General features: G+C 44.2%; 6 protein-coding genes and 2 long non-coding RNA genes across 12 annotated transcripts; 5 read left to right on the top strand and 3 right to left on the bottom strand.

Annotated features, from left to right (window-relative positions):
* The first annotated feature begins 20065 nt into the window (after nt 1–20065).
* On the top strand, nt 20066–506651 carry TENM4 (teneurin transmembrane protein 4). Its single transcript, XM_067533333.1, has 32 exons — nt 20066–20161; nt 23847–23942; nt 97126–97414; nt 107090–107359; nt 264603–264855; nt 271282–271380; nt 273304–273539; nt 302166–302336; nt 307731–307945; nt 309869–310079; nt 329827–329928; nt 338057–338251; nt 344413–344613; nt 368775–368960; nt 374844–374870; nt 381313–381459; nt 395805–396021; nt 414429–414548; nt 422441–422702; nt 426385–426652; nt 428403–428546; nt 430997–431246; nt 434312–434332; nt 448050–448282; nt 453791–453945; nt 462498–463375; nt 475776–475948; nt 480464–480699; nt 488200–488496; nt 490040–491654; nt 497002–497144; nt 505645–506651. The coding sequence occupies exons 3-32, from the start codon at nt 97192–97194 to the stop codon at nt 506401–506403; spliced, it is 8307 nt and encodes a 2768-aa protein (XP_067389434.1). The 5' UTR covers nt 20066–20161; nt 23847–23942; nt 97126–97191; the 3' UTR covers nt 506404–506651.
* A 74933-nt stretch (nt 506652–581584) lies between these two features.
* Nucleotides 581585–584318, bottom strand: LOC137143478 (uncharacterized). Its single transcript, XR_010917170.1, has 3 exons — nt 584166–584318; nt 582816–582943; nt 581585–581908 (listed from the first exon to the last, which is right to left on the bottom strand). It is a non-coding gene; the product is annotated as an uncharacterized lncRNA (long non-coding RNA).
* A 9802-nt stretch (nt 584319–594120) lies between these two features.
* Nucleotides 594121–602944, bottom strand: LOC137143497 (H-2 class II histocompatibility antigen, E-S beta chain-like). The gene is made up of 5 exons (XM_067533303.1): nt 602768–602944; nt 602313–602579; nt 599358–599639; nt 598423–598533; nt 594121–595279 (listed from the first exon to the last, which is right to left on the bottom strand). Exons 1-5 carry the CDS (start codon nt 602868–602870, stop codon nt 595197–595199), a joined length of 846 nt encoding a protein of 281 aa, XP_067389404.1. The 5' UTR covers nt 602871–602944; the 3' UTR covers nt 594121–595196.
* Nucleotides 602945–618856: 15912 nt separating this feature from the next.
* Nucleotides 618857–697617, top strand: NARS2 (asparaginyl-tRNA synthetase 2, mitochondrial). 3 transcript variants are annotated; one of them, XR_010917154.1, is made up of 15 exons: nt 618857–619181; nt 620868–620977; nt 623774–623894; nt 625765–625905; nt 632039–632119; nt 646056–646156; nt 662863–662995; nt 678795–678893; nt 679043–679080; nt 681012–681078; nt 682638–682775; nt 684451–684548; nt 685793–685913; nt 688279–688305; nt 696806–696908. XR_010917154.1 is itself a non-coding variant. In XM_067533187.1 (14 exons), exons 1-14 carry the CDS (start codon nt 619044–619046, stop codon nt 696948–696950), a joined length of 1437 nt encoding a protein of 478 aa, XP_067389288.1. In that variant the 5' UTR covers nt 618857–619043; the 3' UTR covers nt 696951–697617. The 3 variants fall into 3 exon arrangements, 2 of the variants coding, with proteins under 2 accessions (XP_067389288.1, XP_067389289.1); XM_067533187.1 differs by lacking the exon at nt 685793–685913 and having other exon boundaries at nt 696806–697617; XM_067533188.1 differs by lacking the exons at nt 685793–685913; nt 688279–688305; nt 696806–696908 and adding an exon at nt 685973–686699.
* Nucleotides 697618–718526: 20909 nt separating this feature from the next.
* Nucleotides 718527–887343, top strand: GAB2 (GRB2 associated binding protein 2). The gene is made up of 10 exons (XM_067533335.1): nt 718527–718874; nt 815513–815813; nt 863780–864020; nt 873648–874234; nt 875819–875913; nt 878443–878725; nt 882003–882096; nt 883989–884091; nt 885318–885443; nt 887042–887343. The coding sequence occupies exons 1-10, from the start codon at nt 718803–718805 to the stop codon at nt 887183–887185; spliced, it is 2046 nt and encodes a 681-aa protein (XP_067389436.1). The 5' UTR covers nt 718527–718802; the 3' UTR covers nt 887186–887343.
* A 6267-nt stretch (nt 887344–893610) lies between these two features.
* On the top strand, nt 893611–918146 carry LOC137143433 (uncharacterized). Of its 2 annotated transcripts, none has more exons than XR_010917158.1 (3): nt 893611–895167; nt 911146–911246; nt 917834–918146. It is a non-coding gene; the product is annotated as an uncharacterized lncRNA (long non-coding RNA). The 2 variants fall into 2 exon arrangements; XR_010917159.1 differs by lacking the exon at nt 893611–895167 and adding an exon at nt 901202–901311.
* USP35 (ubiquitin specific peptidase 35) lies at nt 910972–937135 on the bottom strand. Its single transcript, XM_067533195.1, has 10 exons — nt 936451–937135; nt 934893–935028; nt 930345–930474; nt 926728–926829; nt 925100–925258; nt 924426–924619; nt 924221–924314; nt 917357–917463; nt 914977–916213; nt 910972–912277 (listed from the first exon to the last, which is right to left on the bottom strand). Exons 1-10 carry the CDS (start codon nt 937130–937132, stop codon nt 912107–912109), a joined length of 3012 nt encoding a protein of 1003 aa, XP_067389296.1. The 5' UTR covers nt 937133–937135; the 3' UTR covers nt 910972–912106.
* A 17424-nt stretch (nt 937136–954559) lies between these two features.
* On the top strand, nt 954560–969126 carry KCTD21 (potassium channel tetramerization domain containing 21). Of its 2 annotated transcripts, none has more exons than XM_067533306.1 (2): nt 954560–955183; nt 965052–969126. In XM_067533306.1, exon 2 carries the CDS (start codon nt 965082–965084, stop codon nt 965862–965864), a length of 783 nt encoding a protein of 260 aa, XP_067389407.1. In that variant the 5' UTR covers nt 954560–955183; nt 965052–965081; the 3' UTR covers nt 965865–969126. The 2 variants fall into 2 exon arrangements, with proteins under 2 accessions (XP_067389407.1, XP_067389408.1); XM_067533307.1 differs by having other exon boundaries at nt 965055–969126.
* The last annotated feature ends 3294 nt before the right edge of the window (nt 969127–972420 follow it).

Consider the following 972420-nt stretch of genomic DNA (forward strand, 5'->3'; position numbering starts at 1 on the left):
CCGGGGCCTGATGGCCACCTCCCTGGACCTTCTAGGAAGGCTGTCTGGCTGCTTCTCTATCCTGCCTTTTTAACATGTCAGCATGTGACGGGGAGGGGCAGAGCATGCTGAAATCTGCAGCATCTTCAGACTAAGCACAGAGCCTGCTGAGAGCTGTCTTGCTTCCTCCCAGCTGAGCCTGTTTGTTTCCAGATTGAAAAAGGGCTGCAGAGGCTCCCGGCCCTGCTACTGGCTCTGCCACACCTCTGCGCTCCTACTGGCTGAGCCAAGACCAGGCTCGTGAGGGGAGGGGGGAAGAGGAGCTGAGCAAGCAACCTCACTCCCAGCTGTTAGGAAAAAAGGGGGTGAGGCAAAAGTCCCCCCCCCCCCCATCTAAATGGCTTACTCCCCCCACAGTGGTAGCCCTTGGCAGCCAGTTGGGGATGTCAAAACTCGGCCCCTGGCTGCCTGCAACAGCGGGGGGGGGGGTGGCTCCTCCAAGGAGGGCCTGGCCGGCACCCCCTGCCCAGGCCGGTGCCCGATAGCATCCCCCCACCTCCCCACTACCCTCTTGGTACGCTGCTGCTCACTCCTCAGTCCCAAAGGTGTTTTAGGGGAGCAATGGTGGATTGAGTCTGGCCTTCCCTCTCACTAGGGCAGCAGGAAAAATAAATATTCTATCTCCCACTGCAGCGGGTCTGGAGAGAACATGGGAAAACGGGAAGCAGAGACAATAGATACTGTATTTTAATCTCCTTCTTTGCAAGCAGATGAGACTACGTTTCAGTTAGTCCTGAGGAAAGAAGATCTAGATCAGGGTTTGGTTGATTCCTTTGAGTGTCTCCTACCTGCTTTCTGAAGCTGCCGATTCCCAGGTCTGTAGCAGTGCACCTGTCTCTCCAGGTGCCACAGCATCTGTCCTGTTGCACTGGGGGAGTTCACTAGTGAAAGGAAAATGATGTAGAACATGGCTGGAGGATAGCCTACCATGGTAACACACTGAAGGTTGAAAACCACTTATTGGATAATAGACATCATCATCTCTGTGTCATATCTGCAAGATGAATGAAGAAAGACTAGGGTTAGTGTTTTGCTGCCTTTTCCATGGGCAGACAGCACTCTTTCCTGTCCACAAGAAGTCAGCTGCAAATGGTTTTATATATGTGTGTGTGTGTGTGTGTGTGTGTGTGTGTGTGTGTGTGTGTGTGTAAGTACATAAATAAATAAAGAGCAGCAGTGGAATGTTTCATATGTGTTGAGATTTGTGTTATGAAACAGCAAGGGGCTGAAATGACTTGCAATCATTTAAGCACTTCATTAACTCTTTGGCTGTTTTTAAGTGGGTTCAGCTAATATTGCCAGTGAGGATTTTGACACTGAGCAATGTTGGTGCTGTCACCTATACATGCCCACAAGCTATTGGGAACCCGAAGAACATTTCCAAAAAAACCCCAAATAAAATAAACGGATGGAAATTTTTGGTTCTCAGTGGAGGCAGATGCTGGAGGGGCTTTTCCAGAAATCAAGTATGTTTTGCTTGGGGGAATCTGACTCTGATTTCATAATCTGCGTGGAGCAAATAACAACATCGGCTTTGGATGTGTTGGAAAAGAGAGAGACTCAGGCCCATAGTCAAAAAGCACATGAAATCTGCTGTGCTTCTGTAATTCCCATGGAGTGAAAAATCAGCAGGCTCAAGCCTGAAAGTGAGAGTACAACCATCCAGAGACATTTAAAGCCAGATTTAGATTTCAGTTACTCTAGTGTAAATCTGAAGTAACCCTGTTGACTGCTGGAGTTACTCTGGATTTACACTAGTGGAATGCAGATCAGAACATGTCTGCTAAGTCTGCACATGACGGTGTACAACATGCCAGTGTCTGATCACAGTGTTAAAATGTAAATCAATGTCTGTTAATGTCTGACATGCTGTTTACTGTGCCTCTCAGAAATGACTCAACAAGGGGAGCACATTCTGTACGTAGTGGTGTTAGCATGTGAGCAATTTTTATATAAAGTATGTGGTGTCCACCCGGAAGAAGAGGCAGTTAAGAGCTTTTTTACCTTTTGAACTGCAGTTAGAATGATAGAGATCAGCTGATGGTCCTTGGAGAAACAAAAGGACCATAAATTCAATTAAAAGAGGAGAGCAAGGTAATAAATCAGTTATTTATTAGTAATAATACTTAGCATGTTCATAGCTCTTTTCATCTACAAAGGATTTCACAAACAACAGCCAGCTAATCCTCCTGTCCACCTTGAGAAGCAAGTATGTAAATAGCATCTCCATTTTATAGAGAGGAAACTGAGGCAGGGGGTAAGGTAACGTGCACAAGGCCACAGAAGGAGGAGTCGGTATCAGAGCGAGTGTTAAAATTCAGAACTCCCTGTCTGTCAGTATCCTGCTCAGATCACTAGAGAAAACATCCCCCATCTTATATTTACAATGCGTTCTTTCTATTGTGATTTCTGTGAACTATATATATTTTTCTTTCTTAAATTACCTGATTTTATCATTGCTTAACATGAAAAGACAAGCACAGCAGCACATCTTTGCCATGTGCATGCAGAGTCTTATAGGAGCAATGTAAATGCGGGACATCTGTGCCTGTAACCCCTGTCCCAATCCCATGATGCCAGACCCTCATGTCAAAATGCACTCAAAGATATCACTCACCGATATCTCTTGCTTGCAAATCCATGCAGGGTGTCTATAGAATCACTGACCACACAACAAGAGAAAAGGGAAAAGACACATACAAGAAAGCCCAAAGTGATCATATGTAATATGCATGCTACTGATAGGGTTTTAAAACAGAAACCTTTATGGAAACTCCCGGGTTGTAAAGCGTAAGAGGCTGTTTCTTGATTAACCCGAAAGCTCCTGGAAAAAGTTGTTTTTATCTAGATGCTGTCTGTTTACAGAAATGTGTACATCTTGTATCTTTGGTCTCGTCTATAGCTTCTCTTCATTTTCCTCGTCTCCCTTCACTAGACTATTTGATTCCTGGGGAAGGCTTTCATGATCAGAATTCTGTTGCTAATTGGTCTTTGTTGGAGTGTTTTCAGGTGATCCTTTAAACTGCTCTAACTTGCACTATGGGGTCTAGCCTGAAGAACATGGTCCAAGATTGGGGGGTGAGGGGGGCAGGAGGGTAGGCAGGGCAAAACGGAGGCTTTCACTCCCTCTCTGGATCTGTGTTGTGCCCTTTTCGGTGACAGACAAGAAATGGGCCTTGCTCTTCTACAGTGGGAAAGTTAGACTGTCTTGCCTTACTACTTCATGAAGCCCTGTAGGTTTGTGCAAATAAGGATGCTGCCTTTTAACAGAGAGAGACGAGGAGGGTGAGGCAATCTCTTTTATTGGACCAACTGCTGCTGCTGAAAGGGACACGCTTTTGAACGCACACAGAGCTCGTCTTCGGGTCTTTTAATTTGTCACAGCAGATTCCACAGAGGAACCATATTCTGGCCAGTGGTGTGTTCTGCATCCTGTCCTCTAGCCACACGGCACTTCTCTATCCTGTTCAGCTCTCCTTTTCCTTTGAGTAGCAGTGGATTGGCACTGTCTGGCCTGGGTCACCTGACATGACAATAGGTTCTGCACTGGATCTCCTTTTAGCAAGCTATTTTTACTAAACGCCTTCCAAGCTCCCCTTTGGCATTTTATGAAGCCTGTCTCAGAGGCTGGGGTTTAGTCTAGGAAGCTACTTGCGGAGGCCTCATTAAAGGCAAAAGTGTCATACTCCTTGCCTGGGGGCTAATATGGGCTTTGAACCAACACCAGGCAGCTTAGCTATCTCCTGGGCTATTCAGCAAGATTCAGGGCAGCTCCAAGTTAGGGATAAGGCTGGATTTTTTTTTCCTTGTAAAAGAATTTTTATTCTGTGGGAAGCTGCCCTGGGCCTGATCCTGCAAACTTTTTGTGAGTCAGACTCCCAGTTCACATGGATGCGCCCCCCAGTGAATCATGTCGCATGGAGACTCCAGCTTCACGTGAAGTTCCAGATGCAGAAGGCCCCTGAGCAGAATCTGCCAGCCTCGCTCCCTTGGTAGCGCTGTCACAGAAGCTTTGCTTTTATCTTGTCTTCATCTGCTTCAAAAGAACTTGCCATTAAACGTGTAGCTTGGGGTTTCCTTGTCCTCATCAATGATTTGGGTGTGATCTTCAAAGACCCTCAGCACTGGCCTACCTCTGATCCTATAAAAGTCAGTGGTAAAACTCCCATTGAAGTCAACTTGAGAGCAGAGTTAGGCCAACTCTGAGTGCTTGTAGAAACACCAGCCTGTGTCTTGAACGGCCTGCTCTTGAAGTCAATGCAGTTACACTAGTGTAAAACTGGAGCAAGTAAGAGCAGAGTCCGGCTCTGTCTGGTTTACTCACATGCTTACGTGGCCTTTACAAGGGGAAATAGTTCTGTTTTCAATATACAAAACCCTGTTTAGGGTTAGATTGTCACTGTATGCCCAGGACCCTGCATAGGCAACAGAACCGCTCTGCCTCAGGACGTGCTCTGGAGGGCTGGTACCTCCGGCAGGCACGGTCCCTCCCACTGCTTTTCCTTGTAGGTGGAAATGCACAGTCTTCTCCCCTCATTGAAATGGAGTGGATTTCTCTTCCACTTCACTTGCCTCAAATCATCCCCAGGGCGGGGGTGGGTGCAGCAAATTGGTCCTACCACTTCCTTGCTCCCTTTTCAGCATCCCGGTCCCCTGGAGAGAGAGAGCAGAGCAGAGCAGCAAGCAGACTGCTATATGAGCAGTGCAAAGTGAAGATGCTGCTTCTGCCCCCCTCTGGTCAGTCTAGCCCGAGGGTGAAATCCTATCCTGTTGAAGTGAAGGTGAGCTTTAGAGAGGCCAGGATATCATCCCAGATATAAACCTAATTTCCAGCAGACTGCAGATTCAGCCTTCAGTCGGTGAGTCATTCTTTCTGACAGGCATGTAAGTTAGGATTCATTTCTTCATTGTCATCAATCACCATGATAAAGGGCAGAGGTGGTGGGGGCGGGGTGTTTTGCCTGCCCTGATAATGGTTTTGCAAGGCTGATTTTAAATCCTGTTTAGCTAAAGTTTAGTTAACATCTGTGGGGCTTTTCAAAGCTGTCTGGCTGGCACCCCATTTATCTGAAGGCTTCTGGACATCTGAGACTTTTGATAAGCAAAGTATCCTGTGCTGACCCTCTGAGTCTCTGGGGGATTATTGATGTTTGGATTGTTTAAGGTGTGATACTCCCTTTATCAGGATGAATGTTTCTGTTGCCTAGGTATCTGGACTCCTGTTTCACTAAACAAAAAGGAACATGGTTTTCATGTTACCTGTTTAAGCCACAACGCACCCATGTTTTGCTGTTGGACATGGCTTTGTTGGTGTTGGTTTCCCCCCGCCCTCCCATGTTGCTAACTAGGCCTGTTTCTCAGTTAATTATGGGTCTCATTTGCTTTCCGGTGTGTCTTATCCTGCTTTGTTACTAGATCCAGAGAGGAAAAGTGACGGAGAAAACTAAGCACATGACCAAGGAGCAAAGGATTTACTGTCCCCGAGGGAAGCCTGAATTACTAGCTGCAGCATTTGGGCGGCTAACAGAGAGATGGGAAAGTTAACAAAGAGACTGTCAGATGCAGGGAGAAGGGGAATTTCTGCTGTTCGCTTAAGCTGTTCCACAGTATAAAATTCAAGTCTTGTTATTATTTTTGTTACTTATTATTTGCATTATGCTAACACCCAAAGGACTAGTTGAGATTGTGGCTCCATTGTGCTGGGCATTGTAAAAACACAGAGGCCTGGTCTACACTTGAATGTTTTACTGGTATAACTATGTCAGTTAGGGGTGTGACTTTTTACTGTGATAGGTATACCCGGTACAAGCCCAATGTGGACACAGTTATGCTGGTGTAAAGGTGCCTTATATTGTGTGGCTGATTCCTCTTCACATACAGGCATAAGCTATCCAGGTATAAGTGCTTTTTATACCAGTACAACTGTGTCCACACTGGGGTTGGGGAGTGGGTTGTACCACTTTAACTATACCTATGTAGTTAAAGTGGTGGAAATTTTATGTGTAGATAGTCAGAGACTGTCCCTAGTCAGAGACTGTCCCTGCCCCAGAGTTTACAAGCTACATACACAAGACAGCATCACACATCAGGTGAGTGGCAGTGGCAGAAAGAGAACACAGGTCTACTGGGTCCCTGTGAGGGCCCTGGAACCATTTTGGAGACATGGCATTTTATCTGAAAGGAAATTGGTTACAGTGGGCCTAATGCTGATTTCCATCAAGGAGGGAACACCAGTGCAGCCAGTGCAAAACTGGTGTAAGTGAGATCAGAATCCTGGAGTTCCTCCCGATTTACACCACCAGTGTCTGTTCTGCAGCCTGCCAAAGTATGTTTAGCCTGGGCCATTGGAAAGCATCTAAGAGTATGCCTACACTGCAATAAAACACCCACGGCTTGCCTGTGTCAGAGGATTCAGACTCACGGGGCTCAGGCTACGGGGTTATAAAATTTCATTGGGGTCCTCATGGGGTCCCGGAGCGCGGGCTCCAGCCCAAGCCAGAATGTCTACACTGCAGTTTTATAGCCCTTGCAGCCTGACTCCGAGTCAGCTGACATGGGCCAGGTGTGGGTGTTTTATTGCACTGTAGATATACCCTCAGGGATCTAGTCCACGCTGAATAAATAGAATGAAAATAAGAGGTATCTTAATTATTGTTAGAGTTTGAATTCGTCTCTGTCACGTTCTGATCACAGGCAGAAGGACATGGTAGCTTTGTGGTCAGAGATGGGACCATGTGGCTAACCCCTACCTTGGGTGGATGAATTTCCTTGTCTTGGTGCCTGGATACTTAACTTTGAAACTCAAGTTAAAACGTAAACACAGGAGTCCCTGTTAATGTTTATCATTTTAAAATATTTTAGTTGAAAGCCAGATTTGTGAAGGTGTGTGGTTGACAGCCCTGGAGACTGATGTCCTCAAACCACAAACTGGACCACATGGGGACTGGCAACAAAAGCTAGTCTAGATTGACCTTTGTGCCTCAACCTTGATTTGTTAGGGCCAGGGTAGTTCAGTTTCCATGGTCTTTTCAGTCCCTAATAATATTTATGCCACTTTTCACCCATAAATCTCAAAGGACTTTAAAAAGGTCAATTATTATTTGCTCCATTTTACAGATGAATAAACTGAGACACACAGAAGTGAAGAGATTTTCCCAGGATCACCCAGCAACCCAGTAGCAGAGCTGAGAATGGTGCCCAGTTCTCCTACGTCCTAGTCCAGTGCTCTATCCATTAGACCACACTGCCTCCCTCGTCCTCTCTACTGAGTCTGCCAACAAAGCTGACAGTTCCTAATGTTGGGGCAGGGTGGACTGATTTAAATGCAACAGGAAACCTTGATTCAAATAACTGGTTTTAATCATGTTTTGCATTGTACTTTACAGTTATTTTCCTAAAGAAAGATTAATTCTCACTGGTTGGTAACCATTTAAACAGGTTGATTTGCAACTAAATATAGCCCTTAGCCCTTCTTTTTGCTAACCAGGAAGATAGTCTGTATCTATATACATTTATTTAAGCAATTATGTAGCTTAATTTACATTTATTCAGATTCTTAATTCATCCATTTTTCATTATATTAGAAAATGGTGAATGATATTTACCTAAATTATTCTTTTTTTACTTGTGCGGGAGTCACTGGATGAAGTTCTATGGCCGGTGCTATGCGGAGGTCAGACTACATGATCATAATGATGCCTTGTGGTCTTAAAGTCTGTCAATCTACACATCTGCAAAGTTTCATATGGGAATTAGGAGATGGTTGTTCATCTTCAGACAGAATTCCACCCCATCATGTGTCACATAAGTGTCTGCAGGTCAGCACCAGGTCTGTTACTCACATATAAAGTTTTGATGCTAAGATTCCCTCACAGCAGGAATGTCGTTGCACCCTGAAAGAAAGAAAAAAAAATGCTGGAAACAAATTGTTCCTCTTACTGTTAATGGGGTGATAGGAAATGTTTGACTATGGGAAGTGTTCAGAATTGTTTAGTAGCCTTACAAAACTCCCTGTGTGTTTGAAATCTTCTGTGGAACATAGAATCATAGAAATATAGGGCTGGAAGAGATCTCAAGAGGTCATCTAGTCCAGTCCCCTGCACTGAGGCAGGACCAGGTAAACCTAGACCTATCCCTGAAAGATGTTTGTCCAATCTGTTCATAAAAACCTTCAGTGATGGGGATTCTACAACCTCCCTTGGAACCCTATTTTAGAGCTTCTCTACCTTTGTAGCTAGAAAGTTTTTCCTAACATCTAACCTAAATCTCCCTTGTTGCAGATTAAGCTCATTTCTTCTTGTCCTAACTTCAGCTGATCCTCTTCCTCTTTATAACAACTCTTAACATAACTGAAGACTGTTATGAGGTTCCCCCTTCTTTCCTCAGGACTAAACTTGCCCAGAACAGCAGGTTAAGGTTAATCTGAGAGATGAAAGGCACACTTAAAAAAGAGCATTTTGATAAATGATTTTAAAACAGAAACCTCTTCACATGACCTTTTAAGACTATTTAAACCACTGTCCCACCCTTTCCCCCACCTCCAAGGCTGTTCCTGGGCAGGAATGTACTACTGGTAATTTTGTTAGAAAACCTTCCTGTCTGGAAATGATCTCTTGCCTAATGAAGAGATGGTTCTGTATGGTATCATATGTCATAGAGGAGAGAGAGAGCATACTGGCCGACTGACTGCAGCTGGCAATTCCTGTGATAGCATTAGGATAAATGCGAGACCTCTACTGCATTGTGTATTCCAAGCAAACCATTTTACTACACAGGTGCTGCCCCACGGGGGATGCATTTTTATGGTCCAACTTGCAGCATGCACTGGTGTGTTCCATTTTATGCTCCCCCTTTATTTTTGCATGTAAACAAGGCATAGATTATTTGCTTCTGCTCTACATTACGCTAGTGTACATTGAGAAAAGCTCCCCTGACATCCACGAAATCATGCTAGGATGAACCCTGTGTAAATGAGATCCGAATTAGGCCTGTTGAATTTTGGTAACATTAGGATTCTGAATCCCCTAATTCAGGATTTTAGAGGTGCAGATTAACTTGGGTACCTGTTCCAAATATTGTATTTGCCTAAATGGTACAGTGTCTGTTTCCATCATTTGTTGTTATAGCGCCTTGCTTAGAAGAGGTTAAAGTGGACCTGTTTATGAAGATTAATGCAGTGTCACATCTTTTTCTCACTCAAGCCACTGTGCTGCTATCATGGAACCAGCCTAAAATTTTGCATTTCTTTTTCACTCCAAGTAACAATCACTTCTTTGGATAAACGTTTCATTTTTCAGTTCCTCAAGCTAGCTGTCCTAATAGCTGTGAGTTAAGTTACTTGTTGATTGACTTATGCAGTCTGTGTGGATCCTTGGGAAATGGAGCAGAGTATATACTATCCACGTGTTTAATAAAACTGAGCAATCTGAGATGGAAATGATCTTCAGCTAGATTTTGACCAAGATCTACAGTGATTTCAAAAGCGCTTTGGTGATCTGTCATGTCAATAGCATGCCTTGGAATCAAATGCATATTCAAAATACTTCCTAATTATGCTGTTTACACTGCTGTTGTGGTTGTACAAAAGCCTTTAGGGATAATCATCAAGGTAAAAGAAAACTCCTTCGCTGCTATATATAATCTGCATTTTTGTGAAGGGACTAAGTCTCTAGTTTTGACAGCATCAAACCTTTAGTTTCAAAATAGCATTCGGCCTGTGGCAGAAACTGGCAAACAAGCTAATTGGGCCTGGTTCTGTTTCTCCTATTGGTTGTAGCACTAATGTAACTCCACGAATTCAAGGTAGTTGGTTCTGATTTAGAACCAGTGTAAATGAGAGCAGAATTAGGCCAAAAGATTCCGCAGTTAGAATTTTGCTAATCATTTTTTTGATGAGCTTAAACAGACTCCAAATCACTCGATAGCTGTCTCAAACTTTCAGTGCCTTGCAGCTTGTTTTGGCCTGGGAAGTCAGAAGCTAGGACTCTGGTTGAAGTAAGAAACTGTAGTATTTACACATGGCCAAATACCAATACCCGTGCTCATCTGGAGAGAAATGAGACTTATTTGAGGAGCTATGTACTAGCCAATGTTAAGAAGGGTGGCAGAAGCTGAGCCAGATCTGTAGTCACTTTCCTAATGGTAGTCACACCTGACCTGGGCATTCCCTGGTTTTAGTTTGTCTCTACATTCGGTAAGGTTAGTTAAGTGTTTATAGTATGTTGCTGATAAGGTAGTTTGAAAAACAAGTTCTCCGTTGTGTCTCTGCACTCAGTGGGCTGGGAGAGATTAAAAAGAAAATTGGAAAGTATGTGATGGAGATTAAGACAATTCTGAATTAGTATGTAAGAATGAGTCCCCTTTGTGCCTCTTATCTTCTGTTTGAAGTACCATTACCTAAGCCCCATATTTTTTATTTATTTGTGTATTTGAGAGGATGTGAAAAGCCATTTCAAAAGATGATGTCCCTGTAATGTAAAAACACAAAAGTATCAGGTCAGCACTGAGATGGTGGATGAGAGGGAGTTGCACCCGATGAAAGCTTGCTCAGCCGGTAGGCTTTCAAATCCTTCTGTGAAGATAAAGAAGATCAAAGTGTTTAAACACGTTGATCCACTACTGAGGGAAATTTTGTGCTAGCAACACAGAGCAGCTGCACTGTTGCTGGCATGTCTAAACTCACAGCAGGGAGCTAATTGGTCCTTTAGATGGATTGGCTATGCAAAAACAGATCTGAAAGAGTGCTGCTCCCATGCGCACAATGATGGAGATCTGTGCACAACCAGAGAAATGCGGATCTGCAGTATGCAGGATTATCAAGAGGGAAATAACAGTTGGGAGAGGAGGGTAGTGTGGTGGTGCAGGGTGGAGGGGAGAGAGAGAATCTCTCTCTACTTGCATTCAGTCTGTATTGCACAGAAAGAGATCCTATCTATTTACTCAAGATTAGAGCATTAGCTTTAAGCTCTCCTTGAGACACATTAAATAAAGAAATGAGGGAAAATAGCTCAAAGTCAAACCATGATGTTGTTTGCACAGCATATTGTGTGTGGATAGAATGGAGAAGGGGCTATATTAACTAGAGAATTCCTACTTTTTAATTAAAATTGAAATGTTATTTCTATATACATTATTAATGCTTTTTTGTTGGAGAAAAAGTCATTAGGCTTGTTATGCTGTTTAAAAAATCTAGTGTAATATTCCTATTAAAATGATTGCTGTAGCAGTGATAGGATACTTTTGTAAAGGCAGGCCCATCACCATAGCATCAGAGTACCTCACAAGCATTAGCAAACTGGTCCATCCAACACCACTGTGAAGCCAGTGTGATTACCCCCCATTTTACAAGGGTGGAACTGAGGCAGGAACTGATTATGTGATTTGTCCAAAATCACAGAGGAAATCCGTGGCAGAGCCGGGAATTGAACTCAGTCCTAGCCCAATGAGACTTAACAACAAGACCATTCTCCTCTTCATGAGGAAGCGAGCGGTGCTGTAGAAAACATGCTAATGGCTGCTTTGTACATTTGGCTGTGAGTTTTGAGAGTCGCTTGTGGTCTTTTATACAGTGCATGCTAATCTATGCATGAAAGGCCCATGGAGTAATTCCATTGACTGAGAATCTGGTCCAGAGTATCCTACATGTGAAAGAACTGTGTTTAGACACTATGGCATCTTAGGATATACTCAGGAAGAGGAGACTGTGACCCAGTCCCCTCACCATCTCCAGATGACAAGGAGCGATGTCTTGCATTCTCCCCTCTGGGTAGGCAGAATCATTATAATACATGCTTTCAAAACATCTGCCATATTAGCTCAAACTATTGGGCCCTGATATTTGGTAGTTAGCATATATGTCACTCTTTTCTTTGCCCCAAATGATCTTAACAGAATATCAGACCCTTCCAGCTTTTCATATAGCTAATATTAATTGAAATCTGCCTCGGCAGTATTTGAAGAAATTAGGTTGTAATTAAGCTAAATGACTAATGATTGTATCTCACTATTAGGATTATATAGGCTATGGAAAGGCTCAGGTAACTCTTAAATGGGACCATTGGGACATCAGAGGTAACTCAACCAATCAACCCCTTCTTTCGCAACTATTTTGCATACAACAATTTTATTGGTTGCAATGGTTTAGTAGTATGAGAGAGATTGGACACATGTCAGCAATTCTCATCGGTATAATAGAATCATAGAGTTCGAAGGGAACTCAGGTGGTCATCTAGTCCAACCCCCTGCTCAAAGCAGGACTAACCAGGACTAACCTTAGCTAAATAATCCCAGCCAGGCCTTTGTCAAGCCGCAGCTTAGAAACTTCTAAGGTGGAGATTCCACCACCTCCCTAGGTAACCCATTCCAGTGCTTCACCACCCTCCTAGTGAAAAACTTTTTCCTAATGTCCAACCTAGACCTCCCCCACTGCACTTGAGACCATTGCTCCTTGTTCTGTCATCTGCCACCACTGAGAACAGCCTAGCTCCATCCTCCCTGGAATCCCCTTTCAGGTAGTTAAAGGCTGCTATCAAATCCCCCCTCATTCTTCTCTTCTGCAGACTAAACAAGCCTCAGCCTCTCCTCATAAGTCTTGTGCTCCAGCCCCTCATCATTTTTGTTGCCCTCCGCTGGACTCTCTCCAACTTCTCCACATCCTTTTTGTAGTGGGGGGCCCAAAACTGGACACAATACTCCAAATGCGGCCTCACCAATGCCAAATAGAGGGGAATAATCACTTCCCACAATCTGCTGGCAATCTCCTATTAATGCAGCCCAATATGCTATTAGCCTTCTTGGCAAGTAGGGCACACTGCTGACTCATATCCAGCTTCTTATCCACTGTTACCCCGAGGTCCTTTTCTGCAGAACTGCTGCCTGGCTCATTGGTCCCCAGTCTGTAACTGTGCATGGGATTCTTCCATCCTAAGTGCACTTAGTCCTTGTTGAACCTCACCAGATTTCTTTTGGCCCAATCCTCCAGTTTGTTTAGGTCCTTCTGTATCCTAGCCCTACCTTCCAGGGTATCTACCACTCCCCCTTGCTTAGTGTCATCTGCAAACTTGCTGAGGGTGCAATCTACCCCATCCTCCAGATCATTGATGAAGATGTTGAACAAAACCGGCCCCAGGACAGACCCCTGGGGCACTCCGCTTGTGACTGGCTTCCCCCAGCTAGACATGGAGCCATTGATCACTACTCGTTGAGACCTATGCTCTAGCCAGTTCTCTATCCATTTTATAGTCCATTCATCCAACCCATACTACTTTAACTTGCTGATAAGAATACTGTGAGAGACCGTATCAAAAGCTTTGCTAAAGTCAAGGTATATCACGTCCACCGGTTTCCCCACATCCACAAAGCCAGTCACTTCTTCATAGAAAGCAATCAGGTTGGTCAGGCATGACTTTCCCTTGGTGAATCCATGTTGACTGTTCCTGATCACCTTCCTCTCTTCCAAGTGCCTTAAAATGGATTCCTTGAGGACCTGCTCCATGATTTTTCCAGGGATTGAGGTGAGGCTGACCGGTCTGTAGTTCCCTGGATCCTCTTTCCTCCCTTTCTTGAAGATGGGCACTATATTTGCTTTTTTCCAGTCATCAGGGACCTCCCCCAATTGCCATGAGCTTTCAAAGATAATAGCCAATGGCTCTGAAATCACATCAGCCAACTCCCTCAGCACCCTCGGGTGCATTGCATCCGGCCCCATGGACTTGTGTATGTCCAATCCTTCTAAATAGTCTTGGACCTGTTCCTTCAGCACTGCGGGATGTTCTCCTCCTTCCCATTCTGTGCCACCCAGTGCAGCAGTCTGGGAGCTGACCTTGTAGATTAAATGGTCCAGCTATCAGTTCTTTTTAGAGATTCTGTGGCTGCATGATCGCTCGGACATCAGTGGGTTGGGCATCATTTCCGCACGGAACTGCTGTTGCAGTTACTTCCTTCACTGAAGCAGCGTTGCTGGGTGAACTGAGGCAGGAGTAGACCTTAAAGCACAGAGATATTGTGATTCAGGAACTGGGTTCTCCCTACCCTCTGCCTTCACATAGCACTGGTCTCACTAACCCAGTATTCTAAACCAGTAAGCCATCTGCACCCAGTACATTTTGGCTGCTTTGCCCTGCTCTGGCAATTCAGAGTAGCTATAAACCGACTTTACCTGGTTAGTGAGCTCTGCCTCCTTTGTGCTACTTTGGTGCACCAATGAATTTACTTGTATCAGTTAAATTTTTTAAAAGAAGATTTAAGGTTGATGCTACATGTCGAATCATTAGACATATCACTTGGTAGCATTCTCTTTTGTGTGTCCTGTTCAATATACATGTATGAAATTATTAATATTAAAAAAAAAAAAAAAAAAACCCTAAAGAAATTCCCAGACAAAAAAACTAGTCAGATTGAGTTAAGGTTGAGAGCATGTACCACTAATTTATTGGTTAAAAACCGTACGGGGAAGTTGTAATTATCCCAAAACCAAACATTTTAAACCCAGGAAATTCAGAGCTAAGGTTGCACTTAAAAAGAAAATCAAACACAGTAAAGTTAGACATGTACACTTAAGGCACCCAAACCTTGCCCTGTAGTAATGCCATGAGGAGGAAAAATATGAAAAAAATCTAATGAATCTTTAAAAATCATTTTGATCTAGTCTGGAATCATAAACACTAGAATATCTTAACCCTAATCATACACTTATCATATTGCATCAGTACAGGGCAGGGGTAAGGCTGTTTGGGTGCCTTTACTGTGAATTTTTACCTTGACATTTTTGTGTTTCTTTGAAGTGTAACCTTACTATTGAACTTACTGAGTTTATAATCCTTGGTTTTGTAATGATTACAACAACCTTGTAATGTTTTTTTTAACCCTTAAATTACTGACATAGACACTGAATCTTAACTCCAGCATAATTATATATCATAAGCTATCGTGTTCAGGATGGTGACTGCAACTGAGGAACATTACATAGGGGCAGCACCCCCATTGCTGACTTTGATTTACCTTTACAAGTGATCCCCACTTCTGCAGCATCTTGTCACGGACAGGTTGTGGGCCACCAGACTTAGTAGTCAGAGCCACAGTCATGAGACAGGAGTCAAGGGTCAGCTGGGCCAGGATACTGGGAGGTCAGAAGCAGGAGACAAACTTCAGGCCATCATGAGTCAGATGCCAGGAGTCATGATTGTTGGGATTCCAGGAAATCAAGCCATGGGATCAGGATGGAACCCAGTTGTTCAGACAGCTTCCTGTCATGTTGCTGGCCAATCAGCTTCTCTGGGACTCTGCCAATTGGACCTCAGGGGAGGAGGCTCACACGAGCTGGGTTCTGTGGGTCCCACGTAAGCAATTGTCAGCAAGCTGCCAGTTGGAGGGCTAGATTGTAGCCACTGCCATGAACCCTGCAGACAAAGTTCAAGACCCGTGAGTCATGATGCCTCTGTTGAATGCACCCATTCCAATCTCTCCAAAATGTATTCCATCGGATACACTTAATTGTGACAGAAGAGAAATAAAAATGTGCTTGGTTGGTCTATAGTTCTGAAGAGTTTATTCCATACATCAGGAAGTGAAACAGAGTGATTAGAGCTGGTAGCATGAAATCTTGGTCCCAGTGAAGTAAATAGCGAAACTCCCATTGACTTCACTGTGGTCAGGATTTCAGTCCTGGACTCTATTCCTGTTTACTTGCTGTCCGCCTGCAAGTTTGTTTCTCTGTGGTTCAGTTTCCCTAGCTGCAAAAATACGGGGATGGCAATTATCCTCCTTTGCCATGCATTTTAAGACCTCTGAATTAAATATCAGCACTAGATAAATGCAAAGTATTATTACCTCCATTTAATGCCCTGAGCTAAAGAAAACTTATGCTTTATTGTTGGGGGAGTTTGTGTAAAAGACCTGAAACATTACAGGAAAAAAATCAAAATAACAATTAAAACAACATCTGCTCCATCGTAGAGACCACGTTCCCTCCATATCTTGGAACATTTCTAGGCAATATAGCAAGTTAGATTTTCTTAACTGGATATTTTTGATGTAAAGTATTAATGAGACAAAAGAAAATGTTTTTCAGTTAGGAGATGAACCCCCCGAATAGTAATGTGATTTTCCCCCCACACACTAAGCAATAGCTGGCTATTGATCCAGGAGCCAAAAAGAGACTCCCCTCTCACCCCCCGAGAATAGGCCAGGAAAATATTTATTTTGGAGACACCCACCACACAAGTCATATTCGAATGCTTGAACTTGGTGATATGGATTATGATAGCTCGAAAGCAAATTTTGCAGTAAGCCCTAAAGAAAGTTTTTATATGTGCTGCAAAGCGGGCTTTCTAAACTGCTTATCAAACCTTGATCAGATGGGTATGCTATTTTTAAAGTATGCAAGAATATGACCAACTCCAATGAAAGGGAGAAGCCATTGAAAAGGACACATTTTTGGTTTAATTACTCAGGGAACCTGATTTCAAGATCTAGACTCAGTGAGCCGCATTCATCCAGCCGTAGCAACTCCATTAATTTGATTGCATTTGTGCCCATTTAGGCTAGTGACCACTTAGTTCCAGTCTCACTGAGTTTAGTTGGCAGTGACTGGTCATTCTACAGAAGGTACACTTTGATTTCTGACGGGATGATAAAACAAGCTTTCTCATGACTCTGAACAGCTCCACACCACTTACTAGACAGTCCCGAATGGTCTTGAGTCCTACTGTATAGTTGTGTAAGCAGGTACCTTTTCCAACCTGCTCTGTAAACACCCTATTTAAAGTCCAAACTCAACCTCTTCCATTTTTATGCTATAAAAACAAACAGCCAAAAAATACAACTAAGTTAAGATGCCATAAAGAAAGGTTCTCCAGGGTTGGCTGCTTCTAGGATTCCTCCCTTAGCACTGCTCAGCTCACAGACTAGATCCTCGCTCTGTCATGAAACACTCTCATCTCCCTTCTGCCCAGCTGGGATAAGGAGTCCTCAGGTAGAGTAGGGAGTCCACAGAGCCTCACCCTATACAACCTTTTCCCAGCACAATCAGCCTCTATCAGTCAGGGGGGGTTCTTCAGGCAATTCCTGTCAGCCTGTTATAACTGGGTTGCAAAGGAACTCCTATTAGTTATCAAAGCACTATCCTATCTTCTCCAACTATTTCAAGCCAAGCATTGATTGTGTAGATGATGATTATAATACATTTGTTTTGCGGATGGAAAAGTGACTGTCAGTTTGTGGTAGAAAAAGGCGAGTAAAGGCTAAAGCCAGTAAGTATTTCTCTACAATGTGTTGGACGGAATTGAAAAGCAGAATGTGCATAGCTGAAGTGTGCTGTGACAGTGAGCAATGCCCGTTCATTGCAAAGCAATATGAGGACTTTAAGGAAAGAGGTTCTTTGACTTTACTGCACCTTAAGAGAATCTTCTTAGTTCTCATTTGCTCCTACTTGGAGCATAGCTGTGATCTTTGAATTTATCAGCCATTCATTTCCCTTCCTCCACAGGGGGGACAAAATAATGAGTGTTTTTACTGGGAGAAGCTCTAAATCTGGGGGAATGCTTTCCAGCCTGGTCCCGCACATGTTGTCACTACTCTTTGCTGTGCTCATCATTACACAGCTAATCCGTGAGAATCGCTTGCAGCAGATGGTGCCAATAAAAAGAGTGAGAGAAAAGTAAACCACAGAAATAATCTAAAATAACAGCATATTTATTATTATAAAAAAAAAAAACAATGCAGCTTTGTGAACGAGGCCTCGATTCACCAGTCCATATCTATTCAACAAAGCACTTTAAATTCATACTTAATGTAAGGCACATGCTTTGGTTTCATTGACTTCAGTAGGACTCTAACACATGCTTAAAGATAAGTATGTGCTTAATTATTTTGCTGAGGTGGGGATGGAGTTAAGCATGTGCTGGGATGCTTTGCTGGACAGAAGTGCCTTAGTGCTGACTCAACAGGCCTGAGAACTGAGGCCAAAATATTCAGACATGGGGGCCTAAAGTTAGTCTCCTAAAACCCATATTTAGGTCCCATGCAGAAGTGGCCTGGTTTTCAAAAGTGCCGAGGACCAGCAGCTGCCATTGAAAACAGCAAGATGGGTGGGTGCTCAGCATTTCTTAAAATCAGGCCATTTCCTCTTCAGGTGCACATGTCTGAAAAGTGTGTTCTGAAATCCCCTGCTTATCCACAAGATGGGTGCACCGTGTTCCCAAATATGTCTCAGCCTTTGCTTGTGAAGACCTCTTGTAGACACGTGAAGATGGGTTGATCTCCGAATTCTTTGGCCTTCTTATTGTGGCTGCTGTGGAGTCCTAGTTCCTGCCAGATGTGTTGGTGCTTTTTGTGAAGTGGACACTTTTCCATTGGGAACTGGACATCCCAATTAACTAGGGCGTCCAACAACTGCCAGATGGTACCCACCTTGTGTTAATATAGACTTGGGAGTCTAGCAATGGCTCTGTAAGCCATTTCCAACCCTCTCTATTATCTAGCCTCCCTCAGTCACAGCCTGAATAGATGATGCTTCTGGAAATATTTCTTTAAACCCAGTCTGGATTAAAGAGCAGAGCTGGCAAGGAATTGTTCTCCCTTTGGTGTGAACCCTGACGCAGGACGCAGTGTTTTCAAAACACTGATAATGAAACCCTTGGATGCTCTGGAGGATACAATGCAGTAAGTCAAAATAAATCATGGCATAATACATCTGTTACAAATGAAAGCCAATGCACCAAATGTCAAGGTTGCTTGTTTTGATTAATCAATGACAATTACCAGCCTGGGTAGGAATATTTGTGAAACAAATGGAAATGATTAGAGAAATGCTGATTGATTGATTTTTAGTCATTTCAAACAACCTGTCGGAGATTGGGATGGGAGGGGTCATGCCTAGTGGTTGGAGCAAGCCTCAGGTGCCAGAGCTAAGAGTCAGAACCAGGTCAGCAGAACCAGTGAGACGAGGCTGGGGCAAAAGCTATCGCTATCACAGGCATGGGCAAATGGTTTGCGAAGCCACCAAAGTGCTGCCGTTACTGGGCTCAGAGACGACCCGCGCTTGCTGATAGTGGGGGGGGGGGGGGGGGGCACGTGACTCTACATCTAGGCCTAAGATCTGGTCTGCTGATTCTTCCCATCAGTCAGGCAGGCTACTTCAAGCCAGCTGTGCTCCTTAGGATGCCCAGAGATCAAGCGGGGGGGGGGAATGCCCCCAGGCGCCGGCCTGGTGGGGTGCCGGCCGGGCCCTCCTTGGAGGAGCCACCCCTGCTGACATACCCAGAGGCCGCACTGACCCGGCCCATCGGCCTCCTGTCCTCCCAGCCACTCCGTCCCTGTGCTGGGGGCAACGAAGAAGCTGCAGGGACCCCAGCCATGCACCAGCCAGACAGCCCCCCACTGCTGCCAGGCGGCCCAGGGGCATCTGCCCATCACTCCCACTCCCTGCCACCCCCACAGTGGGGGCGGGGAGCAGTGGGGGAGAGTGGGAAACAGGCCCACAGACACACAGAGCCCGGGGCCCCGCCGCCGCTGCCAACAGGTGGGCGTGCAAATACAAGTATTGGCCACCGGGTGCTGGAGCCCCACGATATGCCACTGGCTGCATGCCCTGATTCCTGACACAACCAGTACATATGTGCAATGGATTAGATGTTTAGTAGTTGAGAAACAGTTAGGACTATTTAGGGTAACTCAACCAGTGTGAGAGAATACTCACTCAGTAAGGTATACCCAGTGTGTGTGTAAAGGTGATAGGATCTGGCTCTTTAGTGGAGAAATATTAAAAAGTTTCTGCCTATTTTTAAATTTCCAATTAATTTGGGATTCCTGATAGATTGGAAATACATGTGTTTGAAGTCCCAGGGCAACAGAACAGCTACAGCATGTAGGGCTCAGTCATGCAGACACTCGCTCTGCAAACACCCCTTTCCAGTGTGCTTCACTTCTGACCTGTTGGGAATCACCTCTGTGATGAGATGGCCTACTGAGGCACAAAGAAATTAAATGACTTCCCCAGAGTCATGGAGGAAGTCTGCGGCAGAGCATTGAATTGAAAACAGATTTCCTGAGTCCCAATCCACTTCCTTAACCACAGGCCGTTCTTCCTGCTCCACAGTAGGACATAACTGGCTACCTGTTGGAAATGGTAAGTCTTCAAAGCAGGATCACTCTATTAAATTCATCCGTCCTTGTAAAAGCTTCCTTCACTGCACAGAATGTGTTAATCAGGTGCAAAGTATTATCACCATCTTGTCAACAGTCACTAGTTAGAAAGCCTCATGAAAATGAGGTAGAAATTCATAGGGGAACAACTTCAAAAGTCATGCAAAATTAGTTTTCGATAAGGTTTTGGGGGAGCTTACAGTATGCTGTATAATGATTTATGACTATTTGAATCTCACGGTTTCTGTAATTAATATTGCTGGATGCTTCCCATTCAGAGGGATGTTAATGCTTCCATTTGCATTATTATGATTATTGCAGCTATGCATCAGCCTTCATATTTAAAATTGAGCCAAAAGGTTCAATATTCAACAGCCTTCTCCATGGAGCATTCACATTGCATGGGTAGGTGAATGTGCATCAAAGGAAAAATAACTGAATTAATATGAGCCAGAAGAATGTGTCTGGCTCATAGCTTCCCATTTTGCTTTGAGGTCCTGATTGTTCAGGCTTTTTAAACCCCAAATAAATTATTGCAAGACGTTTGCTAATTATGTTATACCGAAGTTCTGTGTAGTATTAAATTGCAGCAGTGATGGATTTAGATGAAGTTTCTTATGCTTATATTTAGTGATTCAAAGAGAGTTCGGCTCTAGCCAGGCTTCATTTGCAAGTCTAGGGGAAAAAAATCATGCAAATCATTTCCCAATTTGGGTGGTGATATTGTTCGTAAACGTGGTGTCCTATATGTCTTTCAGCGCTTAGTGTGTTATTTAAGAGGGCAGAAGCCACAATTCTGATTAATTTTGGCATGTTTAAAAAAAAAAAAAAAAGCATTTGTGAAATTGGGTTCTGCAAACATCCTCTTATAGTATTCAGGCACAGCTCTCTCTTTTGAATGCTCGCTATGCTCTGTTATTCTGTTTCTTAACCCATGATTCCTTTTCTGTCATAGTTGATGCTTCTTGAAATGGCTGGTTCTTTTTTTGGCTTGCATGTTTTTTTTCCCCTCTGCTGGTTCTTATTAAGTAGCATGTGATCTTGGAGTTTCCAAGAATATTTTAGAGCTGATTAAGAAGCTTCAGTTAACATTGCTGCAAGAAAAAAACCCAAACATAAAAAGATTGCTCTAGAAATGTAATTGTCAGCCTTTCCCCTTAACGTGAAAGGACCTTTTCTGTAGTCATTGTTAGGGGCCACCCCCATCCCATGGTTGCTCAGGTTATCCTACCTATGGACAGAGTGATACCCTACTTTTGGGGGCACTCAACTGCTCCTTCTGTCCGAGCACCAGCACAACCTGATACTGTCACCATGGAAACTCCACACTGTGGTGACTTCTGAATAAGTGTTTCTGACTCATATAAGTGTGAACTGTTACATTCTTCTATCTGGTGGAGAGAGGTTAGTATGCTCACCTGGGATTTGGGAATGCCCAAGTCTGAATCCCCATTGTGCCTGATTTGGAACAGGGTTTGAGAACCTAGCTCTCCCAAGTGTGAGCCCAAACCACCAGTCTATAGAGTCCATCTTTCACTTTTTCTCTCTCCAGCCCAGTGAATATTTAATTAATTATACAAAGTGGAACAGCTCCAACAGAAGAGACTGAGGCTATGTCTACACTGATGACAGCAAAGTCACTGCTGTCAGATCGACTTATCTGGATTGACTGAGCGGTCAGTGAAGACCTGCTCAGTCGATCCAGAAGTCGACATTATTAATCCACCCCCGCAAGTGGCGTAACGCTGCGTTGATGGGAATGCAGTTCCCGTCGGCGCAGTGCAGTGAAGACAGCGCGCAGAAAAGAAGCACAGCAGTCGACGGGAGTTACGCAAGTTCTTTGCGTACTTTGCATAATTTGCGTTGACTGCCGCCAAATTGCGGAGGTAAGTGTAGACCAAACTTGAGACTCACTCTGGAATAGCCAATAGCCGGGTGATTAGGGCACTGTTTTGTAAAGTGGGAGTCATAGGTTCAAGTCCTTGCTCCAAATCAGGCAGTATGAGGATGTAAAAACAGGTTTCCTACCTCCCAGATGAGTGTCTTAACCACTGAGCTATTCACTATAATGTGTTGGGGGTCTTGCTCCGGTTTTCCATGAGGAAGAGCTGACCAGGCGCAAGTGCCTAATTCCAGGAGAGGTGTTCATGACTGAGAACTGCAAGCAGAGATAGGTGCCTCCCTAACCCAGATCAATGGGAGTTAGGACCCAGATCCACAGGTGTCTTTCCTCAGCATTTCCAGCTGGTTAGCTGAGGCAGCTCCCCTCTCTGCTCTCTAGCTTCTTTCTTAGGTACTTAATTCTCTCCTTACAATGCACGGGGAGCCTGGGTGCCAGAGCTGAGGCTCTGTATTTCACTGGTGCCTAGGAAATGGGTGTTGCAACACTTCACTTCCACATCTGTACAATGGGGATAATAGCACTTTCTTTCTGTACGTGAGGATCAACACGTTAAAAATTCAGAGGTTCTCAGACACTCTAGTGATGGGGGTCATAAATACCTTAGATATTCTCCTTCTGGCAGAGGAGAGAGCTCAGTTTATTCACAGCTCCTCCTATCTTCCAGATCGCTCAGTGGGGAATTCTTGTGACTAATGGCCTCTTTTTTATGTTTGTTTTTGCTCTTTCTGAAATGAGCACTGGAGATAGAGGAGACCTCAAGATGAATTCAGATTGTCTTAGATAGGGACTGTGAAATGATATTTATTAAAAACTGTCTGAAGGACTATATATAAAGGACAGTAATACATGAAAATGTATTGGATTGTGGGAGAAGTAATGTTAAATGCACCCAACCGACAGAAGGGAAGGATAACTTGGAAAAGAGAAATGGTGAAAGAGAACCCAGGATATGTAAACCGGAGGGGAGCGTGGGAGGCAGTAGAGGAACCATTCTGGTGTGTTCTCTGCACTTGGACAGTCAGAGTGTCATGGACACTAGGTTTGAAATACATTTGCAGAGTGATATGGCAACATAAAAAGGCCAGTGCAGTTTTGGTCTGCATATGCAAGAGTGTCTTGTCGCAGAGAAGGAAAGTGAAAGCTTCTCTTTATACTGATCTGGTGCCATCATACTTGGAATATTACACTTGGTTTGAGGCACCCTGATTCCAGGAAAGACAGCTCCAGGGGAGACAACATTTACAAAGATCAAATGAGTGTAACCACTAAGGCAGGACTGGAATTACTTAGTCGGTAAATAGAAATCTAACTCAGTGAATGGAATTGGATTAAAAAGGCTTGATTAGGCTGAATATAAGAAAAAAATATCTTCCAAAGAATGAGAACTATTAGCCTCTGAAATTGTCTTCCAAGAGAAGGAATGGTTATCACATTGCTTAGGACACAGACTAGAGCCAACACTAGGTACTTTACTGAACTGTCCTCCATTAGACATGGAATGCAGTGGACTGGATGACCTAATTGGTCTTTTCCATCTTTAATGTCTGTGATCCTTTAAGAAAAGGTCTGATCTTAACCCTTGGCTTGCTATAAAACATAATTTAACCTAGTGTAATCCCAGCAGCAAAATTCATGCCAGCAGTTGTGATAGACTGGTATTATGTGACCCAGATGGTTCATAAGTAGCTATTTCTAATTCTTGTTTTATTTAGAATTAATTGTTTTTTAATGTCTAATTTATTTTTCTATGTACATCTTTCAACAGGTAGACTGAGATTAACACATGTCCAGGTTAAAATTGCATTCTTCAAGGAATATTTGATGGATTATTCCTAGATACTTCAAAAAGGAAAATTGAAAAGTGAGTGTTAATTCTTTTATTTCTCTGGGTTGTTTTTTTCATTACAGTATGTTTCTGTTTAAAATAAAATAATGCTATTTAACTGTAATGTTTCTCATTTTCCGGCAATTTCATGTTCTTGTAACAAATGCCTCTGATCAGGAAAGGGGGAAACATGAGCAGTTTTGCAATTTTCTCTTGTATCTGTCTATAAGACGATAAAAACAGGAAAAATATTTTTTAAATTTTGTAGTGCAAGGGACAAATCCAGAAGCCTTTACTCAGTGTCAGTCCTTACTCAGGTAAAAATGTCACTGACGAATGGAATTTTGCCTGAGTAAATTGGAAGTAAATATGAAGTGAAGGCTCCAGGATTTGGGCCCAATCCTGTTGTTAGAATTATAGAATCATAGAAGATTAGAGTTGGAAGGGACCTCAGGAGGTCATCTAGTCCAACCCCCTGCTCAAAGCAGGATTGACCTCAGTTAAATCATCCCAGCCAGCGCTTTGTCAAGCCACATCTTAAAAACCTCTAAGGATGGAGATTCCACCACCTCCCTAGGTAACCCATTCCAGTGCTTCACCACCCTCCTAGTGAAAAACTTTTTCCTAATATCCAACCTAGACCTCCCCCACTCCTTGTTCTGTCATCTGCCACCACTGAGAATAGCCTAGCTCCATCCTCCCTGGAACTCCCTTTCAGGTAGCTAAAGGCTGCTATCAAATCCCTCCTCATTCTTCTCTTTTGCAGACTAAACAAGCCTAGTTCCCTCAGTCTCTCCTCATAAGTCATGTGTTCCAGCCCCTTAATCATTTTTGTTGCCCTCTGCTGGACTCTCTCCAACTTGTCCACATCCTTTTTGTAGTGGGGGACCCAAAACTGGACACAATACTCCAAATGCGGCCTCATCAATGCCGAATAGAGGGGAATAATCACTTCCCGCGATCTGCTGGCAGTGCTCCTACTAATGCAGCCCAATATGCTATTAGCCTTCTTGACAGCCAGGGCACACTGCTGACTCATATCCAGCTTCTTATCCACTGTAACCCCCAGGTCCTTTTCTACAGAATTGCTGCCTAGCCAGTTGGTCCCCAGTCTGTAGCAGTGCATGGGATTCTTCCATCCTAAGTGGAGGACTCTGCCCTTGTCCTTGTTGAACCTCATCAGATTTCTTTTGGCCCAATCCTCCAATTTGTCTGGGTCACTCTGTATCCTATCCCTACCTTCCAGGGCATCTACCACTCTACCAAGCTCTACCAAGTCCTTCTGCTGTCTTGGTGTTCAGCATCTCCTGCTCAGTATGTTGCAGGATTGGGCCATTAGGTCATCTTGTTCCTCTTCATGCTCTGTCAGTGTGACTCTGGCTTGACCTGGAAGGCTGTACAAATGGAGTACTTCACTCTCCATGGCTCTGCAATCCTTGGACTCTATGGGAGAAATCCTGGCCCATTGAATAAGGCAGAACTCCAGTTGACTTCCATGGAGTCAGGTACGCATGTCAGGTCTCCCTCCCCCCATTATTTAAATTTTTGAAACATCGTGAATTTCCATTTTGAGGAAGACAATCCCTGACCCAAATGCCTTAAAATCTAAGTAATCATAAAAGGCCTCTCCCCTGAGACTGTCAGCAGCGATGCTAGTTCTTGTCGTGTTGTATGACACAATTCCAATCAGAATTAGGCTGAAGGCACCAACTCATTCAATCCACAAGAGTAACAACTTGAGGTGACCGCTCACCTTATCCAGATATGACCCCATAAATGAGAGGTGTACGACTCTGTACCACGTTTATTCCCTGAGCCATCCCGTCCCCTAGACAGTAAGATTTGTCAATGCTAGCTAAATATAAATGGATGAGATGGCCATACTAAAGTGTTTCATATCTCGTTTCCTCTGGAAACCACACTTTCAGAGATAGTAGTTCCTCTGACTTCCCCAGTGCTCCAGACGACATTGTGGAGGAGGCTCTCTGAAGTTCTTAATGTACTTTTTGTGAGTCCATCTGCTGAAAGAAAGATTCTTTGAGAAGGAGGATGGTCTTGGAATTCAGACCCTAGAGTGGGACTCAGAAGAGCGGGGTTCAGTTCTTGACCCAGCTACGAAGTTCCTGCCTGTCTCTGTGCCTAAATTCCCCATCTGTCAAGTGCGAATCATAACACTTCCTTTCACTGTTTCTCAGTTTTGTCTATTTAGGTTGTAAGACTTTGCAGTGGGGACTGTCACACGCTATGTATATGTACAGTATCTAGCACAGTGGTTCTCAACTTGTGGCGTATGGGTTGCTTGCGGCCCAATCAGCACACAGCTGCGACCCATGTGACATCCTCAGGGCCATACAGGTAGTATTGGATGTGGCCTACATAACACATTGTGGGCCACATATGCGGCCCACAATGGTAAATAGATTGAGATCCACTGATTCTTGGTATTCTGATCTTGGTTAAGGCTTCTAGGTGCTTCTATAATACAAATAATAAATAAATAACCAACTAAACCTGCAGAATCTCTGTTGGAACAATAAATGGGAAAACCAAAATAAAAAAGACCTATAAATAAAAAAAATACATTTATGGGATGCGAGTGGTAGTTCTAAAAGTTGTCATGCTGAACATAAAGTGATGTTTAAATGAAACTGCGGTAGAGTTATGATGACTTACAAGATATAATGGGACCGATGAGCTACCACCCGTGTTTTAATCACCAGCGCAGTACAGCTATTGAAGATAAATAACAGGGAGGCTGTCTCACAGAACTGATCACTTACACTGGCAGATTATGGCCAGGACTGTTCATTATTTATTTATTCATTCTTTGGGAAAGCACCACTTTCTGGTATAAGGAATTCATTTGTTTCCCTCTGTAATAACACTGATCACAATGAATTAATTGGGCACTCAGAGGCTGTCTCATATATATTCGCATGTCTAGCCCATTGAAATGAATAATAAAACATGATGGGTCATAGATTGCTGGGAAGCCCATTGGCTAGCAAGAGATGAAGCCAGGTATCTCCAGCCTCCTAGAATTGTAGTTAGGTTCCAGAAAGCCAGCATCTGTGAAGGATCTAACTGTAAGTTTGTTTGTTTTTAGGGTTTGTTAAAAATATTGACTGAAGAAAAAATGGAGAGGTAAAAGTTATCAGAAAAGCAAGGATTTTTGTTTTCTATCCATGATGCATAACATGTAACAGCATAACCAGGCAGCAGCCTATAGCAAATTGAATGAGGTGTGGGGGGCAGGGGAATCTTTAAAAAGCCAGGCAAGCTTTAAGTTAACATTTCCTCAGTTCTTTTCGGCAGGAAACATGACATAAGCTGTGTTTGCAAGCTCTGTGTAAATTCAGGGGGCTTCCACAGAGTGGGTTTGTACTGATGACAAATTCTTATTTTTAAATATAAACTGAATGTTTCCAGCAGAACAGGGAAAGAGATGATAGCTACCCAGTGTATCTAACTACATATTTATTTACTGACCCTTTAAATGGTGGTATCCAGTTTGATTAGTCAAAAATTGGTTAGATGACCAGTGCTGGGCCCTAATTCTCTGTGTGCTGTGGTTAGTGACAAAACTCCTGCCCACTTCAGTGTAATCAGGACTGGTCCTTCAAGCTCTGCTGTTGTCCTCTGTAAAGGAGTTAATTCAGCGCATGGGCACTCCTTTGTGGCCAGAGGTGGTCTGTCTCCCTCTGTGGTGCCCCCTGCCAATGGCTGCTCCATTGCTGCTGTGGTCTTTCTTTCCACAACTTGGCCCTCTGATCTGGTCACACTTTAGCTCACCCCTTCCAGGGTAACAGAGCATCCAACCCAGCTATAGTCCAATGATCTTACGGCAGGTCTTCTGTCTGTCTCTGTGCTCCGTGGCCCTTACACCCTTTACCTCAGGCGGGTTCACCCCACTTTCCTTGGTGGCTGGTATGGGAACTCTGGCCCACCCTCTACTCTGCGTTACAGCCCAGGGACCCTGGAGCTGGCAGCCAAGGTCTGCTCCCTCAGATGCTTTGCTGCCTCCCTGAACTGCTTCCTATCTCTTCTCTCCACAGAGAGAGACTATAGACTCTCTCCCTGCCGGCAGCCTCCTTCTACTCTCAACTTCTTGGCTTTATACTAACGAGTCTGCTCCTGTCCATGGCCATGTGATCAGTTAAACCCGGCTCTCCTTCTAGGTGCAGCCAGACAACACAATTGGCTTCTCAGGCCCACATTAACCCCTTGAGGGCCCAGGTGGGGTGCACATTCCATGATACCCTCCTAAAAGGACAGTAGCACACACTGATGAGTAGCAAACAAAGTCTCATGGCATCAGTGATTTCCCATGGGGCACCACCGAAGAAGCCGGCCAGCTCCCTGAAGTCTCCCACAAGAGAAACTGCAGACATCTCCCCACATGATCTCCTGCTGGGGGGTGGAGACAACTGCCCATCCAGTCTTTCCAACTGGTGAGACTTGTTACCTGGCTCTCTGCGTGCTTCTTCCCAATATCGCCATCTCTCGATACCACCCCATGGCAAGAAGCACTGGCTAGTCCATTCTGCTAGCCAACAAAGAGCTGCGGGCAGGAAATCTTTAATCACAGGGTCCTTGTGATTGTCAAGATTTTAGCACATTAAAACGTGTGAGGATAGTGTGACAAAGTCAGTCCTGACAGATATAAGAGTGGTGGAGGGCAAACATATCAGCCCTAGCATGGTGAAGTCTCTGTTCCCTGTGAGCTGAAAAAGTGTTACCTTGGGTTAACTAGAGACACGTGAGGCCAGGTAAGGGCTGCCAATGACCTTTAAAAACCCCTCTTCTGGTGAGAGAGAGGAGGGGAAAGATGAGAGACAAGCTGCAGCAGCAGCAAGGAAAGGCTTCCCTTGGGTGGAAGGCCATCTCCCCTCCCCATAGGGAAAGGAACTCTAAATTAACAGCTCCTTGGGGAAGGACCGGCAACTGGGAGCCAAGTGTAGTAGGGTAACGCCCTGGAGAGGGGGCAGGGAAAAGTATTTCTGTTTGCATTGTCAGTTTGGGGTTCATTTGTTTTGCTTAAGAGAACTTCTTGGGCCTACCCTGAGGTTCACCATGTAAATATGATAAAATAAAACCAGAGTGAAGAGGAAAAACATTCTGGAGTCAGACTAATTCACTGCAGGCCCGCCACTGCCCAGGATTGAAACGCTGAGGCTAATGAGACAAAGGAAGGTACCCTGCCGCAACAGTACGACTAGGAACTGTCTCCCGGGGCAATTTCAGTCAAAAGAAAAATGTGTTTGGATAAATAGGATTCCTTTCACGGTGCATTTTGGACAAAGTATTCCCACTTGGGTGTCTAAGGTTAAGAAACTAAATGGAAGTAGCCAGCTTAACCGAAGTGCTCCTATTGATGTCAGCAGGTGTTGTGGCACACCTTGGAAAATCAGGCCTCTTTTAGTAAGGCTCCAAAATATGGATTTAGCTGCTTAACCTTAGGCACTTATGTTTGAAAGGGTTGGCCATTGCTCTTAGCCTTTCCACAACATAACGCGCCACAATCTGGGGAGTCGATTTCCTTCGTGAGCAATATTTTACTGTCATTGGAAGCAATCAGTATTCCTTCTGTTTCTAGCTACCTGTTTTAAGAGAATTTTGCTCTCATCTGATGGCAACTAGATTTTTTGGTTTTGTCGTACTCTGGGGTTAGACTTAAGTAAGTTCTTTTAGGTTCACTGACTCACCATTGGCTGGCTAAAAGAAATTAGAAACTGCTACTGACTGGCTAGGAATTTTTTACATCTTATCACTTTCGTTTTCCATCTTCCTACACACACCCCACCTAGTTCCCACCTTAGTTTATTTGTCTCATCTTGTCACATCTTGTCTTTTTACATGGTAAGCTCTTTGGGATAGGGACTGCCATTTACTATATGGTTGTATAGCCACTAGCATATTAGGGTCCTGATATCTTTCAGGCATTACAGCAATATAAACAATAATAATAGTTAATAATGGAAACTGTGTGTATAGATGCTTGTTTCTGTGAAGCCCCAGGCCATGATTTCTCCACAATAACTCCGGGTGTTTGGCTCAAGATATTTAGAGAAGAATGAAATAAGGTCTTTTTTTTCCTGTTAAGTAGATCAGTATCCATATTCCTTTCCATCCCTTAGAAGAAATCGACAAAATGATGGGAATCATGTAACTAATAATTTGATAAAACAGAATAAAAACCAGAAGGAAAAAAAGAGAGGAAAAATCCACTTGTACGCTGTCTGTCAATCTCACTTCCTTGCAGTTCAAGCTTCCAAGTGAATTTCAGTGATATCTCCTGGATATATCAGGCTTTTTATTTCTTTTACCACTTCGTGGCAAGCTTCTTTTAATATGAGTTTTCATCTCTCCTGTTATGACAGGGAAAGGATGTGATTTCACATCCTGCAAAGAACTGACCTGACAGTGATGCTGGGGCAAAGATCCAGTCGTAACACTGTTTGGAAAAAGAGAAAACTTCATCTTAGAGTGTAGGGTAATAGACTTTCCGCATTAAACTGCACATGTTACTCAGTGTTAATATATGCACTGGCAGTATCCAAGTTGAACCTTCACTTCAGAGTAATGTTTAGCCTGCCTCCCATTAGGCTTAATAATACACTGCACTTCCTTCTCACTTTCCATCTGGGGATCTCAGAGTGTTTGTGAACATTAATGAATTAAGCCTCACAAACATCCTGGTGAAATAGGGAAACATTACTGTCCCAATTTCACAAATGGGGATACTGAGGCACAGATGCCCAAGGTCACAGGTGAAGCCTGTAACATACCTGATAACATAACTAAGTTTTCCATACTCCCATCCTTTGCTTTAGCCAAAAAAATCTTTACTCTCTTTAGGCATGAAAGGAAGAACCAACTGGTAGGCTGTACCTTTAAGAGACCTGATGATGGCCCACACTAGAAAAGTACAGCTGGCAGACCCAGGGCATTGTAGTGATGGCTAGTGGTCTACCAGATACTACGGTGATGAGCACATTATAAATAGATAGAGAGACAGCTGTGGTACCTACTCCCTATTCCCTTTCTTGCTTTCATATTCAATTTTGTATATCTGTTTTCCATGTGATAGCCATGCGTAACTCCTATTAGCACTGTAGCATTCTCACAGGGCAGAAAGACAAGTTGGAATCCATTGTAACACGGCCAACGGTAATGTTTGTTTGTGCTTCCCGATGCAGACTGCGAACCAGTAGTTCTTTCTCGCTCTCTACCTCTGATGGACTAATGCAGCCCATGGTGCCTTGGGGGCCACCCCCGAAGGGGCTCTGCAAGTCCTGGCTTGCAATAGGCAGTCTTGGACTGGATCGCTGACTTCATCGTGGTTGTCAGCGGGAGCTATGTGTATGCGTCCAGGGAAGATTTTGATCCCTTTTTGCATTTGCCTGTCTGTGTCAAGGCAAACACATCCTGGTCATGATGGAGCTTTCAAATGCTCTGTCTCTCACAGTCTAAACTTGATTTAATGTATACCTTCTTATTTGGTGTTAACTGATGGGGGTGGGGACAAAATATGCTTTGGGGTACATGGGTGTCACTAATCAATGAGAGCCTCAAATGTTTCAGTACAAAGGAGATTGAGCTTTTTTATCTAATATTAATGATAGTTTTTAATGTGCATGTGACTGTTCTAGACGAGGTTGTTGGGGATGTGTACTTTCTGTGTATTTTCTTACTGGCGTTAAGGAACATGTCCTCACTGAATATCATTTGGTATGCAAGGGGGATAATGTTCATCTTAAACACAGAGGACAAATATTCAAACTTAATGACGGCAAGATGTAGGATCTGTCTGTAGCTGGTTTAGGATGGGCCTTCTTGGTCACACTCTAACAAAGCCCTTAAGCACGTGTTTACATTTAATCATGTGAGTACTTCTGATGATGTAAAACTCACTTAGAGTTAAGCATAGGATTAAATGAGACTACAGCCTATCATGCTGACCAATATTGTCTCATTGTTTCCTTCTATCCCCCCATGTCTTTGTCTGTATCCATCTGTTGCATCTTGTCTTGTACTTAAATTGTGGTCAGGGACTGTCTGGTTTGTTCTGTGTTTGCACAGTGCCCTGCACAATAAGGTCCCCTGGTCCATGTATGACAATCCTAGCTGGTATGACAATACATATAAATAATAAATCAAATGATTATTTTTTTTAAAAAGCTTCACTAGGGTGGAACCAAGAGGCTAATCCTAAACCAGCTAAGGTCAAGTGCACGTTGAGGTCAATGCAACCACTCACCTGCTTAAACACTTTGCCGTGTTGAGGCCCAGAGAGAGGCTATATTTTTCTTTAATGAATAACAGGTGTAGTAGGCCTGGCATTTGCACTGGTGTAAATGGAGAATAACTCCACTGAACGCAGTGGAGTTACCTTGTTTTAAAACTGGTGTCAGAGAAGAACCAGATCTATTGTTTTAACATTTTTGTCCAGTTGATAGAGATGGGCAATCTGATTCAGCTACAGAAAGAACTATCCTGAACTCAAATTTAACCCAAACTTAAAAAGAAAAAAGTTGGATAGGTTTAAAAAATATTAATAATAATCGCACACCTCAGCACTTCCTAGTTCCAGACAGACGCCCAAAGAGCCAAGGAATATGAGGGCTCTTAACTAGAAGCAAGAAATGCCAGACATTGCTGTGAGATCTGAAGCCCCATTCTGCAGATTCTGAAGGCTTAATAAGTACTGATCTGAACTGAATATCCAGCCCTTCTGAGGTTTGCCCACCACCATGCAATTAGGACAATTTGTTTTCCAGACAACTCACTAGCAATTTATTGAGTGAGTGTGTGTGTGGGTGTGGGTATGTTTGTGCATGTCCACCTGTGCATATAGAAAGGACTACAGATTTCCAGTGACAGAATTCAAATTCTTTTGGAGTAAGTCTAGTTTTTTACATCATCATTTGCAGTTGTCCTCCTGTGCAAGACGAAAAATCAATAAGACTTTTTTAATCCAAATTTTGAATCTCTAGCAAGAAAATCACCATATTCTTGTCCACCTGTGAAAGGTGAAATTAGTCTTCTGTGGAGACTTTTCTACTTGCTAGAAAGTTTGTGTTCTTTTCGGTCTCACTGAAGATAGTAGAATGCTAGCAGCCTGGGAATCATACTCATACTTTATACTCAGAGGTGGTAAATTCTGCTTATTGTCACAGTTTAGTACATAAGGGTCAGATTGTGCACAGATTAGGCACAGGCCTGGGCTTGGGTAATGCAGAGTTGCAGTACCCGAAGAGTCCTGGTGGGACTTTGCCTCATTAGGTTTCTGTGTATGCAGTTGGGGTGTGCTTGGCCTTAGGGTGTAGGTGCTGCAATTATATCTAGGATGGGGATATAATGAGGGGAAAGACTTTTTGCATCTCCCCTTACATACCAGGTCATGGGGTTAGTCACGAACTGTCCATAAACATTTGAAAATAAAGTATCAATTACTTTACCTTTTTTACCTTTATTTTTATTTGTTAATGACTTGACATTTTCTAACATGAAAGGTATCTAGCATCTAAAAGCCAAGTCTCAACAAAGTATCCATTCCCTATGCGTGACTCTAACATTTCATAGACTATAAGGCCAGAGAGGACCATAGATCATCCAGTCTGACCTTCTGTTTGTCTGCCTCACTGCGTGTGCCGAAGTCTGTCTTCCTGTGGGTTTCAGCATTGCAATGAGCACTGGGAAATCTGCTCATTTCCCCCAGTTACTTGGCAAGCAGCTCTTGTGTTTTTAACCTGTTGGCAAACACTAGAACTGTATACAGAGGAAATTGTATGCTTTCACATTTTAATACATTTGAATAATTTCCACACTACTCCTCCCTGTTTGAACCTCTTTGATTAACCAATTTGCTGGTGTGTCATCACATTTAACCCACAGTCGGGAGCTCCCAGCGTTTGAGAAAAAAACAGTTGGTGGGGGTGTGGGTGAGAGTGGGTGTGTTTTCCCCATTGACAATTATCCTGCTGATTCCCATCATCACACAGGGGCTTTTATTGTTCCAACAGCAACCAGCATCTGCGATTGATTCCAGCTGGTGACTGTAGAGGTCAGTCTCTGTTCCCCTCATTTAGTGTGACCAACCCACTGTTGTGCTGTGGCAGAAGCAGAGACTAAATGTGCAACAGTACCATTGTTAAGTCCCAACGGCAACTTTCTTCAATTACAGTAGCCAGCCTTCCAAGAGAGGATTTAAAAAAAACCAGGGAATCCACCCAGAGATACTGAAGAGCTGAGAGCATTTTAGAACCAGTCCACTGGCTGTTATGCATCTCGGTTTTGAAACTAACTGAATTAATAAGGCCCATGCAATGAGCGTATAATTGAATATATTAAGAATTTTAACATTCAGAACTAGTGTTGCAGGGCTGCAGATGTGTATCTTGAATTTTCGGTGGATATGGAATTCATAAGGAGACCATTCTGTAGTCTGGCTGGGTAGGCTGGGCTTTCCTTCACTAAAACACAGCTCAGTTGTGCCCATCATGCAGGGGCCTGAAGCAATGGAATATCCCAAGAACAGAGGAAAGGATTTGTTTTCTCACCCATTTTGCAATGCCTGCAATTACCTCCTGGGAGAAGACAAAAGAGGATTTAGGTGGGACAGGTATTAGTTTGCGATTACGGGGCTTGTTGAAGTGATAAGGTTCATAGGTGCTTCCTTCCACATGCATAGTCTTGGGGGCAGTTGATGAGAAATGATGAGTGGGAAAGCAAATGTTTGCTAACTCTGCGCTGTCTCCTGCCTCCTGATGGGGAAGGCATCTAGATCTCTCTTTGAAGTCTACATTAGCTCTTTGTGTGCATAACTGGAGACAGAATCGGTAAGACACATAGCAAAGTTATCTTTTTTTTTAAATTCAGCTAGAATCCAGTGACCTCTCACCTAATTGGGACTATCTTTGGGTGTAGAAGGTTCACTTTGACTTAGATACTGGGGAACCAATGCTAGGTGTGCAGGCGTTAGTATAGCGGAAATATACTACAACAGTTTAGTGGTTGAGAAAGGCAGGTGGCATCAGCAATATCTGAATGACGGTAGCTGTGACAGTCCGTCTGAGATACAATCACATACAAGAGCCAGAGTTAGGGTGAGTCTGGCCTTGTCAGACACTGGCATGATTTTTGTGATCAGCTCTGGTTAGAAGATAGGAGTTTAAAGATGCTGCTCTTGCTCGGTGACTATGGCTCAAATCCTGAAGTCCTTGTAGCTCTCTGTCCTTACTGCAATAAAACTCCCTAAGGGGCAAGTGGCAGAGTAGAAAACGGATTGTGACTCTGAGAGTCTTGCTTCGGTTCCTGATTCTCTCTGGCTGGGGGGGTGGGGGGGGGGGGATCTATTTGAATCTATTTGCTGGTACAGCTTATTGCCCTCCCTGTTGTAGCTCTGGTGTGTAGGCCAGCAGGTTTGGGGAGAGGCTGAGCAAAGGTCCCATCCACCTGTATGGGAGAGGTGGTATTAGCCTGATGGCAGCTACTATCCCCTCCACAAAGTCTCTGGTAATGCAGGCAGTTTACCCAGGAAAGTGAGGGGATTCTGTTTCCCTCCTTACTGCCCTTCACAGGCACTAAGCAGGACTCACAACTGCGCCCTAAATGACCTCACTGAGAATTTTCCCTGAGTAAGGACAGTTTAAGGATTTGGACCACTTTTAGGCACCTTTAATATATAGGGCTGATTTTCAGAAGTGCTGAACATGTCTGACGTGTTGAATTGTCTCCTCTGATCTGCAGTGTCTTGAGGCAGACTGAACTTTCTCCATTTACAGACATCCCGGTCTTTTTTCCTCTTCATCCCTGCCTGCCCCAGGCCCCTCCCCCCCCCCCCTTTATTTTCCTCAGCCACTAAAGCAGTGGGTTTTAAGGCTTAGGTCAGTTACTTCCTAGCGAGAGGAGATGTATTTGGCGCTTCGTCTGGAGAGCCAGGTCACACGTTTAAAAAACAATCCACTTTAGCTTACCAAAGGCTGGGCCACTTGTGTTGCCTTCAGTTTCTTTATGCGCTTTACACACATTTTCATAAGAAAAGGTAGCTGGGCCCTCTAGACTAATAACACTTTTCCTTTCAGTGCCTTTCTGTCAGACAAGGCTACTAAGGGCTAAAGGGAGATAATTGGGCTTTAATTGGGCTCTGCTTCTTCAATGGAGGGAGGAGGGGGCTGCCTTTTAGTTCCCAGGGCCTTCCAGATAAGTTTCCAGCATAATGCCAATTAAGAAAGAAATAAAGAATATGCAAAGCAGATGACAACTGCTGCTTACCAGGAATCACTCTTTTGTAACTAAAACAACGGAGGCCTTCAGTTAAGGGCGCCTGTGGCAGCTGCCGCCTCCCTGATGCTCTGTCAGCATTTTGCATAGGATTTGCCGCTGAATGGGCTAAGCCTGGAAAATTTAAGAATGAAGCAAAAGCAGGAGCCTTCCACATGTGTGCACTCACCGCAGAGCAGAAAGAAAAGCCAAATTAACTTCTCTCTTCTCTCCATGTGTGTCTTCTCTCTATTTATTTATTTTATTTATTTTAAAGGGATCAAGGCTTTTTTGGTTTGGGGTTTTTTTTATTCTTTGCGGGTTTTTTTTCTTTCTTTTTCCCTGTTTGTTAGTTTTGAGGGCAATTATTCACCAGGACCTTTTCAGCTGTCACATGTAACAAAAGGTAATCCAACCTCTCCCCCACCGCCTCCTTTCTCTTCAGCTAATGTGGCCTTTGTTGTGGGGAGGTCATCACACAAGGAGCCCTCTTCAATCCCCTGAGATACAAACACGGCTCTGGTTTACCTTGAGCAAATCTGGCAGTTGGTTGCTCCGCCCTGTGAAACGTTTCCAATGGACAGTTGCCAATTTGACAAATTAGGCTCTGATGGATAATCCAAATGTTTTCTTTTCTCGAGATGGGATTCCTAGACTCCCTACGTGGGCTGGTTATCAGTTTATCTACAATAGATACACTGGCAGGAATCGATCTCCATTTAACAGGTGGTGTTTTGCCACTGACTTGGGTTCACAGCTCAGGTTCATTGGTGTGAAACCCACAAAATATCCCAAGTCAGATTTTTTTTTTTTGTCCACATGGTCTGTGGTTTGGTGTGGTTGAAAGAGAGAGACAGTGGAAACGGTACAGTTCAGCATCAACATATCTTAAAGACTGGAATGTACTGATCGGCTTAAAAGAAGTACAACCCCTTCTCCATCCTCAGGTAAACATTTGCTTGGCGGCTTAATGGGTCTTGCCCTGAATCCTAGATTTGTCAGTGGGAGCTGTAGTGGAGACTCCTTGATAAGAAAAAGAACCCTTCAGTAATTAAAGTTACTCATTCACATCCCTATAGTCAAGGCTGTGTCAGCATTTCACTGATACACTCCTGTTTTCAATTAAACATGCCGTGTGGGAAACCAGTGTTGTCATATCTGGCTATGGTCCATGGCAATTTTGAAGTTACATAGGTGCAGAGATGAGAGATTTTTGAGGCATTTGTGAAGGTATGGGAACTGGGCCGGAGAAAATAACCCTCTGAAACTTTGGTTCAAAACTCAAACAAAATCTTTGTAGAGATCAGAAAATGTTTGGTTAGCTTCTCCTCCTATTGCTTTGCTTCCTGGAACCCAAAACAGACGCACCACAATGTTTCTCTTGTGGTATTTCAGGTCGTTATAACTATTTATTATTTTTATTACATGGCACCTAGAGGCCCCAGTTTAGATCAGGGCCCTATTATGCTAGGCGCTGTATATCTACATTGTGAAAGACACTCCCTGTCCCACAAATTTTATAGACTAAATAGACAAGATCTACTGGCAATGGGGAAAATTATCTCTAATTTAGAGATGGGGAATATAGGCACAGAGAGATTAAGGCCTACATCCTCAAAAGAGCAGTAGGAGACAGGCACTTAAATACCTTTTGAGGCTCTGGGCCAAAGTGGTTTGTCCAGTGTCCCACAGGGATGGCAAAGCCAGAAATTAAATTCAGATCTCAGAAACTTTAAGGTTGGAAAGGACCATCATGATCATCTAGTCTGACCTCCTGCACATCGCAGACCACCCACTCCCGTGTAGATCCATAACCTCTGGCTGAGTTACTGACGTCCTCAAATCATGGTTTAAAGACTTCAAGTTACACAGAATACACCATTTCCACTCATTTAAACCTGTAAGTATCCGTGCCTCATGCTGCAGAGGAAGGCAAAACATCCCAGGGTCTCTGCCAGTTTGACCCAGGGGAAAATTCCTTCCCAGTCCCGAATATGGTGATCAGTTAGACTCTGACCATGTGGGTATGACCTATCAGCCAGACCCCTGGGAAAGAATTTTCTGTAGTAACTCAGAGGTCTCCCTACCTAGAGTCCCATCCCCAGCCATTGGAGATATTTGCTGCTAGCAGTCACAGATTGGCTACATGCCATTGTAGGTAGTCTCATCATACCATCTCCTCCATAAACTTACCAAGCTCAGTCTTGAAGCCAGTTAGATTTTTTGCCCCCAGTGCTCCCCTTGGAAGGCAATTCCAGAACTTCACTCCTCTGATGGTTAGAAACTTTCATCTAATTTCAAGCCTAAACTTGTTGATGGCCAATTTATAACCATTTGTTCTTGTGTCCATATTGGTGCTTAACTTAAATAACTCCTCTCCCTCCCTGGTATTTATCCCTGTGATTTATTTATAGACAGCAATCATATCTCCCCTCAGCCTTCTTTTGGTTAGGCTAAACAAGCCAAGCTCAAGATAGGTTTTCCATTCCTTGGATCATCCTAGTAGCCCTTCTCTGCACCTGTTCCAATTTGAATTAATTTTTCTTAAACATGGGAGACCAAAATTGTACAGAGTATTCCAGATGACATCTCACCAGTTCCTTGTATAATTGTACTAACACTTCCCTGTCTCTAATGGAAATACCTTGCCCGATGCACCCTAGGACTGCATTAGCCTTTTTCTCCGCTGCATTGCATTGGAGGCTCATAGTTATCTTGTGGTCAACTAATACACCCAGGTCTTTCTCCTTCTCTGTCACTTCCAACTGATACATTCCCAGTATATAGCAAAAATTCTTGTTGTTAGTCCCTAAGTGCATGACCTTGCACTTTGCACTATTAAATTTCATCCCATTTCTATTACTCCAGTTTACAAGGTCATCCAGATCTTTTTGTATGATATTCCAGTCCTTCTCCATATTGGCAATATCTCTCAAGCCCCCGTCTACTGCCTTAGCTTGCTGTCAGCTAATTTACATCTGACCAGACTCGATACTATAACTATAGGATGAGGACTTGTTCCCATGAAATTTCCAAATCAGTTTTTCCAGGGTCTGGGTTTGATTGGAAAAGTTTGGATGTGTTTCCAGACTTTGGGGTACTTGTCGGAACTTGGCATCTTTCAAGATTAACTCCTTTCTCCAGTTTTTTATGTTGTTCTCGACTAAAACTGGCATTGTAGAGCATTTACTTTAGAAACCAAAAACATGCATCCAGATGTATATTCTTCCATCAGATCCCAAGGTGCTCTACAGATTGGATGTGTATGTGCTCATATGTATCTGTTCTCACATCACTACATCCATCACTGAAAATGTAACCACACCTGGGGTGGAATACAGAGTACTATTACCATGGCCATCCACATTAAATGAAGAATTCCATCCAGTTGAAAGTTTAGATAGGGCAGAATGTACATGAATCTAATGAACTGAGTTATAAGTAAGCCCAGAGGTTAGCCAAACACTTTTATTCTTGTTAAATGTTCCTTGGGAATTTAATAGCCACGTGGTCAAGACCTGGGTTTTATGACTCATTCAAAATGCCTTCTGGCTTCACCATCCCCTTAAATTCATCCAAACTTTTCATCGCTGACTATTTTGTAAATCAATACTGGATGTTTTTCTAGACAATCTGCTGTAGGAATTATTCTGGGGAAGTTCTCTGGTACGTGTCTCAGTCTCATTGATATTCTCTACATCACATTCCTTTCCTAATGTCCTAACCCAGATGTTTACTGCCTGTTGCATGAAATAGTTCTGCCCAAGTCCCCTACTGTGCTGCTTGGGTACTTCATGGTACCATGGCTTTCCTCGGAATCTCAAAGCATGTTAATATAACTAATGAATTGATCTTAGCAGTGCCCCTATGAGGCACTTTACAAAGAGGGAAACAGAGATGAAGAGGTTTAGCTAATTTTCAATTTGGGTGACTGGAGCTAGGCACCTATATCCCTGTTGAGAAACCTGTGACAGTGTAACCCACTGGTCCATGTATGTTGCATGTCCCCAATGTGCAGAGGTTGTGAATTTGCTCCAGCCTCCTGCAGAGCTTGGCTCTTTACCCTAAGCTATAGAGATTCTCACTCTTTAAGATCTGGAGGTACCTTGTTCAATCTCCTAACAGCACTTAACTCTAGGCAGCCACGTTTGAAAATGGTGCGATGGGTAAATAAACAAGTAGCAGAGTAAGGCATAGTGCTCAAAAGCTCCTGGCTCCTACCCCTCTGCACTGACCACAAGGCGACAAAGACTTGATTTTTCAGGAGCTCTCAGCCCCCAGACTTCAAACAGAAGTCAGCGGAGGCTGTGGGATTGCGGCAGATCTCAGGTCTCTTTAAGATGCTGCTCGATGTTGAAGCTGAAAGTGGCATTTTGCAGGCTTGTATGCAGTGTGGTTGTCGCTGTTTTGGTTCCAGGATATTAGAGAGATCAGGTGGGTGAGGTAGTATCTTTTATTGGATCAACTTCGGTTGGGGAAAGAGACAAGGTTTTGAGCGGTGTGTGGCTTGTAAGGTTGTCTATCTCACCAACAGAAGTTGGTCCAATAAAAGATATAACCTCACCCCACCTGGTCTCTCTAATTTTGCAGGCTTATCAGTAGTCTGTGGTGCAAACAAATGAAGTTGGGAGAAGAATTGCAGCCTGTGGAAGCACTTAAAGTCTGTGCAAGTTGTTTGGCTGATGTTGAGAACAAATGGCTATTTAGGACTTTGACTCTAAATCAAAGAACACCCACCCATCCCCAATGAGTGACTCATTATCTGAGGTTTGAGGGGGAGGTGGGCAGGCAGGATCTTATTCCATTTTCTTTATCAGCAACATAGATATCTGCGCCCAGCCTCCACTTGTTGGAGGCATCCATCAGGATTACTTGCCACCTCTCTCTTGCTGCTCATAAAAGCAGAACATGTCATTTTTATTACAAATAAAACAAAATCTCTAGTCCATTTGCCCTACTAAGGTACTGAAGACCCTTCCTAATATTAAGAGGAAACACAGAGAAGCATCCATAGTGACTAACAATAATAAGAAGAAGGCAGTAACTGTAGTCATGACAGGACTGGGTTTGCAGCTTATAAGGCTACCGTTAGTTACACCATGCATGTGCCGTACCCCGACCTGCAGCATTCAAGGATCTGTTCTCAGTGCCTCTGTAGCACCAGAGATTAGTAACGCTGCTGCATATTAGCAGGTGAGAAGCTTTATCGTCTGTTGGCATTAAAACTGAATATACAGAGGACAGTTGTTTTGTTCATAAACTGGATTGTCTTCGCTGTCAGCAATTGCCTGTGTGTGTCTGTGAGAGAGAGGATGGGGGAGCAGTGTTCCCTCACACATATGAGGCCATGCTCTTTCCAGGGGCAGCTGCCACTGTCACCAGGAACAGACCAAGAAGTAAGGCCGTTGGGACCATGATGTTCCTTACCCCTAACATGACAGCACCCTTGTAGTAATACGTGGCGTACTGTGTAAACAGTATGTTTCTTTCATGCTGTGATTTTACAGCATTTTTACTAATTAGCACCATAAGGAAGATAAATGTAACTCCACCCATTTTGTAGATGGGTAACAGGAAGTATGGAGAAGTTAAATGACTTGCCCAAGGTTACAAAGAAATTTGGTGCGATTTATTGGGAATGTAACCCTAGAATTTGATTTCCAGTCCACAGTACTAAACACATTCTTACACTCGTTCTACAGATATTGTGGAGTAGCATAGCTAGTGCCTCAGGAATGTAACCCTCTGATTGATGTGATGGAAAACCCTTTAAAATTAACGTGGAAGTTTCTTAATGAGTGTTACATGCTGACTGATTTAAAAGCTATATGTAAACTGTGGATAACATGGGCATTAATCATAGCAAGATACACAATTTAAGGGCATTAGAAAGATAAAGGCCTTTTTCCCCCCATTCACTGAAGGGATACGGTCATCACTGACATAACATCCTTAAAGAGAACCATACTGATACTGATACATTTCAAAGGACATCATTCAAACTCACGGAGAACTTTGGCAACCCTTTTTGGAAGATAATTAAAATGACACTAACCTAAAGAAAGAAAAAAGACAGACATCCGCAAACTTGGGGTATGTGATTCTAAACCTTGGATGTTCCCAGGAAAAGTCTGTGGGAAATCACCTGGGTTTGTAGCCATGGGGAGCTGTGTGGGTGGGTGTCCCAAGATAAGGTGTGCTCAGGGTGCATGGGATGTTAAACATATTGCAGAGTCTCATCAAAGTCTTTGGGAGCTGGTGGGATTCAGCAGATCACAAGAGGTGCTCAGTATTTTATAATGTCTCTCTGTTTGATTTAAGGTTTATTGGTATCATTGCGTCAGACTCATAGGCTCCCCATTACATATTTTTGGAGTTATGTATCTTCCTAATAAATAAATAGTTTTTAAGTCAAATGAAACTGAAGACTTGCAGCATTGTTCTGCTTTGCCATGCAGGAAACACGGCACTGATTTCCAGTCCTGCTCATTCCCCACCGGCCTGCTCCTAAATGGCCAACCTGCCTTACCTATTTAAGTCATTGGGTGTTGGGGGCATTCAGTGTCTTGCATTATCAAGCTCCACGAGAGCAAGGGCAGCACGCTCATCCCTTGATGATCACTTATAAACCACTTTTTGTTCAACCGTTTTCACAGAGCTTTACACACATCACCCCTGTTTTACAGATGGAGAACCCAGATAAAGCCAGGCTAAGTGGTTTGCCTAAAATGGTCCATTGAGTCAGTGACAGAGCTGGAAATAGAATCAAGAAGTCCTAACTTCTAGTAACTAGATCCCATCCCTTTCTGATAATCATCTTATTGCAGCCAGTCCAAGGAAAGAATACAGATGCAGATTTTCAAACCTGTATACAAACACATTTGCACTAGCCCAATTTGTGCACTTGCTGTTCCTAGTATGCGTTTGCAAGGTGAGATTTGCATGCGGAAGCACTGCTGCTTATTGCACATGTATGGAAAGGACAGTTGCAGAAGTGAGTTTGAAAATCTGGACTATATTATCCTGTCTGGTCTTGTCTAATACACTACATTAAATTCAAGTTATAGGTTTGTTAAAAATGATTATATATAGAGCAGCGTTTGGGTAAAATCTCTTTAAATGCATAGACTGAAAAACTATCAGCACTTAGATAAGGCCATTTTTATTGGCAAATATTTTGCTTGGCACTAGTTCAGCCTGTACTAATAGCTTCATAATTTTGGCAGACAAACCAATGAAAAATGTCACTGAACCAGACCCAATTATGTGTAAAAAATGTAAACCATTGGGCCTTTTGGGAATAGCTACTGTATGTTGTCAAGCCACGGCTGTAAATTACAGATGCTAGATTGCTCCAGATTTGTTTGTGACAAATGGCCATCTGACGAGGTTATTTCCAGGCCTTGCAGCTGATGTGATGGCATTGTCAATGGAGTGTGATACCAAAATGCTTTGTGTTGCAGACCTTACAAAGTTTGGCAGCTCTGACCTAAGCTTGGGCTGGTTTTCTGGTGATTGCTTTTGGTAGAAAATGCCACAACTTCTCTAGATCCAAGTCATAACAACCTGATTCCTGAGCAGTCTATGTCCTTTTTCTCATTAGCCATGAATGGAATGGTTGCGTGGACTATTTCTTAGCCTGGAAAAATAATATGGAACTGGCTGTGCCTGCAATTTTGCAGCAAAGCTTTTAAAGCACAACAAAGCCTTTTCTTGCCTCCATTATACTGACCGTTTTGCAAAGTTGTATGATCTTTTATATATGATGCTGGGGCACCCATTCAGTTGCCCTAAGTGAAAGCGAGTCTGAAATTGGCTAAAAAGCTTTCAGAAAAAGTTTGAGCTAAGCCTCGTCTGCAATTAAAGGACTGTGGTGGTGAAAAGGGGGAGGGGACAAGCATTGGAGGGGGGAAACAAAGATTTGGAGTTTTCTTTCAGTGCTTCTCAGAACTCTGAAATGAGACGACCCTTCCAGCCAGCACCTGGCAATACCATTGAGTATGCCTTCCTGCAGTTTACATTAAAGTAACACTGCAACACAGCAGGCGCTGCTAAATGTGGGGTGGGGAGTAAGAGGCGGGGGGCAGGGAAAAATCTTTTAAAAAGCCCTTTCTGATGCATTCAGGTAGAAGAGTGTAAAGTAAATAATGAAGTCTGAAGCACACAAGAGCATGACTTTGCATTCCATTCAAGTCTGCTGCCAAGTTGCTTAAGGAGACCTTAGAAAATGAACTATTAAGCAAGGAACAGCTCTGTGCTCTAACTGAACCTGCAAATGCAAACCAGAGTTGCTTGGGAAAGCCAGTTAGAGCGCAAGCCACTTGGAACCTAGACCACTACCAATCACTGTCCTTATCAGACTTTTCCAGGGAGCTGGTAAACATGCAGACTTCAGGAAATGGCATGATATAAATGTAGGTGACTCAAAGCATTGCACTGAAAAAAAAGGCAGATTTATTTATCATCGCAGTTGGATAGCTACCATTCCCTTGTAGTGCTAGGCTGGTTGTAGAGAGGGGGATTCACCAAACTATTGTGAAGCTTCATATGAGGTAAGCCTAATTTTTAAATTGTATTGTTTTATTTATTCCTACTTCCTACCACCTAGTAGTCAGTGAAAAGTCACCTGTTCAGGATGTCACTTAACCCCCGAGTAGCCCAACAGAGCACACTGCAAAGTCTGTTTTCCAGGCTTTCTCCAATGGTGATGGGTTGAAGGAGTATTTGATTTGTGGTACATTGGGAGATATGTACTAGATATTGACCTTTGGGTTTCAGTTTAATTATAAAGATGGTAAGGCAAGTTGAATTCACAATAAAATGAAGAATGAGATATGGAATCTGGCTACTTTTCTATGCCACGTGTTCATTATTTTGGTCAAAGACAGGGTGCTGGAACAGTTTTTATAGTGGGGGTGCTGAGAGCCATTGAACCAAACCATAAACACTATATATAATGGAAACCACTTCAAGCATCCTTAGTTCCAGCATCTGTGGTCTAAGAGGGGAATAGAAAAATAATCAAAAGCTATAGATTTATGTGGTGTGAATTTACATGTGATTCTAGCTCTCTGAGTATTACGCCAAGGATGATTATAGCAGGATCTGATTAAACTTGAAGCCAAGTTTCAGGAGAGAGAGAGAGAGAAAGAGGTGGCACTGAAATAGAAATCCATGGAGCATAAGAAGTAATTTTTTCTGCGTGCAGTTAAACTTGATGAGATATCTACCTCCCCTTCAGTGACGTGAAGTACCCCAGCTTCCAATTGTCCCTGCCCAAATCACTGCCATTGTCCCCTGAATCAGGCTAATAAAACAAACCCAATTTAAAAAGCAATATCAAAATTTATAACCTTAAACTTGGTCTCTTTTTTTGGGTCACATCCTCCGGTTTCCTAGCATTGAGAGTGTGTCACTTATTTAGCTGATGCACTGAAGAGGCAGAAAATATAAATGAGTAGGTAAGAATTCCTAATTCTGCTTCCTTCAGCTCACCAGCTCGGAACTGATGAGATCTGAATAGCCATACTCAGTGCTCAGCCAGCGCTTGGAGCAAGGGGGGCGGGGGCCTGGAAATGGAGCAGTTACTGAAACTAGACTACAGCTCCTATGAGCCTTCATCCAAAGACTGCACAGTATTGCCCTGAATACAGCAACGTTGATGTACAGATTTGGCATTCAAGACAGGAATTTTAGGAGTGGGAGGAGCAGTATCTCAACAGGGTTTTAGATGAGCAGAGAGAATCCATTGCCTCTTGTGGTGTGAACAGAACTGAAATTTACATCAAGGTGGTTACATAGTAACTTCTGGGACAACCCCATTGTCACCAATTGTTATCAGCACAGGTCTGGAGGATGGTGCATTACTAGCAGCTGCAGGGGTCCAAAATAATAGGATTCCACTTTATATGGCATGGAGAATTGCTGAAAAATGTCACAAGATGACAGAGAACTGAAGAACCAATGTGCGGATAACTCCTATTGGCTTCAGTGGGAATTGCATCTGCTACACCGGTGCTAAATTAGGGGGTTGGACATTGTAGGGGGGTGGGACTTTACTATAGTCCTTTTCAGTTGCCACTTTGGTTATGAGAGATTTTAAGATTTTTATTTGGGTAACTATGAGAGTCTTCACAAGCTTGAGGTAAATCAGATTTTGTCAGGCTTGTTATTTCATCTAATCCTCCCCATCCGTCTCCCCTACGCCATCCCATCGCTTTGTAGGAGCTCATTTCACACAAATAGTATCTGATTTTTATTTTTATTTTATTTTGAATGACGTCTCATCAGGGGAATGGTTGATCCATATCCTGATCAAGTTTAGCCTTGTTATCTTCACCTTCAAAGCTCTGCCCAGCTTCCGGCTTCCCTATCCTTCAAATTCCTCCTTAAAATCCACTCCCTCTGATTTTTCTCCCCTGCTGTCTGGTACTATTTGCTCCTGTTTCCCAACCTTCATTGTCTGTTCTGTTTGTCAAAATTTAGAGCATACCATCCATGGGGGAGGAACCTTTTCTTTATCTGGCCTTAAAAAGCCTTGAGTGAAACTAGGGTACTGTGTAAATATCAACAACAGATTAAAGCAAACAAACAAAAAAAACCCAAGGAAGGCCTAGATATTTTTTAATTGGAAGATGTGCCCTATCATATTTTACATTTCCAGGTAACCACCATCTTGGAGTGTAAAACATCTTGAGAGAATCACTTTAAGGCCAAAATATACATTAGAGTTATCAGTATATGTAAATTAGATGCATACAAGCGAGTTTGTCTTCTGTTTTTTCCAGTGCTGAGCACTACTAGCTGAGCTCTATGGTTAGTTATCTTAATAATCAAAAAACGTGCGGGTGTGCATAGGTTTGGCAGTCAGGAGGAAGTGGGGTCTCTCACTGACTCCCTGCCTGACCTAGGATAAGTCACTTGATTTCTCTGTGCCTTACTTTCCGCAGATGTGACTGGGGGAAAATGATGCAGAGTACTTCTCCAACCTTTATGATTTAAAAAAATGCTGTGTCAAAGGATATTGTTAGTCCTAGTCCTGGCACCTTTCCTCAGTTTTCGTCCATTCGTTACTCAAGCAAATTCCCAACAACTTTAGTAAAGGTCTGAGTAGAAACTGAGGGGGATAGCCTTGGAATCCGGCCCCATATTTTAATTGTTATTGCCAGTTACTAGAAGACAATATCCTAGTTTCATAAAAGACACGTTCCCCCTTAGCTGACAAATTGTTCTGCTTTCCCACATCTCTCTTGCTGTGGTAAATTCTAACATTTATAGCCAGCTAGCCAAGCATATTCAATGAGAGGCAATAACTTGCTCTGACAGGAATTCACAGAGGCAGGAGAAGTGACTAATTCTCCACACTGATGTGCTAACACTGAGTAAATGCCTTTAGGTTGGCCATATCCTGTAGTAAATACCGTAACGCTCATCTTAAGGTCTGATATGTAGTCAAAGGGAATCATGACCATAGGTCCAATCTTGCCCCATTGAAGTCAGTGGGAGTTTTGTCATTTACTTCATTGAGAACCTGCCTGGAGCCATAATAACTAGTTTCCTGTACTTATAATGATGCCTTTTATTTCAAAGGACACCCAAGTATGAGATACAGAAACCACATCACTGCTGAAATGCATCTCTCAAAAAATATTTGCCGCTCAGGGCATGTGGGACCATAATTTTTAAGTCCTCAGTTGAAACAACCAATCAGGAAGCTGCATGCAACTGAGCTCATTCACCTCCGAAGGATGAAGGATAATTTAAAAGTCAACATTTGCCACTTCCCCTGTAGGATCTGAGTTACCCATCATCCCCCATGCTTTAATACCAATTGGCTGTAGTTAATGAGCAAAGTCCATTGTGCCCTCGCGTTGTTTTTTAAGGGAAAATTTCCCATTGAAGACAGTGGGAAGTTCTGCTTAGAAATAAATAGCACAATTGCTATCATTATTTGTATTTTGGTAGTGCCTACGGAGCCCATCATGCTCAGTGCTGTAAAAACTCATAGTAAGATGAGACAGTCTCAGTCTTGAAGAACGTACAAACTAAATAGACAAGGGGTGGGATGGGGAAGAGAGGCTCAGAGAGATGAGTAACTTACCCAGGATCACACATAACATGAGAGGCCCTGCCAGGAACAGAACCCAGGGTCTTTTAAGATATGGCTCCGCCGCGGCAGGGAGTGAGTCTTCCAGCGTGAGTAGACAGGCTCACATGAGCGAGGCTCCAGTTAGCACGCACGCTAAAAATACCCGTCTGGCCCTTTCTGCTCAGTCAGTGACTCAAGCTAGCCAGCTGAACTTAAGCCTAGGGGGTCAGGTGGCCTGGAGCTTGGGTGGCTAGCCTGAGTCTTTGCTCGAGCTGCAACATCCACACTGGGTTTTTTAGCACGCTATCTCAAGCACAGATAGATATATGTCTCCCTACTCTCAGCTGCAGTGTAGACATACCCTTTGATCCAGATTCAGTACCCCATCCACCAGACTGCAGTGCCTCTCTGTATGCCCTGTTGTATTGTTTGGTAAATGATGACATTCATAATGGTGACCACTGTATGCTGGCTTAACATTTCTATTCCTCCCAGTCTACATTTTCTAAAGAGTAAGACAATACAGCATGGAGTTTCATCTCTCTAGTGTTTAAACCAATTATGGTTTTCCTCTAAGCTATATAAATTGCATGCATTTAATATTTAGTTATCTCTAGTCTGTTTACACTAATTTTCATTTATGGAATACATCTAGTAACAGAGGTAGAGTGGATTGCTTTGGTATTTTTGTTTCATATTAAAGCCTTGAGGGAAGCCCATAGTTTTTGATCACTCTCTACTTTGATGTAAGCCCGTGTTTAAGTTCTGCTCCAGTGGAATGTCTGAGACTTGTATTCTGTAAGTTATTTCTTCCTTTCCTGGCTGTTCTATTTATAGTTAACATTACTTGTGTCTTCCATGCAGTCAGGAGAGAGTGTGTGAAAAAAGAAACAATCACAACTCTTTTTTTGTCTTGTCTTATCCAGCTACATTCTGTTGATAGTTTTCTTCAGTGCTACCTAGCAGGATCATTCTTTCTTTTTGTAGGTAAGAGTCTATGTCTTTGTCCTGCTCTTAGTCTCTGGGGGCCCAGTTTTCTGCTGCCTTAAATCCAATATTGTCATTTACATCTCTGCAAAATGCTGCCAAATCAGAGTAACAGTGTATCACACCCACAGATGTGCACAAGCATAAATCCAGACTCACTCAGGATCCTTTGGGCCTTGTTACGAGTTCATTTACATCAATTTTACACTAGGGTAACTCCGTTGACTTAAGTGGTGTTACTCTTTATTTGCCATTGAGAGATTAGAATCAGCCCTCTTTTTATATAGAGAGAGGAGTCCAAGCCACACAGTTAGAGTTTAGATAGAAGTTCTCAGGACATTCTGGGGGTTTACTATCTAGGGCTATGATTTGGTCTGTTATAGCGGGAGCCACAAGTTCAGGTTTGGATCAGAACTGTCTTTAAAGCTGTACAGAATTCAGAGCCAGGGTTTTGTTGTACCTTAGCACAGGGTCCTGGCAATGGACAGCCAATGTACAGAGGAGACTGGTTAGCACAAAGCAGCTGCCGCTTGTCCTTCACTGGAGTGTAATAGGGAGCCGGACAGTGTTGCTGAAGAAGTGCGCATCACTGGCTGATGCAGTGCATCATCTCAGCAGCATCTGATGGCAGGGCTTTTGCTGAGCGCCCAGCGCGAATTAAAACGGCCTTTATTTGGCAGAAAAGCCAAAGTAGGGTAGGGAACTACCTCCAATGAACCTGGCCCTCTGTCCAGTAAATCTCTCCCTTTTATGGATATTTCGAAGGTCCAAGAGTATCACAAATGCTTGCACTGCCAATGGGTAGGAAATTTAAAAAGCTGGGCCTGGCTATGCCGTGTTGGGTTATTGAATGAGATGCCTCGAGTAGACCTTTGGAAAGAGGTGTGTGAAATGACAAAGCAAACAAAATGAATAGTATTCTCTGTAAATGGAAGAGCTGGCTGTCCTTAACGAATGTTGAAAAGGACATGGTTAGGCACATCCACCTCATGACTTTTCCTCCGGGATAGCAACAATGGGAAACAGACATTGGATATAAAATCCAGATGGTTCTTGCATGGCTCCATTGGCATGATCCAAGAAAATATAGCAAGCAGAGCACTGGGCAAATCTCCAAAGGCTCTGAGATGGAAGTCAGATAAACTGAACAAGGGCACTGCTCACCCTGCAGGGTTCAATTTGCAATGGTCGTCACAAACAGAGTGTGGCTCAGAGTGGGCAGGGCAGCCCTGTGTGACTCTGAGAGTGCACAATTCTGCGTATACCTGAAGGCAGATTTTTCTGAGCACCCCCAAGACTTTTTGTGTAACCCCTTTGGGGTTTTAGAGGGTAAGGTCCCTTTAAATCTTTGCCCTGAACGGGATGTGCTGATTGTTCCAGAAGGAGGAAGTGTGCTGTTTAGGGGAAGGTGAGCAGAGAGGGGAGAGCAACAGGCTATGTCTGGAGCTCAAGACAGAAGGGCTGCAGCGAGCCGAGCAGGCCCTCACAAAAGTGAAGCTGCCGAGAACCTGCCCAAAGCCTGGGAGGAAGAGAGCGGCTCACCAGGGACACCCACGGACAGAAGCCAGGAGGGGGGCACCGTGCCAAGGAAGAATTGCCCAAGAAGGATGAACCGGAGCTGGCTCCAGTAGCACTGCTGCCCAGAGCTGTACGGGGCCGCGAGTACTAGGGCCTGTGACTTTGCACTGGGAATAAGGAGGGAGGCGGTAGCTAGTTACGTGGGGAGGGTATCGCTCTGTGTGGGTTTGCAGAGAGCGGCGGAAGAGGGCACCGGAGGGGTTTTGCTGGGGAAAGTTCACTGGTGCTGAAGACGACCAGGAGCACCCAAGACTCACTGCCAGAGTGGAACTTTGTGCAGGACTCCTGAACTCTGTGTGCAGACGCATTGCTCAGAGTCTGCCCTTTCAGACTGGAGTACCGCTGGGCCTGCTAAATTTCATGCTATTTTCCTGCTCCCCTATTTTCCCCAGTGTTGTTTTTCTCCTTTCATCCCTCTGTAAATAAATATTTCCCTTTCCTATATTCACTGTACTATCCCGCTGTGTGTTCACTCGGGGGCGGGGGGGTTGGAACAGGTGCCCCTGGGGTGGAAGGGACTTTCCCTGCCGCGTTCTTGCTCACGGCTTTTCCTGGCCAAAGCAGCCTGCAGAGCGGATGCCATCTTGGCTATGGGGGCGCTACGGTTACATTTGTATCAAAATCATGTGAGGTTTGTAGATTCCACTGAGTTTTGCTTTGGGGTCCTGGGTTCCCTTGATCTCAGCGCTCAGAGCAAATTCTGTGACTGGGCAAGGTGGCAGCCCATGTGGCTCAGAGCTGAAGAAAGCCACCAAGTCTCTGGCAGCTTTGATTGTAACTAGGCCAGCTCCCGAGCGTCCCGCTTGAGCTCCAGCTTTTCTGAAGACGCTTGGCAGCAGCAGCTAGCAGGAGTTGGATATCTGTTTGGGTTTTTTTTTGTTTGTTTGTTTGTTTTTTGGTTTTTTTTTTTTAAAGTAAAAGGACCAGTAAATGGCTTCTTGAGGACTCTGACTCGCCCGAGCCCCTTCCATTCCAGAATCTCAGTGTTCTAGCCAAAATGTGGGAACCTTTCTGCCGTGCCTAAATGTGGACTTGAGTTTTCAAAAGTAAAAATGTTGGCTGAATTTAGTATTTCCCACACTTTAGCAGGTGAATCCCTCACCCCTTTAGAAAAGTGAAGCCAAGCACACCACCATTTCCGGCGCACTGTGTGGTGGTTAAGGCCTACCCTATCATGGACCAGAGGGTGGGCAGGCCTAGTGGTTGGAGTGGTGGCAGTCAGGCCTAGTGGACAGAGTCTGTGTCAGCAGCCAGAGAGAGAGCCAGGAGTCAGAGCCAAAGGTCAGGAATCAGAAGACAGAAACCAAGCAGGTAAATTGGGCTGGAGCAGGGCAGGAGCAAGGCTGGGTAGGAAGGAAGCAATCATCGCTGTGGATGTAAATGTTGAGCAGCCAGCGACCTACTTCTGCTTGGTGGTGAAGCAGACTCACCATCTGAGTCTATAACCATCATCTGCTATGTTCGTCATACATCCAGGCCACTATACTTTCTTATCATGCTCTATATCAGTGGTTCTTAACCTTTCCAAACTACTGTACCCCTGAAGCCTGAGTCCCACCCCCACGGGGCTGAGGCATGTAACTTAGTTTCATGGCGCCCCTGTGGCTCCAGGCAATTGCCTTTCTTGCCACCCCCAATACCAGCTCTGCACTTGCGACCCCTCTAAAACCCCAGGTTGAGAAACACTGCTCTATATTCTTTACAAAAATAGAGCTTTTTCAATGTCACCCTGCTGTTCCGATACTCTCCATACATCCCTCATAGTATAGTCTGTCAGCATAAGGCATCTACATTCTTCATGAAGAGCCTGTCTTTCCTGGGACCATTCCTTGCACACCCATAGTGGATGATCAGCTGTTTCTTTACCCTCACATGGGTTACCCAACCCATCTGTATCTAGTCAATAAATATAAGTTATTACTCAAACCACAGTGACCAGTCTAAACATGGGTACTTCGCTGATCGCCTCATCTTTAGAGTAGGGCGTTATCCTCTGTTTTGGGGCATATGTCATAGAATCTCCTTTCTCTTTTCTCGTTGGTCCATAATTCTTGTCATTCCTTTTTTTAAATCCTTTCGTGACTAAACTTTTAAATTCCTGCTTACTCAGAAGGAATCTGAATATCAAGTCATCCATTTTTGGAGCATTCATTGCTTGCTTATTTGTTGTTCCATTTCCAGGTATCCCAACGTGTGCCGGAATCCATGTTAGTACTCTGTTCACACCCAAGAATGCTCTGTTGTCAAAAACCGTATTTCATTTATTAGATCGCTCCAGCTTTCTGAGGTACCCTGTTGAAAGCCAGCAACCTGCTGCTGAGCTTAAATACAGACCTGTCGGCTCCTTGCAGCCAATCAGATAGGCCGGCCAATCAGGTGATTCTGACGCAACCCAGCTGGACTCATTAACTGGCTTGTGGGCTAAACTGGCTAGCCCCAGCTTCTGCTGATATAACTCAGACCCATAGTGCCTGATGTCCCGCATCTAAATTAATAATTCCTCCACACCCTATTTGTCACCTCCCTCCCCCTCTGGGGTATGCCTCATGCTTTGGGAAATGCTGGCCTAATTAATTTTCCCTTTTGTGAGGTGGCTAAATATTATTATCCCCATTTTACAGATAGGCAAACACAGGCATAGGGATAAATACAGCGCTGGCTGGGGCAAGTGAAATGGAAGTTTCTGGGAATTATGGTTACTTATATCAGGGTTGAATTTATGCTGCAGGGAAGGCACAGCTGTTGCCATTTCCTAATAGCAGTAACTGCTGTTTACCATTGTAATTATGGTGACATTCAGATAGCATGGTGCCTTAGCTGTTGGGAAATAAAGGGTTTCTTAAAGGCAACCACTATGCACGACTTGTCCAGGATCACACAGCAAGTCAGCGGGAAAACATACACGCAACCCATCACCTTGTTTCAAGGGTCTGTCACATGATTGATCAAAGGCAGCGCCTCTTAAGGTAGAGATGGTCAGGGGAAGGAACTGCGTTTCACTTTCTGTACCATCTTGGCGGAAGGTCTGGTAAAAGATATCTGCTGGGAGCAGAGAAAGAAACTCTAATGCAGAGGGGCTCTAGGAAAGGCCAGGGAGCAGGTCCTGGGTTTCAGGAAACAGCTATAGAGCCTACACAAGATTTGTGTTGAGCTGAGTTGACACTAAACTGTTTTGTTAAATAAAGAAAACCCTGAAGAAAGGGACTGAAATTCTCCTGGCATTGGAAGCTTTTTTCAACACACTGGCTGATAGTTGTTTCCACAGAGACAGACACGAAACAGGTGTTCTGATTCCCACCCTTCTCCTTTACTCTTTAAAAAATGATAATGGCAAATACCAGAAAATAATGGTGCATAAGAAAACAGAAAATGAGTGTTTCGTAGCCACGCGGCATGGTGGCCCCAGCAGCATTTGTACCGCTAGCAGACTACCTCTAGAATTTGTCTTGCAATCCTGTTGCATTGTAAGAGTCAAATAAAGGGCTCTGTTTTGCCGTCACTCAGAGAATTGCACATCTTTTTCCTCTCCTTTCTTTTCTTCGCAAAACAAAATAAAATACGAAAGTGAAAAGAAAAAAAAGTATGAAAAAAGGACCGGGGACAGTGAGGCAGTGTACTTTAATGAAACAGTTCTCTTCAGAGCCTCCAGATTGTAACTGTAGCAACGTGGGGCACTCAACAGGTTTCTCCTTGCATTTCGGTTAACTTGATTTTAGAAGCACTTTAAAGTATATACCAAAATTTGGAAATAAATGTAAGGTAACCCTGTGGACTGAGTTTACTTCTACCTGATTCCATTTAAAAAACGAGAATACAACCCATGGCAAAGGGCTAGATTCTCTTTTCAGTTACCCCAGTGGCATAAATCCTGAGTAATTCCACTGAAGTAAACAAATTTACACTGGAATTTACAATGGTGCAACTGAGAGCAGAATTAGATCTCAACATTGTATTTATTCTTCTAATTTATATTTTTAAAAAATATTTTTAACATAGAGTTTGATTGGGCTTGAAAATTGCACTAAGTTACAGGTCAGCAACTGTTTGAAGCAGGAATGAGAGCAATGCTAATACTAAATGAAGAGATTATGTTCATAGTCTCCATGAATCAATGGAATTGCATTAAAGTAAAACTGGAGTAACCTACTGGGGAATCAGGCCCCTTGGCGTTACACTGACTTCTAACTAGGTTCATAAGTAGAAGATAGCTATTTCTCTAAGTCACCCATTCCTCTCTTGCGTTTAAAAACCTTCCCTGCAGTGTTCAATAACAATTGCTGCTGTTGATAGGGCTCTGAGTAGTTTTGTTGATGTGTGGTAATATTTTGTTAATGTTTTGGAGAAGGCCCACAGAGTTGGAGATGGTTATATCAAATTTCATAAGTGTCAACGAACATGCCTGCTTATCTTTCATTTACTTCCCATTAGCGTAACAAATTACCACTCTGTTCAATTGGATAAACTGCTGTGGATTCCACCATCAAGACAAAAATAAATGAGGATGGATTAGCGAAATAGTCAAGGAATATGTCCAAACACTCAGTTGGTGATTTATTTTTGCAGTATTTTTTTCTTTATGCTGTTCTATTAAACTTCCACTCTAAAAGTGAAAGCCCTGGATGGCAAAGCTACAAGATGGATAAATATGAATGCATGTGTATATCCTGGAGTCACAATGAGCCCGGTTTGCTACTGCCTTGCATCTTCTGTGATCATTTACACCTGTACAAAGTGGATGTAAAACTCTACCAAATCAGCGTGGTAGCTCTTTATCATCGCCTTACCTGCACATCATCCTCATTACTGTTATTAGTGTTGAGGTAGCACCTACCAGCCCCAGTCATGAGCCATGACCCAACTGTGCTAGGCGCTGTACATACACAGAACAAAATGACAGTCTCTGCCCCAAGATCTTCCAAATCTAAGCCATGTCTACTCTACAAACTTATATCTACTCAAGTTACATGGGCATGCCGCAGTTAGTACATTGCTTGTGAGCATGCATACTTTGCTCCTTGTGTCGGCAAAGTGTGTACTCACCGGAAGTGCTTGTGTTGATGCTGAGTGCGGTGCACCATCAGTACGTATCACACTGTGCAACTTGCCACCCTCCAGCACCCTGTCATTTAGGACGTTTTGGCAATGCATGATGGGCCGAAATGAGTTGTGCAGGGGTGACTTCGATCACGGGGTCAACGTCTCAGTTTGCAACTGTTTCCAACCCATAATGTTCTCTGTTATCCAATAATTTTTGCACCTTTTTTTCAAAATCCCACAAACCCGCATGGCTCTCCTCACTGTCCAGCATCTCCAACAGAAGCATGGAACCTGCAGAGTTCTGCGCTATTGTCATGAGTTTTGCAAGCACAAAACTGTACAATTTTACTGTACAATTCTACAGTATTTGCAGAGCCAAATGAGTGGAGAACATGATATTTCCTTGGGGACAGATAGCTGTGGGACATAGCGAGAACCAATTCAAGGTTGTTGGTGGCATTCACAGAGCAGCTGCAGATGGTGGAGCACCACTTCTGGGACCTAGAAACAAACACTGACTGGCAGGATAAGATCATAATGCAAATTTGGGATGACAAGCAGTGCCTGCAGAACTTTCAAGTGGTGATTTCACGGTGGAACCTTGCAACACTTGATTGCTACAGTCAGTAGGGAATCAATTTGGAGTTGGGAAATCCATTATGGGGGCCGTTGTGATGCAAGTGTGCAGGGCCGTTAATCGCCTCCCGCTATGCAGGACTCTGGCAATGTGCAGGATATGCATGGATGTGGATGGATTTGCAGCAGTGAGGTTCCCAAACTATGGTGGAGCGATAGATGGCACACATCTCCCTATTTTGGCACCAGACTAGCCTGCGAAGTACATCAACAGAAAGGACTATTTTTCTGTGGTTATGCAAGTGTTGGTAGATCATCAGGAATGCTTCACTGACATCAGTGTGGGCTGGTCAGGCCAGGGGCATGACTCTCACATCTTTCAGAACACTGGACTGTCCAGAAAGCTGCAAGCAGGACTTTTTTACTTGAATGGCAGATTACGACTGGGAATGTTGAAATACCACTAGTGATCCGCGGTGACCCAGCCTATCCCTTCCTCCCCTGGCTCGTGAAGCTGTACACTGGCCACCACAACAGCGCCAATGAATGAGTCAACTACTGGCTCAGCAGGTGCAAAATGACAGGTGAATGTGCCTCTGCTCGTTTGAAGGGACGCTGGCGTTGTTTACTCACAAGATTGGATCTCAGTGAGAAAAATATCCCAATGGTTATAGCTGCCAGCTGTGCCATAGAGTCATAGAAGATTAAGGTTGGAAGGGACCTCAGGAGGTCATCTAGTCCAACCCCCTGCTCAAAGCAGGACCAAGCCCAACTAAATCATCCCAGCCAGGGCTTTGTGAAGCCGGGCCTCAAAAACCTCTAAGTATGGATATTCCACCACCTCCCTAGGTAACCCATTCCAGTGCTACAACACCATTCTAGTGAAAAAGATTTTCTTAATATCCAACCTGCAACTGGAGACCGCTGCTCCTTCTTCTGTCAACTGCCACTACTGAGAACAGCCTAGCTCCATCCTCCCTGGGACCCCCCTTCATATAGTTGAAGGCCGCTATCAAACCCCCCTTCACGCTTCTCTTCTGCAGATTTGACAAGCCCAATTTTCTAAGCCTCTTCTCATAAGTCATGTGCTCTGACTCCCTAATCATTTATGTTGCCCTCCGCTGGACTTTATCCAATTTTCCACATCCTTCCGGTAATGGGGAGCCCAAAACTGGACACAATACTCCAAATGCGGCCTCACCAATGCCAAATAGAGTGGAATAATCACTTCCCTCGATCTGCTGGCAATGCTCCTACTAATGCAGCCCAATGTGCTATTAGCCTTCTTGGCAATAAGGGCACATTGTTGATTCATATCCATTTTCTTGTCTGCTGTAACCCTTAGTTCTTTTCTGCAGAACTGCTGCCTAGACAATCGGTCCCCAGTCTGTAGCAGAGCATGGGGTTCTTTTATCCTAAGTGCAGGACTCTGCACTTGTCCTTGTTGAACCTCATCAGATTTCTTTTGGCCCAATCCTCCAAATTGTCTAGGTCACTCTGTATCCTATCCCTACGTTCCAGGGTATCTACCACTCCCCCTAGCTTAGTGTCATCTGCAAACTTGCTGAGGGTGCAATCTACCCCATCCTCCAGATCATTAATGAAGATGTTGAACAAAATCAGACCAAGAACCAACCTCGGGGGCTCTCCTCCAAGTGTTTCAAAATATATTCCTTGAGGACCTGCTCCATGATATTTCAAGGGACTGAGGTGAAGCTGACTGGTGTGTAGTTCCCTGGATCCTCCTCCTTCCCTTTTTTTTAGGAAGGGCACTATATTTGCTGTTTTGCAATCGACTGGGACCTCTCCTGGTTGCCATGAGTTTTCAAAGATAATGGCCAATGGCTCTGCAATCACATCAGCCAACTCCCTCAGCACTCTCGGACACATTACATCCAGCCCCATGGACTTGTGCATGTCCAGCTTTTCTAAATAGTCCTAAATCTGTTCTTTCAGCACTAAGGGCTGCTCACCTCCTTCCCATACTGTGCTGCCCAGTGTAGTAGTCTGGGAGCTGACCTTGTCTATGAAGACAGAAGCAAAAAAGCATTGAGTACTTCAGCTTTTTCCACATCCTCTGTCACTAGGTTGCCTCCCCCATTCTGTAAGGGGCCCACACTTTCCCTGACCTTTTTCTTGTTGCTAACATACCTGTAGAAACCCTTCTTGTTATCTTTCACGCCTTTTGCTAGCTGCAACTCCCATTGTGCTTTGGTCTTCCTGATTTCACCTCTGCATGCTAGAGCAGTATCTTTATACTCCTCCCTAGTCATCTGACCAAGCTTCCACTTCTTGTAAGCTTCCTTTTTGTGTTTAAGCTCACTGAAGATTTCTCTGTTAATCCAAGCGGGTCGCCTGCCATATTTGCTATTCTTTCTCCACATCAGGATGGTTTGTTCCTATGCTCTCAATAAGGTTTCTTTAAAATACAGCCCCCTCAGATTAGCCTCCCAGGGGATCCTGCCCATCAGCTCCCTGAGGGAGACAAAGTCTGTTTTTCTGAAGTCCAGGGTCTGTCTTCTGCTGTTCTTCCTTCCTTCCTTTTATCAGGATCCTGAACTCGACCATCTCATGGTCACTGCTGCCCAGGTTGCCACCCAATTCTACTTCCCCTCTTTGTGAGCAGCAGGTCAAGAGGAGCACGGCCCCTAGTTGGTTTCTCCAGCACTTGCACCAGGTAGTTTTCCCCAACACTCTCCAAAAACTTCCTTGATTGTCTGTGCACTGCTGTATTGCTCTCCCAGCAGATGTCAGGATGATTCAAGTGCCCCATGAGAACCAGGGCTTGTGATCTGGAAACTTTTCCTAATTGATTGAAGAAAGCCTCATTTACCTCGTCCTACTGGTCTGGTGGTCTATAGCAGATGCCCACCATGACATCACCTTTGTTGCTCTTGCCTCTAAACTTAACCCAGAGACCCTCAACAGGCTTTTCTCCATTTTGATACTGGAGCTCTGAGCAGTCATAGTGCTCTCTTACATACAGTGCGACTCCTTCACCTTTTCTCCCCTGCCTGTCCTTCCTGAACAGTTTATACCCATCCATGACAGTGCTCCAATCGTGAGAGTTATTCCACCAAGTCTCGGTTATTCCAATTACATCATAGTTCCTTGATTGCATAGTATCTGTGTCCTGTCCTGCATAATATCTTTTGAAGCAAAGGGAGAAAAGTTTCCACCAGGTTGGAGGGCAGAGGTAGAGGTCTGCTGAATTTGAACAGCCAGATACAAGGACTATTAGAAGAGCTCAGCATGTAGCTATACGGCTCAGAAGGCTTTGAAAGACCATTTTAACAGTGAGTCAGAGAAGTGTATGTTTTTGTAGCGTGCGGTACCTGGCCTTGCTCTTTTGTAGCCCGCTGAGGATCATGTGGTGATTGCTGCACATGTAGGATTGTAAGATAGTCAGTGCACCTATTAATTTTGTTTGTGACTGTTCCTGTGAGTTGTGTTGCACTGTGCAGTAACAAGTAATTGGTCGCTTTCAGAACTGCTGCACACTCGGCAGCATGTTTTGTGAGCTAACAAAGATGAATTATGTTCCAAGTAATGTAATTTTATTCTGTAACAAAGTCAGTGCCCCTCCCAGACAAACCTGTTGTGCCATTTTACAGCAAATGCCTAAAAAACTTAGTAAAACTTAATAAGTTAAGAGAACAGAACTCACGCAGGGAAAAGAGCATCGATGTCCATTTCAGCTACACACACCCCACCTGTGGCTTTCGTAGGTCTATATGTGTGAAACTGTGATTGTCTTTAATGTGCCCCAGGGAGGAGTGGTCGGGGTAGCACAGTGACCTCTGGTGCTATGTGGCATGTTGTCGGGGGTATTGGGAGGTCCTGATGTTGCATTGTCAATGGGCTGCCGAGGGAGCCGAGCCTGGGATTATTGGCTCTGTGGATCCACCAGAGTCTACAGCCCCATTCTGTACTGCTGCATGTCCCTCTCCTTTTCCTGCTGGGACTCCTGTTGGCTTTCTCTTCTCCTCTCTTCCCTTCTCCAGGCTGTCTGCAGTGTTCATCCTCCAGGCCCTGTGCTCACGGACTGAGGCAGCAGTGGCTTGCAGGATCTCATTGAACATGTCATCCCGAGTCCTCTTCCTTCTCCTCCTTATCTGGCTTTGGCATTCCACAGGTGTGGAGGGGGAGACCCTGAAAACTGCAGTGGCAACAGATGCAGATAAAACACCCAGAGGAACCATTGCCAGCATATTCACGACATAAAGCAAAACTTAAGATGCTGAACTCACTCCCCTTGCTCCCCACAAGTTTTAAGCACTACCTTCTCACTTCTGCTTGGGATTGCTTGTGCACAGTGCCAACCACAGCCCCGGCCATGGGGAGAATGGCCCTCTAGGGGTTGGGGAAATGAGGTGGGAATAGCTTGGTTGCATGATTCCAGTTGTCTAGGGCAATGGAACCTAATACTGGCACAGTTTTCCACAGACAATGGTGATTTTAGCTGATATCTCACCTCCTGAAGGTGACAAAGGCAGAGAAAGCACAGCTGCTGCTGGCGTCCCGAAGCTGCCTGGGCCTGTGTGCTGGGCCTGTGTGCTGCAGTGCTGCCTGCTGAGGTTATCGCTGAGTAGTGTGGGAAAGTGTCCTGCTGCAGAGGAAGAAATAAGACAGCCCTCCCTAGAAACCTTCGGCGGAGGATTGCAGAATACCTTCATGAAAGATTCATCGAGACCTCTCAGGCGGACTCGGGGACATCCTGGTGCACGTAAACAAACTGCTCCGCGTGCCCTCCTCCCCCGCCTAACCCTAGAGAGGAATGAAAAGCAGATAGCAACTTTACGTCTCTTTGTTGAGTCACTCTCTTCTAGCACGAGTAAATCAATGAAAAGTCAAAAGAAGAGCCCTGCTACTTTGGAGGGGCCATCCCTCTAATCGAAGATTAATCTACACGCTTACCCAAGGTTCCTTCCCCTGCATTGGACTCACCCATGTTCAGCTGGTGGACCAGATGGAGTGCAGTGGAGTCAAAAAAGGTCTTGGCTTGCTGCGCAACTGGATACCCCCGTTGTCTGTCCTGCTTGCTCCTCCTCGTCCTCTTCCACTACCTCCTCCTACTTGTAGTTTATAGCAGGGACCTGTGACTCGGGCTCCTTGGAAGTATCCATGGTGCTGTCGGGGGTGGTAGTGAGGTCTCCTCCAAGTATGGCATGCATCTCTTTGTAAAAGCAGCAGGTTTGCCAGCTCGGCCCTGGATAGCTTGTTGGCTTCTCTGGCCTTTGGGTATGCTTGCCACAGCTCTGGCTTTCATGCGGCACTGCTGCTGGTCCCAGTTGTACCTCTTCTCATGCATTCCCCCGAGCAATCTGCTCGTAGATGTCCATGAAGCTACGGCTGGTTCGGGGATGTGCCCACACAGCCTTTTCTCCCCACAGGCCCAGGAGAGCCAATATCTTCTGTCTGCTCCAGGCGGGAGTGCATCTGGAGTGTGTAGCCGGCATGGTCAGCTGGGCAGTTGCACTCCACGGTGGAGAGCTGCTATGTGTACTCACCAAACCGAGCAATCAGGAAAAGGGATTTTAAAAAATTACAGGGCTTTAAAGGGGATGGGTGCTTCCAGCCTCCGTGACTCCTGGGCAGTGACGCAGTGGTGACCAGAGCGCTCGGTGTGGGGCATTGTGGGACAGCTGCTGGAGGACTGATAGGGTCGACAGAAGTACCTCTGTCTCTATACTTGCACTGCACTGACCTAAGTACAACCATGGCTCTACGCCGCTTGCGGAAGTGTTGTTACTATGTCAGTGTAATGGGGAGCTTACATCGGTGAGAGACAACTTTAAGTATAGACACATGCACAGCTAGGTCAATAACAGCTGCCTTGCGTCAACCTAACTTTGTAGTGTGGACCAAGACCTAAGATATAAATGAACAGAGAGGGTGCAGAGCACTGAAGAGTCATGTTTCTTATCTTGCTTTTTTCCTCACCCTTATGCTGAAAGTAACATCATTGATTGATTACCTCTTCATAGCTATGGCAAAGGGGCCCATCCCTGTTGTTACCTCTGCTGCCATTGACACACTCAGTAATCTCTCCTCCTCCACTTTCACGATTGTGCTTTCCTCATTCTCCTTCTGTCTTGCTGACAGCTCCTTCACTGTCCTCTATGTGGACTAAGGAGTGTTAAACACATAAAGAGAACTATTGAGCATCAAGCTCTCTTGAACAAGTTCCATCCACTTTTCCTTTTCATTTGCTTTTTCTGTCTTACGAGGATTCTCTCTTGGATCATTCTCTTCTTCAGGTGCTTTCCATCTTTTCCTAATAGAGTATTATTGTTTTGTTCAAGTGGCTTCCTTAATTGCTCCCACAAGGTGTGCATGTGCAAAGTCCTCATAGTGTGCTTGGATAGTGTTTGCACAAGTGGGTTTTGTTGGTGTAAAATGGATCCATTGTCACCTTAAGGATGTAGTTGTAACTAAATATCTCTCTCTGCAGTGGCCGACTCACACAGAGAACAAGAGCTCAGTATCACTAAGTGCTTTGAGATCTACAGATGAAAATTGCTGTATAAGGGTTAGGTATTATTATTATTACTATTTGATTATTATTATTGCTACCACTTAAGGGATTACTTCTTCAGCTCAATTGGTAAGTGGTTATTATACAGTTAGGTAATCTACTTGAAAATATGATTCTCTATTCTCCTGCAAGATATTCAGTGGGTAATATTGGTGATTTGAAAACGTAGCTAAGTATAGTTTAAATAGATACCATTTATTAACAATCAGCTGCTTAATTGCAGCCAATCCTACCTGGCATAAGGAGTGAAACTGAGATCCCTTACTGCCCCACATGCCGATTGTCCCTTTGATGAACAAACTTTCAGCAGGTTTTCATGACATGATGCTGAAAACACCCGAGTTCTATCTATACCATCTCTTGCACTGCTATTTTTATTGTAGATGTAGTCCGTGGTTACATCCAGATACAGTACCAGCACATAAAGGGTAGGTAGTAGATAAAAGCTTTCATTTTCTTGTAAGTATCAGTACCTCAATGGTGTAGCAGTACTATATTGTGTAGTTAGCTGGGTGACTTGAAGTAGTTTCATGACTGGGAACAGATTGTGTCATATAGGTAGTGTCGGGAAGCTGGAAAAAGATTGACTGCACAGGGCACTGGCTTGGAGGAAAGCTTCTTCTTCTTCTGACAAGAGATAAGAAGCAAATGAACAGTTATGTGTCCAGTTCTGCTCTCTTTTGTATTGGAAATGGAGTTACTGCAGGTTTGCACCCATTTTAACGAGAGAAGAATTTGGCCCATAATAATTAATCTGGGACGTAGTGAGTCTTTATAGTCCCTTTCTCTGGAAAACCTGAACTAACTTCAAAGAGTGTGTTTTAATTAACTGCTGTACTCGATTGCCGGAGGAGGGTGTAACATGAAAAGGGGATTAAACATCCTGCTGTGTTCTTGCCAAAGCTTCAGACACAAACATACTGCAGACTGGATAATGTCTGCATCAACGTTTACAAATGCAAAACTTCGTTGTCTCCACTAGTGCCTTGGAATGCACCTCCAAATTAGTAGCCTCTCCGTTACAGTGCCTTTGTTGGCCCTTGACTCACCAGTCACTAGTTAATTCGTGTCATCATAACCATACATCTTCATAGCCATCAGGAATGCTTCCTGCTTGTGGTGCTGCAAAAGTGACATGAAGCTGGCCAGTTCCAGATCTGTGGTAAAAGTGAGAACGTGGCCATGGAACAGTTCAAGGTGTTGGGAAGCTAGGTAATGGGACTGATTCTCCTTGAACCATGTGTGGTCATTTGCACTTGTAGAAAGTGTGAACAGCGCTCAACAAGAGTGCCCTTGGAACTTCCTTCATGGGGCCATTCTGCTCCTGACCAGATCCCTAGATCGCCCCTAAACCTGGAGGCCATTAGGGCAGTTGGGGATTAGCGGTGCTTAGGAACTTGTGACCATGCTCCCTATGTCAGCAACTGGATGTTGGAGGGGTTGTAGCCTTCAGGGCAGGTCAGTATCCCCTGAGTTTTCCCTGAAACGGGTGATCCTAGAAGGACTGAATCCATTTGATTTGTGCCAGTGGAGTGGGGCAAAGTGGCCAGAGTGCGCCCCAGCATTGGGGCCGGTGAATGGAAAGTGGGTGTGAAACTCCACCAAATGAAAATGGCACCCTTTGTCTGCTACACCCCATCTGACACCGCACAGGTGTAAGTGCACACCTGGTGCCAAGGCAGTTTAAAATCTGACCCGTATCTTTGCAGCTTGAAATAGTAGGAACCAGCAACAAACACATCAGTTAGTTTATAAGGTTTATCTGTCTCCATTTGATGATAATATAGAATAACAGACATTAGGGATTAGAAGTATCTATTAGGCCATCTTTTCTGATCCCCGGCGGCGGGCTCACGATATACAGCAGTGTATTCTCTAATGCTTGTGAAGTCTGGTTTTAGATGTCACCCATCAGTGTGATTTTTACGGACTCTCAAAGGGGTTTTAATCATTAAGACGATTTTATTTGTAGTAATTCTAAATTTTTCTTTTCTTAAGCCTGGTCTACACTGAAAAGTTATGTCAGCATAGTTACGTTGATCAGGGGCGTAAAAAAACAACACTCTTGGCAGACGTAGCTATGCCAACAAAACCCCCAACGTAGGTGCAGCTATGTCGATGCAGGAGGTCATCTGTCAGCATAGTTAACTTTGTTTGGGGAGGTGGTTTTCCTGCATCGATAAAAACAACCCTTCTGTCAGCATAGGCAGGTTTACACTCCAGGGCTATGTCAGCATAGCTATACCGAAAGAGTGCCTCTATAGTCTGTGTAGTATAGACATACCATTAATCTCATCCCTGCATTCCTAGTTACACTGCTTTGTAGCACCCGTATCAATTCTGCTCCTTCCTTGATGTTTACATCTTTCAGATGTTTGCAGACTGTTAGCACTCCTTTGTCACTATTACTGATGCAAGGTGTACATATTCATGGGAATCTTTCCTAATGGATCAGTTCTTCCACTCCTGATAATGTATGTTGATCTTCACTGAATTCTCTTCAACGTGTCAATATATTTCTGGTAACCCCCCGGAGATGCGCAGGACATTCTAGGTGGGCTCATCTGGGTACTATAGAAAGAGAAATTCACCTCCCTGCTCTCTGATGAGACTTCAAGCGGTGGTGATGCTCCCTGACCATGACTTGAATGGGTGAGCACACTTAGCCTTCTCCCTCGTGCTTCAAAATGTGCCCTGGATAGAACCATGTGAAACTGTAATGTCACCTCCATACTCGGCCATGTCGTATTGGTTAATTGTATTGTTGTCATGGATAGTTTGGTCTGGTTACTCAGTATTATCTCACTGATATTAGGTTCTCAAGCAAATAAATTTGTATTTAAACTACTTCAGCAGGAGGTTCCCGTTCCGTTGAGGCATCTTCTTTTCCCATTGTTCTTCATTTCAGTAGGACAGTTTTGAATGTCCAGAATATTGTACAGTGGTTTTGCAATTTTGTTGTTGTGTTTATTGATGTTACATTATTGACAGTACACTGACTAAGAAAAACTCATTGTGATAGCATCTTACATCTCAGCAGCATTCTTAAAAAAACAGTGGCCCGAATTTTTTTCTGTTATTTATCCATGTAAAGCTAAAGTGATTCAACTGCAGCTGGTACCTCACAGCCCCTAGCACCTCATGAGAAGCCCAGGCAGGGTCCTATTCCCAAGCAACCTGAGCACAGACCCTCTGCTCCCCCCCACAGCTGTAACTGATTGCAACTCAGGTTTATTTTAATTACGCTGCATGGAGACATCCTTAAAGCCAGACTCCCTAATTAAACAGCCATTATAATCATTCAATTACCGCGCAGCACTAAACAAAACCCAGCCGTTCCACATTTTGGCTGTTTGACACCCATTTCAAGGGCTTGGGTCACAGATGGTTGGCAGATTTGAAGGTTGAGAGGTATGGCCCTGCATTTCCTCTTACTCCTTGTGAATTCAAGGCCCCATAATGGGGCAATTCTTGGAGAGGCGGAAGACTGAGAAGGGAGGAAGCGCCACCAAGAGAAAGAAGTGGAGGAGCTTGGTGATGATGGGGTGACAAAATTGAGGGGAGTAAGGACTTCCTTCCCAGGCAGGAAAAGTGTCCCCCAAGTTGCCATGGGAGCAGAGGTGTGATCTCACTAACTGGCGACTAAGCACGTGAGTTTATGCAAATATATGCAAACGTAATTCACATTTGATCTCAGGCTTTTTGATAGTCCAGTGTCCCCAGGGCTGAATTGAGAGTTAATTATTAACCTTCATTTCCAGAGACAGTCCCTAATATTTGTGCTGTGTCCTGTTCTCGGTGAGCTCAACCGTACCTCATCAGTGAGTTGGGGGTTTGACAGTGTCTTCAATGGGAACAAGAACAGACCAAATGTGAAAATTGCCCTTCGCTTTTTACGCTGGAGAGATGAAATGTGTGTGTGTGTCATTTGCACACCAAGCTGTACAGATCAAGTCACTGAGAAATTAAAAAATGGAAGAAAAAAAAATTAAGAAAAGCCCCACAGTCCAGCTCAGTTTCATTTAACAAGCCGTTAAAGTGAGAAAAAATCATTGCTTAAAAGCCAAGCTTAAAAGGAGCATTGCAGAGACTCCACTGAAACATGTACCGTCATGGTCACTGAATTCCTCTGCTTATTTGAATTCACTTAACTAAGGGGGAAAAAGCCAAATCTCATGGCAAGAGGAGAGGGGAATTTTAGCAATTGGGTCAATAACCATGACATGAAAATGTGTTTTCTGACAGAAAAAACCTCAAAAAACAAATAGGGAGTTTTGGGGGTTTTTTTTAAGTCTATTCAAATGTAAGCTTTGGTTTTCATTCATGAAACAAAGCACAGAACTCTTTCCATACTGTACTGTGCTCTGACAGGAAGGCATAAATTATCCATAAGTCTCTGTCAAATGGAAAGTTCATTATTCACCTGGATGAAACATGAGTGACAATAGCAAGCAGAAAGGCCTGGGAGTCAGGAGATCTGAGACCAGTTCCGAGCTCTGCTGTAGGCCAGCTATGGGACTGGGAGAAGGTTACTGATTGTTTCTGTTCCTCAGTCCATCATCTTTAAAATGCGTCTGTTGTCCCACTCTTTGTCTGTTGTGTTTATTTAGCTTCAGTTCTTTGGAGCAGAGAATCTCTCTCACTCTCTGCACCGCCTTGTGCAGGTCTGTTTCCAGTGGGATCCCATAGGGATTGGTTTGGCCCTGCATTATTTAACATTTTTATCAATGACCTGGAAGCAAACATAAAATCATCCCTGATAAAGTTTTCAGAGGACACAAACATTGGGGAGTGGTAAATAATGAATCTAGATCTCTCTGAATGAGGTCACTGATTCAGGGATATCTAAATCGCTTGGTGAACTGGGCATGAGCAAGCAATGTGTCTTTTAATACAGCTACATGTAAATGTATATATCTGGAACCAAAGAATGTGGGCCATACTTTCAGGGACTCTATCCTGGGAGGTCGAGACTCTGAAACAGATTTGGGGGTCATGATGAATAATCAGCTGAACATGAGCTCCCAGTGTGTAGCCCAAAGAGCTCATGTGATCCTGGAATGCATAAACAGTGGAATCCCGATTAAGAGTAGAGAGGTTATTTTACCTCTGTATTTGGTATTGGTGTGACTGCTGCTAGAATACTGTGTCCACTTCTAGTGTCCACAATTCAAGAAGGGTGGTGATACATTAGAGAAGGTTTAGAGAAGAGCCACAAGAATGATTAAAGGATTAGAAAATATGCTTTATAGTGATAGACTCAAGGAGCTCAATCTGTGTAGCTTAACAAAGAGAAGGCTAATGGGTTGCTTAATTACAGTCTTCAAGTATCTACATAGGTAATAAATATTTAATAATGGGCTCTTTAAGGTAGCAGAGAAAGGTGTAACACGATCCAATGGCTGGAAGTTGAAGCTAGACAAATACAAACTGGAAATAAAGTGTAAATTTTTAATGGGGAAAGTAATGAACCATCAGAACAATTTACCAATGGTAATTGGTGACAATTTTTAAATCAAGATTGGGTGTTTATCTCAAAAATTCACTCTAGGAATTATTTTGGTGAAGTTCTCTAGCCTGCGTTATACAGGAGGTCGGACTAGATGATCACAATGGTCTTTTCTAGCCTTGGAATCTGTGTATCTGTGAATAAAGCTCTAACCTCAGCGGGGCCTCTAGAGGCCATTGCAGTGCTAATAATTGGACGGCAGTCTTGTCAAGGGCTTAGAACATGAGACTGGAAATTCAAAGACCTGGGTTCAACTCTGAACTCATGGTGTTGTTTATAAGTTTATTTATATTGCAGTGATGCCCATAGGACCCAGTTGGGTCCAAGAACAAACAAGTGTCATAGAAACACATACAAATATGTGTCCCAGACCTGAAGAGCTTAAAGTCCAGGGGACAGAGTTGTACAGGTATTTAGGTTCCTAAACAGGTTCCTAACTCCCAATGGCAGTTAGGTACCTATGTCCTTTTAAAAATCCCATTAGGTGCCTACCTCCATCTTTAGGCATCTACATACCTTTAAAACTCAGGCCCTTAAGAGTTCCACTCCTGTAACCTGCTCTGCTGGGGTGAAACCTGCACCCTTGCAGAACCCCACTGACCTCAGCCGAGCTATGTAAAGGCAGAGGGCTGTGCTCCTAAAGAAGAGTTTGCAGGATATGGGCCTGACATAAGACAAACTGCAGTGGAGTCCAGCTCCAACAGTAGAAGCACTCACAGTGACTTGAGTGGATGCTGGATCAAATACCAAGTGCCTGTGACAGAGTAAGAGAGAAGCAGGAGGGAGGACAAGAATAATAGTAATCAATTAATGCAGAGTGTAGGCTATTAATACGCACAGCTGTATCTCTCCCATTGACTTTGGGTTTAGCCCCTCTGTGCTTCCATTTTCCCAGCTACAAAATGGAGCACAATATCCTCAGTAACTTTACAAATGTGTATAGTCAGACCACACTTGGGCTCACATTTTGAACTGTTTAACAAACAAACTTCCATTATCAATGAATGCAGGGTTCTTTCTTGATTTTACCTCTCTGTTTAACGTGACTACTATCTATTGATATTAGAGCTCTATGCAATCTTTAAAAAGTAAGAAGCAGAGACTAATTTAACCAGCTGTTGTTTATTGGAATGATTAAGTGGAAGTTTTACTTTGTAATTTACAGGGGATTGTTTGTCCTGAGCACAGACCATGGTGCCAAGAATACATCTGTATAACTGAGTACTCTGTGGCCAAGGCAAATCATTTACCCTCTCTCTCTTCTCCAGTTTCCTCATCTGTAAAATTGTGATGACTCTAGTGCCAGCTGCATGCCTGGTGCTCTACAGACATAAGGCAACTCATGGTCTCAGCCCTCACAGGGAACCTACCTCGCAAGAGTGTCATGAGAATGATATAATCTATGGCCTCCATTTTGAAGTTAAACAGCAGCATAAATGCTAAGGATGCCTGTCATTATTGCTGTTAGGCTATCAAGCCCTGATCCAGCAAGCCCTCTACTCAGAGTTCACATATAAAAATTCCCAAAGAATCTAGGTCAGACGATTACCCTTTTTCTAATTGCTGAACCCCACTGCTACCTCTTTGGCCACATTTCATCCATGAGAGAAGCTTCTGGATAATTTGTGACCTCGATGAAAGTTGTTCTGGGGAGAGAGCTCCCACGATCAAGCCCTCAATTACTCAGAACAGTCAGGCCTATGCGTTTCTCTCCTAAGACTCTGCGCCAGCCTCAGCGAGTTGTTATTTTTTCTTTTGACTCAGAGGTTTCTCACACTGGTGTCTAGCCGGCATTGGGAACAAGTTCAGAGGCGGGAACAAGCATAGCAGGGCTTAATTCCCCGGACGCCTGCAGAACTCAACCTCTTCCTTGGCTGGTGAATCAGGACCTTAACATCAATTGCTCATTTTGTGCTGTACCAAGGATCCCGGGCTCCAGACCAAGAAACTTCTTCATTGCAAAGGCACACATCTGAATAGCGAGAGAGAGCTAGAGAGAGAGAGAGAGGGAGAGAAGACATCTGTTCTAGTATGTAATGAAATCGTAATGCTGGGCAGACATGTGGGAGATCAAGAGATGCTTTTAAAATATTAACAAAATTGCAAAACAATCCCCAGGGGACCTTTGGGAATATTTGATTTGACAACAGTGAGATTCCAATTTGTTCTTCCCCAGGAGCCAGGAGAGACTGCATGCAAGTCAGCTAATCCCTCAGGGGGCTTCTTTCTTAAATACTCCTTCGTTATTGCTCACATTGTTTACTGATTTGGAGAGCTTCATGTATTAGCCTGAAATCAGAGATTAGAGCTGGAATAGAAATCTGGTCGTATTTTCCTCCGCCTCGTGCACGGTTATCCCTGAGCAGTGTGCCCTAAACTGTGGCTACTCCATGTATAGACGCCTACTGAGAAAATCAGTTCCAGCTAATTTATTGTTTTTACTCCTTTTAACAAAGATTTTAACGCTGAGAGCCATGGTGACCAGCCTTAAAATCAGGGACAATGGGAGGGAGGGGGATATATCCTTAGGAAATTCCTTGGAAATGCCCTTTCCGCTGACCTACCATTGCAGTCATCAGTGATCCACTAGTATAGATTCCACTTCTGCGACAAGGATATGGTCTGTTTGTTCCAATGTAACTGTGCAAGTGGCAGCATGGAGGAAACCATGACTGTTTCTCTCTTCGCAATATTGAGAGGACAGCTCAGAGAAAAAATCCTATAGCACTGCTAGAACGCAGCCTATTTACACAACTGCCTCTGGGTCAACACCGTGTTAGCCTTACCTTTGTTTCTCATCCAGACCTGACTTAATCCATCACAGATGTGCTGGCATCGTGTTTTCACCATCAAACAGAATAGAAGATGACAGGCCAAGTTCAGTCTTGGTCTGAGCACGTACAGCTCTGTTGAAGTGGGTGGAGTTATCATAGGTCTAAAATTGGCCTGATGTATCATGCTCAGATCACAGTTTGCATGATTAAAAATAAATCGCCTCTTTGAAGTTACAGGAGCACCAGAAAAGTAACAGCCCTCATGCCCTTCTCAAGTCACCCTGGTAACTCCTGGATTTCAGTGGAGCTGCTCCTGAGTTACATCCATGTGAGACCAGAATCAGGTCCAGGGGATTCAGTTTTTTTACTTAAAGTGTAACTAAAAGCTAACGTAACTCCATCTTGCTAAAAAGCTTAAATACATTCCTTCCCAGGCTGGCAAATTAAGGCCCTTTCTTAATCCTTAACATAGATTCAACCTGAATTTACATAAAACCCTGTTGGTGAAAAGTCCCTCAGCAGGGAGGTGCGAATGGTAGAAAACAATCACAAGCCCCACTCCAGCATGAAGGTGCCAGCGCTGGCCCCCAAAGCAGGGGACACTGGCTAGGACCGCTGGAAAATGTGCTAATTTAGCTCTTCTCCTTTGGAGCGCCTCTAGTTGGGCCCATGGCAGAATGGTAACAAGCCTCTTCTCTCCCCCAGCATACTACTGTAGCCAGCAGCTGTGAAGGAAATGCTGACAGGAAGAGTCTTCCATCAGAGATTACTGTCAAGTGTGAAACTACAAATTGGGATGGGAGGGGAAAAATTGCCACAACCAGGAAAGAGAGCGGGAAAGGGAAATCTTACTCACGTGTGTGTTACCTTCTAGCTAGGCATTGTTTAGCATCTGTGCATCCACCTCGACTGAGGCCAAGGAATCAACCAAAATTCTTTTCGTGACTAGCTGCTTAATGAAAAACAGAGGTCTTATGGCCTACCTTTGGAGAGGATTATTTCTTAAGTAGTTGCCCCTGAGCCAGGGAGAACATGTAAAATCTGAAGCTGGGTAATATGGATGAATTGAAGTGGGACGGGCATTAGACACAGCAAAGAACACGTGTGGTGTGGGTTTTGCTGCTCTCTTCAGCCTGTACCAAGAGAAGAAAGAGGGTTAGGGCATTAGCTGAGGATGCGGGAGATGATTCAGGTTCAATTCCCTGCTCTGCCATCAACTCTCTGTGTAACAATGGGCATGTCACTTAAAATAAAACTTTGAAAAGCACCTAAGTGCCTTAAAGACTAAATCCCATTTCCAGAAGCCAGTTTTGCACTTAGGCCTAAGTCCAATTGGTGTCGATGAAACTTTGGCTTCTAATGCCCACATCACTTTTGAAAGTGGGACTTAGGCTTCTAAGTCATTTAGGTGCTTTTGTAAATTTTACCCTCAATCTCTGTGCCTCAATTCCCCATCTATAAAAGAAGAACATCATTTCCTTACTTCACAGAGATGTTATGAGGATAAATACATTAACGATTGTCAGGTGCTCAGATACTATGGTGATTGGGGCCATGCAAGTACATAAAATAGATAGTTGATAGCGAGGCAAGTGGAGTTGAGTGGTTTTTACATGATATGGGGAATAAGATAATTAGATTTGAGGGAGGAAGGATTGTAACAGTTTGAAATAGAAAATATCTCTTAGGTCATCAAATTCATCCCCCAAACCGGGGCCTGATCTATTGACCTACCTACCATGCTTGTTATACGGTTACCCATTGCCATGATATCTGAGCATCTTGATGTTGTCCCTGATAGAGGTAATATTCAAATACCTTTCAATTTGTTTCAGAGCACAGCATTCTTGTTTTATGTGAGAGTGGGCCACTAAAGACAAGATTTAGTTGGGGTTGGTCCTGCTTTGAGCAGGGGGTTGGACTAGATGACCTCCTGAGGTCCCTTCCCACCCTAATCTTCTATGATTCTATGATGAGCCTGCTCCCGAGTGAACGGTGAAACCAAGGCGTGTTACACATCCTGTATGTTTCCCTTATATAGTAAGGCAGTTTTTAAATTAATCCCATGTACTTTTAAAAAAAAATACTGTTTGTGGAGTCCATTTGCTGTTATGTGCTTCTAAGGACACAACAGCACTGTGTGTGTGTGTGTGTGTGTGTGTGTGTGTGTGTGTGTACACACGCAGACATGCACGTCACAAGATTTACCGAAAAGTTTCCTTAGGGGGGGGGGGGGTTGAAATAATTTAGGCCGTCTTGGGGATTCAGTAATTGACATTGCCCAAGTGAGCCTGGTGAGCTACAAAACAGCTTGCTTATTTTCCTCACCTTCGGCAGCCAGCATCTTTTTGGTGTTTTGTGAAATCTTTGCCTCTCGCCTGCTCTGCATACCTTCAGTGTCGGGCGTTTCATTTAAAGTTCTGTTATGGTTGCTGTTTTATTTTGTGAGGCGTTTGTTTACATTATTCGTCTCAGTTCATTTCTCTCAGGGGAGCTGCTTACTTGTCTGTGTTAGTTCCCGTCAACGGTAGTTGACAGGAAGAGTTATGGGTTACCTGCTTTGTTTCGAGCAACTGGCAGGTGCTAGTGTCACTCAGATTAAATGAAAATATAAATATCTGTCTCCCTACCCAAGGAATCAGATCAGATTTAGGGAATGGGCCCAACACTCTGGGGTCAATCTATTTACAGACCTAACAACTCAACACACTATTGAATGTATTTACTGACAGCTTGCATGCTGGACTGTCCTGGACCCCCATTTGATAAAATCACGGAGCAAGATTTTCAGAAGTGAGTTAGTGATATTGGATACCCACCTTGTGATAACCTAAAGGGGCCTAATTTTCAGAAAGTGCTGAGCACCTACCCTCTAAAACTCAGGCTCCTTTAAAGTGTTTCTTATTAAGCCCTCAAAAATCAAGGCGCCCGAAAACGTTGGTCATTTTTTAAACCTTTGGCCACACGTTATTGCTACCTGTTTCTGTGCAGCTTCTTATCAGCAGGACATGTATCACTAGGTGAACATTTCCAGCATATTCAAACTCTTGTCTTTATTTATTTTTATCCACTGTACTGAGACTTTTGGATGCTAAGGGATGGTATGGTGTAGTTTATCCTATATTGTTAACTCTGGATGCAAAGGAATTTGAGTTTTAAAACAATTTGTAGGAGATTAAGCTTATAGGGCCTATTCCAATGCCCGGTAATGTCCATGGAAATACTTCCATAGATTTCAGTGGGTTTTGGATCCGGGCCATAGTCCACATAAAGTATTACGGGCGTAATTACACTGTGTATTCCCACTGTATTCCCTTCCATATGGCTCAAATCACAAATGGCAAATTCATGAAAGTGGTTTTAATCACATGTGGTTTTAAGGAAAAGTCTTTTCCCAGTTGCATTCAAGGAATTTACATTTGGAACTCTCATTACCGCTAACTGGGAGATGGAACATCTAAATTCCCAGTTCATTAGTGGACAAACACTTTATTTAGTAGAGTATCTTACATAAAGACTATACCCCCAGATGATTTGCTGAATAAATACATAAAAAAGCAAGGCAGTGGGCAGTATATAGAAGTTGCATTCCTACTAAAGGAATAAATAAATACATAAATGAGCTGATTGCTTAACTCTTTACTTTGTTTTAGAATAAATGGCTGAAAACTGTGGCGTAAAGACATTGCAAAGTAAATAAAGTGAGAAGCATTAACCAATAATTCCAATGATAGAGGAAAGAGAGAAATTAGAGTTGTAAATAAGGAAGAAAAGATGTGTTTTGAAAGATGAAATATGAAAATGAGGTGCAGACGTTGCCACAAGGCTGTTCCTAGAAGCAGGAGCTGCAGAGGAAGTTCTCCAGTGACAGACCGTAATATCGTACCTTTAAAGCTGCAAAACATAGCACTTTCTGATCCTGGATTGATAGGAGCTAGAGGTGGAAAAGACCTATTGGTATATAGAAAGGAGGCAGCATGGCCTAATGGCTGAACTGCGGGCTGGGTGCATTGGAATCCTGGCTCTGCCAGTGATATCCTGTGAGACAAGTCACTGGAGATGACATTTTCAAACCCGGCTGCATGAAATTAGCTACCTCCATGTTTAGGCACCTAAATAACAAACTTTGGCCTGACGACAGAAGTTGGTTGAATAAAAGATATCACCTCACCCACCTTTTCTGTCTAATGTCCTGGGACCAGCACAGCTACAACAGCATGGCAAACAAACTGTGGCCTAATTTTCAGGGTGCTGTGCAACTCTATTTCCCAACAGGACCAATTGGTCCAGTTTTTATTTAGAGACCTAAATATGGAGTTAGATGCTTAGCTTCAGAAACCCGTGTCTGAAAACGCTGGTCTCTCTCACCGGGTGACTGGCCCCTTTAAGCACGAGCTACCTCCCAGCTGGGTTCTGAGAGAGGCCACTTGGGTCATGTGAACGGGAGAGCCTGACAACAGAGTGGGAGACGGCAGGTGAGATTCAGAGCTCCTTGGAAAGAGGGAGGAATCATCAGGAAACCAATACGTGGCCTAGTCTGCTGTCCTTCCTGAGCACTCCGGAGACCCATGGCCATAGGAGGCTGGAGAGAGCTGAAGGCTGAAAGCATCAGGTGGAGATGCTTGTGTGCTCTCTGAGCGGGAGAGCTAAAGCAGGAGGGCTGAAGGCCGAGGTGTGGTGAGAGATCCAGAGCCGGGCCTGAGCACGGCAAGAGATACTGGAGCTGCACGGGAGATGTGGTGATGGGCTGCTGGGATCTGAAGACTGAGAGTGCTGTTTGAATTCCATGCTGCGGGATTCTGGATGAAAGTTGTGGGGTTTCTTTTAAACTATTAATCTTGCAAGGGCTTTATGGCTACTTGGAAAACTTTGTGGACTGTTTCTGGGAACCAATGAAGGGGGAACAGAGGCGGGTGCGCTTGTCATGCTGTGGGCTGCCACTGAAGGGCCTCCCAGGCAGGGGCTGCTTTATGACAGCCTCTACTTGAGCTTCCTTACTTTAGAGGGATAATGGCCAGCTAACCTAATACATTTATGCATAGCGTTGAAACTACAAAGTGCTAAATGTGTGCTGTAACTAGCTCATATCCTGCCAAGCCAGGGTTATTCCCTACAGGCTTTAAATGTTCAAAATGGTAGGGAATCCACTTTTTCCCATTCTTCTCTATGTGGGTTTGCCTTGGTAAACAAGGAATAGTGTTCAGATACTTTTTGCAGAATGCACTTCATTTTAGGTACTAGTCGTACGTCCAGGGCCTGTGACTGGTGCCTAAAGATCATTGCAAATGTTCCAAATCTCACGGTTTTTCATCTTTCCTGAAACTAGGTGATGTCACCTGAGAAGCATCGTGTTAGACCCTCAGTCAAGGTCTTAAGCAATCACACAGAGCAGTACAAGTCTTATAGACTATTACTAATGTGCTTACGTGGGATTTTTAACAATATTAAGCCCCATACTACCACTGTGACGTAAGTAAGAATGATTACTCCTGTTTTACATAAGGAAAAAGGAAGTTAAATGCCTTGTCCAGAATAGCACTCTAAATTAGTGATACCGCCAAGAACAGAACCAACCACTCTTGTTTCCCAATCTCTTGCTCCTAAGCACTAGACATAATTCCCCATCCACCTACGGCATATGGGCTGTAATCAAGATGTTTTACTTGATACTTAAATCCACTCCTCTTAACTGAAATCCATTGCCTTTTGGCCTCATGCAAGGTCAGGAATGTACAGAATACGCTGCAGAGATAGTGGAGTCGGTATAGCTGTCTTGACTTAGACAGCTCTCTTCTCGTTTTCTTTTCTACCCATGGTAGCGATAAGTTCCAGAGGGGTAGCCGTGTCAGTCTGTATACAGCAAAAACAACCCAGATGTTATGGGATGAAGTGGGTTGCAGCCCAGGAAAGCTTATGCCCGCAGAAATTTGTTAGTCTTTAAAGTGCCACAGGACTCTCATTGTTTTTGTTTTTTTTTATGGTAGAGATAGAAACTAATGTTTTATCTTTCTCATCCCACAATTGAAACTAGAATATTTTGTGATTTAAAGTTGTCCGCTGAACAGCTACGTGCTCTTCTTCGAGTGCTGTTCCCTATGTGCGTTCCAGACATGGGTACAGATGCGTGCCATGCGTCTGAGCCCGGAAATTCTGAACAATGCCTATTGACCTGCACGTGTGCAGTAGATCTTCTCATGCTCCTGACCTAGGGCATAAGAGGCAGTGTGGGCCGACCCCTCTAGTTCCTTCTTACCACCGTGTGGCCAGCGTTGGAATCCTGTGTCCTCAGATTTCTCCAGCTGTTTTGCTAGAACCTGTAAATAGATTAGTAAATAGTTTTTGTACTTCTTAGCCTATTAGTATAGTTGGGAGTTTTATAATGTAGTTAGTGTAGCTTGTTTTCCCTGGCTGGGGGCTCCCTCCTCCTGGTCTGGGACTATGTCCAAAGCCTTTGGGTTCAAGGACTGCCTCTCTTGCCCTCACTCCTTCTCCGTCTGTGACGATCACCAGCACTGCTTCTGCTGCTTGGGAGAGACACATATCTCTACAAAGTGCTGTGTTTGCCGCTCATTTCCACCAAGAGCTCACGAGCTTCGCCTAAGGAAACACCTGATGCAGACAGCTATGAAGTCCCTTTCTGATCCAGGCCAGGGAGATGCCCCTGTACATCGCCCCCAGCAGACGAGCAGAGCCCCTCCAAGCACGTGCTTAAGAAGGGAGTCTGCAGTACCTAAGCCTCCAGAGTAGAGGGACTCTCATGGGCGCAAAGACAGATCCCCATTGAGGATTGTCCACAAGAGACCCAATCCCTCCCTGTGCCGGTTGAGGTCTGTAAGCCTTCATGCTCAGACCCTCAGGGATCAGCACTGTTGAAAACCCCCAATCTGGAGAGTAAAGTGGACAGGAAGAAAGATCCATTGGTGACTCTGGCACCGAAGCATAAGGTCTGTCATCTGCCCGTTCTGTCTTCAAGCGCAGGTCCGGACTCGTTCATACCAGCTTGTTTGTCCAAGGATTGCGCTGCCTCCAGGGATTCACTAGTACCATCGGTCCTGACCGCTGGAATTCCCTGGATACCAGGATGTACGGAGACATACTCAACACCATAGGGTATCTTCCTCCCTTATCCTCACTCTCCCCTCCTCTCCAGCCTGACACCCCGAGGGACATTATTACCCTGCAGGGCAATACTACTTCAGTGTCTCAGGAGCCTTCTCGTCTCTAACTATCAGGCAGGAGTGCTCCAGTACCAGTGGCCCCACCATTACAAGGAGAGCCGTTTTCAGATTCAGATGAATAAGACATGCCAGCCGTTCCTGCATCTCACTGGAGAGAACCAAACCCTGACAGGCAGTTGAGGAGTTACGGTCACTATCCTGCCAGATAAGATTTCCTCAGGAACCGTTGGTACCCGATGCCATGGGGTCCCCCTCAAGTGATTGACCCCTTTTTCTGGCCTCATTGGGGACCTTGGGATCCCGGTGGCAGATGCCACTTCTCCTTCTCGGCACCCACTGAATCCATTGGTGTGTGAGGAGAAAGATACTGACGCAGATCCACAGATACCAACGGGAATCTCATCCTCTTCTCCGGGCGAAGCACTCACTCCTGCCTCTCCGTCTCCACCATACGAACATAGGCAACACCAGGATCTATTGCAAAGAATTGCCAATGACCCCCAGATCCCGCTGGAGGAGGTCCAGGCCCCACAACACCGGCTCATGGATATTTTGAAACCTACAGAAGTAAGTAAGGTGGCTCTTCCTGTTAATGAGGCCATCATGGAACTGGCTAGGTCAGTCTGGCCCACTCCAGCAACCTGCACCCCCACACCTAAAAAAAGCCGAGATGCACTATTTTATCTCCACCAAGGGAGCTGAATTTTTGTTCTCTCACCCCGCCTCCAGTTTTTGGTGATACAGGCAGCTGTGGAGAGGGCTAGGTCATAACATCAAAGGGCCATTCCAACAGACAAGGGCTCAAAGAGGCTGGTCCTCCTGGGAAGAAAAGTCTTTTCCTCCGTGGGACTGCAATTTCGTATTGCTAGCTGTCATACTCTGTTGGTAACAACTATTCCAGGCTGGTGGATTTTAAGGACAAGCTCCCCCCCCTTAAGGACAAAGTCCAATTTCAGTGTTTCATAGAGGAGGGCAAATGAGTGGCAAAAATATCTCTTCAGGCTACAGTGGAGGCATGCAAAGACCTGGCCACTGGTATAGTCATGAGACGGAATTCTTGGTTACAATTGTCACGTTTCCCCAGGGAGGTCTAGAACACCATTCAGGAGCTTCCCTTTGGTGAGTTGAATCTTTTTAATGAGAAAGCAGAGGCACCCCTACACTTGTTAAAGGACCTGAGATTGACCATATGCTCCCTGGGGATCTACACTCGAATCCCGAGAAGGAAACACCACTATAAACCAAGGCCACCTCCTCCTCAAGTATTCTAGTACCAGTGTCCAGCTGAGCCTCCACAGAAACTTCAGAGGGTTCAGAGGCCTTGTTCCTTGGCCCCCACTCTACAGCCACAACCTCTACCCATTCCCAGGAACCTGTGAGGGACTACTTTGGACATCTCAACTTGGTGGTTGAACCTGGAGAAAGTCAGTGTGGGCGTCCCCTTCAGTACTCCCACCTCAAAGCCACCATCATAACCAACGCTTCCCTTGTGGCGTGGCGTGCCCACCTGAACAGCCACGCTGCTCAGGGTGCCTGGACCCCATGGGAGAATGGACTACACATCAGCATACTAGATTTGAGGACAGTCCACCTGGCTTGCAAGGCCTTCCTCTCACTTATACGTTCACTCCATATCCAAGTGATGTTAGACAATATCACCACGGTCTTTTACATAAATAAACAGGGTGGCGCAAGATCTCTTCCCGTATGCTTGGAAGCAGTCAATCTTTGGAACTGGTGCCTCAGAAATTGCATCACTATCCTGGCTGCCTACCTCCCACATGCTCAGAACTCCTTAGCAGACAACCTGAGGAGGGACTTCGCTGTGGATCACGAGTGGGAGATTCACAACTCTATCCTGAGTTACATTTTCACACAGTGAGGCTCAATGGGGTCTCTTTGCATCCCAAATGAACAGAAAACTTCTCCTGTTCTGCTCCAGAGGACCCATGGGCTGCGACTTCCAGGATGATGCTCTCCTGTTGTCATGGACAAAAGATCTCAGATATGTCTTTCCTCCCATTCCCCTCCTTCCATAGGTCCTGAGAAAAGTATGTCGCGACAGGGCAAATGTCATTCTCCTAGCACCCGATTGGCCCAGACATTTTTGGTTTCCAGAGCTCCTGACAATGTCAGCCTGTTCTTCAATCAAGATTCACCCCTTCCCGGATCTCCTAACTCTGGAGGGGGGAGAACCAGACACTCCAATCCAGGCTCACTTCTATCTCCTGGTCTGATGTTTGGGTGGGTGTCAGAGATAGAATGCTTGGCACCCATTCAGGCTATCCTTACCCAAAGTAGGGAAGCTCCAGCTAGGATCTGCTTGCTGCCTAGCTAAATTGAGGCAGTTCTCTGTCTGGGTGCAGCACAATCAACCTTATCCAGTCACTGCAAATAATCTGGTTATTTTAGATTATCTGTTGTCTAAAAAACTCAGGGCTTTCTATTACCTTGTTACGAGTCCACCTTGCAGTTATTAGTGCCTTCCTCCCACCAGAAGATGGCTGTTCTGTTTTCACCCACCCAACTATAGTACGATTCATGAGAGGCTTATTCAGGACCTTCCTGCCAGAGGTCAAACCTACACCTCTGTGGGACCTCAGTCTTGTCCTGTTGACACTCACCAGAACACCATTTGCACCCTTGGCGGCATGTTCCATGCCCTACCTGTCCATGAAAGTTGCATTCTTAGTTGCTATCACTTCAGCCAGGAGCATCAGCAAGTGGGGAGCCATCAGAGCAGGCCCTCCTTTTATGGTGTTTCATGAGGAAAAGGTATTCTTTCACCACCATCCTAAATTTCTCCCCAGGGTTGTTTCTGAATTCTACCTCATCCAAAGTATCCACTTACCTGTCTGTTTTCCGAAACCCCACGCTTCTGCCAAAGGGAAGTCGTTTCACTCCCTTGACATCCGATGTGCCCTGGCGTTCTACCTGCAAAGAACCAAACCTATCAGAAGGTTATCAAGGCCTTTTATTGCCATAGCAGAAAGATCATGAGGTCAAGCTGTATCCTCTCAGGGAATCTCTAAGTGGGTTTCTGGGAGCATCATCGAGTGCTACAGATTAACACACATCCCTCCTTCTGGAGGCGTCACAGCTCACTTCGCAAGAGTACAGGCCACCTCCACAGCATCCCTACAAGAAGTTCCAGTACAAGATATATGTATGGTGGCCACTTGGAGCTCCATCCACAAGTTGGCTAGACATGACATGCGGATGCAGCTTCGGAATCTGCAGTACAGCAAACATCCTTGCTGCCAGCTTCCTCGCACCCCCTCCAGCCTGAGCATTACTTGTCAATCATCCATGTGTGGCACACATAGGGACCAGCATTTGAAGGAGAAATGAAGGTTACTTAGTGTAACCGGAGGTTCTTTGAGATGTGTGGTCCCTATCTGTATTCCACTACCCGCCCCTCTGTCCCTTCTGCTTCAGATCAGCTTCCAGCTACAGAACTTCGGATCCCTTTTTTTACCCCCAAGAGATGCATGTTCCACCTATGTACTATGCCCGGTGTATTTATCTCAGTCTCAGTAGAGAGAGAGGTGATTCATCTCTGTTATCTGTGGTATTTTGGCTCTTTCACCTAGTATTAAATTTGAGCTAGATTATTTTTGTTACATGTATTTAACACTAATTATTAATAATTAACACATAGCACTTAACACTTTCTAAGCACTACACAAATGTTAACCAATTACTCTTTGAGTTAGTGTAAATAAATGTAATTGTGTGTTGCTTTATAATCTGTTTGCATCTTTTGTTAACCAAGAGCTAATTCCGTTACTTCTAATTTTTGGTCAAATTAGTCATTAAAGAGCTGACTGAAAAAAGGTGGCTTTACCCACTATTCCTTACCCCACTTCCAGTCTCTTTTCCCTTTCCCTCCATCTGTTTCTCTTTTCGGTACTCCTCCAGACTAATGTCTTTTCTGGCACTAAATTCTGGAAGTAGGATTGCTGATTATGATAGTTCAGCTATCCTTGGGTAGACAAATACAAGATTTGGGCCCAGGTTTTTTTCCCCTAGTGATATGGTGCAAAGACTTTCTTGTTCATTACAGCTTTGTTAATAAATCTTTCCATTTTGCCATGGAAGGAAATATTGTCTAGTGGTTAGATCAGGGATCTGTGAACCAAGACTACAGATTGTGTTCGCAGCTCTGACACTTGGGCTTGGATAAATCACTTAACCTCTTGTGCATCATATTATCTAGCAGTAAAATGTGAATAATAATACTTGCCTATCTTCATTAGTGTCAAGGAGTCAGTGCACTCCAGTGCATAGGCCACTGGGCTGTGAGGGTGAGACCTTTGTTCTTGTCCTGGCTTTGCTGCTGAATTGCTGTGTGACTCTGTTCAAGTCACTTCACAGCTGTGTGCCTCAGTTTCCCCATCTATAAAGTGGAGATAAGGCACACCCACCTTTCTGAAAGCATGCGGGGCTCTATGGATGGAAAAGTGCAGCAATACAAGTGCTAACTAACCATTATCATTGGTGCATGTTAGCTATCATTGGGAATCCCTTGAAGTCAAGGATGATCGTCTTTCATGGATTGTCCATTTCAAAATTATCCGTGGGTCCATTGATGTCTGATAAGGCCTCCTGTGGAGCTACAGACTTTGTCACATTGCAGACGTGTTTCTGCACAGGGAGGATGAACCAGGGGTATTGGTTCAGGCCATACCACGCACTTCCTTTCACTTCTGTTTTCCCATTACGTGGAGTCACATCTGATTCTCAAAGTGCTGAGTTCCCTGACTCAAGCAGTTTCTCCATTGTTGTCGGTCATGGATTATACGTTCCCATGAGTTGACGTCAGTGTTGCATTTCCTCACAATAGCCTTGAGGGCGTCCCTTTAGCGTTTTTTCTGCCCTCCTCTGGTGCGTTTGCTTTGCCTGAATTCAGAGTAAAAGACTTTTTTGGGCAATCTGGGATCAGGCATCCGGACAACGTGGCCTGCCCAGTGAAGTTGATGATAAACAATTATCACCTCGATGCTCGTAGTATTGGCTTGCGAGAGGATGCTGATGTTAGGACTATAAAATGGATAGAGAACTGGCTAGAGCACAGGGCTCAATGAGTAGTGATCAATGGCTCTATGTCTAGCTGGCAACCGGTCACAAGTGGAGTGCCCCACGGGTCAGTCCTGGGGCCGGTTTTGTTCAACATCTTCATTAATGATCTGGAAGATGGGGTAGATTGCACCCTCAGCAAGTTTGCGGATGACACTAAGCTGGGGGGAGTGGTAGATACGCTGGAAGGTAGGGATAGGATACAGAAGGACCTGAACAAACTGGAGGATTGGGCCAAAAGAAATCTAAAGAGGTTCAACAAAGAAAAGTGCAGAGTCCTCAACTTAGGAAGGAAGAATCCCATGCTCAGCTATAGACTGGGGACCGACGAGCTAGGCAGCAGTTCTGTAGAAAAGAACCTGGGGGTAACAGTGGATAAAAAGCTGGATACGAGTCAGCAGTTTGCCTTGGTTGTCAAGAAGGCTAATAGCATATTGGGCTGCATTAGGAGGAGCATTGCCAGCAGATCACGGGAAGTGATTATTCCCCTCTATTCGGCATTGGTAAGGCCGCATTTAGAGTATTGTGTCCAGTTTTGGGCCCCCCACTACAAAAAGGATGTAGACAAGTTGGAGAGAGTCCAGCAGAGGGCAACAAAAATGATTAGGGGGGCTGGAGCACAGGACTTATGAGGAGGGGCTAAGGAAACTGGGCTTGTTTAGTTTGCAAAAGAGAAGAATGAGGGGGGATTTGATAGCAGCCTTTAACTACCTGAAAGGGGGTTCCAGGGAGGATGGGGCTAGGCTGTTCTCGGTGGTGGCAGATGACAGAACAAGGAGCAACGGTCTCAAGTTGCAGTGGGGGAGGTCTAGGTTGGACATTAGGAAAAAGTTTTTCACTAGGAGGGTGGTGAAGCACTGGAATGGGTTACCTAGGGAGGTGGTGGAATCTCCATCTTTAGAGGTTTTTAAGCTGAGGCTTGACAAAGCCCTGGCTGGGATGATATAGCTGAGGTTAGTCCTGCTTTGAGCAGGGGGTTGGACTAGATGACCTCTGAGGTCCCTTCCAACTCTAATATTCTATGATTCTATGTTAGTGCGTCTATCATCCCGTTTGATTTGGTGTTAGCTATACCTCGCACATGATTAACAAAGAAATAATTGCCAGGCTTTACAGCATGACCGGCGTGACACCTGATACATCAAGGTGGTCAGACAGAGTAAACTTGAGTCTGTGGGACATCTGGTTTGGATGAGCAGAGGAAGATTTCCAGAGTGTGTTTTGCAGGGATGAGTGTTAGGTACCGAGGGGTGCCTGCGATGAGTGTGGTTTGACGATGTGGCTGCCGTACAGCGTGCTTCTCAAGGCTGTAAAACGTGGAGGGAGATTGCTGGCCAATGACTCCCACTTGTGTTTCCTCTTTATTGTGATGTGACCCCATGGTGCTTTGCTTTATGAGAAAATAATAATATCTATTATCATTAATGTATTCATAAATTGTTTTGAGACCTTGGATGACAGGCACAGTGTGCAACAGCTTTGCAAAACTTCCAGGGAAATTAACCAGCTAGTCAGAAAATCTACTTTCCCACCTTTTACCATGATAGTAATGGAGAGGGGAAAAAAGAACAAATGATATTTTGCTGTCCCAGGGCAAGCAGGAGGGGAGAATTTTGCCAGGCTGACATAAGCGCAAAGAATTATGTTTTCAAATGAGCCAGAGTATCACTCTCCACCAATTTGTTAGACCCTCCCTAATCACTTTTTCCAGCCCCGCAGCCCTGGTGAATATGGTTGAGTGTGTCAGGACTGTACTGTGCTGAGTTGTCCCGCAGAGATTTCAACATCCTGCTGCAGCCCAGCCATCAGACAGTATTGGTAAATCCACCTGCCAGAAGCTGATGCACGTAGAATAACATTGATTAGAAGGAAATTCGGATGGAGAACCAGAGCTGTGAAAAGGATTCCATCTGCTTAAATTCCTTCATTGGAGTCGATGGCTTCCAAATTGGAATAACAAAGAGAGTCTTTTTTTTTTTTTTTTTTTAAGTAAGGACTATTCTCTTTCTAATTTACTATTTTTATCTCTGCATTTTTTTCCCTCCATAGGCACTTTACCTAAGGAAAATACACTGCCTGCTGCATAAGCTTTAAGTGTAATTGAAAGTTAAGCTTTGGACACAGTAGGGGTTGTGTTGATTAATCAGTCCCTAGCCATTTTCAGTGCTTTCTGATTATCACAGAGAGACGTCCTAAAATAAGTCCATAGAAAATCAGAAATCAATTCATGGGCTTTTGCAGTCTTTTTACAGATAATTCATATTTTAATAAACGTGGCTTGAAGTTTGTCTCTTTGGGGGATTTTATCAGGAGACAAATAAAGGGCTTACTTCTTCCACTGCTGAAGGAAGGTGGGGGCAGATCATCCAGTAACTTCAGGATCTGCTATTTGAGCGAGGCCACTTCTGACACATGATAGTAGGCAAACTAAGGAGATGTGGTCTAGATGAAATTACTATAAGGTGGGTGCACAGCTGGTTGAAAGACCATATTCAAAGAGTAGTTATCAGTGGTTTGCTATCCAACTGGGAGGGCATATCCAGTGGGGCCCCACAGGGGTAGATCTGGTGTGCTGGTCAATATTTTCATTGATGACTTGGATAATGGAGTGGAGAGTGTGCTTATAAAATTTGAGATGACACAAAGCTGGAAGGGGTTGCAAGCAACAAAAATGGTAAAAGGTTTAAAAAACCTGACCTCTGATGAGAGATTAAAAAAACTGGACATGCTTAGTCTTGGGAAAAGAAAACAGAGCAGGTCTGCACTGGAAACGCTACATTGGTTCAGCTGCACCAATGCATAAGAGCTTAAGAACAGCCATACTGGGCCAGACCAATGTTTCATCTAGCCCAATATCCTGTCTTCTGACAGTGGCTAATGCCAGGTGCTTCAGAGGGAATGAACAGAACAGGTAATCATCAAGTGATCCATCCCCTGTCAGCCATTCCCAGCTTCTAACAATCAGAGGCTAGGGACACTTCAGAGCATGGCTTTGCATCCCTGCCCATCCTGGTTAATAGCCAATGATGGACCTATCCTCCATGAACTTATCTAGTTCTTTTTTGAACCCTGTTATAATCTTGGCCTTCACAACATCCTCTGACAAGGAGTTCTACAGGTGGACTGTGCGTTGTGTGAAGAAATACTTCCTTCTGCGCCACTGTAGCCCATCTGGTGAAGATGCTGGATGCCAATGGGAGAGCACTCTCCTGTCAGCATAATTACTCCACCTCCGCAAGACTAGATGATCTCTTGAGGTTTCATCCAGCCCTACATTTCTATGACTTAAAAAGGAAAGGATGGTTTAGTGGCTAAGCCCTCATGAGATAGGGGTTCAGTTCCGGCTACAGACTGTCCCATGACTTTGGGATCACTTTATCTACCTGTGCCACAATTCCCCAACTGTAAAATGTGGGTGACAGTACATTCCTTCTCCTTCTCAGCCTGTGTTGTCTGTTTAGATCAGGGGTGTCAAAGTCACTTCCTATCGCGGGCCAGATTGGAATAAAGTGTACTCCAACTGGGCCACACCCTCGTGGCGTCTTAGCCTCTGCCGAGAAATCTTGCAGCGTCCTCCTTTTCGGCAGCAGCTCGTGGCGTTTTACCCTGCGGCAGCAACCGTTAGGGGCCAGAAAAAAAATGGTTTGTGGGCAGTTTCTGGCCGACGGACAGGAACAAAAAAAGGATCGTGGGCCGTATCCAGCCGTCCGCGGGCCAGACCAAAAAGGTTTGCGGGTCGTATCCAGCCCGCAGGCCGTATGTTTGACACCCCTGGTTTAGATGGTAAATTCTTAGGGGCAGAAGCTGTCTTTTGCTGAGAATTTGTACCATGCAGTGGCCCTGATCTTTGTTGGGGCCTATTGGAGGACTGTAATACAAGTAATAGTGATAATAAATAAGGGCTGAATCGGACTCTGACAATATTTTCTGACTGCATCATTATAGACCTCTGAATTCAATAGAATCTGTGATGTCCCTCTCTCTTGCCGTTTAGCTGCAGAAGTGAAGGACAGTACAGGCATAAACTATTACTCATTATTGACAGTGGCAAAAAAAAAAAAAAAAAAAAGCCATTCTGAAATTATGAATTTTACTTGCTACTTGAGGTTAGTTTTATTTGAATTTGAAGGGGTCACCTTATGAGCAATTCAGCTACTGGGCTGTATGCAAGTCTACAGAACAAAGCAGATGTGTTCTGGTAGCTGAACTGTAAGTCAAATATGAACTGAGTTGAATATTGAGTTGAATACTGGAGTGACTCTTAATATAGCAGATAAAGATATATCATTAGGTAGAGCCGCACGTCTGCACTTGAAAATGTTGGTACCCAGCAGTTTTCTTTCCCTGGCTTTTCTAGTAGCAGTCTCTACTACTATTAATATCATTACTATTTTATATACAGATGATTGGATACTAGCAGAAGACTGTAAGATAGGTGGACATATATATAAGCACCTTTCATCTTCAAAGATCCCAAAGCCCATTACAAACAAATGCACGCAATCTTATTGACATGCAAGGGAGTTGTAAGATGAGGGGAGCAGAAATCAGCTACTGAACAACAAAGATGGAGTCAATTTGGAAGTTAACACAGGCTCAAAGCCCTGCTCTTACAAAAAGTGCCATGAGGTCTTTCATGTCCACAGAGAATGTTCAAGACCCGTCTGTGTGTTTATGATATTAAGATCTCTGAAGAGAAAGGCCGGCTATTGCAGGCACTCCTGAATCGCATGGGATGTCTCCCCTTTAGAATTTCCAGCAAGGCTGTTGATTACATTCAGCCGTTTGACTGGCTGAATGTAAATTCAGTATTCCAGACTGGATGTTTTTCTAACGGGTCTGCTCTAGGAATTGTGTTGGGGAAGTTCTGTGGTCTGCGTTATGCGGGAGGTCAGACTAGATGAGCACAATGGTCCCTTCTGGCCTTGGAATCTGTGACTCTATGAAATGATGCCCAGTCCTGCATACCTGAAGAGGAGTTATGCCTGCATAAAGAGAGAGCAGTAGTCTCCTGGTTCTTTATAGTAAGCTAACTCTGGGGGTTCCACTTTACATGCCTATTTGGAGGACAAAATGCATCTCAGTTGCTTCTGGATATATCAAGCACGTCACAGAAATCACCACATATCACCAGGCAGAGGCTGCAGAGGAGAACTGTTCTGAAGTCATTAAAACTATTTCCTACTTCCATTTGCTTTTATTTATTTATTTTCCTGGTAAGGAGATAGGATTGAAGGGAGGAGGCATCTAAGCATAGATTTGTTTTTCCCTTTCCCCTCTCAGCCAAACTATCTGTTTGGGTGCCAGGAGTTTTCTCATCCATGAGCAGGCACTGAGGATCTGAGGTTGTCCTCTGGCTTTCACCATACTCATTGTAAGCCATCCTTTTATGACGAGAATCCCGTCCATGCATCAGCGGTTACTTGACAGCACCAAGGGCCTGATCCAGAGCTCATGAAAGTCAAATGAGTCTCGCCATTGACTTCAATGGGTGTTGGATCAGGGCCTATACCCAGCTAGGGGTGGCCTGAAAAGATTGATTCTGTTTTGGGAAAAATTGAGGTTTTTAATTTTTTTTTCCCTCTAAAAAAAATACAGGCGAGAGACCCATCCCAGAACGGCCAGGGGGTTAGGGCTGCGTGAGACTCACCGTGAATTTGTTGGTCTGCCTCATGGAGAGCAGAGACTTGAACCTGGATCTCCCACATCACAGGTGACCTCCCCACTCACCAGGCTTTTGGATATTTCTGGATTGTGGGGGGTGGGGTGTCTTTCAAGATTGGTATTACCTTCAGTCATCTCTGAGATTATCATGCTGTTCATTAGATGAACACCACGGGAGGGGCAGTGGCGGCGGGGGGGGAATGCATTTTATTATGAAGACTGCAGGTGCCACGGCTGCAATATGCTGTGTTCTCTACCAGGCTTCTGAACCTGACCTACTTGCAGTACGTGCCGATGTGATGTGACAGTCTGAGCTGTCAGGCTGACCCAGTCACCATGCATTAATTGAAGCGTTTACAGTATATCTAGTATGTTGAGGTTCTGAACAACCCAGACTTGGTTTAAAGACTGTGATTTTGGGATTTAGTCCAGTTCCATGCAGGATTGTCTGAGATTGATCAGCTCAGTGATAAGTAGTATTTAGATATTAAGGTAAAACCGTCTCCAGCAATGCTAGCTTCTTTGGGAAACCTCTGGGTTTAGTGAACAGCATAGGGCTCCAAGCAACAGAACATTAAAATGATTATGCTAGTTTAAGTCTGTTTAAAACCTTTTTATTTGTGGGCCTATCCATTTTCCAGCGGTGCAGGCTGAGGACTCTGCAGACACATGGGAGATTGAAGAAGACTGGTGGGATTCCCAAACCAGATATAACTGGGGTAATTGCATTCCAGTCTCCTGCACACCATTTCCCCAACACGCTTTAAACTTTAGCTGGTGTCTTAGGCGTCTCTGGATTTCTAGCTCATTGCACTTTTAGATTTATTTTTAGCAAGAGCATAAACCGTATCAGCTGAGTCTGAAATTTCTAATTATCTGGCCAAGTCTGTTACCAGTGAAGGAGCGGTACCTTTAACCTTTAACTTCCCTGGAGCAACAGGTTCAGCTCCCAGCAGCATTAATTCAGCTCTTTATCCTTCTAATATAGATACATTGAGTTCCATGTAGTGGTTTTTACAAAATCCTGGCCAGGAGCCTGGAAGGGAGTTTACACCTGCAGCTTATGTTATCTTTGTGAAGGGTCTGCTGGGATTTGAACCTCTGGCTGGAAGGAACCTTGGGTGTTATAAACGTAAAACTTAAAGTTTGATAACCTGTGAAACAGCATCATGAGACTTACTGTCTGGGCTGCATGCTTTTGAACACGATGTTAGAAACCAAGATCTGACCCACCCTCTGTAGGCATTAATGGTCTGTTGGTGCTTTGGGGAAGACGGAGGCGGTGACTCAGTGAGTTTGGTCAAAATTGTGGTTTTTCCCCACGGTTAGCGTTGCCACCTTTCACCATGACATTTCATTGGTGCTGCCCATGTATCGTTGTAAAAGACTCTGTGGTCTTTTAGACTGAGAGGTGCCGTAGAGACATCAGAGTGCATCTTGCAAATGGTGTCTTTTTGTCATACGGCCATTTTCATCTCCCATACTTTAAAGATGCTCTACATACCAAGCCAAGATTTTTGACAATGGATGCCTAAAAGTTAGGCACTTGAGCCCATATTTAGGTAACTAAATAAATTGCCTGTTTTTCAAAAGTTAGCAGCACCCAATGTCTCCTGTTGACTTCTGGCCAGGTTAACAGGGCAGAGCTTTACTCATACATAGTCTGCTGTGTTTTCCCATACGATCTCACAGACCAGACAGACCTCAGTGTTTCCACTCTGAAGAGTGATTTTATAAAAGTGCCACCATGGAGTGAGTGACCAATTGTCAGTTGTTCCTTCTTGTCTTCTAGTTGATATCTGCTCACTTCAAAGATCAGATCCACTGGGATCTGCGTCAGGGATCAGCATTCCATTCCTAGTGCGGCTACCGACCTAATGTGACCTTAAGCAAGTCACGTCCCCTTTCTGTGCCTCAGTTTCCCCATCTGTACAATAGGGAAATAACAAAGATTTTGCAATCAGACCTTAGTTAATAATTCTGTTGATGATGCATGAGGCTGAATAGACTCTACTTCATTGTCCTGTACCTGTATTGGCTCTGCAGAGACAACAGGAATTAAAAGAACTAAAAATGTATCCCTACTCAGTAAAATGAGAACTACTTCTTTAAATACATACAAGAAGCAGGACTAACTGTGGGAGAAGATGTCATTTTTTTACAGCCACTTTATGAAGTAGAACCATCCTTTAAGATGTTACTTCAAAAATCGCCACACAGTAAACTCTATGAAAGTTTCTTGACCTACCACCGAAGGAAGATGGGTTACGTCAGCCTCCAGGATTCAGGCCTGTATCTTCCTGGAGATGAGATATTTCATTGAACCATCTCTTCCAGCTTTCTTATATACCTGCTACTGCAACTGCACAGCAAACACAAAGATATGGTCACAGTGCAGGGCAACTGCACCTGTATGTCCTCTCCAGGGTCCACCAACGCCAGGCTCCCTGCCTCTCAGCTGTCACCTCTCCTGGGTAGAGACCCATGTCTTTCTCCCTCCTGATTGGGGGTTTTCCGGGCTGCACGGTTCACTGCCTGCATTGTGATATTCCCTGCAAGCCAGACTGCCCAAACAGGCCAGCATCTGCACTTTTCTTTCTCTACAGAGGCTGTGAACAGTGTAATTGCCAGCAGTTATAAGTTACCACACAGCTCTTTGGAAGCAGGCACATTTATTAAGGTGAAAGGCTTACAGAGAAAATATTAAAAACAATAAAAGAGCCGAGATGTACTAAAAAGCTCCACATACTCCAACAACGGCTCTGGTAGGATTCAATCCTTCAAATCCCACAAAGAGGTTTTTCTGTGGTTACAAGTTCATATTAGCTTTAGGTCAGAACAAGCACCCCCATGAATAGTTCACTCTTTCTTTTATACAACTTGGGCCTTTGATCTTCATACTCCATGAAGTCTGGGTTTCTGCATAACCAGAGGTGGTAATTTGCAATCACCTCTCGCTAGAGATTCTCCAGGCGATCGCTTGATACTCTTTGTCCCCAAAATCCACTCTGGTCTGACACCCTGTTCAGTGTGGTCCTTTGGAGTTCATAACATTTCCCAGGGTTTGCATCCCATCTTCCCTTTAGAGAAGTTCCATGTAATCCCAGCCCACAATAATACGTAACCTTTGAATTTACTACAGTGGACTGCAAAGATACTTAAACTTAATTCAGTAAGGTTTTTCAAGGATATGGCAGGAAATTGCCGTATCTGTTACAGCTATCTCCATCATTTAAACACTTCTATTTCGACAGAAAATTGGATGATATGACACATTGCCTTCCAGAACAGGTATTGTCTACCACCTTTCTGCTAATCTGCTTGATTAGTGACCTGTAACCACCCACCCTTCTGTGCTAACAGGACTAAGCATTTCCTAGTGCTTCTCTTTGTGGTGTCACAATTTCTTGTTTTTATTTCTTTATTTATTGATATCAGTTTGTCTTTTAAGCTGTGACTCAGAAAATAAATCAATCCCTCTGCCATCCGGTCAGCGTGATTCCCACAGCACAAAGGAATGCATCAAGTTAACGTGGCTAATCAAAACTCTATAGAGCAACAAAAAGCAACCACACAGAGAATGGGGAGGTTAGGTGTAAAGGACAGAGCATAGAAGAGATTATTTAGGAGCTGAGGAGAAGACAAACAAAATTAAAAGAGCTGCAAAAAGACAACATATTTACTCCATCAACAGCAAAATCCCCTCCTCGCTCTGCAAGTGTGCATGAGACCAGAAAAGCAATGAAAAAAAAGACTGGGAGCTTGATTCTGCTCTCAGTTCCACTAATGTAAATGTGGAGCAACTCTCTTATAAATTACTGAGTCACACCAAGCTCTGCAAAATGATACCGTGAAATGCAACATGGATGGGTGTGGCAGGGCCCACTTGCTCCTGTCTCTGCTCAAGTCCACAAACAGCTCAGAGACCTTGTGCTGGTAAAACCCCCAGTGCCGTTTATTTACAGTGTTGGTTCCCTCCACCTTTGTACTCTACACGTACTTCCTTCCTATGCCTTTTTCTATCCTCTGCCTAATGGCTTAATTAGCCTTTCAGCTCTCTTCCACCCACCAATTAGGCACAGCTCTGCTTAACAAGGTCTGTTCTGCAGTGTTTAATTGGAGCTGCAGTGACAAGAGTGCTGGCTCCGCTGTTGGCGCCCAGCTCTCCCTGGGCTGGCTGGCCAGGCTGCAGCCCCTTTTCCGGCCCCTCCAGAAGCTTCTCCTTAGGTTCTGCCTGCACTTTTCCCCGCACATCCTGATTTACGCACATCCTATCCATGGCCCCACGAAGTCGCGAGACCTCCTCGTCAATCTCCTCCCAGCGCTGGCCAAGGTGGGCATCTATTCTACCAGGAGGAAGATGCTGGACTAGGAGGTGCTCTGCAACTTCCACTTCTCCCTTCAATCACGCATCCGGGCAGAGTTCCTCTGGGCCGTGTCCACTGGCTCCCTGGACACCTTAGAGGAGCAGTGGGTGCTGTCCGGGGTTCTCTGCTTAGGGTCCCTTTCATGCTCCCTGATTTTGACCCTGCGACTCCCACACCTGTCCCTATTTTCTCATTAGTTGTCCCCTGGACTTGCTTAGGATCTGGGTCTGCTGGCTCCTCCCCTTAGGCTGGGGGGAGGATCCTTTAGCAAACCCGCCCATCCCCAGCTTCCCAATAGGTGCTGTTACCCAGCGCTCTGCCACAAGGGGTCAACCCTGCAGCCCTTATGCACATAAGTAGCCCTGAATGGACTCTGGGTGAGTAAGTAGTTGTGTGATCAGGCTGTTGATTTGTATGTAAACTGTGTACACGGTTAGACGGCTGTGCAGGGTTCTATTACCCTCAAAGTTGAAAAAGAAAGAGTAGGAATGTCTATTCATTGGCATGGCAAAAGGGAAAAGAGAGATGTTTTCAGATTAGATTGGAAAAGAGATTGCGTGGAGGCGAATACAGTGTGAGAACTTAACTGGAACTGAACCACAAGATCACAGAGCAAGGAAGGCTCTTCCAGAATGCACTGAGGTGCAGAGAGAACTCTCTTGTGCCTGGAAGGGAGAGATTGTGTGGCAAAATAGAAAGGAAGTCAGTCCTAGCTGCGCTCCAGGAATGAGTGAGAAAGAGAGAGACACCATGTTGGTGATGCAGGGTTGGCAAGTTGTGGAGGCTTTCAAAGGCATGAAGAACAATTTTGGCTTGGATACTGCAATGACATAGTGGGTGAGTATGTAGCTGACGTGATGGTTCTTTTCGATTTGTATGTGCTGGAGAAGTAGAGTGCAAGGGCCTTGAGAAGCCTGCCTGCAGAAACTGGGATGTGAAGATGGCATTGGATTTCAGCCACGGTGAAGCAAGACATGAAGAGTAATAGATAAAAAGTAATAATGTAGCAGAGAAATGCCAAGTTTTGCGAAGGGCCAAACGCCAAGAGCCAAATTCCCTGCTGACATAACTCCATTGAAAACAGTGTAGCTACATCAGCTGGGAATTTGGCCCCAAATATAAAAATGAAATAATTGTAATGGCACATTCAAAGTGCTGGAAATTCATGTAGGTCATTTATACAACAGTTCCTCCTTTAAAAAAATAGAACCTGGTTCTGATCTTTTTCGGGGGGTTACTTTATATTTGAAAAGCATCAACTTACAAGAGCAGAGCGAGAGAGCAAGCTGAGGAAAGTTAAATCTATAAAGATCTGTATGCACTGGGAATCCCAGCACGGTGTTACTGAGGAATGCATGTGTGAAGTTTGCAAATGTATGGGGTTATTTTGATGTACTGTATGAGAAGCTTAAGTTTTTTTCAACAGTTTTCTGTTAAAAAAGCATATAAAACTCATCTGCTGGGAATTCACTCCATTTCCTGGTGTTCCCCCCCCCACCCGCGTTTCCTATTTCATGGTTAGTGATGGTAATTACAGACCCTGTTTGCACCTTGTGGATTCTGACTGTGCAGAAGAGCTTTCTTGGCATGTGTGACCCTGTAAAAGGCTTTTAAATAACTGGCCCTTGGAAGGCATTGTTGTAACACTCTTGATTAGACAGAAGCAGTCTGCCCCCTATCCCTTTTTTTATACAATATAGTAACTGCTTTCCTTGAGCGTTTTGTGTCCCCATGGGACCGTAAGCCATGATTTCCATGTTCATTATAATGTCTCCCACTAGCACTGCTATAGTGGAGGGGCCTGTTTTGAAGGTGTTTTAATAAAAGTCATAACAAGCCTGTGCCTATCTAGAACTGAGCTACTTCAAGTATTAAGTATTTTGACAAAAAAATGTTAACAAGTGTTTATGTCTCATACTGGTTTGTCCTGTATATGTGAGCGTGCCTCCGTGTGTTTTTAGGGTAGCCAATTTCCAACGTCTCAAAACCTGAACCTCCCGCTGCTCTGCCTCCCCCCGAGGTTCCAACCCCGCTCGCTTCTCTCCTGCCCCCCCTCCCATCGCTCGCTGCTCTCTCCTCTCCTCCTCCTCTGTCACACTCACTCACACACACTCACACACACACTCACACTCACACACACACACCCAGCTGGGCTCACAGCATCAACTGAGCCAGCCCCACTTGGGATCTGGGACAAAGCGAAACTAAAAACGCCTCTGCAGGAACACCAGAACCTCCCCCTGCTCTGCCTCCCCCTCCAAGACCCCGCCCCATGCTCCGCCTCCACCGAGGCTCCGCCCCCACTCGCTCCTCTCCCCTCTATCCCCCGTCACTCACTGCTCTTGCCCTTCCCTGTCGCTCAGTCGTGTCCCTCTCCCAGCTGGGCTCCCTCTGCCTAGAAGGGGCCTACTCACTTCACTTGATGATCTATGGTTGTGCATATATATTCTATCTGGCTCATTCCCACAGGGGCAAAATCCACACTTACGCAGTTATGACGCAAAATGCCATCTCTTATCTGCAGCTTCTCCACTCCACTCGGAGTTTAAACAACATTTAAAATGATGGAGTGAGGAGGAGCACCTGCCTCTGCAGACGTCTTGTTCTGGGTTCCTTCTAAAACTCACACTTCATTCTTCCACTCACCAGCTCTCTAGTTGCTTTTTTTCTCGGGCACATTCTTGCCCCTTTTTCTCTCATGTTCAGTCTCTTTAATCTAAAATGCTTCATAAAGACCCCCTTAAAAATACAGGTCCACATTTTCAAAAGTGACGAGTAATTTGAGTGCCTCCCTTTTTTTAGGTGCCCAAAACTAGCAAGGGGAGAAATGATTACTTAAAAAGGGAACTATCGTGAGGCTGCTCAGGAGTAAAGTTTCAGTTTGCAGAGCAGATCTATTAATTACAATAAGGTCTGGACTTATAGAACAGACCTGAAGAAGGACGGGGGGAGGAGTGTTACCTAGATGCCAACAAAATATACCTCGTTTCATTTTTATTTATTTATTGGTAAACTGAGAGCTGGGAACGTGGGCCAAACTGTCAGCCTAGATTCTGAATTCCAATGTCCACAGAGCAGGTACAGCAGGAAGCTTGCACTAGCAGGGCAATGTGCAGGAAGCTTATTTTCAGAGCTTAAATGCTCAGTGCTTTCTGAAAATCAGACTCCTGTAAGGTGCTTAGAAGTGGTTTGCCCTAAAAACGAGGCACCCAAAATTGCTACTTGCTTTTGAAAATCACAGCCACATTCACCTTTCAAACACACTAATGCTGGGAACAAATCGTTGGTTTTTCTTTTTTGTTTTTAAGTATTATTTTATGTATTTTATTCCTGTGCCTAGCAGCAGCAGTTCTTTTAGCAGTTGCAGTTGCAAATGAGAGGCGTAAGGAACGGTTTGGGACACAGATAATTGATACTTTCCCTTTATCGGTCATTGTTATAAGTGTGTTCCCTGTAGTCCATTAGATACCCTTTCTTCTGTATGTTATAAGATTGAAGAAAAAGCCTAAATGAAAAAACTCAACCGTCAGCTGTCTAATGGAATGAACTCAGGGCAGATCTCTTTTATCCTCTCTTTCAGATTATTCCAATCTGATCACCACACAGACACCGTCATTTTAATGTTGAAGAGTCAGACAAGAGTGCCATGGATGTGAAAGAAAGAAAACCGTACCGATCTCTCACCAGGCGCCGTGACACCGAGCGCCGCTACACCAGCTCCTCGGCAGAGAGCGAAGACAGCAAAATACCCCAAAAATCCTACAGCTCCAGTGAGACGCTGAAGGCTTACGATCAAGACTCCAGGCTGACCTACAGTAATCGGGTCAAAGACATGGTACACCAGGAGGCTGATGAATTCTGCCGAACAGGTAAGTGCATTTCATCCGGTGCTGCTGTACTCAGTGTGAATTAATCCAGAGGTAGCTGGGGGAATAACTCAACGCTATGAAGGGTTCTGAGACTCAGAAAGAGGAATGTCTTTAAGATATTGCACAGAGCACTGGGAGAAAACACTAGAGGAAGATCAGCATGCCTTTGTTAGAAGAAAAGCCTCTGCCCATGGTGTGCATTTGTGTGATGTTCCCCTCTGCAGTCTGGACTGGAGTATAACTGCGTCACCCCAATCCCCCATTCCTAGAGCCTGTCTTGCACTTGCTATACTATGTTAACTCCCCTTCCTGGGTCAGCCCATGCACAGCCTTCTGCAAGCAAGCGGCTCTTATCTTAGTGCAGGCGGCAGCAACCTTCAACAAGGGCAATGCCAAATCTTCCCTCTGCCCCACTCCCAGTGCCGGAGTGGCACAAGGGGGGCTCTGCAGGCCTGTTCCCGGCAGCAGTGGTGGTGGCGGGGGGGGGGTCTGTGGCCCTGTTCCCGCTGGCAGTGGAGCGGGTGGCCCCGTTCCTGGCAGCAGTGGCAGCAGCGGGTCTGCAGGCCCGTTCCTGCAGGGGCCACACCACTCCCAGCTAGGGACACGGTTCAGCCCATATGGAGAAGGGGTGGGGCTACATCAGTTGTGGGGGAACTGCGGTGCTGCTTGGGGCCGGGAGCGGCACGGCTCCGGCCAGGGTGCTGCGTGCCGCTCAGAGTTGGCGTGCGTGCCATCGTTGGCGTGCGTGCCATCTTTGGCACGCGTGCCGCAGGTTGCCGACCCCTGCCTTAGTGAGTGAGTGCTTCTGGCCAGCCACTCGTAGGATTATCCAGTAAACACCAGAAGTCCCAGATGCAACCCTAGAAACTGCTGCCTTACAGAGTTCGGTGCTGCTCACTGGACTCTGCAAACTTATGTCCATCAATTTATCAAAGAAATTGATACGCACCAGCGCTGTCCCTTTAAATGAAGTCTCTACACACACGCAAACCACATGCACTGCTTTAGATAAAACAAACAAACAAGTTTATTAAGTACATAAAGATTTTAAATGATTATAGACCAGAGGATTATAAATCAGATTGGATCAAAAGTAAATAAAAGGCAAATCACGTTCTAAACTAAACGTAACACTTTAGTAGCCTTACAGTCTTTGGATGGTTCTCACCACAGGTTGATTGGTCAGCCCCCAACTAGGCTTCCCCCCTGTGGACAGTCTTGATGTTGTCTTATAGATGGATTGCAAGAGAGAGCTTGAGATACCAAAATGTCTCCTCCTTTAATGTGTTTCTCCGCCACCCCCTGGGGTCAGGTGACCAGCAATGTTCAGCATGGTTTCCTCCGCTTCAGTCAAATGGGCATTACCTTATCAGATGCTTAGGCCAGTCCATTGTTCCTGGGTTGTTTTATGCATGCCTTAGTGAGGCGTGAAGGACCTTCTCTGCCCTCAGTGTTTACCTGGATCTCCCTGAAGCAACGTGAGACGCACATTTGGGAATATGACATAGAAGAGCCTCATAAGCACACATATGACATTGGAAGAAACATATTCCTATAACAATAATGTTCAGTATATGATGAGCGTTCCAAAAAGACCTTATATAACATACTTTGCATTAAACAATACAGTTACACTCTAAGGGTGAACATAAATGATGCACAAATCACACCATAAGAGTGTACAGGGGGTGCCGTGTGTGTCACAATATGTAATGGAGTCCCTGGACAGTTTGTCAGCAGTGATTGAACCTCGGACCTCTTGAGCTTGAGCATCTATGCCCTGAACTGAAAGACCAGGTTCAGTAGCATGGAAGCAGTAGCAGAGTCATAAACATCTGTAGATGCTCTAGCCAATAGACGGAGACACAGAGCCACACTGTGTGAGCATAGGTTGCACACAGAAACTACACCGTGAACAGTGGAGCACAGACAGTGTCTTAAGTTGGAAGAAACAGGGTTTCCTGTCAATCCAGGAACATGTGAAATGGGCAACCAAAGCAAATGGAACATGCAGTAGTTCAAATGATGAACAGAAAGACTGACATAGGCTGCTGTTAGTATACCCTGCACTACTTATAGGGTCAGATTCTCAAAGGTGGATGCACACAACTGTGCACATCTAACTTGCGTGTGGCACTATCACAGTATTGCATGCAAGTCTAGTATTTTATGCACGTACACAAGGCAAGCTAGTTGCAGAATCAGCCATGTGCCCAGAGTCACGCTCTTTGTTTTTCAGAGAAATTGTGAGGGGCAATAACAAATTGAATAATTGTTTGCAATTATATAGCGTCCTCCAACCTCGGATCTCAAAAACACTTCTCAGTCTCTAAGGTACCTGTGAAGTTACAGACCAAAAAAAAAGACCTGTTAGATTATCAAGCCTGTTCCACAGGTAGAGTAAAATTGCTCCCTCCAATATATTCTCCCGGCTGGGTAGCTGTGAATTATTATAGTTAGCTAAACTGAGTCAAAATGAAGTTAAGTGACTTGCTTAAGGTTACAGAGCCAGGAACAGATTCCAGGACTCCAGACGCCTAGTTGCCTTCTCTAACCATTAGACCGCACTGTACCGACAGATTTTGTCATTTTATAATTTTCTTTCTTCTCCTCCGTGCTCGAAATTTCCTATCTCCTTAGATCTGTGATTGGCCATAGATTTTATGGGCCAGATTCTCAGTTGGTTACACCAGTGTACCTCTGTTGACTTTGGTGGAGCTTACACTGATATGTACTAGCTGAAGACCTGGCTCTATTAGCTTATGATACTTTTGCTTGATACAAACAAGACCAAATGAATTTTTTCTAGAGTTGAACTGGGAGTTAGAAAGGAGGGAAACATTTCAAATTGACTGAATAAATTCAGTAAATAAACAAGTCAGCATTTAAATGGTTTTAGCCAGGGTGAGTGTGCCAAGAAAGCAAACGGTACAAGTCAGCATAGAAAAAAATAGACCAGACCTGAATTAAAAAGTTTCAGATATTTATTATCTTCCTTTTATTGACTTGAGTTCTCCCAGCTTAAAAGGCTACACTGAGCATAGAGTATGAAAATCGATGTGTCTCATGCTCTTTATTGCAAATAAATTTGATTTTCAGTTAATTGCAGCAGTCATTTTTCATAATTTATGAGTTGCTGTTGCTGGGGAACATCACTCAAACTGCTCATTGACGTGTTTTGAGGTTGTTGAGAGTGGATTGTTACAGGAGGGAAGAGGACTTCTGATCGTTGATCGGTGGGACTAAAATCTGCAATGTGGAGGCAAAAACAAAAGCCTAAACTGTCTGGTGACCCATAGAGTGTAGGCCTAATCATCACTCTGGGGTCTGGACCAAAGATAGAACTGGTGGGGTGGAGACGAGGATGCAGTTACCTCTGTTTAAGCAATCAGTTCAAGTTCACTTGCTGCGTGAGGCTGTGGTACAGGAGTGCATGTTATTTGGTATGAGAACACAGCAGTGTTATCTGGATTAATTTATCACAGGCTTGCTCTGTGCTCTCTTAGCTGGCTCCGAAGGTTTGGTGGAGCAGATGAGCCACAAGTATCCCTGCCTCTCACCTCTGTCAGAAAGCTTAATCTATTTAAGTTAATTACACAGGTGTAAAGTTCAAGAACAGTTTATGTACTCTGAGCATTCCAGACCGTAGTGCCTCAACCAGCTGACCCACAGTTATTTTCTTCTCACATTGAAGAGTTTCTTCTCTGCTTTTATTTGGAGCTGGTGTCAAGTCCACTGGTCTATCACTCTATCTCCTTCCATGCATCCTCTTCCCTTCCCTCTTTCCACTGGGAGCTCCATAGCTAATTGAATTAAGCAGATGTTTCCCTATTCAGAGAAAAAACAAAATGCCAGCTGCCTGTCGTTAGTGGATAATTCACTGTACAGAGGTTATTGCAGGAAAGATTACCTGTGAGGAGAAGTGACCTTGTGCTGGGTCAGCTCTCCTGCAGCTGTAATCCACAAAATCCAGAATATAATTTAGAATAGTGTTGTTTTCTGCGTTGGCCAATTTTGCATAACATCAACAGTTGGAAAATTGAGGGAAATCACAAGCTTTAACATGGCTTTGGAGTAGGGATGGGTGCAAAACTGAGCCCTGAATCCAACAGCAAGGCCAAGAGTGGAACTTGGTATCTCTCCGATGAGCAGAACCAAATGCACCTGAACATAATGGTTCACAGTTGAGATCGAGCCACAACTGTCCCCAGGTTAATGGGTTCAAATTCAAATAATTGTAGAAACAAGAATGAGCTGGGAACTGCCACCTGGACTGGGATCTGCATCCTGAGTTTCGTTATGGGGTTTTGGTCTTAGCCCATTTTGATACTAAAAAATAATGAGAGGTCTTTCTGCCCCAGTCAATTTTGGTGGATGTAATAATTAGAGCCATCTTAAATTTATTACAGCACTTCTCATAGTGCTTTTCTAGTTTAGTGTACAAACTGCATCCAATGAGAGTTTGAAGTGATTAAGGATACATCTATGCTGCAAAAAACCAGATGAACCCAGCAGCACATCTCAAAGCCTGGGTCAACTGACTGGGGCTTGCAGGACTTGCACTTTGGGGTTAAAAATAGCAGTGTAGACCAGTCGTTCTCAATCAGGGTACGCGTACCCCTCAAGGTACACAGAGGTTTTCCTAGGAGTACTCAACTCAGTGTTTCTCAATCTAGGGTTGCACCACCTGGAGGGTCATGGGATGGGTTTAGGGGGGTTGCAAGTGCAGGGCCAGCATTCGGGGGTGACAAGCAGGCAATTGCCCTGAGCCCCGCACCACAGGGGGCCCCATGAAGCTGAGTTACATGCTTTGGTCCCTCTGCCTGGGGCTGGGGCTTCAGACAAGGCTCACAAGTGAAACCCAGACTCAAGTATCACACTGACATGTATGTACAATGTTTATATTGCAATCAATTTATTTAAGAATTATATGGTAAAAGTGAGACAGTAAGCAATTTTTCAATACTAGTGTGCTGGACGCTTTAGTATTTTCATGTCTGATTTTGTAAGCAAGTAGTTTTTAAGTGAGATGAAACTTGGGGTACGCAAGACAAATCAGACTCCTGAAAGGGATACAGTAGTCTGGAAAAGTTGAAAACCACTAGTGTAAACATTCCCACTTGGGCTGGAGCCTTTTCTCTGAAACTTGGCGAAGATGAGTGTCTCAAAACCCAGGCCCCCATGACCCATGGTTTGAGTGTCTCTGCTGCAGGGTTTTTTGGGGTTGTTTTGCAGCGTAGATGTTGTGATGCTGGCAGACCAGCTACCAGCTCATGCCAGAACCCCATGTCAATTAACTTATCTATTAGTATAGATCAAAGTGATTGTTAAATATATGAGTGTATTTGGTGTTTAAACATCATGAAAACTAGTGGGATGTTACTTGCATTGTTTTCACTTATCAGTATCCCATTATAAGGTAGTAGCAAACATTTCCATTGTATACACCCCTGTAACTAAACCCATCAAATGAGAAAGAAGCAAATTAAAAACTTCAACAGAAAAGTGCTAATTTCAAAGCAAGTGGTCATTGAGTGTGATGACCGGAGGTCAAAGATTCAAAATGCATTCCTCACTCCTCCTCCTCATAGGAAAAGCCCAGGTGGAGAGTGACACTGTTAGCTAGTTGTCTGGGAGAAAAAGTTATAAGTATGGATTCCAGGAAAGATCCTGTGTCTCTAGACCATTTGAACTTTTACAGAGAAGTGTACCAGATGCAAAGCAGAGATTCTCAGAGACAATCTGGGTACTCCAAAAAGACTTTTGGGAAACTGGCAGTTTATTACATCACTGCCACCATTTGGAATTAAACTGACTCACCTGTGCATATATTTTACCTGCTTTGACCTCTTAATAGCTCTCATTCTTTTTTCTTAGCTCATAAAGCTTTAGTTAGTTTATTGTAGAATTGGTTGCCAGTGTTGTCTTTGGGGTTAGATCTAGACTGCAGGTTGAACTGGGGTAAGTGGACTGGGAGCAACCTGATGTGGTGTGACTTTTATGTTTATGTGACCATTATCACAAGTTCAGTTTGTCTGGGAGGCAAAATAGGCTGGAGAGTCTAAGGGCTGGTAAGACTGGCATAGTGATCCAACAGTTCACATTTGTCACTGGCTTGGTGAAATCTAATTATAGATTACACCACCAGTTTGGGGTGTCTGCCCTGTTTTCTGACAGTCTGCCCTGAGGTAGGTTGTGACCCATCCATGCCTAGGGTAGCCATCTGAAAATGCCAAGGTCAGGGCAGGCTGCAAAAGGAGAGCAGATTCTCCCAACACTGGTGGGTGACACTGAAGTCAGACTTCCCAACCAGCCACAAACAATACTTCTGTTTTTCCACACTGGTTATCAAGAAGCTAAAATAAAAATATACACAGCCCCCTTTACTGCATTTCAGTCTCTGGCTCCCAGTCAGTCACTAGGTCCAGTAAAGAGATCAGTTATTTAAAACTCTATGCTCTTTACCAAAAAGGTTTCTCTTGACCCCAGAGGGTCAGCCACATTACCAGATCAATATAAGTTTAGATATTACCCCAAATACCACGCTGCCAGCCAATCCTTTAGTAAATAAAACTAAAGGTTTATTATAAAAGGAAAGAAACAAACTATAAGAGAAGTGTTAAATGATTAAAGCAATCAGACACATACAATTGATTGGAAAGTCCATTTACATCAGGTTTCTAATAGAATTGTGAAGTTTGCAGGTTTGTATGGTCCCTCTGGTGTAAATCCAGTATCTGGATGGGTCTCAGTCCTTTGTTTCACAGCTTCAGTTCAGTTCAGTTGTAGATGAGTTGATCCAGAGGAAGGTGAAAACTGAAGACTGATGACTGAAGACAAAATGGATGTGATGCAGCTGCCTTTTATGTCCTTTGGCCTTTGCTTGTGGAAATTTAGAGGAATAAGATGGAGTCCAGGTTCACATGAGTAAGTCCTGGTGACTCATCAGGTATATCCCTGGCTTCTCCCCCTGGGCCCATTGTACCTGTGAATTTCTTTAATGGGCCATTGAGCAGGCTAGTGCTGCAGCCATCCTGTCTGGGGTTTCACCCAGAAACACAGCACAAGTTGAAATACAGATACAAACATATCCATAACTTCCGTTACACATATAACACATGAACATAAACATTATCATCTTACTTAGCACATTACAGCCTTTCTAACCGTACCTGACATGGCATATTTCATATGAATTATTATTATGATTTTGACATATTGATGTTAAATAATATCACAAATGCCCCCCCCTCCCAATCCAGCCAGCATCACAGTAGGCATTCACGGTCATGAGCCACGTCAGACAGCGTGACAGATGCATCCCAAGAGTCTGGCTAAGTAGAGGGATCCGGACTGGGCTCTACAACTATAAGAATCACTTTGCCTGCCACTGAAGTTTCTGCCGCCTCTGAGGTGAAACATGGGAGCTGTATCACAGGGCATAGCAACAGGACATGAAGACTGCAGTATCCAAGTGAAAGTACAAGGGCGGTTAGTTAGACGGAATATAATTACCCAAGTTGGAGTTTGGCCAAGACACAGGGACTGATGCCCCCAACTGGTCCAAAACATTTCATGAATCCATCAGATTGTGGCATACGGTAGGGCAGAGGCAGGGGTGCATTATGTCAGGTAAATACACAATGCAGATAAAGCTATTCACAGGATGCCAAAGGCTTTTAAAGACAATGAATGCTGAAAAAAGAGAATGTACATTAATAAATAAATGTGGATTAGAAGGGAGCCAGTAATTGCTCCACTAATTGCTCTCCCCAGCTTTTCAGCACAACTTTCTGAACAGAGTGCTAATAACTGAATCCCCATTCACCCTGTCGTGGGCTGATTATGAAGCTCTGCAGGTAACTAGACATGAACTCAGGAGTCATTTTCAGGTTATATTTTTAGCCAGCAAAACAACTGGATCTATTTGCAGTGGAATAACCTCTGCCTTAATTATGTCAGAGTGAAATAAGCTAAGCTGCGTTGTGAGTGGTTAGCTTTTGGATGTGAGACCTCCAAAGGAAACCCAGATCCCACAATGGATCACAAGATGTATTTGCAGTGATTCCAGAGGAGGCACTCTCACCTCTGCGTCAGCGCTGAATCAGTGCGCCATTAATATTTGACAGTACTGGAATTGCCCCCTATGTGTTGGTATGGAAAATGAAAGCCTAACCTTTGCCGATCACTAAAAGTCTCATATTACTTCCCCCAAGAGCAGGCCTGTTCTGGTCAAAATCTGCTTGGAGTTATTATATTCTGTCTGTCTTAAAAGTCCCCTCCCCCCATTCCTCCCATTACGTTTAAACTTTTAAATTGTCTACTGGTCAAAGGAGGGGACAAAGAGACAGGAATTTTATCACTATGTCACCTTGGGAAAGTCACCTAACTTCTCTGTTGTTTTCCGTATCTGTAAAATGGGATAATAATACTCAGCTACCTCACTAGGGTTAAATAACTGATATTTGTAAAGTACATTGTAAGGCACGGTATAAATGCTTGGTGAGATTTTTGTGTAGTTTTGCTGTGTGCTGCTAAACAGCTACTGCTCCTTGCGTTTGGTTACTTTGCTCATTTGCTGGCTCACTCACTGATGATGAGGCATCCTGATGCATGAGGGATGTGAACACTACTTATTTAGCAATACTTTTCACTACTGTGGTGAGCATTTTTCCCATTTTGCAGATGAGAAAACCAAGGCACAGAGAGGCCAAGTGACTTGTCTGATGTCACACAGGAGGGCTGTAGTACAGCAAGGAAGCAAACGTTACCCAGCACTTCTCTGGGAAGGGTGAAACAGTTGCCATTTATTATTAAAAGTAAATGACAAACCAGCTATTTATGAGTGAGTTAGTAAAGATTTAAATACACGAAAGATTAAATAAATCAGTTACAAGAAATGCCAGTGCCATGATAGTCCTCAAAAGAAAGAGTGTGAAAAACAGCTGTTGTATTTATCATAACTTTTTGTAGTAAATTACAGAAGAAATGGTGAAGCTGTGTTTTGCTCACTAGCACTGAAAATTCACTAGTCATTATACCACAGTGCACAGAGTCGTAGGTCAGGGCTAATAACAGGTGTCTCATCAGTTGTTGAGTAGCACTGCTCATAGTTATCATCGACATAGTGTTTTTCATACTCATAGTGGTGTTCAAACGCATCATTGAATCCTCACAATATCTGAAGCGGGCGGTAAGGCACATCATCAGCATTCTTCAAATGTCTGACTGGCTGACTTGAGACACCTAGGGCCTAGTTTGCAGTGGGAGCTGCAGCTGCTCACCACCTCTGAAAATCAAGCCCATAGTGCCTCAGCTCAGGCATTCAAAGTCAGAAGCCAGTTTTGAACATTTGGGCCTAAATCTCTTGCCCAACAAAGGCCCACGTAGCAAGTCACTGTCAGGTGAGGGATTAGAACTCAGGAGTTGCTGTCTTCTGCTCTTGTACTTGACTGTAGAATCACAGAAATGTAGGCATGGAAGGGACCTCAGTAGGTCGTCTAGTCTAGCGCCTTGTGCTGAGGTAGGACTGGGTATTATCTAGACCATCCCTGACAGAGGTTTGTCTAATCTGCTCTTAAAAACCTATACCACCTGCTTATCCACTTATTCAAATGCTGGACGGAAAAAATAGTCGTGTTTGATTGAAAGCCACAATGCTGTACTCTCTCCTAGGAGCCAACTTCTCCTTACGAGAGCTGGGCCTTGATGACGTGACGCCCACACACGGGACGTTGTACAGGACTGATATAGGGCTGCCTCACTGCGGCTACTCCATTAGCGCCGGCTCAGACGCTGACACCGAGGCAGATGCCGTCATATCGCCGGAGCACCCGGTGAGACTCTGGGGACGCAATACCAAGTCGGGCCGCAGCTCCTGTCTCTCGAGCCGAGCCAACTCCAACCTCACCCTCACCGATACGGAACATGAAAACACTGAAACTGGTAAGTGACAACTCCAGTTAGGCCTTCAAAAATGCCTCTCTTTATCGTCCAGTTTTAATCTTCCTTGATTTTTGACCCAACTAAGAGAAGGGAGGAAAATGCTCTTAATCATTCCATGGTGTGGCCTTTTGTACTGCAGTTCAAAATATTCATTAATGAACTGCTAGAGAGGCTCTTACTTATTCATCACTGAACTGGAGATCATTAAGTGGCTGTGCAATACCCTATCTGCTCTTCATAGGAGCACTTCAGAGAAAAAGCATTTAAATCTCCTCTCCCTCCATGCTTATCTCTTGCACAGATTTTTTGGGCAGATAGTTTTCCTCCCTTCCTGTCTGTTCCTTTGACAGTAGCTGTGTGGTTTATGTAAATAGGCTGGCTGCTTTCTGATGGAAGCAACTGTGAAATATTTTTAGAGACCTTTCCTTTGTGGGAACTCAAAGCTGAAGGTCATGATTTTTTTTTTAATCTTTGTAGCCTTGTCTCCCCAGCTGCAGAAACTCCTGCATGCATGTGGCTGGCTTGGCTGGAGCAGGAGCTTTTTGGTCAGCAGTTCTGCTAGTCAGTGTGGGAAGGAGAGAGAATTTTTATATAGTTATGGTTTGACCCTGGTGTTCACACAGCCCTGTGCTTTTGCACCTTTAATATAATTGCTGCATCTTAATACAGCTGCTGTATGCTGGCCATTCCAAAGCTTGGGCTCAGAAAAAAAGGCTGACATGAAGTGACTGTATTGTTTGTTCTCTTTGTGCTTCTTGATACAGTCCTGTAGTGACAAATAATGATTTTTTTTTTTTTACTTGAGAATCCATGACATCGTAAGGCATAAGCCACCCACATGATTTTCTGTGTCATTCCAACTGAATTACAGTTGAGGCCTATTAAGCTTTTTGTCAAGTGATAATATTATATGTTAGACAAGGTTAAAGATAAACAATCCTCTGCTAATGGGATATAGGAATGGCTTGATAATTTTTTAAATTATCTTTATGGTAACTTTTTACTCCTTAAGTGATACATTCTCAGCAGGGTCATGCCCATGAGGGCAGGTAAGCTTTTCAGTGTAGTAGCAAAATCTACAGTTTTTGTTCGAGCTTTGTGCTGTGTTGTTTAGTATTTTGCTAACTGACCTGTGGAACTATTGGGTGAATTGTGAGATCTTGACTTTGGACACCCTATTAGGTCTTTTTAAATAAATCAAACCAAACCCTTGCACCCTTATTCCATTCTCTCGTATACCACATTCAAGGTATTTACGTCCTTATACTGCGTCCGTCGCCATGGTATCTGAACAGTTATGATCCTGTCCTTCAGATTTCTCTTTTAGTCATGCGCACTAAGAAAAGCAAGCCCCATTGAGTTTTAGATTTTTTCACAGAAAGAGCAGAGGAACTACATTAGCCTCTTAGAGTGTTTTTCAGCAAAACATATTTAAAAAATTGGTTCTGGCTTCCACAATGTGGTCTCTATTGGTGCAAATGCAGCTGTGCATATGCAAAAGAGTTGCATGTGAAATTGTTACACATTCACACTGGTGCACAAATTAATAGGATTTACAGTCCCATATGTCTGTCTACATATCTACCATGCCACCCTCATTACCATACTATCTGTGGGCCCAAAATGAACACAACTGGGTTTTGTGGATATACATTCTGTCGCCTGTTTGTTCAAATGAAAGTGCAACATTTTCACAAGCAAATGACTTGTATCTCTAAAGCTGCAGTTGCAGAGATGGAAGTCTGCTTGAGGCCACTTTAAAAGTTTATGCTAGAAAATATGAAAGTTGTTGGCTTTTCTTCTTTGGCAACTGGGCATTATTAATATGGGCTTATATAGCCTACGTTATCAAGCAGGCTACTTTGAGAAACTATAGTTCTAGGAGAAATGTTTCAGGAGACATGAAATGTTGTTAATGGTAGTGCAACATAATGCAAGGACTCAGTTTACAGGATACCTTTATTAGTCAATATTAATTGTTGACAGTATTGATAAAAGCTATAGCCGTTAGCTGAACTCAATATGGAGCTTTATGAAGCTGCCATCGATAGCAGGTTTTATGAGGGTTCATTAAAACCAATTTTTCCGTTGAAAGATGATGTCAGCAATTTCTATGGTAATTAATTATCCAAAATAAATAAGCAATATTGACTTCTAATGTTTGTAAATCCCAAGCCTTCGCGGCAGGTTTATAGCGAGGCCTTAATTGTGTTTTTAGAAAATGGAAGATCTGATTCTTCACAACTGCTTGTTTCAGAAGCAGGTTTGCACAAGTACAGATGACCTTGAGGAGAGGACTTATGTAATTACCGCCATAATCCGTCCTCCTGGCCTTGGGAAGACAGATGTAATGGTGCTGGCTATATGGCATCTGTATAATAGTCCATGTACAGCGAACCACCTGCACGGGCAACAGTCATGAAAAATCGTGAGATGCTGTGACTCTGCTGGTCCCAGTCTTTTCAGGCGGCCGGATGCATTTGCTAGGCTAAGTGCGTATCTTCGCTGCAGAGTTAACTCAAGTTATAACGCGATTGTTGCCTCTAACTCGAGACCCGTCCAGACACAAAACCCCGTAGCTGAAGCAGTGGTTCTTTTATCTCAGGTTGGCTGGTCCATTACGGGCGTAAGCTATACCTTGAGTTAGAGCCACTCGTTAAGTGCTAACACAATCGCTTTGTGCGGTTAATCCAGTCATCAGTGCAGCTTAGTGTTGTTTTATAGTGTGGTGGCTCTCACTGGAGAGGAGGTAACTGGAGTGTAGGGAACTTGAGTTAACTCTGCTGTGAAGCCATAGCCTAAGGCTGTGGCTTAACAAGACAGCAACTTCCTTATTCCTTTCTCCTGCAGCATCTCCCTAGCTCATTGACGTACCGTCTGCCTCAATTCCAAAGGATGTCCTGTAACTCCCTTGGTCTGAATCCACGAGTATGTCATACTGTGCAAGACTAGGGTTTTGAGCAGTTCAAGCTCCCCTGCAGGTTAGAGCACTAACAATGTAGGTGTGGGCAGTGTTGGCATACCCTGGGTCATCCTAGAGGATCGAACCGGAGTTTATCATTCAGGTCAGGAAGAGAGCTGTAGTGGAGTCTGTGGTCTTGGTCCAACAAAGCACCAATAAAGTTCATGGTTAATGTTAAACATGTAAATAGTACCAATCCTAGATTGGAGCAGATGAGATGAAGGGAAACTAGTCTACTGAGTAGCAATGGAAAAAGCTTGAAGTACCTGTACGGATTCCCTTTCCAGTAGGTGGAAGCCACTTCTTGGTGATAGTTTACTGTTTTATACAGCATATTCTGAGCAGAAGTACACTACCACTGGCTAATAACATTTTAGAAGAGGTCTATGTGAAAGGGGAGTTCCTTCCTTTTTTAAAAGCACTGTACATTTGTTTCAGCTTCTGGCTGTTGCAAAGCAGTCCATGGAAATAAGTGTATTTTTTTAACCGTTAGGATTTAGCTTTGGCTCTGCTATTCTGTAGCAAGATACACGCTTGGTTAATGTGAGAGGGGGGGAGAGCGAACTCTGCTTCATTAGCAGTACGAGTCAGCAGTGATTAATGTTGTATATGTGCAGAGTGGAACTGATGTTTCTCTGTGATCTCTCCTCTGGGGAAAAGTGTGGGCAGAATCAGGAGGCCAGAAGGATCTCACAGACAGGATGAGTAACGTCAGAAGACTCAGAATGGTTCAACATAGCCAGATACTGTACAGAACCAACTACTCAATTCTGATATAGTGTACAAAGAAATTATAGCAGCATAATGCTGGGGAAGAGGTATAGTGCAATTATCTTGTCCATCTGATTTAGAGATGGACACAAATCAAAATCCTAGATTCAGTCACCCTTGAATTTTGGAGGATTTCAGATCCAGATCCATAATTTGTGTCCTGGACCCATCGTTATCTAATTGTGCTCGATTGCAGATGGCACTTAAAAAATTCAGAAACCCATGCAGTCTGATTATTTTTTCCTCTTAAAAAAACTGTATGTGAATTATTTGTTCACAAAAGAGGGACAGAATGACCCCACTGGAGCTCAAAGTCCTAAATTTAACGATGGGAGGGATACAGTATGATCACAGTAGTGCAGCATTCCCTTCGCACCATCCCTCTAGAGTACCAGTTCTGTTCAGGAAGGGTAGTTGAATCTCAAGATCCATTTAGCTTTGGCTCTACCAGTGAAACTGCTGATTAGTGACAAATGTGGTGATTGTTCTAGTGATATGGTCACTTACTCTTTGATGACAAGATTAAGAACATCAATTCATTCCACACAGACGTTCCAACACCCTTTAGAGAGAAAATAATTTTCTTTCAGTCACTACTGGGTTGTGTTTAAATTTGGGCTGTCAATTAATCACAGTTAATGCATGCGATTAACGCAAAACAAATTAACTAGATTTAAAAATAGTCATGATTAATCACAAATTAATCACATGATTAAACAAAATAAATAGTATTTTTCAGTTCACCTCATACAAGTCCAATCAGTCCTACTTCTTGTTCAGCGAATCACTATAACAACAAGTTTGTTTACATTTACAGGAGATAATGCTTTCCATTTCTTATTTACATCACGTAAAAGTGAGAACAGATGTTTGCATGGTACTATTGTAGCTGGCATTGCAGGATATTTAAGTGCCAGATATGCTAAACATCCTTATGCCCCTTCATGCTTCGTCTTGTAGATACTAAAGTTTTACATTGTTTTGGTTTTGAGTGCAGTTATGTAAAAAAAAATTACACATTGTAAGTTGGACTTTCACAATAAAGAGATTGCACTACTGTACTAGAATGAGGTGAATTGAAAAATACAATTTCTTTTGTTTATGTTTTTACAGTGCAACTATTTGTAATCAACAATAATAACATCAAGTAAGCACTGTGTACTTTGTATTCTGTACTGTAACTGGAATCAATATATTTGAAAATGTAGAAAAATATCCAAAACTATTTATAATAAACTTAAATTGGTATTCTTTTGTTGTTTAACTGTGATTAAAACTGAGATTAGTCACAACTTTTTTTTAAATCTCGCGATTAAATATGATTTTTTTTAATCGTTTGACAGCCCTAGTTTAAATGACATTTGCAAAGCTCTCATGAAGCATGGCCAGGTGAGGAACAATTCTGCTCTCCCAGCCTCACCAGGATGATGGTGGTGAAAAAACAAATCATATTTTGCTTTCCCATCAAAACAGCTCGTTCTGCAAAATAGCTCGTTCTGCTTGAATATGTGAGTAGAATTTTACAAAACTGATTTAAACTAGAAATTGAGAGGTGAAAAATTTATATAGCCCCATTACCAGTTCATTGAGCTATCCAATGTCCTAACCAGTACTTGTTTAATTGATCCAAAAGATTGGTTGGCAAAATAGGAATTGCTAGTGAGAGGGGCTTACAAATGGAGGGAAAAATATCACTGACAAAAAGTTAAAGACAAGCCTTTGAACTGAAAGAAAACAATGGAATTGTGTATGACTCCTCAGTATTTAAATAAGATTCATAAATAGATCTTTTATTTAGTCATTAGGGGTCTGTTCCAAAGTACACCGAAGTCACTGAGAAGACTCCTATTGACTTCAGTGGACATTGAATCAGGTCCTAGATAATCTGGAGATATCTAAAGTGTTTTTGGACAACAGCCAGAATGTCAGCTTGGTGTAAATCCCAGTATATTTGGTTAATATGCTACACAGCTTTATTCACCACCAGGTTTCCTGTATATGTTTCTCTTCCTTTATGAGATGAGAAAGTTGTCATGATGATCAAACCACACACATCAAAATCTCATCTGCTTGTTGCAGGCACTTTCCCTCGAGTTACATTACAACAGCTAAAGCAATCTATGTCAAATGGTGCTTATTTTTGTGGATTGTCCTTGCTTCTTTCGGTGGTCTGTTATCCATCCATCTGATGTAGTCCATAAATTCCAACAACGGCTATATCCTTGGTCCACACCTTCTAAATCATTCTGAATCTCTGAGTGGGGATAATTTGTATTCAGATTTTTTTGCATCCATTTCCTTGTTTCCCAAATCATGTTGACTCAGTTCACTGGCCTAAAATACAATTCAATACATTATTATAATTAGCAGTGCCAGAATTACTGTGTAATCTTAGCATTACAAATTATTTTTTAATACCCTGGATGATTATCAGTGGTGACTTTTCTTTTTATTACCAAGTTTTGCTGACTAATTTCCTTTTAGAGTTCATACGTTCTATTGTTAATATGTTGCTCTGATTGCAGCCACATCATCTTTTTTTCAGAATTAAATAATGCATTCTAAAGTACTTTCAGTAAATGAGTGTGTGCCTTGGACATGTTTGCTTTCTCTTTCCAATGGCATAGTTAAAAATGTGATACTTAGAATAGGGAGCTTTCAAAAGGGAGATTTTAAAAAAGTTGTTCTGCGAAATAAAAAGCCTATATTTTCTCAGATTTTCCCTGTATCTTGTGAGTAGATGGACACAAGAATAAATCAGAATTAAGTAGGTAAGATTAGAGGTTTGCTGGCTGTCATTCCTCCCTTGATTTGCCTAGCAAAGACGTTATATTAACAAGACATCTCAGCTCAAAATTAAAACTGGCCAAAAGCCTTAATATCGAAGATCCAACATAAATTACATAGGATAGCACGTAAGCGTAGGAGAATTGGAGAAATAAATAGCCTGATGCAAAGCTCATTGAAATCACTGGGAAGCTTTAGATTGACTTCAGTGAGGTATGGACCAAGTAGAAATGATCCTTCTCCTATGTCCTCTGATACTAGTCCAGACAATTAAGATTTCAAGAGCAGTACCCAACGTCAATAGTCTATTGGGATTACCTAGATATTGCAGCCTACAACATCCCGCTTGTGGAAGAAGCTGTTCTCAATCATGGAAGCCCAGAAGATGACGATGAATAGGGGAGGTGCTTCCACTAGCTCAGTCCTTGAGACTGATTGGACTCTCATGAAGTGCATTCTCAATCCTGAAGGAGACTTTTAACTACATAAGCTACCCACCTTATCCACTGGAAAATGGTTCCTTTATGAGCTGTCACATCCCCTCTGTTATTTTTTATTTGTAGTTGCTGATTTAAGATAAATCCCTCATACACCCTTTATGCTGCTCTCATCTTTTTTTTTTTTTTTTCTTCCTCTTTCCCATTATTAGGGTCTAGGTATAAATAGGAGACCTTTTTGAAAGATGGAAATGTGAGGAATTGTCTTAGTCTAATAATGTGGAATAGTTTTCAGCACAGCTTTCTCCTGTTAGGATACTAAATTGGTGGGGTCTGAGTCAACAGAGCTTCAAAAGGGTCGGTCTGATAAATTTCTTAACTCAAAAAATATTGAAAAAAGTTTTGAAAACCAATTTCAATGGGTTTTTTTTCCATTTTGAAACAATTTTTCATTTTGAAATTTAAGCAAATTATTTTTTTTAAATGGTCAAAATTGAAACAAAACATGTTGAAATAATCTAAATGAAACATGTTGACTGACCTAAGCTGCATTTTTTTTCAGACATTTGGTTCATGAAAATATAGGATTTTGATGTTTAATCCTGATTCAGGAGGTGAATTTTTTTTTGAAATCTGAAACATTTTCATGGCACAGGAAAACCATGTCCGATCTAGCTTTAATGTCCCTCTACATTTAATCAAACAGCTGTCCACTACGTAGAAAAACAGTCTTTAAAATCAGGAAACATTTGGATCTGTCTCTCTCTCTTTTTATCTCCTTCTTTCTCGGTAGTTCCTTTGCTGAATTAAGGACTAGGGGCCTGAGCCAAAGTCCATTGATTTAATTGGGCTTTGAATCATATACTAAATTCAGATCAGAAGGAACCAGAGAGTCTTGGAACTGTAGTATCTGCTCAACTAGTCTCCAGAAAAAAACAACTGTGAATGTTTTCCAATGGGAAAATTGTCCCACACCAACCTGCATATTGCTTGTTGCTTCATTCTCTTCCTTTAAGAAACTAAGCCAACATGCCATAAAGATAGACTGCTTGACAGAGGATGATTTGTTGGTTTCAGATGATTTATTACTATTATTATTACTCTCTCAACCAGTGAAAAATATAAAATCCTCCAAACTCAGTAACAGATCACAGATGCTAACATAAGAGAACTTGTTTAGAAACCAAATTAACAGGTAGGAAATTACCCTCAATTATATTGTTAATTTTATTCTGCCTTTATTCACTTTAAGCTGCCTTGTCATGAAAAGTGCTTTATCTAAAATAATTATATTTATTAATTTTGCTGGTAACCTACCAGCTATTCTATAAGTAAAACTGAGTGTAATGAGTTTTGATACCATTTCCCTGTATCTTAAATAACTTCCTTCTCTCGGTTCTAGTGCATTTGAGGAAATACAGATAGGTACCAATACAAATCTGATGAGTATTTTAATGACAGTACTTGGCTTCCTCTCACTCTCCTGCTGGCATGTCTTGCCCCTGACAGGGAAGAACCTGTCATTGTGAAAGGATAGATCAGAGCCCATATCGATTGCGAGCCGATCCCTGCACTGGGGACTGAAGTCTTCTGTTTATTCAAAATGTAGGCAGCAAACCACAGGCTTTCCCTGCTCTGTCCTGACATCGAGCATCAAACCTGGTCTGAAAGGATTAAACTAGTCATAAGACAGCAGTTCAGTCTGCATGGCCCATCCATGGGCCTGGCATTTCTATTAGGATGCCACTGATGGTGGTAGTTTTTTTCACTGAGGACACTTTTCCACCCATAGCTGGACTGAAATAAAAATCATTATTGCTATTTATTGCAACAAGTAAGGTGCAGCCCCTGCCATGAGAGCTAATGATCTAAAAACTCATCACACAGGCTGCTCATTAGCTGTTAGATCGTAATGACATTTACTGCAATCCACAGGGCTGGTCAAAAACACAAGACTAATACTATGAAGTTTGAGGTGTTTACTGTAATCATCATATAGGCATCAGTCGTATTTTAGAAGGCAACGTTTGGTCACTGGTAACATGGACTAGTTTTGAAAGGCTCCATTACAAATCCCCTCTGTTACAAAAGCCATCCAGTCCTCCCAGCAGAGAGTTTTTAAAAACAGCTTCAGATATGTCAGGAATCAGGGCCTGCAGCGAGCCAGTCTCTGGGCCACCTAACCAGCAATTGTAACCTTAATTGGCTACGCCACTTGCTTGGTTGAAGAGTCAGCAGACCTGTTTTTAAGCCCAGCAGCTGTTCGGTGGCTGCTCAAAGCATTGGTCCCTGGCTGAGATTGCTCCTGTCTTGCCTCACTTCAGGTAACTCAGTTCTTACTCTCACCTCTGATTCCTGACCTCTGACCCTTGGCTTTGGCTCCTGGCCTCTGACTCCAGCTCTGACCCTAGACTCCAATTCCTGGGCTATGGGTGCCTGCTGTAACTGCTAGGCATGACTGCCCACGTCCCGGTCACTGACAAAATGTTTATCATGTAGCACTAAACAAAAAGGCAAGTGTAGATGTAGTATGTTGCTTATGTGACTGGGAGGAAGGATAGTTTTGTGGTTAACGCACCGGGTGGGGACTTGGGAGATTTGGGTTTAGTTACTGGTTCTGCTACAGACTCCTGTGTGATTTTGACCAAGTCACTGAGGCCTGGATGCGTAAAAGAAGTTGAGTGCCTGAGTCCCTGTTTCAGCACCACTGCGATGCCCAAACTCCTGCTGAATCCTGTAGGTGCCTAAGCTCACATGGCACCTAGTCTTTTGCAATAAGAGTTCCCTTGGCACCTGTGTTTCTGCCACTGAGCATGCATGCACACAGCTGCCTCCCTGTAGGTGTCCGGGCACCTGTCTCCCACCTAAGCCCCAGAGTGATTCACAAACCGGGACAGATAGGCCAGCTAAGTCCTATGCAGGGCCTGAGTGAGCGTCCCTACTGGATTGGGCCCCTCAGGTGAGATCACACAAAACAGCTGGGAGGAGGCGGTGGAGCAGGGCAACGATTTTAAATTTTATCATAAATTTTAGCCTAGTGGTTAGGGTACTCACCTGGGATGTGGGTGACCCCTGTTCCAGCCCCCTTCCTCCTCAGGGGGAAAGAGATTTGAACAGGGGCCTGCCATCTCTCAGAGGAGTGCTCCAGCCACTGGGTATGGGGTGTTCTGATGTGGGCCTCCCTTAGTCTCTCCTGTTAAAGCTGTTGCACTATGGATAAATAATTCAAAATCATTGGACTGTGGGGACAGGATCTTGGGTCTCCCACATCCTGGGTAAGTGCTCTAACCACCAGGATATAGAGTCATTCTTGTACCGCGTCTCACTGTCTCTCTAGCCCAGCTCCCCGACCCTTCCTGGGTCTAGATAGAAATCTCTGCTGTAGGTAGGGTGAAGGCTTTTACACCATGAACTTTAACCCTGATTTCATACCCTGGGGCATTTGTTGGGGTTTCATGACATGGAACTTCCCTGAAGTCTTAGCAGTCCCGTATCTCTTCATCCAACGAACGTCTCCCCGTCAGCTCCCTCTGGCAGTCGGGTGGATTTGCACTTAGGAGGATGCAGCATGACACATGGGCAGTGGCATGGGGTGTGAATGGCTCAGCATAGCCATTATATGCCTTCAGTGGACTGGCTGTCTGACTCCTTCCCTCCCTCCAGAGATTTGCTTTCACAGTTAACGCTGTGAGGTTGGGGTGCAGCTGGCCTTTCCAGCACTGCCATAGGCCTCAGTGTGTGAAATAGGCATGACCCCACTGGCTGCATATGGGACACTGCTTTTCCCCGTCCATCCCAGGGCTTCTTGGAGGTGGTTTCCATGGGAGTGGGTTTTGGCTGGCTTGGGCCTGATCTCAGTTCTTTGCTTCCATTCCATCTCTGTTTGCTTTTTTAATCAAACCCAGGCCCACTAACCTCATAATGGCCTGCCTGCTTCCCAGCCATAGTTACGTCACTAGGGTTTTTGTCGATTAGCCATGGTTTCAGGTTGGGGGGGGGCAGAGTTTATAGAATTGTTCTAAACCCCTTGATTCAGAGTCCTCATCGACTCTGGCAACCCCCCCAATGACTTCCTCATTTCCTTACATAGCCCCTAATTTGAGTTGAAACTTCAGCACAGGTCACGTCCCCTTTTTTCTGAACTCCTCGAAGCCTTCTCCTGTACACTTGAGGGCTCAGTTTAAACCTTAGCAAGAAAGCTTGTTTACATCATTCATAATCTTTATAGTCCTCTCTGTCCATAAGGATGAAAATGTCCAAAGCCTTTGTCCCTCACAGTAGTGTAGCAAGGTTCCCTACCATGTCCTCCTTCATCACCCGATTCAATTCACACCCCGTTTCCAAAGCACTTAGAGACACATCTGTGTCAGTCCCTTCTCTAATCTGAAGGAAGTAATTTGGAGTCTCTGCCACTTACCAGGACAGATACATGGAGTCTGGCCTCACCTACCAGACGACGGCCTTTCCATCTTGAGCTGATATTGATGGTCCTCTCTCTCTCCTCATGCTGGCGCTGCTTCTCCCAGTCTGCTCTCTCATGCTCTTGGTCCGCAAGCAGCTGGGTCTCCAGACACACTCTGCCCTCTGCAGCGATAGCTTCTCCTGCTCATAATTCCTGTTGCCCATAATTCCTGCCCATAATTCCTGTTGCAATCTGCCCATAATTCCTGTTGCAATAATGTCTTTGATTCTAGCGGAATCATGGTTGTTGCCTCTATCAGCTTCTTTCCATCCGCCCTCCAGGGAGTCAGCTGCAGATTTCATGTGACCCTCTGCCAATGGGTGAGCTGTTCCCGGTGGATATGGGCCATCATTTTTTCCCCGTGTAGTTGGAATACAAATCAACTAGTTGTATCCTTGTTTGCTACTCAGTGTTGAGCTGTCTTTCTTTGCGTAGCTCAAGCAGCTGACCTTTCTTCAGCTGTTCGTAACTCATTTTTTCCTGTCTCTCTCGTCACTATTCCTGTGCTGAAAAGATTATGGGATTTTTCTCTGTGCTTTTCTCTTCCAAGGACTTGTTTTCACTGATGTTGGCATGTATTCAAAGTGTCATAGATCCCACACACACTGTCTGTGTCAGAGTTCAGGGCAATTGCACCTGTATTCCCCTTCTGTGCTCCACCAAGGGCACCCGATCTAGGATCCCAGCTTCTCAGCCATCACCTCTCTTGAGCAGAGACTCACGTCTCTCTCTGTCTGGATCAGGGATTTTTCCAGGCTGAATCATTCCCTGCCTACACTGTGATATTCCGAGCAAGCCAGGCTGCCTAAACAGGCCAGTGTGTGTGTTTTGCTTTCTCTTCAAAGGCTATACATAATATACTTTACAGCGGTTTCAAGTTACCACACAGCTCTTTCTAAGCAAGCACATTTATTATTAAGGTGAAAGCATTACGGAGAACATAAAATTATAGAAGAATCCACATGCGTGCTAATTAGCTTACCAGAGATCACCCCCTTCTGCCCCTCGCTCCCAACTCTAACAAGAGCTCTAGTAGGAACTGTTGTCAGTTGTTGGCTGCCTGTGTATTTTCCCAGTGTGTATGCTGTCCCAGCTCTGGGCAGGTAACCAAGACACTCCACGATTGGACTATTCAGTAAGACCAGGGATTTGTTTCAGTAACGAAGATGACAGGCCAGGTATATTGTACACAAAGCACAGTTCTAGTATCCCGCAGACTCTACAGAACCACTAACACATGTATGCTTGTTACAATGGACCAGCTCAATAAATGTCGGGACTTTCCATTTCCACCTCGGCTGGACCCAGATGCTTCTTCTGAGGCCCTCTTTTATAAATCGATACAAACAAGTTGCGTATTTCCCTCTGAAATGTGTTTGCCACTCCCTGACATGGTAAGGTACCACCCTTTGACGTAGTATGATACCACCCATTACCTTGTACCGGATGGTTTGATCAAAACATCTCTATTCATCATATTAACAACACATTTCTATCCATTATCGTATCCTTTGGAGAGGTCAGTGAGCCCTCATTATCTTTGGGGTAGTAGGATGTCCGGATACCTTTCTGGAATGTGTGTTTGTTATACCAGCCGTTCTTGCCAGTTACTATGAGTCTACCCGTATTCACAACATGACTCCTGCTAACTTTGCTGTATACCATTACTTTTAGCTCAGTCCTCATATCTGGCCTGTTATGCTAGGCCGCAGGCCTCATATCTGGCTGTTCTGCTAGGCCTCAGGCCTCATACCTGGCCTGTTAGGCTTGGCCTCATGTCTCAGGCTGTTACTTTCTACTACAGGAACCAGTCCTTCAAACACCACAAAGGGGTTTTTGTGTGGTTACAAGTTCGTAACAGCCTTAGCTCAGAACTAGTACACCCCTGAATCAGTTAGTTTTTCCTTTTATACAGCTTGGCCCTTCGTGAGACTTTGGGAACAGGTAGACTCTGTAGAAAACGCCGCTCTCCAGCCTGTCACTCACTTCCATCACTTGGGCATCATTTTTCATTTGGACCTCTCTTTGTGTCCTCACGTCCAGGCGTGTGTAAATGTTGCCAATTCTTTTTGCATAGCATCTGTAAGATACGGTTTTTCTTATTCATCCTCTCAGCTAAAATTCTTGTCCAAGCACTCATAATTTTGCATCTTGATTACTGCAGCATCCTTCTCTCTGGCCTTGACAAATGCAGCCTTGCCTTTCTTATATCCATTCAGAATGCTACTGCAAAGATTATTGTCCAAGCCTGTCGCTGTGACCATGTCACTCCTCACTGTGAATCCCTCCACTGGTTCCCCATTTCCCATCAGGCTACTTGTATTCACTTTTAGTGCCCTTCACAATCAGTCCCCAGCCTGCCTATTATATCTCATTTGCTATCGAGCTGTCAGTGCTCACTTCCGATTAGCCCATGATGTCAGCCTTCACTGTCCACTTGTTAAATTTTCAAACAAGCACCTTCATGCTTTCTCCCATGCTATCGCACACAGCTGGGAAGTGCTCCTCATGAATATCTGCATTATGCACCTTTAAATCCCTCCTCTCAACTTTCCTTTGCTGTGATGAGTACACAAACTTAATAATGGTTAGGCTGCTAATATGCAGAAATCACTGTGTATCATGCTGACCAAAATTGTCTCAGTGTATGTCTATCCTAACAGTGGCAAAGTCGCCGCCGCCAGATCGATCTTTCTGGATCTGTTGAGTGGTCAGTGAAGACCCGCTCAATCGAACCAGAAGTCGATGCTGGTAAATCACCCCCTCCAATGGTGTAGTGCTGCGTCGATGGGTGCTGCGTGAAGACACCACGCAGAAGGGAAGCAGAGCAGTCGACGTGAGTTACGCAAGCTACTCTGCGTAGTTTGCATAACTCCTGTCGACTGACGCTGAATCTCTAGGTAAGTGTAGACCAGGGCTCATGCTCATTCCTTATGCTGCCCCATCTGTCTATATCCAGCTGTTGTCTCTGGTCTTCTAGTTAGATTGTAAGTCTCCTCGAACCAGAATCGCCTTTGTGTTCTGTGCCTGTACAGCGCCTCGCAGAATGAGGTTCTGGTCCTTGACCAGAGCGCCGAGGCACTTTGATAATACAAATGAATAAATAACAACAGCTAGTAAAGCACTTTGAGATCATCTGGGATGAAAGTTATTATATAAACATAAGCCATTAGTATTATTAATGCTTGAGAAAGCAAAGTTTTTTTTTCTATGGTCGGGTCTAATCCACCTAGCCACTTACTAAGCTAAATTCCCAGTGGGAGCGTTGGCAGATAGAATGTAGTATATGTTCAGATTATTCTACAGGGTCCGTGGGCTCCCTTAAGGTTGAGATGTTCTTGTTTGTCAGATGGTTTGTTTGATCACATGGTAAGAGAACCACGGTGTAATGGGGAGAGGAGCAATGTCCACAGATATATGTAGGAGGGAATCGGTATCATTACTAAACCAACTTGTAAGACACCTAAAGCAGAGGCTTGATTTTGAAACTTCTAGTTAAAGCAGTGCTTCTGGCTTTGAACGTAAGGGTACCTCTAAGCATCTTCGCCCCGTGTACTGAAATCCAAGGGTTTCAATCTGAGGGCCAAGTTATGGCTGCTCCTGTGTGAGTGCACTAGGTCAGGTAGCAGGGAGCATCCTCAAAGACATCCCCAGCTGGTTCTCCTTGAGCCTTAGTAAACAAAATGTCTAAGCAGGCTGGGGCTGTGCGTAGGGAGGAGTTAACAGTGCCAAAACCAACACAGAACTCATAGGCTTTTGAGACAACTGGGACCACTAGTGCTCCCCATTGGATGGTGCACCTGCATGCTAGCCCCAGCTCTCTGCTGTGCCTTATAGACATAATCTAGCCCCGAATGACGTTCCCCATGACACAGCAAAGACACGGGACAATTTGGAGGTGGGCTCTGATGAACATGCTTTTATTTCTAAGGAAAATGTCTGTTATGTGACTTTGAAAGCTCCGTCCACTTTCCTTACATGGTTTTACAATTATTTATACTTCACTTTCAAAATCCTTTTTCCAAACATCAGCTCCATTTCCTTCTTCCCTGCTCCACCTGTCTTTCTTCCCAAGGACCATTCAGATGGCAAGCCATCTCTTTCCTTTATTCCTATCAGGGTCTCTGTTCAAAGTTCCATCCATGTTCTTACTTGCTTCACTGTGCTATATTCAACAACAGATGTCTTTCTCTAGATAGAAAACAGAAGTGTCTGCAAGCTAATTCATTTCCCTTCCAAAGTTCTTGGAGGGCAGCATTGGAGCAGAGTGGGAAAGAAAACACTTGTCAAGTGTTAGAGGAATAAAGAGGACTCTTTTTTTTCTCTACTATTATTATTGGAAAGATTCTCTTAGCCTCTCTACTTCCTTAGGGACTAGTAAAACATATTGAAAAGATCTTTCATACGGACAGATAACAAACGCACTGAAGAGCTGCATCAGAAAGGAAAAAAAAATACTTACCAGTAATGATGTTTGTCACAATCCCTCTGCCTTTTCCAGTCCTCCAAAGGAAGTTATCTCTCACATAGAGCCAAATATTAATGCTCCTTTTTCTGGCAAACTTCTGTAGAACAGATCCAGTGAGTGTTAGCTAGAGTGGTGGCATGAAGGACCATATGGACGAGCCCAATTTGAATTCTTCAGGTAGGACAGATTTGGTAAGATCACACTCCTCAGACACAACACACTGGCAAAAACAGTTGTCTTATCGTGTCTGATGACTGAACAGAATTATCTCACTTGGGGCCATATGTGAGGGGAAGAGTCATGCTCATGGTGGACTGAACTATCTGGCAGAGTCAATTCCGTCTTTCATCCTACCAAGATAGGAAAACTGAGTTGCATGTTATTGTGTGTGACTCTTTCGGTCAAAATTTTGATCTAATGTACTTTGTGCAGACATCCCACCAGCACTGTTGTAATATAAAGATTTACCCAGCTGTCTCTGTCCAAAATTGTTCCTCCCTCCAAAGTTATGTGGTTTGCTTTGTACCAGTGGGCTGCCACCCCCTACGCAAGAGATGGATACATTTCAATGGTACTGTACAATAGCTCTTGAGATCCTATGGAATGAATGGACTAGACATCTTAATAATTCTTTTCTGTCTCTAATATCTATGACAACCATGCCTTACAAAACTCCTGTGAGATAGGCATGTGCAGATTAGCTGAGTGTGCATGTGAATGAACAGCGACACACAAATAGCCAGTTGGGCATGCAACTATCCTGGTTGCATTTAAAGTCATGGCAATTATGGCTACTTCATTTTGAAAATTGTGCCTATAAATGGCTTGCCCAAAGTCACACATTAAGTTACTGGCAAAATCTGGGACTAGAGCTCAGGAGATCTGACATCCAGGCCCCTATTCTATCCGCAGGCTTTGAGATGCTGAGTGTGTTTTGGCATAGGTCCATTGACTTCAACTAAGCTAAAAGTTGCACTATTGGAGCTCCGCTGAAGTAAGTGGAATTACGCTGATTTACGCTACCTGAGGATTTGGCTCACTAAATTCACAAGAATGAAAAGGCACTTTTCTGGTGGGCGTTTAATCCGATTTATTAAAGTCTGTGAAAAGGTACCTGTATACCAATTGCCTTTTTCTGCGTTACAAAAAGAAATTGCACTCTAAGGTAAATCTGTTAATAAAAATAAAGCTAGCACTACCAGTGCTTGGGGCACAAAGCAAAACAACAGTCTCATACAAGATGACCACTTGGTAAAATATTTCACCTAATGTCACATGAAACAGTGATTGAAATATCAGGGTCAGTGGGGTTTAAGATGCTGAAGACCTTGTCAACATGGTGGAAACAAAATGCAGTTTTTATGGAGAAATTCACAGAACAAATCAAATGGTTGATTAAAAAAAGAAATTCTCCAGCCAATTCTAGAGATCCATACTCCAGAGGATCATAGTTCAATTTTTGGTGTCCCACTGTTGGGATTATATAGTAAATGTCAGAGTGCAAGAAGTGAAGAGAACGGGCTGGAATATAATGGAGAAATCCAAAACAGGAATCAATCTTTTAAAAAGTGTCTCCCGTTCATAAAGGAGAGACAATATTTGTGCTATATGCACATAGACATATGTTTTTTTTGGAGTGGATGGGTAGTTCATTAGCCTCTAAAGATGACCCCCCCCACCTAATCATACATCTGTTAATCTGTATTAAAATATAGACCCAGTATACAAGAGCACTGTTCTATAAATTGGTCCATTTGTTTTCATTTATATATAATTGCACAGGTCACACACACAGAGCACTGAAGTATTTCACTCTTAGGATATATACACATAGCAACCAGACACCCTGTAGCTGGCCCAGGGGGCTTGGCCTGCCGGGCTATTTTGTTGCTGTGTAGACTTCTGGGCTCAGGCTGGAGCTTGAGCTCTGGGACTCTCCTACCTTGCAGGGTCCTAGCGCCCAGGCAGCCGTCCGAGCCCAGAAGTCTATACAGCAATGAAACAGCCCCGCAGCCGAAGCCACAAGAGCCCAAGTTGGCTGGTATGAGCCAGCTGCAGGTGTCTAGTTGCTCTGTAGACAAACCCTTAGAGTCTATCTTCACTGCAGAGTTAGCTCCAGGTATTTCCTCTCAAGTTATCCTAGCTTGAGTAATAAGAGCAGCCATGCTGCAAAATAACACTTGAGAGACTGCATCCACTCCTTCATGTGAGGTTCTAAGCCTACTGGAGGCATATCCCACGGTTCTTTGCACTGCAGAAAGAACTTCTCGGTTAATTCTCTTTCAGTGAATTGTGGGAGAACATGCCTGTCCTTTCCTGGCACAAAGGGAGAATTGTGGGAAGGCATTAGAGGATTAATGTCATTCAAGTGGTACTAGCCTGTGTTTACAATGCAGAGTGGTCAAGTTAGCAGCTAATGAGCAGTGCTCACTTGAGTTTTAACCTATACCCTCTTTTAGGCCCGGCCAACAGGACCACCGTGCTTGAGTTGAGGGTTTTTTGTGAGTGGACAAGACAGTAGGTAGGGGCAACACACAAGTTAACTTGGCAGTGAAGAAAAGCTCTTACCTTAAAATATTAAGCTGTCTTTCGTGCTTTATACAAAGTCAACTCAGTTCTCACTGACTGCTGTGATTTTCCTCTATTGCCTGCACATCGGAGCCATTCTGTCTTAAATTATTGCAGGCCATACCTCTCAGCCCCTGGGCCCTCAGAAGAAGCACACCTTGGAATGATGGGTGCAATGAGGGACAGCAATTTTTTTTTAATGAAAATTTCCAAAATAATAAAAATTGGACCGATTCCCTATTAACCTCCCTCCAGTCCAGACACCCCCTACCCTTTGTGACAGCCCCAGGGGGTGTATTCGTCCATCCTGTCCTTCCTCTCCCAGAGGAGAGGGGAGCTTCTCCTCTGCCCAGTTCGGCAGCAGCATGTCCCCTCCATGCCTGCTCCCGCATGGAGGTGGAGAGGAAGTTTGGTCCCCCTCTGCCTGGTCCAGCAGCAGCAATGCCCCAGCGTCTCCTTACCCTGCCACTGTGGGACTCCTTGGTGCCCACGTGGGACTGCAGAACAACCTAAACAAGCATGGCTGGACATGAGACATCCCACACGGTGTGGGGCCCTGGAGAGGTGAGCACCAAGCGGTGTCTCCCCCAAACCTTGATTCCTAGGAATGGATCACAAACCAGGAGAGCCGTCGAGTTTTGTTTCGGATCTGTTCTTAGTTTTGGGCCATAGGGAAACATTTTGAATGGTAAGGATAGTTGCACTGGGTTTATTGTATATGTTGTTGATGATGAAAGAAAGTACATTTGAGCCTTGTCTACATGCACGAGTTGTACTGCTTTAACTGTACCAGTATAATTAAAGTGGCACAACCCCTTCTTAGTAGTGTGGACACAATTACGTTGATATAGCTTATTCCCATGTGGGCACCAGGCTTCTGTTTGGGTTCCAGCATACTTGACACACTGCTTTAAGCTTCATGAATCTAGGCAGAGTCCAGGCACTGCCTCTGGGTTTCTAGACATACTTTCAGGATGCAGCTCTTCTTACTATCCTCTCCCCTTTTCCTTTCTGAGAGTGCAGACCCCACAGTCCAACTGGCTAGGTCTTGAAACTAGGGACAGATCCCTCAGACTCCCCAGTAGCTTAAACACACCCTTTCCCAGTGCTCTAATCTTGTGGGCACTCTGGTTTATAAATCACCTTTCATGGGGCACATGGTAGTTGAAGAACCTTACACAGAGATGTTGCAAAAGTTTTCCAAACCAGTAACTCATTAGTCAGCACAAGAAACAGATAGATCTAGATCTTTAAAAAAAAATCCTTTCCTCAGTTTCCTCGCCACTCTGGTGTGTTCTTCAGGATTAGGGTTTATCCTTTCAGGATTCCAAGTTCTTTCTCCTTCACCTCTTTTCTCATGACTTCTCTTGAACATAGAGTCTTCTGTCTCCTCCACACAACTTCCTTTGACTTTGGCTAGTCCCACAGTCCATTGTCCTCCAAAAGCCTGTGCCTTTGTTCCTCTCTGCTGTCCAAGATTTCTTTGTCTCTTTAAATTCTTGATCTGTCACGTGTGTCCCTGTTTTCCTGTTTGGGGACTTTATATTTTCTATTCCCTTCTCTCTGCAGATAAATTTGGCTGAACTGTTTTTCTTCCAGCTCAGGCATCCTCTTTAGCATAGCCATTGTCTGTCTAGCTAGAGTACAATCATTACAATTAATACCGTCTTTTGTTTCTTCTGTAGCTTCTTGTAGGGTGGGTGATGTGTGTCAGGGACTGTGTCAGCCTATGGCTGACTCACTACACATTGAGGCATTTAATGATACAGCAATTTCATAAAAGTAACCAGAGTTCATAAGTTGTACATAGATTCCCCAAATTGTCACATTGGTACAAAGTCTGTGTGTAAACCAGGCCTTAATTAAGTACTAATGATTGAGGTACAAAGCATTCCCTGGGGACTGATGACTTACTAGAAGGAGTTGATGAAGATGTAGTGGAGGGACATTAATGCCAGCGACCCATTGGTTCCAATAATGCCTTGTCCTTAGATCGTTATTGCTAATATAGACGGAAAATGAAAATACAATATGTTTATGGATTTTTTCTGGGTGATACAGACTGTTAGTTATACATATTTCAGTATATAATAAACAATGAACCTGTACCTCTTTATCAGCAGGGAGATTAAAAAAATATGTCAGCTGAAATTGCTTTGAAAGGCATTTCAGTACTAAGCTATCTGTTTGTATATAACAGAGGTCCATACTTTGTAGAGCATATAGAATGAAAGGCGCTGAAGAATTGTAGTGCAACATTATTACTACATCAGATCTGGGTCTCCCTCTTCTAACAGATGAGCAATCAAATAGAAATTGGCCAGGGTCTCAGTCTTTGAAGGAAAAGTGGGATTCTTTTGGGGGTAGTATTACCACCATAGTAATACAAGGCAGTATTTGTACTGGCAACTCTGAAATTTAACAGCATTCATCATAATATTTTAAAAGTTCAATAGCATTATCTTTCATTTTATAGAAGACAGCAATATCACAGAATGTTAGGACGAGAAGCAAAGTAGAATATACTATACCCAAATGAATCTGCAGGGGGAAATACTGCTAGGGAGAAGCGTACGGAGCTGTGCCTTGGTGAATTTCTGGGTGTTCTGTACAAGGGTGACAGTGATGTACCGTGCAGTAGCATGAGCGGAATCTTAAACAGAAGGAGTATGTAATAGAGTACGCTGGTGAGATGCTCTTCTGAAGAAGCATTCAGCCACTACATGCCACAGTTGAACTGCTACCATGGTACCATGATGCCTTTTTATGTTCTTGGAACCCTGCGATCTGAAAAGACAGTTTGACAATATGCATGCAGCGAATCCTGCTGGGAGAGCTTTCAAAATGTCTTTGTGGTGTATATTTGCTTACATATAGAAAAAAACAAACTTAGGAAACCTGCTTTGGCCAGTAAAGTTAGCTCCGGGAGCAGGGGGAGGTAGAAACGAATCAAAGTGACTGTCCAAAGGTTCGTAGAGGTTTAGCTCAAAAGTTCAAAGAGACTGAAACCTATTATAAAAAAATATATTTCTGTACTGTTATCTTCTTAATATGCAAAAAGAACAGCAGACTATTGATTAGTCTTACAGTGCACTGGGGTGATTTCCTGAACATGCTCAATATCAATAACTCAAAATCTGGAAATAAACCAGTGAACATGGAGTGTGGTTGACCTTAACAGTAACCTTCACACTATGTGTGTGGTAAAAGGGAAGAGCAAGCATTGAAGATGATAATGAAGGCACTTGTTTTATTGCATATTAATATGCACAGCCATCAAACATTCTTCCTGCTAGATTTTAATTTCACAAGCAAATTGGATGAAACTTAAAAGAGCATAGAGTGAAATGGTGATTTCTATGTCCACATTTCTGATGCCTGAATGTCCCTTATTGTGACCAAAAGATGCCAACAGTAAAGGTAGTAAAGAACACTGCATTGGAGACTTGAAGTCTCTTCCGGTCTCTGCCACTGACTCACTGTGTGACTTTGGGCAAGTCACTTCACCTCTCGGTACCTCCGTTTCTCCCATAGGAATATTGATGCGTGGCCTTCTTTATAATATGCTTTGAGATCTGGAATGCTAACAATTTTGGTGGTGGTGGTGGTTATTATTAGTAGTAGTAATATTATACAAGCTTCACGTAATTAAAAGATGACCACAAAAGCGACTCTCCGCTTCCATGATAGCCCTGCTGAGATGGAATCAGCATACCTATGTATTTGGAACTGATGCAACTGCTGCTGGAATCCTGTGTCCACCTCTGGTGCTCACAATTCAAGAAGCATGGGGCATGGGTCACTTGCTGGTGGATTCTCTGTACCTTGAAATCTTTAAACCATGATCAGAGGACTTCCAATAACTCATTTATAGGTTAGAGGGTCTATTACAGGAGTGGGTGGGTGAGGTTCTGAGTCCTGCATTGTGCAGGAGGTCAGACTAGATGATCATAATGGTCCCTTCTGACCTTAAAGTCTAGGAGTCTGAATTGGAGAGAGTTCACAGAAGAGCCATGAGAATGATTAAAGGATTAGAAAATATGCCTTAGTGATAGCCTTAAGGAGCTCAATCTATTTAGTTTAACAGTGAGAAAAATAAGGGGTGACTTGATTACAGTCTATAAGTACCTATATGGGGAACAAATATTTAATAATGGGCTTTTCAGTCCAATGGCATCATATGATCCAATGGCTGGAAGTTGAAGCTAGACAAAATCAGATTGGGAATAAGGTCTACATTTTTAATAGTATTAATCGTTGGAACAATTTACCAATGGTCATGGTGGATTCTCCATCAATGGCAATTTTAAAATCAGGATTGGATGCTTTTCTAAAAGATACACTCTAGGAATGATGTTGGGGAAGTTCTGTGGCCTGTGTTACACAGGAGGTCAGACTAGATGTGCACAATGGTCCCTTTTGACCATAGAATCTGTGAATCTATGAATGCACTGCTAGGTGTGGGCTCTTTACAAATGATTATTTATCGTTTATATTGCATCAAAAGTGGGCTAGCTGCATTGGCTGAGATTTTCAGAAATGCGTAAGGGACATAGGAGGACAAGACTCACTGAGAACCAATGGGCATAGGTGCTTTTGAAAATCCCACCCTTTATACTTACAAAGCTAGGTCTAGACTGTGACAGACCCAAATGTGGTTGCACATGATGGAGCGAGCATCCGAGACACCTCTTCTCCCTTGCGTGCCCTCCACAAATTCCTGTAAAAATCACAATCCCTGCTCCCAGGCCAACGTGGAGACAGCCCCCTCTATATACCTACACATTATCCCCCAAACACTGGGAAGGGGCAGGGGTATTGGCCCCTCACCCCTCGCCATGGGCCTGCGCATGAAGGGGTCATGTAGCAGGAGTATATCCTCCTATGCCTCCCAGGTGTGACCCTGCCGCCAGTGTAGACTCATGCCCCATGGGCACAGTAGAGTCCATTGTGCATAGAAGGAGGGGCTGGTGGGTAGATGGATGTGGATGCCACTTCCACAGCTATATGCACAAGTACACCTGCAGTGTAAGATACAGGAGAGGTCATGGCTTGAGAATATTCAAACTAAAAATGTGAAAAGAGAAAGCAAGGATTAACAATCACAGCACTGAGCTAACCTAAATCTCTCTCCTCTTCTCTCTCCGTCCAATGCTCCAATCCGGTTTCTAGGTCTAAGGCAGGAATTTTAACAAGACCTCTGTTGTAGGCATTCCTTGCCCAGTGTTGGTCATTGTCCAAATATGGTCTCAGCAGTACAGAAGAACTTACCTTGATGGCAGGGAGTCATAAAGCCAGTTGAATTCTAATTGACATACCCCAGCTGTCATGGAAGATTCACACCTTCTTCTCCCAATGGACGTTGTCCAGGGGGCAGGACTTTCCTTCAAGTAACCCCTCCCTCATATTCCACCTGGACATATGCACACAAACACACAATTTCCTTCCAGCTCACTCTTCTATTAAGCCCCTGTTCTGCGGCCTGGCTTTATGATGCTACTCTGCAGGCCAAGACAGAAGCCATCATTTTTCTTTCCATGTCGTCACAGATCTGCACAGCACTACGCACTAGTGGAGCTGTGTCAGACAGGTTCCCTGTCCCAAATGGCACTGGCTATTACCGTACAATACCGATCCAGCGTGCTAAGAACATATCAAAGAATAGCTGTTTTTGAAGACGTTTTTTTCCAGTTAGGTGAGCAAAGGGGCTTTTTTATTTTTAGGCTGTTCTGGGCATGAAGAGAGGAAGGCATACAACACAAAAAGAAAGCAGCGGTGGCTGAGCCCCAAGTTCATATTTAAAGTATTTGTATATGTGTTTATAGATGTAGTATTTATTTATTTATTGTGGTAACACCTTGATCCATTCCCAACCAAGATCCAGGGCCCCATCATTCTAGGTACTGTACATTCACATGGTAAAAGACAATCCCTACAACCAAAGAGCTTACGTATAAATAGAGAAGATGGACAACGGAAGGCATACTATCCCCCTTTTACAGATGGGGGAACTGAGGCACAGAGACGTTAAGATCCATATTTTCAAAAGTGGCCTCAATTTGGACTCCTCAAGGTTTGAGTGGCCAACTTGAGACAACTTGGACCTGATTTTCAGATGTGCTCCTTGCCCAAAGCTTCAGGCATAGGCAGCGTGTGAATCCCCCATTCGGGGAGTTTAGCCTCCCACCCCATCCCTTCCACCCAAGGCCCTGCCCCTCTACCCTGCTGGAACCCCGAGCCCACCGTGGCTGGAAGAGCCGCCCCAGCCAACCTGAGTCCTGGCCTGCCAGCTGGCCAAGGCCTTCCCAGAGTCCCGGGTCGCTGGCCAGCCCACCCTACCCCCAAACCCCGCCTGCTTCAGAGGAGAGGCTGAGCAAGGGTGGGAAGAGGAGCAGTGCCTGGGCTGGAGCCACAGGGGAAGAGCAGGATGCAGCAAAAGGAGGTGGGAGCCTCAGGGTGGCGTGTGGATGGGGCCACGCCTGGCTGTCTGGGGAGGCTGGCCGATGATACCCGCCGCCCATGGTTCCAGGTAAAGTCCATGGGAACACTAGGTGCTCAGCACCTCGTCCACTTAAGCATGTTTGTTCTGATGTAGCATTGGTTACTCCTCATCGCCATGTGGTATTCACTCCAATACTTAAAGTGAGTTAAGGATGTCCATGCAGTTTACCCATGCACTACGCAACGCAGGCTCAAGGTCTAAATGTGGACCTCTATTTTCATTTCTAATAAGGCTTTAATCCAGACCATCACCGTTTCATGTACTCCTTCAGTCCGTTCGGATTGTACTATTTCAGCCACGGATGCCTGTTGCTTATTAGTCTAATCTATTTTCCTTAGTAGCAAAGGCTTATTATTTATGCCTAACATTTGCCCTCAAAACTTTCTGACACTGGGTAGAGGATCAAAACAATTAAAACATAATATTCTACTATATGATGGTAATTCCCCCTCGTCAGTGAACATTAGGAAATGGCATTATTGTAAAGACCCAATTACCTTTTTTATGAGCATTGTATATTTGGAAAGTAATAAAACAGAGTTATAAAATCTAGATGATTAAGAATCTCGGAGATGCTCTGCATTTTAAGAGGGGGGGAGGAGAATAGTCTTTTAATTGTTTTTGAGCTCAGATCGACCAATGATTTGTTACTTTCAAAGCAATAATATTACCTGGGAGAAAGAAAACACAAGGAAGTTATATGACGAATGATTCCCAGCAGACACAAGGTACAAGAAGGGAGTGCGGTTAGTGTCAGGACTTTTGGAGTCTGTTCCCAGGTTTGCTGCTAACGTGCTGTATGGACTTGGGCAAGTAGCTTCAACTTTTCTATACCTCATTGTTAAATGGGGTCTAATAATACCTACTACATGGGTTTTTTGTTTTTTAAAGCTTAATTCATTAATGTTTGCAAAGTCCTTTGAAAGGTTAGGATGAAGGAAGCTTGATAAGCATAAAATCTAACAGTTGAAAACATGGAGTTGAAACATTTGTGTTTCACAGTATTTTTTATTGAAAGAAGAAAACTGAAAGAAGTCCAGCCGTAGTGATATACCAGGAAACCTTCCTGTGACGCTTTAGCAAGGGATGGATCAGCTTTGTTTAACCAGGCCAAGCATGACAGGTCTGCAGCTAGGTTTTCTCTTGGAGCATTTACTCAAACATTGGACTTTGAGCCTCATCATGCCTTCAGTGTCTTCCGTGACAGCAGGATCAGGTGCTGTACGTCCTAGGGTTGATGATTGTATGGTGTGGAGCATATCTGAATATCCGTTGCAACCTTGTATTGCAGTCCTTCCTTGGCAATCGTCAGAAATGTCAAACTCTTCTTTGCAGTGACAATTTACCGATCTACAGACTTAGCAGGGAAGCAGAGAGTAAAAAAAGGGGGGGGAGGGGGATGTGAAAGTTATGGGGTTGGAACAGACTTGCAGACACTTGGAACCTTTGCATCTCACCTTTGGAGGCCCCCTACACACACATATTTAGGCACCACTATTTTCAGGTGTGATTATAGTCGAGAGAGCCTAGAACACTAGGTCTGGTGCAAGACCTGAGGCCTGAACAAGAGGCTGTGAACCAAAGTCATGGCACGTATTAAAACCAATGTCTAAAAGTTCAGTGTCCAGTACATGAACTTGGCACAGGTAAAATACACTGAAGGTGTGAACACATTCCAGCAGGCTAGCAAAAGTACACCCCAACCTAGCAGAAGATAAGATGGTTTGACAGAAAGGATGAATAGTGGTGTTTTTTCTGAAACATCAGGAGAGAGGTACAGTGAGAGGTAACAAACAAGTCATGACACATAGAATCATAGAAGATTAGGGATGGAAGGGACCTCAGGAATCATCGAGTCCAACCCCATAGCAGGACCAACCCCAATTCATGTTAAGTAACACATAAGGTGGTAAGTAGTTTATCCCAGATAGTTTGTCTCCCTCTATAAATGTCGGGGTGCTTCACCTTAACTCTTGGTCCAGTCTAGGGGGCAGCAGAAAGTCCCATTGCTGAGTCCTTGCCAGTGGGCACTCATGTATTAGTGTACCTGTGGACATTGATCTGGGGAGCTAGGACTGTGTCTTGAGGGCTGAGTGCCTTCACCACTGAACTGAGTCTGTGGTCTTTCTGGGTAATATCGTCGAGGTCTGCTAATCCAGCTACCCGCGCAACACTGGGACGGCACACGGAGAGAGAGCACACGCGCACGCCAAACTGACAACAGTGACGAGTGCCCGATAAGATTTGAACTGATCCCCTGGCAACGGTTTTCAATAGGCTGATGTCTTTTCAGCTGAATCACATGTACAATTTGATGGCACTGTCCAAAATGAAGAGCCTCCCACGTCATTCCACAGTGATGCCCTTGAGTTTGCTTGACCCCTTACACACACATGAGTGGGTCCAAAGCCAGTATGCAGATCTGCAGATACAGTCTGGTTAAGAGAGAGTTCTCTTCTCATTCCCAAATGATAGGGATGCTGCCTCTGTGGATCCATCCAAATTTTGAGAAGTAGTGTTCCTTTGGCATTTCAAAGGGGAAATGTCAAGAGAAATTCAGATCTGAATGATGGAGTGTGAGTCTTTACAGAACTGAAATTACACACATGTAGATTTTCAAGGGGACGTTGTTAAGTAGACTAGCCTTGTGCATCAAGCAGTTCAAATAAACATTAGAGATCTTCCTGCAAGACCCAAAAAATCAAAGCAATATTTAGGCTCTCACTGTTATTAAGTACCGGTCCTAAAACAGTTCCTACCATTGGTAGGAGATGGGGTCTTGTCTTATGGTAGTAAAATGGGGTCTTACCATTCCTAAAACTTCATGCCTCCATCTCCCACTGGTCAGTGAAAGTTGAGGTCATTCAACATCTTCCAGGATTGAGGCCTTCCAGGACTGTGAAACTTAGTGTTTTCTGTTTCCGACCATTCATGCCCCCTGAGTTTCAGCTTGAGTTTAGAATTTGATGAAAGCCAAAACCTCAAAGCAGCACTCCACTTGATTACATTTTGAAATGAGAGATGGGCCTAAATTTGCATCTATGTAAGCACAGTGGTTCCCATTCGATCATCGTTAGGTTTGTGCTCCATTGACTTTAGGGGAGACCAGGGAAAAGGAGGCAGGGAACAATCAAGAAATAATCAATTGAAAAAGCATTGTGAAAAAACCAAATTCAGAGATGGGGTGATAAAAGAAAGAGAGTGGGAGAGAGAAAATAATTGAGGGCTTGATTCTGTGCTCTTTAAAGTAAATGGCAAGTCAATGGTACATGATCAGGCCTTTAATAAATAAATATTTAGAGCTCTGCAAATTGACCCATTTTCACAGATTGTAGCTCGGATGCGATCTGCAGATCCAGCTTCCTGGGGCCAGCCCCAGACAGAGGAACAGCTGATTGGGGGCTCTGACAGCTGATCAGCAACTGGCAGCTAGCCACCCCCAAACAGCTGTTCCTCGGTGAACCCCAGCCCATCAGCTGTTCCACAGTAATCAGCAGCCAGCCCCATACCTGACGCCGCCGCTCAGCTGATTGGTGGTGTAAATAATAACTTTGACTAAAAGGGTTTAATAAAGAACATCGGATACAGGTAAAGAGTAACAAAAAAAAACTACGTTTTATTTTTTAACAGGTTTGCAAAGCTGGGCACAACTCCAGAACAAAAAAAATCTATTCTGTAAGGAGCGCACCCCCTTTCTTTGTTTAACAGTTTATATTCCCTATCCCGGCCGAGAAAATCCCTCCCTTCGTTCCCCATTGGCTGGGTAATAAAAGGTTTACAACTTTCGCAACCGCCTATTACATACATTTTCTTCCACATACAACATATATAGATCCATGTTCATGCTAATAAGCGAATTTTCTATGCAAGGTGTGTGCTAATATTCTATTACCTTATTACGCATGCGCCTTTTAAATTTACCTCTTGCTCTCTGTCTAATGGTTTTTTTCAAGCTGACATTCTTTCACTTATCAGATAAGAAAACTTTCCCTCCCTTTTACCCCTGTCTGATGAAATTCCTGAAGCCAGAATTTATGACTAGATAAGTGCTTCTTCCTTCAGCAGAGGGTGAGAGAAAAAAAAACTCCCTTTCTTTATCAGAGAAAGAAAGACAGACTCCCTTTCCTTATCAGAGGGCGAAAGAAAGACAGACTCCCTTTCTTTAGCAGAGGGTTTACCCATTGTTTTCCTAAACTAATTTCCTAATATTGGAACCATGAATTCCTTTTCTATTACTACAACTATTTTATTTCTTTTAGACTCTTAACTCTTTCAGTGGCCAGCTGCCCCACCCCCAGCTGCTGCCACCATCACTTAGTTGTTCAGCAGCCAGCCCCCCTGCTTGCCAGCTGCCGAACAGCTGATTAGTGGCCAGCCCCCAGGCTCCCCAAGCCTCCCAGTCCGCCCAGTAGTGGTGGGGTTGAGTCACCTGCATCATCACTGCCATCACAGTATAGTGTACGATGCACCCCAGTTATGCCAATACGGGTGAAAGTTCCCCCTTTTTTTTTGTCATTTTGTCAGTGCGAATTGAAGTCGTCATTCGTCACCCCTTCTGCACTTCCTTGCCAGTTGCCATCAGAAAAGTTTCCAAACTCTGTGTTTGAAATTAAAGGCCAATGGGCTGGTCAGTGGAGAAGGAAATTGAAAAGAAATTAAATGCTGGTGCATACAGTTGGAAGGGAAATGATAAAGTCAAATCACCAATTTGGAATACAATCAGATTTCTTATTGATGAAAAGAGAGGTACTGTGGCTGGATATGTTGCATGTGTCAAATACAAAAAAGTCTGTACTTTTAGTAGCCATAAAACCAGTACTTCAAACTTACTTAAACATAAATGTAGACCAGAATCAGGCCCAGTTTGTTGAAGATAACGAGAGTTCTTCAGCACTTTAAAGACTAACACATTTAATTTCTGTAGGCATAAGCTTTCGTGGGCTGTAACCCACTTCGTCAGATGTAAGGAATAGAAATCACAAGGCACATATATATATATCCAAGGGAAGTAACAACAATGGGGGAGGTGGATAAAAGCAAGGTCCATTCAGTAGAGTACTTGAAGCCTGTTCACAATCATTGATTAGGAGGTGAGAATATGTGATCAGAGGCAATTACTTCTTGTAATGAGAGAACCATTCCAAGTCCCGATTCAGACCCGGTTTGATTGTGTCAAGTTTGCAGATGATTTCAAACTCAGCAGTTTCTCTTTGAAGTCTGTTTTTGAAGTTTTTTTGTAAGACTATAGCAACTTTCAAGTCAGTGACAGAGTGTCCTGGGAGATTGAAGCGTTCTCCGACTGGTTTATGGATGTTATTATTTTTTATGTCTGATTTGTGTCCATTTATTCTTTTGCGTAGTGACAGTCCGGTTTGGCCAATGTACATGGCAGAGGGGCATTGCTGGCGCATGATGGCATATATTACCGTAGTAGATGTGCAGGTGAATGAGCCCCTTATGGTGTGACTGATGTGGTTAGGACCAGTGATGCTGTCACTAGAGTCGATGTGTGGGCAGAGTGGCAACAGGGTTTGTTACAGGGATAGGTTCCTTTGTTGAAGATATTCACCAAGAAATATGTCACTATCATACGAGACATGAAGACAACTGCGACTCGGGAATTATTGACGTTTATAGCAACAGACGTAAGACCTTTCGAGGTAGTCAGCGGCGAGGGATTCCTTGCATAGTCTCAATGTTTGATTAACATGGGTGCCAAACATGGTGAAATGGATGCACATGCGCTAATACCACATTCCACAGCATTAGCCCGGCACGCTGCACGTGTGGCAGAAGAAAAAAGAAAACAAATCTCCACAGAGCGGAAAACCATTATTGGCACAGTAGGTGGAGGGGTTTGAGTGAGGTTTCCTGGAGACAGAAATAAGTTTAAAAAGCTTTAGAGCCAGAGCACTGGGCATGTCCTGCTGGCAGTCCAATATCCCCTCATTAAGCTGCAAAGAGTATCTGCAGCCTTGGAAATCATACGGGTTGTTTGGATTACGTTGATAGAGAGTCTGTACGCTTATTATTTCCAGGGTCTATGATCTTCAGACTGTGGGCACCCTTCTAAATCTGAGCTGCCTTGTTGGATCTCTGTGTTGGAAAATCCTGGAGCATTAGCTCTGTTGCTTTTAGCGCTTGTTAATAGGTAAAGTAGGGGGTGGCTTCAGGAAATATTTTAATGGATGTGTAAATGGGATGGCAGTGAAGTGTTTCCTATGTATTCCTTACTGATCTCACCAGGATGTTGTGAAGAAATAGATAAAGTCTGAAAAGCACTATAAGATCCAAGGCCCTATAGCATATCTCTCAGCCAATCAAGGCCCAAATATGGAATGCAGTGTGTGACAAGGACTGAAAATGCATTTCTGCATGGATTTCAGTAGTCAAATAGAATTATGTGGGACACAGGAGAGCTATGTACTACAGAAATACCAAATATTTATTATTATTAATGGGATTGTGGTTTTATATACGCTAGTTTTATACTTCTAATCATTCACAAAATGAGAATATTTCCAACATACCAGAGATTCTTCCTGCCTCATTTAGTGTTTTGTGGTCTTTAATTTGTAATGCCTTGCATGTTGATGAGTTCCAGAGGGGTAGCCGTGTTAGTCTGTGTTTAGCAAAACAGCGAGAGTCCTGTAGCATCTTAAAGACTAACACATTTATTTGGGCATAAGCTTTCGTCGGCAGAAGTGGGTTTCTGCCCATGAAAGCTTATGCCCAAATAAATGTGTTAGTCTTTAAGGTGCCACAGGACTCTCGCTGTTTTAATTTTTAATTTTCTCACTTGTTTTGTTTAAAATATTCATTATCTCATCACCAGCAGAGTATGTTGAGGGTTGTTGGGAGCAAACTCTATGAATTTGCCTAACATCAGAGGCTTTGAAAAGCTGAAGGCACATGGAGAACAAAATGACAGCTACTATGGAGGGGGGGCGGAGAACAAATGCTGACCCAAAATCATTTGCACTATTATTCTGACAATTCACACTTATTCAAGTACTGTATTCCAAATGCCCTTGCTTTTACATAAAACTACATGCAACATGACAGCAGTAACAAATGCTGCTGTACGAGAATACAGTCTGTTTGTCTGTCTTTCGCTGTTGGAGGAAGTGATTTCTCTGTATAGTCGAGGGGATTTTGTTTTGAATGACAAAGTTGGTTTCATCTAAATGCATATTGGATATGTAAGCTGATAAGTTTGCCAAGGATTGTTCAACCACTGAGCCTTGCCTAGGGGAAGCTTTCTCCCAGCTTTCTGTTTGTTTGTTTGTTTGTTTTTGTTATGAAGCTTAACATGAAATTGTTTTCAAGTCTCAGTGGTTTTTACTAGAGGTGAACTGATTAGGTAGTGTTTTTATCTTGATCTAAGCTAGATTTATGATAAGGGCTTTGGGTTAGAAGCTCTACAGGGCTAAGTGTAGAGTTTCTGTTCAGGGTTGATGGTCTCAGAATCTTGCAAGTGGTTCTCACAAGATTATTTTCTTCTGCTCAAGTGTTATAGAGTTTAAGGCCAGATCATCTAGGCCAGTGGTCCCCGCCTCTCAGGGGGTGTGAAGGAGTGTTCCGGGGAGCGCAGCAGGACCCGGACCAGCCCCCACAGGGGGCAGGGAAGAAGCACCACACAGCCCAGTTCTGCCCCGAGCTCCACTCCTGGCTCATGGCCCCGCTCTCAGACCTGGCTCCTGGACCCAACCCCTGGATGAGGCTCCAGGTCCTGTTCCCGGCTGCAGATCCCGGCCCCTGCTCCGCCCCCAGGCCAGCCACAGCTCTACTCAGCCCTCTGCTCTGCCCCCAGCCCAGCTGTGCCCTCATTCCCTCGCTGCCCCCAGGCCAGCTCCACCTCTAGCCCCAGCTCCACCTCCATCCCTGGTTCTGCCCCCAGCTTCGCCTTCTGCTGAGCCAACTGTGCAGTAATGGCGTGGGGGTGGAGGGCCACGGACAGACATCCCATTACTGGTAAGTGGGGGCGTGACAGGAAAAGTATGGGCACCGCTGATCTAGTCTGAAATCCTTTACATCACAGGCTAGCAATACCACCCAGCACCCACATACTCAGAGACTGAACTGAAGAGATCTCAGCCACCTCTGAACCAGAACTGGGAAATAAGCCCTTTCCAATTCTGCATCTGGCTCAGAACCACCGCTGTAAAGTTAGATTCAAATCTGAAGATTCACCTCCCAAAATACCAAGCGATTTTGGCCCATCTCTAGTACTCAGAGTCAGCACCCTAAAGTAAATCCAACTGTGCCAGTCTTGAGATCTGGACATTTTAAAATTCTGACCTAATGCTAATTTCTGTTCAGCTCTTTTTGACTACCAAGGCTTTATTTTCATCCTAGTGTTCCTTGGTTTAGACCCTGAGCTCCTCATTGGTCCATCATCCAGGAGCCCTGCCATGGGAAGCTATCCCTTTCCACCTATTAAGATGTGAGAAGCAGAGATTTAGCTCCCAGTCTGCTTGGATTGGGACTGAGAGAGAACTTTATTTACTAGTTAGAACATGGGACTGGGAGTCAAGACGTCAGGGGTCTTTTCCTTTGCCACTGATTCACAGTGTGACCTTGGGCAAAGCACATAGCCCTTCTGTGTCTTGGTTTCACTGTAACATGGGGACAAGAAGACTGATGTAATTGTCTCAAAGGGTTGTTGTGAGATTTAATTCATGAGCGTTTGTAAATTTCTGTGGAAGGTGCAAAGCAGGGACCTCTGCATGCAGTCACGCAGTCTGTCTGCATACTTTTTTTGGCTCTCTCTGTTGCTCACTTAAAAAACAAACACACACACCAAAAAACCCAACAAAAAACCAAGACCAGAATGCAATTCTGAGAAGAGAAAATAAACTGCTTTTCCCTGTCACCACGCAAGGTGACAGGTGAGGCACACGGTGAATGATGGGTGAGCAAGTCAGGTCACTTCTTCAGCAAAACGTGACAAAGTGATTGTGGGGGATGACAGAGTAACTGAACATGCACTTTGTCATTTCATCTGCCGCTGACAATGAAACGGAAGGCACCAGAATTAATACCAATTACCACATCTTAGAGGCAAACACCTTGCTGTCCCTGCACTTTTGCTTTTCCATTTCATCCTACTGAGAGTTCACTTAAATGTCAGTGAGGCAATCAGCATTTCTTCTTCGTCCCAATGAGAGGAGATTGGGTTCAAATTTCAGTCCTCACTCTTTTCCATTCAATGCTTGTTGGGATTTTTCTTCCCCCAGCTATTTTTCTTTTGTTTCCGCACAAACCAATAGTTTAAGCTTTGTGTTGATACCATCCTGAGAGTGGGGGGAAGGGGGAAAGAGAATGTGACTTGAACCAAAGAACGTCTCTACCCCATAGTCCATCAGTCCATACCCTGGTCTCCTTGGTGCAGCAGAAATGGAGGAGCAGAAGGGATCACTACCTGAAACTGCAGTTGTGTGCTGGTTAGAGTCACGCCAGCTTCATTTCATCTGGCAATATTCTAAAGCCATTAAGGTAATTTGGACACCGTCCAGCTATCAGTTGGCACTGGGAGAATGCTGATTGCTGTTGACTGAAGAATTACTATAAGGTAAGAAAGCATTGTAAGAATCAATGCATTTAAACTAGATTTTTTTTCGCTATAAACAAGGCTCTGATATGTGGCAAATGGAGAGAATCCTTTGCGCTAATCCCTTTCTGGTGTGCAATGCTCAGAATGGCACTGTGGACCTTTCATTGTCTTCTATATGTTGATTTGCTATTGCTTTCTGCTTTCTTTATATAGATTCATAATGGTCCCTTCCGGCCTTTAAAATCTATGCCCCTCTTCTTCCCACAGTCTTCCTGAACAAGGATTTCTGGTAAGAGTAAGGGGGAAATGAGCGTAGTGTAAATTCCTCAATTAGAGCAGATAAGCAGATGTCTGGATAAACAGATGGGGCCTGTACTCCCTGTGGCCATTTATGGTTGTAGTATTTGCTGAAGGTCCACGGTATTTCCATCCTATTACAGTCAGAGCCCGAGTGTGCCTGGAGCTGTGTGGATGCACAAAGGGACAGAGTGCAAGGAAGCTCCATTCTGTCTTACTCAGCTGCCTGGGACCAGCCATAACATGGTGCTCAAGGGAAGCGCAAGTGCAAGAATGCCACTGCCATCCCTCGCCCCTCCAAATTAGACAGGAAGTGGGGATGGGCATAGTTTGGGAGGGCAGAGGGCTGTTGCCCCCGCAAACTGCAAGCCTTGGGCAGGCATGGACATCCCATCTGTGGTCCTGTTGGCGTAACTGAAGCTGCCCTCCCCCCAAATATAGAAATCAAACGACACCTATGGGGTAGGGGCTCTGTCGACACTAATCAGTGAGATAGTCAGGTAGAGAGGATCATGGATGCTGCATCTCCTTCAAAGGCAATGGAGCAGTTCTGTTCCCCTTCCTCTTATCAAAGCCCTGGAAAGATGCCTCCCAGAGCTCCCACCATGCCTCTGGACCATCTCCAGTGCAGGGCTCTGTCTTAAAGGCACAGCGGAGCAGACAGTAGTCCAATTTAGGAATTAAATAGCTGGATCCCAGCATACCACTATAACAGAGACCTAACTGCTGGAAGAGTGGGAGGGATGAAAGGAACACAGAAATAGGTGAGCTTGTAAATGCAGAGCTCTTCTGTTCTTCACTGCTTGTACAACACAAGATGGGTGCCTCCAGGAGCAAATGATAGTCAGTTTACAGACGCTTGCAATTGCTTATTTGATCTAATTATAGCATTAGTAGATGGGAGAGAAGCGATGGGTACTCAAAACTTTGTAGGATCAGATCAATCCCTTCGGATCCGATCCTGCTCCCTTTGCAGTTTATCAAAACACCCACTGAGGTCACTGGGAGCACGTTCAAGTTCTTAGACTATCTATCAGCTGTTCAGAGAAGGGATTATGAGGGCCCGATTTTCAAACTTTAGTGCCTTAGGTTAGGCACCCAGAATCATATGTTTGTTTCTAAAATATCGTTATAGGTACCTAAGTGCTGATTCAGGTGCCTTTATACAGAATTTGGTCTCTGACTTTCAACACCGAAGTTTGAAACTTGGGCCATTCTTTGTATGGAACATTTAACCCTTTGTGCACATCCATGGGCATTTACAGCTCTGGAGACATAGACAATCATCATGATAGAGGCTGTTGGACCATGGCAGTGCAAGCATCTCTCCTGAGTCCTCTTTCTCCTACTCCAATTTCAATGATGATCGGTGCACTACCATTGTTCACAACTCCACTTCCCTGTTCCAGGGGAAGAGTGTTCCTACGTACTCTACTAGTTCCTAAGGTGCAAGCCCTGCCCCTTTATTAAAAAAGCAACCAGGATTGCCTACCTTGGTTGCAGATAACAGGTTGTCAGGGGGAACAAATGACTTAATGCAAATAGAAAGTACACAGATTGCCTGTCACTTTATGTAGGCTCGTTGGGTTTTGGTTGCCTCTGATGCGGAAACTGAACAGAAATCTTCAAACTTCTGCTCCATTAGAGGAAAGAAAAGGCAAAGCATTTCTTCTTCCATTTTTTTAAAAAACAGGCATCAACTAGTTAGTGGTTGTTAATTAAGAAATGATCCCAGAGAAAGCTGCTGCCACCACTCTAATAAATCATTCATTAACAGTCCATTTCAGTGGGATTGTTGTTTCCAAGTACTGTATTCAGCTGTTTAAAAAGCCTTTAATATATCTGAGGAGAAAAGCAGTTAAGAATCCAGTCATTACCTGGAGTTTAATGATCCAGGGCTTTCGGAGCTAGAAGGCAATATTTGTGGTGTTTGTTTCTGCAAATGTAGATTGTTTTAAGGGTGTCACTGTGAGCGATACCATGGCGATGGGTGCTATTTAAAAACTTAGATGGATGATGGATGTTCAGGCACATCATGAATGCATGCATATGGATCTCTATAGATATAATACACTGAGGCTGAAATATTGCCAGCTTGAAGAACTATACTAGTAGGTGAAAAGTACTTGTGATGTCACTTCCCCAAAGTAACAATTCTTGCAGTGTAAAGGAATCCAAGAGCTGTGTACTATTGTGGATTGCGTTAGTATGTTGAACTGCAACATCCCAAATAACCTTGTGTGTGCCCTTATTGCCAAGAAGGCTAATGGCCTATTGGGCTGCATTAGTAGGAGCATTGCCAGCAGATCGCGGGAAGTGATTATTCCCCTCTATTCGGCACTGGTGAGGCCGCATTTGGAATATTGTGTGCAGTTTTGGGCCCTCCACTACAGAAAGGATGTGGACAAATTGAAGAGAGTCCAGCGGAGGGCAACAAAAATAATTAGGGGGCTGGAACACATGACTTATGAGGAGAGGCTGAGGGAACTAGGCTTGTTTAGTCTGCAGAAGAGAAGATTGAGGGGGGATTTGATAGCAGCCTTTAACTACCTGAAAGGGGATTCCAGGGAGGATGGAGCTAGGCTGTTCTCAGTGGTGGCAGATGACAGAACTAGGAGCAATGGTCTCAAATTGCAGTGGGGGAGGTCTAGGTGGGACATTAGGAAAAACTTTTTCACTAGGAGGGTGGTGAAGCACTGGAATGGGTTACCTAGGGAGATGGTGGAATCTCCATCTTTAGAGGTTTTTAATGTACGGCTTGATAAAGCCCTGGCTGGGATGATTTAGTTGAGGTTGGTCCTGCTTTGAGCAGGGAGGTTGGACTAGATGACCTCCTGAGGTCCCTTCCAACCCTAATCGTCTATGATTCTATGATCCTCAATTAACTTTCCATTTAACAGAGTTTTAAAAGGGTGACATACTACATCTCTCTTGCTTTGTGTCTCTCACTTTTTCTTCTTTCCTTTCAGAAGTTATGGGCTTGATGAAGAAATTCCTGAGTGAAGTTCTTAGACCTGTGTTATCTCAGTCAGACTAGATGATCATAATAGTCCCTCTGGCCTTAAAATCTATGAATCTACTATAGATCATGGTCTTTTTCTGGCATCATCTTCATTGTCTGTCGGCAAGTGAACTAAAATCTCAGTTCCAAACATTTGTGCATTTTTGGAACATTTCAAATCCAAATCTATAATTTGTAAATCGCACCCACTTTTATAATGGGCTGAGCCCAAACCATGGATGTGACACATCCATCCATGAAAATATGGGGTATGTGAAATATGTATAAGAATTTTATGTGTTGGTACAATGCTGATGAGCAGATTAGAAGCACCTGAGATCTATAGATAGATAACCCACTTCTAGTCTTAAAATAATCCAGACATTAATAGTTGTATGTGAGTACCCGAAATGTGCTAGGCACTTGACAATCAAATAAAAGACACATTCCTTACACATTACCATAGTAACATTTATAAGCCTTGGTCAGGTATCAGGACCTGCACCTCTAGGCGTTACATACGCAATTAAAAAAGACAAGGCATGCCACAGAGAGCTCATGATCTAGCTAGAAAAATCTAAGATCCAAAGACTTTAGAATTTAAATATAATACACAATCTAACAGTGAGATCAACAGCGAGGCGGGGAAGCAAGGTTACAATAATAAGGCCCTAATTCAAGAAAGCACTTAATCACAAAAACAAATAATTTTATCTCTTTTCATTAAAGCACTAAACTATGGGTCTAAATCCACTGATTTCAGTGGGACTCTCCCTGTGGAAAGTTAACCACATGCTTAAGTGATTTGCTGGAGTGGGACTAAAGTGCTCAGGCCCAGATTTTTCAAGGTATTTAGAAGTTGCTCAGCTCAGCATTGCAGCACCTAACTGACTTAGAAACCTGTCGCATTTTCAAAAGCGTCTGAAGGAAGTAGGAGCCTAAGTCTGGTTGACTTTCCGTGGGACTTAACCCCTTAAATGCATATGGGACTTGGGCTTCTAAATCAGTTAAGTGCTGCAATGCTGAGATGAGCAAAGCCTAAAATGCTTTTAAAAATCTGGGCCTCGGTGCCTTGTTGGACTGAGCCCAAAGTCTAAATCTGCTGAGAGGCTCCTGAGGTTCTGAACTTGATCTATCCCTTCTGCCAAGGTGAAGAAGCCCCCGGGGAAGTGCTGAGGACTCCAGTCTACATAGTGTTCCTGAGAGTGGGGAAGGCCTCTGTGGCCATCTCTCCCAAAGTCCTGGCTTTGTAGGAGTTGAGAGCAGTGGGAAGTTGTTCCTGCTCTGCCTCTGACTTCATGTTTGTCCTTGGTTAAGTCACTTAACCTCTCTGAGCCTCAGTTTATCTTGTCTATGAAACGGGAGCTACTAATACTGTCCTAATTCACAGGAGTGTTTTGAGAATGAACCCTTAATGTTAATGAGGTGATCAGATACTATATATGAGGATGAGCCCACATTCTGTATTAAAATGAAGCTTCTCAGGCTCTCCCATGACTCACCTGGCAGTCAGTCTGTTTAGACATTTTGTGTGTGTCCACACTTGGTTTTAAAACCTGCAGCAGTGAGTCTCACAGCCCAGGTCTGCAGACTCAAGCTCCAAGACTAGCTGCCACAGGTTTTAAAATGCAAAGTAGACATAATAGCTTTCTCCATCTTGTCTTTGTTTATTAATCAGTTTTCCAGTTCACTACCCATTTCTTGAAAGAATGCAGTTTGAATTTGCCCTCCTTTGTCTCATCTCACCTAATGCATCTTTATTCCAAGAGGCCAGATTTCTTGGGCTATATTCTTGGATTACTAAATAAAACGTGTGTCTTTGCAAAACCTTTATGGTCTCTTCTAGCCCTTATAAAACACACACACCAGCACTCCCTGTCATTAGCACCAAAGTTACTATCCTCTAAAACATGCCTGTCCACAATAATAGCTATCATTGCATTCTCTAATCTCCTTCACCCCTTGTTGCTGATGCTGCCTTCCTTTTGATTAGTGCAGGTACTTGTATGGTTTTTTCTTTCTTTTTTTTTTAAATGCTGGACTGCACCGTGATGTTTTCTTAATGCATGAGTAGTTTGCCTGTCAGGAGACTTAAAAGCATAACACTCTTACAAAGAGAGGATCAAAGTATTATCCCAGTATCCTGGTTGGTGTACCCATTTCAAACCACTTGAAAACAAAGAAAATATGCTGTCTGTGATCTGATCATACCTACTTTGGGGCCTTTTCTTGTACATATGCAATATTTTAATAGTATTAGCCAGGCACATATATAGTTTTTTGTTAAACTATTGATTCTATATTTGGCTTTTTTAATCGTGTATTTTAATTGATGTCAAGGTCAGGCATTCATGGACTACAAAGGATTTTAAAGCAAGTTGCACCTTGTCCTTCTAATGATAAAAGGGCTACAAAACTTAGAAGAATTAAGTCAGATTATTTAAACAAATGTTTATTTCTTCTTTCAAGGGCCAAATTTTGGTGTCATGTGGAAATCAGTGGGAGTTTAGTCATTGGCTTTAGTGGGACTGGGTTTGGCCCTGTAGACTGAGGGGTATCCTGTGAAACGTGTACATATTTAAGATGTCAATTTGATATCTCTTCTTAATACAGTGCTGCTTTCACATTTTCACATTGTATGCGACTAACTTCATTGTGTGAGAAGAATAAACGTCTTTCCCACACGGAAATAATATATTTCATTTTCTAAACCACACTAGAATCCCCAGACCAGAATTTCAGGACAGAGGTAAAGTTGAGAATATATTGCCCTTAATAAAAAAAGTCTCATGGTTATAGAATAAATCAACAGTTGCTCTTCTTCCTCCCCACTAAATACTTGAAATCGGGAATTTACAACAAAGGTTCCAACACCACTTTACCTTTGTCCTGCTATCCTCACCTACCCTTCACGTATAAGCAAGAGACTTTCTCTGGGTCCAGTCTTATCTGAATTTCCAATATTGGTCACTGATTCCACCATTTACATACTGGACAGTGAACTATCAGCCACTGTTTACTTAGACATATAACTCAAAAACTCGCTATTAGAAATGCTTGCCTCAAAATTCTACTCTGGCCTCAGATAAATTGTGATGAATTTCAGGCTAAAAGGATGCTTTATATTTTATAGGATTTTAAATGGAAGGTTTGTATCAAGGTGTCAATTTAGCTTTAAATGAAAACTGATGGTCCGTGTAGCTCTGTTAATGTCAATGAAATGACACTAATTTATGCCAGCTGAGAATCTGGCCCTCACTCTAACCAGAAAGCCACTGTTTCCGAGGTGGAGTTAGGTGAGGATGACTCTTTGAATCAGTCTCTTTTCCCGTCCCGTAGAACACGGCTGACGCTTTGGAAACTGAAGCAGACCTTAGCTCTCAGGAAAGATAAACTGCTATCTCATTCCTCAGAAGGAAACTTCGTGAAGCATTATGGAACAATAAGTAAAAACTGTATCCATAAACCCAAGAGTAGGATAAAATACACTTCTCTCACCCTTCACCTTCTGGTCTACCTGCCATCTTACACACTGCTTTCCTCACACAGTCAGATAACATCTTTATCGAAGATGCCACCTGATCTTGGGAGAGAAGTGGATCAGAGTAATGAAACAGTGGTGGGAGTTGTTGCTTTACTTTATCTATTGTTTAGATGAGAGATAGCTTAGACGCTTATAATTACTGAAGTAGGTACGGAAGGAATTTTGCCATCCACATCTTGAAAATGCTTGTGGGAAGCTTTCTTTTCCTTTCTTTCTTGTTAAGAAGGCCATAATCAGTATTACTCAAGCATTCAAAGACCTGGACTCAGGTCCCAAAAAGTCATGAGAGTGGCTTAAAAATCATGAATTTAAAAACAAACACACACTTGAGGTCTTTTTATTTGCCTTTTGGTTTTTGAGCCTTTAAAGTTGCATTTTCCATCTATTCTCCACAACCATGAGGTCTTGAAACTGACTTTAAAAAAAAGAAAAGAAAGAAAGCTGAGATCTTGACATTATTGAGTGACTGCACGCACTGGAGTTTTAAGAAAATAACTAAATACCATAAGACTTGCAATAAAATTGTGAAAGTTAACATTGTCTGATGTATAGTACAGAAGTAAGAAGCTGGAAAAGTTACGAATGTTACCTGTTACTAATGCCCTAGATTATGAAAACTGGAAGAATGTTTCACAAATCTAATTTTCTTCTCCCCATTTAGGGTCTGATTGTAAAGGGGCTGTATCGTTACACCAATTGAGGATCTGGTCCAGGAATGGAAATTGCAGGTGCATAGCACCTTTCAGGATCAGGCCAGCTAGGGGTATGTCTGCATGGCAATCTGAGATGTGATTGCAGTCCAGGTAGACATTCCTGCGCTAGCTGCACCCGCACAATCATAGCTAAAAAGATCTGTGTAGAGGCAGCAGCAAGGGCTTCAGCCTGGGGTGTGCAAGCATACTAGGACCTCGTACATACTCGCATGTGCTAGCACATAGGGAAAGCCGGAGCTGCCACTTCTCCACTGCTGTTTTTAGCTGTACCCACGTTCTGCTGTCAGACCTCGCATTGCAGCATAGACATTCCCTGCGATTCTCTTTCGCTTTTTTGGATGTCCGCTTGCTTGGTGAATCTAGATTGGTCAGCTTCCCTTTCTGGATCTGTGCAACTTTGATTTCCAGTTGTCACGCACTAGGGGCCTACTCCTGCTCTCAGTGAAGATAATAGTAAAAATCCCATTGACGTCAATGGGTCAGGATCGAATCCTAGCACAGGGTTGTTGTGTTTGGGTCTCCAAAACTGCATTGGGAATCTTTAATGTTTTTAAAAAATCCCCAAACTGTTTACATTCAAATTAAAAAAATACATTAAAACATTTCTATTCCTATTAAGTTTGAAGCTAATATATTTGACAGTGTTCCTCTATTATTCCTTTATCTTCTTGACAGTGTTCCTTTTTTATGAAGAGTTAAGTCATACAGACATGTTATTTTCTTTAGTCTGTGACAGTTTGTGTTAACAATTTCAGTAAATGGAGGTAACCAATACCTTGGAGGAATCATTGTTTCTTGCAGAGAACACAACCAGACTCTTGAAATGTGGATCCTGACTTCTATGCTTTTTTATTTCTCGTCATTAGATGGCTTGTATTGTGTATTTGGTCCTGACTTATTTGGGATTTTGCAAATAACTGTGTAGAAAACGAAATTACAAGCACATGTTCTAGATTGTATAGTAAACTGTGAGCTTCATCACAGCAGCCCCAAGAGTCTCCTGTTTGTCATTTAATACTTGGTTATTCTAAAACCAGCAAGAGAGAAAGGTGTGCGGTGCAGCTCCATTTTATGATTTGTAGGGTCTTACATTTTTTATTTTTTTACATTTTTTACATTATTTATTTAGCTCAGGAAAGGGCATTGTTTGTTTCTACGGGTACTTCTACACAGCAATAAAAAATGCATGGCAGGAAGTCTGAGTCTGGGCTCCAAGACCCTCCCCTCTTGTCAAGCTTCAGAGGCTGGAGCCCAAATGTCTACAGTGCTATTTTTAGCCCCTCAGCCTGAGTTCCATGAGCCCAAGTCAGTTGACAGTAGGTTGACCAGATAGCAAGTGTGAAAAATCGGGCCAGGGGATGGGGAGTAATAGGTGCCTCTGTAAGAAAACCCCCCAAATATCAGGACTGTCCCTATAAAATCGGGACCTCTGGTCACCCTAGTTGACGGGGGCTCTGAGACTTGCTGCCATAGGTATATTTTATCACAGTGTAGACATACCCATGGTGTTTAAATGTAATGTGTCGGAGATACTTCCATTTGATTTCTGCTCTGTAATGTAACACACTGGCTAAACACAAGCATTTGACAGCAATGAGATGTGCATTAAGCCAATAAAACTCCTCTCCTCCTACTTCTCCCCCTCCCCCCTCACGCCCCAAAAAAACAAACCGCACTCAGACAAGCAAGGGATCTCATGCTGATTTTGTCATTTAACTTGCAGCAAGATAATCAAAACCTCCTAGGAGGATTTTCACTTTACCCGAGGGAGGATGGAGAGCCTTCAAGGCACTCTTAGTGAATTTGCATAAGGTATATCATTAGGGATGCTCTCCCCTGTCTGTTTTCTTGCCAGCAGGGTGTTCAGTGATTGGCAATTGACCGTGGAATATTTGGTGGTACCAAATTCTGTCACCTCCTGTAAAATCATATTGGATAGAAGTGCTCCTTATTTGTTCCCTGTATTTTCCAGGCAAGATGAAGCTAATTAATTTGGTTGAGACCTCAAAATACTGTTTAAATAGATGTGAAGGGTTTTTTTTTTTAATGTCTGTGGGTCATTGGGAATTAATTTAAAAAATAGAGGGCCAGATCAGCTGGTGTAAATTGGCATGCATTGATATCCTTGTCTATAGAGTTACCCTGGTTTATATCAGCTGAGAGTCTGTCTGAGTGGATAAAAAACCCTGCAAATTCCAAAAAGGGCTGGTGACTTTTCATGAACTTTCCTCTTATCCTGTTTTCTCCTTTACTTGTCCTATGGGAAATTTTTGTGATTTTTTCATTTCATCTTTTAGAAAAATGCAATTTTTTAGAATGCAACCTTTTAGAATGCAATTCTCGTGTGAGGTGCTGGTTTTGACAGCGCCAGGAGCTGAGTTGCTTTATGTGTTCACAAGATAGGTCCTGAATGGGCAGGACCCAGGCAAGCTTCCCTTACTTCTCCACCATTTTGTTTCGCAACGCATCACTGGAGGAAATACCTCTGGAGAATGAAGTTCAGTATCCATTCCCAAGCAGTTCTGGCCTCTCTGCTATCTAAGGTAATTACATGGCCCTATCACTGTAATACGTGGGAACCTCACAATCTTTTAAATATGTTATTCTTCCTCTTCTGCCTCTTTGAGGTAGGGCAGTGCTGCTATGGGCATTTCACAGATAAGGAACTAAGGCACTGAAAGTCTAAGCTATTTATCACACACAGAGTCTGAGACAGAGCAGGAAATTGCACCTATCTCTCCTAGGTCCCACAATAGCACCCTAACCACTGGGCCATCCTCATTCTCTGTTAACACGGCTAGTTTTGGTGGTAGTTTTTTGTGGCATGGACACCTGTGCACTAGGACCTGCGTTGGGACCACCATTTTCACTGAGGTTCTGATGATGATACCCCCAGAATGCTACTGGGGAGACAGTGTGTCCTAGTGAATGGAGTAGTAGACTAGTACTCAGGAGACCTGGATTCTATTTTCAGCTCTAGTGGGGGCTCCTGGGTGGCCAAGGACAAGTCAGTTCCCCTCTCTATCTCAGTTTCCATATCTGTAAAATGGGGATCAGGATACTGACCTCCTTTGTAAAACGCTTTGAAATCTACTGATGAAAAGTGCTGTAGCTGTACAGAAGCTAAGTGGAATTATTATTGCCAGTCTGAGGCCCAATCCTCAGGACCCGATTCAGAAAAGCATCCCTGATCAGGACAGCATTTAAGCTTGTGATTAAGTCCCAGTGAAGTCAGTTGGATTTAAGTACATCCTTAAAGATGATGAGCATGTTTAACTGCTGTCTTAAAGTGGGCCTTAAACACTTGTATGAGGGAAGGATGTTCTTGTGATTACAGCCCCGGACTAGGACTCAAGAGAGTCGAGTTTGATACTTGGCTCTGTTGTAGACATCCCCTGTGACTTTGGTCGAGTCACTTTAGGGCATGTCTGCACCGCAATAAAAGACCCGTGGCTGGCCGGGGTCAGCTGACTCAGCTCAGGTCAGGTCTCAGCTGCAGGGCTAAAAATTGCAGTGTAGATGTTCAGACTAAGGCAGGAGCCTGGGCTCTGAAAATCCACAAGTGGGGTGCATCCCAGGGCCAAAGTCTGCATGTTTATGCATGTCTACACGCTGAGATACAGGACCATGTGGTTTTTACTGCAGTGGAGACATACCTTTAGGATCTGTCCCACAACCTATTGAAGTCAATGGGAAACTCCCATAGACTTTTTTGGGCTTTAGATTCATATCCTTCATTTCTAAGTGTCTCAGCTCCTCATCTGTAAAATGACTGTAATACATCCCTGTACAAAGGGGATGTTGTGAAGATTAAGGGATTGATCCTGCTCCATTGGGGTCATTGGGAGGTGGATCAAGGCCCAGTTCATTAATATTTGTGGGTTACAATGGAGGACACACAAGTACCTAGACAGATGGGGTGAGTACAGTTTCTTGTATGAGTAATTGATGACTTCAGTGTGTCTGTTCACGTGAATAACTTTTCTCACATGCCATAGGGGTTGGCAAGATCAAACCACTGAGCTGGATGCAAGCTAGAAACCTTTAGAGATAAATCTGTATCTAATTCCCAACCCATGGAGCTATCTTCACCCCTAGCTTGTGGCTAGTTTAATCCACTTGATGAGGTTTCTGTCCCAGCCTATTTAACGTTTTATGCCACATATTCCATTCACATCCATTTACATAAGTGTTTTTAGTAATGGAAGTGTGAGACCGAACAAGTTTATCCACTCTCTTATTTAATGTCATTTGTTATACTTTGTGTTGGACTTTATTCGCCCACATGCATATCTATTTATGTTACTTTAGTACTTACATCTCAAAAGAACTGCCTTACAACTGGTGAGTCTTCCTTTGTGCATTATCGTAAACTGCTCGCTTCCGAGTGATTCTCCCAGCTCCCCACAGAGGCAGATGAGAATTAGTTCCTAAGCAACAAACGCTAATTTTGAAACGAAATTGCTTGTAAATTCCAATAGAGGAGTGGAGGTACTGATTGCATTTTTGTGGTAGATAAACCTCAGCATTTGCCTACAGCTCCTGGTATGTATCAAATATACTGTTCTTATAAAATGGTATAGGCTTTAGTGCATGTTTGTTGGAGGTATGGCAATATGTCAAATGTAATGTTGTTTTTAAGTGTGCACCAGTAATGGATTAAACCCAGTTTTTAGACTCAAATCTGAGAATTTGATTTCTCTATATATCTTGGCACAGACATCGTAGGACTTCTTAAAGCCATGCTTTAGCGTAATCATAGCATTTCAGGATTCTGGATCTTATTTGTCAGGAGACGTGGGTAAAATACTCTGGAACCTGTGGCTCCTTGAAGACAGACTTTGGGAAGAAATTTGCATTATATGAGATGTTTAGAAATAAGCATTTTTGCCAAATAAACATTCTACATAATGTGGTCTGAAGCCTTGTCTGGTTTTCCCACAGTATAAAAAGTACAGGATACAATTAGAGATGCATTAAACAAAAGGGACAACCTGAGGATTTAATGTGAGGTTGGGAGCTGGGAGAGCTGGCTTTTACTCCAGACTTTTCTACTGACTCACTGGGTCACCTTTGGTAAGTTTCTTTGACTCACATTTTTAAGTGTCTACGAAGTGTGGGTGACACTACAACTCCATTTAGAGTCAACAGGGAAAGGGCAGGTTCTCAGCAGCTCTGAAAACCAGGTGTCAGTTGGGCACCCAAATGGCAGGCTACTTATTAGAGTTTGATATTTAACCTGTCTGTGGCTCAGCTCCCACATCTGTATAAAGGGGAAAATAATGCTTATCCTCCTCTTTTTTTCCCCTTAATTAATCATATTTATAATGTATTGCTGGTAGCACCCACTATGCATTGTGGAAATATAAAGGGAGAAACCATGCCTGCCATATCTTTTTTTTTTTTTTTTTTTTAAAGGCAAACAAGTAATCAGAGAAAGAGAAGGGTTTAAAAAAAAAACAGAGGGGAAGTTGCTTGGGGAAACAGTGAAACTGATTATACATACAGTGTAAGAGTTTCTGTTGGTGAAAGAGACAAGCTTTAAGGCTTACACAGAAAAACAACTATACACACTGTGCTAGCAGATAGCGCTGATGGAAAAACAAAAATTCTGTGACAAAATTCAAGGTTTTCATCTGTGTCGGAACAAAAGCAAGACCTTTCAAAATGTTTCATGGAAAAAATATAAGCCAGACCTCCATAGACCCCAAAATAGTCATCTGGGATGTGGGAGACCCCTGTGCAAATTCCCTCCTGTGTCTCTCTCTCTCTGGCCTAATGAATATTTAATTATTCATACCAAGTGAAACAGCTCCAACAGGAGAGACTCAGGGAGACCCACCCCAGAATAGCCAATGGCCAAGTAATTAGGTTTTCCTCTAATCTCTTTCAGTGGTAGCCCTTTTAGAGATTAATTGTAACAGGAATAGGTTAAAAAAGATTCAGACAGAAGTGTGATTTTTTTCACTTGACTGTGTCCCTTTAATTCTCCCTCACTTGTAGCAAGGTGTTCCAATTCCAGCAAGTAACTTTTAGGGCAGCTACATAGCTGGATTTTCCCAGTATTGCGTGGCGTGGTGGGAGTAACCAAACAGATGCTCTCAAGGTGTACTGCAGAAGTGGGGTAAAATTGACTTCTGTGAATGAGGAGGCTCTCACTGTGTTGGATTGAGGAGATGTAGAAAATGAAACCATGCGTAGAGTTTGGGAGAAAAATCTGATTCAAGGCTTGATCCAGTTCAACTGATGTGAGTAAAGGTTGTTCAGTAATTTCAGTGAGGGTTTGATTGTGACCAACTTTGCAAAGGAGCCCAGGGCCAAGGTGAAATCCTGGCTCCATTCAAGTCATGGGGAGTTTTGTCATTGTCTTTAATGGGCAGGCCCGCTGATTGTGGAGGAGGAAGGGGGCAAAGGGGGCAAATGCCCAGCGGCCATGTGATTTAAAAGGGCCTGGGTGGATGGGAGGATAGATACGTATCCTCTCCTCCACTCTCTCTCTTCCCCCAAGGCCTCCGCCGCTTGCGCTCTCCGCCCCTCCCCTGAGCCAAGCTTATTTATTAAGTTCCATGCAGGTTCCCAGGCAGCTGAGGAGATGATATCTGCTACTCAGCTTCCTGGGTTCATCAGTAATCTCCGTGGGGAGTCCTAGGGGCCCGGGAAGCTAAGTAGCAGATGCCACCTCCTCAGCCACTCAGGAACCTGCATGGCACATCATAAATAAGTAAAAACTTTCGGCAGAAGCCCACTCGGACCTTGGACACCCCTTTCTAGGGAGGCCATTAACTGTTCTGCCCTGGAGCCCAGAACTGCTGTTGATGGGCCTGTTAAAGGGGACAGGATTTCACCCTGGACTTTTAAGTGCCCAGAGCACAAAAGTGGGACTGATTTTTTCAAAAGTGCTCAACAAGCAGCTGCTACTACTGTGGCACGTATGTCTAGATTTACCTTTCAGAAATGTGATTACTTCCTTGGGTGCCTAACTGGGCATTGAGCCGTTCTGAATATTCTGGCCTTAGAGAGGAGAGTTTGCACAATCTGACCTGCCTAATCAAAACCAGTTTTCAAATGCCATTTTTATTAACATTTTAAAAAACAAACAACTTCAGACAAAGCAGTTGATGGCAAACAGATGTTATATGACTTATTAACATTTAGCTCTCTTAGGTACTCAAACAGAGATGGATCTAGACAGATCAAAACTTTCCCAATATTTGTTTTAATGGATGGCTTTCTTGAATTTGTTCCTCACGCAGAGGAAAATGTTAAGAAATGAACATGATTAATGAAGGCAATTAAATACCTAACATGTATGTAATCTGTAATCCAAATCATTAGATGTTTATATGAAAAAGAATAGCATCTGCGGCTAAGCAAACTATTCTACTGTATGCAATGGCTATTAGTCCTCATGCCTACAGGCCCAGGAGTATTGCTACTGCCATGTGCAGTCCAGGTTAAATCAATAGGACTGCTCATGGTGGCAAACAGTAAATCCAACCTCAAATGTTTGTAGGATTAATCCCAAAGCTAGTCAGCAGATGCGGTTAGGAAGAAATTCACTTTCGCTCCCTGTCACACACCTAGAATTTTGCATGTTTCATTTTGTAATGGATGTTTTATGCATTCCATCTGGGATTGGTCACTGTCAGATATATGATATCGTACTAAATGAAACACTGGTCTGTGCTGATGCTCTGTCCTTATGGATGTCTCATATGGATGTCTCAACTCTTATGCTCTGTCCTCAACTGGATATGCTTTATCCTCACTGTTCCCACTAACTCTGATGGCAGTTATAGCTGCAAGTTCAGATAATAAGGAGCCAGATTCAAAGATGTGCGAACCTCCACACCTTTCACTGAATTCAGGATCAGCTTAAAAATCTTCACCCCACTCTTGTAGCCTTTTTGCTAAGATTACTGTGTTCCACCCTCTTTTGCGAGTCATAAAACCTCTTTCCCTTTGATGGAGACGGCATCTTTACCCTTTGAGTCTGAAAATGCACTGGGGCTGTAACCAGAGCAGTGACATGATATCCAACCACCTCATTATTCACACTGTTGTGAAGAAAAAGGTGGGTTTTCTATATATGATGCCCAGGTAAAATGGGAATTCCCTGCTTTTACCTAGTTCCCATTGTTTTAGTTATGAACTGAGTCAATATTCCAGATATAAGGAACTCACAGTACAATTACTTCAAAGTCACCCTTTATTATTAATTAGGCAAATAATGTTAACACCTCCATGCAGTGCAATGAATTAATAGTCCATGATTGTTTAATAGCATTGCTGATTTGTCTGGTTACTGTTGTAATATTCTCCAAAAATAAACCAACCATGCTGTTCTCATCCCATATAGTCTGTGTTAAAGTGCAGTTGTAGTCAAAAAAAGTGTAAATAGCACCACTTTTCTCAAAAAGATCTTCTCCCTTCAAGTCATATCTGCTGATTTTACTGTCCAAACCAAGCCTTTACTCCTATTAGCACTGCAGAGCCAAACCAGCTATGTAGGAAGGAGCTGGATTCTATTCTACCTCTCGCATCATCAGTACAATTATCTGATAAATTCTGAATGCTGAATCTGTATCAGTAATGAGGAAAGAACACAGCTGGATTTTCAAATCTAATTTGAGTTTGCAGGGTTAGCTCTAGGGCTGGACAGGAGCCGAGGGAAGATGGGGAATCTTTTGATTGGTAAACTTAGCAAATCCGATTTGAAGTCATTGAGAGAGTGGGCCTCATTCATTTTTGCATTATTCCATTTTTATAGTGGAGTAACTTCGTAAATGTGAATGAAATTATTATTAGTCCAGCATAAAAACTGGAGTCCCATAATGGTGAATCAGACCCAACAAATCCTGAACCCAGCAATGTCGTTTCACAGGAACTTGTTTGTCTTTAGCCATCTTGGAGTGTGTGTGTTAGCTCACAGTCTTTAAGGGACAGTTTAAGTCTAATTTTAAATGAGAGGAACTCCTCCCCACCAAGTTAGCACCACCTCTGACTTTCCCAGAGTAAAACCTCTGTTCATTAATGCTAATTTTTAGATTGTAAATAGTCATCTGAGTATGAATGGTCATTATTTCCACATACTGTACCTCACCAATCACTTTATAATTGCTAAACAAATAATAAATAAAATCCGCTACTTCCCTTATGGAAAAATATAGAATTGGATAGAAAATGATGACCTTTCTGTAGGTTTTGTATAAGATTTGCTAGAATTAGACAAGAATATCATTCTCTGTTAAATTCTGTGGGCATATAGAGTTATTTCTGCAGCACCCTGTTGATTTCATTTCTATTAATTTATATCATAATTTTCCATAGGGGTTGTAACTCTGTGAATGGGGGGGCAAAAAACCAAACACTCTCCTGTTTTTCTGCTTAAAAAAATATATATATAAAGGTGCCTAGCAAAACATGGCTATCAAACCCCAAGTGTCAATGACTGTTCTTTGTGTTAATCTTTCCATTTCCTGCTATTACCAGTTCCAGGGTCAGCAGTCTAAAAAAAATCCTTAACTGCTGTAAAATCATCTGTCATTTTATTTTCTCCCCCTACTCTCTTAAAGCGTGTCTGCAGTGAATTACCTCTCTGTCTGAAATGAATTACTGTTTCATCCCACAAAAACACACCAGCATTACCTGCCCCAAGCAAGGTCTGCAACATTGCTCTCGTATGTTGAACAACAGACAAGCAATGGTGAGACGAAATTGATTATGTGAAAAATTAGAATGCTTTAGTAAATCAGTTTCTTCTTCGAGTGCTTGCTCATGTCGATTCCATGTTAGGTATGTGCGTGCCCTCGTGCACAGTTATCAGAGTTTTTTTGCCTTCGTGGTTTCCATAGGGCCAGCTCTGGCGCCCTCTGGAGCTCTGTGCTCATACCATGGTATATGAGGCACTGCCAACCCGGCGCCCCCTCAGTTCCTTCTTTCTCTCCATGACAGTTGTTGGAACGGTTTTCTCTCTCGCATTTGCAGGTGCCTAGTGGTTCTTTGATTGCTAGTTGTTGATAGTTCTTGTAAATAGTTTGTTAGTTGGTTAGATAGCTAGGAAGTTAGAGATATCGGTCTCGTCGGGGATGTTTGCCCAGTGACAGGGCATGCCCTGAGCTTCAAACTGTGTTCTGTTTGCCACAGCCCTTCTTGCTGAGTGACGCTCATGACAGTTGCTTTACATGTTTAGCAGAAACACGTGAGGGATAAGTGCAAGATTTGCGAAGGCTGCAGGCCACAGACTAAGAAAGACAGGGACATTCGGCTGAAAGCCCTGTTAATGGAGGCAGCTCTCAGACCGGCCTCAGAACCCTCCCACTTGCACTTGGTGCCGAATACTTCAGCATCGGTGTGGAGTGCCCCACTGACGCTGAGCCCTTCTCGATGCCGTTGGTCTTCACTGGTGCCAGAGAGGCAGCAAAAGAAATAGTCCGCCAATTGAGGCTGGTCTCCTGCGCTGAAGAGGGATAAGAAGGTAGGATGGGCAAAGAACCCATGTTGGACCAATCACCTGCCCCAAAGCAGGAGAGCCAGCCTCTCCACCCAGGGCTGAAAGTCCTCTCAGGGAGCCTCCCCTGACTCCTGGGAGCAGAATGGGGGCCATCCGCCTAACGGTGCCCTTGACGCCAGAGACCTTTCAAGCGGGGACTTGATAGCCTCCCACTCGGGTGGCCTTACCCTCGTCACCAAGAGCCAGTAAAGGCACACGTCCCCAGGGGTAAACCCACCATGGGGCCAGCGCAGTGGTCAGTCAATTGGTACCGTTCCCCATCTTGGCACCGGTCCACAACACCTCGGCCAAGATCTCCAGCACCACATTGAAGGTCTCCACCATCTCGATCCCAGTCCCTGGCATCACGCTCCTGGTCTCCAACCCAGAGGGGAGACTCCCCGGTACCGGTCATCTTCCTCGCGACACCAATCACCGGTAGTATGGTGATGGTCGCCGGACCCCCAACATGGATCCCTGGCACCACGCGGCCCGACATCTAGTCTCACACTGCCATCTCAGAACTACTCCCCTCCAATGCGGCACCACTCAGGGCAATCCTGTCACTGGTCACCAACTCCTTGACATCGTTCCCTGATTCCACATGATGGCCAAGAGGAGGCACCACCGTCAGATCCACTTTGGTCCCCAAAGGGAGAACTTTCCTTCTCGGAGTCAGAGGGAGAGCCCAGTCACCAGCCTCAAAAATGCAGGTCAGTGGGCCTACCAGGCTACTGCCTGGTCTCAAGGACAATAGCCTGTCCAGCGGTCATACTGGAACTCATGGGGGATCCCAGTGGCAACAAGACCCTACTTGCTCCAGTCCTCCATAGCCATGTCCAGAAAATGATCCACAGCACCGACTGGCCCGGTGCAGGACCCAGACTCAGGATCCAATACCAGCACCAAACCGTGGGACGTGGAGGTAGAGACAGCTCCCCTTGAAGAAAAGGAGCACCACTCCTTCCCCCAGCATTACCATCATCGTCTCATCCCCAGATGAGGTGGTGTCCGGCACAGCTTCCCCAGTACCACCAGATGATTTTCAGGCCCATCAAGACCTCCTTAAAAGGATTGCGTCCAACCTGCACTTGGAGGCTGAGTATCTCACAGAGCTTACAGGCAGCCTGTTTGACGTTGGCGGCAATGGCAAGGTCAGGAGAGCTCGAAGCCTAAGAAGGAGGATGCTAAGAAGCTGGATTTGTTTGGAAGAAAGCTTTATTCCACAGCCACTCTTCAACTCAGAATCTCCAGCCTTCAGGCATTGCTGGGGATATACAATTACAACATTTGGGACTCTGTAGCCAAATTCAAGGACTCTTTGTCACAGGACACCAGGCAGGAGTTTGCAACCATCTTGGAGGCGGGCAAGACAGTGGCTAGAGCCTCCCTCCAAACAGCACTGGCCGCTGCCGATATCGTGGCCAGGTCAATGGTCTCAGCGGTATCCATATGACGGTGTTCCTGGCTGCAGTCCTTGCGATTGTCTCAGGAGGTGCAGCAATCTATACAGGACCTCCCACCAAAAATAGGGAGTGGACTGATACCAGGCTTCACAGCCTGAAAGACTCCAGGGGCACTCTGTGATCCCTTGGCCTGTATACACTGGAGGTGTCTAGGAGACAGTTGCTGAGCTGCTACATGGTCTTCAGTTCATACTTTCGCGTCCCATTATGCTATCACCCAGCAGACCCAGGACGATGCCAGTTTCGGTAGAGCAGTATTGCAAGGGGCACATCCATGAATTCTGAGCCCACCTCCAGGAACACTGCTTGTAAGTCACCTAACATGAAATGGACATGAGCAAGCACTCAAAGAAGAAAAAATGGTTACTAACCTTCCGTGACTGTTGTTCTTCAAGATGTGTTGCTCATGTTCATTCCATGAGCAGCCCTCGGTCCCCGCTGTCAGAGTTAACAGCAAAAAGGACCTGAGGGGTTACAGGGCTGGCAGTGCCTCATATACCGCGGCATGAGCGCAGGGCTCCAGAGAGCACCAGAGCAGGCCCTACGGATAGCACTAAGGGAAAAAAATCTCCGATAGCCTTGCACGAGGGTGCACGCACACCTAATATGGAATAGATGTGAGCAAAACATCTCAAAGAACAATAGTTATGGAAGGTTAGTAACCATTTTTCTCTTATGTCGTGGACTTTACATATAGCTGTTTCAATTTTTTTTTTTTTTTAAAAGGTTATTAAGTCTTTCTTTCTTTCACAATTCTACTCTCAGTTACATGGGTACAATCACATTAACTTCAATGTAAAAGGCACACAAAAAATTGACCAAATACTTTGATGATGCAGAACCTTTCATTAGAATGAGCTTGGTTCAAATCCAACCTAGCCTAGTAATGACCATACGTCATTATAATCTGCCTATTAGCCTGTGTGAAACAAGTGTCAAGGTCTCAGAGTCATCATTATTTGTCCAGTGTTCACATCACAAAAAACACCACTTCAAATTCCATCCCCAGAAGAAGGGTTGAGTACTGATTCGGCAGGAATAGCAAGCTACCATAGAATCGTAGGATTGGAAGTGACCTTAAGAGGTCATCTAATCCAGTTCCCTACATTTATGGCAGGACCAAGTATTATCTAGTCCATCCCTGACAGGTGTTTGTCTAACCTGCTCTTAAAAATCTCTAATGATGGAGATTCCACAAACTCCCTAGGCAATTTATTCCAGTACTTAACTACCCTGACAGTTAGGAATTTTTTCCTAATGTCCAACCTAAACCGCCCTTGCTGCAATTTAAGCCTGTTGCTTCTTGTCCTATCCTCAGATGTTAAGGAGAACAATTTTTCTCCCTCCTCCTTGTAACAATCTTTTATGTACTTGAAAACTGTGATTATGTCCCCCCTCAGTCTTCTCTTCTCCAGATTAAATTCATTTTTTTTCAATCTTCCTTCATAGGTCATGTTTTTTAGACCTTTAATCATTTTTGTTGCTCTTCTCTGGACTTTCTCCAATTTGTCCTCATCTTTCCTGAAATGTGGTGCCCAGAACTGGACACAATACTCCAATTGAGGCCTGATCAGCATGGAGTAGAACAGAAGAATTACTTCTCGTGTCTTGCTTACGATTCGCCTGCTAATACATCACAGAATGATGTTTGCTTTTTTGCAACAGTGTTAGACTGCTGACTTATATTTAGCTTGTGATTCACTATGACCCCCAGATGCCTTTCTGCAGTACTTCCTATGCAGTCATTTCCCATTTTGAATGTGTGCAGTTGGTTGTTCTTTTCTAAGTGGAATACTTTGCATTTGTTTTTATTGAATTTCATCCTATTTACTTCACACCGTTTCTCCAGTTTGTTCAGATCATTTTTAATTTTAATCCTATCCTCCAAAGCACTAGCAACCCCTCCCAGGTTGATATTATCTGCAAACTTTATAAGTGTACTTTCTATGACCAGTCACCATACCCAAACACTAAAATCTTGTCCACTTGGGACAGTTGTACTGATTAAACTTAAATCAGTTTTCAAACTAATTTAGCTAAATAGGTGCAAATTTTCATGTAGACACCATTATTCTGGTTTAAAAGTGACTTAGTGCAGTTTAGCTTAAGTCAGTTAGGAGCAGGTTTAATTAAACCAAAATAAGCCACTCTTATATCAGAATAAGAGTGTCGTATACAGGGGTTTTCACTAGTTAACTATGTTGGTTTAAAAGCTGTTTCAAGTTGTGCTGGGGCAGCTTTAACAAGCCCTAAAAGTGTTCAGACAGTGGTTTGCAGTTTGCACTTGTTTAACGAGACTGGTTGAAAATTCCATTGGCGGAACCTTCTCATGCATACAAGACTTAAATTCGCTTGATACACGTCTGAATGGAAATGGTTCAGCGTAGAGCCGCCGGGGGCATGCTTGCAGTCATGGCTTAGCACTCCTTCCTGCTCAAATGGCTGTCACTCCATTCCCCTGCTCAGGAGTTGCTTCTCTTTAGGAATGTCTGAGGAGGTTGTTTGATAGGCGGCTGTGCTGGAATATAGTGTAAATAAGAATGATCACTTCTAGAGCAGTTGTATGAGGAACATAAATCATGCCTATAAGAGATGAAGGCTAAACCATGCATATGTTATTTGCACTCAGATGTCACCCAAGGAATGGATAGAAATGAAAAGGGAATACATTACAGCTATTGAAAGCAAGACCTTGGCCATAAGGATAGATTGGTTTCATCGTTTTTGAGTGTACAAACCATGTCAGTCCGCAGACACAAACAATAATTATGCCTTAGGAATGAAAGCCAGAAGCAGAATGAATGGTGCTGAGGTTGTGTGTGGCTATCATAATAAGTATCTTCACTAGTTTATGTGCAAGCTGGGGGGAAAACCCTTTATATGGCTGTGGCTGAATCCTCTCTTTATAACTGAGCTTTAGATTTCAGCAGTGATTTATAAGTGATAAATCAAGTGTCTCCAGAAGAGTTCAGTTAAACCACTGAGTGCTGGAAATTCCGTTATATCCGCGAACAAGAAACGGAGTCTGTGTCCATAGGATGGTAAATTACTTGGCAAAAGCTCAGTAGCTTAGGGTGATACCATTTTTTTGAGAAAGAACATGAGCAGTGATATGATCAGGCTCCCATTTACATACCTCCTACAATTCTTACCACATTACTCCTGGTGAGCCGGCCACACTACCACTTCAAAGCTCCACATCCCCACATTACATTTGTCCCTATTATTCACTGTTTAAGGGAGAACAGAGTGGTCTACTGGACTGGACACCAGCCTGAGACTCAGGAGACCTGCGTTCCAGTCCTAGCTCTGCCATGGGCCTGCTGGATGGCCTTTAGCAAGTCACTTCATCTCCTTGGGCCTATAGTTTCTCCATCTTCAAAATGGGGCTGTGATACTGATCTCCTTTTGTAAAAGCACTTTGAGATCTGCACTTTGAGATGACTATGTAATGTCATGTTCTTGTTAACAATGCTGTCCTGTAGAAATAGCTGTTCAGTTTGCAGGAAAAACATGTAAGAGATGTACAAACAAATCTGTAATCAACCATTCCTGTTACTGTGTTACACTGCTCTATCTATTTATCTAGGTATAATAGTGCTTACTAATCTCACACTAACTAGCCGCTCAGTCACCAAGAGACCAGTTATAAACCAATTTTTTTGGTGGAACTTTATGCCCACCTGGTCTCCCATCCAAAATGGTTATCCCCCACCTTTACTGTGGTTTGTGTAGCTGGCATATTTAGGCATGCCCTAGAATCCTTATCTCCAACAGGCATGGCTCTTAAGTATCCTCTTTGCAACCCTCCACCCCATCCCACCGCTGAATGTTGTGACGATATGCCACAGGTGTGCACTACGCTGGTCATTAGGGTTTTGAAGGTGTTTGCATAAGCATACATGCATTCATCCCAAAAGACAAGCATTTTTCATTCCCAATAGCTTTAGAGACATGGATTCCAGTACTTTAAAAAGCCTCCTCTCCCCTATCCCCAAAATGCAAGAATAGGGGATTAATGAAGTTTTGAACCAGGAAGCTGAAAGATGGCTCACACGTATGCTCCTGTAGCAGGAGCAAATTTTTAAAAAAGGGACAGTTTATATGTATAGGCTAGGAAGCCTCTTTCAGGCTTAGCAAGTCACTCATTGAAATAAAGGTCTGTATTGCTTTTAATGGGAGTTCTGTGGATGTTAAGTTTTGGGCGTCTTTAATATTCACACTGAGTGTACAATAAAGGGCAGTGTTACTATCCAGTTGCTCTCCTAATGACAGTGTCTGCTGAATCATCCGGTGTTTCTGCCTTAATCAATACAATTCATTACTGAAGCTCACTTTTCCACAAACAGTACTCTACATATAGTGTTGTTAGGAGGCATTTTTGTGAAATTAAAAAACACAGCACATTGATTTCTCCAAAGCTATGTCTTTGCTTTCCAGCACATAACGTAGTACTCCAGCTTCATTCCTAACTGCAGGGCCTAGCATTCACAGAGAAGGAAATGCCCATTTTATTTTATTTTATTTTGGGTACACGGATGTGGCACAAATATCTTTTTTTTAAATACTTTTTAAAATTACAAATGTTGTAGTCACTGCGTTTTTTGGTTCCCTTTTTAAAAAATTGCTTCTAAAGGTTCTCATGAAAAGTGCTTTTGATTGACAGCCCTGAAGTTCTCTGCTTATCCACAGATCAGGTAGCACATAAACAGTGGGCCTGCTGCATCAAAGTGGCTCACCCCTGACATGGAAGGTACCATTACTAGTTGTAGTTCTGTCTCCATGACTGGTCCAATCTTTAGTTTCTTTGCCAACATGGCTGCTAGTTAATGATAATTGTGGCATTGGTTTCTGTGTGGCAGCTATTTGATTGCTGGGAAACCAATAGTTTCATTTCACATAAGTGTCAGATTGCTGAGCTAACCCGCCCACTTGTGATCATTACTAACCGGTGGTGGATTTAAAATGGTGAAAGTTTCCATTACCAATAACGATCTGGAGGATGGAGTGGATTGCACCCTCAACAAGTTTGCAGATGACACTGAGCTGGGGGGAGTGGTAGATACACTGGAGGGAAGGGATAGGATACAGAGTGACCTAAATAAATTCGAGGATTGGGCCAAAAGAAATCTGATGAGATTCAACAAGGACACATGCAGAGTCCTGCACTTAGAACGGAAGAATCCCATGCACTGCTTCAGACGGGAGACCGACTGGCTAGGCAGCAGTTCTGCAGAAAGAACCTTGGCGTTACAGTGGACAAGAAGCTGGATATGAGTTAACACTGTGCCCTTATTGCCAAGAAGGCTAACGGCATATTGGGCTACATTAGTAGGGGCATTGCCAGCAGATGGAGGGAAGTGATTATTCCCCTCTATTGAGCACAGATGAGGCCTCATTTGGAATACTGTGTCCAGTTATGGGGCCCCCACTACAGGAAGGATGTGGATAAATTGAGAAGAGTCCAGCGGAGGGCAACAAAAAAGATGAGGGGGCTGGAGCACATGACTTATGTGGAGAGGCTGAGTGAACAGGGGTTTGTTTAGCCTGCAGAAGAGAAGAGTGAGGCGGGGAGGGGGTTGATAGCAGCCTTCAACTACCTGAAAGGGGGTTCCAGAGACGATGGAACTAGGCAGTTTTCAGTAGTAGTAGATGGGAAAACTAAGAGCAATGGTCTCAAATTGCAGCGGGGGAGGTCTAGGTTGGATATTAGGAAAAACTTTTTCACTCGGAGGGTGGTGAAGTACTGGAATACCAGTTACCAGTCCTGGAATACGGATTACCTAAGGAGGTGGTGGAATATCCATCCTTAGAGGTTTTAAAGGTACAATTTGACAAAGCCCTGACTGGGATGATTTAGTTGCGGTTGGTCCTGCTTTGAGCAGGGGGTTGTACTAGATGACCTCCTGAGGTCACTTCCAACCCTAATCTTCTCTGTTTCTACACCGATCCCCTGAGCCATCCAGTTCATCCATGAGTTCTCTAGGTACTTGAGACTGAGGCCTCAACTGTTTACAGAAATGTGCAATATTTAATTAAAGTCAACTGCTATAGCAGAGGTTTAGAGGGTAGGAGTGTTATGGTGGGATCCTGTGAATGACGGACCTCTGAGCCTTTCTTCAATGCCAGGTGGCTATTGGTCAAAGCAGTAATTAAAGAGAAAGTTGAAACATATGAACCTGAGAGGACAGATGTACAGAAAAATTGTGATTCTTCAATCTACTACAGTTCTTTGAGCATGTGAACAAAATAATGGATACTGGAAAGCCAGTTAGTATTATTTATTTGGACTTTTAAAAGACCTTTGACAAGAGGCTATTAAGGAAGTGAAATATATGTGGGTAGGGAGACAAAATACTGTTGTGGATCAGAAGCAGCTGAGAAACAGAAAACACAGAATAGGAATAAATGCTTAATTCTCACCGTAGCAAAAAGTTAGGAGTAGGGTGCCACAATGATTGATGGTGTTTAATATAGTCTTTAATTACTTGAAAAGGGGGTGAGGAGGGAGATGGCAACATTAGTGGATAAACACAAAGGTGTTGAGATAGTCAAGACTACAGAAGAGCATGAGGAATTCCAAAGTGACCTAACAAAGCCAGGTGAATGGGAGATGAACGTCTGTTTTGGCAAGTGTGCAGGGTAATGCACCTTGGAAGGAATACTTTGAGCTATCCATACGCATTGCTGGCTTCCAAATTAAATGCAACCACTCAGGAGAATGACCTTCAGGGTCACTGCGGACAGCTTGCTGAAATCCAGGCCCACTACATAATAGCAGTCACAAAAGTAAAGAAAATGCTAGGCTGTATGAAGACAGGGATTTAAAAATAATACTGCAAGTATCCTAAGGTCATTATATAAAGTGATGGTAGCCCCTCTGTTGGAATACTGTGTGTGGTTCTGTTATATTGGAAGTCAGACTATAATCTTCCACATTCTAAGATTGTACCTTCTGTGTAGGAGATCCCAGACTTGTCTTCTAAAAACAAAATAAACAAAATACCTGCACTAAAATGTACCAGGTGAGATTAATTCACTAATACATGGACCAGCTTCCCCATTAATCTTGGGCCACATCCTCAGATGGTGTAAATCAGCCTTTCTCCATTGACGTCAATTTCCACCAACTGCAGATCTGACCCCAAGTGCTCTTTCATTTCATTTCATTTCATTTGCTATCTTGTTTTTTACCTGGTATTGATTCTTTCCCCTCCGAGAAGAAGCATGGCTCTGTCACTTCTGAGTTTCCTTCTTGCAGTGCTGGGTCTGTAATGTGAGTGGAGCTTGAGAGGAGATGCTTATCAATCCATTTTATTTCCTTCTCACAGAGACACCTGTTTGAGAGAATGATTTCCTAATTTAGCCAAAAGAAGCTGAGAGTCTGTGCTTTTCAGTTTTGTCTTTAATTATTATTCCTGAGAACCACGCAAAGTTGAGTATTGTACTCACAGCCCATCTGCACAATAAGATCAACAAAGTAGCGACAAATATATTGATCACACAGTTCAGCAAGAAAATTGTATTGGAGATGGTGTATCCTTGGCTGTTGTTAAAGCAGCACTGGCTACTATCTGTTGGAGAAACTTCTGCCACCTCTAGGCTGTTTCTTCTGGGAGATGGGTCAGGGACCAACAATGTTAGGTCCCCTTTAAAAGTGTTTTCCAAGCTTGGGAGAAAGACCAGACTAATCCGAACAGGGCAGAGAATATGAGCAACTGGCAAAGTGAAAGCTGTAGGGCATTTTGTGTCCCTGGTATTGCAGCCAAAGCAGAGTCAAGTTTTTTGTATATCACCAGTTTGTCTCATTGCCCTTAATGCAGGCAGCTCTGAGAAATGCTCATGTGCAGTGGTTCGTACCGCTGTCTGTTGTCCCAAGCTTCTACTGTCTGTTCCCAGGACACTTTGCTCAGCCTCCAGAACGCTTGCAGCCTGGCAGGATGGAGCCACCAGAGGCAGACATCCCACCCCGAGGAGCATGTGACTGAGTAGTGAGTGGGGAATTGGAGAAAGAGCCCCCCGTGTAGTAAAACCCAAAGGAAAGAAAGGAAGGAGGCACAAGATTGAGAATTATTAAGTGAGCGGAGACAGAAAAGGATGGTGTGTTGCTTGGGTCGTGGGCTCCAGAATCCACTGGTAGCCTTATTATGCAGCGTAATGTGATTTGGGATCTTTCAGATTGAAAGTCTCCCCGGAAATGTAGTGATGAGTAAAGGCTGATTTGCACCTATGAGTCACCGACGTGAGTAGTCACTGTGGGTATGGAATTGCCTCTCGGCTCCAGTCCATACACGCTCACACTTACACTCATAACCTGGCACTCAGAACTGCCTTTGTAGGACCTGCGTCTGGTCTCACACACCCGTCTCATATTAGTGTAACTGCACTGACAATCAGAGTTACTCTTGATTTACATTAGGGTGAGTGAGAGGGAAATCAGGCCCTTTGGATTTTTGGACCCAAATTTGACAGCGATTCCCCTGTGTTTTAAATAACTAAGGAGAGGTTAACCCTAAAATCCATTGCTTGTGGCATTTCCTTTTTAAAAAATGCTAGCTGTTATTTTCATAGGATCTTACAAAAACAAACCAATACATTGCTCTCCCATTGATGGCCCCTTAGCAGCGGCAGAGCAGACACAACAAATTTCCAGTGCTGTACTGATACCATTGGTGTCACAAAGATATTTAGGCAGAATAAGGCATAAGATAAGCTTAAGATCTTGTTAACCAATGATAGCAAAAAAAGCCATGTTAATTTTAGCTCCCCTAGAAGCACAAGAAAAATAATCTGTCACTTTCTCTTGACTAGAAGGTAATATGGGGGAACTCATGGGGACTCACATCACTCAAACTTCTTTACGCATCATCAGGTTTTATAGACTCTAAATAAGAGCTTGGTTGGTACTGGTGTTTAATTTGAAGAATTTATCAGGTAGAGATGTATTATTATGCCCGTTTTACTGATGGGGGAACTGATGGGGACCCAGAAAGATTTGACTTGTCCAAGGTCACACAGGAAGTCTTTGGTGGAGCCTAAACATTAGTGTAATAGTAATAATTAATAGCCCAGATCTGGATCTCATTCCTGTGTCTTAACCTTAAGGCCATCCTTCTTCCTTTGGGCTATATCTATTTTAATTTACTTTGCTTTCTCTCCCCTGAATTAGACAGAGTGCAGTCTTTTATTTTTGTCATCTAAAAACTTTCCAGAAATGCATAGCTGCTGAGTAATGCTAATGTCTCTCTCCTATTTAATAAATTTGTCCTGGTGTAATTAAGAACACAACTGCTATAGAGGATAAATTCAAATGATAACGTTGCAACAGTGTAACAGTTTAATACCATGTAACATTTTAATGGCTATCACTGAACTATACAGATATGCCACTGGTCACTTGATTTGCAAGTCTATGAGCATTCCCTATCCCACCCAATATGGATACAAGCCTGTGAGTTTTATTTTGTGCTCTGTTGCACTGATGTAAGCCTGGTTTATGCTACAGTAATTGAGAGCAGAATTTGTTCCTGTGCATTCGTTTTACCCAGAAAAGTTGGTATTCCATTGATGTAACCGGTACTCAAAAGATCTATCCATGGCTGGAAATGAAGGGTGTGATCAATTCTGCTGTTGAAATAATTGGGGCACTGTGCAAGTTTCACTGTGTTGTCTGTTCAGGTTTGATTGCAGAATTGGGGCCTTAAGATATGAAGGAAGCAATGAAAACACATTAACAGGAGAATGTATTTGGCTTCTACTATAAGATATAGTCTCTTAAGTAACAACATTCAGAGATCTTGAAATTGAGCGGGGCCCAAATTATTGGCTGTGTGAGTAAGGTGAGCAATCACTGGTAATGAGTTACAAAGGTTTTCCTCTCTGGGTGGACCTTGGTCCAGTTCCAGCTCTGATCAAAAGTGATCAAGGCTTACCTACCACCTGATCGTTGGCTTTCTGGCTAAATGGAGGACTTCAGTCTCCCAGGGTGGCAGCCTGGCTCCTTTCACCTGGGATTTTCTGCACTCAGTGTCCCCTGCTGGCACCCTCCCCTCATCCTCCTTGTTTTCTTGTAGTTGACAACGATACTTTTGTGACCCCTTCCTTCTCAACCAGCACAGGAGTCAATTACTGTTCCCTCTTGTGGGGCCCTTTAGGGGGCCTCATCTCTTCCTGCTAAGGTCAAATATGCAGGTGCTGAACTGGGGCTAGATTGCAGACCCCCCCCCTCACTTAGAGTGATCAGCAGTTCCTCAGGCAAGTTCTCCCATAAGGCAGCTTGTGTGAGTCATTGTTTACCAGTAGGAGTAAGTGGCTCCCTAGCTGGCCCTCTGTGATAACCCTTACATTAGCGTCTGGTAGTAAAGCAAATGCAACTATCTTAGGGGCCAATCTTTTTAGGTGCTGAGTGCCCACTGAAGTCTGTCCCTCTCAGGAGTCAACCAGTGCCTGTTGGAATTAGCTGAGCCTTATGTGAGGCAGGCACCTTTAATTAGGCTTAGAATTTACCTCTGGGATTATTAACCAAAATCTCTAATGCAGAAAATATTTCCAATATTAAGCCTAATTCAGTGTCTCAATGTCAGCCAAGGTAAATATGGTACGAAAGGAAAGAAAAAAACTCTGGAACCAGAATGTGCTTATTGAACACACATCTGTTACTCTGGCCCATGTCTGTCACTCAAAGAGACATCAGCCAGCAAACCCCTTCAACCAAATCCCCTCTCCACTGATAAAGGAGAGCAGCTCTTTGGGTGGCGAGGCTGTTGCCTGTGTGTTGTGATGTGAGTTCATAGAGAGCTTGTGCTGTGTAGTGCTGATAGCCTGTTTTCACTCCCCACTGAAATCAGTGGATAGATTCCCTGTTGACTTCAGCGCGAGTTAGATCAGGCCACGAGTGCCTTCTTGTTTTATGCAAAGAAAAAAAAGCACATCACATTTATTTCTTCACTTTTTATTGTTAAAGGTTCGTGTCAATTTTCAACCAAAATGAATGGCTCCATGCCCCAGACCACGTCTTTCCTTTGTAGTTAACATAGACAACATGCTGTGGAAGTTTCCAAACTATGCTAATATGAGGACTGATTTCTTATGTGTAGTTTGGAGCACAAATATCTTGTGTTTATTTCTTGTCATTTTCTGTTTGCAACTACAGTATTAAAATTAAAAAAAAATACTTAGGAAGTAAATATTTTCAGAAAACCTATCCAGTCGTTTTTAATTAAAGAAACCTTAGCTAACTGCATTTTCAGCCTGGCTTCTTCTGCCTGTCCTCATCTTAAAAATATCTTACGCTGTGCTATAAATAACCAGCTGAAAGGAAAGTGATGCTTCATGCAGAGGAGGAAAAAACAGCCGTAGTTGTCCTTAATCATGTTCAGACACAAACATCAAGAATGAATGGAGGCCCCTCTATGCATTTTCAGGCAGGGCAGAATGGAATAAATCCATGGGGATTTAGATTAGAGGCCATGGTGTCAATGTGCATTAACGTGGGGTCTGAAAGATGCTCTGAGGTATTTGTAAATATCCAAATGAAACAACTCCCTTCAGTGTGGCCGTCTATACCCCTGCTACTACAATTTATTGAGGGCTAAGGAAGCTGGGGACCTGGGTTCCCTGTCCAGCTGTGCTTCAGCCTACAGAACCCCTTTGTCACCTTAGGCAATTAATTTAAAGCTTGATCTTCCAGTGAGTCGGGACTGTAAATCAGCATGCAATCATGTGTACCTACTCTGGACCTACAGTCACTGCAAATGTGCACATAAATTTTGTATCTGAGTACATAATACCCCTTTTTGAGTCCAGTTTGCCATTTGCCAGGGCAAATGCAGTTAAGAGTCCCCAGAGGGGGCATTCTTGGGTGGGGCAAGTGTAGGAAGACTACTGTAGAGGGAGTGCTGGGTGTACCTCTTGTATTGTCACAGCAAGGGACCTTCTCCTTGTGCTGCCTTCCTCAGCTCCAGAGATTTTGTGCATAATACCTCCAGGCGTGGATGCTCAGGCAGAGCATCTCACTCAGACTCCCAAGAACCATAAGTGAGTTTGTACATGTTTAAAAAGCACAAGAAATCTTTTATGTTGTTTTGCTGTAATAAACATGCCGAGTAGGCATGTGGCACCAGCCTCTTTTGCTACTGTGCAAATACTACAGTTGTAGCAGAGAATATCTACACAGATATTGTGCAAGATACCAGATAAGATTTACTGCGAAATCTCATTGTAACATTTTTTTCCCTCTGTTGAGTTTGAAACCAGATTCTAAGACAGTTTTTGTGCAGAGTTCACCAGGCTTTGAAACACACAAGTGATATTGTTTCATCTCCAAGTGATAGAGTGCACACATTCTTTTGTATCAGTTTGTCATTCTGTGAGTAGATTATTTAATTCTGATAGTTAAATGAATTTTGCTCCCCTTCAAACATGCAACAGTTACCAGCTGATGAAGGAAAACACTACCAAAGATGATTTAAATTGATTTCAATGCATGTGTGTTCTGTATTGGTTTAGTTTGAGGGCACTTTTAAACAAATAGCATTGTCATTGTGAGCATTAATTAGATAATAAATTAATAGATAAATGGATTAGAAAGTTCAGTATGGCTTTCAGAATCACTGCTAGTGGCATAAAAATGAGGTGCTTGGTATTAGCAATGCTAATAAATGGCATAAGAAAAGCACTTGAGAAAAATGATGATGTGGCAGCTGAAGGGTCTGTGAGGACAATTTTCTGCCCAAATGTATTTTGAAAGTCAAGGTACTTCTGTGCTTTAGATCCTTCTCTACAAAAGGTCTGAGTTCTGTTGATCCTAAAGGGTAAAAATGTCAGCTCCACTGCACACCTGAAAGCCTGCATATTTAATAGGCAGTTCATGAAAAATTCAGCAAGCACACTGGACGTGTTCTCGGAGTGAGGCTACATGAAGACCAGCACGTAGATCTGCAGAAGCATGCTTTGGGCACGAATGGAAAAATATTAGTGATGGGAGAACTTCTTAAAAGGCATGGAGGTCTGCATCAGTTTGGAAACTATCCAAACTTTATCAGCCTTTAGTCTCTCTCTGCAAAGCAGTCTGGAAATCCCATGACAACAGGCTCCCTTGTGAATCTTCTCCCACTTGTTCAATTCCATCAGGGACCAGCAATGATTGCAGACTCATGGGACTAGATTCTGATCTCACTCGTACTGGTGCAAATCTGGAGTAACTCCATAAGACAAACTCCAGATTTACAGGGACCCACATGAACTCATTAGAGTTATTCCAGATTTAGAATGGTGTCACTGAGATCGGAATCTGAGGGGAGATTTTCAAAGACATATATAGTTGGATGCCTAACTCCCATTTGTGCTTACTGCTGGTTCATTGACTGAAGCCAACTCGTGTTTTAATTGGAGTGGATGCCATTTCAGGTATAAATACCTACCGTGTGCGTGGAACTGTCTTGTAGCAATGTCCCCTTGGAGTTAGGGTTCGTTCTTAGAAATGGTTTAAAACTTGTATTATGTTAAACAAAAGCACTTCAAAAAGTGGAATACTTGAGAGCAGAGATGGTGTGTAGATGCTTCTATTGGATGACCGCTGTGCCGAAATCGGTTCAATATCGAAAGAATCTTAGGTGAACGGATAAAAAGATGGCTGGACATACATCATTTAATCTAATCCTTTATATTTCAGATCCAGCTACTCTTTCCTCTACTTCCTCCTCTTGAGCTTTGTCTGTAATGCAGATGGCCTTCAAAATTATGTGACCGTCCCTAGAAATCAGTTTTAGTCCTTTAGTCCTATTTAGAAAATAGTTCTTGTTATACCAAACCCCCTCGATATACATTTCAGTAACGTTACATTCGATTATGTCTTTTCTGAAGACGGAATGAATTTTGTTTTAATCCTGGAGGGGGTTAAAGTTCCATCAGGTCGAGGTTATGAGAAGTCAGCCCTGTACCTACCCCTTAGCTGTATCATTAACAGTCTGATTAGCAATCTGTTAGGTATAAATGTTTATGCACAAAATACTGTAATTACTGTATGGCGTGTTGCATCCTGGAAGTCTCATCACTTGGTTAATTTAATGCTGGAGAGAACAAAGCATTTGAAAATATATTAGAGGGTACAATCACAGTGGCTCTGAGGGTGGGAAGAGATGGGCAACATAACCTAATTGGTCTTTGTCACCTCTAATCTCTGTTATCAGTGACTTTGAGCTACAGCATCTTGCAGGTGTCAGATACATATTTAATTAGTGGCTCTCCCAAAACCTCCTCCTTTCCAAAGGAGCCCACACAAAAGATGAGTCAAGATAGCTTACAGGTTAACCTGCTAGCCTTTCCATCTTGTACTGTGAGGAGAAAGGTATAGAATACCTATGCTGGGGGATTTGGTAGCCAAATTATTCTGTTCAGGAAACTACCCGGTTTTATGTTAGATTAGCGAGAGGGGAGAGGACGCTTACTGTTGCCTTAATGACACCTTGACCCCTTAGTCTCGGAAGACTTGAAGAATGTGGTAATGGAATTATGTGTTATGTTTTTCTCCTCTTGTTTTATTTCTTTTACTTTGAGAACAGAGGTAGCACTCCTTTTGGCTGGTTTTACATTCATTGTATTCATGCTCCTATCTTGCTTCTTCATTTTCTAGTGGGTTGAACTGATGTTAATCAAGAAGACTCTGGCTTGCCTTCTTCCTTGCAGTCTACAAAATTTTACATAAAGTAATAGAGTTGGAAGTAGGTTGTGGCCCAGCATGCAGAGATTGGGGTCTCGTCAAAAGGAAGAAAAGCTGAAAGAAACTTTGATCAGAGCTCAGTCTCCTGAATCAAAATGACAGCTAGCTTCACTGGATTTCAGAAAGGCAATAAAAAACCTGTGGGCCCTATTGGGAATAAATTGCTTGCTTCACTTCATGCGTAGCGATATTTGTTGTGATGTCTATTGTAATTTCTCTCTAATTGTGTAACTTACTTGTCATGAAATTCTGTACAAGAAAGCATTAGGATAGGCATTGTTCTCTTGTCCAGTTTAAGGCACGTGTTCTCCTGGAGGTAGTGTAAATCAACATGAGTAATATAGTCATGTCCCAAGTCCGCGAGTATCGCACCTGGCCACCAGCTGAGCTGTATCAGAAGTTGAACTTTGTGTGTTCTGTTTTATTTCCATAAAGGTAACTTCTTTGAGTGATTTCCTCTTCTCAGAAGATATCACCTTTTGCTTCAGGGCTCACTCTTGCCCCATTATGAAGTCAACTGAAATTTTTTTTTTCACTGACTTAATTGGGGACAGGACCTGGACCCTTCATTCACAACACAACATAACATAGACTTGATTGTTTTATCAGTTATTATGCTTGGATATAACCACCTGAGTTGCATATACCTGCTTTAATGGATGTAGAAGGACAAAGCTAGTGTTTCCTGCATGGAATTTGTGGTATAGAATACAGTTGATTATCACTGTGATCACCTCAGTTTAGTACATGTTCCCCCAAAAAACCCTTTACAAAAGAATAAGGACCTACATGTGTGTGCACCCTTAAAGAATTAAAGTCTTGTTACTGGAATTGAGAGAATCAGAGCTCCTGATCCAAAACACCACCATTGCCACCACCACAAACTTAGAAAAAAGTGCCAGTTCCAACTTGAATCCCAATTTGAACTTTGCAGTTTGATCCTCCTCCTATAATGGACTGAACAAGAACCCGATCTGAACTCCCTTAAATTTTCACAAGGTTCCTACTAAATTGTGTATCTGAGTTCAAAAGTTTGAGTCCAATTTGAAAATGGACTGAACAAAGCAATGGAGAAAAATATCATAGCTGACCTAATAGGTCTTTTCCATTACGGTTATCTCTGATTCTATGAACCAGCAATTAAGTATTCATGCTTGAGCCCTTCAATCAATAGCTGCTTTGCAGCCTTCCACCTTTAGCACCTTTCTTGCACACTCCAAGGATCTACAACTTTGTCCAACTCACTGACCTTAAACCACTTTTTTGCTACAATACTTGGTTTGAACTGGAGTTCATGTATCTCCCTGCTATGCCAATTGGGCATTTTTTTCTAACATATGGTTTCTAACCATTTTTTCCAGCTGACCTTTCTACTTCTGCAGGTCAGCACTGTGCATCCTAATGAGTCTGGCTGAAGGTTAAACCATTAGCTTCTATGACATAAACACGATGCAAAAACCTGTTTTTTTTCTGAAATAGGTTGGAAGCTAGATTTTTTTCCTAATATTTTGAGTTGTAACCTGATCTTGAACAATCTGTCTGTCTGTCTGTGAGCTTTTGTTTGGTTGGTTTTTGTTTCCTCCTTGATGCCAAAAAATTCTGCAAGAGAAAACTTAGGAGGGATCATTTGTCTTTGCAAAAGTGTGAGACTACCTGTTGGCAAGCATCCCTGCTGGGCAGCCCTGTGTGACAGGCTTCTGTGCTGAAAATTCTATCTTCCTACTGCCCAGGTTTTGTCTGAGGAAATTGCTATGAACAAAAACTCAGAAAACCAAGAAATCATCCAGAAAAGCTTTCTAGAGGACATTGTCCCACAGGCTTCATACTTCCAAGGAATCCAGTGCAAACAGTTAACATTTGAGCCCTTTTTATGCACCACTATTACAGAGGCTGAATACAAACTAATATTCATTGAACCAGAACTGTTTTAAACATTCTTCTTTAAGCATTCACCCAAAAGGGACCCCAGTTTTAAGTCTGATAACAGTACATCTCCTTACCTGTTGAGTGAATAAATACAGGTTTTCAGTCTCCGTGGCACCTTCTAGGGACCCTGCCACACAACATCTGAGTTCATCCTATGGAAACAAACCCTGGATATGTATATTCTTGAATAAAGAAGGTCAGCTTTTTTTCATTTGTTTAGTGAAGTTAGTGCTGCTGGAAGGTGCTGAATTGACAGCTCTGGAACTCAATGTCCTGTGCCTATTCACAGAATGGGTACTCATATGGTGGGGCTTCCTCACACCTCTCTGCCAGTGTGTCTTAACCCTATAAGAGGGTAGCTACCACATCCGTCTAATTACTGACATATGAAAAAAACGTGATCCCTGCTCTTCAGAGCTAACAATCTAAGTTGAATCCTTGATTTGTTTGTCGAGTTTATTGATACGGACACAGTCCCTGAGGTACTAGATTGTGCTGCTGAATCCATTTCATATTGGCCACTGAACTCCTATTAGAAGGTAATAACTGCTGGTTATTACTGACAGGTGTTGGCTTTCAATTAGCGACTCAGAAATGAAATTCTCGATATCTCATTACCTGTCCGCTGAGTTCTCCCGCCATCTTATACAAACTTCATGTTAAAATTCAGACCTCCAGAAGAGTCTTGGGTATTTGTGTATCTTGCATTGAGTATCTATGTGAACAACATGTTCTTCCAGAAGGATTAACAGCAATATTATTTTGACAAATGAGCCAGAGTAGGTCGATGGCTTTCTAGAAGTGTGATGAAGTGCCATTAGGTTGAGCAAGACTGAAAATAAAGAGAGAGAAACAAGTAATTCCCTTGGATTAATGTCTAAGAATAACATCGATAAGGAACCCTCTTAGACATGACTTAAAATTACATATAATGAGCCTCAGAAGAAAGAGATGGTTATATTTCAAAGAGAAGTTACCACTGTTCTTTTTGATAGGCTCCCAATTTTTCCGATGAGAAAAAGAAATATTGCAAAACGGTGTCTTCCTTATTTAACCTTCCCATGTATGTGGGTTTATATTCTCTAGCCTGCTCAGATTGTCTGCCAGCAGAGTCAGCTGAAGAAGATCAAAACCAACTCAAACCACGAATGATTTAACCTAAAATCACTTGCCTTTCATGTATCTGTTTGAATCTCTGCAAAACCAGGTTAACTAGTTACCATCATGCAACCACCATGTATTTTGGTATTATTCAGCATGACCACATCAGTCTCTGCTACATAAGGAGAGGCCCAAGATTCAAAGACAAGGTGGTTGCAGATCAGGGCTGAGATTCAATGATAGAAATAGGTGAGAAAGCCTGCACAAACACTTGTTGTGCTATGACTGTTTCTATCCATTGCTTTAGTTGCTGATTTTTACGAGCACTAGAATTCACTTACAAAAATAAAACAAAATAAAAGGGTAGTATTTCACAAACATCCTACGTTTTCCAAAGCTATTTCCTACAGGGTGATGGATTCATTTTCTATGAGGTAAGCAGAAGGCACGCTATCATGAAACAACTACCAGTCACAGTGAGCTGGATTTGACCTTACGGTACAGCTTCTGAATGTCATTTTGAGAGTGTGTATATCCATACAATAGTTGCTTCTGTTTAAACATCCAAACAGGGGAGGAAAGGAGACAGTTGATTTTGATCAAGGATTTAAGAAACACCATATCTACAGAGGGCCAAACATTTTTCTTCTCACTTCATCAGGAAGCTTTTCAGAAAGGAAATGTACAGTGAATAGTTTATCTGAGAGATGACCTGGCTTTGGTGAGCGTTGGAGAGGTCATAAGCTTCCTGTTGCCAGCTACATCAAAATTCCTTTTCCTGCAATTTACTAGAAAGTGGTGGCATTTTTAGGCTCACTCATGCACCTTTTGGGTTATATACTGAAAAGTTGCATTTCCCAGACTCGTGATTCTGACAGTAAGATGAAGTTGGAAGCTTATTTGTTTACAGAAGCCTAGTTAGTTTCTTCTTCCTCTTTTATTTAAACTGCTTCTTTGGAAAGGTCACTCAAGAACATAGTAAATGAGGATTAATTGCTAACAGCACACAGGTTAGTGATAAATTGTCCTCTTAATATTCTATCTAAAATACAGTGGGGAAGAGCCATCTTCTCTGGAGAATGATGTGGGTGAGTGTAATCTGTCTTGGGGTTGAGTATGAGCAATCTCCACTGGAGAATGATGTGGATTTTGGTGTGCTATTCTGGAGACAGGAAAAATAAATAATAATAATTAATTAATAATATACAGCCTTTATCATCCAAAGGACTCAAAGGACCAGATTTTGTCACCTTCATTCATGTTGTTTAGGATTGTCAACGCTTCAAAGTTGCCTGCACCACCATGTCTCTGCCCTCCTGTGTGCATGCACTATGATTCACAGGTGTAATATGGGCTCATCTGCATACCCTGTCTAAATATGAGGCATCTGCACTCCAATCCTTCTTCCAAAGAATACCCAGTGGCAACATCTTGGTTGTTTTTGCTGCGGTTGGTAGCAACTCTTTTCCAGGCTTACCCAATAGATTTTACCTGATAGCTATTACATTATAAATTGCTTTTTCATATATATTTTTTATTGCCGTCATCAGACAGAGTCTTTTTCTGAAAGGACAGTCAGAAATGTGCACATTCCACTCTGTTGTCCGCAGTTGGTTCTGCTTGATTTCTTGATAAGTTCAAGTTCTGGGATGGTCTTACAGAGTCACTGTGTTGCAGCGTTGCTGCCTTTAGTGGAAGGACGGTTGCACCCAAGGCAGCTGAGGGAGTTTAGGAGAGACTTGTATTTAAAAATAAGTAAATAAAGAGGCAGACAGGAAATGGCTGGATATCAGATACCTAACTCAGACATTAATCAGTGTGGTGGCTGCTTTAACGCTTTCCATGCGAGGTCATTTGGGGAACAGATGCACAATTCTGCTTGATTTTACAAGACAGATAATTAGCATCTACAGACTTATAAATAGGATTTTACAACACAGCCATTAAGTCTGTGTTATTGGTGCGCAGTTCACTCGGATTCCATTCCACTTCGAGGGAAATACTGGGTTAGTAAACCAGGCCTTTAAACCATATAGACTTACGGGTAACAGATTCTCATTAAAACCATGGGTTGAGGAGTAGATTAATTTCTTTGGGTATTTCTTTTCACTTGTGTTGCCTTTCTACTTTTTCTTTCTGATAACTCATTATTGCCAGTGCTGCTTCAGCAGACAGAATGACTGAGTGGATAAAGCACTGGGGCGGGTATGAAGGGATCCGGATTCCATTTCAAGTTCTGCAAGTATTCCATGATCTTAGCCAGGTCAGTTTACTTTGATGAACCTCAGTTTCCCTATCTGAGAAATATATTTTCCTTTGTAAAGCACTTTGAGATCATTGGATGGATTGTGCTATACATATACTATGTCTGATTCTGCCAGCAAAGTTCTCTTCAGCTAATTCCAGTGCCATTTAATGCACTGGTCAGCAGGTGACACAGAAGACTTATTATTGTTCACAACATGTTCTAACAACATTTATAGTTGTTAGATGAGAGTTTGCAACAAATCTCATGCTTCAGAGCATAAGCTGATCACCTGCCAGGGATCAGGAGGGAACTCATTCCGACACGTACAGCAATGCACAGTTGGCTAGATGGATAATTTCTCCATAGATCTTGGTATTGGCTGCTGTCAGAGAGAGGCTATTGGATTTAATGGACCAATGAGACTGGGAAAAAGCTTATGATTCTAACAGTATTACTCTAAAAGACTATAGTTCCAGTTCCACCAGTGAGGGAGCCTTGAAGTAATTTTTCCAATCCAGTTTTCCCATTACATGATTTGACAGCTACCCTGTCCCAGCAGGATGGATGGAATGATAGGTTAAAGGAAAAGATACATTTATTTATCTCCTAGATGGCTTCACAGCACTGGTGTGGCAGGAACAGCAGCAAGGACAGACAGTAGAATACTCTATAATAGCCTCCCCTCCTCCTTCCCCAATTGGTGTTTGCACACCGTATAGGCAGGACTGAATTATTGTGACCTTACAAAAGAAGCAAGCAATAACTCTGGTGCTTGCTGGCTGCAAGCCATGCAGGTTTGAATTCATTTTGAATATACCTCCTTCCTGAAGAACTGTGGAAGTTAATCGCTTACAGCTTTTCAAATTTAGGGAAAAATCCATAGTCGCCTCAGCTCTAGGTCTTAGTATTATTGGATGATCAAAAATAGCTATTATTGCTGAAATAAAATTTTCCCCTTCCCCCCTCCTCCCCCTTTTCCTTTGTGACTAGCAATATGGGAAGTGACTGGCACCTTCGCTGGGGTTAGTGGGGTGTTGCAATAATTGGGTCTACAAATTTACTCATATGTTCCATCTAAATTAATACAAGAGGGGTCAGCAATGGACAGATTGCTACACTTTTATCAGAGTTAGGTGAGCTGGTTAGTTGTAGCAGGCAAAGGCTATTTTGCCCATGATAAATTCACTGAACATACACATGCTGTATTGAATAAACGGACTGGAAAATCATTTATGGATGCTTCCCCTTTGTATCCAATTCCCACCGTCACTTGACTCACCCTTCCTTCTTTAGCGCTCTTCCTACACTGAGCTGCCCTTTTTTCTCTCTATCTAGAGCACACCCGTAACTCTCACTTCTCTTGTTCTTTTCCTCTATTCCCTGCTTTCCAGAATGAAGTGCTCCCCACTTGTCTCACAGCTCTGAGCTGCTGTATTTCCCACCTTGTCCACAACACTTCTACAGCTTCCACTCCCACACACCACTCTTCCTTCTCTTAGCCCTCGCTTTCCCTCCCTGATCCAATGAGTCGAAGGGCTTCCACCTCCCAGAGCCTGTGTTATATGGTCCTGTGGCTGACTTCTGTGATACAGGTGCTCAGAGGTTGCAAATCAAATGTGTATATAGATCTGTCTATAAGGATATATTGAGAGACTTTTTTTAACCTTTTATGTTTCTTTATGCTTGATTAAGACTGTGCTAGAGTTATTTATTTTTAAAATCATAGGGCTTTATTCTCTTTGTTTTTCGTATCAAACATATCAGGCCATTATTTCCTTTGTGTTGCTGGAGATTATTGCTCCCCACTAATAAGCAGTAATGGTGAGAAATCTGTTAGTGACTATCTTGCCCCTAGTGCCTACAGGCTGGAAAGAGGGATATAAGTGCTATGAATACAGTGAAGACGCTTCTTTAGCTGAAAGAGTAGAACTATTGCTTTCGGTTTCCAGGGTCTCCAGTTAATTTCCTGCAAGGAGGGGACTGCTCTCACAGAGCCAGGGAGCGATTTAGAACAGTGTTTCTCAACCTTTTTGATACCAGGGACTGGCTTGCTGCCTTCTTAAACTGTATCAGGGAGATCTCAGGGACTGGTACTGGCCCACAGACCGGTCATTGAGAAACACTGGTATAGGGGATTGATGATAAAATCATAAATGAATAACAAAAAGGAAGAGTTGTGCCTTGTGTGCATTTAGCTTTGTGGATGCCTGCAGTGTACAGCACACCGTTATTCTGCAAATAGCCACTTTGTTCAACCAGGATTGCCTTTGAAACATCCTTCGATGAGTGGTGCAGTGGGGAATCTTTAGATGCAAGACAGCTTGGCAGTAGTGCCTTAACTTGCTTCGTGAGACACAGTGGGTGAGGACCAGCTTCTGTTGGTGAAAAAGACAAGCTTTTGAGCTTACACAGAGCATTTTGTCAGGTCTGGGAAAGGTATTCAGAAAAGTCCTCACTGTTTCATTGTGTCTGTGGTGGGACAGTGATGGGCTTTCTGTTGGTCTTATTGTCTTTCTGAATACCCATGCCTTGTTTTCTCCATGTGTGTGCCATGGTTTTTTCTGTTCCCAAAGGAGTTGGGGTGGAGTGGCAGATGGAAATACCAATACTGCCCACTTCCTCCATCTCCTCTGTGTTCCCAGCTGCCACTATTCCTAATAAAATATGTATGGAAGCAAAAAACCTAGCTTTATAAAGATGTATTACAACATTTTCAAACATAGGCACTTATCTGTTGACATCTCAGTCCACTTTGACTTCATTGGGAGCTGCAGGTGCTCATCACCTCTAAAATCAGGCCACTTGTCTAGGGATGAAATCCTGGCCCTGGGAAAGTTAATAGCAAAACTCCCAAGGACTTCACTAGGGCCATGATTTCAGCCAAGGAGCCTCAACAAGGACTTAGGTGCTCTCTTTAAGCACACAGTTTTGCAGACTGGGGCCTAAAGTTTTACTGCATCAGTGTAGTTTACATTCATTTTGCTGTCCCTTGGTATTCTTAACACTTGCTGTGTGGAACTCAGTTAGCCATGTGTAAAATATAGAGGGGTAAAGCTGGACAAGGGTTACGACTTCAAAATGTACTTCTCTTGTTTATTTTAGTTAGTCTTTCATATCTCTTCCTCTGATGACAGCATATGCAGTACAAACAGATCAGAAGAAATTTAGAGTTTAAATGTCTTAGATACAACAGTTAAATAAACATACTAAATAAGGATAAAGCTAGATCGCCTAATAAAGGAAATCCTACGTATTTTCACTTCTCTAGCGCAGTGGTTCCCAACCTTTTGGGCAAAAAGGCCACAAATATCATTTGTACAACTCTGAAGGACCACCAGTCTATCAACTCATAAAAATGTATTGCTGTATACACCATTAAGGACTACAAATCACTACATATTTAAAGTAAACATTTTGATGCTCATTTTTCCATTCACTATTTTACACCTACAAATCACTCACAGGATGTCACACACTCACAGACAAAGCACTAGTGTGGATGAGTGTCTGTCCCTACACACTGAAGCACATGGCCTGGCAGCTAAGTCAGGGTGGGTGGCCTGCTAAGTGCAAGCCAAACCGGAAAATACTGATTTTTAGAGTCCTGCCCCTCCTCAAGCATGGTAGGTCCTGGCTGCTCCACCAGCAGCCCCCTGTCCTGCCCCCCACTGCAGCCAGACAGAAGTGCCTCCTTGCTGATCTTCCACCCCCCTGGCTGCGGCAGGGAAACTGCAGGTGTCCTGTAGCCCTGTGCATTCCACCTGGGTTCCTAGGCAGTGACTCCCTCCTACAACCAGGAGGACAGGTAATCGGTGCTTCCCTCCCTCTGGCTCCAGCCGGGACTCCAACACCTAGGGACCCAGGCAGAGCGCTTTGCCATGCTGCCTGCAACAGCCAGGGGGAAGGAAGCGCTGATCTCCCACCTCCTTGACTTTAGCAAGGAGCCTGCACCGGTCTTTTAGCCCCACGGCAACACACTCCGCCTGGGTCCTTAGGTGGCAGCTCCCTTCTGCAGCCAGTTCATTGACCCTGCTTCAAGAGGCAGGAAGGCTTCCTGGGGGTACAAGGCTCCATCCTCCATCGAGATTAAGTATGCATCTTTCTCCACTTGCTCTCCTTACGGCTTTGTTTACTGTGCATGTAAATGTACTTTTCTTTGTCTTTGGTCAAACCGTGCCTAATTTATATTGGAGATACACACAGGCAAGTGAAACCACATTCCTTTGTCTGCGACAGGCATGGCTTAGGCAATGCTTGCCAAATATATTTCTAGCACATATTTGTAACTCTTAGTACACACCTCATACAAACACCACTCAATGCTTTTCGGAAGTATCATGTTACCAATTTGTATATGATAATTTACATGTACCTTGTAGATACAGATTATGACAACAGTGTGTTAGGTGTAGTGAATATGCCAGGCCTGACACAGAGTAGTGATCCACCAGTGGGCCTCTGTGTCAAATGTAGATATTAGTTTCTAGCAGCCTGGGTTTTAAATTAACCTGATTTTTCAAATGAAAAGCTGAAGCATCTTTGTAAGTATTATCAAGAAGAATGATGGTAGCTTTTGCTGTGTACACACGTGCGCATGTGTGCATACATGCAGGGGTGGGAAAGGATTGAATGAGGGTTTAAGTGTGTGGGAAGAGAGTTTGTGTATGGAGGGGTTGCCAAGGGGTAAAAAGAAGTATTAGAGTGAAACTGAAGCCAGAGCTCCTCATTCAAGAACGGTGGAACAGCTTATAACATTTGCAGAAGTGATTGAAGAGCCATTGAAGTAATTTGGCCGATACGTATGTGAACTAGTTAGTAACCTAATGAATGGAAGTTTGATATGCAGAGTGATTGCAGATCAGTGACTTAGTTTGAAAAGTTATGTAAGAGAGAGAACAGTTCTATAAAATAATGAATGGTGTAGAGAAGGCCAAGCAGATGACAGAAATTAGAGATAAAAAGACCTCCTACAGTTCACACTCCATTCCCCTACCAGTGCAAGAGTGTATTGTACAGAGCATATGATGAGCACTATTGACAGTGGGAGATAGCAGACTTATTAAACTGTGGAATGATCTGTCACGTGAAGTTGTAGCAGCCTCATTGATTGGGATATTTAAAATTAGGCTTGATAAAGCATTGAACTATATGTTGTAGGGAACAATCAGGTAGTAGCCTGCAAAGATGGACAAGATGATGCAGGAAGTCTTTTCCATCTCCATGCATCTCTTGATTCTGCATTCAGGAGAACCAGAGGGCACTTGATAAAATTAAAAGAAATTAATTTTTTAAAGGAGAAAAGGATAAATGTTTGTAACATGTAATTAGGTTGTGGAACTACCAGCCACAGGATATTATTGACGCAAATAGCTTAGTGAAATTCAGAAAAGGCTGAGCCACGGATAAGAACATAAATCGTATCTGCAGTTACAGTGGCTAGGGAAAAATTATAAGGGCTATCAATCATCTTGCTTCATTGCATAAACTGATCTCCAGGTGGTGTCAGGAAGAAATTTTCCCCTACAGTATAATACTGTATAATGAAGTGTTTTATGAGAGGCTTATGTATCCAGAATGCTTACAGAGGGAGAGAAAGAGTGTGCGTCTGTGTGTGTCTGTGTTTACATTATGACTATTCCCCCAAAAAAGGAAAGGCCAGGCCTCGCTTTGTATAATATCTGGGAGGAGATCAGGTTTTTCAGTGAGTCTGATAGTAGTCTGGTACGGACGTAGATTAACTTCTTATTTGGTAAAAGTTGTTTACAAGCAGAGTTTAACATGCTTAGTTGCTTTAATGCTATTATTAGAAAGCTTTCATTAGACAACATTGTAGTCTCTCAAATTGTGTGAAAGAAGGGTATCACATTTTGCAAGTCAGTGTGTTTTCCTGTAACAGCCAGTTAAGTGTTGTACAGTCATTTTTGGGGAAAACATTTTTTTCCTTTCTGTCATGGTTGTAAATTCCCCCTTAGTAGCTTGGGAATATTTCACTTTATTGATTTCATCCTTGTGTTTGTGGTTAGTTTTTGCTAGTTACTTGTTCTAGGTTTGGAATGAAAATAAAATTAAAACATTGATTTTATTTTTGGTCTAGAAACAATTTCTGGCAAAATGTCTTATTGTCTCAACACCTATTTGGCAATATTGTTGTCAGCACCACACTGGGAATCTTTTCCAACAGAGAAGCGCACCAGTCACATCACCAGAAGCTATTCTTTTTCTCTTGATTTTCATTCTAATACAAAGATACGTTTTTAAAGACAACCGGCTTAGAGAAAGGCTGGTGAAGGTCGTATCTCTGCTTTGCAGCTTTGGAGGAGCACCGCAGCTGTCAGCTGCAGCTAGGACTTCACTCCGACCCCAAACTGTATGAGCTGTTCTGCCTCCAGGCAGCAACGCAGGCAGTCTCCAAGCCTCCAATTCTCTTTAGTTCATCGTGAACAAAATAGCTACCATTTCTCAAGTGCAAGTAGCTTCCCCTCTGTTCTTTGTTATGAATGGTATTACAGTAGCACCTAGAGGCCCTAAATGAGATCACTGTGCAAACCCACAGTGAGAGACAGTCCCTGCCCCAAAGAGCTTACAGTCTATATAGACAACAGACAGACAGGGCAGTAGGGGACAGAGACATAGAGAAATTAATTGTCTTCCCAAGCTCATGCAGCAGATCAGTGGTAGAACCAGGAATAGAACCCACATCTTCTGACTCTTAAGTCCCATGCCCTCTACACTGGTGAAATGCAATATGGGCTGCTAACCCATAGAAAGAAGAGGCTTAGGAAAAGAAAGTTCTCCTCTTTCTCAGATAATTCCAGGTCTAACCCAAACAAAGAGAGCCCGTAGAAGGAGAGTCTCTGAGAATTAGATGCCTTGATTCTGCCCTTCTCAACCGAAGAAGGAGAATTATCTGATTCTAAACTAGATGGCTCCTAAGACGATGTGTAGGAGAGGGTATTTGCTTTCTGTAGAGCTACTTGAAACTATACTGGAAAAAGAAGATTAACACTGGATATTCTACTGGATACTGAAGTCAAAGACATGAGCCAGGGTATTAAGGATGGTAAACTCACAAGGAAATAGATTCAATCAAATTCTAAGAAGCATTTATGCTTCCTACTCTAGTTGGTAATAGGAGACATCATCTGATCGGAACAGGAATGTCCAGATAAGTACAAAAGGCTAAATAAATAACCTCAGAAATTTTGTGTAATATCAAAATGCAAAGCCAAGATTGTAACTTTCTAAAATAGCCTCTTCGTTAAAGGGCCCATTCATCCCATGTAAAGGTGATTTCCTCCACAACGATCCTATTGGTAGATGGGTAGGATTCTCCTGACATTCTAACTATCCCATTCCTATGTGGCTTTCCAGCCATCAGCAGCCTCTACTTGTTTTGCTTGGACTGTACTTATTTAGGTAGATTCAGTTCCTTCCAGAAAGAAGAATATAAGATCATTGCTCCAAAATATATTCTTGGCTGCAGCCTTCATTTCCAACTGATCCATGGACTCTCTCCATTTAGCTTCTAGTCCCATGGTATCTGATGTGGTTGATAGACAACACTTCTGGCTACAGGCTAGGGAGACAAACATTAAGGCCATACACCTGATGGGATCCATCAAGTATTTTGGAGCAAGTGTTTGACGAGCCACGACAAAAGGAAGCGGTTGAAGCATCTCCATGGAATTGTCTACCAGTCAGTCAGTCTCTAGACACTTACATCCTATCTACGTTCATCCTTCCCCCAGAAGAATCCTATGTTTCTCCTGCAACCACCAACATAGTCTTGCTGCCAGCTTCTTTGTCTTAGCTGTCCTCATAACAGACAGAAGGGAATACATCTCTCTTTCTTTTTTGGTGACATGATTGAGCCTCAAACATGCTTTCCAGATTTAGTTTAAACACAGTAAAGCCTCGTCCACATTGGCTGAGGTTCACTTGGAAGTTTCATAAAACATAGCAAGTCCCTTGATGAACCTGGGCTGAGCTTGGGCTAGTTAGTTTCACTTTCTGCTAATACAATGCAGTTTTGGTTTAGTTTCCAACATTCCACAGGTACCTCTTCAATGACATTGTTTTGTTTTTTAAATCTGCATAAACTAGTCTTGCAAAATTTCTATAGAAATTGACCAGCCCAGCCACAAAAGATGCTTACCATTACCCAATGTCAGAGAAAATAACTAATGATCATATATGCACCTATCAAAAACAAACAAACAAAAGCTTTCCCCACACATGCAAATGACTACAGTTTTGCAAGGCTGTTGTAAACCTTTTTATTAGTTTTAGGCTTAGTGAAAGCAGTTTCTACAGACTTTAACTTTTGGTTCTAAACTATGGGAAACTGTACCTTTAAGCAGATTTGTATGTAATCATTTGCAGAGAACCTCATACTTTATATTGGGTGTTTTTGATCAGATACAGGATTAGTGTCATATTGAGACAGGCCATTTCATGGGCAGCTCATCATCCTTCCTACTGATTACATTATTCTTTTACAAGGTGGTTTTGAGTAATGCTGGGCAAGCCTTTGTAATGCTGATCCATAAGTAGGTTTGTGCTTCTCATAAAACTTTAGAAAATGTAAATGATTTGCATAAATATTCCCGAAGCAGGAAGCAATAACATTAATAGGCTGGAGTGATTTGGATTGTTTAGACTGACCCTCTTTATGGGAAGGTTATTTTATACAAGCAGTTTCTCATGTTGCTGGAAATTAGATGACCTGCTTGTGCTTTGGTGTAACTGCCCAATATCAGTCACTGGGCCTGATTTTGAAAAAGTTACATGGCTAACTAGCATGTGCTGTTTCTGCTGCTGTGTGCACAAATGACTCAGCTGAATAGTCAGCTGATGCAATGGTCCATGTAATTTTCTGAAAATCTAGCCCATTGTTTCTAAGCTGGCAGAATCCTGAGAGGTTCAGATTATCCTCACACATTTCCGTGAACATGAATCTGACCTCCATCCAGACACCGGGCTAAAATATCTCCCAAGCACACAGCCCATCATGATCCTTGCTGCACCACCCCATTGCATCTCAGGCCCCCGGCCAAACTGAGTGTCAGGGGTCAACAGTTTCCCCCTCTGCTCCCCTCCACTACATCCTGGTTCAAGGGATAATAATTTTCTGCTGGCTTGTTTCACTGCAATGGCTTAGCTGGGCTGGCGGGGAGAGAGAAGAACCAAGACTTTGTCCATTCCTAGCCCATCCCCATCTCTGCCCCGCTGTGGCTGGGGACTAAGTGGACATGCAACATTACTCCTACAGGCCCCAGCTCAAGTTCCAGGTACCCTGCACAAGAGAAGCTATACTTCCCCTTATGTCCCTGCATGGGCATGCGACCTCAGTCAAAACCTAGGCCTCTGTGAGAACTTCACCTCAGCAACACAGTGCAGATAGCATCCTGTCATGGTGCCAGCCCAGAAGAGCCTACTCCCCAGCAGCCCATCTGTGGAGTATGGCAAACAATGGCATAAAAAACATCATGGCAGTTCATAGCAGACACAAATTTGCTTAGGGGCCACAAAGTCCTAGGCAAAACACCTGTTAAGCTGAAGATATCTGTAACATCTGATCCCCTAACTCTGTGAAAGTTCAAGTGAGGTTAAGCATTTCACCCTAACCTTTTATTTGCTCTGTTTCTAATACTCCAGACCTCTGTCCAGTGCCCCCCCTTATTTTTCATTTTCAAGGCACATCTGTTTAAATCTTTATTTTGGTGACGTAGTAACTGCTCAGACTTTTCTTGCTCAGATGATCTTCATTTGCCCCCTTTTTTCTTCCTTTTTACTCCACAGCGGTAAATCAACACACAAAATTATTAAAATAAAATAAACAAAAGCTTAGGTGAAACGTCAGGAAATATAAATGATTAAGAATAGTTTTCAAAGGCTACTTAGAAAAATCAATTTGAAGTGCAAGATATATATTTCCTGTTGAACTAGCGATGTTGTGACCACCTATTGTTAAAAAACAGCAATAAATTTCAATAACAACTTCTTATTCATATGATTCACTGATATATTTTGCCAGACAGCTAATCCGACTTGCTTTTTTCCAAAGGTGTTTTATGCTGTCCATACGAAAGGCATGATATGCTGCCCATAGGAAAAGTGTGACTGCTGTGGGTCCTCAGGAGAATTCTTTCTTTCTCTCCCTACCTCCCTTTCTGAGAAAGCCAGACTTGTGTAAGCTAAGAAAGCTTTTCCATGTGATAATCAGGGGCCTGTTTCAAATAATACGTTCCCCTCACCTTGAAAATCAAAATGCTAGAGGGGCATAGTTATTCTCCCGCTCCACTCCCCAAAGCAGCAGGGATTCCAATGCGCTGAAAGGCAACTGAAGCAAATTACTGTCTTTTATATTCTGCAAAGAGAGCAACACTGTTAAGACGGCATGGAAGCACCCCTCCCTCATTTCTAGACGTGGCAGCAGCCCATTTCAAATGCAGTGGTTGGAATGCCCCGCTCGCTTTGCTGATACCTGTGTGACAGAGCTCCTTTTAGTGCATGTCACAGATCTCACCCTTATTGCATTGCTTCATACTTGTGGGTTTTTTGTCCATTTGGAAAGGTAAGGGGACATTGACAGACTCCTTTTTTTGGGGGGGGCCAGATACAGGTACAAACAAGGTACATTTCCGTTGTGTAAGCAGGTCATGCATTTCTCCAGCTCAAGACTAGATACATTTTTAATATAGATCCGCATGATTTAGTTTGGATGTCAAGAAGGATTGCTCAAAACCACTGTGCAAGGAGGAAAAAACAAAGTGCATATGTTTAGATTCCCTTTTTGTTTGACAGAGTAATAAACTCATCCAGCAGATTACAGAGTACACATTTTGTATCATTTATCCAACCGTGGTTTGAATCAAGAATGGCTACCAGGGTTATTTTTTAAAGGCAAGGCTTGTGCTGTGTTGTCATTTGATTATAATGGTGCTTGGCATTGCCAGTATAATTGCATAGCTGTTATAAACTTAATTTTCAGGACTGTATAATAAATCAAGCATTTTAACTGGCATGAGGTGATACCCAAGATCTAACTAGTTTAAATAGGAATATGCTCTAGGAATTATTTGGGGGACGTTTTATGGCATGTGTTTTACAAGAGGTCAGACTAGATGATAACAATGGTCTCCTTGGGCCTTGGAATCTATTAATTTATTATTACGTTAATGCAAAAAGCTACTTTTTACTTTGTGCCTGCCGTGCACCATCCACATGGGGGCGTTACAGTGTAGCACGCTAGTGTGCACTGCAATTCACACCCCCGTAGTCTAAAAGGAGTGGCCATGTAGACATTAGACTACTGTAAACATTCACTGTATACAGAAGAGAGAATACTTTTTTTTCAGCTTTCTGATTATATATTTTTGTACTCTGCTAATTAAAACAAAAACATTTAAGATGAGAAATGGTCAGGCTTTGAGGCCCTAATGATATTGGTCAAATGTTTAGAGCATGGAATTGATAGTCAGGAGTTTTTTGTTCTACTTTGCCACTGACTCACTGTGTGACTTTGAGAAGGGACGTAAGCGCTGTGTGCCTCAGTTTTCCTATTTATAAGAGGGAAAATAACACCTTCCAGCCTCACAGGAGTATCACTGGGCTGCAATCAGTGTTTGTAAAGCATCGTGAGTTCCTCAGCTGAAAGATGCTATAGAAGAAACAATAGAAGGGTAAAAATATGATGTTAGTAATTTATTTATTGCAGACAATACCGTTTTGACTATTTTGACCAATATTAAACCCTTACTGTATTTGCAGCATTGAAAAGTCATTGTTGGGCAGTACTTACTTTAGTGACCATATCTTGAGGACTTTGAATTTTATGAGATTATGCCACAATACATACTATATGAGGCATTTTATTCACACAACTTAAATTATGTGCATTTGGCTTCTAATTTATCTGCTGTAGGACAAGGTACACAGTCTCTAGCATCCTTCTTGGGGTTAGTTTGTAAATGTAATAATAAGGATGCTACATGTCCAGGTAGTTGCTAGCTGTGTCTGTTTGATTAGATCAGTGAGTTTTTCCATCATCATTACTTCCCATACTTGTCAGAATGGTCATGGAATTCTGTACCTAGGCTCCAGCAAAGCACTTACACACGTACTTAGTTTCAGACATTTGCTAAGGCCTTATTGAAGGCAATGGAACTTAAATGTTTTTCTGAAAATGGATGGACTATAGATGTATGTTGTTCTTCAAAGTTAAGCACGTTTCAATGATTTACTGAACTGGAGTCTGAAGCTTCTTAAAGAAATAACCAGTAGGGCTGTCAATTAGTCGCAATTAACTCAAGCGATTAATTTGTTTTGAGATAACTAGATTTAAAAAATTGATCATGATTAATGCAGTTTTAATCGCACTGTTAAACAATAATAGAATACCAATTTAAGTTTATTATAAATAGTTTTGAATGTTTTCTACATTTTCAAATATATTGATTTCAATTACAACACAGAAAACAAAATGTACAGTACTCACTTTATATTTTTATTACAAATATTTGCACGATAAAAAAGAAACAAAGAAATAATGTGGTGCAATTCACCTCATACAAGTACAGTAGTGCAATCTCTTTATCGTGAAAGTGCAGCTTACAAATATAGATTTTTTTTGTTATATAACTGCACTCAAAAACAAAACAATGTCAATCTTTAGAGCCCACAAATCCACTCAGTCCTACTTCTTGTTCAGCCAATCGCTAAGACAAACAAATTTGTTTACATTTATGGGAGATAATGCTGCCTGCTCCCTATTTACATCACCTGAAAGTTAGAACAGGCGTTCGCATGGCACTGTTATAGCCGGAGTTGCAAGGTATTTACGTGCCAGATATGTTAAAAATTTGTACTTTCCTTCATGCTTCGGCCATCATTCCAGAGGACATGCTTCCATGCTGCTGATGCTCATTAAAAAAGAAATGTGTTAATTAAATTTGTGACTGAATTCCTGGTGGGAGAATTGTATGTTTCCTGCTCTGTGGTTTTACCCGCATTCTACCATATATTTTGTGTTATGGCAGTCTCGGATGACGACCCAGCATATTTTGTTCGATTTAAGAACACTTTCACTGCAGATTTGACAAAAGGCAAAGAAGGTACTAATGTAAGATTTCTAAAGATAGCTACAACACTCAACCCAAGGTTTAAGAATCTGAAGTGCCTTCCGAAATCTGAGAGGGACAAGTTGTGGAACATGCTGTCAGAAGTCTTAAAAGAGCAACACTCTGATGCAGAAACTACACAACCCAAACCACCAAAAAAGAAAATCAACCTTCTGTTGGTGGCATCTGACTCAGATGATGAAAATGAATGTGCGTTGGTTCACATTGCTTTGGATCATTATCGAGCAGAACCTGTCATCAGAATGGAAGCATGTCCTCTGGAATAGTGGTTGAAGCATGAAAGGGCATACGAATGTTTTGTACATCTGGCATGTAAATATCTTGCGACGCCAGCTATAACAGTGCCATGCGACGCATTTCTTTTTTAATGAGCATCATCAGCATGGAAGCATGTCCTCTGGAATGGTGGCTGAAGCATGAAGTAAAGTACAAATTTTTAACATATCTGGCACATAAATACCTTGCAACTCCGGCTACAACAGTGCCATGCGAACACCTGTTCTCACTTTCAGGTGACACTGTAAACAAGAAGAGGGTAGCATTATCTCCCATAAATGTAAACAAATTTGTTTGTCTTAGTGATTGGCTAAACAAGAAGTAGGACTGAGTGGACTTGTAGACTCTTAAGATTCACCTTGTTTTATTTTTGAGTGCAGTTTTTTTTTTACATAATTCTGCATTTGTAAGTTCCACTTTTATGATAAAGACATTGCACTACAGTACTTGTATGAGATGAATTAAAATGCTGTTTCTTTTGTTTCTCCTTTACAGTGCAAATATTTGTAATAAAAATAAAGTGAGCACTGTACACTTTGTATTGTGTTGTAATTGAAATCAATATTATTGAAAATGTAGAAAACATCCAAAAATATTTAAATAAATGGTATTCTATTATTCTTTAACATCATGATTAATTTTTTTAATTGTTTGACAGCCCTAATAACTAGCTATTCAGCAAAACGTAACATGACCCTTGCTTTAGTAAGGATACGTCTACACTTGGAGCTGGAGTTGTAATTCCTAGCTCAAGGAGACTTACCTATGCTTGTTCTGAACAAGTGAATGTGCTAGAAACAGCAGCACAGCACTGTAGCAGGAGGAGCTAGCCACCCTGAATGCATACCTACCTACAGTGTTAAACAGGGACATACTTGGCATGGTTATCCCTTCCCACAGCTGACACCACCGTGGCTATGTTTCAGTCTTAGCATACTAGCTCAAATCGGAGATAGCCCAGTTATGTCTCCTCAAGCTGGAAATTACCCCTCCAGCTTGAAGTGTAGGGCTTGAATGCCCCACGTTACCCACTTCCCAACAACCTCTCTGTGGCAGACGTGTCATCCCTGCATGCCCCCTCATGGTGTGGCACAGCACCACAGCAGCTCTGCCTGAGTTTCCCCTACAAAGTCTTCAGGACACTTCAGTTATGGATGTGACTTATCCTCCGGGCTAATTCACTGAGGGAGTTCAACTCCTTCCAGGAGGGCACAGTCCCCGAATCAAAATCCAACATAAACACAAATCAAAAGAACCTTTGGCCCTGCTGGGCTCAGCTTTTATTCCCCTTCTTTTGGTGCAGCAGCTTGCCTTAACACACACCCACAAGTTTCTGCTAACAAATCACACAAACAGGGAGGCCCTGTCAGACCCCAGTCTTCAGTCAGCTCCTGGACTCTCAGGCTTCTCACATGACATGGGAGCTGCTAGTCTGCGCTCCTTCCTTTTGGTCAGTCCCCAACTGAGCTCGTCCTCTCCTTTTAACCTCCCCCGCCCAGCCTGACAGCTCTTTTAGATGAAGCAGGGCTGTGCTTATTGAGCCCACAGCAGCTCCTTGACTCTCATGTCCAGTATGGGGTTCATATACATCATCACACCTCCAATAGATGTTAGAGAGAATGCAACCCATTCTGAATAACCTCTTGATGTCCAAGAGGGTCTGACCCGGCAAGATGTACATTGCCTCTTAGGAGATGCATCGTATTTTGCAGGATTATGCTCAAATGCATAGTGTAAACTGAAGTTGTGCTTATTTTTTGGCTCACCTTTCCCTCAGGCCATGTTGTGTCTGTGTTGGGCTGTCTTTTCTCCTCGTGATAAAGTGGTTGTATACAGTTTGCAGGGTTGTTTAGTTAAGTAGGGAAAAAGAACGTTTCTGTTCATCCATTTCCAAAGTTTGTGTTTCTTAAGACTTCTACAGATCTGCTAGAGGTCTTTGCATGTCTTTCCCTGATTGTTTTAAACATGTCTTAACCTGAAATATTGGCACATTGGTAAAAATAAGTTTATTTTAGCACTCTCTGACCCAGAGAAAGTAACATACTATTCATACAGATCTATTAAAATTACATTAGTCCTGCCTCAAGTCCAGAGAGCATAATTTTGACTATTCAATGCAAGAGGATATATGGGATTGTTATAAATTGGTGCCAAGGGGGCCATGGATGGAATATGGCTTTATTTTTCTGTTAGTTAGTTTCCAAATTGCAAGAATGTGCATAATGAATGGTTATCTAGTCCTTCTGTTTTTATCATTTTTTGAGGGAGAAATAGCACATGTTGCAGACTGACTTGGCCTACATGCTCAGGTTCCATGGCAACCCAGTGTTGCTGTGGATTCATTTTGTATGAATCAATTAGAAATTTTGCTCTTGCAGCCAGAATGAAAGCATATGGGCCAAACCCTGCTTGCTTTACTCAGGCATGTAATCCCATTGTCTTTAATGGGATTACTTGGGTGAGAAAGTGGGTAGGATTTACCCTTGTATCTTGGATCTCCTTGCTTTATTTTTGTTAGATTATTTATTTGTATTACTGATCAAATTTTTTTGGCTTTTTGTCCAGCCATCAAAATTTGGTAATTCTCTTTGATGAAACTATCTGATATGTTTGACTGATATACATAACAATTGTTGATACATATAATATGAAGTGTTAATATACCCTGTATGACAAGTTTTACGTATGCATTGGAAGTCATACAGCTATGAGCGTAAATGACGGGTAGACATCTTCATCCTGTCGCTTATAGAATCCTCTTTTGCATCCATACACACAAAATGGATTTTTCAGGATACACAGCAATACATGTCAGTGTCCTGCAAATTACTGCATGATTTCAGTGGAATCTTTCATGTTAAAGATCTCATCAGGCACTGCTTAAGGCACATGTTAGTCCCATTGAAATCAATGGAATAGTTTAGTTTGTAAACTGCAAGGGGGCCAGATGATTAAAATCAGTATTGTCAACAGAGGGGTTTCCCCCAGGTTTTTCTTTTCACTAATCAATATTTCAGTATCAGAGAAAATAAAATCTAATGAACTGCAGTATAGTGTATGTGTATAATGTTATATGTGGATACATATATATTAAACTGACAAAAACATTGACATTTTGAGTTTAGGACTCTGTTCTAAATTCAGATAATCATGTCTACTGGTCAGTCGTATTGGGGTCTAGATATACAGTATGCTGATACGTGCAATGTGCGCCTGTTCGACCTAGGCACGGTGGTGGGAGTTTGAGGCATTTCAGTTCACTTAGGTGAAACCAGACAATCACTATACTCTCAAATTAACTCCAAAAGAAAAAAGATAAAAGACAAAAACACCGTATCACCCCATCACCCATGGGCGAACACTTTCACAAAAGAATCACTCCATATTTGACATCTCAGTCCTTGTCCTCAAAAGAAACCTGCACAAAACCTTCAAAAGACAAACCTGGAACTTAAATTCATAAAACTTTGATGCTCACTAAAAATCATGGTCTTAATAAAGACACTGGATTTATGGCTTGTTCCAACATCCCCCTTTTTAGGTCCTGAGACTGCAGGGGTGTTAACGGGCCACTTCACTTTGAATGGTCCCTTAGAATATAAGTTAACTACTTATGCTAAACAATCTGTCCCCCTTTGTATTTAGCTGTGACACTCTGAGGCTATGTCTACACTACCACTTTTGTCAGTATAACTTATATTGCTCAGGGGTGTGAAAAAGTACACCCCTGAGTGACATAAGTTACACCGACAGAAGCGCCGCTGTGAACAGTGCTATGTCAGCAGGAGACTCTCTCCCACTGACATGGCTACTGCCGCTGGTGGAAGTGGTTTTATTGTGCCGATGGGAGAGCTCTCTCTTGTCAGCATAGAGTGGCTACATGAGCGATCGTGCAGCAGTAGAGCTGCATTAGTACAGCTGTGTCTCTGGAAGCTTTCTAGTGTAGACCTGGCCTGAGTGCCTTTTCCAGACCTGAAAAAGAGCTCTGTCTCTTTCACCAACAGAAGCTGGTCTAATAAAAGATACTGCCTCGCCCACCTTGTCTCTCTAATATCCTGGGACCAATACGGCTACAACAACACTGCAAACATTATGTTTAGTAAGAAATATTGTGCAACCATGATGTGGCTTGTATTTTGTTACATTCAAGTAAAACTTTTTAAAAACATCTTTTTACAAAGTTGGACAGTTTTCATGGTGATTTTTCAGCACTGAGTAATGTTGATGGATTTCTCATGATGATTTTTCAATAATTGGAAAATGTGACAGATTTATCATTATAACTTTCATATGAAATGTTTCAAGGAAAAATTCATTGTTAAATGCATTGTCCTGTATTTTAACTTATTATATGTCTGTGGTTATATTCCCCCTGTTTTTAGTGATGTACTGCACATATTCAGACATCAGGCTTGAATAAATATAATAGCCTTTCTTTTAGTCACTTGGAATTTTTGATTTGACAGTTTTGTTTAAAAATCTGCTTGAAATATTTTTGCTATTTGTTATGTACTAAGATCCAGGATTCTGCAAACTCTTTGCAGTGTGTTTGCAGAATCAGTGCCTAAACACTCACTTTGGGCCCAATCTAACTTCTTTTGAAGTGAATAGGGGCTTTTTCCTGAATCAGGAGTGGCCCTATATAAATACTACTCATTAAACTGCATCTCTCTTGAGTTGGTAAATGAAATTATATTGTCTAGATTTACTTTTATTCTAGCCTGTTGCTAGTCAGTTTCATTTGTCTGCGGACTTGCACTAGCACATCACTGCAACACATGAATCTGTCATTCCCCCTTTACTCATGTGAGTAAGGGCTTCATATCAGGCTCTTTGGGTTATAAACAGTACAGAGGAATGATTAAATCCAAAGCAAGAACTGTTCTGAATAAGTGTTAAGAAATCACAGAAGTATATCTAGCGATAAATTTAGTAAAACTTTAAAAAGCCTAAATTTGTTGATAGTATACATTTAGTTAGAGACACGCATACTGTGTTAGACTGGAAGTGACAGGATTTATAAAACGCACCCTGTGCAATACATATTGGAGTGTTTGTGTGTATATTGACACACACACAAATATATAGGCATGCATCTCCAGTGTGTAAATTCACACACCCTGCGTATTTACACAGGTAGGTCAATGAATATGTGCAGCATGTCCTGGTTTTGGAAGTTTTCCCTCCCCCCACACTGTGCATGTTTTCTGTTGATTTTCCTGGTGTGCCTTATCAATTTTTATTTTTCTGTCTGTGTTTGTGTTTGTGGTTCGCAGGTCCTCGTTTGCATTGTTCATCCGCTTCATCAACCCCTATTGAGCAGTCCCCTTCCCCTCCCCCTACCCCTCCGGCCAATGAGAGCCAGAGAAGGTTGCTAGGCAATGGTGTGGCCCAGCCAACCCAGGACTCTGACTCTGAGGAAGAGTTTGTCCCTAATTCATTCTTAGTTAAAAGTGGCTCTGGAAACCTCTGTGTCCCTGCCAATGGTGAGTGATCCTCTCTACCTACTTTACTGCTTGCTTGTCTGACAAGTTGTGTGTGGGCCTGGAGGAGGACGGTTTGGCTTGTCTCCTGGGCTTTGAATAGTAAGTCACCGTGTGTGTGATGAGCTCTGCTTGAATTTTACAGCCAGTGCGTGGAAAATTCTGTTGCATTTAAACTCCTTGTGTTTTCCTTGTAAATTCCTGTGGGTTGCGTCCCTGTTGAACTGTGCGAGCCCAGCACCTGAGCCCAGCTGTAAAACGCTGCTTGCAGTTCTGCCTCCTGAGTCAGCCGGGGCAGGCACTGTGTAAAACTGTCTTTGCAAGTCCGTGTGTCGCTGTCAGAGAGGTTTTGTTTCAAGTGACCGGTCTGGGAGATCAGATGGAAATCATGCTTTCTGAATGTTTCTTTGGATTGAATTGTGAACAGGCCAGGTGGTTGTGTGCAGGATGACTTCAAGTCGATGAGAAACTTTTCACTGGGCCTGCTTTTATGATTTCACTGGGCCTTCCACTCTCAGATGGGTACAGATGCGAGACAGTCTCAGTGACTCCATTATGAGATTACAGATGCAAAAACTATCATCTAAAGCCTCAGCTTGCATTTTTTAAATATAAATATGAGTTGTAAGAAGTGACATCAGCGTGTTACCTTCACATGCACAGGCCAAAAATGGGTTATGGATCCAAATTTTTGCAGGTTAGCCTTGAGAAACTTCCTAAACAGCAACACAGACCCTATCCTGCTAGGTACTGAATGCTTCCAACTCCCACTTACCTCTGGCTACGACTACACTGATGGCAGCAAAGTCTCCGCCATCAGATCGATTTCTCTGGATCGACTGAGCGGTCAGTGAAGACCCACTCAGTTGATCCAGAAGTCGACATACTAAGACCACCTTCACAAGTGGCGACGTGGATCCCGTCGGCGCAGTGCAGTGAAGACGGCGTGCAGAAGAGGAGCAGAGAAGTCGACGGGAGTTAAGCAAGCTTCTTGTGTAGCTTGCGTAACTCCCATCGACTGCCGCCGAGGAGGTAAGTGTAGACAGGGTCTCAGTGGGAGCGCAGGGTACTCAGCACCACGCAGGAAAGGAATTACACTTAAAAGGATGAGCATGTAAAGGCAGGCAAAGGAGATAAAATGGTTTGCTTTACAACTCCCTTTATCCTAAAGACAATGAGTCATAAAAAGGGCATTGATAAAGAAATGTTAAATTCATCAAAGACAGTGCAACCTGATATAGTGCAGATACCAGCAGTGAAACAACAATGGCCAGTCAGCCCACTGCCATCCAGTCAAGTGAGAATTGCATGAAGGTCTGATTTATGGATGTGAAGCCATTCACAGACATCTTCCAAACAAATAAAAAAAAAGAGAGAGAGAGAGAGAGAGAGAGAGAGAGAGGTTTACAGCATCTGGTAACAACTTAGCCCCATTTCTGTTGTGCTTCTAAGAAGGTTTCCTAGGATGATGTTATTTCAAAGGAAAGGGGAAAAAAGTTTGACATGTAATTAATTCCTCCCCTCCCCAGCTTCCTCTTTCTTCTGTTTATTGCATTTGCTATGCTAAAAACTAACTTTCCTTCAGGGCTTTTCAGAGGAGAAGGTTATCTACCATGAATTGTCATCATAAGAACAGGGGAAATACAGCATTGCATTCATTCAGGAAAATGCTTAAATGCTTAAAATTCATATCCTCCTACCTCCCTTCAGTCACTAGTACAGTCAAGTTTGCCACTGGGTGGGTGACCCTTTAGCGTTCACAGTAACACTGTGGTAGTTAGAGACAAAAGCTGCCCAAACTGACATCCTCAGTAATTCTTATATGATCATAGTTTATCTATCTGTCCATCTATCTGTCTATCCACACCCTCCAGGTAAAAAGAGAGAGAAAGAGAGATTAAATCCCTTAATCTCTTCTTTTACTAATTAACTGAACAACAGAAAAAGCATTGTTCAGAGTCTACAGTGAGTTGATGACATTATTGTATTATTGATGTGCTGGTGAGTTAGTGAGACCTTAGGCACTTCAGCTGTCTGCTTATTTATACTCCTCACATCGCATTGGTTTGTAGAGGCTTTACATTCCCCACGGCCTTTTTTGTGTGTAAAATTCTGCAGGTTGGTAATAAATATGTCCCACACAGAGACAGTGTGTCTGGGGTCTCATTTGCTTGGTGACTCTAGTTGTTCAATAATGAGAGATGCAGGTAAATCCAGCACATTTGTGACCTACTACGATGTCACCGTCACTCTGCTATCAGCAAAAAAACAAAGGTGACCTTTGAAAGCCTCATTGACTTATGCATCCTATCAGCCCGTAATCCAGGAGTTCACCTGAATGAGAAGCACAGACCATACAAGTCCATCCTGTCTAAAATACTAAGGCTCTTCTGACCTCTGTAAATGGATTTAATTGCCTTCGTTTCTTAAAGTTCTGTTTCTATGAGGCTTAGTCAGCTTAGACATTAAATGACAAAGGCAGCTCTTTATGTCTCCTAAATGGGGAAAATTAGTAAAAGCTTATTTTGGTTAGGACTAAGTTTAATACAGTTAGAGCACTCATTCTCTGTCTCAACAGCAGGACTGCCTGAGAATGCCTGGCAAAGGATTTGTGTTGCACTTTTTAATTGATCCCTACTAGGTTTTCTTTCCACAGCTGGGTAAACTCAGTTTCAGAGGAGTCCATCCAAAGTAAGTAACACCCAGGGAGCTGCTGTTACAAATCCCCATGTAAATTGCAAATATAATACACATGGAACTTAAAAGATATTTTTGAAGACACATTAGACTATTCTTTATCCAAGTTCCACTCCATCAAAAAAAGGTACTAAAGTAGTAATATTTTTGTGAAAATGTTGAACTAAAATTTCAAATGAATAATGAAGAACTAAAATAGTAGGTAAAGACACACAGATTTTCTTTCTTTAACGTTTTATGTTTGTGTTCTATAAATTGGAAACTGATGTTTTCTAGTTACAGTGTCAAGGGGAAAATCATAGAGTAACCCTGTATCTGTGTTATTAATAGACATTTTAAAAATTGAAGGAATTTTCAAAATCAAAAACACTTTTCACTTTGTTTCTTATTCATGTGAACTCCCAGATTCCTATCTTTTGGCCAATATTTTCCAAAGCGACTGGTGATTTTGCGTACCTCATTTTTCAGTGCCCTGTAAGGAACCTGATTTTTGGATGGGTTTGGCTGCTCAGCACTTTCTGAAAATGAGACCCCATTTAAGGTCTCTCAGATTAGACATCCAAAATCACCAATTACTTTTCAAAGTTTCTTACCTTTATGACAATCTAAAAAAAATCAGCTACACTGACATGCTGCCTAACAAGCAAAAAGGAACAGTATGAGATGCCATAGTCAGAAATCTATCTAAGGTACTTATATGTACCCCATTACTATAGTATCTAAGGCTCTTACCATCTTTAATCTGTTTATCTTCACAACACCACTGTGAGGTGGAGAAATGCTGTTGTCCCCATTCTACGGATAATAAGGAACTGAGCTACAGAGAGACTAAGGCCCAGATTTTTAAAGTTATTTAGGGGTTGCTGTGCTCAACATTGCAATACCTAACTGATTTAGAGGCCTAATCTCATTTTCAAAAGGAATTTGGACATTTAAGAGTCTTAATCCCATTGATTGTTGATGCAATTTAGACTCTTAGGAGCCTAAATCCCTTCTGTAAATGAGATTTAGGCTCCTAAATCAGTTAGGCATTGTAACGCTCAGTGCAGCAATGCCTAAATAGCTTTAATAATCTGGGTCTAAGTGATTTGCCCAAGGTTACACAGGAAGTCCATTGCAGAGCAGGGAATTAAACCTGGGTCTTCCAACATCCTAACCACTTAACGAACAGCTTTAGATAGCGTTAGGTTTTTTTGATTTTATGAGCAGTGTAAGCAGATAGGAAGGACAGATGAGTATACAAGAGAAAAATCATCTGCATAATCTGCCACACCTTTTCAGGAACTAAGATGGAGGGTCACATTTTCTAACGCCACCTCTGATTTTGAGCAGCTGAGGCCTGGTCTACACCGACCAGGAAATTTGGCAGCAGTTGACAGGAAAGACATTCCTGTAGCTTGCGTATCTCCCGTCAACTTCCTAACTTCTACTTACTGGGGCATCTTCACTTCACTGTGCCCATGGGAAATGCGCTCCTGTCAGTGTAGTGTTACTCTTTTTCTAGGGGTGAATTTATTAGATCGACTTCTGGATCGATTGAGCGGGTCTCCACTTCTGCTCAATCACCACTCGATGTCTGGGTGCTCAAGTGGAAGTCAGTGAGAATGGCAAGTGCTTAGCAGTCTGAAAATCAGGCCATAAACATAAAGATGGTTATCCAAATTCGACCCCGATCCTGAAAGGTCTGTGTGCCTGTGGAGAGCCCTCATTGAAATCATTGGGGCTCTGTGCGGGCTCAGATGTCCATCTGTTGGAGGAATTTACAGGATCAAGGCCTTAGAGGCCACTTTTGAAAATTTGGACCCAAATGTCTTTTTGAATTCTTCCTGACTATCAATCCTTTAGTACATCACTGTTTGCATTGCTGCTTGTCCTTGCTGCCCACTTCTTTGCACCACCCTTTTTTCATTTGCTTTCAGTGAGGACATTATTTCACAAATGATTTAGCAGAGACATCACACCGTCTGCCTGTGTCACCCAAGGTGAATGTACAAGAGTCCTAAAAAAGTCATAGAAAAACTAATTCACTCTGGCACAGTGTCATTATACCTTCAACAGTGCACTCATTCAGTGCTGTACAAAGCATAGACAACACAGTCCCTGCCTCAGCAAGATTTTGCAATCATTGAAGTCAGTGAGACTACTCACAGCATAATGTTAAGTACATGTGTTAGTCTTTTAGGGTCACAGGTTACAGGGCTGAGGCAGCTCCTGTTGAAATCAGTTGGGATTCTTTCCACTGACTTCAGTGGGGTCTGGATCAGGCCCTAGCCTGCTCTCCTTCAAATCAATGAGAAGTGTTCTTTCTCTTTAGACAGTTACAAGAAAACCAAGCCTCTTCCCCTCACCAGTGTTAGCACAGATAAAGCTGTCTCAGTTTCTGTAGGTCCCCCAGTTTTACTTTGGATTAATTTGCTCTCCATTTCCACTGCTCCTTCTCTTTATGCTAGGTGCTGGGTCACTTCACAGCAATAACATTTCCCTAAAGCCTACCCCTGAGGTTACTTGGAACTGCAGGAATGGAGACCAAAGTGGCTTCACACGTTGCCACGAGGCTTTGTTTTCCCATCCCTCTGTGCTGCTTACCTTTTCTGGGCCTGTTGAAGTGCAGTGTAAAGAGTTCACTCGGTTTAACCCTTAGTGTATATTTATCTGCAGTGTTTATCACTGAGGTGCTAAAGATCAGAAAACTTGTTTTCAGTCTCTAATTTACCTCCCCAGTCCATCACTCAACATAGTCACTTATCTCCTTAACCCCTTCTACAAGCTAGCCAGCCAGCAGCGGTCATCCAACTCCCTCACACATGCAAGCTAAAGGGGTAATTCATTTCTACCTCACTCATGTCTTCCCAGATCCCCAGCTGGCGCAAATTGGTGCAGCTGTACTGAAGTGAGTGGAGCTGTACCAATCTATGCCAGTTGAGGAACTCTTCCTGGGGATCATATTAGTTACAGATAGGAAAGGCTTTTATTATCATCATCATTTTATTTGTTTCTTTTATCACCCAAGATGTGTAAGGCACTTTCCAAACAGAAATGCAACACACACTGTCCTTCAAGAAGATTACAGCTTCAGATGCACTTGTGATTATGATAATTATTGTTCATTATATGTTTAGAATCATCAGTGTGTTTGGTGCTGTACTAATCACAAAAATACAGACAGTCCCTGCCCCACAGAGTGTATAATCTTAGGGCCTGCTCCAAAGCCCTAAGACAACTGAAAGATTTCTATCGACTTCAGTCTGTTTTGCATCAGGCCTTCTAACTCTGATCTAGCAAACACAGATGTGCTTAAATTTGAGCACGTCCCATTGAAGTTAAACACCCACCTTTATAACCATGTGCTTAAGAGTTCACAGAACCATGGCTTAAAAATTAGTCACAAAGAAAACAAAATTCAGCTGGGAATCCCAAAGGAAAGGACTAATTAAAGGATTTTTAAAATAATTGCACTTTATGAGACTCTCAGAAGTAGTAAATGTTCAGGGATTTGAAACAAAGTGAGAGAATATTTGAGGACTTTGATAATATAATAGTAATAATTTATATTTTGCAATCTAATTATTTATAATAAATCCACATTATATTAAATCTTCTTTTACATAAGAACTAGATTCACACCCCGTGTCCCCCCAAAAGAGAGCTACAAATATAGAGTCCATTCTGTGTCTTCACAGTGAGTGCACAGGCAGTACATCCTGCTATTCCAGTGTTTCCCACTGCATTGCATGTATAAAAACCAAAATGATAATTAGGCTTTGCTCCTATATAGCATCTTACATCAAAGAAGCTCAGTGCCCCTTAGAAATGTATATTTAAATTAAACTCCCAGTATCCCTATGAAGTAGACATGATTCATGATCTTATGGGATGGGAAACTGAGGAACAGGAAGATTTAAGCCAGCACTTTTTAAAACATCATGGAGAAAGCTGATAAAAAAAATGACAAAAATGTTTGAATAATTTTCTTCACTGTTTTAATTTTTATTAATGTGAAAAATTGTGTTTTCTATCAGTTTTTAATTGATCGTTTTCCATTTTTGAAATAAGAAATATATTTTAATAATTATTTTTGGTTAGCTTAGTCTCATGATGGGATTTTGTTTCCAAACATTTTATTTCAAAATTTAAATGCAATGTTTTTTTTTGAAAATTTCAATAAATATTTTAAATAAAATATTAGATAAAAAATTCAGTGAAAATTTTCAAAAAACAATTATTGCCACAAAAGTTGATGTAGAAAAAAAGAGTATTTTTGTCATCTCCAGATCAAAATATTTCAACTAAATAAAGTCTCTAATTTTGAGCACCTCAGCTGTTGGGTATCTAATCTGAGTCACTTGGGGCTTGATTACTAGTGTTACTGAACATCCCCATTGCTCATTTACTTCACTGAAGGTGAAGGCACCCCATATTGGTAGACACATCTGAAAATGTTGGGCCTAAGTGATTTGCTAAAAGTTACACAGTTTCACTAGAACACAAGTATCTTGATTCTCAGCCATTTGTCTGGAGCTGTCCTGCTGAGTTTTTCCTCACATTTCACGCCTGCTACCAATGGGGAATGATTAGCACAAGACTAGCTTGTGAGCTGCAGAGCTTCCATAGGACATGAAGCCATATGTGGCCGCTTGCCTTGCTTTTGCTTGAGGTTGGCCTGTGTGTGTTACGTTTGTATAATGAGATGATTTGTTTAAACTGGCAGTTGTTTGGCTTAAGTATGAGCCAAAAATAAGAGGCAATATGCTCAAGTCATGTGCTGTAGGGCCTGATCCAAATCCCACTGAAGTCAGTGGGAGGCTTTCTATTGACTTCATGAGGCTTTGGATCAGGCCCCTAGTGTAGGGCGGGTCATATCCTGACTCCACTGAAGTTGGTCTGTTTCCAGCAAGAGGAGGGTTTGGTCCAGAGTGAATAACTTGAATGCACAGAAGGTTGTTTTCCTGCTGATAGTGAACATCACTAATAGAATAGGAACAAAGTTATGATTGTCACATTCGTTGTAGGGGAGTGGCAAAATGAGACCTGTGCAAACTAGGAAAGAAACACACTGAAACGGTTACAGCAGATTTATAGCATTGTAGCTGTGATAAAACCATATCTCTGTGTACCTACATTTACAGAGGGGTGGTTTTTTTTTTTTTTTTAAACACAAGCCACATTGAAATGTGTATACAACGGAGTCCCACTCAGAGGAAAGACAACTGGAACAAATTATATGCATTCAGACTAGTTAAACTGAATTGGCAGCAGAAATATTCCTAGTAATCTGAGCATTACAGCAGCACTGGTATGTCAGCATTTTCATTAAAAACCCCTGCTTTCATGGGTTTATATCTGCAGTAAAAAATCATTGTGGGCTGAAACTTGACAAGCTGTGCAGGGTCTCATCTCAGGAGAAAAAAATATTTTTACAAAACTAAAAAACAAACAAACAAACTGTTTGATGGCACAAACAAATATAGTAGTGTTTTTGCTTTGATGTTTGTCTGTGTTCAAAAAGTGCTTCATTCCTTTGAATGTGTAACAATCAAATATGCAATAAAATCTCACTCCAAAGACAGAATGAATCACTACAATATTAAAGAAAATGAAATATTAATTTGTTGCCCATTTGATACTTATTCACCACAGGATCACCAGTGTTTTGACCTACATCAGTTCATGCTCATAGAAGGAGATTGCTGGGAGACTCATGACTAACATGAAAAAGGGTTCAAAGTAAATTGGATCTCATTGTAAGATCCTTCTCTGAACAGCTGCAGAAGGTCAATAAAGAGATGGCAGTGTTTCTAGTGGTTGGAGCAAAGTCCTGGGAGTCATGAGTCATCTGAGAGCTATCCCTGGCTCTGCCACAAGACTTTCTGTGTGACCTTGGGCAAGTCAGTTAACCAATCTGTAACTCAGTGTCCTCATCTGTACAATGAGGACATGGCAAGCCAGTTGCAGGACTGGGAACAAACTCCACAGGCTTGATTCTCTTCTCACACCCCTTTTACAGCATTGTTACTTGGTTAACATAACTGAAACACCCTCTGATTTACATCAGGGTGAATGAGAGGAGAATCAGACCCCCCATGTCTCTTTACTCCCAATCACACGGCTCTTGAGAGTCTACATTATTGTTTTTGTAAATGTTTTGAGATTCTTGAGTGGAAGGTACTACACTAGCACTAAATATTACTGTGTTATTTAACGTTTGACCCTAAACCTGAGTGGGTTAAGGGCCTCCTGGGAGGTGCTGTGTCCTCTCAACTCCCATTGGGTTGTGTGTTCTCTGCACCATGCAGAATTATCATAAAGCTCTTTGAGATCTTCAGATAAAAGCCACTATAGAGAAGCAAAATATTAGAAAATACTGTGAGGACTTTGGTGACTGTACACTCACAGGTGCACCATGTTTTTATTGTGAAATGGATCTCCACTTGGGAAGGAATTCAATGATTTTGATATCTTCCTCCATTCGTTGTTTTCATGTCATGTGCCTTCATTTTAAAATAATGACTTTGAGGCCATTGAACTTAATTTATAAACTGAAATTTACTAGCTATTGTAGGCCACTGACTGATTTGTAAGAGGGCGGAAGCCAGCTTTCCCTGCAAACTGTCTGTTCCTTAGAACTAAACATCCAATAACTTCCCAGCCTCAGGGGATGTTTCCTTTCTTTCTATTATTTTCTGTGGTTTGCCTGATCATTTGCCATATGTATTATGACACACTATTAATCTCAGCCTGCAGCTTGAAGACCTTCGTGTGGCTCTCTCCAGTTAGAAATCCCCAAATAAACCAGTTGATATCTTTACATATCGAGGATGAAACTTCACAGTGGTGTTGGGGAGGGGAAGGGGGGAAGTTAACCACTTTGAAATCATTCATTGGAAAAATGGCTTTTACAGCTGCAAAATGTTTGGAGGATCATTTTCAGAACACTAATGTGAACACAGTGATACTCTTGGTTACGCCCATGAGAACCACACTGTATCATTTAAAGTTATTGACTATGCATACCTGGCTGCAAGCACTGTGCTAGGTTTTGTCAAGAGAGAGTGCAATAGTCACTGTATATAATAGAAGGACCAAGTTAATAGGGCCCATGCATGGCACAGAAAGAGCCTTTCATCTAGGAAGGAGTTATACGATAGATTGTCACAGTTCCTTAAGAGTCAATTGGGTTAAACCTTTGGGGATTGCAAACATAAGTATATATGCCTCATGTAAGCATCCATTTGTCTGGCAGTTTGTAAAATGTCAGGGTTTGAAGGGTTAGCAGGGGTTTCGTTTGTTTGTTTTTAACTCCCATCATCTATAATTCTACCGAAGACCCTAAATGCATCTGAATCAGTTGGTATTGTCTCTTAAGTCAATGATCGGCATTGACTTAAAATCCACAAACTCTTGTAATGGTTAAAGCATGGGAATGGAAATCAGGCGATTTAGGTGCTATTCCCAATTTGCTTTGTGCCCTGGGACAAATCACCTACCTGCTCCATGATGGAGTTGCCCATCTGTAAAAAGAAGATAATAACCGTTAACCATCTTTGCAAAGTTAGCCATTTTTGCTTTGCATTTGCAATCTTTGGATGAAAATACATTGTTATTATGCATGCACTGTAGTCTGATGGAGACGTGTCCAAAGTGCAGCTCATGGAACCTTATTGCTGATTTTAAAAATGCATTCATTTCTGTTTAAATTAGGGCTGGCCCTCCGTTCCTGACATTGTTAATGTAGTAGCCCTCAGCGTCATAAAGCTTGGGCATCCCTGCTGTAATGGCACCATTAGGTCCTTTTTGGGAATTCGTGGGGGATTTTTTCTCTTCTTCCTCTTTTATAATCAAACTTACTAAAAAGCAGAGAAATGTAACACAAAAGCACCAATTTAAAACATAAGGCTGTGTGACAGAACCTGATGAAAGCCAGGAATTTAATACATTGCATTCTTGTTTACAAAATATCCCAAGGTACTGTAAGCTCTGATGGGGTTATACAGCAAGTAAAGTATAAGTAACATTGAAACCAAGAGACTCCATTTTACTTTAAGCATTTAAGCCTGATTCTGCTGCCTTTCCTCACGTTGAGTGTCTCTCAGTCAATAGTATTTACACTGATAAAGTACTACTCAGTGTAAGAAAGTGGAATGGGCACTTGGTGACTACTTCATGTAGTTCCTAGTCTGTAGCTACCCAGGAGAGTGGCAGTACCTGGAAATTGAACTGGAGGCCTATGAGATGTGGCAAGGGTATTGGGGATAGGCCCATTAAGGAGACCAAACATTGTGGTATTTATCTCCCTGTTCATTTATCCACCCTTATGCAATGTAATCTAGCTGGATTGCTGGCTGCAGACAGCTAGCACCTATTTATTCAGAATATCCTGTTCTTTCTGGGCTTGCGCTGAGTTTTGTTTTGTCATTCCAGGGTTCTGCAGACCACTATTCCTGGCTCAGCCACTGATTCCTCATTTAGCCTTGAGCAAATCACTTAACTTCTCATTGCTTCAGTTTCCTCATCTTTAAAATGGACGTATTGTAATGACAACAACTTCACAGGAAATAGGAGATTTATTAAATTAGTGTTGTAAATCACCTTGGAATTATCAGATGATAAGTGCTATATGTGCACAAAGCTCTGTGCACAGGTACAAAGATCCTGTACCACTTATATGCATGTTACTTGTTACGGTCAGTGGGTGTTTTGCTGTAGAATTAGGTTCTGTATCATTCTATGTATTCTTACTAATCATTCAGTCATGGCAGCCCAGGAATTGGACTTCAGATCCTCCCACACAAGTGGAGAATGGAGCATTGTGACACGGGTCTAAAAAGATAAGATGGCAACACATGCTTCATTAGCATGAGAGCTATGATGGTGGATAGGAAATCTAATAAATAAAATACTGCAAGACCTTGGAGTGCTTCATAGGTAATCACAACTACAAAGTCAGTGCGCTTTTGATACATTAGGTGGTAATGAAAAAGCACAGCACAGAAGTTATATGATCAGATGATTTAGTTATAGCTGCAAATCTGGTTGAGGCAACTTGAGGGAACACGGAGCATTTTATAAGAAATTTAGCATTAAGACTCTTGCATTAATCAAGCCTGGCGGTGATTCATGCCGGTGTGAGGGTTGTGACATTGATGTGGGCTATGGGGTCACTTATCTTGGCAAATATAGATCACCTAAGTTTCAAGTTAAACATTAAGGCTGACTCTTAGACCTTAACTCCTTTCTTAGCATCCAAGCCTTACCAGGAAGTCTCTCATCACCCTGCCAATTGATTGACAAGATTGCTTCTCACACAGTAGATTTTGCAAGAGTTTTGTGAAGTCTAGTTTTAAACAATAGGACTTCTATCAGTTTCCTTAGTGGCTTGTACCACAGTCTAATACTGCTCAGATGTTTCTGTGATAGTTGATCTGAATTTTTTAGGACTCATCTCTTCGCTCTTACTTGTACCACCCTGAGCTATTTCTCACCCTGCAGTTTGAAGGATGAAAATTCTTGTATGAAATTATCAAGCCCCCACTCCACTTAGTTCCTTATAAAAATTTTACATATCTGCTTCTTTTGCTCTTTCCTCATAAAGTACTACTTGATCATTTGTATTGCCCTTCTCTGAATTACATAAGTTTTTCTACACATTTCTACTGTTGTAGATCAATGCAGGATGATACTGTTCCATAATTTTTGTTAATACTTAGAAAAAGAAGGATCAAGAAGGGATGGAGGGTCAGGCTCCACACGGAATTCCATTGTTTTGTTCATTTTATACTATTTTTTATTAAGAAAAAAATGATTAGGATCGATACAAAGAGATGGCAAGTAAGAGAACTCATAGCAGATATTAGGGGTCAGCATACTGTGTACGAAATTAAAGGCATCCTTGCACTATTGCCTTGTCACGCTTCCAATACACAAATGAAACTTGAAACAAGCGGTGGGCTCAAAGGGTAATCACTTCCAGCCAAATTTTGTTCCAGGCTATGAGACCACCCATCCCTCTGTCACAACATTGAGGTCAAAATAACAGCAGTTCTTTGTGCTTATGTAGTTCTTTACAAAAGTGGTTAAGATTTGTTATGTCACCAACAGATCTCTTCAGAAACCTGTTCCATGTAGCTGTTTTTTAATAATAGTAGTATTTCTATTGTTCCTTTCCTTCTAGGGTCTCAAAGTAATTAGCAAACACTGATTAAACCTAATGACACCCCTGTGAATCAGATAAGTATTATTATCCCCGTTTTACAAAGGAGGAAACTGAGGCACAGAGCAGCTAAGGGTTTGTCTACACTTACCTCTGAGATTCGGTGGCAGTCGGCTGGAGTTACGCAAGCTACACAAAAAACTTGCTTAACTCCCGTCGACTTCTCTGCTTCTGCTCTGCGCGCCGTCTTCACTGCACTGCGCCGACGGGAACCGCGTTCCCATCGATGCAGCGCTAAGCCACTTGAGAAGGTGGTCTTAATATGTCGATTTCTGGATCGACTGAGCGGGTCTTCGCTGACCGCTCAGTCAATCCGGAGAAGTTGATCTGACGGCAGTGACTTTGCCGTCATCAGTGTAGCTGTAGCCTAAGTGACTAGGCCTTAGGTCACACAGATATTGTGTGACAGAATCAAGAATAAAAATCATCTGTCTGTAATTCCAGTCCCCTGTTCCAGCCACTAGACCATTCCCTCTCCCAGAACAGTCAGACACACATAGAGATTGCTTCAATAAAACTGATTTAAGTATAAACAAAGAAGGGTCACACTACATTTGACAGAATGAGTCCAAATAATGTTTTTAACTGGCCATTTCCCCAACCTGATTCCATGAGTTGAAGATGGCTCAATGAGAGCAGGGGTTTCTTCCAGGGCTTAAATTCAGGTGTGTGAATTGTCTCTATAATGTTTGCCTTCACACCTATTATGCCTACAAATCTCACATTAATGTAACCAAATAGGCAGTTAGGTGCCCACTTTCCAGATGTGTATAATCTAATGCCCATCCATGAATGCAAATATAGGATTTGCAGGCATACATGCAGGTTTTGGAATGGCAGTTTAAGGGTTTTCCTTTGAAAATTTGGTCCTGTTTTCCTGGTTGTATGAATTGTAACATTTGACATCTGGAAAACTTTATCCTTTCTGTCTTTAGAATTGCAGAACTGCATGAAGTAAATTATATTGGCCAGTACCTACCTATAGGCCCAAATCCTGCAGTTCTTTCTCAAGACAAAATTACAATTGACTTCAGAGTTTCTCAGGACCATCCATAACACCACTGACTTCAATGGGATTTTTACTGCAGTAAGAACTGGGTAAGAATTTAGGATTGTGCCAAAGGCTTTAAGCTATATGTGGAACAGTTTGATACATTTTCCATTTCTGCCCTATACACTTTTAAGGTTTATGCCAGTGTGAGTCCATGCCAAAACTACTTCCAGTCCATTCTGGGGTAAAATACAAAGAATTCTCCCCAGCACTCTGAACTGGGGAGTGGTTACTGTCACACAGAAAACTGCCTCAGAGCCCTTTAAATTATTAAATGCTACACAGTCCTCTATCTGTTGCCTAAATACAATATATTTTAACTTCGCCTCCTCTGTTGGAAGTCAATTCCTATATTCACTACTCTATACATACAATAGAAACTCTTCAAATTTTTCTTACTTCTTAACTTAAGCCTATATCCCGAAACACATATGTATCCAATAACCTCAAATAGATCATAGTTCTCTTCTCTAGCTATTTTACTTTCTGTCTCCATGTTTGTTTAGCATAGTGTTGATTTACAGCAGCGATGGGCAAAATACGGCTTGCAGGTCAGATCTGGCCTGTCTAACATTTCTGTCTGGCCCGCCATGCAGGGCAAAAGCAGGCCCACCCAATCTGTTTCTTCTGCTGCTGATGCTCTGCTTAAGCTACCCTGGAGCGTCAGGCAGCTTTAAGCCGGTCGCTACCCAAACTTCCAGCTTCCGGTCATGTGGCTGGAAGTAGAAAGTTCGGGAAGCGACCAGTCCAGAATCACTAAACTTCCCGACACTCCAGTTGCCAAGGTAACTGGAGCGTAGGGCAGCTTAGTATCTTGGCTGGTCGCTTCCCAAACTTCCTGCTTCCAGTCATTTGACCGGAAGTCAGAATGGCCCAGGCCCATGACGACTTACCAAAATTCATGGAGTGATCCCTCTGTGAAAATTATTGCCAATCCCTGATTTACAGGTTTCAGAGGTGGCCTTAAGACTCTCATTAAAATGCTTCTAAATTATTCTCTTTAGGCTATTGGAAGGTAGATAACTCTGGAAGTCTTTTTCAAGCATGTGAAAAATTTCTTTTTACTTTGTTTTAATATTGGTAGCTAGGCTATAGATGGTCCTAAGGCTCAGGAATGTTTGTATGCTAGTGTGACTGGTAAATTATTATCTTTCATAGGCAATTGTATTGTACTGAGCATTATGGTAAGAATTTACTCAGAAGATTTTCAGCACAATAGCTGTAGGGAGTTTGTTTCTGATAGATTGGGGAACCAAAAGAAAAAGATTGGCGTAAGTGATTTGCATGTCAGAAAGATAATCCCTTAACGCACCTGTGCAGCAGAAACACAACACATGGATTAGTGATGTACTTAATCTGTCATTATGGCATTCCCTCACTGAACTGCCCAAGTGGTTTCTGCTACCCCAGCTCAAGTTCCACTTCCACATTATCAGTGTTCACATGAGTTGCAATGGATTTTGATACCGAACAATACATGTTTGTTCATTCATTTTGACTATGATGTCTAAGGTGGAATTTTAATGGAGCGAAAAATGAGGGGAGGAAAGGAAAGAGAAAATAAAAACCCGAACACTGATACTCAACGCTTAATACAATTTCCCAAGCTTTGCATTCACATCTGCTACTCTTTTCAGAAGAAACTCAACCCCTCACTCTTATAAAGTGGAATTCTTCCTCTGGTATTATTCTGCCAGAGAGCAGAGCCTAGAGGGCGTCTTACCATTCATTCCTGGGGTTTTAATCTATCCAGCTAGCAGCCACACTTATTGAACCACAGTTTGTCTTGTGTTGTAAGATTTCCTATGCTTTGCACCCTAAACCTCGTGCAAATCTAAATCCTTATGTTGGCTAACTGCACATCTACAAAGGTATGAGTTTTTTAATTTCAGGAAAATGCCTCTCCATTGACAATGTTCCCAGTAAAAGGTAGGAAATAAGAGAAAAGAAAAAGAAGATGAGAATCTGTGATTTTTGCTACCGCTGTCCATTTGCAGAAAATAGCCCACAAGTGTGGAATGCAGTTCATTGTAGAAGCCAAACTTCTATCCAATAAACCTCTTTCTACAAAAAATAAAAAAGGAGGGAAGATGGGTTATAATAGTAGGAGGGATCTAAGAACATAGAAACATGTTTTGTTTCAAATATATTTGAGTTTCAAATTGACCTGCTGCACTTCCTGTGGCACTGAAGTGTCGTAAATTGAAAAAGCAAGTTGGAAACAGCCTGGACGAAGCTGCAGTTACTGCCAAAGTGGTTTATTCATCTTTCTGAATAGAAGCCAAAGGAGTTGACCGCCCTGTATGCTGGAACCCATCCATGCCAGCCAGGCAAAGAATAACATTGCTTTGACTGAGAAGGCAACTGTTTGTTTATTCTTCCCGCCAGAGGGGAAAATAAGATGGCTGTTAATACTGGTGATGATGGAAGGGGTTAAGAATTGAAGGAAAGAAAATAAAATTGTTGAGGAAGGAGAGTAAAGGTTAGAGGCAAATTTTTTCCCCTTCGTTACACTTCTCCAATTTCCTTTGTCTTCCATGGGATTGTAAGGAAGAGGAAACCTGGTCCTTAATAGGTTAATGTATGCTTTTCTTTCTTGCAAAAATATGGCATTTTCCTTTTTCTTTCCTGAGCAGGTTAAAAAAGGAGTAATTACCATTATCATGAATTTTGCAAAGGACCAAACTCGATGGGGATGTTAGGATGTCACCATGGCAATGGCATTCAACGGACCGTTATTCTTTTTGTGCAGAGCTACTAACTGTCTCATGGAAAAAAAAATAATAAGGGAATCCTTTCTTGAGTACAACAGCAATTTGATAACTATGATTTAGGGCCTGATCCCATTGAATTCCCTGGGAATTCTGGGTGCACAAGGAATGCAGGATCAGGCAATTTGAAAACTGTTTCTGGATTGTTTGATGTCTAGGCCAGTGGTTCTCACAACAGTTTTTTTGGTGGCCTCAGAGTGCAGCCACCAACTCTTGCTGGTGGCTGCACTGACTATTTTTCCTAATATACTCAGTTAACGTTAGAAAAATCAAATAAATATGCACAGAGACATGTCCAAATAATAAGTTCTGGGTTTTGATGCATCAATTGTGTGGATCAGAATATTAGCAAAAGTTCAGGAGCTCTTTCACTGGAAAGGCTGCCTCACTTGCCTCACTCATCTTTCAGGTGAGTGGGGTGCAGGAAGATGCAGCCCCTGCCAGCAGGCTGGAGGGAGTTACTTGTTCTTCCCTGCAGAGCAGCCAATCTGGCTACATAGGCAGCAACTGCCCTGAGCCACCTGGCAGGAGGCAGGGACGGGCTGCTTTGGGGGAGGAGGGAAGAACTGCGGCTTAGGGAGGGGGCTGCTGGGGGTCACTTGCACGGTTACAGGCAGTGGGGGGATGAGTGGGTGAATACAAGGACCCTGAAGGCAATTGAGTGGCTGGCAGGGAGGGAGGGAGGGAGGAAAGGGGGGTGGATTCTGGAAAGGCAGGGAGGGAAGGGAGTGAGAGTTTGGACCCCAGGCGCTGGCAGGGAGGGGTGCAGACCCCGAGGCAGATACGCCGGAGGGGAGGGGGCACTTACCTTGGCACTGCAGTCCGGCAGTGGAAGGTGTTTCTGGGAGCCAAGGGTTATTCACCCTGCGGGGGCTGCTCTCAACAAGTCCCGGCTTGTGGTCAGGTGAAACCTGGCTGGGCCCGGTGGATCCTTTCCCCTCCCTCCCCAGCCGCTTGTGGCCGCACAGAAACCCCCTGGTGAGCCCCTGGTGGCCACATGCGGCCATGGTGGCCACATTTGAGAACCGTTGGTCTAGCTAGGCTGGCTTTCCTTCTGATGTTTTTGTGGACTGTCAGATTGTGAGTTTGGGAAGAATGATTTCTCTTAACCTTTTCTTTCTCTTTTTCTTGTTCTGTAGTGTGTAACATCCACGCGAACTCCTAATATGTTATAGCATGTGTCCATTGTGGCACTATGTCTAGACTGGGCTGTGGTGTAAATTCACCTTTTCACACGTATTGTTTGATTTGCTGTTTTATTATTTATTCTGAAAGCTTTAAATACCATTTGAATTCTGATAGGTGCCCTGGTTGCAGACAGGAGGGGCTATCATAGCGCTAGTTGTGCCGTGTCAGAGGAATTGCTGACTGCCCATATATGAAAGGTTTAAGTCCTTTTGAGTTACGCTGATAGCACAGAAGGACCTTAGTTGGACCAAAGATCTGGCCCCGAGTTCCTGTTTGTCTATGCATTTATCCTGCATTCATCCCCGTGGCATGTTATATTTGCCTTCTTATTGCTTGCTGTGCCTGTGTAGCTGACTAAGTGGTTTTTTCAGCATGTTATTTGTTTTAAACTGAATAACCCTGATGAAAGATACTATCAGTGATACTTATTAATAGCAATGTCTTCTCTATACATCCAGCCAAATCCTAGCTCGTGATATTTGACATTTTTCTTAAAGTCCCAGCTCCTGGAGTCTTGTGGTTATATGAGAATTTTGACTTTCATTTAGAGAAGAAAGTAAACTTTTAGTCCTCATGATTGTGGAGAAAAGCTTAAAAACAGGGCCCTGCTGTTCCCTAAAGACTCAAAACCCAGAAGGTATATCAAAGGAACCCCAAATATATTATTTTTTTAAAAAACTCATGTTTTTTAAGTCAATCTCATGATTTTGGGGGTGCGTCCTGTTTCTGAACACTTGGGGTGGGCAACACTGAATTATTTGCAGGTAGGGGGCCTCTTAATTATTGTTAGCATTTATGCAGCTCTCTGGGCATGGCAAATATTGTTTATTTTCCCTTTATTCTCACGAGACCATGGAGAGTGTTGCCGTTCCAGATAGTGCATTTGCCCCCAAAGGCTATACAATCTAATAATAACATTGAGGGCAGAAGAGTTGGAGGCAAGGAGGAGGCTGTCCCATGACCACTTGCCACCCTTTATTGTCCAGGAGGATCTTCTTAATCTTACCTGCTCCATTTCAGAGCTGTCATCCAGATGCAGTCTTGGATCTGCTTGGCCCATTTGTTCTCTACACCTCTGTGAGCCAGCTAGTGGTTTAGAGGTGGAGTGGTTTAATGGTCACACAGTTACCTCCCCTTCCTCCCGGGAGAGGTGAATTCACTCCACACAAGTCCCTTGGTGCCATGTAATGCCCCTTAAGGATTAAATAGTGTATAGTCTCTCTGCACTGTAATGGACTCCATCCAGTATGGGGAGAGCCCTGCAGTTATGGAGTGTAGCAGGATTCCATTCCACATAAATTGTAGGGTCAGGATTTGACCTGCTGTATTTGCAAAAAGTACAGCTTGATCATAGCCACCTGTCAGAGAAAGAGATCTCACCTCAAGCCAGATGTGTGCTGCTTTGGAATTGCCGTGTTGGGCATTTAGAGGGGAAATGGAATGACAGGCTAGCATTAGCATTACTAATATCTTGAACAAATGTTTTTTTCTGATTAATTAAAATGAATTGGCATAACAAGAAACACAGTGTGCGTTCTTAAAAGTGCAAAGTTGTTTTCTAATGCAGCTTCCCGTTCCAGCAAGTCCCTTAATTATCTCTGTTTGTGCTCTAATGCAGATTTGTTTTTTTCTTAGAAATCAGCCTTGCCTAATTCCCATTGCTGCTTAAAAATCAGCAGCATGAAGAAGGAGTAGTTGTTAACCATGGAGTCTATTGCCCCCTGTGCACACATATTGCATCTGTCTTTGTGACCATAGGCATGTTAGTGTCCAGGGAAGAACACCTATGTTTGTATACAGTGCCAACCTCTCGATTTCCATTATTTTATTATTTAAATGTGGCCAACTTCAGAGGTTCACTCAGTGGCAAGCACACAGAGAGACACACAGTAATGGCAGCAGAAGAGCCACCTGTTTCCCCAGCATAAAAATAATCAAAAGACACGACAGAGTTACCAGCCATAAAATAGACCCATCATTAAGAGAATGAATTAAAAAAGGAATTTTGGTGGCAATTGTCCATCTCAAAATATGATGGTGTAAGTAGCACCAAAGCAGTTCAGCTACCGTGCGTCATGCTGCAGCATCGCGAATGGCGAAACAGTCCAATTCTCGAGTGACAGTCCTTGACACAAGGTGGAGGGCCAGAGGATGAAGCTGGCACATCACTAGTGCTTGTAGCCTGCTGTGCTTTTCTCTTCCTTCTCTTCACTTTCCTGTTTCTCAACCACCTCTCTTCAGTGTCTTTGACTCCCTGGTGCAGCACAGCCCTCCAGGGTGATGGCCTGTTGTTAGCTGCATCTTCCCAGCCTGTGATGTCAATGTTGAAAGTTTTCAAGTCCCTCTTGTAAACATCCTTGAACCTGAGCCTAGGTCAGCCCAGTGGCCTTGGAGCATCTGCAAGTTCTTCATATGGGAGATGTTTTTGGAATGTGTCCCATCATCCATCTGGTGCAGATGACCAAGCCAACAAAGACATCTGTGTTTGAGACTAGTGATTAGACTTGACAATTTTGCTCCCTCAAGTACTTCGGTATCAGGAACTTTGGTTTCCCACTCGATATTTAGAATATGGTGAAGACTACAGGGGTGGAAGGTGTTTAGCTTTCTCTCGTGCCTGCTGTGGGAAGGTGCCAGAGCCCGAATGTCCATACCACAGTTTTATAGCCCTGCACCCCAAGCTCCACCAGCCTGTGTCAGCTGATCTGGGCCAGCCTTAGGGTAGATATACCCTTAAAGATCTTATATCACTCTTTGTAATAGCTGAGGTATTGGCTGTGTGTCCTTGTTACATTCTAATTTGAGTAATTCCAGCCTGCCTACCTAAATTGTCCCCGGAGCTGGTTGTGTCATTATTTCTCAATTTCTGCCCTAAAATGTTTTCAGTAGTTCTGTGCAGTCTTAAACAGCTGCTGTTTTTCACTGCAGAGGTGATTGCATGTCAGTGGTGGGTGAAGTGATCTCTGGGTATCTCTTACTTCACAGTGGTATTGTGAGGTATGGTTAGTTAATGTAATAAAGCAATTTGAGATCCTCAATTGCACTGAAATGCAAAGTATTTGCATGGGACTGCTGGCCTACTTATTCCTTTCTAGACAGCCTCAATGAGCCTACTCACTTATCCAACTGGGCTGCTTTTAACTCTTTGCAAATTTCCAGTGGAAGTTAGTGCTGTGCTGTTTGATGAGAGAGCAAATCCCATGCTACAAAAGTTTCAGTCATACAAAGAAAAATCTTTTTCATGCTCATGATTTTATGCATCCCAGCTGTCTCTGTTTTGCAAGATCATTGATCTGATTTTAAAAAAATGTTTATTTGTTGTATTTTTTTTTCCCCATTCAGACACACTGGGTATTCTTTTCATATCATGCACCTGAGCTTTTACTTCCAGTAAAGTGAAATAAAATAAAATAAAATAAAACAAACCCTATGTAGTTGGCCCTTTGTTCTCAATTTTTTGACAAGTGACAAAAACTGAGACCAGATCAGTAATTCAGCGTGCAGTGTGTCATATGGAGCATCAGCTAGTGAATCTCATATTCCCCATAGTAGGCAACCACTTCTGTTTGTGATGACTATGTAGGAAGTATTTGTGCTTATATGTGCAACCCCCCCAAATATTTCCTCTTACAGCTAAAGAGAGAACTATAAACAGACCAGTGTTGTGTGGAAAACAGCATTGAGATTTAGATTTAAATCATATGATGGGAAAATGTTTGTTTCATTTTTTAGCCACGCAACTCTTAGTTTGTATGAAAGAGGAGCTTTTAAGAATTTATTGTAGGGAATTGGAAAGGTCAAGGTAGCACAACTCTCTTTGCAGTCAGTAGGACACATGACTACATCCAAGGGCAGGATTTAGTTATCAAGCTTTTAATCAGACAGGGTTTGAGCCTGCTTTCCATCAAAGGTAAAACTCACATTGTCTTTAACCAAGAACCCCAGTCATGGACCACGAGCCCATTGTGCTAGGTGCTGTACATACATAGAGCAAAAAGATAGCCCATGCCCCCGAAGAGCTTAGAAATTAAATGTAACACAAGAGACACCAGATGGACACAGACAGACTGATGGGGAAAACAAGGAAACAGACATTACTGGTGATAGGCTGTGGTCACAGCATACCAGACCTCCTCCAGTAGGCCATAGGCAGGGCCCAAGCATAATTTTTTCAGGCCCAGTACAAACTTGTAACATGGGCCCCCTCCCACACACATACCCATGGGGGCTGCAGTCTGGGCCAGGGCCTCCGGACCCCTGTAAAGTGTACCCTTCCTCCCCCTCCCCCCCATGTGGGGGCCCTGTTCATATGGCCTGTCCCCTAGTACTTGTGCAGGGAACAGTATATTCTCAAATTGTTTGTCCAGTCCCATTTTATAGGACTTGAAAGAGAGATTCCATTACTTCATTAAGAAGACTTTAACAGTCTAGTAGAGTGCATTATTAGGAAGCTTCTCTTGACATTCTGCCTTCAGTTAAAGTTCTACCTTCCCAAAATATTCAAACTATATGTGTATGTGTATGTGTGTGTATATATATATATATATATATATATATACCTATATATATATTAAAGCATCTAATCAATATCAGCAATCTCTTACTTGCATTGAGATGACATTCTTTCTTTTTTAATTATGAAATGCTCTGCTTCTGCCTCTGGGCAGCTTGCATAACTACATGTGCAAACAGCGCAGCTCTCCTGGATTTCATTTAGTGACCCTGCTCAAGAGGAGTCAGCCTGAGCTATTCCACATAAAGCATGAACAATTTTCAGCAATCATTCCTCCATCTCTTTCACGCTCTCCCCCACCCTCCTTTCTGTCTCTCTCGAAGTCACCTGGAACCTTTTATAGCAAAATGGAGCTAACAAAGTTTTATGGCTGGGTATGAGAGCGGGAGCTGCCAGTGCACAGCCAAAGCTTGCTTTATCTCTTATACTCTCCTTTGTTATGTGCTTGTTTAATGAGTCCCAGGGAATCCTAGAGAAGGTTGGGGCTTCACTTGTCAGTTTCAATCATAGAATCATAGAATCATAGAATATTAGAGTTGGAAGGGACCTCAGGAGGTCATCTAGTCCAACCCCCTGCTCAAAGCAGGACTAACCTCAGCTATATCATCCCAACCAGGGCTTTGTCAAGCCTCACCTTAAAAACCTCTAAGGATGGAGATTCCACCACCTCCCTAGGTAACCCATTCCAATGCTTCACCACCCTCCTAGTAAAAAACTTTTTCCTAATGTCCAACTTAGACCTCCCGCCCTGCAACTTGAGACCGTTGCTCCTTGTTCGGTCATCTGCCACCACCGAGAACAGCCTAGCCCCATCCTCCCTGGAACCCCCTTTCAGGTAGTTAAAGGCCGCTATCAAATCCCCCCTCACTCTTCTCTTTTGCAGACTAAACAAGCCCAGTTCCCTCAGCCTCTCCTCATAAGTCCTGTGCTCCTCATAAGTCCAAGCAAACATCATGCTGTAATTTCAAACTGCACCTTGTCCCAGGGGACCTTTTGTTGACCTACAGATTTGCTGCAGCAGTCCACATGCTTAGGTGTCAGATAACCGGGAAAAGACCCAGGGGCCCACCATGCCTTGGCCTGGCAGCTTTTCTGAAGGGAGAATTGATGAGATACATTTATTTTGTAACTCCTTCATTCATTGACTTCTCTCCAAACTATTCAAGAGCAGTAAATCTGCTCTGCAGCTGAAAACAGTGGACAGTGAGTCCTGCTGCTGTTGGGAAGCTGAACAGTTGTGCTTGAAAAATCACTTTCAGTGCTTTGAACTTATTCCTCATTTATCCTCTGAATAAACCTTAATATTAAAACAAAATCCTGATATTGCCTGCTGTGTACAGCCACCTGAAATCAGTTATGTACTGGGGCTCTAATTAATAGTGTTAAGGTCGTTGGCCAATTCATTCAGCCTGGAAAAGAGCTGAAATGCCTAAAAGAATGTGCCACATTCCAGGAATACACTCAGGAGCTGGCATGCATCCGTGCAAGGGAAATGCTGTGATTATGGTGCTCTGCATGGTGCACAAAAAGGTACATTTTAAGACTTCTTTAGCAGCAATCTTATTGATCCCTGTTATTGGTTGCAATTGCTGTGAATTCACTGTCATGGTCAGATACCATCAGGCATATCTGGTAGCACAGTATCCTGCATCATAGCAGAATGCTTTCTGGATGTGTAAAGAATTGTGTGTGGCTCTTTAAACAAGATTTTGCCTCTAGCTGGGATGTTCTTCCACCATTAGCTGCAGAATCAATCAGTGACAATCATTGTACAATATGCTGTGATTTCAATCATCACTAGCAAATTGGACTAACGGACCTGTAGATACAGGCTTATGCAGGGCCTCATCTTGCAAGATGGCGAGCACCTTGTGTGAATTGTTAATGCCCTTGATTCCCACTGACTTTCAGTGGAAGTAGAGGGTACTCAGGCCCTGTGTGCATCCTGATTTTAAAAGGCATTTAGGGTGCCCATAGATGCAGATAGGCACCTATTGTCAAAAGTTCCTAATCAGGTTAGGTGCCTAACTCCCATGATTGTCAATAAGATTTAGGCTCTTAAGTGCCAATGTCACTTTTGAAAATGGGTTTTAGGCTCCTAAGTTAGTGAAGCATCGCTATGCTGAACAGAACAACACAAAAATACTTTTAAAAATCAGGGCCCAAGGGCCAAGTCACTTTTGACAATGGAACTTAGAAGCCCAGATCACTTAGTTGCTTTTGAAAATTTTACCCAAAGCACCTATGTGCATCATTAGGCACCTAAATACCTTTGTCAGCCTGGCCCTAAGCCCTGTGAGGCTAATATATTATCACTGGCAATAGCTAACTTTACCACACTGATTTTACTCATACATAAAATGCAGGGTTTCATCTGCTACTTAGAAACAGGTATAGTTTAATGCAGTTAAAAGGAATGATGGAACACTTCACTAAAAGTGTGCTTAATATTCCACGTTATAGGCACAGAAGAGTTGTGTAATGTGGAGTGAGGAGTTTGAGGCAGTTCCAAAACACTGACCGTACCCCACTGAGAGAAAAGGTTAGCACACAGGAGAGGATTGCTCGCAGCTATCACTGTGATGAAGTGAAATTTAAAATTACATTAGATGTTTGCTTAAGGAACTACAGATGAGGAGGCCCTGTGGATTCTTAAATCCTCCTTGCAACCCTGTAAAATGAAACCATAACCATTTGTTATCCTTCCACTGGCTTTTTTATGAAACAGAGGCAGGAAGAGAGAACCTTTTAATGATGCCTTCCTTGTTTTTAAGTGTATGTATGTGTTTTTTAAAATGTATGTTTTAAACTATACCACCATGTGAACGCTCTTTCCCTTCTACACCATTCTCTTCACTTAAAAAGTCTGAAACATTTCTGATGTTTGTGTAAATTAGATTTTTAAAATATTTTCCCCCATCCTCAGAGATTTTACAAGAATATCACTGAGTGGTTTCATGCTAATATGATGAGGGCTTAAATTAATCCACAACAGCTAGAGAAATAGTAAATAAATTTTAAAACAAACAGGACCTTGGATCTTGCTGAAATACTTTTCACTGATGTGCTGAGCAAATACTCCTTCCTTTTGTAATTTGAAGTAATATCGCTGTTGACATAGCTTATGTTGTAAAATATAAATTAGGACTCTAAAGGATTTAAGTGGTTTAAGTACAAGTTTTCAGTTCCTCCAATGAGTGCAGTGTAGTCTTTCCCATCCAAGAAGCTAATTTTAATTAGACTTGGAATGGAGCTTTCTCAGTAAAATAGTCTCCTGTGGAGAGCTTTTATTTTCACTCTGTTGTGACTAAAAATGGCATATTTTGCTTTAAAGTGATGTATAGCCAGACATCGTTTTCTGGGTTGTGAACTTTTGACACTGATGAGAATAATTCCTGCCACACAAAAATCTATTGCTGTTCAAATTCTTTGCATAACTGTATTCATGCAAATGTTCCTTATAGTCCAACATGAAGTAGTATATTATATACCATTATTACACAGTCATCCTTTTCTCTACAATTCAGATCATTAACATAGGTTCAACAGCATAGAGGACCAATTTCCATAATAAAGGAAATACTCTCCCATTTAATCACTTACCACCAAATGAACCATTTAATGCCACATTCAGATCTATTGTTTAAGGATTTCCCAAGGCTCCCCTTGATCCACTTATACTCCCTTATCTGCCTTTTGTCTCTTGTTCACCTGCTTGCTTTTTTAAGGGGGGAAAAATCAAATCAATTGCAAGAGGCATGCAAAGGTTTAATTAAACATTTTCCCCCTAAAAAGTTGCTTGAGATTTCTTTGGGCTTCTACTTAGCAGTGTCTAATCACTATAATTTAACAGATTCTGTAATTACCTGCCTCACATGGATATAGCTTGATTGCTGTTTCTTTGTCCGATCTATTTCAACTTCAAGTGACAGCTGAATTTAGTCTAGATGAATGGCTTATGCAGTGGAAGCAGTACAGGGGTGGTCTAGATTTATATGCAGCTTTTAAGGGTCCCAAAACAAGAGCAAAACATAGTTCTGAGTTCACAGAAAAAAGGATGTGCGAGATTTCTTTATTTATATCCTGAGAGCCAGATTCTGTAACTCTTACTTTTAGGTAGTGCTTAGGTGACTCCCTTTGGACTCTCTGTAATACTATTCTCTGTAAGTAAAGGTTGTAGAATCTGGCCTTTGACCAGTGTATTCCAGTGTAAAAAGGAATGTGGGAAAGGAGTGGCAGCCAGTGCTTAGGAGATTCAAAATTCCAGGTGAAACTGTCCTCAGCTCATCCCTTGCTGTGCCCAGGTAGTGCAGCTCATATTAAGTGGTCCATACCTGCCATCAGCATATTTACGTAGAACTCTCCATTGATCTCAGTGGGAATTTCCATGCCTGGATCAATGGCATTGTATGGCCCATTAATGAGAGTTTGGTGCACAGAGAGCTTTCAGGATCCTGTTCAGAGAGAGGTTTCTTTCTATGATCTCTACATGAACAGGAAATACTTTTTATGAATAAAAAATAGAGAGGGGACCTATTTTTTCCAGTGTATATTATTTACCTGGAAAACAGCAATGGTATAGCAAAGAAACAGGTGTTAGAAAAGATCTGAAACATAATTTAGTCCATTTAGCTCCTCTTGAGGATTGTTTCCTATAGTCTATTTTTAAGTACTGTACTTTGTACATCTCTTGTTTTTAATGTCCAAATTAATGAGGTTTCCAGTAAATGCACTATGAATCATAGGTAAAGTTAAAACCACATATTCTGCGGATCTGAAAACACTAGATTTTGCACTTATAATATATAGAATAATAATCATCTAAACACTGTGTTCACTATGATTGCCTCATTTCATAAGGGTCCCAGGGGGAGAGTAGTCATACAGTATAATCTTATTAATCCAATATACGTCAGTTCAAGGCAAACAATAAATACAGAGCACTCAGACTAAGAAATTGCAGGCAACTATATTAAGCAGTCACAATTTCAATTCATTATCCACTACAAAGCTTTTTAAGGTAAAAAGATACTGTTTTCTTAACCTCAAACAATGTGTTGCATTTTTTGTAATAATAATATAATAAATATTTTAGAGCTTTATTCCTCTTCAAAGCACTTTACAAATAACTTATTAATTCTAAAACCCAAAGACATAGGTAGGTAATAATTATTATCCCTGTTGTACAAAAGGGAAGAGGGAGGTATAGAGGTTAAATAACTTGCCACAGGCTCTAAAGATAGTCACAGTGAGAGATGGGATTAGAACTCCTGCCTTTCAGCCTTGTACTCAAACCATTCCATCACACCTTTTCTGATTGGTAGTTTATTGGAATATTCCCAAGAGGCAGTTGGGCCCTAGTTGGTCAAATTCTGTAATTTTCTCATGTTTATTTTTTTTCAACCAAATAAACATGGGTATCACTCTTTTTTTTTTTTTTTTTTTTTTTTTTGGTCAGCTCAAGTATTCTTGTAATATCAACTCTTTTTTGACTCTTGGTCAACCTTTAGAACTGGGGTAACTGCTTAGTCAAAAAAGCAGCTGATTCCCCTGGTTAGCACCTTTTTGAATTCCTTTTTTGTCCTGCTCTGGTATGAAAAACCAACTGCTAGATCATGTTTCCTGAATGGACTGCGATACAATTTCAGGCTTAACACTTCTTTTTGTTTTTTCTTTCTCAAATGCTAGATTCAGGCAAGTAAAATGTAGGGGGCAGGGTAATAAGATGAACTTTAACTCTTCTCTCCCTGACAGAGTTCCCAATCATACATCTGGAAGATTTAATAATACTTGGAGCTCTCTATAAGTGAAACTTTTTTCCTTACAATTCTCACATGCATCTTTGGGACATTGACTGGAGTGAAAAAATAGTAAACTGTTACAAAAGATACTTCCTACATGTCCTTTTGCTGTTCTTAGGAATCCTTTGATAAAAATGCTTGTTGGAATAGTGCTTCTATGTCTTAACCTAGTGAAAAGATGGATGCACTAAGGGCCAAGTTTTTTTTAAACTTCTGTGGGAACTGTTGAGTGCTCAGTACTTTTGAAAATCAGACAGGTACCTAAATGGAGCCTAAATTTAAGATCCCAATTTGAACAGCTAAAACACAATCCTGGATTGTTTCCCTTAATTTTTTTCAGACATACTGAATAAGTAATGATAGTCAGGTGGATGAAAATGACATTTAAAATGAAGAAATTAATCCTACATTATTTAAAGCTTCCTGCACTATTACATTTTTTGCATCTTTTCATTTTGAGCGTAAACCCAAATTGTGTCCTGTCTTTCATCTTTGGCAGAGTGAGAGCTCATGTGTCAAGCCAGATTTTGTGCTGTAGCATAGAGTTCCATTTTTAGAGGTGCTCAACACCTGTAGCTCTCATTGACATCAACCGGAGCTGCAAGCGTTCTGTGTGAGAAGCTTCATTCATTTAATGGCAAAGACTCTGAGAGGAGCACAACTGGGTTGGTTATACCTCGGTTAATGACCTTCCACCACTGAACTTTTATTGTATTTCCGTAATAAAATATATTAGAATTCAGGGCAGACATTGTAAAGAAAAGGCTGGTGTGCCAGTCTTGCTGCTCGCACTACTTAAGTGAGAAGCAGTAGGAGCATTTCTAATATGGAAAATGCAAACCAAGAATGATGGATTTACATTCTGGTTTGGTAGCATTTTACACTCATTTTGCACTTGTGTGAATCACTATGCAAGATGCAGGGCACAGACAAATCAGGACTCTTGGCTCCATCCACCCTTACATCAACACCCTGGTGGCCAACAAAGACTAATAATCACAGAGATACTATCACTGAGCTACAAAGTTGGCCATGTGTAAGCAGGCTAAAACACAGTAGACTTATAGAACTACTAAATGCCAAGGTCAGAAGAGGTTGTTACAGGGATAGGTAATAGGAGAACTCTGTTTTTGTAATATTGAGGAGGGATGTAATATATCCCAGTTGTTATATCAACTGTTAAAGTAAAGTAATGCTTCATGTCATCCCTGTCTTGCATAGTGCTGATATGACTCCTAGTCACTGTGTTGTCTACATACCCTGTCTAGATGACACTTGTTTCACAGATTAAATAGAATCAGTCTCACGCAAAACATGGGATGATGCAATTAAAACTCAACTCATTCCTCAAATCTGCTAGAAGTCAATCCAAGAGTAACCACCCACATGTGACTGCACAGCAAATTCCACTTAAAAACTATGCACAGAAATACCCCATAGAAACTAAAAGCCAAAATCTACTCTGTCACATCAGATTAAATCCAGCCTATTTCAGAGGAATTACCCCAGTTATAATGGAATAACTGAGATCAGAATTTGGCCTAAGAAATTCTGCAGATTCAAGAAAGAAAATGGGCCAAATTCAGCCAAAGGCAGCCTTCGTAAGAAGGTATTATTCCTTTGGTCTGGATTGGAATCAAATAACAATAAATATAGAAGTTAGTATAAATAGCACTCATTTTTCCTTCTGAGTTTAATTCTCTATAGCTTTTAACCTTATTTAGTCATTTATGCCTCTGCAAAGTGAGTTGAAAATGCTGAATCCATTTTTGTATTGACTTACAGTACAGCCATATAAAAGATTGCACAAGGCATTGAAGAATCTGGCCTTCTGAAAGCTCATCTAGTGCAGGTTACACTCCTGTCCCATACCACTTACATCCATTTCCTAACTGTGACATTTGAATAGAATTAAACTAAACCCTAAATACATGATGGTAGCCAGTGCTGCAGTTCCTTTCAGTAATCTGTTAACTAATTATCAATAAACTTTACAGGTTAATCAATAAGTAGAGAGACCTCAATCATCTTGATTGAGTATACTAAGCAATGCTTGGCACATAACAGAAAGACATACATTACCAATATCTGTAGAATCATTCCTTGCAACCTGAAAACAGCTGTTCTTGATACAGCCTGGTTTTATATTGGGTTATAGCGTAGCACTTTTTACCTAACTTGTTTATGGTTTCGTTTCAATTATTTTCTTTTTTCCGTCTTATAGAAATGTTTTTGTATTTGTCCTATTTTTTCAGTACATTTCAAAAATTTCTAAGTGCATGATCGAACATCTGTTGTTTGTCCTTTCACATTTTGTTAACTCACACACATCCGTTTATTATTGTGAAGTGTATATTCAAAAATACTTATCAGCTCATAGGTAATATTACAAAGCTTATCATAAGCCAGTACTTTTCCTTTTCTTAACATTACTACAAAGCATCATGGGACTCTTGCTCACCAGAATGCCATAAGGCCTTAAAAGTGCCTGGTCAACCCACAGATACACCTGACAGCTATTCAAAGTATAAATGTTATTTATGCACAACTTCCCACGCATGGAAAATTTCACTGTCTAAATATATTACATGACATTTGCCCTTGTGTGGTGGAATTTAATGGCAAACAGTGTTAGTATAGTGTAGCTGAGGAATAAGACAATCACATATAGAAATATCATTGTTACTATGTTTTGTCTTTGCTTGGGCCTTCTTTATATTAATAGTAATAGACACTAATGAGCACAATACAAATAGTCATTAAGCTATGTGCATGCCAGGGTTTAGAGACTGTGATTATATTAACGTCACCCTGGTTGTCATCCTCACAACTTCCTGTTAGTAACCCTCCCTTGTTCTGCCATGTATAAAATTAGACTGTAAACTCTTAAGGGGCTGAGACCTGATTGTCCTCTGACTTACTTACTTACCAGTGAAAAATCTGGAGTAACCCCAAGTCAGTCAAAAGGGTTAGACTGCTGTAAGTGAGAGGAGAACTAGGCTCATTGTCTTTTTAGTCTATAAAATGCTTTGCATACTTTTGTGTGCTGTAAACATAATAAATAATAATACAGATACATTTAATACAAGACATAATTATAGTTCTTTAATTAAATTCTTGTTTGGAGTAGAGCCTCCTACCCTCCCCCAGAATTTTACAGATGGAGGAGGTAGGGGGAATTCAGAAATTGGGAGAAGAGATCTAAACTGAAAATAATGCAACACTTCAAAGGAAAAAAGCATTCTACTTATGTGTTGATTTGTTTATTGCTTAATTATGACTTACTGTTCCTAATTATAAAAGAGCCTTGTTAAACCAACGCAGACTGTTGTTACTTATTAGTAGTATTTATTACAGTATTGCTGAGTGCACTTGGCAGCCAGGCCTTGGGGAAATCCGTTTGGCAAATCTTCAGTGCTCTGTGGGCTTGGGGAAACTGGAGTTCAGCAAGGAATACTGCCAAACCCAAGGGACAGGGACACCCTTCAGGGCTCCAAGAATTTTTGTTCAGCTGAGGAGTTGTGCTGCATACAGTATGCATTTAAGAGAGATTAGAAAAGCATAGCTCATTACTACTTGCACTAATGGAGAATCTCTGTTTGTCTGTCTGTCCCATTGTGCTTATATGGCCGCCATCATTGTAGTATCTGACCACCTAACAATCTTTAATGTATTTATTCTCACAAATACCCCTGTGAGGTAGGGAAATACTTGCAGTAGAAGTATTAGGAATATAGGGCCTGTGATACATAGATGAGCAGAACAACTGTATGCATATACATTATGGGACAGATTCTGATCTGAATTAACACCAGTGTGAGTCTGTTGAAGTCAGTGGAGTTACTTCAGATATGCCATTATTGGAACTACTTCAGACTGACACAAGTGCAATGCAGATCAGAATCTGGCTCTGCTGTACAGTTGATTCCACTGCTGATTTTTCCTCTGGTCAAAATTGATCATAACTGTGCTGTAGGTACTGTAAAAATATGATATAGTATGGGAAGTAGCTCCAAAGTGAAAATTACTGCAATAACATAGAATTAGTTTATGTATTGACACTGAATAATAGAAAGATATTAAAACAAAATCCAAACTCTGCCAGAGTGGATGTATTTAACGTCTATGAAAAATACTTTGCAGTGGTACTTGTTAAATTCCTTCTCAGCTGCTCTTTCCCCAGTGTGCATACTGCACTAATTTTTGTAAAGAGCACCGTTGTTCAAGTATTTACCTTTTAAAACGTCTTTCAGAGGATACTAAAAATAATTATGTCACTATCATTAGAAACTTGGAATGTTGGATCAGAAATTGATTAAAACATTTAGAGCCAGTTGGAATATACTTTTCTAATCACTGAAAGCATTAGTATATGAGAGAGTCCATCTTTATTGAAGCTGTTAATGTCTCCCAAATACCATGTCTTAGTTTACAGGGGATATTTAGACAATGGGCTAAATTTTGCTCTGGGTTGCCCCAGCACAAATCTGGAGTTTCTCTGATGGAGGTCAGACCAGCAGTCTTAGATTTACCCTAGTACTGAGCTGAGTCCATCCTGCATCCTTGGCACAGCTCAAATAGATGCAGGCAAAGATGGAGAGAGAGGGCAGGAGGGGAATATCATATTGGAGCATCTATGGATTCTATTCTATCTTTGGCATTCTTATTTACTCAGTTCCAATCAGCTATACCTGGATAATCCCACTGAAGGCAGTAGGTTGTCCTGCCACTAACTTGATCACAGAAATGTTTACTGGTGCTGACATATGACCTGGGATGCACCCAGGTTAACTCTCACATCCCAGGCTGAGTTAGCAGGGTTGGCATTTGTGAACTGAGCACATCTGATGTCGGAATCACTGAGAGAATAATAAACATTGGGTGTTCCTCCCCCTCCTCCCAAACATGCACAGTGTTGCCAGTATTACAGAATAGCTTTTAAGAGCAGAACAACTCTTTAAGAGTAATGTCTTAAAAAGGCAAATACATGGGAATTTCCTGTCCCCGAAAGTCACAAACTCAGTGCACCAGGGGATGTGAGCACCATGCATCAAAGCTTGGTAAAACAAGCATTTTATTCACTATATATGGGTTTTTTCCAAGACTAAATACATTGATTTTTGAGGCTGGTGACCAACAACATATTTCTCCCTTTACTTGATGATATAAAGTTCTGACAGATCTTAGCACCCATTTTGTAGAAACCGTAGCACCATCTTTGAGTGACGTCTTCACTGAAAGAATTGGTAATTACTTTTGTCACCCTGTCACTAGACTACAGAGTGCAAAAGCATAATATAGTAGTGGCTAATGTTTCATCTAGCACTGACTCAAGCCTTCCTCCCAAAAGCTACCATCATTAAAATCTAGGGCATGAGTTTTAAATATGTTACTAAGATGATGCAAAGGAAGAAGATATGTTACAGGAGAAGTTGTTTCAAGGGAATCAGAAAGAATAGCAAATATGCCAGGCGATCAGCTTGGCTTAACAGAGAAATCTTCGGTGAGCTTAAACACAAAAAAAAAGTTTAGAAGAAGTAGAAGCTTGGACAGATGACTAGGGAGGAGTATAAAAATACTGCCCCAGCATGCAGGGGTGAAATCAGGAAGTCCAAAGCACAACTGGAGTTGCAGCTAGCAAGGGATGTGAATGGTAACAAGAAGGGTTTATACAGGTGTGTTAGCAACAAGAAGAAAGTCAAGGAAAGTGTGGGCCACTTACTGAATGGGGAAGGCAACCTAGTGACAGATGATGTAGAAAAACCTGAAGTACTCAATGCTTTTTTTGCCTCTGTCTTCACAGACAAAGTCAGCTCCCAGACAACTACACTGGGCAGCACAGAATGGGGAGGAGGTGAGCAGCCCTCACTGGTGAAAGAACAGGTTCAGGATTATTTAGAAAAGTTGGACATGCTCAAGTCCATGGGGCTGGATGCAATGCATCCGAGGGTGCTGCGGGAGTTGGCTGATGTGATCGCAGAGCCATTAAAACATCTTTGAAAACTCGTGGTGACTTGGAAAAAGGCAAATATAGTGCCCATCTTTAAAAAAGGGAAGAAGGAGGAATAGGGGAACTATAGACCTGTCAGCCTCACCTCAGTCCCTGGAAAAATCATGGTGTAGGATTCCTTAAGGAATCCATTTTGAAATAAGTGGAGGAGAGGAAGGTGATCAGGAACAGTCAGCATGGATTCACCAAGGGCAAGTCATGCCTCACCAACCTGACTGCCTTCTGTGATGATTTAACTGGCTCTGTGGATGTGGGGAAAGTGATGGACATGATTTACCTTGACTTTAGCAAAGCTTTTGTTATGATCTCCCACAGTATTCTTGCCAGCAAGTTAAAAAGGTATGGATTGGATGAATGTTCTATAAGGTGGACAGAAAGCTGACTAGATCATCAGGCTCAACGGATAGTAATATATGGCTAGTTGGCAGCTGGTATCAAGCAGAGTGCCCCAGGTGTCAGTCCTGGGGCTGGTTTTGTTCAACATCTTCATTAATGATCTGGATGAAGAGGTGGATTGCAAGATGACACTAAGCTGGGAAGAGATACACTGGAGGGTAGGGATAGGATACAGAGTGACTTAGACAAATTGGAGGATGGGGCCAAAAGAAATCTGATAAGGTTCAGCAAGGACAAGTGCAGAGTACTGCCCTCTAGGATGGAAGAATCCCATGCACTGCTACAGACTGGGGACCAACTGGCTAAGCAGCATTTTTGCAGAAAAGGACCTGGGGGTTACAGTGGACAAGAACCTTGATATGAGTCAAAATGTGCCTTTGTTGCCAAGCAGGCTAATGGCATATTGGGCTGCATTAATAGGAGCATTGCCAGCAGGTCGAGGGAAGTGGTTATGCCCCTCTATTTGGCACTGGTGAGGCCACATTTGGAGTATTGTGTCCAGTTTTACCCCCTCCCCCCACTACAGGCAGGATGTGGACAAATTGGAGAGAGTCCAGCGGAGGGCAACAAAAATGCTGGGGCACATGACTTATGAGGAGAGGCTCAGGAAACTATGCTTATTTAGTCTGCACAAGAGAAGAGTGAGGAGGTATTTGACAGTAGCCTTCAACTACCTGAAGGGGGGTTCCAAAGAGGGTGGAGCTAGGCTGTTCTCTGTGGTGGCAGATGACAGAACAAGGAGCAATGGTCTGAAGTTGCAGTGGGGGAGATAGGTTGAAAATTAGGAAAAACCTTTTCACTAGGAAGGTGGTGAAGCCCTGGAATCCTTAGAGGTTTTTAAGGCCCATCTTCACAAAGCCCTGGCTGGGATGATTTAGTTAGGATGTCCTGGTTTGATCAGGGGATTGGATTAGATGACTACTTGAGGTACCTTCCAACCCTAATCTTCTGTGATTCTAAGAGCTTATAACTCCCCATGCTTTTTAAAGCACTGATTTCATAGTGCTGAGCTGGTATGGATTGGTAGGTATGTATGGTGTCAGTCAAAGGAAGCAGCACACTCCAATGTGGAACCAAAGCTGTCATTGAGCTTCAGTGCTGGGACTGTCCCATGTTTTTTTTTAATCAGTGAAATTGTATGAATTGTTTCTTATTGTTATAATAACTTCCATATTTTACTTCAGAAAGACTTCAAACACATAGGCCCACAGGTAACCACATTGACTTCATTGTGTGCATAAGGAGTACTTGTGATGTAGGGTTGCCGACTTTCTAATTTCTGAAAACCGAATGGGCCCCATGCCCCACCTCTTCCTTCCGAGATCCCGTCCCCTAACCTGCCTCTTGTCGTCCCCCCAAGCTACCCTCCTTTGCTCCGCCTCTTCCTCCAAGGCCCCGCCCCAGCTCTGACTCTCTCCCTTGGCACGGCCCCCGCTCTGTCTCTTCCCTCAAGGCTCTAACCCCTGCTTTTTCCTCTCCCTGCCTCCCTGCTCCCCCTTATGAAATCTGCCAAGCCCTCCTTCTTCTTTAATGCTTAATGAGCAGATTCTGGTCCCAGCATCACCTCTCTAATCCCTGGGCAACTTCAGTGTGAGCAGCTCCAAGGTAATTGCAAACCACAGCTCCAGCAGGCCACTGGGGAATGCAGGTCAGAAGGTTAGTCAGGCAGCCCCGCTGGTGAGCTAGGGTATGGCTTTGCTGCATGGCAGCCTCCCACCTCCCTCTGCGCTGCCTGCCCAGCAGTCCCCTTCCCCACCCATGTGAACCGAGCTTCCTGAAAGCACGGCTGGGGGAAGCACTGGCTCGTGGGGCAGCTCGCATTCCTTCCCTCCCGTGGAAAGCTCTATGCCCGCCGGGGGCCTCTTACCTTGCTCACTATGGGCCTCTGCACTCTGTCCTCTGCCACAGCCCTGCCACACCGTACTCCTCGAAGGGGCTGCCAAAGCCGATGCATGCGTGCTGCCTTGGGAGCGGCCTATTCAGGTTGCGACTTCTCTTCCTGCCCGTGGTAACCAGTCTTTTGGTGTCCGGTCAGTACATCTGACTGGACACTGCCCGGGTCCCTTTTCGATTGGACTTTCCAGTAAAAAACCAGACATCTGGCAGTCCTAACGTGTATGGCTTTGCTGAGTTAGGTTTTTATTTAGGCACTGACATTAGCTACCCATGAATTTGAGGATAAAGCATAAACCTTACTATAATTGTATATAACATTCTGCATACTTGGGTTCTCTTGTATTTCAGTATCTTGGTTTATGTGTACATTCCCTCTTGTGCCATGTACGTTCTATATCCGGTCTGTTGCTTCTCATGTCATCTGTGTAATGGATTATCCAGGTATAGGGCATTTTATATCCTGCCCAAGCTTGTGAAATGCCCTTCCATTTTCCTTTCATTACCTGTGCTTCTCTTAGCACATTTGAGGTCAGATTCAAAAAGCCTGGTGCTTTGCTGGTGTCAATCAATATAGTTCTCCATTGATTTCAGTGTTTTAGCCCTCAAAGTTTTTTTTATTTCTCATGCTGTTTTTGATTCCACATGTGTTTGTACTGTAATTTATTAGCCTGTACATATAAAGGGGGGTTTATGAATCAGTCAATCAATAACAGCACTTACATAGCTCCTTACGAACATTAATTCATTAATAATCACATCACTGGGGAAAGTATACAATATAACGGTGTATTCTGAGAACAACACCAGTATAATCAGGAATGGGATCTAGTGGGGTTGACACATGATGAAAGATTAAAAAAATAAATGATGTGTATTTTGTTTAAGAGGTGACAAAGGCAGGGACACATAACAGTCTACAAGTATGAAAGGATACAAACATGAATGAGGAAGAGGACATTGCATGGAAAAGGGAGGTGGGATTGTTGCTAATAGGATGAAATTAAGAGAAAGAGAATCTAGTCTAATTATCAGGAAATTCTTTTTTACAGCTAGATTCTTTAGGCAAAAGTAGTGATTCTCAACCAAGGGTACATGTACCCCTGGGAGTACACAGAGTTTTTCCATGGAGAAAATCAACTCATCTAGATATTTACCTAGTTTTACAACAGGCAACATAAAAAGCACTAGTGAAGTCAGTACAAAGTAAAATTTCATATAGTGATTTGTTTATACTGCTCTCTATACTATACACTGAAATGTCAGTACAATATTTATATTCCAATCAATTTTATAATTATATGGTAAAAATGAGAAAGTAAGCACTTTTTCAATACTAGTGTGCTGTGACACTGTTGTATTTTTATGTCTGATTTTGTAAGCAAGTAGTTTTTAAATGAAGTGAAACTTGGGGTAGGCAAGACAAATCAGACTCCTGAAAGGAGTACAGTAGTTTGGAAAAGTTGAGAGCCAGTGGGCTAAAGCACCAGTCACCCAAAGGAAGTGACACTATTAAAATTAGGAGGGATAAAAAGCCAGAAACATCCTACAGGGTCAACCCTCCATTGTCAGAGAGAAGGTGGGCTGGATGCCAAGATTATCTTGAAAGGAATTTTGCCATTGGTTTTTCTGGGAGCAGGATTGGTCCTGATGTGTTACCCTGACAAATGGATCTTTGATTGTGCAGTGATTAAAAGTCTAGGTTTAGCGAGAGAATGCAGATGAAAGGAAGGGAAATGGCTGAACTGCTCTAGCCCAGTCCCAGGTTATTTGGCTTGATGCAAGAACCTCTGGGTGAAGTTTTGTGGTCTTTCTTGTGCGTGGGGTCCTACTAGGTGAGTTACATGGTCCCTTCTGGCCTTAAAGTTTGAGTGTCCATGAAAGAGAGAGGACGGAGGTAAACTAAGACAGTGTGTACATAATAATAGACTATTTTAAGATTAATTTAGCTAGATTCTGATCTCACTAACACCTTTTGGCTTCAATGGGATTTACACGGGTGTAAATGAGAGCAGAATATGATCCATACTGGTCCACTGAACTGTCTGTCGAGAAGAGATGTAGCTGGTGTTACTTATATTGTGTTGTGTTGCCGAGAGTTTGCTAAATCACATCTTCCCACTTGAAATGTATTCAGCTTATTATGGAAGGACATTTTAAAGTAGGGAGGAGAAAAAGAGCTCTTTATAAAGTCATGTTTGATGTCTTTCTTTCAAGGGTGACTCATAACCTGCATCAGATGGCAGTTTTATTCTAATTTAAATTATTAGATTCAGGGGAGGGCAAGGTAATCCATCCTCAGTTAAAAAAAAAAAAATCAATGCAAGTAAGCGTAATTAGCAGCCCTCTTCTCTAGTAAGTCAATGGTGCAGAGACCTAAAAAGCACTGCACTCTACATTTGTTCTTCCTAATGTATTGTGACTACCTCAGCTTTTTATAATGAAGTTGTTTAGATCTCCTCTAGGAATTACATGTCTGTTTGTCTGGTTAAACATATTGACAGATTCTAATATGCCAGGGATAATTTTAGCTATCAAGAAGGCTCATGTGGGCAGCAGGAGTTTTAATTTTCTTTTTGTTGGGAACCAAACTAAGCCTCTAGTGAAAAGCTTACGTCACACTTTTTTTTTTTTTTTTTTTTTTTTTTAAATTTACCAAGTTTATTGCATGTACGTAAAGGTGTAAATCCTCAGGGACATTCTATCCAAATCTGAACTTTTTTAAAAATTCAGAGATGCCAGGTATGACAATCTATGTATTATGTATGTTGTCAAATGGTCCTTTGCATTCATCCTAAATTACCGAGAGAGTTTTCTTTTCTTGACAAATATGGCAGCATCTATTAGAAGCAGGAATAATAGAAGCCAAAGGATGAAAATATGACTCCTTCATTTGATTGTTTCCCCAGCAGCTGGGTTATTTGTTTCATAAACTTGTACTAGGTTGATTCAATTTTTTTAATGTAAATGGGAGTCTGAAATCGAAAGGAATAAAGTTCTTCTTCAAATGTTTGTCCATATATATTACTCTTGGTGTACATGCGCCCCATGCACTCAAGAGTAGAATTTTTTGTCCAGCAGTGTCTCTTGGTTTCAAGGATGTGCTCCAAGTGCCCTCATGCTCCCATGCCAAGACCATAAAAGGCAAAGTGGGCCCAAGCACCGTTCACTCAGTTCTTTCCAAACACATGGCTGCAAGATGAAACTCCACAGTATCTGTGTTTCAAAAAAGTTTTACAGAGACTTTTTATACTTAGTATACGTATTTGTAGCTAGATATACATATTTATACGTATTTGTAGCTAGATATACAGATGAACATCAATTAGGAAGAGTTTTACTTAGGCTAGTTTGCCTGTTGGCAAGTTTTGGATAGATTACATGTCATTATTTTAGTTTCTTTTTTATACCTTGTTGGGAACTTCTTCCTGCCAACAGATGCTCCAGCCTTGCAGTGGTCTGCCTCCTCTTATGACTCAATCCTCCGGCATGATCATGTTTAGTCCCACCCCTCCATGGTAATAGAAATTACCACAAACAATATGATGCCCTTTACATCAGGTCTTCAGCCCCGATGCTGGGTCCAGTGATCATTACACCCCTTGTCCCAGGGCTTCCAATAGTCTTTATCCCTTTTACCAGGGGTTCCATGCCACCTTCCTTGGTGGCCAGTAGGGGAACCCAGGTCCTCTCTGTCCTCTGGGTTTCAGTCCAGGGACTCTATAGAAAGCTGCTACAGCCTGTCAATTCAGACCTCTTGCTGCCTCCCAGGACCACTGTCTACCTTAGCCTGTTTCTAGGCCTTTCTCTCAGCCCCTTTCTGGGCTCACTTCTCTGCAAACTCTTTACCTCCTCCTGGGCTCGGTAGAGTTCTTTATCGCTCTCCTCAGAGCACTGCCTCCCTGGGCCTTCTCCACAGAGGACAACTCCTACTCCAGATCCTCAACTCCAGTCCACCACCTGTAAAGTCTATAGATTGGCCTTCCCTAAGGGGATATGCCATTGGTGAGTCAACTCTTCTACACAGCATCAGTAACTCTAGCCTCTAAAAAGGCACATAAATGGTACTAGATATCATTCACCAGTGCGGAGTATCTATATGCTCACCCAGCACTTGACTCACTAGAAGTTCTGGTGGCTAATGAAAGTAGCAGATAATAGCCAAAGATGAATCCCAGAGATAAAGAACCTAAGCAGTTAAATTTATTTGGACTTATAATTATTTGTCTGACAACCTGCAATTCTGAATTGCAAATGATCAGGTATTGGGGGCATGCTATGACTTTTTTAAAATACCAGAAATTCTGATACTTTATTGAAAACTCGAACAGGAGAAAAGAGAGGTGTTTAAATCTTTGATTTTGAAGGGACTTTTAATAGCCAGAATGTTCCTTTAGGAAGCTCTGGATGGCTCTGATACTGCCTTTTGTTCTATGGCAACATCCATCATTATGAGGAGGGAGAGCATCCTAGCTCCAAAGTTCTGGCATTCCAAGGGAGGTGTAGTCAACTGTGAAAGATCTTTCCTTTGGGGGCCTGGATTTGTTTATCTAAAAAACCGGCAAGGGTCTTCATTCACTGAAGGAATCCTGGGCTACAGTTTGTTCCTTTGGAGTTCATACACTGGCTCCTAAAAGAAACCAGAGAAAACCACAATCTTATTTTACGCAGAGACCATCACCAGGTACCTTTTACCACCAGAGAACCTCGGCTCCTTCAACATAGAGGCAGTATTTTCAAAAAGAAAACCTTTAGCATCTGCTATGCCTTCATCCCAAGCTCTGCCTTCATCAAAACTGTTGATGGATTTCTATCATTCCATCTCACTGTTTGGGAATCACTGTACTTTTTTCCAAGTTTCAAGAAACTGGATAACATCAGGCTGCTGGGTTCTACAGAGAATCTCAGTTATACTATGCAGTTACATACTATGCTCATCCTTGTCAATCCCTTTTCATGGACCCCATTAATAAGAGACTGTTGTGTCAGGAAGTGGAGTCACTTCTGTCTCTTGGAGCAACAGAAGAGGTTCTTTTACAGTACAGCGGGAAGGGTTTTTATTCTAATTACTTCCTAGTACTGAAGAAAAAGGGAAGATAGTGCCCAATTCTAGACTTTTGAGGGTGGCTTAATGCCTTCAATCACCTCTTCAGATTCAGAATGGTAACCCTAGCCTCCAGAATTTAATCACTAGATCCACAATACTGTCATGCAGCTTTCAATCTGCAGGATGCCAAATTCCATATCTCCTTACAGCCAGCACACAGGTACAAGGTTTCAGATGAGACAGAACCATTATCAATACAGGTTCTTGCCATTTGGTATCACTACGACCCCAACTGTATTTATGTTTTAGCTGTTGCTGCTGCCCAGAATAATAGTTTAATCATATCTAGATGACTGGTTCATCCATAAAAAATCACAAGTGGAAGGTTCCTTCACCAGATTCTCCAACATTTTCTTGCCCTTCTCTCAAAGCTCAACAGTGGAAAGTTCCCATTGACACATACACAGAGGATAGAATTCATAGGGTAAGTGTTAAACTCCATAACAGCCAGCGTTTATCTGCTCCAAAACAGTTTTGAAGCCCTGTCCAATCTCATCAGTCAATTCTAAAAAATCCTCATGCAACTGTCAAGACTTGTCTATATCTGCTCAGGCTTATGGCCTCCTTTATATGTTTGTCACACAGCATGCCAGATGACACCTAAGCTGCATGCAGGATTAGTTAAAGTTGGTGTACGTACCAAACAGACACCACATGGATATGCCTCTGCTAGTCTCTCATAACGTTCTTGCATCATTGCATTGGTGGAAAGACCCCTATCATCTGTGCAAGACAGAACTTTTTTCTCTAACCTTCTCAACCAAGAACTTAGTGATGGATGTGTCCCTTCTGTAATGGGGAGCAGCACATCTGGTCCATCGTCAGGCACAAGGTCTCCTGACCCACAAGAAGATTTGATTACACGTAAATGTATTAGAACTCAGAGCTATTCAACAACCTTCTGCAGCATTCCTACCAGTGATCCAACGACTAACCATTCAAGCTCTGACAACATGACAGCTATGTTTTTATATAAACAGGCAGGGAGAAGCCCAACCATCTCCTTTATGTCAGGAAGCAGTTCAACTATGGAACTGGTACATTCAGTACCAAATCTCTCTCCCGTAATACATCTCCCAGATGTGCAGAATGCTCTAGGAGACTGTCTGAGCAAACATTTTTCGTCAGACCATGAGTGGATGATCAAAGATTCTATGATCCATTGCATTTTGCAGTAGTGAGGACATCCAGCAACAGACCTGATTGCAACAGCAGAAGAACAAGAAATGTCTCAGTTTCTGCTTCACAAGAGGTCTAAGACCAGGATCTCCATCAGACACATTGCTCATTCAGTGGTCTGCATGGGTAATATATGCTTACCCACCAATCTCTGTATTCCAAATGTGTTCTCAAAGGTCAGAGAAGATGCTACCACAATCATCACAGATAGTGACTGCCTGGCTGAAGCAGTTCTTGGATACAGAATGGATGTTCTTATCAATTCATCAACCAAAACTCTTACCTCTTCTACCAGACTTAATCTCAAGATAACTGGAACATCTCTGAATCCAGTCTCCCTCTGCCTCACAGCTTGGCTACTGTCTGGACATCAGACATAGAGAATCATAGAATCATAGAAGATGAGGGTTGGAAGGGACCTAAAGAGGTCACCTAGTCCAACCCCCTGCTCAAAGCTGGACCAAGCCCAACTAAATCATCCCATCCAGGGCTTTGTCAAATCGCACCTTTAAAACCTCTAAGGATGGAGATTCCACCACCTCCCTAGGTAACCCATTTCAGTTCTTCACCACCCTTCTAGTGAAAAAGCTTTTCCTAATATCCAACTTAGACATCCCCCACTGCAACTTGAGACCATTGCTCCTTGTTCTATCGTCTACCACCACTGAGAACAGCCTAACTCCATCCTCTTTGGAACCCCCCTTCAGGTAGTTGATGGCTGCTGTCAAATCCTCCGCATTCTTCTCTTCTGCAGATTAAATAAGACCAGTTCCCTCAACCTCTCCTGATAAGTCATGTGCTCCAGCCTCTAATCATTTTTGTTGCCCTCCTCTGGACTCTCTCCAATTTGTTCACATACTTTCCGTAGTGGGGGGCCCAAAACTGCACACAATACTCCCAGATGTGGCCTCACGAGTACCGAATAAAGGGGAATAATCACTTCCCTCAATCTGCTGGCAATGCTTCTACTAATGCAGTCCAGTATGCCGTTAGCCTTCTTGTCAACAAGGGCACACTGTTAACTCATATCAAAGTTCTTGTCCACTGTAACCCCCAGGTTCCTCTCTGCAGTGAAATCTTGTTTCTTGGATGTCTAGAACATTTTGATCCCCAGCAGAAAATATTCCATCAGACTAATTTATGCTGCAAAGTGGGAAAGATTTAGGATTTGATGTGAACAACATCCGTTACAACCTGTTGCCTCCCAGTTCCCTACTATCTTGGAATATTTGCTATCTTGAAAGGGTTTGGGATTACCTGATAATCTGATAGCTCTATTAGAGTGCATCTGGTAGCCATTTTTGCATATTCCTCCTCCCCCCGCTTTGAAAGCTGCACAGTTCCCCGCCCCCCCACTCCACTATCTTAAGGGCCTTATACACAATTTTTCACCAGGGAATCTCCTCCCACAGGGTTCCTTAATGTGGTCCTAGCAGGCTTACTGCACACCTCACCCCCATCAGAATCCCTGTCAACCTGATTGCTGCTGCATTTACCAGTGAAAACATAATTTTTAGTTGCAAACACGTCAGCCAGAAATGTCAAGTAAATGCAGACTCTCTAGGTGACCCTCCCTCTGCAAAGTTTCATAAGGATAGGGGTATCACTCAGACCTCACATGAATTCCTCCCTAAGGTACTGACAGATTTCCATTTGAACCAAATGATTCATTTAAGAGTATTTTTTCCTAAACTACATACTAAGGAGGGAGAAGCTAATCCACATACTTTTATTTGCAAAGGACCAAACCTTTCAGAATTTCCTCAAGAGTATTTATAGTATTTGCTGACTGAATGAAAGGTCCAGCAGAATCAGCCCAGAGACTATCCAAATGGGTTCACGGTATATTAGTGTTTGTTATGACTTAGCTAGTTTAGAGCCTCCAGCTTACATTAGGGCTCACTCCAGTAGGGCCCAGGCAGCTTCTTTTGGTGGAGCAGGGCTGCAATCTTTGTTTAAGCAGACTCTGAGCATCCACCTCCTTACATTAAATTACTGCTTGTGAGTCACCAAATGACATATGGATAAGCACTAGAGGAAGAAAGAAGAGATTCCTACCCTACAGTGACTGGAGTTTTTTGAGGGGTGTTGTCCATATATATATTCCACAACCTGCCCTCCTTCCCTGCAACTATGGAGTCCTATAATACTTGGATTCTGCATTGGCGAAGGAACTGAGTAGCACTTAGGCCCACGCCATCCTTCATACCCTCGGTACAGCAGCATAAGGATATTCAGGCTGCATGTGTGACCCCAGTAGACACTGCTAGCCAGAAGATTCCAATGTCAAATGCATGCACCCCAAGTGTGGAATATACGTGGACAAGACAGCTTGAGGCTCTCCAGTGACTGTAAGGTAAGTCACTTTTTTATAGCCAAGGAGAAGAATTTAACTTTAAAAGTGGTTAGGAGAGGATTGCAAATGGCAAACATATTATTTTAAACTGGAAATAAAAAATGCAAAGCAATACATCTGCTGAGTTTGTGAAATTTGATTCACGATTGTTGTGAAATGACAAAAAGCAGGCACGTGGGACCATATTCTCCACTCAGTGACTCCAATGTACTTCTGAGTCAATAAGGTTACTCCAGATTCACAATGGTGTCACTAAGATCAGAATATGGCCCAAGATATTTGGTAAAAACAGTCCTGTTCTGCAGGTTGTTACTCAGTTTAGCCCTTTAAATGTCAGTGCTCATTTATAAAGAAGCTCTTTTTCCACTCATGTAGCATTGGAGAACACTAGGGAAGACAACCAAGACCACAGGTCATGACCTCTGCTCTAGTATAAAGGAAAAACCATTTATGTGCTCCAGGATCCATAAAGTGGCTAGAAGCTTGTTTTAATAGTCAAATAGCAGCAGCTGGAACCTGCTGAGCAGTCCTCATTTGGAACCAAAGCCATGTGATCTTCTGTTTTTATTTAATTGTCAGCTTTTATTTTTGTCTATTCAGTATGATCTTGTAGTCTTGAGGGTTTGACAAATGGAAGTGAAATGCAGAGAGATTCTCACACTTAGGCCCTCGATCCAGCAAAGCACTTAAGCACAAGTTTAACTTCAAGTGTATGAGTAGTTCCGTTGACTTCAGTTGTTTAAAATTAAGTACATGTTGATTTGCTGGACTGGTCTTTATCGCCTGTTGTGGGTTACTCTCTCTACCACAGGAAGACTGCAGAACCAAATTTCAAATATCAGACAAATATACCCAAATATCCAGGATTGGCTGGAGACATGCATTCCAGAAGCCCATGTTCATTAAATCCCATATCTCTGATTGCATTCAAGTGTGTTTTGTTATTTTAAAGTGCATTATTCTAATGTATAATTTGAGTGCAGGTTCCCTCATCATTTCATTACCTTTAATTATAATCATAATCATTTTATATGGCATAGTCCTGTTAGCTGATACTCTTAACTAATTAATGGTTGTAAAATACTTGAAGAGTCTAGGGTGAAAGTTGCTATGTAATAGCAAAGTATTCTTTGTCTCTGCTGAAAGGCCAGAATTTCAATAGAAAACTGGCCTATTGTTTTAAAAATGTTATCTCACAAATAGGTGAAATATAACTCAGCTCCTCTGGTAGATACCTAGCACAAACTTGCACAACAATTTCTGGAATTTGCACTTCTGGTAGCACTACTGTAGGTTATGGGGAGCAGGCAGTGCAACTCCCTGATGCTCAGAGTTTATCTATGAGATCAGGCCAACTGCCACCCCCAGAAGATACTTACTGGGTTAGGGATCTGTAGATTTATTTCAAGGACCGGTCAGCTGGTGCCTCCATGAGCTACCTTGAAAGGGTTGGAGGACTTTTAAAAAGAGTATATAGGGTAGGGAAAAAAGTTTAGGATAGATTTCAGTTCCTTCCAACTCCCAGAAGTGAAAATGGGCTTGTTTTGGGTGGGAGGATAGAGGTTAGACCCAAACCTAGCAGATGGGATAGAGATTGGAAAAGAGCCAGATTAAACTTTAACTGGTTCAGAGAAAAGGCTGAATAGTGAGACCACAACTTCCATAGAATCATAGAAATGTAGGTCTAGAAAAGACCGAGAGAGTCAAGTCTAGCCCCCTGTGCTGAGGCAGAACCAAGTAAACCTAGACCATCCCTGACAAGTGTTTGTCCAGCCTGTTCTTAAAGCCCTTAAAGGATAGGGATTCCACAACCTCTCTCGGAAGTCTATTCCAGAACTCAACTACCATTACAGTTAGAAAGAGTCCCCCTAATGTATAACCTAAACCTTCCTTGCTGCTCATTAAGCCCATTATTTCTTGTCATACCTTCAGTGGACATGGAGAACAATTGATCCCCATCTTCTTTATAATAGCCCTTGTCATATTTGAAGACTGGTATGAGGCCCCCCGCCCCCTATCTTCTTTTCTCAAGACTAAACATGCTGTTTTTTTAACCTTCCCTCATGGGTCAGGTTTTCTAATCTTTTCTCCTTTTTGTTGCTCTCCTCTGCACTCTCTCCAGTTTGTCCACATCTTTCCTAAAATGTGGTGTCCGGAACTGGACACAGCACTCCAGCTGAGGCCTCACCAGTGCTAGTAGAGCAGGACAATTACCTCCTATGTCTTACAACCTGTTAGTACACACTAGAATGATATTAACCTTTTTCACAACTGCATCACATTGTTGTCTGATATTTGATTTGTTATTCACTGGAACCCTGAGATCCTTTTCAGCGGTACTACTATCTAGCCTATTATTCCCCATTTTGCAATTTTTCATTTGAATTTTCCTTCCCAAGTGGTGAAGTACTTTGCATTTGTCTTTATTGAATTTCATCTTGTTGATTTCAGACCAATTCTTTAATTTTTCAAGGTTGTTTTGAATTCTAATCCTGTCCTTCAAAGTGCTTGCAACCCCTGCCAGTTTGGGGTCATCTGTGTGTTTTGTAAGCATGCTGTCTACTCCATTATTCAAGTCATTAATGAAAATACTAAATAGTCCTGGCCCCAGGACTGACCCCCGTGGGACCCCACTAGATATATCCCCCCAATTTGACAGCAACCTTTGATAATTGCTCTTTGAGTACAGTCTTCAAATGAGTTGTGCAGCCACCTTACAGTAATTTCATCTAGACCACATTTCCTCAGTTTGCTTATGAGCATGCCATGTTGGACTATGTCAGAAGCTTCACTAAAATCTGGATATATCATGTCTACTGCTCCTATTCCCCACCTCTCCCCCCATCTTCACTAGGCCAATAACCCTGTCAAAGAAGGATATTAGGTTGGACTGGCATAATTTGTTCTTGACAAATCCATGCTGGCTATTCCTTATAATCGTATCTATGTTATAAATTATGTTGTTATGTTATAAATGTTCTATGTTATAAATTAATTGTTTAATCATTTGCTCCAATATCTTTCAAGGTATTGAAGTTAGGCTGACTGGTCTATAATATCCTGGGTCCTCTTTGTTCTCCTTTTTTAAAGATAGGAACTATGTTTAACCTCTCCAGTCCTCTAGGATCTCATCCATCCTCCATGAGTTCTTGAAGATCATTGGTAATGGTTCCAAAATTACTTCAGCTCATTCCTTAAGTACTCTAAGATGAACTTCATCAGGCCCTGCTGACTTGAATACTTCTAACTTATCTAAATATTCTTTAACCTGTTCTTTCCCTATTTTGGCTTGTATTCCTTCCCCTTTGTTAATATTGATTACGTTAAGTATCTGATCACTCTTAACCTTTTTAGTGAAGACTGAATTAAAGCAGTGATTAAACATTACAGCTTTCTTGATGTAATCCGTTATTTGCTCTCCTCTGCTAAGTAGAGGACCTACACTTTCCTTTGTTTTTCTCTTGTTCCGAGTGTATTTAAAAACCCTCTTCGTATTGCCTTTCATGTCCCTTGCTAGGTGTAACTCATTTTGAGATTTAGACTTTCTGATTGCCATATCAATGGCCCTTCCATCCCAGCCATCCTTTCTCTGGCTCACATTTTCTTTTCTTTTCTCAGATTAGGTGGAAACTTTGTGTTTTTTTTCGATTTGATGCTCTTCTGTAACTGTTTCTGACCTCTCCTCACATATCACATCCATAAACCCCAACCACTTGCTTTACTGTAATATACAATCAAATACTGACTATTCTCAATGCATCCACAGCTTCTAAAACGAGCATTCAGAGACATATTCTTCCCCCACTCTTTATGCATAACTACCACTGATGGCATGCAGGTTGCATTGCAGATCAAGGTCAGTATTGACAGTACAGCAGTTCTGTTGCAGCACAAGTGCATTGCCCTAAAAGTTTGTATGCAATATTTTCCAAGAGGTTATATAGATAGGATATAGGCGGCATGATTCATAAACTTATACGCAGATCCAACCCCACATTGGCTTGATCACTGAAACTAAAGGAAATGGGAAAGTTGGAGAGGTTATTGATCATGTAATACGTATTAAAAGTAAAAACAAAATCTGGGCTACTTCTTGTTGTTAAAAGCTCCCCTGGTATTTTTCACAAAAGATAAGGGGTGAAATTTTGATCTCATTGAAGTCCATTGGGGGGGGGGGGGAGGGAGGGTGTTATTGCCTTCAGTGAAGCCAGCATTTCATCCCAATTCAACAGCTGTCATGTTCTACTACCGAGGTGACTGAATTTCAGTGATGGGTTAACTGATTTTTTTCTAAGGCTTTTGTATATCGTTTTGGTAAATGTATAAAGTGCGTTAGGAACCTTTGGGATAAAAGTAAGTAATTTTGTTTCTACAGTAATATTTCTCTATATGCCATGAAATTCAAATTCTATAGATACAAAATTCCAGTCATGATTAATTTAAATTACTTTATTCAATTATTGTACCTCCGCTTTCAAAATGAATGTTCAAAAAAATTCCCTTACAACAGGCTGAATAGCATGTATTACTTTAGGATTAAAAAAAACCCTCCAGACAGTTTATTCATTCTGTTGCTAAATTTATAGGCTGGGTTTATTATGGGCCTACTCCACACTGTGTTTTAGTCATTTAAAAAAGAAAGAAACCCGCACATGCACTTCTTGAATTGCAGATAATAAAATATATCTTTATTATCATCTCTGTAATTAAACCAAATTTTGTCACTTTCCCTGACTAGTGCCATTTGATGCCTGTGGCAAATAGTAAAGTAGTTTAATAAGATTGTCCCTAAAAAAGGGAGGCAGTATTTTAATGGGATTTAGTACTGAACTTGATTCATACTGTTAAAAGAAGTTAGAGGCATGTAAATTTTATAGCCAGTGCTTCTGATATGAAAGTATATTGCTTTGCACAACAAATAACTGCTAATGTTGGGAACTGAGGTTTCCGTATTGAGTTAAAATGCAAGATCTCTAGGATACTTGAAGAAGGTCACAGAATTCAATGTCCCCTTTTTTTCAGTGGCTAATATTTTAGGTCCTAATCCTGTAAATACTTGTATATGGGCTTACCTTTATGCATCTAATTAGTCTCATTGAAGTTACTCATGCACATAATATTAAGTATATGTGTGTGTCTTTGCAAGATCAGGGTGTTAGTCTGTAAAGTGTTCAACATCAACATTTTGTTTTACAATATTGTTAGAAAACAATGACCTTATTTCTCACATTTAAGAAAGCTCCTAAACTGTATTGGCAAATGTCAAGAGCACTTACACAAAGTAACAATATGAACCTGAGAAAATTCATCTTTCATGGCAATCCATCTAACCCTTTTAGTCCCATGTTTCATACCAAAGTGTAGTATGAGAGTGTTACAAAGTACATGACTATATTAAACTATCTAAACACTTTGCTCCAGGAGCCTGCGTGCCCACTATTAATATTGCTCTCAGTCCTAAAATTCTCATGGTGAGATTTTCAAACTCAGAGATGGCAGCTAGGTGCCCATCTCCCATTGACTTTCACTGGGAGTTAGCATTGAATTGCCATGCGTGCCTCTGAAAATCTCCTGCTCCCCAGTACTTTCAGAATTACCATTGATCCAGTGACAGTTCCGCATGTGATAGCTTGTAGGATCGTGCCCATTGCATGCCTTTTAAAGCATGAACTTAAAAAATTGTCAGAGTAAACGTTGGTGTAATGCAAACAGAAGAAGGGTATGGACAAAAATGTAGTTTTCTTTTTTCCCCCGGTTTGCTTTGTTCATTTGGCAGCACTTTCTGTAAAGCCAGTTTCAATTTCCCTCTGTTTCTTCCTTGTTATAAAGACCCTGATAAGTGTCACCAAAGGAGTTGAAAAATCCTTATTTTATTTTCAAGGCACATTTAAAATATTGTCAAGACAGTCTGTAATAGGTGCTCAAAAGTTAGATTTGTTTTTAAATCAGCCAGTTCCCCAAAATGTAAATTCCTTTTAGCATGATGCCAGTATAAAGAGTACCGTTGTGTAGAGGATTAAGGAATTGAAAGTGAGGAAAGATTAAGAACTATTAACTATTTCACAGTTCATTAATCAATATGGATTTTGAAAAACATTTCATGTACATATTTATGTCTGTCTGTAGTGAGATAGCTGTATTATTGGATCATAAGGATATTTACACATATGCTCTGATGGCTAAAGGTCGCAATCTTTTCCTTCTGAATATGTGCTTGTATATCTAGCTAAGTAAGTGTGTGTGTATTTATAGTTTATTGATGTATATTCATGATATGCCAGAAATAATCGCATTTTATATGTACAAGAAGTGGGAACAAACACAAGATCATGATGGATGAGAATAAATATCATTAATATTTTATATCCTGAATGCAAGGATTGTAGTTAGTTGGCACTCAGATGTTGTGGTAATGGGGACCATATAAATAGACAGACAGACCGAATAAACTATGTTGACCTTCCATCATGACATTCTTTTCAACAAAGCACAATATTACTGTGGGGTATCTTGGCAGATTCATAGTTTTGATTTTCTTTTAGCGGCTTCTTCAAGTGTTAATAAAAATATAAAAGTTTTTATGTCTGTTTCAGAATTATTTGAAGCACAGCCTTCTGTCATTCATGGTTCTGAGAATGTCAGATAGAACCTAAAGGGAAAGGTCATGGAACCCAGTGCTCACAAATCAGATTCATGTGTCAAAGGGAATAAGGTTTTCCACCTGTGCAGAGAAATTTTACACTTAACTGCACCCATGGTTTTCTGCAAAGGAAATCAGTCAGGCCTTTGTGTACTCGGTGGATGGGGTGGGGGAGCTAGGTATTAATCACTGTGACAGACTTCACATCAGAGCCGCAGCTGTCAAACAGAATTGCCACTACTTTATGTTGGCCTTTGCAGATATTTAACAAAAATGGCTTTGTTTAAACTTTTATGGGCAGCAAAATAAAAAAGAGAGATAAAGAGGAGGTGACAACAGAACGCAAAGGAAAACTGATGAGCTAGAAAGCCAAATGGGCCAAATTCTGTTCTGAGCTGTGGGCCTGTGACTTGGGAAGGAATCAAGCATGTTCAGAATTTGGTGCAAAGTTCTGAGAAATTCCCTGGTTGCCAACAAGGACTTTAAATAGTTTATGTCTCATGCCACCCATGTGATATTTTTCCTTTTCTTTCTCAAGAGTAAATAATTAAAAGAGTTAGTGCTCATCAGTATTGTGCTACAACTCATCATGTCACATTCTATAAGCACTTTCCAGTGAAATATGGAATTGTGTATTTCCAGAGACTGCTTCATTCACAAGCCCAGGATACAGACAAATGAAAAGTGTGCAGTGGAATCCTGCTCTCAGATGTGTGTGGTCATGACTCATGGCTTCTTAACTCTCTGCACCTCGGAGGGCGAAATTCAGCCCCACATATGTAAATTAAATAATGAATACAATAGTTTTCTTAAATATGGTGAAGAATTTACATGCTCAAGAAATAAGTGTTTGAGTCTAGACGTTCAGCTGGCACACATTGGTATAGAACACTTGACTTCAGTTGAGCTGTTCCCCAAATTATAGCAGCTGAGGATCTCTCCCTGGATCTTTTTGTTTTATGTAGTGAATTGATCCTGCACAGTTTATACAATATATATTGCACAAGTTATACAATCCTGGGCAGATCCTCAGCCGGCATCTGAGCACCATTGATGGAGCAATGACAATTTACACCAGCTGAGGATCTGCCCAAACAATTTTATTTAATGCTTCCGACTTACAAGATGCCTGCATCATTAGATGAGACTGTTAATGTATATGATCAGCATGTAGATTATTGTTTGGCATATTTTTTGGGGAGGAAAAATGGTCTTGTGTTGAAAGGGACACAGACCTGGTCTACACTTAACATTTTGCCAGCATAACTATGTCAGTTAATGGTGTGAAAAAATCATACCTCTCGCCGACAGAGCTATGCCAGCAGAATCCCTTGTGTTACAGACACAGTTATATTGGCAAAAGGACTTGTCAATATAAGCTATGTCTCCACTAAGCGTATTTGCTGGTATAGCTATATCTTCAAACCCATTCTAGTGTAGTCGAGGCCTCAGTCACCCTTTTAGATTTTATGTCTTGATATTCGGGGGTATTGGCATTAAGACATTACAATTACATTGTCTTGACATGTATGGGTGCAGAATTAACAGTATTTAGCAAAATATTACGTGTGGACCATATATTGTTATATCATTAACATTTCCTCTTTTTTTTTCCAAATTATTTGAACACAACCTTAACATGGTGGAGGGGTGTTGTGTAAAACCATTCATACTAACTTTTGTGGGAAGGAAGATGAATGTTTTGCTTCGGAATCGGGGGGGGGAGGGGAGAGTCTCAAGAGACTAGAAAGAAAGAAAAGCTAACAGGAGAGGGGGATGTAATTCAATTATCCTTGCCACAGTCAACTTGAAACTGAATCAGTTAAAAAAAAGTTACAAGTATATTCAATCACTACACTACACTACACTTCCCCTTAAACCTCCTGCCATTTGGGTGCTTTTACAATTACATTTTCATATTTGTTTAAATCTTTCTCTTCACAAGTGTGAACCCCCCCAGTCCTACCAAGTTCATCATCAGAGAGAGGCAAGCTCCTCACAGACCAGAACACACCAACTAGGCAGCGTCAGACCCTGCCAGAACAACAGATGCAATACCAGCAGACAAATCTTGCACTGCTACAATGATAAATACCCCTCCACAGGATTCCTGGATCTCACAAATGCCTATTGCAACGTATGGTGTACCTCATCCAGTGCATCAAATGCCCCGGTAACAGCTATGTGAATGAAATGAGACTAATCACTATGCTTTTGAATGAACACACAGAAAATAGATACAAAACAAAACCACCCTATCATGCAGGGACCATCACTTTTCACAAAGTGATCACTCTGTACATGATCTTTCAATACTTGTCCTCAAAGGAAAATCTGCACAACACCTTCAAAAGGCAAGCCTGGGATCTCAAATTCACAACATTACTAGACACTAAAAACCATGGACTTAATAGGAATACTGGTGTCATGGCTCATTACAACAGTCTGTAATACAGATCTACCTCTAACCCTTAATGGCCCATTTCAAACTCCTCTTTCATAACAATCGAATCCTTATTGCCCACTCTATCGCAAGTGACCTTTGACAAAAATGTGTTACCTTTTATGCTTAATTATCTGTCTCAACTTGTAGTTAGCTCAGACACTCTGATTTCTTTGCCCAGGCTTGTGTAGTTTGAAAGCTTCTGCCTTCTAGTAACAGAAGTTGTTTCAATGAAAGTAACAACGTATTTACTACAGCTTAAGTATTTGATTTACTTTCCACAATCTATGCTGATTTTTTATGACTCTCTGTGTCTTTGGACAACAGTTCTCAGCACAGCACATAAAATAGAGAGGTTATTTTACCTCTGTATTTGGCACTGGTGCCAAAATTGCTGAAATACTGTTTCCAGTTCCAATGCCCACAGTTCAAGAAGGATGTTGATAAATTGGAGAGGGTTCAGAGAAGAGCCATGAGAATGATTAAAGAATTAGAAAACATGCCTTATAGGAATAGACTCAAGGAGCTCAATTGTTTAGTTTAACAAAGAGAAGATTACGGGTTGACTTTATTATAGTCTATAAATACCTACATGGGAAACAAATATTTAATAATATGCTCTTATGTCTAGCAAAGATAGATATAACACGATCCAGTGGCTGAAAGTTGAAGCTAGGCAAACTCAGACTGGAAATAAGTTGTAAATATTTTACGGTGAGAGTAATTAATCATTGGAATAATTTACCAAAGGTCATGTGGATTCTCCATCACTTACAATTTTAAAATCAAGATTGGATGTTTTTCTAAAAGACCTGCTCTATAAATTATTTTGAGGATAACAGTAACAGTGAAGGAGCTACAGAACAACATTCATCACTGGCAAAATCTTTCCCCTTGAGCCATGCCTGAGTGGCCAGGTTATTTGTAGCTATCTAAGCTGTCTTTTTGTATGATGCCCATCATCAGAGTAGCCAAGAGCCTCATTTGAACAAAGATTGGTATAGCTGGTTTCTCTGGGGGAAGGACTCTTCCTCTGCCAGACTGCAGAGTGGCAGTGGAGCAACAACTTGGTCACTACTGTAAAAAGATCATGTTTATTAAATAGGTAGCGGGTGAAGGAGATGAGCCGGAGCTGGGGCTTGGTTGGGCAGAGTCTGTAAAATGAGAAAGGAACAAGGGAGGTGGAGTGTGAAGTGAAGAGACTCAGTGACTAAGATGGTGGAGGAGGGCAGGAAGTAGGGGACTTAGAGCAGAGGAGAAGTCATGGATGTTGATGGACTGGTAAGGAGAGGAAGAAGAGACTGGTGTGAGCAGTGAAGAAGGAGGCAGGGAATCCATCAATGGAGAATGGGTGGGAGAGCTGCCAGGGTTGCACATTCAACTGGGAGGAGAGGACAATGAGACAAGAGGCTGGGGCTCCTGGGTTCTTTTAATTTGTCTTCTGATTTATGAGCCTTTGAGTTCACTCTTTCAGGCTTTTCTCTGCAACCATGAGGGTAAGAACTTAAATTTTTGAAGAAATTAAAGCTGTTTTTCATCTAGTCACCTGACTCCTGGAGCTGGGACTGTAAGAAAAACGCCAAAATCATGAGACTCGTGAGAATTGGCAGTACTGACATTTATCTGTATAAAATTCTGAGTCATACAATTGCTCCCCCTTTATAAGACCTTTAATAGCACAGAAAACATCCATATTTGCTTCCTTGACTGGAAAGGCTCTTTATATCAGTATAGTAATCAATGTGTCAACAAACATTTAATTGGAGGTATGTGATACCCTATTTGCCTCCCCATAGCAGCACCTCTGAGCTGCCTTGCCTCTCTTCTAGATGTGTTGGTTCTACAGGAGAAAAATGGTGAAAACATATTTTTGTCCCTCAAGTCAGCAGATTGGCTTTGTGATTGTGTTCAGAAACATATCTAAGGCATAAGAAAGTGCCATTTTAATATAGTGTCTTTTTAGAGTAGAACTGTACTATAAAATAAAGATTTAAAAAAAAAATACAAAGGAGACTTAGAGTTTCAAATCTGCTATTCAGATTTTCCCATGTTAACTCTTCATTGGTGGTTTTTTTTTATGGTACACATTTATTTGATCCCTCTCGTACGGCGTTCTCTCAAGTCTCTCTAAATTGTCTCAATGTACAAGCTCCATTAACTGGATTATCTCTCTGCTCTGTTTTATCTGTGCTTACCAAGCCAGTGGTAGTCAATGACATTTTAATGTTAAAAAAAAAAAAATACAACAGCCACTTGATTTCTATTGGCATTTTTAGCAATCAGGTTTCTAATGTTTTATTACAATTAAATACCATCATATTTCATGTATGACACACTTTAGAGATCCATTAGTGAAAATGAGGCTTACTGGGGTTTTCATTAAGTCTCCAGCAGCTTAGACCTCCACAGTGCCAGCCTGTCTTGTAGGAGTACTGAACTTTGTCATTCTGACTGGCACCCTGTAACTAAATGTGTGAAAAGCACGTATGGTGGAACATTGACAAATTTCTCTTGCCATCCCTTTAAGGCAAAAGCACTCCCAGGGCCTGTATTGCTGGAAGTCTGAGACATCGTTGGGAAGTTTGGGGGTTTATTTTAAGAACTGCTTGTTTCATTCCCTGGTGATATGTCTGCTTTGTCTAGAAAATCTGCTCCCTGTGAATGGCACAAATATGGTTTTATCAGAATACCGACTGCAGATAAAGAGCGGGATTGTCCCTTCTGCTGTTGAAAGCCATAAAATGGGAGATTGTTTACTTGGAATTCTTCAGAACTTAGTCCAGATAGTCCCCCTGATGGCTCAGAATTGGCCACTTTGAAACCTAGTGCCTTCAAACCTGGTGGATCTGTTGCAGTCTCTGGGAGGTCTGAGCCATCCATGCAAAGGCTGTGAGGCCCTGATATCCAGTGGCAGCCCCTGGCTTCCCTTGTCACAGCGGCTGCAATGAAGCCATACTGCGAGGGACAGCTTCTCCTAACCATGACTCCCCAGGGAGTGGAGTGTGCAAAACAATTAATACCCTGTTTATTTGAAAGGACAGTGCCAATTTTAGGGTCTATCTACACTAGAAACATGATAGCGGCACAACTGCAGCATTACTGCAGCAATGGAAAGGGCTGTTCTGTCACTGTAGTTAGATCCACCTCTCTCAGAGGTGGTAGATGCAATAATTCTTCCATTGACCTAGTGGTGTCTACGCTAGGGTTTAGGTCATCTTAGTTACAACACCCAGGGTGTAAAATTTTTCACAGCCCTGAGTGATGTAGTTAAGCCAACCTAACTTTGTAGTGTAGACCAGCCCTTAGATATGAAAAATGTAGTTCCCTACGTGGGAATTTGGTCAGGACTCTCCAAATTCATCTCCTGGTAAATGCATGGGATCTTTAATGACCACAGGTAGTCAGAACCTTGATTTTATGTCTCATTCAAAAGTCTTGCTCACCTGCAGTGATTTTCATTACTAGGATTTCACAGCTTACTTTTTCTACAGATATCTTTTCTGTTAACATCTCCAACTTGAGAAGAAAAAAAAGAATTGTAAGGCAAGAGAAATAGGCTGTAATCCTAGACAAGGTATATCAAGTGCAGTAATGTTCAGACATGACATAATTTTATTCATATACAAATTCTGAACACTTAAGAATTTTCTGGGGGGAAAAGGTACCTGACTATCAGAAAAAGGAATGTAAGCTATAAAATCCCCTGAAAAATCACACAGACAAGGGTTAGACAAATGTGCTGTCTTTACTTAGCAAAGAAATCACAGAGGGTATGCAAATAGAGAACAAAAATGACACTTTCTTACTTGATTCAAAAGCATTATCCATAATAGCATCTGCAATGTGTCTGCAATAAAAGGGTGTAAATTGGAATTTATATAGCAGTTTCTTAGAAATAGGCTCTGATTCAGTCTTAAATTAATGTCTCCAATAGAAAGAGTCAGCCAATACTAGAGGAACTTTACAAAAGACACATTGTGCATACTAGGATTTACCTGTTTGCCCTCCTCTGCCTCCTGCATCTTTCCATGACTGTCAGCCATAATTTGTAATGAAAACTGGAATAACTGGATGTGCAATCCCTTGCTATGTTGACCCTTTTTTGGAAAACTCATTCACAAGAGAAGAACTAAGTGTTTCTGAAAGATGCTAGACTGACAGCCCTAGAAACAGAAGTTCTCTGTTTATGTTCATCTCCCTCAGTCTGGGACTAATAGGCTGTTCCTTGTAACCTTCTATTCTTAAGTAGATGGATTTTCCTACAGGCTGGAATTTTGGCTTTCAAGACTGCATCTGTTGGCATGTATCTGGTCTATATTCTTGTCTTCCTTCTACCTCTCAGCAAATTGGACACATGGGTTCACCTGCTGCAGAAAAAAGGTGACAGTTTCTTCCCAAGAGGAAAGAAAGGGAGAAAACTTCCTAGCTGTGTCACCGGGTTGTCTAAATCAGAGAGAGAGTTTTTCTGGTGCCCTTTTTTGCCAACCCCATTCCCAGCACTGCAAACAACTAGGATTCCCCAAGGTCCATCAGGCTCACAGCACACTCTGATGGGCCAGTCTGCATGGTACTATAGGACTGGAAGCAGGCCTAGTTTGCATCTGTTCTTCTTCAGTCTCTGCTTATTATCTACCTGGAAGGCAAACAAGTCAGGACCATGGACCTTCCCTTTTCTAGAAGCATGCTGCATGATACAGAGAGTCATCTGGGACAACCAGGCCCTGGCTGAAGAGCTAGCTGTGGAGTTACCAGTTTTGGATGCGTTTAAGGATAAGTCAGATTCACTTATACTTAGTTAGACTTCCCTAGACCTATTTGCACATCTCATGTATAAGGGAGCCCAAGTTGACAGACTGAGGATCTGGAAGAAAGTGTAAGTTAAAGTATTTGCCTCTATTTTAACTTACTCCTGCATCTGACTTATCCATATGTATGTTAGGCTATCTTGAACTCCCTGAGATATTGGTAGAGTTGTTTATAATTAGTGGTAATAATTGATCAAGGAGGGTTTACAGAGAATAATTGACAAGGTAGACTGGGAAAGCAGAAAATTTGGATTGAAGATCAGCACAGAGAAGACAGAAATTATGGCAATTGGAATACAAGAGAAAGAAATAAGGATCAAATTAAAGGGCAAAGAACTAGAAGTGGAAAAATTTGTGTACCTTGAATGACTAATATCAAAGAATGAGAATTGTGAAGGTGGCATAAAAAGAAGAATTGGACTAGCTGCTACTGCATTCAAAAAACTGTAAGATCTGGAAGGATAAAGACATTTCAATAAAAACAAAAAGCATATATGAGACAATTGTGCCAATACTGCTGCACATGTTGGAATGCTAGAATATGAGGGAAGTTAACAAATGAAAGATTTTGGTTGCAGACATGAACTGGGGTGTGCGGAATAGTGAGGGTTTCAAGACTGCAGAAAATAAAAAATGAAGAGATAAGAAAATGGTTTGGGCAAGAATTAAAGCTGTTAGAGAAGATTAAAAAAAGATGACTATGATGGTTTTGACGGATGTCAAGAATAGACCTCAAAAGGATACTGTACAATGTAATACATACTAGAATGCAAGGACCTAGATATAGAGACAGAACAAGGATGCAATGGATAGACACAGTGAAGAATGACATAGAACAAAAAGGTTTAAATCTGAGTGAAACAGTGAGGCTCGTACAAGGTAGAAAGTGGTGGAAAGACTTCATTCGGCCCCATCATCAGCCTGATGGATGCGAATGGAAAAAGAAGAAGCCGTGGTAAGGGAGTCTGAGTTAGTTTAATGAGGCCTGTCGAGATCTTGCTCATCATTTTTGATTGTAGTCTTCTGAGTCTAAAGGAATCTAAATAAGTTTAAGGGGGGTCAACTCAGAGAGACTGAAACAGCATTCACTGCTTTTAACCTAAAATCAAGGTTCTAATCCAGGTTTCAGAGGTGCTCCTCAGAAAGGACATTTTTTGATGCAAGAGACTCAGGTGAGCTCTCATTCTCTCGACAGAAGCCACTGCTTTCTAATCACAGGTCTTCGTGCTTTTTGTAATACACCATGGAGTTCTCCCAGATCCTGTGGAGGAACCACTTCATTCCTTTGCCAGTCTTGCCAAATCTAGTGAAAATAAAAGACTCTGCATCTAATATAGGACTCATTGAAAACTTTGTATCACCAGCTAATATACTTAGGAGCCCTTTTCAACACCAAGTTAGTGACAGTCCTTCCATCAAAGGAGTATATCTCTAAAACAGGCCACCTGGAAAATAGCCTAATTTTATCTTCCCACTCTACATCCCAAGAATGTCTACATCTGCTGGGTTAACAAATCCCCATTAATGTAACTGGTCCCTTGGGTATATTTCCACTGCAGACACATTATGCTGGCCTTACTATTCCAGTAGATCCCAAAGATTGGTGACACCAGAATTTATCTGGCGTGGAGAGTTTGATCTCTCTGTGTTTAGTGGTAGTTGCTCTTAATTAATCTCCAGTTTATGGCAGTTACACTGGAAGCCAGCAGGAGAGGCTGGGTTACATCCATTCTCTCCCAGGCAACTGAGGATGTATATTGTTCAGGACAGACTTCAGAATGTCTTCAATGGCTTTGTGCAGATCCTTTCAAACATCCAAGGACCAGATAGTTAATTGCCTTCCGTGAATCCAAATGGAAAATGCAGCTTTTGTAGGTAGGGAGATATCCAGAACTAGTTAGGTATCCACAACTGGAATCTGGCAGAAGTTTCAGAGAAGTTGCTATGTTGGGCAGAATTGCATCTGTAGGCTAGTCATGCATTCCACTTAGCTGGACTCCTCAACCAGCAGACAGATTGGCTCAGCTGCAGGGTTCTCCCTTTCTGGGAGTGTTAACTCAGTGAGACTTTCTTCATTCTAATCTGCCATTCTTGGGCACACCAGATATGACTGCTCATTATGAATCTGGCCAACACTCCTTTGAAGAGCATTTATGTACCAGGAACCCAAAGCTTGGGCAGTAGATGCTCTCTCAATCCGAGAACCTTGGACAGAAAAGGTCTTTAAGGACCCCTTGTTCCCTTCTGTCTACACTAAACCTCTCACGCCAGGACCCCTCGAGGATTCTATCTGAAGGTTTGTCCATTGTATGATCCACATTATTAGGCAGGGGTTAACTGCAAATTTGCAAGACACTTTGCTAGTATCTGATAAATCTTCAGTGGCAAGTGATTGCTATAGCAGGGAGCAGCCTTAGAGCTAAAATCCAGTCATTGGAAATACTCATTTATCAGTTTTGAAATAGTGAAAAGGAGCAGCTTGTTAGTCCAGACTGGAAGAGACTCAACAAATTCAGTGTACAAATGAGATGAGAACTTCATACATCAGACTTACTATTATTTCTTCATTCATATTATGTAGTGCCTAGGATAGGGATTCTCAAACTTGTTTTTTGCTGAAACCCCGTTTGAAAATATTTCAAGCTGTGATGACCCTTCTCCAAAAAATGATGACCCTCCGTCTCCCATGTCACCCTTACTTCTGTGTTACTACTGGCAGGAGTGCTGCCTTCAGAGCTGGGTGCCCGGCCAGCAGCTGCTGCTCTCGTGTCCCCCCACTAGTCTTGCAATCCCCTTTTGGGTTGGGACCTCCTGTTTGAGAAACACTGTCCTAAGAGCTCCAGTCGTGGAATAGGACCCCACTGTGCTAAGCGCTATACAAATGATCACTCGGTGACTGCCTGTTCTGATCATTCTCTCTGAAGCACATGACATTGGCCCCTGTCAGAAGACAGGATGCTGGGCTAGATGGACCATTGGTTTTATCCAGTATGGCTGTTCTTAGGTTAAACACAGAACAAAAACAAAAAAACGTCCCCATTGCAAAGAATCTAAGTGTCCATTACTGAGCTGAGCTAGGGTCCTCCTCTTTTTTGCCCTGCCCATGGGCATCAGTCACAACCTAGAAGTACCATGTCCGGGTTTCCATGGCTATGCAGTCCTTGACCTCTCTACTGAGACAGCGAATTAGTGGCAATTGTGGGGTTTTTGTATGATATGGACACTTGGCAGCAGGATCCTGAGCTAAGGTGAACACCTCATTTCTCGCAGGCCACCATACAACTATCACATGTTGATGACTTGCAGTCATTACCCCATTGAAGCCAGTGTTTGAGAGGTTAAGCATTCTGTACCCCATTACCAAGTACCCTGAACTGTCATCTCCTACGAGACCCATCATCAGTTTTTACTTTTTTCTTAATTTCCCAGGAAAGATGGGCAACATAAATTATCCACCAGCTACTTTAAACCAAAAATCCTTATCTGTTCTAACCTTTCTTCATGTGTTTTGTTCTTTTCTGGAGCATTTGCTGTATCTCCCTTCTGTCCCTAACCCCACCCTCACCAGATTTTGTTCACAAGCAAATGGCAGTCTCTGGAACTTTATACAAAGTTGCCTTAACACTGTCCAAGTACCACTTTTCTATCTTCTCCTCACCCTTAACTGTTTCAATTCACTGTCACCCTCTATGTCTGTTCCCCAAGCCTTCTTTGTAATTAGTCTCAGTATTTCTCCCTCATTTCATGCTGTTTACATTTGTAAATTGTGTCTTGATACAGTATTATATCATTCTTGAAAACCAGAATAAACTGTTTTCCCCCTATCATCTGGTTTGGTTAGATGCTTGGGGAATTCAGGCAAAGCAATGGGAACAAACTTCAATGGAAAGTGTAGTTACTTAGCTTTATTTCCCTAGGCTGGTTATATTTTGCATGCTGTATTATAAATCAGCATCAATACATAGGTGGCAGTTACACCTGTAGAGGAAAGTGAGTGCCTGAGACATGAGGCCAGATAAGAGGTCGGGTATGAGGCCTAAGGCCCGAGCTAAAGTATTTGGACCCTGCTGTTATAAAGCAAAGTTGGCAGGAGTCAGGCTGTGAGCTTGCTTGTAAGTTCACAGAAACTGGCAAACACACACATTCCTAAGAACTGGGCACAGAACACTCATGCAAGCACATTCCAGTAAGGTGGTACCAGAACGCCCCTGCCATCGAGTATGATACTAGTGCACTCCACGCAGATAAAAAAGGACGTGCTGACCCCCTTTTAGATAAGGTCAGGATGACAGTATGATGGATAGAGATGTTTTGATCAAACCAACATGTACAAGATAAAGGGTGGTAACTAGCCATGTCAGAGGGGCAACATGTAACTTGTTAGTATCCGTGTATAAAAGAGGGTCTCAGAGGGTGTGTCTTTGGCTAACCAAGGGGGGAACAAAAAATCCCGCTGTTCACTGAGCTGGTCCATTGTCACGAGCTTACATGTCTAAGTGTAACTGTACACGTTGATCCAGGGAGCTAGCACCATGCTTCGTCTACAGTAAACCTGGCCGGTCTCCTTCACTACTGAATCTGGATCTGTGGATTTATTGGGCAGTTTGATCGGAGTCTCCTGTGCTGGCTACCTGGCCAGAGCCAGCGCAGCACACAGAGAGAACATACACACGGTCAACAGCTGACAACAGCACCTGCCATTGTGGATCAGAAATAATTTAATAATAGGAACAGACCTGTTGTAGTATTCTAAGCCTTTATAATATTGTGAAACATATGTTCTGTAGTTCACTTTGTATAAATATTGGTGTATGTTTTATTAGAAGTTATAAAACAAGACTATGTTCATCTTGTGAGTTTGATATCATGTCTGTGGCCTTTTAGGGTACATCTACATTGGAATAAAGGACCTGCGGCATGGCTGCGGCTGACCTGGGGCAGCTAGCTTGGGCTCGCGGGGCTCAGGCTACCACACTCAAAATTGCTGTGTTGACGTTCAGGGTTGGCAGGAGTCAAAGCTGGGATCCTGCCACTGGGAGGGGTCCCCGAACTTGGGCTCCAGCCGAGCCTAAATGTCTTCACAGCAATTTACAGCCCTGCAGCCCAAGTCCCGTGAGCCTGAGTCATCTGACCCAGGCCAGCCACGGGTGTTTAATTGCTGGGGAGATGTATCTTTAGTCTTTATACTTCTTTGAACTGCCTGTGCTAAAATGAGCATTGGCTAGAGTCCTGAACCTTACAAATACCTACTTACTTATATTTTAGATCATCCTCCGGGTCTTCAGAACCATTCGAGACTTCGAACTCCTCCACCTCCGCTACCACATGCTCACACGCCAAATCAGCATCACGCGGCCTCCATCAACTCCCTAAACAGAGGGAACTTCACTCCACGTAGCAACCCGAGCCCTGCTCCTACTGACCACTCTCTTTCTGGAGAGCACCCCGCCAGCGCCCAAGAGCCAGCCCATGCTCAGGACAACTGGTTACTCAACAGCAACATCCCACTGGAGACTAGGTAGGGTTGTTTTTTTAGTTATTTACAGTGTTCTTTATTCAGCGTAGTGTATACCTTAGAAAAAAATTGGAGAGATAAGGTGTGTGAGGTAATATCTTTTATTGGACCAACCTCTGTTAGTGAGAGAGACAAACTTCTGAGCTTACAGAGAGCTCTACTTCAGGTCCGTGTAAGCTCAAAAACTTGTCTGTCTCACCCACTCAAAAGATATTACCTCAATCACTTTGTCTCTCTAATGTCCTGGGACGAACATGGCTACAACAACACTGTATACATAGAAAAATATGCCTGTTTAGCCAGCGGTTCAGTTTGTGAGCTGGTGTTGAATTTGTGCATTCCAAGTTGTGTATATTATTCCTTGTGTCTTTTATTTGGGCTAAGAGATGAGGAAATTGCTCTGTGTCCATAGACTGAAAGTATTATTGGTATTAATAATTGCTTATAAGTTCTCCCACCCCCAATTTAAAATTAAAGCCAGAATCATAGATTAAAATTAGTTTAATGTATTTTCTTTCTATGTGGTGGAATAAATTAGTATCTTATTTAAGAAACTGAAATCAGTCAATATATAGAAAAGATTTAGACTTTTAGTTATGCCTCATCCAGCAGATATCATTGCAGTATATAATGCAGGAAAGGTTGATTTTGTTGATTTTGGGGGGAAATATGTTACTATCCTACAATATTGCACCAGGAAGTATGGAACACTGAATAGTGGCGCATGAGTCAAGTAATATTTGCTTCCATTAACCTCTCATGGTTCTTATCCATGTCTCCTGCTTTTCTGGCACTGGATACTTGTATGTTGCAGTATTGTCCTTATTTATCCTATGGAATTTCCTCAGTTTAAAATGTGTTTTCTCCATAAAATGACGAAGATTTCAGCAAATGTACCAAAGGTTCTAAGAATGGAACAATCTATCAGTTTTGTGGAAGTGGCAGTAGGTGGTCTTATTTGGATTTTACAGCTAGACAGTATTAAAGTTTCATATTTATGAAGAAGTAAACTTTCTATAAATTAGAAATGGTCTGTAGATTTATGTGGTACCTGGTAATAGGTATGTGCCTGTCACAGTACACAGTACACACAAACAAACAATGAATAATATGCAAAATTACCCATTGTTTGCTTGAAGAACAATAAACCTTTATGGATTCAGTTTAAAAAGTGCTTTTTTAACAAGAAGGCCAAAATGAGGGTCAGATCTATCTATGATGCATGTAGATGCTGACCATTGTACCCCACATAGTCTTAGGTTGATCTTTTGGCTCTCTGTGATTTTGCTGGACATTCTGGATATGACTGAATTAATAATAGCAACCCCTGATGGTCATGCATGCTCTTCTGTTGTATTAGTCTGTAGGATATGCTACATACCCAGAACTACATGGATAATGAAAAAGATTATGCTGGTGTTATTTAAAACCAGCCTGGTTAGACCTTCCTCTCACACATTGTTGATATTTTACTGCTGCAGCTTCTGATTAAGAGATGAGGCTGCCAACTCTCTCACCCCTTTCTCACTGCCTGTGTTTACAGGGGAGAGAGAGAAACTGATGAGAGAAGGGGAAAAGATTCACACGTGGACACACCCAAACTCTCTCGCACGGACACACCCCCATACATTGAATCCTGAATACCTGCATGCACTCACACTAAGGGCTTGTCTAGACAGTGAGTTAGTGCATGGCAAGCTGCAGTATAAACCCACAGCATGCTAGCCTGCTGCACACTAAATAGCTGTGTGGGCCCTGTTATCACACACTAAAAGTTCCAGAGTGCCCTTTGATTTACTTCTGTTTCGAAGCAGAGTAGATCAAAGTGCCCTAGGGCAGTGGCTCTCAACCTTTCCAGACTACTGCACCCCTTTCAGGAGTCTGATTTGTCTTGCCTACCCCAAGTTTCGCCTCACTTAAAAACTACTTGCTTACAAAATCAGACATAAAAATACAAAAGTGTCACTGCACACTATTCCTGAAAAATTGCTTACTTTCTCATTTTTACCATATAATTATAAAATAAATCAATTGGTATATAAATATTGTACTTATATTTCAGTGTATAGTATACAGAGCAGTATAAACAAGTCATTGTATGAAATTTTAGTTTGTATGGACTTCGCTAGTGCTTTTTATGTAGCCTGTTGTAAAGCCAGGCAAATATTTAGATGAGTTGATGTACCCCCTGGAAGACTTCTGCATACCCCCAGGGGTACACATACTCCTGGTTGAGAACCACTGCCCTAGGGAACTTTAATGGTTTGTCTATGCTGCCATTTGTGTCAGGATAACTTATGTTGCTTAAGGGTGTGAAACCCCTCCTCCCCTTCCCCGAGCAGCATAATTTACACCAACAGAAGCACCGGTGTGAACAGTGCTGTGTTGGCGAGAGATTTCGTTGCAACTTGACTTAATTTAGATTGAAAGCCCTTTGGAGGAAAGGTCTTGTCTTCTTTTGTGTACGTACAGTGCCTAGCATAATGGGCTCACCATATCTGATTGCGGCCTCTGGGCACCTACTGCCATACCCAAAATAAACAATAACCTTGTTTTGTGGGATCTGTGGTAGAACCTCAGAGTTAAAGGCCCTCCCTTGAAAACATCTCTCTCCTAGATGTCCAAATTCATGGACCATGAAGGAGAGTGAGTGAGCGAGCATCAGAAATCTTAACAATTATAGTGATGCATGGATCGCGAGAGGTGGTCTGTTAGGTATCTAGAGCCTACACTATTCTTCTGTTAAACTGGAAACTCTGACACATCCTTAATTGTAGCATCACTACTGTTCCACCATAACAGGTCTGGTGAATGTTTCTCCAAACCTGAAGCAGTGTGTCTTATTTGCATATTTCTTAACTGTCATAGACAGATTGGGGAATTCATATTATTGCCCTAACCAGACTGGTCATCTAGAATTTACTTACAAGAAGAGTCCTTGTTTGTAGGTTAAGGCTTTCACTTGCTTCACAAACTACTATCGTTACTTGGTACTGGATGTCATCACTCTATACATTGACGTTGAGATAGAAAAGAGGTTATTTGGTGGGCAGTTATGTTGTTTCTGATGTATCAGCTGGAAGGGCATTATAATACCTTATGTTCGCTTCTGACCAGTATTACTTGAGAGTTTTCCAGACAAAGAACAGGTGAAAGATTCTATGTTTTGACGCTGAATAACAAACTAAGTAATTCAGTGAGACACATCAAGGTACCATTGTTCTTCCACTAAACAAATTATTAAGATAATAAGATTGTTGTAGAGATCATGGCAACATAATAAATAAAGACTGCACTACATGGAGGACTAGTAATGTGTGGTAAATATCATTTCCAGCATCTACAGATCTTCCATTTACTTCTATGGGAATGCTCAGAGACCAGGACACCAGTGTTTACATTTATCCTTCAGACTGGAGAAAAGAATTCTTCCTGCTATGTATAGTAACTGTGCAGATCCTTCCCACTGCAAAAATCTAACTACTTTAGGATCAGAATGATCAGCAACTAGTGGAATAATAAATAAGTAAACCACAGAAAGTTCAAAGTTTAAAAAATAAATTCCATGCCAGAGAAATTAATCCAAGAATTAAGACCTTTGAAGTATAGAAATATGGAATTGTGATAATCTCATGTCAAAAATGGAACTGTATTTCTGTTGAATATCCATTTTTGTAATCCCACATTAGCCAGCAGACAGAGAAAACATAAGGAGAAAGCTACTTCTTTTAAACAGAGACCCTTATGCGCTAGAAAATGTGCAAACAGCACTGTATTGCAAACTCCACCCATTCTAAATTTGAAGGTGTTTGGTTTTGATTTTTAATATCATTGGCACTATTTGCAGAATTCAGATCTTCTGGATTCAAATCAGCTTTTGAATGATCTTATCCAGGGATGTTCAGAGTGGAGGGTTGGCCGGAGGGATAGGTTGAGTTTAAGGAAAAAGCCAACATAAATGCATAGTATAGGTGCTTAAATGTTATAAATAGTTCATTACCTTGTTCCCGTGAGAATTTCATTTGATGTTGGAAGAGGAGCCCCTCCTCACATCTCCTCCTTCCCTCTTTTTCTTCATTTCTTTTTCCTCACTCCACCCCCTTTTCCTCTAGTTCTCTTTCACCCTCTCTTTTCCCCACTTCTCTCTCCTTTGCTGCTTCAAAAGCCATTTATTGTCTGAAAACATCTTTGCTCAGCAGTCAGACTTTACAGGTGAATCATTTTTCTCCTGGCTTTTTTCTGCTCTTTATTCCTCCCTTTTTCCTCTGACCTCTGCTTTTTTTCCCTGTAAGTGTCCTTGCACTGAGCAAATAAATGCTAACTGAGATGGCCGTTTGCTTGGCACAGCTGTAGCTTCCGGACAATTCTAGTCCCGGGGAATTTCAAGTTGTAAGCACGTAGGACCAGATTCTGCCTCCCAACTCATTTTGAGTCAGGATCGTACTCCAGAATTAGCAGGTCTACCCAGAATAAGCCCCTACTCAGAATAAGTATGGGGTAGAATCTGGCCCATAGTAAAAAAGAGTGCAGTTGCATCATAATAGCCAATGTAGCTCAGTGTGTGATTGCTCTATTGCTACATGCATCAGAAGATGATATAATCCAATGTTTTCTTTCATTTTATTGACAATGCACAACTGAAATACATGGAACCACCAGTTTTACACAGATTTTAACAACTCATGAACTTTACTGATTACTGTGTCGTTAGGTGCCGTACCTTTTATCCATTAAAGACTCTGTGTGCGAGTGTGTGTTGCTTTATTATATTGAATGCAACATCCAACTTTCCCTGCATTCTTGGGGAACAAGAGGAAGCAGCAGATACCTTGGGATGGGTTGATATTTTGAGTGCTATGTCTCAGCTCAAGCATGTTGATCCACTTTACTTGAAAGCTATGAATATGAATCACATTCCTGTCACTGGGATCAACTGCAGATCTGTGCTGTCAGCGCAGCCCATAGCCAACAAAGGCAGCGGCTTGAACTAAACAAGTACTGGCATTAGCAAGAAGGGGAGAGAAGGAGAGATGAAAACTAGGGTTAAGGACATTTCATAGGGGGAGGTTTGCATAATGCGGCAGTATTGAAGTTTCCCTTGGTATAGCCTGCTACCTGAATAGAGCTTCTGTGACAGAGTTCACCTCATGTCTCTTATATCCTGTAAGTACTTAATCCTGCATATGTGATGAAGTGTCACAATGCTGATGTGTTTCTCTTCTTTAGTGTTGGCTTGGGATTTTACTAAAGTTTCAAGATTAAGACTCAGATTTACTTTTGATGTTTGGAAATAGAGAAGGGCAAAATCAGGGATGGATTTGATTTTTGCAAAAATTGGGAAGGATGTTCTTGTGTCTGGTCTTGTGGCACAGGACTGGAGGCCAGGTGATCTCAGTTCTGGTCCCCAGCTCTGCCTCTGACTGACTTGGGCACCTTTCCCTCTCTGTGCCTCGTTTTCTGTAAACTGAGACTTAAGTGTTAAGAACTTTGAGATCCTTGATGGTGCTATAGAAGTTCCAAATATAATTATGAAACATTTGAAGTTGAGTAGTTGATTCTGGGTCACCCTCCCTCCCTCCAACCAAAAGTAAGGAGTTTAGGATATATGGCTCTGGATTTGGCTCATCTCCATATATGTACAAACAGAATTGGGAAGGGGCAAGACTTTGCAAAACCCAACCCAGGGTATTTTAGATCGAGGTGCCATTTGTCTAACCTGCAACTACCAACACCAGTTCATTATCAGAATTACAGATAACTTTATTCCAGTTTTTGCCTCTCAGTAATTGAGAGCATATTTATTTAAAACATGCACATGGAGCAAAACCCAGATAGCTCAGCTTCTATATGTCAGACTAACATTGCCCCATTAAAATAAATAAGAAGATTAGATTAATTTAATTGTTAATTGACCAAATCAAAATGCAAAGTCGGGATTTAAACAAAACAGAGAGATTCCATCTGGTTGGGTTCTTGGCTGGAGATATGTGATGACACAAGATGGAACCATGGTATTGAACATTCTTGGGTAGTGTATTCAGTCTTGTCACAGCAACAGACACTGATACAGACTCAGCTTTGCTAAATTAAGTTTTAGTCTTTTGAATTCAGCAAATCAAAAAATTTCATACATGTTTTTTCTGCACTGGTCACAAAATAATAAAGAGAGTACGTAGATATCAAAAAACTAGCTTTATATATAGTCACACAGAGATGTGTGTGTGTTTATATATAGATATATATATGCATATTTAGAAGTGAACATTCTTAAATGCTATATATGTATATGTGTAATATCTTATACATATAAATATATGGTCCATCATTCTAATTTCATGCACAGCTGCACTATAACCATTGTGGTTTATAAGATCACACTTCATAGATGCATGACTCACTGGCTTCATTCATGTTTCCATATGTATGTAGAAACATAGCAAAGCAGACATTCCTAGAGACATTGCAGGACAACTTCATTGAGATGGACATTCTCACCTCCTCCCGACATGACGGTGCTTACAATGATGGGTATGTGACACTTACGTGGTCTTGCTGTTTACTGTACAACCATTATGATCTTTGCATGAAAGCATTTGGTCACTAAAGTGATGTTTTAAGGGCAATGCCATTTTTTGCCTCTCCTAAAATGGCTTTTAAAAATGAGGCTCCTAAGCTTGGAGCACAGCATCCTGTACATATTAATGGGAGTCTCATTAATATGCTGATGATCCATAGCATCTCATTGGCTTTCTCTGCCATTTTGAAAATCATTTCACTAATAAGATGTATCTGTAGCAATTTACAGTACCTTACAAACTAAGGTTACTTGCATTTCAATGAAGACTTTAAACTACAATGAGCCTGGCTGAACAATATTCCAAATGTTAAACTGATATTTTCCAGGTTCATTGCCTTACAAAAGTACAGAAGTATCTTTTTGACACTGATAACAGTGATGATGGGGCAGCTCTTTAAAGCCAGGCCTGTGATGTTGACGTAACATCCCATTTTGGTGATAACCATCACTTTTTTTAATTTAACTTTTGATCAAATAACTTTTAAGTTATAAACTGCATCTAATAAGATTGCATTTTGCACCAAACAACCTGTGTGACATGCTGTACGTTAGTGATTTTCTAATTTAATAATCACCATCAGCTGAAATACTGTTTGGTCTATTTAAACAGTGCAGATGCCTCTTCAATGGAACCAAATAAATCTGTAGCTAAATAAAGCAAATAAATGAATGAATAGTGGAGATACTGCTGCAAGAATTAGCGTTTTAACATAGACGAATAATGGAAATAATGAGTCATGCTCTAGCAACCATTATTTTGTACAGTTAATTAACGGGTTTGCCAGAAGTAGTATAAACATTGTTCTGAAAGAAAATTCACATCACTTTATACTGCACAAATTGTTCCATGACTTTTCTTCACAGCATTGTTTCTGCATGTGAGTTTTTCCCCTATTATTACATGTGTTGAGATGAAACCTTGGGCCAGATCCTCAGCTGGAATAAACCAGCAAAACCACATTGACTTCAGTGGGGCTGTGCTGATTTATGGTCACTGAGGGTCTGGCCCATAAAATCATGACTAGAAATACTATCTGCATTGGGCCTAATTCTGATCCCACAGTAGTGGAGTTTCTCTTGATTTATACTGACCTAGAGAGAGGAGAATTGGGCCCAACACCCAAAACACTTTTTCTTTCTTTCTCTTCACTCCTGAAGAAAACCCAACAGTAGAGGGGTTCATATGCCTTATATTTCTCAAGAGCTTTTCCTGAAAATGGGAGTCTTCATTTACAGTTTGACCCAACTTCCATGGAAGTCAATGGGACTTGGTCAAGGTCCTTATACTACTGTCTGCCAAACCACACATAAAACAACTAGGCTAAAATGTGGCTGCTGTCATAACGTTGAGATGGAAACACTGGGGACACTGTGACGATTTGGGCCTCGTGAAAGGAACTGATCTCCCTTTTCCCCATCTCCACTCAGCAAACAAAACAAAAGCTCTCTTGCAGCAACAGTACATTTGGGTATATTTTCATGCTCTCCCCCACCTCCAACTTGTTCCCATTAAAATTCAAATTGAAAGTTTCAGTGGGAGCAGGATCAGGCCCTCAGTCCTGCCTGCGTGAACTGATCTGTTCTAGCGGTGCTTAGGATCTCATTTCACTGTAATGTCAGCTTTCCCATGGAGATGTCTCTTGCTGTCAAAGTGTTCTCTGCGGTATTGTTGGCTCTGTGACGTTTTTCCTTTACACTGTCTGACTTGTTTCTCTTTTTTATTCTTCTCTTCTGTGCATGGCACCCATGTATTTACAAAACATTGTGTGAAGCTGCTTTCTTCACTCTGGCAGCAGCTGCCACCCCTGAGCTTTGAATTCTGTCTCTGCTTTTATTTTTATGAAGAGTCACCTACTCTTTCTTTCTTCCCTCAGGCACTTCCTGTTTAAACCTGGAGGCACCTCTCCCCTCTTTTGTACAACATCGCCGGGATATCCCTTGACGTCCAGCACTGTGTACTCGCCTCCCCCCAGACCCCTTCCCAGAAGTACCTTTTCTAGGCCTGCCTTTAATCTGAAGAAACCCTATAAGTACTGTAACTGGAAATGTGCTGCTCTGAGTGCCATTATCATCTCAGTGACGCTGGTGATCCTGCTTGCTTATTTTATCGGTAAGCATATTCCACTTTTCAGCTTTTTTATCCTCTACTGTCAGCTTCAGTGTTGATAACATTTGGGAACTTGCAAGACCAAGTTGGTTACACCCATAGTAACTAACAAGTATGGCCTCGTCTAGTTAGAGAGTTAGTGTGTGGAAAGCAGGGGTATAAATCTACAGCACACTAGCCTGCCGCGTGCTAATTGGCTGCACGAACCTTGCACCTGCTCACTAAAAGTTCCCTAGTGTGCTTTGAAATACTCCAGTCTCAAATAGCAGTAAATCAGTGTGCACTAAGAAAATTTTAATGTGCAGTAGTCCACATGGACCATTACTGCACAGCAGGTTAGTGCACTGTAGATGTACACCCCAGAATACTGGGCTCACTTCTTTTAATAGTACCACCAAGGTTTAATAGAACCTGTTCCATATGCTGTTTGTAAAGAGTGTGAATTGTTCTTTTTCTTTTGGAAAAAGTATCGGAACCATCTAGAATGAGACAAGCTCACCATGTCTGAATAAAGCATTGTAACGAGACCTGAGTCCTGATCGTGCTCCCATCAAAATCAGCAGGAGCTGAGTCAAACTCCAAATCCTGAAATGTTGACTTTGTCCTTACTGTGCCAGAATCTTCTCTTGGCTTGGAGCTAATTGTTGCTTGTCTTACTCATCTGAGTAATTGTATTGAAATTAATGGGACTACTTGCATGAATAAGGGGAACAGGCTGAGAGTTTTAATTGACTGAAGAAGTAGTTCAGGGTTTGGCCCAACAGGATATTTTGAGGGTTAGTGGAAGGAATGAACTTTGAAATGCAGAAGATCTGAAAACGTTGGTATCCTCTTGCACCAGTGCAATGGCATTTTTGTTTGAGTTTTGTCTGCAATTGGTTTCCTGGTTATCTAAGTGTTTCCAGTGTTTATTGCAAGGAGCAACTGAACTATTAAGGTGAGAATGGTATTCCTCAACTTCTAAGGTGGAGGTATTACCCTTCATTTCTCTTCCTTTTTTGCTGATAAAGCTGGTATTAATTGATGAAGATGCTTTACTAAACTCCTCTTTTAAAATGACAATGGTACAAACTTTGGTTATGATGAGCCGAAGACTGTAGCCACAGGTGAAAGAGTCTCTTTTGTGTGACACAAGCAAGCTGTTGTCTTTGATTTCACAGTAACTACCTGTAGGCTAATGCTCTGTAAAATATTGCAGTTAGAACTAGCAAATCATAGCTGGATGGAAAGATTTCTCACTTTTATTTCATATACGTATAATTATTACTACCACCAATGATCAGTTTCACCATATTCACTTTGTGTGCTGCTCTGATGACTGAATATTTTCCACTGCTGACTTGTATTATATTTTGGTCAGTTTTGTGCCTACTATAATAGAAGTAGAAATGATTAATTAACCAGCATTAAATCAGTAGCAGTTTGTACAGTGTACAATGTACAGTCAGTTTTCATCATTTGTTACTTATGTTTGGGTCTGTCTGTCTCAATTATCTAGCAGTCTCCTTATGCACTGAACAGGATTCCATTGGACATTATCTCTGTGTGTCAGAGGAATCTCTTCATAACTCTCATAAAACTTTGGTGTCCATTAATTATGTCTGTAGATGTATATACATGTTGCTGTGTTACAGGCAGTGTCTGACAGGCTGACTCGCCCCTTAACGGTCTCCTGTTCAAAAATCTTTTCCAGCAGTTTTGAAAAGAGCAGAGTCCTGATTTAATTCACAGTTAATAGGGTTAAAAATTATGTCCATGGGTTTACGCTTAGGTCCTTTTTTCCCATTCAGATTAATCTTGTGGCATCTGCCAAGCGCTGTGTATGACTGGCAAGATGCCAGGAATGCTGATCAGTTTGAACTGTCATAATTATGGGTCATTATTGCTAATTTCTAAAGGAACTATCAATTATTAAAAATAAAATTCATTGGTTCAGTATAGCATAAACATATTTAACAAAGAGAATCTCTGCCATACCACTGATTTAATCAACAGGCAAAAAAGCAGTTATTTAATTAGATTTTGATGAAAAATTGTGTTTAATTTCAAGTATAATCAATTATTAATTACTGTAATGAGAAACTCTGACTGGGTTTACTAATTAGCTCATTTAAAAATTATGAATAACCTTTTCATTTGTAATTATTTTCTACATCCTGTCAAGTTGTAGATAAGAATTGTATCACCTTCCAAAAAAAAAAAAATTACTTTCACCAACTTCTGACAAGATGGGTTGTATCCTGATCAAAATTATGACGTTTTTAATAACAATGCTTTTTTTTATTTTCTGGTCTCTTTACAAAATAAGTCCTTATTTATTGTTAGATCAGTGATATTTCTGTATTTGTTATTCAGATATCTTTACTCATGTTGAGTAGTATCTCACTCCTGTTGATTTCCTTGAGACTGTTCGAATTGTTAAGGTATTACTGAACATGAGCCAGAGTAGCAAAATATAGCCCTTATTATGTCTAGTGAATGTTGATAACTTGGCCAGTTGCCACTGGCTCTTGTTAGTTAAAGTAATTATAGAAATTCTCTCTTATGACCATTGGCCTAATCGAAAATAAGTTGAAGTCAATGGACAGACTCCCCTTAAAGTGAGTAAGCTTTGGATCAGGGCCCATGGCAGTGGTTTGGAGCTGAATTCTCTTTCATCCAGCTGCTAGTTAATACTAATGCTCCAATCCACTGCACCAGAATGCCATTCACAATATCAACCACAGCACAGTCCTCCATTCAAATTAAAACAAAACAAAACAAAACAAAACAAAAAAACTACCTCAAGCAGAGGTTTCTTAACCTGAAAAGAGCCAAAGGCTTCATGAACTCCACTAGGGACTTTGCTATTTCCAATATGTTTTATGTGACAGGTGCTCAGATACAACGGTGATGTGCAGCAATACAAAACAGACACACAGGCAGATAGCTGTTAGAGAGACGAAGTGGGTGAGATAATATCTTTAATTGGACCAGCTTCTATTGGTGAAAGACAAGCTTTCGGGATTACCCAGAGCTCCTCCTTAGGTCTGGGACGGACGGATGGATAGGTAGGTAGATCAATCAGCATGAAAACAAACATCCATGTGAACCTTTCTGAAGCTCTTTGCAGGAGACAGTTGCATTTTTAACACATCTGCAGCATGCACTCTATCATCCATTTAAGACTGAAAAACCATAGAGCAGCAGGCGTATTTCCATTTTACCAAAGAGTTTATGGTTTTTAATAGTCTGTGGCTTATTTATCTTGCTGTTCTTTCATTTCAAAGATCTGGGGGTGGGGAGCAATTGGGAAGGAAGCAAGAGCCCATATAAACTTAATGACTGGCACCACGTGTAAACATCGTGATCTCACTGAAGCTTTCGCAAGGTTGAATCTCTGTCTTGAGAGATAACGGCAAACAAAATATAAAAAAGCATATTAAACACAAGAAGTTTTTTTTGCACTGGAATAAACCAGCATAAGATTCACTTTCTACTACCTTTTCAAATATTCACTTGAGACTACACTAAGTCAGTGGCTACAATGCACACCAATAGCACAGCACAGCGTGTGCTGATAGCTAATGCAGAGGAAGAGCTTTATATCCAAATCCTGAAGACACATCAGCGGCTGGTCTTGTAAGGTGCACACGCCAAAGAGAAAACCTGTATTAGGTCAAGGCAACATAAAAATTGCAAGAGCAGTGACGACAGAGCCGCTAAAAGGAAAGACTTCTTTAGGCAGCCTGTAACTAATCTACAAATTTGCTGTTCCTGGCGGTCATGGAGAACACATTTTGTGGCTGTAATTTTAACAGAAATTGTTCATTTGGGGACTGTTTGTACTGTTTTCAGTTCTACCAGGTAAGACTGTAACAAGGATGATCAAATCCCGTGCTCCAGAGTATTAAACTGTGTAGCTGGCACTGGGGTCAGGAAGGAATTTTTTCTCCCATGTACAAAAAGGCACAAGTGGCCAAACTCCAAATCCTACCTCCTTTTCTTAAGGCGTGGAGGACTTTGCTTGCAATGGAACAAGTCTGGTTCCAAAGAGGATTTGGGGATCCCATGTGCCATAGGGTGCTGGTCTGCAAGAGCTCTGTGTTTAGAGGCTCGTAAGGGCAGGGTGGGGTAGGTGAATCTGCTGCTGTGCGGATATGCTGCCCGTTGAGTCTGCGTATGTGGTAGGAACAAGGGCTGCTAGGACAGCTCTGTGGAGAAGTTCTGCTATTACTCCACATCTTGGGAGGAAGAATTCTGCCCCTTTAGAGATCCTAGGCATTAGAAATGGAAAATACTTGTTAGATTATCCAGCTCTCTCATGTCCACCAGCTGCTTGTCTAGATACTAGGAACAGTATTGGCTTGTAAGTGAATTAGGGATGAAGAGTAGTTGCTTTCATCTGAAACAGAAGAAGTATTTTCCTGCTCCAGTTACCAGACCAGATGGATGTATAATTTGATGTAGTAAAGCACTTGCTATTTTCCTGCATTTAAGCATGTGCTGCGGTTGCATTGCACAAACAGCAAAGGAGATGTGCATTTGATTCAAATTAAAGATAGGGATGGAAAATGTATTGTAGAGCCAAAACAGCCACTCATTTGATTGGAGTCAGATCTCTCTCTGCTATTTCAGCTCTCCATTTGTTTAAACTCCTTACAGCTACCGCTTCACTTAGAGGTGCGTTGCTCACTACTGGCAAAATGCTTCAACAATAAAATGGTTCCAGCACTGTGATGCGTTTATAAAGCAGCTTTCTTTTCGTTGTTTAAAGATTGTCCCAAAAGCTAACTGGAGCTCAGTTTATCCATGATCCTATGATGCTGTGTACTAACCCTAATTCAATTCAGCGTTCTGAAGTTTCTAGTTATCTAGCTATGCGTTTCTAATACAGCAATTACAATGGTGTCTAGGCACCACCTGAGATCAATAGAAGTCATTAATGTTTCATTCATCAGCTTGTGTGGTATTTGTTTAGCCTACATTTATACTGAGATATTAAGGCTTTCACTCACACTAAAATATAACCCAATATTTTGCCCTCCCAATAAGTTTCCTTAATTTTCTGTTTTCACTTTTCTTTTCTAATCCAGAATTAAGGGTTTTGTTTGTCTTCTCCTTTTAATTTACAGGACTCTTTCCATTCCTCATTTACATCTAATCTCAGTTAAGAAAGACACAAACAACACGCCAAAGGATCCTTTCTGGCAAAGCCTTTATACACTGTGATCTGTTTCTTAGAGCAGGGGATTTGGCATCAAGAATCCTGGGTTTTCTTCTTGGTTTTTTCACAGTCCCACTGAATTACTGTTCACAATTCAGTTAATGTTTGTGTTCCACAGCTATTTCGTGGGTAGTGTGAAACTTCATTAATGAATATGTGCAAAACACTGAGACACAGTTATGAAAGGTGCAATAAAAGTGCAAGTGTTGTTGTTATTCATCCACAACTCTTGTCATGATATAACACTTATATTTAGCCTAGATTAGATTTTTATTGGTAAATTGCAGTAAACATTGCTTTCACTGCACACACACACGTGGATTGAAAAAAAAATTTCATTGATAATAATAGAAATCTACAGATAACGAAGTGAGAAAAATGCTGCTTGAAATCTTGTTAGAGTCAAAATCCAGTGATTTAAACTTTGGAATTAAGTTTGTTATAAATGGATTAGCAAATGAATAGTAAAAACAGGTATGATTTGCTGATTTAAGGATACTTACTCTGTATATTTTGACATGTGATGTTGATGACTTTTTTAACAGTTTAGAAAGCTTTAACTTTTTTAATCTCAGCATCTACTGTCATTAAATAGTTGTCGGACCTTCCTTCTCATAATATTCTGCAAATGTGAAAAATTAAACACAGTAGAACCTCAGAGTTATGAATACCAGAGTTACAAACTGACCGGTCAACCACACGTCATTTAGAACTGGAAGTACACAATCAGGCAGCAGCAGAGAACAACAACAGAAAAAAGCAAATGCAGTCTAGGGCTGTGTTAAACGTAAACTACTAAAAAACTAAAAGGAAAGTTTTAAAAAAAGATTTTGACAAGGTCATAAGAAAACTGTTTCTGTGCCTGTTTCATTTAAATTAAGATGGTTAAAAGCAGCATTTTTCTTCTGCATAGTAAAGTTCCACAGCTGTATTAAGTCAATGTTCAGCTGTAAACTTTTGGAAAAACAGCCATAATGTTTTGTTCAGAATTACAAACATTTCAGGGTTATGAGCAACTTCCATTCCCGATGTGTTTGTAACCCTGAGGTTTTACTGTAGCTAAAAATTTTTTTTTTTAAATGCTTAACCCATAGTTTTGCATAACTGAAAATTTAAATCTATAAAAATCTAAAAAAAAATACTCATAAATAAACATCAATATTTTCTGTTGAAGTTATAAAAAGAATTGAATTCTGCCAAGCCTACTTATATTGCAGTAGTGCTTAAAGACCACAATCAGATTGGACCTCATTGCACTAGATGTTGTACAGACATATAATAAATGACAGTCAGTGCCTGAAAGAGCTTAGAGTCTAAATTAAATATTTTTCTATCTCTCCAGTTTTTCATACAAGTGCCCATCACCATATCATCTGAGCACCTCCCAAGAGACAAACTACAACAGATATTTTTTAAAGTATTGTAATTTATAACTACTATATTATCAGTGTGAGAACAATGGCCTGTTCTTCTCTGACATACACCAGTATTGTATAAGATCAACTTCATTTACATTAAAACTGGTGAAACTGAGATCAGAATCAGTCCAGAGTATCCTAACCATGCTGTCTGGGCCCATTAAAATCAATGGTAGACCTCCATAGACTGCAGCAGGTTCTGGACTGGGCCCTAGGGACGTTTATAAACAAAAACTGCTCTGATTCTGGAAGGTGGTCCAACTGAAAGCATAATATATCAACTGAATGCTGACCCTTCAGTCCGGTGTTAAATGATCTTGGTGACAATCTGATCTCTGAGCTCTGCATTTTGCCCATGTGAATTACTGGAGGCACGAAAAAATGTCCAGCTGAATGGAAAGAGGGCATCAGAATGGAACTATTGACTGACCCTTGAAAAATGCTTTATACGAGACAACTCACAGGAACCTCTTTATGTTTTTTGTCTAGTAAGGATGGTGGGGAAGCTCTGAGCCCCTTTCTTCCTATGTGTTAGCCTCATTCATACTCTGCTCTTATTAAAGAACAAAAACTTAGAGCAGTTGCTGTGTGTAAAGTGTACAAGATACAGTTTGAGCGGCCCTGAGACGAGCAAGCTGCCTGCAGGGATCTGGCAATAGAAGTTTTCAAGGGGCAGTTCTAGGGTGAATCACTTTAAAGTTTCCTCCCTGTTCCATGCCCCAGTCACTTTCCCAACTTCCTCCTCAAGTTATATAAAATATATAAGGCTCTCCAAAGTGCAGTTCAGTACATCATTATCTCAGCTGCCACGGGAGAGTGCAGAGGAGGCTGCACTCTAGTGCTGTACTTGTAAGCAAGGCAGCAATCATTAGGGAGAAGAAACAAGTGAAGGACAAAAATCTGCAAGGGCAAGTCATTTCCAGTCCTTCCCTTCATGGTTTTTTTTTCCTTGGCTGCTGCTTTAGGCACATTGTGAAAATAATTATAACTGAAATTTTATTTTTCTTGCTCTCCACATCCAGAAAGAGCCTTTCTTGTTATAAGAGAGTGAGAATCTCTTTTTATTTTGTTTTTTTGGTGTGGCATTTTGTCTTTGGACAGCAGCCACGGTTAGCTTCTACGGAACAAAGTTGCTGAGATGATTTAATGGCAGCTTTAAAATAAAGATGTTAAAGATACAAGATCTGACTTTTGAGCTATTCTTGTGGAGATCAGTTCATTCAGATGGATATTGGGGAATTAACTGTAGTCACACTGGTATAGATGGTTCCCTTTATTTCAGCCCTAACCAATATCTATAACCTGGCATTAATAATGTTGGGGTTAAGAAAATACATGGTTAGATGTAAACAGTTGAAAGAAAGATTCTTTTTTTTGTAAAAAAAAAATATGGCTTAAAAAGAAATAGGAGTTCTCTTCTGTTTCAGCAGCAGCTAAAAACATCAAATAATATAGAAATCTTTTAAAAATAATCTTAACAATTTAAGTGGTGTCCGTTGAGCCAAATGGTTCTAAGTGTAAAACCTAAAAAGTACTTTGAACTTTCATGATTATAAGCCACGCTTATTTTATAACTCAGATTCCAAAGTTTTACAAGGATAAAATCTTGGCTTTTTCAGTTTTCTGTTCCATGTTCATGAAAGCCACATACGTTCATAGCTGGGCTTTGCAAAATCATTGCACTGGAAACTGGCAGCACTCATGTAGTAAGATTTTTGTGGAATCCTTCATGCGAGCATGCTGAACTGCTTAACAGATGCTAAAAAGCAATACATTTTATAAAATGCACTGTGAAAATGGAGGTGTAATATGCAAGGGCAGCAAGTTCTGAAACCAGGTCATTGAATTCCTACATTGAGAAACAGCCAACAGTCCTTCAGAAGTACACTGGAAAGAATATTGATTAAGAACATCTAACTGGGCCTGATCCAGTGCTCACTGAAGTCAGTGGAAAGACTCCCCTCATCTTCAATGGACCCATCTTCCGGGGCTTTATACAGAATTCAAGGCCACATGGGACTATTAAATAAATTAGTCTGATCGCCTGAATATCATAGGCCATAGAATTTCACCCGTTACCCCTTAATTGAGTCCAATAATTTGTGTTTGACTAAAGCATATCTCCCAGGAAGACATCAAGTCTTGATCTGAAGACATCAAAAGATGGAGAATCCACCACTTCCCATGGTAATTCGTCCCAGTGGTTAATCACCCTCACTGTTAAAAATGTGTGCCGGATTTCTAATTTAAATTTGTCTGTCTTAAGTTTCCGGCCATTGGTTCTTGGTATGACTTTCTCTGCTAGATTAAAGAGCTCTTTAGCACCCAGTTTTTTCTCCTCATGAAGTTATTTATACACTGTAATCAAGTCACCACTAAATCTGTCTGGGCCTACTAATTTAAAAAGGTCCCAGTAGAACTTATTTCACATTCTCCTTAGTTACTAATAGACTGAAAGTACTTCATCATCCTCATGTGTTATGAGTGCATCACTCTGCTTCTTTTCAAATACAGAACAGAAATATTTATGGAACACTTCTGCCTTTTCTAAATAATTAACAATTTTACCATCTCCATCTAATAATGGGTGTATTCTATTACTAGTATTTCTTTTGTTCCTAATATACTAAAAATCTCCTTATTTTCGTTAGCTCTGTCAGCCATGGATTTTTCTCTGCTGTCTTTAGCATCCCCTATCAATTTTCTGCATGTCAGAACTTCTGATTTATGTTGATTGGTAACTGTTGTCCCCCTTTTTTCATTTTTGTTTTGTTTTGTTTTGTTTCTAATTTCTGCATTCACTTTGCCACTGATCCAGGATGGGCATTTAGCCAAAGCTGTCCACTTCCTTGATGGGGAAATTGTGGCTTTTTGGCCATCTAATAAACTCTTCTTAAATAATTCCCAATTTTCATTAACATTTTTGGGTCTAAATTTTTCCTGCCAATCAATGTTGCTCATACTTTTCTTCAGCTTTGGGAAATTACTTCTTTTGAAACACCAAAAAATATATGTTACTGTTAGGGACTATCTTCTGTTTGCCCATATTGAATGTAATCTGGTCTACCAGGTTGAAGGAGTAACACAGTTTTAGTATAATAAGAATATGGCTCAGATGCACTTGGTGTCTTGTGGGGAAAAGATGGTATTAAACCACCTTTGGCGTTCCTGTTTTGGGACTGGAGGGTGCTGGTCTAGTTCCCTATGCATGACACAGCAGCCATTTTAAAATCAACCTTATTTTCATCTACTTCCTGATTAGTTAATATACTGCCTCTGTCTCAGACATGTAGATTGCTGATCAATTTTTCAATATATTTACTTATATTATATTGCCCTCATCAACATACTATCTGTAAAAGTCCTATTTAGCAACTTTGTCATCTCATGACCGCCCTTAAAGCTATTTCCTCCATACTTTCAAGGAAGTGTCTATGTTTCTGGACAAGTTTGAACCCCATATAAGTGGTTGCAACAAGATGGATTTGCAACTACTTACATCTGAATTTAGCCCTTGGTCTGTGAACTATTTTAAAAAGTGCATAGTTGATTGCAGTGGCTGGGAGGAGGCGGTTCAGAGTAGTATTTTTAACCAGTCTTCTATTAACAAATGTAAGAAGGTCAGTTTATGGGAGCCAGATTAACAAAACAGTTAAACCCCTGTAAACTCTCTTTACCATATTGTTATTGCCACTCATTTTTCAGGACCTGCTCAGAATTCAGATGATACTGTTAAAAAACAATGGACCTGATTCTTCACAGCCTTGCCCTTTGTGTTGTCATTTATACCTAAGCAAAGTGAATGCAAAATGCTGCCCACAGTGTAAATGTGTGGAGAATTCTGATTTCATATCATTTTAAACAAACTCCACACAGATATAAGTGACTAGTCAAGGTGCAAGGCCGTGGAATATCAGACCCCATGTCTGCAGACAGCCCCAGCATTTTTAAGTGGAGTGGGGTTTAGTAGCTCAGACCGGATGTTGGAGAGTGGAAAAAGGGTTTTCCCATTTTAGCCTCTGAAGCTTTTTATTATTATTACTACATATGACATCATTATGAGGCTCTCGTCACATTTAGAGAGTGAAAAACAATGCATAGTGCCATTTTCACAAGTATAACAGAGAGCACAATTTATCCCAATATCAGCAGTAGCTAGAGCGTTGTGAATGACTTGAGTTTGCTTAATGAGTATGTATGTGTGCAAACAATTATTTTTGTGAATGCAATGGGCCCTTGCTAATTCTTAGCTGTAACAGAGAGACCCATTGCTAATGACCGAAATGGAAAATATACACATAAACCTGTGAAAATGCCATTCCTCCCTGCAACCTACCACCCCCGTCCAAGTTATACAGGCAGTGAGAAATTTTGTGCACAGACATGGTAGGGTGAATTGCTTCTATTTAGAAATAGCTCAAACAGTCAAGTCTCTGGCTGATCAAGAGCTGGGCCACACAGTCATAAAGATCCCACTGACAATGCTGTTTGCACTGTGGCATTGTGAAACTCAATCCGAGATTATGGGTGTACTGCAGGAGTGGGTGGGTGAGGTTCTCTGGCCTGCAATGTGCAGGCCATCATACTAGATGATCATGATGGTCCTTTTAGGCCTTAAAAGTCTTGTGATATAGCGAGGGCAGAAGGCAGTAGGAGAGTGTTCTTATTTTTATGGCCTTTGGAATTAGCTGTCCTGTAATGGTGCAGATTTCAGTTTTCTCTTGGTTTTGGGGGGGGGGGGGGGGGGGGGGGGGAGGAGGAGGGGGGAAGGGAAGGGGACAGACTGCAGTGGGACCTTGAAATGAGGATGCAGAGTTTGCCACCACATTGATATATAAAGTTTTTCTTGAGCTTGTGAGGTGCACAAGACTGGGACTTTATTTGGTCCCAGCATGCCACTTTGTTTACTGTCCACAGGCCTCTACTCAGCTGTAGATTTTCCACTCCTGTGGATCTCCTGAGTTCTGCAGAAGCAGAGACCAATTATGGCACACTTGGTATGTGAAGCGCCTACGTTTTATATGGCAAGAATGGTATAAACCAGGTCAGGCGCCCCTGATTTTCTGCAGCATTCCAGCACAGGAAAATTCAAAAGTAGCCAAATGAAATATGGGTACTGTGATATAACAAAGGCAGAGGGCAGCAGAAGAGTACATCTATTTGCAAATCAGGAAGTGTGCCCGCCCACTGCTTAAGGCCCCTCCCCCAGCCTAAGGGGAGGAGCCACTGAGCCTGGAACGCAACTGATTACTTGGGACAACTAATAAAAAAACGAAGGGAGTTATATAAGCCCCAGAATGCTCAGGGCTCTGTTCCCTGCAGACTAGCTAAGAGTCATTAGGGGCAATTAGGAGCAGCTGAGGCCAATTAAGGACCAGCCAGGTGCTTCATAAAAACCCTCTGCTCCAAACAGACAGGACATGAGCTGGAGGAGTAGGAGTGCCTTGCTGCGTGGTACAGTGCCGTGTGTAGGAGTGCAGAGTTGTGTGGTGGAGCAGACCGGTGTGCAGAGTTGTGTGGAGGAGAAGACGGGAGTGCTGAGGACGGTACCAGGCTCAAGAAGCCAGAGGGGGGGAAATTAGCCTCGGGGAAAAGACTGCAGCTATGAACACGGTACCAGTAGCACATAGCTGATACTCATAGGGCCCCTGGGCTGGGACCTGGAGGAGCGGGTGGGCCCGGGTCCCTACCCCCTCCCTGGGGAGATGGGGTAACTGGTGACGCCCTGGCCCACTATGAGGGGCAAAAGCACGAGATCCACTAGGGTGAATCTGGCCTTTTGCTACAGTCTGTAAAACCACATGTCAGTGTCACCACATAAAAGTCAGTTCCTTGTATGCTTAATCCACCCCTGGGTTTACGAATGTTTAATAAAAGGGGTTACCTGAGTGTAATTTCCTCTTCCTGGATTAAAAGAAAGGAAAAGCCGTCTCAGATTTGGTCAGTAGAATTTCATGTTTTACACATTTGACACTGAAAGTGCTGGCACAGCCTTTATGACAGTGACACAGACGTGCTGGCATAATCTTCATTTCACAGCTCAGATTGACCTTTGCGTACAAACACTGAAGAGGAATCAGTTTTACAGCTCTTAATATCTCCTGCAAGAGTTCTTCTCAAATCTGTTTTTATTTCATACTAATTACTGTGGAATAACGTAATTTAATTGCAGTTAAGAAGAGAGAGAGAGAAACATTTCCCATAATGGATTTTCTTGCACTGTTTTTAAATACTATGCATTTGTGCGGGGGTAACTAGTCATAATAATAGGCTCAGATAAGGATGTCAGAGACACTGAAAAATACTCCTGAATTGGAGTTCAGTGATTATCCCCCCAGACTTCCTTTTCCACTATAAATTAGAAAAGCCTTATGTGCAGGTTTTGATATTAATTTCTTTTGCACTTTGTGATGGGGTAGTCTGATGCCTAGAGGTCATCCCACTGCTGTCAAGTGGCACGGCCCTTTTAGATTTTGAAAGGTCTGATGTATATACCAGGACCTAGAAGATAATAGTAGAGAGGAAGCAGTCCCACAAGGAACTGGTGTTTGGGGAGGAAATCCCATCACTGTTTCTTTAAGTGCCCAGGGCCAGGAGCCTGGCAGAGGGCATGGGGCCAGGCTCCCATCTCACTCAAGCAGTTGAGATGAACTTTAAAGAAGGGGCCCAGCATATATGGACCATTATATATGCTACTTCCACCTTTGTAGCAGTAGAAGACTACTTGCTGAACCCTCTGAGTCTGAGGACTAATTGGGGAAAAAGAACCACCTGAAGAGAAGCTGGCTAAGGCCCTACAGCTGGCTACATTACAACCTAGCTCCAAAGAGGAGAGGTGGGGACTCCTGGCTTAAGACAAGAGGTAATAACTGTCTGAGCTCCATGAGGAGGGCTGGGTTCTTGCTTTAAGGAGAGTCAGAGTGACCCTTTGAAGTATACCTTGCCGGGGCAAGAATAAGGGACTCCTGTTTTGAGAGCGTGACCATTTGAACCATAACCCCAGCTCCAGAAAGGGGATAGAGTGTGGTGTGTGTGTATGTGTTCGCTGCTGAACAGGGGCAAAAGAGCTGACCAGGACTTTTGTATAGACCATGATGAGATGACCTGCAGCAACTAACGAAGTGAGTTGCATTTTGTTGAAAGACTTATGCAGTAAGGCATGAGTCAATGTAAGGAAGTCAGAATCTGACCCTGAATGACTGGATAGCAGAAGCTGTGATGTACTTTGGGAACTGCCCATGATCTTCAAGTTAAAAATTAACATCCCTTCCCCCAACTACCAGCTTTTCTTACATACTTCTTCGCTTGACTTTGTCGTGCCCTACACGTTAAAGCCTGTCCACATTGCAATCAGAAACACGCTAACTAGAACTAAAAAGACGGTGAGAACGGTGCATGGAAACCTGTTTCAAAAGTGGTAGTACATAATACATTTGGAGCACTGTGCATTGTCCACCTCATACAGTTGTAGCATGGATGGTTTCAATATCCAATGTAAAGGGTCACTTTGTTCATTTAAAAAAAAAAAAAAGTAGTGGGAGAAATAATGCTCTTGCCCACACTAAGTGTATTTCTCAAAAATTTCCCACTATTGCTCACACTGGTTCTACCAGTAGGTGGAGCAGAATCAGGGTGAGTAATGAAGAGAAATGTTAGAGAATTACACTTAGTGTGGTAGTGTAGAGAATGCTTTATGTGGATCCTGACATTTTACCATCAAGTAAAAGACCTAAGCAGAGTCAGATTACCAGCAGTAAAAAATGTAAGTGGCACTTTATTTGCCTAGTGCTCATTCCACTGCTAACACCCATGGAGCTGAACCAGTGTTAACAACCACAGGAAATTTTGGGGAAATGAGGCTAGTGTAGATAAGGCCAGCGTGGGCCGTATCTAAAGACAACCCCATTTTAACTGGTTCCTCTGACACAGTTATTTTGTGGAGTAGATGATACCAAAAGAGTGGCCCAACTGGCCTCATGCACAGTTATCTAATCAGGGGTAGTCATTCACCTGTGTGAAATGCAGCCATTCTCATTTGCTGTCATTTTACACTCACCCAGCAAGGGTAGATGATGACACAAGGTTCACGGCAGAGGAGAATCAAGTCTATAATGATATGTCTACACTATACCAGGGAGCAAGCCTCTCCGCCTGGGTAGACAGGCTAATGCTAGCTTGGCCATGGCTAGCATGCTAAGAATAGCAGTGTGGACGTGGCAGCTCAGGCAGCAGCTAAGACTCTCAAGCCCACCGGACCCCATGAGTCTGAGCTCGGAGGGCTAGCACGAGTTTCCACCAGAGCTGCAATGTCCACCCTGCCATTTTTACTTTCCTAGCCTGGCTTGAACTAGCATGATGCTTTCTACCTGGGCTGGGAGGCTTGCTAGAAGCTGCAGTGTAGACATACCCTAGATGTCTGTAAGTCACACCTCGTTATAAGCAGTACAGGATGCAATGAGCCTTTTGCCATGCCCCTGAAAATTGGCCCGTGTTTGTTGAAATAATAAACCTCTGAAAAAATCTCAGTTCACACATGTTCAGTGGAGACTTGTTCGAGTCTGGCAGCTAAAATCTCAGAAGATTCCACCTGCACTGAGCATGCTCCATCCCCTCACAACTCCTAATGCTGACCAGACTGTGCATGCACCATTGCCACAAAGCAACTAAATATGCACCATTGATGAATGGGCTGCACATGCGGGATCTCCAAGTGGCTCCGTATGCTCCAACCTGGAGATGCAGGGGCTGAGCAGGCTTTCTCTGCAATTGTGCCTCCTATGAGGGTTCTTGTGAGCAAAATTGTATGTGATCATGTCATTAAAGATAGTTATGATGCATATGCATAAGGGAGCCAAATTAAAATTGCACAGGCAAATCTTAATTCTGACATTTTCTAGCTTTTACATTCATGACTTTACAACCTTAGCATTCTCTTAACATAGTTTTTGCAATGTAATTAAATAAAAAGGGGACTGTGGGCCTCATTGTAGAACTCTGTGGGTTGCATTTGACCACTCTCGCCTTTTTCAGTCTGCTGGATTAGTCCTGAGGCTGGAATTAACAGATTGCCAGGTGTGTTAAATTTTGTTATCCAGAGAGTTTTTAACACTGATCTGTACCATTCACTTAGATTTATAGCTCCCGGGAGTCCTGTGCTGGATTTTGCCCAGGGTCTCTAGGGAGGTGAGGAAATTCCAGTGTCATTAATTGTACTGTGTCATCCATTTAATCAGCTTTCCAAGACCGTACATTCTTATCAATTTGCCAGGCTTTTGGACAGAGGAAGTGGGGTTTCCTTCCCAAATTAACTTTCATCATTAATAGCTTGTTTTTTCAAGTTAGTTTGGAGAGAGATAAGAAAGTAAAATAAAAATTCATCTTTTCTTAATGCACTTTCAAATTTGTTATAGACTTATAGACTATAAGGTCAGAAGGGACCAACCATTATGATCATCTAGTCTGACCTCCTGAACAACGTAGACCACAGAATTTCACCCACCCACTCCTGTAATAGATCCGTAATCTAAGACTGAGTTATTGAAGTCCTCAGATAATGATTTAAAGACTTCAAGGTACAGGGACTCCACCAGCAAGTGACTCATGCCCCATGCTGCAGAGGAAGACAAAAAAATCCCCAGGGCCTATGACAATCTGCCATGGGGGGAAATTCCTTCCTAATCCCAAATATGATGATCAGTTAAACCCTGAGCATGTGGGCAAGACTCACCAGCCAGACACCCAGAAAGAATTCTCTGTAGTAACTCAGAACCCACTCCATCAAATCTCCATTTACAGGCCATTGGGCATATTTACCTCCTCAGTCTCCTTAAAAGAATGAAATGTCTCCATAAGACGTCTACATAAGAAACCTTTCACTTCTATGCACTTAATGATAAGGCGGATCGGACTGGGTTTTAGGGCTCAATATGCAAGGTACTGAGCATCTGGTCCTGATTCAGTAAAGCAGAAGAGTAGTTCTGCTGAAGTCAGTGGGACTACTGACGTCTTTAAACACGTGCTTAAAGTCCTTTGCTGGATCAGCGGAACCATCTTTTTGTTCTGTGATTGTGCCGCACCTATCACAACCATGACTGGGGCTCATAGATGCCACCACAATACAAATAATAAATAACAAGTGCTGAACTGCAGCTGATTTAACTACGTGAATTACAGTAGAACCTCAGGGTAATGAACACCTCGGGAATGGAGGTTGTTTGTAACTCTGAAATGTTTGTGATTCTGAACAAAACATGATGGCTGTTCTTTCAAAAGTTTACAACTGAACATTGACTTAGTATAGCTTTGAAACTTTACTATGCAGAAGCAAAATGCTGCTTTTGACCATCTTAATTTAAATGAAACAAGCACAGAAACCAGTTTCCTTACCTTGTCAAATCTTTTTTTTTAAACTTTCCCTTTATTTTTTGGTAGTGTACGTTTAACACCATGCTGTACTCTATTTGGTTTTTTTGGTCTCTGCTGCTGCCTGATTGCATATTTCCGTTTCCAAATGAGGTGTTGGGTGGACCGGTCAGTTTGTAATTCTGGTGTTTGTAACTCTGAGGTTATGCTAGTACATTCTTTCAATTAGGGTTCCACAATTATATGTGTCGAATGAAATGGTATATGTAAAATTATATTGTGCCAAACAGGCTAACCCAGAATTTTAGCAGTTGTGAAGCAGGGTGGGAAGCCCCCTGTCTGTGCTCATTTCTCTAATTGAAATGAATGCCCAAATGGGAAATTTCTATTTCTAATATTATATACACAAATTAAAACACCATTTAGCGGTATGGTGGGACCATCTTGTAATTGAGTTTCATCGTGAAGAAATCTCAGTAATACATATATTAATATGGTCTCTGTCATAAAGGTAATCTAGAAGGAAAAATATTATTTTACTGAGAAAGGCCTGAGCATGTACAACACCAAATTTACTAGCATCTGCGGGACTGAAATAAGCTGCTTCAGTGCAGTAAGCTGCCTTATAGCAGCAAAATGTTGCTGAGGTTCATCTTTCTACTTACTCTGCTGCTTTCTCATTGACGCAAGTGTGGGGAGGAAATTATAGATTTTATATATAAGCATACAGCTTCTTTCATAAGCCAGGACACCTTTACATATAAATCGTTTATTTTTTTTCGTAGGTTGACACTTGAAAAAATCCTTCTAGGGAAATGAATATAAATATGCTAAGCATTTAAAATGCATTTTCCCTCTGTGCAGGAAATGACAAGCCCGCTAGTGTCCCACTTTAAAGCTGGGGGGGGCAGTGATCATGTATTAGCAGTTTGAATGGACAGACAATCACTTGAAATTCTTTGATCACTGGGGTAATTAGGGAGACCTTGAATAGGAAGTGCTAACTCTTTTCGTTGAACAAACGTTGAGTTTAACCATTTCATTTCATAGATGGCTTTCTAGTCACTTCCTTTAAGCTTTCAAAAGGCTGTGATGCTTCAGCTGGAAGCTCTTTTGTTGCTATTAAGTGCAATTGATGACTAAATTAAAATAGAAAATATTCTGTTAAGAAGGAACTGATACTATTTGTAGGCCATTTTACTTGCACCTTGGAAGTCTCTGGCATAGTTGCAACACATGGGGAAGAACCTGCAACACACATCTTGTTTAGAAATAAAATTGTCAGAAGTGGTCGAAGTGTGACCAGTCTGTCAGATGCATTCCTTGGGCACAATCAGTGCAAGTGACTGCTTGGGGGTGGGTGAACCCACAATCCTGTGCTTTCCCCTTGAGAGCCAGCACCATCTCCCACTCTGGCAGCAAGATAAGGAAGGCAGGAAGCTCACCATCACACACTGAGGGCCATCTCCTCGGGAGATGTTTCTGCTCTGATTTCTTGTAGAAATGGTAGTTTAGGACCCAACTCTTGCTTCTGGTCCTGCATAAACTAAGATTATGCCTGCCCAATAGCTGCTCACATCATTAACCTGGGTGAATGGTTCATGCAGAGAGTAAGTTCCAATGCTCCATCATGATAGGATTGCAGGGCAGCTTCAACTGAGGTGGAGTCTCGTACTCCAAGTCCTATCCCTGCTCTTATAATTAATACAGAGGGGCAGCCTTCTGTGGTGACAGGTGCCTGCATTGTATTCTGTTCAGTTTCGGATAGAACAAAACGCACTGGGATGTGTCGCTGTCTTTGTTGCAGTACGGAGCAGAAGCCCAAGCCATGCCATGTATATGAGTGTCGTATTGCGCTTGAATGAAGTTCAGGCATCACAGCCTGGGAATTGTCCTTGCCATGTGTTTATGTTTTTATAAACAATATGAGGAGCCATGATGAACAGCATTTTATACAGGGCCCAGTCTTGCCACGCTTATTCTCTACTGACACTGGCAGTGCCATAAGAGTCACTTGACTCTTGGACTTCTATCTTTTTGCCCTCACACCCTTTGGGGCAAAGTAGTGTTTCCCCTGAGTAAAGTGGCAACAGGCATTCAAGAGAGACATGTTTTCTTTGCTTGCTTTGTTTAATGTCTGTTTTGCTGGTTTTATTCCCCTTAATCTTGTGGGTCTTTTCCGTGATTTATTGAAAGAGTAGCAAACTCGGTGATTATTTCATGCTGAAAGACTCCTTTTCATAACAACACTGAGTGTCAGAAAAGTATGATTAATTCTGCTGCAGTCAATTCTTCCACTTTTCCAAAAATCATATAATTTCAGCATAGAGAGAGACACTTATTCAGATAATTACAGTCAAGTTTATCCCAGAGACAAGAGCGAAAGCAATAGATTTACTTGAGTCAAAATTAGCCTTGAGTAATTCACTCGTGGAATCCAGAGTATTTGAATTTTTTTTTTAAACTAGCAGTTCTCACGTGAAAGGTGTAGTTATTATAAAGCAGGGCCAGCATGATGTTTTGGCCCAAAGGCCGGAGAGTCTGAGGCGTACATTAGAAGAAGCTACATTCAGTTCACCTCCGGAGAAAAAGAGAAAAATGGAAGACAAATGAACAAAGAAGAAAGGAAGGATGGATACCAAGATTGTTCTAAAAGCCTTCCCATTCCATGATTGAGCCCCAAATATTTTTCCAGTCTGTAGCCCCTCACTTCTCTTGCTCGATCCCTCCCTTACTCTTTTCTAACATGTTCCCGACCCTCTCTTAATAATCTCATCCTCTCTTTTTCTCTCTCTCTGTTTCTCCATCTGTTTCCTCTTTACTCATTCTTTTTGTCCTGATCACCTGTTCCCTCTCTTCCTGTTCGTCTCTGCTCCATCCCCAAGGGCGGTCCTGGTGGGGGAGAGAGTACTAGCTTTCAAAAAGTGCTCCTTTCCCATGTGCTTTGACTGAGCTATTAAGGAGCCCGAGAAGTGATCCGTAGAAGCCAAAGGAGTTGCTGTGCTGAGGTCAGAATTGGGCCCAATGGAAGCACTTCCAAAGCCTTTGGTGTTAGTTTTCCAATGCAGAAGAAAAAGGAGAAGTGATGGAAAGCTTGTCTTTATCAAAGCTTGCACATGCTCTGTCTCTATTTCACTGTTCAACATAAGAATGGCCATACTGAGTCAGACCAATGGTCCATCTAGCCCAGGATCCTGTCTTTTAACAATGGCCAGGGCCAGATGCTTCAGTGGGAATGAACAGAACAGGGCAATAATCAAGGGATGGACCTATCCTTCATGAACTTACCTTATTCTTTTTTGTACACAGTTGTATTTTTGGCCTTCACAGCATCTCTTGGCAATGAATTCCACAGGTTGACTGTGAGCTGTGTGAAGAAATAATTCTTTTTGTTTCTTTTAAACCTGCCGCCTCCTCATTACATTGGGTGACACCTGGTTCTTGTGTTATGGAAAGCGGTAAATAACACTTCCCTATTCATTTTCTCCACATCATTCAGGATTTTTGAGACCTCTATCATATCCCCTCTTAGTTGTCCCTTTTCTAAGATGAACAGTGTCTGTCTTTTTAATCTCTCCTTGTATGGAAGCTGTTCCATACCCCTAATCATTTTTATTGCTCTGCTCTGTATCTTTTCCAATTCTAATATCTCTTTTTTTGAGATGGGACAAACTATATGCAGGATTCAAGGTGTGAGTCTACCATGGATTTAGATAATGGCATTATGATATTTTCTGTGTTATTATCTATCCCTTTCCCCATGGTTTCTAACATTCTGTGAGCTTTTTTCACTGCTTCTGCACACTGAGCAGATGTTATCAGCGAGCAATCCACAGTGACTCCAAGATCTCTTTCTTGTGTGGTAACAGCTAATTCAGATCTCTTCATTTGGTATGTACAATTGGGATTATGTTTTCCAGTATACATTGCTTTGCATTTATAAACATTGAATTTCATCTGCCATTCTGTTGCCCAGTCACCCAGTTGTGTGAAATCCATTTGCAACTCTTCACAGTCAGTTTTGGATTTAACTGTTTTAAGTAATTTAATCTCATCTGAAAACTTTGCCACCTCACGGTTTACCTCTTTTTCCCAATCATTTATGAATGTATTGTGAATGTATTGACCAGTGCTGGTCCTAGTACAGATCCCTGGGAGACCCTCTATTTACATCCCTCCACTTTGAAAATTGACCATTCATTCCTACTCTTAGTTTCTTCTCTTTTAACCAGTTACTCATCCTTGAGAGGGTCTTCCCTATTATCCGAAGACTGCCTACTTTGCTTAAGGGAGACATGGTGGGTTATGTAATATCTTTTATTGGACCAACTTCTGATGGTGAGAGAGACAAGCTTTCGAGCTACACAGAGCTCTTCTTCAGTTCAGATATTTCTTCACCCACCTTGTCTCTCTAATATTCTGGGACTGACACAGCTACAACAACACTGCATACTTTGCTTAAGAGCCTTTGGTGAGGGACCTTGTCAAAGGCTTTCTGAACGTCCAAATACACTATAACCACTGGATCACCATTGTCCACATGTTTGTTGACTCCCTCAAAAAATTCTAATAGATTGGTGGGACATGATTTCCATTTACAAAAGCCATGTTGACTGTTCCCCAACGTATCATGTTAATCTATGTATCTGGTAATTCTTTTTTTTTTTTTTTTGGCTATAGTTTCAACCAATTTGCCTGGTACTGAGGTTAGCTTACTGACCTGTAATAGCCAGGTTTGCCTCTGGAGCCTTTCTTTAAAAATTAGCTATCCACCAGTTATCTGGTACACAGGCTGATTTAAGTGATCCGTTACATACCACAGTTAGCAGTTCTGCAGTTTCATATTTGAGTTCCTTCCGAACTCTTCAGTGAATACCAGCTGATACTGGTGAGTTATTACTGTTTAAATTATCAGTTTGTTCCAAAACCTCTTCTACTGGCTCCTCAATCTTAGACAGTTCCTTAGATTTGTCACGTAAAAAGAATGGCTCAGATGTGGGAATCTGCCTCACAGCCCCTTCAGGGAAGACTGATGCAAAGAATTCATGTAGCTTCTCTCCAGAAGTCTTGTCTTCCTTGAGAGTTCTTTCCTTGAGTGCACCTTGATCATCCAGTTGCCCACTGATTGTTTGGCAGGCTTCCTGTTTCTGATGTACTTAACTTTTCCCCCATTGTATCTTTTCCTAGTTGCTCTTCAAAATCATTTTTGGCCTGCCTAATTATACTTTTACACTTGCCTTCCCAGAGTTTATTCTTTCTGTTTTCCTCAGTAGGATTTGACTTCCACTTTTTAAAGGATGCCTTTTTGTCTCTAACTGCCTCTTTCACTCTGCACTTTACCCCTGGTGGCTTTTGTGTGTGGGTAGGTGGGGGGGTCCTCATACTGTTTTTTAATTTTTTTAATTTGGTGTATACCTTTAGTTTGAGCCTCTATTATGGTGTTTTTTAATTGTTTCCATGCAGCTTGCAGGCATTTCACTCTTGTGACTGTTCCTTTTAATTTTCTTTTAACCAGCTTCCTCATTTTGCTGTAGTTCCTCTTTTTGAAGTTAAATGCTATTGTGGTGGGTTTCTTTGGTATTTCCCCTCCTACGAGGATGTTAAATTTAATTACATTACAATTGCTGTTGCAAAGCCGTTCAGCTATATTCTCCTCTTGGACCAGATCCCATGCTCCACGTAGGACTAAATCAAGAATTGCCTCTCCCCTTGTGAATTCCAGGACAAACCTGCTCCAAGAAGCAGTAATTTGTGGTATCCAGAAATTTTATCTTTGCATCCTGTCCTGAGGTGACATGTACCCAGTCAGTATGGGGATAATTGATCCATTATTATTGAGTTTTCTGTTTTAACAGCCTCTTTAATTTCCCTGAGCATTTCATATTGTCACCATCCTGATCAGGTTGTTGATAACATATTCCTACTGCTTTACTCTTATTCCAGCATGCCATTTCTATCCATAGAGATTCAGTGATACAGTTTGATTCATTTAAGATTTTGAATCTATGCTTTCTTTCACATATAGTGCCACTCACCCACCAGCACAACCTACTCTATTATTCATGTATATTTGGCTAAGGTAAAGTGTATTTACATCCTTAGATGTAAGGCAGAATACAAATGCAGAGCATTTGGCTGAAGTTTTTGAAGGGGGCTAAGAGAATTAGGCATCCAAATCCTATTGGATTTCAATGGGAGTTGGGTGCCTCACACCCTTACCCTCCTGTGAAAATCCAAGCAATTGTTCCTCCTATTATTTATTTATTTATTTTTATTCAATGTTCCTGTTGAGCCTTTGCCTATTCTGAGAAACTTTTTTTTTAATCATTCAAGGCCAAATCTTGAAACAGTTGTTATTTTTTATTCGTTCACTGGCTTTGGTGGGAGTTTTCTGAGTAAGAAATGATCAGTGAATCATGGCTTCAGGGTCTGAGCCTCAGAGAACAGTGCAGGAAGTAGCAGAGAGAGATTGAGTCTACAGTTTGAATGCACTTTACAAGTCCCCCTTTAAAGACACTGGAAAGCAGCTGGTGTCTTCAGCCATAACCTTTCAATTGGGCCTTAATTTCAAACATAGTAATTGATTGGTTTAGTTATTTATTACACTTATCTTGCCAGCTTGGGCAAGTCAACAATCTAATAAAAGGGCAGCAATGTGTTTTTCAGTGTTCTGCTGACTTCTGTGGTTTCTGGAGGTCTCTTACGGTTCACTAAGCATGTCTTGTCTTTTCTTCTCCCTGTGATCTATCACAGTCATCTGCCTCCTTCTGAGAACTCCCTCACTCCATCAATCAGTCCCAAGAGGTGACCATTTTGTTGACCGTGTGAATTGCTATCTTTCTTTGTCTTTCTTTATTTTAAATGTTATTCCAGGTTCTCTCTTTTCTACTCTGTGGAGCAAGATTTTTTGACTGCTTTGTTTTGCTGTGTCATAAGCCAATGGCAGTAATGGAAACATATCCATAAGACCGTGTCTCCTAAAAGCAAACTTTGAACCCCTTTACCACTTGATTTGGTTTTACAACAGCAGACAAGGAAGCTCACAACCATAGAGAAGAACTGTGTAATAGGAACAATGCCATGCTATTGGATAACATAAAAATAATGAGCCAGCATCCTCAGTTCCGCCAACATTGTGTTTCATTTGAAAAGCAAAATTTTTCAACTTGGAGCAATAAAATTACACTGTTTGAAGATTCATGCTACTGGCCTCTGTGAAATGAGTGTGCCTCTGAGCTAACAGGCACATCACTGCTGCATTTTGGCGTTAATTGACACTCTTAGCGGCATAGACAGCAGAGTAGCCAAAGCTTGAAAGGGCCTTGGAGACTGAACGCCTTGCTACTTGGAGGCATGCCCTTCGGAACAGGGCCGAGGCATGCTGCGGGTGTGGTGATGAGAAAGCTTGCCCTACCACTGTCTCTGTGTTGTTACCTGTTCAGCAGATTTCAGCATCCAGGCACCTTTTATCAGCAGTTAGAGGATTTGATTTTAAAACACATGTGTAATGGGCCATCTGCCTCCCTGGTGTCACTTGATCTATGGCATTGGTGTTGATTTGACCCAAACAGCATGTACACTGTATTTTCCCCCTACTAGTATTTCAATTCCAAGAGAAAACAGAAGAGTTTTTCTAACTATGCAAAATGTAACCAAAGCTTCTCAAAAGTGCATGCCACGTGACTTTCTAGGCAGAGGAAACTACATGCTATTGCACTGAAGGTACATTTTAATGACTGTTAATTGCACTGTGCTCTTATAATACCCAGGAGCCTTCGGTATTAGAGCATCTATTGAACATCTCTTTTGGGGGAATGGGGAAATTGACAAATGGAACTTTCACTTTGACAGCCATGTCTCGCATCTTGCTGAGCAGAAAAAAGCCAGAGAAAATGTCAGCCTGGGTTCAGCTTGCCCTGGAGACTAAGAACATCAGGAGTCTCAACTTCTTTTACAGCTTTACTTTGCTTTTAGGAGCCATTAACATTTCAAAGCGTATGATTGTGTCTGTTGTCCATGGTTCCAAGACCCCGTTCTTTACCCTCTTTTTTACTCAACTTTGCATCAATTTAGCAAAAAACGAGATTGAATTTCCTTTCTTTGTGCTATTTTGAAAACATTTAAACAACAGAGTGCATCAACAGTTATAAATATCCCACTGAGATTTACAGACCTAAACCATCCATTGCTGTTATTACTTGACATTTCAGCAAGAGGGTGGCATTTATGGGAGAGCAAATGAGAGGTGGAATCTTCTTCCAGCTTCCAACATCATAAAGTTTTGGTATTTGTAAAATAGTAATAATAATCACATAATCAGGTGGTCAGACATTATGGTTTTATGGAGAAAGAACTTGAACTGGAGCCAATTTCCAAAGCAAATGCAGACTTTCTGTTTTTGTTTCAAGTAGAGTCCTATGATTGGTACCTGTTTTATGCGGAAATTGAGTTATATCTACACGTCTTATGGGTCTCAATATCTGTCCTGTCCTGGTATTTATACTGCACTCAGCAGTATTGTATTAGAAAGCCCCAGGACAAAGTGAACTGCCCACTGCCAATCTGATGTGCTTACTCAAGCACTCTTACTCCATTTAGTACTCAAAAAGCTATTATAATAATAATTACCTATTAATTAACACTTTTTAATTTCATAATCACTTTAAACACCTGTAGCTAATCCTTACACGTCATCTGTGAGGTGCAGGGATCAGCATGTGCCAACAGCTATCACAGATACTTCCTATTTTATTTGAGGGAAGATCTGTATTAACTAATGGCAAAAGCTGACTTTTTAATGAAGGCCCTGTGATTTCTAACAGACTTTCCAGCCAAGGACCTTGAAGTACTTTGAATGAAGCTTTGCCACATCCACGTGAGGCAGATAGACATTAATAACCCCCTTTTACAGATGGGGAAATGAAAAGAATTCTTTCACGGGTCTCTGGCTGGTCTTGTCCATATGCTCAGGATATAACTGATGGCCATATTCGAGGCTGGGAAGGAATTTTCCCCTGGGTCAGATTGGCAGAGGCCCTGGGGGTTTTTCGCCTTCCTCTGCAGCTTGGGGCACGGGTCACTTGCAGGTTTAAACTAGTGTAAACTTTTTCGAGTGATGGTCCCTATTGTATTCCCCTGAGGATTATGGACATGATTGTTTGTACCTTGAAGTCTTTAAACCATGGTCTGAGGACTTCAGTAACCCAGCCAGAGCTTAGGGGATCTATTACAGGAGTGGATGGGTAGGTTTTGTGGCCTGCAGTGTGCAGGAGGGTCAGACTAGATGATCATGATTACCCTTTCTTACCTAAAGTCTATGAGAGTCTCTAAGGCAGAGAAAGTGTAAACGACCTGCTGACTGGCCTAGGGACACATAAAAATTCAGTGTGCAAGAAGCCTCATCAGTTCCTTGCTGCCAGTCACTAGATCATGTTTGTAGAATAAGGTATTCTTCTTCTATAACCTGTTCAATGTGCCCAAAACAATGTTTAGTTCGTCAGCTTCGCTTTCTGAAAATAATTATCTACAATAAATACATTCCTATTGGGGGACAACGAGAGAGAAGGAAATAATGATCCCTAAGTGTATAGTAACTAGTAGGCATTCAGCAACTGTGGCAATACAGATAGGGCAGGCAGGATGGTCTACTAGAGAATGCCCTAGACGTGGACTTGGACTGGGTTCAATTCCCTGCCCAGCCACAGGTGACATGTGAGTTTGGGCAAGTCACTTAATCTACTTTGTGCATCAATTACTCATCTATGAAATGAGGATAATACTTTCCTATCTCATGCCGTGTTGTGAGAATAAAATCCATTAATGATTGTGAGGTGCTTAGAGACTATGATGATGAGGGCCATGTAAGTATATAAATACATAATGTGTGCACAGATTGATATCCAAAGCTGTCTGAAAGTTCTTCTTGCCATCCATACATGGGTTGATAGATTTTTTTTTTAACCCTACTCTCATGTAGCATTTCTGGAGAAACCCATGTGCCCTTTCAAATCAAAACCATGTGCCAGTCTGTCCTAAGTTTCCTGTTTGAATCAACAGCTGTATTTGCAGCTTTCCTCTTGTTAGTAAAGTTGCATGTGTGCCTGCATAAAAATGTTCTGGGTTTGAACACATCCCTGAGAGTCTCTCTTTTCTAATAGGGAGTTTATGTGAGTGTTTCTTTCTTAATAGATTAATTATGGTTTTGATAACAAATCCAGTCCCTGTTTACAGATATACTGGGAGTTCTAATTTCACTCCGCTTAGTTATCTTCCATTACCTATTAGTGTGAGACACTCCTGTTCGTGCTAGTAGATGTCCTAATTGACTAAGAAATAGAAGAAAGTTTTAATTTTGCTACGTATGTCTGAACTACTTATTTTAAAAGAACTGTTCAGACACATTTCAATCCACTTGAAATGGATTGTTCCCAATGAAGAGACTTCTCTAAACCCAGCACTCATCATTGGGATGTTTGACAAACTTGGACATATTTTTATAAATAAAATGACAACTATAGGCAGTGAAAATGTGCTGTTCTCTTCCTCTTTGTTTATGTTAAATAACTCTGACGTTAATATCACTGGACAGTTTCTTGGAGAAACTACAGTGTGAAATAGGAGTCGCTCCCTTAATAGGAAAATGTCCTTAGAAGTGCATTGTATATTGGATCATTTAGCCATTGAGAGCCTGAAGGTACAATGGATGGTGATTAAATATGAAATGTTTATATTGGGGAAGAAAGAAATGATACTGGAAGCCACATGGTTTTCCTTCATGTTTTCAGGGGGCGCATCTTACTTGCATAATCATGCCTGTCTTCATACACGTGTATTCTTTTAAGTGCTCTGTCATGTTCCTTAACTTTACTCGCCTTTATGTAACTTCGTGGAACAGATTCATACACGGGGTAGCCTTGTATGATCTCAGAAACCTACAACAAACTGTGTTCTGGACTCTTGCAAATCTAGTTGCTGTTACTCACTTTTAAACCCTCAGGATGATGAGCAGAAAGCTGGAATTGTACCTGAGAGAACTTGGTCACATGTATTTGCACTTAATTTTCATACAGCTAAAACCGTAACAATAACCGAATGGATTATATGTTGCTGACCTTCAAATCCATAACTCGGTCCTTACTCAGGCAAAATTCTGATTGTTTTTCCCTGTATAAGGACTGGATAAAAAAAATTGAATAAGGGCCTGGAGCGTAGCTTGTGGATACAACAATGCACAGCAAAGACTGTTTCCCTGGACTTACTGGTGCATAAGTAAATACAACATTTGCTTCTTCTTAAGTTTATCCCTAAAACTGCTCACTGAATTTTCATCCCAGCGTCAGTTGTATTCTGAGACCTGTTGTCCAATTCTCTTCTCACACAGGCATAAATCAGGAGCAATTCCATTGAAGCCAACAGAGTTAGACTAGTGTGAAACTAGTGTGAGAGGGGCCCCAGGCTGAGGAAATTGGCATGTTCTCGATGATATTGCAGAACCAATGTGGGCTGTCAAATAACGTAAATACCACGCTTTTCTTTTTAGCAGTGATTAGTATAAAGCAGTAGGGTGAGAGTCTACCTAGTACCCCTGCAGTTATGAAGCTCTCCCCAGCAGAAAAAGATGACTTTTCTCATTGCTCACTACAGCCATGCACCTGTTTGGCCTAAACTGGCACCTGCAGCCGATGGAAGGGCAGATGTATGAGATCACGGAAGACACAGCCAGCAGTTGGCCAGTGCCAACGGACGTCTCCTTATATCCCTCAGGGGGCACAGGGTTAGAGTTACCTGACAGGAAAGGCAAAGGATCCAGTGAAGGTATGGTTGGTGTGTGTCCATGTTGTGAGTCCTCTGTATCTGCCTCTGAACTCCAGCCATCCAGTCTCATACTTCGTCACCCCCATACCACCTTTCCTGCAGCACCATAGTCAGGTGCTTTTCCAATCTTTCATGTCTAGAGCTAGTAGTTCTCAGTCATGTTTCCATATGTTTCTAATTGTCATGTCCTTTTAATGTCCATTAACATGCTAATAAGGTGTAAATCCTCAACAAACCAATGAGACCATTTTCAAGGGGGGAATATCAGTACCACATCTCAGATGGGTACAATATTCCATCACAAAAACCCTGCTTCATGTCATCTATTGTTGCATTCATGAGAAACCATGCTCATGTCTGAAGAGCTAAAATGATGGATTAAGGATTAAGAATTGATAAAATTAAGGATTGTCACTGTGCTTTCTCTAAAGCAATACAACAGAGCTTATCCTAGTTTTTCTTTTGGTTATTAGTTGGTACTGTTGTGGGTACCAAAATATTCATTAAAATCTGTTGGCGTTGGCATTGCAAGCTTTGGCATTGTGAAGTTGGCCATCTATCCTCAAGGATAGCTAAATACAGGGCCTAGTCCTGCAAAATCTGCATGGTTCTGTGAGCCTTCTATTCCTACCGAAGTTAGAGGTGTTGAGGCTGCTCAGAACCATGCAGAATCAGGGTCTAATTTAAAAAACAATAGACTGCTCCACAAGCAAACAAGGGTTTTGCAACTTTGATTGTGTTTTTAATGGAGGCATCAGTGCAAGAAATACCTACCAGGTCTGCAAAGCATAGGGTTTTCATCACTCTAAGATTTAAGTAGGTGACATGAAGAAATGAGGAATTCAGATTTGAATTTAAGAAAGCTCATTATGCTGCACTGTCTTTTCTTCATATTGCAGTGACCATGAGATCAAAAATCACTCATTCCAGTAGAATTATAGTTACTGGCTGGTTTTGGTAGAGTTTTAGTTGGGAGGCAGAGGGGTAGATAAAGGGCAAGGAATGTGGGCCTGATTTAAAACCCACTGAAATCAATGGAAGTCTTTCCACTGATTTCAATGGGCTTGGGATCAGGCCTTATATAAGTAAGCTTATTTGGTTTCTATTAATTACAGCATTTTTACTTAATGGGATTATCTGTCTTTATTAATGCAAATGAAGGCCATAGTTACATACTCCTTAAAAGCAACATAGTTACTAATGACAGGTCAGTGTCAAATGAAATTATTACAATGTAAATCAGTTAATCCAGAGCTGTATGACCCTGGACAAAGCTTGCTAAACAATGTAGTAAACTACAGACTTGTCCATTATTTCTGTATTCAAAAAGGCCTCATGATAAAACTTATTTTTCATTTGTCTTCTGTTTAAATTGCTATCTTTAAATCCTTAAATACTATATTCGATCTCTGCCTTCCCTATTAAAAGATCAAAATGAAAATAAAAATTACATATCTAATAATCAGGGACCAAATCAAAAGCCTTTACTTAATTTTTTCTCAGTCCTTCTCAGCCAACCCCCCGCTGAAATCAAAAGAAGATTTGTCTGAATAGGAGTGTGGGATCTCTCTCTGTACATACATGGGTATGTACATTCTAACACAATATGTCAGTTTTCCTGCTGAGCCCTCTCTGCACTGGGGAGCTTTACTTAGAGGGAGTCTTTGGGGACTACTATAGGTAGAGAGCTGGGCAGAGCGTCAGGGTGATCTTCATGCATGTCTTGTGGCCATGTGGACGTGATCTGCTCCTGATTAAAAATTAAATGAAGACCTTGGTATCTGTCTATACAGGGGTGATTGTGTCCACCACTGAAATGCAGCTACCTCTGCATTGTGGATAACATCTTAGCCAGTTTGTACTAGCAAAGTTACACAATAGCTTTTCTAAATAAGAATGTATATCATTGGAATTATGAAAATTGATTGAAAAGTATGCTCAAAAAGACTACTGTTCCTATAGTGGAATTGGTAGTTGGGGCTAGCATTTCCTTGGTGCTGAAATGAATTTGGCATTGCTAGCTGTAGGCAGTTACCAGCTCTAGTCTGTCTCCAGACCAGCAAAGGACTTCAGCATGTATTGAGTCCATCCCTGTTTGGCACATTTAAGCCTCTGCTTAAGTGCCATTGAAGTCGGTGACATATAAGAATGTGCTGAAGGGCTTTGATGGATCAGGGTGCTTTTTACTGAATCAGAGCCTATATCAGAAATATAATCAAACTCAGTCAGGCCCAAAGATGAAACAGTTCATTTTGATAACCGAATAAATTAGGAACAGTTGCTAAGGAAACTGAAGTGTTGCATGTGCAAGGTAATGTGTTGAAAGAGCAAAGTAATTGGCAGCACAATTAGGAATTCAGATCTGAAATTAATTTTGCTTCAGGTTAGTTAGACACAGATTCTGATTAGAAACTGGACTGAAATTGCATTCTTATTTGAATTTCTTTCTGGATATCTAGTTCTTAGAGCCTGATCCTATTCCATTTGGAGCCGTTGACAACTTCTGATATCAGTGAGCGAATTTTACTCCTGTGCAGAAAACCTTGCTCTGAACTTTTGCACTGGGGTAAATCTCCCCCACTGGGGACATGAAGCAGCTGCTTTGACTGCCTCCAGAAAAAGGGTACATAAGACCCTTTTGTGTATATAACTGACAGGCAAGAAGAGACATGTTTCTTAAATCTATATATTCAAACACAGTTATTTCTGTAGAATGACCATTTTTGCCTCAAACACAGAATCTTTTTTTTTCCATTTGCTCGCTTGAGCGAGCACTGGTCACTGTACTACAAGTAATTCATCTTATGCTCATTTATTCTGAGGTATTTACTGCACAGCAGCATTTAGTATTTTAAACTCTCGCCCTGCCTCATTTGTTCTGATGTAAGATCTTCATTCATGACCAGTCAGAAAGCGCACCATGTCTTTTGACTTTCCATTTGAATTTCCACGTGTGTATAAAACACACCAGTAATAACCCCAGAAATAGATCTTTGATGTGGACTAGAACAAATGAGATCTTTGCATCTTTTTATAGCTTCTCACAGCACTCTTTGCATCCCATGGCTATAGAACAAGAAGTTTTGGAAGAGAGCCTGGCACATACAACCTGTTTGTCCTAACCCTGACAATATCCTGGAAAATGACTTTTAGGATTCACGCAGACTCTAATAATCCAATTTACAAAATGAAACTCATGGAATTAAACTAATTTGATCTCAGTTATATTATTCTATGCTATTGACAGTGTTACAAATGGTTTAATTATAATTTCCTATTCCCCCAAGCTGCTGCTTATTATGTCTGTTAATATACATCTTAATTTTTAAACACAGATAAATAAAGAGTCTAGATATTTTTCTTCATTCCTTTGAATGCAAAGGACAAGGCTAAATCAGGCTCTGATAACAATAGCAGATCCATGTTTCTGTGAATGTGGTTTTTATTCCTATGTTGGTGTTTTCAGAGTCAGACTTTTATTAATGAACTTTATGGAACACAGTGTTTTGTGGGAAAAATAATAATGAGATGTGTGTATTCCATAAAGTCCCAAGGGAACAAAGTCCATGCTTAACTTTAAGCAGGGATAATTTCATTAGGACTGAAATTTAAGCATGTGCTGAAGGGCTTTCCTGGATTAAAAAATTAAATGCAAACCCTTCTCTCTGATAAAGACAGAAACAGCATTGGGTACTTTTTAATGTTAATATGAACTTTACCTTTTTTATCTATTTTAATTAAGATGACATTTTAACAGTCTGAACCTGATGATTCTGCTGGAAAGTTTACATTAGGATGATAACATATGGAGACGTTTAACATTTAAATAGATTTTTATTATTTAAAACAGCAAAATATTTTATTTAATGACTACAGGATTGCCCTATGAACCACCATTTGAGCATTAAACATGCATTGTAAGTGTATTTGACTAGAATTTGTAATGACTGAAAAGGCATTTTAGTTTCTTATTCCCCAAATGCAGAGTATATTTATTTAAAAAAAAAAAAAAAAAAAAAAAAAAAAAAAAAGTTCCCACAAACGTGATTTTTTTACAAATGACTTTATATTCCTGAAAGGTTCTTTCTCATTTTGTTAGAATTATTTGATCTGCAAAACATACAATAGTGGGTTTTAACTGCAAAGAGATGAAATAGTAGGTTGATATGAATTTCTAAAGGCAATAAAGGCAGCCTATGAAGGTCCACATGGTATTCTCCTGGCCCCTAATTGTTCCTATAAAAGCTGAAATCAGGCAGGTGATGCTAACACATACTTTTCAAATACAAGTGTGTTTAATTATAAAATAAAAGCTGTCTCCTAAGCAATGACTTTTTTCATCTTCCTCTCTTTTCCTATTTTGCTGTAATTTCAGGTGAGGCAGTGTGGGTCAGTGATTAAAGGGAAGGCCTGGGAATCAGCAATCCTAGGTTTTATTTCCCATTCTGCCCCTAATTCACTGTGCTTCCATAGGGCCCACATTTTATGAAGGGCCCACTAATTCTGAAAGCATAAGTGTATGGATGCCCAACCTGAGATGCCTAGGGCCTAATATCCAGAGGTGCTGAGTACCCTGTTGACATCATTTGGAGTTGTGGGTGCCCAGCACCTCTGGATACCAGCCAAAAGGTGTTTCAAGGTGCACCCAAACTCAATAGACTCTTTTGGAAACAGATGGCTTAATCTTTGTGCCTCAATTTTCTGATCTGTAAAACAGGGATAATAATCATAATCCACTTCACAGAGCTGTTTTGAAGTCTAATTAAAGCACCTTGAGTTCTTGAGTGGGGGTCACTATAAAAAGTGCAGCATATTATTTCCCCTACCTTTGCTTTATGTCCCTCCTTCATTTAGGCATTCCTATATTGGGGATGCCATCCCAAGCATGCAATTGCCAACCATTAATTTAGCAGTGAATTTTATCTCTAGTTTTCTCTGAGATAATTAGCCATCACTGAAACAGATGTTCTTGATATACCCATCTTGCACCATGGTGCATGGGAAACTCACAATCACTACATTTCTTGACAATATAATAATTATTTTCTCCATAAATAACATAAATTAATGATCTGATGTGATGTAAGATGATTTATTTTTAACATTAAAATGTAATTTAACAAGCTCTGTTGTTATGATTTAAGCAGAGGGCCATTTGGGAATCCATAGTGCTCTTCCAAGATACATGTTTTCAATAGAAAGATGGAGTGCAGCCAGGAGTAATCCTGTCAAATTTTCTTTCATAGTCATAAAGACTTTTTGGTGCATAATGTATTCAGAAAACTCAGCACATTGGTAGATTAATGTCAGAGATACCAGTTTGATCAGATTACTTATGGGATGCTAGGCTAATCCAAGTCTTCTGTGTTTTGTTTTGTTCTTGTGTCTCAGCAGGAAAACCCAGTAGTTTCTTTCCAGAGGACAGTTTTATAGACTCTGGAGAAATTGATGTTGGACGACGAGCAACACAGAAGATTCCTCCTGGTATCTTTTGGAGATCTCAGGTCTTCATTGACCACCCAGTGCATCTGAAATTCAATGTGTCTTTAGGAAAGGCCGCTCTGGTTGGGATTTATGGCAGGAAAGGCCTTCCGCCTTCACATACACAGGTAACAGGAGCATATTTCAGCGAACCAACACTTATGTTAGAATTGACGTGCTTGTAGCTTGTACTTTGAAAAGATAGACACCACCTCTTTTTATTTCAATTACCTATCTCAAGAATTCTGTAGATTTATGTAAGATATTAAGGTTCAAATATTAAAAAATAGATCCCAGCGTGACAACTGCAAAATATGTGTTCATCAACATTAAGCCCCAGTTCAGATCCAGAATAAGGAAGATTTCCTGGGTAGGGGCCATAGACAGGTAATGTTATACACCAGATATGCAATTTTACTTGCAGAAGTGCTGGTTGCATGTGACCCAAAGTACTTGTATGCACCCAAATCTATTTACATGTGCAAATATTGTACTTTGTGTGTACAATGACCTGTTTGTGCATATTCCCCCCATATGTTACGAACTCTGTTTCTGAAAATTTGAAAATCCTAAATATTAACTTATTAAAGTATTATGGCTATGTCTACACTGACAGCGGCAAAGTCGCCGCCATCTGATCGACTTACCTGGATCGACTGAGCGGTCAGTGAAGACCCGCTCAGTCGATCCAGAAGTCGATGCTGTTAATCGACCCCCGCAAGTGGCGTAGCGCTGCGTCGACGGGAACGTGGTTCCCGTCAATGCAGCACAGTGAGGTGAAGACGGCGCTCAGAAGAGAAGCACAGCAGTCAATGGGAATTACGCAAGTTTTCTGCGTAGTTTGCGTAACTCCCGTCAACTGCCGCCAGATCGCCAGGGTAAGTGTAGACCAAGCCTTCGTTTAATTCCCAGTCTTTTTTAAGCTTTTTCTCCATTGATGTTTCTCTTTGTAGTTTCTCTTCTCATCACTTTAATGCCACACTAGCAAGGTGTGTATCAATAGGCATGAAGCCCACTTTCATTATTAGCACCTATTATCAGGTGTTTCTGATTTGCCCATGAAACTTACTTTTTATGCTGAAAAAGTGATTTTTGGGGTATAGTTAGAGTATAGTTAGAGAATCTTTTCAGTGAGTCATGAAAAAATGTTGGGTCTTTTTATTTTACCCGTTAATACAAGTTGTAAATAAACTACATTGTTTGGATTTGAATCTTCAAACTTGGAAAGCATGTTAAACTTGACAGAAAACATAGTTAAGAAATAAGGAGTGAAATCTTGGCCCCACTGAAGTCAGTGGAAAAACTCCCATTGACTTCAGTAGGGCCAGGATTTAACCCAAGCTCTATATAAAGAGTGAAGCAAGGAAAATAAATGCAAAAAAACTAACTTTATGGTTAAGGTTGTATGCTCACAAAAGCCAGGAGATTAAAAGGTATTGTTGGCATATTTAGTTGCATTTAGATTTCATTGCCTGTTTATGCTAAGAAATTAAAGTTAATATCATATAAAGTAGTTTTAAAGATTGCGTTTATATAATGTGGGCCAAATTGAAAGCAATGGCTGATTCAAGAAAATCAGAATTTAGCCTTACATGTGCAAAAGATGGTCTTGTAACTGAGGTGGGAATCTCAATTTTTTTTTTTTTACATTTTTAATTGGTTTTTAGGTTTTATGAATTAAAAATATATGGATATAGGGTGCTAGAAGTATTAGAAGAGCTCCCGCAGGTAATGTGAGGAGTTGTAAGAGAAACAGGAGGAGAGAAGTGGGTGGACAGAGGAGACCAGAGAGAAGCAGACCGACAGATACTTAAGGAGATCCCACAAACTACTGGGAACAGACATAACTATAATTATCTGCTTAAAGGTTGAATCAGAACATGTCATGAGTTACTAGAGGAAATCTCATTTATGATGTTCCATAAGTGTGGATGTCTAACATTTAATGCAGAGCTCTTCTGCCAATCCTGAGACAGGTCTGGACTGGGGAGTGTGATCGTTTTCTGGAAACCTGACATAGACAATGAACATCTTTCTTCTTTGTGTTTCAGTTTGACTTTGTTGAGCTCCTTGATGGGAGACGGCTACTTACCCAGGAGGTGAAGAGTCTGGAAGGACCTCAGCGGCAACATAGAGGCTTCGTGCCAATGTCCAGCCATGAGACTGGGTTTATCCAGTATTTGGATACAGGAATATGGCATCTGGCCTTCTACAATGATGGGAAAGAGTCAGAGGTGGTTTCTTTTCTTACTACTGCCATTGGTAAGGACTTACAGTATTATTTTACCTAATCTATTTACCTTAAGTCCGGTTCTAATACCCTTACTCACACTGGGTAGCATCTTATCCCATGTGTAATCCCATTGATTTCAATGAGACCACTCACAGAATAAGGTACTATTCAGCATTAGTGAGGTTATTTGGGCAATGGTTGATAGATAGAAGCACATCTGCCTTGAGGACAAAACTGCACACAGCATTAATGCTAAATACTGTTAGGGGTTAACATATCCGTGATGGGGTGGATGGGGCATAACTGTATTCAAGCCCTATTTAAAAACTATGCTCTAGACAAGGTGCCTGCCACTGCAGATGGGGCCAGAGCTATTGATAACAGAGGTGGCCCCTCTTCCCTGATTCTCCTGTTTGAGAATTTTGCCTCTATTTATGTTGGTCCTATTTTTTTTGTCCTGGAATGGAATTGGGCAACTGTTCAACAGCACACAGCAGCACCAAACAGTGGTTTGGGACAGGAAGTGAGGAAGACCGTATCTGATTGAAACTGCTGGCATCACATAATTACTAAGCTCGGAATTGGGACAGGACATCAGAGTTAATACCCCATTTCTGGCAAAAAGCACTGTGAGAGGGATAGCCAATGGCATGAGCCTGTTTTATGACTCGTCTACAAGAGAGAGGCTGAGATTTTCAAATGATTTTCACCAAGGCTGTCCAGCAGCAGAGCAACCAGTTAGCAGCAGGCACTGAGTAACTACCACCGCTTCTCACAGCACCCTCGGAGTCTTCTTTCAGCCTATAAATATCATAGTGTATGACTTGTCCCAGGTCTAAATCCTTCTGTCTGCAATCAGTCCTTTACCAGAACCTATTTCAGGCTCAGTCATGTTTAATTTTATATTTGACTGACCCACTGAGCAGGTTCTTACCCCCAACTCCATTTTGTAGTAATTCAAAGACTCCTCCGTAAAACTGGCACTTAGCTTTCTTCTACCCACAATGATTGTTTAATGGACCTTTTTTCCTTACTGCATAAAGCAGGCTCATTCTACTGTTGCCATTAATCCCTCTCCCCAAAGAGGCATTGGCACTGAGTCTCAGCTGTCTGCAGTAGTTACCTGAGAGCTATGGGTTGTAATTTGTCTTGGCAGGTTAATTTGAAGTTTAGGTCTTATTAAAGCAAAATCATTAAGGCTCCAATATACAGTTTTACCTCTAAAGTTTATTTAATACACAAGTTGAACTGCTACCATAATATAGTGTTAAAATTAAAACTTAGAATGTAAACAGGCCTTCGGTGTCAGAATTCAATGTATTCAAGGCTATTCACAGTTAAGCAACACCCGAAAAAATTGCTCTTTAACTGACTAAATGGAAGACTTACTCTCTGCAATGTGGTTTTATTAGTTTGCTTAGTTTGCTTTGGCAAATTATTGTAATTGAAACAAATTTTACCTTTATCCCAACCCTCTCATCCAGAAGGATCCCCAAGTGCTTTTCATATAATGGGTTCCATTTAAAAAAGATTTCTTCTGTTCTGAAGGATTCTACCAATTTGAGAGAGATTCCCCTGCAGATGGCAAATGCCACTACAACCAGTAATAGCTCTCACAATGGAAGACAATTTTAAAGCATAATCGCTCTACTTTTCAAACTGATTACAAAGTACAAGCTGGATTCAGGCTCTCCTCCCTGCATCAGTACATTCACACTGCAGAAGGGCAAAATACACTGCTAGTATATCCTTCTTCACTGGGCTGGAGGATTGGGTAAGACTCCCTTCAGTGCTCGGTAGCTTTAAGGTGGCCTGGTCCTCTATGGTTAAGTTCCCCCAAGTATGCGCTGTGCTTGGCCACATAGCAGGTGGTGCAGGCTGTGATCTTATTTTAGGACACCTGTAGGGAGCCACCCACTATAATTCCCCCATCCACCTTGAATTATTCTGCCCTTTGCTGGCAGGAAGGCTCAAGGCTTTGCACACCCAGCTCAGCCCTGCTTCTACCATCCATCATGGCTAGCTTGTCTACATGGTGCGCTAGTCTGCACCAGAAGGCTGTAAATTCTAGGGCGCACTAGTGCATTGTGCACTGACCTATGTGGACCCTGCTGGTGCGCACTAAAAGTTCCTTAGTGCACATTACTTTGTGTTGTTTGAAATGGGACTAAATTAATGCACACATTCAGTATGTGCCAACAGGGTCCATACGGACCAGTTAGTGTGTGACACACTCATGCTCACTAGAATTACACCCCTCTGGTGCAGACTAATGTACCATGTAGACAAACCCTAATAAGATGGTACAGGCAGGATTTTGTCCTGTATAGAGGAATCATTTCACCCACCAGCAGTGCAAAGACACAGTACATAGGAAGAACACAAATTACCTACTTTGGGACAGGATGTGAAGACTGCCCTGCCAGTGAGTCTAGAGTCTGAATTTTAGATAAGCCTGATGTGACTGCTTGACAAGAATTTGGTCAGGACACCGCAGCTAAGATACCGCCTTACAGAAAGCACTGTGAGAACTTTAATGGCCAGAATTGGTCAGCACCTTTTTTATAGATCTCCTTTTCAACAGCAGCCTTTTAAAAATATCAGCTGGAGGTTTCATGTGAAAGCATTAAATAGGACACTGCATATAGCAGAGTGCTATGTGTTCATGAGCTCTGACAAGACACGGTTGCTACCCTTTAAGTCTATAAATACTGTAGTATCTTGTGTTCCAATTTCTGTTGACACCATAGTAAAAAGGATGCAGCAACCTGACATTCCAGGTTTATGAACTGGGGTGTAAAATTCCAGTGCCATACAAATATATCAAGTCCTATGTGATAGGCAGGCTGGTGCATCTATATACACAACGGGGAGGTTTGTGTTTGGGTGGTGTTGAGCTCTAATGGCTGTTGTTTGATTTTATTTTTCTGGCAGTAGCACATGGAAAAATCTCTATTTTATTATTGCTGAAATCCAAAGAAATAATAAATAGAGGGAAGATACATTTCAAATTTTTAAAAATGATCAAGAAGGAGGCAGGATCTAGCAGTATGAGCACAGATCTGAGGGCCAGGACTCTCTATTTTAATCCAAGCGCTGATGCTGACTCCTCTCAGGCTTGTGAATATTCGGTTGGAATATTAGAGTTGGAAGGGACCTCAGGAGGTCATCTAGTCCAACCCCCTCCTCAAAGCAGGACTAACCTCAGCTATATCATCCCAGCCAGGGCTTTGTCAAGCCTCATCTTAAAAACCTCTAAAGATGGAGATTCCACCACCTCCCTAGGTAACCCATTCCAGTGCTTCACCACCCTCCTAGTGAAAAATGTTACACATGTTACAGAAACAAAAATTTTGGATGGATTCTGCTAAATACAGCTCCTGCTTTCCAGCAGACCAAACCTTTCTGATCAGTAAAATCAGTCAGCATAGGACAGTCTCTGTATATGATAACACTGACTGTAATTATGGTACACTCCCTGTCTGGACTGATCAGACTTTGCATTATTCATGTGAAAACAGAGCAAAATGCAAGCAATCTCATTCCCAGCTCGATGGCATGTTTAATTTCATAAAGCATGAGGCTGTCCCTAGTTAGTGTTTTGGAATCCTGCAAGCTAAAAGGAAATCCACTCATTCAGTAGCATTGTCATTTGCTTCGATAGCGCTTTCATCTTAGCCTGTTTCCAGTAAGGAAGTAGATTTGCCTACCATAGAAACATCACAGCTGAAAGGATTGGGCTTAGTCAACATCTATTCCTGCATATACACCCTGCTATCACATGTAAACCATGGGAGAATCAGCATTATAATTTCCATCAAAACTCATGCTGATGCTAAATAATGACAAGTTAGGGGAAGGGGGAAAAAAGATTATTGTGGCATAGTTTTCAGCTTTTAATAACCTTTTTTCATTTAGTTCCTCTGAATTACAGCACAAAACATAATAAAGGAATGGAGAATCAGGGTCTCTCAATAATGAATTAACCTTCTTGTAAATGACATTGGCAGCACATTCTGAAATTTTTAATAGAAACACTTCTCTGAAAAGCGCCTTGTGGATTCACCTCTGCCTGACAGCGGTGATTTAGTCAGAGCAATCTGGTATAAGTGGAATAAAATAGTAGGCTGAGGGAGAGCTAGAGTCAGCACATCTGAGACAGAGATGCTGGCCAAAAATCTGTTCAGTGGAGGCAAGGAACATCTGAGAGCCCGAAAGCAGCATCTATGAAGTCAGAGAGGGAGCCTTTCAGCAGCTGTTACTGCTGAGCTCTAGCAGGCTGGGCTATGTAGGACCATGGAAAAATCAAAAGGAAGAAAGAGTTCAGCTATGCACTAGAGAGAGAGAGAGCGGGAGGAGAGTTTGTCTATTTACCAGGGCACTCCATACCCCAGCAAACAAGAGGAAGTGCATGTAGAACGCCCATTATGGGATGCAATGTTTTAGATAGCTTTTAGCTTCAGCAAGAGGCATGATTTAAGGTTAAGAAAAGTCCTGTTGTTCCTCCTGCCCCCTCCGCTGCCCGTAAAGAAAACTGCCAGTGAGTGCTTTTCTCCATCGAAGTACAAAGAGATCTAGCGGTTGTATTTATAGAACCCAGTAAGTGTGCACAGCACTTTACAATACATATCAAAAAGCAGGCTGCCTTCCTTCAGGAGCCAAAAATATAACCAAGCCCAGTACAATCCCTGGGACAAATGGAGGAAGGTGTAGAGACGTTGTCAGCTAGGAGTTTGATATAGGAATACTTCACAACAGTAATGAGTGTGGACTAGGAGAGAGAGGGTGCATGGCCGTGGGACATGACTTGTCCTGGGTGCAGGAGGTGGTGAAAAAGTGATATTAACAATTCTGGCTTAACTTTGTCTGAAAATTTCTCTACACTGATTCCAGTATTTAGGTTGCTCCCTAGAAAGTCTAGTTGGAGTCTCAGTAACTCACGCTAGCTGTCAGTACAATCAATGCCTCTGTTCTGCCGACTTAGACTCCTGTAGCTTCCAATGGTTAAATTCAGAGGGGCTGTGTAAGTGTGAGCTACTTACACAAACTTGGAATCCAGTAGAGGTTCTTACACCCACTCTGATGGTGTCTGAAAGAGTCTAAACGTACATACTGAGGAACCTGAAAAAGGTACAAGCTAAAATCTGCTTAACTTACCCTTTCTTCCAGCTCCTCAAATTCTTAGTTACACTAACTGAGACTCCCTTACCCGTAGGGAGAGTGGGTGTAAGTAGGCCTAAGGGAGCCTGGGTAGATGGGTAGATCTACCTTACACCAACTCCATTCTGAGTTTGGCCCTGAAGCTCTCCTCCAGCAAAACACTTTAGTGCATGCTTAAAGTTAAGCACATGCTCAAGTGCTTTGCTGAATCGGGGCCCTTGAGTCTAAAGGCATTGACTAGGCTTCATCCACCTCATGCTACCTGGATGGGCCCGGCTATTAAGAGAGTTCCTTTTCCCTTTTGTTTGAATGGTCAAAAACTCAGTGCCTCCTCTCCTGAGTCACAGCAAGACTTTTGAGCATTTCTGCATGCTGAACCCTTCTGTGGACACTTACCTAAGAATCCATCGCTTCGTAGGCTCAGAGACATTTCCATCTGCTCAACCTGCACAGAAAAAAAACATTTACATTAAAGAAAAATGATGGAGGAAGAAAGTCACAACTTTACTTTTCCTAAACCACTGATCACTCCTTCCTGTGGAATAATAGTGGTACTTTGCATGGTCTGCAAAGAGCTTGTGCCTTTAGCTCTGTGTGTCCCCTTGCGTGCCCTTGCTGATGGCCACTCTGTTAGATGGCCAATGCCTTTTTTGATTAGCCTCAAGCCTTCAGTGCCCTTTTCCTGGTGCTTTGGATGCCACTGTTTGGCTTCAGATACCTCTCACAGGTTCCCTACAGAATTTTAAAGCCCTGTCAGGTTATAGTTAGGAGCTCCTATTCCACTAATAGACTAAATAACCGTATTTGTTTTCTTGCTGCCCTGTGATCATCGCCTTCTGTGAAATCACAGAATGTGCGTCCTGGATTAGCCCTCAGCACCTTTGTGACTCTCACGCACCTAGCATCCACTTAGTCTTTGCACGTACCCAAAGCCATCTATTTGCTTAGGATTTTTCGTGTGAATTTAGTGCTCATGAAAGATTGACAGCCCTGCGCACTGAAATCTTGCTAACGGGTTCAGAATAGGCAGCTGTACTGCAAGTGTCTCTGCTACCCCACCTGTATGTCTTTAAACTGAGCAACTACCAGTAATATTTTCAGAAGCATCTAAGTCTCCTTTTCAAAAGTGACTTAGGCACGTGAGCCTAAGTCTCATTGAAAGTCACTGGGATTTAGGCTTCTAAGTGCCTACGTCTCCTCTGAAAATAGGACTTAGTTTCATAAGTCACTTAGGACTTTGAAATTGCAACTAGGGACTGGAGTCGGCTTCAGAACTCAAGCTCTGGTCCAAGTCGCAGCTTCAAAGCACCGTGTAGACAGATATTTTTATAGTGCTAGAATGAGCCTTCCTAACCTGTGTCTGTCAACCTGGCCTGCAAGGCTCACTGCTGCTGGCTGTGTAGACGTACCCTGAGGCACTTCTGGAAAATTTACCCCACATCTAGAGCTGAGAAGGCAACTCTTTCTTGGCACCTATTCCCTCCTTGGTGTCTTCGAAACGTCACAACTGATGCCAACTGTAATGGTGGTTTCTGTGATGTAAAACGTGTTCATCAAGAATTGGACTGACAACCGTCATTTCACATAGGCCACTGAGCTGCCACTGATGGTACCAGCTTTTGGTCATTTCTAACCCAGGTTGAATAAAAACTCTGGAACTAGAAGCTTCCTATTCCATTACCAGTCCTCCTGAGCCATTAACCCCTCAAGAAGGTTGTTTCTTTGTGCATACTGTTATACATCCAGGTATTATTATTGTGTTTTAAATAGTGATGGATGAATTTCTAAAGGTTCACAGTCCAAGGTCTCAGATCAGCTGCTTATCCAAAATTGCCCAGATCTCTGCAAAATTCAGCCTAAAGCCTTGCAAGAATAGGCTCTCCCACACCAATACATGCTTCTAGTTACCCCTTGGTGGGTCAAAAGCAGCTATTGAGGGGGGGAATTAAAATGTAGATCCTTAAAAAACCTTTGTTTTGGGTCTAGAAATGGATAGAGTTTTCTGGAGGAGGGAAGTGTGGGATGTGCTTGCGTTTCTCTAGTCGAAATCCTCAGTGAGGTTCTTGTATCTTACCTCAGTACATAAGTGACTATGTATCTATCCAAGTAATTATATGACCTTCATCACTGTAGTATCTGAGTACCTACTGTAGCTGCACCAAAGCCACCATAACTCCTTAAACCCCCTCACTTGTGCCCCAGTCCTGCAGATTGCGGTGCATTCTGATTTCCCACTGAACTGAGCTGAGGGTACTCAGCATTTCCCAATACTGAAACCCATCTCTCTAGTTGCTCCTGTGTTGTCTGTGATTTCCAGCAGACTTAATATTTCTCCAGGTTTTTAAGTCCTTTTCAGCTTCAGTCAGTAAAGTACCGGTACGTGGCCAGTTCCCATCCTATCATTTGGCTAGTGTCACTGCCAGACAAACAACAGAGAAAGCAGATCCCAGACTGTTTTGTTATTATTTCCACCAGAGTTGTCATATGACGTGCTGCATTGTAGCTTTACTGTGCAAATTGAGGTGGGCCAGCTGCGCGCTTGTCTAACACCTGTTCCTATGGTGCACCATTCTGTCTGCTAAATGGGGCTTTCTTAAACAGCTGGGGCCCAGAGTGTTTCCAAAAGCCTGAAATCAGACCAGTCAGACCAAATCTAGGTCTTACATAGGATGATCTTTTTCCCCCTCTTTGCAAGTGTCCAAAAGAATTCTTGCATAACAACTCTCCCTCCCAACTCTGATGGTGTGCAAAAAGGTGGTTTGCAGGACCTTTGAGTCAAAAACTTAAGGCACCTCAAAAAAAGGGGAAATCAGTGACACATCTCAAAGATAATTTAAGTGTAGGAAACCCGTAAAGGTCGGACAGTTGGCACTAACAATTTCCACAGCCTCTGTTTCCGCATACAGTGTATCTCTCTTCATTGATTCTATAAATGGAAGGGAAACATCTGGTATTGCTCCACACTGTGTAAAGCTAGACTAGCAGTAAACCACAGATGGAATAATTAATTCCGCATTAGTCTCTTAGGACAAATATTTTTTCATTATTTCCTCTTCAGAATAGTTCTTGTAATTTCAAAAGACACTTCAGGAATGAAAAATATATGTTGGTTAATGCACAAGGAATGTTCTCTCTATTTTTGATTAGTAATTCACAAAAGGAAAAAAAAAAGGTTTTTTTGTTTTTGTTTTTTACAAGCTCTGCCTACATCCGTACTAACATGAGCTGGTATCCTTGAACTCACTCTTTCACACACTGCTTGTCAGCCCACTGTTTGCAGCAGACAAGTTTCTGATAGAGTTTGTACAAAAGGTTTATTGATTGGGATAATTAGCTCAGCTTTAGGGTCAGGAAAAGGTTTATTTAATTCTAAAGTTACTTTTTTTGTTTTGTTATGTTTCTTAGAACAGTGGAATTCTGCCTTAAAGACAAGGTTTCTAGTGTTATCTGAAGCCTTCTGGAGAAATTTGCAAATCAAGGAAACTTCAGTACATATGGTTTTAGTTTTTGCACTTTTGTATATAGCTCTGTCTATATGTCCCATGCTGTGGGCTAATGTAAGCACAACTTTTTTTATTCCTGTGTCATATTACAGAGCTGTTGACTTTTATTTCCATTTATGCTGTAGCTGTAAAGAGCAAAAATAGGGGGTCTAAGAGTTGCTTGTATATTTTGGCAGACAGAAGGAAAGACCTCTTTGTGTTGGAACAAAAGGCTTCTTAGGGCTTAATTTTCAAAAGTCTGTGCTTAAAGGGTACCCATAAAATATGTGTTTGGATGCACGAGCAGGTAATTGAGTACATCTGTCAGGTAGAAGCCAACAGAGGATCAGCATCTCCCAACAGTTATCAGAGATTTCTCCTATTCTTTGTAGAGGGGAAAACAGTTACCACCTGCCCCCACAATGTATGGTAACGTTGGCACATGTTGATGTTGATGACCACTTTTCTGCATGCACAAATTCAAGTGTAGTGAACTTTTGCCTCCTTTCTTTAGTTAATCTTTATAGCATGTTCTGCAAGGTGGATACAGTAAGTGGTATTGAACCCATTTCATAGAAGGGTAAACCGAGGTACAGAGAGGTAAAATGATTTGCCCCAGTTCACACAGCAAAGCAGCTGGAGAGCCAGAAACCAAACCTAGGACTTCAGACTGTCCCTCCTGCTCTAAAAAATGTAGCCCATTAAATGTTTGCCATTCTGGCTACTGCATCCATAATTTATTAGCCCCAGGCTGTGTAAAGTGGAAATGAATTTATTTTAATGTACCTTAAATAATAGCACTGCTAGATTTAATTACATTTGTTTAACTGAATCAGTCCACATTTGAGCTTGTGTGTATGTTTTTCCTAGAACACACACTCACAATATCATTTCAAATGAAACTCAGAACCACCTTTAGCCTTGCCCCACGGAGCCAGCACAGAACATGTAACATACTGAACTTCCCATCTGCTAGTGCAGCTCTAGAATTTTAAACCTTAAGCCGGAATAATTGTTGTTTCCTATATTTGTAACAATTTTTATGAGTGAGAAGGTACAAAAAAAACGCAAACTTCAGTAGATTTATTCTTGCACTCCCTTAGGCAAATCAGGGATATGAGAATTTCATTTACTGGACCATAATTCAGGTTTAAAAATAAACCATCTGCAAAAAGAAAGGAAGGAAAAGAAACATGGTCTAGAGCACCTTTCACTTCCATGCTAGTTGCAGAGGTGAATGTGGTATCTTCATTTTACGTAGGACCTGCAATTTATAGATTCCCTCTGATCTAAGTAGTTGGGGAACTGTATTCAAATAAATAGGCTTTATTACCCGAGGAACTCCATTTGCTAAAAGTTCCTCCCAGCCAGCTTATAACATGTCATAAATGAGTAGTTAAGAGTGACTGAGATAGATCAGAGATTTTAAAATGGTCCCATGTAATTCCTTCAGGACTGTAATTTGCTGGCCCTTCTGTGTCTTTCTTCAGTGTTCATGCATCTCTTAAGGTATCGGAGTAGAAATTGTGTTTGTTGTACATCCATAAACAGCAAAGGCACACTGGGAGAGATTTTCAAAAGTGTGAAATGCTGCCCTAACTCTGGTCCAGTTCAAGTCGATGGGAGTTTTACCATTGACTTCAGTTAGAGCAGAATTACTATTGACTTCAATGGGAGCAGAGTTCGGCCAACGCTCAGTGCTTTTGAAATTCCACCTATTGTGCTTCCAAGCAAACAGTGACCTTTATCTATCAAGCATTCTGCACTGGCAGGATTTCTCATATAAAAGGGAGTGAGAGGTGAGGGATGAGCAGGTGAGATACGCATTCTCCCAAATCATACCTTCCCTTATTTCCAAATCAGACTCAACAAACCATTTTTACTCTTCTGAAATGATCAGGCTTCTCTGATCCCCATTTCCAGTTTCCAGATGGGAATAGAACCAGACGTTCTAAAAATACTGTGCGAAAGGCTATTTGTGCAGTTTTTCCAGCTGGATTTGGAAATAGCCCTGGTGAAATACTGTGAAGAAGGTTGCTCTTGCACTAAACTGGTATGGTAATAAGGGCTATATAAGTAACTAGAAAGTATTTCAAGCCAGGACTAGAAGCAGAAGTGCTGAAATCTCATGAGCAAGTGTGTTCTCACATGATGTGCTGTCCAATTTGGCAGACTCAGCCTGTCCAGATAGTTTGGATAAGCAGCCCACGCTTTTGGACATTTATTCAAACTGATTCCAGACTCCAACTTTGTGTTCTTAACCATTATTAGTTTGAAACAGTTCAGACAGCAGAGTCACTGCTGCATTGAGCAGGAATGTGCTGTCAATAAGATGATGGAAGCATGGAGTACCTGCTATTAAAAGTATGGGTACCTTCCTTGGTTCCATCAGAAAAGGAATGTGGGGAGATCAAAATGAAATTGGATGGTGTGATTATTATATTCCACACTGACTTTCCAGTGAAGTTATTTAAAGGAATGTCTTCCCAGTGCTCTTTTCCTAATTTAGCTTCTTGATACTTGCATGTGGAGGTTAGAGCTCCGGTGGGATTTGAGAGTAAAAGGGGGTTACATACATGGATCTTTAATTAAATCAGACCTTCCAACCTCCAGAAAAAAATCAAAATCTGGCAAACCATCAAGTGGCATTAGCAGTATCAGCATCAAACTAGGCGTCCTGCAGAAGAGGAAACTGTGAACGATCACTCAGAAATAATGACTGGGTTTCCATGATGCTGTCAAGACATTCACATTCCCAGCTGCCAGCTGTGGATGATTTGAACTAGAAATGTATAAGTCTTCTAAAATACAGACGAAGCAGAAGAATCGAAATTTCTGCAGGTGTGGAAAGGAAGGAGCCAATCCTTTCAGACTTCAGCTTGGGAAGGAAAAGGAGGAGCAAGAGAATACTGGATTCAGCATGTCTGTATTTGCTTTAATTGTGGGGTCTTTTATTTACCCATAGTATCCAGTTAGAAGTTTCAAGGTACCTGAAACCTATTTTATCTCCTCCATGATCCTGTGTTAGCATCATTATCACAGTTACTGTAGCAGCTGACGGTCCTTTTGAGTTATAATTCCACCTGCCCTGCAGAATGAATTTAATTGAATAGCATAGTTTCTTTAGAAAGCAAATCAACCCAAGAACTCACAAAGTGCTGGACAGAAGAAGTTATGGGTTGTGTCCACTGAGGGTCAGAATCGTCTTCAGCTTCTGCTCTCTGTCTTTTGCTACCCAAGGACTGTTTTATCTGTTAAACAGGGAAAGCAGCGATGAGCCGTACTGTGGCTCAGAGCAGTTATTTCAAGGAGCGTATTGGTGGGAATGTTCCCCTGTGCGAGGGCAAGGACACACACACACCTGTGCCAGGACTTTCTGTGCGGGAGGAGGGCTGCAGAGACTCTCTATGTCAGTGTTACTCACTGGAGAGTGGGAAGGGTCTGATACCTTCTTTATAACCCTTTTGCATTGGCATCACTGACATAAAAGGATTCAAGGAGCAGTGATGAACTGGGCCCACAGACCTGACTCCCTGCTGCCCTTCCCCTTGTGCAGTCAGTTACGCTGGTGCGAAGTGAGTGGAAAACACAACCAGATTGGAATGGACATGTTTGGTGCCCCCTTTACTCAGGTTTGAATGACTAGACAGGGGGCAGGGCTGTGGAGAGTCAGTCCTAATGACTTGCTTCTTGGGCATAACTGAGTTTCTTTACTTAACTTGTAAAAATCCATCTGCTGTAACCCTTGCGGTCACATACAATTGGTTGGTTGCTTTGTCTGTTTAATGAAAGCATTCATGTTTGTAGCAAGACTGCTCAATAGTAATAGGATAGATCGGCCAAGTTTAAAAGTCACTTTAATGTGGGGAAGGGGATTTAAAACATGAGCTGAGATGGCTTTTCCTGCAAGTTCTGAGGATTAGTTTGGTTTTCTGTAAATGTTCTTTCTGCCCCCGGTTGGTTGGTTGTTTTTTTATTGGCAGTCCTCTTAAGCTTCCATGGCCACTGCTTTCCAGGTCAGCCAGCCCACACAAGGGTTTAGTTAACACCTTTTTCTCTGCGGCTGAGCAGGTTGACATGGTAGTTCACTCAACCTGCTGGAAACCTTAGAGGCGAACACAAATCTTTGAGCCTACTTCTTCCAGGGAGGCAGTGTGGACAGCTAGATAGAACATAGGACAGGGAATCAGGATTCTTAGTCTTGAGCTGGCTTCCTGTGTGACCTTAGGCTAGTCATTTCACTTCCCTGGGGATGTCAACACTGCAGCTGGGAGCGAGCCACCCAGCCCAGGTAAACACACACACATTTTCAGGGCTCAAGCTGGCGCACTAAAAATAGCAATGTGGACATTGCGGGACTGGCAGGGGCTTGGTCTAGCCACCCGAGTTCAGACCCATCCTGGACTCTTCAATCTAGCAAAGAAAGGTCTAACACAATCCAATGGCTGGAAGGTGAAGCAAGACAAATTCAGACTGGAAATAAGTTGTACATTTTTAACAGCAAGGGTGGTTAACCACTGGGACATTTTACCAAGTCTCATGGTGGATTCTACACGACGTGCATTCTGGGTTCAAGCTTGGGTGGCTAGCATAAGCCTCTTCAGAGACCCCAATGTCACACTGCTGTTTTTACTGTGCTAGTTCAAGCCCCGCTAGCACAAGTCTGTCAGTCACGGTGGGGAGGCTACAGCGTAGACATACCCTCTGTGCGTTAATTTACCCCTCTGTAAAAAAGTCTGTTTTTCAGTGTATCTACTTCACAGGAGTTGGCACCAGGATCGATTCATTAAATCATGTTTTTGTTGATCAGATTAAAGGTGCTAACTTAGTGCAAAGTGCTATTACTAGATATAGCAAATGCTGGACAGCCCCAGCTCAAAAGCAGTCAAGGTATGTTACCAGAAGAAATTCCTGGGGTATCCGTAAAACAACTCTACATTGAGTGAAATGTAATCAGTAGTTGGAAAACAGCCCTGGTACTTATTAACTCCTAGGAAAGCTACCACTTTCCATTGCCTGCTGGATAACTAGTTTTTCTTTGCCAGTAGATGATTCCCTCTAACAGCCTAGGGAGCAATGATACTTGGTGGCTATCGTAGCCATAAAATATTTAACTTTAACATATAATTACGTTACTGTAGCCTCTAATGGGATTTGGTGTCAGGCAGATGTCTGCTTTGGCCTCTGGCCCAAAGATATAGACCCGAGTTATTAAGCTGAATAAATAAATAAGGAAGAAATACAGTTAAAGTAGCTATACTGGTGACCAACGAGCATGATAATTATCTGAAAGAAAAATCTATCCAGAGTCTAGCAATTTGTCCATCTCTTTAATATATTTATTGTACATCATTCAAATAAAGGTAATTTGCATAGGTAACTGTAGGCCAGAGTGATAGATCTTTATAGAGCTCACCTCAGTGCATTTGGCCTTTGCACATCTCTTTGTCAGAAGCAAAGTGATCCATTGAACAGATCACCAGCCTCAGAGCTAACAAACCTCAGCTCAGTTCCTGCCTCTGTCACTGAGTCACTTTGTAATATTGGGCAAATAGTATAATGGGTTTGTGCCTCAGTTTTCTGATCTGTAAAATGGAAACAATAACTGACTGACCTTTATTAAAGCTCTTTGAGGTCCATGGATGAAAGACATGTATAAAGCAAACTCTTATTATTAGTACGGACAACAAAATGACTTCTAGATTTTCCCTTTTAATGAAGAGGGGCTGCACTGAAAAGACAAGTAACAGGATGAAGTTATACAATGAAAAATTTAGTTTGAATTTCCAGTAAAGCTGCCTAATTGTGAGAGTGTCTCATAGACTGTGAGAGAGTCTCTCTGATCAAAAAACCTGGGCCAGATCCTCAGCCGGTATAAATTAGTGTGGCCAATGGAGTTATGCCAGTTTACCCCAGATGAGGATTTGGCCTCTTATCAACTGAAACAATTAAAACTGTACTGCAGAAGATACTGAAAGTATGCAGTAGGGGAGCAGTTTAGCTCTGGAACAAGTGTGTTCTCATCTAATAAATATTTTCCACCTCTTGCTTTTATAGATCTGAGACACTTTTGCAAATCCTTACCCTCTCCCTGAGTGAGGTGGGTTTGACTAGTGTGTATTGTGGAGTGAGGGTAACTAATATCTCAGAGAAGCTATTTCTTGTATTGTTTCCAAACATGAGACAATGTGGAACTACAGGCAATGAGTCTCATTATGTCATTTATTCCTCATCTCAGAGGAGATCTGCATGTTTACAATGTTTATTCAGGAAATAACTTGCTTTTCAGTGGCTAATTAGATTTTTGAAGCTGGCAGGATGATTCAGCGTACTTTCACATTCAAGCTTCTGTGGTCTCCGTTCCAAGGCAAGCCATTTGAGTTTTGCTGCTTTGCCCCTGGTGTGAGCTGCTCAGTTTCTTGAAGTCACTCATGCTGCCATTTGGTTTTGGAAGGAGGCAAGGAAACAAAGTTCTCTTTAGCCGTTTTCAAAGTTCTCTTTAGCCGTTATAGCAAAACCATATGTTGGAGTTAACCATGGCTCATTGGCTGAGCCTGCAGTGGATAATCTTGCTCCTTGCTAGCTGGTATCAGTGAAATTTTGGGGAATCACCAGAAAGACTCAGAATCCAAGAGGAAAATATGGGAGCCAGACTAAAAAAAATAAATACATATTTAAAAAAAATTGGCCAAGGTATCACATTGCATTTCGACACCCCTTAAAGAGACCATTGTTACAATCTTCTACAGCAGTTCTATATAATTAGTTAGAATGCCAAGTATAATATTGTATATACCTAGGGGTCTGTGTATAGTTATGTCAAAGCTGAAAAATAAGAGTTAGGATGGAAACTGGAACTCAGCCGTAACCATAGATTTTTTTTCTTCCTTATGTTCTGGCACCTAACTAATATTATTGTATATGGGCATGCTTAAGGGAGAATAGTGCTTTTAAACACTACTTACTGAAATTGGCTTTGGTGCTTTGTGGAGTTTTCTAATTTAATTGATTATAACAACCATTCAAGTTTTAGCCCAGTCCTCTCGTCTGCCACATGTGTACAAACGTATCTGTTTTATTTTTCATATTTCCATGTGGTTTTGTTTTTCCCATATTTTCTTAAAACACTCTCACTTCATCTCCTTCTTATTTTCCAGGCTCTGGGTAGAACAATGCATATGTGCAAGCTGTAAAATCGTCACACTAGCAGGATTCCAGCTGGTGAAATGGCTCAGAACACACACTTCATGTGTTTCCACGCTGTCAGCAGGCTGGCCCTAGGCAATAGCATTTAGGTGCTTTGCCATCAGGGGTGCTGGAACAATTTGTATAGTGAGAGTGAACCAAACTGTAAACCTGTATATGATGAAAACCACTGCAAGCCAGGGGGTGCAATAGCACCCCTCAGTACCATTAGTTCCAGCACCTATGTCGGTGGTCTTGTTCAGACTTGGAAACTCACATGGAGAGCCAATCTCCTCTGGCACTGGAATCAGTACAAGATGGGGAGGGTGGCTGATGTGCCGCCCAGTTCACTCCTTCAGCAGCTGGGGGTCCTGCAAACCTTAAGACGATCCCTGAATGACTGAGTTTAGTAAAACTTTACTTTAGGCTACTAGATTTTTCATGTAGACTTTTAACCCCTGAAACAGATCCAGCCTTGTGATGGAATCACGGGTTTTTCTTAGTAGCTTTAAATAGAAGTGATTTTATTGTTGCCTCCAAAATAAAAAGAGCACCTAGGAGAATTCAGGAGATCCTGGGTAAGGCCCCATTCAGGATTGCATAGAAATGAATGCTGAATATCCCGCTGCCTGGCAGCTCTTAGACTTCTGCTCAGCCACCCAGTCGCAGTGCTTGCTTGTTTGCTCTCAGCGGCTGCCAGAGGTAGTGGAGGAACAGCTTGTCCATTTAGCACCCGCTGTTTTGAAAATACTTTTTGAGCTGCGTGGGAGCAGCTTCCCTTCCAACCCTGATTCAGGCAAACAGAATGATCGCGTAGCATGTATCTCTCTTGTTGCCGAGAAGTTGGTCTCAATTGTCAAAGAGCTTTTGGAAGAATGCAGGGACCTTAATTGCCCTGTGTTACACCAGCCAGGTTTATATTGTTAGCTGCCAGGCAGACATTACATGGCACCAGTCACTGGGGGAACAATCCCAGTCCTTTCTGTCTCCCTTGAAGAGGTTACTTGAGGACAATGATGTAGGAAAGCAAATGTGCATAAAATGAGGGCATTATAGTAAGTGTAACTCTCAGACTCATTAGAAATATTTAACACCTCAGATAGCATTTAACCATGACAAAATGATTTTAAGGGCCTAGCTTATTATTAGCGGAATGGGGTAGTCAACACATAATTAAAAACCGTGGAAGTACTCTACAGAGTATTTGCTATTGTGCATTTTCTCCTAAGTGTTGAATTATTGTCTGGCTTTGATTGCAATTTTAAGATCCATGTCCTTTCTTTTTGAAAACTGGAGCAGAATTTCAGTAAATATGGTCAGCATCTAAGTCAAAATATAATTTGCAATCAGGTCACAGTTGCAGAGCCACATTCTAGGAAATCAGAAAGTGGGAAATAATGTTTCCACTAAACAGGAAAGGTTGTATCTAATACATGGATCATTATGTATGTGTTTTACTGCCCTCTGCTATGTGGAATGCCAGGTCTGTACAAATGTGTGTGGAAACTATATGTTGCCCATTAGTGTCAGTCACAGAGAGAATAGAAACTCTAAATACTACTGTAGCTGATGGAGCTTGTCCTTTAATTAATGGGGTAACGTGATAGATGCCTGTGGTTTTGGTGCAAAGGTCAGGATTCTAAGCCTAATGGTGCATTGTGTTTTAGATGCTGACTATGCTCCTCATTGTTTGTATTGATTGTTTTCTTACATGTGAAAAACTCATTGCCCCATTATGGCTGTAAGGCCCTCCTTCTTCTCTGCAATTTCTGTGATCAGTCACTGAAAATCATAACTTGAAAAGAATGGGAACTTTCTATATTCCATGGGCGTTTTATTAACATGGAGACTTGTGTCATGCTGAGCAGTATTTACGTGAGTATCCCTATTTCCCATTATCTTCAAGGGGAATACATGTGTAAGTACTGCTCAGCATGAATGAGATTGGAAGAATTGGGCCCATAATGCTACACTAAGGTCTCCCTTACGTGTGTGTGTGGGTGTAAAATATGTAAAAGTCATTCAACCTTTCTTTTAAGAAAATTGTACTGAAAACAAAAATTTCTAACAAGGACCTTTTGCTGTGGCAGTGGAATCAAACCTGTCTGAACAAGCACTATAAATAAAGTTGTGAAAAACAATTATTCATAGGCTAAATTGAAGTTTTAACTGCAGTCAAAATAGATATATAAACCCATCTGCTAATAGGTGAAGGCTGCAGCAGTGTCAAAACTGATAAAGGTCCAGAGGGCCTGCATTACTATTGCATTACTCCACTGGATTAACAGCATGGTGAATCAGAGCCAGAGTGTTAACTAGAAACTGTGGTCTTATTGCCATGCACCATAAAGTGGATGTCTACTTAGCATGAGAACTTCAGTGTCAGAGAAGTGATGAGTCTTTCTTTACCTTCACAATAAAGCTCAGTTCTTATTGGAACTATATGTGGGGACCTAAAACACAAATGCTTGAAACTCAGTTTTTATTATTTAAAACTGCCATTGTACTCTGGGTGATTAAATTACACCTTGTCCATTACAGTGGCCTTCAGGAGCCCCTATCAATCGCAGCAGAGCCAACGAGAAATAGGCTTCCTTTCCATCAGTTTCAGAAACTAATGCCAGATGTTTCAGCTCATTTAGACCAACAGGAAGTTTACTAATAGGTTTGCTACCACAAGACCCTGTGAATTAAGCACCTGAGAGTGCAGAGTTATTGTCCAGTGCTCCACCATTCCCAAGAAAGATGTGAAATTAGGGCCTTTCCTATATAACTGCATCCCAGTTTTAATATGACATGCATTTTATTTTGAGGAAATCTGAAATAATAGCCTGGGATGAACCGTAATATGTTGTCATCTTTCCAAGCCACACACAAAAAACTACTCCTGTCTTTATGAAAACTTTAGTTAAGAAAAGAGTGGTTTTCGTTCCCTTTGTCAATGAAAAATAATGTTTAATATATCATGTGCTTCTTTTATTAAAGACAAACTGTAAACACTATGGTCTGAGCTGCCATTGAAACAAAACAAAGCACTAGACATAATTTTCCTTGCCTTTTCTTGGAAGATAACTATCTAATGTTTTGTCACAGTCAGAGAATTTGTGGAGTTAATTTGAAACAATATCAGGAGTCGAATTGTCTGTCAAGGGAAATAGTGGTAGTCCCACTGTGTGGGACTTTAACTAGCACTTTACACAACACACTAGAAAATCTACTATGGGAAGCAGGGAAATCGACAGGATGATCCAATAGGCCTTTACCATCTCTATCTTCCAAAATTGCATGTATAATTAACTTAGTGTACAGAAAATTCCAATTTCAGATCAACTGTCTTCATTTCAGATATATGCATCCAAATTCAAAGGTTCTTGAATCTGCCAAATTGGGCCGGAGATCTTGCAAGAGAACAAGTTCTGTCATGAGACTTCTGGTATTTTTTGTCTCCAGTCAAATCATAAATAGAAGGCAGACACAAAAATAATAGAGGAGACCAGTTACCCGGAATTGTTCAAACTCTGGGTGAAGTTTTGACTCGTATAAAGAGATTTGCCAGTCCCTCTTTTATATAGTATTAAATAATGCAAAACTGTTGTTTTGCTGTTGTATCTTACCAGACTTTGAGCCTGATCGTGAGAAGTGCTGAGCAACCATAATTCTGGCTGAAGTCATTGATTGGAGTTGTAGTTGATCATCAGCATTCTCCGAATCAGACCATTTAATTGTAAAAAAACAACAACCCAGAACTAGAGTGTTAGGGCCAGAACCTCAGCTGCTGTAAATCAACATAGCTTCAAGAATCTGGCTCAGATGAGCATTTCCCTGCCTAGAGTCTGTGATATTGTGTACTTGCTTTGAATTATCAGTCCTGCTGCTGTCCATGGGCTCTGTCAAAGACAGGATTTCTCTCGCCTAAAGAAAGTATCTCAATTCTCTTTTTATCTTCTAGAATCAGTGGATAATTGTCCAAGTAACTGCTATGGAAATGGAGACTGTGTATCTGGGACCTGCCATTGCTTCCTCGGCTTTCTGGGTCCCGACTGCGGCAGAGGTAGGCATTTGTCTCTGATTCAGTAATATCTGTATGTGTTGTTTCCTCCAGTTAAATTTCTCACAGCATTTTGGAAGTGTACGGTCATATTTCTGTTCTATATAAGTAACCCTGCTGCAGATTTGTGATGGTGCAGTAGAGTGGAAACTGATAGGCTTTGTGGGTTTGTTTGTTTATCACTTGCCATGCTTGCGGTAACCTTAGTAACACAAACCTCTGGGCCCCGCCCCCCCCAGCTGCATGTGAGCAAACAGTGAGAATAATGCCTCACCAGGAGCTCCTTCTTTGGGAATGAGTTGAGAAAAGGTGGCTTAGAAACGCTGTACTATTGTTTCTTCAACAGAGCATTCTATCTGTGGATTAGTAGGACTTTATAACAATCCTTTGTCATCAACCATCAAGAAGGTGGTCCTTAAACATCCTCTTCCCTGCCTTAGGCCTCAGAGGTCTCCCTGGATTATGATAGATAATCTGCAGCAACCAAAGTGAAGGGGAAGACAGACGGGTAGATTAAGGCGACCCAGGGCACTAGGAATGTGAAACCACGTTGGCCCCCTCCCCTGTTTGAGGAGTTGATAGGCACTGGCCACCCAAGGAACACATCTCCACTCCTGGGCAGAGTGCTCCTTGTTTTAAGGCTGGCCTAGGGTCCTTCCCAAAAGAGGGTGACCAAATCCCCCACCTAACAGCAGAGGACTCTGTGTATGGGGCTCCTGTTCATACCACCTCTTCCCAACCAAGGGGGAGGGATGACAACAAAGGTTCCCTCCCTTCTGTGCACACACGGTGTTCTCTGCTCAGCTGGTTGTCAGGAGCATGGCCCAGTGGGTTTTAGAGTTCACGATTCAGTAAAATGAATGGGGCAATTCACACCTCATAGAGCTTTTGTTTCGGGCTGCCTGCAGACTCAGGCAGATGTCAGTGCATAAATTACACTTGGTTCACATTATCTTCTCAACCACGAGGGCTAGAAACATAACTGCACTTTCTGTACCTCCGCCATGGTATCTGCAAAGTCTCCATCAGCGGATGTGCTTAGAGGGGTGAACATCTTGGTTAATTTGGTTGTTTTGAGTCCTCCTGATTCTGAGAAAATTTTATGGTAAAACCACGTAGCTCCAGATTACACTGTCTGCCTCTGTGTGGAAAGTAATATTTGGGGGGACTGTTGCTGTTTGTGTATGTGTTTTCTGTTGGAGTTTCAGCCAGCGGTGCTCTCTGTGGTACTTATTAAATGGTAGCATCTTGCTGTGAGCACATGACACCAGTGCTTCAGGATCTGCGCTGCCTGTTGGTTTCCAGTTGGAGTTTAAAGTGTTGGTGACCTGCAAATCACTAAATGGCTTGGTGACCCACCTACCTGAGAGACTCCCTCCGTGTGCAGCTGCTGTGGAGATCAGTAAAGGTGCACAGGTTGTAGCTCTGTGGGTTTATTTCAGCTTTGGAATTTGCTCTCCCACTTGGTCTGAAATTGTGGGTCTGTTGCCCTTTAATGCATGCTGCAAAGTTCATCTTTTGGGGAAAGGAGCATGATGAGGTCTTACAACATCTGGAAGTGTGGATGAGGGGCTGGCGTTGTGGAACCAAGGGGAAATTATTAACTTTTCCCTGGCTGGTTAATTTTAGCCACCTGAGGGAGACCAGGCTGCTAGGTTTATATTGCTGAGAGGGAATGTTGAATCATTCCCAGGATCCTAAAACTCCTGGAGAACATGGGAAAGGGGCTCTTTTATTTTGTAAAAATCCAAGTAAGCGAATAAAGTATTTTGCAGTAGCGTTTTCTTCTCCTTCAAGTGCTTGCTCATGTCCATTCCCTTGTAGGTGCGTGGGCGCCCCGTGCACGGTTACTGGAAACATTTTCCCCTTAGCAGATCCCGTAGGGCCGGCTTCGGTGCTCCCTGGAGTCCCGTGCGCATGGCGCGTTATATGAGGCGCTTCCAGCCCTATACCCCCTCAGTTCCTTCTTTCCGCCACTGACAGTTACTGGAACTGGGTTCTTCCTTGCTTCGGCAAGTGCCTCTTAGCTGTAGCCTTTGTTTTTATAACTACTTGTTAAGTAGTTGTTCGATAGTTGTTAGTTACTGTTGTAGTAGGAGATAAGGTAATCCCGTGGACCTCTACTCGGCGTCAGGGTATGCCCCAATCTCCGGGCTTTAAGCCTGGTAAAACCTGCAGGAAGGCCTTACCAATCAGCGACTCCCACGAAGATTGTTTAAAGTGCCTTGGTGAGTCTAATCGAAAAGACAAATGCCGTATGTGTAAGGCATTCAGACCAAGGACAAAAGGACCAAGGTAGCCATCTGAAGGGCTTGTTGAGGAGGTGGCCCTGAGACCGGCGTCGGAGCCCTCCCGCTCCCTTTCGGCACCAAGTCGGTGCAGAGTGCTCCTCCGGCACTGACTCCATCACGGCACCGGGCTTCCTCTTCACTGCAGAGGAAGAAGCCTAGGAAACAGCAGACGACCTCTCCCCCGCATGGAAGAAGGCGAAGGACACAGGGTCGAGCTCCAGAGCAGCTCAGAGCCAGTGCGCCGAGCAACCCCTGCAAGGGCAGGTCTCGCCCGGGACGGTGAGCCCTTCCGCACAGCGCCCCCCAACTCCAGAGAGCGGCAGGGGACCACTACACCTTGCAGTGCCGTCAACCCCGGAGGCACTTCAGGCGGTGGCTGACCTGTTGGCCCTTTCCATTCCTTGCACCCCGTCGGCCCGGACAGAAAGGGTGAAGGGTAGGGCATCTGCATCCAGGGGAAGACCTCCGTGGAATAGGTCACCACCACGGAGCTCGATCCTGCCAAGGGGCTGATCCCCTGGGACGCGTTCCCTGGCACCGAGGCAGTTTATGGGGATGAAGCATCAGTACCAGAGGAGCCCAGACAGCCCAAAGCGCCACTCACAATTGCCGTCACTGAGAGCAGCAGCATTGACAAGTCAGCACAGGTCCCGCTCAGTATCGCGCAGACACTCCCCGTTCGTAGCCCAGCACCACTCTAGGTCATCGGCACCGACGAGTTCGCCTGCAACGAGTTTGCCGTTCACCACCATTGCAGCGTTCACCCAGGGAAGATCCACGCCAACCGCGGGCTTTGGTACTGAGAGACTCCCAGTTGCCTAGATGTCATGCCCTCTTCTCCTCTTACCGTGTGCGATCCTCCTCTACGAGTTGATCCAGGCAGCAGCACCACCAGTCAACAGATTCGTACTCCCTGTCCACAAGACGTCGGCCAAGGGAGCGCCAGGATAGGAGGCGCAGATACTGCTCCCCCCTTGGTACCATGAGACAAGGAGATGGTCAAACTCCGGGCGACGCTGGTCACTGGCAGGAGGGTCTGGTGACTCTAGGGGAGGAAAGGACCTAGCAGCTCCCCCCACCCAGCCTCCTCCACCTGAAAGGCAAGGGCAGGGTCCCTGCCTGGCCCCCCCCCCAGGAAGGCCTCAGGGCCAATGGCCACTCCAGTGGCAGTACTGGAACTCCTGGGGGTTACAGGTGACCTCAGGACCCTACTCCCTTGACTCATCAGAGAAGCAATCAGGGGCCCCAGCACCGCAGGCGGAGGCTCATGACTCCTAGTCAGGGGAGTAGTCAGACCCTATTGAGGATACATCTATGGGGGCTCCCGCACACTCAGCAGAAGTGCCAGCCTCTCAGGGACTGGGTCAGTCATTCAGATGGGTCAGTCATCCAGCCAGCCCATTGGCTCCCCTGGATGAATTCTGGGCGCACCAGGAGCTCCTAAAAAGGGTGGCCTCCAATCTTGGACTAGAGGTGGAAGAGCTGCAGGACAACTTGTTTAATGTAGGGGCAGCGGCGGCAGCATCCCATGTCACGCTGCCGGTGCACGAAGGGGTCCTAAAGTTGGTAAAGGGTGTCCGACAATTCCATTCTAACTCCCCCCGACCTCAAAGAGGGCGGAGAAAAAGTATTACGTTTCCGCAAAAGGGTTTGAATATTTGTTCACCCACCCTGCGCCGAGCTCCCTAGTAGTGGAGGCGGCAAATGAAAGGGACAGGCAGGGACAACCTGGCTCAACCCCCAAAAACAAGGACAGCAAGAAATTGGACGTGTTTGGGAGAAAAATGTATTCTACTTCTAGTCTCCAGTTCCACGTCGCCAACCAACAGGCATTGTTTAGGAGGTATAATTATAACTTGTGGGACTCTCTCCAGTGGTTTGGGGAAGCCATACCTCCGGATCAGGCCCAAGACTTTTCCACGGTTTTGGAGGAGGGCAGGATAGTGGCCAGAGCGGCCTTACAGGCTGCTTCAGATGCGGCCAACTCGGCTACAAGGGCAGTGGTCTCAGGGATATCCATGCGCCATTGCTCGTGGCTCCAGTTGTCTGGTCTCTCCCAGGAGGTGCAGCAGTCGATACAGGACCTACCATTCAATGGCACTGCACTCTTCTCGGAGCAGACGGATGCGAAGCTCCATGGGCTTAAGGACTCACAGGCAACTCTGCGCTTGTTGGGTATGTACACGCCCCCAGCTTCTAGAGGGCAATTTCGGCTCCAGCAGAGCCAGCAACAGAAACAACCCAAGATCCCAGCACAGCGCTTCGGGACCTACAGGAGGAGAGACAGAGAGAGGAACTTATTTCAGCTTGCTTGTTTCAGGTGCAAACCATTCTGATGAATGGCAGGAAGACCTCCACGAGGTCATCATATTTGGCCAAGTGGAAGAGGTACACTTGCTGGGTCACAAGCACGGCAGTTTATGCCCCACCAGGCACCGATTCAGCTGGTCCTGGATTACCTGTTGCACCTCAAGCTTCAGGATCTAGATACTGCCTCGCTAAAGTAGCATCTGGCTGCCATCTCAGCCTTTGATCTTCCGATTCATGGGAGATCTATTTTTTCTCACTCCATGGCAGCGAGATTTCTAAAGGGCATAGAAAAGCTCTACCCTCAGGTCAGGGATCCCGTACCCCCCTGGGACCTGAATTTGGTCCTCTCTTGATGCAGCTGTTTATCGAGGTGGCCAAAAGTGTGAAGGGCTTACCTGTCTTGTCGCAACGAATCTCCTCCTGGATAACCACCTGCATACGCTTCTGTTATGAGCAGATGAAGGTTCCGCTACCGGGCAACGTCACAGATCACTCCACCAGAGCACAGGCGTCTTCTGCAGCATTCTTGGCACGGGTGCCCATGCAGGACATAAGCAAAGCTGCTACGTGGTCGTCGGTGCATACCTTTACATCCCACTATGCTATTGTGCAACAGGCTAGGGATGACCTAGATTCGGCAGGGCAGTGCTGCAGTCAACCAAACTATGAAATCTGAGCCCACCTCCAAGGTACTGCTTGCAAGTCACCTACAATGGAATGGACATGAGCAAGCACTTGAAGAAGAAAAGACTGTTACTTACCTTGTAACTGTTGTTCTTTGAGATGTGTTGCTCATGTCCATTCCATGACCCGCCCCCCATCCCTACTGTCGGAGTTGACAGCAAGAAGGTACCGAGGGGGTGCAGGGCCAGCAATGCCTCCTATACCACTCTATGCACGCAGGATTCTAGGGGGTGCCGAAGCCGGCTCTAGGGAATCTGCTAAGGGGAAACATTTTCCAGTAACCGTGCACAGGGCACGCACACACCTACAATGGAATGGACATGAGCGACACATCATGAAGAACAAGAGTTTCAAGGTAAGTAACCATCTTTAATGCTGCGCTTTACAGTAAGCAGCATGCATTTGGGTCATTGCAATTGTATTTGTTCAAGGGAATTATCATAATTTAAACATGAGCACAAAAAACCCCATCCGTACCATTGTTTGTTTGGCTAGAATCTGAATTATAAAGCATTCCACATCTATAAGGGTCCAGCTAAAATATATGGTTTTTTAAATGAGGTGCGAAGGGAAGGGATTAAAGAAATAAAAAATCCCGTTTCCCTAAAATTGTGGGAAGCAGCAAAGGAGACTTTGCTGTTGCCTTGTCATTCTCTGCAGCTCTTTTCAGATAGTCCTGGACGTGTTCTCACACAGGGCTCGTTAGAACTCTAGCCTTCTGACATGTGTCTTGCAGTTTATCTGATCTTGTACTGAGTGATCAACTGACTTGTCAGAACACATGTAAGTCCTTCTCAGCACCTGCATAGTCTCACTAGTTAAAGGTGATTATTCTTTGTCCTTATTGAAGAGAACCATGGTTCTATCCTCTGCCGGTACCTTGAAATAGGCTTCATTATTCAGAGTTTTAAACTTTAGACAGGTGAGTGGAAACATTCAATCAGTCAGCTAAGAAGATAAATTACAGAGTTTCTTTTGTTCTGGGCAGTGTGTAGCACCTAATACATCTTACCCAATTTATGCCTTGTACTGTGCACATAGATATCACCTTGCAAACGATGCACTTGACACATACATTCTCAATGTACTTTATGTCAGGCAAATAAACCACTGTTTAGTAACAAGCAAGCATTTCTGAGTCCTTTCTCTTGTAAACCTCTAGTATTTTAATCAGGCAAATATGTTCCATTGTAGATCAAGCTGGTTTAATACACTGTCAATGGTGGTAACTTTTTTTATTGGGCCACTGCTGTCATGATGCTTTCACACACTCAGGCTGGCTTGCCTGTAATGGGAGGCATGAAAGCAACACTGGAGAAGCATTGTGATACTATCCTGACAGGACAGTAACAGATAGAGGGATGATTCCTTTAACTACAATGGATATCTCTTCTAGTGTGCACTGAAATGCAGGAATAATGTAAAACAGAGGCATCGTATCCAACACAAGTCTAGTGCAGGTGGGTTACAAGATAGACTATATAGAAATTGTATACAATACTGCAATGTCCTTCAGTAAAATGTTCAGAAAATGTTTTAGTGAGTGACAGAGATAAGGTGGGTTTTGGCAGACATGAAAGCTAATGCTGATCCAGCTGCTCTCATCTAGGGTGATGTAGGCAATAGAAAACTGGGATATACACATGTCCTTGCAGCTGAATTTCAGTGAGGAGAAAATGGAACGATGCAGTAATGTGGCAAAGGGAGCTGGGCTCAAGTGAATAGGTTTTGAGATGTGCAGTGTTATACTAAATTATCTGTTCAATATTGTATTTAGTTGTGACACCCGTAGTACTTTTCCCAGACCTGAAGAAGAGCTCTGTGTAGCTCAAAAGCTTGTCTCTCTCGCCAACAGCAGTTGGCGAGATAAAAGATATTACGTCACCTACCTCGTCTCTCTAGGTTTTGAGATGATATTTGAAGAAAGGAAGCATCCCATTTCCAATTAGACAAGGCAGTAAAGGAGAGTCATGATGAGGTGCATAGGGAGCCCAAGATTGGAGATGTGGAGGTTGTGAGCAGCGAAATAGTAGGACATATATTCAGAGAGAAGATGGAAGACGTTCATAGCATTTTGAAAAAACAGAGGACAGTTTTGAATTGTGTTTGGAGATGAAGAGCTAGTGAAGCTGATGGCCATAAAAGGTGGCTGGAGACTCGGTGATGCCTTGTCATGAACTGAAATGGGAGAGTAATCTGGTTGCAGGATTCTGGATACATCTCAACAAAGAACATGAAGACTGTAAAACCAGGAATTACACAGTGCAAATGAGGGAGTGATTAACAAATAGATAAGATTTGCAGCAGAGGCAGGGTCGAGGAAATGATGATCTATGGGGATGGTCCAGAGACAGTGCTAGGCAGATCTAAAGACAGTGAAGACATGGAAAGGGAAAAACAGTTCAAGGTCCTGGTGGATTCCAATATTTCTGATTTTGGGATTAAAGAGAAGGTCTGAATCCAGATTATTGTAGGACACATCAGAGACAAAGAATAAAGAGTCATTTTCACCCAGAAGCATGATTTAATGTTTTAAGCATTCAATTTTAGAAAGATATGAGGTACGCAAGAGCAAGGAGATTCCAGACAGACAGACAGACATGTGGGAAACAGAGTGATCAGAGAGTGAATCGAGGGCAATGTAGAGTTGAGTGTGATCCACATAAAAGTGTTGCCCTTGGTTAAATGCCGAGTTGAGATGCCCCGGTGGGAGAGTATATATGAAGAAGAGTATAGGTCTTTGAGCTTTCCTTAATGGAAGGAAAGAGGGCTATAGTTATACCCCTGTTTCATCACACACATAACATTAGTTATGTTTAATGCGATTTCTTTTCCATTTCTCTCAGCATCTTGTCCAGTATTGTGCAGTGGAAATGGTCAGTACATGAAGGGGCGATGCCTATGCCACAGTGGCTGGAAAGGGGCAGAATGTGACGTTCCAACAAACCAGTGTATCGATGTATCCTGCAATAACCACGGCACGTGTATCATGGGGACCTGTATCTGCAATCCAGGGTACAAGGGGGAGAGCTGCGAAGAAGGTATTTGCAAGTTACATTCAGTTAGCCTTTTTGCTTTGATTGCTGTTATATAATTACATACAAAGACAGTACTGAATAGTACTGGCACTTAGACACTACAGTAATGGGCACCTTAGAAATACAACAGATGGATGGAACATGAAAATGATATGTTGTAATAGCTTTTGGTTATCTGTCATATTTGTGCAGTAATTGGGTGAAAAGCCATCAAATGTTTCAGATAGACAGATCTGGTTGAAGGGCCAGGACATCTGATCACACATTCAAATGTTCTTATTAAAGCATCATTTCCATTTACATATCTAAACATATAATTACTTTAACAGGGTATTTTTCTGGCGTGCCCTGCCGAGAGATTGTGATTGCTTCTATATATAAAATGGTGGAGTACATGAGAAAGGCCCTGCTTCTTTTCAAGTTTAAAAGCTTAGATGTGTTTAGGACTTGAATTTAAGCTCAACTTCAGAACCAGAACTCATTTCAGTGGATCTGCCATGGATTTTTTCCCTTTCCCATTAGCCCTGAAACATTTTTCCATTTACAGTTATTTTTGTGATTCCCAAGTATGGTGCCGATAAACACTTTAATTATCTTGTGTAGGCAGTCATCCTGTCTGCCATCATGGAACACTAAGATAAATGTCCATATTCTCTGAATTCGTAGACACCTCTTAATGCAACACTTTTTAACAAATGTAAAAAAAACACAAAAATGGACAATTGTTTCCATATTTGCAAATTACCCCTCAATTGGCCAGTTTTAAAAATAACTCCTAAAGGACCTGATTTTCAGAGGTGACTTAGCTCCTGCTGTGACTTCATTTGAAGCTGTAAGTGTGCAGCCCTTCTGAAAATTTAATGTAGAAAACCCAAAAGGCAGTTGATTCTGGGTTTAATTCATTTCTCTACAAATGCCAGTGCAACACCTTAAATGGTGCATAGGTTTCATACATAACCTCTGGACAGGAGTGAATGTCACTCCGTAATTTATCTGCAGTTGCTACAGTGAGTGTGAGACAAAGAATCCCCTCAGCTGGTTACTTTTTATACTATGGCAATGAGAATAACTTGGATTGGATTCTGGTACCCAAATGGCACTTCTTAGAAGCATAAAATGAATTCTGGGTTGAGCATCTGGCATTAGATGGCTTGTGTCCCAGTAACAGTTCGTTGGACACAGTGATGGTGTAAATTCAATGCTACTAAGCCGTCTCTTGAGAAAACTTTATCTTGGCTAAAAAATGCTCAGCGTGTAATAGAGCAGTGATACATAGAAAACTAAAAGGAATTATTATGGAAAAGATTTACTAAGTCCCTGTATCTCTTCATTATTAAATCATCTAAACAAAAGTAGTAAAATGGAAACTATTTAAAAGTCAGAAAGTCAGATTCCTTCAGTTAGACACATGTGTTACCCTATTGATGTCAGCGAGGTTTAATGCATGGAACACAGAGCAAGATCTGTTTTTTTCCCCTAATATGAACCTTCTTTTCCGAGCCACATTTGAAGCACTGCAATAAACCCAATTCAGTTGTTTTATATTATCACTGTGGCAGGGGACACTATCACAGTCTCATTAGGTGGAAACATGAAAAAGAACAAGGAACAAAGAGAACACGATTTTTCTTACGAGCTGTTTAGTATTTTTTCTATTATACATTTGTTTTTCATATGCAAGATATAATTTGTATTATGTCACAATAGCGGGTGGGGGGGGGGGCCAACCTAGTAATATGCCGTGTAAGAAATCTGCAGGATATTTTTTAAATCTAATAAAAAAAGTTGATTTTCATTTTTAAAAAATTGTGTTTATTTTTTGGTTTCTTTTCCATGAAGGGACATCTGGTGTTGATTCCTTTTATTATTTCTCAGTTTCTGTGGTGTAGCTTCAGTCCTTCTTCTTTGTTTATAATGGAATAGTGTTACTTCTTCCTATTTCCCTCCTCCTCTCCCCCGTTAAAGTTCAGCACTGTTTGTAAAATATCAGCTAACAGTCTTACATAGGTTGTTCCTTTCACCCTTCTAAAGTTTATTGTCCCATATTTTATAAGGCATAGGCCAACCCAACAGGACATTAAAGAAGGGGGTGAACAAATTTAAGCAATGAAAAAGGAGAAGTTACTCTTTGGGTACTAAATAAGTCTAATAACTTGGATGACCAATAAAGCATATTGGGGAAAGTGTACTATCTGCAATAGCATTATTTGCTGCTTGATTTTTCTCAATGGCAAAGATAGTGCAAAAAGTTTAAGCTATAAATGGGACACTTTCTAAACTGGAATTAGGCCATTCAGGCTATTTTCCAACCTATGAAACAAATATATGCAAAATTTTTATTTTTTATGTTGTTGTGTTTTCTATGTTGGACTTGGTGCTCTTTTTCCCCACCCCCATCTCTTCCTGAGCTGAGTGGCTAAGTTTATCAAGCAGAACTCCATTAAAAAAAATGCACCATTAGCCTCAAAAACTACCAAAGCAATTGAAGAAGAAGAAAGCACAAGTCCCTAGTCCTGTCCCAGGATCCTTGCTACAGTGTAGAACACCTAAAGAGAGACGACTACTAAGGGCGAGATTAAAGTTGCCGTTGTTTGTGACATCTTTTGAAAGGGCTCATTTCAACATGAAAAATGGCCTGAGGACTATGATAAATGAGGTGTTCTGACACACACACATTCCCCCTCTATAAACTTCTGTGTTAGAGCTGAGGAAGCAGAATGCCAGCCTTCAGTGATGGAGCCCTGTTTAAAACTTACCTTTTTTCCCAGTCGACCTTCACAGGGAATGATTAATTGCTTGGAGGTAGCCTGTTGTCAGTTAGCCTGTGATCTTTGTTCTCTGTGTTCAGACCATCTGCTGAGAACCTAGTATTCTGTTAGTCTGTTTCATAGTCCCTTTCCTACTTATTACTGCTAAGGAAGAACAGAGCCAAGGCTCCAAGGGTCTCAAGCTAAAATTGGAACCCTTGCTCCCACCTCACTAATAGGTGAATAGATTTATAGACTCATCCTTTCCAGCATCTTATGATTCTCAAAGGTTGTTTCAGCTAGAAGCAGAGGGCCAGGAACCTATGAAACAGAAAATGCCCTTGCATGCCTCAGGATAGTAGTTGCTGAGCCATTGCTTGTCAGAGTGAGAAAGCTTTGTGAATCCAGGGAATTATCAGAGTAGGTTAATGGGCTGGAGTGTTTCCTTTCAAGGTGTCTGGATCTTAAGCAGGTCGTTGGAATTCTCATTAGCCCGAAAAAAACCCAAAACCCCTTGAACTTGCCGGTATATGCTGTGGCCATGTTGTGTTCTGCTGTATTGGAGCCAGTAGTTGGGCAATTCTGCCCTCAAAACTTAGCCTGACTGACACTTGTCACTGATCCTCAGGGCACTGCCACCGACAGTTTCAAAAGATGGGGATAGTTTGAAAGGGCTGTTCTGCCTCTCACTTGTCTTGTGTGCTTTTATATAAATAGATTATCAGGTCCTCCGTTCCTTTTATTTTTGCCTGTTTCTGATGTTTCAGTTAGTGGATGAAATTCACCCAGGGGCAGAGAGTCAGTAGAAAACATCTTTGCACCACTTAAGTTAAGAAACACTTTAATGGTATATAAGTCTTGACAGATGATCCATTTAAGAAGATCCTACTGTACATCTCTATTAAGAGACTGATCTTATTAAAACTAACATTCAAAAAGACTAAAAATTAAATATTTGACTAATTAAAAGTACAGAAATAAAAGTGATATTCAATAACTTTAATTTTGCTTTCTTCTTTTACACCCTTGTTCAGCAAAATACATAAGCATGTGCTTAACTTGACGCACAAGCTTATGTCTCGGTGAAGTTATAGGACTTAAGCACACGCCTCAAGTTAAGCACGTTTATGTGCTTTGCTAAATCAGGCTCTTCATCTTTATTTGAAAATGTCTCTTAGAAGCCCAAAGTTCAGAATTTCACAACAATGAACTATATGATTGAGCATCTCCAACTTAATGGCACCATTCCAATACATTCCCATTAAACAGAAATTATGTTAATACTGTCTCAGCTAAGATGGTCCTGTCGCTGCCATTTGGTGACATTGATATCTTAAGAGAAATCCCAATTAAATTGGAAATCTCCTTCAGCAAAATAGGTTTTAATATAGTTTCTGAAAATTACCCTATGCCAGAAAACAACATTTAAAAAGTCCTTTTATTTTTAAAGTGGCATCACACTGTTCTGTTAGCATCAGTATAAATGTGCTATCTCGTTACTAGCAGCTCCTAAACACAAAGGTTAACCTTTCTGTCCATGCTACTAGCCCATGCTGATCACTGTGGCTTCTGAGCATTGTTGCCTGATTTTAGGTTCTTAATTATTTTAATAATGACGTTTATAGAATGGGGTTATAGGCCCGCCAATTGATCTGGTCAGAAGATAGGAAGGTTCTTGTTCCAGAATCAGGCTACACAGAGTTTTGCAAGCACGCTCGGGAGGTATGACAAGGACACTCATACTAAAGAACCAAAATCTAGCATTAGAGACTTTATTGAGATAAAGTATGATAATCAAATGGATAATAATCAATCAGAATTACAAAGGCAATATTATTCTAGAGATACGTGTGCTATGATATACTATAAAGCTTTTGGATTATTATACTCACACCCTTCCTTGATAACCTGGTGGTATGAGACAAAGGACCAGCCTCGCCCCTGTATGCGGATGTCCAGGTTGCTCAATTCTCAAGTGGGAGTGAAAAGCTTAGAAACTGCTTAAGAGCTAAGAGCTATTGAAAGACTATAACACTAGGACTAAGATAATACTAAAGACACAAGACATCAGGCCTGGTGGGTTGTCCCTCTTATAACTTGAACACTATGTATCCTCCTTTCATGTCCAAACTTGGCTTCCTCACCCACAAAATATCAGGGTACACTCATTCTATAGGCTGGTATGTTTGTGCTTATTCATGACATACTCATATTCTTTCCAGATAGTTTGCTCATTGTCACCTCTGTTATTTCTGGCCTAACCATGTTCTCGTGGTGTACTTGTGAATTCTACTGAGGGCATGAGCTGAGGTAGTGCCCCTCCCCTCATCTTAATGCCTCCTGGCTTATCTAGGGCAAAAGTTATAACGATAGATATACTTCATCCTTTAGTTTATCATCACTTATCTAGGCTAAAGGTCCCGAACATATGTATGCTAACTTGCCTTAGCTCATCATACAGAATATGGCTTGTTGGTATTTTGAGTTATAGCCAAAATACTTTTAATATAAATCTGTTATAATAAAAGAAGTGATTAAATTCATAAGAAACAATAAATTCATAAGAAAAGATATATATGCAAGCAAGCAGGCTAATCCTATGGGCTACAGCATCTAGCGACTCATGACTTGTGTTAGCAGTGGAGGAGGAGGGGAGTAGTCCATGTTATAGAAAGAGAGAAATATTTGGAATAAAGATTGTAACCATTCTGTTAGACAGGAGCATTGTAACCATGTATTATAATATATAAGTGAAAAATAAATGATTTCCATATTGGATTTGTGCTGACAGTCCACTTGATCTCACCTTTCATGTAGGTGAGTGGAAGGAGTAACTGTTGTGTAGACAGGAAGACAGGACTTGTGGGCTCATATTCCCAGCTCAGTCATGGTCTGAGCAAGTTGTTTGTTCTCTGTCTCCCCATTGTAAAATGGGGATAATGCCTAATTCACAAGGTTATTGTAAGGCCTAATTTGCATCCATAAAGTGCTTTGAGATCCTTGAATGTATCAATAATAATTATTATTATTATTCATATGTTTATAATACAATACAGTAAGAAGATATATAGATGCAAAATATTTATTATTATTGTTATTAATTTAATTGATTGCTTCCAGTTTGTACTAGACATACAATCTATTAGTATGAGCATCTATGTAAGAATGGATTTCACCATGTAACATTCCTTTCTTTTAATTTTAGTTTTGTCCTTTCCAGAATCCTATCCTATTCATAATGGAGAAACTTTTGAAGTGCAAAGTACTTGTTGAATGCTTCCAGGGGCTGTCTTAGTCTCATTTGACTGCACAGCCTCATGATGCTACTGCACTGTAAATTATAAATATCAAAATGGGTCATTCCTGAACTTTCTATCTCTGCTTCCTCCTCCTTTCCCCCCCCCCTCCCCAATGCAGTGGACTGCATGGATCCCACCTGTTCTGGGCGAGGAGTATGTGTACGGGGAGAATGTCACTGTTCTGTTGGCTGGGGAGGAACGAATTGCGAGACTCCAAGAGCTACCTGTTTGGACCAGTGCTCCGGTCACGGGACCTTTCTGCCTGATACTGGGCTCTGCAGCTGCGATCCGAATTGGACTGGACATGATTGCTCAATCGGTAACTGTAGCAGTGACTTAAAAAAAACTTGATGAAATATTAGCAGTCAGGTCTACAAACATGCACTGCAAGTTTCTTTATTAAAACACATGTGGAGCGTGACTTGAAGCACAACTGCTATCACTCGAGCACATAAATAATTCTGCTTCTATTGATGAATTTATAGTAATTTAATAAGTAGCTCTGTTAAAGCTACCTAGGCTTGCTATTGTTCATTATATGTCTATGAATTTAATTTACAGTTTGCATATAGCTGCCTATTGTGGTGTTAATTCTTGATGAAACTTTCTAGCCGCCAATGGGTATGTTTGGTTTTTGTGAGATTACTAAGTATCTTTTAGTCAATCATATAACAGCAAAAAGAGAATAAAACCGTTAGAGATGGCAGTTCTACTTCAGGTCTTGTTCTACCTGTGATGTTTGCATGAAGTGTGTTTTAGCCTGCGAACTAGAGAATAAGCCTTAATATGAACAACTGTAGATACATGTAAAAGATCATGCGAGATGGGACATAACTGACTGCAAGTGTTTGAAAGGTGAACACACCTACCAGAGAGAGCAATTTTTTATGTGGCATCTCCAGGTTTATTAACAAATTAGAGCTTAGACTTTTCTTATTCCTCAGCTAAATAGAAGCTTCTTGGAAACCAACAGTAGGTATCTGCAATAGAGATTCAAGAAAAACCATACACAGGCTTTTTCTCCCTTCTTTTAAGAAAAACCAAAACTAAATGGCACCCTAGAAATGCCATATGCACATTAGTCTCCATCTCTGGATCAATAGTCTGCTTGGCCTTTGTTCTGTATTCTGTGTTCACAAGTAAGAAGTATAAAGAAGACAGCTGCAGATCACATCTGTAATGGTTTCTTTACCCTATAAGCTGTTGAGGAACTGCACCAAGAATACAGAGTATAGTTGTGGGCACTGCACTATTGTCAAGCAATTTAAATTAATTTGTAGCTAACCAAAAAAAAAAAAAAAAAAAAAAAACTTTTAAGAGAACAGGAAGGATTGATGTGGGAGTAAATACAACAAATTAAATAAATAGGAATAGTTTAGCTAAGGGATTAATGAAGAGTATGGGGAAGAGGTCTGTGTTAACTGTCTACAAGTATTGCATAGGTGTATACTCCAAGGATGGGGAGGAACTATTTAAAATGGTACAAGGGGGTATAACCAGTAGTGATGGCACATAATTAAAAAAACCGATATTTAGACTGAAGAGCAAGAAAATCCTTTTACGAATGAAATCAACTCGGTTGAGGAATATTCTTCCAAAGGAAGATGTGGAAGTCCCTCCACCTGTGACATGTAAACTAGATTAGCCAAAGCTCTTGCATACGTATTGTAGGGAACAGTCTTGCATTGGCAAGAGGACAGACTGGGTGATTTACTCTCTTTTCCAGCATTAACATCTTTAATTCTTTATACTGAAACATATATAAGAGAGAAAGAGGGAAGGAAGGAGAGAGGAGAGCAGCAAAATGCTTTCAGCAGTTTTGTAGTATGACTCACAACTGAATTCTTCCTCTGAGATTATAAAAAGGTTTTAAGATTGCAAGGATAAATTTGGAAAATTCTTGCTTTTACATGCAAATATACACACACACCCTCCTTTGGTTATACTTGACCACTTATAAAGTCATATATAAACACACAACCTTTTCTTATACTACATTTCTAAATCCTTCTAGTGTAAATTTTTTTGACAGAGGTTATACAGGAGAAACTTCAGTAACATCACTCCAAGACTTCATTCTTCATAGAACCACGTGTAACATTAACGTTATTGTGCTTTGCCTCAACAACTAAAATCACAGCTAAGGTCATTTATAAACACCCATTTATAATCTTTACCTCTCTAGTGGATTGATGCCTTGATTCTGAAGGACAGATTTACTCACCCAATGTGTATGATTAAAATGTAGTGTGAAAGAACATTAGTATATGGAACAGCACATGGCCACAACCAAGAAGGTGTGATTCTTATATATAATATAATATAATATAATATAATTATAATTAATATAAACTTGTGGTCAATTTCTTTTTTTTTTTTTTTGTAGTTTAAATATTTTTTATTATTATTCTATAAAATAGAAACAAAGAGAACAGAAAAAATATACAGATCAAGGGTTGTATTCTATGGTCAGTCACACTGGTTTAAAACCCTAATTCAGCAAAACACTGAAGTATATGCGTAAATCAAATCCATATTCAGCAAAGCAGTTAAGCATGTGGTTAGAACCCAATGAAAACCATGGGACTTTGGTTCCTGAGTCTGCTAGTTCCTAAGGATGGCCTTTTTTTCTGAGACACCATGGTGAGGAACATGGTGTGAAAACAGAGAAGGGGACTAATCAATGGAACAAACTGCCAAAGGAAAAGATGGATTCTCCATCTCTTGAAGTCTTAAGACCAGATTTCTTTCTGGAAGAAAGGCTTCAGTCAAACACTGGTTATTACACTCAACACAGGAGTAACTGGGTGCAATTCTGTGGCCTGTATTATGCAGGAGGTCAGACTAGATGATTTAGTTGTTCCTTCTGGCCTTAAAATCTGTGAATCTCTGAGATTACGTAGGTAGACTTAATCTGACTTCCTTGGCTTGGGCACACAAGGAAAGCATAAAGAGATGTTTAGTTTTTCACGAGTCAGCAATGTTGTTGGAATGATTTGTGTTGCTCTTTTGTATATTTAACTATTTAATAGTAGTTTAGAGTTTGTTTTTGCTGTCATAGATAAACAGTGAAGTACAGTTTGTGAATTCCTGTTTTACATGTTATGGGAAGAATGAGGACCTTAATTCTTTGTTAAGTGCCATATCCTTTGAAGTCCATGCCAACTACACGAGCAGTCTTTGGAAGGGCAACTGCCACACTCGCTGGGATCCTTTTACAGGGGAAAAATGCAAAGTACATCTTAAACCAGTTTTTTTCTCTTTTGCGCAGGAAACAGTTATTCTGGGATCCCTTTCTTCCCAGGCAAGCAGGCAGTTCCTTTTGCTCTTCAGGAGGATCCCAGATAAATATTTCTGTTTCTCCTGGGAAGGGAGGTAAACTCAGGGATTCCCTTTTGATAGAGTCAAAGGGAGAAGTTTGAATTCTCCCTTGTGGCAAAGAAAACAAACCCAGACAACCCCTTCCTTCTCAGCAGGATAGCATAAACAAATATAAAAGGGTCCCTTTTCAGCAGGGTTCAGTTAAACAGTTTGCTGCAGAAGGGAAAATTTAGAAACTATGTATCAGGGCCTCATCAACTCTCTACACTACTTCTATACTCTGCTTGTAAAGCTTTTGATATCTTCTCAGATCCAGTTTTCTCTGAGAAATCAGCCTTATGTTCTGCATCTTGATGGACTTTATTACACATTATAAAATGAACACAGTGAGAGATGCTGTACTATATGTCCACTCAGATATATTTTGGTGGTAGCGCCTTCTCAGAGGGAACTCCACATCGTGTATTGCTGAATTGTTGAAAATCTGAGAGCCTGAATACCACTTTCATGCTAGTTCAGTACTGAAGATAAAACTGTTCTCTGCTCACTCCTGTTGCTTTTGTGTTTGGAACCTGGCCATCTTTACAGGAAATAAATTCCCAACTGTTGTACATAAGAACATAACAATTTTCTGAGTCAGATCAATACTGGGTCAGACCAACGGTCCATCTAGTTGTCTTCTGACAGTGGCCTGTACCAGATGCTTCAGAAGGAATTAACAGAACAGGGCAATTTATTGAATGACCCATTCTCTTCTGTCCAGTCCCAGCTTCTGGCAGTCAGAGGTTTAGCAATATCCTGAGCATGGGGTTGCGTCCCTGACTACCTTGGCTGATAGCCATTGATGGACCTAACCTCCATGAACTTATTTGATTCTTTTTGGAACCCTGTTATACTTTTGGCCTTCCCAACAATCCCTGGCAATGAGTTCCATAGGTTGAGTGTGTGTTGTGTGAAGAAGCACTTCCTTATGTTTGTTTTATATCTGCTGCCTGTTCATTTAATTGGATGACCCCTAGTTCTTCTGTTATGTGAAGGGGTAAATAACACATCCTTATCTATTTTCTCCACACCATTCATGATTTATAGACCTCTATCATATCCGCCCTCAGACATCTTTTTTCCAAGCTGAAGAGTACCACTCTTTTTAATCTCTCCTCAGATGGAAACTTTTCTAAAATCCTAATAATTTTTGTTGCCCTTTCCAATACTTTTTCTAATTCTAATATATTTTTTTGAGATGAGATGAATGCACACTGTATTCCAGGTGTGGGCATACCAGGGATGTATATAGTGGCATTGTGATATTTTCTGTTTTATTGTCTATCCCTTCCCTAATGGTTCCTAATATTCTGTTAGTTTTTTTGACTGCCACTCCACACTGACCAGACGTTTTCAGAGAACTGTCCACGATGACTCCACGCTCTTTCTTGAGTGGTAACAACTAATTTAGACCTCATCATATTGTATGTATAGTTGGGATTATGTTTTCCAATGTGAATTACTCTCCATTTATCAACACTGAATTACATCTGCCATTTTGTTGCCCAGTCATCCGGTTTTGAGAGATCTCTTTTTTTTGTGTGATTTGTCACAGTCAGCTTTGGACTTAATTATGATGAGTAATTTTTATAATCTACAAACTTTGGCACCCCATTGTTTACCTCTTTTTCCAGATCATATATGAATATACTGAACAAGTGGTCACAACACAGATCCTTGGGAGACCCTGCTATTTATCTCTCTCCACTGTGAAAACTGACCATTTATTCCTACTCTTTATTTCCTATTTTTTTTACCAGTTACTGATCCATGAGAGGATCTTCCCTCTTATCTCATGACTGCCTTCTTTGCTTTAGAGCCTTTGGTGAGGGACCTTGCCAAAGGCTTTCTGAAAGTCCAAGTACACTTTATCTACTGGATTATCCTTGTCCACATGCTGTTGACATCCTTGACATCCTGAAAGAATTTTAATAGATTTGTGAGACATGATTTCCCTTTATAAATGTCATGTTGACTCTTCCTCAACATATGGTGTGCCTGATAATTCAACCAATTTGCATGGTACTGAAGTTAGGTTTACCAGCCTGTAATTGCCAGGATCACCTCAGGAGCCTTTTTTATAAATCAGTGTTACATTAGTTATCTACCAACCATCTGGTGAAGAGGCTGATTTAAGAGGGAGGTTACATACACCAGTTAGTAGTTCTGCAGTTTCACATTTGAGTTCCTTCAGAACTCTTGGGGCAATACCATCTTGTCCTTCTTATTCTTTAATTCATCAGTTTGTTCCAAAATCTCCTCTGCCGACACCTCAGTCTGGGACAGTCCCTCAGATTGGCAGCTAAAAAGAATTAATGACTCAGGTGTGGGAATCTCCCTCACATCCTTTGCAATGAAGACTAATGCAAAGAAGAATTCATTTAGTTTCTCTACAACAGTCTTGTCTTCCTTGAGTGCTCATTTGGAACCTCGATCATCCAGTGGCCCCAGAGTTTTTTTGGCAGGCTTCCTGCTTCTGATGTACTTAAAAAAATTTGCTGTTAGTTTGTGTCTTTTGTTAGTTGCTCATCAAATTAATTTTTGGCCTGCCTATTTATACTTTTACACTTGACATACCAAAGTTTATGCTCCTTTCTATATTCCTTAGTAGGATTTGACTTTCAATTGTTAAAAAGATGTCTTTTTGTCTCTAACCACCTCTTTTACTCTATTGTTTAGCCACAGTTACATGTTTTGGTCCTCTTGTTTTTTTTTTTATTAATTTGGGCTATACAGTTAGTTTAAGGCTCTATTATGGTGTTTTTAAGTCATTTCCATTCAGCTTGCAAACATTTCACTCTTGTGACTGTTTCTTTTAATTTCTGTTTAACTAGCTTCTTCATTTTTGTAAAGTTCCTCGTTTTGAAGTGAAATGCTATTGTGTTTGATTTCTTTGGCATTTTCCCCCCTACACGTTTGTTATATATAATGACATTATGGTTGCTATTACCAAGCAATTCAGCTATATTCACTTCTTGGACCAGATCGTTTGCTCCACTTAGGACAAAATCAGGAATTGCATCTCCCCTTATGGGTTCCAAGACTAGCTGCTCCAAGATGCAGTCTTTTTTGGTGTCCAGAAATTTTATCTCTGCGTCCTAGCCTGTGGTGACACGTTCCCAGCCGATATGAAATCTCCCATTATTATGGGGTTTTGTAATCTCTAATCTCCCTGAGCATTTCCCAGTTACTATTACCATCCCAGTCAGGTGGTTGGTAGTATATTTCTACCCTGATACTGTTTTTATTCAAGCATGGAATTTGTATCCATAGAGATTCTGAGCTACAGTCTGATTCATTTAAGATTTTATATTTGACTGTTCTCTTTAACACATAGTGCCACTTCCCAACCAGCCCGACCTACTCTATCATTCCTGTATATTTTGTATCTTGGTATTACCATGTCTTATTGATTATCATCATTCCATCAAGTTTCTGTGATGTCTATTACATCAAGATCTTCATCTAATAGCAGGCACTCAAGTTCACCCATCTTAGCATTTAGACTTCTAACATTTGTATTCAAGCACCTATAAAATCCGTCAATGTTTAGTTGTCTGCCTTCATTCAGTGTGGTTGAATGGGATACTTTTGTGTTTGACTGTTTCTCTTCAGTTCCAACCTGTACTTTATCAACTTCTGTCCCTTTCTCTTTACCAGGATATAGAGGATCCCTTTAATCAATCCTCCCCTAAGGCACTGTTTCTCAACCTTTTAAGTAGCAAGTACCCGCTAATGCCTGAAAATTTTAATAAGTACCCCAACACTCAATTTTCCACGGGATTTTATATTTACAGACTAATGTGAGCCAGGTGTTGGAAGAAGGGCTGAGTATATAAGGCCGTGATATGACAGATGTCAGATCTAGTGTGTGTAGGGTTACCACTTTTACACTAGGGGTGTGCAACTCAAGTATGTACCTGGGCTAGAGGTGATGTTGGCCAAAGCTTGGAGGCTTTGAGCGGCATGCCAATGCTGGGGAACATAAAGCGCGGCGCCAAATTTTATGCCATAGAATTGAGGGGAGGAAGGTGGTGTGTGAGAGAGAGAGAGAGAGACAGGAAAAGAGGGTAACTGGTGAAATCTGGGGCTGTCATAGTAGTCAATTTCATTGTTCAGCTAGAGCAGTGAAATTGACAAGTTTTTTGGGCACTGGGCTTTGAGCCAGGGAGGAGGGCTGCTACCTGGGCAAGTTGCCACCTGGCTGCCAGCCCAGGAGGTGGGTGACTGCCACCCAATCCAAGCTGGGGCAGAGAAGACTTCCGCGTTGACTGGGACCCAGGGATGTGGGCAGGTGGCTGCTGCCTGTCTTCAAGCTGGGACGCTGGAGGCTGTCCCTCGGCTTGGAGCCGGGGCGCGGGTGGCTGCCACCCAGCTGCGAGACCTGCTCGTGAGACACTGGAGGCTGCCACTGGGCTCCCACCTGGGAGCTGGGACCCAGCAGGAAGCGGGGGGCTGCACCCGCCTCCCCCAGAAGCTAGCGGCTACCACCCGCCTCCCAGTTGGGAGCTGTGACCAGGCAGAAAGCAGGGAGCTGCCACCCACCTTCCCCAGAAGCCGGGGGCTGCCACACACCTCCCATCTGGAAGCTGGGACCAGATGGGAAGTGGGCGGCTGCCGCCCGGCTTCCCCAGAAGTCGGTAGCTGCCGCCTGCCTCCCCTTCACTCTGTTTTTCCCGGGTACCACCTGCCTGTGTCTCGTGTATCCCCAGGGGTATGCGTACCACAGGTTGAGAAGCTATGCCCTAAGGGATGTCTCTATCTGAACCACATGCTCCTCCGCAACCTTTGGATTTCTCCCAGCCCTTAGTTTAAAAAACTTCTCTATGACCTTTTTAATTTTACATGCCAGCAATCTGGTTCCCTTTTGGTTCAGGTAGCCCATCCTTCCTGTACAGGCTCCTCCTTTCCCAGAAGGTTCCCCAGTTCCTTATAAACCTAAATCCTTCTGCTGAACAACATCATCTCATCCACACTTTGAGCCCCTGCAGTTCTGCCTCCCTAAGTAGCCCTGTGCAAGGAGCTGAAAGCATTTCAGAAAATGTTACCAAGGAGGTCCTGGACTTCAATCTCTTACCTAGCACCCTAATTTGGCCTCCAGGACCTCACCTACCTTTCCCTCTGTCATTGTGATCATGGTACAGTCTCCTACCCAGCACTGCACGTAAGTATTGTGACAAAGCTCTTCCTCTACCTCAGTGGGTCCAACGCTTCCTTCTAGTGGTAGGTCAGGGAACTGCTTCACCCTTTAGTGTTCTTCCACCCTCTAGTGGTGGGGGAGCGTAATACAGCCTCTCTAAGGTGGCCGCTCCTTGCTGGCTCCCAGTCGTGTCCCTGGTTCTCAGAGGCCCTTGCCTCTTCGCTGGGGCTCTTACCCCTCCAGTGAATAGCTGGTAGGGGGGTGGGTGACTCCGGGCCCCAATCCAGGGACCCTACAAGTAGCAGCCTCGTGCTGTGGCTTTAGGAAAGCTGCTAGCTTCCCTGGGTTACTTCCCCATGCCCCTTGACTTAAGGTCCGTACCCTGCTTGGACAGGGGTCTTTCCTGGCCTCCTTGCCAGGGAAAGCTCTTGACCCCTGACAGTCCCACTGGGCGTGGTAGTGCCAAACCAAATGTCCAGTTCAATCTCTCCCATCTGGCAGGGTTTCTTCCCTCAGGCCTCCAGGCCTGGGAAAGATCCTTTGCCCTCTTCAAGCAGGGTTTTTCCCTCCCCCAATCTTTGTATCTGCAGGTTTCTGTTCTGCCAGCGTTCTGCTCCTTCTCCTAAACCCTCCTGGCTCTTGACAGCATCTTGGCTGCTCACACATTCTGGTAGCTCACTTCACTCTCACAACTCCAGCCACTCCCTTTCTCCAGAGGGAGGCTTTTAACAAGTCCTAGGCGGGGGCCTTGATTGTCTCCAGGTGTGTTAATTAACCTGGAGTAACCCCTGCTCAGCCACCAGGGATAAAGGGACTTGCTGAGCCTGGGGCTGATACATTGGCCTTCTAGTAGTCTTCGGTATCCATCTAGTTTGACCCTATCACACTATCTAGAGGTCACCCAGCAGGCAATTCACCATGAGGTTCTCCCAATTATTACAAACCCAACTACCTATATATAATTGAAATCTAATAATTAAATTCCCCATTATTATTACCTGTTTCTTCCTAATAACAGGGGTCCCCTCCTCCGGAGCGGTAACCTCAGTGTGAGAGGATACCACAATATCATCTAGAAGAAGGGTACCAACTATGGGATCATTTCTCTCGGCTCCAACTTCATGTTCTCTTTTCCCGAGACTTTCATCCTCCTTAGTGACACAAAGACTGTCAGACTGATGGTGGGACAACTATACTATGTCCCTGAAAGTCTCATGTATATACCTCTCTGTCTGTCTTAGCTCCACCAGTTCTTTCACTCTTTCTCTGTAACTCATAACTCAGTAATTTTCTCATTGTTTCCTCTTCTCTCACTGACATCTGTGAGCTTCACTTGAGACATCTAAAACTAGACTGTAAAAAGCACCAATACAAATGATGCTCTCTAGTCCATCTATTTACTCATCTACAGAGTTGACATAGTTGACACTGACTGCTACACATTGCCTCACATACAGTCAATGGACTCAGTTTCAGTAATAGTACACGATTGACCCATTGACTTGTATACAGGTTGGTAGTACTTGAGTATTTGTAACAGTACTTGAGAAATTTAAATCTGGACTGGGCAAAGCAGTAAGAGAAATTATGCTGTGTATATGGCAATCCTGAATTGGTGTGGGGAGTATAAAATCACTGGGCAGGAAGTTGTGTGGTCAAAGCAAGGAACCTGGGAGTCAGGGCTCTTTGGTTCCATCCCCACCCCTGCCACTACCTGACAATGTTGTTTGGGAGATATGACTTGAGCTTACTGTACCTTGTAAAACAGAGGTAAAATCATTGCAAGGCTTTTACTAAAAGTTTGTAACAGGGTGGCGGAGCTTTTTACTGGTCCAGCCTATTAGAAACCTGCAGTCCTTCTTTCTCACTGTGGTTAAATCTACCTGGGACATAAGGGGGGGAGAGGAAGAGAGGTCATAAAGGGTTCTGGAGGAAACAATAGAGACAGCCAAGTTTAGGAGATAAAGTGGCAAGTTCAAATGCTAATTCAGAGCCTGCATTCTTTGTTGAGGACAGACTAGGGACTTAAAAGCTGATGCAAAGCTCATTGAAGACAATCGAAAGACTCCCATTGATTTCAGTGTTCTTTCTTTGCCCTTTTGCAAGTACCCTGAGATTATTGGATTTAAGAGTCTATGTAAGCCGAAGGTATTATTAAAATGTTGATTGGTTTCATTTATTATAGTTGAATCATACAAGTTAGTGATTAAACAACCTTATGGGCATGGGCTAATCATTTTTTCACTCACCTCTGACTTGTTTGGTTCACTGAAATACGTATCTTTTATTTAGTCCAATTAGGAGAAATGGAGAACAGGAAAAATTACGTTTAAAAGAAGAAAAGCAAATCAAATGTCTCTTTATTTTCTCTAATGGCTTTTTCCATTGGAGACTGTGTGAGGGATTATCACAGAGGGATATTTTGTGTACACGCACGCACGCATGCATGCATGCTCTTCTTGGAATATCAGCAGCTCTAATATATTTTATCAGACAGTGTCATATCTCATTGCTCAAACAGCACCGGGATTAACACAACATGTGTGATAAAAATTGATTCCCCCAGGCTCATTGGTGTCAACCTTACAAAACAAAACCTCATGTTAAATTCACATCATGCCCAAGGCCACCAAAATAAAAATCCATCTCTGGAAAATGCTTGCGTAATTCCACCTTTAAACCATCATTTACTTCATTAAGGAACGAGAATGTGTCTGCATGAGATGGATGTTACATCAGCTGTCGAATAAAATAGGCCTGCACATCACTGCATTGCAGAGCTGTTCCTGCAATGCCCAGGAGGGCACTTGTTTGCCTTTTCTCCTCTTTTTGGCTCCACAATACATTGGAAGAAGCAAGAGAACAAAACCCTGAATTATAGCCCCTGAAATTGATAAACTTCCATTCGTTTCAGATCTGAATGACTTAAAAAGATTTCAGGCACTGCTGCATTTTCAAAAACTGCTTTAAATGATCCCCCTTCAACGTGTAACTTGTTCATCTCACGACCCTGCTGCCTGTAAGACTCTTATCGAAGGCAATAGGACTTTGTCTGGCAAAAAGGCTTCAGAGATGGGCCCTGAAAGATACTGTAAGATTTGGTTCCAGTGCAGTAACAGTACTACAAGCCTACCCCGAAGACCTTACTCAGTCCTTAGTCAAAACTCCCATTGATTTCAGTGGGTGTTTTGTGGCAGTCAGGATTTCAGAATTAGGCCTTACGTAATCAGGATATGCTGATTCATACAGCTTTGAGCCTCCCTTTTTAACTATGTGCATCGAAGCAAAATCTCCATCTGGGGGAACAAAGCAGGTTCAGCTCAGCCAGTTTGGTTCTGAGTGGCACTACCGCCCGCAAGCTGATAAATTCGTTGGGCTAACTTATGCCACCGATGAGGCAGAGCTGGTCTGGGAAAGGGTGAACACTGTGCATAATAGGGACCATAGGTGGGCGCAGCACATTTCATTAGGGTGTGCACCCAGGGAAAAACTCAATTCCACCGGCAGGCCACATGTGAATTACCTACCGGCGGAATTCTCGCGGCGTCCTAGTCTCTGCCGCAAAATCTTGCAGCTCCTTCTTTTTCGGCAGCAGCTCGCTGTGTCCGCCAAAAAATCGCTCGCCCTCCTCTCTTTCGGCGGCACGGCGAGATGGCGCTGCGGGACGTATCGAAAAGGTACGTGAGCCGGATAAAAAAAGTTTGTGAGCTGAATCCGGCCCGCGGGCCGTATGTTTGACACCCCACACAGTGAAGTTGCGGTAGTGTCCTTGGTGGGTGCTCTTGAGAGGAAAAGAAACTTAGGGCTCTCTGCACCCTCTGTCCCCAGTGTTGCAAGGACATAATTGGCCCATAACCTGCAGCCTGAGGGGGTCTTACAAAGACAGGAGATTTTCCTGCCTTTTAAAACTCAAATAGGTCACTGCCTTACAACCGAACGTCCAGTCTGACCAGAGCAAGTGAGGAGCAAACCATCTTCACCCACCAATGACTTGGTTTCAATAATCAGATTCGACCACTGTTGTTTGATACTTTCTTATCTAGAGCGCTGTTGAGCGCTGCTGTGTGCAGCCGGAGAGCTATCTCTGTGACCTATCCTGCTCCCAAATCCATTTGGGATGGGTCCAAGAGCAGTTTGAGAGAGTTCTCCAGCACTCCACTCACTTTACTCAGCAATGGGAAGCTAGACACCGAGTAACAGATGGGCAGGTCAGTTGCATCAACCAGCATTTTCGTGTGCACTGTTTGGACAACTGCCAGCTTTTGTCAGAGGACAGCTCCTCTAACTCCCTCCCTCAGTGGTCCCTGAAGCTTGAGTCTGTTGACTCCAGCAATGCGGAGAAGGGTAATTCTGCATCTCAGAGGATTTCAATATTTTGAAAATTGGTTTTATTCTGATTTGGAATGAAAAACTGCAGAATTCTCAGTGAAAAGACAGGAAGCTCCAGGGCAGTGTGCCTGCTGGCTGCCCCACAGCCACAGACCCTGGACGCCCTGGGGGACTCCACTTGATGGGCTACCGGGAGTTGCTGAGGAGCCATGACACTGGGATCTTGGGAGCTTGTGCTCCCAGGGCTTCCAGGCTCCCCCCTCAGCCCTCCTGATAAGCTGTGGAGGAACTGGGAGCCACGGCTTCCAGGCTGTCCATCAGACTGGCTGGCAGGCGGAAGAGGAGCCTGGAAGCCCTGGGACCCTGCTCTGCAGCAGCCCACCAAGCAAGCTGCAGAGGAGCCTGGCAGCTTGAGAGCCAGGGCTTCCCAGCTCTCAGCTTTCCATCAGTCTGGTTTCCTACCTGCTTACTCTCCTGACTTCTTGGCGGCCTACCCACCGTATCACCATAACTTCATCACTATCAAACTGGCTCTGCAAACCTTCTGAGTTCAACGAACGGCCCTTTGTGACAGACAAACCTTCCACTGGAGAATTGCCAGCCAGCCCTGCTGTTGAGACTTCAGGCGCACACAGGATAAGGCTCATCTTTTTACGCAGGGAGTGTAGGAGCTGGGTCTCAAATTGTTGGCCTGAATGCACGTATCACTAGGCAGGATTCTCTAGCCTGGGTTATGCAGGAGGTCAAACTAGATCAGTGTTTCTCAACCAGAGGTACACGTACCCCTGGGGGTACGCAGAAGTCTTCCAGGGGGTACATCAACTCATCTAGATATTTGTCTAGTTTTACAACAGGCTACCAGCACAGTCGGTGCAAACTAAAATTTCACACACTGAGTTGTTTATACTACTCTATATACTATACTCTGAAATATGACTACAGTATTTATATTCCAATCAATTTATTTTATAATTATGTAGTAAAAATAAGAAAGGAAGCAACTTTTCAGTAATCGTGTGCTGTGACACTTCTGTATTTTTATGTCTGATTTTGTAAGCAAGTAGTTTTTAAGTAAGGTGAAACTTGGGGTACGCAAGACAAATCAGACTCCTGAAAGGGGTACAGTAATCTGGAAAGGTTGAGAACCACTGAACTAGATGATCAGAACAGTCCCTTCTGGCCTTTCAAATCTCTGGCTGAAACTCTTTGGTTAAAACGCCAAGTAGGTTAATACTACATAGATACGCTATTATTTAATTTTGTATCCGCACTTAGAGCTTATTAAATAAGCACATTTTTATTAATCAGACAACAAATAAAACAAATGGCTTTCTGAAAGTATACTTTAAATCGGATTAGTTTTTCAGCAGGGAGAATACTCTTCTTCTTCTACCGTGGTAACTCCCATGGATGCATATGGACATTGCATACATGCATGGTACCTGATCCTTCATAACTGAAGGCAACGGGAGCTTTATTGTTAATATCAGGCACAGGTGCAGGATCAGGCACTCAGCGAGGAGTTTACCGTTGGTAAAGCCAGAGAAGTAAGCACTGCTTAAGAGACAGTATGTTACTATAGAGATTGAAATATGGCTTGATAACATGTCGTACAGCTTTAAAGGAAGCAAAAAGGAAGAACTGGAAGACTCAGATTGATAATGGGGTATGGTTCACTGGGCACAGAACTATCCATGACCAAAAATCATAACTATCTAAGTACAGTTTGGTGATCTCTTTGAAGCGATGATAGTGGGCACTGACCAGTTACCAGTAGATTGATGTCCACACTATAAAAACACCTTCCAGGTTGGCACTAACTGGTACCTGTTTAACAGTATTCGCAGAGAGGTCAATGTTTGAATGGGCCTTGGAGAGTGTAGTATTCCCTTTTCCACTAAAGGTGATTTTTCTAGGTCAGAGTTGCGGGATATTAGCAGCATGGGAGGTGGAAGGGGAAAGCTTTCAGAGCTACTGTTGGCGTATACCAGATGTGTGGGTAAATAAAGGACTCAAGGGGCTAGTCTGTAGGTGTACCAATCCAGCACCTTTCCCCAAAGCTAAATTCACAGTATGTATTTATTTAACAAAGCAAGAAGAATAAATAATAATAAAAGCTCCAAATTACAGAGAAAAGGCTTAGCTGCAAAGAAAAAAAAAAATGCTCTCAAACTAAGTTGGGACTGATTGCATGACAGTCCTGAGATCTGAGCAATGAAATTAGAGTTGACTCTAGCAATCACATCAGAGCATAGTTTTGAAAATGCTTGTTCAATTTTATTTACGAAACAAAACCGAATTGCATTGGAATTTGAAGGGAACAAAATGTAATTCTTATTAATGACAGAAAGAGGTAGCAAAATGCTTTACCACTATCAAAGTTGCCTCATGCTTGTGGACAGGGAGAGGAAATTAAATTCAACCCAGAAAAGAATCTCTGTTAGGAGACTCATTTATGCAGTAGGAATTGTTCCTGCTCTGGGAAGCTTTAACTCACATCCCAGAAAGCGCTATGATCCAATTAAACATCAAAGACTAAAACATAATCCTGCAGGTTGGGATATTTATTTTTATTTAACGAATCTTAGCCCCAGGAATAAAATCCACAGAGACGTGGCATTTCATGCCCTGCCATCTGACAGTAAGTGACCATTTAAAATAAAGTTCAGAATAATAAATATAGAAAAGATTGACAATGATGCAGAAATAAATCACAGCCATATGGGAGAATCTTTAGACAGTGTGATGGTCAGCCTCTTAGGACGAAATTAGAGTATAGAGAATCTTATGAATGTTGCAGAAGTTAAAGGTTGATAAACCAAAATGCAGCACATTTTGACTTGCTGTTTAAAGGAATGTCATCTGACATGGCTATCGCTTTTCAGACAGGAGTTGGGGGCTCTTCTTTATGGATATATACAGCATGCTGAAATTGCTCTTGGAAATGTGATTTTTTTTATGACCTTCCTAAAGTCTCAGTTGGTCGTGCTGCATGTTATGTAGTTACATAAAATTTACTAGACTGGCTTACAGCATTGGTCCATTAAGTCTTCTATCTTCTCTCATCATGGGGAATGATGATCATTGTTTGTATTGCTGGAGCACTGAGAGCCCTAGCAGGTGTGCTCGGGGCTGACTGTCCACAAAGTAAGACACTGTCCCTGTGCCCATGTGTTTCTAATCTCGGTAGACAGAAGAAAGAATGACTATCCTCACCCCCAGCCCATTTTGCAGATGGAGAAATAGGCACAGAGAGATGAAGGGTCACTCAGAAAGTCTGAACCCAGATCTCCTGAGTCACAGTCCAGCACCTTAACCAGCCTTCCTTCCTGTGAAGAATAGTAAAATGGTCTTGGGCTTAAAGTGAGGAGTGAGAGCCAGAAGCTGTGGCTCTATCATGGTTTTGTTGTGTAACCCTAAGCAGGGTCACTTAATCTTAATGTGCCTCAGTTTCTCCATCTGTAAAATGGAAGGAAATAAGCCTTTCTCACAGGTGTGCTGTGAAGTTTAGTTCATTGAGATGTGAAAAATGCTCTAAGATCCTCAGATGGAAAGTGCTACAGAAGTGCACGCAGTATGTTATTATGTTGTTATAAAAGCAATGTTTCAGATGACTTGGAATAGTGCAGATTGTGCTTCCGAATTGTCCTGGCTTCATATCACGCTGCACACTCTCTCTTGTCAGTTCAAGCTGAGTGCAGGATGATGAAGACTGATGCTGTGGTAAGCAAGGGAATGGGGGGCTTTTTTAGGATCACAGCCAGGAATGCAGAATGTGTTGTAGTACATCAGCTCTAATTGAAAAGTCATGTGACCTTCAATTAATGATATTACTGTAAATCAGGCAGCCGTTATCCAGTAATTAGGGGGGTGGAGTGCTTTTTAAAGGCTTCACATGGCACATTTTGTATTGCAACAACAAGGAAAGTTCTTCTAAAGCTCTTCTATTGGATTCTGCTTTGTTATATGGTTCGAAAGGGTTTTGAACTCCTTTTTAAACAAGTTAAAAGGTAGCACCATTTAAAGGCTAATTAACTTCGAGCCTTCCAAAATCCTGCATTCACTATAGGTCACAATCAAATCATGGGAGTTTCTTAACACAAAGGAACACCTTTAATATTGCGCTGAGGTCCAAATAAAGTTAATTATGAAGCCTGATTCCCTCTCTTCCCCTACCGCCACCCTTTTATATCCAACTCCTCCCTTATACCATTCTTGGCTCTGTAAAATGAACACAGGCTGTTTCTACAGCACTTCTCCCTACACCAAGCATCGCTTGTAGTACTGTGCACTATCTCCTCTCCATGCTTCATTTCTGAAAAAATCTATACGGCGCTGGAAATTGCCTGAGATGAGCCAACTTGAAGCCAAAAAATCCCCGTTAAGACAGGTTTTAATTATTAAATTTGCTATTAATATGTTGAAGGTCAGTGGAACTGCCCCAGTTTTCAAGAAGCTCTGAGCAATTTCACCTGATCTTATATTTTAGCACTAAATCCATACTTATTAAAGGATTTAGCAGGTAGGTCAGAAGTGGCTAAATCTCTGATTCTGCTTCATATGAATGCTAAACATTTTTTCTTCATCTGCACTGCTCCTCACTAAGCTGGAAATGTTTAAAATTCTGTCACGTCCATATTAGGCACTTTTTCTTTGTAAACATGTAGAAACCGATTTGCAGCAAATTAAGCAAAAATTGACATCACTATCCCTTTCCTCCCAACGTGATTCTGTAATGTATTGAAACACGGGATTATGCTGCGTTGGAGGCTACTGTGTAAATAATGTCAATTAAAAGGAGTTACGAAGGAAGCATTCCCTGGTCGCTAGGTACGTGACGGGGTTTTCTTTCTTCTTGTGCATCAGAGGCAGGGAACCAAACTATTTACTTTTTAAGAGCGAGAGTTTGGTTAGCCTCTATGAGGATGTGCAAAAATGGAGGTGGATACAAGACTGATATGCTCTCTCCCTAGCATCCTGCACAAGAAATAGCCAGAATCTCATTAGAATGAGAAGAGGGCAGAACCATAGCTCCCTCTTCCCCACCCTACCTCAGTGAAAACCTGAGTTGGTCAAAGAGAGGATGGTGTAGCTGACACATTTGTGCACTGCCTGAGAGCTCTCTGGGAGTGATTGTGGCTGAGCCGCAGGACTGCACGACCCTTCTCAGACCCCATTAATGCACCCAATAGCGCCTCGGACACAGTCTACCCCAAAACCCATCCAACAGGTTCTGAGTGGACCTAGAAATCACCAAATGCCCCGACAATGTAAAATTAAATTAACTTGATCCCCCAAAATAAACATGACTTCTGCTGATCAACTGGTTCCTGCTAATTAGTGCAGCTTATGCAATAACGTGGCTAGGGAGCAAGGCGCAGTGTTATGATCTATATGCCCCACGCTGGTCAGTCCGAGAATTGTCTGAAGCTCTAGATCAAAGTTATTTTCCATTTCTTGATTCTCCCTGCTGCTGCAGATGCTTGGAGGTTATTCCACTGTTCCTTAGCCAGCACTTTGTTTTCCACCCAGCACTGAGCCAGGCTTTGGGAACCTGCCACCACCTTGTTTTTGTTCTGTTATTCCATTCCACAGGGGAAGGACACAAGGACATTCCTGGGTTGCAGTTGGGGTGGGTCAGATTTTCCTCTCAGATGTCCATGGACTGTTTACTCCTAATGGAGCCAATGGGAACCCTGTTCAAGCTCAGAATCTGGCCTGCAGTTTGTGAAACCCCAATATAGGCCACAAGCTCATTTGAATTCCTGCAAGAGGCTGCGGCAAAGAAAGAAAATAAAATTGTATGGCAAGGACCATAGGAATATACAATACACCTAGGAATAGGCTAGGGAGTGGCTAAGCTATTTGTACAAACAGTAAAAGAGATTAAAGATGAAAGGAAATATTTAGCCACATTTTGGGGACAGCTGGTGTGGAAATATTTGTTAGCAGGCAGGGCTTTTATACCCAAACAGAAGTGTTCTCGCTAAGCTTAAATAGGCAGGAGCAGCATTATGCACCTAGCCAGAGCCTGTGGATACTGTGACAGGAGAATTAAAAGCTTTTCTTCTACTGAATCGCTCACACAGCTCAGATGTTAGCTAATCACACTCTTTAATTTTAACAACAGAATTGGGAAAGTTAAAAAATAACGTGGCTCCTATTAAAAGAGGAGATGGCATATTCTATCTCTTGGTCAAATGATAAGAATAACAATTCACCTGTCCTCTTCAGTAAATCAGCCTTACCCTTTTCAGGCTGCCTGCAAAGACCTGTATTTAAAAGAAAACTTAATCTCAAATCCCTTTTGGTTGTGTCTCTCTCTGAGTGCCACCCTAAAAATACAGGCTACTCTGGCTGCTTAATCATCCATTAGAAACCTATGAGCATAAGAAGGCCAGGTTATAAAGGGCTGGTTGATGTGTTTGGCAAGCTGTTTAAATTGAACAGTGCACGGCTATTTTTCAACTGGCAGTTAGCTGGAAGATTTGGATTGGAGAATGCCTGGCTCTCCTTTTCAAGAATCATTAAATTTCATGTTAATGAGACTGTCTGAAGTATTTTTTTCCACAGGTATTGATATAGATTGTCAGATGAGATTCTTTATTAGGGATCTTTGGATCTAGAATCCTAGATACCTAGGGCCAAATTCTCACCTAGAAAAATTCCTTTGACGTCAACAGCATTTGAGAATTTGGCTCTTTTACACGAGAGATGGAGAAGATCTATTAGATCATGAGTTCTCCATCTGAAGATCACAATATGGCCACTCTGTGCCTTGCCATATTGCTAAAAGGGAGGAAGCTCTGATCCCAGCGAGATTGGAGGGAAGGGATTCTGATGTGGAGGAGGAAGTTCTGGTGAAGAGAAGGTTCAGAACCATGTTTCAGATCATCTAGTGTATGCCTCTGCCACTGCAGAATTCTTCCCTACAGTGCTAGTGGGTGTTCCAGTTGAGAGTTAAATGCCCCAAGCAGAGGGGCTTTCACCCTTTTTCATAAAAGACTTAGATTCACCTTGGGGAGCTTTTTCCTAACACTCGTCTAAATTCACCCTTTTTGTAATGTAACTGCATTTTCCTAGTTTCACACCTTTAAATAACTGATCAGTTTCTCAGGATGGATTTATAATAGCCTCCTTTTGTCCTCACTTTCATTTCTTTTCAGCCCTTCTGTAAAATCTGACCTGCTAAGGGCTCCTTTCTCCCAGTCTTGTGGGTAGAGTACAGGATAGGATGTCAGGAGTTCTGGGTTTTCTTTCCATCTCTGCCACAGGTTTCTTGTATGCCCATGGACAAGTCACTTAACTTCTCTTTGTCCCATTTTCCATGTCTGTGAAAATGAAGGTGATGCCTATCTACCCCAGACAGGAATATTGTCAGAATATAACCCACTAATATTTGTTAAAGTGTTTTGAGATGCTTGGATGGTAGGCTCAATATATGTGCAAAGTATTATTCTTGTGCAGATGTTTATATAGCTCATTGCAGTAACCAAGGACTCAATTCTAGAAGAATCTCATCTCTCTGTCTTGGTACTTACCTGGCCTTCTATCATCTTTCCATTTGAGCACCTCACCTTCCCCTGTAGCCAGGGGCACAGGTCACTTGCTGCTTTGAACAAGAGGAAAGATAGAGTCTCTGTATCTTGAAGTCTTTAGATCAAGATTTGAGGACTTAGGTAACTCATCCAGAGGTTATGGGCCTATAACAGGAGTGGGAGGGTGAGCTTTTATGGCATGCAATGTGAAGGAGGTCAGACTAGAGCAGTGGTTCTTAACCAGGGGCACACGTACCCCTGAGGGTACACAGAGGTCCTCTACGGAGTACATCAACTCATCTAGATATTTGCCTAGTTTTACAACAGGCTACATACAAAGCATTAGCGAAGTCAGTACATACTAAAATTTCATACAGACAGTGACTTGCTCTTGATACTATACACTGAAATGTAAATACAATATTTATATACCAATTCATTTTTATGATTTTATTTTATGATTATATGGTAAAAATGAAAAGGTAAGCAATTTTTCAGTAACCGTGTACTGTGATACTTGTATTTTCATGTCTGATTTTGTAAGCAAGTAGCTTTTAAGTGAGGTGAAACTTGTGGGTGGTACTCAAGACACATCAGACTTCTGAAAGGGGTAAATAGTCTGGAAAGGCTCAGAGCCACTGAACTAGAGGATCATGGTGGTCCCTTCTGGCCTTAATGTCTCTGAGTCTATGAAATTGTTAATAGATTTTATCCTCACAACACCCCTATGAGCTAGGGAGATGCTTTGAACAGATTGGGAGCCTAGACACAGAGGGAGAAAGCAGCATAACCATCATCCGTTGCCAAACCAAGAATTGAACCTCCAGAGGCCTCATCCCAGACCCTACCAAGTAGGCCATCCTTCCCTAGGACATCAATGGGTGCTCAACCCCTTGTAGGATGGAGCCCAGGGGGAATTTCAATAATCAGATGAGTCATTCCAATCCAGGACTGGAGTAACCCCTAAGCTAGGCCATGGGAAGAAGCAGCAGAAACTAAAGTAACATTGCTTTTTTACCCTCGACTTAAAAGTAAAAAGTCTGGGATTGGTTCAGTCTCAAGGCATCTCCTCCTCTGGTTGAGGGCTCTGTGCCATAAATGGTTTAGTTTTTACTCTATTTACTTTATCCTCTCCCTGGCTTTGTCTCACAGGTCAGCCAAGGAAAACTCCTACATTAGTTAATTTGAACATCTAACGCATTCAGATGATACCCCAATAGGCCTAAGTTCTACTGCAGTGTTGTCTGTTGGTTAGAGCAGAGAACAGGAAATAAGGACTGCTGGGTTCTGTTCCCAGCTGTACCACTGGTCCGAGGTGCGTCACTTAACTGGTCTGTGCCTCTTTTTCCCAGTGTGTATGGTGGGGTGACAATACTGCCAGTCCCAGATGGGAGCTGAGAGGATCAATCTCTTAATTCCAGACACAAAGGGTCAAACATTCAAAAATACATAAGTGATTCAGGAACCTAAATACCTTTAAAAATCAGCTTTGAGCACTTCAGAGCCTACATTCCATTGATTCCCGAGGACCAGATTTTAAAGGTATTTAGGCACCTAAAGATACTGATAGGCACCTTATGGGGTTTTCAAAAGCACTTTACCAGTTTAGGCACCTATCTCCCATGGCTTAGGTGCTTTTGAAAATCCCACCAGCAACCTACCCATATTGTTAGGCTCCTAAATCCTTTGAAACTCTGGCCCTAAGTCACTTATGAAAAATGGGTGTAAAGCTCATGAGTCACTTAGGTGCTTCTGAAAATTGTCAAAGTACATTCCTAGAAATTGAAGTCTTCACGATTCAGCACAGCGAGTTCAAGGAGCTGTGAGTGACTGAAATGAAGGGATTCGGCTGGGTGAGAGGGGGTGTATCACTCAATAAATTGCTCGGTTCTGTTCATTCCCTATGACGCACCAGGCATTGGCTGCTGTCGGAAGACAGGGTGTACTGGGCTAGATCGACCATTGTTTTGACCCAATGTGACCATTCGTATGTACTTACGTTGCTACGAAATGATTCCAAACACAGAAATTGTAGCGTGTGGCAAGCAGCTGGAAAGTCTGTAAGGTACTTTGAGAATGAGGTGTGTTCTACAAGGGCTAAGCATTATTATTTCTTACCGTAACTACTTACTATCTGTAAAGAGCTTTGAGTGCCTTGAAGGAAAGGGTCCATTCAATCGTAAGGTCGTAAAACCCCTGCTACCTAGCATTATGGACATGCAAAATCTCCCTCTTCAAATCAAAATTAACACACCAGCCCCACCAAGCATAGCAGACGTGTGACGAAGTCCCTGTGTGTCTGAAGATCGCTGTCACTGGCGGTATTAATTAGAGAAAGATGAAGGCAAGCTTATCTCGGGCTGAATTTCAGTCAGGTGTGATGTGAATGCAGGCTGAGTAGCCCTGAATTTTTTATGTGCAGTCAGTAACCTGAAGCAAATGTCTCGTATAATACCAACCTCACAAACTTCTAGGGCTAGATCCTGCCCTGAATATACTGAGGCACACAAAGGGGGAAGAGACCGAGGCCGTCTTGGGCTGGGACACAGCAGGATGGCTTGAGGAGTGGGAGGGAAATGTGCTCTGTAGAGAGCTTTCCTGCACCTTAATGTGAGAGAGTCCTGCACAGTCCCTAGGCCTGCTAGCAGCATACATTCCAAGTGCTGTGCAGGCCTCATAACCCTCCGAGAAAGCTGATCCTTCTCTGCTCAGCTGCAGCATGCTAGCCGGGGCATTAGTCACTGACTTGCCTGTGGAACACTTGCCTGGAATCCTGTCCTGCTCTGCACAGGTGCACTAAAAGGAAGAGTCCTCCTGCCCCCTCTGCTGTGGCCCTCCTTCCTCTCCACCCCAGTGCGGGTTATAGGGGTGAGAATCGCATCCTTAGAACATCCAAAGCTATAAAACAGGGGCAGTAGTTACGGGGGGTTAAATACTGAGCTGCTGGGCAGATTCATTCAGCCCAGTTCATATGTACTGTACAGAACTGCCAGGGAGGGGAGAGAAGTCGTCAGTCTGAGAAGAAGTGGAGGTGTTTGAATTCACACGTGCAGTGAAAGGGGGAGAGTGTTTTGTGTTGTGCAGATCGAAGGTAAGAAGTCAGTTGATGAGTCTGGAGAAGCAGAAATAGATGCATTTCATTTAATCTGCTGTGTAAAGCCACTTCGGGGTTTCTTTGATTGTTTTCCTACAAGCCCATCTCCCATGTCAACAGCAGAAATTGGCACTTACCATCTGTGTCGTGGATGTATGGTCCACTCCAGCCCTTTTCCCCCGGACCAATAATAAAATAAGATACAGGTGAAAGAGGTCAGGCTCCTAATTCAGGTTTTAGGATTTTAGGGCCAGATTTTCAGAGATGCCAGCACCCCACCCTCAATGGAAACTGTGGGTGCCTAGCACCTCTGCAAATAAGTCCCGCAGGGTCTGATCCTGCCAGGAGACAAGTGCCAAGGCATTGAGCATCCTCAACTTCCATTGACATCAGGGAGAGTTGAGGCTTATAGCACCCGCACAAGCAGCAGACCATAAATCTCATCAAATAAGAGTATAGGCCCCTCGGAGTGCAGGGAAGGGGATTTTTAATGAGTAAGGGAGGGGAAAACAGAGCCCAGGCTTCTCCCACAAAGAAAACCTAAATAAAAATGCTCTTTATTAACATTAACCAAAAAAAAGATGATTAATAAATCCAAGCCCCGGAATCATGGGATAACGAGACCCAAATAGACGTTGCCAGCACTTGACTTTATCATCAGTGATTTATCGGTGCATTGTTTTCACACTTAACCAGTTTTTAATTAAATTTGACTTTTGTTCTGTTTGTTGGAAGAGCCTTCCCCTTTGGATGTGGCCAGCACAAAAGCTTGAGGAGTGTGATAGAATTAGAAAGCAAAGAGGAGGATCAATCACAGCAGACCTCTGCAATCCATGTCCGTCTCTTTTTTGTAATCTACTTATTAGATTCTTATTGTCAGAAAGGATTAGTGTTATGAGCGGCAGGAATTCCTTTCATTCCCCATAGGGCGAGGTAGTGAAGTGTGGCTGCTTTTTTAACAATAACATTCTGGATTTCTCCCCCTACCTACCCCCTCTCTTTCTCCTCTCCCACAGAGATTTGTGCAGCGGATTGCGGAGGACATGGCATCTGTGTCGGAGGCACCTGCCGTTGCGAGGAGGGATGGATGGGCGCAGCCTGTGATCAGCGGGCGTGTCACCCACGCTGCAATGAGCATGGGACATGTCGGGATGGCAAGTGTGAATGCAGCCCAGGCTGGAACGGAGAGCACTGCACTATTGGTAGGGGGAAAATACTTTTAAAAGAATAATTGAGGAGCAGGGAGAGGACAGGAGAGAAAAGAAGCATGCTTAATTGAATCTGTGTGACTTAGTGTAGCATGAGCACCTTTCTTCTTGGATTTCAAGTTCTGACATCATACATTTTCATGTGGGAACAAGACAAAATGTCCTTTCATTTGGTGATGACACAGCAATATATATATATATTTTTACTATCCGAAGCGAAACATACATATATAGTGTTTGATTTCTCAGACACAAGCTGTCAAACCTTACCTAGATGCTTTCGAAAATACCCCACTTTTGACTTGTAAAAGGTCTTTTTGTTGGCCTACGAGATTCCTCTGTGCTGTGATAACAGCTTGTTCAGAAACATGCAGCCTATTTTAAATTTCTGTTACCCTGATTCACTCCATTATTTGTACAGCTTATCAGTGGCAAGAAGAATTATATTCAGAAAACTTCTCACTGATTTTCAAAGCTGTCTTGTTAATTCTTTCTCTGCCTCGCTATCTCTGTAGTCATCTCACTTTTCTTTCTCACCATCTTCATATATCTAATGCACCTGTCAGTTACCTTAAGCTCTGAACCTGTGGCACACAGATCATTATTATTTATAAGGTGCCATCATTGTGCTTAACATTATACAAAGTGGCACTGTCCCTGCCTTAAGGCGTCTGTATGCTCATTAATGATGTGGTTCAAATTTACGCTGCCTCTTCTGAGTTAATTTTATTCCCTTCTGGACCTTGCCTTTCCTCTCTCTCTGAGATTCACAGCTTTTGCCCATTTGATCCCAATTCAGTGGACTACCTGTCCAAGTCACACAACCACTCAATAGTCGTAGTATCCAGCCTACACTAGAATTCAGTAGTGGGTCAAGTTCGGCTCTCAGTGACACCAGTGTGGATCTGGAGTAGCTCAGTTAACTCCCAAGGAGTCACTCCAGATTTACGCTAACGTCACTGAGTGTAGAATGTGGCCTTCTGTTTTTTACTGGCTATTCTTAAAGTTCATTTGTCAACATAGCTAAGCATCTAAGTTATCAGCCTGTGCATGAGGCAGATTCACACATGCAAAGACAGTCAATAACTGAAGCATAATCACAAATACTTTAATTCCAGCATCAGCGTAATGCAACAAGCCAAGTTAGTAGCTCAGTTCTGGCTTATCATTTATTTATGCTAATGTCACTCTACCACATTACGATCGTCACAAACATCCCTAATGAAAAATATCTGGCTCTCAAAAACTCCCCATGACTCATTAGAAATTACGTTCTGTTTTCTCTTTCATGTGCCTAACAGTTTTCAGCTCTTCCCATGAACAATGGGTGAAAATCCCTCTCATAAATGACTTTAAACTGAAAGGAAAGCAATCGTGTTAATTGCCACACTGTGGTTGTGTAATATTATTTGATAGTTCTATTTACAGCGCTCTGTTCACCGAATTATAGAACTTTGTGGTGATGGATAGCAACAAAGATTCATCATTTTATCCTTGGGGGAAATACATATGTTTAGGGAAATGTCCCTAACTCCAGACGACAATTTAACTTGGGCTGTATTCATACACAGGAGTAGCCAGTTTATACAGTGGATCTCTTTCTGTGAATGTTGATACAAAACCAAAATACTAATACAAAGAAAGTGCATGATATTTCAATCTGCAGCTGACGTACCAAGATTGCTTTCAAACTCATTTTACCTTTCATGCTAATTAAAGTGTCCACATTATTTGCAGTACTCCTCATTCTAAGTACAGGGAGTCTGCATTATCATGGGAAAGGCAAACACCGGAAGGCAGCAAGCATCAAGATTTTAATGGCATCCATTGTACTCTCATATGGTACTACATTCCCACTGCAGTGCTGTCTGGGCTTTAGGAACCATCCCTTATTTTGAGTTCAGAAGTAATTCAGTTTCCTTTCTCTCTCCCTTCCTCACCCCCACACTGCGTTTTAACTACAAATTTGTACATACTCATGTCTCAGAAGCTGTAAACCATATTTCCTAAAGAATATTCATTGATAATTGTATAGAATATAATGGCAATTTGACAAAGCCATGAATAGCCAAGGAAACTGAATAGCGTGTAAAGGGGGAATAAGCTAGTAATATTGGCACAGATGAAAGGACATTGACTTGGAATTACATTAAGTGTGTGGTAAGCATTCCCCTTGTCCTTGTGTAATTTCCCTGCATGGCAACTTGTTCTGTTGAGAGTAATCCCTTATATGTCTGTGTTGTTACCCAGCCTGCATTAGCAATGAGACTCATAAAACCCCATTGCTAAAGTAATTCTTTAATAATATTGCCATGTGTGCAGGTAACAGTGGTAGAAATGGATGATACAAGTAAAGGAAGTTTCTCCTTCCATTTCCTGTTGAGAACATATGAGAGTAAGAACTCCTTTTATTTTCTCATTTACTGGGAAGGAATGAGTAGGAAGCACTTTCTCATGCTACCAGGGAACTTGTATTCCAGTGGATTAATTTTGTACAAAGAGTTACGCTACCACGTACAGTAGCTTGATTGCTCATGTTCTGAGATTTCATTAGAGTAACACCAGTTAATTCCCTACCAGGAAATAGATGCAGAAGCTTGTGTTCGTCATCCTAATTCATCAACCTTGCTTCATCCAGGCAAAAGGGTGGAACATAAAGTTGATTATGTAACTGCAGGAATCTTTGAACCTTGCAGAATGGCTTAATTTATTTACTCTGAATTCTTAAAACAAGAACTAAGGCACATACACAATGCAGCCCTCACTTGGGGAGGTCTCCAGTATGTTACAACATTTACTTCTGCCACCGTAAAGTTGCAATAATTAAACTTTGTTTTATTAAGCTCCCACCACTCATCTGCCACCCTTGGGGGACCTGTGGATTTTCTAGGAGAACTTGAGTTAAAGGCAAAATCGCTCTCCCTGCCTCCAAAGGGCCAAAATAAAGGTTGGCTCTTCACTAGGCCACTCCATAGGTTGTTTACAAGTAACTTAGCCTTGAGGCTTTGTGCAGATTGTGTATTACCATTCCTAGGTGCACATGTGGAGAAGAGGGCACAAGGAGTCTCCCACCCAGTTGCTGCCCCTATATTGGAGTCAGGACACAGTCCTTGCAGGCTCTGAATACAAGACTGTAGAGCCACAGTCAGCTCTAAATTCTCCCTAGCTTCTGGGGAGGTGGTCCCTTCTCTGCACCAGCCAGCAGAGAGAAGCTAGTGTGGGAGGGAAGAGGAGCACATGCTGGCCTCTGTAACTTTGGCTGAGACCACCTGAATGCTGCATCATCCCTCCAAAGCTGTGAGATTCTATGGTGCTGGGTGTCACAATGCGTATCTAGACGGACAAACAGATGTCATCCCTCCCAGCATGGTCTGTTGCTTATGGCACAGTCAGGCCTTGTTTTGTTTTACCTAAAGAAACTCCTGATTTTTAGAAATCTATCCTTTGGGATAGGCTTTCATCAGTGCTCTTTCATAAATAACCACACACACCTTGAACGGGCTGGGCTGTAATCAGGGCTTCTCAGTTTCTACCTGAGCAGCTGGAATCCAAACAAGACACATTAAGGCAGGGCTCTGTTCTCTTTTCCCAGACTCTCAAACATGCCAGTAGTATAGTGTGCCACTGCAATGCACTGACCATTTTGGGCAATATGCAGTGTAATATAAAACAAGAAACCAACTGCCCTTTAGTACGGGATAAAAGTTCGAGGGTACTGTCAGATCAGAACTATGGGTGTTCAGATGTCTGAGCATGCTAGAGTATTTGGCCCTATCTGCAGTAGAAACTGAGCTGTGTTTGACACCCGGTCTCAAACCTGACTCCCCCTAGGCTCCCATCAGTCATGACTGAACACAGCTTGGTGCTTTTTGTGGAGAGGATCAAGCCGTGGTCCACACCCACTGCAGAAGTGTGCTTGATGCCTCGTTCCAACAAGCTTTCTGCATCAGGTTTGAACACTGCTTGGCCCTGGATGAGGGGGAAAATCGTAGTTGACATTGGATGCCAAACATGGGTCAGCTTCAAGGGCTGACATAGCCTTTGTCAGTAGCACAATGGCATAAACTCATGTTATCTCCACTTGCTAAGTGCATACGGGCTGCATTCTGTGCTCTCATTTACACTTGAGTTACACCACTTTAACTCCAGTAACTTCATTGAAATTGTGCCTGATTTACTCTGGGGAACGGCAGAACAGGATCAGACCACATGGTATAATAGAGCACCCATTGCTCCAAAACGCTATTTCCTAAGCCCATTCTGCGTGCCCATTGCACGGGTTCCCTTTGCACCTTGCCACCGGCGTGCCCACAGGTGATAGAATGCTGTGTTGATGCCAGTGACACAACATGTGCCTGGGACCAGTACGAGTTCAGGGAGAAAAATTGATGTCTGAATCTACTGGTGTGACATAAGTTTGGGGCCACATACGGGATATTCTCATATGAGTCTGCATTGGTTCTTCAAGCCATCTAAGTTCAAGAGTAACATCTACAAATAATTGGTATAGTTGGCATGACAACTCCCTTAATTTTTTTCCCCTGTAAACATTTTCATATTTGAAAATTTCAGCTGTGAAGCAAAACTTTGGCCGAGGTTTTGTATAGTGGGCTGCTCTGAAATTTTTAAACCAGAATTGCCCATTCCTGGAGTTGTGCAGCCATCCGGACTGGTAGCAAAACTGTGCTGCATGTAGTCAGACCTTTGTTGTGGGAGTGGTTTGTGAAACTCGGTTCGTCAGCATCTAACTCTGGGAATTAGGTCGCTTACAAAAGTGAGCTTGTGCTTCCACTCACCCATTAGACTTGCAGGAGTCTAGATTCAAAGGGCGGGGAATCCTGCTAAGGTTTGTGACCTCTACTTGGGTGGTCTCCATGAACCCATTTGAAATGAGAAACTCGCTCTTAGGGTGCAAGGCTCCTCTGAGAGCAAGATCCCAGGGAACACAGGAACAGTGCTTGAACTGGAGAAATAACATTTAACAGGTCTTACATGACAACAGCTGTGGGAGCGAAGTGTTTGAGGGAGGGAGCAAAAGAGAGAAAAGCAGAAAATTCCCTCAAAGCATCTTTTTTAATAGAGATCAACTGATGTTAAGAGAAGGAGTGTGGTCTGCTGGTTAGAGCAGAGAGCTGCAAGTCAGGACTTCTGTGTTCTATTTTTGCCTCTGCCACTGGCTTCTTGTGTGACCTTGGGCAGACCGGTTAGGTAGTGGTTTTCAAAGGCACTTGATTCCTATTGACTTCAAATGAGAATTGGGTACCTGGCTGGCCTGTATGCCTCCGCAACTTCTCTGTGCTTCACTTTATCTCTCCTGACAGTGGGTGTACTAATACTTACCTTCCTTGCAGATCTGTTGTGGGGTTAGTTCAGTTTTGCAAAGCAATTGGAGATCTTTGGCTGTATAAACACAATGTGTTATCATTAAGGAGATCCAAAACTAAAAGGCTTTCCAATTCCAGTAGGGTCACAGGGTAGAAGGGCATCTTTGTTAAGAAAATGTATCACTGTCAGGCAAGGTGGAAGAATTTGAGAATTCCTGAAACAAAGGACAACAGTTGCTATCGCAGAGGTGGGTTGTTGCAAGCGATCCGAACCTTACAATCTTCTGCCATTTATTTTTACCTTCCTCTTTCTCTTGCTGATCTTATTGAATCCCTGCAACCAGACTAAATGGATTATTGAACACAGCCTTCCTCGGTTCTTTGATTGAGAATAGTTTTGTTACACCCTTTCCTTCTTTCTCTCTCCCCCCAATAAAAGTTTTCCTTTTAATATCATGGCAAACTGTCCTCTCTAGCACCTGCACAGTCTCATAGTAAGCTGTATTGCACTTATTCAATCCTACCTTAAATGTCCTGTCTTTTATCTCCCAAGCTCACTATCTGGATAAGGTAGTGAAAGGTATGGTCTTCCTTCCTCTTTTTTTCCTGTTTGTCTTTGTGGTTTTTTTTTTTTAAATGCACCGTGAACATGCTGTCTTGAGATTGCATCTTTTACTCATTGCCACAAATCTCTCGTTAATACCTGGAAGGGTGAACGTTCCAGTCATTTCGGTAGGAAATGTCTCTGGAGCTTCATCCTTTGTAAATGCTGTGATCTCGTGTTAACATTATATCAGTGTTCCCTTCCTCTCTCCCTTCCCTCCACAACATCTCTCATCCCCACCCCACCCAGCCAGGTAATCAAAGTCAGGAGGAAAAAAACCCATGTCTGTCAATACAGCAGGTGCCCTACGCAACGTTTGTTTTCTTAAATGTATATGATCCATATGGTAACAAGCAGGTAAGTGTGTTTTCTGTATGAAGTCTCCAAATTTTGATCTTTAGGAGAAAAATCTTAGCAGGGTGCTTAAGGGAAGATATTTTTCTTTATATGAAAATGCTATGGTCTTTGGGCCAAATCCTCCAGTTGTGTAAATCAGTAAAGTTCCATTTTAGCAAACGAAGTTGCATTGATTTACACCTGCTGAACATTTGGCCCTACACGCCTATTTGTATTGGCAAAACAAGTCGGGGATCTGATTCTGATCTCATCTTGGTGTAAATCAGAAGGAAATGGAAAACCACTGTTAGAAAACCCGTGCAATTTGTTTTCACACCAAATTTCCTTCTTCAAAACACTCAGTTGTTACTGTCTCAGAGCTGCAATTCATTATCTGATGTAATTTATGAAATTAGAGCTGTAGTGGCCAAATTGACTTTTAATTAGAAATACTGACTGCCATCCCAAAATGTGCAATAACTATAAAGTGCTGGGGCACGCAGCCTTCCCCAGATAAGTATAACAAACGGACAGTTGAGTTGGGTACAAATCACCTTCTAGAAGGCTGCCGATGCCATACCAGTCAGTCAGTTTGCCATTTTAAAAAAATCTGCTCAAGGGAAGCGCTTTCTACCACTAACTTTAGACTTCAAGATCCTTTACTCCGTGAGCCATCCGAAATGGCAACCAATCCTTAGAGGTTCATGGAGAAGGACAAATATGCCAAAATATTGGTTCTGTGAATGGTTAAAATGAAGTGCCTGTCTGTAGACTTTCATTGTATGACAAGAAGCATGGTGGTCCTGACAGCTGCACTTCTCCAGATGAATTTATGATCATTTGATATTTGATATTTAATTTGATATTAAAGTGCATGTTCAAATAGAACCACAAATAGGGAAAGGCTCTGCGTGGCCAGACAAATATTAATGATAAGGAAATGTCGATGGTTTCAACAATTAATTAGTCCTTTTGTGAGAGAGAGCTGCACCAATAAGCAGTGTCTGTTCCTGAATGTATGGCCTTAGATTGACTATCTGTTCAGTGGCAGTTAATTTTCTCTAATTGCACAGGGTCAATGAAACACCCTTGATTTGCTTTAAATTAAAAAAAAAAAAAAAAAAAAAGCCTTTTCTGTTAGATCAAGGAATGTGTCCTCTTTGTCTTTCTTTATGGAGTAACGGTGGCATTCTTAGAAGAATATATAGGTCAGTATTAGGCAATGTGAACACTACCTCTTGCTAATGTTGTACATGCCAGTGCTTTGCATTTCAAAAACTCTCAGGATTTCTTCCTTTCATCTCCGTTTGCACTGGAAAAGATTGGATCAAAAGGTAACAGATAAGCACCAAGGGGAAACAGAAGATGAAAAATCATCTTGCAGAGTCTGTCTCCTTGAGATTCAGGGGACTGAGGTAATGTGTAGTTGCTTGCGCTGTCCCATTTTTTAAATGTCTTCTGCAAATATGCTTTCTTGTTTTGGACAGCCTTTTGACTGATTCTAACTGCCAGGAATAAAGGCATATTGTACTTACTGAATTTTGCAGTCGGTAATGGGTTAAGCAACTTATGATGAATAAACCATTCACTTGCCATTTACATTGCATTTCCTCCTTTGGAAGCATTAGCAATAGCTGAATCTTTCAGCGAACATTATTTTTACTTGGCTAAACGCACCATGTACAATTTTCAAACTTACATTTCTCATGCCATTTTGGCTTTCTTAATTATTAACATGTGTCTGGTTGAAATCCCTCCCCAGCAAGCCTGGCTTCTTGAGGGTGAGTAGGATTGACTCTGGGCTTTCCTACTGTTTTAATGTAAACCAGGAAGTCAGTCAGGGCTCTAGAATAGGTCTTGTCTTATTTCAGAGATGGAGAGCAATTTTCAGGTGCAAACTTCAACATGGTTAAAACCAAGAAGTTCATCACTAACAAAGTCCTGTACTGAAGTCAGTTCAGCTTATCACTGGCATTGGGCCCTCCAGACTAAAGCCACTTTTTCAAAATTTATACTGGTCTCCCTTAAAAGTTCATTCTGTTGTGAAAGATTCTCCTGGTTTGAGAGAGTTTCCCTCTACCCTAAATGCCACTGGAACCGATAATATCACTCAGGATAAATTCATACCTGTTTATTGGTGAATAACTCTCTCACTAAAAGTTAACCACCTAAATCCATAGCAAGGCTTCTAAATAAATGGTCTGATTTGCAAAGGTGCTGAGCACCCACATTTCCCTTTGAACTAAGTGAAGTTTGTTGTGGGTTCAGGTCTTCGGAAAATCAGATCACTTATTTTGGTGCATAACTATATGCACGCAAGTTTGAGAAGTGCAGAGTTGCCACAGCTCCTGGTGCAGTCACTTGCTAAATCCTGCTTGCAATACTTGGCCAATTAATATGGGTGTATTTACACGAGTGAGGCAAGCCAGATTTTGCCTTAATATACTAGGAACCATCTGATTTTGGTCTCCTTCATCCCTCTCTTATTAGGATCACTCTACTGGCCCATTGGTTGAGTGTTTTTCAAAACATTTTACTGTGTTCCCATAGTATGGAGAGATCTCTTAAGGCCTTGCTCTCCTTTGGAGCACACACAACTTTTCTAGGTAATTTTAAAGTTCTTGTTCTTGTTTTCAACCATTTGTTTCATGCCTCTGAGTTGCATCCAGCTGTGGCCAGCTGGATTCTGAACTCCACCAGGTCTGGTGAGACACACCAGAAGATGCATCAGTGCCTTTTTTACAGCCTGATAGAGGAAAGACAAAGACAAGAATAAATTCATTCTCCTGGCGCTACTTGACAATCAAACCCGAGTATGTCTTATCCCTGAAGCCCAATTTTAAATGGCAATGAGGCTTAACTTGAAGGAAGTCCCAGCTACACTTAGTTTATAATTGAGACTAATTAGGGGGCCTTAATTTTTCAGATCATTAACAGGAGGTTATTCTGGCTACCAGTCTTAAAATGGCAGGGTAGTCTCTTGCTAGTTCTGGTGAATGTCCCTGTGATAGTATGACATTCATTTTTGTCTAGTTGAAACATGTCTGGTTTTTTCCAGTGTGCTCCTGGTTTAAGACTGCTTTTTACATGGTATGCTTGAAGTCCCCATGGATGGGCAAAGCTGCCCCTCTCCCTTCTTAAGACCAGTTTTTATACTGGCACTTGCAAGTGTTTCATTTAGAAACCCACATAGGACTCAGTCCTGCACTGCCGACTCAGATGACTCCAATGAGATCTCCACATATTTCGGGACAGCAGAAATAGGTCCTTAAAAGTTTTTTTTCCTAAAGCCCCATTCACTTTTTAAATGCCCTCTTCCACCAAATTTCAGTTAGTAAAAACAAGCAGACAAGATCACAGAGCTTGCGAAACATGCTGACCTGGATCTGAGGGGACTATAAAGCATGTGTATATTCCAGCTCTGTGGATAGTCAGAAGTGCTTCTCAAACACTGGATTATCTTGTTCCTTCAGTACCTGGGTTTTTTTAACAGGTTCACTTGTGTTATTATTTCTTAGCATTCTTTACTGGGCAGGGCTATTGTGGAATGCATAATAATGTATGCACTCATATATGTGTGATGGTGACCATAGCCACATCATAAACTGCAGAGACATGTAATAAATAGGATTTATCATGCACCTTTGAGCCTGCCCTCTGCCCACCAATCCATCTCCTCTGGGTTCTATTCCAACTTTCCAGAATTCTGAGTCTCACTATGCAGCCCCAGTTGTTGGGTTTTTTAAAACGAACCTGACAAAGAAATGTTTCCCCCTTAGCCCCTCAAATGTGCAATCTCTCCTCCTGGCCAGTGGTCCAGAATGGAGAGGATTCACTCCTGCACTACTGACAGCTTCTCTGAATGTTAAAACATCACAACTTCACTGTCTGAAATCTTACAGCTCGGCAGGGCTAGGAAGAGAAGCTTTATTCCACCGGGAAAGGGAGATTCCCAGTTTCCGAATGGGACATATAGTACATGCTCCTGGTCCTGGTAGGGTGCAGAATACTATACTTTAGAGTACTGATATTGTGTATATCTCACACACACACACATTCTCTCTTTACTGGGACGATTTTTTTTGTGCATCTTCATTCTAAGCCACTTGCCATGGTTTCCTTGGATTCAACTGGACAAGGTTCAGTGGGAAGCATGAAAATCTATTCAAGTTGACGTAAAATAGGTTTTTGTATATATAAAAAAAATAGGAAATTACATCCAAAAGATGGTTAAGAGAATGTTAAGGTTACCAAAGGCAAGCTCTCAAAAGTGAGGAAAAGACAGAATTAAGATTTCCTGGCAAACTTAATTCCTTCCTCTTGCATATGCATTATGATGCAATCTTTAATTACATGATCACCTGTTGTATTTTCCACAGGACCCCTGACTCATTCAGTGCATAGGATAGACTGTGCTCACTGAGTGAGCAGCTGTTCACTATTTCTTTTTATCCTCATCATTCAGTGTGTGAGTCCATTCATTGTTTACTGCACAGAATCTAAGCCCTGCACTAAATACAGAATTATTAATTTCCTCACAGAGTTTTCTGACATTCTCAGTTGACACACAGGAGCTGTGAGGGGATGCAGCATGCACAGTGAGACAGAATCTCTGGAAAATTTAGCTGCCAGACTTTACTGAGCATTTGCAAACGGGGGGTTCTCAGAGCCTTATAGCTTGGACAAATTTGGGCAGATTTTCACAGGGACAGCAAAATTCACATCTCTGACACCACGACAACCCCCTGCCAAATTTCAAGTCAGTGCGCCAAAGCATGCAGACATTAGAGTTTGCCAATGAGATGGCTGTAAGAATTTTTTTTTACGTGGGCAAACAACATATTTGTTGCTAATCATCTTCTTGGAAATTGCTGAACTTTTTTAGCTGAAACTTTAAAGAAATAAAAAATCCAGCCTGAGACAGACATCGGGCATGGAAAATTTCAGCCCAAATGTCTAACGTTTGGCAAAGTTGTAAGCAGCTGAAGACATGGTTTTATAATGGGAAATGTCAAGCAGCCTTGACTATAAGCTCTGCCTATAATAACATACAGGCACATACACTTTAGGGGAGTGACATACTCTGTGTATAACTATAAAAACTATTTAAGGTCAGTTTTAAAGAGTTTTCCTGCCTCCCTCTGTTGCTTGTTCAATTGGACTCACAAACTAAGGCAACTGCCTTTGAAAGCAGAGGTGTAGAAAAAATAGTTTCAGTAAAAGTGTTTACATCTCTGTAAACAGATTTTACAAACCGAAATGGCACTTCTGTACTCTATTGAACATGTGCGGCGTGCATGAAGGTGTGGTGTGATATGAATGCTCTAGCAGCACTTGTATGGGATGACCTACATAGCTCACTCATGGCCCTGCCTCTTGCGAACAATGCAATAATTCCAAAGTCCTGTCAATAAACCCTTCATAGTACATCTCACCATCACGTAGCCTCCCTTCACAGATGGATAAGTACATATGTACGTGCATACATATGTAGAGGCAGAGGGGCCCATTGGAGAGGGCACTAAAATGGGACTCAGGAAACCGAGGTTCTGTTCCTGGCTCTGCTGCTGAGTTGATGTGTGATCGTGGGCAAGTCACTGTACCAGCTTGCCAGACTGAGACTCTTGGTTGTACCTTCCCCAGCCCACTGCCTCCTAGGTAGTTCTGAGAACTCTAACCCACCATGGAGTTTGGGTTACTCCAAGCCCTGGTCTCGCAAGGCAACCCAAAGTGTAGGGTGGCTTGCCACATACACAGCTAAAGAATCAGGAAAGCAGATCGCATCTCTATCTCAGAAATTCATCATTACGGTAGAGATGGGGAGCCATGAGTAGTAATCACCAAAGCTTGAAGTACTAATACAATGAATGTCATGCCCTTCTCTTAGTCTACTGTTCCCCATTGATTCCTGATGGCAAAAGATGCAGGATACTGTTTAAGTGGGAGAAGAGAGATAAGTAGAAGGCAAAGGAAAAAGCTGTTTTAAGAGGTTCCCTGGCCACATTTCCAGATTGTCTTTCTATGTCCCTAGTTGTCCTAACATCTTCAAGTGTATTAGAATTTGTGATTATTTCCCTTGCAGAGGGTTGCCCTGGACTGTGTAATGGCAATGGAAGATGCACTCTAGACATGAATGGTTGGCACTGTGTCTGCCAGCTGGGCTGGAGAGGAGCAGGCTGTGATACTTCCATGGAGACAGCATGCGGCGATGGAAAAGACAATGATGGAGGTAGGACTTGAGTGTATGTGATTCATCAAGTTCACAGAGCCTTACACTGCTTCTCTTAGTAAGGCCCATCACCAGCTGGGAGGACTCTAGGGTGCATAAGATCCTTGTTCTTGACAGCTGATAGAGAATGGCTGATGAACTTTGCCAGACTAATTCAGCCATATTTTATTTGAATTTAAATTGAATGAATTTGGTGCAGGGGTCTGAGGTTTATTTATCCTCAGAATAGGCACAGCATAGTCAGTGGCAGTGCAAGCTTCCTTCCACCCCACTCCACCTTTGTGCGTGAGCCATGACACTGTAGAATGAGTTTCCCTGTCCATTCGAACCTTGGCCTCTCTCCTGAGACTGCCAACAAGGGTCCTAACTCACTAGAATGGATGTGAAGCAGCAACCTAGAGGCACATGCCCACAAACCATCTAGTCCCTCTTAGTCCATGTTTTATTGATTCCAGTTCCATACGTAATGAGTCAGGCATGAGAATAATAGCTCAGCGTAATGCAAAGCTAATGTTCAGAGTTATCTCATTACAAAGGAAACGCTGGAAGAGTGTGAAGGTTTGAATTAGAGGACGGGAGATGAGATATTAAATTTGAGGCATAAGGAAGACTGCATAATTTGTTTTGTTGTCACTCAGCAAAAAGCTCTGTGAACCACAGCCTGGGCCAGAACCCAGACTATGAAATGCAAACTGCATTTTGCACGTGTCTTGTTTTATCATATTAACAAGAACAGTGCAGATCAAACACCCCTTCTCTCTCCCCCTCCAAAAAACCCCCAAAAACCCAAGCCTGTGACTATCAGCTTCACAAGGACCAGGATTCTGATCGAATATTTAAAATACTTTTGTACATCTGGCATGGTAAATGGACCAAAATGTCTGCTTAGAAAAGATGCGGGGGAGGGATCCTATAACCCTATACAAAGGGTACAGGCTGTAGAACAAAGGCCGCTTGTTCCCTCACATGAAACCGAATACCACTGTATTAGTCTTTCTATTTACAGCTGACACAAGGCACCAATAGGGTTCACCACACCACATGTGTAAAAATATGGTAAATATATCTAAGCATAATCCCAGCTTCTGTGGGAAAATATGGTCATTTCTTAGAGAGAGAGCAAAAATCTCAGAGGTAATCCAGCCCAGAGCAAATGGAGCCTATAAACATAACATCAAAAAGAGCGTGCTCAGACTCTGGCTCTGTGGGATGTAGGCACCACCTGGTCAGAGATTCCATGGCCTGAGGTGTCCGCTTAGTATGCGGTGACTCCCTGTGTTATCCATTTCAAAGGAACTGTTGATTATCTTGTCAGCCAACAAGGCAACAGATGAGCAGATGTAGACTGAAGAAGCGAAGATGAGCCTTGTGTTTATCCTGTGACAAGCATTAGAAAATAAAGCTCCAGCCCTTTCAATGCACTACAACCTACAGTTAAAGAGTCCATGACAGATGGACACAACAATGATAATGGGATCTTACTACACAATTGCCAAGGACTGTGCAGCGAGAGTACAAAACGAGTACCAGCTTTAGCTGACTTTGGCACAGCTTTGGGGTTTGATAATGTTATATACATGGGACTGGATCCTGGGCTACATCAAAGCAGCGTTTGGTGCAGCTTAGAAAACATGGGGGCATAGGTGGTGTTGAGACACTTTTGTTCTCCCTCATAGTGGGGCCGGCTGGAGATCATTAGCTCCCTGCACTAGGAGCTGGCAGAGAGGGTGACATAGGAGCTACGATAATGGCTCCATGCATGGAGGATCCTTGGGCTAGACCCACTAGCTTTCTAACTGCTCTGCGTTGCTGAGATAGGGCAAAACAGCCAGAGTGATAGATCCAGCCCATGATTTTTAAACCTGTCACTTGAAAAATCAACTTCTGCTCTGTACAACAAGATAACTAGGAAAAGATGTTCAGTCACTCACACTAATGGCTTGTTGCTCTGCAGTCCCTATCACCAGCAATGACACCTGCCACCACCCCAGTGGGAGCTCCCAGAGGGATTTTGCCTCAGGCTATCACATTGCCTCCAAGAGCTCTGACGGAACATGGGCCAGAGTGGTCTCTGCTTCACCTTTTCAGAGAGCACAATGTGCTTGCGCCCAGATTGGGTGGGTACGAGGGCCCTCTCTCCTGTAGGGAAGGATAGGAGTAGTGCTCATGAATGATCTGGAAAAAGGGGTAAACAGTGAGGTGGCAACATTTGCAGATGGTAAAAAATTACTCAAGATAGTTAAGTCCAAAGCTGACTGTGAAGAGTTACAAAGGGATCTCACAAAACTGGGTGACTGGGCAACAAATGGCAGATGAAATTCAGTGTTTATAAATACAAAGTAATGCGCATTGGAAAATATAATCTCAACTATACATACAAAATGGTGGGGCCTAAATTAGCTGTTGCCACAGAAAGATACCTGGGAGTCACTGTGGATAGTTCTCTGAAAACATCTGCTCATTGTGCAGTGGCAGTCAAAAAGCTAACACGCTGTTCAGAACCATTAGAACAGACATAGATAATAAGACAGAAAATGTCATAATGCCATTATATAAATCCATGGCATGCCATACCTTGAATATTGCATGCTATTCTGGTCAGCCCATTTAAAAAAAGATATGCTAGAATTGGAAAAAGTACAGAGAAGGGCAACAAAAATGATTAGGGGTATGGAACAGCTTCCATATGAGGAGAGATTAAAGAGACTGGGACTTTTCAGCTTGACAAAGAGACAACTAAGGGATATGATAGAACTGCAAAATATCATGAATGGTGTGGAGAAAGTGAATAAGTGTTAATTACTCCTTCACATAACATAAGAAATAGGGGTCACCCAATGAAATCAATAGGCAGCAGGTTTAAAACAAACAAAAGGACATATTTCTTCACACAACACACACTCAACCTGTGTAACTCGTTGCCAGGGGATGTTGTGAAGGCCAAAACTATAATAGGGTTAAAAAAGAATTAGATAAATTCATAGAGGATAGGTCCATCAATGGCTATTAGCCAAGCTGGTCAGGTATGCAACCCCATGCTCTGGGTGTCTTTAGCCTCTGACTGTCAGAAGCTGGGAGTGGATGGCAGGGGATGATCACTCGATAATGTTTGTTCATTTTATTCCCTCTGAAGTACCTAGCAGGGCCACTGTCGGAAGACAGGACACTGGGCTAGATGGACCATTGGTCTGAACCAGTATAGCTGTTTTTACCTTCTCTTGGGGTGTGAGGACTAGAGTGGTTTATTTCCCCCTTTCCTCACATGTCAGTGTGGGGCTAGTTTCAATGTAGCCTTTAAATATACATCTGTGCATGTGTCTAAACCAGGAGTCACTTTGGGCCATATTTTGAAGGTATTTGGTGCCAAACTACCATTGGAATCAATGTGAACAAGGCATCTAAATATTTTTTTTAAATCTGGCCTTTTGTTCCCAGAAGAGCTTCTCTAGAAGCAGAAGTTTCTCATAAGGGAATTGTGATTTGCATTGAAACAATTTGGGGCTTTGACTCCTGTTCACAGTAAGTAGCGTTTCAGTCCGCCCAATTTATCATTCCAGCTGTAACCAGCTGGTTCTGACGCAGTGGTACCATCTGTATCACTGCCACTGGAAATTCCTTAGTATAATAGGAGCTGGAGTTAAAATCTTTTTCAACAGGTTATGGGAAAGTCACACTCCATGGGAGACAGAAAACAGAACCTTTTCAGTAAAGTGGAAGGCTGTTGGCCCCAGAGAAGCAGTGAAAAGCTATGACAGGAGTATTTCAGAGATGCGCTCCATGAAAGAGAATCTTTACCTCATTTAGAACAAAGAGATTCCCAGGAAAAATCCCAAGAAAAATGTTTCATTGGGCTGGCCTGGAGGTACCATTTCAACACGGTGGGTCTAATTCTGCTTTCACTTACACTGATGTCAACTTAGAGTAAGTCCATTGACTGGACTGGCATTGCACCAGATTTTACACCAGAGCAGGTATTTATCCCAGGATCATCATAGGGAAAACAGCAGAAAGTGACTCACCTTTAACAATCCAGTACAGTTAAGGTTACAAGAGTTTTGCAGACTGTGCCCAAGGTGTCACAAAATTGATTACAGCAAACTGCAGAAGTTTTCTAAAAATATGCACAGAGAGGAAGATCCTAGAGTGACTCTCTTGTCATTGTTCTATGTTACATAACCACTCTATTTTAGGAGTGCAACACTGGCTGACTGAGTGCAGTTCTTCTGCAACCCACCTGCAGAGTAGCCTGTCACATGCTTATAACAGTGCACACCTGGAAGACTTAAGTAGCCAAAGAAACTAATCCCATGATAGGACCTGGAAGTAGATTTAAAGGCCCTCATAAAACCTCCCTTCAAACCTTAAGGGCAAATATAGGGAACATTTCATTTCTGGAAAATAGATTTCCTACCAGCAGTCACCTCTGTCAGGGATCATGTGTGGAGGAATATCCTACCTAACTCGCAGATATGCTACATATGAGCAAAGCTGCTTCAGCACTCTTTATTTTGGGGAAGCTTCCCCCTGTCTGAATCACTCTGCATTACCAACTGGAGCATTAGAAATGTTTGGCCAGTCTAGCAATTTTATTACCTAATTTAGGATCTGTTTTATTATCCCCAGTGCCCTGAGTTCTTAGGAGAACTGTCAATATTAAGCTAGCTAGCTCCTTTTTTTCGAAAAATCCAGTCCCATTCACATGTTAACTTTGAGTTGGGGGCTTTATCACTAGTCCTGAATTTATCTCAGGAAGCTAGGTCATTAACTGGAAGGAAGGATTCTAGGGTCTGCAGTGGTGCTGATTATTTGGTAGGTGGCTCTCTTTAGAGTCAATATTTAACCAGTTTCCCAGTAAGCGACAATTAGATGCAGTTAAAAAAGAGATAAAATCAAAGTCCTGACCATTTATGGTCATTAAAGATCCCATAATACTTTTGTCAAGGAGCTGTTATTATTCCTCATTGTCTTTTCCTAATTCCTACTTTGATAATTATATCTTCCTACCTACATTCTCCTTACATTACATGCAGAATTTTCCTTCACTTCCTGTCTTAAAGTACTATGCAGCCTGGCTATGGGGTGTTAAATAGTGATTGTGTTATAATCCAGAGAATGGTGGACAAAGTGATTCCAGTGTAGCACATTTAAAGTGCGGAAGGGGATGAAGACCGCAGTGTAAATATAACACCTTATTTTATAATATTATTATAAAATCTTCATATGAATGAGAGAGGTAAATGTGCTTGAGCCTCCTGCATAAATCCCAAGAACGCTAGTGTGGGATCTCTAATTTCTCTCCCCAGTTTAAACAAATCTGAAGGGCACTCAGTGGTAATTATGGTATCTGCAGGACATTTTAAAAGTAACACTGGCCCATCCCAGGCTATTTAGCACACAAGAGGGGCCTGCCCATCTTCTTTTCTCAAATGCCTTCTCAGTATCAGTGGGGCTGCCATATCAGCATGATATTTTTCTCTGGAGAAGTGAAAAAGGCACCATACTATGCTCTTTCTTCTGCAGCAATTGAAATAGCCAACCCTCTTTCCTCAATTTGTCTTATTCATGAGTCCCTAGCATAATATAGCCAAGTGAGAATGCAGGGTTCCAAAATACTCAGGACATCCTCTTTGTCTTTCCAAGTGCAATTCTATACTCAACTAGTCCTTGCCCAAGAGCTCGCAGCCTGAAAACACATTCCTACCTCTCCTTCCTCCAACTCCCTCTAGCAGAACAAGATTCTCTCCTTCTCTTTTAAGCCACAGAGCATCAAACAATTGAGCTGTTGCATTTTGGGTTTTCACCTTTCTCTGAGGCATCTGGAATTAGCCACTGCTGGCACCAGATACCAGAGTTGATGCACCAACACTGACTCACCTCGATCTAAATTCTAGGGCCAGATTCTCAGCTGATGTAACTCAGCATTGCTGTATTGATTTCACTGGAGTCCTCTCACTTCAGAGCTAGCCCAGTTTCCTCCCTTGATCATTCTGTTTGCCCCCTTCACATAGTGTGGAAGCCTGTTGGCAGGCTGAACAGTGTGTAATGATCAGCAGAAGGGAACTGAGGTGCTTTATGCTCTTCTGCCAGGAGGAATCTGGCACTTTTTTTTTTTTTAATCATCCTCCTTGCTTTTGTTTGCGGATGAAAGTGTTCTCTTTGCAGAGCTGGTATGTGGACTTAGCTCCACGCTCTTGAACCGCTCTGATGAAGCCAGTCAGGACACTAGTACAGTGGGTCTCCCCTCAGGGCTCACTTGAAGTAGGGCTTCAGCGCCTCCTGGATCTGACCTCTGAGTGTTCAGCACCCCTTTCCCACCGTGAGTTCCCCACAGTGAGTCCCTCTGGGTAGGACGCCCCCAAAGGGGCTGTGCACCCCACCTTGCAGGCAGAAGCGATTCTCAGACAGCTGGGAACCAGCAGGGTTTGTTATTCGGCAGGAACACAGCGTACAACAGAACTTGTTCGCACAGAAATCAGGAAGCTACAGCAAAGTCCATCCTGTGGGGAACCAGAGCCCAGCCGTAGGCTCTTCCCTGGGCACCCGCCAAACGGGGATCGCGTCCAGCTAGCCAGCCTCAAACGTGCCTCTGCCCCTCCCTTTGCCTTTGTCCTTTTTCCTCCACAGGCAAGAAGGTCACTTGACTTGTCCCCCTCTCTCCAACACTTCCTGCTGAATCCTTGCAGGGGATGGGCTCCGGCCATTATCTGTGCGCAAGCAGCTACAGTCTGCCATCCCTGCCCTCTAGTGGTCTCTGCAACGATCACACTTACCCCTCCACCTGGATACACCCGGTGGGACTGAGGCACACACGCATAGTATTCAGAACAGCAAGAGCATTCCCACTTCATGTTTTCATAGAATGCAGGGCCAGAAGGGAAAACAATGGCAGGATTGTAAAAGAAATAGTGTAAAGGGACTGACAGAATCCCAAAACAAATGCAATGGCTGTGGGCAAAGTGATGAGTGCTTTGCAATGTTTAGCGATTTCAGATTTTTTGTTTCCTGCATGCTGTTTAGATCCTTTACTTTATGCATGCAAGGCTTTTATAGCACAAGAAGATTGTCACCCAGACATGGTAGGAGAGCTTTCCAATTCCCTGATCCCATAAAAAATGATTCAGTAATGTGCTAGCTGAATTTACAAAGGGTAAGGGAAGTATTAAGATCTGAATGCACCTGGGAAAACAGCCATCATAAATTAACATTTATCATCATGAATACATCCAATCAGACAACAGGGTCATCTTGGAAGAACCACAAACTGCTAAAAAGAGGAGGAAATGACAAGCTTTACCTGAAAAGATCTAACAGCTGTTACACAGTAATTTGTTATAAATCATTGGCTTTTCTTTCTTTGTCTTTGAGGATGGCTGTTAATCACCCTTCCCTCAGGTAAGAGAGCAGAATCATTAGTTCACATTTTCAGGGGTTTCATTTCTTCTATGACTCTCTGGTGGGACAGCGGCAGTTGTACAGCATTTGCTCTAGGCAGTCGTCTTTGGGAATGTGTGAGTGTGATGTGAATCCATACATCAGGACACTCAGAAATGGATGTCACTGAGCCCTCTCTGTAACTGCTGTCTTGCAGGAAGGGAATTGAGGGTCTAGGAGTGACCTTGGTTGTCTCACTTCACATCTTATGGCTGATCCTTACCAAAATGCCTCTTGTTGGCAGATTCATAGAACAGCACTTGCATCTACCTCAGAAAGGAGGCATAATGACATTGTTGTTATGCAGAATGAGGCAAAGGAAGAGATGGTCCTTCTCTAGACATTTGAAGAATGTCTCAGTTGAAGAAATGGAGAGATCCCATGTCCGCATGACCTCACCACCACCACATCCACCGCAAGAGAAAATAATAGGATACTGATAGCTAGACAGGGCGACCCCCAGTAATTATTCTTGTGGTTTCAGAGATTCTAGAGGCTGCTATAATACAAATAATGTTTGTTTATTATTTTGAGCCTATAAATGGGTATTGGGCATTTCAAAGAAGGAAGTAAAGACATAGTCTTCTTCTCAAAGCTTTTGGAAACTAATTTAGGACATAAACAGACAAAATAAAAATAGGGCAGATGGATGGGGAAGGGAAGGACACGGGTTACAATGATAAGATGAGGTGGTTACTCAGAAAAGAATGGCCCACTCTCCATCATTCTGTTACATTTGTGTTTAGTTTTCTTTTGACTCCTCACTGTTTTTCAAGATCATAGTAGTATAAGGCCAGATGCTACAACCCCATACACTGAGTACTGCTTGTTGGTGAAATTCAGCTTTTCACAGAGCACCAGCGCAAAGCCTATTGGCTGTTTAAGTCCCATAGGTGTAAGCTTTGTGCTGGTCCTCTGCATAGGAGTGAATTTCTTTGGCCTGTTCTGTGCAGGAGGTCAGACTAGATGAACATAATGGTCCCTTCTGGTCATAAAATCCATGAAGCTACAAAGCAGCAAGAATAATCAACTGCATTAACTCTGGCCACATGTTAAAATCTCATTCTCTTTGCTGTCCATGTCATAAATCTGAAATCATTACAGGGCAAATAATTATCGTTGCAACAGATAATGTCACTAGGAAAGGAATCATGCTGCCATTCTGTGGCGTGACGGACAGATAGGAGTGCCTCTTACTCTTGTACAGGCAAGGGAAATGCTCCTTAGTGCATTAGAAAGGCTGACAGATTTTTGTTTCTTAGTATGTTACAAAAGGTTTTTCTTAGTCACTGTTCCCATTGAAAGTCTGCAGCAAAATTTTCATTGACTTCAATGGGAGCAGGATGGAGCCTTGAATTTATCACACACATTCTTCTGGGATTACAATATCAAGGCTCATTTGGAACTTGTACCCTCTTTCAACATGAAAGACTCCATTTTCATGGTTTCTGGCTAGGATTAGACGTGTCTTGCTCCAAAATACGCTGTCTGTGTAGATACTGTTCTGTTCCCTGTATGGCCTGTATGTTCCATCACAGTATTCTACATGCAGCACCCATCATAGTTTGCTTAAACACATCATAACACCTTTAGCTGAAGGTTATTTGCATTCTGCAGTTGATGTTAGCATGACAGATTTTTGTTGCAGCATCCATAACTCTGTAGAAATGATCCATTATTCAATCCCGGCAAACTAAGACGCTGCCCATTAAATCACCCAACACAGTTCTGGGGCCATGAAAAGTCACAGCTAATTTGAAATTTTATTAGCTCTCATCTGATCTTGTTTACTGCAGAAGCAGTCTCTCGAAACCAGCCCTTTTCCTCTGCATAAAACTCTGATCTTGGAGTTGAATACTGAAGCTGAGAGTCTTGGAAACAAATCACTAGGCTGTATGGGCGTGAAAGGGGAAGCAGGCTTCTGCTGCTCCTGGGAACACTTTGCAGCCAGCAAACGCTGAGGTGACCCAAAGAATTCAAGAAGAGGAGGCCCACTGTTGCTTGAAATGAATTCCCCTGCAATGCATTTGTAGGTGTGAATGTGACAATTAGTTTTAGTACTGGGGAAAAAATACTTCACACTTGTTTCATCAAAGTTTAGAAAGAAGTTGAAAAGCCTGCCTCTCCATGTAAGCAAAATAATGGCCAGCAGGCAGATCATTTCCTAGAAGTTAATGCCTAGCTTTGCGCCTTAGGCTTTTAATCCCATCTCAGCAAGGGGGGCTTTGAGAGAAATAAGAGTCCAGACAGGGAAGCTCACAGGCAATATTGTACAGCCACAAAGCTTCTCTGTTTACTCAACTGCCTAACCTTTCCTGATGCTTCGGAGGGAAGGGCAGGACATCAAAATCCAGGTTTCTCTTCTGTCGTGTGTATGCAAGAGTTCCATCCAGCTAAGCAGGAGGTTGGTGTCCAGACTGGGAAGTCCATGTTGTTATAAACTACACAAAACATTTTTTTTAAAAAGGAGAGGACTTGTGGCTCTGATTCTGTAAGTCTTTGCAGGGTGAGCGGTAGGGAAAGCAAGGTGGTTGTGCTTGAGCTAATCTGGAAGCTATCCCAGGGAAGCAAATAAGGCACAGTATTAGCATACTTATCCACACTGAACACAGCGGCCTAGATTTTCACAAGTGACTCTTGATTTTTTGGGTGCCCAGCCTGTGACATGTTAAAGGGATCTCACTTTTAGAAAGCCCTGGGCCACCAACACCTGAAAATCAAACTTGTTTAAGGTGTCTAGGGTTTGGCATCCCATCACTGAGGTATCCAAAATCACTAGTGATTTTTAGAATTCGTGGTGTGTAGAGCTCATGCCCCTTTTTGTGCCTGCCCCCTCACTCGCACACAGGGTAAAGAAGCAGTGGGGATGAGATGGAGAAAGGGGATACAGGGTTTAAGTGTCACTCCAGCATGCTGGTGAGACACCTAAGGGAGCACTCCCTTCTTTGTCACCTGTCTTGTTGCTTGACATGAGCAGTTTGGTGGCCTTATTAATGCAGGATACTGCTGAGAGAAATCGTGTATCTTTTGTGAGTCCTAGTTCTCCCTTGGATCGAAGTTTGCACTGAGTAGCAAAATCCAGCATGGCTGGAAGTCGAAGTTAGAAAAACTCAAACTGGAAATAAGACATATGTTTAATAATGAAGTTGATTGTTATTACTATTATTACTTGTATTGCAGCAGCACATAGAAGCCCCCAGTCCTAGCCCAGGACCCCGTCGTGCCAGGTGCTGCATAAATAAAAAGATGGGCCCTATCCCAAAGAGTTTATGGTCCAAGTAACCGTTTGGAACAACTTCCCAAGGCTGTCTTTTTAAAAGATGTAGCTCAACCAAAAATTAATTGGGCTCGTTGCAGGAATCACTGGGTGAAATTATCTGCCCTGTGTTATTCAGGGCGTCAGACTAGCTGATTGTAACCGTCTCTTCTGGCCTTAAAGTCTCAGAATGGCGCCAGCTGGATGCCTTGGAGCTCCCACTGCCTCAGTGCCAGGGAAGCAGAAGTCATGCTGCTGAGCAGATTGTCCCTCTGTCGATCTCGTTGCTCCTTCATGGCTGCCTCTTGTTGAAGGGATTCAATTGAAGGCAGAGAGTCCAGTGAGGAATTGTGTGTTACTTTTGAAGCCTCACCCCAAAGGAATGCACCATGTAGTGGATGTGGTAAAAAATGTTGCTGTCACAATCTCCACAGGCTGCTACTTTAATTACCCAATGGTACCTTTCGACAGCAATGCATGCCTTGTGGTTTGAGTATTGTAATTTCTTCCACATGGTTCAGAATCCAGCAACAAATTCACTCTCTGATCTGTGCAACCATGGGCATATTATGGCTACTGTGTACCCTGTCTCTGTATCAATGGATTGACTTTAAATTGGCATCCTTGGTTTTTAAATCCCACGGATCATATTTGAGGCCTCTTCCTTGAGCCTCGCCCTGATGGATAGTTATGCTTTTACACATCCACTTGTTAGGAATCCTGTCATACCTCTCAGGTCATCCTGCCTTAGCTGCAATAGACTGTAGGGGGCAGAGCTTACTTACACCCATTTCTGTCTCAGTCCATCATCCCACCATTAAAAAAACATCTCCTGCCTTAGTGTGTTTCAAAGGTGTTTTGAACCCCTTCCCCCGATCCTCTTTGCCTCTCTTTTTATACTGGCCCCCTTCACTTCTTTTCATCTCTTTTGGATTATTGGACCTTGCTTTTATTCAACTGTGTAGCTCCCTGAGCAACTTGCTTTGTGGGGAGGATTCTTCATAAATGTCACTTTATCCTAGTGACTTTGACAGGGAAAGTAAGAGCTCACAGGATGTGAGAAGACACAGCTGTATGCAACATCATTTATTTCTTCTTACCGTTCACTGAAAGACACCACTTTGATAACTGATGGGCTTTTAAACAGTGAAAAACAAATGAAAAAAAAAAATTTGGATGGGGAGATGCACATCGTTATTTATTATTTGGTTTGTAGTTTAACTCTTGCAGTTCTTTGGGACATCTCAGACACAAGAGCCCCTAAATTTCCCAAGCTGAAAGAAATTTAGCACTATAGCTTCCATTAAAGTCAATGAAAGCTGAGTAGCTAAATCTGAGTTTATCTGCTTTCAGATGTCAGTGACAAGGTCCTTTAGTGTAGTTGTACCCAACTTAAAAAACACAGGACTGAAAAGTATTAGGAGAAAGGATAATATGTAACCTGGTTCCCAGCATTCCTGCATCAGCCAAATATTTTCCTATGTGTCTACTCCTGAAACACGCATCTGCAGCTTTCTGTGAAGACAGAAGTCCCTTGCCATTTTACTGTTTCAAATCCCAAACTGCAGCTCTGATGTCTGAAATAAAGACAGGATAATGAAAAGGTACCATACAGCAGGTTTGCCAGCCTCTCACTACAGGGTCTGCAACCTTAGAAAACATTATTAATGTGTGGGAGCAAATGATAAGGTGTCATCTCACTTGAAGCAGTAATCTTTCCAGTAACGGGGTGGGGTTTGGGTTTTTTGTTTTTTTGTTTTTGTTTTTTAAATAGGTAGATATAGATAGGCATATTATAGCTACACGGTTCTCTATTTTTTAAACTGTGTCTCAGATTCCAGCTGAGATTCAGCCTTGCAAAATCCTGCTAGCGCTAGCCCAGTCATCTGCTTCTTTTGATGGGCAAGTAAAATATAATTAGTATTTTTGTCATTATCATCAGTCATCATGAGACAAGGCAGATGGGTAGATTTTGTGCGTGAGCTGGTGCATTTTCATGACAATTTGGAAAGAGTTATAGCAAGAGCTATAAGTACGGACAGGAAGAGAGATAATAGATTGGATTTTCAGAAGCACTCAGCGGTGGCCTAAATGTGCTCACATTAACATCAATGGCAATTAGCCAATGCTGACCATTTTTGAAAATCAATCTCTCTCTCTCTCTCTCTCACACACACACACACACACACACACACACACACACACTGTTCTTAGTACCCTGGTGTGAATTTGGAATAATTGCTTTTAAGTCAGTGATTTATGCCTGTGCAACTGGGATCAGACCCTGGCAAACAGTTTGTAGTAAAGGCAAGCTGATTTGCTTAACATTGCAATATTTTTTTAGAAATTGAAAATATTTGTCCTGCCACCAGAGGGACCCACTCCTGGTACAGTTTCACTTTCTATGCACATTCAGTTCTTGCCTCTGTGCTGAGACTGCCAATGGGATACTAGCTGTTGAGGGTGGTTTGGCTAATACAGATTGCTTCTAGGGGTTGGACTGAGACCCTCCCCCCATACATTTCACATAGGCCTTTGAGCAGCCATCACATGGTAACAATTTTCACTATCAAACTGCCTTGTTTGAACTGATGTCTTCAAAGTGAAGAGCTCCATATCCCATTACCCAACCCCAAATGTCTAGTCCCTTAATCTGATTTAAGAATCCATCTCAACTGCATGCTAACTACTTATTTTTAATGTAATGCTTCGCCAAACCCCCACAGAGTTATGATGTTTTTTCTAAGCATTTCCTTCCCCATCATTGTTTATTACCAAGATTTTTGTGATGAACTATGGCATCACAGCATGTACTGGGGATGAGAGGACAATCCTGTGAAAAATGGATGCTTCTGTTTACACATGTGGTTGCTTGGCAAACAACAATACTTAATTCCAGTAAAATACACTTAGTAGGTTTTCCTCATGCATGTGACTGCTAGTGCTGTTAAAAATTTAGTGCTGGTGAAAGGTACAGCGTAAAGCCCTCTATTGATCCAGAGAATAGGTACAGCACAAGCAGATACAGGACACATTCCCCTCCCCCGCAGGCCCGCTTTATCCCTTTCCCCACCACTAAATCTTTCAGTGACCACTCCTTCAAGCGTGAGATGGTAGTTCAGTTTTCCAGCACAGACTTTTAGCAGGTGGCACCACTGATGGAGCTGTGGGGTTCTGCACCAGCTGAGGATCTGGACTCAGTGCCTCCTTAGCTCTGAGTGTCTCTGCCAAGAATGAAACTGATGGCACGGATGTGATGGTAGAGTTTGTGATTTAGATTCCTTTCTATAGAGAACTGGACTGAGGCACCAACCTCATTTCACATAAGCCAGGAACAGCCATCAGATGGTAATGATCTTCACTCACTACCAGCCTACTCCGAATTTGATGGGGTGACCAAGAGCGAGGTGAAAAATTCCATACCCTATTATCAATCCCATGAGACTTTCAGTTCTCCTGCTTTAAAAAAAAATCTGCTAGTTTGTGGGTCATTTTTTCAAACTCAGATAGCTTTTAAAACAACAACCTGGTGTAAATCTGTGTCACTCCACTGAAATCAGTAGAGCTTCACTAATGTCCACTAGCTAAGGGTCTGACCACTTGCTGATTCAACACACTTTGTCACTGCTGCTCTGAAATCTTCCTTTCCTTTCTGCAGATGGCTTGATGGACTGTATGGACCCTGACTGCTGCTTGCAGTCATTGTGCCATGTTAACCCACTGTGCCTGGGCTCACCTGACCCCCTGAATATCATACAGGAGATTCAAGCCCCTGCATCCCAACAGAACCTGCACTCTTTCTATGATCGAATCAAGTTCCTGATTGGCAAGGACAGCACACATCTCATCCCGGGAGAGAATCCATTTGATGGAGGGTAAGTGTTTGGGGGGGTTTTAAACAAGAATTAAAGCCCAAGTCCTCTGTTCCCAGTCAGAGGTGGAGTGGTGAATTGTGTACAATGAAATACTACTAAGGAACAGCAGAAAGATGCAGGGGACAAAAACTGTGTCATTACTAACGCCCCGGTGGTTGCCTATGGGAAATAGATATCTGAAGACTTTCATGACTAATATAAAGCTTCTGAAGGTCCTCCCAGGGGTAAGGCACACACAGATTGAGAAATTAAAGGGACAGAGACTTTTTTCTGCACTATCAAACCCATATCCTCTCCACCCAGCTTTTCATTATACTCTTTCCTCTAATGGCAAGCCTCCATTGGCTCCGCCAATCTTTGTAGAATAGTGGAACTAATTCACCTTGTTGGGTCTATGTCCATCTGTTTCCTTTATTAGTCAACCCTTTTTAAGAAATCTTTTTATCTCTATCTTACATATATCCCAGGGTGTATTGCAGGGGTCAGAAGCCACCTGTGAGACAGTGCACAGTTGCCCTCAGAATTAATTCTGACGTATGTTCCACTTAGACTAAGTGTCTGTGCCCCCCCTTGGGTGAAAAGGGCTTTTCCTTTCGGGATGTGCTCCCTGGCATCCAGGTTCCTTTGCAGTCACTTAAGCTTCCACTTGTCCTGCCACTGCTGTGCAGTGCCAGAGAGCAGGAGAAGACACTCCTTTCCTGTGCCGATGACCCACGTTGCTTTTCCCACAAAGCAGCCAGTGAGTGAGTGCCATTAATCCAATCTGGCCCATCGTTTGGCTTCTCTTGTTCAAATGAATGGAGTTTTCCAAGAGTATTTTGCAATGGTGCCCTGAAAACAGCAGTCCCAAGTTGACAGACTCAGCATCCCCTCCCGTCTCACTTACAGAGAGGAGGAGCTGCGACCGGAGTTACAGCCTCATGGTACATATGATTGTTAAAGGCCTCCAAAGAGCTTAGAAAGCATAGAGAAGGCCTGACATTTGTAATGTAAAAAAGAAAGCAGTAAATAGATTGAAGGTTTCAGCATGAGCATCACTAGAAGTAGGAGATGGCATGAATCACTTCTGCAGTTCATGCCCCAAATCAGCAAAGTGCATGCCTAACTTTAAGCACATCAATAGTCCTGTTGGAGTCATAGGGTGACGTGGGCTTACAGTAAAACACATGCTTACATATGTTGCTGAATTATTGATAATTCAATGATAATTCACTGTGTCTTTCTGTCTTTCCCAAACTTTGGGAAGGGTTCCCAGAAATCTCGGATAAAATTTGGAGTGTCAGAGTTTAAATTCAATCTAATTACTTATCCCGTATGTTCAGCTTTCCCAGAAAAAGTAGGTGTGCCGTGGAAATGTGTTGGAATTGTAAAGTCAAACTTGCCATGCTCATAGGGCCAATTCAGTACTTGCAATTCCACACTTACCACAGGCCCTGTTGAAGCCGATCCAGGGCTGTTCCATGGATCAGCTGATGAAAGGATATTGCCCCTGGCAGTGAGCACCACCTTCTGTGTCTCACCATCTACAATGGTCCTGGAAGCCGACCTCAGATGTGAGCCTCTTAGAAGTACATCAGTACCAATGAGTCAGCTTGATATGCTGATGTCCATGATTTGATTCTCTGCCAACCTTCTCCAGAGCCCAAGAAGGCTAACTACAGTGCTTTGGATTAATGCCAAGGAGTCATTATGTAATAAGCAATGTTATCTTTGGCAGTCTTCACAAGACTGTAAACTGGATAGCTGGGTACTAACTGGTGCAGACTCTTGCCTAAGTATTAGTTTAGCAAATTCTTGACTGCTGGCTACTGGGGTTCTTAGTTATTGCAGTAAAAAGCAGGCACCAGAACATGGAATAAATTATACTAGTCATTTCATTTTCAAGATGATATTTTCGGGATAGCATTTCTCAAGGCTGAGCTGTCAATCATGAGCCTTGTTATAGGGGAATCTGACGTCAGATCCATGTATAACAGCATTTTTTTAAAGGCAGGAAGATTTGTTATATGTAAATCCAACATTGTGTCCATGTGTAATGAGCTTTCCCACTGACAACCAAAGAACCGTCAGATTCTACTGTCCAGGAATTACAATGCAGATTGTTTCTGCTCGTTAAGAGCCTACTCTGCTTTCAATAACAAGCAGCTTTTCAGGGAATTACACGTCTTCCATTCATATAGTGGATGAAGCTACCCAATAGTGTACTGATATAATGAGCGTGAAGTTCATTCCTGTGCAGAAACCCAGCGCAAGAACTATGTTACTGCTTAAGGGCCACTTAAGTCCTTAAAAACAGAACTTAAGTGGTTCATAAACTTTGTGCTGGCTCTCTGCTCAGGTGTGGATTTCCTCTCTAAGTATGTAAATATCCTACTATTGAAAGATCAGAGCTCAAAAGAGACATCTGCCATCCAAAAGGCTGATATTTCATACATCCTTGGCATATAAAGCTCCTCCCTTGCTGAAATGGGGAATGCAAAGATTAAAATTAATGAAACAGGTTCATAACTGATTTTTTTTTTCATTTGTTGCATTGGATCTAGTAAATTGGCCTTACTCTTTAATCTACTTTCAGCGTGAAAAGCTCTGCAATTACATCAGTGATTTATGACATTTTGCTATTCTTTAAATATCAACACTAGGTGATTAACAATAAACATGGTCTCCAGACATGCCACCTCAAGCTGTGATATCACATCGCACAAGTTAAACAGCCTTGACCATAGCATAGGAACTCTCTAAGGAAAACCCACGTGCTGCAGAATATAGCACGTGGTGGCTATATTTTCCTCTGCGCAAATACCAAGCCAGTGCCCCAGCACAGCGTCAGGGACACTGTGACACTGAGCTGCTACAAGTGCTGCTGTTCTTGATGATAAATTAAACAGTGATAAGTCACCCGGATCAGATGGTATCCACCCAGGAGTTCTGAAGGAACTCAAATGTGAAATTGCACAACTCCTAACTGTGCTATGTAACCTATCATTTAAATCAGCTTCTGTACCAGATGCCTGAAGAATAGCTAATGTGACACCAATGTCAAAAAGGCTCCAGAGGCGATCCTGGCAATTAAAGGCCGGTTAGCCTAACTTCAGTACCAGGCAAATTGGTTGAAACTGTAGTAAAGAACAGAATGATCAGACACATAGATGAATGCAGTTGGTTTGGGAAGAGTCAACCGTGTTTTTGTAAAGGGAAATCATGCCTCGCCAATCTACTAGAATTCTTTTCGGGGGTCAACAAGAATGTGGACAAGGGTGATCCGGTGAATATACTGTATGTAAATTTTGAGAAAGTCTTTGACAAACTCCCTCACCAAAGGCTCTTAAGCAAAGTAAGTGGTCGTGGGAGAAGAGGGAAGGTCCTCTCCTGGATTAGTAACTAGTTAAAAGATAGGAAACAAAGGGTAGGAATTAAAAATCAGTTTTCAAAATGGAGAGAGGTAAATAGTGGTGTCCTCCAGGGGTCTGAACTGGGACCAGAATTGTTCAACATATTGCTAAATGATCTGGAAAAAGGGGTAAACAGTGAGGTGGCAAAATTTGCAGATGGTAAAAAATTACTCAAGATAGATAAGTCCAAAGCAGACTGCGAAGAGTTACAAAAGGATCTCACAAAACAGTGACTGAGCAACAAATGGCAGATGAAATTCAGTGTTGATATATGCATAGTAATACACATTGGAAAACATAACTATACATACAAAATGATGCGGTCTAAATTAGCTGTTACCACTCAGGAAAGAGATCTTGGAATGATGGTGGATAGTTCTCTGAAAACATCCACTCAATATGCAGCAGCAGTCAAAAAAGCTAACAGAACATTGGGAATCGTTAGGAAAAGGATAGATAATAAGACAGAAAAATATCATATTGCCTCTTTATAAATCCATGGGTACACCCACATCTTAAATACCGTGTGCAGATCTGGTCACCCCATCTCAAAAATAATATATTGGAATTGGAAAAAGTACAGAAAAGGGCAACTAAAATGATTAGGGGTATGGAAATGCTTCCATGTGAGGAGAGATTAATAAGCCTAGAAATTTTCAGCTTGGAAAAGAGACAACTAAGAGGGGATATGATAGAGATCTATAAAATTATGGCTGGTGTGGAAAAAATTAAGGAAATATTACTTACTCCTCATAACACAAAAACTAGGAGTCACCAAATGAAATCAATAGGCAGCAGGTTTAAAACAAACAAAAGGAAAAGTATTTCTTCACACAGAGCACAGTCGATCTGTGGAACTCCTTGCCAGAGGATGTTGTGAAGGCCAAGACTATAACAGGGTTCAAAAAAGAACTAGATAAGTTCATGGAGGACAAGTCCATCAATGGCTATTAGCTAGGATAGGCAGGGATTTCTGTTTGCCAGAGGCTGGAATGGCTGACAGGATGGATCACTTGATGATTGCCTGTTCTATTCATTCCCTCTGAAGCACCTGGCATTGGCCACTGTCAGAAGACAGGATATTGGGCTAGATGGATCATTGGTCTGACCCAATATGGCTGTTCTTATGTTCTTATGTGATATAAAACTCAGTGTCCTGAGCCTTTGTGGTCATTTAAGAACCCAATGCACTTTTCACAGGGGTGGGGGGATGTTCTGGACTGACTGGATATTCACTATCCTGAATAGTGAATTGGGTGCTGTTGCTGTGTGCCATTAAAATCTATCGCTTGTCACCCCAGAGGTGGCAACTCTTTAGCCCTGGACTATCAGTAATTCCTACACAGAGAGAATGTGTGCAGTCAATAAAGTGCTTTGGGATCCCCTACGCATGGATGGTAGGGGAACACACATGTGCAAGCCATTCATCATTAACATTCAGAAAACGGAACATAGCTTCTTGTTGAATCTTCCCTGATGCTTACGTAGAGTGTGTGAGTGGCAGATGATAGTCTTGCTGATATCAAAGGGACTGCTTACAGAGGACGGTAATGCTTGGCGTGAGTCAGGGTGGTAGCATTTGTTCCTAAGGGACAATGTGTCGCCATTTCTGTTCTCCCTTCCAGGGACATACCCTAACCTGACTTGCATGGCTGCACAGTGGGGATAGGTGTGGAGAGGGTGCAGAGAGCCTATCTACTGCACTGGAGGAGGTCAGAATCCTGACCCCTGTTTTATCCTCTGCACTATCCAGATAACTCCCATTTCAGTGTAGGAGTTACTCCTATCTTGAGTGGGGAAGATTAGCACCCCTAGAGTGCAGGGCAGGGGGAGTCAGCAGCAGTAGACATCCTCACAGGAGCAGGATGGGGAGTGGGCCAGAGCAGATGCTGGGGGTGGGTGTGCCCTCAGCGGCCTTTAAAAGTTGGCAGCCATTGCTATTTTTATGTGCAGCGCACACCTCCAGAGGTAGGACCCCCATCAAATTAACGGCCATGAAAAACGCGTCTTAGACCATGAAATGTGGTCTCCCCTGTGAAATCTGGCTATTGTAGGGGAGACCAGAATTCACAGAGCTGGATGGCCATAGAGCAGCAGCTGCAGGCAGGGAGCCTAGCTCTGAGGGTGGGGGGGGGGGAGGGATTGTCACTTTTTGGGGAGGCGGGGCCTGTCTTACAGGTGGGCAAATGGGCAACCACTCAGGGCTCCAGGCTCAAGAGGGTGCCATGGTCACCTCCCAACACACACAGAGCCAGCCCAAGACCCCTTTAATTCCTAAGCGCTACGCTCAGAGCTGGGGAGGGGCAGGGCTGGGGGTACCCCAGCCAGGAGCTGCTACCGTACGCCGGGCTCCAGCTGCTAGTCCTGGATGGCTGGGAGGGGACAGGACTTCTTCTCCTGAACAGGTTGCTCCTGGGGTTGAATCAGACCCACCTCCAGGAACCTCCCTCAGCTGCAGGAAGCCCTGTGGCTGCTGGCTGGGAGCCCAGCACTGAACGCAGAGAGTAGCATGTATGGTATTGCCACGCTGGCTTCTGTGCTGCTGGCAGCGGCACTGCCTTCAGAACCTGCCCTCTGGCCGCTCAGCTCTGAAGGCAGCAGTGCAGAAGTAAGGGTGGCAATATTATGACCCCCTACAATAGCCTTGTGACACCCTCCCCTCCCAGTCCCCTTTTGGGTTGGGACCCCCACGGTTACAACACCATGAAATTTCAGATTGAAATATGTGAAATCATGAAATGTATTATTTTTTTAAATCCTTTGACCATGAAATTGATCAAAATGGACCAGGAAGTTGGTAGGGCCCTAGCCATAGGGAGAATGACTCCAGCCACTGTGGCTTTTGTGATGTCCCTCTGTGCCCCTCCCATTAACACAGCAGCAGCTTCGAAAGCCACAGTCTAGCCCACAGTGTCTATGTATTGCTTGAGTTTGTATCTAATACTGTTGTTGGAGGGGAGGTGTTTATTGTCCCTGGTGGGACCATATCAACACAATATGTTTGCATTTCCTACGTGGCCTATGTAGAAGTGGCAGCAGAATGAAATATATGACGGAATACCTATACAATACATCCCCTGGGCTTTAGAGACACGGCTTAGCTACCCTTTAGAAAGAACAGCAATGTAGATCATCCAATGGAGTACAAAGAAATGAATAGCTCATGACAGCTAGCCTTGGAGTGAATTTATTATTGAATTACACTCTAGCTTTTTAAGAACAAGCTGAGCTGACAAGCCACCTCATCACCGCAAAAGTGGGAGGGGAAAAAAAAGACAGTGATAAATTACCCTGATGGATAAAGGTAAAGACTGTGTCTCCTCCAAAATACCAGCAATTACATAGTATTCATGTCTGGGTAAAAAATACCACTGGTCATATTGAAATGAGTGTTCATGATGATGATGAAGCAAGTAGCTAAATTAAATTCTGTATGCACAGAATGTCTTTTTGCATCATTTTGATGAACAGATAACAAGTACTCTTCTGCCACTTGATCATTCCTGTATTGATTTCAAAACCACTTACTCTTGCTGTTTGCTTTGTATCTTTAAGCCGTTCTTAGTTGTCCGTCACCAAAAGGAGCAGCACGGGATGCACTGATGTCAAGTTGTTGACTTTCAAGTGGGACACCTAATATCCTTGTTCTCTCTTGAGGGACGGTGTCAGACAGTAGTCTCAATTCATGGCCTGCGGAGTTTTTTACGTCAAGTGTCAGCATAGGACTAAACTCCTCTGGAAGCCAGGCATAGAACTGCCTTTTTTCTATAGTATGTTTTAAAAAGAACTCAGTGTGTTTTGAAAGAGAATCTGCTTTTGACTCCCTGATGGTTTATGGCACAGCTATCATGTAAAGCCATGATATTGTGCTGTCAGTATAATTAACTTTTTGTGAACCCTCTATAATTATATGGGCAACTGGAAACAAGGAAAAGACCTATGGAATAGAGCTCAGTGTTGTGTCTGAGTGCCCTCCTGAGGATTGGCCTCTGGTACTAGTTACAGAGAGAGTCTCTTCCCTCCCTCACATCTCGAGCCAATGCACAGGGAAGGAAAAGGTCCCATGGTTTAAAATTCTGACTCGAGGTGACATTTCTTGGGTTCTCTTTCCAACTCCGTTACTGATGCCTGATATGACTTGTGGCCAGTCACTTCAATGCTCGGTACCTCAGTTTCCCCATCTATACAATGGGGATGATAAAATGTAGCCAGCCTAGAGGATTGTTTGAGGCCTAGTTAGTAAATGGTTATAAAAGCATTTTGAGTTCATGATATAGAAGGTACTGTATAAATGCAATAGTTTGGTATTTTATAATATATAGTGGGTATTTGCTTCTTTATTTATTTTTACTTTGCACAATCAAACCTTACCTCATCCATTATCTAGAGCCAAAGCCAATCAGCTGAGAGAACAGCAGAGTGTGAAAGGGGTTGGGGAGATAATGCATCCAAATCTTGTGTTTAATCCTTTCAACTCAGTTCTCAGGGATTTAAAATGACGATCTGCATTGTGCTTTCATGGTATCCTTGGATTTGTTTGCTTTCCCCATTTGTCCCGGTGTCGGATAGCAGACAGCTGCCCAGACAAACACGTAGGCCTTGTCTTCACTGCGAAAAAGGTGTATTTTTTACACGGAGGTAACTAACGCAGGGGAGCTATCCTGAGGTAAAACCACAACGAAAACAAGGCACTTTAGTTTTACTGTGTGGTAAATAGGCAAGGTCAGCCCCGGACATGTGTTTACTGCTGACCTTGCCTACTTTACCTCATGGTAAAACTAAAGTGCCTTGCCTTCACTGTGTTTTCACTATGGAATAACTCACGCGGGTTAGTTACTCTGTGGTAAAAAATGCACCTTTTATAGCAGTCAAGATAAAGCCTTAGACAGGAACTTGAAACTAAAGTGATTAGTGCAGTCACCACAGTCACAGTCTTGTGTAATAATGACATCTCTGACATACTGCCTTCCGGTTTTAATCTGAAGTATTGTAGTTAGGCCTCTTTACCTCTGGAAGAGCTTGATGTAGACGTGAAGCATAGTGATGAGGCAGTGATGTATCCTCTAGCTGGCTTGTGCCTTAGGTCAATTTTACCATCTGCAGGAGATGGATGCATCATAGAGGCTTATGAGGCTCTGCTGATAATCTTCCTGATGTCAGCTGATGTCACAACTGGGTATGTTCATCTGCAGCAAAATGTCACAACTGGTATGTTCGTCTGCAGCAAAATAGCACACACATAATGGAACTAATGAAATGCAGCCACCTCTGGGGTGAAACACAGAAGCTGTTAACAGAGCACACGAAGTTTAGGATGTGGTTTAAAGAAGAATATCTTATCTACTTGAACTGCATCATTATAATTAATAGGTTTGAATAAACTTTTATATAAATCTATTCAGTGTGCTCAGTGGAGGGACATGGTACAGCTAATATGTTACAAATAAATAATAATAATTAATAATAATAATTCCCATCCCTGGTCTTGAGATTAAGGAAACCTTTATATGTTTTCAACAAAGAAAATACAAGAGATTTTTACACCATCTCCTTATCACCTTCTTTTATTGCTTTCCCAAAGCATTGTTTTTCTTTTGTAGCTTTCTGCTTAAGTGGACTCGTTAATCACTAGTGGTCATGTTTTCTGAAAATGAAAAGGGCAAAGAAGCGGTCAGAAAGTCCAAAATAGCTTCTTTTACTTTTTTTGTGATATTTTTGTTTGTGATATTTACATTGCAATGATTTGTAAACCTGCTAAAACTTTCTAAATAAATAAATAGATATAATACAACCCCATACCCCCCAAAAACATATATATTTTCTTGATCTATTCTCTTCATAATTCCCACAACTCAAAATTGTATCATTACAAAGCTAGCAAACAGCCTATAGATAGTTTAATAATCTTCTTCTGCAGTGCCCACGAGAAGTGAGCTAATTACATCATTAATGTTTAAACAATGTGTTCCTCCTTCTGTGTCCCCCATTTAGTCCTTCTATCATTGTGTCTGTCTTGTGCAGCCTGTGACCAGGGACTGCCTTTATTTTGTGTCTTGTAGAGCATTAAGCACATTGCCAAAGCTTAAAAAATAACTATCAGTAGTACTAATTATAATATCTGTGAGATCAGGTAAGCAAATTCCTCCACAATTTGATTTTGCAAGCCTCATGAGACCTGGCATAAGAATAAGCATATCATTCATTTCTGCGATTTACTGCACCATAAAGTCGTTACCTCTCATAGAAATAATGGCTTGTAGAATCACATTTTTTGTAGGGTATGAAATTAACCTAACTCATCATTATATGCAAAAATAGCTTGCTCCATAAAAGCTACTGAAACCATCTGCACTCTGAAGGGCTAAGAACCTAAAGCCCTGATTATCTTTCTGTTTACACAAGTGTAAATCAGGAGCAACTCTTCTTAGAGATACGCTAGTGTAAATGAGAGGAGAATCAGCTCTGAAATCTTGTTTGGTGTATGGCATTATGAGAAGCAGTGAATTCCACTTAAACCTTACATCACAGCTTAACATAACTGTATTTTGTATAGCACTTCCTTTACAAACTGTATCCTAAAATACTTTTTCAGGGTTCTGAAACACAGTAGGAGTTAAATATTATATAATTGCACAAGTCATTGCTAGTGCAACTGTCTTCTCTTCATTTCCTGTTTTGTGGAATACCCTTCCTGCAACCCTGTGCATCACCTGTTCCTCTTCTCATTACAAATCTCATCTGAAAAATCATGTTTCCCTGGAAATGGTGAGTTGATGAAGCAGGGAGATCCAAGATGTTATAGATGGCAGGAGGAGGAGCAGAAGCTTTTCCTTCCAACAGTGCCAGATTGTTTGGCAAATCAGAGAGGAGGATGTGCTTCCAGAAGGAAGAGACAGAGCTGGGTTTGTAAAATAGGACCAAGTCTAATGGGGGTTCTGTAATCAATAAGGGCAGTTTAGAACTAAATCCTGACATCTACCGAGTCTAAGTGGAGTTGTTCTGTGGAGGTGGTTATATGATCATGGGTTTTACAAGTGTACAACTGTTTTCTCATATGTTATTTTCTTAGTAAATTGGCATGCACCCAAGGGTGCCTTTTTAATTTTAGAGAGATACAGATATGAATAGCTTACTGGCAATATTGCCAGCAGAATGGTGGCCAGTGGTGTTGGAGAAGATCATTGTCAACTGAGGATGACTAATGACTACTCCGATAAAGTTTACAGTGTAAGTCTGCATTGAGCAGAATGGAGGCAGAAATACATAACGCAGGGCTTGAAAAACTGGACACTTGTTAGCCAGGGGACTAAACCTACAAATGAAAGGTAGGTACAAATGGAGTTCAGGAGAGCTGGCAGCTTCTCAGAGAGACAACATTACAGGTGCAACAGTAAACTATCCCAATGCAAAGGAAAGAAGGGAAGACTAGTAATAGGCCAATGTGGCTGCATCAGGAGCTCTTTAATGACCTGAAAATTTAAAAGAAACCCTACAAAAAGGGGAAACAGGAATACATTGCTAAGGATGAGTATAAAAGAATAGCAGAATCATATAGGAAAAATACAGAAAAGCAAGACACAAAATGAATTACTCCTAGCAAAGGATATAAAAGGCAGTAAGGTAAATTGTGGCTAGACACTTAACACAATTAATATTAACAAGAAGTGGGAAGGACCACAAAGCAAGACAAGGAAAAAACAAGTTAAAGAATATTTAGGTAAGTTAGATGTATTCAAGTTGGCAAGGCCTGATGAAGCTCATCCAAGGGTACTTAAGGGACTAACTGACGCAATCTCAGAACCGTTAGGGATTATCTGTGAGAACTGCTGGAGGATGGGTGAGGTACCAGGAGACTAAAGAGGGGCAGACATGTATTATCTTTAGAGGAGGGAAGCAAAGAGAACCCAGAGAATTATAAACCAGTCAGCCTAACTTTGACACTTGGAAAGATACTGGAACGAATGATTAAACAATCAATTTATAAGCACCTGAAGGATAATAGGATAATAAGGAATAGCCAGCATGGATTTGTCAAGAACTGCTCATGCCAAACCAATCTAATTTCCTCCTTTGTCAGGGTTACTGGCCTAGTGTATGGGGGGGGAAGCTGTATATGTGATATATCTTGACTTTAGCAAGGATTTTGACATGCAGTTACACATGAGATGCTCATAAGCAAACTATGGAAATGTGATCTAGATGAAATTACTATGAAGTGGATGCAAAACTGGTTGAAAGCCTGTACTCCAAGAGTAGTTATCAATATTTCATGGTCAAACTGGGGGGGGCGGGTATCTAATAGGGTCCTGCAGTGGTCTTTTCTGAACCCAGTAGTATTCAATATTTTCATTCATGACTTGGATATTGGAGTAGAGAGTATGCTTATAAGATTTGTGGATGACCAGCTGAGTGAAGGACAGGATTAGAATTCAAAATGATCTTGATAAATTGGAGAATTGGTCTGAAATCAACAAGATGAAACTCAATAAAGGTAAGTGCAAAGTATTCCACTTAGGAAGGAAAAATGTAATGCATAATTACAAAATGGGAAATAACTGGCTAAGTGGTGCTGTAAAGGATCCAAGGGTATGAGTGGATCACAAATTCAATAGGAGTCGATAAAGTGATGCAGTTGCAGAAAAGGCTATCATCACTCTGGGGTGTATTAACAGGAGTGTCACATGCAAGACAAGGGAGGTAATTGCCCTGCTCTACTTCTCACTGGTAATTCCTCAGCAGGAGTACTTCATTGATGGTAGGACAAGAAGTAATTGGCCTGATCTGCAGGTAGGAGGAGAAGGTAGGACAGAAGTAATTGGCCTAATCTTCAGCAAGGGCGATTAGGTTAGCTATTAGGAAAACCTAACTTTAAGGGTACTTAAATTCTAGAATAGTCTTCCAAGAGAGGTTATGGAATCCAGGTTGGAGGTTTCCAAGAACAGGTTAGACAAACATCTGTGAGGAGTGGTCTAGGTTTATTTGGTCCTGCCTCAGCGCAGAGGACTGGAGTACATGATCTCTCATCTTCCCTTCCAGCCCTACATTTCTTGATTCAATAAAAGACAAGTTAGAGAGAGAAGGTGAGATACCATGGTGATGAACATGGTGTAAAAAAACAAATAGAGTGCACTGTAAAACTAGAGTTGTTATTGTGCATCTTGGTGAGTAAGAGTTTTATTGACATACCTCAAATACCAGCTTCATTATCTTTATTCCTTTATTCCAGCATTATACTGTTGTTTTTTCTCCAGTTTTCCTTAACCAGTTTAAATAGTGGTCTTTGAATATAATTAATTACTTATTAATTGCTTGCATTGTTAGGGACTGTATGTTTTTGTAGAATGAATGACAAAATGTAGAGCACTTCTGCAAAATACTAACAATTAAAAAAACAAACTCATAAAAGAACATTACACTTTTCTGACGCTCAAGTGATGAGACCGTGTAGCTAGATTAGATGGATAGGTTAAAAAAAGAGAGCTGATAAAGTTTAGTTCCTGCAGACAGCCTAGATTTGACTTCCCTTTCCTGAGCTGGGTCATTTTTGTTTTTCTCCTGGCATTCCTTTTCTCCTGTGTCTCCCACTCCATCAGCTCCTCAGGAAGTCAAGCTGCGGAAGCTGTCGCAGTCTCTGTCTGTCAGTGCCACTTCAGCAAATCCCTGAATGCACAGTTGGTCGGATGTCAACGTGTTTAGGTCCCCCTCAGCCTGACACTGGCATTCTGGTGCTCCATTTATTGGCAAGGTTCTTTGCCTAGCCTAATTAATTTGTTTTGAATCCCAGCTGCCTGACATATGCAAAGTCTTTCAGGAACTTACTTGTTTTATACGTGGCTGTGTGGGAGACTTTCTGGATGGCTACTTAGTTTTATTTTCCTTGTTTTTTTATGTTTTTTTCTTGTTTAACATCTCAAGAATCCTTCATTTCCATTTTCTTACCAAACTTCACAATTCAAGCGACAACCACAGGTTTCTTGAGTCGTTTTCAGCTGTAGACTTTCCCACTGCTGAAGTAAACAGGAAGAGCCAGATTGTGGCTGACCCTATGCGAGAAGAGCATGTAAGGAGCCTTCTCTCTCATAGCTGGGAGGCCAGGATCCAGGAACTGCGCATGGGCGGCATTGCGAGTACCACTAGCTGCCAGGGGCAGAGTGGGATTGTATGTTACATGCATCCTGTGCTATAAATGAGCACAAGTGACCCAAGACCACATCTGTAATAATTGGTTTATTGGTAGGCGTTTCCTCTGGCACTCATCATCAAGGTAGCTGAGCACATCACAAACCACTGGCACAATACCACAGTGGTATAAAAACCTGTGTACAAGACATTAGAAGGTTACTCCATTTATCCTCACAATGTCCCAGTGAGGTAGAGCAGGGTTTTTATTCCCATTTTGCAGATAGGGATCTGTGGCCCAGAGAGTGACTTGCCCAAGTTCATGCTAGAAGTCTGTGGCACAACCAGGAATATAAGCTAGCTCTCCTGATTTTGACATGAGGGCTTTAACAACAGAAACATCCTTCCTCTCCATTCATCCTGTGCAGCTCTGGTGAAGCCACATCTAGAATAGAATGTTCAGTTCTAAGCATCTCGATACCAAAGAGATGTCAGACAAGTGGGAAGTAACTTACAGAACAGTAACAACAATGATTATAGGGATGAAGAGCCTTCTGAGTAGAGGTTAAAAATATTTATTATGAATAACCCAGCCAAAGTATGGCTAAGGGGGTGGGGAGGTCATGTCAGTCATCCAAATGTATTTGAAGCCTTTAAACTTCCAGGAAAAAAGGAATGAGGATGATACAATGGGTTGTGATTAGGAGTAATGGGGTAACACTATGAAAAGGAACATTTAGCACAAATACCAGAAAATAGTTCCTAACGGTGAAATATATGAGCCTCATTCAAAGCCTGTTTGAAGTCAATGAGAGTATTTCCATCAATTTCAACAAGCATAAGATCAGACCCTGGTAGGCTATGGAATAGTTGCCCAAGGGAAGTCCTTCAGGAAAAGGAATGTCTTTATTTTGTCTACTGTGTAATGCCAAACATTTTGTCAGCACTAAACAAATAATTATTAATAATAAAGATTTGGAAATCCCATTGCCTGAGACGGTTAAAATTAAGCCAGGCAAAGAGCTAGGAATCATATTGTAGGGAGCAGTCCTTCCTTAAAATGGATCAGATAATCGAATTGGGATTTTTCCTTTGTTTTCTAGTATTTTACAGCTGTAGGCATACTTGGATCATTTTTTTTTAATTTTGGCATGTAAAAATACAGGTCTTACTAAAGAAAGTAGGACTTTCTCTACAGCTATAGAAGGGGAGAGTAAATGTGTCTCTACCTGTGATAGCACTGGGCCCTAGATCATACATGAGGGGCAGGTGGACATTAATTTAATCTTCTCAGGATTACGAATTATTTCACAAAGCGCTGATCTAAAATTACTTTGACTCAGACTTTCCATCTAGCAAGCCACATGATAGCAATTCGGCAATGATTTAGTATTCCCTAATTATAAGGAAACCTCTATAGAAAAATACAAGACCAGAGGGGTTGGGAAAGGCTAATTAAAAAATAAAACCAGACTGGAGAACTGGTTATTGTAAAACAAGGGATCTGTACAGCCACATGTAAACGCAGTCAGAAAAAAATAGTTCAGGCAGTGGATGAAATCCGTTAATAATTCAATGGAAAGACAAGTCTTCAGCAAAAAGAAATTCAATTTCGCTCAACTATAGAAAACATCTTCAGTGCTGGAAAAACTAGCTGATGGAATAAATCTTCCCTATTAACATGAGAGATAATTTTATGTAAATATATAGGGAGACCTTCCTAGCAGGGCTGAGAGTCTTTGCAGTACCACTTAATGTGTTTGCAGTGTAATTGCATTTAGACCAAGGTCTTCTGAAGGAAATGGCTGACTAAATTAGCATTAACCAGGTTCCTGGGGAGCTGGGTGCATTGTGGGTAGTCGATCTTGCCTCCAGAAAGGACACATTGACACTGGTGAGGCCAGCTGCTTACAAAGCAGAGCGTTAATTGTTTTTCCCAACTGGGGCAAATTTTATCAACTGGGGAAGTAGAAATTTGAGGCTCTGATCAGGCAAAATCTGGGATTCAGTTTCTTGCTCATATCTCCCCCCTCCCCCCCATCCCTCCTTTAATTAAGTTCAGATATTTGTTCACACTGCCCCAACTTGTTTTTATTACCATGATTTGAGAAGGGCTACACTCTGGGAGCCATTGTTCCTTATAGAGTATGAATAAAGGAATTGTTATAGCCCTCAAGGGGATTCATGGGGGCCAGGTAGGCTTGCCTGAGAGTTTCTTGTCTCTGAAGATGGGCTGGCTGGCCCCAAATCAGTAGTCAAAGAAATGAAGCAAAGAGAGCTAAGCATGACAACTTGAAGAGTTGTTGAAGGAGGGAGGGAGTCGCTCACTGGAAGTTAGAAGTGCAGACATGTTTGTTAGAGTTGCCCCTTTAGGGTAAGTTTTTTTGCATATTTTTATTATGCCTGTAACTGTGTGGCTGTTACTTATCCCTGAAGTCCTAGTGCCCATGATATCATGAAAGCTATGGGTCAGATCTCAGCTGGTGCAAAGCAGTAAAGCTCTGTTTACACAAGCTGAGGATCTAGTTGGCTATCTGTTTACTCACAAGACTTTATCTGCTTAGATTCTGGGAGATTTACCATCATAGAGCACCAATTAAGGCATCTACAACATTTGGATTCTTTTCTTCTGTTTGCTTGTAGTTTGTGGGGAGGCAGTGGAATAAGATAGCAACCCTTCTTCATGAGCTCATGAAAATGTGCTCTATTTGTATTGCAGCTCAACCACTTTAAAATGAGCAAGCAGCCATCAGTAATGCTTTTGATGTTGGTTTGAATATGTTATGGTAATTCAATATGCCGAGTCCATTGTTCCCCATAGCAAGAATTTCTTGGGCTTTGAAAAGGAGTCAACAGTGATGGCTATCCTTCCACAAAATGTAAGGATGATCAGAAGGCTCAAGGACTTGGTGACCATTCCAGATCCTTCTTCAGCTCTCACTGAAGCAGATGAGAAGAATGGCCTTGTGGTTAATGTAGAGGCCTCCAAATGAAAGATTTGGGTACTGCCCTGGCTATACATAAATGTTACTACTTTGGGCCAAATACTTTCCTCATGGTGTTCTGTCAACTTCAGTGGGTTATAATAGGGATGAGTTTGGTCCTCTGTGTTTTAGTGTCCCCATTTGTCAAACAGGGATGTTCACATTTACCCACTGTCCTGGGATGTTACAGAGCTGAATTGTTAATATAGTGCTTTTTGATCCTTGGATGGAAGAGGGAATGGAATATAGAAATTATTATTGTTTTAATGATGAGACTGCTTCTCCTTCCACATTTGTGTGAATCAGGAGTAATTCTGTTGAAGTCAGTGGAGATACACTAGGGTAAAGCTAAAATAAGTTAAATAAAAATCAGCTGCATTATATCTTGTCAGTCCCAGAGAAAACCAAGAGGAATAGAGGAATCAAGTGACTAGATATTAGAATTGAACCTTGAGAAGCTTCTGTTTCTGTGTACCTAAATGCCAAGTTTTGAGCCATATCCTGCCATCAACCTATGCACGGAAATCCCCACTTAAATCAATGGAGAATTCTGCTATAATTGCATGGCGTGACAACTAAAAAGTCTATCTTCTATGTGGTGGAATAAATACCAAGTGAAATCCTTATTTGATACAAATATTGGTTCTCACTGTGCCATACAATCTTTGCTGTGTTGATGCACCCCTTAGATAATAACATGTGAATTCTCTGGTGTTCCATGGTAATAAGACAAATTGCTTTCATATGCATTGAGAGCCAGATCTTCAGCAACTATAAATCAGTGTGGCTCCACTGAATTCTCTTACTACCAGCAGATGGATTATAAATAGGGCTATGATGATTTACACCAGGAGGGGATCTGGGCCTAAACCAGTAGGAACATTGGCTTCCAGTCTCTGCTGGCTTGCATGACATTGCCTGTAAAAATCACACATCATATTCTGCCAGCACAAAGATAGCACAATTTGCTGTTATCCCTCAGAAAAATAAGTACCTTGAGATAGACACTGAGATCATACCCCGTCAGACACACACGATTTTTATCTTTTTTGGAAGCTCCTTGCATAGCTATATGGTAAACTGTACAATCTAGGGCTCTGAACAGGGGCTTTGGAATAGAGACCTGTCTGTTCTGTCTTCGGCCCTGTCACAGATTTGCTGAGTGACCTTGAGCCATTGAAAACCTCAATGTACTTCACGTTTCCTTTCTGTAAAATACGAACCTCGCAGAATTAATCAGTGTCGTAAAGCACTTTGAGTTCCTTTGGTGAAAGGTGTCATAGAAGTGTAGAATCGAATGGATAGGTGTAACCTACAAACAACCAATAGTTCTGCTGTTTGCATGCTCAGTTGCTGAAACATTTGGTAGGGAACCCATCTGATCCTGGCAAATTTGCCATCATATTTTCCCCAAGCAAGAACTTACACTTTTTTCTGGAATATGGAAGATCAGACTCATCAAGGCCAGCACATCTCTTTAATCGTCAGAGGACTTAATTGCCGTAAACCTGCCCATGCAGTATTTGGTACATTTCCATTCTCCTCTGTTCTAAAACACGTTTTGTCCTTAATAAGACCAATAGTGTCCAGACACTATGAAGCTGAGTAAGCTACAGCCATGTCAGGATTTCATGTGCCCTACACAAGAAAAAAGTGGAGAGCAGAATATTAGCCAGTGGTTGAATATTCCAAGAATAGAAAAAAGGTAGAGCCAAATTCTGTCCTCAGTTGTGTGTGCACAACACACGAGTCAGCAAGAGCTATGTGCTGCCATCCAGGAGCATGATTTGGCCTACTGCATCCTATTGTGTATGGTATTAGGTACCCCGGTGTGCAGGAATTCACAGCAGGGTAAGTTGGGGACCAGTCTCCCATTTCTTGACATGTCTCACCATTTCTTTCCTTCATGCAGCCATGCGTGTGTGATTCGAGGTCAGGTGATAACCTCAGATGGAACCCCACTAGTTGGAGTGAATATCAGCTTTGTCAACAATCCTCTTTTTGGATACACGATCAGCAGGCAAGATGGCAGGTATGATTTCTGCTATACATCTTACAGTATGTAAACACTCAGTTCTGCAAGTAATGCAGCCCGTACTAGAGAGAGACTTTCCCAGCAAAGACACAGTCACATCTGGTGCAGCCTAAAGACATTACTGTTATTGTTAGTATTGATACTGATATTATTACAGAAGTGCCTAGAAGCATTGGGGCTCAGTTGTGCTACATGTTGTACATGCATATAAAGAAATGAGGGTCCCTGCCCCAAACTGCATATTCTTTTTTTTTATATAGAAATTATTAGGCAAAAATAATTAAACCTGTAAGATACAGTATTGCTGGAAGCAAGTGGTTAAAATCTGAACAGTTCCACTGAGCCATAACAAAATCACTGTGAATTGGGAAAATCTTACATTTTATCTTTTCTCTCTCAATATTAATTGACTCTCTCTTTTAAGGACGAAAGCTAAATATAGGGAGTAAGTTTTTGACTGACGGAGCTGCACATACTCTAGCTAATGGTGATTAACACTAGCACTTTGGCGAGCATGACCCAGATTTAATGATTTTAACAGCTCTCCAATCTGACACTAGCATTAAGGATTTGGATTGACCTGGCTAGAATAGCCAACGGTGTGATAATGTAGGAGATGAATACTTGCTAGTGATGTGTACTTTATATAGCCTTGGCACGTTCCCATGGGACTTGGTGCCTACTTAACCACTAAAACTTTTCGAGATATGTTCTCGTTAATGTTCCATCTACTGGAAAACACAACCGTAGAATCTGAGTAATAGGGACGTTTTCATGAAAAACTGATGATCTCAGTTAAATGAGCATACCTTATAAGAGAAGCTGGTGCTTTTTGCAAGTCTTATGATTTAGAAACTATTGAGAAAGATGCAGAAGCTCTCACATTTACACTCTGGTGCAGTGGCGTAGCTATGAGTGGGCCTGGGTGGGCCGTGGCCCACCCACTTTAAAGCAGGCCCACTCAATCAGATTTTAAGCCATTCATCCCGCATTTTTATCAGTCTCTGTTTTGCTTGTCACACAAAGCTTGTGCCCACCCATGTCAGCCACAGACCCTGCCAAAAAAAAAAAAAAAACAGTTCTGGCTATGCCTCTGCTGTGGTGTAACTGTTAATCTCAGGCCTGGTCTCTACCTAAAATTTAGGTTAACCTAGCTACATCGCTCAGGACTGTGAAAAATGTCACACCATGTGCAACATAGTTAGGTTGACCTAATCCCACTTTAGACATAGCGAGGTTGACGGGAGACTTCCATCAGCATAGCAACTGCCTCTTGGATAGGTGGGAAAACCCTTGCTGTTGATGTAGGAGGCATCTGCACTACAGCCGCACAGCTATGCTATTGCAGACAGGCTGTAAGGGTCAAATTCACTGCACTGTAAAGACCTGGTACAAAGCCTACAGAAGGAAAAAGAATAATGCTTACAAAAAACTTGACCATAGTTAGGCAGCTGATGTGCTGGGATTCCCTGCTTTTTCATGCTGACTGGTATCATCTCATTGTTTCCTTGTGCTCTGTCTGTTGATCTCCACCTATTGTCTATAGCGGTGGTCCCTAAACTTTTGGGGTTGTATCCCCCCTTACCTGATCGCCTCGCCGGGAGCAGGACCAAAGCTGCAGATGGGGCTGGGAGACAGGGCCTGAGCTGGGCCCGGGGTGGGGGCTGGAACTGCAGCTGCGGGGCCTGGAGCCAGGGCCGTGAATGGGGCCGGGACCAGGAACAAGGACACAGGGCCTGAGGCCGTGAACGGGGCTGGGAGCTGGGTTCTGGGGCAAAGAATGGTGCCAAACTTAAGCTGGGGCCGACCAGGAGCGGGGCATGGGGCCCTGGTGCAGGCCGCAGCCAAGAGAGAGGCCTGGGGTGGGACATGACCAGGAGTGGGGCCAAGAGCCTGGGCACAGGATGTGTCCAGGAGTGGGGCCTTGGGCCGCAGCTAGGAGCAAAGGCTGTGGTTGCAGCTGGGTGGTGGGGCTGGAGCAGAGACGGGGGCAGAGTGGCCCAGGCCCTGCCGTGCGCCGCCTCCCCCCTTCCCCCCAAGGTTGCTCTGCACTCCCCTAGGGTGGTGCGCCCCACAGTTTGGGTACCTCTGATCTATAGTCTTCCACTTAGACTGTAAACTCTTTAGGGCATGGCCCATCTCTTTGTTCTGTGTTTGTGCAGTGTCTAGCGCTACAGGGCCCTGATCTGCCTCGGAGGGTTATAAGCAAATAATGAGACTAGCATTGCAACAGGGCTTGTACAGGCCCTCTGGACAGGCATCACTTTTGCCCCCTGCAGAACAGATACAGCACAGTCAGCACGGCAGAGCGAGCTTTGTCAGTCTTACCCCAATAATCTTCTACAGGGAGCACTCCTAGAAAGGGTAGGTGAAACGACGCTTCAGTCCTGTACTCACTCACAGCCACACTCTGCCGCCATCCGGACCCTTTGCACGACTCAGGCATCTGTATCTCGCCAGCAGAGAATGTCGCTGGTGGAGGGGAGTCAGTTGCTGAAAAGCTAGACTTATTGACTCTTACACCACCTCCTTCCCAACCTCACAGTCGTGGGGCAGGGAGAGATGTGGCCAACGCGCCAGCGTGCTCCACCAATTCTCAGTTAGCAGATGATCTCTCGGGAACCGTTGCCAGATGGCATAAGATAGAGCAGCTCCCAGGAGCTCACTGTCACAGGCTGTAAATCCAGCACATCTCACAAGTACTACATTCAGTTAAAGTAATAAATAGGTGGTGATCTGCTGTGCTTGGACATAGAGTATATAATCAAAATTAGTCCTGTCACCAGGCTAGCATGCCTACCAGTAACTGCTGGAGCCCTCCAGTCCCAGAACGGGTGGAGTTAGACAGCTCTTGCAGTTGTCTGTACTCCCTTACGATTTCCCCTCATTATGTTCTGCTTATGTGGTGCTGTCGTTCAGGTCTGGTGCTTTGTGCTAACAACATTGCAGAACATGATACTCAACAAATAGTCTGATTATATTATTGAGTATCTTAAATCATGAGAATGAGAAGATAATTGGCCTCAAAATATTGTCTTTGACACTCACTCATATATTTTCTTGCATGATCAGGCACAACAATACATCTGTGTGCGCTGGAGGGAGGTAGTGTATGAACAGAGGAAGGCATTCTTCCTTCAAAGAACAAAACATGAGTTAATTTTTCACTGGTATGACGCGAGGGCCATCTATAAAATGACTTAAACTTTGAAAGTGTCATGGTATAAAGATGTGAGTGCAGGGTGTGAGTCAAAATCCTGAGCTTCAATCACAGCACTGCTGCTGATCTCTCTAGTGGGTGGCTTCTAGACGCATCACTTAATCTCCATGTGCCACTGTTAACCTGCCTGTAAAATGGAGGTAACACTTACTCCCTGCCTCGCTGGGATGTTTGTGGATTAAATACTATATGTGACATGCTTTCAAAATGCAAAGCATTATTGCTATTACAATTGCTGTTCCATCCATCAGTATGTTACAACAGTTGGACCCTATTCTAATAATCTTTTCAACAGAACAATTTTAGTCTAAGACATTGTCTACACAAGCATTTTGAGCTGATTTGACTAAATCAGTTTAAAAACCAATTTAGTTAAATCAGTGCAACCCCCTGGTGTTCTCAGAATAAGAAGGTTCGCACAAGGGAGTCATGCCTATTTAACTAAATTAGTTTCTAAACTGATCTAATTAAATCAGTGCAACTTTCTTGTATAGACAAGACCTAAAATGAGTTTCATTATAACTGGAATTCCAATTTTGCAATTGCAATGAACTGAAACAAATTAGGACTTGAATTCTACTTCAATGTAAATAGTTTCACTATAATCTAGTTTACTATAAGTGGACTTCACTCTGTTGTCGCACCAGTCAACTGTATACTCCAGGGGTGAAATCCTCACCCCATTGATGTCAATGGCAAAACTCCCACTGATTTCAATGGATCCAGGATTTCACCCCAGGTTAGGTTGCAATAAATAACTCCAGAAAATGAGAATAAATTAAAGGTCCAGATGTATTCTCAGACTGTTTCTCATGATACATGTATCTTTCAGATCCCCAGGCAATAAGGATAAACTAACAGCTTTCAGAATGCACTATTGTATATCTGACTTTTCTGTAAAACAAAGCTAATAGAAGGACCAGTGGGCTTAGGAGCCTGGTAATGGATTATAAAATATACAGTAAAATAAATCTTTCACCACTAGATGGCTGAATGAAACTGGTCAGTGATCAGAAGTTGTTAGCCTCTTAGGTTTGTGAAATGGGTTGGATGGTCTCAGTGCACTGCCGCTATCTCTGCTGAGCCTGTTCTGGAGGTAAATAGAGGACTTCAGTCGCCTGGACCGTCCATGGGGTATCTTTTTAAGATAACCAAAACAATAGGTCCATATTGCTAATATGACTTTTTGCAAAAGGAAGGAAAACCCATTGTGGCAGCTCTTGGGGTAGCCAGCACTGAGACTCACCTTGTTACCCTCTGCCTCTAGTGATAAGTAGCCTTGCCCGTGGTGGCTGAATGTCAGCTCCCTAAAACCACCAGCCTTTCAGCCACTCATGCACCCTCCTCTGGGCTGTGCCAGTCCTAACTTCACCTTGCAGGTTAACAATAGGTGCAGCCCAGTCCCCGACTCCCTTTCAATCACTCTCTTGTGATATCCAGCCCCTGACACTGGCTACTCACAGAAATCCCAGGTCCTCTGCCCCCAAAGGCGCAGTGTTCCCGGTTTACCAGTTTTACCTTAAATCACCATTTCTGTAAAATCACACAGCACTTGTGAGCACTTAGAATCAAACAAAAGTAGGTTTATTTAAGAAAGGAAGTTAACAGGAAACGAGAGAGAATAGTGGAAATAAATGGTTACGATATAAAACAAAATAATAAAATGCGAACTTGAGTCTATCCTTCAATAATTACCTTTCCTATCTAATTAAGTAGGTTTCCCCCCCAAAGTTCAGTCTCTTGCAAAGTTGGCTGGCTTCACAGGAACCAGGGTCCAATTTTTCGTGAGAACATTGCTGCTCCCCAAAGTATCTCCTCAGTGGAAGGAACAGTGTGCCTTTCCCCACCCTGTTTTATACTGAAACAGTCTGTTGTCTTTATTCATGGGCAGGGCAATTCTCTGGCTGTTGTAATGTTCCTTTTTTATCTCCAAGTGGTTTTGATTGTTTGCAGTTGTCTCTGAAGGTTTTCCATTGAAAGTCTTGGGATAGAGCAAGGCTAGACAATTGAGCCTTTCATTACATCACTGGCTAACCAGAGTGGGGTAACAGCTCCCTGCTGCTTGGATGGGCCATCGCTGAGATATTTTATGCCCTGGTGACTAAACTTTATCCCAAGTCCATAAAGTATACTTTCAGCACAATTACATTATTCTTTCAATATTACCTGCACATACAGCTCACAATGATTATGAATCTTAACAACTTACAAGCTGTTTGTTACTTGCTACTTTTTATAGAGAAATATCCTGCAATGCATGTATGTGGTGTAGTGAGTTTGTCAGGTCTAAGGTGAGAGTTCTTTGCAAAGAACAGGGGACACATCGCCAGGGAGCCTCTGTGTTGCACCCCCCCCCCCCCCGCCCCCCCATCCCAAGATCAGCAGCCCACCTGAAAGCATTGTTTAGGGGATTTCCTCCTGAAGAGAGTTTTACTGATACTATTTTATTTCCCTGCTGTGTTTTTTGTTCATTTAGATAACTTTGGGTACGTCTACACAGCATTTTGGAGCCCATGGGAGCAAGCCTTCCAGCCCACCCACCTCCCTAAGGGGCAGAGCCTGAGCTCCAGCCCGAGCTGCAACTTAAAAGCATTCTCTACGCAGCTAAGCCCCACTACCCAAGTCTATCATCCCAAGCCGGGAGGCTAGCTGCCATGGGCTCCAAAATGCTATACACTCATACCCTCAAAGGCTAAGCCATGTAACTCGAGAAACAGTAGCTGATGAGTGGCGGTGTCTCTTGCAATACAATGCAAGCCTCTGTGTTTTCACAGCTGCTTGAATCTGACATTAGATCGATGCCTTCCCTTCTGGGTTGGGTTTCATGTCCACAGGAAAAACAAGTTTTTTTTCTCTGCAGGCTAACATGCCTGACCAAAGCTCATTAGAGCCCAGGACTCCTAGCAGCTCTGCTCGCCAATGACAGAAGCGGAGGTGTTTCTATAAATAAACCATTCCTAGTTTTCCAACCATTGTTGAACATAATTTTTTTACATTTATTCCTTCCTTCCTTCCTTCACCCTCTTTAGTGCTCAACCTCGTGCGAAGTGAGCTTTTCCCTTCTAGCAGCAGGGCTTGCCAAATGCTAATTGACTGTTAAAAATGTCCTCATCAAAGCACAAATGCTGTTCAGCTAGCTGGCAAGCAAGGGTGAGTTATCCATTAGGATTTTAAAAGCCAATGTACATAGATCTGGCAAGTTTATGCCACATTTGAGTTGCAGAATAAACACCTTACACGTCTTGAGCTTTTTAAATGCTCTCCCCAAAGCTGGTGGACTTGAATAACTTTCTTTTCATAACTACATTCACTAAGCAGAGTCTAAGATGTGTCCAAATGATGATCATGTATAAAAAAATAAATCTTAAAGGTGAAAAATGTGGTTGTGCTCTTTGTTGCTTCTCTGTGATCTCTGAAGAAGGCCTGAAAGTTTTTTAATGAATTACAGAAGTTTTTTTCTGCTTCTTTTTTCTCTTTAGAAATATCAGCTACACCAAGTCTGGTCTTTCTTGGTTTTGGCTGAGGTGGTATTGGGGGTTTCACAGCACTATTGACTAATAAAGACTTCCTTTATCCAAAATGTTATTTAAACGTAGAAGTTAAATAGATGTTAAAACGAAGAAGCAAAATTCCCAAAGGTTTTAAAGTCTGACTTAAATCCCTTTCCCTCGCAGCTACTCTACTTTCACTTTCCTAGCTCTTGTGTTGTCACCATTTCATTGGTTCTGCAGCACTTCATCGGCTCTTCCAGTGCAGACCAGATGTGAAGTTCTAATGGAAAAAGCAAGCAGGGAAAAAATCAATCCAGACCACTCCCATACCGTTTCTATAAATTAGAAAGAAGCAAAACAAAGGCAGTTTGGATTATGAGCTTTTTGGAGCAAGGACCATCTTTTTATTCTGTATTTGTGCAACGTAGGGTACATATTTAGGGGTAAAAGTTCCAAATCTGATCAGGGTCTGATTTTCAGAAGTGCTGGACTCCTCTTCGTGGGAGCTGAGGGCGTCCAGCTTCTCTGAAAAGCAGGCCATTACTTTTAAACCTGGTTACTAAAACATCAACTCCTTCTCCTTCCACTCACCTGTCCCAAAGTGATTTCTTTGTTGATCCATGTTCTCCCTGCCCCAGTGAGTGATGCTGTCGCTATCACGTGAAACAGTGTGTTGGTAAGGTCAACAATGGCTGCAGGGAAAATATAACCTAGAACTGAAGCCTGGACAAGTAAGTGAAGGAGAAACTGCTTTCCAAATAGTTTATTTATATATGTAAGTCCATGCAATCGGTGACTGATATTGGATCCTAAATAAATTTTTTAAAATAGTAAATAAAACCTTTGAGGTCCAATAACTCAGCAAACCAATAACAAACATAAACTTTGTCTTTAAAAAGAAGATAGTGTGGTTTAATGACTGTATCTGTTGACTGAATGTCAAGACCCATGGGTTCTGTTCCTGGCTTTGCCAGCTACTTAGTGTGACCTTGTCCATGTCATTTAACCTTGTAGTGCCTCAGTTTCTCCATCTGTAAAACGAGGTGATAATACTTCTTTTGCTCACAGGGATTTTGTGAGGTTTAATCCTTTAATATTTGCACAGGGAGGTTCTTGTTTGGAAGACACTTGTCAAATATTTGTTTTATTTATATTTTTACTTTGTCTCTTAAAAACAGCTTTGATCTTGTCACTAACGGTGGAATTTCCATTATCCTACACTTCGAGCGGGCTCCCTTCATCACTCAGGAACACACACTTTGGCTACCATGGGATCGCTTTTTTGTAATGGAAACCATAGTCATGAGGCATGAAGAGAATGAGATTCCAAGCTGTGATCTCAGCAACTTTGCCCGCCCTAACCCCGTGGTCTCCCCGTCCCCCCTGACAGCATTTGCAAGTTCATGTTCAGAGAAAGGCCCCATTGTTCCAGAAATCCAGGTATGAATCTTCTTTCTAAAGGGAAACTTTTGCACCTTTTATTACTCAAGGCAGTCAATTGGAGCAGTGCATACAGAGCTATACACATTCAGGATTGTGCATCATATTCTGTTTCTATATTCGTTAAAACATTTTGTGACACTGATTTGAGCTTCACTGGCAGCTTTCCAAAAGCCTAGAGGCCTTGCCTAATTTACATTATACATTTACATACTTTTAGAAATCAAAAATAGACACTTGGCAACAATGCTTGTTTTTGTTCATATCTGATAGTTAGATATGAAGTGCATATTCACTAGTAGCGAAAACATGCATTGGATCTGCTTTGTCCTCGCCTCCTGCCTGCAGAAAAAGATTAGCCGTGGGACACGTTTTTAGGATGTAATAGGCCTTCAGGGTACGTTTCAACACCCATTTCTAAAGTACCTAATGGTGCTGTTCTGCTCAGAGGCAGAGTTCTGGAATTGAACATTCCCAACGTTTGGGAACATAACTCTCAGCCTTCAAACCTGAAGAGAATATTGTTGGAGTGAAATCCTGGCCCCATTGAAGTCCATATGAATTTTGCCTTTATCTGCCTCATTCCCTCATTTGTAACATATATTACAAAAAAAAAAAAAAACCCTGGTGGAAAAGGGCTTGAAATTCTACCATTGCATTTTGTCAGATACATTTCCCAATAGAGAAATGTTAAAAAGAATGGACTTATCACATTTCTTCCTTGAGGGATATAGGAATGCTTATTATATTGCAAAGCAGAGTAATAACACATTTACAGAGGATTCCAAAGTACTGCGCAGTCTGAAATGCAAATATTCTTTCACAGAAATGCAGCAATCCCTGGGATAGAGTGTTGCTGCTGTTTAACTATACACAACAGAATGACAGAGCTCTGCAAGTGAAAGGGGAGTTTAGGTAATCAGAATGGTAATTTCTTTGAGGTGAATTTCTGCTGGGACATCAGGGCTAATTCCCAAGCAGTCAGGACCTTGGTTTAATCTGTTATCCAAAAGGGAGAACGACACTATTCAAATGTCTTTGTTTCTCCTCAGTTTTTGGGTCATGTTGAAGAAATTGGACAGAGTAATAGTTTCCTCACTCAGTGGAGCAGGTGTGTGATGGCAGGGAAGGAGTAACTATATAGAAATGTTTAACTTGGTTAACGTTTAATTGTGCATCAAGATTTTCAACTTGTCACATGCAAAACTGGCAGGCTTTGCTACCGGCAGGAGTTCAAGACTGGCTGACACCAAGGGGTTAAAAGAAAGAAGCTGAGAGAATTCCTAATAAGTGTAAAGAACAAGCCCTTATTTCTAATCAGCGTAGTAGTGGCTTGGCCACTTTTGTAGAGTACTGAACATATTATTTATATTGCACTAGCATGTAGGAGCACCTGTCACAGACCAGGACCCCAGTGTGTAGATGCTGTACAAACATAGCGTATATATCTATCCGGATCTAGCTACGGTACTAATTAACAGAGAAACAGAAATATGGGGACAGTTTCTGCCTCTCTTACTCCTGTGTGTCCCAGGCAGATTGTGGCCCATCCTTTTTCCAATGGCATTTTTCTGTGGGTGTGCATTACCAGGACAGTGTTACTTGTGCAATGCAACAAAGACAAGATGCAGCCATTTTGAAAGGTTTTGAGATCCTCACTATTTGAACCCGCTCTTTAGGCAAGATCCTTTAAAATATATTCCTGGTATTTATTTGATGTGTGAGTACTACTCAGTTGGCCTTTCCTCTGAAATGGTAGTCAATAGAGACAGATCATGGCAGAGAGAAATAAAAGTTTCATACATAGGATTGAACCAGATGTTGCAAAACAATACCTCAGTGGCAATTATTTGTGGCTGGCATTTTCCTATAGGGGTTGTAGGTGAAGATAGATTAGATGAAAGGGACCGCCTTCTTTCCAACGCTGCTCAGCTGGTCTCTGACTGAGCCTAGTCCCAGCATAGCTTGTTGTTAAACTTGTAAAAATCTGTTTTAAAATTCCCAGATCTGTCATTTTTCACCCTTGTAAGTGCATAGGTATGTAAATTGAAAAGGATGCATTAGGTAAAGTAAATATTTATGAACGGGATGGAACAGTACTTTAACTTCCGTGATACAGCAGTTTGTCAAGTGCTGCCATGCTCAGGGGTTGTAAGTTATCACTTGAAAAAGTGCTAGATCTCTGATAATAGCCCAAAACAGACGCTTTTAGGAGCTTGATTTACCAGATCGATGGTTATTTATAACTAAAACCCATATGAGAGGAGCATCCCAGCACAATTGGGACTGTGTAAAGATCCAACAAATGGGTCAAGTCTAATGGTTGGAGCAGTGGACTAGAAGAAGGTTCAGACTCCTGAGGTCTGTTCTTGGCTCTGCCATTGACTTGATACCTTTAGCAAATCCTTTTAACTCTTCTGTCTTTCACTTTCCCCATCCATAAAATGGGTAGGGCTGTTGTGAAGACTAGCTTTTATTTATAAAGCATTTTTTTCAGATCCTCCAGTGTGCTATGCGAGGGCTAAAAGAATGGTTATCGGCAGCGCAGGTAGCAATGCCTGGAGTTCAGATTGCCCAATACTTTCCATTATTTTCAGTTGCTTAGGCTTTTTCCATGCCGGCTATCTGTCTGAGGCTGATTTTTTTGAGGGGGGGAAGTTCCAACTAAAAAGGTTCAGCCTTTTCCAAGAATGAGGTTAGGGGAAAATAAATCATTGTGCCCATGTTAAAAAAAATTCTTGCAGCCATTTCACTGAGAAGCTCTTGCACCTCCATGATTTGAAGCAGGGACTGGAAATTTGGCAGGGAGACCACCTCGTTTCAAGGATGTACCTTTTGCCATCCCCAGGAAAATTTGCCCTAAACTAGCCAAGTTGTAATAACCCTCCCAACAATCACAGTTCATATATGTTCAATAGAGACTAGCTAGAGTTTAGCAGCTAAATTCTCTGAAGATTCCATCTGTACTGAGCATGCTCAATCCCCAGCTAGGACTTTTTCTGCAGTTTCTCCTCCCATCTGGCTGGGACTGCAGAAGTAATGGGCACTGGTACAGAAAGCAGGAAGACTTTCAGTCCTGGGCTGTCAGTGCTCCCCCTGTTGGTACCAAGCAACATGGAGGAGGAGGAAGCAGCATGACTGGAATACAGCGGGGGAAGGAATAGGGTGAGGGGGCAGGGCTCAAAGGAGAGGGGCAAGGAGCTGGAGGCAGGAGCGGGGAACAGAACAGGAGCAGAGGCAGAAGACAGGAGGACAGGAACAAGGGAGGGGAGAGGAGCAGGGGATGGGAGGGAAAGGAGCAGAAATGGTGGGACATTGGCAAGAGGTGGGAAAGGAGCAGGGTGGGAGAGGATGGGCAGGTGAGATAGCCGCAGCAGGGTACATGGACAAATAAGGCTCACCATCTCACAGAGTCCAGGAGAGGAGCCTTTTCCTGCTTGGATCCCACTATAAGAATCGTCCCCCCCTGCACACACACACATCACCCCGAGAGACATTCCTTGGCCTCCATGAATAACCCTATAAATGATGTATATTTTATAACTGATGCCTCATAAGAGGCTGGTTTAGAAACTTCTCAAAGAGCTTTTCTAAAGATGTATGTGTCTGATTAATTGCAACTTTGCCGCCGTTTCATGTCTGTTCCCTAGTGACTTAACATCTCCCGACTGTTCTTCCCCAGGCCCTGCAAGAGGAGATTAACATCGCGGGCAGTACAATAAAACTCAGCTACCTGAGCAGCCGCACAGCTGGCTACAAGTCAGTCTTGAGGATCAGCATGACCCATCCCACCATCCCCTTCAACCTCATGAAAGTCCACCTTATGGTGGCCGTAGAGGGACGCCTCTTTAGAAAGTGGTTTGCAGCTGCCCCAGACCTCTCCTATTATTTCATCTGGGATAAGACGGACGTCTACAGCCAGAAGGTGTACGGACTGTCAGAAGCTTTTGGTAAGCTGACCTCAGAATACATCCCTCTCTGTCTGTCTTGCATGTAAGAAGCTGTTAAATGGCAGCACACGAACTTTATCCTGTTTTTATGCTTTCTTCCCTTCACTGCCCTTTCCAGAACGTCATCTCAACATAACCATTGCGACCCTGATTCTCCACTACCCTGCATTTTGTGTGGTTCTCTACGTCTGTAAAATGATTACACAAGGTGCGAGGCAACGGAGAATCGGGATCTGTGTGTTCTGTGGACCAAATCTTGAGCACAATACCATGGTTCGTAGCCAGCGGGATCTGCAGGCTCTACCAAGACTCTGTCACTGAAGAAGCCAGAGCCTCTGCAGGAGGGGGAAGCTTCCTCTGTTCTGCCCATGTAACTCTTGTATGGCTACAGCTCCTACCCCTTCTCTCAGGCATCACAGAGCCCACCTAGTCCAAATGCCATGGGGGAGAGGGGGAACGTGCAATTAGAGGCAGGGTCTGAAAAGGAGGCCCTACTAGGTTATTGCTCTTTTACAGTAAAATTATTTCTAGTAGATATGTACTGGACATCCTTCACTTTGTGTCTGTGTCCTGGTTTTTTATATTATTCAACCAACCTCTAAAGGCGCACAGAGGTTTAAAAATAGCACATTGCTAGCCTACTACATGGATAGCCGAATAAGTATGTTTTTTCATCAAAAGAGCTGAAAACAGAATCATAGCAGTAAAAGACAGGAAAGACCTTTTTGATTATTTAATCCAACTCATCTCTCTACCAGTGTAAGACTGTTCCCTGTACTGCATATTTCTCCTGTCCAGTCTGATCCTGCAGAGTCCCTAAAGATTTGTGAATGGTCCTGAGCTCTTTTAGTGCTCAGCACTTCTCAGGAGACCTTGCCCCTTGAAAGATCAGGCCTTTATTTTACCTGCCAAAAGTTGTTCCACATCCTGCCTTTCCCTTGTCTCCTAAGAAGGGTAAAACTGAAGATCACTGCTCTGCTTCAGGTATTAATGATGAATTGGGATTTGCATCTTACTGCATTTGAGGGAAAGCTCAAGGAGTCCATGTTTCACCTGAAGCCTTCTTCTAGATGTTCAGTAAAATACTGGGCCTGATTCTCCTCTCACTCAAACTGATTTTACAGTGGTGTAATTCCATTACCTTTAATGGAGTTATTTCTGATGTGCACCCATGAAAGGGAGATAAATCAGGCCTAAAGACTCTCTGGACATAATAAAAACTTACTCACATTCAGCCATTTTGTCTGTATTAGTGATATTGGCCCCAATTAATCTCTGGTCTGTCTGTTGAGTTTAATGGAGTTTACTGAGTTAGACCTGCTTGGATTATGCTGTGTTTTCTAAGCAGGGCCATGTTTCTCTGCCTCAGCCCACTGCATCACTGGCAGGCAGCCTTAACTGAGGAGGCATGAATAGAAGCAACATGCTACCATTTTGGAATCCTGGGACCATTTTTGTTAATCCCTTGGGTCACCCATTGCTTTACATTGTGTCTGTGAGTTGGGGCCTTTTGAATATTTAGCACATTTGTCCAACATCTACTGCTGCGTTGACCTTTTTTTATGCAGAGTGGCCTTTAAAGAGGAGAATATTAAGACTCTGCATTAATGTGATGGTATTTTAAATAGAATTGGCACTTGCCTGTAGAAATGGCCTTTCCCCCACCTAATTAAAGCTCTCGGTTTTGTGCTGAATGTGCATTTCTGAGAATATTAACCTATGGGCTTCTTTTTTTCCCCTTTGCTTCCAGTTTCCGTGGGCTATGAATACGAATCATGTCCTGACCTGATCCTGTGGGAGAAGAGGACGGCGGTCCTTCAGGGTTATGAAATTGATGCTTCCAAACTTGGAGGCTGGTCTCTGGACAAACACCATGCCCTCAACATACAGAGCGGTGGGTTGGCTGTAGCAAACGGCATGAGCATGATGGGCGATGCAGCGGAGCAATGCATTGTTGCTTTTCACCGTTAATCATTCGATGAAAGGGAAAACACACACATGCACATACTACTAACAAATTATTCATTGTAAGCTACAATTTGCGACAGCTTTGGGAAGGCAAATCTGAAAAAAGTCAGCTACTGTAAATCTGTTGTATGTATATCTTTATGAAGTATGCAGCCCCATCTTTGTACTGTCTCTAAGGAATGGGACTGAATTCTTTGGTGTCCATAGAAAAACGTCCCAAGGCTGAACCCCACGTAAACACGTGCAGGGTGTGTGTACGGTCAGATAGGATCCACCCTTTGTAGGCCCCATCGAAAGCAAACCCACCCAATACAACCACACACAGAAAAGCATGACAAATAATCACCCCTTGCTGCCAGTGGTGAGAACTCAGCGTGGAATGTGGCCCGGGGGGAACCTGTCGAATATTACTTCTCTCTTGCCCAAGGAAACCTAATTGTTAGGCTTCAGAAGACTTCCCACCCTCCACGTTCCCCACCCCTCAACTTCTGTGGCCAGCTGCTCTGGTAGAGCGCAGCTTCCTTTGAAACTGTAACCCCCACTTTCCCTAGTGAATGGCGAGTGTTTGGAGATGGGGCACTGAGCTGGCCAGAGGGCAGCCCAGGGCAGTGCACTTCAGCAAGCAGGACGGCGTCACTGGGGCCTAACACAGAGGCTGGCTCTGGGCCCAGAGTTAATCTTTGGACACAAAGTGGTTCAAGAGGAGCAGGAAGCTGCAGAAGTGGGAGGCCCCAGGGAATGCAAGAGGAAGTGGGAGGCCCCAGTATCAGGTGGAGGAAGGAGGACCTGGGGGCTACAAAGGAGAGGCTGGAAAGTTGACTAGAACTTAGTCAAAGGATGGAACATTTGCACTATGCTGTGTGAGGATGGACGTTTGCACTATGCTGTGTGACACTATGCTGTGTGACTGTGGTGAATGCTGAAGGAGTTCAGAACGTTTGCACTATCCTGTGTGACTGTGGTGAATGCTGAAGGAGTTCAGAACGTTTGCACTGTGGTCCTGTGTGACTGTGGTGAACGCTGAAGGAGTTCAGAACGTTTGCACTATGCTGTGTGACTGTGGTGAACGCTGAAGGAGTTCAGAACGTTTGCACTATGCTGTGTGACTGTGGTGAATGCTGAAGGAGTTCAGAACGTTTGCACTATGCTGTGTGACTGTGGTGAACGCTGAAGGAGTTCAGAACGTTTGCACTATCCTGTGTGACTGTGGTGAATGCTGAAGGAGTTCAGAACGTTTGCACTATGCTGTGTGACTGTGGTGAATGCTGAAGGAGTTCAGAACGTTTGCACTATCCTGTGTGACTGTGGTGAACGCTGAAGGAGTTCAGAACGTTTGCACTATCCTGTGTGACTGTGGTGAACGCTGAAGGAGTTCAGAACGTTTGCACTATCCTGTGTGACTGTGGTGAATGCTGAAGGAGTTCAGAACGTTTGCACTATCCTGTGTGACTGTGGTGAATGCTGAAGGAGTTCAGAACGTTTGCACTATCCTGTGTGACTGTGGTGAACGCTGAAGGAGTTCAGAACGTTTGCACTATCCTGTGTGACTGTGGTGAATGCTGAAGGAGTTCAGAACGTTTGCACTATCCTGTGCAACTGTAGTGAATACTGAAGGAGTTCAGACTGCACAACTAATGAAAACTTTCCTGGTCTTCTTCTAAAGAACATATAGGCTCCCCTCGGCCCTGCTGATGAAACCTACCCCAGTTAATACTCCTCCCAGATTTTCCTAAGTGAACCACTACCACCCTGTATGCCCCTTGCCAGCAGACAACCCCAGTGTGTTACCTCTCCTCACTAGTGACAATTAACTTGACCTTCCTATCTCCACATGTGGCATAACAGCTTTTCTCAACGCATAGTCGCAACTGCCAGGAGGGCCCCGAATGGCAATCAGAGGATTGTGAGGCACTGAACATTTTATTGCACTCTAAAGCAAAGAAAAGCTTGGTCTCCCCCTCCCCACTCACCCTTGCTTGTCAAGGTCAAACACTCACACAAATTAATTACACAGGCTGATCATTGTTGGCATCAGTACATCTTTATAGTAAATGTGGTGGGGCTGAAAATGTTTAATTTTGAATAAGGGGTCTCCAACCTGAAAAAGATGAGAAACACTGTGCTATGGGAGTTGCGGCAATCTGCCATGGGCCCTGGACATCTAATATTTTACCAGATCCCACAAAACTTAGGGACAACCCTGTGGAGAACCCTTTGTAGGGTGGTACAAGAAGAATCTGGAAGCTGGGACTTCAGGATTCTATTTCCTGTGCTGCCATTGATTGGCTCTGTGACCTGGAGCAAGTCACGTGCTCTCTGTGAGCTTCAGTTTCACCATCTGTCTTTAATTTTCTTTCTGCTCTTACCGTTTTCTAGGCATCTTGTATAAGGGAAATGGGGAAAACCAGTTTGTCTCTCAGCAGCCGCCTGTCATCGGGAGCATTATGGGCAATGGACGCAGGCGTAGCATTTCCTGTCCAAGCTGTAATGGCCTTGCAGACGGGAACAAGCTCCTGGCTCCCGTTGCTCTGACATGCGGGTCAGATGGAAGCCTTTATGTTGGAGACTTCAACTACATCCGAAGGATCTTTCCCTCTGGCAACGTCACCAATATACTGGAGCTAAGGTACGCCAGGCAGCTCGCAGCCTGTGATAATTGTTCACCTTTGGTTCCACAGAAATGTTATGTACCCACAGGGAAAATTAGACCAAAACTCTTTGAATGGGCCAAATTCACCTCTGGTGCAAATCCACTGACTTTGAGTTACACCAGAATGGCGTGTGGCCTCATGAGTTCATCCAGGATGGAGTCACAGACCCAAAATAGTCTGTCACATTTTTTTCCTGCTAACTCAAACTGGGATATTGTGTCCCCCTCAGTCTGGTAAGAGACTAGTGGGAATTCTAAACATTAACAGTCAGCCTTAGGATAACCTACACTTGGAAGGACACACAACACTAATGATGACATACAGAGGGTACCCAGGACAGAGGATCATTCATACCTAGGCAGTGAGTTCACCAAGGGGCTCCCAAAGTCGGTGCCTTCCAGATGGGTGTTTTGGGACGAACATACAAACACACCACAGTGAATCCTGCTTCCAGACCTCCACAGCAAAATAGGGGCTGGGTGAAGAAATTCTGTCCATCACCCCTGCAGGGACGGAAACCTGTGGGGGGGAGGGGAGAAATTACATATGAGTCATAAATTTTGATGAAATAAAATATTTGGTGACTGGGTCAAAATGTGTTTGACTCATCTGTGATATTTCCCCCCCCCCCAGACATTTCATAACAAACACAATGCGGTGTACAACACAGTGTATCTGATTCTGATCTCATGCTGGGGCTACCCAGGATTAATTTCAATGAAGTCAATAGAGTGTAAACTGGTGTAAGTGACATCTGAATCAGGCTCAGTGACTCTGCCTTAAGGGCCTGATATGAAACCCAGTGAAGTCAATGAGAGCCTAACCAATGACTTCAATGGGTTTTGGGTCAGGCCCTAATACAGCATGTCTGTAACTGGACTGGAGATTAAACTATCCATTGGTGATTTCTGTATTGGGAGTTTTCCATGGAAATGTGTGTCAAGATGTCTACTCAGTGATATGCTTTGGTCCAAGCACCCATTGCACACATGAGGATAAAGACAGGTAGTTGCCATTTTTTGACTAGCCTTGTTGTTTCTCTCTTTTTTTTTGGTGAAAGTATTCATTCTATTTTTGAAAACCTAAACATACCGAAAAAAAATCCCTGCAACACACACAAAGAGCTACCAAGAACTCATCCATAATATACAGCATCCCAATGGAACGTAAGGGAAAGGGACAAAGATAAATCTTTTCGGTATTAACAGGGTACTTGTAAGAGCCAGTTTCTGAGAGGCTCTGAGCACCCACAACTCCCAGAAGATGCAGGTGCTTACCATCTCTGAAGATTTGGCCTAAAAGTGTGTTACTTCTCACTCCCCTGGGAAGCGACGATGTAAAAATGGCCCATACTTACTCAGCAGATCTGTATTTAGAGCCATGTCTGCTGACAAAAATAAGGCCCCAGTCGGACAAGAAGTTCCACCTGGGAGGACCTTCACTGACCGAACTGCAGATCATTGCAGGATCAGTGCCCAAAGCTGCATTGCATTATACTCATGTTTGCCCTGAGGAATTAATGCCACTAAAAGAGAGTGAGCTGGATTCCTTCTTGCTCATCAGCAACAGCATTGTTTACTAATCGTTACGCCTGTGCAAACCCACATATGTCCATTGGGCTACAGTGGTGTCACTGAGGGCCCAGTTTGGCCTGTAGGACTTTCACTACACGTGCTGATGTACCAGAAGAAAAGAATCTAGACTGAGGCTGGCACTTAGAAGACAGTAACCTGAGCTCATTCAATATGAAAATTATAAAGAGTCAGCAAACAAGGAGCCCCATGATGGCATGTTTCCAGTTACATCTCTGAGCAAGCCATAGTTGGAGTCAGATACATGGGGGTGAGACTCCCAAATATTGAGGAATGATTCAACAGTGGGCTGCATTAAGGTCCAGAGCATCCTTCCAGTGCTGAAAGGTTATTTTAGTGGTGGAAACTGTGATTCCCAAAGGAGCCTTAGGCAGATAGGTGCCCAAACCCCATTGTAATTGCATGACAGTTAGGTGCCTCATTCCCTTAGGCATTTTTGAAAATTGCATCCTGGGTTCTTTTTGTATTTCAGCATTGCTAGAAACACCCTATGCATACAGGTTTGGTTGAACAGGCCCTGATTGCAAAAGAGCAAATTGGAAACCTTGAAAGAGTGGCCTTGTTGGATTCTCAAAGAGCCACAAAGTTTAATTTACTCTCACGTTCAACCTGCTGGAGCCATTATTATGTTATCTGCCCAAACGCTTAGGTTACTGGGTCCAAGAAACACTGTCACTCCTGTGTGTTATAAACTAAATGGGCATAGATGCAGGTTGACTAAAAGCTATGGGGAAAAAGCCATTGTTTTGGCCTAAATGGATTGTATCTGTGCCTCCTCAAACAGCATTTCCTTTGAGAGTCCCACCCCCACAGTTCAGTACAGTCTCTTTATTAGAGTGCAGTGCTCTTTCGCGGAGAGGATAGGCAGCTGCAATGTGGCTTTCAAATCATTACAATGGGATATGTAACTTTGCCCCTGGAGAGAAAAATATCCTACTTGAATTCTATGCTATGGTGTCTGAGGTTCAGGTAGCGAACATAAAGGAAGCTGACCAGAACAACGCTGCTGATAAATTGTCTGCTAAATTAGACAGAACCACAATGACCAACAGTGAAAAAGCTGTAAAGCTTACTCAAGAAACAGGTTTCTGTCTTGACAGATTATATTCCGAGACAGATCATTAAAGACATGTATTTGGATTGTGTGTGTGTGTGTGTGTGCAATACTTCTGCAAATAGTGACGTGTGCCTGGCCCTATCTCCTGCATGAGTACCTCTGAGCTGGTGAGATCATACTTCCTTTGTGATATGCAGCAGTACATAAGTGTGCTCACTGACAAGTAATATCCAATATAAAGTATATCAGTGTCATGCCTGCTAAGTCTTTATTTATTATTGTATTGTATGGTACAGTTACTGTCAAGTTTTCAATCTGCTAATAATGCTTCTAACTCAGCCACTAACACCTCATACTTTCTTCTATTCCCTGCTTTCCTGCTGTCTGTCAGAAATAAAGATTTCAGACATAGGTAAGCCAACCAGTGGAGAATTTTATGCCTCTCCCTGTCTTGTTGCATGTTGTTATATGGTGAGCCACAAGTGCCATTTCCACATGATTCAGTAGCAAATGAAGCCAGTGTGATTAAAGCTGATCTAGGCCATCAGTCATCCAAACTGGAAGCCATTAATCTTGCGGCAGGGTGATAATAGAATTCTGCTCGGTCCATAAATAGCCATATTCAGTCAAAATAGAACGTAAAGGTGGCAGGGAGAGGGAAGAAGGCTTTTTGTCAAACAATTGAGTGAATGGCAAGACTCGGACAATTATCCGTGTAATTTAAAAGGAGCTCTGGGTAACCCATTGGTTAGTGTGTGTTACATGTCCTATGTATGTCTGACCCACAGAGGACCACAGCTCTGTTATAGCACTCAACTAGGAGAGGTAGGCCTAGATAAAGCTCTAGAGGCTGAGGGTATTTCTACACTGCAGACTGAAGTCGATTTCACCCGCCGAATTTTAGAAGTCACAAGAACGCGACCACATGATGCTCCTTGCGCCGGGCTCCTGCGTCCCCACTCACCATGCTTGGGTCGACATTCAAAGCAGTGCACCGGGGGTAGCTATCCCATAGTGCAACTAGCTGCAGAGGCTTTTGGGAAGCTTGTCATCCTCCCATGATGCAGCGTGCTCCCTCCCCCACCCTTCTTGTCCCAAATAAACTGCAAACGCTCTTTTGTGCCGTTTTTCTATGCCGCACGCACGCCGTTGCTGGAGAGACATGGAGCCCACTCAGCTCTATCATTGTGAGCATCACAAATACCTCACGGCTTATCCCGCAGTATTTTCAAAGGCGAGAGAAGAGCCGCACCACGGAAAATAGCGATGTTACTGAAGCCACTCTGCGAGAAGACATAGAGCAGAATAATTTCCGTTTGCTGCAGGCTGTCACGCATCAACGTCAATCCTTGGAGCATCGGTTCTGGTCCTGGGAAACAAGCACAGATTCGTGGGATCGCATTGTTATGAAGGTGTAGGATGATGAGCAGTGGCTGCAGAACTTTCGTATGTGAAAGGCCACTTTCTTTGAACTTTGCACGGAGCTGTCCTCATCCCTGAAGCACATGAGTACTCGCTTGAGATCAGCTCTGACAGTGGAGCAGTGAATGGCCATCACTAGGTGGAAGCTGGCAACCCCAGACTGCTACCAATCAATTGGTAATCAATTTGGAGAGGGTAAATCCACAGTTGGAGCTGCTGTAATGCAAGTTTGTCAATAGGCTTCTGCTAAGAAGGGTAGTGACTTTGGGAAACATGCAGGACATAGTGGACGGGTTTGCCGCAATGGGGTTCCCAAACTGCAGGTGGGCAATAGATGGCACGCATATCCCTATCCTAGCACCTGACCACCTTGCCACAGAGTACATAAACCGGAAGGGATACTTCTCAATGATGTTGCAGGCCCCTGTGGATCACGGGATGTTTCATTGACATCAGTGTGGGGAGGTCTAGAAAGGTGTACAACGCACGTATCTTTAGGAACTTGGGTCTGTTCAATAAGATGTAGGAGGGCACTTTCTTCCCTGACCAAAAAATAAACATTTGGGGATGTGGAAATGCCAATAGTGATCTTGGGGGATCCTGCCTACCCCTTGCTCCCTTGGCTATTGAATCCCTACACCAGGCACCTGGACAGTGAGAAGGAGCATTTCAATAACAGGCTCAGCAAGTGCAGAATGGTGGTGGAATGTGCATTTGGCCGTTTAAAAGCCAGATGGAGATGTCTGCCTACTAGGCTTGACATCAGTGAAAAGAACATCCCATCAGTTATATCTGCATGCTGTGTGCTCCATAATTTGTGTGAAACAAAGGAGGGAACGTTCCCCCAGGGTTGGGCCGTGGAGGCTGATACACTGGCTGCAAATTTTGGGCAGCCAGATTCCAGCGCTACGCTCAGAGCCAACTGCGGAGTGCTTCGACTTCGGAAAGCATTGAAAAACCAGTTTTACAATGAACTGCGGTAATGTATGTCTGTGCTGTGCCTTTATTTCCCATTCCCCATCCTCGCCCCCTCCCCTTTTCTCCCCACCAAGTTATGAATGAATAAAGACAGATATTTTTTAATGCTACAAAGTTTTATTTGTGACCCATTTTAAAGGAGGGAAAGGAGGATAACTTAACACTGTAAAGTGTCTCTGTGCAAGCAACTGTGGTTGTGTGCAGTTTTTAAAGGGGCTGACGCATCCTTTTGCTCACTTCCACCGGTGTAGAGTGCAGCACATACTGCACCCTGCTCAGTCTCCTTCTAGACTGCTTGGGGGTGCAGGCTGATGATAAAGTGATAGGCGGTGGAGTGTTTTGGAAGGGCTGCAGAGGCAGTCTGTTCTGCCGCTGCTCTTCCTGGAGCTCTACCAGATACCTCAGCATGTCAGACTGATTCCTCATAATATGCAACATCTCCTGTTGTGGATCACACTCCTGCTCCTGTGCAGATCTTCTGTGTTCCATGTCCATGTCTAGTTTTTAAGACAAGGACATCCTCCAGGCTCTGAGCTCTGTGTCAGCAGCCGCGAAGGCGTTCTTTAGTTCGCTGAACATGTCATCCCACTTTTTTTTTTTCTGCTTCCTAATCTGGGAAAGTCTTTCAGCAGGAGTTCAGCAAGGGGAGCCGAAGGCCGAGGTGTCTACTGTAAGATAAGCAAAGCACAAAGTTGTCATTGTTAGCTGAGCCAAAGTAGTAATGGAAACGTTACAATGTAAAGAGTACTCCCTTCATGTTCACAAGCTAAGCCAGACACCCATTCCATTGTGTACATCTCAGAAGGGTCGAACTGGCAGTACAAACATGATAAGCAAGCAGCCCTTGCATTTGTTATAGAGAGGCTTCGTTAGCACTAAAATCCCAATCCACTCTTGAGCAAGGAGAGGGATCACCGGGCTCCCCGTAACATGCCAAGGACCAGTTTGGGAGGAGGTGGGCAAAACAGATTAGAGGATACTGTGGGTGAATTGTAGCAGCAGAAAACATAGGGCAATCAGCATCCTGACCCATAATGCCCATTGCAACAGTACTAGGCCTAGGAATAGTCTTGGGGAGGTGCCCAGGGACCCCGTCCATGCTAGAGGAGTAGAACAGGGTGACTGTATTGGTCAGGTACTTTAAACTTGCGCCATCTTCCCTAGGTGACTATGTGTGATATCAGTCTCCTGAAGGTAACACAGGCAGAAAGGGAAGATTTGCTGCAAGCATCGGGGTACAGGCCTGGTCTTTATGCTGCTATGCTGTGTTCCACAATGATGTCTGCTCATTTAATAGCAGAGTGGCAGGGAAAAGTATCCTACCGTGGCGGAAGAAATAAGGCTGCCCTCCCCAGAAACCTTCTGCAAAGGTTAACAGATTACCTACATGAAAGTTTCCTTGAGATATCCACAGAGGATTCTCAGAGCATACCTCTGCACATAAAATAGTCTGTTCCAGGAGTAACCCTCCACTGAAGTTTGCCACCACCGAGTAAGACCTTTCCTTCCAAAACACAAGCTCCTTTTAAGAAGCTGGACTGGGGACATAACCGCAAAAAAGAGATTTGCCACACACACTCACCAGATGTGCCTTCTCTGGCATCTCGATCAGTCCCGCTGTCTTGTGTGTGTGGCTGTGCTGCTCTGAGGTAACAAACAGGTCCTGGCTCTCAGGGAGAATGGATACTCCACTCTTCTGTACGCTGCTCTCCTCATTCTCCTTGTCCACAGAGTCCTCCTCATTTGTCCTGGACTGGGATTCTTCGGAGGTATCGAAGCTGTGTAGTGGCACAGTGGTGGGGTCCCTGCCGAGAATCGCATGCAGCTCCTCGTAAAAACGGCATGTTTTGGGCGTGGAGCCAGAACAGCTGTTAGCTTCCCTAGTTTTCTGATAAGCCTGCCTCAGCTCTTTGATCTTAACGCGGCACTTCTGCGTGTCCCTGTTGTGCCCCTTCTCCAACATGTCATGAGATATCTTCTTGTAGATATCTAAATTTCTTTTGCTGGCTGCTGAGCCGGAACGGGCTCTTCGCCCCACAGGCTGATGAGATCCAAGACCTCTAGTCGACTCCAAGCTGGAGCGCATTTGGGCCACACAGTCTCCACGAGTAATTCAGTTAAAAAACTCTCTCCATGCTGACCAAACCGGAAATGGAAATTCAAAATTCCCCAGGGCTTGAGGGGAGGAGCTATTTCCTGTGTATGTGGACATGTTACAGCAGAGCATGAATGTCCAGAGTGGTCACAATGGGGCATTATGGAATACCTCCCAGAGGCCAATGGCATCAATTTACAATGCACTCTGCCTACACTGATGCAAATGCGACCCATGGAAATCAAATTCAGTGCTACGCCACTTGCAGAGGTGGTTTTATTAGGTCGACTTTTACCGCGCTTTAAATCGACGGAACTTACGTGCCAGTGAAGATGCATACTTTAGGGGGTCAATATAAGCGGCGTTAGTCGCCCTCCATTGCCAGTGTAGACCAAGCCTTATGCTTTTAACCTTGTTTGATCCTCAGTGATCTTTATTATAAAAATTGGGGTTTGTCCCAGTTTAGAATGGCTGTGAGCCTCGGGCTCTAAATGTGAACTTCCTTTATCATGGGGAAACATTTAACCCTCAGTGTCTATTCTGCAGCCCTTTTTGTGTCTGATTCACAGTGGGTATGAGTGTGCTTTGAATCAGCTCCTTTAGGGATCATCTGCAAGTTTCCAGCTTCTGCTACATTGCAAATGCATGGCATTATTGTGAGGTTTTATTTTCTGTTTAGGACAACTTGAAAGCTTGGGCGTCACGGGCCAACTGAAAGAACATCAGGGCCAAAAGCATAATTCGTGTTTACTGCAGCAGGTAGTTTTCTTCACCTGATTATACATCAAGTGTCATCCAGTACAAATGGCACAGGCCTGTCACAAGCTGCAGTAGATTTCATCCCGCTGGGATCTGCAAGGTGCTCAGTGCAGCAGTTATTGAAGCCAGCTACACTGAACTCCTGCTCCATGGGGACTCTGCACTTTAGAGTTGACAGCAAGTGTTTGTGATCAGCAGTGCCCAGTGCCACATTAGGAACTCCTGGGAAAGAGAGGGAAGAAGGGCAATAATGCAGGCACAGAGAAAGGGTGAGTCAGGAACTAGCACAGGGCGAGTGCTTTGGAGATTGTTTCACGTGTTATAAGAAGAGAGAGAAAATATGAGAGAGAGCCATAAAAGAAAGTACAGTCCTTGTGCCCAGAGCCCCCCCCCCCCATCTGACCTTCCTTGAGGTACAGATTATCCCTTAACTACCCTACTGTGAGGTTTCTTACACCTTCCTGGGAAACATCCAGTGCTGTCCACTGTCAGTGTACCTCAAGGAAGGTTTCCTTCCTGACCGCAATATTTGGAAGTTGGCTTATATTCTGAAGCAGAAGGGGTTTTCCTCAAGGTCCTCCTTAAACACACCTCTTCTGACAAACCCTAGTCCTTGCACAGGGAAGTGTTCACAACCTCTACTTTAAATATAAATGTCTATAATATCATGGGAGCAATAAGTTTGAGTGCCACACTATCCTACCCATTCATCCTGCTTTTTCTTGCCTTCCTTCCTCTCCCCTGTATTTTTTAGTGGTCTGTCTAGAGCACAAGCTCTTTGGGGCCAAGTCCATGTCTTTTCATCTATCTGTAAAGTGCCTAATATGTTGTTGGCACTATCTTGTCCAAATAATAAGATAAGCTAAAGAACCACAGAAAAGGGAGGATGTACCATGAAAGAACATTTTGGACAAGCAAACCCAACGCAATGGGGCATTCAGTGAAGTCAGAGAGGAGACCTGGTGATTCCTAACCACCAGAGGAAAGAGGTCACAGTAGCATTCTACATGGCTAGAGACAGATGAGAATGGGCAGACTGTGGCTACCAGAGCGAAGAGTACCGGGAGGAATTCCACACAACTAGTAGTTTCAAATCGATTCCAGGTCCTCAACATGGAAACTTTGGAAGATACCTCTCAAGATCCAGCAGATCCAAGGGAATGGAGAGGTGTACAGGACACACACGGATGGCAGCTGGACCCTACCTGTAAGAAAATCAAGCTTGCCCACAAAGAGTCCTCCAACCATTCTAGGAAGAAGGATGATCCTTGTTGGATATTCAATACTCAGAAGAACCAAAAGAACATTCTTCAAGGGGCACTGTGCTGCCTTCATAGAGCCAAGACACTAGACATCATTCTAAGATTGGATAGGCTTCTGAAGTTGATAGTAAAGGATCCATACTAATTACACTGCATCACGAGCTATCTCACAGATAGTAAATGACTTCAGGGAACTTGGCAGTGTGATGAAGAAGAAAAATATCCAAGCATTCTCCTCAGAGACCTTCCCTGTCCCATGAGCAAAGGAAGACAGAAGATTCGAGAAGTAAACTGCTGGCAAGGTAAGTAGCATAGGGCGTAGGGTTTTGGTTTTGTGGAACATTGGTCCAACTTCTATAGGTTGAGGTGGCATATAATTTGGATGGCCTCCACCACAGTAGAAAAGGGTCCAATCTCCTTGAGCACAGACTGACTAGAGTAGTTAGAATGAGATTAAACTAAAAATAAAAGGGGCGAAAAGGGGGCAGATATGAGCAATCAATTAGCACAAAATAGAGATGATGAAAACAAATTTAGTCAAGGAACCAAAGGACACGAAGAGAAGAAATTCTTGAATTGCCTATATACCAATGCTAGGATTCTAGGTAACAAACAGGAGAAGTTGGAATTTCTCATTTTTAATCATAAATTCGATCTAGTTGGTGTTAATGTGAAACCGGGTTTGACAGTTCACACGATTGGAATGTTAAAATCAATGGATATAACCTATTTAGGAAGGATCAAGCAGGCAAAAGGGGAGGTGGACTGGCACTCTCTGTCCAAAAGGGCACTACCTGTTTGAGTCACTGCTAAGTGGGAAGAAAATTATCTTGAATGCTTATGGATCAGTGTGCTAACAGATAAAGCACAAGATGAGGGTATTAGTTGGTATCTGGTACAGACCACAAAATCACACTATGACACAGGATGACTGCCTCCTTATATACCTATCTATAATGTGTAGGGAAAAAACTTTGTGATCATGGGAGACATCAGTTTGAGTGACATATGCTGGAGGTCTCATGCTGCCAGTACTAAAACGTCCTTGGAATTTCTAAACATTGTAGCTGACAATTTCCTAACTCAAAAAGTGTTGCAACCAACACGGGAATTTTTATTAGATCTTATCTTAACAGATAAAAAGGAACTGATTACAGAACTAAAAATAAATGGTAGCTTATGTACAAGTGATCATGACTTGTTCACATTTATAATGTGCAAGCAGAATAATGTTCAGTAATATGTACTTGCTGCTTTAATAGCACCAATTTCATGAAGCTGAAAACAATTATGAGCCAAATGAGCTGGGAGGAAGGATTTAATCAGAAAAATTTGAATGATAATTGGAAATAATTTAAGAACGCCTTACTATAAGCTCCAACAGCCACAATCTCACAATTGAGGAAAAAGACTGTGCTGCTGTAGAGGGAAAGTAAAGACAGCTATAAAATTTTTTAAAGAAATATAAGAAATGGAAGAAAGAGGAAGCTGATAGTAATGAATATAAATCAGAAGTTAGGGACTGTAGAAAATTGATAAGGGAAGCAAAGGGACACAAGAAGAAACCTATGGTCAGTAGAGTTAAAGACAATAAGAAGTTTTTAAAAATATATTAGGAACAAAAAGAATCCTGAAGTGGTATTGTTCCATTATTAGATGGCAATGTTAGAATTATAAATAATACAGAAAAGGCAGAAGTGTTCAATAAATATTTCTTTTCTGAATTTGAAGGGAAAAAAAGCAGATGATTCAGTCTCATCATATGGTGATAACACTCCATTCCTCTAGTATCTCTGGAGAATGTTAAACAGAAGCTACTGATCTTAGAAATATTTAAATCAGTAGCTCCAGATAACTTGCATCCAAGGATTTTAAAAGAGCTGGCTGAGAAGCTCTCTCAACTGTTAACGTTGATTTTCAATAAGTCTTGGAGCACTGGGGAAGTTCCAGAAGACTGGGAAAAAAGCCATTATTATGCCAGTTTGTAAAAAGGGCAAATAGGACGACTCAGGTAATTATAGGCCTGTCAGCATGACATCAATCCTGGGCAAGATAATAGAGTGACACATATGGGACTCGATTAATAAAGATTTAAAGGAGGGTAATGTAATTAATGCTAATCAAGATGGGTTTAAGGAAAATAGATCCTGTCAAACTAATTTGATATATATTTTTTTTAAATTTGGTAGATAAAGGCAATAGTATTGACATAATATACTTAGACATCTGTAAGGCATTTGAGTTGGTCCCACACAACATTTTGTTTAAAATACTCAAATGATATAAGTTAACATGGCACACATTAAATTGATTAAAAACTGGCTAATTGATAGGTCTCAAAATGTGATCGTAAACAAGGAATCATCATCAACTGGGTGTGTTTCCAGTCAGGTCCTGCAGGGCTTGGTTCTTGGCCCTATGCTATTTAACATTTTTATCAGTGACCTGAAAGAAAATATAAAGTCATCATTGATAAAATTTGCAAATGACAGAAAAATTGGGGGACTGGTAAATAATGAAGAGAATAGGTCAATCATTGAGAATGACCTGGATCACTTGGTAAACTGGGCACAAGTAAACCATATGAGTTTTAATACGCCTAAATGCAAATGTATACATCGAGGAATAAAGAATGTAGGCCATGCTTACAGGATAGGGGACTCTATCTTGGGAAGCAGTGACTCTGAAAAAGATTCAGGGGTCGTTGTGGATAATCAGTTGAACATGAGGTCCCCCAGTGTGATGCTATGGCCAAAAGAGCTAATGCAATCCTTGGATGCATAAACAGGGGAATCTTAAGTAAGAGCAAAGAGGTTTATTTTACCTCTGTATTTGGCACTAGTGTTACTGCTGCTGGAATACTGTGTCTAGTTCTGGGGCCCACCGTTCAAGAAGGATGTTGGTAAATTGGAGAGGATTCAGAGAAGAGCCACCAGAATGATTAAAGGCTTAAAAAACAGGCCTTTATAGTGAGAGACTCAAAGAGTTCAATCTATTTAGCAAAACCAAAGAGAGGATTAAGGGGTGGCTTGATTGCAGTCTATAAGGACCTACATGGGAACAAATATTTAATAACAGGCCTTTTAAAGGTGTAACAAGATCCAGTGTCTGGAACTTAAAGCTAGGCTGGAAATAAGGCATACATTTTTAAAGGTGAGAGTAATTAACCATTGGAACAATTTACCATTGATTATGGTGGATTCTCCATCACTGATGATTTTTAAACCAAAATTGGATATTTTTTTCAAAGGGCTACGCTTCAGGAATTATGTTGGGAAAGTTCTATGGCCTGTGTTATACAGAAGGTCAGACTAGATGATCACAATGGTCCCATCTGGTCTTGGAATCTATGAACCTCTGGATATATGAACCTGATCTCTGTCCCCAGGTTTTCCTAACCCATCACTATAGCATATACTGAATAAGGAAACCATACCTCCCTTGCTGCGTTTGGGACCCAGGCCTTCAGCTGATGTAAATTGGCACAGCTCCAGTGACTTTGGTTCAGGATCTGACCCTCAGTGTCCACATGACATATTGAGATGACATCATAATGCTGTGCCACAAAGTCTGCCAAACTGAATCTCCCAAAGGCGGGCTACGATTCCGGACATTCGATTGCAGCTGCTACAGATGATAGCCCTAGAGGATTAAAATACCAAAGCGGGCCCTTATGGTTCTTCCTGAAAATAACAAGGTCTGCAGGGAAAGATCTGAAAGGAAAATCAACTCATGCTCCTTGCTGTCAGCCTATCTACAGTAGTGGCAGCATCAGTGTGGAGAATAAATATCAGGAGGCTACAACTGATTTAGGCTTCAGATGATTACAGAACTCCTTGTTTGTTTTGCTACATTATATAACACAGATGAGAGAGGATGGAAAGAACTGATCTGTGTTGCCCCAGGCAGACTTATTTCAGTTGTTCAGTTCAGTCCAATTTGCTACTTGGGTTTGTCTGTTGATTGCGATGTTAAATAAATAGGAAAGCCAAGTCACTGGAATTTCACGGCCTCAGCGCTCACATCTTCTCACTGACGGAGGGAAGTAGTTTTGCACTCCAGTAATAATAACGTGTTTATTCAGCGCCTTTCTTCGTGAAGGATCTCAGAGTGCTTTTACAACTGTATACATCCACAGCCATGCCGGAAAATGATGCACAACTGATTCTGGAGTAGAGTGATGCATCCAAGTAGCTCACAGCACAACAGTGGGGGCTGGGAAATTTTGGCCAAGGCCACTGGGGCAAAATCGTCCTTGATCAGTGTTAAGGTTGGTACATAGTCTCCTGGAGATGCATGTCACTTTACATAAGCAATAAAGAGGTGATCCCTGCCCCGACGAGCTTACAGCTTAAAGGCCCATCAGTGTCAACGAGAAGCTTTCCAGTGGGATCAGTGACTTTTGGATCAGCACTGAGGAGCTCAGTTCATGAATGGCCAATTGATACTATGCTGCGGTGTAAGTTACATGGGGAGTGTTGGATCTCCAGCATAGTGGAGATAGTCTCTGCTTTTGTGAAACATGCCATCGGATCTTTAACTTCCACCTGGACAGCTCCCAAAGATGTGCTATTCCCTACGACATCTCATCCACTGCATGGCACCTGTAACAATACCCCCTTTACTACTGCACTTCTGTGCCAGCAATGACTGCAGACCTTAGTCCTGATGGGTCAAATTCACCCCTCTGCAGGTATCAACCACAAAGCCTATTCTTTAAATCCCATTTAATCCTGGTTCTGAGGGCATAATAAAGTAGAGCTTAGGCCCTATGCTGGTCCTCTGCACAAGGGTGACGATTACCTGGTGTGACAGTAACCACAACCACCTGACCTAGTGCTGCCAACTGAGACCTGCTTGCCACAGTCAATCGCCCAAGTGTAATCAGATCAAAGGCTGGGTACAGCTTCTCATCTTGTTTGGCAGCATAGCTCACACCATGAGTTATTGTTGCGCTGCCTGCTGCTTTTTGTTGTTTGGTGAGCGCAGAGTGGTCAAGCCATAAGACTCGGAGAGATGAACTAAGACTTGAACCAATAGAAATGAGCTAGATGCTTTTTTCCCCCTATCATTGGTCCTGTGCTGTGCAGCTGAAATGACAGTGTTTGGGGTAAAGCCATTTGCAATAATAACGACAGAGCTGCCTGGCTGAGGAGCTTCTCACTGCTGGATCACTGAATGAAATCCAGACCAGGCTGCAACTGACCCAATGCGATTGCCATCTGATAAGTGGTTTATTTAAAATAAATCTCTACCTCCTGCCCTTCTGAGGTTCACTTTATTAATAATTATAACTGTGCTACTGTGGTATCAGGCATTTATAGAGAATTAACACTAGCAGCAGACAGTCCAATTTGTTCTTTTTAATTATGGATGTATCATGCATTAGAATCTGTGAATTAACACTCACTCACTCCAGGAATCTAGAATGAGATCCTAGATTAGTAACTCTAACCTTGGGTTACCAGTAGCTGTTACCAATTTTACAGAGAAGGCACAGCTGTTCAAGTGGCTGATGAAATTTGGACAGGAGGTGGCGTTTTGTTTTTTTCTGCTGTTCTACTTGATTCTTTGATCAGTTGTTTAAAAGGACTGGCCTTGACTTTGGTGACCATTTTGCTTTCATTCTATGCAAGGGTGAAGATTAGGAAATATTTGGGCCTCTCTCTCTCTGTGAGGAAGGTACAGCTAAGACAAACTACGATACAAACAACCAGAGCAAGGCTCTGAAGTCTAATAATAAATGACAATAGTAATATTTAGTGCAGGCACTGGGTGTCAGGACTCCTGGGTTCCCAGGCCAACGACACTACAAAATTGCAAAGTATTATTATAAATTTCCTCCTCTGTCCACCTTTTTTCAAACATAGTAGTGATTATGAACAGCTCAAAGGCTGACTGACATTCAGCTGAGCCTTGTACAGGCAGTTAGGGGAAAACACAAGGGCCTGATCAAAATGGATGGTGGATTCCCATAGGGCACCTTTTTCCACCAGGGTGGAAGCCACTTGCTTAATGTGAGTGACATGCAGGTAAATGAAATAATACCCTCCCAGCCTGCTGTCATTGGAAAGGAATACAGATGGAAACTGAATGGCCAGGTTGGAGCTGTCTTGAAGGTCAGAGCATTTTATTTAGCACAAATCAGTGTCATTTGTGGAGATGAAATCTGTTCAGACTTTAATGGGATAAATCACAAGAGATACTCCAGAATAAATCAAAAAGGCTTTTTTCCAAAGCATTAAGTAATTTGAATGAAGAACCAATTTATGGCTTTTAAAATTGAGAATCATGCAGTATTTTGAAAGGAAAGGGAGAGAGCAATTCCTAATTGGGGAGGGGCGGAGGGGAAGGGGAAAAGAGAGAATCAGCCTTGCCAGACAGACATCTCCAACTGGCTGCTCATAGAATAACTGATAATTAGAATGGCTTAATGCCCACTGAGTGCAAAACCCACACCCTGTAAATTTGCCACTGAATGTATTGGGGATCTGGTGAATTCGGAGAATAGAGAAAGTGGAGTATGTGGGAGGAGAAATTTTCAGACATGTCCTGACAGTTACCTTGTAACTCCGAGAGGGAATTAGAACTGGGTCCATGCCATAGGTATGATTAGTTTAACACTGTTGATCCCAGGGCTCCGAAGAGAGTGTAAATCAATAGCTAGTGCTGGCAAACATTTAAGCTGAATAATAAAGAGATATTATACTGTATTTTTATATTATATTATATATATTATATTATATTATTATATTGTTTCCTCCAAAGACTCTGGCTTAAATAAAAGTCTGAATTCAAGTCTGTTACTGTTTCCAATCTAATTCCATTGTGCAGTCTCTATTCAGAGGCTGTTGCTATATCCGTTTCTCAGGAGCATTTATATAAAATACCATTTTTCAGTCTGTCCACGCTATTTTCTCAACCTGCTTTCTAGTTTCTCAGGAGGCAGTGATGTCTAGTGATTAGAGCAGGGGACTGGTGTTGGGATTCCTGGGTTGTAATCCCTTCTCTGCCATTGGCTGGCAGTCTTACTTTGAGCAAATCATTCAACTTCTTTGAGAGTCATTTTAAGGGTTTGATCAATGCTCCCACTGAATTCAATGGCAAAACTCTCATTTACTTCCACAGGAATAGAATGGGACTCTCAGGACTGTGTGAAGTAAATGAGAGTTTTGCCATTGAGTTCAATGACAGCAGGTTCAAACACTGCATGAATAATAATAATACGTAGCTCTTAGATAGTGCCTTTTACCCCTAGATCTCAAAGCACTTTACAAAATACGTTAATTTTTCATGACCATCATTTTACAGATGGAGAAACTGAGTCAGAGAAAGGCAAAGTGACTTATCCAAGATCAAACTGCAGTGACTCCCACTCCAGTGCCCTGTACATTGGACCCCCCTGCTTCTCTTTAATTGGCTTGTGATGTACCTAGCAGTAGTACTATTGGAGTGTATGCAGTAATGAACTAAATCCGCTGATGCATTGCTGCAGCACTTCTCCTTCAGCAGTTTATTCCTCCAAACTATTAATGCTGCCTGGTGGGCTAAAGGAAACAAATACTGAAATCTCCCAATGAAGATAACACTCCTGTATATTTGTTTTTTTTCAGCCACAGCCCAGCACACAAGTATTATCTGACATCAGACCCAATCACTGGCTCCATCTACCTCTCTGACACCAACAGCCGACGCATCTATAAGATCAAGTCGACCTCAGTCGTGAAGGATGTTGTCAAGAATTCAGAGGTGGTGGCTGGCACTGGGGATCAGTGCCTTCCCTTTGATGAAACCCGCTGCGGAGATGGGGGCAAAGGCACCGAAGCAACACTCACTAACCCCAGGGGTAAGACACAGCCTCTTTTTACAAGTGTGTTAAAATGGGCTTTGAGAAAGGTACCAAATTAACAATACTGGAAACAGATCTCCTCTGTCCACAGAACAGGTAGACAAGCTTCCCCTGGTCAACCTGCTAACATGTCGTAGCCCTGAGCTGGTGGGACCACCACCAGGGATAAGAAGATCGTTCAACGCCCTGCCCATCCAGTCCTTGATCTTTTTATTGAGATTGCTAAGAAGGGTGTCAGTTTGGAGGGAGTGATTCTATGGACATGTGTCCAACAAGAGGTGTACTTAGAGGACCAGTCCATTTCACATACCACTTCGCCCCCAAAACACCATGAGAAAGTTAACAACTTTTGGTCACTACCCATCTGGACTAGATTCAGTTCAATTCAATGAGACTTTATTAGCATAAAAGATTCCATAAGTGTTGCTGTATATAAAATAGAGACAGACCCCTCAGGTATCTCTCAGTGGTAAGTTGAAGCCAGGTTTACACACTGAGGTTTGATCCCTTGTGATCCAGGGCTTGTCTACACTAGAAAGTTGCACCGGTTTAACTACAAATATGATTTTAACCAGTACAGTTAAACCCATGCAAAAGTCTATGTGGACTCTAATTTATATATAAAATTGATGTATTTCAATGTAGTTTAAATCTGTTCCTAATCAATTTAACCTAAACTAAAATAAGCCTGGTTAAACCAAAATAAGAGCGTCTACATAGACTTTGACCCTAGTTGAACTAAATTGGTTTAAAAATCACATCTTTAGTGAAACCAGTGCAACTCTGTATGTAGCCAAGTCCTCAGACTGACAATCTAAAGTTGACAAGGTCTCTGTACAATTACCAACCCCCTGAGCCATCCACTGCTCCTCGAGAAATCCAATCTTAAAACCAGATTGCAGTGAGGCTGTGATAAATGGAGGAGAGAGGGTACTGTTGGCTTTCACACCTTATACAAACATTTCAACCCAAGGGCCAGATACCTTTCCGAGGACTAAACTAGGACATATTATGATTCCCATGCATGTGTTATCTCACTGGGATGGTGAAAATGGGCCAGCCTTTACACTCATTTGGTTTTGCTCAGTCTTGACAGACTTGTGTTGCAAAGGTTTGTTCTCACTTTAACTATGGATTGTATTCAAATGCAGTGACTGGGTCGCAGCTGCAGAGAAGTCAGTCCTGCAGCTTTATTTTTTTAGAGGAAATGCCTTCATTCATAGTACACGATGAACTGCTGGATGTGCACGAGTGGGGGAAGAATCATCTGCAGAGACTGACTGGTTCTGCTCTTATAGATGAATTATATACGTAGGGAGCCCCTTTTACATAAACCTGTTTTGTACTGGTTGCATGTCTTGTTGCCTATTGGTTAGGAACTTAGGGAATTATTTAAGAGGTTTTGGCTTTAAAAAAAAAAAAATCACGCTTGGGCTTCCTGCCGAGCTCTCTCTGCACATTTCATGTCAATGTGTGGCAGGTTTCTCTTCCAGTCCCAGTTAGAGGTTATAGCCCTCTGTCTTCCGTCCATGCCATCTCCATGCCTGTGCACCTCGTCAGGATTTCTGCAGTGGGGGAAGCACCAAACAAATACATGGGACCCTTTAACATGTCACTTTCGCAGTGGACGTGGCAGCAGCAGGGCTGTCTCTCTCGTGGCTAGACAGGTTGGGAAATTATTTTTCTTGACATGCAGATGACATTATTGTTACGGCATCCAAAAAAGGCAACCTCCTCATGTCCCCGGGAAAAGCAAGATTTCTCTGCACATACTGCTGGACTTCTCTGCAGCCTTTGACACAGTGGGTCACAAGGTACTGCCAGCCCATCTATGTGACACAGCAGGAGTAGATGGTCAAACACTGCAGTGGTTTCAATCGTTCTTCTCCCGCAGAACTGAGAGGGTGGTGTGGGATATCCGCTCCTCCTCTCCGAAGGCCCTCGCCTGCAGATGCCCACAAGTATCCATAGTCCATAGTCTGTATATCCCAGACTGCTGAGCGAGATAGTGAGATGCCATGGTCTCAGCCGCCAACAGTATATCAGTGACATTTAATTAGATATCTCATTCTCAACCAGTACAACCACTGTCACTGCTGAAACGTCAGAATCATAGAATCATAGAATATTAGAGTTGGAAGGGACCTCAGGAGGTCATCTAGTCCAACCCCCTGCTCAAAGCAGGGCTAACCTCAGCTATATCATCCCAGCCAGGACTTTGTCAAGCCTCAGCTTAAAAACCTCTAAAGATGGAGATTCCACCACCTCCCTAGATAACCCATTCCAGTGCTTCACCACCCTCCTAGTGAAAAACTTTTTCCTAATGTCCAACCTAGACCTCCCCAACTGCAATTTGAGACCGTTGCTCCTTGTTCTGTCATCTGCCACCACCGAGAACAGCCTAGCCCCATCCTTCCTGGAACCCCCTTTCAGGTAGTTAAAGGCTGCTATCAAATCCCCCCTCATTCTTCTCTTTTGCAGACTAAACAAGCCCAGTTCCCTCAGCCTCTCCTCATAAGTCCTGTGCTCCAGCCCCCTAATCATTTTTGTTGCCCTCCACTGTACTCTCTCCAACTTCTCCACATCCTTTTTGTAGTGGGGGGCCCAAAACTGGACACAATACTCTAAATGCGGCCTTACCAATGCCGAATAGAGTGGAATAATCACTTCCCGCGTCCTGCTGGCAATGCCCCTCCTAATGCAGCCCAATATGTTATTAGCCTTCTTGACAACCAGGGCATACTGCTGACTCATATCCAGCTTTTTATCCATTGTTACCCCCAGGTCCTTTTCTACAGAACTGCTGCCTAGCTCATCGGTCCCCAGTCTATAGCTGTGCATGGGATTCTTCCTTCCTAAGTGGAGGACTCTGCACTTTTCTTTGTTGAACCTCATTAGATTTCTTTTGACCCAATCCTCCAGTTTGTTTAGGTCACTCTGTATCCTATCCCTACCTTCCTGGGTATCTACCACTTCCCCCAGCTTACTGTCATCCGCAAACTTGCTGAGGGTGCAATCTACCCCATCTTCCAGATCATTAATGAAGATGTTGAACAAAACCGGCCCCAGCACTGACCCCTGGGGCACTCCACTTGTGACCAGCTGCCGGCTAGACATGGAGCCATTGATCACTACTCATTGAACCCTATGCTCTAGCCAGTTCTCTATCCTTTTTATAGTCCATTCATCCAACCCATACTTCTTTAACTTGCTGATAAGAATACTGTGAGAGACAGTATCAAAAGCTTTGCTAAAGTCAAGGTATATCACATCCACCACCTTCCCTACATCCACAGAGCCAGTCACCTCATCATAGAAAGCAATCAGGTTGGTCAGGCATGACTTTCCCTTGGTGAATCCGTGCTGACTGTTCCTGATCACCTTCCTCTCTTCCAAGTGCCTTAAAATGGATTTCTTAAGGACCTGCTCCATGATTTTTCCAGGGATTGAAGTGAGGCTGACCGATCTGTAGTTCCCTGGATCCTCTTTCCTCCCTTTTTTGAAGATGGACACTATATTTGCTTTTTTCCAGTCCTCTTGCAGACAAGAAATCAACTCCTGGATAAAGAACTCAGCTGACTCAAGCTGAACGCAAGCAAGACCAAAGTGATGCTGGTTGGAAAGAAGACACACTTCAGAGAACTGGCCAAGATATTGTCTCCACCTTTCATTGAAGGCATTCAGCCCCCTGCATCAAAGCGTTGCTAAGCCTCGGGGTGGCTGTTTTATTCCTCGCTGAGTTTGTATGATCAGATAGCATCAGTATCTAAACATGCCTTTTTTCACTTCCAGCTTGCTAGGAAACTTTGTCTCTTCCTCACAGATGAGGACCTGGACACAGCGATCCATGCATTCATCTCCTTCAGGCTGGATTACCGTAATTCACTGTATCTGAAGCTGAACGTGAAGGTGATGCCCAGTTCAGTTGGTATGGAATGCGGCTGCACACCTACTCCATGGTCACATCATGCTCAAAGCTCAGGCCCAATCAGCTTCTAATGTCAGTTTAAGACTTGGTCCTAATCTTCAAAGCAGTTATGGGATCAAGCAGCAGCTACATCAAAGATTGAATTTCAGTGTATATATAGTTGCACTCCTCTGGGACAGTGCAGATCACAAAACCCAGGACAAAGCATGTGGGAGCTGAGGACAAAGCATTCTCAGCCAGGGAATCTGGTTATGGACCAAACTCCCAGAGGAGATCAGATGCACCAAGAGTCTGGCTGTCTTTAGGAAATGCTGCAAACCTTGCTTTTTAGAAAGGCCTTTTGAACGTTAGAATGACTCATTGTTACCCCCTCCTATCCAAAGAAACCCAAACCCAAATTACGAAATTAATAGAATCTAAAAGACGAAAAACCCTTCCCCAAGCAGAGCTTTAACCTGAAAAGGGGGAACTGCCAGAGACTCCATGAAGTCCACCATGGACTTTGACTATTGCCATTAATTTTATATTGAAGGGACTCAGATATTAGAGTGATGGGCAGTGGTATAAAACACTAAGATAGATAATTTCATTAACTTCTGTGGAATTGCTCTTAATTTACCCCAGTATGAAAGAGAGGTGAATGGCGTCCTTGATTTCTGTTCTTGGATTTGCCAGTGACTCATTGAGCAACCTTGTGAAAGTCACTTTTTCTTTCATTTTTCCCATCTGCAAAATGAAGATGATCATGTCCAGCTCATAAAGGTGCTATAAGGTCTAATTAGTAAGTGTAAAGGGAGGTTATGCGAACATGGCAAGTACTTGAGAAGTGATGCTCGAAGGGGCCTGAGGATGGTGAAACATGGCGCAATGGTCTAAAGCTAAGGATGGAAAAGTTCAAATGAGATGTTAAAATATGTCTTATGACAAAGGGAAATTAGACAATGAAATAAATGGCCTGCATGTATTCAGAAACAGGTTAGTTAAAATGCTGTGGGATTCATGTATGGAAAAACTCTTCTCCTTCCAGGGGGTGGACGTGAATTGACCTGACTAGTCTTTTTCAGCATTTCTCATCACATTGTCTGATAAGCACCCTGGTGTCATCTCTTCATTTAAACCATTTGGTACTGATATCACGAGCAATATACAGTGTTTCTAAGCTCTGATGCCTAATCAGTAGGAACCCTTTTCCTTTCAGCAGATCATTGAAAATCCTTCACTATGTTCAAAGAATGGAGAGTGATTCCTAAATGAAATTGTGGGCCTAGTTCTCTGCTGGGTTCAGTTGCTACTGACTTCAGTGGAGCAGTGCCAGGTTTCATTGGCTCACTGGTTGGCCAAATCAAGTATAATTAACTTTTAATCCATGAAATAAATTGCTCCCAGCCTCCACATTCACCTAGGCCCTGAGCCAGTGCCCTTTCACTGCAGGGGAGTTGGCGCAAGCCCTTAGACATCCTCATTTATAAAGATGCATATGTCAAACAATGCAAGCAAACATTTGCTGCATCAGCCAGATGTTTTGTTATCCTCTGGTGACCTTTTATTTGTGATTTCCTTGCTCTTCTCCTGCCTAGGTATCACTGTGGACAAGTTTGGGTTGATTTACTTTGTAGACGGCACTATGATCAGACGTATTGACCAGAATGGGATTATCTCAACCATGTTGGGCTCCAATGACCTGACATCTGCCAGGCCTCTCAGCTGTGATTCTGTCATGGACATTTCTCAGGTATCAAAACATGTATCAAATCAAAAGACTGGTCCAGTTTTACCCTGTGATGTGTAAGACTCGCTGTCCAATAATGGGGTACTTGCTTTTTTGTCACTAGATAATTTGGCACAGCACAGTTTTAGGACTGAATCAGATTAACATCTGGGAAATAGTGATTGGATGCTGTGGTGCCAAGATTAGCAACAGCAGGAAGGCGAGTATCTTGAATTGCATCAGATTGCAAATTGGTTGCAGCTACCGTCATCCTGGGCTTTTAAGTCCTGCTAGTTAAATGCAAAAAAACCAAAAGTTCTGTGTTTGGTTATTTCTTTATTTGCGGAGGGGACAGTAGGAGAACCTGTTACAGGCCAGGACTCTATTTTCTGGGGCGTTGCACATCCCATCAAATAGCGCCAGTTTGGAGGCACAGTCCTTTAAAACCGTTTTTGCCATTTGTTATTGGGTGGCCAGAGGAATGACACCCCATTCTGCAAAAATACAAATCGTAGCTGGTGGGCTAAGTACTGTTATTCAGCCACAATGGATGTCAATGGGGTTTCCCTTTTGTAACTACCTACATAATTTTTATGCTCTCATATGGAATCTATTCTTCATGTTTCCCCCCCCCTAATTTGAAAAGATTACTCTTACTTCTTTATAGCAGGTTCCCACTGTCCGCAATTTATGAAAAGGCTAAAATTACACGTTTAAAAGCTCTCATGCCTCATACAGAGGTAAATTTTGATGGTTAAAGTCCATCTTGCAGCGAAACGGCCACCATCTCACAAGCATATTCCTTTCTTTAACGGGAGCTTAGTGCCAACCAGAGGAAGTTTATTGTGAACCAGGCTTTTAAAAATATTTTCAGCTCGCTTATAGCTTTTCTGTAATAATGTCCTCTTTAAACAGTTCTGAGATGGGTTCAAAAAATATGCCATCTGTGGCCCCTGTCTCCCCACTGTTTAAAGTGAAGGGAGCTATTTGCAGATTACTAACTCTGAGACAGACGGACACATGACAGACAAGCTTTAAAAAAACTCAGCTTAGGGAACTATCTTTTCATCATTTATAGTGACTTGAAAAGTCTCAGCAGTCAGGCCCCTGAGGCACTGTGAGACCAGAGGGCATGAAATATTTAGCTGCCAACATGGACGAGAAATGGGTTTTAAAGAACTGAAAATTCCCTTGTCAGTTCAGAATAAATTCTGCTCTTGATGCTAACTCAAGGCTGCTGTGGAGCAGTGCTCCGAAGACTATGGGAATGTATGGAGACATTCATTATTGAAGAGAAAACCACAGGCTATAATGTTCTACCACAGGAAGGGTTAAAGAAGGCCAGGAGCCAAGAAAAGATAGGGATTTTTGAGAATATAGCAGACAGAGACTAGACAGGGCTCAGCTCGCTGTGTCTAGCACTGAGATTTATGCCTCACAAGCTAACGTGTTAGAAGTCACAAGAACAACTTACGTTGTAACTGACTAGGGTGACTAGATGTCCCAATTTTATAGGGACAGTCCTGATATTCAGAGCTTTTTCTTATATAAGCTCCTATTACTCCCCACTCCCTGTCCCGATTTTTCACGCGTGCTATCTATAACTTGTCTTTCACGCTTGTCATCCTATAACTAACACTCTTTAATAAATAAGTTTAGGAAGAGTTTGAACATGCTAGTAGGATCAAAATCCAACCATATGTTCGATGCTGTCTAGCAGTGACACGCAGCCAGTGGTTCGAGAGCCACATGAGGCTTTTGTGGTGTCTGTGGATCTGACAGCAGGTCCTTTATCTCTGCTTGGTCTCAGTGAGAGCGAGTTTGCTGGGCCTCAGGCTACTGGGGTGCTCTTCACATCCTTCCAAGTAGCTAGGTAATGTGCGTCAAGAAGAAACAGCAGCCAGGGATAAGGTGGGAGAAAGAGATGTTGTATTAGAGAGGCAGAGTGGCACCCTAACAGTGCATTGCATTGTCTGTGCCGTGATGTGTGTCATTGTAAAGTCACAACTGCGCAAGTTTGTGGTGTGCCTGCTGCTTGACTGAAGTATATAGTGTGGTCTGCTTGTTCAGGGGACCGTGTGCGAGCCTAGCATCCTGCTAGGCAAGGCTGAGAGCTTCTCAATGAGGCTTTGATTCCCCCAACCCCTTAGCACCCATCAACCCTTAAACAGGGGACAGGGCCACTCAGGGAGGAGGAAAAAAAAGCCTGCTCCTAAGCAACCAGAGGAGCTAGCGAACAGGAGCAGCTAACGGGAGTTCTGCGAGGGGGGGTGGGAGAGTGGGGGGGCTAGATACCCTTCATTATCGTTCCTTAAACTGAAGGCAATAAACCCGGCTGATAAAAGCAGAACAGTGATATAGGAAAGAGCTGCAGGAGGCAGAAGTCCAGCAACAGAATGGCGGCTATTCCGTTTGTTGCGCTGAATGCAGTTTGCATGATTTACCTGCCCTATGGGCGGGTGGCATATGTGTGCCTTCGGTGCCAGGAGCTCCTGGCACTCAGAGGCTGTGTACGGGCTTTGGAGACCAGAGTGGCTGACCTGGAGGAGCTATGGGAGACAGAGGTACATAGATGAGACTTTCTGGGACACTGTAGAAGGGTCCCACCCCCAATGAGACAGCCTTTGTACTGTTGAGGAGGATGAAAGTCTCAGGGTATGAGAACATCAGACTGGAGCAGAGGGAAACAATTCCATAGTTGGGACCCTTCTTCCAGATGATGCCAGGGTATCCTCTTGCAATGAGGATACCTCTCTGGGGGTGGGAACTCCAGTTACTAGGAAGAGACAGGTAGTAGTAATGGGGGGGTTCGATCATTAGAAACATAGATAGCTTGGTTTACAATGACTGGGAGCATGGGCACTGGGTGAACTGCCCGTTAGGGGAGGCTAGTCTATGGCTCCTCCCCTTCCACCTGAGGCCACGCCCCTCCCGCCCCCTTCTTGGCCACCGTGGAACTCCCGCTCCCCCACCACAGCTGGAGGAGCTTCGCCCCACGCTACCCCAGAGCTGGGCCACTCTGACACCCAACAGGGACACCCCGGCACCCCTAGCTGCCTGAGAGTCCCGGCCAGCAGCCCCAGCCCCAGATGGGCAGCCCAAGCTGCACATGGCCCCAGCCGTCCCAGAGGTTGCAGATCTCTCGGGACTTCTAGATAGACTTATATGTAGTACTGGAGAGGGGCCGGTGGTCATGGTACATGTAAGTACCAATGAGATAGAGAAGGATAGGAGGCGGGTTCTGGAGGCCAAATTTAGGCTTCTGGGTAAGAGATTGAAGTCCTGGACCTCCATGATAGCATTCTCTGAAATTCTTCCAGTTCCATGTGCAGGGCCAGTTAGCTAGGTAGAACTGCAGGGTCTCAAAACATGGATGAGATGATGGTGGAAGGAGGAGGGGTTTAGATTTATTAGGAACTGGGGAACCTTTTGGGAAAGGAGGAGCCTATACAAAAAGGATAGGCTCCCCCTAAACCAAAATGGAACCAGATTGCTGGCATGTAAAATTAAAAGGTTATAGAGCAGTTTTTAAACTGAGGGCTAGGAGAAAGCCGACTGGTGCGGAGGAGCACATGGTTCGGACAGAGACATCCCTTAGGGGACGATCTGTTAATGGACATTTTCTATATTAGTTGTTCTCAATCTTTGCAGACTACTGTATCCCTTTCAGGGGTCTGACTTGTCTTGTGTACCCCAAGTTTCACCTCACTTAAAAACTACTTGCTTACAAAATCAGACATAAAAATACAGAAGTGTCACATCACACTATTACTGAAAAATTGCTTACCGTCTCATTTTGTCTATATGAAATTTTAGTTTGTACTGACTTTACTAGTTCTTTTTATGTAGCCTGTTGTAAAACTAGGCAAATATTTAGATGGGCTTATGTACCCCCTGGAAGACCTCTGCATACCCCAGGGGTACACGTATCCCTGGTTGAGAACCACTGCTTTATATCTTAGTAAGGAGGAGAAGATGGAAGATGATAAATTTCGGGTAGGATCTGATGAGAAACAGTCAAATTAAAAAGAATCCCATTCAATTACATCACATAATGGCAGAGAGTTAAAAAGTGAAAAATTTTAAGTGCTTATTTACAAATGCTAGAAGTCTAAATACTAAGATGGGTGAACTTGAATGCCTTGTATTTAATGAGGATATTGATATAATAGGCATCACAGAAACTTGATGGAATGAGGATAATCAATGGGAAACAGTAATACCAGGGTACAAAATGTATCAGGACAGAATAGGTCATACTGGTGGGGGAGTGGCACTATATCTGAAAGAAAGCATAGAATCAAATGAAGTAAAAATCTTAAACAAATCAAACTGTGATATAGACCCTCTATTGATAGTAATTCCATGTTTGAATAATAAGAATATAGCAGTAGGGCATTACTACCAACCACCTAACCAGAATGATAGTGACTGTGAAATGCTCAGGGAGACTAGAGAGGTTATAAAATAAAAAACTCAATAATAGTAATAATAATAATAGGGGATTTCAACTATCCCATATTGACTTAGGAACATGTCACCTCAGGATGGGATGTAAAGATTTCTTGACACCTTAAATGACTGCTTCTTGGAGCAACTAGTCCTGGAACCCACAATAGGAAAGACAATTCTTGATTTAGTCCTAAGTGGAGCACAGGATCTGGTCCATGCGGTGAATATAGCTGAACCATTTGGTAATAGTAACCATAACATAATAACATTTATGCGTGGAAGGGGAACACCAAAGCAGCCCATGACAGTAGCATTTAATTTCAGAAAGGGGATCTACACAAAAATGAGGAAGTTAGTTAAACAGAAATTAAAAAGTACAATGTCAAAAGTGAAATTCCAGCAAGCGGAATGGAAACTTTTTAAAGACAGCATAATAGAAGCTCAATTAAAATGTATACCCCAAATTAAAAAACATAGTAAGAGGACCAAAAAAGTGACAATGTGGCTAACAACAAAGTAAAAAAAGCAGTTAGAGGCGAAAAGGCATCCTTTAAAAAGTGGAAGTTAAATCTTATTAAGGAAAATAGAAAGGAGCATAAATTCTGGCAAGTGAAGTGTAAAAATACAGCTAAGAAAACCAAAAAAGGATTTGAAGAACAACTAGCCAAAGACTCAGAACATAACAGCAAAAACATTTTTAAGTACCTGAGAAGCAGGAAGCCAGTTAAACAATCAGTGGGATCACTGGAAAATCAAGATGCTAATGGAGTACTCAGGGAAGATAAGACCACTTGGGAGAAACTAAATGAATTCTTTGCATCAGTCTTCACAGCTGAGGATGTGAGGGAGATTCTCAAACCTGAGCCATTCTTTTTAGGTGACAAATCTGAGGAATTGTCCCAGATTGAGGTGTCATTAGAGGAGGTTTTGGAACAAATTGATAAATTAAACAGTAATAAATTACCAGGATTAGATGGTATGCACCCAAGAGTTCTGAAGGAACTCAAATGTGAAATTGCAGAACTACTAACTGTGGTATGTAACCTATAATTTAAATCAACTTCTGTACCAGATGACTGAAGGATTACTAATGTGACGCCAATTTTTTAAAAAGGCTCCAGAGGTGATCCTGGCAATGGTAAGATTAATCGGTTGAATTTTTAGTAAAGAACAGAATTACCAGACACATATATTAATACAATTTGTTGAGGAAGAGTCAACATAGTTTTTGTAAAGAGAAATCATGCCTCACCAATCTACAAGACTTCTTTGCGGTGGGTCAACAAGCATGTGGACAAACAAGGGTGATCCAGTGGATATAGAGTACTTAAATTTTCAGAAAGCCTTTGACAAGGTCCCTCACCAAAGGCTCTTAAGCAAAATAAGCTGTCATGGGATAAGAAGGTGGGGTCTTCTCCTGGATCAGTAATCAGTTAAAAGATAGGAAACAAAGGGTAGGAATAAATGGTCAGTATTCAGAATGGAGCGAGGTAAATAGTGGTGTCCCCAGGGGTCTGTACTGGGACCAGTACTGTTCAACCTATCCATAATTTATCTGGGAAAAGGGGTAAACAGTGGGGTGGCAAAATTTGCAGATGATACAAAACTACTCAAAATAGTTACGTCCAAAGTGGACTGCAAAGAGTTACAAAGGGATCTCACAAAACTGGGTGACTGGGCAACAAAATGGTAGATGAAATTCAATGTTGATAGATGCAAAGTAATGCACATTGGAAAACATAATCCCAACTATACATACAAAATGATGGGGTCTAAATTAGCTGTTACCACTCAAGAAAGAGATCTTGGCGTCATTGTGGATAGTTCTCTGAAAATGCCCACTCAATGTGCAGTGGCAGTCAAGAAAGCTAACAGAATGTTGTTAATCATTAGGAAAGGGATAGATAATAACACAATCATATTGCCTCCATATAAATCCATGGTACACCCACATCTTGAATACTATCTGCGGATCTCGTAGCCCAGGGGTGGGCAAACTACAGCCCACGGACCACATATAGCCCGTCTGAGCATTTCATCAGGTGCGCCTCCCTCCGACCTCGCCCCTTCCCCCCACCCCTCTCCCACCGTGTGGACCCAGCAGTGCCCTGACTGGCCCCAAGCAGTGCCGCGCGGCAGCCACTCCCCCCACCCCCTTTCCCCCGCCCCAGATGTGGCCCTCAGGCCAAAAAGTTTGCCCACCCCTGTGGTAGCCTCTTCTCAAAAAAGATATATTAGAATTGGAAAAGGTACAGAGAAGGGCAACAAAAATGATTAGGGGTATGGAAAAGCTTCCACATGGGGGGAGATTAATAAGACTGGGACTTTTCAGCTTGGAAAAGAGTCGACTAAGGGGGGGTATGACAGATGTCTATAAAATCATGAATGGTGCGGAGAAAGTGAATAAGGAAGTGTTGTTTACCCTTTCACATAACACAAGAACTAGAGGTCACCAAATGAAATTAATAGGCAGCAGATTTAAAGCAAACAAAAGGAAGTATTTCTTCACACAATGCACAACCTGTGGAACTCTTTGCCAGAGGATGTTGTGAGGTCCAAGGCTATAACGGGGTTCAAAAAAGAACTAGATAATTTCCTGGAGGATAGGTCCATCAATGGCTATTAGCTAGGGTGGGCAGGGATACAAAACCATGCTCTGAAGTGTTCCTAGCCTCTGTTTGCCAGAAGCTGCGAATGGGCAACAGGGGATGGATCAGTTGATTACCTGTTCTGGTCATTCCTTCTGAAGCACCTGGCATTGGCCACTGTCGGAAGTCAGGATACTGGGCTAGATGGACCATTGGTCTGACCCAGTATTACCATTCTTATGTCCTTATGCAGTATTACCCCAGTGTACAGGGTATGTCAGCAGGGAAGGAAGTGGCATAACAGAAGCAGGGAGGGGATGGGCCAAAGAGCATCTCTGCTCTGCAAATTCTGCGTTGGCACCTGGTCCCTTAGGGACCACAGTCAGCTGTCATATGTTGTAGCAACGCGATGAGCTGCTCTAACTTACACCAGGGCCGGGGCTGGTGCTGCTGCAGTTTGGGGAATCAAGGGGACCTGCTCTCCACCCTTCCCACTACAGAATCACACTTGCTGTGTGAGACCCTCTTAAAATCATTTAGCTCCCTTCAGCTCAATGTCGAACCATTTCTTTATATGTGAAACAAAATAAAATGATCTCAAAGTACGTTTCTACGGCTCTTATTAACACTGAAATGTCTTGGAATATAAAGTGACATCAAATTATATTGAATTTTTCGTGTTAGAGCTACATGTTACCCATGGAGAGGTAAAATTATCTTAGGTTTAGTATTATTCTTAGCAAATTAAACAGTACCCTCAACTGAGAGACAATATGTTCCATGGTTAGAGCAGTAAATTGGGATCCCAAGCTCTCAGCTCTACTCCTGATGCACTGTGGCGTTAACCGCTCTGTGCCTCAGTTTACCCATCTACATAATGGGTTATCACAATACTTATCTTTACAGGATTGTGATGTTAGTAAACCACTTCGGGGAAAAAGGTGAGGGCGTGCAAGTGTAAAGCATTATTATTACTTGAACTTGGTCTTCCATAATGCTTAACACCATGAAAGCACACTGAAGAAGCAGTGTTCTTTCTTTGCTTTTTTTTTCTTGCAGTGAAATAAGCTGAATTGATTGACAATTTATATTTATCCATGTTTGCAGGACCAATGCCTGGAGCCCAAAGCCCGATACTAAGTTTCCAAAAAGATGTTCCTAGCTTACATAAACAAATATGCAGACCCATGTTGTCTACAAGCCTGTGTAGCTTGCACATGCAATTTAGGCACCTCTTCTGGAGTACTTTGATAGTAATCTCTTTAGAGCAGGGGCCATCTTTTTGTTATCGAATTGTACAGCACCTAGCACAATGGGGTTTCAGACCTTGATGTGCTACCACAATACAAATAAATATTCATTTATTCCTTTCTCTTATTTCTCTTTTTAATCATGTCACATGCAAAACGCACTATACACCTCGCTATTGGTTGGGTGGATGGAAGCTTTTAGAGGATTGATTGCTAAGGCTGATTTGGGGAATCAAATAGGAAAAATAGACGTTTTAACAGTTTCTTTCTGTTGTTCCATTGTTAGGTTCGTCTAGAGTGGCCCACAGACCTGGCAGTCAACCCAATGGATAATTCCCTGTATGTCCTCGACAATAACGTTGTGTTGCAGATCTCTGAAAATCACCAAGTGCGCATTGTGGCAGGGAGACCTATGCACTGCCAGGTCCCGGGCATTGATCACTTCCTCCTCAGCAAAGTGGCAATACATGCGACTTTGGAATCGGCCTCGGCTTTAGCTGTCTCCCATACCGGGGTCCTGTATATCGCTGAGACCGACGAGAAGAAGATCAACCGCATCAGGCAGGTCACCACCAACGGGGAAATCTCACTTGTTGCTGGTGCGCCAGGTAGCTGTGACTGCAAGAATGATGCCAACTGCGACTGCTTCTCTGGAGATGATGGCTATGCAAAGGACGCCAAGCTAAATGCTCCTTCCTCCCTAGCAGTGTGCGCAGATGGGGAGTTGTACGTTGCTGACCTTGGAAACATCCGAATCCGCTTTATTCGGAAAAACAAGCCATACCTCAACACACAGAACTTATACGAGTTGTCCTCGCCTATAGACCAGGAGCTCTACTTGTTTGACACCAGCGGTAAACACCTTTATACCCAGAGCCTTCCCACTGGAGATTACCTTTACAATTTTACCTACACTGGGGATGGAGACATAACCCTGATTACTGATAACAATGGGAACTTAGTCAATGTCCGGAGGGACTCCACTGGGATGCCCCTGTGGCTGGTGGTGCCAGATGGCCAGGTCTTCTGGGTGACGATTGGCACCAACAGTGCCCTCAAGAGCGTGACAGCGCAAGGGCACGAAGTGGCTATGATGACATATCATGGCAACTCTGGTCTTCTTGCCACCAAAACCAATGAAAACGGGTGGACAACGTTTTATGAGTAAGTACTGCTAGGATAATGTGCCAATGGCACCATTTTGTATTCCAGGGTCCACGTAATGTTAATGGAATAAAATTCACTGGACGAGATTCACCCCAGTGGAGAATGGCCAAGTGCAAAGCGTCATGTCCCACATAAGCCCTTAATATAGGATTTAAGTGGTAGTTAGTGCAGACTGAGCTCTCTGCACTGAGTGAATTTTACCCTTAGATTTAGGCTGAGTTTTTTAAAGCCACCTAAAGGATTTGGATGTCCAATTCCCATTAATTTTAGCTGGAACTGCAAAGTTAAGCTGTGTATTAGAAAATCTTACTTCACTTTGAAAATCTCAGCTCAGGCTGTGGGACTGACACCACTTCCCTAGGAAGACAGTTCCACAGTCTATAATATCACTGGTGGTGTATTGGTATGCTTTGTTAAGTGTGCTCAGTGTGTACATGACACTCTCTGTCCCAAAGAGCTCACAGACACTGAGACGACAGGAGGCACTGGGAAGCCTGAGGCAGGGATAACTTGGGGAGGGTGTCTGGTTTAGTTTTGTTATTTTTATTACTGAGCCCTGGTCTACACTGATCTGGAGATTTGGTGTCAGTTGACAGGAGTTATGCAGAGTAGCTTGCGTAACTCCCGTTGACTGCTGTGCTTCCCTTCTGCGCGCTGTCTTCACTGCACTGCACCAATAGGAACTGTGTTCCCATCGACACAGCGCTACACCACTTGAGGGGGTGGTTTTACTCAGTCGACTTCTTGATCGATTGACTGGGTCTACACTGACCGCTCAGTCGATCCAGAAAGATCCATCTGCCGCCATCAGTATAGACGTACCCTGACTCCTTCCTTGGGGCCATCATGGAGGTAATGCATCTCTAGCAGTGAACGGGGAAGGGTGGGTAACTTGGCGAACCTGCTTTGGAAGGATATCCCATACATTCACCGTGCACTTGGGAACCTATTTTCTGATATGCAGCCTACATTTCCCTCTTCTTATCCCTACTCCTAACCCTTTGCAATCACTCTTTGTATTCCATCACCATGTAAGCAGTGTCCCAGTAGACAAATAACAGTGTTCCCTCTGATACACCTCATTAAACAATGTGGGGAAAACGGAATACTAAACGGTCACATGAAGGTGCTCACGTACCATACTAATGAGCCCAGTATAAGAACCTGAGTAGAATTGAATGTACATGTACTTGGCCTAGACCTGGTGTATGCAGGATAAGGCCGAAACAGAGATTTGGAGAGAGAAAGAACCAAGAATAAAAAAGTTGGCAGGACCAGGGTGTGCTTCACTGATGCTTTTAAACCTCTTTGACCCTAATTTACCTCAGTTGTATCTCTGCTGTCTCTAGCTGAGTTAGACCCCGGATCATTTTGGCCCTTTGCATATTAACATGCACAGACTCAGGTTATAGAGGGGTTTTGTTTAATGTTTAGTAATAATACCTAGCTCTTATATAGCACTTTTCATCAATGGATCTCAAGGGGAGGTCAGTATCACTTTTAAAGATGGGGAAACTAAGGCACAGAGATAATGTGACTTGCTGAGCTCACCCAGCAAGCCAGCAGCAGGGCCAGGAAGCGATCCCAGGTCTCCTGCATCCTGCACTGTATCCCCTAAGCCACACAGCCTTGTGTAATTGCTAGTCCTGCCTGGAAAGGTTGGGGTGCAGCCTCTGATAAATCAGCTGATGGGTAACAGGTTAGTTAGGTTCTGTGTCCTACATACCAATATTCCTCAGTGAATCACAATTACTGTCTCTCCACCTTTTATACCAGGGGAGCGGGTTAGAGTAACTAGTTTTCCTTTTTCTCTAGGGGTGGAAGCCCCCTACAGCCTCACAAATGTTGTGCTAAATCAAAGCGCTATTTCCTCTCTCCACAGACACCAACACAATGTCTAGTCTGGGGGGGTCAGATGTGTTTGAGAGCCTGAACCGCAGGGGGCACCCTGCTAGTTTTAGTGTGCTAGCGCAAACCCTGCCTGCACAAGTCTGTCTACCCAAGCTGGGAGGCTGCTCCCTACGGCACTGGAGGCAAACCCCAAGAGGCCCTGCACTTGACAACAGACCTAACAATGGAAAATGAAGCAAACTAAACATTAGGACCCTCAATGACCCCATTTATCTCTACTACCTCTGTAGTTTTGGTCACAGCTATAAATACAAGAGCAAATTTTAAAGTAAGAGGAAAAAAAGGCAAGCTACTGTGTGGGTATATTCATGTGAAACTTATTCTAGGCCAAATGCATCCCTGGTGTAACTGTTCGTTTCAGTGCTGTCACATGATTGCTTTTAACCTTTTGTAGCTAAATGGAAGTCAGTGTTGTCTAGAGGTTGGAATAGAAGCGCGAGAATCAGGATTGATTTCTGTTTCTGACTCAGCTACTGATTTACCCAGCGAAGGTGCACATCATTGTACTTATATCAGGGCACACTTCACTAGTTTAGACAAAGCCCACGTTCATTCATGATTGGAAAGTGCTTTGAGATCCTCAGAGGCGAAATACACGAGCAGTTGAAAGTAACGTATCTGCAAGTTACATAACGCTCCAGGGGTTCCAGTGGACACTTCCTCGTTCTAGGCTTTCCCTTTATTCCCATCGGCAAATGCTGGCACAGGATGAAATTAAGTGATCACCCTACAAGAAAAGAGAAAAAGTTCACTACTGAGCGGAAGGTGCCAGCATGCATTACTTGAGTGAAGGTGGGAAGGAACAGCGATTAGGCGCCAGTATGAGCTTGCTGGAAACCTGGTGCTGCTTCAGGGGGAAGTTTGAATGTATCAAAACCTGGGGGCAGCCACTAGGGTGACATCTTACCTTTGTCTCATGCGCAAAGATCAATAGTGAGAGAGGGTGTGGCCCTGTTGGACACTTCAGTCACTCACCATATGATGCAATTGTTTGCAAGTGATTTTCTCCCTGTACAGGGGCTAATATTGGGGCAAATCATCACTCTTATGCCACAGCTGCGAAGTGCCTAAGACACAGCTGAGTTGGTGCAGCTCTAGTGTGTGAAGCAGGCGGCAGGATTGGTGGATCTAGCATTGGACGTCTATCTGTAGCTCACCGTGGACTCCAGTTCACCAGGGACTCCCAGCATATTGCGGCTCAGACTGGGGATGGGGAGGACCAGAAGTGTGGTCTGTTGCAGCACAGAACCACTGGCTGTTCTTCCCCGTAGAGCTAAGGAACAGGAGTTGTGCAGACTACTGTACTCACAGGACTGCAGAGCAGCTGCATAGCCCTTGTACTAAGCTATTCCTTCCCGCAGCCCACACAGAAGGCCCATGCAGCAAGCCTGGCTAGTGGGATTTAGCATTGGGAGCAGGACTTAGCAGGAGGTTAGCCTGCTTTTTCACCCTTCTCTTTTTGAGAGTGAAGCTCACTCCTGTGCAGCAAAAAAGCCTGTGCCCCTCTGAAGTCCAATGTGACTCTGATTGTCCAGCAACTGCATTAAATATTCACCTTCACGCTGAACCTTCATCCGTAATAATTGATGGGAAAGGAAGCGAGTCTGGGAACTGCGCAGGCTAAAAAATCTCTTGCTGCCCATCTCCTCAAGCCAGAGAAAAAGGGATGCTGTGTAGTTCGTGTTGGGTTTTTCTTTAATTTGACCCGAAAGAATTGCTACCAGTCTTTATGTAGATTATTAGCCGGTTTGCTTTTTTTTTCCCCCCAGAAACAAGAGCCTTGTTCATTTTTTTTTTTTTTTTTAAAGTCAGGACTGTAGTAATTATCTTGATTAGCTCATTGTGATGGTATCACTGTACACTAAATAATTTAATTTCCCCCCGAGCCTACGTCAAACCTTTCATGCATTATTTAGCCAATATGAGGCTTTTTAGTTCAAGTCTTTTGTGTGCTCAGTTAGTTCTCAGGGTCACTTCCTCAGATGTAAACATGGGTGTTTATACATCACTGCAATTAACGCTTAGGATCAAACTGCCCAGAAACCCCAAACCTGTTCATGCTGCTCATCTACAAGAAATGGGGAAAAAGTGTTCTTGAACCAGATCTTCCGATTGAAGTTAATGGAACTCTGCCCATTTACGCCAGCTGAGTTTTTGGCCTGTGTGTTGGATGGGGATGATGACTCAAAAGGACCAAAAGTTGCCAAGCCTCACACGTGCTCTACAGAGCAATTTACAAAAGCATGTTGGATGAAATGCACAATGAGGCCTTGTGCTGGCCTTCTGCCCAGGAGTGAATTTCACCCTCTGTGAATTAGAAAAGCTCTCAGTCCAGTAATAACAACGGTACATGTGTAGCTGTTGTGGGTAAGGCTTTTTTTTTCCAGCCATAGGGGAAGAGTTAAGGTTGTGATGGAAAGTGTATATTCCGTATATTGATGTGAGTGACTTTGGAGCCAGGGTTGGTGTCCGAATTGCTCTCTGTTAACCTTAGCTTCTGTTTTCCTTATTTATTTCATGTTTATTTTTGTGATGTGTATAATTGAGCGTCTAGGTTTAAATTGCATTTGGCACCATTAATGATAAATTAACTACGTTGTGTTGTGAGGGATAACAAAACTATACATTTACCTAGAACATTTACCTAGTCACCATGGAAATTAAAACAATGGTATTCCACTTCAGCTTTGACCACAATCTCTGGATAGCCCGAAGTTCCTCTTGCAATATTCTGCAGTGAAATAGTTAACAATGTTGAAGTTTAAGTCATCATTATTAAGCTTCAGAGTTAAAACCCCTTTGTGCTACATAGGGGGAGGTCAAACTTCTCAGAATACAGCTGTTTGGCTGTGTCTCAGTCAGACATTGCTGGTTCAGGTCACGTGGAGAACATTAGCTAAACTGTACCACTCTGAATACTAGCTCAATCTAACCCTTGCCTTTGATCCGCAGGTGCTGTATAAACTTTACCAACTTATTGGCTCTATTTCATAGAATCATAGAATCATAGAATATTAGAGTTGGAAGGGACCTCAGGAGGTCATCTAGTCCAACCCCCTGCTCAAAGCAGGACTAACCTCAGCTATATCATCCCAACCAGGGCTTTGTCAAGCCTCAGCTTAAAAACCTGTAAGGATGGAGATTCCACCACCTCCCTAGGTAACCCATTCCAATGCTTCACCACCCTCCTAGTAAAAAACTTTTTCCTAATGTCCAACCTAGACCTCCCCCTGCAACTTGAGACCGTTGCTCCTTGTTCTGTCATCTGCCACCACCGAGAACAGCCTAGCCCCATCCTCCCTAGAACCCCCTTTCAGGTAGTTAAAAGCCGCTATCAAATCCCCCCTCACTCTTCTCTTTTGCAGACTAAACAAGCCCAGTTCCCTCAGCCTCTCCTCATAAGTCCTGTGCTCCAGCCCCCTAATCATTTTGGTTGCCCTCCGCTGCACTCTCTCCAAATTGTCCACATCTTTTTTGTAGTGGGGGGCCCAAAACTGGACACAGTATTCTAAATGCGGCCTCACCAATGCCGAATAGAGGGGAATAATCACTTCCCGTGACCTGCTGGCAATGCCCCTCCTAATGCAGCCCAATATTCCATTAGCCTTCTTGACAACCAGGGCACACTGCTGACTCATATCCAGCTTTTTATCCACCGTTACCCCCAGGTCCTTTTCTGCAGAGCTGCTGCCCAGCTCGTCGGTCCCCAGTCTATAGCTGTGCATGGGATTCTTCCTTCCTAAGTGGAGGACTCTGCACTTGTCCTTGTTGAACCTCATTAGATTTCTTTTGGCCCAATCCTCCAGTTTGTTTAGGTCACTCTGTATCCTATCCCTACCTTGCAGGGTATCTACCACTCCCCCCAGCTTAGTGTCGTCCGCAAACTTGCTGAGGGTGCAATCTACCCCATCCTCCAGATCATTAATAAAGATGTTGAACAAAACCGGCCCCAGGACCGACCCCTGGGGAACTCCGCTTGTGACCGGTTGCCAGCTAGACATGGAGCCATTGATCACTACTCGTTGAGCCCTATGCTCTAGCCAGTTCACTATCCATTTTATAGTCCATTCATCCAACCCATACTTCTTTAACTTGCTGATAAGAATACTGTGAGAAACCGTATCAAAAGCTTTGCTAAAGTCAAGGTATATCACATCCACCACCTTCCCCACATCCACAGAGCCAGTCACCTCATCATAGAAAGCAATCAGGTTGGTCAGGCATGACTTTCCCTTGGTGAATCCGTGTTGACTGTTCCTGATCACCTTCCTCTCTTCCAAGTGCCTTAAAATGGATTCCTTAAGGACCTGCTCCATGATCTTTCCAGGGATTGAGGTGAGGCTGACCGGTCTGTAGTTCCCCGGATCCTCTTTCCTCCCTTTTTTGAAGATGGGCACTATATTTGCTTTTTTCCAGTCCTCAGGGACCTCCCCCTGTTGCCACGAGCTTTCAAATATAATAGCCAATGGCTCTGAAATCACCTCAGCCAACTCCCTCAGCACCCTCGGGTGCTATTTGTACCTATATAAATGCCAAGCATATTCTTTTCTCTGTGTACAGTTGGAGAGCTGCATAGTTTCACCAGCCACTGACATGCAGCCACCTCTTGAGTGGAAAGCAGCATCTATTTAACACATAACTATAACAACTGGGCAAGAGAGTGTGTGCCCACCGTCACTTAGTATTACAGAGGTTCTGGGGAGCCCTAAATTAGAGCAGCCCCATCCAGGGACTATTTCTGCTGCTGCAGAATATGGAGGATGCAACCTCTCTTTGCCCTTCAATGCCCCTTCTGTGCTCTGCCTCCTGGCATCATTTCTATGCGAATTATAATATAATTAACTAGCCTCTCACCCTTGTTCCTTTGAAGAAGTTATAATAAAATGCTGGTAATTGCAGAGATAAATAGCATTTCTCCTGTGCGCCAGAATAAGTACTGTGGACATGTGCTGTGCCGCAGGGATGGCTGTTCTGGTACCTGGTACTAGAATATAGTTAAGGCTCAGGATGTTGTTAGTGTCATAAGGCTAGTGAGAATCCCCAGTCCAAGCACATCCAAGTTGGTTGTGATTTGAAGCCAGCATGATTTTAACATCCCAAGAAGTAATATATATGTATTTGGCTTCTCTTTACTGTTAGGCATTTGGGGAGCTGGCAGGTAATAACAGGTTGATTTTGTGTTCAGGTTATTGTTAAGGAGAGTGTTAGCTTTCATATATGTCAATATATATGAGTAGTTCAATTGGATTTTTATATATTTAAATCTGTGAATTATTGTTTGAAAAGTTGTGAAGAGGCTAGACTTCGCAGGGTGTATATATGTATAAACCCCCACAAAATATAGTTTGTGAAGTGTATTCAGATTCTCTCGCACTAAATATAATATTAGTGCGGTGTATTTTTCCAACCTATTTGAGTGCTAGTTGCAAAAGGCTGCTGAAATGTGATAATATTAAGATGAGGAAGCCCCGGGAATCCTGGAACACGATGACTTTCTGAATAGACAGTATTTGTGACGCTGCCTGGATTCCCAGGGATCGGGCCTCTGTACATAAGTAATGTGATAAATGAAAGCTCTGAATGTTTACAAGCCGACAATTAGGCCTCATAAGTACCAAATACCATTTTAATTCTGTGCACTGAACCTTAGCTAAATAAATTTCCAATTGGGGATGAATGGCAGCAGCTTCCTTTGCCGGCCTAATAATTGTCACTATAATCATCAATGCCGCAGTTGGTTTGAACAGGAGACAGGCAGCAGCTGCATTAGCAGGTGATGAATTCATTGCTTTGAGCACTGCTGTGTTCATTCCCAAGTTTCAGAATTTCCTTAATTCTGGTGCTTTTGTAGCATTTAGAGGGCACAAAAATCTTAGCTTGTGATGAAAACTGGGCCACCTCTAAATCCTTACATTGTGGAAACAGGTCTATTCAGCTTAGCTTTGAAATGAATTGACTAGAGGAGATTTATCTTACTACAAATACCAGGACACACCTGCAACTACATGAGAACCAGTCACCTGGCTTTCCTCTTGGAGCTGGGAATCTGTCATATAAGTGACTTTGTGGAGGCAGAGGTGAAAAGAGATGAAACAGCCGTGTCATTCACTTTGACTTGTTAAAACTTATTATCTATTCGGAAACACAGAGGCCTTAAAGTCAGAGGGACCCATGGGGTTGGAGGTGTATAATAAACAGCATCCTGTATGTACCATACGCTCTAATCCAAGACAAAAGGGCAAAGTGCACCAGTCACAAGCAAAATATATAATGAGAAAGGAGGAAGAGAAATGCGCCATGAGCAAAGCACTTTTTGTTCAAATGGGAATGTTGGTAATAACTCACATTTATATTAAGAGCCTCCTTTTGTGTTGCCATCCGAGTTCTAAAAGGCTTTTGTTTGGACATGAATTTTTTACTGTTCATCTGCTGCTAATTAAAAATAATAGTAAAAATGTTAATAGGTGCAGTTGTGCTACCTTCTCACATTCCCCTCCGTAGATTGTGACCTTTTAACAGCTGTGAATAGGTGAGATATCACCCCCAGAGTAAACTAGAAAGGACTACTAGACCCACATCGGCTTCTAATGCAGATGGGATGGAGGTGGAATAGTCATTTAAAATACTTAAAATGCAGATGTTTCAAGTTGCCTCTAATCCTCAGCCCCAAATTCCTCTCCTAGCTCTCGGGTAACATTCATCACCATAGCTGCTAAGGTTTATTAAGATGCATGTGTGACATTTTATTTAAATTCTATTTAACTTTTTTATTCTGATGTAAGTATAATAAGCCTGTATAAAGCTCTAGGTTCACGGACTGGCATGCACACATATTAGAATATTTGCACATATGCAAATTAACTCGTGTACACGCAATTTCAAATCCTCCTGCCCCAAGGAGCGGCAGGGCCAGGACCTAGAGCTGCGCCGAACTTGGCATCTGTCGCCGAGCTAGGTGAAATGAGAGGGTCTGGAGAGCTGGTAGTGTACATGAACAGGGGAGTTCTAGCGGGTGTCTGAGCTGTGCAGGTGGGTAGGAGCTGGATGGTACTTGTGGTTCAGTGGTTGGTGGAGTGCCTCAAGGTGTCTGGGGACGCTGGATTTAGGGGGTAGAGGGAGTCTGGAATTGCTGACGAGGGGCTGGAGGGAGCTGGGCGTGAAGCTGGAGAATTAGGCTAGGTCTACACTTCCAGTGGCGGGCCCAGCTAGCCTGGTATAAATAGCAGTGTAGAGAGCAAGGCACGGCTTAGGAGAGCAGAGGAGAGTTCTCTACATGCCTGACCCTTATGGTGTGTACCCTACATGGCTCTCTTCACACCCGAGCGGTGCCTTCTATGTCACACTGTTTAGCCGTGTAGTGTCCCAAGGCTGGAGCCTTTCCCCTCTGCTGTGAAACGCTCCGGAAGTGGAGAAAGGCTCCAGCAGGGGGGAGGCAGCTGGTAAAGGCCTTTCACTGCCGTGGGTAGCTCCACACCACAGTGCGTGTGGACGCCGCCTCCTTTTCGTTGCGGCATGTGCTCCACATATCCTGCACACTGCCACACGTGTAGGCAACGTCTTAGTGAGGACGGCTGTTGGCTGGAGGGCTGTTTGTGGGAGACCTGGGGGGCCGGGAGGTAAACTGGGGATGAAAGCCTTTGTGAGGTTTATATTGAGCGTGTTAGTGGGATTTGTGGTATATGAGCATTTTGCTGGCTCTCTGCACAGGGCTGAACGTCATTCACTTAGGATCAATCACAGCACTCTTAGAAGTTAGGTGAAATAGGGACCACTTCATTGCACGTACTCTTTCTCTAATGTATGGTCCTGGTTCTCTTCTCACTCGCACCAGTTTTACAGCCCCTTAGACCTCAGTGAAGTTACTCCTGACTAGCTCCATAGTAAGAGGAGGACGGGGCTGTATCAGACCAACATCTCGTGTTTTTATATGTGAGTTTAATGTGTACCACTGTCCTTGCCCTGAGGTTGTTAATACTCCAGGTCTGAACTGTCAGCTTCAGATATCAACTCCCCAGAAGTTTTGGCAGCGGGGATGGACCTGAGTTCATCTCTACTGTTAGGGTTGCACTCTGTGTGCGGGAATACTGGTGTCAATATAAAAAGCACTTGTGCTGTTATGAAACGTACCGTTGGGGACAGTGATCAGTGATGTGCTTCCTACATGGGAGAGACACCAAATAATGTCCCTTGTGCACAGGTGGCATAAGGATAACCGTTGGCACTCAGCTGATGTATGAAGTTCCATAATGTTTTCAAGTAGGAGACACATAAATGTCCTTACAGGACGTACAGTGAAACTTAGCAACCAAAATGCTTGAGTTCCTGTCTCATTGCAGACAAAACAACAACTAATGAGCAAAGGAAGTTACTCTATATTCAGAGCACTTCGTTTCAATTCCAGCTATAAAAAAAAATCAACGCAGACCCAAATCCTGTGCTCCTAAAGTCACTTGGGAAAGGTTTAACTGGTCTATGCCAAACTCAAGAAAATGGAATTTATTCTTTCCCCACCCCCTCTCCTTTCACAACAAGCTAATTAATTACCAGGGTGCTGGAGTGTAAATGGAAGCTGTGCCCGGCTCTCCAGGCGTGAATCATTCTATGAATGGTAGTGTGACATGACTGTGGGCCAGATTCTCCCTCCCACCATACTCCCAGCCTGGGAATGGGAAAACCCTAACCTAGTTAGACCTTGAATACAGAGGGAACTCAGCACACACTTTGGTTGAGGCCCACAAGGTAGAGAGGATGGCAAGATAACATTTTTGCTCCCTTTTTTTAGTCTGGCTACGGTCTTTTAGTATGGCCTTTAGTAGCCCCTAACCATAGAGGTACTACTTCTATAGTAGTACTATAGTTCTATAGTAGTACTAAAAGTACTGTGTAACTTTTATAACATACTATGAAAGGCTTTAGACTGGCTGTGATCTACTAACGGCCACACTATTCTAAATATTTACGTTGGTTAAAAAAAACACATCCTTAAAAATTAGGGGCCAACTCCATCCCTTAGATGCAAGCAGCCACCATACCACTGACTTCAGTGAAACAGCAGCCACTTGCACCAGAGCCGAATTTGGCCCGTTTGTGTTTGGTGTCCCATGGAACGTAAATGAATTTGGGTCTGATGGTGTGAACTAATGGGGGAAGACGCATCTGGGTGAGTGATTTGCTCTGTCATTGGAAGGGGCTCAGATACCCTGGTGATGGGTATGGTATTAGCAACAACTCCATGGCCTCTCTCAGGGCTCTGCGTTGGTGGATAGTGCTGCTGGGACACTTTTGCCTGTTCTTGGATCTTTGAGGGTGGGAGACATTCTGTCATCATAGTCTCCTGTTGCTGTCATGCTTTTGTGGGCAGGAGTGGGGTGGCTTAACCCCCATTTATCACTGCTTATTTTTGGAGTGTAGGCAGGGGTCTTACTCCTTCTTCTCCCTGTCTGCTTATATGACTGCATTGATGTAGTATCTCTGGGTAGGTGCAAGGGAATTGTGCCACTTTGGTTTCCCATTGCTCTCCACTCCCAGCTTACAATTGGGAAAATCCTGCCTTAAGAAGCTCTCCTCCCCAGGGTATATTCCCCTTCCTATATCCCTGTTTTTAGCTCATTCTCTGGGCTGAGGGAACTGCTTGGGCAATGCCCTGATAGATGGAGCTGGTGGTGTGTGGTCCCTCTTTGTCGTGCTAGCCAGGAAGAGATAATTTCAGCATGACCACCCCCTACTTGAGTACTCTTCTGGAGAGGTCCAGCCACAGGATTTCTGCTTTTCCTATTCATAGATCAAATAAAACCCAACTCATTCTCTGACAAGACCCAGTAGCTGCTCAGAGGCCTGTGTGTTGAAGAGTTGTTCTCAATCTGTCATCTAATGGACAAGTTTCCCCACCCCAGCAATCACTCCACCTGACACCTGTGTTTGACTGTCTCATGGGAGAAGCCAAGGAATGAATAGAGATGGAGACTGAGCTAATTTCTCACCTGTTTGTATTGGCCCCTCCAGATAAGGACTGAGGCACTCTTGTATATAGACAGGGGACTTCATTCTCTGAGGCTGCCAGTCTGGCTCCCTTCACTTGCCCTAATCTTCTTTTTTTAAAATAAGAAAAAAATAATCAGAGACTTGCCATAGTACAAAAGGATAAGAACAGGACCAAAGGAAATAGCTGAAACTGGTGGCACAGAGAAGCTTCTGTTCAGCGGTGCAGGACAGAGAAAGAGTCATTGAAATAGATTTGAGGAGATAGCAGTGAATGTAAATAAGGAGCAGAATGGAGGTGATAAACTTAGAAGGCATGTTTAAAATACAGGCTAAAAATCACTTGATCAAAGTTATTGAGCCAAACCTGCACTCCTTACACAAGCAAAACTCCTAGTGGAGTCAGTGGGGGTCCTGAGAGCCAGCTAAATCAGCAGGAGCTTTGCCTGTTCTTTGTAGGGCAGCACATAGGTTCATGGTACTGATCACACTCCCTCCTCCTTTTCAGGTACGACAGCTTTGGCCGCCTGACCAACGTTACCTTCCCCACAGGCCAGGTCAGCAGCTTCCGCAGTGATACCGACAGCTCAGTGCACGTCCAAGTAGAAACCTCCAGCAAGGATGATGTTACCATAACAACCAATCTGTCAGCATCAGGCGCTTTCTACACCCTCCTGCAAGGTGAGCCCAGTAACTGCCCTTACCCCAGGTTCAACTGCACACAGAGGATTACACAGCAGGAAACAGACGTCTCTTAATAATCCCAGCACCAGAAAAACCCTTCACCCTGCAACGTCCCACATGCTGGTGTACACCCACTCACACCTACCTACCAAAGCAATGGGAAACATCACATGGCTCGCTGTCGGTTCTGCAGCTGTTTTCCACTTGGTTCTCAGCTTGTTGCCTAGCTGTGCATTCTTCTTGCAATGCGACAGATACTCTGTTGTCAGTTAAGGAAGCTGATTATTGGGGATCATTATTCTTTATGCCCTTGGCATCATTCAGGGAAACGACCAGTACGCGGTTCCTGCCCCCTAGAGTCTGTGTGCAAGTTAGCACAGAGATTGCGGCACATGCTGGGCCAGATCCGCAACTGGTGTGAATCGGCGCAGCTCTGATGACTTTGCTAGGAGGGACAGCTAGGGAGGGGATAAAGTTAGGGAAGTGGGAGGGGGAGAAAGAGGTGACGAGGCAAGGGAGTAGAGAGAGTGGAAGGAAGGATGATATGGGAGGGGAGCAGTGGGGTGGGGCACTGGGATTGGAGCAGAAGTTACACGCCAAAAACAGTCCTGGGGTAGTTGTCAAGAGTGATTTCTTGAGGCTGAGGCCTTGTCTACACTAGCTCTTATGCCGGCAAAACTTTTGTCGCTCAGGGGTATGAAAAAAACACACCCTATGCTGGCATAAGCGCTTGTGTGGACAGTGTGGACATAACGTGGCTACACAAGCACTCTTAGAGCGGCCCAGCTGTGCCGCTGTCAGTGTTAAGTGCACACTATCCCTAAGGGTCTGAAGCTTAACCCTGCTCCCTGTGGGTGGGGGCTGAGAAGTCCTCTGTATTCCCCACTCCCTGCTGGGTCGGCTGAAGGGCTAGCAGGTTCTGGCTTACCCCACTCAGCTGACTCCTGCTCTTTGCCCAAGGAAGATGTTTGTGGTCAAATACAAGTTTTCACTTTTGTATGGAAAGAAATGTCTCAGTCAGTCTCAGTCTGCCCAGGAGTCACATTTATGCTGGTTCCTTAAAAACCAGATGTCTGGGTGGTTAATTTCCCTGTTTTCTATAGCAGAGGGTGATCTCCTGGATAGGAAACAGCTTCCTATGTCTGTGAGCCACCTTCCTGGGCCATTGGGAAAGTGGTCTGGGGCCCAGACCTCGTCAAGCTGTACCTTACATTGCCCTAGGGTATATAGCTGGTGTACTGTGACTTTTTCTTGTCCACTACAAAACACAAACCAACTGAACCCTAACTAGCCCAGCCAAAAATCTGCGCATTAAGATGTCTGGCAAATACTCAGACGTGAGGTTGGTTTCGCCTCAGGAGCCTACTTAAGCAATAGAACCTGCTGTTGGGGGCTCTATAGTGAGATAATCGACTGTGATGTGATTTATGCCTCCCGAGCCAAAGGACAAGAAATCTCATTGTGGCGTCCCCCAGCCGTACGGGACACGGCAGTACAAAAGGCCATTTTTAATATTTTTAAATGACAGACAATGTTTTTGGTTCACAGAACAGATTGAATGGGGAAATGTGCTTTTCCCAAATGAAGTGAACTTTCCGGTCCGTTAACTTGCTTGCAGCATCTGAAAGGTGTGTGCAGTCCCAGCAGGAACAAATCCCGATTAGCCACGTTTGCCAGGGCCTCCTGAAGAGTGATTCTAGGCCAGGGCACAGTTAGGCAGCCTGCTTTAAAAGAGGCAACAATAGTTTTCCCTCTCTCAGCCAGAACTGGCTTTCTGCCAGAGGAGAGAAAAAAGACTTCAGGAAGAAATACTTAGAGAGATCTAGTCTGCGTGTTGGCCCATAAACCAAGCGCTTTAGCCTGCCGGATCCCTAACAAACTCAGCTAACGCACAACATGGAGCAAGGCTATGGTAGAGGAGTGTTACACCTTTGGCCTAGGGATCTCCTGAGTAGAGAGCACAGAAAATTCCCAAAGGGCTGGTGTTTAGAGGGGGAACTACGCGTTCCAAGGCCGCTGGGACAGTGATGGAGGGAGCAGCCCAGGGGTGGCTGAACAGAAGTTTCTGGAGTATCCCATGCGCAGATCAAGCAATGTGTGAGCAGCAGCAACAATTTACCCTCCTGCGTGTGCCATAAGAGTGGATGGAGCCGGATCCGCTCTGAGGTTTTGTGACTGTCTCTCCCTCCCAGAGAACGGATGGTACAGGCAGAGCAGTGAGACAACTCTTAGCATGAGCCGAGGCAGGATTGGTTGATGCAGAGCTTCATGATGAGTCCAGGACTGGCCAGCTTGGACGCCTGGTTCGTGAACCTTTCAGGAAACCCGCACTGAGCACTGAACCAAACACAAGCCTGGGCTGATTTACAGTTTGGTGCAGGAGTCAGTGTGACACTGAGCAGAACCCAGACTGAGGCTGGCATAAACCCTGCTCACAAAGACAGCGGGATTTCACAGAGCTCCAGGGAAAGCCCCTCTTGCTAGCGCTAAGGGTGAGTCTCCGTAAGTGTAAGTGGTGGAGGTAGAAGGTCCAGAGTTTTATTCTCCAGGCTGTGTGCTACTGATGACCACGCTCTTGGGATTGGATACACCAGTGGATGCTGCTCATGTGGCCTAGGGTGAACGTCAAGTGTCATGAGATTCCCACAGGCAGCTTCCCCGTCAGAGGCAGCTCTGCCACTCCCATCCTGAGGAGGATGTCAGATGTGAGGAGGGCAGAGGAGCAGAATGAGTCTCTGCTTTGTCTGATTCTCCACTGGCATAAATTAAATTTGTCCTGCTGCAGCTCTTATGCTATCTCTGGACAGTCCTCCCTCTCCACTGCCCCTGGGAATCAAAGCCTGGGTGTCTACAGACCTGATCCAGAGCCTACTGAAGGTCAGTGGAAAGACTCCCATTGGCTTCAGTGGATTTTGAATATGCAGTTTGGATATTCACAGAGCTTCGGATCTGCAGTCCTGGATCAGTGCAGTACTGGGATACACACTGGTGAATTCCAGTGTCACTGCAGCAGTGATGTCAGTCTGTCGCTTAGTTACCTGCATGCGTTTGGCTTACCTGGTCCAGCTGAGATGGTTGGAAAACTCCAGTTGGCTCGAGAGTTCGCCGGATCAGGTCCATAATGAAAGAAGCCAGCCAATTTAGGCTTCCTCTCCTAATTGTATCAAATTGTGTCATTTGCCAGTATATCCTAGCCTGAGGAGAGAGGATCATTTTGCACTGACCTGATTTTCCCTCAAGCTGCGGGAGAGCAGCTAGTGAACAAATGTAACTTGCTTCAAAATGAAAAAACAGTTTTCATGAATTTTTAAAGGGATTTTTTTATTCACAATTGGGTATTTACAGCAGCCAGGGAGACAGAAATGGTAGCATTCCCCAGCCTTCGAAGGAACTGCAGAACTGGCATGCGCTGCATAGGGTTTTGAACAACCCTTTGACACAAAGTGGGGCCCAAATCCTCGAAGGGCTTCTCCGTGTAGGTTCTTGGAAACTGAATTTTGACTAAAAAAACCCAACAAGAGTTCTGTGGCACTTTAAAGACTAACAAATTTAATTTTAGTAGGCATAAGCTTTTGTGAGGCTCAGCTCACTTCGTCAGAAGAAGAGGTAGAAAATGTTGACTGATGGGGTTTCTGCTCCATTGTCTCCTTGGAAAACCCGGGGAGGGAAGGCAGAAATGTTGCCCTTCCCTGCCACTCCTGAAATGATGGGTTTGACCCATTGAATCTGTAGATCTCCTAAGATCCCTGCACATCTTTCAGGATCCACTGGAGGCCAGGGCTACCCATATGGAAACCTTGTGCATATGCACTCTCTCCTGACCCCCAGCTCCCATGGCAACCTCTTTAAGGGTGGACAAGAGTGTATCATTGGAATACCAGTTAGCATTGAGTTACAGTGAGAATCCCCAATGCTTGGGGTGGAGGGACAAGGCTGAGGGGAGCAGCTGGCTCCTGTTGCAGAACCTGGTTTCCACCAAAGGAGGTTACAAGGTTTAATATGAGCAGACATATTTTCAGGAATTAGATAGATAGATATTTCATATACATTTCAGTGAAATCAGGATTTATTTAGGCTGTAAAGATAAAGAACAGTGGACACACACATGCTTCAGAAGGGATACAATTCAGGATCTTCACCAGCAAAATCCCACCCACCCAGTACATGAGCTAAAGGGGTAACTCTGTTAGCTGTGAGTCAGTGCTGGGCTTTTATCCGAGCTGGGGCCAGCCTTTAAAGGGAGACCTGAACGCACATGCCGTGTCAGAGTATTACACATTATTCCCCTGTGAGCTTGTTTAACCTGCATAATAGTTTTTGGGCAAGCGTGTGCCGTCCAGAAAGTGAAACTTTCTCTAGACTGAAAGAGAAATGGACAATTCCCAAACAAACAGTAAAGGTGAATGTTAAAAGGCATCCAAAGGCTTGGCAATAACTCAGGTAAGAAAAATAATTATACGTGGGTTTTTGTCATGAGTCACTGACTTGAACCCATCTCTTACTTTTTTCCAGACCAAGTCCGAAACAGCTACTTCATCGGGGCCGATGGCTCTCTCAGGCTGATGCTTGCCAACGGCATGGAGGTGGCACTGCAGACGGAGCCCCACCTGCTGGCTGGCACCGTGAACCCGACGGTGGGGAAGAGGAATGTGACCCTGCCCATCGACAATGGCCTCAATCTGGTTGAGTGGAGGCAGCGGAAGGAGCAAGCAAGAGGGCAGGTTACCGTCTTTGGACGCAGGCTGAGGGTGAGCAACAGGCAGCGTGGGTGTCGTCTGAGTTTATCTTTCAGTCATACTCGGACTCCGGTCGCGTGATATAGAGGGACAAGACCCAGTTGCAATGAATATGATGGGGGTTTTTTAGTGAGCCTGCGGGATGGGCAAACCTTATAGCTTTATCTGTATCCTTAGCTGAGACAGCCTTTAATACGTTTCCCGATGTTCTCACCTAGACTGAGCCATCATGGGTGGCACTGCTGCTTCCACTGCATACCCTGTGTATTATGAGGAATGCTGCCCATCCAAACCATACGTAACAGGCATGTTGAGTGCACAGGTGCTCAGAGCTGCACATGTCTTGCACGCGGCACATGGTTTGAACATCACTCTGAGCATGGACAATATTGTAAACCTCATTGTTCATTCAACGTGCAGGCTCTGAAAATGTTTCTATTTTCTTAAATTTGCCACTCTGTCGACTGTGTTGAAGAGCCGAGTCTGTGGCTGAACATGCCCTTGCGCATCTACAGATTATGCCATGCATAACAAAAGCCCATCTTCTAACTCTTGTTCTCCCTTTGAGGAGTGCACAGAGGTTTGGTGCTTGTGAATGACACGTTTGGAAAACACAGCTGTGCACATGACAATGTATTTTATGTACTTGTCGGAGTCTTTTGAAGATCTACCCCAGGAAGCCTGTTGTAATTCCATTGCTGATTGCTGATAAAGCTGGTAAATTGTAATGCTAATATTGACTACACAGCCATATGAGCTGTCACTCCTGGAGTCGGGGGCTATGAGCAGCTCAGAGGTAGTTCTCATCGCTTGGCAGGATCAGACCTTCTGAGAGTGATGCTCAGAGGGTTGTTAATGTCGCTAGAGGGATGGGAATCGAGCAGCTATTTATACACACTGGGGCTATGCAGTAAATAATAACACGCATGGTCTCAGAATATAAATTTTCTGCTCCTTGCTTCTCATCCTCTCTTTCCTGCTGTGCGTCCCATGTCACTCCTGGGTCATTTCTACTCATCACTCAAATACACACACACTTGTTGTACACTCTGCCTTTATAACCTCAGCCACTCCTGACCTCATCCTCCAACATGGACATTAGCGGAGGCCATTCACCCGTTTCAGTTTCCTTCATTATCAAGAGAGAAAATTTTTGCAAGCAGAAGTCATTGGGAGCTGGGTGTATGCATCTGAACCACCCTTATCAGAAGCTGCTTTTGTGCATGTGGATCAGCTGGCTCAATTTTCTTTTTCCATTTAATACATAATGAAATTAGCAAACAAGTTGTTCTCTAAGGAGAGACAGGCTTGCAAAACTTGCAGCTGTGTCAAAGCTGTTTGGTGTTCAAAGCAGCTTTCCCCGATTTCACCACAGCTCAGCTGGCCTTGTCGGTTTTATTTTCTAAAATCTTTGCACAGGATTCTCCCAAGCACAGTGTGGTATTATTTTATGCTTTTTGAGCACTGAGAAAAGCATTTTAAAAATCTATTTACCTATGACTATGTAAATCTGATGTCCTGGATTCGCACTCCTTTGGCGTGCCTACACCTGGAGTTGAGGTTGTAATTCCCAACTTGAAAGGACTCTCGCCAGCTCCGATCCAGCTAGCTACACAGCAGCGAGAGGGGCTAGCCATGCCAAGAGCATACCCTTCTGAGACTCTAGGTGTGTATGCAGTGCAGCTAGCCTCTCCTGCCACTCACACTGCCATGGTCACGCTCTATTTTTGGCGCACTAGCTCCGTCAGGGCTGACTCAGATCAAGCTGCCAGCTCAAAGTGTAGATGTCCTCATAGTCGGTTAGGACCTACTCCTCTCCCATTGAAATCAATGGGGGCCTTGCATTATATAAGGACAAGGTTGTGGCTGGCACTGCAGAGGGGATGCAAGGAGTCGGTGGTGTACAAGGAGTCCTCCCCTGCATCTTCATACCTGCACCAGGAGCAGCCATATCCTTATGTCACGTCCTATGAAGTGCTAATTGCCTCCTGAGAGATGTCCTCCACTTGACAGCTTTATAGTATAATAGTCTCTTCTCTCCCTATATCATAGCAGACACAAGCACTCTCTGATGAGAGGCTCGCCTTCCATGGCAGGTGCAGAGATTGCTGGAGCTTTGGTTTAACACAGTCATTCTTCTGGAGGCCTTGGTGTTATGTGCCACATGCAAAGGCCCTCAGGAGCCTACCCTTTCCCCTCATTTAGCGCATGTGGCAGGGGTGGCCACACTGTGGCTCAGGAGCCACGTGTGGCTCTTTTACAGTTAGAGTGCAGCTCGCGGAGCCCCCTTCTCTGCCTACCAGACTAGGGTTTGGAGTTCGGGGCTTCAGCACTGTGGTGGGGTGGTTGGGCTCGGGGCTTCTGCCCCATGAGAGGCGCCTGCCGAAGCCCTAAAGCCCGGCAGGTCCACCCCGGCTCTCAGACTTCTGAAGATTGCTGTATGCGGCTCAGAAAGTCGATAAGTTTGGCCACCCCTAGCGAATGGTCTGAGCGGCAGCCCAACCAGTAAAGTGATGCTGCATTATGGAAGGGGAACATGCAAAGAAGCTGTCTGTGTCAGGGAGGCCCACATGTACAGCCTTCTTGTCCAGGTCTGGGAGAACAGTTTATCCAGTTCTTTGGAAACCAAAAACTCAGTTCGAATCTGGACTCCTCACTGAGTTTTCTTTACTGGCGTTTCATAAAGTGACACCTGAGGTGATCAGACTCAGGGAGGGGGGATGGACTAGGGGGCACCACATTCCAGAGTACATAATTATAAATCAGGTTATCTACATATCCTAAAGCAGACTAACACCATTGCATTCTACATTGGATCACACGCTTTATGATTGGTTTACTAATTTTATGAACCAATCCCTCATGAGCTGTCCAGGCGTTACAAAATGTGCTAGTAAGCAAAGCTGCAGCTGCAAGCTTCTCACGCATTACTCTTCTTTATTCCATTTCTTTGTCTGTTAGCTACATATTATGTACAAGGCCACTTATGAATTCATGCTTTGTCCATCGTTGAATCTCTGTTTCCGTTCTTCTGTATTCTTTCATTGTTCATCCAAGGCCAACAAGTGGGAGAGGAAAGTGCGTGGCTGGCGGATCTGTTGCAGGGGAATGTAACACTAACATGTTGTTTGCTGCCCTCACATTGATCGCTCTGCTTTGTACATTCCATTCCTATCTTCTACCTGATGTCTCTCTGATCTGTGTACGTGGAAGCACTTGGGGCAGGGATTGTCTGTTACTCTATGTTTGTACAGTGCCCAGCTCAGCAGAGCCCCATTCTTAGTTGGTCCCTTGGTGCTACCATACATCAATAAACAATATGCTGATCCACGAGCCATAACACCCAGCATACTGAGGGGGAGAATTCACTGTGCAAGCCGCATGGTGCAACAATAGCCATAGACTAGTTGTACAACCCCTCTGGAGGCCTGGGGAAGGAAGAGCTAAGGAATCTATCCACCAAGGCTCCTGTATATTCAGGCTTTGCACAGGGGAGAGGATTTGGCCCTTAACACGTGTTAATTTTCAGCTTCACTGATCCACTGCATGTAACAGGGCTTGTTAGCTTTCTTCATGGTTTCAGCTTTGCTGACCTGGTTATTTGTGTGCCATCAGTCTGCAGCCCCCTGCAGAAAATCTTTACCTTTACATATCCTGCACGGACCCAGTGGACGTGTCTGTCCTCTAATTGGTCCTGTCGGCGCAACAGATTGATGGCCTTGCTGGTCGGCTGGCCACAAATTCCACTCCGCCAATAACAAATGGCAGCGCTCCATCTCAAATTGGAGTGTTAGCTAGAGCACTGCTCCTGATAATGGAGCTCATTTTTTTTCTTTTTACAAGCATGAACTTTTTAATAAAGAAGGATGTAAAATAATCTGTGGCGGTGGAGCACGTGGGATGGCTGACAATTACTAAGCTGTCTGCTTAATCAGATTTTATTTATTTAACCAGGAAAGCACCCGTTGAGATTAGTCTCATTTTCACCAGGATGCTGGTGGCAAGGAAGCAGTCACAGCAATGTTAGTTGTCACAACAATACCTCCCACCACAGCCTGCATTACTGCAGAGATCTCGGAGGTGATGTTGCTAACCATTACTGAGCAATTAAAGCATTCTAACCTCCTCCCCCGAGTATCTATAACAAGAGCAAGCCCAGACTTGGACATACCGATAACCACAGCTTATTTGCCATGGGAATTCCATGCAGGCAATATTTTGTATCTATGCAGTTGTGTTCAGTCACCCCTGGGGATGGAGCCCTTATTACAGACATGCTATTCGCTCTCTTATAGTTAAGGGGTTGCCTCTGCATTTTCGTTATATATTTCGTCATTTTCAGGGCTTTATAACTCAGATGCAAAGGCTGGCTCCAGATGATGTTGGTGCGCATTATTCTGACAATATTTTTAGCTACAGGAGCCCAAAAAGAAGGATAGAAGGCAGTGCTGGTAATGAGTGACAGTGCGATTCCGAAGCAAGCTCGCCTGTTTTATTGATCTATTCGGGGCTGTGAGTCTGCAGTTTATGTTAGTGTCTCTCACATTAGCTGGAGGATACTTAATTATGTATCAACATGGGAGGAGTGTATTTTGTATTATGTATTTAAATTTAAGGGCTGCTCACCCACAGCTCAGTCCTGCACTCTGATTAAGTACATGGAACTAGATTTTAAAGGTAAGTGTATGCCTAACTCCCATTGATTTAAATAAGAGTTAGGTGCTACCTTTAAAAATCTGGCCCAAGGTCAAGGGCTTTGATGGGCCACAGCATTCAGTATAATTCAGGGTCAAGCTCACAGGACAGAGGTTGGCACAAGATTTAGATTTATAAAACTAAGGAAATAACATATTGTTACTGGGCCAGATCCAGAGGTCCATGTTCAGTCCTTACTTGGGCAAACTCTCATTAAAACTACTGGGATGTTGCCTGTGTAGAAATTTATGGATTTGTCCTATATTTGTGATTTAAAGAGCACCCTAATGTGGCTATACACATTTGTAAGGGTTTTTGCTAGAAAACAGAATCTTTGGCCCCTGGAACTTACGTCCCCCAGGCATTAATGGGTCGGATGCCTTACAGCAATAACATCCAGGCCATCACAGCTGGTGTGACCATTGGAGCTGGAAGCCTTGTGGGAGAAGTAGATTTTCAGATGCTGTTTAAAGGGTGACCAGCAGGCGGTAATGCATGTAAACTGGGAGAGCGGTTCCAACGTGAATCCATACTTTGGACTCGTGTTTTAAGATTTACTTAGTTTAAAGTGACTCTGTTTGCTGCGGATTGGGGGACTGAGTGACGCAGGGGTACTAGTAATGGGATGCGGAGAGTTAAACTTAACCAAACACGAATCCAGTGACAGGTCGTTCAGTCCAGTGCTGCGTGGCCGATGCCCACATCCCAAAGTAACCAGCACCTTGTGTGGTACTATTGTTGGCATTCTGAGCAGAGAGGCCAATGAGTTGCCTTCCCAGCCACAGCAGAGCTCCCCCCAGCTCTGCTGGCAGAGGGTAGCATGGGGAGCTTGCACTGCTGGCTGCCCATGCTGTCTGTTCTGTGGAAAAATGGTAGGCAGATACATTTTTCCCTCTTACACTTTTTTATGAATATTTGCTGCTCCTGTTTCTCTATTTATAGTAATCCAGCACCTTCTAGCTATCAGATTGCTCTGTTAGTGACACATGCATCTGCAGTTAGAGTTTTGATACCTTTTTAATTATTTCCCAGCTTGCCTGTTGGCTGGGCTTTTGGCTGATTTCCTGTTTCTCCATTACCCATTAACAATATATTTTAAACACTGCTGCAGGTTTAATTTTAGCATTGCCTGCCTTGGTTCCATATTAGCCTTTTCTTTTCCTCAGGTCAGACCTTTCATTTACCTTTGTTATCCATCAACTCAGCATCACCATTGACACTGCTCTCTCTGCCTCTTCCTTCTGTATCTTCCTTTTCTGGAGGTCTTCATCTTCTGCCTGTGCTAGTTGATCAAGCACACCTCTGCCTCAGCTCCACCTTTGCCCGTCCACGACTTTTGCTGTCTCTCTCATTTGTCCTCCCAGAGTCCCAGCACTCCATACTCCATCATGTGCAGAACATCACCCCCGGCCTTCCACACAAAGGCACCATCACATCATTTCCTTCTTCAGTCAACTCTTCTGTACCCTATGCATTTCAGGGATCCACTTTAAAACTGCCCTTCTGTTTCTAAGAACCATGCATAGACTATCTCCAGCTTGCTTCATAGTCTTGGTCTCTTTCTCCTCCGTCCTCTCTGGCACTGGCCTTCTCTACTTAATGCTATGCAGTCTTGTCCCTCTTAGTGTGACCTCTCATCATTTGGAACAGCCTTCCTGTATTTCTCACTCCTGCATTTCAAATTTTAACTAAGGACAAACTGTATCTCATCTCCTTTTACCGAGACCAAATAATTGCTCTTCCCTCTACTGTTTGTTATTTAGCTCTGTATTCCCTCCCAAAAACAGAACCACAGGGAATTCAGAAGTATATTGAAAAGTAACAGTCCAAGATCAAACCTAGATCAGGGCTGAGGACCGCATCTCATTCAAGTTAGGAATCCTGATTTTATCCAGAGTAGGATGGAATAACTGCCCGTACCAGCCAGCTCTCAATGTGTGTGTTTTTATTTTTGCACAATGCTTAGCTAGAACAGTAATGTGGCTTTAAAATGCTTAGTGTGTTATCAGTTCTTATCTATAGTTCTTTGGGATACAGTCTTGGAACAAAAATACATTTCTCCTGTTATCTTTTAAATATATATGATCTCGCCTTCAATTGAAAGTGCAAAAGGGATTGAGGTAACAGGGATGTAATTACCTAAAGTGGGATTGGGCCAGGACATTGGGGTTAACAACCCCAACTCTTGTTGGCGATGGGGTCATGAGGTCTTTAATGACTACAGATGGTCAGGGCCTCCATACTACATTTCATAGGAAAGACTGTACCACTAGGCGATTCAGTACTGACTCAGAGAATGAGTTGTACCTGCTGCATCATCCACTTTGTTCCTCGCGGCATTTACAACTACATGACTCAATACCATGCCCTTTTCTAAATGTCTGAACTCTGAGGGACTCAGATGACCTGGACACAATCCAGGCAAACCCCTTACAAACCTCCCCAGCAAAGTTTTACCAGCATATCTTCATGCAGCCTTACGTCATCTGTGCTGCAGTAGTTTTAGGCCCCTTGTGAGCAGAGGTTATCTGATGGTTTTGTGGTTCAGCCAACGTTCTACACTCTGTGGCAGGACTTTCAAAAGCACTCAACATTGCTCCTACTGAAGTCACTGGTTACAGCTCCAGTTGACTTGAGTGGAAGCAGAGTTAGGCCAACACTGAATATTTTTGAAAATCGCACCCTAAGACAATTAATACATAGGTATGTGTAGTACTGGAACTGATCCAAAGGAGTATTTGGTGGGGGAAGGAGCCATAATTTGCAACATAAAACCATTTGTGCCCTTCTAATTCTCTTTCTTCCTCTGCCCTCTAGGTTCACAACAGAAACCTGCTGTCTCTCGACTTTGATCGTGTGACAAGAACAGAAAAAATCTATGATGACCATCGCAAGTTCACCCTACGGATCCTGTACGACCAAGCAGGCAGACCTAGCCTCTGGTCTCCTAGCAGCAGGTTGAATGGAGTGAACGTGACTTATTCCCCAGGGGGACACATTGCAGGGATCCAGAGGGGAACTATGTCAGAAAGGATGGAATATGATCAGGCTGGCAGAATTATATCCAGGATCTTTGCTGATGGAAAATCATGGAGCTATACTTACTTAGAGAAGGTATGTGTCCTCTTGTTTCTTACTGATGGCTGCTCATTGTGTTTGCTAACTTAGGGCTAAGTTCTCAGCTGGCGTAAATTAACTTCACTTCTTTGACTTCAGGGGTGTGACACTGCTTTACACCAGTGGAGGACCTGATCCTTAGAGTTTAATACACATGCATCTATGTCATCTGTCTATTTTAAAGTGCACATAAATGTGGAATCTAAACCCAGACAACAGCTAAAGTTAGCACTGAGCATCGCCCAAAGGGCAATATTCTCTGTCCAACTCCAACCCCTGTGCATATGTTTTAACCCTATCTAAATACAGTAGTCTGTTCTTGAGCTGGATGTAATAAAACGTCTCCAGGTAAAGACAGATCATATTCTAGTCAAGTTACAGACACAGTGAGTGCCAATAAAGATAAGCATACAGTAGGAATTTATTTTGGATGTTCCATACAATGTAGAACCGACAGACCATAAAGTCTAGCATCCTCCCTTCTGCAAAGGCCTATTTCTGATGCTTCATAGGAAGTAGGTGTGGCAGGGGCAGATGAGGAAGGAGAGAGACTAATTCACCTAGCCTGTTGTGGAAATGGTGGGTGGGAAATGCCTTTCTCATCGTTGCTGGCATCAGTATGAGATTTAACCATAACGTTATCCGTCCTCCTTTTAATCCATCTGCTCTTGGGGCAGGAATTGTATCTGCCTATGTATTTGTACAGCACCTAGCACAATGTGGTCCTGCATTTGGGCTCTACAATGATATAAATAATAAATGGTGATAAAGCAACTCTTGAATGGCAAAAAGCATCAAACTCTATCCCAGTATGTGCATTACGAGCAAGTGAGATAGGGAACTGAGTTAACAAATTTGTGCTAAGTGGCTAGTAGCAAATGAGTTCCATTAGTTGTCAGACGGACTGGGTTGCCTGTTTGTTTTTGTCATGCTGTTTGATTATTTTAGCCCATAGTACAAATGGAGAAATGAACTAGGGAGAGTTGGCTGAGTTTTTTGTTTTTGCATCAGTCCTATCAAGGACTGGTTCTCTGCCTTCAGCACAAATCTTACACCAGTGCCTATTACCCTTCCTGTTTCTCTTCTGGTCACATCTGATCACACCGGAGTGACTCTCTCGCTGTGTGTGTACCTCTTACTACTTAAAGTCTATTGTTATAGTTATTATTTGTCCTGGTGCACACCCCCAGTGTCCTAAGTGCTGTACAAACACAAAAGAAAGTAGATTCTCCCCTTCCGCAGGTGCTAGGTATTGTACAGACACAAAAGAAGGTAGAAATCTCATCATGAAGAGCTGATACTGAACAATATAAAACAGAGGGGAGCGGAAAGGAGAGTGTAAGGTGGCCAGGTGGCAATTGGCCACATATTAGTTCCTCTGTGAGGTCTGCAGGCCACTTAAATTATGCTGGACCCATATGCACTACAAGGTGGATGCTAGAGATCCCTTGTCCTGAAATATTGTCCTCTTTGAGAAATTCACAATGATCATGCCTTAAAATGAAGAAAATAATTCATTCATTTCCCTCCTCAATTCTAGTCCATGGTGCTGCTCCTTCACAGCCAGAGACAGTACATCTTTGAGTTTGATAAGAATGATCGATTGTCATCCGTGACCATGCCCAACGTTGCCCGGCAGACCTTAGAAACCATCCGGTCCATCGGATACTACAGGAATATCTACCGGCCTCCAGAGGGCAATGCTTCAGTCATTCAGGATTTCACTGAGGAAGGGCAGCTCCTTCACACCTTCTACTTGGGGACAGGGAGGCGCATCATCTACAAGTATGGCAAGCTGTCCAAGCTAGCCGAAATGCTCTATGACACTACTAAGATTGGCTTCACCTACGATGAAACCGCTGGTATGTTGAAGACTATAAACCTGCAGAATGAAGGATTCACCTGCACTATCAGATACAGGCAGATAGGCCCACTCATCGACCGCCAGATTTTCCGTTTCACCGAGGAAGGCATGGTGAATGCACGCTTCGACTATAATTATGATAACAGCTTCAGGGTGACCAGCATGCAAGCGGTGATCAACGAGACACCGTTACCCATCGATCTCTACAGGTACGATGATGTGTCGGGCAAAACAGAGCAGTTTGGTAAATTTGGGGTCATCTACTATGACATCAATCAAATTATCACCACCGCCGTCATGACTCACACTAAGCACTTTGACGCCTATGGCAGGATGAAGGAAGTCCAGTATGAAATATTCAGGTCACTCATGTACTGGATGACTGTGCAGTATGACAACATGGGGAGAGTGGTGAAGAAGGAGCTGAAGGTCGGCCCATATGCAAACACAACTAGGTACTCTTATGAGTATGATGCTGATGGCCAACTGCAGACAGTGTCTATCAATGACAAACCACTTTGGCGTTACAGTTATGACCTCAATGGAAACCTTCATTTGTTGAGTCCTGGGAACAGTGCCCGTCTTACCCCACTAAGGTATGATCTCAGGGACAGGATTACGAGATTGGGGGATGTGCAGTACAAAATGGATGAAGATGGCTTCCTGAGACAAAGGGGGAATGACATTTTTGAGTACAACTCAGCAGGCCTGCTCATCAAAGCGTACAATAAAGCTAGTGGGTGGAGCGTGAAATATCGCTATGATGGCCTTGGAAGAAGGGTCTCTAGCAAAACTATCCATGGCCATCATTTACAGTTCTTCTATGCAGACTTGACCAACCCCACCAAGGTCACCCATTTGTACAACCATTCAAGTTCCGAGATCACCTCTCTCTACTATGATCTCCAAGGCCACCTCTTTGCAATGGAGCTCAGCAGCGGAGATGAGTTCTACATAGCCTGTGATAACATTGGGACCCCTCTGGCAGTCTTCAGCGGGACGGGCTTAATGATCAAGCAGATACTCTACACAGCATATGGGGAGATCTACATGGACACCAATCCCAATTTCCAGATCATCATTGGATACCATGGAGGTCTGTACGACCCCTTCACTAAGCTCATCCACATGGGGCGGCGAGATTATGATGTGTTAGCTGGGCGCTGGACAAGCCCAGACCATGATATGTGGAAACATCTGAGCAGCAACAACATAATGCCTTTCAACCTTTATATGTTCAAAAACAACAACCCTATTAGCAACTCTCAGGATATCAAATGTTACATGACAGGTAAGATTTCTCTTTGTTTGTTTGTTTGTAATTAGTATATACACAAGCTGGTTTTTGTTCAGGTGGTGGATAGGTTTCTTCTTCTTCAACAACCCAGCCTTCGTAGAGTCTTCCAGCCTAGACAGGGACTGAATTTCTCTTTTAAAAGGAAAAGAAAACACCATAGAATCTTCCAGATTAAAAGGGGCCTGAATTTCTATTATAAAACAACAAACAAAATTTAAAATAAAAAAACTCCAAAAACCCCAAAAAACCACACCAAATTTGTCAGTTCTTCTTTCCCCATAAATAAACAAAAGAGGGCACAGGCCCACTATATTTTTCCTTTGCAGGTCACCTTTAACCCTTCCACAGCTGGATTGCTCGCTGCATACACAGAACTCATGAAAAATTTAAGCCAAGAACTCCACATTTAGCCAACAGGTTTTCTTTTTTCTTCCTTGTTGCTCTCTTTATTTTTCCCTTTATTTTGTTTCCAATTGTTCATTTCCTCAAACGTCCCCAATTTAGTTGCTGATTAATATCCTGATAACCCCTCTCATTTGTATATGCATAGCTTTTGTTCACACAGTTTTGCAATGGAGACATGCTTGCAGCTAAATAAGCTGCAGATAGGCTTGTTTCAGCAAAATGGCAACAGCAACCTAAACCTTTTATCATAGCAAGGCATCGCAGAGCCCCTTAAAATAGCAGTACAGTTAAAAGGTAATCTACCCCAATCACCTGTTAAAAGCTAGCCAAAGCAAGTACTGTGTGTCTTAAATTTAAGACTTATATAGAAAGGGTAGGGACTTTCCTACTGTCAATAAGCAAAACAGTTCCAAGTTAGTTAAAAGTGAGAAGAATGGCTAGCTATAGTGAATTTATTTCAGCAGAAAAGAGCTGAATCACTCAGAGCTAATGATCATATGATTTCATCAGATTGACTTAATGAACTTACTTCTCTAATATATTCTGGGGGGGGTCATTCTAAATGAGCACAAACAAAGCATTCCTAACCACACCATACTGTATTCTGCATAGTCCACATGTTTGACAGAAAAACTGTTTTAGGAATGTTTTAGAAGGTTTTAAAAAATTGTATTAGGACTCTTTTCTGTATCCTTCTGTTCTATAAAACCAGGTGACTCAATTACCATGAGTCAACTGTCTAAAACTCATAGAGAGAGGCAAATTATAAATAATTTTAAAAACCTCTAACAAGACCTAAATCAGCTTTTCCATATAGCATAACAGTATTGACAACTCCTAGTGTTCAAAAGTCAGGAGTCCAACTCCTCAAAATCATCAGTTGGTTTAAAATCATACAATTTTAAAAATAGAAAATTCTGGATTCTTTTCTGGAGCCTTTAGGATTCATATTTTCAAGCTATTCCCCACAACCATGAGAGCTAGAAGCTTACGGTGGTTGTTGGTTTTTTAAAATGAAAACTGAGATTCTCAAGCAATCACCTGACTGCAGGAGTTGGGGGCTTTAAGAAAAACACCATAAATTGCAAGACTGAGGAAAAATCATGAGAGCTGGCATCACTGTGCTAATGTCAATATTTAAGCTCTCACATTTCAGTACCAAGCCTGTGTCCATGGGCATGAAACTTCCAGTGTTCATCTTTACGGGTTATGGGACCTTAAACCTGTCACTGACGCAGCTCTGATCATTGCCAGTTCTGGGCATGAGCCCAGCATCGGTTTGCTGTTGTGAAGATGATTAGTTAACGTAGGTCTACACGCATTTTTTGTACCAGTATAACGAAGTTGCTTAGTGGTGTGATTTCTTACTGATAACAGTTATACCAATACAAGCCCTAGTGTGGACGCAATTATGCTGGTATAAAGATTCTTTATACTGGTATAGCTTATTCCCCTCCCCGAACAGGACTAGATATACTGTTAATAAGCACTTCTCTACCGGTACAAGTGCGCCCACACTAGAGGGGTTGTATTCCTGCTATTGATATAGTTAAAGTGGTAGAACTTTTGTGTGTAGACAAGGCCTGCAAAGCTCTCTGAAGATAAAAATTGCTGTATTAATGGCCTTTCCTGAGGAACTGCTCCTTGGCATGGTGGGAAGGTTTGTGTGTTCCAGTGAGCCGGAGAGCTATGCCAGTGGGAGTTTTAACTCCTGTTAGGGACACCAATGCCAGACAGGTAAAAAGGGTAGTGACCTGACAAAAAGCAGCCCGTTGGTCCTCCAGAGTGGGGGGGTCGAGCAAGAGGCCAACAACCTCTCCTCATAATAAAGTTAAGGGATAGAAGCACAAAAGGGAGCCACTCTGCAAACAGCATGTTAGACAGGGATGTCAGAGCCTTGTTCGGGCCCGAAGCAATGTCCGACAGTGCAGAAAGGATTCCAGTTGTTAGTGGGTCCAACCCTGCACATCCGTTCACATACAGAGCTCTCATTGACATTCTACACTGCACATCTGAAATGATGGGGATTCTTTGGCCGTCACACTCACACCTGCCAATACACTGTTGGGGGGATGTGGGTACCATCCGTCCTCTTCCCCTGGCATGTTCTGGCTCGCTTAGGCCATGCGACCGCACGAACACAGATCAATGATAAAAGCCTCAGGCTATGTCTACACTTAAAATGCTACAGCTGTGCTGCTGCAGCACTTCAGTGCAGACACACACTACGGTGATGGGAGGGGTCCCGCTGTCACTGTACTTAATCCGCTTCCCTGAGAGGCAGTAGCTTGTTCGATGGAAGAGTTCTCCAACAACCCAGCGCTGTCTGTACTGGGGTTAGGTCAACATAGCGACATCTCCCAGGGTTATGGATTTTTCAAACCCCTAAGAGACATAGCTATGCCCATGAACATTTTCAGAGTAGACCAGCCCTTGATCTCCCAGTAAAAGATTTCCAAGCTCATGTGCAGGAATTGGAAGCGTGCGGTAGAGAGAGTGGGAAAAGCAGTTATTTACATTCTGAGTGGCCCGTTGTTAAACATGAATATTTTAGCAATTGTACACTTCACGATGCAAAGCTTTGCTGCCAACATCAGGAAACCTGATGGATTGAACTGACATTTTCATTACACGTGTCTGCTTTAAGCAGTCTCTTTCAGTGCCCTCAAATGAATTTACTGTGAAACGTGTTGGCAGGGTTACTGTAGCTGAAAAAAACCTCGGTGATGCAAAATGTACTTTTCTGTCAAAAAAAAAAAAAGTTATCATTGCCTTTGGCAAATGAACATTTCCCCCATTCTCTTAACCTCTCCTTCTACCTACTTATTTTTTCCTGTTCCTTCCAACCTCCCCCACCAAAAAGGAGCAAATCCTGTTTATAGATGTTAGCAAAGTCAGATTTGTGAGACGCCACCAACAAAGACTGGTTCAAATCTTTTCAGACGTTACATATTTGGTTGCTGTTCAGCAGCCCCCTCTGTGCCCCTTTTGACATTATTTTGAACGTGTTTGGTGGATAACTTCTGCCCTATATAGGTTTACTTTGTTCTCCTGGCCACCTGGTCCAAAATATGCATATCAAAGCTCACATTAGGGGGATTTGGAAACAGGGATGGCTTATCACCAAACAAAAAATAATCAAACAAAGCTTAACTCCCACACACACACATGCACACACCACCTTCCTTCCAAAGACACTTCTAAAACAATCTGTGGTGGTGAAAGAAGCAGAAGTGTTTATTACAGAAATCCTCCTCTTTCCACACGGATTGATGCAAGGGCTTTCTGGACCCAAGCCCAAACTCAAAATTTTGGATTGCAAGGAAACGAGCAATAGATAGTATGTTTGTTTGGCTTCTGTTTCTCCAATCAACTGGAAGCTCATTAGTTGTAATTTGCATCCCTAATGCTTTTCCAACTGTCTCTTCAGAAACAGGCATTTAAACTCATGTGGGGGAAAAAAGCCGCATGTTTTCTTTAAACAGATCCCCTCATCCAGAGTATCCCACTAGTGTCAACTCAGTTTGATTAAATGAAAAGCAAACGTCTTGTTGATACACTGGAGCTTGAAACAAATGAATCACCAACACAATGCTAATTATGGTATGGAAGTCCTCACGCCCTTGGGAGCTGATAGTTAATTAAACTTTGACCCTGATCGCCTCAGCTTTTTTCCCAGCAAAGGATGGTATTCAGAGGCTGGATAAACAATGGGCAGGTTACTGGCGATTATAGGAGTGTCCATTTTTCCTTCCTTCTGGAGTCGACGGAGAGAAGGGAGTTAGAACCATCATATGCTCTGAAGTAAATAAATAGGGAAGTCTTTTATATGCTGCTTCCAGGCAGATTGAGGAGCTAGCCGAGTTAGTTATTATTTTCTCCAGCTAGCTACTCACTCAGCTGTCATTCCTGTTAGCTTTGGAATCAAAGACGTTAGATTCTGAAAAGACTTACCAGGGTATCAGGTCCCTCTGCCTGCCCAGGCAGGAATGTTCCCTGTGGCACATCTACTAGCATTTTCTCCAGTATAATTTTCAGCTTTTCAAGCAATGAGGTTGCCATCACTTCTCTTCTAGTTCCAACATTCTCCCTCTCTCATAGTACAAAGTAAAAGATCCTGAACAGTGGTCTACTGAGTTTGACCATCATATAGATGGAGACACTCAAAATGTAAGGGCATGCACTGTCAAGGTCAGCTTGACTGTGTCAGGCTCAAGGTGTGTGATAATATGGAGGCTGTTTTTAAAGAATACCGTAAAAATGTACCTATAGAAACCTAGGCTAAATTAAAAGTGTGGCTTTTACCTACAAATGCCAGGAAATTAAGAACTAGGAAGAAGCAGTGGATACACCTTTAAGAGATGTCTGAAGAGCCACTGTTCAGCTCCTGCCCCCGGTAACGTCTGCCCTGCTGCTCCCTATCTGTATGTCCTGGCTCATAAGCACCTGAATCCAAACATTAAGGCTGAAATTTTTCAAAGCCGCCTAGAGAATCTTAGGCATGTTTGAACAGCTTAGCCTTTGTTGTTATATTTTTATTCCTGTGCTTTTTGCCCTATATAGCTCCATCGTTGTGCATGGCCTTACGAAGTCAGGGAAGTTCTGGAACTGGAGAGATTGTTTTGGCCTTTGATATTTTTAACAAAATTTACATTTCAGCTGTGTGGAAAAGTGGAGAACTTGGACTGGATGCTGTTTGGTATTTCTGTCATCCTCCATAATTTTGGAATGTAATTCTTTAAAGATTCATTTTTGATGGTGTTATTCACAAGGATGAAATGTAGTAAACTATTTGGGGCAGTAGCTGTCGTCTTGTCCTGTATTTGTACAGCTCCTAGCACAATGGGGTCCTGGTCCGTGGCTGGGAATGTTAGACTCTGCTGCAGTACAAATAGTAATAATCAGTAATCCTACTTACGCTTCTCTCACATTCCAGATGTCAACAGCTGGCTGCTTACCTTTGGTTTCCAACTACACAATGTTATCCCTGGATATCCCAAGCCAGATACGGATGCAATGGAGCCATCATATGAGCTTATCCACACCCAGATGAAAACCCAAGAGTGGGACAATAGCAAGGTGAGCCATGTGACTGCATACTCTATCTATTTTAGGCACTTACCTGGCATTTGTCACCACAGTATCCAGGTGCAGCATTCACTGTAGAAATTAAAATCCATCTGCTACTGCAGATGCTCAAGAGACCTGAGTGAAAGTCAGCCTGCCAGTAGATGCTGTCCCTCCCCATTTCAGTAATGAAATGTGACTAAATAATCCCATCTGAAGTTCTTTATCACCCGTGGCTCCTTTCTGTGATATGTCCTGGTGATTGCTGAACAGAACTAGTTTGTACTGTTTTTCTTTCTTGAAAAATGTCATGTTACCATAGATCATATGCTAGCCCCCTAAACCAAGGAATCAGAACTGATAGAAAACACCTGCTGGATCATTCACTTCCCCCCGCAAGACAGAATTGTTTTCTACAGTATATTCTTTAGTGCTTTGTCTAGTTTGGTTTTAAAAGCAAAAGAACTCCCATTACTTCCTTTAGGAGACTACTGTGTAATAGGTCTCTCCATAAGAAAGCTGTTCCTGACAGCTTAAATTTTACTAGGCTTGATTTCATCCCAATTCACTGTGCATTAATTCAGGCCTAAGTCATGCTGCTTGCAGTTCATTTTTGGCAGAAGATACTGCATGCACAAAATGGGATTACCACCTTGAAAACAAAAGCCACATAAAACCCAAGTATCTTTCCTACTGATCTCTTCTCACTTGGAATAGCCTAGCACAAACTCAGAGACAGCACTCTGCAGTGGATAGGACATATTTCCTACAAGTAAGATGGATTAAACTGTGGCATGGCCTGTCAAGGTGCTTGGTGGAAATCCCATCACTTAAAACTAGTCTGAACAAGGCACCTGAAAATATACTGTTGCAGACAACTCTTCATTAGCTCCAGAGGCATCAACTAGAGGGCGTAACAAATCTTCCCCTTCTCTAACTCCTTGGATCTCAGATCTCAGTGGGCCAGATACTTTCCTGAGTTATACGAATGTAAATTCAGAGATACTCCACGGATGTCAGTGGAGTGACTTCTGATCCACAATCACTGCCATGGCCTAACAGATCAGAATCAGTTCTATTATCCAAGAAGGGCGAATAATAGGAGGATGAGAACAAAGCAAGTAATCCTTCATAAACAGCTACATTTCATCTTCAGAGCACATAACAACCAGATCCCAGAATCTCATGTCGTGATGTTGTGCTGTACTTGCCTTGCAGGGATGGGAGGTGGGAGACCTAATGCCGCGCTTGAGCATCACCCAGCTCGGAAATATCTAGCATGCCATAAACCTTGCACTAGGTTCAGCTTCGCTTAGTTGTCCCCCTGCAGCTCCAGAGTGACATTTAAAATCCAATACTCCCGTGTGCTGCACTTTTTCCCTATGACTGTGAGGCTGTCGCTAAATTGTTTGTTGAACAAGTTCAATGTTATTGGCCAGCAGGGGATGCTTTGTGACCTCTGGCATATTGCAGAGCTGCAGCACCTGAATCCAATTTTGCTTCTTTTTCCCTTTTGTCTTGTTGAATTACCAAGTAATTGCGGGAGCTCGTACAGCTCTATCTGCGGGGGAGTGGGGTTGGAATCAGTCGTCATTTCATTAACTATATTGCTCTCAGTCTCCTGAGCACTGGGGCTCTGATACCTGAGGCTTGTTGTCTGCCCCATTGGTTACAGGGGCTGGCAGGGGTAGCCCAGCTCAGCTGCTGATTTTCTTCTGCACACTATAGGAGGCAGAGGCTGAGCTGTATTGTTTTGGCTGTGGAATGAAATAGGCTATTGTGTATTCTAAAGTAATTTCCCCGGGGGAGGATCCTCCACACACCCAAGAGGGCTTTACTCTTCCTGTCTGCCAGGTCTGATCAATCAGGAGTGCCTTCTGCCCACCCCTTAGGTGTTTTAAATGGGGCCAATACTGTTTCCCCAACAAGAACCACCTTATTTTTCTTTGTAGGCGCTTGGGGGGAAAGTGCCCCAGTGCCCAGTCTGGGGACTGGGAATCTCTATAGCAGGGATAGTCAGTAGGCAGACAGCGGGCCAAATCCTGACCACTAGACACTTTTTTGAATAGACCCCGAAATCTTTTTATTTACTTATCATTATCATTGTTGTTGGGTTTTTATTATTATTTTATTATTTTCTCTGGAGTCTGGATCTTGACTAGACTTTGACCAAGAAATGTAGACCTTGACAAAAGATAATGACCACCCTGTTCTATAGGGTGGTGTTGTAGTCCTCTCGGATCCCACAGAGGCTACCGCGGTCCTAACACTTCTGCCTAGAGATGGGGGAAGCCAAAGGGACTGACGTAGCGACAGATCCCCCAGCCCTGGCCTGCTGTTGCTCACCCTCCTCTGTGTGATCATAGAAGGCACCCAAATAAAGCTGGGCTCTGCAGTGCAAATGCACAGTCGCTGTACAAACTCACTGAATCGTGTCTTTGCCCCTCTTCCACACAGAAGCCACACCAGTTCCATCCCAAGTGAGCCTTCTGTGACCACCCAGAAGGGTTGGAGTTGACCTTTTGTGCTACAGTCACTTCCATCTACAAAGCGGGGACCATGATGCTTCCCTCCCCCGTGTGGGTGATGGGAGATTCCACTCACTACGTCTGTTTGAATTTGATTTAGCGACTTACACCTCAAGACCACAATCTTGGTGCCCAAAGCTCGGCAACCAAAGCATAGACTTGGTTGGGAATTTTCCGACAAAAAGTGTTTTTCCCTTGGAAAACACCAGCGTGTCAAAACCAAACCCATTCACGGGACAGGGTCAAGTTTGGCAACTCTCCCAATCTCGAAAAAAAACTGAAAACAAATTATGAAACTCTCATACGTAAATTATTTCATTATTTAATTTTACTTAATTTACACTATAAAAACAGGTTAAAAACATTTAAGGTCAAAGTTGTAATGAAACATTTTGAAATTATCGAAACACAATGGTTTGATTGACCCAATCTGAAAATATTTTGGATGACCAGTTTTGTGAAAATTTTCCACATTCTGACTTTTTGTCCTGATTTGGGATAGAAACATTTTTAGAAATCTCGAAAATTCTTGCAGGGTGGAAAAGCTGTTTCTCACCCAGTTTTATTTAATCTGTATTTAGACATTCAAATAAGTAGCCTGATTTTCTGAGCGGCTGAGCAGCCTTGACTGAATTGGGAGTTGTGGGTACTCAACACCTTCAGAAATCAGATCAATGCATTTTTAAGACTAGAAAGAACCATTAAGATAATCTCCTCTGACCTCTTGCATAGCATAGGCCAAAGAATTACACTCATTGGGTTCATAACTTTCGTTTAACTTTCAGAAAGACATGTAAGACTGTAAGTGATAGAGAATCCACCACATCCTTAGATAAGTTGTTCCAATGGTTAAGGACCCTCATTGTTAAAATCTGCACTTCATTTCTAATCTGAGCTTTTCTAGCATCACCCGTCAACCATTGGATCTCATTATGCCTTTATCTGCTAGATGAAAGGGTTCTCAACTATCAGAAATCTCTACGCCATGTAGGTATTTGGGGATCATGATAGAGTCACCTCTTAACCTTTTCTTGGATTAACTAAACAGATTAAACCTCTTTATTCTGTAACTTTTTTTTTACACCCCTGCCCGGCGTGAATCACTATAGTAACTGTCATAGCACAAAACAGAATCATTTGCTACCCCGTATCTGGAGCACTTTGCTTACTAAAGCCAAACGAAGCTCTCTTTTGGCCACCATTTCTTTCTTGTGGGCTTCTAACTGAGCTCCTTTACTTCCCTAGTGGCCACTTTTCACCCCTCTCCAGTGTTGTTGGGGGCATAGAGGAGGCACGACTCTGGTGTAGCTAATGCAAAAGTATTTTACTTGGACTACTGGACACACACTGAGGTCTCAGTGCCTCTCCCCAGTCCTCGAGCTTCCATGCCATCCCTGCCTGAGTCTACAATGCTACTGTCACTGTACAGGGTTTCCTTAATCATAGCTGGGACTCAGTAAGCCAGCAATGGCTTCCTGTCTGCATCATAAACCCCCCGCTTTTAGTAAGGGAAATATACACCCAGGGTATATTGGTACAAGGAGAAACAAGGCAACAGGCTCAGATTTCTTTCACATCTTGGGTATTTATAATGGGAAATGAAAGCTTTAGCTATCACAGTGTAAGGCACTATTTAAAAACAATGGATGATAGAAGCTAGCTATGGTATTTTAAATCCTCAAGAACTGCAGGCAAAATACAAGAGGTTGTTCCAAGATCGCTGTAACGTACTATTCTCTTGAGCTCTGAACAGCAGCAAACAAACAATGAAGGTCACTCTCTTCTCTCCAATGGGTCATTACTAGATAAAGTAAAATGTCCCCTAAGGGCATCAGATTAAAAAAAGAAAGGAAGGAAAAACAAGCCTAGCATAGATCTGTCAGTTGTGTATATTGACAAATATGGAAATAAAATAACCAATAAATCCCACCACCATTGCCTTTTGCTTTAATGCTGTTTTATACTGTACCTCTGGGTTACAGTTGCTAAAAGCTACTGCATTTTTAGAGAGCTCTGATCTATGCCATCTTCAGCTCAGATGGTAATTTTCTGTTTCTCTTCCTTGCTAGTTCATTAAAATGGGTTACAAGATGAAACAGAAATGATAGAGCATTTCAAAGGCAGGGATATGCTGTCTCTTTGAACTGTGCATAATCTGTTTGCATCCCCCCTTTTCTTTTCACAGTGGAGGTTTATATATGTATATATAAAGATGATTTTTTTTTAGAACAACTGTTCCTAAATACACTCTGTTATTAAAGGGATACACTCAAGGTCATTAGATCTTAAAATTAAGCAGTTTTCAAAGTCATCCCATATTATAGGACTCGCTTTCAAGAGAACAGAGACATTTTTAATTATTATGAGTGATAATGCGTTGTGTTACCACGTGGAAGACCTTAGTTTGCAAACTTGCATCCCTGGATAGTGAAAGTTAGGACAGGCAGAGCAGCATCACCGCTGCACTCCTCGGGGAGCCAGCACAAGTGCCTTGTGTTACTCCAAGCAACTCCTCGATTTACTCCTTGGCTAGAATTATTAGAGCTGTAAGCAGTGTCCAGTGGCACAGGATGGGGAGTCTGGAGACTTGGGTTGTTGTCCTGGCTCTGCCACTGATTTACTGTGGGATCTTGGGGAAGTCCCTTCGTCTCTCTGTACCTCCTTATTTCCGATTGAAATTATTATTGCAGTGAGGTGCTTTCTAAAGATAAAGGAAGAGATGGTCCTTGCTAGAAATAGACAAGAGACAAAATAAGCAAGGTCTTTGTAGTGATGTGGTACTGGTACATTGTGATCTTTCGGTAAAAGGTGCTAAGTGCTATTGCTGTTATATCATGGGGAGTCCAACTAAACCTCAATCTAGATATTATGTCCAGATGTGTTTTGGGAGGGTTTTTTTTAATTTTTGAATGATGATGGCCATATAAATAGGTGAAATATTATGTCACCTCATGAATGTCGCAAAGGTTGTGTATTCCTATGTCAAGGAAAGGTCATGTGTTTTAATATGGCACCATGAAACACAAGGGAGGCTAAACACATATTTTAAATTTAGTAACTAAGGGTCTGAGTTGATGACAAAAAACAAGGACATTCAGTCTGTCTGTACCTTAACTTAGCCATCTGCCTGAGTATTCCCTTGTTCAGAGAATACCTGCCCTGCTCTGCCATGGCATGATGGGGCAAAGTTACATTTCAGCTGTGTCTTGCAGCATCAGCAGAACCTCAGAGTTGATTAATAAGGGACCTTGTACTATGCCAGCTGGTAATCAGAACAGCTGAGGAATGGAGAAGGGAAAAAATGCAGATATGCAAATTCTCCAGGACATCCTGATTCTGAAGGGCACAAGCACTTGATCAATATGGAACCCTGGATTGTTCCCCAGAATTAAATGGGTAACAGAGTTCAGGCAGACTGGTCAATAACAACTCACTGCCGGCAAAGGCAAAGCGAGGCAAGTGCAGGGGATTCTCACGTGGGGCTGCATCTGTACAGGTCATGTTGTGGCTGAACATCCAGAACACCCTTCCTCTGAGCGAAATGAACTGGGCTGTGCAGTAGTCTTGCAAGGGAGGTCCCGTCACCCCACCGTTGAGAAATATACCAGACATTGCCCTTTAATGGAAGAAAACACTCCTGCACGGGGGAGGCTGGCCTAACAAGCCCTTCACCATCTTGAATCCTGGGATACACATTTAAGGACAGACAAACCGGGTCCCACCCTGTAAGAATCTCCATGCAGGTTTGCCCAGTATTCAAAGGGAGCTTTCAGTCTGAGATCCAAAATGGGTTTAGCAATAGTGGGATTACTATTCTTGCCCCTCATGCCTCCCTGATCACGACAGGGATGGCAGCTGAAATAGCGCAAGACACAGGAATGGCTTTTATTGCTCTATTTGTGACAAGCCTGAGCAGAGGAAGGCAAGCGAGAACCTCCAAAGAGAACCTGTCCCCCCAGACCAAAGCAATAGGACAAGCTTATCCAGCCAACTTTTTCATGGCCCATTCTAGCCATGTTAGATTTGCTCCTTACTGGACCTGCTCATGTTGCAGTTGATGTCAATGGCAAAATCTTCTTTGACTTCAGTGGGGGCAGGCTCAGCATGTGCCTCTCATCAGTCCAGCTGAATAGCATCCAAAGTCTGAGATTTTGTTGTTTTAACACAACATCCTTATTCACTTCTCCGTGATGAGGAGATTCAGATGTTTCACACCGCTCAGGATCTGGCCCTAGGGGAGTTTATAGCATACACATCTGCAGGGTCAGATATTGGATCATGTTGGAGAAAGGGTTGTTTTTCTGCCTCTTTATCACTGGTCACGTTGTGTCCCAATGGACTTTGCCTACAGCCCCACAGCTTTCAGGTGGCTCACCCCGGGTATAGGTCAGTGCAGGATGTAGCCTCATATGGCCTCCCACAAACTTCTGGTGACACATTTGCCAAGTCACTTAATCGTCTGTGCCTCCATTTCTTCATGGACAAAATGGGGCTGCTAACATACCTTCTGGGATATTACGAGGCTAACCTCATTCATTGGTTTAAAAAGCTTTGAGATCCCTCACTAGAAGTAGCAGTTCAGAGTCTCATTAGAATATTATAATTCGAATATGTAACAGCAAAATAAAGCATCCTGTTGATCCCATTCTTCGTTGACGGGTGCCTGTAAAAGCCAGCATGTAAATTAGTTGGAACAGCCATGAAGTGTGAATTGTCCTCTCTTGCCCCTGGAAAAGGGGCTCTGCAGGAAGGGGTTAAGGCATATTGGAGCAAACTGGTAAGCCAGCACCATACCCAGATATTAAATTACTTTTAAAAAAAAAGTGAAGGCAATACCCTTTCCTGTGTAGCCTATTTTTAATGCTGGCTGTCATTATCTTATTGAGTGCCTTTGAGCAGGGACAGGAGACTTATGTTACGTCATTGTCTCGCTTTTGTGAAATTTGAGCCAATAATTGTTCCTGGACAGGAGGATGAAAGAAGACTGCACTCCCGTCACTTGATGAGTATATTTCTACAGACATGTTGCAGTAATGATAAGCTGCAGAATAACTCTGCACTTGCTCCATTATATGCTAACCGCAAAAGTGACTTTGCATTAAAACTGTCTATAAATGATCTAAGGCCGTTATCCCTATTCGGTTCTTACTCAAGCAGCGCTCTTACTGATGTCAGTAGGAGTTTTGCCTCAGTAAAAATTGAGCTTCAAGATCGGATCCTAATAGCTGAGGACCTGATCCCCCAAGAAGACTGGGAGCATTGTAGCATGCGGGGAGGGGAGCGTTAGCACCTCACTTGGCTGTTGAAAGATCCACTTTGGCCAATGCTTAAAGTGGCCTCGAGGGGCTCTGGAAATCACTCTTTTGGCAGAGTGAGGATCACACTGTGGTGCGCAGCCTTTGAGGATGGTGCAAGGTAGAATCAAAAACAGGTTAAAACCAAAGGAAACTGCTACTAGTCAAATACTTTGATCTTATCAAGCACCTGTCTGCAAAGCATTTTACAAATATTAATGACTAGACGATTCCCAGTAATCAGCCATGAATTGTTTCTGACTTACGAATGAGGATAACTGAAGCACGGAGCAATTAATTTGCCCAAGGTCACAGAATGAGTGGGCTAGAATGCAACAGTCTCTCAATGTCAGCATTAAGTTATAAACTCCCTCTGTGCTGGGTTCCCTCTCCACCCCAGCTTTCCATTTTGTCAAGGGGATGATGTTAAATTCAGTTCAGTTTTTTGGCATGATGGCAATTCGGGAGAATAGCCTGCAAGCACAGGAATCTCAATCGTTTCATTAAAAAGAAAGACTTTATTTTCCAGACCAAAGTTCAGAAGGAGCTAGAGGAAACAGAACCCTCTGGACCTTCTCATTGGCTCATGCCATGTTATTTCTTTGCTCTCCAATGTGCTAACGATACCTTTCACTCCTCATGCGTCTCTTTCTAATATGGGTCTCTCTCTCTCTTTCTCTCCCTGACCAGTCAATCTTGGGAGTGCAGTGTGAAGTGCAGAAACAGCTGAAAGCCTTCGTCACCCTAGAGCGCTTTGAACAGATCTACAGCTCCAGCATCGCTGGGTGCCGACAGGTCAACGAGAAGAAGATCTTTGCCTCGGGAGGTTCTGTCTTCGGCAAAGGGGTCAAGTTTGCCATGAAGGATGGGCGTGTGGCCACCGACATCATCAGTGTGGCCAATGAGGATGGGCGCAGGATCGCAGCCATATTGAACAACGCCCATTACCTGGAGAACTTGCACTTCACAATAGAGGGAGTGGACACACACTATTTTGTTAAGCAAGGGCCGTCGGAAAGCGACTTGTCCATACTGGGCCTCAGTGGCGGGCGGAGAACCCTGGAGAATGGCGTGAATGTTACAGTGTCCCAAATCAACACAGTGCTCAGCGGAAGGACTAGACGTTACACAGACATCCAGTTCCAGCACGGTGCACTGTGTCTAAACACCCGTTATGGGACCACCTTGGACGAGGAGAAAGCCCGCGTGCTGGAGCTGGCCAGGCAGCGCGCCATAGCCCAGGCCTGGGCCAGGGAGCAGCAGAGACTGCGGGACGGGGAGGAGGGCATACGCTCGTGGACAGAAGGGGAGAAGCAGCAAGTGCTAAACACGGGCCGGGTGCAGGGCTATGACGGCTACTTTGTGATCTCAGTGGAGCAACACCCAGAACTCTCAGACAGCGCCAACAACATCCATTTTATGAGACAGAGCGAAATGGGCAGAAGGTGACAGAGAGGGTCAATACGGTGACTTCTTGCCAAAGACAGCTACTCTTTTGTGGCCACTTACCTGACTGTGTTGTACTCAATCCTTTTTCTAAGATGAACCAGGTGGGGGGAGGAAAATAAAGAGAAAAAGAATATGGTTGCACTGTAACTCATGCAACATACTTTTTTTTTATTATTTTAAATTTGGCCTTCACATGTTTTTCGCAATGAACAGAAGGTATATTTTGCCGTAGTGTGATCACAGTGAAATTTACTGTCTCTTGTCCTTTTTTTCCCTTTGTGAGGAATTTAAAGTGGGGCGTTGTCAACGTACATCCATAGGTTACTCGGTGTGAAGTGAGAAATGGGTGTCTGTGCTAACTTGTTTCATCCTAATCCTTTCGTATTTGGGAGGGGGACAGATAGCCTTCCACCCGACAAACAGGCACGGGGGCCTCACCGTGTCCCAGAGAGCTCAGGCCGGGCATGCGGGAAACGGAAGATGGCGACAATTTGGAATTTCTCAAAGCGACTGTCTGAATTGTGTGCCTCAAAAGAGACCTACAAGTAGTTTTCACCTTTCACTTGGGACTTAAAGTGTTTCTTGGGCTCCTGCTGGGCTGAAGTAGGTTATAGAGGCAAAAGGAGCTGAATATATTAACTTGCAAGATGATTCTCTTCCTTCCTAAACTGGAATTAAAAAAAAAAAGTCTTTCATTATGATAGTAGATTTTTTTTCTCTTTTTTGGTCCATGCGCAAATCCTGGTTTTAGTTTTAAAAAACCAATAAAGGCGAAGAAAGAGGCTCCCTCTCTATTGAAAAAAATCCTCTCTCGTGCATAGAGCTATTCTCTAGTGGATTGAATGCACCGATGTTGTAGACATAACCTCGTTAAATGTACAGTATTTCAGTACACAGGTTGTGTGTTCAGCAGTCTGCTGTGCCGTGTCCAATAAAGCAACGTCGTTTTTAGGAAGCTAATTTGAGTCTAACAGTAGGATAGTCTCCCACTGATGTACTGTTGAAAATTGCAGCAAATCCATACTCCAGCATTCGCGTTTTTTTGGGGTTGTCTTTATTGGCCTGGAAACTGGTTTTCCGTGCCATGTTGTTAAATCATTTTTGACTATAGGAAACATGCCTCTGTGGGACTCTGGCACTAAGGAATTTTAAAGGTTTAATAAGCAGCAGCAGGGGGGGAGATACTGGAACCAACCCCTCTGACTGTTTCTTTCCCCACTGAGATATGAAGGCGCTTGAATTAAATGCATAGCCCTGTAAGTGTTAACAGCGAGCAAGGAGGAGTTTTACTAGAAATGCCCACTTGAGAGGGGCCCAAAGAGAAACTGCTGACAAAGTTGCTTGACATGCTAATGTAATTTGTACTCATGTAACTCCCGTGCTCTGGTATTTGCAAGAGTCCTTGTGATTCAAGTGAGCAAGGAGACTGAGTTGAGCTTCTTCCTGAGAAAATTCTCTGCTGATAAGGGGCATTACTGCTGTCAGAGAACCACAGGTGTGATGCCATCCAGACCTCTGGGAAGAGCTGGATGGCCTTCCTCTGAAAGAATCAGCGTTCACGTGCACGCACCCCTACTTTCACTGCCTTTCAGAGAGCAGCTCAGAACTTCTTACAGGTTCTGAAAATTTTAACTTCTTACCTTTATTTTTGCTCCAGGTTCTAGCCAGAGACAGACTGAGCCATGCCAAAACATCACAACGAGAGATTTCAGAGCTAGCCCGGGGAGCATGGTGTGCTACCATCCCCTAAAATCAGTCCCTCTGCCACTGCACCCACCAAGCTCAGCAGACCCCACCACCAGCATCAGTGCCTTCCTCCAAGAGGGTATCCCTGGGTCTGCTCAGTTACAGGATAGCGACAAGGGTTGAAAGGACCCAATGGGCAGAAAGTCCATGGGTAGAGAAAATGGTGGTGGACCCAGTTCTATCGTGGCTTCCTTGTAGATGCAGAACTTGTCTGACTCTGTTCTCAAGGCTCCTTCCTGTCAGTTCTCACAGCATTGCCAGATGAAAGGGAAGGAAATCCCCCTAGAGTGTCTGTTCTCCCTAAAATTTTCAGCCTACTGTTACAGACCCAGCGAGAGATGCATCCAGAGGTTTTGATGCTGACCTTAACTGAACCCAAACACTGACCTGTGTGAGGGGCACCCCTTTCTGATGGTTACCTACCATCCTGCCGTTTTAATAATTCCTTCTGGTTTGTAGGGAGGGGCGTGTTTTTGATACAGTAACTCAGTGTTATTCTTTGAACTTCACCTTGCAGAGCAGGAGGCATGTTGGCCAGGACTGAACTAGCAAGCATCCTTTAAGGAGAAATATATTGGCAGAAGTAAATAGCAACTGGTGCAAAGTCTTGAAAAGCAGCACCGGTTCTGTCAAGAGTGGCCTCCCTCTCTGGGCGGAGGAAGTTCTGAAACAGAGAACAGAGCAGATGCTGGATGAAGATGAATGAGCCGCCCATCTTCAGGCCTAGTGTGTCATAAACCAGCTATACACTCTGTTCATACACCTCCACTTCCCTTTAACGCTGCTCCATCAAAGTGCAGCCGGGAAGAGAGGATTCCTCGTGTATTCATTCACGTTAGTTTGTTTAAAATGTAATGAGGATTTTATGATGGTAAATGGGCTACATTTACACGGAGTAGAGGAAAGGAAATTCAAGTATGGAAACCTTGCTGGACGGAGATGCTACCTTTATAGCCTTACCCAGAGTCTTCAGGTTATTACACAGTTAATGAATCTGAGCAGGTCTCCCATTTTTCATGAGTCTCACAAATCTGCCTGTTGCCAGGAGCAATCCAAATCCACATCATGGCAAAAATCAGTGCAAATTAGATTTAACTCTTCATTCTCAAGCAATGTGCTGGGTCTAAACCTGCCTGACTTCCCATTAAAGTCCATTAGTGTCCTGTAGTTGGAGTCTGTGGACAGCTCAGGAAATGTAGGAGTTATTATTTTGAATCTCTCTTCTCTTCCGACTATTGAAAAGCATTTTAAACAGAACGATGTTTCTCTAGCACTAACTAAGCCAAACCTAGACAGTCTTAATCCAGAGGATAGTTGACTTACGTGTATCTGCAACACTATTAATAGCAGAGCAGTGATAGCAAGAAAAGTTTGGGATGTCGCCCACTCATCTTACTGGGGGTGAAAACTTGAAAGGCTGTCTACAGTCCTGGAGCCATAAGATGTCCCTTGTTCTACCGTAAGGGTGTTGTCTACAAGAAACCAGTGTTTTTTTGTGGCGTTCACCCTCCAGGCTAAGGGGAATGTTAAAAAAATCCAGGGCTGCGTGACCGCTTGTTAAATGTTGCCCTGTTGAACAACATACTAGATGCAGCTACCCGGAATTGATTGCAGTGTATAAGTATCTGCGTAGGGAACAAATATTCAATAATGGGTTCTTTAATCTAGCAGAGAAAAGTGTAACACAGTCCAATGGCTGGAAGTTGAAACTAGACAAATTCAGATGGGAAATATACATTTCCACTGGTGAAAGTAACTAACCATTGGAACAATTTACCAGGCATTGTAGTGGATTCTCCATTGCTGATAATGCTGATAAATCAACATTGGATGTCTTTGTAAAAGACCTGTAATTAGACCTGGCACCTGATCATCTGGACCAGACTCAGGGCAGGCCGGTCTCTGCAGCAGACAATTCTACTGTACTGTTCAACCTTGTTTTAAATGATCCAACAATGGAGCTTCCATCTCTGCCCCTAGGAAGTTCACTTTTGGTGAAGGAAATCTGCATATTTTTCCCTTTTCCACCCACTACAGAGAGGAATCAGGGCAGATTTTTATCCTCTATGGGTTTGGATCACTCCGATCTCTGACTTTCATTATTCAGAAGGCATTGCATTTGTGTAGCCATTTCAGCCCCCGCTAGACTAATTTAGCACTGCAAGAAGCACTGCAATGTTTGTTTCCTCCAAGATTTTTTGGGCAGAAATTGTCTACCCAGAGCTTGGAAAAAATCATTAAGCACCAGTGACCGGAGGGACTCATACAGCACATCGTACCTTTGTCATTATTGCTATTGATCAGAGCCATGGCAAAAATAGGCCAACAAATCTAAAAAATATCAGGCCAGAACAGAATAGATGGAGGCCGTTAAGAAACTTCATGTTTGATTTGGGCTTAAAAGACTGGGAGCTGTCCCCAAGACACCATTTGGCTGCAGGTTAGGAACAGTGAAGGTGTTCTGTACTATATCTGTAGTTGCTTTATTGAGCTGAGGGAACAGGGTAAGATTCTGCTCAGTCTACTAAACGGACACTGCAGCAAGAATAAATCAAAATTGATCTAAAAAAAATCTAATAAAGTACCTTTTCAGCTGTGACTTGTAAGTGTCAGCATGATAGATGACAATGCAATCCATTATGCAAAGACCAGACTCTGACCATGAAATTTTAGAATTCGATTTTGTGATTCACAGCAAGAGCCCCCGTCATAGTTACAGCACGGCCGTATGTTTTTTTGGTTCGGTCGCAGCGTAGATGAAACCAGGGGTCACAGCTCTGAGTTAACAATGAGGCTGCTCTTTAAACACAGAGGGGGGGAATAAACACACAATGTTAATAATGGAGCTAAAGATTGCTTTGCTTGCTAAATGTCATTTGGTTTATCTACATGATTGGCAGTATCTTAGCACTACTGAACCTGGGTAATACACATACAAATTATGTTCAGAATGGTGCACACTGTAACAGGCCCTTTGGTGAAATAAAACCTTGGACCTTGTTATCTTGAAACACACAATCCACCATCCCTGCACGGCACAGCATCCTCCCAGGAACCCATTGTGTTAGAAAGAGCCTGTTTGTTTTCGTTAGTGTTATTACTGTCCTTATTAGGACTGAAGGATTTTCACCATTTCTTTTCTATTATAGCTCATAGTAAATATTTAACTATATTATTTTCCCAAGTTACAATAAAGATCTTACCAAGTTTAAACAAAATAAAGCCAATGGCCTTTTAACGGTAGGTACGTTTAACTAAAAGCCTCCATCATCGGAGCGTGAGTTTTAAAAGCCACCCTGTTTGCATTGTACAAAATGATCAGTTTCAAAATTTATACCCTGTTTCAGAATGCCACTCCCGCTAAACGTACCTTGTTTAAGGGAAAGCTATATCGTGTCCTAACGGTTGTGATCTTATTTCCTATAATGATATATCGAGCGGTGTTATTTGAACTGAAAACAGTCTCAACATTAAAAAAAAAAAAAGGGGTGGGGGGGCAGGAGTAGGGAATAGAATTAGTGTCTCTGTCTCCTCTTTTTTAAGTGCTATAAACATTTGTGCTAATGACAAAATGTTACATGGCTTGCCTGTTACCCGCCCACCCCCAGAGGGAAATGGGACTGGGCAGAGGAGCCCAGAAAACTCCAAGTGAATGCCAACTGGTCTAGCAGAGAATAGGTCAACCTGTAGCACAGTTTCATTGATGTGCTTGACGTCACAAATCAAAGCATCACACTTTTCTATTCAAAAATAAATCTGCTTAATTTGCATGAGGACATCTGAGTGCAGCTCCGGTCTAGAACGAGGACTCTGCATCGAAGCTGCGTCTCTGAGACCAACTCTGGAGTCTCTTGTCATTACCATGGATAATCATTTTCCTGAAATCTGGAACTAATTTTTGAGAAACTTTTTTTCTCGACACTTTGTGTTTCTAACACTGTATTCTTGACTGTGTAAATATTACAAGGCTGTAAATACGTGCAGATGTAGATACCTTCTAGAAAAACAAACAGAAGTGACCGTGTGTAGCCTTCGGTGACAAATAAAAGAATATTTTGTGTTTAAAAGCGTTCTATTTTTGCCATTGTTTAAAGGTTAACTCTAGCCATAATACACAAGGGTCACTTGGCTAATAAACTGGGTAATTCAAAAGAACAGTAAGAGGATCTCAGGTCTAACACGCTCTCCCCAGAGACACTGCTCCTTATCTAAATGGATTTTTGAGTGTATGTGAAGCAAAGAGGAGTATATTCTCTCTCTATAACCATGTGAATTCATAATCACCTACCTCCATGGAAGATCATACACAGGACCAGGAAACCATGGAACCACAGCACAGTCAGGCCTTGCTTAGAAGAGACAGCTGAAGCGGTTTAATTTAAAAGTTTTTGTAAATTCCACTTGAGTCAGTTTAAAACTGGAATAGTTCAGTTTAGCAGAAAACGCCTGTGTAATTGATTTAAGATGCACTGAAACAGGCCTGGGTTAAACTGAAATAGGAGCATCCACACAGATTTTTTGCAATGTTTTAACTAAATCAATTTTTTTTTTTAAATTACAAATTAAGTCAAACCACTGCAGTTTTCTTGTGTAGACAAGCAGGGCCCCCATACCGGGGTGGGGAGGCGGAGGGAGGGCGACACTTTACTGGGGCCTAAAGGCCCTGGGGGGAGCCTAGCCCAGGCTTCAATCCCCATGTGGGGGTGTGTGTGAGGGGGCCCGTGTTACAAGTTTGTACTGGGCCTGAAAAAATTATGCTTGGGCCCTGTAGACAAGGTCTCAGTTCCATTCCTGCCTCTGCCACCAACTTACAGTTGGAATTTAAGTAAGTCACCTAACATGTCTCTGCCTTCCTGGGTAGAAAGGGTGTAATAATCCCTACCGCCTGAGGGCAAGACTCCTGTCTGTCATCAGCTTGTAAAAGCTGTGCTCACATCTGGGGCTATAATCAAACAATCACTGGGATGCTACCTTAGAAAGAGGGAGTAAGGCTTAACGTTTGTAATGGGCTTTCAGTTACTCTGGTTGTTATAGTCGTACTAGGCTTAGTGCCAGAGTCATGGAACAGACTGGGAGTACCTGATTATTCCATTTCCCCAAATAAATGGCGTTGCCTACTTGTTACAGGCTAAACCCTAAGCCCTGGATGTAGAGGACTTTACACAGGAGTGCTACATGGGGTGCAGTCACCGTCCTTACTACCGTGGAGGATAATGTTAGTGGTGTGGCGTATTACCCGAGCACGCAGCCTCTCCGCCCTGGCCCCAGCTGGGCCATGACAGTAGTGTGGGTCCATGGCAGGGTGAGTCTTGCATACCCATGAAGTCAAGACAGGCTGTGGCCCTATGGATACCATAAGGCCCGGGGCTGCTGGGTATCACATCCCCTTCCAGTGGCTAAGCAACATAGAGGATAACAGCTTAGTACTGTTACCAGCTAACAGAGTTACTCCTTGAACCCAGTCAAGGGCCGTGATATGGTGCCAGGTCCAGCTGCTGCCCCCTCCTGTCAGCTAGCCTGGAGTCGCACGTCCCGGCCACCCAGCTCAACGTGCTTGACAAAAGGCTGGTTAATGTTCGTTTTACAGATGGGGAAACTTGGATCCATGAGGGGCAGAGCCCTACTCAAGGGCCTCCAATGCATACATGCCAGCAGAGCGCTCGAGTGACCCAGACCACCCGGTCCCATCGGCATCTGCCCTAATGCTAACATGCAGGCTGTAGAAATAGCCAGCATTATGTCAAACAGATTAAAGCAGTCCAATACTGCCTACTAACTGCCGGGGGGGGGAGACGTGCAGATCAGCGTGGGCTAGACGCTGGTTGCCAGGGGCTTGGTTTATTGTGCGCTAGAGCATAGCGGCGCAGCCACTCACGATGCCTCAGGCACCATGGCTGTGCCCAGCCAGCACGCTGCCAAGTAACGCTGGTCAGGTGAGGCGGCCGGCCTAGAGCCAGCAAAGCTTTTCTTGCGTTACCAACATCGACCTGTGATGCCAAACGGGCGCGGCTTTGGAGTACGGCTACACCCACACATTTTAGTCCATTAGCTCACAGCCAGTGCTGCAAAAATGAGGCCTGCTTACTTATTAGGCTAGGACATGCCCCCCCCCCCCCCCCGGCCGAGTAGGGACAAAATTGCCTTCCTGGCCAATAAAGTTGTGTGCAATGGGATGAGTGAAAGTCACCCTGTCATTTGACCATTTTAAAGCACCAGCAGTAGCGTGTGTGTTGGGGAGCGCCCGGAGGGGGAGTGTGCTACCCAAGGACACTGACACACAGAGACTTTGTGAGTGGCCCAGGTGGCTCATGCTGGCTGTGGCAAAGCCGGAATAGACGTCTTGACCATTGGCGCTAACATCTAAACAGGGGTTCGGTGGGCTACGGGACCAAACGCACGCAGCTGCCATTTAGGCACCCAACTAATTGGCCCAGACCAGGGCTACGTTGTGTGATGGTGGCAGTGATGCACTCAGAAGGGTGCGCGCGTTTGAAGAGCTGGTCGCGCGTGTGAAGCAGCTGGCATTAGCCACGCTCAGGGACATGCCAGGCCCACTGGTGTGTTTTGGCTAATCGCACGTGCTACCAAAACGCTGCATTACAAGGTGATCTCTGGGCGCTGAAGCCAGCCTATTACTTAATGGTGGGCAACTGCGAGACCGGGCCCATGGCGCAGTAATTATAGTAATGTGCATTTAGCTGTTGCTTGAGCACAATTTGTAGCTAGGCAGCCGCCAAGTGGCTCATTCACATGCACATTCACGCTGGCTTAGTGCTGAAGGCTGCTCAAAGGCCAGCGGAAAACGGATTTGGCCCCTGATGTTTTCTGCTCGGCAACGTGAGGCTTTACACATGAATTTCAGGCACCTTGGTGCCTGCTCGGGCTTAGCCATTTCCCACGTCGTGCAGTGATGGGTTTCATTTAGGTTTGTCAAATCAGTCAGCCTTGCCAGCCACACCTGGAATCGGAACGTGACGCCAAGAGAAATGCCGGCTGCAGTGTCCAGGGGCCAGCCTGGGACGTTAGCCCTGTTCCGCCACAACCGTCTGTGACCGTGAGTGAGTCACTTAGGCCTCGCTCTTCAACACTATTAAGGCACCGCGGGGGGCTACAGCCACGCAGGGGCTTTAGATTTAGCATTACAGTTACATACCCTGCCGCCTTGTGGACTCCACAGCCTTGAATGAGGTGCCTAGGTTCCCTGACCAATGCAAGGGGCAAGATACGCCCCCCCCTCTTAAGAATGGGCCTCACATAAACCAGCACGCTAAGCCGGGAGCTGCCTAAGCGAGCCAATGGGAAATGGTGAGCTGCGGCGCGGGCGCCTGCACAGCTGTGACCCGCTCCTGGCCTTAGCGCTGCTGTGACTTGGGCACCTTGCGCTAATCCTTGCTCCGCATAAGGCAGACAAGAGCTTTGAACCCAGGTGTTCCACAGCCTGGATGAGACCCCCACCCACTGGGCAAAAGTGAAGCACCCTCCCCCACCCTGCCACTGCCAGCCTTTGCTGGGCTCAGTCCAGTAGCCGTGCGCTGGGCAGGCCTACCGGCTTGGGCTCCCTCAGGACAGGCAAACACCTAGCCTGCGACTCCCCCGGCCTAGGTACATGTTCGTTGCCAGGCCCCAGCACTCAGAAAACCAACAGAAAATTGGGCTTCAGCAGCGAAGCAATGGTTTTGGGGACCGACCTTTTGGATTTAGTTGCCTAAAATGGCAGTTGGGCACCTAAAAGCCCTTTGAGGCACTAGCCCTTAGTCACACAGTTCCCCTGTTCTCCATCTGTCCAACAGGGAGCCCAGCCCGGGGGGTAACATTCCCTACCTCACAAAGAAGTGCTGTGAGGATTAACACAGGAACACCTCTGACATACTTGGGAACTATTTTTGTATTGTGCTAGTGCCTAGGAGCCCTCATCATGGACCATGACCCCATTGCGCTAGGCGCTGTACGAACACAAACCAAAAAGCTGGGCCCTGCCCCAAAGTACTAGGAGACATTTAAGTAGCTTGGGCTATGTCAACACTAGCACGTTTCTCAGTCAGTTGGGGGGGGGGGGGAGTGTGAAAAAACACAGCTGCCGAACAACATAAGTTTTACCGATGGCAGCGCCAGAGTGGACAGCGCTATGGAAGCAGTAGACGGGCTCCTGCTGACTAGCAGATTGCTCTCCCATAGTGCAGCTACATGGGAGACCTGCCAGGTAGGCGTTTTCTGTCTGAGGCATCAGTAAAGCTTCTGCAATTGGACCCTATTAATGAGGTGTGTAGGTGACAGGCAAACCAAACTGGACTAAAGCTCCCTTCCCAAAGTGAGTACGGTTGCTGGGACGCAGAGCTAGCCAAACCTTGACTTAGCCAGTAAGCGCCGCAGCTATGCCACTGAGTTTGCACAGGGAGCCCATCTCTGTAAAGTCCGTTTTACAGTCATTTTGCAGGGCAGCACTGAACTGTCGGTGACCTTCCGCAGCAGATGTGCTCCCTGGGCAGATTCAGAGGCGTAGCTGCTGATGGCAGTGACGAAGGCCATGTCTACACTAGCGAGCTGACGTTTCCTGTTCTACCCCACTCCCCTTCCCCACCTGTGGGGACGGCGGGGAGGGAGAGGGGGGCAGCTGGGAGTGGGAGTGACGGGGCAGATGACCCTGGGCTGCCTGGCAGCGGGTGGGTGGGGGGAGGCGTGAAGGGTTCTGCCCTGGAGCCCTGCCAGTGGGTCGGCTGCCTGGCCCCTGCGTGGACGGGGTCCCCACGGCTCCCTGGTGTCATTAAACTTCCAAAGCTGGGCTGCCTGTGTGGATAATCATCCCCTGAATGTATCGGGGACAGCAGCCCCCTCCCCGGCCTGAGCAGCCCTGTCTCTACTGGGGTCGCAGGGAGCCTGGGCCTGCCTCGTTAAGGTGGCAGCGTGTGAAGGGGAGGGGCAGCTCATGGTGACACCTGCAGCATCCTCACACTCGGCACCGAGGCTGCGGGGAGCTCGACCGAAAAAGGGCTGCAGAGGCTCCCGGCCCTGCTATTGGCTCTGCCACACCTCTGCGCTCCTAGTGGCTGAGCCAAGGCCAGGCTGGTGAGGGGCGGGGGAAAGAGGAGCTGAGCAAGCAACCTCACTCCCAGCTGCTAGGAAAATCAAGGTAAAAGTGCAAAAAGCCCCCCCCCCCCCCCCCCCCCCCCCCACACACACACACACACACACACACACACAGCAGGAGCCCTTGGGATGTCAAAGCCCAGCTCTGGCCACCTGTGACAGTGGGGGGGGGGGGGGGCGGCTCCTCCAAGGAGGGCCTGGCCAGCATGACACTCCCATCCCCCTCCCTCGGCTCGCCAGTGCATTATGGTCAGCTAGTCTGCGCTCCTGCATTACACAGGCCAGAGAACCTCAACCAGTCAGCGCTGCATCTATCCCCATAGCTTGTGATTGCACTACTGCACTGGCAACATTTTCAAGCGTGACTGAGGACCATATAGCCCATTTTCAAAAGAGATTTAGGCACTTATGAACATCTCAACTAGAGTCAGCGAGACTTAGGAGCCTAACTGACGCTTGAAACTGGGACATGGGCGCTTTTGAAAATTTTATTCTGTCTTTTAGGAAGAGAGCCAAGCGCAATGTAAAGAGTAAGTGATAGAGAATGCACCACCGTGGTATGTTGCTGCAATGATTAATTACCGTCCCTCTTAAAAATAGGTGTGATCATCTGCTCGGTTAGTTCAACCCATTATTTAAAAAAAGAGTGGCTCTTTGCACAATATGGGTCTCAGTTTGGACTTTTGAACATCCCGCAGAATTCAGCTTCTTTGGTTTGGCCTGTCTCACAAATTGTAGCTTCGAGTTTTTAACCTTGAGTTCAGAAAATGTTTTGTTACCTAAAGGGTTTTCTTGATAAAAAAAGAAATTCTATGGTCAGCTCATTAGAGCCAACTTCTTTTGCAAAGCAAGTCCGACACAAGAAATGCTGGAAACGAGTGCGATTACATGGCCCCTTTGATATGTGCCTCTAACGGTATGGCGTGAAATGGTTCACATGCAGCTAAGTTGTTCTCTTCTATCCAGAAGCTTCTCATATCCTCCAGGATTTTTACATAACCATGCCTCATCAGCCCAATCGGTATGAGCGCAGAAACCTTCAAGGCCTAAACTGAAACTGGAGCATGACAAGTTTGACAGAAAAGGCTCCTTAACGAGCAATTCCATTCATCAGCTATATGCTGATAATCTAGTGCCGGGTTAACATCGCATGGCGGGTCATGTCTAAGCGAAGATTATGGGAGTTCTGCAACTGTTCTGATTAGGTATGCTGAGATTATGTTGCTCATGGTGTTTCCTTTATAACTTCTACCCCCCTTTACAGATAAAGCCTAGGACAGACTGAAAAGGGATTCATTTTTACCCTTAAAATAAAGGGAATTAAAAAAAAGGAAATTTACAGCTGCCAAACTCATAGAAGCAAGGACAATACAATCATTTATACTTTCCCCGTGTACTGCATCTTCCAGCCAAGAATCTCCAAGTATTTTACAAATATTGTTTGCATGGGAGGTATAGAGCGTGCCACCCCCCCCTTTATAGTGGGGATAACTGAGGCACAGAGAGGTTAAGTGACTTGTTTAAGATCGCAGAGTTAGTTAGTGGCAGTGATGGATAAAGAACACAGTCATCTTGAACTCCAGCTCCAATCACAAGACAGCATTTCTTCTTCAGGCTGAGTCGGAAACTTGTTTTCAGTGTTCCCCAGGCTGTCCAGCTCTAGCTAAAGATTTTCCAAATAGAGTTTTGGGCAAAAATTCTCATTACTTCTAATTATAAACAGAACCTCTTACTCCAACCACTAGTCTGTCTACTCCGGTGGCCCAGGGATATCACAGATGATCCTGAGTTAGGCTACTGGCTGGGATTTTCAAAGGAGCCTAAAGGAGTTAGGTGTCTTTTGAAAACCCCTGAATTATTTTATTATTATTAGACAGCCTTAAAAGGGATGACGCTTACTAAAAGGTTATTGAAAACTCAATTATTTAATAAACCAACTGTGTACACAAAGGTACCATAAACTTACTTTCTTTCAACTACTTCATCAGATGATCAGGCCATAGCGAAGACAGCTACAGCCATATATCCTGCTGCATAGCTAAAAATCAACTGTTGCAGATTTAAACTGTTCAGCGACCTCCATAACAACAAATATTTAATATAATTTTATTGCCAGCACGTGTCCCACTTCCTCTCATGGACGGTCTTGCAGTTAAGGCCTGGTATGAGGAGCATAATTTGGGAGATCTACAGTTTATTCCCAGCTCTGCCACAAGCTTCCAGTGTGGCCTTGGGCAAGTCACAATGCCTCTCTCTCACAGCGAAGACCTGAGTAAGAGGCACTTTTTGTGACGGTCTCTGTTCCTACACTGAGTGCCACAGAAAAGCCAATAAAAATACAACCCCTATTCTTTCCTTTTCATAGGCCTGGATTCAGCAATGGACTTAAGTCTGGTGTGATCCAACGACCTTTTCCTGTCAACTGACAGAAGGCAGAGGGGTGTATAAGGGTTACAAGGGATCTCCTGGCTCTGTTATGTATGTACTAGTTCACCAAAGAATGTCAGGTAGGTCTCTACTAAAATCCTGTGTCACACTGGTCATCACAATCATTGTGAAAGGTAAGTATGGATAATACATAAGGAGTTATGTATATATACTGTTTATCAGTCAGTCTGGCTACATGTAAATTGAGTATTGTATGGTTCACAAAGGGCGCCCATTTACACTCTGAGCAAACGTGTCCCACTCTGCTCAGCACTGGTAAGGCCTCATCTGCAGTACTGTGTTGTTCTGGGCACCACACTTTAGGGGAGACAAATAGGAGAGAGTCCAGATGAAGTTAACAAAAAAGAGGAAAGATTGTTAAAAACTGGACATGTTTAGTCTTGAGAAAAGAAGACTGAGGGGGAACCTGATAACTGTCGTCAAATATGTTAAGGAGGACTGTGATCAATCATTCTCCAAGTCCACTGAAGATAGGACAAGAAGAGTAGTTATGCTCTGGGATAGGCAACCAAGGGAGGTTGTAGAATCCCGATTAAGAACAGGTTGGACGAACACCTGTCAGGAACGGTCTAGGTTTACTTGGTCCTGCCTCAGTGAAGGGGGCTGGACTTGATGGTCTTCCGAGGCGAGTGCCAACCCTACATTTCTATGATGCCATGAAAATGGTAAATCCCTTAATCTTCCCAGGCTTTGGTTTCCCATCCCTAAAATAGGAATATTTATACTTCCGTACCTCTAAGGGGCAGGGAAGATAACAAACATAAACGGAGTTTAGGTGCTCAGTTACTACAGAGATGGACACCATATAAGGAGATGGCCATTACATAAGCCGAACACTGTGTTGTGTTATCCATATACACAAGTAGAACTTTCAGGAAGGAAGTCTGAACATTTCCAACAAGTGCACTTAATAGGATCTCATTTCTATGGAGAGCTGCCTGTCTCCCTCGGTTAGAGTTCAGAAAAAGCCTTTTTGTTTAAACAGAAAAAACAAATAAATGCATCCTTGAATCACTTAGTCTTCCTCTCTGTGAGCATATGCCCGCTGGTATTCAGAGGGATGGGAAATACCTGTGGGAGCCTCTTATTAAAATACCAGCATTGCATCACTTTGTTGAGAGTCAATAAACATGGAACTCCACGGTGTCTTTTTTTACAAAGTAGACCTGCACTTGAAGGACTCATACTTCACTCTAAAACAGGTGTCCTGTAATCAGTTGGGTCCCACAGCTTGTAAATCAGAGCATAGTTATTTCCACCATAACAGATATATAGACTAAATTCTGCCTTTTGCTCTGATTCTCTCTCTCTCTCTCTCACACACACACATACACACAGTGCTGGGCTCTAGTCTTACCTTTACAATGTCAACTGAAGATCAGAGACTTTCATGACACTAGAGATTGCTTTGTGAGAGTCTGAGGTTTGCCAAGTCTAAGACAGCAATAGCCTTTGTAACCTAGTGGAAGCTGTTCCAAACAGATTGTTCCACTTTTGCCAACTGCCCAGCAGCAAGCTCCCAGCAAGAGACTTGGAAAGGTGATACACAGAGCATAGACACAGGACATAATATGCCAAAAAAAAAAAAAAAAAGGCTGGTTTATGGCATACGAACGTTCTCGTGTGTGTGTGTGTGTGTGTGTGTGTGTCTAGCTAGAGGGTTGTATTTATTATCTGTTTCCCACATATAATTTTATACTTTCCAGAATATTTCAATGTTATATGGCATGATATAAAAATATGGATTTTCACTACACTGTGTTACAAAATTATTGGAAATTACCAACTGGAAGGCTTGTCATATGCACTATATAACACAAGAGAACCACCTGGGCTTTAAAAAAATAACAACCCTATAATTCAAAAGGAAAATAAAAAAGAAGAAAGCCTTGTCAGAAGCAATCTGTTTCTCAGGAATATTCTGGGTATAAAAAGTAGGTCTAACAACGCTGCAGTGCATGCACAGAAAATAGATGTGCACATGTGCTGTTAGTTCCTGCTAAATTGCAATGGATTTCCAACAGCATTATGTATCACAGCCATGGGTATGAAATGGGCTGGAGTCCACCTTGGGGTCAGCAAGTGCAGCTGCACTGGGCTTCAAAAAATCTTGAAGACAGAAGTGTGCCTTGCCGGATTCCCAATGTGGGGGGCAGGGGCCACTCAAGGGGGCAGTGCCTTAGTCAGTGATCAGTCTTGCCATCTTAGCACTTGTCTCTCTTGCCCCTGAAGACAAGCCACCTACTGTCGATTTGGTTTGCCGTAAGTAAGCAATTGAAGAGCAGCAAAAGGAGTTTTGTTTGTCCTTCTTCAGGAAACTAATGTACTTCTGCATTTTGAAATGGAAACTAGATACTAGGTGGATGAACCACGGCCATGTACATCCCAACACTAAAATCCAGCAGTCGGAAGAGAACGAGGGATCTTCTCAGCAAAAACACAGACCTGGAGCTAGAACAGAATGCTCTTAGCTAGCAGTAAACGATAGACTGTCGGTGCTAGGGCCAGACTCCGGCAGGACACACACATGCTTAAGCTAAGTAAGGGCTGGTCTACACAACACGCTTGCTTAGGTATAACTGCGTCACTCAGAGGTGTGAAAAATCGACTTCCCTTAGCGAGGTAGTTAGACTGACTTTAACCCCCCCGGGTAGACAGCACTATGTCAGCAAGAGAGCTTCTCCCACCGACATAGCTACTGCCTCGTATAGCGGTGGAGTTATGAATCCAGTGGGAGAGCTTTCTCCTGTCGGCTTAGAGCATCTTCACCAGCAGCACTATGGTGGCACAGCTGCATTGGTGCAGCTAGACCTGTCCTGAGTATATTATGCGAGGGTGATGACAGCTATAGGTATGCAAAGGATGATGATGGCTAAACAAACTGGTTCTGCTAATATAATCAATCCCCAGGGACCAAGCCCTGAACTATCATCACCCGTTCTTAGAACAAAGCCCTTTCATGGCTTCTCCTGCCAGCCAGGGCCTTTTATGCCCTTTGACCTGAATGGGAAGCACCAAATATGGCAAACCATTCTCACTGAATTTCTGGCTCTGGCCCCTGCAGTTCAAAGCCCCGACCCTGGGGCAGGGCGGGCCAGTAAATGGGAACAGCCCCGAGCCCTTCGTAGGCAGTTCTGAAGCCCTGGCCCTTATGCAGGGCGGGCGTAACCACGGGAACAGTCTCCAGCCCCTCACAGGGCGAGTAAATAGTTTATGGCCCAGCCCTCAGCAGGGCGAGGCAATAGTCCAAGGTCCGGCCCCCCGGCAAGGCAGGCAGGCAATGGGGAAAACAGTCTCTAGCCAACCAGGGGCGAGCAAACAGTCCCAAAGCCTTGGCCCTTAGGCAGGCCGGGGCAGACAGCGGGAAACAGGCTCTGGCCGTCAGTGGGCGATCACCCCTAGGTCAGGGTAGGAAGGGGGAGGGGGACGCAGGCCCACCCGTCTCCATTGCGTCCCAGCCCAGGGCCCTGGCAGTGACGGGGTGTCCCGTCCGCGGGGCTCCAGACGAAACACGCTGCCTTAGTGCGAGCGCAGACTCGGCCGGACTGTAGTCAGCTGCCCCTGGGCTACTTCCTCCCACCCTCTCCCTAGAGTGCCTGGTCTCTTGGGCCGTGCCCCGGCTCCTCGGGCCATTCTGCTTGAGGGAAACTCCAGAAGCCCTCGGCCTCGTCGCTCGACGGCAGGTCTGGGAACTCTTCAGAGTAGTCAGCGGAGGGCAGCTCCTCTGGGTCGCAGGGTCTGTGTGATCTTCTGGCTCACTGGGGGACGGCAGCTCGGGTAGCTCCTCCAGCTACTCAGGGCCCCACACGGTGTGTAGCTCCAGCAGCCTCTCCTCCATGGAGCGGTCCGGTGCAGCCCTAGGCTCCGGCACCAAGGGAGAGGCGTCCTTCTCCTTCGGCCGCCTTCCCCTGACTGAGCAGGCAGGCCTGGCTTTTATACTCCCAGTCCCGCCTACCTGCTTCCGGTCTGGGGGTGTACTCCCAGGCTCCAACCCCCAGAGGGGGTTTGGCTCTCCCTCGCCGTCCATCTCCGAGGGAGGCCACACCTCCCGGCCACATTGCGGGTCGTTTTTGTGCGGTTTGGGCCTGGCCACTTCCTGAATTTCTGGCTTCTGGCGCCATGTAACCAGAGCTGGCAATGCAAAATCCGCCATCTTTGTTGCGATAAAAAAAATTGGACAGGTTTGGTCACGTTTTCAGATGTACTTCCGCTCTTTCTTAAGGTTGGGCTTGGCAACTCTTGTGATGTCGAAGCACAGGGCCCCCCAAAGCGTCGGGCCCGGGGTGGTCACCCCCATTCACTGTACCCTAGGAATGGCTCTGCCCCTAAACACCTAAGTGGATATCAGCCAGCTGCTTGCCCTCAGAAAGTGAACTGAGGAAAAGATGTACCACCTGGCCCCCCGAATAGACCAGTGGGAGGAATGGCCATTTATCCAGTAGGGATGGACAAATAGCATACTGCTCTGATTCAGATGATCTCCTGATTGGGGGAGTCTTCAGGTTTATGTAATTTTTAGATGTTATTTTGGTTTTCTCAGCCCTCTCCCAGGGCCTCGTCTACTGTGTTCCCATCTCCCTTTCCCCAAGACCTCCCCAGCCCTGCTCCCTCAGCATGCCCTGTGTCCTAAACAACTTTACCAGATGGCCAGAACTGTTTCATTCCAATCAGTCAGGAGCTTCTCCTTTTTATGGACTCTTCACATGGTGCTGTGTAGTTTCTTTCCCTCCAACAGCCATCTTCAGAGAGTTGGCATATTGTCCAAGATAGTTAGAGAACCCTTCATTTCATGCAATTGTCTTCTGTTAGGGCTGATGGCTTCTAGTGGATATGGTCAAGGGTCATGAGTGTCTGATAAATCTTCAAAACATCAGCAGAAACTCTTGATTCCATTGAGCAGGAGAAGTTATGGTAACTCACCTGTGGCCCCCAGTTGGGGAAGAGGGTACTGCCACAGAGGGACTTCAAATGTCATGGGGCTGGTGCTCAGTGTTTGCAATGGAGATTCCTCAGCTTGTGCACTGATGCAGCAGAGCCCAATGCAGTGAGTCTTTAAAGCATGGTGCAAGATCTCCCTCTTTTCTCAGATACGTGTTTGAGAGGCTGGTTCAAAGGAGGAGGGATTGATTTCTTTGGTGGGATGGGTATGTTCTTTCCCCCATCTTTACATACTAAAAGAAATGACAATATATAAATACACCACGCAGAACACTGGCTGAGGAGGAGAAGAGGGAGGGATCATAATGAACTTCTACCCCCATTCCCCTCACATTTTTTTCTTTGTGGTACCAGAGGACATGGTCTGGCCTAGTTTTAACTGAATGGGTTGGCAGGATGCAAAACAGACATCCCTTCCACGGGATTTCCTGTAGGAGGGATGCAGAACACTTAGTGTGATGATTAGACCCTAATATTCCTTGCAGACGAAGGATCTGTCAAGATCTGTGTACATTGTGTATCTCTTCTGCTCCAGCCTAGTTTTTTAGGAGGAGAAACATGACAAGTAGTTGTTGCTTAGACTCTTGCAATCATTCCTTCACAGAAATCATGTAAGGTTGGGGGCAGGGGAATTCATTTCTAGTAAGTCTAAGTTGCCTTTGTTAGACGATGGGCTAATTTGCAACCTTTGCGTTATGCAGCCTTATTTGCACTGCATTATCGTTCCATTTATGGGCACCACGGCGCTCTCAGCCACTTTGGGGAACTCTCTAAATTTGACTTTCATTAGGTATTAATGAAGTGTTAATAGCTCACCAAAGCCATTTTTGAGCAAATACCACGTGTCATGGCTGTTTTGAGCAAACAGCCCCTGTGCTACATTAGTACAGTATTATCAGGGATGCAACATATCCCTGCCTTAATACCAGTTTGATTCTCCCATTATTTACCTTGCTTGCATGTAGTGGAATGGGCTCTGGAAGGGCCTGTATTGTCTCTCCAATACATGGCTGAGCTGCTGTAGCTTAAGGACTAATCAGTCTGATATCAATTTCCTTAGAGGAGTGACTGGGGTGGGAGCCATCTTGGAAAGTGTATGAGAACAAAACAGCAGCTCTAGGTCTGAAGGGAGCAGGAAAAGCTCCTGGAACCTGGTCCATCACAGCCTACGGAAAGCCTGAGGGCTAATCTACACTTAAAACGTACAGCTGTATCGGTGCCACTGTAAGAGTGCTTGTGTAGCCCCATTATGTCGGCGGGAGAGAGCTTTCCTGCCGACGTAAAAAAACCCACCTACACGAGCGGCAGTAGCTATGTTAGTGGGAGAGCACTTCCCGCCAACATAGTGCTGGCCACACAAGCACTTGTGCCGGCAAGATTGACGTTGCTCACGAAGGTGTTTTTTCACACCCCTCAGTGACGAAAATGTTGCTGGCATAAGTGCTAGTGTAGACAAAGCCTAAGTTAGTTACCTCTCACGTGGGAAGACCGGGAGTCCTCAGACGGGCAGGGCTGGAGCTGGGTTTTGTCCCAGAGTGTGTTCTGTGCAGAGGTGCCCAGGAATTCATGCTGATCAATAACCAAAATGTCCCAGTTACCAGCCAAATGTCATTTGGTGCTGCTGGTTTGTTCTGTCTGGCAGATATTTAATTCTGTTTATTGAATTCCTCTGTATTCTCCCACCTGGTGCGAACAAAGGTCCTTGATTGTTTCATGACCCTGGGTGAGTGCCATTCCAGGGCAAGCCCTGGCCCCCAGATGGCTCCAACATGGGGTATCCCTGCAACGCTAGCCTCCGGATTCAATGGGGGGAGGGAGGCGCATCAAAGTAACTGATCGACCAACTCTACCCAGTTTCTGTGCGCCATCACTCGTGGGTTTAGAGACTAGGTTAATAGTTATGACACTTGGCGTCAACTCTGGAGCAAATCAGAAACTGCAGAACAGTTTTGAAATTTGCTTGTGAAAACTTTTTGCCAAAATTTCAAATATTCAAAAGATTTTCACAACTTCCCCTGCCCCAAAAGAAAAAAAAAACATTTTAATGAAAAATAAAACATTTGCAGCTTGCTCTAATTATTTCCCATTGTCAGGTTTCCCACACAGCACAGAAGAGAGGATCAGGGTTGGGGGGAGAGGGCAAGAAAGAAATGAAAAGAGATTAACCCCTATTAAGGGCTTCAGTGGTACATAGAACTGACTGTGGCTAGACAGGAAGTGAGCTGAGATCTCTAAGAATTTCATAGCATTTAAATGTATTAAAAAACCGCGGCGTCTCCTTTTTTATCCACTGCCCATGAATTCTTTGTGAAATGCGACTGCATGTAACCCTCCCACAGCTGACCTTTTAATAACAATAAAATCACTCAGTGGCACACTTTATTTTGATTTATCATGGCACAGCATAAAGGGATTATATATCAAAGGAGGCACTAAAAATGATAAGGCTAATAAGAGGAGACCAAAGGAGATGGGGGAAAATACAGGAAAGGGCTTTGTTGGTATTTTCACTGAAAAGAGATAGGGAACCATGGTTTATCTCCCATGGCCCTGGGAAGGATTATTTTGTTGTTGTTGTGACAGCTGAAAATGCAGGATCACTTCAAAAGAAACTGGTTGTTTTTGAAAAAAAAGAATGTATAGAATCCAGCTTCAATTATGGGGAAGCTGGTAATTTACTAAGAGAGCTTCAGCAATTGTATTTTTTATATTTAAATTATGCTCACAAAGGGGCTTGGATATTTATCTGGATAACAAGCCTAGCCAGAGTTAGAATAGTAAACCAAAAAAAAAAAAAGTTCTGGAAAGGTCATAAATCCTCACGCTTCGGGGCGTAAGGCAGGGCTATACTTGGAAGGCTTTGCTTGTGTAGCTATACTGGATTGGCAAAGCGCTTCTGGTGTGGAAGCAGCTTATGCTGGCAATACTCCACTTTTGCTGTCACTGTGCGAGGTGCGGTATGCACACAAAGAGAGTCCCTGAGCCAAAGAATGTACTGTTTAAAACCTACATGCTAGGCCACAGGCAAAGCACAGGAAACAGCTGGGGGAGAGGGCGAGGCAGGGCAAAGTGAAAGTGAAACCATCCGATTTGGTACAGTAAGCCACCGCAGTTTAACTGAGAGCAGGAAGGATAGTTTTATGGCTAAAACACTGAACTTATTTTGTTCTCACCTATGCCACAAACATCTTATGAGGCCTTGGGCAAGTCACTTAAAGTCTATGCCTCAACTCCCCCTCTGTAACCTAGGGATAATAATATTTCTGTTGTCTATATAGACTGCACGCTTTTTAGCGCAGGGACTGACTCTGGCAATAGAATCATAGTAATGTCAGGCTGGAAGGGCCTGCAACAGATCAGCTACTCCATTGTCCTGCGTTGAAGCATGGTGATATGTAGGTACAGTGTTTAGCACGTGGGGCCCTGATCTCCGTTGTGACCTCTGTAATGTGTCTTACAGTAACACCTAATTGACTTTGATGGAAGTTTGGGGTATGCAAGGAATCAGTTCCTAATTCAACGCAGTTAAAATCTTGGGCTTTTTTTTTGGTAAGTCTGAAGAGCAGCCAGCCACATCGGGTAATCAGGGTTGGAGAAATTTCTGCTGTCATAAGCATCAGAAATTACCGAACATTAACATTTCAGCATTTAAGGGATTTGGGAGGCAGTTTATCCAGTAGCTGTCTAACAGCAATACTAACTGCATGTGAAATAATCACCTCTCTTCCAGAGCTGTTTTGAATCTACCTCCTCGGTTATATTTGATAACTGTGTAATTGAGTCTCTTTTATCTTGTCATTATTGTGATTGTTTTAAACGGTGCAGTCCTCAAGGACCTGTGCAATGCTTGTGTGCGAAGTATAGGGGAGAGGCATTGGCTAGAATTAAAATTGTTATTAATACCATGCTTTTATGATCTTACAAGTGAGTTAGTGCCAGAATTATGCATGGAACTGGGCAAATAAACCAGACAAAAAGCCTGATTCTGACCCCACAGTGGTGTAAATCCAGAGACACTGAAGCTCCTGGAGACACTCTGGATTTGCACCGGTATAACAGATTAGAGACTGTTCTATAGTCTCTGCCTTGAAAAGCTGACAGCCTATGGTGAGATGAGTCATACTGGGCCACTGGGTGATTACAAATGCTAGAGCAAGGAGGGAGGGAGGCTGAGAGTAGCAACAACACAATCATGTGATGCCAGTTGCACATTGTGGAGGTTCTGTGAATTTATTAGTGCATTGGAAATACTGTTGCTAGCACTGACAGAACAAAGCACTTATGCACCTGTGTGACACTCCCCAGGGGTGCCATGGTTGTGAGACACCTCGCTACCACCTGCCTTAACAGGAGGAAGTTTCATCTGGGCCTGCCATGGATTAATTCCACACCACCACCTTCCCCTGGCAACCTGGGTGGGAGCTCGAGCCGGTTAGGTGTGGTATCATTGACAGGGACCCCTAGATATAGAACCCCGCCCTTGCTGCTGCCAACTCGGTCTGGCAGAAGGGTTACACGTGTGTAAAAAAAAAAAAAAAAAGGAGGGGGGAGTTTCATGGTTGCAGAGAAAAGCGTAAAAACTTGACTCAAGTAATCCTAAAGGCTCAGAAAACTGAAGATCAATGGCTGAGTCCTACCTTTATTTATTTTTAAAACCTCATGGTTGTTTTAATGCTTGGGGTTGGCCGTGCTGCAATAGCGGCAGGAAAACACAAGGCCTGTAACTGGGCCTGCTCTTTGCATAGATCTCTAGGCTCCTGACACGCTCTGCACTTCATGTACCCACCCAAGGGCCAACCACAGTCTGATCCTGTGTAAAATTTTCAAAAAGTACCTAAAGCTCGCACTGCTCATATGTACCCAGAGTCCCTGGCAGGCTTGTATGGACCACTCGGAAGCTCATGCCGTTCACTTCTTCACTGCCATTTTTATCCATGTTAGCCTGATTAAAGCTAGCTACCTGCTCTGCAATCTCACCTCTGACTGCAGTGCAGACATACTGTGCGTGACTGAAAAACCTACGTCCTGTTGACTTTCAATGAGAATTAGGCTCCTAAAGCATATAGGCACTTTTGAAAACGGTGCCCCTCTGAAGTTTGCAGGGTACGTGCTAAAACATTTTCACTGTACCACAACCTAATCCCAGAAAGTTCGTTTTCGTGGGCGCTTGTAAGTAATCCAGCCACTGAGAGTTTGAAGGATTTTTATAAATCTATTTATTGTCATGTGCTTTTAGTACAAAGAGCAAAATCAGTGCTCACAAGGGCACAGGTAATCTTTATAACGCCTAAATGGCTACAGCCATTGGGCCAGATGCCAAGCTCAGTTTCATTAGTATTAAAACCAAAGCAACTTAACATAAGAATGGCCATACTGGGTCAGACCAATGGTCCATCTAGTCCAGTATCCTGTCTTCTGAGAGTGGCCAATGCCAGGTGCTTCAGAGAGAATGAATAGAACAGGCAATCAACAAGTGATCCATCCCATTGGCCACTCCCAGCCTCTGGCAAACAGCAATCCCTGCCTATCCTGGCTAATAGCCATTGATGGACTTGTCCTCCAGGAACTTATCTAGTTCTTTTTTGAACCCCATTATAGCCTTGGTCTTCACAACATCCTCTGGCAAGGAGTTCCACAGGTTGACTGTGCATTGTGTGAAGAAATACTTCCTTTTGTTCATTTTAAACCTGTTACCTATTAATTTCATTTGGTTTCATTTTTCAATTTCATTCCATTTGGTGAAAAATTTCATTTTTGTGTTATGAGAAGGAGTAAATAGCACTCCCTCTTTTTAATTTGTCCACATTAGTCATGATTTTATAGACCTCTATCATGTACCCTCCCCCTTCGTCATCTCTTTTCCAGGCTGAAAAGTCACAGTCTTATTAATCTCTCTTCGGATGGAAGCTTTTCCATACCCCTAATCATTTTAGTTGCTCTTTTCTGCATCTTTTCCAATTCTAATAGATCTTTTTTGAGCTGGATAGAATAGAGTTACTGTATGTAACAGAGAAAAATTTGGCCCAATTTTCTTGAGCGTGTGCATGTTAGCTGCTCTGATAAATCCACAGCTATCTGGAACCAATTTTACACTGCATGTAACCATTACTTTTTGGGCTGCCACGGTAATCCTTCTTACCCATAAATCAGCACTGTGTCGTAGAGGGAAGGATGTAGCATGGTATTTTCTGATGTCCAGCAAGCCACATTATCATGGCCACATTAAAGGATATTTAAAAAAAATGAAAATAGCTTCAGAAAATAAAACCAGCAGAAAACACAGGGCTTGGTTTGGGGCTGAGGAAATAAGGAGCCAAAGAAGAATATTACCAGCTGTGATTTATTTGATGCAATAAGCATGGCTTAAAAAATGGCTTAGCACTGCAGAGGGGTCAAAATTGTCTGTGGGATTTAGGATTATGTTATCTTCTGTTCTGCAACATGACAAAAATGTCATGGATGTGCTGATAGCAGGAATTGGAGACTAAGGATTAAGCAACAGCACTGATAGTGAACTGCTTTCTTCTGTTTGCCTTTTCTAGGTTTTCAAAAGGTGCTGGCCTACCAGAAGCAGGAATTAGCTCTGTGCCCTGTGGCTGAGTCCCTGAGTAGTACAGAGTCACCTACCAATAAGGTTGCGTTGTTTTATTATCTAAACTAGGAGCTGAGGGAAAGCAGACATCTACTGAGGAGTATTTGGGTCAGACAACGACAGCCATGATGGATCTTAGAGCGCAAATGGGGACAGAGTGAAAACTGGATATGCTTTAGCAGCTGTACACATGCTCTCCAGGCCTGGGGAAAGCCCTGAACAATAGGTATTGGTTAATGTGGCTTAACAAGGTAGCACATGTCTCTACACAATCTCCAAAATTACAAACCGTTTACATTTGGTAGCAGCTGGGGAAGGCTCCTGGGCTTTGATCTAGGATAAGACCGTGGGAACAGAGAGAGAAGCGTGGCTGGATTAAGGACAGCCGCTATGGATGAAGACAACAAGGAACGAGGCTGGGTAATCTAGTGATATTGTCTGTAGTGTGGAAGCGGCGAGAGGCCTCCATCAAGGACCAATCCCTTGTTGCGCTAGGCAGGGTTCACCCAAGAGGACAATGGACCCTGCCCCAAAAAGCTGACTCTCCAAGAGCTAGGCCATGACAATACCCAGGCAGCAGCCCAGACAATCTGCCTCTCAGTTGCCCCACGGAGGGAGTAAACTATGCCAGGTCTACACCAGCATAGCCAAAGCACCAGCACAGCTATGCTAAGCACTACACCAGCGTTGGATCAAGGCTCCTCCCATTCCCTGTCCCTTCCCACATGGCTGCTCTGCAGACACTACTTCCCCTCCCATGCTGTGAAAGGTGGTATGGGTAGCCAGTGCAGGGTAGTAAGGGGACACCTTATGCCCCCTGATCACCGTACGTAGCCAGACAAGCGGGGCCATGAGCTGTCCCTAAGCCTGAGAGACAACTGGAGGAGCACAGGGTAACCATGAGACCATTCTGATTAGCAAAACAAACAGTGGGCACAGCACACCAGCTGCCTAACCAGTCACACTGGCCTCCATCCGACAAAGGTGCACAGCTGCCAAGTCGGCAGAGCTTGCTGCTTATCTGCTCCCAGACAAACGAGCTGGAGGAGACGGAATGCAGCTTGCTGAGCAATGACGGAGATCTCCCGTTTACAGCAGGGTCGCACATGTGCCGCATCCAGATCAGCCTGGCATTCGTTCAATTGGAAATGCTGGTTTTCCTCCATTCCCTTTCCCCAGGAAGATTTGCTTCTTGCAGAAGTCACATGCCTGCTCTGAGTATTGTAAGGGACTTCTAAAGGCCTGTTCCTTAATAGATAGAAATCAGCAAGAGTAACCCGTTGCTCTCCTATAGCACTCTTCATCTGTAGACCTCAAAACGCTTTACACAAGAGGTCAGTGATCCCCATTCTACAGACAAGGAAACAGAAGTGCAGAGAAGTGAAGTGAGTTCTCTAAGTAGCTTGTACACACTACCACTTGTATTGGTATAACTTGGGTCGCTCAGGGGTGTGAATAAGCAAAGTACGTTAAACCAACCTAAGCGCCAGGGAGAGCTTCTCCCCCCAACACAGCTACCGCCTCTTGCATAAAGCATCTTCACCCGTGCAGCTGCAGTGCTTAAAGCAACTTCATGCGCTCACCGCATCATCGGTTTAAAGCATGTTCATGGTGCAGCTGCACCGCTGTAGCACTGCTAGTGTTTCCTAACCCTCTGATCACACACCACCATAGAACTCAGGTCTCCTGACTCCCCGCCCAATGCCCTATACCTCAGACCATGCTGGCTCCCCATCAGCCGGTATTTAACCAAGCCTCGATATATTTTTTATCTGCTAACGACAGGCACAGTTTTGCATCTGGAAGTATTCACGATCTCCATTTGTGGGCACAAAACGAGAGACCAGACTTCCAAGATCCTGCCTTCCAAGTACCAAACACACAGTGGGTGCACTTCATCATCCTTCCAGCGTTTGGGGTGCTGCTGTCTGTAGCGATGAATTGCTCCCCCCCCACACACACATACAGATGTTGAAAGAGTATTTCAGTGCCTCTGACAAGTTGTCTCAGCTTCTGGCTTTACTCACTATGACAGGAGCTGTTTAGGCACTGTGTGCTGTTCTTTTCAAAATGCCAAAGTCTTGCAATTGAACACACTTCTGCGAGGGGGTTACCGCAGGGCAAGGCTTGGAGTAGCTTTAGAGCAATATGGCTTGTGGTAGAATTAGAGCAATGCGTGCATGACTCACACCCAGTCAACATGGTGTAGTCCCCTTCAGCGGTAGCTGGGACACATTGGAGGTTGAACAGTCTGCCACAGCCGTAGCTAACAGAGCTAGCCCTTGCAGCTTACGGAACAGGAGCTCTTCCTTTTATGAGCCAGAGGTCACAATTCAGAGGTCACAATTCAGTTGCCACCACCGATGACCCTTCCAAGGTGTGGGCACTATACAATGGGTCCCATTCAGAAGCCTCCTACTATCTTCTGACTAAGACGCCTGTTTCAGTCTAAGCCCCCAGCAGTAGCCTCATCTCAGGATGCAGCACACCCTGCTGACTACACTGGGTCAAACCTCTCTTTACGCTGCTTTGAGCCACCCAGCATCAAATGCAAACATGCTGGCTGGGCACCTTTGCGGAGCTGTGCTCTTCAAATCTCCTCTGCGTCATAAATCAAAACTGTTTGGAAGTCACACGGCTTGGTCTCTGGAACACATTTGTCCACTGCAAAAAAAAACAAAAAAAACAAAAAACAAAACTCCACCACCCCATTTGGCAGAATCCAATACACTTCGCAATCTCAGAGTTCTCCAAGAAAGGAATAATGACACATTTGTGCTGGCAACCATGACAAGAACGCTTTGGCTTTTCTAGAGCACCTGTCCCCAGGCAATCTCACAAATACTGATCTGCAGCGCACTCCTGTGAGTGGGTCAGGATCGTTACCTGCATTTTACAGGTGGAGAAAGAGAGGTGAAGGGTACTTCTTCACCTCAGAGTTAGCCCAGGCTGTTATTCAGGCTTTAGCCCAAATCCCCTTACTGTGCACACCAACACAAGCCTTTCACCTGGGTACGGAGGTGCTTTAAGTCGAGGCTGGTTTACCCAGATGGGAGAGAACCTGGACTCAGCTTTAAGTCCAACTGGAACCTGCCCACTTCGCAGTGAGGCTGCGTAATTCACGTGCTGCGAGTCCTCCAGCGCCTTAGAATCATAGAGTTGGAAGGGACCCCAGGAGGTCATCTAGTCCAACCCCCTGCTCAAAGCAGGACTAACCTCAGCTATATCATCCCAGCCAGGGCTTTGTCAAGTCACAGCTTAAAAACCTCTAAAGATGGAGATTCCACCACCTCCCTAGGTAACCCATTCCAGTGCTTCACCACCCTCCTAGTGAAAAACTTTTTCCTAATGTCCAACCTAGACCTCCCGCCCTGCAATTTGAGACCATTGCTCCTTGTTCTATCATCTGCCACCACTGAGACCAGCCTAGCTCCATCCTTCCTGGAACCCCCTTTCAGGTAGTTAAAGGCTGCTATAAAATCTCCCCTCATTCTTCTCTTCTGTAGACTGAACAAGCCCAGTTCCCTCAGCCTCTCCTCATAAGTCTTGTGTTCCTGCCCCCTAATCATTTTTGTTGCCCTCCGCTGGACTCTCTCCAACTTCTCCACATCCTTTTTGTAGTGGGGGCCCAAAACTGGACTCCAAATACGGCCTCACCAATGCCGAATAGAGGGGAATAATCACTTCCCGCAATCTGCTGGCAATGCTCCTACTAATGCAGCCCAATATGCTGTTAGCCTTCTTGGCAATAAGGGCACACAGTTGACTCATATCCAGCTTCTTATCCACTGTAACCCCCAGGTCCTTTTCTGCAGAACTGCTGCCTAGCTCGTCGGTCCCAGTCTGTAGCTGTGCATGGGATTCTTCCGTCCAAAGTGCAGGACTCTGCACTTGTCCTTGTTGAACCTCATCAGATTTCTTCAGTTTGTTTAGGTCCTTCTGTATCCTATCCCTATCTTCCAGGGTATCTACCACTCCCCCCAGCTTAGTGTCATCTGCAAACTTGCTGAGGGTGCAATCTACCCCATCCTGTAGATCATTAATAAAGATGTTGAACAAAACCGGCCCCAGCACCGACCCCTGGGGCACTCCGCTTGTGACCAGCTGCCAGCTAGACATGGAGCCATTGATCACTACTCATTGAACCCTATGCTCTAGCCAGTTCTCTATCCATTTTATAGTCCATTCATCCAACCCATACTACTTTAACTTGCTGATAAGAATACTGTGAGAGACCATATCAATTCCCACAGTTCTCCCTGAAGGACAGACAAATTCTCCCACAATTGAATGGGAATAGCACAAAGAACCATGGGCTGTGCCCCCCAGACACGCACAGCTGAGTGTAGCACCAGTGAGGCTACAGTAACAGCTGCTCACACCTGAGCTAACTCTGCAGTGAATACATACCAAGAACGGCTAAAGTGATTTGCCCAGGTCACACCCCTTGTTAATGGCAGAGCCCAGAATAAAACAGCCACTCTTCTGACACCCATCCAGTGCTCTAGTCACTAAACATTGCTCCTTCCCTGCTTATGAACCAAAAGGCCAGGGTGGAATAAGGATACTTCGTTACTGCACTTATCTCCTTGCTCCTTGCTTTCCAAATCACATCTGCTTAGCATCCTGTCAAACAATCCCATTCAGTCTTCTAAGAATGCTGGTGATACAAGACAGATGCGTAGCCAGTCATGATGTTCTGTTCTGCCTCATGCATGGTCTACCTAATTACCAGCTCAATTGATTCCAGCATGGTCCTTGCTGATGATGAGGTGAACGCAGCGAGAACACAGCTTGATCCTTTGATGCCAGGCAGCTGGAAGAGTCGGGTTTTGATTTATAAAAAATGTGATCGTTCCAAACTGACGCCATTGGTGGAGAATAAGTCGTGGCGCACCAAAGAGCCTTTCATAGAATCTCTTTCTGGCTCTGACATCCTAGAGTTGGTGTAACTGAGTGTGTGTTACAAGACCCTCTCTGCGCTGATCCACAGAGGGTATGAGTGGTTATGGCCACCATTTACACACACCTGACTCTTTAGCTCCAGTTGGAATATCTCATGCTTTTCGCTCTGGAAATCCCTGCTTCAGTCCCCAGTATAACAGCCAAGAGGGCAGCCGTCACAGAAGCTTCGGTGGTGCACAATCGAGATGGGCAGCCAGGAGCCAGCAGTATGATAGGCTGGATGTTGGAGGTTATTAGTGAGTGTTTAGCCCTAACTGTTTGCTTTAAAGAAGTGGATCAGAATCACTACCAGACCAGAGGTCAGTGCACAAGCGTAGCTCTGTAGGGAAGCTGCATACTATGGGGCAAAGTCAACTACCATGTGGGCCAGGTAATCTGCAGTCTTCCCTACACAAGGGCCCCACCCGCTGTACAACCAGTTATAGTCCTCGTGCTCTTGACATGCAAGGACTGCCTCAGACTAGCTCCAGCCATGGTCCCACCAGCCGGCATCAGAGCTGAGATGGCGTGGTGTGCGTAGACTCTCCACTGCACCCTTCCAAAGATGTTCTAGTGTTAGCTGCCTCTGGAGGAGGTCTATCTCCGGTGCATCCTTCCCCTACACCCATTTCTTCAGTCTCTCGTTTCCATGGATACTAGGCAGCGCTACCTAGAAAAACGACAGCCTGCCTGGCTTAGTTGGACGCAGGCCCACCGACTGCAATTCCGGGCCCCAGGGCAGAACAGTCAGTGCCCCCCTCCCCTCCCAGAAAGGGGTGGCTGAGGTCCCAGTGGGCGTCCGCTGGAAGTTTTTACTTTTTATGATGCGCCATGCAGGTTCCCGGGCGGCTGAGGAGGCGGTATCTGCGACAGCTTCCTGGCTCCCTTGGCCCCGCAGGGAGATTACTGATGAACCCGGGAAGCTGAGTCGCAGATACCACCTCCTCAACTGCCTGGGAACCTGCATGGCACATCATGAATAAGCTCGGCTCAGGGGAGGGGCAGAGAGCGTGAGCGGTGGGGGCCGTGGGAGAAGGGGGTGTGTGGAAGAGAGGAGGATACGTATCTATCCTCCCATCCACCCGGGCCCTTTTAAATTGCCAGGTCCCTGGGCAATTGCTCCCTTTGCCCCCATCCGTTGGCAGGCCTGGTTGGACGTCAATTCAGAACAAAACACATACATGTGCCTGTTGGTTTATTGCACTGTGTCCGAAATTCTAAATGCACACACCACAAACAATGGCTCTATAATTCATTGGCAACCAATAGGCCATAAAAGGATCATCAAAGCAGAATGAGACACGTCACCCACGGAATGCATGGACATATGCTCCTGATCCTACGGGCAGCAAGACGTGCCAGATAACGTTCGTGAATGATGCAGTATCCAAAGTACGACAGCCGAGTGATCTCGTCTGTCCTCAAACAGAACGGCTGAGCAGGGTATTTTCCCTGTGAATTAACTGATGCTGTAATTTGTGAATGAAGCAAAAAGTGACAATTGAGAACAAAAATGTCCAGTTCCATTCCCCTACCTGCGGTTGGCCTGATATCTACGTCTCCGGACCGCAGGGGTAGCCACGCTTCTGCCAAGTGACAGCTGGGCTCGCACAGAGCCTGTGATATAACTAAATGGGTACGTGTGTCTGAGGCGAAATGGGGGCTTGGGGACAGTTTCTGGGCCTACAGTCGATGTCTTCTACTTGGTTCTCTGAGCTGGTTCATTCATCTATCCAGATTGGACTGTCAAAGGGCGTGGTTTCAGATATCCAGTGTAGGCGTAAACCTGCCCCAAATCCATGTCCGCAGACAGACAGTTTACTGTGTAAATCACACATATTTGGGAAACTGAGACCAGAACCCTAGCTTTCTAGCTTCCACTTCATAGGCCACTAGCACTAAAGGAGAGCTTCGTTCCCTGATAGCACTAAGGGGTCTCAGTCTATTTTGGGGGCAGCCTATGCCCGTTCATTCACAGCGGCTCTGTTACAAGCAAACACCCGAATATTCAGCCATTCACCCTGTGGCAGCGCACCAAACATTGTGCCTTGAGCCTACGACCTGGGGTGCCTCTTCCCATCAATCGTTCGATCAGAGAGCAGGTAGGTATTGGCCTGGAGGTTTGTCTGTCCAGCATTCGATCTGGGAATGAGTGGTCTTCTTGGGGACCTCTCTACATTTTCATCATCTTATCCATATGTAGCAGCTGCCTTATACTGACTTGCAGGCTGCTTTCCTAGAGGCAGTGAGATTCGGCTACAGTCCACACACCTCACAGTCCTCACTGTGTGGCCCATCCTGTGTTTGGTGAGTATAGCTGCCCCTTTGCAGGTGTGGATGATATTTGTATTTGTTTCACCCCCCTGGCCAGTTTTTATTTTCCATACACAAGCCACCACCCTATTCTTGAAGTCAGAAGGAAGTGTAGTGAGAGCAACAAAACCCAGGTCTCCACGAGAGCACACAGTGTGTGTCCTTTGTAGCCAGGCTGCATCTGAACACAACAGGCAATGGGGCTTCACTCCACATCTAGGTGCAGGAGACAGCAAGCAAGTCATAACACATGCATACTACTACCCTCTACGGCCCACACCCCGAAAAGGTATTTAGGCGCCTAAATCCCATTGAAATCATTGGGAGGAGTTTGGCACCTTTGAGGATCAGGGCCCATGTCGTCAAGGGATGGAATAATTGGGCACTTGTCTGGCCTATGCCTTCCCTTTCCAGGCAGTATAAGGTGCCCTCTCCAATCCATGTTAAGGGCTTCAGTCTGCCTCTGCCCCTACCCCAGATATCAAATTCTTCAGCAGCAAGGCAGGGAAATCCTTGGACCTGGAGCTTGGCAAATCCCAGCCAGAGCTCTGCACAGGAACCGGGAAAAACCCTCCTCAGAGGTGCAGGTAAACATCAGAGGTATGGAAAGGCATAGAACGCACCAAAGGGAGCTGCTTAATGCATTTCTGTATTGAGCCATATCGAAGTATAGACCCACTCTGAGAGTGTAAACCACCTGGCAATTGGACGGGGATTCAGAAGGCCATACTGGACCTTTGGAGAAGCAGGATCTTTTCAGGGTTTTATAGAAAGCGAGGCTTTGCATCTCCCTCCCCCTCTGCAAACTTCAGCGGCATCTGTTTGTGCAATTGGAGAGACTAGCCGACTCTCCAGGGAAATCATACTTAATAAATGGATAATCCTGGGGATTATAGTTATGGTGGTGATTTTTGCTCCGGCTCCACTGTGGCCGAGAGAGCTGCCTCTTCCAGCCTCCTTTGCTAGTTGGCGTGTGGCGTAATTGCAATATCAGAACTCCCGTTTGCACATAAAGCTGATCAGCAGGTGGGAACAAGCTGGATCCTGCAAGCTCTACTCACGTGAGTCATACCTTTTGCCCAAGAGGGTCAGTGGGACTACTCATGTGAGTAATGGTTTCAGAATCGGGCCCAAATAGGAAGGCTTGGCCTCTCTAGGGACCCCCTCAAATGAAATGAGTCCTAGTTCATGATTGCTCAGACAAACGTTCAAAAACACAATCTATCCGCTACGGGGGGGGGAGGCAGGGAGTTAGTGACATGACAGGAATCCTAGTAACCTGAGTGCATCGTCACACATTTTTTCCAACATGCATGCTCTCTATAGCTGGGTGCTGGCTGATTAGCATGGCTAATCATTTAAGAAAGAAATTGAAAAGGGACAGGAAAGAGAGGCAACAACTCTGCCTTAATCCTGTTTTCTAATGGAAACGGTGCAGAGATGGTACTACTGGACAGAGCGGCTCCAAGAGGAGAGTTTGATCAGTTTTAAGGTAACATGGACCAAGTCCATATTTTTCCAGAAATGCTATTCAATATGGCCAGCGGCTCCTACTACATGTGTTCTCTCTATCTAGTGCTAGACCGGCTTGGGCAGCTAGACTGTGCTGAAGTCTGGGCTGCCACAGCTTCACTGCTGTTGGTACAAAAACTCATAGAAGAAGCTAGCTCCAATGTATCTGTGTGCTGCGAGTACACCCTCAGCTGCAGTGGAGAAAAGTCGGACCATGAGGCTATGTCTACACTGGCACACATACCCAAGTACTGGATCCTGTTCATGCTTGCATGTGCTCCACCTACTTGCACCTGAGAATCCACATATGCTGTACTGGACACAAACATAATGTTGTGTACACACGTCCACACGGCCACTCTAGGTACACAAGATTAGCACTATCATTCCAGGGGTGATCACCCAGGCCTCCATTCATCACAGGGAGACTCTCTAGGACCTGCTTTGTTGTGTATTGTGTACTGTTCCACGCTTTGACACACGTGCTAATGGCAGTTCCAGATAACCTAGCCGCTCACTTTTTTCCAATGGGATTGAAGAAATGGACCAACTCGATCATGAAATGCTCCTGTGCCTCATTGCAGAAGGAAGGTTTTTGCAGGGGCCTTGGATGGCACTCTTATGCCCCAATACTTTGCCCATCACAAGGAACAAGCGAGTAGATGATTTACAAAAGTTACCACTCAATCATTCTGTGACGTTTAGTGGAGCACAGAGGCAGATTCCTGGGGCGCACTGGGAAGGATCATGCCACTAGGAAGCTGTGGTGATCTGGATTGTACTAGCAGGGGGAAGCAGGGACTTTATGCCTCAGAAACTCAGTTGTTCTGTAGGGTGCACCTATGCCAACTGTTATGTTGTGACCCTGCCTACCTGCTCCTACCTTGGCTCATGAAACCACACCCCATGAGCCATGGCCCTGGAAAACGGGAACTCAGTTGGAAGCTAAGTAGCTGCAAACTGGTCACGGAGTGTGCTTTTGGCAGACTGAAAGCTGACTGGCAATACTGGCACGCCTGGCTGGATGACTGTGTGTCAAACACCATTCAGAGGATCGTGAACTGCTGGGCACTGCACGACAACGTTGGTGAGAGTCAAGAAAAATATTTTCATCCTCAGTCATAGGTTGGGGTCTATTACAGGAGTGGGTGGGTGAGGTTCTGTGGCCTGCGTTGTGCAGGCGGTCAGACTAGATGATCATAATGGTCCCTTCTGAACTTATGAGTCTGTGAGGACATAACTGGTTTACAAAGTCTATGCAGGCAACCGGATCCCACACACGTGCGTACTGGTCATGGATCATAGCTCGCAAGGGAAATTAGGGACACCATGTGTTCACACATTCTGGCACAACAAAGAGGCACAGGCTGACTTCTACTTATGCCAAGGGACACCTTCACATCCTTTCGGTGAAGCTGCTTTAACTGCATGTGACGGAAACATACCTTCATACTTATGTGGCTATCTACATTTTCAACGGTTTTGTTGCCAGCTGATTGGCTGTTCCGGAAGGTTATTATCTATTCCGGTGTGTTGCACTGCAACAATTTACAAAGCCAATTATTAGAGGGCACCTGTGTTAACAGCTTTGGGGCTAGGTTTCTGCTGTGGAGGGCGGCGACCGTGGGAGGCGCTCATTGTGAAATGTTTTTGTCAATCTCATAATGAAACCTGAATGCAAACCAATTCATCAGTTCAGATGCATTTTCCAAAAGGAACGGGTATTACTGATGTTGGCAATGGTTTCTGGCTCTTTTACATAGGAATTAGTTCTTATTTTACAAGGACCTTTACTCAATTTACCACGTCACACGGTGTCTTATGGTTTTGAATTAGAAGGTGGAGGAGGATGCATTTGGGCTTCTTTTGCAAAATACTGGGTTTCTAAGGGCATGTCTACACTGCCGTGGCAGCAGGCATCGATCCAGCAGCATCCATTGAGTGGGTCTGTGTAAACCCGTTCAGTCAATGGGAGATGGCTCTCTGGTCAACTCAATTAGTCCACCTCCCCGGCAGGCAGAAGGCCGTGTCAAGGGGAGGGCATCTCCCATCGACACAGCCCTGTGAAGACGCTGCGGTACGTCAATGTAAATATGTCGACATAGCTTGCGTATCTCCCGTCGACCGCCAGTGTAAACCAGCCCTAAGTACTGTACCTGTTAACACAATTCACTAATAGATTGAACGTCCCTTTAAACCTTTCCAAAACCGTTTACTGTCTGAGTCATCCTGTCCCCCCTCACCCCTACCCCACCAGTTATGCTGACAAATGCTATCATTGGGTGCCTGCCAAACTTTCTGGTGCCTTAAGTGCATGGCACAATTCATGCCTTTTTTGAGACCTCTGGTATCAGGAATTCTTAAAGTTATCAAGGTGTTCTTGATAGATTGCCAAGGAAGGGGAGGAGGAGGAGAAATGCAGTCATTGTGTTAAGTTATTCACGAAGAACGGGCACCAGTACCATGTGCAATTCACAACTCTTAGAGACTCCTACTCCAAGCTCTGTTTGGAGGTACTTAAGTTTTGGGGGCAGGAGATTTGTGGGGGGGAGGGGAAAGAGGGGACTTTTGGCACAGGGCGCTGACAGATGCTGTGTATAATTGCCAGTACCTCATCTTTCTTTTTTCAGTTTCTGAATTTCAACATGTTCCATACAAATATTAAGAAAGAAAAATCAATCTATCCTTTGCTGCCTACGTGCAAGATATCTGCAACTTTGAGAATAGGTAGAGGCCTTTACTGTGCAGAAAACACACTGCGCTTTCCCCCATCCCTCCTCTGTATCCCTGTGACTTCAGAGATTTGTGAACCTTGGGGGTGAAGACCAAAAATAAAAAGTATTTCAACTGTCATGGTTCCAAAGTTGTAAACGTAATGATTATTTAAAAAGCTTTAGGCCCATTTCCAAATCCAAACCAAAACATGCCCCCTACATTCACCAGAACCAGGAAGGAGGAGACATGCCATTCAGCAAATTAAGCAACTTATTGAAACTGTGATGTTGAAGGTTTAGTTTGTAGAAAAAAGGTAAAAAGAACAATGAAAGCAATACATGCAACCGGTAAACGGTTACACAATTCCAGTGGCATTTTCTATAGAACATTTTTCGTAGGAAAGACATATTTTGAAAATACAAACAACATTTAAAAAAAAAGTGTTGGTGAAATCGGACAATGCCGCCCAGATTTTAACGTCTCTGTGTCTGTCTCCTTCCTCTCCTCATCAGAAGGGGTGAATGATGAGTAATAATGGCTCTCAGTGACATGCGGGGATGTCTACTGGGAGGAGCTTCAGGGGCTGGTACCAGCTGCTCTTCCAGGACTCCTGCAGTCCTACTGTTGTCCTCCTGTCTGGTCGGAAGAGTATTTGGCAGATGATCTCCAGGCTGATGAGCATCCTCGCTGGCAGCCGGAAGAAATGGCAGATGAGTTGGTCCTGGAGTCTCAATAGAAGTCAGATGCTGCGCTCTGAGCAGGAGAGGATTCTGAGCCAATTTTAGGAGGAAGAGAGATAACATAAGGAACGGGGGCCTTCGCTAATAGGGCTGGTGGCTGACAAAGCGCCTGCTGCTTCCTTTCCCTGAGGAACGCATATTGCTCCTCCATTCTCCCCGCCATCCGTGTGAGCGAGTCCCCCATGGCCCTTCTCCCAGCCTTCTGCAGGCTGTCTTCACTCTCAGGAGTGGAAGGGTCTCACTGCTCCCTTTGCCAGTGCAATGAGAAAGGCAGCGTTAGATTTTGGTCCTTGGGAACAAGCTAAGAAATCTCCCCACAGAACTTTGCCACAATTGTGTAAAAAAGGCACAATTTTGAAACTTTTCAGCGACGTAGCTTGTCTCAACAGCCTCTGTTCTCATACTCCATTTGCCGCCCGCAAGCAGAGGCACATAATACTGAGAACATTTTATGAGTGGCTTTAAAAATAGAAACGGTTCATGCTGTCTCAGGGGATTGGTGGGGAGGGGGGAGGTATAGAAATCCCGCCAGGAGCTAAGTTACCAGTTTACTGTTTCCTCTTTTAAGGCTGGCCAACGTTCGAAGAACGTCAGAGGTATTCAAAGTGCCACAATGGAAATGAGAAGTGGCTTCCCAGGCCTGTGGAGGGGATCCAGCACTGTATGCTAAGGAAATATTTCTGCTCATGTTCACCCCTCTGCATATTGCTGAATGGAGGGGTTTGGTCTGCTCTGAAGATGGTCTGAGTACGTTCACACCGCCGGTGACCCTTAAGAACCAGCTGGAATTCCTGTTGCATGAGAAATGGAATGACAGATGCTTACAGGATTGGGTGGGTATTAGAATGAAAGCGGGCGATATTCTGAGCTAGCATGTGGAGCTTTCATGCCGCAGGAGATCTGAACAATGAATACCCCCCCATGCTCCCAGCTGTACCAGAGAATTCTGTACCTGTGCCCACACGACACTGGTGACAAGGACCGGACAGAAACATCACATCATTATTAAGTGTTTTGGAAATTCAGCTCAGCACCACATGTCTGCACCTCTCACAACAGGAAAGGGACACAACACACAGCACACACCTCCACACCCCCTCCCTCCCCCCAGTCTGGCTGCCGCATGGCTCTCTGCGCGGAGATGGCAGAGAGAGAGAGAGATACTTTAACTTTGCAGCTTTTGAAGCCAAGGCGCAGACCCTTTCAGCGGGCTTCCTCAGCAACCAATTAAATCGCTGCATTGTAACTCTGACTGCTTTGGGGTGGAGCAGAGGAGGGGCTGGACGCAGGGGAGGAAAGGTGGAGACGTTTGGTATGGGCACAGGCCTCACAGTGGCATAGCTTCAGCCATACGTGACACACAAGCAGACAGGCACGTTAGCCAGCAATGAATAATAAGTGTGTTATTTCACCACACAAAGAGAGGAGGATATTGATGGGGGGGTTGGGAGCCATTGTAACTTACCAGCCTGGGGTTATGGTTCCTGCAACGGCACCCGTCTCTCCTGAGGATACTCATCGGGGGATTCCACAATCTGGACTTGAGGGTAAAGGTGCAGAACAACTTGCTCCTTGCCCTCCAGGTCTTCTGAGGTCCCCCCTGCCTCTCTGCCCTCACCCTCCTCAGTGCCCTGGTGGACAGTAAGGCTGGCTGGGTTTAGGATTAAATCAAGAGCTACTTCAAGCTCAGTACCAGGGGCCCGTAACTGCACCTGGTCCAGCTCCAGATAGAAGGGGCTTGTGCAACAAGCCGTCCCAGAACAACTGTTCTGGACCTTCTTGCACAAGAGCCTCAAGTGCTTCGTCTGTGCCCTGCACCACCGCCCTGCAGTCTTGTGAATGCCCGGCTCTTCCAGCCTCCATGAACCTGGCCGGTACAGATGAACGTTCCCACTGCTCCGGCCAAAGCTGTGGAATGGGAGCAGCTCTCTAGTGTGCTTGGTGGGCCCAGGGGCTGCTCTCAGGGCTGGATCCATTGTGGAGCTGCAAAGAGTGCAGCGGAAAGCTGTTCTGACGTGCTCACTGCACCACATTATTATCCATGCATTTAGAGGGACAGGCACCTTGTGATTGGGTGAGGGTCAGTAAGAAAAGGGTTCAGGGCATTGTGGAATAAGTGTGAAGGACTTTTGATCCTTGTAACCTGGTACCCGCCCTTTGCCCCTCTCCACGCTGCAAACTGGCCCCGATATGGGGCCGTGCTCCTACAGCCTTCCAGGTACATACACCTACGCCCCTCAAAAATGCTGGCTTCTTTATCCTCTCGTCACCTGGGGATGCATGCTTCAGGGGCTCAGGCACAAAGCCGCCCATGGACACATGGACAGTCACTAGTATAGGCACAGCATTGGAATAAAGTAAGCATGGTAGTTTTCACATCTCAAGTCGAGTTGTTTGATGCAGAAAGGTCTTAGAAAATTGCAGCCTCGATGACGTCATTTCCAGGATCAAGAAGAGGTTTGCGTTTTGATGGTTTTAAAGAGCTGGACAGGAAGGCTGCTAAGTCCAGGTGTTTTCCTTGAATTTCACACCCCGAATCTCTCCAGTGTTATTTGGGCCACCCCTCTAATGGCACAGATCTGGAGAAAGTGAGTAACAATCGTGGTGAAGATTCTGTTGAATTCTCTTTGTTCAAAGTGATTAGCACCTGGGCATAGCAATTCATGGGGCTGGCTGGATTGATATCTTTGCTTTCAGTTGTATTGTGGCCTTTTTTTGGATTACAGAAGGAACATCATTCCGGATCCCTTCTGCTTTGAAACTTCTGGCTAAGAATTTTTCTGCCATGCCACCTAGTATTTTCTTTCTATTAAGCGAATAAGCCACTTGTCCCAAAGTGTTACCATACTGTCCATACTTTGTGTTTAGAAGAGATGTTGATAGACCTGTGAAACTGAAGGATCTTGGATCTTCTGTTTGCTTTACTTAACGGCTTAGTTTCTCTATTCTTGTCTCTCTGGCCGGTGAACTTTGTGCATTCTGCTCTCACAGAGATTTCCAAAGCTTCACAGGAAGTGCTATCTGTCTTAAGTGACATTAGAAATATCCTTTTGAAGCACACCTCTGAGTGGCTCATCGTTTAACATCAAGGAGCACAGCTTCCTCCTAGCCAAAACGGTATCATTATTTATATTATCGTAGAACCTAGGAACTCCAGTCATAAACCAGGAACCCATTGTGCTAGTACAAACACGGAACAGAGACACAATCCCTGCCCCAAAGAGCTTACAATCTAAGGATAGTTTAATGTATTCTTTGGGCCCAATTCTAAGTACTCATGTAAGGGATTGGAGAATAAGGCCTCCAGGTTGGCCTCATGCAATATGGCCTCAACAAGAAAGAACTCAATCCTTGACTATAATAAATGTACAGCAGGAAAAAAAGTTTAATAGCTATTTTCAGATGTGCTTCAGTACTGAATCAATTGCTGTGTCAGTTACTTCGGTTGGCTAATTGATCACTTGTCACTAGATCCTGTGGCCCCGATTCAACAAAACATTTAAGCATGTGCTTGACTTTAAGCATGGATTTAAAGCCCATTAAAGTCAATGGAACGTAAACCCATGCTTAAATGCTTCCCTGAAGAAGCACACTTACCTGAACTGCTGACTCTCTGACCCATCCAAAGGCCTATCCATTATGGCATGCCAAAGCCATCTCAATCTGCACAGTGCATCTTCTTTGTTGGATATGCCACTGTATGGCCGTAAAGATTCTGTTGTCGCACCTTTGTTTGACTGGTGTAGAGAAGGCAAAACTGTGTTCAGCACCTCAAAGCTGGAACAGCCCCCACTTAGAATGAGGGACCTATCCCTCTTTCTGCACCAGGAGCTGAACACACGGCTGAAGCAGCTTCAAGTCACAGGGAAGGAGAGAGAGGGAAAAAAAGTGGGGAGGCATGTTTGTCATTACATATCAAATGCAGCTCCTTTTCTAGTGCAGGAAACCTTTTCTTTCTGTAATGTAGTAAAGAAAGAAACCAGGATGCTGACTTGCACTGCTATAAATCAGGGTGAGCAGGAGTTTTTACTATGAAAGGGAATGATTAAATCTCAACTAGGGAACCGTATATGTGATTACTAACCTTGTCTCAGAAACGCTCTGATCACCCTTGAGGGATAGAGCAATGGAGAACGATACCAGGCTTAGAAAATTCCAGGCTATTAGCATTAGGTAAAGTAAAGGAAATAGGAGTTTATTTTCACTGCAAGAGGAGGTCTGGGGGCAGTGATCTAATTGCTGCTTTTGGAAATTATGAAAAGGACTGAAATTGCTCCTAACAAACCTCTGCACACTGGGAAAATATGAGGAAAGAGGAGTGTGTAATGTGAACTTCAGTGTTACTTTCATGTGGAGAGTAATAAACATATGGACCACATTACCAGGAAGATCTCTGTGCAGTTAAAAAAAAAAAAAAGCATGAATAGAATCAAGCGGGAACAGGCGAGAAAACCCAACAGGCTACAGTATATTGGGACTCCAGCAGCCTTTCCTTACTCCAGGGACTGGCTGCATGGTCTTGTGTAAATGTTTTGCTCAGCTCTCTGTAGCCTTTCAAAGCAGTTTCAGAGTTTTCCTGCCAACTTGAATTTTAAGCATGATTTGCAGCAGTGTTTCCCACATGTGCATGCACTGAAGTGAAATTCCCGCCAGTGGCCTCCCCCTAGTTGCCAAAGCTATAGCGGCTCTTTACAGAAGGCAGGAGCAATTGGTTTGGGAGAAAATCCGAGGGCCAGGTTAGAGTCCAGTAGCTGACCTTAGAAGAACTGTAGGCCCCAGGAGCCTGAAGCCAGGAACCCAAGGAGGACAGCAGTTCAGCCTGAGGTAGGCAAGAGGAATCCTGGGCTCCCGGAGAAGAAGGCAGCCAAGAAGAACCTTCTTCTCTAGGAGCTTTGTGGGCAGAATGGAGTGTAGAGGGACAGTCTCAGGGAACAGCATCTGCCAGAGAAATCACCCAGTCCAGAGACTCAGTCCTGGAATATAGGCAGGTGGAAGAGATCACACACTCCGTGGGGCTGAGAATCCAAACTACTCTGGGTTCTCATGCCTTGACTGGAAGATATTCATCTTGCTGTGTACCTAACCCTGTACCTTGGAAGTCGATGGAAGCTTCCCTACTGATGTCAGTGGGCAGAGTATCTATCCCCCAATGGACAAGATTCATTGCAGCATGTGACACTAACACATGAATCATGCTTTATAGTGGGGTGATTTTCCAAACAGCAGCTTAACTCATTTGCAGCCCTACTGCTACTGCTGTCACAGGGGGGCTCTTCCTCATAAAATCTGGAGCTCGAAATGCACTCTTAGATCATCTAACCCATTCCCCAGCCGGTGCAGTTCCCCGCTGCACCATTACTAATGCATTCTCCAGGCTCTTCCACAGCCTAGTTGCAGTCACCACAAGGATATTTTTCCTAACGTTCAACCAGAGCATTCCTTTTCTTCATTTCACCCCACTGCTTCTAGTCAGTATCCCCCTGCAGCACCCTAACTGGTGTCTCTCCTTGTTTGCTGCAGTCGCAGCATCATAGACTTTCTTACGGCATCCAACCACTAGAGATGGACAAAGATTCTCACTTTGCCAGCGTGAGGTACACCTTCCCCTGGATCCTGAAGCTCACCCTAAGCATCAGAGGTCCACAGCAATTTAAATACCATGTGGGCCACCAATTGTAAAGGCATCGCTAGGTGATGGGTTATGTGCGGGGATTGAATTGGGAACCTCTGGGTCTAAAAGCAAGAGGCTGTAGAACTTGAACAAAAGGACTAGACCTGGGATTTGAAGGCCATAGCAAACTTAAACCTCTTTAGGTGATCCCCAGTAGGGGGTGACAAAGACCCACATTCTGCCAGCCTCAGTTGTTACTTTTACACTCTTCAAATACTTTTAGGCAGACAAAGGACGACTTGATTTTTACCTGTTTGCATTACTGTGTAATCACTATATGCTCCAGGAGAAGAAAGATGTCAGACTATTAGCCATGGCTAGCCTAGAATCCCTAAGCTCTCTGGGAACCAATCAGTGGCAGAGCTGTGTAATGCATATAAGAGTTTGGGATGGGATCCGCTGGGCAGATGGCATTTAAAGAGACATGTCCTGCACACTGACTACCTGGAAGTGATGACTCACATTTGAAATGCCCCTTTCATGCAGGTGGATCCAAAGTGCTTTACAGAAAAGTACATAAAAAGATCAGCCATCCAGTGCTGAAATTCAGTCGCTTCTGGGGAAGGAACATGATAACTATTCTGTGGATAAGTGCTGTGGGGTTTCTTCATCTGAATTCATACTGAAATTTTACAGACTCAATTGCACAGAGAATCTGCCTGCCTCACTTACGGGAAGGCTGCTTTGGCAGAGGGAATTGGTCTTCGTGCAAATGAGATGTTCTTTTTGGCACAGATATCACATCAAGTAGGTCTTGCAGTTATAATACTGCAGTGATAAATATGTGTAGGTTTATTGAGCAACTGACCTGTTACGAATGTCAGCTCACTGGTCAAGAAATATTTGTACAGGGAGGGATAAATCACAGACAATGAGGGAAAGCTGCTGATGTGTTCATTCACATGGAGCTAGAAATAAATATATTCCTTTCCGACACTGGAGTAAATGCATTTGTGGACATTGTGTACAAGTCTTTGCAGGGAAGTGAAGAAATATTCAGACTACATTCTTTAGGGAAGGGACTGTCTCTATGCATTTGTACCACACCTCTCTCATTGGACCCTCTGGATATTTCCGTAACAAATATTACCTGACAGGAATAACTTCTCTAGTGGAAACTATAAGGAGAGTTTAGGCTAAATACTGGCCCTAAACTCTACAACAGTGCAAGATCAGCTAGAGCATGTGGCCAAGCCATAGATGCAGCTGCTCATCACCCCTTTTCTAGGAAACTTTGCTACCTCCCCCGGGTATCATAACCCCAGTATCCTTGTGACCGCTCCATGGGGGTCACTACGTACCAGGAACTGTACTTCTCTGTATATCTGGGAAGGAGCAGGACCAGGCCTGTGGAGGGTCACTGGCGTTAGGGAACATGAAACCCCCTTCCTCAAGTGGCTCCACATCCTGCTCTTGTGGGTTGGCCCTAGAGCCCCTATAGGCTACATCAATCCTTGGCTGGCTGGTCTCCAGGAATCAGTTGGTCAGTTCAGAGCCTGCATACGTGAGAGTAAGCAGTTAATGAGGTCCTACTCCCACGTAACCACGAGCCATGATTTGGCTCAGTGCAGGTGCCTGGGATGGAATACAGCCAGAATACCAGGAAAGACACCCCAGACTTCAAGGAGAAGTGCCATAGGATGCTCAGGTGACCTTAGCGGGCTGAGGTGGAACCCAGTTTAGCATCTCATCTGAGAGGTAGCACCATCAATGGCACAGAATCCTCAACACCGTGGGCCACCAACACCTGAGTTCTTTGACTGGAGCTCTCTCTCATCCAGTGCCTACAAGATCATAAGTCCCAGCTGCTAACCCAAGACGGACATCATTCCCCACCTCCCAGGCCCTTTAGGAGAGGACTTCACAGGTTAGCCTTCCCTAACAATTAACGTTCTATCCATCAGGGTGCATTACCAAAGAAGCAGGTGAAAAGTAGGCACTAGCAGAGAAGAATGATCAGCTTCTATTAGAGAAAAAAATCCTAATTTTCCACCTACAGCAAAAGAATAGGCCCTAGAGCTTGCTAGTAAAATACTGCCATGTTAGTCATGGGGCGTGCACTGGAAGCTGGTGTGGTGTGACCGTAATCTGCCGTCTCTTTACTACTAATCACACTTTAATGAGAGTAAATTGACTTTCCAGGCACACATTAATAATGGATGTATGACTTAACTCTTAGGAACCATCTCATGCTGGCTTTGCTCTTCTGTAGTGATTATAGACTCTACCACCACATTAGGTGATCTTCCCTCTGTGGATATAGGCGAGACTTGAAGCTAGAATTTGGGCTCTAGGAGATTCAGAGGCGTCTGCAGAACACAGCAGCATGACAACTCCAGGGCTTGGTGTCTGTGAAAGCCAACATTGCCCTAGCATTATGAACCATGCCAGACACTGCTCTTCAGAGTGCACATCATGGTCTTGCTTTTAAGTACATAAAATCAGAAATATTGTAGACCTTGTCTACAGCACCTCCTGTTCTGGTAATCCATTGGTCAGTGGCTGTTAGAGCCTGGCTCTTTACTTCAAGCTGTAGAGATTCGTGCTTTTACTTCTCATCCTGGACGTTCCTGATTCTGTTCCTTATGTGACAACCAAGATTGTGACGGTCATAGCAACTGAAGTCAGTATCGTTGGATCTATTTGTCTTATAGCACCACCTTTTCCACCAAGGGACTTTGGGTCTGGAACCTTTCCTGACCTGAAGATACAAGTGACACCTTTCTTTGCAAGGCTCAGGATTTGTGTTTCCTATTTAATTTTGTAGTTGGAGTTTTTAATGGAATGTTCTACTTAGACTGGCCTACCAAGTAACAAAAGCAAGACTGAGCAGAGTCAATTGAGATCACTGGGAAGCTTTCCACTGACTTCAGTGGGCTCTGGGTCAAACCTTAGGTCATTAAGATGTGGTTTGCCAATCTATCACAACAGGTTTCTGCTGCATGTGGCAGCTTACCTTTCCTCATTGCTTACCCTCCTTCTATACTGGCTGAGTTTTTATCTCGGAGAAATTTCCTCAGGGCTGTTAACTCTAGTCTTGCTTACTCCCATTTTGCACTAGAGTGGCTCTCTCGACCTCATGGGAGTTACTCTAGATTTACATTGGGGTGACCCAGAGCAGAATCAGGCTTTTAGCAGAGAGTGGAAGAATGCATTTTTCTCAGTTTTTAGACAAATCCTCACGTCCACATGCCCTTTAACTGAGGATACAAATTAGATACAGAGCCACCCTTTCTCATTAATCCAAAAAGGCCCACTTCCTCCCCTACAGGGTCCACTTTCAGTTCTCAAAGACATTTTCCCCATAGGCTATGAATTGGATTTAGTAGCCCCCTTAGAACATAAAGCATGTTTGGAACAGGAAGAGGCCATATGGCTCCTACATGTCTGCCCCTACTCTTGCTTTGTCTTAAGCTCACTCCTTGGGTTTTCCTCCCTGCCCCCACACATCCCATATCCCTCAATCTACCCCCTTCTTCCAGAAACCAGACTACAAGCCTCTTGAATTTATTTATAGCCTTGGCTTCAGTTGCCTTACTTGCTAACCTATTCCATATGTATATTACCCTTTGTGTGAAACAGTTGTGAGAGCTCTCCATGATTTTTCATTCTCACATGGCGGCGCTTGGGTTTTTTCAGCGCCCTCACTTGAGATTCTGCATTTCACTAGGGTGAACAGAAGGCTGGATCAAGGGTACTGAAGGACGATCAGAAAGGTCAACAGCTACACATGTAGGACTGGGAATATGGCTACTGTATTGCCAACCGCAAGCATTCAAAAAAATCATGAGTCATCTTGCTCCCTGCCCCATTATGCCTAAAATGGATTTTTAAGAAAACCAAAACAAACCATGAGATGGTAGACAGAACACATTCTGGATTTATTTATTTATTTTTGATTTTGCTTTCTGAACCTTTAGGGTTCACGTTTTCAAACTTTTCGCCGGAGCGATGAGGGCATGAAACAGCTGTTTTAAATGAAAGGTGAGATCACCACAAAATAAAGCCTCGTCACCTGAAGCAGTCAACAAAAGCTCCCCAGATCATGAAAGTTGGCAATGCTGTGGCCATCAAAGCAGACAGAGTTCATTGTCGCTGCCTTGGTGCGCTAGGACAAAGGAGGTGACGGATGGGTTTGGAAGATGATGCTTTACTCCTCAGATACAAGTGGGTGGAACTTTGGGGAGAACAAAGGAACCTGTCTTCCTGTAAAGCAAGTATTCCTACCCCGGCTTACCTAACACGGGGCTCGGTCATCTTGCCTTCCATTCTACTGAAACAGACAGCAGAGTGTCTGGTTCTGTGGTGTGCACCAGTCCCCTCTTCGCTATGTGGTCCCTAACAGGACTTGGAGACTGTTACCCTCTTTATTCTTTTCAAAGCAGTCCCACCTCTGACTTGCTATAAGGGATACTGCAGCACACTGCAACATTAGGCTGCCAGTAATAAAACACAGATTCACAGGACACGAATCTAATCAAGTAGGACTAATCAAAATCAGTATTAATAGTAGGTGGGAAAAGCAAGGAGAAAGCTTGCTGGGGGTAAGACTAGTCCCAGGTATTTTGCTGCGCTAAATGAGTCTCAGCATGGGCGCTTCCCAGCCATCTATCCTCTCCCATCCCATGGTTACTTTATTTTCCATTTAGCTGAGAATGGCAACGTTACACCTGCTCTTAAGTGATAATGTTTCATAACTTATTGAGTCTTCTTTGCAGCCATTCTCTTTCCCTTTTCTTTCCTCCATTTCTCTCTCTCATTGGGGAGGATTCTTTCTCTCCGGCCCATCCAGACAGGAACGACATTGAGCTGTTTGCAGTCTGAGTGCATCAACCAGGACCTAATTACTCTGCCTCGTCTGAGCTCAGAACAAGTGGACTGATCCAATGATGGGACTCTGCTGATGGTGAGTGGATGGAGTGGAAAGAACTACAGCTGGGAAGCGATGGGACAGTGGTATTTGGGTAATGGCTACGCAGGAGGTAGCAAGGAAGAGGGAGATATAATTTGGTCCCGGGGGTGGCACTGGGAGAAGTGATACTAGGAAGAGGGGTTTGTGTGTGATTTGGCCTTGCTTATTTTCCAATAGCCCCAACACAGAGTCTTAGTATTTTGGCCAAGATGTAAAACTGTTGGTCCTAACCATTTAGCATATGTCATGGCACAAGTTGGTGTAGGGTCTGCCTTCGGGCATCCTCCGGTGTTTCTAAAAGTACTACTTGGTTCCCCATATGCCAACCCTGAAGCTAGGCACATGTAAACAATATGCATTTTAATATGGCTAAATATTAATGTGTACGTCCAGGAACAAAGAATTACAAGGTGGGGGACTACACTGGGAGACTCAGAAAGAGATATGGACGTTGTGGTGGATAATCAGCTACGCGCGACACTGTAGCCAAAAGGGCTAATACAATCCTTGGATGTATAAACAGGGGGATTTTCAAGTAGGAGTAGAGAAGTTATTTCACCTTTGTATTTGACACTGGTGCAACAGCTGCTGGAATCCTGTGTCGTTCTGCTGCCCACAATTCAAGAAGGATGTTGATACATGGGAGAGGGGTCAGAGAAGAGCTATGAGACTGATTATAGGATTAGAAAATACACCTTACAGTGTTGATACATGGGAGAGGAACTCAATCTATTTAGCTTAACAAAGAGAATGTTAAGGGGCGACCTGATCACAGTTAAAGTACCTATTTACGGAACAAATACTTGATAATGGACTGTTTAGTCTAGCAGACAAAGATATAACATGATCCAATGGCTGGAAGTTGAAACTAGATAAATAAGCAGTACATTTTTTAAGCGGGAAAGTCATTAACTATTGGAACAATTTACCAAGGATAGTGGTGGAAACTCCATCACTGGCAATTTTTAAAATCAACATGGGATGTTTTTCTAATGCTCCAGGAATATTTTGGGAAAGTTCCCTGGTCTGTTATACATAAGCTTAGCAGAATTATTTTAAAAATAATTCTTTGATGGATAATGCTGTTTATTTTTAAGCCCTTTTTATTTCTATCAATGTAAATTTTCACAGTTGTGGGAGATTAGGAGGACAGAGAATAGTTATTTAATGACAGTAGATGTTGAGATTCAAAAAAAATTGAAAGCTTTATAACTGTTAAAAACACAAATTGTCAACATCACGTGCAAAAATATGCAAAGTGAATCAAACTCTAGTAAGTTCTCAAGCAGCATTTTGATCTTTGCCTATGTGTAAATTTTGATTATTGATGGAAATATTGTCATCAGTGCGTGTGTACGGTGAAGTCAATGTTTTCCGATAAAAATCTAATCCTTCCAAGACTATCTATGAGCAATTTGAGCTACCGGTGAAAGGATTCACATATGCAATCCTGTTTGTGCTGACAGCAGGATTTGCACCCAGGACTTTCAGCACGGAACAGATGAGCCAACTAAAGGAGTGACTCTTATGTAGCACCTGTGGTAAACATTTATCCCTTTATATGGATCAGTCACTAAAAGACAAAGCTCTACATATAACTACCCTGGGTTGTGTTATGTTATCATCCTGGAGCTGAGTTCTGGGCACTGCTTCACCAACACCTTGCGGTGAAATTGGGGAGTGCCAGTACATCAGACTCTCCTGTTACCATTAGAAATGTTTGCTAAAGAGAAGAGTGGAACCAGAAGTGGGTATGTAGAGAAGCCTCTTGAAATACCAGAGAAATAGTTGAAGAGCAAGAATATCACTTTAGTACCACCTAGAGATTTCAACCAACCAATAGGAGGATCCAAGCGAGATAGCATAGTACCCAGGCCTGAAACGCTTACAGTCTAAACAAACAAGGCAAATAGAGAAAGCAGCAAACCATTACCTCAATTTGAAAATGGGGAATGTAGGCACAGAGATTTGCAAAGGTCACAAAGGGCATCAAACGCAGATCTAAGCCCCAGTCTAGAAGATCATCCATCCTCCCCCTTGCTGTCAAGGGAAACAAACAGATTAGAACAGGAAAAGAAAAACAGTCTCTTGAAATGGCTAGTACTACGGTTTAGCTCTTAGATAGAGGAGGTAGATTCTCAGCGCGCTTTACAAAGGAGGCTCAGTATCATAATGCCCATTGGACTAGATGACCTCCTGAGGTCCCTTCCAACTAGAAGGGGAAAGGGAGACACTACTGCACGGGTAAATGCAAGGAGGTAGAAGCAGCAAGATCTGAGCCAAGACACCAGGGTTTTGCAAAAGTGTCAGGAAATCTAGTGACCCCAAGTGTTTGGGACCTTGGTGCTCCAATTTAGGGAGAAGACAGCACCTCCAGCCTGTACTGCTATGCGAGGGCTTTGGGCCTCACTTCAGCCAAGTGCTTTAGCACATGACCAATGTAAGCACCTGGCTAATCTTTGAAGCCAGTGGAATTATTCAGGTGCTTAAGCACCTTGCTGAGTCAGAGCTTCGGTGCAGGGCTTATCAACACTTGTAGCTGCTGTTCTTAGTGAAGACGCTAACCACGCTGATGGGAGAGCTTCTCCGGTCCATGTAGGTACTCCACCTCCCCGAGAGGCGGTTGCTATGTTGATGGGAGAAGCCCTTCCACTGCCATAGTGCAGTATACACCCAGAGTTCGAGCTGCATAACTGTCACTCAGATGTGTGGATTTTCCACATCCCTGAGCGACATAGTTATACTGACATAAATTTGTAGTGTAGACCAGGGCTCAGTAATGGCTGAGCATTCAGAGTACCTAGGACTACGGATTCTGCCTTTAATATTTGCAAGGCATGGGCTATTTACACATTTACACTATTATCCAGCTTATGGACACGTTTTACAGTGCACGATCGATTCACTGCACCATGGGCCAAATTTCAAAGGCATTTACCTAAAACTGCAGACCGTGATTTTCAAAACCCATCCACCTAAGTGCCTTTGAAAACGTGGCCCCATATAAATACAGAAGAGCAGCAGAGAGTGTCAGCAACTGAAAGACCCACACCACTTCATGCAGCAATTAGGTTATTTCTTTGGAGGCCTCCTATGCAAACACTGACCATGCCCAGCCCTGCTCTGGTTGACAGATGTAACACACAGACTGTTACAATGCCAGGGCAGCCTTAGATACAGACAAATTAACATGGTATTTGCTACATCTTTACATCTGTCCTACGCACTTATCTGCCGCTCTCCAGCATGTAGTATATATGGGCTAGGTTTTCAGGGAAGCCTGAAGGAGGTAGGTGCCCAGCTCCTATTAAGAGATAAAAGGATCTGTCTCATTGCTCCCTAGGAGTCCAATCATTGCCTTCTTGGCCTCCACTTTTCTAATTGGCCCTACTAGGAGCTTCTCACATATGTCACTAACTTCTTAGCATCTTTTTCTTCCCTCTCTGCCATGATATATGGCACTGGCGCTTTTCTGAGCATCTCCTTGCTATTTTCATTCCTCATGGCTCATTCTCCATAGACATTTCTTTAATCCCATCATAAAAGTCATATAAACCAGAAACAGACTTCACCTCCCGAGCTGTTCCAGCAGCTGTTTGTTCTTTTATCTGTCTAAGCAATCACTATCCGCACTAACAGACCTTTAATAAAGAGCTAGTGCTTTTCCAAGCAGACCGTTCACATCCCATTTCAGTTGTCTAGCCTTCAAGGAGAAGGGTCCTCCAGTAACAGCCAGCGATACAAAAAAACCAAACCAAAACAAAAATCAGGAATATTAGGTTTTAAGGTTAAACATGCAGGAATACGGGCTTGTAAATCTCCTTTATACACTGTGAAGCAACAAAATAAGAGACTTTCCCCCCACCCCCTTTCAGGTCACCTTTTAAGAAAGGGAAAAGGTTAGGCCAACAGTGGTTTAGGTGTCCAATGGAAGTGGTGGAAGCTCCATTGCTTTAGACACTTAAGACTATCCTGGACACACTAGATCAAAACAGACTGGGTGATCAATCCTCTGGAGGCCCTTGGAGTTGGGAGAAATTGTTTCTAAGTAGTTCTTCTCTCTATCCATTGATTCTATGATTAGCATAGGCTTCGTCTACACTGCCGACAAAATTCGGCAGCAGTCGATGGGAGATACACAGGCTACGTAGAGTAGCTTGCGTATCTCCTGTCTACTTCCTAACTTCTACTTACCGCGGCGTCCCCAGGAAATGCCCTCCCTTTAACGCAGCATTAATCTTTTTCCAGGTGTGGATTAATGCTGTCAACTTCCGGATCGATTGAGCGGTTCTCCACTGCCTCTCAATGGATCCTGAAGAATCGATCCAGCGGCGCCAACAATGCCGCCGTCAGTATAGACATACCCCACGTCTATTCTTTGACCAATCCCAGTGCTGTACTTAGATCCCTTTTTATTCCAAGGGAAAGGGTTTTGTGGTTATATCTCATTGTCCAAAGAGCTCCTTCCAATTTTATGAGCAAGACAAATCTAGTTTGTTGAATTTTACAGATTCTTTCTTTCAGATACATGCTACCCTTTTTCTTGTTCAGAAGCGGCTTGTACCACACGGGTTTTTGATCATTTCTACTTCTCAGGAATTCTATCACAGCCAACAAAGTTAACAGGGATTCCACTGCTCCCATATCCTCAACAAGTGTGAAAAATACAAGGCTTTAAGGATCCTTTTTTCTGGGACGCTATTGAGAGCAGATTGGAAAAAGATCTTCAAAAAAAAAGAAAGATCCAAAAAGCAGATCTGTAGACTTCTTGTCCACAGATAAAACATTTCACCGGCCTTTGGAATAGTTCTACACAAACTTTAGGTGCTTAAAAACTGTGCTGTACTGCCCCCTTCTGGGGTGAGCTGCATTCTGCACTCCACACTAAGGTCTGGGAATCTATGCCACAGATAAGAGCAAGGAAGAATATTAACAAACATACCATATTTTTAAATGCAGAAATAATTACCTTTCTGAGAAAGAGAACTAATACCTTCATCTCAAGCTTTCATAGCTAGCAGGACGGTTGATATGATAGAAGCTCAACGTTTAAACTCACGGGTGGAATATGAAATAAGAAACAGCTGAAGTATCTTTAGCATTTAAAGTGGCAAAGCATGTCACAGAAAGGCAAAGTGTGTCAGTCATATTACACGTTTTCTCATTTATTGCAGCTGCTCTTGTACTACGAGTGTCCCCTGTTACAGTCCCATCACAGATTTCTCAGATACCTGCTTTGCACCTTTCATCCAAGCATCTCAAACTGCTTAGCAAAGGTGAGAACTCAGGAAACAGAAGCACTGAGTGACAGCCAAGGTTAATGACAGGGAATAGATCCTGTGTCTGACTCCTTTTCACCCACTAGAATCACTGGATTGTGCTGTGGTCCAGAAGGGGTTTATTATTTCATTTGGATAAATCAGTGGCATGCATTGTGTAATGAACTCCCCTTTACCCTGCTACGACTCTACACCTATAAAATAGGTAAGTATATGCTGTATTCTTAAGCCACTCCCCCGTCAAAAGAATCTTAAGGTATACGAGGCACCAATCCTGCAAGCCGCTGTGTGCAGGCAAACCCCAGCACCTACAACTTAAACCGGGGGGAAGGGGTGTCTCTGCATGCACAGATGATCAGTTGGCAAGATTCAGGCCTTACAAGGATATCTAGTCAAAAATTTGGGTTGGCCCCTTTTCTTCTTGATAATGTTTTCATTGCTTTAACTTTAGCAGTAGCAGGAATATTAACTCGTCTAGGGCTGGGAAGTTTCACTTTTAAATAGTTGGGAGCAAAACTCTTTGTTAAAGAGGCATTTGAGTTGAGTCTCACAAGAAACTCGCAAGTCTGTTAACCTTTGGATGGCTTCAGTTTCACTTCCCTGCACTTGTGAAATCAATCCTACAAGTTCCTCAACTGTCCCTGGAATCTTCCAGGAAAGAAGATTAGGCCAGGCCTAAAATTTAGTTTTTAAAAAGGCAAAATCTTTTAAAAGTCTCCAAGTCTTTGTATATTGTAAGAAAGCAAGAACAAGGGCAAACCCATTTGTTTGCCAGTTGCTTTTAAGAGACACACTGTCAATGTACAGCAACCCTGCTTTCCAGGGATCCTCCACCTACACACGCACTGAACCAGATTTTCTCCTCTTTAATACTCCTTGCTGTGCAACTCGGACTCCACTTCTCATGACTTTACTGCAACGAAGTCATACAATTGTACCCAAGAAACCCCATCATCTTCTAGATCACGAGACTGATGAGCCTGCAGACTTCAGAGGCTCCCACAGAGGAGCTACTGCCAGGGGCGTAGCAAAACAAACGGAGCACAGACACGGGCTCATGTGTATTACACTTGTCAAATATAACCATATGGGCTCAAACAAAATGTTACATAAAGGCCTGACCCAAAGACCACTGAAGTCAGAGTTTCCACAGACATTGATGAGTTTTGGACCAGGCTCGTATGGACAACAAGTGTCTGTGGAGTGTTCACAAGAGGTCTACAGTATTGCCAACCTCAAGAGATCAACAATAATGAGTCAGACACTGAAAAATCATAAAATTGGCCCCAAATTAAAAACAAATTAGCGGTAATGAGCTCTACAATTGATTCTAAATCCAGCCAGGACTTCTGGGTTTTGGCAAGTTTGGATAAGGAAATAAAGCAGGGTCCACACCTTAGAGCAGGCTAACTTGGAGGGCTAAGAATATTTGAAAGCCACTTGGTAAGATATGACAGGACCTCATGGGAAGGCTCTCTCCCCCCACACCCCGAAACAATCATAGAATCAGAGTTGGAAGGGACCTCAGGACGTCACCTAGTCTAACCCCCTGCTCAAAGCAGGACTAACCTCAGCTAAACCGTCCCAGCCAGGGCTTTGTCAGGCCACAGCTTAAAAACCTCTAAAGATGGAGATTCCACCACCTCCCTAAGTAACCCATTGCAGTGCTTCACCACTCTCCCAGTGAAAAACGTTTTCCTAATATCCAACCTAGACCTCCCGCCCTGCAACTTGAGACCATTGCTCCTAGTTATGTCATCTACTACCACCGAGAACAGCCTAGCTCCATCCTCCCTGGAACCCCCTTTCAGGTAGTTAAAGGCTGCTATCAAATCTCCCCTCATTCTTCTCTTTTGCAGACTAAACAATACCAGGTGTTTATATAGAATCTTTCATCACGATGGATCACAGAGCACTTTCAGAAGTGGACATAGGAGTTGTTTCACCCATCACTAGGGTGGAATGTGACAGCACCTTTATTATTTATTAAGTATAGGGAGGTTCCCACTGTTCTCTGAACAGAGTATACGCACTGGGCTTGATCCTCTCATTTTACACCAGTAAGTAGGGGTGGGATGGAGCTTACTATGCATAGGCCAAATTTATACTCGTCCTGGTGTTTGGTTTATAGGTTATCGAAATAAAAGCAAAACATAAGCCAAATCTTCCCCCTATCTCAGCCTCCCCCAGGTTAGTCACATCCTGTTTTCCTTGCAGGCCCCCCTCTGTTGCAGCCCATCCTTCCCTCTGACTCAGAAAAAGGTATTCCAACCTTTCTTAAAGCCTGGTTGGAACAAACACAATCCACTAGGTATCATTACCCTGCAGTTACTCTGTATCTTTGTGCAGGGTTCCAGCATCTGGCTGAAGGGTGACTCAGACAAGTTCTGCATTCCAAGATCTGCCTCCAGCTACATTATTACTATTATATTGTTATTAAAAATGCATAGCACACCATACAGAGGCTTGGGAAGATTAGATTTTTGTCGGTAAACATCAATTTCACCATATGCACAGAAGCTGACAAAAATATTTCCCTCGATAATCAAAATTTACAGATAGGTAAAGTAAGAAATATGCTGCTTGAAAACTTATTAGAATTTGATTTAAGGCTATTTACTTCATATGTTTTGACATATGTTGACAACATTGTTGTAATGATTATAAAATTTAACTTGTTAAATCTCAACATCTACTGTCATTAAAATTATTGACTGACCCCCCCACTCCATTGTTTGGCACCCCTTCTTGCCCCCAATTTCTCAGAATGGTGAAAATTTAAAAATCAATAAAAATAGAGGGGGAAAGGCTTGAAAGTAAGACATCAATATTTAAAAATCCATCGACATTTATAAATAAAAACTGAGTTCTGCAAAGCCTAATTATACAATAGTTTAGGACAGGAAGTGAACATGAATACCGTGCGTTCCCGTTGGGCATTTAAGCAGAATGTCATTGTCCAGTGTGGATGTTGGCCAAGACACTATCTTTTGTGACCACAGACATTGGATTTTTAATGGCTACAAGCCGTTATGAGTTGTAAAGTGAAATCCTAACTCCCTGCCCCCCCAAAAAAGAAAACCAACCCCCCCCCCCCCAAACATCTGCAGCAGCATAGCACTTCTAACACAAGTGCCAAGGCATCATTCAATTCCGATTCAAAGGCCACTTTGCACCGCATCCTGTGCTTTCCTTGGAGGTTGCTCTTCTAAGTACGTGCCAGGTTCCAATCTTGCTTCTCTTCAGCAGCTCTGACTGTAGGCAAGAGTAGACAGCCTTGGTGAAGCTACAACAGAGAGAGTGACCTGAAAGTAAATAATTTCAACTCAGTCCTCAAAAGTGTTGGCAAAGCCTTCTTCTGGATGAACAGCGAAGCTGGGGAGCACTAGAACCATGGAGTCTGGCGTACCTATGCCCCTGCTTCTTTATTTTTAACTCTTTCGGTGGGGCTTATCGCCACAGTATCTAACACCATCACGACCATTCACGAATGAAGTCGCATAAGCCTCCCTAAGAGTAAGCATTATGATCCCCATTTCACAGATATGGAAATGGGGCCCAGACAGGTTGTGTGATCTGCGGACAGAAAGCCTAGAGCAAAGCTGGGAATTAAACTTACATCTCCAGAGTCCCAGTCTAGTGCGTTAACCAGAGGATCACTCTTGAAGAGCCATAACCCCTCCCCCCACCTCAGTTAGGTGCAGAGCTGCTGTAACTGGCAGTGCTCCCCTCCTGCTAAAGCCCCCTAGGGCAGGAGGTCTTCAAGGGGTACTTTAGGGGCAGAAATAGATGGCCTAAGCTCTAGCTAGATTGTCATGTTCTTCTTGTCCATGGTAGGTTGCAGGGCTGCGACTGCAGGTCAGGCTTCTGTATCAGATACAGATTGACTGTAGAGCTTACTTCTCAGAAAGATACACGCCACATGTGTTCACCATAAAGTCCTTCAATGATCTGCTAGATAGGACCGAGGTGAACTTAAATAAGGTGTTTTACACACAGTGCCACCTAGTGGCTGAACAGTGCAGTTTAGCATTTGTAAGATGCCACTGCAGCAAAGGCACATGGCAGAATAGTCTTCAGGGCCATTTTAACCTGCCCTTGGGGCCTGAGCCAACCCCACAAAGCTCCAGTACCAGCAAGGCAAATTGCTTCTACCGTCAGTCCTTGTGCTAGGCTCTGTGTTGGTGTAGCAATTAATATGGGCCTTTAGGTCTGCCGGGGTGACTACATCCCAAAGTTAGACTCTAATGTAAGGTGACCAGATAGCAAGTGTGAAAGATCAGGATAGGGTGGGAGGGTAAGAGGCACCTATATAAGAAAAAAGCCCCAAATATCAGGACTGTCCCTATAAAATCGGGACATCTGGTCACCCTACTCTAAGGCCTAGATCAGAGGTATTTAGGCACCTACCTTCCACTGATTTCAAGGGAAGTTAGGAGCTGAAATATTGTGGGGCTCTGGGGCCAAAGAGCCCAATCCTATGAGGAGAGATTAAAAAGACTGGGACTTTTCATTTTGAAAGAGAGACTAAAGGAGGAGATGACAGAGGTCTATAAAATCATGACTGGTATGGAGAAAGGGAATAAGGAAGTGTTATTTATCCCTTTACACAACACAAGAACTAGGGTTTACCCAAGGAAACCAATAGGCAGCAGGTTTAAAACGAACATAAGAAAGTACTTCTTCACACAACGCACAGTCAACCTGCAGAAGGGAGGGGATGTTGTGAAGGCCAAAACTGTAACTGCGTTCAAAAGAATTACATAAACTCATGGAGAATAGGTCCATCAATGGTGATCAGCCAAGATGGTCAGGGATGCAGCCCCATGCTCGGGGTGTCTCTAGCCTCTGACTGCCAGAAGCTGGGAGTGGATGACAAGGCCTGGATCCCTCGATAGTTGTCCTGTTCTGTTCATTCCCTCTGAAGCACCTGTGATTGGCCACTGTCGGAAGACAGGATACTGGGCTACAAGGACCATCGGTCTGACCCAGCATGGCCGGTCTTACGTTCTTAATCCTGCAAATTGTTACTCGTGAGAGCCGTGCCATTGACCTGAATATTCAAACCCAAGGTTCAAACTTGCCTTCAGTGAGGCTCTGAGCATAAGTAAAGATTTGCGGGCGTGGGCTCTGGAGCTTCCGGCTGTGATTTCAGATGGACTCTGCAGGGATTTGACCTTCCTCTGGGAGTTGGTGGCCTATGGGAATTGGACACATCATGGCTTTTGAAAATACACGCCATGCAGACTCCAGCAGTTGAGTCTATTTCCCCAGCACCACAAGCACTCCGAAATCCTATTCACCTCCATTCCCAGAGCTAAACAGCGCTGAAGCTCTCCTCTAATCATAAGATGACTCACTCTGACCTGTGACCTCAATGTAATTGAAATGTTCACATCAAAAATATTTCCAGCACAAGCATATTAAAGGCACATCTGCAATCCACCTGCAACCTGCGCCTTCAATTTCCGACTCAAAACCCTTTGGGGGCATTTCTTCCCCTTGCCCCCATAAAACATGTTATTGGAACTACATTAATTCATGAACCATGTTCATTAGGTTGCATCAGAAGCATGCATATGTTCAAAATGTATATAAACCTGGGCCCAAAGCAGTCTGGCACACTCACATCACTGTATTTTGCTTAGGCCAACGAGAATATCATTGTGTGCAGCAGGTCACAAGCCAAAAGAATTCACAAGCGCGCGCACACATGCGCACACACGCACAGAAATTCTTTGCCATCCACACCCCCATACGCTGCACTGAGAGCACATGGGCGGAAAAGTGAAGAGTTCTGTTTTGAACGTCAAAGGACAGGTCTGATGTGCATGTCTCGCTGTAAGCAGATGGTTAAAGCTTAGCTGTACGAATTCATTTAGTAATCAAAATCTACAGTCTGTGTGTTTTGGAAGGGGAAGGCAGCAGAAATTTGTATTTAAAAGCTGAACAGGATGAAGGCTAAGCCACTGAGCACAAACTTGTTTGCAATGCACTACTAATCCCCTCCTATCCGGTCTTCATTAACCTCCTGTACACTGCACCTGTGCAACAGATAATACAACTTTGTTTGGAAAGAGGATTCCCTCCGCCCCCCTCTCCCTACAAAGGTGGAGACTATCCAATAATGTTCTGAAAGTAGGTTTTGTATCTTGTTGGAAGTTTCACTCCCTAAAGTTCCATGCAACTAGAATGGCCTAATTTCCAGAGAGAATGGGTTATTTACCAATAGTCCCAGCATTCATTGCCTGTGGAGAATGACATTTTCAATTCTCTACCTGATATTTGGCACTCACCTAGGGCTTTTTGTCCACACAGCTCAAAACACTTTGCAACAGATGACCAGTGTCATTAGTGGTCATTTTACAGATGGGGAAACTGAGGGGCTGTCAAAGTGCCCCAGCAGAGCTCCCAACCTCCTCTCCACAAAGTGCGCACACATTGTGTTAGTGTCCAAGACTCACCCACCTTCGTATCTTACACTGAGTGTCACAATGTCCAGGAATTTATTCTTCCTGAGTGCTCTTTTTACTTAGAGATGCTCCACTTTTCATCATCCTGAGTGGGAAATAGAGATATCCTGGCATTTACAGCAGGTGGATAACTCAACAAGACATCCCTGCCTCTCTGGGCAGGGCTCTTCAACCAGACACCCTGTCCCACAAAGTTATTCAATGGGTCAGGAGCAGGTTCTGGAAATAATCAGGTCTGCTAATTCCTAGAACTGCAGTCTCTTTACTGGAGCATCCTGCCTCCAATAATCCACTTAGCTTCTCATACCCTGATTCCCATTGTTGTGCTTTTCTTTTTCTATGGTAGGGTTAGTATTGATTCCCAGAACTAAAATCAATGAAACAGAGCACAGAATGTGTGTGGGTTTTTTTATAATATTACAATAGCACCCAGAGGCCCCATTCTACTGGGCATTGTACAAACACAGTAAGAGAGACTCCCTGCACCAATCTAAATAGAAACAGAGGAAAATCACAAAGGGGTGAAGTGACTTGCTCAAGGTCACACAGCAGCTCAGTGGCAGAAGCAGGCACAGAGTCTAGGTCACCTGACTCCCAGTCCTGTACCCATCTATTATAATATGGCAATAGCAATTTGCATCTTTACAGAGCCTTCCACCTGAGGGTTTCAGTGCTCACAAAACATTAATTAATTCAGGATGACTTGCAAAGAAAATAAATTGAGTTTTTGCGCTTCTCTAGGGTGTATATAAAGATTGCCTTGAGGGTTTTTGTTGCAGTTATATATTATATATACACACATACATACACACTTTTTTTTGCTTGTTTTCAACATTATAAATTCAGATCTTACTACCCAGATTTTGCGAAGTATTTATTTTTCCTGGAAGTATCTATGGATGGTAGGAGAATTAGTAGGTTTGTGGCATTAGAGAAACCATGCAATCGAAACTTGATTAAATGAGTGGGGGTCATTTTTATTTGGACTGTTTAAAATCTTTTGGTTTGAAGTTTTGGGGTGATTTTTGCTTGTTTATGTTAACACCTATTTAACTCAAGCAGTTCTTGTTGGCCCTGATTTGGGGAAGCATCCCTCTTTGGAAGGGCGCTTAAGCACGTGCTTAGCTTTAAGCAGGAGCTGAAATGCTTTCTTGAATATGGCTGCTATTATTTACTATTTGTGTTGCAGTATTACCGAAAGGCTTCAGTCGGGAATGGGGCCCCATTGTGCTAGGTGCTGTACAAAGAGTCTGGGACAGTCTCTGCCCTGAGGAGTGTACACTCTAAAAAGGACAGCACCATTCTTTGCAAAGGTTCAACACCACAACCCCTTCAGTCGAGGGCCGCAGAAAATCTCAATCAACATCTGAGTCATCCAAAATATCCTGCAGCCAAAACAGGAAGAACAAGACAATCCCTTTTGTTAATTAATGAAAATGACAAAAACCTTTCAGGCTTTTTTTATACACAACAATGAAGCAACAAAGGGCACAAATTCATTTTTTCCCCATTGGCAGGTCACAGCACCTCTGCAGGTAGATACAGTAAGTCTTGTGCAAGAGTTTGGTCTTGGCCTAAGAGGGGAACACATGGTTAAATGCATGTCTCCTTAGACAAGTCCATACCCTGCCAAACCCAGTTCAAACTGGGGTCTGATCCAACTCCTACTGAAGTCAATAGTAGTCTTTCCATGGACTTCAACAGGAGCTAGATAAGGCCTTAAGGGAGTGGGTGCACAGGGGGCTTTGGATATTGTAGTCTTTCAACAGGAGCACTACACCTGACGCCTAATCTCCTCGCACACTGGAGCTACCGCGAAGGACCTTGGACTTCTTGCTGTGCTCTGGACAAGAATTCCACCCATCCACCAAGAGCCCGCCTGTGCACTTAGAGTTCAGAACATGCACACCGCAAGAAGTCTCAGCCCAAGACCCATGCCCTTACTGGCTTGTGAATGAGTCAAACAACAGGTGCCACTCCTAACCAGAACAGCCAATGCCTCATTCCAAGAGGGAAACTCCCTTTCCTCCTTCAAACACGCGATACTCCAACCTACGCAGAAGAAACCTGCCCCAGATACATCAGGTCTAGCCATGCACATACTGCACAGTATCAAACTTCCCAGGCCTGAGCAAATTCATTGAGAAGCTAGTCCTAAGCCAGCTACAAGCTCATCTAATTGAAGTGAACGTTCTAGACCAGCACAATCTGGATTCTGGCCTAGACATGGTGCCAAAACCATTTTAGTGGCCCTGATTATGGTCTGTCAGACAGACATAAGTTCTCATCCTCCTCAGCCTCCCTGCAGCTGGAGCTGCTGACCGTGAGACTCTGCTCTCTTGTCAGAGAGATGGCAAGGATCCAGGGTACTGAGCTAAAATGGTTTGAGTCCTTCCTGGAGGGATGGAATCAACAACTAATGATGGGAAACTGCACATTCACCACTGACCCCTCTCTTGTTGAGTCCCACGAGGATCAATTCTCTCCCTAGTCCTTCTCAAATGTCTATATGCAATGACTAGGGGAACCGGTCAGATGACTTGGACTCAGGTGCCAGCAATATGCAGGTAACACCCAGCTCTACCTAGCCTTCCCCACACATTATCACACCGCTACTACCAAGATGGCCCAATGCTCAGATGAGATCAGCCGTTGAATGAAGAACAACTAGTTAAAGCCGAACCTGGGCACAGCAGAGGTGACGCTAGTAGGCAGAAGAAAGTAATCTGAGGAATTCGCAACTATGGTGCAGTCTCTGCTGGTTAAAGGCACACACCCACAATTGGTCAATTCAGGCCATAGTCTCGGACTGCTCTTGGCTTCCACACTGATGCTGAACTCTCACAAAGCAGCATCTGCAAGTAACACTTTCTACTATCTCTAGTTGGCTAGGAAATTTGATCCCATTTTGAATGGATGAAAACCTTTGTGACATTCCCTGGTGTAATCTGGACTGCTGTATTGCTGCGTCACCCCAACCCACCATTCCTGGAGCCCATATTACTTTACTCTTCTGTGAGAACCCCCACTCCTGGGCTGTTCACACACAGCCTCCAACATGTAAGCTGCTCCCAGGTAAGTGAATGAGTGAGTGCCTCTAGCCAGCCACTCTTTGGATTATGCAACAGAATGACCCCTCCCATACCCCCAGTCCCAGATGCGACTCTAGGAACCTCCGTCTTACAATGTTCAGTTATGCCCACTGAACAATATAAGGTCATACAAGGTCATCAATTTAACAAAAATTGACATGCACCAGCCTTGTCACTCCAAGTGGAGTCTCCAGCACACTTCAGACCAAGTGCACTGCTTGGGATAAAAAACAAACAAATGTATTAACTACCGAAAGATGTTAAGTGACTATAAGTCAAAGCGTAACAAGTCAGCTTTGGTCAAGAGAAAACAAAAGGCAAATCGCTTTCTAAACTAAGCGTAACACTTTCAGCAACCTTATAAACTTTGGGGATTCTCACCACAGGCTGGCTGGTTTCCCTTCAGCCAGGCTCTCCCCTCTGGTCAGCATTTCAGTTGCTTGGTGGTGTTTGTAGATGGAGGTGGGAGAGAGAGAGAGCGTGCATGGCATGTCTCCCCTTTCTATAATGTTCCTTATGACCTCTGGGGCTTTGCCCTCTCCCCACACTCAGAGTCAGGTGACAAACAAACAAAGTCCTTATAGGGACTCATCCATACCCTGAGGCAGTGAGCATCACCTCCTCAGGGTTCCAAGCTGCCCCAGGGAAGGGAGGTGACTCACCTGAGAGTCCAGTTGATTCTCCCTTGATGCCCAGGCCTGTCCTTTGTTCCTGGAAGGCTGAGCTGGGTTTGTGCTATACACGCCTTTGATTGGGTGCGACCTGCCCCTCTGCTCCTGGAGAGTTTTGCCTGGATACATTTCAAGCCATGAGGACACATCTTTGGGAATATTACAGAGTGAAGCCTAACAACCATACACACAACATTACAACAAACATGTTACTATAACAGTACTGATCCGTACCTCATGAGCATTCCAAAGACCTGTACCGTGACATACTTTGCGTTAGACAATACACCATGACACTATAAGGGTGACCACGGGGGTGCAGGGAGTCACAACCTGGCCTCAGTTATTCATATGTCACCCCTCAACTGGATGACAGCAGAGCAATATGCCTGGGCACAAAGCCTCCACATTTAGGGAACTCCAACTCATAGAATGCCACAGTGCATCTCCTCAAGCACACAGGCTACCTGTGCTCCTCTCTGTACACTGGCTTCCTATAGACAATCCAATCAAGTTCAAGGTTTCAACCCTTCTCCTCAAAGTGCTCCAAGGCCCAGGCTCAGGTTAGCTAAAAGATTGTCTAAAGCTCTGGGGTGAAGAGTGTGGTCAACAACTACACTACTCTGGCACAGTGGAAATCTCTACTCTAAAAATAAAGCTCATCTCTGCAGGAGACAACTTTGTTGGGGGCCGTCCAAGGCTGTAGAGTGAATTCCCCCAGTAACTCCTTTCCACTCCAAGTACAAGGCACCTTTCCTTGATCTGGCCTTTTCTAACACATGTATAGCAACAGGTATATTTAATAGATAGAATAAAAACGCTACCAAACCTAGACACTCCACTGCACATACTTCTCCCCGTTGGGAGAGGATGCGAGAACAAACGCGTGACGGATATTTAGTCATGTGGTGTAACGCATTTTTGGAAAGTGCTTAAATATTATGGTGATGAGTGTGGAATAAAAACCTATGTTTTTTGTATTTCTATAGAATAGTCTTGCAGGATCCAGGCCTTTATAGGAGTTCTGCACTTCCCTTGTGTGGGTAAGAATTAATATAATAAGAATAGCTTAACTAGCAATGTATGTCTCTAGCTTTTTCCCAGGGTCACATAATCTGTTATTCACTGACCATTTGAGTACTCTATAATCACTGCCGAGTAATTATGTGATTATTTCAGCCCTTTAAATTACAGCTGTAGAATGAACCCTAGCAATTGCCAGTGACATGGCAAGGCTGAGTTCCTCAACTGTTTGTTAATTACAATTATAATATCTCAAATACTCTGCCAGAAAAAAGGAACCACTCTGTAGTACTTTCACCTTCATATTTTACCGTCACAAATACAATTAGAATCACAACCGTTAATATAATTCTTGTTAATACATTGGTGTCCAATCCCAAAGGCATCAGGATGCCTTAATAAAAGTGTCTAAAAGCAAAATTGCAAAAAAAAAAAAAACAAAGGCAATATGTTGCTACTACTATTATTACAACAGCACATAGAGGCGTCATTGTGCTGGGTACTGTACAAACACAGTGAGAAACAGTCGCAGCCCTGAAAAGCTAATAACCTAGATAAAGACAGACAGAGGATGGAAAGGGAGAGACAGGCCCAGAAAGAAAGAAAGGAAGAAGAAGAAAGAACGAACAGGGGCAGAATTAGGAATGGAACGCGGATGCCTTACTTACTGGACCATGCTACCTCCCCTGTGATTCCTAAAAATCCAACGTCCAGCAAGCTGAGGAGGAAATGGACGACTCCTCACAAAAGCAGAGTCATCAGGCTTTGTGGAGGGCAGAAGATGGCGTCTACTCCTCAGTTTATGGGCAGGTTGTGGGGCTGCAACACTTCTCACCTCTGCTCCTTCACGGCCCTCTGCTGGAGGTGGGCTGGCACAGATCTCCTGCCCCGAACACACCCCAACCTGTTGAGCCAAAGTGGAGACCCTCTCCGTGGTGGGTAAGGTTAAAAATGGAGGGGAAGTCATGAAAATTGAGCCAAAGATGCTTTGTCATTTTTCAACTTAATTTGCAATGTTGAACATTTTCAATGACATGTTGAGCTGCTTGAGAGCTGGGTAAAACCAACTAAAAATGTCATGACGTTTTACTTGTTTGCTAATTATTGTCCAAAATTGAAATGGATGACAAAATTTTGACGACGTTTCAAAATCCAAACAGTTTCAGCCAGCTCTGGTGTAAGGGAGGCTGAAACTGCCTGCGTGGCCTCTCTGCCAGTGACCCCAGCATCTGCATACAGCTCCCTGACTCATAGGAGGGAAGTGACACTGGAGGACTTGAGGCAGAAAGGGAAATCAAATGTCTTGAACCTTGCCCTGAAGGATCATCCTAGGCTGCCACAGGTTAACTTTGGCCTCAGGGGAAGGGAACATTTCAGTTTCATTGTGTTCTAAAATCCATTGCATTCAGTGAAAAGACTAATTAAACTTCAGCTTGGGTCTAATCCAAAACTCACTGATTCTAAATGGGGATGGACAATCTGCATGGTCTTGACAGGGACGGGGAACAAGATCCACGTAGTGCAGCAGTTATCTTGCCTTAAACCAACGTTGAGTTTGGAACACAATGGGCCAGATCCTCAGCTGGTGTAAATCAGCTTCACTCCAAGCATCTGGCCCAGTGTCTTAATCTGGTCCCTGCTTTATGCATTCGCTTTCATGCTTTCCCCTCTCTTTTGCAGCATTTCTGAACCCAGGTCAGAGGATGATCCTCCATCACACTTACATAATTGGCTCAGGCACATCAGGTTGTCCAGTCACTTCTGGGTACTTTAGGGGCTCTGAAAGGGCAACATATTGGAAGTGTGGCCCAATCTATACTAGTGTTATTGATGGGATCGGCAAATATGGAGTCACACTCAGGAATGGATTACTGTAAAAGGCTATTTGAAGAAGGAAATGGTTTTGAGTCAAATGCTTTCTGCCGGTAAAGAGAAGAGCCCTGTAAAATATCAAATGTGCTTAAAGGTACAAACACCCCATGGGGGGTTTAGATTTTCCCAGAAGTGACGGGAAGAAACAATGTTATTATTCTGCAACATGACATCATGGGGCGATAAAAAGAAAAAGAAAAAAGAAATCTGATGATGAACTGCAAAATAAACTGGCCTTCCAGCAACCCAATAAAGGGAGAAGAATATCGTCCATTTACAGAAGGAAGATGGAAAGTGACGGGGCTACGCTTTACAGTCCATTCCACTGGTGGGGGCTGGAGCTTGGGCGGATGTTAAATTTCACAAAGCTCCCAAATGAAAATAGAGCAAACCACTAAGATTTAAGGAGTGATAGTCAGACAATCTTTCACTGCAGGAAACGGCCATTAAACTTTAGCCTCTTTCCTGTGACACATAGCAGCCAGTCCTTAATCTAGCATAGACAGTTCCTATTTTATCCTTTACCATTTATGAGAAGAATATTTCATATGTTTTCACAAAGACTTCAGGCCTGATCCTCCATCCAAGTGGAAACAGCAGCAGTTTCCCCACTTCTAAACGTATTTAGGAACATGCCACTAAAGTTCGGCAGGACTTTGCATACTGCATTACTTTTGGTTTTAGATGACAGCATTTCCAAGGCATGTGAGCGAAAAAGCATCAACTGTTGCTTTTTCTAATCTTGTTTGGTTTACATAAAATGCACTAATTTTGTTTTAGCTAATTGGCAAGTTGCTTTGTTTTTTAATTAATGCTAATAAGAATAATGAGCATTGATCATTTTCATGTATATAGTTAAAGTTAAAATTCTGTCAGATTTTTTTAGTAAGAGTCAGGGAGAGGTCATGGGCAATAAACAAAAATTCATGGAAGCTGTGACCTGTCCCTGACTTTTACTAAATATACTCCAGGTAAGCAGGAAACACAGCTGCCAGGACTTGCAGCTGCTCCAGCCTGCTTACCCCCAAGTCAGCCGGCTGGCTGGCTGGGATCAGCTGTTCCCGGAGCAGCAGCTACCCAAAAGCTGTTTGGCGGCAGCCCCCAGGACTGTCAGCTGCTCCACCCTGCCCCAGAAGTTATGGCAGTCCCGGAAAGTCACGGAATCGGTGACCTCTGTACCCAAATTGTATCATTCTACATATATTAGTGCATGCCATCTGTGGATTTCAAAGTGCATCAGCGTCCTCATGACCTGCCCAGGATAAGACGAGTCAGTGGTATAGCCAGGAACGGAAGCCAGATGTTCTGGATTCCCAGAGGCTGCCAGGTACTTCCCGAGTGCCATTGACCGTGCTGTACCAGTTCCCTTGATAACCAGAGGTCTGTCAGTCTGGCTCCTTTCACCAGCTCTGAGTTCATATAAAAATTAAGACTCGCTTAAAAACGGAAAATGCTTTGGAAGTGTTCTCAGTGCCGGTGAAAGCCGGGGATGGAGCCATAGTTTTTATTTAAGGCACTGAACTGGTAAATCATGAGCTCTGTGGTAGAGCTCGGAATTGAACCCCAACATGCTGTGTGACCTTGGACCATTCACTTAGGGACAGTTAAAAGGTACTTGGGCACCTAATGCCTAATGGTTTCAGAGAGAGGCTTAGGCTTCTAAGTACCTTGAAAATCCAGCCCTTTGGCTCTGTCTGTCATCTGTAAAATGGGGAATAACACTCCCACTCTTTCTCCGCCTTGTCTGTACAGATTGTAAGTTCCCTGAGGCAGGGAATGTCTATTACTACATACAATGCTTAGCACCTGCAACCCGGATCTCAGCTGGGGCCTCCAGGTGTCACCGTAATACAAATAATAATTTCCCCTGTGGGTGGGGAGGAAAAGGGGCCTCCTTAGGGTCACCTTACCACAACCCTTTTGTGGGGATTCTTTTCCCCATCCCATGTGAAAATCCTCAGTGCATAGCCCAGTTTTCGGGAGCAGAATTTGGGCCCCCAGTTCAGCACGGCACTTAAGCACATGAGTCATCCCATCTCTATTCAGCAAAACACTTAAGCAAGAGCATCTGGAAAGCAAAACCCATACTAAGTGCTCTGCTCAGCTGGGGCCTTAGCCCCCCATGCCTTCCTCCAACACAGCGTGTGACCGTGTAGGTCAGTTATTCTCGTCTATTGAGCTCGTGTTATGTTTAGAAGAAGAGACATAGCTTCTTGACTGAGAATACAGGTCAGACATTCTTACTTCAGATCAGTTGCACAGTTCAGTTACTAGCCTCATTTGCCCTTCTTCTGGCGGGTGGCGTTAGCAGAATGATTTATGGATATTTATTTCCCAAAGTGGTGTTTGAACATTGATGGAATGAAGGTTGATACTGCAAAAGCCAGATAATCAATAGCACCCCCTACGCACTGTCGGCCGTGCAAACTGCCTGCCCGTACTTTGGAGCACGGAGGTGGATGGCCAAGGATACTTTTGCTGGTTTCGTGAACGCTGCACGTGCTTCAGCATTCATTCACACAGCTCCTGATTGCTGCTGACACATCCGTGAGTACACAGACAGAGCTTCATTCCATATGCGGTACCTGATTTGCCAGGATCTACAGAGAATGTGTAAAGAAGAGGAAGCCTGAAAACCACCGCTGGAGAAGTCCTCCCATTTATTGATGTATTCCCTGAGCTAGGATTGGCTCTTGTACAGGTACATGGGTGGTCACGCAAGAAATCCTTCCTACCCCTTGTAAGAGTCCATCCAAAATAGCAATCCACGTGAGCCGACCCTGCTCATCGCCTTCTTCCGCCAGCAAACAAATCATCCAGAGGAAGGGTGGGGAAGAAATCGGGGCATGGGCCCTGCTTCATTTTCAAATTGGTCTGTGGAGCGGGAATGGTGGAATTGAGGAGGGACAATCTAATGGATTGTGCATTGCATGCAGCTCCTCTGAGCATTGGGGAGAGGAGGGAGGATTGTGTCTCAGGAGGCGCAATCTCCCCTGGTGTTGCCCATGGGCAGGACACACCCCACAGCTTCCTCTAGACAATGATAGAAACCGGGCCCCAGTATGTGCCTAACTCTGAGCACGTGACTAGTCCCACTGAAGTCAAGGATTTTACTGAACCGGGCCCTAGCATTTTTTATATCGATTCAAAACACTGCTAACACACACATCTGCCTCACCATTACTCTCCTCATCTCAATGCACATACTTATATCCCCTCCATCACTGCAGTATCAGAACCTCACAGTTTGAGGCAAGACAGAACTCTGAACCCCATTTTACAGGTGGGGAACTGAGGCACAGGAAGAGTCTGTGGTAAGGCAGGTAACTGAACCCTGGTCACCTAAATCCCAGGGCAGTGCCCTAACCACTGGATCACCCTTCCTTTCCACAGGGCCCACCATTAATTGCTTTCCTGCAACATAAAATGCAGTGCTTACGAAAGGGGTCTGATTCGCAGGCCTGGAGACTGAAGACCTCTCTCCAGTCACATATCAGATGCAGCACAAGAGGCCGTGGGAGTCTGTCTACACGCCCCAGTCAACAGGTCTCATCCCTGGACTGCAGGGACCACCTCTGAGTCAAGAGAGAAGTATCAGTAACATTCTGTTTATAATATGTTGAAGTGTTGTTAAATGTAGTTATTTGTTAAGATTAGATACATTAAAATGTATATATCCAGTATGTTTTGCTGCTTGAATGGGCGGACTCCGTTTTATGGTAAACTCCATTTAGGCGTCTTTTGAATTCTTTTTAAGTTTGTATTTTCTTTTGAACTCTTTTAAAGTTTGCATTAATTAGCTTGTTTCTGAGGAGTGATTGAGGTATGTGTGTGATACAAGAATGAAGAGGTGTCAGCCCTACATCTCCATAGCAATAAAAAGGGAGTGAAGATACCATCTTAACAACTTTAACAACCCTGTTGGCCGAAGAATGCAGACAGAGATAACCCTAAAGCACAGAAGGACCCGCCCCAAGAACAGGAACAAGAGGGAGTGTGAGAGAAATAACAGAAGCAGTCATGCTTGCAACACAGTGGATGATTAACAACCACACCAGGATGCAAAAGCAGCATGACACAGCAGAATCCACAGACTTACATGGGAATGGACCACTATAAAACGGGGTGCGAAGATGGGGACTTCGGATTTGCAAACATCCATCCAGGAGCATCGGTTCGTGACTGACAGAGGCCCAGCTCCCTCTCGTGTTTGGTCTACCTAGTTAATAGGCTGGCACGAGCAATGCATAGGCTGGAAACTATACTCCACCTGCAGAACTCTTCAGCTGTGTATGTGTGTGTGTGCGTAACAGCTTTCTGAAGTTTCTATAAATGCAGCGTATTGCCTTATCCCCTGAATAAGATCCTGATAGTCTTTTCTTTTACAAGTATAACACACCTACGAGGCCTTGTCCTGCCTACACTAGAAAACTTTGCACCCATTTTGCAGCAACGATGCAGCTACATTGGAGTTGACATCAGTGGGGTACAGGTACTTTTACCAGCATGTCATGAGAACCCTGTTAGAAGGAATGGGGAGAGAACCCTTCAAATCCCAGCTCCTTCTCAAACTCTTCTCCCAGGGGTCACCAGTGTTGTTCTTTCCCCTGCAGTAGCATCAGCCCGACTCTTTGGACTAATCTACATAGGAACACTGGTACTTGCAGGTTTTCATGACCTGGTGGTAAAAAACATCGGAGCTCTGTCTTTGCCAGCACTAGCAGCAGCGAGACATTCCAGAAAAAGATTTAAAAACTAATGTAGCAGTGAGAGGTTAACCTAGAGCACATGGTCCACTCAGTCCTTGGCCTCTCTGGATCAATACCAATAAATGTTCCCACTTTGAATATCTTATTCTAAAACAAAAACAAATTTAAAATTGGTTATTTTAAAAGAGGATTTCAAGGAGTCTAATTTTATTCTTCCTCAATACACATGGAACAATTATCCCTCCACCTCTCAAAGTAGACTTTCATTTCTTGTAGTCCTCACATCAAGACCGGATGCCTTTCTGGAAGGGATGCTTCAGTCAAACTCAAGTAATTGGGCTTGATAGAGGAGTGAATGGATACAATTCTGTTGCCTGTGACATACAGGAGGTCAGAATAAATGATCTAATGCTCCCTTCCGGCTCTAAAAATATATAATATTCCTTGTCTCTTTCCCTGATTTTAGTGGTTAAGAGATAATGTTACAAGCAAGCCAAATCCCCTATATTAAATACATTTCCTATGTTTGCTTATGAGGAAGGATATGATTTAGTCACAAAGGTCAGCTGGTGCCAGAGCTGCTACTGTGTGCCCTCACAGATTCTGTGACTTTCCAGCTGTCATTTCTTCCCCCCCCCCCAACTCTCTCTTCCCCCTTTATTTTTAGCAGATCTCCATGACTTTGCTTTGATAACCGTGACCCTACTGAGGAGTAACCTCGTTAAGAGTTTCTATGAATGCACAGCAGTTAGAAGATGTCTGTGTCTTCAGTGACTTTACTTAGTTTTCCTTTGACGCTGTATTAGGACACTTAAGTTAACCGCTTTGTTTTAGAGTCGGGTGTTTTGTACTTCCATCATCTCCGCTTCATTTCTTTAGCTGATTTTAGCATGAGTGTTATCCTTATCCATGTTTATTTTGAACTAGAAACATCGTGTGTCACAGCCATGCACAGGACAGACATGACCTGGGGAGAGGACAGCAAATGGTGCTGAAGGATAATGATCAGGCCAGAGGAAGTTACTAGTGGAGTTTCTCAAGGATCAGTCTTGGTCTTATTTAATAAATTTCATTAATGGTATTGGCACAGAAGTAGGAGTGCGCTAATGAAATTTGCTGGTGATTACAGAGGACAATACAAATACACAGGAAGAACCGGGTGACCTGACTGCCTGCAATAACAGAAATAGGATGAAATTTAATAGTTAAGGCCCCACTTAATTTGCAATATTGCGTATCCCACATTAGGTTTTCACCACAATTTTGACAATGGGAGCCTGAGGCACCACTCTCAGCCCCAGGCTGCTGACAGTGGAAATCGCAGAAGAGCAATAATAGACCTTATTACCACAAATAATAAGGTCCATTATTACTTTTCTATGATTTGTCGGTCGGTTGGCTTGCGTGTTTGTGGGTTCTTTTGGTGTGCTTTCCCAGCTCTGCTCAAACAGCTGTCTCAGCAGACCCTGATAGTACTACCCAGTGTGTTTAAGTGCTGGAAGTGGAGATGTTTTTGCCCTGGTATCACTGCTTTGGCTGCTCAGTGCTTCGATTCTTGAAACTTCAATGCTATTAGATAGGGCAGCATGTTAGTTTAGCAGACTCCGCTGCTCCTCTTAAAGAAAGACCCACAGGTATGGGTCAGTGACAAAGGCAGATGGCCCGGTTATTGCCGTCAAGACAGTCCTAGCTCCCTGCTTACAGGTACGCTAACACCTGGGTGCTCTGTGGCAAGGAATGGCTCAGTCAGCGATGGGACTTTCCACATTGCCCTTGGCTGAACAAAAAATTAAGGCGAGGTGTGCTGTCTGGATTAGGGCGACCTTTTAGAAAAGGATTTACTATCAATATGGCAAAGTTAGAATAATTCATATGAGAAGCTGTGTCAGGTACCACTAAAAAGGTTATAATTTGCTAAATGTGACAATAGTGCTCATGTGTATGTGTCATATTTGTATTGTAAATCATGGATAAGTCTGATATAGCTGTATTTTAACTTGTGCTGTGTTTCTGGGTGACACCCCAGATGGAATGGCAGCAGCCATAAACCTGCTTAATGACCCATTAAGGGAACTCAAAGATACAATAAGCCAAGGGAAAGAACTCATGTGCTACACCTTATAAGTCACCAGGATTTGCCCAGGTGACCCTGGACTCCATCTTGTTTCTATGAATTTTCACCAGCTGCATGACAAAGGGACATAAAAGGCAGCTGCTCCATCCCATCTTGTCTTCATTCCTGCTTCCTACAGCTGGATCAACTCATCTGCAACTGAAGCTGTGAAACAAAGGACTGAGACCCATCCAGGTCCTGGATGTAACCAGAGGGACTGTACAAGCCTGGAAACCCTACAGTTCTACTGAGAACCTGACATATATGTGTCATTTGTATGTATCTAATTAATGAGAGAAATGTTAAATGATCAAAGCATCAGTTTCTTTCCTTTTATAATAAACCTTTAGTTTTAGTTACTAAAGGATTAGCTGGCAGTGTGGTATTCTGGACAAGATCCAAATTTATATTGACCTGGCAATGTGGCTGACCCTTTGGGGATCAGGAGAACCTTTTTTGTAAAGGGAATAGTGTTTTCATAACTTACCCCTTAACTGGACCCAGGGGCTGATTGGGAGCCTGAGCTGAAATGCAATAAGGGAGCTGCGTAGCTTCTTGTTTTTACCTTCTTGATAACCAGTGTGTGGGGTGGGGGGAGGGACGGGGGGAGATCAGAAGCACTGTTGATGACTGGTTGGTGAATTTACTGCAGTGTTAGCCACCAGCTTGGAAGAATCTGCTCTCTTTTTGCAACCTGTCCTAACCTTGGCATTTTCAGGTGGCTATCCCAGGCACAGACGAGTCACACAAAGTACCGACGGATACATTTATAGACCAAAAAAAACAAACAACTAACATACACCACTTAACACACACCATCTTATGTATTTCATGATCTCTGTTTACTTCCCCCAGTTCCTGATATCTTGGACAAAAAAATATTCCTATTCATTATGTTGTCAAACCATCTTATTTTGTACTAGATTAGGATGCATCTGTACTAGCTGGAATATATTTACGTAAATATCTAGTGCCTCGTATACTAGTAACAACTTGGCCAAGTTCATGTACTGGACAGTGAACTTCTAAGCATCTGCTTTAATTCATGGTCTGACTTTGGTTCACAGCCTCCGGTTCAGGCCTCAGATCTTGCACCAGACCCAGTGCTCCAGGTTTATTTCCCCTCCTCCCCCCTCTCTCTACTACAGGGATCTGGTTGCTCTCTATAAATACAGCAGGCAGGGAGATGAGTGATTAAAAGGAAAATGTTGGGACTAGAACAAATGAGGATAAACTGGCCAAGAGTAAATTTAGGCTGGAAATCAGACAATGGCGTCTAACAATCAGAGGAGTGAAGTTCTCCAACAGCAGTGGGGGACAAACAAGAGTTAAGATGGAATTTGATACATTTATGAAAAGGGTTGCTTGCAATAGCAGGAGGCTGTATTTGATGACCCAGGAGATCCCTTCCAGTCAGTCCTACGTCCATACAAAGAATTGTCCCACTGACCACTACAGAAACCACTCTAAAAACCTACAGAATCAAATAGATAGAGACCAATACCCTTTCTACAAGATTTTTGACCCGACTTAGAACTCTACGGCAGAAATATTGGTGGTCTATTACATTTTGTACTGTGGTTCAAAAATCCTATTAAAAAGTTACAATTTTCCTCTTGCATTGTACAGGACTTTTCCATAAGGGGTATATCATATGGTTATTTATCGTGCTTATGCTTTACACAACAGAGTGGATACCAAGGACTCTACCAGTTTCTTAAACTGCTTTACAACAGTCCAGAAGACACAAAAATAATGAAGATTTTCAGCACACAAGTGTGATGTTTTTAAGCACAGGAGTGTAAAGTATTTCCCATCAGTGAAAATCCAATCTCCACCATGAGATGCAGGCGTCCCCCTACATACCCCAGCAGGAAAATTACAGATTAGGCAAGTTGCAAAGATGATAGAATAGCTTTCTCATGCAGATAGATGTGCAGAATCCAAGGGAACACAACTGCAAAATTGGTAGCATGAATACATTTCTGCACAATGCAAAAAACCTCCAAGCTCTAAAAAGCTTAGCAGTGCCTAAGGAAAAAGGGTTGCCCAGTCGTTATCGCTTTTGATAGGTCCTAATTAAAGCCTCTCTAGCAACTTTCCGTGAAATCAAAAGAACTAAAGAGTCATCTCTCATGTTTTCAGGCTTCTGAGCCCTTCCTCCTCTCCACCTACCTCCACCCACGCAGGAGATTAAATATAACAGTCCAGACAAGATGAAATGCAATGCTCCTGCAGTTTTATATGATTTATTAAAAGGAGAGAAGCAACCAAGAGGGAGGAAAATAGGTCAAATGTTCTAGTATGCTATAAAAAAACGTAAGGACATTGCTCTTGCTTTTTAACATCTCTTTTAATCACATGCCACTAATTGTAAGGCAGAAAATGAGGTTTTAAGGTGAAATAAGTAGCAATCTGAAGGGAATAGGCGACTGGAGGGGAATACGAAAGGATGGCTCCTCTTTGGCAAACACAGTAGACAACAGCTGAAAGGCACGTCAATGGCATGACGTTCTCACATGACCAGAAGACAGTATAGCACATGTGGAGCGGAGTCTTTATAGCAGCAGCAACACACATATTTACAGGATGAAGTGCCTTCCATTACAGACTCTTCCATTAAGCCCCATAAAACGTGGGCATGAGGCACATTTTCTCCTGAGCATAATAAGAACATAAGGAAGTTACTGGACAAGAAAAGGCTATTTCCCCCACACACGTGCTTCTCCAGCTTTGGCACCTCGGCCCCATCTCTCTGATTTGTCACTCTCTCCTTTAATTCCATCTTTCTCCATGAAAGTGTCTAGCGGTCTCAAACCTCTCTGCTACTTGCTTCAACAGCCTTAAGAGTTGTACAACTCCAGCAATTCCCATCCACAACCCCTCTAAAGAGTCTGTCCTTTCTCCCCCGCCACCCTTGGTGACTGTGCTGCAGTCACTTCGGTTTTCTCCCCCTCCCGTTTGGAATATTGTCATTTGCTTCTAACTGGACTTTCCGGGGAAATAATCTGGAGGCTGCAGCAGTTACAAGTGTCCCTGCCTATCCACTTCTTGAGGCAGGAAGAGCTAAGCAGTAACACGAGCGTTCTGTGATGGGTGACAAGCACCTAGACCGATAGCTGCACCACATTGCCTAGCAGAAAGGCAGAATGAGATCCAATGGTTGGATGCTGGAGCTAGAAAACTTCAGGCTAGAATAAGGCACAGAATTTTAACAGCAAGGATAATTAGCTATTAGAACAACACTACCTAGGGACGTGGTGGATTTGCCATCAATGAAGGTTTTAAACCAAGATTGATTGCTACAACCTGGTCTAGTCCCCCTTCCAGATAGTCACCACTCACTAGATCCCAGGTACATCTAAGCCCCATGGGTCCACGGAGAGTCTAGTCACTGTTTTTAGTTCTGAGTCTATAGGGCACCCTCCCAGGTACAGACTTCTTGTCTGATCCCTTCCTGGGGATGTGGGACTCCACAATCCAGCCACCCTAATCCCTGGAACCAGTGCCTCAGACCTCCCAAACCCCCAGTTGCTCATACTTGCTTCCCTAAACTTCCACCTACCTGTGGGTATTCTGGGTTCTAGCTTACCCCCTTCAGGTCCAAAGTGATAGGCAAGCAAGGAACATTGGCTTAGCAAAGGAATTTCTTAACCACAGTCACTTTAATCTTAAAAAGCATTGGAGAGATCTCTGCAAAACAACAAGAGTCCTGAGATGCACCCTCCCCCTAGTCTGCCTCCTGTGTGTCCAAGGTCTCATCAGCATTTCAGGCTAGGCAGTGTCCTTCCTGCCACCTCTGTCTCTAGCCTGATCTTCTCATAGGTGGCAATGGATGCCCGCCCCACCTCACAGAAAACCATCCGCCCTGAAATACAACTTCTGTCTCTTTTTGCTGACCATGACTTAAGAATGTATTGTTTTAAATGTATCCTTGTTATGAGGTAGACTGGCCCTTTACGACTGCAGAGGGATGTCTCCAGGCCATACATCCCTGTTCCAGGGATTGGCGTGGAAAGACACGCTAATTGGACAAAGCAAAGAGCCAATGAGAGAGAAGCACTGGTCTCAGAGTGGCAGTTTGTGGTTTGGACAAGAACCCAGGCTATTGATTCTCCATAAAGCCAAGCACCAGTGCTTTGAAGTATGGGTGGGGCAAGGCTCTCCGTAAGCCAGAAGGAATCATGGGAAGTAAAGCTCTTGCTGGGTTTGTAGGCCTCCACAGCAAGGCATGCTGGGAAGAGAAGGCTAAATACAAGCAGCCACCTCTCTCATAACAGAGAGATCGTGGAAGGATTGGAGATGCTAGTGGTGTCTTCTAGAGAGGGGAACTCTACCTGCTTAGGTTGGGCTTTATCTTCCAGATCTCCGCGGGGTGTCTGGATTCTCATTAGAAATGCCCAGCAGAAAGAAACCGGCCAGTGAGGGGCCATTTTGTTTGATTTTGAACTTTCATACTGGACTGTTTTGGACTTCACTGCCAGGCCTCTGGGGAAAAGTTCTCTGGAGAAAGAAACCACTTGGGGAAGGGCTGTATTTGTTTTGTCTGGTTTTAAAGTGCTGCCTAAATGTGGGGTTCTATGAAGAACCTACCACTGACCAAGAGCCATTATAATCTGATGGCTGATTTTAACCTATGTGAAATGAAACTGATGGTTCTCAGGCCACATACCTTTTTATACCTGCGGAGCACTAACTTACCCAGCTAACCCTCAGAAACCCACCTGGAAAGTAGGTAAATGCAGGTGGGTATGTAGTTTTCAAGCACACCCCTTTGTGGTGTAGCATACAGCATACCACTGGAGTCTCCTACCTCAGATTCTCTGAAGGTTCCTGGCAATAATCCAGGCACAGCCATGATCTTTGAAACAATATTCCCCCTTTCCACGGGTCTAAGTTATCAAATATTACTCACCTTGCAAAATGCCTCTTTCCACTCACCCTTCAGGTTTGGGAATCACAGTCCTCCCTCTCAGGACTGTTTCCAGTCCTTGCCTGCAGACCCTCTGCTCAGTTTGAGGGGTTTCACAGCCCTCTTTCTTGGGGCAGTATCCTGCCTGAGCACTACCTCTCAGGAACACTAGCAGCAGCTCCTTTATTGACTGCCCTTAGAACTCCCTTTTCAGTCACTCACCAGCCCATTAATCACTCTTGTGACCTTCCCAGGTGGGTTCAATAATCCCAAGCACATGTCTGCACTGTGTGGGAGAGAGGGAGCCTTGCCCCACCCATTATCCAGGCTCCTGGTCCCAGGCCCTTAAAGAAACATGGTCTGTGTTTTCCTATGTCTCCCTTCTCAGACACTAACTATTCCCCAGGGCCATCTTCCTCTCTGCCAGTGACTGCTTCAATTATTTCTTTGGCTACATCCACTTTCTCTTACCAACACACAGTACCGTCTATGTCTATAAAGGGCCAGTACCCCATTACAGTAAACTATATTATCCCCATTTTACAGACAGGAAAGCTGAGAGAGAAGCAGGTTAAGTACCTTGCTCAAGGCCACCTTGCAAATCGATGGCAGAGTCAGTATTAGACACCAGCAGAAGTTGGTTAGCTAGCCAGCGCCTAATCCTTCCTTGAGATGCTGAGGTAGGCTGTTTGCACATTGCTACTACGTGGTCTGGGTGAGTTTTGCTGCGAACTAGAAGACTTCAGTCTCCAGGGTTGTCAAGCCACCTTTACCCAAAGCTGAATTGTAACAGGAATTTTGTAGTTTTGCTTTATTTACTTTGTTCCTTTGATGCGCAAGGATTTAGTGACATGCTTCGCGATACTATGGCACGAGAGACATTGCATAAAATCAAATCACCGCTGGTGCAGAAACTTCCAGTTTTAAAGGCTCAGTTGCTACCACAGACATGTAGCTGCCTGATTGCAGGCTTTTGCCCTGAGACTCAGCCTTTTGGGGGATTTCTCTGGACACTTTGCAGCACCACAGCCGAGGGTTCCCGTCAGCGCAGTGCAGTGAAGACGCCACACAGAAGGGAAGCACAGCTGTCCATGGGAGTTGCACAAGCTGCTCTGGGTAACTTGCATAACTCCCATCAACTGCCGGCAAATCTCCAGGTAAGTGTGGACCAGGGTTAAAGCTCTGACCCTGCACCATTAATGTCAATGGGTGTTTTGCCATTGACTTCAATGAGCAGAGGCTTGCGCTCCAAAGCCTGAATCCTCATTGATTTAAATGGAAGTTAGGAGCCTAAATGCCTTTGAGGATCTGGGATTTACAGTCTGTTGGGAACTGAACAGCTGATTCTCTAGAGATTTAAAGCTATAGTACACAGGAAAGACAGGTGTAAACATTACATATCTACATCACAAACATGTCAAGGCAAAAAATGATGATCCGTAAGAAGAATGAAACCCGTCCTCGAGTCTCGCAGTCACGTAAAATGGTAAAATATGGCAAAATTGTAAAAAGATCTCAGATTTTTTGCTCTCGTTTTTCCCCCAAGGACAAAACACTGGACCTTATCCAGAGCTGCAGGCCCTAAAAATTGTTGTTAGGAATTTAGGGTTAGGTTTTGAAATGAAAACCTTCCCTATGAAATATTGCTCCTTAGTCTCCTATGGCACTCTGGGTGAATATGCATTGTGCTTCTCTTCCAAAGTGCCTTGGGATTTTTTTTCTTCTGTTTCATCACCATTACCTATCTGGAGAATCTGTACAGAGCGGGGCTCTGACCTGACAATATCTTTGTATGGGCAGACCCCTGCGCCCATGTACAGTTCATGGCAAGATTGGGGCTCAGCTGATCCCACTTTAATAGCATTCCAGATGCAGGAATCAACTTGTTAATTGACTCATGTTTCAGAACCCTGACCTTTTCTTCCTTGTTATCTGTACCTGTTAAAGGCATCCCTGATAAAGGAATCATTTGTAATTAAATAATGTTTTTTAAAAGCCCCTGTTTGACCACTTATCGAACTCCTCTCAATTATCTAGCCCATATAACACTGTAAAGTGGTAATTGCTGTAGGCACTAAAATCTATACATCTGCCTGTCTATCTAAGGTACTTACTGTAGTATTTAGGCACTGATTCCTGATTACCCCAGAGAGCCATCTATTAATATAGTCCTCAGCCAGGATCAGGGCCCCGTGCTGCCAGATACTGTGTATACGCACACAGTAAGACACAGCCCTTGCAGGAAAGAATTTGCAATCTAAAGCTCTGATTCTGCAAATGCTTATGCCTAATGCTAATGCCTATGGACATTGCTACTAAGTTCAACGTGACTGCTCACATGCTACGTGTTCGATTCTTTTTCTGTATGGGTTCTTACACTGCATTCACCATCATAGTATCTGAGCACTTTTTACAGTAGGGCACTAAGCTACGTAGCTAACATTTGTCATGTATTGTTTGTTCTCTCATTCTCTCCCCAAGGAGAAGTGTGTGCAGTGGAGCGTCTTGTTCTGGTGTTTGGGGGATGGTTTTGATTTGAATTTGGTTGCGGGGGTGGGTTGGTTGTTTGGTTTGTTTTTTAAATATACATGTTGCTCTGTATTTATGTTGGAGAAGGCAAGTCAAAGAAATGCGCCTTGCTCTTGGAGCGCAGATTGATGACGTCTGCGATGGTCCTTAGTTCCTGGGGGAGTTCATTCCACAGTCTCAGACCAGACCCCAAGACTTCCACACAGTCAAGCTTTTCTTTTATTGTTCAGAGTTCCACTGGGCCAAAGGGAGTGAAGCTGTCAACCCCGGTCTTCATCCCAGAGCTGTAGGTGGTCTCTTAGATATCCCGTGTCCTGGCCCTGGGGCCTAATTTAAGACAAGAATGCACCAAATGGGAATAACAAACCACCAGAAAAAAAGGGAACAGGGAAGATGAAGGTCACCAAGGCATGGCTACATAGACTAGCTATCTGAACAGGTTTTGAGTCAGTTATTATATTTACGTCTTCTTGTATGCAGGCATCAGAGCTCCATGTCCAGCTTCTATAGCCAGAGGACAGCCTCTGTATCAAGGGAAGCTAGGCACTGTAAACTACCCTCCAAATGTCAGGTGGGGCACTCTTCCACCATGAGTTATTGTCTGCAACGTTGCCCACAGTCACAGCGTGGAGAGGAAAATGGGCCAAGCTGGGGCATAGCTGGTGGCAACTCTCTGTGAGCCAGAGTGTAGCCTGTTGTGCCTGGCCCAGGATCTATATTCAAGGAAATAGGCCTACCATCTACACGGAGGCAGGGGCAGCAATGGACTCCTCAATTTACATGGTGTGTTGGACTCTTTACGCTGATGCTAGAAGAGCACAGTCTTGGCGGCGCTGCTGATCTGTGCATAGTAAAGGGCCAGTAGCACTCTTGTCCAAGAGTGATTGGCTGCCATAGCGAAAGGGCGCCAAGAGGTCAGCTGTCATGTCACACCTCGGTCTGCTTATTGCGATCCCTCCCCTGAATAAGAGCAGACCATCAAACTGGCGCTGTGTGTGGTTTCCTGTCTGAGAATGGGGCATCAGACAACTGGAGATGTAATTGGTTGGTTTCATCTGCTGCAGTTCTCCAAGCAGACTTAACAGTGTTGGCATCTTGTTGAAGGTCTGGCAGAGCTCGGTGTCCTAGCATGTCCAAACTGGAAGCTGGTGTATAATTCAAGCAGCAACAAATAATTTGAGTAGCTGAACTCAGCTCCTTGTCCACAAGCTGAGTGTGGCAACTGCACCCCCAAGCCACAAAGCAAATACCAAGGCAAATACAGAGGAACAAAGCACCACAGGGTCTGTTCTCCGGGAGGTTCCAGATGGTTTTTGTGTTGAGGCAGAGATCTTCATTTCAGGTGTCCCTGTTATGGCCAGTGTGTAAGGCTCCAGGTGAGTTTTATTCCCAAGTATGTGACAACTGGTTGGAATGGCAGTAAGCGTCCTTGGACATAGATTGAGATGGGTCAATTGGCAAGCCAATTGTTTAAATGGAAAGTCATTGTCACTGTCTTGGTTTCACTCAGAATTAGTCTCCATTACTGTAAGTAAGGGTCAAAGTGGGAAGTAAGTCTACTGCCTTCACCTGCAGCTCCTCTCAGTGGTGAAAGCAAAGATAAAACAGACTAAATGCAAAATCGGAACTCACGTTCTCGTCGTATATAATCCATAGGAGAAATAAATAGCTATCCAAAATCCCTATGGCAACGTTTAACATTTAACGAGATGTCAAAGCCATGAATTACTATTTCCTTGGCTGTATGTGGACCTTAAACAGTGCAGATTTGAAATCAGAGTTTGGCGTTATCAGCAGCTGTAGTATTGGTGGGAGCTCTGCTGGCACCTAATGGCTACAGTGTAGAAATGTGTACAACAGGAATCGGAGAGAAGGTGGCCGGGGGTGGATAAAGGAAAGGAAGGGTTTAATGTGAGAACAGGGCACTGAAGGTGGGAAGCAGAAAACGCTGTGCTGTGAACAGCTGGAATGGAAGAAGCTATTGTCAGTGAGAGCTAGGATCTCTGCCTTTACATGTTCAGACTGATCAGCCACCACACAGACTTGGTGTCTGTGGCAAAGGGGGATTCCTCTAGCTCTTAGCACACTGCCTTGTGCTGAGACATCTTATGCCAAGTGGACAGGCCAGTCTCCTGGGCTGCGGGGAAGCTAGTTCAGGGTGCTGGGCTGGGAAGGAGGGGCTAGGTCAGGACTCCTGGGGAAAGCCACATGCCCGACAAGGAACTGCCTCTTTGTTCCCCCCTCGGCCTTGTCGCCGTCTCTGCTTTTCCCATTCCTGGCCCCTGCTTCTTGCTGGGAAGCAGCAGCGGGTGGGGAGCTCACAGTGGTCAGTCTGTAGGGAAAGCTGTTGTGGACTGGGATGTAGGCAGTCTGGTCTAGTAGTCAGAGCAGGCGTCCAGGTTGGGGAACAAATCCGAGGGTCAGCACCAGAGTCAACTGCCAATTACCAGAGTCAGGTGTCAAACCGGAGTTAGGCTCAGAAGTTGGAGGCCAGGTCAGAGCCAGGACTAGTAAGTGATGGTTGGAAGCGAAGCCTAAGGGCAGGCAGTGGAGAAGAAGCAAAGATCAGGAGCCTGGCCGGAACAGGAGTAAAGGCAGGGGTGAGGCAGGAGCTGAGCAGAAACAGATGCAATAAAACACTTCTTAATCCCAGAGCCAGAGAGCAGTCTGAAGCCAGGAGTCGATTTGAAGCCGGTTTGGCTTAGGTCTGGGTTCAGTTGCATTCAGTGTGTTCAGGTTCAGTTCTGGTTCAAGCCATCAAAAAAAGAAAAGAATGGTTCAGTTACCGGTACAAATCGAATGTCTTAGTGGAAGGAAATTCAAAAAAGAGAGTTGAAGCTTAAAAGTGAAACTGTTTTGATTTTTGATCCTTTATTTTTTAACTCTAATTTTACATGAGTTTTGGGGTCCGGAAGGACTTTTCCCCCCAGAACAGATTGACAGAGACCCTGGGTTTTTTTTTTACCTTTCTCAGCAGCCTGGGGCATGGGCCACTTGCTGGTTTGAACTGGAGTAAAGGGTGGATTCTCTGTAACTTGAAATCTTTAGATCAAGATTTGAGGACTTCAGTACCTCAGTCACATGTTAGGGGGTCTATTACAGAAGTGGGTGGGTGAGGTTCTGTGGCTTGTGATGTGCAGGAGGTCAGACTAGATGATCATGATGGTCCTTGCTGGTCTTAGAGTCTATGAGTCTATCAATATGTGTACACTGCAATAAAAGACCTGTAGCATGGCCATGGCTGGCCCAGGTCAGCTGAGTCAGGTTCACAGGGCTTGGGCAATGGGACTATAAAATTGCAGTGTAGACATTCGGGGCTCAGGCTTGAGCCTGGGCTTTAAGACCCCACAAGACGGTGTGTCTCTGAGCCTGGCCTCCAGCCCGAGTCTGAACACCTACACTGCACTTTTTAGCCCCTCAGCCCAAATCAACTGACCTGGGCTCCGAGATTTGGAACCGTGGGTTTTTTTATGGCAGTGTAGATGCATCCTATGAGTTCTCCTTGTGTTTTTGTGTTGTTAAATAAACACCATTTTTTTTTTAAGAACGATTTGTTTGCGAGAACTAAAATAACGTCTTCTAATGTCTGCTCTGTCATACCAGACCTCTGCGGTGAAAGGATAAATTTGAGTTTGTGGCAACTGGTAGGAGGAGCTACCCCAGGGTTTGGGGATGGGTGGAGGAGGCTTGGGGAGCTATTCCCTTTTTCCCTGGGCTTGAAGAGTTACTGTTAATTCTGGGACCAGGGAGCATCTCACCTCTTCTTCTGGGCCTGCTGCTGCCACATATGGTGTGCAGACAGCGCCTATGCTTCCCTCTCCCTCCATGCTCTGGTGAGCTGCCCTCCTTCTATTCTCATTTTCTTTTCATTATACTGGGGCAGGCCTTTCTGGCAGCAATCATTTGCCTGTTTGGTATTTTGTTGTCTTGTTTTATAAGGAAAATAAGATCAGGTCAGTTGTTTAAAATATTGAGTTTTTAAAAATGCTGAACCTTTATTTTAATTAGTAACCCAGGTTTGGTTTGGTTTTTTCAGTTCGGTTCCAGTTCAGGTTCGGTAGGTAGGACAAAATTATGGGGCAGGTTCGGTTCTGGTTCAATGCCCTTGTATGAAGACCTCTTTCTCACCCACATATATTCCTCACTCACTCCCTCTGCCTGTGAGATGAGTTCTATAGATGGAGAACTTCCACACCAGATCAGGGCTTCCTTGGGAAGGCTTCCTTCGAATGAGAACACTATGAAACTTGGCTGTAGTTGTGCTTGTTGGGAAATGCTGTCTTCAATATGCCTCTCCTTAACAACACATAATCTAGGTACAATCAGGGCTGGATTAAGGCACACGCTCTATAGGTCTGCCTAGGTCAGGAAGAAAAGCTTGAAAATATGACCTAAGTGTAACCAATTCAGAGATATCTGCCTGAGTTTACAAAGACCCTAAAACTTACCCCATTGAGATGTATGGGAATTAACTGCCAGTGATCTGTGGGAGACGCGAGATGCTCCCACTAGTCTGCCAATGCCATCCCAGCAGAGGACTCTGTCAATGGCAGGAGGAGCAGGCCCGGCCCACTCACTCAAGCAGATGTTCCTTGGCAGCTGAGGTAAATGGTGGGGTGTCTATTACTTAAAGAGAAACGGGGCCCTGCTGCCATTGAAGGGTCTTATGCTGCCCCTGAAATTCAGGATCATGGTGTGGAGATGGGGCCATAGAGGTGGAGCCTAGGACCATATTGCCTTAAAGCAGTTCTGGGTCTGACTGGTTTTGTTTTTTCCACAATAAATAGCCCTCCCAAGTCCCTTCACTCTGAATGGTTTTTATTTTAGAGTAAGGCAAACAAGTGAGGAAGAACAATAAAATCCCCATGGGAGAGAGCCCAGTGTGCGTGTCTCTTTGTAACAAGCTGCAGGGATTCTGAGAACAAAATGGCTGCTGCTGCTGCAGACAGAAAAGTAATGATGTAGTACATAGCACACAGACACCACAGTTTCATAGCGGCATACCTACAGGCAACTGACCTCAGGCAAATATGCTGCAGCGGCATAACAAACATAGCACAGACTATCCAAAGTTAGGCTGTCCTGGAAATACTGGCGGTCAGCAGCATAATTGAGAGGAATCAGTTAAGACTGACTGAATCAAGGGCATAACTGATCAGAGGAAGCATGGTTCTGTGGGTAGAAAACTGGACTAGGATTCAGATTTAGGTTTGGTTCCTAGTTCTGCCAAAGATTCCCCTTATGAGCTTGGCCAAGTCAAAGTCTTTCAATTTTATGTCCATAAAATGGGGGTGATTTCTTCCCCGCCCCCTGCCCTTGCCAGTCCTGTCTGTTTAGAATTAAATTCTTCAGAGCAGGGAACATCTTTTACTATGCATTTGTACAGTGCCCAGCACAATGGAGCCTGTAAAGGATCCAAACAAGGGAGAAACCCAAAACTAACAGAATAAGTGTCCCCTTTAATAAAATCTTGCAGAAGGCACCTGAAACAAAGACCACCACCACAGCAGCCTCCATGTCTTCTAGCCCCCAACTCCACTCCTGCAGCTCTTTAGAAGGAACACCTGTCCCCTTCTCAGTTGCATCCCATTAGAGCACAGCGCTGGCCGGCCCCATGCCTCTGGCCCTTAAAGGCCACCCTGTTACAAGGCCCCTATTTATAATAAGAAATAAATTGAGGGGTCCAATTAGCCCTAGATTTTGGCAGTGCTCAGACTGGGGTGAGAAAGTGATGGCAAACACACAACAGATTCAACTTTTTGTCCCGTGTTTGTACAGCACCTAACACAATGGTGTCCTGGTCCATGACTGGGGCTTATAGGCACTGCCACAATACCAAAAAAAACCCAACCCAATCAATTCAACTTTCCTATCCTTTTTTCCAGTATAGCATTTGCGGGTAAGAGGATTGTGAACCCTCCTTTCAAGCACTAGATTTCATGCCCCATTAAAAAATGTAGTCCCTGGCAGTTCATTTTGCCCTTTTATTTATATGGTCTATGTACTTAGATTATGCTCACCACCATCATATGTAGTATATACACATTTTATTTTTATGGTACCCCCACAAAAAAACTGTCCAGAATTAAAGCAGCAGATGGGAGAAATTAAGAGGGCAAAAACAAACAAACAAAAAAAACCCTGCATACCTTTTAGATAAAACTTTCCTACCCAGGCAGCAAGAACAGTTTTCTCTCTCCTCGGAAGGAAAGCTAAGCAAGGTCCCCTCACCTCACAGCAGCAGAGCACTCAAGATAAGACAAGAAAAATATTTCACTGGCAAGGAAACTCTGCTCATCTTGTTGTCACGGCTCTCTTCTCTGGAATCCAAGGCAATAATTACAGCAATTTGCAGATAATTATTTGTTAATTGGAAACAGGCTTGCTGGGTATAGTTCCCAATTTCCTCCACTGGCTGCGTGGAGCTGTACAAAGAGACCCTGGGGGATTGAAGATTTCATAGATTCATCCACTTGTTCAGTTTGAAAGAGGTCTTTGGGGGGTCATCTCTCTGTGCATCATGGCAGGGTGGATTAATTAAGCATCCCAAGTAGATGATGCTCAGTTGTCCCTTGAATATTTCCACTGCAGGTGATTTCAACCATCTCCCACTGCAGCTTGTTTCATTGGGAAACTTAATGAACTGTGCCTATACTGGTTTATTGCTGCCTATCAGCATTTAAGTACTACTTATTACGATGGAAGATCTAAGGGCCCAATCTTGCAACAAGTAGTCCCATTAACTTGACTTCGATGAATCTACTCACGCTAAAAAGTCCACCCAGGGGGAAGGTTTTGCAGGATCAGTCCCTAAGTGCTGTACAAGGATTTAAGTCCTACATGCGATCAGGGGTCCTACCCTGACTATGTCCCTTCTCCATTCCACTCTACATTTGGTTTAACCTTGGGATGCTACCTTTTAAAGCATCATTGGGTTTTATCCTGTACTGGTTCATTTCTGGGACTCTGCCAAGTCACTCAGGCCTGAAATCCAAGTTTTACTTTCTCTGTATGAATAAATCTTTTTAAAATTATTTTTAAATAGTGTCTGATACATAGATTTCTAAAAAAATTGTCTAAGCCATGCCCCTGCAGTGCTGAAACCGAAAGGCCTCAGATATTACTATGATCACCAGAGTTGGGACAGGAATGAATTTCCCCTCCCCTTCCCCCCAGGTCAGATTGGCAGGAACCCTGGGTTTTGTTTGGTTCTTTTGCTTTCCTCCACAGCATGGGGCATGGCTCCATGGCCGTTGGGATCATCTGGGCATCTTTCACCTAATCAGTTCCCTGCCGTTACAGGGGCCTTGGGCACCAAGGCAGCTCAGTCGCAGTCTCTCCTGTTTTCTCCTGAGGGCATACAACAGTTTAGTCTCCTGAGGACTGAAATGATTTGGTCTAACTAAAGTCTTTGGACTCAATACAGGGCTATATATGTAAAATGTGGTGGCCTGTGATAGACAGGAGGTTAGACTGGACCAGTTAATGGTCCTTTCTGGCATTAAACTCTATGATGGGAGCCAGGATAAAACCCTCAGATAATTATACAGCGGCAGATTAGTGCATGAGAACCACACCGTGAACCGGATTGAAAACAGGAACGGAAACTGAACAGTCTCGTTTCAGGGTCTATGCAGACTGAGGCCATAGCCAGAAGTAAAGGCAGCAGCAGCAAGAACAAACCAGCAATGAGAGTGAAGGCAAATGAGATTGTAAACTTTCTCGCCATGTTGGTAATACCCTGGGTTGCTGGTTACCCAGGGAGGCTTTGTCCCTTTAAGGTGCTGTTCTATGTAGGTTTTCATGTTCCGCTCACCGTCTGAGTAGCTGACGCTGTGTACAGTAGAAGCTCCATTAGCCAAAGGAGTGGGGTGTCACGATCCATAGAATCACAGATCTGCTTCAGAAAGTTACCAAAAGAGATGAGATTAAAGATAAACCAGGTTCATTAGTACTTTTAATTAACTCACAGTTATTAAATCCTTTCAGACCCTTAGATAAACGTAAGCATTAGTCAGCAACGTTATTATTTATTCCCTCTTTTCTGTCTGGATATGTGCTATGCTCAGAGTTGATGGACATCCGTCCTCAGCGCCATGTAACAGCTGGATCCTGCCCTCCTGTTCCCACTGGAGATGCCGCAAATCAGCAGATTTTAGTGAAATCAATCCCTGGGACAATCACAGATCTACAAAATCTTTGGTTCTTTAACAGCAGAGCAGTTTCACTAAAGGTTCCCCGGAGGGCGGTGGTGGTAGTGAGAGCTAATCTGGGGTCAGGCAGCAGGAAAAGTTTGACTACTGAAAAGTTGGCAGGTGCGGAAGCTGCTGGGGATGGAGGGAAAGTGCTGATGCCCCCTGCCAGAGGCAGCACAATTTTGACCTGGGCAAGAGCACCGGAAGAACAGCTAGTGAAGGGAACGGATGGACAGAGTGATGGCTCATGTGTGAATGTAGAGAGTTAAGGGAAGATTTAGAGACACTCCTTCATGGAACTTGGAAGGATTTAGTCACAGAGCAGTAGGTTTGTAGAGCTGCCGCTGTCACTCCCAGCATCCTGAGATTCTGCAGTGCCCAAGCACAGGAACCCTGCAGGGAAAGAGAAGAGAGAGAAATAACTACCTGGGGACAAGTGGGAATTTTCTCTTACAGGCTTCAGGGCATCCCCAAGTGACTGCCTGGCAGCCTCGGGGATGGGAACCAGCAGGAATCAGGACATTCTGTTGCTGGGGGAGGCTCCTACATCACTCTCAAAGGAGGGAGCAAAATCTTCCTGATCTTCATGCCACCTCCAGCCCCGCAATACCCTTAGGCCTGGTCTACACTGCATGGTTAGTCAACATAAGCTGCCTTGTGCCAACCTAGCTGCGGAAATGTCTTCACTTAAATTTGGCTCCTGCCAACGTAAGGACCTCTCTGTGCCAATTTAGCGATACCACCACCTCTCTGCGTGGCATAGAGTCACGGTCAATGCAATTAGGTCAGCACAGTCTCAGCGTAGACAATGTGTTGCTTACGTTGAGCGTAACTGGTCTTCAGAAGCCGTCCCACAATTCCCGACACTGACAATACAATCAATACAAGCATTCCTGGTGAGGCCATGCACTGCTGACACAGGGAGCCAAGTGTGCACACGCACAAGTGATATTATAACCATGGTGGCTGTGTGGGTAGGTCAACCTATGTTCAGTCAACATAACTTTGTAGTGTAGACATGGCCTTAGAGTCTGAGTTTATAAAGGATTTGGAGATAACAGATGGGAGATAAGAGATGACAATAGGGCGAAGGGTCCAGGGGATCAAATAAGGGCATCTGACGTGATACCAATTCAACCAACATCCTCTCTGCTCCTCTGCCTGTTCCTACAGCACATTCATCCAGAGGGCTCTGATGGGGGAAAGAGGATTTAACAGGTTGCAGACTGAAGACTGATGTTACTTTGAGTTTGGATAATTTGGAACCTTGAAAAACCAAAAGAAATGTGCTCAGAGCTGTAGGTGGGCTGGAGAACTGGTTCCGGCACGGTCTGGTGTTTGGAAGTTATTTTTCTAAGGCAGTGGCTCTCAACCTTCTCCTTACTGGGACCCAACCTGCAGGTCCTGGTCCCATTTAGCCAACCCACCCTCCTTGGGGACAGGCGGGGAGTTCATGACTAGAACTGGCTGAAATTCGGGGACTTTGGTTCTCAGGGGATTTTGGTATTTACAAATTTGCGTTCATTCTGACCTGGAACGAAAGCAAATTTACTGGACCTGGGGATCCCTGAAAGTTTCATTACAGAAATAGCAAAATATGGTATTCTTGAGAGAAAATGTGAAATCATAGCAGCCGTGAAACTGACAAGAATGTCAATTTCACGGGCAGTAGCCTCCCGCGCCAAGAATCCTGCCTGCAGATGAGGCTCCCCGGGCTGCTGCTGTTGTGGTGTGAAGAGCCTGCCAGGCCCCAGAATCCTGGCCCCAGCTGGGCACTCGCAGGTTGACTGCTGTGTTGCAGGGAACCTGCCAACGTCCAGAACACTGGCTCCAACTCGGTATCTGGGGCTCGCAGACTTCCTTTCAGGGCGGCGGACCCTGGAACACCGTTATGCCCCCAATGGAAACCTGCCTACATTCCGACAAAAGTTTCACTGACTCTTTGCAGAGGCGACAAAACATTTTGGTCCAGCAAATCAGCGTTTTTCAATGAAACTATGTTTAGTCCAAAAATAACCAACCAGCTCTACTCATAACCTCCTGACACTTAGTAGTCATGACCCCTGGCTGAGGACACCATTCTTAAGAGAAATGGATCAAGAATGAAGAACCTGCTAAGCTTATTTGCTTAAGAAAAGGAGGCGTCACTGGACAGACTTGAGCGGGAGAAAGCTTGCAAATGTTTATGCGAGAGAGAGATCCGACAACTAGGATTGCCAACTGTCCGTAAATGTACGAACAGTCACTAAAAAAAAATGTACAATTTTAACACTGTTTGTAAACCTGTAATAAATGAAAATGTCTGTGAAATTAGGTAGAAATAAAACATACTGTATTTTGACATTGATTGTTGTCATTCAGAATCACTTCTTGTATCATAAAACTACACTGACCATGACTTTAGCAATTTCCTGTTTTCTATTATTGCAGGCGCCCGAAGAACCCAATTGATCAATAAACCGCAGCTAAAACAATTGCATCATTTCAAATTCCTGTGTACAAAATATCACGAGTGAGTACACACTTTTGTGACATTATTGTCTTGTTTATGGTATTTTTAGTGATGTCAGTAAAAAGTTTACTGTGTCAATAAAAAAAAAAAAAAAAATCAACTTCAGGTCTTCATGTCAGTAAAAACTGCAGCTCCCGCGGCGAAGTGCTCAGGGGAGAGGAGAGTGTCACGGGAGCAGGCGGCCAGCGCAGTCTCATGGAGAGGAACCCCTGGCGCCGGTCCCATTGGAACTACAGGGGCCGCGGCATGCTCGGGGGTCACTGCACCTCAGCCTGGGCTCCGTCCCCCCGCACGGGTGCCCCACTCCCCCCAGCCACCAGGGCAGGAGGGAAGCCAGAGGCGCAGGAAGGTTTTTCGGCAGCTGCAAGGTCCGTGGAGGAAGCCGGCTCCAGACTTACCCACTCCGCTTGCTGGCTCAGCGCCGCGCTGCCCCTCACGGCGGGGGCGCTCCAGCCATCCCTGCCACCGGGCGCAGTGCTGCGGCAATCCCGTGATTCGGAATGCCGGCCCACCACGGCGCCGCCGCTGAGCCTGAGTGGCTCAGCCAGGGAGGAGGGTATGGAGGTAACATGGCCTTGGGACGGCTCCAATTGCAGCATGCACATCCCTCACCTACACCCCCTCCAGCCTCTTGTGAGTGATCATTCGCCACCGAGCCCAGAGCTCTCCCCAGGCTCGCCATCCCCGCCCAGGGCATCCCTCAGCTCAGCACAGATAATTATGGATTTAGTTTTGCGGGGCCCCCCCTAGCCCACGGCCCTGGGCTGCAGCCTCTAAAGTCCCTGCGTTAATCCAGCCTTGCCAAATGGTTGCTGGACAGATCTCTAGTCACCGAAGACCCAATCCAATGTCTGCTGAAGTCTATTAAAGGCTGCCCTTGACTTCAATAGGCCCTAAAAATCCAAAGCGTCCTTGAAATTCAAGCTAATTGTCTTGGTAAATCTAATTTAGAGTGAAATCCTAAAGCTTCTAGGGCCGTCTCACTAGGGACACATTTCACCTCCTTCATCCACCTACTGCTCACCTTCCTTGTTCTTCAGGTAGATGAGGAGTCCCACCACAATGAGGCTCAAACCCAGTCCGAAGCCCCCAATTCCAACGAACATCTTGGTCTTGGCAGATGCAGACTGTGCCACTGTCAAAACAGAAGTCCAGAGGGTTAGGGCTCAGCCTGGACCCTGCAACATCTTTGTTGTCTTACTCACGCATGTGAGAAAGTAGGTCTGTGGGGCAAAGTTGCCACCCCACTGTACCCCTTTCCTGATTGGCTATTACCCTGCAGCACCTGTTGCCTCAGTTTCCCCTGCCTTCCTTCGGCCCTCCAACCAGCTCCCTTTACAGAGTCCAGTCCCTTCTGGAGTCTCAGAGTCCTTTACCAAAGTCTAACAAAGATGAACGCAACCAAACCGTCAGCCCAGCTGGGCTCAGCAGGCCACCTCTTCCCAGCAGGCATGCCTTGAGTACTACTGTCTTTTCCCCATGCCGCACCCCAGGATCCTGTGCCTCCAACAACCCCCTTCTCCAGGGCTGGCACACTTCTCCCCTCACTTGAGAGTTCAGCCCAGCAGGTTCCCTGCCTTCAATCAGGCTTCCACCTCACCCTGGAAGTAGCATCTGCTCTTCTTCAGCTTCTTTCAGGCTGCTGGGGTGGGGTCTGCCCTTCCCACCCCTCCTCTGCATCTCCCTCCTTCAATGGGGCTCACCCAGCTCTTTATGGAGGGGGAGAAAGTGGAGGGAGAAGAACCCAGCTGGGCTTTATCTCCAATTAGGCCTGGTCTAACTGAACAGGTGCAAGCAGATGGGTTAATTGGCCTCTCAGGCCGATATTAACCCTTTCACAGCACATCTGGGGCGCATATCCCACCACAGTCTGCTTCAGGGCCGGCCCCTGATGGTCTCTATAGAGCTAGGCGGGTCCCTGAGGCATCCTCAGGGGTTGCCCCCATTCCAGTCTCTTACCCCACTGCACGGTGATGGGCGTTTGCAGGCTGATGTGCTCCACCTGGCAGGCATAGACATCTCCCCACCTGGGTTTCGTTTCCAGCATCACGTGGCTCTGGAAGGTCCAGTCTCCATTTCGTAGCAGCTGCCTGGATACAACTCCAGTTGTCTCCTCCTGCCCATTTTTGAACCACTTGGTCGCTATCTCGGAAGGATAAAACCCCGCTGCGGAGCAAACCAGCAAGGTGGGGTGGTGCGAGGACTCTGTTTTCAGGGTGGAAATTTTCACTCTGGGTTTAACTGTGTGTGTAAGAGAGAGACACCTTGGCAACGGGGCCCAGATGCAAAGCACACACCTTCTCCTGCTCTATCCCATCAGAAACTGCAGCTCAAGTCTACACCTTCCGGATTTCTCCTCCAAACCCACCCTTCTGCATCTCCCTCAACAGACCTGACCCTGCAACACACAGCCATGACTGCACACTGCACAACACCCCTCGCAACCACACTGGTCCCACCCTCATCACCCCTTCCCAGGTGAGGGAGCCTTATGGTATTTCAGTGGTCCTACAGAGAGCTCTGGTAGGCCATGGTGGGAGGATTAAGTGGCATGCCGGTGTCAGGGGGCCAAGCCTGCATTTGGGCCTCCCCACGCAGGGCAGGAGGGGGCCCCGGGGGGGGGAGGGGAGGGACACACACCGCTTATCTTTTCCTGCATGGAGCTGGGCTCCGCCCTCCCACCCCCCGCACTTACCCATCTGCCTCTCCCGTTCCAGCCCCGCAGCCTGGCGCTGGCTCAGATGGGGTGGCCTCACCCCCCGGCCTGTGGGGGGAGGGCGCCAGGCTGGCCCTTCACAACGTGCAGGGGGCGGGGGCACAGAAGGCTCTGAGGGGCGGCTGGCGGCAGCCGCTCTTCTCTTTGGTATGCCGCTTGGAGGATTTTGATGGCTGCTCTTTGTCCCAATCCCATGGGGTACCCACTGCCAGAGGGGGCTGACAGGAGGCCCGTGTGTGGAGCTCTGGGGTCCTGGCCTGTCTGTGGGACTCACTCAGATTATTTCCTTCAATATCAGGTTTGGGGAGAATTTCCCTCAAAACTGGAATTTGGGGTCTAATTCAAGCCGAGAGCCACACTTGGTCATTAATAGGGCTGTCAAGCAATCTAAAAAATTAATTGTGCTGTTAAATGATAAAAGAATACCATTTATTTAAATATTTTTGAATGTTTTCTACATTTTCAATAAAATTGATTTTGATTACAACACAATACAAGGTATACAGTGCTCACTTTATATTTATTTTTATTACAAATATTTGCACTGTAAAAAAGAAACAAAAGAAATAGTATTTTAATTCACCTCATACAGTACTGTAGTGCAATGTTTTTATCATGAAAGTTGAACTTACAAATGTAGAATAATGTAAAAAAAATAACTGCACTCAAAAAATAAAACAAGGTGAAACTTTAGAGCTTACAAGTCCACTCAGTCCTACTTCTTGTTCAGCCAATCACTAAGACAAACAAGTTGCTTTACATTTATGGGAAATAATGGTGCCTGCTTCTTGTTTACAATGACACCTAAAAGTGAGAACAGGTGTTCACATGGCGGTGTTGTAGAGATATTTATGTGGCAGATGCAGTAAACATTCGTATGCCCCTTCATGCTTTGACCACCATTCCGGAGGACAGGCTTCCATGCTGATGACGTTCTGCTTGATAGTGATCCAAAGCCGTGCGAACCGACGCACGTTCATTTTCATCATCTGAGTCAGATGCTATCAACAAAAGGTTGGTTTTCTTTTTTGGTGGTGTGGATTCTGTAGTTTCTGCATCAGAGTGTTGCTCTTTTAAGACTTCTGACAACATGTTCCACAAGTCGTCCCTCTCAGATTTTGGAAGGCACTTCAGATTCTTAAACCTTGGGTCAAATGTTGTAGCTATCTTTAGAAATATCATATGGGTACCTTTGTGTCTTGTCAAATCTTCAGTGAAAGTGTTCTTAAATTGAACAACATATGCTGGGTCATCATCTAAAACTGCCATAATACAAAATATATGGTAGAATGCAGGTAAAACCACAGACCAGGAGACATACAATTCTCCCCCAAGGAATTCAGTCACACATTTAATTAATGCATTATATTTTTACAAGCATCATCAGCATGGAAGCATGTCCTCTGAAATGGTGGCTGAAGAATGAAGATGCATATGAATATTTAGCATAGTTAGTACGTAAATACCTTGCAACATCATCTACAACAGTGCCTTGCGAACGCCTGTTCTCACTTTCAGGTGACATTGTAAATAAGAAGCAGGCAGCATTATCTCCTGTAAATGTAAACAAACTTGTTTGTCTTAACGATTGGATGAACAAAAAGTAGTTGACTTATAGGCTCTAAAGATTTACATTTTTGTTTCTGAGTACAGTTATGTAACAAAAAAATCTGCATTTGTAAGTTGCGCTTTCACGATAAAGAGATCGCACTACATTACTTGTATGAGGTGAATTGAAAAATATTATTTCTTTTGTTTTTACCGTGCAAATATTTGTAATAAAAATAATAATATAAAGTGAGCACTGTACACTCTGTATTCTGTGTTGTAATCGAAATCAGTGTATTTGAAAATGTTGAAAAACAGACAAAAATATTTATAATAAATGTAAACTGATATTCTATTCTTGTTTAACAGTGTGATCAAAATGGTGATTAATCACGATTAATTTTTTAATTGAATTAACTCAAACCAAATTGATCATTTGAGGTAACTGCAATTAATTGACAGCCCTCGTTATGAAAGATTCTCTCCTGTTCTCTGACTCCCTCTCTACCGACACAAGTTCAAATCTGCACTCACCTCCACTCAAGTACTGCCAGGTAGGCAGTATGCAGAAGGAGACAAATATAACCCCAGACGGGACCGGCCCAAAGTTCCCAGTTCCAGCTTGGCTTCCTCCTCCTCCTCCTCCTCACCTTTCCTATCTGTAATGATGCTCTTAAATCTCCTGTAGTTATAACTGCAGAACTTCTCCACTGAAGCCCACAAGTAGCTCAGCCATTCCAGCCTGTTCCAATACTCCGCGATCGGCCGACCCAGCTCCGTGCGGGCCACATAGAAGCCCAGGTCGCTGTCATAGTAACAGATCTCCTGCTGGCCCCAGATCAGCCTTTTCAGAAACCGCACCCTCTGCGTGCCATTTGTGTAGTGACACTCGGACTTCTGCTGCAGCAGGAAATGCTCTGAGAGGAGAGAGAGGACCAAGTTAGGAACCCACCCCTGCTGCAGCTTTTCCCCATCCATGAATCTTCCCTTCCCATCTCTTTGATCCTGAAAGAGAATCTCTGATCTGGGCAGGGGGAAAGCTTCTGTGTTACCCATGCCCAGAGCCCAAAGAGCTTTTTCCCCCAGCCCTGAGATCTCTGCTCACCTGGAGGGTCTGTGCAATGAGCTCTGTGCGTTCTCAGTACTATCATTATTATCAGAGCCCCAGAACAGCAGTTTCTGGCCCCAGGGATCCCCCCAGGGGCCATTGCTGCTCAAGAGAGGGAAAGTTGATGGGGAGATCAAAGCTGAGAACAATAATGTCTCACTCCAGCTCCCCAAAGTGAAAGTTCTCTGCAAAGGCCTGACCGCAGAAACTCAGGAAGTTGCCCAATACCGGGGGATTGGGTGCCTCCCAGCCAAGGGCCCAGTCAGCTTCTGGACTGGCCCATATCATCAGTCACTAGGCAGGAATGTGGGGTCAGCCGTTCCTTTGCGATAGGATCAACTTCGTAGAGAAAGACAGACCCAGAGTCTCAGCAGCAGCCAGCGCCCCAGAGCGCAGTCACAGCAGAGCAGGCAGAAAAAGCCCCTTGCAGGCTGTGACGGTCACTCTGCCCCCCTCTCTCTTGGAGCTGATGTCTCCAGGCCCTCCCCCTCCATGCAGCTCACAAAAGCCCTTCTAGAAGAAGTGATCTCAGAGCACACTGGGCTGCAGTATGGCAAGGGTTAAAGCCCTATGAGCTGGGAGTGGCCCTGCTCACCCTGGCCTCCTGTTCCATAAGGGAGCACGTCCAGGCATCCACCCTACGCCAGCCAGGACCTCATTGGGGAAGGGGGATGAGAGGCAGCTGGGGGCAGCACAGACGCCCCTGCTCCAAAGCTCAGAATCAGACAGGGAGGGTCCATTTGAGGGTGGGTGGTGGTGTCAAGGCAGGGAAAGGGGGAAGAGCCCAGCCCTTCCTACTGGAGTCGTGGAGACAGGTGAGCAACAACAGCTGACAGCTGGAGAAATGGGGCCCCATCCCACAGCTGCTGGTTTGCACCCTCCCCCCCCCCGCTCCGCTGTAGGGAGAACCCAGAGGGGACCAGAGCCCCCAGCCCAGCACAGGGAGCCATCTGCAGGGTAGGGCTGCCAGAGCAGGGACTATTTGCCCTTAGGCACATCAGCTATAACAGCCAATGGCCCCATCCTAGTTTCAGCCCCCAGAAGTCAAGGAGGAGAATCCAGCTTCTCTTGCTCACTCCCTGTGTGGGGACAACCCTGAGCCCAGCTACTGCATCATGCTCTTCCCCACTGTCCTGTACATGGGGAGCAACACCAGCACTCTCACCCCGGGAGATTTGACATCAGATGACAGGACACCTGCAAACAAAGAAAGAACCAATATCAAGTCTCCCCAGCCCATAACAAGGGGGCAAGAGAAAACACAACCCTGCCCCCGTCTCAGCAAGCAGGCAGCCCCCACCCCAGGACCCTCCTCCTCATTACCAGCAGCATCCCTGGGAGGGCTACACTCACACCAGTAGCTTGAGATTCCCCTCCCACAGTAAATGTTCCCATTTCCATCATCATGAGGTGCCGCCTCAAAGTGGAGGAGACATGCACCCAGCTTTTCTTAACTTGAGCTAAGATCTTCCAGACATTTCAAGCAAAACACACCGTTTTAGGTAAAATTAAAACAGATTTATTAACTACAGAAAGAGAGATTTTAAGTGATTATAAGTAATAAGCGTACAGATCAAAGTAGGTTACCTAAGAAATAAAGGTTAAATCGCAATCTGAGTTCTACTAACCAGACTGGATTTGAATCAAGCAGTGTCTCACCCTGTTGCACAGTCCAAGCATGGTATAGATCTTCTATACACAGGCTGGAATTCTCCTACAACCTGGGATCCCCTCTCCCAGTTCCAAGTCTTTGTCTTCCTGGTTTCCAGGTGTTGAGTTGTGGGAGGAGTCAGAGCAAGTCATTACATCGCTCCCCTTCTTGTATAGTCTTTTCCAGCTTGCTGGACCAGTGGTGCTTGTGACCTGGGGTGTCATTCTCGTTGGTCAGTTGATGATACTTCATTGTGTACATGGTTTTTTGGTGAAGTCCCTACTGTAAGCAATCCCTGTTAGTGGAATCTATTCTTGAATGAGTGAGAGAGAGCCATTAACACTGTCGGGCCACTCCACTGTTGTGCCTGAAAGGCTATTTGTCGGAGTTGCCTGCCTTGCAACATGTTCTGATAGCATGCTCAACAAAGTTTCATAACTTCACATGCAATGGTAGCACATTCAAGCTGACAAGGTAGTAATGTTCAGCAGATCAAGACTTTTGAAATAATACCATACCAGGCGTACCTTGTACAGAACATATCATAATTACATGACACTGGTAAATATGGAGTTCTGGGGTGCTCTTTCAGACACAGAGTGTCACACCAGCTTTCCCGTTGTCTGGGTTTGCCAGACTCCAACTCCCTCTACTCAGGGAGTGACTTCAGCCTACATCCCTGCAGCCATTTGCTGCTGCTGCTGCTGCCGCCGCCGCCGCCGCCGCCACCACCCTGTCTGCAGACAGCTACCTGGCTTTATACAGGCCTTGCCTGTTCCTGCACAGATGAGCCTGTCCTTGATTAGCTGCCTCCAGCCTAAATCTTCCCTGCTCGCAGCCTAATTAGCTGATTGGGCTGACCTGTCCTAATGCAGCTCTTGCAGGGCTAGTACGGGGAGTCCACCCCATCACAGGCCCCCATAGTCAAGATGAGCTAGATTTTAACAGTTCATTCAGTGGTTTTGTCACTGTAGGAAGGTCTTGTAGATATTAACCAAGGTAATTTACCATCCCCACTATATGTCTCAGTTCTGGTACATTAGTTAGTGCATTCAATTCTCAAATTGCTTTTACATTCTCAGGGGTAGGATGGATTCCATCTTTGTTTATTGTTTGTCCCAAAAACTCAGTTTGGGATAGGTGGAAATTTTACCTTCAGTCCAGACTGATTGGTCAGGCTTAGGACTTTGTTGAGGATTTTGTTGCGTTCTTCCATCGAAGATCCATATATCAGAATATTGTCCATAAAAACTACTACTCCATTTGTGTTCGTGAACAATTCTGCCATCTGTCTTTGGAAAATTTCAGGTGCACTGGTAATCCCAAAAGGTTATCTTCAAAAGCAACATCTCCCAAAGGTGTGACAAATGTAATCAGTTTAGCACTTTCTTTGGCTAAAGGCCTTTGCCAGAATCAGCTTGAGGCATCCAAGTTGGAGAATACTGTAACTCCTTTCACTTTGGGAAGGAAAGTCATCCAGGGTTGGGAGGATATATTTTCTCTTACAACTGCTTCATTAAGTCTTTTAAGATCCACACAGATTCGTATTTTTCCATTTTCTTTTTAACTGGTACCATTGGGCATACCATGCTATTGGCTCAGAAATTTTCTCAGTTATGCCAATCGGTTCCATTTCAATTCAGTTTCCACTTTTTGAAGTAATGGGGCAGGAATCCTGTGAGGTGTATGGGCCAGCATTGTCTCAAAGTTTTTTATACTAGATCTCCTTTCAAAAGTCAATTATCACCAAATATTCCACAAGTTCTTCCACCATTCTCACTAGGCCTATCATGGCTGCCACATGACAGCTGAGATGGCTGTTGGTCTGTGGTCCTTTGATCACATACACTCTGAATGCTTAGCTTTTGTGTCTTTATAAGTTGTTTCTGTGGTGAACTGGCCCAGCAGTTCAGAACACCTCAGGTGACTTCAGCTCTAGGAGGGATTGAAAATAATTGTAAGAGAACTGTGATATCAACTCCTGAGTCAATTTTAAAGACAACAGGCTTGCCATGGATATTCAATGTCACTCTCCAGGCAGTCTCTCTATCATCACAAGTAATAGATCACAGGAACAATATCTGCAATATGAGTCAACTCACTGACTGCCTTGGTGCAACAAACAGCTGCAAAATGTCCATACTGCATACATTTATTACACTGTGTCCCCCTGGCTGGACATGCATCATCTCTTGGAATATGACTTTTTCTACACCTTATGCATGTAGGCTGGAATTTGTCCCTCTGAGCCTGGGAGTTCTCTCTCCTTGTCTTGGGGATTTTACGATAATGACTTAACATTCAAGTGTCTGTTTACAGTCTCTAAGTCGGAGGTCCCCAAACTGTGGGGTGTGTCCCCCTAAGGGCCATAGGGGAATGTTCAGGAGTCATGGCCAGCCCAAGCCAGCCCCCACGAGAAATGGGGGCCCCATTCTCCCAGCCCCACTCTGCCCCAAGCTCTGCTCCAGGCCTAGCTACTGCCTCCACCCCCTGCTCCCGGCTCGGCTGCTGCCTTGCCCCTGGCCCCTGGCTCAGCCTCAGCTCCTGGTCACGGCATGCAGCTTTGACTACCAGATCCCACCTTAGCCCCTGGTCGCAGCGCCTGGTGTCTGGCTCCCAGACCCTGGCCACAGCTTTGGCGCCCAGCCCCCACCTCAGCCCCTGGTCACGGCACCCAGCCATGGCCTCGGTGTCTGGTCTCTGGTCACGGCACCCGACCCTCTAACTTGACCCCCCAGCCACAGCTTCCAGGGCCCCCTAGGGCCCCCAGCCACCGTGGCCCCTCTCCCATCATCAGTCCTTGGCCCTGACTGCAACCCCCTCGACCGTGGCCCTGTTCAGTCCCCAGCTCTGACCGTGGCCCCACTCCCAGCCCTATCTGTGGGAGGGGGACGGGGGGACATGGACAGGAGTAAGAGGCGGTGCAGGGTAAAAAGTTTGGGGGCCACTGCTCTAAGTTTTTCAAGTTTGTCAAGTTGCTCTAGGTTTTGCTGTCTCGCCAGCTCAGACTACTTTGCTCTCTGTATAGCTATGGCTAGGGTTAAATCTCTCTTCAGTTGTAGCTGCTGTGAAAGGTTATCTGTCCACCCAGCCTGTCTCTGATATTTTCATATTCTGCATTCCCAAATTCATCGTTTTCATCCAAGGTATGTAGAATTTTTATAAAACATTCAACATTTGCCCCTGGTGAAAGCATGCTCTTTCTTAAACCACATTTCTCTGAGGGATAAAGTATGCATCAAACATAGCCAGATTCACTTTTGTGACTGTCTTCAGCAAAGTCAAAGGATTTAAAGATATGCTCTGCCTGTTTCCCCATAGCAGAAATTAAAACAGATGCCTGTATATCTTCAGTTTCCTTTTGGAGTTTATTTGCAAATCGAAATCTTGCAAAATACTGCTTCCAGTTTTGTCCAGTGTAAGGGTTTGTGAAAGCTGAAGTTCTCCAGGGCACTGAAGAATGGTGTGCAGATGAGATCCTGCAATTGTGTTGCTTTGTTCCTTCTGTTTGCAAACTTTGTTGCTGTTTTCCTTCTGTTTCTATTCTTAGTATACTTCTGATATTGTGTCATGCTCTTGTGCCAGCTATGCACTGGCTATAGAGCTTGATTATACACACCAGTTGTGTTCATCATAAGATCCTTTAATGCTCTGCCAGGTATGGATGAGGTTCGCTTAAATAAGGTATTTTACACACAGTGTCACCTAATGGCTGAACAGTGAAACACAATTAGCATTCCATTACATAACATGTCACCAGGCCCAGCACCTTCCTGACACATCCTTGCCAGAACCCTTTCCCTCCCTGCTCCTTTGGGTCTCTTGGGATTACCAAAATGCCATCAGAACAACACACAGTGCCACATGACCCTGGCTCCCCACTCTAATATTCTGAGACACACAGGACTCCTGGCTAAGCCGTGCATTAACCTTCCACACCACACGTGTAAGGTGCTCATTTTCGATCTGTCTCTAATGCCACCTGCTAACGTAATGAATCTGGGAGCTTCAGTCCTGCCTGCCAGATTTGAGAACTGCATATTGAGCCAGTTTAACACGGGTTACGGGGGTTTCATCCGCCTCACTCTACTTTCTTTTTGGGAAAACTACTGTGCAGCCCATTCATTTATCTCCACAGGGGGCATTATTTCTGGCTGCTACAGTTATTCTAACCACCTCTATATGGAGTCCCACAAAGTATAAGGCCCCAAACTGAGCCTTTAGGAATGCACGCCCAGCATTTCCAGCTCCAGGCAACTCTGCTATTGCCCCTGTTACTAACCACACATCTGTATTCAACACAGATTTGCCCCGCACTGGATCTCACATGTGGTTCAGGGGGCTCTGATCCAACCAAAGCCATCCAAGCAGTTCCTGCTCATTTCCTTTGGTCATCATTAATGGGTGGCATATGCAGGTACATTTGTAATTTACAGTCCCCTGCAGGCATCCAGATTCTTTCACAAGATACATCAGCTGCTCTCTCTTGTAAGATGAATTACATCAAGGCTGAGCAACCTGAGGTGAAGTGGAAATTCACAGAAAAGAAGAACATACCCAGGGTACAATCTGGCCCAATGAACAGCTGTGTCCCCTCAGTTTCTCCAAGTTCCTGAGGTGCCTTTTACACTACTTTGTGACAGCAACTACTCCTGCTCTGCTTTCACACAGCCTCCAGCATGTAAGTTACTCCGAGTTATATTGTAAGAGTGCTATAGCCAGGCACTCTTGAATTACACTGCAGAGCAACACCAGCAGACTCCCAGTCCCAGACTTTCCCCAGAAATGTGCATCTTATACTGCCCAGCTCTCTCCTGGACAATCAAAGTTCATACAGTCTGTCTTTTTAGTAATAGAAAATGATATGCACAAATCCTGTTAACGCAAATGGAGTTTCCCAAACACTTCAACACAAATACATTGGTTTAGATAAAACAATTAAACGAATTTAAGAACTACAAAAGGATAGATTTTAAGTGACTGTAAGTAATGAGGCATAAAAGTCAGAATTGGTTACGAGTAAAATAGAAGTGAAATGAATCTAATGTCCAACTTAACAAACTTGAGTGAATTCAAGGGGTACAGACTGTCACACCCTCCACTGCACACAGTGATATTAAGCACAGAGAGCTACCAAAGAGCTGAGGTTAAAGGTTAACACCAGATTAATTAATACATTTAATTAACTCATCATTATGAAACACTTTAAAACACCTAGATAAGTTGCTTTAAGTGCCAGATATTAATTAGAGTCACATTTATTTATTGCCCTAGATATGTGCTGTGCTCAGAGTATCTGACCAGCTATCCACATCTCCATGTAACAGCTGGATCCTGCCATCATTGGCAAATTGGAGTTTCCCAAAGTCAATGGTTCAAGTGAAATGAGTGACTGGGACAACCCAAGATCTGCAATTTCTTGTTCCTGCAGATCAGAGTTTCTCTGAGGACACTGGCATTAGTAATCTGGGGCCAAGATCGGAAGTGAGAAAAGTTCAACTACTGAGGTGTCTGCAGGAGGGGAACTTGAGGCAGAGCAGTATTGTCGAGAAGATATGGAGAAGAGACAACGATGGGGAGGGACTGTCTAACAAGGGGTGATGGCTTCTGTGTGAACGCAGGGAATTACGGGCAGATTTACAAACATCCCTTCAGGGAGTGCAAAGGGATCTAGTTACAGAGCAATTAATCAACAACAGTGCTGCCCCCATGAATCCACTGGTTCTGGACTGAACAGACTCAGAAAGATTCCATTAGTAACGAATCAGAAATTTCTTGCTCGTCATGATCCAAAGTCTCAGGCTCTATTGCAGAGAGAGAGAGGGAAGAGATACAAGCACTTGGGGACAGGTAGAAAAAAGGGGAATTTTCACTTATAGGCTCCAGGAAGTACTCTAGCACAGTGGTTCTTGCTGGAGGCCTACTTTGGCCTGAATTGCTTGAACACTGTTTGACCTGACTGCTTTTTACAATTGGCAGAAACCAATAGAGTGCTGAAGTAACCTTGTTGTATCTCAGTTTCTGTGCATCACAGCAGATAATAACTGATGTGGGTTTGGCACAATACAGCACATGGCTTGTTAGTTTGCAGCTGCATATAGATAAAGATGAACAAGGACAAGAGTTTATACATTTTATGTTAAGGGATGATCTTTCCCACCGTCTGGGGCGAATTTTCCCACCGCCTCTCCCACTGCCAGATGTTGTTTTGCTTCAATTTATCATGGTGAGAACGTGAATATTAGTTATTACTAACAATGAAGGATAAAGAAAGTGAAGGACATGAGAACGTCTTCTAAGATAAGTGAATGAATGGATGTTGTGTAGAAAAGGGTATAAAAAGCCACCACCCAGGCAAGGGGGAGCGCTTCATCACCACCTGATTCTTCAGGATACGCTGCTGGCCTGATCACCTGGCAGGGCTCCTTTATACAGCCGTTCCTGTACGCAGACTTTGGAGTGAGCACATAACTCTTTTGGTCGAGTGAGTATGGATATGTCGTAGTTAATATTTGGCTTTGTATAGAACTAACTATCTAAGAAATCCTTGCACATTAAACCCTATGGATCTGCAAATCGGGCGTACTGTGTCTTACTGGTGACTTACACTGATCATAGCGAGTGCCCTGCACCAGTTCTCAGACTTGAAGACTGAGCATTCCATAGCTAAATCTCACAAGTGCTTGGGCTAGCAATAGTATCATTTAAATCCGTGTATCAGGACTGAGTTTTTAGTTGATATTGTACTTCAGAACAACCCATGTTCTACCACTGGGGTTGGCAACCTGTGGCGCGCGTGCCAAAGGTGGAACGTGCGATGATTCTGAGTGACACGCACCGCTCCCCCCTTCTGGCCCTGCGCCTCTCCCACATTGGGCCCAGCAGCTCCCTGGCCGGAGCCGCGCTGCTCCCGGCCCAAAGCAGCACCACGTGGCGGCCGCTCCCCCATCCTAGCTCCACCCTCTCCCACGTGATGTCATGTAGGCCCAGCACTGGGAGGGAGGAGGGGAGAGCGGCTGCTGGGCCCTCGGCACGTGAGAGAGGGGTGGGCTCAGACTTTGATTTCCCTTAGCATATATTTGTTCTCTTACCCAAGAGTGAGAGTGTGATGGAGACTGGTCCGTTAAGGGGAGTCAGGGACTATCTTACCTGTGACCGGTTCCAGTGAGGGAGAACGAGTCAGTTCAGACCCATCTGGAAGTGATTAAATCCCTAGGTGGCTGGTTGGCGGCTCATTAGCTGGGGAACCTGACAAAGGGTTGCCAAGTCTCAGCGGAGGTGGCTCCTAGAGACATACACTCCAGGGGAGCTCATCAGAGCAAGGAGCCTGGAAGTTGTCCTCCTAGAGACAGGGAGCCCCAAAACAGTGGCAGAAAGCCCAGCCTGCAGAAAGAAGAGCTGCAGTTGACAGATCTCTGCAGATCCCTGGCTCTGGGAAAAGGTTCTCGCAAAGGTAAAAGCCTGATTCCGGGAGGAGCCCTGAGCTGAGAGAACCCTGCTGGAGGGGAATGATGCTCTCAGGTGGGATCAGATAAACTGAGACTGACTCTGTCTCCCAGCTAAGACACTGGAATGAAGGTTTGCTTGTATTTTCACTGGGTCTTGGGCTAATAAATTAGACCCCTCGGAAGGGCATCGTTCTCTACATAAAGCCTAGTTAAACGTATTGATTGAATTAGGGGAAATTGAGGCAGTGAGCACTTACAGTGCCATATTTGGCTGATGGATCTGGGTTCAGCCCCTTCTTGGAGACACTGGGACACCTTCAGAATGAGGGTTCCTGAGCTGTGCACTGGGCTGCGTGATGGGAGGGATTATGTTCCTGTTTCCAGCAGCTGGTTGTGCTCCCATAAGGGTCCTGCCCTACAGCTCCATCCCATCCCTGCCACATGCTCCCCAAGGGGCTCAGAACAGCTCTATGGTGACTGTGATAGGGGATACACCTTATCCGGCAGGTTTAAACACCATGTCGTTTTCCCTCCTCAAAATTACTGCTACTTTGCCCTGGAGAATCCAAGATCTGATGGGTCAAATTAATATGGCAGTGTCTGTAGCATGTGAGTTGGTAACAGTTTCTCACATGTGATCCCTGCCCCACTGATCTGTCCCCAGAGTTCTTCCTGGAGCGCTATGTGCCAGTCGAGAGAGAACTCAGTTATTTGCATCAAATCCTCTGTTCAGGAAGTAAATAAAATACAATCCCAAGCCATAAAATACAGCCTGCCCATGGAGAGGAGTCACTGCATCTTCTCCTGTGAAAAGCTTCCAGACAAGATTCTACCCTTGCCAAGAGAGAGATCCACTCCCTGCTGCAGGCTAAAACAGGTGAATTCAATGGATGCATCCCATCTGTTTATCCTAGAGAACTGGGGAAGTTTGGGCAAAGGCAGTTTGGTTTCAGCAGTAAGCAAATCTTGTTTGTCACGGTTAATTTACCAGCTGCCAGATGGACAAAAGGAAGTGACCCACTCACAGTTCTGTGTTCATGTAAAAAACAACTTTTTCTTGAGAAATTCAGCTGCTGTGGGAATTTTTAATGCAATACCTCAGAGAAGCTACTATAAGAGAATTCACAAAGTCTATAACACACCAATCCCCTTAAGAAGTGTCAATGGAGATCAAGGCTGTAACCCATAGGGCTAGCTTTATTATATTCACTGCTTTCCATTATATTCAGCAGTAATGCAAGGTAGCTGCAGGCCATATACTGTAAGACATTAGCTTCAGCAAGTTAGCATAATGCTTGAGGCCTATGAACGTTGTACAGATAAACTTTAAACAGATAAATTAGGGGTGTAAAATACTTAACGGTTAAATGGTTAAGATTACCTTTAAGACTAATACTTGTCAGTTAACTGGCGGCACGGGAGTTAGCTGGCAGTGCAGGCTCTCCATCTCCATGGTGACAGTGGCGGAGACGGTGTGCTGCTGCTGCTGCCGCCTGGGGAGGCCGAGGCCCTGGTGCAGGCTCTGTGGAGTGCCCCGTTGTGGAACACCTGGGACCACAGGTCTGAGACGGGATCCCCCGCAGAGCTGGGCTGGGGGCGCTACCCGGGAGCTGAGGGGAAGGGGCAGGGTGTGGGGGGAGACACAAAATGACATCGGTTACACGGTTAACCGATGTAATTTTAATAGTTTAAACGGTTACCTTTTGTAACCGATATTTACATCCCTAAGATAAATGGCTCAACGGAAAACCCGAAGTATTGGGGAGCTGAAAATAGAGTGGTTAGAGAGAATTTCTAACCATAGGTCCATGATCCAATTACAGGACTGTCATGGCAACTAATTGACATACATAACAGGTACATGAGCTACATCCGCAGATACCTAACCACAAAAGGGCCATGATAACAAACTCTCATATATGATAATAAGTTGAGATCAAAGAATACTCCAACATTAGTAGGGTGAATAAATACAAATAAGGAAAAGGGGGAAATCCCTTACTCAATATGCATCAAACATAGTGGTGTCAGTATATCATATTATAAAAGTTACATCCCAGCCGTGGGGCAGTAGGAGAAAGAGATGTAGTCCTTGAGAGATGCTAGAATGATGGCCACTGGTGATGATGGGGAAGGTGATGGTGATAAGGAAAGTGGTGGTTAATATTTCTGGTTGTTCTTGCAAGGGATGGTGTGAGTATATGGATGTACAAATGTCCATTCCATAGTATCTCTACCTAACTTACTGAGTTGTGTTAACTCACAGACTGGGATCTGCTCTTAGTGTGCTCAGGAATTGACACAACTCTTGTTCGATAATGACAGAAAGGCTTTAACTACTATACTTATAAATATATAAAATGAGCCCCCAAACCAAAAGTCCAGTATATTTTAGCTGCAAAAGCAATTATCCTCACCAATGCAGGCAAGAGGCGGTGATGGTTTCTTAGCAGCTTCCCCCGAGAGCCTGGATCCGTGGTCTCAGAAGGCAGCTGGGCAAGATGGTAGTTCTTCTGTTTCTTGTCAAGAGTGATTCTTCTTCTCTTGAAGCTTGCCTGCTTGCTTATATCCATTGCTTCTCTTTTATATTCTTAAATCCAATGTTTTTCAAAGCATTTTGGTAATTTATATGAGTAAACACAGGAATTCCAGAAAACAATACAAGAGGGAGAGACCCATGTGCTTTAATTAGTGAAAAGGTGCTAGCCACCTAGATTTGTTCTTTAGTTTCAGTGTTTCACCCTTCAAACAAAGGGGTATTGGGGTTGTTGTGATTAAATTGAGCAATACCTGGGGTGGCATCCAGCCATTAGCTTTGATCCTAAGGTATTTTGAGAGGTCTGGAGCCGTGGAGGTATAGCACGCCCTGCATTTAACACATTTCTGTTTACTGCATAGATGAGTTACTCCCAGAGGATAAATTCATTAGGGAAAATGGTCCAGATAGAGAGGCAATTAATAAACAGTTATCTTAATGAAATATCAGACATACTTTGAGAATAGAAAGACAGCATGGGTATGTTGCAATGAGAAACAATCACCCCTTTTCAAAAGGGACTCCAGCCACCATTTCATATATTCTGCAATATGCACTTATTAATTTGGTAGTTTAATTTTATAAGTAGGCCCATCTTAGCTGAAATTTCACGGTCTACAGTTGGGGTGTTTGTAACTGTGCTAAATGTATTAATAAATTATATGTAATTATAGAAGAGTTCCTATAGTGTGAGTGTTGTAACTGTGCACAGCAGGGTTCCCAACTATATAATAATTTGAATAATACAGGGCCTGAGCTTGGGACAAAAGCCTGTCAACTCTCAAAGTGATAACTGGGGATTATTAAATAATCAATATAATCTATGGATCAGGCAACAAGGTCAAGATCCTCAACAGGTATAAATCAGCATAGTTCTGCTGAAGCCAACGGAGCAATGGCTGTGCCAGTTTGCACTGAGTGAAGAGCTGAGGCAAGAGTCTGAAGTTTGTTAATTCCTCACATATCCCTGTCTTTGACTTTCGGCAGCTCTAGGCTTCTCTTTTCTTCTACACAGGTTCTTATGCTGTGCTCAGCACTGCAGCATCTGAGCCCTGGTCTACACTTACCTGGCGATTCGGCGGCAGTTGACAGGAGTTATGCAAATTACACAGAGTAGCTTGCATAACTCCCATCGACTGCTGTGCTTCCTTCTATGTGCCATCTTCACTGCACTGCACCAATGGGAACCGCATTCCCGTCAATGCAGCGCTACACCACTTGAGGGGGTGGTTTACCAGTGTTGACTTCCTGATCGATTCAGTGGATCTACACTGACTGCTTAATCGATCCAGAAAGATCGATCTGACAGCGGTGACTTTGCCGCCATCAGTATAGATGTACCCTGAGAAAAAAAATCATCCCACTAGTCAGGATTTAACCAGGGAAATTGTTAATAAACCTGAAGCCACAATAAGATATGGCCTCCTGAGTCAGCCTGACCCATGGATGGACTGAGGCAGAATTTCTATCTCATTATGGGGATCAAATGGATGATACATCAGCAGGGAACTTCCTGTCTTCCTGTGGTGTCTCGCTCATGCTCCTAGGTGACTATCTTTGTGAGAGCAGGACACAGGTGACAGCCTTGCCGGGTTGTCAGGGTGGTGGCAGTTTGTTTGATGCTTTCTTTCTCCTACCTCATCTCTCTCAGAAGGTTCAGTGGAGCTGGAGGAAAGTGGGTTTGGCCAGATTACAGATTACAGGCTATACCTCAACACTACAACTTCCCCAGACTGACTGATTCCCTTGCCCCAGATTCCTCTTTCCTCAGCTTGGTCTTTCAAGAGACATTCAAAGCCCTGAGTTCACCTGGGACTCCTGTGGCAGGTGGGGCATCAGCTGTAGGGGGGCAAATTAAGAGGAGGGGCTGTAAAACAGCCTAAGGAGATTGAAGGAGAAGAGCTGTGGGAGAGGGGTGAGTGAAGACATCACAGGGAAATGCTGAGCCCTGAGCTCAAAGCTGGGCAGAAATCTGAGAGCCCAGAGGGACTCTTTTCCCAGTGCTGGGGACTCTGCTTAGCAAATGTTTTCTCACATGTTCTGTGTAATGAGGCATGTGGTTTCTCAGCAACATCAGCATCTTTCTAGAGCTCCAGCTCAGCAGTTCCCTGCCCCAAAAGCCCCTGCTGCTGAGGAGGGGAAGAATACAGGGAAAGTGAGGCTGAGAAGAAGAACGGCTCAGCCAGAATCCCCCCCAAAATGAGAACTTCTTTGCAGAATTCTGAGGCAGGAGGAAGCCAGTGTAGAGGGAAGTGCAAACTGGGCTGAACAAGTAGCCCAGCAGCTGGGACACAAGGGGAGTCTGTGTTAATTTAACCCCTTTATGTCCCTGCCTCTTAACAGCACTAGGCCCCTTGAGAGCTGCCTTTTGTCCCAAGGGACTCCGAGCAGTGTAAAGGGACAGAGAGTCAAGGATTATTACCTCCATAGTCTAGAATGGGCAAGGGTGGCACAGAGACGGGAAGGGTCTTGCCCAAAGATTACATAAGGATTTCGTGGCAGAGTGAGAACAGAGCCGACGAGTCCTGTCCTGACTCCTACTCCTACCTACCCTAACCACTAGATTGTACTTCCCTGACGCAACTGGAAATTAGACACAGGAGTCCTGACTCCTGCTGTTCCAACAACTACTAGACCAGCGGTTCCCAACCTTTTTGGCTCGAGGACCACAAATATCATTTTTACAACCCTGAAGGGCCACCAGTCATAAAAAATAATAAAAGCTCATAAAAATGTATTGACATATACACCATTAAGAACTACAAATCACTACATATTTAAAGTAAACATTTTGGTGCTACTGTGCTTACATTGTTTACATTCACTATTGTTTCCATTCACTATTTTACACCAACAAATCACTCACAGAATGTCACACACTCACAGACAAAGCACTAGTGTAGATGAGTAACTGTCACTACACACTGAAGCACATGGTCTGGCAGCCAGCTAAATCACGGTAGGTGACCTGCTAAGTGCAGACCAAACTGGAAGCACTGATTTTTAGAGTCTTGCCCCTCCTCAAGCATGGTGGGCCCTGGCTGCTCCGCCAGCAGCTTCCTTCCCCACCAGTGTGCCAGACAAAAGAAGTTCAGCAAAGAGGCTGCCTCCTCGCTGATCTCCCATCTCCCTGGCTGCAGCAGGGAAACTGCAGGCATGCAGTAGCCCAGTGCGCTCTACCAGTGGGTCCCTCCTGCAGCCAGGTGGACAGGAGATCAGTGCCTACGGACCCAGGCACAGCACTTTACCGTGCTCCCTGCCATAGCCAGGGGGAGGGGAGCACTGATGTCTCATCCCCTTAGCTGCAGCAAAGAGCCTGCACCGGTCTTCTAGGCCTGCAGCAACGCACTTCGCCTGAGTCCTTAGGTGGCAGCTCCCTTCTGCAGCCAGCAGCAGAGCAGTTGTAGACCACTTTTGGCCCTTGGGCCACAGGTTGGGAACCACTGTACTAGACTGCCCACCCACTCGCCTACTCTCTGGTGCCGGGGCTGGCCTGGGCTGGGATCCTCCTGAGCCCCACCCAGCCGCTAGGGCTGGGACCCAGGTGTCCTGAGCCGCACCCCCGCTCTGAGTTTGGTGCTGGAACCCAGGCGTCCTGAGCCCCACTCCATCCCCCACCCATCTTGCGGTTGCTTTCACACACAGCAAAGCCTGCACCACCGCCTCATTCTTTTACACTATGATTTTTGCCTATTTGCATATACTTTGCATATAACCTAGCTCATTTGCATAGAAAGGGCTCCTCCTAGCAATAGGTCACCCGACCCGGCCCCGCTTGTGGCCTTTGAACCAGCCCAGAGCCCCGCCCCCCAGGGCCGGGGGTCTCTGCAGCAGGCGGCCCGCCTGTGACCCCAGCCGCGCGAACTACAATTCCCAGAGCACCTTGCGCCGGCAGCCGGCCATCGCCCCGCCTCCCGATTGACTCATCTTGGTCTCTCGCGGCGATCATTGGCTACGAGGGGGACACGTGAGTGTGCGTGCTGAGGGGGAGGCCGCGCCGCCCGCTTGGGCGGGTGTCACGTGTCAGCCTTGCGCTAAAGTTCGGAGCAGGCCGAGCGGGGCCGCTTTGAACGGGGCCGTCTTCGTCTGCGCCCGCCCCCCCCCCTACTCCGCGCGGAGCTGGTGCGGCCTGGGCGGGCGGGGCCTAGCGGGAGACACAGCGCGGGCAGCTGGGCCTGGGGGGAGGCGGAGCCTGGGGGGCAGCTGGGCCTGGGGGGAGGCAGGGCGGGGGGCAGCTGGGCCTAGGGGTGAGGAGGCAGGGCGGGGGGAAGCTGGGCCTGGGGGGAGAGGGGCGGCTGGGCCTAGGGGTGGGGAGGCAGGGCGGGGGGTAGCTGGGCCTGGGAGGAGGGGGGGCAGCGGGGATGGGCGGCTGGGCCTAGGGCTGGGGAGGCAGGGCGGGGGGTGCCTCGTGTGGGGGGCTGGAGGGGTATCAGACCAAGGCAGCAGCGGCGGCGTGGTGTCGCTTTACGTTATCGAGAGGGGCAGCTGGAGGGGGCTGGGAGGCCGTGGTGAGGGTGCATGTGAGGACCATACTGGGAGAGGCATCTGGAGGCAGGAGGGGGTGCATCGCATGAGGACGAGGTGTCTGAGTGGGATCTTGGAAGCGAGCAGGAGGGCGGGTGCGGGAGGCCTTCAGCCATGTTTGGGGCCCGTTGTCTGCTCCGGGCTCTTCGCCGTTGCTCCTCTGCCCCTTGCCCCAAGCACCCGCAGGCTGTGAGACTGAGTGTCCGTGAGGCGCAAGAGGCCCAGGAGGCGGCTGCTGATGTTAAAGTCCAGGTGGGTGGGGGCTTTATGTTAACTCACTCAGCCTTTTCTGTGATGTTCTTCTTATTACTCCCCTTTCTGAAGATCATCTTCTTGCAGAGGCTTCTCCAGAGTAGCTGGATGGACTCTGTCTACCTGCTTTGAGGTGAAGGTGTAAATTCCAGCTGGAGGAGACGTACCCAGGCTAATTCTGATGGAGCTAGTGCACTAAAAATAGGGTTGCTGCAGCGGCAGGAGGGGCTTTGAGTGATTCCCCATTAAGCCCCTAACACATCCATACAGGGCAAAAAGAGAATGTGTGTAACAGGAACTCCCTACACTTAGCCTGCTCCACAGGGAGAACATCACATCTTCTAAATTTTACCGCACCCATCCATACGCACAATACCGTCAAATACTCTACTTTCACTTACCCTTCATTAAACTTGTATATACAATGCCACACTTATCTCCCCCTCAACTGCTGATGATCCCTGGGCTCTGCGGATGACAGCCTACACAACACAGCAATGAAATGAGGTATTCTGCATCTCCCAAGGTTTATATGCATCTTTTTCCTTTGATCTCACATATAGGCATCAGGAACTGGTGCTCACACATGCCCTCGGATGGCTACAGCCTCCCAGATCACCTCATATCACAATTACAACTCTTCCAAGCTGTTCCATCTTATTCCTTCACCACTCAGTACAGCTACACCTATCACACAGTGAATGCACCTGGAGTGCATGAAGATAATGCTCAGTGTCTGTTGCCAGCTCCAGGGAGGGGACAGAATCAAGGTTACATGGGCATTTCCCCTAACTCTGTATTTCCTGGTTTTCACATGTATGAATTTTGCTGAACTGGACATTCTGGAAGGGTGCACATTATCACTGGACAACCTCTAACTCTGCCCTAGCAAAGGCTTTGCCAATTTTTAATTATTTTTTATTTTAAATTTAAGTCCAGCTAGAAAACCTTGCTTTAATTTGAAAACCACCCAAAGCAGTGAAACATTTCTATTCTGCATTTGTACAGCACCTAGCACAGTGGGGTCCTGGTCCATGGTGAGGTGCTATGATAATGCAAATAATAGTAATATTAATTGGGTTTGATTTTTTTCCTTTAAACAAAGCCTAAATTCTGGACCTAATCTTGATGTGGGCCTCTTTATTAAAGCAGTACGTATGCATGGTAGGTATGTACAAATAGCCAGTTAGAAAACAGATTTCAGTTTCAAGTTTCCCATAGATGATGGTACATAGCAGTGAAGAACAGCAATATATGAGAATTATCATGATTGTGCCCGTTGAAGGAATTGTGTTCTGATTGTCTATGTTGTTGCCATAAGGAGTGTTTACAAGGGATGTAATTAATAATGATTTTTAGCATTTATTAAATGCTTTTCATCTTCAAAGTCTGTCACTGACTTTAATCTTCCCAAGTCTGTGGAGACTCAGCTGAATCCCTGTTACGGTGAGGCAGAATGCGAGTGCTTCTGCCTCAGGATTTACTCCTGCGTGCTTTGAAGTCTATAGTAAAGCTTCCACTGATTTCACTGAAATGGGGATTGGACCCTAAGGGAATTTTTTCATTGACTCCAGTGGGAGTTGGATCAGGCCCGAAATGACTTGCCCAGTGTCAGCTGGGTCTTGCATATTAATAGGTTGAGTTCAAACCAAGCAACCACCAACTTTTATTTTCTTCCTCCTCCAGGGCTGGGTTCGTTCTGTCCGGTCCCATAAAGAGGTTTTGTTCCTTCACATCAATGATGGGAGTTCTTTTGAAAGCCTCCAGGTTGTAGGTGACCCATCCTTGGAGAAAAGGTTTGCAGATTTTTATGTATTTAAAGAAATTTCTGTACAGATTCTGGGGCTGGTGACATGGTTGTAGAGCTGAGCTCCGCCCTATGTGAGACCAAGGGCACTGATTCCCAGGCATGGTATCTTGCCTCCTGTGGCAGCAGGGATCTGAGTGCTGCAGGGGTGGAACCTTCAGCCATTGCCAAGTGCGGTGCACTTACTGTCATTCAATAGCTGGTCAGTTAATGAGCTGGGTTAATTGGTTCTGAAAGGAGTACGTCCAGTAGGAGGCACTTTTAAGTTGAAATCTTGTCTCCACTGAAGTCAAGGGCAAAACTCCTATTGACTTCAGTGGGGCCAGGTTTCATCCATAGTGCTTTTTCCATGGCTTGGCTTCCACCGCTGGGCTTATTCTTCCTGTGTAAGTCAGGCTTTGCCCAGCTCTCATTGCTATGCTAGCCTCTGCCCAACTAGCTCTCCGCTGGAGGCTTCCATCTCTTTTCCTGCCTTTTGCACCAGCTGCAGTCAATGTCTAGCTGAGGTGTACCACTTTTGCAGGCTCAGCACAAGAGAGAGCATGGAGGGGCTGGCAGACCTTGAAGCCCTTCCTTATAAACAGACATTGGAGCTCATCTTGGAGCTGTAGTAAAAACTTTAGAAAACCTCCATCTAGATAGTAGGGGTTCAGTCATGGAGAGCTAGCTTCTAATACTGCACATTTAAAATATATAATATACTGTGACAGGGCCAGACCTGATGGCTGTAGGAGAGTATTGGAAGGTGTGTGTGTGTATGTATATATATATATATATATATTAGCTCCAGGATCAACACGTCCTTGTTCCCTGGGTGATTCAGCCAGGGTTACTCCAGGTCAATTGGGCCAGTTAGGCCACCTGAGGCCAGTTAAGTAGCTTGCCCCAGCAGTTAAAAGCCTCCCTGTCAGGGAGGTAGGAGCAGCTGAGAGGGAGTTGAGAGGAGGAGCGGAGCAGCTACAGAGCTTATAGAATCATAGAGTTGGAAGGGACCTCAGGAGGTCATCTAGTCCAACCCCCTGCTCAAAGCAGGACTAACCTCAGCTAAATAATCCCAGCGAGGGTTTTGTCAAGCCGCAGCTTAAAAACTTCTAAAGATGGAGATTCCACCACCTCTCTAGGTAACCCATTCCAGTGCTTCACCACCCTCCTAGTGAAAAACTTTTTCCTAATGTCCAACCTAGACCTCCCCCACTGCAGCTTGAGACCGTTGCTCCTTGTTCTGTCATCTGCCACCACTGAGAACAGACTAGCTCCATCCTCCCTGGAACCCCCTTTCAGGTAGTTAAAGGTTGCTATCAAGTCCCCCCTCATTCTTCTCTTCTGTAGACTGAACAAGCCTAGTTCCTTCAGCCTGTCCTCATAAGTCTTGTGCTCCAGCCCCCTAATAATTTTTGTTGCCCTCCGTTGGACTCTCCCTAACTTCTTCACATCCTTGTTGTAGTGGGGGGCCAGTTGTAGTGCTCTAGCCAGAGCTTAGAGCTATTGCTGCCACAACACCAAAGGTATGGGAGTTAGGGAGAAGCCCGTCCGGGTAGGGCTGAGGGTTGTAGGCACAGAGGCCTAAAGGAGGACCCAGCTGCTCAGACAACCAAGCGAAGGAGTTGAGGTGGGGTGACCTCACCCAAACAGGGGAGGATCATAGGGACAGAGACCCAAGACAATGAAGACGGAAAAAACCCTCGCCCTGGTTCCAGGAAGCGGACCGCGAGCAGTGAGGCCAAGGATAGGCGACTCAGGGAAGGTAGTAGCTCTCATGGACTAAGCAGTTTGAGGCTACTCCTAGCAGAGGCTCTGGGTCAGAGCCCGGGGTAGAGGGTGGGACCAGACTCCCTCCCCCTGCTCCCATCCAGCCATACCACCAGCATAGCCGAAGAGAGCGCAGGACTCTCGGAGGGGCAAAACAGGCCTCCCTTGCCACAATACATATAAACATTTAGGCTTCATTAATTTTCAGCTGCAGAAGAAGATCCTATCCAATTTATTTCATGGAAGATGGATAGCTTAGTGGTTTACGGATACATTTTTTTAAAATACCCAGACTCTTGGAATTGCAGGTTCAAATACACACAGTGAGCTCAGATTCTTTTCATGGTGGATATGTTGAGTGCCATATGAATAAAATGTAGCAATCAAATTGTAACAAGCTGCCTATTCATAACACTGTAAGTGTAGGACTTGATCTAAATCAGTGGTTCCCAGCCTGTGGCCCGGGGTCTTTCAAAGTGCCCACTGCTCCCCTCCTGCTGGATGCAGAAGTGAGCCACTGCCTAAGGACCCAGGTGGAGCGCGTTGCTGTGGGGCTACAAGACGGGTACAGGCTCCTTGCGGCAGCCAAGGGAATGGGAGATCAACACTCCCCTCCCTCTGGCTGTAACAGGGAGCACAACAAAGCACCCTGCTTGGGTCCAGAGCCACTGGGGTCCCTGCTGGAGCCAGAAGGAGCGGAGCACTGATCTCGCGTCCCCCTGGCTGCAGAAAGGAGCCACTGCCTAGGTACCCAGGTGGATTGCATAGGACTACAGGACATGTGCTGTTTCCCTGCTGCAGCCAGGGAGACGGGAGATCAGTGAGGAGGCTGCAATGGGGTTGGGCGGGGAGGATGCTAGAGGAGACTGGTGGCCCTTCAGGGTTGTAAAAATGATATCTGTGGCCCTCGAGCCAAATAGATTGGAAACCACTGATCTAAATTAACCCAAATAAGTCAGCACGAGTCTCTTTTTGAATTCAATAGGCTTTGTGTCAGGCCCATAGTGATACATTGTTGTTGACGTTGCTTTCTCAGAGATCTGACTTTTGGAAGTGCAGTAGAAGTGCAAGGGAAACTCGTAAAAAGTCTTCATAGGAAGCAAAATGTGGAGTTGAAAGCTGAAAATATTCGTGTGGTGGGACCCTGCGATAATCTGGTATGTTGTTGCATGTTATTCCATATTTCAAAGTGTATTTTCTGCTATTTTTCTAAAGTCGTCTCTATTTTTAATGTCTTTAAGGTATTTTCTACTCTCCTATTGATGTGAACAAGGGCGTTTTCACTAAAGAAGAAACTGACAAATAGACTGAGTATAGGGAAATGGTAAAACTAACTAGATACTAAGGCTAGATTTACTGAAGAACTTGAGGGCCAGATTTCTCAATTGCTCAGCACCCACAGTTGGATCTCTAAAAGTTGCCACTGTGAAACTTACAGCAAGATGTTGGAAAGCGATCAGCACCCAACATCCTGAGCTCTTTTGAAACTCTGGCAGCTTACTTTGGTATTGAGCCCTGTTGAAGTTCTAATTCTATACAGGTGCTTATCTGGACACCATCACAGTACAGTCTAAGCACTTTCCAAATGTGAGTGACCAACATCCGTCCTTTGTGGTTCAGTCTCTTCCTGACTTTTTTGTAAAATCCACAAAGTAAACTGGAAAAAAAGCAAAAAGTATTTGTGATGGGTCCCCCACTGTCCTACCTGGGGCTGGGGTACCCCTGTACCCCCTTAACTCTCCAAACTCGGTTGTCTCCCACACTACTTTTAGTGACAAGCAGCAAACCCAACCAAGGTGCTGTTATCACTCAGCCCAGCAGTAGGTGGAGCCCTACACCCAGCTAGATGGCATGGATGGATGCTCTCAGAGTCGATTATGAATCTCACAGAGAAAGGCCCCAGCCAGTCTGGCCCAGTTCCCTGCCCTGTACCCTAAAGTTGACCTGTCCTGCCCTGGTCAGAAGTCTGACCAGTTAGTTTATCACCTGATTTGCCCCTCCCTCTGCATGGAGAAAACACACCAGCGTTTGTTGACTGAGTGGTTTTTTTTCCCCAAACACTTCACTGAAACAGTTTTAGTTAATAATATAAAACAGATTTATTAACTATGGAAAGGTGCACTTTAAGGGCTTGTCACACTTAGGCTCATGCCTAAAACTTATGTCGCTCAATGGGGTGTTTTTTCACACCCCTGAGTGACAGAAGTTTTGTTGGATAAGCGCGAGTGTAGACAAACCCTTAGTGAGTATAAGTGGCAGGCATTAGAGATAGGTACCAAAGAAAATAAAAATAAACACGCAATCTAAATCTTAAACCTCTAACATTAGGCAGTATCTAGATGAGGCAGTTTTCTCACCCCATTTGAATGTTCCCGTTCTCAGTATACAGGCTTCTCCCAAGCCTGGATCCAGTCTCTTATTGTTCCAGCATTCCTGTTACTTTGTGTGATGGGGGAGGAGAAAGGACTAGGCCTGCAGCCTCTGTTCCTTCCTTTATATTTTTTGACAGTGTGGCCAGCAGACATTAGTCCAGGCATGTCCAGGTGGGCCCTACTGAGCCACAAAGTTACTCAGTCCCTCCTGAGCGAGTCATAGAGTTGAGCAATCTCTATTGTATAGTATTGTGCAACTGTCACTGTATTGTAAATCCTTTGTTTACACTCCTTTGCTGATTGATGGCTGCTGAGCCCCTCCTGGGCGGGGATGTCTCCTCTGCTGTTACTGGCAAGTTTATAACATCGTAATAGCAGAATCTTATAACTGGGTACATGCTAGCGATATGCATATTTTGACAGCACAATGGGTTTTAGCAGATTATGACCTTAATATGAATTATTACAACTGTACAGAAATGATGAATGAGAGGTTTACAGTATGCTGCTTTCGGTACAGTGTGTCACAGTATTATTTTGCCTCTGACTTGTACTATTTATTGAACTTTAATAGGCATTGGTGATATTTCATGGATATCTATAAAATTATACCAACTGCAGGTTTTCAGGGTTTTTTTTCCTGTCCTTTCTTTAGGCATTTCCTTTTAAACCAAGAGAGAGACAACCTCTGGAATACTACCGGCAGTTCCCTCACTTACGATGCAGGACCAACACACTGAACGCCCTCCTGAGAGTACGCAGTGAAGCTACTGCAGCGATCCACTCATTTTTCAAGGTGCTCTGCTTTTTCATTTGAGCTTGTTACTGTGTTGTCACATATACAAATGAGGGTGGCACATAACACTCCTTCCTTCCTTCCCACTGTAGGCATGTAATGGGTGACAGTGGGAGATATGAATTCAGGTCTCTGAGGTTCTATTCCTAGTTCTGGCACTGATTTAGGGCCGGCCTACACTGAGAACTTATATCGGCATAGCTGCATCTCAGTTGTGTGAAAAACCCATACACCTGAGAGTTGTCGCTATGCTCACCTAACCCCTGGCAGAGATGCTATAGGCCAATTCTTCCGTCGACCTAGCTGTCGCCTCTCAGGAAGGTGGATTACCTACCCCCAGTGGGAGAACCCCTCCCGTTGGCGTAAGCAGTGTCTTCACTGAAAGCACTGCAGTGGCATAGCTGCTTCGCTGTAGCATTTTCAGTGTAGACATACCCTTATTGTGTGATCTTCAGGGGGTCAAAGCATGTGGGGGAGGAAGCGGGAGAGTGATGGTGCACTCCTGGCCTCTGCCAACAAAACATAGACTCTGGGATACTAGGGGTATGTCTGCACTGCAGCTGGCAGGTGTGATTCCCAGCATGGGCAGGTAGACTCACAGTACCTCAGCTAACACGCTAAAGGTAGCAGTGTGGACGTTGTGGCATGGGCAGTGGCTCAGGCTAGCTGACCAAGCTTGGACAAACAGGGTCAGGCGGACTTAGACTTGGACAGCTAGCTGGAGCTGCCGCCCGTGCTGCAATGTCCACACAGCTATTTTTAGTGCACTGTCTTGAGCTGTCTGCACACAAATTGACATTGAAATAATGCTCAGAACCTCGCTGGGTTTGAGAGCCCGGGCTCCAGCCTGAGTGGGAATGTTTGTAGTGCTGTTTTTAGCCCGTAGTGCAAGCTCAACTCAGTTAACCCAGACTCTGAGACTCGCTGCTGTGGACTATTTTTCTTGCAGTGTAGATGTGTCCTTAGCCTCACTGTGCCTCAGTTTCTTTCATGTGCACATTGGGTCAAGTAATACTTTACCATTGCCCAGGGTGGTATGTAAATTAGTCAGTTGTTTGCAAAGTGTTTTTTGGCTCTCAGATAGAAGGCCTTATGTAAGGGGTTATAATAATTTTTCAGTCAACAATGGTTCAGTTTTCATTTATCCTGACCACCACACTATCACATGACATGGTAGAGCTGGGCAAGTAACAGATTTTTTTGGTTTTCTGACAATTCTGAAAAATCACAAATCATTTTAGGTCAAATGAAATGTTTCGATTTTTGAGCATTTTCTAGGTTTTTTTAATTAAAATAAAATTGAAGGAAACTTACAAATAAAATGTTGTTTTGAATTAAAAAATCAAATGTTTTGTCTTGTCATTTTCAAAACAAAATGTTTAGATTTTTTTTTCCAGGGCTTTTTTGATAGATAATTCAGCAAAATTGACACATTCACAAAATGTTTCAGTGATGCTACATCTGTGTTTTTGCGTTTTTGTTTTTTTTTAAATTTGGTTTAAAAAAAGTTTCACCCAGCTGTGATGATAGATACCTCATATTTCTTGTTAATGGCATGTCATCCAATAACTGTATCAGGACAGATAGAAATTGACATGCGCAGGAGAACTCAAGCCATTTAAAAACTAATTCCTAACAATGCTAGTGGCTTCCAGTTATTCTTGTCTTGCATTGTATGTAGAAACTTTGGTATAACATTGACAAGCAGCGCTTGTGAACTATATCTATCCTGACTTTATAGAATACTGGAATAAGAAACAAAACGATAGGTCCATGAAAGAGCAGGCAAAATAGAGTAAATAACAGCCATTTCAGTTTCTGAGGTACTGCTTCGTTTTACAACTCTACCATGTTACTTTATGTTCCCTTTAAGCTGGAAGTCCTCTGTGAAACAGCAGCATTCAAAACTAATACATGGATTTCTAAACACTGTGTTAATAAAGAGCCCATTTTCTCTGTGTAGTAATGGATTTTTTCTCCTTAATTGTCAGTGCAGTTTCAGTTGGACATGCTGTTCTTCACTTCCTAACCTGACCTTCTTTTGTAGTTGTGGATTCTCAGCATCTCTGAAAATTAAGCTCCTGTTCTCTCAGCTTGGACACCCAGAAACTGAGGCAACCAAATTTGGTGGTTGCTTCTTTGGAAGCATGGATACTAGTGACATGCCCAAGCACAGAGAAACATCTCAGGCTGCTAGATCACAAATCATACTTTATTAGTGGGGAAAAAAAGAGTGGGGAGTCCTCTGGAACCCTTGAGTTCTCCCTTAGCTCTCGCTGCCTCTCTTTTAAGCCATGTCTTAAAATGAGCCTCCCTCTAGGATCCATCCAGTGTGTTTCCCTGGAGCTGATTAGGAGGATTCAGGAAGGGATTTTTTCCCCCCCAGTGTATTCTGTTTTGATTTTTTTTATCTACTTCCTCTGAAGCATCAGGAATGGCCATAGCTGGAAATGGGACAATGGATGGGGAGGGCCAGGGATCTGAGGGGACACCGAATGCTCTCTCTTTCAGGTGCTTGTCTGGTTGGTTCTTGTTCACATGCTCAGTGTCTAACTCCTTGCCATATGTGGGGTCAAGAAGGAATCTTCCTCCAGCTCAAATTGGCCATGACCTGGGGATGGGGCTGGGGTTTGCCTTCCTTTGCTCGATGTGGGTACGGATCACTTGCCAAGATTACCTGGTTATATCTCACTTAATCATTTCCCTACCATTGCAGGGGGCCTCAGGGACTACTGGACCTCAACCTGTCCTGTTCTCTGCCTGCAGCACATAATGGTCTAGTCTCCTGTGGGCTGTACTGCTTTGGTTTCATTTCAGTTGTTGGGTTAGTGTGCGGGTGCTGGTGGTCTGTGATATACGTGTGATCAGGTCATCCCTTCTGACCTTAAATGCTATGACTCGAGTTAAAACCACACGCCAACCACTCTACCTCCAAAACTTGATCTATGGATTATTATGCAGTTTACTGTGATAAAAGAATGAGTCAAACCTCCTGTAATTTGAAGTTATAGTTCCAGAGAGCCTTGGTTTAGTCATCTAAGTATCAGGTTTGAAATACCAAGCCTAGCTTTCTCCAGAGAGTACTATGCAATGTCATATGGCTTTTAGGATTGTTTTAAGAGCTTCGATAGAAATATTGTGCCTGTTAATTTCTGTACTGTACCAGCCACTAATAGGTAAACGGACTTTTAGAAAAAGACCAGGTAGGTGAGGTTATATTTTTGATTGGACCAGCTTCTGTTGGTGTAAGGTACAAGTTTCCAAGCTACACAGAGCTCTTGTTCCATCAACAGAAGTTGGTCCAATAAAAGGTATAACTTCACCTACCTTCTCTCTCATATCCTGGGACTAACACGGCTACATCATCCCTTCATTAAGAAAAGTCAGTACTAATGTTTGCCCACTAGATGGCAATACCCACAGTCCTTTGGCTTCAGAGGTTTTAAAGAGCAGTAGGGAAGTGCTGCTTGAATGACCTATAAACATTACATTCTGATAATCTGTGTATATCTTGTAATATATGCCATCATGTGCCAGCATTGCCCCTCTGCCATGTACATTGGCCAAACCGGACTGTCACTACGCAAAAGAATAAATGGACACAAATCAGACACAAAAAATGGTAACATCCATAAACCAGTTGGAGAGCATTTCAATCTCCCAGGCCACTCTGTAGCTGACTTGAAAGTTGCCATACCTCAACAAAAAAACTTGAAAAACAGACTTCAGCGAGAAACTGCAGAGCTGGAACTCGTATGCAAATTTGACACAATCAGACTGAATAGGGACTTGGAATGGTTATCACATTACAAGAAGTAATTGTCACTTTTCACACATTCTCACCCTCTAATCAATGGTTGTGAATAGGCCTATTCTACTCTAACTGAATTGACTTTGTTAGCACTTGCCCTCCCCATTTGTTGTTTCTTACCCTTGGATGTGTGTGTGTGTATATATATATATATATATATATATATATATCTATATACCTCCTATCTGTGATTTCCACTTCATGCATCTGACGAAGTGGGTTGCAGCCCACAAAAGCTTATGCCCGCAGAAATTTGTTAATCTTTAAGGTGCTACAGGACTCTCGTTGTTTTTGTGTATATCTTACTGCTATTAAAGTAAGTAAATGCACTGTAGTTATTTTCAATATTGTGATATTTTTCATGAGGCGTTCTTCTGCTTAAGCATGATATGTTTTTAAGTTTTTTTAAAAAAGAATCCACATCTTCCCATGAAGTACTTGCAATCCAAACATTGCAGCATTGTGCTAATGCACAAGAACTGGAAAATGAAACTAACTAGTCTGCTTGCATTGTGCAAAACTGAAAGGAAGAGCATAAAGCTAAAACTTAAACAGTAGATCTTTAAATATATTGTATGTAGTAGTCCAAGCTTCTTTTAATTTTTTTAAATGCTCTTATTCCAGTGACTTTTTCTCCTGACAGTGCCTGGTTAATGCTAGACTTTTGCTTTGGCTGTCTAAGGCTAGAAACCCACCATTAACTTTTCTCTTGGGTAGTCCAATACCTGTGGTATGTGAATACTCCTCCTAGCCTTAAGGGCCCTGTGCTCCTAGACATAGTGGGTATGTCTACACTGAAATTAGACACCTGCAACTGGCCCTTGCCAGCTGACTTGGAGTCATGGGGCTCGGGATGCAGGGCTGTTTAATTGCGGTCTAGATATCCAGGCGTGGGCTGCAACTCAGGCTCCAGAACCTTGTGAGATGGGAGGGTCCCAGAGCTCAGTCTGCCATCCAAGCTGGAATGTCTACACCTCAGTTAAACAGCCCCACAGCTTGAGCCCCATGAGCCCAAATCAGCTGGCACGGGCCTGCCACAGGTGTCTAATTGCAGTGTAGACATACCCAGTGAAGTCTATGCAGTATGAATATCTCCCCTGAGCTCTGAACTCCCCTGCCACTGTGGGTTTGTGGCAGAGCCACTAATGTTACTGTAACATTTTTTGTGGTTTGATAATGGAAACTCTAAGTCTCTTAAGAGAGGGGGATGCTTTTATGCACCCCCTCTGAGGAATCCTACTTGTCAGGCACTTTCTAAACCAAGGAGGAAGTGTCCTAATGTGAAATGCACTCTCTACTGCCAGCTTAATGGTAGTAGCTGCCATAAATTACATTGAACTTCAGAAACTCTACGCCCTATCTGTTACTTTAGATTTCTTCCCGTAACATGTATTGTACACCGGCCCTGAACTTTTTGAATTTACACCCATCCTCCTTAGTCCAGGTAGCCCCAATCTACTGACTTTTAGCGCATGCTGCAAATCCCACTTGTTTCACCAGGCTTTTGGGTGAGAGGAGAGATTGCTAAGTGTGGGGATTTATGGCTGGAGTGTGGGGTTATTCTGCTCCCTGTTTCGGGGAGGCGGTTGTGTGTTTGTATTTTGAAAGGTCCCTAGAGCCTGGATAGGTGTACACCGGGTTTTGCATAAATAATGTGCAGCTGACATTACTATTTATATTATTGTTGTGCCGAGAGACCCCAATCACAATTGGGCTGCCATTATGCTAGATGCTGTATCAGAGGATTGGTCCCCTCTGCTTACAGTCTAAATGTGCTCTTTCCAGTGTCTCATTTGCCTGAGTGGCCTTTATTTCTCTCTGATGCTGTCAGCGGTAAATACATATTTCCAGCAGAGATTTTGGCAGTGTGGACTAATAAGTAAAGGGGGAGAGTGGGAGTCCAGAACTCTTTGTCACTGACTCACCATGTGACCTTGGGCAAGTCATATAGGCACTCGACATCTCTGAAAATCAGGCCACGTCTGTTTAAAAACCTACAGCTGGGCTGCAGAGAGACTGGGGAATGGAGCTCTCTATTCCTTTGGTGGAATTGCAGTGGTTATAGAGCCCTTTGCAGGGGCAGGGTTTGTTCTATAGAGAGAACGTGAAGAATCAGGCATTAAATTTTGCATGCTCCACAAATCCCGATAGTGTTTAGCCATGGTATCTCTCATGTAACGCAGAAGCTATTCTAAAATGTTACACGTTGTCTTTGGTCCTGGGCTAAATAGATGAATCCTGACTTGCCCATATTGAGTTCTTCCTTGGAGTTGACACATAATATCCTTGCGCTGGCAACTTTCAATCTCCTCTGTCTTTCAGGATAATGGCTATGTGCACATTCATACCCCTATAATTACGTCAAACGACTGCGAAGGTGCGGGGGAGCTCTTTCAACTGAGGGTAAGTTGTACTTACAAAACAACTTTGTAATCACTGAGTGTAAAAGGGACACGGTCAGTTTTGTATATCCTATTTTTTATATACTATTCTGATTTGTTTTATTTTAACCTACAATTGTTCCTTGTGGTACCCAAGTTTGTTGATTCTAACAAATTAGATTAAACAGCTGTTTTCATCTCTTCCTTTGTTGTTCTATATGTTCACCAGCACCTTATGTATTGATCAATTTCTCTATCCTGAGGCATGTGGACAAACTTAAAGAGCAAAAAGGGAGTGTCAAACATCTTAATAAAAAGGAAAATATTGTAAAGTCACAAAAAAAGGGGAGGGGACCGCTGGGTCAGACACAGTTGAACTGTGAAACTAATGTTAATCATGTTAATCAGATCCTGCTATAAATCACAAAATTATTCCTATTTTTTGGCCCCACCAGCTTCTTTTTTTCCACCTCTCTCATTCCTTTTTGTCCCTTCCTAAAAGCCGCCCATGCTGTAATTATTAGCTCTTTTCACACTTGCAAAATAAAGTTCAGTGCTTCTGTTGTTCAGAGCATTCTATTGATTTCAGCACTTGCAGAAATCTTTTATCCCCAATCAAAAACTCCTGTGTGAATTTCAGAGCAAGAGTAACTTGATTGTAGTATTTCCCCAAATTTGCAGTAAGCCTCTCCTCCCCAAAATTGTGTGCACTCCCATAAGTCCCTTTGCCTTTCACAAAAGAAAATATACTCTTTGGCCACACAGTGATTGTATCTATTAGCACTTCCTGGCTACAGCCTTGCTGGTGAATCATCTCTAAGCAAAATATTGCTGAGGTAGCATGCATTGCCGGTTGCAGTGTAAAGTCTACAGCTCCCTGCACCTCATTAATCTGCTGGTCAGAATCCTCCATATACTGGTTCTTCAGAATTGGAAAAAATTACCCTGCCCTACTGACAACTCCCTCAGACCAGTCCACAACAACATACCCCAGCTGTCTACTTACTCTTGATGGTACAGTTGACCAGCCAAGCTAATTTGCTCCTAGCTAATTGAAATAACTTAGTACTATCAAAGGTGTCCTCCTGGCTGTTGCATGCAAATTAAGATGTAGAAAGGAGTGACACTTGACAATAAATACATTATACAATTTGCAGTCCTACAGTATATCTCTGTTTAATCTTCTGTACAAACTATATCTACCTTGAAAGAGTTCTGCTCACTGTAGGTGCGCCTTCTTATGGTTGGGTCTGGGAATTAACTGTCGCCCTGTCTGGCGCTCCCTTCCATTGGTTGCTTGCACTGTGTCCCCTCTCTTTCTGGGACTTGGGATGCTCCTTTTTTCATGACTGTCCTCCAGCCAGCTCACCATATTGCCCTCTTCTGTGGGGTAACAAAATCCCACTGGACTAGCTGTCCAGACTCTGTCTCGGATGGTCTTCGGTTCCAAGTCTCCAGGTCCTGTGCCACCCTCCTGATGGCTGGTAGGGGAACCCAGGCCCTCCCTCTACGCTGTCACCAGCAACCATCGTCTGCACAGTCCCTCTCCTTGCTGCTGTTTCCCTAGGTTTCTTCCTACCCCACCTTCCCAGGCATTCTTCCTTGCAACTCTTATGGGCTGGCCCTTTTTTCAGGAGCTAGGATTCCAGGGGTTTTCTCTGGGTTTCCAGCTCACCACATCTCTGCTCTCAGATAGTGACTGCAGATGCCCTCACTGCAGCCCTCTTCTGCGTTCAACTTCCTGACTTTATGCTAACCAGCCTGCTCCTGCCCAGCTGGTCTTCATGATCAGTTTAGTCTGGCTCCCGCTCCAGGTAAACCCAGGTACCATAATTGGCCTCTCAGGCCCACATTAGCTCCTTCAGGGCCTGGGTGGGGTACACACCCCATCACACCACCCAAGAGCTTTACAGAATTACATTATATAGAACTGCAATGTGAATGGCTTAAGTCACAGAAGCACTGGTGCAAATGTTGATTGGGTTGGGGAAGCTGTAATCTAGCAGATGGGGCATGGGAAACGGCAATGAAAACTGGGTTTTAGTTGACTGAGGCCTTGGGCACATCTCACATGACCACCTCATAAACAAACTAGGGAAATACAACCTAGATGGAGCTACTATAAGGTGGGTGCATAACTGGTTGGAAAACTGTTCCCAGAGAGTAATTATCAGTGGTTCACAGTCAAGTGGGGAGGGCATATCCAGTGGGATCCCACAGGGATCAGTTCTGGGTCCAGTTCTGTTTATCTTCATCAGTGATTTAGATAATGGCACAGAGAGTACACTTATAAAGTTTGTGGACAATACCAAGCTGGGAGGGGTTGCAAATGCTTTGGAGGATAGAATTAAAAATTCAAAATAGTCTGAAGTAAATAGGATGAAATTCAATAAGAACAAATTCAGAGTGCTCCACTTAGGAAAGAACAATCAGTTGCAGACACAGAAAATGGGAAATAACTGCCTAGGAAAGAGTATGCAGAAAGGGATCTGGGGGTCATAGTGGATCACAAGCTAAATATGACTCAGCAGTGTAACGCTGTTGCAAAAAAAACCCAAACGTCATTCTGAGATGTATTAGCAGGAGTGTTGTAGGCAAGACACGAGAAGTAATTCTTCCGCTCTACTCTGAGCTGGTCAGGCCTCAGCTGGAATATTGTGGCCAGTTATTGACACCACAATTCAGGAAAGAAAGTCCAGAGATGAGCAACAAAAATTATTAATGGTCTAGAAAACATGACGTGTGAGGGAAGATTGAAAAAATTGGGTTTGCTTAGTCTAGAGAAGAGCAGACTGAGGTGGGACATAACAATTTTCAAGAACATAAAAGGTTGCTCCAAGGAGGAGGGAGAAAAATTGTTCTCATTAACCTCTGAGGACAGGACAAGAAGCAATTGCAGCAGGGGCAGTTTAGGTTGGACATTAGTTAAAACTTCCTAACTGTCAGAGTAGTTAAGCACTGGAACAAATTGCCTAAGGAAGTTGTGGAATCTCCATCATTGGAGATTTTTAAGAGCAGGTTAGGCAAACAACTCTCAGGGATGGTTTAGATCAGGGGTGGCCAACCAGTCAGAGACTAAGAGTCAGAAAATAGATGTAGATATGGCAAAGAGCCACATGTCTCTGGTCAATTTCACTTCTCTTACCCTCTTGCCCTCAGTCTCAAAGAGCTGCAAAGACCAAAGAGCCGCATGCAAAGAGCCCCTTGCGGCTCGTGAGCTGCATTTGTATAAGCAAAGAGCCGCGGGTTGGCCACCCCTGGTCTAGATAATACTTAGTCCTGCCTTTAGTACATGGGACTGGACTAGAAGACCTCTTGAGGTCCCTCCCAGTCCTACACTTCTGTGATTCTATGACATTTAAGCTTGTGCCTTGGTTTCCCTATCTGTAAAGCCTTGTAGGATTTGTGGTTGAAAGATACTGTGTAAGTGCAAAGTATTAGTAGTGTATATGGAAGCATGGTGTTACAAATGTAGGGCTCCAAAACTCTGCTTCCCCTGATTCTCCGCTTTCTGCACTGGCTCCCCTTTGAACACAGGATTCCAACTTGAGGTCTCTCCTGATTTTGGTTTTTTTCCCAAAGACCGGCATGGAATCAGTCCTAGCTACCAAAGGTGCCACCTCTCTCCAGCCAGCACCTCCCCTCTTGGCTTAGTTCTGTTGGAGCAACAAAATGGCTGACCAATCAGAAGAAAACCATGGGAGATAAAACCTTCAGCAGACCAAGACTGAAATTCTCAGCCAGATAAAATAAGGCTGACCACAACCTCAGCATGTTTAAAGTGAAACACAGAATCCAACCCTTCACCCAAGCTTTCCCACAGCTGTACTTCAAATGCATGCTCCCACTCATCTGTGTTCAATAATGACTTTGTAAACAAGCCATGTGCCTGCCTCTTACTGCAGGAGGAAGCCAGATTTTTAATCCTGTCTACTGCTCAGATACCATGATGAAGGGTTCCAATATAGGAGCCTAGATAGATAATGAAGCCATCTGCAAAATGTAATCTTTTATTAAAAGAAAGTTTGTAGCTTTTGATTTTGAAACTAATGTTCCAATTGTGACTAGGATATAAACCAAAGTAATGTTGCTTCCTGTCCCTTCCATTACCTCTAGTGCATCTGCTGTTGCTCATAGCCTTCAAGCAGCAGGCAAGTAAAACAGACAAGATGCTGCTCAGTTTCTCTGCTGTTGCTTAGATCCTTTGGGCGATATTGAAACTCACAAAAATCATATCACTTTAGCTCTCCTGCTCCTGGAAAAGGATAGGAGGCACTGGAGCTATGGCCCCTGGACTCTGCTGGAGGGTGCTTTTACCTCCCAATTCACCATCTTTCATATCTATCTTTCCTTAACTGTGGGGTTTAGTCCTCTGACTACCAATGTCTGGTAGCTGACCAGGGCCATTCATTCCTCAAAGATGGTGGAGAGAGAGGCTAATAGATGGATTTTCGAAGAAATTTTAGAGATGGAAAAATAACATCCTGCTTTTAGAAAGAGAATCTGAGGATTTTGAAGGCATATGGTCATTGGGTTTTTAGACCTTTTTAATCCCATTGGATTTGGATTTGTTTACATGTGCAGCTTCCTTCTTGTCTTTGTTTGGTTTTATGTTACACTGATTAGTCTGTACAGAGTTTTGGTTGGGATGGTCTCTCACTTGTGCTGTGTGTGTGGGTCCTTCTTTGTTTTGTTTGGCAAAGTATTTTATATAAGGAATTTAATTTTTAAAAATTAAATACAGAGACAAAAACGAAAGGAGATGGGAAGCTGAGAAGATACAGAGAAGCTGCAGGTTTCATGAACTGTGGAGAAAGCCCCCTCAACTTAAGTAATTTACTGCAGATAGGTAGCTGGTGGATATGAAGACAGTCAGGACAAATTCAGGAAAACTGAGAACATGGGAGCAACAGTTTGGGTATATGAAATTAGGTCTCCACCTTACAAGCTATCCCATTCAGCCAGACTCTAACCCTTGTGCTGAGCCCCATTGATAGTAATGAGAGTACACAGTCATTGGGATCCCCCTGTGTGGGTCAATTGGCAGGTTTCAAGACCTTCGATTGTAAACTCTTCAGGGCAGGGGTCGCATTGAATTCCTATGTGTTCGTGCCAGGCCTAGTACAATGGGACTTGGTTCCTGACTGTTTAGGCACTGTTACAATAGCAATAATTTAATAATACTGACTGATTTAAAGCTGGTTCAAACCCATTTATCCAGATGACTCAGAGGAATGTATCTGAGATTTGGCATTACAGAAAAGCAAAACTATAATATCATGGAACACTAGTGAGTTTGGGATAATTCGTATCCCATGTGATTGAGCATTGGGATAACCTGGGAGTTTACTTGGACCAATTACAGTAGTACAGTCTTTAAAGGAATGATGTCAGGCAGCCTCCACCCACAATTAGTATATATTGCTAAACTCTCCACCCTCATTCAAATCAGCTTTAGCTAATTATGAACGACATAAACTGTCCCAAGTACTGCTCATCTCAAGAACTTGACCAGGGATAACATGCTGTCTGTGTGTATTGTCCTGTCAGGAAGTAGCCACCATATAACTTCTTCCCCTTTCTCCTAGCAGTATGAGGATGGGACAAAACCTGTAATAAATATGCTACTGTAACTCTAGATCTAGACATTAACTTTTCACCCTTCCTTCAGTATATCCAAAACAAACCCTAGACCCCAGAGGGGGAATGTGATCTACTGGGGAAAAATTGTGACTAAACTCAGCAGAATTAGTTTAGTGTAGATACAGTGAGTGTCTGTCAAAAGTTTCCCTTCCAGCCAGTAGCTGAGCTGTAACACGGATAGCCTGCTTGGGTACTGATCCCAGACATGAGGCTCTTCGGTTGCCACACCCTGGGATTTTGGAGGGTTTTCAGCAAAAGCTGGAGTGAGTTGGAGCTTTCACCAAGCTAATATGGGTATGTCCCGTTCCTGACCACCAAAATTTCTTCCTAATCCACAAGCTGGTAGACTCTACCCGACCCATCTATACCTATACCTATCTAGTCAGCACCTTAGATGTCTTCTTTCAGCCAAGCCAGTGAACAAATGGGATACTATTATGCAGTAGGATACAACTCTTCTCACTCAGAGTTAGGCCTTGCCTCACAGACTCAGCTTTCCCTATAGGGACATGTCTTCACTGCAGAATTAACCTGGGTGACTGGCACCGGGGTCTGAGCCCCCGGGTTAGCCTGAGCATTCCCACAGCAAAGCCCTACCTACGTTACTGTGTCTGCGCCATTTCTGAACTTGCTCATGTGTACCTAGGGGCGCATATCATAGTTCTTTGTGTTGAAAGAGCCTAGGATTTTTTTCCAGTCAGTTGCAGGAGAACATCTGTCCTTTGGTGAGGAATTGTGGGACAGCCTGGAGGACTCATCATTCTAGTGATGTGGACTGCAGCCTCACTTCAAAGTGGCGAGCCTTCCCACCCTAGTTAAAGTCCATCTGGGATGCTGACCCATAAATCCAGCCGGGTAGACGATCCCCCATCTCCAAACCCAGGTCACAGGGTTTTCTGTGTGGATAGTAGTGAGGCTTGAGCTGGAGCCATGGTTAGCTGTGCAGTGAAGACATACCCTAAAAGGGACACTAGATGGGGAGGGCTCTGAGTAACTACAGAGAATTCTTTCCCGAGTATCTGTCTGTGGATCTTGCCCACATGCTCAGGGTTTAACTGATGGCCATATTTGGGTCAGGAAGGAATATGCCCCCAGGTCAGATTGGCAGAGATGCTGGGGTTTTTTCACCTTCCTCTGCAGCCTGGGACATGGGTCCCTTGCAGTTAGTGTAAATGGTAGCTTCTCAGTAACTTGAAGTCTTTAAAGTTTAACCATGATTTGAGGACATCAGTAACTCAGCCAGTGGTTAGAGGTCTATTTTGGGAAAGGGTGGGTGAGGTTCTGTGGTCTGCAATGTGTGGGAGGTCAGACTAGATGATCATGATGGTCCTTTCTGACCCTAAACTCTTTGAGGTGACAGATGAGGAATTTGGGCAAGGATTAAAATTTTGCCTCTTGGTGAGCTTTAATGGCATCTCATTGCCGGACTGGACTGGAGCAATAACTTCTGTGGTTCTTTCAGTTCTTCTTCGAGTGCTTGCTCATGTCCATTCCCAATTTAGGGGTGTGTGCACACCACATGCACCGGTGCCGGAAACTTTTTCCTAGTGTTACCCGTACAAGCTGGCTCTAGTGCCCCGTGCAGCGGCCTGCACCTGCATATAGGTGCCAGCAGCTCCTCCTCCCTCTCAGTTCCTTCTTGCCACCAGTGACAGTGCTGGAACGTCTCTTGCCTTCTCAAGTTCTCTAGCTAAACCTAGTGGTTTATTCTTGGTTCCTAGTGTACATAGTTTGTTGTTTAGTTGTAGTTAGTACTAGTTGGTTAGTTGTTAATCCCAGGGTCGGGGTATGCCACGTTCCCCGGGATTTAAACCCTGCACTTCATGTAAGAAGCTTATGCCATGGAGAAATCCGCATTAAAGTTGCTTAAAGTGTTTGCGCGAAGCGCACGTCCATGAAAGGAGCAAAATCTAAAAGTTTTTGCCCATGCACTAAGAAAGACCAAGATGTTCATCTCAGGGCCGTCCTGAGGGAGTCAGCATTTAGACCAGTATTGGAGCCCGGTAGATTGGACTTGGCACCGAGCACAACGACTTTGGCACGCAGCGCGCCTCCAGCGCCCTCTTCCTCCTCTCGGCACCGGTCATCATCTCCGGCCATCATCAGTGGCCAGAGCACCCCTGCAAGCAGCCTCCGATGCAGCAGACTCTGCAACCAGAACGATGGAATATCTTTATACCCATCCTGTGCCAGGATCTCTGGTGGTCATGGTCGCCAATGAAAGGGACAGGCAGGAGAAAGTCAGCTCGACCCCTAAGAAGAAAGACGCAAAGAGACTTAACCTCAGCCAGCCTCAGCCATATTGATGAGACGAGCCTCGTGGCTCCAATCCTCGGATCTCCCATCGGAGGTCTAGCAGTCTATCCAGGACCTCCCTTTTGATGGCATGGTCATCTTTGCTGAGCAAACAAACTCCAGGCTGCATGGCATGAAGGACTTGGGGGCTACTTTGAGGTCCCTTGGCCTTTATAAACCTTCTTCCAGGAGGCACTTCAGGCCCCAGCAGGAGCAGTGATCTGGGGACCGCTCCCACAGAGGCTCCTATAAGAAGAAAAACAAAGCTTACAAGAGGCACCAGGGCAACTCGTCATCTGCTGGCCTCAACCGGGCTCTAGCCACCATAATTGGGGTGGAAAGCAGGTCTTTTGAAGGTATGCCCGAAAGCAACCTACCAGTCCTACTCACGGATCCAAACTCCCTTCTGTTTTCCTCTCGTTTGGCCCATTTCCTCCCAGCTTGGGCTGCCATAACATCGGACAGATGGGCGCTCAACATGGTGACTATTGGTTATACCCTCCAGTCCATTTCCTCCCAGCTTGGGCTGCCATAACATCGGACAGATGGGTGCTCAACATGGTGACTATTGGTTATACCCTCCAGTTTGCCTCACTCCCGCCTTCCCACCTACCCTCTCCATCCCTCTTCAGGGACCCCTCTCACCTCGAGCAGGAGGTGCGAGCACTTCTGCAAGTGGGCACAGTAGAAGAGGTTCCATGGGACTTACAAGGTCGAGGTTTTTACTCCCGTTACTACTTAATCCCGAAGGCAAAGGAAGGTCTGTGACCTATCTTGGAATTAAGATGCCTCAACAGGTACCTCAGAAGGCTAACGTTTCTTATGGTTTCCCTAGCCACCATCATTTCCCCCCTCATTTCAACGCAACTCTTCGTGGCAGTTGCAGACCAAATGAGAAATGCTGCAAAGAAGCCGGCAGCTATCTCGAAGTGGATCACGGCCTGCATCCGAGCCTGCTATGAGCAGGCTGGAGTTGCACCTCCAGTGTCTTCGACAGCCCACTCAACAAGAGCGCAAGCATCATCTATGGCTTCAAGCTCATGTCCCCATACTGGACATCTGCAGGGCAGCTACCTGGTCATCGGTACACACCTTCACATCCCACTGTACCTTGACGCAACAAGCCCGGGGCAATTGTGGCTTCGGTAGAGTGGTGCTTCAAGGGTCACGTCCATGAACTCCTGTCCGCCTCTGGAGACACTGCTGGTGAGTCACCTAAATTGAGAATGTATGTGAGCAAGTACTTGAAGAAGAGAGAATGGTTACTTACCTTGTAACTGTTGTTTTCGAGATGTGTTGATCATGTCCATTCCACACCCGCCCTCCTTCCCCTCAGTCAGACTTCCAGCAAGAAGGAACTGAGAAGGAGGGGAAGCGAGTGGCGCTTATATGTGGGCGCATGTGCCCACCGCTGCAGGAAGCACTAGAGCCGGCTTGTACAGGTACCACTCGGGGAAAAAGTTTTCCAGCACCAGTGCATGTGGCATGCACACACACCTAAATTGGGACTGGACATGAGCAACACATCTTGAAGAACAAGTTACAAGATAAGTAACCGTTCTTCCTTTTCCTCTGTCCTCTTCTACCATTTGAATTGTAAGGAGTGCAATGTAGAATCAAGTGTTTTGTTGCTCTGAAAGCAAACAACCTCAAGTCAGAGTAATCTATGCATAGGTCTCAGGGTAAATAAAAACTAATTAAAATTTGTTTTCATTTAAATCAGATTTTTGAATTTAAATTAAATACAGCTTTATTTTTAAAAATAGATATATTTTAAATTGACAACATATGTTAAGGCCTAAACGTCATATAAACTATTAAAATAATTTAATTTATATAAAAAAAATAATATTAAGCAATATATATTTGCTGCCAAATTTTAATGAAAGTCAGATCACTGAACTGGTGGAAATCACTGGCTAAGAACCTGGAATTAGTTTGTTGAAGTGCTAAACAAGCTTCTGACAGCAGTAGCTTTCTCTGTGGGTGCAGAGAGAATGTCGTCTTCATTTGTTTATTTAACTAACTCAGTTCAATGACCTGTTCATTCAGAATTAAGAAACCAATTGGGAGTTGGAAAAGCAGAAAAGTTTGTTTTCCTCTTCCAGTTTATGAATTAAAAACTAGGTCTGAGGATGAGAGCTACTGGTTCCAATATCTTGAAGAACACACTGACCAGAAACAATAAGTTCAATCACTAACTACAGATAATACTTCCTTTGTTTAATAAATCATTTAGTTTTAAATGCAAAACCCGTTTTGTTAAAAGTTTTCTGATAAATTTTTTTTTATGTATCCACATTTAAGATATTTTTATTTAACTAGTAAAAAATGCTGCTGTTCATTTTTAATTTGTAAGTTAATTTACATAATGCTTAAGTAAATATATATAGAGAGAGTGTGTACTCATGGTTAGCAAAAAACCCTAAAAGCACCAAATTTCATATCAAGTCTGTATTTAGTTGCAAATCAACATGTTGCAGTGGTTACCAACAAAATGAGACTTAGCCTTTCTTTGGAAAATAACTAAAAAAAACACCAATGCAAAAGAAGATTAAAATTGATTATTCAAATTAGTTTCTCTCCAGGTGATTTAAATCAGAATTAAAATCAGCAGTTTGAATAAATCCACCCTGTCAGCAACCGCTCTTCCCCCACAGACACAACTGTGCCTATAGAAGAGTGCTACTGTTGGCATAGCCAGTGTCATTCAGGAAGATGGAGCTTTGCAGCCAGAGCTCCATCAGGATATGCGGCATCTCCAGATATGCCAATGCAGGTTCTGTAATGTGGCCAAGACCTAAAATGGAGATAATCCCCAGTGCTTGTGGAGGGCGTGAATGTGTGCAAAACTTTGGAGAGGCGAAGTACTAAGTTCATTAATTCTACTCCTAAAAAAACCTCCTTGCTGAGGTGCTCAGAGGGCCCAATCCTGTGCCTGTTGAAGAAAATGGGACGCTTTCCATTGGCTGGTAGGTCTTGCCCACATGCTCAGGGTCTGACTGATGGCCATATTTGGGGTTGGGAAGGAATTTTCCCCTGGGGCAGCTTGGCAGAGACCCTGGGGGTTTTTCACCTTCCTCTGCAGCACATGGGTCACCTGCAGGTGTAAACTAGTGTAAATGGTGGATTCTCTGTAATTTGAAGTCTTTAAATCATGTTTTGAGGACTTCAGTAACTCAGTCAGTGGTTAGGAGTCTATTACAGGAGTGGATGGGCGAGGCTCTGTGGCCTGCACTGTGCAGGAGGTCAGACTAGATGATCAGTTCCTTCTGGCCTTAAATTCTGAGTCTGAGACCTCAGTGGAAGGTGAATTAGGCCGAGAATGCTGCACGATCTCTCTCAAAGCTTTATAGAAATACTAAAGGGATCAAAGACCTCCTTCAAAATGTGAGCGATGAACCAAAGAGAAATGGGTGCACTGATGAAGAGGTTGGAGAGAAAATCAGAGTCTGGGTGGTGGGGGAGGAGCAAACTTTTTGTAAAGATGTAAGCGATTAAAGATTGGAGATGATGGGTGCTGGATCGCTTCTCCAGACAGCCAAGTTAAGGCAAGTCTCTCAGAGGAGGTCATGGATGTGGCCAGCACCTATGCTGAGAAGGGCTTGAAGAAGCAGCATTCAGCCTGACTTGTCAGTGGAATACAGCCTGACAGCTGTTAGTCGCATGCAATCATGTCTTGGAAATTTTGTCCCTTTCTAAGATGGTTGTATGTATTTCAACCCCTGCACCCGCCTGTGTAGTCTGCCTTCATACTCTTCTCCCTCCAATCTGTTGCTGCATCTTCCTCCTCCCCTTCCTTAATTGTAGTTAAATTTGTTGAGGAAGAGAAAGGGAAGTAACATGAAATAGTTATAAATAAACCAAATCACAGTCCCTGGAAGTGAAGAGATGACTGTATCCTGTTTGTGGAGAGGGAAGAGCACTGTGAGATTTCATGTCTGGCTTCATCATGAAGGAAAACAAAAAATGGTGAAGAAAGCTAGTGAGTAAACTTGAGGAAGTAGATAGAGGGAGAAGATCTTAACTGAGAATGGTTAATAAGAAACCTTTCATTTGTTACATGGGTGTAGACAACCCACCTCACCCCACACCCCCAAAAATATTTAGGGATTACATTAATAAATAAATGAAACACAGTTTGAAACAATTATAATTTCTCCATATGTAATCATGATACAAAACTACTCATTAAAGTGATATCCAACAACTTTTATACTATTTTTAACTCTAGGCCCTTCCCCAGTAAAAAATGTTGTCTTTGCCGCTGTTTTAAGAGGCTTTTTATGTAGCTTTTGCAACATCAAAGCACAAAACCAGCTAAATCTTACAGGGTGTTGATGTGTGCACATTGTCTAATGACCTGAACAGATATGCAAGAGCTGGAAGGAGAGATCATTTGTGTGTGTGTCTGCCTATATGATGTGTAATCTCCATATTGCTGGAGTTTTTTTTTTTACTCATTACTGGAGTCTCATTACTGTAGCGCCTTTTCTAAAGGAATCAAATTCATTTCCCTGTGAAAGGAGAATAGCTCTGATTTAAAAAATCTTTATTAAACTTAAGGCACCTGCTTTAGATGGAAATCCCCCTCCCCCTCCTCTTGCTTTCTTATCAGGCTTAACATTGAGCTTCTAGGGTAATGATGTGTGAAATCAAAGATATTCTAATGGTAGAAATTCTTAAGGATTTTATTTTCCATGATCTTTGTGGAGAAGAATGAACTAGTGCTTAAGATTCAGGACTGGATTGGACAGTCTGTTTGTTCTGTACAGCTTTTCAAGTCATTCAGAGCCTTTCATTTTTTATGCCTCAGTTTCTTAAAAACCTCAGACCTGATTCTCCCCACCACCCCACTCCTGAGGTTCTGAGGCTATGACTACACTGACGGCAGCAAAGTTGCCGCCGTCAGATCGATTTCTCTGGATCAACTGAGCGGTCAGTGAAGACCTGCTCAGTTGATCCAGACATCGACATACTAAGATCACCTTCGCAAGTGGCATAGCGCTGCGTCGACGGGAACATGGTTCCCATCGGCGCAGTGCAGTGAAGACGGCGCGCAGAAGAGGAGCAGAGAAGTCAATGGGAGTTACGCAAGATTTTTGCGTAGCTTGCGTAACTCCCGTCGACTGCTGCCGAATCTTGGAGTTAAGTGTAGACACGGTCTGAACGTTTATGGCTCCAATTAGCTGAGTATGCGTAGGTCCTCTGAAATTCTGTGTACTTTTCTAACAGCTGAAGACGCTGTTGTTTTACCGAAAAATGTTTATTGTGCAGTTCATTCTGTTACTGGGCTGGGGGAGAGAAATAGGAATGTGGATTTGTTAAAAACCATGTTTCATGCCTTATATAAACTGACACCCATAAACCGTCTATCCATCTATCCCTCTCTGATATCCTATATATGTAATTTGTAACAAGTAGTTATTGATTTAAATACATTAACATGCCAATACTGTTTAAATGCTCCTCAAGAGACCATTAATCTTCTTTAGGTATATGATCCAACTTTGGAGTTTGTGTGTCGTGTCCCCCTCCCCCCCCCAACACCACACACACACCCCCACCACCACACACATACCCCCTCCCACCCACCCATGTTCTGTAGGCTACTTTAGTAACAACAAGTGATACCATCTTAAATTATCCTGATGCCTTTTCTAGACTGGAGATTAGCCTCAGATTCTAGTGCAAATCATGGCTTTCCCTGTCAACATAGGCGGGTTGCATAGTGGAGCTCTGCTGAAATAGGTAATTGCCAAGTTAGAAAAGACCCCAAACTGGTTTTGAAATGGACTTAGCCTGAACTACTTTTAAAACCAGTTAGACAATGTTCCTGGTGTAGACAAGCCCTTGGTATATGGCTTTAGCCCTGGAAGCATGGGACCTTGTTCTGTTGTTAATTTCATTTGGATTGAAGCACCTGTAATTTTCAGAGAATGGGAATGAAGGATAAATCAGGAGCCATGTTCCTTACCGAAGATTAATAGTCTGGCATGTTGTGCGTTCTTGATTTTCAGACGTCGAATAAAGTATCGGAACCTGGGGAAAATCCTCATTTCTTTGATGTTCCTGCCTTCCTGACGGTCTCTGGACAGCTGCATCTAGAAGTGATGGCTGGGTATGGAAATCTTTTTTCTTGGCCTCAGGGAGCCTCTAAACAACTTGGTCAGGGCTTCTATCCAGTCAGCTTTGTTTCACCTGTTCCTCTTTCCATGTGCTTGCTGAACACCCAGTTGGGCAATGTTTTGTGGTCAGTGCTGGAGAGTGCATCTTCTTCCCTGCAGCAACTCCAGGGCTCACCATGCTTTCACCTCCCCATTTCCAGCTGTGAAAGCAATCAGCAATTAAATAGCTAATGATGATATTGCAAAGAGTTGACATTAGACTTCAGAGTTGAGATTTCTTCCCTCTCCCCCCCCTCCCAAAATAGGTTTAGACGGGATGTGAGTGTTCACACCTATGAGAGCCACTGTTTTAGTCTGTCTGCAGACTCAGGCTGGCCTGCTTTCACAATGATTTAAATTAATTGTGTTGGTGTCATTCTATTGATACAAAGGTGTTTCTCTCACTATAGCTGGGTTGCACTGATTTACCTAAATCTGTTTTTCTACTGATTGAATGAAATTGATGTAAAAACTAAGTGTACATCAGGCCTTGGGAAGATAGCAGCATGTCAGCTTACCATTCATAGTGCACTAGGAAGGTTATCCTCTCAACCTTGGGGGAGAGAAACCTTTATTTTAATGAAAACTTTGTTTCTGCAGAATCTGAATTTTCAACGGCATCCACAGAAGTACGTCGCACTGACTAGATCTAGCCCACACGCCAGGTGTTTGAAACCTCTGAGTTAGAGAGCAGGAGTGGGAGATTTGGGTTCTAGCATGGTCTCTAGCACGTATTTGCTGTGTGACCATGGCCCAACGTGTCTGTTTGCTCATTGAAGAACGGGGTATGATGATCTACTGCACACTGCTGTGGCGAAGCTAATTGACTGTCAGTAAACAGTCTCCCTCTGACAGAGCTGCTGCCAGAGAGAAATAAAACTTGTAAAGCACCGTATATCCACTGAAATCTAAAGGTGAAATCCTGATCTCATTGGAATCAATTGCAGAACTCCCACTCATTGCAGTAGGGCCAAGATTTCACCCTGAGAGATCGAGGGTATAAGATGCTGTGGAAGTTTTACTTCTCTCTGGCTTGGGCTCTAACAAAGAGACATCCTCTCTTCGCAGAGCGCACCAGAGCAGTTAAGGTCAGCTGAGATGCTCAAGATAAGTTTTCACGAGCATTGGATAAGCTTGACAGGATGTCCTTGACGTGCTCTCTATCTTGCTGCCTGTGCTGTTCTGACAGAAGTGGAGCTTACTGTGACAGCCTGAGGCTGTTACATCCCCTTGGGCGTTTGTCTGCAGGATGGGGAGATGTTAGGCAGCTGATGGGAGAGGATGGGTTATTTGTAGGGGAAGGTGTTTTTCTGCACCTCTGAAAAAAGGTGGGATTGCATGTATTTGTGTGTGTGATGAAATTACATCCATGCCCACTGACTTTTATTGGAGGACATGCTCCTGTAAATCAAATAAGTATGAAGTGGTATTTTAACTTAATAACATCTCACTCCATTAAATTAGTCCCTCTTCTCAGAATAGCACTCAGCCTCTGGGAATGGACAGAAAACTAATTGAACACATACAGGGTTCTTTCTTCTAAATATGACTCCACTGGCATCATTCAGATGTTCCTCATTAGCTACAAAGGAAAAAAATGTGGGGCCTTGCAGTGTACAGTACAGTATGTTACAGGTTCATGCTTTATTTTGCAGAAACATGTTTTTCTAGGCATTTTAAATAGACAAAATGCCAGCTAAATTTAGAGGAGCTATATTTATCTTTAATGATCTATATTTGTTCTGTGAACCTGCTCCTCTTATTTTTTGTATTTGTTAAGCACAACATATTTCTGAGGTTTATAACTATTAAATAGCTCAGTCTTCAAAACAACCAAGTGAGAGGTCCCTGTGGGCTCAAAAACATCAGTCATGGAGATGCGTTATAGTTTCATTGAGATATTAACTGTAACATAAGAGCTGCCATACGGGTTGGACCATGGTCCATCCTGCCCAGTATCCTGTTGCTAATGTACAGAACAGGGCAATTGAGTGATCCACCGATCTTCCGCTTCTGGCTTCTGGTAGTCAGAGGTTTAGGGTTGCTGACCATCTTGACTAACAGCCATTGATGGACCTATCCTCCATGACTTTATCTAGTTCTTTTTTGAACCCCATTATACTTTTGGCCATCAGCACACCCCATGGCAATGAGTTTCACAGCTTTATTGTGCATTATGTGAAAAAGTACTTCCTCTTATTTGTATTAAACCTGCTCCCTATTAATTCCTTTGGATGATCCTGGTTTTCGTATTGCGTGTGAGGGTAAATAACACTTCTCTATTCATTATTTCCATACCATTCATGATTTTATAGACCTCTATCATATACCCTTTAGTTGTCTCTCTTCTCAGTTGAGCAGCCCTAATCCTTTTAGTGATTTCCTGTAAAGAAGCCATTCTATACTCTGAATCATCTTTGTTGCCCTTCACTGAATCTTTTCCAGTTCCATTATATCCTTTTTGAGATGGAATGACCAGAACTGGACAAGTCAAGATATGGGCCCACTATGGCCATATATGGTAGTATTACGCTATTTTCTGCCTTATTATCTATCCCTTTCCTAATAGTTCCTAACCTACTGTTGGCCTTTTAGACTCCTGCTGCACATTAAGTGAAAGTTTTCAGAGAACTATCCATGGTGATTCCAAGATGTCTTTCTTGGGTGGTAACAGTTAATGTATAACCCAGCTTAGTATTTATATAGTTGGGTTTATTTTTTTCTAGTGTACATTACTTTGCACTAATCAATGTTGAATTTCATCTGTCATTTTATTGCCCAGACACCTAGTTTTGTGAGATCACTTTGTAACTCCTTGTCATCTGCTTTTGATTTAACTGTCTTGAATTTTTTTTTTAATCATCTACAAACCTTGCCACTTTACTTTTCATTCCTTTTTCCAGACCACTAATGAGTATGTTGAACAACACAGGTCGCAGTACAGACCCTTGGGGGACCCCGCTGTTCATCTCTCTCCATTGTGATTGTTTATTACTAATCTTTGTTTCATATCTTTCAACCAGCTACTAATCCATGAGAGGACCTCTCCTCTTATCCCATGGCTAAGGTCAAGTTTTTGTCACGGGTTTTTTTTTGGTAAAAGTCAGGGACAGGTCATGGACAATAAACAAAAATTCATGGAAGACCATCACCTGTCCCTGATTTTTCCTAAAAATAAGTGTGACCAAACCCGGCTGATGAGGGAAATAAGAGCCCGAGCCCCACTGTGGGGAGAGGGGGAGGTCCAGCACCTGCCACTGCTGCAGCTGACAGCTCTGGGGACTCCGTGGTGGCAGGGAGCTGCAGGGTCCCCCCACTGCACCCCCACTGCCTGCAGCAACTTGGCGCTCCGAGTCTAGTGCCTTGGAGCTCCGGGGGTCCCCCAAACTGCACATGTTTAAAAAAATAAAGTTATCATTCATAAAAAGGCAATTTTCATCAAAAATGCTTTTGACTGAGAAATTTTGACCAGTTCTAGTTTTTAGCTCTTTGGGACTGGCTGGCTCTTAAGGGTTTTGGGGAGAACCCTGTTCCATCTACCCCACCTAGCCCAGACTTGCTTTGGGAAACAGGAGTGGGCAGACACCTTCAGAAGTCTATTAGTTGGTGGGGTGGAGCAAAACAAGCATGGAAGACAGGAAGTAGCTCTGTGTTCACATACCATCCAACAGAGGGCAGCGAGAAGCAGGAAGTTCTTTGCTTGCCTTACCTTTAGCGGCACTTATGAAGAAGATTGCAGAGGTTTGGGGAGGGCTTATTCAGAAGCTGGCAGAGAGTGTGCGTTGGGCGGGATGGCTAAAAGCAGAGGTTCTTCAGCTGCTCTTCCCAAGCATAGGGGCAAGCAGCCAGTTTGCTGGTAAATAGCCTTTGGAAACAGTTTTGACTATTTCTCTTTTTCTTCCCTGTGCCCCATTGCAAGATCTTTAATGACCCACAAGATCTCGCATAGAGCTGGAACTGTATTTAGCTTTTGCTTTCCATTCTAGTACTTGACGCTGGCCTAGCTGCATGGCTGACTTAGAACTGCTGCTGCTGGGGAATCTCGGAATGAAATCATATTGACGCCGCTCTGATTATTATCTGGACATCCATTACTGTCATATTGGAGTGCCTCATAAACTTCAATGTAAAGTAAAAGGAGACTGATTATTCACTTTTTACAGATGGGGAATCTAGGCATTGAGAGACTAAGTGACTTGCCCAAGGTCACACAGCGAGTCAGTGACAGAGGAGTTTGAACACTGAACTCCCAAGTCCTAGGTTAGTGCACTAACCAGTGGAGAATCTTTTGTTTCAGGTGCTGAGGCTGAAATTTAAGTAAACCCCTCCTTTTAACAGATTGCTCCTGCTTCCATTGATGTGGCAAAACACACATTGACTTTAATAGCAACAAGTCCTAAATGAGTCTGCTCAGGCACCTGTCAGGCAGTGGTGTGTAGTGGCTAGAGCACAAGAAGGGTACTCAGGAGACATGGGTTCTATTCCTGGCTCTGGCTTGCTGGGTGATCTTGGGCAAGTCACTTCACCTCTCTCTGTGTGACCTAGGGAGCCAATTACATGGCTAAACAGCAAAGTAAAAGATGCAGTTAGAGGCAAAAAGGCATCTTTTAAAAAGTGGAAGTTAAATCCTATTGAGGAAAAGAGAAAGGAGCATAAACTCTGGCACATGACGTGTAAAAGTATAATTAGGAAGGTCAGAAAAAGAATTTGAAGAACAGCTAGCCAAAGACTCAAAGTAACAGCAAAACATTTTTTAAGTACATCAGATGCAGGAAGACAGCTAAACAACCAATGGGGCCACTGGACAATTGAGATGGAAAAGGAGAATTCAAGGAAGATAAGGGTATTGTGGAGAAACTAAATGAATTCTTTGCATCTGTTTTCCTGGCTGAGGATGCAAGGAAGATTCCCAAATCTGAGCCATTCTTTTTATGTGACAAATCTGAGGAATTGTCCCAGACTGAGGTATCATTAGAGGAAGTTTCGGAACAAATTGATAAAATAAACATTAATAAGTCACCAGGACCAGATGGTATTCACCCAAGAGTTCTGAAGGAACTCAAATGTGAAATTGCATAATTATTAACTGTAATATATAACCTATCATTTAAATCAGTTTCTGTGCCAGGTGACTAGAGGATAGCTAATGTGACACCAATTTTTAAAAAGGGCTCCCGAGGCGATCCTGGCAATTACACACCAGTAAATGTAATTTCAGTACCAGGCAAATTGGTTGAAACTATAATAAAGAACAGAATTATCAGACATATAAATTAACATGATTTGTTGGAGAAAAGTCAAAATGGTTTTTGTAACCGTCTACTAGAATTCTTTGAGGGGGTCAACAAGCATGTGCACAAGGGTGATCCAGTGGATATAGTGTACTTAGATTTTCAGAAAGCCTTTGACAAAGTCCCTCAACAAAGACTCTTAAGCAAAGTGAGCTGTCATGGGATAAGAAGGAAGGTCCTCTTCTTGATCAGTAACTGGTTAAAAGATAGGAAACAAAAGGTAGGAATAAATGGCCAGTTTTCAGAATGGAGAGAGGTAAATAGTGGTGTCCCCCATGGCTCTATACTGGGACCAATACTGTTCAACATATTGCTAAATGATCTGAAAAAAGGGGTAAACAGTGAGGTGGCAAAATTTGCAGATGATACAAAACCACTCAAGGTAGTTCTGTCCAAACCAGACTGCGAAGAGTTACCAAGGGATCTTACAAAACTGGGTGACTAGGCAACAAAGTGGCAGATGAAATTTAGTGTTGATAAATGCAAAGTAATGCACATTGGAAAATATAATCCCAACTATACATATAAAATGAGGGGTCTAAATTAGCTATTACCACCCAAGAAAGAGATCTTGGAGTCATTGTGGATAGTTCTCTGAAAACATCCACTCAATGTGTAGTGGCAGTCAAAAAAGCTTACAGAATTTTAGGAATCATTAGGAAAAGGATAGATGATATCATATTGCCTATTTATAAATCCATGGAACGCCCACATCTTGAATACTGTGTGCAGACCTGATTGCCCCTTCTCAAAAAAGATATCAGAATTGGAAAAGGTGTGGAAAAGGGCAACAAAAATGATCATGGGTATGGAAAAGCTTTCATACGAGGAGAGATTAATAAGACTGGGACTTTTTAGCCTGGAAAAGAGACGACTAAGGGGGCTTATGATAGAGGTCTATAAATCATGACTGGCATGTAGAAGGTAAATAAGGAAGTGTTTTTTACTCCTTATAACACAAAAACTAAGGGTCACAAAGTGAAATTAATAGGCAGAAGATTTAAAACAAAGAAAAAGAAGTATTTCTTCACACAATGCACAGTCAACCTGTGGAACTTCTTGCCAGAGGATGTTGTGAAGGCCAAGACTATAACGGGGTTCTAAAAAGAACTAGATAAGTCCATGGAGGATAGGTCTATTAATGGCTATTAGCCAGGAGAGCCAGGGATTGCTGTTAGCTAGAAGCTGGGAATGGGCAGTAAGATGGATCACTTGATGATTACCTGTTCTGTTCATTCCCTCTGAAGCACCCAGCATTGGCCACTGTCAAAAGACAGGATACTGGGCTAGATGGACCATTGATCTGATCCAGTATGGCCGTTCTTGATAAGCACCAAAGAAAAACAATATGTAGGAATGGGGTTACTCTTCACATCTAGCCTACTTATTAAAATAATTAACAATAAAACTGTTAACAATGTTGCCCTTTAAAAGTTTCAGTGTTAGGTTTCAGAGTTAAGTCCCTGAGAGAAGAAATGGGGGCAACTCCTACCCCTTTCGTAGCTATCGTTTCAGGTTGCCTGCTGGGTGAGGCACAGAGCACTTCAGTGCGTCACAGCTGGAAAGTTTTCTTGCAGCCATACTATCTAGAAACTTGGTTTAAAAAAGAAGATTCTGCAGGAACTGCTTTGGACCCCCGAGAAAGACTGAGACAATGTTCACTGCACCCTACTCACTTAGTCTGATCCCACAGGAATGGCCTGGTTTTCAGGGTAAAAGCAAAGTCCTAAAAATGGAGCCCTTATTAAAGCTGATGGGATGGCTGAGATTTTATTTGCAGCTCACCTTAAGGAATCATTTCCTAGAATATGAGGTATGCCCCCTGGGAGGGTGAGAAATACTAGGTGAGGTGAGGGGTGCAGATAGACATCTCAGTTACTCTCCAGAGTCTCAGCTTTCATTTTCTGGGGGAAAAAGGTTAAGGCTCTGGCTTTTCTGGTTGCACAGAGAATCTCAAAATCCTGACACGTGTAACAATGCATTTGATAGCGGCCTTTAACTACCTGAAAGGGGGTTCCAGGGAGGATGGGGCTAGGCTGTTCTCGGTGGTGGCAGATGACAGAACAAGGAGCAACGGTCTCAAGTTGCAGGGCGGGAGGTCTAGGTTGGACATTAGGAAAAAGTTTTTCACTAGGAGGGTGGTGAAGCACTGGAATGGGTTACCTAGGGAGGTGGTGGAATCTCCATCCTTAGAGGTTTTTAAGCTGAGGCTTGACAAAGCCCTGGCTGGGATGATATAGCTGAGGTTAGTCCTGCTTTGAGCAGGGGGTTGGACTAGATGACCTCCTGAGGTCCCTTCCAACTCTAATATTCTATGATTCTATGAATTGATTCTATGATGTCTGCCTAAGTTTGCTGAGAGCCTGAAAATGTAGCTCAGAGGCCAAAGATAATCCTTTAAATGTCAGTATTTCACAGCTCATCAAAACATGGAAGAAAGAAATAGTAGTAATGAAGATCTTCACTATCTACTGGGGCTGACCACTCATTTTGAGTAAGCCTTTAACAACACATAGTAGGGCTGAAAAGTGACACAATTGGTTTCATTTTCCTGAAGAATGCTTAGCTTTCAGATGGTTGGGAAATGCTGCCTTAAAGAATGATCAAATTTGATGCTTAAATGACTTGTTAATTATGCAGCAAATGGAAAGAGAGTCCCCTCTGTATTTTCTTCAAGCACATTATTGCTCTGCCTTGTACAATCTTAAATGCTTTTGGATGCAGATGCACGAATGATATCTAGTACCTACTCCGTATCCCTGCTGTTAAGAGTTACCAAGTGTAAGGTGTAATTGGCTAATTTATCCTGGATCCTTTTAAAACAGAACTCTTCATGAAGTGTCTTGTGCAGCATTTGTCTGAATCACACTCATAATACAGACTCTTGTAATTAAATGGCAAACTAACATCCATTAATTAGACCCGTACAGACACTTAATTGGATCTATAAAAAGCAGCCGTGAAATGTCTATTCTAATTCAATTACTGCACACTCCAGTCTTGTTTGTAATTGCTCTAGTGATTTTTAATTACTTTTTATTATTTGGTGGGAGTACAATTTTAGTGGTTAAAGCAGGGGACCTGGGAATAGGTACTCCTGCTCAGAGCATCTCAACTCACTTAGACAAGCTGTTTGACCGCTTTCTACCCATCTGTAAACTGGGGTGACATCCTTGTAAGGAGTAGAGTCAATACAAGAGATGTGCAAGGTGTACGGTAGGTGTGGTGAAACGTCCTCTAGTTCAGACACACACTACTGAGCTTGATGCAGGGATTAATTGGGTGAAATTATCTGGGTGCGTTAGGGGGTCAGACTAGGCGATCATAATAGTACTTAACACACATTACAAGCAGTAACTAGATTGATAGATTGTAAGTTCCTCTGATGAAAGGTGTTCTCGGTGGAAGTTTCAAGTATAATTCATGTTAAAGAAAAGCAAAGATCAGTCACTCTGTTGTATTTGTTCTGAATCAGGAGCTTTGTAAAGGGAAAAATTATCAACTCCCACTTACTCTGATTACTTATTGTCACATCTCTGTGAAGCAGTAGCAGATAAATAGATTTTAAGGCCAGAAAGCACCACTAAATCTAACCTTCCGTATGACAGAAGCCATAGAACTTTACCCAGAACTCAGAGCCTTGCAAGACAGCTTTGCATGCACGTGCTTGTATACCAGTCCTGGAACAGAGCTGGTCCCCTCTTTCAGAACTCAGCCCAAACACCAATCCCTGGTTTGTAGGGAGCCAGCAGTATCTCAAGAACTGACTGTCATTAGAGAAAGGCAGCAAGCAACTCTCAGCAAGCAAACTGCTCCCCTAAAATAAACCAGTTGCATCACAAAACAAACAACAAAAAGCATTTCTTCAAAGACTAAACAGTGCTTGCACCCTAAGAAAAAGAAAGTGGAGGGTGATGTGTAACAGCACCACCTGGTGAATGCTGCCATAACCACTTTTTTTCAGGTTTTTACTAAAATGGTTAGTCTGTTTTGCATGCTGTAGGTTTTGAGGCCTGCAGGATTTAAACACTTGGGTCCAAACTTTCAAGGGGCCTCAACTCTGTCTCTGTTTGTAATCAGTGTGGCTGTATGTGTAATTTTTTAGCACCATTTGTGTGCATGCAATCAGCAGTGTAGAGGAACTATAACATAGTTTGAAAAATTGATGCTTAAAAAACTCTTTAACGCCACTCCACTGCAGTTTGTGGAGGGTGTGCATTCTTTCCAGCAGAAAGAGTAAAGATGGGACACAACTGGTTTCATTAAAGACATGTTCTTTCCTGGAGTGTGTGCCCCTCCCATGATCAAGTTTTGAATGAGATCTTTGCTACATATTTTATCTAAATCTGTGGAACATTTTGTATCATTCCTCTGTGAAAGGTCCCAGTTGGCTAAGACGTGGGAATGCTTATTTGAACTGATGCCTAGAAACTAGTGTGGTGTCTTTAATCAGAAAGTTTTGAGCTGCCATGGCTAATCTGGAGCTTTTATTTTGTTTGGGTTTTTTTAAATAAAGTGATTTGATGAAAATCTAAACCAGGGAAAAACAAAACTCCACTGAGAATAATATATAATGCTGTCATGTAGTAAATGCAGAAGACGTGCTTAGGAAATCCCAGTTTTATTCATGGTTCAACCAGAAGCTTGCTGTGTGGCTTGAAGCAATTCACTTTACCTCTCTGTGCTGGGTTTCCCCATATAAAATAAGGATAATGCACATGTGTGTTGTGAGGCTCGATTCATTAATGGAGGTCAAGTGCTTAGAGGGCCTGGGATGGCAGGTGGCTGTAAAACTGTGAAGTGCATTATCATCACTTATTTATTTATTAGATAATGTGAATATGCTTGGCTCTGTGTCAAACTGATCTGCGTGGCCCTAAATTAATTTTGTGTGGTACCTCTTTAAAGTCTGTGTCTCCAATTCCTAGCATTGAGAGCAGAACTGATGAGGTTGCAGCTGGAGAGAGCCAGACCTCTAGGCATGGCTGTGCTACTGCTCCAGGCAAGCTCTTCATCCTGCAGCGGCCGCTGTGCTCCATTTGCCCCTTGGCGGTCACGGTGCAGGAGACGCTGCTGCATGGTCTGACTGGCTGGTGGCAGAAGTCTGGCACTTCTCAGTCCCTTGCCTGTCTGCAGCTTGGTTTTGGCTGCGTACAGAAGTAAGTATAATTCCACCATATCACATCAAGTATTGAAACAGCAGCCAGCTTTGCCTCCTGCCCATGCCTAAAGCCATTCTTCCATTGCACGAGCAAATGGTCGAGGTGCATCTTTCCACAGCTATAGTTAGCGGTAGAGCTGATAAAAAATACTGTATTTTATAGAAATTATTTCAAATTAATTTTTCCAATTTTGTTTCAACAAAAAGCCCCAAAACCTGAAACGATAAATTGTTTTAAAACTGAAAAAAATGCACTTCTTGTCCTCAGTGTCTATATTTCCATTGAAAAAGTGGTGGAAAGAGGGGAAAAAAGGGGTGTACAAATCAAATGTTTTGCTTTTTCTCCCCCTTTTTAATACAAATATTAATCTAAAATAGACAAAGGCCATTTTTCATCCTGAAAGGAGTTTCAGAGGAAAAATGTGAGCCGGCTCTAGCCAGCAGCCCCGTTCTGTCTGCTTTCCAAAGTGCTGAGTGCGCATGCTGTCGCTGACTTTCTTAGGAACAACAGGTGCTCAGCTTCTTTGACAGCCAGACCCTATGTGCATTGGCTCTGCCTGCTTGAACAAGCAACATGTATATAGTGCCTTATACCATGGAAGCTCCCATGGCCTGGCACAAACCGCAGCATTGCTGAAACACAGCTATCCCTCAGTCTGGAGTGGCAGCCAGCTGGTGCCCAGCGGTTGAGGAAAGGGGAGGGTTGGCCTTGGACATTGAGACAGAAACCTCCATTTATGGAAAGTGCCTGTGGTGCTGGCAGGCCCTTGGTGTTAAAAGCCTCACAAAGTGAGCAAGGTCAAATACAATGGAACTGTGTCAGAAGGGCCATTTTTTCCACTCATCTTCAGTTTTCTCTTCCTCCAGAGAGGACAGTATGCTGATGAAGCTCAGCTCCAGGCTCTTCGGTTTGCTTTCCCATCATTAGCTCCTCCTCCGCTTCTCTATTAACGTCATGCCTTGCTTTCCACCCTTGGGTTTGAAACATTTTTTAGGGGTTTGATCTGATTGGAACAAACCATGGGGGCGGAGGTGTGGCAAAGAGAACACTGTATCTTTATAGGTCACATTCTCTGCCCACTTACTCTTGTTTCAGATAAGGATTTGTTCCCACTCAGCACAGGTTGCCTTGTGGCTCAAATCTGCACTGAAGACCTCTCCATTGCAGTGAACCTCTCTGTGTTGGCAATGTACCTATAATTTTGGGAGCGCTGTAGCAAAACCAATAAGAAGTAATAAATGTGTGTGTTTTTTGTGGTCTAATGGCTAGCCCTTGAATCAGGACTCCTGGGTCCTATTCCCACCATTGTCACTAACTTGCTGTGTAATGGTTATTAAGCTGACTGTGTAAAATGAAATCTCCTTGCTTGATAAACTGACTCAGAGGTATATTTGCTTAGTTCAGTGACACAAGTAAGTCTTTATTATTCCTGCAGAGCCCTCGCTGTGAAAGGCGGAGCTGGATCCTTTCCTGGCCCAGGAGTGATTAGCAGAATTGTTAACTAAATTTGAATTGCAGCCTAAAAATCATCAATGCAGCTCGGCGGCTGAGGCCGGGACTATGCACAGGTCTTGCTGTGCTGGTTTAAAGGGAGTGATTTTAAGCCCATTTAAACTGGTGTAGCTTTGGGCATGGGCCTCTTATATTGGTTAAAACTTAATGGTATCAGTTTAACTTGCTCTTGTAATAGTTGTTTTTTAAACTGATTTGAGTGAAACCAGCGTAACTTCTATATGTAGACAAGCTCTGAGGAAGGGAAGTGGGGATAGCCAGTCATCAGCCACCTGCCTGTCCCCTACACAATGGGTCAAATGAGAGAGAACCAGGATTCCAGTAGCAACAGAAATAGAGGTGTTGGAAGGGGGAGAGATGGGCATTTCCCTGTCTTGGCTTCCCTTTGTCCTGGGAATATACATACAGATTGGACTCGACTAACGATCTCGGAGTACAGTATAGAGACATGGACCCCAAGGGCTCAATCCTGCAAGGTGCTGAGCGCTCTGGCCCTGATCCAATAGAGCACTTAGGCACATGCTTAACTTGGAACATGAGTAGTTCTGTTGACTTAGATGGGGCCAGTCATATGCCTAAAGTTAAGCATGTGCCTCAGGGCTTTGCTGGATCAAAGTCAGTGTGATCAGCATCTTACAGGATGGTGCCCTAATGGTTTGAAGATGTGGGTGCCCCTGGGATGGGTGCTTTGTGTGGAACAATGTTGGACCTACATGAACAGTCAGCTCTGGTGGGCTGAGTTCTGCGTTGTGTGAAATTGGCTACTTAGGGTCTTGTGTTCCTGTGGTAGCATATATCAGCACAATAATGATCCCGCCGCAGCATTTTGGCATATGTTAGGGTTTGTCTGGTATCTTTTTTCCCTCCTGTTGCATCTAAGGACATAAAAGGCCCTTATGAAAATTAAGCCCCTGATTTTCAGAAGGCATTTTCAAACAGAGGGTATGTCTGCACTGTGATAAAAAACTCATGGCATCGAGTCGCAGGGCTCAGGCTCAGGACCACATCCAAGATCTCAGAGTGTAGGCTGCAGCCCAAGCGCAAATGGTAATTGGGACAAATAGAACATGGCTTTACAAAAGGTAGATCATGCAAGACCAACCCAAACTCCTTCTTTGAGCGGGTAACTGATTCTTTAGACAAAAGAAGTGCAGTAGATCTCATGTACCTGGATTTCAGTAAGGCATCTGACAAAGTGGGTTTCTGCCCACGAAAGCTTATGCCCAAATAAATTTGTTAATCTTTAAGGTGCCATAGGACTCTCGCTGTTTTGCATTCAGTACAGTTCAATGTGGGAAATTATTAGTTAAATGAGAGAAGATGGGAATTAATATGAGAATTGAAAGGTGATAAGGAACTGGTTAAAGGGGAGACTACAATGGGTCATACTGAAAGGTGAACTGTCAGGCTGGAGGGACGTTACTAATGGAGTTTTCAGGGATCAGTTTTGGCACCAATGTTGTTTAACTTTTTTATTAATGAGCTTGGCACAAAAAGTGGGAGTGTGCTAATAAAAATTTACGGATGACACAAAGTTGGGTGGTATTGCCAATACGGAGGAGGGCCAGAATATCATACAAGAAGATCTGGACGACTTTGAACACTGGAGTAATAGAAATGGGATGAAATTTAATAGTGCGAAGTGCAAGGTGATGCACTTAGGGATTGTCAACAAGAATTTTTGCTATAAGCTGAAAACTTCTCAGTTGGAAGTGACAGAGGAGAAAGACCTGTGTGTATTGGTTGATCACAGGATGACTATGAGCTGCTAATGTGATGCAGCTGGGAAAAAGGCTAATGCGGTCCTAGGATGCATCAGGTAAGGTAGTTCCAGTTGAGACTGGGAAGCGTTAGTACCGTTATACAAGGCACTGGTGAGACCTCATCTGGAATACTCTGCAATTCTGGTCTCTCATGTTTAAGAAAGATGAATTTGAACTAGAATAGGTGCAGAGAAAGCTACTAACTACTATCTGAGGAATGGAAAACCCACTTTAGGAGAGGAGACTCAAAGAGCTTGGCTTGTTTAGCCTGACCAAATGAAGGCTGAGGGGAAGATATGAATGCCCTCTATAAATACATCACAGGGATAAATACCAGAGAGGAAGAGGAGTTATTTAAGGTAAGCACCAGTGTGGACACAAGAACAAATGGTTATAAACTGGCCATCAACAAAGTTAGGCTTGAAATTAGATGAAGGTTTCTAACCATCAGGGGAGTGAAGTTCTGGAACAGCCTTCCAAGAGGAGCCATGGGGGCAAAAAACCTACCTGGCGTCAAGACCAAGCTTGATAAATTTATGGAGGGGATGGTGAAGGAAGAGCCACAATAGTGGCCCGCTCGTCCTTGGTGAGCAAGGTATCCATTAATTGGTCTATATCTGCCCAGGAGGGATTATGCGTACAGACAATAGTCCGGAAACGCCTGATAACTGTAACAGCGTCTTGTCGAAAAGGGGGAGTGTCATGCTGCCATAGAATCAGATCCGAGGTTGCAAAAGGTGTGTGCATCTTCACAGACCTCTGTCATTGGCCCTAAGGTATATATTGCAGTCGCAATGGGGCGGTGACCTGTACTACAGGTTCCTCAGTCTTATCATCTGTGGCCTCCAATGTGCAGGAGGTCAAACTAGTTCATTATGATGATCCCTTCTGGCCTTAAAGTCTATGAGTCTGTGCTGCAATTTGATAGCCCTGCGAGCCAGAGTCAGCTGACCTGAGCCAGCCACGGCCATGCCATGGTCTTTTATTGTAGTGTAGGCATACTCTACCGGTCTTAAGAGCTGGGAATGCATTTCTATTATTTATTTCTTTATTTCTGTATTTCTTTATTTAATGTATTAATTGTATCATGGTATACCTAAGAACCCCAATTATGGATCAGCCTCTCTTGCTTGGGAGGAGCTCCCCGTAAACATGCATAAAGCTATTCTCCTTCAAATGCCTCCTTAAAACTCTCCTTTACTATGGTATGTTAGCCTGCTGGTGTACTGTATTGTCTTTTCCTTGTGCTCCCCGGCTATCTGTATCCATCTGTTGTCTCTTTTCTTGGAAGTGATGAGCTAGGAAAATGCTCTTTCCAACAACTTTATGATTTGTCTCGTTCCTGGTAATTAGTGGATAGTGAAAGTGTTCTTTCCTCCAAATAGTAGCATATAAACTTTTGTGGAATGGAGATCAAAAGGAAGATCAGTAACATGCATGTTCCTTTACTTGGAATACTATGATGCACTTTTGAGCCCTTTAAATGTTTTGTGGTCTTTTTTATTTTTAACTTTCTGTTTATCAGAATTAACCTGAACAGAAACTTTTGCAATCAGATTTTTATCAGCTGAACAAGCTCTTTCAGTTTATAACGTCACTGAGTTTTTCTCGGATTACGTGCACAACTCCTGCAGTTCACAACTTTGCATGAATATTAAGCAACTTTTAATCTCCACTAGGAGGGTTCATGTTTTCCCATACACTGCCTACCGTTAAAGATAGTGGAGATAAAGAATAAACTGAATGGTACAGCTAATCTAGGCCCATGCATCTGCGTTCACAGATATATTCTACTGAAGTGTGGGGGCAGGGGTGACAAGGCTGTTTAAACTGCTGGCCTCTTGCTGTGAAGCTTCTCCTGAATTAAAACTTTCATGAGTCTGGCAGTCTTCAGATCACAATGTAGAACTTGCTGTTTTGAATGTAACCTTCCCATGATAAAAACAAATTAAACTAAAAGGTGTTGATTTTTGGTAGGAGGGATTTTTTGTGGAGGAAGATGGTGATCTGAAAGACCCCGGTTCCCACGTTAATGGGTGTGGCATAAGAGAGAGAATATATTAAATAGGTTCCGTGGAAGGCGGTTGGGCAAATATCAAACAATTATGAGACAAACTTTGAGCATGTCTAAGTCACATGATGTTCCAGATGGATTACTGGGAGTGGGGATTGAATGTGGGACCTCTAGATTGAAAAGCAGGAGCCTCTACTGCTTGAAATGAAAGACCCAAGTCTGTTATCTCAAAGGCTGTTACAGACCTATAAACCTCTGCAGTCCAGCCAGTAGAGGGGGACAGAGAGCCACACTGTGTAAGAGAAAGTTACAGCTATACTACAAACTTCTACTAAAACATTTCCTGTCACCGCTTGCACCTGTTCAGCTGCGTCAGTGATGGGAACCTTCGTGTATACCAGGCTTCAGTAGCTTGAGGCATTTTTTACCAATATGATGTCAGTGAGACCTGCTGAAGAGCAGATGTGAGTAGTGTGGTAGAACAATAGTGTCTGACAGCTGGAGCTTTGTCTGTCCTGAGCCTTGTGATGTGCCAGCATTTCTCTGAGACCCTGATCTGTTTCTGCATTGTTAGCTGTCATTTACTAAGAAATAATTGTCTAGCACTAAAGTTGATGGTGAAACCCATCCAAATGCCATGTTATCTGAATGAGGCTGACTCAGTAATGAAGAGGTGGGAACTGCCTCACTTATCTCCATGTGTGTTGACTCTGAAGCATAATGATGGCAGTTTTAAATGACAATGCTGATAACTGTTTCACTGTTGATCAGTTTAGCAGAAACCTCCCAACTACTCTGGGATTGTCAGAGGAAAATGGGATTGTACGTGGCACTTGGATGATACCTCTCTCGATTCCCTGTCCGAAATCTGCTGTCTTACCTTGTGTCTATAATGCATCGTTTCATTTTGCATTGTAGCGCATTTACCCACGTGTTCACCTTCGGCCCAACATTTCGAGCTGAGAAGTCTCAAAGTCGCAGGCATCTGGCAGAGTTCTACATGGTAGAAGCAGAAATATCTTTCACTGAAAGCCTCCAGGATATCATTCAGGTAGGTACCAGTTTGTGTGCGATTTTAAAAGTATTGGAGCTTTCTCCTCCATTTACTTTACTCAGCCTCAGTCGATGGAGTTGAACCTCCCATCACCTGACATTAACCTTTCTAGATAAATCAGGCATTGCATTGAAGACAGCTAAGCATTTAAGCTGTCCTCAAGCAGAGGAATGGCCATTCAGGGGAAATGAGGAAGGATTTCATAGAATCATAGAGTTGGAAGGGACCTCAGGAGGTCATCTAGTCCAACCCCCTGCTCAGGGCAGGACTAACCTCAGCTAAATAATCTCAGCAAGGGTTTTGTCAAGCCGTAGCTTAAAAACCTCTAAGGATGGAGATTCCACCGCCTCCCTAGGTAACCCATTCTAGTGCTTCACCACCCTCCTAGTGAAAAACTTTCTCCTAATGTCTAATCTAGACCTCCCGCCCTGCAATTTGAGACCGTTGCTCCTTGTTCTGTCATTTGCCACCACTGAGAACAGACTAGCTCCATCGTCCCTGGAACCCCCTTTCAGGTAGTTAAAGGCTGCTATCAAATCCCCCCTCATTCTTCTCTTCTGTAGACTGAACAAGCCTAGTTCCTTCAGCCTGTCCTCATAAGTCTTGTGCTCCAGCCTCCTAATCATTTTTGTTGCCCTCCGCTGGACTCTCTCCAACTTGTCCACATCCTTGTTGTAGTGGGGGGCCCAAAACTGGACACAATACTCCAAATGCGGCCTTACCAATGCCGAAGAGAGGGGAATGATCACTTCCCGTGATCTGCTGGCAATGCTCCTTCTAATGCAGCCCAATATTCTATTAGCCTTGTTGGCAACCAGGGCACACTACTGACTCATATCCAGCTTCTTATCCACTGTTACCCCCAGGTCCTTTTCTGCAGAACTGCTGCCTAGCTCATCGGTCCCCAGTCTGTAGCTGTGCATGGGATTCTTCCTTCCTAAGTGCAGGACTCTGCACTTGTCCTTGTTGAACCTCATCAGATTTCTTTTGGCCCAATCCTCCAGTTTGTTTAGGTCCTTCTGTATCCTATCCCTACCTTCCAGGGTATCTACCACTCCCCACAGCTTAGTGTCATCTGCAAACTTGCTGAGGGTGCAATCTACCCCATACTCCAGATCATTGATGAAGATGTTGAACAAAACCAGCCCCAGGACCGACCCCTGGGGCACTCCACTTGTTACCGGCTGCCAGGTAGACATGGAGCCATTGATCACTACTCATTGAGCCCTCTGCTCTAGCCAGTTCTCTATCCATTTTATAGTCCATTCATCCAACCCATACTTCCTTAACTTGCTGATAAGAATACTGTGAGAGACCGTATCAAAAGCTTTGCTAAAGTCAAGGTATATTACGTCCACCGCTTTCCCCACATCCACAGAGCCAGTCACCTCTTCATAGAAAACAATCGGGTTGGTCAGGCATGACTTTCCCTTGTTGAATCCGTGTTGACTGTTCCTGATCACCTTCCTCTCTTCCAAGTGCCTTAAAATGGATTCCTTGAGGACCTGCTCCATGATTTTTCCAGGGATTGAGGTGAGGCTGACCGGTCTGTAGTTCCCCGGATCCTCTTTCCTCCCTTTCTTGAAGATGGGCACTATATTTGCTTTTTTCCAGTCATCAGGGACCTCCCCCAATTGCCATGAGCTTTCAAAGATAATAGCCAATGGTTCTGAAATCACATCAGCCAACTCCCTCAGCACCCTCGGGTGCATTGCATCCGGCCCCATGGACTTGTGTATGTCCAGTCTTTCTAAATAGTCTTGGACCTGTTCCTTTAGCACTGCGGGATGTTCACCTCCTTCCCATTCTGTGCCGCCCAGTGCAGCAGTCTGGGAGCTGACCTCCTCTGTGAAGACAGAGGCAAAAAAGGCATTGAGTACCTCAGCTTTCTCCACATCCTCTGTCACTAGGTTGCCTCCCCCATTCTGTAAAGGGCCCACACTTTCCCTAATCTTCCTCTTGTTGGTAACATACCTGTAGAAACCCTTCTTGTTCCCCTTCACGTCCTTTGCTAGCTGCAACTCTAATTGTGCTTTGGCCTTCCTGATTTCATTCCTGCATGTTCAGGCAGTATTTTTATAATCCTCCCTAGTCATTTGACCAAGCTTCCACTTCTTGTAAGCTTCTTTTTTGTGTTTAAGTTCACCAAAGACCAAGCTGGACGCCTACCATATTTGCTATTCTTTCTGCACATTGGGATGGTTTGTTCCTGTGCCCTCAATAAGGTTTCTTTAAAATACAGCCAGCTCTCTTGGATTCCTTTCCCCCTCATATTAGCCTCCCAAGGGATCCTGCCCATCAGCTCCCTGAGGGAGTCAAAGTCTGCTTTTTTGAAGTCCATGGTCCATATCCTGCTGTTCTCCTTTCTTCCTTTTGTCAGGATCCTGAACTCAACCATCTCATGGTCACTGCTGTCTAGGTTGCCACCCACTTCTACTTCCCCTACCAAATCTTCCCTGTTTGTGAGCAGCAGGTCAAGAGAAGCACGGCCCCTGGTTGGCTGCTCCAGCACTTGCACCAGAAAGTTGTCCGCAACACTTTGAGAGAAGAGCTGATTCAGTGTGCTCTGTATGAGCCATTGGCCACACAGAGATTTATATGATGTGCTCCGGGGCTGCCCTCACTTTTAATAAAAAGGAACAACCTGCAGAGATTACTATTCCCAGCACTCAATGTTCCATCTTGATTTTAGCAGAAGTCTGAAATACATAATCACTGCTTGTCTTTCCTGCGTACTAAAGCTGAGATGAAAGCCATTTTGCGCAAATAGATGCCACCCTCTGACTGTCAGAGAGCACAGTTTACACATCCCTAGGACCCCAGCTCCTGGGGCTTGTCGCGAATAGTCAATCCAGAGGAAATAGAAAATTATGATTTTTCAGAATTTCTCAGGTTCTACAATTCAAAATAATTCAAAGTTTTGAAAAGTGTACGCGTTCTGTTCTGCTTAGGGGGAAGGAAAGAATTTTGCCCCTTTGTCTTAGAGAATTTTTGTTGTTGTTGTCAAATATCTTGCAAAATCCTAATTTCTCTGGGTCCTCCCCTCCCCCTCAATCTCTGACAACCGTCTTCAGCTGTGAGAGAAATTCTTCTTCCCATCAGAGTGGTTTATTCTACAGATCACAGCTGGATTGCAAAATACTTATTTTTGTGATGTTCTTATTTGAAGAAGTAAAGTTCCTTTTTTCTTGAAATCACTGGGCAAGCCATTCAAAAATAACTGACAGCTGCACTTAAGGCTTCAGTTAAGTTTCTATTTCTCCATAAGCCTTTAGAGAAATGGATCTAAATTCAGCACTCTTGCACAGCTCAGTGCCCGGGGCAGTGTTTCTGTTGAAAGTTTGTCATCATTGAATTTAGTGCACTACAAAGGATGCTCATTTGAAAGCCCTGATGACTAATGGCCAAATTTGCCTGCCTGAGCACCTCAAATTAGGTTTCTAAACCCATGTCTCCATACCAAAATACAAACAGTCTGATTTTTCCAAAGCATGGAGTACCTGCAACTCCCATCAACGTCAGGTGGGAGTTTTGGATGCTCAGTTCTATTGAAAATCAAGCCAGTTGTTTAGGTGCCTAAACATGAATATACAAGTCTACCTTCGGGCACCCACCTCTGAAAATGTTGGTCTCAGTCCCAACATTGTCCTGCTGTTGAAGCTGACATCTTACTCAGATGGGGTGCGTGCGTAAAAGATGAGGATTCCTCCCCATTCAGTCCTTGACCTCTTGGATGCAGACAACAAGAGCTAATTATTCCAGCACAGGAGTAGTGGCCTTGGAGCTGTAGACACCTGCCTGCTAGGAAACAGATGGAGATGACCACACTTATTTCACATAAGCCACCAATAGCTTATACCGCCTTTCATTCAGTACCCGCCAGGATGTATTTTTTTTATTGTCATCCTGAAATGAAAGGTGCTGTGTGTTGCCAACTCTTGCGATTTTATCACCAGTCTCTTGGTACTTAGTGTCTTTTCTTAAAGCCCTAGATGCGGGAGTCAGACGATTACATGAGACTCTCAGCTTTCATTTAAAAACCAGTCAGTTTCTAGGCCTCGAGGTCTTGGAGAAAAGCTTGAAAACATGACACGTCTAACCTGACGGCACAGCCCCACCTGGCGCTATTTTTAATCCCGCTGCCGCTATTCTGGCAGCGTGTCCCATGAGACCAGCAGGATACTGGTCCCGATGCAGGGCTATACACTAGTCCTGCACGGGGCTGGACCTGAAGGATCAAAATTCAGAAGGCAAATAAAAAGCACCCAAAATATATTATTAAAAAAAAAAAAAAAGCCCTCATGATGTTGGGGGTCCTGACTTATTTTATGTTTGGAGCTGACAATACTGCATCTGTTCCCCGCTGTTTTTCTTACAGTCATTAGTGAATATTTAATTTTGAATAATTATGACTTTCTGCTCAAACAAGGGAATCACTTTAGAGCAGATGAAGCTAGGTCCCTGCTGCTCTAGTTGTTGTCATCTGGCTGTTGACAGACGTCAGAGCTGGGCTGTGTACGGGGGAGTTTTTGGGGACTCAGACTCTAAGGTCGAAAGAGAACAATATGATTATCTAGTCTGACATCCTGCACAATGCAGACCACAGAACCTCACCCACCCACTCCTGTAATAAACCTCTAACCTATGACTGAGTTATTAAAGTCCTCAAATCATGGTTTAAAGACTTTAAGATACAGAGAATGCACCAGCAAGTGAGCCATGGCCCATGCTACAGAGGAAGGCGAAACCCCCCCAGAGCCTTTGCCAATCTGCCCCGGGAGGAAATTCCTTCCCACCCCAAATATGGCGATCAGTAAAACCCTGAGCATGTGGGCAAGACTCACCAACCAGACACCAAAGAAAGAATTCTCTGTAATAACTCAGAACCCACCTCATCAAACTTCCCATCACAGGCCATTGGCATATCTACCACCAGTAGTCAAAGATCAGTCAGTTGCCAAACTAGGCTGTCCCATCCTACCATCTCCTCCATAAATTTATCAAGCTCAGTTTTGGAGCCAGCTAGGTTTTTTTCCTCCATTGCTTCCCTTGGAAGGCTATTCCAGAACTTCACACCTCTGATGGTTAGAAATCTGCATCTAATTTCAAGTCTAAACTTCCTGATGGCCAATTTATATCTATTAATTCTTGTGTCCACATTGGTGCTGAACTTAAATAATTCCTCTCCCTCCCTGGTATTTATCCCTTTCATGTATTTATAGAGAGCAATCATATTTCCCCTCAACCTTTTGGTTAGGTTAAACAAGCCAAGCTCTTTCAGTCTCCTCTCATAAAGCAAGTTTTCCATTCCTCAGATCATCCTAGTAGCCCTTCTCTGTACCTGTTCCAGTTTGAATTTATCTTTCTTAAACACAGGGGATCAGAACTGCACACAATATTCCAGATAATGTCTCACCAGCGCCTTGTATAATGGTACTAACACCTCCCTATCTCTACTGGAAATACCTTGTCTGATGCATCCTAGGACCGCATTAGCTTTTTTCACAGCCACATCACATTGGCAGCTCATAGTCATCCTGTGATCAACCAATACGCCCAGGTCCTTCTCCTCTTCTGTCACTTCCAACTGATGTGCCAAGGTCAGTAATAAAAAGGTTAAATAAGATTGGTCCCAAGACCGATCCCTAAGGAACTCCACTAGTAACCTCTCTCCAGCCTGACAGTTCACCTTTCATTATGACCCGTTGTAGTTTCCCCTTTAACCAGTTTCTTATCCATCTTTCAATTTTCATATTAATCCCCATCTTTTCCAATTTAACTAATAATTCACCATGTGGAACCGTATCAAATGCCTTACTGAAATCTAAGTAAATTAGAACCACTGCATTCCCTTTGTCTAAAAAAATTGTTATCTTCTCAAAAAAGATCAGGTTGGTCTGGCACGATCTACCTTTTGTAAAGCCATCTTGTATTTTATCCCAGTTACCATTAACCTCGATGTCCTTAACTACTTTCTCTTTCAAAAATTTTTCTAAGACCTTGCATGCTATTAGAGGTCAAACTAACAGGCCTGTAGTTATCCGGATCACTTTTTTTCCCTTTCTTAAAATAGGAACTATGTTAGCAATTCTCCAGGCATACTGTACTGCCCCTGAATTTACAAATTCGTTAAAAATCCTTACTAATGGGCTTGCAATTTCATGTGCCAGTTCCTTTAATATACTTGGATGGAGATTATTCACTCCCCCACCCCCGGATTTAGTCCCATTAAGCTGTTCCAGTTTAGCTTCTACCTTGGGTGTGGTCATTTCTACCTCCATATCCTCATTCCCATTAGCCACCCTGCCACTATCCCCAGGCTCATCATTAGCCTTATTAAAAATGGAGGCAAAGTATTTGTTTAGATATTTGGCCATGCCTAGATTATCCTTAACCTCCACCCATCCTCAGTGCTTAGTGGTCCCCCTTCTTCTTTCTTTTTCTTCCTATTTATATGGCTATAGAACCTTTTACTATTGGTTTTAATTCCCTTTGCAAGGTCCAACTCTACTTGGCTTTTGGCCTGTCTCACTTTATCTCTACATGTTCTGACCTCCAAGAGGTAGCTTTTCTTGCTGATCCCTCCCATCTTCCACTCTTTGTAGGCTTTCTGCTTTCTCTTAATCACCTGTCTGAGATGCTCACTCATCCAGCTTGGTCTACAACTTTTGCCTATGAATTTTTTCCCCTTCCTTGGGATGCAGGCTTCAGATAGTTCCTGCAACTTTGACGAAGTAATTCCAAGCCTCCTCCACCTTTAGATCCATGAGTTCTTCTGTCCAGTCCACTTCCCCAGCTAATTCCCTTAATTTTTTAAAGTTAGCCCTTTTGAAGGCAAAGACCTTAGTCACAGATCTAGTTTTGTTTATCCTTCCATTTAGTGTGAACTGAATTAGCTCATGGTCGCTCGAACCAAGGTTGTCCCCGCAACTAGTTCTTCTATGAGGTCCTCATTACTCACCAATTCCAAATCTAAAATGGCATCCCCTCTTGTTGGTTCAGTAACTATTTGGTGAAGGAATCTGTCAGCTATCACATCCAGGAAAATCTGGGCCCTGTTATTACTAGTAGCACTTGCCCTCCAGTCTATATCTGGGAAGTTAGTCTCCCATAATCACACAGTTCCCAGTAGTGTTTACTTAGTTAAAAGCCTTAAAGAGGTCTCTGTCCATGTCCAAATCAGATCCTGGTGGTCTGTAGCACACCCCAAGCACTGTCCCAGGGGAAACTCTAGTAGTTTTCTTCCCCAGTGTGAGTTTTATTCAGACAGACTTTGTCTTATCAATTCCATCACTTCTAATTTCTTTACAGTCTACCTCATCATCAATATACAATGCTACTCCACCACCTTTGTCTTTATATCTGTCTTTCTTAAACAGCACATACCCTTCAATACTTGTACACCTGTTGTGACTATTGTTCCACCATGTTTCTGTTATCCCTATAATATCTGGTTTCACTTCCTCTACCAGTACCTCTAGTTCCTCCTTGCATTGGTATACAAGTGTCTTAATTTTTGCTCTTTGGCTTCGCTCACATTCTTTACCTGATTTGGTACAGTCATTCTATTGCCAATATCACCTATTAGACTGGTAGCTACACTACCCTTCCTCTTAATGTCCATTCTGCTCCCCACTGCTGTGTCCTTTCTTACTTCATTTTCCTCCCTCTCAATGCTAAAATGAGGTATGGAGATTACCTGGGCATTTCCCAACCATCTCCCCCAACTCCCTAGTTTAAAGCTCTCTTAATCGGTTGTGCCAGCCTCCATCCTAGAAGTGCATTCCCCCCCGCTCAGGTGAAGTCCATCCCAAGAGAACAGTCCTCTGTCCAGGAATGCCTCCCAGTGGCCATACATCCCAAAGCCCTCCTTATAGCACCACTGACTGAGCCATCTGTTGATCATCAGAATCTTGTCATGCCTTTGTTGTCCTCCTTTAGGGACAGGCAGAATCCCACTGAAGATCACCTGAGCCTCCATTTCCTTAACAGTCTTCCCCAGCCTGGCCTAGTCTCCTTTGATACGTTCCAGTGAGAATCTAGCCATATCATTTGTACCCACATGAAGGACAATCAGTGGATTCTTTCCCGCTCCCGTTAGGATCCTCTTCAGCCTCAGGTCCACATCCCGTATCTTAGCACCCAGCAGACAGCACACCCTTCTGTTCTCCGGATCAACTCTGGTTACAGGCCTGTCTGTTCTTCTCAGCAGGGAGTCCCCAGTCATGTAGACCTGCCTTTTCCTGGTAACAGTGCGATTCTCCGGCCTATCCCCTGTTCTTTCTGGCTGCAAGTCACTGCATCTACTATTCTCCTTTACAATCCTCTGCAACCGTTCCTGTATCCTCCTGGGGCTCTTATTTGGTGCTGTCTCCATTGGCTCATCCACTTTTTATATAGGACTAGCTGCTCTTCTTTTCTTCCTTGCCCTCCCACCTTCAGCAACCACCTGCTGTGCCCCTTCCTCATTTTCCAACTCTGCAAACCTGTTTCTGACCTCTGTTTCTCCTTCACTAGCCTATCTTTTCCTCTGCCGGGTTCTCGCAGTCACATGTTTCCACTGGCCACTTTCCTCACCCAGCATTCTCCCCTCAGAGTTCATTGGTCCTGCTTCCATCTGCAGGTCTGGGTTTTTCCCTTCAGCCTCCTCATTCCTTTGCTCCATCATCTGCTTGAACCCCCTTCTAAACTCAACCAAAGTTTCCACCTGCATCTCCAACCCTCAAATCTTCTGTTCCATCAGCTCTGTGAGGCGGCACTTCATACGAATGAAACTCTTTTGAGGTAACCCCTCCAGGATCATGTACATCCCGCAGTACGTCCTGAGAGCTGATAGTATTGTCAGCATCGTTGATACTTTGTGCTGAATTCACAAAGCCAGACATCCAAGACTGAAGGGGATACCTGCAATGCTTTAATAGCTACTCCTGCATTTATTCATATGATTTGATAAGTCGCAGGCTCTTTAAAGGCGGAGGTTCCCCATCCCAGGAGCTACATCAGATCCCCTAATTAAGAAGATATCATGGAATTAAATCATGTCTATCTGTGCATATGTAAATCAAGCAAACAAATGAATACAAAGTGCACTATATCAATGCAGCTTTAAGGTTGAGAGTTTAACCACACAAAGTTGGAAAATTCAGAGTTAAGAATGCCACGTTAATGGGAACTTGACTCCCTTGGTCCTATCCGTTATAATGTCTCATTCTATTCTGATTCATGTCCAGCCCTCATCACCGTAGTATCTGAGCTCCTTCCAGAAGTTCAGCAAAGGCTCAATCCTGCTGGTGCTGAGCTGAGCACTCTAGTTCCAGACTAGCAAAACACTCAAGCACATGCTTGCTTTGGAGCAAATGAGCTGGAGTCACTGGGATTGCTCACATGCTCAAAGTTAAGCATACCCCTAGGTGCTGTGGTTGATTGGGGCCAGAGTGCTCAGCGCACTATGCAGGATCCAAGTATCCTAACTACTGTGTGATGTGTGGTTGTTCTGTCTCCTCTTCTCTCAGAGGAACGTTGGGCCATGTCACAGAATATCTGGCAAATATAGCAGGAAGATACTATGGGGTATACATGAGTTGGCTGTTAGAGGCCTCTGGTACATTGTCAAACATGATGCTGAAGGATACATGCCACTAACCACCAGAGAAATGCACTAAGAATGCTTTAATATGCATAATATAAGAGAGAAAGAAGATGAGGATCCAAGGGGAGAGGCAGAACTGGGACTGACTTGGTAAAGTGACTGGGATTGGGATGAAAAGACTGAGTGGAGACTGGGGCTGGTTTGGAGAGGGTAATGGGACTGGGATGAGGAGGTAGCCATGGGGACACATTGGAGGGGTTGGGATAGAAGGGGTCAAGTTTGGAGGGAAAGGGCAAAAGAATCTGTGCCTGCAAGAGCACACTCCACTCCAGCACCTGGAATAGGACTCCAGGTTCATGAGTCCCGGTCCACATAGGTGATGACAACCTACTACTGCTGTCAGTTACTCCGTTAACTCAAGCGGCAGTGGATCTAAAGGTTCCAACCCTGCTGATGAACCATGTGAGTGTTGTTATGATATCACATGACGGAGCATTTCAGTTTGCTTTTATAAAATCCTACTCAATTGCACACAAAGAAACTACATTAAAAGAATATTATGAAGGTTGCAAATCAAACACTCATTAATTAGGAAATGCCAGAATTTAGGTTGCCCATGCAGCCTTAATTTAACACACTTGTGCATATACATTACTTAAGGCAACGGAATGCTGTCCTGGAGAATTAGATTCAGTTCCTGTCTCTGCAACAGAGTTTCTGTGAGATGCTAGACAAACCACCTCAATCAAACTTTTCACAGGTGTTTTGTTTTGTTTTCTGGGTGCCCAACTTAATACCACTGGGGTCTGATTTGCAGAAGTGCTGAGCCGTCACAGCTGCAACTGAAGTCAGTGGGAGCTGCGCTTGGAACAAATAGTGACATATGCTAAGTACATTGAAAAATCATAACCTGGATATCTCAAATTTGGCACCCAAAATTAGTGGACACTTCTGATCTTAAGCTCTCTGTGCCTCAGTTCCCCATCTGTAAAATTAGGGTAATAATAGACCCTCCCCTCATGAGCGGTGTAGTGAAAATCAATTAATGTTTATGAAGCACTCAGATAACATATCATGATGAGCACCATAGAAAAGCCCCTAAGGAAATTAAATCACTCTGTCTTCAGGGCAGGGTTTCAGTAGTGTGCAGTAAAATAAGGCCTCAGCTAGGAGAAAATAAATTACTGAATAAGCTCATCATTTAGTGAGCACTGTTCATCCTGTGTACTTAATGAGGCAGGGGGTCATGTGGAAAAATAGTATGTGATGATGTAATTAAAGATCATCATGCATATGCAGAAGGGGGCTGAATTAAAGTTGCATGTGCAATCTTAATTTGGGCACTTCCTAACTTGATTGCTTGAATTTGCAACCTTAATAATGTTTTTTTTAATGTAAGTTTCATGTGTGTCATTAGGAAATAAGTCGTTGTCAACCCAGTGTGAAATATTCTCTTTGCAGCTGTTCCACTCACAAATTATTTCTTCTGGTCCTTGGAGCAATTGTTTCCTGAGGCACGTTTCCTGTATAAAAATGATGAAAGAGCTCCACTCGGATCCCAGATTTGGTTTCCGGGGTGATGTCTGCCTCCAACATTACTCGGTTACATCATGGGTTTGCAACAGACCAATGCAGGCAGCCAGTTGAGACTGCTAACTTTTTGTTGTGACATACTATGAGCACAGCCCTCGCTCTCTAGAAATTTAGTTCCTAAAACGGCGACTATGTGCACAGTGGAGGTGAGTGAGTATCTGACATGAGTCATGCCTGGATCTCACCATTTTGTGCGAGTGAGAGCAAGCAGGAAGGAGATAGGAATATCAGTGCATGAAAACGCAGCTGAATCATGACAAGTGCATGACAACGTTTAAATATGTAGCAGCCTACAATCTATTGGAGACTACATCGTTGTTGTCATTGGGCATGATTCATGGTAAATGTGTAGACAAATAATCCCATGTAGAAGTGTATTAATGATTGTGCAAATGCCATAGGGTGACAGAAGAGATGCTCACACGTTCTCCTCCATCACAGAGCATTGTTGAAACATCTACTGTTTTAACTTCAGGTGTAGTTTTAGATTGGGGATATCAAAAGTCACAAGCAAAGTACCACACAGTTATGATCTGAGCTCAAAATCCCAATTGGAGACCTTCAAGAAGTCTTCCAGCAAAAGCAGAGAAGGCTGGGCTTGACGTTGCTGATATTTCTAAAGTTTAAAAAGAAAAAAGCAGGACAAAAATGTGGGGTGGGGGATGGGGAAAATTACCCCTCCCTCCTCTGCCGTGTTCTCCGCCCTCAGCTTTTAAGCCATCTTTATTAAGAAATCAATAGAGAGAACAGACTGAAATTTTTTCCTTTGCAGGTCACATTTGTTCCAGCAGGCCTGTAAATCTGGCCTCTCCAGCTCACCCCATCCTCAAACTACTATCAGAAGTGAAATTAACAAAGCATTGACTATATTCTTCCACTTGCTTTTGTGCTATCCTATTCCCCATCCCTCCATCTTGTCTGGTTAAAATTATAACTTTGTTGGGATGTCGTCACTGTATTTATTGTTGCATGGATAAGCGTACCCATGCTGGCTTGGATCTAGCTAGCATGGGTAACAGTCGTAGTGTACACGTGGTGGCACAGGTTTCACAATGGGCTAGCAGCTGGAGTACGTATTCAGGGTTACCCACAGGCTTATAGTTGGGTTGCTAGTTCATGCTACCATGTCTTCAATACTATTCTTATGCGTGCTAACTAGATTAAAGCTAGCACAGGTATGCCTACCTGTGCTACAGTCACGCCTTCACTTTACAGTGAAGACATACCCTTTCGGAGAGAGATCTTTCATCTTGATTTTGCCTTATAAAGTGCCTTGGTACTGCATATAGAAATAAGAGTAACTGTAGTCGGGAAGAGACAAAGTGCTGAACCATATGTCTTTTGATTTTGCCAAAACATAACCTCAGTCTCAAGCTTTGAAATATTTCTCAGCTTGTTTTCTCCCATATCACCCACTTTTTTGCCCGCAAGAAATATCGGATGCTCTGGGAACCAACTTCTTACTTTAGAACAGAAAAAAAAAAAAAAAAAAGAAACCAACCAAAAATAAAGTTTTGGTTTCTCAAACCACATGATACTTTCATTTCCTAGAAAGAGGAAGCTTAATGTAAAAGCCCTTCCACGCTGCCTGTTTGAAACTGGGTTGTCATAATTATCAATGAATTTTTCTAGGGCTGTCAAACAATTACAAAAATTCACGATTAACCCTGACATTAAAATAGTTATGATTGATCGCAGTTTTAATCACACTGTTAAACAATAATAGAATACCATTTATTTAAATATTTTTGAATGCTTTCTGCATTTTCAAATATATTTATCAATTACAACACAGAATACAAAGTTTTTATTACATATATTTGCACTGCAAAAAAAGATAAACAAAAGAGAGTATTTTTCAGTTCACCTCATACAAGTACTATAGTGCAGTCTTTTATGGTGAAAGTGCAATTTTACAAATGTAGAATTTTTTTTACCTCACTGCACTGAAACATAAAGCGATGTAAAACTTTAGAGCCTAAAAGTCTACTTAGTCCTTCTTCTTGTTTAGCCAGTCGCTAAGACAAACAAGCTTTTTCACATTTACAAGAGATACAGGTGCCCGCTTCTTATTTACAATGTCACCTGAAAGTGAGAACAGGCATTCGCATAGCACCATTGTAGCCGGTGTTGGAAGATATTTATTCATGGATGGCTGGTGAAAGTTCCCTGTTCTGCCTCTTCTGCTTGTGGCCCCGCCCACACTCCACCCCTGCTCCATCCCAGGCCCCTCCCTGCTGAGCCCACTTCCCTCCCCCCCCCCCCCCCCCGGCTTGGCCTCCCCACCACCATTTCCCTCCTCCCCACACACTTGAACTCACTGCTCACCTTGTTACCCCTTCTCTGCTCAGCCACCTCCTATCTTCCACACCCCGTTTCCCGCTATGCCTCTCCGCCACCATGTCCTTCTCCCCCCACTCAGCCCCATTGCTCGCTGTGTCCCTCTTTCCCCCTCAGTCCTGCATTTGTAAGTTGTGTTTTCATGATAAAGATTGCACTACAGTACTCGTATCAGGTGAATTGAAAAATACTATTTCTGTTATTTACCTTTTTTCAGTGCAAATATTTGTAATAAAACATAATCTGAAGTGAGCACTGTATACTTTATATTCTGTGTCGTAACTGAAATCAATATATTTGAAAATGTAGAAAACCATCCAAAAATATTTATAATAAATTTAAATCGGTATTCTATTATTGTTTAACAGTGCGATTAAAACTGCAACTAATTGCAACTGTTTTTTAAATCTAGTTCATTTGTTTTACATTAATCGCTTGAGTTAAGCACAATTAATTGACAGCCTAATTTCCTTTGCGTAAGCCTTTTTCTAGCTAGTTTAGAGAGGATGCAAAGTCAGCTGTTGGGTCACTTGCGGCTCTGTCAGTTCAGCAGCAGGAATGCTGGCTTTTAATTTACCCAGTATAGGTGTACCAATAATGGTAATGCCCTTCATTTATATGTGGTAGTGCCTTTCAGCCATTTGGATCTGCAAACACTTTCCAAGCTGGGGGACAAATATTGCTATTTACACCCAGGCATCCCCATTAGCTTGGGTGGGGTTGTACAGATGTAACTCAGAGCAGCGGTTAGCCCTGTAGGAATCCAGTTACCCACCACAGTAATACAGCCACTTCTTGGGAAGAAGGTGGCAACTATTTAATAATACACAGCAGCACTTCAACGGTGTGTGACAGGAGGTGAAGAATACCTTCTCCAGTTGAGACTAGTTGGAGAAGTTGGACAGCGTGCCTAAAAGCTGGTCTACATTATGATTCCAAACTAGTTTTAAAACTGCTTTAGCTGAACTGGTTTTAAATCCATTTAGGATTTTGGGAGGAAATTTCCCCAGCGAAGAAAGGTCTGAGAAGTTTCTTTCTGGAGATGCGTGTTGGTCCTCCCTGAAACTCCTGTGTATACCACACACACCTCAGCTCTGCAGCAAGTCTCTGTGTATCCCAGAAGCTCATGCTTCCTCAGGTTTTACTGACTGGGAATTGCTGCACCTGTAGCGTTCAATTAGTCACTGTTGGGCTAGCCAATGGCTACTAGGAACCTACAGTAAATAGTAGATTCATACTTCATCTGGACTCTGCTGCTGAGGGCACAATCACCACTTCGGATCTGAGAGAACCCCTCAGATCGTTATAAAACCTCCATTTTATTGGGAGGTGCTAGTCTCTAGTCCTAGCTTCAGCTGAGCTGCATCCCCACTGCACCACTCCATCTCTGACACAGACCCGTGGAGTAAGGTCTCTGCCGTGAGTTAGAAAGAGAGAGCAGGAGACGTAGCCAATGTTCACACCCATTTGGTATCTCAGTCACTCTTACGTGTACCACAAGAGGAAAAAAATCACAAAAGAAGGATGTGCTTTTGGTTGGTGCACTGAGCGGGGACTCAGCAGATCTGATTTCAGTTTCCTGCCCTACTCCAGACTCTCTCTGTCACGCTGGACAAGTCACTTCAGCCAGTCCCTGAAAGTATTTGGGCACCTAACTCCCATTTGAAATACCTTTGTAGATGTGTCTCTTAGTCTCTCTGTGCCTCACTTCCCTGTCTGTAAAATTGGAATAATGTTTCCTTTCTCCCACCCTCTGTCTGTTTTGTCTCTTTGGCTTCTAAGCTTTTCGGGCAAGGCCTGTTTCTTGCTATATGATTGTACAGTGCCTAGCACAGAGGGGTCTTGATATTGGGTGGAGCATCTAAATGCTATCTTAATACAAATCATAACAAAGCAGAAAAAGAACTGTTCATTAAAGGGCAAACTCCCCACTGTGAACTAGCCCGAAACCAACAGACAAAGGAGACAACAACTTCTCTTCACTGCTGACCTGGGCTGCTGTTTGAATGTTCTAAATCGGTATCTTTCATTGCGAATATTTGACTGATTTAAGAAGATCAGCAGGGAGTGGCTCTCAGAGCCCTCACTTCAGCCTCTTGAGCTAAAAGATTAAGCCCGGTAGTTGAAAGCCGTAACAAGCTGATAGGCTGTTATGTAGTCCAGCCGCTAGAGAGGGACGAAGACACTGTTGGCCTGCATGTAGCACTTTTTATGTATAACTTAGAATATACAGGTGGTCTCAGTTTTCGTGCTCTTATGTGTTTTCCCTGTCAGGTTATAGAGGATCTTTTCAAGACAGCGACAAGCATCGTGCTCTCCAAATGTCCTCACGATGTCGAGCTTTTTCATAAATACGTATCTCCTGCCCAAAAGGTAATAAACATGACAGGAAAAAACTGCAAGCTTCCCTATATCTTCCAAATACTCTTGGCAGTGCATAGACATGAATTTAACTGAGCTCTCTCGTGCTAACCATTAAGAGTAAGCTTACATTTTTTTTGTTGCCTTTTGTTTTAACCAAGGGCAGGTTAGAACAGATGCTGAAGAACAAATTTATCATGTGAGTACCATTATTTTTGATTGCTGGCATATCACATGCTGCTGTTGGTTGAGCTACTCATTAGTTATTTTTTTCCCTTCCCCTTGTCCTGCCGCTCTCTTTTTATTATGCACAATGTCTCTTGAAGGCACTAATCACAGTTCCCTACCTGCATTTAAGCTTTGCTATTTACCCAAGTAGTTGTTACGATCTCCCTGACCATTCTGCTTCTGTGTTGCATCTGTTTCTCCTACCCTTTATGTTTTGTCTTCCTAAACTGCAAACACTTTGACACAGGAACTATCTTGTTGCTGAAGTATGTCTGTCTAGTGCCTAGCGCACTCCTGGTGCTACTGCAAATTAAATCCTTGTTCATAGACTGCAGCCATGCCGCTTTGGACTGTGCTTCTCTTTCCTGGAAGTCCTGCTGATAGCCCTCGACTGCTTTTAGATCCCATTGGCTTATGTTTCTTATTTCCCAGCTCTCTGCAATTTCAAGAGAGGGCTTCAGTCCCCATTCTGGGGCTCCGAGCATCTCCTCTTTGCTCCACTCTCATCCGAGCCCTTGACTCCTACTGGCCATCCATTCATTCTGGCAACCCGTGCCAGGTCTCCCACTCTCCTGGGTGTTGCACGTAAGCTAGGCTACATTCATGCTTTAGTAAGTTGTTCACAATGGATTTGTGACCTATAGCTTTCAGTGTGGTGGTGATTTTCATCTGCACAAGCACCCCAAGATGTTGCTGGGAAGTGCGCCCTGTGTGTGTGTGAACCATGAGTCCCCTTTGAGCTATGAGCAACCTCAAAAGGCTTCAGGTAGCAAACGTAGGTGAGGTTCCAGCCATGTTATTGTGGAATTGCATAACCCAAGCACATGGAACAACATTTTCCTCACTGACTATTTATTTCAGAAAGCTTTATTGAATCCTTGCTCATGTTCTTTAGTGAGCTTGGTCTATAATTGGATTTAGCCAATGATACACAGAGATTTGATTATTGTTACCAGATTATTAGCTTTCCCAGTGATGGCTTGTTTACGTTGTTACAGCCTGGTATGTGGAAAATCCATCACGCAGCTTCCTTCATTTGGTTTTGGTTTCTAGTCACATTTTTGTGGGTTGCAAAGAAGACACTGGGACAGGTTCTTCAATCTGTTATCCCAGTTTGCTCTGCCAATTGCTCTATTGATTTACAGTGGAGCATCTGGTGCCAGAATTGCCCTTTTGGGGACAGGAACATGTTGATGAAAATAAGTTTTGCATTTTACATTATAACAGTCATAAAATGTAAGCTCTTTGTGGGATGATCTGTCTTGTAGAGTAAAGCGCTGAGCACATGACTGGTGATAGGCGGATGAGAATGCCTTTCATCCTGAAGAGCCCCCAAGTACTTATACAAATGAGACTGGAACAGAATCTCTTCACTCTTGGCTGATGTGCAGCCATCTCTGGGGTGGAACATGAATGCTGTTTAAGAATGTATTGTAGCAATACAAAAGAAGCATCATAGGAAATGAAGGAAGGCAGAACATAATCATCCAAACTGGAATTTGCCTGAGCCACTGGGACTAACTCTCCACACCCACCTGCAACTCTTGTGAAGAGTGTCATGTAATCTTTGATTTCTCCACGTGCTCATTGTTAAGGCCTCGTGTGATATAGCACCAAGCAGCACCATGCTGGATCAGTGGGTCAATTACTGACTCAGTGAGAAACCTGCCATCTATTAAGTTACCAGGCGCTCTTCCTGTGACGTTCAGGGGTTCCTTTAGGAAAGAGGTTTCCATCCAAGGTACTTAACAGGGTTGACCTTGCTTAGTTTGAGAAACCTGAGCTCACAAGCCAAGGTGGCATGGCTGCAGTGTCCCTTTAGTTTTCCAATGCAATGCTTAGGACAGGACCCTCTTGGTGCTCTCATTTGCAGTGTCAAATGCTTTGTTTTTTCTATTGCAGAATTTCCTATACTGAAGCAGTGGAAATTTTAAAGCAAGCTCCTGAGACATTCACTTTCCAACCAGAGGTAGGTGGTACTCTGGCTGTGAGAGAGCCACTCCCTGGTTCCTGCTTCTGGGGGCTGGGTCTGCACAATGCTCTCCATTTCTAAATCCCAGGGAAGCCTCACTTCTCTCTTTCTGATGTTGCAACAGAGTTATTTCACACAGTACATGTCAGTCATTTCGTGTCATTGCACGGTTGCAAACCAGGCATAATCCAGTGTAACCACAATAGCTTGGTAGATGAAGTGTGGAATAATTTAGGAGGGAAGTTGTTACAAGAGTGAAGTGTGTATAGTGAAACTAAGCAATGACTTAAGGGAGAAGGGGGAACATAATAGTTGGGGTTGGTCCTGCTTTGAGCAGGGGGTTCGACTAGATCACTTCTTGAGGTCCCTTCCAACCCTAATCGTCTGTGTTTCTATTATAACCATTAGATTGTCAGCCGTTTCCAGAAGGAACGGTCCCTGCCTGTGTGCGTGGACGGTGTCTAGTGCATTATGGGTACTTCAGGAACACATAATAACCATCTAATAGGCGAGAGGAATTACTTAGGTGGTCCCAAGGGTTTAAATAGAAATAATGAGCTGAAACTGAGTCAAAACATTGTATTGCCTGGATAAGTAAAGGAGTCCTTTGTTCTTCTAAAAGACTGTTGTAGCCAAGGAGAGAGCAGTTTACAAATTACAGTCTTCCTAAAACTATGAGTGTACCTTCCTCAAACTTCGACTCCATCCCTGCTTCTATTAGGTACCACAGCAGGCAAAGTCCTCACTTGAGCACCTACTTCTAATCCCGCATACATAGTCATGAGTTTTAACAATCCAGTCCCCTGCTTTGAGGATAAGTCTGGCTGGGACCACCTTCAGAGCTGATGGCCCATGATCAACAGATAATTTAAAGTGGGCTCAGAGCTTAGTGTAGAATTGTAAATCCTCTATCCAGATATAGCTGCCTGTCACACTAGCAGTTCCCCCCAACAAATAATGACTCAGCCTCCTGCTGCCGTGAATGGGGGAACACCTGATGGTCCGTTCCACGGAGGCATTGGGTTTTCCTAAGCAAGAGGCTGCAGAGAGCCTCTCCCTGTGGTATGCACCAGGAAAATCTGGGAAGGGAGGGAAGGTGCAGGAGGACAGGAGGGGGGTCCAAGCAATGGTTGGATAAATCCACTTTCTGTATATCTTAGCTGGAGCTAAATCTTGGCTTGGTTTGGTGGGTGGGGAAAACAGCATTTGTCCAAGTTGTCTCTTCACTTAGACAACATAAAGATCTGCTCTAGTTCAACCCCAAGTTGTTGGGCTCGATGCAGAATTCCTGGATGGGATTCTCTGGCTCACGTTATGTAGGAGGTCAAATTAGATGACCATCCCGGTCCATGCTGGCCTTAAAAATCTGTGAAATTTATCGGAATGTAGTTTGCCTAACAGATCACTCCACATTCTAGAGACCCTGTGTGAAGAGGAGCCTAGGAAGCATCCAGGCTTTGAAAACAGTGCATCTCCACTACGTGGAGTCTTACTTTGTCTCCTTTCGTGCACGCACTGCACAACTTCCCTTGCTCTCCATGTTGTCATCTTTACAGTGGGGCAGCGATCTCCAAACTGAACATGAGAAATACCTGGTGAAGCACTGTGGCGAGGTTCCTGTGTTTGTGATTAACTACCCATATAATCTCAAACCTTTCTACATGCGGGACAATGAAGATGGACCTCAACGCACAGTAAGTCTGTGTGTGTGCATCTCCATCCTTTTTGGTCACGTACCCTGTCCTCTCTCATCCTACCTAGCAATAGAATATCATCATTCTGGCCTCCCATCATGAAGCAGGAGGTAAGATATGTCAATCAGCTGCAACAGTTATGCCCCAGTCCCGCTCCTTTCCTTCCTTTAGAGAGACATCCAAAGTAGGAGAGAATCTGATCAGTCAAGAGAAGACTGGACAGCGTAGGTCTTTGGAAGGCAGCCAGTTAGGTTTGCTGTGGTCAGTTGCTTTTTAAGGGAAGTTCAAACATAAAACCAGGTAGCAGATTTTTTTTTTTTTTAGGAGAGCCTCTTTAATGACAACCAGTGCCCATAGAATTCCATGGCGGCGTTCTCCTGCCTTTCAAATATACCAGCACAGGCTGTTGGTATTTTATCCTCCTAGCAGCAGACAGGGACAGGAAATAGACTCCTTCAGGGTTCTGCTTTGTGCATGGGGTCCCTGTGCGCCCCATTTGGAGGAATTCCTCTGTGTCTTTGGCAGTCGGGGCATGTCTGCTTTTTCCTGCCTCTCCACAGCTTGCTCTTGGGTTCTTCATACCCCTCAGGGCTTGCCCACACACAGACTTCCACCAACATAACAGAATTGGTTTCAGTCTGCACGGTTTGTTAATTGGGGGAAGATACTTCTATTTGGTATTAGTGTGGTATTTTTTACCCTTCTGGCAGATGGCCACTGGATTTAGTGACCGTGCCCTTCTGCTAAATGCATTCTGCAAGTCCCAGGTAATGAAATGAAACATTTGCTGCTGCTATAAACAATCACAGCTGGAGAAGCTCTTCTGGAGTGTGTTTATATTTACATAAGTGATATCCCAGATTCAACAGAGGAAGCTTGAGTCACAGTTTTTGTGGTTGGATGGGAGAGCTCTACTCACCTGGCAAGAGAGAGCAGCATTTGGGAAAGGACTGGTTGTAGCCCATGTTTTCTCAGCACGCTTCTTTGTCCCCCTCTAGTAGCTGGAGCACAGAAGTTCATGAGTCTGCCATAGTCTTTGGCTAACAGCTGCGTTTTTTAGCTCAGGCAGTAGAGGCTCCTGCTTTTATATCCAGAGGTTTTGGGTTCGATCCCTGCTTTCCAATGACACAGACAAAGTATATATATCTTCATTGGATGTGGAAGGTAATTTCCAGCTCAAGGAGACATACCCACTCTAGCTTTGATCAAGTTAGCATGCTAAAAATAGAAATGTAGCCATGGCGACACAAGTTTAGGACAGGCTAGCCCCCTCGACTGCATGGTCTCAGACAGGATCGTACTCAGAGAGGCTTGCTGCTTGTGCTGTCATGACTACCCTTTTATTTTTTTCCGCACGCTAACTCAATCAGAATTAGTGTGGATCTGTCATCTTGATGTGGAAATTACACCATAGCTCCAGTGTAGACATACCCTAAGGTTTCTGATCCGTTGTAGATCATCTAAACTATGCCATCTGTTATCTTGTGCCAGTCACTGTAACATTGAGCTGCCACTAGGTTAGATCATTACCTAGGTACTTGCGTAGCATCCATCACCATGGCATCGGAGCACCTCATAAACAGTAATGACATTTCTCCTCCCAGCAACTCTGGGATTACCATTGTACTGCACAGGTAAATGGCATGACTCAGTTTATGGTTCTCTTTCCCCAAAGGTTGCAGCTGTTGATCTTCTGGTACCAGGAATAGGGGAGTTATGCGGTGGCAGCCTAAGAGAGGAGCGACGGGATTTTCTACAGTCACGCTTAGAGAGGTACGGAGAAACCCTATGGCTGATTATTAGCAGTAGCAGAAGAACAATCTGGCAAGGGAGTGTGTCAGAGGCCACTGGAGTTTGGTGAGGGAAGGAGTAGATGTACGGACAGTAGGTGTTCTTTTAGATGGTTATGTTTATTGGCTTTGTGCTTGTTAATCAGCTTCTTATCTGTTAAACAAAATATGGCTGTATCCCCAAATGATGACTTGCTTCTGGCGTAAATATGCAAAGTGCCTCTTTGTATCATCTCACCCACAGAAAAATGGTGCGTGCCACTCAGAGAGAAACTCTGCTATCACATAGGCACCCAGGAAACGAGCTGTAATTGTGTCTGGTCAGCTGGACTTCCTGCTTAGGCATTGCCTCCACTCAGCAGCGTGGTAGCCAGAATTCACTACCAGTGGTAGCAAAGGTGGAAGCTGTAGTGTAGATAGGGAGTAGTTATCTTTGTCACAGTGTTGTCTAACACCAAGGAACTGCACCGCGATGAGCTTTGTTTGTCTAGACGCAACCTCAGTGCTGGAAATGGAACCCATGCTGGTTTGTCACAGATCTGTGCTCTTTGTCTACACCCCGGGCCTATAGCAGACTGTGTGATGTATGTATGACCATGACATAATAAAATTTAACATCGCTTGGGGGAGGGGAGGGCAACCAAAGCAGCCCACCACAGTAGCATTTAATTTCAGGAAGGGGAAGTATACAAAACTGAGGAATTAAGTTAAACAGAAATTAAAAGGTACAGTGTCAAAATGAAATCCCTGCAAGCTGCATGGAAACTTTTTAAAGACACCATTATAGAGGATCAATTTAAATGTATACCCCAAATTAAAAACAGAGCGAGAGGACCAAAATAGTGCCACTGTAGCTAACCAACAAAGTAAAAGAAGCAGTTGGAGGCAAAAAGGCATCCTTTCAAAAAGTGGAAGTTAAATCCTATTGAGATAAAGAGAAAAGCATAAATTCTGGCAAGTAAAGTGTAAAAATATAATTAGGAAGGCCAAAAAAGAATTTCAAGAATAGATAGCCAAAGACTCAAAAAAATAATAGAAAAAAAAATTTTCAGTACATCAGAAGCAGGAAGCCTGCTAAACAACCAAAGGGGCCATTGGACAATCGAGATGCTAAAGGAGCACCCAAGGAAGATAAGGCTATTGCGGAGAAACTAAATGAATTCTTTGCATCTGTTTTCACGGCTGAGGATGCAAGGGAGATTCCCAAACCTGAGCCATTCTTTTTAGGTGACAAATCTGAGGAACTGTCCCTGATTGAGGTGTCATCAGAGGAGATTTTGGAACAAACTGATAAATTAAACAGTAATAAATCACCAGGACCAGATGGTATCCACCCAAGAGTTCTGAGGTAACTCAAATGTGAAATTGCAGAACTAACTGTGGCATGTAACCTATCATTTAAATCAGCTTCTGTACTAGATGACTGGAGGATTGCTAATGTGGTGCCGATTTTTAAAAAGGCTCCAGAGACGATCCCAGCAATTACAGGCTGGTAAGCCTAACTTCATTCCCAGGTAAATTGGTTGAAACTATAGTAAAGAACAGAATTATCAGACACAGATGAACATAGTTTATTGGGGAAGAGTCAACATGATTTTTGTAAAGGGAAATCATTCCTCACCAATCTACTTGAATTCTTTGAGGGGGTCAACAAGTATGTGGACAAAGGTGATCCAGTGGATGTATAGTGTACTTAGATTTTCAGAAAGCCTTTGACAAGGTCCCTTACCAACGGCTCTTAAGCAAAGTGAGTGGTCATGGGATAAGAAGGAAGGTCCTCTCCTGGTTCTGGATAAAAGATCAGAAACAAAAGGGTAAGAATAAATGGTGAGTTTTCAGAATGGTGAGATATTAATAGTGGTGTCTCCCAGGGGTCTATACTAGGACCAGTACTGTTCAACATATTCATAAATTATCTGGAAAAAGGGGTAAACTGTGAGGTGGCAAAATTAGCAGATGATACAAAACTACTCAAAATAGTTAAGTCCAAAGCAGACTGCGAAGAGTTACAAAGGGATCTCACAAACCTGAATAATTGAGCAACAGAATGGCAAATGAAAATCAGTGTTGATAAATGCAAAGTAATGCACATTGGAAAACATAATCCCAACTATACATATAAAATGATGGGGTCTAAATTAGCTGTTACCACTTTAAAAAAAAAAAAAAAGATCTTGGCGTCATCATGGATAGTTCTCTGAAGAAATCCACTCAATGTACAGCAGCAGTCAAAAAAGCTAACAATGCTGGGAATCATTAGGAAAAGGGATAGATAATAAGATAGAAAATACCATATTGCTTCTTTATAAATCCATGCTGTGCCCAGATCTTGAATACTGCATGCAGATCTGGTCGCTCCATCTCAGAAAAGATATATTGGAGTTGGAAAAGGTGCAGAAAAGGGAAACTAGAATGCTTAGGGGTATGGAAAAAGCTTCCATGTGAGGAGAGAGAAATAAGACTGGGACTTTTCAGCTTGGAGAAGAGACGACTAAGGGGGATATGATAGAGGTCTATAAAATCATGACTGGTGTAGGGAAAGTAAATAAGGAAATGTTATTTACTTCTTCTCATAACACAAAAACTAGGGGTCATGAAATGAATAGGCAGCAGGTTTAAAACGAACAAAAAGAATTATTTCTTCACACAACGCGGAACTCTTTGCCAGAGGATGTTGTGATGGCCAAGACTATTACAGGGTTCAAAAAAGAACTAGATAAGTTCATGGAGAATAGGTCCATCAATGGCTATTAGCCAGGATAGGCAGGGATTGCTGTTTGCCAGAGGCTGGGAATGGACGATGGGATGGATCATTTGATGATTACCAGTTCTGTTCATTCCCTCTGAAGCACTTGGCAATGGCCACTGTTGGAACACAGGATACTAGGCTAGATGGACCTTTGGTCTGACCCAGAATGGCCATTCTTATGTTCTTAAGATGCTTTGAATTCAGCTTGAAGCAGCACAGCATAATGAACCTAAGAAGAGCAGTGACAATTTTTAGAGGTGCAGGGTCTGGGTGAGGTCTTCCATTGCAGGAGGGATTAGGACCAGAACGGTTTAATTTGGAAAGCAGAAGAGTAAGAGGCCATACAACAGAGGTGCAGAAATCAATGAAATGTATGTCTTCAATGGGCTTAAAGTCCAGCTCTGCTCTGAAGAGTGACTATGTAAAAATGGCATCTTACTCCGTGGATCTCTTCCTTTTGAGTATTCAAGTCAGATCTGCTGACTTGATCTGCTGAGTAAAGTTATTTTCTTTGCTCTTCACTTATGTTTAGTCCTATAGAGCTATTGTAACTGAGAGAGAATGGGCTTTTACTATGGCCCAAAAACTTGCATGCATTCACTTCATTCACATGAGTATCCCAATTTAAGTCAATAGGACTATTCATATGTGTAAAGTTAAGAGTGTGCGCAAGTCTTTGTGGGATTGGGGTCTTACTGCATTAGAATTGGTACCGTACATTTAAGAAATAAACAGTTTAAGGAAGAGCATTGAAGATCTATTCAATATCACCGAAAAAGTACTACTTTGAATTTCAAAAACCTTTGCTATTGATTGTTTCTTTCCACTCTTCCCCTTTTTGTATTAATTAGTAATATCATCCCTTTTCTTACTCTGTGTATTTCCATGCACTAAACAATTAATAGATCACAGCTGATACGAATCTGCTATGCCGATTTACTAACACGGGTTTTTTATTCCACAGATTAGGACTCACACATGCCTACCACTGGTAAGACTTGATCTACAAACAATGTCTGTTCTCTTACTACTGTTATGGAAGAAGCTTTTTCATTGGGTCTGTCTGTGAGCTGCAGCCAGTCACAATGAAGTGGTCATCTCATCTGAATACAATTTGACCACGAGTTACTTAAAGTTTATTCTCTGACTTGTTTAGTTGTAGCCAGAATTGCATCTTTCCTACCTTTCATTATTGCACAAAATGGATTAACTTGCTGCTCATCAACAATTTTTAATATTAAATCATTAGACTGTATGTAAAATCCAGGACATTACTGAAAAATCCTGGCTGCTGTTGCATGAGATACATAGGGCACAAAAACCACAAACAGTTTGTGACCTTTAGTGGCCATGTGAATAACTCCACTTGCAATTGACAAGGCCAAAACACCTTCCCAACAGAGTAGTGGAAGTAATTACAATTGTCCCCCTAAAGAAATAGAACAATCCTTGAATTTAATAAGGGAAAAAGAGACTCCCTGAGTTTTCTCATATTAAAGTGATTGCCCAGATTCTGTGTCCTTTTTGAAAAATTAATAATTATTTGTATTATTGTAGTAATGCTTAGGATGTATCTGTTAGTCATCTGGTAGAGGAGCGACCTTGCAAAGTGTTTCAGACATTGGAGAGTTTATCAAAAAGTACATAAAATAGGCATTAGGGAGAATGCTTTTTAAACTGATAACTTGGATTAAGAGACTGTACTGAATACAGGATTCCCTCCTGCATCCTGAAACTGCTTGGGAATTGCACAGCCCAGTGTACCACAAGCCTTTATATCAGCAATGAGTAGGCAGGACGAATGCAACTTCTTCTCATCTTCCATAGATTTGTAGGCCAGTCTGATTTACTGCCTAGCACAGGACAGAGAATTTCACCCAGTAATTTCTGTGTCAAATCCATAACTTCTGTTGGCGCTCTGGCATATTGTGAAGGAGTTCACTCACCGCTGGAGCAACTTCGTGTGGCCAGACATGGCATAGTGGCTCTCTGCTCACCTGGTGCCTCCTCCCAATGGTCACTCCAGCACTGCAGTGGTCTCTCTCTCCCTGATTTCGCCCTCCAGCCAGGTCGTGATGTAGTCCACCCCTGCTGGGGTAGTAATGTCCCAACTCAAAGGAACAAAAACTCTTCTATCCTTCCCCAAATCAATCCTCTATACACACTTCGCCCCACTCCCGGGCTCTGCAGAGTTCCTCCTCACTCTGTCACTCACTCTTAACCCCTTTTTCAATGTTCTTACCCTTCTCTTAAGACCCGCTGCACAGGGGCATTCCCTTGCCCTGCAGCCCAGCCTTTCTTCCCAGCCTTCCCCTCTTGTGGCTAGGACTCCAGGGCTTACTCCTCGCTGCCTCTCTATTCCTAGAGAGTGGCTGTAGACTCTCTCTCCCTGCATCCCCTCTCTCTCTCTCTCTCCATGGCAAAGCAGACTTATTTGAATAGTTTATAGCCATCACCAAGTATAATTGCTAAATATTCAGCAGTTTATATCCTTTCACTCTGTCCTGTGTCCTTCAGGTAATGTAACCAAGCCTTTCTGCTATATCCCATTGCCCTGATATTTGTACCAAGTAACGTAATATGACTTTTGTTACCTAAAACTGTTTAAATTCCTCCAAAAGCTTTTCCCTTTTCTTTATCAAAGCCCTGACATGCCCATAAAAGGTGATCATTGTTTCTTCTGCCCTACAGCATGCACACAGTGCATCTTTGTGCTCATTTTTTCAAGATTTTTGTTTAAACCACAATGGCCACTTAGTACTTTTCATTTTTCCTATCCAGGCCCTGAAATATGTCATTATCCTCAACCCCAGGGCACAGTTCAGAAAATCCTCTTCCTCTTTTTTTTCATTGATCCAAATATTTTTCATTCCTCTTTTACATTTTTCTGTGCTAGGCTTTTGAATTCCTGTTTATTCAAGGGTATTTCTACATAAATCCGTCTGTTTCTTACAGGGCTTTTAGCTGCTTTGTCCACCACTTCAATCCCTCTTATCCCAAGCTGTGCTGGGATCCAGGCTAATGCTACATGTTTCCCCATCAGTACTAACTCTGTCATTAGAAATACAATTTCATTTATTAAATCACTTCTGCATACGGAGATACCTTCTTTTATTGCCATAAGGCCTGATACTAAGTCTGAAAAAACAACCGCCAGTGCTGGGCATTAGTCCCTTTCTGCTGCAGATGTTCTCTCTTTATACTAACCCACCTGCTCCTGGCCAGCTGGGCTTCATGATCCTTCAAGCCTGGCTTCTCCTCCAGGTGCAACCCAATATTGTTAATTGGCTTCTCCGGCCCACAGTAGTCTTCAGGGCCTGCGTGGGGTACACACCCCAGCAAGAAATCCATTCGGGACTTACAGATTGCAAGTGATGGAGAATCCTCCACACCACTACGTAAGAATGCAGGCAGAGAGCAACTAATCTGTGCAGCACATGTTCTCAGAAAGCTGCCATGGGCCCAGGGTTTGAACTCTCAGTACATGGGGGGTGCTCGAGTTCAATGGCCGTAGCATGTCTCGGCTTACTCGTTGCACCCATAGAACGGAGAATAGTGACGGAGACAAGTCATAGGGATACAGGCGTTGTCATAATACATCAGATGATTGATCCAGTTAGTCTGCTCTCCTGCTTTCAGCGGTGACCAACACTCAGTGCTTCAGAGGAGTGTGGCAAGCACACGTAATGCACCTAGTTTAATTGCTGTAGTGTGCATGGAGAGTGGAGGGTTAACATCTTACTATTCCCATAGGAAGTCAGCTTATGCCCTGCAGCATTCAACCTGACTGTGCATGAATTGGGTTCTGCTGGTTGGTTGGATTGTAAACAATAGCTCCATAAAGATCCGTGCTGGGGGATTTTGGCAGGCTGTTTTTGTAATGGCAGGGAGTCTACCAACGTTAGCATGCAGGCTGTGCTGTTCCTTATCTTTCCAACTTTCATGGGGGAAGCACAAGGAGTCGTTGTCAACAGCCTGTCTGTGTTGGTGCACAGGCAGTTTCTAATCTGTCCTCACCCTCTCACCAGCTGCACCTCCCATCCAGGAAGATGTGCCCTCTGAACACAGTGTAGGGAACAGTCGGCACTGTCGTAATGCTAGTGGCTCAGCAGCCAGGCTTCTGGTTTGGTACCTGGATTCTGCAGGGGGCTGGTGCACTGGAAAGGCCTCGATAGAAATGCACAAGAGTGCGCCTAAACCCTGATCTCCACAGTCTGCCCAAAGAGCAGGCAGTTATGGAGCTGATCTGCTTCACTGTATCCGCTCCTAATTAACCCTCAGTATTACGGACTGATCAGTGCCGACTCCCCAGTTCCAGTTGCATTGAGACTTACAATTACAGCAGGACTCAACTTGCTCTTTTTTACATGTTAATGATTGAATTTTGTCTCCAAATCTGACACACTAGCTCCTTGGAGGATCATTGACATTTCCATGTGATTATTAAAGTAAAATGTTGACTAACTTTTGCACGGGAAACATTTTAAAATGCCCCTTTTCTGAGATCCTGCAGAGAACAGAGTATCTTTGTTTGCCTCTCCCACTGAGCATTGTGGGACCTCTGAAATCACAATGTGACCACTCCTCGGTGTGTTATTTAAGGTGTGGCTTGCCTCTAATGGAACCATTGTACCACTGGGAGAAGAGGGTGGAAGGAGAGAACCAGTGATCTGAAACAGACTGCGTTTTGCTTCTCCCCAATCCCATCATTTACTCAGCTGATGAGTGGGCTTTAATAAGAAAATACAGTAAAATTCCTGAACCCATCTGGATCCCTTTCAGTTGGATACATTGGGTGTGTGTTGAAGGTTTTCCTCCCTTGACTGAGGTGGGCGAGGGACGTTTGGCAATGGCTTGTGCAGTTATTTAGTTTACTTCCACTGCCCTTTCTTCCCCACTGCAACTTGCAAGGAACTCAGTCATCTCATTTTAATGCTACCAGTTATCAGATTGGTTATAATCATCAGAGGGGCAGAGTGGTCCAGTGGCTAGAACACTAGACTGAGGGGGGATCAGGAGATCTGAGTTCTCTTTTGGCTCTGCCATGTTTCTGTTTCCCCTCCTACCTGTTGTCTGTCTTGCCTGTTTAGATTGTAAACTCGTTGAGGCAAGGACTCTCTGTATTTGTACGGTGCCTAGAACAAGGGGGGGGCCTCTAGATGCTACCATAATAATAATAGGGACACTTTGTCACCGAGCTGCTAGTTCTTGTACCATGCCCACCCAGACTGCGTGTAGCAGCCCAGATGCTCTCTAGATACTGGACTCGCTTCCTCTTTCTGACTTTCATTGTGCGTGTAAATGTTGAAAGTAGCTTCACGCTTGTCCCTTTGGCCTCTCTGCCTAGGAATCTGGATTTCCTAGCATTAGCTCAGTGGAATAGCGACAGAGTAGACAGGTAGATATGATGTTTTCTTTGGAGATGGAGGCTGTTCCGTCCCATTGGAATTCATTCTCCTTTTGGTTGGAGGAGGACTAGCCAAGATGGGCCTCTCCGTATTGTAATATTCTCCCCTGAGCTTCAGTGGCAAGAATGATCTTTCTGTCAAGATGCGGAATAGGGTGGAGGCGACCCTTCCCTCTGTGGCAACAAAAGAAGGAAAGAACGTCATGCCATTAAATGTAAAAACTCTCTAGGGCCATGTCATTTTACCTGCTTTCTGTCTTTGGGACCCCCTGCCTCCTCAGTCCCACTCTTCTCCTTTATTATAAAATGGAGAGCAGGGCAGCAGAGGAGACCTGAGATACAGCAATGCTCAATGGCAGCTGGTCAGCTTCATCAGTTCTAGCAATTCCAACCAATGGATAATATCAGCATGGATAGGCCTTCTCTCCTCTTTCGGGCACAATGCAAATGTTCAACTCACAATACCACTCTGCAGCAGGGAAGTCCTGTCTTCCCTGTTTCATAGATAGGGAAGCCCAGAAAGGGGAACTGACTTTCCTGCAGTGGCATACAGCAAGTCAGTGTCAGAACTGGTATCAGAATTTAGGACCCATACAAAGCCTACTGTAGTCAAGGAGAGTTTTTCCATTGACTCCAGTGAGTGCTGATTCATGCTTTGTCTTTGGTTCATGGAGCTAAGTTTGGCTCTCCAGTCCTGACTGCCTCTCCGACACAGCATGTCCTGTGTGGAACAGAAACAGACGTTCTACCTACCATCAGTACATAGCATGGATATAAACGGAAATATTCAATTATAGATACATAGATTGTAAGGCCAGAAAGGGGCCACCATTCTAATCATCCAGTCTGACCACCTGCACATAAATTTCACCTGAACAGCATAGGAAACTGAGAGGGACATTGAGATAGAGAACGGAGGTTGTTTAAGGTCATCATTGATCAACCCAAGGATCCAAGGCCTTTTCCAAAGGGAAATAAATCAGTTTCTTCCCAGCTGTGAGAAGAATCTCTTTCTTTCTGCTCTCGTCCCTCATGGGAGGGGAGGGTCAGTCAACAAAGCAAGATTTCTTTGGGATTGTTGTAATTTCACTAGCACTTTTTTCAGTTTTACAAGAAATTTCCTCACCTTGAATGTTCAGGTTCATACCTCTCTTCTTTCAGTGTCGCTTCTTTACACCTTGACCTCTGCTGGTTAATGAGGGGATTAAAAGGGCTGGATTCTTTTGTTTGGAAAGGAGACAGAAAGGGTAGAAATACATCCTACAGTGAATGGTAGCGAAGATGGTGCTCCTGCAATACAACATAAGGGCATATCACAAAGATAAAAGGACAATGGATGAAATGAAATGCTTTTTTAACTTGGTATATAATGAACTACTGGAATTCACCACCACAGGATGTTATTGCAGTGCATAGTTTAGCAAGATTCAAAGGTTACATGGGCTATCAACTCTCCAGCTGCAGGGCATAAACTGATTGCCAGCTGGGGTCATGGAAAAATATTTCCCTTCATGGAATTACATTGCACAATCGGCCAGGTGCAGGGGGAAGGGTTCACTTTCCTCTTAAGCTTCATGTGTGAGCCAGTGCAAGAGGCAGGATGCTGGACTAGTCCATGGCTATTGCATGGTGAAAAATGTGCAGTGTGCAGCTTGTTGAATGAAGAGAACCTCAAGGAGCATTTTCCACCATAAAGGAGAATCTCTTGTCAGTGCAGTATTGAAAACTTCTCAACTCCGCCACTGCAAATGCACTGATAGGGAGAGAGTTGCTCCTACAGCAGAAAGGGGTTAAGTGCCTGATCCAAAGCTTGTTGAAGCAAGGAGAGCTTTCCATTAGCTTTAAAGGGCTCTAGATTCAGGCCCTTATATGCCCACATGGCTGTGGTTTGACTTCTCTCTTAAAGTGCTTTGAGATTTACAGGTGAAATGCACTTTACAAGAGCTAGGAAGTATTGATTTTCACCGGCAGGAGGAGAAATCATTTTTTTTTTAATGGATCTATGAGCACCAACCCAGGCAAAACACCAGCAAAAGGAAAGAAAACCCTCTAATGAAAATATTTTTGTACTGGTCTCAAATATGGTCCCTCAGCCCCAGGCCAGCAGGAACTATGTAGAGGCAACGTGCTTAGCTCTCAATGAGTTAACACTTCACTTGGCTAGCTACAGTCATCTCTGGTCAATGCAAGGAAGTGGCTGATGGGATCCAGAAGGTGCTACCTCCAGTGATAGTCTTCCCCTGAAATCAAGCTTTGAGAGAGGAGGCAAGTGTAAAAAGGGATGGAAATGGGAGAGTCCAGAAAATCCCTTGGGGAGTATATCCTTAATTGTGATATGGGATCAGTTCTGAAATGTTACTGATGAGTGGAAGAAGAGTAATATTCCAGTTGTACTATAGGTAATCTGTCCACCTACCTGAGTCCAAAAACTTAGTTTCGTGTAGCATCCCTAGAGATAGGTATATGTGTATCTCTACGATATGTTATACACAGCAATCGATCAATGTAATTGCTTTGGATATATAATTTATAATTATAATTATAAATTTATAATTTGGGCCTCATTCCAGCAAATACTGAAGCACAAGTTGTTCCATTGAAAGCCCATCAACCAATTTGACCCATAATCTTTTTTAAAAAAGACACAAGTATTAAAACAAAAATCTTGGTTTATTTTGACTAAACTGTTAAAGCATACATGCCTGGCAATACAGCTCTAATCCGTCCACCCTTAGTGTTGCATTTCCTTTCCAATAAGGAAGGAGAGTTGTATGGCCCAAACAAGTTGCGATATGTCCCATGAGTAGAGCTGGTCCAAAAAGCATTTTTTTCCCAACAGAAAGGTGGTTTTTTCTGTGAAAATTCAGCTGGGGGAAGTGGTGCATCATGGGAGTCCCTGGTTGCCAGACATCATGGGACATGAAGTCCAGTCTGGGAGTCCAGCCCTTAGAGGAGAATGGAGACAAGAAGGAAACTAAACTACATTTCCCATGAAGGGACTGCTGCAGCATATCTAAATCAAAATGTTTCTGGTTTTGAGTGTTTGGTTTTATGATGAAAAATCTAAATTTTTCTGTCGAAACAAACACTTTTCATGAAAAATTTTGTTGTGTCCAAAACAGTTTTTGGCCCAAAAAGAATTTCACTGGAAAAGAGCTTACCCATGAGGACATCTGAGATAACATCAGTTGGCAAGTTATGCTGGCAGGGTGATGCAAGTCAGTGTAACTAAGAAGAGTCAGAATTACTTTACGCAAAGAAAGAAACATTAGGTTGCACAGCAGAGAGACTCTGAGTATGACTTCACTGTGGAGTTATCTCCAGTGACCATCACCTGGGTCTGCACATGCAGGTTAGCTTATCGCAGGTGTGAGTAGCCACACTGCAAAGCCCTGCCTGAACCCAAGTTGCTGTGCTCCCACATATGTGTGTTGCTGTGGCTTCTGGGGATATATCCCGGGGTTCTTTGTGCTGCGGTATGCTGAGCTTCTGTCTGATTCTTTCCCAGTGAATTGTGGGAGAACTTGTTTGTCCTTCTGGGCACATGGGAGGAATTGTGGAAAGGCATTGGAGACCTGCCTGCACTTGAGTGATTTAGCTTGATCCTCACTCCAAAGTGGATGGGTTACCAGCCTGAGTGAAAGTTCTAGGCCATCACTCCAGCTGGGCCAGCTAGCCTGGGTTTAAAAGACCACCAAACCCAGATGTGAGAGAGTTTTGTGTGTGGATGGGGGGAGGGGAATTAGGCGCAACACCTGAGGAAGAGCCCAAGTTCACTCTGCAGTGAAGACATAACTAAAGCACAGAATAGTGTGGCAGGGCAAGCTTTGGAAGCCCCATCACTTAGAATATTTAAAACTGGACCCGATGGAAAATTAAAGAATCCCCGTAGGGCAAAATTCAGCATCTGTAGGGGAAGGACGAAAGGAGCTAATTAGATGTCTTCCATCTCTAACTACAGATAATTTTTGATGTCACAAGACTCTGGGTCAAGGAAAGTCATTAAGATGAAGGAAAAACTCTAAATGGAAAGTACTATTTCCTGAGCAGAACCGTGTTGTGAGTGTAACTTTTTAATTTGCAGGTATCTAGATCTCCGGCAGTTTGGATCCACCCCTCACGGAGGCTTTGGAATGGGGTTTGAGCGCTACCTGCAGTGCATCTTGGGCGTGGACAATATCAAAGACGTTATTCCTTTCCCGAGGTTTCCTCACTCCTGCCTTCTGTAGCTCTGTAGCCAACTCCCATGGACTTAACCTGCATGGAGGGTCTGTATGTGTAATGTGACTACTTGTGATGATATTAGGGAAAAATGGAGATAATTTTTGTACCAAAGAATCCTGTGGTCAGTTTAATGGTGGGAGTTCGGGAGAGAGACTGTTTTGGGGAGATTTTGGACCCTACCATTTCTTAGTGTTATTTATATAGCACTTTAGATCTTCAAAGCACTTGAGATGCATTAATGAATCTTACTTAACTAAAGGGTTAAAATCCTCATGGGAGGAACAAAAGTCATGACATAGTGAATAAGCATTGTTGAGAGCTGATAATTTTTAATGCAAGATGTTAATAAGGGTGTGTGACCCAGCCATAGGACTGAGAGCCAGGAGTACTCTGAGGAATAATTACATGTCTGTACAGTGCTTTGAAGATTGAGTGCTTTAGACCTGCTAGGTGCTGTCATTACTGTGACACATTTGCTTTTAAGAAATGGTTCTTGTAAAGAGAGATTCTCCCTGCCCTGAATTAAAAGCAAGCAGATGTTGAGGTTGGAAAATAGATCCTAATCAGTTGAACCTTGCAAGGAAAAAATTCTCTTATATTGTAACTGCGGGGGTGAGGGAGTTGGTGACAGTTGATTTTGTGAGTCACCAATAAAGATGCACAGTAGCTTTTTCTCTCATGGTTTGTTTTTCATTCCTAAAATTATGGTATTCATCATAATGGTGATTCCTTCAACCTGTTCAGCAACTGTTTCCTTTACCTTACACCAGATATAGAGCTGTGCAAGAGGTGATCTATACATACTGTCTTAAAGAGAACGCGAATTCATGGGAAGAAAGAAATGTTCTGTTAAGTGGGCATACATTTGATCCTCTGAAGCCAACATGTGCTTTCACTTTTTTCTTGAGAAATGATTTGATGTTCAACTGGCCAAGCAGACTTACCTGCATTTGTAAAGCACCCTGCAGCCAACACACACTCCCAGTCATTGTATATCAGGTAATTATGACTCTCTTTGCTGCAGGATTTAAGTCCCATGATCTTTGATAGATCTATCCTCCTAATACCTCTGCTAGGTAGAGAAGTATTTATCCCCATTGTACAGATGAGAACTGATTGTAGATTAAGTGACTTGTCCAGGGTCACACAGGAAAAGTGTGCCTGAGTTGAGATTTAAACCCAGGCTTCCTGAGTTGTAGTCCAGTGGCCCTGTCCACAGGGCCATCCTTCTTACCTTGCACATATTGTCATAATCCTGAACTGTGAGCTCTCTGGGGCAGGGTCTTCGTTTGGTTCCCTCATTTCTATAATTCTGATTATGACAGAGCACTAGGCACTGCGGTAGGCTAAACAATATGTATAGAAGAGGACCCAGAAACAATATGGTTATTTTTACCAAATACCATATAAATAGCTGTACAGGGTGTTCAGGGGGTGCATAAAGGCTCAAATAATTTTTCTGCGAATCAGGTGAAAGAGAGTGAAAAATATTGATCAGATAATGACACTATCACAGTTGTCACCAGTGTTGTGGAGCAGTTTAACACTGTCAAACCTTGAGTATCCAAAAATTGTATTTATCCAGTCCAAGGCTAATGCGCCTCACTGTATTTCACACATTGAAAAGTCCCTCATGTATCTACATTCTTCTTATGTTCCCCATCTCATTTGATTAAACAAGTGTTTACTGGCATTAGTCGGTGCATAATTCCCCATGTACTCCAGGGAATTATCCCTCTACATTTAGGGCTGATTCAGTGACTCCCATTGACATCAGTTGGCTTTGGACCAGACCCTAATTTTGTAATTGCCCTTCTGGTTAGCTGCAAGATGTGGAAAAACTCCTACAATCAGACAGCTCCATACTTGCGACATTACTAAGTAGCCTGCAGAAGTATAAGCTATCCTTGCTAAAGTCATCAGTAATTTACACTCACAAAATGGCTACACTGCTCCAGCTGCAATCAAGAGAGGCATTTGAACTAGTTCCCCAGCCCTGAGATTGTTTGTTTAACTTTTATTGGGCTGCCATAGGTGACAAGAATGAAGGAGGGAGTTGAAGGCTCAATAAACAAGCAGATCTGATAGACAGGGCGCGGCTAAATGGAGAAGAGCCTTAAAGGCAAAGAGTTAAATATGTTTGATGCAGTGGAAGACACAAAGAAGGGGGTGATGTAGACAGAGTGATGAGCTAGAGTGAATGATCCTGGCAGCAGGATTTTGAATGGGCTTAAGAGAGGCCAGTGTGGTTAATACCAAGGCCAAAGAGGAGGAGATTACAGAAATTGAAGCATAAACTGTTGATGGCCTGAGCCAAGAGTCTTGGCAGTCTGGACAAAGAGAAAAGGCCAAATATTTGAAATATTATGTATGTAGAAGCAGCAAAATTTGGGCGCAGTGTTGAGAGAGACAAGTCGAAGCTGATGCCCAGATGGGCCTGAAGGATGGTGGTGGTATCCATAGCGATGGAGAAAGTAGGGGAGAGGTGAAGGCTTGAGATGAAGGGGCAGATTGACTGATAGATTTTTAAGGCCAGAAGGAACCATTAGATCAGAGATTCTCAACCAAGGGTACGCCACGGTCTTCAAGGGGATACTCATCTAGATCAGCATTTCTCAACCTGGGGGTTGTAGCCCCCAAGGGGGGTCACAAGACATGTTTAGGGGCATCGCATGTGCAAGGCCGGCATTAAAGGGTGGCAAGCAGGGCAGTTGCCCGGGGCCTCACACCACAGGGGACCGCGCAAAGTTGTTACATGCTTCAGTCCCACCACCTAAGGCTCGGGCTTCAGACAAGGCTCACAAGTGAAAACCAGGCTCAAGTATCACACTGACATGTACGTACAGTATTTATGTTGAGGTCGATTTATTTGAGAGTTATATGGTAATAATGAGAAAGCGATTTTTTAGTAACAGTGTTTTGTGACACTTTTGTATTTTTATGTCTGATTTTGTAAGCAAGTTGTTTTTACGTGAGGTGACAGTTGGGGTACGCAAGACAAATCAGACTTCTGAAAGGGATACAGTAGTCTGGAAAGGTTGAGAACCACTGCATTAGATCATCTAGTCCAACCTCCTGCATAACACAGGCCAGTTTAATCCATACCTCTGTATCAAGCCCAATAACTTGTCTGACTAAAGCATATCATTCAGAATGACATCTGTTCAAGAGATGGAGAATCCACCACTTACTTTTCATTTGGATTTGTCTGGCTTTGGTTTTTGTTATGCTTCACTAGAGAACAAGATCAAAAGCTCAGCTGACCTTGAGGTCAATATGAAGCTGTTGAAGAGGGAGGGACATTCCCCGGATTGAGGCCTGTATGGTGGCGGTGCCTGGGGCTAGTACTGTGACGGGCACTCCTGCTCATGCAGAAGTTCCTGTGAGAACTGCATTGCCCATTGGTTCTCCTGGACAGTTACTCCCTTACAGCCAGATTTCCAGGTATCCACTGAGTATGGGAGTCCTTTCCCTTCCATGGCTGACATTGTTAGCCTCTTGCCATGTGTATGTAATGCTAGCGGCTACTGCTAAGGAATGTGAGTAGTTTTTCCCTGGGATTTCCATTTGGTATGTCATGCATTTCCCTCAAATTTTATCTCAGAATAAAAGGAAGTTGATTTAGAAAAGGTTTGAGGAGGCCATTCCCGTTAGCTATGTAGTCAGTGAAGCATGCCAAGAATCTTGTTCCCTTGCTGTGTCTTCGTTTAGAATCTGCCTTCATTTATTGATTGCAGCAAAATAAGGACTCTGTATACCACTTCTGCGGATATCCTCTCGATCATTTACGCTTAGCAATCAGTTCTTAACATAAACATGCATTAAAGTAAGTGAGGCTGGGTGCTTTTGAATACCATAAAGAGGTTGGCTCTCACGTCACAAAGCCATTCAGTGAGCCATTTGGGGTTCAGTTCCTCCAAAGCCAGCACTGCCGCTTCTTGGGTTTGTCAGTTATCCAGCGACCTGAGATTAGACTTGATGTGTTTAATGAACTGGGCTAGTTGTCCACAAAAACAGCTTGCGTGGAAGCTGGGACAGAACTGTGGGAGAGGAAATTTTGAAGCTAGGCAAATAATAATAATTATAATGCCATCAGTTCTGAACACTGATGTACTGAAACTCTTGCAGGGGTACTTAGTACAATCAAAAGTGTCTCCTTAGGAATACTGAACATCAGGAGAGTCCAGGAAGGCTACTAACATGAGGATTCTGTGTTTTTTCCAAACTATCCCGAGAAGAGAAACTTTTAGATTCAGTTTTAACTTTTAAAAAATAACAAATCTTTTAGCTTCCTCACCTCTAAATATTACAGGGGCCTAATAAACGGCTTGGGAGCTGGGAACCTATCTATCACAAAGCTGGCTTTCCCCTATTTATTATTATATAGTAGATTTTGTGTTATGGTAGGGCCTAGGCACCTCAGTCATGGACCGGGATCCCATTGTGCTAGCTCAGGACAAAAAGGCAGCCCTGTCCCCTAAATACTAACAATCTCCTCGTGCCAAACTGCAGTAGTTACTATCAGCAGGAGTAGCTGCACGAGAACCCCACTGGTCTACAGGGCAGCTGGCAGGGGACACGGGTTCGGAACCCACTCCCCTGCATGGCCCATGATAGCTGTAGTTTATCGGCCAGGGGGCCATTGGTTTTCCCTAGCAGTGAGCAGATAGCACAGCTCCGATGAGAGATGTTAGTTATGGGTTTGGCGGTGCGGTATTGCTAGGGGGTGGTTTGCAGGAGTGATCTGTTTCAATGATGGGTTGAGAATCGTCATGAGCAAAGGACAGACGCTCTCTTTTAATGGATGGTTGTGAGGTCTGCCTAAATAATAAATGACGTTTCTGTGCCATTAAAACCCAGTAGCATTGGTTATTGCTGTGGTTCTTGCCTCCCCCATCAACCGAAAGAGAATTACAAAATGGGACTGGAGGGGAAAGGGGAGATGTTTCATATAAAGCCTGGCAGTCAGAATTTCCAAGCTCTTTCCAAAGCTACAGAGGCTACGTTACTTCTCAGAGCTGAGCTTGTTGTTTTAGTTCACTGTTCCGTGCAAAGCTGCACCTTTCAAAGGATCATAAAGCTTGATTTTAGGATCCTGATGGAAGAAAGTTTAATTTCACCAAAGAGTTCTGTACCAGTTGTTTCAGAAGCAGGCTAGACATGGGTCTGAGTGGGAGTTCACAGATACTGTGTTCCCCCTGATTCATATTGTGGTTGCTACTCAATGTATTATTATAATTATTTGCATTACAGTGGTGCCTAGATGTCCTGTCAGCAATTAGGACCCCATAGTGCACGGCATTGTACTAACTAACACATAGTGAAGAGACAGCCTTTGCCCACAGAAAGTTTGCGGTCAAACTAGACAAGGCGGACAAACAGCAGGAGAAGGGCAAAATTAGGTGTTTTTCTGAAAGACCTACTCTAGTGCCACCGGAAGTTATGGATTTGAGGCAGAAATCGTTGAGTGGAATTCAGTGGTCTCTGCTATACAGGAGGTTAGATTAGATGAGCATAATGGTCTCTTCAGACTTTAAAATCTTTGAGGTATTATTGTTCCCGTGATATAGTTGGAGAACTGAGGGACAGAGAGATGAAACAACCTGCTGTAGGAAATCTGTGGCATAGCCAGGAATTGAGCCAAAACCAGCTGATTCCAAGCCCAGCGTCTTGTCCACAAGATCATCCTTCCTCTCCATTTACATTTGGTTTGATTATGCCACTAGGAGCGATGCTGAATGTTTGTAGCTGATCTGTTTTAAAATGTGTTTTCTCCTATTATAACTTCTTGACCCATGTTTTCATGATTATCTGCCCCTTAGCCATGAGGCTTCTGGTTTCAGTCTGAATGTGGCAATAACTTTAATTTTTTTATTAATCTTATAACGACATTTTGTTTAGAATAATTCCTGCAAAGAAAATAGAGTAAATTTTCATTTGTTTACAAAGTCATTTGTTTTGTGGGGTTTTCTTGCTCTTCGGTTCATCAATAATTTTATTGTACATTTATATATTGTCATTCATTCAAGGCTCGCCGACCACTTTAAAAGCATTCTCATGAAGACGTAGGCCTACATTTTCAAAAGGGACCAGTGATTTTTGATGTCTCAGTTTGTGGGTGCCTAACGTCAGACCCCTCAACGTGACCTGATTTTTCAGGAAATATTTTGCTCCCTGAGTGTTGAGTGGTACCACTTAGGAGCCCCAGTGATGGACCAGAATCCCACTGTGCTACATGCTGTACAAACTCAACAAAAAGATGGGCCCTGCGTCAAAGATTTTACAATCTGAGTATAAGACAAGAGATGACAGGTGGAGACTGACAGATGGGGTGAGAACAAGGAAATTACGAGACCATGCTAGTGAGCATGAGAAGCAGTGGGTCTCAGTCTGCCAGCTTCCTATCCCTCGGCCGGGGCTAATTAGCCTAAATTCACACAGCAAGTCAATGGCAGAGCTGGGAACAGATCCCAGAAAACTAGTCTTCTAGGTTCAGCTCCACAAAGGTCTTTAGGCTCCTAACTTCCATTGTAACTAATCACAATGAGGATCTTAAATACCTTTGAGGATCTGGGCCCTACCCCGTTGGGCCTTGTCTTGACTAGGGAAAAAGGGTACATTTTTTAACCTGTTTTAAAATCCTATGAAGACAAGGCAGTTGTCGTTATAACTTGCTATGACTCATTGGAGTAAAACCTTGCCTCCTTGGTTTCCTTTCTGTCTTGGATTATTCTTTAGAGCCCCCATGATTTCCAAGTAGGGTGATGACCATATGTCCCGTTCTAGCCAGTATAGTCCCCCTTTTAAGCCCTGTCCCGGACGTCCTGACTTTTTGGGCAAAACTGGGCATTTGTCCCAGTTGAACAACTGGCAAGAGCAAATAGGACAAATGCCTAGTTGTGCTAAAAAGAAAAAGTGGGCTGTGCTCCCTAATGAGACGTGAAGAAATGTGCAGGAGTGGGGATGAGTGGCAATGCCGGCTCCACGTGGCGGGCCTTGGGCAAGCAGCGATGCCAGGCAGCTTGGGCCAGCCCTGCACAGGGAAGATGGGGGCTTTGGGCCACTCCACATGGGGAGGCCAGGGGGCTCAGACAAGCCCCACATGGGCTCGCGTGAGCCCTACACAGTGTCCCATTTTCCATTTGGGAAATATGGTCACTCTATTTCCAGGCCACTCTAGAATTAAAGCCACGGGGGAATGGAATTACATTTTATAGAAGCCAGGGCTTTGTAATGACACCTCTCTAGTGCCTTTTGCCTTCAGAGCCCTTTGGATGTTAATTAGTTAATGTCTGGGAAGCTGCTGAGGGCGTGGTCTGAGTGAAAGTGTTGTGGTTAGCAAGCGAGATGCCCCCATGTGAAATAGAGTTGTCATCCCTGATTTACAGCCAAAGACACAACTCAGCCTCGCGCTACCATTTTTCTTCACATTTCAGACATTGCTTTAAAACTGGTGCAGCTCTGTCGGGGTGTAAAGAGACATTTGTGCAAGGTTATAATTTAGAGGTGCTCCCTCATCAGGGACAGTATTAGGAATGTAGGCATTTTGAGATGTGCCCAGGTAGCAGGGGTGGAGAACACAGTGTAGTTCAGTACAGCAGTTCACCACAGAAGCTCTCTAGTTTGTTTTATTAAAATGTTTTATTCCTTTCTCATTCGCTGGTTTCTATTGCATGGTGCCAAAAATGCTGAATGTGAAGAGGACTGCAGGAATTGTGGGGTTAACTCCTGTGTTTGAAACTGAAAGCAGAGGGAAGGGGACTACATGGGGCAGCAAACAGCCTCATAAGCCTCCCTGAGAGTAAGCATTATGATCCCCACTTTGCAGATGTGTATATAGCTGAGGTTAGTCCTGCTTTGAGCAGGGGGTTGGACTAGATGACCTCCTGAGGTCCCTTCCAACTCTAATATTCTATGATTCTATGTGAAAATGTGGATCACAGACAGGTTATGTGATCTGCGGACAGAAAGCCCGTAGCAAAGCTGGGAATTGAACTTACATCTCCAGAGTCCCAGTCTAGTGTGTTAACCACAAGATCACCCTTGCAGAGCCATAAAGTCAACCCTTCCCTCTACCTCAGCTGAGTGCAGAGCTGCTGTAACTGGCAGTGCTCCCCACCAGCTAGAGCCCGTAGAGCAGGAGGTTTTCAAAGGTGCTTTAGGGGAAGAAATGAGATGTGCCTAAGCTCTAGCTGGATTGTCATGTTCTTCTTGTACATAGCATCGTGGAAGATGGGGGTTGGAAAGGACCTCAGGAGGTCATCTAGTCCAACCCCTGCTCAAAGCAGGACCAACACCAACTAAGTCATCCCAGCCAGGACTTTGTCAAGCAGGGCTTTAAAAACCCCTAAGGATGGCAATTCCACCACCTCCCTAGGTAACCCATCCCAGTGCTTCACCACCCTCCTAGTGAAAAAGTTTTTCCTAATAGCCAACCTAGACCTCCCCCCTGCAACTTGAGACCATTGCTCCTAGTTCTGTCATCTACTACCATTGAGAACAGCCTAGCTCCATCCTCCCTGGAACCCCCCTTCAGGTAGTTGAAGGCCACTATCAAATCCCCCCTCACTCTTCTCTTCTTCAGACTAAAGTCCAGTTCCTTCAGTCTCTCCTCATAAGTCATGTGGTTAACCCCCTAATCATTTTTTTGCCCTCCGATGGACTCTCACCAATTTGTCCACATCCTTCCTGTAGTGGGAGGTCCAAAACTGGACACAATACTCCAAATGTGGCCTCACCAGTGCTGAATAGAGGGGAATAATCACTCCCCTCAATCTGCTCACACTGCTCCTACTAATGCAGCCCAATATGCCGTTAGCCTTCTTGGCAATAATGGCACATTGTTCACTCATATCCAGATTCTTGTCCACTGTAACCCCCAGGTCTTTTTCTGCAGAACTTCTGCCTAGCCAGTCAGTCCCCAGTCTGTAGCTGGGCATGGGATTCTTCCGTCCTAAGTGCAGCACTCTGCACTTATTCTTGTTGAACCTCATCAGATTTCTTTTGGCTCAATCCTCCAATTTGTCTAGGTCATTCTGTATCCTATCCCTACCCTCCAGAGTATCTACCACTTCCCCCAGCTTACTGTCATCTGCAAACATGCTGAGGGTGCAATCCACTCCATCCTCCAGATCATCAATGAATATGCTGAACAAAACTGGCCCCAAGTCCAACCTCTGGGGCACTACATTTTGTTACTGGCTGCCAACTAGACATCAAGCCATTGATCACTACCCATTGAGTCCGATGATCTAGCCAGCTTTCTATCCACCTTATAGTCCATTCATCCAACCCATACTTCTTTAATTTGCTGGCAAGAATACTGTGGCAGACCGTATCAAAAGCTTTGCTAAAGTCAAGGTATATCACGTCCACCGCTTTCCCCACATCCACAGAGTCAGTCATCTCATCATAGAAGGCAATCAGATTGGTCAGGCATGACTTGCCCTTGGTCTGTGCTGACTATTCCTGATCACCTTCCTCTCTTCCAAGTGCCTCAAAATGGATTCCTTGAGGACCTGCTCCATGATTTTTCCAGGGATTGGGGTGAGGCTGATTGGTCTGTAGTTCCCTGGATCCTCCTTCCCTTTTTTGAAGATGGGTGCTATATTTTCCTTTTTCCAATTGTCCAGGACCTCCCCCAATCGCCATGAGTTTTCAGAGATAATGGCCAATGGCTCTGCAATCACATCAGCCAACTCCCTCAGCACCCTGGGATACATTTCATCAGGCCCATGGACTTGTGCATGTCCAGCTTTTCTAAATAATCCTGAACCTGTTCTTTCACCAGTGATGGCTGCTCACCTCCCCATTCTGTGCTGCCCAGGGCAGTAGTCTGGGAGCTGACCTTGACTGTGAAGACAGGCAAAAAAAAGCATTGAGTACTTCAGCTTTTTCCACATTATCTGTCACTAGGTTGCCTCCCCCATTCAGTAAGGGGCCCACACTTTCCCTGACCACCTTCTTGTTGCTAACATACCTGTAGAAACCCTTCCTGTTACCCTTCACGTCCCTTGCTAGCTGCAACTCCAGTTGTGTTTTAGCCTTTCTGATTTCACCCCTGCATGCTCGAGCAGTAGTTTTATACTCCTCCCTAGTCATTCCTTTCAGGAATATCATGATCTGTTTCAAGGGTTGGGTTGGTTGCAGGATGAACATACAATCCAGATAAAAAACGTTATCCATCTATGTAGAGAGGTGCCCTTTGCACTCTGATAAATTCAAGGCTGTGCTTGCAAGAATGGAAAAATTGAGGGGCGAACGGAATAGGTTAGCTCCCTAGTCGTGGAGAAAAATAACAGCCAGCTATGCGTAAGCTTAGATCTGAGATGAGTGTGGCTCAATTTGCAAAAACACAATATTTCAGTAACTTGGATGCCTCCTCAGGATTTTGTCAGCTAAAATTAAATGAAGAAAGCTCAAAACTATACACATTTAATACCCCATTTGGAAGATAAAGATTCATATGCTTACCCTTCTACATAGCTTCAGCACCAGAAGCATACCACAAACCGATACATATGATGTATGAACTATTAACGGTGTCAACACCTCAGTGGATGACGTTGTCATCTGGGGCTCAAAGAAAGAGGAGCATGATTGCAGACGTCAGGAAGTCCTGGATTCAACTAGAGCTGCAAATCTCAAATTAAATAGGGAGACGTGTTTTAGGGTCTACAGAATTGACTTTTGTTGGGGACGTTATTTCCAACAAAGGTGTAAAACCTGATCAGAGGAAGGTTTCAGCCACTGAAATGATACCACATCCCCTGTCAAAAAAAGATGTCCAATGGTTCCTGGGAATGGTTAATTATCTTGGAAAATTCATACCTAATCTATCTACCAAAGCACTGGCTTTGAGAAAACTCCTAGAGAATAAAAATGAATGGTGCTGGGGTGCGGAACAAGAGGAATCATGGGAAGGTTTGAAACAACGACTGATACAAGGGCCAGTGTTGAAGTTTTATGCACCAGGAAGGCCTATTAAAATTTCAGCAGATGCTTCACTATCTGGGTTAGATGCAGTGATTTTACAGAAACACAAGGATTGTTGGCAACCAGTTTTGTATGCATCCAAATCACTGACTGAGGCAGAAACCAGATATGCATAGATTGAGAAGGAGCTTTTAGGAATATTGTTTGCCTGTGAGAGATTCAATCAGTATATTGATGGCCAGACAGTGGATGTAGAAACAGACCACACGCCCCTGACAGCGTTATTTGGCAAACTGCTAAATGACTGTACCTTAAGGATTCAAAGAATGGTGATAACGCTGCAAAAATATGATTTGGCTTTGACCTATACTCCTGATAATTCATGTTCACTGCAGATGCACTTTCCAGAGCCGTGACTCTCACTACACAACCAGAGACGACCTTAGAGCTACAGATGCAAGCCTACATAGATCTGATTGTAAAGTCAATTCCCATAGCTAACAGGAAACTGCAACAAAGAAGAGGGGAAATGGAAAAAGACAAACCATTGGGGATCCTTAAAGAAGTGATAATTAAAGTGTGGCCTGAAGAAATAAGCAGTTGCTGTCCAAGTATAAGAGACTATTGGAACATCAGACATGAACTTACTGTGATACATGGGGTGATTTTCAAGGGCAGAAAGGTCGTAATACCAATGAACCTCTGGAAATAAATGCTACAGAAGATTCATTTAGGAATTGAGAAGTGCAAACAATGAGCACAAGAGGTGCTGGATTGGCCGTGGATCAATCATGACATTACTAATGTAGTAGGAAACTGCTTTTCATGCGTGAAATACAAGCCATGCCAACAGGCAGAGCCACTGAGACCTGACCCAGTTCCACAAAGGCCTTATGAGAAGGTAATTCACTGATTTGTTTACCTGGCAATCAAAGAATTATTCAATAGTCACAGATGATTATTCTCTGTATCCAGAAATTTGCACACTGCACAGTACTAATAGTGAGTCAGTGATAGCTGTCATGAAGGGAATCTTTTCCAGACGTGAAATTCCAGAGGAAGTCTTTAGCGATAATGGGCCACAATTTTCCAGTGTAGATTTTAGGCAGTTTGCCATAGCGTGGGATTTTCATCACAAAACATCAAGTCCAAATTACCCCCACTCAAATGGACTTGTGGAAAGATCTATATGCACTGTAAATACCTTACGAAAAAGACTTTCAAAAGTGGGGGTGATTTGTATAAAGCGTTACCTGTTTGCCGAAGGACATCCCTGAAGAATGGCTCTTCTCCAGCTCAGCTGTTAATGGGAAGAAGGATCAGATCTAATTTAGCAGTCACTGGTAACTAGCTGAAATCGCATGACAACGAAACCATATGGAAGATGAAAGAAAATCAAAAGTAGAAGCAGAAATATGAAATCTGACAAAATGGCCTGTGATCTCTTAACTCAGGTGAGAGTGTGCCTGAGGAATCGTACCTCTAATACTTGGGGGGCAAAGAGGCACCATTAAAGAACAGCTGCATCCAAGGCCTTATGTAGTGGGGACAGACCAAGGGGTAGGGTGACCATACATCCCATTTTGGCTGGGACAGTCCCTTCTTTAAGCCCTGTTCCAACCGTCCCGGATTTTTTTGGCAAAACTGGGCATTTGATCAGTTGTTAAGAGCCAATGGGGCAAATGCACAGTTTTACCAAAAAAGTAGGGTATGACCCCTAGCCGGGCGCAGAGGAATGTGCAGAGGGGCAGGTGGTGATGCCAGCCCCGCACAGGAGGGAGGGCTTGGGCAGGCTGGCCCGAGCATACGCGTGTGGGTGGCAGGGATGAGTGGCTTGGCCTAACCTGGCCCTGTGGAGGAGGGCAAGAGGGAGAGCTCGGACTGGTGGCCCCATATGGGGCAGGGAAGAAGGGCTCAGACCAGCTCCACATCCCGTTTTCCCTTTGGGAAAATATGGTCATCCTTCCAAGGGGACACATTTCAGCATAATCCTAGGTATCTAAGACCAATCCCAGAAAATTCCAAACCATTGACAGTAGATGTGAACTCTGGCATTTCCCAACTGACTGATCATTTATCACCAACAGTCATAGGAGAAAATGGCAAGGAAAAAGAGGACAACTCAGGCCCTAATGAAAGGCTCACACTGAGATGAGCAGAGAGGGAGAGTAAACGTACTGAAAGACTCAGAGACTTGCTGACCTGCCTAGAGAAGGGGTAGCTGAGGAAAGTGAGTGATAAAGACTCAGTCCAGAGTGATGTGCTGGTAATTTCTCCTCTCTAGGTAGTTGACACATTGGCTTTATGGAAATGTACTAGATGGGTTGAGAATTTAATATGTATTATTAGATAGTTGTTAGCGGTTTATAGAAGAGCTAATTGGGGTCCGACCCCTAGCTGGGCACGGAGGAACGTGCAGGGGACAAGCGGCGATGCCAGCCCCACGTGCGAGGGAGGCCTTGGGCAAGCAGCTCGGGCTGGCCTGACCATATGCGTGTGGGTGGCAGAGATGAGCAGCTTGGCCTAGCCTGGCCCGGCCCACAAGGAGACAGCAGGGGGAGCTTGGACTAGCTCTGTGCAGGGCGGGGAGGGAGGGCTCGGGCCAGCCTCACGCGGTGGACGGAGGGCTCGAGCCAGTCCCACGTTTTTTAGGAGGGAGGATGTAGCGACACGTTTGTGCAAGATTATAATTTAGAGACACTCCCTCTACGGGGCAGTGTTATGAACATAGAATTTTGCGATGGGGTCTGGAAGCAGGGGTGAAGAACACAGTGCAGTTCACCACAGAAGCTCTCTAGTTTGTTGTATTCAACGTTTTATTCCTTTCTCATTCACTGGTTTGTTGTTTAATGAACCCCACGATTATTACATGGGGGAAGCACCGCCGTAGGCCAGCTGTCAATAGTTAGACTGACTCAGAGCACGTCTAGAGGTGGTGATCTAAAATCCTTATGGCCTCTCTGCTGATGCTACAATTGTTCTAGGCACACTGGGGGGCTCAGAGCACCAGTGGGAAACCAGAAGCAAAAAGCTGGTGCAGACAAGGTCAGTGACAGTTTAAGTGACTTGCCTGAGGTTATTCTGGGAAGCAGAGTCGCAGCAAGCTGGAGTTCCTAGTTCCCAGTGCTGAGCTTAAAACACTTGGATGCATAAATACCTGTGAGGATCTGGGTCTAATTCCTGCTGATTTACATGAGAGGTAGGCTCATCAATGCCTTTGAGGATCTGGACCTTACTGAAGTCAGGTAGGGCCAGATCCTGAGTGGCTAGAAATCAGTATGGATCCTTAGAGCTAGTTTACACCAGCTGTAGACTTGGCCCGTAGTATTTTTCCTTTGCAGAGACTTTGGCATGTCAGTAGCTGGTAACATGCTAGTTCTTGGGTCAGAGTCTGGTGGGGGAGAAGCTCTGATGCTCACTTTGAAAATGATCAGTGTGTGCAGAGAGCTTGAACAGTGTCATGCACGCACCACAGAGTCACCGCCAAAAGACGCTCACGCGACAGCACTAAATACAGCTATGTAGATGGGCCGGCTCGGGCTGGAGCTTGGCTTCTGAAGCCCAGGGAGAGGGGCGGGTTTCAGAGCACATGCTCCAGCCTGAGCAGCAGTGTCTACACCGCTGGTTTCAGTGCTGTAGCACAAGCCGCGCGAGCCCGAGTCTGTAGACCCAAGCTCGAAGACTCGCCCCCGCAGGTTTTAAAATGCGTACCCCTCCAGACTTGGACAGTGTTCTCCGTATAAACCTGCACGTCGGAGCTCACCCACTCTCGAAATACCAACCACCATGCAGGTTGTCTGCAAGGACCTTGTTTCTAGAGATGGCCTCAGACTAGACCGACGGTGCTTTCAAACCCTCTTCTTATCGACTTGGGGGCAGAAAGGTTCAGCTGTCAAAACAGCAGCCTGTGCCCATTCGGGATTGAGCCTCAAAGGACTTGCCTGACAGGATGAGACTGTAACTTCTTTGGGGTTTTGTAACACTTGTGGACAGCACCGAGCGCCATGGGCTTCTGGTCCTTGACTAGCATTTAGGGGCTAGCATCTGGTGATGATGATAAGGTATGAAGGCTTCTGCTAAACCTTCAGAGATCATGAAACTGTTTGTTTCACAGAACCCTTGGAACTCAAAGTGTTCGTCTGGTCAGAAAGAGGTGTTTATATTCAGGCCTCCTTCACTTACCGCTCAGCAGCAGTGGCCACCCTTGTCTAGAAGACTGAGCTCAGGGATGGAAGTCAGGACACCTTGGCTCAATTGACCAGCTGTAATACTTTGAGCAAGTCACTTCACCTCTCTGGGCCTCGGCATGCCAGTCTATAGAATGAGTGCTGTGATACTGACCACACTCTGAAAGTCAGTGTGAGATCTCTGGGTGGGTATTGCTAGGTAAAGTCAAGGAGCTGTGCGTAAACTGGGCATATCCCTGTGAGTGACTCTGTACAGAGAATCGTCCAAAAGCCTGGCTCCTTACCCTAGCCTTGGCCTCAGCCTGAGACACCTTCAAGGGACCTGATTTTCAGGGAGTATTGAGCACCCACCTACTCAGTTTCATTTAAAATGCACCATGTTGGGTACCCAAAGACTGGAGCATCCAAACTCAGATTTTAAAGCCAGAAGGGACCATTATGATGATCTAATCCGCCCTCCTGCACAGTACATGCCAGAGAATTTCACCCAGTCACTTCTACATCAAGTCCATAACTTCTGAGTGAGCTGGAGCATATCATTTAAAAAGATATCTAGTCCTGAGTTAAAGACCGCAGGTAAATGTCCCTAGGTAAATTGTTCCCTCACTGTTAAAAATCTATGCCCTATTTCTAGAATTTTTCTAGTTTCAGCTTCTGTGTGAACATGGACTATTGCTTAACCTCTCTTCCTCAGTTTCCCCATCGTATAACGAAGATAACAATGTTTACATGCTTCAGAGCTTGTAAGCCTTAACTGATATTAGTAAACCACCCTGATCTTCAGCTGTGAGGCCTATGCATGGTTTATTATTGGAAACAAACAGAGAAAAGCATTTTCTAGATTATTTACACTTTCTAGGAGAGGCCTGGACAGCAACTACTTCCTTTTCTAATAGAATTTTTAGTTCATTATATGAAGTACACAGTGCAGCCTCATATCCTGAAGGGGTGCATTAAAAGAAAAAAAAACCCAAGCATCTGGTTTTATTCTGGCTTCTGTTTTGACCAGTAGATGTAATGGCACATGATCATTGAGCTGACAGTAATCCAGTTACAAAAGTCTTTGGAGTTACAGCATCAACAAAATTAAACTTGATTATATCCAATTATGCTGAAAAGCCAGATAACAGCTCTTAGCTTGGGGTGAAGCAACTTCTCATGATCACGTGCAGGGCGGCCTAGCTGGGTGTCAATAGGGTAAATGCTAGTTTTCTCTGCCACAGAGCACCATCTGCTTCCAAAGTAATGCTTAGGGATGTGAGAAATATACCAGGGCCAGATAAGAAGGCAGGAGAACCTTGCAGGGATTTTATTTTCCTGCTTTATTATTTTTTTTATTGTGCTAACACTTTAGAGGTCCAACTGAGATCAGGCCCCCATTATGCTAAGTGCTGGAAAGGCACATAGTCCTGTCTCTGAAGCGCTTACAGTTTAAACAGAGATGAAGGGACCTTCATCCTTCAGGTCACTGGTTGGGCTGAGAGTGGAACCCTCTGTCTTCTGAATCCTAGACTAGTGCTTTATCCAGTAGGCCGCTGCCTTCCACAGTGATAGTGAAACAAACAAAATTATGCAGGCGTCTCTTCCTTTTTTTTTCCCCTGTGGAAACAAGACAGATAGGACTGGATCATAGCTGCCAAGCATGGACCTGCATCCAGTCAGAAGTGTTTGGGTCAAGACTTTTGGTTCAGCCCGTCATAGAGATGAGGCACGGGCACAAAGTTCTGATCCTGATCGAAAGCGTGGGAGCGTTCACATCTAGGCGCTTGGTTCATCTCCAGGAAAAATGATCTGAAGGAAATGAACAAAAAGGTACAATACAGTGATGGGTGCAGGATTGGGCCTGAGACTGGACCGCCAAACCTCAATCTATGGCCAGAAAGAGTAATTGAAATAGAGTAGAGTGCCTGGGCAGCCCTGCAGACTGGGCCAGCTTAATCCACAGAATAGGTATGGCATAACAGCTCAAGCATCCCTCACATACTGCCCCACCAGTGCCTGTCCTGGAAGGGAAACTTTCAGTCACCATCCATGACCCATTCAGTACTTGGCCTCCCTGCCATGACAGACATAGGAAGTGGACTGAGACCCTCTGTTTACAACACAGCCAGCAGCCGGTGATGGCTTCCAGTTACTGGTGCCAACCTGGGCCAGCCCACGTCGTGAAGTCTGGGGCAGAGTGGGCAACTTGGGCTTGATCACAAGACCCTCTTCTCTGTATGAAGTAGCCAGTGAAGAATGGAGAGTAATATCTATCAAATGCAGCTAGGTCCTTGGACTTGAGCTTTGGATTTGATTCCTGGCTTAGTCACAGATTTGGGCAAGTCATGCAGGGCCCAGGACATGCTCTTGGATTTGATTGCTTTGTCCCACCTCAGCAATGCAGTGCAGGTGGAGAGAGACCCTAGAGGGAAGCAAGGATTGTCCCTGACACAAGAGAAGACTCGTTTGGCACAGAACCTGAACAAATATCTCTATGCTGCCCATTTCCCCCCCTTCCCCTACCCCGCCGCATAGTGGGTGAGGGATTCGGGGCATGCTGGGCTGGAGCAGAGCACATGGCATTCGGCCTGAGTTTCAGCCAAGCCTGGGGTAGTTGTGGATCTCCTGCAGCTGCTGAAAATACCTTCGCTAGTGAGTGCGAGGTCCACAGGACCTTCAGATTGTAAACCCCTGGGGACAGGGGCCATCTCTTTGTTCTGTGTTTGCACAGCAGGCTCTTGGTGCTACTGCAATGCAAATAAATCAGTAAAGATGGGAGCCATGTGAGTAGCTAGCGAGACCGATTGCACGCTCAGAATCGGAGAGGAGGTAGACGCCGTATGGCCCAACTGATTCTTATCACCTGGTTCCCCCTCTGCTCTCAGCATCATCCCACAAGTGACGACCTCAGCACAGAGCCTTTCCCAGGCATTAGTGACTGAGTGGGGTTAATAGTCCAAAGCACTGCAGCCAACTGTGCCTTAATCCCCAGGAAATGCCCTGCATCTCTATTCTTATTGCTTAAAGGTGATGAGCCAGTGTAGAGCTGGAGGGAAGCGATTCTGCCTGAAGTATCAGCTTTCCTCCAGTAGATGGCACAGCTCCTCGTTTAAATAATTTGGGAGCATAAATGAGAAGTCCTGGAAGTTCGGATTTCCAAGTATGTCAGTTCCCCTCCAGCAAAATACCGGGGAGTAAGATGAGAGTGATGATATAACAGCTAGAAAAGTCTGCGCTGGATGACGTCATCCCATTTCACCCTGATCTCAGCCTGTTGAGCCTAGCGTTTGGCGCAAGAGCCTTCCCCTTGGAGGCGCCTGCTGTCCGGCATGGACTTCCTGTACCTCTGCAATCCACTGAGTCAGACTCATCAGCTCGTTTCACATCTAACTTCTCCTGCTAATTCTCTTAGCTTCCTCTTCAACTGGATTTACTGGCAGAGACTGATTCCCTCCCTGCTCAGCGTGTGCCCTCTATGCCCGGTCTACAGAGGCGATGAGGCTGTTACAGCTCTCGGCCCAGGCAGCTGGCTCTTTAACTCAAGCTCTTCTGGAGCCTTAGGCGGCCCCTCGTTCAATCTACAGCAGCAGCTTGCACCTTCTGTTGTCAGCTCCACGTGCAATGTGGCTGCACTGCACGTGCTACCACAACAGAACAGCCTTTGCTTTGCAAGCGTAAAGGGTAACATAAGGCAGTGGGGGACCCAGCTTGATGCCGTTATAGATCTTAACATATGTCCCATCCTCCCCTTTCCTAACTCCAGCAAGTGTGTTGGGATAGAGTTTGTATCCCTGGCCCTATAAACAGCTCAGAGCTTGCGTACATGCATATTGCATCACATACGCATTGCCACATTGCATGCCACTCTCAGTCTTGCAATACTGAGTCACAGCCGAATCAGACAGACATGTGATAAGAGCCTTCCCTAGGAACATCTTTGCTTCTGATGTGCTTATGTCTGCATGCGGTCGATATTTCATTTTAGGGATCTTAATGTGTTCAAGATGGGGAAACGGCAGGCATTTGTGCTCTGTATATTTCACCTGGCTTTCAGATGGCTGCAGTTTCAGCCCTTTCAGATGTGTGCTGTCAGATTTTTCAGTGAGGATGGGCAAGAAATGGGGAAATAATTCATCAGGTATCTATCTCATCTGAATGGATTTTGCAATGAGTTGTCCAAATATATTTTGTGATTTAACCAGTTCAGTAAAGTGGATAAAAAAAAATGGGGGGGGGAGAGAAATGGGATAATTTATCCATAAAATGTCACCAAATGTGTAGAATAACTTATTCTGTGAATATGATTTGATCCACTCCAATCCTGAGGCATCGCTATACGGGTATATGGCATGACCATGCATGGTATATATCAACACTATGTATGATTGGAGTTTGTTAACATAAAAAATCCAGACAGGATTCTTTGTAATATCAGATTTAAGGCCAGTCACAATACACCCATGTCAATATGGGGTATGAATGGGGGTTTAACTCATGAATCATTAGCACACATACCATAATGTCTCCATATATTAACAATAAGAGACACTGGGCCAGGTTCTGATCTGTTATGCTGGTGTAAATTGGGAGTAATTCCATCAACTTCAGTAGAATTAATTCAGATTTACATACACCTATATAGCTGAGAGGAGAATTTGGGCCAGTGCCGAGCTGTTTTCAATAAGAACCCCCGAACTCCCATTGAAACCAAAGAGACATTACAGACCAAACTCTCAACTAGTGTAAATCAGGGTAGATCTAATGCAGTCAATAGACTACCCGATTTGCTCCAGTTGAGAATCTAGCACTAAATGTTTTCATGACCAGGGCTTCATCAGACACAGTGTACTACTTTAAAGAGGTTAAGATCTGATCCAAAGCCCATTGAAGTCTGTGGAAAGATTCTCATTGACTTCAATGGGCTTTGGATCAGGATCATAACTTGGACATTGAATGGGAGGAAGAGCCCTTTTTAGATGCTTGCGTTTCAGCCACGGAGGGAGAAAATTTGGGAGCCTGAAAACATGCTTTCCTAGATTGCTAATAAATAGTATAGGCTGCCCTGAAGGCGGTCCCCTTCAGGATTAATAAATGCAAAACATTGTATCCTTTGTTAATAGAGGAAGTCACTTAACTTCAGTTTCTCATCTGGGAAATGGGTGTCTTACCTACCTTCCACAGGCATTAATTACGGATTCTACAATGATTGAAGATCCCTACATGAAAAGTGCTGTATATGTGCCAAGTATTATTATTATTTGTTTGCATTACAGTGTCCCACCGAGCTCAGGGCCCTATTATGTTAGGTGCTGTACAAACATCTGGTAAGAGACAGTCCTTGTCCATAAAGATTAGACAAGTTGACAAGGATGGAAAGGGAAACTGAGGCACCGAGTGGTGACATGATTTGGCTAAGTAGGTCTATGGCAGAGCCAGGAATAGAGCACAAATCTGTTCTGACCTACCCACTAAATCAGACTGCCACTCTGGCAGTAACTTTGCACTGCAAGTAGGTAGGACTAAGAGACCTCAGCAGCAGAGAATCCGGATCAGACTCATTACCGTTTTTTAACTTCTCCGTTCATACTATTTCCAGTAACCGCATTGATAACCATTGAAAAATTCTGAATGGGAGGCGGAAAGAGTGAATGAAGATTTAGGGCCCAATCCTGCTTCCACTGATGTGAAGGGGAGTTTCAAGGGGAGCGGGAGCAGTACAATATTTCCACATCTGACAGGGAGTTGCTAATTTCAGCTAGGACATAATACACTGTAACAGGAAACGCAGCGAGCAGGCACAGCGCTGTCGGAGCAGTCCCACCCCCTCTCCTGGGCCCTGTGACATTATTTAAAAATCAATAACAACATATGACCCGTTATTGATCCCCCTCCAATGCTAATTGCAGGGGGACTATCCCAAGTCTCCCAGAGTCCAGACCCTTTACTTGGTCCTCTGGTTGTCTGCCTCATTTCTCTTAAGCTGTTGGGCACAAACCAACCTCTCTATCACCCATTGGGGGTGATAAGCACATTTCCCATGGAAGGAGGGGGGGGGTCAGATTATCCCTTAACCTCCTGCCACAGGGTGTGTCTGCCTGTGAAGCAGCTGCTAGTGGAGGCTGGGTCCCTGGATTAGGCAGAGTCCTGGCCTGATCCAGCCTGTCACCTACCTGCTGTGCTGGTTGTCACCTGGCGCCCATTACTGCTGGCCAGGGAACCCCGCTAAGGCAGGGAGCGTGAGAATTTCTGCCTGCCGGGGGGAGTAGGAGGGTGGGGAGTGAACTCCAGCTGCGTCTGGGCTGAGCATCCCCTCGCTGAAGTGACGAGCCAGCCAGTCCGGTCCCTCGCACGGCCGGGCTCGCAGGGAGGGAGGGAAGGAGGGAGAGGCGTGGTGTGTGTGGAGCGGGGGGCGGTGTCTGGCCGCTGGGTCGGTTCTCAGCGCTGAACAGCTGGGCTTCGCACGGGTGCGTCTGCCCTGCCCGCCCGCCGAGGGGAGCTGCCGGCGGCCGGCCCCAGGCTCCGCGGGTGGCTGGCTAGGACGAGAGGCGGCGGGTCCCGGGGGCCGTGGAGCGAGCGAGGCTGGGGCGGAGGCGCTGCGGCTGCCCGCCGGGCGAAGGCAGGCTCGGGCTGAGCCGCGCAGCCCCTGGCCCCGGCCGGCCGGGGCGTGGGGGGCTCGCCGGGCGGAGGACTGGCTCGGGCTCCCGCCCGCCTGCATGCGGCCGGCGCCGCGGGGAGCCGGCGGGGCGGCCCGGGATGAGCGGCGGGGAAGTGGTGTGCGCCGGCTGGCTGCGCAAGTCGCCCCCGGAGAAGAAGCTGAGACGATACGTGAGTAGCCCCGGCGGCCGGGCACGGCACGGCACGGCACGGGACGGGATGGGCTGGGGGCGGCCGGAGCGGGGCCGGGCTGGGCTGGGGGTGCCAGCCGGGGGCTGAACCTCGCCCCGCCGCCGGATCGGAGGCTCAGCCCGGAGCAGGGCGCGGCCCCCGCCGCGAGTCCCGCAGCCCCGGCGCCGAGATGCCCCTTGCCCCGGCGGCAGCCAGTGGGAGCGCGGCCGGGCGGGCGGGACGGAACCCGGGCTCCACGGCTGCTGGCCCGCCCCGCCCCGCCGGCGCCCGGCAGGTGAGGAGCCCCGAGCCCCCAGGCGCCTTCCCCTCCCCGCCACCGGCGGCGCACCTGCCGGAGGAACCCGGGGCCGCGCCTGCGGGAGTCCCGGGCAAAGGCGGCTCCGTAGCCGCGGGCTGGGAACGCCGCAGCGGGGGCAGGGGGCGCGGCGGCCAGAGAAGCACCGCGGGTGCGGATCCCTTGGTGCTTCCCGCCTCTTCTTGGGGCCGGGGGACGGACCCCTCCCCTTCCCCACCCCACACACGGCAGAGCACAGCTGCCTGGCTCCAGACCCTGCGACGGGATCCTGGCATCCCCTTCGTTAGTGATGGACAAAGCCCAATTCTCTGCTGGGGGCTACCCAGGGAAGTCTGTGGAATTCGGCTGGCGGAGAACTTGGCCCGCACCATGTGCTGCCGGCATTACCTTGTCCAGCAGGATGTCCTGACTGGCTACAGAGACTCAAATCAACCCCCTCTTCCATCCCCCCAGTGAAGGTGCTGCCTCTGGCCCAAGGAGAAATGTTTCTTGGGCCCAGATTCTCAAAGATATTTCGGCATCCCAATGTCCTCACAGACTATACACTCTGCAAGTGCCTGCTCCAAGTGGCCAGCTAGGCTACTTCCCGCCAGGTGGATTCAAGCATTATCAGAGATTCACCCATCTCGAGTCCCCCACTGCGACTGAGGACTGAAGGATGAGAGGATTACACTTCCATCCTTCGTAGTCTTAGGGAGGCTGGGATTTATCCCTTGGTGAGGAAGCAGCCATGGGAAAGGAACAGACCGGCCAAAGGAGCCAGGGTTAGCTTAGATACTTCACAGTGGATCATAGGCCTGGAAGGGACTTCGAGAGGTCACCTCTAGTCCAGTCCCCTGCATTTATGGCAGGACTAAGTATTGAGTCCAGTTTAACTTTCTTCTCCCAATGTTCACCGTTTCCTTTTCCACATGTGTGTTGTCTACACAGAAAAAAAATGTTCTTGACTCAGGTTAGCTAAGGCACGCTAGCTAACTTGGGTTAAAGAGCAGTCAAGACAAGGCTGCTTGAGTTAGCAGCTCCAGTTACAGCTAACAGAGCAGCCTGGAGTTGGGAGTTGCCATGTCTTCACTCCTATTTTAACCCGAGTTAAGAGCACACCTGTTCTTGGCAATGTAGACATGCCCTATCTCTTGGTTACCGTTCACTCCTGCATCTGTGCAAGGAGCGGCATCCTTTAAACTCGCTCTTATCTTTCTTTTTAAGAAAGGCTCTGAACACCTTTGCCCTGAAGTGCAGCAATATTATATCTTGGTAGATCTGGTTTTATTTCCTAAGCCCCCACCTTGTCATTAGCGTTAATTATTTAACATTCGCCAGTTGCTTTGAAGACATAAAGGGCTATCGAAGTGCTGTCATTAGTCGTTGAGATCAAACGGTTCCTGTAAGTCGTAAAGAGTCTGAACAGCAGCTATGTCACGTTCTGGGTTTATTAAAATGAATCCCATTGCTTTCTGCGTCTGATCTCTCTGTACGGCGCTAGTGTTACATACAGCGTGTCATCGCATGGCTCTGAAAAGTGGCTGTGTGAAGCTGCTATCTTCTGACTCGGCAGACCTGCTCCCTGGGTGAATTCAGAGTAAGATCTGCTGATTCTAGTGACAAAATAAGTGTCCGTTGGATTAGTCCAGCAATAAATGGGTGCAGCTCCATAGATTTCATCGATGCTATATCTGCTTATGCTGGGACTGAGATTAGATCTATTAGGTTCCTGTACCATGCCTGTCACTGCAGTATGTCAGCACCCTCTAGAGACAATGTGATTTGCCCAAAGCCACTGAACAAATCCAATGTCCCTGATTCCAGTCTCATTCTCTAACCACTCGGCATGTTACATGATCTCAATGTATCTAAACAATTGGATTGTTTTACATTAGACTTTTTTTAAAAAAAAACCCCAAACCCTTAAAACACCAATGTATTTATTTAGGCTTTCTGGTAGATGGGCAGATTCATTTTGTGTACTGAGCAATGGCGTCTGCCTTTAGGTTAATGGAGCAAAACATTGTCCTCCTACAAAAATAAACTCATTGCCTACACTGAGTCACCAGTGGCTTTAACCCTCAAATGTCATTAGTTGTCCATTGAAAGAGCACTCACTTAGCCCTGTGAATATCCAGCTGTCCTCAAAGAGCTGAATAAATCTTCTAAATGCTGTGCACGAGTGTGTGAAATGCTGGAGGTTAACGATAAAGATTTGTGCGATAAAGATTTGTCGCCTTTCATCCAGCTAGATCTCAGAGCACTTTGCAAACCACCTATATTTTAGAAAACACCTCACCCTTCCTGGAAATGCAGCCACCTCTGGGGTGAAATGCCATAGCTTTTAACAGCGCACAGCAACACTACTCAATGTTTTCAAGATGGGCTGTGAAGAAGGAAGAAGCTATAAACAAATGTAACTCAAGGGGATAGATACCATGTTCCCAAGACTGGAAGTTAGACTTGGATTCTAGTTCTGTCTCTCACATTGGCTTGCCCAGTGTTATGCAGAGTCACTTTCCAGAGTTGCCAAAAGTGGCCACTGGTGGGTGGTTGTTTTTTAAGGTATTTACTTTTGGGTGCCCATCTTGAAATGTTTGGGGCCTGATTTTCAGGAGTCCTGAGCACTCACAGCTCCCATTGAAATCCAGACCTTCAGGCCCAGATTCTCAAAGGCTTTCAGTGCCTGACTTTCATTGAAATGAATTGGTGTTGGTGCCTCAATACATTTGTGGGTGTGCGCCTCTGTGTTTCCAGCTGAGTGTCCAAAAGGTAATGGTTGTTTTGGAAAATGTTTGCCTTAGCTTTTTTTATGCCTCAGTTTTCCAGCCTGGTGAAATGGTGGTGATGACATTTACCACACCTACTTGACAAGTGGGCTGAAAGGTGTCATCCAATCATGTGGGCTCGAGGCCTTCACATGGAAGGCACTAAATCAGCACTTAGTATCATCATTATGTATGTAGGAGAGTGTGCGTGTGGTGAAGAATCCAAGGTAAACACCTGCATCGCTCCCTCTATTACTGCCATAGCTTATGCTCTGAATTCAGACCCCAGGGGGACCTCTGTGACCACGAGCTGCTGTTAACTGGGATTTGGCTCGTTCAGGACTTGACTGTACTGACACAAGAAAATGTTCCATAATTTTATTGTATTTGTATTGTCCAACGTGATTAAAAAAACCCTAGAAGCACGTCCCTTGCATGGGTATCCAGGTAGTGGTGAGTTGCTCAAGTGCATTTAGGATCTCTCTAGATGCTGTGGTACTCTTGGGAAGAGTGGGCGGGTGTTAAACCCAGAGACCTAGTCAAATTTCACCTTGTACGGTTTCATGACCTGCCTCCAGATTCCGCTGGGTAATGATATGCCTCTTCATATCCACTTGATAGCATGGTACATTCATGCTGTGCATTGTCCAGAAGCTGCTCCGTTTCACTCGAGAGGCCGCTGCTTTTCAGTAGCGGGGAATTTGATCCTTTGTGTGACATGTCTTTGTAAAGGGTTTTGAGATCCCTTTGCACCAAAGATGCTATACAAAGATCAGAATCAGACATTATAGTTACTGTCTCCCAACCTTTGTCTGTCTTGCCTATTTAGGCTCTTAGCTCTTTGGGGAGGGACTGTGCCTTACTATGTGTTTATACAGCGCCTAGCACAATGGGGATCTGATCTCAGCTGGAATCGATACTATTGTAATCTCAGTAATGGTAAGAATCCTAACAATTTCAGGTCAGAGGGAGTGAAGATACAGTATGCAATTATAGAAGAGCACTTAGCCACTCCTAAAGTTACTGTGTTGCTGTGTAATTCTGGGAGTAAACTGTCTCTTATCCTGTAACCAAACCACTGCACTCCACCCTGTATATCTTCAGACTGCGGTGTTAATATCTATGCTGGTTGGCTGAGCTGTCTGTTTTAAACAGAAGTACGGGGCGTGAATCTCCCCTGTCACTGGCCTTGCACCAGTGTAACTCTGTTCATTTGAGTGGACTTGCACTGGTGTAAATGGGAGAGAATCAGACCTTCAGCAGGTAAACTGCATCATTGGTCACCTCTATGCACCAGGGGCATAGAGTCTCACCAGATCTCCAATAACAAAAGGACCTGGTCTTCCTTCCTGATGCAAGCACATGGGGCTAATGGGAATGTAACAGGCTGGCAGGTTTACCTGCTAGGAAAAGGTTAAGTGAGGTCTGTTGATTCACTGAGGCAGGTGGCTCATTCATTTCACCTGGATGTAAGAGAGGTGGGAGTGGCTCCCTGAAGAGAAGATCTAGGGTGTGGGCTGAGCAGCACTGAGGTAAGAAACTGAGGAGCAGCTCTTGAGCTGAACTTGGTCTTATTTTAAGGAAGGAGGTGAGTTTTGACTCTGCAGTTTTGGATTGTGTTTCAGAATAGGTTGGGGAAGGCACCTGCTTGCATAGAGCTATGCACTAGGAGAGAAACCTGCCCTATCCCCAGTGCAGATCAACACTATGAAATGGGCATCTGGCAAAATACACATCTTTTCAGGGCCTGGAGCCTTCATGGCTGGCCATGCAATGAGAGAGTGTTAGATTTCATAGTCTGCATCGGGGGAAATAGCAAAGGCACCAGTGATAGACCTCAGTGGAGTCCTGCCAGTGCATGACCTTGGTGGCCATTTAACTGAACACATGTATGGTGTCCTCAGGCTCCATGTAGGGCACCACAGATATTGTTGGCCAAATTCACCCTTGGTGTAAGAGGGTCCAACACCATTGACACTGATTGAGTTTCATCCTCCTACGTCAGCTGTGAATTTGCTCTGCTGTATCCAAATTCTCCCTTATGAACATAGGGTTGGGATCAGAACTCTGGCCCATCAAGTGCTTCCAGCAGCAGCCAGCACTTGATGTTCCAGAGGAAGGAGGAACATACCTTTATAATCCTCCGTTAGCGCTGAAAAGGCCTAGCAGGTCAGCAAGCACAACTCCTCCACCAGCAGTCCTGGATCGTGTCTGTGCTGCACCACACCAATGGTGCAATGCTTTATGGAGATGTGATCCCCAAACCGGCCGGACAAGATAATGCACTACAACTGGCTTTTCTGCTCCCTTCTTCTTCTACTTATTGGTCATAAAAATACCAAGCCCTTTTTTATAGCCAGCCATAATATTTGACTGGGTAGGGACCTCTTGGGTTATAGTCTTATTTTGTTTCACCGGAATTTACATCCATAACTCCCCATCCTTGGAGACCAGGATGTATATTTTCTCAACAATATGTACTTGCCTCATGCTCTGGCTTTGGGAAGGTTGCTTGAAAGAATTTTTCTCTCTCTGTCAAGCCTGCATCATGACATCAGGACTGGCCCATGTCCCTGGCAAAGTCCACTGTGGACATAAAAGATTGATAATGGCAAAACATACGTTGAACTTAAGAAAGACAAACAGCACTTAAGGAAAGTATAACAGGAAGCTGGATTAAATTTTCTTTGGAAGAGACCAGAAGTGATTTTGAAGCATGGGCTTTCACAAGCACATGTCAGATGCAGTGGGTGATGTAATGCTGTTTATTGGACCAAAACACATATAAGGGATTTAAATGCAGAGCAAATATTACAAATTATTTATTTGTATTACCAGTGCAGGTGGGGCTGTCGGGATTGGGGGCCCATAGTGCAAGGTGCTGTAGAAACACACAGTGAGAGGCAGTCCCCGCTTTGGAGAGTTTACAATCTAATTGACAAGATAGATACAAGACAAAGGAAGCATTATTGCCCCCTGAGGCACAGTGAGATTAATTGACTGGTCCAAGATCACATAGGATAATCTGTAGCAAAGCAGGGACTTAAACTTGGATCTCCTGAGTGCCAGCCGTCTGCTGTGTCTTAAACACAAGACCATCCTTCCTATCTGAAGTCCCACTGGTCATTTAAATCCCCCTTTAATAAAAATAATCAATATTGCCATTGCATCCAGAGATCTCAAAGCACTTTATAAAAGTGGATAAGCATCATTCTCCCCACTTTACAGATGGGCAGAATTGAGGCACAGAGAGGTATAGTGGCTTTCCCAAAGACGCACACTGCAGCAGTGGTGGAACTGAGTCCAAACCAGAGCTGGGTGAAATATGTTTGGGCAAAACTTTTTTGTTTTTTGAGCAAAAAATACAGATTAAGTAATTTTTGATCATTTTGATTTTTTTTTTTTTTTAGTTTGCTATAAATGTTGTTTCCTTTTAATTTTCTTTTTAAAACGTTTTTAAATGATCAAAACTGGAAATGAAATATTTTGATTGTTTCAAAATGAAACATTTTGTTTGACCTGAAATGATTTAGTTTTATTTTTTTGGAATTGCCAGAGATCTGAAAAAGCTATTATTTGCACAGCTGTAGTTCTTAGAGGGATATTGGAAAATTGGAAAGAGTTCAGAGAAGGAACATTCCTTATGGTGATAGACTCAAAGAACTCAAGCCATTTATCTTAACAAAAACAAGGTTAAGGGGTGACTGGATTACAGCCTATAAGTACCTACATCGGGAGCAAATAGTAAATAGTGGGTTCTTCAATATAGCAGAGAAAGATATAACACAAGCCAATGGCTGGAAGTTGAAGCTAGACAAATTCAGACTGGAAATAAGGCAAACATGTTTAACAATGAGAGTAATTAAGCATTGCAACAATTTACCAAGTGTCATAACAGATTCTCCATCACTGACAAATTTTAAATCAATACTGGATGTCTTTCTTAAAAGATCTGTTCTAGGAATTATTTTGGGGAAGTTCTATGGCCTGAGGTCAGACTAGATGATCACAATGGTCCCTCCTGGCCCTGGAATCCAGGAATCCAACTCCTAGTTCCCTGTTTCATGTACTAGACCACACGGCTCTTCTTTTCTACAATTACCCTGACACTGGACACGCCTCCTTCTAACTGCGCCTCTGGCCATCATGGATACCCACCCAGTCCACCTCATCCCTCCTGCCCCAGCCATAGCATATACTCCCTTTCCCAAAGAGTTCAGATGAGAAGGGGTTAAAACAAGCCTTTAGAACATGTTAGTGGATATTACACAGCACCAGGATTTGGCTTTGTAATTTTATGGGATTTTAATTGCTGTGTCGTGTGACACACCTAGCATATCACTTGGTGGAGAGGCATCATATAAACACAGGCTGTTGTTATTTCCTCATACGAAGCTGCAAACTAAGCACCCGTTCTGCAGCCCTTGCTGATCTCAGTAGTGTTTATAAATGAAGTCCCATCAACCTGTAAGCTTTGCTTGGCCACCCATCCCTTCACCTCTGTGTCCACCTGTCTGTCAGCTCCTTGCACAGTTTACCTCTCAATGGTATTTCTCTGGCCCCGTTACCATGGAGTCTGAGAACCTCACAATCTTCAGTGGATTTATCCTCACAACGCCCCTGGGATATAGGGCAGTGCTATTACCCCCTTTTTATAGATGGGAAACTGAGGCACAGAGAGACTAAATGACTCGTCAAAGATCACACAGGAAGTCTGTGGCAAAATAGGGAATTGAACCCAGGTCCCCCAAGTTTTAGGCTGGTCCCAACCACTGGGCCACATCTGTGCCTTCTTCCACATGTTCCCCCTCCCCCACAAGGATTCATGCTGCCATCTCCCTGGACTCATCTGTCAGACTCCGACCTGCTCATATTTCCGTCCCTCTCAAAGACCCTCTCCTGCATGGTGCATACAATGCGGGTAGCTGGCTTGTATATAAACTGTCCCTTATGTTCCGCTTCCCATAACCTCTGTTTGTCCTCAGTTTATAAGCATCGCAGAGCAGGGATCATCCATGAATGTTCAGAAAGTCCCTAGCACATCATGGGCACCACTGTAAATATACCATTATTTGTCTTATTGTAGCACCTAGAAGTCCCAGCCCCATTGTGCTAGGTGATGTACGAATGGATAGTAAGAGGCAGTCCCCGCCCCAAAGAGCTCGTTTGAATAGACAAGACGGACTAGGAGGGGAAATAGACACACAAACAGATGCAATGACCTTCATGCTCAAGGTTACCCAACAGATCAATGACAGAACTGGAAATACTGCCCAGATCTCCTGACTTGCAGTCCAGTGCTCTATAAACTAGACCACGCTTCCCCTAGCTTCTTATTACATTAATAAAAATAGATTTGTGAAAGAAACACTCTGTTCTTCTTCCATTGCATATCAGTGTCTAAATAAATCAATAACATTTACAACAACTTTTTCTAGACAGCAGCAATGCTGACAATACAGCAGAATTAAAATAGGCGGAGAGCATTTTTGGGGACTGACTTTACAGCCTCCCATCCCAGCTGATGGCTTGTCAGCATTGGAAATCATCTTGTTTCCAAAACACCTTTGTCACCATGATGTTAATATTGCACTGGGGCTGGATGCATTTATGCGAAAGCTTTTTGAGTCAGAGGCGCCCTGAAAAGATTGATGTAAAATGTTCCAGATCTCTTTATTTGCATAAAAGGGATGTGCATGATTGCTCTCTCTTATTTATTTATTAAATCTGAGCAGGACTCGGTCTGGAGAGCATGATAAATAACTCTGATCATCTTGCTACAAAATGAAATTAGAGGCCCCGTTGTTGTGAAAAGTAGCCTGTCTGCCAATGGGCAGAAGCCGGCAAAACCATACAGAAGTGGTCATTGGTGTAATGGCCCCTTTCTTCCCTTCCACTTACAATTAAGTGGGTAGGTGTAGAGGGAGGAATAGCTCTTTAAAACTAATTAATAATAATAATTTAAGTCCATGAAGGACCATGAGATCACCCAGTCTGACTCCTGCATGACGCAGGCCATAGATCATATTATCCATTTGTACTGGGACAGCACCAAGTTAAAAGACAGCCCCAGAGATCTTACAATCTTTCTCTTGTCGAAGACTCTCTCCATAGCTAGCAGATATATGTTACCTTTCAGCTGCATTTTCTGAGGCTAAATGGAAAAGACATGCCCTTTAAGCAGGAACTGTGTAATGCACATCTTGCAGTCTAGGTTGGACATGGATGCCTGTTTCTCTGTGGGTAGCAATCCATGGGGGATTTTGTTTCTAGAGCTGATCTTTTTTATATTTATCAACTTTCTTCAGGTATTCAGCTGGTGTGATATTTCACTGGAGAACCTGGGAACACCAGGGAATCTGTGCCAGTCTGGTGGTGGTTTGTTTTTATTAAACTAGCACCTAGAAATGAATTTCTCTGTCCAAAATGTGGAATTTCTCACCCAAAATTACTCCCACCTAAGGTCCAGGATGGGAAGATTCACTCCTGGGCCACTGGTAGGTTTGCTACAAATGAAATTGTCCTGGCTTTAAAGTCCAATATTGCCGGGCTATAAACCAGAACTAAAATGTAAACAATGGCTGCCCAACTTAAGGCTCCCTGGCCAAAACTTTCAGAAGCATCTGGTGATTCTTTGGAAAAAGACTCCCTCTGAAAATGAGGCCCCTTTATGGTGTCTCAACTTGGGCCCCCAAAAATTCAAGGCAGCCATTATTTAGAGTGTGAGATTGTTAGGGCAGGGGCTGTCTACTTCTCTGTGCTTTTCAGTGCCCTGCACAATACAGCCCTCTTCTAGGTTGGTCTCTAGGCCCTCCTGCAGGGGTTCCCAACCTTTTGGCTCGAGGGCTACAAATATAATTTTTACAACCCTGAAGGGCTACCAGCCTCTGTCAGCAGCCCCCCTCCTCTCCCACTGCAGCTACAGGGAAGGAGTTCAGTGAGGAGGATCTCCCATCCCCCTGGCTGCAGCAGGAAAACTATGCGCTCCACTTGGATCCCTAGGCAGTGGTTCCCTTCTGCAGCCAGGGAGACAGGAGATCAGTGGTCCCCTTCCTCTGGCTCCAGCAGGGACCCTAGAGCCTATGGACCCAGGCAGAGCACTTTGCAGTGCTCCTTGCTACAGCTGGAAGTGGGGGGGGACATGCACAAACAGTGAAATACTAGGGCTGACTTTGAACACAGGTGTATGTGGTTGCAGTGTAGACTTTGGAATCAACTGGCGTTGCCTAGCGGTGAAAGACAACCCTGCTTACACCTCAAATGTGTGTGGTGTGGTGATGTTCAGGACATGATCTAAAGTCATCAAAGTCAATGGAAGGGCTCGCATTGATTCCAATGGCCTTTGGATCAGGCCCTGGAGGTTATTTGTCTAGCACAGACAGCGTGCACAGCTGTGCAGAACATGTTATTTATTGGAAGAAAGGCTCCGTGCCATCAGAACCTTATCCTGCAGTGTCGTATGCGTGGGTGGACCCCAACAACAGATTTTTGGAGAAGGGGACAAGGAAAATTAGGAGCATGGGAAAACTTTCCTGTGAAGAGAGATTGAAAGGATTGGGATGGTTTTCCTTAGAAAGGAGAAATGATGAAAGTACATAAATTAATGAATGGTCTAGAGAAGGTAGATCAGGAACTCCTGGTCTCATTATGCAAGAACAAAGCGGCATTCAATGAAATTGAAAGGTGGCAAATTCAAAGCTGATAAAAGAAAACCCTTTTTTGCACACTGTGTAAACTAGTTTGTGAAATTCACTGCCACAGGATAAAGCAGGGGCCAAAAACCTAGCAAGATTCAGAGGAGGTTTAGACATGGTATATGGAGAAAAAGAATATCCAGAGCTGGAATAACTGATCAAAAAGAGATAAACATTCATGTCTTGGGGGTTTAACCCCACATCTGTCACTAACAGGATGTGACCTTTTGCCTACTGTGGGAGTTTCTTGGACCATGTGTCTGATCCAATCTGGTAATTGCTATGTTCTTATGTCAATGTGGAGACCTCTGTGAAGTCAATGGGGCTCTGGATGGGTGCAGCCCATGTGTATCACACGGAATGACGGGGGCCAGTTATGAATTTTTGCTCATATGAGTAGTCCCCGTGAAGTCAGCTTGCGTGAAGGTTTGCAGGCTCAAGCCCATGTGCATCAGACGTAGAAAATATGTTGGCTGAGAATCAAGAAACGTTCAGTGCAGCCAGCTGGTGCAAATAAGGCCTGATGTGTGAGGGTCTGGGGCTGGATTTGCAGTAGCAGTGGGATTTGAAGATGGAGCTGAATGTAGAGAACGTTGTTTGCAGCTGCAGTCTCATTCCGTTCTTTGGTATAAAAAAAGAGACTTCACTATGTGGCTTCTGTTGTATATGTATCCATTTGTCATATTGGAAAAAAAGCCGGTTTCACTCACGATGACTCTAACAGAAGATGATTAATCTATTGTCAGTTATGAACATGACCTAGCATGAGCGATGAACCCAACCCTAAAAATAAACATTTCTGTAGAGTGTTTTGAAGACCTACAACACTATGGTAAATACAAGGAGGTAACAGCTGAGTGTAAACCACTGCCCTCTACTGGACGGAATCAGAACTGCTCAGGTATGGATCATAGCTTCTGTACTGCTAGCAGCGAGTTTCCTTTTACTGAAGTGATCTGGTCGTGTGCTTTTGGATCAGGAAAAGCTGGTTTTGATCCCTGTTGCCACCACGGAGTTCTGAGTGGCTGCAATGTGCAGCATAGTGGCAACCATAAAGTCCTGCGTGACTGCTGACTTGCTACCATATTTTGAAGTCTGGACATGTGGAAAGTAGAACCCAGCTAGTAGTTAGATGATGCATTTGTCCTGTGCCACAGTCAGCCAGGAGAGGTGAGGGAGGCAGGATGAAAACACTTTTTAAAAAAGAAATGTTATAAATAGGATGTTTATGGGGCCACTTGTAATGTCATATAGTTCATGGCTAACTTGTAAAGATGTATGGAATATTTTCATTCAGCTCATGTGACATCCATCCTTCCTTCCTTCCTTCTTCCTTCCTCAGGGGGTAGATTTCAGTCATGCTTCATCCATAGCCCTTTTAAACTCACGTTAGTTAAGAAAGCTAACGTGGGACCATTCAGGGGCCTGATCCTGTGAGGGGATGAGCACCCTCAACTCCTCATGGGATTTGGCTGATTCCCCACCACCCAGAATTGGAGTCCCTAGAGACTTAGCCCTGGTAATAGAAGGCTGTGACGTCTGTTCCTTGCATTTTTGTATGCCTCCAGAACTCCCACTCACTGCGGGAACAGTCTCTCCTGGAGGCTGAGAGAGATAAGCAGGTTTGACACGCTTCATGTTCAATGACTGGGAAGTTTAGACATTCCATCTCCTCCTTGGTGTACCACCACCAACTCCTACCCAACAGCAACAGACCTACTCCTACTCAAACAGACCACCAGAGTTTAACTCCCCTTTACTCACACAAACAATACTATATGTATGGCTGGTCAGAAAATTGTCTACAGAAAATTGGGTTTTTGGATAAAGGACATTTTTCACAGAAAGTGTCTATTTTCATAGGAAAATTTTGACTTTTCTCGATAAACCAAAAAATGCTGATTCAGAAATGCTGTCACACTGTCTCATGGGAGTCATAGTTTGGAGGCTGCATGCCCCCATTCTCCTCTAGGGTCTGGGTTCCCAGCCACACTACATCTCCCATGGTGCACTCAACAAGAAGGGAGACCAAGAAAAAGTAGTAGTTCAGCCAGGTAGCCTATCCCACAGAAAAGAATAAGGGGTATGAGTCACCCAGACTACAAATCCCATGAGGCATCATGGCTGCATTTCTTAATTTACATTTTCAGGTTTCAGCCAAAACTTTTTTTTTTTTTTTTTTGGGGGGGCGGGGGGGGATTTTTCTTTTTTTTACTGAAAAGCTGAAATTTTCTGTGAGGGAGGCAGGGTGGAGGTGAGAATGGGATGAAATCCATTCTCTGACCAGCTCTAACCATGGGATCTTTAATGGCCACACGTGACCAGGATCTCAGGTTTACATCTAGCCCAAAAGGCATCTCAGTAGCCTGCCAAGACATTGGTCCAACACTGCCTCAGAAGAAAAAGCCCTGTCTGTTATGGAGTGCTTCCTAAAGTACCTCTCTGGAGGTCCCATGGAAGTAATCAGCAGTGACAAACTCACAGCCAAGGATGGTGGTGCCAGGGTTGCATCCATCAATGCTGCTGAAGTCATAAACTTCTTACCAGAGACCTGATTTTCTCCATGCATCGTATCTGAACTGGCCCTTTCTGTCCCTGCTCATGGGGATAAGAGTAAACTGTCCAGTGAAGTTGGGAAATGGGTCTACCCCCTTGCAGGAACTTTCCTGGAAAGGGAAACCTACGTACTTTACGTTAGGACAGCATTGACTCCTGATTCCAAACCTTCATTGTTTTGACTGGATTCTGCCTTTGGTCAGAGTGCAGGGAGGGGGAGGAGCCAAAAGGCAAAGGAGGGGCTTTTTTGTGTTTTTTTTCCTCTCCCCCCTTCCCAAGGGGGGTGTGTATTTATATAACAAAACACTAAATGAAATAACTGATTACTTTATCTGAGCAGGGTGCGCTGATCACCATCCAGAGCTTTGCCAGCATGACCTGCATTACTGACCTTTATGTCAGACGTTTGCCTCTTACCGTCTAATCCACCCTGTGTGTGCTGGGAGAGCATGGGAATGGGGAAACCAAGGACTAAACGCCAGCGTGTTTCTAACCCCTCTTTCCCTGTGGAGCAAGTCGGCTCCTTGGCTAAGTCTCGTTCCATTCTAATACCCTGTCTGGGAAAGATTGCCCCATTGCCTGATGATAACGCTGTCTTTTCATCCTTAGCAAGTATTTATTTAGCAAAGAGAAATGAAGCTCCTGATTGGGATGCCCTGATCAGGCTGGATTCCAGAATCCACCAGAGAATAACTGTCCTGACTTGGCAGCTAGAAATTAGGCATTTCTCCCTTTTCCATACCCCTCCTTTCTCCCTTACCTCTCCATATGTACCCACAGGAAAGTAACGCCTTGCATGCATGTGTTGCAAGATTGTCCCCTTTGCATGCAAGCTACTATGCAGGGCAAAAACCTGTTCAGCACTTAAATAATAATCTAATGCTGACGTCCTAATGCTCTCCCTTTATTCTGTTGTCCCTTCTTACCCTCCCCTTGCAGTGTGATCTCTCATCATGTTGCCAATAAACTCCTCCAAGGCAAGGACTTCGTTTTATTTGTAGCGTCTATTCCACTGCTGAGACAGACATGGGTGCCCAGATGGAAACTCATTTTTTCTATGGTTATTTAAAGTACAGAAGGTTCCAACCTCACGACCTGGATGTGAACTCCCTCCGACGTTGGCATGTCTGAAACATAGATCCATATCTTGCGGCTTGAGCCCATCTCTAACATAAGGGTTTAGGGCTCATTCCTCAGCCTCTGTGAATCAGTGAAGTTGTGCTGAAGTTGATGGATCTACACCAGCAGAGGAGCGGCCAGAGTTCCTATCCCTGTGTGATAGAACTCTGTTGTTTAATGTGCACACCTAGTCACTATTTAATACTGCTGCATTTTTCTCTCCCTAGTCATCCTTCAGCCTTTCTCTGGTGATCTCAGGGGTTGTCTGTTTAAAAAAAAAGTCCAATGATATCACGTCTTTTAAATGCATTGATTGAGTGACCTTAGCATCTCCCTTTGCTTCATTTTTTATGTCCTGTAAATGGTCTTGTGCGTCTGTTTCCCCTCCCCCCATCCCTGTATACAAAGCTCCACAGGAAAGACTGGATTTTTTACTGTTTCTCTCTGTCCTTCTCCAGCTACAAGTGTCATTAATATTCATCTTTCTGCCTAGGTACTCCTGTCATTGTAGCATTGTGTAAATATTACCAAATTTACCCTTGCAACATGGGTTAGGTAGTCATTATCAGGGCCTCGTGTAGTCCACGGTTCTCCAGCTGTGGAATTCACCCCCTTGCTGCAGGATGGTGATCCAGAAACCGACCTCTCATTGAAAGAAAGTATTATGTTTCTAGCACTTATGGTTGTAGAGACAACTTCAGAAATGTGAACCAAGCATAAACTGAAGCAGTGCCATCTGCAGAAAACCTGGAACGATACCTCTGACCCGCCCCATTCCTTTCAAAGAGCGCTTCCGCGGTGGGTAACAGCTTATTATCCCCATTTTACAGATGGTGAACTGAGGCTTAGGGAGATTGAGTGAATTGCCCGGGAAGTTTATAGCAGAGCCAGGAATTGAACCCCAGATTTCTTCAAATCTCTTTTATTGCTTTAGCCATCGGCCCAACCTTCATCCAGTCCTGCTAATGTCTGTCCTGGAATAATGATCCATCCTGCAGTCCTGTATTGGGAAGAGTTAGTTTTATGAGCCAAATTCACCCCTCGTGTAACTTCACTGAGGGGGTAATGCCAGGAATTAATTTGGCCTTGTGCATGTTTAAAGATTTCAGTCTGGCTGCCAAACAGGAAAATCTGATGACTGGAAAGTCAATCACACATGGGAAAGGAGGGGGAACGCAGAGCAACTGGCACCCGTGTGTGTTCACTATAATGCTGCTGCTACATGGAGCATGTCAGTGGAGGGGCCAGGCTGAGATTTAACGTGCTGCGCTGTGCGTATGTTTTGCTAGAGGCTGTGGAAGCCTCAATTTATCTGCATCATACAAGTAAATCTGCTGCTGCCCTGATTCTGTGTGGCAGTGACTAGAACACTGTAGACTAGCGATGAATGTATTTGTATGGTCGCCTGGTAATTTACGACAATATTTTGGCCATTACAGCAACAGTTGGCAGCTGTTAAGGTAATTTACTATAGGTTTGTGGTTGTAAATACATTTCCATTGTGACTAGGCACTCTAATAGATGTTAAGTCCTGCCATTCAGATTGTGATGGAGCAAGCTATGGGGTGAGCCTTGTTTTGCCTTTATAAAATGGGCATTACAAAGAAATGACTGAGATTGGCTGATCAATCCAGTGTTGGGACCTGGATTGGGATTCCTTCACCCATTTACCCTTAGGTGCTCCAAGATGACTATGTACTTGACCGTTTTATATATAACACCCTTGGATGAACCTATTGGAAGAAACATATATTGACTGGAGAAGAGAAGAATTAGGGGGGACATGATAACAGTCTTCAAGTACATAAAAGGTTATTGTAAAGAGGAGGGTGATACATTGTTCTTCTTATCCAGGGAGGACAGGGCAAGAAGTAATGGTTTTAAATTGTAGTAAGGACAATTTAAGTTAGACTTTAGGAAAAACCTCCTAACTGTCAGGGTAGTTAAGCACTGGAACAAATTACCTAAGGAGATTGTGGAATTTCTGTCATTGGAGGTTTTTAAGAACAGGTTAGACAAACACATATCATAATACTTAGTCCTGCCTCAGTGCAGGGGACTAGACTAGATGATCTCTCAAGGCTCCTTCCAGTCCTACATTTGCAATAATGCCCAGAGGGGGCTGATTATGTCTGGTACTGTACAGACCTATACTAACACAGGCCCTTCTCCCAAAGAGCTTTACAATGTAAAAAGACATGAGTATTATTATACAGATGAAGAACTAAACCACTGAATTAAACAACTTGCCCAGTGTCACAGCTGGGAATCAGTACTGAGTCCTAGTCCAGTGGCTTAACCAGAAGACTATCCTTCCTCTCTGCATAGTTCAGTGTCCTCTGTAAGCTGCTTTACACATGTATCTCCAGATACTGGCCCATAGTCTGCTCTGTTGTGCACCTCTATAGAAATTCAGGGTTGTAAAGTCCAGGGACAATTGGATCCATTCTCTTTATAGTACCTGGCTATGTGTATACTTTGTGTTTCCTGCATCACCCCAAATAGTCCAAGCCAGAGGCCAATTGCATAACAACCAGGAATAGGCTCAAGTCTCAAAGTTCTGCCCTGGAACTGGATCTCCCCAGATGTCTAGGTGTTCACTTTCAGCCCCTTAGAGAGAGAGAGAGGTCCACATAAGAATATAAGAAGAACCTAAGAGTGACCACATGGGGTCAGACCAGTGGTCCATCTAAACCAGTATTCTGTCTTTCGACAGTGGCCAATGCGAGATGCTTCAGAGGGAATGAACAGAACAGGGCAAATATTGAGTGATTCATCCCTGGTCATCTTGACAGATAACCTATCCTCTGTGAACTTATCTAATTCTTTTTTGAACCCTGTTACTGTTTTGGACTTCACAACATCCCCTGGAAGTGAGTTCCGCAGGTTGACTGCACTGTGTGAAGAAATACTTTTTGTTCATTTTAAACCTGCTGTCTATTAATTTCATTGGGTGACCTCTGGTTCTTATGTTATATGATGGGATAAATAACAGTTTGTTATTCACTTTCTCCACACCAGTCATGATTTCATAGGCCTCTGTCATATCCCCCCTTAGTCATCTCTTCTCCAAGATGAAAAGTCCCAGTCTTTTTAATCTCTCCTCATATGGATGCTGTTCTATATCCCAATCATTTTTGTTCCTTCTCTGTACCTTTTCCAATTCTAATATATCTTTTTTGAGATGGGGAGCTAGAACTGCACACAGTATTCAGGGTGTGAGCATAGCATGGATTTATATAAAGACATTATGATATTTTCTGTTTTATTATCTATCCTTTTCCTAATGGTTCTTAACATTCTGTTAGCTTTTTTGACTGTCGCTGCACATCGAGTGGATTTATTCAGAGAACTATCTGTGATGATGCCAAGATCTCTTTCTTGAGTGGTGGCAGCTATTTTAGACCCCATCATTTTATATGTATAGTTATGTTTTCCAATGTGCATTACTTTGCATTTATCAACATTGATCTGCCTTTTTGTTGCCCAGTCACCCAGTTTTGTGAGATCGCTTTGTACTTTTTTGCAGTCTTCTATGGACTTAACTATCTTGAATAGTTTTGTATCATCTGCAAATTTTGCCACCTCATTGGTTACCCCTTTTTCCAGATCATTTGGCAATATGTTGAACAGCACTGGTCCCAATACAGATCCCTGAGGGACACCATTATTTACCTCTCTCCATTCTGAAAACTGACTATTTATTCCTACCTTTCATTTCCTGTCTTTTAACCAGTTACTGATCCATGAGAGGACCTTCCCTTTTAGCCCATGACCGCTTACTTTGCCTAAGAGACTTTGGTGAGGAATCTTGTCAAAGATTTTCTGAAAGTGCAAGTCCATTATATCCACTGGATCACTCTTGTCTACATGTTGAGTTGGCCCCTTAAAGAATTCTAGTAGATTGGTGAGACATGATTTCCTTTTACAAAAGCCTTGTTGACTCTTCCCCACCAAATGATGTCATTTATGCATCTAGTAATTCTGTTCTTTACTAGAGTTGAACCAATTTGCCTGGTACTGAAGTTAGGTTTACTGGCCTCTAATTGCCAGGATCGCCTCTGGAGCCTGTTTAAAAAATTGGTGTCATATTAGCTATTCACCAGTCATCTGGTACAGAAGCTGATTTAAATGGTAATTATACACCACACTTAGTAGTTCTGCAATTTCATATTTTAGTTCCTTCAGAAGTTTTTGGTAGAATGCCATGTGGTCCCGGTGACTTATTATTGTTTAATTTATCAATATGTTCCAAAACCTCCTCTACTGACACCCCAGTCTGGGACAAACCCTCACATTCATCACGTAAAAATAATAGCGCAGGTGTGGGAATCTCCCTCACATCCCCTGCATTGAAGACTGATGCATAGAATTCATTTAGCTTCTCTGCAATGGCCTTATCTTCCTGGAGTTCTCTTTTAGCACCTCGATCGTTGCAGCAACGGTTAGTTCTGGATCCAACATTCCTCTAAAACCGTAGAGCATTTGGTCGTGGCATTCCAGCTACCAGCCTCTGCCTCCTCTGCCCCTGAATCACTGATTATTACACCAGGCTCTTAATATTGGCCACTTCATTCCTCACAAGCACACAAACCACGTGGGTGTCTGGTTTAACAACCCACCAGGTCCCTTGTTAATTAGTGAGGGGCGACCAAAAAGCCTGGAGTCTGAGGTCAAAAGTACCCAGGATAAGAGGTGAGGGCAGTGGTCTTGGGAGTCAGGAAACATAGATTATTCTAGTCCTGGTTCTACTCTGTGACCTTGAGTTAGGTCACTTTGCCTTTCTGTGCCTCTGTTTTCCCCTCCCACCATTTGTCTGTCTTGTCTGTTTAGAGTGTAAACTCTTCAGGACAGAGACTGTCTCTTGCTGTGTGTCTGCACAGCACCTAGCACAAGGGATTTCTCTACATGCTACTGAAATACATAATACATGTTTGGAAGCTTAGCCAACCTACCCGAAACTGGGCAGAAAATCTCATGGAAATAGGCTCTCCCAGGAGATTTCTGTTATTTCCTGCTGTGCTGGAATTACGGTGCTGAAAGCCTCTCTCCTGGAATTTGTCATCTCCTAGAACCCAGATACATTTGTGAATGAAAAGCAGCCAACAGAACTTATTCAAACCAAAAAAAAAAAAAAAAAAAAAGGCTTTGGTTTGCGTTTCAGGTGGTTTTGTGCTTTATTGTAGCAGGTTGACCCACACCAGCATTGTTGTTGAATTAACATGTTGGACCCATACATTTTTATCCTATCACTATAAAATAGAGTGTCCAGAACCAAAACACAACATGCAAACGCCCCTGCACTTTATGATCTGGGTCTGGTCTTCCAGGTTAGCTCCTATTTCTATAGTGGATGAAACAACACCCCTGGTCTGGCTCCAGACGCCTCCCAAACACCTGGAAAGTTTGGATCCTGCACCAGACACTTGTGTTTCAGGTCCACATCTGTTCTTAAGATGCTGCTCTCCTTTACTGAATGTACATTCATCTTGCTGCCTTTAAATAACTTCTGGTATATTAGCAGGGACAGCTAGAGGGGGGGCAAAAGAGGCAGCTTGCTCCAAGCCCCCCATTTGAGAGGATCCCAAAACCAAGTGGTATTGCAACCTCGCATGTGGGGTCACAGCACCCTCGGGTTTGGTCTGGCAGCCCCTCCATCATGATGGAGGAGTGACCAGGCCAAACCCAGTGGTCCCCGTGAAGCTGCACACCAGGTCACAATGCCCGGAGCAGGGAGCTAGGCCAGCCATATGGGACAGGAGCCACAGCTGCTGGGTTAGAGCTGGGTGTGACGGGGTCCCACAGGAACAGGGCTCTGGACCCACTCGGGATGAAGCCAGTCAGGACTCTGGTGCTTCGGAGTCTCCCCCTCCCCCCCCCGCCCCCGGCCTGGGTCTCCACACACCAGTGCAGCCACTCCCCGGCTCCGGCCTCGCAGCATTCGGCCCCCCCGATTCCTCTGTTAGTCCCCCTGGCCGGGATGTTGGGGAGCTCCTACACGTCCCCAAAGGGGCCATGCACCCCGCCTTGCCGTCAGAAGCGACTGACAGCCAGCATGGAAGTCAGAAGGGTTCATTAGTTCTCAGGATCACAGCGTAGAAAGACTTCATTAGCAGATTAATTAGAAGTTACAGCAGCGACCAACTAGGGAGCCTCAGAGTCCATTCTCTGGCCCTGCTCCCGAGCCCCCTTATGGGGGACTGGGCTCTTCCAGCCAGCCACCCTCCAGACCCATCCTCTTGCCCCTCTTGCCCCTCTTTGTCTCCTTCCCAGGCAAGACAGCCATTCCTCCTGGTCTCCGCCTGCCACAACCTGTTGCAGCTGGTTGACCCAGGAGGGCAAAGGGGTCTGGTCTGTGTACGTATGGCAGGGGAAGAACCGTCCGCCCTCTAGTGGCCTCTGCAATGATCACACACCTGGGTCCCATCACCGAAATACATGAGTAACATATAGGGGAAACTGAGGCACACAGCACTCAGAGAAAATCCCAAGACTATCCCCACTTCATCACCCGGGATGAGATGGCTCTCTAACTTTCCCACCCCCTGGACCTCCCCTCGATGGTAATTTTTGAAAAGGTGGGGGATCTCGGTTTCAGATTTTGCCCCAGCCCCAAAAAACCCTCTGTGCGGCCCTGCATATTAGAGGCCTCTGACACAATCAAGTCGCTGATGAGGCCCCCAGGTGACTCTGACAGCCTTGTGATCAGGAGCTGCGCCGCTCGCTGCCGATTCTGAAGGCAGCAGGTTCCGTGCTCAGAAGAAAAGGATTCTCATTCTCTGTCTCACTCTTTGTAGGCTCGCCTCTGTTTTGTTTCCTTGAGGTTTTTAACGTGCTTGGTCATCCATTTTTCATCTCCTATACAGTTCATGGTCTAGGTTTAGCTTTCAGCCTCGTCGTCAGGAATCCAGATTTCCTGGTGTGAAAAAACACCACAGCTAAGAGGTTCAAGGTCAGAAAATGATTGCTTTTTACCTGCTGGGATCTAGGAAACGTATTTGCTTTACAGGTCTCCAATGAAAGGGGTTTCACTACTCTAGTCAGGGGCGTGCACAAGGGGAGGGCAAGCTGGGGCACTGCCCCCCCAATAATCGGCAGGGGAGAGAAGGGCACAGAGCTCCTCCGTTCCTCCAAGGTCCCTGGTGCAGAGCTCCTCTGCTCCTCTGGGGCTCCTCCTGCAAGGACAGAGTATGTGCCCCTCCAAAAGCGCTGGAATTTAAATTCCTGCACACGCTGGTACACTACAGGGTATGTTGTACTAGTAGCACAGAATTGTGTTTAACAGTTCGTTATTTATACTGCATTATCACCTAGAGGCCCCAACCTAAATCAGAGCCTGACTGTGCCTCTGCTTGGTAAGAAACAATCACTGCCCAAAGACTTTATCATCCAAATAGGCGAGACAGGCAAAAGGATTATTATCCCCATTTTACAGATGAGGAACTGAGGCACCGAGAGCTTAAATGACTAACCTGAGGTCGTCCACTAAGGGCTTGTCTTCACGTACAGCGCTACAGAGGCGCAGCTGCACCGGTGCAGCGCTTTAGTGAAGACACTGCTATGCCAATGGGAGAGCTTCACCCACCAACATAGTTAATCCAGCTCCCCCAACAGCTGCGCTGTCTATATGGGGTGTAGGTTGGTATAACTGCATTGCTCAGCGGGGGATGGGAGGGTGGATTTTTCACACATCTGAGTGACTTAGTTATACCGATCTAGATCTGTAGTGTAGACCTGGCCTCAGTCTGTGCCAGAGGTAGGAACTGAATCCACATTTGCTAAGGCCTTGTCTAGCGTCTTAACCACAAGACCATTCTTCCACTCTGAATGGCTTCTCCCTCTGACGCCCCCCTAGTAGTCACTGTGATACGGTAGGTGTTCTCTCCCCCTCCATTGCTATTATGGCTGTATTCCAAAGATCCACGTTGGTAATAGAAGTAAAGGAAAAAAGAACACCTTCCGCTTTTCCGACCTTTCTATTATCTGCTCTGCTCTGAGCAGCATTTTCCTGCCATTTGGACCTCTCTGTTTTGTTTTCGAGGCCTGGTGAGCTTCAGTAAACTATTACATCTCCAGGCTATAAGGGAGAGTTGGGGGCGGGGGGCGGGTTGGTTTGTTTTTTTAGTTCTGTGAAAGAAATTCTCCATATTTCTTTTTTTTTTTTTTTGGCCAATGCAAACGACGTCTGCCCCGTCTCCTGCGATAATTCAAAATACCACCCACACCCCGATTCGCTGTGGAAAGTAAGGCACAATTATTCCAACAGTAGCAAGTCCCTCTGGGATTATCCCGGGTTGACTTCTCTGTGATCATATTAAAACAAAACAAACATTGATTGTTTTTCTTGTGCGTCTCTAGCATTCTGTTAATAGAAGGGCCGGTCCTGAATTACTGACCCAGGCAAAGCTCCCATTGAAATTAGTGAGAGTTTTGCAGTCTGGTATTTCCAACAAGTGCTAGGTGAAACATTGGCAAAGACTTTGGGCTTTGGTCCATTGATGGAATTCTTTAATTATAGCCATGCCTATCTTTTTACCTTGAGTGGATTATACAGGTTAAAGAGATGGTCTCACATGATATTCAGATCCAGGTAGGAATTTCCCTAAATTCAGGGATTCAGGAAGCAGGGTTGTGGTTCAGATCTATCTCTAGTTTGAAGCTCCCCCTAACTACTGATTATATCTCTTACCATCTCCCCAAGGCCCACCTCGACTGTAACACCTTTAAGAAATCAGCACATTTGTGATAGGGTCTGGAGACTTTGGTTCTTTTCCTACTGGCATGAACTCAACGTGTGACTCCAGGAAAGTTGTTTAAGTGCTCTCTGCTTTGCTGTGTCCATCTGTAAAATGCTGGAGCAGTGTGAGATCCTATGACGGAAGGAGTTATATAGGTGCCCAACATTATTACATGCATTCAGTCAACACTCTTCAAATCAGCAGAAATGCCCGGTGAGCATACTGATGCGAGTAATGGGGCTTAATGGACCTTTATTCAACCTGCACTGCCTGGAATCTTTTGTGCAGTGAGGCTTTGTGAGAGCAGGTGTTCCAGTCCTCCACATGGCTCCAGGGTGTAGAAGATCCAGTAAGCAGACTGCAGAGCTCAGTGAAGTTCATATTCATTAAGTTAAACTGAATTTCAGTCACATTCCTTACTCTAGAGGATAAATCCAGCAACTGAAATGGCTACAATAGTGACACAATGAGATCCATCCTTTCCATCCGAGTGAAACCAGTCAGGAGTGGAGTTAGACCCCAAACACAAACACGCACCGACTCCAGGAGAATTCAGATCTGAACTTTGCTGTGCTCTTCAGTATGTATAATGGGTTGGATCAGAACACTCTCCTGCTTTGGAGAAGGCTGAGGGCCAGATCCTCAGTTGTTATTAACTAGCTTGGCTACACTGATGTCACGGGAGATTCACAAACTTACACTTGCTGAGCAACTGTCCTGGGGTCCTGAATCCACTTCCCTCCTACCCCCACATTGCTGTACAAAAGAATAGGTGAGAAGCCTATCTCCACGGTGCATGGGGATGCAGTCACCTAGTGTGGGATCTCCATCATCTATCTGACACCTACCCATGCAAATAATTGGGGCTTGATATGACTAGAGAAGCAGGCTCGGAATCTGGCCCTATAATAGTAATATTAACAAATGAAATCAAGAACATCACTGTTTAACTAGGAACTTTTCTTAATTTGGGGCTAAATTCCTGGGTGCTTGATCATTGTGTGCCTGCCTTTAACGTTGGCCATTCTTCTTGAAAGGAAAAAGTAAGTGGCGGACACCACCACATAGGCAAGTGGCAGACACAACCAATTCAGTCAACTTAATGTACTCTCTACACATATGCACATTATACATCATTGGAAAGCTTCTTAGGTCTACTCTAAAATGAAGTACGATGTGGAGCTGTCAAGTGGTGCTGTTATCATAGAAACAGGGATAAACAATGACACCATCAACACATTAAAATGACAACTTTGAAATATTTGCATTAGTTTCTCTTAGTTTAATGACTCTGTGTATTTTTTCAAGACATAAAATTGGATTTCTTACTGATCTCAAAGCATCGTAACAACAATCCAAAGGATAAAATAAAATCCAATAATAAATTTGTACAGGTATGATTGAAATGTAGTAACACTGGTGACATTTCTAGTCCACATCATTATCATTTTCTTCATCCTCCGATCTCCATCGAGAATGCGTGTGTTACCACAGTCTTCATTGCCTTGGCATGTACACAGTTCTGTGCGGGGAGATTGTTCTGACTACCAATATAGTTGGATTATGCAGAAATCCTAGTGGTACAGGCACAAATAAGGTCTTGTAGGAGCTCAGATGTCATTGGGCCCTTGAAGAATACAGGAAGTAGTTCATCATCCACATTTTTCCATCATTCATGTTGCAATGGTGATCCCAAATCTGGTTTGCCTCTAAACAAAGACATCCAAATATTTGTTTGCCAAGATGTTCTTCAGAACTGTCCTCACATGGTAGGAATTTGGCCAGTGACCTTTTCTTTCTTTTGGCTAGATTGAGGCACAAGCAATTCAGGTCTCTGTGGTCTCCATTTCTTTCTTGCTCCGATCATACAGCACTGCTACCAACTTCCTAGCTGCAGAAATTTCAGCTTGTCCATTACTGTCTCCCAGTTTGGTAAGATCTCTGGAGCAGTAATCTCTCTTTCTTTTGACAACAGATTTCTCCCCAATACCAAATAAGGATAACACAGAGACACATCCTGTTAACGTTTATACAGTAGGAAGTATGTCGCAGAAGTCAGGAGTGAATGCGTCACAGATTGCATGCACAGGTATGAAGCAATGCTTGTCAGTTGTGCTGGTAATATTGCCTGCTTCAATCCACATGTTACCTATGTGTTCTATTTTTGGAAAGTAGTGAGTAGCAAGAACCAAAACATCTGGATAGGTGACCTAATTACTATGGTTCTTTTGACACCAAGAGACTCAAAAGACATATTGGCACATCTAGTGTGCAGAAGACTCCTTGTGTAGCTTTCTCTTGAGTACTGTACAATTTTTTAGCACCTCTACTGATGATGGACTTTGCTACTTCTCCCCTGGAAAAGCCTCCAGCAAGAAGCAGCGTTTCTGTTGGGTGTGCTCGTACACTTTGGTGCATTTTGAATCATATATTCACAGAGGAATTTTAAAAGTGCCTGCTTGTTGGATCCACAGTTAGAAACATTTTCCATGGAGGCACAGGGTGTCCACCAACCATTTCTTGCATCCAACCTTAGATCCAGTCCAGTGCTGTCTTTCTGCAGTTTTCAGAGAGGTACTGTTGTCATATCTGTTAGAAACTTCAGTTACAGAATTAGCTTTGTCAAATCCTTTTAGGACCTGCCTCAAGTACTCAGCATCCAATCCACTGAATGTGTGGAATTTGTCTCCAGCCTTCACTTGTATGACAGCCAGGGCATCTCTGATGTGCACAGTGGTTTCTTTGTTGCATGCCTTTAGCTCATGGCTTCTTTCAGCTTGAGCTTTCAGCCGATCTCCTGATTCTATTTTGTCTGTTCTTCTCATTGGTCCATCAGCTTGGAAGAGGGACATAGGCTCAGGTTCTCTTAGGTGACTAAGAACAGTCGCCATTGAAACATCATCTCTGAATCTTGCTAAGAACAGGGCTCTTTGGAAAACAATTTCTTGGACAGATAGCTTCTGAGATTGTTCCTCCCTGGCCAAACTTGAGTTGGGTTTCTTGGCCATGACAACAAATGTTTTGATGCTGGATTCCTTGACTGGACTAAAGAAGCTACGTGTCCCTTCAGAATCAAGGGCATCTGTCACAGATCTCTCCATTTGTTCCTCACCAACATCCGCTCTTTTCAGTAGAAGGCTCTTGTACATCTGACGTTACATGCAGTCTAGTAGCTATGTAGACAAGCACCTCTGGTTATGATTCAGAGACAAATGAGTTTGTCATATTGTTGATGCCAGGGCTGGTAAGAGCTGTAACATGCTCTTCGTCCCTCTTCAGGGCAGAGGCAAGGTCTTCTTTGTGGACTTTGTCTTCACTACTTCTTGTTAAGCCACCTCTTTCTCTCTTAACTGTTGAATTAGTCATTAAAGGCATGTCTTGTGAGGGTCCATCTGGCAAGAGCTGGCTTCTTTCTGGTCAGTCCTACAATCCCACCGCTGTCCTTTGAGTCGTCGGCTACGGAAGCAGGAGAGCGTGATGGCATCTGACCAGATTCCGAGTCTGTTTGGTTTCCTGAGTTCAATACAACTCTGAGATGTGCCAAGTTCTCCTTGCTCGTGTATTTCTGAAAGCAACCCCTGTGATAGAGTATTGGTGGCATCTCAGCCAAATTAGAAAACTCATCCAGTTGTCACCAATTCAATTAATCACTCGTGGCTTCTGCTGACAGAATCACAGAATTCTGTCTAGCACAGGTGGCTTTTGATAGTTTTGCGTTCTTTTGATATTCTTGACAAATAACACATTTTTCAGAGTTCGTGGAGAGTCTTTTGCTCTTTGATGTAAGCTTTACATCCTTTATGTCTTCATACACTGTAACTTCCCTGCAGAGGTAAAATTCCCCAAGTATATTGTTTGCACCACTACCACCGTTTTTCATTTGCTCCAAGATTTAGTCCTGGTGTACGTGGCTGGCATCGTCGATGGGACATACACAAGCTACGTATTGTAGTTGCGTATCTCCCATTGACTTAGTAACATTCCCTTACCCCGGCACCTCCACTGCGCTTACTCTTTTTGGGGGGGTGGATTTACTGCATCGGCCGGAGAGCACTTCTGGGAGCACTTCCTGCTCAGTTGATCCCGCTGCGTTGATCCGTGGAGCCCAATGCAGCCCCAGTAGTGTAGACATGCCCATAGACTTGTGCTAAATTAAATATAAATTAGATCTATATGTTAGTATCATAATTGCCATCTTTTTAGAGAGCGCTTTGATTGAAGCCCAATATGAAGCTGTGTATTGCCATCTCTAACACTTATATTGACCTGTGAAGACGTGACGCTAGGCCCAAAAAAGCCAGGCAACTTTACAGATTGCATGGCCCAATTCTGACCTTTCAAGATATATTATAGGAGAATACAATGGTAGTGAGGGTCCTTCCTTATAAGTAGACTAGAGCTTTGATATGCAAGTGTATTGTTAGTAGTTATTTGATGTTGTTTACATATCCCTTGTTAGAGGTTAGCAATGTAGATAAACTGCTTTCCTGTCTATCACAGTTCTGTTGATTAAGAGTTCAAAAGGAACATATGAACATTTAGATAGAACTTTGAATGTAACAATACCATTGTTTGTATTTCTCTTTGAAGTTTAAATAGTAAATACCTGTAAATGGTTGTAAATGGCCAATTACCTTGTGCTAATGTAACTAGTTACTGGTGTGCACAGGACATAGGAGATGGTACTTCAGAGTCCCAAGTAATCATCTATTAATTGTTCAAGAAGACACCTGCTGTCAAGAAAATATTGGTCAGCCTTCATTGATCTATGAAAGACTCTAGTGGACTGATCCTTTTTGTCTCAAATCTGTCCAAGCTTGTCAGGGAAAGTTTGGATCACAAGACTGGGATCCCAGCACCAGCCTGGAATCACCCTGCTAATTCTCATGGGAGAATTTGAACAAACTCTGCACATGGACTATTTAGTCTTCATTTCTCTGGACTGGACTTCTAACAGAAACTCTAAACAAGGACTGATGATCCCCAAGCTGTGTGGGTAATTTCAGAGACTTTGCAATTTAAGAACTTTGCAACTCAGTTATAATCTCTACTTTAAAACTAACCTAAGAGCTTTATTTTCATCTGTGTATGTATACTGACCTTTTAACCATGACTCTCTTTCCTTTTTTTAATAAACATTAGTTTAGTTAATAAGCATTGGTTTAAGCGTGTATTTGGGTAAGATCTGAACTATTCATTGACCTGTTTGGTAATGTGTCCGATCCTTTGGGATTGGTAGAACTTTTTGACATATGATGGATAAAGATTTTCAGTAATCCCCATCATATTTGACTTGGCTGTCTGGGTGCTAGCCAAAAGGCTGGATAGTTTTAAGGGAACTGTGTTTTGTCTATTGAATGACCAGTAAGGTCATCAGAAGCTGTTTGTTGCTGGCTTGGTATATGTTATGGAAGAAAAACCACCAGTATTTCGGGCTTTGCCTGCCCCATTCTTTGCAGTTTGCCCTGTTTAAGGTATCTCAGGCTGGCTCCCCTCGAGGCCGACATCACATTGTCACTGAATTAAAAAGCTAGTTTCTAAAATATTTCAAAGGCTAGTACTACATGCACAGGCAATTACAAATTAAAACCTACCAGGCAGACTATATGCTACATTGTATGTGCAAAAGCTTACAAATGGAGAAGCATTACATTAGGAATTCATGTGCTTTTAATATGTACCCGTTATGCAGTACAAACTATGGGCATGCGATCTTCAGTGTGAGGCGGACCTGCTCAGCAAATATCAATTGAAAATATAGAAAACTATTACAATCACTTGTGAGATACCTTGGCAATGTGAAAACATTGCATGTTAGTATACTGCAAAATGCTGATCCTCGCCATTTTGCCACATGCTAAACAGGTTAATCTTTTCTGGAAGAAAAACACTTGCCCACATAAAACAAATACAAATCTGTTAACATATTGTTGTTTGGCAGCTTTGACCAATAAACACCGCAATAAGCTGTTGAAAAACTGTAGTCACTGTCACGTTGCAGTGTTTCTGGAAATGTGCAAAAAAATGACACTTCCATTTTAGGTACTATTGTTTCACTTCATCTACAGGCTTGGCACCACTTGACAGCTCCACATCATACCTTGTCTAAAGGTACATAAAATAAGCTTTCAAATGATATGTGATGTGGGTGTGTGTAGAGTGGGTACCTTAAACTACAAAAATATGGCCCTTTTTGGAGAATTACCACATGCCTGTCTTCTTCAATCTCTTCCCCAAATCCCCTTGCTCCATGCTCCCTACCAGCTATTGCACCCACACAGCAATTACATATACTGGACTTATTTATACATCAAGTTCTCCAGAGCAGGGACTTCATTTCATGTAGTTTTTGCATAGTTCTCCATAGAAAGTGCCATTTCCTCCTACAACACTGTGGAAATAATAGCAAAAATCCTCCTGTATTGATGCAATGTTATTGGGCTGTACCAAATAAATTGCCATTTCTGATTTTATCCTGCAAGTGGGTCAAATCCACCCTGGCTTACAACATAAATAGAGATTACATGCGATGTGGAGCAAGGAGAGGTCCGGCCCTAGATGTTCTCCAGACAACCCCCTGAAATTGAAGACTGGCCCAGGAAATTCAGGCTAGGTGGTAACTTTACAGGTATCCAACAAAGTTAAGGTGGAACTTGTTCTATTGTTGCATTAAGTATTTTTGTTTAATGGCAGAAGACTCACAAAGGTAACTGAAAGAATCCATCAGTAAAAAGGGATGAACACAAACACAGACAGCACTGAATGTAGAAAAGGCTGCACGTGCTCCTAAGTGAAATCCCCAGTCAATAGTTAATTAGCGCAAAACATACCCGTTGTCCCAAATTCTGAACTGGAGGATACAAAGGAATAACAGCGCAGACAACAACAGACAGTTGTCTTAGCCAGAGGGGCGTGTTGGACAGTTGCAAGTCGCTGAAATGGCCTTTTAGGATTTATTTTTGACAGTCGGAGTGCCTGCTTTGCAGACGTGCAAGCTGGAAATATGTTGAATCAATACATGCTTGAGGTTCTAGCCCTGGCTCTACTGTTTGTGTGTGTGATTGATGTGCATTGTACTGCATGGGAACCTCTTCCAAGTGACGGCTCTCAAACGTTAATATTTGTGGGGTATGTGTGGAGGGGAAAATTTACAGTTCCCCAGCCTGTGCCGTCTGGATGAAATTCACCACCTAGTTCCACGGAGAATGTAAGTGGGACGTAAGTGGCGTCTAAGCCTTGTGCTGACTCAATGCACAGGGGGTGAATTTCACCCTCTGTGTTTCAAATTAAAAGCAAAAAAATGAACTCTTGTTGTTTCTGAGAGTCACCTGAGACTTGGTTAGCTGCTGGATCAGGACAGTTCTGAAGTACTTCTAATTATATTACAAATGATCCTAATTCCTAAAATGGCAGCGCCTCTTAGATTTCCATGTGTTACACACACATTCGTGCTTGCTGGATGAGGATATGTGAGTGAGATATTCAGGCATTTTTAGAAGTGTCCATGATGAGATCATCTAATTTGACCTCAAATTATTAATCAGTGTTATTGATTCAATTTCTGTTCTCCTGCCTCTGCTGTTTGCTCATTTCAGGGGTATCCTTTCAGGAGCCATAATGTTATAGATTCTTTATTATTAATGAGTAGGTATATGGCAAATTTCATCCAAGAATCACAGAACCCGTTACCAAGAAGGGCACAGCATAATTATTCCTATTTTACAGACGGGGTAACTGAGGCACCACAACCAAATGAGTTACCCAAGGTCATACAGGAAGATGATGGCAGAGCAAGGACTTGAACCGGTCTCCTACATCCTAGGCTAGGATTAACCATGAACCATTAACAATCCTGACTCTCCAGGTGCCCCTGCCAGGCTGACTTGGCTCTGCCCACCTCGTGATATCCTCTCTTGTCCCTTAGTGTGCAGTTGTCTCCCTGCTTGCTAGCCAACTGTGGCAGCCTTCGGCACCCACTGCACACCAAACATCCTTGTGTTTTCTCCCATGCTATCCCTGATGCTGAGGCTTCTGGGAACTAATAACTCTCTCCTCTTCCAAATGTCTTCTCAAGACACACTTCACCCCGGTTCCTATAAGGAATTAGTGGGTGCCCATCCCAGGAATATAGCTACAGGCCAGACCTCATTCACTCATTGTGAGTATGGAGCAGACAACGTTTTGCCATGCTGGGGTGCGCTGCCCGAGTTGCTGCTGCCTGTGCCATACCCATTCTGTGGATAAACGGAGGACACTTGTGTTTCCAGAGCTGTCAATCTGGTGCGTCTCATGAGCATTAAAAAAAAAAAATAAATAATGCAGACACAATGACATAAGCTGACTTAGAAGATAAAAGGGCTGCTCCCCCTTCCTAGGCAAGCAAAGAGGAAGCCACCGATGTCCTTAAAGCCTTGATTTATATTCCCCCACGTCAAGCTGCAGAGAAGCCTTTAAATATCGACTGGATACAATAGATGCTTGTTTCCAGTAAATGCCCCAGAGAAGTCGGCACACATTTCAGAGGGGATTTAAAGGCACATGCAAAACCAGTCAGCTCTCTGGATCACTCCTCTTGCCTTCCCTTTTCCAGCTGAGCTGGGGGAGTTTATTTTTCCAAGGTTCCTACCCAGAAACATTTGGCAAAAAGGAAATTTGTGGAGGAGGTTTAGCTCGAATGAGCACAAAAACATGTGTCCCTGTAGTATATGGCTGCTGTGTTTTTTAAAGCAGAGCTGACAGCTTGCCGGGGGGGGGGCGGGATCTATTGACAGAGATTTGAAAAGCAGGGGAGGAAATGATTTTCCGATAGAAAATTCTCCCAGGTGTTTGTGGGAAATCTCAGGTTTATGGATGACCAGGTAGGAAGCTGAGCTGGGATCTTGTGGGAGGAGGCCTGTTAATAAATCCAGATGATTTGAAACACCTTAGTTAGAATTCTCACAGCTTTCCGAGCCTCCACCCACTCGTTTCCCAACCACACCCAGCTGTCTCTTAACTCGCTGGACAAGAAGGGCTGCGTGGAGTCCTCTGCGCTCCGAGGCCAATGGGAAAGGGCAGGACACAGGGAGAGCAGAGCTGGATTCTGTGCTGTTAAATAAGAAGCCGACACAGACTCTCTCTCTCATCTCCATTTTCTTTCTCACCCACACACTGTCCTTTCTCCCCCTCTCCCATGGACTGCTGGGTTCATGATTGTAGTATGTCAGGATGCTGAGCCGACAGGCTGTGGAGCCCCTGCGCACAAATCCTTTATGCTTTTTTCCCACGACCTTTCTCTGTGGCAGGGGGGCTGGTGCACAGGCTGTCCAGCCTTCAGCACAAAAATATGCGACCCTGCAGATGTGAGCTGCATTTGGCAGGCTGAGTATTTGCGTGTGGAATGGATTTAAAATATGGGCAGACAGATTCCACCCTCCTAACTTTATATATGTCCAACATAGGGAAGGTGGCCAAACTTTTCTTGACATGGGATGTGCAGCAATTGCAAAGGGACCCTCACTGGCCTGCCTCCATCTCTCTCTTTTGTCCTATTTTTTAATCCCATCTGAAGCTCCCTTTCTAACCAACCTCCTGCTTCTTTCCCACTGTGTGCCACAGCTGATTGTTCCGGGCTCTGGACAGGTGATGGGAAATGGACACAACTGTACTGAGATAGAGCCAAAGATGCGTAACTTGCATAGAAATCCCTCGGCCGCTTTGATTCTCCTCTAGTTTCAAGGGTCTGGGCGGGAGGATGCTCTGTGTTCACCCAGCACTGCAAAAAGAGGGGTGGCCTCTGGGCGAGGGGGGTGTGGTCAATTGAAACCTCCCCACTCCTGTGTGCTGCCACTGCCATGAGAACATACATCTACATTTTTAAAAAACCAAAACCCCGCTGCAGCATGTCTCAGAGCCCGAGTCCACAGTGTTGGGCTCACGCTACGGCACTCAAAATAGCAATGAAGACGTTCTCGCTCAGGCTGCAGCTTGGGCTCTGATGCTCAGGGAAGGGGGGGGAGTTTCAGGGCCTAAGTCACAACAGCTGCACCACCATTTCTAGTGCCATAGTGCGCGCCTGAGTCTGTAGAACTGGGGTCTGAGGCTCGCAGTGTAGACGTACCTTCTGGGCCCGGAGCAAGTTGATGGGAGAAGTTGACACAATGGGAGTTGACGGGAGAAGCTGACCCACGAGGCCACCATGGTCCGGGAAAACAAAGAGCAGGAATATTTGTTGTGGCCAGAAGGTGATGCTAAATTGAAGCCAGAGGCAGGAGACTGGCCCAAGGCAAGTGTTAGAAGAGGCCAGGGGAGAGGGTGGTTACCCCCAAAAGTGCCTGGCCTTCTCCTTCCATCTCGCACGCACAAAGCAGTGTGAGTGATTCTGCAATGAGACTCCCTCTCCATTCAGGGCCCTGGCTCACTCGCTCGGGCGGGGTGATTCCTTCCCTTTATCCGTCTTATCCAAAGCCCTTTTCCCCTGCTTCAGAACTTCAGCGCCTGCATAGGCAAGAAGCAAAGAGTGGGCCCCAGCGGAGCCTTGAGAACACAGGAGCGCCTTCCGCTTCTCTCCTGGCAGCCATGCAAATTCCTGTGCTTTCAAACAGCCCTGAAGTTCAGCTGATGTAAGGCAGTGATTTCACCCCTTATGGCCCTTCTTACTCATCCCGGAGCGGCTGGGCTCTGAATACACGGCATCACTGTGTGAAAGCCATGCTGACTGAGACCCTGCTAGGATTGCAATGGGAACACATGGAGCTCTTTAAGTCTCTGGGTCCAGCCCATGTCTCCACCCACCAGGCAGGGGGAAATAATCAGTGGGCTCAGTGCAATTCCACGAGGACACATCACACAGGCCCCACCGCAGCTGGAATTAACTGCCCTGGGCAGGGTCAGTGGAGAAACCCTAAGACTGAACAGAGATGGAGACAAACTTCCTCAGTCCTCGAGGTTGTCACTCCAGGGCAGGACTGAGGCTTTGCAGAGGCAAGAAACAACCAGGGGGCTTCTGAGAAAGCCTTGAGATGACATTCCTGGGTGACTCGCATTGTTGCAGTGGCTGAATGAGTGAGTGCAGTGCATGGTGGCAGAAGTGTGGACTGTGCTGGTACCCATGCTGTACCTGTTCTGGAGGCAGAGGACTCCACTTCCGTGCTGTCACGTTCTCCAGTGCTCCATGCATCTGAAAAATCCAATGTCATGTGGCAAAATCGCACTCTGACTCCTGAGGATCCTTATCTATTGGCAGATCGGTAGCTGGCTTTTCCCATCCTGCAGCCTGATGGATTCCTTTTGAGGATTTACTGACTGTCAAGCTCCATGATTCAGATGCCACAACTTGGCGTCCTAAAAAAATCCATGTAGGCACAAGGAGTGAAATCAGAGCACAGAAATTCCATTGAAATTTTGCACAAAAGTCAAAAGCCCTTTCCTAGGTCTCACTCAAATCCGTCCTCTGGCACCTTTGTTAAAGAGCTGCCTTCGGGGTGTTCGGAGCTGGATTCCGAGTTTGGTTAGAACCTTCTCCCAGAATTACGCTGGAATTGTATCCATCTCACCTAGACTGTAAACTGCTGGGGGCAGGGTCTGTAGCTTTCCTCTCTGTCTGTAGGGTCCCATAATTCTTCTCTCTACAGCACTAAGCACAATGGGGCCTTGATCCCTGATTGGGGTTTTCAGGCACTACTGTAACTACAGGTACGATATACAAATTATATGCAATAATAATGTCTGTCTGCATTTCTAATGTGCTCCTCCGCATGGTATGCAGGTGACAAAGGTAATTTAATTACCTCCAGTGCACATCCCAGTCCCGCATGCACTCTCCCCTTTTGAATTAGTAGTGTTCCTGGTGTAATGTAAATTCTTTGAGGACTTTGGGACAAATAACTTGGGCCGCAGCTCAGCAAAGCACTTAACTTTGAAGTCAATGACACTTAAGCACGTGTCCCGATCTCTGGCTCTATAGTTGCCGTGTCCTCAGCTGTGTCATCCACGCCTCGGGCCTGTCCTGCACTGTTTGATTAGGTTATTTGTGTGTTTTAAGTCAAACCATAAATTACAACGCAGCCGCAAACTAGGCCACTGATCCGATCTCATTACAAACGAGCGGATCAGATAGTGATCTGAGCAGGTTTATGGTTATTGCTGCACTTGTCTGTCTGTTTCCTGGCCCTGGCCATGTGTTATTGGCCGTGATGGAGCCTACTGCTACATCATCGCACTAAACACACCGAGCCTTAGAATGCAGGGACTACTAGGCCAAACCACTCAGCTGTGACCTCTAGCACTGGCTGCCTCGCTTCCTGGGGACCTCCATGTGAGCTGCCCCAGGCCCGATTCTCACAGATTCTGAACCCCCACAACTCCAGCAAGTCTGTGAGAGCCGAGGGGGCTCAGCTTCAAGGTGTCTAAAGTTGAGCCCCAAGGATTGAGGCCCCTTTTCGAAAACACGGGCCTAAGCGAGGCTTCATGTCCACTTGCAACAAGGTCTAAGCTGGGAGATAGTGTGGAATAGTAGGTAGAGCACAAGGAATCCTGGGGCCTGGGTTCTAATCCTGGCTCTGTCAGTGACATTGGGCAAGTCATTTCACCTCTGGGCGCTCTCGACCCCTTGTCTATTTAAATGGACTGTGTGTTTGTGCAGTGTGTGGGCTCAATGGGCCTTTCTGAGCTCTACCACAGTGCAAACGATTTAATAATAACATAGCCCTGCAACTGTCTCTGTATATACGAGTTATTCATATTGCAATAGCCCCAAGGAGCCCCAGTCATGAACTAGGACCTGTTGTGCTAGGTGCTGTGTGAACATAGAACAAAAAGACAGTCTCTGTCCCAAAGAGTTACAGGCTAAGTATAGAAAAATCTCTCTTTCAACCCTTGGGTCAATTATCTCCTTTCTTAGTTTATTCTTCCCCGTGGCTAAAAGCTGTTTTCATGTGTCACGGCTAAAGCAGAAGTATGGATACTGAACATTCTTTGCCTGTCCAGTGTGATATCTTTTTCCCTAAGAAGGTATTTGATGGAAAGTTGCTAATTGTACCCCCAAAAAATTTATGGAAATGAAAATTGAGAAACAGATGGGAAGCTTAGTAGTGTGTACAGTTTTGATAGGGCAATTAATAAACAGGTTACAAATCTACACGTGAGAAAACCAGAAGTTTGGACCTGAACATGAAATGAAAGACTTTAACTGATACTAGCAACTGAAAAGACAGAAGAGGACGAGGAAGAATAGGAAAGCATCAACCACAATAAGTGATCAATATCGCAGGATGGAAGAAAGTGACTGGTAGCGAGTCTTGTCAGCGCAACTGTAGGGTTTATAGTTGTGCATTTGTGTGAAATACTAAGTTTATCTCTATTTAAGTTGTCAAACACAGTTTATAAGACTTTTGTTATAAAAGAATGGATCTGTGAACATCGACGTGGAAATGGGAGACAAGTGAACGTACTGTTCAGTGAGGCCCAGATCCGCCGGTTCTTTCTCAGGCCAAACTCCCATTGAAATCAAATTGGAGCGATGACTGAGTGTGAAATGCAGAACTAGGTTCTACATTCATGAATGTCGGCATTAGAAACTGCTTTGAGTAAGTCTGAGAACTGATTCTTAGCTGGAATTATTTTTTTTTGAAAACCTTGATCTCACTTAAGACAGTAAAAACCCTGGTTCATGGGATGTTGGTCCCAGAAGCTGGAGTGAAAAAGACCATTATTAGGGTGCCATCCAGCACATTGTCAGCCGATGCAGCTTGCTTTGTACAGAACAGTCAGTGTATTTTCTAGAGCTCCGTCCAGTTCAGTTGAAATGTCTCGAGTAATGGGACTTTACCAGTCTAACAGATCTAGGATGGGATTTTCAAATAGCTTCAGGGAGTTAGGAGGCCAAATTCAAAATCCCACCGACAGCAGTTAGGAAGATTTTCCCTGATGTCGCTGTAGATTTTCCGTCCCAGAATCACATCACATTATGCCTAGGTGTACCCCCTTGTGTTACCTCTTCAGTCTGGTGTTTATACCTGCAAAGTGACCGTCTGTGTATAACCTTACAAAGAAATGCTGTGTGATGATGATAATAATAATACCTAGCTCTTACATTGCACTTTCTATCTGTTGATCTCCAAGTGCTTCACAGTCTTTTAATGGATTTATCCTCACAACTCCGCCAGGAGGCAGGAAAGGGCTAATATCCCCATTTTAAAGGTGGAGGGTTGGCTCTAGCTCTGCTCACAGCTTCTGAAATTTAGACATGAGTGATGCTGGATTTCAGTGGCATGACTTTGAGTGGGGCACATTTAGGAGAATCGAGGAGAATTTCCTTATCGATCAGAGTGTGGAAGGGTCCAAGAAAAGTGATGAAAATCTTAATGCTTTAGCCATTTAATCCTACAATGGCAGGGCGTGGTGGCCCATATGTTCTAACAGGTCTTTCCCCAAGGGTCTATGATACCCACAGTGGGAAGATAAAAGCCGGGCTTACTCTACAGATATCGTTACTTCACGACTACAAAGCTGTTGACTCATAAATGTCGCCCCGTGTGACTAAACACAAAATAGTTTCTTTGGGCAGCCTGTGTGTGGAATATGCAGCATCTCTGCAACTTCTCTTTGAGAGGGTGAAATACCAATCACACAAGACGCTTTACCTCTTGAGAGCTATTCTGGTCTCTCTTTTTCGCTCTCTACCCAGTAGATGGGGTGGGAGGGAAATGTTGCCACTTGTTCCACTGTAGGCTTTATAAGCGGAGATGAATATTTTCCACACTGACCTCTCTGCTGCTGAGTAATGAATATGGCTGAGAGGATTTTCAGATGTAGAGTGGTTTGTGCAGAAATTCTTTTATAGCAGGCCCTTTCCATGTTCTCCCTCTGGTTTTCCAGCAACATGGCAAAAGCCACATCAGGGCACCTCCCTGTCTGGAGATCTTTAGGAAGAAATAAATACACCTGCTGTGAGAACAGTGGATCCATATATCCCAACCACAACGTAAAGGGACCCCAAAGAACAGTGGATGCTGCTGCGGCGGCAGTCGCAACCCTTGCAGATCTGGGGAGCTGTCCATGGAGACGGAGTCCAAGGCTTCAGGGGGGCCAGGATTCTACCCCAGGTCTTTTCCCTGCTGGTGCTAAGCTCTGCCACTGAGCTACCAAGCCACCGGGCTCTTACACACAGGGCCTTCTCTATGCATGCCACAGAAACAACAAAACAAAACAAAAGGGAGAAAAACTCCCTTTTCTGGTCCTTTGCATATTTCCCAAGATTGTTCAAGCTGGTAAGTTACTTCTCCAAAAGGAAGAGAGAATAAGATGGGACAAGACAGGCTGAGAGCTCCTCATCTCTATCCACCCTCCACATGCTCACAGGGAATGGAGAACATGTACTATTCCTATCTGATCCTAACAGATGTTACCTGTTCACTGTTTCAGACGTTGCTTATGCAAGTTGCTCCTGATACACTCTGGACAGATCGTGGTTATGGCAAGGGGATGGGAATCCAGACTTCTGTGGCTTACTTCGCCACTCACCAGTTGTGTGTCCTTGCATAAGTCATGTAAGCAATCTGTACCTCAGTTTCCCTATCTCTAAAATGTGGATAATTATTAGAGTTGGTTAATTTTTTTTTTACGAAACATGGCTTGTACATCAAAAGAGAAACTTCTGCAGGAATTGTCCAACTTTAGTTACATTGTTTTTTGTTTTGGGCTGAAATTTTACCAGTTTTACAAAACCAAAAACCGTCCAAAGAAAAACTCAATGAAAACAAAAATATTTTTCATTCCTCACTGAAATTTTTCACAGAAGAAAAAAGCATTTCCTGGCCAACTTCTATTAATCAAATTCTCACACATCTTGTCATTTATGTTCATAAAATGTTTTGGGATCCTGGTTCCTTATAAGTGCAATTTAGCCTTATAAAATTTCCTTCCTCACCCCAAACTTGATGAGTTTCACCCTGAAGCTGTGAAAAAAGGCATCAGATCTCATTTATAACCCTGAGAGACCCTTAAATATTTTCTTGCCTGTATTTTGTCCCCCCAAGTTTGCTTTACAATACTTTTTTCTTCAAGGAAGGATCATATACTTGGGCTTCCCCGCTAAAGACTGAGGTACTAGCAGAACCAGAAAAATCTATTTCAAATGATTCCATAGCCAGGTACCCACATGTAACATAACACAGCTAGTCTTCCAAAGTCTTGGATTCCCATCTAATGATCCCATGCTGACCTCACCACTAGCTATAATCACTGTCTAAGAATGAGAAGTAATTTAGTTCCTAAGCAACCTCTCTCCTGGACTTCTGCTAAATTGTGACCTAGCATTTTCCAAAGAAAAAAGGAAACATTGATAGTGATATGTCAAAGCAGGTTCCTTTTATTAATACATTTAATCCTTAGGAACCTGGGCTAATACCCAACTTTCCACTGTCAGCCAACTGGCTACCCTCCTAGGGCTTTTTTGTGGCCACTGGGAGGTGCTGTGTCATGGGGGGAAAGGCAGGTTTCTGGGCCAATATGTAAATTGAAGTAAACCCACATTTCTTTGCCTGGGACAGACCTATCACCTTTGCCTAGGCTGTTCTAGTAGCATTACAGAGAGGGAATTCATAGCTTCACATATAAGGTTACCACATGTATTTTACAAAGCTACTGACCAGCATGCTCCTGGTTTTCACATGATCCCTTGCAAGGTGTATTGTGTGCAAACATCATTGCGTGTGGGGTGTGAATACAGGGCTGCTTACAGACACAGCCCCCTTACGGCCTGATCCAAACCCCCTGAACTCGGATGGAACCTTTCCATAGACTTCAATGGGCTTTGGATCAGGTCCTTAGGGTGCATGATGACTGCCCGTTTTTAAAAAAAGCCCTCTTGTCAGCACTTAACCTACAGAAGGGATTGCAGGAGGGGGTCACCCGTGATCGCAGAGGACTGGACACGACCCAGGAGGTCCCCTCCAGCCCTATGGTCCTAAAAGAAGCATGCCCCAAACTACCCATGCGCTACCTAAAGTACTTATATGGCCACCATTACTGTAGTATCCGAGCACTTCACCCTCTTTCAGGTGTGGATCTTCACAGCATCCCTAGGAGGTGCAGATATTTTACACATGAGAAACTGAGCCACGGACAGAGCGCGTGACTTGCCCAACATCATGCAGGAAGCTGGTGGCAGATTTTATAGGGTCTCTGGAGTCCCAGATTAGTACCGTAACCACTGGACCATAAGCTCCCTGCCCTCCTGTCTTGTCCCGTCTCCCCAATTCACCAGCTCTTGATCCCTCCCTCAAGCTGGGAAATGTCAGGGGAGCTAAGTGGGCTGCATCTTGAGGTCAGGCCACCGACAGGGAGCTGGCAGCTTGGAGATGCAGGTAGTGATGGAGAGAGGTACAATCTGCCCTCTGGGGCTGGAGGTTTTTCCTGACAGGGAAACTGAGACTTGGAGAAGTTTGTGTTTTGCCCATGGGCACGCAGTGAGGCAGTGACAGCTGGGACTAAACCCAGACGTACAAGCTATGTTTGGTGCTCTATCCGCTAAACCCTGCTGTTGGAGGGGGTATTCATAGGGTGCCCATCACTGTGGTATCCAGGCACCAGGAACGTCATGTAAAGCAAATCCCAGTGTGAAGGACTGGGCCCCGCCGCAGTCGTGCCTGTTTGCTGCCATTCGTTTCGGCGGCTTTCATCTGAGCGACCCCAGGCTGCGTTTGGATGGAGGCTGTTTGTTGCAGGTGAGTGAGGCAAAGAGAGGAGTAGGCGTGGCCCCCAGGGCCATGACTCTTGCCGCTGGCTCTTGAGTGAGACTGGACCGTGGTCCTGACCAAGCGACTTGCTCTCAGTGCAAGATGAACCGCAGCTCTCCCTTTGCGTCGGTTCAGGAGCGACCTCCCCTTGAGAGCAGACGGAGGAAGCAGAAGGTAACAAACTCATTCCCTGGTGGAGCTGCCTAAGGAATCAGTGGAGCTACACCCAGACAGGCCCAGCGTCTTGTGCCTCTGCGACTGGCTTGTCAGGAGCCATGTAGCTCCTACTACGCTGATGCCATCTGTTGCAATCAAGTGAAACGGGCTTTTCTGTCCATTTTACCACATCCCATGCCATATCTGCACACATATCCCGCATGCTCTCGCCACGGTTTCCTAGGGTTAGATGACCAGACTGGGCATGCAAAATGCCTTCAGGGGACCACATCACTTTCGCTGGACATGCAGGATAGAATCAATTCCTTCTCTCTCTCCACTGTATTGGCTCTGCAGGGCTAACAGAGATGAAAATCAGTAGGACCTTATTATGACCTCTAAAATCTTCAGGTATGACTCAGCATTCACAACAGGAGCAGTTCTGCTGCGGGAGACGCCCTTTTTACATAGTCAGTGCAGTACAGATGGACTTAAGTAAGTGCTTTGCTGAATCGGGTCCTTGACCTTTAACTGCTGTGAGCCCACAAGGAAACGGGCCGAGCTGGGAATAGAAACCTAGAATGACCTAACAATTAATAATAACCTTTCACTTTTCTCCTCTGGCTACAGTAAGTTGCCTGTACGTGCAAACACTCCGTTTTTGTTCCTCTTTCTTTTAATAAAATAAAATAAAAATAAAATACACTGGCAAAGATTCGATGTGCCATAAAGTGGCAGGCACACTGCTTCATTTGTTGGAAGTCGTTATACAGATTAAATTAGGGCTTTAAAAAAAAAAAGAGCGCGAGACGATGCCTTTTCTATGGACAGAGTTCATTCCCAAGTCAGTCGTTTCTCTTGCTCCTCGGGGAGTAATATTAGGCAATTAGCTAATTGGTTTTGGGAGGTGACCTGTCAATGCCCCGAGGAGGAAATGTCTGCTGTGCCGTTTGACATAAAGAATGTATTTTAAGCCCATCGTGACAGCTGCAAGCACCCTTCTATTAAAATCGAGCATGTAATGGCGGTAATGAATGCAAACCAGGAATCCATTGTACTGAACAAAAAGCAATGAAAAACCTGATAACACACACTAAATGGCAATCGTAGCCGGCATGTTATCGTGTCAGGTTTGGAATATTTCTGAATTATCCTATCATTAGCACCACATAACCATCTGAGGCATTTCTGATGGGGAAATCTGTCCCCAGTCGCCTTTTTACACTCTCTTCATCTGGTAGCTCCCAGCTATGCGTATACAGGTATTTTTAATGCACGTGGGTCCAGATCTGATCTTTGTCTAAGTATGGGAGATTTGAGTCCAGGTTTTTGGTCTGAAGCTTCATAGAAATAAGGGCCAGATGCAAAGCTTTGCTCCATTTCTGTATGCAGACGTTCCACAATTTTCTAAATGTTCTCTGCTCTAGGGCTCTGGAGAAAGTTCCCACAAGCCTGCCCCTTTGGTAAGCATTGTTTAATTGACCAATCCTCAGCACACCTAGCGAACAGAGAGGAAGCAGTGAAAGGAGCAAGACCAGCAAAAAAGAGACATTTAGGCCCCATACATCCTAATACTGGCACTCCTAACATGGCTTCGTGGTCATAACCTAGTTCTTGTGCTAATGCCAGGCAGCGGTGATGTGATGTAAATGAACATCAGTCTTTTAGATAACCTTGACTGGGAAAAGCAGGGCATCTCTTGGCCATGATTTCTAATTTGCCAAAACATTCACAAACACTTTCCCTCTCTGCTTACCCACCTTGCCTTGTCCTGTGCTCTGAGTTACATTGTTGGTCTATGCGGGTCAGCTGTCATACTGAAAGTGACAAACAGCCTTATGTCATGGAGAACACTCAGGTAGAGAGCTGCAGACTCTTAAGGTGTTGTATTATCTGGGCATTGAAAGAAGCTGAGTTTACAGTGCTCAGCCCCTCCCAGGAGCAGCTTCACCGCTTGGTCCGTGTAGGGTGCTGTACTGCAGCTGTCTAGCTTCTTGGCTAAACTATAAATCTTGAATAACTCCACTGAGGTCAATAGAGTTATTGCCTCTTATGCCAGTGTAACAGAGGAGAATCTGACCTTTATCCGGACTGTTGTGTCTGCAGGGCTGGTTGTGTCTGACAGGGTGGGCAGGTGGTTGCCTAAGGTAGCAAAATGTTTAGTTTGGCGACAGTTTAATTTGCAGGCTGTTGAGGGCCATGCATTGTCCAGTTCATTTAGGGCAGTGAAATTCCCTGAAGTGTTGTTCCATTGCCATGGGTTTGTGTTCTCCAGGACAGCCTTAAATGTAGAGAATGTTACAGCTTACAAGACAATTTGCCATTGATGATAATATTTTCATCTTTATGGACCTTTTATCACAACAAACTCGACAAAAACACTTTAATTAAAATGCAGCCGCCTCTGGATTGGCAGCGAAGGGTGCTGCAGGTTGCAGTGTTGCCACTTGGCACAATACATGGTTTTTTTCTTAAAGCTCCAGTTCCTGGAATCAAGTGATTATGTGAGAATCTCAGCTTTCCTTTAAAAATATAATATAGTTTCTAGCCCTCAGGGCTGCAGAGAAAAGCTTGAAAGCATGAGCCCTGGAGACGTCAATGCCAGAAGACAAATAAAAAGACCCCCAATATAAGGTTTTTTTAATTAAAAAAACTTTTGATTTTTTTTTTGAGCCAATCTCATGATGTTTTGGGGCCAGACTCATCATTGTTAAGTTCTTGGGCTTGGCAATACTGTAATTTAACATGTGCAAAGCACTTTTAAAGATATCAAACACATTGTGAATGTGTCTTGACTTGGGTTTTTCAGCAAATATTTCCCACCGTTGCTAACGCCCATGCAGCTCCACTTGTGGTTGCAACAGCATTAGTGTAGATGGGCCTCCCAGGGCCACCATTAAACGTCATACCATGCCATTTAATTCTGCCCAGAGCAGGGACATGTGTCAAGATGCTTTGAACACCAATGGCCACCTGGAGCCTGTCTACCCCAGCGCTGTTGCTGCTACAGTGGAGCTGTGCGGGAGCTAGCAATGCTGGGAAGCGGTGGCTGCATTTCGAAGACAAAGGCAGGGCAATGATTTCTCTCCCTATCACATAGCTAACCTCCTTCTGGGGTTTGGAGGCAAGCACTGTTCAGGGAAATATTTCTGCAATGTTTCATTTTGCAAAAAATTCCAGGATTTCAACTTTTCATCCCAATTCGATTTCTAAAAGTTATGCTGTAGTTCAAACAGGAATTGTTTCAGGGAAGTTCTCTGGCCTGTGTGATACAGGCAGTCAGACTAGATGATCACAATGGTACCTTCTGGACTTAGAATGTCTGAATCTGAAATCAAATTTCAAAATATAAAAATTTCCTGTGGGACTAGAAATTCCAAATTTCAACTCGTTCTAACCCCGTCTTCACTCCTGATGTGCCGGTTCCTCCCAGAGAGGTATAAGGAGCTGAAGCCAGGGGCATGGAAGCACCGGTGTGGAGTCGGTAACGTGCGAGCGCAGAGAGTCGGGGCTGGTGGCAGAGAGGTGGGAGGGGAATTGGAAGTATTCTGGGCTGTCAGGGTGATAGCGCAGTATTTCTCAGCCTTTTCACGCTGGCCACTCCTCATTCAAAGTCAGAGATTGTCACAACCCCCCCTTACATTTACTGTAAGAGTAATGCTAACAATGCTAAGCCTATGTAATTTATTTGTGTGTGTGCTTCAAGAGGTTGACAGAGAATACTTGGCCTTGAAGGATAAGGATGCGCAGGGAATGGGGGAATGAGATTTTCTTTTTTTAGATTGCAATAACGTTTCCAGTGCCCCTTTGCCGCTCATTACCCGTGGGAGTTGTGACCCGTCAGCTGAGAAACACTGTTACAGCTCTACTGGTCAGGCGCCGGTCTCCCAGGAATGCAGCCACCGGATTGCAGCGACTTTTGACCCTGTGTGTGTCTACAGCATTTTTGTCTCTCACTAGAGTCTTACAGGGAAGAATCTCCAAAACACGCTCCAATGCCCTACATGTGACATGGTCACCCGCAGCCCGAAGGGAATAGTTCTGTGCAGAACAGCGACGCTCTGCTTAGTTTTCCAGGCAGCGTCTAACCACTGCCGCTTTGCATCCATTCCAGGAGCGAGCCAACCCTTCCCTTCTTCATTCAGAATCTAGGCAGACAGGCCCTGCCTGCAGATAGCATCTTCATCTCGACGCTTTTATTAATCCATCAAACCGTCATGCCTAATGGATCTGTCTCTGGCAATGCCAAAGAGCTGGGGGGCGGGCGAGTACGCTGAAGGGGGAATGAGATCAGAAGGCTGGCCAGGAACGATTCTACCTTCTGTGCTGTACCGCCGCCCTCTGCTCTTTGTGCGTTTCAGAAAGAAGAGGAAGAGAGTGAAGTCCCAGAGTAATTCTGCTGCAGCTTCCCACTTTACTCAGCATGTGCTCGGGGAGGCCATTTTAGTGGGATGTCTGCCATGCAGCCAGTCTTAGCTTAATTGAGTGGCTGGAAGCGAGTGCTGCTTCATCATCCTTGTTGTTACATTTTTGCATTCAGGAACAACCAGTGGCCCCCACCTAGATCAGGACCCAATTGTGCCAAGTGTTGAACCTACAGATAGTCAGACTAGATCTGGTCGTCCTCCATGGCCCTCAGCCCACTGACTCTAGAGTAAGAGAGGGAGTCCCTGCCCCAAAGAGCTTCTTGTCCAAATAGACTTGGCAACCGCTGAGCCAGCTACTGGGAGACCACAGGCTGGGCGGATGGGACGGTTCCCAGCCTCAGGAAGGCTGAGCAGGGAAGGACCTGCTATGAACATGAATCCCAGCCCACCTCCTGGTTTGTGGAAACTCTCCCCCTGTCCCAAGACTATTGCCCTTACCCAGCTGGCCCCTGAAACCTATAAGATGGCAGGTTCCCAGGGTGCCACCCGTCTGGAATCTAGTCAGCAATTTAAGGGTTAATAATGGTTCGCTGTTACTGTGCGCTGTTAAACAGCTGATGTGTTCCACACAAGTCATGGCAGCATTTCAACAGCTAGTGAAGTGGTCTGTGAAGAGAGTTACAAAACTTTGGTATTCTTCACAATGAAAAGTCCTATATAAATGCAAATTATATTATAATACATCATCATAATACTAATATTATTATAATAATCCCTAAACCTCAGATACACAGACAACCAAACTCTATCAGCCAGAGTGTAATTTCTTTCTTTTCCCCCCACACTATACTCTTGGGTGTTATCGGTGATATTTATATTGACAGATGCTGTGTTTCCCCGGCCACTCAGAGCGCTTTTCAGTAGCTCCCAACTCATTTGTAAAATAGATTTTCAGCTCTGTCATAATGGACTGGAGAGGCAACAGCAACTCAAATAGCTCATAGCTAGCCTGTAAATATTCACTTTCAGAAGTTCTTTTTGCCACTTGATGGGAGAAGGCTGCAGAACTTAAATAGACTAGAGGGTCAGTAAAGGGACAAACTTAAAAAAAACAAAAAAAAAGTTGCATCTGCAAAGTTTGAGGTGAAAGGACTTGCCCAAGGTCGCAAAGGGGTCTGTAGCAGAGTTGGGAACGAACCCCAGCTCCTGACTCCCAATCACAGGCTTTGTCGTAAATAGAGGGCTCTGGTATTAAAGGTGGCCAGTATGGGACCATACTCAGTTCAGTGCTGAGAATGTTAAAGAAGAAAAAAACCCAGATGTTGCATTTTTGCTCTGTGGCTAACTTTGACCCTGTTCTTGCCATGGCACCACACCTAGACCAGTTGATTTCAGCCACACTCGGGGACCCCACATAGCTGTAAAGGTCCACCCACATGGATCTCACTGCAGGATCAGCGCTTTATCAGTGCTGATGGTTAATAAGGGAGCGTCTGCCCCATTAGTCAGAGAATGCGGCTTAGTTGTTTGCAGTCTCCCTTTAGTTACTCAATTCCTGTCCCTGGGTTTGGCTCTGTTTGATCCTGAGATCTTCAGAGGCCAAATGATTCACACCATTTGTTTAGAGCTGTTTAGACTCCCTGCGTGCCGTCGGGACAGTCTCTATACATGCTGCTGTAAAGGCCTAGGAGGAATACTTCTATGTTGGCCATCACCCCTGACAAGCTAAAGAGAGCAGCTATAAGGGCAAACATCCTGACAGGAAGAGGAAACGCTTCCTCTCGGCTCCCAGTCGCCGGATCACTTCTCTTCATATAGAAAGAAAATGTTATGTTTCCTGCCGGAGGGCTGGAGCATGTGTTTGGCCAGAGAGAGGAGACCGCGTGTTGTCCAGTTGAGCAGTGAGGGGTTGCTCCAAAGCCCGCTGCTTCTTATTTCAATGGTCAAGGCCAATCTTAAAGAAACTTCTCACATGTGCCTTGTTCTTAGGTTTCCATTGGGTAGCTTGCTCGTTAAAAGGGACACTAGTAAGAGAAACAATCATTGCTCAAACTAGCCAATGTCCTATAGCACCTGTGTGACTGCCAATGCAAGCAAAGGCTGTTTTGCTCACACAAAATCAGGGGTAGACGCTGGCAGAAGTAGTGCAGGGGGTTGAAGATGAGGACCAGACGCCTGAACCTAGTGAAGAAGGCTGCTATGTTATCTTCATAGAGCAAGAGCAGACCTGGCCTCTCAGTCAGGATGAGTCTTAGCGAGATTTCTGGTGACAGCAAATTCCAACATTAAAAGTCTCCAGAAGAGAGAGCACAGTGTGTGAGACTCGCTCTGTAACGGCACCACCTACAGCTAATGCAGGGAGCATCTGCAGGAAGGCAAGGGCCTCGCTTCACTCTTAAAAGAGCCCCACAGCTGCACTCGCCACAAACACAAGGAGGGATGCTTGACTGATGCAATGACGTGGCCCGAGCAGCGGGAAGGGAACGTTTTTGTCAAGCTGACAATGAACAAATGAGCTAACGCTGCACTGCTCCAGTATCAGCCTGTTCTCTGGCTCGGCAATGTTTACAGCATCTGCTGGAGCAAGCGGGGTGGAGTGAGGGGATACAAAAAGGATATTTGTGTTCTGCTCCGGAACTTGTGACGGGACTGACCTACACACACAAACTCAGTGTTGCGCTCAATTAGCAGCAGCAGCAGCAGCGGCAGAAAGCTCCGTCTCCGTATAAAGAGAGACAGAGTGAAAACTGCTGACTTGATCCATCAAAAGACACAGCAGAGAGAGGAAGACTCCAGGAAATGAGAGTTGGGGGGGGGGGTTGGTTTTTTTTTTTTTTTTTTTTAATATGTCCAAGAAAAGATTTCCTGCAGCACTAAAAGGGCAATGGAGGCGGGAAGCGTTCCCCAAAAATAAAGAGGCAGCTGGATGTACTAGACAGCTCTGCTGTGGAGCTGTCTGACCTGACAGTGAACGGGTGAGGGTCAGTTCCTGAGGGCGCTCCCCTTCCAGACCCCCTCTCCTCCTCACATTACAGGTAGTTACATTGATCCAAAGCAGAACGTCCTGCCCCATTTCGTGATTGTATCTGGCTGCCTGTCGAAAGGGAGAAGGAGGGAATCTGCCGAGTGATAGGTCTCAGACGGCCACAGGTTCCTTTCACAACCATGCAGACAGGCTGCAGTAAAGCCCATGGAGCTGATTCTCCTTTTACTTACACCAGCATAAAGGCAGACTACAGTGGCTGGAGTTACTTTGGATTTACACCAGTGTAGCCGGGAGCAGAATATGGCCCCATAGACGCCCAATCCTGCGATTCTGGTACCAGCAAAACTCCCGTGACTTCAGTGCGATGACCAAAATATTAGCGCTACTGCGAGAAATACCGGGGGACGGGGTAGAATACAAAGACAGGTTTAGTGCTGTGAGCGAGTGCAGATTCAGTGTGACAACGTCGGGCCTGAAAGGCCTGATTCTCCTCTCGCACCTGCCGGTGTAAATAAGGAGTCGCTCCAGTGCAGTCAAGGCCACATATAATTGGTGTAAAGGAGACCACAATCAAGCCCTCACTCTCAGGTCCGGACTGACATGCACACACGCACCCGCCTACCCCCGCTGTTCATTCCAGATACTTTGCCGCAGACTCCGTGTCTGTCTGACACAGCCGCTTTCACGCTTACTAACGTGGCGTAGTTCCTGCGGGTTGGTGAAGACCACAGGCCTGCAGCAAAGTAATACAGGGCAAAAGCTGAAGCTGCTTCTCGGGCAGCAACTGCTGCAAAAGGTTCTTTGGGTTTTTTTTAACTTTCCACCCTGAGGTTCCAAAACACTGACAAAGGGGCAACGGAAAGAGAGGGAGGAAAGCAGGCCATCAATCATTTCTTCCACGGCTGCACGGCACTGGGCATGTTGACAGAACCCGGGTCAGTGTGTTAGGCTCTTGGGACTAGATGCCAAACCAGACAAATTGCAGGCAAGTCACTGGGGCCCATTTGTGGCCTGAACTCCATGTCTGTTCAGAGGCCTATGTGGAGAATAAGGGCCTGCCCTTATGCTGCTGCATGGGCATCCTAGGTCCAAATTCCCAGAGGTAAGATGTTTTGCCTTCATTGCTGCTCCCTGCCCCCTGAGCAAGTGAAAACAATAATATTAGAAGGGGAGGTGGTCAAGCATGCTGCAGCTCTTGGACAGGCAGAGAGCACCGGACCAGTTAGTTTTCTGATAGTGTAATAAATCCCTGCACTACAGACACATACAATTGCTAGATAACCTCACACACCTGCTAGGGCTGGCAGAGGGGACCTTCAGCTCTGAACACGCGTGCGTCAACCACTTGGATTAAAGCTGGTCTCCCTCAGCTAGCGCTGGTAATAGGTTCCTTATCCTCTCTATGCTGCAACATCATTTACCTGTACAGTGGTGCTGGAACAGTGTGTAGAGTGGGGTGCTGAGAACCATTGAATCAAACTGTAAACCCTGTATATGATGGAAACCACTTCAAGATGGGGTGCGGCAGCACCCCTAGTTCCAGCTTCTATATGCCCATACACCCAGTGTGTTAAGGAATGGAGTTGCAGCATCTCCCTCTTCAGCTCGTCGTCGTAATTTACAGAGTCAAATCTACTTTTCTTCAGTGCCCTAAGGGTTAATGATTCGTGCTTTCCTAAAATGACATAAGTGGGTGTAGTTGTTTTACTCAAGTGCCATCCTGAGAATGCAACCTACACTGGCAATTGTTGAACCAAAGACGCTTAACAAGTGTAACCCTCCAATGAGGAACCCACATGATAGTATAACATACTGAGCTAAAACCCTGGCTTCAAACACCCCCTACCTTTGAAATCTGAACCCACATCCAGGCATGAATTTTCTAACTGGCTCTTTACTTAGCATGAGATGATCCAATGCATAGTTGACCTGTGGAACTCATTGCCACAAGTTCTTATTGAAGCCAAGAACCCATCAAGATTCTAACATTTATATGGATAACTAGAATATCCAATTTATAACAGCAAATACTAAAGAACAATAAACAAGAGACTTGTAAGCTTTATGATACTAAAACTAATCTAATGCATCAGCCATAAGTACATTAGGTAGATTTGAATAGTGGAAGGGATATAAAACCACATGCTTCAGTGTATGAGTGAATCATTCCCTGGGATTAGAATAAAACTTCCCCAAAGGCAGGATACTCCACCATTGTCCATTATGGGGTTTCTTGCGCCTTCCCCTGAAACACCTGATGCTGGCTTTTGTCAGAGATAGAACTCGAGGGAGTCAGGTCTGACTCAGTCTGGCAGCTCCTGTATAATCCTAGATCTGAGCACTCTGAACCTTGGGATGTTTGCAATCCAGATCAGGGTCTGAATTTTGCAGCTTGAACCCGAGTCTACTTCACTAAACTCTAGTTTATTTCAAATGTGGATAAAGCAAATACAAGAGAACTTCATGTTTCAAAGTCAAAGCCTCTTAGACTGTGGCAAGTTGCCCCTTCTTATCTAGCCCCCAACCACGACTGTATCTAAGTGTCAAAGATATGTTGATTTGAAACAGGGTCAGGGCTGCCGTTCAAGAGGCAGCACTGACCCAGAGTTGAACATTGGCTTTTGAGTTAGTGGCATAATTTCCTAGTCGAATGGCAGGGGAATACTGCAGTCTCCATGCGACTCCTGTGTGATGACTAGGCATCACTGAGCTTTTCAGTGACCATCACTGTAAGGCCAGATTTCGCGCTGAGTTCATAGTCAGCAATTCCAAGACCAGATGGGACCACCATGATCGTCTAGTCTGCTCTCCTGCATAACACAGGCCAGAGAACTTCTCCACAATAATTCCTAGAACAGGGGTGGCAGATCTTCTAGAAAAAGAGCTGATCTTGATTTAAGTCGGTGGCGGCGCGGTTCCGTGGGGGGGCGCCGAAACCCTGCCGCCGTTTGCCCCTTTTCGGCGGCGATGGGGGGGAATTCGGCGGCGGAATTGGCCCCAGTGATGTAGACTCCACCATAACCCTGGGTAGATTGTTCCAATCGTTAATTACTCCCTTACTGTTACTGTATGCCTTATTTCCAGTCGGAATTAATCTAGCTTCAGTTTTCTGCCATTACAGTTCCAGTGGTGTAAATCTGGAGTGAATCTAGATTTTCACCAGCGTGACTGAGATCAGAATCTGGTCAGAAATCTTCATCTCCTTCTGTGTGTATTTAACTAGTGTTATAGCTGGGCCACAATCAGGACCCAAGCACCAGATTAGCAAACAAGTAGGACCAATATAGTCCCAGAGAGATCCCAAGATGCAACAGGAGGACAAAGCGAATGGAGGTAAGGAAACAGTAAAGATGAGTGCATTCACCGAAGTCAGTAGCCACAGTGATCGTACTAGCCACCAACTTAGCCAACCCCAGATAATAGCCTAGGGAGGTGGTGGAATCTCCATCTTTAGAGGTTTTTAAGATGTGGCTTGACAAAACCCTGGCTGGGATTATTTAGCTGAGGTTAGTCCTGCTTTGAGCAGGGGGTTGGACTAGACGACCTCCTGAGGTCCCTTCCAACTCTATGATTCTATAGCAGTCTGCAGGCATCACAGCAGAGGTAGTTCTTAGAGGGATTTGTGAGGATGTGTTTGAAATAAACAGTATTACAAAGCATGTGGGATAATGCGTTTTCATGCATTCCTCTTGTGTCTGTTTTTGAAGCACCTGGGCCAGATCCTCCGCTGGTGTAACTTGGTGCAGGGAAGAATCTGGCCTTCTAGTTTGATTTCTGCCTGGTGGTGTTAAATCCATTGGCGCTTTATTTTGTGTGTGTGTGTGCTGGGTAGTTATGTGGTGGCTGCTATGATTTATATTTATAACCATGAACCTCAGTGCAGAATCTCAGTGTAATATCACAGTCAAATCTTCCCTTTAAACTTTTCCTGTTAAATAAAATCTTTCCTTCTTTTTTTTTTTTTTTTTACTCCCAGGAAAATTTTATTTGCCCAAATTTTCCAACTCACATGCTGTATCTAGACACAGAACAGATCAACACATAAAAAAGCACCATCCCTTCATACAGCAACTGAACTCAAGCGAAGAAGTGTGAACACAATAAGATTATTCAGCAATTGCTTCTCCTCTTCTAAGGTGGCCTGGGCGTCCCTTAGATCCAGTATAGGTCAAAAACGCTATTCACACTTAAAAGCACCCTCTACTCCATCCATCATGGAAGGGGTCATGCATGGAAAGTGCAAGTGTGTTTCTTAATTAGGTATCATCTTTGTATGTTGGCATGTAACTTTGAATAATTCTTAGATGCCTTGCATCTTCTATGCCTGATCCTATAGCATGTAAGTCTTTGTGGTAGAGAATGTCTCTTACTAGACATAGAGGGACCCCAATATTGATTGGGGCTTCTTGGTGCTAAAGTAATGTCAAGTAATAAAATAATCTTTGCATTGCTGCCCGTGTGAGTACTCAACCTCAACATGACACGCTGAGGCAAACTTCCTTGGAAATGTATAGGAATGGGAAACATGGACTAGGTAGAGTCGGGCTTTGAAGTTGTCAAGCAATACCGTGCAATCTGATATGTATGTAAACAGGGCGATGCATTTGGAAGAAATATGTTTTAAAGAGGGAGTTTGAATGGGAATTCCCCCAGAAAGAAAGCAGAAACTTTGTCTGGTAACTAAAGGGATCATTATTTCACATAAACTACGCTGGAGAGCCTCAGAACTTCCAAGCATCCATGCGTCTGCTGCCTAGAAACTGCCACACAGACTCAGCACGTGCTGAAAATCAGAATAGCCTTTGAGCCGGTTCAGCATGGGCACCCAAATCACTAGACACCTTTGAGAACTGAGTTCCCAGTGACTTCCGTCATGTGACTTTGGTAAATTCCTAACCTTTCTGTGCCTCAGATTTGCCTGTAGCAGTGTGAATGTGCCTTCCAGCAGTGTTGTGAGGCGTGCTTAATATTTGCAAAGTGCGCTGAGAGCAGGTGAAAAAATGTCTAATTATGATGTTTGCCCTCCTCTGCTTTGCAAGCAGATATAGCTAGGGGCACAGGCAGGGCTGTGGATGGAATTAGATGATCAGTTCTGAGAAAATGACTGCTCTTCGGGACAAGCTTTATGCTTGTCTCTTACGTGCAACTGCTGTTAAATGCATCTCTAATCGGAGGATGTAATTAGATAATGGAAGCAATTTACTGTATTCCAGTTTCATGCAGCTAAGAGAGCTGTACCAGTAAGTATCAATATTCCATCCAAAGCAACCACACATTTGGAAACCAGTGATGCAACCATTGCAGGGAATTTTAATGCACATAAGGAAAAGCAATCCAAGAGCCAAAATAGCTCCCTTCTTGTTTTTACTTTTTATAAGGCAGAGGAACCTTAAAGAGGCTAGTGTTTTAGCGCTTCTGACACAAGTGCATGTCACCCACTCAAAGGCTCTTTCACAACCCAAGAAGGTCTTGAAACTCCCAGAACCATCTCATGAATAGCATCACATTGTGCAAGGTTGGATGGAGGGGGAAAGAAAGCCATTGTGGAGGGACAGATTCCATGTGACAATGCTGGGCTTGGGCGTGCTCTTCTCCATTCTCCATTGTAGTGTTTGCAGGGATGCACCACCATGAATACAAAAAAGTAAGGGATGGGGGCGGGGGGGAATACGCTGTATGTGCTCAATCGCTGTCAAGGACTTGTCTCTAGGAACAGTTAATTCACAGCAAGCTGAAGTGTAAAGATACTTCGTGCCAGTGCATAGCTACGTGTAGCCACGGCCCACTCGCTTTGAAAGCAGACCCACCCAAGCAGATTTGAAGCAATTCATCCTGCGTTTGTATTAGCGCAGCTAGCACGGCTGTTTTCCTTGTGGCACAAGGCTTGTGCCCACCCATGTGAACAACAGGCCCTGCCAAAAAATCAGTTCTGGTTACTCTTTAGCCAGCTGCACACTAAAAGTTCCCTAGCGTGCTCTAATCTACCCCCATTTCAAAACGGGGTGGAGCAAAGTAGGCAGCAGGGGCCACACAGACACTTAGTGCGTGGGGTGGATTTACATCTCAGCTTGCTGCAAACCAAGTGTTCCTATAGACAAACCCTTAGGAGCGCGTGTCCCATGGAAGGTCAATGGAACTTGTGGTTCTTATGTCATTTAGGGTGGGATTTTCATAGCACCAGCCCTGGCATTTACAGCTAAATTTTCAAAAGTGGCCACTTTTGAATCCCTCCACCGTTGGGTAGCCAGTTCAGGTGCCCAAAGGTGGGATTTTCAAAGGCGCCTAAGGAGGGTTGGCACCCAATTCTCTTAGACCACTTTGAATATTTCAATCTCAATCTAGATTTGGATGCCCACTTAATTTTTCAAGTTTGAACCCGAGGGAGTAAAAATTCAGCTTTAGCGGTTAGAGCCGCGGTTTCAGGACTCCTGGGTTCCGTTCTTGACTCTGCCACTGTCTCCCTACGTGGCTGTGGAAAATTGCTCCATTTCGTTGCATTTCATGTTACCCACCTGCAAGACAGTCCTAAAACTTACCTACCCATTCAGGTGTGCTCTGAGGCTGTGGAGTGCTTTGAGCCCCACCTCTGAGATAAATGGAGCTATATTCAGAGAAAGGGTTGTTATTTTTAACAAGAGCTAGTCAGAACCTTTTTTTTAATGACAGCTCTGTGAGAAGCAGACAGGGAAAGTTTCAACTGTTTTCACCTTCCTCCTCTTTTCTGAGCACCCGAAAAGATAAATTCTATTCTCTATACCTAAGTACCGTCACCTATGTGGTCAGGGCCGTCCACTGAGATGCATGCATCCAAGAGGAGCATCTGGGCCTAGAATGTCTCTCATTCCAGAAATGGGGCTGCAGGGAATTTAATTCCTTGCCTTTCATTTGTGGTTGCCTTTCAGATCCATTACTCTTTATTACTTGTATTACAGTAACACCTGGAGAGGTCAGCTGAGACTGGGACTCCATTGTGCCAGGCACTGTACAAACATCTAGTGAGAGACAGTCCCCACCTGAAAGAGTTCATAATCTAAGTACGTGAGACAAAGGGGGTAGGGGAAACTTGGGCACGGAGAGTGAAGCAATTTGCCCAGGGTCAATGGCAGAGCCAGGAATAGATCCGACAGTTCCTGCCACCTGGTCCAGTCCCACCAACCTATGCTGCCTCCCATAAAATCACGTCGAAATGAGTTGTAGTTTAATCTTGGATTGCTGGTGTTCTGGGTCAGATTCTGCGTTAGGCTATTGCACAGCACACAGTTCCCATTGATCTCGGTGAGAGCCAAGCACACACATCCAAGGGCCAGATGCGGCCCTTTGCATTAGCAAGGTTTTGTCTGATGAGCATGCTCAATAGACGCATCCCCAGTGGAAGAAGGAAATTACATGGTAGATGGTGGGAAGGTAACACGAGAATGAGGTGGACCCACCTTTGTCTGACTTTATCTCTAAAGCAGTGGTTCTCTACCAGGGCCCCTACATGGGGGTAGAGAGGGGGAAGGGTACACTTTACTGGGGCCTGGAGACCCTGTGGGGCCAGGCCCAGGCTGCAACCCCCATTTCCATGGGGAAAAAATTGAGGCTAAATTGTAGATTTAAATTGTAGATCATGCCTGAGGATGTTTATAGAAACTTATTTCCCTGTATCTACGTATCGTCCAGATCGTGTGAGATTTGCTGGAGCCAATCAGAAGCAGTGTTAGAGCAGTCTCAAGTCTCATGAGATTGTATGGATGGGACGTGGGATTGTGGTACGTGTGTGGGAGGGGGGCCCGTGTTACAAGTTTGTACTGGGCCCGAAAAAACCCTGGGGGTACACACACTCCTGGGGGTTCTCAGAGGTCTTCCAGGGGGTTCATCAACTCAGCTAGCTCTTTGCCTAGCTTTACAACAGGCTCCATAAAAAGCACTAGCAAAGTCAGCACACACTACAATTTCATACAGACAGTGATTTGTTTACCTGCTCTCTATACTATACACTGAAACGTACGCGCAATATTTATATTCCAATGACGATGAGAAGGAAGGAAGCGATTTTTCAGTAATAGGGTGCTGTGGCACGTCTGTATCTGTAGGTCTGATTTTTTCAGGTAAGTAGTTTTTAAAGGGAGGTGAAACTTGGGGATACGCAAGACAAATCAGACCCCTGAAAGGGGTACCGTAGTCTGGAAAGGGTGAGAGCCATCGGCCTAGAGCACTACTTCACCAGCAGACGGCCCCTTCCCACCCAGCAGATCCACTGCTAAGGCGTCTCTGATCTCAGCCGGGGGGGTGTCCAGCAAGGAATGGGCCGGTCCCACTTTACTGTGCACTTCGCACATTCAGCGATCAACTGAAGATTCAGCTGTGGGCAACTCAAGGGCCCTTCACATCACTCAGGTCAAAAGGTCCATAAGCTATGAGTCATGCAGAAACCTTTCCCCTCCCCCTCCTGGGGGCAATTTAATTAAAGATTCAACCTTCCACATCCAAACTAAAATGAATTCCCGCCTGTTTGTGCATGTAAGATAAACAGATCTAAAGCGAAGGAAGAGACGTGTCATGGGCCACATCTCTCTATGAGTAGGTACCTAGGCCTTTAAAGGCTGATACAAGAATCTTCCCCTTGTAATCTTGCCATTATGTTTTCATTTCCCATGCTACTCCCCTGGGGTCCATTTGGTATATGGCTACAGAAGAGCCCTCTCTGTTCATCTGAGCCCTCGGTCTTCGGCACAAAATAGGCATAACAACTACCTGTCCTGGCTGGCATACATCCATCCCAGCAGAGACAGAAACCTTACAACAGTGATCTGTTGTACAACAGTGACTCCTCCCTCCCAGCTGTCTACTTGACATGGCGATGTTCCCATCTGCATCTGGATTAATGATAAACTAAGAGAAACAAAGTGGCTTTACGAAGAAGCTCGATTCAACAACGTGAGCAGGACGTCTTTGCGCAATACTGAGCGATGGCCAACCCAGTCAGCCAATGAAACACAAGCTAGAAACGTGACATCAGAAGTCTGGCGTTGTCTGACCAGGCCTGAAGGGCAGGCTGCTGTTACACAGAGAGCTGATTTCTTGGACTTGTCTTACACCAAATTTACTTCCGCCTGTATGCACTTTTCTGTCCCTAAATCCCCTTGTCTTGGAGCGCTGGCGGAATTCAAACCCGCTTTAGTTCTCGCAGCCATCATTTCATTAATTTACAATAAATTATAAATGGACGAGAAGAATCATACCTTGTCAAAGCCATACAGGTCACCTTTAATTTCCTTCTTCCACCGTGGATCATGGGTGAACGTTGTCTAAGGACTGAGATCTGATTTATTAGGCTCTGGGTAATAAGGCTTTACTGAGCGTTGCTGTTGGAAAAATAAGCAGGACCTTGGAAGGCAAGCTGCTGGGAGATTGATATTGCTGCTCTATTTTGTATCAAGTGGTTTAAACTCTCCTTAGAACAAGGGCAGTTCTGCGTTCTGTATTACAGACACGCTCTTATCTCTGTTCTAGAGGGAACCATGGATAAACAAAAGCTACCCAGATCTGAGTCCTGGCTGAGACTCACCAGAAGTCCTGGGGTCTCTTGCTTGGCAGTACACAGCTTCCTTAATGTGTGTCTTTGGACCAACCCCTTAACCTCTCTGTGCCTCAGTGTGTTCTTCTGAAGAATAGGGATAAAGATACCCACCTATCCCATTGGCACGATGACTGATTAATGCTTACAAAGTTCTTGGAGAACATCAGATTAGCAGGACAGAGCCTCATTATTATCTTAGCAGTTGTTAGTTCCAGGCCCTTTTTCACTCTTCGTCCAACTCACTGCAGCATCTAAAAACTAATCGTATTTACCATCTAACCTTTCTGGAGCTTGGCACAGTGCGGCATTTGGAATAAGGTTTTCTTATTGCTCTTAGATTTATTTTTAACATCCCCCCCTCCGCAGCTCAGACTCCACCACTGTCACAAACCCAGCCCTGCTATTCAAGCAAATGTTATGCAGATTTAAAAATAAAGATCACTGAGGACTTATTGGAATAACTATAGAAACCAGATATTTAGTTCTACTAAAAAAGGCAGGCACTTATGGCTGTGAAACCAAAGACATTTCCAGGCTAAGTGAGATTTATTTCCAGTTCTACAGTCTATTAACATGCAACCAACAATTCTAAATTTAAATCCTCCCTTTCAAGAAGGTGCAGTGGTGCTACAGGGGGATTAAATCAAAGCGGGATTAGTACCACTAGATTTTAAATAATTAGTCATGCTGAAATTCAGAGTTGCCTGTTCATCATGGTTATTACAGTACAGCCTTAGGATCAAGGGGCCCGTTGCGCTAAGCGTCATACAAACACAGAGTAGTCCCTGAGCTTACAACCCTAAAACGCTTTGAAACTCTCTCTTTCTTAACACACAAAAGAGCCAGGGAAATGATTTTGTGTCACTCTGTGACCAGCTACTGCAGCAACGGGCACTGTAGAAATGTGTATAGCAAATAGAATTAGAAAGCAGGGACCTATTCTAGGTCTATATTAAATTAAGTTTCCCAGTTTACTGTGGGGAAGGAGGCTGTCTTTCAGCTCAGCTCTAGAGGCAAAGTATAACAGTTCGGGCTGGTTGAAAATTTTCTATCAAAACGTTTTTTGGATGGAAAATCGTTTTTTTCCGACAAGACGACATTTTCGCAGGAAAATCTAGTCAACCCCACTGTCAAAGAAGGATTGTTCCCTATAGCCTATTGGTGCGTCCTGTCTAACTTTAAATGGTTCATGAGACAAAGCATCCACTATTTCCCGTGGGAGACTATTCCACACTCTAACAGAGCTCACTGATAGGAAAAGTCCTGAGACTCAGCCTGAATTCTCCTTTGCTCACTTCCACCCCATTCTTCGTCACTCTAGTGTCTTGTACCAACCTAAACCACGTCTCTTTCTTCTTAGTGTTTGCACCATGCAAATACTCGTAGACAGTCATCATATCCCTGCTACGTTGTTGTTTACCAAGCTAAGCATATTAGCTCATCAAACCAGTCTCTCTGGCCCCTCAGGCATATTTTGTGTTGCTCTTTTTGGAACGTCCACCTGTTTATTGACACTTATGTGGGACTGAGGTGCCCAGCACTGAATCTTAGTGACAGGCACTAACTCTGCAGGAATAGGAGCACTCTCTGCAAAGCCAGGCTACCTATTAAACAACCATTGGGCATTACTGCTTAAAAACAGTCTTTCCTTCTTATGGTCTAGATCTAGATTGGTCTTCCTCACTTGAATCTGGGGAGGAAGGCCGCACCCCTGCTCCCACTCTCCTTCTCAGCCAAGGGAGACGTAGCTGCATCTGGGGTCCGGGTCTAATGGGGAGCACAGTTCCTGCTCTCCAGATACTCCCCGTGCACGCAGGTGGGTGGAGAGGGAAGGGAAGTGTGCAGAGCCTTGTCTGATAAGGGATTTATTTACATGTCCTCACTGAGCTCTGCTTCTGTTCTTTTCCTCATGCGCTGAGATCGAACCCCCAAGTAAAGCAATTAGCCAATAGCTAAATGTAATTTCCACAGACTCTTTAGCTTCTAAGGATAATCCAAGTTGACCCGCCGCCCGCCCACCAACCCGCCTGCCCACGCCCTCAGCTCTCCCTCTAGGTCCTTAAGTGACATGCTGGTGGGCAGTGCATTATCTTGACCCAGAACTTCACTAGTAGGTAAAGGCTGAGATAACATTCACTTATAGCCAAAATGTTACCCACCCCAGGCAGCAGGCACATTCCCAAACTCAGGCATCCAGCCGAGTCCAATGGGAACTCCCGCCAGCTCCTGCAGCCTGTCCCTCACCCCTGAGCTCTGGTTGGTTAAGGGAATGTAGAGACAGTAGAACTGCCCTTAATGGCAACTTCCTCACTGCCTTCAACGAGCAACTGAGAATGCTTAGTGACTACCAAGTACTTTCTTCTGATTCCCTGCGCTCTTGTAACTGCGGTATAAAAACCTATGGGTCACACACAGACCCCCTACTGAAGGAACAGGAGTTCCCTGTATATTTTCCCAGCGTGATCATGTTGATGGTGTGGGAACAACAAAGCTGTAGTTGCTCATCCTCTCTGGAGGGAGGGAGGATGGATGTAGGTAGGCAGAGGAAGAATCTAAACTGGGTTTCAGCTCAGGTCTATTTACTCAGCTGCTGAAACCACTTGAGCATTCATTGCTAGAAAAGGACATTTCAATGGTAGAATCAACACACACTCCTTAGGCAGCTCTCCGCAATGCTCCTTCCTGGCTTGTCAGTGGGCTGCACTACCTGCTACCCCACTGCCGCTTGCCAGTGTGCAACGTCCAGTCACTCACACAGCTCCAGATGTTTGCGTCAGTGCCAAACAGTGCACCAAATGGGGCCTGGCTGGAACAAACCTCAGAGAGAGCTCTGCTCCCCAAGGAAGGCTGCAGCTGGTGACACAGTCAACACTGCAGCTACAGAAAACACGACACACACAAAAATGGCCATCAGCTGGTTACACTGACAGTGATGATGAACTAAGGAATCTGCAGTTCGGTGAGCCCAGAGCTGTCTGCTTTACTTCCATTCACCCCGCTGCCTGGGCAGCGCCCTGCAGTCAAGCCGCATCCCTGCCGCATATTTCTACGTGGACACAGAGCTACCTTCTGTGACTGATACATATAATAGTGCCTGTCACGGGAGGAATCTGCAAAAGCTAATTAACCCCCAGGAACGCTGGGAGGAAGTGTATTGATGCTCTGGCTGCATAAGGGCTGTTAGCTGTTCTGCACCTGGACCGTGATTCTCGCCTCACTTATGCTGATGTCAGCCAGGAATAACTGCATTGAAGAGCATGGCGTTATGCTGCTGTAAAACACGTGTCAGTGAGTTCAGAGTCAGGGAAACAGGGAATGCCATAAATAGGGGAAGGCTGGGAATGTGGCGGCTCTTCCTGAATTGTCTGCAGAGCACACGTGCGTCCCTCCTTTCTGGTTCAGCCCCTGGCTACAGCCACCCTCTCTGCCATTTTTACCAGTGAGACATCTCAGGGTCCATCTCACACCTGCCAGTGGCAATTTACTCCAAGTCTCCTGCATGGCGGTGCAGATCATCTGCCTCTCCTGGGTAGGAATCCGCTCCTGCCACCTGCAAGCAAGGTCAATCTGCCATACTGAATCCTCCGAGGTGAGAAAACAGGGTTAGGGCTCCCTTCAGAGGTCTGGTCAATGCCCCTCCACATAGAGTCCATGCTAGCCCACAAAGTGGCAGTCCACAAAAGCTGCTACCCAGCCGGCAGCCCAGGAACAGCTAGCATCAGTGAAGCACTTGACTCCAGCTCCCTCGGAGAGCATCTTCCTTGCTATAAAAACCCAGGTGTCCTGCTGGATCCTTGGAGAGCAGCCTGTGGCTCACCCGGTCAGATCCTTCATAATGTTATCCATGAAGAGTGCTTCCTTCTGGCCTTCCTAGCCCAGATGCTGCATCCCCACCCCAGTACCGGTTCCAGACATGATTTAGCACCGTAAATATATCTCAAAATCTTCTTTTCCGCCAGTCCTCCTCCCGGCTGGAGGAATGACTAAATGCATGCTGCTGTAAAACTCAGCGTCTCCTCCTTCCATGCTTCTCAGCTGCAGGTTCGGGTTCCCACCCCTTTGCTGCCTCCCAGCTCACAGAAATATTTCAGGCAGAGAAGTAATTCTCAGCCCATCCCAGAGCAATACTAAGCACTTTTCCCTGCTCAAAGTGCTTTGCAAACATCAGCAAAATCAACTTTGCAACACCCCTCTGAGGTAGGAAAGGGTTGGTATTCGGGTTTGACAGGGAGGAAATTGAGGACCAGAGAGGTTAAGAGATCTGCCCAAGGCCACAGAAGTTTGTGTCATAGCCAAGATAAGAGCTCAATAATGCCTGGTCCTCGTCCTGTGTTCAGGCCAGTTTTCTATTCTGGTTGTTGTACTGTGTTCTGTTTATTCTTGCAGGCTTAAGAATAAACAGAAGGATCAGCACCCGTCATGTCAGATTTCCTGTCCATTTCTCTCCTTCTGAGAGGACAGGAGTTTTGTGTATGAAGTTTTTAAAGCCCGGTGTCCTCATGAACCTTCACAAACCCATTAAGTTCGTGGAATTAATGGCAATCATCTGAGAAGTCTAGTAAAGACACATTGTAAGCAACACAAAGGTTTTGAAAAACTCATACACGTAAACTTAATGCCATGTCCTGTAGGAAGCCAGCGGAGGGGACAGAACGCCGGGGTGCTGTGCTCTCAACAGCCTGAGTTGCTGAGAAGTCTTGCTGCTGGGTTTTGTACTAGATGCACTGAAGGCAAATAATACTATGATGTCTTACTTACAGTATTTATCTGGCCTTCGTTCCTACAGTATCTGAGCACTTTACAACACCCGGGCAGGCTTGAAAAGTGCTGTTATCCCCATATTACAGATGGGGAAATGAACGAGAGAGAGACTGATGGCCAGATTTTTAAAGGTATTTTGATGGCTAATGATGTGCATAGGTGCAATTTTCAGAAGCACCTAGTTTCTAACTCCTCTTGGTGCCTAGCTACCTTTAAAAATCTAGCCCTAAGTATCTTGTCCAAAGGCACCCAGGAAGCTTGAGGTGAAGCAGGAACTTGCAGAGAGGTCCTCCAAGCACAAGGCCACTTCTCACACTTCTAGGCCATCCTTCCTCCCTGTATTAGCTTCCTACTCACGTAGGTAGCATCTGTCATCCACTCATGCCAATGAATCTCGGCACCTCCATCCTTGAGCTGTCTGGCCAGGGCCACATGAGGATGTTTCATGCTGACACTGGCGTCTTTTTTGCTTCAGTGCTCCTGTTGTCTTTACTTCTGAGTGCAACATGTTTAAGTGGGTTAGCAAAGAGGTCATCTTCTAATGCAAAGTGCTGCCTGGCCTTCATACATTAACCAACAGGGATCTTAATAATACATGAAGGGGGAAGAGGGCCGCTGCCTTTTGAAATACTTTTCAAATATCGATAGTGTCGGCAAATGGATCAGTGGCCTGCCAAGATTCCTGTGGAAAAAGAAATCCTGAGCTGGCAATATGCATAGCGGAGCCAATGGAGTTATTCCCATTTAGACCAGCCGAGGGCCTGGTCAAGGATTGTTAAAGGCTTTTTCAGTGCATATGAGCGGTTAGATAGTATGGGCTGGTTCCCCATAAAGCTGATTTATAGCTGGTGCAGCGCTGGTATTGAAAGAGCACCAGGGATGTACACAGCCTGTGCAGAGGCTGCCAATGCCAGATTCCAATGTGCTTCATGCTGTGGCGTTTGTCTGGTTTTTTCAGTTTGGGGGGTGGGGATGAACTGAAGGTTTGGACTTTGGCTTCTGGCCCGGTGAGGGTCCCAAAGTGTTTCTAATCACTGTCACACCCTGGCTATCGCCATGAGCCCAGCGCCCATGTTTCGGCTGCGGCATCTCAGGGGAAGTGTTTTCAATTTAACTGGGAAACGTGACTTCAGGGACATTTCACTGACACAGCGCTGTTGGTCTAGGGCAGTGTTTCTCAATTGGGGTTCCACGGGAACACTGTTAGGGTTCCGCGAGGAGCTGTTCTCCGCACCGCCAAGAGCAGCTGTTCTCCGTGCCGCCGAAAAAGGGAAGATGTCTCGGATTTTCCAGTGGAGGGTATCCAGTGTAAGTGTAATTTAAGTGAGAAATGCCGACCTTTGCTTATTTCAACATTTGAAGACTGTTAAGAGTTTGGGGGGTTCCGCAATTATTTATGGAGTTCAAAAGGGTTCCGTGGCCAAATTTAATTGAGAAACACTGGTCTAGGGCTTTGGAAATCCTCAGCTGGTGCAAATCATTATTGGTGTCAATAGAGCTATGCTGATTTACACCTGCCGAGGATCTTGCCCTTTGTTTTTACAGAAGATATCTCTGGGCCTAACCCAAGCTGGCAGCATCTCTCCAACACGTTTTCCTTCCCAATGTATGCAGTTTCTCTGGACCTTTTAATAACCAGCTTCAGGCCAGAGCTAGAAGCATTTGGTCCAGAAAGCCTAGTCTCACCTCCTGGAAACAGGAAGGAGCAGAATCCTTGTCATATTTCCAGACCAGTTTTGCCATCTCAAGAGGTCCAGATAGACTCCAAAGCCTATCAAAACTGAGCACCTCATCCCGTTCCCTTTGAAGAGAGTGGGGGACATGTGCATTGCCACTGACTTTGGTGGAGCAGGTTGTATGGGCTCAGATCTTTAGCCTTTTGAGGATCATCCATCACTACCTTGTCCCCCATGGTTCGTCTGGCTGTACCTTATTCCAGTTTACCAACTTACTTCTCGCATGCGTGGAAATGCTGAAGCAAAGCAGGATGCTCTGCGCGCCAAGCGCCTCTGAACTGGAGGAAAGCAAAGGCCAGTGGTAGGTGGTTGGGTAGCAAAGCATCTTGTCTTTATGTTGCTTTACTGCATTACCCCAAGAGCAGCCCTACAATGTGCAGATGTGTGTTTTCCCCGTTGCTCCAATGGGTCAGGAAGACATCTCCACTTCCTTCTGAAGACAAGAGCCTCAGCCCCCCACAAGGAAATCCAGTGCTCACCCTCAAATTCTTTGTTCCTACCCTTAGGATCTCTGGCGATCCCCCCACCCCTTTGTCCTTCACCAATGAGTTAAAAATGTCTAGGACTGTTTCCCCTGGCTTTTAGGGAGGGGAGCTGAGATCCTATCACTGATTCTCGCTGGAGGCCGGAAGAGGAGAGACGATGATAATCTGGAGATCTCAAAGGGAATCACAGAAATGTAGGACTGAAAGGGACCTCAGTAGATCCTCTAGTCCGGTCCTCTGCACTGAGGCAGGACTGGGTATTATCTAGAAGTTAATGAAATTCCTGATGGTAGCAGTCCCCTCCCCTGCTCCCAGGGCATGGGAGAAAAAAGAAATCGTAGCTCTGCAAAATCAGGGAAAAGAGAAGCTTTGGGGGATTCAAAATCAGACATCCAAATACTTCCTGAATAACAGGGGTCCCTAGATCAGAATATCAGCCTCTGTGCACACGTGTTCTGTTAGGAGGAGACAGAATAACGTCTGATAGTTTGGGGCATAAATGCTGGCGTCATTTTCTTTGCAATGAGGAAAGTCAGAGGGATGTCAGAGCGATGTCTGGTGTAATTCCCACTGACATTCACTGTTTATACTCATGGCCTCATTTACCCCTGAAATTAAATGGATAAAATCAGCCCTTCATTCTTTTCTCTGCTGTGCTGGAGGCCCTTTCTGGAGGCTAGTCAATTACCCCCAAGATAGGGGGATTTCCCAGCTGGCACAGAGCCACTCTAAGTACACTATGGTCCCAGTATGCATGTTGGGGGCATTCTTGGGGAAGCAGGGTGGCCTGGTCATGGAGCTCCAGCTATTTCCAGCAGCTACCACAGCCTTTTCGGGCCTTAGGCAGCTGGGCGCAAGTTACAGCAACCCCTGAGACTGCTCTAAACTGTGCTGGAGGTGGGACCTCTCAGGGTTCGATCGTAAAACCTCCACAGCAGACTCTGGGTCCCAAGCTTTAGATCCAAACTCAGCAGGCAGCGTTATCTAGCATTCAAAGCAGAGCGCAAGGAGGCAGGACTCCTGGATGATCTTCCTCGCTTTGCCATTGGTTCTCTTGAGGAAGTCACTTAACCGCTCCGTGCCTCAGTTTCCCTGGGTGTAACTGATGATGAATGCTTATAGGCCCCACAGAGGTGCTGTGACGCTCTGCTGGTCGCTGTCTGTACAGTGCTTTGACACTCAGAAGGAAGGTGCTGTAAATGCAGGGCTCTCGCCTTTAACCAAAGCCAGTTTGAAAGGGCAGCTTGCAGTGTAATCCACAACATAACGGTTCGCTCATTCTATCAGCCAGCGCATCGTGGCTGTTGCAGGCTCACAGCAAAGGCTCATGCTCTGGAAACGTTCCCACGGGGAGCAGCCTGGCTGTGAATTCCCTGTGGTCTCACTGTATCCAGCAAGTTGTTTGCTACTTAAGGTCGCCCATGCCCTGCAGGCTGCTAGAGTTAACCAGAGTTCATCGTTTAACCTTTGCTCCCAAAACCCTCCCCAGGCGATCGCAACGCTGATTGTGCTGGCAGAACATGGCACCAGGAAAGAAACAGCCATGTTGGCGGGCGCTGGAGAGTCGTGACGATTGCTCTGTGTTTGGCTTTGAGAGCCTCGCTGAGAGCTGGGATATCAGTTGCCCAGATACCATGGTGATGGGCACAGTACAAGTGCCTAGACCATCCATTCTGTGAGGCTGCCTTGTAACGAGTTTGCGGGTTTTGTTGCCTTTTTGGAGGTCCCCTAAAACCCTCTCAGAGCTTTGATTCCATCTCTTCCTCGTCCATTGTGCATCATTTTCTTACATATGGCCACCAAAGCATCCATATTGCAGTCACCAAGCTTCCAGCCAGCCCCTTCAGTGGTGCTTCTTCCTCAGTGGAAGATGTGGCAACTGAGGGATAGCCTTGTGTGAACCCCTCCATCCATTCATCCATCCACACTCCAAGCCCTACGTCCTCAGGTCTTTATGCAGCGCCCGTCAATGTCAGAACTGATTGCTTGTCTCTGTGGCACTCTCTGCTGCTGTCAGTCCAGGAGAGCTGGGAATAGGGGTATCACCTGTCCTGGTCATGCCATACCCCCAAAGCTCAGCGGACAGGGTATCAGGGCCCCAAAATGTCTTTAGGGGCTGGCGCAACATCCTGCCAGGAGGCTGTATCATGCATAACATTGAGACTTCACAAGACAAAGTCCACCCCATCGTAATGCAGGTAGAACTATAACAAGTGACCTTTTGCTAACGGGGAGTGTTGGATTAGGGCCAGTTCAGGCAACGCTCTCAAACCTGCAAGTGCAGGGAAGACCTAGGTGATGGGACACCAGGCTGCAGTGCCAGTGGGATGCGATTTGCTGTTCCTCTGACACATGATGTGGGGTGTAAGTAGCTGAACGAGAGCCGTCTGATGGTGGTAACTTAAGAGTCTGGAGAATTAGGCCAATCCCCCTTTATTGTGACTCTGAGACACTGCAGAATCGCTTCTCCTCCCATTTGATATGATACCTCAACTAACTCCCTGCACCCAAACACCCTCCCTGCCCCTCACACTCACCTCCAGTTCTGGGAAGATTTCCTGGCCTGGAATAAGAGCTTTCCAGGAAATTGCACACTGGATCTCAGGCCTTATCAGAATAATTCTCACTTACAGGGTGCTTTCTATTCCTAGATCTCGCAGCACGCTGTAAAGGTGAGGAAACATCATTATTCTGCCTGTTTTGCGGACAGGAGTGGGAGGCTTGCTGAGTCACACGGAGGTGGAAAGAGACTACCCCAAAGCCACACAGACAAATCCAGGGCAGAACCAACAAGATAAAGCTCAGGTCTCCACTCACAGCCCTGAGTTCACTCCACTGCAGCACAGCTGCTGCTTGATGGATGACGTTGCTAGGAGCGTAGATTTGTCTGAACCAACCCTAGCTGGTTCTTCCGGGTGAGCTGAGCACCGGGGGACTTACCAGTTTTCTTTATGGTGGTTAATTAGTGTCTGGTTTATTCGCCTCTGTTCATATATAGCAAATCTTATTGTTTGGGTTGTTCGTACAGCCAGCATGACAATGGATCTTCCATCAATACCTATTTCCTAGGTACAGCGCCTGTATTTAGGGCTCATACCAGATGTACTGGTGGTACCAGATTTCTTACCTGCTGGTTTTTGAGATCTATGTTTAAAATGCACTTTTTAGGGGGCATGGGAATTTCCTAGCCATGTTCATTGCCCTCTCTGCAGCTGCTGGGCATGTTGCCATTGATTTCAACGTGTTCAGGAATCGGCTGTTAACAAACAAACATTTTTGAGGAGGAGAAATTGCCTCTGACCCACTCATGAGATGTTTAAGAAGGACACATCCCACATCCACTGTAAGCAACCAGAGCTTTGCTGAGCCAAGGAAGAAATTCACCCCTGTGCAGAGAGCCTGCACAGACCTGAAGATGTTGGTGGTGCAGCGCCTTTTAGAAATCCCTTTGCACGAGGGTGAATTGCACCCAAAGTGAAGAGAAGGACTCAATTTTAATTAAAGATGATCTGCACAGGGAAAAAGGAAAATGTTTAGCCCAGGTTTCTGCACTGGATGATCCAGCTAACCAGCCTACGGAGGACATGTAGCACAGAAATAAAATTTACTTAACCTTTTCAGAACCCTTCCGCCCTTTTCCCCTCCCTCCTTTTGTGAAACTTCTTGGTACCTGCAGGTTCTCTGAAGAGATCCCTGAATGCAGCGTCACAAACACCAAAGGTCTCCCTTACGATGGTGTTTGTGATGTCACAGAGTGGCCCATCCTGGGATAACAGCAGCAAAGGAGAGAGTACTGGGACAATTTCACAGACAGAGCAGACAGATTTTTAAAAGGCTGCAGCTTATTGCCTTGCGTTATGTTCTCTGCGGCCAGGTTAGAGCTGTCATTGGGCAGCTAGATCTGAACCCAATTCGCTGGCCATTTTTGCCTTGCAGTTTACCTTGAAAATACTTACTCCCCAGATCCAGGTCATGACAGCACCACTATCATCACCCTGCCTTGCTTCCCTTAGAGAGCCTCTGTATCAGCACAGCAAGAGGGGGGAGCGTATTGGCTCAAATGTGTCATGGTTCCCTAGAAGTTCAGGCTCCAGGCCCAGCAGGGCTGAGTCAGGCCTTCACCCTCCCCGGGGAGATTAACCGAGTTCCATGCAGATACTCTGTGGGTTTCATTCACATCAGACTTTCACTGGAGTGGCATGACTTTCACTGGCGTCAAGTGGTGCTGCTGGTGCCCAGTGCCACTGAAAATCAGGCCACAAGATCCTGCCTGCTGTGTGTGCACGTGACACATCCGCAGGCACTTTTCTTATTGGAAGAGAAGCCGTTGTCGTCCTCTCTGCTGTGCAGAGCGGCTGCACCCCATTAATACTATATATGGCGATTATTTTGTACAGCTCTTTGAGCTCAAAGTTCCTTCGCCATCTCCTTGTTCCAGTCCCTCCGGCAGACTCCTTTCTCCCTGGCAGGCCCACGTGAAATGAGACAGCAACAATATGAATAATCTTCCAAATGAATGCTCACCAGTCCCTCCTCCGGGCTCCCCAGCGTGTCCTCTGTGTGCTGCATCTGTCCCGTTTACACTGTAAGTTCCTCAGGGCAGAGCTGCCTGTACTTCGTGTCTTGTGTGGGCATCAAGCTATTGCCTGCCCTCAGCAAACGACAATCCCCGCAAAAATAAATTAGATAATTGAATGTAATGAGATGGTTTAGGACATCTGAGCCACACCAGCCCTGCCCGGGGAATACAATATTGCAACATGCTCGTCCACTTTAGTTTTGCTGTTACCAGGTTTGTGGCTGCAGCCTCCAATGGGAATACGCTGTCCTTAATCACAGCAGGGCTCTGGGTCTGAGTGACATGTTTATACGCATGGTCTGCTCTGCTGCCCCGACCCATCAGCTGGCAGCGCTGTCCCGATGCAAGGAGAAATGCTAGATGTTAAAGCAGGCAGCCCTGATGCAGGCAGAGGCAGTGAAAATACAAACAAGTGGGTCTCCACTGGGGTGTTTTTCTTTATTTATTATCTCTGTTCTGGTAGCGCTTTGATGACCCAGCTGTGATCAGGACTCCATTGGTAGATGGGGTAAGCGAGAGTCCCTGTTGCAAAGAGCTGGTAGGCAGTGTTCTCTTGTGGAAAGACCCCAGGTTCTAGTCCAACCTCTGCCTGTGACCAGGATTAAGTCACTTTGGGCTTGTTTACACTACAGAGCCTTTGCTGGTATACCTATACCCCCTGGTGGAGATGTGGTGCAGGCTGGCAAGAGGAGTTCTTTCAGTGTAGCTACCCCACCGCCCTGAAGGACATTCGCTATCCCGACAAGAGCACTCTTCTGCTGGTATAACTGCATCTGCGCTCAGTGTTTTGCCAACATGGCTAGACTAAGAGGTGTGGATTTTTTCACATTCCGAGCCAACATAGCTATACCAGCAAACCTTTGTTCTGTACCACAAGCCTTACCACCTCTTTCCCCCCCATTCTTTGCCTGTTTTGTTTATTTAGATTTTAAGCCTTTGAGAACAGAGACAGGGTACGTCTATGCTGATTCCCGTGGAGACCCGCCCAATCAATCCCAGAAATGCTTTCCGTTCAGCACAGTAACTCCACCCTCCCCCGGAAAAGTTTTAGAGTATTTTAGAGTATTGTGTCCAGTTTTGGGCCCCCTGCTACAAAAAGGATGTGGACAAGTTGGAGAGAGTCGAGCGGAGGGCAACAAAAATGATTAGGGGGCTGGAGCACAGGACTTATGAGGAGAGGCTAAGGAAACTGGGCTTGTTTAGTCTGCAGAAGAGAAGAATGAGGGGGGATTTGATAGCAGCCTTTAACTACCTGAAAGGGGGTTCCAGGGAGGATGGGGCTAGGCTGTTCTCAGTGGTGACAGATGACAGAACAAGGAGCAATAGTCTCAAGTTGCTGGGGGGAAGGTCTAGGTTGGACATTAGGAAAAAGTTTTTCACTAGGAGGGTGGTGAAGCACTGGAATGGGTTACCTAGGGAGGTGGTGGAATCTCCATCCTTAGAGGTTTTTAAGCTGGGGCTTGACAAAGCCCTGGCTGGCATGATATAGCTGAGGTTAGTCCTGCTTTGAGCAGGGGGTTGGACTCTATGATTTCTATGAAAAGACTAACGCTGCGTCGACTGGAGGGCATTTCCCGTCAGCGTGGCGCAGTGCATATGCCACGGTAAGGGAGTGTAAGTAAGTTGATGAGAGATACGCATTCTGCAGTATGTAGCTTGCGTATCTCCTGTCGCCCCAGCGCGACAGTGAAGACCGGGCCACACGCTCATACTGTGTACAACACCCAGCTCAGTGGGGCACTGTTCTTAGCTGGGTGCTACCATAAACAGAAATAATCATCATCATAATTTAAATAGACAAAGGAAGGGAACCGAGGCAGAGGGCGGTTAAGTGACTTGCTGCGGGTCACACAGGAAGTCTGTAGCAGAGTCAGGAATTTAGCACAGATCTCCCACGTCCTCACACAGTGTCTCAACATGAAGACCTTCCTTCCTCTCTAAGGATGACTGTGCAAAGAAAACAGTGCCATCTTCTTAATTTATTAGCAGCACTATTTTGGCAGGATTTAATGTCTCGCTTCTAGGGCAAGAGGCAAATCAGTATTTCATCCAAGCAGAGACAGGCATGCACTATGACATCAAAACAGCACATGAGCCTTATGCTAAAGATTAATGAGTGTCAGGATTTTTCCGAGACTAAAATTCCTTCTCGTGGAGCACGAACCAGTCCCACAGGGGGATAACCCAGGAGCCCAGTCCATTATATAACAGTGATGCTGTAAGAAACTTCCCATGGCCAAAAGCCTGCAAGGTGGATCATTCCTCATGATAACTTCCCTCTTTTTATTCTTTATTTCAAATTAATCCATGGACCATGAGCTGCATGAATGACTGCTGTTGACGGAGCCCTTTAACTGCACCAACCATGCTTACAAGGATTGAACGTCACTTAGCAGGAACAATGCCCTTCTCTGGGTTATTTTAGAGAAGGATGAATCCTGGAGGATGGGGCCAGTGTGCATTCTCTACCTTTCTCACTGTCCCTCAGTCCTCTGTTCCAACTGTTTCCATCCCTGTTTGTTTTCCTTTAACCTTTTGTGGCTCCTGAGAACCCCCTGAGAGGGCTGAGTGAGAAACGGTTTTCCTGTCCCACGAGAGTTTTCAAGAGTTCAAATTTTTTTCTCTGTCCCAAATCAGGACAAAAAGTCAAAATCTCAGAAATGTTTGAGAACCAATAATTTGGGGGGGAGGGGGGAAACAAATCAGATTGGGTCAGTTGAAACTTTGCAATCATTTCCATTTTTTTTTCCATTTTGACCTCTTTTTTTTTTTTTAAATAACTTTTTTTTGGTAGTATAAATTAACTAACTTTTCAAAATGAAAAGCTATTTTGAACCAAACACCCCAACATTTCACGTCAAGAACATCATTTCTACAATTTCAAAACTTTTTCCCCCCAAAAAACACGTTTGAACTGGGCACGTTGTTGAAACTGACGCCTCTCTGTGAACAGTTTTGATTTCGACTGTGCTTGTAGGTGCCAAAGCAGTGAAGTGAGAACCAGAAGCACCCCACACCTTGCAGAACCAGGCCTGATGCGTGGAACGAAGTCCCACGATAGTTCCCCACTCAGCTTGCCGCTCGTCTCCCCAATCCCATTACATGCCTGCAAACGCGAAGGAGTTAAAATAAAGCCTTGTGCACTATGACTGATGATGAACCGGACTTCAGCCAACTAGAGCCCAGACAAATCAAACCTTATCCTCTCCCAAAACATCCTTTTGGACATCATGCAGGAGCAGAAAAAATGGCATCATGGGACGGGAGAGGGAAAGAGGGAAATAGGCAGAGGAGGAGGGGATGGAGAGTGATGCAACCTCATTTCTGACCATGCAGCCCTTTGTGGCTTTAAATCTCAAACATCACATGGCAGTGACAGGAAATACGTAGGCGAGGGGGCTTTGGCCTTTCTGAGAATTCCATAGTAGACTCAGATGACCGCTGTAGGTTCAAACCCTCTTTGCCTGACTCACGTACCTAGTCCCACTAAAGCTTATGGGGCTGATTCCACTGAAGCCAATGGAGTTACACTCAGAAATGAATTTGGCTGAATGGGACTAACTCTTGTGAGTAAAGCAAACAAGATTCAGCTTATGATCATCCAGTGTACCGCTTAAGAAACAGAAGAAAATAGACAGGGGGTGCTCACCGACACCAAAAACAACTGGGCATAAAGGCTTGAGCGGAACGCGACCTGCTTTGGGCCACTCAAGCTGTGTGACCTCAAGTGCGGTACCGTCGACTCTGGTCCCAGGGAGGGTCAGGGAGCCTGGTACCTTTGGACTCCCCATCCAGGGAAAGTCGTGACGAGGAATTACAACTCCCCTCCACGCCGGAAACTTTGGAGGTGGCTAGGGAGCTGATAAAGTGGATGGCACCACCATCCCCTCCCAGGCATGAGCAGGCTCTGGACCCCAGGCAACCAGTCCCAAAAAAGCACCCAGTGCTGTCTAGGGCAAAAACCAGCTAAGACATCATGGTCATCCTCTCCCCGGCACTGCTCCCCAGCACTGTTGGGAACTGCACCACCCTGGTCCCACAGAGCAACTTGTCTGCCTCCGAATCCAAAGCGAAGTCTTATTCTTCAAGAAGAAGCCGGCACCGATCGGAGAGGCAGCACCAAAGGGTCGATACTGGACATGGCCACCGCAGTGGCAAATGCCAGCTCCGTGGCCATTTTGGACTCTGTGCGTGTTCCACCAGGCTCAGTGGTCGTACTCTGGGCGGTTACTCTCACTCGCTTCTGGGAGCAGATCTTACCCACCTCAATCGGGCCATGAGCTACCACACGGCACCGGACCCAGCGCCGAACATGATGCTGAACTGGCACTAGGCACGGAGTCAATCCTAGCACCAAATTTGAGGAGCTGGCACCGGGAGATCCTGTGGGGGCAGAAGGTCAAGAGCACTGTCTTACGCCTGCCAGAGCTTCATCTTCTTCATCTCCAGACAAAGCAGTAGGGGGATCCTCAGTGGCGCCAATTGTGGATGACAGCAGAGTTCAACAGGAGCTTTTGAGGAGGGTGGCGCAGAATTTGGGGTTCCAGATAGATGATGTCTCTGAGAGTGCAGACCCCATGGTGGACATCTTAGCCCCTAAGGGTCCATCCAGGTTGCACTGCCATTGATAAAGACTATCTGTGACACAACAAAGTCACTATGGCAAATCAGATTGTTTGCCTCCCACAGCAGAAAGGGTGGAGAGAAAATACTTTGTGCCCTCCAACGAACACAAGTACCTATATACTAACCCTCCACCGGGGCTGCTGGTAGTGGCAGTGGCCAATGAGCATGAGAGGCAACAACAACAGGGCCTCACGCCAAAGCTTAGAGATGCAAAAAAGTTAGACCTTTTTGGTAGAAAAGTGTATTCCATGGGGGTGGGGAGGAGGAGACTCCAACTCCATATTGCGAACCAACAAGTGATCTTGAGTAGATATAATTTTAACTTGTGGGGGTTCATGTCCAAATTCTTGTAGTCAATACCATCAGATTCCAGGGCAAAGTTTACAGGCTTAGTAGGATGCCATAGACCACAGCCCTAGTAGGATGCTGTAGACCGTACCATGTCATCGGCCGTAGCCATGTGATGGAGCGCATGGCTACAAGCCTCAGGCCTTCCACAAGAGGTCCAGCAGACAATCCAGGACCTTTCATTTGACAGGCAGACTCATTCTGCACAGCCTCAAGGGCTCTCAAGCTACCTTGAAAGTCCTTGGCTCTTCATACCCCAGTACCACAAAGGAGACATTTCAAGCCACAACCCCTGCCTCAGTTTTGCCAATCCCAACCCAGGCAGGATTACAATCAAAAGCTGGGCAGGAACTATAGGAGAAGGCCTCCTCAACCTTCTTCCAGCCAAGGTCCAAGACCAGCAAGGCAGTCCTCCAGTTCCAAACAGAACTTTTGAGGGTGGGCCTGAGGACAGCGTACTAATTCAGGACTCGGATCCTTCACCCCTACATTTTTTGGACCAGCTATCCCACTTTTACCATGCGTAGGCCCACAGCACGTCAGATTGCTGGATGCTACGCATGATAGAACTGGGATACTCCCTTCAATTCAGTTCCTTCCTTCCCACACGCCACCCTCCCCATCCCTCTTTAGGGACCCTTCTCATGAGTAACTTCTAATCCAAAAGGTGCGGGCACTTGTAAAATTAGGAGCAGTGGAGGACGTTCCTCGGGAGCTAAGGGACAAGAGGTTCTACTCTCACTACTTCCTAATACCGAAAGCCAAAGGTGGTCTCGGACCCATCCTGGACCTGCAAAGCCTCAACAGATTTATGAAGAAGCTGAGATTCCGCATGGTCTCTTTGGCCTCCATTATTCCCTCCCTGGATCTGGGGGATTAATATGCCACTCCTGATTTCCACGTGTCAATCATCCCGAGTCACAGAAGATTTCTCTGGTTCATAGGCAACCAGACCCACTACCAGTTCACGATCCTACCATTCACCCTCTCTGAGGCTCTTTGCAAATGTACCAAGTGCATGGCAGTCGTCACCATATTCCTGAGAAAGCAGCAGGTACAAGTCTATCTGTACCTCAATGACTGGTTGGTCAAGGGACACATCAAGGCGCAGGTGGAGGCAGATGTAACATTGATAAAATCAACCTTCCGTGACCCACCCATCTACCCCTCTGTTGGAGTCAGCCTACAAGAAGGAACTGAGGAGGCAGGGAGTCGGCAGGGCCCTATATACGGTGCTATGAAGGCGTGACTTCAGGGGGCATCAGAGCCAATTCTACTGGTACCACTGGGGAAAAGCCTTCCGACGTCTGTGCATGCAGTTACGAAAGCAACCGTTTTTTCCATGTCCAACCCCAGTGATGTAACAGGCATGAATGCTTTGCCAACTGGTTCTCATTCCCTTCTGGGAAGACACTTATCAATGACTGACATGAAATTCTCAGGCGAAAAAACAATATCTCCACATGGTCTGTTTTTCAGAGATTAAAAATCCTCATCTCTCTAGCTCTTCTTCTGCTGGGACATGCTGCTTGGTGAATTATGCAAGTTAATGAAAGAAACATCTGGCCAATCAGAGTGGGAGGAAAAGTGATTTGAATTTTGATTTACTTTTTCCAAAAATGAAGGCAGGTTCTGTGTATAAATGGCATCACCTTATTGAACACTGTAGGTATAATCCAGGTCAGAGCTGCTTGCTATAGAGACAATAATACGTGTTTACTGTGTCATGCCACCACAGTGATGGAAGAGTAAGCTGGGTTCTATTCTAGTTCATGCATAGTTCGAGTTGTCTTTCAGATCCTGGGTTCAGTTTGCAGGGCTGGCATCGTTTTACTCATTAAAGAACTGATCCAAAGCTCATTGAGGTCAATGGAAAAACATCCTATAGATTTCAATGAGCTTTGAATCAGGCACAAACAAAGCAATTTGATAAAGCATAACTGAGAGTCCAACATGGGGCTCCCTGATGCCATTTGTGTAGTGCTTTTTAGGGTATTTAGTCTCTCAAATTAACTACTGACTGACGGGGGTTGGGAGGGAAGTTTCCCTGAAGACAGATTGTTTCATAACTGCCTGCTGCAGAGTTTCTTGTGCTTTCCTTTGAAACAGCTGGTTCTGGTCCACTGTCAAAGTCTAGCGGGACCAATGGTTCAATCCAGTAGGTAATTCCCTAGCATCTGTACCACACTCAGGTACCACAGTGCTGGGTATCATATGAGATGATAAATGGATGGATAGAGTCTTGACTAGGAGTAATAGGATGAAATTAAGAACAGGGTGAATACTAGGAAGTACGTTCCAATAATGAAATCAATTACACTGTCAAGTGGAAGTGGTGGAAGCCCTAGAATATGAGTCATTTAAAGCCAGTCTGGACAAACCAGTAGAGTATACACTGTGGTAAGCAATCCTGCCCAGGTAGGGGAAGCTGGGCTGTCATACTTGTAATAGGTCTTTTCCATCTCTACCCTAGATAGGAAGTTTTAATTTATCTAGGGTCACCTTTCATATTTCTCTGTTCTGAATGACGCAGGAAGGGAACCTGAAGGAGAATAAAACATTTAGCGACTGTACCGTCATGTGTAATGCATTGCTGCCACAGCAGTGGCCATGAGCAAGAATGGCTTTGAGAAATGTTGTCATTCATCTCAGATTTCCACAGTGCTGGGGTAGAGTCCCTCGGTCGCATTATACAACTGATTCCACATGACTGGCCCCATCATAAAGGACACGACTATTTAACTGGGACATTGCCTATGGAGCATACTGAGTGAGATGCATTTCAGTGGGCCAATTTTGAAGTGAGTGTAAGTCAAAATGTGTGTAATGTAGTCACCGAGATGTAAATTACACCAGTTTAGGCCATGTCTACACTACAAACTTAAGTTGGCCTATGTTAGGTTGACTTACAACCACCACAGTTATTACTGTCATAGGATATCATAAAATCATAGACATGTAGGATTCGAAGAGATCTTGAGAGATCATCTATTCTAGGGCCCTGCACTCAAGGCAGGACTATGTAATAACTAGACCATCCCTGACAGATGTTTGTCTCACCTGCTCTTAAAAATCTCCAATGACAGAGATTCCACAACCTCCCTAGGCAATTTGTTCCAGTGCTTAATGACTCTGACACTTAGGAAGTTTTTCCTAATGTCCAAACTAAACCGCCCCTGCTGCAATTTAAGCCCATTGCTTCTTGTCCTAGCCACAGAGGTTAACGAGAACAATTTTCACCCTCCTCCTTATAACAACATTTTATGTACTTGAAAACAGTTTTCATGTCCCCACTCAGTCTTCTCTTCTCCAGACTAAACAAACCTAATATTTTCAATCTTCACTCAAAGGTCATGTTTTCTAGACCTTTCATCATTTTTGTTGCTCTCCTCTGTCATAATGTTTCTCTCTCCCACGAGTATAATCTCCACCTTGTCTGAGTCCAGTTTCAGCCAACTGCTCTTCACCCAAATGCTGAGAGCTTCCAGACATGGGATAGATGGGAGACAGGGCTGTTAATGTCTGATCATAAAGAAATGCAGAGCTAGATGTTGCCTACATTTTGCTGGCAGGGGGGTCCACAGGGTCTCAATCTCTCTCAACAGCATCATATAGATATTGACGGGTTGAGAGGAGGCTTGAGCTGGTGGGATTCCAGAGGTGAGGGCTGTGGAACCAGATTGGGGAAGTTGCCCATCATGGCCCTCTGGATACATTCCAAGAGTAAGGATTGGCACCATCTTAGTGCTTTCCTCCTTTTTACCCATCTCTGAGATGGGACAGCGGTAATTGGTCGTTGACTGTGTCAAACGCCGCAGAGAGATTCAGCATTGTGAATATGGATGTATGTCCCTTGTCCGTGGATAAGAGCAGGGCATCTATCATCAGTCTCTCTTCCGTATCCTAGCCTGAAACCTGACTGTGGCTGGGGAATGTAGGAGATGGACAAAGTATAGGTGGAAACTGGAGTTGGGTGACAGCTCTTCGTTAGCTTTAAGCAGTAGCTTGTGAGATTGGAAGCACAAAATGATGATTTCTTATGTATTAGCCAGACTGTTGATGATTTAGGGGATGGGAGTAGATTTTGAAGTCCAGGGATGTATGAAGGATGCTGTATAGCATACATTAGTGGAGAGTCTGCTTAAATCATCAGGCATAATTATAGCAGAACTGACTCCTCTCACCTCTAAATGAACAATGGAACGATATGCCTTTGAATCACTCGTCTCTCTTGCTTGCTGTACAGTGATGATGATCTGTTACAACTAAACAGATCGAAAGCAAATAAACGCTACCTGCTGCTAGCAAAAGTCGTGTTGGATTAAAAGGTTCTCTAGCTGTGTAAACAGGTGTCGGCTGAGGACAAATTGTTTGCATGTCCTTTGGATAATTGCCTTTTAGATTATGGGGGGCAGGGATGGATGGCTCAGGTAACTGCGATGATCTACAGTGCCTTTCCGTTCTGGGATAACAGCTGGAACCCAGACAACACTGGAAGTGACTGAGAATCACCACGATCTATGTAAAAGGAGTTGGTGGCCATAGTGGGCTTATGTCCAGGTGGTAGTTGGGCGCTACACTCTCATTCACCTGCTTGCACTTGTCCATCAGAAAGCCTAAGACCTAATTGGCATTACACTGAAATTAACATCTGTCTGCAATTTCCAAACTGACAGCTAACCACTCCCTCGCCCGTCTCTGTCTCTGCTCAGAGGCGCTTCCTCTGAGTTAGAGTTAAGGCAAATTAATGGGCATGGAGCGATTCAGTGGGAAGCCTGGGCACGGCCATTGCCTTCGAAAACCGAGGTCTATTCTCTCCACAGATGTTGGTTCAGCATCATTTGTGAGCATCAAAAATGTTGTGAACCCACAGGGTATAAAGTATCTATGTTCAATGAGCCAGCTCAAGACTTACGCCTCATTTAAGCCAAAAAGATATGGGACTTAATTGCTGCTAGACCCTCTACTGCTGTGCTGCACAGGAGTGAATTTTACCCAGGGTGAGCCATTGAAATCAAGGCTTTATTTTGTTAAGAATTCACTGGTAGCTCAGCCACAATTAGGTCAATGTCCCTGTTAATGCAGGAAGCCTGGCTATAATCAACACTGTTGTTGTGGATGACAAAACAATAATAGCACTTGATAAAAGCTTAACTTTGATTGTCTAGAGTAGGCCAAGTCACCAGGGCCGGAATGAAAAAAAAAAAAAAAAAAGAAACAAAAGCTGGCTGATAATGTCACAGAGCATTCGCTTATTACAAAGTATTCTGTACAAAGCCAGATGAGCTCTGGTCTGAGCCAAAGAGCCAATCTCCGATTCCTCTGTATGAGCCGGGGGGGGAAATGTTTTCACACGGAGAGACATCTCTTATACAGCTGGAAGAACTGTTCAATAATGATTCCTCTCACTTCTGTGAGATCTAGTATGACAATGCAACATCATGGCTCAACCTCATGTCATAGGGATGCAAGACATCTGAAAGCACCCTGCTGATCTGATCTTCCCCACTAGATCAGTGTGGGCTTGGCTTTTCAGTAAAACCATCCAATCGGCTTCAGGAAAACTCACACTCAAATGCCTGTGGCCTTGATACATGCACATACGCACAGAGTACTTGGGTCATGCTATGGTACATATCTGATACGTCTTGTGCCAGATAGTCTTTATCTCTCCTCACCTAATCCAAGTTATAGGTCTATCATGTAATGGCCACCCTGTGTGTTAATTGTAATCAGAGGAAGGATGGTCCAGTGGTTAGGGCATTAGCCTGAGGTTTGGGAAACGGGTAAAATTCTGTGCTCTGCCATGAACCCCTTGGGAGATCCTCTTTGCCTCCATTCCCTGTCTGTAAAATGGAATAACATACTGCCTTCCCTCAGTGGGAGTAGTGAGGAAAAAGGCATTGAAAACTGTGAGGCACTTAGAGACTATGGTGATGCTACCTATGTAAATAACTTACAAGCCCTGTAGAATGTCCTATATGGAGCAACCTGGAAGAAGCACTGCATGATCTAGTAGGTCTTTTCTCTCCTTACCATGGATGATTGTGTGCAGAAGTCAAACCTGCGTGCCTGATTCTGTGAGCCCTCTGTCTGGATGGTTTCTCCCAAAATCATGACAGGTTAATGGGTGCTTTGGCCAGTCCCACCCCTGATGTAACTAAGGATTGATTCGGCCCTTTAGTTTCTCCTTTATGTCTTTTCAACAGAGCAGCGCCCTGGAGGAATTGCTTCCAAATGAATGCCAGAGTTCACGCTGGAACCTGGAAGAAAACATCGAATAAAGTTTATGATAAAGTTAGTAGATGACACAAAAATTGGGGGAGTGGTAAATAATGAAGAGAACAGATCAGCGATACTGAGTAATCTTGATTGCTCAGTCAGCTGGGCTCAAGCAAACAATGTGCATTTAAATACAGCTAAGTATAAAATCATATGTCTAGGAACAAAGAGTGTAGGCCATGCTCACAGGAAGGGGGACTGTAGCCTGGGAAAAAAGCTTTGGGGGTAGGAGTGGATAATCAGCTGAATATGAGCTCGCCATGCAACGCTGTGGCCAAAAAGGCTAATGTGATCCTGGGATGCAGAAATGGGAATTTCAGGTAGGAGGTGATTTTACCTCTGTATTCGGCACTGGTGCAACCGCTGCTGGAATCCTGTGTCCAGTTCTGATGTCCACAGTTCAAAATGGAGGTTGATAAACTGGAGAGGGTTTGGAGAAGAGCAATAAGAATGATTAACGGGTTAGAAAAATTGCCTTCTAGTGATAGACTCAAGAAGCTCAATCTATTTAGCTTATCTAAGACCATAAGAATGGCCACACTGGATCAGACAAATGGTCCATCTAGCCCAGTATCCTGTCTTCCAAGAGTGGCCAATGCCAGGTGCTTCAGAAGGAATGAACAGAACAGGGCAATTATCGAGCGATCCACTCCCTGCTGTCCAGTCCCACCTATTGGCAGTCAGAGGCTAAGGGACATCCAGTTCATGGGGTTGCATCCCTGACCAGCTTAGCTAATAGCCATCAATGAACCTATCCGCCATGAATGTATTTAATTCTTTTTGAATCCAGTTATACTTTTGGCCTTTACAACTTCCCCTGGCAATGAGTTCCACAGGTTGACTTTGTGTTGTGTGAAGAAGTACTTCCTTTTGTTTATTTTAAACCTGCTGCCTATTAATTTCATTAGGTGACCTCACCTTCTTATGTTATGTGAAGGGGTAAATAACACTTCCTTATTCACTTTCTCCACACCATTCATGATTTTATAGACCTCTATCATATCCCCCCTCAGTCATCTCTTTTCTAAACTGAACAGTCACAGTTTTTTTAATCTTTCTTCATATGGAAGCTGTTCCATATTCCTAATAATTTTTGTTGCCTTTCTCTGTACTTTTCCCAATTTTAATATATCCTTTTTGAGATGGGGCAACCAGCACTGCACTCAGTATTCAAGGTCTGGGCATACCATGGATTTATATAGTGGCATTATGATATTTTCTGTCTTATTATCTCTCTCTCTTTCCTAATGGTTCCTAACATTATCTTAGCTTTTTTGACTGATGATTCACACTGAGCAGATGTTTTCAGAAAACTATCTACAATGATTCCAAGATCTCTTTCTTGAATAGTAACAGCTAATTTAGACCTCATCATTGTATATGTATAACTGGGGTTATGTTTTCCAATGTGCATTACTTTCCATTTATTGAAATTGCATGTCATCTGCCATTTTATTGCCCAGTTATCCAGTTTTGTGAGATCCCTTTGTAACTCTTCACAGTCAGCTTTGAACTTAAGTATCTAGAATAATTTTGTATCATCTGCAAACTTTGCCACCTCACTGTTTACCCCTTTTTCTGGATCGTTTATGAATATGTTGAAGAGCACTCATCCCAGTACAGGTCCTAGAGGGATCGCTGCTATGTATCTCTCTTCATTGTGAAAACTGAACATTTATTCCTATCCTTTGTTTCCTGTCTTTTAACCAGTGATTGATCCATGAGCAGACCTTCCCTCTTATCCTAAGACTGCTTACTTTTCTTAAGAGCCTTTGGTGAGGGAACTTGTCAAAAGCTTTCTGGAAGTCCAGGTGCACTATATCCACTGAATCACCCTTGTCCACATGTTTGTTGACACCCGCAAAGAATTATCATAAATTGGGTACTCATGATTTCCCTTTACAAGAGCTTAACAAAAAGAAGGTTAAGGGGTGACTTGATTATAAATATCTCCATGGGGAACAACAATTTAATAATGGGCTCTTCAAAGCACAGTCCAATGGCTGGAAGTTGAAGCTAGACAAATTCAGACTGGAAGTAAGGCATCCATATTTCACAGTGAGAGTAATTAATGATTGGAACAACTTAACCAGGGTCATGGTGGATTCTCCATCACTGACTATTTTTAAATCAAGACTGGATGTTTTTCTAAAAGATCTGCTCGAGGAATTATGTTGGGGAAGTTCTATGGCCTGTTTTATGCAGGTCATATTAGAAGATCACAATGGTCCCTTCTAGCCCTGGAATCTATAATTATTATTTGTATTATGCAGTCCCAAAATTGAAATCAGGGCCCATTGTGTTAGGTGCTGTACACAGTGAGATGCAGTCTCTGCCTCGCAATGCTTAAACTCTAAATAGACAAGGCATACAAAAGGCAGACAGAGAAGCAAAGTGATGTGCCCAAGTTCATACAGCAGGTCAGTGGCACAGCCAGGGATAGAATTCAGGTTTCCCGATTCCCATTCCTGTACCCTATCTACTAGACCACTCAGACTGAGCTGCTGTCTTCCTTGTGCTGTGCCTGGCTGAGTTAAGGAGGCTGGTATTACATGTCAGCATGCCTCACAAGACCAACAGGATGATACCCCAATTCGCTCCGCACCTTTCTGCGTTCTCATACAGCTCCCTTAGGCCAGAGAACTCAGATACCTAGAGGCTCACCACAAACTATTAACGGCCCCATCATCAGCTAAGGTAAATGGATGTCATTCCAGTGAAGTCAGTGGAGCTATGCTGATTTACACCAGCTCAGGATCTGGCCCTGCAGCTTGGTAAACTAAACACTGCCAACAAATCTGTGACTAAGTTGTGTTCTGTCAGGTCTGTTTTCACAAAGTGGTGCTGGAATGACCTCAGTGACTGTAAGAGAAAAGGCTTTGTCTTCAGTGAAATTCACCACTGTCTGTTTTGCTTGGTTTCCAAAGAATAATCCTGTCAGGACTCTGGAGTCAGTGCCAGATCGTGACGGCAGTGAATGTAGTCTGATAAAGCGTGGATAGTAACGCAATGAATAATAGAGAAGTTTCCAGACTGCACAGCTTATAATCCAATGTACAGAGGCTTTGCACAAAGTCACAAACCTTAGCCTGAATTTCGACGTCGGTTCCAGAAAAGTTCAGATAAACACAAAGCGACCGAGACTAGACTTGGTCACTGAAACAGCACAGACCTTCAGGTCTGTCACCCGCACGTTGCTTAACATTTAAATCCAGAGCTATGAATGCAGCCGGTATCTTACACGCAGTAGCCCAACAGAATCTCTCTCAAAACTCCCATTCAGTTCCATGATAAAGGCTCCAGTCCTTTACGGCCTGTGACACACCCATGTGAAGTCATGTCCTGTGTAATTGCGGCATATGGGAATTTTTCCTTTGGTGCTGCTGCCAAAGGCTCCAAGCAGCTGTGGCAATGAAGGACAATCCCGTTGTGATGTTATGAGCTCACACTGCGCAGTGACCAAATTGTGTTGTGATGGTATTTTGCAATGTGGAAGGGGAGGATGTTCTAGTGGCTAGGACACTGGCTTATAGATTCATTTCTCAGTTCTGCCCGAGACTCATTCTGTGTTCATGTCCAAGTCCACACCACCGTCATCAGAACTCTGCTATAATTAGCTCCCGAGATTGAAGACATAAGAACATAAGAACGGCCATGCTGGGTCAGACCCACCGTCCATCTAGCCCAGTATCCTGTCTTCCGACAGTGGCCATTGCCAGGTGCTTCAGAGGGAATGAACAGAACTGGTAATCATCAAGTGATCCATCCTGTCGCCCATTCCCAGCTTCTAGCAAACAGCAATCCTTGCCTATCCTGGCTAATAGCCATTAATAGACCTATCCTCCATGAATTTATCCAGTTCTTTTTAGAACCCGTTATAGTCTTAGCCTTCACAACATCCTCTGGCAAGGAGTTTCACAGGTTGACTGTGCGTTGTGTGAAGAAATACTTCCTTTTGTTCGTTTTAAACCTGCTGCCTATTAATTTCATTAGGTGACCCCTAGTTCTTATGTTATGAGAAGGAGTAAATAACACTTCCTTATTTACTTCCTCCACACCAGTCATGATTTTATAGACCTCTATCATAAGTCCCCTTAGGCATCTCTTTTCCAAGCTGAAAAATCCCAGTCTTATTAATCTGTCCTTAAATGGAAGCTGTACCGTACTTCTAATCATTGTTGTTGCTATTTTTTGTACCTTTTTCTATTCCAATATGTCTTTTTTGAGACGGGGCGCCCAGATCTGCACACAGTATTCAAGATGTGGGCGTACCATGGATTGATAAAGAGACAATATGGTATTTTCTATCTTATTATCTGTCCCTTTCCTAATGATTCCCAACATTCTGTTAGCTTTCTTGACTGCCGCTGCACACTGAGTGGATGTTTTCAGAGAACCTCCACAGTGACTCCAAAATATTCCTTGAGCGATAACATCTATTTTAGACCCCATCATTTAATATGTATAGTTAGGATTCTGTTTTCCAGTGTGCATTACTTTGCATTTATCAAAATTGAATTTCATCAGCCATTTTGTTGCCCAGCCACCCACTTTTGTGAGATCCCTTTGGAGTTAACTATCTCCAGTAGTTTTGTACCCTCTGCAAATTTTGCCACTTCACTGTTTACCCTTTTTTCCAGATCATTTATGAATATGTTGAACAGTACTGGTCCCAGTACAGACCCCTGGGGAACACCACTATTTACCTCTCCATTCTAAAGACTGACCATTTATTCCTGCCCTTTGTTTCCTATCTTTTAGTATCTCTCCAGGCTGGCTGACACCTGTGCCTTTGTTCTGCTGCATCTCTGTGTTTTATTATGGATATTCCAGGAGGTCCCAACCAAGCCCAGAGCCCCATTGCACGGGGCACTGTACAAACACATAGAAAGAGACAGTCCCTGTCCTGAAGAGCTTATAGTCTAAATAGATAAGCCTGATAAAGGGTGGGAGTAAAGAAGGATCATTGTTCCCTTTTTACAGCTGGGGAACTGAGTTACAGAAAGAATTAAGTGACTTGCCCAAGGTCACCCAGGGAGTCTGTGGCAGCCTAGGGAATTGACCCCAGATCTCCTGACTGCCTCAGCTACATCTTCTCCAGGGAGTCTTTACTTTATAGTGTTCTGCACCAGGAGCTGGGAGGAGACTCAACAGTCTGTTCTCTCCTTTACCTATGCTCACACCTTACAAGCAGCTAACTTTCCTCCAGAAAAGTGGTTCTACTCGGTTCCTTTTGGAGTGTGGCAGTGTCAGAGTCCCTAGAAGGCAGTGGGAGGCGCTCTCAGGGATTGAATGCCCTGCCTTTGCCCCTGGAGCTGTTTTCCCACCTCTCACCCCCTCATACAGAGCTGGAAATCTGGGGAGCCGTTTCCACATGCCTTGCACTCTACCACAGACCCACTGCCTCCTCGAGAGACGGCAGACACGTCTCAGACTTCTAGACTCCCCTCCCCCGCCCCCACGTCAGGCCGCTCAGCATCCCATTAGACGTGGCAAGGCCCTTCCAGCACCCCACTGGAGTGTGATTTCCTCTGGCAGGGGAACTGCCGTCAGCGCTCCTCTCTGCCAGGCTGCGAAGTCAAAGGCTGTGGGCTGCATGTGTTTCATGGGGTGTTAGTCCCTTCATGTGAAGGGGTTTATCATGGACACAGGATGAAAACGGGGAGGGGGGAATTAGAGGCTGTTGCAAAGGAGACTCATGCAGACGTAGAGCCATTTACATGCACATTAACAACAGGGCTGGAGGCCAGCGGGCATGGTGAAAGAGGGATTCGGAGCCCTGTTTCTTCTCATCGACCTGGGACCATAGGGCCTGATTCTCCTCTCACCTATGCTAGGTTTATCCGCTGGAATCAGTCTATTGATGTCAGTGAAGTGAGTCCCGGTTTTACAGAATCCAGCCCGTGGCATCTCGAGGTGGGAAAATGACTGCACTAGGCCCATCTCCCTGCCGCTTCCCTAGGGGCTGGGTTACACCTCCTTCTATAGGATGTGGATCACACTGACAAGGTGCTCAGCTCCCTGTGAGACACCAACTTCAAAAGAGTCCTCAGACATGCTGGCAGAAATCTGGTAGGCTAAGGGGCCAAGCGCACATGATAAACCCATAGCTGCAAACGGAAGGTCTGTCTCCTGCAGCTCTCCTTGATGGGCGCAGCTCTGCCGATTGTCCACACAACTGACCCTGTGCGGTCCAACAGTGGGGTGTGATCCCACAACCTTCGGAGTCAAAAGCATGACTCGCTGCAGCTTGAGCTAAAAAAGGGGGTGGGGGAGAAAAGCCAACAGCAATTTGATTTTGACAGGGCCAGGGTTATCCTTAAGTCGCCTGCTTCAGCAGAGTCATAGGCCTCTTGTGTGTACCAGCCACAAGGGGGACAAATGCCCGTGCTCTAGTCTTAAGGCAGGTAAGGGCAATAGGCTCAAACCTTCAGTGCAGGAAAGGCCAATCTGCCGGTGCTGGGTGGAGATTGTGCCAGGGCCAGGAGGACCCATTCATCTAACCATATTCCACCCCCTGAGCAGAACACGCCCTCTCCTCTCTGATCAAATTTGTTTCCCTGTAATGGCCATCGCCAAGGCCTCCTTATCAGGCATTGCTGTGACGGAATAATTAAGATATCAGTGAATTCCCTGCCTCATCAGTACATTTGAATACCCTGCTGAGATGCTATCAGCATCTTTTTGCTTCAGTTTCCCCTTCATGTCAATTGGACAGGAGCAAGGAAGGTGATGTACTACACTGCGTGTGCTGGCACAAGCTATTACCGTTCAGAGTGGAAAGTACTTGCATTAACTCCTCAGTCACTAAGGATCAACATGCTTCAGCTGGCTCCTGGCCTCCCTCGCCCCTACCCTCACCACAATCACCCTGATTCTCTCCTAAAACTACTGATCCAAGAGACGCACCCTCTCCTGCAAACCTTCTTTCCTGGGCTGCTGTCTCCTTCATCTTAACGTCTTGCACCCTCTGCTTTGCTGACTTCTTCCTCCAAAATCCAGCACCACCTCCCCCTCCTTACTTCCCTATTGTATAGTTCATGACTTAATTGTCTGGTTGGTAACAGGTCACATGGGGAGCACACCAAATTGGTCCCTGGCAGAGAGGAGGCAAGCATCTTGACTCAGTCTACTTACCACCAGCTGCTTGGAATCCTCCTCATCCACTCAGCCAAGTATACCCCGTACAATCTTTTCCGGTCTGTGGAGAAAGCATCCCCCAGCCTAGTGCACTTGGCCCATAAAACCAACAGAGCTTCCCTGATTGCCACTCGCTGAGGATCTGGCCTCAAACCCATAAACCAGCCAGTTTCAAAGTATCATCCATCTGGAAACTGGACAGTTTTCTGAGGGATAACATGTCCTTCCTCTATTAAGAGGTTCAGTAGAATCCTCTTATAATAGGCACAGATGGGTCTTTGTGTAGCAATTAAGTAATTGTCCTGATTATCAGAGGCTGAGACTAATACATCGGGCTGGGAGGTCTTTGTTATTTTTTTCTTTTTTCATGAATTGCCTTAAAAAGAAGTAAGGTAGGAGGAATCAAAATATTTTTAAATGATCTAAAGGTCATTAAACAGCCATAATTTAGTGGAGAAGATGCCTGATATGAACAAAGGACCACACAGTGGAAGTTTATGTCACACAAACATCATTTTATAGCTGTTAAGCTTCTGGCCCTTCTCCACCATAAAAAAGCTATTAAATAATTTTAACCCTTGGATCAAGCTACATGGGAGTGAAATGAGAGGCTTTGGTATAGCTGGGGAAATGGAAATAGGCAAAGATTTCACACAAACTGTAAATGGGAACCAGAAATAAGCAAAAACTGAAATTATGAAAGAAAATTGGGAAGGGGCCGTGTGTTTAGTGAGGGACAGTGTGGGCCAGTGGCTAGAGCACAAAGCTGGGATTTCTAACGAAGCATTCTTTTCCTGGCTCTTCCACTGACCTGTGTGCGCCCTTCTCCTGTACCTATGTAGGTGTTTATAGCATACTTATTGCTGCAGTACCCGAGCTCCTTCCCGTAGTGCATTGAGCAACATGATCATGCACCTGGCACATGTCACTGGTTCCCTCATCCTCGCTCCAGGATGTTATTTTGGTAGGGGGGTTCATTACAACACACGTGTTTGTATTAGAGAAGGCAAGGTGAAAGCGGCACACCATGCATTTGGAGCAAAAAGTAGTGCAGTCAGGGAAGGTCCTTAGCTCATGGGGGAATTTGTTCCACAGTTACACTGTCCCCTGAGAAAACTATCTCCTACATAGATGAGCTTTACCCTTATTGTAGAGTGTCATAAGCTAGTGGTTTTGAACACAGCCCTGCAAGGGCCGTGGGCACAGCCACACTCCACTCCTCCGCCCTGCTAGCAATACCTTACTTGAGATCCATGAAGCCCAGCCCCAGTGTCAGGCTCCACCCCTGAGGTCTGATTGGCAGAGTCCCAGAGTAGCTGATTGGCCCGCTGGCCATACTTAAGACAGCAGCAGGCAATGGAAGCTGTGTGAACAGCTGGGCTTCACTCTGTTCTGTAACGTGTGCCCTGTGCTTCCTGCTCCCCTAGTTTGAATTCCTGGCACTTTGACCCAGACTGACTTGCGGTTCCCCAGTTTGTCTCCAGCCTCGGACTCCCTGGTATCCTGCCCTGCCCTTACTCCAGTTCCTATCTGTGGCTTGTCTCCTGCTTCTGATCTCCTGGTAGCATGACCCAGCTGACTCTGGACTCCTGTCTCATGACTTGCGGACTCTGGCTCTGACTATGAGTTCTGGCCGCCCATGCATGACCTGGCTGTGACAGAGTTCTACTGTGCTAGAGGGGCCGAGTTGTCCACACCGATTTTCATCCTAGAGCTTTAAGCAAGTCTCTGTATCCCACTCTTTCCCTTCCCATCTCTCCCAGACACTGCAGAGTTGGGGTGCTATAAGAAAACCGAAGGTAGCTAAATCTGAACAGTATTAACCTCCAGCCCCATGCAGCAACTAGCCCTATTTATAGATAAAGTAACTGTTCAACACACTGGGACAAACCCTGAAAAGGCAGGATATGATATTGTTCTATATCATTCAAACAGGCTACATTACAGTGAAATACTCAGAGCAAAGGTTCGTAAACAGTCTGAATGATCAGACTGTAGAAATAGATACTGAAGCCACAAACCATATAGACTGAAGGCACAATGGAAACTCAAGAGGTAGCAACTTTGTAAAGGATGTAATGGGGGAGAAATTGAAACAGACCTTTATTGACTTTGTTGTCCAAAATTCAAAGAAGTAGGAGAAGAGAAAGATCCCTCCTCAGCCAATCAAAAAGGATGCTTGCAGGGACCAGATAGGCAGGGAAACTTTGTAACCTCAGCCGGCTGTGGACACTTCACTCAAGATGACACAATGAGTGAAATTCAGAGTCAAGGGTCTTTAGCTCCACTGAAGTTAGTGGAAAAACTCAGCCCCAAGTTCAAAGAGAATTAAATCAGACTTGAAATAAGCATAAAGGAATCTAACTTGCATCCCCTCTAATTTGGCCCATTATCCATCTAGCTTGATCCCATTTAGCCAATGGAAAGGCTCCCATTGACATTCAGTGTGGTTTAGATCAGACCCGAAAGCATCAAAACCTTTGCTTTTATGAGACTTCAATGCAAGCATCCTTTTTCCTTCCAAGGACAATTGACACAAGACATTAGTTCCCGCTAGAACTGTAAAATCTGATAAATTGCTCTTTAGCTGGTAGGGACACAATGTAATTTAAAGGAATTTGAATAGGAGGAGTACCCTCTAGTAACCATGGTGATGAGCATTATGAATGCTGAGATAGATTAGGTTACACAGAAACTGCAAACCACTTGGTCTGTGTTTTTTTAAAATAACAATAAACGTGAAGAGGAGCTCTGTATGAGCTCGGAAGCTTGTCTCTTTCACCAACAGCAGTTGGTCCGATAAAAGATGTTACCTCAGCCACCTTTGTCTCTCTCATATCCTGGGATCGACACGGCTACAACAACACAGCCATGAACAGATTTGTAAGAAAATAAATGAGGTTCATTTGCTGGGGCATGTTCTCTTTGTACGAGTGGGTACCAGGTCTTATCAACAACCTGAGGTTGTGTTCGTATTGACCACACGGGGCTTTAGATAGACTTGTCCACTGATAACATGCAGAATGAAGAGCTGGAGAAGTTGTAATCGGTTTTATGTCAGTGACAAATGAGAAATTATCTTGCTAGTGTTGCTATATCTTGCAATTGTATCTCATATTATTTGGTGCTTTTCTTAAAGCCTCAGCTCCTGGATTCAGGTGATTGTGAGAACCTCCACTTTCTTCTTCTTTAAAGTAGGTTTCCAACCCTCATGCTTATGGAGAGAAGCTTGAAAATGTGTATTCTGATGGGTCAGAAAACAGAAGACAAATAACAAGAACCCCTCATGTATTGTTTTTTTTTAAATCTCATGAGTTTGTTAAAAGAATTTCATGGGATGGAGGGGGAGGGGAATCCGGACTCATAATTTTTTAATGCTTAGGGTATACCAGGATTCTGGACTTCCGCTCTAATGCAAGCATCTTGCCTCCCTCTTCTTCTGTTTCTTCATGTACAACATGGGGATAATAATCCCCCAGTATAGTGGTATGAGACCTATGGCTGTTCAGTGCTAAGTGTTATTACCCAGAGGATAATGGTGCATTCTCTTCATGGAGCTAGGCTAAAGGGGTAAATGTTTGCAAGTATATCAAGCTGTTGGGGGTACAGTGGTGTGCAATCTTGTTACTGTAAAACCACAGAAATAGGAGATAAAAAGAGCTATTGGGTTTTTCTCTGTAATGATTGCAGATAGGGGCATGCACACAAACATTTATATATTTAATTCCTCTAGTAGCAGCCATGGCAAAGAGAAGATTGTGATTGTTTCCCAAGCTAAACTGAAATCTGAAAGCCAGCCCAGTGAGTTGTATTGCTAAATAATTCGCCGCTCCACTGCATTTGTCGGATTGTACTGTGCTTGGTTTCCTGGCATTGACACTCAGTTTGAGACTCTGAGCAAAACTAATTAGGCTGCACATCTTGGAGAAGCAAACAAAGGCTATTTATAAATCTTTTAAAGAAGAGAAGTGAAAATCAGATTGTTCAGAGAAATGACTGCAGCCATTTCTCTTTCTTAATTAAGTCACTAAACACCAGAACAAGCCTTCCAGAACGCAATGCACCAGTGACCAGAATGAAGTGGACGCAATAAGCACTAGTCTGAAATGTCTAGTGTGCATGTACACCACTGTCCTCTACTGGATGAAATCAGGACTACTGAGTCCTGTACTGCTAGAATAGCTAAGGAAGATCCTCCTTGCTTCTTGAGTAGAAAATCTGAATTCTAGACCAGCTGATGCTATGAGGTTCTAAATCATTGCATGACAAGGGCTTGCTCATGGCACATCTCCTATGAGAGACATCGCCTCCAGTGTACTGGGTGATGTTTTTGCCTTTATTATTATTATTATTTTCTTATTAGTTATATCTACAGTACAATAGTTATTCATGATGCATTATCAACAAAGACAAGGTTAGATCCCTGGCCTGAATTACTTCCAGTATAAGTGACCTGGACACAACTTTCTTGTGTGCACCCAAACCCAGATGGGATATCAGGGGGATGCTGGTAAATGAAAGCTGATGTACTTCAAGTGTTATTTATTATGAACACATAGTTATGTAGGTTTGTGGCCATAGCTTCCTTTTGCTGAGATAACACGCGAGCTGCCAAAGCAAATACCATTCCAGATTGGTTTTAGATCTCTCTCTCCTGTTTTCTTATGATGCTGCACCAATTTAGCCCTGGCAGTATTTAGATACCAGCGTGATTAGGTTCCTGTACCTTTCCAAGGCAGACAGAATATATACAACCTCGTGCCTGCCCTCCAATTAAAACTTTTTCTTCCTTTCTCTCACTCTTGTTTTCACTTCCTACATGTAACTGGGTTAGATCAGTAGCCGCCAAGTTGCAGAGAATTCTGTCCTGCAGACAATAGTCACCCTCATCATTAATATGGCTCTGTAGCCTACTACAGGTCCCAGCAACTGATGCTCCATCTCAATAGGCCGCTCAGATCAGAAGCATTGCAGGATGGGAGCTGTAGTTTCCATCCCTGTATTAAAAATGAAGGTGGCTGCAATCTCCTCCATGTTACGGAAATTAGGTCCAATCTTTGGGCTCCTGACAAGCCACCAACGTGACCTGCAGTTGGACAAGTTTTGGGTACCAGGGTTCAAATTTATTTGAAACCTTTAGACCCAGATTCTGGCACCCATTACTCACGGTAATTAATACCTTACATCAGGCACTGGGCTAGGGCCTTTGTGCTGGAGGATTTGAGTTCAGTCCCTGCAGATGATGCATTGTGTCTGCAGCATGGCCAATCCTAAACATTCAAAAAATTATGAGATTGGCTTAAAATCATGAGTTTTTTTCAATAATAAATTTGGGTTTCTTTTTATTTGCCTGTTGGTTTCTGAGCCATAAGGGCTCATATTTTCAAGCTTTTCTCCACAACCAGGAGAGCTAGGAATTAACTTTTTAAAAAAATGAGAGCACAGCTTACCATGTATTCACATGACTCCAATTGCTGGGGCTTTAAAAAAGAACCACCAACTATCACAAGGCAGCATTGGGGCTGTCCGGAATGTGTGTGGCCATGGGCTTTGTTATTTGTGTACCTATATTTTTTTATTTTAGCATGTTAAACAAAATATTTCAGATGAGTTTGTGTTCGCTGCCTGTGTTTTTTATAGATAAAACTGATATTTATTCAACAAAAAAGAATGTGAACCTCAGGAACAAAATGAAAACAGCTCTACTTAGTTTGGCAAACGATCAGCCAGCTATCTGCAATAAGCCATTTATCAACAAATGCAGCTTTGTCAATGCAATGCAAGTGTGACACCAAGTTTATCTATCACAAACACATTTTGTTCTCCTTCATGCATGTGTGATGTAAATGCTTTGAATGCAACCGATTGAAGAGGAAGGGATAGAAATTCAGGTGGTGTAAATTCACTGAGCTCCAATGAAGTCAGGGAGAACCATCAGCTTACACCAGTCAAGGATCTGGTCCTGCATTTTCCTACACACATGGATAGTAACAGAGACAGGTGTCAGACATGTACCTCCAGGGGAAGAACGCACTCAGAAAAGCTTAATAAAGATTTGTTACAGAACAGTATTCATACCTGGTTAAGTCTCCGAAGCTCCCAGAGCCTGGATTCAATCCTGTACCACAATCCACTCAGTGTAAGAGAGGGGGCAGAGGACCATCCATGAGCTGGTTATGCCTCCCTGATTCTCTGAGACAAGCCATCCCAGCCGCAGGCTAGGTTACAGTAGCCTTTGACCTATTCTAACCTATGTCAGCCAGAAATGGTCTAGTTGGGGATGCCGGAGCATACCATGCTCTAATCACATCCATGCTCCCCCTCCCCCTCAATATGCCCATGCATGGCAGCTGGCTGAGCGCTCGCCTCACGCAATAAAAGTTCTCAGCTGTCCCGATCCAGCCAGAGCATCACAAAGGGTCAGAGCAGAGGAGAGAAGCTGGACCCAGCTCTAAACTCCACAGCTGGACCCTATCTCTGTAATGAGCCCAATCAAAACCCTCCAGCTGCCCTGGATCTGCAGTCAGACATTACAGCTTCCACCTCTACTTCCAAGCAAGGGCCAGATTCTGAATGGTGCTGAGCATGTATTGGTGCTGACTGACTCCAGGAGAGCTGAGTTCACGTTATAAGACCATAAAATACACAAAGCTCAAGGATGAACCAGAAATCAATTATTTCCTCTCTTGAAATGCTTTCCTGAATGTCGTGCCATTTTATAATAGCAACAGGATACAGGAGTATGTGGAGATAGCGCTAAACAAACTTCAGAAGGTCTCTCTGGATGAAATCTATGGCCTGTGTTATGTAGAAGTCAGACTAGAGGATCACAGTGGTCCCGTCTGGCTTTAAATTTTATTAATCATAATACTTAGCACTTCTGCAGTAATGTTGTATGTTGAAAGCGACATGCAAACATGAGCAAAGCCACCTACCCGGCACTCCTGTGAGATGGATAAAGCAGGATTATTATTCTCGTCTCATGGAGGGAGAAAACTGAGGTACGGAGAGGGTACATGACCTGCCCAAGATCACAGAGGGAATCTGCCAGCACCACGATTTGGATTTAGGAGTCCTCAAACTGGGCTCCAGCAAGGAGATCACACTGCTTCTCATGGGTTTTATTTAGCTGGGATGAACACCCAGTGCTTTGAGGACCTGAATCCAAAACTACAGTGTCTGCAAAATTGGGCTGGAATCGGGTGAGCTCTTACTGGGCTGGGGAACCTCTGTACTGTATCTGCATAAAGACAATGGTTTGGAGCCCCAATTCAGCCCTAACAGAAGATGCTAAGTATTAGTTATCCTATTCGGCAGTCCCCAAACCCATGCAGTAGGCTGCACTCCGCTCTCTTCTGAGCACGTTTCAGCAGGATTGCTTCAAAGCAGACTTGACAGCCCATTGAGCCCAGTTTTGTTTTGTGTTTTTAAAATTCCAGCTCAGGTCACAGATGAATTCCTGCTCTCCGCCTGCAGCAGCTGGGTCAGTGTGTATTCTGCGAACACATGTGCTTCTTGGCACAAGGCATACGATCTGAAAAACCAGCCCTTTAAGCATGTCTGACTCAGCCAGCACTTTCCTACATACAAAACAGGTGTTTGCTTAGGGGAGGAAAATATTGGGGGCAGCAAAATGTTCATTGTCTGAGCATTTGGGAGGTGGGGGGCATGAGTCACATTCATTTTCCACTTTGCCTAAGGCACCATGAACCCCCAGAGGCTGTTCACGGGGGTAGCTTTGACAGGAATGGTTCTGGCTAGCAAAGCAGAGCTTGATGGCCACAAGCAAGCAGGGCTTTTGAGAATCAATAACATTTTCTTTGCTACGGAATTTGGTACATTTCAGAGAACAGAAGATTTTGCAAACAAGTGAAGCTTCAATTCTCCACAGATCTTCCTGGCATCGTTCCTGATATTAAAAAACAACAGCTTCACGTTGGCTTTGTTTGCCTCTCAAATACTGGCCTTTAAACGTATGGGCTAGGCAGCTCGCTCGCTCGTACCCACCGACTGTAAAACCTCCATATAACGCCTCTCGGGGACTTCTAAGAAAGGCAGCCTTCCTGGGACATCCTGTCCCAAAGGTCAGAGGTGTTTTTGCGTTACTGAAATGTGTTCCGTCGTGATTCTTGCTGGTAATGTCTTCTCGCAGCTCACCTGACACTGAGAGCACAGCTACACTGCCATCACAGGGTGTGAGTGCAGCTCATGTAGACATACCTAGCTAGCTTCAACCTAGCAAGTTTGGGCAGTGGAGCCGTGAAGCTGTGGCAGCATGAACTCCGGCGCAGTCTAGCACCCAAGTAACTACTTAGGGTTCTGGACAGACTTGTCCGGGAGTGGCAAACACCCTGTGATTGCCCCGTGGACATCCCCAGAGAGTCAGAAGACATTCAGGTCTTGAGACACTCAGCTGAGTACAGGAATGTGATCAAGGATGCCCTAAATTCTAGTCCTGACTCTGAAACCTTCCGTGGTCTTGGGCAAGACACTTGGGGCCTCTTTGTGTGATATGCTAGGCAGGATCAACTCATATCCACTCTGTCAGAGAACTGCCTCGACACAGATAACTTGTTATGTCTCCCAGTTCATTCGCACTGCCCGCCCAACACTGCCGTGTGCTCCCCGGCGCAGTGTAAGTGACTCAAGCGATGGGGAGTGCTGGCCAGTGGGATCTCTGTATTCTCAGAGGGGTAAGATTGTTTCTTTTTGGTCCTCAGGCGTGGAAGAAACGCTGGTTCATCCTGCGCAGCGGTCGGATGAGCGGTGACCCGGACGTCCTGGAGTACTACAAGAATGACCACTCCAAGAAACCTCTCCGTGTGATCAACCTCAACTTCTGTGAGCAAGTGGATGCAGGGCTGACCTTTAACAAGAAGGAACTGCAGGACAGCTACGTCTTCGACATCAAGACCAGCGACAGGACCTTCTACCTGGTGGCCGAGACGGAGGAGGACATGAACAAGTGGGTTCGCAGTATATGCCAGATCTGTGGCTTCAACCAGTCGGAGGAGAATGCAGGTACAGTGAGAGTTATGTCTGGGATATGAAATATCGCCTTACATGTCGGACTGTGCTCTAGAAAGGAGGCTAGACCCAAACTCTTCCCCTTGGGGATCCAGCTTCTCTGTTAGATGGGAGTGTGAGTTAGGGAGCTCGAGCCCTGATCCTGTTCCCACTGATGTCAATGGGAGCAGGATTGGACCTTTTCGTTTCTAAATGGAAACTTTCTCCAGTGTTCCCCACCCCAGGAGTTCCCTGTTCCTCCCAGTCCTCCAGCACTTCTCTGACTTCCGCAGCATGGCAGCCCTCTTTGATCTTGCCTGCTCCCTAGTTCATTCTCATGGTAGCTTTCTGTCGGCCATACCTTCCCCAACACTGAAGCTTGCAGAGCTTGCAGCTTCCAGGAGCTAACTTTGACCATTTCTTCAATGGCAAAGTAATGGATGGTCTTGTGGTTAAAGGCACTAAATTGGGACTCTGGAGACGGGGGTGCTCTGCCACAAGCTTCTTGTATGACCTTGGGCGCGTCACTTAATCACTCTCCGCACTTCAGCTCCCCATCAGAAAGGCACTTCAGTACCATGGTGATGCGGTGACCTTACAACACCACCACTAGACAGGGTGTAACTGAGAGCATGGTTTTGAGATGTCAGGGAGGTTTAATGGGCTACATCTGCTGAGCTTTAACGTAGCGAGAATTCAGAATGGCACGCAGAAGGGTACACCCTTCATAAGACTTTCGCTTTCACGCCTTTTACCTCACTGTCCAAGCTTTGAGCCTTCTTAGGTATATTTTTTACATTGTCTGTCATTGTCAGCAGAGTCTCTTCAAGGGCTTTGGAACTTGGCTGTGGGATGAAACCTTCAGCGGTTTCGTTTAGCTGATTGACCTGGGTGCGATCAAATGGAGGAGACGAGCTGGTGGGGAAAGATACTAGAAGAAACGTGTCCTGTCCAGATCACAGAACCCACCTGTACAGTTGGCACCCACCCATGCTGGCAGGCTTAGCCAAGGAGTTAGCGGGTCAAGGGGAATCAGTTCCCTACCCACTCCTAAACATGGCCCCTGGTGGACCCACGTGAGACATTGGCAGCAGACGACAAGGAAAAGCTGGCGTCGTCAGTGGCGCTGGAACAATTTTTAAAATGGGAGTGCTGAGAGCCATTGAACAAAACTCTAAACCCTGTACATGATGGAAACCACTTCAAGCCGGGGGTGTGGGGGGCCGCATCCCCCAGCACCCCTAGTTCCAGCACCCCTGGGTATTGTGCTGTGTAATGGGAGAGTCACATTTGATTCACTAGCACTAAACGCATCCTCAGATGCACACAACACTGTTGTGTTCTAGTTGGTGCGGGTGTTGCCACCTGACTGGCTTCTCTGGTTTTCTCTGAGTTGTCCGAGGAGCAGCCCTGCAGCGACAGCACCGCACCGTCGGTGTTCTCCACATGCACCGCCTGCGCGGGGAGGTTTCGTTTCAGTGTCACACCGGACAACATAGGTAGCGGGATGAAACGACGCTACAGAGCCATTCAGGCCAGGAGAAGGGCAGTGTAAGCCTGGCTGGAAGAAAGGCGGTGCAGTCTGGAAAGCGGCACAGGCTGAGATCTGGCAGCAGGGGGATTCTGCGACTGACTCCCCGCCGACATACTGTCCACATCAGCGCTTAGATCAGTGTAACATATGCTACTCCGAGGGTGGCTTATTCATACCCCTGAGCAACATAAGCGATACCAACCTAAGTGGTAGTGTAGACATAGCCTATGTCTCTTGTCCCCCCACTTCTGCCCCCCCTGCTCCCCAGCAGCAATGCAAAGTACAGGAGCAAAGTATAGGAGGCACACACAGACTTCATAAAAAGATTACAAAAAATTCCCACTTCATCACACAAGAATCATGAAATCACCACCTTATCCTCTTCTAAATCCTGTCTCAATTGGGATGTCTACATAACACTCCCCTGTGGCGTTAAGTTGTGAGCTGAGACCACTGCTTTTCTGTTAAACTGTTTTTTTTATTTTTGTCTCATCCTTTCAGCCCCCCCCCTCACAAACCCCTTTGTCCTTTCTTTCCCCTGGATGCATCCTGTCTGCTACACAGATGGTAAGCTCTCCAGGGCAAGGACTGTCTTCTTTGCTACGTGTCAGGCACAATGGGGCCTTGATGCTTGCTTAGGCTCCACAGACGTTATTGTAATAGTGCTACCAATAATAGCATCCAACTTTAATTCATTTTAGTCAATAACGGAGCAGCTGCAATCTGCACAAACTAAAACCCTGCCAAAAGGTTGTCAGACAGGATAGCAAACAAGGCGTCACAAGAGCACAAACCCAACCTTCAGCGGTTGACGCATGAAACAGGACGTCACCTTGGCAATGATTGTGTATGAGTAGTAGAAAGCACCCTCCATAATCTTGCAAACATAAATCTACAAAGAAAGGTCAGGCTAAATAAATTTCATCCCGATCTGATGATAATTTCATGGCCATAAGGATTCAGTTTAATAGCAGACACCTTTTTCAAGAGTTAGAACAGACCCGATCACAGGAGCTTCTGTTTTGCTTGCATTAAGCTGGAAGAAATTTAATTGCAGCCAGAGTTTTTCTATTTAGCAAAACAAGCCAGAGACAGGAGAATCAATACTGGACTTAAGTGAAACGTAAGTCTGGATATCATCAGCCTCACAGGGAAAACAAGCCTGCGCTTACAAATAAACTCACCCCCAAGGGAGCACAAGGATTAGGATCCTGGAATGACACCAGCAGAAGAGGAACAAAAATCCCTTCTTGACACAAAATAGCTGTTGCTGAATGCTGTAGGAAAGGAACCCATTCAATGCAGTGCCAGTCTGCCAAGGACAGTTTCTGAGTCAATCTAAAAAAAAGGGCTCTGGTGGTCTGCAATGTCCAACTCAGCAGACACACCCAATGCATTAGAAAAGAGAGATGTTCTCCTTCAGAGAGCACCAATGAATTATTCAGAGTTTTCACTACAGCTGCACGGGTGCTATTAAAAAAACCAAAAAGGTGCTGCGCCTTGTGATCACTGCAATTGCTAACTGACAGCCAGTGTGCAGTGATGGGTTGGCTATTTAGAGCCAGCTGAGGAGTCCCAGTTCTGGTTTTGAGCTCTTCCATTTCTTCCCATGGACCTGAGCCCTTCATTCCAGAAGAACACAGAGTTTGCATCGCAATAGGTCATTGAATGCAGTGTGACACTGTGATGCAAGCTTTATGATGCTGATCCCGGTCTCAGCCCTGATGAATCCATCCTAGAGCACAGTCAAGCACATACCAAATTTACCCTACTTAATGATGAGTCAGCGTACAGTACCCATATTGTACTGTCCCTGTGATAGCAGGGATTTAGGTGGAGGAAGACAGTACAGCTCTAGTATTGCTGCACTCACTATGTGTAGCACATTAGCTCCATTGGTGGCAGTGATTGATGGTACAGAGAGGTCGTGAGACTTACCCAAGGCCACAGAACAAGTCTGATCCCAAATGGAAATAACCCAGGTCTCCTGGTTCCCAACCTTGTGTCCCATCCCGTGCAACACACAGCTCCCTTCCCTGACTACACCTCCACCCCCTCCTCCATCTCTGCTTAACGGACCCTGATTTACGTAGCACTGGAAGAAAACTGAAATCCTCGTCTGGGCTCAGCCAGTGCTCAACAATACAGAACAGGTCCTGATCATTAATCAGCAGCAGAGCTCTGGGAGATGGCAAGTAAATCACAATTCATTGGGTGAGAGTGTTAGCTAGTGGTTAGATCACAGCACTAGGGAGTGTATCGGGTCTCAGCCACTTCTCTAACTCACTCAGTGAGGTTGGCCAGGTCATCTGACCTCTCTGGCACTCACTTGTGAAACTACTACTATCTGTTCTGCCAGAGTGCCTAGGGCCCCAGTCAGGGTTCCTGCAAGGTTCTCCTTAACCTAGGGCAAAATCCTTTCACCAGATCTTCAGCTGGTGTAAATGGGTGTAGCCAAAGGCCAAGACACTGGAGCTTTGCCAGTTTTTGCCAGCTGGTGATCTGGTCCAAAGGGGCTTAACCGAGGGTGATAGTCAAACTGATTTTATTCCTGTGGCAAGGGTGGTCCCAGGTCACAACCTCTTGTGGCGTGATATAGTTTTGTAGCGCCTCAGGATCTTCTTCTTCTCCCCTTGAGTTCAGGAGGCCCACAGCCCTCCTTCTGGGGCCATGCAGGCAGGTGGGTATCCTCCTCCTCTCTGAGCTGTCTGCCTTCTCTCCTCCTTTGCCTCCCTGGAGGCTTCTCCTTTATTATCAGGCCTGGCCTGGTTTAGCCACATGACCTACCTGCCATGTGGCTGTGACAACTTTCCCCAGGCAAGCTGAGTGAAGCCTCGATGGGGCCGGACCCATTACCTCTTACTGGGGCCAGTCACCCTGTGACAGTTCCCTTTCTAGTTTTATGAGGTGCATGCGTAAGTGTGCAGTTGGCATGGGCGGGACGGCACTGGCGTTGCTTTGGAGTGTGGTCTAATAACATTTGTTGTAAATTTTGTGGTAAGGGATTCTCGGTTTTCATTCCATACCTTTGCTGGTGTTTCTTAGTTGACTATATTGCCCTCATTTATGTGAAAGTCATGTATTGCTATACTTCCCAGGGACATCTAGACGTGGCCTACTGAAGAAATACAAGCTCTTTGTTTTTTTATTATATTTCTAACCATCTGTATTTCCTTTGCCCTAGTGGGCAGGCAGCCCGATCTCAGCTGTGATTTGTACTTTCTCATATGTTCTGTTTGCTGGAGAAAAAAAGTCCTGCTAAAGATTTTCTCATGTCATTAACCTTCTTTAGGATCTCATGAGGGCTCCAGCCAAAACCCTGCCAAGTTGTATTTTGCATATATGGTGGGGGTGCCTAGTTTAATTTTATTTGAATAAAATCTGTATCCAGGGATCTAACTTATTATAAGTGGGCATAAGTCTGCATGATGCTGTACATTGAGAGGCAGACTGGAGCTCTGCAGAGCACTGACCTAGGACTTGGGAGACCTGGGTACTGTTCCCAGCTCTGGTACTGATTTGCTTTGTGACTTTGGACAAGTAACTTTGCCTTCCCCTGCGTCTGTTTCCCTTCCCACCTCTTGCCTATTTAGATTGAGGCGACGACTGTCTCCTCCTATGTATTTGTACAGCGCCTAGCACAATGGTGCCCTAATCTCAGTTCGGGTCTTTCAGCTCTACTGTAATATAAATCGTAACAATAATAATACATTGATGGAAGAAGATACAGTTGCTGCCCCAAGTCTAAGGATCAGATTCCAAGGGAAAAGTAGGGGTTTGGGAGAGGGAATAAGATTTGCTTTCGATATTATTAGTCTGAATTTAGGAGCAGGGACCTCTCCCATTCAGTTTTAATAATGTAGTAACACGGTTAAAGAGAGTTGGAGGGTTTTACATGTGATTTTTATTTCTTGACCACATTATTCTTTCCTCTGTTGATGTCCTTTTCCCAAACCCACTGGCTTATGACATTCCACTAGTTTTATTGCAGAGACCGGGCTCACCAACAGCCGGTCAGAATGAACCTGGGTTTTCTGCCTCATGTGGTCTTTTCAGAAGGGCGCATGACTGGGTTTCTCCCCTTGCTCCTCACGCAACAGCAAGCCCTGCTGAATGAGGTTGAGAGAGAGATGAAGGGGCTCCCGAGTTACATGCAGTTCCCGACGCTAGGGCTTTAGTGTTAATGCCATGGCATTTCGAATCAATCAGCAGGAGAACTCCCTGTGCTTTTCTTGCCTCACTGAATGTCACAGCCAGAAACCAACATTCACTTTTCACGGTGAGACTGAGTGTCTTTTGCTGGCACCACTATTGATGGGGAGAGAGCAGGCCTGGGAAAGCAGGAATGTCCAACCCTCCTTGAGGAATCCTGCAAACTGTCCCATTGAAATCAACGAGCAAAATTCACTCGCGCAGGCGGGGCTTTTACGGTCAGGCTCTTGGGCATCACAGTGTCAGAAGCCATTTCTCTCACGTCAGGCAGGTTGTTATACAAATGTAACAGCAGCTCTTTTGTCTAAAGGAACTCGTGGGCATTCACAGACAGGCTGAGGATTGCAGCCTGAAGCCATTCAGAATCTATGGCACAGCTCCCAGACTCCGAGGAGGGCTAGTCTGAGCCACTGAGGAAGGTCTGATGGCAGAGCACAGCATAGGGCTCTGCTGTACGCTGGTTCTCCTGCTCAAAGGTCAGTGTGTTCCCATCAAGCAGAGCTGAGAACACCAGTCTCTTGTTGTTGGGCTCTGTCTCCTCACTGCTCCATGGTCTGCTACATGCAGACGTAACCTAGAAATGTCAGGAGCTGTTTCTGCTCTGAAAAATTAGCAAGTTTTCAGCCCCTCTGTGCACCAGTTTGTTAGCTTCCCTGCTCTGCTGTCCCCAGCAGAAATGACTGTTTCTCTCTTCTTCCTTCTTGTCTGTATGATCTGGAAGCTGGATTCTCTTCTTCTTAAGAGTTTCTGTGAGGGACTATGAGATTATCTTGAATAAATCCATGCCATTTCAAGCTGGAAAGCTACTAGGGGAGAGGCTGTTCTAGATTTGATTTTGACAGATAGGGAGCAACTGGTTGCGAATTTGAGAGGGGAAGGTAGCTTGGGTGAAGGTGATCATGAAATGGTAGAGTTCATGATTCTAAGGAATGGTAGGAGGAAAAAGAGCACAATAAAGATAATGGATTTCAAGAAGGCTGAGTTTAAAAAACTCAGGGAGTTGGTAGGTAAGATCTCATGGGAAGCAAGTTTAAAGGGAAAAACAGTTCAAGAGAGCTGGCAGTTTTTCAAAGAGACATTATTAAGGCACAAGAGCAAACTATCCCACTGCGTAGCAAAGATAGGAAGCATGGCAAGAAACCACCCTGGCTTATCCAGGAGATCTTTAGTGAGCTGAAACGCTAAAAAGAGTCCTACAAAAAGTGGAAACTAGGTCAAATTACAAAGGATGAATATAAATAAATAACACAAGTATGTAGGGACAAAATTAGAAAGGCCGAGGCACAAAACGAAATTCAACTAGCTAGAGACGTAAAGAGTAACAAGAAAACATTCTACAAATACATTCTACAAAGGACAGAGTAGGCCTGTTACTCAATGGGGGGGGGGGGAGGGAACAATAACAGATAGTGTGTAAAGGGAAAAGTGCTAAATGACATTTTTGTTTCAGTTTTCACCAAAAAGGTTAGTAGCGATTAGTCATCTGACATAGTGAATGCCAGTGAAAATGAGGTAGGATATGAGGCTAAAATAGGGAAAGAACAAGTTAAAAAGTATATAAACAAGTCAGATGTCCTGATGAAATACATCCTAGAATACTCAAGGAGCTGACTGAGGAGATATCTGAGCCATTAGTGATTATCTTTCAAAAAGTCGTGGAAGACAAGAGAGATTCCAGAGGACTGGAAAAGGGCAAACATAGTGCCCCTCTATGAAAAGGGAAATCAGGACAACACAGGGAATTACAGACCAGTCAGCTTAACTTCAGTACCTGGACAGATAATAGAGAAAATAATTAAGCAATCAATTTGCAAACACCTAGAAGATAGTAAGGTGATAACTAACAGCTAGCATGGATTTGTCAAGAACAAATAATGTCAAACCAACCTGACAACTTTCTTTGATAGGGTAACAAGCCTTGTGGATGGGGGGAAGCAGTTGATGTGGTATATCTTGAGTTTAGGAAGGCTTTTGATACTATGTCACATGACCTTTTCATAAACGAACTAGGGAAATACAACTTAGATGAAGCTACTGTAAGGTGGGTGCATTGCTGCTTGGAAAACCATTCCCAGAGATTAGTTATCAATGGTTCACAATCAAGTTGGAAGGGCATGTCAAGTGGAGTCCCACAGGATCAGTTCTCGGTCCAGTTCTGTTCAATATCTTCATCAGTGATTGAGATACTGGCATAGAGAGTACACAATACCAAGCTGGGAGGGGTTGTAAGTGCATTGGAGGATAGGGTTAAAATTCAAAATGATCTGGGCAAATTGGAGAAATGGTCTGAATAGGAAGAAATTCAATAAGGACAAATGCAAATTACTAAGGAAGGAACACTAAGGAAGGAACAATCAGCTGCACACATAGGTCTAGTCTACACTTACCCAGAAATTCGGCAGCAGTTGACAGGAGTTATGCAAGCTACACAGAGTAGCTTGCGTAACTCCCGTCGACTTCGTAACTTCCCTTTAGCACGCCGTCTCCACTGCACTGTACTGACCAGAAATGCATTGCCATCAATGCAGTACTACACCTTTTGAGGAGGTGGATTAATTGAATTGACTTCTGGATCAGTTGAGTGGGTCTTCACTTCTGCTCAATCGATCCAGATAGATCGATCTGACAGCAGCGAATTTGCCACCATCAGTGTGTACATAGCCATACACAATGGGAAATGACTGCCTAGGAAGGAATACTGCAGAAAGGCATCTGGGGATCATAGCATATCACAAGCTAAATATGAGTCAACAGTGTAACACTGTTGCAAAAAAAGTAAACATCAATCTGGGATGTATTAGCAGGAGTGTTATAAACAAGACATGAGAAATAATTCTTCCGCTCTACTCTGCACTGATCAGGCCTCAGCTGGAGTATTGTGTCCAGTTCTGGGTGCCACATTTCAGGAAAGATGTGGACAAATTGGAGAAAATCCAGAGAAGAGCAACAAAAATGATTAAAGGTCTAGAAAACATGAACTGTGAGGGAAGATTGAAAACATTGAGTTTTCTGAGTCTGGAGAAGAGAAGAATGAGTGGGGACATGATAAGAGTTTTCAAGTACATAAAAGGTTGTTCAAAAGAGGTGGGAGAAAAATTGTACTCCTTAACCTCTGAAGATAGGACAGAAAGCAATAGACTTGCATTGTTTGCAGTGGCAACACTGTGCCCATCTTTGAACATTCAGCCCTTATTGCCCAGGGCCTTTTTGCAGACAAAAGACTAGATAATCCAGGGGGAAAGGCCAAAGATTTCACACTTGAGGAGCCTGAAGTTTGGCACCTAGATTCGTATTTAGACACCTAAATAAAACTGACCTGACTTTCTGGGGCCCGGAGCACCACAATTTCCATTGATTTATAGCCTTTTCAAAGGGAGCTGGCTTCAGCTTGAGTTGCAGGTCCCCAGCACCTCTGAAAATCAGCCCACTTGCATTTAGATGCCTGTGATTGGCTGAATTCTTCCCCTTTTGTATCCTATTATATACCATGTGCTGATCCAGTATAACGTAGCCTCTTTACATGCCTTCTTTCTCATCTCTCTCCCTTTATCAGTCAACACTTCCTGCCCCTAACCGAAGTGGAGATCGCTCTTTTGAACACTCCAAAGATCAGATTTGGGGAGGTGGGGGGAGGAGAAGGAGGTTTGTGAATGTTGGATCTAGTTTTGGCTATAACACAACCCAAAAGTTTGAGGGTCTTCAGACAGGGATGTTTGAACCAAGCCCAACCCTGCTCTCTAACAAGTACTGGCTGTGGTCTCCACATTGATTCTGGTAGAGCAAGCGTTTGGGTTGCATTTCTGACCCTTAGCCCAAGTCTATTGAAGTCAGCAAAAAGTCTCCCACTGACTCCAGTGAGCTTTGCATCAAGCTCTTAGCTGAATGCCAAAGGGCATAAGAAATGTAGCCACACTCTAAAAGTCTCAGAGTTCAAAGTCATTCCTTGAAGTTATGCTGTCTCTTTAAATTTGTTGTAAACTTTGCTGACCCTGGGTTTCCTGAGTCACAAACAGTGAGTTATTTTAAGATCTTAGCACTGTTCAGCTTTCATTTCAGTGTAAACAATACCAGAGATGGAGCAGTTTTGGCACAAAGATGCTGCTTAAGTTAAGTTGAAGTGCCCTTGCTCTTTTTGTTTTCCCTTCTGGGATTAGATAGCTCGGGTAATAAGTGAGTCACAACGCAGAAAAGCAGAGAGCACCACAAACAAGTGTGATTTTCTCCCTGAAAGAAACAGTGATTATCATTATTATTTATTTATAATATCAGAGTTCCTAGGAGCTGTGCTGAACCAACACAGAGCAAAGTGACATTCCCTGTTCCCTTGCAATCTACAAGAGAGAACAGGTGGATATAGACAAATGGGGGAGTAAAAGGAAACAAGGAGATAATATTGTGTTAGCATGATAGGCAATGGTCTCAGCACATCAACAGCCTCGCCGTTATCAAGGGTTTTGTAGGCATTATGGAAAGGAATAAGAGCGTTTTCACTCCTCAGAGCCTTTCTAATCTTTCAGCATCTCTTTGATGTAAATTTCCTTTGGGTTCTGGAGAGGAATTCACTTGAAGGGGTTTGGGCAGGAGAAACATCCTGTTTATAATCTCGGCAATGCACAGTCCAGCACTCTGATATTCTGTGGAGACTATCGATATTTTTGCTGCTCTGCCCCTTGCATCAGTATCTTCCCACCCCAATTTATTTCTATGACCCGAACTGGAAGCAAAGAGTACTCCTGCAAGGGAACCCAACTTGACCATCTATCTTTTTGGGTGAAGAGAGAAATAGGCTCCAAGTGCTATGCTCAGGTCTGGATTCCAATTTCTCCAGAGTTTTGTGGGTGTTTGGAGCTGGGGTTGTGTTTGGGGATTATCTCTAGTTAACTAGCTCCAAGAATTGCCAGTCTCAGTAAACAGAGCCACAACACGGCAACTTTTGCAATTTTGATCATGAGTCTTGCAATATTAGTCTTGCAGATTCTCAGTGGGTATAAGCTGCCATTGTTTCATTTGCAACAGCTGAGGGTCTGCCCTGTGGTGTTCTTAAAGCCCCAGCTCCTGGAGGCATGTTGTTATATCAGGAAAGATTCGTAGATTTTAAGTCCAGAAGGGATCGTGATGATCAGCTAGTCTGATCCGCCTGCACACATTTCATTTTCTTTTTAAAGTAAGTTTCTAACTCTCCTGGTTGCAGAGAAAATTTGAAAACATGAACCCTAAAAGCTCGGAAGCCAGAAGGCAAATAAAAAAAACCCCAAGTGTAATTTTAAGCTAACTCATTACTTTGGGGAGCCTGACTCATTACTTTGAATGGTTGGGGTTGGTAATACTGGGACAGGATTATGGGGGATTTAATTATTACTTTTTAAACAGAATTGTAAAAAAATTGGGGGAGGAGAGGTGAATAATGTAAGTTTTGTGATGTGGAAAGTCATACCTTGAAGGGCCAGATCTCCACTAATATAAGCTGCCAAATTTATACAGAGCTCTGGGCCAAATTCTTTAGGTTTAGTCAGTGATGGAGGAGAGAGGAATGGAATAACCTTATTGCCATTATTCAGCTGTATTACTCAAAAAGGGCTGATCTGCTTCATCACATGCAGTCTATATACCTACATGGGGAACAAATGTTTGATAATGGGCTCTTTAATATAGCAGACAAGGTCCCATGGCTGGAAGTGGAAGCTAAACAAATTCAGACTGGAAATAAGGCATACATTTTTAACTGTGAGGGTAATTAATTATTGGAACAACTTTACAAGGGTCATGGTGGATTTTCCATCACTGGAAATTTTTAAGTCAAGATTGGATGTTTTTCTAAAATATCTGTTCTGGTTCAACCAGGAATTATTTCAGAGAAGTTCTATGGCCTGTGTTGTACAAGAGGTCAGTTTAGATGTCACAGCAGTCCCTCCTGGCTTTATAATCTATGAACTTCAATGGTGTTGTTTGATCCAGGGATCTGGACATGAGGGAGATGGGGAAAGGAGACAAGGAGGTGGAATTACTCAGGTGGGAAAAGGGTTTAACTCTAATAGAGGGTTTGAAATTTTGCATGGGACATTCAGCAAATCACAGAAATATCTATGTTTGGGGAGTTCCTATTAAGTTACATCTTGTGACAAATTGACAATATTCTGCAATATCCTGAATGAACTTTATTTGAATTATGTTTAACATCTTTGGGGTCCACTGTATTAAAAATGCAGTTGTGAATGTGTTATTGTATATACGTATCTTCTCTCTGAGACTGGCTAATGCAATCTCTGGAAGATATTCCCTGTGATGGAGAGGAGGGCAATACCTCTGTAGTTCTCGCACAAAGATTTGTCCACTCTCTTGAATATTGTAACAATGTTGGCGTTCTTAAGGTCAGGTGGAGTGTCTTCACAGGTCCAGATATTGTCAAAGAGTTAGTGCAGTTTGCACTGGAGCATTGTTTCCCCAGTTTTAAAAACCTCAGCTGGGATGCCATCTGGGCCAGGTGCCTTGTGATTTTTTTGTCTGGGTGATGGCACGTCAGACTTCCTCAGAAAATGAGGGAATCAGCAATGTGTTCCATTGCTGAACATTGTGGAATAAACTCGATGGTGTCTTTAGAGACCACAGTTTTGCAGTTTAGTAGGCTCTGAAAATGCTCCTTCCAGCATTGTTTAATGGTTGCATTGTCCTTAAGGAGGGTGGAGCCATCCTGGGAACATAAGGAAGATGGGCCTTTGGAACTTGGCCCATATATAACATTTGTTGCTTAAAAGAAGCTTCTCATGTCATCCTGATCTACGAAACCCTGGATCTCGAAGGCCTTCTCTTGCCACTTGTTTTCAGTGTTGCATGACCTTCGTTGGACTTCTGCTTTGAGCAGGTGATAGGCCTCATGTTTTCGTTGGTTAGAGGACACATTTTGCCAGTTACAGAATGCATTTCTTTTCTGTTGAATTAACGCTAGGATTTCCTCATTATTTCCATCAAACCAGACTTGGTGGCAGTGAGTGGAATATCCTAGGGTTTCAGCACATGCACTGTGAATGGTATTTTTAAATTCATCCCAGTGCTTTTGAATGTCAGTGATGTTATCAGGCAAGTTAGAGAGTTTCTCAGACAGGTATTGCTGGAAAGTCTCTTAAGTGCCCTGGTTTTGAAGTGCTGTGAGGTTGTACAATTTTTGCTTAGTCTTGCGTATTTGCGGTGTGGTGGAGTGAGCTGTAGGTATGATTGATCTTACTAATTGATGGTCTGTCCTCTCCTGGGTCATGTTATACGGACGTCATTATACGGAGCCTGATCTCAGGCTCTGACTGTTACATAGTTGAAGAGGTGCCAGTGTTTGGACCAAGGATGTTTCCAGGTGGTCTTAAATTTGTTGCCCTGGCTGAAGATGGTATTTGTGATGAGCAAATCATGCTCCGCACATTGCTGAGGAGGAGAATACTATTGGGTTTACATTTCCCACCCCTCCTTCGTCTGTTGAGAGTCCCGTCCAACTCTGGCATTGAAATCTCCAAAGAGGATGAGTTTGTCTTCCTTAGGTGTGAGGACTGCATTGAGAGCACTGTAAAGCTGCTCTTTGTTGTCTTTCTCAACACCAAGTGTTGGGGCATATGCACTGATGACCATGGCATATTGGTAATTACTGAGCTTGAGCCGAAGAGTCATGAGACGCTTTTTGATTCCCACTGGTGATCTTATTTTTGATGGCAAAATCAATACTGTGGATGTATTTCACTTCAGGTGGCTTTCCTTCCAAAAAGAAGGTATAGCCATCTCCATCCTCTTTTAATTGGCCCTCATCGTCCCGGCAGGTCTCACTAAGGGCTGCAATGTCAATGTTGAGCCTTGCCAGCTCTCTGGCAATTATGGCAGTTCTTCTTCCTGGGCATTCAATGTTCTGAGAGTCCATAAATGTGCGGAAGTTCCATGTGGTGAAATTCATTGTCTTGTATCCCTTCTTTCGTCCACAAAGTTGAGTGATCCCAATGGATGCAGTCATCCAGTTGGAGGAGTGTGAGACAGCCTATGTTTGGGACATCTTTTCTAGCCCACGCCCCATTTGGAGTGAACAGAGGGCCCCTAAAAAGGCCTGTTTAGTCGGAGCTGCCAAAATGCACTTCTGTCTCAGCCAAGCACAAGACGACCATCACACGGCTGCTGCCTGCGTGCAAATTCATGACTGAAGACTACCAGAGATCACTGCTCCTGTCTTCACCACTTGTCCATCACCGCAGGTCTTTATGTTGGTCTGAGCCCTTTCTCAGAGGCCTGTATAAGACATCTTTTAACATGGAGAAACCAGTGCACAAGCGGTAACCACACAAAGCTTGACAAGAAGAAAACCCAGACCAAGTGGCAAAGAGATCCAAGACAACCAGGGGCCTCCCTCCTGCTGCAGCCCTCATCTGCCTTCAGAGCCACGGAGTTCTAAAAGGTCATCTTACGCGCCCAACCCATCATTGGGGTCTTGTGGGGTTTGGACCGTGTTTAGTCGGGAGCTTCATCTCAGACCTGGTCATCAAAGGTGACCCTACCAGGAGTTCCAGAGGGGTAGCCGTGTTAGTCTGTATACAGCAAAAACAACGAGAGTCCTGTAGCACTTTAAAAACTAACACATTAAATTTCTGCAGGCATAAACTTTCGTGGGCTGCAACCCACTTCGTCAGAGTATGAAATCTCCGGACTGTATAGCTCTGAGGGTCTTTAGCCCAGCAGCACTGGTTATGCCTCAGCTGAAGTATTGTGTCCAGTTCTGGTCACCAATGTATAGAAAGGACGTAGAGAAACTGGAAAGGATCCAGAGGCGAGCAACAAAGATAATCAAAGGGATGGAATGCAAACCATCTGAGCAAAGGCTGAAGGAACTGGGTATGTTTAGTTTGGAAAAGGGGAGATTTGGAGGGGACATGAGAGCAGTCTTCAGATACTTGAAAGGCTGCCACAAAAAAGATGGAGAAAAGGTGTTCTCTTTTGCCACACAGGGCAGGACAAGAGGCAATGGGTTCAAACTACAGCATAGCAGATTTAGATTAAATCTCATTAAAAACTTTCTAACTGTAAGCACAATAGGACAGTGAAACAGACAGCCTAGGGAGGTTGTGGAAGCTTCTTCACTGGATGTTTTCAAAAGGAGGCTAGATAGTCATCTGTCTTGGATAGCACAGACACAACAAATCCTGTATCTTGGCAGAGGGCTAGACTAGATGACCCTTGCGGTCCCTTTTAACCCTATGATTCCATGAAACTTATGCTCCACATTTAAAGAAGACCCAACCAATCCTCAAATCCTTCTTCTTCATGCTCACAAGGCCTCAGGGATGTTGGGAGTTAGTTACATCAGGGACCATTTTGCCCAGATGGCCCAGAATTGGGTGGGGAAGGCAGAAAAGTGGCTGAGAGACACCTTTCTCACCCTGCCCTCCTCTGAATATAAATTTGGTGCTGGTGAGAATTGGACCCATGGGGTGAAATCCTGGCCTTATTGGCCAAATTCCCAGCTGCTATGTTTAAGGTCAGCACAGATTTTTCTATGTAATTATGTTTGTTTGAATTGGCAAAAAAAAAAAAAAAAACAACCCTGAAGTCTGAGAGCTTTGTTCATTTAAAAAATCAGTTACCAATATTGTTTTGTAATGGCAGTTCCACTAACCAAGGTTGGGAAGCTGCATTCACCTGTATTTCAGTTCTGCCCAGCCTTCATCCACCTAGGACAGGTGCAACGATCTGAAAAACATTTTTTTTAAATCTATTATTGCTGAGCTTTGCATTGGCTTTTCTTCTCACAAGCTCTTTGCATGTCAGCTCAGCCCCATTATCTTAAGGAATGTTTAAGACTATTTACTGACCATGGGAAAAGGAGAGAGGCAGACACTATCAGTCTAAGATCAAACAACCAAAACCACACTAGCCTTTTGAAGCTAAAACAGCTGATAGACATTTAGCAACCGAACTGGAAAAGCAGCATTGTCTGTACAAAGCACAGAGCGAGAGGCTCTTTGGGAATCATTCAACTAGTATAAAACTCACAATCCAATTCCCCTGTATTTCTTTCCATGAGGACGGATCCCCTAGAACCCAGAGGCTGTCTGCATATCATGATGATATACCCCTCCCCTGGAGTCAGGCCCATCGTGAGAATCTTGGGGGCTGTGGCAGATCATGTTTGCTGGAGCCCCACCTCTGTCCAGTTCACTTTATTTACACAGACATTACAGATGTTTGGGGGGAGGGCTGAGCTTTGTCCTGAATAAAATTATCCCACCCCTCTCATCAGCCCTGAAGTGACCTTGACCTCAGTGCTTAAGGAAAGATCAGCTTCTTCTACCACTATGGGAACGTGGTTCTTATGCACTGGATCTGTCCCATTGCACCTTGGCCCCCCTCCCATCGTGACACTGCCTTCTGCCTCCCTCTGTAGTGTCCCTGTTTGTGAACCCATCTCTCCCCACTCCTCCAGTTCAGCAGCTCTGATGTTTTGTACTTATCCCTTGAGCGCTCTTTGCCACCAGTGCATTCATATCCCACTTGGCCACAATCAAGCAGCTGTACATTCTGAACCCCAGGCAGTCAAACGGGAATGCAAATTATTTAATGAGCTAATTTGTATATAAGCATAAACAGGCGTCAGCAAGCCTTGCCCCAGGCAGTGGCAGCAGTAGGACATGAAGCTACACAAAACCTGGCAGCTGTGTCTGGGGAAGGCGCCGGGGTTGCTGAGTAGGCGGGTGGGGGCTGCTGGGTCCTCCAGTGTTTGAGGGTGGTGAAAGAGCTGGAAGGTGTCTGGGAAGCCAGCTGGGATCAAGGGTGTTGAGATATATGGCAAGGGGAAGCTGAGGGATAGCTAGAGTTGGCTGGGGCCAGTACTGGAGCCCTCACCTTTTGTTCCCCTCTGGATCCGCTTGCTCTTTCTGCTGCCAGGGCCTGCTCCATCTGGCTGCTCCTTCCCCGCTCAGATCCAGCAGGGGGAATCGCACACAGCAACCCAACCCCTGGCACCTGCCAGCAGCACATACAGTCCAGCTGGAAGTAGGACACTGTATGACAGAGCTGCCCTGAGAATCACACGAGAAGTCCCTGGTGGTCTGTAATAGATGATGATTAGATAGGGCCCGATTCTGATCTCAAACTGGCGTGAATCAGGAGTGACTGCACTGAAGTCAGTGCAGACGCAATTCAAATTCAGAGGCAATATGACCAACTCTAAAAGTGTTGCTTGCTTAAAGTATAATAAAGAGACTCACTTCTCAGGTACCTGTCAGAGGCGAGTAAGATCCATCTACAGTGGGTGGGATATGAGCCTCTGTGCCCATTTGACATTCCTGCCCAAGACCGTGTGTGTGTGTGTGTAGATTTTTTAAATATGATGTAGATATTTTTTAATCTAACAATTTAGGGTGGCTTTTCTTTCTCAAGATGTCTTATTTACCAGTTGATTTCCTCCATTTTTTTCATTTGTTTGGTTGATTGTTTTTTGTTTTCATGCTGATCGCTGTAAGCTCTTAATATCAGCCGTGCTTTAGCGATCCTGGGCCTAACTCATTAAAGCGTGGGATGAAAGCCAGGACAGACTTAACTCTCGTTTCCCAGATCTTGATATATATTTGTTTACTTTTTTTCATTGCTTTATGGTTTCAATGAGAAACAAACCCAAGTACAGAAAGGGGGGAGTTCTCACAAAACCATCAAACAAAACCATGCAGACCAGACAGGCTACGAAATAGTGGCTTCACAGGACTACAGATTTGCATGAACTTTCAGTGACACCATTTGGTGTTCATTTTCAGTTTGATCTTATTTAAGAATGTAATAGCATTTATTACTGATTTTATCTGTAAGGATAACACTGTTTCCCCTAGTCAGCTTCTGGTTCTCAGATGTAATTACTTCATATTTCTCAACTGAGGTTTGGTTTTTTTAAAAATGTATTGACATTTCAGTGGTGTTATTATTGTTATGAATATTTTTATTTGAATTGCCGTAGTACCTAGGAGCTTCTCTCATAGATCAGGCCCCCCAGTGGGCTAGGTATTGTATAAACATAATACACAAAGATGGACTGTGCTTCAAAGATATAGAATATAAGTATTAGCATTTTGTTTCTTCTGACACAATAATGTATTTTGAGCCAGGTCCAATCAACTTGAGTGGAGCCATGGCTATTTACATTAGCTGAGAACTGACTCTTTATGCCTAATCATTTAGAATACAGGCCAAAAAGCATATTAAATAAAGACTTGGAGTCAAATTTTCAAGTGTTCGGCGCCTATAATTGCAGTTGTATTTTCAAAAGAACTCAGCTCTCCACTCAGCTACTCATATAAGATCCAGGTTTTGAAAAAGCCCCCAGCACCCAGCAGCTCCCACTTCAACCGTTACAGCCAGATTTTACAAAGGACTCAACACCCAACATGCACCCAATGGGCTGAGCAATTTTGCAGATCAAGCCATTTATTTATGTTCCTAAAGGCGTGCTGAGCTCTTTGGAAAATCAGGCCCAGAGAGCCAGATTCTCCTCCATCGACTCCAGTAGGGTTACTTCTGATTGACACTGGTGTAAGAAAGGGCAGGATCATGCCCATAACACTTAATACTTTGCACTATGGTCTAGGCCTCAGCACTCCTGTAGCCAAGCCTGGAAGCTTCCACGTTATAGTGACCAGAATATCAAAATGAAAAAGGGACACCTGTCACTCCCCATTGCCTACACTCACCCCAGCCCTCACCTCGCCCCCTGGGCTAGTCCTGCCCCTCCTGACTCCACTCTGGCCTGTTGGTGCGTGGTGGAGTGGTAGGTAGGGCCTCCCTAGTACGCTCACACACCTCTGCCTAGAAGCACAGCTGCAACTGCTTTCCCTGGGGGCTGAGGAGAATGAATATAAAATGGGACATCGAAGCGTGCTGCATTATGGCTCCAAATTCGCAAGACAGATTGCTGAAAAACTGGGACCATCTAGGGAAAAACAAAACCAACAGTCGTTCAGCTCTTACCATGCCCACAGTGATCTCAGCCAGCTTTCTGACAGCCTGGGAAGGGGAACTGCATTTCTGTCTCCTTGGACTGTTTACCTGAGCTGCTACTGCACCCCTTCTCCCCCATCTGTTCAGGTCAGCCAACATTTCCTGTCCTCCCTAGGTACTCAGCCCTGGCTGTGCCCACGCTCAGAGCAACCAACACCACCACTTCCAGGGCCTTGCAGACAAGCAATGGGTCTTAAAGTAGAAAATAAAGGAGAGGAAGGAGGGTCAGTGGTGAAGGCACTAACTTGAGACTGGGCAGGTTGGGTTCAGTGCCCTGCTCCACCACAGACTTCTTGTTCTTCACCTAGGCCAGGTCCATACTACAGACCTATATTGGTATAACTACATCACTCAGGGGTGTGGAAATCCGATGCCGTTATACCAGCCGCCGGTTGATGGTGAGGGACTCGTAGGACTCCCGCTCACCGTCTACCCCAGTGACCCGGAGGGAGATGACTGGCTGCAGGTACCCAGGGACAGGGTGGGAGGAAGTAGCCCAGGGACAGCCGACTAGAGAGTGGCTGAGTCCGTGGCCAAACCAGTCAGCATGTTGCGGCTGGAGCCCCGCTGACTCAGTGCCAAACCATTTTGCCACTGGTAGGGCCCTGGGCTGGGACGCAGTGGAGTTGGGTGGGCCTGCATCCCTCTTCCCTAACCACCCCGGGAGTGTTTGGCTTCCTCTGAGTGCCACCAGAGGCTCCTGATCTTTACCAGTCCCGCCTGCCTGTATGGCCAGGGGCTTTAGACTATTTGGCCTGCCCTGCCCGCTTGAAGGCTGGGGGTTATTGACTCAGTCACCAGCCCTGCCCGGCCTGTGGGAAGGCCGGGAGCAGTAGACTACGTTGTTTGCCCGGCCTGTGGGAAGGCCAGGGGCAGTAGATTGTTAACCTGCCCTGCCCGCTTGAGGGCCGGGGGCAACCGACTGTGTATCAGACCCGCCTGGCTTGAGGGCCGGGGTCTGTAAACTGTGTACCTTGCCTGCCCGCCCGAGCGTTGAATGCAACAGACTGCTTTCCAGCCCCGCCCTGTTTGAGGGCCGGGAGCTATAGGCTGCATGTGCTTGCCAGCCCTGCTCAAGAATGGGGGGCTAAAGACGACTTTGCCTGCCCCGCCCTGCCTGAGGGCCGGGGGCAATAGACTACTCGCCTGCCCCGCCCTGTCTGAGGGCCGGGGGCAATAGACTACTCGCCTGCCCCGCCTGTTGGAAGGCCCGGGGTCCTGGGCGCCATATGAGCACTGCCCTACGTGAGGGCCAGGGGGCTACTGGCTGCAGGGAAAGCCCACTCCACCCGCTCATAAGCCGGGAGCTTAGTCCCTTGAACAAAGGCGCTGTGGCTTTCCTCAGAGCATGGGCCCGAGGAAGGGTCGAGACGGCCTGGCTGGACCATGCCACCAGCCTACAGATGAGTTAAGACCTAATTGATGTCTGTGTCAGGCCAGGTGCCATGGGGGTGAGGAGGCCCGGCGAGCCCCTTTCTCTCACTAATCCTGAGCAGGAAGCTGCTGGAATTTGGCAGCCGGCATCCCCGAAGCATGGAAAGAGGGGATGCTCTGCAGGTAATGTGTGGTGTCCTACAGGGGTATGTCTGCGTGTGGGAAAGTGAAGTGTAAGATGGAAATTAGAAAGCCTAGGTGTGAATTTGAAGGGCAAACAGCTTCGGACATAAAAGAGCAAATAATTCTCCAATGTATCAGAAGCAGGAACCTACGGGAGAACCAGTGGTTCTGCTGGAACTCCAGGGAGTAGCTTCATATGATCAAATGCTTAAATTCAATTGAAGTCAGTGGGATTTATGCACTTGCTTAAAGGTCAGTACATATTTAAGGACTTAATTAACTTGGATCCTAGAATGACAAGACATTGCAGAGATGCCTCAATCTTCAGAGGATGTTGGGGGGGAAGAAACTGATGGAAACACACTGGCTTCCATGGAGCTATTCCCAGTTTTCCTCAGTTTCAGTGAGAGAAGAATGGGTACAACCAGTGTGAGATTAGACCCCAGCCCTATATTTTCAGGATTACAAGATGCAGAGGATTTCACTTTGCAGATAAAATGGCTTAGGTTTTTTCAAAGGATCACACACTTGTATGGATACAAGAATAACCAAGAATTCCATCAGCTACGTTTTTAGAAATTATTAAGGGATATATATATTAGTTCCTAAGAACAGGTTATTCCATGATAATCCACTATGTGGTTCTTCTTACACCTTTCTCTGAAGCATCTCTGAAGAGAAGACACTGGACTCGATGGACCACTGTTTTCATCTATTATGGCAAGTCCTGTGTTCCCATGGTTGTGTAACACAGTTGGGGTCAAAATATGGGGTCAAAATGGTTTATTCTTCCCAGTGTTTGTGTAGCGAGAGAACTCCATTATATTCTATGCATTTTAGGGACTCATATTTTTGCCCACTGGTGATGTGATAGGTAAGATGGATAAAATGAGGCACCAAATATTTAAGTCCACAGAGTCCCACAGCTGGACAGAAGCCAAAAATCCTAGAGCTGCTAGTCTTCTGTTCTAACCACTGGACCACACTTCCTACCTTGGTTGATATTAAGTACCCCATTCAGAGTTAGGACTAATATGTATCTAGTAATTTTTTTTTTTTTTAAAACTACATGTCTGTCCACTAACTAAGGGAAAAAAGTTCTCACAGGTTCCACATGTGGAATCTGCGTTCTGTGCAAACAGTCAGTTTTGTGAAGAATAGCTACATCTTTCTGTTTCCATCTGAGGGAAAACATTCAGATACATGACATTTTATTTATTTGAATAGTGCCTGGAATGCCAAAGCAGTGAACTTGTGCACTTCCCTAAATGTTACTGATTATCTCAACTTAATTGTTTTCGTAGCAATTGCTTCCAAAGTTACTGCTGCTACCTCTTTGATTGTATTTTCCCACTGCACTTAGTTTGTCTGCACTTGAAAGCTAAAGGTAGCATGTGAACTGAAAGTGCAATAGCTTTTGAAGTGGAGTAAGCTAAATGAAAACAAGGGACTCTTCTTCCAGAATCACTGGCAATCCCTCAGGTTGAGGATGATCTCTTTCACAGGTTTTATTTTATATGGGTCTTTTGGTGACTGAGGAACCTGATCCTCGAGCCACAGACTCATTGGCAGACATTCCAGCTGCTGTTGGAAGGCATGACAGGGCCACAATTGCTGCATGACTCTTTTCTGTCATTTTTCTGTGACCAGGGCAAGGCGACTTTCCTCAAAAGTGGCTGTTACTTCTCTGATAAGTCTTTGCCAGTTAGCCCTGTCTTGGGCTATTGTCTCCCAGTGTGTGGTGTCGATGCCCCATCTCTCGGTGTTTAACTTGAGGGTGTGTCTTTGAAGCATTTCTTTTGTCCTCCCTATTTCCTTTCTCCTTTGAGTTGGGCATACAGGAATTGTTTTGGTAAGCATGCATCAGGCATGCACACGCAGTGCCCGCTCCACCTCAGCTAGTGCTGGATAATCAGGGCCTCAACACTGAAGATGTTGGCTTCCATGTGGACACTAACATTAGTGTGGTGATCCTTTCACTTCATGCTGAGGATCTTCTGGAGAAGGTGCAGGTGCTGGTGTTCCAGGTATTTTCTGTAGGTCACCCAAGTCTCAGAGCCATAGAGGAGAGTTGGAATTACCACCGCTTTATAAAGTAAAAGTCTAGTGTGTAGTCTGATGTGTTTATTGAACACCTGGCGAGACAGTCTGCCAAAGGCAAGGCTGGCCCAGCGGATTCTGTGCTGAATCTCGAGGGTGAAACTCCAGAATAAGAGTGTCCACACACATGGAGTTATTCAGGAATTCCTGAATAGTTATTCCAGGATAAATCTATGTGTAGACAAAGTCTTAATCAAAAGAGGTAGAGAGCACATCCAAAACTCCATACTTTAGGTTCACAACACATACAGGTCCAAATTATCAAATGTTTCACCAGGTACTCATCACAGTTAAACTGGGGGGAATTAGTAGTAAATCCACTAGAATCAATGCACTTACTCTAGATTTACCATATAGGACTTTCGCTAAAGGCACTGGATTGAATTAAGGCAATTGAGGTTCAATTCCCAGCTGTTTCATTCATTTCCTATGTGACCTTGGGCAAGTCACTTAACCTCTCTGTGCCTCAGGTCCTGCTCTGTCAAATAAGGATATTGATACTTCTTTTTTCCCACCCTTTGTCTCTCTAGATTTTAAACTTTTCAGGGCAGGGAATGTCTCTTACCATGTGTATGGACAGTGCCTAGCACAGTGGGGCTCTGATCCCAATTGGGGCCTCTAAATGTATTTCAGTACAAATAATTATGAAGTTGGATTAGTGTAAAACCAATGCTAATAAGGTCGGTCAGCCCCAATGAGTATATGTTTGCACCCGCAAATGCAGATTTTGCGCCCACACAAAGAAAAAATTGCAGGTGCAGTTTCAGAGGCCACACATGGAGGTGTGGAAAAATGAAAAACAATTCAGGGGAAAAGTTAACCAAATATCTCTTAATCTCAAAAATGGTTTAGTCCAACTTGTGAGAAGATTCTGGTCAGTTCTTATTTTATTGGCCCACCCATCCATAAGTGTCTGCACTGTCTATTGAAGATGTATGGATGTCTTGATGCAGCAAGGACTTTACCACCCAGGGTGAGTCTTGTTTGAAAGAGGAAGAAGGGGGAGGGGATTTGTTTGATCAAAAGATGTCCCATGTGGGAATGAAACCAAGTATCAGGAGAGATGATTTTCTTTAGTACTTAGCTGTTATTGGCTGTTTCCACACAGCGGCATGATATGAGGAGTGATTAAATCCAAAAACCTTTCCCTTAAGGAGACCCTAACAAGCAATCTAGCTAGACCTGAAGTCTGACTTACTTAAAATCCACTTAGGGAGTTGTCTCTGGATTCCACTACTTCTACTCAATTCCTGTCCGTTGCGAATGTATTTAAAAGGAAAACAGCCACTACTTCAGTGTGACACATTCAAACAGCACTGTCCACACTACCCTTGCTGGGTATGCAGCCACAGTTCTGGGCATAAATATTTAGATGGGCCCAGAATCACAAACACAAAGTGAGCCACAATTATACAATTGAATGCCCCTTCGCATGCCCTTCTCCTTTTGCCATCCATCCTAAATGTCCCACCCTACCCTCAGCTGACAGCTCTGCATTCTCCCTTACATCAGCTTTGGAGCTTCCCAAATCTGGAATCAATTTGGCCCCAGTGTAAATTGGAGCAGTTCCAAGGCTGCTCTAAATTACACCCAGCTGCCTATTGTCCGGGGGGGAGGGGGTCATTTTGGCAACCAGGAATAGCCAGCGCACAGGGATGTTATGGCCACACCCCTTTTGGCCCTTTACACCAGGGATTGTGAAGGGCTGGCATAGAGCCACCCTGCCTGTTCTTTGTCATCTCAGGAATCCCCTTATGCTGAGAAATAACTAACTGGATGAGTCCACTAGGTTTAAAGCCCCTTTTGTGCCAATGGAGTAGTACACAGGAACCTTAATATAACAGGGGATTGGGCCTGATATTTCCAGCACTACATCAGTTCCTGCTGTTAGCATCAGTGCTGCACATGCTCTGGCAAACATACAGACAACGGAGTGAACACACTTCAAAAAACAAGAAAACCCAGGGCTATCCTCATGGATGCTAACAGAAATTTTGGAAGGGGCATTAATCTTCATGCTTCAGGGGTTAAGCCAGTCTATTCGAAATCCAGAAAAGATCTAATGTGGGGGTCAGATTATCTCACATCTGCTGCTGTGCGGTTCTTATAGTTGGCTCTGAAGCACCTGGTTACTATGCGGTGTTGGTCCCAGGATATAAGAGAGACAAAGTAGGTGAGGCCATATCGTTGCTGGTCCAACTTTTGTTGGTGAGAGACACCTGGTTACTGCCAGAGAGAGGACACAGAAATATACAGACCTTATGTCTGATCCTTCACTATTAAGAGTCCAACCCTGTGAGGTGCAGAGCATCGTCAGCTCTCAATGAAGTCCATGGAAATGCATGGAGCTCTGTGCCTTATAGGATTGGCTGTTAAGAGACACACTTCTGTAGAAAAGTCAATGGAAAAGGACCCAGTCAGTGGATTTCTGGGCGGGAGCCATAAGTAATCAAGGGAGGAGAGGCATTCACATACCAAACCCAGCAGGCTGAAGGGAGCAGTTATAGTTGTTGTCCGCAGAGGAGGGGTGCAGCAGGTCTCCTCCTAGCTCTGTTAATTGCTTACAGCAGTGGTGAGTAGCTCTGCATTTCTGAGTGTGAACATCATGCTAATGTTTTGCTGCCTTGCTTTCAAGCTAGGCCAGCTTTTATCTTTGGCGCAAACCTTAGTCCCAAATCTCTGCCAAACCAATACAGATGTTTTAACACCCACCAGAGCCCAGATAATTAGTAACAGAACTGAGAGGCTATTTGTGGATGCTTTTTACTGAACTTCCAGTTATTCTAAAGCAAGATGCATCCCCCTTACATCAGAGCATTATGGGCTTCCTATGGGCTAAATTACTAATATTAATTACGTTATGGTAGCACCTAGCAGACCCAGACAAGATTGGGGTCCCATTGTGCTAGGTGCTGTATATAGTAAAAGACAATCCCCTTTCCTCATCCCCCAGGAGTTGACAGTCTCCAGTAGATAAAACAGACTAAGGAAAGATTATTATCCCTGGTTTCCTGGTGGGGAACTGAAGTCCAGAGGCAAAGTTTTAGGAAGGCAGGCCCAAGTTTTGTTTTATGTTTGTACAATGGGGTTATAGTCCATGATGGGGGCTCCAGGGTGCTACCCTCACATAATAAGTGACTTGCACCAAGTCATGAAGAAAGTCTATGGTGGAGTTAGAATTTGAACCTGTATCTCGTGAAGCCTAGGCCACTGACTTAACCATGAGGCCAACTTTCCTCCCAGGGTCAAAGGGCACACACTGGACATCCTAAAAGGGTCATGGTGGGAGTGTGCACCCCTTCTGTACTGGCCAATGGAGTGTGGCTGATGTGCAGGGAGTCGGGTGCTGCCCCCTTTTGGAGGATACCCCAGCTCATGCTGCATTGTGTGCTCCCAGGGGCATTCTGCTACAGTGGAACCCCTTGGTACCCTTGTACCCACGCTCCCACAACTTGGGCTCTCTCTGAGAAGGGCGAGATTAAAGGCCTGTATGTCACACCATCTGGGCTTTTAGCTGGTTGTATGAGACCGAAGAATCAGGTGCATGGACTTTAATGGGTTAATACCCTTGACTGAGAACATACCAGATTCACTTCACATGAGATATCAAACGGCCACCTGATGGAAATGATATCTGACCATGATCAGCCGAGTTCTGATCACCGCCAGTGCCCTCCTCCATATCCCATGTTACCAGTCTCCAAAGCAGCCACGGCCCGGGAGTTTGAAAACAAAAAACACTGTTATATACAGTATGAACTCTGTTGTCAGCACTTCTCAGGCATGAAGGAGGTTTTCATCTGACGTTATTCCAGTTTGTTTCCTGTTGCCTTGGAGACCAGTTTAAATTAAACACTAATATTTTGAAAGAATGATTCTCAATCACCTGGAATGCAACATTCCATTCTAATGACATTATCGTGTGTGTGTGTGTGTGTGTGTGTGTGTGTGTAATGTCTTTAAAGTGCTTTTGGTACCACTGCACTTAGGTTTAAAAAAAAACCTGTACTTTTCCCATGGCTCTAGGAAAAAACCTCTAGGATCTTGTCTATATTGAAGACATATTTTAAAAGGGTCCCCACCATTGCTAACAATATTGGGAGCCATAGAGTAGATGGGGCTTCTGCGGTTGCAGTCATTTTTAATCTCATGTCAATTAAACCAGCTCACCACAAGTCTAATTGATACAGTATTATAAATGCCAGCAGTCAAGGGCAACAGCTACCCCAGTGCTAGAATTAGTGAGAAAAATCTTAGCAGGATCAGGGAGAGAATTTGCAGGGGTTAGGAGAATTTCCATAAAAGTAGGGAAAGGCAGCCTGGTCTAATGGGTGGAGCACTGGACAGCGCATCAGGACACCTGGGTTCGATTCATGTCATTGATTTGCTGTGGGACAAATCACTTAATCCTTCTGTGCCTCAGTTTTTCTGTCCACCGTCTGTCAGTTTAGACTAAGTTTTGTGGGGCAGGGGCTGTCTCTTCCTACCTGTGTCTAGAAAGTTGAGCTTTAAGCACAACTGTAATATACATAACAATGATATATTAAGTTGTTGCCCTTTATGATGTTTAAGGACAGCCAGGATGGTCAGTTGTTTGGTTTTTATTACTGGTTTATATATTATATGTAAATGTACCAAGAGGCCCCAATCAGGGATTCATTGTGCTAGGTGCTGTATAGACAGAATAAAAGACTGTCCCAAAAGTGTGGACTGCCCCAAATTTCTTTAAGGGATTTTTCTCTTGTCTATTCCCTTAGATATCTTGGAACATCAAGTCTTATCTTCCCTATTTTTGCTGCAGGACTTCCTGGCTGACTCTGACATGTAGACTAGGTACTTTCTCAGACCATAATTGAGAGGTTGGGGTGATAAACCTTCACACGGAGAGCTTCTCTCCAAAGAAGATGCACTATATAGGTATTAGGTATTTCTTGCATCTACCTTTGAAGCCTCTAGAACTGGCTGCTGGCAATGACAGGCTACTGAACTTATGGACCACAGATTTCAATCTAATATCCCAAGTCCTGTGCTCCTATAAACAGAGCAGGTGAGCAGGCAGAGAAGAGCCTAAGGCCTTCTCTACATAAGCACTTATGCTGGAAAAACTTTTGTCGCTCAGCAGTGTGAAAAAACACATCCTGAACGACATAGGTTTTGCTGACATAGGTGCTTGTGTGGACAGCGCTATGTCGCGCCAATTCTCCCGCCAACATAGCTACCACCACTCATTTAGCTGGTTTTATTATGTCAGCGGGAGAGCTCTCTCCCATCGACATAACGTGGCCACACAAGCACTCACAGCAGCACAGCTGTACCAATACAGCTGTGCCGCTGTAAGTTTTAAGTGAAGACTAGCTCTAACTCACATCATCTAGATTTAAGGCCACATACAAAGAACCAAGCACAGCTGAAAACGGAAGCAGTGTGTAAGAGACGAAGTCACTTTATGGATGAATTGTAGCGCAGCCTAGACAAAAGCTCTTATTTTAATCAGGGTTGGCATAGGTAGGAGTTGGGGTTCCCCCGACCTCCAGTATGGTGTTGGGAAGAAAATCTGACCAAGCTGTTCTGCAAAACGTATAGCCCTCGTCTACAATAGATGTGAGTCCCAGTATGGCTCTAGCAATACTGCAGCTCCACAGGTCGTAGCAGTGGAGGGAGAACTGCAGGAAACTAGGGTCACACGGTGTTTGTTTCTGTTCTCTGGCTCTGCTCTGAGCAACATAAAGACACCAGTGCCCTGTCTACACTAGCTAGAAGAGATAGACAGCAACTCTTCATCCTGTTTGCAGAGTGGAGGGGCTGGCCCGGCAGGAGAAAGGAGTCATACAGGGTTTCTGTAAGAAGCAAGAAGTTGTGGAATCTGTGACTATAGGACCAAGAAGGGGCCAATCAGTGCCCAGAGGCCATGGGTGGATGCCTTAGAAATATGTATGGCAATTTACTGGGTAGAGAGGTGAAAAGAGTAGTCATGATCAAAGAAATAGCTTCTAAATGCAGATGAAACTGCTGCTGATTGAAATGGAAATCTGAGGGGAAAAAAAAAAAAAGGCACATAGACTCTTGTTTCTAGTTTGACTTGGGGATACATTCCAACAATCCTTAAGTGACTTAGGGTCCTGTTTTCAAAAGTGAATGTGATTAGAGTGGAGAACTGCAGGGCTGTCTCTGGCTCTGGGATGCAGCGAGGTATAGCCATTATTAAAGATGGGTCTGTGGGTCAGGACCCCTGGGTTCTATTCCCACTTCTAGAAGGGAGTGTTCTCTACTGCGTTGTGCAGAGCACTGGAAGGCAAGGCTGCTGTGTGTTACCCCTGACTCTGCCACCGATTTTCTGTGTGGTGTTGGCCAAGACGTTAACATCACTGTACCTCCATTGACTCCTCTATAAAATGGAAGCAATAACGCTTACCTCATAGGGTGTTGGGAGAAATAATCAAAACACATTTGGAGAGCACTTGGAGATCAATAGAATAGAATACAGTTTCACTGTAAAAATTAAGTGCAAATAGCTGTGCCTTTCATTCATTCATTTGAATGGGAATCATTTAAGCGAATCATTTGGGAACAGTCTCACACCTGCACATGGTTAATGTTTTCACAACCTTTCCCTGAGCCTTAAGGCCCATTGCCAGTTTCCTTGAAACTGGCTGTAAGACACAGAACCGCCAGTCTCATTAATTAGATAGGGAACGTCCTGGCTGAGATTGGGCAGTGATTCACCATCTTCCCTGCTGAGCAGCCTGTCATCAAGTTAGAAGTGCAATGATGTTTGTTTAAGCAAGGAGAGACATCTGTGCTCTGCTTGCTGGGTGTGTTTCTCTCATCTCTGTGCATAAGCCCTTTATCCCATCCTTGAGCACCCCATGCAGAGGGAGGGGTGCCAAGGCCCTCCATGCTGGGCACCAAGTTGGTATTCTCTGCACAGCCTCTAAAAGGCTGCCATAGCAATAATACTAATAACACTCATAACTCTATTGTGCTTATCAGTAGAGATCAAAGAAGGGCATGGCCATTATCCCCATTTTACAGATAGGGAAACTGAGGTACAGCGTGGGGAAGTGGCTTGCCCAAAATTACTCAGCATGCTAGTGGAAGAGGAATGAATACAGTCCAGGCCCCCTGAGTTCTAGTGTCTATGCACTATGCCACACTGCCTTGCACATACAGCTACAGAGCAGGTGGCTGGCTGGCTGGTTTTCTCATTTGTCTAGCCTAACTGATAAGGTCTAATCAATAGGTTCCATTCAGGTGTCAAGGTTTGGAGAGGGGGGGGAAATGACCAAACCTTAATTTCTTGTTTACCCATAATGACCATGTAGCAGATGAGACCTGCCTGACCCCACTATCCATGGCTAATCTCTCACCAAACATTTTTAAACCTGCCAAAGGGCTGGTTGGAAATCAGGTGACACACGATGGGCCCAACCAAAGCAGCAACTCTCAATCCCAGATGATGAGCAAAATAAAAATCCATTTATTTCTAGGTCATCTCCCCAAAGCAGATCGTTTCAGTGAGATATTCACATAGAGAAACCCTTCAACTTATTGGTACACTTATTATGTGTATTTCAGGGGAGCCTAAAGTCCTTAACCCAGAAGAAAACCCATTGTCCTAAGCACTGTGCACACAGAGTAAGAGAGAGTCCCGGTCTCAGGGGTGTGACATCCTGAACAGACAAGACAGCTGATCAGGAACTAGAATTTCCATTCCAGGAGAAATTCCAACATTTTGACTTTTTTTCTTTTTCTATTCTAAATCAGAATAAAAACACCGAAATTTCCTGCAAAATGAAATTTTCAAAAAAAAATTCATTTTTGGTCAATCTCAGTATTTCTTTTTGATTTTTCAAGTCTCTTTTACATTTTTTATTTTATAAGATTATATAACATACATGTCTAAATGAAAAGTCATTTCAGAAGGAAAAATCAAAAAGTTCCATTCCAAAAGCGTCAACATTTCCATTTTTCCCCCCTAAATGAAATTTCATTGAAATCGGCATGTTCCCACAGAAAGCGTCTGTTACAGTGGAAAGTTTTTGACCCACTCTACTCATTATCCCTACTTTACTGAAGAGGAAGTGAAGCACAGTGAGATCATGGCCAGAATTTTCAGAAGAGCTTGGATTTTTAGATATCACAGAGCAAGCTGAGTCAACGTGTGGGTCCCTAAGCGAGAGCTGCACTCTGTTGAAAAACTGGCCCCCCTGGGAGGTCTTGACTGCTTGGACATCTGACTGTAGGTGACTCACTTGGGGGCAGGTGGAGAAATCCTGTGGCAGAGCCAGAAATAGAAGCCCACTCTCCTAAGTCCCACACTAGTGTCATGACCCCAGGACCATCTCTCATGCAAATCTTAGTTCTGGTTATTCTGGAAATGGTACTAACTTCATAAGGGGTTTCCAGGGAGTGTTGCATCAAGCATTGTCCACCCTCACTGGGAAAAACAATTGAAGTAGGACATCATTAATTCTCCTTTTGGTAAACTGAACATTCCCAGTGGAAATGAATTTGGGGGTACGTTATTTACTGTACCTGTCAAGCCTTGTTATTCTGACAGGGCTGGACCAACGACTGTGACGTCCGTTCTCCCAGGCCAATCAGAGAAAGCCGCAGGCTACTATGGTCCTGTGCCTGACCCCTTAAAACACGGCAACTGTACTTACTGTTAAGATGACAGGAAGGGACAGATTGTTAGTGCTACTCTGGCTCTACTGGGGGCCCAGAAGAGAAAACAGCCTCTTTTCAACATAAACGTCTAATCTATATTAATTAGTCTTACCAAGCAATTTGCCTCAATAATTGTAGGCCTACCTTGATGTGAGTAACATGACATAAGTGAGCCCTCCCTTCTCAGTGGGCATGACTGGGAAGGTGAATGAAAGATTAATTTGTAAATAAGGACATAACGAACATTAGGCTGGAGTTGGTCTAGCTAAAAAAAGCAGGAGCACCCTGGTTGGTGCTAGAGACGAGATAAACCTGGAATGCATAGATCATGTTATACGTGACAGAGCATGCTGTACGATTGGTTCCTGAAACGTAACCAAGTCAGTCATGAAGCATATGATGTAATGTATAGTCAGGAATGCAGGTGTTAGTAAAGATGTATATACGGAAATGTTTTGCTTTGTAACTCTGGATTTGTGATGTACCATCCACCCACGGTGTTTAAGCCTGGTCATCTTGGTCATAGTGTTGCCGTGTGCCAAATAAAGGTACTTGAGTGCCGAATTCCGGAGTCAAACTGTGTTTCTGGGAACCAAGTTGAAGAAAATCTCAGGGGATCCCACCAATAATATCCTGCAGCGGGGAGTTCCACGTGTTAATAACACATCCAGCCAAATTCTGCTGCAGATACCAGTTGGCTTTCCCGTTGACTTCAATGGGAGTAGCATATGCTTATCTGAAGGCAGAATTTAGCTCATTCTGTAAAAATGTATTCTCTTGTCTGTGTTTTAAATGTGTCACCTTCATGTACTATGGGAAAGAATAAATGGGACCTCCCTACTGCCCTTTTCTAGGCCACTCATTATTTTATACAGTTACGGCAGATCTCTCTTATCTCTGCTTTTTCCTCTCCATTCCAAATTAAACAGATCTAGCCTTTTTTTAAAAAATAAATCCCTTATCATATTATTATTGTAAATAACAGAAATGATGATTCGTGAAATGGAAAGTCATGGAAAATGTTATTTATGGAGAATAAATAAATCCTGCGTAGTCTTAAACATTTCCCGGCACTGTTATTTTCCCATTTTCCCTCATTGCAGGTCTTTATCCCACATGTGGGCTGTAAGATAAGACTACATGAAGGTTTGTCACTGCAAGATTGCTTGTAAGTGCCAGGCTGCAGGTGCTAATATTTGTCTGTTCTTTCTTTGAGCCCTGAAACACTCTTTTTAAAAAAATACGAATACATTGTTACACTGGACCCTGCAAGCATATTGAAAGGAGGAAGGTTCTGTAGGCCAACTGTTAGGTCTACAAACACTGGCATTGTCCCTTTGAGGTTGAGGTTAAATCATCATAAATTTATTTATTTATGAAAATTAGCTGCGGTGTTCAGGGGTATTTTGGTAAGCCAACTTCGTCACATCCCTTTGCTAGTGTAGGGCTTAGGTGGATTCTCCACCGCTGTAGTCAATGGGAATTTCACCCTTGGATTTCAATGGGAGCAGGAGCAAGAACATGCGCGGGCTTGTGTCTCCACTGCTTTACACCTTGTGAAGTCGTTTACACCTGCACAATGTGGGTGTCAAATAAGAGTGGTGGTTTTGTGATGTTCGGACAGGTGTGAATGACCACAGAGTGTAAGGCAGTGGTTCTCAACCGGGGTACTGTACACGTACCTCTGGCGGTACACAGAGATCTTCCAGGTGGTACATCAATTCATCTAAGTATTTGTCTAGTTTTACAACAGGCTACATAAAAAGCACAAGTAAAGTCAGTACAAACTGAAATTTCATACAGATGACTTGTTTTTACTGCTCTCTATACTATACACTGAAATGTAAGTACAATATTTATATTCCATTGATTTATTTTATAATTATATGGTAAAAATGAGAAAGTAAGCAATTTTTCAGTAATAGTGTGCTGTGAGACTTTTGTATTTTTACGTCTGATTTTCTAAGCAAGTATTTTTTAAGTTAGGTGAAACTTGGGATATGCAAGACAAATCAGACTCCTGAAAGGGGTACAGTGGTCTGGAAAGGTTGAGAGCCATTGGTGTAAGACATTGGAGACTCAAACGTATACATTTTTTAAAGCTAGAAAGGGTCATTATGACCATCATGATCATCTGAGATCATCTGACCTCATGCACAGAACATGCATGTAGTAATTCCTGCACTCAAGGAAATTAGTGTACCATAGGAGAACAGAGTCCTGACCTGAATTTTTGGATTTGAATCTAATCCTGGATCTGGATCCAAGTTTTATGGCTCGAACCCATTTCTCTTGTTAGAGGACAGAACCAGCACCCCAGAAACACTCTGTCTAGCAGCTGATTATAGCAAACAACACAATAAACTTTCTGCACAGTCCTAAAGAAGCCAGTGGGCTCTGTGTTTTAAAAGAGCCTCATGTATTTTACATCTGATTAACTGGGAAGCCATTAGCATTTGGATTTGCTTCTCAGTCAGTTGGGGCTGGGAGGGTGGGGTGGGGAATCTCATGTGAATTGCAACAAGGTTAGGCAAGGCCGGTCAGGCCGGAGCATTGCTGTGCCTTTTATGTTGCTGTCTCTCTCCCTTTTCCCTCTTTGTCCTTCAAAGAATTGATTTCTGTTACAATAACTGAGCTATGTAATGCTTTGAGGTCAGGATGATCTGTCTTGGCTCTTTCCCCTCCTCCCTCTTTCTCTCCCTCTCTCTGCAGTGCTGTGATTTTTTTCCTCATTCCCATGTGCCTGTGAGGCTATATCATTGCTTTAGAAAGGTCTCATATTTCAGTATTCTTTTTACAAATCTGAGGAGATTGCTGACACTTCTGCATATAAGGATGTTATTTTATTTACATTGATCTCTCTTCCCCCCTGCAAATGTTCACTTTGCAACACACAAACAAAACAGCAAAAGCCAAATTAACATGTATCATCACTTATTTATTGAGCAAAATCCTAATGCTTGTGAAAGATGTTGAACTAACTGCCTGGGAGACAACCATCCTTTATTTTACCCAAAGAACTAACACAGGCAGTGCACACTTCTCACTGCCCTGTGGACGTGCTGAGTGACAAACCCTCTCTAGGGGACAAGAAGACATTTCAATCATTGGCCTCTCTGCCGAGTGCCAATGACAATGGAATGTGGAAATGTGTCCACTGGGAACTGGACTGAGACCACCAACTCTTTGAGTGGCCACACGTTTGCATTTGCTACTGAGGAAGGATGGTCTTATGCTTAAGGCATCAGACTGCGGCTTAGTAGCTATCGGTTCAATTCTTGATTCTGCCACAGACTTCCTGTATGGACTCGATCAGGTCACTTGATCTCTATTTGCTCAGTTCCCCATACAGGAGATGGTGGTATTTCCTTTGTCTCTCTTGTCTATTTGGAATGAAAGTTGTAGGTGGCAGGGAGTGTCTCATGTTGTGTCTGTACCGCAGGTAGAACAATGGAGTTCTGATCTCAACTGCAGTTCTGGGCACTACTATAATGCAAACAACAATAACCTGCCCTACATTTGAACCAATAACCTAGAGGTGAAAAGCTCTATAGCCAGTGGCATAATGTGGGTCTCCGGTGTCTGGGGGCCAAGCATGCTTTTGTGCCCCCCCCGTCTCACGCACCCCCTCCCCCACTCCCTCACAGGGCAGGAGGGTCTCCGGCTCCCACCAGGTGGTGCTGCCCCCCAGCTGCCCTGGAGAGAGGGGTCTGTACCTGCAGGGGAGGGATGGGACATACCACTTACCTCCTCCTGTTTGGGGGACTTTCTGTGGCTCATCGTGGTGGCGGAGCACGACACCCCCATCCATCCCCCATACTTACCCACCGCACGGCGCTCGCCTCTCTCAATCCAGCCCCACAGCCCAGCGCCGGCTCGGGTGAGGCAGCCTCACCCCCTGGCCTGGGTTGGGGGGACACCGGGCCAGCCATTCATGACATGTGGGGGCCCCAGGAGGCTCTGAGGGGCCTGGCCCCCTGCCCTCGGTACGCCACTGTCCATAGCCCATTATCAGTTTCCTGTGGCACCTAGTTCCCTTTCAATACATGAAATGGATAGTGATTGATTCTCTGGGCCAGATCCTTAGCTGGTATAAACTGGTATAGCTCCATCGAAGTCAATGGAGCGGTACTAATTTTCACCAGCTGAGGAGCCGGCCCATAGAATCACTGTCAGCTTTAACAGATATAAAGCCCCATGTCACAGTATGGTGAGCATCTTCAGCTCTCATTGAAACTGTTACAGTGCTCAGCATCTCACAGGAAGGGCCCTGCATGAGCATGAGTTGATCATGATGCTTCATATTTCAATATTACGGAAGATTAATTGTGAGTTTTGGACTTCTGCTGTCGGCTAGCAGCTAATCCTAGCACTCAGAAGCTAAGTCTATGGGGCTGGATGCTATAGAAAGCCCTAAAGCAGAGGCAAGAATATCTTACTAGAAAATAGTAACAATCACCATAACTTTGAAACTCTCTCCTCCGGAGCTTAATGCAACAACTTCATTATATTCCTCTAGTGCTGCACTTCAGGGACTTTGAGTTTAAGTTTCGACACAGCCGTTGGGTTGGGCTTAAAATGACAACAATCCAGTGACTTTCTAGGTCTTAAAGAAAAGAGACAAGGGAGGAATTGTGGTGTTAACTTTAAAGGGCATTGAGTTCGATGAGAGAATGTGCAGAACGAAAGAAGAGAAGGCAGCGATCAAAATCTGCCAGCAAGAAATAGGGAAAGAAAAAATGTTGAGATCGCCTTTCCCATTACCCTGTTAGATGACCTGTCGTTGTTTCCTGATACTCCCCCGGTCCCTACACTAGCCATGCTACAGCATTCCCCATCTATCAGTGTCTGTCGGGGCTTAAATCATCTTACTTATATTGCATAGGGCTTGAAATTTTTCACAGCCCGAGTGCTACTGTTATGCTGATTTAACTTTGCAGTGTTTGACCAGCCCTTAGATTGGAAGCTTCATGGGGAAGGGGATGTCTTTTTTTTATTTGCGGTTGGGTCCTGGTTTATGACTGGGCCTGCTAGGCGTTACTGCCACACAAATCAAACAATTCAATAGAATGGGTTGTTGTCACCTCTACACAAACACTATGGGCTTTCCCAGAAGAAGCAGCCTCCTGTTCTAGTCCATGGGTTCTCCACCTGGGAGAGTTCCAGTGTGTTATCCTCTCAGCTCTCTAACAACACAATGCTCCAGCTGCTTTGCACCCTGTTGGTGACACAAAAGCAGTGTGCGCCCCTTGCAACTGACCGGGGAAGCCAGGTTCATGGCCCCTTTGTATCACTGGAGCAGAACAAAGGAGCTGGAGTGGCCCAGTGACTGTAGCACAGGTAGCAGAGATGAAGGTGACATCAGTTCTACTTCAAATCCTGGGATCAGTCAGGGCTCGTGGACCTGAGAGCTCTAGTCTCAGCTCTGACACTCGCTCCCATGTGGCAGTGAGCAAGTTACGCATCACTCTTCTCTTCCATCACAGGGGAGCTCTAAGAAGTAGCAAGTGTCAGCTATTCTATCATAACCTGGCAGCTTTGCTGTAAATTGATTGACAACCCCGCCCTTTATCTTTGGGCCACATCTCAGACTTTGCAATGGTTGGAGGTGGAGGGATTTCTCCAGGCCTTAGGACTGCCGTCATAACCCCAGGGGTGAAATCCTGACCCTATTGAAATCAGACAAAATTCCCATTGTGGGGCCAGACTTTCACCCTGTGATTTGGCACTATGCCGTAGGTGTCAATGGTGCGGGTGCTGCATCAGTGACTGTGACCACAAATGAGAGATGAAGCCTTTCTGGGCGGGTGGCAAAGAAGACACCGCCTGAGCCCCACCACTGTCTGGATTCACTTATAGAAGGTGATATATTTACTATCCCCATTTAAAAAAAATACACATACTGTCAATTTCAACAGGCCAAGAAAAATCGGGCAAGAGGTCAGCCGAGAACCATGTAATTGCTTTGAAATTTCCCATCCTAGGCAGGTGTCCTATGATCATAGAAACGTAGGACTGGAAGTGACCTTGATAAGTCATCTAGTCCAGTCTCCTGCACTGAGTTAGGACTAAATATTAGCTAGACCATCCCTGACAGATATTTATTTGACAGAGATTCCACAACCTCCCCAGGCAATTTGTTCCAGTGCTTAACCACCCTCAGATAGGAAGTTTTTCCTAATGTCTATCCTAAATTGACCTTACTACAATTTAAGACAATTACTTCTTATGGTCCTCAATGGTTAAGGAGAACAATTTATTACCCTCTTCTTTGTAATGGCCTTTTATGTACTTAAAGACTGTTACCATGTCCGTCCGTCCGTCCCCCCCCCCCCGGTCGTCTTTTCTCCAGACTAAACAAACCCAATTTTTTCAATCTTTCCGCACAGGCCACGTTTTCTAGACCTTTCATCATTTTTGTTGCTCTTCTCTGAACTTTTTCCAGTTGGTCCACGTAGAGGATCCCCTGTAGGGGGCGGTGCCAGTGGCTCTCCCTCTGCGTCAATCTCTGAGGGAGGCCACACCTACCGGCACCTATGCCCTTCGGGGAGTCCGAAATAAGGGGCCGCCTCCGGCCCTCAGTAGGGTGAGCCTGGGTTCAGGCCGCTCCTTCGAGGCAATAGTCTCTTGCCCCCACGGGGCGTGCCAGCAGTCTGTGGTCCGGCTCTCAGCCAGGGACGGGCCGGCAGCGGGAGCCAGCCCCCAGCTGGGTGAGGAAGCAGTCTATAGCCTCGCCTCCTTGGAGGGCAGGCCAGGGCAGGCCAGGGGGACCGCAGTCTGTAGCCCTTAACAGGGTGAGTAAGTCGTCTATAGCCGGCCTTCGGCAGGGCGTGGCAGGCAATAAGGGACAGGTTCTGGCGCCCAGTGGGCATTCATCCCAGGTCGGGGTAGGAAGGGGGAGGGGGACACAGGCCCGCCCGTCTCCACTGAGTCCCAGCCCAGGGCCCAGTCAGTGATAGGGTGTCCCGTCACTGGGTCAGCGGGGCCTCACGCCGTAGGTAGATCCGGCAGCTTCTCTGGGTTGATGTTGGGCGCTGCCCTAGGCTCGAGCACCAAGGGAGAGGTGTCCTTCTCCCTCGGCCACTGGCCCCTGACTAAGCGAGCAGGCCTGGGTTTTAAAGGCCTAGCCCCGCCTACCTGTTGCCTGTCAGATGTTGTCTTCCTGGATTCCAACCCCTGGGGGGGGATTGGCTCTCCCTTTGCATCAATCTCAGAGGGAGGCCACACCTCCTAGCTACAGTCCACATCTTTCCGAAAGTATGGTGCACAGAATTGGACACAATGCTCCAGCTGAGGCATTGTTAGTGATGTGTAGAGTGGAAGAATTACTTCTCGTGTCTTGCTTACAAATCTCCTGCTAATGCATCCCAATATAACGTTCACTATTTTTTTTTGCAACACTATTATGTTTTTGACTCATATTTAGTTTGTGATCCACTATAAATCCCAGATCCTTTTCTGCAGAACTCCTTTCTCGGCAGTCATTTCCCATTTTGTATTTGTGCAATTGATTTATTCCTTCCTAAGTGGAGTACTTTGCATTTGTCCTTACTGAATTTCATCCTATTTATTCCAGACCATTTCTCCAGTTTGGCAAGATCATTTTGAATTCTCATCCTATCACTCAAAATGCTTGCAACCCCTCCCAGCTTGGTATCATTGGCAAACTTTATAAGTATATTCTATATGCCATTATCCAAATCCTTTATGAAGATACTGAATAGAACTGGACCCAGGACCTGTGAGACCACACGTGACATGCCCTTCCAGCTTGAGTGAGAACCATTGATAACTATTTTCTGAGTAGGGTTTTTCCAAACAGTTGTGCACCCACCTTATTTGTCTAGGCCATATTTGCCTTGTTTGTGTATGAGAAAGTCATGTGAGACAGTATGAAAGCCTTTCTAAAGTCAAGATATACACATTTACTGCTTCTTCCTATCCATGAAGCTTGTTACCCTGTCAAAGAAGGATTTTGGGTTGATTGACACAATTTGTTCTTGACAAATCCATGTTGACTGTTACTTATCACCTTATTATCTTCTAACTGCTTACAAATTGATTGTTTGATTATTTGCTCTGGTATCTTTCTGGGTACTGAAGTTAAATCGACTGGTCTATAATTCCCTGAATTATCCTTATTCCCCTTTTTTAAGATAGGTACTATATTTGCCCTTCTCCAGTCCTCTGGGATCTTTCCTGTCCTCCACAAATTCTGAAAGATAATTGCTAATGGCTCAGAGATCTCTTCAGCCAGTTTCTTAAGTGTTCTGGGAGGATATATTTTATCAGGCCCTGCCAACGTGGAGACACGTAACTTGTCTAAGTAATTCTTAACTTGTTCTTTCCCTATTCTAGCCTTAGGTCCTACGACATTTACACCCATGTGCCAGTATGGAGGTACATGGGCATTAATCAGAAGTATGAAGAGCTGATGACTTCATAAACCAATTTGACTAGTCGCTTTGCTAAGCCACATTTAGAGTGTGAACCCTAAATTTGTCTCTGAATTTAACAAGGCATTTCCCAGCCTCATCCACAAAACACAGCTTGAAAGCAGGCTCTGTAGTCTCGGGGCATGTTGGACCTGATTCTCCACTCCCATGTCACAGCCACATGATTCCATTGACTCCTCTGCAGTTATTCCTGCTTCATAGCAAGGTGAGCAAGAGGAGAATCAGACCTATGGTAGCAGATGGGCGTAGCATCAGCTAACACAATGAGGTGAGGGCCTGCCCTGCGAATGCCATCTCACTTCAGCAGTCCTTTCTCATGCAAACACTCCCCTTGACTTCAGTGGCACTACTCCTGCGAGTAAGAAAACATTCTCAGTCAAATCTGGCCCTAACTCTGTGTCCAAGAGGAACTCATGACTATAACTGACTGTGGAAAGGGATCCATTACAGCTCTCCTGCAGAAGCACCCTTTCAAGTTTGTGAACATGGTGAATGTTTCTGGGCAGTATCTGGCTCCAGGCAGGGAGAAATGTCATTATATCTGCTGCCATGGTTAAAAACTACCTTCTGAGCAATAATTTCCAAAGAAGACTGAGTAATTATTTTACTCAGATAAGCATGGGAACATTGTGTAAAAATATGTGTACACAGTAATAGTCAAGTGCTCTAAGCAAGGGAATTTAAAGCTGTCAGCAAGGAGGGAAATACCACTTTTTAGATTGAAAAACAGTCATAAAAAATTCCTGGCTCCTGGCCTAGTCAACACCGTAGCTAGCCACAGTTTCAGATGCACATTTTTCCTTTTGGGATGGAGTCTGAGTTGTTTTTTCCTTACTATAACATATGGCCTACCATGCACATCTTAACTATGAACTCTACAGGGCCAGAGCCCCATTGGGGTCAGTTAACAACATTGACTTTGATGGAGCTACACCCGTTTACACCAGCTGAGCACCAGGCTCTGTTTCCTTAAGGGATCACTAAAGCGTCTGTAGCATGAACTTGATGAGAAATTCGCATGCAACAATGCTGCTAACATGGAGTGAAGCTGGCATTCAGCTGTTCCCTGTGCTAAATCTGCCTTGCCAGATCGTGAGAGTTTAATTCCCAAAACTCCCAGATTGGAAAACCAGGAAATGTAAGGTTAAAATGACACTTCCCACACAACCTTAACTCTGCCCCTGTGAGGATAACACTAGGAACTGAGAGTATGACAGTACCTTAGCCCTCCCTAATTATGCCTGAGATTTGTCCTGCTCCTGTTCATAGAGACTTCACTATGAATCACAATTGATCCAAGGAGTACTTGATGCTGGTTGGCAAAAATCATTCTACACACAAAGGCAAGGTGATGGGATCTGCTGGAGGCACACGTTAGGGGCGGGATCAGACCCACATTTGGGTGCCAGAAGGATTTTTTCATGGCAGTCTGTCTCGGCATGTGGATTTTAGAGCACTTTGAAATATCTCTAAGCAAAAACTCTGCTGCAAATGTAGCTGTTGTTACTGGGTGCTACCCCATAATACTGCAGACAGGGGACTAGAGTGACAGGCTTGTAGAGAATGTAGGGCTAGCAAAGGCAGAAGCACTAGCATTCTGGGGTTAGCCCACATGGTGGTTAAAGACACTGGTGACCCTTCTATACCAGCTCTGCCGTTATTGCTGGCACTGGGGAAGCTGCACTGGGACTAGAACAATGGTAGGAAATGACACATTCCTTGTAGACAAGACTCTGGAAACTGATGTTCTCTGCCCATCCAGGAATTGGGCACAGCACAGCAACCAGCGCTGATGCTAGCTGCCCCCACACTGCCCTAGATGAACTATCCCAAGGGGCAAGATGGTAAGGTAGGCTCTATGCCTTCCCTGCTCTGGAGAAGTGCCCACAGTGAGTCTGCCCACTCAGAACTGAGTCTGCCAGCTCATCTCATACAGCATGTTAACTGGCTATAGATTTTGGTCTTACCACCTAGGGCTGGATTTGAACCCAGGATAGAGATAAACAAGATTCCATAGCCTATTACCAATGCCTCCCTCCCAGTCTCCCCACTGCATCACCAAGCCTGCCTGAGGAATGGATCTTTAGGTGAAAGGGAATGATATTCAGTTCAGCGAGATTTGTACTTGCTAAAAACTAACCCTTTAGCGCTTCTTATCATTTGTGTTACAGGACAGCCGAGAGGAGCCAGTTGTGATCAGAGCCCCTTTGTGCTAGGAGCAGTACAAACAGTCCCTGTCCTGACCAGCTTACTGTTTACACTGACAAAGGGTGACAGAAGAGATGAATTATTATCCTTCCCTTACAGAGGGGGAGCTGAGGTGCAGAGAGGGGAAATGACTTGCCCGAGGTGACTCAGGGCGCCTGTGGAGAGCCAGGATTGGAATCCAGAGCTCCTGAGTTTCAACCTTGTGGCGCGATCACAAGCTCAGCCTTCTTCTAACTCAGGGGTTTCTAAACTGTGGCACGCGTACCACCAATGGTACGCAGGCCACTTCCCAACGGTACATGTCCAAGCTGCCTGACGGCTCCAGTGGCCAAGGTAGCTTAAGCGGCGCGTCAGCAGCAGCATAGCCCGAAGTTCTGCTGCCGACGCTCTGCTTAAACTATCTTGCCAACTGGAGCATCAAGCAGCTTCGTTCCTCAGCCACTTAATTCCCAAACTTCCGGCCACGTGACCGGAATTGGTGGTGGTACTACAGGTGGTGGCGTTTTATTTTGGCGGTACGCAGCGTGGTAGAGTTTGGGAACCGCTGCTCTAACCCATTGTCATTTCTAGCCCATGTAGCAATGCTAAAGCCTGGGCTTTTCTTTAATGCTGGATCTGTGTTAGCATGGATCAAAGATAATCCCCATCACGTCAGGTGAATCCTTTAACACTGCATGCTTTTTCCCCTCCGCCTGGAAAGTACCCATCACTGAGTGTGACTTAAAGCGTACTTTCCTATCTAATCTCACTCACACACACACACACACACATACACAAAAATCTTGGCAGTCTCACTGTGCAGCAGCCAGATTTATTTTTCTGGCACTTGAAATACCCTTCCAGACCCCCATAACAATCCATCTCTCACCTGCTATTACGGAGTTCATCTCACAAACCTAATGGAGTAAGTGAGTGCTGAATTCACCCCCATTAATAGTGTCCAGGTCACTGCAGGAAGCGTAATGGGAATTCATTTTGAAAATCAATGCAGATGTCAATCGAATGGCTTCCCTTGAGGGAATGGCATGCTTTTACTGGAGTTTGCTGGTCATTCCCCTGCCACCTGCCCTTTTATTTATTTATTTATTTATTTTTAACATCTTTGCAAGAAGGGAGAGCTGCAGAGCCATTAGTCCTGCTTTAAATTGCTGCTTATTCTGTAGTGCCCTCATCAGCCTCCCCACATCTTCAGCAGATGCCAAATCATTTTGGTGGGCTGGCCCCTACAATCAAATCTAATCGTAATGCCCTTTAATTCTAACCTGCCTCCATCCCACGACTGTCAGGGGGCAATTGCAATAGGGGAGGTTTGGCATGAACGAGGTAGAAATGATAGACTAGAAGTGACAGACGAGGAGAGGCAGTTCATGGTGTGTCGTAAAATGGCTGCCTTAGCAGCTAGGCCTGTGCAAAAATAAAAATACGCCCTGGCCTGATGATGGAGGTACCTTTGAAACTGGGATCCTTTTGTTTTTCATACAGGCGTCTCGGCAGAGGTGGGTTACAGACAGGAAATCAGTCCCAGGTCCAGGGGCAGAGAAGGGAGAGGATGGATCTGGGATGCAAACAGAGTGGATCTGTGCTCTGGCTATTCTGTGCCCTGCAAAGCTTTATAAGGGCTATTGAAGCAGGGGGTGCAACTCAGAGCTGTCATCAGGGCTGGCCTAGCTGGAGGCCACAGCCATCTCAGCTGGCACTGAATAGGGGAGGTACAAACTGCATTCCCTCTGCCTCTTTGCTGTTGCCAGCAATCCGGCTCACAGATTCAGGGGCTTCAGGGCAGGGACTAAGTCTCTGGGGTCTACAGTACAGTGGGGTGCCAGTTCTGATTGGGGTCTCTGGCTACTACAGCAACATAAATATTGAATAATAAAGACAAGGGCCAAGGGACGTTTTTTGTTCAAGGACACTGAGGCAACTGTCTACTCTCCTGAAAAGCACCAAGGGATCTTTAACATCCATGCAAAGAAGACAATAGTTAGGTTTTTAAGTTCTTTTCTAACCCCATTAATATCAGCGTTAAATATTGATCATTTTTGTGTTTAGCACAAACCAGACGATAAAGTCGAGCCACACTCCCTGCCTTGTATTAATGTGCTTTTTCTGTCCTAATAGAAGTTCATGGTATGATGGGGAAAATATATCAGCAGTGACAGGTCAGCAGACAGATTAATTTGGTACCTTGACATGATTTAGAAGACTGAAAAATCACCCCATGATGAGGCCATTCTTTTTCTGAGCCACTTTTCTTCTCTCTGTTGGTCATGTCACATGGACAAAGAGCCAGATTCTGACCTCAGTTATACCAGTGTAAATCCAGAGTGGCAGCATTGATTTCAATGTTGGGAGATCGGAATCTGGCCCAGATTTCGGGATCTAAAGAAGACAATAGAGATAAAAGTGAATGATCTATTTAACCTGTTTTGTCTTTCCAGTGATGTCCCAGGTGGAACATCTTTAAAATAGCAACTTTCACTTTGATCACCCAGTTTCTTACACCCTATATCAGTAGGATCCCATGGTCAAGTTAGGAGAAACAAACCGTATCTTGCGATAAAATAAGGGTTAAACACAATGCATTGTTTAGGAGGTGTTTACTAATAATCATGGAGGAAAGTAAAAGGCTGCGTGGACTAATCAAAATCTCATTTTAGAGCTGGGAAAATTCTGATCTCCGTTACACTGGGATTTACCAGCATAACGGAGATCAGAATCTCCCTTTACAGGTTTTATCTTAAGTGTAAGAGCTGCACTCCAGCCGCACCCCTGTCCGCAGTCAATCCCCTGATACACACTCTACACTAGTGCTAGGAGTCTGCGGTGACCTTGAGCCAGTTATCTGGGCTTCACTCTACCCGGAGTTTCCCCAACACTGGGATTTTCAAACAGCTAGTTACACTGGCTTTCCATCTCGTGCACACTACCAGAGTGGCACAAAGTAGGTGGATCAGGGAACCAAGCTCTGAACTTCTGCCTTCTTAAATTGTTGGAAAAGGCCAGCTTTTTAACTCCTGTTGAGAGGTAGATCCCTAGCCGCTTTTGAAAATCCCACTAGGCACCTATTTCCATCTTTAGGTACCTAAATATCTTTAAAAATCTGACCCAGAGCACCTGGCACGCCTTTGGGTGCTGTGTAAATAATAATAATTATTATTATACTGTTATGAGTGAGATGAAACCTTGTTATGGGTGGAGTTAAAACCTTGTTGAGATTGATGGGTGTGAATCCACTCTTCAATTAACATAAATGTAAGGATAAATTAATCATAATCCCCCACCTAAGAGAAAAGGATTTTGTGACCCTGCCCAAGAGTTTTAGACTGGGTGGACAGAAGGCTTTTTGCTGAGTATTGTAAATCCAAGCAGAAGCCTGTAAGCACGGCATGGCCCTGAAAGAAAGTAGAGAGAAAGTTTTTGGGTCTGATGGTGGCTAAAGAGGTTTAGGGCTGTAAGCAATGAATCTATCCCCTCTTTTTGGTTCTTCCTGCATTCAGAGAAGCAAGACTTTGTATATTCCTTGTAAATAAATAAGATTGCATCAAAGAAATATCAAACTCTATCATTGGTTTTTCATCCCAACTGGAACATCAAAGGGCTCTGAACTTTGACTAGCCACTTGAGTCAAAGTGGAGTAACACTACCAACCAGTGGGCTCCATTTCTTGACTTCACTGTGAGTTTTCCGTGGGCAAGAACTGCAGACCTGGATTGTTACTTTTGTGTATTTATCTGTAGGTAACGTAGTCTGGCAGGCAGTTTGTTTGGTTCTGAAGTGATGACCTCTGGGAACTAACACTGTGATCCAGGTCCAGATCTTAGTGCACAGGTATCCACATCACAAACCTACCATCACAACTCGCACTAGTCTGCCTCACTGGGTAGAAAGGTTAAGGATTGAATGGACTTGGAGACTGAGTTCTCTGTCTCTCCTATCACAAGGTGCAAATTTGTAACAGTGGAACAACTTACCTTGGGCTGTGATAGATTCTCCGTCTCCTTATGTTTTCAGATCAAGACTGGATGTCTTTGTAAAAGAGATGCCCTGGCTCAAACAGAAGTTATAGGCTTGGTGTGGGAGTTAGTGGGTGAGGTTCTTTGGGCTGGCTGCTGCATGAAGACAGACCGGATGATCATAATGGTCCTTTCTGACCTCAAAATCTATGAATCCCTATGTGTGGTGCCTGCAGATCACAGCTGAGGCAGATGAGCAGTTTGCACAGTTGTTGACTGTGCTGTGCCAGCTCCATGGAGAGAGGATTTAATTCTCCAGGACTGTCAATCAGGCACTTTTTCAATTAACACCACATTAGTTAAAAATCAGAGCTATAAAAATGGTGACATCAGTACCCTCTGACTAGAGTTTTAGATACATCATGATTACGTGCCTCTTCTGGGAGCCCTTGAAACCACTTTAACTAAAGCTGGTTCTGCTTTTCCAATATATATGGTCCCTTGTTTTTATGGGGCTTGCAGCTTAGCTGTAAAAACTTCACACCTGGTTCATGCTTTTGGAGCACATTTATCGGAGAGCTGGGATGTCAACAGGATTGCTCTGGATCTCTGTAGGGACATTACGTGGATATTTAGTATTTCAGAATGTATTTTCTCCTTCAACAACAGTGCAGAGGCAGTGTTGGGTAGTGGCTAGAGAAGGGGACTTTGAGTTAAGCCTTGCTTCTCTTCCCACTTCCCAGGTGTAAATCAGAAATAGCTCCGTTGGAGTCAGTGGAATTATATCATAAAACCAGTGTGAGAGGAGAATCAGGACTGTGGAATGCCTTGCTCCTCTGCCACTGACTCAATATGTGACCTTGGGCAAGACACGTCACGTCTCCGTGCCTCAGTTTACCCTTCTGTAAATAGGATGAAACAATGAGTCTAGACAGGTGTGTGATGAGGCTTATTGAACACTGGTCTCTACTGCCTTTGGGGAGTTCTTTGGATGAGCAACACAACTCCCTATTTAAAAGCTCCCATTTGTAAACTGGTGTTCCAGTGAGTTCATGGCGGTTAGGATCTGACGCCCCGCAGATATGCGCCTTGTGTAGTCTTTTACACCTGTGCAAAGTGAGTGCAAAAATGGTGTAAAATGCTGCCACTGTGAGCTGGTAACATTGTGGACTCACTGGGCATAGATGTGAATGACTACTAAAAGCAGAGAATCAGGTCCTCTCACCCTCCAGGATGTGCCTTAGGATTAGTTTGGGCTAAGATTGAAGGCAAGAACTTGGTGAACTAAAGAATTTGTTGCTTAAAGAGGAGCCCTTCGGTGGGAACCTGTTTTAATTCTTTCCTATGCAGAGACCTTGAATTTGATTCTCTTCTCGGGCTGGTTTGTCAGGGAAGATTCTCTTGCTAGGTGATTTCCATCATCACACATGACCAGACCCAGGCAATTTACTCCCCTTAATTCCTTCCGTTTCTCCATATTCCCCTGCAGATAAGGTGGGGTTTGGTGCTGCCAGTTTATAGCTGCACGATTGGACCCAGTTTCCAATTCATGGATGTATTTGTGTGTGTACATCACCTAGGTGGCTTTGAAGGCAGATGCTTACTAACTTAACACCAGCTCAAATAACTGTCTGTGTTTCCCATGCTGAGGAACATGATAGGTTCCTGTATGGATAAACAAAAGCAAAATCAGATCCCTCTCCCTGACTGCCTGGGCATTTTCCTAAAGAATCTAAAGTCCAAATCGTTAAGGAAAATATTGGCATGAATCATTAGTGCTTGTGAAAGGTGTCAGATGGGCAGCCCTGGAGAATTAATTCTTGTATTTATCCACAGCCTGGGTGGTGGGAACACAGGCTTGCCCCCACTGTCCTGCCAACGTGTTTCAGGCATGATCTGGAGGTAAGAATGCAGTTTAGACTCCCATGGCCCATTCAGTGGTTGGACTGCCTGCAAAGCTGTCATTGGGAGGGTGGCTTTTGCACTGGGTTATTAATAAGTACTTCACAGCTGAGATCTCTAGACGGTTATAATTTTGATGACTGGAAAGAAGTGCCTAATGAAGGGGTAGTGGGAGCCTGGTCAGGTGGCCCAGCGGGTAGAGCACCTGCCTACAGAACGACGAGGTGGGGAATCTATTCCCATCTCTGTCCTTAGTCCAGTGTGTGTTCTTGCATAGGCCACTCTGTCTCGCTTTCCCCCCTCTGCCTCTGTATGGTACTTGTAGATCTATGGCTAGAAAGTGCTAACTGTGTAAATGATAATAGCTCCCATTGTATTCTTCTCACACAGACACGCTGAGGAACATTCCCTTGGTGAGCCATGGTCCGCGCTCCTCCCCGGCCGAGCTAAACAGCTCCAACCACCACCTGCTCAGAGAACGCAAGTCTTCAGCTCCTGCCCACTCCAGCCAACCTACCTTGTTCACTTTCGATTCGCCTGCCAACCACATCCAGACCACTTTGTCCGCCAGTGCCCCACAAGACTATCTCTTCCTGCACCAATGTATGAGCCGAAAATCAGAAAATACAAGGTACAGTAGGGGGGTCTCCTATGGGCAAATGGAGGGGGAAGCCCTATACCCCATCAGCAATGATATTCCCCCCTCAGAGCTATATCCAGAGGAAGCATTGGTCGTTGGTTACCGCACAGGCATTCTGGGGTCTACTTGCAGCTCTGCCACTGACTGGCTGTGTGACCTTGGGCAAGTCACTTAATCTGAGATGCCTATCAGTGAGAATGGTGCCTAGATTAAGGGTGTATGATATCAGCCTGGCACCTTAGTAAATCTAGACATCTGAAGAGAGGGTAATGATGGCTCTAAGCTATCTTCATGTTCCCCCAAACCACAGGGTTGCTGTGGAGATGGTCTGGCCCATGGCATAACTTAGAGCAGCCTTGAGGCTCATCTACATTACACCCAGCTGTAAAGGCTTCCAGGGGGCTGTTCTAGAGTTAGGGATTTCTAGCATACAGCTGAACAGTGGCCAACCCGCCTCTCTCTGACTGTGTCCATGACGTGTGCCCCTATGCTGGAGTGGGCTGAGAGGAGGCAGCAAAGAGGTGACTATGCCAGCCAGGGATTCTTCCTCCCCAGAGGAATCCTAAGGTGCCCAGCTTTCTAGCCTCTCTCTACTGTTCATCATTTCCAGTTTTAACCTTTAGGCAAAACCTTTCTGGACAAAATAACCATTTTTCCATTTCAAGGAACAGGTGGATTTGCCTGCTGCAGATCAGTTTGACACTGTTCTGCCGTTTCATATGATGACTGTGCAAACCTACCATAACGCAGACCTTGGTTTGCATTGCAGTCGTCTGTCATGTTCAGTGCCGCATTTACGGAAGAAGGGCAGCCATCCCACCTCCCAGCTGGAAGGGCTGCCTGAAACAGTGGAGAGCTGGTTTACAGAGTGTAGGGAGGAGGGACCAAGGGGAGAGTCAGAAGGACGTAAAGCTCACAGCACAGCTGGATTGTTCTGAGATCCAGGGCTTCTCCTGAATCCCGACAGAATGTCCCTACCGCATCTGTCTTTCACTAACAGTAAAAAAAAAAATTAACTTCAGATGGAATTAATGAAATATTATAAATAACCCTCCCCATCTTCCAGCTGCTAGACGCCCCTTAGAAACTAAAGACCATTCTGCGCACATCCTCAGCAAGCCTGGTGACAGAGGAAGCTGAGATAAGGAAGAAAGATAACAAGGGATTGTCCCTTGGAGTGTGCAATAAAACCTCCTCTTATATCATCTACCTGGCCTATGGCTGTGCAAATAGTGGATTTTTTTAGTTCACCAGTAAATCCTAAAAATTGGGGGAGGGTGGAAGGTGGAATAGTTCCAGGTTGAAGTGAAAGCCTTTTTTTTTTTTTTTTTTTTTAATTGTCAGTGAATTGAAAAGTAAAAGAAAAATTAGTTTGGGGTTGAACAAAATGTTTTGTTTTGATTGAGCCTTTTGGATTGTTTTTAAAATAAAATTAAAAGAAATTTCTAAACAAAAAGTTGTTTCAAACTGAAAAATTTCATTTTGAACATTCTGAATGTTTTTGTTTTTGTTTTTTTTGTTTTTTTTAAACCAACAATTCGGCAAAGCTGACATGAATTAGCAGAGTTTTTTAAGTGTTGCCAAATCAGCATTTTTCCCCTGGAAAAAGTCAGTCGAAAATTTTTTCCCCGCTTTAACCTGGGACTCTATATAAATATTTCAAATGCCTAATGCAGTATCTGCAGGTACATTAGTGGGGATGAAAATAATAAGGGCTGACAACCTTTACGTTTGAGGGCATCAGCTGATATCCAATAGGGATCTGAAATAAAATTCCTTCCCTGACATATGGTTACAGCCCAGAGGAGGGTGTCAGGACTCCTTGGTTACGGTTCCCATGTAACCTCTCTAGGTCTTACCCAGCTGTAAAATGGGGATAATAATAGCTATGTGGCAACCGTGGGGGGGAACTGACTAATTAACCTTTGCAAAGTATTTTCAGATCCTCAGATGAAAGGCAAAGGTTGGCTGTTCCTCTGGGGCATCTGGCTTATGTCACTGTCAGAGTCAAAATATCAGACGGGTGGGACCAAATTCCAAGATCTGAGCATGGGTTTGGTTAATTCAGCCTTGTCTTGTGATGCTTAGTCTTTGTCAGATGAGCCTATTTCTTAGCGCCATCTTGTGATGATTGGTGTGAACGGCAGCATCTTTATCTCCCCACATCGTGGGAGACGTGCCTGGACCTTAACATTAGGGTGACCAGATAGTAAGCTGGTCACCCTACTTAAACAGAAACAAAAGCATCCTGTCGCTGGCCCTTGCCCACCAAGTATGTAAAAGTCGCATGTCTGAGAATCAGATTGTAGCTCCCTGTGTAATTTAGTGCAGGCAAAATCTTCTCTCTAACACTATTTTTAGGGGCACAACAAGGCCATACAAGACCCTGGTGCAAGAAGAGGTTAGGGGCCCACGTCCCAATTCTGAAATATAAAATTTTGTTTGCCCTCAACCTACCCACTCCCCCCCCCCAACATCCTCCCTCGCCCCTATAATGCCCACAACTCACCATCCCTCACTCACCTCTAACCCGTCATCCTGCAGCCCCTAATACTCCCCACTCACCCCATAGCCCACCAAATCCCCCCCCCCCCCCCGAGCCCCTCACCCACCATCCCAGGATCTTCCGGGCCACACCCCTGCACCCCTCCAGCTCAGTGCTCTGCTCCCGACCCAGGCTAGGCCAACTTCACTGAATCCCAGCCAGCCAGCAGTTCCACTCACACCCATTGTCTGCCCCATTCTCACATGGCACCAGCCAAATCTGAATGACCCCATGTGCCACTCTCACATATTTGGTCCGGTCATGCTCCTGGCCACAATGGCGGGGGGGCCTGAACCACACCTTAGCGCCCACGTACCCAGTCACAGTGCCACTCAAATTTGACCTGGCCACCCCCCTGTCCAATGGAGGGATGGTGGGGCCAAATTTGAGTGAGTGGCAATGTGACCCTGCATGCCAGGTGAAGTGTTAGTGTCCCCTCCTCTGGATAGGCCCGCATAACCTCAAAGGCCCTGGTGCAAATGCATCACTTGCACCATCATACTTATGCCCCTGAATGTTATTTCCGCCTAATGTCTCTGTGACGGATGCAACACAAGGCTATACGATGGAAAATAACAGATATAATTACACACACACAGAAACTATGTCAAAAGAAAATTAAGCTTGCACGGTCAAGCATTGAAAAGTTAGGAAATGGCAGGATTACATAAGAATGGCCATCCTGGATCTATGGTCCATCTAGTCCAGTATCCTGTCTTCCCACAGTGGCCAGTGCCAGGTGCTTCAGAGGGAATGAACAGAACAGGGCAATTATTGAGTGAACCATCCCGTTGTCCACTCCCAGCGTCTGGCTAGGGGTACCCACAGCATGGGGTTGCATCCCTGACCATCTTGGCTAATAGCCATTGATGGACCTATTCTCCATGAACTTATCTAATTCTTTTTTGAACGCAGTTATAGTTTTGGCCTTCACAACATCCCCAGTCAATGAGTTCCCCAGGTTGACTGTGCTGTGTGAAGTAGTACTTCCTTTTCTTTGTTTTAAACCTGGTGCCTATTCATTTCATTGGTTGACCCCTGGGTCTTCTGTTACGTGAAGGCGTAAATAAATTAAAGGTGCCCACACAGACAAGTGCTGAAAGCACAAGCGAGACCATCTCCCAGCTCTCAGTTCTGCTTCAGCAGCCATTGAAGTTTGGCAAAGTTATAAGACATGCAAATAGGGTTTTATAATGGAAAGCTTTGTGGAGTCTTTTATCTATAGGCGGCGCTCTCAGCTTTCCCCCTGGTTTGGGGCGATGTTATGAAAGTTTTGTCTAGCTCTAATGTTGATGCTGGTGCAGCTTAAACTGGTAGTGTATGGTGATGACAGAAGCAACTCAAACCCACAGCACCCCATCATAATCCAACAAGCACCTGGATGTATAGATCAGCTGTTCTGTCTCCAGTATGGAATGTCCCAAATGATGGGGCTTCCAGCCATTCCTTTGTAGGCCATCCACATCCTAGAGATCAGGCAGGTTATGTTTCCCAGTATCCAGCCTATATTTTCCTTTGCCAAATTTCATCCCTTTTCTTCTAGTTGCACTGTTTTGGACCACCCTAAATAACTCCTCTCTTTCTTCGGGGCTTACACCCTGCAGATATTTGTTGATTTTTAATTATGTTGCTCGCACACCCTTTTTTGTCCCGTCACCAAGTTATACAGAATTGGGCCAGAGTCTCAGAGGATGTAAATTGGCGTAACTCCAGCGAAATCCAAGGAGTAGGAGGACTGGCGTTCTACCTGATGCTGCCATTGAGTTCAGCATGACCTAGCATGCCATGCAGCACAGCACAATGACAACCAAGGACCCCTCTACAGCCACCAGCTTTGCTGTGTATTTATTATTTTGAAGACTCATGTATATAGCACGGCAGATTTACACAGTGCTATGCAAGCCCCGCTAAAGGCATCTTGCTTTCAAGCGCTCTCAATCTAAGTTATACAAAATAAACAAAAGCAAGTATAGGTGAGGGAAAGAAACAGAGTTAAGGAAGATGAGAAGAAGGTAGAGATTGTTTGCAAGCTGAAGAGTATTGGAAGGAAAGGTTAAAAAGGAAGAGAAGTTGCTTAATAGAACAAACCAGGGAGACTGTGCAAGACATAAGGTTGGCATGATAAAATAACTAACCTGACGTGAAATGCATTGCTAGGTATATGCTGTTTGCAAGTTACAATACAAAGTCATCTGCGAGTGGGAAGCACGTGTAGCTTGTGTCCTTTTTAACCCCATTACATTTGCAAAAGGCACAGTCAAGATGCAGTTCTGTGCATGTTACTTCGATAGGATGTTGCACAGACTTTCTGTTTAGCCTCTCATGATAATAGGGATTTAGCATGAGAAAATCTATAAGTACTAACGCCTAAAGCGCCAACAGTCAGCATTCAATTCCCCTAGGCTTTTCTCATAAAAGAGTGAAAGGCATGTAATAGAATCAGTTGCTGTTAAAGACATACAGTCCTTTCACAGATCCATAGATTACAAGGCCAGAAGAGACTATTGTGAGCATGTAGTTGGACCGCCTGTATAGCACAGGCCAGAGAATCCCACCCAGGAATTTCCTGCATCTAGCCCCACAATTTGTGGATGAGCTAAAGCCTGTCTTTTCAAAAGGCGCCCTATCTGAAACGGTCTTTCATGCAGACTGCTAAGAGTTGCGAATGGAAGCCCTTCCAACTTACACCCTTTAGCAATCTATTTATGTGAGCAGGTGGCCGTATAGTTTCTTAAATATATGATTTATAATTTTTATTAGCATTAGTAGTAAAGTTACGGTTGCACCTCAGGGGCCAACTGAAAATGGGGTCACATGATGTGCTGAGCGCTGTTCAAATTTAGAGCGCCTTCCCCAAGCACTTACCACCTAAACAGCCCAGACAGACAGAGGCTGGGGTAAGGGGTTAGAACATACCAGCAGAGTGAACAATGATGCTTTGTCGATGTCATGTTATTTCCATGGTTTGGGGTGGGTTTCTCTTAGGAGCAGGAATGGTTGGTGAATTGATTTTTATTTTAATTCTTTGCGTGTGGCTTTGTTATCCTGGGATTAGCCAAACAGACGAACAAAGGCAGGGAATAGCCCCGGGATCCTCTTACGCCCTTTTGTATCGTGTGTACGGGTATAGGAGAAAATACATTTTTTACTTTCAACTTTCTTTTTATTATTGTTAAAGGGATACAGTCATTTGAATGTTTGAAACTGACTAGTCTCTGGTAGAGCGCCCTTTGAGTCCTGTGTCCTGATGGTTTTTTAAATCCTTTAAAAATAATAGTAATCATCATCATCATTAATAATGTTTTTTTTTCTGCTCCTCTGCTGATATTAATAGAGGTGTTTTCAGCACAGGAGAAATTGACTAAGGTCCCAGTTCTGCAAATGTTACAAACATGTGCTTAACTTTACTCATGTGAGTAGTTATATTGGACTCACTGGAGCTATTCAGAGTAGAAAATCTACACACAACACTTAAGTGTTGGCAGAACCTAAGCCTATATCTGCACAGTGCCTAGCAGCACAAGGAGACCTTGACCCTGATGGGGGCCTCTAGGCTCTACCACAATACAAACTAAATAATTATTAATAGTGCCGGTGTCTAAGGATAATACAACATCTGTCATCCAAGAAGTGGAAAGTGCTTTATAAACCTGAACTAAATCATGCAGACAATTCTCCCCACACCTCTAGGGAGGTAGATGTTATTATCCCCATTTTACAGATTGATAAAGTGAGGCAGAGAGAGGGTAATTCAGCTCCTTAAGGCTATGCAAACAGGCAGAGCCCAACAGCATACGAGATCTGGGTTTTCCTCCAACAGCTCTCTCTCCCTACACCCAACATAATGTATAAAACATTTACATAGGATTTTTAAAAGGTAGCACTGCACAATAGTCACCAGAGAGAAAACAACACCCAAAATTACAAAGAAAAATCCCAACCTCTTCCATCCTTAACTTCTGACTATCTCAGCTGTAAAAGAAACAAAATCGTCTATTACACTATCTGCCGCAAAGGCTAAAATAACAAATAACCAGTGTTGTCACTGAAGTCCGATGGGAGGTCGGGGGGAGAAAAGAGCCTTTTATAAGGTAGGACCTGAATACCCAGATTGTCACTGGGGCCAGGAGAAACATGAGTTGCAGGTCTGTGAGTTCAGCCTCTTTGATACCTACTTCAGCCTGAGAGCTGCAATGGTAGCAGGACCTCCTGAACCATACCTTCTGCCCTCAGGTGTGAAGGAGGGGCTCATGGTTAAATGGTAGGAGCACAGGTTGCCCTGCAAGCACCTCAGAGCAGACACATGAATGGCCTCATTATAAAAGGAGGATCACAGAACTGTTACTTTTGGAATTCCCCACCAATAGTGTGTGATTGCTGGTAACAGCTACTGGATCATAGGGCTTGCTATGGACCCCCTGCAGGGGTTCTGTCAGCAGGGGCTATGGACCTGATTAAACAATCCCATTCGCTGGTGGATTTCTGGTGGAGCTGGCAGTAAATTCTTCTGGAGTCTTTTCCCTCCTCCTCCCTCAACATTTCTGCAGCAATAGTGGGTGACTTGGTCCTCCTTAGCACTGGCATTTGGTGCTGGAACTCCCCAGGGCTCAAAGCCCCTGCATTTCCCAATAAGGATTTGAAGCCCATCTCAAACACACTTGCAGGTGACCCCATGAGAATGAGCCGCTCTCACTGTTCGGTTTCCTTTCCCCTCGGAAGAACCTCACAGTGATTGCTGGCATTTCCCTGCCAGTGGAGTCAAAATCATCCAGTGAGGGACAGACAAAGCCCCTCATTATAAATGTTGACTTCATGTGCTTCAAACTGAGCGTGCGCTTCCGTGACTTGCTGGGTCATAGCCTTTGTTTCCTGAGATCATTACAAGATGACACCAGATTCCTTAGAGCCCTGCCTTGGGTCTTTTTCATCAGATGCCAAAGTTGCCCTTCTGGGCCAGTCACTAATTGAATTAAAGGACTTATCTAGCTGAGCTAAGGTCCAATTGCGGAGCTGCTTCATGCACCGAACTGCCCATCAAAGCCAATGGGCATCCCATGCATGGCCACATGCTGTAAGAAAGGCAGAGGTTAAGAACTGTGCTTAGGCTTCTGCGAGATCCTGCAATAAAGACAACGCCCCGTCTGTGCTGCTGCCATTGCCGTAGGGCTGGAACCCGGCACAATGCGACAAGAACACCTGGCCAATATTACATTATTAAAGAGAAACAGGAAAATGGGCCAGTGCTTCTGTGACAGGGTGCATGGGTACCACCAGCTACCCAACAATGATATTGAAACAGTGTGACATACTAGGGGACAATCCAGATTAGTGACTCTCCTGCTCCAGCTGTGTCACTCCTGCCTTTTAACCTGGGGTGCCCTTTACCATGCTTTGCTGCTGTAGCCTCCATCCTGGACTGCTCACAAACAGCCTCCAGCATGTAAATCACTCCCAGCTATGTCTGTCTATGCTGCAGTCAGCCAAGCAGCCTTAAAGATTACCACAAGGTGACACTAACACATACACAGTCCCAGATTTCCCCCCAGAAATGTACGTCCTGTACTGTCCAGCCCTCTCCTGGGCCGTACAAATATATTAAGTCTGTTGTTCCTTTAAGGGAATAATATGCACACAACTTTTTACTCCCAATGGAGTTATCCAGACACTTCAGCTTGAACACACTGGATTAGATAAAACAATAAAACAGGTTTATTAATTACAAAGAGGGAGATTTTAAGTGAGTACAAGTAATGAGGCATAAAAGCAGAAATGGTTACAAGAGAAATAAAGATAAAATGCTCACTGGTAGCTAATTTAACAATCTATATTAGTCCATGCAGAGTTTTCTCATCACATGTTTTCAGGGCCCAAGCATAAGGTTTTTGGGGCCCAGTACAAACTTGTAACACGGGCCCCCTCCCACACACATACCACAATCCCTCATCCCATACATACAATCTCATGAGCCATGAAATTTTTATCCTCATGGTAATGGGGGTTGCAGCCTGGGCTGGGCCCCCCAGGGCCTCCAGGTCTCAGTAAAGTGTACCCTTTCCCCCCTCCCCCTCATGTGGGGGCCCTGCATGTTTTTCAGCAGTTTTACTGATCAAATTCTTTAGGTCAGGACTCCTCTCCCAGAGCCCAACGGCTGCTTCCTTTGTCTCTTCAGGTGCAGTGAATGCACTGGGCAGGGGGAGAGAGGGATTCCTTGGGGTGTTTGTCCCTTCTTTTTATAGCTTCAGTTGCACTCTTGAAAAACATTTCTAGCTGAGACCAAGGAGAGAGAGAGTCCATCTGGAAAGATATTCCCTCCTGGGTTTTTTTTTCATCTGTTTGAACTTCCTTTGTTTTCCCTCCCTATGTGATGACTCTGTTTACTCCTTAAATGCAGATTAAGCAGAATACTCATGCCTTTGTTTAGGACAGACCTGTTTGCCAACTTCTGTCTGGGCAAGGCTGTGGGGTTTGGGACACGTGTTAACAACACCATAAAGGAAAGTCTTATAATTTCACATACAATGTTGCCACATATATTTTCTCAGTACAATATTGACCAGCAAGGTATGAGTTTTCAAACGATACCTTACAAGGCCTACTTTGTACAAAAATTATTATACTAGCGTGTAGGGTGTGCACACAGGGGTCTATTCTGTTCCAAGCAAATCATTCCTTACACAGGGAAGGGCGCTGAATTGTACCGTCAGGGAGGTAGAGTTTGCCCAATGCTAGTACACAGCCAGGGGACTGGCCCCCTACACCTCAGATCCCAGGTTAACCGTGAAGGCTCTGTGCTTCTGAATTCCCTTCCCTCTCCCCTCTTGTTGCTACCCGCCCCCCAGGTTTCCCCTCAGGGGGTTTCGCTCTGGGGTGGAGCCAAGTGAGGCAGGTATCCTTATCCCCTTGTCCAGACTAGGGAGGCACAGAGAGTGTAGCACGTGCCTTGCCCGTGGTCACCCCGCAAGTCAGTGGCCGATCTGGGAACAGAAGCCAGCTCTCCTGACTCCCAGACCCCGGCTGTAGCCATTGGCCACGCTGCCTCGGAGAGCTAAGCCACACCCTTGCCTCTTCCCTAGGAGTGCCAGTTTCTCCCAAGCCACAAGGTCCTCGTTCTTCATGAGGAGCGACACGGCCGTTCAGAAGCTCTCCCAGGGCAACGGACACTGTGTGAACGGCGTTGGCGGGCAAGTCCATGGATTCTACAGTTTGCCGAAACCCAGCAGACACAATTCGGAGCTCAGGGACAGCGCCTACGATCTCCCGCGGAGCTTCGGCTCTTACACACACACCAAGTCCAGCCTCACGGGCTCTGACACGGATAACGAGGAGGTCTATACCTTTAAGACTCCCAACAACACCCTTTGCAAGGAGTTCGGGGAGCTCTCCACGGAATCCTATGACATCCCCGTCACCCCTCTCTCGGTTTACCAGATCCCAAGGACATTCACGCTGGACAAGAACCACAACACGCTGGCCGTGGCCTCCAGTGATTCATCGGCTGCTCCCCCACCCCGGCCCCCTAAGCCAGGGCAGATGGAGCCACGGTGGGGCAGCCCCCAGCAGCGCCCTCAGAATAGTGAAAGCATAGGCCTGGTCTCCATGGCTGCTACCATTCCCAGGAGGAACACATTACCGGCAGTGGAGAACAGCAGGCTCCACCGAGGTAAGTGTTACATTTCAATGGGGGTGTGCTGAGGCAAGGCACCTTTTTCCCAGATATCAGAGATAGGGAGGTGGTAGTACCATTATACAAGGTGTTGGTCAGACCTCATCTGGAATACTGTGGGCAATTCTAGTCTCCCATGTTTAAGAAGGATTAATTCAAACTGGAACAGGTGTGGAGAAGGGCTACTAGGATGATCTGAAGAATGGAAAACCTGCCTTATGAGAGGAGACTCAAAGAGCTTGGCTTGTTTAGCCTAACCAAAAAAAGACTGAGGGGAGATATGATTGCTGTCTATAAATACATCAGAGGGATAAATACCAGGGAGGGAGAAGAGTTATTTAAGCTCAGCATCAGTGTGGACACAAGAACTAATGGATGTAAACTGGCCATCAGGAAGTTAAGACTGAAATTAGACGATAGTTCTAACCATCAGGTGAGTGAAGTTCTGGAACAGCCTTCCAAGGGAAGCAGTGGGGGCAAAAACCTAGCTGGCTTCAAGACTGAGCTTGATAAATTTATGGAAGGGATGGTATGATGGGACAGCCTAATATGACAATTGACTGATCATAGACTAGCGGTAAATATGCCCAATGGCCTTTGAAGGGATGTTAGATGGGATGGGTTCTGAGTTACTGCAGAGAATTCTTTCTGGGTGTCTGGCTGGTGAGTCTTGCCCACATGTTCAGGGTTTAACTGATCACCATATTTGGGGTCGGGAAGGAATTTTCCCCCAGGGCAGATTGGCAGAGGCCCTGGGGGTTTTTCGCCTTCCTCTGTAGCATGGGGCACGGCTCACTTGCTGATGGATTCTCTGTACCTTGAAATCTTTAAATCATTATTTGGGAACTTCAATAATTCAGTCTTAGGTTATGGATCTATTACAGGAGTGGATGAGTGAAGTTCTGTGGCCTGCATTGTGCAAGAGGTCAGACTAGATGATCATAATGGTCCCTTCTGATCTTATAGTCTATGAGTCTGAGTCTCTGATAATTTTCAGTGCCCTTCAGGACTGGGACTGATTTGCAGAGCTCCAGAGCAGCTGCGGCTCCTGTTGACTTTGACTGGAGCTGTAGTTCTTCAGCTGAAGATCAGAGTCAGGCCATCTCAAGCAGGACACACAAATGAACATGCACTTTTAAAATGTTTAGCTTCAAGCTGCAAGAAACTGACTGGTGGAGAATAATAAATGTAAGGAGGGGGGAGCTTTCCTCTCTAGGACACCCTTCCCATTCTGAGCCAGGTTAGCTGTAGCCAAATGTTGTTACTGCCCTCATGAGCCATCATTGAACATAAATGAATGAAACGGCTGGGGAGTGCTTAGACCGAGCTGTTAGATGTGATAGAGAAAAGAGCAAGAAGACTCATACATCTTCAGAACTCCTTGCCCAGCTGTCCACACTCTGCTACCTAAATACCAATACACGTCATTTACTGCATAGCAATGATCAGCCCTAGTTAAAGGTGAGCTGTTAATATTGTCTGTGCCTGTGGCTCCATTTCTGAGGGCTACGTGTGTCTGGGGCATAGAGAGGAGTAACTAGCAGGCACAGGGTGTATTGTGAACCCATGACTGTGTTTCAGCCTCTTCCTGTGAGACTTACGATTACCCACAGCATGATGGCAGCAGCACAGTTCAGTCAGCAGAGTCTGTGAATGACGGGTTCAACTCGTATCTGGTAAGTTGGTGCTGCTGTCACCCACTCGTCAGTGTGTGTCACGTGTCCCCCTCCCCCACAGAGGAGGTGAGTCTGCAGTGGTGTGCCATCCAGGGGTGCAGCGCACGCATTGCATGCCCCAAGACTGGCTGTCCAGCCGGCCCCTGCGTGCGCATGGAGGACGCCATTTTGTTCTACAAAATGGTATCCACGCAATGTAACGTTGCACACACCGTGCGTGCAGGGTCATGCCTTCCAGGCAGGTGTGGATTCGCATGCCTTACTGAAAATGTCACTGAACTCCACTGTGAGAGCTGCAGCTGCCAGTTTGGGGACCAAGGGCTTGAACCAGCTCCACGGACTCAATGGGAGTTTTGCTTTGACTTCACTGAAAGCAGGATTGAAGCCTTAGTCCTTCTGCTCAGCCCTGGTGAAGACCAACATAACAGTTGTTTACTAGTAGCTAGTGAAGCTTATACCATTCAGAGCTGAGGTTTGACTTGGATGCAGGGGTGTGCACAAGGGGGGACAAGCAGGGGCCCCTCCGAAAGCAACCAAATTTTTGTTCCTCTGCACGCCCCTGTTTGGATGGTTACACAAACTGCATCTGACCGGCGCTTCAGCTCAGAGAAGCACCAAAGAGTTTGGATGCTTGTTGAAACATCCCAAGTTTTAACCATTGGCACAAACTAACAAGGGAAGTGATGGATTCTCCATCTTTTGATAAGATTGGGTGCCTTAATCAAAGATGTGCTTTAGCCAAACACAAGTTATACAGGCGTAACTGGGTGAAATTTAAGGGCCAGTGATACACAGGGGGTCAGACTAGATGATTTAATGGTCTTCTCTGGCCATATAATTGATGAATCTATGAGTCTGCAGAGCTGGGCTGGAAATGCTGCCAGCCCAGGGTCTATCATGAGAATTCTGACATTTCCTGCTTCTCTTTGAACTGGAAATACCATGAAACCAGGCTTTTGCGCTGCATTTCTGTCACGGCTGGAGCCAGGATGTGCAGAGCTGCATGAGAAACAGAGTTAGCTGAACTATTTTCTGACCTCCAAGAAGGTTCAGTTCAGCTTGAAGTTTGCATGAGTTTATCTGGATGGATTCCACCATCCCATCTTTAATCCCCGCCCTGAACTCAGAGCTCAGTGACAGGCTTTCATAAAGATTGTTATCAGAGCGGTGTGCAAAATTCACAGTGGAAATGAAAAAGCTCCTTTCTGAGTTTGCAGAGCTTCTGCGATCATGCACTGAGGCCATAGGAAGGGGTCCAGATCTGAGGATTCAAACCATCCTCCCAGGTCAAGATGCTTGTGATACTCAGAGCCCAACAACAGCATCTTGAAAAGCCAAACTTTCTGAGCTGTAGGAATTGAGAGAGGCGGAGTTATTTACAGAGATATTACAAGGGACACTGTAAAGCCAGCCCACCTCAGAGCAGGCTGCCCCAATCATCCATATGAGAAAGTCAGTGTCATGATGGGAGAAGACCAAGGTGGGGTGGAGGAGCCAATGGATGGGACCTGCCTTCCAGAAGAGGCAGAGGAAACGTATCATTCCTCCTGTACTGAGGCCACATCAGGAGATTGGATAGAGTTGTGAGATACAGACAGGCTGTGGTGGTAGGAGATGTGGTCATTAGAACTTACTGATAGCTGGTTTATTTGCTTACTGGCTGTGAAGTTGGGTCTCAATGGACATCTGGACAAACTTCCACAGAGAGCTGAGGAGGATCCTGTGGTTGTGGTACATACTGGTACAAATGACATAAGGAGGTGTAGGAAGGAGGTCTTGGAAGCTAAATTAGGTTTCTGGGGGAAGGCCTTAGTCCAGGGGCTCCGTGACAGCCGTCTCTGAAATCCCATAAATTGCAAACCTGGGCCAGCTAGACAGGAAACCATCAGGGTCGCAACACAAGGATGAGAAGATGTTGCAGAGGGGAGGAGTAAATTTATTGGGGACTCCTTGAGGAACGGAGGAGACCTGATGCCAAAGGGATGGGCTTCACCTTAACCCAAGTGGAAACTAGCACAGAAAAATGGCAAGGTTCAGGGGGTTATTTAAACCAGGAGCTGAGGGAACGCTGACAGGTGCTAAGGAGCTAAGGTGGGTCAGGCAAAGACACGTGCTAAGGGGGAGAGTAACTGTCAGCTCCTTGGGGCAGGGATTGTTTCCTTCTTCTCTCTTTGGAAAGAGCCTAGCAAACCTTAGGCAGTGCTGGAAATCAGTTGTAATATTAAAGGTAATTCTGCCTCTCTCCAGCTAAAGGCTAGCACAGAAATTACTGCTGAGTTGGAGCAGAGAGAGACTGGGCATCAAGCACCAGAACTCCCCTGAACTGGGGACTGTTTGACGTTCAGATCCAAAGGCCGACGTGAATTTGGCAACTTTGGCCCCATTTCCAATACAAATGTCTGTTCATTGTGATGGGAAGGGATTAAACTCTGGTGTCTAGACCACAGTGAGTAACTCTGATTATTGCTGCTCATGTACCATACCTTGCTAAATGTCCTCTTGACCCCTGGCCTCCCCTGTGCTTTCCAGCAAGCCCGAGCTGCAGTGTCGCGCTCCCACAGTGCTGACTCCGAGGACAATTACGTCCCAATGAACCCAGGCTCCTCATCCCTGCTGAACACGGAGAAAGCGAACGACAATTCCCAGAATCTCTACATCCCCATGAGCCCTGGGCCGCATCATTTTGACCTGCTGGGATTGTCCTCGACTACCCTCCCACTCCATAAAGGAGGAGCCATTTCCCAGTGCCACAGGCGGCTGAGCGAAATCCAGCCCCCTCCAGTCAACCGCAACCTCAAACCCGACCGGAAAGGTAAGACCAGTTCCTTGGACAAAAACACCGGTGCTTGAAAGGAATCTTCACAGGAGCCCTCCCGTGATGAGTTATCATCAACGTTAAGATTCTGTCACGCGTATTTTTAGTAAAAATCAAGGACAGGTCGTGGGCAATAAACAAAAATTCACCATGACCTGTCCTTGACTTTTACTAAAAATACCTGGGGAAGTGAGGGGGGAAACAGAGCTGCCAGGGCATGCAGCTGCTCCACCCAGCTGCTGCAGTGTGCTTGCCCCTGATCAGTTGGTTGGCGGCCCGGGTAGCCAGTGGGCCGATCAGCTGTTCGCGGAGCAACAGCACCTGAACAACTGTTAGTCTCAGGGCTGCCACCGATCAGCTGCTCCAGCCCTGCCCCAGAAGTCACGGAGCTACCGGAAAGTCACGGAATCCATGACCTCTGTTACCTCCGTGACCAAATCGTATCCTTAGCTATAATACTTCAGACAGCTGAATAGAGGTATCGGCTTGTGCCACATAACCATGGAGGAGCAGTGGTGCCCAGCTTCGGGGCAACCACTGGGAGTAGCACTCACTGCCTTCCAGAACCCTTCAGCACACAGCCCTGAGTGAGGCACAGCTCCCTGCCCCGGGACAGCCAGCCCACTGCACTGGCCGCTCTTACAGCAAGTCGGACGATTACCTACGCAACAGTTTTCCCTCAGAAAATGCGGTTTTGTCAAAATCTAAATGTTTTGTGGCGATAGCAATTTCGACGAAATTTTCAACGGGAAAAAGTTGCAGGAATTTTTGTTCTGACTTTCTCATTTCATTTCTGTAACGTTGACACCTTTTGGTTTAATAAGGTAAAATCCTTGTTTAATCATTTCTGTTCGTTTTTTTAGACAGTCATATTCTTTTAAAATATTGTTAGTATTAAATATCATGACCATAATTATAGTATGAAATTTACTCTTTTTAATAGAGTATAAACATCTAATAAAAATGAATTGACGTTACCAAAATGAAACTGTTTAACTTTTTTTCCAAATCAAAATTTGGGGGGAATATTTGTTCTGTGAGAAATTTTAGCTTTTCGATCCGATTTGTGGGGGAGAGGGGAGATATTGAAGTTTTGGATTTCACCGTGAAACACAAATTCCAGTTTCTGAGCAGCTGTAGCCAGGATCTATGTACAGGAACAAAGCCCTAGCCACAGCCCCAGCTCCTTCTTACTCCTCTTCCACCTTCAGGGTGGCACAGCCTTCATAGCTCCTATGCGCAATAAGTGGAATTCTTCCTGGCCTATATGCAAGGATGTATAAGAGGGAAGGTCTTTGCCCCTCATCTATCCTTTAAGGAACAGAAGAAATCTGCCCCATAGCTAGTAATCTGTATACCAAAAACTGTACCTTCAAATCAGCCACTTGCCATGCCAGTCATTGTCTCACCAGGGGCCTGGTAACATCCCCATTGTCTTCAAAGGGAGTTGGGTCAGCACTGTCCTTATGGCGGTGTGTGGTCTCTCACCAGAACCTGCCATTATCTTGAGAGGTCCCAGCAGGAAACACAGCGCTCCATCCTCCTCGTGTAGATTAGGCCACTAGGCAACACTGCTGTTGCTGAGAGGACGATGGTATTGTGGTGAGTGTCAGGCACTGCAGGTTCAAACCCTGATTCTGCCTGAGGCTTCCTGTGTGACCTTGGGTAAGTCTCTTCATCCCCCTCTGTAAAAAGGGGGTAGCAGTTCTGGTTAGACTGTCAGCAGTTTGCAACAGGGACTGTTCCTTGCTAGGAGTACATCCACGCTTTGAGCTGGCAGGGTGATTTCCAGCGTGAGGAGACATACCCACACTAGCTCTGACTGAGTGAGCCCACTAAAAATAAAACATAGCCATGGCAGCACAAGCAGTGGCATGGGCTGGCTACCCAAGTACATACCCGACCTAGAGGCCAGGTGTGTATTTGGGCAGCAAGCCGCAGTGGCTACGTTCTACTTTTAGCACGCTAGCTCGCTCAGAGCTATGTCTCCTTGTTCTGGATATTACACCTCCAGCTCCATGTATGTACAGCGCCTTGCACCATCTCTGTAGCCACTACCGTAACACCAACCATAATAATCTGAGTTCAGGAAACAGCAGGAGACCCTGAAAGCAGTCAAGTTTTTAAATTGTCGTAACTGATTAATTAACCATTAGCTTAAATTCACCATTTTGAAAATAAAACAGACTGGAATTCAGAGCAACTTGGGAAGTCTTCTGGTTTCTCACACATTCAGATGGAATCTGCTGCCTGGGTGTTGTAAAGTCCTGTGCTGTGGAGATGAAATGCAGGAATCTCTGGGTAAATTCTTAGGCCTGTGTTACACAGGCATTCAGACTAGATGATCTAATGGGCCCTTTTTTTTAACCCAGTTATACTTTTGACCTTCACAACATCCCATGGCAAGGAGTTCCACAGGTTGACTGTGCATTGCATGAAGAAATACTTCCTTAAACCTGCTGCCTATTAATTTCACTCTGGTTCTTGTGTTATGTGAAGGGGTAAACAACAATTCCCTATTCACTTTCTCCACACCATTCAAGATTTTATAGACCTCTATCATATCCCCCTTTAGTCATCTCTTTTCACACTATCAAAATGGTAGCTGCCTATTGTTGCAAAGTGCTATATTTACTGTTAGCCATTCCCATTCTTTCTTCTCCTCTCCTTTGTAATGAACTACAGTGACTAGGACAGCTTTCATGCTACCGGGCAGATCTCCTTTTAACATCCTTCATAGAAAACCTGCTGGTCAGAGCTCATTGCCATTAAGTGGCAGGCTGATAATGTTCATTTCTGGCTGACGATCAATAGAGGGAGCCTTTTCCAAGTCTAATGGGCATCAGTGTTTCTTTAATAAGCCACTCCTACATGCTGTCCTTCCGGGCATTTTTGACTCATATCATTCCCATAAAAGACACTTTCACCTCTCCGAGGCCCATACAACAGAACTCCCGTTGGAGCCAGCGGGAGTGGTGTGTGTGCATGGGAGGGATGAATTCTGCTCTGGTTTTCTATGACCCTTGCATGAATGAATGCAGAAATGGTGTGGCTGGGAATGCTGCTCAACAGCAAGGTGTGGGTGTGGGAGGGTTGACTAATTCAATGCTGACGGAATAAAACTGAGGTTTCTCAAGACAAGCATCGTTATCATCCCTGTGGCTGTTGAAGGCCTTTGCAATTTTTTTTTTTTTTAAAACCGTGATTTCATGTGATCGCTGTTAGGGAGAGTTTAAAGAACGTGTTCACTGATGAATGAATCCTTCTGCTGCAGCAGCAAAGCCAACGCCTCTGAACCTGAGGAACAACACTGTCATCGATGAGCTTCCCTTCAAATCGCCGGTCACTAAATCCTGGTCCAGACCAACGTGAGTACATGGAGAGAGTCTTAATTCCTGCAACACCATCATGGGCCAAACTCAGGCCATGTCCACATCAGCTGAACCATTCTCCTTACTTTACTTAGCTTCAGGGTGATAGATTTTGATAGCATTGCTAATGCACCAGGAGCCACATTCTGTTCTCGGTAACATCTGTGTCATTCTGGAGCACAGTCAATGGAAATTTACACCAGTGTGACTGTGAAATGAGAGTGACTTTAGATCTCCAGCACCAAAAAGCGGCTTCAGGTTCTTGTTCTGCTGGTCTCTTTAACGTCTATTGCTGCTAAAGGGATGTGTCTTCTACTGAGTGAGACTTGCATTTTGATTCTAAGCTGGAGATGGGCACCAGCTGCAAAGTCTGGAGCCAGCTCTGTACTTCCCTAAAAGCTTGAGGATGTCTGGATTCAGGGTTTTGGCTTGGTCCATTTTATAAGCAGGGGCCAACTTCCAAGTTTCGGTCTGGATCAGACTTTCTCAAAGCCTGGAGATGTTCAGATCTGACATTCTGGTCTCGGCCCCAGTTCTAGCCCATCCAAATTTCATGAGAAATGCATGAGGATTTGCTAATTTTCTAACTGGTGGTGTGATGATAGACCTCTGTGAATACAGGAGAGTTGCCTCAAATTCCATATTGAAATCCAGTGCATTACAAGGCACTAATTATCAACAAAAAGTCCCAATGGTTAACCTCACTTGGAGATAGTGGTCTTTTTCAGAATTATGCATAACCCAAACCTTGCCAAAGCCAGGTAGTTTTGGTCCAAACTCAGCGCAAGGGTGGTCTTTGGCTGGCTCAGGTTCACAAAACCTTTGAGTGAACCCAAACTCACTGAACCTGGAGTCAATATTTGGTTTCATATCAAAACTAGCTGAAACCCACAGTGTCTATGCAAAACGGGACGGCACTCAGACTAGGTTTTGGCTGAGTTTTGCTTTGAGCACCCTTAAGGCAAAGCTCAGCTATGGGGAACTCTGCAAATTGAAACCAACGAGCTTCATACCAAACCCTCTAAGCCAAAAGTGCCGGGATTCACACAACTCCAGTATTGCTACTAATTCATAGTCTGACGTTGTCCAGTATGAGGATATTGGCTGTTATGACTGTTCTAATAAATTGGATTGTTTTGTAGACTGGCTGCAGGGCAGGAGAGCTGTGTGCTCAGATCACTACATTAGGAAATATACAGGATTGGGTTTTGATTGACAGGACATCTGACCCCATAGAAGCTAATGGATTTTTCTCTTATCGACTAATTTTATGACCCTTTCTTTTCTGCAAGGCAACCAATAGCATTGAAGATGGGACCTTCAATACCAGACTCTGATTACATTAAGTTATTCTTTATAATTAGATCTGGCCGACACAAAACAAGATGATGCCTTCAAGGTTTCTCCTTGCATCCAAATGCGAGTAGGCTACTGCACAGTAAACACAAGCTTGAATCTGTGATTAGTATGGAGGTGAAATGGCGCGAGAAGCCTGCTGTAGCTGTGGGGCTCTATGTGCTGTCATAAGGAGATTGCAATTAAACACATCCTGTGAGATAAGAGTTTTATGGAGCCTGGATTCTAGTAACAGGATTCTCTAGCAGGAGAATTGAGGCTGCATAAAGAAACAAGATGATATTAAACAGAAATGAGCCAGAGCTCAAGGCCCAAACCAGGACTCTCCCTGAACTATGGGAAGGTTGGGCTGTGGAGACAAACTTTGCAAATGATCCTTCTTAGGCAGCACCAGAAGCCTGAATCTGAACATCCACGAGCTTCAGGAAAGTTCAGATTTGGATCCCAGCTCTGCAGCTGTATCCCATCCCTAGTATATGGGGAGCAGTGGAGTCCTGTGCCTGTAACTAACCCATTGGCACCTCTCATTACAGCCAGACTTTCAACTCCAGCTCCTCCCAGTACTGCCGCCCTGCCTCCACTCAGAGCATCACCAGCACGGACTCAGGAGACAGCGAGGAAAACTATGTGGCCATGGTAAGTCCTGTTCAGATTGATGAGCTACCTACAATGACCTGGGCTCTATAAATGCAAAGCATAGGAAGGGACAGCAGTGCTAAAGATACTCAGCTCTATGGTGATAAGGACAGTATATATCCTTATATGGATTACAGGGTGGTTGTTTGGAACAGGACACTCTAACATACATCTATATTAAACATGCTGTTGTTTTTTAATTGTTGTTTTTTGTTATGGGAGCAGAGCGAGAGCAGACACAGACACACCATGGGCTTCTCCCTCTCTCAGAAAATGATCTCCTCCCTGGAAGTCCCTCCCTTTACTAAGTACCCCTGTCCAACACACAGTGGTCCTCTCTAGAAACTGGAGGACCAAGAGCTCTATTATTTTAATTCCATGCCACATTTTATTGTACCTGTTTATTTTTAGATTGATTTGTGGACTCTGCTCCCACAGGGAGTGCTGGCATTCTCTGATTGTGTGTGGGACAGGAGCCATCGATACAGCCCCGAGCACAAAAAGGCAGGTTCCAAGCTGCTAGAATCAGTGGCATTGATGAAAGAGACAGGAGAATGTATGTCTCTTACAAAGCCGCTACCCCATGGCCTATCATTAATCAGTTGTATTTAAGCTTACACAGAGCTCTTCGTCATGCTGGGAAATGTATTCACAGTGTGTACACATTTCTGAGACTTGAAGAAGAGCTCTATGTAAGCTCGAAAGCTTGTCTCTCTCACCAACAAAAGTTGGTCCAATAAAAGATATGATCTCATCCACCTTGTCTCTCTGATATCCTGGGACCAACACAGCTACAGCACACTGCATACAGCTGTATTTAACACAGTAGATTAAATCTACGCGCAATGCAGAGTAGCAAAGTGTAATGATGATTCTGGGTCCAATTCCGACCATGCTAAGGCCTCGTTCCAGCAAAGCACTTAAGTATATGTTTAAGCATGTGAGTAGTTCCATTGAAGTCAATGGAACTGCTCAAGTGCATCAAGTTAAGCATATGTTTAAAGGATTCCCTTGATTGGGGTCATAGGACCCCACTGAACTCAGTTCACTGTGCTATTCTCATGGCTCCTGACCCAGATCGCAGAGGGGTAAGTAAGGGGAAAATTCAGGCCAAGCTCTCATTTAAAGTGCTACCAAAGTATCTTAATGATGGATTTTGTTTTTAGGTTCCTTATATTCTCCTTGTTTTATTAACCATTTTTTCTCCCATCTCTTTCCTACATTAGCAAAATCCAGTTTCTGCTTCTCCGGTTCCTAGTGGCACCAACAGCCCAGGACCAAAAAAGAGTTCAGGGAGTGTGGATTACCTAGCCCTGGATTTCCAGCCAAACTCACCTGGGCCACACAGAAAGGTATCTCGGGTTCTTAAAAAATATTTTAATTAAATATTGTGTATTTTTCAGGGTTTAAAATCAGCTCAACAAACAATATAGGCCCAATCCTCAGTTGGGATGAGAAGGCTTCCATTTAATCCATTTGAGGATCTGTCCCTGCATATTATTCTAGGCCAGATTCCACCCATACTCACACCCTTAGCCTCCCTAAAGGTGTAACTAAGACCAGTGGTGGCAATGGGTTTGCATGACTATGAACGAGAGCAGAATTTGGCACACCTACTGTAGATCCTAATTCAGCTTCCACTGAAGTCAACAGGAAAAGGCCCATTTCTATGACAGCTGGATCAGGGCCCCTCATTCCTTTCTTACCTCTTCAGATGCAGGATCTCCAAAGTGTCCTGGCCTAAATTTTCCAAAATGACTGGAGATTTTGGGTGCCCAACTTGAGACACCGTGAAGGGGACTGCTTTTTAGAAAGTGCTGAGCACCGACCACTGAAAATCAGGCTGCCCTTAAGGTGCATCAAGTTGGGCATCAAAATTACAAGTCACTTTTGAAAAATGAAGTCCCTATCTATGAGCCAAATTCTGCTGAGTCAATGAAGATGCTGCCAAATGAGGACTAGCCTGCTCCCCAATGAGGAGCAGATGGACCAGCGATGGGAATCACCAGCAAAATGGCTTCTAGATAACATGGAATGGAGTTAATGACTCTTCAATATGCTCAAATATGTATCTTAAATATAATGCACCTGTATGGTGTATAGTGTCTTCCATGCCAATTGTGTTCCTACATGCATCATAGAGTGAAACTATACCCATCCTAGAGAGATATATAAAACCACAAAAATCTAATCTGTATCCAGTTTAGATTTTCCAAACCTTCAAAGTTTGGATCTGAGATTTTGGATTGTGTTTCTCTAAAATAATTAAACAAACAACTGCAGAGGGACAAGAAAATCAAAGTACTCTGAAAAGTGACTATGTGAAAATGGATCTTCTCACTCAGCAGATCTGCTCCCTCTGTGAATTTGCCACACCTGCTTCTTTTAGTGACAAAAATAATATTTTACTCCTATTAGCCCTGCAGAGTCAACACAGCTAAGGGGGAGGGGGGCCCTGGATTCTAGTCTTTCTTCTGTGCCACTAACAGAGTTGCTTACTGAGAAGGAGATAATCCAGCCGGACTCTCAGCTCCAAGGCTGAGTTTGCAGTGCTGGCAGGTAGAAACAGTGTTGTTGTGCTTGTAAACTGAGCACGTTTGACACAGAGTCATTGAGAGACAATAAAGATGGAAGCCAGGTTACCATTTTTATACTCCTCTTTCAGAACAGGCTCTGACTTTGGGCCTGATCCAAAGCCTGTTAAATCAATAGGACTCTTTTAATCAAGGCCTCATTAAGAAACAAGAGGGATGTTAAGAAGGGATTTGCAAGTAATGTAAATGAAGAGCTATTGAGTCTGACATATAGGCAGGTGGTTCCAGAGGAGAAGGCTCTTGCAATATTGGTGGTGAGATTGTGTGGAAGGACCGAGATGAGGCCAGCAGAAGCAGCGGAGTGGGCTAGAAGTACTATCACCACATCACTCTGTGTTCTCCTCCTCTGTACCCAGCCCTCCACATCTTCCGTCGCCTCAGACGAAAAGGTCGATTACGTGCAGGTTGACAAAGAGAAGACACAAGCTCTGCAAAACACCATGCAGGAGTGGACCGACGTCCGGCAGTCAGCAGAGCCCATTAAGAGCATGAAGCAGTAATGGACGGAGCAGGTGGGGACAGCCGTCCAGACAGGCAAATGTCCAATGGGTTTTCCCAGGCTGGAGCTCCCACCCGGGAATGCCAGCTCACTTTGGGGCTGCATTTCTACTAGGACTGTTGTTTGGGGTCTTTCTTCTTTTTTTTTTTTTTTTTTAAAGAAAGTTAATTTCAGGGGAAGACTTGGCAGATATTGTTTGCCAGTGACAAAGACCAACTACTTGCGGTGGCTGGGTTTGTGCTGTTACTTTAGCTGCTGGATATTCTGTTCAGGAACTTAAAACTTAGCAATACTGGGATCACCAATGCCCTGCATGTCTTCTGCTTACAGCTGTTATTAAAGCCACCTTGTACCTGCCAACACTGTATTATCGCTCTCAGTCTTCTTCCGTACTGTACACCAGAACTGTGCCAAATGTGTACTGGTTTGGTGGCGTCCTTTACAGGACATGGATTCCCACTACACATCATATGGCGGCCCTGACCCCTTCAACCACTTCAAAAACAACGGGCCACCGCCAGGTCTAATTCATATTTGTTTTATTACCAGATCGCCTGTAAATAACGATTGACGTGTGTTTGTAAACTGCCGGGGCGCTTCTCCATCAAGCGGCATGGCTGGCGGGCCAGTACCTGTGGCCATTTGATAGCTTGCAAGGCGCTCAGACTAACAACTGACCGTTTGAGACAAACTTAGACCACCGGGGCTGACCTCCCTTCCCTCACAGCACACACACAATGTGTCAAACGGGAAGATTCACTGAGGTGCCTCTTCTTTTTAAAATGATGTCGTTGATGGGAGGGTTTTAAAGCTCACAAAAATGAAGGGGCTTGAGGGATCGGCTTGGGACAGCAGAATTAAAGGGCTAGAGGCTTGAACGCAATGGGATTCCTTTCACTGACTTCGATGGGCTCTGGATTGGGCCCTGAGGGTCAATTTCTGCCCTGGGTGGCAGTATTGCAACCCCACTGGGAGACAATCCTGCTCCCACGGAAGTCAGCGTAACCTTTGCCATTGATTACAATAGGAGTAGGAAAAGGTTCCCCTGAGTCCGATTAAAGAATTAGGCTCATATGTGTCTTGTATGTCTTAATGATGAGTAAGGGGAGTGGATATGAGACTGTCAACAAGTATCTGGAGACCGCAGATACTGCACCAAGGAGGATGTGGAATTGTTTAAGAAGCCGAAGGGGTAAATCTAGGAGTAATGGAATGGAGTTGAGTGAAAGAAATGTAGGCTAACAGTGAGATCTTCAATGGGGGAACAGTAAAACTGGCTTAAATAAAGCAATGAAGAATGAGCTGTAGGGAACAACTCTGCACTGACCTATGCCTTTTTCCCTCATCTCTAGTTGCTATAGTCCTGTGGTTTGCACAGTGTGGAGTCTCAACACTGGGTCAACACTACAGTAGCAATCGGTGTTGATGAAGTTAACAATCCTCAGCTCTAATTATCAATGAGCATCTACTTTACATAGGATGACTTCAAAGTCTTGACTTTAGGTTCATCTTCTTCTAAGCAATTGCCCCTCTGAGAGGACTGAGAAGGAAGGGAGAATCTATTGTCTCAATAATAATCTGTAAATGCATGGATCAGAATCCATGACCCCATAACCATATGAAGGAACACAATCAACATTAAATGGTCTGACTGCCAGGCAGAATGCTAGAAAGACTAAGCCTTGATTTAGACAAACAGCATTGTTATATGCTAAGAGTTAACTGAAGGATAAACAAAGAGGTTAGGGTAATAAATACAATGATTTTAAAACTCACAGTATCTCTTCTGCCCATTGGCACAGGGATGGATGACAAAGGGTGAGATTTTCAAAGGGGCCTAAACGAGTTAGGCACAACAGCTGGCCAGAAAATGTAAATCCATCCCCATGATAAATTTCATCTTTTGGTTTTTTTAATTGGACTTTTCATCCCAATTCAGGACAAAATGACATTTTCACAGGAAGGCATTTTCAGGAAAATACCTTTTGGGGGAAAACCGAAAATGGCATTTTTCAGCTTCCCAACTGCCGGCCAGGAAGGCTTTTGTCAATTTCACTTTCTCCTTACAGGCGGAAAACGAAACAGCAAGAGCCTTCCAGGCCCACAGGGGAAGCGGCATTTTGATTTTTCCAAATGGAAAATTGAAAATTTTTGGTAAAATTGAAATCTTCCCACCAAAAAAAAATTGTGATTTTTGCAAAAAGGGCACTTTCCATTGGAAAATCATTCTGATGGAAAATTCCCCACCAGCTCAGTTAGGCACCTGGTGCCCATTGAATGTCCTAATTCTTATTGAATACTATTTGGGGGGGGGGGGACAATATATATTGTGTTGCACTGACGCCAAAGCAGCTGAATAGTGAACATTGCAAGGGCTGGTTCTAAAATCATAGTGGTGCCAATCCTGGTTCTTTGACTGTAGCCAGCACCGCTACTGTGCGTACACAAACAGCCTGCTTGTGAGGCAGCTGGCGTGGTGGACAGCCAATGCACTGCTATAAAATCACTCACACGTCATGTGCATAAGTAATAGCTGTGCATTTCCTAGCAGCTTCACACTCATTTAACTGCCAAGCTGCATGTGTTTTGAACCAAAGCCGCACACAGACACTGCCATCAGCAGCAGGGGAGAATGCTGAACTGTCAGCAACAAAAACACAAGTCCCTACCACTGGAGCGAAAGGAGTTACCCCCATTAATAGTAAGTAGCTGGCTCCTGTAGTCCCTGGGGCTAGTTACAAGAGGGAGGCATGCTAACACATGCACGTGCACACACACACACACACACATACATACATATATAGACACACACGGCCAGTGTATTACAAAGGCATAGTGGTACTGTGATATTTTCAAACACTTTCCAATTGTACTGCCAAGATACAGAATGAAATATACAAGAGAACAACACAGCCCAGGCTGACGATATAAACGATGCCATTCATATTTCTTCAGTGCCTTCATTACCTATTACGCAGGCATTTGTCTTAGTTGTATAACTCCTGTTGCAGTCCTAGAAGCCTCATTATGAAAGACACGAGGCAGAACGAAATGTATCACCTGGTACTCTGAGGCTTTTGGGTGCTCCCATCTTATGCATAACAAACATAGGAAGGCTGAATACCCCCTGATCTCCAGGATACGGTTAAGGTCTGTTGGTAGGGTGGCATGGGGGTAAACCTGTGCCACAGCCCATGCTGTTCCTGGCTTGTGCATCCACTGAGAATGTTTATCTCCAAGGCTGAACAGATAGAGCCTTTTAACAGACATTAAAGACAGAAAGCTGGCTAGGTCATTGGGCTCAACGGGTAGTGATCAACAGCTCCATGTCTAGTTGGCAGCCGGTAACAAGCGGAGTGCCCCAGGGGTCGGTCCTGGTGCTGGTTTTGTTCAATATTTTCATTAATGATCTGGAGGATGGGGTGGATTGCACCTTCAGCAAGATCGCAGATGACACTAAGCTGGAGGGAGTGGTAGATACGCTGGAGGGTAGGGATAAGATACAGAGTGACCGAGACAAATTGAGCCAAAAGAAATCTGTTGCAGTTCAACAAGGACAAGTGCAGAGTCCTGCACTTAGGATGGAAGAATCCCACGCACAGCTACAGACTGGGGACCTCCTGACTAAGCAGCAGTTCTGCAGAAAAAGACCTGGGCGTTACAGTGGACAAGAAGCTGGATATGAGTCAGCAGTGTGCCCTTATTGCCAAGAAGGCTAACGGCATATTGGGCTGCATTAGAAGGAGCATTGCCAGCAGATCGAGGGAAATGATTATTCACCTCTATTCGGCACGGGTGAGGCTATATTTGGAGTATTGTGTCCGGTTTTGGGCCCCCCACTACAAAAAGGATGTGGACAAATTGAAGGGAATTCAGAGGAGGGTAACAAAAATTATTAGGGGGCTGGAGCACATGACTTATGAGGAGAGGCTAAGGGAACGGGGCTTATTTAGTCTGCAGAAGAGAAGAGTGAGAGGGTATTTGATAGCAGCCTTCAACTACCTGAAGGGGGGTTCCAGGGAGGATGGAGCTAGGCTGTTCTGTGTGGTGGCAGATGACAGAACAAGGAGCAATGGTCTCAAGTTGCAGTGGGGGAGACCCAGGTTGGATATTAAGAAAACTTTTTCACTAGGAGGGTGGTGAAGCACTGGGATGGGTTACCTAGGGAGGGGGTGGAATCTCAATCCTTAGAGGTTTCTAAGGTGTGGCTTGACAAATCCCTGGCTGGGATGATTTAGTTAGGGTTGGTCCTGCTGTGAGCAGGGGGTCCCTTCCAACCCTCATCTTCTATTATTCTATGATTAATTAATTCGCCCTGAGTCCGTATTGACTTATTCATATTTAGTATCTTCTCCAAAATGAGTGGCAAACAGTATCAAGTTCTCTCCAAATATTCAACAGTCAGCGAGCTTCATCTTGGGTGTGAGGGCTTCACAGTAGCTGTCTGGGTGAAATTTACATCTGCGCAGACAACATGAAGCCTATGTCCCACCTAAGCCAAATTTGGGTAAGACCCTGCTGTGAAATTGAATTCTAACCTCTCTTCCTGGTGCCAAAGGGCAGGGATGTTTGGATCCAGGCTTGTGAGCCCAGTCCACTTGTTCGCAAGAGGAATGCGTCACAGTGGGAGTTAATACTGAGCCATGTTTAAACGCTGACATATGCCTTAATCACAGAACGTCTTAGCGCAACGTGCCTCAGGTGGCACATGACCAGGATTCATCACCGAATGGGGTCCGCTGATTGGATCATTAGGTTCCCCACCTTGGGCCAGGTACAGATGGGGAAAGTGACGTGAACGCTGATCCATATCCCTCATCATAGAACTGAAATCACGTTACTCCTCATTCTAACATCATTGTGACGCCATTGACTTAAGTGGAGCTACGCCTGGTTATACTCCAGTGTAAGCAATAGGAGAATCAGACCCACCGGGTGCTTTAAGAAATTCAATCCAGGGCAGAGGACCCAGACAATGGGATTAAGTGGGATGCAGGGCTTTCTCTGGGCTTTCTATTTTGGGGTGCATTTCACTTTCAGTGGGAAGAGCAGCATTGCCAATGAGTTTGTTCTTTTTCAGTTTTGAAATAAAGTTCTGTCAGCATCAACAAGAAAAAAAGTAATTACTGTTTATTATTACTGTTTGGGCATTAACAGTTGGTCTGGATCTTGGCCCCTCCCCCTCCGCCCCCCTCCCCCAGCCTCATCCTGCAATGAGTACTGCCTGACCCAAATGGATCGTGTTGTAAGATGCTGCTCCTTGGAAAACGTTATGCTGTCTTGCAAAACTGTCCTGAAAATTTACTAGTCCAGACATGTATTTTTCTCTCCTGGCCTTTACCATGAAAAGGGCTGATGATCATGAAAACACTTTAAGGAACTTTTGCAAGGCTGCCATGATGGTATTTTACAGGAAAAATAAAGCAGGTGTCACAATGTTCCGGATCGAAAAAAATACTGATCACTGTGGTGTTGCAGGAAAAAGCTAATAGATGGGTCTAGCATAGATCTCTGTTTTCCACAGGTCCGTGAGTGCTTTATTGCCAGCAAGCTACACTATCCTGCATACAGTGCCTGAGTCTTTTTGTAGTAAGATAATACGAGAAGAGCACAATATTTTGCACTTCTATAGCCCCTTCCATCATAGGAGCTCAGTGGCTAATACCCACTGGGCCTGATCCAAAGGTCACAGAAGTCAGTGTAAAGACTCCCATTAAATTCAATGGTCTCATTAAAAGGATATTGATGACCCTTGTAGTCTAAGCATTGCAGCACTAGGCTAGTGCATGAGAAGTGGAAATAAATGGAAACAAAAGCAAAATGGATTCAGCTATTCTCACTCGCCCAGTTGAGGGGATTTGCAAACTGTAACAACAAAAATGGTAAAAGCATTGAGAAACAAAGAGCATTTTAAAAATTCTTTCTGTTTTAAGCCTCTAAAATATCATTAACACAGATAAAGCTCTTTTTTAACTAGATCCGAATATTGTCCTCCCTTTAATTTATTACCCTTCAGAAGTATTTAGGTTCATTTCACCCACTACTGGAAAGCAACCACCTCTGATGTGCATTGCAGTAGCTATTTTAACAACACACAGCAGTGCCACCCCACATTTAAGGACGGGAAGGCCTCTCTCAAAAACAATGCAATTATTATAGAGATTAAACTGAAGCCGGCTTCAGCCAGACACTTACAAAACGTTGGGTCTGATCCAAAGCCCACTGAAGTCATTGGAAAGACTCCTATTGACTTGAAAGGCTGTTGGTGCAGGCTCTGTGCTCATAGTAAATTGACACGCTCCCTGCCTGTCTGACTTGTATTCTGCATGCAGACAGACCAAGCTCTCTGGGAATACACCAGACGACGCATGATCAGAAATTCATCTTCTCTTCACATCTTTCAGGCCGGAAGGAAGTTGAATGTGCCAAATTTCCACATATTAGTAGGATGCTACTGGAGATCTTGAAAGCCAGGGAGCTGAAAAAGGAAGAGTCTGGCCATTTCATTACTGATGCCAGTGGCACAATGAATACAATAGCATATGCCATGTTCTGTGTGGCAGTCCCACTGAGCAAGTGTTTGCTCTAATTCCACACTAGAACATTCAGTCAAATGCAAAAATCCCTAATGTAACACTGCTGTGACTGGGAAAAAAGTCTTGGAGTTGATAATCAAAGTTTCCCACCCTGTCCATGTAGATTTTTAGTGCATGTGTGTGATGTTCTGATTTACTTTTTACTGACCTCCTGGAAATAAGGAAACCCGTTCATGTAACTGGCTTCTTCTGTATGTGTCTGTATTTCTCACCCCTTCTCTCATGTTGGAGGCTTTTTCCTCTCAGTTTTGGACTGAAGATTTCCCTCTGCCTCTGCTGCCCGTTCCCTCGCCATTGAGAAAGGGCACAGCTGGCGCAGCTGCATGATGCCTCTATAAAGCATTATGCAAGTGCTCCCCCTGCCTACGCATCCTTCCCGTGATTGTCAGTGCACTGTGGTGTGGGCTTGTGCCTTTGGCATGCCTCAAGGGCACACCTCACCTGCTCACAGTACGCTGACAATATTCCAAGCAAACAGCTGAGCTGCTGCATTAAAGGTCACCCTGTGGATGGTCCAGAGACGCATCTCAAACATGTCTGGGACATAGCATACAGCTCTCCAGGGATGTTGCATGTGTATCCTATATAGAAGAGTCTGTTGAGTGGGGCAAATCACTGAGCTTATTATGCCATTGCTGTCTGCTCAGTTCTGGCTACCTGTTTGCTTCCAGTTTCAATGCAGGGCAGGTGGGAGGTTAGTTATGATTGTTAAAGCCCTGTATGGTGTTGGAGATAGACCATGTCTTCCTCCATGTCCTGCCACGGTGGTAAAGATCCACCAGGTTGCTGTCCCCATCAGTCCCTAGGATTGATTCAGTTGGGGTTAGTCCTGCTTTGAGCAGAGGGATGGACTAGATGACGTCCTGAGGTCCCTTCCAACCCTAATCTTCTATGATTCTGATTTACTTGTCCAAGTCTCTCTGTTGCAGGGTGTTGCTCATAGAACCTGTTCCCTCTTACAGACCATCAGAGCCCCACTTTGGTAGTGTCCAAGACTCAGCATAAGGGATGGTGTTCTAGAGTCCCACACTGACACATTGTTTTATTGTGGAATTGTTAGTGTGAGAATGGCCATGGCTTTGATCACAGTATAAGAAGTTAGATATATTGATACAGAAGCATCTTTGAGCAAAGAAAGCATCTTTCTTTCTGTGCTGTAGCAGTGATGAGCACAGCAACAAAGCAGCCCCTGGCCCTAGCCTAGATCACCTTCCTTAGTGATTCCCCAAACCCCACTAACTCTCCCTACCCTTTAACAAGCCAGAGTTCCCACCATGACTATCTGGGCCTGGCCCTTTAAATTTGGCAGAGCTAAGTAGTAGTGGCTCTAAAGTGACCATTTTGCAAAAGTTCAAGCTGCTGGTTGCATCTCCTGCTCTGCTAGCTGGTGAGTACTCATTATGTTCTCCCTTTTGCATTGTTCAGGAAGCTGGTACATTTCTCGCATAGCACTATGCATATAGTCAGTGCATACTAAATAATAATCTGCATGCTTGGTGCATTATGGTGCTTTGCCTTGAAAGAAAGGTACATTAGGGGCCTAGGTATGTTGACCTACAAATCCCCCAGAGGTATGTAATGATGTGTCAGCTGTGACAAAATAACTAGTCCTGGTTATCCAATACCTGGTGAATGTTTGTGCAGCATTTCTTCTTAACCCAGCCTGAAAACCAACAACTTTAAATGCATGGGGCATTGATGACTTTGCATTGAGGGAATTAGTGTCTTGTATCCCAACTGCACTGGGGCAGCCAAGGGAGAGTGGCCTCTTTGTTAGAGCTTTGTAGATTATTTTAGGAAGCCCAATGCATTGCAAATGATTAATCTTCAATGCAAATGAAAGGCTTGGCCTGATTCTCAGGCCCAGGCCTCCCATCTTCACCATCCCATCTAGAAAAATGTATGTGTTTTGATAAAGAGAGATTGAATTTTTGTCAAGCGCTGTGCCACTTTTCTTATTGTTATGATGTAACAAGATCAGGGCATAAAACCCTCAGCCATACCATGCTAAGCAGATATTTTTTAAGGGAGCATGTATCCAAAAGCATGTAAGTTACCAGCTATGAGCTATCCACAGTATTAAAATGTATGAGCTGCCTGTAGTTGATTTGTTTAGAGCTGACATTCACTGTCAGGTGGGAAATGAACTGCCTGCTGCTCATTCCAGACTTAAGCTTGCACTGAGGTAGGAGAAGGAAAATGCACAGGGAGAAGTGGAGCAATTCACAGACAGAGCCCAGCTTGTGCCCTGTACAGTCGGTTGCTGTCAGCTGGGGTTTGGAATGGTTTAAGGCAAGCCAGATAAATCTAGAATGCTGTGCTTAGTTAAGGACACCAGCCATTTAAAGGGGTCCCTAGCTTATCTCTCTGGGGAACTCTATAAGAGGAGGAGTGAGTCCTAATAGTCTGAGAATAAACCTGGATATTAGGCCCATCCTGGTCCTCACACTTAACCCCTTCCCTCTGCCTGAGTTTCCCCCATGAATAATAAGGGATCAGCAAAAGCTGCCTGGCTCACAAGGATGTGGTGAGGATTGCTAACAAGTTAGAGCCCTTTGAAAAGCCAGGTCCTGACGCTACCAGGGACTGAGCACCCTCAGCTGTGCCATTGATTTCAATGGGCAGCTGAACTTGCTTGGCATCTTGCAAGTTTATCCCCGAACAGCTGTGGGCCCTTATCCCAGGAAGGGCAGGTGACCCCTCACCAGCTGTAAGCAAGAGCACACTTAGGAACAGCAGGGAGTGGGGGGGAGCTCTCACCAGTAGACAGCATGGCACCAAGGTGCAGACAAAGGAGATTCTTAGTGGTGCTTTGGAATAGGGATAAACAGCCGCCCCAGTAACTGTATGTGCATGTTGTAGTGTTCCCAGTGATCCCGTTTCTCTGTGCCCTCTTCCTCTGTGAGGAGACAACACGGCCGAGACTCGGCATGTGGTTCCAGAGCTTCACTCCAGGCCAGAAGGGGCTCTTCTCACGCTGCCCAGTCTCCTGGGAGGAAAGAGGCCAGAATCCAAGCAGCTGAGATGAGAGGAGCCCTTCCGCCCTCCCAGCAGTCAGCCCTGAGGGAGGAGAAGCCCTAGTTGGCACAAGGGGAGCCGCTCCACAGTAACTAGTGGGGTGCCACTTCCCGACATCGCTTTATTATGTCTGTATCAGCAAGACGAGCAGGGATTTGGAGTCAGGAGAGCTGGATTCTCCTCTCAGTTGAGCCAGCCAGTTGCTGTGGCCTTGAGCAAGTCTCTTAGGGTACGTCTACACGGCGATAAAAAACCTGCTGCACCGAGTCTCAGAGCCTGAGTCAGCTGACCCAGGCTTGGGCTGTGGGGTGAAAAATAGCAGTGTAGATACATTTTGGCTCAGGCTGGAGCCTGGGCGTTGAGACCCCCTCCCGCCACTTGCGAGGTCTCAGAACCCAGGCTCCAGCCCAAGCCTGAATGTCTACACTGCAATTGGACAGTCCTGCAGCCAGAGCCCCACAAGCCTCAGTCAGCTGTTCCAGGCCAGCTGCAGCCCTGCTGCAGAGTATTTATTGCAGTGTAGACACGCCCTCACTCTCTCTATGCTTCAGTTGCCTGCCAGTGTAAAATGGAGAAGGTGACTGGCCTCAGTGAAGGACACGGAGATGCACAGGCAGATGGTGCTGTGGAACTTCCACAGCGCCGTCTGCCCATGTATCTCCGTGTCCTTCATGGAACTTAAGTGCACATTATTATTATGTATTGATCACGCGCTGCTGATGTGTTGTGAGCAGGCAACATCAGGACGTGACATCAGGAAGTGGAGCCACAATTATTTCATGTCTCTCTGCAGCTCTGTTCGGTTACACATGGGTTCCCCAGTACATGGAAACCAGATGTTTAGAGCCAGGTGTTAGCGTCTCTTGCTGTGAAGGGTTTTGATGCTTTAAAATAAGCCAGAGAAATCTCCCAAATCTCTAGGGCATCCCTTCTGCCCCAAGAGCAAGAAAAGTGGCTGGCTGGTTTCTGCAGAGGTGGAATTTACATGTTGTGTCTTACGGCTGGCATCCCATCTTATGATGTAGCTAATCCGCTAAAAGGATGAAGTTCAGAGCCGGGTGTTGTGAGTTTTACTTCCATATAGTAGCGGTTACTTTTGGCTGATAAGTTGTGTGCTTCAGAGGTGGATGTGGATTGGAACACCCCCAAAGAGGGCACAGACTGTAATGTGTTGCAAAGATCCCATCCATGCTCCTGACCAGGCTTTTGGAACAACTAAATAAAATGTCGGCTCCAGAGATTCCTACCCAGGTTTTATACAGAAACAAGTGCATGCTGGAAAGGACTTTAGTCTCTGCTGTGTGACTACCCAAGCAATGCAGGTATGATCAATAAGGCTTCATATAACCTACCTCCAGTGTTTAATGTCTGCCAGGGCCCTGGCACCTCTGGGCTTGCTGTGTCAATTATGAAAGTAAAAAAATTGCTTGAGCCCCAGCACCTCGTTCATTACAAAAAAGCACTGCATACCTCACAATGAAGCCCAAGTGCTTTGTTTTAAGGAGCTCCCAAGGGAGGGACAGAAAGGAGCGGAGATTCCCCACTAAATATAGGTGTATCTGAGCTGTGTTTTTGAATCATCCAAAAGTCACCACTGACATCTGTACTGTATCTTATTAGGGCTCTTCAGTATAACATGTATGAACCAGAAACAATTCTGAATGGTAGCCATAGCTTTGACGGGAGAAAATTCTGACCTACCCATTCCCAAATCATAGAGACTAGGTAAGTTTGAGTTTGTAAATTTGAAGTCTGATGGCTCCAGTGTGCCCCAGTTTGCTGCCCCTATAGCAACCACTTCCTTAATGCGACTGCAGTGTTTCCTTTCCCTGCTCTCTCCTGCCCTCTGTTAGTTCAAGTACTTTGGATCACAGCTGCAAAGCATTGAGATGTTGTTATTTATGCACTGATATCATGACTGTTAATGATATCCCACAGCTAGACAGCTGTACTTTTATAAAATTATTTCTTCCATGTCCGGGTGGCATCCTTCCCGCTGTTGGTCTGTCCTGTGTCTCCTGTCCATCTCATTGTCTTTTGCTCTACAATTCTGGGGGTGTATTGTTCATACGGTCACCACGGAAAAGACCCACTATTTACGTCTTGTAGGGCTTATGACACCCCATGGTAACATTCCCGTGTGCATACAGATGACATGATCACCAGCTGCAACACAAACAAGCAGCATCTGGGATAAAACCCAGGACTACCAGCGCTATCATTTGAGCAAAATCAGATTCTCTGCTGACTCATTAGCAGTAGTAGGGTTCCTCTATTCTGTATGGCCACTCATTAGAGGGCAGTAGTGCACAAAAAAATTGGAGTGCTGATCACAAGACTGAGAGCTGAAAAATTATGAGTTCTCAGGCGCACTCTTCTGCTGCCTTGCTCTCTGGCTTTGGGTGAGTCACTTAACCTCCCAGCATCTCACTTCCTTTTCCCTTTGTAAAATGAGGGTAGTAGTACTTATTTCCCTACCTCACAAGGGTGTTGTGAGAGTTAATTAGTTAATGTCTGGAGATGGAAGTGCTGTCAGTAGTCTGTACATTACAGCATCACTACATGACGATAATGATGCACCATAGGGTTACAACACCAAATGTCACAGTGCCATCATGGAACCAGGATGTCCTGCTGGCTAAAACCTGTTAAAAGTGCTAATCCTAAATTGTGCAGATAAAGAAAGGTGGTGGGGGAAAGTTCTGCTGTCCTATCATTCAAGAAAATGCCTGCCATTTTAATGAGCAATTAAGAACTCCTGGCTGCATAGCAATCAGTATAGGGAATGTAACTAGGGACTTAATCTTGCATCCGCTGGAATCAATGGAAATTCTGCTGTTGACTTCAGTAAATTCAGGCTCAGATCCTTTGAATAATCTGTAAAAACCCAATCCAATTTCCATTGAATTCAACAGACTCATTGACTTCAATGGTAATTAGATTGGACCCCACCCATATAAATTAGGATAGCTTTTTTAACTGCTGTGGATCACGTATGATTGGCAGCTTTGAAGTTGTTGAATCTGCAGCATATTCTCAGTGGTACTGTGTGTGTTCCAAATTGTATGACTTGTTCTGAAACAGGATTGTGGGGTATTTTTTCCATTTGTAGAAGTCAGAAAGGACAAAAATAATCAGTGGCAAAATGTACAGTCTGTGTCTTGTGTCGCTGTTTGAGTAGGTTATTCATTTTTCAAATCACTGTGAACAACTAATCACTTAATCACTTAATTTATTCATGGGTTTTTTCTAAAAAAAAAAAAAAAAAGATAGTAATAATTTGAAACAGTTATTTATCCTGTGAATTGATCTTGAGATTAACCTAGATAATACATTTTTGCTGTTAATAAACACGGTACATGTCTAAAGAAAAGTTGATCTTGTTTTTAACTATTGTATCACAGCAGAAAAGCAACAGGAAAATAAATGAATAAATAAATAGACAACCACAATTCCTGAGTTGTATAGTTATTTGAATCTGAGGGTAAAGTCATCCGTTAGTGGACAAATGGATTCAGGCACCATCTTTGACCTTTAATAGAATCATTTGAGTTGGAAGAAGCTTCTTAGGGTTATGCTGCACCAGGGCAGGAATGAGACCGCTTTGGGCCTTCAGTGATTTACAACCATCCAGTTCTCCAGCTAGAGTAAATTGGCATTGTTCTGTTTTAGTTAATGGAGATATGCTGATTTACACCAGCTCAAGATCTGGTCCAGGACTGGCTGTCAGAAGCCTTACTGTTTTGAGTTTGGGCAAACCACTTAATCTCTCAGGCCATCTAGGAGAATGTCCTGGTGATGGCTGCTCCATTGTTCAAGCAGTGAGGCCCATTCTGCTTAAATGGATTGTAATCTCTGATGTTGTACTGTATCAGTCTGTGGTGAGAATATTGAAACTACTCTTCTCTGACAGACCAACACACCATCTTAGAACGCTAATGCTCAAACCACATTTTGGGGTACAGGTCAACATTTCTCACCCAGAGAGCACCTCCCATATTGGTTACACACAGATTTCTCACCTGTAAAACGAGGCTCACACTCCTTTCACAGGGGAGGGGTATGATGTGAAGTGTGCTGCACTGGGAGCACAGGCTAGTGTACAAAAGCGTTCTCAGCAGGGGAAAGGTGCAGTGAGTCCCAACCTAGCCCATTTCCCAGCATGCCAAAACGCGGCCTGGTCCCTGCCATTGCATCCCATCTGGAAGGCCAATCCTCAGGGTAATAAATAATGGCTGGTCATTGGCCTAAGGGGTCATGCACCTTTTCTTCACTCGCCTTCATGCTACATTTTTAGGAGATCTTGTCAACATGTTAATCGTTTTCTCTCTGCCACAATCAGATTTTTTTTTTCCCTTCTCATTTTGTTTGTGCTTTTCCCCTCTGTCTCATTCCTATTAAACAGAGCTCAGCACGTCTCAACTGTGGGAAGGGCTATTTTGGCCCAAGACACCAGAGCAAACCCCTGTTCTTAGGAAAGGGGTCACGATGGCATAAAAGGTGAAATGGGGAGGTAGGTGCAGAAGTATTTTCCAAAACTCTGACTGCTTTTCATATCAAAATGAAACAGTGTTGAATGATAACTATTGTTTTCCTTAAAGCCTAAACTCCTGGAGTCAAATGGCTAAGTGATTTCGGCCTTCATTCTTAATGAAAAAGTACATTTCTAGCCCTAGTGGCTGTGGAGAAAACTTCAAAATGGGACTCTAGTGCACCCTAAAGGCTCAAAAAGCAGAAGGTAAATAAAAAGAACACCAAATCTATTATTTTTACATAATCTCATGATTTTAAAGCCAATCTTATGATTTCTAGTGTGATTTCAACTCATGGGGTTGGCAGTGCTGATGAACTGCCACTCGCAGCAGATTAAAGGCAATTGTATTATAAAGGGCTGCACTAGTCTTTTGTGTATGCTGCCAAATACCATGTGGACTGGGTAGCATTTTACATTCACTTGGTACAAAGGTAAATAGAAAAACAAGATGCCAGGCAGTTCAGAGTCCGGGCCTACAGGTCCCACTGACTTCAACTGGAGTTGTGGGTACTTGACTTGACACTCCTGAAAATCAGGCCTTTTTATCTTTTTGTGGGTATGACCCTCTGAGCAGAAGGGGACAATGCAGGGAGAGAAGCTATTTAAGAAACCCTTCCCATCACAAGTCTTGTCCTCACTACTAAAAATGGCGTGTTTTTACCTCAGAGTAACTAATGTGCATGCGCTATCCTCTAAAATAAGCTAAAAATACTGGGAAGACCAAGCACTTTGGCCTTGTCTTTACTGCTATAAAAGGGTATGTTTTTTATGTGAGATAACTAACACAGGTGAGCTATCCTGAGGTAAAAACATGCGACAAGGCACTTTACTGTGAAGTAACTAGCCAAGGCCAGCCCTATACCCCTATTTGGGATTGATGTCACCTAAATTACCTCACAATAAAGCTCAAGTGCCTGATCTTCCCTGTATTTTTACTTCAGGATAGCTCATGTACGTTAGTTACTTTGCGGTAAAAACACACTTTTTTTGGCAGTGAAGATAAGGCCAGAGGAAGAGTGAGAGAGAGCTGGAACATATATTTGGCTGTTCAATTACTCTAACAGTGAACGGTTAATGTAACCCACTAGTTGCCCAATCTACAGAGGATGGGAGTCTGTTACACCCCACACAACTAGAGAGCCTGGCTCGTTAGCTCTGAAGGATCCTCAGTTCAATCTTTGTGTTGACCAACATGGTGGTCATCAAATAAGAGGGGAGCTCTTCCAGGATCTGAACTGTTGTGGCCCTCAGGCTTTGGGACAAGCATTGTCCATCATTGTGTATTACATGTCCAAGATGGTAGCTATCACAAACTCTAGAACAGAGCAGTTCTGTGTCTAGCAATCTCATACAATGTGTATGTCTCATGCAATAGGCTAAATGTTGGGCCAAATCCTGAAGTCAAAGATGGGATTTAGCACAAGGTAACAGTGGAAGACAGTTATGATTAGTGTAATAAGCATCAGTCACAGTAAAGTCTTCGGAACTCATCCTCAATGTCTTTAAAGTGCAGAAGCAATATTATGAAGAAGAGGACAATTGCCACACGCTTCTCTATTTCACAGGTCTTACTTCCTTCCAAAAATCCAGAGCAGTTTGTAATAACAATATGTTTCAAACAAGCCTTTAAAATAATTAATCAGCAACTGATATGGACACAAAACAAAGTGGGATACAATAATCTACTGCTATATAAAACCATGAACAATTATTAAGAAGGATTCATTCACCCTATTTAACACTTAATAATTCTAATTTTGTCTTCAAATCAACATCCTATATATAATAGGAATAAAAGTTCCTTTGGGTTTGAAATTGCATATGGAATGATTAAACCAGCTATGTATCATTCCTTCTTTAGTCAGACACAAACCAGTGAAATGCCAGAGTTTAGCAGATGCTTGCAAATATTTAAACACACTACGCATACATCCATAAGATATACATTTCAAATATGCAGGTGCAGGACTGTAGGAGTGCTTGGGGTATGTGGGATTCTGTCTCTGTGTATCAGAGAGAAGACTCTCTTTTGTTAAAGTGAATTTAGTACTGGTGAAATACGTCCTAAGATGCGCTGCAGAAAGGTTATGACATGGGCAGAGCCAGTGCAAATTTCCCCACGCTCTCCCACAAGTGTGCATCAGCTTTTACCTTCACGAACCACTTCCGGGATAGCTCATTCTCCATCCCCAGACAGTCACTGGCCCTTCTCTTGAGAGAGAAAACAAAGGGGGGCCAATTGGGAGGTGGGTCCTGGGACATGGACAACTGGATTGAACCCAGCAAGTCAGCAGTAAATGCAATGTATAAGGGCATCTTTCTTCCAAGATTAAAAACCTTCTTTACTGTAGTAAGGGACGGTCGCGGGGTAAGCCTTCCCCTTCACCCCTGGTGGGGAAGTTCAAGGGGATAATGAGGGGAATGGAGCGCCCTCCGCGAAAGCAGTCGACAAAACTGCATCCCCTCGGCCCTGAGTCCTGTAGGTCCAAGGCCTAGCGGCTGGCTCCAGTGACGGGTAACACGGCCTAGTGGCCAGGGTCGATAGTCGCTCTCGGGTCAGTGCAGTACGGCTTAGCAACAAAGGTCGATAGTCGCCCTCGGGTCAGGGCAGTGTGCTTTGGCAGTCTGTGGGGTAGTAGGGTGCCCCCTTTGGGGGGGTGGTGCCCAGGGTAGGTGGGCTCAATCCCTCCCTGCTTCTCTGAGCCCCACCCCAGGGCACTATTGGTGTCGGGGAAGCCTAATACCAGGTCAGGAGGAATCCTCCCGAAACACACTGAGCGGTGCCTCTTTCCACCCTTGGTTACACCATGCCAGCCCCTGGGCTACTTCCTACCCGGTCATTGCTGGGGTCGTCCCTTGTGCCTCCAGGTTTCCCTTTCTGCTCAGCTGCTGCCCGCATCTCCCCTGGGTTGTGAAGCCCTCTGGCGAAGCTGTCTCCTTGGGTGTCTGGCTCCGGGCAGTCGATGAAGGGTGGTTGGTCTCTGGCAAGGTCTCCTGGGTTCCTGGCTCCCACTGTCAGGGGCTGAAGCGACTCCTGGCTCGGAGTCTCCTGCATGCCTCCTCCCTCCTCGGTGGTCAGCCTAGGATGAGCTGGGCTGCTCCTTTTTATGGTAGGGCAGCAGCTGGAGCATGCCCAGCAGAGTCTGGGGTTGGGACTTACCCTGCACTGAAGGAGTTAAGCCAACTCTATGGGCGGCGGAAGTCCACCCTGTCACAAGGACATTTTGGAAGTTACTTCTTACCCACCCTTAGAGAGGCAGGATGGCTCTGGCAGGTAAGCCTCTGTAGCAGGACTGCAGTGAGCTGTGTTTAATTCCTAGCTGTGCCACAGATCCCCTGTTTGACTGTGGACAAGTCACTTAGGCCTTGTCTACACTAGAAAATTACATTGACTTAACCACATCGGTCAGGGTGTGAAAAATCGGCACCCCTGAGCAGCGTAGCTAAACCGACTTCAATCCCTGTGTAAATAGTGCTAGGTCCACGGAAGAATTCTTTCATTGACCAAGCTACCACCTCTTGGGGAGTGGAGGACCTATACCAATGGGAGAATCACTCCCGTCAGCATAGGTAGCGTCCACAATGAAACACTACAATGGCGCAGTTGTACGACTGTAGCATTTTTATGACCTTGTCCACTGTAGCACTTATGCTGGCAAAACTTTTGTCGCTCAGGGGTGTGACAAAAACACCACCCCCCTGAGCAACATAAATTTTGTCAGCATAAGCACTCGTGTGGACAGTGCTATGTAAGTGGGAGATGATCTCCTACCGACATAGCTACCACCACTTGTTTAGGTGGTTTTATTATGTCGGCGGGAAAACACTCTCCTGCTGACATATCGTGGCTATACAAGCGCTCTTATAGCGGCACAGCTGTACAGACACAGGTGTGCCGCTGTAAGTTTTAAATGTAGACTAGCCCTAAGTGTAAACAAGCCTTTAATCTCTGTGTCTCAGTTCCCCATCTGCTAATGGGGATAATAATACTTCATTTCTTCCACCCTGTTGTCTGTCTTGTCTATTTAGATTGTAAGCTGTTCAGAGCAGAGACTGTCCCTTACAATGTGTACGTACAGCACCTAGCACAACGGGTCTCAGATGAGTGCTAAGTGCTACTGTAAGGCAAATAATAATGTGAAGTTTAGTAGAAGTCAAACGTTCAGCATTCCCCCATGATCAGAAAAGTTACACTATATGTTGGTAATACTGGATATCACTGTACTTTTTAATTGTGTTACTATTAAACTATATAATTAGAGTTTGGGCCATATTCTGATCTCATTTGTAATGGTGTAAATCTGGAGTAATTCCACTAAAATCAGTGGTTGCTCTTAACCAGTGGCCTTAGCAGGACTATCCGCTAGATTTACAACCATGTGATTCAGAGCAGAATTTTTCCACTGGATTTGACATGGTGCAGTTACTAATTAATTTAGTATGAATACAATTCTTATTTTTGAAAGTCATTAATTTCTGTTATGACATATATAAAAGTAGGGAAACAGAGATCCTTTTTTCAGCTTGTGTATCATTTACAGCTGTTTGTTTAAAGCTCTTCCTCTCCACCCCAATTGCTTGCTAAATATAACTTTGTAAAGAGCAAGGGGAAAGCAGGGGAAATTGTTAATTTCTTAAAATTATGAAATAGACAAAGCTGTCTGCATACTGATTTGAAAGAAATAGATGAAACATTCAAATATCAGCAATAATCCAATAGGAAAGACTTAGTCAGTTTGTAGCAGAATTGTGAGGGTAATGGTTATAGTCCTGCGTTCTGTGTCTTTTCATGTTTTTTAATCTATCTCTATATAGATATACATAAAAAAGAAAACAACGGATGCTCAGCCTGAGTTTAATAATGATCTTTCTTTTGTGCCCTGGCATTTCAAAGGATGAGACACATCTGTCCTCCTAAGGCTGCAGACTGCCATGAGTCATATGCCATCTCTGTATCCTGCCTGCCTGCCATGTTGCTAATTTATCAAATGATTGCCCAGAGCTATTTGGAGAGTACAGCCTTCATCCAAGCACAGTACACCAGCAGGCTAGGGCAGGCTGATGCTACTGGCTGGTGTTACTGCATGGGTGGTGCCAGTTAGGAAATTTGAGTGCAAAAGCAGATTCAGCTTAAACCTTAGGGCAGTGTGATCTGTTTCTTCTGCACTTAGGTATCAAATGCTAGTGTAGTCCAAAGCCTTCAGGCCCTCAGCTTCCCCTACCATGAAAGCCCCACTTCCTGTTCCCTCCCCCCAACAAAATGACACCTCCATAGACCCCCAACTGCCAAAAGTAGGCCCTGTTTCAGAGAACAGAAACTTGTGTAGCCCCTGTGCAGAGTAGGGAATTGTCTTCACTTAAATCACACCGCAGGCGCCGCTGGACTGCTTCAGTGTAGAACTACCTATGCCAACAGGAGGGTTTCTCCCATTGGCATAGGTAATCCACCTCCTCGAGAGGTGGTAGCTGGGTTGACAGAAGAAGTCTTCACTACAAAGTTAAGTCAACCCAGCTATGTCGCTACATGCTATGAAAAGGCCAGACCCCCTGAGTGACATAGTTAAGCCGACCTAACCCCCAGGGTTGGCAGTGGTAGGTCAATGGAAGAATTCTTCCATCGACTTAGCTACCACCTCTCAGAAAGGTGGATTATCTATGCCAACAGAAGAACCCCTCCTGTCAGCGCAGGTAGTGTCTCCACTGAAGTGCTCCAGCAGCCCCGTTGCAGCACTGAAACACAAAATGGCACAGTCACTTCAGAGCTTCATAAGGACCTAAGAATGGCCAGAGGGTCCTCTAGCCCAGTATCCTGTCTTCTAACAATGGCCAATGCCGGGTACTTCAGAGCAAATGAACAGAACAGGGCAATGATCAACTGATTCATCCCCTGTCATCAACCCCCAGCTTCTGGCAGTCAGGGACACCCAGAGCATGAGATTGTATTCCTGACCATCTTGGCTAATAGCCAGTGATGGACCGATCCTTCATGAGCTTATGTAATTTTTTTTAACCCAGTTATAGTTTTAGCCTTCACAACATCCCCTGGCAATGAGTTCCACAGGTTGACTCTGTGTTGTATGAAGAAGGCTCATTGAAAGTCAATATCTTAAATGGGACTTGGGCTCCTAAGTCACTTACAGCCAGATTTACAAAGGTATTTAGGCACATAAATTTGCAGGCAGTCCTTAGAGTTAGCTCCACAAAGGGATTTAGGTGTGAAACTGCTGTTTAGGCACCTAAATCCACAACTAAGATCCTCACAAGCCCTGCTCAGCTGTTGCTTCTCTTTAGGCACCTACAGTCCCTAGGTGCCTGCATTGCTGCTGGAAGGCCCCCAAATGCCTAAAAAAAAAACACCTCTGGGCATGCATCAATCTAGGCACCCAGGTACCTAGCTCACACCTAAGCCCCAGCAGGGCCCTCAAACAGGGCACTCCCTTGCCTAGCTTGCTTGTGGGACCTGATTGGATGGGCATGCTCAGAAGCCACCTACCGGACTCGGCCCTGTACAGAACAATGCGGGAGCCGGGGGGGTGTTTCTGTGGAAAGTCCCTCTCTCAATCTCATCTGTTGAAGCTGTTCCACGGGGTATAACTGATTAAATATGCATTGGAGCAGGGGGATTGGACCACAGGCCGCCCACAAACGGCGCGAATGCTCAATCACTGGGCTAAACAGAGGAGTGGAGACCAGTACCACTACCTCCTCCTCATATGAGAAAGGGCTTAGGTCCCTAACTGCGCAAGAGGTTTCGTGGCTGGCTTTGTGGATTCCAGTCTTAGGTGCCTAACTCTCCCCGCATATTGTATAGGGAGCCCGGGCACTAACTAAGGGCTGTGGCTTCCACTAGATGGCAGGGTATTGTGATGGGGTGTGTGCCACACACAAGCCCTGGGTGAGTTAATGTGGGCCAGGAAGGGCCAGTTACCCTTAGGTGCTGCCAGCTGGAGGGGAACCAGGGATTGATAAAGCCTAATGGCAGATGAAGCCCAGCTGGGGGAGGAGTTGGGCTAGGATGATAAAGCCAGGAAGTGAGCAGGAGCATGCACAAGAGGGGGCACACAGGGGCACACTCCCCCCTCCCCCCCCAAATCCCCACATGTCCCTTCAGCCCAGGGAGGGAGGAAGCAGAGCTCCTCCTCCCCCCAGGGATGCCATTTAGGGCAGCTGTCTGTATCGTCCCCCCAGTTTCGTACCGGAGGTCTGCTCCCAGAGGACACCCCAGCCCCAGGCAGAGCTCTTACCTGCGGTCAGTTCCCCCCTGCACGAGCTCACCCATTCCGCCCCGTGTTGTCTGCCTCCATCAGTCAGCAGCAGAGATGATGTGCAGAGACAATCCTCCGAGCCAATAGTAGCGTTCTGTTACCCAGGACAGCCACCCCCGCTGGGTAACAAGTAGGGTGACCAGATAGCAAGTGTGAAAAATCAGGATGGGGGGAAGGAGTAATAGGAGTCTGTATAAGAAAAAGCTCTGCCCCCAGATATCGGGACTGTCCCTATAAAATCAGGACATCTGGTCACTCTAGTAACAAATGCCAGTGACCTCCTGCCCCACAGCCAGGGCAACGCACGGCAAGCAAAGTTTTCAGAGGGCTACAGCTGGCCGTGCTGTCTGTGTCCCCAGGGCCTCCGAAGGTGGGGCAGGCAAGGAAGGGCTCATTTGGGGGGGGAAGCACAGGGTCCCCAATGGTAGTCGGGGAGCATAGGGAAGGGAGAGATGAGGGCATAGGGCTGTGTCCCGAGGCAGGGGGGCAATGAGTGTGGGAGAAGCATCTGAGGGGTAACAGTCCCTGGGGCAAGGATCCTGAGGGAAAGGGAGCTGAAGAAGGGGGGAGGAGGAGCTATGAGCAGCTAAGTGGGTCTTGAGCCCCTTGTCTTCAGAGAAGCAGGGAGCATCCTCACATCTCCCTGGGAAGAGACAGGGGACAGACCCTTCTGATGCAGAGCTGTCATGTCTGCTAGTGGGTGCAGCTTCAAGGACGGGTGTGTGTGTGTCTGTGCTGTGCTGTGAATTCTAGCTGGGTGTGTTTAAGGTGCCCCATCCCAAAGCAGTCAAATGTGATTTCCTGCGCACGCTACTGGGAGTGAGAGAAGGCAGGGGCTGCAGGGAGGGTGTCTGCAGTCACTGTCTGGGAGCAGAGAGCTGGTGACGAACATATCTAGGGGGAGACCAAGCCCTGAAAGAAGGGACATCCCAGAGAAGTTGCAGGGAAGAACGCCTGAGAGAGGCTGGGTATGAAAAAGCCAGCAAGGAATGGGACAGTGCAGACCTTGGCTGCTGGTTATAGGGTCCCTGGGCTGGAACCAAGTGTAGAGAGAAAAGTGGCACAAGACCTGGAAAGATGGAACAGAGACCATCTGAGGCAGCATCCAGCCAGCTTGGTCGGGGGGGCTTTGTTACCCAGCAAGGGGGGGACTATATAGTGACCTGGCTGGAGGGCTGAGTCACAAAGAGCAAGATGGACCACCGTGTGAGTAACCAACAGCAGGGGGAGCCAGATAGGGCGAGAGCTAATTTCCAGGCCTTGTGATAAAGAGGCGGACCCGTGGTGAGTGGAACCCCCTTAAAAGGTACCTAAAGTGTAGGTGTTGCAATGCTGAGTTTAAGTCCCCTTTGTAGATCTAGCCCCTACTGGGAAATTTAAACCTGCCTGAGCAGGTCAGTTGTCTGACTCGGACTGATTGCAGCAGCTACTTTTGAACACTTTACCCCAAATGTAAGAGTTTCATGAGTCAAGCTAATTAGCTTCCTATTATTTCCTGCCATTACTCCCCAAGACCATGAACTCGGATCTAGTGAAATGGTGTGAATGTCCTGAATGGTTTCTAGGAAGCTTGAGATTTCCCTTCCGTGTATCAGCCAATATTTTTCAAAAGTGGCCACTAGTTTTTGGTGTCTCGATTTGTTCAGGTGCCCATCTTAAAACTTGATTTATTTAGTTAGTTAGTTAGTTAGTTGGAAGTACTGAGCACCTACAGCTCCCACTGATTTCAGCTGGAGTTGTGCGTGATCAGGCCCACAGTTGGGCACCCAAAATGAAAATTGTGACTAGTTTTACTCCGCTAAAAGTTCCTTTCACTGAGGTCAGACACCTATTAGATGCTGCATTCAATGGGAGTTGCCATCTCCACTCTTCCTCTCTTCAAGATGAACAAAGAAGTTGCCACTAGGCCACTGAGCAAAAACTACCTAGGAATCCTGGGCTCTTGATCTTCCACTGTGTCTAAAGGGGAGCTAGCTAAATCTTGCTATAGTTGCTCCCAGCAAGAAGTGAAGAGGAGCTGCTCTTATTAAAGCTTTCTCTTCCTGGGAATTAGTGTGTATATATATATATGTATGGGGGGAAGGAGGGATTTCAGAGGCATCCTGCAGTTCCCAGAGCCCCCTTGCAATTGCAACGGCAGTGGTCATGCTACCACTACACGAGGTGAAAGGGAGGAGATACTTTGCCAGGCAGGCCCTTTTCTCTTCTAGTGCAATTCCCTCACGGTGGAACAAACATGCGCACACTTCACTACAGAAAGGTGCCACAATCTAACTTTAATGGGAGCTTTGCCTGCATGAGAGCCCTGGAATGGGACTGTGCATCTGCTGATCCTTCATTCTAGCCCCAGCGAGGGCTTTTTCCTGGTTGGAAGTGAGAGGAAATTGTGCTAGTGATGGGCAAGCCTCAAAAGGGATGGATAGTACTAATTAGAACTGAACACATAACTCTCATTCCATCATTTATCTGCTGAATTTAGCCTCTCACAGATTTCCTGTTTTTGTCATTTGAATTTAATTCAGGATTCGGCTTTTTTTTAATTCTATAGATACACAGTAGTCTGCAGTAGGAATTGAACCCAGGAACTCTGTCATGAAAAGCACACGGGCAGCCTGCTCACAGCAGAGGAGGCATCCTTTCAGGAAATGAGTAAGCAGCAGACTATAAGAGTTGTTGGGGACCAGCCACTCCAGTGAGTCATGATCACAGACACTATGCCAATGTATTATAACGGCACCCCACACTCCATCTTGAATCAAGCTGCTAGGATTAAGATGGAGTTTTGGATTCTGTACCTTGTGATCTCAACAAGCCAAGATTTCTAGAAGGGACTAGCAATTTTAGGTGCCTCAGTTTTTGGGTGCCCAACATGGGATGCCTTAAAGGGAGCCCAATTTTCTGAGGGCAGGTATTCAACACTTCCTGAAAACCATGCTCCTTTAAGGTATGATGCGTTGGGCACCCAAAACATGAGGCAGTTGAAAATCACAAGCCCCTTCAGGAAAACCTTGGCCACAGATACCATTTGTGTGGAAGATTTGGGCTCTGTATTTGAGTCACTGATGCTGCACTTGGTTTCTCCCGAAAGAGTCCTGTTCCCTTTCACCTCTCCATGCTCCGACCTGATCGATGGTTCACCCGGTAGGCAGGATGATGCTACAGTTAAGCAAAGTGGCACTTCTCATTTCTCCTAGTTATCAGTCAGTATCTCGTCACCACAGAGCTCAGCAGCTAGTAATATTATTTTAAGGCGTTTAGACCAAGTACATAGAAAGCAATGGGAATCTCCATGGGCCAGTGATTAATTCCAGCCAGCAAATGTGTTCCCTGAATCAGCTCTGAGTCCTTCTACTTAGACAGGATTCAGGGCCAAACTCCTGTCCTTGGTTACACTGACTTAAGTGGAGATGAGCGGAGACTGGCCTCTGTGGGCCCAACCGCTTGGTCAGAAATGAAGTTGAAGCTTCTTGCTTGTTGGTTATAGTTAGTGTTTGGGTTCAATGGCGTCTTTAGAAGACTAGTCCATGAAACGAGCCTGAGCCCCCGCCTCCAGCAGCTGGACCGCAGCCCCCAGAGGAGCCTTCGTCATCCTTGTCCCCATCAAAGTCTCTCCACCACAGAGGGGATTTGGGCAAGGTTGAAATGTAGGCAGCTCTGTTCCTGGCTTCCTTTTCTTGCTCCTAGGAGGAAGGAAAAAAAAACAAGCCAGGCCTGTTTATCTGAAGTCTAGTGATTCAAGTGCTTCAAAGGAATGTGTGTGAGAAAGCTGCTCCCAGAGAGAGAGGCCCAGGGCTGGTCCCTGAGACTGGGCTCCTACCAGGAACTAGTCCTAAACCAGAAAGAACATGTGTTCTAGTCTCTAGTGGATAAAGCATGCAACGTGGAAGTGGGACTCCTAGGTTCAGGGGGAGGCAACAGCTGACAGTTTTAGCGGAGGGTCTGATTCAGGTGGCAAGGTGGTCCAGACCACCATCGATGCAAATTACAGAACTCGTGGCTGGCAGAAGGGAAACAAACACAGATCGAGTAACACCCTCCCTGATCATGCAAGGTGCTGAAGGTCCTCAACTCCAGTTTAAAGTCAGCAGGAGCTGAGGACGCTCAGTATCTGGCAGGCTTCGGTCCTAGAAACCTGACTGTCTGCTTTTAGAAGCCTGTAAAATATGTGAAGTCCTTGGGGTCATTCCTCAACCAAGACCTCCTGTGTGTGAGGCTGCACCTCCAAGATACATAAGAAAGGTACGTCCTTTCTTCCGAATGTTCTAGAGATTGTTGCTCAGCTATCTCTGTGCGTGAAGCACACAGCAACGAGGCAGGGTGGGCGAAGAACCCAGACAGAGGAACATAAAGGAAAAGCAGTGATGATTTCATGCCACAACAGCAGACAGAGAACAAGTAACAACAGGGACACTTGGTAGCCTATGGCAAGTCTCTACGTGAGTAAAGGAAGGAATTCTCTTCCCATTTGGTTGTTCTCTTGGAATGTGTCCTGTTACTTCTGATGGGATATTCCTGCTGCTTAGGAAGTTTTAAACTCAAACTGTTAAGGAAGTTTGTCTATTCTCAGTTCATACATCTTCTTCCTTCTTTCCAGCCTTCTTGGAGAACATGAGGGTCAGATCTACAGCTGCTGTAAGTTGGCACAGTTGATTTCAATCAAACTAAAAGATTAGACAGCAGCTGAGAAACTGGCCCTAAAAGCATAACACCACTCTTCTGTTACATGTTCTCAGGAAAGTTGCCACTGTTCCCCCAATGGGGCTAAATGTCTCTCTTTACATTACCCCACAAAGCAATGAGGAAAAGTTGTTGCCGACCCTGGGGGAAGGGAGAGAGGCAGCATCATGCTATGTAGAGACCTGCCATTACATCAGGAGTGGGCATTGATGACAAATGGACACAGGGGATCAAACCTCACCCTGTCCTGGGTGGTCAATACCCCCGCCTCTGACAGGGGACTGCCTGTTCCTTACCCTGTGGTAACACTTGTCTGGCTTGTCCTGCCAGTAAAATCTCATTGAATTGGTCTATAGATAAGGGCTCACACCCCCAAGCCACCCTCACATCGCCTCTGTATGGTCAGTCTCAGCAGAGAGGCCTTGGAAGGAGGATGACTGACCACGCCGTAGTGCAGAGCATGCTAACACACATCCCTGCCTACAACTCAAGCTTTCATAGGACCATTCCATCTGCGTGAGCTTGGAGACTGAATTCACCTCCCATCCTTAGTCGGGATCTGGAGGGATCGGCCCTGAGGCATTATTATGGCAGGAAGGGAGGAAGCTGTAAGCTGCCGCTACCCCGGCTGTAGACGTTGCGTGTACAAGGGAGGCGTTCAGGTTGAAGGGCTGTCAGGGCAGCACCTTGTAGGAGGACTAAGGTCATTCAAACACTTAAATGAAGCCATGCCAAAACCTTCTGGACAACACAGGCCAGGTCAACAGCACCCTTGGCAGTGCAGGAAATCTGCTGTTATTCATAGAAACCAACTGACGTCTGGCTGTAAATGTACAGATCGTGCTCATAGGAAACCAGAAAACTCAAGCAAGGTGGGCCTCAGAGGGAGCAAAATCCATGTAGCTGGTTGGGATGATTCTCCCCAAATAGCCAGAGGGCTGTAGCCACACTAAGCCAATGAGTCCTTATGTTCTGTATGGTATAAAAAGCATCACACACACAATAGAGATGGGTGGAATGTGCTTAAGGCATTAGGAGGCAGGAAGTGGGTGTTTTCTTGTGTGACCCTGGGCAAGTCACTTCACCTCTCTGTGCCTCAGTTTCCTTATCTTTAAATGAGAATAATCCTTACCATACAGGGATGTTGAGGGGCTTATTTCACCGCTGTTGGCAATCCACTCAGATTCAGTGGTGCTGGGCGAAAATGCCTGCCATCAGATGTGTATATAGCTCCCTTCACTGAAGTCCCAGGCACTCGCTGTATCAAGACCAGTTGAAAGCAACATATAGGACAGGCCCCTGGGTTAGGATCCAGGAGATCTGGGTTCTAATCCTGGCTCTGCCACCAACTGCTGGGTGACCTTGGGCAAGTCACTTCCCCTCTCTGGGCCTATTTTCCCCCTCCCTCTCATCCTTTGTCCTATCTATTTAGACTGTAAGCTCTTCAAGATAGGGACTGTCTGACTCTGTTTGTGCATTGCCTGATGCAATGGGGCCCTGATCTCAGTTGGAGCTATTGTATACAAATAATAAGGAAACTCTTTACATTTGGATTTAAAAGGGAGATGAGATTCAGCTTTTGGGAGCCACGTGTGTAACCTACGGGCCTGTTCCCACTGAAGCCAAGAGAAAAGCTGACACTGATTTCGATGGAAGCAGAATGAGTCCCCTAAAATGTGGTGCTGAAGGTAAATGGAGTTACCTGCAAATACAGGATGTTATCTTTGGAAATGGCTTCCATCAAGTCTTTATTGGGAGAAGGTTCACCATGCAGCCGGACTGCATCTGAAAGGGCCTCGTGCACAGCACAGCTCTGCTTGCATGGTCTCTGCCTGTAGAACAGCACATAGGCCGTGTCTTTGGGGAAGAAAGAAGTCACATTGCTGACTGATTCGAACGAGGAAAAGGAAATCCTGGTGTCGTTGAAGAGGTACCACTGGATTTCAAAGTCCATCTGCTTGTCCGAGGTGCTTTTCTGTGCCCCGTCCCTTGGCTGGCTTCCGGCACTAGCATCAGCACACTCTCTGGCATAACAATAGTAATGGCCACTCTCTGACGAGACCCCGGAATGAACCACCACGCTACAGAGATCATACACCACGGACACAAATCCATTGCATGAGGCAGCCCTGTCATTCCTGTTCTGGCAAACTTCATCTGATTCCTCTGAGGCACCCAGGACCGGCAGCTTCAGCACCAATGGAATTGAGATATTATCCAGGATCTTCTTCCTCTTCATGGTCCTCAGGTCAAAGGAGAACCTCAGCAGGGTGAGGACGAGGTAGTGTGGCCCCTCCGTCAGCTCAGCCACTTTCTCCGCATCTTGCAGAGAAGCGCACTTCTCACAGTGATATTTATTCTCGGATGTCAGCACCTCCGGTGATAAGAAATAGTTGATCAAGTCCGGGACAGATCTGGAGTCCTCTGAACCGCAGGTCTTTTCTGCAAAAGCCAACAGTGGATCTTTCACTGCCTCCAAGATGACGTGATCGCCACTGGGTTTCAAGCTGAAAGGAGTTTCTTGTCCTCCTGGTTCCTGGAACCCTACTGTTTCTATTGGTAATAGCTGGACGGGATGCTCTCCAGACACAGGGTGCTTCCTTTGCCTCCTGGGAGATTCCGTGACCTGACTTTGTGGTGTTATGGGTGGCTCAATAATCTGCGGACCGATTTCTTCCACTGGTAAAACTGCTGTGTGGCTCTGCCGGTGCACGTGTCTGTTGGATGGTGGGAAAGCCAAAGACAGGTCTGTGAAGGCTTCTTCTCGGGAGGAGACATTCAGACACTTCAGACAGCGGATTTTTGTCGTCATCTTGCCCCCGAACATTTTCTCAATTAATGTCTTGTTTAGGTAGTGGCACTCCTCAGCCGGAGACATCAAGTTGGACTCTTTGAGCTTTTGGTAAATTCTTTTCCCAGTCTTCTCTTCTTCATGCAGCCTTTGGTGGGGGGGGAGGAAACCTGCGTTAGAAATCACCCAACAGACCAGTAACCTCCAGTGTGTGCTCCCTCACCCACATACAGCCTCTCACCACTTATTTTTTTCACACTCAACCCCCGAGGAGGTTGAGGTGCTTTCAACTTCTCAACGCTTTCGGCCAAAGACTGGCACTCTATGGAGGTTCATCTCATTGGGCTCAGCACAGCTGGTGGCACCCCACATCGTAAAGCGTGACAGATCCATCCCACTTGGGCACGGAGGAGTCTGCCTGCTGTGGTTCTTCTGTATGAGTGGGGAGGGATGGGATAGGATTTGGGGAGCACACACCTTTCATATGCCAAACACCCCATTTCTCCTGCAGTGCCTTTGCATGCCCACCTGCAGCAGGGATTTGGAGGGGGCCTGTGACTTTTGAGCTACAGAAAGAAAGCACAGAAACTTTAGACAAAAGCCAAATTTCAAAGGGGGTGGGGGGGGGAGGTGTTTTGTTTTTTTTTTGTTTTTTTTTTTATAAATGCTTGTCATTCAAAAATAGTCAGATTTGCCCCCAAAAACTTCACCGAGACAGTCCCCTTTGCCTTCAGGATGAATGTGGCGTTTTCGGGCCAAACTGTTTTTTCCAAGCCAAAGTTTATATAGAGGAGAGCCTAAAGCAGTGCTTTATAATTGAAGCTGGGACTAGAACCCTTGTCTTTCAGCTCCAAGCACACAGTGCTCCAGCCTTACACCCTAGTTGACTTTACTAGCTTCCTTATCGCCTTAGTCGCCCAGCCTCTCTAGGGTAACATCACTCACTCAGCCCCACAATGCCAGTACATTACTCCCCTGTGAGTCAATACCATGTTAGAAAGCCTTGGAAATGAACTTGGGTATTAGTTGTCCAAAATCATTCATAAAAACCTTCCAACTTTCTCTTCAGGTAACAACCCCTCTTGGTAGGGGATGAGCACAATGACCCGGAAGAACAGCTGTTAGCATCTCTGTTCTAATTTATGATGATGTTTAGGAGGCCCTGTGGTGGAGCAGGACTTCATCGTGCGCCGCCTTGTACAAACACAGAACAAAGAGGCTGCCTCCTGCCCCAAAGAACTCGCACTCTACGCGTATATGGAGCTCTGAAAGTGCCGAGGTGGCCACTTACCGATCTAGCAGGTACTTCAGGTATTCAGAACAGTCCTGCTGAGCTCCAGGGCTGAACCAAGGAGGCCAGGATGCTGAGAGGAAGCTTTCGGGTGAGATAGCAGGTCGCTGGCAGCAACAAAACGAGAGGAAGAGAAGCATTTAAGGCCAGATCCTACTCCCATTTGGCAGTTTGAATCAGGCCCTTGCAGAGACAGTCATTGAAACCTATTGGGAGGTAGTGTAGCACTCATCAGAGAACGTCAGGGTTAGGTGTACCTGTGCCTAGTCCCTTTAAGGATTGAAGGTCTGCTGTGGGGGCCGAAGGGGACCGCTCTGGTTGCAGCAGAGTGGTGTGTGCTCTGTGCTCTGAAAGGACTGAGCAGCAACGGTGCTTGTGGAAACTGTGTGTGTCTTTGGGGGTTTTTGATACTTAGTTTAATACAACTCCATTTTTAAAACTGTCCCTGGGGTGTAAAGATTTCTTTTTAACCCCTAGAGTGCTGGGACGCTGCAAATTCGGGAGTAAGATGGCCACTGATGCACCCCCAGGATACAGGACATCCCCACCCCCACCGGTGTGACCCCCGCATGCGGAAATGTTAGTTGATGGAACCTGTACCAAAACGTTGCCACATTTAAAATGTCCAGCTCGTTACTGAATATTATAGTAAAAGACTCGCTCTGATTTTTTTTGGCAAGTTTGACAAAGCAACAGCCTGCAAACCCTGCATTCAATTCAGTGTATGATTACACAAAACGGAATGAAAAAATTACAACATAACTCAGAAGTTTCTCAAATACAGTGTTCGTTTGTGTGTAGGGAACAATGTGACAATTGTGAAGACAGCTAGGCTTGAAGTAGATTGTGTGGTGTGCATAATTCACAGAATACCATAAACCTTCATTGGTGTCTGCACTTTTGCCCATCCCAGGCCTCTTTTAGAAAGAAGTTCTTTAGTTTTAAGAAACTCAGAGTACATATTCTGGCATTCCCCTGTTAAGCTAACACATATATGGAGCTCCACTTTCACAATCTCTGCATCCAGCCTATTCCTTTTATTTCTCCAAGCTGTGGTCATCAGAGAGAAAACTCTCCATGTGAGCATTCTGCACAGTATTGAAGAGATGTAACAGCTGATTTTCTTCAAGTTCTTGAAGTTGCCCTGTGCTTTGGTGAACATTTTCAGATACCACTCTTCACTAGGCAGGCAATCCTTTAATACAGGAGAAGAGATTAGGCTTTTCACCATGCCAAATTCTGTATTCTTTCATGATGCAAATGCAAACAGCTTCAGAAAATTCTTCAAAGCTGATGGGTTTTTCGAGAGCTAACTTGGATACTTTGCTGTGAAGGCAAAGTGAAGTCATGCTTGTCATGCAGATACTTCTTTGCTCCTTCATAAAAGATCATGGAGCCCTTTTACAGGAATATCTTTAATAAGTTCCTTGATCTTAGAATTCACGTATATCCAAAGAGCTTGTCCGTAATCCTTCTCTCATTACTCTTAATATATTCTAAATTCTAAGTTTCATATTCAGTCCATTCATGAGCTCGTGCACTGAAAGAATACTAAACCACTTAGCTTCTAAAGCGTCAATCTAGTCCGTGTATAGCTTCAGAGCATGGCTCAGAAAGAGGAAAAAATAGTTCGGTCATCTTACTGGTAATTCCCTTGTCCCCAAAGCATTTCCAAATTACTTGGGACACTCCTCCTCTCCTAAACACTGGAAATGACTAGTTAGTGGGTTCCAGCACTTCAGCGATCTATCGACTGCTGGCAAAAGAGACAGCCACCTACCTGGTAACAAAGTGTCTCAATAGATTGCACTCTTCAATTTCACAGTCACAAATTAATTGTTCTGTCTCAGTAGCAGAAACGCTGAAGTGGAAATAAACCTTTAGAATTAAATGTTCTACATTGACAATGTTTTTCTGCAGCATCTTTCTTGTGCTATGAAGAATGTGCACTAAGCAATTGGCTGGTATAGTGTCCCCCTGGCATTTTTCAATTTTTGGTAAATGTTGTTATGCTTCCTGTAATTTACACTGACATTATCCGCTGCATATACTGACAGCTTCCGCAAACTGAGGTCAAAAGCCTTGCGTTTTCCAAATATTTCTATGGCAATGGCTTGCACAGTATCCTGACTATCACTGTTAAATCCAGGAGACGGAGCTGAATCTCTTTTTCAAAACGGAAATACCTTAAAACTAAAGGAAAACAATTTGCTGCTCTCTTATTTAAATCATCAGTGGCCAAATGGAAATATAGATCATTACCCTTAATATATTCTAACTGCTTCTGAACTGAATATGGGGCTAAAATGTTCTCGCTCAATGCTTTTTGCCTTGGTTTTTTCACAAGTCAAGTCTTTAGCCACAGACAAGTCATGGTAAAGAGTTTTAACTTTTACACAACAGTTGATGTCTCATTAAGAATGGTGATGCATAACAGCATGGACTAAAGTTCAGCAGCAGTCACATTAGTGTCACGAGGTGATACGCTTGCTTTGAAGAAGTTCTGTATGTTAGCTGACGTAGCCTCACTACACAAGTTCCGTTTGTGCTTCTCAGAAGAAATGTATTGATTCAAATCTCCTTTTCCACGATTGCGGACATGCATATCACGCCTGCACAGGCTGCAAGACGCCCGGCGCTCTCCATTCCTGCTTTCAGCAATGAACTCGTATTCTTTTGGCCAGTCGGGATTAAACACGTCTTACGTTTCAGCACGATGTCTATAAACCAACGCCAAGATGACGTTGCCTTTCTCGACCACAGCGGAGAACTGACTGTGAATCAGTGTCTGAGGGAACCAGCTATCTGTACAAACAATGGCGTAATCAGCCTGATCGTGGAGATTATTAATTTTTCACCAGGGATCAGGATTTTTTAAAGACTCAGGTTTCCCATGGTTCAGCTAGACTGACCGGTGTTCCTGTGCTGTTGTGATGACGCAGGCACAATATAAGAACTCAAAGAGCCCAATACCAAAAGCCCTAGCAGGGTACATGGAAGACACTTCTTTTTGACTTGTGTATGCAAGATATGGCTTCAGTGACGTTCACACCTGCTTACCCCATATCTGAATCTGACCTTCTGCTTGAAGTGAAGGAGCAGAGGTTAGCAACGCTAGAATCCCCCAGTCCTTTGGTTCTGTTGCTACTTGCTACCCTTGTCTGCAACGAAGCAGCTACCTGTGGGGCCCATTGAGCATGGGCGCAGGGTATAAGAGGCTAGGGGAGGCTAAGCCTCCTTAAACAGGATGTGGTGCACCTCCCTTTGGTGGCATGCCAGCCTACTGCCTTTGGAGCTGAAAGGGTGCCTGGGCCATGGCCCTACTCATGCTCCACCCTGAGGCCCTGCTCCCGCTTGTCCTCTTCCCCCGTGGCCCCACCCTCGCTCCACCTCTTCCCCTGAGGCCACTCCTGCCTGCTGCTTGCCCCTTCCTCCCTCCCCTGTTCGCTTCTCTACGCCCCCTCCATGACTAGGGGAGAGGGGGAGGAGAGGCACGAGCAGTGGCCTCACAGGAGGGGGCAGAGAGGCGTGGCCAGGGGCCTTGAGGGAGGGTGCGGTGGGAGTTTTTGGGCAAGAGCAGAGCAAGGGCGGGACCTTAGGAGAGGGGAGCCGAGTGGGGGCGAGGCCACGGTCCAGGCACCAGTGCTCCCGCCCCCCACTTCTAGGGAGTCTTCAGCACTCCTATCCAGCCTCCTCAAATGCAGGAATCACACGCCACCCATGCCATTGAGGTGATCATAACATGAGCCGGCATTCCAGCTGCTTCTGAATGGCCTCAGTAATATGCATTTAAGGTAAATGGGTTATTCTGCGATCCAGCCACGTGCTACAATGGGCTGCTTCCACCACCGCTCTGCCACACAAGTGCTGACAGCAGGTGCAGACGTTCTGCTAGAAAAGGTTTTTGCCCACCGTTTTCAGACAAGCCCCCATGGCACCGTTAGAGAGAGACTGTTTCGTTGGTGGCTGCTTATCCAGACCAGAAGTTGGTCTGAAGCCTGATACATTTCTCCACTGTTTGGGGCATGAGCATCACTGATGTGTTTGATTAAACATAAAGCAGCGAGGCAACCATGACAGAGCCACATGTTCTGCTTGGGAGAGTCAAGGATGGCAGGCTCTGATGCATGGGTTTAACAGCCTTTTTTAAGCACGCTGCCTGTCACTGTTTCATTCACACCGTTTACTGGTGCACCACCAGGGACAGACAGACAGTGGGTCATTACTCTTTCAAATGAAACTTGAAGTGAAGATGTCAGCCATACATATACTGTAAAATCTCACAGCACATTTTGCATGAGCAGGAGTGTTTTAACAGCAGAGTCTTGGCTACATTTAATCTTGTATAATGTTATTCTGCCTATCTGAAGGCTCAAGTGGAAATTCTTCACATTTTAACTCCGCCTCCTCTTTATTCTTAGGAGCATAGGAGTTGTGGTAACGGATCAGGTCAGTGTGTCCATCTGATGCTGTATCTTGTCTCCCACAAGGGCCAGTACCTGCTGCTTCAGAGGAAGAAATCCTGCAGTAGGAGATTACAGGATAACCTGGCCAGAGGGAGAATTTACTTCTAATCCCCAACATCTAACTGTGTATACCCTGAAGTACAAGGGTAACTCTGGATGTACCTGTTGTTCATATAAATGCCTAAGCCCCTTTCTGAATCCTAAACTGTTGCCCCATGGTACCTTGTGGTAAGGAGTTCCACAGGCTAATTGTGCATTACATGGGAAAGTATTTCCTTTTATCGATTTTTTTGAATTGGCTACCTGTCAATTTTCTTGACTGTCCCCTTGCTCCTGGGAGCATCAATTCAACCAATCTACCTTCTCTAGCCCATGCATTATTTTATATATTTTCTTCATGTGCCCTTTTGTTCATCTCATCCTTCCATGTTTAAAATATTTATATACTGGTACAGAGACTTCCACTTAATTCATTTACCAGTTCATTTGATCGTCCATTAAATTTGAGCCAAATCTCTGGCATCAACTCCTGTTATAAAAATAAAAGGAACTTCTCCCCATTATTCTGGTCACTGTAGGCAGGAACTATATTACCGGACAGTGTAACTAATGCCTTGAGGAAGCGTCATATGGGAAGGGACATAGCTCTGCGTAAGAAGAGATTTTTAAAGATCCCACAGATCAGCATGAGAAGAGACAATAAGCAGAAGCAGTTAGGGACACAGTGTGTGTGAGACTGACCATATAAGCGCTGCCACGTGTCATGCCCCAGATGGATAACAAGGGTAACCACCTCTTTTAGCCAATAGCAATGCAGCTGATTGAATTAGATGGAAGACAGTGTGAAGGAGCAAGCACTTTAGCAAGTGTGACAGCATTAGCTCTTACCCAGCATTGACACTACAACTGGGGTTCTCTCCTTTGCTGGAGGTTCTCACTTGTTTTCAAAGCATGACCCCATCGTAGTACCCTTTGGTTTGTGGACACCACCCTTCCCACTCAGTTGTGTGGAACACATGCCCTTCTGTTCAGAACTGAGCAGATCACCTCCTCTCCTACTAGCCACTGAGTAACACCCCTGTGGCAACTACAGCAAGTGCTGGGATGGAAAAGCAACAGCAGAGAAGTACTGATGCATTCTCATCTTCTTTCAGTGCAACTGGAAATGAGGAGGAGTCAGCTCTCTGCTGACCGTGGCGTGGGAATGAGTATCCATCACCCATCAGCGGCACCTCTAAGAGGCTTCAGATTTGGCATCCAAAACTGAAGCACCCAAAATCATTAGTCAGTCACTTTTGAAAATCTTGGCCTTGAACCTTTATGCTTGTGAAGATGACCTTCAAAGTATGAACCATGTTTCACCACTACGGTGATGTCTGCCTGAGTCTGCAGGCAGCCTGAAACAAGAACTCCAGGAGCTGTTAACTCATTCATCTCTGAAACCTATGAATCTAATGAATATTTAAACGTTAATGTTAACTATTACACCGACCAAACCAGGGGAGAATATAATCTGAAGATTGCCCATTCTCATGAGTGAGAAGAGCTTGGGAGAGACCATCACTTACATTTTTCCAAATCTGGACCTATAATTACTCCTGGAGGAATTCTGCACAAAATTTTTAAAATTCTGCCAAATTCTGGTATTTTGTCAAAACACAATATAATCACTCCAGTGTCAATTATTTGGATAATTTATTTCAAAATACCTCTCAATGAGTATTAAGCAATACAGACACCAAAAAAAGATTCCCCCAGGAGTAGAGAATTAAAGAAACCCTAAGACAACTCAGTTCTCATTGGGGAGCTCTGGAGGGGGCTGCGTGGGGGGGCCCTGAGCCCAGACACCCACACACCCACCCTAGAGCTCAGCCACTGGACATCTCTGCCCCAGACACTTGCACGCACCCTCCCCCCAGCCTTTTACTCCCCCCCAATTTCTTTATTGGCTCACCAAGGGACACGGTACAGTGTGACCCTGCCCTTCCTCACCCTTTGCCAGAGCCAAATCTTCTGGGCCCTCGCCCATCCCCAGGCAAATGAGGATCAAGCCGGCAGCCAGAGCATGCAGAGCTCCATCCCCACCAGGCTGCACGCTGGAGAGCCAGACTCTGAAGAATACAGCAGCCCCTAGTGGCAGCCAGCAGCTCTGCAGTCCCAGTTCTGAAGGGGAAACATGAAATTCTGCACAAAACGTTAATCCTGCACAAATCCTGCTTTGCGCAGCAACACAGAATTCCCCCAGAAGTACATAGTAGAAAAAGAATTGGGCACTTTATAAACTGCACCAAGACACACAGGCCTCTTATCAGCAGTTGAACCAAGCAGGATGTAGCACCTAAATGAGCCTCTCTGTCACCAACAGTACAAACTAATAATTAAAACATGCAATAATTACCTGACTGTGCTCCAGAAATGCAAAAAGCCACTGGAGCTTTGTCATCAAGGGCTGAGAGTTGCTTTCAGTTAAATTCAGCACTGAATGCCTAAAGCTTTAAAAGCAAATCAAAAACACAGAGGAAAATTAGCGATTGGGGAAACCCAATTTCTTCAACAGACAAACTCACACCACTGTCGATAGAGGGGAGAGAAGAGAAACCTACTCCGAGGCCATGAAAAGAGCCTGAATGATACTGTTCATGTAGCAGGTGTTCCCCAGGTTAATTAACCCAATCTTCCCCGTGTCGGATTTGGAAGCCAGACGTGGGTAGAAACAGGCCAGCTCATTCTTCTGGGAGGTCCAAGCATTTTGTCCCAGTAAATGTTTAATTCGGTCTTCATTTGGAATTGGAAGAGCCTTAGAAACAACCAGAGATCTTTGTCAAAATTCATTTTACTTCCTGTGGGGTAATATAGAGTCGCTAACAGGTACCAGTGGAACTCCTCAGCAAAGCTTCAGTGGGAAATTCATGTCATTGGAAACTCATAGGGGGCAGTATCGACTCCCCATTATTGACTTGCTTAGGCATGGTATAACCTCTTCTATTTTATTTGGATTAGACTGGTGGTTAGAAGCAGCAGTTGTGATCAGAGCCCCACAGTGCTAGAAGCTGCACAGACACATAGTAAGAGATGGTTCCCTCCCCCAAAGATGAGGCCATGTTGCCAAAATAAGATCCAGATTCAAAACCTGAAGCATCATCTTCCCCCAGAGTGAGGAGAGCTCAGATATGAGATTTTGGTTCAGGCCAATCTCTAATGATCAGAAGGTTCCTCTGTCCTGAACAAACTAAAGACAGTTTACATGTGGTTCATCGGACTAGACTGCGTGTCTTACTTTGACTGCCTCCATGACCGGCTCATACAGATCTGGAAATCCTGAAAACCGGAAGAACATACAGTGGATCAGCTCAGCCAGCTGTTCCAGGCAGCTTGTTGCTGAGTTGGAGTCTTCCTTGTTCAGAGAGGCCACCAGTCTGGGAATGTGGGGAAGAAGCTAAAAGGGCAAAGTAAATTCATTTACATAAGGCTCAGACTAGTTATGCATCTACACCACACCCAGCCCCCTGGATTAAGGTATCTGTGTGAAATTCACCCCATCCAGAGGGAGGGCGAGCACACAAGACCTGTGCATCACTTCAGTCCCACTTAGGTCTTGACCTTGAATCTTTTGAGGTCAACAATAAAGCTGCCATGGTCTTCAGTGGTGCAGGATCAGAGCCTGAAACCTTATTTTGAGGGCTTAACTGGGATTTAAGTGTGTTGCCTAGGCCTTGTGTTAGCCCTCGGCATGGGATGAATTTTACCCTCCCTGTTTGTCTGCTATCTGTCCACATACACTGACTCAGCAATGCAATGTTGCATGCTGGAATGGAGCACTAAGTAGCTTAACTTTAAACTAGGAGCTACATATATTGCTAATTGAACATATCTTGATTAATCCGTGGTTTGTACCATTTTATTGCAATCTTTATAAACTATATGACAGTTGTTACAGCCTGATGGGTGGGAAGAGATGTGCAAATAGTCAAGTGATTATTTTGTGTTTAAAACCCACTCTTTATCTAGAAATTAAAGCAAAAAAGCAGCTCTTATTTTATCTTTATCTTATTTTACAGACTTCAAACCCAAAACAATTGTACACAAGTGCCCCCTGCTGGGTCTGTAGCAGTACTAAACTAAGATATTCCCAAAATGTGCTAGACGCTGGTTTAAAAATTCACACAATATTTCTCACTAATTTGTTTCCTGTGATTTCACTTCATCTGCCCTGAATTACTATTTTTGAATTAAGTTATCTCTAACATCACCTCTGCCTTGTAAAATGATTGCACGCTTCTTTCATTTCTAGCATGAATTTTTTTTTTTGCTAACCTGTGGCAATTTCATTAATTAAGAAAAATGGCAAATTCTGTTCGGGAGAGAAACAACCCCTTTTTGTGATCAGTATTTTCCTGACCTCTGGCATGAACATTTCTCAGACCTCATCCAAGACATACATGCCAATATAAACAGATAGGGGACAAACCCATCTAGGTTCCTATGTTTGCCAAGCAGAAGAAGGGAAATAAAGGCCAGGAGGAGTTGTCAGCGAGAAGGTAGGAACCTGCTTCCAGTCCTCATCCCGAGTCTCTGCTGTAGCATGTTTGCAAGGGACCAAGCAAACAACTCCTCCTTGACTCAGAATGCCCCAAATACATCAGCTCTGTTTCCCCTAGTGCTGCCATCAATCAGCTGTAGAGATGGATGCAAAAGGTTCTGAGGAGCTGCTGAGGAAGGACTGGTTCTGGGGCCAGATTCATGGCAGAGCATTAAAATAATCTTGAGAACTTCTGGCCACAGAAGATGATTCTCTAGTGTCTTTGCTTCCAGGCTCTCTTTTAGCTACCTTTGCTATGAATTCATCATACTGATGTGTGCTATGTTCAGTAGGATGCACTTGTTTAAATCTGGATTTAGCCTTACCAAGTGGAATGCTTCATGCGAGTGCTGGAAACTCAGCAGCATGTACAGCAGAACCGACAATGCTCCCTCCCTCACAATGGGGAACAGCAACTTGGAAAAGACCTATGGAGGGGAAAGGCACATGAGAAGGCAGAAGTGCAAGGTACACGGACTACCAAGACACCAGATTAAACATGATGGCTTCAGGTCTTATTAAGATTGGTGGTAACCCCTCTGCCCGACTCAGGAAATTCTCTGATCTGCTCTTATAAACCAAGCAGGGTGAGGTCTAGTTGGTGCCTAGATGAGAGAGTGACATGGAATACAACTTCAGTTTGCATAGGGTCTAATAACAGCTGAGGGAGAGGGACATTCTGGAGGCACAGGCCAGGAAGATGAGGGATATTTCCAGTTTGGGGATGATGAAGGACCACAACCCAGACTGAGACCTCACTGGGCTAGTTGCTGCTGAGACAATCCCTGCCCTGAAGAGCTTGCATTGTAAATGGACACGGTCTGTACATGCCACCCCAGCACTGCAAACCTAAGGCGGGTGTGGAGGAGAATTGGGGGGAAAGGGGTTGGAGAGCGAGCCTGCCCTGCACTCACCCTGCAGCGACAGCTCCTGTCCTGTGGAGCTGGGCCTGGCTCCCCGCTCTGGGCATTGCAACCTGGCACACGGGAATCACAGAGACTACTCGGGTTTGGCCTGGTCAACCCTCCCTCATGAACGGGGTGGGGAGGCAGGGCCAAATTTGAGTGAGTGGCGCTGTGACCAGGTGCCAACCTCTGGCTGGGCCAAACCTGCGTGACGCTGTGACCCTGTGCGCCAGGCCACAATGTCTGGAGAGGGCAGTGGGGCCCTGCCCCATGGGGCAGGAGCCATCACTGTCAGGTGAGTGCAGGGCAGACTTGCTATCCAAGCCCTTCCACCCCATAACCTCCCCTCTGCACTAAGCCAGAAGCGTATGTTTGCCTAGGCCAGTGCCCTGTGATGGGTTAATCCAGCCCTGGACATGGCAACTCCTCTAGAACCTTCCCATGACCCACTGGTGGGTTGGGACCCACTGTCTGGGAAATATTGTCACCGGCAGTCTGTAGTAGGAAAGTGATGAAAACAGAGACAAGGCCCAGCAGGGAGATGGGAGAGTTTAAAAAAAATCAAGACCGCAGTTCTGACATGCAGACCTCTCTGCATTTGAGCAGGTGGGCGGCAGCAGCTTGGAGAGCCAGGGGGAGACCATGAGAGGAGCCGAAGGCACAAATGGTGAATAATAGGCACTATACAGAGCAGAGATCTCCTTAAGGTCTCTCCCAGCTCATCTCCCTGGGCACAGTAATTAATCCCAGAGGAAACAGCTTCTGTTCCCTGCACCCTGCAGATTCCTATTCCTGCGGGAGCAATTCCTGAAGTCACGTTCAAGTGTATTTATAGCAGAAGCAGCCTGGCCAGCACACCTGGCTTAGTCCCAAGTGCTTCGATTCCATGTGGGTCAGCTGATTGCAGCTGGGTGAGAGGAGATGGGGGCTGCTGTCTCACCACGGGGCCTTACGGGGCTCACTCGGCTCAGCAGCAGCAAAGCAAGGAGCACAGAGCAGAGGGGAGAGGTCTGTTTCTTTATCTTTCTTTCCGCGAGACAGATGCTGAATCCCACATCCCCAAGCTTCAGCATCTCTGCAACACCAGAGGCCAGTCTGTGCCCTGCCTTCCTTTCCTGGCAACCCTGCCAGCCCAGAGGCAGCAGCTGTTGCTGATCCAACCCATTTCCATAGCACCCTGTCTCTCTCACCAGCACCAGACAGGGAATGGGTCAGTTGGCAGGCAGCTGAATGGGGGAAAGGAAGGGAGGAGCATGTACTGGCACTGCAGAGAGAGATATCCCGGAGGGGAGCGAGGTACAGGGCAAGAGAAGGGAAGGTCTGGGTAGCAGGGCTTCCTGTCATCGGGGCCTAAGATGAGTAGGCTTAGTGGGAAGGGATGTTCCTGAGACAAGCCCCTCCCCTGCTCCTGGGCTTGTCAGGAGGGATGCTGCACACCAACAGATTCAATGGACATGTCAGGGCAGGGGCACAGAAAGATCTCCCAGAGGTTTTCACATTTGGCGAGGGATTCCTCACCACAATGACATCGTAATGAGCCTATGGTTACAGCACGTGTGTGAGAGCGAGGAGATCCAAGTTCTATTCCTGGCTCTGCGTGAACTCCAACAAGTCCTCGGACCTCTCTGTGCCTGGAACTTCGCTCTCTGTAAAGGGAGGATGACAGCGTCCCAGCTCACAGGTGTCTTTGGAGGCTCAACAGTTGGTGAGGTGCTGACCCTGTTACTCGGGATGCCAAACATCACTGTTTCACTTGTGCATTGCCCTGCCTCCAGTAGTCAGTTGTGTGCACCTGCTTTGTCTCTCTACCCACCAAGATTGTGAGCTCTTCGGGGCAGAGACTCTTGGTTGTATGTGTGTAGTGTGCCTCGCACAATCCCTCATCAAGGCTGCAGGTGCTGCCACAATGTCAAGATGATTTGAGATCCTCCGTTGGGAGGCGCCAAACGAGTGCAAAGCGATGTTATGTTTTCTAAATTATTCCCCACTTTCTCTGCCGTGATATTTCAAATGTCGTCAAGCCATCAGACAAATCAATAGAGGCTGTGCTTTGAAAGCAGAGGGCTAGTAACCATATCCTCCTCTTTCAAGATCATCATCTCACAAGATAATGGGCAAAAAATTGCCAACAGCAAACACTCCAGAAGCTGATTTATTACCCATCACTACCATAATGCCAGAAGCTAAATGCATCACAAGTGAATTTCAAATGGCCGTCAGGTCTGTTTCTAATGGATTAACAGTGGGAGGAAAGAAGAACAAAAGCAGCAGCAGGAGAAATAATACTCCCCTCACACTCTCGGTTTGGTTCATTCAAGAGGTACCTGCAGTTAACAATGACACTTTACACGTTTATAGTGCCTTCCATGTCTGATTCTCAAAGATGGGGGATAACACTTACCTATCGTACAAATGAGGAGACTGAGGCCAAGAGACGAGAGGTGATATTTTCTAAAGTGGCCACTGATTTTGGGTACCCCACCTTGAGACACCCAGGGCCTGATTTTCACACTGTGCTGAGCATCCACCACAACAGTTGGAATCAGCTACGGAGGCCTGGCACTTCTGAAAATCAGGTCCTGGGTGTCTCAGGTTGGGCCCTCCAGCAATGGGGCACCCAAAATCCACGGTCACTTTAGAGGTGGCTGTAATTGACTTGTCTGAGGCAACACACTGAGCTCGTCTCCTGCTCTAATGATTAGACAGCTCTGCCTCTTACTTTTATATGTCCATTGTATGTGGAGGCAAGAACTGCTAGCTAGAAAGCCTAACGAGGCAGATCCCAGTCTACCAGTCCTGTAAATATTGAGAGAAGGTTGATACAAACTGCAGTGGGTACAAGCCATTAGCAATGACCCCTCCACAGCTCCAGTGCACTGTATATCCAATTCTACAGTGGCCCCTTTAATCACCTGGTTGCAGCACTAATGTCAATACACGTCTCAGTCAAATTTGGTTGAAAGGCAAGACGGAGACGCTCCAGTTCTAAAGGGGGAGGAGGGACTCTGGCTGGAGCTGTGTCTGAAGGGCACACTGACCTTTTCAATTTTCAAAAGAGTGACTTCAATCAAGATGCTGAACTTTTTCACTGCAGCCAAACCCTTCAGCAGAGCGATGATCCATTTGTCTATGTTCTTCCCTAAGGGCCAGGAGACCCAGTCAACCATCCTACAATGGAAAACAAATACTTGAAATAAGGACTTACCATGAGCATTATAATATCAATGATGGGCAATCCTGCCCCTTCCAAAATCCTGGCCAGGATCTGGGGACAACCCTAGCAGGAACTGCTCCCAAATAAACCATCCCAGGTTTTACACCAAGGCCCATGACTGCTGGATTAGGATTTTGGTAATTCAACCAGCACTACATAGCTATTAAGAAGGCCTGATCCAAAGCCTATTAAAGTGGATAGGGAGTCTTTCCACTGGTGATTGCATAGAATTATAGAACCATAGGGTTAGAAGAGACCACCAAGGTCATCTAATCTAACCCCCTGCCAAGATACAGGCTTTGTTGTGTCTGTGCTATCCAAGACAGACGACTATCCAGCCTCCTTTCGAAAACCTCCAGTCAAGGAGCTTCCATGACCTCCCTAGGCAGTCTGTGCCATTGTCCTATTGTTCTTACAGTTAGGAAGTGTTTCCTGAGCCGGGTTTCAATGGCTTTAGGCTCAGCTTATAGTTACACTTGGCAGAAGTTGATATTATCTGTTTCAATTTATAAAGACAAAAAATCGATGTTGTTTATCTTAAAGCATTCTTTTTCTATTTTTATCTATTTAAATTTTTATAGTTGCAGGAAATTATGTAGGGGCTCAGACAATAATTACTTAATTACAGTATCTGCTGAGATTCAAAAAGTTAGACCCTTACAAGTGTTAGTGTTAAGACACCAATGGTCAACATCACATGTCAAAGTATACAGTGGAAATATCTTTAAATTAAACTTTAATAAATTCTCAAGCAGCTTTTTTCTCACTTTGCCTATTTGTAAATTTAGATTATTATCAATGGAATTATTTTGTCATTGTTTGTGTGTGTGTTTGTGAAACCATATTGGGCTCAATGAGCTTTCATCAAATCACGGGCAGGTTTCCGACAGAAACCTGCATGGTTTCCTGGCAGGTGCTGGGGAGTCCAGGATCCCAGGTTCCACAGCTGTGGGGCAGCCCCAGCATGCCAGGTTTCCAGGTTTCCTGCCATGCAGCTCTGGGCTCTGCCCCTAGATACACAAAATGGAGCCAAAACACCCTGAACCCCCCTCACCCCTCCCCCGCCCCCCACTTGAGGAGCAGTGAAAAGGACCAGAATCATGTAAATTTCAGTCAACAGCCTGTCCAGGGAGCACATTTTGTTTCAGAAACACCCTATATCTGTGGTTCTGACATGAATTTTTTTTTATATTTCCCACAAGCCAGAAATGCCAAGTTTCAGCCAGTTTCAGATAGAACTCCACCTAACTGAAAGATAGCACTTTTCAGCGGTAGATCTTAGAGCACTTTACAAAGGAGGTCAGAATCATGAGCCTCATTTTACAGATGGGACTAAATACAGTGCCACTGTAATGCAGCCACACAGAAATACTTATATGGACAGAGAGAGAGAAATGATCCACTGAACTGCATCGTATAACCAGAGAAGCAAGTCAGAATCATAGGACCAACCCCAACTAAATCATCCCAGCCAGGGTTTTGTCAAGCTGAGCCTTAAAAACCTCTAAGGATGGAGATTCTACCACCTCCCTAGGTAACCCATCCCAGTGCTTCTTAGAGGTACTGAAGATCCAAGGACAATTTTTGTAAGAGGCATTTGTCTCTTGGCCAAAATATCCTATCCCTCGAGCCCCTTGCAGTTGTTGTAACTAGGGGATAATCAGTACAACCTCCTCACACCAGAGGTGGCTGCCTTCACCCACCACTGAAAGATTTTTCTATGTATGTAGTTTCGAAAGCATTCTGAGATGAAAGGCCCTGTACACACATGCAAACTATGACTATATTTGCTATGGTTCCATGCACAAAAATAAAACCCCTTTATGTGACTTGCAAAATAATTCCACTTAGAAGAAAGAATGATGGTAATGTAACTGTCTGGAGCGCCATCAGTTTATAAGAGCTCCACCAAAACTTTCACATAGCTCCTAAGTGAGCCTAATTACATTTCATGAGCTCTGCTTAATGTTTCGGCAGCAATGAGTAATCATTTACTCATCATTCATCGTAACAGAGGATTTTAAAAGGAAAGACACAATTGATTTTGTGCCGGCTATTTTTGGAAGCTGGAGCTCTTAGTGGAATTATCGATTAGAGGCCACAGCCGCATCTGGGATTTGCTCCCCGGGAAAAGAACAACATGTGGGGTGGAAGCGGCACTGGAATACAAATGTGCTGAGCATCAGCTCACTTTAGACTGAAGACAAATCCCACCCCAATGTCAAAGAGAACATTGTGCTAGTGAAAAGGATGCATATGGGGAAGCCTTATTTATCCAAATACAGGTATAATGGCCAGGCCAGTGAACAATGCTAGCTCCCCACATGTAAACCAGGATGGGGTGGACACACCCTGCACTAATGCCCCTCATAGGGAACCAGGGAGAGGACTCGCTTTGCTTGAAGGAACCTGCTCAGCCTCCCATTTATGGAGGAGTGTGTACTTGGGCTCATGAGAGCACACACTTAAACTGGAAGAGAAGGTGGATGTGGGGGTCAAAGGAAAGCAGGAAACGGCCCGGCTGAGGATGAAGATGCTCCTAGGCCAAGCCCCGCTCAAGGAACGGGGGAGAGGGAGGAGTTTTGGGACTCAGACACAGGCCTGCAGAGGAAGGCTGGTGACCCCAGAGAGAAGACTGTATCCCAAGCCTGACCTTGAAGGATTGCCTCTGGAATGTCAAATGGTTGGTCAGCTCTATTAGCGGTTCCTGTTCGCTAGCTCCTCTGGTGGCTAAGGGGCTGGCTCTTTAAACCTCTGTTCTCCCTGAGTAATCCCGTCCCCTGGTGAAGGGTTAATGGGTGCTAAAGCAATTAGGGACCAAGTCATTCACTCCTTGGCATCTCCACTGACTCTGCCACCAAAGGGGCTAGCTGGGGTGTGACTCCAAGATCTGCACCAAGACCACCATGCTCATTTCACACAGGCTAATCGCCATGAGATGGCAGCTAATTTCCATCTCACCAAGTTAGGACAAATTTGAACCACGGTCCTGCAGGAGGAAAAAGGTTCTCTGGCTCTTTGCTCCAGTAGTGGAATGAAGGGGGACTGGATGGGTAACCACAAGAGATAGCGCTGCCATTCTAGCATAAAAGATACACTGGGCTGCACGTTAAGTGGCTAAACCCTACCATGTAACCAGCAAACTAGGGGTTAAAACAATGGCCCAGGCAACACGGAGGGAAGTAAGTTCTCTCCTTTGTTATTTTGAACCCTGGCTTGCTGCAAGCCTGATGCTACATACAGACTTTGGCTGAAGGGAGCCTTGAATCTATTTCAGGAATAAACGAAGCTAGGAAGATTGATTTAATTTTTCCCTTATGCAACTAGCTGCTGAGCCAACTGGCCCGGCTATAGGCAGATACCATAACTGCTTCTGCAGAGCTGGGATGCTGAGTGAATGCTGGACATCAATTAGAGAGAGCATCTGACAGACCAGAGAAGCGCTCTTGCATGCAGGCCGGGATCAGCAAAAAAGCCACATGGGGCTCAGCTGCAACCATGAAACAGGAGACAGTAGCCCTGTGATTTTCCTTTATCACCTCTCTCTAGCTACGTAATTCTAATGCATCCATCAGGGTGGGGTCTGGGTGCCACACAGTATCGAAGCTATGTCACCAACTGATCACTAAACAGTGCACCACCTTCCATAGCTCCTCCGTGCCCCAGGCGCTCTCAGCATTTCAGTTCCCTGTTCTATAGCTGTGGCTTTCAGAGGAACTGGATAGGAGGCAGCAGCTGCTCCAGAAGCCAGTCAGTTGTACCTTATTAGACACCAGCAGCTGCACTGTCCCCCACCTGCTAGCCCCCATAAGGAAAACAGCAGCTCTGAGTTTAGGGCGAAGCCGCTTTCACAGCCAGGGTGAGAGCCGGGGATACGTCACCCAGTTAAATAAAGATCCACTGAAAAACCATGGGCAGTTGCGCTCACCTTGGCCAAGATTTTCAGAAGTGCCTAGTGATTTTGGGTGCCTCCACTGTGGGTGCCCAGCGTGAGACACCTTAAAGGGACCTGATTTTCAGAGGGCAGGTTCTCAGAACTTTCTGCAAATGGGACCCCTTAAGGTGTCTCAAGTGGGGAACCTTAAAAAAAAAAAAAAAAATCACAAGTCACTAGTGAAAAATCTTGATCCTTATTCCCAGAGTCCTGCATGCTTTGAGGATAGAAGGAGGGATAGCAAAATTCTCCTGTCCCCGCACCCCTCAAACCTCAATGCTAGAGCTGTGGAGGATATCAACCAAAGACTGTTCTACTCCTAAGCCGTAGTCCTGGGATGAAATTTGCTAGGAAGGGCAGGTCTTTCTCTGGACTGAGGCTGCACAGCAAGAATCCTTCCAGGGTGTTCAGCAGTCGGTACCTCCTCGCATCTCCTACCTACTGATTGCGGTCATCATCTGCACATCAGTTATGCTGTCGTCATTCGTTAGGTTTCTTATGACGCCATCCATGAGCTCCAGGGGAACATACTGGACCACGCTGGCCAAGGCATTCGATGGGGCTTCCGGATCCTCTGTAAGGTATTAGTAAGAACAGAAAGCGTTAAAGCTGTAGTCGCTGGGAACCCCGGTTTACATCACCATGTCTCTATTGCAAAGGTGGAGTCGTTTCTCGCTAGGCAAAGGGCCCGCTCCTCCGCTAGTGTCAATGGCATCGCACCATTGACTCAACGCTCATTTGTTCTGGGATGGCCACTCGTACGTTCTTAACAGACCCAAGGCAAGTGGTCATGGCAGGAGCCCTGGTGTTTTGTGAGGCACGCAGCTGAAAGAGAGGCAGGAACCGCCCCTGGGGTGTGCGATTGCTTTTCTAGCCATGGGCCAGTTGGTCCCGACCCTGAGATCCCTAGGCAAGCACTAATCATTCTCTATAACCCCCAATGGGGTGATCCTGGATGTTTACACCCAGAGGCAATGCTGTAAGGCACAGGGCTGAGGGTGAGGTTCCCGAGGCATCCAGGGCAGAGAGATGCCCAGCTCTCACTGCAGTTTGTGGGAGCGCAGAATGGGCATTTACCTGCCCACAGGGAGTCAGGCGCCTCATTGCCCCTTGAAATTCTCCCCCAATTGCTTTTGTAACAACTCAGGGGCGGTCACATGCATTGGAGCAGTCCCTTCTACCACATAGCATGGCATAATGGACACCCCAGAGAACACGGGGGATGGAATGTAGGGCTTCCTGCTCCTAAAGCCAGACAGCTTCCGCACAAGCCCTTCCCACTTGAACTGAAGGAATAACATTGGCCATCGGTAAGCGGCAAGCTTAGACGCACTGAGGCTGGCCACTAGAGGGAGACATCATTCAATGCGTTAAAGACTAACTCCCACTCTAGTCAATGGGACTCTTTCCACTGGCATTGACTGGAGTTGAGTTGGCCACGACAGCACTCTTTTATACCAGCCCTCTGGTCAGACTTCAGCTGGTGTAATCAAATTCTGCTTAAGTTTCCTCTGCGGTCTCAACTGGATAATATATTCTTCACTTCCTGGCCTAAGCCGTTGGGTAGGGTTGCGGTGCACTTACTGTTGCATTTCAGAAGCGGATGATGCAAATTCCTATTTATTAGAGCCTATGCAATTGTGTATCCATTTTAATAAGTTCCTGAAGTGCCATGAGATCTTTTAGAACAATGTAAAATGTCAGACATTCTATTTCATTCTATTTTCATATATAATATATTATATTTCATAGAATCACAGAAGATTAGGGTTGGAAGGGACCTGAGGAGGTCATCTAGGCCAACTTCCTGCTCAAACCAGGGCCAACCCCAACTAAATCATCCCAGCCAGGGCTTTGTCAAGCCAGGCCTTAAAAACCTCTAAGGATGGAGATTCCACCACCTCCCAAGGTAACCCATTCCAGTGCTTCACCACCCTCCCAGTGAAAAAAGGATTTTCCTAATACCACACGGTTGAAAACACACTATTATTTTTACCTGTTGAAGAAATGATAGTAAAAAGCTCCTTCAAGGATGGCAGAATAGATGAAGTCTGAGCTCTCCAGATTTTCTGCAGCAGTCTGCTCACTTTATTCACGTGGTCTAGAAACTCCATGATGTCATCTTCTCTTTCTGAGATGCACCGGAACTGCCCAATGCACCGGATTAGCTGCTGGCAAAACAAGACCTGGTGTTTGCCGGTGGGAACACACTGAGGATGCTGGGTTAAGAGCTTACTGATCTTAGCACACTGCTTGGGCCCAGCCCTCTCACAGACTTTGCGGAGCACTTCAATCCTCAGCAGGCTGAAAATGTCATTAGCTGACGGGCTATCCAAGATGAACTGCAGTCCCAGGTGGATATAATCTAGTACATAAAGGCTCCTTTTCCCCGTAGGTCCATAACCTTCCTGGAGGAGGCTCAGGAGGAATCGGACGTTGAAGAACTCCTCAAACGCCTCTGGGTGGTAGTGGCCGTAAACTTCTAAAACCTCTTTGCCGATCTCTCTCTTAAACTTGGTGTCGCCCGTGAGGTAGAGCTTGGTGGAGAGTTCCAGCATGGACCAGCACTGCTCGCTGTCCATGGGCTGCTTTATTGCCTCTATGACGCGTCTCACTAGCCCTTGTTTCACGTGGTTGGGGTATGAAGACATCATCACAGCTTCTAGTATTTTGTCCATTTCGGCTTGCGGACTCTGAAACAGTGTGAAACAGCGGCACGTTAGTGCAGGTGCTCCTAGTTTCACTTTACCACCCAAAGCCACTGAGCACCTGGGGCTCCTGTTGGCTTCGGAGTTGGGCGCTCGGCCCTTCTGGAAATCCAGCCACTTTGATTTAGGCGCCTAATTCTAGATTTCAAAGCGACATTTATAAGCATCTCACCTGGTAAAATTTTAGCCTGTCTGCCTTCCCCTGCTCCCACGCCTCCCTCTCCCATGTTAATCTTTAATAGTACATTTAGCGAGTCATTTTAGAGGAGGAAACACCTTGACTGTTCCCCCTCGTAATACGCAGAGTGAAATCAAGCAACAAAGATACAGCTCAGAGCCAATTCTGTGATACTGGGACGATCCTCAGATTAGGTAGGGCCACTTTGGATCACTAGAGCAGGGCCATAAAGCTGGTTGAATCGGTTCCCTGGGGATCCCCCTGCCATAGTGTGAAACTGGCTCCATGCTAAACCCTCCCCAGCCCCTGGGGTAGGAGGCTGTGGCTCAGGGAAGGAACGTGGCCAGAGCACCATTGTACTGCCACTTCAGCAATCCCTGGTTGCTGTAACAGCTCCTTTGGACTGTGGACAGTGAGCTGCAACTCAGAGCAACCTTGAGGTGAACCTTGCTAGGGGCCAAGTTGGCCCCAAGAGCAGGGAGCTGCAAAAGTGACTTAAAGGGATAAAGCAACCTGGGTCCTGCACCAAGCACAGCCAAGAACTGGAGAGCTCTGCAAAACTATACTGCTGTAATCTGCAGGACTAACAGCATCTACCTCCTGGACAACACTGACTATTTCTACCCCCAGCAGGTGCCTGGTTCTGCTTGTGCTGAAGTGTCTTTATTGTGGCTAAAAATATGTCTTTTTTTTTTTTCTTTTAAATTGCTAGATATAGAATTTTAAAGAGCAGTTTGGGATGACGGATGAAAATACTCCCAATTTTAGAGACACCCTTTTTTATGTTCATGCAACTTCCCCAGCCCCCATAATCAGAAGCAATTTTCTATTCATGCACGCAGACCTTCCATCCTGGATTATCACTGCAACTCCCCTGCACAGCTTCCAGTGACTCACTCCCCATTTCCAGCTGTCAGCCCGGGAAAGTCTCAGCACGAGACTGAGCGAGTGCCTGTTAGTTGCAGATCTGTTGCACGTGATTCTGTGTCTGGGTTCGAATGCTGTGATCTCATTTCCTCACATTCGGTTTGTTTAGGAGTTAGTACCATAATACCATAGCACATCCATGGCTGCCTGTTGTCTCTGTGTCAGGCACTATGGCCTCTCAGAACGTCACAGCCGGGAAAGAACCCAGATCTCCCTGCTCCGGAAGTATGGACACTTGAGCTAAAAGGAATCTTCTTTAGCTCTTAGCAGTACAGGGGTCAGGAGACACTGACAGCCTGTTCTGATTGTAACCAGTCCTGGGGCTTTGGTAGCGGCTGATGCACTGGGATGACCCTCAGAAGAAGCAGCACAACGGCATCCATGAGCTCAAGCATTCCCAGTGCTGTTGGAGCACCCTGAGGTATGGAGGTTCAAGCTCTGCACATTCACCACTACCCTTCCCCTCCCCCATATGGGATATGGGCCACAACCCAGCAGCCAGTGCTGCCCAGTGGGCCCTTGATCGTGTGGGGAAGCATCTATGGATGATGCCTTCCATGGATCCCCCACCCTGCCTTTTCCTCAGCGCTCTGTGTGAAGAACTTCCTTGTTTGTCTCTCCCTGCCCGTCACCAGCAAGAAGAGCTAGCGGGAGAGGGAGGTTGGTACTTCTGTTCCCAAGGGAGACTCCCTCCCGGCCATCCTGCGGAGCGCCTTATTTAGCAGGATTAGTACGTTCTTGCCGATGGAGGTGTGAAAACACAGAATAACGGAGCTGGCTGGCGGAGGGGCATGAAAGGAGACCGGCTCTGAAGCACATGCTGGGCCTGCCTTGATGTAAGGCCTGGAAAGCGGGGCTAAGATACTTGACTCTGACATGCAGTGCAATGGGGAGAGAGTGACTCTGATGTCCTGGGTCTTGAACCCCGGCCTAGGGATCCCCAGGCAGCTGCCACATCCTAGCCTCCACCCCGTCGTTACTGAAACTGGCTGGGCTGTGACGTTACTAGGGCTATAGTCCCAGGCAAAGCCCCACCTGTGTGCGCTCTGATGGGAGGGTCGGCAGGCTCCACTGATGGGTCCCGCTACGCTATTTGAGCCAGGAGGAGGAATGGGCCAGCTGTAGCAGCATTGGACCCTGCCTCTCGCTCTGCTCCTCGCTCCTGCCTTTGCTGCGCTTCCCACCATGCTCCTGCTCTGTGCTTGATCTTTGCCTCTCCTCACACCTCACCTCCAATCCTCAGTGACCCAGCCTGGCTGGCTCGGATCCTGACCTCTGACCGTGACTCTGACTTAACCCCTGGCTCTGACCCTCAGCTTCGATTCCTGGTTCTGACTGGCTTGACCCCTGGCGCTGGTAGCTGGCAGTTGACTCTGGTGCTGACCCTTGGCTTCATTCCCCCACCTGGATGCCTGCTCCGCCCACTAGACCTGACTCCTGCTCTGTCCACTAGGCCAGACGGCCCACATCCCAGACTCCAAGGGGAAAGTGGCATGGTTGAAGTGAATTGATTTTGAGACACCAGTATTTTGGATGGACAGTGAGGAGGGGTATCAGATGGACCTGAGAAGAGGACATTGTAGTTTTCGAAGTGGGGGGGTCACTAGGATGTGGCTCAGCCATCCATTGTGAGGGAAGAAACCACGTGACTTGATTCTCTCCTGGTTGTGCAGGGGCAAAGAAACAGGAGCAATCAAAGACGGTCCATGACTGCAGGCTTGGAGCCGGGGAAGAACAGAGGTGTTGTCAGCAGTAATGGAGGAGGAGGTCTTAGGTGGGAAGGTGAGGAGTTCAGCTGTGGCCGCTGTGAAGTTTGAGAGGATGGGGAGCCATCCAACCAGAGATGTCAGCGAGACACAAGACTGAACAGGTTAAGATATGCTAAAGAAACGGAGATTGCTGATGTAGCTTTAAAAATGGCACCTGTCAGACCTCATTTTAAAAAACTGAGCAAGGTGACACTTCGAAAGATACTGAAGGATTTGATCTTCCATTCTAATGACACCAATATGTGGGCTGTAAGATTCAAAAACACACAACTAAAATAAATAGATAGAGTAAATAAAGCTTCCTCTGAATGGTCATGTACTTGCCCTTCAAATAAATGCAAGATAAAATACTTCAGGCCCTCAATTCCCATGGGCTCCAACAAATCTTGAGGGTGCTTAACACTTTGCAAGAGGCAGAGAGGGACAGACAGATGCATACACACAGACACTCAATGGTGGATTATGGGGTGGAGAGACTGGGCCAGATCCACAACTGGTTGAAACTGGCATAGCTGCATGGAAGTTATACTTCTCCGTTTGATGCTCATTTTTAAGTCCAAAAAAGGGAGAGAAGCAGGGGAGAGGAGATATGGATTTTAGTTGAATCCTCTGTGTGTCTGCACACATGCAGGGCAGGGAAACTCAGCTAGAAGGGCCCAGAGATATCCCAGAGGGGTGTGGTAGTTACTGGACATACTCTGTCGTTGTCTCGGAAGCTAGGCAGAAGGTTTCCATTGAGGCCAAGAAGACTTGCAGGTTCCGCACATTTGATCAGAACTCACTGGGGGGGAATTATAAATATGGGATGTGGAAACAACTCTGTGGACTCAGCCTCTCATCAATACAGGACCAAGAGATGTGTCTGTGCTCAGATACTACGGTGGTGGGGTGTCAAAGTGACTGGTCCTTTTAAAGGGAGGTAGGACTGGCCCCACCTCTGGCCTAATTAATTAGCTGCTTCCCAGTCTGAAAGGGGACAACTATGTAGGGTCTGGTGTTAGCTTAATAGCCATTTGCACCTTATAAAAGGGCATCACTCTGGTTTGGCAGGTCCTGAATTGGGGCTGCAGGAGAACGGTACTCCCAGGGGAACCGGTGCTCTATACCAGCGTAGAGGAAAGCCCAGAAAGGGGCTGGGAACAGGGGCCAGAAGGTGGGTTGAACTTAAAGAAGCCCTGGAAGGGGAGAAGAACCCTTTTGTTTGCCGGGACTTTTTAGTTGGACTTTTGCTATGCTGGAAAGGGTTAAGTTGTGTAGGGAGAGGTAAGGGGGAAACTGAGGCAGGGAATGCCTGCAGCACCCTGCTTGGCCAGCAGGTGTGCCCTATGAGAAGGGGGCTATAAGTATCTAAGATAAACAGATACATGACTGCAGCCTGGTACCTGGACAGAGGACTTCAGTCTCCTGGGCTGGCAGTGCAGCACCTTTTGTGAATACATTTATTTAGAACAACTTCACTCCCCGCCCCTCCCCTCCCGATAATTTACCATCCCCTTAACTACAGAACAAGGTGTTGGAGGTGTCTGTTTATGTTCAGATTCTTTGGTTTCCTCTCTCTACCTACAATGTTTAGAGACAGCTCTAGATTTTCTCCCACTGATGTAAAGCAGCCTATGACGGGATTCTGCACAGCTAATGTGCTTCTCTATTTCCCATAGCACTGCCAGCCGCCCCAGTCTTTACTGGAAGAGAATAATGCAAATCCTGGCTGCTCGTCAGGGAAACGCTGCATTTTTGTGTTATGCTGTCAAAGTGGTAGGGGAGACAGAGCGAGAGATGGAGACTGCAGAGTCAGGCAGAGTTTGCCATTTGTCACTGCCCGAACTCACCATATATGGGATTAGAAGAGAGACCTGCTGAAAGAACAAGGATTTCACTGGAACAGTTCAGAACAACATTAAAGTCAGATTTGTAACCAGGCACTGGATGAAAGCACTGAGCAGGAAACCCCATGATTAAACAATATTTTTCAAACGGTTAGATTGGTCTTAAAAAACATCATTATTTCTATTACAGTGCCTTGCCGCTACCTGTACATACACAGTCAGAGCCAGTCCCCGACTTGGTGAGTTCTGTCTACACAGACAAGACAGAAACTGGAGGGCCAGGGGGAAGAAAAGAATTATCCTCTTTTCACACATGAAGAACTAAGGCACAGGCTAGATAAACTTACCCAAGATCACCCAGGAAATCCGTGGCAGAGTTAGGAACTGAATCTGATTTATTTGCATCCCCATCCAGGCCAGACCTAACTGGAAGATCACCCCTCCTTTCAACTTTTACCCATCACTGCAGGTCTACGTGACTAGATTACATAGCTGGTTAAACCATTGCCTACTGCTCAAAGCACACGGCTGGGCATCAGGAGTGGAGGGGTCTGTTCCTGGTGCTGCCACAGCCTTCCTGTGTGACCCTGAGGAGATCAGCTAACAGCTCTGTGCCTCGGTTTCCTCATTTGTAAAATGGGGATAATAAAAACTTACCTACCTTACAGGGCTGTTGCAAGACTTAATTCATTAACGTTTGTAACGCATTTAAGCTCCTAAAATGAATGGTGCTACAACAGTGGAAAACATTAGTGGGAATGGCACACACTATATCAGAGAACAAAGGTTCTCAACGGGGGGGGGGGGCGTCATGTCAAATTTTCTCAGAGGGCACAGTGAGCCTTTGGGTGAGGGGTGTTTCAACCTGACACAAATATTGGCAGTGTCTTTCTCACTAGTGGTGGTGAAGGGGGAGGGGGGAGAGGAACCTCCAAGTTAAAAAAATGCTAAAGTGGGACATGATTCAAAAAAAGGGTGAGCACCTCTGCCATAGAAGACTGCACTGTAATAGCCGCGTTAGAGGATGTGATAGGTCTTTTGCATTTCTAACTTTTATATATTGTACAGAAAAGGTGTCAGACTGTTTGACTCAAGTGATCGGTTCTGACCCTGTTATAGAATCAGACTGTAACTGAATTTTCTGGGCTACCCCCTGGTTTTTCATAGATTTTTTCCAGCCAGAAGGGCCCATTATGATCACCTAGCCTGACCTGTTGTATAACACAGTCCAGAAAGGTCCACCCAGTCATTCCTGCATCAAGCCTGCATCTTGTGGCTGAGCTAGAGAATATTTTCTCCTGAGAATAGAGTGGCTTCTTACTAGTGGAAAAATTCCAAGCCAAAACACAAAGACACACACATAAAACCCTGTCTCCAGAATTCTTAACAGGCAAACAATTTAAACCATCCCTCTGATCCAAATTAGCACCTACCCCCCACCCCATGAGTGCACAAACTCCAGGAAACATCTCCATGCTCATTCTGTTCCCTTCTGCTGGAACTTACCTGCTTTGCTCTGTGAAATCATACACGTCTTAGCACTGCATCATTGTATGGCCAAGCACATTGGGGAATGTGGCCTCTGAGCCATGATCCTGGCCTTTCTGTTTTGTGCTAGTTGGTTTATATTGCCCTCTGCAAACACACTAGATTTTTTTTCCTCTTTTAGTGCACCAGTCCTACTCTGCCGCTAAGTCCACCCCATAAACAAGAGCCAGTTAGCTGCTACTCATAGTTTAAATGCCTTCAGTGGCTGAAACACATCCAGGGATTAAGCACGCATTAGGTATGTAGGAAATGGGGACAGGATAGCAGTAGAAAGTTAAGAAACCCACACGTGATGGTGTTTCAATAGAAAGTATTTCAATGAGAGGAAAAGATGTGGAGGCCAAAGACTGGCTCTTCTGACAGAACTAACCATCTGGTGATAAGAGAGACTAAAAGCACGGAGGAATGATCTTCCTGCTACTAAACAACCTATTTTATTTACCCCATCTTTCCTGTCCCCTGACTTTGTTTCATCCACCTGCCTGCTCTGTCAGATTTGGAGCATTTCAATAGCGTAGTCAAGGGCAAATTGAGTTTACGCACAGCTCAGTGGGAGAATGTGGAGATTAGTTTAGGTTAGTTTACCCACTTTCTTTAACCATTACATCACTGGAGCATTTATTGTATATTTGTACAGGGCCCAGCGAAATGGAGCCCTGTAACAGGTCCCTGCTCACCACCGCAGCACTTCCTGCTGGCCATCCTGGGGAATCGCTCTAGTGGCCGCTGCGTCCTCTCCGGTGGTGCGTCACCCGTCCTTTCTCCACTCCCGGACCCACATCTCCCTGCAGTTCCAGCATCCACGGCACGGCACGGCACAGCCCCCCAGCTGTGTCTCAGTCTCTGCTCCTCCCCCTTCCGGGGGGAATTCAATAGTCCTGAGCCACTTATATCGGTGGCCATGCCAGTCCAGAGTCGGGCCCTTACTTCAGGGCCCAGCTGCTCCCTGTCTGGAGTCAGCTCTGCCATCTCTGTCCGGCTTTTACTCCAGGGCCCAGCTGCTGCTCCTCTTTGAAGCCAGCTTTCTAGTCCACCCCTGCGCTTGCTTCAGGGCCCAGGGCTGCTCGTTCCCTGGAGCCAATCACTGCTCTATCCAGGGGACTGGCCTGCCTTGCCCTGTTGGTTGGTTGGTTGGCCTTCTCCCTCTGAGCTCCTGAGGGTGACCACCCCCTCCGTCTCACTGGCAACCCTTCTTATATGGGCCTGCCTGGCCCCTGATTAGCTGCTTTCCCCTTGGCCCTTCCAATTGGTTGCTACCCCCGCAGCCTCTGCGGGGCTCTATTAACCCCTTCTCTGCCGGGATGGGCTACCTGCCCCACCACAAGCCCCAAATGGGTTGAAATCGGGTTGAAATCTCTATTGCAATATACATTCTTATAAGCAATGCGGACAGCAACACCCGTAGTTAAGGTTGCCCAACACTTTCCATTCTAAGTCCCTGTTTTCAATTGCGTATAGCTTTGCCCAAACTTTAACCAGGAGGGCTGAATTTTTCCATGCCAGGAGTCTGCCTCACACTCAACAGTTCTGGGAAATTTCAGCTGAAACAGTTCAGCCATTCCTCAGAACAAGCTTAGTGGGAAATACCGTAAGGGGCTTCCCCTCCCCGCAAAGGTGACTGGTAGTGTAGTTTGAAAGCTTGGCTGGTGGGAGGGAGGAATGGATTGAAACAAAATGTTCCTGTGGTGGGTAATGCTGCCTGTGGCCAGCTCTAGAGGAAGCTCCGGATGCATTAAAGTTTGTTGTATTTATCACTCACTGGAACCTTTGAGACAGACAAAATAGCGGGGAACAGCAGAGGCCTCCCTCCACCCCCCCAGTCAGGTGCTTTCTGCCTCAGTTTGTTGGCAAGGGGAGCTGGGAGCTTTACTGGATACAGCTGGGAATCACAAGCTGAACTGCTGGTCAGGGGAAGAGAAGGGAGGATATTTGGCCAGGAGCTGGACTGGGGCAGCTCCGTTAATACTCACCTTAGTCAGCATGAACAAGCATTGCCATAGTGCTCCTGGGTCCAACTGAACAGGGCTCAGCTGGAACTGGGAAAACCTTAAAAATGTCCTTAAATAGTTTCTCTCTATTCATGTATTACACCCCAGAACCCCTATGCTAAAAGAACATTAAAGGTGGCACTGTCAGGCACTCGAAAGTTAGGAAAGGCTGGAGTTAAGGCTGCTTGGGCTACCTTGATTCACCCCCCTCGTGCAGCTACATTATGATAGTCTTTAATTACGGGATCAGGTTCTATTTTTCCCTCAGGCTCCCGGCTTCATTCAGTGCACAGAACGGACTTGCTCTGGGGAAGAATCAGGGTTATGTAGTGAAGGAGGCTATTGTCTGCAAAGCCCCTGCCTCATTTGTTGCAGAAGTTGGAAAGTGTGCAGTGAACGAGGGAAGGGCCTGCAGGTACAGAAAGGCCGTTGTATGCTGCCCTGAAGAGCTGAATTATCTCCCTGCCTCGACCACCAAATTCCTGCGTGATACTGGGCAAGTCACTTACTCCCAACTTTTCCTAGGTGCTCACTAATAGTCTGTTCCCCATTTTCTGGGTGCCCAATTTGAGACGCTGGGTCTGATCTGTAGAAGTGCTGAGCCCTCATGATTGCAACGGAAGTCAGTGAGAGCCATACTTTGAACTTCAAAAGGGCTGTAATGTGATGTACTAAAGTGCCCCATGTGTACAGTGGGAATAATAATACTACGCTGTCACCTCACTAGGGTTTGTGAAGATAAATTCATTTGTGTGTGTGAAGCACTCAGCTGTGACAGTGATAAGTGCCACAGACAAGCCCATGAGAACATGAATAGTTCGGTATCCAGTGCAGAGTTTGGATGGTGTACAGTAAACAATGCGTGGGGCTACAAAATGGGAGTTAGAAAAATAATAAATAGCTGCTCATTCAGTGAGCATCATGCATCCTGTGCAGGGAAAGAGTCCAGGTGATCATGGAATTGAAGACAGGATCACAGTGGAATACGGGGGCGGGGGGGCCAGCCACAGTGAACCAGCCCTTCACGACGCACAGGGGATGGGGGGTGCTAACCCCTCCTGCACCCCTCGCCCCCTGTGCGTCATGAAGGGCCAGCCCAGCCCCCCCGCCCAGGCCGGGGGGTGAGGCTGCTCCATCTGAGCCAGTGCCAGGCTGCAGGGCTGGAGTGGAGGGTGGGGGGACAGGCCGGCCCTTCACGACGGGGGAGGGGGACAGGAGGCTCTGAGGGGTGGCTGCTCATGCTCCTGCACCACTACCCCCGTGTGTCGTGAAGGGCCGGTCCGCCGTTTGCTCCCAGGCCAGTGGATGAGGCCACCTCTATCTGAGCTGGCGCCAGGCTGCGGGGCTGGAGCGGGAGAGGCAGGTGCCGCATGGCGGGTAAGTGCAGGGATGTGGGGGGAGGTGGCAGAACCAAGCCTGCATTTGCGCCCCCTCAGGCATGACGCCCCCCACCTCTGCAGGTACAGATCCCCCCCTCCCTGGGACAGCTGGGGGGCAGTACCAGGACCCCTCCTGCCCGACATGGGGGAGGCAATGGGGGCACAACTGCAGGCTTGGCCCCTGGGCACCGGAGACCCACAGTACGCCACTGCAGGATCATACTGTATATGCACAAGGGACTGAAATAATATTGCAGAGACAACCTGAACTCTGGCATTTCCTCACTTTTGAGTGCTTGACTTTACCACCTCAACATTCTTTTAATGCAGATTTTTGAATGTGATAAATAATGGAGGTTTTGATGACCTGGACTCCTGGGTTTCAGGTCCAACTCTGCCACCGATTCACTGTATGACCTTAGGCAAGTCATCTTGAGAAAAACTAGTCACTGATTTTGAGCGTCTCTATTTTAGGATGCCCAACTTGTGATACTTAGGGCCTGATTCATAGAGGTGCTGAGCACCTACAGCTGCCACTAACTTCACTTGGAACTGTGGGTGCTCAGCACCTCTGAAATGCAGGCTCAAGGGGTCTCAAGCTGAGTACTCAAAAAACAAGGACCTCAAAAGCAGTGGGGTTGCTCTTGAATTCTCTGTACCTCACTTTCCTGATCAGTAATCTGGGCGCAGTCATAGTCACCTCACATGAGCGTTGTGAGGATTTGTTTACTCATGCCTGCAGAGTGTGTGGAGTTCCTGGAGTGGAAGGAAGATGCTACAGAGGTACAAAGTATTAATGATTATTAGAATAGGAGCCCAAGGTTCCCATCCGTTCGGTGGCTCCAACCTTGGGGAAAGGGCATGATGCAAGCTCTGCAGCAAAAGTCACATGAAATAGGAACTACCAACCTGCTCCTCAGGCAGGTGACAATGTGCAAAGAGTAGCACAGGAGTGACATGCATAGGGAATGTTCCATGGAAAAGGTAGGCATGGTCTGCACAACATTTTCTGAGCCTCCTGCTCTCCCCAGCACTCACCGGACCAAAGCCTGGAATACAGATCGAGAGGATGTCTGCCCCAGCTAGCTCTAAATTATGCCTCTGGCCATGCACACTATTTATAGGGGCATGATCAAAAGCCACGAACATCCAGGAGTGCGTGCAGTCAAGCGGCAAGCAAGAATCAAAGGGAGGCACTGGAGAAGAGGCACCTACCTCCCTTAGGCACCTTTGAAAATTCCAGCTCTTGTATCTCTCCATGCTCCTGATTTTTTATTTAACTCCATATCTCCAAATCCAGATTGTCACAGGCCAAATTTGGCATATGTTATGCAGTCCCTACTCAGGTACGCCTGGGAGGTTGCTAAACATTCAATTCCCTCGGACATCAATAGGAGTTGAGGGCACTCAGCACCATGCACCTACATTCCCACTCAGCCACACAGGGTCTCTTGTACTTCCTCCCACATCAGCCCCCTTAAAAAAAGACTGTCAAGGGGCACAGTTTAGGCCCTAAATGTAGGTTTCGTATAAGCCCCACTATGAATAGACCTGTTTTCACCAACATTTAAAATGTGTACTTCGTTTACTTAAAATGTGTCTCTGCAGAGCTGGACACGCACACATCCTTCTGCACTTTAATAGGATACCAGAACTAGAAAGTGAAATTGACTGCACACAAAATAATGAAACTAACCAGCATACATGGTGAAAAGGAAGCTTGGATACCCTTCCCCCCCCAAACCCTCCCCCCCAGCCTTATTTTATTTTAATATGACTAAGAGATTCTTTTAATATGTGATTTTCACAATGGCAGTGTTTCTTTAACTGGGATTCATTTCAATTGACGTCCCTCCAGCTGTTTTAAATTTTATTCATCCCACCCCAACTCTCCAGCAGTAGATTTTCAATATAGTTTCCTTAAACCATTTTGCAGTGCTTCAGTGTCAGCTCTCTACTTCAAATCTAACAAGGTTGCGACAAGTAGATCTTAGATGTTCCTCAACTTTAAAAAAAAACAAAAAACTGCATTATAGTTGGCACATTTCCTAGGAAGGAATCCAGAATAACTTTAGACCAGGTGAGCTGTATGACAAACTATAACAAAAACAAAAAAAAACCCATTAAAATCCCACATTATCTACACATATTCTGATGATCAAAGTGTTTTTCTGCTTACATATGTCACATATATATAGAAAAAAGGCCTTCTGTTTCAGACTGTCAGGGATTTTAGAGAAGAGGATCAGAAGCCACGAATCACCTGACTACTTTTTATTGTCCTTAACTTCTATTCTCTGCTGTGTCATCGTAGATATGACTGTTATTCTTGCTACATATTCAGTATAACTGGGCAGTTAGGGCTTAATCCTGCAAGCTTCTGAAATGCTCCTGTGAGGTGCTAAGTGCCCTCAACGCCCATTGAGGTCAGGAAGAAAGAGAGAGAGAGTACACCTCAGTGAAGTGCTCATCGTTTCGCAGGATTGAGTCCTCACTACTCAGACTCTTAAGCAAAACAGCCTCCTCTAGAGGCATCCCCACTTCTGGGTTTGCTTTCCAGGAATGTCTGGGGAATCGAGTTTGTGCTGAGGAATGTTTGTGGGAAGTGAATTTCAAAGTCAACATGCAAAGAGAATTTTACATCTGGACCAGGGCGCTGGCATACTCATCCAATCAGGGAAGAGAAACAAGAGCATGTGATTTATCTCATGTATCACATCTAAGCAATCCAGCTTGACTAGCGAGCACCAGATATTCACAGAGAATTATTCCCATCAAGTCCCAGAGTTGAAAATTCACAACATCTTTAGTGGATTAGAGGAAGTCTCAATTTGCCTAGAGGCTAAATTCATTAGCTAAACACCATCACCATGATTTCACCCCTCACCAATATGACCACATCTCCTCCTATGGTAAGTTTACTTGTCATTTATCTCTTGTATTTTACAGAGTCAGCTGTGATGTTGTAGGATTAAAACAGGAGCATGTATATCATTGTTGCTACCACTGTTATATCATTGCCAAACAATCATATATGATGTTATGTCATATAAGGTATCAATGGAAAAGTTACAATCTATCAAATATGATTATTCTGTTTGTATGCATAGATCATCTTTGTATCTAAAGTTACTAATATTGACTATATACCTGTGTTTCAAATGGATTTGCTCATGGGCTGACACCCACAAGATAGTTCGTATCCAGTCATGCCAGCGCATAGTGAATGGACTATTCAAGTTGATGGCCCATTAAAGGACACTTAGCTTGCACAAGACCGTAGAAGAAACCCGTCCCCAGCCGATGGGCCTTCCTGTGGATGTTTTAGCCAGAATGAGAGTAATGGCTGCTCCTATGACTCATCAAAGCATATAAGGACATGTGATTTTCTCATGTGACCCTGGACTCTATCTTGTGCCTGTAATTTATTTTCCACAAACTAAGACTGAGAGCATCCCCTCCACATGGGAGAAGGTATATAAGACCCTGAAAGCATCTTCATTTTGCATCTTTCCTGCTCTGATCCCTGGACTTACACTAAAAGGAGTATTCCAGTCAATGGACTGAGCATCTTCCAATCTTTTGGAAGTTACCAGAGACTTTATTAGCCAGTAGTCTGTAACATCATTGCTACAAACCCAATTCAAGAACTTTGCAATATATATGACTGCCTGAACCATTTTAGCTCTCTCCTTCTTCTTTTCTCTTATAATTAAACCTTTAGACTTTAATACTAAAGAATTGACCCCAGATGTTTGAGTTTCAATCCAGGGCCTAACCACATGACCCATCAGGGACTGATTTTAATCAAAGGGATTTAACCAGGGATTGATTTTAAATCAATTTAAATTGCTGATTTTTAACCCTGATTTAAATCATCAAGCAGGAAACCTTGATTTAAATAATCAATTTTAATTGTGTTTTGCAGGTGTATTTTAGCCTAGCAAAACACAGGCTGAATGGGGATATGATTGCTCTCTATATCATGGAGTAAACATCAAGGAGATTGATTCTCTCTAGTTTATAGCCATTAAAACATGTTGAATTGCAGCTAAAGGTAGCTTTTATGCTAAATCTGGTGCTTATTTTTGCTAGGATACACTAAATCAGTAATTTATTTAAGCAATGTTTAATATTTACATTGTGGTTATGTTAGAAAATGGTGAATGATGCATTTCTTATTTACTATATGATTAATTTTTTACTTGCCACCTGTGTCAAGTGCTATTGGATGGAAATTCAATTAAACCTGCACAAAAACAGCATTTAATGTTTTTATTAAATAAAATTACCTTAAATGTGCTGGATACCTAAGGGGGAAAAGTTTGTCAAAACACATTCTGCATTTAAAACTAACTGATTTATTAAACAAAGGAAGTATTACCTGTAGGTAGTGAATTGAACTGATTATTTCTGGCCACCATCTCCTTCAAGATTTTAGAACTAGTAAATCTCATCCTCCCATCCCACCTAGTTTTTATTCATAGATTGGAAAAGAAAACAAGCTTTCATCCTTTCTCAACTCCCAATTCGTTTTCTTAACTTTGAATGAACTAGTCATTGAACTGAACTAGTTGTTGAACAAAGTGAAATTAAGAAAATATTCTCTCTGCAACTGCAGAAGATGCTACTGCTGTGAAAAGCTGGGTTATCAGTTCAGCTGACTCTGGTTCCAGGTGCTTAGCTAGTGCCTTCCACCATTTCAGTGGTCTGGCTTTCTTTAAACCTGGGCACCAAACATGTACTACTTAATATTATTTTAATAGACTATAATAACATAGGTTGTCAATTTCAAATAGATTGTTTTAAATAAACTCACATTTACATTTTTAAAAATTGATTTTTTTTTAAAATCAATTCTTATCCACCCTGAGACCCACTAACACATTAGCCTTGATGATCCATCTTGCTATACAAGTTTTATGCACTGACTTCATTGGCATTGACAAGGATAGTGTTGTAAGCAGGTGGATAATCAAGCCCATTACTAAGAGATTTTTGAACAGAAAGTCAAGGCTGTAAGAGACCAGCTGGGTCATTGTTTCGGTGAGACATAAAACTGATGTTCCTGGCCATTAAAGATCCAGTGGTAGTTTTCATAAAAGGGGCCAAATTCTGCCTCATGTAATTACATTCTACCTTTCTATTTCAGTTGGATATAGTAATATTCTTCACTTCCTGTCCTAAATTGCTGTGTAGAGATGACAGGGACTGTTAAATAGCTGCATGCCAAACAATGGCTGCACTTCAAGGGGGGAGGGCACATCAAAATAATCCCTATATAGCCCTTACCTAATTCAGAGAGCATTAGGTTTAATTAATCCAGGTTTGCAAAGCTCTGAGATCCTTGGATGAAAGGCCCTATAGAAGTGCTAACTACTAGTGAACTGGCTAGTGTGTATGTGTTTTACTGCCCTCTGCTGCACTGTATGAGAACTGCTCTTGTGCAGTATAAGCCCTACTCTGCAAAAAGCTGCTGGAGATCCTCTTTTAGTGACAGGGTGTTCGATTTTGGAGCAGGAGGCTAAGTGCCAAGATGTTCCAAAGTGGGCAGCACAGTACCCATTGTAAATACCTTGGTGGCCAGAGTTTTGTTACATCATTATTATCATCCATTCTGACTTTTAACATTTTGCAGGATCTTGCCCTACATCAGTCCCACTAACGTATTAGCTAACCATATCCTCACATCTCTGCAGTGATGGTGCCATGAGCCCTTGAGACCATGACTACCCTGGAGTCTAACCCACTGCTTTACAGTTCTTGGTGTTAGGAACTTTGTTCTAACATCTAGCTGTAACTTTTTTCTTTCATCCACATGGGTGTGATAACACTAAATAAAATCCAGATCCACCAGCATGTCATCCTCTCCCTCCCAGGATATATCCTCTCAGTTCAACCCCGCTACTATAAATAACAATATTTTTCATTTACACACCTTCTTGTTAATGACAGTGATGAATGTTGATGGGTTTAGTCTCCCAAAAGCCCCATGGGAGGTTATTGTCCCATTTTACAGGTGGGAAAACTGAAGCACAAACATGACTTGCCCAAGGTTGCATAGAAAATCAGTGGCTGAGCAGAGAATATAGAACGGGACTTGCTCTAACCACTAGATTATGCTTTCCTGGGATGGTCCCTCCTTCTCACAACTCCAAGATAGACTAATTTTCCTTTGATTCCCAAGTCATTGTTTGCTTCCCATTCAAGCAAGAAAGTCCTCTCCACGCCAGCAGACCACTCTGACTGGCTGCTATGCCCATGACCCCTTTGGTCACTGGATTCTGCTTTAATGTGCCCTGACCTTCACACCGCTGCCCCTTCTGTTACCTTGGAGAATGTAAATAATTCCCCTCTATTGTGCTTGCCATTTCTTCAATGTATTTATAGAATAAACATCGCTCCTCTCCCTTAAAATTTCTGTCTTCCTTTATGTGTATAAAACAGTGGATATGCCTGGCTCAGAAAAATGTCCCATTTACCAAACCATTTCAGTGCAAAGGTCTAATCTTAAAGGTACTTGCTATTACATCAAAGACATGTTTAAAAGCTCTAAGATGCAGATGCCTCCAATGTTTTGGCTGAGACAAGGAGACGCACCTGTAAACTGTGCCTTCATAATAAAGACATACGTCATTCATTTTAGACCCCTGGGGTCTAAATCTCTCACGATTTAAAGCACAGAAGTCAGACATGCACACTGAGACTAGAGCAAACTTTATAAAGACTACAGAAAAGCTCTACATCAAGTTCCCCCTATAATAAAACATCAAATAGATTAATATTCGATACATCTCCTTTAGCTCGAGCTCTGGTAGGGGAATAGATCTGATGGTCTACTTGGCCTTTCCTGTCTCTCACAATGGACTTTACTAGGGCTCCAGATGTTTACATACAACAGTACATCCCTCAATTCATAAAGCATCCTTCATAAACTGGCATACACATTACATGCCAAAGAGCCTGCCTTCATTTCTCCAGCAAAACTCCTATCAGAGTCCAGGGGAGTTCAGCCTGGCTAAAGACTGGATGTGGATCACTAATGCTGCTGTTATGGAGCTCATTTGGGGGCACTTGCCACATATTGGAGAGTCCATTGTCACCCCCCGCAGACTGGGAATATCACCCATCTCTCTCTCCCCCACAATCCCCGCCCCACCACAAAGGATGCCAGACAACCGCTTCCCCCAAAGCGCTGTCCTGATGAACACCTTCGCCCAAGTTAGCCGCCCCTCTTGGAGCAGCAGGCTGCCTTGCACCCTGTCCGTGCCGTGCAATGCAGTCCTTAGCAAAACACACAAACGCCAGCCCGCCCTGCCAACGCCACAGAAGAAATATTTCCAAGCACCCTCATTGTCCCGCACCCTCTGCGGTCCTGCGGGCCAGGCACATAAATACCTTCTTGCAATTGCAAACAATCCGCAAAGGAGAGGAGGCGGCGGCGGCTGCACCTGCAGCTGCAGCAGCGCGCACAGTGCCCCAGGGCTGCGGCTGTGCTGCTACTGCTGCAAAACCTGCCCTTACTGCTAGCGCAGCCTCTGGCGCGGCTGGAGCTCTTCAGCGGCAATAACAGCCTGCGTCTCCTTTAACATCAGCTGGTGAGCGGCAGGCTCTGCCCCGGGGCCTGCTGGGAGTTGTAGTTCTCCTCGCCGATGGCCTGGCTGGGGAGGTGGGGTTCTGAGAACTACAAATCCCAGGGAGGGCTGCGGGGGCTAACAGAGCCCTGCCTTCCATCCCTTCTCCCCCGTGCCGACCGGACCTAGCCCTCCCTGGGCGAGTGTCCCCCGGCCCTGCAGCGCCTGGGAAAGGAGCCAGCGGGCTGCGCTGCCGGTCTCCCCGGAGAGGTGCCCCGAGGGGGGGCTGCTAGCGGGCTGGTTACTCAGCTGCACTGTGCCCCAGCCAGGGCCGCTGCTGGGCTAAAGCCAGGCCCCCCCCGCCCCCCGCCCGCCTGGGTCCTAGCCCGGGCCGTGCGCCCCCGAGCGGCTCACGCACCCCTGGGGAGGACGGGCTGGCGCTGCGGAGGCAACGGGCATGGTTAAAGCTCCCAGGGCAGCACTGGTGTAGCCCGGGGTATCCCCGCAGCGCAGCCTGCGCGTCCCCCCCCTCTCCCCTCCCCCACCGGTGAGTGTCATCACCCCCTTTCCTGCAGAAGGGGAAACTGAGGCGCGGAGCGGTGAAGGGACTGGCCCAGGACCATCGGTGGCAGCGAGAAAGGCAGCAAATCGTGGCAGGGCAGCAAAAAAGAGCTTCCTTCCAAGTCACAGATGTTGGAGTAGAGCCCAGGCCTGAGTCCTGGCTCCCGGTCCCTTGTGCGAACAAGTGGACAACAGTGCTGTGGGGTCGTGCTAGTAGTTTGTGATGTGGGGAAACGCACTAGTGACCCCCTAATTCTTCCACTGCTTCGGGGTGAGTATCCACGTCTCCTCCTCAGTGACTAACCTGCATTCCTTGAAATGAGGATGGGTGGTGGTTAGTGATATCTGCCCAGGTATACCAAGCTCTGAACTTGATTCTCCACCCACCCCAGTTTTACCCCAGTGTAACGGTTTTTGATTTACACAAGTGTAACGGTGAGGAGAATCACACCCTACATATAGGGGGTCACTTTGCTTAGTACTGGCCTGTACCCATCTCTGGAAGGTTGCATGCGATTAATAACATACAGGTACAGGCAGACCAATGTCTTCCATGTATATAACCATGTGCAATTTTTAAGCTTTCGGTAAGGTTTAGTTTCTGATGGCAACTGGCAGGTTAGCTTTGTTTTTCCTTGGGTCATCTGTTAACACACAGCTACCTCTCTCTAACCTCACCCATTGTGTCAGTGATCATCTTATCTGGGATAGCAGGGCTGCCTTTGGAAATGATTGGGGTAGGCAGGAAGCACGTGGTAACCACTCCACCAGTATGTCTACAAACTTCGTATGTCTAGCTTCACCCCTGCCCAGCAGTTCAGCACAGGAGATAACATGATATCCCCTTGGAGCTAGCAGGAGGATTTTAAGTGGGAGGGAATACCCAGGGGGAATTTGGCCAGGACTTTGGAGAACATATGAAATGCTTTACTGAGAGCAGGATTAAGTTGGGGGAGGGAGTTTGCTTTAGTTTCTTGACTATGCTGAGGGTTTGATTTGGTAGGTGGCTTTTTCCTCCTAAATGTTTGACTTTAAAAACCAAATGGAACGGTCCCCTGAGTCCACAGGCTTGCTGAGGGGTGGGTCACGTCAGCAGAGCTGTGAGTTACACTCAGCTTTTGCCCTTATCCTCGTATCACTTTGCAACTGCTTCTATGCCTGGTTCTTCTCTCCCCCCTCCATGATCCCTTCTCCCTGTCCTCCTCCCAACCCCCTCAGTAATTACTGAGCTTCATTCCTTTCTCCTCTTCTCCCTCCTGTGGTGATTATTTCACTCTCCTGCCTCGATCTGACCTACCGTTTTACCTCCGACCTCCCCCCACTAAGTGTACTCCAACCCTGTCTTCGGCTCCGGTGTCCCCACCCAGGGCAAGCTTCTGCTTGGTTTCAGTATCCACAAGCACTCACCTGGCCCTTTATGGTTAGCTCTACCTCTCTAAGCAATAAGTGCCAGTGTTGTGGCCAGGACTGAGTGCCACTAGAGACCGGGGCTGTATGATGCTTTAAAGCAGTTTTCTCTGCACTTTGGAATTGGATAATGCTGAGCTGCTCCTCAGTGTTAAACTGATGAGGGATTGCGGAACGGTGCCAAGCTGACTGCTAAAGGCAAGGAAAGTGGGAATGTTGTGAGATGAACATTCATGCTTTCATGTTGCTTGTGTGTCTGTTTGGCAGTGGAATTTCTCCACGTCTGGTAGACCAATGATCCCAACTTTTTCCATACCGGGACCCCATGTTACAACAGAAAAGTGTTTGAGGACACCCCTCCTGTCTGACCACAAGGAAAGGGAGGGTGGTCGTGACCAGCCATGGACCTGCTGGGAACTTCTGAGGCAAGTCAAGATCCCCTGTGCTACACCACTTCATCCAGGTGCTGGGTGAACAAGGAAAGAGGTGAGAGCCCTGCATTAGTAGTGACTGCCTCAAAAATTCCACTTGTGCAGAATCAGACCTAAGGCAGACAGGCCAGGAGGGCTGGAATACTGGGGGTGCTGCGAACCATTGAACCCAACTGTAAACCCTGTATATGATGGAAACCACTTCAAGCCAGGGGGTGCTGTAGCACCCCTACTTCCAGCACCTATGAAGACAGGGCACGTGCATGTTTAGCAAAGCAGTTCACCACCAGGACCCTCTGTCCCTTCAGATATATAGCTCTTGGTGGAAACAGTGCTTGTATTGGCCGGGGTTTTTTTTCCTCTGGGTTGACCTGGTGGCCGGGGGGTTTCTCCTCTGGGTTGACCTGGTGGCCGGGGGGTTTCTCCTCTGGGTTGACCTGGTGTCTGGTGGTACTTAGAATGCAGTGGAAGAGCATGGGTCTTCCACAACCTGCTCAATCAAACTGAGCCCACACAAATATATACAGCAAAGGCTGTGCATCAGGGCTTGAGGCAGAGATGAGTGAAAGGCCCAAATATAGTTGCGCCTCAGCCCCATTAGGCTATTCCTGACAGATGCTGTTGTAAATCCTTCCTTAAAACCTACCTCTGCTGTGATGCCTACAGGTCACAGCCATCTGGCATTGGTTAGGGAAGTGGTGAGCTGAGGCTTCTATTTCTCTGCTCAGCTCTGTTCATTTTGGTACTCCTCCCACCCCTGCCACCTTGTTTGTCTGTCTTGTCTATCTGCCCCACGCTGCCTGACACCTAGACTGTAAATCCTCAGGAAATGGGATTGTCTTTTATGCTGTTTGTCTGATGCGCGCCTAGCACAATGGACCCTGATCCTTCACTGGGGATTCTAGGCACTGTTAGGAATAAGACTATCTGGAATGGAGACCGGGAACAAAACACATTGATGGACGCAGGCATGGTGAATGCTCAACAGCAGGTAGCACGAATAGCAGGCTAGACTGACCGACCAGATCTAGCTTTCAAAGCAGAGGGCTCTTGTTCATGGTACCTAGATATTTTGTAAGTATGGGAATTTTTACCTGAATTTGAAATAGAGTATTGCATGGTCTCGGTTCTGACGTACAGTCTCAAGCGTGATGGCAAGTGACATTTTAATGAATGAATGCTAAAGCAACAACAAAATGAAGCGTGTAAGAGCAAGTGAGAGCAATACATTCTAAAAATGAGAAACCTTTGGCACATAGCCCAAAACAGATCAAGTAGAACGCCTATAATGATTGCCTTTGAACAACGGCAGCAGCCCTGATGTTTCATTTTAATGTACTCGAGAGAATGAGACCATTGCCTAATAATGGGAACCACCATGTTTTCTTCTAAAACCGCCAGATGTAAAGTCTTATCTGCCTAGGAACAGATGCTCAGAATTTTTTCCACAGCTACCTATTAGATGGAGCCAATCCATTCCCTGCCAGTGCAGAATTATTCCCTGTCATATATTTCCTAGCTTTTTTGTCCGTTCTTCTTTAAAATGACCCAGGAGGTTGGGATTCCACCTCTTGGGCATTACTCCAAAGGCTAATAGGTCTTAGTCTGGATGTTCATCCTGATACTTACCATAAATGTTCCATTTCATAATCCCTAGTTATATTCCATTGTACCATCCTAAATAAATCATCTCCCTTGCCGGTGTATATATCCATTGCAGACTGTCTGGTACCCTGAGACTTCTCTTAAATTACCATATTTAGCTCTTTTAACTTTTCATCATCATCCAGTCTCACCAATTCACAGATGCCTGTTACTTTACTTCTCTGAATTTCTTCCAAATGTGTTCAACTCCTCCTGTAATAAGACACCCACAGCCTGTTACTTCTCTGTTCTAGGAGACAATGCCTCTGCAGCCCAAAATGGTAGTGGTCTTTTTTTCCCTCTGCCACAACACATTGTAGATTCGTGTCTAATTTATTATCGCCCCCTTTGACTCTCTCCGCATGACTGCTTTCCAGGTTTCTCCGAGTGAAGACTCGTGTTTGTCTTCAGAGATACTGTCTTGAATTATTTACAGCCTGAAATCTCACTTGGTTACTTTCTAATCTGTTCGGTTGCCTCTGTCCGCACTGGTATTTGCAACTTCTCCCTATCTGGCATCATGCAGATTTCATTAAAGTTCTCTAGACACCTTTATCCAAAACACAAATGAAGATGTTCAACAGGACCAGACTTGTCTCTTGTGGTATCTGACTAGGCACCTCTTTCTGAGTTGATAACATGCTGTTCCCCCTTGGCTGGTCCTTCAGCTAGTTTTAATCCATGTGACTGTTTCTACCGAAGCTAATTTGAATGAATTTTGAGTAAGTTTTTTGTGATCCGCTGTATAAAATGTTTACCAGAATCCACAGATATTGCTGCCAGACAACTCTCCAACACCACATTCTACAAGCCACTACCGTCGGATCCCACTGAGGAATACCAAAAGAAACTACAACATCTACTTAAGAAACTCCCTAAAGAAACACAGGAACAAATCTACACGGACACACCCCCTGAGCCCCGACCAGGGTTATTCTATCTGCTACCCAAAATCCACAAACCCGGGAATCCTGGACACCCCATCATCTCAGGCATTGGCACTCTCACAGCAGGATTGTCAGACTATGTGGACTCTCTCCTCAGGCCCTATGCCACCAGCACTCCTAGCTATCTTCGCGATACTGCTGACTTCCTGAGAAAATTACAATCCATCAGTGATCTCCCAGAAAACACCATCCTAGCCACTATGGATGTAGAAACTCTCTACACCAACATTCCACACAAAGATGGACTACAAGCCATCAGGAACATTTTCCCTGATGATAATATGGCACACCTGATAGCTGAACTTTGTGACTTTGTCCTGACCCTCAACTACTTCAGATTGGGAGACAATCTATACCTTCAAGTCAGTGGCACAGCTATGGGCATCCGCATGGCCCCACAGTATGCCAACATTTTTATGGCTGACCTAGAACATCGCTTCCTCAAAACTCGTCCCCAAGCACCTCTTCTTTACCTTCGCAACATTGATGACATTTTCATCATCTGGACCCACGGGAAAGAGTCCCTTGAAGAATTCCACCGGGATTTCAATAATTTCCACTCCACCATCAACCTCAGCCTGGACCAGTCCACACAAGAAATCCACTTCCTGGACACAACAATAAAAATAAGGGATGGTCACATTAATACCACCCTATACCGAAAACCAACTGACCGCAGTACATACCTTCATACCTCCAGCTTCCACCCTGGACACATTACATGATCGATTGTCTACAGCCAAGCCCTAAGATACAACCAGATTTGCTCCAATCCTTCAGACAGAGACAAACACCTACAGGATCTCCATAAAATATTCTTAAAACTACAATACCCACCTGGGGAGGTGAAGAAACAAATTGACAGAGCCAGACGGGTACCCAGAAGTCACCTACTACAGGACAGACCCAACAAAGAAAACAACAGAACACCACTGGCCATCACCTACAGCCTCCAGCTAAAATCTCTCCAACACATCATTAAGGATCTACAACCTATCCTAGATGATTCCTCACTCGCTCAAGCCATGAGAGGCAGACCTATCCTTGCTTACAGACAGACCCCCAGCCTGAAGCAAATACTCACCAGCAACCATACACCATACAACAAGAACACTAACCCAGGAACCTATCCCTGCAACAAACCCATTTGCCAACTCTGCCTGCACATCGACTCTAGTGACACCATCACAGGTCCTAACCACACTAGCCACACCATCAGGAGCTCATTCACCTGCACATCTACTAATGTAATATATGCCATCATGTGCCAGCAATGCCCCTCTGCCATGTACACTGGCCAAACTGGACTGTCACTGTGCAAAAGAATAAATGGACACAAATCAGACATAAAAAATGGTAACCTCCATAAGCCAGTAGGAGAGCACTTCAATCGCCCAGGACACTCTGTAGCTGACTTGAAAGTTGCCATACTTCTACCAAAAAAACTTCAAAAACAAACTTAAGCGAGAAACTGCAGAGCTGGAACTCATATGCAAACTTGACACAGTCAGACTGGGTCTGAATAGGGACTTGGAATGGTTCTCTCGTTACAAGAAGTAATTGTCACTGTTCACACATTCTCACCTTCTAATCAACGGTTGTGAATAGGCCTCATCTACCCTAACTGAATTGACATCGTTAGCACTTGCCCTCCCATTGTTACGTTTCTTACCCTGGGATGTATATGTATATATACCTCCTATCTGATTTCCATTTCATGCATCTGACGAAGTGGCTTGCAGCCCATGAAAGCTTATGCCCACAGAAATTTGTTAGTCTTTAAGGTGCTACAGGACTCTTGTTGTTTTTGCTGTATACAGACTAACACGGCTACCCTTCTGGAACTTTCCAGAGAGATTGTGTGTACCACTTTCCCTTCCTGCAGTAAGGTGCAATCTGACCCGTGCAAGGAGGCCCCTGCGCCAATGAGGTAGCCTATTGAATTCAGTGAGACTCTGGCTGGATTCATGAGACTGATCATTGACGCTAGCTGCATTGATCAGATTGCTTTTCTTGCTAGAATTAGGCTCCAGTAATGCAGTCGGATTCGCCTGCCAGTATGTACTTTTTGTAAATCCATCCTACATGCAATCGCTTTAAACCATTTTGATTTGTTGTCTCTCAGTATCTAGGGGGTTAAACGAGGTGTGGGATGGCCACCATCCTACATCATCTATGCATTGTTAAAATTCTCCTGCAAGAAAATCCCACTGGGGAGATCATGCCTGTACCACTGATCCGACATGAAGCATTTCCTCACTGGGGCTGGCAACAGCAGAGTAAAACTGATGCAAGACTAGACTGTTTCACTCTGTTGCTCCTGCTGAATAGTGTAGCACAAGAGCAGTGGGGTGATCCACCCACAGAGCACTCTGTTACCCAGCTGGGAGAGGAGCGATGAGCGAATGTGTATCTTCCACTGCCCCAGCATCCTGCTGCTTCCCAAGCAGTAGACTGAAATTCATCAGCGTTGCATCAGTTTCACTCTGCTCCTGTTAGTGATGATGAGATCCAAGGGTAGAGAGGGGAAGTAGGATACAGAAAAGGGGTGGAGGTGAGAGGACACAAAGATACGGGGAGCAGAGAGACGGAAGGGTAGGTGGTGAGGATCAAGGATAGAAGATAGGTGACGTGGGATGTGAGACTTGTACAGAGTGGGGCTAGCCTGGGGGTCCATGACAACATGTCCACATTCAGGACTAAGCTTGCTCCCTGTGCCAGTAAAGACTGTGACCACTGCAGGCACTGGAGTGAGGAGGAGTTGGGCTATTTTGGCAACTACCTCACGCCAACTGTAGGAGCGGCTTCGACAGGCTGCGAAGGGAGCGCCACCATCCATTTCAAGCCTGCCATGACCAAAGGGAGGGTCACGTGACCTTTGGAGGTTGGAAGAGAGATGGGACAAGGCGGAGGAAGGGAAGAAAGGGAACCGACAGAAATAAAAGGAATATTCTGGGGGAGAAGCGAAAAAAACACAAAATAAAAGGGGTAGGAAGAAACTCCAACACTGAAAAGACAGAGAAAAATGATGAAAGAGCTTAATTTTAGGGGAAAGATGAGATCCGGGAATCTGTCCCCCTACAAGTACAGGACTTAGGCCTTTGATGGAGACTGTATCTGGTATTAAACTGATACTGTACTGGATTTTAGATATAGGAATCTGGGAGATAAACACTCTCCTCTGAAATGTTTGTAAATACTATTGCCAAGTCAAAAGCAGCAGGACAAGAAGGGGAAAGCTCCATGATTAAGAACAGATAGAAAATGGCCTGGATGTCTCTAATGAGCTTTTCCCTCAAACTGGGGTTTGGTTTTTTCGGTTTTGGGGGGAGAGGGGTTTGGCTAAAGGAGGTCACTGTTTAGAGGTGTGCTCATAAAAACCCATCAAAGATGCCATTTCAAAGCTCATCAGTGGTAGCAGAACTGGAGTGGGCTCTTGTGGTTTTCTGTCTTAGCAGATCACACGTACTGTATGTCCTGGCACTGTTCAGAAAAGAGGCTGCCGTTCAGAATTACAGTTAACAACAGGCACCACTGCACGTCTTGGCCACTCCATTCTGAGAGACATGCTCTCTAGTGACTTGAGCACAGGACTACGAGTCCTGAGAGAGAAAGGGCTTTTGTTCACAGCTCTGCTACTGAAATGCTGCTTGCCCGAGGTCACACAACTTAAAACTTTCTCTGCTTCTCTGCCCCCACAGATAAAGTGAGGATAGGGTGACCAGACAGCAAGTGTGAAAAATTGGGACACTTTTTTGTTGCAGGCTGGGGGTGATATAGTTACGTATATAAGACAAAGCTCCTAATATTGGGACGTCTGGTCACCCCCAGTGAGGATAATGCTATTTACCTGCCTCCCAGGCGTTAATTACTGATTGTACTGTGAGATGCTTTGAGATCTTTGAATGGTGGATAGAATTCTTCAGGAGGTGGAATATGCTGACACTTCAGTGAAGAGCAGGGTTTAAGGTTGGGGAAAAAACAATTTTATCCTAGGAACTAGATTATTTTTTTTCAGGAAACATCCCATTGTGGCTAATAATGGGAATGTGCCATAGCGTCAGCTCCTGTGGGGTGTGTAGAGTACTGTCTGTCTGTACACAGCAGCCCTTTTTGCCCAACTTTATTAAATACATGGGGCTGGTATTAAAGTTCTAGACCTTCATCTCCAGCTACACACAGTCGTCTAACCAGTGATCTAAGCAAAGAGCTCTGCAGGCTCAGAGAGCAGGTATATGCCTGCCCAAGCAGATCTGATTTTGCACTGGCTTCCTCCGTGACCTTGGGTAAGTTGCTTAGATCAAAATGTCTCTTACTAAGAATGTCTCCATTCTTGGGTGCTCAGCTTCAGACACCTTACGCCTTATCTTTATCAGAGGTGCTGAAAGCCCACAGTGGTTCTCCAAACCCAAATTTTCTGTGTCTTGAGTTGAGCACACACATTTTAAATTGAGGCGTTAGCCACTCTGTGCCTCAGTTTTCTCCTATGTAAAATGGTGTTTAATCACCTGTCTCACAAGGGTATTGTGAACCTTAATTTACAAATGTTTGTAAGGTGCTTGGAGATCCTTGGATGAAAGGTGCGCCAAGCACAATTACTGTGTTTGTTAGTAGACCGTGGAGAACTGATGTTACAGTACCAAGATCATGTTGTCACTGTGTGTATTAATATGACTACAGATCCAATAATGGTGGCACAGTATTTCTCATTATTCCGTAACTCATTACTGAAATGCCTCCACTCAAGTGTATTCTTAAGGAAGCTATTTAGCTGCTGTCTATAGAATGACCACATGTATTGCAGCATGAGCTTATAAAAGACAGCTACCTCGTAATCAAGCCATTAATTAGACTGGACTGTGAACACCCAGCTAGAAGGAATAACATGAAACTGAAGAAACAGTAGGTTGAAGATCAGATCCTCAGCTGGTGTGAATCCGTGTATCCTCTGACTGCAGGGAGCTATGCTGAGTTGCACCAGTTGGAGATATGGCCCGGAATGTTTCCTACTAGTGAAACCTGTTAGGCTGGGGTAATAGTGAACCTTGATGAACTGAAGAGCTACTTAATTACTGAGTGGAGCTGTAGGCAGCCCTATGCGTTTGGCAGCACAACATCCTGACTCTGCATCGTGACATTTGTGTGACCAGGTCTTGTCATCGTCGCACGTCTGTGCAACATGAAGAAGACAACACAAAGCAGTGTTGGGATGTTCTGCTATGATAAATTTTGTAGTTCTGGTAAGACCCTTGGATTCTAAAGGGAGCATATGCAGGAGACACCAAAGATATGCAAGGTTTCCAATTTCTTCCTTATGCACCCAAACTTCTGTGTGGCTCAGTGGAAGTTTTGGATGCATGAGGAATATGGGATTGGGTCAGTCCAGGATGAAATCCTGGCCCTATTGAAATCAGTGAGGCCAGGATTTCATCCTCATTGTAGATGGGAAGTTGTGGGAGTACCTTCACTTAAGACAATTATTAAAATGAACTAGACAAAGCCCTTTCATTATCTTTGGGTAGCCAAAACCAGATTGTCTTTTCTCACCGATATGCCTGAGTTGATATCTAAAACCTTACCGATCTCTAACATCTGTGGTTTTTATACTGAGATAGATCTAGAAATAGATAGATATCCTTGTAAATCAAGATTTTTCTGCAAAGTGACCATTCTGAACACCTAAATGTGTTATCTTGGGTTTTTTTCCCAGTAGTGTTCCCAGTGTTGTGACGTCTCCATCATGTCAGAACCTGTAACGCTCAATGTTGGAGGAAAATTGTACACCACTTCGCTGTCTACCCTGACTAGTTTTCCAGACTCCATGCTGGGTGCCATGTTTAGTGGGAAGATGCCAACCAAGAGGGATAGCCAAGGCAACTGCTTCATTGACAGAGACGGTAAAGTGTTCCGATACATCCTGAACTTCTTGAGAACTTCACATCTGGACCTCCCAGAGGACTTCCAGGAAATGGGCTTGCTGCGACGGGAGGCAGATTTTTATCAGGTCCAGCCACTGATTGAGGCATTGCAAGAGAAGGAAGTGGAGCTCTCCAAAGCTGAGAAGAACGCCATGCTCAACATCACCTTGGATCAAAGGACACAAACAGTTCACTTCACTGTTCGGGAAGCACCCCAGATCTACAGCCTGTCTTCCTCCAACATGGAAGTATTTAGCGCCCACATATTTAGCACATCATCTCTGTTCCTGAAGCTCCTGGGTTCCAAACTTTACTATTGCTTCAATGGCAACCTATCTTCAATATCCAGCTACCTGCAGGACCCCAACCACTTGACCTTGGATTGGGTCGCAACTGTGGAAGGCCTGCCAGAAGAGGAGTACACTAGACAGAATTTAAAGAGACTTTGGGTGATGCCAGCTAATAAGCAAATTAATAGTTTCCAGGTGTTTGTGGAAGAGGTGCTAAAAATAGCAATGAGTGATGGGTTTTGTGTGGATTCCTCCCACCCACATGCCTCTGACTTCATGAATAATAAGATTATTCGACTAATTCGCTACAAGTAGAAATAGCTTGTTATTATGGTATCCAACACAGGTTGTTTCATTTTAAGACCCACTTCAAGACACACTAACAGATAGCCTAATACAAAATTATGTGAGAATCTGCATTAAGAATCACTAACTGAGTTGATTTTCCTTTACTGAATTTACCAATATGTCCTTTCAGAATATGTCTACATTCTAGATGGACGGAATGCTGTCTATTGACTTGAGCAGGGTCTAGGAATTAAGGAGTCCTGGGTTCCATTTCTGCCTCCACCACTGTCTTGCTGTGTGATTGTGGGCAGGTCACTTAACTTCTCTCTGACTCCGTTTTCCCACTGGAAAACAAGGATGATAATACTTAACCTTCTTCAGAAGAATGCTGTGAGGCTTAAAAAATCAAGGTTTGCAAATTGCCTTGAGATTGTCCAATGCAGCATTCTAGAGCTGCAGGGTTGTATTAAGTGCATTGGGTTTGGTTCTCGTTGCACACTGTGTAGTCACTTATACCTGGCCAGAGTGGATGTAAAATGCTACCAGATCAGCAGGATACAAGTTTCTTAGACACACACGTTACAAAGGTATAAACAACCATGCAAGGAAGTGGAGAATCTGTCTCAGAGTATTTAAACTGAAGTCTTCTTTTCCCACCAAAGGGCGATTCTATTCCCTGTGATTAAGTCTTGTTCCTATTCTTCTATCGGAGGAGCCACGTTTGCACTGGGCCATTTGTATCGCAAATGACGAAGGATGCCATTGCAGAGAGAATAATGCTGTCTATGTTGTATTTGTTTAGACATGATGTGGATACACTTAAACCTTTACAATTAAGCTCTAACACATTAAAGATAGATTTGGCCTCTCTCATAAGGGTATGTGTGTCTGGATGATACTGTTGAAAACATTTTTTGTTCTGGAGACAATTAAGAGGCTAGAGAGCGGCAGCCTCCAAATGTCTTTAAATAGTTTGGAGCACATCTACGCATTTGCTTTTGGGCATATGCTCCCCAAGGGAGATGGGTAATGAAGCAATAAGGGCTGTAGTAAACTTGGAATACAACCCATCCCTTCTATAACATTATGTATGGTATGTTTTCTAATTACTTCTAAGAATTACTACATTCTAAGGACCTGATTCTCCTTTGCCTTGCACCCTGTGCAGTTGTTTACACCAGTGCAAAGTGAGTGTTGTAAAAGACTACCCAATCAGAATGGAAGCATTTTACACCCACTGTGCTCTGGTGTAAATTACTACACAAAGGGCAGGGCAGTGGAGAACCAACCAGCCAAGTAGAAATGGTGGAAGGAGTGGAAATGACCAAGCGCTTTAACTAAGGCCTTCTCTACACTATAACTTCTGACATTTGTAATCATTTATCTGCACGGTTGGCTCTAAATATCATTTGTCTCCATCCCCAAGAATACCCAGGTATTAGCTGCCAAGATTACTGTTGTCTTTGCAAGCATCTTAGACTGGCAGTTTGTCTTTTTCTGAACCAGACTGTCACACTCAAACATTGACTACACTGGGAAACCTCTGGACATCTCCCACCATCTGTCATTTGTAATGAGACAAAAAGGAGAACACACCGATCTGTAAGGCATCCAGTAACTAGCATCCATATCTGCATTTTTATTGTCTCCAGAAGCTTTTAAATCAGGTCTGTATTTCTACAAAGCTTAACCTCATCTCAGTCCTTGCTTCAAGTAGCATAGTGCAATGCCAAACCAGCTTATGTGTAACCGTTGTATAGGTGTTGTATTTTGTTACTATTGTTAAAATGTATAAGACCTGTGCAACTTTAGCACCCCAAGCTGCAATGGTTGTGAATGGTAAAAACGCAGATGCTACAGCAAGTGGTGTTGGTGGCTTCCACGTAGCACCACTCTGAGTCAGTGCTGCACCAGTATGATAAGAGAGGTACCATGTTGATGGAGATGCTGCCTTTTGGATGAGATGTAAAATTGAGGTCATGACCCCTTATAACCATTAAAAATCACCTGGAAACTTTCACAAGATTGAAGGTTTTAATCCTGATCTGTTGCCCAAGATCCAACGTGGGAAATTATGTTCTTCCAATTTAAAATCCCCTTGCTGTTTCAGCTGGATCAGGTAGTGTTCTTCCCTGCCTGTCCGAAACTGTTGTGTGGTGTTAAACAATGGCCATGTTCCACATCAGAAGTAGCTGCATGTCAGCCGTAAAGCAAAACAATCCTGTGTGAATCTATCTTATACAAAGAGTTTATAGCTAAATTGGATCCTAATGTGTAGATTATTCAGATGACATAAAATGATTAGTATGACGTTCAAGAAATCAGAAAAGCAGCCTTCTGTAACCCAAACTTTGTCATCAAACAAATAAAATTACCTTGCATGTAGAGCTAAAAGATTTCTGAGTTTTTATCCTTCCCCCCAACCACAGATTTTCAATAATACGTGATATGCAGACACCATTTTCATGTGTCAGGAGAAAAGGAATATTAATCTACAGTAATTTATTTTCCTGTACGTTTTGCGTTCAATAAGCCTCAAGTCATTGGGTCAGATTTTGAGCTGGTGGCATAACTATGGACGTCTGTGGAGCCCCACTCACTTACACCAATTGAGGATCTGGCCCAATCTTTCCAACTTCTAGTCATCAAAAGAAACACACACTTCATTAGGCTATTCAAATTAATATTAATTCCCTAGTTAGCAGGAAGAACTAGACAGGTTCCAGTAACACTACTGCACGGATACATACCAGCCAAGGGACCTATCACACAGTGGGATTGCAGAGAGATGACCACACCCACGGTAGCTGGTGAAGAGAAGTAGGGTTTTGGAGCATTCTAATCACACCACAGCCTTTAAGGTCGTGCAGTCTCCCTCGTGGCTGTACGTACACAGTGAAAGGCGCATGCTATGTGGTTGACCATCAGAAGCTGTGGAGAGGAAGCATATTTATCTATAGAACAGAACCCTCTGAGAGGAAGTATTTAGATTTGTTATAAGGCTGCTCCTGCCTGATCTTGCAGATGACTCAGTAAAAAAATCTATCCCCAAATGTACATGTGTTCCTCTGTGGTAACATCTTTAAGGGAGAGCGGTTATCTGAGAAAGGAGTGAATGACGGGAGTTCTGATCTTATCTTTGATGTCACGCCCTTTGTGTGCCTCAGTTTCCCCATCTGTAAAATGGAGGGGAAAGTACTTACAGGCCTCAAGTGCATTGTGAGGCATAATTAATTAATGCTTATGAAACATAAGTATTAAATATATGCTCATTATTAGTACTAATAAATCAGTGTGGTGTCTTATTCTCTTTCTGGGGTAGAAGCTATATAAGGGGAGTTGTATGTGAGAAAATCCCTGTAATGCAAATGCTGCATCTGAGGAAGATTGATGGACAGAATGAGCTGGTCAGGCTACAGATCCATGTGGTGGGGAATGAAACGAGAATAACGTCGGCTTAATGAATAAAGGCCTGTCCACAAACTCCACACATGCAAGTTCTTCCACACTAGAGGGGGTTATACTGCTTTTTAACCATACGGTACTATATTTCTCCCTCCCCAATATGAATATAGTTATACCAATGGAAACTTATTCCCGTAAGTTGAGGGAAATAAGCTATACTGGTATAAGGCTGCTTTATACTGGTATGACTATACCCACAAGGCATTGTGCTGATCTGGTTAAAAAAAATAATCACACCACACATGAAAAAGTTAAATTGGTACCAAAACGGTAGACGAGATGTAAGCAAGGATTGAGAGCTTGAGCCTGGCTCCCCACAGATATATACTAGTGTCACTGACACCTAGGCAAAGTGGATGTAAAATGCTACCTGCTCATTTTGGGAAAGTGTTACACTTCGTTTGCTTAAAGGCATAGAGACTGATTCGCCATGTGTCACTTAGGCCTGATCTACACTGAAAAATGATATTGACCTAGCTACATCGCTCAGGGCTATGAAAATGTTTGTGTCCTGCATGTTGTAGTTTAGGTTGACCTAAACCCAGTGTAGATCAGTGTAGAATTCGTCCCTCGACCTAGCTATCGCCTCTCAGAGAGGTGGATTGACTACAGCAATGGAAAAATCATTTCCCTCAACATAGGAAGCATCTATGCTATGGCACTACAGCAGCACAGTTCCAACACCATAGCTGTGCCATGATAGTTGCTGTAGTATAGACCTGGCTGTAGTCTTTCTATGCCTCAATTCCTATATCTGCAAAGTGAGAATCAAACATGCATACTTCAGTTATGTGCTGAGACCCCCATCAAAGGGAGACTGTTAGAAAATAATAGGGCAGAAAAACACCAGAGAGTTAGGGGAGTCAATAAATCAAATGAGAGCTCATAATGCCATTGCCAGCCAGGGCTGTATGCACAACACAAAGGGATCTTGTGTATGACAAAGAAAGTTACTAGGAAGCAGTTTATTAGAGCCTGGGAAGGACTACTCTTGTAATTCTATATTTGCTACTGAGCTGGTGGAAAATGGAAATTGATAAATTGGAGACAGTTCTGAGATGAAGAGACTAGGGGAGACAGCATCTGAAGAGATGGAACTGAATGTATATAGCCAGGCAGCATTAAAGGAAGGTAATAGAAGGTGGTAATGAGGTTTGTTCCTGTAGGTGATAGTGGTGAAATAAGGAATAGTGGTATAAAGCTAAGGATGGGAAGTGTGAGGTCTTGTCTTGAGAGAGGGAGGCATAAATGGCCTAGATATGTTTAGAAATAGGGTAGATAAAATCCTACTGGGATTAATAATGTCAAGAAGATCCTGCTCCAGGTAGGGGGCTGGGACTGGAATGATCCTGCTGGTCCTTTCCAGCTCTGATCATCTGTGATTCTGTAACGTGGAGGTGCTCAAATGATGTGACACTGAGAGAGATGTTAGTATCTTGCCAAGAGCCAGAGAGCGCTGCCTAATTTGCATTTATATCATCAAATGCATGCACAGTTCTAGCTGCTTCTGCGCCATGGCCAATGGTGAAGGTGCAGGCAAAAAAAGCAGTTCAAAGCACCCTCAAAGCCATAATGAAGAAGTGCAATATTGACATAAACTCATGGGAAACCCAAGCCCTCGATAGACCAAAATGGAAAAAGACTTTGTGGAAAGGATGCCAGGATTTTGAGCTCCAGTGGAGACAAGAGGAAACAGAGAAACAGGAAAGGAGGAAAAAATGTGCTATAGCCTGATTTAACAATCTAGATCCCCCCCCCCCCCTTCCATTGGGAAATGTCTGCCTCAACCGTGACATGGTCTGTGGATCCTGTATAGAACTCATTAGTCACTTGCGGATCCACCAGTGATAATCGGCTATCATTTTATTGGAAGACAATCAACCTTGAACTCCAAGGGATCACCAATAAACACCTGGAATATCAGATTTGCCCTCACTCTACCATTACAGAGAAAGGGCCGGCATGAGCTACGTGTTACAGTACTAGGTTTATAGGGAGTGGCAAATTTGATATTCAACCCATACAATAGGGCAGGGGTGGCCAAACTCTGGTTTTGTGAGCCACGTGCGGCTCTTTTACAGTTAAAGTGCGGCTCGCGGAAGCCCTTTGCCGCCCCCCCCCATTCTCTGCCTACCAGAGTGGGGTTGGGAGCTTGGAGCTTCTGCTCTGTGGCAGGGTGGGGGACTAGAGGATTCTGCCCAGTGGGGAGAGAGGTGTTTGGGGTCAGTAAGTTTGGCCACTCCTGCAACAGGGACTCTACTAACACTGCTTTGTAAACTAACCCTGGCCATCCAATGCATTTATGCTTCATAGATTAATAGGGAAGCTTTGAAAGAAACTGATGTTTTCCAAGGTGCCATCATTCTTAAAGTATAGGAAATGCCACTGATTTACTTTGAAACATTTACGTCTCTTAATGCTGTGGGATAAATTCTCAAATAACATCCAGATCCACTTATTCTGGGTGAGATGGGTTGTATATCAGGGGCTGTATGAGCACAAACCTGCAGATCGTGCCCCTAATCTCCTTGGGAAGAACACCCTGATAGCACCTATCCTGGACAACATGAGAAGTGGTGTAGCATATCCATGGATTCTAAAGTAAACTAGGAGTCTAGGAATGGACACTCTCTCCCCTATTTTCTTGCTTCTGGCTTTAGGGTTTTCTAGTTGGCCAGCATTTGGTCCCAGAGTTGCTGAGAGAGCTATGCTTTCATCTTACTTTCTGATATTTTCCAAAAAGCAGGATTTTTATTTCCTTTAACTCTTATAGAGTTTGTATGCATTTTAATTTTAAATTTGTTTCACTTTTTTCCTGACTGTTGCTCTTTTTTGAATAATGCTACTAAAAGTGTATTTTAAAAATAAGTAAATAAAATGTAATGAGTGGAGAATTAGATTCAGTGATGGACATAAATTTGTTTGCAAATGAAAATGTAATGGTGTGTTCTGAAGTTGTGACTTATTTCCCTCTCTCTAAGATTTTGCATAACATGTTATCATAGTACTATCACCCTAAAGGCACCAATGCTGAGAGCCACACTGAGAATTCTGCAATACCTACCCAAAAGGCAGCACAACCAAACTGGTTTAGAATAATCCTAGTGTGGACATGAAG

Source organism: Emydura macquarii, unplaced genomic scaffold (genome assembly GCF_026122565.2).
Source record: "Emydura macquarii macquarii isolate MOO-44397 ecotype Brisbane River unplaced genomic scaffold, CSIRO-AGI_Emac_v2 contig_3328, whole genome shotgun sequence".
NCBI lineage: Eukaryota > Metazoa > Chordata > Testudines > Chelidae > Emydura > Emydura macquarii.

What these genes read in the sequence shown, in the direction of transcription:
- KCTD21 (XM_067533306.1), top strand. Translation starts at nt 965,082, where the DNA reads ATGTCAGAACCTGTAACGCTCAATGTTGGAGGAAAATTGTACACCACT.
- USP35 (XM_067533195.1), bottom strand. Translation starts at nt 937,132, where the DNA reads ATGGACAAAATACTAGAAGCTGTGATGATGTCTTCATACCCCAACCAC. An exon ending in ATGATGACCGCAATCAGTAG is followed by an intron (nt 930,475 to 934,892) that starts GTAGGAGATGCG and finishes TTTCCATTGTAG; the next exon opens with GATGGTTGACTGGGTCTCCT. An exon ending in CGCATGAAGCATTCCACTTG is followed by an intron (nt 925,259 to 926,727) that starts GTAAGGCTAAAT and finishes TTGCCCTTTTAG; the next exon opens with CTTCTTCCCCACATTCCCAG.
- LOC137143497 (XM_067533303.1), bottom strand. Translation starts at nt 602,870, where the DNA reads ATGGCCCCTGGGGGGATCCCTGGGGCCAGAAACTGCTGTTCTGGGGCT. An exon ending in GCCCATCACCGTGCAGTGGG is followed by an intron (nt 598,534 to 599,357) that starts GTAAGAGACTGG and finishes CTGTTTTGACAG; the next exon opens with TGGCACAGTCTGCATCTGCC. An exon ending in CTACCTGAAGAACAAGGAAG is followed by an intron (nt 595,280 to 598,422) that starts GTGAGCAGTAGG and finishes CTTTCCCTGCAG; the next exon opens with GGTTCCTGTGCTTGGGCACT.
- NARS2 (XM_067533187.1), top strand. Translation starts at nt 619,044, where the DNA reads ATGTTTGGGGCCCGTTGTCTGCTCCGGGCTCTTCGCCGTTGCTCCTCT. An exon ending in GGGAGCTCTTTCAACTGAGG is followed by an intron (nt 632,120 to 646,055) that starts GTAAGTTGTACT and finishes CTTGATTTTCAG; the next exon opens with ACGTCGAATAAAGTATCGGA. An exon ending in CTACAGTCACGCTTAGAGAG is followed by an intron (nt 684,549 to 688,278) that starts GTACGGAGAAAC and finishes TTTATTCCACAG; the next exon opens with ATTAGGACTCACACATGCCT.
- TENM4 (XM_067533333.1), top strand. Translation starts at nt 97,192, where the DNA reads ATGGATGTGAAAGAAAGAAAACCGTACCGATCTCTCACCAGGCGCCGT. An exon ending in TGCCCTCAACATACAGAGCG is followed by an intron (nt 428,547 to 430,996) that starts GTGGGTTGGCTG and finishes ACCGTTTTCTAG; the next exon opens with GCATCTTGTATAAGGGAAAT. An exon ending in ACCAATATACTGGAGCTAAG is followed by an intron (nt 431,247 to 434,311) that starts GTACGCCAGGCA and finishes GCTGTCTGTCAG; the next exon opens with AAATAAAGATTTCAGACATA.
- GAB2 (XM_067533335.1), top strand. Translation starts at nt 718,803, where the DNA reads ATGAGCGGCGGGGAAGTGGTGTGCGCCGGCTGGCTGCGCAAGTCGCCC. An exon ending in CGAAAATCAGAAAATACAAG is followed by an intron (nt 864,021 to 873,647) that starts GTACAGTAGGGG and finishes CCTCTTCCCTAG; the next exon opens with GAGTGCCAGTTTCTCCCAAG. An exon ending in AAATCCTGGTCCAGACCAAC is followed by an intron (nt 882,097 to 883,988) that starts GTGAGTACATGG and finishes CTCTCATTACAG; the next exon opens with CCAGACTTTCAACTCCAGCT.